The sequence below is a fragment of the Sorex araneus genome, chromosome 1, assembly GCF_027595985.1.
Source record: "Sorex araneus isolate mSorAra2 chromosome 1, mSorAra2.pri, whole genome shotgun sequence".
NCBI classification, from domain to species: domain Eukaryota; kingdom Metazoa; phylum Chordata; class Mammalia; order Eulipotyphla; family Soricidae; genus Sorex; species Sorex araneus.
Genome location: NC_073302.1, coordinates 418,274,176 through 419,288,097, shown reverse-complemented (window position 1 = coordinate 419,288,097; position 1,013,922 = coordinate 418,274,176). Strand labels below are relative to the sequence as shown.

The window sequence follows — 1,013,922 nt, the reverse complement described above, 5'->3', positions numbered from 1 at the left end:
CTGCCTGGCCAGAGCTGCAGAGTTTTCCAAAACACTCTTGATGTTTTGGCCCGATGTGATTTGTTTTTCCTAACACAGCTTTGGAAAACCAAACAGCCCTTTCGTCAATGGGTGGCAAAGGTCAAAGGGGTGAGACTGGGTTGACTGCGAGAACCAGGAGGTTCTTCCTTCGCAGAGAATCAGGGGGATGGGATCGCGGGTACTCTCAGGAGCATACGCGGGTCCGAGCAAGGACGCCTGGGTGCCCACCAGGCTGGCGTTCTCCTGGGCAGAGATCCGTGTGTCGTCGCTGCTATTAGGACTTTCTGGCTGGACTCTAGGGGCTGCGTCCTGGAAAGGTTGATAGCCTGACGCTTTGCCATGAGCTCCCGTAGCAGGCAGCAGGGCAACTTTCCTCTGGGCAGAAAGGGGTTCGCGGCAGGCATTTTGCACAGAATTCAGCTCAGTCCAATGCTGCCAGGTTAGGGCAATTCTGCACATACCAGACTCTTTTGCTGTCGGTTGAGGGAAAGAACACCAAGGAGAAGGGCAATCTGTCTGGTGCACGTCACTCTTTGCAGAGTCCTGACTGTAAAGTCTGGGCACCCAAGACTGGATGAAGGTCCCAGCGGACAAGTTCAAGTGTCTCTGAAACCACGCACTCCAAGAGCCACCCATTTCCCTTGGCAATTCTCCCGCAGTCACTGCTATTCTGTGAGGAGGAGCGCCCCCTAGGGGTTTCCATCCGTCTTAGTTCAGCTGGATGGGCGTCTTGCCTTAAAATCAATTTTAAGGCCTTGGTGAAACAGATTAATTAAGGCTTGTCAGAGTCAGGATTCCCACTAAAGCTTGACTTATCTAGGCTCCCTGCGTTCTTTAATGTTGATTTATAGGAACGTAAAGCAGAAGAGAGCAATAAAGTGGCACTTGACTTTTAGAAGTCAAGAGGAAATGAAAGATAAAATGTTGGTGATTTGAGAAATAAAAAGAACTATGAGACCTCCGAGTTGTAATTGCCCCTGGTGTGGATGTGATACAGGGCGTAACAAAGTTGTTTATTAGATGAAGAGGAATGCACACATCACTCTGCAAGCAGAATGTCAGGAAAAAAAAAAACAACCAGACTTGAGGTGTCTACAGTCACTTTCATGCATCATTAAACTGCTGAGCATATGATGCAAAAGAAAAGATAAATAAGATGCTAAAATCATGTTGCCTTGGGCTGAGAGCAATGAAAATATGACAGAATAGACTATTTGTAGCCTGATTTCAAATAACAGGGATGAGAATAAAAGATGGAAAATGAAGAGTTTTTAAAATGACACTGAGGGCTGGAAAGACAGTACAGTGGATAGGGTTCTTGCCTTGTATGTGGCCAAACCAGATTCCATCCCCAGAATCCCACATGGTCCCCTAGCACCACAAGGAGTGATTCTCAAATGCAGAGCCAGGAGTAAGCCGTAAGCATCTCTGGGTATGGCCCCCAAACCAAAACAAATTAATTAATTAAAATGATAGTCAAAGATTCATTTTCTCATTGGATTCTGGGGGTAGGAATTTATTAGATTTAACTAAATATGACAACAAATGGATAAGAAGTGCAAGAAGGAGGAAAGGAGAGGTGTGAACCAAGACACTATAAGACTATCCTAAAAATCAGCAGGTCTGGAGAAAACATCTATAATTAGAATTAACCTAACTGGGTAAAATCATGGACTGCTTTTTATCAACTGCCTTCAAGCAAGTGATTTTTTGTGAACTCAGCAGACAGAGCACTGCCTCCTTTGAAGTGTCATTGGCATTTCTAGATGAGTTATTGTATGAAAAGTACCAAAGAACTCTGCATACTTGTAGGGTCAAAGCATTCTGAATGCTCCTTGTGTTTGCAATTCTGAGATTGAGTTCATTTCACATTGAGATCCTAGTCTAGTGTGTGTCCAGGCCCTGGGGAGATCAGAAAGCAAGGGCCTTTGGAACATTGAAGCCAGGAAAGCAATCACTAGCATTTTATGTGACTTCTCTTTGTACTGAGAAATGGTGATGGGTGGTAGATGCTCTTTCGGGGAGAAGAGGGGATCACGGTGGGACAGAAGTGATAGTAGCAGGAGGATTCTGGGAGGACTCCGTGGTTATACCTGAATGATGATAGAAGGCAAAGTAGGAGGCAGGTCGGAATAGAGATCTATAAAGGTGGAATCAATGGCTCAGTGAGGATTATAGGAAGGTAAATATATAGGGCAACTATGCATCTGTTGATTTTGGCCATGATTCAGATCACCAGGTTTTTGTGCCTATACTTTATAGAGTATACTCTCAATCCTTTGTTTCAATATGTTTAATCCACAGCAAACTGAGATCATAGAGTGACAGAGCAAGCCAAATATATGTATGAATCACATATTTGTGGCATCTTGGTTTGGGGTCTGGAGTTGTCATGGAGAGACTAAATTTACTAATTATTTGAAGTCATATTTTGGGAGTGCTCCCAAGCAGTGCTCAGGACCAGACAGATGGTTAAATGCCAGGGTCCAGTGATCCCGGGGTTCAGGGTCCCTGCAATGCTGAGAACCATTAGAGCCACCCTTAGCATTATTGGGGGACCTTATGGTGCCAGAGATTGAACTGAAATCCTGTGTTTGCAGAGCTTGTGCCCCAGCCCCTGGATTATCTGGATTATCTTCCCAGAACCTGAAGAATTTTTTAACTTTATTTGCTTATTTAGGGAGATGAATAAATAGATCGATAATAAAAAAGTATTAGGAAGTTAGACAAAGTAATTTTTTGGGGGTTTCACTGGCCCTATAAAATAGTCTTCAGTGATTAATAGGAAATCTAAAAAACTACTAGATTCCAAAAAGTTGTGCTTTTAAGGGTGAATTTGCCATAACTTTCTGCTCTCTGCATGCTTTTGGTTCCTACAGCAGGAAAAACTTTTCTCATTCAAAACATACCTGGGCCCAATGCTATAAAATTCTGCTGTAGTTGTGATGGCTGATGGCTTCATGGAGGTGTCCTAAATCAAGTCTTCAGGGCAATATCAGTGTTCATGCGTACCCACTTCCAGTTCATATTCCCTACAGTGTCTTTCCTCTCTTTGTAGCTTCTGCTCTGAATAAATACTGACTTTAGAACATTCCCCACACACTCCAAATACAACACGATGCTTTAAACCCATGCATGAATCATGTGTTGACACTCTACTATGTAAAAACCATTACAGGCATCAGGAAAAACAGAAGGCAAGAGAAGTACTGTGAAGAGCAAATAAATACATATGAATATATTATAAAACCAAAATATATGTATATATTAAACATGTTTATGAACTGATCAAAGTAGGATAAGTATTGGAGGAAGCAATATTTACCATCTCAGTTGCTTGATGCAATAAAAGCTCATTCCATACTCATTTCACACTCAAGTCGTTTTCCCGTTTGTCACTTTCCATTCAGATATTTGGTACCAGGGACAGACCCAGAGCCACAGTGTGGCAATAATATCCTCCAGGCTTTTTATATAAGCTCCCCAATCTGGCTAAGGGGTTCTTTCTTTAAAAGATATCTTATTATGTCCCCTAAATTATTATTATCTTCATTTGGGATTTTGATTCTGCACATGTAGCAAACACTAATCAACACAAATAAATAAATAAATAAATAATCAATTGGAAGTCTTATATCTCTCACCAAGAATGTCAAAATTGCCACTTTTGCCAGAACTCCAGTCTAGGTAGGATGGAGACAAACTATCGAGAACAACTCACAGTGTATATGGATGTACAGGCACTAAAGGCATTTTAGCTCTTGACCCTTCTCTTCCTTTTTGCTATTTTTCCATTTGATAATCAACTTTTGATTTCCTTTTTTAATTCCAAATAAAGTCCAGAGAAGGTTCAAGTGTTAACTTGATAAAGACACCATTGTGCAAACCACAGCTTTGTTTTTGCCGGAATGAGGTTGATATAGAAATGCACCGTATTTCCCATATTCTCGAATCTTGGGAACAACTGGCATGCCACTAGCAGATGAAGAATGAGAAAGAGGCACGGAGGACAGAGTGGGAGGTTTGGGGAAACCAACCTTCAAATTGATGTAGAGCCTTTGGTTCCCATTCTATTTGCCAGAGCAGGCACCTGAGCCACTTAACTAAAAGTGCCTGGAAGGAAAAGGAAGGGAGAGTAACTGGTAAACAGCAGGAACTTCCACAACCAAGAAATAAAATAGATGATTTCCATATTCTAAATAATCAGGAAAGCTGCCAGAAAGTGGCTGTTTCTCAACTGCCCTCAAGAGTCGTGAAGATTCAACAGCCACAGAAAGGGAAATGTGAGCTATCGTATCTATTAGTTTACCTAGTCTCTACCTGCAGGCAACAGGAATCAAAAAATGTTTCTTTTAATGAAGATTATCAGGCTGGCTCTCAGGGATAGATGTCTATTATCTAATATTATTACAGAATAGTTCTGCAAAATTCAGTCTAATGGTAAACTGATAATGCAAAATCTCTTGTTTTTTCAGTAGAATAAGGACAATATGGACAAAATTCACATGAATATGCTCAACTGGTGCAAAATAGCTACAAAATTTAATAGGAAAAATCAAGGTGTTGTCTGCTTATCTTAGAATCCTTGCTGCCTTAGGAAAAAAAGTATTGTACTCATTAAGTTATAAGCAAATATACCAGGGTGGTATTATAGCAGCAAGTTGAGTACACACTGGGCATGAATTTAGTCAGGTTTGGGATTGTACATCCTCTCACTGTATTTTTAAGTTTGTACTAAGCCACTCATTGTAATGACACCAAAAAAATGAGCCAAGATCAGATCTAGCGGAGCCAGAGAAATAGTCCAGTGAGAGGTGACTTACCTTGCAGGCAGCTGAGCTGGGTTCAATTGCCAGCACCAAATAGGGTCACCCCAGCTCCTCGACCCCCCAATATTCCAAGGAGTGAACTCTGAGCACAAAGCAGGAGTAAGTAAGCCGGAGCACTTCTGGGTGTGGCCCAGGAACAAAAACTAAAAGCTTAGACACATGAATGATTCTTGATATGCTAGAGGATTTTACTAGAAATCAGAAGGCTGGGGAGATTGTACGTGTGTAAGGTGCTTACACTGCTTGTACCAGACCGAGGAAAGATCCCCAAAGCAGCATATGGTCCTCTGAGCACCCCCAGGAATGATCCTTGAGGGTCCAGCCAGGAGTAAGTCATAAGTACCCCCAGATGTAGCCCAAAGTCAATAGAATAAGAAAGAACTCTTAGAATACTTCTGCATTTTTCTGCAACCTCTAATGTAATCAGCATTGAAATGCATATCTTGTCAACTCAAATATGTTGCTTTTCTCTGAATCACCTCACTTAAGAGGAGTCACTTTGTACAAATCTGCAGATTTCTTTTTAAGACCACTAAACCTTTTAGGGAATCCTAAACCCTGTAATATTTCTCCAACTCCATAAGAGGTAAAGCTTTTAGTCTTTTATCATTGAGTATGTTAGCATATATGACCTCTAAAAGGTTGAGATGTGTTCCTTTTCATTCTGTTATAGAGTTTTTTAAATAAAAAAAATGGATGTTGAATTTTTAAAAAAGAATCTATTGATAGTTTTTTCTGAATGGTATATTAATTTATTTGCATACATTGTCATATATTTTACCCCTTGGATGAATTCCACTTGATCATAAAGAATAATTTTCATAATGTATTGTTGTACATGATTTGCCAAGATTTCGTGAAGGAGTACTTCACAAAAGTACTCCTGGGTTCTGTATTCATAAAAAAAAATGCCCTGAATTATTTTTTCTGTGCTGCTCTATACTGGTTTGAGAATTAAAGTGTTATGGACTTCAGAGTATATATTAGTTTTATCTTTTCATGAGGGTAATTTCTTTTCAATATTTCTTGTAGAGACAGTTTGGTGGTGATAAACTCTACCAGCCTCTTTTACTTTAAGAAGTCTTTTAGGGGGACATAGCAATAATACAGTGGGGAAGGCACTTGCCTTGTTGTGGCTGATCTGGGTTTCATCGCCAATACCCCATGCGGTCCCCTGAGTACCACCAGGAGTAATGCATGAGTGCTGAGTCAGAATAAGCCTGAATAAACACAGCACTCTGCGGCCCCCAAACAGAAACAAAAAGTCTTTTAAACCATGTTTGAGATAATCATGTGGGGAAAAGAACACTTGATTTTAAAAAATTCTTATTCATGTGAAATATGTAATTCTACTCTCTTATAACCTGTGGACTTCTGTCAAGAAGCCTAGTGAAAGAATAATGGTGCTCTTTTTATATATTCGTTGTTTATTTTCCTTTGAAGCATTTATTTTTATCATTGATTTCTGGTAATTTAACTATGTCTTGTGCAGAGAATTTTGGATTAAAAATGTGGAGTGTTGGGGCTGAAGCAATAGCACAGCAGGTAGGGCATTTGCCTTGCACGAGGCCAACCAAGGTTCAATTCCTAGCATCCCACATGGTCCCCTGAGCAGTGCCAGGAGTAATTCCTGAGTGCAGAGCCAGGAGTAACCCCTGTGCATCTCCAGGTATGACCGAAAAAGAAAAAAAAATGTGGAGTGTTACCTCAGCTTCTGGATATCTATGGTTCATTTTCACTTTAGGTTTCACATGTTCTCATCTATTGTTATTATTTTTGTTTGGTTTTTGGTAACGTCTGGCAATGTTCAGGAATTAATCCTGGCTCTGCACTCAGAAAATCACTCCTTGGCGGTGCTCAGGGGACCATGTGGGATGCCAGGATTGAAGCCGGGTCTGACACCTGCAAAGCAAAAGCCCTGCCTACTATGCTCTAGTTCCAGCCTTCATCTATTTATTTTAATATGGTAGCTGCTCGTTTACCTCTGCCTTTTGGAGCTCATATGATTATGGTATTTACCATTCAATGAGGTGCTATTTCCTGTAATTTAGTTTTTTCCCAAAATCTTATGTCTTCTTCCAGTTAAGTCATTGCTGTAACTTTATTTCCAACTTGTAATACTATTCTGTTATATTATGCAGGTTTTAGGTTGAATTTAAGATGTTCTTCACACCCAGCATTCGTTTGGGAATTTTTATCTTCAGTTTCTTTCGTGTAGAATACCTTGCGCTTATGTAACTTTTGGTATCTTAAACTTGTTTTGATGTGTTGAGATTCTCTACTTTTATTATGATTCATCTTATTCTCCATTCATTAAGTGTTTCCTAGTCTAAATTTGTGTCATTACTTTTGCCCAGGCCGCGTGCAAGGCAAACGCTTTACCCTCTGTGCTATCCCGGCCGACCTGGGTTCGATTCCTCATCCCTCCCGGAGAGCCCGGAAAGCTACCAAGAGTATCCTGCCCGCATCACGGCAGAGCCTGGCAAGCTACCTGTGGCGTATTCTATATGACAGAAACAGTTACAAGTCTCACAATGAGACGTTACTGGTGACTGCTTGAGCAAATCGATGAACAACGGGAGGACAGTGACAGACAGACTTTTACCCTCTTGAAATTTGTCTTTTTCTTTGGTAAACTTAATTTAACGCTGCCTGCAGTTTCTGTTCATCTTGTTGCATTCTTTGGTTACCTGCAGGTGGCGCTGTAGTGTTGGAATTTTCTCACCAGGCTGGGGCCTTGAACAATAAGTGGGGTGGGGGTACTGGTAACAAAAAAAAAAATTTTTTTTTTTTTAGCTTTTTGGGTCACATCTGGCGATGCACAGCGGTTATTCCTGGCTCTGCACTCAGAAATTACTCCTGGTGGTGCTCAGGGGACCATATGGGATGCTGGGAGTCAAACTCGGTTGGCCATGTGCAAGGCAAACACCCTACCCGCTGTGCTATCACTCCAGCCCCCAAAATGAGAAATTTTGAATCGATCTATCATGGTGTTGCCAGTGGAAGGTGAGGGGAGCAGCCCAGAGGAGAAGTACCACGATACCTGTCTCTTACTTCCTGCCAAAAGTCAGTATTAGGATAAGCCACTGTCCTTGGCCAAGGCCGGGTGACTTCTCTATTCCCTAATGGAGGGGGCAGAAATTCACTGGTTCAGTGGAAGTTAACCTAAAACACCAGAACTGAGGGCTCTATTTTTCTCCTCCAAGTGTCTGGTTTTTGCAAATTGTGCGCTATTTGAGGGTCGAATGGTGGACTGTTGTATTTCTGTAGTCTTGAATCCCATAGTCTGATGAACTCCCAACAGCATGGCTTTAGAGATATGGGGGCACCTGTCTGCCCAACTAGGCTGTGAGGTTTTTTTTTATGTGATACGCAGTTCAATCCTGGTTGGTTGCACTTTAACTGGGAACTTTGTGCCTGCATCTATTCTACCATTTCACTGAAACTTTCTTGGCTGGAGTTAGACATCTGAAGCCAGGATTTCAAGAAAGAATTTGTTGGACAGAGGCATAGAGAGAAGCCAGCAAACCTCAGTTGTTCTTATTTTAACATCAGCTTGGTCTAATACAATAAACAAAAGAGTAAAATATGGTCAGTGTTTGTCCCTACAACTAATGTGAAGCTTGCAAATATTTTTCAGTTCATCATTAAAGATAAGCAATTATCATTTTCCTTTTTCAAAAAGAAAAAAACAACCCACACACTTATTTTTCACTAACACAGATAAGTAGAAGCGGGGAATGAGAAAAAGCAAAATGATACATGTTCCCATTTTCCATCCTGATTTACCACACCAGCTTCTGAATTTTTTATAAGCAACAGAAAAATGTTCATAATGTTCTCAGTCCTCTTTGCTAGCAGTAAAGAAAGAGGCAGCTTTGGATTAAGAACAAAAAAAAATACGGCTCTAAAGAATTTATTAAATTATTATTTTCTAATAAACATTTAATTTGCTGAGGTTTTCATTTTTTATTAAAGTGTTGACTTATAAGGTATACATGAGTTAACTTTAAAATAGGACTGGCCAGAGGGAACATATTTCTTACTTAAACTTTAATTAACACAAAATTTCTGAAGGCAGTTCATCTTTAAATCACTTTAAGCTTGAACTTATTTCACTCTAATAGAATCATGAATATTAAAATCCTGGGACAGAAATTACAATGTTTCAGTAATTTAGATTTTATCATTTGAATAAGAAAATCTAAACATCTTAACTAGCAATTCTAATCCTAGCCTAAAAAGTTGAGGGAAAAGACTGACTTTACATTTAGAATTATTTTTAGCAATACCCAAGTTAGAGATTGTCAGCCATCCCTACCTTATCTAACTTATAACATGACAGTTTCATTAAACTGTTAAAATATCATCTTTAACTGACAATGTATGTCACATCTCCTCTTATTAGCAAATAATTTTGATGGCATAATGTGGAACACTCCACATGAAGCCTCTTGCTCAGCTTTTAAGCTTTTGTTCCTTGGCACACTTACCTGCCTGATTCTACGCATTCAAGACTATTTTAAGTTGCCAGAAAGTATGTGGCCCTTTAACAGTGAATTCTGCCTTAAAAATATTCCCTGTATCATTTGTCTTGAGGAATTAGCTCAAATAACACTTATTTCAAGTCTCCCAGTGTCCCCAGAGTACTTTCCCCCCCATCACATTGTTCAAAACAACAATTATGTTAACATGTCTTTCCCCCTTTTCCCACCAACTCACCACACACACACACACACACACACACACACACACACACACATACACTTTCCTATGTGTGTATTCAACATTTAGGTGTTTAACACTTCCCTTTAATAAAACCCAAGTTTTAAAGGCATTCATTTTCTCTGAAAAATCTGTTGATTTTCTTTTTGACAGTTGAGAAAAACATTGCAGTATCTTACCACTTAGAATCCAAGTATATTAGAAATTAATTTTCCTGAAATGATTAGATCAAAAAGACTATTTCTGTGGTCTAAGAACATTGCACAGAGCTAAGATGGTTAAAATTCTAAAATATGTGGAATTTGCAATTAAAAAGGAAAAAAATGTCCTTAAAAAAGAATGTTTATCAAACACTCACTTTCATCTAGGCATTTAATTAAGCCATTTATTGCTTCAAATGTATCACCATGAACATTTAATATACACTCCACAGCAGTAAGGCCTCAATTTTTACCACCTATAGTTAACCCACATTTGGATATTTTGTGCCACCAACTAATTACACAAGTTTTGTACAATAAAAATTCTGAATGTGTATTTCATATTACCAAAAATGCCTGTTACACACTTGGTGTAAATGACACAAAGATGAATAGTTGGCCAGATTCCCTTTTTTTGATGAGGTAGTTGCATGTTTGGCCCAATGCAGAAATATCTCAGATATTACACGTTGCACCCATTACTAAATAACGGCACAAAACTGTTTATTAACTTTTCCGCCTGCACAGAAGAGCCTGGCTGTTAAAATCTCAGGGCTGGGACAAATGGAGACGTTACTGGCGCCCGCTTGAGTAAATGGATGAACAATGTGATTACAGTGATACAGTGATACACACACCTCACAAAATATTCAGTGTTTATGTTTAAAATGTCACAATATTTTCTGAGAGATTTGGTAACCAGTGGAATTCATACATGGAAAGTGGCTTAGCAGTTGAAAACAGGGATATTTCTGATTCTGATAAGGAACTTCCTCTTTTTTTTTTTTTTTTTTTTTTTGCTTTTTGGGTCACACCCAGCGTTGCTCAGGGGTTACTCCTGGCTTTGCACTCAGGAATTACTCCTGGCAGTGCTTGGGGGACCATATGGGATGCCGGGGATTGAACCCGGGTCGGCCGTGTGCAAGGCAAACGCCCTACCCGCTGTGCTATCGCTCCGGCCCCAGAACTTCCTCTTAAAGTAAGGCTGTACACATAAGGCTTTTTCTTTTACTGATTACAAGAAAACGAATGAGCTTGGAAGTCATTATATATAACTAGATGAAATGATCCGAGCATCTCCAGGCAACATGCTAACAAGCTACCTAATACTAATTTCTCTATTATTTTGTTGTTCGGGGGGGGGGGAACACACTTGGAGGGGCTCAGGGCTTACCTGGCACAGTGCTTGGGGAACGATATGGAGTGCCAGGAACTGAAGCAAGGTCGGCTACATGCAATGCAAGTGCCTTACCTGTTGTATTATTTTGCTGGCCTCTATTTTATAAAAGTTAGTAAAATCTCCATGAAAATATTGAGCTTCATGACGTCATGATACTTGTGACAATATGAAATTATGAATATACACAAACCTATATTTTGTGGGCTTTCCACAGTGCTAAAATCAGAGCACAGCAATTTGAATTGTGGAAACAAGCTGGAAGAGATCTTAGAAGACCCCTTACTTCATCTAGACTCTTCTGAATAAGTACTATATGTATTTCAGTTTTCTAAGATGTAAGAAGCTTCTAAGTCATTTTGATTAAAGCAGAAATCTGATGGACCCAGTAAGTCTCACTATAAAAGAAATATGACCTAAGTGTTTTCAAAGTTGTAAAGGTTTGTCTACGACTAGAATCAGTGTTATATCTTAAATCAAACCTCCGCTACACAAAATTTATCATTTAAATAGCACCTAGAGAACAAAACCTTCACAGACATCCTGCCGCCACCATACCTGGTTTGAACAGTTCAGAATTTGAATTAGCTATCATACCAGTATGTGGTGAATAAAAACTGGAGCTGAATTTTAAGCTCCAATCAGGGGGTCTCTACTTAGTTGGCCACTGCTTCAAGTCAAAGCAACTATAACCATTATTCTCTTTTTATCTGATGTAGATTCCTTTTCATATCCCTTCGACTGAAAGAAAAGTCAGAGAGATGTTCTAGAAAAATACATTTGCATTTCAAATATACATTTAAAATGTCTTTCCCTTATTTTCACATTATAAATTCAAAGCATAAGTATAGAAATTACAGAGTACACAGCCGTCTGTGTTCTGGACCCTTGCAGATTATGACACTGGAAATTAACTGGAATTAAGACATTTTCCTCATTAAGCATGTAAAGTATAAATACAAGTAATTTTTTAAAAACTTTATTTTAACACCTAATACAATTCCAATTTTAAGGATTACTCGCACAAAAAAATAAACACATTTGGTATAAAAATGTATCACTTTAACACCCTCTCCCCCTCGGCCCTCCCTCCGCCCTCATGAACTGCACTCTCTCTGGATGCAGAAACATATAAAGACTAATGGCACAAATTCGTTTTTACCTACAGGAGTTTCTGTTTATGTACCCAGGTACTCTAGAGGATACCAGCCCACTTGATCACATAAACCATTTCCTTCAGCCTGCTGAATTTAGTTTCGCAAAGAAACAAGTCTTATAATAAAGGCATTTTAAAAACCATTATCTTAAATTCTTTTTTAGAAGCACTGACTTTTTTTGCAACCGTGTATATACAGTGTTACATAACAGCTCTGGAGTACAGTACATGCAGCAGAATATACCTGTTGAATATAAAATACTTTTCTTAAAATCTTCATCGTTGGAATTTATCGAAGTCTAAATTATAGAATGCCCATTACTTTGAGAAAATGGTTGAGGAGTACAAATATCTGCATATGTCGGCCACTGAAATAATCCAAGGCTAACTGGAATAATATTCATCGCACACCAGGAGTGCATAAATAATTTACTTACATTATTAAAATACAACCCATAAAATTCAAGTTCAAGATCTTATAGGATTGTCTATGTAAATCCTTCAAATAGTTGCCTGAAAATGCACTGTCTCTTCTTTCCCTTTTTGTCTTTTTTTTTTTAAAGTCCTTATATAAAATTTGAGCTGAAGCCGTCTTCTCCTCAGGTGAAATGACGCCCTTATTTGTGCCGACTGCCCCTCCTCTTCATGGCAGCGGTGCACTGTGGACAGTACCATTTGCCTTTGGGAGCTTCTGTCAACCCGACACACCCGTAGTGGAACCACTCTATCGGGCACTGGAAAGCAAAACGGGAGACCAGTGTTAGTTTTCAGTTGAATGTTTACATTTTTGGCAACTACCGAGGTGAGAAACCATGTTAAGTCAAGTGTTCATGAGCAACATCCACCACTTAGTAACTCTAAAGATTGGAAAATATATTAAAATATGCCCGGTGGGGACGGGAAAGAGTACAGCGGAAAGACTCTTGCTACGCATGTGGCAAGAATCTTGTTTGATTCTCAGCACTTCATATAGTTTCCTTTACTTTTTTTTTGTGGGGGGAGGGTAGCACTGAGGGAAATCACACTTAGCCGTGCTCAGGACTTACTCCCCCCAGCTCTGCACTCAGAGATCACTCCTGTGAGGCTCGGGAGACCAGACGGGACGCTGCGTGCATTAGCTCCTCATCTAGCTCCTCATATAGTCCCCTTGAGTACAGCCAGGGCTGATTTCTGAATGCAGGGCCAGAAGTAAGTCTTTTTTTTTTTTGCTTTTTTGGGTCACACCCAGCGATGCTCAGGGGTTACTCCTGGCTTTGCACTCAGGAAATACTCCTGGCAGTGCTTTGGGGACCATATGGGATGCCGGGGATTGAACGCAGGTCGGCCGCATCCAAGGCAAACGCCCTACCCGCTGTGCTATCGCTCCGGCCCCGCCAGAAGTAAGTCTTGAGCACAAACAAGTGTGGCCCCAAAACCAAGAAAAAAAAATTCTTGAAAAAGAAATTAATATTTAATATTAATAATTAGATTGAAGTAAATGGAATGTTTAGGTCTAATAGTTGATTTACAGATTATTCAATTCAACTGAGACACGCAGTCATAGCAGAAAAAAATACAAGCAGAGAAAAATGATGAATCCTGGTTAACACTGAGGTTTGAGTAATCTATTCTCATAATTCTCATAAATCAAGAACCAAGGTTCACCAATTCTCATGAAGTTGCAGAATAAGTTGACACCAACTTTGAAGAGAAAGACAGAAAGTCTCTTACATAGAAGGCAAATGTAGTCTGCATATGTTACTAATATTCAACCCTATTTAGTCCCTCATAAAGTAGAATAAGCAAGTTGGAATTAAGACATAAAGGAATGCGCTGGATTTTCTTTCTGAGGATATCTATTTCTAGATGATCAGAGAAAAAGTATTCTACTCCGCAGTAAGCAAGTTGGAATTAAAGACATAATGGGATGGCCGGGGTTTTCTGAGTACATCTATTCCAAGACGATTAGAGAGGAAGTATTCTACTCGGCAGTGTACTAAGCAGCGCTCACGCTTCCCCAGAAAGCTTAGCACTCCAACCACATAGCACAACTGGGAAGGAGGCACCGGAGAGAGTGACAGTGCTCATAGAAATCTCATTCATCAGCTTCACAACCCCAGAGACAGTTTACAAGGTGTTCTTGAAATGGTCAGATGCTGTTTTGTGTAATAATCACAAACAGTCCACTGGGGGTCTAAAGAGGGGAACCGAAGGACAGTCTCTAAGTGAACATGTTGCTGGGACCTGGTCAGGTCACCAAGGTGCAAACCTACATGTGACCCAGCCAACCCTCTTCAATCTTCAGACAGTTGAAAACCCTCATTCTGGGCCTAACGACTCAAGCATCACTGAGCACTATTCCCATAAAATTCAGCGTTCTCTACATGCCTGTAGACAGAACTGTATGAAAGGTAAAGAGGGAATGAAAAATGGTAAGACAAAAACACCCTCAATTGCAGCCAAGGAAAAAAAGATCTTTAATCAAAATTATGCCTCCTAATAAAGAACCAGGCAGTCCTTTCTTCCAAATCTCCCAGTTTTATTTTGCTTTGTTTTTTTGTGCCACACCCAGCTGAGCTCGGGGCAGACTTGTGGCTCTGTAGAGATCCCTCCTGTGAGCTCAGAGGCATACGTGATGCCAGGGATCAAACCTGAGTCAGACTGGGCAAGGCAACTGTCCTATATCTCTTGCCCCCAAACTTCCAATTTTATTTCAGATTAGGCAGCAGATACCTACAGAGGTCAGTAAGAAATACTATTCTTCAGAAGGAGAATCATCTCAAATTAGAGTCTAAAATTTGACCCTTTACCTTAGCAGCATGCCTTCTGTAAGACAGCTGGCCTGAAAATTCGAATTCCTCACTATAATAGGTGAACTGGATTCCAGTCAACACAATTATAATCAGGTAAAGGGAAAGGAGACTGCTTCTCATTTTCATACAATTATTTTTTAAGAAATATAATCTGCATATGAAACCAAAAATTTTGCCTTAAAAATTAAAGGAACATACTTCTAAGAGATACAATTCTATTTTAGTGAAGACTATTCTCGCAGACTATTCTTGCATTAACATAGGATAATTAATGTAAGTACAAATCCATTTTCTTAGACTGATTCAATAAATAAGACAAAAAATAATAATTTGCATTTTTTTCATTTGTAAACAGAGTAACGTAATACTTACATCTTGATTATCACAGCCTACCATTTCACCATAGGATACCTAAATAAAGAAAAAAATTAAATAATTATATTTTCATTAAAGACCCCCAACAAGCACTGTAGCACTGTCATCCTATTGTTCATCGATTTGCTCGAGTGGGCACCAGTAATGTCTCATTGTGAGACTTGTTACTGTTTTTGGCATGATATTACCAGAAAATAAAGGGGAAAAAAAACAATATTCAATTTCATCAAGACAAAAATGATGTAATTTTACGGAGTGTTGGTTTATTTTCAAGATTATTTTAGAGCAGGACACAAGGGGAGACACACATAAATGTCCTGCTCTTTCAGAGTCTGAACTTCTATAAATCACCTAGGCATATCACCTTTGTGACTGGTTCCTTCTTCTGCAAAGATTTTAAGTTTCCTTCTAGTTATTTGCCTACTTAAGGCTTTTATTTTTTCTCAGTTCGTATTAAGACATTTATATTTGCAGTCACTCTGAAACTTGAATTTATCTGTGTCCTTTCTAATTTTTCTGTTTCCTAACCATCACCAGAACTTTCTAACACTAACTTGCAGTTTTCTTGCATTCATTTAAGTTTACAACAGACTTTTCAGATAGGGATAATTAGATCATACTTCCCAATTCTCCGTATGATAGAGTATCTGTATATATTCTCTGGGCATCAACAATAATCTCAGTGCACATCAATTTTGGGGAATACCACTGGATGTCATATTCCTTCCAGTCTCACAGGTATTTTGCACTTTCAATTTTTGTATTGAAGGTATTCTTTTTATTTATTTATTTATTTATTTATTTTGGTTTTGGAGCCACAGCCAGGTGTGCTCAGAGCTTACTCCTGGCTCTCTGCTCCAGAGATCATACAGGGTACTGGAGACAGAATGTGGGAGGCAAGGCAAGTGCCCGCCTGCGGCACTATCATTCTGGCCCAGTAGACAATCTACTTTTGTCAATTTTCTTTTTTTAATGATTAATATAAAACTTGATTACTGGATAGTAACAAAATAATGAACGCAAATGGCAAGTTCTTAAAACTATATTGGCCACTCACTCCAAGAAATAGGACAAACTGCAGACAAATGTATAAAAGATTTATTGTGGAGAAATTATAGGATTTTAAAAAAGGAAACAAAAACATATAGAATGTGACAAAAAAAGTTCAAAAAACTAGCCAGCACCAATAGTCAATTCTAAGTAGAATAAATTGAAAAAAAAAAAAAAAACCTTCCTAAATGTCTAATCTTACTACTAATGTAAATTAAAATTACTTCATGGTGCAAAATTATCTTCTTTCTAGTTTATTCAAATTATGCTTTTATAAAAATATACCAAAATTTTACCTGATTACAGATGCAATATCGTGGTTCATTTGGGTCATAAGTCCAATCAACTTGGCTATTTGAATCTGATTCTGGTACTACTGTGGCTTGTTGGGCAATTTCTTGTACAACAGTTGACGATGAAGAACATGAAGATAATGAAGAGGACGAGGAAGAAGATGATGACTGCTGGCTTGAAGATTTGTTGTTATTTCTGGAAAATAAAATTTTAGTCTTATTCACTCATCATTTAATAAAAGGACCTAGTAACTCATAAGTGGTACAAAATGAGGCATCATAAAATATAATCATATCTAAAAAGATAAAGTAATTGGATAAACAGACTTTAGAAACATATTTGTTGGGTAAAACAAAGAACATGATTTTTAATATTGCTGGGAATTCATTTTGTGTGTGTGAAGAGAATAAAACAATTCTTAAATATTCAAAGTACACAAAACAATACTCTGTGTGAGCACACGCGCACACGCGAGCACATAGTTTTATTTTCTGTCTTGGGCCATACCCAGCAGGACTTGCACAGGGACTACCCCGGCTCTGTGCTCAGAGATCACTCTAGTGCTTGGAGGACTATACGTTGGACCGGGAATTGAACCAAGGTGAGCACCCTGCAAGCCGCACTCCCTGTACTACATCTCTGGTTCCTAAAACATTTTTTAATAGGGGTTACAGCCAGCGGTGCTAGGTCTGTTTCGAGTGTGGGGGTTTTTGTGCCAGGGATTGAACTCAGGCTTTGCATATACCGACCATGCTCTCCAACTTGACCTATCCTCTGAGGTCTAAAATAAAGTTTTAATCAGTTGACTTAAACTGTAGCATTTATAAGTATACTAGTATTAATCAGTAATATCTTACGTTCTTTAGACATTCAAGTAAGCAATACTCATAATCAAAATGTAATATAATATGCAAACGCTTTAATGTAAAAGAGCATGTGATTAATCAGCATATGAATACTTACCTATGTAGGGCAGAAAGCAGAGAGCTTAAAAATCACAGGTAATTTACCATAATCTTTAAATCAAAAATTTTAAATACAGAATTTATTAAAAACAACACTGAATTATAGTGGATCATTAAGGAAAATTTTCAAATACCTGGCTTTTGGGGGATAATTACATCTTGAGCATACATTTAGGAATTTAAAGAAAATCTGTTTGGCATGGGAAGACATAAAATAGTAGGTAAGGGGTTTGCAGCTGACCCCAGTTCAATCCCTGGTGCCATGATAGTCCACTGATCAACACTACGAGTGACCCCTGAGCCCAGAGTCAGGAGTAAGCCATGGGCACAGGCAGGTGTGTAGCACAAAAGCATAGAGAAAAAACAAAATATAAGATACTTTAATTTATAATAATTCTTATTAGAAATACCCAGCATGTGAAGATATTTGGATTATGGTGCCAAATGCTATTAAATGGTCATATTTTAAAGTTCAGAGACTCACTCAGTCTCATATCCAAGATGTAAAAATACTTACCTAATTTCAGGTTTTGAGGCATAAAACACTCTCACCATAAAATCCAGTTTTGAAAAATTCCCAAGATATCATTTGCATTTTATAAATTTACCTTGAAACACACTACAAAATAACTCATAAAAGTTATAAGTAAAAAAAGTACCAGAAAAGGTTGGTCTTATGAACAAAACAAAATAATTAGAACTTATGCCTCTTAAAAGTCTTAACCACTTTTTAAGCGCATTACTCATTCAAAGTCTGACAGTGATTACATAAATGTCATTTTTCCTTAGTCCTTCAGAGTTCACCCTGTTCCAATATATGCTACCGTTGCTTAGTACACGAAAGCCCAGCCGGACACAGAGTAGACTGCATGCTTAGCAGAGGTGCAGCGCTACTGTGACAACGTCACTTACTTGCTCTTTCTCCCACTCCGTGAGTCGGCTGCTGATGAACTGGCATTCTGCGTTAATGTAGTCATGAGCGCTGAAGATGATGAATAGCCAGTTGCTTCCCTGGGCATTGAAAATTCTTTTCCCAACTGAAAGTCATTATTCTTAAATGCTTCATAACTGGCTTTTAAACTTGATGTTCTTCGTCCTTCTTTCATCTTAAATAGACATTTATTGATAGAATTAATATCCATAAGTATGTGGACTCTCATTTACAAGTCTTACTAGTTCAAGCATGATTTTGTTTAATCAAGTATTTACTTATTTATTTGGGGAAAGTCGGAGCACATGCCTGGCAGTTCGGGGGTTATATATGGTGCCAGGGATCAAACCAGGATCAGCACACACAAGGCAAGCTATGCTAACTCTCTGGCACCCTTAAATATTTATTCTGTTTAAAGCATTATTTTCATCAGTAGAACTTAAGTGATGTTCTTAAACTTTCCATTTTATGTAAGGATCTAAAAATGACTTTTTACAGTTAACAGGCAAATATAGGATGGATGAGGAAACTAATTTAGAATATGGATCAACTGACAGAGAACAGGTTTTAAGCAACAGAGGCTACCGAGAAAACTGGAACTGAGAGCGGAAAGGAACTCCGTCCCTTCGAATGCAATTACAATCAAGAGCAAGAGCAATTACTGTATAGGGATTTGTACGAGATAACAAGCACCTTTTTTCAACGTTTTCATTAGCAGGCAATCGCCGAATATTCAATTCATTAAACAAAATGTCAGACATCATAAAACTATGATTTAAACACGGAACCACTCCACTAGTCCAACTTCTTTTGTTCCCACCTAGCTGTTTGTGTCCGAGTTTCCTTTTACCTGCGCTGTAGCTTGGACCGCCTGCGCTGCTGCCATGGTGATTGCCCCTGCACCAGTTCCTGAAGATATCGAGCTAATATTATAGGATGCCAGAGGTTGCGAGGAATTCACATTGTACGCACTGTTGGAGGAGGTCGTAGAATTATTATTTCGACAACCTGCAGAGAAATGAAGAAAAAACGAAAATAGTTAAAGAGAACATGATGATGTGGGGATAAAATACATTATTTCCCAGCATAGATATAATAATTAAATTTAAATTTTTCAGGTGACTATAAAACTTAGTCACATTTGTCATTTTTTTTCCTTCTCCAACTGTGCATTGGCATCGGCTAAAGAATCTGTAAGATTTATCAATCCCAAATGCTTCCACTTCCCCTAATTTGAATACAAAAACAGAAGCAAACAATCATATTTAAAATCATAACTTACCTAGTGTATTTTCCTTAGAGGCATCTGATGTAAGGGTAGATAGAAGAGCTTCAGCTTTAATCTTCTTTTCAGGAATATGATCTGTTGTTGTATGATGAGATGATGGATTATATTTCCTTTCTGAATATAAAGAAAGAATTTATGTGTTTTTAAGTTACAGAGAACTATAGACAAGGCATAATACTCCCAGCCAGTAACACCAAAGTACAGTTATGATCTAAGTTCCTCATGAAGTATAAAAACACTGTTCTCTTAGAAAACAGTATAAACAGATCTCACTGTTGTACATGTTTTATTAACAATAGTTTTCCCAAACCAAAAAAACTCAGGAGTGCTGGAGAGGTAGATGGATTAAGGTGTTTGCCTTGTACTTGCCAACCTCAACTCAATCCCCAGTCCCCATTCTGGTCCACCCAAGCAAGGAATATGTGACCCCAGAGCAAAAGGCCAGGTGCAAGCCTTGAGAAAGGCAGGGTGAGACTCAGAAGCAAGCCCCCTCAAAAAACAATAGGGTTCATGAGCTAAGGACAAAGGTTAAAAGGCCTTAACAGATGCTTTGTATGATAAGGCCTGAGTTCAATTCAAGGCACTGATGGATGTAGCCCTGGAGGCTCCCTGAGCAACCCGGGAGGTCATAGGGACCCACCACCACTGGGCCCTCACAGCCTCTCATCACCTGGCGTAACTGCTAAACCCCGTGCCTAGTTTGCTAAAGTAAATCACTGGAAGTGGCACCAGGCCTTCTAGCTCTGTTTGGGAGAATCTCCTCCCTTCAAAAAAAATTTCAGGAGCCAAGTACTGAAGGTAAATTCATGAGGCAGTATATATTCACATATACAGGAAACTGATTTTCAAAAGATCATCTGCAATTTAGAAGAGTCTCCAATCACCCATATCATTTAAAACTGATTTGTCAAAAAAGAAAAAAATTAAACAGGGGCTGGAGCAATAGTACAGCGGGTAGGGCGTTTGCCTTGCACACGGCCACCCGGGTTCGATTCCCAGCATCCCATATGGTCCCCTGAGCACCGCCAGGGGTAATTCCTGAGTGCAGAGCCAGGAGTAACCCCTGTGCAACACCGGGTGTGATCCAAAAAGAAACAAAACAAAACAAAACAAAAAAAACAGAAACAAAAAAGAAAAAATTAAACATAGTTACTTAGCCAGTTTAGACTTTGCATTTACTAACTCATCAACTCTTTGAGACTTTATTGTTTGTAAAACATTACAGTTAGCCACAAGCAGAGAACAAGGATAAAAAAAGAAAGTCCATTAGGAAGAGATTACTACTTTGTTTCTTTGTAATGCTCCCTAAGAGAATCAGGAAACTGTTTGTAAGGGAGTATATTCTGCTATTTATTCCTTCCCTTTATAAATTCCAGGAAAAAAATCAATACCTGTTCCCAAATCAAGCATGCTTTTTAAGCAAAGGAAGAAAATAAATCCATCAAAAATTGCAATAAAAAATATATTTCAGAAAACAAAAGGAAGATAACTGTTTCTCCATCAGCTGAGTAGTGTAAGAGAATATAGACTCAACAGAATGATTTTTTAAAAACTTGTATATAAAAATTTAGTTGCACCAAGTGAAACTTACTTTCCACGGGAGTGTGTGAATGAGCATGGTGATTGTTCACTGGCTGTGAAGGAGTATCTAATTCCAAAGATCCTAAATCAAGAAAGAGGCAGAAATATATACCAACAATGCATGTCACCACGGAACCTTCCCCATAAATCAACTTATACACTGTATTCCTTTCCCCTGCAGAGAACTAGTAAGCTCTGATGCATATGCCCAGACCATTTCTGCCAAACACATTTGAGGGTTACCACTGCCATTTCATTTTCTCTCTCAACAGTACACAATCCATTTCTCAATGTTGTCTTAAGTAAAAAACTGCTCAAGGCATACTAATGTCTAATTAGGGAATTTACCACAGTGGGGTTTAAATGGATATTTTTTTTAAGTCCATGACCAGTCACATCTGAACAAACACAACCAAGTTTTACCAAGTTAAAGACTTTTTAACGGAAGATCTTAGCATACTGAGTGAGGGGACAGTGCTCTATGAACAAAAACGGTGCATTAAAATGACACATTTTAATAAAGACTTTCAAAAAGAAGTTAGGGATTTTTGCTTATGGAAAATGAAATAGGGTCTTTATTACATTAAAATGACTTATAAAAAATTTTCAGGGTTTATCTTGATCCCTTGAGATGAAATTATGGCAGGGTACAATGTGGAGCAGTTTTGCAACTTGATCCAATTTAGTTTCATGTGTCTGTGTCTTACCAAGGATGCTTCATTAACCTTCCTGTAGCACTGAATAGGCATGAATTACCATTATTCACAGCTATTGTCAGCATTCCAAAAACAGATGCAGCTATACAATTCGCTATTTTGTTTCAAAATACTTATTCTCAGATAGGATTTCCCTGAAAGTATCACAAATAAATCAGATCAGTGATTTCTGACTGCTGGCCCATACAGTTCACAGATATAAAAAGGTCAAAAACCACGGAATCAGATGATCATATAAAGATACAGAACTATGTCTGAATATAAATGGATTACAAAATGGGTTCCAGACTGGTTCTGTCTCTGATTGCTAGTAACTTTATAACCAGACACATACTCTTAGACTTATAAACTTTTCATAGACGTGTAGAAATTTGTGCATGGTCTCACTTTTGAAAAGAACCAAGAGGGGAAAAAATGTTTAAACTTTTTTAAGTCCAGAAGAAATCAGTTATAACATTGAATTGTTTCTTGAGTAACTGCCTTCTTTGAAATTACCACTTCACTATCTGTTTTGAGGTCTATCTCCTATTTAGATGGGAAGAGATGCGAAATTAGTTCAAGTAGCAGAGCCCATAACTCCAGGTGGGGGAAGTATCTTGAATTAAATCCAAGAAGTGATAATTATAGCAAGAGATTAAGTTGAGCCTTGAGAAGAAATATTAAAATGGCTTCTTGCTGGTAAGAATATATTTGGGGAAAATGTATTTGAGAAAAGAAGTGAAGTGAAACCAATTAAAATCCTCCTTAGTGATATGGTTGAGGGCAAGTCCTAAAGTAGTTCTTACAAAGAAAAACTAACAACTTCATCAAACCTTAAGTGTATATATAAGCAAACAGGATAAAATAAATACATTTGACAGCAGAATTACATTTTTCTTGACAATCATTTAAAAACTCTTTGTTACCACTTATCTTACCAACTTATTAAAACAGGGAATGTTCCAATAATTTATTTTCAAAAAAAGATGAGTTGATGATACCCTACATTTTGTCTCTCAGTATAACCTAAACAATTTCAACTGCTAGGTAAGTGTTTGGGACAAGTAAGATTACTCTGTGACTCACAAAAGTACTGTCCAACATTGATATAAAACTGTAAATTTTACTTACGCCTCTCTAATATTTCTGTAATTCCAGCATTATCAGCTTCCAGCTCCATTTTAAACTTAGCCAGTTCCTGATCCAGCTTTCTCAAGTGCCGATCTACCTGTTACAAAGAAGATCAAAGATAACCACCAAAATTTGGGACACTATGCTTATTTAGACTAGCATTCCCCCCTGCCTTTTTTAAACAACAGGATATAAATGTTAATACAGATTATTTAACTGTCTCTAGGATATAAAGCAAATTCACAAAAAAAATCCCAATATTTTCCTCGACTAGCAAAATATTATCATTTTTGTTAAGCTTAATGTTAGATATTTTTAAATACTTTCAAATGTACTATTTGGAATAAGAGCAGAAGACATAAAATGTTTTTAAAAATTTAATTTGTATTTGTGAAAATATCTTATATTTTTTCAAACTTCAGTTTCCCACTGGATTACTATTATAATTTTAGAGAAACTTTTGCACAGATAATAAAAATATTCATGATTTGTCATTGGGGAAACAGTCAAATAGGACTTTCAAGTAAACAATATGTATATAAAATGAAGGCAAAAAAGAGAACATAGCAAGAAATAAGTTGAATATGTAAGGTATCAGGTAATTTCCTGGTAGATTAGATTGTCTAATTTTTTACCTCTTACTCTACTCTTTAAAAATAGTTAATTACTGTCTCATTTTAAAAGTGAGGAAACAAGGTTTTACAAGGGCTATGTAGCATGCCTAAAGTCAATAGCTAATGCATTACAGAAACAAAATTAAAATCTGATCTGTCATGGAAGTAATTTTTCATCATTTATATCTAACACTGTCCTCTAAACCATCTGTCAAGTTGTAGAACTCAACTGTCCAACTCACAGCAACATAATTTAAATGGAAAAAAAAAAGGGAATACTGTCATATTATTTGTATTTGTATATTAACAACAGCTGTGGTGCTGGTTTGTGATTGTTTTGGATAATTTTAAAGCTTAATTTTCCTTCCCTCTCCACGTACAAGTTTTCAGAATTCGGTAGAAGTTCTAACTACAGTATATTAAAATCCTGTAGCTAAATTATGATTATTTTATCCTATTCAAAATTCCTGCAGGTAATTGAGCATCCGTTAACGAAATCTCCCTTCCGATAATGGAATTTAACATAGACCTCAGTTATTCAAGGATATCTTATACATTGTCAAAATTTAATCTCAAGGGAAATTGTTTAAATTCCAAGACCACTTAATACAGCGGAAATACACCAACATTTATCTTACAGGCAGTAGTACTAGTAATAAATAATGAAATTCTGGGGCCGGAGAGATAGTACAGGGGAAAAACGCTTGCCTTACATACCACCATCCCGGACTGGATATCTGGCACCCCATATGGTCCCCAGAGCACCTTCAGGAGGGACTCCTGAGTGCAGAGCCAGAAGTAACTAACCGCTAAATGCTGCCAGGTATGGGCAAAAAAATAAATAAATAAAAATAAAAATAAACACTGAGTTCTTATTACATGTTTGGTGCTGGGATAAATGGGATCTACGTGAAGAATGAGAGAAAATACAGTCTTTTGGAATTAGAATTTAACTGAGAAATCAAGATAACAAATATTGTTTAAAATACCTTAGATACAACAAATAACCAGCAGCAGAAAAAAATAAGACACTGGGTGGTCTCAGTAGACAAAGAGGAGGTAAGAATGAGTAAAGACTGGATTGTCTAAATGAGTAGAAAGGGAGAATAAATTTATTAAATGTCTTTAATATTTATGTCTTTATGTCTTTAAAATATAAAGACATAAAGAGAAAAGAAAACAGATGGTAGTCTCAGAAAAAAAAAAAGAAAGTATGGTGTAATCTGTAACGGGAATATAAGAATATAGTAAAGAGTGTTAGAATCTTGGTTGAGGGGGTGGCGACAGGAGGAGCTGAAGACGCTACATCCATAATCCTAACTTCACTGGAATATTTAAGAATTCTTTACATTAATGACCGTGCTGTCACTGTCACTGTCATCCCGTTGCTCATCAATTTGCTCGAGCGGGTACCAGTAACGTCTCTCATTGTGAGACTTACTGTTACTGTTTTTGGCATATCCAATACGCACGGGTAGCTTGCCAGGCTCTGCCGTGCGGGCTCGATACTCTCAGTAGCTTGCCGGGCTCTCCGAGAGGGGCACAGGAATAGAACATGGGTCGGCCGCGTGAAAGGCGAATGCCCTACCACTGTGCTATCACTTCAGCCAATGACCATGCTAAAAAGATTTATTACATATGAAAGCATGGAACATAATGATAAAAAATTTTAATATTAGCTAGTTCAAGAAAAAAAGGCAATGAGCAAGCAAAAAATTAAAACTCTTAAGAATCAAAATACATGAAATCAAGTCAGAAATGTCTTGATTGCATTTGCAGTGAACAATTCAGTATGAGAGCTTATACTCATTCCCACCACCTCACAGAGGGGAAAAAAAAGGAATATGGAATTATTCATACTGAAGGCAATAATTAAACAATTATTATTTTTCTTAGATTCACTACTGCAACACTAAATCAAATAAGAAGTTTCAAAGTAAACTGACCGAGGGCTGTTTGCCTTGTACGAGGCTGACCCAGGTTATATTCCCAGCATTCCATATGGTTTCCCAAGCACTGCCAGGAGTAATTCCTGAGTGCAAAGCCAGGAGTAACCCCAGTGCATCACCGGGTGTGACCCAAAAAGCAAAACAAAACAATAACAACAAAAAAGTAAACTGATCAGAAGATTTAACTTAAGCTACAAGGCAGAAAACTTAAAACCGTATTAAATTATCATAACAAGCAAGAGCTGAACTGAACTTGACAAATCTAAGTTGACTCCCTCTACAGGATTCTAAATGCACTCAATCTATCTAGCTGATTACAAGAATAATTCCACAGAAAGTAGACAAAGCAAAAACCTAAGTTATTTTACCCCTCCACACACCCCTGATACTGACTGATAGTAATAAAAAAGGTATTGACCTAGCTGAGATTTTCTATTAGGATAGATTTTTTTTAACTCAAGTTTAACACTAAGTCTAATTATTAATTGGTCCTCACCTAATGTCAATAAATGCTAATAACAAAAGTTTCCATAGCATACAACTGTAAATCATATCCTACAATCCCCAGTAACAAGTGCTTTAAGTTTTAATCTACCAACTTTTCTAATCTTTCCTGAGAAAACCATCAATACTATTTAACATGTACATGATCCTAAATATGTTTAAATTGCACTTGCTCTTTCTAATGAAACAAACAAATCTCCATCCTTTCGACATTTCTATACGGCAGTCATCTTCTGCTTTTTCTCTTTCCTCTCTCCCATCTTTCGATATTCAAATTTTGGATCAACCCAAACTGAAATATAGTTTTTAAAAATTTCTGCAAGATTGATGGCTTCTAATACTTTGAAACTCTAAAACTTAGATGTCATGCTTGCTTTATCAGAATAAAAACTCAGTCTTTAGGGTTGTAAGTTGAAATCTGCAGCAATGAAAGACACATTTCTATCTGTGAAAAGATGTAGCAATAGTGAATAGTGAGGGTAAATTAGGGAAGAAAAAGAAACCATGATTGCAAATTATTTCTTTGACGCTAAGTCATGAAAAGGATTCTTTACATCTCTGAATTATATTTAAACTAGATGAAAATTTGATCCATCTTTAAGCTGAATCAAATACTCGAGACCTTAGCACATAATCTACATCTAATCATCTTCCTAATAGACAATAAGAATTGGAGACAAATCAAAAGGTCAAAATCACGTAATACAGTTCCTTAATTAGACTATCAGATGAATTCTCAAATGTAAAGGTAAAATGAAGGCCTGAAATATAATCATTTCAGGAATATGCCAGCATATAAAAAGAAAGCTAGTTCAAGGTCATTCTTTGAGCACTGTAAGAGATTTCTAAAACCATCCAAGCGTTAACCAAAAGCTCAAATTTTACCATAGTACTGTAAATCAACTTTATTAGATATTAAAATCAAGTACAGTCTTGTGACAGTGAAATCTGACTGAAGAACACAAATAAGGAAACTCTTTTAATAGTAATTTTTTTCTTTCAGTCAAGTATCACTCTAAGAGTCACTGAAATACATTTTCCGTTCTACTGAATTTGTCCTACACTTAGGACACTTATGCAACCTATTTTTTCTTTTTTCCTTAATAAGTAAGATAATATAGTTCTGGCCATATTCTCGCAGCAAAATGATACAATAAAAATAATACCATAAAAAATAACACAACACAATGCCATATAATCTACATTGAGGGATGAGTTCTAATACAATTATGTAACAAACTGACATGATCTTGAAATCTATAACGCATGCTTTAGAGTAACATGCTTAAAGGCCATTAAAATCTCCTCTAAGGTATATTTAACATCTAACTCAAGGTTAACGCAAGGTTAAAAATCCTCCACTTAAGTTGGGCTGGAGCAATAGTTCAGCAGGTAAGGCATTTGCCTTGCAAAATTGATCCCTAGCACTCCAAACTGCCCCCTGAGCACCACCAGGAGTGTTCTCTGAGCACAGCCAGTAGTAAACCCTGAGCACTGCTAAGTATACTCACCCACCCTCTGCCATCAAAATAAAGAAAAGTAAAAGAAAAATGCAAAATTAACGTTTTGTTTTCAAGATAGGGATAAGAAACCCATTTGAGGTTCCAGGATTTAATTTTTAACACAAGTGAAGAGCAAAAAGCTCGGGCTACAGAGCACTCGGCAGCACCAATGGGTTCTTTGATGTCTTTTCCCTGTATGTTTCTCATCCAAACCACAACCCTATGATGTATGTATGTATAAAACAGACCCATGAACTCTCTCAAGAGGAGGGATACTGAAGTCAACTGGGATCTCAGCCCAGGACTGTGTTTCTAAGGTCTATAAAGTTGTTGTTGTTGTTGATGTTGTTTTGGGCTATACCTGGCAGTGCTTAGGGCTGTCTCCTGGCTCTATGCTCAGGGGTCACAAAAAAGAAAAAAATTCTTCCACTTGCCTCCTGCTGCTTTTAGAATAAAACTCACACAGATCCATTGGCCTCAAGGTCCTCTCCATGCCGCATTTCATTCTTCTCTTTCCGCGCTGAACAACAGCCACACTGATTTCTTTTCTGGTCTAATGTGCCAAGCCCTTTCCAGCCAGTGTGTACTGGACACACCCTTCCATGTGTGATCTCACATATTACCGTCTTACATTATACTCAACCTGAAGAACACTCTTAATAGCATTGTCCAGTCATTTTTCCTCCCGCCAAATGCAGCTTCTACACCTCACTCCTCCATATACCCAGGAAAAACTCCATTACACTAAAGGCAGAGTGGATGAGCAGTATGGTGCATAAGGAACAGATGGAAGAATATACGTAAGAATACCTAAAAAGCTTATGCCATTTATGTATTTCCTAAATCAAGAATTAACAATAATATATATAAAAAAGTAAGAAACTAACAAAATATGAACAAAATGGTGAATAGAATCAAAGACCTACTATGATTTAAAAAGCAGATGCGTGCTGAAAGTAGACTAGAGACTGAACACGATGGCCACTCAATGCCCCTGTTTCAAACCACAACACCCAAAAGGAGAGAGAGAGAACAAATTGGAATGTCCTGCCACAGAGGCGGGGTGGGCTGGGGGGGATGGGATGGGGGTGTGGGAGGGATACTGGGTTCATTGGTGTGGAGAATGGACACTGGTGGAGGGATGGGCTCTCGAACATTGCATGAGGGAAAAACAAGCACGAAAAGGTGTGAATCTGTAACTGTACCCTCACTGTGACTCACTAAAATAAATAAATAAATAAATAAAATAAAAATAAAAATAAAAAGCAGGCAGTTGCTAAATAGACAGATATATATTACTAATAATTCTCAAACTCAAGCAAATGTTTTATCTATATAGACATAATAAAAGAACAAAATATTTAAGAATATTGTTTTATTTCATAGTGAATCAAGTTGTAGAATATTCTTTCACTTCAGTAGCATCCCTTATGCAAATATTTTCAAAATGCCTATGTGAACAAAGAGCTTAGGTTATGATAGCCTTAAACTCTTTCCACTATTACAAACACTAAACATCTATGACTTTACAGGACATTTGCCAGTTAAGTATAGCATTTACCATGTATACCCTATGCAGCACCAACCTCCCATCTGTCCTACTCACCAATGTCACTTATATTTACATTGACTTGGTCAGTAATAAAACCGTATCAAGACCATAAAAAATAGGATATGAAAATCTACATGTGGGCACTGGAGAGATGGTACAGTGGGTAAAGTGCCTGACTGGCAGGTAGCGACCTGGTTTTGATCACCAGAACCACCATGGTCCACTGAGCCCAGCCAGGAGTGAACCCTGAGCGCAGAGACAGGGGTAAACCCTGAGGACCTCTGAATCTGGCCCCAAAACAAACAAACAAAAAATTAAATCTACATTCAAAAGTTAGTCTAAAGTGAATATTTTTTGCCAACTTTAGCCTGCTGGGAGGCAAACCAGAAATGAGTCATTCCCTAGAGCAATGCATTTTTGAAGATGATTTATATTTTTAAAATAGAGCCACAATTGTAACTAATTTGAGAAACTGCATATATTTTTCTTCTTGGTGATTGCAGCACTTAAGAAGTGTGGCATAATATCAACATTTATTTCACTTACCAAGTCATAGATTTGATTTGCCAACTGCACCTTCTCATCTGCATCTTCCAAAGCTTTATAATAATCCTGAATAAAAGACAACAACACTTTCAAGAATAATTTTAAAATATGTATATCTAGGACATTCAACTTCATTTTAATTATACTTTGTTATCAACTCTCAGTCTTCCTGCATTAGCAATAAAACACAGGGGGTAGGGTAGGATTAAAAATTATGGAAAACAGGGGCCGGAGCGATAGCACAGCGGGTAGGGCGTTTGCCTTGCACATGGCCGACCCAGGTTCGATCCCCAGCATCCCATATGGTCCCCCAAGCACAGGAGTAATTCCTGAGTGCAAAGCCAGGAGTAACCCCTGAGCATCGCTGGATGTGACCCAAAAAGAAAAAAAAAAATTATGGAAAACAGCCAAGAATTAAAGGCAGATGTTCAGCAAAAATGTGGTGGGAGGAACCGCTTGGGATGGGACAGGCGTACTCAGAGCAGACTATAGACCGAACACATTGGCCACCCAAGACCTCCACTGCTATCCACAATGCCCAAAGGGAGAGAGGGAACAGAGGGGAATGCCCTGCCAAAGAGACGGGGTGCGGAGGGGTTAGGTGTAGGAGTGGGTGGGAGGGATGATGGGGTCATCATCGGAGGATGGGCACTGGTGGAGGGATACTCAAGCTATATATAACTGAAACACAAGCACGAGAATATGTAAACCTGTATCTGTACCCCCACAGTGATTCATTAATAAAAGAAAAAAACCTGAAAAAAGAAAAAATCCAAAAAAAAGTTTGGTTGTTGTGGTTTGGAAAACAAAAACAAAAACAAAAAGATGTAAATAAAAAACTGGGGTGACGGAGGCCCACATCCAGCAATGCTCAGGAGTAGGAGTTTCTCCTGGCTTGGTCCTCAGGAATCTCTCCTGGTGGTACTCGAAGGACCATACAGGATGCCAGGGATTGAACCCAGGTCAGCCACGTGCAAGGCAAGCACCCTACCCGCTGTATTATCTCTCCAGCACCGCCCCCCCCCAACATCCCCCTGGGAAAAAAAAAAACACCTAGTAAGTACCATTCTAACCCTAGCCTCTTATAATAGCACAAATTATGTGAACTAATAATTCTTTGGGGGAAAAAAAACTTAATTTTTACCTAATTTTTATATCATTTAACAAACATTTTAATAAAAGTGCAACTATAAAAAGTATTCCGATCTGCATGTCTCTACTTCGTAAACATTCTATGTTTTTGTTTTTTGGGTCACACCCGGCAATGCACAGGTTTTACTCCTGGCTCTGCACTCAGGGATTACTCATGACGATGCTCAGGGAACCATATGGGATGCTGGGAATAGAATCTGGGTCGGCCGCATGCAAGGCAAACACCCTACCCACTGTACTATCACTCCAGCCCCAACATTCTATATTTTAACTTTTATAACAATTCATACAACTGAATGCATACTTTAAATTTCTCCCCAGCACAAAGCTAGTTATTTGAAAACAAACAAAAGGAGTCTACGGATTTCCACGGCACACCAGACTTAACAGGGTATATCCAAATTGTACCACACCAAAAACTGAAAAGGTTTAAAGGGATGATGAATGACCTTGAGGTAAGTATGTGACAACCATACTCAGATATCTCAAAACCTCCAAGTACTCTCCCAGCAAGGATTCTTTTAAAGGTTTTGAATTATCTTTCTTCTTGCAGAAACAATCCCCACTATTACCCATGGCAAAATAAATACCTAAGTAATACAATTACACTAAATCTGAAGATTTAAAATTTCTTTCTCAGTTAATCCCTGAATAATCCTCTGAGGATTGATGGTGGAATACTTATTATTTAGCGATATTATATTAAAGGGCTTATCTATTATCACACAGTGAAGAGGTAGAATCATGACAAAAACCTATGTCTTATATATTTCTTCCAATGTATCCCCCCAAAAAAGCACTAGATCAAACTTTTAAAAAGATCTAAAGAGAGATGATATCCATCCTAGTCTAGAAAAGTTGCCATGATACATAAAAATTCAAAGAATTCTGGGGCCAGCCAGAGCAGTGGAAGACAGTAAGGTATTTGTTTTGTACATGGCCAACCCAGGTTTAATTTCAGGCACCTCACTGAGTTCCCTGAGCACTGCCAGAAGTGAGCCCTGAGTACTGAGCCAAGAGTAAGCCCTATGCATTGCCAGGCGTGGTCCAAATAAAGAAAGCAATTCAAAGAATTCTATATTTCTAGGCCTAATTCATATGCAAATTTAGTATGTTAAACTAAGACTATCAACCCTTTCCTAAGAGTCTGTAATGATTCCACCAACTCTAGTGGCTAGCAATATATATAATATGCTTCAAAGTCTACTATGTTTTACCTATTTGTGGCCTAATTGTTAAGTGTTTTATATCTAAAGAGAAGAAATTATTAATTACCTATCAACTGAAATGAAACAAATTAAGAGGAAAGGAATACTTGGTGATTTTTACTTTCTGATAAGTTCCTAATCATTGAAACAATTTTAAATTTACCATAATGCTCCAAAGAGTAAAGATTCCTTTACCTGAAGCCCTAGAACATAGTAATTTAAACTTTGAGGGATTATAGATAGCCTTTCCCCATTTTGATGTCAAAAAAAATCTAAAAAATTATAATATCATTCTCAGACCCACTATTTACTAAAGAAATAAATAAATAGCCCAGTGCTGAACATACTTTTTTGATGGAAGCCATTTGTTCTTCTCTCCACTCCGGTTTGTTTTTCTTTGCATTCATGAAGAATTCACTGACTCTTTGCTCTAGCTGATCCATTGCATCTATAGCAAATGATAAAGACATGACAAAAACAGTTCACATTTAGATGAGGAAATTCATACTGTCACTGTCACTGTCATCCTGTTGCTCATCGATCTGTTTGAGCGGGCACCAGAAACGTCTCTCATTGAGAGACTTATTGTCACTGTTTTTGGCATATCCAAAATGCACGGGTAGCTTGCCAGGCTCTCCCGTGCGGGCACAATACTCTTGGTAGCTTGCCGGCCTCTCCAAGAGGGACGGAGGAATCGAACATGGGTATCCTGAATATAAATGCTTTGGTATGGGGAAAGAAAAATATATTCATGTACTCTACTTCACATGGCCAGTAATTTAAATATGCTGTGATTATCGAAGTACTACTGCTTTAGCTACCATAGTGAAAAATGTTAATGATTTTTCCAATGGATTATTTCTTATTAATATCTCAAAAATTTTTCTAAGAGTCAAAACAGTCATAAAGTAGACGATTTTTATACCAGTTTTCAAATAGCATTATGTGTTAAAATAGCTAATTGAAAAGTACCACTAATCCATATGCTTTTCCTAATAGGAAAGAGGAGGAGCGAAATATATGTCTCAAAGGGTGGCATATAAGCATATGATGGCGTATGCAAGACCTGGGCCCGATGCCAGGGAACACACGGAACCCCACTGCACAGCAGGACAAGGCCAAAGCTACTACTAAACCCCAACAGAGCAGTCCACAAGGCTAGGTGGCACCCCAAGTATTCCATGGGATACCACTGATCAGAGCCCTAAGAAAAGATAAAATAAATGAAAGAGAAAGAAATAAATATTTTAATGAGGTTATAGGACATTAATAGATGTCACCTCATATCATAAATTGGAAATCAGTAGGTAAATCATTTATTCATTTAAGACATTATATTCTATGTTTTTCTCAAAGGGCTGGAGCGATAGCACAGCAGTTGGGCGTTCGCCCCGAGTTCGATTCCTTCGCCCTTCTCAGAGAGCCCGGCAAGCTACCAAGAGTATCGAGCCTGCAAGGCAGAGCCTGGCAAGCTACACCTGTGTCTTGGATATGCCAAAAACAGTAACGATGAGTCTCTCAATGAGAGACATTACTGGTGCCCGCTCGAACAAATCGATGAGCAATGGGATGACAGTGACAGTGACAGTTTTTCTCAAAATCTACATTAAGAAAAATCATCCCTAGGGCTGGGGAGATAGTACAGTTAGGGAGGGTGCTTGTTTTGCAAGTGGCCCACCTGGGTTCAATCCCCAGGACACTAGATAGTTCCGTGAGCCTTGCCAGGAGTGATCCCTGAGCACAGAGCTAGGAGTAAGCCCTGAACACCACAAAGTGAGGAAAAAACAATAAAAGAGAAAAGAACAGAATAATCATCATATCCTATATGTGCTGAAAAAGAAATAAAGGAAACCCTATCTTCTGTAGCTGAGGAAAACCTTTCTATAACATACTCTTCTATAAGAACTTTCCAGTACAGAATGTTTTTTTAAGGATCCTGAGAAGTGTTATGGTAAATTCTTTTTAGAGGTTTCTTTTTTCTTTGTTAAAAGTTCCTGTGTGCCAGACCAGTAGTACACCGAACGGTTCAATCCCTGACACTGCCGGGAGTGATTCCTGAGCACAGAACCCTGTGCAAATAAGAAAGTATAAAGGAAATTCCTAATTTACTTGACAAAGTTGCCTACTGATCTGTTATATTCACTCACCTTAGAAATTCTCATTATTATAAAAAACAAAGCTTAGCAAAACTCTAACATAAATCTATCCAAATCACAAGAGTCTCCTAAATTTTTAGTGGTAACAACAAAGTAACAGCTCCCTATTACTAAATACCAAGCTTATAGCAGATACTATCTATTCCAATTCAACTGCATTACTTTTATGCATCAGATAATTATTACTGTACGAATAATTATGTCCCCCTGAAGTGGTAATGTGGACAAGATCAATGTATAGTTAGCAAAGCTCTAAAATAAATCTGACATCACAGTATATCAAAACCTATGCTCAGGGGCTAGAGAGATAACACAGCAGGTGGGCATTTGCCTTGCATGTCCGGCTTGGGCTCAATCCCCAGCACCCCAAATGGTCCCCTGAACCTACAAAGAGTGATCCCTGAGCACCCAGGAGTTAGCTCTGAGCACTTCCCAAGTGTGGCCCAAAACCCCCAAATAAATCTATGTTCAATAATTCAGGAAACATTACTTGAAAAATTTTTGAATATTTCAACTCCATTAAACAGAATAATGTGAACTAGAATAATGTAAACTAGAATTTAGACTTTTGCATTCCATTTCACTGAACAAAACGTGGGTTCCATACCCAGCATCTTGATATTTAAGTGACACATAAAATTAGTAAGAGGCTCAGAAAAGTATTTTCACAAACAAAACTATGGAAATCTATGCCTCAGTGGGCAGCAAGGATCAAGTTACTGCAGGACTTTCACCCTAGGCAATGTCTGGCGCACTGAGCTCTTTCGTTTTATGTTTTATCTCTTTGCACCTTATCACATCTGAAAACACAGATCTACTTCCGCCCCTACTTTTGTAATCTCCAGAAGCAAACATTTAGGTACATGGACTTAAGAAACATATTCCACACATATCTCATGAATACCCATCATTGTATTATTTGAGAAATTTAATTAGAAGGGCCTACATTGCCTATTTGATATGCCAAAAACAGTAACAAGAAGTCTCACAATGGAGACATTACTGGTGCCCAATCGAGCAAACGGATGAACAACAGATGACAGTGCTACAGTGCTGCACTGTTTTCAAATGAAAGTAACAGAGTTATTAAGGTCACTTTATTATAATCTGAATTATGTACCCTGCAATTCATTTTAAATTGTGAACTCTTATTTGGGTTTTTATTTTGCTTTGGGGGTGTGTCTTTGGTTTGGGGGTTTGTTTTTTTTTTTGGCTTGGGACTCACACCCAGTGGTGCTCAGGGATCACTCCTGGTGGAACTCTGGGGACCTTAAACAGAGCCAGGAATCAGAGTATGCTAGCACCATGCAAGGCAGGCGCCCTAACCCCTGTATCATCTCTGCCCCCAGAAGCAAATTGTTAGTTTTTCAAAATGATATCACAAGATACTTTGATGACTATTATTTCTTCCACAGAAAGGGAAGTTTTTGAACTTCTTTTAGAATATGATGTACAGAAATGTGGTTCTTGGAACTTTTTGTTACTGGTTTAGTTTTGGGGCTCTGGTGATCCTGGAGGGCTGGGAGTGTTCAGGAGATGTGAGGTGCTCAGGGTACAACCAGACTCCGTGCAAAGCAGGCCTTAACCCTTGGCCCACTGAGCTGCCTTTCCGGCCCCAACTGTTGTGGCTTTTATGCTTAATTTTGCTCTAAGCATGATTTCCTGTCTCCAAGACACTGATTTCTCATTGGCTATGAATGTAAATCCTTTAAGGAAGTACAAGTGAAGGGGGAAAAAATACTATGAATTAAATACAACAAGAAAGCAAGGTTAATTCTGGGGAACATCAATGGATGACCAAGCTATCACTGATAGAAAAAAAAGGGGGGGGGGGAAATGTTATTACAGTTGTGCTGCAAAATATTTATCTCCCGTAGGCATTCTCACTGAGAAAATCCCATGAAATACCATAATTGAGAATGTAGCCAATAAAAATGCATAACTGCAGATCGGGACATTCTCAGTTATCGAAGTGTCTAAAAAAATCCTTAGATACCTGTTATTCTAGATGTTTTCTTCTCTTAAAAATATTTTAGGGGGCTGGAGCGATAGCGCAGCGAGTAGGGCGTTTGCCTTGCACGCAGTCAACCCAGGTTCGATTCCCAGCATCCCATATGGTCCCCTGGGCACCGCCAGGAGTAATTCCTGAGTGCATGAGCCAGAAGTAACCCCTGTGCATCGCCGGGTGTGACCCAAAAAGAAAAATTTGGGTTTTAAATTAAATTTGGGATTTAAACTGAATCCACTTTTACGAAAGCATAAATGCTGAAATAATCTATGTTCTACCCATTTTAGCTGAAGGGGGAAAAAAAAATCTCGACATCGACGTCGACGGGGACTGAAAAATGCATGCATCTACATTCCCAGTCATAATATAAAAAAACCCCAACAAAAAGCTTTTGCACACTAGGAACGTAGGGAAAAGCATATTCATCCTTCCTCTTACCAAAAAAAAAAAAAAAAAAGTCACTAGGAAAGTAGCGTTGCTCTAAAGGCAAAAAGAGGCAAGACTCCGCGTTGCCGGCTCTTTCAGACAACTCTGGAGAAGTACAACCAGCACGAGGGATGCAGAAGGAAGTCAAGGAGGAGGAGGCGCCCGCGACGCAGAAAAGAACCAGCCCGCCCGGCACGGACAGGCGGGCGACGGCGCCGACTTACTCTGCACCTGCAGGTCCATCTCGCGCATCTCCGTGAAGCGGTCCCGCAGGTCCATGGGCAGCTGCTCAATCACTGTCAAAAGGGGAGACTACGTCACGGGGGCGGGGCCAACGGCGACAGGGCGCGCTGACGTCGTGCGCGCGTGCGCGCGTGCGTGCGTGCGTGCGTCGGGGAGGGGGGAGGGAGCCGGCAGCCCACAGCGAGGCTGCCAGTTACCGTGAGAAAGAAACACCCCCCCCGCCTCCCCCTCCCTCCCGCCATCCCTCCCGCTCGGTCCACTCGCGCTCCTGCCCGCCCCCAGGCCCCCTCCCCCCCGACGGGCCCCCTCCAGCGCCGCCCACTCACTTTCTAGATAGTCCTCTAGGTACAACATCGCGGCCTTTAAAGCTGGGGGAGCGCAGGGGTCCGGGGGTTTATTTGTGTCACTCGCGGTCGCTGGAGTTTTGTCCCTTCCAATATGGCGCCTCCGCTAGCAGCACCCGCTCGGCTTCGGAGGGAAAAAAAAAAAGAAAAGAAAAAAAAAAACACTTTGGCGCCTGACGGCGCTTGCCTCACCGCCGCCCGGAGCTGTGATTGGCTGGCGGCGGCCCTGACGCGGGCCGGCCGGAGCCCGCCCCCGTGCCGTTGTGGGAAGTGTAGTTTCCCGGGCGGCCCCGGCGGCCGCGCGCGCGCCGCGGCCCCTCGGCGTGGAGACTACACGAACCGGGGGCCTTTGCGGGCGGGGCGCCACGGAATCCGAAATGCGGTGGCTCTGTTTATTTGTTGATTTGGGGGGCCGGGGAGCATGACGGGAGTTGTAGGCGCCCGGATTCCCCCACACACACTCCCCCCCCTAACTCGGAACCAACTTTTCAACCTGTTCTTGACTGCGGCGGTGATTCCACGGCCAGGCGTTGGGCGAACCGTGAAGGTTCTGACGCTAGAATAATCCGCCAAGTTCGGGCATTGGGATTGTTTCAGGCACCATTCTGCCCGGGATTTTTGCCTCGGTGTCTACTCCTTAAAAAAAAAGAAAAAAAGAAAAGTAAATAAGGATTTCTGGTTTGTAACGGAATGTAACTGAAGTGTTTAGGTTAAGAAGAATGGAGCTAATACGTATATACGTATACGTATACATATATTTGTATTTCCCATACTAAAAGCTGTACAGGATAGTTTTCAGTAACCTCTTTAGATTCTATTTTGCCGTCCGTCTCGATGTCCGTTCTAATGTCATGGACCTAGACTTAACTTCCCTCGCGGTTGCCCTCACTCACACCAACGCCCCCTCAAAAAAAAGGCAACCGGAAAGATCTCCTGGAGTTGAGTATCGAATAAGAAGTCCTAGCAACATCTTTAAGTGATATGAAGTAAATTGTCCAAATTAGACTTTTGCACGCCGGAGCGTTATCTTCTCTAACCTTTGACTTCTCGCCGCCAATGCACCCGTGTGCATTCCAGAGCTTCGCTGCTCGCAGGCTTTATCTCAACATCTCTTGAACTCAGTATGTGTTGAGCATCCTTACTTTCCACCTGTTTTCCTCTTCCTTTTCTTCGGGGAATTTTCTGTTCCGTCCACAATTTGGTGTTTTCTTATATATTTTTTTTTCAGTTTGAAGTTTAAACTCTATACCTTTGAGTTTTCTGTTTTCCCCCTCCTTTAGCGTACCTAAGACTTTCAGTGCTCTTAAGGTAATTAGCTGTAGTATAGAAGAATGTAAAAGGTCCCTTGCTTCAATATTAATACCTATCTTATTGTCTGTAATCATCTCTAACATCTAATGCCTCATTCATCTTCACTCCCTCCCTCCCCTCCTTCTTTCCTGTTGCTATTATCAGTGTCTATTTTAACAATTTAACTGTGATGACTCTAGGTATGATATTCCTCCCATCCTCCCATTCCTTAAATAATATGTATATATTATTTGGGTTCTAGAGAAGATATTTAAGTTTTAGAATTGAGGCCCTTCAACAGTGAGGGAATTCTCAACTGTCTTCAAATATCGCTTATTTCCCATTTTGTTCATGATCTCTTTTAAACATTTTCAGGACATCCCTAAGACTCTTACTTTGCCCTACGTTTAATTTAGTCTTTCTTTCACATGTTTGATCCGAAATTTTCAAACACTTTTGAGATTTAGGAATTTTGATTCTCCCTTTGAGCAATTTCCTAATTTCATACATAACTAAGCATAGTCTATATTCTCTCAATCTTTTTTATTTTTAATTTTAGGCTCACGATTTACAAAGTTAATAGAATTTTAGGCATACAGTGTTCCAACTTGAAGGCCATCGCCAGTCTCAGCTTTCCTCCGCTAATGACCCAGTGTTCCCTCCCTGCCCAATCAGCCTTCTTGGCAAACTTTAAAAAATTCTTATAGTTTGGGTCACATGCTTACTCAAGTGTTGACTCTTGGGGTATTGCTGAACATCTTTACTTCACCTCTGTGTCAAAGAAGTGACCAAGACCCTTGACCCATGTTCCCTCAATCCTCTTCATTCTGACCGCTCCCTTCCATGGCTTTAAGTTTCCAGTATCTCTGTGCTCCGTTATTTCTAGCTTTGCTCCTGCTGCAAGTTGAAGTTTTAGACTTGGCATTCATATTTCTTGGGTTGTTATTGTGAGAATCTTTGAGGCCAGAGTTAAAATTTAATATTTGTGAGAATTAAAACATACTCCTTTTTTTCTATCCATTTTTGAATTTTGTTTGGAGGTACCAGAGCTCTAGGACTAGGTTAAATGCTGCACTTGATTTTTTCTGGATTGCACAGTAGATGGATATAGGCCAAGTCCAAATGCTTGTTGCATATTCTCAGGGGAGACACTTTATCCCTTTCTGGAGTCCAGGGTCAAACTGGCTTATTTCTTTACTGACTTTTTGCATCAGGTTACTCATTCTCCCTATTTACACTGGAAATGGAGCCCTCTAGGGTCCCAGGTTTTGTTGGTTTTGTTTGGGTCTTTGGTTTTTGTTTTCTTTTGTCTAATATTAAACTTTTTTGGTCCTTATTTCCTGACCTTGGCATACTGCACATCTATCAAAGCAGACATTTCTAGATGCTCAGATCTGATAGATAACCCCTTAGCAAAAAGTGCATTTTGATCCATTTATTTTGCAGGATAATGCTAATTTCCCCTCTTCCTTTCCCCATCTGAATTGTCATTCCTCCCAACTCATTAATGTATGTGAGTATTTAGTTTAGCATTCTCTTCTCTTTTATACATGTAAAACATTTATTGTTTACTAAAAATACATTTTCACCACATAACTATCAAATTATAACTGTATCACTGTATCACTGTCATCCCATTGTTCGTTGATTTACTTGAGCAGGCACCAGTAATGTCTCTATTACACTCAGCCCTGAGATTTTAGCAGCCTCTCCTTATTCATCTTTCCCAACAATTGGAGGCTCTTTCAAGGTCAGGGGAATGAGACCTATTGTTATTGTTTTTGGCATATCAAATATGCCACGGGAAGCTTGCCAGGCTCTCCCAAGTGGGCAGTAGACTCTCGGTAGCTTGTCAGGTTCTCCAAGGGGGAGAACTAGGCTATTAGATGTTGCTTGGTTTTATAGTCTCTGGATGTTAGCCATTGATGGGATTACACAGCACCAGGGCAGTCTCTGGGTGTGCCTAGCTACTGGAAAATTGGGGATCTAGGTAGAAGAGACCCAGTCCTGATCCGAGCATGCTGCCTTGGAGATTTTGGCCCTGGGTCCCACACACCAAGGTTCCTCTGCCAACTCCCCCATGCATGAGGTTCGTCCAAATATGTGGAGAGTGGGCCTGAGCATGGCTGTGGCTGGGTTCCGGAGGTCCTCAACTGTCTAGGTTCTGCTTGGGGGTGGGGGGTGCGGGGGGGGGGGAGGGAAGCGCAACCCATCACCTCCGAGGGGTCCAGTTGAAGACAGCCAGGCATGGGGCGAGAGACTGCATCGCTTTCTTCCAGGAGTTTGGTTTTATAGTCTCTGGATGTTGGCAATTGACGGAATTACACGGTGCCAGGGGAAGTCTCTGGGTGTGACTGCCTAGCTACTGGAAAATGGGTGATCTGGGTGGAAGAGTCCCAGTCCCGATCTGAGCAACCTTGGAGATCTGAATTTAAATTAGATCTGAGATCTAAATTAGAACATAGCTAATAAATCCTCTTTTGCTTCCAACTTCTATCTAGTTTTTTCTTTTTTTCTTTTTCTGTAGTAACACTGTTTTATGAAACTGTAAATGTGCATATGTATTAGAGTTACAGTGTTATCACAGCATACCCAAACCAGTTAAATTGAGCCTTAAGTCTAAGGCCTTTTCCCAAATTTCATGATAGTACCCCACATTGACAGTGCCAGATCATAGTAACCTCTGAGCAATTAGAGGTCCGTTTTATTTGTCCTCTTTTAAAAAAGGTAGATTTTCAGTGGGGTGTTGAGTGATTTTTTTTTCCCTGAAAAGGATGGTATGGCAAATTAGTTTAGGCACCTCTGATCTAAGGGTTTTTTAAAAATTAGATACTGTCTAACAACCCAAATTGGACGCTTACGTTTGAATAGATGTGGCTCGTAGCTGGCAGTTTCTATCTTCATCATCTAAGCACCAACATTCAACTACAAGGAAAAAATTGAGAAGTCTACATGGAGTTGGAGAAGTTCTATAAAGAAGACCACACCTTCCACAAGGTCATTGTTGGTGATTTTAATGCCAAGAAAGGACCTAGAAGGTCACCCAAACCATCCACATCAGGACCCACGGCCTAGAATGGAATGAACAGGGTGAGAGACTGTCTGAATTCATCATGTTGACCAAGACCATCCATGGCAACTCGTAGTTCCAGAAGGCCCAATCTAACTGCTGGACATGGGAGTCTTCCGGTGGGCGGTTCCACAACGAAATTAACCACATCATATTCAATCGATGGTTTTGCTTGACCGATGTTGCAGAATATTGTTGTCCCAAAATTCCAAATGGGACCACCGTTTCCTTCCTGTGAAATTCTACTTCACAGAGTGGGGAGAAAGGGCTGCAAAGTTTAAGAAGAGAACTCCCTGAACAACCACTAACTGTGAGCTCTTTGGCACTCCTGAAGCAATATGGGAAGATGCCTTCATTAACAACATTGAAGAGGAATATGATCAATTGGTTCAGCACCTCCATGTTTGTGCGAGGAGTGCAGAAAGAGAGAAATACACAAAACTCTTGAGCTCATTCACCAACATGGTCTGGTGCGAGCCTCAGGCAATCGCAAGCTAACATCTGAGCTTGCAAAGCTGTGCAGAGAAGTGATAAAGGAAGATCTCAAAGAGAGAAGAGCAACAATGTTGGCCAATGTAGCTGAATCTGGGAAAAGTATTCATGACACATGCCTGTTCTTCGCCAACTATAAGACCAAGATGACTTATAGACCTCCGACATCCTGATGGATCAATCACATCTTCCAGAAGGGCAATGAAAAAGGTTATCCTCGACTTCTACTCAGATCTCTTTGATAGCCACGTCCACATTCCCACATACCAAATTCTGCAGGATGGACTTGTTGTTCCTAGCATTCTCCCTTCTGAAATCCGACATGCCATTTTGTTGGTAAAGACTTGTGCAGCACCCGGCCCAGATAAGGTCAGACCCAAACACCTGAAGAATCTCCGGCCAGTACTCGTCAATACACTGGCTCGGCTCTTCACGCTCTACCTGTCTGAATGCAAGGTTCCATCTTAACGGAAAACCAACAGATCTGTTCTGTTGTACAAAAAGAGAGACATCCATGAAATCGGCAACTATCACCTGATCTGCCTGTTGTTCGTTGTCTACAGGTTATTCACTCAGTCATCCTGACAAGGATTGGCATAATACTAGATGAAGGACAACCATGTGAGCAAGCCAGTAACATAAAAAAATTCAGCATGATCGACTATATCTACACAGTGACCAAACTCATTGGAGTTTTGCGAGAGTTCAAGATGCTGCTCTGTCTAACGTTCATTGATTTAAAGAAGGCCTTTGATTCTGTTGAGACTGAAGCGGTCATCAAAGCCCTAACCAAACAGGGTGTTCAAACTCAATACATCAGGATCCCCTGTGAGTTGTATTACGGATTCACCATCAGGATCTCACCATTCTACAAAGAAGTGATCATCGATGTAAAGAGAAGGGTTCGGCAGGGCGACACCATTTCAGCAAAACTCTTCAGTGCCACCCTCGAGAACATCATGCAATGACTGGAATGGGAAGGAATGGGAGTGAAGTTAGACGGTCGGCAACTATACCACCTCTGCTTCACTGATGACATCGTTCTCATAACACCAAATATCAGCCAAGCAGCACAAATGCTGGCCGACTTGGACCTTGAGTGTGGAAAGGTCGGACTGCAGCTGAATCTCATGAAGACAATTTTCATGAGAAACCTACTAGTTCCTGATGTTCCATTTGCCCTCAATAGAATGAACATCTCCCCGAATGCAGCAGTTATATGTACCTAGGTTGAGAAATCAACATGACAAACGACCTGGCACCTGAACTGCGCAGGAGGAAAAGAGCAGCGTGGAACACCTTTAAGAGAGTCGAAGAGGTGGTTAAGAGAACGAAGAACCTCCGGCTCCAGAACACCTTTTCGACTCCCCCGTTCTTCCTGCACTAACATACACCTCAGAGACCTGGGCACTATGAAAACAAGAGGAGAAAGCTATTCAGCTATCCCAAAGAGGAATCAAAAGAGCTATGCTTGGAGTATCATGTTTCACTCAAGTGAGAGAAGGAATCCAGAGTTCTGACCACCATTGAGGATCAAGAATCAGGGGCGGGGCTGGAGCAATAGCACAGCGAGTAGGTCGTTTGCCTTGCACGCGGCTGACCCAGATTCGATTCCCAGCATCCCATATGGTTCCCTGAGCACTGCCAGGAGTAATTCCTGAGTGCATGAGCCAGAAGTAACCCCTGTGCATTGCCAGGTGTGACCCGAAAAGCCAAAAAAAAAAAAAAGACTCTGTCTCATTTGCCAAGGTGTCGAAAATCAGATGGGTCAGACACGTAATGCGATTTAGAGATGACTGCTGGACTAGAGCTGCTACCAACTGGATTCCACGGAACATCAAAAGACCGCGTGGCTGCCCACCTATGAGATGGTCAGACTTCTTCATCAAGACCCTGAATGAACGGTTTGAGGCTCTTTGTGTTCCTAGAGTGAGCAGATGCCATTGGACTACACGAGCACGAGACAGGAACGAATGTGAGCAGATGCCATTGGGCTACACTAGCACGAGACAGGAACGAATGGAGACATTACTGCACCCGTTTGAACAAATTGACAAACAATGGAATGACAAATGATACAAGTGAAGATATTGTCTATTCCCATATTTTATTTATTCATGTAACATATGTGTTAGATTATCTGGTGCTTGTCCTTCTCCCAGTTATTTTCAGTATTTAGCTCCCTGTAGTTCCAACACTGTTGTAAGAAAGACAAGGCTTCATCTATTCTTACAGCTGAGTAGTTTTCATCTTGTATTGAGCACTTGCTTAGTTTCTAGACTTTGGCTGCTATAAATTGCACTGTAATGAACATATGGGGTGAGATATATTTTAAAGTTACTGTTTTTGTCTTCTCTGGATGATAATCAGGAGCAGAATTATATCACAAAGGAGTTCTATTTCTTTTAATAATATTTTTAAGACATTATACTACTCTCCATAGAGGCTAGTTCAATTTATATTACCATCAAAAGTGAATGGGATTTCCTTTCTCTCCATATCCCCATCAGCCCTAGTTTGTGACCTTTTTTTGGTAGGTTCTCAAGATCTGGTTCTTTTGCTTTGCATTTCCCTCATAATAAGTGATACTGGGCTTTTTTTTCTTTGTGTGTGTGTGTGTGTGTGTGTGTGTGTGTGTGTGTGTGTGTGTTGGTCATCCATATAGCTTCTTTGGTGAGGTATCCTCTATTCTGCAAATCTCTCCATTTTCAGTGAGGTTTTTTTTTAGTTTGGAATTCTTCATATAGTTTGAATATTAACAGTTTGTCAAATGTACAATACATGGATATTTTCTCCCACTCAGCAGAATATCTTTCTATGTTTATGAGTTTCCATGAAGCAAAAGCTCTTTCATTTTGTGTAATTCTATTTACTTTACGTATGTGATAGTTGTTAGGTTTTGTCATTTTATTTTTGTTTTATTTTACTTTGAGGCTGCACCCAGCAGTGCTCAGGACTTCCTCCTGGTTCTGTACCCAGGGCTCACCCCTGGAAGGGCTCCGGGTACCCTATGGGGCACCAGGGATTGAACCTGGGTTGACCATGTGCAAGGCAGTTACCCTACCACTATACTATTGCTCTGGCCCCTATGATAGTGTCTTATATCATTAGGCCACTTTGAATGGCTTCCCACTTCCCATTATTTCATTTCTTGGCAATATCCTTCATCTATCAGAGTGAATGAAATATCTGTATTTCATTATTTTCCTTCCCAATCATAGCTCATTAATTTATCAAGGATATCATATGTGGCCCTTATATGCATGCTCCTGGGATCTGAAATTGAAAATGGGGAGACATGAAGACTACTAACCACTGTGGCAAAATTGTACTGTTGTAACAGTAAATGTATGGCCTACAAATTCCTGTTACTGAGGTTCCACAAGCAGTTTGCTTTCTCCATCCTCCTAATCCCTCCCATTTTTTTTCTAATTCTAGTTTTATGACTGGGAATGTTATTTTGACTCTTTGTGGCTCCATTTTCCAACCTGTAACTGGAAGTAGGAGTATTTGACTCATGGGAGTGGTACATTGACACTATATCATATATGTAAAACGTTTAAGTAAATGCCTGGTTAATGTTACAATTCCATAAATGTCAGATTCTCTTCCCATCATCATTAATACCACTAAGTCCCAAGTTGCCATATACATATATTCCTTTGTGATACTCTTAGCTTTGACTTATGTCCCTACTTCTCAAGAATTATCTCACCTATACCTGTGTACTTTCATTATAATACTGAATTGAATTTATAAGTGACTCAGGGAAGACAGAAAGCTACACTGAAGGCCACCAGCTAAATAGAGGGGATTAGAATGAGAGCTCCAAAACATGAATTTAGGACCCCATAAATGCTCAATGGTAGAGCAACTGCCTTGTAAGTATGAAGTCATGAGTTCTCATCCAGTTTTTGTTCCTGGATCACACATATGCTGAGTGTGATCTCTACAATATTGCTTTGGGTTTCTGATTGCTTCACATCTAATGATACTAAGTTTCACATCCCTGTAAATGGTGCTCTCCTATTGATTATAATACTATATCTAATCATCCAGTTCTCAATCACCAAGCCAGGTTGGTCTTTATATAGATTTCCACATCCCCTTTCACCCAGGGCAAGGTTGACTACATATGTGCCAAGGACTAGTCATATTTTTTTTCTTTTTCTCTCTCCTGTCATTTTTTTAACCTATAAAATTTTCCTTGCATCTGTCTTATTTTGCAGTTGTCTGAATAGAGTCCAGCTATCTCATTATGTGTTAGCATGTGTTCATATAACCTCAATGGTCCTGAACCATTTTAAAACACAAGCCTCACTTTTTATAGGGAGCTTTAAAAAGGTTAACCACCTTGAAAACTAGCAGTAACAAGGGGTGCTCCTATGATATTGCCTAGAAAGTAACAAAGACTTATTTTCTATCAACATAAAATTGAAAAAACAACCAAGAGCAAAAAATATTCCAAACCTAATATGCCAGGGGCTATGTTCAAATTTAGCTTGCTCCAAAATTCAGAACCCTTAACTAAATAGTCGACTTACAACTGGATGGTAGAAACTGAGGGTGGAGGACATATAGACACAAACAGTAAAACACATTAAGAATTCCCTTCAGATTTGGACACAAAGAAAAGAAACTTTTCTTGGAAATGAATGCACATTTCTAATATGACAAATCACTTAAGGAAATGAACACTCTTGAAAGACTGCTAGCAGAGAGAATAAATGGAAATTTGAAAAAATGTAGGTGTTAGAAGCCATGATTAATAAAATTAACCAAGACAGGAGAGTAAGAAGAGAATAAATAGAAAACAGAAAAGATGTAAAAAATTAGAAGCTTAATGTTGAAGTTTTAATATCTCACTAATAAAGAATTTTAGAGAGACAGGAAACAAATGGGGACTCAACAGAGAACATATTCCACAGTTTCCTTGAGATGAAACATCTGAATAGGTAAAATTAATCTGGTCTGGAGAGTTAGGGATGGAGGCATTTGCCTTGCACACAAGCTGACCCCAGTTTGATCCTTAGCACTCCTTCCTTATTGTCTTCCGAGCACTGTAAGCAATGATCCAGCAGAGAGCCAGGAGGAAGCCCCAAGCACCATGGAGCATGTCACCCTCCCCCAATAAACTGGCCTATAGTGATAGAAATAGGAAATTATGCTCTTGTAGGCATTGGGGTACTTGACTAATATAGGAATTTTGCTTCTAAGGATTGTCTCTTATGCACTAAAAAAAGACAATATATTCCTAATGGTTGCCTGAAAAAGGAAAAAAAAAAGTAGAAGTAGGCTCAGTGGTTGAGGACTTTGGAATCAGACAGACCTGTCCTTGAACAGTTGCTATTACTTGCTCCTGATATCTGAACTCAGTTGCTCAGTGCCACTAAGATGGTTTGTTCATCCATGAAGAATAAAGAAGGGTACTTTCAGTGTCAGGTTATAGCAAGACTCAGAGGAAATGATGTGTAGAGGACATAGCCAGTGCACAACCTAGTAATGTAAACATGAAGTAATGTTATTATAAATTTGGGAAATACTATTAGGTATAAATTCATTGTGGTTAGAAGTATTATTCCATAGCAAGCAGATGAGATGGAATATTGTCTTTTGAATATTGTAAAAATAATATGACTGACTCACAATCTTTTAAAAATTATCCCATGTGCCAACAATCCTACACATTATCAGTGATGAACTATTTTTCCTGGAAAAGTTGCTTTTAGTCTAATTTTTAAATTGTCTCTGAAGTTACGGTTGATTTTTAATAACTATCACTATGTATTTCTGTTGATAATGGATTGGAACTAAGTATTAAAAGCACAGTGGCTGTGAAAACAAAAATTCAGAATTTGAGTTATTTCAGTCATATTACTGTGTATAATCACTTGGAGTTTTTGTATTTCGAACTATTTAGTTTAGGGATAATTCCTAGCAGTGCTCAGAGATTGCTCTAAGCTTCGTGCTTAGGGATCATTCCTGGCAGTGCTCAGGGGACCATGCATTGCCTGACAATGAATCTGAGCCCTCTGTGTGCAAGCATGTGCTCCAGCCTACTGAGCTATCTCTCTGACCCTGTATTTAGAACTTTTAAATAATGAAACTTATGGATGCCTTCTATGTTCAGTGTTTGTATTAAATAAAAAATTGAGTTCTTTCATGAAACTTTATTAAATTGGAATCAAATCTTAAATATTTAAGTATATTTTTAAGTTGATATTTTTGTTTAATTTGTGTTTGTGTATAATTTAATATAGTAATCTACTATTGCAACAAATCTTTTACAAAATAATAATTAAATGTAAGCGATAGCGCAGCGGGTAGGGCGTTTGCCTTGCAGGCAGCCGACCCAAGTTAGATTCTTCTGTCTCTCTCGGAGAGCCCGGCAAGCTACCGAGAGTATCCCACCCGAATGGCAGAGCCAGGCAAGCTACCCATGGCATATTCGATATGTCAAAATCAGTAACAACAGGTCTCACAATGGAGACATTACTGGTACCTGCTCGAGCAAATCGATTAGCACCGGGATGACAGTGTGTGACAGCGTGTGAATTTTAAAAGATTTATTCATTATTTTCCTTTACTATAAATTTAAGTATTATAAGAATAATTATATAATGGTGTTTAAAATATCCTGCCTTTTATAATCATCATCACAATTTTATTTAAAGGTTATATTTGAAAATAAGGTTCTTATATAGAAACAGTATATTAAGAATAAAATTTTGGATTGTCATGTGTATATAGGTGTAGATATATATAGAGAGAAAAATAGATACATAAAGCTTTGCACAGAAAGTAAGTGTAAATTTGTTTGCATTCATAGCTTTATTATATATTACTATACCTAGTTCTCTGTGTTTGATTTTTAAAGCCTTAGGCTCTTTAACATTCATATTTTAGGGTCTGGAAGTGCAAAGATAAATTACTAAACATGTTTGTAATGCAATATAAAAATATTTCAGAACTACTAGGATTTTTAACATTGCTGGAAAACCTTTAAAAATTCAACTTTTTCTCTCTTATCGCTCAGAATCTCTGTGATATTGACAAGTGATGTTTAGAAAATTCAAGCTTTTTTGTGTTTTCAATAAAACCTTGTTTTTAAATAATCCAAATAATTAAAGGCTCATGGAGGCTTATTTTGCTAGTGAAAATAAAGGATCTTTCTGAACTTGGTTAAGGTATGCCTACCAGAGAGGAAATGGGGTATGGAAATTGGACAATACAGTGCTTTTAAAACATTTTACACATAAATATTTTATGAGACTTACTACATTGTAGTATAGAACTTACCTCCCTAACTAATTTGGAATTCCTCAAGGACAGAAGACATGTTTTATTCATCTGTTGATCCACAGATCTGGCAGGTAATATGAGTTCAATAAAGATGTAATGAATTATTGAATGAATGACTGCATAAGTATCAAGTACAAGTTTCTAAGTTTACAAATTTAGACCTAAAAAGGCAAGATGAAGTTTCCATAGTTGCTAACTACTAAGTACTATAAGAAAAATATGTATTCTAGTGCTTATTTAACTGGACTGGAATGTTGAGAAGAATGTTCTATATGGTCAGCTTAAGAGAAGTTTCAAATACAAGAGTATATCAACATCTAAGGTGATTTTAATTAGGCTTCTCTTGAAGAGCAGACAGAGTGAAAGTGAAAATAACTAATAATTTATGATACTCTAAAAAAATGTTCGTTCTCAATGATGATAACCTGTAAGAGCAAATAAGACTCTTAGAAAACAGACAAAAGCATATGACTACATTTTGTTTGAGTAATCATCTATCAACTAGCAAATAGTATCAATACAATACATAACCATGATTTAGTTTATGTTCATGTAGTATGTATAGCTTGGTAAAATCACATGGTTTAGGATGTTATTCAAATCAATATGGTAGGTGCTATGGTATGGTCAAAATTTTGTGGATTGAAAGTCTGGTACAACAGATACTGATATGCTCTGGGTTCTTGTGGATGGCATATAACATTTGCACATCCACTACCACAGATCTTCTGATTTACTATTCTATTTAATAACTTAAGTTGGTACAGGCAAGATAGGAAGGCAGGAAGCAAGGTCAGAAGTAGATGGAGAAGAGGGGGCACTTTTGCAAAGTGTCTCAGTTTGTATATGCTAAATATCCCTGTCCTGTAGTTGCTTCTGCTGATTCGTTACATACACCCTATGAGATCATGAAATTGGAACAACCAAGCTAATTGTTTATGAAAATGAGGATGTGTGTAATAACCAGACCACACATGTCTTTATATGGGCAAATAAGATAATGTCATTTGCAAATTTGCAAATAAGATCTAGTTGAAAACCAGTTGAATCCCATGGGCCCCTAAAGGGGCATTTAAGATGAGTTCATCTGCCCTTATGCAAAAGTAAATATATAGGGTAACTAATCTTACACCATATGCAAATTAAGTTGTGTAATGTACTTTAATGCCTGACCCCCCACCTCCATTTCTTGCTCTCATCCTGCTTATTTCCTATGATATCCTACCCTCTGGCTGTGAGTGCCCTCACTGCTTTTTGGGAAACATGATCAAGATCTGTTCTCTGAAGCTACTTCCTGCTGAAAAAAGATATTGATTTCTACTATGGCACTTAAGGCATCTTCCTTGTTCTCTTGCTTGAGAATAACAGTGGAGGGGAAGTTCAATTCATGGAGGGTTGGTGAAGCAGGCCATGGAAGAATAGCAGCGGAGGAAATTATGTCTTCTAAGACTTCTTATATTTTGAGGAGCCAAATAAAATATTAAGTTATCCCGGGAATGGCAGTAAAACAGCAGGATGTTATATCTCCACCATGAAGGATTACCCAGATATGTGATTACAAATAGATTGAAAGTGGTGTTACAGTGACTATTATATGCAGTCAGATTTATACACTTAACCAGGAATTTGAAGAGGTAACTTTTGGCTTTCCAATGTTAAGATTGGCAACTTCTGTTCCTGTGGTCAGGGTTGGATTCAAATCCCAAATCTATACCTAACCTTTCAGAAAGACATAGCTGAAAGGCAATTAGTTGTGCCAAAACTAGAACTGGATTTTGTGTTAAATCTTGTTTTAAGGTCTGAAAAGCCACCCCTTGTTCTTGTGCCCAGAAGAGTAGGGTGTAATTCATGTCCTTAGCTTTCATGCAAAGGGTAGGATATTTCCCCGTATTTCATAATCTGTAATCAACAATATCCGTTAGACCCAAACTGTCTGTTGTCTGTTAGTTGTTGGTGTGTGAATGCCAAATATAGTCTAAATACTTTCTGGTCCCACGATCTTGGTATCTGGGGTTAAAATTACACATAGGAGCTAGATAAATAGTAACCTATACTGGGGTTAAAATTCCTCCTGGGGTTAAGATGCTTTCCTTGCATGTGGCCAACTTTCAACCCTTGTGAAGGTGCCATCGTTGACACTGCATGTTTTCCTAGCACCACCCGGATTGATTCCTGAACAGAGTCAGAAGTAAGCCCTGAATACAGACAGATGTGACCCAAAAACCCCAAATAAAATTTGTTCTAGGTTCTAAACATGTATACTGAACTGTACCTTACTCATACTAATGTTACATATCTTAGCGGCCAGAAAATTCAGGGTGTCAACAGTATTTTCTTATGTTTTCTATTCCACAGGGGAGCAGATCAACAGATTCTATGCAATTGGAATGATCTTTTCCCCTTGTTTAATGAAAGATTTTCCAAATCTCTAAGGCCTTTTCTTAATAAATGGGGCAACCCCCAAATAGTGGGGACGCATGGTCTGGGTGAGATGTGTGGAATTTTGTATCATATCCCACTCAAAGACGAGCAAGTATTGGAGTCTTTTGCTACAGGAATGCAGAAGAAAATATACTTTAAGTCTAACACTATAAACTGCTGGGATGAAGGAGGTGTACATACCATGAGGCTAGATAAGTAGGAGACTATGGAATGGACCACTTGTTTATTGTCAAATATTGTGCCATATTCTATTCCACATTTGCTTTTCTTGCCACATGATGGCAAGAAAATTTACATGGGATTCACAGGGTCTGAATGTCATGGTTAAGGAGTTATCCCATGGTTAAGGAGTTATTAGCTGTAGGTCTCCCTTTGCTTCTAGTTTAGGAAGGTTTTATCAAGAGAACTGTTCCTGTACTGTAAGGTGTAAGAATATGGATAGAGGAATTGATATATAAAATCTTCATGAAAAAGTGGAGGTCCTAGATCTCATACACTCTATCTGACTGTATTCTGAACTTTAGGAGGGATTCTGTTAGCCTCACGTCCAGGTACAGCATGGGACTGGATATGTGGCCCCAGAAATACAATGATGATGGAATCATTCATTATTATACTTTTGTGTAAAGACTATATTTACTATTTATAGTCTAACCCACTGATGTATCTAAATCAGCACACATGGGGCTGAAGTGATAGCACAGCGGATAGGGTGTTTGCCTTGCATGTGGCCGACCCGGGTTCAATTCCCAGCATCTCATATGGTCCCCTGAGCACCGCCAGGAGTGATTACTGAGTGAAGTGCCTGGAGTAACCCCTGAGCATCGCCGGGTGTGACCCAAAAAGAAAATAAAGCAGCACACATGTGTTTGGTTTTAACATACTTGCTTTTATTCTCTGATATTCATTCTCCGTCCCTCTCAGAGACCCCAGCAAGCTGCAGAGAGTATCCCACCTGCAAAGAAGAGCCTGGCAAGCTCCTCGTGACATATTTGATATGCCAAATACAGTAATAATAACAGGTCTCATTCTCCTGACCCTAAAAGAGTCTCCAATTGTTGAGAAAGATGAATAAGGAGAGGCTGCTAAAATCTCAGGGCTGGGACGAATGGAGACGTTACTCGTGCCCGCTTGAGCAAATCGATGATCAATGGGATGACAGTGATACAGTGATACTTTTGTGTAAACCATAGAGTGTACAATACCAAGAGTGTACCATGCTTTAATTTTGGGCTTAGTGTTATGATGTAAGTTTATTCATTGTGAGAAACTTATCACTTAGGTGAAGGGTATCAAAAATGGATTAGGCCTAGACTATATTGAAGAAAGTTCCTTCAATGAGACTGACACCCAAGGAAAATAGACACAAGGGCCAGAAATATTGCTCCACAGATGGAAGCCTGTCTCATGAGCTGGGGAAAAAGGCAGTTGGAATAGACCGGGGATCACTAAGTCAGTGATAGTTGGAGGAATCATTCAGGATGGGAGATGTGTGCTGAGAGTAAATGAAGGACCAAAAGTGATAGCTTTTCAGCATCTATATTTCAAACTATAATGCCCCAAACTAGAGAGTATGGGGGAAGTTGTCTGCCATAGAAGCAAGGGGAGGGTTGGAAAGGTGTGTGTGGGGGGACATTGATGGTGGAGAATGTGCACTGGTAGAGGGATGGGTGTTCGATCATTGTATAACTGAAACTCAAACATGAAAGATTTTTAGCTGTATATCATGGTGATTCAATTTTATAAAAGAATAGGTTAGATATTGCAAATGTAGAGGCAAGAAATATGGGGAATCTTTATATTTCCATTTAATGTTGCTATTAACCTAAATCTGCTCTAAGAAAAAGCTTTAATTAAAAATAAATATATAAAGGTTGAGATACTTTTACTGGTTGATATAAAGTACCTTCTCTGACCCACCAGAGTATTCCTTACTATCCTAACTGTCCTCTTCCTTATGAAATTTATTAATTTTCCCTTCCCTTGTTGTTTCTATACAGTTAGTGCATGGCACCCCAGTATTGAATGAGGTCGGTTTCTGCTACTATTAGTTGTTTGGAATCACTACTTGGATGCATTACAAATCAAAAACATGTATACCAAATACTGATTAAAATGACAGCATTTTGTTTTTTAAAAAGTACATATAAATTTTGTTTTTTGTAAAGGTGCATGCTAATACATATATAGATATATCTTTAGAGTTTTGCTAGAACCTATATTTTATTTATGAACAACAATGTAATGATGGGTTATTTTATTATTTTTACATATTTTTATATTTTCCACCTTTACAGTTATTTTATAATCATATTAAAATGTTATCTCCTTGAGAAAGTGAAAATAAGGTTAAAGGAAAGAGAATAAAGAGAGAGGAAAGGGAGGGAGATCAAAAAGGAGAAATGAAAACAATGAGAATGGTAACCTATGTTTTCTGTTGTGTTGGTGCCCCCATATTTTTCCAAGATCTTTAAAACTGGGAAAATGCCTCTCAAGTATTCTTAGCATAATAAATTTTACACTGAAAACTTTTTATAATGTGTTAATATTGCTATAAAAGCGATGTCCAAGTGTTAAAATACCATGTTATTGAACAAAGGAAGTGTGCAGGATTCTATTCTATGTCCATGACCTAGTCCCATGACTGGCCTTGGGTCACACACATAAAGGTCAGGATCTGGCGGAAGCAGATACATGCATAGGAAATGAGGTCAAGAGTACCAGAGAAAAGTTATTGCCCAGTTAAATCCCCAAACACAGAACTGCATACAAAATGCTATGTTAAGGTGAGCTGAGGTAAGAGGAACAATATGATTCATATTTTGGAACTAATAATAGTGGTGAGAGAATATTACTTCGAATGGCAGGTTAAGTACTTCTTCTGCATCTACTGTCACTGTGATAAGAGCTGGGGATAGGAGCTATTTCTGAGAGGAATAACACATCATGTCACCTCTTAAATTGCCTTCTAATCTCAACATGAGTGTTTTTAGACTTGAAGGATGGAATAAACAAGTAATTTATAAGTCATATAAAGATTAACAGTAGTCCTATGGAAACAAGATCCATAGGAAACAGCATTGATTCATAGGAAGACACATGACACATGTTTGGTTGTTAAATTGTAAACTGGTGGTTCTCAGCTCGGACTGAATTTGCCTAGTCCCCTCGATAGTGGGAACATCCCACAATATCTGGAATAATTTTTAGTTTAGCTTGGGTTACATGGGCCAGGACTGCTATTAAGCCCTGAAGAACACAGGACAAGTAGCCATCTGCAACAAATAGTTACCGTGTCCAAAAATGTAAATAATTTTTGCCTGGGGATATGGTGCTGCCAGCAGGTAAACCTGTACCTGTGGGGTGAGTGCATTAGCAGCCTGATGGTGCCTTTAGACTTCCAGATACCCCAAAATTGCTGCTATGCCTTGGCCAGACCCCAACACCTTGGGGCCAAGTTTACCAAGAGATTAAATGGCCAAAAGTTAGGTATGTGGGAGACATACCCACAAACCACGTCCGGCTCAGCTATATAAATTCATTTATTTGCCTTATTTCAGAGACCCATAAATCTCAAAAGAAATCAAAAGACGCACTTAGGGCCTGTAGCACAGAGCAAGGTGGCAACTCATGACTGAGAGCTCCAAGCCCACTTGGATCGGGACTGGGCCTCCCCCAATCCCAGGGCCCCAGTTTTCCAGTATCTTGACAGTCACACCCACAAACTGCCCCCAGCACCATGTAATCTCATCAATGGCCAAGACCCAGGGACTATAAACTAAAACTCCCAAAAGAGAGTGCCGCAGAATGTCCTGACCCAGCACCAGGGCTTCACCAGGGCTCCCTAGAGGGGAGTGGGCTCCCTGTCTTCACCAGGGCTCCCTAGAGGGGAGTGGGTGAGAGCCTTCTCTACCTCAAGGCACCCAGGTCTGGCACCCAAAAGCCTCCAGAACCCAACTACTGCCACTCTCAAGGCCACTCACCACATGCTCAGGCCGAGCCTCACAAATGAGTGAAGTCCTACGGAACCCAGGGAATGTGGAACCTTGTGACCTTGGACTCTGGGCTCAAAGAGACCAGGGATGGAGATCTCTGCCCACTTTCTCCAGTTTCCAGTGACTCAGGAGTCAAGCCCAAAAGCTACCTCCTGCCAGCGCCAGATAATCTCATCATCGGCCACCATCCAGATCACACTGTTGCTTCTCCCGAAAGGGAGCATAACATGAGGCCTCCATAACCATGCCACTGAAATCCACACCTGGCTGTTTCACATGGGGTGCCCCAGAGTGTGTGTGTGGGGGCAGATGAGAGCCCTCCCCGCCCCAAGGGACCCAGCTCTGGCAGCCAAAATCCTCTACAACCCAACTGCCACCATGCACAAGGCTGTTCCCCACATGCTCAGGCCAAGGCTCACATATGAATAAACATATTCCTGGACCATGTGGCAGCTTTTGTGGTTGCATGACACATCATAAAACACTCCCTACCCATTTTCCATGATTACCACACCACAATTGATGGGACTCAGATAGTAGGCAATGTGCATATTTTCAGATATATGTACAATAGCTCACATCACCCTAATTTTAACATGTTAGTGGTATCCTATAGAATGTCTTAATGGCTCCTACCAAAATAGAACAATCTTCACACTGTTTCCCATATGAACACTTTTATGTAAACATGTTCAGCAGTTCTTCATAACAGACAGTACGAAATATATTATTTTGGTTGTGTTTTGGGATGGGGTCTGGGGTTTGAGATGGAAACATCCCGAATTTGGTGGTGGGAAGGTATAATGGCGGTGAGATTGGTGTTTGAATTTTGTAATCAAAAATTGTGGACTAACATAAAATTAAAAAAATAAAAAAAAATTAAAAAAAAATAATGTGGAGTTCATGCCCAATTCAATCAGCTTAATCAATGGCTGAATAAATAGCAGTGTTCCTACATTATATAAAAAGTAATAATAAAATAATTTTTGCCAAAGCTGAGAAAATCAGCTGCATACAGATGCTGTTGAAAAGCATCCAACACTCTTAGGTCCATGTTCCATGCCTCTCAGTGTCATCATTTCCTTACCCAAATAGTAAACCATACAGTAGAGGACAGTGATAAATTAATTTTTGTTACATTAGTTACATTAGTACTGTTGCCCCAAAATTTACATTCTTTTTCAAGTAGTTTAATCCCTATAGCAAAAATAATATAAGTGGAACAACAAAATAATTTAAATGATTTTATATTTTCTTTTTTAAAAGAATATTTATTTATTTATTTACTTTGCTTTTTGTGTCACATCTGGCAATGCTAAAGGGTTACTCCTGGCTCTGCACTCAGGAATTACTCCCTGTGATGCTCAGAGAACCATATGAGATGCTTGGGATTGATCCCAGGTTGGTCTGTTGCAAGGCAAATACCCTCCCCGCTGTCCTATCATTCCAGCGCTGATTTTAAACTTTCTAAGGGAAGAAACAAATATCACATTTAATGTAAATTCTGAGCATTGTCATGCTTAATATTTTGTTCATAAGTACAAACAGATCATTTCCACACAATGTGTTTTTTCCCTTTTGTCTGTACCATTCAATTCTTTCCTTCAGTTCATCCTGCTGTCATCATAGGGCAAATCAATGATGAGTGGAATACAGAAAATCTCAACCCATCGAGAGATTTCTCAAAAGAAAATTATATTGTATACACATTCTAAGAACAATCAGTAGCAGTAAATAGTGTCCAGGTGAAAAACTCTTTCTCTTATGTACTTTAGCTCCTTTGGAGCGAACCACTAATTTTTCCCTTAGTTATACTCCTTTGGATTTTATGCTCTAATTGTGTAATTCCATCTACGTTATAGGTTCTGCTTTCTGGATAACTCAGGGTAAAACGATTGTTAGCAAGAGCAGCATTAAACAGCACATCCTTAAAAGGTATTGAAGTTACTAAATGATAGGAGGTCTACAAAAGAGGCAGAAATAACACCTGACATGGAGTGTCATCTTGATTAGTGACATTTTTCTCCTGTATTAAAATCAGATGAAAGGTGATACATTAAAATGGCTTAAGGCTGTGAAGACTAAACAGAAAGGAAAATGTTCATTTGTAATAACTGTGGTGTAAGAAGACTTGAGGGTAAGGAACCAGAGATACAAGTTTTATATATGATTAATATAACAACCATAATGTTTGGCCAATGTTTGGAAAATCATATTAGATGATTATAACAAAGGGTTATAGGAACTAGTCCTGTGTGTGAGAATATTTGTGTCACAAATTAATGTCCCCATGAGGCTGGAGTGATAGGACAGCGGGTAGGGCATTTGCCTTGCACACGTCTGAACTGGGTTCAATTCCCAGCACCCCATATAGTTCCCTGAGCACTGCCAGGAGTAATTCCTGAGTGCAGAGCCAGGAGTAACCCCTGTGCATTGCTGGGTGTAACCCCAAAATAATAATGATAATGATAATAATAATAATAATAATAATGTCCCCAAGGTCACTTCCCTGGCAAACTATGATCTCCATAACCACGTGAACAAGATGCTTATGTCTGTGGATATCAAGGAGTCATTTTTCCTTTGCAGTCTCAATGCTTGCTTAATAGGCATTGTATCGAGGGCAGAGATTTTCCTTGGGTTTAGCCAGTTGTTCTCATCAAGATGAACTTTGTCCGCTATACTGTCTTGACAATGTACCACATTGGAGAGCAGCCCACAACCAGATCTTAGCCTGAGTTCTGATCAGCTTGAGATAGAGTGAAAATGCTGGAAGATGCAAATTAGAAAGCCAATGAGCTTTTGTCGTTGTGAATAAAACCCATTTTTGTTTACTTTTCCTGCCAAAAATATTCCTGCAGCATCTATCATATAGACATTGTATCTTATTTAATTATTCATTTCACAATGAAATAAGTCAAGCCATGAGACAGTGATCATAGAATTTGCAATAGAATAATCCTGAAAGAATCTGTTTCTATAGATTGATAGAATGCTTAGTAAAGATTCAGATGTGCTGTGCTATTGTACAGGATATACTGTATGCTCTAACCCAGGGGATAGTACTACTTCTAATACCAACAATATATGAGTCCTAGCCTGTATGAAGTAAGATAGCAGTGATCCAGTTCCCAGAATTTTATTTTCAACTCTTTGCTGGTGTCATTATTTGTTTATTTAATTTATCCAGTGCCTTAGAGATACAAGGCAGTGCTCTTTTGCTAGGCTACATCTATGGTCACCCTCCAAATTTCTGCTAGTTTGGATATATTTTGTAAGATTTTTTGTTTGGGGGAATCCATCTGTCTGAGAGCTTATTCCAGTAGGCTCTCAGGGATCACTTTTGGTGGTGGAACCCTATGTGCTGCCAGGGACTGAATCCAGGCCAGCTACATGCAAAGTTGGTGCCTTACCTACTGTACTATCTCTCTGACTGTATTTTATAAGATTTCGGATGTCTCTACAAATAGAGAGTAGTGGCCTTTTAAAAACAATAGGAGGGATAGTGTAACATTATTGCAGTTTATTAGGGCTTTGGTCACAGTAATCCAAGTTTTGATTTACCATTAAGTACACTGCCTATGTTTGGTAACTTCTTTATCTTATGGGGAATTAAAAAGTTTATAAACAATTGCTTGCCTAGTTTTTCTGACCATTATGGGTTCTTGGCTCTGCCAACCAAATGGACTCATTGTAGATTGAGTTGAATCAGAGTCTAATGATGAAGTTGTCACAACAAGGACAGCATTCTCATAGTACTATTCCTATCCAGCGCCTGTCATTTGTAGAAATGATAGTATGGCCCTTCGGCTCCACACTAAGGAATTATCACTGTGTAGTCAATTCAGGGCTGTGATATTGAAATTGTTTTTAACTGTGAAGTTTCTTAGCCTCATTCATCAAAAGTTTTAGTAAGCTACCTAATGTTTCCTCCTATACATTAGTCAAGGGCATAAATTCTTGAGTAACTGTTACGGGTTTCAATAAAAACCTTACTGAAACAGTTCTTTTCATTCATTTGAAATTTCACTTTCAAACATTTTTAAATTGTCCTTTTTAGTTTATTCTTGTGTAGTAAACAATACACATGAGGTTAACATTGCCTGAAAACATTTCCAGTTTTCTTTGCTTCATTGTTTTTATTATACATGGTAAATATTCTAAGATGTTGGTATTGATTTTCATAAACCAAATAAAACCCAATTTGACCAGTTTTGAATTTTCAGGTGTTTGTGAGAATTTGATATTGTTATTTTTTTCTATTATTCTTGACTTTTAGTTTTATTATCTTGTGACTATATAATGTGCTGCATATTCTAAAGCATTATTTTTTTTAGATTTTGTTTTTTTCAGTTTTGGGGCCATACCTGATGGTGCTAAGCTTTTAATACCAACTCTGTACAGAGGGATCGCTTTTAGCAGGGCTTGGGGTGCCACATGTGGTGCCAGGGTCTGAACTGGCCTGGCCAACTGCAAGGCAAATACCCTACCCACTAAACTGTCATTCCAGTCCCAGAATTTGTTGGATTTTATGTTGAACATATAGCAACATTTTTGAAATGCTTAAAAGGTCTTTTAAAATTAATCTTTGCTTAAGAAATTGGATTCAGTAGTTAACTATAAATTCTGCCATATTGTAATTAAGGGCCTTTGTAACCTTATTTTTATCATCTATTTACATTATCATATGTCCAGTTCAGTATTGTTGGTTTTCTGTGTCTATTTGTTTTTATTGTGCTCTGCAGTTTTTATTTTAGAAGCTATAATTTGGTACATAAAAATCCTTGAAAGATATCTATTGTGAAGTTCTTTCTTTTTGCTTTGAAGTACTATTTTCCCTTTTATTCCTCTTGACTTAGTAATTGCTTGATACTGATATTGCAAGCATTATTTTCCCCATGTGATTATCATTTATTTTCTCTTTAACTCTTATCATTCTTGGAATCATTTTATTTTAAATAGGTCTCCTACATCTATTTGGCTATTATTCTTAAAGCCAATCTAACATATTAATGTATTCTATGTGACTTATTATATGACAAATATGCTGGACTTAGTTCTGATTTCATATTGTTTTTTCCTATGATTTGCCAAGAAAGAATGATTTAGAGCATAATTTAAAGAAGTATAAAATATTGAAAAAAATTGTTTCTCCCCAGTCATCAGTTACAATGATTACTACATAACTCTGGCTTTCTCTTCTAACTTAAAGAGACCACTGACCATGAACGTTTCTTAGCTCAAGTCCCAGAGCAAGTATAATTTTCCTGGCTTCCTTCTTCCAACTTTTGGCTTTAGTATTTTGGATATTTTTCAGCTGTTATATCAAGTACAAGACTTTCTTTTTCTTTATGAATTTAACCAACTGAATTTTCTGCATGGAATAAAAGACTTTCTCTCATTCACATTATTCAATAATTTAAAACCAGTATAATCAACTAGAAAGAATTGTTCAAAATGACCTATATGAGTCTACAATTTTCCTATCATTACTGTTTTTTGGCATATCGAATATGCCATGGGTAGTTTGTCAGGCTCTGCCCGTGCGTGAAATTCCCCTGACCGTGAAAGAGCCTCCAATCATTGGGAAACACGAGTAAGGAGAGGCTGCTAAAATCTCAGGGCTGGGAGGAATAGAGACATTACTGGTGCCCACTTGAGTAAATCGACGTACAACAGGACGACAGTGATCTTTTCCTATCTTTTTGTTATTAAGATTTATTTGTTCAGATGAATCTATTTATATAAACTTTTTTTCTTAATTTAAAATGTTATTACTTATTATTATTATTATTATTTTAATTAATAGTTTATTTTTAATTAGTGACTCAACGTGAGGGTACAGTTACAGATTTATACATTTTTGTGCTCATGTTTCTCCCTTACAAAGTTTGATAACCCATCCCTTCACCAGTGCCCATTCTCCACCACCAGTAAACCCAGCATCCCTCCCCCCCCTCCCCAGTCCCGTCTCCCCCCACCCCACACTGCCACTATGGCAGGGTATTCCCTTTTGTTCTCTCTCTCTGATTAGGTGTTGTGGTTTGCAATAAAGGTGTTGAGTGGCCATTGTGTTCAGTCTCTAGTCTATATTTGGCCCGCATCATCTTTCCCCCACATGACCTCCAACCACATTTTACTTGGTGTTCCCTTCTCTGAGTTGCTCAGAATGAGAGAACAGCCTCCAAGCCATGGTGACAACCTCCTGGTACTTATTTCTTTTTTTTTTTTTCTTTTTGGGTCACACCCAGCGATGCACAGGGGTTACTCCTGGCTCTGCACTCAGGAATCACCCCTGGCGGTGCTCAGGGGACCATATGGGATGCTGGGATTCGAACCTGGGTCGCTCGCGTGGAAGGCAAACGCCTACCCGCTGTGCTATCACTCCAGCCCCCTGGTACTTATTTCTACTATTCTTGGGTGTTAGTCTTATAGTCTATTATTCTATATTCCACAGATGAGTGCAATCTTTCTATGTCTGTCTCTCTCTTTCTAACTCATTTCACTTAGCATGGTACTTTCCATGCTGATCCACTTATATGCAAATGTCATGACCTCATTCTTTCTAAAAGCTGCATAGTATTCCATTGTATAGATGTACCAGAGTTTCTTCAACCAGTTATCTGTTCTAGGGCACTCGGGTTTTTTCCAGATTCTGGCTATTGTAAACAGTGCTGCGATGAACATATAAGTGCAGATGTCATTTCGACTATACTTTTTGGCTTTTCTGGGATATATTCCCAGCAGTGGTATTGCTGGGTCAAATGGGAGCTCAACCTCTAGTTTTTTGAGAATCGTCCATATTGTTTTCCAAAAGGGCTGGACTAGCTGACATTCCCACCAGCAGTGTAGAAGGGTCCCTTTCTCCCCACATCCTCTCCAACAGCGGTTGCTTTTGTTCTTTTGGATGTGTGCTAGCCTCTGTGGTGTGAGGTGGTATCTCATGGTTGTTTTGATCTGCATCTCTCTGATGATTAGTGATGTAGAGCACTTTTTCATGTGTCTTTTGGCCATTCATATCTCTTCCTTGGTAAAGTTTCTGTTCATTTCTTCGCCCCATTTTTTGATGGGGTTGGATGTTTTCTTCTTGTAGAGTTCAACCAGTGCTTTATATACCCTTGATATCAACCCCTTATCTGATGGGTATTGTGTAAATATCCTTTCCCATTCTGTAGATAGTCTTTGTATTCTGGTCACTGTATCTTTTGAGGTGCAGAAGCTTTTTGCTTTAATGTAGTCCCATTTGTTGATCTCTGTTTTCACTAGATTGCTTAGTTCCGTGTCATCTTTGAAGATATCTTTATCTTCAATATCCTGGAGGGTTTTGCCTACCTTGTCTTCAATGTACCTTATGGTTTGTGGTCTGATGTTGAGGTCTTTAATCCATTTTGATCTGACTTTTGTGCATGGTGTCAGATCGAGTTCTAAGCCCATTTTTTGCATGTGGTTGTCCAGTTGTGCCAGCACCATTTGTTAAAGAGACTTTCCTTGCTCCACTTCACATCTCTTGCACCTTTATCAAAGATTAGATGATCATATTTATATAAACTTTAAGATAAATAATACCTCTCTTTCCTCCTGTCCCCTTCCCTATCTATGTTATATGTATGCACTTATCACAACTTGGTTTTTAGAAATACACAATCATGGATTTTTTTCTCAGTGAAACTAACAAATATTATCTATTGTTACTGTAATGTAATAGAGATGCCCATGTCAATATATGCAACTTTATGATAAATATTGGATAAATAATACTTTACAGTAACATTAAAATTTTATTTTAAGTTATGTGCATATTAGTTAAATAAAGAATGAGTCATAATCTAAATATCAAGAGCACTAATATTGTTTATCAATAGGAAATGTAATTTCCATATATCTTAACCTTAACTTTAACCCATATTTGAATAAATATGCATCTTCTTTTTAATCTCATTTCACTTATAGCTCAATTATTTATAACTTATTCATTTTATTTACATTTGAAGAAACATACAGTATTAACCATTTGGTGTTTCATTTTCTCAAAAAATGTTAGTTTTACTTTATTCTCATTATTAACTCTTAGTAACATGAAATCAGATAAAAAGAGACAAATGTGGTAAAGAATAAAATTGGACTTGCAGCAATGAATTTAGTAAAGTATACTTACAGGTTGATTTTTTGATTATGTATATTGGAAAATGTATATTTTATTTTAATTTCTAAATGAAGACATTACTGGTGCCCGCTCGAGCAAATCAATGAGCAACAGGATGACAGTGACAATGGCAGTGAATTTCTAAATGATAAAATAATAATGTATCACTTCACTTGCATCACTTATCATCCCGTTGCTCATTAATTTGCTTGAGCAGGTGCCAGTAACATCTCCATTCATCCCTGTCACATGCTAGTGTAGCCCAATGATGTCTGCTCACTCCGACACAAAGAGTATCAACCTGTTCATTCAGGGTCTTGATGATAAAATCCGACCATCTCATAGGTGGGCGGCTAGGCATTCTTTTGACATCCCATGGAATCTAGTCTGTAAAGGCTCTAATTCATGATCAATCCTTTGACTAGTGGAAGTTAAAAACTCAAATTTAACATACCATTCTGTGTGTGAAGTAAAAATTGAGTTTTAAAAATCTATCTTTGTAAATGTTATATATAAATTAAAATACAGTATAAATTTGAGTATTTGTTTTTTGGCTCATTCACTTATTTAAATGTCTACAGAGACTATTATAAAGAAATGTCAACAAAAGGTTATTAATCATATATAATTTCTTTCTTTTGATATTGTGACTACATCAAATATATGAAATATGATTTACTCATGTTTGAAATTTTTCACATTGCAGTGTCTTCACATGAACTAACCGTTCTTCAAGGGAAAGAAAACCTTTTGTTGGTGTATGGACTAGTACCATTTATTTAAAAGTTAGACAACACGGGAATCAAATGCTTCACTAAACTCACTGTCTGCTAATAAACTTCATCTTCCATTTGTTTGCTTATCTGTAAAGTGGGGATGAAAACAGTTTCAGTTTCATTGAATTAGGAAGACTAAAATATAGAATGTATAAACTTCCTAGAAGTCTAATATTTGTAAGTGCTACAATAATGCTAGATATATTTCTGCCAAATTTATAGTAGTAAAATTATGGACATTGAAATCAGTCAACCCGGAGACAAATCCCAATTTTACTTTATACTGTCAATTTGGTACTGAGAGGTCATTTATTTGTTGCCTTCATCCAGTTACCATCTCCAGATAGTTATAGCAATAATACTTGGCTGCATTAGGCAATAGGATTAACATAATTCTTAAAGGTTGTATGCACTCAAACAGTAGCACCCCTAAAATTGTAAATATGTTCTTGAATCTTTCAGTTTCTTTGACAGCAAATTTTCATGTTAAGGAAAAAAGATGGAAGAAAGGAAGGGAAAGGAAACTCAGAATTAGTTAGGGAAGTGTTTGGAAAATGGCGGTGGCAGCAACACCCACATGGCAAGAGCCACCTCCTAAGATTCCCAACCCAGAGATGAGTTTGCAGTGGCGTGGCTCGTAGGTGATTATGGGAGGGAGGGCGTTATCAGCACACCCTCTGCCCAGATAAGATCTGGAGCTACACGCGAGAAACGGACCCTCTGCTCCTAAAGACTATGATCTGAGAGGTCTTCTAACCCAGTTTGGCACCCAGAGCGGCTTCTTACAGAAATGCATCTAGACTGTGAACTGAGCTAAAATATCAGAAGTCCAAAACCGAGCTCATAGAGTCTTCATTCTCAGCAATGAAAAGAAATTGTTGAATGATGCCTTTTCAGCAGGCTTGATTGTTGGGGGAAAATTCCAAACAATAATAGTGAGTTCTCTACTGAAATATTGAATGTATTTAAAGTATAGAGAGAATAAAGTGAAGATCATTAGCTACTTAGGTAGGTGGGGGATGGGCAGGAGGGGATATATTGGGGTTTTTGGTGGCAGAACATGTGCACTGGTGAAGGGATGGGGGTTTAATCAGTATATGACTGAGACTTAAACCTGAAAGCTTTGTATTTTTTTCATGGTGATTCAATAAAATAAAAATTTTTTAAAAAGAATTAGTTAGGGAAGGATGGAGGGCAAATGAAGGAGAGAAAGGGGTAATGAGTAAAGGAGGAAGAAAGGAAGAAATTTGATAGTCCATGGTATTTTTAAATGTATAAATATCAGTTTCTAAAGTGCTAATCTATTTAAAAAATAAAAATCCCTTTGGCTTGTTAAATGCAATGTTGTGTCACTCCTTTCTTGTTCCAAAACTCATTTATTCCAAATGTCCTCTTTTACCCACATACTAATTCTGTGCTTATCATTATAACTGGGCTTGAGTTATTACAGGGTTGGCAATGTCTATGTGGGAAGACTCTTTCCAAAACTAATTTCTTCACAAATAAGCCACTATTAAAAGTATTACTTTTTATTAAAATGCCTATCCTTTGGGAGTTGTCAGAAATAAATGTATTTTATGAACCGGCTTATGTATTTTCTCTTAGCCAATTAAGGAATAGGGAAAAATTAAGTAAGTCTGAAAGAGGAAGAGAATGCAGGGTTATTTTAAAGATTTGGTTGATTTTCCAGAGGATGTAATTGGAAAGGTCAGGAAGCAACAACCTTCTAAGAATGTCAAATGTCATTTTCTTGAAATTTAAACTCTAAAATGAAACTATTGCTCTTTGTAAATATTTCATGCTTCAAACGACAATAATAAAGATATTCAATATGCATAGAATTTTTATAGATGTTTCTAATTTATACATGAAGAAATCATAACTTTAAAGTAGGTCCTGTTTTACAATGGCTAAGAATAACCTTGGGGTGGAGGGGTGGAAAAATCTCAAATTCAGGACTAAAGGTCAGTACAGATAGGAACATGACTCACAGAAATCATATTAAAGTTCCATCTGTAAAAGCAAAAGGATTAATTTGTATTCATATTTCTAGAATACATATGTTAGAAAGGTTCTTACAGTTATGACTAATGTAGGGCCTTCCGTTTTTCCTTTCTCCATAAATTATACCATTAGTTTCCATCCTATGCAAAGATCAGAGAGGTTTTCGTAGGACATATTTATATGTTGCTTTCACAAAGTTCTTGCTGCTAAAGTAGCTCTGACCCTAGGCCACAAATCTGAGTCACTGTCACAGTAACTCTTGTGATTTGAATATTGAATGTTCCTGATTTACTGTTATTGTTCTGCCTGCCTCGTCTCCGTCTTAATAATGATTGCAGTATGCATTATTTATTTATTGTTTCACAACAAATTAAAACTTAGTGACTTCAAACACCAATAAATATTTATTATCGCTCACAGTTTCCATGTCAGACATTTGGGAGCTGCTGAGTTGGACAGCTGTTCCGGCTCAGGATACCTCAGGAGTTTGTCGTCAAGATGTCAGCCTGGGTCACAGTCATTCACAGGTTTGAATGAGGACCAACTTACTTTCAAGATGACTTTCACATGAATGGTAAATTGGTGCCTCCTTTTGGCAGCCAATTTCAGTTTCCCTTGACTCATAGTCCCCCTAACCTCCAGACTGTTCCTATGTCATCCATATTGGACATACTGACTTCTCACAGTAGAGGACCCAAAGGGTAAGGCAAAAGCCATAGCGCTGTGATAAATTCTCCTGTAGGACCCAGAAGATGCAAGAATCATATAGAAAGACACATCTTTTTATTCCCTTTAATTAACATTTTCGTGAAATTTTATAGTAGGCATTTTCCCAGTTCAGTTAAAAATTGGTCCTCCAAGCCATTTCATAGTTGGAGTTTCATACAATCTCTTCTTTTAGATTAGGCACATACAAAAATTGAAGAAATAACATTAACCAGGAAAATGTACATTGTTTAGTTAACCATAATGGTGTAACGTTTTGTTTTGGTCAACCTATAGTTCTGTACCAGTGTTCCTAAAGACTGCAAGCTAGTGTAAACAGATCTCACACATCTACAGTGTACAGAGAAACAAGCCAGGGGATAGATAATAACAATTGATGACAAACTCTGCATACTGGAACACAAACTGAAAACACAAGGAGGGTGAGGTGACACTGGGGCATGTTGGGGGAGGGTGTCTTGGACATTTTGGTCATGGTGAGGTGAGGTAACTCTGTACCCAATATCATAAATATCAACACCACTGGAAACAGATTACTTTAACTACAATAAGATTAAAATAAAGCAAAATAAAAACTATTATGTACTTGGTTATAGATTATGATTCTCTATGCCAGGTGCTTACATAAGAGAAAAGGTTTTATGTGATTATTTGCTTTTATTATGTTTTTCTTACACTCTCATTTTGCTACTCAAGTATGAGTTTTCTATGTAAAGAAGTAAACAGCTTAACAACAAAGTTACTAATGTGCATAAACATATTAGCCAGGGACTTTATATGATTAAATGATAATCACAAAAAAGTGGTTAAATGATAATTCACAACTATTAACTAAAGAGCATTATGACTAATGGCATGTCATTAAGTAGTTTTATTTATACAAAGAAGTACGATTCACATATACCTTCAGAACAAAATTACAATGAAAGATTATGTAAATAAGTTATTTTGAATTTAGATTTGTAGAATTGTTGAAAAGATACTGTTTTTCAAATCCTGACTAAATAATGATCTAAAATTGCTAAAAGTATAAATTCTAAAGTAAATACACTAATATAAATTTATTCTTAATTTTATTTACTGTACTTCAATTAAGATCTATAAATACATATTAAATTGTACCCCAAAAAAATTTCTCTTAGAAGTAGCTTCCTGTTTTAAAGCTGGAAACCATAGAAGATATTAAACTATATATCTTTGACTGGGGGAAATTCACAGGAAATAGCTTTTCTCATTAAAAATTCCTGAAACAGCTCATTGGGCAAGCTATATGAGTTCACTTCTGGTAATTTCTAGCAAAGCATTTTTGATGCCTATAGAATTAAAAATTGAGAAAATGCTAGTTTAGAGCTTTCAGTCTTCATCATGCTGTTTTCTATTCAGATGCCCTGTAACATTAAGAAGGGGTAAGCAAGTAATTGAAGGAAAAAGTGGACAATAATGGGAAATAAAGAAGAAAAAGAGTGAGAGCGAATAGAGCTTGCTCATAATCTGTACTATGCATTTGATGATTGTAGCCCCCCTCTCCGAAACTTCCTCCTCAATTTGGATGTGGATCAATGGGAAGATCACAAGATTTAGATGACCTCAGAAGAGTGGCGACCCATGATGGGATTGGGCCTTTGTAAGAAGATGAGATGGGGGCTTCCCCTCTCTCTCCCCCTCACGTGAATGAGCAGGAAGACGGCAGCTGTCTGATACCAAGAAGAGAGATGTCTTCAGACATGGACTTGGCTAGGACTTGCCCTTGGACCTCCCAAGTCTTCACGGCTATGAGAAGTAACTGCCTGTTTTAGCCACTCAGTGTGTGGTATTTCATTATGGCATTCCAAACACATGAATAAAGGCAGATGCCTCTGGAAATAACAATTCATGGTGGAGTTAAAAACCCTAAGGGAGAGGACTGGAGAGATAATACAAGGGTGGAAGTGTTTGCCTTGCAGGTGGCTGACTCTGGTTCTGTCCCTGGGGCACCACACATGGTCCCTGAACCCTAGCAGGCATTATCACTGACTACAGAGCCAAGAGTAAGCCCTGAATAGTGCAACAGAAGGAAAAATTAAAACCTTAGGGGTTTTACATGTTCAGGATGTTTGGAAGCATCATGGAACCTGGTATAAAGGGTGGGACAAAGTGGTAAAAAGGAAAGTGTGACTCCAACAAAGCATGCTTAAACTCTATCAACCAATGTGGTATCTTTCAGGCATCTTAATGACCAATAGGTATTTATTCGGAGTCTCTAACCAAACAAGATTGTGCCTATCACTCTGGGGACAGATGAAAAGATTAGCAGGAAGGTTGTGACACTTCCCAGGACACTTTCTCAAGAAGCTGAGTTTTAATAACAATCATAGCTATTGTACACTTAGAAGTATTTTATTTTATTTAGTGTTTTGGTTATTTAAGATTCAAACATCCTTCTTCTTTCTTTGAAAGAAATCAGTCATAATTATCCACACTAAATGTAGTTCTGAGCTAAAAAAAATGACAACATCTTTGCATTTTACTTTCCTTGCACAAACACACTGTTGCTCCTTTTAATTTATTATTTATCCTGAGGGGTTGGTCTACCCCACACATTGTTCATGAGACCCAGGGACCTCTCCTGATAATCTTGACAAAAGAGACTGGTAGTTCAGAGCAAGGGCAGTAGGATGAAGAGCTTCTTATGTCCTGCAATTCAGGTGATTATACAGGTCCCCACAATAAAGCTCAGTGGACTATATTGAACCAGGGATTGAACCAGAGTCAACCACATGCAAGGCTTGCATGTTAACTCCTGTGCTATCTCTTTACCCCTGTGGCTAGTTTATAGGAACTCCTAAAGAACTATTAAAGTTTGCTGACCTGTTATAATTTAGCACCGCCTGGCCCTTCATGATCAGTTTGCTTTTGATTTAATGTAGCACTGTATCACTGTCATCCCATTGTTCATCAATTTGCTCAAGCAGGCCCCAGTAACGTCTCCATTGTGAGTCTTGCTACTATTTTTGGCATACCCAATATGCCACAGGTAGCTTGCCAGGCTCTGCCTTCTGGGCAGGATACTCTCAGTAGCTTGCTGGGCTTTCCGAGAGGGACGAAGGAATCAAACCTGGGTCGGCCTTGTGCAAGGCAAACACCCTACTCGCTGTGCTATCGCTCTAGTCCAATACATTGGTTTAATGTATCTAAAAAAATACTTTGATTCTTTAGTAGAAAGAAGTACCTGGAAGTTTGCTCCATGGCTTGGAAGCTGGCCTCACATGCTGGGGGGAAAAGGCAGCTCAGAGAGAGAAGAGAACACCAAGTGAAGTGTGGTTGGAGGACCCGCTCAGGATGGGAGATGCGTGCTGAAAGTAGACTATAGATTGAACATGATGGCCACTCAGTACCTCTGTTGCAAACCACAACACCCAAAAGGAGAGAGAGAACAAAAGGGTATGCCCAGCCACAGAGGCAGGGTGGGGTAGAGGGGAATGGAGGAGAATGGGCACTGGTGGAGGGATGGGTACTCGAGCATTGTATGACTGAAACACAAGCACGAAAATATGTAAATCTGTAACTGTACCCTCACGGTGATTCATTAATTTAAAAAAATAATAAATTAAAGAAAAAAGAAATACTTTGACTCAAATTTTACAGCTGGCAAACCTAATTGAGAAACTAATGTTTCATTGGCAGTCATATTGAGCTTGTATGACTCATTTTTTTTACTTTTGTAAGACTTTAATATGTAGACAAATACAGAAAAACATGACAATAAAATGGTCTGCCTATTACATAACTTTAATTTTTACCAGTTTTTTAAATGCTATTTCTGCATTAAAGTTCACCTTCCTATGGAATACCTTTACAATCTGATATTTAAGCTAGAAAAACAAGATTTATTACTAGCAACCAGCCAAAACTTCTTTTTCTCATTATTAAATTTATAAAGAGATTATCCAAGAGGGAGGATTGTATTTAAAGGAGATGATTGGGCTTCCCAAGAGCAAATCCTTGCCCAAAGAGACTGACCAATCATCTGCAGGACTAACCTATGGAGAATGACTGAAAGCCAGAAAAAGAAACACCTGTGCCTTTAACAGGTTTGCTTAATGTCAGCAAACATTTGAAGATTTACAAGAAAACATGCAAATAGAACTATAGAGAGTTCTATAAATGTAATTAAATTACTAAGGAGGTGTGAGAATAATTGATCCTATTTGCTTATTACCACATTTTCTGAAGGTTTTTTCCCTACTCTTTGTGTGTGTGTGTGTGTACAAATTGTGTATGACTCTCATTTTTGCATCTTGCAATTGATCAAGTCCCTCTAAAATTCCAGTCTGTCATCTTTTTTTTCTATGATAATTTTGTGAAAAGTTGGAAAGATCATCTATCCTAAAAAAAGAAGAGAAAACATCCGACTGAGGACCAGGAGTGAAAGATAAACTCCCTTTAGTCTTCCTTTCTTCCTCTAGCTTCTCGTTTCTGTTTGGGGTTGTTGACTTTAGTTTATCTTAGATATCTTTTCATTCAAAGACTTTATTGTTTTAGGTAATGATTGTGGGCTAATGTTGTATTTAGAGCCCCTAGGAAATTTCTCACTCTAAAGCTGGGGACTGCCTGGCACTAAGAGTGTGCCCTATAATCTACTTCTGTTCTGATTTTAATTGTGTGCACCAGACCTGTGGATTTAAAGAATTAACTCTTCTCAGAATGCCTGACCTGAGGTACGAGTCCCAAACACCCAATTTCTAAGCTATGTGCATTTTGGTCTGACTTGGTTATAAACTGTAGAATTCTGAAATTTTCCACCCTATATATTCCAGGATCAGTCATTTACAAGAATGACTCACAGGACTCAGGATAACATCTTATTTACACTTGCAAGTATATTGTAATCCCTCATAACTCCAGAGCAGCCAAATGGAAGACAGACCTTAATAGAATAAATATTGTAATTGGGGGTTGACCTAAGTTTTCATGCTCTCACATGGCCCCCTCCCCTCCCATAACTTCTGTATGTTCACCAACTTGGAAGTTCTACAAACCTCACTATTTAGAAGTGGTGACGGTAGTGGTGGTATGTGTGGCTTTATTTAAACTGAAGTTTTGTTACATAGGCATGACTTATTAAATGATTGGACATTGGCAATTGAACTTAAACTTCAGTCATTTTCTCTTGTCCTGAAGTTCAGGGTAATAATAAAAGTTCTAACCTCTGCTTACCTGGTTTATTTTTTGTTTATCAGTCTGCAACCAGAAGCCATTGGGGCTTGCCAAGATATTTTGTTAGCATAAAGTCAGGTATAGTTGAAGAGGTTTGTTATGATTAGAGAAATGTATTCTTCCTATTAAGGAAATCTGAGAGTTTAGGATCTGTGAGTTCTAAACTAGGTACAAAATGAATCATGTTTTTATTCTTCTGCATCTACCTACATCATCTTTTCCTGCTAGGCACTAGAAAAAAATTTTAAGGTGTTTTTAGGCATCGATTTAAAAGAGCTACCACTGGTCAAATTTGGGAGAGAAAACTCTTTATAGAATGACAACTGCTAAATATTAAAGTATTGATGGAACTGGAAAGTAATGATTTGGCAATAATCATTGTAGTAATCATCTCAGGACAGAATCTAGTTGATGTTAGAACTTAGTATAAGTGTGAAGAGAAATGATATATTTAAGTACTGTAGAATTATCTTCCAAAATTTTGATTAAAAGAAAAATAATTATTTTACAATTGATAAAAAGCAAATATCAGTGCTTAACATTAATTTCAATTAAAATGGGACAGATTAGGGGCTGGAGAGATAGCACAGCGGGTAGGGCGTTTGCCTTGCATGCGGCCGACCCGGGTTCAAATCCCAGCATCCCATATGGTCCCCTGAGCACGGCCAGGGTAATTCCTGAGTGCAGAGCCAGGAGTAACCCCTGTGCATCACCAGGTGTGACCCAAAATGCAAAATAATAATAATAATAATAATAAAATAAAATTGGACAGATTAATATATATCCTCCTGACATGAAAACCACCACTGTTACTCTCACTGTCATCCCATTGCTCAGCGATTTGTTCGAGCGCGCACCAGTAATGTCTCTCATTGTGAGACTTATTGTTACTGTTTTTGGCATATCCAATATGCCACGGGTAGCTTGCCAAGCTCTGCTGTGTGGGTGTGATACTCTCCGGTACCTTGCTGGGCTCTCCAAGAGGGGCAGAGGAATCGAACAAGGCTCAGCCGAGTGAAAGGAGAACGCCCTACTGCTGTGCTATCACTCCAGACCATGAAAACCATATGGAGATTTTTCAGAAAAATAAGAACAGTGCTGCTTTAGGACCCAGCCATTTCAGTATTTGGTACCTAACCCAAATACACTAAAAACCTTCATCCAAAAGGCTATACGCACCATTATTTATCACAACACTTTTGCTCAATAGCTAGGATATGGTAGTATTCCAGATGTCCAATGTCAGATAGTGACTAATGAAGGTACAGATTACACGTACAATGGAACACTATGCAGCTGCAAGAAACAATAAAATCATGCAGTTCTCTGCAACTTGAATGGAACTTGGTATCAGAGCATCACAAATAAAGTTTGATTTTTTAAATGACTGTATATAGCTTAAATATCTTAATTAAAGAATTAAATTATTTTCATCAAAACTATATTTCCAGTATGCTGGAAATCTTAGACTTAATATTAATTTCTTGGTTTAATCATGGCAGGCCAGGCCAAGTATTAAAAAGAGGTTTAATTTCAAGTATATGTTTAAAGGTGGCAATTTAAAATCTTGCCTTAAAGCAAAAGCTCTTGCTATAAAACAGTAAAAAAATAATTTGGGGCAGAAGGTTATTCAAAATAATAAATCTCTTTTGGGCAAAAGAGATAGTGCAGAGGTTAAGGCAGTTACTTTGCCTGTGGCTGTGGCTACAATAGGGGTTCAGATTCTGGCACCACATGTGATCTGTCCAGCACATGTGACCTCTGAGCATAGAGCCAGGAGTTGCCCATGGGTACTAACAGGGTGTGTCCCTTATCCCCGCAAATGGCTCTAAAATTATATTGAACCCAACCTACTTCGATACTCTTTAATTTATATATTTTGATTATACGTCACTGTATCACTGTACCACTCTCATCCCATTGCTCATCGATTTGCTCGAGCAGGCACCAATAATGTCTCCACTGTGAGGCTTGTTGTTCTGTTTTTGGCATATCGAATATGCCACAGGTAGCTTGCCAGGCTCTGCCATGCAAGTGGGATACTATCGGTAGCTTGCTGGGCTCTCCGAGAGAGACAGAGGAACCCAGGTCAGCCTTGTGCAAAGCAAACACCCTACCCGCTGTGCTATTGCTCCAGCTCTACTTACTGTTATTAAATTGCATGCTTAAATAATGGCTAAGGGACTGGGGCAAAAACTTAATTGGTAAAACATGCATCTACTATGTTTAAAGACCTGAATTCCATTAAACCCCAGAAATGCCATTATCCTAGGCACTGCGAAGGCCGAGGAGCACTGTTTGGCTAGTCACAATCATTGAACTGTCAAGCATATACTTCCAGGTCAGGCATTGCTAAAAGTGACCTCTATAGATAAGTACCAGGAGGTTGGCTCCAAGGCTTGGAAACTGGCCCCACATGCTGGAGGAAGGGGCAGCTTGCATAGAGAAGGGAACACCAGGTAAAGTGTGGTTTGAGGACCTGCACGGGATGGGAGATGCACTCTGAAAACAGAATATAGACCAAACACGATGGCCACATAGTGCCTCTGTTGCAAACCACAACACCCAAAAGGAGAGAGAGAGAGAGAGAGAGAACAAGGGGGAATGCCCTGCCACAGAGGTGGGATGTGGTGGGGGGGATGGGGTGGGAGGGTGGGAGGGATACTGGGAACATTAGTGGAGGGGACTGGGCACTGGTGGAGGGATATAAGCAAAATACAAACATGAAAATTCACAGGTTTTTAACTGTAAACTCATGGTGATTCACTAATAAAAAAAAGAGTGACCTCTAGAAAAATGGTTTAAGTGGTCAATTTTATGTGATATTTCCACCTCATTGCCAATAAGCACGAAACTATTTTGCTTTTCAAAACTTCAGAGATTTCCCAATTTATTAGACAAAACTTTTTACAAATCAGTATCACAGGCATTACAATTAGCAAAGTGTTTTCTGACATTAATGCATATGTGTAATGAACATAAACCATAATCAAGTCAAATAACCTCAGTGTAATGGATAACTCCTGTTGTTCCTGTGAACTTTGACTCTGGGTTCCCCTCACAGCTTTGTCTCTATTTCTTCTATTGAACTGAGTTTGTTTCAGTTGATTTTTCTCCTAAATGCAGCCTCTTTGTTACAATCACATCCTTAAAATGGAGTAATACGATCTCGGGTAGTCCTCATTCAAACATTAGCTTCTCTCACTAGCAAAGTCTTTAGAAGATGGTAGATCAGGTCTTCTTTGGATCAGCCATTGCTCTGTGCACTATCCTATTATGTTTTAGTCACATTTTCAGCAATGTCAGACAAAAGGCACAGCCACAATCCTATACAAACTGATTCAGGCTATTTCACTGAATATTAAATTACTACTTTCAAGCCTTAATGTAGCATTCATTGAATACTTGGATATGTCATATGTACTCAATATTTATATTAAATTATGAAGAAGGCAATCAGTATATACATGTTTAGGCAGAAAGCATTATGAAATAATGCTCTAACTGAAATAGTCGATCAAAATTGAATGGGCTAGAAGGAAAGCAGTCTATAATATTCTCTTCAATTCCTACACAAAATAAAGGTTTAAGGAACTGTGGCAGATTGTGGCCTGTTGCATATTTGTGAGATCTCATCTGTCATAATTACCATAGCTTATTCCTAATATATTTCATCGCCATCAATTGAAGTCATACTTTATCTAAAGTGACCAGATAATATCACCACATCCAAGATCCTGGACTACAGCCAGTCTTCTGGTATTTCAGTGATCCTTATTGCAACCTAACACCACTGTGAACAGGATGTTGAAGCAGCTGTTGCTATAAGCTGGACAGGGGCATTTACAGGCACTGAGGAGGAGAAATACGCAGCAAGTTGTACACGCCAAGTTCAAAGACTGGCTTCGGTGACACATTCTCTTCGTGACTCAGACTTTACAGGTATAAGCTAAGGCAGACTGATTTAGGAATAGATCGATCATTTCTTAATAAAACATTCTCCTTTGGTAAAAGTTGAAATAAATGTATTCATTTATGAATACATTTTTGTCAGTTAATCAATCTGGGGGGTTTCATGTGTGTGATTTTTCACTTTTTGTTTTACTGAAAATTAATGTTTTTATTGAGGTCCATATGATTGAAGTCATTGCAATTGTAGAGCTGCTACACCATCACTCCATCAAGTGTTTCTGGATCCTTCCACCATTCCCTAAAGGCCTCATTGGCCGCCTTCTCCCTTCCCTCTGCTTCCTCAGTTCCTAGCTATATTGATCATGTCTTAGGGTTTGTTTGCATTAGGGATTGTCTAAGACATTTCCTTGTTTGTTTATATTCCTCAAATGAATGGGATCATATTATATTTAGTTTAAACGTTCTGACTCACTTCATTTAGCATGACATCTCCCAATTCCTTTCAAGCTGTAGCAACTTGTGAAATTACATCTTTTCTCCCAACTGAATAGTATTTCATTGCACAAATATATATATATATATATATATGCCACAATTTCTTTATCCACTCATCTTTTGATCACTAGGAGTGTGTCAAGATCTTGGCTACTTAAATTGTGTCAGATGAACAAAGGTATACATGTGTCTTTTCAAATTAGTGTTTTATTATGTTCTGTAGGTACATATCCAGGAGCAAAATCACTGGTTCATCAGGATATTATGTTCCTAATACTTTGAGAAGACGCCAAACTAGTTTCTAAAAAGACTGAACATTAACTTATTATTTAAAAGGTATACCTAAGGTTAGAAATAGAAAAGAGAGTAGTTGAGAAAGAACACATTTTTAGCAGTTTTATTTATTTATTATTTGTCACCGTGAAATTACAAATGACTTGGTTTTAAGCATATCATGTTTCTACATCACTCCCTTAACCACTTTCCATTTCCTTCCCCCAATGCCTGTCCCCATCCCCTATCATTTACTTCTAACCCACCAGCCTCCTTCTATGAGAATCACTTTATTTATTTATTTATTTATTTATTTAGTTTGCTTTTTTGGGTCATACCTGGCGATGCACAGGGGTTACTCTTGGCTCTGCATTAAGGAATTACCCTTGGCCGTGCTCAGGGGACCATATGGGATGCTGGGACTTGAACCCGGGTCGGCCGCGTGGAAGGCAAACGCCCTACCCACTGTGCTATCTCTCCAACCCCAAGAGAATCACTTTTTTTAAATTATGTTTTTGTGATGTGCTACCGAGAATATCCCACCCGCACGACAGAGCCTGGCAAGCTACCTGTGGCATATTCAATATGCCAAAAACAGTAACAAGTCTCACAACGGAGACATTACTGGTGCTCGCTCGAGCAAATCGATGAACAATGGGATGAGAGTGCTACAGTGCTACAGATGTGATTTAATGTACCATTATTGATAAGGTTCATACAAAACACTTCACCACCTTTCAGTCCCCTCTCCTCCACCTTCTGGTTGAATGCTCCCCTCTGCCATAGACATTGCCCATCCACCCTCCCAAATCAGCCTCCTCAAATGGCATGATTTTTACTGAAGACCAGTTTTCATGCTCTTGGTTTCCATTGTTTTGGGTATTCACTATTATGTTTTTTTTAATGTCTTGCATATGAGGAAGATGTGTTGGTCTCTCTCCTGACTAATTTTACTCAGCCCTGATACTCTCCAGGTCTCTCCATGTAGCAGTAAATTTCATGACCTTATCTTTTTCTATGGCCAAATAACATTCATTTTATATATGTACTATAGTTTATTTATCCAGTCATATATTCTTGGAAACTTGGGAGATGAAAAAAAAACTTCCTTTTACCATTAAAATTTTGAAAATATAACGTGAAGGGAAAATATCCTTAGGAAAGGGATTGAGCGAACTGAACAAAAGTACAAGTACAAAAAAGTACAAGCCCTTTTCCCCCACCAGATTTATATACTCAAAAGCTTATGAAGGTGAACTAAGCTAATGAGAACAATGAAAGATGGAACAAAAGGGTTGGGATGTAGAAGCTAGTCTCTCTAGGCATCAAATCAGAAAATCAATCATCTGAATGAAGAAACAAACAAAAATAAATGTCTTTTTAACATGAGATGCCTATTATGTTAAACATGAATGATACTGGCTTTTATCCTCCCTCTTATCAACTAAAATAACTTCTGGATTCATCTATTCAATCCCTACTCACCACCTCTTTGGTACTAAAATATGGTCATGTCTTATTTCAATTGTCTTTGGGACTTTCATGGTGTCGGAGGTAGATTGGGAGCAGAAGTAGAACAATTTAGTTATAATTCTAGAGTTTGAAGACAAAACTTTCATGAAAGCTTTTCAAAGTATTTTGTAGAGAGAGAAACAAAGTTAATATATGAGAGAGAAAAAATGAAAGAGATAAAAAATGAGTAAGACTTGTAAGTGAAATATACTTCCTTCATAAACTTTAAGAAATATAAGAATACTTTAAATTATTTCAAAAATTATCTCTTGGTTGCATTCTGACTCTATTGCTGATCTGAATTGGACCTCATGAACTATGATTCTATAAACAATATAAAGTTTGCACATAATCCTCTGTTTAATTGAACAGCTGTATGATATCATGGTGGTGATATTATCTTGTCACTATAGATAAATGTAAAGAATCCAACAGCTTCTTGTTGAAACTGGAGTGAAGAAAGAGAGTCTTAATGGTGATTTTTATCATAGATATAAAATAATAGTAAGAGAAAACTCATTTATTACTTTCATTAATTGTCATTGATCTTATCCTTAGTGATAGCAGCTTCTTTTCAACTCTGTGTGGTGAACATAAAAGTGTCACAGCTTTAATTGGTTAATTTGTGACTTCAATTATTCTATTCTGTTTTTGCCAACCATAACTTCTCCTACACAAGAAAATTTGAAGACATGACTTCCCAATTAGGTAGCTGCTATTAGAGTTTTAAATTTCTAATTTTTTGTAAATTTTATCACTCATCTCCATGCAGTTTCTTCTCTCCTTGCACACATGTATTTCAGACCAAAAAGCATCAATATAAACAAACATGAAGTCAGTTTCTCCTTCTAATTCCCTCCATTTTTGCTTTAAATTAAAATCTTTTTCTTTCACACTTGGCAGTGCTCAAGGTTTACTCAGAGACTGACACACATTCAAAAGAACAAGATCAACCAGTGCTCTTGATGCAGAGAGAAAGGGACTTACTGTCATTGTTGGTGGGAATTCCAATTGGTCCAGTCTTTTTGGAAAACAATATGGGACTTTCTCAAAAAAACTAGAAATTGAGCTCCCATTTGAACTGACAATATCCCCTCTGGGAATACAACAACAACAACAACACAGCAGAAATACCAGTGTGTAGGGGCTGGAGCGATAGCACAGCGGGTAGGGCGTTTGCCTTGCACGCGGCCAACCCGGGTTCGAATCTCGAATCCCAGCATCCCATATGGTCCCCTGAGCACCGCCAGGGGTAATTCTTGAGTGCAGAGCCAGGAGTAACCCCTGTGCATCGCCAGGTGTGACCCAAAAAGAAAAAAAAAAAAGAAATACCAGTGTCTAGAAACAACCCCAGTGCTGGAGAACAGACATTGGATAAAGAAACTATGGTATATCTATGCAGTGGAATACTATGCAGGCCTTAGGAAAAATGAAGTCATGAATTTGATTTTTATTGACATGGGGAGTACCATGCTGAGTGAAAGAGAAACAGATATAGAACGACTGCATTCATTTGTGGGATATAAAAAAAAAATAGGTAGTATGAAATTAGTATCCAAGGCCAGGTAAACAGGGGTGAGGAGAACTGGTCAATGGTTGGAAGCTTGCCACAAGTGTGTGTGTGTGTGCGTGTGTGTGTGTGTGTGTGTGTGTGTGAGAAGTGGGGGTCGCAAAGAGCATATAGGGATGGAGAAGGAACAAATATGACAATAATAGTTAGACATGATCATTTTGGACAGGAACTAAGTGTGAAAAGTAGGTCAAGGGATATACCTGATAACTTTTAAATATCTGTATTGCAAACCATAAAGGAGAAAGAGAAAGAGAATGGGTGGGGAGAGCAAGGGATGTGCTTGCCATAGAGACAGGCAGGGGGATTAGGGGAGGGAAACTGGGGACATTGGTGGTTGGAAATGTACACTGGTGAAGGAACGGGTATTGGAACATTGCCGGGAACCAATGCCTAGGAACGGCCAGAAACCCATGCCTGGGAACTAATATGTCAGTACAAACTGACCTGTAACTAAGAACACCCACTTCTTGGGAAAGGTTGCAGAACAATGCCCAGGGAAACTGCCATCAGGGCCCACATCCAATTTCGTTAAATGTTTGCATTCTTTGCTATTCTCCCATTCTGCCCTCTTCCTCATATAATCAATTATGAAAGACTAGCTTAGGAGAAATAAAGTTGGAGCTTGCTCCCATTCTTGTGTCTGTCTGTGTCTGTCTCTTTCTTCTTGTGTCTGTCTCCTTTTCACTCTCGCACCCTATCCCGGCTACCCACGTTGACCAAGTGCCGCGGGATGGGACAGAACATTAAGACTGAAACCCAATCATGAGGAACTTTGTAACTATATCTCACTATGATTCAATTAAAAAATGAAATGAATTAAAAATATACTCAGGACTCCACACACAAAAATAAGTCCTCATTGTGTTTGGGGGACCATCTGGGGTGCCAAGGATTACACCTGGGTCAGCCATGTGCAAAGCTACAGACTTACCTGCTGTACTATTACTCTGGCCCCATCTCCCTTTTTATATCTGTCTGTTTTTCTCTTATTCATTCATATGATGTAATTACTTATTGGTACACTAAAAAGTGGTGATAGGAAGTATTAATAACATATATCCTTGTTCAAAATTAAAAAGTTATGGCATTTCTTTTTTAAAAAACTTTTTTAGGTACCATAGTTTACAAAACTGCAAGAGAATATTAGTATTTGTTGGATGAGTAGCTGATAAAGGGTTGATATTCAAGATATATATATGTCATGGGTCGAACTTTATCAAAATGAACAACCAACTCCACAAAAATGGCTTTTTTCTTTACACTCTCAATTTTAGTCATTATTTTTAAAATCCTGCTTTTAAAGTTCAGTTTGTGTAGGTCTAGATATCTTGGCAAAACACGACTTGAATACTGTCACAGTTTGCCCCGAGTATGTTTGGTAACAGCTCTAACTAGAGTTAGAGTCTAACTCCTAATGAACATATATCTAATTGGATCTCAAATAAACTAAAAGAATTTCAGGTGCTATAAAATGCTCCAAGGGAACCACAGCACTGAACTGGCATGGACTGAATCCCCCAGAGAAGCAGTGATTAGTAGGATGCCTGATCAGATCCAGCCCGCAGTGTCACATTCTCTAACAGCAATGTCTATTGTTGACCAGCCTTCTCACTAACTAGCATTCTAATAGATAGTATTATCACTGTCACTGTCACTGTCATCCGTTGATCATCGATTTTCTCGAGCGGGTCCAATAACGTCTCCATTCATGCTAGCCCTGAGATTTTAGAAGCCTCTCTTTACTCCTCCTTCCCAATGGTGCTGCATTAGAGGCTCTTCAGGGTCAGGGGAATGAGACCCATCATTGTTACTGTATTTGGCATATGAATACACCATGGGAAGCTAGCCAGGCTCTCCCCCCCCCAAAAAAAGGACAGAGATGGATGATAGTTAAATCAGTCTAAGCATTTTATTCAGAAAAACTAATATAATAGAGGAAAGGAGACCTTAGTTTAAAATTGGACTCAACTCCCAATAAAAGAAGGAAAAAATTGGAAAATCATATCTAAAGAGTAGAATGAGAGTAGATGGGTAGGAACTTGTTAAAATGTAACATCAGGGGCTGGAGCGATAGTACAGTGGGTAGGGTGTTTGCCTTGCACACGGCCAACTTGGGTTCGAATCCCAGCATCCCATATGGTCCCCTGAGCATCACCAGGAGTAACCCCTGAACATCGCTGGGTGTGACCCAAAAAGCAAAAAAAAAAAAAGTAATGTCAAAGAATATAAGGGGGATTCTGCACAACTTGACATAATAGTCAGGCGTCTCAGTGAAGGCAGGACCGAATGAACAGGTATCATTTTGAGGATGGTGGAGGGTGAAGAAACTGATTAGATACTGATGGTTATTGTATATCAAGGATGAAGATTCTGACTAAACTAACTTAGCAGAAATCTTGTGAACATCAACATGGAAAACTAAAAGTTAAATTTTAGTTGGAAAAAAAGGACACTGAACCTGATTAAAATTCAGTCATGGAGAAAATCTTTGTCAATATAAACTGGACTATTTATTTATATCTGCACCCCTGTTCAGTGATCTAAATGTGTGGGTTAGACTGGGTCAGTGATCAAGGACATCTCCAGACTGTTATTTCTATTAGTCCCAAACTCAACCTCTGCTAAAGTTTTTTGAGGACTTGGAAAGTGGATTAAAAGTTTTCCTTAATTTTGACTTTAGTCAAAACATTACCATACATTATGGATATGGTAATATGCTCTGGGTTTTTTTTGTCCTTTCACTTATTTTATACTACATAACCTGGATAGCACAATGTGTAGGGCGTTAGCCTTGCATGTGGCAGACCCAGGTTTGATTCCCCCGCCCCTCTTGGAGAGCCCGGCAAGCTACCAAGATTATCCTGCCCGAAGAGCCTGGAAAGCTATCCGTGGTGTATTCGATATGCCAAAAACAGTAGCAACAAGTTTCACAATGGAGATGTTACTGGTGCCCACTCAAGCAAATCGATGAACAACGGGACAACAGTGATACATAAACAGGAATAGATCTGTGCTGTGAGAAATACTATCATCAAGTTTTTCTTTTTCTTTTCTTTTTTTTGCCTTTGTATATATATATATTTTTTTAATTTTTATTTTATTAAATCACCATGTGGAAGATTACAATGCTTTCAGGCTTAGGTCTCAGTTATACAATGCTGAAACAACCATCCCTTCACCAGTGCCCATATACCACCACCAAAAAAAAAAAACCACACAGTACACCTCCCATCCCGCACCTCCACCCCCCGCCTTGTAACTGATAAGTTTCATTTTACTTTCTGTTTACTTTGGTTACATTCAATATTTCAACACAAACCTCACTGTTTTTGTTAGGAGTACCTCACTAGAGTCAGACCTACTGTGAAGACAAATGAGGTCTCGAGGCTGCAGTAGCGGCCACGCGGTTTTGAATTTCTGTACTTTAACAACTAAGTCCAGGGAGATTTCTTCCAGATATTGGATGACTGCAGGCTTGAAAACCCAATCTGTGGTCGTCATAATATGGCGGACACCGCGCCCTTCATCCCCGGAGAGAAAGAGGTGAGAGAGAGAGAGAGAGAGAGAGAGAGAGAGAGAGAGAGAGAGAGAGAGAGAGAGAGAGAGAGAGAGAGAGAGAGAAATACCTTTCCTCTCCTGGGCAGGCACGGGGCCGAGGCTTAGTTCTCAGGCTGGAGACATTCTGCGAGGAGTTGCCCATGCCGAAAGAGGTTTTGCTGGGTCTGGATTCACGCTCGTGCAGCTGCGGAGAGGCCGCACACGTGTGCGGCCCCCGGGATCACATCTCGGCGGTGGGAGGGGCCGGTGCCTCCCACCTTCCCAAGAGCACCCTCATGTCCTTTTGCTGCAGTTTTTGTCGTAAATCCCATCTGTGGTTGTCTTAATATGGCGCATACCGCGCCCTTCATCCCCGGAGAGAAAGAGGCCAGAGAGAGAAAGAAATACCTTTCCTCTCCTGGGCGGGCAAGGGGCCGAGGCTTAGTTCTCAGGCTGGAGACATTCTGCGAGGAGTTATCCATGCCAAAAGAGGTTTTGCTGGGTCTGGATTCATGCTCGTGCAGCTTCGCACGAGAGTGCGGCCCCCGGGATCACATCTCAGCCTTATTTTTCTATTAGTGAGGACTAGCCAAGATTTATTCTCATCAACTATTTATTCTTCTTGACAAGACTGTTGGTGCCATGTAACGCTGAGCTTTGAGACTTGGCTCCACAAACAAAGCATCTTCCCTCGTCATCTCCCTGACTCCCAACAAGAGTCTTTCACGGCAACCATTTTTCATTCTTCCTTGAAAGTCCCATTGTAGGGCCTCCCAAAAAGTTTTTCTGAGGCCACTGCACCAATTCAAGTTCAATTTTGTTGATCACACACTCTCAAGCATACAGACTTTAATCCCAGAATTTATTTTAATTAAGTATAGCATTCAGGAAGATAATTTCCACCTTAAGAATAGGCAAACACCCTACCTACAGTACTACCTCTCTGGTTTCAAAACTGATCTTTCTTATACTAAATTTTACCTACCCATATCCCCATATTTTCTGTCATTTGTTAGAAAGTTGGTTGACTTTTGAGTACAAGGACTGTTGGATAACATTGGGTTGTTCTTGCTCCTCCCATAGTGAGCTTAGATTTATTGAGCTACTCCCACAACATTCCCCCTGAGGCATACCCAATTTCATCAAGCACTAATAATTCTACATTGCTTTTCTCTTACTTTTATGTCACTTGCATTGTTTAGCCATTTCCTTTTGTTTAGACACAGGAAGACAGTTCATGCTATGCTTTGCATCATGGAAGTTAAATGACTCCAAAGTAATATTTACTTTTGGCCATCCATATTTACTTGACTTAAGCCTCAGTTGCCCTTAGTTCCTAGCACTCCAAAAGCAGGGTCCCTACAAAGGGAATGGATGGACCCAGGGCAAGCTGTAAGCTACCCTGGCATCAAAAGGGAACAAGCTAAGTGCCATAAGAAGTATAATAAATTAAGAGCACGGTCATGGAACAAACTCTATCATGACTCAAAAAGAAGTAACTGAATAAGGACTCTGCTGGGGTTAGGAAAGACTAACCTGGCCTGAAGACTGTAGTGTGGGATATGTAGTGAGATTCAAACTTTAAGCTTAATGTATCTCTTACTGTGTTCATACAAAATGACTAGAAATATTCACTGTCACTGTTATCCTGTTGCTCATCGATTTGCTCGAGTGGGCACCAGTAACGTCTCCATTGTGAGACTTGTTGTTACTGTTTTTGGCATATCAAATACGCCACAGCTTGCCAGGCTCTGTTGTGCAGGCGAGATACTCTCGGTGCTTGCTGGGCTCTCCAGCAAGGGCAGAGTAATCAAACCCGGGTCGGCCCCATGCAAGGCAAACGCCCTACCCACTGTGCTATCACTCCAGCCCATAGAAATATTATAAGAAGTAAATTTACTATGATTGTTTAAATGGGCTACTAGCTGAAGAAAGGATAAAGCAATGCACCCTGGATAGAATCCTACCCTTGAGCATGTCTCTTAGTAATCTGGAATGCTGAACCCTCAGATGAGATTCTGTCCTTGAGTTAATCCCCTAGAACTTTCCCTGAAAAAGTGGCTTTACCTCTGTTGTTATGACAATGCTCAACCCCACCTATGTGTATCCCCACCTTTCACGATTTCTATATAACTATGCTGTAAGGGGAAAGAGGAGACTAAGGTGAAGATAAGGACTAGGAGAGGACTTTGAGGTCTACAAGGACACTCGGATGATGGAACTATGATGACTGGATGTCTGGGACTAAGGTCAAAACTATGACTATGCTTGTGCAGTAAGGAGAGATCGGACTACTCTGGGGAGGAGAGAGAAGTAAACTGACTACGAACCAGCCTGAGGCCCAGTCCCTGTTTCTCCATTATCCACGGTCCTTTGTCTGTCCATCGCCATAGTCCGGCCTGGAGAGGCGGCTCTCGGCCACCTAACAAGTCCCATATTATGCCCACGTGATTTTCTTTTGAAACTTACAAAGCACTAAGTCTGATACATGGTATTTGCAAGACAGACATCTTCCTTTCGCTTCCTGTGGTGAGGATAAAGCATTGGTGCCTGCACACCTGTGTATTTGCAAATATTGAGAAGCTTAGACATTTCATAGATTGCACCTGTGAGGTGAGTCGCACTTCTAAACTCAGGTCTAGTTTTCAGACCACTAAATAAGAAATTAACGCTCATCTACATTATTAACGGGACACTGATGAGGTACTTAAGTCTATTCTAATTTTACTATGTGTTTAACTTAAAACACCTAAACAGAACACAATATCCATATTTCCTCCACTAACTTCTGGAGAGTAATTCTAAAAACATACTTTTTTTTTCCAGTGAAAAGTTTAGTAAACAAGATAACGAAGCATAAGCTTTAAAACTTGTAAAGTTAGATTAGCATTCCTTTAAATTTAGTTTTAGAAACGTTGAAGATCTCATGAGTCAGTTCAACATATAAATAAAGCTATATTTTAACATATCCTAAGTTTGGCCCAGTTCCCTTGGAATCAGTTTGCTGATGGAAAAAAAATATATTCATGATCATTTAACTTGACTATGATAACTTGTATGAGATTTTAGAAGTTTGGCTGTTTCATTAGAACTGAATGATAAATCTACATGTCTGCAATTTTACCTTATTTGACCAAGTTAGTTCATTGGTATATTTCTTAAGAATATTGTCACTGTCCCTGTCATTCCGTTGCTCATCGATTTGCTCGAGAGGGCACCAGTAATGTCTCCATCGTGAGACTTGTTGTTACTGTTTTTGGCATATCGAATATGCCACGGGTAGCTTGCCATGCGGGTGAGATATTTTCGGTGCTTGCTGGGCTCTCTGGGAGTGGTGGAGGAATCGAACCCGGGTCAGCTGCATGCAAGGCAAACACCCTACCACTGTTCTATCACTCCAGCCCTTCTTAAGAATATACTCAAGACACTTTGTATGGGAGAAACATGAGCACAAAAATGTATAAATCTGTAACTGTACCCTCACCTTGATTCACTAATTAAAAATAAATAATTTATTTTTAAAAAAGAATAATAAAAAAAAAGAATATACTCAAGACTTCATATCTCCTAATGGTAGATACAAGGGCCAGAGGGATTGCCCCATAGCTGGAAGCCTGCTTCATGAGCGGAGGGGAGAAGGCAGATGGAATAGAGAAGGGATCACAAAGAAAATGATGGCTGGAGGAACCGGTTGGGAATGGGAGATGCATGCTGAAAGTAGATCATGGACCAAACATGATGACCTCTCAGTGTCTGTGTTGCAAGCTATAATGCCCCAAAAGAGAGAGAGAGTATGGGGAATATTGTCTGCCATGGAGGCAGGGGGAGGGTGGGAAAGGGGAGGTATACCCGGGATATTGGTGGTGGGAAATGTGCACTTGGTGGAGGGATGGGTGTTTGATCATTGTGCGATTGTAACCCAAACATGAAAGTTTGTAACTATCTCACAGTGATTCAGTGATTCAATAAAATTTGTTTAAAAAGAATATACTCAAAAATTAATACATTCCTAGTTATTATTTTTAATAACATAATTATGAAAAGTCATAAAAGTTTTTCTTTCTTTGGTTCTTGGTTCCCACCTGACTCTGTTCTAGACTTATCCCTGGCTCTGCGCTCAGGGATCACTCTCAGTAGTGCTCAGGAGAGCAGGTATGATGGAAGGGAACCCCGGGGACATTGGTAGAGGGAAGATGACATTGGTGATAGGCTTGGTTCTGGGACATTGTATGCCTGAACTCAACCATGCATAACTTTGTAAATCACAGAGGTCTTAATAAAAGTCTAATTAAAAAATAATAAATATTTGCATGGTATTAATAAGCATTGTAAGGCTGCAAAATACTTATCTATATTACTAATATTAAAAATAAATTTGATCAACTGTTTAGAAAATAATGAATCATTTTTTGATTCTCCTTATAGGAACAATATCACAAAATTAGAATCATATGAAAAGCCAAGAAAAAATGTATATAATCATAAAAGGACTTAATTTATATCAGAAATGAGTCAAACTAATCAATAAAATATATTTGCTCACTTTTGTGCATTTTGTAATAATTTTCATATTTGTCACTTTAAATGTATTTTGCAATTATTAATAAATTTTGAATTTTAAATTTGTTTTATATATGTATTTTCAAATGGGTTCAAAACTACATTTGTTAATAGTCTAATAGGTACTGAAATTAAAATATATATAAACATTAGTGTACTGAATGAATGCAGGACTTCTGATTCATAAAAAAATGACTATTGTACTTTAGATTGTACAGTTACAATACTTTTACCTTTCATAGTTTGGATGTACAGAAAATTATCCTGGCAGAAACATGGTCCTCTGTGCAAAGGGAAGTCCCTTAACCCTTTATTATCTCTCCATCCCCTATAAAAGTACTTTTACACTATTTTTACACTAAAAAAGTATTTTTTGGGCGGGGATGGAGTTATAGTGGAGTGGGAAGAGCTCTTGCCTCAAAAGCAGCAGGCTCGGGTTCTATCCCAGCACTACTATATGTGGTCCCGTTAGCTCACTGCAGAGCCAAGGAGTAATCCCTGAGCATCACCAAGTGAGGCCCCCAAATCAAAACAGAACAAAATCCTCCTTATTAAAGCTCCTTACATAGTTATCCATAGTTGAGTTTCATTTCTACAACGTTCCAATATCAATGCCACCACCAGCGTCAACTTCCCTCCACCAATAGGTAAAAAGTTGTTATTTTCTGATTGGTTTGTTTGGGGGCCAGTCCTGGAGGTGCTCAGAGCTTACTCCTGGCTCTGTGTTCAAGGTTTGCTCCTGGTGGGGCCCGGGACTACCTGGGATGCCCAGGATCAAATTCGGATTGGCCTGGCCGAGTGCAAGGCAAGGGCTCTACCCACTGAACTATCTCTCTGGGTCCTGTATAAAAATACTTAAGAATGGTTTACTGAGAAAAAAATTGGAAGATCCATTTTGATGTTTACTGCTTTTCTTCCATGTGATTAAGGCCCCCACCGGCAATTAATCATATCAATTTTAGGAAGGGAAATGTATGACAATCCAGAAATCAAATAAATTTATATCCCTTTAAAATTTAAAAAATGTCTTTGGGTTTTGGACCAGCTGGAGTGCTCTGGGGTTACTTCTGAGGTTAACTCCTAGCAGTGCTGGGGATCGAAACCAGGCCTGCTGAATGCAAATAATGTTCTAGGCCTTTTCACTTTCCTTGGCTCCTGAGTGAAATATATCTCTGATGATCTCATTCCCTGTTCTATTCTTCCTAAAGTGATACTTCATTTTTCCTAAGATATTAATAAAACTAGTGACAATTTTTGTACATGCCTTTTTTATTTCATAGCAATTATTTATGACCTATATTGGTTTCCCTGAAAGTTTCCATTTTTAACTCATTAAAATTGTCATGTATGCTTATTTTAAGTATGATTTTTAATTAATTCCCTTATTTCAAAAACCATGACACAACACAGCTTGGTCTTTGCAGTTTGAAAATTATTATTTAAACCATTTAATAAACAGGAAGCTTTTTGCTTTTTCTGACAAAAAAATAGATTTATTTCCCATGTACATCAAAAAATGAAAACTGAACAAATGCTAACAGCTGCCAAGTCAACAACTTTCTGCTTATGCCCTACAAAACATGCAGTTTTAAGAGGCAAGCATATGGGCCTTATATCATGTTTATGTAGACATTTGTGAATTAAATGCCAAAAAATGTCTGTCCCAAACTAGAGTTACAGTTTTTCTACCTTAGGGAAATTCATAAAAATTAATACCTAGGGTTTTGATCAAGTTTATATATTCCACAAACTACAGTATGCGGTTTAGTTGCTAGAAAATATTTTTTTTTGTTTATTGGTGGTGAAATTTATTTTTTCACCGAGACATAATTTACATACCATGCAAAGCATTCTTTTTGCTTTTGTAAAAATGGGCCACAATCAATGTCCAGCACCCAATTTCCCTTATTCATCTTTTATTATTATTCTCCTTCCCCATATTCAGTTGTTAGCATACAAAACACCTGAATCTTCCAATTGTTTGGGAATTTCCAGAATTTCCTATTAATGGAATCAGAGACTATGTAAGTGTTTTGAGTCAGATTCTATTTACAGAGAAGAATGCATTTGAGATTTCTCAATGGTTTCGTTTTTATAAGTATCTTTCTTTGGATAACAGTACTGTCCTGTTGATAGAGCACTGTATTTTGTTAATTCACTAATGAGCTGGACTTCATAGAAGAGGTTCACAATTTGGTGAAATTATATAGAACTAATATAAAAACATGGAAGATATTTCTGTGCAAAGTTTTCATTCCCAGGGGGATTCCTAGAAGTGGCACTGTTGGTTGGAACTGAAAACTATGTGTGTAACTTAGAAAGTCTACATGCTTTTTTTCTCAGGTGACTTACTGTTTTTGTGCTCTGTCTAGCAATACAAGCAATACACGAATATTCCAATTAGTCCGTATTTTGACTAATGCCTGGTGTAGTCATTTAAATTTTGTTAACCTTTCTAATAAGCAATATCGTATCTCACTGTGAATATTATTTGTATTTCCATAATGACAAAAAATGATGAGCAGAGCTCATGATCTTATTTGTCATTCATGTGTCTTTGTTAGTCAAGTGTACATCAAATAATACCTATTTAAAAAAATTACTTTTTATTATCAAATCCTATGATTTCTTAATATTTTTAAATTATTTCATTGTGTATGTGTTTTGCACATATTTTCCCCCATTCTGTGACTTTATTTTGTTAAGAGAATCTTTCAAAGAACATACGTCTTTAAATTTAATTTTAAATTTGTTTTTCTATGTATAGAGCTTTGGTGTCATGTCTAAGAAATATTTGTGTTATTCAGATTCCTAAAGTCTTATCCTATATTTCCTTCCTTTTCTTACATTTTGAGTGGTTTTTATTTTAGTTTTTATCTTTGTAAAACATAAGATATGAGCCAAGGTATATTTTTTCTTTTTTCCATATTAATGTCAAATATTAAATTTCTTCTACATCCTTATTGAGAATAATCGGCAATATGTACATAAATTTATTTCTGAATTGTCAATCATATCCCATTAATCTATCATTTTATAATATCATAATGTCTTGACAATTATTCTTAAAATTAGGTAGTGTATACTCTCCAATTTTTAATTTTTCAAAAATTCTTTTGGCAAATGTGATTTCTTTGTTTTCCTACATAGAGAATCAAATAATCAATTTGTATAAGAACAGCTGCTGTGATTTTTATTTGGAGTGCATTGAATCTTTAAAGTAATGAAGACAATCTAGATTTTATAAATATTGAGTTTTCCAATCAGTAAACATAGTATAGCATTCCATACATTAAAGTATTCTCTTATCATAGTTCTATAATATGACTGTGTGCATATGTCAGGTTTGTAAAAAACTGCAGTTATAGTTAAATGTTTTATGATGCTATTATAGAATGTTTCAATATTTTTTCAATTTTGAACTGCTTTTATGTAGTAATAAAAATCAGTTTTTCTTGTTTATGATGTCTAATGAAAATTTGAAAAACTGACTTATTAGTTCTAGAAGTATCATTTTTTTCTTGTGGTTTTATTTGAAGAGGTTTTCTACACAATCATGTAAATCATGCAAATAGTTTTGTTTCTTAAGATCTGTTTGACTTTATTTTTGCCTAATCAAGTTGGCTATAACTTCTAATACAACATGTAATAGGAATAGTATGATTATTCAAACCTGATGCTGACACTAACAAAAATATTTAATCTCTCACCATTCAGGATGATATATGCACACAATGGAATACTATGCAGCTAACAGTAGAGAACCAAATCATGCAATTCACAGAAATATGAAAGGAATTAGAGGATATCATGATAAGTGAAGTTAGTCAAAATGAAAGGGACAAGAACAGCACAATTTCTCAAAAGAGGGACATAAAGATAGACATAGAGGTTGCAACAAAGGTCCAAAGGCAACGTAATGGGAGAAGTAATCCACACAATTGAGCTGGGGAAGGGATAAGAGGAAGGAGGCTGGAGTCCCTGGGAGAGGGAGATGGTTACACTAGTGATGGGTGTGGCATTGGAAATTATGAGTATGGGAAACCATTATTAACAGTGTTATAAACCAAATAAAAAATTAAATGATATATGCTATGATGTATTTGTAGGTATTATTTATATAATGAACTAGGTTTCTTTATTTCTGACTAGCAGAAGATCTTTTATCACAAGTAGATGTATTTTTGTGAAATATTCTGCATTAAATCAGTTATTTTCATTTTTTTCTTCTTGAGTCTATTTATTGACAGCCTGAATTCGATAGTATGATTTTCAAATATCAAACCAGTCTTGGATTCTCAGAACAAATCAAACTTGGGTTATTAATAAAATACCAACTAAATATGTCATTGGATAAAACTTGTGCATTTTGTATATGTTGGTAGGAAATATTGGTCTGTAGTTTTCTTTTCTTCCCCTCCTGTTGTTGGTGCGATGACCGGGGCTGGGACACAAACTTGCTCTAGTCAGCATTGGAAATTACACTCCTTTGGCAGTGGTGCTCACCCATGTCCAATTAAGATGGAATACTCACAGTTGGGCAGGTTGTGATCCCCAAAAAGTGCTCATACATGTTTTAAGTTGCATTGCTTACTGAAAGTCACACAGTCTAACTGGGGTGCTCACAAACACATGAATGCAATGGACTGGAAGCCATCTGTGGTGTGATAAGTCGTAGACAGCAGAATTGCAGGGTTGTGTTCAGTGCTTGCAGCAACGCCATAGATCAAACTCTGAGCCTCATACTTACAAAGCAGGTGTTCTAGCCACTTAGTCATCCCCTGGATTCCAGTTTGTTGTTTTCTTTCCTGCATGGATTTTGTGTCATACTAACGCTCTTCTAATTTTGAAAGGGCTTGTCTAGAATAGGCATTCTTATTTTCCTGGAAAGGTTTTATAATCATACTAGTGACGCCCCTAGGCTTTGAGTTTTCTCTAAACTCAAGTTTTCAACAACAAATCCCATTGCCTTAGATGTGTAGAACTGTTAAAGTTGCCTGTTTCTTCATGAGCAAGCTTTGAACATTTTTCTAAAAGTGTGTCTGTTTTATTTAAATCTTTATTTATTCACTTAAATTTGGGGGGCCACACCCCACTGTGCTCCAGAGTTATTCCTGGTTCTTCACTCAAAGATCACTTTTGCAAGGGCCTAGGCAACCATATGGGGTGCCGAGGACAGAACCTGGGTTATCCACATGCAAGGCAAGTAACCTCCTTGCTCTACTGTCTCTTTAGCACTTTAAATTTCATGTATGAGCATTAAGGTACTTATAATATTTCTTCATAATGCCTCTAGTGTCTATAAAAAGTTAAAGTGATATTGGTAGTGTTTGTCCTTTACTTTGGCAGTCCTACTAGATAGAGGTTATTAATGGTATTGATCTTTTAAACTATCGTTTGTTTTATTGATTTTTCTAAGTTGATTTTTGGTTTTATTTTAATTGATTTCTGCTTATGAGGTTTCACCCCCTTTAGGTTTGATTTGTTCTTTTTAGTCATTTTAAAGGATTTTTGTATATATCTTGGATTTAAAGCTTTGTCTTTTAAAATACATGTTCAGTGCTGAAAATTTTTCCTTGTTGTTGTTTTTGTTTTTTGTTTTTGTTTTGTTTTTGGACCATACCTGGTGATGCTCAGGGGTTACTCCTGGCATTGCTTAGGCAACCATATGGGAAGCAGAGGATCAAATTCTGGTGGGCTGCATGCAAGGCATGTGCCTTACGTACTACACTCTCTCTGGCCCTGAAAATTTGTCTTTTTAATAGGGGGTCCTGCTAGATGTTAGATGTTGAGTGTTTCTTAGGCTCAGGAATGCTAGAAACCACTAGCACCACTCTGGTAGTAATCAGGGATCACCAGGTCTATACTGGATGCTCACATACAAACATGTGCTCCATCCCTTTGGGGTATCTTCATGAATCTGTAAATGTATCTATAAGGATATCTACTGTATCCCACAAATTTGCTATGCTGTGTTTTTGTATTCACTCAGTTCACACCATTTTCTTATTTGCTTTATGACTTTTGGCTTCATCAGTTATTTCATAAGCATGTTGTTTGTTTATTGAGTATTTATTGTCCAGACATCTTTTTGTTTCAGGTTATAATTCTATTATAGCATGAATTACATAAGCTCATATTTGCTATGCTGTGTTTTTGTATTCACTCAGTTCACACCATTTTCTTATTTGCTTTATGACTTTTGGCTTCATCAGTTATTTTATAAGCATGTTGTTTAAGTGCTTATTGAGTATTTATTGTCCAGACATCCTCTTGTTACAGGTTTCTAATTCTGTTATAAGCATGAATTACATAAGCTCACATGACTTTCTTTCTTTTTATCCCTTTGGCATCTCAACTATTTTAATGAATATCTTATGTGTATCATTGTTGGGGAGAATGCACGATAAAAATTAATTAGGCCAGTTTGATAATGTTCAGGCTTTCATGTGTTACTAGTATATATGTAGATAGATAGATAGATAGATAGATAGATAGATAGATAGATAGATTATCAATTAAGGTGGGCTAGAGTGATGGTACAGCAGGGAGGGCAATTACCCTGCACATGGCTGGTCCAGGTTTAATCCCCAGCACCCAATTAGGTCCCTCTAAGAGTACCAGAAGTGATCTCTGAGTACAGACCCAGGAATAAGCCTTGGCCCTAAAACAAAATAAAAAATTTGTAATAATTTAGAATATTATGAGAACACTGGTTTTGGCATATTGAATATGCCATGGGTAGCTTGCCAGGCTATGCCAAAAATAGTTACAAGTCTCACAATGGAGACCGTCACTGGTGACCACTTGAGCAAATCAATGAGCAATGGGATGACAGTGACAGTGACAGTGATTAAGAGAATACATCATTAACTGAAAGTGTTCTAAACAAATAGTTGAAAACTAGATATCCACCTAGCACTTTTATTCCCAAGTAGTTTTTTACACTTGAAAATTATTTATTTATTTTACAACTATACATTATGTTTCATGGCTGCTTCTCCCGGAAGGGAGCATAAAATGAGGCCCCCATAACAATGTCACTGTACTCTGTGCCAGGCTGTTTTCATTCAGGGCACCCCAGAGGGGGACCCAGCCCCAACAGCCAACTTCCACAACCCAACCACTACCATGCTCCAGGCTGCTTTCCACATGCTCGGGCCAGGCCTTACACATGAATGAACATATTCCTAAAATTTGACACATCATAAGACAGTCCCTACCCATTTTCCATAAAATCATAGGGGGAGATATATATGTATACACACACTATAAATATATATATATATATATATATATACCATCATCATCATTATCATCATCATCCCATTGATCATCGATTTTCTCGAGCAGTCTCAGTAACATTTCCATTCGTCATAGCCCTGAGATTTTAGAAACCTCTCTTTACTTGTCCTTCCCAAGGGCGCCGCATTGGAGGCTCTTTCAGGGTCAGGGGAATGAGACCCAGCATTGTTACTGGTTTTGGCATATGAGTACACCACAAGGAGCTTGCCAGGCACTCTCATGCAGGCAGGAAACTCTTGGTAGCTTGCCAGGTTCTCCGAGAGGGAGAACTAGGCTATATGATGTCTTCCAGGAGCTTGGTTTTATAGTTTCTGGATGTTGGCCATTGATGGGATTACATGGGCCTGGAGTTTCTGGGTGTGACCACCTAGCTACTGGAAAATGGGGGATCTGGGTGGAAGAGGCTCAGTCCCTCTCTGGGCAGCCTTGAAGATCTCAGCCCCGTGTCCCGCACACCTGGGTTCCTCTGCAGGTTCCTTCATGTGCGAGGCTCACCCGAACGTGTGGAGAGGGGCCTTGAGCATGGCTGTGGCTGGGTTCTGGAGGTCTTCGGCAGCCGGGGCTCTTCTCAGGGCATACACACACACACACACACACACACACACACACACACACACACACACATGCCTATGGCTATATGCCTCTTGGAGAGCCCAGCAAGCTACTGAGAGTAAACCGCTTGCACAGCAGAGCCTGGAAAGATCCCCGTGGCGTATTTGATATGCCAAAAACAGTAACAATAACAGGTCTCATTCCCCAGGCCCTGAAAGAGCTTCCAATTGCTGGGAAAGACAAGGTAGGAGAGGCTGTTAAAATCTCAGGGCTGGGGCGAATAGAGACGTTACTGGTGCCTGCTTGAGAAAGTTGATGAACAATGGAATGACAGTGATACAGTGATATGTATGTATATACACACAGACACACACACACATATATATTACCTCTCAGATGACTACTGATACTTTCACATTCAGGATATTTATATTTATTAGAAAACTGAGCATTTTATTAGCATATAATGTTCTCTAGTAATGTTCCTTATTAGACATTTACTTTGTGTGATAGACACAACAGCACCAAAAACATGAGACCTAAGCTACAACCACTGGACTTTGTAATGTGCCTGTCAAGTTGACAGGTGGGGGTGTGGTGGGGATTGGATGTTGGGAGGAAATATTGGAACACTGGTGAAGGGCAGCTGATACTGGTGGTGGGATTGGGGTCGAAATATTATATGCCTAAGACAACTATTAATAATTTCAAAAATTACAGTTCTTTAATAATAAAAAAAAGTTTACCATGTGTGAAGTATTGTAATCACATTAGTTTTTGTTTTTAAAGTTCAATTTTTGCGTGATGTATCTTCCCTCATCCTTTCATGTTGATCCTGTAGGGAAAGAAAAAACAATTTTACTTTGACTTTTTTTAGTTTTTGTCTGAGAACTCTATAATGAAAGGCAGATTAATGATATAATTTAAACCTTGTTTCCATGTAAGCCTCAGGTCCACATAGGGAATACCCAGTGATAAATTAATAGCTCAAAGTAGGCCTTAGAACTCAAGTTTTTTTTTTTTTTATCAACTTCAAGAACAATCATTTCTGAATAAATGACAAGACAAAGGAGGCAGTGGCTTCCAAGAGCACCAAAATGTGGGAAGATAAATAAGTGGGAAGCAACTAATGGTAGATAAAAGCTAGTCAGTAAAGTTTACTTATCTAGATTCCCTTTGGGCTATCTTTATGCTAATAGGTTCTAAAAGTGCTTTAAGATTAGTTTTGCCTTTCCTGGTGGTGAGAAAAGGAAGAACACCTTTGAAAATTTATCTCCTATTTTCAGGGCTATGGGGTGAGGGCTGGGAGATTTTTTTCTGCTGTCTTTTGTTTTATTTATCTGCTTTTCTTCAATTATCTTTATCTCAGAATAATCTTTACACTAGAGTGGTATATTTTAGATTGGCATATTCTGCTAGCCTTCAATCCTATTTATACTTTTAAGTGTAATTTAATAAATAGCATATAAATGTATCTTGTTTTTTTATTCAAGGTCAATCTTGCTTATAATATTTGTGAACCATTCAACTTCATGTAATAAATTGTATACATGATAACTAACATTCTGTTATTTCTCTATGTGTCTCCATATATTAGAGTTTCTTTTTAACTGTTCAATGCCTTATGTTGTATTGTTTTAATATTTCTTAAAGCTTGATTTTCATGTAATCACTGTATTTGGCATTATTGCTATTTTCATTTCTTCATTGATCTAGAGATTACAGTATATGCTCACCTCCTTTTTTCAATCCATCCAGAGTCAATCTTTTACTATCTCAAGTATTATAGAAACTCTTTCCAATAATATAGTTCTTTTGACTTCCGTCAAAGACCTTTATGTTTTAGTTGCCATATGTAATATAATTACATACATAAAAATTCCTTAATGTTGCAATTTTTCTTTCAAATTGCATATTTATTGCAAAGAACTTATAGAGCTGGAGTGATAGCACGGTGGGGAGGGCATTTATCTTGCTCATGGCCGCCCCGGGTTCAATTCCTCTGTCCTCTTGGAGAGCCTGGAAAGCTTTTGAAAGTTTCTCACCCATAGGCAGAGCCTGGCAAGCTACCCATGGCTCATTGGATATGCCAAAAACAATAACAACAAGTCTCATAGTGAAGACATTACTGATGCTTGCTTGAGCAAATTAATGAGCAACAGGATAACAGTGATACAGTGATACATAAATGTATAAGTTAAATACAAAAGAATAATTTTATTTTTCCTATTTACTCATCTGTTTGACATTTCAGTCACTCTATTCATCTAGGCTATGTAAGTTCTACCATTTAACTTCAGTTCAAAAAGTCTTATTTAGCCTTCTTTAAGAAGAGGTCTGCTGAGGAGAATTCTACTTCATTTCATATAAAACTTCCTGTATTTTGAGCTGAAGCAATAGTACAGTAGGTAGGGCACTTGCTTTCCTTGGGTCTAATCCAGGTCCCATTTTGGGTATCCCGTATGGTTTCCTGAGCCCTGCCAGAAGTGATCCCTGAGTGTAATCACAGGAGAAAGCCCTGGGCACCACCGGATATAGCCCCCAAATCCACCTGTTCCCAAGCCCCCTCAAAAAAAATAAGTAAAAATAAAACTGCATTGTCTCTTGCCATTTTTGTTGCAAGCTCTCACAATTTAGATCTGCTGCTGCCTGTTAGCACTGCTTGGGTGTGTGTGTGTGTGTGTGTGTGTGTGTGTGTGTGTGTGTGTGTGTGTGTGTGTGTGTGTGTGTGTGTGTGTGTGTGTGTGTGAAGGGTGGGGGCACCTTTTCCCAATTTAGCAATCATCTCACTAATCCTAATGCCCTGAATTAAGAAATCAAAATAAACTTTTTCAAAATGACCATCCGGATCAATAAATTCCCAGTGATAGTCCAAAGGACAGAGTTGATCCCTTATACGTGTGAAGCAGCAAGGTCATGTTTAGCCAGAGTGTGAAACTATCAATTCCATACCTCCCTGTCTAAACATTAACTGGAATGGCACCCGTGCCCCCAGCATTGCTAGGGAGGCCTCTCATTTTTATAAAGCCCAATGGAAAAAAGAGCGAGTTCTTAAAAAGAAAAAAGAGAATTGACCATCTCTTAAGTAGGCTGACTAAGAAAAAAAAAGAGAGAAAATACAAAGAGAAGGGGGGGTCAGAAATGAGAGGGCAGAAGTTACAGCAGATACTATGGAAATTTTTTAAAAAGTCATAGACTATTATGAATTATTTTCCCCCCACAAAATTAGATAATCTTGAAGAAACAAAGTTTTAGAATCTTATAATATCCTACATCTGAATCATGAAAAAATAGAAAATAGAGCAATCACAACAAGGAAATTGCAACAGCAATCAAAAGTCTCCCTTTAAAAACCAGGACCAGATGGTATCACTAGTGAGTTCTACCAAATCTTCCAAAATGATCTATTACCTGCCTTCTCAAGCTCTTACAAAAATTAAGATGGGAACTTTTCCAAACATGTATTTTGAGGCCAGTATTATCATGACATGAAAAGCATACCAGGGCATCACGCAAAAAGAAAACTATAGACCAAGGTCCCTGAATTCAATAATTAAGGATCATTCATCATGACCAAGCGAGATTTATTCCAGAGACAACAGGCACAATCAATTAATGCAATAAACCTGATAATCAAAGTGAAAGATATGTTTATATTAATAAATAGAAAACATTCTACCAGATTTAACATTTATATATGATTCTGAAAGACTTTCATTAAAATGTAATAGAAAGAATATAATGTAACATGGAAAAATCCATGTATGAGAAGACCATAATACTGATATTATACTGAATGATGAAAAACTGAGCTTTTTCTCTAAATTCAGGCATAGGAAAAGGCTATCTATTCTTTCCACAATTATTCAGTGTGGCTTTTTTTTGTAATTTTTTGCAGTTTTGCAATTCAGAAAAAAATTAAGTGACTACAAATTTTAAAAGACATAAAAGTTTATTACTTGCATATGACAAAATAATATGCATAGGAAACCCTAAAGGTTTCCAGAAATGGTCCCCTAAAATGCTGTTGGAAACAATAAATTAAAGTGATAGGCTACAAAATCAAACAGGAAAAAATATGTTGCATTTTGATATGTAAGCAAGGACGTAGCAGAGAATGTCGTCTAGAAAATAATCTTTACAAACTTGTAAAAATGAATTAAGTTTCTTGGAGAAACATAGTGAAGGAATATTAAACTTAGTATTAATTAAAATCTATAGGTCAGTGTTAAAAGAAATAAAAGACACACAGTTGACATCATTCCCAAAACATTATATAGAATTAATGAAAGGACTTTTCCTTTTCAAATCAATATGGCATTGTTCAAGGAACTAGAACAAATGTTGCTATAATTTTAATTTACTTATTTATTTAATGAGTTAGTTAGTTTTGATTTTGGGGTCACACGTGGCAGTGCTCAGGGCTTCCTCTTGCCATATCATTCAGAGATCACTCCTGGTAGTGCTCGGGGAATATATGGTGTGCTAGGGATCAAACCTAGTCAGTCACATAGATCAAAGAGAAAGAATTGAACACAGATCAAAGGAAAAGAAATGATGGTTAAGAATTATTTATCTTCACACTTATGAAGGATTAATTTATGATATGGAACTAAGAACATAAGATAGAGAAAACTTCTTAATAAAGAATGTTGGTATAAGTGACAGCCAGAAGCAAAAGAATGAAACTGGATCACTATCTCACAAATATTCTAAAGTTAATCAAGAATTAAATCCCAAACCATAAAATACACAAAAGAAAATGTAGCAAAACACTCCATGGTACTTGCTTCCTTAATGAGTCAACTCTTAATGCAAAGGAAATAATAGGAAAATATGCTAATGGGATCACATTAAATTGTAAAGCTTTTATGTTGGAGATGGCTCAAAGGTCTTGAGCACAGTGTGCTTTGCACTGGGGGGGGGGGAGGGGTTCCTGGTTCAATCGCCAGCACCAGATAGTCCCGAAAGCACAGTCAGGTGTGACTCCTGAGCTCTCAGCTTGGTACTGTTCCTGAGAATCACCAAGTGTGGCCACAAAAACCTAAACAATTTTCTTCTAAATCAGATAAAATATTTGCTCATCATGCATCTGATAAAAGGCTAATAGTATGAAAGCTATCTAAAGACTTCACAAAATTCAAAAATAAGGAAGCAATACCAACAGAAAATGGAAAGAACTGATCCATCACTTCCCCAAAGAGATCATGAAGAAAGCCAACAGGCCCATCATTATTTATCATACAAATAGAAATCAAAACAATGATAAAATCAATAACACCTGGTAGAATAACTTCACCGAAAAGGCCAGAAACAGAACCAAAGAAGTAGCTAAACAACTTGATAACATGCACTCTAAAATCCTGATGACTCAATCCCTGACAAGTCAATATATTACTCAAGATCAATGTATAAGTAGGTATATTTTGTCTGATATCTTTGTCATCATTACCACTGTGGTTTAGGCCTAGAACACAATTCTATATTGATTTTTGAGTCAGTTGTCTATTAGTTACAGAATATACACATACAAAAATATATACATGTAGTATGCTTAAGCAATTAAAATAATTTTAATTTTATTTTTTCTCTGAAATAAACAAAATGATGGAAATCAGAAAATCCTTAGTTGGGGCTGGAGTGATAGCACACCGGGTAGGGCGTTTGCCTTGCACGTGGCCAACCCAGGTTCGATTCCCAGCATCTCATATGGTCCCCTGAGCACCGCCAGGGGTGATTCCTGAGTGCAGAGCCAGGAGTAACCCTTGTGCATTGCCAGGTGTGACGCAAAAAGCAAAAAAAAAAAAAAAAAAATCTTTAGTAGGGAAAAAAAAATGTTAAAAGCTATGTGAACAGATTTATTAAATTAAATAAATATCATGTTTATTTTTTATAAACCAACTGATCAAGACTAAAATTAGTGTTGAGAGAAAGAGAAAGGAGAACTAATGTTCAGTATGTATATTTTCATTGGTTTGTATAACAATGAGGAAATATAAATTATCCTTGGGTAGAAGGGCATTTACAATATGTATCACTTGTATCACTTGTCATCCCGTTGATCCTCGATTTGCTTGAGTGGGCGCCAGTAACATCTCCATTTGTCCCTATTGCGTGCTAGTGTAGCCCAATGATATCTGCTTGATCCAGGAACAGGAACAGCCTTAAATCATTGATTCAGGGTTTTGACAAAGAAGTCTGACCATCTCATTGGTGGGCAGCCACTCGGACTTTTGACATTCCGTGGAATCCAGTCGGTAACAACTCAAGTCCAGTGGTCATCTCTGAATCGCATTATGTGTCTGGCCCATCTGCTTTTTGACGCCTTGGCAAATGAGACAGCGTCCTGATTCTTGACCGTCGACCGAGGTCAGAACTCCAGATTCCTTCTCTCACTTAAGTGAAACGTGATACTCCTAGATAACTCTTTCAATTCTTCTTTGAGATACCCGAATAGCATTCTCACCCTGTTTTCGTAGGGCCCAGGTTTCTGAGGCATATGTTAGTGCAGGAAGAATGGTGGAGTCGAAAAGGTGTGCCTGGAGCCGGAGCTTCGTCATCCTCTTAACCACTTCTTTGGCCTTGAAGGCATTCCACGCTGCTCTCTTCCAGTTCTAATGCCAAGTCATTCCTCATGTAAAGTTATTGGTCCAGGTACACATAGCTGCTGCATTCAGAGATGTTCGTTCCATTGAGAGCAAATAGGAAATCAGGGACTAGTTCATTTTTCACAAACATCGTTTTGCTGAGATTCAGCTGCAGTCCGACTTTTCCACACTCGAGGTCAAAGTCGGCCAGCATTTGTGCTGCTGGGCTAATGTTTGGTGTTATGAGAATAATGTCATCAGTGAAGTGGAGGTGGTGTAGTTGCCGACCATCTATCTTCACTCCCATTCCTTCCCATTCTAGTTGTTGCATGATGTTCTCGAGGGTGGCACTGAAGAGTTTTGGTGAAATGGTATCACCCTGCGAATCCCTCTCTTTACGTCAATGATCACTTCCTTGTAGAATGGTGAGAGCCTGGTGGTGAATCTGTAATACATCTCAAGGAGGATCTTGGTGTACTGAGTTTGAACACCCTGTTTAGCTAGGGCTTTGATGACCACTTCAATCTCAACAGAATCAAAGACCTTCTTTAAATCGATGAATATTAGACAGAGCACCACTGTCAATATTGCTTATAAACCTAGAAAAGTGCATAAATAATTATCCAGTACTTATGGATCTTCTTCTAGTCTCAACTGATCATATGTACTTGAGAATGTTCCCTTTTACCACAGAATTTAAATTTTCTAAGTAGCCTACTTATACTCAAAAATTAAGATTCAAGGAAATTAATAGATGAAGTAATGATTTTCTATTCTTTTCCTTTCAGAAGGGACGGGCACAGAAGGTATTAAAGATAATTTTTGCAGCGGTTTTAATGAATTTTTATTACGAAATTAAATTATTCTGCAAATAAAACCAGAGCCTTTTTATCCACTTCCTGAGCATATCAGGTGACCACACTACCACCCCAAGAAAAATCTAGTATACATCCAACTATTTATCAACTGAGTTTGGTAAATAAGACCAGATCACTGTGTTGCGCTTGATAAATATTACCGGTATAGTGCTTCTAAACATATTTTGTAAACATTTTCTATAAATAATTAAGATATAATTAACAACAATAGTAACATGGGTAACAAAGAGTAAATAAAAGCACACTTCACGAACCATCAGAGGAACCGAGGTATGCGGGGCCCATGGCTGAGATCTCTAAGCCTGCTCGGATCAGGACTGGGCCTGCTCTACCCAGATCCCCAGTTTTCCAGTAGTTTGGCAACCACATTCACAAACTGCCCCTCCCGCCACCCCTCCGCCAAGTAATCTCATCAATGACCAAGACCCAGAGACATAAAACAAAGCTCTTGGAAGAGAGTGACACAGTTTTTCCTGGAGCAGGTGGTTGCATTTGAGGCCACGTGACCTTTTATACTCTAGCCCACTGATGTACCTAAAGCAGCCTCATGTATTTGGTTTTAACATACTTGCTTGTATTCTTTTATATACAAGGTTAAATGGCCCCAGAATGAAATCAACAAACTTTACACACTTCCTTCTTATTGTGGTGAAAAGATAATTGCTGGTTGAATGGGTGTTTGAATTATTATATGTAATGAACTATTGTGAACTACTTTATGAAAATAAAATGTATAAAAATCGCAAAAAAAGGGGCTGGAGAGATAGCACAGCGGGTAGGGCGTTTGCCTTGCACGCGGCCGACCCGGGTTCAAATCCCAGCATCCCATATGGTCCCCTGAGCACGGCCAGGGGTAATTCCTGAGTGCAGAGCCAGGAGTAACCACTGTGCATCGCCAGGTGTGACCCAAAAACCAAAAAAAAAAAAAAAAAAAATCGCAAAAAAAGCACACTTCACATCTTATTTTGGACATTTACAAGTGTCAACATTCTCAGTATGTCATACTCCTATATATGTAGCATGCAAGAGTTCACTTATTATAAAGACATTTCATTTTTTTCATAAATAAACCCATTTATTATAGGCTAGCAATGCTTCAGATGGCAGATGGACTGGTCTTTCAATTCCTTCAGTCTTCTGATGGCAGATTTGACTGTGACAGCAGAAGTGGTATTGTAGGTCCAGGCGCCCCTGGTGACGGTTTTCATGCAGGAACCACAGTGCCGAATGCCCACGCCCCTTTCTTCATCTTGGTCTTGCCGCAGAAGGAGCACGTGTACTGGGCGTGCTGGCTGATCTCGATCTTCTTCACCATCTCCCGGAGGGAGGTGCCGTAATGGGTCCCGTACTTACCCACGGTCCCCACCTTCTTGGTGCGTTTAGCCATCGCGCCGCACCCAGCCCAGGACTCAGAGAACTATGAAGGCATTTCAATGTGATAAAACTATTCAGAAGAGGTTGGAAGAGTAGTAATTAGTGTGCAAGAAAACAGTTTGAAATGAGTTGTTTATAGATCTTTGTAACTATATGACATAGTAACTTACAGTTGCAAGATACTTTACTTGGTAAAGATACTCAGGGTTGTTTGGTAAAGAGAATGGATGTTGCAAACTGCTTGGATATCCTCTCTGCTTTATGTGTAAGTAGCTAATTATGTTAGTGGAATAGTTGCTCTAAACTTAGCCTCATCAATCTTGATTGCAATGTCTGTTTTGGAGAGCAGTAAAGATTAAATGTGGATTGTTTGTAAAGTACTCAGCAAAGTGCCTGGCACATAGTCAGGGGTCTGTATATGTTAGCCGTTAAGGATTCTATGTATGTTCAACTTCATTTTCTGCATTCACTTAACTTCAAAAAATATTTTATTCTATTTTTGTGTGCTTCAATTTTCTAGACCCTGCAGTACATTTAAGAAAACCAATTTAGTACTGAGATAAGTTAAAGAGGAGTATAACTAATTCCCAGACGAATTAGACCAAAGAAAGCTGTGACTCTGAAGTAATCACAATGGAAAGTATTCTTTGGAGCTGCCAAGATTCTTGTGGAGTATTCAGAGGTGATAGCATGAGAGGTTAATAATTGAGAGAGGACTAAACTTGCAGCTTTAGAGGACAAAAACAGCAATTCCATGTGATTTTAACCAGTCTCTAGATTATCTTTTAAGATACTGCCATTATGTGGAGTGAGGAAACAGTTACAAAGTTGTTTCCTTCCCCCCCACCCCAAACATTCTATAATAGTTGGTTGTTATCATCCAGGGAAAGATGTACAAAGGTAATATAAAAGAATGAAAGGGGTGAGGTGCAAACTTAATTATCTGCATATTATTGTGAATCACTTGAAAGAAAAAAACAGGACAGGAGAGCAAAAAAAAAAAAAGAGTAGGGAGTATTTATAACTCCATAGATCTGAAGTACTCAGATGCTTAATTTGCATTATTTCAGTTAATCCTTTCATTAATCTATGAAGTTGTTCGGTTGGTATCAACTTTCAGTGACGTAATAGAGTAAGACTTTTTGATGCTGATAATTCTCAAGGCAGCTCTCTTCCTTGTGGTGGCTCACACTTAAGCTTCCTATCACATCATCACATACCTTCAAGACAGTCTAGGGATTTTCTCAGAAAGATACTTCTGCAATGTTTCAAAATGCCAATTAATGCTTTTCCTCTGTAACATTTTTTCGACTCATGTTTCATTGGCCAAAGCAAGTTTCAGCACCTCATTTAGACCAAGGAAGAAGAGACTGCAATTCCTTTTTGTTTCCCAAAGCATGAGAGGCAAAAGAAGTGGTGAAACTAGTTGATGGCTATCAAAAGAGGGGATTTACATTTTGAAGCTGAGGAAGCTGAGATGCACAGACATTAATAACTGAGGTAAAATTGCTCCATTCAATTATGGTGTATTAGATGAACAAAGTCATAAAGTCTTTCCTTGCAATACATGGTCTCACTTATATTGACTTTTACATTTGTTATAACACACCAAAAAAGCAAAACATACTTTCCATTTATATCATTACAGAAGTGAGCATTGTAAGTTGTTCCAAACGCTGCCAATCGTTATAAAAAGCAAAACCAAACCGACTAATATCATCAACAACTTCAGAATGAGTTTTTATTATCCATCATTGATCAATTAGATTTTGACTTTGCCATGTTGTTTGTATTTTTAAGTTTGTTTTCTAATTTTAGAAAACAAATCTCGGTCATGTGTCCCGAAGAAACCTCTGCTGTCCACTTACAGCATCGTGAAACCCATGGCATGTAGTTCAAAGAAAGTTTACCAATTAGGCTAAGAACATTTTCCAGGTTCAAGGAAGCCTTCTCCACATTTGCACATGGTAGAGGGATCAGGAAAGATAGTAGTTCAAAGAGAGTCGTCAGTCTAGTAAAATAAGTATGTTGGTTACCCATTAAATTTGCCTTTGTAAATAAAGTACGGTGAGTCTCCCTTTGATCTTATGAAGATAGTCTGGCGTACTATACATAGCACAAAGATGAAAGTAGACGAGGCTGCTTAAAACGAAATATGCCACCGTGTGATATTAAGCTTTCGAATGCTTTTGAGCAGAAGCAGAAGTGATCTTGTCCATGCTTTGCAGTATTTTCAGGTTACTTTTGATTAATATGAATAATCAGTCATCCCTGTGGAGAAAAATAATTATACAACACTAGACGTGACTTATCAATGACTTCTGAGAGGCTGCATATATGTGTTGCCATTGCTTGAAAATTACATCTAATTTTCATATTATTTTGTCACTCTCTTCTCTGACTAGGATATTATAATCTTTAAATTTAATAATAATGATGCTATTCCATAATATGTTATTTTCTTCTAACTAATTATATGACTAGTATTCTTGGTAGAGAATGGTGTATTAAAATTTTTTTAAAATAGACTTTTGTATTTTCCATTTGAAGAACCCACTCAAAGCTTCTGGTAAATTTCTTTTTCACGTGCACATTTTTCCTCAGCTGTCAAGTTTTATCCTAGTTTTAATCAAATCCAGGCCAATTTTATGAGTAATTAATTGATATATGGAATAGTTGCATTATAATTGAAGATTTGAATGCATAGGAATGAATCCCTAGTAGATGAGTTTCCAGATACTGGTTCCCCTTGGCATTCTTTTTTTTTTCAGCCTTTAATTGCCAAGTGATTATTTTTTTAATTAATTTTTTTGAGTCGCCATGACATACAGTTACAAAGCTGATTGTGGTTTTAGTCATACAATATTTCAACACTCATTCCTCCACCAGTATACATTTCCCACCACGAATGTCACCAGTTTCCCTCCCCCAACGTCCCCTTTGCCTTTATCTATGACAGGTACTTTCCTTCTTTCTGTCTCTGTCTCTGTCTGTTTCTCTCTGTCTCTGTCTCTCTGCCTCTGTCTCTGTATGTCTCTGTGTCTATCTGTCTGTCTGTCTGTCTGTCTTTCTCTCTCTCTCTATGACAACGATGATTGGAAATGGTGACTCTGGATAAGAACTGAGTGCCAAAAACAGGTAAAGGAATAAGCATGATAGCCTGACAGTACCTGTATTGCAAACCATAATGCCCCAATATTGGATATTAACCTAAAGTGTTTTAAGATTCATCAGTGAACGCCCCCTTTTCTGCCCCAAGAGAAACTTACAGTGCTCTTTTGAGCACCCCAAGTCCCCTGAGTTTATCTTTAACATTTCCTTTGTGTTTTGTTTCTCATTGTTACAATTCCCAAGTCATTCTTGGTTACTTATAATCCCAAATTGCTGATAACTCTGGACTTTGTATTTATAGTGAATTACTTGCTTTTCTATTTCCCCTATAGCCTTTTCATATTTTACTATATAGCAATGTTCTTTGCTTAAACACAGAACGACTGCTAATGCTGTTTTCCTACCATTTGGGAGGTGATTCACTGTGGTATATTTCTACTCCAGGACTTCAGTCATAATTACTTGACTCAGGCTTCAGTTGCTGTAGTTTCTAACACCCCACAAAGGTAGGTCCTGCCGTTGGACTGGGATGGACCCTGAGCAAGTGACAAGACTACAACATTATTGAAATGGGACAGTCTAGAAAGCATAAATGCATGGTCTTGATGCAAGCTGTTATCAATTAAGAGACAGGATCCCCATGGGGAAGAACAAGCTGAATTCTCCTGAGGACTTAGTCTAGGATTTACTGACTAAGGCTTGTCCTCAGAGCCCAGAGAACTAAGCTTTGGAACCTCTGTTTTGTTACTGTGTTTACCCAAATAACTGCAAGTATTAAGCAGTTACTTAATTGTTTAATATTTATAACTAAAGGAAAAGAGCAATGGCAATATAGATGTCTCTGGGAGATAGAGCGTCTCTTTGAGTTAATCTCCCCAAGAGAATTGTCTTAGCCAAGATGCTCTACCCCTGTCAATGATCAATCACACCCATGTGCAGGTCTATACTTTGAACCCCTTCAGATGTTCTATAAGTTTGCTAGCAGCTCTACATTAAATGGGACATTTTGACCATTGATCCATGGTCCGCCGTCTATTTGTCTCTGTGCTGCAGAGACCTGGAAAGGATCCCTTTGGCATTTTTATTATCTGTTTGGAGAGCTAAACTGAGAAGCACAAGTCTTATTCCTGCTTTATGACAGTCTATTGTTAGGGTTTTTTTGTTGTTTGTTTTTTGGATTTGTTTTGCTTTGTGACCTCATCTGGCAGTGCTCAGGGACTGAGTCTTCTCTCAGCTCTGTGATACTTGGGGGACTGAACCCTATGGAGACTTGACTCTGGTTTCCCCCGCTGCAAAATATGTGCTCCAGCTCATTGGGCTGTCTCCAATTCCTGACCCATAGTCTTTTTAAAAGTTTGTTGAGGGGCTGGAGCGATAGCACAGCGGGTAGGGCGTTTGCCTTGCACCCGGCCTACCCGGGTTCGATTCCCAGCATCCCATATGGTCCCCTGAGCACCGCCAGGAGTAATTCCTGAGTGCAGAGCCAGGAGTAACCCCTGTGCATCGCCAGGTGTGACCCAAAAAGCAAAAAAAAAAAAAAAAAGTTTGTTGAAAAAAACCCTTACTTCTAAAAGGCTTAATTTATGTATACAATGCGCACTTGCACTTTCAGTACTTACATGACTTTTGGGATCATATACGTACATAACAAGTACTCATTTTTCAAATGAATAATTATGATTTTCCAGTTTTGTTTGGAAGTCATTTTGAATAAATTCAAATTGTGTCCATATTTAATTATGTGTTTACTGAAGATTTAGTTCATATCCATATATGATGTTAAGTTAGAGGAAATTTTTATATGAATAAATATAGAATTACATTACTATCTCTATAAAGCATAATTATGGTAGGCAGAATGGTCACCATCCAAAGTTGCAATTCCTGAAGCCTCGAATCCTTCCTAATGTGGATGAAGAGACTTTGAAGATATGATTAATTTTCAAGATCTTGAGATAAAGAGATTATCCTGGATTATCCAGATAAATCCAAACTAATCACACGAGAAGCAAATCGGGATGGGGGAAGATTAGAGAGATAGCATGAAGAGCTATAAAGCAAAAACTATGGATGCCCTATAGAAGCTGAAAACAAAAATGAATCACTTCCAGGTCCTGCAAGGAAAGAATGCAGTCTTGCAAACATCTTGATTTCAATTTGGTTATATCAGTGCCGGATTCCTAAATTCCAGCATTGTTGTATTAAAAAAATGTGCTGTTTTATATCACTTATTTTGTGCTAATTTTAATTTTTACATCAGCAATTGAAAAGCACAAAAGATTTTGGAACCAGGAGTGAGGTTTGAACCACATAGCATACAATGTATCAGATATTAGCTTCTCTCTAACTAGAGAGAAAAAAGGAACAGCAAGTAATATGTGGTTGTTGGTCATGAGGGGGAAAGATGATGCGGGCCAAATATAGACTAGAGACTGAACGCAATGGCCACTCAACACCTTTATTGCAAACCACAACACCTAACCAGAGAGAGAGAACAAAAGGGAATTCCCTGCCATAGTGGCAGGGTGGGGTGGGGGGAGACGGGACTGGGAAGGGGGGGTGGGATGTTGGGTTTACTGGTGGTGGAGAATGGGCACTGGTGAAGGGATGGGTTATCAAACTCTGTAAGGGAGAAACATGAGCACAAAAATGTATAAATCTGTAACTGTACCCTCACGTTGACTCACTAATTAAAAATAAACTATAAAAAAAAAAAAAAAAAAAAGTCTAAAGAGAAAATTTACAACGTTTGGGGAACAAAACTGAATAGATAATGTAATTTAATAAGTTTTTGTGTGCAGGAATTTTTGGAGCGGTCATGGTGAAAATTGTATTTATTTTTGCTGTTATATTGATAATATGAGAATAATACAGAAAAAATACAAACTTCAAATCATCTCAATCTCACTATCTTGAAAGATCTTCCACTAACCTTTTAAAGATTACTGATTTCCATTTACTTATGTACATGTGTTAAATTTCACATGAATGAGATTATTATACTTGCTGTTTTTTATGATGGATAAATTATTTTTATACAGACATAGAGCTAACACATAAATTAACAAATCTAAACACCTGTTTACTAACTAATCAAATTCGGGAATATAACTTTAAAAACTGATTGTGACATCCCAAATGCCTGTTTCCAGTTGCACTTTACCTCCCATCTCCCACAAGTATTCTTTTTATTGACTGAGATTACCCCTAGTGAAGTTGGCATGAATATAGTAATGTATGTCTGAAGAACCAAACATCCATCTAAACAGACACATTGCTGAAAGAAGTATGTATTTATATACACACACATATATACTATAAATATAAATATTTATGTGTATAGGTATTATATATGTGTATCATGTTTACAATATAGAACTATATATATACATATGAATATGAATATGGATATATGCACATATGTCATATGTGTTATATATTTTGTATCTTCTTAGGAGGATTTTTATATTGAGTAAAATATTTTTCTTAGGTTATCTATACCAAGGGCACAGGGAAAGAAGATTACCCACCAATATAACCAGAAAAAAATAAATATGAATTTAGGCCAGGATTTTATGATAGATCAAATGTCCTAGACAAATTGTAAATGGGAACTGGAATACAGAACTCTGTTATAACCAATTTATCTAATTTTTATGTATTTTTTAAAAATCCCAGAATGACGGGTAGAGCAGGAAACAGGACTAGCTGAGAAGTTAATTCCAAGAATTATGTGGGGTTATAACCTCTAAAGTTTTGTGAAGTGGTGCATTTCCCTTATGGATAAAACTATTTTGTATATGAGAAGACTTAGAATTAATTATTATAGAAATGTTTAAAAGCATAAAATATAATGTTTATATTGGTACACTTATAAGAATTTATATCCTTGCTATATTAACTGATTGTAATCTAAATGAGATTTTAACTTCTTGGAATAATAGGTCAATCTTTTAGAAGGTAAAAAATGTATATAATTTAAAGACAAACTTGAGGATGAGAAATCAAAACTTTAACACCATTCAAACAGTTTTAATTGAGGACTGACTTAGTATGGTCCATCTTAACAGAATGCAATAAATTTCTCATATTGTGTTTGAACATTCAGAAAAATTTTAAGAAAATCTCTTTAAAAGTTTCATTTGTTAAGTTAAGTAGTGCTTAAGCGCTGAAGAGAGTGTGTTAGAAAATTTATGTGTGCATAGAAAGAAATAAAGTATATTCAACATATTAATACAGTTTAATATATTAAAAAGAGCTTAATTAATAAAGTTTATTGCCAGTTCTAGATAATTTCAGATCTCCTTTAAAGTGACTATGAAAATTCCCTAGCTTTATACATAAGATAATAATACTTATAAAATGAACTGAAAGCTATAAAGAACTAATCTTTTCTTACATAACTATAATAAATTAAATATTTTAAAACTCATTTACATAAAACTCAGTCTGGAGGAACCCAAACTCTCATTTAATATGAATTGCTTTTAGTATACACACAAAATTCAAGCTCCTAGTAGCAAAACAATGAGGACTGGAGATTAGACTGTAGTACATTAATAGAGGTCAATCCAAGCTGGCCCTTTGGGAGACAAACAACTGACCTTTAACATACTGAATTCTGACCACATTATTGGCAATGCCTTTCTGTTGTTTTTTTGTTTTTAACTTCTAAAGCTTTCTTAGTGCTTTGTTAAAGTAAGCTATGTCCTTAAAGTATGAATATTAAAAATGCAGCAAGTCATTGACATTAAAGCTCACAATTTAAGTAACCAAAGTTTCTTAGCTTTCTCAAGCAAAGCCTCTCTGACAACAATGAAGACAAACTAAAAATTTCAATAGTAGACCTTGCTGAACTTCTCGAAGATTTTTCTTGAGTTTAAGCCTTAAAAGGTTTTTTGATACCTTCCTGATTTTTATTGTGACCATTAGTTATTAACAGCAATGAATAATGAGGAAAGTTTGGGTACCTGATGTTGATTTGAACTTATAGCTGAACTTTCCATTAATATTAAGATTTTGGGCAGCATGACTAGTTGTAAGCTTTTGGGCAATGTATTTAAATATTTTGTTTTGTTTTCTCACCTGTAAATTAGAGATGATATTATCCCTAATTTACAGAGATAGTAAACTTCACAGGATTATTAGAAGCTTCAAAATATTATTATGAAAATATTGTTGCACACTGAATAAATGTGATTTCTGTGAGACTTTCGAAAGTAAGAGTACATTATGTATTGTTTGGTGATGAAGGGTTAATTTCTATAGTTGTTGAGCATGAGAGAGAAGGGTGGAGAGAGAGCGAGAGAAAGGAAGAGAGAGAGGAAGAGAGAGAGAGTGCATACAAAAGAGCAGCTGCTTTGACAATACGCTGTTGCAGTGAATCATGGCTGGCTGCCAAATGTAGACTCCAAACACCCTTGTGCAATGTTAGGCAATGATCTGCATAGTGTAAATGATACCCAGTAAGAACTCTAACTTCAGACTTCATGGTGTGGAAGCTCTGGCCTCATACAGTCTCCCAGAGATCACATATCCTCTAGTCTACTGGAGTGAGAAAAATCTCTAAACGCAACCAATTGTCCATATAGATTGAGGGCTACCAACCAACTTAATTCCTTACGGTCTCCTTCATTCACCAGCCATATGTTCTGATGTTAATTTTGTTCATATAGCCAGTGGCTACTTGTTCCCCCTACCCTAACCCCACCTCCGCCACACACAATTATTTAAGGCAAAATATCAGTCTTGGAATCGTTCATGGAAACTAAAAAAAGTTTGTCTTCTACATATATCGTGGTCAAGGAAATTCTAAAAGTGGAATTTTATATCAAGCCCAAATCTAATCAATATTGAAAGAACAAAATAGGATACTTTAAATTCAGGAGAAGAAAATGAATGTGGTGTGAGAGAGGGGATCGAGAGAGCATGAGTAAAGAATTCTGAGAGCATTTATAGCATCCGGGAGCAAAAAGAAAGCGGACTTTTTTCTTTTTATTTATTTTTAGAATGTTATATAAAAGGGAACATAGTTATTGAAAACCTTACCAAAATTCAATTTTTTTTTTTCAAAAAATTTTTGTACTTCTAGAAATGTGTTCTCGATGAAATTAATAGAGAAGGAATTTGATAAATTTCAGGTGAAAAGAGACAATATTGAGTTTTTGGTCATAAATAAATTTATTCAATTTTATACATCAATCGATGATAATGTTCCTACACTATGTAAAAGGATAAATCAAGCAAAATACGTTACCATAACCCCAAATATATACCATAACCCCAAATATCCAGGAAAACCATTTTAGGGGCTGGACCAATAGCACAGGGGGTAGGGCGTTTGCCTTGCACATGGACAACCTGGTTTCAATTCCCAACATCCAATATGGTAGCCCGAGCACCGCCAGGAGTAGTTCCTGAGTGCAGAGCCAGGAGTGAACCCTGTGCATCACCGGGTATGACCCAAAAAAGCAAAAAAAAAAAAAAACACCCAAAACTTAGGGATTAAACAATTTATTACATTCCTTATAGCTAGAAAATGGACTAGCAAATGGGCAGCTTAAAATTTTAATTATTTTTACTAAATCATGTTCCTACACTATGTAAAAAGACAAATTAAGCAAAATACGTTACCATAGCTCCAAATATACTTTATTAATATCTTCCACTTGATCTGCTAAAATAAAAAATTTCCAGTTGGCTAGCTAATTCCCCCAATTTATACTCTCTCCTCAATAACCTCTTAACTTTTTAATATAGTTTACAACATATATGTTTAATATATTTTGCTACATTATATTTTGCTTTACTACATTATAATTTGGAAGACATACATAGTATAGAAACATGATTTAGTAAAAATAACTCAAAATTTGAACCTGCCTAGTCCATGTTCTAGCTATATGGAAAGTAGTAAATTGTTTAATCTCTCAGATTGTTTACCTGGATTGACATTTCATCATTATCATCTATTGATGTATAAAATTAAATTTATTTATTTATTACCAAGAAACTCAGTATTGTCCTCTATAAAATGGTGATAATAGTTCCCATTTCTAAATGCTATCAGAATTAAATAAAACATATGTACAATGAGTTAAAAATTGACTGGGAAGGGATAAAAAAGGAATGAAATAAAGAATAATTGGGAGTTGATTGAGATCAAGTTCAATTTTAGTAAATGTCAATATTCATGAAACCTCAGTGGAAGATTTGGCAATCAGAATGATCAAGCCATGGGAAGGCCAGGATTAGGGTGTTTATGGCAAAAAGCACAGCAAGTGCAAAAGTCTAGGACAGGGAAAAGTTCGATGTGTTTGAGAAAGCAAGCATAGGACATAGAGATCTAGCACAGTGATTGAGGGGACGAGCTTGGAAATATATGTTGGAACACTTTATACAGGATTTAGTAGTCAGAGTAAAGAGTTTGCATTTTATTCCAAATTCAATGAGATAGTATTTCAGTATGTATGAAATATTTATATATTTTTACAAATATTGTTATATTTAATTTTTTATTATTATCTTTCTTTATTGAATCACTGTGAGATACAGTTACAAGGTGGTTCACGATTGGGTTTCAGTCGGACAATGCTCCAACACCCATCCCTCCACCAGTGTAAACATTTCCTACCACCAGTGTTCTCAGTTTCCTTCCCGCCACCACTTTTCTTTCCATACAGAACATATGGAGAGGAGCAAATATTGATTATGCAAGGTTGAGGAAGCAATCTTATTGACAATCAGAAATTTTCTTTAGTTGGTTGATAGCTATGAAGACAAGGATGAGATGAATTTTAAGGTATATTTTGCAGAAGTAATAGTACTTCCATTAGTGACTCTACAGTGCAGAGACAAGAGAAAAGGAGAAATCATAAGTAGTATCTAGGTTTCCGGATGGAAAAAATTGTTTGAATGTAGGTGAGTTCACTCACTGCCTGTTGGGGCGTGGTGTGGTGTCCCGTCCCCGAGAGCTCCAATTTGCGTTCCTGAAGCTTGAGATAGCTTGTAGCTATTTGACGGTGAAAATCAGGAGTTCCCAACTGAGAGAGTCGGAGCAAGAGATATACTTCGAGGAATCATGAAAATTTCAATGTAATTAAAAAACTTGAGAGCTAATTAAGATTGTAGAAGGGAAGAGAGAGACTGTTGAGGGAAAGAAAGGGAAGGAAAATAGCTAGAAGGGACGGAATAGCTCAGGAAATGCAGCTGCTTCCTGTTCCATCATCTTCCAGTGCCCTGCAGGGAGAAAGAACTCTTGAAATTAATCCTTCTGTCTCTTTCCTGGGTTAATTTGGTGGAGTAGGGAGGGGACAGTAGAGATATATATGAAAGTCTTAAATAGAAGCAGCTGCCGATTCTTCTGGGTAGTAATTTGATGACTATTTATTTAGCTTCACTGGAATAATTTTGTTGAATAGATGGAGTAACTTAAAGCATTTTTATGCTGACTGCATATACCTTTATGTGCATGGGTGTATTTTAAGAGGATGATTTTCAGGTAAATGAAGATGTTTTTCATGGTATAAAATCTCTAATATGTGATATGTTCACTTTCAGTTAGTTCGATGAGTTAAAATGACTTTGAAAATTCTGTAACACTATATAACTATTAATGTTGAGTGGTCACTTCTGTTTTTCTTACCACATTGCTAAAAGAAAACTTATATTGCCAATTTATATAGCATATATGTACAGTGGTTTTTTGGTTATGATTTTGTGGAAAACAGTAATTTAATAAGTAAATATCAGTTTCAAAATGTCTTATGAACCAAGACACTTCTCTCTCATTATTTATATGGGGATTTTTTTTTCTTTCTTAAGGAATGAAAGAGATGAAAATCTAAAGCATCCCTCTTATGGTCTGCACTGAAGTTACTAAGTTAAAAAACAAGTTCAGCCAGTTTTAAAGAAAAGACCTGTTCGTCGTTAAGTAGGAGGCAAATATTTTCATTACTGCTGAATGGAAAAGAGAAAGTTTCATATGACACATCAATGCTTGATCACTTCTCACCCAAAGTCTTTTCAACTTAGAGAAGAGAGAGAAAAAATATTTTGAAATGAGATGAGTTTGCATTAGTATAACATCTTTTCCTCACAAAATAGAGAAAGGAGAGCTAATGCTATTTTACTAAATATTTTTCTCCTTTTTGTACATAAAACAGAAACCAATATCATCATTTTCCATATATTTTTGACCAAGGCAAGACTTTTAAGGAAATGACTTTTAAAAATAGGGTGCAAAATGTAATAATATTGAGAAACAAAGTTTATTCTTTCTACCCACTTATTGTATACATGTAATAGAGACAGAAAATCTTTTCCTCTCTCAATGTCATCGCATAGCTAGATATTGTCCCAAAGGCTTTACTTGCCTTCTAGAAGAGATGAGATGTCTGGACACGTTGGGACTAGAACAAGCTTCAGTTGGGGAATGAGCCTTTATAACCAAAAGGATTTCTCCAACCTCAGAGAACTCAGCTTGAAAAGAGGAGAGAGTAAAGGTGTCCCATTTTAGATCTGTGAACATCATTATTAGAGAGGAAAGTGGATTTTTTCAGGTGTGGTGTCTTTATTCCGGCACCAGAGGATACTTGCCCCAGCAAGCTAAAATCAAAAACTGAAATAAAACTTTGTTCGAGGAAAATGCTAGGATCCCCAAATTATACTGACCATGAGCCTATGAAAGTAACTTCTACCCTGGTAAAGGGGGACCAACTCAACACTCCACATAACAAGATTCTTTTTTAACCAAGGAAGGTATGGGGTAGACCATGGGAAGAAAGAAAGAAGCTACTGTGTTGTCAAGCCTTGCCATCATTGTATCAAGAGCATTGAGTTGAATGTCAGCAGTGGCAACATATGTTGTTACATATTGACATCTGTGTCTACAGAATAAGGTTGTAATGATTGATATTTAAGGAAATGGGCTGGATTTTGTGAAAGAAGAGGATTTTAAAACTAGCTTATAACTTAAAAAAAAAGTTATGGTTTTTCAGCCCTTCTCCCTATTGATGTACTTTTCTCAGGTCTGCATAGAGTCTATTCAGAGATTATATATGAATTATTCTAATGGTGAAACAATGGTCCACACAACAATATAATTTTTTTTTATTCTTAAAACAGACCCTGGAGGGGTATGCACTATTCCAACTTTAGTGCTTAATTTTTTGGACCATGCAAAATTTTTGGGAGAGTAGATAGAGTGACTGGGGTGTCAAATTATCAGAGTAGAAGCTATTTATCAAGTAATAAAGAAGAATTTAGTATTTTAAGTTATAAATAAACCAGTATGGATATATCTATGCATGCAGATAGATATAAACTGATGAAATTGGGTAACAGTTCCCAATTTTATTCCCCTTTAAAAACATGAACCAATGGTTTGAAGAATCTTTTCTCATGTTCTAATGCATTCAGTGAATATGAACATGTTTCCTTGATCATTCATCAGGTATTGATTTTACTAAACATTAATCTTGACGCTAGAAGGAAATTAAGAACTACTTCGTTCGATACATTCTTCATACCTCATATCAGTGATCAAATCTGAATGATTGTGAAATTGCTCTATACATCTAAATCTAGATTTGAGATAGGTATTGAAACAAAATTTTAAAATCCTTGTGCATTTGACATGTTCCAGAAACATTATCCATGGAAGCCTGGGAAGAATTTATTTAGCAGTCTTTCCATGCATGGCTGTTAAACAAGTAATCAAAATATTAGATAGACTATAAACTCTACAGATCATGAATTTAGAAAGAGTTTGTTGCAATTTTTGGTTGTTTGTTGTTGTTGCTGTTGATGATGCAAACCAGGAAAGAATCTGACCTAGACACAAGTCAGTTGTGCGGGCCTGTTGAGATTGGATTCACTGTACCCTCATCATGCAAAATAGAGAGTTGCTATCCAACCCTGAGTTTCTTTTCTTCTCAGTCTCCTACCACTCTCCACTGCTGATAAAGGTCATGTTTTCCAGAGGAAATAAAAAAAACCCTTATGATCCTGAGGAATAAGCCTGACTGTCCATTTGGTTAGGTCAGAATTCCCTTAGCAATGGAAGGAAGGGGGAGATTATTAAGAAACATGGAGAATTTTCCATTTTGGAAAATTAAAAACATAAGTTTGCCCTTTCTGTGTTTTTTTTTTCCCAGAAAAGAAGGATGATTAAAAAAAAATCACTGCTGGGGCTGGAGCAATAGCACAGTGGGTAGGGAGTTTACCTTGCATGTAACTGACCCGGGTTCAATTCCCAGCATCCCATATGGTCCCCTGAGCACCTCCAGGGGTAATTCCTGAGTGCAGACCCAAAAAACAAAAAAAAGAAAAACAAAAAAAAATACTGCTATGTAGATGACAGTATTTAAAACTCCTTACTTAGATCACCATTGCTTGAGACAGTTACAAAACATCTATGTGTGTTCCTGTTCTTAGGTTCATCCATCTCCTTAATTCTTTTTCTGATTCCTTCTTTGTTTTAATCTCCTTTCCTCCCTTCTTTCACCTTTCTTCTCCTCTTGCTTCTTTTCCAAATCAAATGTCTTGTCTTCCCCCCTTCTCTTTTCCCCATTCCCTTCTCCTTCTCCTCTTCCTTCTTCCTTGATATCTTTTCTTTCCTCCTATGTAAACCTTTCTCCTCTGGATCTTGCCTGCATTTTTACTTCCCTCTTCTCTTTCCCCCACTTGTTTTTCTGTCTCTAGCTGCACAATGCTTCCTTAATCCTTTTTTTCTTTTTCAATCTTTTGATACTTCAGCACATTTAACTAAGCACAATCTTGAAAATCTGTCTGCAGGAGTTTGGTGGACATATAGGGCTCCAGGGAGGATACAAAAGATTTTGTGATATGGTTATGGCAAAAGGCTCAGTGTGCTGTTATATTCTATAGTTTTTCTATAGTTAAGGTTGTTAGAACAAAGTAAAATATTAAGCGAAATGTGCCTTAGTGCCACTAATTAAGTGAATACTCATGGTTTGTTTTCTCATTTTTACATTAAGAAAATTTCTCAAATGGAAGATAATTACAGCAAAAGCCTAATTAGCCGCTAACAGACCGTACTCTTCTGTTCTGATGCATTAATGATTTCTTTTGTGTTATAATTGTTGTATTCATCAGGGCATGTTAAGTGTTTCTTTTTCAGTATTCATGTAGAGGACTCAAAATGCCAAGTGGTGAGTGTGACTTAAGAATGAGCCAATTATTGAAATGAGTTTGATATTTCTAGTTCAATTCTCTGCAGTTTTATTATACGCTTTGCAAAGTTTTCTAAAACATTTGGAACTACTGTTGGTTTTAGCAGAAAACACGTCTTTTGAAAATCATACCTTTCTCTCATTCTATTTAATTAAGACTCTCAAGTGTATGTGTACTGAGCTATTATTGATTACTGATGCACTAATTATTTTGTGATGCCTGTCAAGTCCTAAAGATGATAAATTTCATCATTTTTATGCTACAAATAAAAGAATAGAAGTTTAATCCTTTAATGATTTATGGCGTTAAATCTGAATTAACAGAGAAAAATAGTAGCTATCAGTCGGCACATATTTATAAAGTATGATTATGATTTCTGTGAATGGTCAAAGTACAAAAAATTGCAAGATCAAGTGTGTGGATACAGAACCCAGCTCCATGCTTCATTTATAGATATTTTCATCTTCGCACTTGAGACATAGAATAAAGAGGAAAATATTATGACATCTATATTGCTTAGAGACACCTAAAAGAGACATGATAATTTGTTTTATGCAATATAAGGACCATTTCAAATGTTCTCTTAGAAAATGAAGTAGTGAATCATCAGCCACCATCCAGATCACAGGGCTCTTTCTCCCGGTAGGGAGTATAACATGAAGCCTGCCATAGCCATGCCATCGGACTCTGAGCCAGGCTGTTTCACTTGGGGCATCCCACAGGGGAGCAGCTGAGAGCCCTCCCACCCCAAGGGACCCAGCCCTGGCAGACGAAAATCTCCAGGACCCAACCATTGCCACACTCAAGGCCGTTCTGCACACGCTCAGGCCAAGCATCATGCATGAGTGAACATATTTTTGGACTGGGCTCGGCGGAAAATGCGACACATCATAAGATACTCCCTACCCATTCTCCATAAGTACCACACCACATTTTGTGGAGTTCAGATAGTAGGCAGCAAAAAATAGAAGGAAATGTATGTATGCACATATACATATTTTCATATATATATGAAAGCTCACATCACTCAACATTTCACAACGTTAGTGATATCCTAAAGAATGGCTTAATGGACTCTGCCAAAATAGAACAATCTTCACACTGTTTTCTATATGAATACTTTTTTGTATGCATTTTCAGCTGTTCTTCATAACAGACAACACAAAACATATTATTTTGGTTCTGCTTTGGGACAAGGATCGGGGCTTGAGATGGAAACATCCCAAATTTGGTGGTGGGAAGGTGTAATGGTGGTGGGATTGGTGTTTTAATATTAAATGTAATCAAATATTGTGAACTACCTTATGCATTAAAATTTTTTTTTAAAAACACACAAAAAAAGAAAATTAAGTAGTGCTTTTTTTTTAATAGGGAGGGGTGTTACTTGGGAGTCTCTGGGGATTCTTAACCAATCAGGCATGCTGTGTAATGATAGGAACAGAGGGTGAGTGTTTGTTTGACCCTGTGGTGCTTGGACTACATGGGCAGCCAAGGTTGTACCATGCAATGCTGGCTGGGGCTGGGGTGGGTGGTGGTGAGATGGGCCCATGCAGTGCTAGGGATTGAACCAGGTGAGTGGCAGGCAAAGTGTGGGTCTTATCCTTATACTAACTATCCCTGAGCCTTGTCTTTAACTAAAGATGTTGTAAAACTAACTTTGCACCTTAACAATTAACATATAATTTGTCATAAGCTTGAACCAATGGACAGTACTCTAAGACTGTCTGTTGAATTAAAGAACTTTCCCGACACCAGGGTTTAGTGTTTAAATTTAAGGAAAAGATGTCAGATCATGAATATTTTGCCCCTAAGACATTGTTATAGGTAGTAAGTTTTGTAAGAATTGAAAAGGAACGGAAATTTAACCATGTCATTAAATTGATGGACGTTGACGCTATAATATTAGTGACATATAATATGTTATATTACAGGAATGCTAGGATAAAAAGCTTATTCTTATTCCTTCAAGTGGGCAGTCATTAAGCAATTCTTTGTTTCTTAGTTTAGGAAAAAACCTGAGTTAGAACCTCAGTAGCATGTTTCCCAGACCACTGGTCATTTCTTTTACCATATAGGCTAAAAGTGGCTTAAATGCAAAATTAAACTCTTTCAGAAGATTACTGATATTTTCATGACCAGAGGTTACTGATCCTAAAATCTTAAATATACAGAATACACACAAGCAAACACACACCCACCCTCCACTTTAGATCTAATGTTTAATTAGGAGCTGCTGCCTCTGCACTTGCTCTTATTTGCTTTTTTTTCTTTCTAACTTATTTTGCTTCTCTGGAATTTCTTCTATTTTGTCGGGAATAGTAAAAACATTCCCTCCTTTCCTTCTCTCCCTCCCTCCCTCCCTCCTTCCCTCCCTTCCTTCCTTTCTCTGTTCCTCCCTTCCTTCCTTCCCTCCTTCCTTCCCTCCCTCTTTTTTTCCTTTCTTTCACCGTACCTCTCCCCTTCCTTTTCTCTTCTTTTCTCCCTTTCTCTCATATTTCTTAAATGTATTACTTTATCTTTTTTTCAATATATCAGCATTTATTAAGTGCTTCTTTTATTGTAAATGTATATTCAACTGTTACAAATTTATTTATGCTGTTTCAAGGTAGAAAAATTACAGGCTTATTTTTTTTATTTGAATTTCTTCTCTCTTTTTTTTAAATGTTCTAAATTTTATTGAATTACCGTGATATAGTTACAAGCTTTCATGTTTGGGTTACAATCTCACAAAGATCAAACATCCATCCCTCCACTAGTGCACATTACCCACTATCAATATCCTGGGTATACCCCCCTTTTCCCACCCTCCCCTGCCTCTCAGGCAGACAATATTCCCCATACGCTCTCTCTACTTTTGGGCATTATAGCTTGCAACATAGACACTGAGAGGTCATCATGTTTGGTCCATGATCTATTTTCGGCATGCATCTTCCATTCCAACTGGTTCCTCTAGCCATCATTTTCTAGTGATCCCTTCTCTATTCCATCTGCCTTCTCCTCCTCCACTCATGAAGCAGTCTTCCAACTATGGGGCAATCCCCCTGGCCCTTGTATCTACGGTCCTTAAGTGTGAGCCTCATGTGATGCTACCCTACACTCCACAAATGAGTGCAGTCCCTCTATGTCTGTCCCTCTCTTTCTGACTCATTTCACTTAGCATGATACTCTTCATGTTTATCCATTTATAAGCGAATTTCATTACTTCATCTCTCCTATCAGCTGCATAGTATTTCATTGTGTAGATGTACCAAAGTTTCTTTGACCAGTCATCTGTTTTAGGGCACTCAGGTTGTTTCCATATTTTGGCTATTGTAAACAGTGCTGCAGTGAATATATAGGTACAGATGTCGTTTCTACTGTGCTCTTTTGCATCCTGATAAAGATAAAGTTTGTATTACTTTATCTTTTACAGTAATTCCTTTACTTGTTGCAGCTTTACTCCTGTTCATCTTTTCACATTATTATTGTTACTATAAAAATGTACTTATACAAAATATAAAAATGTAGAGTCTAGAATATATAGAATCATTTGGGTTTTTTTAATTATTTCTATTTAATTGCTACTGTCTATTTAATATGGAATTATCATCACAGCTTCCTTTATTTCTTTGGTCTTGCTTTTGTGCTAAAAATATGTATATATACTTTCATATATACATACATATATGTATATGTACATATACACATATGCACATATATAATGGATATTTTTAAATCCTTTTCCATTAGCAGCTATATTAGATCACCGTCACCAGCAGTTTTCATTGTCTGCATTTTGTCTTATGGTATTAATCATGCTTTCTTGTTCTTTTCAGGACTCAGTGTTTTTTTTTTTTTTCTAGAAACTAGATGTTTTACTTTGGTACATCTACACAATGGAATACTATGCAGCTGTTAGAAAAGATGAAGTAATGAATTTTGCACATAAGTGGATCAACATGTAAAGTATCATGATAAGCGAAATGAGTCAGAAAGAGAGAGACAGACAGAAAGATTGCGCTCATCTGTGGAATATAAAATAACAGAGTAGGAGACTAACACCCAAGAATAGTAGAAATAAGTATTAGGAGGTTGGCTCCATGGCTTGGAAGCTGGCCTCACATGCTGGGGGAAAAGGCAGTTCATATAGAGAAGGGAACATAAAGTAAGCTCTGGTTGGAGGACCTGCTCGGGAGGGGAGATACATGCTGAAAGTAGACTATAGATTGAACATAATGGCCACTCAATACCCCTATTGTGGACCGCAACACCCAAAAGGAGAGAGAGAGAGAACAAAAGGGAATGCCCTGCCACAGTGGCAGGGGGCGAGGGGGGGATGGGATTGGGAGGTGGGAGCGATACTGGGTTCACTGTGGTGGAGAATGGACACTGGTGGAGGAAGAGGTGCACTGTGTGAGGGAAACTCAAGTATGAAAATGTGTAAATCTGTTACTGTATCTGAAGGAAATGCCAAGTCCTCTATCCAGCAATTAGAATCATCCTTAATCTGGAAGACTTCAAGTTTTCTAATTTTAACATTGTGCCACTTGGTGACTCACTAATTAATAAAAAAATAAAATAAAATAATAAAAAAAGAAACTAGATGTTTTGGAACATGTATTGTAATCATTGTAGGTCCTGGTCACTAACAAACCTATTAAGCCCTTGGTGCTGATTTCTGTTGCTTGTTTGTTTAATGATTGGTTGGATTATCTTGGCAAAGTCTATTTCTGCCCCCCATGGGAGGCCTCGGAGATGCAGTTTCCTCTGGAAGATGCAGTTGAGGTGCCACAGATGCTCTGTGAAGGACAGCAGTATGGAGGGCTTTGCTGCTCTACCCCTCCACAACTCCAGCTGTCAACTCTACTTATTGCCTGCTTCCTTCTCTACCATTTTCAACAATGCACCTGGGCATAAATTCCTCTGCAAAGTAAACTACAGAGAGCCCCAAACAGGCACCTTGGAAGGAAGAATTTCAAAGCCGAGTTTGATATCCTGATGCCTGAATGACTCCAGCCAGCAGACTTGACTCTTAGCTCAGTCTTCTGTAAACTAGCTGTCTCCATTCTAGGCTGCGTCTTATTTGACCCAGGAGCTTCTTGCAATTTGTCTTTGCATTTTTCTCTTATAACCGACGTGGGTGTAAGATGAGACCTTTAGGACATTTGAAAGGAGACTATCAAACTAAAAGGATAGCTTGTTATCTGCATGAGAAATTTCTGGGGATGGGATGTCTGTAGGTAAGCAGTGAGAGAACAGCAGAAGGGGTGAGGGTCAGTGAACACAGAGGTTTCAGGGACAGGCTTCCAGGATGTAGGTAGTACAAAAGTCATCTGAGGAGCCCTAAAATTTATTTTTAAACTAGAGGTGGTCCTGGTACCGAAATCCCGACAAATTCTCTGAGACTTCAGTCAAAGCAGCTATGATTGTGTGCTTGGTTGTTTTAGCAGGAAACAAGTCTTGTCAGCCTCAGAGAAAAGAATAGCCTGCCTGTGGTGACAAGATGATGCATAAACTGATTCTGGACTCCAGAAGCCGGTCTCTTTTTTTTTTTTCTTCCCAGTTCCAAGACTTCCCCAGAGGAATTGCCAGGGGAAAACAAGATTCCCCAATACTTGTGGGAAAGAGACTCAGCCTCTTCTATTTAAACCTCCAAGGGCAGTGTAACCTTTGCTAAATTTAGGTCACTTGCATATTACATAATCCTCATGACCACTTTAAAAGGTAGGCGTACAGATAAGGAAACTGAGGCTTAGGGAGGTGAGATCATTTGCTCATTATCACCTTACCAGCCAGTGCAAAGCCAGCAGTCAAACCCAAGGTCTGACTTCAAAAGCCATGCTATGGTTACTTCATTCTTCTGCACATGTATAAATCCTACTGTGCCCGACTGGTGCCTCTGAAGGAAGTGCCAAGTCCTCTCTCCAGCAATTAGAATCATCCTTAATCTGGAAGACTTCAACTTTTCTAATTTTAACATTGTGCCTCTTCAAATGGAACCCAAAGGAATTTTTCTTTTTTTCCTGGACTTAATGGTTCTTGTTCTCCAATTCTGGGAAGCTATGTTCACTTCCTTGGATCAGCCAAAATAACTGGGTCATGTCAGAGAGTGACTAAATCATTTAGACATGGGGTGGGGGTGGAGGGTATCTTCTTGCTTTTGTGAACCTTTTTATGTTTTTTGTGCTGTGCAACTTCTGTGCCACTGAGCTCTGTCTGTCTGCCAGGGCACCTGCCCCTACCATTTGCAGGGCCTCTCTGATGCTGCCATCTGTCTTCCTGCTGAGATTTCCACCTCTCATTGCCAACACATTCCCTTCGTGCTTGGTTCCGCTTGACTGCCTGGATTTACTCTGCCTTTTGATGGGTCTTCACTCAAGTTCCAGTCACACCCTAATTGATTGGTCTACTTTTTTTTTTTTTTGGTTCTGGCCATTCCTACCAGCTCCTATAACCGATTGGGGCTGTTGGATGCTGGTTGAGTAGCAAACATGATACCTTCATAGGAGAGTTGGCTTTGATGGTCTGAATGGAATGAAGGTAATGATGGGTGATGGAAGATACGGGGAAAGGATTTACAATGTTCTTAGTATATTGGAAGGAGAGCACCCTAGGAGAGAAAATATGGGTGAAGACAACAAATTTAAGTAGCCTATGTTTGGGGCTGCTATGTTTTCAGCATTTGTGTCTGATCTTTGGTATTCTTCACTCTGTAAGCCATCCTCGGCCATATTATTGGCCTCCTACCCTGAAGAAACAGCCTGCCTTCTTCACTTCAATCAATGTGGAACAGTTCTTCCTTGTGACTCTATGATAAAGGGACAGTGGCATTCTAGTTACCAAAATGTAAAACTCAAATCTGAAAATACAACACTGTTTTCCTACCAGTCATTTTGGAGATCAAAGTTTTCTGGATCAATTGTATTACAATTTCAACACTTTTTCAATGTGAATAATATTATTGATAGAGCTAATCAATCAATGTATTAAAATAATAGAAACACTAATATATATGTAAATGTGTGTTTAATATATGGATTTTTATAATGCTGACATATATATTTGTGCATATTGCTACAAAAATTATCATTTGATACTGAATTCTAAGAAAGAATATTGACAATAGAAACAGAGCAAAACACAATGCCAATTATTAGTGTTTTGCAATGGAAAGAAGTACAGCACCAACACTGAAGGAAAGCAGGATCATGAGCTTTTATTCTTACTCATCACTCCTTTATGCTTCAAGATTATGGGATATGGAATAACGATTCACTAAATCTCTGCAATCTAAGTTTGTGATGCATGGTTATGGTGGATATACATACATATGCCTATGTTATTCCTATCATAACATAGGAATAGGAAGTTTTGAAGTTTAATTTTTTTTTTTGGCTTTTTGGGTCATACCCGGTCATGCACATGGGTTACTTCTAGCTCATGCGCTTAGGAATTAACTCCTGGTGGTGCTCAGAAGACCAAATGGGATTCAGAGAATCGAACTTGGGTCGACTGCATGCAAGGCAAACACCTTACGTGCTGTGCTACAAGTCTACCTGACAATGTGGGAGGGGTAGGCGGGGACAACCTTGTCCTGAGGTGCTCCCCTTAGGGGCACAGACTTAGAAAACCTATGTTTTTATGATGAAACCTTTGCAAAGTCTGAATTATAATCACAAAAAATCAATTGTTTTTGTTACATAAGATGTATGTAACAAGAAATCAACATGAGGAATGACTTGGTGCCACAACTGCACAGGAGGAAGAGGGCAGCGTGGAATGCCTTCAAGAGCATCGAAGAGGTGGTTAAGAGAACGAAGAACATCCGACTCTGGGCACATCTTTTCAATTCCACTGTTCTTCCTGCACGAAAGAGCTATGCTGGGAATACCATGTCTCACTCAGGTGAGAGAAGGAATCCGGAGTTCTGACCTCCATCGACGGTTAAAAATCAGGGATGCTTTCTCGTTTGCCAAGGCATCAAAACTCAGATGGGCTGGACACGTAATGCGATTCAGATACGACCGCTGGACTAGAGCTGTTACAGACTGGATTCCACGGGATGTCAGAAGACCTCGTGGCTGCCCACCAACTAGATGGTCAGATTTCTTCATCAAATCTCTGAGTCAATGATTTGAGGCTCTTTCTGTTCCTGGAGCGAGCAGGTATCATTGGGCTACTCTAGCTCGTGACAGGGACAAATGGAGATGTTACTGGCGCCCACTCAAGCAAATCGAAGATCAACGGGACTACAAGTGATACAAGTGATACATAAGATGGTTTAGAAATGGTATGGGAAGAGAAATGAAACTCTTATAAGACTGAATTGGCTAACAAAAAAGAATTTTAAAAGTGAACTATTTCACGTAGTTTAAACTTTAAAAAGTTTTGTTAATGTAATATTACAGACTTCTGAAAGCAAACCAAAAAATTACCCTTTCTTTTTCTTTTTATTTGTTTGGCAGTGAGGATGATTTCTGAGGAGACTTGGAGTTACACACTCTTGGTACTGGTGCTCTCTGTGGAAGCGGCTCACTTCAGTTGAAGTGTGTGCACACACTTCTTTGGAGTACGCTGGAGACCACATCGCTTTTTGTGCTACTGGAGATCCTAAACAGCATAACTACTGAGATGGCACTCTAGGATGCTAGAATCAAAAATCACAGCTTCCTAGGCCTCAGGCTTGCAAAGGTAGCTCTGCACTGCTGAGCAATCCCCGGCCCTGAAATCTGAAGGTGTCCAAACACAGCAAGTGAATCACAGTGACAGCAGATGAAGACAGATGTCTAATATTCATGGTAACTATTTGTTTATCTTTCTCCTACTTGTACTGCGTGCATGACAACAAGCTGATGTAGTGGTGTAATAGAGTAATTCCAGAGGGATCTTTGTAAGAAATGTAGAGTTTGGCAGCTGCTTGTAAATAGAGCCTGTATTTCTTCCTTTTCTTTACAGTTGGTTTCAAAGAACTGTAAATGAAGACTCTGACAACAGGAACACTTCTTCAGCTTTGTATGTTTGGGTTTCTAAATCAGGAAAGTTGGGTATTAGAGTTACACATTCTTTGAGGGTAAGAATGATAACTTAGGAGGACCTGAGTTCATAACAACAATTCACTATTTATTGAAAAGACTGGATTACTTGTACCAATGTGAACTGGTGAAATGAGTCCAAATCTTTGAATTTTGTACAGAGACTGGGTTTTGGATAAACTTTGGGGGGGAGTCTTCTTGGGCTTTGTATGAGAGTGCCAATTTCAGCAACCCTTTAATCAATTGCATGGTGTATAAAAGCAAATGTGGGTGTGACATGTAAGTTTATGGTATGGGATGGAATTGCTCTGAGCTGAGTTTTCCTAGGGTGCTTGCTGCTATCAGTAGCTTTTGGTTTCGGTGGCTTTCAGAAACTAAGGACATTTACTAAGCCGTGCCTCCAGAGAAGTTGGCTCACAGTTGGGTTGTTATAACAAGGACCAGGAGAGGAGAACGGTTGTAGAAGTTCACTCCTTTACTCAAACAAATATCACAAATATTTATATATCTATGTTCAGTTATCTAGTCTCTTTCTCTTTCTCTATCTCTTACTCTCTCTCTCTTTCCCCATCCCCCTACTCTTTCTGTTTTTGTTCGGGGTTCCTCCCTGGCTCAGAACTTACCCTTAGCTGGTGCTTAGGGGTCACTCTAAGCTGGATTGACTGGATAGGATGTGCAGAGGATCATATATGATGCTGGGGATAGAATCCATGTCTGCTGTGTGCAAGTGCCTTATCTGCCATGCTATCGCTCTGGCCTTTTCTAGTCTCCTCTTGCCATAGATTTCAGGGGTTACTGACTGAACGCACAGGAAATGCCTCCTAAACTGACTCTGGGAAAGCCCCAGGCTCTTTGGCAATAATTTGTTTACACATGTATGTGTGATGGGTGCTGAGGGTCATTAGAGGATAACCTTCTGCAAAATTCTGGGAGACTTTTCCTTAATCCTAAGGGAAATGCACAGGAAAAAATAATTCTTTTCTCCTTGAAAAGGAGTTACTACCTGGATACACATAACCATTTTATGACCATGAGAAGAGCTACCCAAGACATTAGTGGAAACATTGTGTAACTTCTGAGTAACATGAAAAAAACTGAATTCTTTGATATCATTAAGTGGATGAATTGATATTTTTGGACTCACTCTGGTGGAATAAGTGCAGATTATTCCACTGGATAGCACAGCAGGTAGGGCATTTGCTTGCATGCAGCCGACCAGGATTTGATTCCTCGGTCCCTCTCAGACAGCCCGGCAAGCTACCGAGAGTACCTCCTCACACATTTGGCAAGCTATCCGTGACATATTCAATATGCCCAAAACGGTAACAAGTCTCACAATGGAGACGTTACTGATGCCCGCTTGAGCAAATGGATGAGCAATGAACAACAGTGCTTATAGTGCTTACTTATTTTTCTATTGTGAATTTTGAGTTGGATTTCTGGTTTGTATAAATTGCCACAATCAAAAAATAAAAATGTTGAGGCCAAGGAGACGGCCACCTTACAGGTGGCTGTGTTAGCTACTACCCTGGTTAGAATTCCTTTCATAGTGGATGGTCCCCTGAGTATCCAGCAGGGTTTACTCCTGAACATATAGCCAGAAAAAGCCCCTACACACTGCTTGGTTTGGCACACGCTCAATCCCCAACCTAAAGGAGAGAGACATTAAGATGTTCAGTCAAACTTGAGTTTCAGATAAAAAATAACATATTTAAAAATATTTTTAAATTTCCAATGAAATATATTGTTATGCAGTATTTGAGACATCCTTAAATTATTTACTTATCTAAAATTCAAATTATTTTTTCAACCTTAAATCTGAAGTGGAGAGCAATCTACAGAATTTGTTGACAAAAGAGGGTTGCTTTTTTTTTCAGTTTTGAGTATGTACCGACCTGGATTCGATTCCTCTGTCCCTCTCAGAGAGCCCAGCAAGCTACCGAGAGTATCCCGCCCACACAGCAGAGCCTAGCATGCTACCTTTGGCGTATTCGATATGCAAAAAATAGTAACAACTATGGAGACATTACTGGTGCTTGCACGAGAAAATCCATGAACAATGGGACTACAGTGCTACAGTGCAGTGTTACCCTCTTTTACACTTATAAGCTGAAAGTAGATTCACCGGTTATTGAGTATACATATTAGAAATATTTTTTCTTGAAGTCTATCAATGAAACCCCACCTAGATTTGAAAAGTATTTGTAATACGTAAAAACAATGGGGACAGCTTTTAGAATGTTAATTCTTCATGTACTATCTGTATTGATCTATCATCTAGCTGAGCTACAGTATCTCAGTGTGAAATTATGAGACATGAATAAGATACATTATAAGAAGCACCTAATATGTCATGGAACTATTACTGAATAAATCATATTAGGTCTCTTTTGTATTGGTGTAAAGCATTTCCACAGTTGTGCTATAAAGGTATCATACTAAGAAATATAGGAAGTCACTAAGTCAACCACATACATGTCCTGAATCTTCTATACAATGTGAGCAGAGCAACTGGAATAAAATATGGGGAAGTAAACTGCCTTCACTGTATCACTGTATCACTGTCATTCCGTTATTTGTCAGTTTACTTGAGCAGGCACCAGTAATGTCTCTATTCCTCCCAGCTCTGAGATTTTAGCAGCCTCTCCTTACTCATCTTTCCCAATGATTGGAGGCTTTTTCAGGGCCAGGGGTATGAGACCTATTGTTACTGTTTTTGGCATATCAAATATGCCACGGGTAGCTTGCCAGGCTCTGCCTGTGTGGGTGGGATACTCTTGGTAGCTTGTTGGGATCTCTGAGAGATATACATACATACATATATAAATATATGTATGTATATATACACACATACATATGCATGCACACAAAAATGTATGTATATATATGTACATATATATATTACTCTCTATGATTTGTTGCCTACTGTCTGAACTCCATCAAATATAGTGTGATAACTAAGTTCTGTGGGACTTCATTCATGCTTCATGCTTGAGGCTTGGCCAGAGCATCTGGAAAGCAACCTGGAGCGTGGCAGCAGTTGGGTAGTGGAGGTTGGCTGCCGGGGCTGGGTCCCTTGGGCCGGGGGAGGTTCTCACCCTCCCCTGCTCTGGGGTTCCCCAAGTGAAAACATTCTGATTCGGAAAACTGCCTAATGGAAGGAAAAATCTGTATTTTCTTGGTACATAACTGGGCTTTTGTCCTGATATTCGGAACGACATATAAGATAGTAACTGTAATTATTACCTCAACTGAAAATAATGGCTTTTTCAAAGAGAGAAGAGAGGTGTCTGCCATAGAGGCAGGCTGGGGTAGGGGGTAGATTGAAGGGGTGGGAGAGAAACTGGGAACACTGGTGCTGGGAAATTATACCAACGGATGCATGGGTGTTTGAACAATGTATGGCTGAAACTCAGTTATGAACTATTTTGTAATGCTCTATCTCAAGGTGATTCAGAGAAAAAATTAATAATAATAATAATAAATAGCTTTCTCTTTCCCTAAAGCATTAGGTCCCATCTTATTAGTATTTTCACAATGGGGCACAATAGGTGCTAAACACTCAAAAGCTAGTTATGGTAGCATGCCTGCCATAGAATTTGGTTTCTGCTTTGTGGGCACTGAATAATTCAGACAATGCTCTCTTTCTAATGTGTCATTCCACATTTAAATTGCCATTCCCATTTGGGATCTTTTGTTTTAATCCTACCTTTATGCACATGCACAGTTATTCCTACAGAGGATAATGTTGAATTCACAGAATGATAGTTGTAATCTCAAGTTCTTCCCATGCTTCTGCAGTCCTGAAAAAAGAGAAGTTGAGAGCATAGCAGCTGCTCTCAAAGAGATGAAGAACTGTCTGATGGGAAGGAAGGAGTCTCATATCCTGGATTCCAAAAGAAAGTCTCAAATAAAGCTGATGAGTAGAATTTGAAGGGAGCTTTTGTCAAGTTTAAGCAAAGAAAACTTGACAGTATCACAATTCCTTGATTGCGGCAAGAGGTCTATTACTAAAACCCAATTCAAAATCATCTAATGGTGATTTCCCCAGAAACATTACAGCAACAATTATAGCCATTTTGTCCTTAACTTATAACATGTTACATTAGTTTGATCCCAAATTATCAAGTCCCATATGAGAGGTTTGAAACATCTGAGATTACGACTTTGCTAGTTGTCAGACAAATACACAATACTAGCTGCAATGGTTTTTAAACTTTACCTTGAAAATTTAAAATAATTTAGATGCCCAGGTCACATTTGCAGAAGTTTAACTTAATGGGTCTAGGAGAACATCTGGACATTAGAAATAAAAAAAAAAAGTTCTAGGTGATACTGTTATACAGCAATTTTAGAATTACTGATCTAGAAAGTGAGTAACCTGAGTTGTCATTTCAGATTTTAGATTTGAAATAGGCTTTAAAACATGACATGTCAGGCACTGGAGAGATAGTATACAGCAGGTAGGGCACTTGTCTCGCACCTTTGTGACCAGATTTTGATCCAGGGCACCTCGTATGGTCCCTTGAGATCAGCGAAGAGTAATCTTTGAGAGCAGAGCCAGGAGTAAGCCTTCAGCACTGCCGAGTATGACCCACCAACCAGAACTAAAAAGACATGATATGTCAAAAGTGTTTTTTTTTTTTTGCTTTTTTGGTCACACCCAGCGATGCTCAGGGGTTACTCCTGGCTTTGCACTCAGGAATTACTCCTGGCGGTGCTTGGGGGACCATATGGGATGCCGGGGATCGAACCCGGGTCAGCCGCGTGCAAGGCAAACGCCCTACCCACTGTGCTATCGCTCTGGCCCGCTATGTCAAAAGTTTTGCACACCACTTTTAAGTTCTTTTAGCCCCATATTCTGTATCTTATTTGTTCTATTAAGAACAAAAACAAAGGGGGCGGAGCAATAGCACAGGGTGTTTGCCTTGCATGTGGCCGACCCAGGTTCGATTCCCAGCATCCCATATGGTCCCCTGAGCACCACCAGGAGTAATTCCTGAGTGCATGAGCCAGGTGTAACCCCTGTGCATCGCCGGGTGTGACCCAAAAAGCAAAAAAAAAAAAAAAAAAAAGAACAACAACAACAACAGGGGATACTTAAGTCCAAAGCTCCATCCTGTAAAAATGTTTTTTCCAAGAATCTTTAAAGTAGGGGCTGGAGCAATAGTATAGCAGATAAGGCATTTGCTTTGCACGAGGCCATCCCAAATTCAATCCTGGCATCCCATATGGTCCCTCAAACACTGCCAGGAATAATTCCTGAGTGCAGAGCCAGGAGTAACCACTGAGTATCACAGGGAGTGACCCAAAAAAGCCAAAAAAAAAAGTATCCTTAAATGTCTAGGAATTTAAAGGCACATAACTTTTTTGCTAGAGGTGATCTCTGTTCATTTTCTAATATTTGCATTATGCTTAGCTATTTTAATGGCAGCGCTGGGCTCCCACAATATGGGGATACTTTTATCTCAGCAGAATGTGCGGCACCAATAGCATTCAGTCAGTCGGTCGTTTCAGCTGAGTCTTCTTTTTAGAACTGATGCGCTCTAATTTGAGTAGAGCATATAGTGATTGAGAATACACTGGGTAACTTCTTCTCTGTGATTCCAGAAGCCAAGCCACCTTGACAGTTATGGTTATCTGAAAAATGATCTCTCTCTCTTTTTCTGACCCTCTCTTTCTCTTCCCCACCCCAACCCTTTGGGGCTACATTTTCTGCCCTGCATATGGCTTAGTAACTTTTTTGCCAAGAATTTTTCTACCCTAACCCAGAACTCTCAGGTTCTCTGTGGGTTTTTGACTTTACTTCAAGCCAAGTAAGTGTGTGTCCAATTGCGACTCTGGTCAAGTGAAAACCAATCCCAGACAGACAATGGTGCGCACCAAATTCCACTTTTCTTTACTCCCCCAAGGAAATTTAAGGAGGTCTTCCATGATTATACGGCCACAAAGCCATTGCTTGTATTACAAGAGATTTAGTCAGAAAAGTTCTATTTGCCACACAATGTGCACAAAAGTCATCAGAGAAATTTCATCATTGAACTGTTGAATGTCATGGAGTACATAATCTTTAAAATTGTCTACGAGGGTCTGATCCAGTGACTTTTAAGTGGGAAACATTTCCAAAGGGAGGGATGCTTAGAAAGAGTCTTCCAGTACTTCACAGTTCTTGAATTTCTATAAAATACCCAGAGATCCATTATTTGTGAACACAGTTTAAGATAAGTCGCTCAGTTAAGACACAATCTTTTCAGGAGAAACTACAAAAACCCTGGAGTGTGAAAAAGCTTTTGTTTTTGTTTTTAAGTTCTTTATTTCTCTCCTGGACGTCAGACCCGCATGCACTTGCATTGATGTTCACACTCTGAGCTCGCTTTGGAAGCGGGAAAAGAACTGTTTTTCTTTTCTTTTTCTTTCTTTTAAACCAGGGAGTGCACCAAAGTTATAAAGAAGGCTCCCAAGGCACCATATTAATGACAAATCACAGGAGGTGGTTCCAGTGCAAGGTTGTGAAAACTAGTTTCTCACTGCAGGAATTGGGTTGGGCCACTCCTTCGGCCCCCCTTCTCAAACACAAATATTTTTCATATAATAAAAGTCTGCTCGCCTGTTTCCTTATGGTTGATCATTCAGACACCCCCTTCCCTAACAGCTCCTTAAAAAAAAAAAAATCAAAAGTTTGCAGCGCAGACTTTCCCCCGAGTTCCTCGCTGCCTGGCCCTTGGAGAGGTGAAGGGGGTCCCTGGGGGGAACCCGAAACAACCCCCGGGTTCCAGCGGTTGCAGCCCGCGGCCCGAGCATGCGCCCAGAGTTTGCGCCGCTGGCCCGGGCCGCAGCCGCGACTCACTGCCTCGTCCGGACTTGGCGAGGACTTGGGAGGGACAGCGGCGCGGGGAGGTGGCTTAGCGGAGACTTTCCAGCAACTGCTGCCCAGGACTCTTTTTTTTTTTTTTTCTTTCCCCTTTCTCTTTTCCCAGGAGGCGACGGCGGCGGCCGGGGGGGAGAGGAAGAGAAGAGGCAGCGCGTCTCCCGCTCGAGCCTCTGCAGCCTGGCGGCGCCCCGGGAGCAGCGTCCCGACCCCCGATGAGCCCCCGCCGCGCACTTCCAACGACCCCCGGGCGCCTGGGGTGAGTGGCCGCACGTCTGACGCCTTTCCTGCCCCGCGTCCCGCCCGCCCGCCGGTGACTCCCCCTCGGAGCCGCGGGGGCTGCCCCCGCCGAGACGCGGCCGGCTTCCGCGCGCCCCGCCGCCTGCGCTTCCCCCCGTGTCCTGCGGGGGGCGCGCGGCCGCGCTCGGCTTTTGTGCTCCCCGGGGCGGCTGGGCCGGGGTGGGGGAGCGCGGGGTCGCGGCCCCGGGCCGGGGAGGGGAGGGGAGGGCTGGGGGTGGGGGGGAGCCGAGTGACTAACCCGGCGTCGGCACAGCTGCCGCGGCGCTCACGTCCCCGCGCCCCTCCCCGCCCCGGCTAATCTATCATCCCGGGGACCAAACATCATTTCTCACGTTCTCCCCAGGAAACCCGAGTCGCCGGGCGGGTCCCGAGCTGCGGGCGGGGGGTGGGGATGGGGGTGGGGGTGCGCAGGAGGTTGTGGGGGGGGGGTCCGGGAACTGAACTCCTGAGCGGACAAGTCTCGGGGCCGCCGGCGACGGGCCCTGCGCCCGCGGGTTAGGTGGGTTCCCAGCTCTGCCGCCTGCCCCACAGGGGCGGGCTTTCGGGGGAGGGGGTGGGTGGGGTGGGTGGGTGGGGAGTTGGCATCACGGGTCGCATCCGCACGTTTGGGGGGGGGGTCTCCGCGTTTGGGTCCCGGGGGCCGCCTTCATTCAAACCGGGACCCGGCCCGTGTGTCTCTGCAGCAGGTGTCCTCTGCAACCGAGTAGGAAGGAACTGTGCGGGGAGTTGCAGTTCTTGTCTGTTCTAACTGCAAGAGCGATGTGTCGTCGGAGCCCAGACTCTGGTCCCCCTCTGCGGGGCCGGCGGGGGTGCGGCGCGCGGGGGAGGCGGGGAGCACAGTGGTGAGAGTTGCCCGGTTCTTCCCCGTCTCCCCTCCCGACCCCCCCCCCCCCCCCCGCCGCAGATCGCTGCTGCTGCTTCGCACCGCCGGGTAGGATGTGGTGAAAGAATGGGGCTTCTCCCTCCCGGGGCTCACCATGGCCAGAGAAGATTCCGTGAAGTGCCTTCGCTGCCTGCTCTACGCACTCAATCTGCTCTTCTGGGTAAGTGAGAGGGTTCCAGGGCACCAACAAACAGGTGGGGACGGTGTGCCCCCCCACCCCCACCCCCGCCAGCCTCACCCCCGGCACGGTGGCACAGTGCAGCCCCAAGACAAGGAAGGGCAAAGCATGAATTCATTACCAGGAAGCACACCTATTTATTATTTTATTTAGAGGACTCAAATTTTGCCTTTAAAATGCCTTTGATCTCAATCCAGTAAGTTCCCTTTTGTGATTCGGAAAAAAGAAATCCAGCGCTGGATACTAGTGGCAGTAAAATTAGACTCGAAGTTAATCTAGGGATATAAATAAATGCACGTGCTCTTGCTTGCTGATAAGAAAATGATGACACGCTACTAATAAGGGAACTTAGTTTTCAGGAATTTCAGATAACTGGCAAGCCGTAAATTGTTTCCTTGTTCTCTTAGTCTATAAAATCTGATTGGGGCAAGCAATTTGACTGTTTTTGTAAGAATTCATACCCGGATATCCTCTCCAAAGACTGTATAGATTTTTTTTTTTCCTTCAAGGAGATTCCATACCATCTGAGAAGATGTTTTCCGTGCAACTTTTTCTAAGTTAGCAAAGTTAAGAATTTTATGTACGCTTTTAAAAGAAAATCCCATAACCACTTAAGGAAATAAAAAACATAAAATGTGACATATTTGTGGAAATCATTATGCCCTATGATCTAGAGATTTTTTTTTTTAATCTTTGCACCCAGGCACACATTGTTATTGTCGCTAATAACCATGTTATTTAAAAAATTTATAAGGGAAATATGTATCTAAAATTGAACCTTACTTTGGAACGCCATCATGCTTAATTAAATAATTATTTTCCTTTTTGCCAATACTGGGGTTTTGTTTTTGTTTTTTAAGTCAAAATTTTCTGCTTGGAATCTTCATATATAACTTACATGTTTGACTGGTATTGACTAACCCTTTGTCTTACATGTGATCTCTAGAGGATGGCATTTTAGTTGACCTCTATGGATAGCTCCATTTGAAGGTGACAGATTAATCCTTATTTTGGACTAATCTGAAAGATATTAAAACGGACTATTTTTTTCTCAATATGAAAATTAAAGCATTGTGTAGTTAAATTCACCACTTGGAAAAGGAAAGTCACTAGTTGAGCTTATTGTAGTTTTAAATTCTAAAAACTTATTCTTAACATGACTTATAAAATTACATGCTTAGCCATGAAATGTGTGTTTTTACTCTTACTATCTTACTATCTTATCATTTTATACTTCTTAAAAATAAAGAATGTTACATTTTATAATTCCATAAAAATTATGAATTTTACTATTTGATTATTTTTGTAGTTAAAAAAATTGACCTGGTTGAATTTGCTTACTTTGTGGATGGGCAAACTAAGTAGGTGAGTGACTTACCAAAGATCGGGAAGTAACTAAGATTTTTGTTGTCATTCAACAAAGAATCCTGCTTTGGAAGGTCCAACTCTTTTAATAAAAGCATTGCTTTTTTCTGAGTAATGATATTTTTAAAACACCTGTTCCTTCAATGTCTTCAAGGATTTTTTTGAAAAAGGAAAGTGTTACTTATTTTGGTAAAATGTTACTTATTTTGGTTTGGGGGCCACACCTGGCAATACTCAGGAATTACTCTTGGCTCTGAGATCAGGGATCACTCCTGGTGGTGCTGGGACACCATGTGCAGTACCAGGCATCAAATCCTGGTCAGCCACATGTAAGCTCTTCTTACCTTCTTCTTTACCTTTTTCCTGTTTAATGTGCTTGTTTCCGTTATTCAGGTTGCTTCTACCTGCCCCCAGCCCCCCCACCCCTTCTCCAGTATTTCCTCACGAACAACATTCCCCATACTAACACCACAAAATGCATCATTCTACATTTTCCTTTATTTCAAACAAAAATATATTTACTCATACCTGTCCAATAAACCCATTCATACGTATGTTCCCTTTCTTTTTGTTACATTTTCTCCTTTGGGTTTGAGTCACAGGAGTGAAATTGCTAGGTTCAAGGACATCTACCAGTAACAGAGGACATAACATTTTAATTATGTAGTTCTTCTCAGGCACATTTAGTGCCCCAGATTCCTGGTTTATAAAGTAGGATGCAGTTTTCTAATTTTTAAGAGTTTTGATGAGGATTAGAGGTACTATAAGTAAATGCAAGGCAAATCACTACCTGCTGTAGTATTGCTTCCACCACCAAAGTTTATATATATGTATAAACTTTGTGCATATATATATGCACAATGGGTAGGGCGTTTGCCTTGCATGCATCTGACCCAGGTTTGATTCCTCCTTCCATCTCCAAGAGCCTGGCAAGCCAAGGAAAATATCTCACCCACATGATAGAGCCTGGCAGCTACCTGTGGGTATTCGATATGCCAAAAACAGTAACAGTAAGTCTCACAGTGGAGATGTTACTGGTGCCCGCTCGAGCAAATCTATAAACACAGGAATGACAGTGATACAGTGATAAGTAAATACTTAGGTACTATTAGCTGTAAATATAATATGAACTATTAGGAGTATGAGCAACTCATACTCGATGAGCAACGGGATGACAGTGATACTATTAGGAGTAATGTAATAGTAGCACTGTCCTATTGCTCATCGATTTGCTTGAGCGGGCACCAGTAACGTCTCCATCGTGAGACTTGTTGTTACTGTTTTTGGCATATTGAATACGCCACGGGTAGCTTGCCAGGCTCTGCCATGTGGGCAGGATACTCTTTGCAGCTTGCCAGGCTGTCCAAGAGAGACGGAGGAATCGAATCCGGGTTGGCTGCATGCAAGGCAAACACCCTACCCACTGTGCTCCAGTCCTAATGTAATTGTAATACTTGTTAATTGTTACTACTGCTACTGTTGCTGCTAAACCTACAGTAGTGTTACTCAGTAGATTATAAAAAGTGCATTGCTATGTCAAAAGGAATCCTTTGTAATAGTAATAATAGTAATTAAAAAAATGTTAATACAGCTTTTGCTGCTGCCACTGCTACATTTCTTTAATACATTCTGTCCTGGAAATCTGTTCCCAGAAATAACAGTATCAATACATCCCATTGTATGTATATAAATATTAGCTGCAATTTTGGTGATGGTTCTTATGGTTCCTTTTAATTTTTGGCAATCTAAAAGGTTTGAAGTGCTCTCTTACTGTTACTTTATTTTTACCTCCTCCACTGTCAGTGACCATCACCACCATTTTGTTTTTTACACAGATATTTCATTTCATAGTTCATACTCATTAAATATTTTATTAGTATTGTTTGTTTACCTTACTGATTTTATTTATCTATTTTTTGCTACCTAGTAGTGAGCACATTTAAACATATTTTTTATAATAGAATTTTATGTCATTTCACATTTTTCTGATACTGAAAACACTTGAGATTTTAGGAAAATTACAAAGCTTTTGTATTATGTCAGAATCACATTTACATATGATTCTGACTTTGGCTCTTAACATAGTTCTGAAGTTATAGGTTAGAACTTGGTATCATACATATTGCCGTGAATTTACAGAGTCTTGAAAACTAAGGACAAAAATTGACTTGAATTTATTGAAACTGAAATTTTATTGAAATTTATTGAGTTTACTGAAATTTTTATTGAAATTTACTTGAAACTGACTTGAATTTATTTACTGGTTTCTTATTATAACATGTTAATTAATCACTCATTCTGGGATAGTATAATCCCACTGTTTGGGTATATGGACCGGATGATCTGAGAGAAATATTTTCTGTTTTTATAATGCTACGAGATGTTAACAACTTTCCAAGAAGGAGAAATAATAGTAAATAATGAATAGTCATCAGTAGAATGTATGGTAATATGGAGAGGTTGCTCTAAATTTATTGTTTGCAAGCGATATTTGAGTGGTAGTTGGTAACTATAGGAGCAAAGAGGAGAGGTAAGTTAGTGATTTTGTGCAGATAGTGGATAGAAGTGAGAATCCACAACCAACTCTGAGAATGGAAAGGTGTTATGATCGTGTTCCTGTAGTGATAATTGTGATCAGATACGCCAACATGAGAATAGCAAGGGAAGATAGATTTGTTGATAATAGGCCTTTTCTCTCCTTGTAAAAGAAAAAAAAAAGATTTCTCTATGAATCAAAATCATTATTTTCAAATTAAACTATGTAATGAGATTCTTGTTAGAATTACATGACCTTGGTATGCTAACTTTGGGAGGGCGACAGTATTCTTTCAGAGCCCAAGCAGCCTTTGCAAGTCCCGGATTCCTTAGCGAGTCAGCAGCACTTTTCAGCCTCGAACGAGATACTCTCGTGGGCCTCCTTCGGTGCTCTCATCTAATCTTCTTAACAGTCCCAGATAATAGTTTTCTTATCTAGGGTAAAAGAAATTCCTCGGATATATCCAGTAACTTGCTAGGAAGTGCAGAGCAGGGATTCAAAAAAGCCTCTTTTTCTTTCCTGCTTGTGTGCTAGAAGTTGTCCTCCTGGAAACTTTATTTGCAGCGAAGTAAACATCCTCGGTAGGAAGAGATTAGCTGTCCACGGGCCGAGGCCAAGTCCTCCAGCCCCCTGTGCATGCGAGCCACCACCTGCACACCTTTTCAAATGCAGCTTTGGGTTCAGTGTGTCTGGCCTGAGCATCTGCGTTTGAAGACCCCCGGTCTTGTGAGGCAGCTACTGCTGCTCAGAGCTCTCCACGGGGAACAATAGGGCTGTAGTCTTTGCTTTCGTTCTCACTGGAAATAAAACTTTGTCATCCGTGGCATGTAAACCTCACCTCTGAGATCTCACTCCATACCCTTGCGGTGGAGAAGGGCATTTTTTTTTTTTTATTTTTGCCTCTGGTGCTGCAGAGCTGAGAAACCTTCCGCCTCATTGTGAGAGCCAGAACTATAGCATGTTCCTCATTCAGCATTTTTTTTTTTTTTTTTTTTTGCTTTTTGGGTCACACTCAGTGATGCTCAGGGGTTACTCCTGGCTCTACACTCAGGAATTACCCCGGCGGTGTTCGGGGGACCATATGGGATGCTGGGAATCGGAATTGAACCTGGGTCGGCCGAGTGCAAGACAAACACCCTGCCCGCTGTGCTATGGCTCCAGCCCCTTAATCAGTATTTTCAATGGACTTTGCTTGTCTGGGTTCTATAATCCTGGTACCTCCCGCCCCTGCTCCCTACTCCAGGATTTTAGCATAAAGAAAAAGAAATCTTCATTGAGAAAACTACCAAAGGCCCCCACAAGTTTGTTTTGCTGTTCTGGGAGTTGAAAATAGAACAGTGCATTTTAGTTTTATTTTTTCTTTTAGTAAAAATGTGCTCTGAAAAAAAAAAGTGCTCTGAGTGTTTACATTTTTTTTTTTTAAGTTTAAGGCATAGATTTATCTGAGCGGAAGTAATTGACGGCACCTGCAAGATCATTGCATCATTGCTGTGGTACCACCTTGACATGCCATCTGTGGAGTGGCAGGCTTAAGCCCCTAAAGATGCCCAGTCTGAAGACAGCTGTGGCAGGTTGGCAGCAAGATATGGGGCCGTACTGGTGTGTCAAGAGTGTGGTCGCTTTGTGATGTGACAAGGTTCATGTGATGCAGTACCCATGACTAGACTGCCTTGAGAACACTGGAGGGGCCAGAGAGGCAGTCCTGGGTGGGCTTCGGGTGCTTGCCTTGTCTGCAACTGACCCGCGTTCAGTTCCCAGCACAACTTATGGATCTCCAAGCCCCACGCATAGAGCCAGGAGTTAATTCCTGAGCATAGCTGAGTGTGACCCCCAAACGGAACAGGAGTGGAAAAAAGAACACTTGAGACCACGATTCACCTTCTAGCCCTGATTAGGCAAGGAAATGGGGTTTTACTTGAGATATCTTACTTTTGCTATCTTAATGGCAAATTTATTAAAAAATATTTCTTATTCCTCGGCCGTGCGACCTCTTATAGTCTAGCCCACTGCCTAAAGCAGCACGCATGTGTTTGGTTTTAACATACTTGCTTGTATTCTCCAATGTATATTCTCCATCCCTCTCAGAGAGCCCAGCAAGCTGCTGAGAGTATCCCACCCGCACGGGAAGAGTCTGGCAAACTCCGTGTGGCGAATTCGATATACTAAATACAGTAACAACAACAGGTCTCATTCCCCTGACCCTGAAAGAGCCTCCAATCATTTGGAGAGATGATTAAGGAGAGGCTGCTAAAATCTCAGGCTGAGACAAATGGAGACGTTACTGGTGGCCGCTCCAGCAAATCGATGAACAACGGGATGACAGTGGCAGTGACAGAGATTCCACTGTAAAAACAATATATGTTTTATTATTTTTTTTTCTGTTTTGGGGGGCGTATTCTGTGGTACTCAGGGTTTACTCCTATCTCTGTGCTCAGGGATCACTCCTGGCAGCACTCAGGGGAAAATATATGGTACTGGGGATCAAAACCTGGGGTGACTATGTGCAAGGCAAGTACCCTACCTGCTGTGCTCTAAACATGTCTGAAGTTTGTGAAGCTTAGGTAGTAATATTTTGCTCCTGAAACTAGCATTATGTATGATTTTCTTTGAGAAATTCTTTTCTTTTTTCTTTTCTTTTTTTTTTTTTTTTTGCTTTTTGGGTCACACCCGGCAATCCACAGGGGTTATTCCTGGCTCATACATGCACTCAGGGATTAATCCTGATGGTGTTTGGTGCTTGGGGGAACCATATGGGATGTTGGGAATCGAACCCTGCTCGTCCGTGTGCAAGGCAAATGCCCTCCCCCCCCTATGCTATTGCTCCAGCCCTGAGAAAATCTTGAAATTGGTGGGCAGATACATTCAGCAGCTATGTTTATTATGTTCTGAAAGGGTAATGCTTCAATCGATTCAATTTTTAATTACCCTTTCTGACCATCAGATAAGCACCGCGGGCTTTCACTTCTTACTGAGGGAAGTAGCCACGGAGAGAAAATGCACTGATTCACTTTGAAAAGAAACTTACAGAAGAAAGCTTCAAAAGTGGACAGGAAACCTAGTTCTGCTTGTGGGCTGTGCATGAGGTAGATGAAATGAGCCAGGCTCAGGGCTCTGTTTCTTTGCCTCTGGCTCTCCAGGGTGAGCCAAGGGCGTTTGCCGAGATTTTTGACAAGTGGATGTTGACAGTTACACGGTATCTATCTACTCTTAAAAAGAAAATTTTTTATTTGATGCCTCTCAGGTTTATGCTATGAAAGGAATTCACGGGGTTTATTTATTTATTTATTTTTGCAGTTTTTGGTAAAGAATAGGGGAGATTCTTCTAACAAAAGGTTTTTCGTAATAAATTTTATTTTATTTTATTTTATTTTGCTTTTTGGGTCACACCCAGCAATGCTCAGGGGTTACTCTTGGCTTTGCACTCAGGAATTACTCCTGGCAGTGCTTGGGAGACCATATGGGATGCCGGGGATCGAACCCGGGTCAGCCACGTGCAAGGCAAACGCCCTACCCGCTGTGCTATCGCTCCAGCCCCGTAATAAATTTTAAATAAACTTTAGATGCAGAGTACATGCACTCTTTATATAGTGTGGATCAGTAAAGCGAAGATGGGTGTGATTCTTTTTTTTTTTTTTTGGCTTTTTGGGTCACACCTGGCGATGCACAGGGGTTACTCCTGGCTCTGCACTCAGGAATTGCCCCTGGCCGTGCTCAGGGGACCATATGGGATGCTGGGATTTGAACCCGGGTCGGCCGCGTGCAAGGCAAACGCCCTACCCGCTGTGCTATCTCTCCAGCCCCAATGGGTGTGATTCTTAAGGGATGCCTTTGAAGAGAGGGAAATGGGGCAAAGAGACCAAATCTTTGCTGCAAGAGGGAGTGGTCCACTCCCATCCCATCAGTTATCTTTCCCGAGTCAGAACAGTCACTGGCAGGGGCCTGGACGGAAGCTGAATTGGAGTTTACTGCTGCTAAACTGCACAGCAACGATCACTGTCACTGTCATCCCGTTGCTCATCGATTTGTTCGAGTGGGCACCAGTAACATCTCTCATTGAGAGACTTATTGTCACTGTTTTTGGCATATCCAATACCAATGGGTAGCTTGCCAGGCTCTGCCGTGCGGGCTCGATACTCTCGGTAGCTTGCCGGGCTCTCCAAGAGGGGTGGAGGAATCAAACTTGGGTCCGTCTCGTGAAAGGCAAACACCCAACCGCTGTGCTGTCGCTCCAGCCCACACAGCACCGATATCACGAGGTATTTCACTCGTCTTTTCCTTGCACTCATGATAAGGGTTCCAGGTAATTGATTGTGGAAATCGGCATTTTTTTAGAGTGGAGGAAAGGGGTGTTGCTGCTAAAAATTATGTCTGGGCAGTGTAGGCGTAAAGCAAGACCTCTGGGTCAGAGTGGGATTTATGGCATCCATGTCTTTAAGACGACGTGACCTATAAAAAGTATTGGGACAACACCAGGATGCTATTGATTCATGCAGCTCTAATAAATAGATGCTTGTGTTTAATGATACCTGCAAGCAGGCACTGCATTCATTCCAGCATTATCTCTGTTGTCGATTTTTCTATCACGTTAGCAAATGTCGTTATTTCTTTGCTTTTTTTGTAGCTTCTCATGTCATGGTTGAAGGAAAACTGGTAAGGTATCAGCTGACCAAAAAGCAAAGTGGACAGGCCGGGGCACATGAAACAGACATGTACTGAGAAGTACATTGGGCTGCTAGCCTCTAAATAATAAAGAGTTAGTTACCTTTATATGTTAGTAGATCACATAACTTTATATGTCAGTAGATAATTTTTTTTTTTTAAGAAGTAGAATTTTTAAAAGCACGTAGTTAAGTTTCTGCACTTTCAAGATGAGCCAAATGAGACTTGGGATATTTACTCTTCCAGCTTTAGAAATAGAACTGTAACTAAATTCTCCATTTCTCTTCTGCATTTGACTCTTTACTGATGGATTGGACATAAGGAAGGAAAGCCGAGAGTGGTGGCTTTAGACATCTGGCAGCTTTGATCACAGAAAGATTTGTGTTAATTCACCTTCCGTGAGAATATATATTATGTATTTCAGACAGTTGAAGAAGTTGAAAATCTGATTTATGAGACTGACCTTATTATTAGGTGGAAACTATAGGTGTACATTTCATAATCAGTTTAGGAAGTTACACATACAAAATTCTTATTTAGAAAGTAACTCTGTACTTTTACAAAAGTATAATCAGAAAAAAACAGAATGTATCTATAACACAGAAAACTTCATATTTATAAACATGCATTGAGAGCAAGCCTTTTTAAAAGTATTTTGTAAACTTCATATTTATAAGCATGCATTGAGAGCAAGCCTTCTTAAAAGTATTTTGTAAGATAAATTGTAATGTTCTGTTAAATGTATTAACTGTATTTCTATAATGTAATATTTGTGTCATTTTCTAATTATTTCCTTGTACAATAAGTTTTATGTTTGCAATATTGAAGAAAATGAAAGAAGATAGAATAGTTAAATATAACTGCAGTGTTCATAATTACTTAATCATCATCAGTGACAGTTAAATTATTTTATTTCATTTTGGAAAATTAGAAAAAATATTATTAGTAAGGAGTTCTAAATTGCTTTCATAATGCGTATTTTTAGATTAATAATTAGGATTGCTATCGAAGGTGACCTATCTCATTGTAGCTCAGTTGTTTGCTATTACATGCACTGTATTTGTTGGTACCATTATTATTTTCTCAGCCCCTGTGCGTAAAGTCACTTTTCTGAATGAAACTGTTCTTCATTCTTTAATGTGGCTTGACTTAGCATTATAATAAAAAGTTTATTCTTGGAGTTGCTTGTAGGATAAGACTTTGTGTTGATATGCTTTACATTGATTATCTGTGTACAGTTATAACACGTGGGTAATTCCTATGGGGGAAGATGGCAGGGCCAGGTAGAATTGCAAAGTTTGTAGTTAAAAGGACTTTTGAGAACACTGAAGTCAGCTTCTGACCTGATACATAAATTTTGATCTTGTAATTCAGCAAGCATCTCTCCTGGAAAAATTCCAGTGATAGAAAGCTTCATTCATGTTAAAACATCTCCTTATTTTCTTCAAGATTTCCATTTGGTTAACTTATCTAGAAACCTAAAACCATCTCTCTTTAATTTAATGTGCAGTTATTCATCTCATATATATTAGTCTTCATTACTTGAACTGCCTGATATTCTGCCACTTGATGGGGCTCTTAGCAATGATATGTACCCTCTGATGGAGTGGGATGATTGCATAAATATTAGCAATCAGTAGATAACTATTCTGTGAGGTCTGTACAAAAGTAGGGACAGGAGAGAGAATACTTCCAGAAGGGTGCTTAGCCTTGCACACAGCCAACCTGGTTCAGTTCCTGGCATCACATACAGTCCTCCAAGCCATGCCAAGAATGATCTTTGAATGCAGAGCCAAGAGTAAACTCTGAACATAGCTGGGTGAGGCCCCCAATCAAACAGCCCCCAAATTAGTGTGTGAACTGTGTTTAACTTGGAAGTAAGACGGCCTATCTCATTAAAACAGCAAGAATGAGGCTTGAAGGGGCTGCTGAAACAGATTTGAGAGATCAGCACTGTGCATTTTGCAGAAGCACAACAAGACCTTTGTTACCTACTTAGAGAATATGTGTGGGAAGGACAAGGCAGGAAACAGGTTGAGGAGAGAGGCTAAAGGATGACTGAGGGGGGCCTCTACTGTGCCCTGCTAAATAGTTTAAATTTATTCTCTAGGGAAGAGTTGGGGGAAGAGGAAATAGGAGTTGGGGTGGGGGAGCGATAAGGGGCAGCTATTAGAATTATATAAGCAGGAGACCTTGACGTATGCTTCATAAAGCTAACAGAAGGGTGAGTTTGAAGTGGTCTCTATGAACCAGAAATTTCTGTGCTTTAAGGTGATTGCCGTTGCCTGGGAAAGAGATTGAGGGCTTGAACTAGCCAGCCAGGGCGGGACAGGGGGGAGGTACTCACTAAACAGGTTGCAGGAACAAGCTGGAGGATTTGAAGGTAATTCACTGTAGGAGAGAGGAAGAGGGAGAGGATCAGATGCCTGCCAAGTTCTCAGAGTCTGTCATTGAAGCGTTGAATAGATCATTAGCTGAGATAGAAAAACAGTGGGAGGGACACGCAGAATTCAAGAGGATTCGAGGTGACCAGTTTTAGAGAGATGTGTTCAAGTCTTAGGGAAGATTAATAGAATGCATATGGGAATGGATGCATTTTGACACACCCAAAATCTTACTGAAAGGTGCAGAGCTGGAGCTAGAATTCAAATCAAGTCTTTTTGATTCAATGATGTCTCATTCTCATTGTGGTCGAGACCATATGCCTTCGAATGACTCTCAAAAAGTTCATCTGCTCCCTCTTGCACCCGCCTTCCCATCCTCAACCTGGGCTAAATCCCCTTTGTGGAGTAGATTATACTGCCTTCCCCTTGGGGACCTTCACTCCCCCTTCTGACTTGAATGTCCTTTTCAACTCTCTCTCCTCATTAACTTGATAATTATCCTTCTGATCTCAGTTCTCTTCGAGAAGTCCTTTCGACCCCATTGAGTAGGTCAGTGAGCCCAAAAGGAGTTCTTATTCCAATTTGTATTATTCCTTTCCTTTCCTTAATAAAGTTTGCAGTTACACATTGAATCTCGGAGGAGCTGATTAATGTGTGTCCTCTGCACTTGGTTAATTTCACCAGACTAGAACTGGTGTCTGTTTATTGCCCAGGGTGTTACTCCAGCGTATCAGACATTGCTTAGCAAAGGGCAGCTCATCAGTACATATTTTTTGAAAAGAATGACTTCAGAACCTGTTCCATGAATCATTCAACCATATTAGAAATGTTTTAGAGTCTGTTTTTTAAAATAACTGCATATTTTTGTTGTAAGTATAATGGGACCCATTCATAATATATTGCACACAGCAGTGAATCTGATCATTTATTGACACCTGTCTCAGAGCTGTGATTTTGAAAATTGGCTAAACGGTCTGTGAGACATTAGGAGATAGAGAAACCAAGATAAGTTATTACTTTGAAGAGCAATAAAGAGAAGACAATTATTTATAACTGTAAAGAAGTTGCGGTAATTAAATAAAATGGCACGTTAATAGACTTTTCAGTTCCCATGAAACTTAGGTTTTAAAGACCTACCTAGAGTCAAGTAGAGCATGTGGCCTCATCTTTAATCAACTCATCCCTGGTCCTCTGCTAGTCCTCCGTTTTAATGGGTTTTGTTATTTCAAGTTATCATAGAGTCGGTGGAATAAGAGATAACTGGCTTGGAAGAAATAGTTTATTATACTCAGAATCTCAAGAGAAGGATTCAGCGCCTCACCATGGGGGTTTGAGGGATAAGAGGGGAAGAACTAGGGTTCGTGGAGAGGCAGAAGGAAAGGGAGGGATTTGCAAATGCTTTATTTTGGTTTCTGTGAGAACGAACGGACAAGGCAATGCCAATTTAGGATTGGCTACTTTGAGTAGTTCAGCAGACTGGTGTGTGGGCTGTGGTGACTAGGTCAGTGGTTTGTAGTGGGAGAGCTCACTAGAGAATAGCTTGCTTTGTATTTGAAATCAAGAGGCACGTCTGGGGAGAAAGATCCCCACCCTACAGAAGCTTGACGTTCAGGTGGCAGAAGGCCAAGGCAAGGTGACCAAACATCTTAGAGGTTTGTCTAGCCAAGCTTTCCCTCCAACCTTTTTCTCACTTGTTTCTTTCTTGTAGACACTTGTCCTGCTGCTTACCCCTCCTGCTTTTATGCTGTGGCTCCCGATTTGTGAATTTTTACCTGTTTTGCCGTGGAATATCCTGGGAGACCCACAGGGAGCCCATAGGGTTCCTGGTGAGAAATGCTGGCGGAGACAGCCCCGTGCCCAGAATCTGCATATTGAACAAACATTACAGCCTCGAGCTCAAAGGAGCATTGTTGCATTCTGTGACTGACCTTCTGCTTACCTTTTATTACGTATTTTCATTCCCAACAGAAATAAGTATAATAATAACTAGCCTAACTCTCTCAATTGACTCTATCCTGGGTCACTGATGCCAGAATTCCCATTTGCTAAGATTTAGAGTTCAGTTGTACTGGCTGGAGCCTGACCATGAAGGACCCCTTGCACCCTCCACCCTGCCCCTGCCCCAACCTACACTCCGCAATCAATTTTTTTTTTAAGCAGCCCCAGATGGGTGCAAGGCGGTCACTGCTCTGTCTGTGGAAATTATCCTCCCCATGGCTTAGGAAGGCAGTGACAGAGCAAATCTGGAGCTCCAAAGCCCAAAGGCTTTTATTTTGAATCAGAGCTCTGCTACTGGAATCTGGGAGACCTTGAATAGATTATTGAACAAACTCCTTCACTTATCTGTGCATGAATGTGTTCTTAACAGGCTGTCATTGTTTGGTTTATCTATTCTCAGTGTCCTTCAGGAAGCCCTACAAAGGTATGGACCTGCTTCCTTTTAGTTTTGGATTTCCAGTCTTAGAACAGACGGTACAAGGCAGAGGATGTTGAATACATCTTTTCAGCTGGGAGTTGGAAGAATGAATTCATCAGTTGATTTTCTAAGCAGGTGGACGTACTTCATTGTACAAGAGGTCACAGTGCTCCATATGTTCTGCATATTGTGAGCATTTATCCTGAAAGTATGTTTCAGGGCCACAAATTGGAGTTTATAGACTCATTGTGTCTAGTGTATTCATTCTTTTAGCAGTTACAGCTAAAAAATGTACATAATGGTAGTTCGGCACTGATTAGCACTGTAGCACTGTCACTGTATCACTCATTCTGTTGTTCCTTGATTTGCTCGAGCAGGCACCAGTAACGTCTCCACTGTGAGACTTGTTGTCACTGTTTTTGGCATATCAAATACGCCACAGGTAGCTTGCCAGGCTTTGCCATGTGGGCAGGATAGTCTCCGAGAGGGATGGAAGAATTAAACCCAGGTTGGCCGTGTGTAAGGCAAACACCCTACCTGCTGTGCTATCACTCCAGTCCAAAATAGCACTGTAGCACTGTCATCCTGATGCTCATCGATTTGCTCAAGCGGGCACCAGTAATGTCTCCATTGTGAGACTTGTTACTGTTTTTGGCATATCAAATGTGCCACGGGTAGCTTGTCAGGCTCTGCTGTGCGGGTGGGATATTCTTGGTAGCTTGTCAGGCTCTTCGAGAGGGACTGAGGAATTCAACCCAGGTTGGCCGCGTGCAAGGCAAATGCCCTACCCACTGTGTTATTGCTCTAGTCCTCTGCACACATTAAGATGGCATAATTATTAAAAACTAAGTCAGTTGAATCTTACTGTATGTAAGAAGATAAGTACTAAGGCACTTTTTAGAAAACTATCAAAATAGGAGATATCTTCAGAATTTAGGGGCTAAGCTAATTTTTAGAGAGTTTCCTGGGAAAACATATTCTAGAAAGTTTATTTAAGAAAGTTTTAAATAATGGAAAATTTGAAACTAAAGCAAAAGTGAAAAGCACAATATAATTACTCCTGTTATTCTTGACCCGGTTTCAGCAGTTATCATTGTGAACTCCACTATTCACCTAACCACTCAGAATCATGATGGTTTATTAAATAATACCCAGGAACCACTTTATTTCAGTTATAATTGCTTCACCATACCTCTTTTTAAAAAAGGATCCTTTAAAAATAACCTCAATACTATTGCATTTCTGAAATAAATAACATTTTTTAATATTATTACATGTCCAGTTATATTTAATTATCTTCAGTTTTCCCATTGTTTTAATCACAAATGTCTCTTTGGGGCTGGTTGTTTGAATCAGGAGTCAAGTGAATATGGTACTGGGCAACTCTTAAATCTCTTTTAATCTGTACTATGTTGTTCTCCTCCTTTCTTAGTTTTTTTGACTTACCAATTTTTTCAGAGTGAAGAAACCAGATTATTTGTCCAGTAAAATTTCTCATATTCTCAATTTAGCTGATTGCATCCCCAGGGTGGCACTTAATAAGCTTAAATCGATTCCCTATATTTTTTATAAAGTAATTGTGAGAGTTGGAGACTTGATTACATTCGATCCCAGTTTGACTTTTTGGCACACATACTTCAAATGCATTTTGTGTACATCTAATTGCTTCACCTGGAATGGCACCTTGTGTCTGGTTACCTCTTTTTGTTTTAGTTAATACTGATGGTGGGATCTTGTGTTTTCCCTCTGACTGATCCTTTCTTTAATTGTGTGTGGGGGCGGGTAAAGGTAATGGTCTTCCTTATTCTTTCACATATGCAGTATTCAGCCATGACTATACATTAGACCATTGGTGAAGCCTCTACAAATGTCTAGTGGCAGGCTGTACTCCCAAGAATAAGATCAGGGAATATGTGGGCTCAGTGATCTTTCTGAGACCTACATGAGCGAGGTGATTTTTTAATGTGTGAACAGAGAGTTACTGATTGGGTCATTTCTAGAGCTATTGAGGATCTTAGCTGAGAGATCCATGATTTCAGAACTGTAGATTAAGTAGTGATACTATATCATTGTTGCAGGGTTGATAGACAGTCTTGGTTTCTGCATACATTGGCCGAAATTCTTCTGTAGAAACCCTCATAATGTTCCTGTTTCTTGCTCTTGTTATTCAGGAAAGGTAGAATACATACTAGATCCTTATATGTTTCCTGAAGAGTGAATTATATCTGCTTCATTTAAAGGTGTCCAGTGAATTCTAAACATTCAGGTTTGGGCATATTTGGTATCCAATTGCTGCTTCTTGTTAGTACTGTCCCTATCTTTTGAGGCTCAACTTGTTTGAACCTTAGCTAATGGAAACCCTTTCAAGTTAGTTTATTTATTTATTTATTTATTTATTTATTTATTTATTTATTTATTTATTTATTCACTAGTATTTGCTTACATTAGTATTTATTGCTTACACATATGGCATTATATATTTGACTTTTATTGTACATTTACTCATTTAGTTCACTCTTTTCTGAAGCGGCAGGGAGAGGGGGTGTTAGAATGATCCAGGAGGTGCAGTTATAGCTGCAGGTGCACTTGGGGGCTGCTTTCTATTTCTTCACTTGAAGAAAGTAGATTTTTTTTTTTGGTGGTGGCACGGAAGTGGCAGGTACTGCATAATTAATTTTCTTGAGAAGAGAAGGACAAATAAGTTTGGGAGTCTCTGGAATAGGTTTTTTTTCCCCCCCTTCTTGTGGCTTCTTAAGTTTGTGCAGTTCCTGTCCTGCTCCTGGAAACAACCATTTAACAGTTTAGTTTTCTGATTGCTATTTGTTGACATTCTATATGTGACTCTGGAATGAGGACAAAAGAGAATAGCAAACACTTACAATAATAGCACATTTCAGCAGGTGGTAAACAGTAATTAGGGAAAATCACAATGGCAATTTAATAAAAATCTTCAATTTTTAAAAGTTCTGAATCTTATAAAGGGTGCTGCATGAATCCCAAGTAACTAGTTTGTACTTTCCCTCCCCAGTTAATGTCCATCAGTGTGTTGGCCGTCTCTGCATGGATGAGGGACTACTTAAATAATGTTCTGACCTTAACTGCAAAAACAAGGTAAGCTTTATAATTCATGACCGATAATCTTTCTTCAGGATTCGCAGATGCTTCTTTCTAACTTTGCCTTCAGCTATCTGTGTTGGTACTGCTGTGCTACAATTGTTTGGAAAGATTTTGGTGCCCGTGGCAACCTTCACAGCAGACATTTGCATTTTCTAACATTCTCATTAAGGTGCCATAACTCCGTCCCTCTCGGAGAGCCCGGGAAACTACCGAGAGTATCCCACCCGCACGGCAGAGCCTGGCAAGCTACCTGTGGCATATTCGATATGCCAAAGTCTCACAATGGAGACGTTATTGGTGCCCTCTTGAGCAAATTGATTAACAATGGGATTAGAGTGCTGCTATGCCTGAGAGATCATTTTTGGTCTGATGATACCAGTCCCCTGGCCTAAGTGTGTATTAGTTGTGTTGTATTGGGGAAAAAGGGCAGCAAAGTGACTTTGCTCTGAGAAACTCACTGCCAATTTGCTTTCATGATTCTGAGCTAATGAAAACCTGTCACAGTCACACTGTCTCTGTCATCGCTTTGCTCATCTATTTGCTCGAGCGGGCACCAGTAATGTCTTCATCGTGAGGTTGTTGTTATTGTTTTTGGCATATTGGATACTCCATGGGTAGCTTGCCAGGCTCTGCCATGGGGGCAGGATAGTCTCAGTAGCTTGCTGGGCTCTTCAAGAGGGATGGAGGAATCGAACCCGGGTCGGCCACATGCAGGGCAAACGCTCTGCCTGCTGTGCCATCACTTCAGCCCCTCAAAACCAATTTTCTTCTCAGATTTCAAGGGAAAAATTAATAAACTTCTTCCTGCCTCATGTTTTTCATCTTTGAATGGGGATTGTCCACAGATCATAGATGTAAGAAGGTTAAAGCCACTCATCTACCACCCTGATTACACCAACAGTCCATGGACAGGTGTGAAGGACAGGTGCTGTGTAAAAAGGTTGCAGAACTGTGGTTTATTCCATTCTGAATTGTCATAAGGATTAACAGAGGTCTTGAACAAGTGTCTAGTGTCTTGAACACAGTGGGGCTTAGTAAGAATTTGAGATTGGTAACTTAAGTTTCTGAGATACAGTACAAGGATTAAGGGGCATGCATAGGATGCAGTCAACCTCAGTTAGATTGCCAGGTGCAGCCTGGAGGCCCTTGGACATTGCTACGTGGTTTGATCCCTGGCACCAAAATCAAACAAAAATGTAATTTTAAAAATCTTTAGAATTATTCTTACTGTTTTGATGCTGATTGAAAATGAAAATTATTTTCTAGAAAAATTAGTCTTCTTTTTTTCCTTTTTCTTTTAATTTGAACATCCATAGATAGTAGTCTTTGTATGGTAATCTTCACAATTTTGGAGAAGGATCAGAGGGTCTATTGTCAAGAAGAAAGAAAATGCAGCATATGGGGTCCTGAATTAGTAAGGAGGAACAATCTTCTTGGAAATTGACCAAAAGCCCAAGTGGTTTCCTCAAGCCCTCAAGGGCTCTGAGAAAACCAGCTTCTTATAGAGCGCCTCTGTCTTATATTTTGAATGAGTTGTGCTCAGAATGCAAACACATTTCCAGGATAAGATGTTAAACAAAATCAAGCAAACTGATGCTCGTATGGCAACTTTGAAAACAGCAGACAGTCATCAGCTTTGAGACATGATGAGTTCAGTGGAATACTACTTGGCTATGTGAAAGAAAGAAATCATGCAAGTTGCCATGACATGGGCAGCACTGGAGAATATCATGCTGAGAAGTTAGAATGAAAGGAGCAGATGGAGAATGATGACTCTCATATGTGGGATATAAAAAAAATGCAATAAGGTAATAATCACCCACTGGTTAAAGACAACGGAGCCTGAGAACTGTTTTACAGAACTGAATTTAACAAGGGTTGGGGGCTCTGGGCTGGGCAGACTGTGAGACAATGTGGAGGGAAATGGACATCCTTGGAGGAACTGGTGTGGGAACGTTGTATGCATGAAATTATCATAAACAGTTTTATAAATCAGGATACTTCAACGGAAGAAAGGAGATACTTTTCTAAATGATGAAGTAAAAAAAGCGCACAACAGGCAACTGCGTTTAAATTTGTATTTTGTTTACATGCAACTTTACTTTTCTTCTTTTAGGGTGGAGGAGGCAGTCATCTTGACTTACTTTCCTGTGGTCCATCCGGTCATGATTGCCGTTTGCTGTTTTCTTATCATTGTGGGGATGTTAGGATACTGTGGAACCGTGAAAAGAAATCTGTTGCTCCTTGCATGGGTATGATATTCATATCTTCTCTTTACTCTGCTTGAAATGACCAATCCGTATTGTACGATTTTGTGCTATTGTTTTCATCTGTGCTCGAGATTATGTGCCTAGAGAACTGTGATAGTGGTACTCTAATCTGTGTAATTGTTCAGCTTCCTGTGAGAAGGGAAGCATTCTTTCCACAAGAAATGATTGCAATGCAAGCATTTGCCAGGCCCAAATGACGGGGCATGGAAATTTGTACATTATTTAAGTCATTCACTCATACTGTGTGTTGACATTTTCATTTGAAAGTATGAACTCTTTCTAGTGTCAGGACCTTATTACCACTCAGAAAGTCCCCTTGGATCTATAACTAAGAAAACATAGTAGAACTGTATTTCTTTTTCTCCTTTTAAAAAGCAAGCCCTGTGAAAGTTGAGGTAGCAGAAAACAGGCATAATAATCCTGCCTACTGCTTTTAGATTGTCAAGTATTGCCTTATTTTATATAACCATAGCATTTTTTAATTAATTCTCAGAATTGGATTAGATTAGTTTTTAAATTCATTTCAACATTCTAATTTTTAATTCCAAGAGAGATGTTTTAACTTTTTTTTTTAAAAATGAGTAAACCCTTGTTAAACACAAAGAAGTGGACACATATAAGATACAGCTTAAATGGAAAAATAAATTATCTAGCATCCGCCCCTGGCAGTTAGGCTTGAATGGTGGTAGGAAAATTTGAGCAAAACATAATGCCCCAAAGTGGAGAGAGAGTATAGGGGAAATTGTCTGCCATAGAGGCAGGAATAGGATTGGAATGGGGGGGACATTGAGAACATTGGTGGTGGAAATCGTGCACTGATGGAGGGATGGGTGTTTGATCACTATATGGCTGAATCTCAAACATGGAAGCTTTGTAGCTCTATCTCACAGTGATTCAATAAAATTTGAAAAAAAAATACATCTTAATTAGTGCACTGAGTGTATAAAATGTTGCATATTAATGGCACCAGGAAGTAAAGTTGCTAATAAGTTAGACATATCAGAACCCTAAAAATGAATTCATTTCATATTCCTTTCTTTGCAACAGTGCTCGGTGTTAGATCTGCCTTAATTTCTTGGGGGAAAGTTGCAAAATATTCTACTGGTGTGCCACAGTGCTGGATCTCCGAGTGGATAAAAACCGCTGCTCTGTAGCAGTTGAGAGTTTCTGTGAGGTAGTTTCTCTCTTCGGGTCACCACATGGTATCACTGAATGATGAGTATGGGAGAGATGAACACAAATTGGCTCTCACGAGCCAGCTCCTGCACACCGAGGGCTTGACTAGCTTCCATCCCAAGCCAATTAAGACAGAATCATAGTGCGAGGCTGAACTAAACCTTTGACTTTCACAGGAACAACCTGTGTTCACGCATGTCTCAGCTTCTTATTGGACAACTGTTCAGTATTTGGAATCAGGAAACAGAAAATGCCATTGAAAATAAGGCATGCTTAGAGAAAGGGAACATACTCACACCTTTTTATTTTTCTCTACCTTGACATGCGGTGATAGGATGGTGGACAAGGTTTAAAGATATTGAAGATATTTTGATAATAATTTCAACCAACTACAGGGCTTAACTTTATAAGAAATGATTTTAAGAATACCTATGATATATTTTAAAAAATCTCAGAATCTTATCTAAAACCATAATCTTTCAGCAATGTTTAGTTTATACAGACTGCTTTTTGGCCCCTCTCTCCTGCGTGTATGACTTTGATGGTCCCCCGAAAGTGGAATGGGGTGGGGTAGGTTAGCATAGTTGGAGTGCATATGGAGTCTCAACAATTTTTTAGAAACATAATTTGAAAATCATGTATGCATTGTTAGTCTGCTTGTCTGCAAGATGACAAAGAGCCAAGTAGTTTGATCTCCACGTAAGCCAAGACGAATCATGGAGACTTTGGTATGAGAGGCTAATTTTTGATGCCTGGAAGGAACCCTGTGATGCAAAGATTTGCATGGGGACTCATGAATTATTGGGGTTCTAAAGGCTACTTACTTGTTCATTCATTTTTCAAACACTAATTGAGAATTTAGGCACACACCGCTTTTGATCATCAGATCAATGTGTATGATAGAAAAACATCCTATTACTTTTTATTTCTTATGATCCTTAATATAATTTTTTTTGTGAGTTCCCTGAATCCAGAGAGGAAGAACTCCATGCTTAACCCCAATGGGTTAGCTTCTCGAGGAGGATTTGAATATAAATGTCCTGCTTTTTTCTACATGTTCTTCATTTTCCTGTTAGACATACTCATTTTTGCAAAGCCAAATTTTATGCATTACTCTCCTCTCTGTCCATCACTATATATTGGTTTCTCCTTCCTGTTGACGCTTGGTGAGAGTTTTATTTCTCATTTACATTGGACTCTCTGTCTTCTGTTGGCAAGTTTCTAGACCTCACTCTGTCTTGACCCAGCTCAGCTTCTCCCTGGCAAAGGGATCATCTGTGTTCTCAGTTCCTAGTGATATGGGAACTGTCAGTTTGCCTCTGATCCACTGTTCATTTTCCTTTCTGGATTCTTTTTCTCTTCCTCTAAAAAATTCTTGAGTTCTATAGGTGCGGTATGATCATCTTTGGAATCTCTTCCCGCTTTCCTATCTCCATTTGAAATGCCCAAGATTTAGACTCTCTTAACTTCTTGCTGAAACAGTGCAGAACCTCCTAACTAAACTTCCTGCCTCTGATATCTTAATCCTTATAGTCACAGTCACATGACTCCTCCCTTCCAAAGCCCTCAGAGATGCTTGGTTGGCTAATGATGTGTTTAGAGATATCTTCACATTGCATCAAACTATTCTGCAATTAAGACTTCATCTACCATTTTCAGATTTTTTAACCTACTGCTTTATTCGTTAATCAAGCAACACATTCTGACACCGGGACAAACTTTTCTTATTCAGTTCTCCAGTTTTATTTGTTGTCCATTAGCTAGTAATTTTGTATTAATACTTTTGCTTAAACTTTTACCACCCACTTAGATTAATGTAAAATACTGCCTCCTGAAATATTAATGATGATGATGAAGATCATAATTAAACTAAATATTCAAGGTGCTTAAAGAAACTGTAGAAGAGATGAATTTTGTATGTGAAGAGTTTTACGTGAACTAATCAAGTTTCTCCCTCTTCTAAATTCAAATTCCAATAGAACAATGCTGTTGTTATTCCCATGATATAGATAAGAAAAGTTGGGCACAGATTAGCTATTTGCCTGGTGTGCATAGCTATTATTTGCCTGGTGTGCATAGCTAGTACATCGAGAATCTGATCTTTAGAGCATGCCAGTCCTATCCTAACAGTGTATTTGTAGCATCTTTACTGTCATCACTGCCTTTCCTAGGTGTTTATGAATATTATTCATTTAATAATATTTTACCTATATTCTTACAGTTTAAGCCTGGCAACAATCATTTAAGATCGGTTACTGTGAAGCAGTTTCTGAGTTCAGTCACACGCCCATGGTCAGTTGTGAGTGAGGGGCAGAGAGCTGCTGAGTCAGCGTTTCTGACAGCCACGCTCGCTCTCCCTGGGTCTTTCACCTCTTGCTCGAACAGACTATCTTCAGTTTTTGAAGTGCAGATATTTCCCTTATGATAATCTTTATTTTATTTTATTATATCCAAGCTAAACTGCCAGTCTGTGAACAACTTCATAGCATAAGCCATCTACCTTGGCTGTTGCTTTAATAAATTTTATTAAGTTGAATAATGGCTAGGAAATGAGGAAGGAGAGTGTCCGGGCTGTCTAATGAAGCATAGTTCCTGGAATGCAGTTACTGAGCTCTTAGAGGAGGATCCTCGCTGTTAAACGGAATTAGACTACAAGATAAATATCTCATTAGAGGCGGGGAGACTATCAGAATGAGATGACATGTTTTTAGGTATTCAGTAAGTATTTAAAAGGCAATCTCATGGTCATTTTTCCCTTTTAGCTTTTTATCTTAACAAAAAAAAATAGGAAGTTCCTTACCTTATTTTTTAAATGTAAATATTTAAAGAAGCAGAGTGCATTTAATTCAATCTGTGTATACTCATGTATTCAGTTTTGTTTCACTTTTAAGACAGGTGAGTCAGATGAGTTAGAGGAAGCTTTTTTTTTTCAAAGAAAGATACTGTTATCTCTGAGAACTACATTATCTCTTGAGTAAGTGTTAAAAAAAATGGGGGGCTGGCAGCTGGACTATGATACTTCTCAAACCAAAATGCTGATATTCACAGAAAGATCAAGAAAAACATGAGAGCTTCCAAACAGATCCTTCTAATCAATCTACTCTCCTCTTCTCCCTCGAACAATCTCCCCTCAAACAACAGTACCAGCAAACGGCAGCCCTCTCTATGCTTAGAGGCCATCCATAGGAAAACAGTCCTGGTGACTCTTGGTCACAAGTGCGACATTTCTATTAAATTATAGAGGCTTGTCAAAACACTCCAATTTCACATTCTCCAATAAATGACAGTCCATTCAAGTCTTTGTTTCAGATACGTAATGAAAAATATTTTAGTATTAGTATATTCCACGCAGTATTTATGATGTAGATGTACCAAAATATTATTCATTGTTTATCTGAACCTTGAATTGAAATGGGCATCTTATATTTTTACTGGCTAAATCTCTCAAACCTACTCTAACTAGCTCTCTTCTTAAAAGATGTGAAACTGTCACAGAACAGAAACTTTTATATATTTCTGAGGAAATTAGGAGTAATTAAATTCTAATTATATTGAGAAAACAAGCCAAAAATGACTAGGAAAATAAACTTAAATATGCTATGACTTTCAAAGTAATTTCGGTAGCAGAAATTCCTTCTCTCTTTAAAAGAGAAATTAAAGCTAAATGGAAATTGGTTTTAAGCCTTTAAAGGGTACTTCCCAAGGCTTTTAGCTGGAGACTAAATGAAATTCATTTGTTATTGCAATTCTACCTTGCTATTAACATAGGCATTAAGAGAGCTGTGCCAGCTCAGGGGGAATGTAAACAGATTGAACAGACATGTTTACAATATCGACAGCAGCTGAATGTCACAGTCCTGCGATGTCATTTGTCAGAGTGTGAAGCTAATGTATTCTCAAATGCCAACAACCAAAACTGGTCAAGCAGTGGTCAGAAATGAAGTTGGACACACCTCACATGTTTAATACCAGGACCCTGTGTTTGAAGGGAGAAGGTTTTCTTTTTTTATTGCCTATGTTTTACATATGGCTGTTGGTTGTTTGAAGGGATTTTAAAAGCCTTCTTAATTTATACAGTGATTGAACCAGAGTAGGAATAGTTACTTTAATAGAAATCAAATACATTTTTAATGCACTCAAAGTCTTTAACCCCCTTCGTTTTTTTGTTATTTAAAGTCATCCTGCCGATCCAAAAAACCTTTATTTTCTTCAGTCTCCCTGTTTAAGACTTGCTCTTAAGTAGTTTTACATTTTATAATTAGGTAGCTAGTCATAAATCACTAAGCAAAAATTAATCAAGTTTAATATCTTTGTTATGCTTATTTATAAATGTTGTTAATAGCTTTTATTTCTGAACCAGGATCCATCCTGTATCTGACTGCATATTTAGCAGTATGCTCAGTGATTTACCCTAGTTTTCTAAGAAAATTACAGCAATGACTGGGATAGATTTACTTGACAGATGTTGGACAGTAGGGTGCCCAGAGATACTGCTGGTAGTTGCTGTCGTTAGCATTCAGATGGTGTCTATGCTTAATGCCCACGCAAATTCCCCGATACCACACTACTATCCTAATACCTTTAATTAATTACCAGCAAAATTTTAGGTAGGACTTAAGATGCTTCTTTTACAATGACATAGCATTTCATAGTCATTTCGCTTTAAAGATATATTTTTCAGGTGTTCTTATTATCAAAGGAATTTTTTTCAATTCTTTTTAAAAAATTTATTATTTTTTTAATTAGTGAATCACCATGAGGGTACAGTTATAGATTTACATATTTTCGTGCTTGTGTTTCAGTCATACAATGCTCGAGTACCCATCCCTCCACCAGTGCCCATTCTCCTCCACTGATGATCCCAGTATCCCTCCCACCTCCCCACTCCATTCCCCCCACCCCACCTCTGTGGCAGGGCATTCCCTTTTGTTCTCTCTCCCCTTTTGGGTATTGTGGTTTGCACTAGAGGTATTGAGTGGCCATCCTGTTCAATCTAGAGTCTACTTTCAGCACGCATCTCCCATCCTGAGCGGGTCCTCCAACCACACTTTACTTGGTGGTCCCTTCTCTATAATAAGCTGCCTTTTCAAAGGACTTCTTAAAATCCTGCCATAGTTATCCTGCCTGAGAATCAAACCAGTTCCACTCTCTTCTCCCTTCTTTCCCACTAGTTCTGCTCTTACTTCCCTTTCCCCTCCTTAAAAAGGTATCAATTAAGTGCACAGTCTGAGATAGAGTCCTGAAATGGAAAGATGAAAAGGGGAGATACAAAAAACATAATAATGCAAAATAGAATGTTCAGGTTATAAATAAAAGACTGTGAAAACACAAACCAAGGAAGGGCAGGAGATCTGGGGCAGATTTCTCAGGCTAGTCTTTGTTTGAGCTGAATATTGAAAATGATAAGAGTTTTCTGGTGGTGAGGTGAGTAGGAAAGACCTTAGAGCAACTTGAAGAGTGTTTGCACTCTTGTTTAAAAACAAACTTCGAAAACATATTAGAAGCATTTCCCTGCAGGTAATGGATATGTTCCTTTCAAATCATCATTGCTCTGTTTATACAAGCAGGTCTTCAGAGACCTCTACTTTCCTATCTTGTGATAGTTCAAGTATTTGTAGCAACAAAAGTGCATTTTTAAAAAACCATTCTGTGATTCATGATCCTTCATTCAAAGTATTCCTCTATCAATTAGCCTGCATTACTGATGTGGAGCAACTTGCGTGAGAATTTAATGACCATCATTATTTACATGATTTTCCTGTGTCTGGTGGGTCTTTTGGCTGCATCTCGTAAGGTTATATCTAAGACTTCTTTCTCTTTGCGCTTTCCCGTCCACATTCTGGTGGTAGACCCTGTCTTGCATGCTGAAGAATAGCCCAATAATATGTAGAGACAGACTCTTCAGGGACCAGTAACACCCTGTAAATCTTCTGAGACAGGGCTGAGCATGCAGACTTTAAGTGAACTAGCTTACAAAGCAGCAGAAACTATTACATGGTGCCTTGTCCAGCATGTCCAGTTACTTTATTGCCTCATCCTTAATGTGTTACATCTCCCGAGACAGATCACTGACTCCAAGAACTCATAGCCCTTGGCTAAATCCCTTAGATCCTGGCCTTACACGTTTCTCTGTCTGAGTTGGAAGAACACATGCAGCATACCCATATTCATATCTTTTTTCCTCCTTCTCTTCCCTTTGTTGTTGCTCTCATTGTGGTGGGTGGGGTCTTGGGCCCACCCAGAGCTCACACACTATAGTGCTGCCAGGGATCACATCAGTGTGGTGGTCCCACTCGTGTGTATCATTTGTATGTGTGTGCTACAGGCATGGAACTGGTACACTCCCGCGTGCAAGGCAGGTGATGGACCACTAAGTTACATTTCCAGGTTTACCTCAAGTCTTTGGTCAAGAATTAGCTCAGCAGTTATTAGTGTAGGCAAAATTGGAAAAGTAAGTAAATTAATAGAGATGATTCGATGTAGTCAATGGTTATTAGGGTAGGCAAAATTGAAAAGGTAAGTAAATTAATACACATGATTAGACATAGACTATGTTTGTTCAAGAATAAGCACAAACAAAGGACTGTAGCATAACCAATACTTTCATACTTATAGTCAAATTCCTCATATAGACTCAGGAGGTACATGGCCCAGTTTCATAAAAATTTGGCTTATTTTGATTCCTTCCTAAATCTGACTGATCTCGTACCACTTATGACCTTAAAAGGAAGCATATTTCATTTTATCTTTAAAGTAAAATTGTAGGGAGACTTAAACATGGTGAACAGTAGGGGTTTAGGCTGGCTCAACCCTATTTCTTTCGTGAGATTATTTGAAAGTGGGCTGCAACAGATTTTGTATGTTTGTGTTTTTAAGCAGTAAGTACTGTTGGACTTTTGGTAGTTAGTCTCGGTGGATTCTTAACAGAATGCTGGCTGTTCCATTATCTTGTACAAATATTTGGCACTGGAATTCTCTTATTTACTAACTATAAGTAATATAATATTTCTAAACCCCCAATCACCATGAAAGGAAAAATAAACAACTGCCATAGAGATACTTAGCCCTGAAAGCTTGCAGAGTTTAGTATTTGACAGGGTAGAGGCTGGAGTTTATCATTTATCATTTAGAAACTTTTTGTTTATTAAAAGTATTGTTTATGTAGTATGTAGATTGGAGTCAAAGGCAGTGTGTTTTAAAATATTAAAATGGCCAGAAAAGAATGTTTTATTTCTGAAGCCTTTTTTGTTGAGGGGAGGTGAATCTCAGATTATATTAATTTTTCAAGATAAGCGAAGCTGACATTTTGGGTTTCAGGATATGTTAAATTCAAGTAAGTTAGTTAAAATGATCTGAGTTTTCGTTGTAAATTAAGTGAGTAGCAGGTTACAATAACTTTTACAATGTTTATCATTTTAGATTTTCTCTCTGTGAAATATATTCTTATTGAAAAGATTCTGTGATTCTTGGTTGGCCATCCTGGTTAGCATGAAGAAACAGTAAAATATGTTCAGAACAAGATTAGAATTTTTTTTTGGCATTTCTGTAGAAGGGGTTTGGAAAATAATTTACCTGTTTGTGGTTAGTTAGATAGTTGGATCTCAGGATTATTTGGCTCCTTCAGATTGTATATATTTCAGAGTCCCCTTTCTATAAATCTGGATACAGTGAGGATACCTTTCATATTAACAGGATACGTTTTCTAATAAAGATGTTCTCAATCAGTTGGATCTCTTCTTATATTTTTCATCACTTATAAAGTTTAATACTATCCAAAGTGTAAGTACTCAGAGAACTAATTGGTTTTATTAGGGCAGGTTGTTTTGCTTTTTATATTTTCATTATGTTGGCAAACGTTTAGAAATGAACATTTAAAAATAAATTAATTTTATCAAAAGTAAAAAATATATTAAAATATTTTAAACAAAAGAAAGTTTTACTCAGCAGTTATAGCAATTGTTAATTTTAAAGAAACGGAGATATGAAAAAAGAAAATCAATCACTTCATTTGTGAATGCTTTTATGAGAGTTCAACTTAATGATCTGTTAAGCATTAATTATTTCTATGACTCCAGGATTCGTTATAAGAATAATAAAGTACTATAGCACTGTTGTCCCATTGTTCATCGATTTGCTTGAGCAGGCACCAGTAACGTCTCCATTGTGAGACTTGTTACTGTTTTTGGCATATTGAATACGCCAGGGGTAGCTTGCCAGGCTCTGCCCTGTGGGTGGGATACTCTGGGTAGCTTGCCGGGCTCTCCGGCAGGGGCAGAGGAATCAAACCTGGGTCAGCACGTGCAAGGCAAACGCCCTCCTGCTGTGCAACCTCTCCAGCCCAAGAATAATAAAATATAAATACAAATTAATTTTCACATTAAAGTTTGCTATGTTTAGTTTTCTTATCACTCTTAGATGTTCTTGGGGAACCATATGTGGTGCCAGAGATCAAACTAGGATCAGTGGCTTGCAAGGCAAGTACTGACCCACTCTACTTATCTGGCTCCAAGAAACTTGCCAAACTCACTCAATAGAATAAGTTTTCAAAAAGAGGATGGAGTGAGCCAAGAGACTATACAGGTGTTAAGGTACTTTCCTTCCATGTAGCTGTCTAGGGTTCAAACCTGGGTATCACATACGGTTCCTCAAACACAGCCAGAAGTGATCTCTGAGCACTGAGCCATGGACCTGAGTATCAAAAAAAAAAAATGAAAAATAGAGAAGTTGGATCTGCTGATATAAGTTGTCAAGGATTTTGACAGCAATTAAAACAGCATTTGAGTCTTTCATTAGTTGTAGTAGGTGGAAAACAAAAGGATGTTTCGGGCCATTATTGAATTTTTGATACTATTGATAGTTTTTACCTTAGCTGGAGAAACACCAAGGATGGGAACATGGGGTTTTTAGGTCATTTTTTATTTTATTTTTTAAAAACGTGTGAATATGTAGTTCAACTCATGTATGCAGTTGAACTCAGTTGATGGATCGCTAGCTTGCTAACACTACCACCCACAACCTTAACATAATGCATAGCGTATACCAGCCTCTGGTATATGCTTTATTTGTTCTGTTCTCCCTGCTGTATCATGGATTGGCATTATTGTTAGCCCAATTTACACACAAGGACAGAGAGACCTAGAGAGACTAAGTTACTGCCTGCTTATTATAGAGCAAGCAGGGACCTAAGTCCTGGAGATTTCACTTCAGAAACTATGCTTTCAGAAACTTAGTGTTCTACTGTGTGAGTTGTGATACATATACCTATATCCATTTTCCTCTTTTTAAAAAGCAGAGCATATTTCTGAGGAGTAAAATATGATATATGTAAATCTTCTGCATAATAAATGATCTGTGCACTTACAGATGTATGCAATTTGCATACTATTTCCATATGCACACTTATAAACACATCATTCTTTTTAAATTTAATTTCATATACTCAAAATTTCTGATACTGTGTATATGTGTGTACATATCTGTGTATTGGACTGGAGCGATAGCAAGCTGGTAGGGAGTTTGCCTTGCATGCGGCTGACCCAGGTTCAATTCCTCCATCCCTCTTGGAGAGCCCGGCAAGCTACCAAGAGTATCCCGCCCACACAGTAGAGCCTGGCAAGCTTCCCAGGATTCGATATTCCAAAAACAGTAAGAGCAAGTCTCACAATGAAGATGTTACTGGTGCCTACTCCAGCAAATAGATGAACAATAGGAAGACAGTGCTATAGTGATACAGTGTCTGTCTCAATGTATCTATTTATATCTTCAACAATGAAAAAGCCAGATCTCCCTTTGAAATTCAGATAAAATTCCCCATTGCAGAATGCTAAGCTTCATAATTCTGTGATGGAATGAACTATTGTGGACAATAATGAAGCTTGTGCTGATAAGAGCAAACTGTATGTGTGGTTTTATTGAGTAAAATTTTGGATCCAGGTGATGGCCAAAGGGCTTGGGTGCATACTTGGCATGTGTGTACTCCAGGTTTAATTTCTGGCATCACAATGTACCCTGAGTTCTACAGGGTGTGGCCGAAAATAGAACAAATAAAAACAAATCCCTAAAACAGAGCAATATTTCATGGGAAACCCAAACTTGCAAACAAATACTAGTGAAAGAGACCTCTTAATGAGGTTTATAAATCACTTTTAAGTAGACACTTTGGTTTTTTGTTATAGCTTTTATTTTGACCTACTACAGGTACATTTAACAGAAGAATGGTGGTATGTAAGCATAAAGCTTCCATTGCCTCAGTAGCCTGATATATAACTCATCTACTGTTGTCAACTTTTCTGAGTCACTTTTTCTATATAATGCAAACTTAAAATCCTTCAGTTAGCAACTATTTTGTCTTTAGTATTCGAGCTTCCAGGGGCCGTTGTTTGTCTTAATTTGATTTCACTTTATTCAGAGTGCTTTCTACACCTAATTTACAGAGTTCAATCCAAAAGGCTTATTATGAAAAACAGTAGTCTTTCAATCTTAACAGGCAGCCACTTTTAAATTTGGAACTTATTTCCATATCTCTGTGTCACATGTGACATAACTCGTCTCATAATGGTAATTTTGAGTTTTTAGCACTATCTATTGGGTTCTTATGGATAGTGAGACACTAATACCTCCCCTTTTAAAAAAATTTATTGAATCACCGTGAGATAGTTACAAGCTTTCATGTTTGGGTTGCAATCACAAAATGATCAAACACCCATCCCTCCACCAAGGCACATTCCCCACCACCAATATCCCAGGTATACCCCCCTTTCCCACCCTCCCCCTGCCTCCATGGCAGACAATATTCCCCATACTCTCTCTCTACTTTCGGGCATTATGGCTTGCAACACAGACCCTGAGAGGTCATCATGTTTGGTCCATTATCTACTTTCGGCATGCATCTCCCATCCCAACTGGTTCCTCCAGCCATCATTTTCTTAGTGATCCCTTCTCCATTCCATCTGCCTTCTCTCTGCTCATGAAGCAGGCTTCCAGCTATGGGGCAATCCCCCTGGCCCTTGTATCTGCTGTCCTTGGGGAGACACTAGTACCCTTTCCCATCCTTCTTCCTGTACATATTTCCTATTGCACCTCAGTATAAACGTATAATCCTGATTCAATCCATATTTACATGATGATTGTATTCTTCACAGCTGGGTCATGTAAAGTACTGTGTTTACTTTTTCTTCCTGTAACAATATTTTGGGGATATTTTGGGGGGGAGGGTTAATAAACAGCTTTTGCTTGGGCAAATCCAGCAGTGCTCAGGGGAAACTTTAAGCTCTGAACTTTCTGAACTTGAGGTTTCTCCCAGGCGTGCTTGGGGGGGGTCATGTGATGCCAGGGATTAAATCCACCTCTCACTACTAAGCATTCACTCCAGCCTTTGAGCCATCTCCTAGCCCATATAATTAATAACTTTTAAAAAACTGTGTACAGATACTAATTAAATTGTCAGCTCCCCTGACATAAATTTTCTTTTTATATATATATTAAAATGTTTGGGTCTTTCTATTGATGATTATTTTCCAAAGCAATTGCTCTCAGAAGGTTCTAGACCTGCTTCCGCCTCGGGGCTGTTAATGGTGTGGCTTTCATGAGCTATCCTACGATGACTGTTCTGGGATTTCCTTAGCCTCCCTCTTGTCTTAGATCTTTGTTTCCTGGAATCCAAGTTTATTGTTCTTCTCTGTTTAGTCTCTCACTTTAGGGAGCACATCTTTCAGGAGTTTCCTGAGGAAGCACACCTAAGAGATAAAATTTAAAAGCCTGTATACTTTCTGGCGACTTTACATACACGTTTCCATGTTCCCTTTTATGGCTGTAGAATGATAGTCTGAAAATAATTTATTTTCCTGAGCATTTTTAAAATGGTCTCCTGCTATCCTCTAGCTGGCGTCCGGTGTTCTATTGAGAAAATCAATGCTGTTTTGATTTGATTGAGGTTTTTGGTATTTGTGGAAAAGTCTGTTGTTTTGAACCTTTGTTTTCTGTTTTCAGTACTAAACTTCATCCCCCATTGTATTTAGTGGCCCCACTCCTATTTAATTTTTTGGTTTTTGCTTTTTTGTGTGTCACATCTGGCGATGCACAGGGGTTACTCCTGGCTTATGCACTCAGGAATTACTCCTGGCGGTGCTCGGGGGACCATATGGGATGCTGGGAATCAAACCCGGGTCAGCCGTGTGCAAGGCAAACGCCCTATCCACTGTGCTATCACTCCAACTCCCCCACTCCTATTTTAAGGTCTCCACAGATGAGTCATGTGACCCTAGCAACAGTTTCTCTGATCCTGGAAACAAGCTGGTATCCAGGCATAGTGAGAGAAAGGAGAATGAAGGTATCTAGAGTATTCATAAATAAAATTTCAGTAAGGTCTTCTTTTTTAGCCCTGCCTCTACGCCTTGTGAAGGGCTCTGTAATGTAGATAGGCTGGTTCCAGCTTTCCCCGCTAATGGCTAAGCATTTCCCTTTGGGGGCACTGCAAGGATTTTTATGCCCTTCTCTCTTTTCTCCATCTCCTAAAATGTTGTCTGCCATTTTCTCTGGGGTTCAGCCTTTTAAGCTATCAGGGAGTTTCTCTGATAAGATCTCCTTTCAGGCAGCAACACTGATAGGAGGAGATGAACACACCCTCACTGCCACCCTACAATCAGACTTAGTTCGAGTCAGGAACTATACGTTTGGGGCAGAGAGGTAGCTCGATTGAATGAATACATGCTTTGCATGCAGGAGGCCCAGGTTTGATCCTTGGTATCACATGATCCACTGAGTACGGCCAGAAGTGACCCAGAGCACAGAGCCAGAAGAACCCTCTTGTGTCACCAGGCCTGGCTTAAACACCAGAAAAAGAAGAAATATGCATGGGTATTTACTTAATGCTGTGTTGTATTTTAGTGTTTAAAATGGGACACTTCTAAGGACTGAAATGGTAATACAGCAGGTAAGATTTTGCACGTGCCCACCCGGAGTTCTATCTCCAGTACCCCGTCTGGTCCCCTGAGCCTTGACCAGGATGACACCTCAGCTTAGACTTAGGAGTAAACCTGGAATACTGTAATATGCGGCCCCAAACCCAAAATAAATAAATAATTCAATTTAAAGTGACACCTCTAAAATTGCCTATAGATTTCATTTTCTAGTAAATATTTTAATATTATGGAATGGTTACGGTGTTTTTTGGGGGAGCATTAGAATAGTGAAGCACCTCCACTGGGCTCACCACCAGCAATGCTCCTTCCATCTTTTGGGCCTCTGGTGGTGATCAGTGACCGCAAGGGCCATCCCTGGTGGTACTTAGGATGGAGATACGTGGTGAACCCGTGACCTTGTACTCACTAGGCATTTGAGCTGTCTCCCCAGCCCTGCAAGTTAGTTTTAGCACCCTCCTTTGTGTAAACCAAGGCTTAATGGTTTGCCCAAATTCATCCAGCTGGTACGCAAAGGAGCTATGAGGCCAGGTTCAGTTTATTTCCAAGCCAGTGCTCTTCCATTTGCATAGTTTTAAAAACCATTGACCATGCACTTTTGCATACAGTGTTTTATCAAGTGGTTTGTTATCTAGCTCACTGAGAGCTCTGTGATTTTTGAGCTGATAGTTGATTATTCTTACCTTGAATGATTTATTGAAGAAAATTTATCGCATCCCTTGGGGGGGGGTGTCCTTTTATCCCTTTGCCTTGGTGCATGTTTTTCATGAACGTATGTATGGAGACAGAACCTACCCGGAGAGCACAATTCTTGGTTTAATTACAACAAGGAAACAGCTATTCAGGAGCTCTGTATTGAAGAATTTTTAGAGCAAATGAAATAGTTTGTAATGCAAGTAATTGCATTCTAATTTCCTGGAGTAAACACATCCTTTCCTGGTCTTCATTTGTTTAGTGTTTAGTTAATGGTAGCCCAGGAAAGAGGGGAGAGTCTGCCTAGTACCTCTTTTATCTCTCTATGTAAATTGTCTTAAGTATACAAAGACACACTGAGTTGTCATAATATAATCTGCAAAAAAAAGACACATGGTGAAACAGAGAGGCAATATTTAGCATGGAAATTTATAAGCCATGGCTAAGGGAGTCAAATGTTAACAAGAAACTTGGAATTGAACTTTGAAAAACTCAGGAAATACGATATTGGTTTTGTTTTCATTTTAGTTGGTAAACTGATCATTATTTCCACTGACATTTATTGAATACTTACTGTGTAAAGGCATTGTTTGGGCCTTGGGGGTAAAATAATGTTTAAGAACAAGATGCTTGCCAGCCAAAACAGTGTCTTGTTCCTCAGGCAACCAACTGGTTTAAAAGCAGAAGTCTCTGAGCTCTGAATTAGAGCCTACAGGGAAACCCTGATTTGTAGAAGGGAGGAGGACATTTAAAAGGCAATGAACACACTGGTGGGGGTGTTGGAACATAGTTTGCATGAAATACTGTCTTTGATGGTTTGTAAATGATAATGCCTCAAATTAAAAAATATTTAAAAGGAACAATAGATGTGATACAGGAAGACAACCATGAGAAAGAAGTAGTTGGGCATTGCCAGAATGAAAGCTGTGTCCAGGAGACAAGAATAAGCCAATATAGAATTGAATTGAATTTCACAATTAGTAGAGAAAAGCTCTCTATAAAGATTTTACCTTTTTGAAACCACTTTCCCTAATATCAGATCAACCTTGGTGCTGACTGTGAAGACTTTATTTTTTGTCTTCTTTATAAAGTTGAGCAAACCAAAGTCAGGGCAATTTAATGATTTGCAGAAGATCAAACGGTGTGTTTCAGAACTGCGTTTGAACTTCAATATGCTGAATTCAAAATTCGAGGCTCTTTCCACTGATCTAGAAGGATAGTACTCAAGGGCTCAGGAATAGAGGGGAAATTTGCTCTTCCAATTATGTTAGTACAGACTGTCTCATCAGACATGTAAAGGGAACATAAGAAGCATGAGATCCACACGTAATATAAGTAGGAGAGAAATAGACTGTGGTTTTGCAATGAAACTTGATTTGTATGTATTCTTTACATCATAATGAAGTTCATCAGGAGCAATCCTTCTTTGTTAGTTTTGTTATATTGAATTTATAGATCAATATAATACTTTATAGATACCTTGCTCATCCTCACTCCTTAAAGTAAAGTGCTAAAGTGATTTTTCTGTGCAGTAGTTAGTAAGTGGATGACTTTGTCTCGGACTCATAACTTGCTGAAAATTTAGAAGAAAAGAAAAATTAGAAGCCAATGCCATTGATGTATGATAGAGTTAGGATAGATTTGATATTTTAGTTTCTTCTTGACTTGAAAAGATTGGATGTGTGTGAAACTAAAGCAATGACAAAAAAAGCAAAGAAAGTGGCGAATTGTTTCGGGGGAGGGGGGACTTTAGGAATGGAATTTTAGATTTAATTTTCCCAACGATATAATGTGATTGAAATTTGTATTTTCAATCTCAAGGTTAAATAAGCGTGTGTTCCTGAGGGTAAGTGGAGTGAGTTCCTAGGCATTATTTGGTACTGAGAATTTGCATCAAATAAAATCTGAGAGATAACCATTTCCAAGCTTGTCAGAGTTGAGTGCCCTATTCATACGGGCTATACCACTTCCCTCCCGTAGTTGGTATCTCAGTTTGGGGTTTGCAGTGAAATACCATTTTAGATATAAATGCTTCATGACTGCTTAAATCTAGACTAGACTAGGCTCATTATAAAGCTTAGTTTGAAAGGCAAATGTGATGGTGTCATGACTATAGTTATTATACTGTTGCTTAGATCCATAGAACGGGATGATTGATTTATGTATTGCTACTGCTTATATTTGGGCACTTGCCCTTGGCCCTAAGCTGAGGGACTTTTTGCTAGTGCAGCTCAGACATCATAAACTGATCCTTGACTTAGGAAGGCATGAAATAAGGGATAGTTGCTCAAATTGGACCTTAAAAGATATAAAAACAATTCAGAAATCTGCATGGTTCTTCCCTGATGTAAAGTTGTGGTAATCCTTAGTGTTTTTCTACCAAAAGCACACATAGTTCTCATTTGTGTCCATATTGGCTTGTCAGTATGGTGTCTTTCTAACTTAAGGTACAAATTCAGTATAGTTGCTATCCTTAAGTCTGTAGCACTGTAGCACTGTCATCCGATTGTTGTTCGATTGTGCTCCAGCAGGCACCAGTAACGTCTCCATTGTGAGATTTGTTGTTACTGTTTTTAGCATTACTGTTTTTGGCGTAACGAATACACATGGGTAGCTTGCCAGGCTCTGCCGTGTGGGCGGGATACTCTCAGTAGCTTGCAGGGCTCTCTGGGAAGGACGGAGGAATCAAACCCCGGTCGGCCTCGTGCAAGGCAAACACCCTACCTGCAGTGCTATTGCTCCAGCCCATCTATAAGTCTATTAAGTAAAAACATTTTAAAAAGTTTGGAAGAAACCGATTCTGAGTCCCATGTTCACAAAAACGCTTCTAATCACCAAGACTAAAATCACTGAGGTAAGGCAACGCTCAGAAATGAAAACTATGTAGACGGAAACTGACCATGAGTGCCTCATATTCTGAAAATAAAAGTGCTTAGAAAATAAAATGGGATTCCCTTAAGAACATTTTACATTGTTTTGAACCAATTATTACTTTTTAAGTCTTGTTATTACCTAAGATATATATAGTTATATATTAGTTTTATATAAAACAAGCAAATTAAAACAGAGCCACGGTTTACATTTTTAAATTATAAGTGCTCTATCATTTAAGTAGTAGAAAATCAAGGTTTAATATTTTCTATTTCCTTTCTTCCCTTTTGGGGAGAAAATCTGCACAAAGAAACTCAGTATTATGAGGCTGCAGAGTTAGTCCAGGAGTTCAAGCACCGGCCTTGCTTGTGGCTGAGTCCTCTTCAGTTCCCAGCATCACATGGTTCCGGAAACACTACAAGTCCCTCCCACCTTCCTAACCCTAGTTACCACCCTGGTGTCTGAGTGATCCCTGACAGAGCCACTCGTCAGCCCTGGGTATGACCTAACTTCCTCCATTACCATCACTCCCCCCTCCAAGAAAACAAAAAAATAAGAAACTCAAAGTTCACCTCATGATTTTTCCCAATCTTAAACAGCCCATCCCCCAAGCATCTTTTCCTCATCTTCCTAGTTCAGCATTCTTTAATTTAACTGCCTTGATTACACTCATTTTCTACAAGTCATTTTTTTTCCCCCCATGAAACAGCAGAATTGAGTTATAAGACTTATCCGATCTTGCTACATGCTAATGAATTTAAATCACACAGAAAATCCAAAATCTTTTCAGTGGCCCTAATCTTTTCAAATAGTTCTCGGTTTCTCTCAGTGTTAATCATTTATCCACTCCCTTTACATATCTCACTTTTTTCTGTACTCTGGGAACCACATCACCCTAAAAGATGGTCTTGCACTTGATATTTATTCTTCTTGGAGTATTTTTCTATAGTCATTGATGCTTTGCCCTGTCCTGCTCATTATTGACTCATCTTAAAAGTTACCTTTAAAAAAAAAAATCTTTCCTGATTGCCCATTCTGTTATAACTCCAAGTTACTTACAATCATTTTTCTATACTTTTACTGACTCTTATAAAACCAACATTAACCAAGCTGATTAATACTAATTAATATTGACTATTAAATTGCTGGTATTAATAAAAATGAACTGATTTATGTCCTTACCATTGCAAAGATCCATTTTAATTTATGCTTTTATTGCTTTGAAGTTATCACTATTCACCGCTACAGTCCCCTCACGCTTACCCTGCACCACGAATGGAGCGAAAGATTCTTGAGAGACTTGATGTTGTTTTATTTGACTCAAAATTAGTGAAGGAAACTTTTGAGAGTTTTCTTTGAACTGTCAGGATTCAACATAATTCTTTTTCATGGGCATATTTAGAATTTTTTTCTTCATTTCTGTTTTGACACTGTATTCAATTTTATTGCATATTGTCTTATTGTCTATGTATGCCTTATCAGAACTGATGGTATTATGTTTATTTTAAAGCGTACAAGTGCCTTTCACATAATAAAAACTATGTTTTTTTGGGAGGGGGTGTTGGGCCACACTTAGCAGTGCTTGGGGCTTACTCCTGGCTCAGCGATCACTTCTGGCTGTTTTGAGGGACTATATATGAAGCCAGGGAATCAAACTCGGGTTAGCTACATGCAAGGCAAGTGCCCTTCTCACTGTGCTATTGCTCTGGCCCCCTAACTATGTATTTTATTTTGTTATTATTATTATTTGCTTTTTTGGTCACACCCAGCGATGCTCAGGGGTTACTCCTGACTCTGCACTCAGGAATTACTCCTGGTGGTGCTTGGGGGACCGTATGGGATGCTGGGGATTGAACCCAGGTTGGCCGCATGCAAGACAAACACCATACCTGCTGCTGCCTACTCCAGCCCCCTACTATGTATTTTAAAGTAAAAATAAGTAATGAGACTTTTGCTCTAAATAAAGCTTTTTGGTGGGGTAGGTGGTGACAGTGCAGGATTTCCAGGTGCCATTCACAGCGATATTTTATACTCAGCCAAATGACCTAAGAATTCAACACTAGGGCCCAATATGAAGCCCTACGCAAGCCTAGCAATGTTGGGGTCCTCCTGGGTTACACTTGGAGGTGCCAAATGGGAACATACATTGACAGGGTTTGAACTCAGGACCTTATGCATGCAAAATATGAGCTCTTCTACCCTTTTTCCTTGGCCTCTGTGTCATGCTTTTCTAAGAATGAGTTCTTCTTCCTTTTAAGGAGACCCTTTTCCTAAAGGAATGATTTAAAATGTGCTCATAGGCAAAGCAGTGAATATGTTGAGTCTTCTTCCACTTTGCAGGAAATTAGGTCCATTTTCTCAAATAACTTGATTGTGATTTATCTAAGTCCATTTGTTAACATGCAAATTCTTACTCAACTTAATGAAAGTACTGGCATTTATAAAACACTTGCCCCTCTGAGATGACTAATAAACAGTGGCCCACTCAGGTAAGTGTTATAGGTTGGGCACAGATATCTCCAAATTTGATGAATTCTTCTGCATTGTCCCCAAGGGAGCTTCATGAGTTTGTGTCTTTGTTTTGCTGCCCATTGGATTGAATATTATTTCGCTCATTGCTTATGGTCATATTTTACTTTGCTTCTGTCCTCACAGCATTAATTTTCTGTTCTTCTGCAGTACTTTGGCAGTCTGCTTGTCATTTTCTGTGTAGAACTGGCTTGTGGTGTTTGGACATATGAGCAGGAAATTATGGTGAGTTCAAAATGGAACATAATCACAGTAGTAAGTAATATACAATCCAGCCTTTTAAATATGATGCTTTGGGGTAATTCAGGCACATGATTATTAATTTGAATGTTTAAACTATATGGTAACAATGAGTAGTCTTAAAACTTCTGAAAAATAACATTTTCTTTTCTGTTCCAAAGTGCAGTTCCAAACCCTAATGTGTAATATTTCATTTAGTATAATATGATGTCTGCCATTAGCTTCACGGATTGCTTTAACATGGAGATTTATTATTTTATGTATTCTAAAATAATTTTACCATCTTCTTGGTGTATAATAGGAAAGATTTGCAGTTCAAATAGGATATGAGAAAGCTTGAAAATCCTCGTGAAAGCCTTATAATGTGCTGACTAAAGCTGTATCCTCAATGAGTAGGAAATATGCATTTCTCTCTTTTTTTTTCTTCAGGAAACTATCTCCTACATTAAAAAAATATATTTGAAGAGTTGCTGTATTTACCCTGGTCTAGATTCTCTCTCACAGAGTTAGACGGGACTCTATAAAAACATTTTTTCTTTCATTTTATTAACTGAAACCACTGGAGCTCTGTTAGAATTCAGCAATGCTAAAATAATTAGAATAGGGGGCTGGAGCAATAGCACAGCAGGTAGGGCGTTGGCCTTGTACGCAGCTGACCCGGGTTCGATTCCCAGCATCCCATATGGTCCCCTGACCATTGCCAGGAGTAATTCCTGAGTGCAAAGCCAGGAGTAACTCCTGTGCATCATCGGGTGTGACCCAAAAAGAAAAACAACAACAACAACAAATAAAATAATTAGAATAAGTGTTTCTCAGTCTTATGATTTGACAAGTTGTGTTTCTATTATCACTCCCATTTCGCCTTTGCTAGTGTTTGTATTTTATCACATGCTTAACCTTTGCTGTCTTCATTGGTGGCGCTTGGTGCCCTGATCATTGTGAGGCCTTCTGTGAATCTTGTTTTTTTCATGGTGGGCGCACACTTTTCCGTGGAAGGTGGTGTAGAGTAACTTGGTTTCAGTTGGATATTCTTCAACATGTAGTCCGTGGACTGTCTAAGGCAGGGAGTTCAAAGACTCATTCAGGCTGTCTTTGAGATGTGCGTTTTAGGGCTCTAGACTAACTCTGCTGAATCAGACCCGGAGGACAGGCTGAAAGGGGGCCAGGCACTGGATCTTGGCATTTGTCACCAGTTCCCCACGTGAGTCTTCAATATAAGAGCCCGAAGGAGAGATGGAAAGTGTTATTTTATTTGTTTCACAGAGGACTGTCGTCACCTGTCTGACAAAAGTGAAGTCATTTTTGCTACCGATTCAGTTATTAAAGGTTCTGTGGTGAAGCGGCTCCTATACTGTGACAGAGTTGAATACTAAGTGGTAATTACGGACGAGTGGGTACTCTGCATGCTCCAATTTACATGGAAACGATGCTTCCACAATGCCACACATCTGCACCCCTCTGCAGACACTCCTTCTTTTAATGGATGTCAACTCTAAAAAAGAGGCAATTTATGAATGTATTTTTGTCTCTTCAACATTGAAAAGTTAGGACAGGTTCTAACCAATTTAAAGTCCAGAACTTCCTTCCAAATGAAATCCTTCATTAAGAAAAAAAAAAAGGAATTCTATTGTTATCTTTGAGAATCCTATTTTTATTCTGTAACTAAAAAGTTTGTATATTTAGGGCAGTAAATAGCAAATAAATAACTCTAGTTCAAGGGACTCGAGTCTGTGTTTTATTGGTAGAGAGATGATCTCAACTTCTGTTTAAAAAAAAAAAAATCACCTGTGAATTGTACGAGCCATTCTTGGTTTCCCTCATTCCCTCGGCTTCTGATTCCATCCTTTGCAGTCATTGAAAAGTTTTTAAGACATGAGTTTACTTTGCGTGGTAAGAAGCTTTGCATGCTGTTTACCTTCACTGTGATTTGACACGTCTCCTAAGTTATTAGTCAACTTCAGGAATTTCAAAGGAAATGCTTTAGGGCCAAGTTCCATCCTCAGCATCACACATGATCCTTTGGGTCCCCCCAGGAGTGATTCCTGAATGCAGAGCCAGGATCACCACTGATCACCACTGGGTGTGACCTCCAAAACAATAAACAAACAAATAAATAGAAAAAAAAAGTTTTGATTCTAGTTTAATTCTAAAAAACTTGAGGAAACAAAGGGAAATGTCTGCTTGTTTCGATAATCCCCTCTCTGTGAAGGGTCAGTCTGCAGTTACTCAGTATTCCAGTGTTACTGCAAGGTAGCATGCTGCCGTCTCAGCTGGGGGCAGACATCACTGTTTTCCTTGTGTAAATCTTCTCCATTAAGTCACCAAGAGAGAACAAGGATTTTATTTTTTTTTTTTAAGTGAAATGTGGAAAATAATCTTTGGAAAAAGTGTTTCAGACATTTTTTATTGCTCTTCTGCTAATAGCAGTGTGAATGAAAACTACCATTAAGGTTTTATTAACTGCCAAATTTGCCGAACTTGGTCTTTGCATAGAATGGGCTTTATACTCTTAGCTGTTCCATGCAAGAAGCCAATAAACGTGTGTTTTCCTTTATGGCCAGATTGCAGTATTTTATGCCAGAACCTCAATGATTTCCTCTGTTTCTTGCCATGCTTAAACTCAGATAAATTGTGGTCACAGGGGGAAACAATGTATATTTATCTTGGGAAATAAAAATAAGACTGTTTTAGTAACCAAATGAAGAGATGTGACATGAATTTATACAATATATCTATGCCTTTTAACATCTGAATCTCCTATTCATTGTTAATTTTCTCTAAGATAAATCTCTCAATAATATATTCTTTCAGATTATGAATTTTTGGAGAATTTATTTTAGTTCCACTCATTTTAAGTGCAAAAAGAATATGAAATGCTAATAATTTATAGTAAATAGCTTGAATTTTGTTTAGTTCTCTGAACCTAGTTGAAAACATATGAACACAAAGTAAACCAAAATTGTCCATTATTTGGAGAAAAAAGCTGGGTTTGCAGTATTATTATTTTTTGCTTTTCTAGTATAAAAAGAGAAAAGAACTTTTTACTTAAAAACATAATTTTTTTTTGGTATGGGGTCCACTTCTGGCTGTGCTCATAGCGTATTACTGGCTGTGCACTCAGGGATGACTCCTGAAGGGCTTGAAGGACTAAATGGGTTGCTGGGGATCAAACCCAGGTCAGCCATGTTCAAGGGCAATGTGGTGCCCTCCCTGCTAGTATCACGTCACTCCAGGCTCCGACATTGCTATTTTAAAAATAAGATTTCAAAATAATTGTACCCTTGAGTTTTATTGGACTTCTGTTTATGTGCCTTTCCCCTTCTCTTTTCTATATTTATATTTGTTATATGCTGATATCAAGATTGTTTTAGGACTAATCCTGGTGTGTGTGTATTACTCCATATGTTAGATGTGGATTTGTATAGTTTCCCGAGTTATTTAAGTACTATACATGTAGTGAGACTAGGACTTGAATGCCTCCATTTCTCACGTGGCATCATAGTTAAGACTTAGATACATACACTGATAAGACGTTTGTCTAGCTGTTATGTGGTATGGCTAAAGCTCTGACATAATCGAACAATATTAAGGGACACCATACCAGGCAACTTAAGAGTCAAGACACAAAGAATGTTTTAAGTTAAGACCTACTCTTCGTAGAATTCTAACCTGTCTTAAAAATTCAACTTTTGAAGTTACTTATTAAACTATTTCAGAATGAGGGTGATTTGAACTGAACCATTTATTTAGTATGTAAGCTGAAGTTACCTCAAAAAATTATGAAATAAAAATCAAAAGGCATTTGTCTTCGGTGATAGTTTTGTATAAGGAGGTCTTGGGTCTGCCTATAGAATGGAGAGCTTACTTTTTGTAAACTGTTTTTCTTGTCTTGATTATCTTGTATTTAATATTAGTATTAAATGATTTCACATTGTTTTTTTGATATGAAGTATTGCCTCTTCTGTCCAAAAATCTACACATACAGATTGTTTAGCATTTTGTTTCTCTGGACTTACTTTAGAATGTTTGTAAATATAAATTTAAAATAATATTTTCTTACTGCCTGTACTCCAGATATATATGAGTCTAGGAATGGTTGTGTATGTGACTGTGTTAGTGTACATATGTCTAAATATGTTTATTTTTGTGTTATTACTTATTGGGCTTTTTTATTGTTAGGTTCCTGTACAGTGGTCAGACATGATCACTTTGAAAGCCAGAATGACAAATTATGGTGTACCTAGATATCGGTGGCTGACTCACGCTTGGAATTATTTTCAGAGAGAGGTAAGTGCTATAACTTCTGAGGTAGAGGGTATGGAATAAATGGTATGCCTTCAAATCAAGTGTTCACTTCATTTTTGCTGATAAGTGAAGCTCTGATTCAGATGCCTTTGTTTTTAATCCTATATTTTTATATTAGTGAATCACCATGAGTTACAGTTACAAACTTATGAACTTTCATGTTTGCATTTTGTTTATATCCATCTACCAGTTCCCAGTCCCCTCCACCAAAGTTCCAAGTATCCCTCCCACCCTCCTACCCCACGCCCCCCACCCCACCCCACCTCTGTGGCAGGGTATTCCCCCTTGTTCCAGATGCCTTTGATTTAATTATTTATTGAAAGTTAAGTAACCTCTTGCTCTCTTTTTGTTTCCATCTCCTCTTGCTGTCTTATGCTTTATATATATTTTAGAACTTGAAACATTTTTGAGAAACTACCATGAAATTTCTTCTTTAGTGAGTTACTTGATAAATATTTAAGTTCTATCTCGAGATTTTTGTGCTTTCAGAACTAGAGGTGTTATTTTTATTTACTATTTATTTATGTATTTATTTATTCATTTTAAGGGGAAGTCTCCCAAGTAGTTCTCGGAGGTACAGGGTCCCCATTAGTGTTCTCCAGTCTGGGGCTACCCTGCCTCCCAGGAGACCTGGGGGCTCCTCGATCCATATCTGGAGGTGCTCAGGAGGTGACCAGTTGATGATTTATGAATCTTATGGTGCACTGTACTAGCTTCCTGTATTACCTCCAGGCCCTACTACCTATATTTTAAACATTTAAACATTTTAATTGACAATTCCTTTTTGAGAGTTAGGATTCTGTACAGCATTAAAGCATGTGCTCTCTAGTCAGAAAGACCTTGCTTCAATTTCTGCTTTTGATAAGTATTCTGTTACCTTTTATAATTTAACTTCCTTAGGCCTCAGTATTCTCACCATAAGAGAGAGATCATAAAAGTTCCTACTTCCCTGGGTTGTTAAAAGATTAAATGGCATCATACTTCCTCCCCCCATACACACACACTTAGTTGAGATTATTAATAGTTAAGTAAAAAAAGAGAGTGCTTTTAGCTTTTCTCCTGAAACTTGCACAAAACACCACACCTTATCTTCTCAAAAGGAGATTGTATTTACATACTTACAAATCTGGTGACTTGAGGTTAATCATCAATTCTTCAAATCAAGCTGTTCTTCCAAGCAGTTTTCTTGTGATTAGTGTGACATTCCCAGATAATTAGGCTTCTGGGTTTCCTGAATTTCGTTCATAGTTTAACCTTGAGAATCGGTCTTACTAGAATGATAGATCTCCAGTCTCTCTTTGTTTACTCTGTCTACCATGGCTACGCACAGAGACTCAAGTCCAGAAAAACCTCCACATCGGCTTCCTTGTTTTCTAATTGTTGAGAAAGTGAAAAATTATCACTGTCACTCAGATTTCCTGTTTGTTTAAATGCTTCCTGACTTTTTTTTGTTGTTTGTTTGTGTACTGTTCATTTGCACTAGAAACAGCACAAAGGGAAATTAAGGGAAGAATTAAGGAATTTATTGTAAACTGTGTCCAGCTACTGGCCCAGGTAAAAGCTGGGAGAGCTCCTTATGTTCTGGGATTTGTGATATAGACTGTAATAATGTGGTTTAAAAGAAAAATGAGATGAGAGAAGCCATTCAAATTACCAGGGGAGGCTCCACTTGGAGTGTGCACGAACTGAAAGTGACAGCGCCCAATTTTTTTTTTTTTTAGATTGTTGCGTGCTGAGTTTCCTCCTCCATGTCACAGACTCACTTCATCTAAATGAGTGAAAAAGGCCCTACAGGGGTTTATTTTTTTGAAACCCGAGCTTGCTAGGATTGCAGCCACCACAAAGTAGTAGTCGGACTAGGCGACCTAAATAAACGCAATGTGCTGTCTCAAGGTTCTGCAGGCGGGAGGGTCTGAAAGGAAGGCTTGCAGGGTTCATTTTTCCTGAGCTTGCAGAAGATCTTTTTCTCCTTGGGTCTTCTCTGATTTCCCTCTATGTGTGTCTGTGTTAAAATTTCCTTTTATGTGCCCTTGTGTCTTTCTTTTAATTTAACTGCAATTGTAAAGACCCAAAGGCCTCGAATATGCTCCATCTTAGAGGAACTTAAACATGAACTAGAGGTAAGGACAGAGTCATCCATTAGTACCTCACACGGTGCTTGGAGAATAAATATTGGAGCTGAAAGCAGCCTCATGAGAGTCCCCCACACCCCCCCACCCCCATCTCCTTTTTCCTGGCTCTTCATTCAGCACTGATCTGCACATTGCTGAATTTGGTGGACTCTCACTTTGGCTTCACTTAATCTTATTTAGTGACATCTACATAAAACCTTAAAAATAATTTGTGGACCTTGAAGGTATTATTCTAAGTGAACTAAGTTAGACAAATGCTTCACTAATCTATGGAATCATAAGAAAAACTGCCGTCAGTGGGATGGGCTGGGTGACTGATGTATGGACAACTTGGGTGGAGGGCACCCGAAGGTGCAAACAAACCTGTAGTTGTGAAACAGATAAATCAAAGAGAGATGATTTAAAGGCTTGTGATGATACTTGATAATGTCCAATTACATATTTGAAAGCTGCAAAGCAAGTAGATTGTAAAAATTCTCATCAAAAGAAAAGCAATTTATAAGTGTGATAATGGTAGCGGTGATTATCTTTATGTATTAGGTTTATTGTAGACAATGTGAGTATCAAATCATTTTACATGATATACCTGAAGCTAATCCAATGTTTTATACTCATTATAGCTCAATAAAGAATAAATTATAAAATTTTCCTAGTGGGAAAATTGCCTGGCTTTTACAAGACTGTTTGTACATAGAGGTTAGAGCCAGGCTTTGGTTCTGCCACACACTGGTCTTATACTTGGCAGATTTACTGGGTCCAAGAGATTCCAGTTTCCTTATATGTAGAGAAGTGGTGTTATTTTTTGGATATGACACAGTGTTAACAAAAGTGGTGCTGATTCGATGTGATGCTAAAGAAGGCAGGAAAATTTTAAAGAGATACAGACTACATTTATGGGACATAAGAATAGGTTTGTTTATGTGAGTGTTCAGCAAGTACCTCAATGCCCCTTCAGTGATGTCTGTTTAAGAAGAAAAACAACTGTATAAAAAGAAAAATTATCTCTCACTTGCCAATTTTTTGTAAAGGTTAGCAATTAAATATGCTTCAACTCTTATGAAAAATTATTATGACAATATCAGATATAGGACTGTTCTATCATAAATGAGGTTTGAGTGTCCCCCAAAACTGTTTCACTCTCACCTGCACAGAAAAAAATACGTTGTCTTAAAAAGTGAGTAGGTTTGCTCTGAGTGCAGTAAGCACACTGACTTGGAAATGAGATCATTTATGATTTTTCAAAAGTGAGGTCTTTAGGCTGTCTTTTTAATGAACATTCAATGACTTATGAAATCATCATCATCATCATCATCATCATCATCATCATCATCATCAACATCACCATCCCTTTGATCGTTGAATCTTGAATCTTGTACAGTCTCAGTAGCATCTCCATTCGTCTAGCCCTGAGATTTTAGCAGCCTCTCTTTACTTGTCCTTCCCACTGGCACCACATTGGAGGCTCTTTCAGGGTCAGGGGAATGAGACCCAGCATATGAATACCCCATGGGGAGTTTGCAAGGCTCTCCCATGTGGGCAGGAAACTCTCAGTAGCTTGCCAGTTTCTCCCAGAGGGAGAACTAGGCTATAAGATGCTTCCAGGAGCTTGGTTTTATAGTCTCCGGATGTTGGCCGTTGGTGGGATTAAGTAGCGCTGAGGGCAGTCCCTGGGTGTGACCGCCTAGCTACTGGAAAATAGGGAATCTGGGGGGAAGAGACCCAGTCTGATCCGAGCAGGCTTGGAGGTCTCAGCCCCGAGTCCCACACACCTGGGTTCCTCTGCCGGTTCCTTCATGCGTGAGGCTTGTCCGAACGTGTGGAGAGGGACTTTGAGCATGGCTGTGGCTAGGCTCCGGAGGTCTTCGGCCTTGGGAGCACTGCTCGGGGTGGGGAGGGAAACTGAAACCCACCGCCTCTGAGGGGCCCTGGGGAAGACAGTCAGGCCTGGAGGCAAGAGACTGTCTGCCGACTTATGAAAAATATGTCGAATTAAGTGTGACTTAATTTTTAATGCTATTGATATGTTCCTGGATTTTAGAACAGGTTTATAAGAGGAAAAGGAACAAAAATATTTTTTAACATTTTTGAGAAAATTTTAGTATTATACTGGTCAGCCAGGGCTGGAGCGATAGCACAGTGGTTGGGCGTTCAACTTTCACACGGCCGACCCGAGTTAGATTCCTCCGCCCCTCTCAGAGAGCCGGGCAAGCTACCGAGAGTACAGAGCCTGCGTGGCAGAGCCTGGCAAGCTACCCATGTGTATTAGATATGCCAAAAACAGTAACAATAAGTCTCTCAATGAGAGACGTTACTGGTGCTCGCTCGAACAAATCGATGAGCAACAGGATGACAGTGACAGTGACTGGTCAGCCACCCTTTATAAGACTCTTCATATCCTTTTTTATTTAAAAGAATTAGATGTTAACAAATTGAAAAAAATAAAAATTAGGTATTGAAGTGATTGGAAAGATGTAAAGTCAGTTTTAGAGTTTCTCATTTTTTATTTTTGCATGAGTTCAGAATTCAGTAGAGTTGATCTGAGTTGAATTCTGAAATGGTGTAGAAACACTTCTCTGCTGCAGTGTTCATCCTGGACACAAATTCTTCTGCGGTACAATGTAATTTGCAGACAGTCACTCTTGCAAAGTTTCCCTCAGTGACTGCTGAGGGACATACTCCTTGTCTTTCATTATATGGTAGAATAACTCCCTCTACCCAAGGGCAGAAAATTATTCACCGTAGTTAATTATTATAAATCTAATCTACATATGCCCTTAAGCACTATTGCTAAACCTTGACCAGAGAATGTTTTTGCTAATTTTTGGTCATCTGGGATCATGGGGGGAAAAAGAAAAGACAGGATAGTTATTTTTTTTTTTTAATAAAAGTTTAACTTTATACAAGCTAATGGCTTATCCTTTATTTTGAGATTTTGGTGATACAATATGTTCATTTATTTCTATAATCTCACTTGGTTGTGCAAGCACATGTTTATATTTGCAAATGTTATTGGTTAATTCATCCAAGTATGGTAATTTTTGTGAGGTGAAAATATGCAAAGAAATCTTTCTTTTTAAAGAAGTATTTCTGCAGAGAATATAAAACTTTTAATATCATATCTAAATTTGTTAAATGATTAACCTGTAAAGTAAGTGATATATATATAGATTGATCGATTCCTCTTACAGGTCAAATAGTTAAATATTCTGTTCTCTGTTTTAATGGTGTATGTATGAGCTCGATTGCTGTATGATCCTACAGACTGCTTACCTGTTTTCATGTGTTGTTGACATGCTTATTCAGATTTCCATCATGAAGTCCTTTGCTACCTTTTTGTCATCAAGTTAGAATGTACACATATTGTTAGGAGATGACACAGTGAGTTTAGCTCTGGGCACAAAAATTTAAGAAATCTAGCATTTTATCTCCATCAAGTTAAGAAAATGTGTGTGGGGTTCTGACTCTGCCCAGTGCTTGTGTTGCAGTTTAAGTGCTGCGGAGTGGTGTACTTCACGGACTGGCTGGAGATGACGGAGATGGACTGGCCCCCAGATTCCTGCTGTGTAAGGGAATTCCCAGGATGCTCCAAACAGGCCCACCAGGAAGATCTCAGCGATCTTTACCAAGAGGTAAGGTCCTATCTTGTGATGTCACTATGAGTCCAAGTTTCTCTCTTTTCTTTTCCTCCTCCCTTCCCTTCCCTTTTTCCTATCCCTTTCTCTCTTTCTTCCTTTCTAGCTGTGACGGATATTGAACCCTACACATCCTAGCACGTTTCTCCTGAGCCACACGCCTGTCCTGGTTCTCTCCATACAAGTTTTCTCATAGTAGTTTCTCAGTAAAGAACTGACAAGTCAATGACATTTATTCCCCTTCTAAAATCTAAAGGCTCTGATTTTCTTTTTTGATATGTAGAGAAACAGGATAAAGCTGAAAATGTAATAGAGCTATCTGAACACTAATGACATTCTAACAGAGGAAATTAGGAGAGGCAATTAGTCCAAAAGGTTTTTTAGAACTAATTGTATTTAAACTTCATTTTCTAAGAGACAAGTTCTGTTTCCACCTCCTGGGTGTCCTTTGAAAACAGATGCTTGCAGAGCGTGTAGCTAGTTCGATATTAAGAAACACTGACTTTGGAATTCCTCAAGAGAATATGTATTTTAGAACGTTCAGGTCACTAAACCATAGGTAGGGGAAAATAATCCACTCTCCGGAGTAAAGGTTATTATCTACTCTTCAGTTCCCCCTGCTGGTTAATGATCAATGATTTTTAGATCTAGCTGATTTATAGAGGTCAGTGTTTTCTGAGACAGTTCGTGTTTTCTGAGAGAATTTATCAGAATCATCAGTTATTCCTTGGAAGGAAGTTTTCAAGTCCCTTCCTTTATTGTGTTAGGCTTTTAAACTTTTAATAAAAAGAATCTTATTTTCAAATTTTATACTAGCTCCATGTGGCTACTTAAATTTAAATTAGTTTAAATTAAGTAAAGAAATTAAGATGTTCAGATATATTTTTGGCTACTATCATTTAAAACATATTGTGTCTGCAGCCTTTGACTGTGAGGAAGAGGAATACTTAAGCTGTTATAACTTGAACAGAGAATTATTGGGTCAGTGGGCTGATTGCCACAGTGATTATGCTACAGTTTGTTTTCTGGGTAAAAGTTAAATATTGATGGCTGTCTGTGGTAGGGATAGTCAACCAACAACAGGCAAAGTCTTGGTCTTTTCATCACTGTTTCCCTGTATCACTGTCATCCCATTGCTCATAAAGCATAAAATAGTGCTTAATAGTTATCAGATAATAAATATAGACATTACTGTGGATTCAGGTATATTAGAACATATTTAAATATTTAAATATGTTCTAATATACCACCATTGTGGATTCAAATATATTAAAACATACAACCAGGGTGAGTTTGAGGTCATTTATTTATTTCTTTGCTTGATTTTTGGTACCTGGGATCAAAGAATCAAACCCAGAGCCTCATGGTATATGCATTTTTCTGCTGAGTCAACTCTGACCAAAGCACATACTAATATATATGTGTGCGTGCATGTGTGTTTGTGTGCATGTGAGCACACATGCGCTCACACACATATATGGCAGTACTGAGATATAAAAATTGTTGGCCTACTATGTTGTAATAAAATAATTTCCAACTTCATTGATCACTGTATCACTGTCATCCTGTTGTTCATTGATTTACTTGAGCGGGCGCCACTAACGTCTCCATTTATCCCAGCCCTGAGATTTTAGCAGCCTCTCCTTACTCATCTTTCCCAATGATTGGAGGTCCTTTCAGGGTCATAATTAGTTCCAACACTGATAAAGAGAAAGGTAGAAAAGGAATAATTTACCAGATCTTTCCACAAGGTTTAAATATGACAGTCACTTCAATTTTACTTTACTTAATTGAAAAGTGTACAATTAAATTACAAGATATTCTTGTATAATGCTATTCAGTTTTACCAGTTTATCTGAGATTATTTCCACTATCGATGTTTAAAATGAGATGCTGTAATTTCACAGTGTCTACAATTTTGTGTGCCATGAATTTTGATTGAAAGAAACCATATACCATGCTTGTGTAAATTGATACCCTGATGAGTTTTAAAGTACCTTTTCTATTTTTATCCAAAGAATTTCATGAAAAGTTGAAAATAGCATTTTCAGTTATGAGAGTTTTTCCTAGAGACAACAGAGATGAGAGTCTTTCAGAGCAATCTGCTTTTGCATTTTACACATAATAGTAAATGATAATGATATGACATTATATGCATAGATGTCTTATAGCAGTGGATCATTTAGTGGCTATCTTGCACAAGTACAATTAAGTTCATTGTTAAAAATATGAATAATACTGTTTTCACTTTGCCTAGAGAATTTGTTTCCAAATTACAGTGTAGCCAGGGATCAGCCACACAGAAGATAAGTGTCTAGAAAAAGGTCCGAAGTGAGGGATATTGGAGTTATTTGAGATGTTTATGCTGAAACAGCATATACTAGGGGGAGATATTTTAGATGTCTTCAGATATTTCAGAGTTCATCATTCAAACAGGAACTAGACTTACTCATTGTTACTCTGAGGGCCAGAAGTTACAGGAAGGAAATTTTGAATCAATTGAAGGAAGACCTTGCTCATCAAAATCCGTCCAATTGTGAGACAGGTTCTCTTGTTCAATAGTGAGTGTCTCATCACTAAAAATATTAAATTCAAGGTCAGAAGACCATATCTTTGGTGGGTAGAATGGGATTTTAAATTAAGAGTGAATCTGGACTAGATGTACTTCAAGGTCCCTTTTATCTTTCATATTCTGTAAGCTCACAGATAAGAACTGGCTTTCTTCCTGCAATCTTTCTTCAGTACTCTGAAATCAAGTAAATAAATCATTTTCAACCATCTGTTGACCTGTATGGTCCCTGACCCAGTAATATTTTGCGACGCATTTTAAAATCTCTGGAAAATGACAGCAGAAATGTAGCAACAGTTGCACATTTGAAAAATGTTCTCCTCAGAGATGGTGTTGAATTTGACACACAGCTCCTAAATTATCTGTAATAAGCTTAACAGTTACATTGTTTAAGGATTATAATTACAGACAAAAACATCTCTGACCATTAGTTTGATATTATTAAATACATTAAATGCTTTGTGAGTACCTACTGTGATCCATACTGTAAAATGTTGAGGGTGCAACAAAAGTATTGAAGGCAAAAAAATCTTTCCCCTTATATAACTTACATTCTAGTTTTGGATGTTGGCATTTTACCAGGATGAAAACCAACAAAACATTTCAGGTGGTGGTGAGCCCTTTGAAGATTATGAATAGAATGATGTGCTGGGGAATGACTTTGTTGGTAAGGAAGCTACTTAAAATAGGATTGTTAGGAATAGACTCTCTTCAGAGGTGTCATTTGAACTGAGACCCATAGGTGAGAATGATCCAGTCCTGCAGAGTTCTGCTGAATAATATTTTGGGCCCAGAGAACAGGTGATGCAAAGCCCTCTCCTGCACCCACCCCAGGAGGCCTCTGCCAGTGATTTCTAACTGCCTACGACCTCATCTTTGAGACTGTTCCTAAAACTCCACTGTCTAAGTACTAATGGGCAGACTTTAGTTGTGACCTCAGAAAAAAACCCTGGATTCTGAGTCTAAGTTGCCCAAAGACAGGACCCGATGCATCTTTTTCTCACCTCTGAGTTTTTCATTTTATCTATTACTAATCAATTGATGTTTTAGAGAAGAGAAGCAGAGTGAAAGATGAGGCAAAAAAATAAAATAGTCCAGGGCAAAAATAGTCATTGTAGGACCTGTACTTTTTATTTGTTTGGTTTTCAGCTTTCCTGATGTTAGAGATCAGCCGATGCAGGGTATCACACAAGCAAGGCAAGTGTTGTACCACTAAGCTACATCCCCAGCCATAGTCTTTATAGAGTGAGGATTCTGTAACGCTTGTCCAGGCAACTGTGCTCTTAAGGAAAGACTTCAAAGGAAACTGCTGCTGCTGTTTTTGATATTTTCTGTGCTTTATGACCCATCATTTTTTATCGACAATTCTTGGGGTTCCATACCTAACGGCCCATAGAGTCATAATCATAGAGAAAAGTGGCGTTGCTTACTCTGTCAGATAGAAGATGAAGCATAAACAACACCTCAAAAGGACTGAAAATACATTTTTCAACCCTGTTTGTCACTTCAAAAAAGTAGGTGGACTTTTCTAAGTCACAGAAAAGAGTTACAAAGAGATAGAGAAGTGCATGCATGTGGGGATGAAGCAATATAACTTTTCTTTGTGAGTCAGACTTGGGGGACAAGTATGGAGATGATGGTAAGTGAGTCTGGAAAGGTCTCTGTTGCTCACAATGTAAATGCACTTGTAGGGGTGTGTCCCCAAGTTAAAGTTGGGAGGAGCTTTTGGTGTGCTATGTACATTGGGTTATTTGAGGTTTTATTCTCTGAGTTTTGTGTTGCATTCTCTGTGAGTGAGAGTCGTGAATTTACTGTTAGATTGGGGTTTCTTCCCTTACCCATTTTCTTTGCCCCCTGCTGTTACAGAAAATGATATTTTAGAAATATATATAATATATATATGAGAAATACACACATACTTTTTGTTTTTTTCTTATAAGTATCTCAGCCTTCAGCTCTTTGATTAGTTGAAAAGTTGCAGAGTTGAGGAATAGCTTTAAAGGCTGAAACACATGCTTTGCATGCAGAAAACCCATATTAAATCCTTGGTTTTGCATGTTCCCTTAGCAGCATGCCAAGAATATCAAGTGAACATGACCATGTATGGCCTCAAAGCCAAAATAATAATAATAATAATAGTGAATTAGTGATATCTATTAGAAACTATTCTATTTCATAATAGAAACTATTTTATAATTTTTGCACATGATAATATATCCATAAATAACTTCCTCAGCACTTGTGAGCCAAGGCTCACACATGATGGAGTGTTTAGGTACAAAAGGACACAGTAGAGAACAGAGGTGTGAAACTTTAGAAAGTTACGGGGTTTTAGTTATGGTGTTGGCGGTTGTTATTCCTAGTGATCTTGCTCTGAAGGCACTGATACGACTGAACACTGGTATTCAAGAGATAAGAGTTGATGCAAGACAATCAGGTTGCTATAAGGGAATAAGAAGATGGAGAAGTCATGCCACCTCCACAGCCTCTTCCCGAAATTTGTCTGCATAGTCACAGGAAAGTTTTCATAGGAAAAGAGAGCATGGAAATGCGTTTTTGGAAGGCAGGGTTAAAAACTGCTTTGTGAACTCCGGGGTAACTGATAGATTCACTCCTGAACAGGTCTCTGAAGCACACTTCAGAACTGACCTCAAATAAAGATTTTATTTATTTATTTATTTATGTCACACCCGGCTATGTACAGGGGTTATTCCTGCTCATGCACTTAGGAGTTATTCCTGGCGGTGCCCGGGGGACCATATGGGATGCTGGAATCAAACGCGGGTCAGCCACACGCAAGGCAAAGGCCTTACCCCCTGTGCTATCGCTCCAGCTCCTGCCTCAAATACAGATTTTAAATGAAAGTTTCCACCCTCTTATTCTTTAGGAGAAAAGTAAGGGGCACTCAGACCATTTTCAACCATCCTTAACCAACTAGGTTTTCTGACTTCTACTACTGAATTCAACTCTTTGTTCTTAGGGCCGTCTTAATCCATGGAACCCTTTGAGGCTGAATAAACTGCCACCTGAAACAAGCAAAATTAAGAGTTAGTGTTGAAAGAGATGACAAGGCAAGAAATGACAGCTCAGGCCTTGGTCAGATACTAGCCGGTTTCTCTAATGTGAAATCCTTTAAATCTGAACAGAAATGATTGATTCTTTTATCAGGGGTTAGACTGAAAGGTAGGGATGAGATGATCTTGAGTTGTGTCCTGACATAGAGCAGACAGTCCTTTATTTCAGTTGTTTTGGCGATTGAAACTTTGCGATAGGGGCACAAGAGGGATTGGAAGGTTCCAGACTAATAAAATAAGCACACAGAATCCTGGTGCAGGTAGCAGTTGGTGGCATGAGGCCTAAAACGGTGGTGGGAAACGTACACTGGTTAAGGAATGGGTGTTGGAACATTATATAACTGAAACCCAATCATAAACACCCTTGTAACTTCATATCTCATTGTAGTCCAATTTTTTTAAAAAATCATAAAAAATAAATAAATAAAAGGGCATTCCAAGCAAAAAGTCCTTGGTAAATTCAGATCTGGAAATAATATAGTACAACGGGGACCCAAGCTTGACCAGGGTCATGTTGACAGGACTGGACAAGGCAGGAACAAATTTATGACTTTCCTCTGATGTCTCACACAAATATTTGATGCAGAAGTCTGTGATACAGTGCCAGGAAAGAGGCAAACATGTTCACATTCTTGAGGCTCTATTATAAAATGAAGGCTAGAAGAGAAGACTAGCAGGATTCTCTTTTATTAATAATGAAACTCCACGCTCAGATAAACACACATAGATAGTAAACAGTAGGCAACTTTCAGGCTCAGTAGTTATTTGGATGGAATATCCCCAAGAAGTTCTATTCTCGGGGTTTGTTATGTCAAGTCAGAGACACTTCCTCCTGCCTCTCTGCTGACTTCATTATCTCTTCAGTGACTTGCTGGCAGGTTCTGGTTGCCTTTGACTTGGGGTGATAGCTGTTTTATCATTCAGAACGCTGCAGGACTAGTTTTGATTTGGTGGGGGGGGGGAAAAAAGCCCTTTTTATCTTAGACTTTACTTGATCTAATCAGGCCTTGAACTATTCTTCCAGTTTTGCTTCAGGGATCCAAATGCTTTCACCCTCTTTCTTGACAAAGTTCAATTGTGAGTTTCCTATTACCTATTCACTATTCAAAACCTTTTGCTTTTGTGTTTTAAGTGAAGACTTGCAAATTTGGCCTTTTACCGTGATTCTTGACCTGAAAAAGTATTCACAAAGTAGCAATTGTAGATCTGTGCTTAAAAATCTTCCTATCTGCATGATAGAGCATGAGTAAGGTGAAGATTGGGTCTTGTGGCAACTGAAATCAGGTAACACTGGTAACAAACAATTGCTGTTCACTCATGTGAGTTACTAAGAGGGCTGGAATTCCAGTCGTCTCATTGTGGAGTGAATATGGAAGATACTTAAGGAGGAGAATGAACAGGACTAGCCAGGGGAGCTGAATGACAGGGAAGTTGTAAGGACACTTAACTCTACCCTGGAGAGCAGCCATTTATTGAGGCTTCTTTTATTAAGGAAAGAGGTTGGATTTAATTAGTTTCCTTTCAGAAATGCTGGATTTGGGGTTCTGTGTGGAAGTGCCTGTGCAGAAGTCCCATAGAAAATATGAAGCTCAGGAGATCAAATTAAATTGGAGACAAAGATTTTCCGTATACTTGTTATCCAATGTGTTAACAAAATACAATGACTCGCGTGAGGTAGGAGTTTATTTCTCTCATAAATTCTTCAGCTGGGCCAACAGTCAGGCATCTTTGCTACACGTTCACCCAGAGAACCTTACCTTTCTTTTTTGCTTTCCTTCTAAAATTGCTCCTTTGTTTTTTCTGTCCCAATCAGTGAAGAGAAGATAGAAGTAGGAAGGAGAGAGCCTGCCATTATCACTTTGACTCATGCTCCACTGATGAGCCCCTCACATGATTCTGTTTAGCTGCAAGGGAGGCAGGGAAATGTGGCCTTTGGTTAGGAACAGACATTCCTAGAGGCAGCATTCATTACTGTGAGGTCTGTGGTGGTTGGGGGTACGAGCAGTAGCATTAGCTCTGTCATCCCCGTCGTTCATCGATTTGCTCGAGTGGGCACCAGTAACATCTCCATTGTGAGACTTGTTGTTACTGTTTTTGGCATATCGAATACGCCACAGGTAGCTTGCCAGGCTCTGCCTTGCGGGCGGGATACTCTTGGTAGCTTGCTGGGCTCTCTGAGACGGATGGAGGATTTGAACCCTGGTAGGCCACGTGCAAGGCAAACGCCCTACCTGCTGTGCTTTCGCTCTAGTCCAGTTGGGGGTACTAAGGGTTTATACATGTTGGCATATGTTAGGCAGTGAAGTCATGGAATGGGATAAGATCACACAGAGAGATGGTATCATATATGCAGCTGAGGACCAAATTTGGGGGTGGCAGCACTCGAGGGTAGGGGAGAAGTCATCCACTATATGCACAAAAAATAGCTTTTGTCCTGGAAGTGAAGGAAGGAAAGGTTTTGGGCAATGATTTCCCCTTTGTGAGAAAGTGAGATTTGGGGATTAATATTGGGATCTAATATCCAAACTCTTTGATCTACTATTTACTAGCTGGGTGACCTTGGGTAAGTCTTGTAACTTATAACACATTTTATAACATATCATCTTATAACATATCTTATAACATAACATATCAAGTCTTATAACATATCATTTCTTCCCCTCATCTGTAAAATGAAAATAGCCAAAATACTCATCTCAAGGTTATTTGAAGAGCAAATTTACTTCTTAAAACCCATAACAGAATGCTTGTTTGCAGTATACTGCAAGTAATGGCTGAGGTAAAATAAATTTGGAAAGCGGAGAACACATTGGATTTTTTCAAAGAGAATTTTCATACATGCTAAGTGAAGTCAGTCCAAAGGAAGGGATAAATGCAAAATGATAGATAAGTAATTGGGATGCAGCGAGATACACAGCAAGGTAGCAACAAAGAGCTTGCAGGGTGGGGGGGGGGAGCAGGGGAGCCAGTTTGAGAGGAAGGATTGGAGTCCTTCGGGGGAGAAAAGTGGGTACACTGGTGACCAGTGTGAGATTGCAGTTATGTTCATGAGAAGCCATCATTAACAATATTGTAAAGCACAGAATCTCAATGAATAAGTAAAAATTTGCATGTATATAGTTACATGAACGAGTGTTTTTCATGTATTATTTAATTTAAGCCCTAAAAGAATTTGACGAGGTATAGTATGAGAATATCCAGTTTCTAGATGACAAAGGTGAGCCACCAAAAGGATAAGTGAGCTAGCGTAATATCACAGAGCTAAACAGTGTCTGACCTCAGGTCTATTTGATTCCAAGATCCATTCTTCTAGGCACTAAAATTTGGAGATGTTAAATACATCATAAGGAAAAACCTGAGTATTGTAGATTTTTTTTTTTCACTTTCAAGTCTCAATTTCCTTCCCTAATGTTACCTCATTATAACATAACAAATACAAACCAAGTTACTTCTTGAGAAACATCATTTTTTTTTTTGGCCACATAGTTTACTACCAAAGTGACACACAATCCTGAGTGCATGGTAATGGATAATCTGTAGCACTGTTGTCCTGTTGTTCATCGATTTGCTCAAGTGGGCACCAGTAACATCTTCATTGTGAAACCTGTTGTTACTGTTTTTGGCATATTGAATACGCCATGGGGAGCTTGCCAGGCTCTGCCATGCACGCGGATAGCTTGCCGGCCTCTCCAAGAGGGATGGGGGAATCAAACTCGGGTCAGCCGCATGCAAGGCAAACACCCTACCTGCTGTGCTATTGCTCCAGTCCAATGATAATTAAGGTATTTGTTAAAAGAATTAGGCAAATAGTGATTTAAGATTATATTTATCTCCTAGTTTTTCTAATAATGACAGGAAAAGTATTTTCTCTGTGTGTTTGTGTGTGTGTGTGTATGTATATGTGTGTGTGTGTGTGTGTGTGTGTGTGGTGTGTCTATTTGCAGGCATACATGCACTAAAAGCTGATGGTAGATCTTCAGAGTAAGGTTTTAGGAGCCATATGAGGACTGGAGTGATAGCACAGCTGGTAGGGTGTTTGCCTTGCATGCAGCCAACCCGGGTTCGATTCTTCCGTCCCTCTTAGAGAGCCCAGCAAGCTACTGAGATTACTGTGTCCACATGGCAGAGCCTTGCAAGCTACCTGTGGCGTATTCGATATGCCAAAAACAGTAACAAGTCTCACAATGAGACGTTACTGGTGCCCGCTCGAACAAATCCATGAACAACGGGATGACAGTGCTGCGGTGCTATGAGGTTCAGCATTTGACTGTTTTAAAACTTTCCCATTTCTTAGATAAATTTTTCGCACTTCTTCACATTGTAGACAAATATGTAGGTGGTAGAAGAACCCAAGTAAAAAGAGTGTTTGAATGAGCATTTTTTAAATGTTCAGCTTAATCAAGCAGGAAATGCCTATTGCTCAAATGGCTTTTACTAAGGAGAGTAAAACCTTCTGAGCTTTCTGATTTAATTGTCTTCATTTCTGATTTAATTGTCTTCATAGACAGAATGTTGGGGTGAAAAAAAAACTAACAATGTTAACTAAGTACAGTCTTTTGGATGAGATGATTCTTCCTGTCTACTAGTGACATACGGGAGCTCCAGTGAACTTGAAAGGCTTGCTGTTATTTTGAAATTAGTCTATTTCTGGATTGTTTCCTATGTGTGGGTTTAGTTGACCTTACTCTTAAAATAACAGACAGTCCTGCAGTGAATTTTATTACTTGATGTTTAATTTTTCTAAAGGAAGTACTTATTTCCCCGCAGAGCTTATGATTATCAGTGGAGAACTTTGGCTTTAACCTGTGAAAAGCTCATGAACTCATAAACTGTGATGATTCAATTTTTCAATTTTAGAAGAAATAGAAGTGAAGATTATATATTTGTACCTGATAATTAACACAGTCATTTTCAAACTTAAGAGTCATGTATATTGCCAAAAATCAATTAGAAAAATATCAATAGTGGCATGTATTGGTTTCTAGACTTTATTTATACTTCATCTTCATAAGCCCATTAGAAGTCAGCCTAATTTTTTTTTATATTGCCTGTGAATATTGAGTACTGAAAAGCCATGGGTGTTCTTCCAATTTTAGAAACTCATTTTGGAGATAGATCAGAGAATTATTTCAAGTGTATAATTTCCTCAAGTGAAATGAGGCATCCTGACATGCCTTCAAATAGATACTAGGAAATGAAGGGATTAGTGATTTTTTGCTGATAAAAGGGTAGTGTTATTATTTACAGTTAATAGCTGGCCAGAATTTTAATATCGCAGCAAATAAAGTAGGCTAGCTAATATGTCTTGTTTACACCTTTGAACTATTTGAGGTTATAAGGTAGGGCAAAATTGAATGAAAATATATTTAAAGTAAATCAACTCAATATTTTATTTTGACAGAAGCAACTAAGTACAATTAAGTTCTTTCCTATTCTGAGCGAAATACCCTTTGTGAAATGAAGTGCAATTTTGAACTGGACATTTCTGTTTTTTCTTTGACTCACAACACAAATGTTTGTTTATGCAAGTAGGTATCTATGAATAGTACACTAGATAATATAGAAATACATCAATATATTTTTCTTTTCTAGTCAGAATGCCCTACTTCTCAAAAGTGTCCAAATTTGCATGGCAAAGTGTAAACCTTATTCTGAATGTTTATTTGGCTCAAAATAAGCCTCTTGATGTATGTTCAGACTGAATTCTGTCAGTGAGGAGGATACAGAATGGGACATAAATCCCAGAGCTGATACTATGAATTTAGAAAGTGACTGTGGAAGAGAATTATTTTATACAAAGAATCTGGGAAACATTGTTTCTTAAGAAGGGGAATCTTCTTTGGGAAAGCTAATCCTTTAAGTAATTATGTAAATGCTTCACTAATATTCAGCATCATACCGGATATGCTGCAAGTTTTTACAATTGCATCTGCATCACCCAGGAAATATTAAGTGTTGCACTGTATTAGAGGCATTTGTATATTTATTGATATGTTGTGTCCACTCTCATTTTTATAAAATAAATAAATTCAATAATAAAGTAGAAATAGTATTTAAAAGTATGATTAAGAAAAGAGCAAGTGCACAAGCTATAACAGGAAGACAGGGTTCCTGTTAAGTTTTCTATTTGCCTTTGAACTTTCTGTCAGCCCTCGTGAAAAGAGGGCATAATCATCTGCATGACTTTTAATGTTGGGAGTTCAGGTAGTCTATCAAAAAGAGCAAATTCTGAAGCTTTTTTTTTTAAAAAAAATGGTAGTTTACATAGACTGTTTTTTTTTTTTTCCTTTTTGGGTCACACCTGGCAATGCACAGGGGTTACTTCTGGCTCTGTACTCAGGAATTACTCCTGGCAGTGCTCAGGGAACCACATGGGATGCTGGGAATCAAACCCGGATCGGCCACGTGCCAGGCAAATGCCCTACCCGCTGTGCTATTGCTCCAGCCCCTACATCGACTGTTCTTAATTATCTAGGAGAACATACTCAGTATTCCTTTTACAGCTTTTTTTCTTTTTGTTTGGAGAGGGGGGTCTCCCAGGTGGCGCTCAGGAGGTCCAGGGCTGAGGTCCAGATAGGCCGAGGTGCAATTCAAACACCAGAGAATGTGATTCTGCTTGGTCCTGTGGTGCCGGGAGGGCTAGCTGGGTCACCCAGCAGTTGCCACAGTTCTCCAGGGCTACACCTGTGATGAAGGCTTGCAACTCTTGATGATGCTCGAGCAGTAAGGTAGTGCTGGGAATTGCTGGGGATTGAACCAGGGCTGGCTGCAAGGCTTACAATCTGTCCCGATTATATATGGCGCATTCTTCAATCGATGTCTGTTGGGGTCTCAGCAGCCGGCCTGAGACCCTGGCCAAATCCCCTGCCCTTAGAAGCAGGAGCAGGCTCTCTTCACAGGGGCCTCAGGCCCTGTGCCAGCACTCCACCCAGAAAGACACCCTGGTTGAGGAGATAATGGGATGAAACCTGAAAGTCACCACTTGTCTGAGCTAACATACCCGGCCTCGAGAAGCGGGAAACATGAATCATTAGCTAACACTGTAGAGGGCCCAGCGAAGTGTACATGAGGAGCGTTGATAACCAGGTGTTCACAATATCCAAGCCGCCCAGAAATTGTGTATACATATCCTGTGGGAGCTAATAAAATGAGAGTTGCTTGACCTCCAACTCTTCCCCCCTCTGCGTGGTTCTTTCTCGGTGGCGGTGGTGGGGTGGCCGCGGTGCACAGAGGGGCTGGGCAGAGCCTTCTTTCTTTCCCACACCCTCTCCCTTAGGGAGTAAGTCTGGTGGCTTGGGGGATCATACTCCAGTTTGTCGGGGTCGACTGGCCAGGACCCTGACAGATGTCATTAAAATACATCTGACAAGAGAGCAATATGTGCCCACATATTGTAGTAGTCCATTCCAGTGTAGCACATCCTTGGTGTTCTGGGTTGATACTAGGATATAATTTTATTTACTTATTTATTTATTTATTTATTTATTGTTTTTTGGGTCACACCCGACAATGCTCAGGGGTTACTCCTGGCTCATGCACTCAGGAATTACTCCTGGCGGTGCTCGGGGGACCATATGGGATTCTGGGAATAGAACCGGGGTCGGTCGCATGCAAGGCAAATGCCCTACCTGCTGTGCTATCACTCCAGCCCCCATACTAGGACATAATTTAAAGTGCCTCACAGTTGATCTTATTTTTCAATGATCAGTAGATGACACTTCTTTTGGAGGCCTTCTTGGAAGAGAAGTATAAACAGGTTTTTGTTTTGTTTTGTTTTGTTTTGTTTTGTTTTTTTTAATTTGGAGACATACCTGTTGATGCTCAGGGTTACTCTGGCTCTCAAGAATTACTCCTGGTAGTGCTTGGAGGAACTTATGGGATGCCGGATTTGGAACACAGTTGGCCTTGTGCAAGGCAAGCACCCTCCCCACTTACTATTGCTCCAGCCTGAAGTATGAACAAAATCTAATCAATTCTGATGGCAGACTTAATCATTAAAACTTGGTTTTGTTGATGTCTGTGTTTTTTAACCTAAATGGTGATGCACTAGAGCTGACACCTTGTTAAATTCAGTGCTCTACCCTAAGACCTTTCTTTGAGTGAAACACCTGTGCCATCCTCAGTGAGGAAATGAGCCCAGGGACTTGCCTGGTGACCTTGTGCCATCTCAGCAAGATCCAGTGTTCTTTTCTGTAAGGGTGGAAACAGGGAAATTTATTATGGGCTCCAGACCCACTCACCAGAATCTCGGCCTTAATATTTTATCACATTTTCTCATTTGTTGTTATGGGGGCCACAGTGCAAGATACTCCGGACCACAACCAAACACAAAACAGTCCTGGGGGCCCCTATGCTGCCAGAGATGGAACCCAGAACCTCAGCACTTGAAAAGTGTACTCTACCACTTGAGCCACATTCCCAGCCCCGCGTTTTCTTTCTTTTTTTTTTAATAAGTGAAAAAATAGTTATTTTCAAAGAAACATTGACAGCATATACAATCCAGAAGGAAACCATGAGGAGGAGGATGAAAATATATTCAGAAAACTTAAAGAAACTTGGACCATTGCATCTGAAAAAAAAATGGTTAAAGGACAAGCAATTACTTCAACGGTGACTCTCTATTATGAAAAAGAGATTGGTTTAGTATGGAATGAACCAGCGTCCCTATTAAGTAGACAGGTTCCAACTAGGGAGCACTCATTAAGACTTAGTTCAGTGTGGATAGAGCTCTCAAGTGAGACAGGGAGCGATTCTCATTAGAGGGCATCTCCTCTGAAGGCTACGTCCCTGTATGTTCCACACTTCTTGTTTCTTTACCTGTCTTGTCATTTTCATTTGCTGTTGTCCGAACTGGGCATTTTAATATAATGTGCCTCCTCTGGAAATTAGCGTCTCTACTCTTTTCACATGTCATTTAGTTGTTGTTTATTGTGGCAGTTGTTTGTGTATGAATAACATTTGGAACAACTTCTATAAGATATGTGTTCATGGGGGAGTTGGAGCGATAGCACAGCGGTAGGATGTTCACCTTTCACGCGGCCATCCTATGTTCGATTCCTCCGCCCCTCTTGGAGAGCCCGGCAAGCTACTGAGAGCATCGCGCCCGCACGGCAGAGCCTGGCAAGCTACCCGTGGCATATTGGATATGCCAAAAACAGTTAACAATAACTCACAATGAAAGATGTTACTGGTGCCCGCTCGAACAAATCAATGAGCAACGGGATGACAGTGACAGTGATGTGTTCATGGGCTATCAGATGAAACCACTGAGGTTCCTGCTCAGTGGATTTGGTGGTTGACTCCCGAATGAAGAGTTTTTCCTTTGAGGCCTACAGCAGATGTCTCCTAGCCTTTGCCAAGGGAGTACAGAGCCTGAAGCTTAGCCAGAGGTGAGATGTTAGTGCTGCTGTGGTCTTTTCTGAGCATGCGCACAGCCTGGGGCACCGCTCAGCCTGACTTAGCTGGAATCTCTCTTGATTCCCACAAATATATCAGTTTTGCCAACCTCTCCACGGACGTTGCACTCTCATGCTTTTCACTGAAAGCTTTCTGATGAGTCCATTGTGCACAGCTGAAATCCACAGCCTCAGGCACCCTCCGTGTCAGTTATCTAGCACCGCTTTTGACAGGAACCCCCAGAAAAAAAATAAGGGTGGGCCCTTATTTTTGAACTGCAAGGCAGGTCAACTAAAGACAGCTTTATACATGATATCTTCCAGGGAGTCAGAGTTAAGACAAATAAGGACAGTTCTGGAGACTAGGGCTGTGAATGCTCTCCAAACCGAATCCTTTCTCTCTGGTGTCTTCCAGAGCTCTGGTTTTTACCGTGAATTTCAAGACTAGTTTGTATCTGAAAGGGAAGAAGATGCACTTTATAGTTTAAGGATGATGATAACAAAAATTAAAACGCCACAAAATTAGCTGTTCTTACTGAAATTCAACTGATTTTCTTCAGATTGATGTAATCTTTGGTTAATTTCTAGAATTACAAAAGGTCTAGTCTGGCCACTTTGGTGAGTTTTTTCTAAGTTTTATGGAGAAGGTTTTGCATGCGGCTGAACCGGGTCTGGTTCCTTCGTCCTTCTTGGAGGGCCTGGCAAGCTACCGAGAGTATCCCGCCTGCATGGCAGAGCCCAGCAAGCTACCCGTGGTGTATTCGATATGCCAAAAACAGTAACAAGTCTCACAATGAGACATTACTGGTGCCCGCTCGAGCAAATTGATGGACAACGGGAGGACAGTGGGTGCTACAGTGCTTTAAGGAGAAGAGACTCTTCAGAGATTCTTTCTCTGCCAGTTGAGACATCATTGATTTCCAAGAACCCTTGCTCTAGAAAGTGCCATGCTAATTAATATAACACAGTTATTAATGAACCTACATGGTTTAATTTACTATATCTCTTTTTAAAATAGGTGGTTGTTTAATGTAAAATAAGAAATTTTTCACTAAGGCCACAATCTGAAATCAAGTAGGATGTAGTTTAGGTATCAATTTCTGCTTTGCTTTATTTGTAGATTTATAAAATAAACATTACCTTTCTTGCACAGTTATTTCCAGCTTAGAATAAGGTAGCAGAGTAAACAGCATTGAGAAAAACCCTAGAGATAAAATTTAAACCCCAGGGACTTAAAAAAAGTATCCGTTTCAGATGAGTGAGTTGAATTCAGAATTTTGACTCTTGCGTTTCAATTTTCTTTTTCTTTTCTTTTTTCTTATGGTGCTCTACCCAGCAACGGTGGAGGCCACCAGGGCCTCACCAGCTAGCACTTGGCAGCCAGAAGTGCTGGGGACTAACCTCAGGATCCTGCACATGCGAGTTCTAGCATTGAACTAGCTCCCGGCCTGTCTGTTTCATTCTGTGTGGTATCATCTGAGAATACTTGTGAAAATTGGACATTCACACACATTTGGGTGAATGGGTGCTGAGTGGGACTCTTGTGAAGTGTAGGAACTTGGCTGAGTTATCTTTGTCATATCTATTTTTGTCCCTATAATTATTTTTGCTGTATTTATTCTTGTTACCCACAGAGTGTGTGTTTGCCATTGCATGTGTGCCCACAGTTGTGTATTTGTTGACTAGAAAGATGACCACCAAAGTGATTTTATCAAGGCAGGGTTAAGAATGATTAAATTATAATAATTTTAATTTGAACTGGTGAAATTTAGGAACCTTCATTACTTTTTTTTTTATTGTTGTTGTTAATTACCATCTGTGCTCTACCAGGAGGAAAAGTTGAGGGCTAGAGAGTTAGAACCAAGGTTAAGGAGCACTTTTTTTCTTTGTTTGTTCTTGGATCACATCCGGTGATGCACAGGGCTTATTCCTGGCTCATGCAATCAGGAATTAATCCTGGCGGTGCTAGGGATATGGGATGCTGGAATTCGAACCCGGGTCGGCTACATGCAAGGCAAACCCTACCCGCTGTTAAGGAGCACATCTTGCATGCTGCCCACCTAAGTTGGTCCAGCCTGGTCTCCCAAGCATTGCTGGGTGCAGTACTGGAAGCCCCCTCAACACCAGTCCAGGGTCTTGCTCTCCCCAGCGTCTCAGGGCTAAGGCAGAATCAAATTCTCAGGCATAGAACCTCTTACCTGCTTAGCCAAGAAGGGGACTCGGGACTCCTGAGCACTGCTTGAGAGGCTCACCTGAACCTCAGGATTTATTAAAATGTGTTGATTTGTTTGATATGACTTTAAAATTTTTATTGAGAAAATACTATATAAATACTGTTCAATATTTTTGTAAATTTAATAATTATGGGTTATTCATTAGCTCCCCGCCTGACCCTCCCCCCAAAAAATACCCACATTAACAACTGACTTAGTATCCCTGCTTTCCTTGATTTTGTTCCTTATGGAATCTGGATAACACAATAAGGAGGCAGTAATGTAAGTAATTATCTTTTTATTTCTAATTAAATAGCTGCCTCAGTGGGGTAAGCAGTGAGTCACATTGCCCCTAAACTCTGAGTAAATTATTTTGAAGATTGAGTTTCTTGTAGGGAGATAGTTTTGCACGGATCTCTTGCATTTTTGCATATCTTACGAGCAGAGGCTCTGGCTGCCTTTATTCTGGACCATCTTTTCAAAGTTGTTTGTGCAGAATAGAGCCTTGAAAATAGAGATAGTGTCTCCCTCCAGAGAAGCGGGCAGGTTTGTTTATGTCTGGGAGGTAACGATAATGTCTCTCTTCAGTGCACAGGATGGGTATACTGTCTGCCCATTATAAGATTACATTTCCTTACGCTTATTTAATGTTCCTCTCTCATAATGCGAACCACTGTGTGACCAGGTGTCATCTGGCCTTCTTCATGTTGCCCTCGAGGCCTGAGGAACTGACACATTCTGGTTGCTATTCTTGCTATTAGTAACCAAGTCCTTTGTCTCTGTCTTCTGCTAGCATCTATGAAACTGTGGCAAGTGATTTTTTTTTTTTTTAGTTTCCCAGTAGAGAAAAATCTCAGAATCTTTTAAACTCTTGAAATGTGTCATACTCACATACTCAGAAAATTATTTCCTCGATTCTCACCTCAATTTAAAATCGATTTCCTTTTGGAGGAATGAATTAGTGTGCATTGCCGTGAATTCACTAGAGGCAGGGCATGTAGCTGGAACTTTTTGGTCACTGACAGATGACTTGTGAGGATTGGTATTTGCATTCTACTTTGTTTTCTTTGTCCTCCCTCTCCAGTTTTACTTGGCTGTGTTGTTTTTTTAAATTCCCCCTCCCCGCCCCCTCTGTTCTTCCAGAGTTCTCTTTTATATCTACCATAGCCACTCTTTTTTTTTTTTTTTTTTGGCTTTTTGGGTCACACCTGGTGATGCTCAGGGGTTACTCCTAGCTCATGCACTCAGGAATTAACTCTTGGCGGTACTCAGGGGACCATATGGGATGCTGGGAATCGAACCGGGTTGGGTTGGTCATGTGCAAGGCAAACGCCCTACCCACTGTGCTATCGCTCCAGCCCCATACCGTAGCCACTCTTAACCATTTGTACTCACAATTAACGAAAACATATCAGAGAGAGTGCAGTGGGTATGGCATTGCCAAATCGGGTTTAATCAGCAACACCACATAAAGGCCCTGAGGGGCCAGAGTGATAGTATAGCGGGTAGGGCATTTGCCTTGCACATGACTAACCTGGGTTCGATCCCTGGCATCCCTTATAGTTCCCCCAAAACCTGACCAGGAGTGATTGCTGAGTGCAGATGTAAACCCTGAGCACAGCTGGGTGTGACCCCAAAATAATCAAGCAGATTATTGTTTGTTTCTGTGGGGAGTGATCCCTAAGCACAGAGCCAGGAGTAAGCCCTGATCATCCTGAATGTGGCCCCTAAACAGACAAAAACAAAAACTCAAACAAAACAGAAGTGTGTGTGTGTGTGTGTGTGTGTTAATTTAGGGGGGAAGGGTTTGGCTTGATTCTCAGATGCTCACGTTTCAAGAGTAGATTCAGAAAATATTCTTGATATTCACGACCACTCCTCACAACCTCCTGGGTGGGTTTTTCAAAAAGTGCTTGCCACTGGCGCCTCCCATTCTCATTACCATTCCCTGCTGGGGGTACCTAATTTTGAGGTACTGAACCACACTGTGTCTAGGTGGTTCCAGGGCTTCTCCCTGTCATTTCTGGCCAGTAAGGCTGATGGTTCAGTGCTCAGGCCCTGTGGCACAGGAGATCACCAGAGCCACACCTGGCAGTACACCTGACAGTACTTGGTGCTCTCCAGGGCCTCACTCATCTCTAGCACCACGTGCTTAGGCCACATGGTGCCAGAGATGGAACTGGGGCCAGGCGCGCACCCTAACCCCCACACATTGAAAAATGAAGACTACAAATCATGGCCTAAAAATGAATAGGGAGGAGCCAGAGAGAAGTACAAAGAGTGAGGAGTTTGCCTTGTGTGTGTCCAATCTTGGTTCAATTCTTGGCACCCCATAGGGAACCCCAAGCCCACCAGGAGTGATCCCTGAGCACAGAGCCAGGAGTGAATCCTGAGCACTCCCAGCTGTGGCCCCTACACAGAAAAATAAAATAAGATAAAATAAAATAAAAGAAAATGAAGAGAGCCAGCAGTTCTTTATTGTTAACGTTTCTATTGAAGTGGTTTCATTTAATGAACTAATGCAGATAGTTTTCACTATTTTTCTTTTTTTTTAATTTTTTTATTGAATCACCATGTGGAAAGTTACAAAGTTTTCATGCTTAAGTCTCAGTTTTACAATGCTCAAACACCCATCCCTTCACCAGTGCACATATTCCACCACCAGGAACCCCAGTATACCTTCCCTCCTGCCCCCCCCCCACCTGTGTAGCTGATAAATTTCACTTTACTTTTCTCTTTACTTTGATTACATTCAATATTTCAACAAAAACCTCACTATTATTGTTTGGAGTCCCCACCCCCCAAGTCAGACATGTTGAAAAGAAAGCATTTGATAATTTGCTTCCCATTGCTGACAATAAAGAGATATGAGGTTGCGCAGTTTTGGATTTCTGAATTTTAGTCACTAATTCTAGGGAAATTTCTGCCAGAAATTGCATCACTGCAAGCTCGTACCTCCCTTTTGTAGTCGTCATAAGATGGCGGCCATGGCTCAGTAGTTTTCACTATTTTTCACCCTTTGCGAAACACCCAAACTGATAACTGTGATACTTGTTTTTGCAGGGTTGTGGGAAGAAAATGTATTCCTTTTTGAGAGGAACCAAGCAACTGCAGGTGCTCAGGTTCCTGGGCATCTCCATCGGCGTGACCCAGATCCTGGCCATGATTCTCACCATTACTCTGCTCTGGGCTCTCTATTACGATAGAAGGGAGCCGGGGACAGAGCAGATGATGTCCCTGAAGAATGACTCCACTCAGCCCCTGCCGTGCCACTCCGTAGAGCTGTTGAAGCCAAGCCTGTCGAGGATCTTTGAGCACACCTCCATGGCGAACAGCTTTAACACACACTTCGAAATGGAGGAATTGTAGAACAGAGAATCCAGAGAAGGGAAATTGCAGTTTTCCTCTGTTAGACTCGTGGACTTGTGAGCACCGACTTCTCTGTTTCAGATATGTGTAGAAACAAAACTGTTACCAGGAAAGCACAATTTTCTGCCCTTGTGAATGAAGAGGGAGGGCCAGAGAGAAGTTTTCGAAGAGTGAGGCACTTGCCTTGTATGTGGCCAATCTGGGTTCAGCTTCCTGCACCCCAAATGGAACCCTGATCCCTGGGCATAGAGCCAGGAGTAAATCCTGAGCACTCCCGGGCATTGTCCCTACACTGAAAAAGGAAAAAAAAAGAAGAATAAAACAAAATGAAGAGAGAGGGCTTGAAGGGCTGAAGTTCATTCTTACTTTGTGGGACTTTGGGGTTCCAATTCCAGTACCACTCGAGCCTCTGAGAACTACTGGGATTAGCCCTCAAACATGCAGGGTGGGGCGTTTGCCTTGCACACGGCCAACCCAGGTTCGATTCCCAGCATCCCATATGGTCCCCCGAGCACCGAGCACTGCCAGTAGTAATTCCTGAGTGCAGAGCCAGGAGTAACCCCTGAGCATCGCTGGGTGTGACCTAAAAATGCAAAAAACAAACAAACAAAACAACATGCAGGGTGCTCCCAATCAAAAAATTTTTGAATACATTATATGAAGAGGGAAAAGTTCCATATGATACCACCCAGATGATAATAATGCCTTTTGTAATGCTAAGGACATATTTATGATCTGTGTAAATTTAAAAACTGATTATCGCAGTGGACAGAGGCTTATGTTTTGTCTTAGTTTGACTGGCCTTTCTGCATCCAAATAATGGAGCTGTGCTATGGTGGGGTTAGAGTTACAATGAAGTTTGATTTCCTTCCACATGCTTGTTAGTATATAAAGTATTAATTAATTGCTAACATAGGAAGTTAAAGACTATACTAATGAATTTTATTAATTGTTGATATATTCTTTTTGAGGGTGGATAGATTCTATATGATAAAACTGAATATTGGTGACTACCTAAATGTGACTTCTGTTGGTTACTAAAATATTCTTACTACTTACAAGAGTGAACTAATACATGTCTTAAACTGATCAGGGATCTGTGTGTATATAAGAGTTTGTGTTAAGTCTGTATAATTCAATATATTTCAGTTCTTATAATGTTGAGAGTAACAATTGTGAAAAGGATAAATTTGTCCTGTATAGTATCATTATTTCAGACTTTTCTGTTGATAGAGCTTTAAAAATTCTGTCTTGAGTTTATATTTCATACAGAACTGTTAATTTAAATAGTAACCACTAATTTTGAAAATTTGCCAGTCTGATACAAAAGAATCATTATAATTCAGAATTTAGTATGGTCTCTAGGAAGTATTACCAAGAAAGTTTACATATAACTTAGTTTATTCAGCAAAGACTTGAATGCCCTCTTTCTCCTTAAGTCTTTTTGACACAAACACTTTTTTAAAAAAGAACTTATCTTTGCCCTTTCCAAACAAGAAGCAACAATTTTCAAGTCTGAATAGAATTCTTCAAAGAATAGTGTTCTCTTTCTCCAGCAATACGCTATGGGAATCATTAAAAATAAGTGACAACTTACTGAGATTTTTTTCTTTATTTCAGTAATTAAGATACTGTGGTGAATTAAGCCAATTGTGGAATTTTTTTACAAGAGTAAAATATATTTATTTGAAATGGGAAAAGTGCATTTTACTGTATTTTGTGTAATATGTTTATTTCTCAAAAAATGGAAAGAAAATGTGTCAATAAATATTTTCTAGAGCATAATATATGTTGTCTAACTTTATGCATCGTAAATACTTTTACCACTTGAAGCAATTAACAAAAGGGAAAAATTGAGTGAAATAATAACAATTTTCAGATTCTGAAAATAACTGTTAAGAGTATGTGCCCTCACAAACAAAAGAAAAAATGATGCCAATTTTTAAAATTTAGAGAAAAATAATAATGCAGTTTAATATAATCTGAAAATATGCATGATTATTTTCATTTATCTTCAATAATTTTTTCTTAGTCTAATTTTTTCAAAAAACAAGTAAAATAAATATAATACTTGAAATTGACAACTGAGTAAAATAGTTGAAATGAAAACTGAATAAATCACTTGTATTACCTCAAACTTCCCTTTTTACAATTTCTTTATCACCCAAACTCCCCACAATTTCACCTAAAATACCCAAGCAATTGAGCTATTATTTGATTATCATTTTGGTCTTTGACTATGATTCGAATTGATTGAATGATGAGTAGAGTTGGGTTTTGTTTTCTGTTGGGTCTTATGCAGAGAAACAAACAAGCATGTTTTGTGTTGAACTTCATTTTTTAAAAAAGCTGTGTTTTAAAATTTTTAGACTTCATATAGGTTGATATAATACCTGATTTAATACTCTAGGATAGTCAACATAAATTTAGACAATCATTTCATATATAATGTAATTGCTCGGTGAGAATAAATGACATTTATGGCAGTGGTTTACAAAGGCCTCTTATAGTAGCTGTGCACCTGGAATAATAAAGCTGCAAGGAACTTTAAGTAGTGTATTTAATATGGTGGAGCTGAGGGAGTTCACTGTTTGGGTATATTGTTCACTGTCTCACTGGGAATTTTTAGAAGCTTTTGGATGTAAAATCACCATTTTCAAAAGTTTAAAGTTAAAAAGTTTATTTTTAGAATGGTTACTAACCCATTCAGAGTACCCTGTCAATTTAGATATGACAAAGAAGAGATGGTTTCTGGACGCAGGTACTGTGAAAGCTGGCTAAGAGACACTTATGCTAACCACAGATATAGAAAAAAGGAGTGGGGCCATGCTTAGTTGGGAACTGAGAAATTTAGGCAGCTACACAGAGCAGTTGACATAACGCTAAGCCAAATAGGTAGAGTGGAGCCTAGTTAGCTCACAAAGAACATTCCATAAGCATGTTAAAGTTAAAAAGTATATACGAAAAGTTCTGCCTATATCTTCCTTAACATACTGTATGGGTTCAAGTCAGATATAACTGTATCACTGTCATTCTGTTGCTCATCGATTTGCTCGAGCGGGCACCAGTAATGTTTCCATTGTGAGACTTGTTAGTACTGTTTTTCGCATGTTGAATATGCCACGGGTAGCATGCCAGGCTCTGCCGTGCGGGCGAGATACTCTCGGTAGCTTGCCAGACTCTCCGAGAGGGATGGAAGAATCGAACCCAGGTTGGCCACATGCAAGGCAAATGCCCTAACTGCTATGCTATCGCTCCAGCCCAAGTCAGATATCAAGGTTTTTAATTCATTGTAATTGACTTTGTCATTTGACTTTGTGGGAGATAAGGATTTGAGTTCGTATTTTGACATGCAACAGATCAGTTTTCCCAACACTGTTTGCTGAAGAGATTTTCCTTCAGACTCTTAGCTCCTTTATCAAAGATCAGATGACTTGAAAGCCTATCAACCCCAAAGGAATCTTTAATGATTCAATGTCACTGGCAAAACAAAAGTAGAAAAAATAAACCAATGGGACTATATCAAATTAAGATGCTTTTCACTGCAAGAGAAATGGCCAGGATAAAAAGACATAACTCTGACAAAGGGTTAATATCCAAGATGTAAAGCATTTGTAAATATTAACAAAGAAAAAAAAGACAGCTTTGAAGTGGGTGCATCCCACGGGTGGCTTATGTGAGGTAGCAGGGAGAGAGATGGTCAGTTTCTACCTATCTGCCTCTGCCAACTCGGGACCCAGGGTTACCAGGTTCTTTTCTTGCCATCACTGTATCACTGTCATCCCATTGTTTGTCGATTTACTCGAGCAGGCACCAGAAACGTCTCTATTATACTCAGCCCTGAGATTTTAGCACACTCTCCTTACTTGTCTTTTCCAAAAATTGGAGGCTCTTTCAGGGTCTGGGGAATGAGAACTATTGTTACTGTTTTTGGCATATCGAATACACCACAGGTAGCTTGCCAGGCTCTGCCGTGCGGGCAGGATACTCTCAGTAGCTTGTCGGGCTCTCCGAAAGGTATGTATATATCTTTTACAGTGTTTGGGATGTGAATACGCGAAGGGGAGCTTGCAAGGCTCTCCTATGCGGGCAATAGACTCTTGGTAATTATCAGGTTCTCCAAGAGGGAGAACAAGGCTATTATATGTCCTGTGGCTGCTTTGCGGCCTCATGCTTCCAGGGGTTTGGTCTTACAGTCTCTAGATGTTGGCCGTTGGTGGGATTACATGGTGCTGGGGGCAGTTTGTAGGTGTAGCTGCCAAGCTACTGGAAAATGGGAGGTCTGGGTGGAGAAGGCCCAGTCTCAATCCAAGCAGGCTTGGAGATCTCAGCCCCAGGTCCCACACACCTAGATCCCTCTGCCAGTCCCTTCATGTGTGAGGCTCATCCAAACATGTGTAGATGGCCTTGAGCATGGCTGTGGCTGGGTTCCAGAGGTCTTCAACTGTCAAAGCTCTGCTTGGGGCAGGGAGGGAAAGGCAACTCGTCCCCTCCGAGGGCCCCCGGTGAAGACAGCCAGGATGGGGGGGGGGGGCAAGAGACTCTGTGTTGCTCTTTTCCGGGAGCTTGGTCTTATGTCTCACCATACAGAAAAGAATTTCAGGCATAGAGGAGCAGTGAAGTAAAGCCAATTTTATGTGGAGGTTTTTAGAAAGGGGACAGAGGGAGAGAAAGTGAGTGAGAGTAAGAAAGAATGTGGGCTTCTCCAAAGGCCGAAAGAGCGCCTACATAGACCGGGGCATTAGATAGTAAAGTGCATGTCTCAAGAGGGAAGATGAGAGCTCCACATGTGCTCAGCCACATGGAAAGAAGCAACACATGGGCTCTGGCAGCATGTGTGCGCTCTTCCTTTGTTCAAGGTGGCTTTTAGAGGACTTTCCCAAACTGCCCTGACATGGGGCTTCTACCTAGAGAAAAGTCTGTTGCTAGGAAAGGTGCCCAGGGGGTCAGGTCGGGAGTGTTGGTGGTCCACTTTGAAATTCCTTTTCTGGCCTTTTGTTCCTACTGGAGCGTCTCTCTCACCTTCCCTGTCTACTTGCCTATATCAGCTTCACCAAAAAATGTACAGAAATAGACAGGAACTTCTCAAGAAGCAGATAAGTATATGGAAATAGAGAGGAAATAAGTGTATGGAAAAATTCTCTAATCACACCATCAGGAAAATGCAAATATGCAAATCAAAACAATAATATCACCTCACGCTAGAGAGATTACTATACCTCAAAATGAACAAAAACAGCCAGTATGGGCATGGATGGGGGATAAAGGGACCCTCATCCATTGCTGGTGAGTGTATTAACTGGTCCAATCATTTTGGAAAGCAATATGGACACATAAAAAAACTAAGAATTGAGCGTTCCTATGTTCCTATTGGCCCAGTAATTTCACTTATGGGCATCTACACCAAGGACCCCCAAATTCTACTCAGAAAAGATATCTGATCCCATATGTTCATTGCACCCTATTCACAGCCGTCCAAATCTGGAAATAATCCAAGTGTCCAAGAACAGATGATTAGAACAAGGAAAAACTATAGTCTATATACTCAACCAAAAACTAATTGGATATAACAAAAGATGAAGTCATGTGATTAACCACAATGTGAATGGAACTGGAGGGTATCATGCAGGGTGAATTTTTTTCAGGAGAGGGAGACACAGAATGACCTCTCTCATAGGTAGGATATAAAACCACGTAGTAAAGGGATTTTTTTAAAGTCCGTAACACAGGGTCGGAGCAATAGTACAGTGGGTAGGGCATTTGCCTTGCACACAGCCAACCTGGGTTCGATCCCCAGCATTCCATATGGTCCCCCAGGCACCACTAGGAGTAATTCCTGAGTACAGAGCCAGGAGTAACCCCTGAGCATCACCAGGTGTGACCCAAAAAGAAAAAAAAAATCCAGAATACGAGAATCAAAGAACTGATCTACAGAATTGAGTTTACTATGGCACTGAGAGGTGAGAGAGGTGAGGGGTACAGTGCTGAGATGGGATCAGGGGAGTGAAGGGGGACATAGTGACAACGGTAAAAAGGTGTGGTCAGGGTGTGGTGTTGGAACGTTATATTCATGCAAGTCTATCATTGGCTGTATTATAAAATTGTAAATCATGCTGACTAAAATGATTTTTAAAGGTAGACAAATTATTGGGGATAGGATGGGGGCCACAAAAGCTGTTGGAGGTACTCAGAGCATGTATAAAAAAATAAGAAATGTGTGAAACGTTTGGTATTGTCCACTCTGCAAGTACAATGATAACTCAATAAAGTATTTTCAGAAGGAGACCAGAGTTTCGGATATTAACTGGGTAAGGAAAGCGAGAATTTGAAGCACAGAAAAGGCTGCCCCCATTAACCACGCTCAGGTAAACTCTCTCCTTTAGTTCCTTCAAGACGAGAATTCTCTGCAAGGGCAGAACTCTAGAATCTCTGGAGAGGAGCTACATCGATCATTTGGGAAAGTGAGAAGGATCCTCACCAAATGAAAGAAATGCCCACATCCACAAAACAGATTGCATCATGGTACACCCCACCTTTGGCAGCAGATTGATCTTGAGGCGCGTGGAATCAGCCAAAGTCCTTAAATTTCTAGACTTTGTACCTGATAAATTGGCACTGGTACTAACCTAGATAGGAGCCTGGAGGGGGACCGGGTGTGTGGGAGGGTAATTAATTTGGTCTGGGACATACTGCCTTGTGCCTGCAGGACATGCAGATGGAGATGTCTACAGGCAGCTGTAAATTCCAGCCTGGAGCTCAGGAGAGTTGACTGTGGAGCCTGAGAATTTTTATGCATTGCTTTCTCTTCTCAGGAAGCCTGACAGAAAATGGGCTGCGAACCAAATCTTATATGAAGAGAATCTTAAGCAGGATGCTACAAGAGCTTCCTTTTGTTTGAACTCCCACTCCTGTGGATGAGTCAACAGAGGAAAAGAAAGGAATGAATAGACCTGTGAATCTTTCCACGACAATGGGGCCACCCTCTTAAAAAAAAAAAATACCGCCAGCTGTTTTATAACTTCATCCAACGCGCCCCCCCCCACACACCTTCCCATTATCATTATGTGATTTATAAGGGACTTTGGCTTCCTTATTAACTGGATTCCTATTTCTTGCATTCACACAACTACTAGAAACTTGCTCAGGAGGCCTTTTTGATACTGTCTTGAAAGTTCCTATTGTAATACACTATGCAATCATTTCTTCATCTCGCAGTCCTGGATGGGCCCTTCCAAGGTGCCAGGCCTGAGAGAGAGGAGTGTTCATTACATTATTTGCCTCTTCACAATGTTTTCGAAATCTGAGGAGGGGAATCCCATTTTGCAAATAAAAAAGAACAATGTAGACTGGGGTTATATATTTAGTGAGTAGTATCGGATCTCTCCCATTTTTGACTTTCTGTTTTGTGACGTTGAAACTTTATCAGGCTGCAGTGAAGCTCAGCCAGATATCTGACCAATATCTCCTGATCCAGTTAGTCTCTGAATTCTGTTACTTCAAAAAACACAATGATTTTTATCTAGCAATTTCATCTTCTTATTATTTCTCTAAAGCAAGTGTACATAAAGCTTCCATTGAAGTATTGAAGGCACATACTGCTTTCTTCTCCCTTCCTTTATCTCCTCCCATTGATCTTTCTTGCACAAAGATACACTGCCAAAAATTTTAAATCAGATATATAAATATATATATATATATACATACATATGCACACACATATAAAATCACCAATTTAAAAGCATTGCTAAAGGTTCAGTTATGATGTGTATACATGTATATATTCATCCCAAACACAACTAAGGTATAGAACATACCACCCTCTCAAAAGTTCCATCATATTTCTTTGTGTAAATCTCTGCAGTACTAGCTCATAATCCTTAGTAGGATTAATCTTCAAAATGTTGCTCAAGTCAATTGTCATAATGTATATCTTAGCATGTCACTAATTTACTCAAATACTTTGTGGAGTTTTCTCTCTCAAGTAAAAGTTGCCCTCATGTTTCTGTTTATATTGTTCTTGTTGCACATCAGGGGAACTGGAAGTCAGAGGTGGCTGGCTTGCCAATGTCTTGCTTGTCCAAATGCAGGGGAGAGGGAAGCAATGATCAGCAGAGCAATAATTAGCAGTAGCTTTGACTTAACTGCTTAAGTCAACAATGGGATTTTATGCTGTATGATGCATACATGTGAGGATAACTGCTTAGGTACCAAAGATGTAGGAGCACTTTCTCCAGGTACTCCATTTCGCTTGGGTGTTTCCCTCATTCATATAGTCCCCAGAGTCACACTCTTCTTCCACAATTCAGACAGCAGGCTAGAGAAAGAGGAAAGGCAAAAGGAAGAAGTATGGCTAGTTCCTTTAAGGAGATACACAAGCATACTTTGTTTTTTCCAGTCACATCTTACAAGGGGAATCTGGATATTGGTGTCAACTAGATTTTCCAAATTTATCTCTTTTGCCCTAGTATATTCCTCACATGTTACTATATGCATATGGACCAATTACAGTCCACTCCTAGTCTCTAGCATCCCATAGATCCTTTCCTTCCTGGAATTTACTCATGCCATGGCACTTCTCCCACATGCTTTTCTCTTCACAGGTTGATTTTGCAGTGTCTTAAAGTTTCAGCTTGGCAGCCATTGTTTAGAGGAGTTAGACCTAGTGGGGGTGGGTACTGAGCCACAGCCAATTGTGTTCCAGGCCTATCCCTAGCTCTGTGCTCAGGTATCTCTCCTGGCAGACTCGGGAGACTACATGGGGTACTGTGGATCAAAACTTGGTTAGCTGCATAGGAGACAAGCACCTTAACCACTGCATTATCTCCTCAACAATACTGACTTTGGTGTGGCGCTTCCCCTGAGCATTTCAGCCCAGAGCAATCCTTCCCCCTCTGAGCTCAGCATTTATTTGCTCTCATGATATCTAGTTTGACCATGTATTTTCTATACTATGATATGTTTCATTTATTTCCTCCTTGCATATTTGTTTTCTTTTATGCTCTATTTAGAAAAAAATATTATTCTGTAGCCCAGAAAAATGCTATTCTGTATCTCAGATATCTGTTATATATCTATTCACTCTGTGTATGAATTAAAGCCTATATCAACTGGTCACTTAAATGAATAAAAAATCCATTGTCTAAAATTATCTCAGCAATGAGAAATTGCCCTGAAGGAGACCACCTGTTCTTGACTGGGATAGAGGATGCTGGGTTATCGTGAACTAAGTGATATCTCATTTAGCTATAAATGAACATAGATTGGGTCTGTAGAATGCCTTTACAGCTCAGTCAAGTCTCATAAGTGTCTGCAGGAACCATCAAGTTGTAGTTTAATAATATAATAGTGCTATATTTATATAATGCTTTTATGCCTAACTTCAAATGCTTTCATTTTTAAAACCCATGCTTGTTTAATTGGGATTGTACGTAGTAAAAGGTAAATTCACACGATTGAAGGAAAATTGAAAGGGTTAGAGGATGGAACACATCACCACTAACTGCAATTTTCATGCAGTTCTAGAAAATAACTTCAAAACTACATGTGGCATCCAAAACTTTTGTGCTGAGTACATCAAATACAGTGATTTATTTATTCTTTTCATAAGCCTAGAGATAACAGTTTTACGTATTAAAATAAGGTAGCTAGAGATTAATGATATTAAGCAATATACCCAAAATTTCATAGCAAGTGGTTTTCCTGAGGTGTTAACCAGTCCAAATTCAGAGTCTGTGCTTTCAGAGATACATAGAATATTTGGCAGGAAGTGTTCTTCCTGTCAATACTCAGGAGGTCCAGGACCAATTTTTGCAATGCTTAGCCAAGGAGGGCTGAGGTTCAATACTAAAGCCCATGAAATGGAGATGCCTGAAACGTGCAGTACTAGGGACCACCTGTGCCCCCCAGGTAATACACTGTGGCCTCCACGGCCACGCACCACCTCCTGGAAGTGGTGCCTGGAAGCCTCAATGGTTAAACTGGAGCTCATATGTCCTGATAATCAAACACAGCCTGATGTAGCAGGTAGATAGGGAAAGGCCCTTGGCAATGAAAATTGAGATTTAACAGAGTCTCTGGGAAGGAGACTCTGAAGACTTGCAGATTCAAGAAAACAAAAGACCCAGAGGAAACCATCAGCAGACCCTGAGGATAATGGACCCCTCCCCAGGAGGTTCCCCAAAGAAGGCCATCACCACTCCCAACCTCCCTGGTAACCTTAGCAACAAACTTTTACCTGGAAAGAAACCCCATGTGGGTGGGGGCAGGTTGAAGAAACCCTATAAAAGATACCTTGAACAAAGGAAGGGCGCGCATATGCTGCCTGAGCCCATGTGCTGCTTGTGCCCATGTGGCCGAGCACATGTGGTGCCCGAGCACATGTGTCGCCGGTATCTCCCCCCTTGAGATGTGTACTTTCATGCTTTCATGTCCAGTGCTAGGATGTGTGTAGAGCTTCCTCCACCCTTGGAGAAGCCTGCGTTCTCTTGAGCACGCTACTCCTACTGTGTTTTTCTTTTCCGCTTATCCTTTCCTGTTTCCCTCAGAAACCTCTAAATAAAATCTATTTACTTCACTGCTTGTCTACTCTTGAAATTCTTTTCCGTGAGCGAGACAAGAACCCAGTAACTCTGGGTCCTGGGTGGTAGAGGCGGTTGGGGAGAAAGTGACCGTCTTTCGCCTCCCTGCTTCATGTAAGTCACCCGTGGGGCCCACCGACATCAAGCCCAACCCCTTCACCATTTCCCTTTAATTTTTTTTAAGCAGTCAGAAAGGGACAAAATTAGAATAATTGTCAATGCCTTGCCATATAAAATATACATAAGATGGCAGTGGATGAAAATATTCTGTCACTGTCATCCCGTTGCTCATTGATTTGTTTGAGTGGGCACCAGTAATGTCTCTCATTGAGAGACTTATTGTTACTGTTTTTGGCATATCCAACATGCCATGGGCAGCTTGCCAGGTTCTGCCATGTGGGCTCAATACTCTCAGTAGCTTGTCGGGCTCTCCGAGAGGGACAGAGGAATCAAACTAATGTTGGTGGGCCCCACGGGTCCCGGGTGTTTGAGGTGGTTGGAGAGAAAGTGACCGTCTTTCTCCTCCCCGCTTCACGTAAGTCACCCGTGGGGCCCACCGACATCATTTTGGCGAGCCAGGCAGGAGTAGCAGTGAAGGAGCACATGTGTCGCCCGCATCTCCCCCCTTGAGATGTGTACTTTCATGCTTTCATGTCCAGTGCTAGGATGTGTGTAGAGCTCTCTCCACCCTTGGAGAAGCCCGAGTTCTCTCTTGAGCGCGTTATTCTTACTATTCTCTCTCCCACTTATCCCTCCTCCTTCCCTCAGAAACCTCTGAATAAAATCTGTTACTTCACTGCTTGTCTACTCCTGAAATTCTTTTCCATGAGCGAGACAAGAACCCAGTAACCCTGGGTCCCGGGTGTTTGAGGCGGTTGGAGAGAAAGTGACCGTCTTTCTCCTCCCCGCTTCACGTAAGTCACCCGTGGGGCCCACCGACATCAAAACCAGGGTTGACCGCGTGAGAAGCGAATGCCCTACCTCGGTGCTATCATCCAGAAAATGATTACTAAAGTACAGTTCTCTACTTAGCAAAATTATATTTTCAACAGAAGCAAAAAACTATAGTTTTTCAGATATTTGAATAATAAAATAAGATTGAGGGCTGTAGAGGTAGTACAGGGGTTAAGTGCTTGCCTTGCATGGAGCCACCCTTGGCTCAATCCCAAGCAAGCATCTGTTGCCCTGAACATAGCTAGTTGTGATCCCTGAGCACAGATCCAGGAGTAATTCTGACCACATGTGGTGCAACCAAACTGTCTGTGATGTGTGACCCAAACTCCCTCACCCCCAAATTTTAGCATAAGTTGATACTACAGAATTATCACTGGAAAACAGAGAACCTAATATATAGATAATCATATAAATGCTTTAGACCGCTCAAGAAAATTAATGATCAACAGGATGATGAAGATGATGATGATGATTTATAAAAAACAATAGAAAGAAAAGACACCAGGGCTGGAGTGATAGCACAGCGGGTAGGGTGTTTGCCTTGCACGCGGCCAACCCAGGTTCGAATCCCAGCATCCCATATGGTCCCCTGAGCACCACCAGGGGTAATCCCTGAGTGCATGAGCCAGGAATGACCCCTGTACATTGCCGGGTGTGACCCAAAAAGAAAAAAAAAAAAAGACACCATATTGTCTAACTTTATTTACCTGGTTGCCTAAGCCTAAAGCCAAATAAAAATTTAAAATGTGCTACTAGAATGTGCAAGTTATTTCATTAAAAGTGCAAAATATAAAAAAAAACTAGAAATATTTTTTCTACACACTAGCAGCTAACATGATAAATTAATATTAAAGAATACAATGTATAATAATACAAGAAACATAAAATACAAACAAAACAAACTTAACAAAATAAAATGTCAGATGCATATGTATATTTTCAGTAAAAACCATAAAACATTCCAAAGATAAATTAGCAATAACTAAATAAATAATGAGAAGATGCATCATGCTTATGAATCAGTTTTATTATTATTATTAAGATCACAATTCCCCCAAATAAGTTTTGTTAAATTTAATGTAATTTCAATAAAAATATTAGTAGTTTTGTTTTTAGATCTTTATAAGTAAATTCTAAAATTCACGTGATTTTTATTATTTATTTATTTATTTATTTGCTTTTTGGGTCACACCCAGCAATGCACAGGGGTCACTTCTGGCTCTGCACTCAGGAATTACCCCTGGCGGTGCTCAGCGGACCATATAGGATGCTGGGAATTGAACCCGGATTGGCCATGTGTAAGGCAAATGCCCTACCCTCTGTGCTATCACTCAAGCCCTAAAATTCACATGAAAATAAAAACAAAATATAGTAAAGTGAAAATTAATAACTAAGTAAAAAGGAAATGATTCTTGATTTAAAAACTTACTATAGTACTTCAATGTTATCAAGACTATGTGATACTGACATCAAGATTGAAAAATGAAGTGATGAAGCAGAGTAGAGCCTTTAAAATGCTCCTATATATGGACAAAATGATTTCTGACCAACATGGAAAGTTTACTCAGTGGAAAAGGATACTCCTTATAGCAAATAATACAGGTAAAGTTTGGAATCAATAAAAAAAAGTCAAATAACTTCCCTCAACTTTTCCCCATGCTTTGCACCATGAATGAAAGTAATTTAAAGTGGGCCTAGAATTGATCTTAACCAAAAACAATTATTCTATGTGAAATCATAGAAAGTATCTATTGATTCAGATGAGACCGAAAAATTGTAGATGTGGTACCAAAGCACAATTCATAAGCTGATAAGTTGAAGCCCATAAATTTTTTTAAACACTGCTCATTATAACACACTACTCAGGAAATAAAAAAAAAGCTACTGTCCTAGAGAAAATATTTATGAAACATTCATCTAATAAATAACTGTGTCCATAAAATGTAAGTAAAAACCTTGGAACCTCAGCAATAGGAAGCAAACTAAAGTTAAAAATGGCCAAAATATCTGACTAGATACTGCACAAAATAAAGCAATAGATAGGAAATAAGCACATAGCTGAAAGTAGACTATAGACCAAATGTGATGGCCACTCAATACCTCTATTTCAGACCACAACACCCAAAAGGAGAGAGAGAACAAAAGGGAATGTGGGGGGTGGGGGGAATAGGGCAGGGATGGTGGGAGGGATACTGGGATTATTGGTGGTGGAGAATGGGCACTGGTGGAGGGATGGGTACTCCTTCATTGTGAGACTGGAACTCAAACATGAAAGTTTTTAACTCTGTAATTGTACCTACGGTGATCAACTAATAAAAAAAAAGAAAGAAAATAAGCACATAAAAAAGAATTAAAGTATAAATGTAATGTGCTTAACATTTATGTAAAATGTAATTATAAATGTAAATTAGTTGTTACAAATAAACGTATATGTAATTTATACTATAAATGTAGTTTATAAATGTTATTCATTAGGAAAAGTTAGTTAAATTCACAATGTATTACTATTACACCATAAAGACTAAACTCGGAGCAGAGCTAATACAAAAGTAGTGTGGCCCAACATATTTTTACATATATACCTAATATTTGATTCAGTTATTCCACTTTTCAGCATTTATTTACTGAAATAAGGCAAAACCTTCAAGTATTTGTATATGAATGACATGGCAACTTTATTAGCGCTAGTATCAAAATGGAAATAAATTACCCATAGTTCATAAACAGGTGAAAGGCTATGTAAATTACATCTTACCTATATAATAGAATATAAGTTATGAAAAGAAATGGCCTAATGATACATACATCAATATGGATAGATATACCTCAAGGTAATCACTCAGTGAAAGAAGCTTAGTATGCATGTAAATGCATACAACAACCTGGGTAAAAAAATGAAAAGAATTATGCTGAGTGAAAGAATGCAAACACTGAATCACGCATAACATATGATGTCATTTATATAAAACTCTAACAATTGAAGTAAATCCGTAGCACTGTTGTCCTGTTGTTCATCAATTTGCTTGAGCAGTCACCAGTAACGTCTCCATTGTGAGACTTGTTACTGTTTTTTGGCATATTGAATACGCCATGGGCAGCTTGCAGGCTCTGCCGTGTGGGCAGGATACTCCCAGTAGCTTGCCGGAATCTCTGAGAGGGTCGAAGGAATCTAACCCGGGTTGCCTGCATGCAAGGCAAACGCCCTACCCGCCGTGCTATCGCTCCAGCCACAGTGGCAAAAGCAAAACAGTAGTTTCCCCAGGGAGGAAAAGCATGAGGAAATAAAAATGAACATTAAAAAAGTATCAGGGGGATGCTAGGTAATTTCTAGACTATCTTAAGCTTTGAAAGCGAGTCAACTCTCTCATGAGCCAGGTCTTCACTTCACTGTTCGACTTGTTATTATTTCCAACATTTCTCTTACTTGAGATGGATGGGGCTAATTTTTGTGACATCCTTCTTCATTAATTACTGGCACAATATACTAGTCTCAAAGTCCATCATTAGTATTTTATTAGAATGTGACTTTCTCCAGTTTTAGGTTAGGGCAATTTTGCCTGGATGGAACTTCACAAATTAAAGACTAAATCTACTCTTAAACCTGATCCATGAAGATATTGTAATGTTTCAACAAAGCTTCTCTTCCCTTTTTCAGGAATTTTACTCTGCTCCAATTCAGTCTAGAGTGTCTCTTCTGTAATCTGAGAATTAAAATTTTTTTCCCGTTCTCAAAAGAAGTCTTCATTAAGCAGATTTATAAATAGTGATCTTTGGTTGATCTAATGAGACACGTATGCTAAGAATGTATATGTTACTTACTGAAGCAGGAGAAAGTTCCTTTAGTATCATGATTCATTTTTCAAATACTTTCTATGGGCATGGGGCCCCAGTATCTAGAACTGTTAAAGTTGGTAAAAAGAATGCTTTTTTATATGATAAACAATTAAGTCTTGGGTTATTAGCCTTTGCATATTAAGGGGGCTAAGTATATGAGTATTTTACTGCTCTTGAGTTAAGTGTCTAGACATGCATGTCTTAGCACATCTTAACTTTTTTTTCTATCTGGAAATATGTACTCTGAAAAAATTCGGGGAAATTTTGCAATGATAAAGGTATAATGTGCTATTATTTGGCCTTAGGTTCTGTATGAATCAGTCTGACAATCAGATATCTAATGATGGCTCCTAATTTCCTCCTATTCTCTTCTAGTTTTCTTTGGAATTCATCTTATTACCTCTTGCCAAGTTTGAGACCAATTCAAATCAATTTAGTGAGACTCACTGAACATCTGCTATTCAGAATAAGTTTGACTGGATACTGTGAAGATAAGGGGGAGCAAAAAAAAAAGCAAAACAACAACAGTTCTAACCCTTGCCTCAGGAACTCACAGTTTAGTTGGGAGATGAGACAAATAGGCAAGGAAGACTATTTCACTGCATAATTATCACACCCTGTTTTGAATAACACTGGCACAATTTTTAAAAAGTTTCACATAATGGTCACAATCTCACTTTTTCGCAAAAGACTTGGCACAAAATCTGAGATGATTATGCAGTGAAATGTGGTAGTTAACCAGATCCTGGTATAGTTTCTGGCAACTGAAGGTACTCATTACAGTGTAGATTGAATTTGCAACACTTAATAATGGTGGAACACTAAATATTAAAGTATGTGGTACAGATGTAGGATTTTAGGAAAAACCAAACATCAAAGTAGGCTGCAGTTTTGGCATACTGTGGAAAAATTGTATTTGAGATGGGTAGATATAGAAAAATGATAGAGAAAAAATGAGGTTAGGTTGTTATAAATAAATCAAAAAAATAGATGTTAGCTTAGTGTGTATCTAGCTCAGGCCCATTATACTGAGAGAAAATAAAAACAAAGAGAGACTGGAGTCTTATCACGGAAGGTTTTAGAGGAATTTTGGACATTATTCTGATTACAAGGGGATCTACACATGGGCTTTGTGAACAAGGTCATATATCTAAAGTCTACACTTGTAGAGTGAACATTATGATCGTTTTTTCTTACATATTTAATTCCAGGGGCAAGTAGTATAATGTGAACAAAATAGTGGACCAACAGAATGTTTGGTAAAATGACAAGATGTTTAAGACATCTGGAATTTTATGTCTACAGGACAGAGCCAGAAATCAAAGAGATAATATAGTGAATCTAAATTTCTGTCCTTGAAACATGAAAGAAAATTTCTTCTTTAGTTTTCAAATGCATTTGCAAACTTTAACAGTGATATGCTAGTTTTCCATGAAGAAATTACTCCATGGATACTAAAGAGATAGTTCAGAGTTAAGGCATTTGCCCTGAACACAGCAGACCCCAGTTTGATCATGAGATCAAACCTACTATGACCGACTGAGTGTTAGTAGGAGTGATCGCTAAACACAGAGCTATGTTGAGTGTATCCTCTCAACACAGGATACTCCCACTAAAAATTAAAACAGTTTACACAGTGTATACTACTAGCTAAACATATTTGTGGGTAATGCACATAATTCTACAAGATTCATCTATCTTTTCTTTAGAAGCTATAGGTGAATTGAATGGGGTAGGCAATGGAAATTTCCATCCCTTACTTTTCAAATTTGATAGTGACACTAGTGTCTGGAATAATTATTGCTTAGTTTTTTTCTTTTTGAAGGGATGAGTTATTGCAGTTTTGTTTTATCCTTGCTGCCTGATAGTGTCTGCTCTGTAAATCAAGCAGCTAATGTGCCTATAAGCTCCACCCCCCTTGTTGATTGCACAATATATACTCAGAATCTACATAGTTACACACAGGAGAGTTTACATACCCGATCAGTCCATGATGACAAGGACTCCGACTTTCACATTCCTTTCTTTGCATTAAAATTAAGAATTTCTGGCTTCTCAGCTCCATTTAGTGTAGGTCATTGACTCCCGTAAATCCGCCCTCTGACTACTGGGCCACATTAACATACACAGAATCTCTCCCAGATTATTGTTGGCTCAGAGCCATTTCAATAATCTCTGAAGAGCCTGAGTATTTCTGTTTACTCAGTGTACTGCCAAAGGCTGTAGAGACCTTTGGGAAACTCAAGGAGAAAGATTGGTATGAGCCTCCTGCAGCATGCACCAGTTATCCTCAGCAGAATCTGGTCCTTCTTTCATTTAAGGGCCTCATGTGCACAAAGGTGCTCAAGACTGTAAATTGACTGACAACGTATAATTTCTCATTATGACAATTAAAGTTAAATTTGTGTCTTATTGGCTGTCCTAGTAACTATACTTGATCTAGTTGATAGTGACAGTATTCACAATGTTTGGCTAATACTGTGACATCTATAATAGTCTTTTCTATTTTTACTATAATCCTACTGCCTGTTTTGGTAATCATCTGAAACTATCCCTTAAGACTGGGGATCAGGGAGCCCATTTCGAAGGGATCTGTTCTCTACATCATCACACGCTTGAAGCCCCCTGAGCTTTCCAGGGTGCCTCTTAGCACCATATTTTTCAATGCATTGCAAAACATAGTTATTTGTGGGTATTTTCTTGGGACAGAGTTATTGGATGGGTAGTAGTTCACACATGCTAAATGGTAAATTTACTCCAAACTCCCATATCTCTAAACCTAGGAATTCTAAAATACGCCAAAGATTTCCTGGATTTCAATGTCCTTGATTTTGCATACAAACACATACAGAGCAATTACTTAAACATCATTATTGGTGAACATACAAATCCCAAGGTAAGGTTAATTATATGACCAGAGATATGAGTACACTTGCCTTATCCACTGTTCACGGCACACTGTACACAACACATGGCTGGCCCAGGTTTGACCCTTCACACCAGAGTCATGCCAGGAGTGATCCCTGAGCACAGCCAAGTGTGACAACCCCCACACTGCCAAGAAAAATTAAATATAAAGTAATTAACAGTGGTGTTTTTTTTCTTGAGAGAGAGAGAGAGAGAGAGAGAGGGAAAAAGAGAGAGAGGGTGATGTTCGATTTCATTTGGTGCTCCTGGCAATTCTCTGCCAACCAGGGTGTGGTTGAATGTGTGGGTCTCAGGATGCAGTGTTACTAAGGCCTTGTAAGCACCAGGGCCACCCCAACAGTTCCCAGGGAACAATAAGACCACGCCTGAAAGTACTCAGGATGGTACCATAATCATACTTGAGTCCTCTGTACAATCTCCTTTACTCCCCAAATAGTTAAATTCTAAGTAGATAAGGCAGTATGCAATTTATGTTTCTTAAAAAATTTTATTGATTCTCAATTTCTAATTTTTTGAAGCATCTATATTGTTTTCCAAAAGGGCTGAACCATTCAGCATTCCCACCAGCAGTGAAGGAGGGTCCCTTTCTCCCCACATCCTCTTCAACAGTGGTTGCTTTTGTTCTTTTGGATGTGTGCCATTCTCTGTGGTGTGAGGTGGTATCTCATACTTGTTTTGGTCTGCATCTCCCTGATGATTAGTGATGTAGAGCATTTTTTCACATGCCTTTTGGCCATTCATATCTCTTCCTTAGAAAAGTTTCTGTTCATTTCTTCGGCCCATTTTCTGATGGGGTTGGATGTTTTTTTCTTGTAGAGTTCAACCAGTTCTTTATATACCTTTGATATCAACCCCTTATCAGATGGGTATTGGGTGAATATCCTTTCCCATTATGTAGATTGTCTTTGTATTTTGGTCACTGTATCTTTTGTGGTGCAGAAGCTTCTTAGTTTAATATAGTCCCATTTTTTTAATCTCTGTTTCCACTTGGTTGGTCAGTTGTGTGTCATCTTTGAAGATACCTGTGATCCAGCAATACCACTTCTGGGAACATATCCCGGAGAAACAAAAAAGTATAGTCGAAATGACATCTGCACTTATATGTTCATTGCGGCACTGTTTACAATAGCCAGAATCTGGAAAAAAAACCGAGTGCCCAAGAACAGATGACTGGTTAAAGAAACTTTGGTACATCTACACAATGAAATACAATGCAGCTGTTAGAAAAGATGAAGTCATGAACTTTGCATGTAAGTGGATCAACATGGAAAGTATCATGCTAAGTGAAATGAGTCAGAAAGAGAGAGACAGACATAGAAAGATTGCACTCATCTGTGGAATATAAAATAACAGAGTAGGAGACTAACACCCAAGAATAGTAATATATAATTCAAGGAGGTTGGCTCCATGGCTTGGAGGCTGGCCTCACATGCTGGGGGAAAGGCAGCCTGGATAGAGAAGGGGACACCTAGTAAAATGCGGTTGGAGATCCCTCGCAGGAAGGAAGATGCATGCTGAAAGTAGACTAGAGACTGAACACGATGGCCACTCAATACCCCTATCGCAAACCACAACACCCAAAAGGAGAGAGAGAACAAAATGGAATACCCTGCCACAGAGGTGGGATGGGGTCGGGGGGTGGGAGGGACACTGGGTTCATTGGTGGTAGAGAATGGACACTGGTGAAGGGATGGGTTCTTCACTTTGTATGAGGAAAACATGAGCATGAAGATGGGTAAATTTGTAACTATACCCTCACGGTGACTCACTAATTAAAATAATAAACAAAATTTAAAAAAATTTTATTGATTTGTCATAAGATATAGTTACAAGCTTTCATCTTTGAGTTACAATCACACAATGATCAAACACCCATCCCTCCACCAGTGCACATTCCCCACCACCAATATCCCCAGTTTACCCCCACTTTTCCCACCCTCCCATTGCCTCCATGCCAGACAATATTCCCCATACTCTCTCTCTATATGGGGGCATGGTTTGCAATGCAAATACTAGAAGTTATCAGGTTTGGTCCTTTATCTACTTTCGGCACACATCTCCCATCCCGGAAATTTATGTTTTTATTTCTAGTTTTTATGAAGAGTTGCTAATTATGCATTTTCTTGGACTACTTAGATGGGTCAATCCTGGCATTATGATGATTTGATTCATTCATTCCTAGAAGCAGCTTCTCCTAGGAATGCCTTTCTCCTTCCTTTACAATGAAGGTTAGGGGGGAAAAAAGCCAAAAACATCTGAAGTCTAATGTCATATTGTTTTAATAACAAACTACAGATTTTGACTCAGTTTTTCTTCATTCATAAGGCATTTCAAGGTGTTATATGAAACTTGTATTTAACACGATTACCTGCTTAGAATCAATGATTATGATGAATATTTTTGTCAATTACTTTAACACCGAATTCTCTCAATGATGTTTAACACTGAATTTCTCACGGAGAGAAATGAGTATAGAAACTAATCCTGAAAATACTAGGTAGCCTAACTTAGATTTGCCAGATATCCCCTTTGTCTTAAATTCAGATTAAATAGCTCATACTAAGTATTATCAAAGAGAAAAAGAACAAGTACCTAATAATCACTTATAATAGAAAATAGCTGAATCAGGTGTGTGGGGACATATGAAGAAACTTAGGTAAAATGTGTGCCTTGGAAGAAAAAGTGCTGAGCTTATACTTACATGAACGCTTTGAAGCAGGAACATTCAGGGTCACCTGAGTAAATGCATTTCATTTTCAAAGGAACCATCACGCTCCATTCTGCCATTTCCACCAATATACCAACACCACAGCATCACTACAGATATAGCCTGTGTGACATTCTAAAACCTTCTTATTTAGCGTCCAAGGAGATAGCAAAAGAAAGAAAAAAAAGATAGAACTGTAAAGCCTGTCTTGCATGTGTGAGGCTCTGGGTTTCATCCTTGGCATGCAAATCACCCCACCCATATTCTATTTGAAAGCAGAGGTCTCTCTCCCCAAGCACCCCACCACAAAAAGTTATAAAAACACCTAGTGACTTCAAGGGTATTTTCAAATGTTTTGTTTCTTTTCCCCTCCCATCGATCTGTGAGATGGGCATGACTTTACTTTAGAGATGCAGATATCAAAGCTCAAAAGATTGGATATGTTTTTAAGGCGCCATCGCTCCAGAGCGGTAGAACCTGGGTCACTGCTCCTTTTCTTTGCCTCTCCTGGACCCTTCATTTTCATTACTCTCTCTGTGTTCTCTCAGTCTTGACCTTGCAATTTCAGGGAGATTGGGGAGGGCTTAAAGTAATTCCCTTTGGGAATACTTTACAAAACTCATAGTATATTGACTTTGACGTCAAGGAGTCATGTTTCATTATCTGAAACACTACACGGGTGAGACAGGGCTTTGACCAAACCATCTAAAGGTGAGAGATGTTAGCCACACATGGATAAAACCCCAAATACTCATTTCCGTGAGAGGAATGATGATGTGGAGACTAGTTCCCCCAAAACACGCTTACAAGATTTGATATATTATTTTCTCCTCTTCAGAATAAAACAGTAAAAACACGAGAAAGGGAGCGTATTATACATAGTTACACAGCAATTTCTGTCTCTATTATGTTGATGAATTAGTTATCTATTGTTTCCTAATCAAGACATATTGCCTTAATACAAATAGCATGTTTTTTTTTTTTGTAGCATGGTTTCTTGTTAATACTTCTTTATTTTGAGTGCCAAGGATCAAGCCCAGGTCTCTTGTATGCACTTCCCCCTTGAATCACATCCCCAGCCCAATCTCGTGGGTTCTGAGAATTATTTGGCTGATTAGCTCTAACCCAGGGCTCTATAGAAGGTGTTCGATCAAGCTGCATGTCTCTGGAGACACAACTAGAGATGAAGTCTCTGTTTCGGACCCGATTTATTCACATGCCTGGCACTTTGATGCCAACTGCTGGATGGGGCTCTTAGTTCCTTTCCTCATGAGTCACCTCACTGCACAGCAGCTGGTTTGCATCAGAGAAAGTGAGCCAAGAGAGAGAAAGAACAGAGAGAACACCTGTGACAAAAGCTGCAGTCATTTTATAATCTAATCTTGAACTGGTATCTCATTACTATCATTCTATTCAATTCATTTGAAATGATTCATTCAAGGCAGTTCCCATGTATGGGGAGGAGATGCTAGGTCCATTTCTTAGGAGGAATATTAAGGAATTCATGAACATAGCTTGAAAATGACTACAGTGTCCAGCCCAAATTCTTAGCTTGTGCTGGAAAAAGGACATGAAATAGATTTATTCCTTATCAGCTAGTTCATGTACTAGTTGATATCGGATGGGAAAAATTCTCTTGGTCTATCTTATCTGTCACTGATAGATTTTTCTCCCCTGCTTTGCTCTCTCTCTCTGCACTGCCCCCGTTCCCCACTTGCTTGAAAATGTTGGGGAATCTTCTGCTGTGCAGTGTCTCCTCTTTATACACCTTTCAGCTCACTAACATCCTCTGGTTCAGTGCTTTAAATACTGTCTCTAGTATCACATTTCTTATGTATTTATCTTCAGCCTTACCTCTCTCTGCAATCCCAGTTCTATATATCCAGCTGCTCCTTGACATTGCTACATGGGTCACATGAATTTGAAATGTGCCCTGGCTATCATAATTCTTCATTCTCCCTGCCTCTCTCTTAACGCCCCTGCCTTGCTCTTTCTCTCAGTAAATTCACCTAGATGTTTATATCTTCCTTTTTCTCATTTGAATCCTTCAGCAAGTGCTGTGAACACTTCCTTTCATCTTTCCCAAATTCACCGAACTTTCTGCATCTGCCCTGTTGCTACTCTATTCCTGGCTCACTCCTCCCCTGAACCACAGAAATTGCCTCTGCCTCGCCAAAAAGTTTTCTTACTTCTTTGGTCCTTGTGAATAATGGTATTTATGAAAACAAGATGAGTTCTGGTTACTATTCCATTTGAAACTCCATAAGACTTTCTATTTCACTTAGAATAATAAATCCAAACTGTTGGGTTTGACTTAGATTGGTACTTATTGTACCAGACTAGTTTTCACAATAAACTTGTGTTTGTGTGCATCCTCTGTGGCTGTGTGTCACATGTGTATGTGTGCCTCGTGTGTTTATGCATATCTGAGAATCTGTGCAGAGGTACATTTGCTCTTGTATCTTAGTAGATACAGAGCCATCTTTTTTTTGGGGGGGGGGTTCTTTTTGGCTTTTTGGTCACACGCAGCGATGCACAGGGTTTCCTCCTGGATCGTGCACTCAGCAATTACTCCTGGCGGTGCTCGGGGGACCATATGGGATGCTGGGAATCTAACCCGGGTCAGCCATGTGCAAGGCGAACACCTTAGCCACTGTGCTTTTGCTCCAGCCCCATCGAAACATCTTGATTGATAGACAGATTGGGCAGAATAAGCAGAATTGACTGTGTCTTTGAGAAAGCTCAGGGACCACAAATTACTCCTCTCTCAATATTAAAATTTCTCTCGGATTCATTATGTGAAAGTGGTCTCTTTTCAATTGCCAATATACTGGGAGCTGCATCCATCATCGACATCTTCCTGTGAATTATTATAATGAAATTTGTTCTTCCTAGCTCTTGCTGACAATAGCCAGAGGTAAGAATGAGTACATGAACTCAGGAAAGGAAACTCAGGGGTGCTCGGCTGGCTGGAGTGACATCTACTGTATAATCAACATGGGTCACAGGGATGGTCCCTCATCCTTAGACAAACTCAACAGTGGGGAAGGACAAGAGGACAGAGAAGGGATAACAGAGATTTTTTTGAAAAATGTGTTCTCACATTTTACTGAGCACTGTTCATACTGGAATGGGTTTTTCATCAGAATTTGCAGCAACCTTTGAAATTAGGTACCTTATTGCACTCACTGAGAATAAACCGGGCACTCTTATTCCCAGTAGCCACAGCCACCCTTTGGTGCACATAAGCAGGGCATGGGAACAAGCACCTTGAGTGAGAATTGGTCCTGTGCTCTGTTATACAGAGCCACATGGCAAACTTTTCCCAAGATGCCATCTGGTGTCCCATAGAAAGTGACCTCTTGCTGCCCACCGTAGGTCCTGTATGCTGATGCCTGCTAATACCCCAGTTCTTCACTCTATGTTTCTTCCTTCCCTGCAGCCTCAACCTTTTCCATCCACTACATCTTTCTTACCAAAATGGAACATGATGATAGATCACAGAAGTTGAAGACATTAAATGCTCTACCTCCTTATATTCCTTATTTCACTTACTTAGCTCCAGAGCCCCAGAGCTCAAGAACATGTGCTACATGTGGATTTTTTTAAAAATGCTTTTTGGGTCATACTCAAAAAGCTCAGGGGTTACTCCTGGCTCTGCACTCAGTAATCACTCCTGGCAGTGCTCAAGGGGACCATATGGAATGCTGGAGATCAAACCCGATACAGCTGCATGCAAAGCAAATACCCTCCTTGCTGTACTATCGCTCCGCTCCGACAGACCCCCCTCTCCTTACCCCCCCCCCCACATGTGGATTTTCTAATAGCTTGGGCAGTGCTTTGGCCTCAGTTGAATGAGGATTACTCTGGTGTAGACAGGACAAAAGTTCTTATTTTATCTGTTGTAGATAGCACAAATTTTTCTATTTTCCATCTCCAAATTCCATTTAGTCACTTAGTTCTTCTCTTCTTGAAATTTGTCCCTTTTCTCCTGGTTTCCTCCTGTCTCTCAACCACTCTCTCATCCTTCTTATAGCTCCTTGTTGGTCACTGCATGCATCCCTCTCTTATGCAACATGTTATTCTATTCTCTTGGGTTAAATATATCCTTGAAATTATTGATTCCCAAATGAATAATTGTAGAAGAGATCTGGGTGGATAAACTTTCAGACTTTGGAGCCAGAGTGACAAATTTAGGTTTCAGTACCAATCTTGCAGCTTATTTATGGGTTACCTTGGTGAAGTAAGGGGATATATCTGTTCCTCTGCTTCTTATTTTTATAAGAGAAGCATATAGCATATAGTTTGTGTAACTTTTCTTATAATCAATGGGAATATTTAAAATACTTAAAAACTGTAGCATATAACTTTAGAACCCAGCATGAGTATTTATACGATTTTCTCATTCTTTTTACTATTATTTGCCTCCTCCTTTTGGATGATTTATGGATATGTTCAAAGCAGAACTTCTGATCATCTTAAAAATCATTCTTTCTGCTATTATATTTCGCAACTCAGAAACTGACAGCTTTCTTAGAATTTTTTTTCATGCCTTAAACCTTACCAAGTCCCTTGATGTTAACTCCGGAGTGTCGCTCAAGTCCTTTGGTTCTCTCAGGTACCACTTGCAATCAGCCAGCCCTCCTATCTCACTGGAGTCACTGAAACAGAGGTCGCCTAATTGGTCTCCCTGCTTCTTGCTCTTTCCTCTCCCTCCCCTCTACACCTTATTCTTCAGCACGTAGCAACTAGAGTGATTTTTAAAGCACAAATTGGGTCATGTCCCTTTTCTGCTCAAAATTCCTCATGGTTTCCCATTAGACCGAGGCTAATGCTCAAAACCTTGAAGTGGGAGGGCTCAAAGGTTCATATAGTTCATCGCCACTTTTCAGTCCGGAGTCTCTTTTCTCAATCTGCAGCTCAATCACATTGACCTGCCAACAGGTCTCCAAATGTTACAAGAGCTTTCCCAGGGGTGGTCCACAATTTTGCTTCAAATTCTCTGGGATGTTTTTAATTCTGTTGTGGATAATGCCCACTTCTTTTTGGGGGGCCCCAATAAATGTCTTCCTCAAAAATAACTATGCTTGATTCATTGCCAAGGATGCCTCTGTTAGCTCTTTTGTGGATCCATTATTATCCATTATGCCATTTACCACTATTTGTAATAATATATAATCTGTGTGTTCTCTTGCTTAATGATAGTCTTTTTCAACCTGAAGCAAACTACTGAAATGACAGAAATCATATTTGACTTGTCCATTATTTTACTCCAAGTGTCAAGCAGAGCAGTGTTTAATCAATATTTGAATGAATAAAGTGAATAACTGAACTATAACAGATAAAAATGAATCATTTCACTGATAAAATCAGAATACTTCAGTTAGAAGCAAGTTGCATGATGTTGCTAAAGGTTTTGTCTATCAGTGATAAAATCAAGAATTGTGTGCTGTACACACATGTGGCAGTATTTAATTTTATTGTCAGCAAAATGAGAACTCTGTTGGGTTGGAGAGTGTAGTTTTTTCAGTCAAGCATGGGTTTGATATTTTTGTTGTTTATGTGTTTGAATTGGAACTCAAGGTATCCTTTGGTGTTAGGGTCAAATCCTAGGCAAAACTCACGGTCTTCCCAGCATTTCCATTACTGTTTAATTTACCAGTGTTGCAGGTTTCCTCTCAGCTTCTTTGCTTTGGAAACAGTTAACACTGTGCCCTCCAAGTTTCTTCGGGGAATTGAAAGGAAGTGAATAACTTATGTTGGTTCTTAATGAGTGCATGTTAGCTATCATATTCACTGAAAGAACTTTATTTTGGTACTTAAAGAAATAGGAATCAATAATGGGCAGACGTTGGATTCTTTAAAATAGTTTTTAAAAATTGGCCCCAAATCATATGAATTTCTAAGGTAAGAATTAATAAATGAATTCTAGATATGTGAATTTGGCTGAAACAAAATAGACTGGCTCCTTGCAGTCCTAGGGAAAACCTATGTGTGTTTCCTAACGCTGGAACGTTCTTCACATACATTTTTCCTTCTGCAGGTTTCACGTGTCTTTTCCTAAAGATCTTTCCTTTGCCATCATATTAGGCACCAGATTCATTGCTGAGCAGAACCTCCTTCATTTCCCACTACAACGCAATTCCTTCTGCATTTTGGTTGCTTAATTAAATTTCTTTCTATTTTGGTCAATGGTGACAAGAGGGGCAGAAGATTCCACCCCCAAAGCAGGAGTTTAGAGCTTCCCTCCCTAAATGTGCCTCTTTGCTATTTGGTCCGGTGATTATTTTGAGCTGCAGGCATGTTAAAAAAAAAAAAAAGTCATGCTTTAAAAAAAAATAATAACTATTGCAGGAGAAGAATTTTGCCTGAACTCTCCTTATCTGAGTATAGGCAGATCCTCCAAAAGGGAATATTGTCTTAGGTAGCCTCTGGCCTTTCGTCAACTGAGGGGATTGGCTCAGGTCCAGGAGAGATTAGAAACTGACACCACACCCAAACTTTGTCACAGACATTTAAATCCCTTTTTAAAAATGTGTTTATGTAAATTAATGCTAATTGCATCTTCAGAACATCTCCCTAGCTTCCCCCACCCCCCAATTTATCATTTTATAACAAATAAAGATAACATTTTGCAGAGCAAGGAAACCTATATTCAGTTTCCAGGAAACTCTCCCATATGTAGGTGAGGTATAGATACTAACAGGTTTATTATATACATTTCCCCTAGATCTGTGCTTTGTGACCAGGGATCTTTTACTAAGAACTTACAAGCCTCCAGAGGAAATGATTTTTTCTTACCTATAGTATCATCAAGAGCAGGTTCTTATCTTGAAATCCTAGTAACTCATATTGGATCTGGGATATCATCATCACTGTCATCCTGTTCATCGATTTACTTGAGCGGGCACCAGTAACATCTCCACTCATCCCAGCCCTGAGATGTGAGCAGCCTCTCCTTACTCCTCTTTCCCAATGATTGGAGGCTCTTTCAGGGTCAGGGCAATGAGACTGTTATTGTTACTGTGTTTGGCATAGCGAATACACCATGGGGAGCTTGCCAGGCTCTTCCATGCCGGTGGGATACTCTCGGTAGCTTGCCGGGCTCTCTGAGAGGTGTATATATATATATATATATATATATATATATATATATATTTTTTTTTTCTCTTTATGGTAATGTGCCCAGAAATATGTTCACACATGCGTGAGGCTTGGCCCGAGTGTGTGGAAAGTGGCCTGGAGCGTGGCGGCAGTTGGGTAGTTGAATCTGGGATATACACTGAGAAAAAGATAAATAGACTTACACTGTCCAAGTTTAATTTTGTCTTCCTGCAGTCCTGTTCTAGTCACAGCTGAAGTCTAATGCGGGAGTCATAATTTAAAAACACACAACTAGGGCTGGAGAGATAGTACAGTGGGTAGGGCCCTTGCCTTGCCTGCTGGTGACGTAGATTTAATCTCCGGCACTCCAACATGATCCTCTGAGCCCACCAGGGGTGATCCCAGAGCCAGGAGTAAGCCCAGAGCACCTCAGGGTGAGGTCCCCTTCACCAAAAAAAAAAAAAAAAAAAGGAAAGAAACCAAACAAAAAAAACCCCACAACTACATTATGAAAAGTCTCTTGAAATTTATGTAATTTTTGAGCTGGCCATGAAGGAAATTTAAAATCCTTTCTGGAGTCTTTAATCTTCAGGATGCAGTTAACATCCCTTTTGAGTGAGGAAACTTGGCTTCCTTCCTCTTGGTGTGTCTCAGTGCTCCATCTTACAGTGTTACCTGTAATACTTAATGTGAACTGAAGAATTGTGAGCACAGCCGTACATCTGTGATCCTTATAGATGACAACGCCCAAAAAAAGTGGCTAGCTGCTTGCAAAATTGAGAGAATAGGGCAGAAACTCATAGGTAAACTTCAAAAACCAGAATTCAAAGTTCTTGACATCCTTCTTAGTTTCATGGTAACAAAATCAAGGGATCTTCACCACTATCGCCTACTGAAAATTTAAAACAAGTTTAGCTAAGAAGCTGATTAAGTTTTAGGAAAACCTATTTGTTCCTCTACTTAAAAGTAGCCTAGAATGGCAGGAATTCTCAGTACATCGGCTCGTTAATGAACAATGCATTTCCTTTGCAAGCGTGTCCTCAAAATCACTGCTTTATAACTTCCCTGTAATATCTAATGCAGGTTCAGGCATTCTTCACATTTAAGCTTTAGAAAAGAGATAATGTTGTTTGGTAATCCTAAGAATGCTCCTTTTGATAGTTCTATTCAGGAAGATACATTTTTAAAAGCCGAGACATGGCTACATTATAATTTTCTGCAATCAACAAAGAAAAAAAATATCAGAAGATATGATTGCTGGCAAGAAAAAGTTTCCTTCCACATTTCATTAAAATTCTATTTTCATCAGGAAGTGGAATAAATGAAATACCACATTAGGCCTCTTTTGTGCATGTGCGTGTTTTGTGTGTGTGTGTGTGTGTGTGCGTGTGTGTGCTCATTCCCTCCCTCCAACAATTTTTCTCCTGAGTTTTATCTGAGACACAAAAGGCATTTCATAAGAAAACCTGCACATAAATTATATAATAAACTATAACTAAAAATATAATTCTACATCCCAGGAATTTCTTAACAAATTAAGTTCTTTCTTTTTTTTTTTTTTTTTGCTTTTTTGGGTCACACCCAGCGATGCTCAGGGGTTACTCCTGGCTTTGCACTCAGGAATTACTCCTGGCGGTGCTTGGGGGACCATATGGGATGCCGGGGATCGAACCCGGGTCAGCCGCATGCAAGGCAAACGCCCTACCCGCTGTGCTATCGCTCCGGCCCCAACAACTTAAGTTCTTATAATAATATTTGCATTGCTTTTTATACTTCTTTTGGGAGGGGAGTAGAGGTCACATAGGTGGTGCTCAGGGCTACTCCCAGTTTCTTTGCTCATGGGTTGTTCCTGGTGGTGGTGCAGGAACCATGCAGTGCCAGGGATCAAATTGGGTCGTCTGCATGCAAAGCTTGCCCTTAATTGTGCTATCTTTCTGGCCATGCTTTGCATAACTCTATTAAGAGAAATATACGGGGTACTGAAGATCACTTACCTGTTTGATTTTTTTTTTCCTGTACTGTGAAAAACCAGCTGTTGAGGTTGTACTCTTATAGTGGAATCTGGGCACTGAATATATTGTAGTTGTTTAATTACAACTAACTGAAAATATTAAAAATGTGCATTCTCAAATTGACTAGTGTTCAAGTTTTGACTATGGTGAGGATTTATTATAAAAACCTTAAATATGACCCAGGTACTGAAATATTTATACTCTATTACTGACTTAAAGCCTTAGGTTCATTCACCTAACTTGAATTAATTGTAATCATTTTCCCATTTTCTCTAAATTTATATTTAGATACTCATAATTTGAGGCTTGAGATGATGGTTTTGAATGTCTTGAATTCAGAAAAGTCTACAAAATTTGTCATCTCAATCTAAGCATACATAATTATAGTATCATCAAACAATTCTCAGAATTTTTGCCCTTGAACTGAAATCTATGTAACATAGCCAAAAGAAACGACTTGATGCTGAATACTGGCATCTCAAACGAAATTTTCCAAACAAGTGTGGTTTAAGTTTTCTACAGTTTCTTTGAGTCAAATTTTCATTTCTCTCTCTCTCTCTCTCTCTCTCTCTCTCTCTCTCTCTTTCCTTTGCTTATTTTGTTTTGGGGTCACACTTCGCAGTGCTCAGGGCTTACTCCTGGCTCTATGCTCAGGGGTCACTCCTGGTGGTGTTTGAGGGACCCCACGTGATGTCTGAGATTGAACCCAGCCGAGCTCTGTGAAAGAGACTGAACCTAGTTCAGCTGTGTATAAGACAAGCATCTTAACCCCTTTACTACCTCTCTGTCCCCTTCATTTCTCTCTTAGTTTTTCACTAGTGGGCGTATTCACACCTGGATAAATAAATGCACCTTGTCAGAGATCTTTGTGATGATGCCTGATTACACTTCTATTCAAAATATAAGGCGGTTTTTATATTAAATTTACCAGCTATATATTTGACTTTTTTTTTAAAAAAAAGAGAATTACCAATTCTTTCTATAAGACAACTTAGGATATATTGTTTCATGACGAGATTTTTTATAATGTAGCATCAGTTTCAACAGGATCTAAGAATGATAGACTATAGATTATGTTAATTTAGAGGGATTTTGACATACCCAGAAGTACTCAGGGATAATCTTTGGCTCTGTCTCAGGAGTGACCCCTGGAGCTTCTGGGGAGACAATTTGTGGTGCCAGGGATTAAGTTGGGGTCAGTAGAACTAGGCAAATGCCATAATCCCTGTACTATCTCTCCAGACATTATAATGTTAACTTTTTCTACACATAACATTTTAATAATAATGACACCTTATTTTTTCATGCAATAGAAGTTTGACAACAGTATTATCACTAATGATGAATCACATATCCACCTATTGAGAACCAGAAAAGGAGAATGTGAGGTGGAAAGTAAAGCGATATTATTAATGGGTCAGTGTTATTTTGGAGCATAAAATAAGCAAACAATGAAACCCAAAGAAGTTTTATGACAAGCAGTTATATCCCAAGTGCCATTTGAAAAGGTACATTAAATCTTCTATAGTTCTGTATAAATCAAATGTCTGTGTTTACACCGTTATTGAGGTTTTCTATTTTATTAGGAAAAAAATTCAGTGACCTACAGAAAAATACTGAAATTCTTTCTGTGTATGGAAAAATTCCAGAATATTTTACTTTATAATATTTGCGGCTACTGAATTGTGCAGTCATTTGTCATCTGAATTTCTGCACATTTTTTGCAAATGATATTATATGCCAAGAGGTACCTCACTCCTGCTAGCCTCCCAAATTTGTGCCTGCAAGAATTTGAGGAAGATACAAAAGATAATGAAGGATGGGAATTGGAGTGATTGACCTTAATTCCAAAATATTTCTGTTCCATTATAATAAGCCTCCAGGACTTGGACTACAGGCCAATTAGTTCCTGCAAGCTAACTGCAGCTCTCATCAGCAACCTTGAAACGTTTTGGCAGGCCTTATTCAAGAAGGGGAGAAACTAAGAGATGGAGGCTCTTTTACATAATTCTTTCTTTTACTGAAAAATTAACTCAATGTGTATGCTGAGATGGAGTGGTTGGGAAAACCTTTGTCAATTAGGAAAGCAATAGATTTCCCAGCTAGATTTCCATTTTTATTTTAACTTGTTTATAATCAACCAGGAAGAGTTGCTGGCAACTCTTTTTAAGTTTTTTAAGTTAAGAAAATAATTTAGACCAAAAAAAATGGGAAGAAAAGTGGATAATGCTGTTGGGAGCATAGAGTGTGGATAAAATCAGGCTTTCTTTTTGCCACACTCCCTCCAATTCCTTGAATCTAAAAGAAGCAATGCCATTAATTATTCCTCAAAATAGAACCTCATCCCAGGAATGTGATTTAACTTAAACATTTATGTTATCTAAATTAGGAAGATACGGGCCTATTACATTTTTTTGTGTTAGTTTACTAAACACAGAATGTGGCTAATAAATGATCTAATGGATTGATATGTATAAAGTGCTTAGCTTAATGCCTGGAAAATATTAGGATCCCGAAGAAGATACTTACAGCCATTATTATATTTTCATAACGGTATATTCTTTAATATTTAGTGTTCACTATAAATCTGTTGGAAAATAAAAGTGTTAAAGGGCATCGGATTTTTGTGTGCTCTGAATATCATTTCTTAACAGGCTGACTGGGATTAAAAATAATGCTCATTAAGTCCTGATTAAGAGCTATGTAAAATTGTGATGTGTCTGGAAGATCAACATCTGAGCATCTATATCCAGAGCATCCAGTTAGATTAAGAAATCTAAGAGATTCTTCTACCTACATCAGGTTCTGGCTGTGACTTCTCAGAGCCTTTGCTACCAACCAGTTTCAGTTCCTTTCTCTGGTCTCTTAGGGGTTTGTTCTCAGTTGTAAGGGCACCCAGGGATCTCTCAGCAATTCACTGGGGCGTGCGTAGTAAAATCTGGTGATTGGCCAGGACAAATGCCTTTTAGTTTTGTAATTTATATGGCAAAGCAATTAAATTGATAAAACTTTTAAAAAATCAGCAGATTTTCAATTTGTTTGTTTTTTTTTTTTTTTGGTCACACCCGGTGATGCACAGGGGTTACTCTTGGCTCTGCACTCAGAAATTACCCCTGGCAGTGCTCAGGGAACCATATGGGATGCTGGGAATCGAACCTGGGTCGGCAGCATGCAAGGCAAATACCCGACCTGCTGTGCTATAGCTCCAACCCCCAGATTTTCAATTTGAGTTAAAGCTCAAGGAAGTCTTTTTACAACCCTGTACCCATCTTCAATGGTTCTTCCAATTTCTCTCCACACTGTTGGTGCCCATTGTTTAATATTCTTCTTTACCCAGCCCCTTGCTTTTGATCAGAGAAAGAGCCCCTAGTTCCAATATTTTTGTAGGTGTTGCTTATTATAGACTTTAACTTACCTTCTTTCTAGACTTACTGTTCTAAATATATTTATCTCAGATATTTCTTCTCTCAGATATTTCAATTGAGTTAAACAGACAAAGTATTTTGAGGTGTGGTGGTAGGAGTCATAGCAGCATCGTGCGGTAGGCCTGCTTTGAAATAGTGAAAAAGCATTTAAATAACTTTCTACACATCCTCAGAAGAATCTAGTGAAAGGAGAAGGGAGAACAGAGAATGCTATTTTTTCTTTTTCTTTCTTTTTTTTGTAAACTGTGAATGAAGATCTCCTTTTCTGTTTTATTTTGCCTAATTTCTTTCTTCAAGCAGTTAGGGCTTCCTAAGCCCTGGCCCACGGCACCTGAATCTATGAATAAAGGATTGGGACAGAAAGATCTTTTTTGTTGTTATTTCTTTTCTGGGCCACACATGCTGATGCTCAGAAATTACTCCTGGCGGTGCTGGGGATCCTGCAAGGCAAGTGTCCTACTCGCTGCATTATCACTAAAGTCCAGAAAGAAGGTCTTAATAGTAAGTATGAGAAACTTAGAAGTGCTTTGAAGACTAATTTAATTGTATTTTTAGGTAATTTTATTTCCTTCCTTCCATTTCTCTCTTCATCCTCCTCTCCTCCTTCCTTCCTTCTTTCCTTCCTTCTTTTTTACTTGAAGGAGATCCCCAAACTAGATAGTCAGGATCCTCTCAGCATATACAGTGGCACTGGAGATTTAGCTCAGGGCCTCTCACTTATCCTAGCCCTTTCTAAGCCCCTGAATCAGTTGATGGGTTCTTTCTACTGTGGATCTCTAACTGCAGAGCTATTGGGATTGCCTTGGCCTTACAAGTCTCTTGTGTTGAAGAGACAGCTTTAGGAGATCTATGTAGAAAAATGACATCAGTTTTCAGGGAAAAACAAAAGGTATTTGTAACTGCAGTGTGAATCACAGAGAACTTCAAGTTATTAATCACTTTGTAAATCTGTGAAAGTGTTTAGTCTGGCTTCTTATCCTATCCAACTTACTGTAATGTAAAACCATCCTAAGCACTCAATAATTTGGAACACTAGTTTCCTAGTGGATTTCCATCAGAATGCCAGAGGGAAGAATCATTAGGGAAAGAAAAGTGAATAACTTTCTTAAGAAAGGAATACTCCTGAGGCTGGCGCAATAGCACAGCTGGTAGGGTGTTTGCCTTGCATGCGGCCTACCCGGGTTCGATGCCCAGCATCCCATATGGTCGCCTGAGCATAGCCAGGAGTAATTCCTGAGTGCAGAGGCAGGAGTAACCCCTGTGCATCGCCAGGTGTGACCCAAAAAAGAAAAAAATATATATACTGTGTTAACAAAGGAATACTCCTCATAGGGGGGGTGGGTTTCCCTTCCCACCCCAAGCAGAACCCTGGCAGCTGAAAACCTCCAGAACCGAGCCACAGCCATGCTCAAGGCTACTCTCCACACGCCCAAATGAGCCTCACCCATGAAGTAACTGGCAGAGAAACCCAGTTATGTGGGACCCGGGGCTGAGATCTCCAAGCCTGCTCGAGTCGGGACTGGGCCTCCTCCGCCCAGATCCCCAGTTTTCCAGTAGTCTGGCAGTTACACCCACAAACTGCCACTGGCACGCCATGTAATCTCATCAAGACCCAGAGACTATAAAATATAGCTCCTGGGAGAGAGTGACGCAGTATTTCCTGGAGCATGCGGCCTCATTCTCAGTCACAAGACCTCTTGTACTCTCGCCCACTGATGTACCTAAAGTAGCACACATTTGTTTGATTTTAACATACTTGCTTGTATTCTCTTATATTGGGCATAAATGGCTCCAGAATAAAATCCATCAAGCTTCACACACTTTTCTCTTATTGTGGTGGGAAGAAGCTCACTGGTGGGGTGGGTGTTTGAATATTATCTGTAATAAACTATTGTGAACTACTTTGTGAAAATAAAAGGTATAAAAATCACACACAAAAATAGAATACCGATTTAGGTCTTGGGGAGGTCACTCAATGGTCACTGGTGCTGGGGCTGAATTTGAACTCTGGAACCTTGGGGTCCCCTCAGCACTGCTGGGTGTAGTCCTGGAGGCCTTGGTGTACCATAGGATATGTCCTGCAGTCCATTCCCAGCACTGTACTCTCTTACTTAGCATCAAATCACCCGGTCCAATTGGCCAAATATCCCTAAGAGTAACTGGAACCCTGGGCACAGTAGGGGAAATCCCCGACCCCCAAGAGGAAGAGTGCTCGAGGGAAGGGCGGAAAAGGTAAGACAAGTGCCATACCTGCTGGTCTATGCCTCCCACCAGGTCAAGTAGACAATAAAGAGCAAAGGACTAGAAAGTACAAAGTGGGTCTGATACTAATTCCCTGTATCAGTTTCTTTTTTCTTTTTTCTTTTTGGGTCACACCCGGAGATGCACAGGGGTTACTCCTGGCTCTGCGCTCAGGAATTACTCCTGGCAGTGCTCAGGGAACCATATGGGATTCTGGGAATCAAACCCGGGTCAGCCGCGTGCAAGGCAAATGCCCTCCCCGCTGTGCTATTGCTCCAGCCCCCTTGAAAATATTTTATTCTTCTAAATACAATCAGTTGAACTAGTTACAACTTAGTCTTGTCTTTTTATAAAATAGTGTGCCTACTCAACTGTGTTGAAAATTCAGATGGACAGTCATACAGTGTAGAGCAATAAACATTCTTATATCTGTGACTTCATAAAATCGCCTTAACAGCACTCTAGGGAAGAGGTGAGGGCTTCCCTGTGAAACTCCGAGGAGCTCTCTACTTGAGAAGAGCCTCCTTTCACTCTTTAGAGCAATGATGCTGGCAGACGTGTATATAGCTCCTTGGAGGCTGTTTCCAAACCAACTTTACAACTAAAATGAAAAAAGTATAGGCAGGTATATTGAAGCTTTTTGGTATAATATTGGCGATTAAATATTTATGGATTAAGAATGAAGATCATCAAGAAAAGGAGGAGCTCTTTCAAAGGCTTCACAAAGTATCATGAATTAAAAATCACTAATCACTTATTTTCTCCTTCTTCTTCTAATAATAGCTCATTATTACCTTGCTTTGAGGTTCTACTTCTTGAATATTAAAGAGAAGCTACCAGAACATGTATATTAAAATTTGAAATTATATTGTACAAGTAAACATTGGCATATATAAATAGAAAAGAATACACACATGCTCACATTTCCTAGATTAAAGATTTTTTACTAAGCATTTAATTCAGTTCTGACCAAAATTATTGACTCTAAGCTTCTTTTTGCCTAAGCAGTTAGTGGTGGTTAAGGAAGAAATCTGTTTCAAGTGTCAGCTTTATTTTATTTTGGTTCACATCGTGCAAGAGGCCAGCTCAAATAAAACTTTGGGATTCACTGTAGAGAGGTCTCTTTCAATGTTTTTTTTTTCATGGAAAAAACCTAATTTTAACATCCTGTCTTTTTCTTAATGACCGATAAAATCTTGCGATATCACTATGTAGTTATTAATGTTACCAATATATTTCCATAAGTGACCATCTAAAGGAGTAACTCTTTTACCTTTAAGCAATAGCACAGTGGGTAGGGCATTTGCCTTGCACGCAGCTGACCCGGGTTTGATTACCAGCATCCCATATGGTCCCCTGAGCACTGCCAGGAGTAATTCCTGAGCGCAGAGCCAGGAGTAAACCCTGTGCATCGCCGGGTGTGACCCAAAAAGCAAAAAAAAAAAAAATAAAGAAACTGATACAGGGAATTAGTATCAGACCCACTTTAAATGTTAGTAACTTTTGTTATTATTATTGTACATTTTTAACTAACATTTTAATTTTACTTCCCTCATGGTACTTCATGGTGTTTCTTTACTTTAAAAATATTTCTCAATTGAGATTTCGTGGATTTACAATAAATGTTAGTAACTTCTAAACTAAAGATTCTTCCTGGGCTCTCCCCCACTATGAAGATACCCAAGTTCCCTCTTGAATATACTATTCTCTCTCTCTCTCATTCTCTCTCTCCCTCTCCCTCTCTCTCTCACCTCTCTCTCTCTCCTCACTCTTTCTCCCCTCTCTCTCCTTTTCTCTCTCCCTCTGTCTCATTTCCTAAATAAAATTAACTCCGCAAAAAATAAGTCACTGCCTAAATTCTTATCACTGGCAGAAAGCTACTATCTTTACTAACTGAAACATACTTACTGTTACTCAAGTTTCCCACATTCTTTACATTTGTATATGTTTCAGGGATTCTCCCAAAATGTGTAATATGACTCTGGTGCATTAGTATTTTGGAACGGCAGGGAGTTCAAGTAAAAAAAGGCACCAGTCACACATGTTGTCCTGTTTGAGCATGCACATGTTTTATTTAAGTATTCTCCAAAGGTCTATTTTTTTTTTCAGCATAATGCAGATATTATGCTATTCTTCGAAATAAGATATATGAATTTTAAACAAAATTGTCAAAAACAATGACCTTGGTTACTCCATATGGTACACAGAAATAATTACATTTCACTTACAATACAGATGCACTTAACACAGTCATCAAGAGTCATTCACCACCAACACAGTATATTTTTAAACTACCTAAACACCAAAAAGTTTTTTATTTATTTTCCAAAAGTTTAAAGAAATTAATAGTTTTGGATAAGTGATAAGTCAAAAAGGAGGCAGAATTGCCAAAAGAAATACTCAAATGCATTTTTAAAAATGTAATATTAAGAACATGAAAATAGAACTTCTCACTGGGAATCAAAAGACCTAGGCGATCCGGACTGCGGTTCCCTAGTTCTGCTCTTTAAAAAGTTTTTCAATAAATGCCATCAAAGAAGTTTCACTACATATTTGCTCTAGAAGCATAAAGTGACATGAGGCAGGTGTTAATATAATTGTTAATATTCACGCTTCAGGAAGATTAGTAACTTTTAAAAAGACGCTAGGAATAAAACCAGCTCTTCCCGAGAGATAGTAGTTTATCATTAAGATCTACTGGGTGCTCAGCACTGATCTAGAAGCTATCCTAGAAACGGGAAGCAAAAATTTCTGGCTTTAGTGGAAAATGGTTGGATTAAGTCTTTTTTGTGTGATAAATTATGGTAAGTACTTTAAGGTTTCTATTGTATAGGGAAAATTATTAATAACTCTTTCCACATCTGGAAGCTTAACTTTATTCCATACAGTGGTGGTCTGGAATGAACAAAACCTTTCATTTGACATAAAACTTTATGACATTGTCACGTGCAGACATGTCTGCTGATATATTTTAAAGGTGAAAAGGTATAGAGACTTTTCACTTAAATGTACATAGAGATCAACTTCGCATTATCAAACTCCTGACTTTCTGGTCTAGTAGAGAAAATTGCTCTTGCAATATACAGGAACCTTTCTCAGATAAATTTGTGCTGCCTTCCCCGACAGTGTAGAAAGCGTGCTTTCATCAAATATTGCTGCATAAAGCACTCCAGTTTATCTCTGCATTTCAATTCACATGAGTTATTCTCAAAATGTATTCAAGATCTAAAGCAAAATAAATAATACATCAAGTGAGATTCTGGGATCATTGATCTTTTGATATTAATCCCAGCCAACTCTTTTCATAAAACATATAGTGATATATCCAGTTTCTGGGCTTTTCCATAATAGCAAAGAGGTTAAAGATGATACACAGATGTCAATTCCTTTTTTTCCTAATTTTTGACAAGGGGATTGGTACTGATAATCTACTTACAAGATAATCTGTCGAGGAATACAAAAGTAGGAAAGTCGGAACTACAAAACAGTAGTCTGGTTGATGACGATAAACCCAATAAAAAGGTGCTATAGAAATACAGGAACAAATAATGCACTGTCACAGGAATACAGAGGACTGAAGAATATTACTGAAAAACATTCATGGCACAAGAGTTTTGGATTAAAAAGTTATCTAAAACTGGGCCACACGAGAAGTTTTTCTAGAGATGTGGCTCTTACTGTTTCTATGAAGATCTGGAAAATACAACAACAAAAAAAATCCTGATTCCTGATACAACAGGTGTACAATGAATTATTGCAGTTGTAACAGTATCTAGGTGCAAGGTAAAACGAGAATTAATACTGAACTATCTGAACACTTAGATTTACTAATGAGCATCCCCATGAGAAATACTGCGGTTCTAAAAGGAGTTTATTTGCACAGCTCACCATGGAACATGAACAATCAGCTTGTAAGTGCACAGAAATTTCCCCTTTCTACAAGTATAGTTTATCATGCCTATTCTGAAGACAACATAAGGAAAGTGAGATCACTGCTCCAAAGAATTCTAGCATGCATTATGATGGTTTCCTTCAGTCAATACAAATGTGTTGTATGAGTTGTTTTTTTTTTTAAATGTACTAATCTTCATTATAGCCAATGTTCATGATTTTAACAGGAAAAATTTTTATCAAAATGTTTTCCATATTTTTTTTATTTTGCATTCAACTGGAACATTATGTTCAAATATTTATTTTATTTATTTTATTAAAAAAAGAGTTCTGGTCATAAGAAGCATTAGTAGGCGGCATTTCATTGTGCTCATACGCAAAGTCAAAGGGCCACAGGCTATTCCTCTGCTACACGGGTCAAACTGTCTAGAAATGCCATTTGGGTGGTTTTATTTTCCTCCTCCAGTTTGGAAGCTTTGTTATTTATTAATTCACTACCAACCTTCTTGCTTTGCCAGCTTTATCTGCAAAGGGTTTACTGTTTCTTCTTTCTTCCCCATCGGGATTCTTTCCACAGCTACAGCTGAAATTTTCTGAGACAGGACTCCAATTGTTTTACAAAGCAGACACTCTGACAATATTTCCTCCTGAGTACTCAGGAGATTCTGGCCTGTCATCTCCTTCGGGGGTGGTTACTGGAGGTGTTGGGATGCTTATTATTGCTGTAGTCACATAAGGTTGTTCACAGTTTAGTTTAACACACTCTTCCATTTTGGCATTTAAACTGGATCGGCTGAGGAAAAAATAAATTTAAGAAAGAAAGTTGTTTAGTTACAAAAAAAAAAAACCACATTTCCCCCGGCAACTGAGTAATGCACATTTTTTTATGATTGCAGATACCATTTTTAAGTGATTAAGAACAAGTACCATGATTTGTTAAAAATAAAACCCCAAACCTTAATACATATTTAAGTCAACATTTGTCAAGTTATTTGCTCAAATAAATGTCTGAAGGTGTCAATTCAGTCTGATTCAACTGGTGTTTCTTCAACAAAGATTTCTCTCTCTCTTCTTTTCTTGCTTTCTTGTTTGGGGATGTGGTCACACCTGGCAGTACTCAGGGCTTACTCCTAGCTCTGCACTCCAGGATCTCTCCTGGCAGTGCTCACGGGACCATATGGGGTTCTGGGGGGGAACATATAGGGTACTGGGGATTGAATCAGGGTTGACCACATGCAAGGCAAGTGTCTTATCAGCTGTCATATTATTCTAGTACTCAGCAAAGATTTTTCTGTAGGTAAGTTTTGAAAAGTTTGGGTTGAACAAAGTATAATTTTTTCTCTAAGGCAGGGTTTCCAAGAGATTTGAAGCATCCTTATGAAAGGGTTCAACTTTGTGGATCTCTCAGTGCCTTTGATCATAGGGTGATTTTAGTGTCTTGCCTTATTATGTTTATTATTGCCTTATTCTCCTTAAAGTTTTCAACTTAATAGTAGCCAAATGTTAAGAACCCACCGAAGTTAACTATTACTACCTAACAATTCAACGTCTTTCCAAGTGGTATTCCTAAGATTTTACATATGAGGCCAGAAATAAAGGGAAGAGTATAAGGAGGGGTATGCAGAAGATCTGAAAAACGAGTTTATTTTCGTGAACACTTATTTTAAATGTTCATGTCATAAGTATTCTTTTTCAACACTTCTCTATTTTCTACTTCATTTTCGAATAGGTGTAAAAGCGTGTAGATGTCTTAGAATTCTTAAAGGCAAAAAATTTTCAGTTCTTCAAGTTGTAATCGGGGGCCTTGCATGCAGCTGAATTGACATGCAAGGTCAGCACTCCACATCGTCCCTGAACCTGCCCTAAGGGATCACGGAGCACAGAGTCAGGAATAAGGGAGGTGTGGTCCCTAAGCACCTCCCCTCTCCAATAATATAATAGTCTGGTCCCAAGAGTTTTCTCATTGGAATAAATCAACATAACCTGAACTTGGGTTTTCATTCAGATTTTCTATTTCCTTTTTCTTTTTGCAGTGCCAGGGATGGAAGGCCAAGGCACACATGCAAGGCCAGAACTTTACTGCTGAGCTGTGCCCCCCATACATACTTTCCTCTTGATTTTCAAAGAAGCAATCCTGGGTAATGAATCACTAAAATGAAATATTATTTATTTTGAAAACCACAGCAAAATTAGTTGGCTAGAAATTGAGCTCTTAAATGACTTGTAGTAAGAGTACTATATTTTATTAGACAAAGATGTTTGTGGCAAAAATAAATAGCACATAAAGAGAAGCAAAGGGAAACTACCAATAGAAATAACTCACTTAAATTATCCACAGACTAAGTAAGCAGAGGCAAATGATTTTAGCATATTTCTCATCAGTTTTGTGTGCTGAACTGGCTTCTGTGTTTGCGTGACCAAAAAAGTAACTTTATGATTAAAATTTCTAGATTGACTCAAAAGATTTGTGTGGGTATCATTTTATTTTTTCACTGGTATTGAAAGTGCTGATATAATTTTGGTCATGGAAGACTTTAAAATCATATCAATGCTAAGTAAGTGAGTAGAGTAGTCTATCACTTCAGGCTCTGTGTGTTTGCAAAGACGGTTACGGAGTTCAGAGATTAAAGCATGTGACATGGAAGAGGCAGAAATTCATCGAGACAAGTCTAACCATCTTCCTTTGGTTCTTTTATTTTTTTATAAGACCATTAAATGGTTATTTTTTCCAATTAAATTTTTATTATGATTTGTGGCACATTGAAGTTTTTTTAAGCCTTCTTTCTGTTAAATTTTTTAAAAAAAATTTTTTGTTAGTGAATCACTGTGAGGTACAGTTACAAACTTATGAACTTTCATGTTTGCATTTCAGTCATACAGTGATCGTTTAATACTTTTAATATTGACACAATGACTAAGAGTCACTCTGACTCTTAAACGTATGCCAGCAGATTTATTTTTCCTCTTAGTGACAACTTGAGCTTTTGCCTCTTTTTTTTTTTTCTTTTCGGGTCACACCAACGACTCAGGAATTACTCCTGATGGTGCTCGTGGGACCATATGGGATGCTGGGAATCGAACCCCAGTAGGCCCTGTGCAAGGCAATCTCCCTACCGCCCTCCCCCCACCCCCACTGTATTATAGCTCCAGCCCCTTGTCTCATTCTTAACGGTCGGTACTAGACTTTCCTTGTCACAGAGGTTGCAACATGATTAGATGGAAAAAAACACTCGGAAGTAAATTCACACACAGCACGTGGAGGGTACCTGTTAGAGAGCGGGGTTCTCTCCACACATCTGATCTGAATGGTACTAAGCTCCTGCACACTGCCTCGGTGGCTTCCTGATACATTAGCGTTGGGGATGCGGAAAGTTTTTTTGTGTCGTCGTGAACAACAAGTGCTGGTGACTCCTTGTTGTGAAGAGAGAGAAGGACTGTGGCTGGAAGGGCGATTGACCGTTGCAACTTCCATGCAGCTTTCTTCAAAGACTTGTTCGTCCACAAACTCATGATTCTGTTTCAGAGTTATAAGAAAAAGCCAAGAAAGCAGAGCAGTGTTTTAATTTTCAACCAGAAATGAATAGCTTTATTTTTTCAAACTCAAATATTACCACTTACATTGGGACCTTCCAAGGAGTTACTGAAATTCAGTTCTGCATGATCAGGATGCCAAAGCCCCCTCATGTGGGCATTTATATGAAAATAAAATCTCTTGAGCTAGACCTCAAGATGGAAATCTGCAGGCTGATTGAGCATCTATTTACAGACTAACTTTATTTGGAAATATCATTTATTATTTTAAATACAAAATCTGGCAGAGTTATAAGCTAGAGAGAAAATAACCTTGAAAATGAATATAGATAATACCCCCAGGAAATATGCAAATTCACATTGACTTTTATTTTTAAACAGATTGGAGTTATGAATAAGAGACTATTTTACTCAACTATCCCAAATTAGATTGTTATATGTGAGCTAATATTTTCACATGGGATTGAAAACATCTTCTTAATTAGAAATGGAGCTAACTGAGCCACTTTCTATTTCTTTTAGACACTCCAGTAAAATCCCTCATACACATAAAAATATAGGACTTACTTATACATAAAACAGGTGAAATATGTTTATCTGCAAAATGTGCCATTATTTTGTCCCAGAGCAGAACTTTTGAGATCTCTTTGTTCATCTTTATGGTATATCACTGACCATACTCATGATTCCTGCCTGTGTTCAGAATCTAGCCCGGAAGCAAACAGTGACAGGAATCACCTTCTTTACCATTTCTTAAAGAAATGTGGCATAAATTTGTATTTAAAAATTTTTAATTAAGAATTCCCTCACAAAATGCCTATGCAAGAATTTTACCTCAGAAAAAATGTTTGAAATATTTATTTTCCCCATCAGAAGTATTAGAGAATGATTTTAATTACTAGTAATGAAAGGCTTTGCCTATGCCCAATTCCACAAAACTGGTTCTAATTTTTAAAAAAAATTAGCAAACAATTTAAGCAATTTACAGGCTAATAAGAAATAGATTGTTCTCGCTACTGATTTTGTAATTTCTTTGCTGAGGCAAGCATTTTTTAAGTAGAGAAAATTTAACATTCTATTCTTTAAAGTCCAGAGAATAATATCAGATATGAATTTCCTGTCAAATTTAATAGAAAATCACACAATTCACGAAGAATTTGCAACCCTATGTTCTCTTTTACAATGCACATTTCACACACATGAAACAAGTTATAAAATATGAGATTTATCCAATTTATCTCATAGATGGAAGTGAAGAAATAATTTTGTTATTGATTACTCCCTACCTTTGTTGGTAGTTCAATGTAAGCTATGTTAATTGGTGTTTTTTTAAAAAGTGCTTAATTTTACAAAATATGAAAATAAGATGCAAGGGAAAAGGTAGGGACAAATACTTTCTATAATTTTAATATCATCAGTTAACTTTCAAAGAGATAACCTATTAAATTAAAGACTTGTCCATATCTTTAAAAGCATAAATAAAATCAACTTCCCTCTTTAAGATCTAATCATGTTCCATTTATTGTGAGATAAAGATGAAAGTTCTCGATGCTTCCAAAGTCAAATGGAGACAGAGCCTTCCCTTCAGCCTTCTCTCTGTCCATGTGAGACTCTTGGTTTCCTTCACATCCTCTTAAGCCACGTTCTAGTCTTCCTAGGTGCTGACCTCACTCACCTCTTAGCCCCTTCATTTCTTTTATTTAAAACCTCATTGTCCTGGGAGTTTCTACTCAACTTCTCAGCTTCAACCTGTCTCGCCTAACTCTGGCTTCTTTGCCCCAGTAGAGGAACACTCAGCCCTTGCTTGACCCCAGACTTGCATCTGCCTCTCATCACCCTATCTTGTCACACCCGTGTTTTGTTCCCACAGGTGGGAGCATGATGAGGGCAGAGGCTGCACTTGACTTCATTGTGCATCACTGTGTATCACTGTCATATAGTAGGCATCTAATAGAGACTTGCTGAATGACTCTGTAGATAGACAAATAAAAGGGTGTTGTATGCAATATGTTGGAAGTGGCTAGACAAATATCTATCTCTGCCGAGTGAGTGAACAGAGCTGATTTAATAGGGCGAAAGTTTAGTTCTGCTCTGTTGCCACAAACTGTGACCTCTTTTTGACAAGCTACCTAGGGAACAGCACTTTTGCTAAAGAGGTGGTCCAATCCAGAGTTTTAAGTGGAGAAATGCAGAGTAAACCCCAGCCCAAGGGATATGCCAGTGACTAAATGTGTTATTATTTTCTTAGAATGGACAGTTTTTATTATTTACCTTTTTTTGTTGTACATGTGAATAAAAGAAATGCTTCTATTAAGTTATTCTCTATTTTCTTTGGCTAGTGCTATTACTATCCCTTTATCCAGATGGCAGGAACACTGAAACTACATTATTATCATCTTTTGTTTACTCAGCATTTTAAGAATCAGGCGGAAAATGATATTTTACTGCGCTTGCAATTGACCGTGAGAAGACCACTGTTCCATCTGCATTATTTTGATACTTTAGACTAGAGTTCAGAGAGCCCCTAAGGATAAAAACATTTAGAAATGTTTTTCGAAGTCTCTACTTTTTCAAGTTGAAAAGTCACTGAGTCTTTTAAAGTAATTTCAGACATGGTGGGCTTTTTTTTGGCTTTATGGTTTTTGTCATATTTTCCAGTAACACAGACAGTGAAATCATGCTTGGAAGCATTAAGTATTCACCAAGCTAATGGGATTACTGTCTGAGTACAGTGGCAGGCAGTCATGCTTGCTTCCTTACCGTGGTTTTTTCCAGGCAGTGAAGTAGGTGGTGGTGCTGAGTTTCAAAGCTGGAGCCGGATTTGCTAACAAAGGCCTGCTCATCCTCAGAGGACTGTTAACACAGAGAAGAGAAGTGCTTCCTATTTTATTTGCAAACAATGAGAACCTCAGCCACACATTTCCACAGAGAGATCTGGCCTATTTCCTGAGATTAAATGGCAGCATTTTTTTTTTTAAACTAAAAAGAGACAAGTGTGCGATTGCTTTTAAGTTTCATAATCAGCATTTACATTTTCATCAAATTAGCTTCCTGGTCTTATAGACTTTCCTTCCTGAATTGAAAATGGAAATCTCTTATTCATTCAACGACCCGCTACCTTGAAAGCCCCAGAGTCTTTCTTTTTGGATAATAACATTTGAACCTAGTGCTGAGATAATCCAGAGACCTCTATTGTGTTCACCTTCATAGAAGCTATTCTAAAAGTAAGGATGATGGATTCTTAAATATTAAAGGAGAGTTTTTCAGGGAAGAGTGAAGTTTCTCAAATTATATGCCATACCTTGTGACCTTTTATTACCGAACAATGCCATCTTTTTATTAAGAAGTAAAACAAGACATCATGTCCTTATCTAGCCTCACCCAGATGAATTTAAAGAAGATAAGGAATTTTGAAATAAAAAAAAATATGAAGAATGTTTGAAGTTTTTCATTTTAAACTGGCCTGGATTCATTTCCAAAGTGGAAGAAATCCCCCTTCCTACTTCATCAGGCAATGCTATGGGCATCAGTTGGATGGCCCCCATGAAACTCAGTTTAAGTTGGACACCATCTACCTGGAGATGGGATCCAGTTCTCCAGGTTAAGGGCTCCGTCATGCAAGGATATTCCCCTAAATCACTGCATTCCACATTTCAGATGTCTGTGGCCAGCCTAGGTTATTGTAGGGAGCCAAAATGTCAGTATAGCCTGACCTGCAATTAAGGACCCAACCCTTTTTTTTGGAAAAATGTCCTTACATTAAGAAATTAACCTCTTCTCGGGAAAATGTTAGAACACATTGTGTAAAGTTTCTGAGCAACGCCCGAGATAACTGTCATGCGCCCCCTGTTAGGGCTTGCACCCTGTGTCGCTGAAAATGTGCATGTATTGTTACTTCCCCGTTTTGCCTACTTCCTCATGTAATCAATTATAAAAAAAACTAGCTGGAGAGAAATAAAGAGCTTTTGCCTTTGCTTGCTTGCTTGATCAAAGCCTTGTCTGTCTTGCTCCCATTCTTCTCTCTCTCTTTTTCCACTCGCTCACCCTCTCCCGGTTACCCACGTTGACTAGTCCTGAGGGATGGGACAGGTTATCACCTGTAACTCTGACCAATCAGCTACAGTTCAGAGGGTCTAAGAACTCCTTCTTGGACTTCAGATGCCAATCCCAGGCCAGGGTATGTTTTAACAGTCTGACTTAGAGTTTCCAAGACCCTTTCCTCAGATTCATTTAATTTTCAGAACAATAAAAATAAGGGTCTGGAGTGATAGCACAGTGGGTAGAGCATTTGCTTTGCATGCAGGCAACCCTGGGTTTAATTCCCAGGATCCCATATGGTCCCCTGAGCACCACCAAGAGTAATTCTTGAGTGCATGAGCCAGGAGTAACCCCTGTGCATCGCCAGGCGTCACCCAAAAAGCAAAATATTGAATAAATAAATAAAATCAAACTCAGGGAAACATTTTCTTATCATCAATTTATAAGAATAATACAAGAATAGCCAGATATATAAGATGTGCAAGGGAAGGTATGGAGTTGGTTAAAGAGCTTCTGGTTAATTTATTTTCCAGAGAACTCAGAGAAACATTCTTACATTTTTTACCAGTTTATAATAACCTAGGTACAGTCAGATATAGGAAACACATGTGGAAAGGTCTAGGGTCAGACAAGGAGCTTCTCTGTTCTCTGAGAATGATACTCTCCCCAAATCTCCACCTACCCACTAACCTGGAAGCTCTCTAAAGCAGAATGCGCTTTGAGATTGCTGATGGAACTCCTAGACTTTCTCCCCTCGAAGGAGGCTGGCAGTGGATTAAAAGTTTCCACTGTTTAATTGCGTGACTGGGTGTGGACCTCATGGATCCTGATCCTAGGGTATTGTCCTTTAACATATCAAAAGACTTTTTTATAGATCTCCTGGCTTAGGCCAGAAAAGGAACCAAGTATGTAGCACTGTAGCACTGTGTCATCCACTTGTTCATCGATTTGCTCCAGTGGGCACCAGTAATGTCTCCATTGTGAGACTTCTTGTTACTGTTTTTGGCATATCAAATATGCCACGGGTAGCTTGTCAGGCTCTGCCGTGAGGCAGAATACTCTCAGTAGCTTGCCAGGCTTTCCAAGAGGGACCGTGGAATCGAAGCCGGGGCGGTGGTGTGCAAGGCAAATGCCCTACCCGCTGTGCTATTGCTCTAGTCCACCAGTGTATTTATCATAAATCACTATCTTACACCATGTTTACATGAGGTAGCACGTAAGTACTGTCCAATCTTGAGTGAAAAATCATGATTCTCAGATAATATCCCATAGCCAGTTTCTAGCCCATTATAGCCAATAAAACTGGAGAGAGTGGAATTATTTTAGAAAGACACTTTTGTTTTTCTAGGAGTCATTTTAAATAATTACATACAGTAAAACTATACAGCTAAGTAGACTAAATCAACACAACACCAAACATCGAGCATTAATAGAAATGAAGCGCTTGGCTGTACCTGCAGCTGGTTACTGAGTAGGCCGTTCCTCTTGCTCTGCATGTAGGCGTTTGCACTTCCACTTTTGGCTGCCCTGATCCTGGCAAGTCGTGCTTTCTAGAACAAAAATATGCACATCTTTTTAATACTTATGAACTGTTTTCTTAAACTAGTAAATATATTCACGTCTAATCTTAATATAAACATATATATTTAACTGAAAAATTACTTCAGCTTTTCACATGCAGTTATTAATTTTTTTTTCCACTTAAGGGTTTTAGTGAATGTCAGTCTGATCAATTAACTACTTTGGAACTGGAATATGCATTGAAGAACTGCAGTTAAGTATTCACGGAAAAAATTAATTTCACTGTTTATTTCAGAGAAAAATAGCAGGATTATTTTCCTTATATTTCCAGTTATTGAAATTTGAGTAACTCAGTGAAATGAAGACACATAGATTCAGCCATTGACACCATTTTATTTTAAAATTATATGATTGCCTTCCATTCTTTTACTTCCTCTCCTTTTTATTTTTTTTTAATTTATTAATTAATTTTTTTTTTGCTTTTTTTTGGGGGGGTCACACCTGGCGAGGCACAGGGGTTACTCCTGGCTCTGCACCCAGGAATTACCCCTGGCGGTGCTCAGGGGACCATATGGGTTGCTGGGATTCGAACTTGGGTCGGCCTCATGCAAGGCAGACGCGCTACCCACTGTGCTATTGCTCCAGCCCCACTTCCTCTTCTTTTTAATCCCTCTCTTTTCCTTCCTTCCATGTTTCTTTCTTTCTTTTTTATTAAAAGTCATTATTCAATTGTATCTGTATCCTCAGATATCAATTTTGCTTTATCAATTAATATTTTGTTAGGTTGCCCAATGTAGAGTGCATACTGACTAATATGGAATTTTAAAACTAAATATATACAGTTTTCAGGTAAATGTTTTCTTAATAAGTCCATACTATAGCATGCTCATCTGATTTCTATTTAACTTGTGAAGTTACATATTCTGAAATAAAGAGATTTATAATATTTAAGAATTTTAAAGGACATATGAATGGAGAATGTTCTTTACTTATGAGGGTTTACAGTGCACCACTACTGTAGAGTAACAAAGTGATATTTCTGAGCAAACTGGTTGTTTACCTGTGCTTCTGCTTCTTGATTCTGCTTTAAATTATGAACGAAATGAAATATAATTAACTTAAGTTAGCCCATAAGTCAAATTACAATTATAAAATTTAATTAAAATTAATTTTGAATATAATTAATTAAATTTGTTCTGGAAGAAGTAAACAGAAAGAGACCAGGAAGGAAAAAAAAAGAGAGAGACCAGAAAGAAGAGGGAGCAGTCAGACCTCTGAGAGATACACACCCTAATCTGCATGCGTGATCCAATGGTCACCCTACACATCTCATTTGCATAAGGGCAGAGAAGATCATCTAACATTCCTACATGTAGCTGTGTACATTCTGATTGCGTATTACGCATTCGCCCCACACAATCATTTGCGTACCCAATTATCCTGGTTATTAAAATTGGATAATCTCATAGTGTGCAACGAATCACGTAGCAGAAGCAAGTAAGGAGAGGAGATACATAATATGCACAAACCCTGGCCACTGGGTTTGGAAAAGGCCTCCCTTTTTCTGCTTCCTTCTGCCTCGTATCTGCTATGCTTTTCTGTCTTCCTTTTTGTCTGCCTGTAGTGGGCTGGAGCGATAGCACAGTGGTTAGGCATTCGCCTTTCAGGCAGCCACCCGTGTTAGATTCCTCCACCCCTCTCGGAGAGCCCGGCAAGCTACTGAGAGTATGGAGCCCGCACGGCAGAGTTTGGCAAGCTACCCGTGCATATTGGATATGCCAAAAACAGTAACAATAAGTCTCTCAATGAGAGACGTTACTGGTGCCCGCTCAAACAAATCAATGAGCAATGGGATGACAGTGACAGTAGGTAGTGATATACCAACTTGAGCTGTTGAATAAGTTGTAACACAAAAGACTTGTAGTGGCTAGCATGCTTATAATCTTACATGTCACTCACAAGAATCCAGGAAAGAGTGGTATCTGCTGTAAAGTACCACTGTTGTATATTTGCCCTACACTCTTATGGAATGAATCTCGTTTTCATTCACTGGATAGCATTATTTTGAGAACCGTTTTGATTATGACTTGAGACTAGCAAGTTTGTGTAAGAAAACAATTGGAATGATGTGCGTAAGATTTTTTTTCTGTAAAAATTCCTAACAAAGTCTTCAATTCTATCCAAATCAGCTCAGTAAATATAATCTTATTTATTCCTGAAGTGTTCTCTTTAAGACAAAATGTAAATTTATATAATTTCTATAATGGGAAATAAATTTGTGTATGACAAAAGTGAATGAAAGGAACTGGGGAAATAGCTCAAAGGGCTCGGCACACATTTTCATGTTGGAGGCCTGGGTTCCATCTTCAGCACTGCATAGAATCCTGAGCACTGCTGGGAGCCCAGATTATAGTCAAGAGAAAGCCATGAGCACCACCAGGTATAGTCTCCAAACCAAAAGAACAAAAGAAAATGTGAAAAACAAGAACTCTCTCTCTCTCTTTCTCTCTCTCTCTCTCTCTTTCTCTCTCTCTCTCGGTCTCTCTCTCTTTTGGTCTCTCTCTCTTTCAGCACTATCTTATTCTGTGTCAAAATTAGTTACATACACTGACATTTCTAGAGAAAAAATCATTAGATATATAATATTCTATATATATAATATTCTACAAATGCATATAAAACATGTTTGTTTGCTTTTTCACTCAATTTGGAGGAGACACCACCTCAGATTCTGTACTCTGTTGTTTTCCTTTAGTGCAGATGGAATTCCTCCCATATAGACATATACAGTTTACCTTATTTGTTTATGGATGCAAAAAAACGCTAATATAGAAATTATCCAGAAAAGTACAATTAATTTTAAAGTATCTTTTGCTAGGGGGTGGGGGGGAGATGGGATTGGGGAGGGTGGGAGGGACACTGGGTTTACGGGTGGTGGAGAATGGGCACTGGTGAAGGGATGGGTTCCAAACTTTGTATGAGGGAAGTATAAGCACAAAAGTGTATAAATCTGTAACTGTACCCTCACGGTGATTCTCTAATTAAAAATAAATAAATTTAAAAAAAAATTAAAAAAAAAATAAATAAATAAAGTATCTTTTGCTAATACAAACAATGTTGCCAGACTTTAAGTATCTATCTAAAGAGGGAGAAAATGAAGCTCTCAAAAGAGCAGTGATATCAGAGGGCTACTTCTACTTCTTTACTCTTCCTCCATGAATGCATTCTTCGTGCTAATTTCAAGTTAAAGTAATTCTTTGCTCAAATATCATTATATTTTTGATTTATCACTGCATCACTGTATCACTGTCATTCTGTTGCTCATCGATTTGCTTGGGCACCAGTAATGTCTCCATTGTGACACTTGTTGTTACTGTTTTTGGCATATCCAATACGCCATGGGTAGCTTGCCAGGCTCTGCCGTGCGGGCAAGACACTCTCAGTAGCTTGCAGGGCTCTCCGAGAGGAACAGAAGAATCGAACCGGGTCGTTTGTGTGCAAGGCAAATGCCCTACCCGATGTGCTATCCAATTCACATTTTACTCTTTATTGGCAGCATTATGTTGAGCTCACTCAAAATACTGAAATGATACTAGAGAATGAAATTGAAATTTTAATTTTTTAATTTTAATTTCAAAGGGTGTGCTCAACAACCAAGGTTTAAGGTGAGACTCAGTAAAGCAATGAAAAGTGACAAGCACATTTGGAAATGACAGATTTGATGTATTAATTTATACATAATTTAAATAAACATGTTGTCTTAAGAAAGGAATAGTTGAAATTTACCTCTATAGTCTCTTTGATCTTTTGTAACATTCAATTCCTCTCTATCTGCCCTACCTCCCCCACCTCCCCAATTTTCTCCCCTCCTTTTTCCTTTCCTCTTCTTTTTTCCCTTCCATACTGTAGCACTGTAGCACTGTCATCCCATTGTTCATCGATTTGCTCAAGTGGGCACCAATAATGTCTACGTTGTGAGACTTGTTGCTACTATTTTTGGTATATTTAATTTGCCATGGTAGCTTGCCAGGCTCTGCCATGCAGGCGGGATACTCTCTGTAGCTTGCTGAGCTCTCCTAGAAGACGGAAGAATTGAACCCGGTTTAGGTTGGCTGCATGCAAGGCAAACATCCTACCTGCTATGCTATCGCACCAGTCATACTACTACATTTAATTATACTGTTCATATCATAGGGATTAGTCTCACCTGTGTGCTTTCCAAATCACTTAGCAACAATATTAGGGCACTATGCAAGAACAGAAAATTACTTTTTTTTTTTTCTCACAATGAAAAGCCTACATGTGGAGGCAACTGTAATCATAGTTGTTCAAAGCTTAGGGGATAAAAAATAAAAAACCTTCTAAATAATTTAGAGCAAAAAAGCCATTTTGCTGTGGTTGTTGGTCATGTGGGGGAAAGATGATGCGGGCCGAATATAGACTAGAGACAACACAATGGCCACTCAACACCTTTATTGCAAACCACAACACCTAATCAGAGAAAGAGAACAAAAGGGAATACCCTGCTATAGTGGCAGTGTGGGGTGGGGGGAGACAGGACTGGGGAGGGGGGGAGGGATGTTGGGTTTACTGGTGGTGGAGAATGGGCACTGGTGAAGGGATGGGTTATCAAACTTTGTAAGGGAGAAACATGAGCACAAAAATGTATAAATCTGTAACTGTACCCTCACATTGACTCACTAATTAAAAATAAACTATTAATTAAAAAAAAGCCATTTTGCTAAATCATGTCATGTGTTAGAACAAAAAAAATTCCTCCTATATCAATCACAATTTTTCTTTCATTTTATTATAAATGAGTTAATTGGTTTGATTGGTCTTTTGGGGGCACCGCACCAAATGCCTATTGAATTCTAGCTTTATGACACATGATTAGAGATTTGGTTCCAGTAGATAATCAAGGGAGATTATTTACAAAGATACTTTGGAGAAATAACTTTTTTTCTGAAGCTCTCAGTATAACTCTCTTGGCAACTCTGGTGTGCACTTGAGAGGCTAAAAGCACACCATTCACTGCTGGTAGGAAATATATTTCTTCCAGTTCCTACCCCCAGACCTGTGGGAAACACAAGTTCTTGGCATGGCAAATGTTATGGAAATTAGAATAATGTTTTAGTAAATACCTTTTCCTCCACCTATATGTAAAATATGAAGTTTCCAAAATTCTACTTAAAAATGAGTTTATAATTATCAGAGTATACATTGCTTCTCAGCCTTTTGGCTAAAGATCAAGTGTATAATTATCAGAGTATAGCTTTGAGGTTATTTTCAAGTTCTTTAATTACTTGAGAATACTGATGGCGTTTGTGGAAAAAAAAAAACAAAACTGTCTCATAAGCACTTTTTTACTATGTGTCCCAATACTTCACAATTTCTAAAAAATTCTCTAAACTTGGCAGGGTTTCTCAAACTTGTTTCCAAAATGTTATGGGTCAAATCCAAACCAACCAAATGAAATGAACTGGTTCTGAGTTGAGAATATCTTCATGAAACACTGAATGGTTAAGCAGGTTTTTCTTTGTTGTGGGATTTTTTTTTTAATAGCACATGATTTTGTGGTGGTGCATGTCGCCATGAAGTCAAAAGGGGATTTATCATGTCGTTTTTCTTAAACTAATTTGATATGGAAGTCTTTTATTGTGGATCATTCAGAGGCTAGTATGTAATGATTTTTAGCAAGTAGATTATTTTTTAATTGCACCAAATGACATTATGTAAACTTTGTAATGTATTTTCTGGAACAGAGGCAGGGAGCCAATCAAGAAATATACATTATCCCCAAACCACTAAGAACAATTTTTATAAATGGGATCTATCTTCTAAATGAATGAGGAAGGTTGAGAAAAGTTACTGAACTATCTTCTTATCAAATTCTAATTTTTCTCTATATTTTTAAATATATGTATCATCAGAAATCTTAAACATATACATAGACAGTCTCTCCTTGATATTCCAAGGCAATTTCTTACTATTCAATGATCTGTCCACATACTTATTGTATTCTAGAAGTTTTACTTATTGCTGACTTCACTTCATTTATGTAAAGTTTAATATAATGGTTCATGTGACAAAAGCATATTAAACTTGGTTCATTTTCAAAGTTGAAGGAATTCATTGGAATGTTTCCATTACTAAGGAAAGTGGATCCCCTAGTCATGTATCATGTTAGTGTCCCACAATATTACCAGGAAAGGAAGGAAGCCAGTGGATGATGGATAGAGTAATATACTGAGTTCGAGAGCTTGGTTGATTCTGTGAACGGTAGGACTTGGAAGAAACACTACTTAATGTGTCAGTGGAAGGGAACCAGAACGAGTGAGTGGGAGGGTAACAAGAGCAGTCAATATGGTAATAAGCATAGAACAAAAAAGAGTGTACCAGAGATAAAATCAAGTCAATGTTCTTTGCCATGAATCCTTGGAAAGCCCCCCATATTATAGATATTGAGAACACAATCATGGTACGTGACCTCCATCGTTCATTGACTCTTTTCACTGTTTATGCAAATACATTTTATTCCCAGGACTGCACACAGTACAGTGGATGAGAGGGATAATATAGTGCAATACATGAAAATAGAGCAAGCATTATCGTGTGCAAGAAGCAACTGTGTCCAACACCATTCACAAACATCATCATAGAACGGCAATATATGAGTTAATTTTGGAGCAGAAACTTGCCAGGTGACTGCATTAGATAGTGGGGGATGGAATAAAGACTTTAGAGCAGAGGTAGAAAGTTCAGTAAGGCTAGAACTTCAGTGATTATAGAGAAGTATGCAATTAATAGATGGCTATATGTGTTGACAAGGGAGTTGTTGTTAAACTATAGATAAGTAACAACAATACTAGTTTATTCAAAGGAATTTGAGGAAGGCACTGGTTAATATTTTTTCAAATGTAGATTTAAAAATCTACATTTATGAGAGATCAATCCTCAGGCTTTAGCAAAGTATTTGTTTTCTGCTTCCTAATTATTCTAGAGTTCCCTAATGTTTTTTTTTTAAATTGGACATTGCTGAACATACTAAACAATGGTTCTTAATATGTGCTCTCTAAATTAGCATTTTAGCATTTTGATTCTTCTTCTTTTTTTTTTTTTTTGCTTTTTGGATCACACCTGGTGATGCACAGGGGTTACTCCTGGATCATGCACTCAGGAATTACTCTTGGCGGTGCTCCAGGGATCATATGGGATGCTGGGAATCGAACCTAGGTCGGCTACATGCAAGGCAAACACCCTACCCGCTGTGCTATCACTCCAGCCCACATTTTGATTCTTTTGTGGCCACACTTGGTGTTGTTCCTAGGCTACGCCCTTCATGATGCTTTAGGGTTGCTCCCCCATGGGAATCGAACCCGTGCTTCCTGCAAGCAAAACACAAGCTCAAGCCATTGACCTATCTGTTCTGCCTCCCAAATCAGCAGAATCATCATCAAGCACTGCTGAATAGTTTGTTGGAAATGAACTTTTCCAGGCTTTAAGCCTAATATTCTAAACTGGATATTTTAGGGATGGATGGAGTCCCAAATATTTTTATTTTGTTCTATAGGTTTACTGGAGGGGAAGGGTTGTATCATACTATTACTGACTCTGTGCTCAGGAGTGACCTCGGGAGGTGCTGGAGGTGGTGGGTGGTGGAGGGGATGGGTTGTGTGGGGTATTGAATTAGGATCTTGGCTAATGCAGCTTCATGTAACACCAGCACCTTACCTCATGTCCTGCCTCTTTGGCCTTGGAAATCTTCTTTTTATCAAACCTTTCGAGCGAGTCCAATAAGTGTAAATGTTGAGGACCCCCCCATAATATAAAATGATACATGGTGAATTAAATTTGGTAAACTCTTCCTTTGTTAAACATTTTTATGTGTTAGGTTAAAAACTGACTCACACTGTATGCTGGTATACAATGGTTAATTGTTTCAGAAACTTACTTTTTAGAATTATCTATAGGAAAATGATCAGATTTATGACTGTAATAATTAATATTTTAATTTTAGACTTGAATCAACAGGTGTGTAACCATGAGCAATTCATCTATAAAATGGAAATAATAACGTTTTCTTTTGCAAGTTGATGAGGAAAGTATCAGACACAACAGACAAAAATAACAGACATAAATCATCTGGGACATAGCAGAAACTCTAGAGAGGGTTGTTGTTGTTGTTGCTACCAGTATTATTAAATTATAATTATAATTACTATTATACATGATAATTACTTGTGAGTTAGCCTGATAAATATGCAGATGATTAAATGGTCTGATTTGTATTTTAAAATAGGGGAGGCTCCCAGATTCAAAATATCATCTTTACCACCTGCCAGTGCATCACTTTAGTTTTATTTTGGAAAATATATTTGACTCAATAAATATTTATCGAATGGATGAATGAATAAATTAATCCACTAAGATACAATTAGCAGTGGTGGGATGAGGGCAAGGTAGCACAGTTTAAGTCTGCTAAGCAGGATGTCAGTGTTTAGGTAAGGATTCATAAGAGATTACGAAAAACGGGGCAAATTTCCCTTTAATGAGAAAGAACACGGAGTCCAACAGGTAGAGTACTGAGGTTAAGGCGCATGCCATGCATGTAGCTGAGCTCACTTTAGTTCCCCACACCAAACTACCATATGATCCTCAAGTTCCACTGTGTGCAGGCCCTGAGCACAGGTCTAGAGAAACAGCCCCTCATCCCTCCACACTTGTGCTGAACTACTGACCCACTCCGCAGAGAAATGACAGGAAGGTGCACCTCTCTGCGACCTCTCAGTCTCCTGAGCTGGCTTGGGAGGTTCCTCAACCAAGGCGGAAAGCAAAATGAGTTAATGAGATAATAAGAGCAGAGAGAATTTGCTAAGAGGAAGGGCCTAAAAAGAGTAAATACTCGAGTGATGGTGAGCTATTTCCTCAGGGAAGGGGGGGCACACCCAGCGGTGCTCAAGGCTTCCTCCGGGTTCTGCACTCAGGAATCCCTCCTGGTGGTGTTAAGAAGGATCATATGGGAGAGCAGGGGATTGATTCTGGGTCTTTGGCATGCAAGGCCAGTGCTCTACTCACCTACTACTCACTAGCCCAGATGATGAGAATGTTTTGAAGTATATAGTGTTTCTGTTTCCTTGAATTTAGTGTTGGCCATGGGATTAAATGCCTTCCAATCAGATCAAACAAGAATTTTTTAATATTATATAATTTTCAGCTTGACGTTTTACTGAATAGACTCCCTACTTGACTGAATTAATGGCTATTTCTGCATGACTTTGATAATTTTTCATATCACCCAGTCCAATTCCAGATAAAATTAAATTACCTTGGCATAATGAAAGCTTATTTTTGAAAATTAAAAAAAAAATTTTCTTGGGATGAAACATAAGAAAAAAGATTCCTTGGTAACTTTATAGTTCCATCTTGAATGTTTTTTTCTAAAATGTCTATGTTTAATTTATCAACTACAGATTATTTACTGGAAACATCACGTTGTGTTATTTTACTCATCTTAAGTTAGTTTTTCTAATATTCATTATATATAAAATCCACTGGATAGTGCAGAAAAAAATACAGAGGAAATATTTTTGAGATACCCAAACCAGACCCTGGGAAGACAGCTCAAAAGGCTGGAGCGCATGTTTTGCATGTGGAAGGATCAGATTAACCCACAGAGCTGTGAAGTCCCCAAACATCAGTGGAAATGAGCACTGAGCAACTCGTTGGGAATAGCCAGCGAGCACTGCCGGGTATGATGCAAACCCCACACTCAGACCCCAGAAATAACTAACAAGATTCATAAAACATATTTAATTTCAGTGTACTTTGATTTATTTTTTGATTGATGGAAGTACAGTGATTTACAATATTGTTAAAGATAGTTTTCTGAGTACATATTTCAATACCACACCCATCACCAGTGTACTTCTTTCCCTCCCCTTTTCAGTGTACCGTTAAACCATAATATTGTATTTACTTTTGCATTTTACATTTACTTAGCTTTAAAAGCTTCTGAAATAATCTAACGTTTTCTTTATGGACTTGCATGTTGAAAGTCTAGTATAAAGTATAGTATGTTGAAAGTAAAGTATGTTGTAGTATTCATTGTCTTCATCAATGAATACTACAAAGCTGTCATGAAGTTTACCAATAAGTGGATAGACTTGGAGATTATCATGTTGAGTGAAATGAATTAGAACGAGAGGGACAGATATAGAATGACTGTGTTCATTTGTGGGATATAAAAACAGAACAAAACAAATATGAAACTAATATTCAAGGTCAGAGAAAATGGGCCAGGAGGAATGTCAATGGCTGGTCAATGGTGTGGGAGATAGAGGGTAGTTAAGATAGAGGAAGGTTCGTTATGACAATACTAGTTGGAAATAATCATTCTGGACAAGAACTGATTTTTGAAAGCAGGTAAAGGGATACAGATGATAAATTTTCAGTATCTGTATCACAAACCATAATGCCTAAAATGGGAGAGAAAAAGAGAAAGAGAGAGTGAGAGAAGAAAGGTACCTGCCGTAGAGGCAGGCTGGGATGTGAGGTGATTTGAAGGGGAGAAAGGAAAACTGGGGGCAATGGTGTTGGGAAATTACACTGGTGGAGGGATGGGTGTTGAAACATTGTATGACTGAAACACAATCATGAACAATTTTGTAATGCTCTATCTCACAGTGATTCAGTTAAAAATAAAATAAAAAAGAAAATGAAAATTTTAAAACACCCAAATATTTGGGAAATTGGTTTGATTAAAAACGAGATTTGTATTTCCTACAGATTTTATACCAGTACCTTCTATACTTTTTTGCGGGACCAAAGAAATATATCATGTGTAACTCTCACATTAAAGAAGACCTTACATTAAAGAAGAAATTGAGGCCAGAGCAACAGTTTGGCGGTAGGGCACTTGCCTTGCATGTGTCCAACCTGGGTTCAATCAATACCTAACACCCCATACGGTGTCCTGAGCCCCATCATGAGTGATTCCTGAGTACAGAACCAGGAGTAAGCCCTGAGGAAGTCCAGGTGTGACCCCAAAATAAAAGAAAAGGAAGGGATTTCTAGAAAAGAGATGAGTAGGTGCAGGAGAGCTGAGCCTTTTTTAATTATTTCTATCCCATGAAATTATGTACATAGGTAGCCAGGAAAAGATATGTAATGAATGGTGAATCTGGCAGCCGCCAACTTTCAGAACCCAGTGAGAAGTGCAGGCTACTGGGTTCAATGATGGCAAACTCCAGGCTTCAATGGGTAGGGGATGGATTGGTCCTTCTCATCTCCTCATCCCTATGGGATCCTGGAGGTCATGCCCACGATGAACTGCCTCTGGCTGCTATTTAAACTCCTTAATCGTTATGATCCAGAGACACACAAAAGAAGCTGAGAACCAAGCAGCTCGCTGCAGAGATTTTTTCAGACTTTAATTGTCTAAAACCTTAGAATTCCAGGAGCGACATCTTATGCTATTCATAACAAGCAATACCAAAGAGAGAGATGTTCTTCTGTTCCTCTCGGAGAGCCCTGCAAACTACTGAGAGTGTCTTGCCCGCACGGCAGAGCCTGGCAAGCTACCCATGGCATATTGGATATGCCAAAAACAGTAACAACAAGTGTCACGATGGAGATGTTACTGGTGCCCAAGCAAATCGATGAGCAACGGAATGACAGTGATACAGTGATACAGTGATAAATCAAAGATATAATGATATTTGAGCAAAGAATTACTTTAACTTGAAATCAGCACGAAGAATGCATTCATGAAGGAAGAGTAAGGAAGTAGAGGAGAAGCCATCTGATATCACTGCTCTTTTGAGAGCTTCATTTTCTCCCTCTATAGATACTTAAAGTTTGGCAACATTGTTTGTATTAGCAAAAGATACTTTAAAATTAATTGTACTTTTCTGGATAATTTCTATATTAGCGTTTTTTTGCATCCATAAACAAATAAGGTAAACTGTATATGTCTATATGGGAGGAATTCCATCAAATATGAAAGCTTTCCAACTGTATCTCATGGTGATTCAATTAAAAAAAAAACATTTTGGTGAGTGAAAGTGTCTGATGGTGGGGCTACTTCTTGGCTAAAAACACGCTATCTCTGCTCCAGTGAGTTACTGTAGTAGATTTTATGCCTGTTGGAGCATGAAATTGTTCAAACAGATATTTAAAATCCTGTTCTTGATTTACTTACAAAAAATTGGTATGAACTGTATTAAAATCTCTCTCCATATTCAGACTGTGCATCCACTTCATTCGTGAGTATAAATAGCTTTAGGATATTAACAAACACCAAAACTATGTAATATCCAAGAGAATATGGAAAATCGAGCACCAGAGTTTTGAGGAAATTATTAAGTAGGTTTTTTTTGTTTGGCTTTTGAGCCTTGCCCTGCAGTGCTCAAGGCTTTCTTGTGGCTCTGTGTTCAGGCATCACTCCTGGATCATATGAAGTTCCAGGACTCAAATCCAGGTCAGCTCCATGCAAGACAAGCAACCTACCTGGAGTACTATCTCTCCAGTCCTAAAGTAGATTTTCAAAATTATCTCTAAGCAACAAAGTCCCGACTCAAGGTGACTGAAGGATGAAAAAGGGAAGAATGATAACCTTTCAGTTGTTTTTTTCTGAGAGTCAGTCTATCATAGTGTTTGAGTATATTAACTTGCAAGCCAGGATTGTCTTAGATTAAATGATGTTTCTCTAATTTATTAGTTGTGTGAAATTGAAATCCTCAAATTTTTGTTCCTTTAGAGTTCTCATCGCTATTAAAGGAATAATTGCAATATATTCTCACATTACAACTCTTAGACTTGTGAAGTGTTGATTATGTTGGCTATATGAATTATTTTTAAGAAATATTAAATCCAAACCAGACACATACTAAATTGTGTTAGACATTGTTAATAGGATACCTTTATACAGATTAATATACATTAGATATGATCTTAATGTTAATGTGAGATATGCACTGTTTGCCATCTCTTGCATTTGAGTATATAAACTGGTCATAGAAGGGTTAATTAATTAGCATGAAGTTCAGAGAAAATGTAAACTGCTGGACCAGAAATAAAACCCTCCTTCATATGATCAGGTCCTCCCACATCCTGTCATCTGTGTAAGGTATCTGGGACACGTTTTGGTGTCCTTTAATAATCCTGTCTATTGAAACTATCTTGAAATCCTGATGAATAATACTAAACCAATGAGTCATACAATTTTATTTTTCAACAAACTGGGAATACTTCCCCCCAACGAATCCTTGTTTTTGTTTTTGTTTTTCTACTCTCATAGTACTCTTATGCAGATATTTCTTTATTTTTGCCTCTGGGTGCATAGTAAGATTGTATTTCCCTGCTCACTTTGAAGTTCATGTAGTCATATTAAAACACAAGGCTGTATGATTTGTTTCAGTTAATGCAATAGAGAGGGAAGTGACTTGGCTCATTTCCAGGAGGAAGCCTTAAGAGTCAGTGTCTGATTCATCGATCCTTTGACCCCTGCCTGAATAATTGTAGGCGTTGGTTGTCAAGATGGAGTTTCTATCTCTGGACCAGCAATGCACCTCACCATGATTGTACAGCAACTGATAAATATTCCTTGTTGTTTCAAGTCACTGAGACATTAAAACTCTTTTCCCTTTCTTCCCTGTAGTATTATCTTGCTAGTGCTGACTTATGTGACTATTCACCAAATCTGAAACACAGGACGTCCACTAAGGGATTGAAAAACTCATTATATAAAACAAAAACAAAACCAAAAATAAAACAGAGGAAGCTAAATTGCAGTAGCACAGAGCTGCATACACACCTTTTGTGCTCTCCGCTTGTCTGCTCGCTGGTTTTGGTGGTAGATCCGACTGAAGTTAGATACGATCACTGGAACAGGCAGAGCAATCACCAAGACGCCACTCAATGAACAGATGGAACCAAAAATCTTCCCTGCTATGGTTTTTGGTACCATGTCACCATACCTGGGTTAGAGAACAAAAAAAAAAAAATTAAGCCTCAGAAAGTCATTTCCATTTTTTTTTCTTTTTGGGTCACACCCAGTGATGCTCAGGGGTTATTCCTGGCTGTGCACTCAGGAATTACTCCTAGTGGTGCTTGGGGGACCATATGGAATGCCAGGGATCGAACCCAGGTCCACCATGTGCAAGGCAAATGCCTTACCTGCTGTGCTATCACTCCAGCCCCTATTTCCACTTTTTATAAATAATTTTTTCCTTTAGCTAAAATTGTTTTCTGGGAACAACGTATTTCTACTTCATGAATACAATATACAAGGCTTAAGATTTTAAGAAGCCAGACACCATAAATGTCTGAATGCAAAATGTTACCTTTCAACCTTGTGAAAATTGATTCCAACATCTAGAAATCTTCTTTGGAAAATATTTTATGTCAGATGATGTAATAATAGCTCTTCAATTTGTCCTTTACATAATATGGCATAGTTCTTTACATTTATTTAATAGTCAATATTTCCAAGCTACATTTTATAATCTAGATAACACATTTTTTCACTTAATTTTTTCAACATTAAATTGGTTATGAAAGTTAAATGCAAAAAGTGTTACATCACTTTTCTTTCATCAGACACAATAAATTTTAAAAAATATAAACTTTCCAAGGTACCAACAACCTTTAGTGGAGAAATCCAATGACATTTCTTCATATTAGTCTTACTCAATTATTCGTTTATATTTCATTGGTAGACATCTCTCCTTGAAACATTTTTTGTTGACTTCAGTATTAGGAAATTCCCTTACTGGTATCCCCAGCTCACTGGTATTTCTTCTCTATCTTCTTTTCTGACTCACTTTCCATTTGATTCTCAATATAGGAGTAATTTAGATCTCAGACCTGAGTCCTCTTATCGTCTCTGTATAAGCACTCTTGCTAAGTGTCTTCATCCAATTTTGAGAACTAAGTATCACAGATACCATAATTTGCAGTGACAGTTCTGATGTCTATCTTGAAAATCAAATTCATATCTTCAGTACTCTAGACTGATTATTTCTGCCTCTGAAAGTTTAAGAGTCAATTAAGACTTCAATTAGCCAAAGAGGAATGCTTATTTTTCTGGTTTCCTCCACTTCCACCCGAAATCTGTTCCTTTCACAGTCCAATATGCCCAAGTAAATGAAACCATAAACCATCCCGCCGCTCAGAACAAAATTGAGTCAACCCCGACCTCAAAGTCTGTTTCTCAGTGAGTTTTACTCTCCTTGAACCAAACTATTTCCCACTTAGGTCTCTTTCCTTAATCTCTATTACACAAAACAATCCTAGTCATCATCTCTTGCCAGTGCCAGGAAGATAGCTTTGAAACTGAACTCATTTCCACTTTTGTCAGTTTACAATTCAGAACAAATAACAGTTAGGGTTTTATAAACAGAAATGGGACTGGTGCTACTTTGTTTGAACCTTTGAAGAGATTGGAAATGGAAACAGATGCAAATGCATTTGTTTGCATTAACTTTTAATGCAAAACTTTACTTTTGTTTCCAAGGACCTCTGTGACTTAGTTGTTACCTACAGTCTGGACCGCCTAACAGAAAGCTCCCTCTCTATCTGTCCTCCTGTCACAAAGGCAGCCCCGGTGTTCAGGAAATGGCTCCACCCTCCAGAATTTAATTTCTGGCTGTCTTTTCCACAAGGGTTTCATTCTCCTGCCCCCACCGCACGCCCAGTGATTCTCTATAACATCTCCCAGTGAAATTGTCTTTATAGTAATTGTCAGATGACTGTTTTTCATTGATGTGTGTGTATGTGTGTGCGTCTGTGTGTGTGTGTGTGTGTGTGTGTGTGTTTAAACGTCTCTCCCGTTATATCCTGCTAACATTAGAATATAAACTTAGAAGAGCAGGAGCAGCTTTATTTGTTAGCACAAAGCAGATTCTTAAATATTACTGGAATGAATACATTTTCTCTGCCTGATTGATGCATAGTTCCTGAATTCAACTGTTTGGATCTAGAAGGAGGCCAAGGGAGAAGGTCTTCTGATAATGTTAGTGCAGACGTTGTGTAGTAGTACTTGTAGAACTCTAAGTCTTCTCTGCTGACTTTGGAACTCTGGGAGTTTAGTTCCTAGAAACAGGGCGCTGAGGAAGTCAGATGTCAGAATCCAGATGTACGCATGCATCTTTAGGAATACTCAAGTGCAGTTTGTATTTTTAAAAGGTGACCTACAAGATGGTTACTCTATGTAATGTTGCATCTGTAGGGAAGCATTTTTGTGTTGATCTATTTAGAGTTGAAGTGACAGCGACATTGGTCCCGGAAAGGATAGGGAGGGCTATAGGCATTTATACTGATATACAGTAATGGGATCCCTATCCCAGGCTCCAGTACCTCTTCTGAAGGCCCAATTACTCACTCTTATCATTGATTGTCAAGATCAACAGTTGAGGGGCTGGAGTAATAGCACAGCGGGTAGGGCTTTTGCCTTGTATGCGGCCAACCTGGGTTCAAATCCCAGGATCCCATATGGTCCCCTGAGCACCACCAGGAGTAATTTCTGAGTTCCTGAGACAGGAGTAACCCCTGAGCATCTCTGGGTGTGATCCAAAGAGAAAAAAAATCAACAGTTGAGCTAAATTCCCCCCAACACAAATTTCCACAATGATTGAAATCTGAATGACGGTATTCCCATTTATAGAAATCATACTAATCTAAGAAGAGGAATTCAGCAGCCATAATGAAATAGCATCTCTTTCTGTGATATGTCTTAGAAAACAAATCATAATACAAAAATGATGTTAGTGAGGAGACAGTCAAAAATTAAGATATTTATAAGAGAAGAAAACAATGCTTGAGGATTTTCTTTCCAAAGGCATCTATCAGGAGAATTGTAAAATCAACTTTTTGATACATAATACTGTGCATACACAGGCAACTTCTACATTTACTATAATTCACACTGACTGTTGGTTCTGTTTTATAAGCATCTTCTTTCTCTTTGCACAGATTATGCACTGGGCCCTGGAGAAGTCTAAAGCACACAGATCTCTCCATACAGTATACAAGAAGCACTTCAAGAAAAGATTTGATCTTAAAACTTACCAGTTAGGACTTAGAAAAGTAAATAAAATTCTACTAGTGGTGATGGCCAGAGAAAGTAAGTATTGAGTACATATAATCACACTAAACCTTTAAATTCATAAAATATAAAGAAGACTATGAAGGGAATAATAAAAGGCAACAGACCCTGAGAACTGCGCTTCACATGGTGGCGTTTGGAGGGAGGGAGGCAGGGGGTGACAGGAAGTCTGAGAAAATGGAGTAGGGCAGAGGCCACAGGTGAAAGGTGTGGGATGGGATCACTGTATGTGTGAAACATTAGCAGCATTGTAAATTACAGTAATTACAAGGAAAATATATGAAATGAAATCGTTAAATGAATAAGCTGTGTGGATTTTCCAGCTTGAAGAGATATTTAAAAATTAGTACTTATTGGGGGCTGGAGTGATAGCACAGTGGGTATGGCATTTTCCTTGCACGTGGCAGACCCGGGTTCAGTTCCCAGCATTCCATATGGTCCCCCAAGCACCTCCAGGAGAAATTCCTGAGTCAGGAGTAACTCCTGAGCATTGCTGGATGTGACCCAAAAAGAAAAAAAAATAGTACTTATTGACGACTTTTGTATTCTTTGCTTGCTATGTTATAGATAGGTTGAGCCCATGAATTATTAGGGAAAAGAGGGCTGCACTGTGTGATGTGCAACCAATGCTCAGTGACTTTAAACCAAGCGCAGACCAGTGAGATCAGGTAGCAGCTCATGGCAGAGGATGGAAGCAGAGGAAATCCTGCACACAGAAGGGCTGCACATAGGCCAAAAGGAAACAAGGAGAAAATAGATTCTGAGGGACTCAATAAAAGGGATTTAGGACCAAAAGGATAAAGCAAGCTTCCCTGGGAAGGCAGTTTTTGATGAGGTATCTGGCTAGAGAAAGAGTCCCTGCAAATCCTTTTTGAATGTAAATAGAGATTACAATATAAATACAGCAGAAAATGAACTTGTTCCTCAAGAGGGAAAATGGATAAAATGAAATATCTTTTTTTTGTCTTGTGTGACAAAGGGATGGCACATAAGGATAGGAACCTGCTTGCTGAAAGGCAAGGAACTCGGCTTCCAAGGGTCCAGAGGGGGAAAAGAGATAACAGATCCTTGGGGGTGGCTTGGTATCTGAAATCTATGCTAATTTGTATCGGCTACAAGGACAGTTCGGATTGTCGGATTGATCCCCCCCCCCCATCTCCTTCCTGGGGCACAGAAGGCTCAAAGCACTTGCCGGGGCTGCACGGGGCCCTGAGTTCAAGCCCAGTAGCCACCCCCAGGTGCCAAAGCCATCGTGATAGTTTCATCCCTTGGGGTCCCCAGCAAAGAAGATGAAAACAAGATTCAGTTTCCTTCACAAAAATGAAGAAAGTATGGGTGTGTGCTGGAGATGGGTGGCCAGCCCAGAATGAGGGGTTCCCCGACCGGAGGCAGCTCTCATCTTTCTACTTTAGGAGAGAAAACCAGAGTTTGACAGACAGTTTAGACAATTCGGACCGTTCCGACTGTTCCCAGCGTCCACGGCAGAGAATGAGCAGATTAGGGTAGCAGAGACTGTCTGTGTCTGTCAGTCCAGCCGCCAGGGTTCCGTGTGTCTACACCCGTCTGAAATCCCGCCTGCCCTTATTCCCAGCCCTCCGCCTTCTACAGACTGCCTGGCTGTTAGTATTGATAAAACTTTCAGCATATTTCACAGGTTTGACACCGTGGAAGAAACATGAAAAATACCGTGAGATTTCTACCCGCTCTTGCATTGTTCACTTCTGTCTCTTCTCACTCACGAGTGATATTGAATGTGGAAATAGATCGTTTTCCTCTTCAGGCTTGGGGATCGAGGGCTGGAATCTTACGGGATGGAAAAGGGCGCTCTGGCAAACCCAGCAACTTTCTTTTATTTAACAAAGAATTCTTTTTGGGGTTGTTTGCTTTGAGGCTACTTCTCATTACTCCTGGCTCACTATTCTATATCACAGAAAGAGATGCTATTTCATTATGGCTGCTGAATTCCTCTTCTTAGATTAGTATGATTTCTATAAATGGGAACACCGTCATTCAGGTTTCAAACATTGTGGAAATTTGTGTTGGGGGGAATTTAGCTCAACTGTTGATTTTTTTTTCTCTTTGGATCACACAGTGTCAGGGATCAAACCTGAGCCTCTTGCATGCAAAGCACGTGCTCTAGCCTATTTTGGGATCTCTCCAGCCCACCAAAGGATTTTTTTTTTCTTTTTGGTCACACCTGGCGATGCTCAGGGCTGACTCCTGGCTCTGCACTCAGGAATCACTTCTGGCAGTGCTCCGGGGACCATATGGGATGCTCGGAATCGAACCCGGGTCGGCTGCGTGCAATGCAAACACCCTACCCGCTGTGCTATCTGTTCCAGCTTCACCACCAAAGGAAGGATCTTTTAACTAGTATTCTTCTTCTTCATAGTAAGAAACAAAATAATATTATATATCAAAGGAATCGTATCTCTCTTAAACACAGTGAACAAAAGGTTTAAAAAATCAAGCTTTTTAATGAAAACTGACACTTATCATTTTTAAATGATCATTTACATTTTAAATTCTGCATAGAATTCTGCTCTTTTTCAATGATTATTTCTATCCTAAGAAGCTTGATTACCACTTGTCATTTTATTTGTTATTTTCCATATAATGAAAACACATTCTCATTTTCTACCTGACTCTTTATTTTTTCATTTATGCTAAGCCCAGAAGCATTATGTATCCTATGTTTTCTGTTTTACTTCTGAATACTATGTCTCCACTTCTCAAAAATCCATTTTCTCAAAAGAGTTTCATTAAGATACTTTGTAGATGTGGTTTTGTTTCAGCTATTTCCCCCTATATTTAAATAAATTCGCTGAAAGAATATAAGGGGGCAAATAAAATCAACTCTGAATTATTATTTAAAAAATAGAAATAATAGAGAGGCTAGCAAGAGGACAGAAGGATAACTAACAAAGAGTCTTCCAGAGCAGACTTGAAGTTTGTCAGTTGCACGGACATCTTCCCCATTCTCCTTAGACTTCCAGCTGGTCTGCTTCTGCTAAGTTTCCCCCCTTTTCTCTTATATTTGCTCTGTGACTCCAGTCAAGTTTTTGCTTGCTCCTATGACACCTTGGAAAACTGCCAGATCTTACATTTCTTGCCTCTTTTCCTTTAAGCATCAGTTAAAAAGACACAAGATAAAGGTATCATTAGCTCAACAGAATCTTCATGATCATCATCCCATTGATTGTCGAATTTCTCAAGTGGTCTCAGTAACGTCTCCATTCGTCCTAGCCCTGAGATTTTAGAAGCCTCTCTTTACACATCCTTCCCAATGATGCCACATTGGAGGCTCTTTCATGGTCAGGGGAATGAGACCCATCATTGTTACTGGTTTTGGCATATCAATACGCCATGGGGAGTTTGCGAGGCTCTCCCATGTGGGCAGGAAACTCTCAGTAACTTGCTAGGTTCTCCAGAGGGAGAACTAGGCTATAAGATGTCATTTCCAGAATCTTGGTGTTATAGTCTCTGGATGTTGACCATTGGTGGGATTACACAGTCCGGGGGGGGGGGGGGGAGAACAGTTCCTGGGTGTGACCACCTAACTACTGGAAAATGGGAAATCTGGGCGGAAGAGGCCCAGTCCTGATCCAAGCAGCTTGGAGGTCTCAGCCCTGGGTCCCACACACCTGGGTTCCTCTGCCAGTTGCTTCATGCGTGAAGCTCATCCGAACATGTGGAGAGGGGCCTTGAGCATGGCTGTGGCTAGGCTCTGTATATCTTCTGCAGTGGGAGCTCTGCTCCAGGTGGGGAGGGAAGCTGAGGCCCACTGCTTCCTAGAAGCCCCGGGGAAGACAGCCAGGCACAGGGGCAAGAGACTCAAAAGAATACTACTTATAAATTTCACACACTGCCCCTAAATACTTGTTAAAAGTTACTTCTTGAACTGGATATTAAAGATCACATTGAATGGGGAACCATATCCTCAGGAGAGATGCAATGACTCTTTCCTAAAGATTTTAATCTTAGATACCACCCAAAACATTTATGCAAAAGATATTTATGCTGATATGCAATTTACAGTCAAAAATACAGATATAATTGATTAAATCTGACAACTTGAATGGATAAATCTATTATCTCTCTTCATACAACTTCCCAAAGTATCAAGTAATATTAACATAATAGCACTGTCATCCCGTTGCTCATGGATTTGCTCAAGCAGGCACCAGTAACGTCTCCATTGTGAGACTTGTTGTTACTGTTTTTGGCATATTGAATAGGCCACGGGTAGCTTGCCAGGATTTGCCTTGAAGGTGAGATACTCTGTAGCTTGCCGGGCTCTCTGAGAGGGATGGTGGAATTGAATCCAGGTTGGCCATGTGCAAGGCAAATGCCCTACCTGTTGTGCTCCATATATCATAAATAAGATGGAATTAGTCTATTAATCTATGAATCTAGTTACCTTTCCCTCTCTCAGTTTTCTCCCCCAAATCCGCGCTGAATGCACAGTGTGTTTGTCTTAGATATGAACTGGAGAAAGAGCGCCTTAAATTTCTTTCACCATATTCAGGCACTACATAGTTAACTTTCCAGTTCTATTCAGACAGCTTCTATTTTTCTTCTTATTTGAATAATATGAATGTGGGCTCACTTAATAAAGGAGAAATGTTATACAAAGCAAACCTCCCTAGCTAAAGCACGGCTTCCCATCTATGAAAATATTTCCCATGGAGAGTAAGAGGGAACAAAACCATGTATTTTATAAACACAAAGTAGAAGAGCTCTTCATGTAAGGGGGAGGAAGGAAATGCTGATTTGAAAATAAACCTCGATGCTTACCGTAACTCAATCTCTCACGCCACCTTTTCTTTTCTACACTGAAAAAGTCTTAAATTGCTGCGCCTAAAGAACAGAATGAATGGATCCTTTGCAGGAGCACAAAAGTCTGTACATTGTACAGGATGGGAGCTAGTTCAAATGTTTTTCAATTACTATAGAGTTTTAAAAATAAAAAAAAAAGCAAATCTTCATAGGGAACTTGAATTCTTTCGGGGAGTAAAAGTATTTGACACAAAAACCATTTGTTTATCTGATAAGTTTGTATATACATTCACCCATCCCACCTCCCGACACACACACACACACACACACACACACACACACACACACACACTTGATATACTGAAATCCTAGTGCCCATTATGTGGTATTTGGAAATGGAGCCCCTGGGAGGTGATTAGTTCATGAGAAAGGGCCCCAGAGCCCTCCCTAGCCCCTTCCATTACACAAGCGAGAAGGGTAATCTTTGGATTAGATGGTGGGCCCTTATCTGCTGTTACACTGCATGTGCTGACTCCACGACCTTGGACTTCTCAGCCTCCATAACAGAGCAAAATACATTTCTGTTGTTTGGAAACTATCAATATGATATTTTAGTACAGTGTCCCAAAAGGACTAAAACAACATACTTAAAAATTAGGTCAATTTAAATGACAGGTATATAAGCATGTTGGTAAAATCTGGGAGATTTTGTGTGCGTGCCTGAGTGTGTGAGTGTGTGAGTGTGTGTGTGTGTGTGTGTGTGTGTGTGTGTGTGTGTGTGTATGTGTGATTACTAATTTTGTATTTGGATTTTTCTTCCAAGACCTGATTATTAGTCAGAGAGGTCTGAGAAATAATTGCTCTGACCTGGAAGCTGAATCACTTCTCAACTAATAATTCTAGCCCCGAGGGTCTCAGTGACTATGTTATTCATGGATTTTCTGCCATCACCTTGGTATTCTGGAAGGTTTGTAGTTTGATAGATAATTTTTATAGTTGCTGCAATACTTGAAAATAGAAAATGACTCAAAAAAAAGCATTGCTATAGAACACCTGCTTGTGGTATAAAACTTGTTTGCCACAGGCAGGCCCTTGTTTTCTTTCAATAATAGGTAAATTTCTCTGACATTTAAAAATCAATGTTTGCCTAAAAAGTTGTCCGTTTTATATCTCCATAGTTTTTTCCAGTTGGTTTAATTATTATACTATTCTGGTGATGTTGATTTTGAAAAATTATTCTCTGTATATAAACATTAAAATATTCTCGGTATTTGCTTCTGATTCTTTAAGTCCAAGCCCATTTTGAACTATGAGTCCTTAAAAAATACTGTGTTTTCATTTTCCTACTATTCACAGTAAAACATTATCATCCACTAAATTAAAGGGTAAACTAGAGTGTTTTATCTAGGAGTCCATGAAATGCTTAAAAATTTCATGCATAAAATTCAGGTGTGCAATATACTTCATTTAGTGTATGTCTTCATAGACATTTTCCCTGAGTTTTCAAAGATTTTAATAAATAACAGGGAGTAAAATAATCCAGATAATGTTAAAATTATGATTTGTATATTTAATGACGTTCCAATGTCATATTATTGTGACTACAAAGAGTTTAAACAAAAATTGCAGAAGCAAAATGATGTCCAAGCATGCTATTTTACAATTGCAGATATGACAATTGCCCACTAGAGGGCATAAAAACCTAAATGAAAGTTTGGAAATAAACCAGGAACATTTTTGGTTTTCTAAAGCAGAAAGAAAAGTATTTCCAGTAAATTGCCTATATGATTCCTTATCTTTGCCTACATACATTCAATATTTAGGATATATTTTGGGCATTTTATTCCTCTAGAACTAGTTGAATGGGATAAAACTTCACCAATTTCATAGATTATCTATTTTAAAGATTTTTTTTCTGAAAAGAAAGAATACTGACAAAATTTTTCATTTCTTTTGGAAAGATAAGCAAATTTCTGTAACGGGAGATATCACTAAAGCAATTTTTTTAAAAAAAGAAGCCCTCACCAAGACTTTCAGTGTGAAAATTGGAGTAAATTATAGGATTGCTTCTGTTACATAAAAAGAGGAAAATTGAGGCAAGATTTAAGATGCTTTTAGCACATCTACTCATATTTATACACTAAACTCTCAACATTAGATTTCAGGTTTACTAAATGTGCTTCCCAGCTTATGCCCCGTTCAAAACCAAATTATTTTCTGTCTCCTAGTTTTTCTTGCTTTTACCATTATATGATGAAATGAGACGCTAAAAGTTGCAAGAGAAATGTATGATTATGACCCAAAATGTTTAATAAAATGCTTTTTTTCTAAACCTAAGTGAATCACTAAAACTCTTGATAGTTGTCTCTGAAGGATGTCTTCTCATTTTCGAAGTATGCCGTTCTTGCAGTTATTTTGTCTTCATTTTCTACAAAGTCATGAAAATACGTGCACAATTGATTACTGTGCAGCACACATTTAAAAGCACCAGGAACTGGTTTTCCCAGCTGTGGGATCAACAGAAATATTTCCTTTGCCTGGGGATCCTCGGCTGTTTCTTAGCATTATCCTTTCACCCTCTGGGATCTTTGAGTGTGATCACACCAGTCTTCCCCACAAAAGCCTTCCTTGTCTCTCCATCACCTGCAGGAAAAAGCTCAGGCCCATTCTCATTTGCAACCTCACTGGCCACTCGTCACCCCCCAGGCCCCATTTGTATTGGAACAAGTAATTCTGGAGGTACCATGTCTTTCTATTCCTCTAGATCTTTGTACAGCCTGTTCTTTCTAGAGTATTCCTCTTTTGCATACAGTTTCCAGTGAACTCCTAATTTGCAGTGATAAATCTCAGCATCAATTCTTTCATTTTATTTCTTTGGTTTTGGGGCCGCACCCAGAAGTGCTCAGGAACCACTCCTGGCAGTGCTCAGGGGACCAAAAAGGGTACTGGAGATTGAATCCGGGTCTGCCTTGGGCAAGGCAAACACCCCTGTACTATCTCTATGGTCCACTCAAGCATCAATTCTTCTTATTATTTGAAGAATGAGTTGACTATATTATATCTGTGCACCCGGCACCACGAGTCCTCATGCCTCTGACAACGCTTGCAACTAACAGAGTTCAATTAGTGTTTTACAGGTTTGTTTTCTCCCATTAAACTCGAAGGTCCACGAGGTCAAGGTTCATGTCATCTTTATATACCCAAGTTTAGCACAGACCTTGTCCGGTGCTGAGCAAATAGTTGGAACTCAATAAATGTTTATTGCTTAAATAAATCCTCCAGGGAGAAGTGAGATGGTAAACAATAAATATGGGAGTGAGTGAAGGGGAACACACAGCTTAGCCTCCTTTTTTTTCTTGACCAGATTTCCATTTTGTCTCTGTCTCAGCAGCACTGCAATGCCTCAATTTGTCTAAATTTCTCTTGGGCTACTTAGAAGATAAGCCCAGAATAACCCAGTTCCCTACTATCAATTAATCTTTCTTCTACTGGAGAAATCATTCTTAATCTGGATGATTTTTAAATAAAGACCGAAGCGAAGAGACCTTCTACTCTAGTCCCCGTTTCGCACCATCACATACTTGACATCCTGGCAGAATTTCAAAATACAAATGCACCCCTATTTGACAATGCTTGCAATTTCTCAAATGCCCTGCAATTTCCACAATGTAAGTGAATACCGACTCCCAGTTCTCTGAACTCACATAACATTCTAGGAAGGGGCCGAGTCTTTTCATACCTAATTTTCTCGCAGATGCTGCTAATCTTAGATCCCAGGTTTTAGCTGTTCTTTGAAAATTTGATTGTTTAGTATCCACTTCTCTTAGCAAGGTTCTTTTGGGTTATGTCCTGGCAGTATAGATTGGAGGACTTAAGCCTGTCCTTCCATGAAAATAAATCTCCTCAAGCAAATAGAAAATCTAGGTCCCAGAAATGCCTGGTCCTACCTCTGGGTTGCTGACCCCTGTTCCACAGGACTCATGTTTTGATTTTGCATCCCAAGGGGCTGCATCTTCAACACTGTCAGAACTGCTCTCCCACTGGGCGAATTTCTTTAGTTACCTGCTGCTGTTGCTTCCTCCTCTCTTCCTGTCCTTTGAAAGGTAACTGGGCAGCAGGAAGCTCCCCTCTGTGCCCTGTTCCAAATCACTGCTGCTAGCGGCAGGCTATCACCCAAGGAGCCAAATCCCCGTGGCCTTTCCACAGCTCTGTTCATAAATCTGTTTTCTTATAATCAGTCACTTCTCTCACTCGCTGACATCACCAAAGTTAGTCACTGTTTACAATCCATCCAAAGACACCGGGATGCTTTTGCCACAGGAAGCAGGATCTGGTCCCCAGAGTTATGCCAGCGGCACCAGTCTTAGAGGAGAATTCATTTCGTCAGCTTAACTAAAAGTGAAGGGTGAACATTTTCATTTTCTCCATCCGAGTTTACACAGTGTACGACATATTAGCCATTAGTCCTCACGGATACCCTGAAACTGTCTTTAAAGGGTTATGTCTTTTATTTTTGTCTGTACTTTTAAAATAAACTGCAAATTACTGCAAATTACCCAGTAACAACTCTTGCCTCTAATTCTGCCCAGAAGGGCCTCATTATTTTACCCCTAATGTCGCCTTTTAAAGTTTGTTGGAAAAAAATATGCAAAAGTCTAACTGGACTAGGGAGACAGTCAGACTTTATTTGAGCCGGAAGTAAGCAGCAGTGTCTAAAATGATGGTCCTGAAATATCAGTTTTGCTCCTGCTGGCAGATCTGGCCATACCCATAATGTTTTTGTTACAGAACATCTGACACCTTCTTTATTGGTCCCTTGGAATGTTATGACACTAGCACTTCAAACAGGGTGGCTTATAGACAACAATAATTTCTATCTCATAATTCTGGGAGGCTTGAAAGTCCCAGGTCAAGGTGCCCAGGCCTGTCTGGTGAGAAGGCAGAGCTCTTCCTAGCTGAATGGGATTCTGAAAGGAGACTGTGATTGACAGTTGTCACCTGGCAGCAGGAGCAAAGGGCCCTCTGGAGTGACTTTCATATGATTATGAACCTGTTCATGAGGGCTACATGCTCCTGTCTAATCACTTCCCAAGTGTGCCTTCTGCATATATGATCACAGTGAGTGTTAGGACTTAACATCTGGATTCTATGGGGGACACATACAGTACACTGGAAGCATCAGGTGATAGGAATCCCATGAAATGTCTGGCACCCCTCACCCAGGTCCCCCCCACCCATCCTGAGAGGGTTGATGTTCTCACAAGTTAGACAGTTGGGCCAGATGTCACCCTGGTTTCTTCCTCCTCTACGCAGTGCAAAAAATTTCAAAGTTCATTAGGCATCAATAATTTAATGTGATTTACTCCATGTAAATAGTCACAGCTGTTTAAATACAAAAAAAGCAGGAGAGTAGAGCTGCTGTGATTTAACCTACCAAAGATAGCCAGGAATTTTTCCTAAAATTTCAGCCTTCAATTTAACCCAGAAAGTTTCTCTAACCTTAAACAAACTTTATTTTTTGATGAGAATTCAAGAGCCCTATATTTACATTACAGATGGTTTCAGAGAACAGTTTTATTCTGCTGAATGGGAGACAAGGTTATCAAAGTTATTAAAAGAAAATAATTCAAGAAGCTATATGTTTTTCTGGGTTTGTTTGTTTTGTTTTGGGCTATAGCAGGCAGTGCTCAGAGGTTACTCTTGGCTTTTCACTCAGGAATTACTTCTGGCGGTACTTGGGGGACCATATGGGATACTGGGAGTCAGATCCAGGTCAACTGCATGCAAGGTAAATGCCCTACCCCTGTACTACCACTCTGGCCCTACAATATGCAGTTTCATGTTCAGATTCTTTGGGCTTTTACTAGGTGATTAGAGCACTGATTAAAATGCTTATTTCTATTAACCATATAAATTTGGACATAGCCAGTGCAAGCATGAATGTAGAGGGTCTTAGATAAATTTATGTTTCCACTCTAGTGCTATTTAGTCAGATTTACATATGAAAATACTCCTATTTTGATTTTATTATATCTAGCACTTTGATTATATCTAGCATTAAAATATCCACAGCAGCAAAAATTTAAAATAACAACAAAAGAAATAAACAAAAAATGGTGCATCTGCTTAAACATAAACTACCGCCACCACAAATAACAACAAAACAAAACCTATATTTAAAAAAAAATGAATTACCTGACAATACAAAAATGAATTATGTAGAAATTGGTTGGAATTAGAAATCAAGAACTTTAAATATCTAGAATATATTCCACATTTCAAATATATTAAAAGCATAAATTCTCACATCTCTTTGAGTATTATTACCAACAAGCTGGTTTTCTGGAAGTGAGATTAGATTGTAGTATTTTAGTGCTGCCTGGGATCTAAGCAATAATATAAAAGCCACTAGAAAGATTTGCAATGAATGGATTTAATGAAGGAAATTCTTCACAGGGTGATGAAGCTGGGAGGATTCTGTTGCAGGAGTCAAGTCAACCAGGACGGAGTAGCAGGAAGTCACCACCTTGATACTGTGTTCAAGGATGCTAGGGGCATCTTGGTGAAGAGAGACTTACTTCACCTTTATCAAGGTTTTGTTTTGTTCTGGGATCACACTTGGCTTGGGGTCCTAACATGGCACTCCTTGACCAGTAGTATGAGGCTCAATCACAGGGTCCCTCCTCGGGAAACATATGTACCAACCCTCTGAAGTAGCTCGCTGATCTTCACTAAGCTTTAAGGGCAGGAACAAAACTCACCCTGGAGACCAAAACTCAGGCATGCTTCCCCTTCCCCATCTTCTTTCCCCCTTCTATCCTTCTTCCCATCACTTGCCAATGATTTCAATGACAAATTGGCAGAAAAGCAAATGTCAAACCAACTTGGGGACCACATCCCACTGATGCCTGCATGGCTAGGAAGAGGTATCAGAAAACTAAAAAGAAAAACATAAAACAGGTCTTTCCCCTACCAAGCTGTGTTCTGCCCACAGTTCACTACTAAAGTTCATTCTAGAAGATGTTATGACCCAGACACAGAGCTGCTATTTTGTTGATTGACTCCAGCCCTCCCCCTTAAAAGCAGAGAATTACATTTTACCAGAATTAGGATCCCTGTGGTGAGGCAGAGAGGGGTTCTTTGGGCAACAGAGCCCTCTCTCATGCCATCCTAGTATCTTTAAATCATCACAAGCAGATCCAATGTCTTCCCTTAAGGGAATACTGGGGGCAGACTTCAGGCTTTACTTTTTGCCACCAAAGATGAGCATTTCAATCCATTGTTCAGTTGAGGAGAAGCTAGAGAATCAAATTATAGGTTTTCTTCAGTGAGGGGGAAAATGCCAAACATGAAGCAACATTATAAAGATGTCCAATTATACCCGATGACTGTGAAATGTTCTCCTTGTATAAAATGGGCACAAATGTGTAATAAAAGCTGGTCTCTGGGGGCTTCTAAGCCTTGTGGTGACTAAGTGCTGGAAAGAGGCTCTTAATTAGAATAAATCATTTTAGAGTTGTATCCTTCAACAGATCATTGAGAATGCCATTAGTAATAAATTTAGACATATTTTAAGGGCAGGTAAAATTTGTATAGAAACAAGATTGCTTTTCAAAATGAATATGCTTTCAAAATTAGTTCAGTTTGTGTGAATCTTTTGAGGGCAAGTGGTTTTTGTTTTTGTGGTAATTTTTGTTGCTCCTTTTTATTATAACAATGAAATTCTATCATTAAACATGTCAGAACCTGGTTGTTAGCTCTCTGTTTAATAAAGAAAAAATGATTCATATGTTAAAAGGAGGATATAAGATGGATGGTGAGGGTTTGGGCAATAAAATGGAAATATATGACACGTGCTTAAGTTAAAACTAAGAATCTCTATAGTGATTCTAGCCTAGGTGTCATTATGGATAGCTAGAAGACTTTTAAAATTTGTTTGACAATTTGGTACTTTCACCATTAGTGAGGGTTTATGATAAAGGCTTATTTACAGTTGAAGGGTAAAACTTTCGAATCATTGAACCTTCACCTTTGAGAACAGCCTATGAGATCAATGTGGTTGATTTCCTTATGAGAAACAAAGCTTAAACTTAAGAGAAACAGAAATAACATCCCTTGAAATATTTACTAGTGGTTTTACAAATTGTATGCTTTGATAAAAATTCCTACTGTAGAAATTTCCAAACAAAACAAACAAACAAAACAAAACAAAACATTGAAGTAAATATCTCTTAAATATATTTTCTCCCTTCTATTGTTCCATCTTTCTTTCTCATAAACTTCTTCCTGATAAGGAAGCTAAAACTATTTAAAAAACAAGTAAGCTTGCACTATATCATGTTTCTAAATATATATATACATATATATATACATATATATATACACACACACACACATATTTTCTCTCCTACTTTCAAGATGCCAGAGTTACTGTTTGCATGAGTGCTCAACCTCTTCTAACTTCTACTAGAAATAATTGGTAATTATCTAGTTTACATCACTGCTATTTACACTAAAAAAGCCCCAATGGCTCATTCTCTTCAAATCTAAGTGAATGTCATTCCTTTATTCTCAATAGCTCTGAACTATATTTTTTAAAAGATGAAAATATGTCATTAGTTTACCTATATTGGTCTGAATAAACTCACTTGGAGTTCTCCCTTCTTCTTTTTTTTTTTTTTGGAGTTCTTCCTTCTTAAAGATGGGAAATATTTTAGTGTATGCAAGACATTTGACTTCTGTTACACCTACTCAATTCTGTTGTCCTAATGCAGTCACAGCTTAGAAAATTCATAAATAATGAGGGTGACTATAATCCCATAAAATTTTCAGTGTCTATAAATAAATAAAATGTTATGGACACTAAAATTTGAATTTCATATCATTTTATGTCAAGGAATACTCTTCTAGATTTAAAATTGTATTCCTAAAAATGTATCCAGTCCTGTTAACCAGTTATCTCAATCTGAAATAAAGGGAAAAATTGCAATATCTTCTCAGAAAAATGGCTAAAGATGCTTATGTATATACACATGCAATAGGATATTAATCAGTTATAAGTAAAGTTTAAATCTTTGGGGCTGGAGTGATAGTTCAGTGAGTGGGGCATTTGCCTTGCATACAATCTGGGTTCAATTTACAGCATCCCATATGGTCTTCTGCAAGGAGTGATCCCTGAGCACTGCTGGGTGTCATTAAAAAATAAAAGGAAAACCATTAAAAAATAAAATGAAATTGTGCTTTAACTTACAACATGAATGAGGGCATCACATTGAAGAAATGTCAGAAGGAAAAAAGACAAAAACTGCATGATCTCATTCATAGTATATGAAGAAATAAAACAAGTAAACAGACAACTTCCAATAGGAACCTCCCCCCCAGCTCTAAACACAAAACCTTAAACTCTGACAATAGAACTGAGGTCACCTAAAAGGGTGAGGAGTAGAAGAAAAAGGCATAAGGGAATTATGGACTGTGGTGGATAGTTATTGGCATTTTGGTGTTATTGAGCATGATATACTAACATTTATTCCTAGAATGTGTAACATTGACATTCTTAAAAACTACTGTTACCTCAATAAATTACTAAGAAAAAACTGTGTGAAAATACTTCTTCTAAAAAATAAGAAATAATCATCTTTCAAAATTTTTATACTCTTTAAACATAGAAAAACTCTTCAAAGATGGTAAATGATACAAAAATGGAAGAAGACTGATCTTGTTCCATGGTTTATAGTTAGCCAGTCTCTATTTTAGAGAAACATTCTTGGTGAATCAACTCTCCTTGGAAAGGTGAAATGCTATTTTTAGTTGAAGAGTTTGAAACCATTCAACAAAATCTTGTCTCAATACAACTAAATGTATTTCTTTAAGCATCTTATACTTGTCTTTAAGAAATGTATCTTCCAGGGGCTGGAGCTGTAGTACAGCGGGTAGGACATTTGCTTTGCATGCAGTTGAACAGGGTTCGATTCCCAGCATCCCATATGGTCCCCTGAGCACTGCCAGAAGTAATTCCTGAGTGCAAAGCCAGGAGTAAGCCCTGTGCATCACCAGGTGTGACTAAAAAAGCAAAAAAAAAATGTACTTTCTGAAGATCAAAATATTCAAAACTCCATAAGAAATGGGGAGAAGAAATGAAAAGTCACTTCTCTGAGGAAGAGCAATGTATGGCTAACAAGCACATGAAAAAATGGTTATCATTACTTATTATTAAGATAATTCAAATCAAGACAAAAATAAGATACCATCTCACACCAGTGAGAATGGCACACATGAAAAATACTGTGAACAATCTATATTGGTGGCATGTGGTGCAAAAGGAACTCTTATCCACTGCTTGTGAGAATGTTGTCTGGTTCAACCCCTATGGAATACAGTGTGGAGGATTCTCAGCTAACTTAAAATTGAGCTGCTATATGATCCAACAATTGCACTTTGGGGTATTTATGCCCAGGATGAAAAAACACTTGCTCAAAAGGATGTATGCACACCATTATTCTTTGCAGTATTCAGTATACAGTAACTAAGATTTGGAGTGAACATAGATGTCCAACAGCAGATAAGTGGATTATGAAAATATGGTATGATATGATATATGTATATGTATTTATATGTGTAAAAAATGTTGAAATGCTATGCAGCTACAAGAAATGATGAAATCATGCAATTCACTGCAACATGGATGGAATGGAACTGGTACATAATATGTTAAATGACATAAGCCAGAAGAAAGATAAACACAGGATGATATCATTTACATATGTTATGTAGGATAACTGGATGAGGTTTAAAGGTGAATGCCTGCCCCCCCAAAAAATTAGAGGCGGATACCTAGAGCACCCATAATCCCAGAGTATATAGAGGAGAAAGAAAGAAAGAAATTGAGTGGTGGGGGGAGAAGAGATAGTTAAGAAGGATCATGGGGGTTCAGGTACACTGGTGGTGTTAGGACTCACGGAGCTAAATATCTAAACTGCAGAGTCAACAACACTGAAATCATGAGACCCAAACAATAAAAAAATGTCTTTGTCAAGACAGGCTGGGTGTGGGAGAGTCAGGAAGGGAACCTGAAAGCACTGTTGGAGAGAAGACACTGGTTGCGGGATTGGTGCTGGAACATTGTATGTCTAAAACCCAACCACGAATAACTTTGTAAATCACTGTGCTTTAATTAAAGGAAAATGAAAAGAAAGAGAGAAATGCGCCTTCTGAATGAAGAGACTTGAAGAGCCTCCCCTCTGTATCCCTCTCATTTGCCATCCTGACATCACTGGATGCCTAGCATCAATGATGTACAGAAATAAAAGGAACATATGCTGACTATGCTACTTGCTGACTATTACTAATGCAATACTGGTACATACATGAAGTAGGAAGTAAGATATATTATGTTTTAAACACTGTGCTAAGTGTGGGTAGGTAGAGATTAGAAGCCATAGTCCTTGCTCTTCTTTTTTTTTTTAAATTTTTTTAATTGAATCACTGTGAGAACAGTTACAAAGCTTTCAGGTTTAAGTCTCAGTCATACAATGACCAAACACCCATCCCTTCACCAGTGCACATGTTCCACCACCAAGAACCTCAGTATGTCCCCCACCCTGCCTGTGTGGCAGATAATTTTCAGCTTACTTTGATTACATTCAATGTTTGGACAAAAAAACCACTGTTATTATTTAGAATTTTCCCTCAACAATCAGACCTGCCGAAAAGGCATCATTTGATAATTTATTTTCTATTGCTGGTAATGAAGAATATATGATTTTGGATTTCTGGTATTTTAGTAATTAAGTCCAGAATGATTTCTGCCAGAAGCCACTGTGTTCTAAAATTGGTTTGTGTTCCTCTGGGATCATGGCCATTCAGGAGTGGAGGAGCCGTTTGTGAGCGGCTGTTCAAGGTCTCGTCTGGGCAAGGAGCAGCGCTGGTACCGCTCCCCCATCCTGAGATTTCCCGCGCGCCCCATCATTGCAAACTCGTACCTCTGTCCAGTGGGCTCTGAAAGATGGCAGTTGCCATGCCGCTGCCACCAAAAGGAAAGGCCGAGGAACAGAAACTGTTTCCCTCCCGGGGTGGCACGGACCCGTAACTTAGCTCACAGTCTACAGGCATTTCTGCCAGAAGCCGCTGGCTTCCTAATTTGGTTTGTATGCCTCTGGGACTTGCTGTATAGTTTTGGGCATTATATTCTGCTTGGATATTCAACACCACCATTCAAGCCTGCCTTCTAGGGGCAGATGCTAGATCATTTATTTTCCATTGCTCACTTGCGGCCATGGGGTTCAGAGAAAAAGTCCTGGTCCCTACATACCAGAGCCATGTTTGGAGAAGGCAAGGAGACTGCACCTCCTTCATCTGGGGCACCCTGGTGTTTTTGGCTCGGTTTGAGGCCTGGAGCATTCTCCCGCTCTTCTTATTTTTAGTAAGAAGAGAGGCAACATCAGAAATAATTGAGTGTATAAAGCACTATAACAGAGATGATTGTAGGATTCCTTAGTAGTTGAGTGCACCCGAAAAATGGTTCAAGAGGAAGAAATATTTGTGCTGTATGTAGAAGAAAGGAAAACAGTCAAACAATCAAGAGCCGGGCGCATTGGGAGAGGCATCTAGATAACTCCTGGTTGAAGGGCTAACCACAAGGAGGTGGAAGTAATCCCCTATCTATGACAATGAAGTCATGATTTTCTGAGGGTGGTGTCATAAGTTTCTCATGTTCTACAAGTTACTCAACCCTCAATTATCTGCAAAAGTTGCTTAAGAATTCTTCATTCTGTTGAAATACTACTGTTTTTGAAAGTGGCAACACTGTAAGACACGTTATTTCCATTGGGTTGAATTTATATATCAAATTGTTTCTTGATGGCAGGTTTTAAGGTGAACAGGTTGGAGAGAAATTACACTCAAAGAAGGAAACGCAAGCAGAAATGAAGCATGCAGCATTACAAATCATACTTGTAGGTTGTTTGAAAGGTCTACCCAGGCTGTGCTTAGGAAAAGCTTTTTTTTTCCGTGAACTGACTATTAAAAGGGTATTTGTTTGTCTAGCAAGAGTGAATGGAGCCAGCCATTATGCCTTAGAGACCCTGTATTGATCTTCACAGACAAACCACTAAATGGGACTTGACTGCTACACAATAGAGGATTAATTCTCCCTTCCGCATAAGCCTACAGTGAGCATGTCAATATGCATTTATGAAACCTTCCTCTGTGTGGAAAAGTGAGCAGAGAATCTAATAAACAAATTAATATGGGGAAGTCAAAGAGGGCATGTGGCTAACATGTTTTGTTTTTCTTAAATTAAATTCAATTAAGTGAAATCAGAAAAAAACAAGTTCTTACTTAACTTCCCAACTGTATTGATTTTTAAAAAAATATTACTCAGCATATAGTAAAATACTACTTATTTTAGAAGGAATTATGTTATAAATAAAAGCTGTTTTCCTTTGTTTTAGTGATTTTCTTGTTGAAGCATCCCAAGGAATGTAGATTTAAAATAATACTGATTCTATGTATTCATGAGCTTTTTCTAGTCTAGAATGATAATTTCACTACCGTAAATAGAAAAGTATAAAAGTTTTCTGAGTCAGCTAAATTAATAAACTCTAACAAATTTCACATTTAAAAGATGCAGGTGAAATGAAAGGTCTTTCATATCATGATATGACGATGTGTCATTTGAATGTCTTTATTTTCCTGCTCAATAACAAAGGGAATATAATCTCAAAGTACTTGAAATTTTCAGGTCCTATAAGATATTCTGAAGGCAAATTAATGTTTTTTTTAAAGTGGTTTTCATGTTTTGGCATATAGAATACCCATTTTTCACATGGTAATGTCTTTTACCAGGGCTGGAGTGATAGCACAGTGGGTAGGGCATCTGCCTTGCATGTGGCTGACCTGGGTTCAATTCCTCTGCCCCTCTCAGAGAGCCTGGCAAGCTACCGAGACTATCTCACCCACACGGCAGAGCCTGGCAAGCCTGAAACAATGCCAAAACCAGTAACAACAAGTCTCATAATGGAGACGTTACTGGTGCCTGCTTGAGCAAATTGATGAGCAATGGGGATGACAGTGATGACAGTGAATGTCTTTTATGGAAAAAAAATCTCACTTTTATGGGGTAATGTGTATGCATAAAAAGACAGTAGTTATGGATTACTACTGGAGACAAGAAGTACATGTTTAAACAGTTTATACTCTTTCATTAATGGAATTCCAAAAGTACAAGTAGGGTGGCAGAATCATGTTTGAATAATTTCTCAGTTTTCTTGATCCTACAACGCTCATTTTTCTCTTTTCCTCCAAATTAATCTTAACATCTCCAAAACAAAATTAAGCACAAATGCCCAGGGGACAACAGAAACCATCTCAAATACGCTGCCAAATTTCGGTTATGTGCCAGCAGAGGGAGGTGAGTGTTTCATATTAACAGTTTTTACCAGTAAGAGCCACTTTAATTAGTCAAGTTTGATTAGTAATGTTAGTGTTCTAGCTCTACGGCCCCAAGGAAGTCACAGAGATGAGTTAGTATATTTGATCAATACTATCTTTGGGTTCTAACTTCCACAATCTTTCAGGTTTGGTAATCTAATATGTCTTTAGTTATCTAAAGAGTTACTTAGCACTACCAAAAACTCTCTTTGGGGACAATTTACATTTAATTCATACAAATATCCAAAGTATTCAGCTCTGAAATTTAAAATAGGTGCATGTTAAAAAAACGAGACAAAAGAAGACCATTCCCAACGATTAGGAATGGTTACCATTATGAGATTTTTGCCATTTTTATGTTTTATGTTATTATGACATAATACCCCTCTCATTGGAAAGATTAAATGTCATAAACACTAAATGTGAGTAAACATCATAGCACAAAAAGAACACACACAAAAAATGCATCTGGATTATAATTAAATTCTTATGGTTTCAAATGAATATACAATTTTGAGAAAAAGATTTCAAAGATCAGAAATAATAACTGGGAGACAACATCAGTGCTATTAGTTGTTTCTATGGGTAGTTATTTGCAAGCATAATATTGGCTCATCCTGTGTTGTAGCACAAACAAATCTATGAATTACAGCTCCACACTTTTTATATGCTAATTACATTGTGTTCTATAACCAACACATGTTTGCACTTACATAATCAGATAAAAGCAGTAATTTATTTTGTCAGAATTTCCTTATCATCTAAAGGCAGCTTTATCTGATCAAGTTTAAATGATAAAATTCTCAGTGATGAAACATGTCATTCTCAATGGAAGCACATAGGAAGGAGATGTCTCAAAGGAAAAATAACGAGTTATGAGTTTTGGTAAACCAAAAGAAAGACTATAGAATCGCATAAAAAACATATGCATTCATTGTATGAATTCTAGATCTATTACTTTAAAAGAGTAAATAATATTTGTTGTGCTCAACAGCGGTACTGCCTCCTAAATTTGAACAAATTTTAAAATATTTTATAGCTCTCTTGCAAAGCTATTGTCAGAGGAAACTATTTGCCAATCAACCAATATTTTGTTCGTTTTGGATTCAGAGCCATACTTAAGATGATTCTCAGGGGCATTGGTTCTGTGCTCAGGTATCATTCCTGGTGGTCTTCTGGGTACCAAATGGGGAGCCAATGATGGAATCAGAGCCTGGGATTCAAGACATACCTCAACTCCTGTACATTCTCTCTGGTCCTGCTGGCCAATAATTATACCGATATTGTTTATTTATGATATCTAAACTTTGTTTCTAATATTTCATAAAATACAAAACAAGAATAGAGTATCACTACAATCCAGTCTTTCTGAAGTCTTAATCCTAAAATTTAAGATTGTGCCATTCACATAACTAAAAGAGAGACCTGCCAATGATAGAAATCCACAAGCTCCTGTTGGCATTTTAGTTTGTTTCATGAAAAATATGACAAAGCTAAATTTCAGATTAGCAAAATATGAAAGGATTATTTGCTCAAGGATCCTGTGTCAGGGTGTCTGTCACAATCCATATCCATTTTTGATGGCACACTTGCCTAGATTTGAAACTTGCATGGATTTTTCTTAAAATAAGGCATTTCTGCCACTAATTATTAAACATAAGCATCTTATACCTGATTTCCCAGTTGATGAATATTTATTTGAGGCAATATGACTGTGACTTATTTTGTGCTAAAATTAGAAACATAAACCAGAATACTCATGGTCAATCTACAGCTCCAACCAGCTTTAGGGCACTCAGTTGATTATCTAGCCTGTCTGGGATGATTGGTTTAGCTGTAAAATATGGAAGTGATCACAGCAACTCTATATTCTGCTCTGTGCTGGAAACAACTACTCCAAACTGTCTTATTCAGGTGGATAGGAAGGACTGGTGCATGAAATCTCCTGAACTCCTGAAGAGCTGCCCCTACAGAGGACTGATTTTATTTTGGAGAGAGAATGTTTGGAGGCTCCAACCTGGAGGTGTTTGAGAGAGACCCTAAGTTCTGTTTTCAGGAGTTGTTTCCAGACATACTTGTGTGACCCTGGGTTTCTGGGGACTGAACCGGGGTGAGTCACATGCCAGGCAAGTATCCAAGTCTTATCTCTCTGGGCCTAGAGAGAGAGGAGCCTGAGAGAGTTTCTGAGGAGACTTAGAGAGTTTTCGTCAACAGTGGCTGAATTATGAATAACATGTATTTGACGCATGGTTAAAACCCTTGTATGGAAAATCATTTTTACAATATGTTGATAATCACCCAATGCAGTAGGGATATTATCACCCTAGAAGGAAAGAGAAATTTTTTACAGAAGGCAAAGGAAAAGAAGGAAAAGGAAATCTAGAGACTTACAACACTAACAAGGATGATGACACGAGGGGTGAGAAGAGGTATGTCTGACCTCACATCCTCAAAGGTTGTCTTTGGATCCTATTTTCAGATGATTCTCTGTATACAGATGTGTCTGATGTATAGTGGCACAGAAAAACCTGAATGCAGGCATTCTGGAAATTGCACTTGTAATAAACATCCTTCAAGAAGCCCACTGGGATACATAGTGACCCTATTCTAGAAGTTTAGGTTTGGCTGTCATGGAGGCTCTGTGACAAGGTTTCAAACATCCCATTTAAGACCAAATTCTTTCCATATCTTTCTAACTTAATATGAAGTTACATTTATTCGTTGGAAACACCTTTTACTTCTCATATGGACTTGCTTGCTCTCCTTATTTAATTTTGTTTTATTCATTTATATTCTTACCAGACTATATACTCAAAATTTATTTTGATCATACAAAATAAATTTCCCAAATCTATAATTCAGCAGAAAACCACAAAACTTTAAAAAAAAAAGAGTGAACTTTGTCCTTATCCAAGTTTTCAAAATGTAAAAGGAAAAGGTGAAAAGTGAATGGGGGGACAAGGTTAATGGCTACTGACCTTGAAAAGCCAAAATTACACAAAATCTCTCACACTTGAGACATATTCAAGGGATGATTGCTATGCTAATGTTTTGATAGGGCTCCTTGCAGATTTCATGATGTTTATTATAACTTAGTTAAAAATAATAGAGGTAAAATCATATTTAAAAATAAAACAAAAAAGGGAAGAAAACATCTGTTTAAATATCCAACATTAGAGGCTAGAGATATAATACCAGGCTTAAGGCAAATGACTTATGGGTGGGCCACCTAGTCTGAACCCAGGCGTCACCTCACCTTGGTCTGATTTGCTGCGAATCCCCAGTAGTGGCCCCACGTCCCCGAGCACTGCTCGGGAGACACTTCCCACAGAATAGGATAAATACCTTATTGAGATGATCAAAAAGCACCAGCAGATTTTTCTTGAAAGTTGAGACTATATAAATAATCTTTCTTTCAAGAACCACTAGAATCCAAATTAAATGCCACATACACCACAGGGATTTTTGCTACAAAATGCAAAGTTAAGGGAGTTTAGGAGAGATTTCTGGCAGAAATTCAGATGATTAGGTTGAAGTTTTAGTCTCAGATGCCAACTATAAACAACACCAGACACAAAGTGATCAGCAACATTAAGTACAGCAATACATTCTGGCACATACTCAGGCACAGGGGAGAAAATTATTAAAAAAATTAGGAGCAAAGAAATTAGACAAAAATCATTCAAGTGTATGATAGAGAGTACATGTTAAAGAATGCCAAGTTAGTGGGCAGAGAGAGCATAGGGGTTAAGGCAGCAATCACATCCTCCTCCGCCCTCCCCTTTCTTTCGATCCCCCTCCTCACCCACATACACATACATGTTGCTGTGTGGAGCCCTGAGGTTTCCTGAGGGCTGCAGGGGACAGCCTTACAGGCAGGCCTTCAGCACACTGGGGGGCCCTAGGGAGTCCCTGGCACCTCAGGGTCTGTGCAGAACCACTTCCTCAGTTCCACTGCCTGAAAATCTCTGGGGGGGCACTTGAGCTACTGAATAGGTTGAAGTTACCACTCAGGAGACTCTTCTTTGCAATAATGCAATTTACCTGTTTCATTTAGGTAAGAAGTTGAGGGGCTGGAAAAATAGCACAGCAGGTGATGTGTTTGCCTTGTGTAGATGATCCCAGGTTAGTTTCCCAGGATGCCAAATAGTCCCACCAGGAATGATCCCTGAGCTCAGAGCAAGGAGTAAACCCTTGCATTGGGTGTGACCCCAAAACAAACAAACAAAAAATAGAGCTAGCATAATTAGGGCATATGAGAGATGTAAACTTTGGTTTATATTATTCATACATTTGACAAAGAATCAAAGCTTAGCAATGGTATGAGTGCTGTGAGTGCTGTCTGAATAAAAAATAGCTTCAAGATACAAATAGAGTTAGATCTATCATATCAAAAGGAGACGAGTCAGGGGTTGGAGTGATAGCATAGTGGGTAGGGCGTTTGCATTGCACATGGCCGACCAGGGTTCAATTCCCAGCATCCTACACAGTCCTCTGAGCACCACCGGGGGTAATTCCTGAGTGCAGAGCCAGGAGTGACCCCTGTGCATCGCCAAGTGTGACCCAAAAAGAAAAAAAAAACAAAAATTAAAAGGAGACGAGACTCTGTCCTTATTGACTTCCCATTTATAGAGACTGGAGCAAAAGCCACTAGCTGAGCCCGATCATATTCACTTTCAATCCTTGAAACTGGAAAGAAACACCTAACACATAGTATAAATATGCAAATCTCTTAATTTTAATTATTATTTAGAGTCTTTGTCGTACAACCAGCTTTCTTACTTTCCACTTTAGCCTGTACAGTGTATTTGTTCGCTTATTAAATTACCTGATTATAACTTCGTGTGCCTAAAAAGGAATGAACTCTAAATATACACTCCGGTGATCCCTTAGATAAAAGCACATAAAAGTAGGTCCAGAGTGTTAGACACACACCAGGCAGAGGAGACACATCCCTGGCACCTGCACCACACTGTCTTTCTGAGCACAGACAGGAGTAGATCAAAGCATTGCTGCGTGTGGCCTCAAAATCAAAACAAATAAACCAAATGAAAGGAATCCAAGTAAAATTAAATTCATGCCTCCAAAAATCTGTCTCAAGCTGTTTTTGCTCAGATACCGATGCCTCAAGAAACAGAGCCACAGTATTCTCTGAGCTAATATATGAACAGAACTCGCGTAAGACACTAAAGCTGCTTATACTCTCTCTCACTTATTTCGAAGGAAATACAAAGAATTTGCATCAAATACTCAGTGGCAGAGAAGACTATTTCCTTAGGTGATCTAATTTAGGCAACACCATTGGGTCACTTTCCTGCCATGCCCCTCTCTCCAGACTATCTGGCTGTAGTTGTTTGCACAGGAGAACATGATTTATTTCAATTTGAAATTTTTATACTGCTTAAATTTAGTTTGGAAAATATAATTTTCATAGTTATCAGATATTGAGCTGTTTTAGGCATCTGGTAAAGTGAAGGCATGTTCTTAAATACAGTGATAAATTCACTGCTTTGCATATACTGACCTTCAGTTATGCTGAATTAATAATAAATGCTACACATCATGTGGAACATAAACTTAAGAGATTTAAATGCACATAGGAACTATAATAATAAAACCAGTGTTGCTGAATTTCTGATTGAATGCTAAAAGCAGGTTTTTTGTTGTTGTTTATTTGTTTTTGTTTTGGGGGTACATCCAGCAATGCTCAGGGGTTACTCCTGGCTCTGTACTCAGGAATTACTTATCCTGGTGGTGCTTGGGGGGCCACATGGGATGCCAGATTCAAACCCAGGACAGCCATATGCAAAGCAAACGCCCTACCTGCTGGACTCTCACTCTAAAATAAGAATTTTTGATAAGAGAATATGTCACTTTTCTCAGCTAATTGCTGACTCTACCTTATCATTTTAATCAGTTGTATGTTATATAAAATATATAACTTCACTAAATTATAATACAATCAAAACATATTTTTTGTCATATACATTAAAAGAAAGGGCTCAGTGCAAGATTTTCTACTTGCGATATAGTTTAAGGAAATATATTGTTTGCATCTTCAGTAAGTAGTGGCATAAACATAGAAAATATGTACAAAAAAATAAAAGTGTCCTGGTATATGGTAGTATGACAAAGCTATGTATATAAAATATCACAGAAAGGAAAAGGGCACAGTAGTTCTAGCTTGAAGATGGCGTACAGATACCAGCATATGGTGTTTCTGGTTTTAGTGAGCTCAGAGGGAATGAATTGGGTAGGAGTGAATATAGTCTCGGCCCGTTCTGGATGCAAATTCTAACGCAGCCATTTACTTGCTGTGGGAAGTACTTAACCTTTATGAGATTTTCTCATTTTTGAATTTCTAAATCTCCTAATTTTCGAAATAGGCCCGTAAACATCTGTTTCTTCATTTTCTTGATATAAGCTGAAAATCAATTTTAGGATGGCTTTGTATAAGAAAATCCCAAGTTGTTATGGAAAGTAAGAAAAAGTTATCTTCATTTGAGCAAATGTACTCAGACCTGGGATTCCTATCAGCAGAAACAGAGGGGGTAACGCACAATCAATCCAGGCTCCAGGTAGAATGAGAATACTCGATCTTGTTTATGGTTGCATCTCCCTTTCCAAAAGAGGCTGGATTGTCCAATGTCTTCCTGACTAAATGTAACTGCATTTCATAATTTAACTTTTATTCCATTTTAATAATGAAACAGAGGAGAAAATATCGCTGCACTAAATTACCTGCTCCCAGCTCCGATTTGAATATTTAATAGCTCAGTCAACAGCAAAGCAATTATAAATGTCTGCAAATAAAAATAATGCGTCATTCCTGGTGTGCAAACATATGTATCTCCTTCCTTTAGCAGTTACAACAGAAGTTTGAAAAGAGACTTGGGAACTATTTGTCATCCTTCATTGTCCTCACTGTACTGAAACCATGTTTCTTTATATCATTTTAATAGGATTCCTTAACCTTAAATTGGGAGTTTGACTATGGAGTGGGGCCATCAGGTACAAAGCAGCGAAATACAAGCGTAAGAGAGAATGTACAGCCAGAGCCATGTGCTCACAAAGCCCCCGCCCACACCTCCCTCCCCCTTCTCCTCCTCCCTCCCTCCCACCTGCTGCTGCCATCTTGACATTCTGAATGATTTTGTCTTTGCTTTTGTGTGATGCGTGTGAAATCGTGTGGCACCATGGAGCAGGCACCTGAGCAGAGATGTATAAAATACACACGTCAGCTGTTTGGTGCTGCTCATTTGCATATTGCACACATCATGTCCCATGAACACAGAATTCTGGTGGGCGCACCACATGTGGGAGTTCACCAAGTTTCAAAGCAAGTACAAGATGAGTGTGTTACATCTATGCTGTGTCATTGAGGGTGCTGACATCTGGAAAAAGCCACGATTTCTACTTGCACTAGAATTTGCTTTGCAAACACAAAGGAGTGGTATATCTTTGTAAAACAGGAGCAACAGGAAACCCCCCAACGCATGCTTTCTTACTCTGGGTTCTTTCTCCCTTTGCAGCTGATCACTTATGCACAAAATGAGGCCCTATAAAGGAAAGGAGAATTTAAGGGCAACCCATAGTTCCTTCTCAGTGAGTTCAGGGAAGACAATGTTGGTATATTGTGCATATGTCATGTAGGAATATAAAAACAATCAGATTAGTTCTGTGCATTGTTTACACAGTTCTTTTAAGACCAAAATACATATTTATGCTCAGTTTACGAGACACAAATAGTGTACTTTTGGTGATTCTGCATACATGGTGAATATCCACATTTGTATTTAAAAATGGCATTCTCAAATAAAAAGTGAATGGTTTCTTTCACGGTAATATTTTAAATATTTAAATTTTCTTTAGTTAGAAGCATATTAAGTATCAAGTCAAAATGTGACAAGTGGAGAGAAACTGTGGTACTTTTTTTCCCCCTTGCACTTCCCACCCTCTCTTTGACTTGAACAAGAGCTTAATTTTTTTAATTGTTTTTGCAATGGAATCTGCCGGTTTATATAGCCTAGCTGGCATGACTTCATTAAGTCTCATTTTTCACCTCATTTGGTTATTTAATTAACATAATTATTGAGCAAAAATTATTCTTTTCATTGTGAAGAATACAATAGACTACTTGATAGAGGGGAAAACAGAAGTTGATAAACTGATGAACAAAAACAAGAGCATAATCATGATATTTTAAGTGCTATGTAAAGCAACCAGGATGTTTTGAGAAAGTGAAGAAGGGTATTGAAACCTAATTTATTTTGGGTGGTGAAATACTAAACTGAGGTATAATAGATAAGTTGGAGATAACTGAGAAGGGCTTAAAAAAGGAAGAAATGAAAACACCTACCTTACAAAGTTCCTATGAAGATTATGATAATAAATTTGCCAATTGTAAATACTATATGCACATATAGCTTGATTCTTATCAGAAGGCTGATATTAATCTATAAAAGGTTTTTAGCCATATTCTCACCATTTATTCATATTAAGCAATATATAAAAATAGTTTTCTAGAAAGTTCATTATCGGTGAAATCATTCATATAATTTTTAGCTGACCTTTCAGTTTGTACGATAGCTCCACTGTGTAGCTTCTCTCTCCTGAGAATAGTCTTTATCTTATACATACACAAGAGCTCCTAATGAATTTACCTGGGAGCTCTGTGATTCATGATCTGAATCTACATGTTGTCTGACAAAATTCAGTTCCATCGCTATGTGACAACATGCTCTCCCTTGGACACAGTCCCGTTCTATTAGAGAGAGTAAGTGGAAGCATTCCCGTCTTTAGCTTGCTTTTACTTGTCGTTTATTTCTTTTACAATTGCTATGAAAATGAGGAAAGAGGTTTTCTTCTCTTAGAATTGTCATTTTTTGATTGTTTGCTTTTTTATTAGGACCACACTTGGCGATGCTTAGGGATCACTCCCACTGAGGCTCGGGGGGACATATGTAGTGCTGGGGACCGGGGTCAGCTGAGTGCAAGACAAGTAAGTGCCCTACAGTCTGTGTTCTGGTTTCAGCCCCCAAAATTGTCATTGTTCTCTCTCTTTTTTCTGCTAGACATCGAATCAGTGTTTCCTATATGTCTCTTTGATCTGAATCCTCTGGTTCATCTTGCTTAATGGAATCAGAGGGCTGAGATCAAGTTAGCTAGATTGTTGATAGAACAAAGACATCTGGGACAGGCTCACAAATGTGAAACTATTCTGGTCCAAAATATGTCACCAGGCAGAGTTGGTATTTCCGGTCACCTCATCAGTAGCTCTCTTACTGCCTTCACTCCCTGATCACCCGGAAACTACCAGCTGAGGGCCTAAACAGTGATCTCTCCACTTAAGCCTGGTTGTCAGCCCTCAGCAGTATCCTGAGTGCTGACCTAGCACAACCCCCAGTCTAACCAGAGGCCGATTTACAGTGAAGTTAAACAAAGCATAAAGTTGCGGTGTTCAGAGTGTCATGTTTATCTCTGTTTTATTCTCCCGAGTAACATGCAGGTTGGCGATGCTGTTGTCTCTTTCCACTTCAACTTCTCCTTCATTTTCCCCCTATGGACTGAAAGTATTAGAGCATTTAGGGACCTGAATGAAATGTTAAGTTGAGCACACACCGAACATGAGTTTAGCATGTAACATATATATGCTTTTCAGCCCCTGTAGAAGTAAGTATAATTATAGCTGCTCAAATGCAGGACATTTCTAGGAATATACCTGTAAACCTCTGTTTTATTCTCCCATTCTTGAACAAATATGCAGGTCTGCAATCTGTATCAATATATATGTGTGTTCAGAATCAATAACCTGGCACTGGGAAGAGGTAGGTTTCTTTCAGCCTAGCTAGAAATAACAGTCTTCCAATTGGATATGTGAATCTTTCAACCAGATATGTGAATTGGAAGGTGAAAGTTTAGGCGCTAGTCCACATCCAGTCAAAAGACAAGATATTATATCTCTCTCAGTGATAGAATTTTTCATGCTTGGTATATATTGTGGACTGGAGCAATAGCATACCTGGTAGGGCATTTGCCTTGCACATGGCCGACCCAGGTTCAATTCCTCTGTCCCTCTCGGAGAGCCCAGCAAACTACGGAGAGTATCCTGCCCACACGATAGAGCCAGGCAAGCTCCCTGTGGTGTATTGGATATGCCAAAACCAGTAACAACAACTCTCACAATGGAGACATTATTGGTGCCCGCTCGAGCAAATCGATGAACAAAGGGACTACAGTGCTACCGAGCTCTATAGAAAATATTGTAAGAATTGTTATATAAGATGTGAGCAAATAAAAAAAAGTGATGGAAAAAATTAGAACCCCTGGAGGAATTAATTAAAAGAAATAGTGCCTGGATATTTTGGCATTTTAGATACTATTCAACTTTATGAAATGTAAAATTAGTTGTAACTTTTTAGTCTCAAACAAAATAAGTTTTTCAGGGACAGGGATGTACTTCAGCAGCAGCATAAATGCCTCCATGTGTAAATTCCGGGGTTCAATCCTTTAAGGTTTGCTGGGGACCAAATGGCAGCCAGTTTATGAAACAGCTACATTCCTGGAATCAAAGATTACCCAGCCCCCTCTGGCACTGAAGACAGGGTCCTTGGCCCATCTCAAACCTGGTAGCCTCCGGGATATATCCCATGCTTACCAAGCATATCATGCCCACTGGTTTTTGTTACTTTTTCTGCCCAAGACAACTTAAAATCCACTTAGTCTCTCCTAAAATGCACCCCAATAAATTCCTATTTCTTCACTTTACTCCTCTCAGTCCCTTTGTCTGTGCCCCGTGAAATTTCAGACCTATCAAATCCCTGGTACTGCCAAAAAGAAAAAAAGAGAAAGAAGAAGTAAACCACCACAAAAATCAGTTTACCTGTGAAAGTTTGCATGCACATCTAATTTTCTTGAAGTTTAGATTTTAGATGTTAGATCACCTAATATAACTACTATTTTTACATTCAAGCCATCCAGGTCTTAAAATCTTAAAAGTGATGCTTCTGTTTTTTTTGGGGGGGAAAGGAAGATTTTTTGGGAAATGAAAAAATTTAAGAAATTGCCTAGCCCTGAAGTAGCCCAAAGCATGTAGACTATACCCTTTTGAGATGCAAATCCTGAGCTCATTGGAGATGGAGAAAAGGAGGCACCACATCAAAGTAGAAATCAAGGTCCCACCCAGAGAATGGTGCATCCCTTGGAAAGAGAGAAGCTGTGGAAGAATCTAAAGGTCTTTACAAGAATATGGATGGAATGTTAACAGTGCAAAGCTTTCCCACCAGGATTAACTTCCCTGTCTGTGGAGAACTCCTGGCCCGGGCAATTTGGAGGGGCTGTTTTGTAATCTCCTCCCCAAAGCCATTTGAGGCTATTTCATTTCCTTCCAAGCCCCTTACTCTCTGTTTTATTTTTTTCTCTGCTGCATTTTCCCCTCTGGAGAAGCCCTGGTGTGGAGGGGGAGGGGTGGTAGAGGGGGGTTGTCCCTTGAACACCACCTTTCTCTGCCTCTGTCCCCCACCTCTCCCTCTCTCAATAATGTTCTAACACCCTATCCTTAAAGCTTATTCCTTCTCCTGCTGCTGGAGAATCCCAGATGCAGCCTGATACAGCTTCTGCTTGAATTAAAACTAATTTTTGCACACTAGTAACCAATATTAAAGGAACGGAAACATTAACCCTTAGAAGGGGCTTCAGATTCTATTCCACAAGTTCATTAATTTTTTTTTTTCGTTGTTGTTTTTTTTTGTTTTTTTTTGCTTTTTGGGTCACACCTGGCGATGCACAGGGGTTACTCCTGGCTCTGCACTCAGGAATCACTTCTGGCGGTACTCAGGGGACCATATGGGATGCTGGAAATCGAACCTGGGTCGGCCGCATGCAAGGCAAACGCCCTACCTGTTGCGCTATTGCTCCAGCCCCCCAAGTTCATTAATTTTAAAGAATCACTCTTTATGCCATTTAAAGGAAAATACAGTAGTTTAGTCCTAGGATTAAAGATAATTTAATTAAAGGGAATTTAATGCAACAAAACTGAAGTCATGATGACTATAAATAGCAAATATTTTACCAATTTTGTTGCTTAATATATATAAGATAAAAGGATATCCTCCCTCCCTTCCTCCTTCCCTTCCTCCCTCCCTCCCTCTCTCCTTTCTTTCCTTCCTCCCTTCCTTCCTTCCTTCCTTCCTTCCTTCCTTCCTTCCTTCCTTCCTTCCTTCCTTCCTCCCTTCCTTCCTCCCTCCCTCCCTCCCTCCTCCTTTCCTTCCTTCCTTCCTTCCTTCCTTCCTTCCTTCCTTCCTTCCTTCCTTCCTTCCTTCCTTCCTTCCTTCCTTCCTTCCTTCCTTCCTTCCTCTGATTATACCTTCCCATTGAAATCAGTATTTCAATCCAGAGTCTATAGCATTTAAATATACCTTGACATAAATCTTGTCACATAAATACTCAGGACTGCGACTTTTCTCACTAGGCAGGAAAATACTTTGCAAAAAAAAAAAGTCTCTAATATACATATATACTGAGCAGAACTCTCGTGGCTGAAGACCTCCAGAGCCTAGCCACAACCTGCTCAAGGCCTCTCTCCATGTTCAGACGAGCCTCACAGATAAAGGAACTGGCAGAGGAAACTAGGTGTGTGGGACCCGGGGCTGAGACCTCCAAGCCTGCTCCAATCAGGACTGGGCCTCTTCCACCCAGATTCCCCATTTTCCAGTACCTAGGTGGTCATACCCAGGGACTGCCCCCAGTGCTATGTAATCTCACCAACGGCCAACATTCAGAGACTTAAAACCAAGCTCCCGGAAGACATCTTATAGTTTAGTTCTCCCTCTGGGAGAGCCTGGCAAGCTACTGAGAGTTTCCTGCCCACATGGGAGAGCCTCGCAAACTCCCCATGGTGTACTCATATGTCAAAACCAGTAACAATGCTGGGTCTCATTCCCCTGACCCTGAAAGAGCCTCCAATGCCTTGTTAGGAAGGATGAGTAGAGAGGCTTCTAAAATCTCAGGGCTAGGACAAATGGAGACATTTCTGAGACTGCTTAAGAAATTCAATGATCAACAGGACGACGACGATGATGATGATGACATATATACTGTATACATATTCCCATATATATGTATATATATATATACTTATACACGCATGTGTGCACAAACACACATACACAATTCAACTCACCATAACTTTAAGATTTAAGAGTCATAGTATTTTAAACTGAAGTTTAAGGATTTAGAAGATTGACTTAAGTCCCTGGGTAAAAATGTCTTGGGAATGCTATCAACCTGAATAATTTATCACCCAAAATTAAAACAGAATATATTATAAAATTTTGGTACTTTAGAAATTTGTCTTTCTAAAGATTGCTCTTTTTTATGTTACAGTTGATTGCACTGGTATTTTTGTTTTTCTTGACTAAACAGAAATTATAAATGGTAAACTTTTTTATCTTGACTTTTTTTCACTTGGGACTCTATTAGAAAGAAAGTAGACAGAACTGGATACCATTTGGCTAACAGCCAGTATTATGTAAGATAAAATAAATATAATTTTAGCATAGTGTCTGGCATGCAGTAAAAGGTCAATAAGTATTGGCTAGTGTTATTTTTATTATTTATTATAGAAAGATGCCAGGGTAACCCTCAGTGAGGAGGATGACTTCCTAAGATGAACGGAGCATCTTATCCAATGTTTCATGAGACATCAGCATGTCCGAGGCTAGCAGAAATCAAGTGGATTTATGTAGCTATAAGGACTTTGGTCCATAGCTGGCTTTGTGCCAGTCATGTCAGAGCTCTTGTCGATTATCAGGCAAGTTTGATCTGACCTGCTAATGTGATATCGCTGACACCACAATGTGGCCGGTGCCACCTGCAATGTATCAGCACTTTTTCTCTTGTGTGTGCTGCATACTTTTAATAAATATCTGATTTCTCACTCTGTAGATGCACTTTCTTTTCTGCTCAAATGTAGAACATCATTTTAGGTCCCGGTCCTGAATGTCTCAGCAGACAAGGGGGCTCACATCATTTCCCACTGGTAGTTATTTAAAAGGTGAAATTGGCAGGCACACATTTTGTCAACATCACCACAGTTCTCCCAATTATTTTAATTATAGAGTTTGAAAAAAAACACCTTAGTTTAATATCCATATAATTATTCTCTGGTAGGGTTCATGACCTTTGAAAGGCAGTTTGCCAAGGTCCTTTACATTGCCAGCTGGAGGGGGATGGCTAAATGCTGAGTCCTGTCATGAAGCCATACTAATGGAAGAGCACTGACCTTGGAGAGGTCCTTAAGGAAGTTGCTGATGAAAAGTAGGGGTAGCTCTGGAGTCTGGTGTTAATTTAATAGGCCACTGACTGCAGTGATGGCTGTATCCAGCCCAAGAGTGGTGAAAGCTGAAGTCACTTTCAGAAGCTCTCTCTTCTTTGACAACAGTCATTCAAGAGTTTCTTAATAGCCTTCCTTGATCCCATCACTTACTCGGGTAGGAATTTAGATCACATATGCTACATTTGCAGCTAAATTCTCTACTCTTTTCGAGGACATATTAAAATGTGATAACAGAGCTAAGACAATGGACAATCACAAAATGAATTAATATTACTTCCCTGATAATGGGATTAGGAAGATGAGCACACTTTTAGAATGTCATCAATTTGTTGTCCAAATACCTATCCAAACCTCACCTAATGCCTACCTTGCCTTTTACCCTATTACACACCTGAGAGGGAAGAAGTTTGGGAACTTAAAATATTCATTGTGAATAGAATGGACTGGCAGAAATTACTACATCTTCATCACTGCAGTTAAAAAATGTTTTCCTTAATAAAGAACTGTATCACTGTGTCACTGTCATCCTGTTGTTCATAGATTTGCTAAAGCGATTTGCTCGAGCGGGCACCAGTAACGTCCTCATTTGTCCCTGTTGCATGATAGTGTAGCCCAATGGCATCTGCTCGCTCCAGGAACACGAAGAGCATGTTGTTGTTACTGTTTTTGGCATATTAAATATGTCACTGGTAGCTTGCCAGACTCTGCCATGAGTAAAGAACTGGGACCTTAATTTTAACTTATGCATTGAAGCCTCAAGCTATATATCCATTTGACTAAGGTCTTGCCAGTTTTAAACAGACAAAAGTAGTGGATATGAAATTTCCAAGAATTTTTCTTAGGAAAGAAAAGGAACATCTTTATATCTATTACCCATATTGAACCATCGTACTGAATATATATGTAAGAGCTGGGACTATAGCAACTGTCTTTGGCTAGGAGGACAAGGATTACATCTTAAGTATAAGGAAGCACTGATTATGCATAAAGCTTGTATCCCTCAACACTTTTAAAAAGCCCAAATCAGTCTTCTACATTCCATCTTTATTCTTACTTGATAAAAGGTAGAGAAAAATTTGTATCTTTAAGCTGTAGCACTGCACTGTAGCACTGTCATCCCATTGTTCATCAATTTGCTCGGGCGGGCATCAGTAATGTCTCCATTGTGAGACTTGTTGTTACTGTTTTTTGGCATATCGAATACGCAATGGGTAGATTGCCAGGCTCTGCCGTGAGGGCGGGATACTCTCGATAGCTTGCCTGGCTTGAGAAATTGAACTTGGATCAGCTGCATGCAAGACAAATGCCCTACTGGCTGTGCTATCATTCCAATCCATCTTTAAGCTCCTTAGAGAAATTAACCTTATAACAAACTATATGGACTTTTTTTTAAGCATTACATTTATTACCTATTGTCCTCCCTTTCAGGACTCTATTGAAGAAACCTATGTACTTTTTGCATTCAGTAAAAATTGTTGGGCTGGGGCAATAGCACAGAGGGTAGGGTATTTGCCTTGCATGCGGCCAAACCGGCCAAACGGGGTTTGATTCCTCCATCCCTCTCAGAGAGCCCTGCAAGCTACCGAGAGTATCCTGCCCGCACGGCAGAGCCTGCCAAGCTACCTGTGGTGTATTCAATATGCCAAAAAACAGTAAAAACAAGTGGCTTGGAAGCTGGCCTCACATTCTGGGGAGAGGGCAGCTCAGATAGAGAAGGGAACACAAAGTAAAATGGGTTGGAGGCCACGCGGGGGAAGGGTGATGCGTGCTGAATATAGACTAGAGACTGAACACAATTGCCACTCAACACCTCTATTGCAAACCACAACACCTAATTAGAGAGAGAGAACAAAAGGGAATACCCTGCCACAGTGGCAGGGTGGGGTGGGGGGAGTTGAGATTGGGGGGGGGGGGGTTGGGGGGTGGGAGGGATGCTGGGTTTATTTGTGGTGGAGAATGGGCACTGGTGAAGGGATGGGTTCTCGAACTTTGTATGAGGGAAACATGAGCACGAAAATGTATAAATCTGTAACTGTACCATCACGGTGATTCACTAATTAATAAATAAATAAATTTAAAAAAAAGTTTGCGTGTTAAGAGGACCCATACTACGTTGATCATGAATTATATCCTGATTGTAAGTCCACTTATAAATGGAATATTGACTTCCAGTGAAGAAAAAACTGATAGTTTATTATCAATATCACAATCTCATGTGAGGTCCACAAATAAAATTGTGACTGCAAAATTAACAGGCCATTACTAAGTTTGAGGTAATATCTTACACACCTTCAAAAAGGCTCTGTAACCTAGGAAAAAGGCACTAGTATACACAGATAATTTAACAAGTCCTTTTTAAAAACAATTTTAAAAGAAAAAGTGTTTTTTTTAACATGCAATTTGCATTATATGAATAAGTCACGTGAGCAGCATCTCTTTCATGGTTCATAATTTGTAGTAAATTCATGTGATTAAAATATTTCCATGGTTAAAACATCTCAGCATTCAGTGTCCATCTACTTTATTATCTTATTTCCTTTTCTTTATTTTTATTTATTTTTTTGCTTTTTGGGTCACACCCAGCGATGCTCAGGAGCCACTCCTGGCTCTGCACTCAGGAATTACCCCTGGCTGTGCTCAGGGGACCATATGGGATGCTGGGAATCAAACTGGGTTGGCCGTGTGCAAAGCAAACGCCCTACCCACTGTTATCACTCCAGCCCCTTACTTCCTTTTCTTTAATGAGTAGAGATTGTTTTAAAATGTGTTCTAAATTATTTATAAATGAGAGAAACTTTGTGAAAGGTCTGTCTAAACTCACTCTATCTCCTTGGTTTTACGAGACTTGTCTGATTTCACCTGCTTGATCAACCTTTGTCATGGACCAAAGGTTTCTACATGTCTGTTTTCAAAGTGATTTCTGGATTCTCAGGTGTAACTCTCAAGTTTATAAGGGTTCTTTTTCTGGTTTTCCAGTCTGAGTAGCCATCTGATATTCTTATTCACTTCTTTGACCATCTCTGAAATACTTCTCTTGGGATTCGTGAGTTTCTTCTCTCTCACTTTATATACCACTGTTTTTTGATGATTTATTTCTAAACATTCTCTGTCCTGAAATTCAGAGTTGTAGTTCTGTGATCATCAAAAAACAATAACAAAACCCTGCAATTCTAAGACTGCCCTCACCCACTTCAAATGTCAAGCTATTAACTTCTTATTTTATCTTTGACTGGTAGCATCCTTATTTTTCTTTATCTCTTTTAATCTTAGAAAACTCTTTTTTATTAGCTAAAAAGAAATATCTGTGTATAGAATGAACTGTAAAAGAAGTATAGCTTTTCTTATTTTTTTCTTTTTCCTTTTTAATGTATCTTTGTAACCCATAGAACACAACTGTTTCCTGGGGGGAGGGATAAGTATGTGTCAGATTTTGATACCAATTTCCTCTTACAGAGTGATGTGATTGAGATCCTAGCTTACCTACTGGATCTAATATTCAGATTTACTCTAACGTCTTGTCAGTTAATCTGTAGTCTGATATCAGTAGCTACTCATTAAGTATTTTAAAAATGATTTTACACATGAATGACTTCATTATTTCAAGTTGAGATTGTTGTGTACAAACTCATAAATCAAGGTAATCATGAATAGCTGACAGTTACTGGAGATATAATAAGTGCCTGGCACGGTTTCTTACTGTTTTTTTTTATCTTTTATCTCATTTAATTTCTATGATAATATAACAATCTACAAAAGAAATTCATTATAAATTTTATTATATTATAATCATACTTGTTGATAAGACTGGAAATTTGGTCACCAAGTGATAAAATAAATTGTCTAGAATATAAGGAGTAGGACCAAATGTAGGCCCAGCCGTCTGGTTACTGCCAGCACACTTTTAAGTAAAATGCACTAGTTGCAGACTATATAGACAAAGGGGTGCCGTGTGTGTGCATGTGTGTATGTGTGTGTGTGTGTGTGTCTCTGTGTGTGTGTTATTTGTTTGATCATTCGTTTCTTTGCTCATCTGTTTTCTTGGCCACACCATCTGTACTCATGGCTAACTCCAGGAGGCAATTGGGCGACCATATGTAGTTCTGGTGTTGGCTGCATACAAGGTACCCCCTTACTCTGTGTATTATCTCTCCAGCCCAAACTGTGTTTCTTTTATTTTTCATCATCATTAACTAAAATAATTTCCCTCAGCTCTGTGCTCAGGAATCACTCCTGGCAGTGCTCAGAGGTTCGTATGTGGTGGAGCTGGGAATCAAACGAGAGTTTGCTGTGTGCCAGGCAAGTGCCTAATTCACTGTCCTATCTTTCTGATCCAGTGCCAAATATATTTAAAGTATATTTTTACATCAATACTATAAACTTGGGCTGGAGTGATAGAGCAGCGAGTAGGGGGTTCAACTTGCACACGGCTGACCCGGGTTCAATTCCTCTGCCCCTCTTGGAGAGCCTGGCAAGCTACCGAGAGTATCTCGCCTGGACGGCAGAGCCTGGCAAGCTACCTGTGGCGCATTCGTTATGCCAAAAACAGTAACAGGAAGTTTCACAACGGAGACATTACTGGTGCCTGTTCAAGCAAATCGATGAGCAACGGGATGATAGTGACAGTGACTATAAACTTAAACACTATTCTAACCATATTTCCTAAACTATTACTTTTTTTCAAATTAAATCAATTTTTATAGTCAAATGTACCTCACTAAAATATGAGAGTTGATCTGGAGAGACAGAACAGGCTTCAGGTACTTGCCTTGCATGTGGCCGACCCAGATTGGATCCCTGTTGCTGTATACGGTTTTCCGAGTACTGTCAGGAATAATCCCTGAGTACAGAGCCAGAAGGAAGTCCTGAGCACCACCAAGTGTTCTCACCCCCAAATATGCAAAACATATGGGTAATGAAAAGAATTATTCCTTGAATTTCTTTGTGTATAATAAAGTGCTATTTAAATATCCACAACTACAATTGGGTAAACAACAAATAAGTTTTCTTTGCTATTTTATAAAATGTCTAGTAATTTTGAGAGCAGTAGATGCATGGTGTTAAAAGTATTTCTTCAATCTCAATCCCTGCTGACTGTGTTTTATTGTTTAGTGGCAGGCTACATCCACTGTTGCTATATTTCACAGCTTTGTTGATTGTTGTTCTTACCATTATCCTGTCATTAGCCTCTCAGCTTCTACTTTTCATTCTCTTGCAGTTGGTCCACTGGGGTAATCTACTGATTTCTTATGCTTTTGCATTTTACATGCTCTCACATTTTTATGAAACCTCTCTAAAGGATAATCTGTATATCATTGCATGCATGACTTACATATTAGGGTATAGAGCAAAAATTTATACTCTGCATGAGCTACTAAAACCTGTTTAGCATATCAGACTAGGGACTCTTTATTATAAGGTATCTTTGGTCTTTTTAAATATCCTCAAGGTTTATTTCAGCTTCCTCTAAAACAAATAATTATAATAAAAAATTCCTCTTCACCCAGATAAATCTAAAAGGGAATTATTTTACCCATCCTGGCAGAAAAAATATTAACATTTTTTTGAGGTTCGCATTCTAAAAATCAACACCAGAAAGATGCTTAGTTAAGTAATGCAAAAATTATTGGCTGCAGTATAAGAAGTTATCTTATGATTACTTTACCTCATAGTAATCTCATTTGAAAGGAGAAAATACATAAGCCATATCTGTAATTAGAATGCAAACTCACTCATTCATCAGTGCTTAGGGAAGATTGATCCCTTTAACACACTATATTCTTAGGTGAAAAATGATAACACTTTCACTGATTCAGCAGTTCAAAAGCTGTATAAAAGAGAATGTTCTTAAAATTAAAAAAAAGATGTCATAATTCACATATGGCTATAACTCTAGGATTTGCATCACTGTATTACTCTATCACTGTCATCCTGTTGCTCATCGATTTGCCTGAGCGAGCACCAGTAACGTCTCCATTCTGAGACTTGTTATTGTTTTTGGCATATCCAATACGCCATGGGTAGCTTGCCAGGCTCTGCCATGTGGACGAGATATTCTTGGTAGCTTACCGGGCTGTCTGAGAGGGGCAGAGGAATAAAACCCGGGTTGGCCACAGGCAAGGCAAACGCTCTACCCGCTTTGGACAATTACATTGGCCTGATAATCTATAATCTTTTTCTCTATTGACCAGTCAAGACTATTTGGGTTTTAGGTTCAATCTCTATCATTCTGTAACTTTTCAGTCTCTATTATTCTGTAACTTGCCTTCTGAAATATTGAGGGGGTCTACTCAGCAGTGCTGGGGGTCACCAGGCTATCCCTGGAGATGGTGGAGGTCCTGCAGTTCTGTGCCTGTCAAACTGTGCTCCAGCTCCTTGAATTATCTCCCCAACTCACACAGTTAACTTTAACAGTAATCATCAAAAAATTTTTTTAACATGCTTCATTGAAGGAATATGTATTAGAAGAGGGTCTCTGCTGACTACTTTTATCTAGCAATGGCAATGGATGAATTCAACTTGACTCGGAGGCTGGACTGATAGTACAATGGGTATGGTGCCTTACACATGGTCGACCAAGGTTTGACACCCAGCACCATCCTGGTCCCCTGAGCAGTTCCACGAGTGATCCCTAATCACAGAGCCAGGAGTAAGCCCTAAGCACAGGCAGCTGTGACCCCCAAAGCCAAAAACAAAACAAAAATTAAGCTTGATTCTGGCACACTTGACAAAATGTTAGTCTAACTTTCAGTTTGGTGATTTTTTTGTTGTGGAAAATGTCTACAATGAAGAGACTTTATTTAACCCATTCAGCACCAACCAAAAAATACCTATAATCTGGAGGAGAATAATACCATCATGCTCAGTTATCCAGGATAAATAAAAACTGTTTTTTTTTTAAGTAAATTACAGTTTGTGTCAGGTAGCTTTATGCAACAGAAATGTTGTTTGGGATAATGACATTTCTGGCTGGTTGCCTTATTTGATGCTACCAAGAAGTGGTTTTCAGTGAGACTGTTAAATTAAATGATTGATGTGATCTGGAGCTCAAGTCAGTTGTGACCCCTGTATGAGGATTAGGCAACTCTGATTTATTTTGTCATTTTACTTACACCTCTTTTTGAAATAAACTCATGGCAATGTGGTCAATCAACTTCGACCCATAAACTACTCTGAGTACTTCTAATTTGAGATACTTTATGTATATTCTGATTAGTCATATATCATCTTAAACTTAACTGAAAATCAATGAATCAAAGGCTGGCTATGTAGAGGAGGAAATGTGGCAGATTTTTCAGATAAACAGGAGAAACTGAAACTTCCTTTTCTACTGTGGCTTTCACCACAACTATCATCATTAATGAATATATGGAACTTGCATATACACTTCCTATTTGAAGCCTATTGGGACTCCGAGCCAGGCTGTTTTCACTCAGGGCACCCCAGAGGGGGTGCGGGTGAGAACCCTCCCCGCCCCAAGGGACCCAGCCCTGGAAGCTGATCACCGCCATGCTCCAGTCTGCTTTTTGGACACATTATAAGACACTTCCTACCCATTTTCCACAATTACCACACCATATTTGATGGAGTTCAGACAGTAGGCATTAAATCATAGAGATATATATACATACCTCTCAGAGAGCCCAGCATGTTACCGAGAGTATCCCACCCACACGGCAGAGCCTTGTAAGCTACCTGTGGCGTATTATATATGCCCAAAACAGTAACAATAGGTCTCATTTCTCTCACCCTGAAAGAGCCTTCAATTGTTGGGAAAGACGAGTAAGGAGAGCCCTGCTAAAATCTCAGGGCTGGGAGGAATAGAGACATTACTGGTGCCCGCTTGAGTAAATCGATGAACAACGGGATGACAGTGATACAGTGATTTGTAGCCTATTACTCACTGTAGTCTCACTTAAAAATATTCTTTTGAGAATTACTATAAACATTCTAATTCAAATATTGTTAAATTCCTCTTCATAATAAAAAGCAGCAGATAGAATGGTAGATGCCTGCCCTGTCTATATCACAGTTCACTGACCCTCTCATAAAGTGTGTCTGGTATACGTTGGAAAATCTCATTGTCTCAACACATAGGAAATGAAAATATTAAACTTTGCATGCTACTGCCAACTATTCCTTTTATGTACAAATTACCAATACTATAGTAAGGGTGAAACACTTCTTCTGCATGTGGTTTTTAGTACTTCTTATAATAAAAGTGAACCAATATGGACGAAAACCTCTGGGATACAGGTGGTTTGAACTAGTGATTTATTTCCTGTTTGTTAGATTGTCATAAAACAAAATTTTGCTTACATGTGTCTAGTAACCTGCTCTAAGTGACAGAATATAATCTAAATTGCTAAAAAATGTGCTTGTTCACTGGGAAACAAGGATGCAGTCACCAACCCAGTTTATAATTAGTGCTAAAATATGAAGAGATAAAAAGTGTTAGAAACTGAGTGAAAGAGATGAGTTTTCAACTAGACTAGGAAAGTAACATCGGTTTTGAGAGCTGTAACATGGAAAGTACATGGTACTGCAGCCTCAAGGGAAATCTTAAGCGTAAGTAGAGAAACATAATAGAACACAGGCAGCTTTACTGATGGGTGGCTGGAAGCGCTCTGGTAAGTCAGGTGATAGGTTAAGAACATATTTTACAGAAGCTTTCTTATTGAAATAGTGAATCTCATGCCTTCTTTTATATTTATTTTTTGTTGCATTTCTGTGGTTTACAATGCTCTTAAGAATAGTTTCTCATGCACATAATTCCAACACCAGATTCATTACTGGTGTTACATGCCTTCTGAGTAAACCAACACTGAAGATTAACTTCAGAGATTGATTAACCAGGCACAGGAGAACCATCACAGAACACTCGGGCACTGAGGTGGGCAATGCAATTGTGTTGATCTTTAAAAATTTTAGATTTTATCTTTTTCTCATTAGTAAAGGCAGTATGGCATTATTGTAGGAAAAGTTTAATTCCATTGAAAGGCGAGGAGCTAAATTAGGATTTCTCACTTATGATATGTCTCACATAGGAAGAAAAAGTTGCTTTCCAACTTGGGTCTGTGTCTGACCTTTTCAAATGGGGAGAAAGATATTGGAGTCATAGTTATTTACTTATAGAATATATCTAAGTTAATTATAAACAGACACCAAACTGAACAGTCCATGTGCTCTTGACAATGTTTTGCAGACTCTCTTTGAGAACCATTTCTAGGAATAGGGTTTCACATAAAAGGCTGTTCCCTAAAATATCAAGTTATTATGTGCTAGAAACACCAAAGTATAGAGACCATTTTTAAAGTGTTTATTTTGAAAATGAGAAAATAACTGCATCAAGCTGGAACTATTGGTGTTCACGGACCTGAGAGAGGAGATACTAGCTGCCATGACATGCCATGAGTTGATTCTAAGTCTTAATTCCTAGACAATAAAGATACAATTTCATTTCTTGTCTGTTTACCAGTGTTAATACTTTTCATTTACTTTGTGCCCTTTCTCTCTCTTACTCCTAAGTCTGTTGTTCCAGTGTAATAGAAAGGAAAGAGGTGATTATAGAGGAGATGAATGCAGGAAGGCGTTTGAGTTACCCCTTGCCCAACGGGTTTCCTTAACCCCCATGAGTCTGAGTTGTTTCTTCTTTCAAAATAAAAATAAAATTTATTTTCTGAGGAGAATCTGTTGAGGTGTTATATATCAAATTGTTAATGCAGATTTGGACATGCAATAAGCATGCATTCCACTGTCTTTTCTGCTCCTTTATCTCTACTTCATTTCCCTCTTTTTTGGCCTCCTTCCTCTTATCTTTATTCATTTTCCGTTGAAAAACATTTCTAAATTACTTCCAATACATTATTTAGCACCAAGGATAGATTGGTTCCCAGCAAGAACAAAACAATCACTGTCCTCATCAGCTAACCATCAAGCAAAAGAGACAAATATTAATCAAAGTGAAAATAAACAAAATTATAACAGCTAAGTATAAAGCAGAAGTACATGATGCTATATGAGTGAATAATAAGATTACTATTAGTAGTACTGTTTTTTTTTTGCTTTCTGTTTTAATAATCATAAAGGTATGCTACAGCAAACTGCCCTCCAAGTTATAGAAGATATACATATTTCTCTGGTGGAGAACTGATCTTATAAATATATGAATGGTGGTATGACTGCATTATGAAATTATAGAATCAGGAAGCTGAATAAAATATTACAACCTAACATATTTCTATTTTGTGTTTGCATTTGTTTTCTTGCCTTTCTTTTTGTTTGTTTTTTTAAATAAGTGGCCCTTTCCGTGGATTTTCATAGGTTTAGTCTTCCTTTGACTAATGAATGGTAATATCTTTGTTCCTTTGGGGGAAAATGTACTTTGGAGTTTAAAACAGTGGGTAGCCCCGAAACAGGATTCAGTCACATTATCTCTACTCCAGAGAGAGCCGAGTTACTTTCCTCATAGGAGTTGCATCATAATGAATTGAGCTGAGGCAGCTTCACAGTATGTAATACCCTGTAGGGGATAAAATCTCTCCCAGGCCCTGTGGCTTGGACAAAACAGAGAACTCAAAGTCCCTATCTACATTAGTACTCTTGCCACGAAGTGACAGAAGTCAGCAGTCTCAAACAGCAAGACACTCGCTTATTGGGTAATAATTATCTTGTTAATCCTAGAAGGGGAAGGTTCTTTGTAGGGGGTGTATATATGGGGGGGAGGTGTTGGTATATAGAATAAAATTAAAGCACTGTGCTAGAAATCTTTTTTCTTACTCATCCTTTCTTCCAAGACTGGGGAATTTGAGTCCTGTCAGTGTGTTTATGTCACAACAACATAATTTAGTGTAACAGTGTTTCCATTATGGTTAGCTATTATTTTATGGACAAAACTGAAACAAACAAACGAAAGGCAGTTACCAAAAATCTGTCAAAGAGAAGCTGAGAGTTACTTGACTATGATTTACAAAGTACCATCTTCAATAATCTTTACTTCAGATTATTCAACAGTGGAAGTCTTTGTTGTACTAGAAGTTTACAGCATGCAATACAATATATACATACATGCACACACATTATTTCTCCTCTTGTTATTGATCGCCAAACCCACCAATGAATCCTTTCTTGACTCTCATTGCTCAGATTACCTCCCGATTCTCTGTCTGCCCCCCTTCCTTCCCAGAAACATTCCTTGAAAGTATTCTCCTGTTTAGTTCACTACTACATCTTGATTTGCTCTCTCTGCTCTCTTGATTGCGGTGCTATTAGACAACTCCCCCATTTCTGCCTCATCCTTCAGAGTTCACTAAGTTGCAAAATCCAAAGGTTGAGTTACAGTGTTTATCTGGCCATATCTGTTTATAATTGGTCTTTGATCAATTATAAATTCTTTCTTGAGGCTTTTTCTTTGTTTGCTTTCTTTGTTTGCTCTTAGGACCCCACACTCTTCTGGCTCTCTTCCTATTTACTTGCTTTTTGCTTCTTTGTGCCCAGATTGTCACACCAAACTCTTTCCCTTGGAGTCCTGCTCTTGCTCACACAGCACCGTTTATATTCATAGAACAGCCTCCTCACAACACCCTCTTTCTCTCTTAGCTACTTGCTTTCTAACATTTAACCTGAAATGATGCCCAAATATGTATTTTCAGGCTAGATCTTTTCTCTGGATTCCAGACTCACATGTTCAACTGCTAATGAGTCATCTTTAGTTAGTGTCTTGTAAGCATCTCAGTATTAACATGTTCAAACTTCACCTCTAATCCCCCTCCAGTTCTGCTGATGCCTCCCAGGTTTAAAGATACCATTTGCCAAGTTGAAAAAAAGCCCTCAGGGTCATCCTAGACTACTTTTACTCTTACATTCTAATCTGCCAAAAATCCATGTGAGCCCAATAGCTTGAATTTACCTATTGTCCAAACTCTTCTCTATATTTCCTCTTCTGATACCCTGGTGTCAGACAGCATCTTCTCTGCTTCTCCTGCTCCTCACAGTGCAGTTTAGTCAGGTAGCCAGAGAGATCTTGTTAAAGGAGGTATTAGAAATGTCCTAGAGCTGTTTCTTCTTTGCTTAAATTTTTTGCAAAGGTTCTCAATCTCATAAATGATAGAGCCAAAGTCACTGAATTGGTCTAAAGACATATTCTCTCTCACCCTCAGTTAATTTCCCCATTCTAGCTAGCACCACTCACTGGTCTTGACATTTCACAGGGATACCAACACATCCCTGTTTAAGTATTTTAGATGTTTAGGTGTGTTGCGAGAGCTGGAGTGATAGAATAGTGGGTAGGGTTTTTGCCTTGCATGCGGCCGACCTGGGTTCAATTCCTCCATCCCTCTCGGAGAGCCCGGCAAGGTACTGAAAGTATCCCGCCCATACAGCATATCCTGGATAGCTACCCGTGGCATATCTGACATGCCAAAAACAGTAACAACAAGTCTCACAATGAAGTTGTTACTGGTGCCCACTTGAGCAAATAGATGAGCGACGGGATGACAGTGACAGTGACAGGTGTTTTGCACTTGTTTGGAATTCTCTTTCCTTGAATATCCAAGGTCCATATATTTACTCTTTTTAGATCTTTATTAAAATGCCATTGTTTCAGTGTGATTTTTCCTGATCCAGCTCCTTATAATTTCAACATCAGTGTCTCTTCTCAATAGTTTTATAGTCACTTTTGTTTTCTTCTTATTATTTGGGACCATCTAGTAACATACTGTGAATTTCAACTATGCATTTTGCTTCTGTCCTCTCCTCTACCACTAGAAGTGCAAAATCCATAAAGATCAAGTCTTTGGTCTCTATTGATTGCAGTATTACACTTACATTGTGCTTGTAGTACATGCAGATAGTCAATAAATATTAGTCAAATGTTTAGATGTGATCATCTGAAATGGACTTTATTATTTGTAACATTAAAACACATCCTAATTCTGGATGATGTGTTGTTATTGAACTCCCTTTTCCCATTTTATTCTTCTTGTATACTATTTTAGTGTCTTGATGTACATCTGTGAGTGGGTGAACAAAGATAAAAGTCTTCTGATGAAACAGGATAGTTGTAGATCACAAAGTTCTGGTGCCTTTGTTTCTGTAAGCACACATTCCTTCCTCTTTCCCAGTGTCTGCTATTCAGAGACGCTGGCATACAACTAAATGCTGAGAGCCAGGACTATTCTGAGAGTAATTTGTGAGTAGCTTTCTTGCATAAGAATATTGCATGAAAATGTAACAGAATGATCTTTGTTTGTATACATATTTTTAATTTCAAAAATAACCCAAATTTGCAAGTCATTTTTTTTAAGAAACAGGTACATTTCTGCACACTTATGTTTGCATAGCATGTTTGCTCTTCACAGACAAGGACCATGGCACACAATGGTTTACCGAATGCTTGTCAACTAAAAGAAATAACCTTTTAATTTTCTTGAACAAAAAAATATCTTTGAAAAGAAACATTTCAGGGGCCAGAACAATAAGTAGTTCAGCAGATAGCGCATTTGCCGTGCAAGTTGGCTAACCTGGGTTGGATCTCCAGCACCCCACATGGTCCTATGAGCCCTGCCAGGAGTAAGTCCGGGGCAATGTCAAGTGTGGAATCACCAAAACCAAATCAACTGAACAAAAAGAAACATTTTCTAATATCAGAATCATATGGAAAGGTTTGTGTTGGGATTTACAAGATGCCAAGGACAAGATCAAGAAGTACCCAACCAACGTCACTGCTGATTTGATAAAAATAATCGTGCAGAGAGTAATGGGCTTAAGAGAGACATGAGAGCAAATAGGTTCCCAGATCTACCTCCCCCCATGCTCTGCCAGAGAGGACCAAGTACTGCTGCTCACCCAAATTATGCTTTGGAGAATTACTTAGCGTAATTTTAGAGTCAGAAGACATAAAAGGTGTTTCGTCTCCCATTTTTATTTGATGTATTTGCCTCTTAGGTAGATAGCATCTGACTGCAAAAATACTAAATTTACACAGACCCCAGGCGACAAAGCAGCATACTATTGAAACTTCAAGTACATTCATCCAAATAGTTTTAGAAAGGATAGTGATGATTAATGACTAACTTTTCATATAAATCAAAATTACTAAATGAGAATATTGATCTAAAAATAAAAGGAAGGGGAACAGGTCTCATAAATTTTATGATGTGGGTTTTATAATAAATATTTCAAGTAAATCTTTGGCCCAAATTTTATTGATTGCAACTTTAGACTCTCACTCTTCAAAACTAAACAAGGAAAAAAATGGATAAAAATATAAAAAGGCAAACCACAGAACCAGATTATCGAGCTGGAGAGATCTCATTTAAAAGTAAAGTCAAAAGAATATTTTAATGTATATATATACAAATATGTATATAAAGCATAAGTTTAAAAAATAAATATTATGGTATTATTCATTGTGATATAATACTGATGGTTGCCAAACAAAATTTGTGACTAAAAAGAACATAACATTAGAGTAGAGCTTTTGTCTTGCACACGGCCGACCCGGGTTCAATTCCTCTGTCCCTATCGGAGAGTCTGGCAAGCTCCTGAGAGTATCCCGTCCACACTGCAGAGCCTGGCAAGCTCCCTGTGGTGTATTTGATATGCCAAAAACAATAACAACTCTCACAATGGAGATGTTACTGGTGCCCACTCGAGCAAATCGATGAACAACGGGACAACAGTGCTACATTACTTGATATTCTGATTGAGATTATTAAGTATTTTATTTTGTGTTCTGTTCTGAAAGAGAAAATACAAAGTGATATTGCAAGGAAATATCTGAGTAATATCAACTGTTGTGCATTTTTCAGATACTATTCCATTTCTTCAGAGGTAAAACTATATACTATAGTGACATATGTGCATTATAACCATGATAACTGTTCTCGAAGCATCTGGAAAGACAGCAGAGCAGAGGAAGCACCAGTTGGGAGAGAGGATTGACTACGCAGATTCTGTTTTTAAATCCATCACTGAGTTATCCCATCTACAAAGAACTTTTGTTTTTTTTCCTATTCAGGATCTAGTATTTGGCATAGAAGAGGTACAATTTTTCTTCCCCATGTTCAGTCTTATAAAAGGCATTCTCTTTTTAATTTTTGAGAAAATTAAAACAACCAAGAAATACAAAGACATGTTCAGAATGGTGTATATATAGGTATCTCTATTTTTAAAATCATAAACAGGCTTGAATCTTATTCTTTAACTTTTTATCTTTTAAGATTATGTTAAGGAATCAAGATGAAACAAAAATGAGAATGACATGCATTGTTTTTTCAAAAGCTCAGAGAGAAGGGCTGATTGTTGTTGTCCAGGGTCTAGGGATAACCCTCATTTACAGAGCAAGTTTTGACACATGATACGGCATAGTGAATTCACTCATCTTAAATGCCAGACAAGCTAAAAATGGTTATTAAATTTTGTAACGGCTGAATAGAATAAAAGTATATTGTGATATATGAAAGTGGTAAGAAATTCAAATTTTGATGCCTGATAAAGCTTTATTAGAACTCAGTTATATATTCCTTTGTATATTTTATGATTGCCTTTAACTGCAACAACAGATTGTATTCTATCAACAGGGACTGTATGCTCTGCCAATAAAAATTTGGACACAATATTTTAGATCTGGGGTTTTATAAAAGAAGTTTGTGGGCTCCTAATATAAGTTTCCCATAAATGGAAAGAAAAGTCATTTGCATTATTTTACATTAGAAATAAACTCAGGAATAAGTATTTTTGTTACAATGTAGAGTTTTCAATTTTTCTGGCCTGAGGGGGGAGGGTGGTGAGAAGGGGGCACTTCCAGCTGTGCTCAGGGCTTACTCTTGGCTCTTCACTCAGGGATCACTCCTGGAGTGCTCAGAGGGATCATATACAGTGCTGGGGATCAAACCCGGGTTCAGCGTGACCTGCAAGACAAGCACTTTACTCACAGTGCCATCTCTCTCCCTGCCTTACCTAGCTTTTAAAGAAAGCCACATCACCAGGTACTTGACTGAATCTGAGATACAGTGACATATTCTCCAGGGACCAGGAGGACTTTATTCTCAGTGTCCAGACTAGATGCTGAATGTTCTTCATACTTTATGTACGTGCAACACTGATCTATATTCTCTTTATTTTAATGATGACAAAGAACGGCTCAATTAAATAGCTGAACCTCACTAACAGGAGATATTTTTGAAAGAAGTAAGTTGTTTCAAAGAGGCCACGTGTTTTAAAAGTTAAAGGTCAACTCCCATTTTCTCTGATTCTACAATTATATATTAATGGCTATCAATCTTATAAGGGTTGGAGCGATAGTATAGCGGGTAGGGCATTTCCCTTGCATGCGGCCAACCTGGGTTCAATTCCTCCGTCCCTCTCGGAGAGCCCAGCAAACTACCAAGAGTATCCCTCCTGTATGGCAAAGCCTGGCTAGTTACCTGTGGTGTATTCGGTATGCCAAAAACAGCAATAACAAGTCTCATAATGGAGACATTACTGGTGCCTGCTTGAACAAACTGATGAGCAATGGGGTGACAGTGATACAGTGACAGTGATTAATCTTATGAAAACACCTTCATCAGAATAGTTTTCAGTATGATCTACCATTTAATCTTGCTTTAAAATCCAGGTATTCTTATGTGGGACTCCAGTGGAGCAAAGATGTTCGATGTAATTTGATGTAAAGATTTTCTAGACTCAGTCTCTCAAGGACTAATGTCTTAACCATTGTAAAATTTTTCAGACTGCTTAATTTCAGACCTGCTTGGAGAAGAGGAAAATGGTTCACTCAGTTTCTTCAATCTGCTCTCTGGAACCTAGAAATTTTATAATTTTCTCTAGAAAGGACTAAGAAAAAGTCACGAATAGATTCTAATTGGTCAACTCTGGATGACCCAAAGGAACGGGAACAAAGAGGTTGTTTTCTGATTACAATAGTTTCACTTCTTATGTTTCCTCTGTGGGAGAGAATTCTTTTAATTTTGTCATGGCCAGGCTTGAGCGCTAGTACCGCAGCTAGCGTGCTTGCCTTGCACTCAGCCTAGCAGGATTGGGCACCATATATGGTACCTGAGCACCCCTGAGTGATCCCTGAAAACAGAGCTAGAAGTGAGCCTTGAGCACTGCTAAATGTGGCCCCCAACACAACAGAAACAAAAATTGACATGGCCCGAATGTTCCTCAGAAATGATGCTCTCAAAGAAAATTACATTTTCTCCCTCAGTAGAAAATTAAACAAATTTCATAAAATTCAATTGAGGCTGTGAGTGGAAACGGGCTGCTTTTGTGACAGTGGATATGTAGTCCACACACACTAGATTGCCTGAATAAAACCAGTTCTACAATGACAAATTGCTCCAAGAACAGGAGCTGGCTACCCCTGAATGGGGATATTTCTGTCTTTCATTGCGTGATCGGGCATTTGTTTCAGAGTTGCATGCTGTGTCAACTGACACTGTAGAATCTGATATCATCGCATCAGCCTCCCAGCAACACAATGCCCCACGCACATTTCAGATTGTCTGTCTACATGTGGTCTGACAAGAAGGACGGATATGAGAGAATTTGCAGACTACAGTATCAGTGTCTGCATTGGCTCATGACAGGCATAACGACTCAGAAGAGTCCTCAGCGCTTACATGATGTTAGTAGTTAGGGTACTGCCTAATTTTTAAAGGTCAATTTTGTAAGGGTGATATTACAGTCTCAATAAGAGATTGGTGATGTACAGAAGTTAGCAGAAAGCTTATTATAGATACTGTTCAGTAGAGAGCAGACGGAGGGAGTCTCATTTTTCTTCTAGTTTTGGAGATACAAGTCTTAGAAATACAGACTTTATCTTTATCTGCTCTCACTTATGTTGCTACCTCTGGAACTGCGGTGAATTGCTTAGCCTTAAGGCTTACCAGAGTTTATCCAGTTTTATCCAAAATAATAAACAGAGACACATAAGAGATACCTAAAGTATTAACTTTGTGTGTGGCTATGAGTTCGTCTGTTTTGCAAGAGTTCTGATATCTTAAACTGAACACTAATGGAAGTAGGATGAAACACATCAAGAAACCAATCTGCTACGGTTATAGTATCTGAAAGGGAAATTTGTGTACCCTGTGGTCATACTGCAGGAGTGCTTCATGGACTTGTTTTAGATTAATCTTTGTCTCCTTGAAAATAACTTCTACTTACAAATAGTGGCTTAAGCCATAAGGCTTAAGGCACTGAAATGCAGCATGGTGACTTGAACTCCATCAAACATATTTTAGCAAAGATGAACTTTCTGTATTTTAAGGCCTTAGGTGTAAGGCTACTTGAGGCTAGCAAACACACAAAGAGTTCAGTGTTCTGTTCAAAATTAGGCCTTGTTTCGACAGAGGCTTTCTAGTAAATCAGCTGTATCCCTTTTGCTTTTAGGTGATGATGAAGCACTCCATTTTCTTGTTACAGCTATTTTACAAATAAAGGTTCTATTTGGAGATGGTCTCTATTATCACAATGGCTCAAACAAGACGACTGGGAAACATTAAAAAGAGAAAGAAAAGGAACGAGGTTGTTTTATACAGGCTAGAGTGAAATCATCTGTATTTATTCCACCAACGGCACCATTACCCCATCTACATCCACGTTCTAACAACAGCAGTCTGCTGACTCTCTGAAACACTATTTCTACTTCTGTTTTCCTTTTGACTAAGGAAAAAATCAAAAGGATTCAATGTACTGCTTACTCAGAATTTATAGGGGAATCTCATCTTGGATTTTACTTAGTTTATGTACCACCCACTTGTTTTTGTCTTGGCTATGCTAGTCTTATCTGGTCATTGTTTATACTGCTATCCTCACATCTGCATGCTCCCATGTGACCTTCTCTCTGAGCATAGAATGTTCCTAACTAAGCTATATAATTACCAAATTGTGTATATATATATATATATATATATATATATATATATATATATATAAGTTCTGTAGTAATATAGCACTGTTGTCCTGTTGTTCATCGATTTGCTCAAGCCGGCACCAATAATGTCTCCATTGTGAGACTTGCTATTGTTTTTGGTATACACCAAAATATGCCACGGGTAGCTTGCCATGCTCTGCCATGAGGGCGGAATACTCTCAGTAGCTGTCCTAGAGGGATGGAGGAATCGAACCCACGTCAGCTGCATGCAAGGCAAATGTCCTACCAGCTGTGCTATCTATCGCTCCAGTCATAAGTACGAGTGAAATATTATTTAAATGCTTTAAAGATTATCCATTTTGTTAGTATCCTAGAAAACTTTTATATTAGCTTTGGGTATTTGTCTTGAACTGAATGAGGAAACAATACTAGTTATCTTCAATTAGTTCTCCTGATGTTCTTTTCAAGAGTCAGATAAAAATCTTCTGGGTTCTACACTCCACTGTACTCTACAATCTCTGGGATATTCATTATTAGTGTGTCTTTGAGCTGATTTAAGACATGTGAAACAGTATGTCAACAGTAGACTAAAGTTCCTCTTCCATCTCTACTTGCAATGTCCTCATCAAAGAAAGCAAATAAACAACTGTGAGGCTTCTTTATTTATTCATCAAATACACACTGAGTGACAGGCATTCACTTGAAGTTTGATATAAAACTTGGCTCAGAAGGCAAGGAGAAGAGAGTAATTTATTCACTTAGTTACTCTGCTCTCAGAATTGCTAAGAAGTTATAATTTAATCATATTTTTCAGGTGAAAGCTAACACTCAGTTCTGTGGCAAATATTGGTGTTTTGCTGCTTTTTTTTTCTTCTCAGTGATATACCTTTCTTTTTTCCTGATGTCTGATCAGGTTTGGCCTTGCTCCCCTCAGCCTCCTCCCCCAACTCCCTGACAAAAGTGGTATCCAACTAGTCTTCATGAGATAAGCCAATATATTGCTAGAATCAGTCTTAGAAATTCCATTTGTCTTTGCTATAATTGATTTAAACTTACACACAGAGTAAGTTTTGGCCCAGAGGATAGTTTTGCAGTCTGATGGAAGTTTTTTTTCTTTTTCTTTTTCCTTTTGAGTCGCACCTAGCGATGCACAGGGGTTACTCCTGGCTCATGCATTCAGGAATTACTCCTGGCAGTGCTCGGGTTACTATATGGGATGCTGGGAATCGAACCTGGGTCAACCGCTTGCAAGGGAAACAAACTCCCTACCCATTGTGCTATGGTTCAGCCCCGATGTAAGTTTCTGACACATGGAAAAGTCTATGCTTCTTTACTGATTTTAGAAGCTGTTCTATGAAGAGATAATACAGATTCTATGGTCACCATAAAACCATAAGTAAAAATATCGCCAACTCACCATGTAAAGGCAGAGAAGAAAAGTGGAATAAATATCATTAAGCTTTTGTATCAGCCATGGGAGTGCCATGGTTAACAAGAACTTAATAAGGTTCTTGTTAAGGAATAATAAATGAATATTTCTTAAAGTATTTTTAAACTAGGCAATGACTGACTTACACACAGCTAGAAACCCTCTCTTGCCTCCCTCTACAGTGCTCATGACGCCAGTCCAGGTGATGCTCGGCCTGGTGGTTCAGGCCTAAAGGCTTGGTTCCCAGACCCCGTGATGAAGTGCGCTGAGCAGTGAGATCAGGGAGCGACCAGAGCTGAAATCACTATTGTCCAGGTGATTCTGGGACAGAACTCAGGCTCGTATGCTCTCACTTTGAACTATCACCCTGATCATCACTGTATCACTGTATCATTGTCATCCTGTCGCTCATTGATTTGCTCCAGCGGGCACCAGTAACGTCTCCATTGTGAGACTTGTTGTTACTGTCTTTGGCATATCGAATACACCACGGGTAGCTTGCCGGGCTCCACCATGTGGGTGAGATACTCTCGGTAGCTTGCTGGGCTCTCCGAGAGGGACGGAGGGATCGAAAATATCAACTGATATATGCTACTCTCCTGTTTTCCATTCGGACAACTCTAAATCATTGCTTCATTTCTGAACTCTCCACTTTTGCTGTGTAATATCGCTTAAGAAAGAAAAAAAGCATTAGGGCCAGGAAGAGAGCTTAAAAAACTAGAGAGCATGCACTTGATCTCATAACATGAAAATTCATAGTCAGTTGGACCAGAGCTTATACATTATTACTGGAAAATTGGGCTAGCTTTTGACTGGTTCCTTAGAGTTTTTGATTCACTGGCCTCTCATTGAGAAGACAGAACACAATAGGAATCGTCATTTATTTTACAATCTATACTAATTCACAGCCCCAGATTTTCATGTACTCTGAATTCTGTCAATTTGGAAAAGTGACCATTACTGAAAATATATCTGAAATACTGCTGATTTTTTAATGTCTTGAGAGCATAATTTATTATGTGCAGTAACAGATGTACTACCCTCATATTTGTTAATATTATCCTTTATTTCTCCACACATTTTGAAGGAAATAATTGATGTAATGAAAACAAACTTCACTTAGAGAAAATGAACAGATATCTTGTTAATTTATGTTTATGTCACTGAACTTGAAAAAAGAAAATGACGGAGTGCTACTATAGTACTGATGAAGCAAACTGCTTTTAGTTATGATAGCTTATGTTCTAACTGAGTTTGAGATTATATTTTTGACAATAAGACAATAAAATATAATTAAAGCTAATTTATATTCATTACATTACGTAGAATTTATCATGTACTTTCAAAGAGTATCTTTTCTATTGCACTATTTAACTGTGTCTTTTTGGGAGTTTCATTTGATAATCTCTAAATTAGTAGTAGCTCCTTAGCCTAATTATGTTATTATGCGATAAATAAAACCCATTTATATGGACATTCAGCAAAGGCCATTTTGTATATAGTATTAAAATAATCCTAAATTGCATATAAAAACCGTACTCAATTCTCTAAACTATTTCTTTCTTTTAATACCTCTGGCAAAGACTTCTCATGTTCAGAAATAAAAACCTTATTAGCTATGATAAAAAGGTACAGAAAAATGCGAAATCCCAATATTTATCTATGTGTAGGAAATAGTTTGGTAATAATTAAATACAAAGTTTAGCAACACCCCACTAAATTTATGTTTGCTTCTTCATTTTACAGAGATATGGTAATTATTAATGACTAGTTTTTTAATATTTAGAACAAAAATGTCACTAGCTTATGGTACTGGTGATATTGCCTACAAATTATCATATTTAATTAGGGCCTGGTCATCCTGCATCTTTCCTCAACTTCTTCATTTCTCTGCGTATCACATGACCCCAAACTGACAACAGTGGAATCTGGAAACATTACAGATAGGAGAGATTTTATCATTCATCTTCTCATCTCCTGTATCTCAACCCATTGTGGAAATGCTGAGACACAGAAATCCAGATCTTCTTGACAAGTTAGCAGCACCAAAGGAACTGGGTTTCCTGTTTTCAGCCCAGTGTTCCAGAATAACACTTTATATAGGTAGGTAATCACCATATGCATGTAACACAAATGTAGGTAATCACCATGTGCATAGCGACCATGCATATCATATCATTCAGTTGGACGACAATGAGATATCACTTCATACAAGCAAGGACTGTGTCACAAAGCCCAGAAGTCACTGTGCAAGTGGGGATACAGTTTTAAAAGGAACCCTCATTCATTGACTCAACTTCTATGGAAAGCAGTAAGATTTCTTTAAAAAAAAAATTTAAAATAAAGCTACCATATATCTTAGTAATTGCTTTCTTGATATCTAGCCCAAGCATATAAAAGTACTAATTCAACATTTAGGAGACCTGCCTATGATCATTGTAGCACTATTTAAATTGTCAATATCAATAAGCCAAATGCCCAAACAAATGCGTGAATAAGGAGACTGATATACATGCATATATTATATATACATATGTGTATGTATATATGAACACTATTAAGCTATAAAAAATGAAATCCTATCTAAAAAATGAAATAGGAACTGAGAACAAACCTGTGGACTCTGATAATAGAACTGATATTCACAAGATGGAGAAGGGAAGAATGGAGATAGAAGCCTGGGGTGGAAGAACATTAATAACACAGTAAAAAAGAAAGTCTTATATTTGTAAGCAGCTAAAAAAGAAAAAAAATGCAGAACAAAAAGTAAATGTCAGTTTGAAATATTGTTTCTTTTGTGAAGCTGTTCTTTATATTGCTTGCGATGTATTTACATGAGTAAATACATGAATAAAGTGTTCAAACATGAAATTAATCTCAGTCCTTGGATGTGAACCATGAGAACTCACCCTAAAGCATGCTCAGCATGGCATTACTGATAACCCTCAGACACACCAGCCAGCACACAACCCCATGTTAGCTTATTAGTCAGAGGTTCTGAAGGCCCTGGGTTACCTGCAACTTTGGATCTAATATTTGGATACTTATGAACTATATCTGAATTATCTGAAGTGTCTTAGGTTCATTTTATTAAGAATTAAATTTACTACTTCCTTATAACCTTATTCCTTCATTTATTTTGTTTAAACATTTAACAAGTGTGCCACTGTGCTTAGTCATCTGAACTACCTTGCAGAATGCATAAGATAGACCATTCTCTTCTACCAAGCAGTTTATGTGGTGTTGGATTAGATGGAAAATTAACATTTTCTCTTCTAAGTGACAATAATCCGGACTTGGTAAACGAGGCAGACTGAGTTATAAAAGAGGTGATGTGTTGGGAACAATGGCTGGTTGGCCAGAGAGGCTCTGTACTATGACACCTGTTGAAAAACCACATGCCATTGGCATTTGTGCTATTTGTACCTTGCAATTTATTTTATCCTTTTATTAAGTATTTGTGATGCGACCCTTGTTTAAGGTATGCAGCCTGGTATTCTACCTGGCTGAAAGGACATGCAAAAAGGCTCAGGGCTAGCATTAGAAAGGAAACATGTGCATGACAATAACTTAAACATAGCAGCTACTGGTCAATGAGGTAGAGAGATGGGACAGGAAGTACCTGATCTCTTTTGAAGATGGACAGACACGGATGAGATCTTTTATTTCTATCATTTCTGACTTCCAAGTCACATACGCAGGATAGAATAAGGCATTTTTCAGCTCCGTATGCCAGTTTAGCACAGTGCTTGAGCTGTGTTTGGTCCATGGAAATTTTCTGCATATTGCTGACTACTGTTCTCTAAATGTTATTTCCTCTAAGAGCTACTGATGGGTCTCCTTTAAATTGTCCTCTAGGAGACAAGCTATTCACATGTAAATGACCAGACCAATTTTCTTATCTGTGTCTACCCAACCTTAAATCACCTCTGAGTTCTTTCTCTATTTCCACCTGGTGAAGAGCTGACTCTCTCAGGTATTAAGGAAAAGGAGAAAGTTTAAAAGATCAAATTAGTGAGTGGAAATTTCTTTTTTGCTGTATAGAACTTACCATTATTTAAATCAGTTATAAAATGTACTTTTCATGACTAAAGAGAACAAAGAAATGGGAGACCTTTTTAAGTTTCAAAAGGAAGTCTTTAAAAGAGATATCCAACTTGGACTCCATGCATATTCTCCTTCCTTCCTTCCTTCCTTCCTTCCTTCCTTCCTTCCTTCCTTCCTTCCTTCCTTCCTTCCTTCCTTCCTTCCTTCCTTCCTTCCTTCCTCCCTCCCTCCCTCCCTCCCTCCCTCCCTCCCTCCCTCCCTTCCTTCCTTCCTTCCTTCCTTCCTTCCTTCCTTCCTTCCTTCCTTCCTTCCTTCCTTCCTTCCTTCCTTCTTTCCTTCCTTCCTTCCTTCCTTCCTCCCTCCCTCCTTCCCTCCTTCCTTCATTCCTCCCTCCTTCCCTCCCTCCCTCCCTCCCTCCCTCCCTCCTTCCTCCTTCCTTTCTTCCTTCCTTCCTTCCTCCCTCCCTCCCTCCCTCCCTCCCTCCCTCCCTCCCTCCCTCCCTCCCTCCCTCCCTTCCTTCCTTCCTTCCTTCCTTCCTTCCTTCCTTCCTTCCTTCCTTCCTTCCTTCCTTCCTTCCTTCCTTCCTTCCTTCCTTCCTTTCTTCCTTCCTTCCATACCCTCCCTCCCCTTCTCTCTTTTTCTTTATTTCCATAGTGGTGGGGCACACCCAGCTGTGCTAAGGACTTATTTTTCTGGCTCTGTACTTAGGTATCACTCTTGGTAGTTGTCAGGGGCCATATGCAGTACTGGGGACTGAACCAGTGTCGCTGCAAAGGACACGCACCCTACCTGGGGTACTATTGCTGAGCACCCCCTCCATGGCTATGGGAACAACAGAACTTTCAATTCTAGTGTTTGGTTTGGCAATTTTTTAAAGCAGGTAAAAATAATTAAAAGAACTCAAAAATTATGTGCGTAAATATGCTGTCTAAGCATTTAAATACATGCAGGAGAGTCTTCTTTTGTGATCCCTTTCAAATCCCAAGGGGATCATTTAAAAATGAGTCATTTGATTCCTCTTTTAGGGAAAAGATTAAACCATTTTAATTTTCTGAGGGAAGAAGCCTCCAAAGCTACATCGAAGTTTTAGTCCTGCCGTAATATAAGCTAAATTCTCCAAAATGCCTGCCTCTGAGGTAAACGGAACCCATTAAAAAGTAGTTATTAAGCCCTGTGAACAGAAAACAATATTAGAAGCTTAAAAATGATAGCTCTGGGGCAATGAAACTCATTGGAAGTAGGGTATAAAAGCAGGAAGAGAAAAGGGAGCAGGATCTTTTAGTATTAAAAAAGAAGATTTTGATGAAAAATATGACTAATTAACATTTTCATTGTTTCTTTCAATAAAATTCTCAAGAAACTTTATAGGACACAAATGAAGCCTCAGGGTAGACTACCAGATGGAATAATACATACGGGATGAAAATGTACTCACGTGGAAACATCACTGTTTACAGAAGTGTAACTACCCGTTATGTTGCTGATATATATTCCTTATCACATTTAATACTTTTAAAAGCTCAAATTTCATTATTTGTTAGAAAATACTAATATAAGAGTAACTCTCAAATCAGGTACAAGTGATTCAAGTTTCAGAAATTTCACAGTTCATAGATTTAGGAAAAAAAGTCAATGATGGTCCATTTTCAAGACAAAACATTTAACCCTAAGTAGAAAATTACTGGCAGCTTGCCTAAAGAATGACTCACTATCTAACAGAGTATTAGAACAGAAAGGATATTAGAAGGTGGTCAAAGCAGAAACTGTCTGTGGGCTACAAAGCACATAGTTTAGGAGAACCTTTCTACCACAAGAGAACAATGGGGTTAGAGACAATCAAAACTAACCCAATCCCAATGGGTTTATGCATCCATATTACTCTTGAAAACATAGACTACATCTGAGAAGATACTACAGAGTACTCAGCCAGTGAGAGAGCAGAGAAGAGACTTGTACATTAGGTAAGATAATGCCTGTTCTGACCTCTATGGGTGCGCCTGCTTCCAAGACACCCCATCTTACAGACTGACAATAAAGGCGTCAATTTCACTGAGCATCTTCTCTCTGTGTTCGCTCTCTGAATTTTGTAAGTGATGAGTGTGTTTCCCAGAATGTACGAAGTCCTGAACAGCTGAATGCAAAAGGGAACTGGGGCTGAAAATGCACTATTTATCTGTTGGTATGAATTTTTCATATGATCTTGCTAAGGTCAGATTCTCTTGGCCCTCTTAGATTTTATGTTCGAGAATCGTAATTAAATTTATATGTAAGCCATGCTAACATACTATGTACGTTCTTCTCAGATAAAGCTTATTTTGGATTAGTGGACTAAAGTATCCGCCTAAGCCTCAATTCTTTAAGGCCATTCATTACACTGACAATTAAAAAATAATGATTGTATTTCCAGTAATATATAGAGATGAAACACTAAATAAACTATGTAGACTACTAACTTCACGAACCATAAATTAACCCTTGTTATACATAATCTTACTGACCTGGAAATAAACTTCAATCTCCTTTTAAAACCTAAACCTATTTTTGTCAACTTCAGAATTAAATAACTCATTCATATTTCAACAGTTTCTCAGCTAGTCTTTGGAGTAATTTAGCAGTTTGAAAGCAAAAATGAGAGTTGTGATACTACCTCTAACCACAAGAGATAATATTTCAAAGACCTTACCTAATTTATGCTTTTGATGTCTCAGAAAGGTAATTCTACTTATCTTCTAGATATTCATATTTCTACAATTTAAAGTCCCATTACCATCAACATTGGATCTTATATATATTTATATTTTCATATTTATATTCACATGTACACTCATGAATATATATGTATATTTACATATATGTGTGCATGTTCATGTAAATTTTCACCAATTATTACCAAAGAAACTCAAAAGCATACCCTCCTTTTCCTTAAGCAGTTCACAAACACTAACTGGCAAGGGAGTTTTTGGGATTCACAAATTGCGCATTTCATCCAATTTTCATCATTCCTTTCTGAATCTTACCCAGTTTTTCTTTCTCTTCTGTAGAACTATTTCATTCCAAGGTAATTGGCCACTCACAGAAGTTCCACTGCCAATAACATAAATTTGCATCTCCATTTATTTACCAGCATATTCTTTATACTTTCTATATTTTCACTAATACAATTAAAAACAGTTCTAAGAAGTTAGAGATTTTTGCCTTCATTCAGTTGCAGACTTTGTTCTAGTTCTTCCTTAAATCTTAAATCTTGGCAGAATGATCACTGTCAGGATTTCTAAGATAAAAATAGCAGATTTAAAGTCACTCTGATTGAGGGGCTGGAGTGATAGCATAGCGGATAAGGCATTTGCCTTGTATGCGGCTGACCCGGGTTCAAATCCCAGCGTCCCATATGGTCCCCTGAGCACCGCCAGGAGTGATTCCTGAGTGCAGAGCCAGGAATAACCCCTGTGCATAGCCAGGTGTGACCCCAAAAACAAACAAACAAAAAAGTCACTCTGATTAAATACATTTTTTTTTCCTTCTGTTTTTGGTGCCACACCCACTGATGCTCAGGAGTTACTCCTGGCTATGCACTGAAGAATTATTCATGGTGGTGCTCAAGGAATCATATGGGGCGCCAGGGATCTAGTTAAGTGCCCAATCAGCTGTACTCCTATTGCTCCTATTTCTTGTATTTTATTGATCGTGTCATAGTGATTATCCTTTGTACTGATAGAATGTTTATTTAATCAAGACTCAACTTCACTAGCTATAATTTTATAATCTCCTGTGTCTGTGCCTCAGCAAAATAGTTAATCTGATTACTTCAGTTAAATTATTAAAAGAAGGTAATTATCTTAGTTATTATATAGGTAGTGGTCAACCAGATATCTCTTTTCTATTTTCAATCATCGAAGGTTATATAAATAAGAATTTTATACATTTAATTTTAATATAATCAGAGATACTAGGGAAGGAAATAATTTAGGGAAGCTAGAAAATAATCCTAGTTACAAGGGCAAATATATATAGAGCATTTCCTAAGAAAAAACATAAGTCGTTGACAATGAGTTTTGCTTACTTCCCAACTTACCTTTAATATGTTTAAGTATACATTTTTAAGCAACTAAAGATATTAAATAATGTAAGTTTGTGGTCAATGTAGAGGACCTATGTTATAAATTTAGTAAATACAGTATTAAAGTTCATTTTAAAAATTACAGTTAACTCTATAACCTAGAAAGACCAAAAAGCCATACAATTTAAAGACACTAGAGACTAAAGTCAATTAAATTAAATTCGGTTAAATGATGCAGAGATGAATAGTACAGTGGGACTAAATAATGCCTAAACTGAAATTAAACAAGGTGAGATATAGCCAAAATGTTTTTTGAGTTAATGTTAAAATTCTATTTAGTTGTAAAAAGGAATAAACATTTAAAAATAATACAACAAAAAAATCAAAGAAAATCCTTTCAATATTGACAACAGAAAAGCAACACTCCCAAACAATTCAATACAATCATTTACTAAGCTCCTTAAATAATTGCCTGTTTGATTTTAGCACAGAATAGAAAATTTGATTATTTTCTAATCTTTGATGATTGAAGATAGAAAAGAGATGTCTGGTTGACCTGTACCTATATAAGAATTGAGATAATTATATTCTTTTGATGATTTAATTGAAGTAATTCAGATTAACCATATTAATGAAGGACAGAAATAGGAGACCATAAAATCATAGCCAGTGAAGTTGAGTCTTGATTAAATAAGTGAAAGTGGTAAATGGGAGATAATTTCACATAACATGAACCAGCTAGTCAAGGTGTAACTTTCTACATAGTTCATTACAGTGATTTGGAAAATCAGGTTACTGAGGAATAAGCAAAGTATTATGAAAGCATAAAAACCATTGAGGTCATTTCCATTTTTGACATCTATAGTTCTAACAGTTTGCAGATAGGTGCAAGATAGAAATAGGTATGTGGCAGATGGGAAGTCTCTCTACGATTTGTTCTTATATGTGTTTCAGAGATTCAGACATATGCTGTATATAAGCATAAATTAACTGTAGAAAAATAGTAGAAACTCAAAAAAGTATCCTAAAGTTGAAATCCCAAGGAGTTAGCAAGCTTCAGTAGTATGAACAGGATTGAACAATTTATACTGAATCTAAATAATGAGATAGATGAAAACTTGTGGTTCGATAAAAGGTATGAGATGAAATTAAAGGAAAATAACTTCCCCCCAAAATCTGTACATGAGTAAATTGTGGCTTGTTTGTTTGCTTTTGAGCCACACGCTGTTGTGCTCAGGGCTTGCTCCTGGCTCTATGCTCAGGAATGATTACTGGCGGTGTTCAGCTGCATGCAAGACAAGTGCCCCCATACTGTACTATTTCTGTGGTCTGGAAAGTTGAGTTTTTATGTTCTAATCAAGCCTGAGTTAAATAAATTTTTAATAAATAATCATACAATTCTGTAAAAACCAAGTAGCTGCTTTTAAGAAAGTGTACACTGGTAGAGGGATGGGTGTTTGATCATTGTGTGATTGTAACCCAAACATAAAAGCTTGCAACTATCTCACAGTGATTCAGTAAAATTAAAAAATAAATAAATAAAAAATAAACCATATTGCTTAGAAAAAAAGTGATATACATTGAAAGCACAAAAGCACACTGCTTTTGAATTATAAGTTAGTCTTTCACTTTTTTGTTCATGACTCGGTTTCAGTCATACAATGTTCCCGTACCTATCTCTTCACCAGTGTCCATTTCCCATGTATTTTACTACTTTTATCTTATGTAATGTCTTAGATTGAGCCCAGACTTACATATGCAAGCCATGCAGTCTCTTGTGGAGCGGCATCCCTAGTCCTAGGTATACTGTGTTTAGAAAAACAATCCCACTAGAATTTAAGTGAAATGCAATTACATTAAATCTGAAGGTCTTGAGTCTTATATGGCATAAGTGGCTGACCATGAAGCTAGAAGAAATTTATTAAACTATAGAACTGGAAAGATATACCAATAAATCACCTTTAGGATGTGACTACAGTTTTTCAATAGAAGGAGAAAATTAATAGCAGGAAAGATTAGGGTATTTCTCTAAGATATTTATCTAAGAAAATTCTCAGACACAGAGACTAACGGGGTCGACTTATGACACCCAGGATAGTCTAGATAAACTTTAACTGTCTACACAATTACTCATAAACTCACTACACTATTTTTCCATCAATTTACATGTATCAAATTCAGATGAGACCACCGACCCACCAGTATTCAAAGGCAAAGTATTTAAGAAATTCTAAATATATTATCTTAGATTTACAAATAAATTTATTCACTGGACATAAAATGCCTGTGGTCCATGTTAGAAGCGTACTTAGATTAGGTGGGTTTGTGGGAAGTTATTTAAGTAAAACTTTTACAAGCACTCTATTGACTTTTGAAAGAAAAAAAATACAGTCAGGCAGAAGAAGGAAAGTCTATTAAAGAGGAAAACATATTTTTTTTAAAAAAGAAAAATCTCCAGAGTCCAGGATGCTTGGCATACAGATTGACTGGGAAGGCAGATGTTGATTATTGCAGTCAGAGAGGGCAATTCATGCCATGATGAGGACTTGGATTTTATTTTGTAGGCTATTGTGGAACCACTGAAATATTTATAGCAAGGGAACAACACAATAAGATTTGCATCTTGGTAAGCTCATTCAGGCTGCAGTGAGGATTGATTAGAGCAGAGCCAGAAGCAGGAGACCAGAAAGGAGGTTTATGAAGCTTTTAAGTGAGAGATAGTCATTTGGAGAAGGGGGATGGATTTGAGAGCTGTAGAATTAACACTGTTTAGTAATCAAAATGGAAGGGCACCTGAAGAAAGTGAATGTAAAAATTCCATATTTCTGCTTGCCTATTTGGTCACAATCAGATGCCTACCATCAATATGGGAACCAATAAGAAAAGAAGACTTTGAGGACAATAAAGGTAATTTGATTTTGAGCCTGTTAGGTTTGGGGAAGTTATAAAACCTCCAGCTTGAGATCATTGGAATGTTGTTTATTTATGAATCTGAAGCTAAGGAGAAGGACTGTGTGTCTGTTGGCTAGAGTTTGCCAGAACAAAAACACTCCAGACTTGATGGACTGAAAGAGCAGAAACTTATTTCCCTTATATCTGGATGCTGAAAGTCCAAACTACAGATGTCAGTGATTTGATTTCTTCTGAGGCCTTTGTAGGTGTAGAGAGCAAATGTCCCTATGAGGCATCTCCGAGTGTGTGCCCTTGGAGTCTCTTCTTGCGTCCTAATTTACCTTACAAGGGCACCAGTCATACTGGAGTAGATTGGGCCAAATGTATTAATTTAATCACTCTGTTAAGGCCCCATCTCTAAATACAGTCATTCCACTTAGGAATCATGGGGATTATGACTTCGACATATGAACTTGAGTGAGGGGATGATGAATTTGACATAATTTAGCCCATAACATATCTGATGTGCAGCTAGATCTGGGACTTACTGACTCCAGGCAGTAATTTCAGAATATAGCAATAGATGGGATCACCCAGTGAGGATATCAAAATTACATCTGGATCTCAGAATTGACCAGAAAATGAAGGCCAGGCAAGTCTTTATGAGTATATAAAATGATACACCTGTCAGGATGGGAAAGCAAATTTGGAAAATTTTTCTGTCAAAATGAAATATGATCACTGACTTTCTAAGCTCAAGAGGAGTTTATGATCCTACTGGAATCTTTATATATTATTAACATTTATTTCATAAGGTAGTCTATGTACCTTCGCCTTTTATTGGTCTTTCTGTTATTACCTGTATAAGTACACACCAGGCTGAAACTGTGGTAAAGGATGATTCACAGCATCCTTAGTCAGGGAGAAGATCTGAAAAGTTTCTTCCAGCTTCTTAGCAGTACTGGAGACTTCACAATTCCTGAAAGCCCACAGTGAAACGACATTGCCTGTGGCAATTGCTATTTTTATATTCTACAACCTGAGAGGCTTCTCTGAGCTTGGGAAATGATTACTTTTTTTTTTTTTCTGGATCTTTTCAAGACTGAAACAGCAATTCCAGTCAGTCTTGAAATGGGATACTGTTTTGCCTCTCTCTGCCTGCGGAGAAGGCTAGTAACTGTGAGATATTGTCAAATAGTTTCTGTTCTCTATAAACGAAACACCGCCTGGTCAGATGGCAGAAACCGAGCTAACTATAGCTATTGTTTCCTCTGCTAATTTTGTAACCTCGGCTAATTTTGTAAACTTTTCTACATTTCTCTTCTTATTATTCTGATTAGGAAAATAGATATAGGGTTATTTCAGAAGACAAATGAATGTAAACTCTATATTCCTGCTTATATGATAATTTGTGACCTTGGAGAAAGACCTGAATGAAACTAAGAGATTTGTTTACACTCAATATAAAATTCTACTCCTGAAAAATTCACTATGATTTGGAGCTCACTTTTATATACATGTGAAATGAGACTAGATGATCATTACTTTTTACCTCTAGGAAATAGAGCTGAGGAAGTCTATATTAAATCCTATTTACTGGGTTCTGCTAAGATCCATGTTGAATACCTGAATATTTTATAATTATTAAGACTTCTCTTAAAAAAACTTTACCAATCCATCTGTACAATAAACTAGAATAATAGACTGTGAAAGTTCTTTCCTGAGAAGAGCTATTTAGAAACAGGATCATCTATAAAAACACTTTTTAAAAGAACTGATCAAATTTTGCAACTGGTCTTGGATAACAAAGAAAAATGCCAGTGTAGTGAAGATAAAAATGAAATGATTTGGTTGCTCTATCATCATAAATATCAACGAGCACTGTAATTTTAATGTTGCTGAAATTGGCACAAGGCATTATTGATTTTCTGTAACATGCAATGGTTTCCTGCATATATCTTTTATAAAAATGCATTATATGTCTTCTTAATAATCTTTTTTTCGAGTCATATACTATCAAATCCTGCAGAGTACTATCAATTCAGTAGTAACTTAAAGTCATCAAATATATTTCTATTAAATTTTTTATTAGACTTGAACTAATATCCTGAAACTGTTACCATGTAATTTTACTTATTCAACCAGGGATTCTGATTGTTTTATGTTAAGAAACATTCTGAAAAACCAGAAGCACTTTCTAAGAGGACTGTTAAAATTTATTTGAGTTTTTCAGCACTTTAAGCGCAGGAATAATTATTTTAAACGTCTATTGTTAGAATGACTTTCTTTTCTTTCTCTGGCAAATCTCCTCCCTACCCCCTCTGCACCCCAAGTGCCTTTCACCTGGGCAAAAAAAGATATTCTCAGATCATAACCTATGTGAAATGGGATTTAATTTTGCTCAATTCCCAGCTGCTTCACGTTTGACACAGAAGAATTACTGCTTCACATAGCGATAGAAAGATAGAAGAGAGAAGATAATTACTGAACTTTATGTTACCATTGAAGTGTGAAATTTTTCAAGGAAGAAAAATCCATTCATTTTGATAACATAGGCACACTGGTTAAATGTACAACTGTGCCCCATGAAAACACGTTTTCCCCCTCCAGTATGCCATTGTTTGAAGGAGCTTGAGTGAATTTTGACTTTATTTGGGTGTGGGTTGTGACAAATACATATCTTACTGTGTATATTTTTCCTCTGGATCCCTCAGGCATAGTAATAAGTTGCTTAATTACCAAGACACGTAAAGGCACTCTTTCTTCCTGCTTCTAATTGGAACTGCCAGGGAACCCTAAGCTTATTTTAGTATTACATGTCATCTTTTGCTTTTCACACCTGAAAAGAGGAGGGGTATTTCCTGAGAGGGAAAGAATCTGAGGTCAAAGTGGGGTGACATGTTTGACTCAGTTGTCACTTTAGTGTCTTTTTTTTTTCATTTTTTCCTCTTTTTCTTTGAAGTTCAATAAAGATAAATTTGGGTATACCCTTGTCTGATGAACAGAGACAATTTAGATTACAATGAGGAGGTGGACTATACTTAGATAAAGAGCTCCATCTTTTTTTAAAAGATAAGATGGAGGTATGTAGGATTACATAGCTTCAGGTAGTTTAGGTTTATTGGGTTGCTCCCGTCACAGTGCTCCCATTGCTCTGTGTTTATTTGTACCTTTTTTCTTAGTGTTCTGTTAACTTATAAATAATGTTTTTCTTTTATCCTTGAATCCTTTGCATAGTTTATTCAGAGCAAGTCCTTTTTGTATGGACAAAGAAAGACATTTAATTGGCCTTGAATATTATTAATTCCGGGGCATCTGCTTTCTTGACTGTAGCCTCAGCTGCCCTTACTCCCTAGTATCCCCAAAGCAGGGTCCCGACGTGGGACAAGACGGACCCAGGGCAAGTGGTAAGTTATGTGCTACCCTGGCATCGAGATGGGCCTGGCCAAAGTGCCTCATTCTTAACTGTAAGTTAAGAGTCTGATCATGGACAAGTGCTGTCATGATCTTAAAGTAATGACGAGACTAGGACCCTGCTGGGGATAGGAAAGACTAATCTGGCCTGGGCACTGTAGTCTGAGATTGAGATGACCCCAGGAGAGCAATTCTAAAAGTTTAATGCGTCTCTTGCTATGCCCATACAAAACTCATATGTTTGTTGAACAAGGAGAAGAGAAACACAACCATGGGATTTCATCATTGATGGGTCCTGCTGAAAGCTTGAATTGTTACATTGTAGATTCCAGGGTCTGGCCTAGCCTAGTCTTTGGGATGTAGATTTCAGGTGCTGCCTAGTTTGTAATTGACAATGTAGGTTTCATGTGGCAGCCCAGCCCAGTCTTTGGTATGTAAATCGGAGTGCTTTTCAGCCCAAGGAAGGCTTCGGTTTTGGTTCTATATCTTCTTTCCGGAGGCCTAGATTACTGGCCTGCAGATACAAGAGAATAATGTTGCCTCAATGTTCTTCCTGTAAGATCTTTTGGTGCCTTTGGTGACTGTCAATGTATTGCACCATGAGCAAAAAGGGGTTCCGAGAGAGACATGGGGAAGGAGAGAGACTAGACTGTAGTAGATTCGGAGGGAGGCTGGAGCTGGGAGTGCGGGAGAAGTTTAAAGATTGAATAAACAGTAAGAAATCAGCAACCAGCTGGGTCCCTCGTTCTTTCTTCGCCTTTCCTTGACCACTGGCTGTCCTGTTCTAGTCCTCAGCGAGCCAAAGTTTTCTACGGAAGTATTTGTCTGAATTTTCCTAAAATCACTCTTAGGAATTGAATATAGAACTAGAGTGCGTTTATATGGTATGTCGTAGAATATCAATATATACATGCATTAATAGGACCGTAAGCTTATCTTATATTTTTATATACATACAGAGTGCACTGGTCTTCTTTTGTGTGTGTTCCTGTAGTTAACTGTAAATGCAAAATGTGGATGACATTTTTACCCAACCTGGAACCAAGGTTAGTTTCAGGCTACATGGATTCTAAAATCACCTTTGACTTGTTTATTTGCAGCATCTGGGATTGAACTGAAGGACTTACATATGGAAGGGTTTTATACTCCCACCAAAGCTAAACCACATTTGTGACCTTCTGAGATCAATTTGAAGTCAGATGCTCAGGGGTTACTCCTGTCTCTGCACTCACGAATTACTCCTGGTGGTGCTTGGGGGACCATATGGGATGCCAGGAATCAAACCTGGGTTGGCTTCATACAAGGCAACCTTCCTACACGCTGTACTATTGCTCTGGCCCCAGGAATTCACTTTTTTGCCTTGTTCTTTTTTTAAATAATATTTCTGTTCGTTTCTGATTTTTAATGTTATGCCTCACATTATTTTCCTCAAATATCAACAGTTTCTCTTCACCCAACTACCTCGCCGCCCCCCAAAAAGGCATAGTTTTAACAACTGTGGTGAACAGTTTGCCAGATGAGTACAAGGTAAAACCATTTTGTGATACAATGAAGAACTGACATTAAGATTCATAAGTGAATAATTGCCAAGTCAGTTTGGCTAAAAAATTAAAAATCCTTTCAAATTTTTTCTACCTTTGAGAATTATTCTTTGGTAGATTTGAAATTTAATATGTCTAATCAAGAATTTAATATTTAGTATTTCCAGTTGTTTTTAAAAATATGTGCTATTTTTGAAAAATTGCCTGTGAATATTTATGAATCAATTTCAATCTTATATTTGATTGGGTATTTATGCTTGTGGACAATTTCCCCATTGGTTATTTGATAATTGTGCTTGAATAATAATAAGAAAAAAAAAAACCACAAAAGATCCAATCTAGTTTGATCATTGCAGAACTATTTGAAGAAAAAGAGATGGGTTGTGTGAGTCAATTATCGTAAAGAAAATGGAAAGTAAATGGCTCCCGTGATCTCTTTTAGATTAGTAAAAGCAGCATAGAAAACCTCCCAATTCCCTTTCTTCCTCCTTAACTAATTTTATGTTGGCTTTATCGCTACCAAGTCCACAGGCATACACAGCACCTTTCTTCCATATCCGGAAGGAATTAAAGCTGTTGCCAATATCTGGTAGAAAATAAAGAAGTAGAATCTGTTTTTGTACTATAGAGGAATGCAACTCAGTAAAATAAAACTAGTTAATGAAGAATTAACTCAATTTAAGATAATGAAAATTGCATTGATATATCAAGTAAAGTTATATGTGTAGAGCAAATTGAGCTTGGATATTGCCTAAGACAGAGGTAGATGTGTCAATTTAAGTTAAATATCTGGTGTGCTTTTTAAATGTGGGACTGTGAAAAAGCAGAAAAAATTATCAACTCATCAACCAAACAAGTCATAAACAAAAACAGATATTTTCAGCAAAGCCTCAATAGTCTGTTTTCCTATGACGATAACAAAGGTAATTTCTCTGTAGTCCATCATTTCCTTAAACATTCATTGTATATATTCTATAACCCAAGTGACAGAAAAGGTTTAGGTTCACAAGCTGGAGTGTTTCTGCCATCCCTACAAAATCCAACTTTTCTGGAAATACTATCTGCATATAGATCACTTAGTTAAAATCTGGCTAATTGGCTGATAGATCTTATAAAAATTATCCAGAATGAATTGTTATAAAGTAAGACATGCAAAATATCTGAAGATCACTGTATCACTGTATCAGTAACATCTCCATTTCGAGACTTGTTTTTACTGTTTTTGGCATACCAAATATCCCACGGGTAGCTTACCAGGCTTTGCAGTGTGATCGATACTCTCGGTATCTTGCCAGGCTCTCCAGGAGGGGTGGAGGAATCGAACCCGGGTCGGCTGCATGCAAGGCAAAATGCCCTACCTGCTATGCTATTGCTTCTGTCATTCGATCTTTAAGAGCAACATTTAAAACGTTCTGAAAAATTTGTCTCTTAAGACGATCACGATCACGAAATCCCGTTAATCATTGATTTCTCTAGCGAGCTCAGTAACCTCTCCATTCGTCCTTTCCCTGAGATCTTAGAAGACTCTCTGGACTGGGCCCTCCCAATGATGTCACACTGGAGGCTCTTTCAGGGTCAGGGGAATGGGATCCAGCTTGTTGCTGGATTTAGCATATGAATACACCATGGGAAGCTTGCAAGGCTGTCCCCTGTGGGCAGGAAACTCTCAGAAGCTTGCCAGTTTCTCCCAGGGGAAGAAGTAGGCTACAAGATATCTCACTTCTGGGAGCTCACTTTTAAGTCTCTGGATGTTGGCTGGTGATGGAATTACACACACCTGGGTTACTCTGCCGGTATCTTCATGCATGAGGCCTGTCCAAACGTGTGGAGAGGGGCCTCGAGCATGGCTGTACCTAGGTTCCAGTGGTCTTCGGCTGCCGGGAGCTCTGCTCGGGGTGGGGAGGGCAGCTGGAGCCCATCCCCTCCAAGGGGCCCTGGGGAAGACAGCCAGGCGTGCGGGCAAGAGACTCTTATTTTTATTATATGTCTCTTGAGACATATAATAAAAAGTTTTCAAAGAAATTTAGAAAGTAAGAAATCAATTATTTCAAGATGCCTGCACCATCAAATATTCTTATTTATCCTTTCAAGGTATTTTATATATTACTTTTGGTCAAAAGGAACCTGGTCTTTCAAAGGCTAAGAAGTCAGAACCAAATGGCTGGAAGAACTTCAAAAAATTCTTGGTAATCAGTACAATAGTTCTAATTATCTTTCTGTTCAGATATTCTTGTGAAGAAAGTTAGGCTATCTGTTAAACTTATTCCTAGCTTGAAAATAATAAATTGAATTGGTAACAAAAATATAGAAGTAAAAACCAAAAACATTATAACTAAGTAAAATTAAAAGTAGACTCAAAAATATTTTAAATTCCTTGAACAAGATAAGCGGATATCAGAAATCAGAATTAGGTTCAGCTCTGAATTCTACCTATACATTTTTAATTTATTAAATCTTGTTAGTGACTCTTGTCTTAGAAAATTATTTGGTAAACAGATCAAAATTTTTTTTATTGAATTCCCGTGAGATAGTTACAAAGCTTTCATGTTTGAGTTTCAATTACACAATGAACAGATCAAATTTTAAGTGCATATGTTTCTTGAAATAAAAAGGGTGAGAAAATTAGGACAATTTCAGTTTCATTAACAATATTCATTCTTCCCAAAGTAAATATTTCTATGTGATATGGAAGCCCTGTTTGCTTACCCTCAAATATTACAAATGACTCCTAATTTAAGTTACTCTTTTTAATTCAAGGATATAACAAAGAAATTGTGAGGTAAAGAACTGTGATGTAAACTAAGTAGTTTAATCAGATCAGTAAAGCATTGTTTATTTGAGAAAAATGCTGGAATGTGGATATAGCCTACTTACATATCACATTCTGATAGTAGCTGTAACTGTGTCAACGATGCCTCTTTTTGCCTAAATGTCTAAGTATTTCAAGTTCTTGGAAGAATGTAGAAGTAGATTATAATGATCATTCAATTAACCTTTAGAAAGCATACCTGTGGTATCGCTAATTCACAGCTTTGGAGGTGTAGATACTCAAAGATGATCAGAGTGTAGCTATTCACTGAACCAATAGCGTTACAGATCAGTCACGGAATAGGTCTTGATAAGAGATCCTTCATCATATGACTTTGTCTTCTCAGGTATCAGTCAGAGAAATGATTTGAGAAGCAATCCACCCAAGCTTAGGTGCATCTCATAGACTTGTTGCCCTTCTTTTCCCTTTCATTGCTTAGAATTTCTCATTCTAAGCCTCAGGACCCTGGGGCTTTACGCATCTCTAGCAGTATGGCCGAGGAACATTTTATATTCAAAAGAGAACCAAATTGCTTCTTGATGGAACGTTTTAGATAATTACTGGCTTTTGCCTCAGTTTCTAGAGTTGATGCAGGGGCACCTATTTTAAGAATGAAGATAGTTCCCTCAGCTTCCCTTCTAGCCACATCATTGTTTCAGGTCAGATATTTTTAGCCCATTCATTGCCTTTATACCAAAGTTATAAAGCTTCTGGGGCTGGAGCAATAGCACAGTAAGTAGGGAGTTTGCCTTGCACGCAGCCGACCCAGGTTTGATTCCCAGCATCCCATATGGTCCCCTGAGTACCGCCAGGAGTAATTCCTGAGTGCAGAACCAGCAGTAACCCCTGTGCATCGCTGGGTGTGACCCAAAAAGCAAAAAAAAAAATTAAAAAAAGTTATAAAGCATTACTTAAGTATGATTTGTGAAACTATCTTCTAGAACATGTAAAGAAAGTAACCTTTAACCTACTCTTATCCCCTCAGATTTTAGGACATAAGACTTATGGAATTGTTTTTCTTTGTGGTTTTTTTTTTTGTTTGTTTTCTTTTAAGAGAAACAAGATGTTATTGAACCTTATTTAGAAAGATGTGAGGGGAGAGAAAGAGAAGTATGTGTTTAAGAGGGAACCGAGTCTTTTCCAGAGTCTAAATATGCAAGTAAGGAAACATAGAGACAAATAAGTGAGATGCATGTTTGAGAGAACACAGGCTTGAAGGGTAGGTTTGGATGGTTCATTTTTAAAGGCTTGGAGGAAAAAAAGATACATGAAGCAGTTTTCACAAATTCAACATTAAATAAAATCCTGTATTCTTTGGAACTCGTACACTGTAGCATAATCTTCCTCCCAATCCTTAATGACTATACTAAGATTATTGACATTTTTTACACAAATCTCAGTTCATAGTACAATAATATGGGTTAGCATGTACACCCATAATAGGTTTTCAAGGTCATTATAAGTATGCCTGTCCTAATCAATACTAATGGTACTGTTTATGTTTTTATAGAAAATTAAACTAAGCAAACAACACAAAGTTATTTCTATTAAAATCCAACCAAATGGAGAAAAGAAGGAGGTCATGAAATATGGTAAAGGAAATAATCTGTTTTAAGCTCAAATGTCTTTTTTAAGGGGCTGGGACAATAGCACAGCGGGTAGGGTGTTTGCCTTGCACATGACCGACCCGGGTTCGATTCCCAGCTTCCCATATGGTCCCCTGAGCACCTCCAGGAGTAATTCCTGAGTGCAGAGCCAGGAGTAACCTCTGTGCGTAGTCGGGTGTGACCCAAAAAGCAAAAGAAAAAAAATTTTCTATTTTAAGTTTGCTTTTGTTTTATTTAGAGAAAAGGTATTCTTTATTAGAAAGCTTTCATCAAATAACTGGTCACTGTTTCTCTTGAAAATTAAAGAAGAAGAAAAGCATTTATGCATCTTAGAAGACTGCATGAAGGTTGCAGCTTTTAATTGGAAGGAAAACTTCAAAAGTGTTAAGCATCAAAAACTTTCTTTACTCTTTAACATTGGCCATCAAGTTAAAAGAAGATAGAATCTCTATAGTAAAATGAAAGGTACAAGTAAGCCATTCCCAGAAGGGAGAAGTGCCTGAAATCACTAGTTATGTTACTTGAAACACATGAACCAGAACGAACCATTGTATGTCACAAACATGAAACCTACAGAGACTCTGATTTCTGTGGTGGGAATTTTTCTTGCTGATCTTTGAAGCAACTAAAGATCCATAAGTAATCATTCTTGGTACATTTGCCTTTTGGAAATAAGTTTTCTGTTTAAATATAAATGACGCATTGCCTTGACGTATAGGGTCAGTTATACATTTACTTACTATTTTCTCCTCATGACATGCAATCAACATAAAAACATCTTAATCAAAGTTTAACAATTGTGATGTAAATGTCTGAGGCAACCATACATTTACCATCATTTTCTACCATTGTATATGTGTAATTTAAATATGCCACATAATTTCCACACAGATTCATCTCTGCAGGTGGTGCCTTTGATATTGTAGCCATGGATTAAGGTCTCTGTACAGGGACATCATGTGGTTTTGCCAATTATAGGAGCAGTTATGACTCAGAGTCAAGGCTAGCAAGGAGTTTGAAAGAAGGTGCTGGCCCCTATCAGCTCTATTGTAGGATGCAGTAGTTCACATTTGCTCATCCTAGAGGACAGACATATAACACTTCAGGACCAGAGAGAAACTGAAATTTCTAGAACTTTAGCACTCTTTCTCTCTCTCTCTCTCACAAACACACACACACACACACACACACACACACACACACACACACACACACACCTATTTCCCCCTCTCCTCTGCTGATGGCTTCTTTCTTTTTTTCTTCCATCTTCCACCCAGGGCTCTATAAATTCCCAATTCTACCAAAAGTTATTTTCTATAGACTGCATGTTTATGTTCCTCTCTCTCAAATAACCAGTGTGGGTGGGTGATTAGGTCAGAGAGCAGAACCTTTCTGCACGCAATCGGCACCATCATAAAAGCAACACCACAGTGCTTCGCTCTGCCACATCAGGACGCATGAACAAAGGATCTCTCCCCAGACACCGTACCTGCTGGGACCTTGATCTTGAGCTTTCCAGTCTCTCAAATTATTAGAAATATATTTTTTTGTTGTCTATCAGGCATCCAGTTTATGGTAGTCTTATTATAGCTGCCTGGATGAACTAAAAACATTACTTCTGTTTGGTCAGATGCTGAGGAAGGTTGGGACCTCTCTATGCAAGTATTCTCTCTGGTGTCCGGCTCAGTTCCTCTTTGTACTTTCTCAATATTCAGGAGAGTTTCACATTCTTAAATGCCTAGCAAGTTCTCCACACTGAATGTGTGTTGTGAGAAATAAATTTTCGGTTTGAATAGTAACTTCTAATAAAGTATTTTAATAAGAGAGCAAGAAAGCAAACTCGTGGGGCCGAAGCGATAGCACAGCGGGTAAGGCGTTTGCCTTGCATGCGGCCAACCCAAGTTCGATCCCCGGCATCCCATATGGTCCCCCAAGCACCACCAGGAGTAATTCCTGAGTGCAAAGCCATGAGTACCCCTGAGCATCGATGGGTGTGACCCCCCAAAAGAGCAAAACAAATACATAAAATAAATAAAATAAAAAGAAAGCGAACTCTGGATGATAGGAGACTCTAGCTCCAGAATCTAGCTCCTATCAATTAATCACTGGTTTTTTGGAGGTAAGAATCAGGATTCCTTCCTCCCTCCCTCCCTCCCTCCCTCCCTCCCTCCCTCCCTCCCTCCCTCCCTCCCTCCCTCCCTCCCTCCCTCCCTTCCTTCCTTCCTTCCTTCCTTCCTTCCTTCCTTCCTTCCTTCCTTCCTTCCTTCCTTCCTTCCTTCCTTCCTTCGATTTTTAAAGTACCTTTTCTTTTAAAGCTTGACTGTAAGGGTTTAAAATGGTGCTGGAGATGTGAATGATGACCTAATTTTCCCATACTATTACAAAAAACAGTTAAGATTGAAAATCAATTGCAGAAAATTGGTTGAATGTGAGAGTAACATAAAAATAACTTGATGATTTAAAATAATACAAATAATTACCTCGTTATAAGCTGCTTATCATGCTTTCAACTCCATGTTATGTGTATCATATTTTTGACAGGTTAAAGAGCTATTTGATTCAAATAATAAAATCACTGGTTTATTTTCACACTTTGGAGCTCATTCTCTATAATGGCCTGGATCTAACCCATGAAAATGCAAGCACAGGTAGTGTTCCGGATGATGGGGATATGGTAGAAACAAAGCTGAATCAATTTCACACTTGTTTGGCGCTTACAATTATCTCAATGGATAGTTTTTCCTCTTAGGGAAAAAAAAAGGCTGCTTCTTATTTGAATTGTCAAGAAACCAAATGTAATTTTGTTCATGTGAATCTGATTAGTTATATTGACCAGGTTTTGATGGAAATGTGAAGTAGGGTAAACTGTGTCCACGTTGGACTTAAGGAAAAATCCATACCAGACTAAAGTAAAGTATTGGCCGATTCCTTCAGAGTGTGTTTTTATTCATCAGCAGTACAAACAAGTAATGTCAACTTACATAAATCTATTTGAGGTAGGGGAAGCAATGTGATAAACTGTTAGGAGAAGCACGAGAAGCAAAAAGGGCTCTCTCGGGTGGCTAAAGAAAGGCCTTGAGAGAAGCAAAACATGCCTCAACTTGAATCGTCTTGCAGTTACCAACCTGCTGACAATAAAAGAACTCTGAAACCAACTCAAATTAGTTTCTAGAATATGTGCAAAGAACTGGACCTAATTTTTCACCCTTTACTTCATTAATGACAAAATACGTATTAACTCACCGTACAGCTTCCAATCACATTCTAAAACTACATGTGATGTACAGACTAGCATGCAATTCCCATTCACAAGTGAGAGGTTAGCACCGTCCAGTTATTGCTGATCACACTCATCTCTTATGCATATCCCTCCCTTTAATAAGTTTACTCCTTAGAAATTAATTTGCCCCCAAACCAGTCTCAACTTCCTCTTGAGAATGCCTGCTCCCCACTTTGCGTGGACTTTCTTTAGTAAGTCCTTATACTTTTATCGACACTCGTTCCTGTCCTGTCCTAGTTTGATTTCTGTGATAAAGACAAGATTTTGGCCTCTGAGTGGAGTTTATTTACATTCTCTCTCTCAATCTAACAACCGAACCTCCTCTCAGACTAGAACTGGAGACTCAGAGAGACAGAAGCGAGGAGACTATACCCACTTGATCTCCTCGCCATGTAGATCAACTGGGCATAGAATTTGACCTACTGGCCCCTTCATATGACTGGCACAACTGACAGAGCTGAGCTGAAACTCACCCCGGGTCCTTCTCAAGCCTGGATCTCCAGCAATGAATTGATAACTGAAAAGCAGAGACAGGGCAAAATATATGCCTAAAGCACAAAAATTAAAGGCAAAGTCTTCCTTTTTACCACAAACTAGCAATTGACTCAAGTAAGGGCCAATACTATTACTGGAAAAATAATGTGAATATATACTTATCAATGCATATTTCATATCTGGTCTAGTCAAAATTCATCTGTTGCAATGACACATGTTCAAAATATTCTCATTTTTAATGCATATAGTAATCCACCCAATTTAAAAAATAACCCCTGGATAATAGAGCCAATTTTCCCAGGATTAGCAATAAGAGTGCATGGAAGTAAACTCCATTTCTATGCATATCTGGTCCAGTTAAAATATCTGTTCTCATGGCATGGCTTTGGATGTTTATTTCCCCGACATGACAAGCACTCAGAAAACAGGATGATTTCTTTTTTCTTTTCTGTGCAAGTTCTGTTAAAGAGTCATTTGCTTCTGCCTTTTTGGCAAAAGGTTTTCTTGGGATGTGAGTCTGCTGTATTTTCATGTGTGGCCCAGAGGCCTCCTACAGTCTCAGCTGGATAGGTCCCTTGGAAAGGAAATAGCTAACATATCACATTTTATGATGAGGCTGCCAGATTGTGGTTCCCCTATATACACCTCCTAGTTGTTCTGCATGAGGAACTCCCTAGGGTGAACGTGAAAGATAAATGAAGTGTTGAGGGGAATAATAATTTTAGACAAGGTGAAAGGATAAAGGAATAGTGAAAAACATTCCTCCTTAGCCACAGGATAAGTCATATTAATTAGTCTGCATATGACAACTCCACAAGTGGAAATGAAATTTATGAAAAGGGAACCATAAAATAGATACACCTCATAGATAAATATCACTTGAATGCTACACTTCACAGCTTTTCCACATTGTATAAAATTACTTCATTATTCATGACCTTATTAAAACACATTATAGATACACTTGGATATGAATTCTAAATACTTAATCTCAGCATGCTCTGTGTATTTGAAAATATAATGAAAGATCCATTTTTACCATTTCAGATTTAGACATTTGCTTTACAGTGACAAATTATGAAAGGAAATAGTCTTCTATGGTTCATTTGGTTAAATACCTATGAGTCAAGTCTAGCCTACAGTAATGTAAAGAGGCAGTGATGTGCATAATTTAAAAAGCATGAATACACATTTACTCCTGGAATATATTCTTAAGTATTTTCTGCCTGTTCACCTTCTGAATTTTGTTTGGCTTAGGATATTAATAAATTTTTTATTTATATGTATACCCAGTCAGTGGCCACGAAGGTCAGATCAGCCATGAAGTACTAACTTGTTAGTGTAGGACTCTATTCAGAACTAAATACATGATGTAGACAATTGACACAGGGATAAAGAAGAATTGATAGAATATTAAAAGCCTTATTCTTTCTAAGAGTTAAATATGTTAAGCAGATGGTTATAGCTTTGAGTATTTCGGACAAGACAATTTTTTTCTGAGTCTTGTAATTATATTATTGATTAAATTATTTGTATATACTTCTCAATTAATGATTGTAGGAAAATATAGTACTCATATTTTCTACTTTTTGAAATACTCATACAAAAAGAACCCAAATTTCTTTTCCCTTTTTATTTATCTCAATGTTCAAGTAGTTTTCCTTATATTGTGGCATAAAGTAAAAAAACTATAATGTACAAGTTACCATATTAATATTTTATAAACAGTTACTTTACTGGTGCTCTTTCTATTAATTTTCAAAATTAATGAAACCAAAGTGTTTGAGAAACCTTTCCCAAATAATCTAGATTCTAGTATAAATTATAGGGACTGGGAGATGGTCTAGCACTTGCACACAGTTGGCTTCAGTTTTAAGACCAGTTGGTACCTTGAGTATGAGCCCAACCAGCCTCAAGTCCTCAGGTCTTTGCACTGAATTGCCAACCCAGTTGGCCAAGATTCATTAGTGGGGCAACTGTGACTACCTCTTAGGAGGCCTCTTCCCCTCAAAAAGGGAGAGGGGAGAAAATAAACATGGGATTACTTTGCTTATGTGCTTTTAATGGGGGCTGGGCCACTCTGGCAGTGCTTGGGGGATTCTCGGGGCTTATCCTTGGCTCTATGCTCAGGGATTTCTCCTGGTGTTGCTCTGGGGACCATATGCAGTGCTTGTAATGGAATCAGGGTCAGCAACAGCAAGGAACGTGACTTAACTGCCATGTGTCTGGCTGACCTGTTTTTTTTTTTTTTTTTTTATTTCCAGAAATAACACTTTGCTGGACAGCTCAAGCTCCTTTTAAAAACACACTTTTCTACTTACATATTCCTTAAAATATTTCAGATAGGTGATTTTTCTCAGTAGATTAGAATTGCATTTATTGATGGTATGTTTGTATCACACATGAGCCAAGTCCCACAGAACCCAGATAATGCAGAACTTTGTGATCTTGGACTCTGGGCTCAACAGGACCCTGGAGAAGAGATCCTCTGCCTGCTTCCCCAATCTCTGGTGACCCAGAGGGTCACACCCATAAGCCACCTCCTGTCAGCGCCAGATAATCTCATCAGCCCCCACTCCAGAACTCATGGCTGCTACTCCCAAAAAGGAGCATAAAACAAGGCCCCCATAACCATGCCACTAGACTCTGCACAAGGGGTACCCCAGAGGGGGGTGGGTGAGAGCCCTCCCCACCCCAAGGGACCCAGCCGACCTCCACTACCCCACCACCTCTGTGCTCCAGGCCACTTTCCACACATGGGCGGAGCCTCATGCATGACTGAACATATTCCTGGACCTTACTGCTGCTTTGCGTCTGCGCTATACATCATCATATATTTATGCCTCTTGGAGAGCCTGGAAAGTTACCGAGAGTATCCCACCTGCACAGAAGAGCCTGGCAAGCTCCCTGTGGCGTGTTTGACATGCCAAATGCAGTAACAATAACAGGGTTAGGTCCCCTAACCCTGAAAAGAGCCTCCAATCATTGGGAAAGACAAGTAAGGAGAGTCTGCTAAAATCTCAGGGCTGGGATAAATAGAGACATTACTGGGGCTGCTCGAGTAAATCGATGAACAACGGATGACACAGATACAACGATGTTTGTATCAGCAATATTTCTCTTGTATGAGGAAAGGAGTAGGCAACACAATATAGAAATTATCTTTTCTTCCCCCATGGGATAATTTGTATTGCAAACCTGTCATAAGCAATGATGTGTATATTACTGCTAGCACCTCAAGGATCTAGTAGCTCACTCTTTCTTTTCAAATGTCTTTTCTTTGATTTGTATGCCTCATTTATGCTATTAAACATAGGATTAATTTCTCTCTACCTTTTATTTAGCCGACACTGGTTGTTTTGGAGAAAAGAAACAGGAAGTTGATTTGACTTTTATGGGGGAAGGGTAGTGGATAACTTAAGAAGATGTGAGTTGAAAGTAGACTATAGACCCAACACGATGGCCACTCAATACCTCTGTTGCAAGCTACAACACCCAAAAGGAGAGAGAATGAAAGGGAATGCCCTGCCACAGGCAGGGTGGAGTGGTGGGGGATGGGGTGGGGGTGGTGAGAGGGATACTGGGATCATTGGTGGAGGAGAATGGGCACTGGTGGCGGGATGGGTAAACAGTCACTGTATGAGTAAAATGCAAATACAAACGTTCATAAGTTTGTAACTATACATCTCAGTGATTCTCTAATAAAAAATTAAAATAAAATTTATAAAATGACGATTCTCTTGAAAAAAAGTTAATTTTCTTCTATAAAATAAATGTTTAGAGTGACATGTACAGTTCCTTTGAACTTACAGAAAAACTTTTCACCAGGACATTTATTACAGTTATAGCCAGAGAGACAGTTTGTGTTTTCTGTAGTTCTTTGGGGGGTGAAGTAAGGGTGGGGAAGAGGCTTTTTTCCCGCAATTCTAGGTTAACAGAGCCTAAGAGGATATTGTGCTAGCAGCCCCTACAGTGTTGGTAACTATGCAGACCACCCCTCAGTGCTTGGAGACCTCCAAGGCTGCACCCGGTGACGGTGTGGGTGCCCGTGATCAAACTGGGGTTGATGACATGCAAGGAACCCGCCTATCCTGTACTGTCTCTCTGGCCACTAGGTAGCTCTTTTCCACTCTCTCTTCTTTTGTTAATCCATTTAAAAATAGGCACTGCACATAGGTAATGCCAGTTTCAAAATGAAAGCAAAGGTGCATGTGACTTTAAGTGGGTCTTTCTAATTTCTCAGTGACCACTGCTATTCCTAGAGGTGTGCCCTCCTAGTGAGTTTTTCACATGCACAATTATCATAGTCAAGGCATTACCTACATTTGTATGCATTTATCTATATCTTTCTACACGAATGACTGCATAATTTGCTGCTCTTTTCATACTACATTGAGCTGTTTTACCTTTGTCGGTCATTGCATAATAGTATGTTGTATATAACTTGCTAAGTCTAAAAGTACATTACATAAAGACTGAAATTTACCTGATGGTTGAACAATCTCTCCCATTCCCAGGACCACGACAGATCCCCCAAGCATTCCCAGGAGTAATTCTGAGCATGGCTGGTGTGACCACAAAATCATAACCAAAAACCCCAAACTCAATCCAAACAGAAAATTCCTTTCCCCTACTGTATTGAACATTTATGTGATTTATAAAATTGTTATTATTAAAATGACCACAATACATACATTAAATATGTCTTTTTATAATTTATAATGCATTATATGTAATATATTCCTAAAACTACTACCCCACAATAGTTCTATGCATTATAAATAATGATTAACAATTATAATTAATTCCCTTTATAAAATATAACATCTAACATGAAGATAAGCAATGGGTATTTTTTTTTTCTCTTTGGGTCACACCTGGCAATGCACAGGTGTTACTCTTGGCTCTGCACTCAGGAATTACTCCTGGATGTGCTCAGAGGATCATATGGGCTGCTGAGAATCGAACCTGGATCGGCTGCATGCAAGACAAACGCCCTACACGCTGCTGTGCTATAGCTCCAGCCCCAGCAATGGATATTTCTCCTCCCTCTCTCATGTATGTTGGAATTGTTTTAGTAAAATGAACATATGTTTCAATAGTTTGTGTTATTTGGACTAAGCCACATTATTTATTTATTTGTTTATGAATATTGTGAGATACAGTTACAAAACTTTTATGTTAGTTTCAGTCATACAATGATCAAAAACCCATTCCTCCACCAGTGCACATTTTCCACCACCAATGCCAATCACCCCCATCCTAGCCCTCCCCTGCCTCTATGGCAGATAATTTCCCCCATACTCTCTCTCCAATTTTGAGCATTATGGCTTGCAATAAAGATACTGAGAGGCTATCACGTTTGATCCTTTATCTACTTTCACCACACATCTCCCATCCCAAACGATCCCTCCAACCATCATTGACTTAGTGATCCCTTCTCTATTCCAGCTGCCTTCTTCCCCAGCTCATGACGTAGGCTTCCAACTATGGAGCAATATTCCTGGCCCTTGTGTCTATTTCCTTGGATGTCAGTTTCATATTATATTATTTTACATTCCTTTTACATTCCACAAATGAGTGTAGTCATTTTATGTCTGTCCCTCTCTTTATGACTCATTTCACTTAGCATGATACGCTTCATGACCCTCCACTTATAAGCAAATTTCATGACTTCATCTTTCCTAACAGCTTCATAGTATTCCATTGTGTAGAGGTTACCAAAATTTCTTTAAGAGTTGTCTGTTCTCGAGCACTCGAGTTGTTTCCAGATCCTGACTATTGTGAACAGTGCTGCAATAAACAGTGCTGCAATAAACATACAAATGTCATTATTACTGTGCTTTTTTGCACCCTTAGTACATATTCCCAGAAGTGGTATTGTGGGGTCATATGGAAGCTCAGTTTCTAGCCTTTTAAGGAATGCCTATATTTTCCAAAAAGGTTGGACCAGTCAGCATTCCCACCAACAATTAAGAGAGTACCTTTTTTCCCCCATCCATGCCAGTGCTGGTTGTTCTTGTCCTTTTTGATGTATGACATCCTCTGAAAGGCATATTATTTAATAAAAATAAAGTCATTACCATGATGATAAAGTAAAAAATGTGTAAAGAGCTCATGAGGACCATAACTTTTACTTTGGGGAATATTTAAAGATATTTAAGGTGGGAGAAAATGTGCCTTGAAGTGATTTATAAACTCAAATTAAAAATTTTATAAAGGGAATGGAATAGCAAGGAGAGAATGATGTCAGCCTCTCATTCAATACAGTGTGAACTTTTTGAATACCTTATTGCCTTGCAGATTTGTGAAAATACTACGTGAAACACAGACAAAATTTCCTGCACTCTTGGCATTTATTTTCTATGATCATTACTAGAATTTTGGACAACTTGATTCTGAGAAAACTTCCAAAATAGACTCAATATATTAACTTAAGCAAATCACTTCACCAATGTCTAACCTCACTTTCAAACCTGGAATTCATCCTAACTACCTCACACAATGTTGCAATAAAAACAGATAATAATTATAAAAGTAGTTCTATACCAAACCTATAAAACTATATCGAAGTAATTCATTTTGCATTATCTATTTTAATTCTGTAGGTCATAGCTTAACGAAATATTATGAATTCTTGCCCATGTTAATAAGTTAAGCTAATATAATTAAGTCAAAATGTCTAGTAGAATGACCTCAAAACAACCTAGTCGCAAGGTTCAGTATAAAATGCACTATCAGTTACCATTTGTCCCCCACCGAAGTTTGACTTGGTTATGGCAGATCAGATCAGAATATCACAATTAACTGAGTAACATCTATATACCTAAACAATGCTACTATCTAAAAAATACCTATCTTAAAAAATACCTATGCCCTCCAAATTATGTAGTTTTTTCTTTTAAATCCATATCAAAGTGAAATCTCAAAGGGAATTGTACTAATCAATATTCTTAACCTGTATATGGGAATCATTCAGCCCGATGTTGCCTATTTTGAGATATGAGAAATTCCCTTTATTTCTCATGAAGTAATTTTGCACTTTAAAGAAGATACTTTTGACTTCTTCCTCCTGTCCTCCTCCACATACTATGCCTATCATTATTTGAACAACTATTAAAGTAGGCATTCTTGAAATAAATCAGCTTATTGCACATTACTGTCTTTTTATTATAGAGTTTCTTTTTACAGTAATGCATTCTAATATTTTACTATATCTACATTATTAAAAATGTCCTAAGATTAAAACATTCCATCAGTACTAATGTAAGAGTAATGATGCATTTCTTAGATAATAACATACATACATGAAAAAATCCACAAGACTACACATCTTGATTACAACTGAGAAAGGAAAGATTAACATTCGAGTCTCTAATCCTACCACTAATTAGTTATGTGTCCTTGGAAAAGTTTCTTAACAATTGTAAGCTCCTTTTCCTAAACAGTTAAATGAAGGGTTAGTATTAGTCTGTCTTTAAGATCTTTTTACCCTTGGGTCAATGAGTCTACGAAATGACTTGTTTTTACAGTAGGTGAATTTCCTTTTACTAAGGAAAACTTCATTAATGTAATTAGATGGCTTATTAATTCTTAATATCATCAGTATAAAATCTTCTAATAAAATTCACTTTTGAGACATTGTAGTTTACAGTAACTTTGTAGTATCACTAAATAATTCTAGCTATAAGAACCATAGCAGAGCAGCCATTTATAGGAAATGTTCTCTGTTGTGATACATGAATGAACTGCATTTGTGTGTTGCTTCATTAGACTAGATAGTGTGCAAAGAAATCTAACACTTTGGGGCGTTCCTGTCTTCTACTTCACATTGAGGTTTGCTGTTCAAAATTTGAAATTTAAAATCAACCATCAGCTATTCATTCTGCTGAAAGCAAGGAGATAACACAGTGACCCAATTCCTTTGCCTTTGCATCAAGGTATTGTATTCATTTTCATGCTCCCTAAATTCCTCTCTGCGTAAGCTTGCTCTCTTATGTTGCTGGCTGGGTCTTATCAGTTCCTTTCAGGACCTTCTTGTTTCTTACCATGACTGCACTCTTGTATTCTGCCTTATTGTCTATGTCCTCACACTCTTCTCTACTTTGATGTCTTCCTATGAATAATTTGCTTTCTTTGTTTTCAGCTGGTATTCTGCATTTAGTTTAGATTTCAATTTCACCTGTTTGTGACCTGCACTGTACAAACTTATTCCTGACAATTTATGATGGTTGCTATCTTTATTATTCATTGTTTTAACCAATAATATTTATCCTTTTTTCTGCTATGTGCCATGAGGCTTTTCTTTCTCTATTAGGATGAAATATTAGAAAAAATATAATTTAAGAAAAAATTAAGAGTTTTTTATCACACTTGTTCAAAGAGTAAGATAATTTATAGTTATTTATGTAATAAAAAGCAAAACATACTAAATGGTGTTATAATACAAATATGTATAAAAATACTAGATAGTATATGTTATAATAGATATAACATTTTATCACTTGTATCACTTGTCATCCCATTGCTCATCGATTTGCTCATGCAGGCGCCAGTAACATCTCCATTTGTCCCTGTTGCATGTTAGTGTAGCCCAATGGCATCTGCTCGCTCCAGGAACACGAAGAGCCTCAAACCATTCGTTCAGGATCTTGACTGGATTTCATGGGGCATCAAAAGAAAGCCTGGCCACCCACCTATGAGATGGTCAGACTTCTTCATCAAGACCCTGAATGAATGGCTCATTACATTATATATTATATGTAATACAAATATCACTATATCTGGCCATTTCTACATGAATGATGCAGGACTTTTGTATAGAGTTACATATACTCAAAAAATTACCAATATCCATATCTATGTACATAGCTAAATTTTTGCGTTTACCAGATATATTGAGCCAAATCTATCTGTACTGGTAAAGATTACAATTTGTTAGTACAAATTGTGAGTATATTTCCAGAATTAGCCTAAAAAACACTACTATACATACAGCTAACCCATGTTTGATCTCTGGCACTGCATGGGTTCACTTGAGCTCAGCCAGGAGTGACCCCTGAGCACAGATCCAGGAGTCAATCCTGAGCACAGTCTGTTGTGGTTCCCCAACAAAAGAAAACAACAAACAAACAAGACATATAGTCAATCAGTAGCTAGATCACTGTGCATAGGGGTAGGACTAAACATTAATAAAAGGCGTAAAAACCTGGAAGAGAAGTTCAAGACCTGGAGTACTGAGAACATTGCATGACACTATCAATTTCTTCAGCCAAATTTCATTTTAAAGGAGACTTCAAAACTTTGTCACTGGTTAAGATGCTTAAAACTCCTTATAGCTAAAATTTTAATACAAAAATGGCTCTTGGAATTTTCATTTAAGATCACAAGTGAGGCTTATGTTGAGCCTCATATTTTGGTTAGAAGAAGATGTATTTTATTTATTGTTGTCTCACTAAATTAGTACGCTATTTTTTTTGTTGTTGTTGTTAAGTAGCTTACCCACTTAAAAACAAATCTAGGTTTCTTTTTTCTTCCTCTTTTTTGTCTGTGAAATGGAGACTATTTGGCTATTCATATAATCTTGAGCAAGAAATTTCTTTCCCTGAATGATACAGATAAATTCAATGAGAGATTTGGATATACATCATACATATGTAAATATGAAATGGGAGAGAAAATAAATCAAAACTACACATTTAAAGACAAATTCATCCAATTTAAATAGACCACAATCAACAAAATCACTAGTAGAGAAATTATTTTAAAAAAGTAAACAGCAGACAAAGAGAAAAGCAGAAACTGAAAGTAGAGAACAAAGGGAGGGCAGGAACCTCACATTGCAGAGATCCTGGATTCCAAGGACAAAGAATAATTTTTGTTGCTTTAATGTTTTTAAATTTTCATTTCATTGCTCATTGAAGAAAAGTCACTTATTGGGTAGTGTTACATGGGTCATTTAGGGTTTGGGAAAGAAAATCTTGGGTCAGTTGTCATAAAGAAATTTCTGGGCTGCAAAATAATTTCAGTACATCTCAGTTTAATTTCCTATAGCCACATTTTCATTCTTCCAAAGCGATTTCATGGTCCAGATCTGCACAAAAGCTACATTCTGGTGGCAGATGTTATATGATGCTATATAGTTTCTCACTTCACTAAATGTGAGGGCCTTCAAGTCTTCCTAAAAGAGAGAGAAATGGAACTAGTTAAGTGTCCAATGAGTTCATGGCTTTATACCATTGTTAAGAAATCTTGACACTGAGCACACATTCAGTATTAGCATGCTATTTGTCATGTGGACCCTATTGGATATATAACCCTTTGTCATCATGCACTTTGACACATGGCCAGCAGATAGGGAGACGATAGAGCAATGTGGCTCCAGGCTAGAGTTCTGTTCAATCTCCTCATTTAGTGTGAGGACTGAAACTACTTCTAACTTTGATGTTTTACTAAACCAATTTCCTGAGTCATTTAACAACACATAACAAATGCCCTCCAAATGCTGATCATTTCAGTAGGCACACAGAGAGATTAAGACAGATACAGGACTTAAAAAAAAAGTTTACAGAGAAGCAGAACAGCATTGTTGATATAGATAAGGAAGCAACACCTAAAATAGTGTAACTATGGATCTAATCAACAAATATTCAATTTCTTTCACTGTCCAGTTCACTACCTATCTCTATCATCCCGTAGATCCTTGATTTGCTGGAGCGGGCCCAGTAACATCTCCATTTGTCTTAGCCCTGAGATTTTAGGAGCCTTTCTTTACTCATTCTTCCCAAAGGTGCCACATTAGAGGCTGAAAGTGTCAGGAGAATGAGACCCATCATTGTTACTATATTTTGCATATGAATATGCCACGGGGAGCTTGCCAGTTTCTCTGAGAGAAAGAACTAGGCTATGAGACATATAACCTTCCTTTCAGGAGCTTCGTTGTATAGTCTCTGGATGTTGGCCATTGATGGGATTACATGGCGCCGGGGGCAGTTTCTGGGCGTGACCACCTAGCTACTGAAAAATGGGGGATCTGGGCAGAAGAGGCCTAGTCCTGATCCGAGCAGGGTTGGAGATCTCAGCCCTGGATCCCGCACACTTGGGTTCCTCTGCTGGTTTCTTCATGTGTGAGGCTTGTCTGGGCATGGCTGTGGCTGGATTCCAGAGGTCTTCAGCTGCCGGGGCTCTGCTCAGGGCGGGGAGGGAAACTCAACCCACCCTCTCCGAGGGGCCTGGGTGAAGACAGCCAGGCTCCGGGGCAAGATACTCCTGGCTCTGCACTCAGGAATTACCCCTGACGGTGCTCAGGGGACACTGTCCAGTTAAAAGGGCTAAACTAAATTTAGTCCTAGCTTTATACATTTAGACAGGAAAATCCAGCAAACACAGAAACGATTTTTTTACAATACCAACAAAAGTTATTTTTAGCTAAAAATTTATTAAGAAAAGGGATGAACATTAAACACAAAAATAACTTCTAGAAAAAGTTTAGCTCTTAAGTAGAAGTGTTTTTAATTTCAAAAGATAGGACATAGTTTCTGACATTAATGAGTAGTTACTAGTAAATGGAACCTAAAGCCATCATGAAATTACCAAGTGAATTTTTGTGACGTGCATATCCCTCTAATTTTAGGAAATTCAAACTTTTTCTCCAAATAAACACCTAGTCTAGTAAAGATGCTGGCACCCTGACCAGAAACAAAATCTTCTCTAATGAACTATTTGATTTAAAATATTTTAAGCTAACATATCTACCTTTTTAGAATTGTCAGATTTTACTTGGTAAAATAGTCTGTTAGAATGTCTGGAATCCTGAAACAGAGCTAGCAAGATGCTATTATTTTTTTTTCAGTAGAATTTAAAACAGAAATGTTTCTAAGATGGATAGGTTTTCTATCTCTGCTTCCTGGCCTTTATTTAGAGTGCAGTTTGGGTTCGCACCCAGCCACTCAGTGATGATCAGGGCTTACTCCTGGCTCTGTGTTCAATGGTCACGCATATGCTTCCAGTTGTCATAGAAACATGAGGTGGTGAGGGTCGAACTCTTGTGAGATCAAACCCTAGACAGCTATGTGCAAGGCAAGTGCTCTACTCACTGTATTTTCATATGTATATTACTCTTTCTTATATATAACATTCTAAAGTTGCCTTAAAAAATTGGTTTGAGTCACACCAGCTGTGCTCAGAGCTTATATTTCTGTGTTCAGACATCACCCCTAATGGAGCTCATAGAGCCATATGCGGTGCTGGGGATTGAACTCAGGTTGGCTGCATGCAAAGCAAGTGGTCTATTATCTGTCTAACTATTTCCCTGCCTCCAGTATTCTGAAATTTCTATGTTAGTCTTTATTTTAAAGATTTCTTTATTTTATAAAGTAGTTCACAATATTTGATTACATTTAATATTCAAACACCAATTCACCACCATTATACCTTCCCACCACTGTATTTCAGATGTTTTCATCCCGAACCCCAACCCCTGCCCCAAAGCAGAACTGAAATTATATATTTTGTATTGTTATGAAAAACCACTGAAAATGCTCCAAAAAACTTTCATTAGAGGAAAGAGTGTGAAGATTGTTGTATTTCACTGATGGGCCATTAAGCCCTTCTATATGAGATCACTAACATGTTGTTAAAAAGTTAGCCTTGTGTGCATATATATATATATATATATATGCATATATATATATCTGTAAAAAAATTCCCTGGAAGATTGGTTGCCTCCAACTTTGAACCCCATCAAATGTGATGCAGTTCTCTTAGAATATAGGTAGGGCGTGTTGTATGAAGTCTCCAGAAACAGGTTCACTTATGGGTGAGGCTCAGCCTGAGTGTGTGGAGAGTGGCTGTGAGCCTGGTGGCAGTTGAGTTCTAGAGGTTTTTGGCTGCCAGGGCTGGGTCCCTTGGGATGGGGAGGTTGTTCTAGTATTTAAATAGCCCCGAACTTTCTCCAATGTGCAAATGTATCTTAAGAAAGATTTTCTTTGGTTTCTTAAGGACTAGGGTAAGTTGGCTAATCTTTCAATAGATCTGACTTTAAAAACTGGAGCAATAGCACAGCGGGTAGGGCGTTTATCTTGCACCTAGGTGACTTGGATCCTCCGCCCCTCTCAGAGAGCCCAGCAAGCTAAGGAGAGTATCTTGCCCGTCCAGCAGAGCCTGGCAAGTTCCCAGTGGCGTATTTGATATGCCAAAAACAGTAACAAGAAGTCTCACAATGGAGACATTACTAGTGCCTGCTCGAGCAAATCGATGAGCAATGGGACAGAGTGACTTTAAGAATATATACATTTTCACTATAGTTCATTTTGTAAAGGGTTTTGGTAGCTTAAGGTAATAAATTACTATATTTTTCCTTAATAATATATCCTGAAACAGTTAATTAATATAAACATAACTTCTTCAATGTTTAGATAATTATTATAAATATTAAGGTAAAGTTTTTGAAAAATATTATTAGATTTTAAAGGAACTCTGACTTTTTCAGATCAAAATAGATTAAAGACCTCAACATCAGACCAGAATCCATAAGGTATATTGAAGACAACAAAACATTGAAGCTAATGGTATCTTCAAAGATGACACGCCACTGACCAAACAAGTGAAAACAGAGATAAACAAATAGGACTATCTTAAACTAAGAAACTTCTGCACCTCAAAAGATACCATGACCAGAATACAAAAACAATCTACATAATGGGAAAGGATATTCACCCAATACCCATCTGATAAGGGTCTGATCTTAAGGATATACAAGGCACAAGTTGAATTCTACAAGAAGAAAACATCCAACCCCACCATAAAATGGGGGATGAAATGAACAGAAACTTTCTCAAAGAAGAAATCCAAATGGTCAAAAGGCACATGAAAAAATGCTCCTCATCATTAGTAATCAGGGAGATGCAGATCAAAACAACAATGAGATATCATCTCACACCACAGGCTGGCCCATATCCAAAGGAACAAAAGCAACCAGTGTTGGAATGGATGTGGGGAGAAAGTGACCTTCCTTCACTTCTGGTGGGAATGCCGACTGTTTCAACCCTTTTTTAAGAAAACAGTATGAATGCTTCTCAAAGAATTAGAAATTGAGCCCCCATTTGACCCAGCAATACCACTTCTGGGAATATATCCCAGAGATGCAAAAAGGCATAGTAGAAATGACATCTGCACTTGTATGTTCATTGCAGCACTGTTTACAATAGCCAGAGTCTTGAAAAAACCTGAGTGCCTGAGAATAGATGACTGGTTAGAGAAACTTTGGTACATCTATACAATGGAATACTATGCAGCTGTTAGAAAGGATGAAGTCATGAAATTTGCATATAAGTGGATCCAAATGGAGAGTATCATGTTAAGTGAGATGAGTCAGAAAGAGAGGGACAGACATAGAAAGATTGCAATCATTTGTGGAATATTAGGTAACAGAATATAAGACTTAAACCCAAGAATAGTAGAGATGTGTACCAGGAGGATTGCTCCACAGCTTGGAATCTGGCCTCACATGCTGGCAGAAAAGGCAGCTCAGATAGAGAAAGGACCACCAAGTAAAGGGTGTTTGGAGGGGCTCGCTCAGGATGGAAGATGTGTGCTGAAAGTAGACTATAAACCGAATGATAGCCACACAATAGTAGCCCAGTACAAACTGCAACACCCAAGAGGGGAGAAAGAGAGCAAAAAGAAATGCCCTGCCACAGAGGCGGGGTGGGACGAGGGGCTGGGATGGGGGTGGTGGGAGGGATACTGGGATCATTGGTGGTGGAGAATGGGCACTGGTAGAGGGATGGGAACTCGAACATTGTATGACTGAAATGTAAGCACGAAAGTTTGCAAATTTGTAACTGTACCTCACAGTGATTCATTAAAAAATAAAATAAGATTCATAAAAAAGATAAAAAAATAAAGGAACTTTTCAGTACATTGAAATGATTTACTCAAATCCTGAAATCTTTTACTGAGATCTACTATTTAGATAAAGTCAGACACAGCTGTGTCAAAAGTTAGCTTTCACAATTACTGTATATTTCTAGGTTAATAGTTTTGAGAAATACATGGTAGTTTACAATGTTGAATGATAAAGTTAACTTTATAAGATATGTCACATTCTATGCTGACACTCAGAAACTGTGGCCTGTCATATAAAACCCACTTTTACATTTAATTCTAATTATGCTAATGTCACTCAAGAGTCTGAAATTGTACTTCCCATTGCTAATATGTGTATACTTTAATTGGGAACAAAAATATCTTTACATGGAAACCAAATAGCTTTGTAAGATAAATTCTTATTCTGTAAAATATGACAATATATGTATATAGATCTGTCACTCAGTTGACTAGTAAACTTTTTTTCCCACACTTACTATGTGCAAAGATGTACTCTTACATCTGTAACAGGAAGGAAATGACAAATATTATGAAAAATCATGCCCTTTTAACTGCAGAGTGCCATGCAATGAAATCACATTTATTGTTACTGTAGAGTAAAAATTTTATTACCAAAGTTCTGGTGCATAATATCAAAAAAATTATGAGATTTGGGTTTTGCAAAACATGATTTTGTTTTCTAACTGTGAAATCTCAGCAAATCATTTAACCTGCTTGAGATCCAGCATTTTAATATAAAAGTGTGCTTTAGAAAGGGAAAATTATATTTATAGATTATGAATGTGAATAAAGTTTGGAAACTAAGTTAGTTTGTCAATGTACATTGGTATAAAAAATACAGGCTGAGATATTTAATAGAACAGAAAAAAACTGTTAAGCCATATTGAATCATTTTTTGTTTTTTAAAAAAAATTACATAAAAATACTAACAAATTAAAAGCATATACAATACAAAACATTAAAAATATTAAAATGTATGTTAATCATACATTTTAATAATATAATTCATTTTTATTATATAAAATAGTAAGTTTGAAGAAGATTTCTTTTTGAGAATGAGATCAACATCTATATCCAGGGGTATATTTGTGATATAAATAGGGAAAGAATAAAAACCATATAGGGACACATCGTGTAAGAATAGAGAGAAAATGAGGAAGTACAAAAATCAAACAGAGGTATTTTAATTAGATTCTATTTCAAAAATATTTTTGTTATATGAACTTAAACTAGACATCAAAATCCCAGCAGCAGTAGGACAAGAAAGTTCTGAGAGTTATAATCTTGTGAAGAAATGACAATGGGTGGTTTTTAAGGCTACATATTAATAGGTAGATATGAAAGTGCTGTGCTTTTATTTCTTCCTTTTTTATTATCTTTTATCTTTATGCTTCATAACACAGAACACTAGATATTCTTTCTAGGAAATTTTTATAATTGGTTTTTTAAGTATCAAAAAATAAAAAAAGAAAAATGCTCAGAAATGTTTTAATAAGATTCTTACTTTAAAAGAAATATTCAACTCAGTGTTGCAATAATGACATTAACAGTGTCTTATTTCATTTCATGTCATTGCATGGATATTAAACAGTGAGACTTTGAAGTTTTATCAGCCCATTGCATCTGGAAGGCACTTTTCCTGGGGTGCCCACACAGAAGTTCAATTAAAGTCAGTGGGCGTCACGTATACCTAGAGGAAAAGAGATTCAAACACTTGAAAAAAATTGCCCATTATTGATGTGATTTATAGAAGACCCTAGGTTAGGATGTTCTCTACTATCACGTCGATGGGGGAAAATCTTAGAACTATCATTGGTGTGTCTTCGGGGTATCTGGAGGGCACGTGACCTTCTGGAGTAACCATTTGAGGACTACCTCATTTTCTTTTTCTTAAGTGTGTGTTCTTAGATCCAACAATAGAGGATGAACTAGTGGAGGAAGGGGATGGGGAGCTGGGAGGGGACAGAGGAGACCACTAGAATGACATCTCTGAATGAGCTGACGCCATTCACAGAATCGAGGTAATTGAATCGGCTGGGTCAACCGAACAGCTGGACTAATGAAACCCTGAGGACTTCAATCAGATTTTATTTTAATTCTCTGAATAAGCAGATGATCTACATTGATTATAGAAATAGCCTTTTTCAGCTCTCTTCCCCTGGTCTTCACTTTGCAGTCCTCCTATGAGAACTGTAACCATGGAGTAAAAAATGCAAACCTAGTTCTCAGCAAGATCTGCCGGTGGTTGGAGAATATCAGACTAAGAAGGAACACGGACGCTTTACGTGATGAGCTAATTTTAGTAGCAACCAAATCCTCAGAACTAATATAAAACTTTTCCTCTTATGCCACACTTTTAAAGAATTTTCATTACCACTTTAGCCTGTTCTCTACAGAAATATACATTTACAAATATATAAATCATTTAAATAAATGGAACTATATAACATTGATAACCACGATTTATTTTTATGCAATACAACTATTTAATGAAAGGGTTTAAGAAGGCTATTGACATTTACTTTTTTTCTTGTCATATATTTATTAAGCTTGAATATAACATTCATATTAACATCAAATACACGTAAAATATGAAATTGCTGGAGAGGAATGATGACATATTTTAGTACTTTGACGATGGCGCCAACATTTCATTTAGGATATTTATATATGTCACCTAAAAAGGACAATAAATTTCAGTGAAGGCTCAATATATTACATGACTTTTCATCAACACACTCCACAGGGTAGGCTAAAGCCACGAAGGGAAGGAAGAAATATTGCTGAATAATCAATCTTTGAGAGCATTCAATGTTATTAAAAAGGATACATTTAAAATATCCATAAGTCTTAAAAATGAATTGTGTCAGAAGTCGGGTGAGACATAAGTGTAGAGATGAAAGTTATATACTTGACTTTCCTTCTATTTATCTATATTAGATTATTCAGGCAAACAAAAGTAGAAGAAAATACAATGAGAAGAAAACACATTAATGATGCAAAGGTGTTGCCACAAACTCCAACTGGGGAGGCAGAGAAATCTCTGAATGTGAACCATTTATTAGTTTCCAGTGACTACCCTTGCTAGCTGGCACAGAATAATCTTCAACAGAGCCCAAATAAAATAAGGCAGTCAAACTTTGGTTTTAAGGATGAGTGAGTTGGACTAGATACATTCATTACTTGTATTTGCTACTGAGCAATCTGAATTGTTTGTTTACATACAATTTCCTTGTCCTGAGTTTGCATGGGCTTTGTGAGTTTAATATTTCTGTGTCATACACAAGATTGACAAGAATCTGTAGGACAGTTCCATGCTGAGGTTGTTGTAAATGGCCAGCAGTTAATGGGAACAATGTGACAAATAAAACTTTGTCCCTGCTGGAGTGTATAGGGGTGGAGTGTCACACTGCTTCCTGCGGGAGTTTGAAGTCTATTGTAAAATGGGTAGATACAGGCCCATAGCTGTGCCCAACTAACTTTTATTTGCTATAAAAGAGATCAGCTTTACGGTTTCCTAATCTTTGCTCTCTGGTTTTTCAAAATAAATCATATTGGAAGAAGAATCTTAGATCTATTTTCTAAGATCCTATATTAAGAGAAGATCAGCTGATTTGGTGCCCTTTCAGCAGTTTTATTCCCCATTAGCATTTGCTTCAATAACAAATTCAGAAAAACGAATGGATTTTCTTATCTTCTCCTACCAAAAAAGGAGACCTCTTCTCCAAATCAATTCCATCAAAGCTGTTGTAGTATCTCTTTCTCCATGCTTTATTAAGTGGTATCAATGTGTATCTACGTGCATTTGAAGTTCTTTCATGTATCTATGAAGCACTATAGGAAAACCATTCAAAAACATTCATTGTGAGAAAAAAATCTCAATTGAGTAATATGGCAGAGTTGCAAATCTGCATATCTTTGCTTTGCAAGTTAGCAAGTTTATCTTCTTTCTTTCCTTCTCTCCCTCATCTACACACTCATTCTCTATCCAAGTACACGCCCCCCCCCAAAAAAAAAAAAAAACACAAACATGACCCTGTCAGAGGGGAAAAAAATGTGAGTTTCTTCAGTTTGGAAGCACATTTGTAAATGGGAACTATACTTAAACCCTAGGAAGGAAATTATTTATTATCAGACTGAAAACCCCAAGAACCATATACATATCATTTTGATAGTTCCCCCAAAGAGTAATATCATCTTCTGTCCTGAGGATTGTTCCAAAAACAATCTGCACATGGAACTTAAACCTTAAAAAAATTAAACCAAAGTTGTTTTATTAAATATCTAGTTACCTAGTTAAATATTGAGCATCCAAATCCCTAGCCCAAACATGAGGGATTTTTTTTTTTTGCTAGGTTTCAGGTACACCTATTTTGAAATTGCCCGTGTCCCCAGAAGTACACTTAAGGATTGTCTTACACATGTCTGTTTCTCTCTTGAACTGTTTGTCTCACAGGCTCAAAATTTATCAAAGTGAAGACTGTCATTGAAGATATTTGAGGTATCTTTATTATTTTTCTTTTACACAGTAAAATGGGAAATATTGAATAAAAGAGGTGATGCATTTGTAGGAAAAACCCTCTTTATTGGGACAAGTCTAAGACTTTCTGAGTAAGTATAATCCTAAGTAAACTTGTCACTTATTCTGACCTTGATTATATTCCTTCATAACCACTTTACCATTATAGTATATTTACCTTAATATCCCCAATTTCAAACATTCTTTTTCCTCCTGGTTTATTTTGAGTATTTCCTGCTACTTGTGTTTATGAGGATAGGTTATCTTTTGGTGTCTGCTTCTATATTTTTTCTTTTAGTCTTGACATAGGTATCTCATTGAGTCTTAATTTCATAATTCCCAATAAAGGCCTTCTAAGCTAATCTCTTTTAACTGGGTCCTAGAACTGTGTGATGGCCATTATACTCTTCAGAAAACTGATAAGAGATCAAAATACTTCAGATACTTCATGCATCTTAAGACATTTAAGGACAGATTTCCCACTTGTCATTTAGTAATAGTATTATCAATAAATGGATTTATTTTTCACGTGTTATAAAATCAAGTTGATCTACTAACCATATACAAAACTGGCACTGTGGCAGCTAGAAAAGTGGTGGCCACAGCTGGAGGTTTATATCAAAAAGAAAGAAATTAAATATTTTTTCTATATTGTTTAGAGGACAATATCAATGACCAGTAAAAAAATTATCAGATGTTTCTTATACCTTAAGGTGCATTATCTTTAAGTTGATAAATGCAACATTTTAATAAAAAATATTGAGTAAGAACAGTCTATTTCAAAGCCTTTCTCTGTTTTGGTTCTGGTTATAAACCTAAACCCCGGCAGGGCACTATTTATCATAACACATATTTCAGACTCAAAGTGTTTTGATTTCTCTAGTAATTCAGAAGCAGAGGGGGAATGTAATCTTCATGCATAATGTTTGAATTCTTTCTATGGTCTTCACAAATTTCTCATTTCACTCTTATTTAGAAAACCAAAAATTCTAACTAGAGTTCAGGTTATAGGAACATAATTTGAGAACTCTTTTGATTCGTCAAAATTTTGCATATATTTTTTGGTGCTTACTATGTGTTTAAAATGTATTATAATTATGAATAAGATCAAATTAACTACTAGCCTAAAATGTATGTTCCTTAAGAGTAGACACTGCTTCTTACCCTGTTTTTGGCTCAGCAAATAAAGTAGAGGACCATGAAATGTCTACTGAGTAAAATTACACATATCCCCCAAGTGTAGATGAATCGCGTTTTTTTCTCCAGTTAGCTTGCAGAGTGAAGTTTCAAGGTTGAAATTTGCTTTTAGAACTCGTGGGGAGAAGTTTGGGACACACCCGGCAATGCTCAGAGTTTACTCCTGGCTCTCTGCTCTGGGATCAATTTGGTGATAGTCAGGGGCCCATATGTGGTGCTGAAGATCAAAATGAGTCTGCAGCGGGAAGGGCAAGCATTTTACCCACTCTGCTTTCTAGCCCCAAAGAGTGGAATTACTAAGTGCCAGTTTTCTTGCTGATATTTCTGTAAGTCTCTATCTGCAGGACCTGGTTGTCACTCTATCAGAGAAAGTAGAAGTATAGTGTGAAAGAGTTGAAAAGTTACGCTGTTACTTGGTGAAATGTACAATAGTAAGTGGCCCTCTGGGTATTCTGAAAAATGCTTATTCCCTAATATCTTTTCTTACCATACTAATGCTTTTTAGTAGTTCATATCACAGAGTTTCACACACAGCTCTTCAACACACTTTCATGCTAAGACTCATCTTGTGAAATTATTATGTAGTAGAAGCCTTAAATATGTGAGAACTCAGTCTTCATAGCAAAAAAGAAGTGCTGCTTCATTTGGTAAGAAGGAGAATATTGGCAAACAAAGCAAAAAAAATCTAGTTAATCACAATTTTTAACCACTATCTAGTTGACATGTGCCTGCTGTGCTAATTGCTTCATTACTTAATTATGCAAAAATAATAGCATCCACAGCAAACATAGCCCATGAAGCATTATTAAAATACAAAGAAACATGCTCTAGCCTCTTTAGTGCAAACATAAATATTTCATAATGAGGAACAGCACTGATTATATATTAGTAATGAGGATTTTTTTCAGCTAGCTGAGTTTTCCCTTTCAGTAAACCTGTTTAATGCTCTTATACACCAGGTCCTAAGACTGACTGTGCTTATGAATTTGTATTATGAATTTGCCACCCCACAAAATGAGGTTTTAATGTTGCTCTCATCTATTCATTCTCTTGCAAATAACTAGCCACTATGTGTTTGTTAAATATAAGTAAATAAGCAAGAGAATCAATCTAAAAATAAATAAACCAATCAACCAAAAGAACAGCCGTGAATCAGAGGTGGGGCCCAGGAATCATTTTACTCAGAAACAAAATAGTTGCTGCTGGAGGAGGAAGACTACAGCCATTTTCTAAAATCGAGGAATTGTCTCTCCAGGGATGTATTTTTAAATAAACATTTATCCTTGATTCAGTAAATTAATACTGCCATTTAAAGTCTTCCTAGTCCATAAATTTAAATGCCTTTTTAATTTAAATGACCTTTAAATGTCAAAATTTACTTTTTTTAATTTGACTTGTCCAAGAATTAGATTTTCCCCATTTACCACCCTCAAAATCAGAAACAGCCTTTTGTTTATGCTATTATCTTCATAATATTTAGCTTTCAAATTTGAATGGTTTAAAGATTCAAAGGTAATTTGAAGGGCAAAATATTTATAATTATTAGAGACATGCTAAATAAAGGTTCTATGACCAATAAATATATTTTTAAAATAGATTCTAAAATATGATCAAAAATGTAATTATGCCTTGAAAAAGTATTTGCGTTCCAAGAGTGTCTATTTGAAAGCAGGCAACAAACATCATCTGATGATCTCCACTGCATTTTCAATTTTTCATGTTTTAATGTACAGTCTTGCTTCTTTCCTATATCTACCAATATTTGCATAGTCATGCCCTGGCCGGTTAGCTCAGTTGGTTAGAGCGTGGTGCTAATATTTGCATAGTACTTACAATGTTCTAAGCACTTTGTTAAGACCCAGAGTAAAAAAATAAAGGTACGTCATTGTTCTGAAGCCTTATATGAAATATTAATATTGCAGGCAAATTAGAGTAGGAATCATAACCAATGCTCCGTCCTTCAAGGGATTTCAAGATGAAATACACAGATTCCTATCCCAGTCAACTAAAGGTTTATACTTTACTGTTGTTTTATACTTCCTTCCATTTGTTATCAGATAGTATTTGAAAGGTAACATATTTATGCTTGCCCTGCTCTAGATTCTATGACTGCAGCGATGAACAAGAAACACAAGGTTATAAAATAAGAAACTTGGCTGTCTCATGACTATTTTCAGGAGCAGTGTAAATGGTGTTAGATTCTCACTACTCATACAATTTAGAGGGACTGGAAAAGGCCTCTGTAAATGAAGTCCACAAGCATATTTCAAAGATGAAAATGAAATGCTGTTAACAAGACGCTCTCAATTGGAATCATCCAGGGACTAATATCTACCACTTGGGAGAGAATGGTCCAAGGTTCAGATAGAGGAGGGGGCAGGAAGTCATAGGGTCCTACCACAATTTTGGACATAACACTAAGGCCTGTGGGAAGATACTTTAGGGTTTTAAATAAGGAGGTGGCATGTTTTATTATGTTATTTGTATTTTCCATAACAGTAGCAAAATCACGATCATGATCACGATCACGAAATCCCATTGATCGTCGAGTGGCTTGAGCGGTCTCAGTAACCTCTACATTCGTCCTATCCTTGAGATTTCAGAAGCCTCTAAAGGCCTCAGGGTCAGGGTAATGAGATTCAGCTGGTTACTGGCTTTGGCATATAGATACACCATGGGAAGCTTGTGAGGCTGTTCCATGTGGGCAGGAAGCTCTCAGTAGCTTTCGAGTTTCTCCCAGAGGGAAAAGTAGATTATAAGATATTGCGCAAGCACAAAGTGGCCGCACGCTTCTGGGAGCTTGCTTTTAAATCTCTGGATGTTGGCCATTGATGGGATCACACACACCTGGGTTCCTCTGCCGGTACCTTCATGTGTGAGGCCTGTTCAAACATGTGGAGAGGGGCCTTGAGCATGGCTGAGCAAAATTAATACAAGAAAAAAGACTGGCAAGCAAAAACATGAGAGGTTTCTTAGAATCTGCTGCAGGTGACAGGTGCTAAATGGTGGTGGCAGCATTTACGCAGAGAAACGGATGACTTTGACAGTTCCTGGGGTACAGTGAAGAGTCACTGGTGATGGACAGGATGTGGCAAACGAGGGAGGTTTCAGTATGATGCCAGATTCCAGACTGAGCATTGAATGTATCACATTACTAATTTTTGTTCTTGGCAGTGTGTATGGAATTATCAAATAATGCCATCCAATTCAATTTTAATGTGTTAATAGCATGTTTTCTCACTTAAATATATACAGAAAAAAATCTCAAAAAAAAGGCAATACAATAAGTACTGAATATACCGGGTTCTGAAATAAAGCAACTGAGGTTGTTTGAAAGTTGTTCTTGGGCAACATTAGGACATCAACCCAGAATTTAATTTCCAAATTTTATCGTCTGCATAATAGCAATAGTATACTGTCTGAAATGAAAAGATTCTAGCAATGTTAATATTCATGTTGATAGGAAGCATTTCGAAAGTTTATATTCATAACCAAATCTTCTAGGTATTTAATTAAATGTTTTCCTTATACTCGAATATCTTCAAAATACTTGCAGATGGTCACATTAGAAATCCTTGCTATGTTGCCCAATTTAAAACTTGACATATTCACTAAATTAACAAGTGGACATAAGGTCAATCTTATAAGTTTATTAACTGTAATGCAAAAGAAGCCATGCTATAAGAGACTAAATTCTCTCTGCATTTACCATATGTACTACATGGCTGAAAACATGCATTATGGGACTGATCCTCTGGGTTTAAATACTGGGCTCAGAGTTCAAAACGAATTTTGATAAAGAGCCCAAACTTTCTTAAATCAAGTTTACTTAACTCCAAAATCAGTAACAGTAAGACTCATGAGATTATACATTTCTTAAATTATTTCCCAGAGGGGTGCTCACTGCTTGCTCCCAAGCAGTGCTCAGGTGATCTGGAGACCCCAGCAATTATTGCTGGCTATAAGGAGCAGTGATTCAATGTTCAGGCCTAGGGAGCTGAATCCTGCAGTACAGAGGATTATCTGGGCTAACTGCTGGTGCTGGAAGCCTTTAGGGATCTACCCTGTGAAACTTGGAGACCAGATGCTGCTGGGTTAGAAGCAGGGTTGGCCACATGCAAGGCCTTAACTTCTGTACTATCTCTCTGACTCCAAGTTGTTGTTGTTTAATTAAAAAATAAATTTTCGGGGCTGGAGAGAGAGTATTGTGCGCAGGGCACTTACCTTGAATGCAGTCAGACTGGGTTTGATCCCTAACATTTTATAGGCTTCCCTCAGAACTGCCAGAAATAATTCCTGGTGCCTTGCCAAGAGTAACCCTTGAGGATCACTGGGTGTACTCCATCACCCCAAATAATTAAATGCCATTATCTTCAGCACAAAATTTCAAAATTTAAGTCTTTCATATTTTTAGGCCACACTGGGTACTGCTCAGGGCCTATTCCTGAGTTTGTGTCCAGGGATCTCTCCTGGCAGTGCTCAGGGACTATGTGTGTTGCTGAGATTAGCATATGCAAGGCAAACATCTTAACTGCATACTATCTCTCTTATGCTACTTTAAAAATAGAATTAAACATGATACTGAAGTTTGAATCTCATTACTATGTGGATGGGCCAGCACTATCATAGAAAAGTGTCTGTCTTTTCCTTCCAAATGGTTTTTGCTATTCTTGACCATCTATTGTGAGCCTTACACTTAGTTTCTTTCTATATAAGTATGTTTTAGATTCAGGTCAAGTCTCTGTATGTGGTCCATGCTTGAAAAGTGATTTTCTCTGCATTAATAAATAGCTTCCCCAAATGGACTAATCTCTTTAGTGCTGCCTGCAAAGCTTTCCTAAATAGAAACTTTATAACTAGTAGCATTGCTCCACTTTAAGCAAACCCGGTCAAAGAGTGAGTATTATAAGAGCAACAGTGGACAAACTAGCAATTAACCTAAAATGTAAGACAGACATTCTTGTCTTATTTTGTTTTAGGGTCATACCAAGTGGTGCTCAGTCTTACTCCTGGATATTATTATTATTATTATTATTATTTTGCTTTTTTTGTCACACCTGGCAATGCACAGGGGTTACTCCTGGCTCTGCACTCAGGAATTACCCCTCCGGTGCTCAGGGGACCATATGGGATGCAGGGAATTGAACCTGGTTCGGCCTTGTGCAAGGAGAACGCCCTACCCACTCCAGCCCCCTAAGACAGACATTCTTAAACACCATCCTCTCAGTTCCTCTCTCCTCTGAGAAGAAAAAGACATTTTTTTTTAATACTTGAAGTGACAATACATAAACATTTTATTTATCTACAGTACAATAGATAATCAATCTATACCAGTGCTGTTACCAATGGGATTAATTTTCTTATTGTTTAACAGTGTAGGTTTTGCAGTCCCTTTAGTTAAAACTGATGACTCACCCTAGTTTAGTAGAGGAAGTGAGTTCTCCACAGTTATGGAAAATTCTCTGGTGAAAATTTTTGATATCAAATCAGGTAGATGAAGGACATAGAGTCCCTCTAGGTTCCTCACGCCTAAACATGGCAAAGCAGGACATTGACACCAACTCTTCGCTACACGATTTGGAGCAAGATAACCTAAGCTCTTCTTGCTCATTTACTCACCTATCAAAAGATAATTGAATATTCCATGATGTTGGAATGGCTCATGTATGCAATATTTGTATTAAAGGGCACTGAATCATTATCATTTGGTCAAATAAAATGAAAGAGACATGGTATGAGAAAGTGTGATCAAAATTTTAAAATTTTTCATCTTTTAATGAAAAGTAAGGACCTCCACATATTAGTAGTAAGCAGTAGTGTCTGCGTGTTTCTCTCTTAAAGTACTTCCAAAGTACATAACAGAACCATTTTTTTGTTATGCGCATTGTGTGCTTCCCCTCTCTAAAGACAATAGTAATTGTAATTTACAGGTTGTCTCTGGTTTTAAAATTTTATTTCTTTTAACTACTTTCAAGCTTTTAGATGCAAAGTGTACAGGAATGCAAGATGGATTTATTTTTTGGACGTATGTCTTTGCTCTCTACTGTTCAGCATGTATGCATGTACACTGCTGAAATTACATCCTAATGATAGCAAATTGCTGTGTATGAGATATTCTGTAGCATCCCCCCTTTTTTTAAGAAATAGAAAATTGGGTGACTTTAATAGCGAGGTTGCATTATGAATACAATTTACTGTAATTGCTCTTCTCTAATCTTATAGAAACCACATTATATCCAGAAGAGGTTATAAAAATATATAGAAATCCATTTGTCCTCCAAGAAATTTGTGGTCTTATTTAGAGTAATGACAAGAACCTGAAATCAGTTTGGAGTCCTGACATCAGGAATAGAGACAGTGTTCTAATGACTTCATTTTGAGAAGTCACAACATGCTGAATACATGAATAAAATGAGGACAATGCTTACTACATAAGGTAGCTATCATTTTAATCTTTAACTTCATCTCTTAGTAGGGATATTTCAATGTAGAGTCTGTACATTTGTATAACAAAGTTATACAATAACCCTGTTCCTAGGTTAAATTGAGAATAATGAGCTCTTTTTACTTGATAATCTTATTATGAGCTGATAAAATAATTTATATGTAAGCAAAATTGCTTTCTATACTTTGTCTATGTATAAAACACACACATGCAATGTCCAAACAATAATCATTCCTTTTTTATGTCATCCAGATATATAATTCCACAAAGTACTGTTTTAGAAAGCATTGCATCGAGTAGCATATACAATTTTATTTCCCATCGGAAGAAAATTCTAATGTTGATTTCTCTGTATATCCTAAGAAAGTGGAAATGCTCACATAAAAGCTTGCATTTTTAATGCAGTCTTTCACATTTGCTTTATTTTAAGCCTTTGCAAAGTAATGAGTTTTGATAACTTTAGACACCAGTTTTGATTTTAAAAATCACTAAACTTCAAATGGAAATGCATGGACTATGTGAACATTGGGCTACTTCATGTGGTGTATGCATGATTTCAATTACAGACAAATAGATCAGCTTTTCAGTAGAAAGAGCTGGTTAGGTAATGACAGCATATAAAGTTTGTAAGGAATTACTTAAACTTGAAAAAGCAGAATTTTATTGCACCTTATGTTTGATAAAATGCCTTCTAAATGAGGAAAGGATCAAAATAATACCTCAATAAAAATTTCAGGCATTTCTCAAGATGATTGGTATTCATTTTCTTTTCTATCAACAGTTTTTGGAACAGTTGTTAGAGAAGTACATCTAATCTCTTTTAAACTGCAGCTCCTTAAGGCTGATGTGATCACTAAACCAGAGATTTTCTAATTTACAGATTTAGTTAGCAGATGTAGTTAGCACTGTTCTCATAACATTAGCAAGCATATATACCTAATTTTAATTTCTTCCTTAAAATATTGTTGTAATCTGCTTCTGGCAAGAATAATTTTCATATTAACACAACATAAAATAAAATGCACAACTTTAACTTAGATATTTTAAAACACATGTGATTTATCTTAGAAAACCATAATGTGAAAAGTATATGATTTAAATGTCTTTAGATGAGACAACACAATTCTCATTACTGCATTAGTTTGGAATTTCTTAATGATACAAGCAATAAGAAGAAATTTTATTGGCATAATATGGACATTTTTATTTACTTTGTTTTCCTAATGACATTTTAATAAAAATGTTTGTAGCAAATTGTTAGGAAACAAACATATATGAACGTGTGCTGGAAGGGTTTCCATAGGATTCATGTCTAAAACAATGAATTTGACTGAATCACAGATTAATCTTTTCTGTGTCTGGAGTGATGGAAATTGAGTTTGATAGTTTTGGGGAAAGGAAACTGTGTACTTTAACAAAATGCAGCAGCAACTTTGATTCTTCAAATTACTTTCTATTTAGCTAAGTTTATATGCCGGGCTGGACCAATAGCACAGCGGGTAGGGCCTTTGTCTTGCACATGGCTGACCAGGGCTCGATTCCTCCATCCCTCTCGGAGAGCCCGGCAAGCTACTGAGAGTATCGCACCCACACGGCAGAGCCTTGCAAGCTAGCCATGGCGTATTCAATCTGCCAAAAACAGTAACAACAAGTCTCACAATGGAGACGGTACTGGTGCCCGCTCGAGCAAATCAATGAGCAACGGGATGACAGTGATGACAGTGATGAGAGTTTATATGCCACATTTCCTCTTTTAAGGATAGCACAGTTCCTTGATCATTTCCAAAATGTTAATTTGTGTTGGTCAAAGAGTAACTGTCTTAGAATATTAGGGTCAATAATGTAGAGATCTACAATATCATTATGAAAGTGACCTGCTAATTGCCTTTCTATACAGGATTCGGTGTTGAGTACTGTACGACAACTAATTGCCTTTCAGGAACTTCCCCTTAGTATCAGTCAGAACACTGAAATCATGTTCTCGTCTTTTTTTCCTTAAATGTCAATAATTGTGTGATTTTCTGTTAGTGCAGTTGTTCATAGGTCTTTAATTATGTTGTCTGTACCAATGACTCTCAAATTATAAATTTGCAGTTATAAACTGCAACCTTTACTTCTCCCTTGAACTCCAGGCTCATATGTCTGATTGCCTATTAACGTTTCCACTAAGACGCTCAATTGACACCTCAAACTTCTAACATTCAAAACTAAACATTTTCCACGCATCTGTTCCATCACAGTTCTCTTATTCATGTTGCTCAGACTAGAAACTTAATCAGCCCTCACTCCCTTTTCAAACAAACAACATTCCATCTAATAGCTCCCAAATGTATGCAGAACCTCCTGAATATGTACATATCTCACCAAGTTAAGGCAGCTACCCATCCAAGGTAAGTTAATATAGTTCTTACTTGTAGTATTGCCATAGCATTCTAACTAAAGTATTTTTTACCTTAACCTCGTCTAGTGTTTTATTCATTCATTAGTCAAAGCTTTTTATTTAAAGGACAATTCTGATTAATTTTCACTTCACTCAAAGTAGAATTAAATAGGTGTTTACTTAGTTTGCAAAATACGTATCACTTATCTGTGTCCTCTCCTTTAACCTCACTTCATCCTTGCTTATTCTGGGCCCATTGTCCAAGGATTCTTTGTAATGATTCTTAAGTTTATGGTCTCAACAACTTGAATAAGAGAACTGTGAAGGAACAGAGGGGTGGAAGTTGTTTAGTTTTCAAAACTGAACGTTTTCTTGTCTCAGAGTCCTTGAAGTTTTTTCTTCTGCTCTGAAATTCTTACAGATGTGTGCATTGTTCTTTCTTTGATTTAAGACATTACTTACTTGATCCTGTATCAGAGAATTCCTCCATGAGTTCCTTATCCTGACCATTTTTCTTAATAGCTTCATTGTATTGCTAATAAGATATTTATTATCTTCAATTTATAACTAAAATACAGTTCCTAATTCTGGGATTTTCCTTTATAGCTGTGGTTTCATCACCGTATAAGAACCATCATGGCATAAAGTAGAAACACACCTCTGTCGCCAACATTTCCACTTTGTAGCCTCCTATTCTACCAGAGTTCCCATTGTGGCCTAAATTTCCTCCACCACCACAAAATTGCCTCCATGACCCATACAGTAACTCCAGAACCTCTTTGTACTCCAGCACACTGCATTTCTTGTTTAGAAAGGGACCCTTTCATTTCACAATTATGCCTACTAGTAGGGTTATTTTCTGAGTGACAAATTTTAATCAACTGTATCAATTGTATCATGATCTGGACTGGAGTGATAGCATAGTGGGTAGGACATTTGCTTTCCACGCGGCCAACCCGGGTTCGATCCCTCCATCCTTCTCAGAGAGCCCGGCAAGCTACTGAGAGTATCGTGCCTGCTCAGCAGAGCCTGGCAAGCTACCCGAGGCATATTCAATATGCCAAAAACAATAACAAGTCTCACAATGGAGACATTACTGGAGGCTGCTGGAGCAAATAGATGAACAACCAGAGGACAGTGTGACAGTGCTACAGTGTATCATGATCATTAAAAGTTACAGAAGCAAATTCTCTCTTTTTCTCCCACTCTGCCTGTCTTCCATAACTCCTATGGTTTCGATTTTGTCCTACTTCTCAAGGCAATCACTCAAATAATATTTTTTATATCAATAACCATGACAAAATTTTTCTTTACTGTTAGATGGGCACGAGGCTTCACAGAATCCTCTCTAGAAATAGCTCTCTTTGGTTTCACTACACGCCCATCAATCTTATGTGACCAAGCATACATTACTGCAGCTACCTCTTCAACACATGAATAAATCACAAAACCAAAGCCTCGGGAACATTTTATTTGGGAGGGGTCTCTTAGAAGCACACGATCTGTAAGTGTGCCCAGCTCTTCAAAATGTCCTTTCTCAATTATCACCTCTAGTAAGAAAACAAAGGTAGAACACTTCATAACATTGAAACAAGACATCTTCAATAATTCAATGCCATTGGCCAAGCAAATGATAGCACAAATAAATAGGATTTACATCAAACTAATAAGCTTTTGCACCACAAAAGAAAGTAGAACTAGACTAAAAGAATTGAGAGAATATTTTCCCACCATCAGATAAAGGGTCAATATCCAAAATATATAACTCAATGGTAAAAAATTACAAGAAAAAATCAACCAGCCTCATAGAAAATAGAGACAAAGAAGACACACACACACATATATATATATATATTATATATGTATATATATGGTCAATAAGTATATAAGAGATGCTCTGCATCATTTATCATCAGGATATGATAAACAAATTAAGAACAACAATGAGAGGGGGCTGGAGCGATAGCACAGAGGGTAGGGCGTTTGCCTTGCACGTGGCCAAGCTGGGTTTGATTCCCAGCATTCCATATGGTCCCCCAAGCACTGCCAGTAGTAATTCCTGAGCTCAGAGCCAGGAGTAACCCCTGTGCTTCGCCGGGTGTGACCCAAAAAGCAAAAAAAAAAAAGAAAAGAGATACCACTTCACACAACTGGCATATTATTCAGCTATAAAGAAAGATTAAGTCATGCAATTTGCTACTACATGAATGAATCTGGAGAGCATCATGCTGTGTGAAGTTAGTTAGAAGGAGAGGCACAGACTCAGAAGGATCTCCCTCATGTGTTCGATATGAAGTACCATAGTTAGAGTATAACAAAGTCCCAAAGTCAGCAAAACTCAGGAACTGGTCTTCAATAGGACATGTACCACAGTGGAAGGATGTGGGAGTGAGGGGGGTAAGATCGGGCAAGGTGTGACTGGGATAATGTGAAAGGAAGTGAGTACTCTGGTGGAGGGTACAGTGCTGGACTGTGTTAGGCATTAAATTCTATCATTAATAGTATTATATAACACTGTGCCTATATTCACTAACATGTGTCTTTAATTTCTCAGATTGCTATTTATTGTAGATTAATTTAGTACTTTGGGTTCTTTCATACCTATAGAGCAAAGGCATGAAAATAACAATTGTTACTTGTCTGCAAACAAAATAATGATTTCTTCACCTATTTACAGTAGAGGATTTTAATGTAGTTTATTATAAGTTCATCTGGACTGTAGATAAACATAATTTTGATAAATAGAAAAAATGTTTAACATATTTGGGCACCGTCATCATCTTCTCACCAAAAACTGTAGATCAGGATGAAACATGTTATTAATACAATAGAAGCAGACAGCTCACTGACCATTTTACTCATTTACAATGACTATTAGAACATTGAAAAATTAACTAATGAATAAATCCCTTAGAACTGAATCAGCTATGGTAGGTAATGCTTAATAGGGATATACTTTTCAAAATATAACTTCTGAAAGTTGACAATCACCATTAAAAATAAAATCTTTACATTATAATTAAAACCATTCAATCAAATGTCTCATTGCTAAAACAAGCATTAAAGTCATTATATTAAATTATATTAAAATGGGATTACTACATATTAAATTGTCTTTCTCTTAAACCATATGAAAAGCTGTTGAAGAGTGAGAACTATCGTTCTACTCTGCACTCACGATAAACACAGTCTGGACACATTGCAGTTAATAGATAAAACAAAGTTCCTTTTAGGTTGCTGCTATACTAAGTACTATTTGAAGTTATCTGAGAATATAAAGGCCTTCTAGTATATGATGAAATTATACTGTGCACAAATGGAAGTGGATATGGACTGACTCTAGATAAACTGTTGGATGGACTCAAAGACACTGTGGCGTTTTATTATACATACCACAGTCCTGGAAGGAATCTTGGGGACCCTGAGAAAACAATCATGAGTTTTAAATTTAGGGGTTTCTTTGGAGCAATTTGTTTCTTCAGTTTCTTCAGTATATTACACTTTTCAAATAATATATTATATAATACATATAATATATAATATATAATAATATATTCCATGAGCAATGGGATGACAGTGACAGTGACAATACAGCTGCACCCAAATGTGCAGCACAGTCTACTATTGCATTATTTTCAAATAAAGTCCACCATTTCATAGAGTGGTGACATCAATTATGAACTGATTTGGAGATTTACCATTTTTGTGTGTATACACAAAACTCATTAACTTCAGGAACTGCCTTGGTTTCTACCACTAATCTTGTTTACTCTAAAAATATTTCATTAGAATTATGTGTGCCAATACAAGCAATGGTTAGTAAAATATACCTTTATGAAACCCGGTTACCTCCCAAAGGATATGTATAACATCTTTTAAAAGTTGCCATGCCTTCTCTTTAATGCATTCTTCCCTAATGATGCGCAATGGAGAAGTGGGTTTTAGAAATTTTTATTGCTTACCTCTGTCATTTATGAACTCTTTGTAGATTCCAAGTTTTCTATGCTGACACAAAATTGAGCCTGGCACATTTGTAAGCTATTTCTTTATGAACACTAAAAATGAAATGCATAAAAGTAAATAATTAAATATTAACACAGACTACACATTATTTTTTATTTGTTTTGGGGGCCACATCTGCTGATTTTGAGGATTTATATCATAGCTTTGTGCTCAGGGATCACTCAGAAGAGATTGTGAGAACGTATATGGTGCCGGGGATTGAACCTTGGCAAATACCTTACTATATCTCCGTACTATATCTCTGACTCCAAGAACATGCATTTTAAAGAATCATCTTAAATTTAAAATAAATGAGAGCCAAGTAGATAGTACAAGAGTTAAGGAACTTGGTTTGCATGTGGCTGACCCCCATTACAAAGTTTTCTAAGATTTTATATTGGCTCTTGCATTTTATTCCTTATACAGTCTTGATTCCTTCAAGTTTGCCATATGAAACTTATTCTCATGCAAATGCTTCCTGGATAGCACTTAATCCAAAAATCTTTGCATTTTTTTCATGATTTCTACTGAGTTTCCCATAAGTAATTTTTTTTCCTCATATATAATGGAAATTAATGAACCATTAACTTACGACTTTTCCATCTGAATTAAATGAATTACTGCAATCTCAGAATTAGAAAAGGGAGAAGGAAAGAAATCAATTGAAATATTAATATTGTATATGGAATAATGCAATATAAGAATGAAATTTCTAATAAAGTCCCAAAATAAGTTTGAATTATATATTATGTGAAATACTATTTTACATTTGAATTAATGGTAAAATTATGTGAAAGAAATAATATTTTTGCAAAGCTTACAGAAAAATACAGATATGAAATTGGAATGGAAGAGTGTATGCAATGTCTTTAATGAGATCATTACATCTTTTTGTTAATGGCAGTTGCCTTGCTTTGCTATTTTACAATGTTTTAATTTTTTCCTGCCAATTACTTATTCTGCTTCATTGATTCTAAGTGATGCAATACAGTAAATCATTTGATCTTAGATATCACTTATGAAGGCTACTCTTCAGTTAATTTTATGACAGCTATATACTATAGTTAGCTGTTAATTCTATACAATATGGACTAAGTTTCATTCTATTTCCCCTTGAAAACAAATCACATTATAGGCAAAATTTCAACTAGATGCTGTGAAATACACATTAGTGGGTTAATTTCTCAGTTGCGAACTTCATAAATTTTATTAAAAATTATGCTGTTCCTTTTTATAATGCAATCAAAACCACTTTCAAAAACATGCCATTCTCCCTCTATTATTAGATAAAGTTGAATTCTATTTTGACATATCAAATTTGTAATGACTATATATGCTTAATATCCCCCAGGGGTTGTTAATACTTTTATGCATATAGAATTTAACATCAATATTGTTAGGTATTTGAAAACAATAACAATATGGGTAAAATATGAGACTCCACTCACTGTATCACTGTCATTCCATTGCTCATTGATTTGCTCAAGTGGGCACCAATAATGTCTCCATTGTGAGACTTGTTACTGTTTTTGGCATATCGAATAGGCCATGGGTAGTTTGCCAGGCTCTGCCATGAAGGTGAGATACTCTAGGTAGCTTGCCTGGCTCTCTGAGAGGGACAGATGAATCAAACACAGTTCGGCCATGTGCAAGGCAAACGTCTTACCCGCTGTGCTATCGCTCCATAAGATGCATTATTTATTTTTTTCTTTTCGGTGGAAAAATTTGGGGAAATATTAGTAGTCAAAAAAGGTACAAATTTAGGAAAGCTGCATAATAACTAATATATTTTACTGGTAGGAGGATATAGTAAACAACCCTAACTTGAGATAAAACTACAAAAATATTCCTATTAAACTATTTTCAACATTAGTTAAAATGTAATTTATAATAGCGAAGAGAATGATATGTAGTCATGTCTTATTTTTGTTGTAAAATCTGTATCCTGAAATATTATACATGCAGTTAAAGTTAAGATCTTTTTATATTCACAATCTTCCATTATCTATTTACTATCAACTCTTCTAACTATGACTGCTTAAGATAACTTTCCTAAAAACATAATGATCACTTCACAGACTGTCAAGGTCCTAACATTTAAACTTAATTTTTAGTTAGACAATCATGTGCATAAACAAATATATTTTAACTTAATTTTGGCCTCACTTAAATTTTAAACTTTGGGCACATCAACTAGTATTCCTAAACTTGTTTTGTCCTTCTCCTCCTCCACAATTAACTCAAATTATTCTACAAGTCTACAAATTGCTTGCCTTCTATCTGTTCATGAATTATTTAAATTTTTTAGAACTTGGGTAAAATTTTCCTTATTCTGGAAATGTGTTTTTGTTTTTGTAGTTGTTTTTTTGGCCACACCGTTGGTGCTCAGTACTTACATCTGGTTTTGTGTTCAAAGACCCTGGATGCGCTCGGGGGTATTCTATGGGGTGTTAGTGATCAAACCTGGGTTGGCTGTATGCAAAGCAAGTGCTTTACCCACTACACTATATCTGTGGCTCCTGGAAAGATCTTTTGTAGTTCTTTTCTCTAAATATCTTTAAAAACTTATATTAATTTGACAAATTAATTTGTAATGATTCTGTTATTAATTTAACACATTTAAATTATGTGTTTCATGCTATCCTTTACCTACATGAAATACTGAATTTGTGTAAGTGTTACTGGCTCTTGGTAATCCAAGTATAATCACTGTGAGCAGAAGAATCTCAGAATCGCCTAAACATACTCAGACGAAATTAAATCTTCAGGTTGGTAAGATTTGTAGGTGATTAGCTGTGGAGAATCACTGCTCTGGAGAATGAAAATAAGCAACTCATAATATTGGTTCTATTCCATAGCAAGTAAAAGCAAAGAAATCAAGGCAGAAAGATAGAAGCATACACAAAGTTTCCACGGTGGATGATGTTAAAGTTAGGAAAGTGCATTACTAATAGCATCAGTGCTATTTAACATGACTCTAATCTCTACAATGATCAGAGTATATAGTACTCAGTATTTTCCTTTCACATAAAAAACACTATTTACATTGTTACATATTAGTTTTCTATAGGAAAGGGAATAAAATGCTATTTTCAAGTATGAGGGAATCACTAAATAAAGACATTAGTGTTTATAATTCTGCGATAGTTCTTCATAATTGCTCACATAATTGAACATATAATATTATATTGTTCATAATTCTGCTATAGATCCTTGAATATGTGGAAACTGTGATGTTTATAGTTACTTATGTAATTACTTTTTAAAAGAAATCATGACATCATGCATACTATATCCATGTAGATTATTTTATCATGAAATTAATTATATAATAATTGTTGAATAAATATTTTTTAAAAATTCCAATTTACCATCTGAAATAGCATCAAGCTGTCTCTCTTATAAAGGAATACTATCAATGTCAATATATTAGTTGTCATGCATCTCTGAACACTGAAGTTGATTTAATAACTTATTAATTAAGGCTTTCTTTTTAGACAGGTTTAACATATGTTGAGTTCTTCTACAATAAACTCAGACACATCAGTTGTAGGTTATTTAAAATCCAATACAACATGGCAATGAGCCATTCGCTTAAGTAAAGGATTATTTATTTTGGAATAAGTGACTTTTTTTTTTTCTAGTACAACACATAGAATGTATTGTAAAACTATCCATCATGGTTTGGCCAGCTCATAATAAACTAATGAAAAAATTATCCTTTGAGAAATAAGGCTAGTCACGTTTTACAAAAAAAGGCTTCTCTTCATTTTTCATATCATTGAATGCCATTCTTCAGATTGTCAAAGGTAGCTGAACTCTTTTTGAAATGATGAACAAAAGAGGAAGGAACTTTCTACATAGCTCACCTAGATTTTCTACTTTGGTCAGGTGATAGAGGTTGTAAATGAAGAATTCTAAATTTAATCCTTCAATCATTTTTTTTCTTGCATTAAGCTATGCCAAATTTTTTTTTTTGTCCTTTCAGTTTCAGATTGTTTTACCTGCTCTATGTTTTGAGCTGTTTGTATTTGGTAACAAACAAATTTGACAAGTTGAGTTTTGTTTGTTTGAAAAAAAGTCCTAATAACTAATATTATAACTATTTTATAAAAGGAATAATATTTTGTAATAGAATAAATTGGAAATTGAAATTGTAAATAAACTTGAATGAAAGCTCAATTCATTTTCATACTGTATAATTGTGAAAATAAAGTACCATAAACTTCAGACCATACTAATTTGTATTTGGGAGTCTCTAGGTTAAACAACATAAACAACTGAATCACTCCCAGAGTTATTATGAAGGTTAACTTCTCATCCTCCAATGTTTATATTATTTATAAGTGAAACTGTTGAAGGACCTGTGAAGAAATTACATACAGCTCTTTTATTCATATGAATTCAAGTTTTCTGAGGATCTTTACGTTTGCCTATCAAGATTTTAAGTTGCCAACTAGCCAGCTGATTTGGTTTAATACCTTATTACTTATTCCATCAATTTTTCTTCTTTATGCTTTTGGAGAAAAATTGACATTCTCCAAGATAGACTGCACACTGAGTCACAAAACATACCTCCATAAAATCAAAAGCATAGAAATTGTATGAACTATTTTTGTAGACCACTATTCATTGAAAATCAAAGTTAATCACAAACAGAACTGGAGAAAAAACCTCAAACACCTTGATATTAACAGTTTGCTACTGAACAACCAGTGGGTCAAGAGGAAATCAAAAGATTCCTGGAAAGAAATGAGAATGAGGATATTACCTGTCAGAAATTGTGGGACATAGCAAAAGTGGTGTTAAGAACAAAGTTCATAGCAATGAAAATGTCCATTAGGAAGGAAGAAAAGACCCACATAAATAACCTAACTGCATAGCTTAAAAAGTTGAACAAGGACCAATAAAGGGAACCCAAAGCTGGTAGAAGGAAGGGAACAATAAATCTCAGAAGGAGAAATTAATAAATTTGTATCTACAAAAATTAAAAGTAATAAAACCAAGAATGATTCTTTGAGAAAATAAATGAGATCAACACATAACTAGCAAGGCATACAAAGAAAAAGAGAGAGAACCCAAGTGAACCAAATTAGAAATGAACAAGGAGATGTCACGGCAGATAAGCTAGAAAAAAAGGATATATTTTCGGACTACTATCAACTCCAAAGGTTAAACCAAGAAGAAATGAAACATCTGAAGAGACCAATTACTACCAATGAAATAGAAATGGTAATTCAAACTCTCCCCAATAACAAATGCCTGCAAAAGATAGGTTCACTAGTGAGTTATTCCAAACTTTTAAAGAAGACTTATTGGCGACCCTTTTCAGGCTCTTTCAAGAAGTGGAAGAAATAGAAATCCTCTAAAACAGTTTTAAGGAGACAAACATTATCCTGATACTAAAAACAAATTATCTAATGCTTCCTTTTCAGCAGGTCTGATTTTAGGGGAGAGACTCTCCAAACAATAAAAGTGAGTTTTGTTGAAATGTTGAATGCAATCAAAGTGAAAGTAAAGTGAAATTTATTAGTTACACAGGCTGGGGGGCTAAGGGTGGGGGGGGCTAGGGATGTGGGGGGGTAGGGGTGTGGGGGTGTGGGGTGGAGTTATACTGGGATTCTTGGTTGTGGAATATGTGCACTGGTGAAGGGATGGGTGTTTGAGCATTGTATAACTGAGACTTAAACCTGAAAACTTTGTAACTTTCCACATGGTGACTCAATGAAAAAAAAAAAAAAAGAAAAACAGAGACACCACACACAGAACAAGGACAAACCTATATCCCTGATGAACATAGATCCTTTTTTATAAAAAAAATTCTATTGCATCACCATGAGATACAGTTACAAAGCTTTCATTTTGAGATTCATCTATACAATGATCAAATACCCATCCCTCCACCGGTGCAAACTTTCCACTACCAATGTCCTCACTATCCCTCCCCCCCACCACTGTACTTCCATCCCAGTCCTTCCACCCTTACCCTGCCTCTATGCTAGACAATTGCTCAGATACTCTCTCTCTACTTTGGGGCATTATATTTTGCTCAAATTTTAACAAAATATAGCAAATCAAATGGATTATACATCATGCCAAGTAGGATTAACTGAAGGGATGCAAGGAATGATTTGAACATACAAATCAATCAACATAATACACTATATTGATATAAGGAAAAATGAAGCTCATATCATATCAGTATATGTGAATAAAGAGTTTGACAAGATCCAACACCTATTCATGATGAAAACTCTAACTAAATTTGGAGTTGGAGGAATTTTCCTCAACTCTAAATAAATAGAGCCATTTATTTCAAATCTGCAGCAAACATACTCAACAGTTCAAAATTGAAATCCTTCCCTCTAACATCAGTCACAACACATGATTTTCCACCCTCATCACTACTATTATATATATTATTGGAAGTTCTTGCATATCAATGAAGCAAGAAAGAGATATTAAGGGCCTCCAGATTGGAAAAGAAGACATCAAACCCACAATACACAGATTACATAATGCTATATTTATAAACCTCCCAAAACTCCATGAAAAAGCTCCTAGAAACAACAGACTTGTATAATAAAGGGGCAGGCTACAAAATCAACATGAAAAAATCCATGGCTGGACCCTCTGCGCCTAAAGACTTTGATTCCAGAGATCTAACACATTCGGGCATCCAGCGCAGCATCCGATAGCAATGCACTGGGACTGCGAACTGGGCTACAACTCTGTGCTGCCGGGGGTGGATTTTTTTCCTCCCCACCCTGTCTTCCTGCACGGAAAGCGGTGGCCTGGCGGCACCCACGTGGCAGGCGCCATCTTCTGTGACTCCAAACCCAGAGGTATTCGGTTTTTACTTTTGGGGCTCCCAGGAACTCATGGGAAGGGGGCATAACCGGCACGCCCTCGGCCCAGATAAATCCGGACCCTCTGTGCCTAAACACTTTGAATTCAGAGACTTCTTACAGCAATGCACTGGACTGTGAGCTGGGCTATGTAATTTCTGGCAGAATTTTCCCTGGACTTTATACAGAAATCCAAAACCGCGCGGACGCGGACTTAACATTTATAATTGTCAGCAATGTGAAACGGTTCCATTTGAACAGGTCTGACTTGGGGGGGGGAATCTCCAAATAATAACAGTAAGTTTTTGTTGAAATATTGAAGGTTTTTAATGTAGCAGCCACCTCTCTGGACTGTGAACTAAGCAAAAGCCCCATGCTGGCCGACGTGGCGTGGCGTACACCATACTATGAGGCGCAGGAAGGGGGATGAGGGGGAAAAAGAAAAAATAAAAAGGGAAAAGGAAAAAGGAAAAAAAGAGAGAGAGAGAGAGAGAGAGAGAGAGTTATGTACTTGTAGCAGTGGGGCTACATATCTCTTCATTTCCAGCAATGAAAAACTAATTATCAAATGTAGTAGGTCTGTCTCTCTTGGTTAGAAACTCCAACAACTATAGTGAGTTTTGTGTTGAATTATGGAATGTAATCAAGGTAAAGAAAAAATGAATTGAAATTCATTAGTTATACAGTAGGGGGTAGGGGGTGGGGGCGGGGGGTATACTGGGGTTTCTGGTGGTGGAATATGGGCACTGGTGAAGGGATGGGTGTTTGAATATTGTATAACTGACATATAAACCTGAGAACTTTGTAACTTTCCACATGGTGATTTAATAAAAAGTTTTAAAAAAAAAATCCATGGCTTTTCTATAAGCAAATAAGAAAATCCCACTCACAATTGTGCCTCAGAAAATCAAGTACCTATGAATCAGCTTAACAAAGACGGATTGGGAGAATTAACATTGTCAAAAACTCATAAGGAATAACTTCCCCCTCCCCATAGTATAGCAATCCTAGGGAAGAAGAAGATAGAAGGCATTTATTGATTTTCTAAACTTCAACTGTACTATAAAAGCTGTAGTAATTAAAACAGTGTGGTACTGGAATAAGGACAGATTCTCAGACTAGTAGCTAGAACTGAGAATCTTCAATATATGAACAGTTAATCTTTGATAAAGGAGCGAAAGTATAAAGTATAGAAGGAAGGACTCTTTAACAAATATATTGGGAAAACTGGTTGGCCTCGGAGAAAACATTGAACTCACACTACTCTATAACAACATGCACAGAAGTGAAAAAAAAAAGTATTAAAAACCTCAATATCAGACCGGAATTCATAAGTTACAATGAGGAAAAGCAGAAGTCTCTGTGACACTGAAGGTAAAGACATCTTTAAGAATTCAACACTATTGGCCAAGCAAGAGGAAACAAAGATAAACAAAAGAAACTACATTAAATTTAAGATGCTTTTGCACCTCAAAGGAAATGATGATGAGAATACAAAGACTCCCATAGCAATTCACTTCTTGGACTCAAAATGACTCAAAAACACAATGAAGCAAAGGCATTTGCAGAAAGAACATTCTTCTGTTCTATACAGCACAATTTACAATAGCAAAAATCTGGAAAGTTCCCAATAGTTGTCCTATGAGACTTATATACAATGGAATATTGTGTAGCAATAAGAAAAGATGAAACCACACACCTTATTGCTACATGGATGGATCTGGAGAGTATGGTGAGTGAAGTTAGAGGGAAAGGAACAGACATCTGTCTCATTTGCATGATATAAGGAAACATAGTAAGGGGCTAATAAATGGCTGAAGATAAACGCATTGAAGAATAAGAGAACTGATCTTTAGCAGGATGCATGAAGGGTGAAGGGTGAGGACAGGACAGATCAGGGAACTATATGGCAATCGTGAAGTGGTCACTTTGGAGGAAGAAGGGGTGCTGGAAGGTTAGTGTTAAGTATGAAGCTGTATCAGTAACAGTACTGTGAACTACAGTGCTTAAAAGAAAAAAAAGTTGCCTGATATAAAGTCAGGTAGCAGAGGGTAGAAGGAAAACAGGGGACATTGGTGGAGGGAGTGGACACTGGACAACGGATTGGTGTTTGAAGATCGAAGATCGTATGTCTAAAATTCAATCATGAATAACTTTGTAAATCACAATACCTCAATGGAAAAAAAAAGAGTTTTTATCTTGCTCAATGGCATTTATATGAAAATCTGAGTATACCAATGTTTGATACTCTTGATTGAGATTACTTAGTTTACATATTAAGGCACATTTCCTTACTTGCAAAATTATTCTAAAAAATTTCATCATTTGAGGTACAATAAATGATTCTTTTCAAGAATGTAAATTTTAAATTCATTATAGAAAAGAAACTCCTGTTGTGGAAACATTAACTTCATGAAGAAAACTATTTTTATTTGTAAAATAATCATTTTTCAACCCCCTTTTTACCCACGTACTTCTCTTGAATAGGGCATCTAAGAATTTTGCTTTTGTATTTCTTTTTCACAAATTCATAATTTGATGTTCTTTTTCAGAAGATCACAAGCCAAGAATAGTACAACAATAAGAAAAATAGAATTAAGACTTCCTGACTGCTGAGATAATGTTAAGGAACAATATTATGTTGACTATACTTCAGTTGTTTAGTTTCTGTTGCCATTGTTACAAATTCTATTTCATGCCTGTAAATTGTGTTTTCTAAGTTTGCATGCACAACATACTATTTATTATACCGGCAGTTGGTATTCTGATTTCTTAAATTCATGCATGAACAGATAGATGTTTCATTTCAAATATTCACGTACTATATATGAAGTTACACATCTTTCACATTTATGTTTTGAGGCACAGTATATATGTTTGCTCTCTTGAAATATTCATATATTACTAGTAAATGGGAAAGGTGATGTTAAAGAAAGAAGTTTCATCATGATTTTTATTTTCTAGTAAGGTAACTATTTCATTATTCATTGAAGAGAAAGTAAATACATAAGGGCTTAGAACTCCTAAGGATTTATTTGGCAAATCTTCCAAAAATCTCTAATGTGATTATAAAGAACATTAGAAAGATACTTTGTTATATGTTTTTATATTGATACCTCAAGCCTCAAGTAGAGTAAAATATTGTTGACTGAAGTTCAGTTATACTATATTAAGGATTTTCTGTGTAAATCAATCACAAATTTGATAAACAAGTAAAATATAAACTTAGAAAAAGACCATAAAGTTCGCATATCTTCTTAAATATATGCATGTTTTGTGAAATAACAGTGATCTTAAAATGTTCTATGTTAATTTTATTAATAATTTATACTTCTATAGTAAGACCTAACTGGGAAACAAAGTTATTGCAATTAGAACTCAGTTTAGAAAGTCAAAGAGAAATTTTACTTGTTTGAAAGACAGTCTACTAAGAAAACAATCAAATGGTCACTGAGACAAGAGTTAGGTTACATCACATCAACAAATCTTTTTTTTCTATGCTGGGGAACAAATCCTCCAGTATCCTCATATATATATGCAAGGCATGCCGTCTGCCACTGAGCCACTAGCCCAGCTTCTCATATCAACATTTTTTAGACTTTTCTAAACATAGTTTTCCTGTGTGTCTACAATTCAAATAGAAAGTTATAATTTTGTTTGTTTGTGGGCCACACTCAGCAGTGCTCATGGATTACTCCTGTCTGTTCTCAGGGGTTACTCCTGGCAGTTATAGGAATGTTCTGTGGTTGGCTGCATGCAAGACAAGTGCCTGAACTTCTGTACTATCTCTTTTTATGCACAGAAAATATTTTAAAAATACACATAGAATTCAGTTTTATAGAAGAGTTTCTTGCCTTACATTGATTCATTTTGATTCTGGTTTCAAGTAAAAAAAATGGATATGCAGGTTTAAAGTAGTTTTATTACAAAATTCTGAAACACACATTAAAATACTTTCATTACAGAAAGAAGTATAACATAAAATTGTTATTTTCAATGTGATCTAGAGGAATATAATTACTGGAATCATCGCGCTGTATCTGTCATGTATAATCTATTCCCAGGTCATAGCCTAGGGGCAGTATGACAATAAAACTCTAGACAAACACGTGGCAAGCCTGGAATTTAGATGCGTACATCTTGCTTTCTGAACATGACATTTATGTTGCTGATGGGGTTAATATTCAATGATGAATGTGAACACTGGGGTTAACTGATTCCTTTTTAAATAATTAACCTCATGGTCAATTGCATGTGCAAACACGGCTATAGTGCAAAGCTGTTTGGGAAATCAAGCAGACGAGGTGGAAAGGGCTGAGAATCAAGAACAGTGGGGTGTGGGCTGGGGGTTACCAAGAACGGGAGGGTTACGAAGTCAATTTAGAATGAAGGTTTGAAGGATGCTCAAGTGTGACTCATAATTATAAATGTGACAAAATGCTGAGAGAGGCATTAGTAGGTCATCTAAGCTACCCTGCTTTCAGAGATAACTATCTCTCCCTTTAGCCTGTTACTTGCCCTTTAACTCATAGGGAATATGCCCTTGGATGCCCATGGACCCAGTGTCACTATGTAGGACACACATTCTTGATAGATTCAATGTCAGTTTTCTCTTAATAAGCATAAAACTTACATTTTATATCCTGTAATGTGTAATAAAATGACTACATAAAAATGGAAAAACACTAGATATAACCTACGACACACAAACGTACCACACACTAAATGCAACTTTAATCTTTACTCCAATTGAATGATATACAAGACATATTATATTCTGTTTTATTCTCTTTCATTAAAAAATATATCCTCAGTACCTACAGAGCAGGAGCAAAGGGCATTTGCTTTGCATGTGGCTGACCTGGGTTCAATTCCTCCATCCCTTTCAGAAAGCTTGTCAAGCTACCAAGAGTATCCTGCTTGAAAGGCAGAGCCTGGCAAGGTACCCAGGGCGTATTCGATAAGCCAAACACAGTAACAACAAGTTTCACAATGGAGACGTTACTGGTGCCCGCTCAGGGGCGACAGTGCTACAGTGCTACCTACAGAGCAAACATTTCTCTTCAGTAACACATTATGTTAAGTAGTTGTGGGAAAATGTGACGAGTTTCAATGAGTGGTCCTTAATAAAAAGTAATGGATAACTTTGAAGAGCTTATTAAAGTCATGGAATTATATGAGAAAATAGTCCATTTCCATCAGATTCTAAAAGCATTCATGACATCCTCTTAATATGATAAAAGCTAAAATGTATAGATCTATTTTCAGTTAGAGTAATACACTGTGTATGTAATTATTGTACCAACACCATTATATGTGTTTAGTCCTCATGACAATCCTTTTAAATTGGTACAAATTTTATTCAAACTTGATGGCTATAGAAATTTACGCTCAGTAGGAACGTGTTTTTTTCTTACATTACTCAGTTAGCCAGAAAATAGAATATAGTATTTTAATACAGGTAGTTTAACTTTAGAATAGCTATTAAGTCTATTTAATACAGTAAACTTTAATCCTCCCCTCCTCTCCTTTCTACCTCCTCTCTCGCACTCTTTTTTGTCCTTAATTTTTTGTGGCTTGGTGGTGGATGGACGGGCTTTCGGCCATACCTGGCTATGCTCAAGGATCACTCCTGTAATGCTCAATGAGTGGATCCAGGATGGAGCTAAGGCCACATGCAAGGCTGGTACCTTGACCCCAGTCATAAGTCTTAGGCCCTTTCCTTCCTTTGTTATTCAAAATGATTTATTCATGATCAACTCTGTCATACAATGAGAAAAAACAGCAACTTCAACTGTGCTGGGATCCTGCGTAGTCAAATGAAGAATGAAAAGAAGTCAAGGCAAAGGATATTTTAGAAACACAAAGGGAAGGAAGAAAAAAAAACGCACAGTTAGAAACAGACACTTGTTGACCATGAAATTAAAGCAAGTTCTTTTTTTTGGTCATGAAGATTTTTATAAGGTTTATGTTAGAAAAGGAAACAAGGCTAGTTCTGGCACCTTCAAAATAAACCTTGACACACTTTGCATACTGAAATTCTTGGTATTAGGATGGTATCCTGCACAGAATGTCACCCTGGATGGTCTTTTATTTGCAATATTTCTTTCAAAGTTCTCAAATTAACTCTAGGGCTACTGATTGCAATAACAAGTCCACACAAAAATTGCAAACCTACTTGGGGCTGGAGTGATAGTATAGAGGATAGAGAATTTGCTTTGCACACAGTTGAGTATTATAATATGTGTATTATAATACGTGATTCTTTCCATCCATCACCATCCCCCAGAAAATAAGGAGAAAGGAGGGTGGAAAAGTAGAGGTCAAGAGGAGAGGGGCAAAGTTTAAAGTTTACTGTATTCAATAGACTTAATAGCTATTCTACAGTTAAACTATCTGCGTTAAAACCCTATAATCCAAAATAAAACCAAAGATAACTGTATAGTGACTGGTAGTTATCTTTTTCCGTATGGAAAAAGAGCTTACATTCAAAGATGAGATTCTTTTCTCTTTTTTAGATGCAAGGAGCTCCCAAATCATGCTCAGAGGAGGTAACCTCCAGGAGATTGTTGACCAACTGTCCAGTGATTCCAAATGAGGACCAGAAGGTGAGGTGTTGCTTAGGTACTGTGGTGCTGGAGATTCCAAGACTATGTTCCATGATGCTTGGGGAACCATATGGAGCCAGAATCCTAAACAAAGATGGCTGCATGCAAGGCATTCACCTTAATCTCTGCTATCTCTCACAAGGTTGAAATTCTTTAGCATGAAACCAACTTAATAATACATTTAAAAATCCTAATTTAATAAGTTCATGTTTTCCAAATCAGGAAGTAATTCATAAAGTCAAAATGTGATCATCTGTTTTCCTCAACAATATATATATATATATATATATATATATATATATATATAAAATCTCAAAGGTTCAGAATGATAGCAAAACGGATTAGTCTTTCCACAGAGTCTTTCAACGTTAAATTATGTATTACGATGGATGACAGAAATGAGCACATTAGACAAAGGAGTTCATTTTCTTTTTGCATTTTGCACAAATTAAAACAGACATATCTTTGCAATAGAAGATAGTTGATACTGGTTATTAGTACTTGAAATATGCGTAATATACCTAAAAAATCTCAAATGTACTGATTCAAGTGGTAATCTGCTTAAAAGTTTGATATGATTTTAATGAAGCAAGATTTCAAGAAAATCTTAACTCTTATGTAGAAATAAAGTCAATATGGGAAGCCACCACTGGTTTCAACTACTTTGTAATTCTCAAAGTCATCTCTACAGAAAGTTGTGACTCCTATGGGAAAAGTGTCTAGCTATAAGAACTATATTTTCTTTATAACCCTTGTCTAATTTTGATTCTAATTTATACATTATTCTTTGCTTATTAAAAATTTATTATGAATTTATTTGAAAAGTAATCTTTGGAAGATAAAATCCACCACTACTTAAAAATATCATGAAGGCAATGAACTGTAAGGGAAGCTTCTAAAAATATCAACAGAGCCAGCATTTCTGTTTTTTTTTTAATGTGTGTGTGTGGGGGGCACACTCAGGTGTGCTCAGGCCTTCTTTCTCTCTCTGTGATCAGTGATCACTGCTGGTGGACTTGGGGGATCATACTGAGTACTGGGGGTTGAACTCAGTTGGCTGCATGAAAGGCAAATGCCCTCCCTGTTATGTTATTGCTCTGTACCTCAAAACTAGCATTTCTAGAAGTTGCATCATTGCAAGCTCATACCTTTCTGCAATTTCTCTGGGCTTAGTTACTAAAATACTAAGATACTAAAATACAGAAATCCAAAATCTCGCGGCCGCTATTGTGGCCACACAACCTCATATCTCTTCATTCTCTCAGCAATGGAAAACAAATTACCAAATGCTTCTTTTCCAGCAGGTCCAACTTTGGCGGGGGCGGGGGGAACTCCAAACAATAATAGTGACTTTCTTGTTGAAATTTGAATGTAATCAAAGTAAAGAGAAAATAAAGTGAAATTTATCAGCTACACAGGTGGGGTGGGGGGCTAGGGGGGTGGGGGAGTGGGGAGGAGGTTTACTGTGGTTCTTGGTCATGGAATATGTGCACTGGTGAAGGGATGGGTGTTTGAGCATTGTATAACTGAGACTTAAGCCTGAAAGTTTTGTAACTTTACACATGGTGATTCAATAAAATAAAAAAAGAAACACAACTAGCATTTCTAGAAAAAAAAATTAACCCTCCTTAAGAGATTCCTCTGAAAAGGAGACACTTTTTTGGATGTGTAAACTATGCTAATGCTTATAAAATTGTGTTATGGCAAACTCATACTGCTAAACACTTAATGTCACTTCTACTGGATATATCCTAATGCTGTTGTTCTATTCATTGTAGTATAGTTGATATAACTTTAAAAATAGTGCTTAAAATGTGTCAAAGATCCCCAGGATCACTAGGCAAATGTTTCTGTTCTGTGTAAGCAAACAGAAGAACTGAGAGAACTGCTGGGTTGTGGATGTGAATGAGATTCTACCAACTCTGCGCTTAGGAGCTATGTCCTGGCTCAATGCCCACCACATGATTAATGATCTTCCCCCATTCTGTAGATACGTCTAAACATTTCAAGGTTAATAGGACCAAAGCATAATCTTAAATCTGTCTTTCATCCTTTCCATTTCAAAAAATATACCCTGTTGCTAAAACAATAAATCTGGGATTTTTGCTAAGCATATAATGCTAATTTTTCAGCATTTTACCTATAAAGTCTAAACCCAAACCCAATGATTTCTTTTCATACCTAATTTTATAAGCCTACATCTTATTGCATAAATTGCCTCATAATTTGTTTCTCATTTTCTGCAACCATTTTTATACATAGCAGCAAAAGATCTCTTAAACAGGTTAATCTGAACATGGGGTTCTCTTAAAATGGGCCTTTTAATTGCAGTTGATTTCATTTGGAATGAAATCTAAAGTTTCTACCATGCCCTCTCTAGTATTGAATGATTCACACCTTGTTTATATCTGAAATCATTTGAGTTCTAATTGCATTGTTCCTGTCTGAGTTCTTTGCAAAAAGCTTTTTCTTATCTTTCTGCATGTGATTTCTCATTTGTTTTCTTGAGACTTCCACTCCTTCATTAACTGAAATATCAATTTTTTAGTCTACTGATCATCAGCCTACTTAAAGCATATTATCCTAGCTTATGATCTATTCTGGTTATTTTACTTTCAGATATTCTCCTCAACACTAAATATCACAGGACAAAAACATATATTATTATATAATACACAACATCACGCACAATAGAGTCTAGAGTACTTGTTGAATGTATATCACCATTTATTAATCACATTAATGTCAAAACTCACTGCCCTTCTTTATCTCTTATGTTGCTATTTGTCCACTGTTTTCCTGTCACCAGGCTCATCCTCAGATAATCAACTAGAAAGTTTGATCATTTGGTTTCTCCAAATTATGTTTTCATTTTTTTATTACTTTTCTATTGTAAGGAGCTTCCATGCAGTGTTTAGAGGATCTAGAATGAAACTTGGCTCAGCTGTACATGACTTCCTGTTCAGCATTGGTCTGGCAATATGGTGCACTTAGGCCCCACTGTACTGGGGGCTCCAGGGCTCTCCCAAACAGTTGTCATGGAAACACAGTGCTGGGGATCAAATTTGTGGCCTACTGAATGCAAAGCCTGTGCTTCAGTTGTATGCCATATTTCCTTGCCCCTTTATATTTCTCCTTTTTCCTTCACATTAAAGGACACTAGATAACAGAAGGACTAAAAGCACTCTAAAATTTGTTGAAATTACTTCAATTATATAGAACTTCCTCAACAATGATTCACCTCATGTTCCATGAAAACTGATTTACTGAGCTCACAATATAAAGAGAGGCTTCTAAAATCTCAGGGCTAGGATAAATGGAGACTTTACTGAGAACGCTAGAGAAATTCCACGATCAACGGGATGATGATGATGATGATGATGATGATGATGATGATATATATATATACACACATATATATATATATCACTGTCACCATCATCATTGCCATCCCATTGTTCGTTGATTTGCTCGAGCGGGCACCAGTAACGTCTAAATTCATCCCTGTCATATGCTAGTGTAGCCTGATGGCATACAAGGGATTCTTTCAGGGTCAGGAGAATGAGGACCATCATTGTTACTGTTTTTGGCATATCGAGTACTCCACGAGTAGCTTGCCAGGCTCTGCCATGCAGGTGAGACTCTCAGTAGCTTGCCGGGCTCTCTGAGAGGGATGGAAGCTTTCGGGGTGGCCTTTAATCACCTTTAAAGGTGTTTCCAGTCTACCGAATGTAAGCTTTTGGTCGACTGGCGTGTTGTAATGATCTGCACACTGACAAACACGCACCTGCCTGTGTCTCTGGGTAGCACCTGGGACATCTGCAGCCTCAGGTTGAACTTGAGGTTGATGGAGTGCACCTGGAGGTTGTTGAGCAGCTGGCAGAGCAGAACCCAGTCATGGAGAGTCTGTGCCAGGTTGAATACCTGTGCTGAGTCCCAGGTCACCCAGTGGTTGGCTCACAGCACCCCACATTGGATGAGCCACTGCATGCACTGCTACCATGGCTCTGTCCGACGGTGCTATGACTCGGCCTGGCCAGGCCAGGTGGCGATGCTGCTGCTGCTGCCACCACCATGGCTTCTCCATGCCCCGCCGATGACATTCTGTCCGAATCTTGCAAAACAGCCAGCGATTTCCAGCAGAAATGACATGTAGAGTTCCAGCAGGGATCACTTATAGAGTTCCATGCCGGGCCTGAGTTGTCTAAGTCTTCACCGGGATCTCTCGGAGGGGGCAGGTTGAGTTCCCCTCCACGCCCTGAGCAGAGCCCCATTAGCTGAAGATCTCTGGACCCATCCACAGCCATGCTCAAGGCCACTCTCCACACTTTCGGACAGACCTCATGCATGAAGCAACTGGAAGAGGAACCCAGGTGTGTGAGACCGGGGCCGAGATCTCCAAGGCTGCTCAAATCGGGACTGGGCCTCTTCCACCCAGATCCCCATTTTCCAGTAGCTAGGTAGTCGCACCCAGAAACTGCCACCACTGGCACTGTATAATCCCATCAACTGCCAACATCCAGAGACTATAAAACCAAGCTCCCAGAAGCATGCAGTCACTTATATTTTATAGCCTAGTTCTCCTTCTTGGAGAACCTGGCGAGTTACTGAGAGTTTACTGCCCACATGAGAGAGAGCCTGGCAAGCTCCCTGTGGTGTATTCATATGCCAAATGCAGTCACAATGAAGGGTCTCATTCCCCTGACCCTGAAGAACCTCTAATGCAGCACCAATGGGAAGGACGAGTAAACAAAGGCTGCTAAAATCTCAGGGCTAGGATGAATGGAGACATTACTGGGTCCGCTTGAGCAAATCGTTGATCAACAGGATGACAGTGATGACAGTGACAGTGATATATATATATATATATATATATATATATATATATATGTGTGTGTGTGTGTGTGTGTGTGTGTGTGTGTGTGTGTATCACCATTAGCTCAAAAGTTGCCTTTATGTCATCTCAGTGAAAAATTAAAGGAAGCTCATTGATGAAGACCCAAACTTCAAAAAGTAAGAATGCCCTGAACTTTATAATTCACACATAGCTCCATAGCTCTCATCATTTTAACATGTCATCTTTGAACATCAAACAGCTTCAAGGCAAACTCAGGAGAATGGAATATGTTTCTTTTAGGACTGAGCTCTTTAGGACTGAGCTCATGGAGCTTGAGGTGGTTTCATATCATGCAATGAGGCTATAGTACTAGGAACACCAAATCCTGGAGAGGAAACTATTTGCTATGATTTTAATCATACCCATATTCTAGTACAGAAGAGGGAAATTAAGAAGGTGATCTCTATGTAATTAAATTCTGGTAGCTACAGGCAGCATTCACAGTGGTAATGCAAGAGGAAACAGCAATAAGCAAGATGAGAACTATCTTGTGGACTAAGTAGCTACACCTTAGATCATCTGGTATTTGTCACTGTCCCTTATCCAACAAGGATGTGCCAAGGAAAAGAGCAGAAGGGATAACTTCTAAGAAGACAAGGGCAATATTGACCCTTGGGAGGGAAAATGATTACTATTTTGTTTCTCTCATTTAGAAAGGTAACACATTGGACCTTTTCACTGAGATTATTTCCATTGTTTGGCTACCAAACACTTTCTAAGAACAGCTCACAATCAGTCCATTTGACCTTCAGAAACAAAATATTTCTAGTTGAGTATACAAATTCTGTCACCCCAAATTCTGTTCCTAGTGATCTTAGAGCCAGAAAGACTCTCAATGACAGTGCCACTTTCAAGTTTTCAAGAAGGCCATTTCTTTATCTGCACATGAAGGATAGTTTAAAATGATCTTACCTGTCCATTCTTTCTTAAAATTTTGTTTTAAATCAAATCACAGTGAGATACACAGTGAAATACACAGTTACAAGTTACCCAATCAGTTCATGTTTGGGTTTCAGCCATATAATGTTCAAATACCCATACCTTCACCAGTGTATATTTTTCATTACCAATGTCCCCAGTTTTTCTACCCTCCTCCACCTCACCATCCATAGTCTGCCTCTGTGACAGGCACTATTCTTCCCTTTCTCTCCTCTCTCTCTCTCCCTCTCTCTCTCTGTACCTCTCTCTCTTTCCTCTCTCTTTTTCTCTTCCCTCCCCCCTCTCTCTGTCTCTCTGTCTCTCTCTCCCAATATGTCCATTCTTCTTCTTTTTTTTTTTTTTTTGCTTTTTGGGTCACACCCAGTGATGCTCAAGGGTTACTCCTGGCTCTGCATTCAGGAATTACTCCTGGCAGTGCTTGGAGGACCATATGGGATGCCGGGGATTAAAGCCAGGCCGACTTCGTGCAAGGCAAATGCTCTCACCGCTGTGCTATCACTCCAGCCTCTATTCTGAAATTTTGGGCCGATAACAAATGCAGTTAAATTGCAAGCATACATTATGTGAAATGAAAGGTTAGTGTATAACACAGTAAGCCTAGTAGTTTTTAAACTTTTCCAACGTTTTCTCCTAGGCAGAGAGTGGTAAATGAGTCTCCCTAGAAATATCTTTGAAGTCTCTTGTTTTATCTTCAAAATTATGCAAATGCTATATTTTACTCGATGAGACTACTTTCTCATTCATTTTAATACAATGTGGTGAATATAATCACTTAACATTAGAAAAAAGACCAGTACCAAAAACATTTGTACTGTACTTTCTATGATACTGAATATCTCCTGGCACACATCAGGTTAGTAAATGAAGTTTCAATCCAGTGTTCATCACATTTTAATTGAGTTTAGCTAGGAACATATACATATAAGTGAGAAAAGAGTATGTGTGTATTGGGAGAGGGTGTTGAGGAATGAAATTCAGAAGATTGTCCGCAAAGGAACTGAATGAAGCAGAAGAGTTCTATAACTGCAAATAAAACTAGATGAGGTGGATTTCTAGTTTTATAGACTTATTATGAATAAAAGAGCATTGATGTTCAAATGAAGTACAAATCAAAATAATTCTCCATTGGCATATTTGATGTCAATTATTTAAGGCAGAGTTCTGATTATAATTTTGAAAAATTTATTCTAATAAATGATATAAAATTTTTAGATTTATTTATCAGAAAATCATATACAGGTTAATTTTAGCCTCTAACAACAAGAAAAACATAATTTTCATGATTTAAATGCATGGAGAAATGAAGAAAAGAATATAATTCTAGTTGTTATCTCTATACAGAGATGCCTTTTAAGAATCATAACATGAAAGAAACTACAGAGGACTATAATTCTACTCCTGAAAATGACAAAGGATCTCAAAGATAGGACCTTTCCACTCAGCCAGAATTTCAACTTCTATTGTGTAAGCACTAGACTTGTGATGTAAAAAACGCTTCACAGAATTGAAATTTTTTCATTCTGGAGGAAAAAAATAAATACTGAGTCATAAGGGTCTTTAAGTTACAAATAGCTATAATTTTTTTGAGGTTTTAGTAATCCATCCATTGGCAGGCAGAAAGTTAGATCAACTGATCTTTTGATTTTCTGTAGTATTATGTTTTTCTGAATTCCCGTGTAATGGCTGATAGAAATTCCTGTTTCCTCCATTTCCTAATCATCCTTAAAAATAGAAAGAAAGTAGAAAATCAAGCTAAATATAAATCTTTGGGTTTTGGTTTATATTGGTTTTGTTTGGTCTTCCAAGCAGTGATCAGGGGATCTGGGGACCACTATTGAGCCAAGTGATGAGGTGCTTCTCAACCCTGGTGATGCTGTGTGCCACAAGGGCATCCTCTCCTATGATCAGGGACCTCCAGGGCTACATTCAGAGGCCATGAAGGGACATGTAGAGCCAAGGTTAGAATCTGGGTTGCCAACAATGGAAGGCCTGTGTCCCTGACTCTGAGCTCTGTCCTTGGTCCCTAACTATTCAAGTTTCTTCTATACAAAGTGCTGACTACCTCTCCCAACTTGTGTAGCTTCTTGCTTTTCCTAGATTGAAATTTGACTATTCTTGAATGAGCAACTTATTTGGTATTATAATTCTAATTTGAATTTATGAAAATATGAAAGTCTGAGAGAAAGGTGTAAGCTGTTTCCAATTTATAAGTTAAAATTAAAACATATTTGGGGGGGTCACACCCAGCAATGCACAGGAGTTACTCTTGGCTCTGCACTCAGGAGTTACTCCTGGCGGTGCTCAGGGGACTATAGAGGATGCTGGGAATCAAACCCGGGTCGGCTGCTTGCAAGGCAAACGGCCTACCCGCTGTGCTATTGCTCCAGCCCACCCAAAATTCAAACATTTTAACAAGTTTGAGAAATTCCTAAATAGGTAATGAAATGGCACCCATGTAAGTATAATACTCACAAGTTTAAAAAGTTTCTTATTGATTAACTGTGCATACCAAGGCCAATACTATTTGTGAACACATTACACTAATTCTAATACACTTAAAAAAGTAGATTAAGGGGTAGTGAGCTGAGATCATTAAGTATACAATAAGAAGTTTTTATTATGTTAATAACAAAATTCTATCATTCAAACACAAGTTTCTAAAGACTTATGACTTGATAATGAATTGTGAATACTCACTTGAGAATTTAGGGTGTGTGCAGAAAAAACAGTTTGATTATTCACGCAACATTTTGAAAGGGACAAAACAGTTTTTTGAGAGAGAATGAAAAATTGAAACAAATATGCATGTCTCACATGAAATGGAGTAAAACAGACATGACTGTTTTTATCTTTCAACATATTCCTTCATAATTTATTTAGTACCTTAACAGCTCATTTTATGTGTTATTTCCTTCACTGCTGAATGATTCTTAATTACTTTATTTAATGGGAAACACTACTTTACACGAAATGAGTGCTGTGATGAGACAGAGCTATGGAACCAAAGTACAACATTAGCTTTTTATTTCATGAACTATAAGTTTAAGTGTTTGGGCATAGGGGATTTGAAAGATGAGCTATGGTGATTTTTTTTTCCACATAGTGTTGCATGTTAAAATTCAGTGGAGTTGTTTATCAACTCTTTATACACACATTCAGGGCCAAATTAACAACAACACAATGGCTCTCTATCTGCTCATTAGTAGTGAGTAAGTGGAAGTGAATATCTAGGATACAGAGAGCTACAGGCTTAGAGTTCTATAGAGTGGATTGGGAGAGCAGTTAACAACCAAGTCTGCTTTCATTTTGAAAAGGTGCATTTCAGAATTTTGAGAACCTGGATTGGCCATGCTTAAACACACTCTTTTTAATAAAAGAAACTTCAACAGGGTTATTATTGCAGTTCTCTATGCACAGGGACTCAATATCCTGGGTCAAAGATACTCTGCAACGAAACACACTTTGCTCCTTTAATCTCTGCTAGTGGTCTTTTCAAGGAAGCATGAAGAACCTGTGGTGATTCCAGGGTCTTTTAACCTTTCCTGTTATTTTAAATACTATTCAAAGGAAGTCTTTTTTTTTCTTTTTGGGTCACAACCGGCGATGCACAGGGGTTATTCCTGGTTCATGCAGTCTGAAATTACTCCTGGCGGTGCTCAGGGGACCATATGGGATGCTGGGAATCGAACCTGGGTTGCTCTTCTGCAAGGCAATCGCCCCACCTGCTGCGCTATTGCTCTAGCCCCTCAAAGGAAGTCTTAAGAGGTCATTTTATTAGGAAACCCACCTTGGGACAAAGTCCATTTTTGACTTTATTGTGGAGAACAGAAAATAAAATCTTTTCGTGCTGTATGATCATCCATGCTGTAGTCTCTGCTCTCTGCTAACCTGTCCCTTTCTAATATCACCAATGTGATCAGGGTTTTCTGATCAAAACTAGAGGTTTAACAATTCTCTCCACTGTCACTTCTGTCCCTTCATGCAAATTCTAATTAATAAATACCACATAACTCATTTGCCTTCTTTCACTAAGAGTTAATTTCTGTGCCAACATACACTTTCTGAAAAAATTAAGTGGGGGGTGTGTACTAAGTCACAAATCTTTCTTGTTTGTACTGGAAGAAGTCTGGAATGTGGCAAATTACTCTAAAAAGGTCATGCCTGATTAACTCAGCTTTCTTTAAGACCATGTTTCTCAATAAGAGGTTTTCAATTGATAACGAAACTATTTATAGCTTTACAGTTTAGAAAAGCACACAAAGATAAATTGAAAAATAAAATAATCAGGTGTCTAAGAGTGAAGCATTTTTTACAGAGCGCTTAGAGTGCATAAAATAAGGGGATATGGAGGAACCCAGATATTAGTCATCAAGGTCGTCTTATCTATTACCAGCTTTCATTTAATGGCATGGTTCAGTACTTCTGGAAGGCTGCTGTAGGCTGTAGGACACTGTGTTTAGTAAGCAATTATCCTCCCTTAATTATAGATGTAAAACTTAGATCATTTGTGACTTCCATGGGATAGCAAGATGGGCGTTTTCAGAACTGATGTGAGAAATGCCTTTTTGATAGATGTGAGGTTGGAGTCATTCTATGAACAGCAGCTGAGTGGGTGAAGAGAATGAAAGGTTAAACTGGTTCATAATCCTGAAAATATCTACATAACCAAGCAATAAAGACAAGGTGAGCAGATGAGCAGCAGGCGGCTAATGTTCCCCTTCAGTATGAAGACATGACTTTCTTTTTTTCTTTAAGAGAGAATTCGACTTCTTTAAAAATAATGTAACTGGGGAATGGCTGTGTAAAACTCTGAAAGTAATTAGTTTCCTCATGAATAGTGATTGCATAGTATATCTATTCTGTGTTTATTTCAAGACAGGTGATTGATTTGTTTCCTCTAGAGCCCTGCCTTGCAAACAGTCTTCAGACCAAAAGCACACAGGCATCTCCTGAAATCTTGTTGGAAAATCAGGATCTCAGGTCCACTCCATAATGGAATCACAAGCCACCTTTCTGTGACCTTCAGTGATGTATGTGCCTACTACAATGGGACAACCACATGTCCAGGGCCTTATTTGCCCCTTATTTGGGGATAAGCATGGTTAAACCCTTCTACCCCTCACAAAACACTCAGCACTATGGAATTGGCAGTGATTGAGGAAGGATTTGATTCTCTATTTCCATATTTAAATGTTAATTTTGGGGGTGGTGATGGCACAGCTTGCAGTGCTCCGTGCCTGCTCCTGGAACAGTGTTTGGGTGATTGAACACACGGCAACAGTGTGTTCTCCAGACCTTTGATCTGGAGAACCTTTGAGCTGGTTGTATTTAAAGTGCAAATATGTTTCCCTTAATCTTCAGGGAGAAATGCAGTGAGTTCACCTGAGAGGTGGCAGAGATGCTTCTTCTGATTATCGTCATCGTTACTTTCCTTTTCTTTCAGGTTAAAGACCATAGTGACAGTCATCTTCTACAGGTAAGTCATACCTGCCAATCGATGGTTGTTGTTCTGTTAGAAGTAAATATGAAGACATAGCCGAAGGCACTCAGCACATAGTTGGTACCTAAATAGATACATATTATTTGTGGAATAATTACTATACTCCACCCAGATGCTTGGAAAATAGTGCTATTACTTTAAACCCGTATGATTTATGTATATTAAACCAGAGACCAATCTCATCAAGTCCAAGGTGGTGTGTTTTTTTAATATACTTTCCTCATTAACATGCAAAGTGCACCAGAAAGAAGTGTGAGCCCTAGGCATAGAATAGCACCACAGTTGACTTAAAACTAAGCTATGACTGACTTGAACATTTTCAATATGTAGCCTAACTTGTTCAGGAGAGATCTGGTATAAGCAGAGGCAACCTATTACTAATTTATTTATTTTGTGACTACACCCAGCAGTGCTCTGTGCTTACTCCAAGTTCATCTGCACTCAGGATTCACTTCTGGTGGGCTAAAGTCTCAGGAATGAACTTGAGCCTCCAGTGAGGAAAGAGCTCAATCGGTTCTACTCCAGGTGCAAATTCAGCTAGTTTCTGTCCTTAAGTTCTTTCACCACAAACACACTACATGGAAACATTCTTTAAAAATGGCTTTTGTTTAATAAAATCACATGCTTCCAAGTTTTAAAAGTTGATGAAATGTAAACACAAAGTTTTTGCTACACACAATGAAAGGACAATTGTGAGGTTTCAAGATATCTACACTACATGGATTAGCTATCCCCAATGTTAATTTGACTCATCAAGGGACTGGCTTCTGGCAAAATATCAGTAAATCTGACTGCCAAGCAAATTTTAGAAAGTTCCTTATGCTACTCCAAAATTGTGTGAACAATTACATCAAGATTGACAGTGTGGTGAAGCCCTCTCTCCTCATCAATGAAGTAAAAAATGCTGGCTAACAATTTCAATTAAAGACTAGGGATAGGGGAGCTTTTATAACATAGAATTTTGGCCTCCTTTCAAATTAACAAGCCTCGGATGCTATCAATCACCTCAGAAAGTGACTCAGCAGCTGCTGTATTGTTACATTCTTAACTGTGTAAGAAAAAAAAAATAGCACAATACTATGAACTGGTAATTATGTTGGTAATATTCAATGCCAACATTGTGTTGTGACAGATGATTAAACTGCTCAAAATCAAAGTCCTATCCCAATATAAAGAGGAACACTCCCACAAAAAAAAACAACTAGATTTTTATTGTGTTTTAGACTACTGAACTATCTAAATTTCTTAGAGAGAACTAATCCTAAAGGCAAACCTATACTTGCAAATCTGACAGTTTGGGCTACATCAGTCACAATGCAAACCGTGAAGGAATTTTTCAGCGATAGCACAGTGGGTAAGGTATTTGCCTTGCATGGGGCTGACCCGGGTTCAATTCCTCCTTCCCTCTTGGAGAGCCCCAGCAAGCTACCCGTGGCATAGTTGATATGCCAAAAACAGTACCAACAGGTCTCACAATGGAGATGTTACTGGTGACCACTTGAGCAAATTGATAAACAACGGACGACAGTGCTACAGTGCTGTATGGTTTAAGGACATGGGGACCATCTGTAACTTAACTGTTAAAGACTTGTGGCTTTCCCAAGGCTATGGTTGTAATGAAAATTATGTAACTATATAGAGTTTGGAAAAAAAAAGATGATTGTGGGAAACCCAAACTACTGAAGTTAGATGATAATGCAAAACAAAGATGAAGGGCTTTCAACAATCTGTTCAGGACTGCACTTTTGGAAACAAAGGAAATTTTACCTATAGTGTTAGAATCAGAGGTACTATAAATCAAGCTGGAAAAGCCAAAAGAATATTTCCTAATGAAAAAGAAATAGAGTAGAAACTATGGCAACACCGTTAAAAGGCTTTTTAATATATTTGCAAATAGAAGAAACTATCTGGGTGATTTCATCTTTGCTTGAATTCCTGCTGCCTGTTACTTTCAGTTGTGATTGCACAGGTAATATAAGATTATTGGTCTTAAGAAGCTCTGGGAAGCAATTAGATTGACAGCAAGTAAGTTGTAAAATAGTGAGAAAGCTCGTGTTTCCATTTCTTCATTCTGTCTGATATGCTAGTTTCAATTTTAATTTATAATTTCCATCTTTTATCTTGAGGCTAGATTACATTTTATCACAGTACATTGTTCAGTTAAATTTCTCAAATATTTTAATAATATGAAGACAACTTTTTCTAGTGTATAGATCTGATCACGTCATTTTCAGTGCTCTATGCATCTTGCCAGACAAAAACTGCACATTCGTTACACTGATTTTAAATGTACTTTTAATCTGTATTTAATTTTTATTTAACTTTATTTACCACTATTTTCTTTCATATTTCTAAGCTACAGCTAAATACATTTGCTTCCTTTTTCCTTATAAAGGTTCGTGTATTTTTTTTTTCAATATCCATGCCATTGAAGGGTGTTGAGAATTGCTCTCAATACTTCCCTTGATATATATTCCTTAGTCTTGGTTTTCTCTGGCCTACTCCTACTTGGTTCAAATGAAATTATATCGTCGCTGGAGCAGCCCAAAGAGAGAACAAACTTATTAAACTCTTCCACTTTTGCTTTTGAAATTAAGTTATTTGTATCTCTTTTAAGAATCATCATAGCTAAAGTGCTTTATTTATAAAAATATCCTATTTACCACAAATTATAGTCATAAATTTTATGTCCTCTGAAAAGTTTATCACAATACCTTAGACTCAGAAATAACTGAATAGCTTTATGATGGGATAAATATAATGACTTTAGCTGGGATATAAAAAAAGCAGAGATAAATGGTAAAATGTTTTATAAGGAATGAATAGAATCAGATAATAAAATTGAGAATATGTAGGTTTCCTACCCTACATTTGTTTAAACTGAACACTCAGGAATATTTAATGACATTCCTTTTATCTCTTTTAAGTTTTTGGATCATACTCGGTGATACTCAGGGATTCTTCCTGACTCTGTACTCAGGTATCACTCCTGTCAATGCTCAGGTGATGAAATGGGATGCTGGGGATTGACCCTGGGTTGGACATGTTCAAGGCAAGTGGTTTACCCCCTGTACTATCTCTCTGGCCCCTATTTAATGGCATTTTTAACACCGTGTTTATGTGGTGATACCAGTGGAGATAACAAAGTTGGACTTCTGAAACCTCACTTTTGTAAGCAATGAGAACACCGACAATTTTCTTCTGTAAACACAATGAGAACACTGACAAAAACATTGTCGAAAGAAACACTTTCATTAAACTAAAAATTTGCCCAGAGCTTGCAGTACACTGGGAATCAAATCATTTATTAAAAAACTGGAGAAACCATAAAAAGGTGAGGTTTGTTTTGTTATTTTGTTTTAATTCCCATATTCCCATTTATTTTTATTTATAGGAGCCTTTAAAAGCAATAATCCTATCAGGATGTTGAAAGCTAGAATCTGGACAGAGATGCAGGGTTAGTTTAAAATATGGAAATCAATTACAGTAATGTGTGATATCAGGAAATTAGGTAGACAAGCACATAGTAATCTCAATGTATGTAGAAACACAGTTGACAAAATCCAACACTGTTTCATGCTTAAAACATTAGCACAATGGGTAAGGCATTTGCCTTACATGCAGCCGACCTGGGTTCGATTCCCAGCATCCCATATAGTCCCCCCAAGCACTGCCAGGAGTAATTCCTGAGTGTATGAACCAGGAGTAACCCCTGTGCATCACCAGATATGACCCAAAAAGAAAAAAATAAAAACATTATCAAACTAGGAGCAAAAAGAAGAGGATATTTTCACCCCATGTTTAGACTGTTAAAATAGAAATGCTCCACACATTAATCTACAGATTCAACACAATTTCTTTTAAAATTTCAACTACATCTTTGCAGAAATTCACAGGCTGACCGGAAACTCAGATGAATATTTAACAAACTTGAAAATTAAATAAAAAATGGCAGGAATCATATTTTTATTTGCAAGCTTATGTATGTTCACTAAACACAACAGTAATGGCATTGGAATAAGGACATACACATACACATAGACACACACATATCAACAGAATAAAAATTAAAATTACAGAAATAAAGCACTACATTTATAGGTGACTGATTTTCCACAACAATTCAATGACAGCGCTATGGGGAATCAACACGTTTTCTATATGAATAGTAGGACAACTGGCGAGCTACATTCAAAAGAAGAATCTGATGCACCCTCTCTGCAGACTATGTAAAATAATTAACTCAGTCTTCATCAAATAGCCAAATTTAAAGTATTATAAAATTCACATTAGGAAACATAGATATAGCTCTTAATCAGTTCTCAGAGCAATTACATTTTTGGTAACAAAGAAATAATATACATAAATTGGATTTTATCAAAATTAAAAATATTATGCTTCAAAGGATACTATGAAGAAAGTGGGGGCCGGAGCGATAGCACAGTGGGTAGGGCGTTTGCCTTGCACGCGGCTGACCTGGGTTCAATCCCCCGCATCCCATATGGTCCCCCAATCACCGCCAGGAGTAATTCCTGAGTGCAAAGCCAGGAGTAACCCCTGAGCATCGCTGGGTGTGACCCCCCAAAAAAAAAGCAAAAAAAAGAAAAAAAGAAGAAAGTGAATAGTCTACTGAATGGAAAAATATTTGCAAATTATCTATCTAAAAATATAAAGAATTATTTCAATGCAACTCCAATTAAGAATGTGCAATGTATGCTAAAAATATCACTAACCATAAGGAAAATGAAAATCAAAAGCACAATACAATAACACATCCATTAGGAAGACTAAAATAGGGTACTTGTAGAATCAGAATCCATAAGACACATTGTTAGTAGATATCTAAAAGAGTTTATTCAGCCAGTTTGGCAAAGAATTTGGCATTCCTCAAAATAGTTTTAGTTATCATGTGACACATCAATTATATTCCTAGTTATATATTCAATTAAAAGTCATGCTCACTAAAAGCTTTGTGTGTGAACATTAAGGACAGACTTGACTATTAGGCTGAAAAGTATAAAAATGTTTACAGAGTACTATGCAGTCATAAATTTAAATGACTACTAACATATAACACAAAAACATTAGATATATTATGCTAGGAATCTCAAAAATATTATGCTAGGTAAGGAATTCTAGATTTAAAGTGATGCAATGTATGATTCCATTTCCAATATATAGAATAAGGAAATTTATAAGCAAAAGTACAACAGTGGCTTCCAAAAGTTCTGGGAGGGATATATGGAGACTGAAAATGGGTTGATGATGTTCTAGAATTGTAAAGTGGTCATTGTGCAAGTGTTCTAGAACTTAGCCAAATTTTTCATGGGATTGTCAGTATTTCCCTTCTGAGGATCACTGATGAATACCTATCTTTACTGATAGGTAAAAATCTGAACAATACATTAATTAATAATTATAACAAAGAAGAAGAGATAGTGCAGAGGTAAGGTGTTTGCCTTGCAAATAGGTTGATTCTGGATCAATCTGATACCATATAAGGTCATCTGAACACTTGTAAGAGTAATTCCTCACCCAGAGCCAGGATTAAGCCCTAGCACCTTCAGGTACAGCCCCTGAACAAACAAAATATGTTAATAAAAATGTGTAAGGAAGACCTACATCAATTTTTATTTTTAACATTGTTTACACTTCAGAAGAGGAGGAAATTTCAAATGAGTAAGGTAGGAGCAACAATAAATAATGTCTTTTGTTGTTGTTGTTGTTTGTTTGTTTTTTTTTTCTTTTTGGGTCACACTCAGCAATGTTCAGGGGTCACTCCTGGCTCTGTACTCAGGAATTACCCGTGGCCGTGCTCAGGGTACCATATGGGATGCTGGGAATGGAACCCGGGTCGGCCGCATGCAAGGCAAAAGCCCTACCGGCTGTGCTATCACTCCAGCCACAGCAAATAATGTCTTAAAGGAAGAATAGCATTAGTTTACCACCGTCAATTGGAATTATTAGCTGACATTTATGAATCTTTTTCTGTTTATAAGTGTGACATGAAAGATGGTGCCCCATAAAAAGGGATATTTTCCTGTTAGATTCGGTGTTTAACATAGTACTAAAATATATTCAATCTCTTCTACACAACAATGAAAACATAATTATATAAATAAATAAATCAAACCTTTACATCTTTAAGAGAAAAGAATGCAATGAGCACCTGTTTCTAGTTTAACTGCCAGAGAGAAAACTGAATCTAAATTAGATTCTCCAAAAGATATTCCCTTAGTTAAAAATACTGAAGTAAAACAAACAAAAAACCCCAAAGTGCTTCCTTATTCATGCTCATTTAATAAGAATGATAGCAGAGAATGACAATAATCATTAATATAGAATAAGCATGTAATCCTTAAATACAGAAAAAAATAATAATTTACATTTAGAATTCATTAAATGTGTTAGGTCTTGCTCTGCCTGTTTCAAATTACATTCAACTATATAATCATATTAGGAATGACTCAAGGGATTGTTCCCATTTCATTGCTAAGCAAACAGAAATTTAATGAGATTCAGGAAAAGCATAAGTGGTGAGTTTGGGTCCTGAATCCAGACCTGTTTAATTACAAAGGTCACGAGTATAACTACCTCCCATGGAAATTCTTAAAAAAAATTCTCAAATCTTATTATCCAGTATGGAAAAAATAGTATGATGTGTTTTGTGTCCCATTATAAAGATGCATTTTCATGTTGCATCATAAACAGACATAGAAACCGCTATCTAGAGCATCTTGCAAATGTGTTTACACATGATAGGAATCGGAGAAATTTATAACATGGGATTTGTGAAGAAGTTTAGATGTGTTGCTTGAACCTGTCAGGAGTCAGAGAAGGAGGTCCAAGTCAGCTATTCTTACTAGGTATGAAGCCAAGATTTGAACCTACACCTATCTCATTGCTGACATCTTGTTCTTTCTAGAGCTTGAAGTTACTCCCCATGATTCTACAGCGTGGATAATACATTTCCAGTTCAGGGATTGACACCAAACTCCAAGTCAAATATGGATTTAGAACTTAGGACTATATTCACCCTTTCAGAAATGCTGAAAAGCTTAACTCCTGGAAAGACTCTGGTCTGGACCCTGGTACATGATTACTCCAGAAATGACTAGAATATTTGAGAAGTTGATTTTGTTAAGTGACATCAAATATCAGTTTCTTTCAGGCAGAGGAGTTTCCATATCAGTATTATTTGAACTCCACAGCAACCCATTAAATAGTAATCAATATTCTATCATTATTAAATTTTATATACAAAAAATAGACATTTCAATAATGTATGAAACTTCTATAGGCCACAAGTCATTGAATCAGTAGAAAAATATGGGTATTTTTCATTCCATATGTATGTTCTCTCTGTTTTACCCATGTCCATATTTAGGCTACATAATTTTTTCCAGGATTTTTTGTTCTGTTGTACTCTTTCTATATCTGTATAGGATAATAATAATTGAATCTCTCATATAAAAATGTGTTAAATCCCTTCTCATCTTTGTCTTAGAAAAAGGAGCAGTTCAATAGATTTCTAAGAGTAATATTTACTCTCATGAACTGCTTCTGATTCCGAGTCTTTATTTCTATGTGCTCTACTTTATTTCAAGAATTCCTTTAAGATGTTTCCATAGAAACACTCGAGAAGAAAATGATGTGCTATGGAACATTTTCAGTAGATGTCCTGGTTTTGCACATTCATTACTCAAAAGAATAGATTACTGGTTGTCAGAGCTTACTCCTGGCTCGGCACTCAGGGATCACTCCTGGCTGGGCTCAGGGGACCATATGGAGTGCCCAAGATCCAATCCGGTTGGCTGTGTGCAAGGCAAGCACTCTACCTGCTGTACTATCTCTCCAGCCCTGAGATTACTATTTTTGAGGGAGGCTACATGCTTTGATTTGCTTTTTCTCTCTTTTTCCTTTTTTTTTTTTTTTTTTTTTGGTTTTGGGTCACACCAGGAAGTTGTAAGGTCAGGGCTTGCTCCTGCCTCTGTGTTCAGAGCTCACTCCTGGTGGGGTCAGGGGACCATCTCCAGTGCTGGGGCTAGAATATGGGTTGGCTGAGTACATGGAAAGCTCTTTGCACACTGCACCACATTTCTTGAGGGAATTTTCCACTTGTTTAAAACAACATTTAGGGTGATAAATTTATATACAATCATTTCACTGAAATATTAAAATACTAGAACATTCAAACTTGATAATTATAGCTTCAAAGGAGGCATTTCATTGATCTTATCTGCATTTATCCTTCGCTCTGCTCAGCATCTCCACACATTTTAAATGCGAGTATGTATTACAGGATACTGCAAATCACACAACACTATTTAGGTCTATGGACTGAATGACTGCATGGACCACAGGCTGTGGAACAGGATGATGAAGAAAAAGAAGGAAACAAAAAGCAAAATGTATACCAAACTATAGCAGTATACTTGTCAAAAAAAAAAACCACACAAAACAAAGCAGCACATTAATCTCAACACAGGGAGATTTTGCCACATTTAGATGATCACTGAGGCCCAACATTTATTCATAATTGCATATTCAGCATCATGAATTCTCTAAATGAGGATCTTATAAATGTAGAGGAGTTGAAACGTCCACATAATGCTATTTACATGACTTTATTATTAACAACAGAACTACAAAAGGCTTGAAGTGGAGGCAGTAATTCTGCCAGTGGGTATGGAGCTCTGCAGATTTTGCTCAGTGCATGGGGAAGTGCAATAACTAATGCTGTCTGCTGCTGCATGTCCTAAATTATGTGCTCTTATCTTCACTGGACAGTTTTATATTTGAAGATTTCCCTTATCTACCTCTTCAAGCTGATCACATTGTAAAAATCACTGAATGGAATCCCATATTGGGTTCACTTGTGAGCAGGTGGATCTATAAATTTACTAAGGGAGAAAGGGTTATGCATTCCAAAGGAAACTGTACTCCCCTTCAGTGAAAACTTTTAGTGTTTTTGGTACTGGACTATTACAGAGACTTCTTATATGGAAAAATAAAAAGGACTGGACAGGGTGGTTTTGTAGCATGACTACAAACACTTGAATCCTATGTGATTAGCTGAATATAGTGAATGCTATTTAATATTATAAAGATTTCTTTAACTGCACAGAGGCAATATCTCTTCACTTACTGAAGAGAAATGAAGCAGGTCTCACTAATCTCCATCTCCTGTTCACCAATTAGCTCTCCCTAGCAATGACAATGGAGAAGGATCAACTGTGTACCAGAACGTGCTTTGGCACTAATGCATCTCTGCTAACTGCAGCCAGTTCACTCTTAATGTCCTGGCTTCCTCAGGGCATCTATGGAATTAAATATGAGAGCCATCTCCTCTAAACGATTTTTTTCTAAGATAGATTAGAAAAGATCATTGGATCTTCTGTGATTTCTTCATATTTCTTTAAGAGTTCTGCTGCTGCAGCATCAGACATATAAATTCATGCCATGTAGCAAGTATTGTTTTTTACATAAAGGTGACAATTATGGCTAAGCACATTGGAATCCCTACCACAAAGGAACTGACAATATTGTATCTACTATGTATGCATCTGATTCATTCAGCAGTACAGAATTGTACATAAATTCCCAGAAAATGACACACTCTTTTCATTTATCTTTGCTTTCTTGGTATCTAGTAGCTCAAGGATTTTTCAAGAAAAAGAAAAATTATAGTACTAACAATACATATTGGATTTATCAGATGAATTGGATTTATCAGGTGAATTGTAATAAATAGCTCCGATACTGACAAATATAAAAGCTTACGATGATATCAGAGTTTGAGTATTCTCAATTTTAGTACATTATTTTTACTGACAGGATGTTTGCTTAGAGAGTTGTTCAATTATCATCCCATTGAGATAATATGCAAATCATATTTATATATCACAATTCTCAGATATTAAAATTTGGAAACTACTCATGATTTTATTTAGAATGAGTAACAAAGAAAATTTATAATCAACTTTTCCAAGTCTCTAATAAAAGGCAAATTTTATCTTAATAAAAGCAATGATGATCATTTGGTAATTAGACACATCATTGTTATTTCCCTCTGTTTTGAAAAATCAATTTATAATTTACTGCCATAGTCTGCTGGTTTTCTTTTGAATGAGCACTTTAAATAATCTGAAATTAAAAACTAATGAAGTTTGAATTTCATTTAGAAATGTTAGCATTTTTATGTATCCAATCTCTATCCTCAGAAGTTGTATTTTCGTAGAACTCATGCTAAAGAAATAGATTTAAATATTTCACATATCCAATAAAACAAATTTTATGGAATTATATTTAATTTAAGTAGTCTAAATTTTAAAGAACTATTACTGTTATTAAAAATAATAACTGATCCATTTCAGTTAGAATAACTGTAGAATTTCATGGGTATCCTTATAGGGATCTCATTGAATCTGTATAATGCTTTAGGGAATATTGCCATTTTGACAATGTTGGTTTTCCCTACCCATGAGCAGGGGTTATGTTTCCATTTCCTCGTGTCCTCTTTTATTTTGTGGAGTAGAGTTTTATAGTTTTCTTTGTAGAGGTCCTTTACCTCCTTAGTTAAGCTGATTCCGAGGTACTTGATTTTCTGGGACACGATTGTGAACGGGATTGGTTTTTTCATGTCACTTTCCTCTGTCTCATTATTTGCATATAAGAAGACCATAGACTTTGGTTATGATTTTATAGCCTGTGACTTTACTGTACAAGTCTACTGTTTCTAAGAGATTCTTCGTAGAGGCTTTAGGATTCTCTAGATATAGTATCATATCATTTGTGAATAGTGAGAGCTTGATTTCTTCCTTTCCTATCTGGATGCCCTTAATATCTTTCTCTTGCTAACCACTATCGCAAGTACTAAGGAAATGGATCAAGCACTCCTGAAATTTGCATGTAACAACAAACGCCCACGAATAGCTAAGGCAATTCTTGGAAAAAGACAATGGGAGGCATCACCCTGCCAAACCTCAAACTCTACTACAAAGTGGTAACAATTAAAACAGCATGGTACTGCAACAAAGACAGAGCCACAGACCAATGGAACTGGGTGGAATATCTCTACACACAGCCCCAAATGTATGATCATCTAATCTTGGATAAGGGAGGAAGAAATATGAAGTAGAGCAAGGAAAGCCACTTTAACAAATGGTGGCACAACCGGACAACCACATGCAAAAGAATGGGCTTATACCTCAACATAACACCATGCACAAAAGTAAGATCAAAATGGATTAAATCAGACTAGAATCCATAAGATACATTGGAAACAAGGTCGGCAAAACCCTGCACGATACTGAAGCTAAAGCTACAAAGATGATATATCACTGACCAACCAAGTGGAAACAGAAATAAACAAATGGAACTATATTAAACTAAGAAGCTTCTGCACCACAAAAGATACAGGGACAAGAATACAAAGACAATCTACAGAATGGAAAAGGATATTCACCTAATATCCATCTGATAAGGGGTTGATATTGAGGATATATAAGGCATTGGTTGAACTCTATGAGAAGAAAACATCCAACCCCATCAGAAAATGGGGCTATGAAATAAACAGAAGCTTTCTCAAGAGAGAAATACAAATGGCCAAAAGGCACATGAAAAAATGCTCTTCATCACTAATCAGAGAGATGCAGATCAAAATAACTATGAGATAGCACTTCACACCACAGAGACTGGCACACATCCAAAAGAACAAAAGCAACTAGTGTTGGCGTGACTGTGGGGAGAAAGGGACACTCCTACACTGCTGATGGGAATACCAACTGGTTCAATCCTTTTGGAAAACAATATGGACACTTCTCAAAAAATAGATATTGATCTCCCATTTGACCCAGAAGTACCACCTATGGGAATATATCCCGAAGAGGCAAAAAAGTATAGTTGAAATGACATCTGCACTTGTCTGTTCATTGCAGCGTTGTTTACAATAGCTAGAATCTGGAAAAAACCTGAGTGCCCAAGAACAGGTGACTGGTTAAAGAAACTTTGGTACATCTACACAATGGAATACTATGCAGCTGTTAGAAAGGATGAAGTCATGAACTTTGAATATAAGTGGATCAACATGGAAAGCATCATGCTAAGAGAAATGAGTCAGAAAGAGAGGGACAAACATAGACAGATTGCACTCATCTGTGGAATATAAAATAACAGAATGAGAGACTCACACCCAAGAATAGTAGAGATAAGTACCAGGAGGTCTGCTCCATAGCTTGGAAGCTGGCCTCACATGGTGGGGAGAGGGCAGCTCAGATAGAGAAGGGAACATCAAGCAAAGTGTGGTTAAAGGACCTGCTTGAGATGGGAGATGCGTGCTGAAAGTAGACTAGAGACTGAACATGATGGCCTCTCAATATCTCTATTGAAAACCACAACAACGAAAAGGAGAGAGAGAACAAAAGGGACTGCCCTGACACAGAGGTGGAGCAGGGGGTGATAGGGTGGGGGAGTAGGAGGGCTAATGGGATCATCAGTGGTGGAGAAAGGGCACTGGTGGAGGGATGGGTACTCGAGCATTGTATGACTGAAACACAAGCACAAGGATATGTAAATCTGTAATTGTACCTCACAGTGATTCACTAATAAAAAATTTTTAAAATAATTAAAAAATAAAAATAAAAAAAATAATACCTGGATCCATTTTTAAGGAGTTCAGAGCCTATTCGATATCGATCTGCTCAGTTAGTCAAAAGGTTGGAGGGTGTTTGATGGTCAACGACTGATTTGATCCCAGAAATATAGTCTATTAATCTCTGTAAAAAATCTCATGCTGTTATTATCCAACATAGACTATAACAAAGTTCTTTATGTGAGGAAGCACACTCTTAATAGACTGAAAATACATATAAACTATATGATAACTTTAACAGAGTGCTCAGGGAAGTAAAGTCCACATTCTTCATGGATATCTCCAAATCTTTCCTCAAATTCTCAGAATAAGTAATAGAGTAAATATAAACGGAGTAAGGGCAGGATGTACTAAAACCCTAGAGATAACATACTAATTGTGAAAGATAAATGCTTTTATAATCAGAAAGAATAAAAAATCTGCTTGTACTACTTCATTTTCTTATTGGATAAGGCAAGTATAGATTAGAAACAGAAATAAAATATCTTTGGTATTCTCTAGATAAACAGAAGTATGACTGTCTACAAAGGTAATGCCTACGAATCCACACAAAAGCTACTAGGGCTCCTAAGTTAATTTAGAAAGGTTACAAGGTTCAAAGTCAACATATAAAAAAATTAAATTCTACATACAAGTAACTGGAAATGGAAAAAAATACCATTTAAAACTGTATGATAGACATAAAATATACAACTGTGAATCTAATGTATATACAAAATTTATATTCTGATAACCACAAAAATTTGATGAAAGGAATAAAAGACCTACCTAAAAGACTATTTTTTTAAAAAAATATTTTTTAAATTTTATTGAATCACCATGAGATAGTTCCAAGCTTTCATGTTTGGGTTGCAATCTCACAATGATGAAACACCCATCCCTCCACCAGTGCACATTCCCCACCACCAATATCCCGGGTATACCCCCCCTTTCCCACCCTCTCCCTGCCTCCATGGCAGACAATATTCCCCATACTCTCTCTCTACTTTTGGGCATTATGGCTTGCAACACAGATACTGAGAGGTCATCATGTTTGGTCCATTATCTACTTTCGGCATACATCTCCCATACCAACTGGTTTCTCCAGCCATCATTTTCTTAATGATCCCTTCTCTATTCTATCTGCCTTCTCCCCTCCGCCCATGAAACAGTTAAAAGACTACTTTTAAGAAATAATAAGATAGGGACTGGAGGTATTATACAGTGGGGTAAGGCACTTGCCTTGTATGCAGATAACTCTGGTTTGATCCTAGCTCATGAAGTCTGCCAGGAGTAACTTCTGAGCACGGCCAGATGTGTTCCACCTCCCCAACCTCTAAGTATCACAGCATCACTGTCATCCTGTTGCTCATTGATTTGTTCAAGCAGCACCAGTAACGTCTCCATTGTGAGACTAGTTACTGTTTTTGGCATATCAAATATGCCATGGGTAGCTTGCCAGGCTCTGCCGTGCGGGCAGGATACTCTCGGTAGCTTGACAGGCTCTCCGAGAGGCGCAGAACCATGTGCAAAGCAAACACCCTACCCACTGTGCTATCACTCCAGCCCTAACCTCTAAGTAATTTAAAAAAATTGAAATATCACAAATGCAATATGAAAAACAGATGGAGAAGAGTATTTACAGGAAGGTCTCTGATAAAGGAATTTTATCCAGAAAATACAAAGAATGATCTCAATAATAAAATGTACACACAACCAAACAAAAACCAATAAACATTAAGGTCGGAATGATTACTGAGCCAGAGAAATGAAATGAAGAAATTGGTAAATTAGTAAAGAAATTAAGCCACTCTCCCTGCCCTTACGAGGCAAAACGCTTTGATGTACTGTGACAGTGGGAGTGAGGGGGATCATACTTACACGAGGTTCATCTGGTTAGATAATGGCGATGCTCAGGGTTGGGGTGGGGGCATAAGGGCTATATGAGTTAGGAAACTGTGACTATACTCCTTTCTGCAGTCTCTCTTTGACCCCTCTCCTGTGTCTGGGCAGGTGGCAGAGAAGCAGCAGTTCTTACTTCTACACAGTACCAGAAAATCGAGGAGAGCCAAAGGAACAAAAAGCCACAAGCAGCATCCATGGGAGGCAAACCCCAGTGTGTCAGCGGAAGAGCTCTGGGAATAGAAAGGCACTAGACCCTGGGGATGTCATGGAACACCGAGGGACAGAACTTGCAAGAAATTGGCGTGAACCTGAAATTTCTAAGCAGGACATTGGGGGACCAAAATCGACCTATTACAAACTATTAAACAAGTAATTGTGGCTGCATGAATGTCTGAGTTTTGTATGCTATTTTACATATGAGACTCAAGGACTCCAATATAGGAGTTAGTCCAGTTCTGTGGTCACAGGACTAAGTCCTGACAAAGTAGTAAAACAACCCAAATCACAGACTTGTAAGCATGCAAAGTATAGAATCCTCTGGGAAACAATTTGACAGCTTTTTTGTTTTGTTTTGGCTTTCTGAGCCAAAACTGACAGTGCTCAGGGCTCACTCCAGGCTCTGTGCTCAGAAATCACTCCTGGTGGTGCTCAGGGGACCATATGTGATGCCACTGATCCAACACAGACTGGTTGTGTGCAAAACAACTGCTCTGCCAATTGTACTATCTCTCCAACCTCATTTTAAAAGTTTCTAACTTGAAAAAGAACAAATGAACTAGCATTTCCATATAAGGAAAAGCACAAACTAAGTTTCTTGCCTATATGAAATTATTTAACAATACACAAATGGGGTTGTGACTTGAATGTATTAAACTTACTGACTGGTAAGCTACTTCCATTAGTCAACAGTAAAAGAAACTACCTTTCACTAAAATTTTCAGAGCTAATATCAACACTTATACTTCTGATTTCCTTAACCGAAATAAACAACATTAAGCTTCAAGTTATAATGGGAAGATTAAGTTTCACTTAGCCAAGCAGTTTAACATGTAATGGTAATATAAATTTTTATAATTGTGGTTTGGGGTTGGTACTTCCTCTATATGAGTATTCACATTGTTTTGGAAAAACAAACACTTTTATGAAGGCAATTTTTCACATCTGCAAACAGATCCCCACAGCAAGCCCAGGAGAGTCCCACTAGGCCAGAATCTGAGGTTTACAAATACCAAAACTCTGCTCTGGCAATTTAACACTGGCTGTCTTCTTAGAAAATAAGGTAGCTCAAGAAATAGGAATGAAAGGTGTCTGAATCTTAAAGTTTAAGAGCCTCAATTGTTCCCAAATAGCTTTCTTATTGCTAAACTAAAACTAATAGTTGGGTTTGGAGATACTCTACCAGGATCTTGAGGATGTGCAAGATAAAGCTTGTCTTACCTCCCTTAAGAACTATGGCAATGATGAGACTTTTAAAGCTTTTTAAATTGGGAAAACTACTGCATATCCCAAGCACAGAGGGTAGGGTGTTTGCCTTGCACGTGGCCAACCCGGGTTCGATTCCTCTGTCCCTCTTGGAGAGCCTGGTAAGCAATGGAGAGTATCCCGCTCACAGGGCAGAGCCTGACAAGCTCCCTGTGGTGTATTCTATATGCCAAAACAGTAACAAGTCTCACAGTGGAGATGTTACTGGTGCCCGTGGGATGACAGTGATATAGTGATCCCAAGAGTGTTAAGACCCTAATAATGCAGGAACCCTAACTGGGGAAATTATTTAAGGAAAACTAAACAACAAATATATCATTTCACAAATGAAAAATAATATTTTTTATTCAAAGTCAATTTTCCTGCCTAATATGTCTTCTGGGTCATTTTATGCCTGAGTCTTAAGTGATCTTACACTATCTGAAATCTTATTTAAACTAGACATACTGAAAGTTAAACCCAATTGTCTTCCCCACAAATCTCTCTTGATTTTATTCTTTCCATTTTTGTAAAAGACACATGTCTCTTTCCCTCACGTGAGCTAGAGTCCTTGATCTTTCACTCCTCCCTGACTGTTGTCAGTACCCATCATCACCTCCTCTACATCCAATTGGCATCAAGTGCTCTCACTTCTTTTCCTCAAGTACCACTTGTCTAATTCCTCTCCAATTCCATTGCTGCCATTCCAGCTCAGGTGCTTATCAACTTTCACGTGCATTCGTTTCCACTTCTACTCTAGAAGGAAATACGGCATGGCAATTAAGTGTAAGAGTTCCAGAAATAGATTGCCTGACTTTGAACTTTAGCCTTAAGTCAGTGAGTGTCTTAGTGTCTCTAAGCCTATTTTTAAAATTTTGTCAGTTTTCTGTGAGTTTGATATCGCTCTTCACTCAATGTTTAGAACAGACTTGGTATGTGACCTCTGATCACTTATCTCCTTGTTAGCTCTTAATGCAATATAGTGCAACCAACTTTGCAATGATTTAACCTTTCATGTAGACTATATACTTTAGGGTAGACAGTGGGCTTTATTGCCTTGTTTCTGAGTAATTTTGGCCACTCAGTGTGGTGATCAGGACTTGCCCAGGGCTCTGCGCTTGCAAGCAAGCATACTACCCCTGTAATATCCCTCTGGGCCCTCTTAATACTTTTGGATTTTGCAACAACTATATAGAAATGAACACACTGTGAACATTGTAAACTACAATATATACTTGATAGCATTACATGAATTTAATTAATAATCCACATACAAGTGTTTTTCTCAGTTCTGATCCAGAGTTCTAATGACATTTGTTTGGAAAGAACATAGGTTTGAAGTCAAATTCATGTGTTCAAAATCTGACTTTGTCACATGAGCTTTATGAGACTTTAGGGAGATTTGGAACATTTCTCTGCTGTTTTTCTTTATCAGATAAATTGACATAACTATTTTAGAAATACACACATATATATTTGTAATTTTCAGCAACATAAAATGTTATTTTATCCCCTAGTATATAAATATCACTACAAATATGGATATTTATTCTTCAGATTTTGAAGTCAATGGCATTTATATTTTATTATATTCTTGGCATATGTTGAGTGGTAAGAGGTATTGTATTTTTCATACATGAACAACAATTTGGCAACAGTTTTCCAAACATTTATTTTATTAAAAGTGTTAACATAATTATAGAAGAGTTCTTCTGGGAAAATGGAAAACATTCTACCCTATATTGAGAAATATAGTGAATTTAATTAAATAAAAGTTGCACTTATTTCTTCCTTATTTAATTACTTCCCCCTAGTTTATCTTGAGTGCTTGTTATCTTTTGAGCAAATCCTATTTAAGGTTTTTATGTTTCTATGTTTCGGTTTCTCTAAACTCAGTGTCAAGAGTGTTATTCCCCATGGTGCTCTAAGGGCCACGTGGTACCAGGGATTGAATTTGGAGCTCCTACTTGGAATATAGGTACTTAGTGCTTTTAACCATCATCCTCGTTGTCACAGTGCAATTTTAAGTAAAACCAATGTGATCATTTTACAGTTCAGGGTTTTATGTTCTTAAGACACTAGCCTCTCAAAAAAAAAGAGATTATAACATTACTGACATCATTTATATTTAGCTATTTCTAAGACTCACTGCATTTTGAGATATTAGCAATGGGAGAATACTTTCTTAAAAAGACAAACTTTTTAAATACCAATTTCTATTGCAGATTTTAGGGAACAGACAAAATTTTTATACGTAGACTGTAAGCGACTTAGACACCATCTTACCCTATCATTTTGACACATTGACCTCCAGTCTTATTGAGTGTTCAAGGGTTTCTTTACATGGGAGAACAAAGTAGGTGTTAATATCAGAATCAAAAAAAGGTTGTTGTCTAAATGGCAATTTGCATTCATCAATGTGTGTAGTCTAATTGTACTATTTGTTGTACCCTTACACCTCTCTACGCTACTGTTGTGGGAGGATTTATTAGATATTCAGATTTAATAGGATCTAGTCCTAGAGCTTATAAGCTAGTCAGTCTTATTTCTGACCTATTAGCTTGGTCAGAAATAAGATGACCAAATCTATTTTCAATAGTTGTCCAGATATTCAATGAGATTTGAATTTTTCTAGGATCATACCTTTATGGACAAAATCCCCTAAATTTTGTTCTGTGAATTATCTGGCTACGAGAAGCAGAAGTTTCCTGTGAGTCATGATGTGTGCCAAGACTGGCAATTTGGTGGAAGCTGGTGCTATTGTGAGCAACCCTCCAGAGGCAGCAGACTCTGGTGGTCAACGAAACATCTATGTAGAGAGATTGCACTATGTTGATAAGCAGAGAGGAAAACATTCCTTTTCACCTTTTTGAGGATTAAGAGGGTTTTGGGGCAACAGAGCAAGCAAAAATTTTGTTTCCTTCTAATAATGTGGACAAAGGATGAGAGGACAAATATTTAGTATCTGTGGTTTCAAAGTTACATTTCTGGTATGAATAATGGTAATGGTCTGTCTCTTATTTATTTATTTATTTATATCTGGAAATTCATGTATTTGCAGCATTCTCCCCTTTTGGAACTCAACAAAACTTATTGCTTATAGAACACTATAGACCTGCAGTGAGAAGGTCACTTGATCTCTTATTGGCAAAATTGTTGGGATGAAGTGGCTTTCCTGTCACATTCAGCTGTCTGGCTTGACCTTAATAATAGTGGGAAGTGACACAGACTTTATATTTGAAAAAATTCTGTGACCTTCTCTTCCAAAATATTAAAGGGAAATGATTATAGTTGTTATCTAGTACAGAATTTTATTTAGTTCCTTGCTTGTGCCTTTGGAAGTTAATTCTGTTTAGGGGCTCAATCAAGAGGTTACTCTATTTTAAATCAAGTATTCTTTGGGAACAAGAAAAAGATAAATTAGCATGTGATTGGATCAGCTATCACCTAGTGAATCCTATTTGGGTTTCAATGCCTGCTCTGAGAAGCAATATTTCATGATAGAAGGTTTTCATGCACTTTGCATTACTGTTCAGTTAAAAAAAGATTTATATAAAACCTTGTTGAAAGAATCTTAAATTTTTATATAATTTGACTATTTTGTTGATAGTTTAGATGGCCAGTTCCTACAAATACTTTGATATACACTATTTGCTTATATTTTGGATATTTCTTAGTATGTACTGATGATCAATCAGTTTCTCTACTCTCAAAAAATATGAATATCAAGAGAATTTACTTGGATCATGTTCTAATCCCATTATACAAAAATAATAAAAATCTCTATAAGCCACATTTATAAGAAATGAACACAAGTGAAGAATTATAATATTACAAGCATTTAATATTGTGCATTTTAATTTTATTCAGATACAATTTATTTTGGGCTGGAGCAATAGCACAATGGGTAGGGCATTTGACTTGCATGCAGCCAATCTGGGTTCAATTCCTCTGTCCCTCTTGGAAAGCCTAGCAAGCTACCGAGAGTATTCCGCTCACATGGCAGAGCCTGGCAAGCTACCTGTGGTGTATTCGATATGCCAAAAAGAGTAATAACATGTTTCACAAATGGATATGTTATTGATGCCCGCTAGAGCAAATCAAATGAACAACAGGACGACAGTGCTACAGTGCAGTGCTACAACTTCTTTTCATCAGACATAATAATCAAACACACATCTTTTAACCTTTAAATTTGTGTAACTATTTCTCACTAGATTAAACATGTCATAAAGACATGTTTAAGAACCAGCAAGCCGAAGATGCTGAATGCCATGCCAATATGTCTCTGGGTTTTACAGGAAACTTTTGTCTATTTTGTTATCTAAACCCATATTATAGTATAATAATAGATGTACTAGAACATTCTACTCCATTTGATTCTCCCTGTGAGAAGGTGACCATGCTCTGCTGGTATGGGACAGGGTTTGGTCGGAGCTATTGCATAGAGCTGGGGTGCGTGTTTGGTGACTGAACACTCCTGACAGCATAATTGTGCAGGGAAGCTGCCTCATTAAAGCCCCTCAACTGCATCCATTGCTGTTAAACTAAAATTGGGTGACTAGGATTCTTTGAGCAACAATTTTTAAATTGAAACTTTGTTCATTAAATTTTAATCAGTGCCTGGAATCTCATTAATTACTATTTATAAAATATGGTCAGCCACCAGTTGCTATTTTATGAAGCCATTTACTCTTAGTGTATATATTTGAGCTTAATGAATTTTTTTCCAGTGATACCTATTAGCTTTAAGGATAAGGCAAAGGATAACATGTTAATAACTGAAAGTTACACAGTGGCAAAGCTGCCGTGGGTTTTTACTAGCACCATCTCATTTATTTTTTTTTTACAACTTATGAGGAGATAAAAGGAAAAGAAGCATAAAAAACAACCTACTCAGGATGATATTGCTAGTAGGTGGTGATATCAGATGGATTAACTAGTGAAGTAAATCTTATTGTTTGAGATCTCTTTCACCAAAGGTAAAAACTATAAGGTTGAACATGACTGTAAATCGGTATTTAGCAAGGAAAATTTATTTCAAATTATAGATTATATCAATACTTGGTATTTCTCTAGTTATTTTCATAGCTTTTCCCACTGTATTTTTATTCCCATATGGGCATTTATTTATCCTAATACAATGTTGGTATGTGTAATAGAAGTTGAGTTGTTTTGTCTTCTACTTCTTTTTTTTGTTTGGTTTTTGGGTCACACCTGGCGATGCACAGGGGTTACTCCTGGCTCTGCACTCAGGAATTACTCCTGGCGGTGCTCAGGGGACCATATGGGATGCTGGGATTCGAACCCGGGTCGGCCGCGTGCAAGGCAAATGCCCTACCCGCTATGCTATCACTCCAGCCCCTTGTCTTCTACTTCTAAAAGGGATAAACTTCTACATGAAACTGCAGTACCTGGTTTAGAATTGGTTTTCTGACTCTGTGACTGGGACACTTTCTATTGGAAGCATACTGTTCAAGGGATAGGCCATTCTTTTGCTTACTGAGAAAATCACTGGGCTGTAATTCAGAATAAAGCAAGTGAAAAAAAGTGTGAACTTTAATATCACTATGTGTTTTTAACCTAAAAATCCTGAAATACCTCATAAACATTCATGAATTTTTAATGTTTTTTTTATAACAGTAACTATGAGTAGAAAGTTTTTAAAGAACTCTGAAACAAAGTTAAATTTCTCCTATCATGACATCAAAAAAACATTGCTAAGAACATGTAGCGTTTATTGGAAAACTTATCCTAAACAATGATCTGTAATAAATACTACTGAAAGTAGATGACAATGACATATGAGAAATTTAATTCAATATAAAAATGCTTCAAAAAGACTAAACCATTTGTATATTTGTAGTCACTGTACAAATTCTTGGAGGGATTGAACTTATTTGGGAGTAAAGAAATATTTCAGAGAATTTAATAAAATTTTGGCTTTGAAATTAAAATCCCTCCCTTTGAGAATGAAGGGAGATCACTGTGATCAAACTTCTTCCAAAGATTGCAGACAAAAGTCATAATTTCACTATAGTTCTTGACAAACAATATCATGAAAATTTTGTTGTATTCTTTATTCCTGGATGGCTATTTCACATAACTAGAGTACCTGCAATAAATTACTAGATATGTTTAATGTCATATTGATCATAGCTGGGCTTTGGGTACGGACTAACAGGAATGATAAGAAAGTTGGAATCTCTGATGAGAATCTCTATATGTGTATGCATCTCATTAAAACAAGATATAGTCTACCTACACAGAGAGGTGAGATGTAAGAAGTTTAAGAAAATTATGAAATATGGCAAGCACATACCTATTAGAGTCTTTCCATGAATAAAGGAATAATGATAATTACAATATGAATAGTGAACTGCTTATTGTGCATTAAAATGTACCACACAGGTTCCCAAGATCTGATAACTATATCGTTATCCACTAAGGAACAATGAAGTCAAGTAACATGTACAAGTGTGATTCTGGACATAATAAGTGAATTAACAGAATTTGCATGGAAATAATTTCTTTTTCAACTTAAAAATTGTCATTTTTTAATTTTCTTAATAAGTTACTCCCAAATAAACCTAACACTAAAGAAGCAAATATGATGCACGAATGGATCTTAAAATAAAATTTTGAAAAGTGAAAATCATAGGATTTATTTCATTCCTTGCTGCCTGTCCTAGCATTTAAGGATTTTAGGCTCAGTGGGTTGGAAAGCACTTTGATAGTGACTTTGTATGTCTCTTTGCAAATGTTCTCACTTGTATTAAGTGGCTGTCAAATGTCTTATTCTTATGGTTTAAAAAAATCAACAACTCTACTCCATAAAATAATCTACCAGTTTAGAAAAATACCTCAAAATACCTTTTATCCTATATCAAATGCACATTTAGTGAGAATGGTGATTAGATTTTTAGTATAAATTTAAATTAATTTTTATGTTTTAATGTTCATTATTATATCCAGATACTTAAGTTACACCTTTAATTTATAACCTATAGGATGCATTTTTATCTAGCATGCATTTATACTGTATTATCATTGTTTATGTTAAGTTCTGATCTTTGGAAGAAAGGATTATGCTTAGGAATCACTCCTGGTGGTACTCTAGTGGTACTGTCTATGCAGTGATAAGTATTGAACGCGATTGGCCTTGTTCAAGGCAAGCACTTTAGTTGTACTATTTTTGGGGGCAAGAGAGAAGATTCTCAATTCTTTGAATTAACCTTTATGAAAATAAAGATGAATTTCGAGGAAGCTTCTGAATTTAGGACAAAATACTATGTCAGCATTGGCCTGTATCCTCAGAAGATTGTTTCAGGGTTAGGCTATTCTGAGACTAATATTTTATTGCTTTGTTTTATTAGAACACACTTTTCATTTGGCTTTATTACAAAAAAATTTTAATTTTTGTTTTCCAAACAGCACAAGAGACAATGCTCTAAAAGCCCAAGAATTCTTTGCTTTAGAAAGCATTATTGAATGAAAAACCACCAGACAGACAGGTAAATAATCATGTCTCAAGCCTAAAGAAAATTAGATAAAGAACATTTGAAAAGAAACAATAAGCTAGGCGATGGTATAAAATTAATTCAGTCTTCTTCCTGTATTCATTTATTTTACCATTGGCCCTCCACATTCTTTTGATGTTCCCATCGCAATTGGCGAGTAAATGCAGTTTTCTTCACGAGCTTGTGTTCCTGTAGCCCACAGATGTCAGGAGGAGGTGGGAGGGGATGCAGCTGGGAAGCAGAATAAAGTTCCATCCTCCCCAATAAGTAGAGGGGTGAAAAGTGCTCTGCTATAAGCAGCTTCTACTAGATTCAATTTTAAGATGATGGGTCCAAACTAAGTGTAGATCTTCTAGACTGAGAGGCACATCAGGAAAAAAAAAATCATCACTGCATCAATTACAGCTCTGGGTAGAAATCCTTCAGATATCCTTGCACTTATGGGTCTTCATCTGGACCCCTTCAATGTTAACTTATTTGACAGAGTAAAAGAATGATGTATGTCTGAGTGTATATATGTGTGTGTGTCATTCTATCAATAGTATTCTCTAATAAAATCAATGGTAAGTCACATATCCTTCACAGGGACACAATGTTATATTAATGTTAGTATTTAGGATTATAAAATGTGAGTTCCAGTGATACCAGGGGTCTCAAATTATATTACCTGTTAGAATATAATGAATATATGTAAAGACCTGAAGAGTCAGAAATCCCACTAATACTTCACTTTGTGTCAAATCTCATTAAATTTATTAATGTGCATTTTCATTACATTAGGACCACAGACCCTACAAATTATTGTTTTATAAACATTCCATTGAGGAAAGGAGAACTGGTGCTAAAATAAAACCAGATCGCTTTGTTATTAACTAGATGAAGAAAGTATTATTTCGCTAACTTCTTAGCACTTAAGAAGGACTATGAGTGGGCTAGAGAGCAAGTGCAATCCCCAGCATCCTGTTTTGTTCCCTGAGCTCTACCAGGTGTGATTCCTAAGCACAGAGCAAGGAGTAAGCCCAGATCACCCCCTAGGTATGGCCCCAAACAAAAACAACAAAAATCAGGAATGAGGTGCTGGAGAAATAATTTAAAGGGTAATGTGTCTGCATTACATGTGAGAGGTTTGGGTCCATTGCTAGTACCTCGGTTCCTAGAGCATCAGTGGGAGCAAAGTCCGAGCATGCAGGGTGCTGCCCCAAATCCAAAAATTAAAATAAAAAACAACAACTCCCCAAAGCTAACATGAAGTGTATCTTAAAAGCACATGCAAAATATTCTTGGCTTCTTTTGTCCACCCCCCCAACCTCCAAACCATCTCTATCTCTCCACCGCCCCCCCTACCCTGCCTCCCAGCCACCACCTTTCAAATGGCCCAGTTTCATAGCTTCTGCTACTAATTCAGATAAGATGCCAAGCCAAGCCAATGCAACTCAAAGTCACACTGGTCTTTGAGCCCCAAACTCTGGGGCACCCTAGGGAAGGAGGCAGGCTGAGAATTATCCCAGTTTTACAGATCCTAGAGCTTCTGTTGCATTTGCTGCTGTGTGACACCTCCACATTCCACAACACTGACAGCCAAGTAAGAGCACAGCAGATTCGATGGCAGAGTAGCATAGATGTCAACTAACCCCATTAAATACACAAACAAACATGATGACACAGAAGCAACAAACACACAACTCAGTAAACCCTCAGATAATGACTATAATAATCCTATTGTGAGATATAACAATTTTCACAAATTTTCTTTTATGAACTATTTCTTGATAATACCATTTGCCATTCTGTTGTAACAAGCAATATAAAATAAATTATTTTGTGCCTGCCAAGGGAACAGACTTGGAGGGGGTGGTGGGAAACTGGGGAGAATGCTAGAGGGAATGTCACAGTGGTATTGGTATTGGAATTGGAATATCTAATGCCTGAAACAATAGTATTATGAAAAACTTTCTAGACCACAGTGTTTAAATAATCACTGTATCACTGTCATCCCGTTGCTCATCGATTTTCTCGAGTGGGCACCAGTAACGTCTCCATCGTGAGACTTGTGGTTACTGTTTTTGGCATATCAAATATGCCACGGGGAGCTTGCCAGGCTCTGCCGTGTGGGCAAGACACTCTCGGTAGCTTGCTGGACTCTCCGAGAGGGGCAGAGGAATCAAACTCAGGTCAGCCTCGTGCAAGACAAACGCCCTACCTGCTGTGCGAAGGTAAAATTATAAAAAGAAAGAAAATAAATAGGTAAGCGGGTGTAGGGTTGATTAGTAAGCTTACTTTCCTAAATATTATGGCACTGCCTTGAATTGAGGGGGGATGGAATTCTGCCATTTCTGTCCTTTTTATGCACTGTGGCTTAGTAACAGTTCTGAGTCTGAGTGAGAGGAGGGTTCGCACTCAGTCCTACTCTCCCATCAGCCACAGTGTCAATGCTCAGAGAGAGAGATCCGAGTCAATCATGGCACAAGGTCCTTCAGAACTTGACATAGTGTTTAAATAAAGTTTTAATCACATAGATAAATTTGGATTTATATAAAAATATTATTGGCTTCTTAACACTTCATCTTAAACATTTGTGACACTTAGAATCTATCATAAAATATGTCTGTGTAAGATTACCATTTATGACTACTACTAAACAATTTCCCTTCTATTCAAAAAACAAAAACTAAAGTGACAAGAATAAATTCAATAGAACACAATGAAATATATAATTATATAGCTATATATAATTATATAACCCCACGCATTACAAAGGAAACAAAATGCTGCATGAATGTAGGACACTGAAAATAGAGCATTTATAAGACTAAAAGAGGTTTTCTTCATCATTCTATGGTGGTAACAAAGTGACTTAACAAACAAAAAGTTGAAAGAGAAAGATTATCTCATTACTGATTCACTTGATTTCTTTTTATTACCCCAAAATACTCTTTGGGCAAATATTCATATCAGCTTTTAACCTAAATCCTAAATGCCTGACAGAAAATATATTCAATCCCTCCAAAATGTCTTATAAATATTAGGTTATATAATATTTACATTGTTACTTAGAACATTGTGAATCAAGCATTCTCACTGATCATGAAACGGATCAAGAAGAATAGCACAGTTGCCTTGAAGCTAAAATCTTGAAAACTCATGATACCTTTAGAAGTTAGTATTCTTGGTATCTACTTAGTTAGACTAGAAATGGAATTTGTGAGAAATTTTTATTTCCAGGTTTTTTTTTCTGAACCTCTGACTCTCTCTCTCTGTCTCTCTTTCTCCATATACATGTTTATATATGAATATATTAATTTTTGGCCTGAACTGAAAGTCTTGAAGGTCCGAAGAAAAAGAAAAGAAAACATACTTATATTAAACTTTTAGAAATTTGACTAAAATTGCAAAATGAAATACTTACATTGTATTTGCATTAAGACAACACAAGAAAAGGCGAGCAGCATCCTGGCACCAAGCTTGTTTGATTTATGAAGCTAAATAGTGTATATATTAAAAAATACTAATTAAATACATATTTAGAGAGTGTTTCTTTCTCTTCTTAACAAAAGAACTAAAAATCCACATTGGCTATCATGTAGAAATTTAAAGTTAATTTAATAATGTGGCTTAATACTGGTTCTACTCCAAAATCAAAGACATCATCTATATTTAGTTACTTTAGGGGATTTTTAGGAAGCTGTGCTTGATTCTTTAAGAAAAACAAAGTGTTATTTCACCATGATAAAGATCTTGAAGAGACTTGAAAAGTAAGAGTAGTCCTAGTCTAAATGAAACCATTCAAGCAAGGCTATGAATGTGCCTTTGGCAGAGATTTATAACATCTACTTAAAATGCTACCCTGGTAGGAAATGAGAAGAAGAAAAAGAAAAAAATCCCCTGAAAGTCGGGAAACCATTGAAAAAGCAGTGAAAATCTTAACAATAAAAAACTCTAAATCACTAATAATAGATCTTCAGCTATCTGACAGTTTCAAAATGTACAAAACCTTACAGACTTACACAATGTAAGAAAGGAAAAATTAATTGCTTAAAAATCACAGAACATTATTTGTGCCTGATAATTTCTGATATAGATTCAATTATTGTAATTTTGATAGCAACACCATATCTTACAAGCTTAATTATGAATAAAGATTTTGTTAAGCATAAAATGTAACCAAAGCTTTCTTTGGTCCTTTGAAAATAACAAAGACAAAAAAGAGATCAGAATTTAAGTACTTAAATAGATAAAAGGAGAATTTAAAAGCTTCAGTTAAGAAACAAAGGGAGCTGTATCATTAGTTTAACTTCTGAATATACAAATGTGATTTTGGTAGGAAGAAGGTGCAATGAAATTATTTTGTAATTAACTGAATTTTATCTATGCACACACACACTCACACACACAAGCACACATGCATGCACACTTATTGGTGAGTTTGTAAGCTACTGTATGTTCCATACATGTGCTATCTAGGATAGTTAAGAATCTAATCAAATAATCCTTATAATGATAAAAATTTCATATAGAAATGAGGAAGAGCAACATTTGAAAATTTTCCTGAAAAAATATTATTCAGAATGAGCTTTGAATTTATAATCTGAACTGAATCATATGATCATTAAAGATTCAAGTTTACAAAGCTGCCAATTCAATCCAGTGAAACTTAGGAATTTTCTCATTAATGTGGAGTAAATAAATAGTCAATGCTGGCCTGTAGACACCAGGAAAGATAAACTAATTTTCTAGAGATTAGCACTTAAAGGATTAAGTTTCTGAACCATTGCTATCAAATAGTACTTTGCATATAGGTCCTTCCCTGAAACAGTTGAGCACTGAAATGTATAATTTGCTAACTTCTGTCTGATTTTCTGCCTCCACCTTTTTAGTTCATGCTTCCTAGAATACATCTTTACCTACTTTATTGGTGGTACCAGCCTTCTATTTGCTCCTACCATCTTTTCCCCTTTTGTCTAGTTTGTAACCACCTCTTCCTAATATGTGTGCATCTTCCTTCCTCGCCAGTTTGCCGGAATTTCCAGCAATGACTTCTTTTAGGAAACCCTGTCACAATATGATTTTCATAATTTTTTTCCTACGTGTAGTCTGTGGGCACAATTCATGTTCCCAAGGAAGCATTATCACAAACATTTCCTATGCCATGTATTGGAAGTACTTCAAATTGTACCACATGAACCCCCCTTTCATGAGTATTATGCCTTTTTAACTTTCATCTGGTATCTTCTTTCTCTGTATATGTTCCTGTATTCCTATTTTCTGTGAGCCATACAAGGATTTTGTCTTCACTAAGTAATTTTGCTTGGACTGGAGCAATAGCACAACAGGTAGGGCATTTGCCTTGCATGAAGCCGACCCGGGTTCAATTGCTCCATCCCTCTCAGAGAGCCCAGAAAGCTACTGACATATCTTGCTCGAATAGCAGAGCCTGACAAGTTACATGTGTCGTATTAGATATCCCTAAAACAGTAGCAACAAGTCTCACAATTGAGACGTTACTGGTGCCCACTTGAGCAAATTGATGAACAAAGGGACGACAGTGCTATAGTGCTACAGGTAATTTTTTACTAATGCAACATTTCCTAACACACTTTCTATTTATATGCCCCACAATATTTCCCCAAAGCCCATATGTTAGTATCACTGATATGCTTGGTCACTGCTTAGGAGGAAAGACGTATTATGTGTATATCAGGAATGTCAAGGTACAGCGAAAGCTCAGATAAGTTCTGCTTATCCCAAATCTTCTCATTGCTGCCATGCTAAAGAGTGTATGTTTATCAGGAGGAAACTGCTTATCACATAAACATCTGAAGAAAACTCAAATCATATAGTTCCCCCTTCCTGTACTACCTTTGATATGTTTTCAGTTCTATACTCTTCATAAGAATCAATCACATATTGTTTCTTAACAAGTGCAATTCAATTAAATCTTTTAGCTTTCTTTTTTGCGGGAGTAGCATATGTTTACCTTTCACTAGAGAGTGTGTATACCTGTGTGTATATATATATATATATATATGTGTGTGTGTGTGTGTGTGTGTGTGTGTGCACACTTGTATGATTCTAAGTAGATGATTCTGCATTTTTTTAATATTTTGATACAAAATTCTTCTCTCTGTATGCATGCACACATATATCAATACCAACATCCATATATATAGATAGATGTTTATATATACATATATATGTAGAGAGAGAGAGACAGAGAGAGAGAGAGAGCACTGCCCTGTCTTCCTCCCATTGTTCATTGATTTGCTCGAGCAGGCAACAGTAAAGTCTCCACTGTGAGACTTGTTGTTACTGTTTTTGGTATATTGAATACACCATAGGGAGTTTGCCAGGCTCTGCCTTGCCGGCAGGATACTCTTGGTAGCTTGTTTGTCGGATTCTCCGAGAGGGTGGAGGAATCAAACCCTGGTCAGCCGCGTGCAAGGCAAAAGCCCTAGTGGTGTGCTATTGCTCCAGCCATATATATATATATATATATATATATATATATATATACACAAACATATATAATACATATATATTATCCAGAAATACGGAATTTTGTATCCAGAAATGTTGAAGATTTACCAGTAAGGGTCATGATTGCTGAGGGTTACATTCCTGTTACATTTCAGGGCAACAGGCTTCAGTCTATTTGATACCAAGATGTTCTGTAAGCAGCTAATTCCTAAACGAGTTCCTTTATTTTGCTACCAATGTACTTTTTTCAAATACTAACATGTTCAATTTTTTTTCACTGAGAGTTTAGAATGGCATCAAACATAAAATCCATCTTAGCTCAGTAAATGCTTTTTCTCTTACAAGAGTCGGTTTGGAAAATTACAACATGAGTCACCTGAAAAATAACAGCAGGAATAGCAGCAAGGAAACTTTAAAATTTGCTGAAAGAGTCACCTGAACGTGAGTCTACAAATGATCAGTAAAATCCATGAGTGAACACAATCAATACATGACGCAGGTCGAGGACAGTTTTGGGAAATGGATCTGCATGGAATGATAAACTGTTAATACACAGGGCAGCATATGCACTATGAAGTAATTCAAAATGTAATGTATGCTCCCGAAGAGGACAAAAAGCTTATTTATATTATTAAAGCATGCACTCCATATGTCTCTGTCGATCGTACATTCCAGATATTTACCTCAGTTTCATGAGGATTTCTCAAGGGAATAAAAATTGATATGATTAACACCCTCTGACATTCCATGGGTTGTATTACCAACTTTCTTTTTCCTTACTCAGATGACAGCATTGCATCCTCTGACCTTCCTGGGGCTCTGTGTTCATGCCTTCCCAACTGAATTCTTCATTTGGCTGGATGTCTGATTAAACTTGCATGTGGTTCCTTTGTCACTCGAAGTTTAATGCCTTTCTACTATTTCTTTTTTTTCCCTTGATTTCAGAGAATTACTTATGCAATTGAAATTCTTTGTTTATATATACCCAGGCTGAATTTTGTCTTCAACTTTCTAGGTTGAAGTCCCTATTCCTAGGAGTTTAGATTGTGAAGATTTTGAGACTGTCCTTCAAAGAAGTAAGTGAATTCAAAGAAGGTCAATAGGGTTGATCTTAATGTGACTGAGCTCTTGAAAGAAGAAAAAAAAACTGGGACTCTTGGAAAAAAAATAGGAAAACATCCATATACAAAGCCAAGGAGAGACATTTCAGAAGAGACCAATGCTGCTAACACCTTGATCCTGGAACTCTTTCCCCCCAGAACTGTGAGAAAACAATATTTCTGCTGTTTAAGTGATCAAGTTTGTGGCCCTCTTTCATGGGAACTGTAGAAAAATGATACACTGTACACATGCATATACATATGTATGTACCGTAGATATCATAAGATATGCATGTATATTTATTCATGCCACAAATCAGCAACTGATCATTTTGTTAAAAAATTTTAAAGTACAAACATAATATAAAAATAAAGCCACAGTTTAAGTACAAACTTTGGAAAAATAAGAACTCACCATTCAGAAGAATTTGAGGAAATATTGATGACCACGAAATGTGCACTGCGCTGTAGAATCTTTTGGTAGGATTTACAGCCAGCAAAGAAAGGACACATTCTATTTCTGTGAATCAGAAGTTCTAACTGTGATGGAGTTCTTTTTATTTAAGCTACTAATTCATTATTAACTATGGATCAGATACAATACTAGGTGTATAAGTTATGTTGAAAAATATATAAATATATATGTATATATACACACAAAACCTTTAGAAGCTTACAGTAAAATTGTCACATGTGTGAGAGAGGAGGTGGGTGGGGTGAAGGATGATGATGAGGAGGAGGATGTGGAAGAGGAGGAGGAGGAGGAGGAGAAGGAGGAGAGAGAGAAAGAGAGAGAGAGAGAATCAAACAGGATGCAACATAAAAGAACAGTAGGAAGCCATTACATACAGACCAAAAAAAGGTATAATTTGGAAAAGAAGAAAAGAAAATGAATTCTATGCTTGTAAATTAAACAACTTCTCCCAAACTAACCAAAAGATAACAAGATGTTTTCAGAGTAAAAAAAAATGATTAATTTCATATTATACATTTATATTGCTCTTTAAATACTTTCTGGCACATTGATTCTTTCTTTGAGATTTATGGAGTAGAGATAATTTTGGAGGATAAAGTTTATAGGGGATAAAAAGACAATGATCAGTATTTTGAGGAAAGGCCCATCTTATGGAATGAGAGGATTGAGAAACACTAGCAAAGGAAGATTAGAAGTAGTTGGGAGAGTTTAAAAGAGACTCAAAACCTTAGGATATAATATGATCTCAAGCATGAAAGAAGGATCAGGAATGACCAGAAAATTCAGCAGGATGGGAAAATGAAATGCAGACTAATTCAATGAGATTATCACTTGCATTCCTGAAAACATTGGTATAGAATGAGGACAAAAGTTAGGTGTTATTTATTAAAATGAAAAGGGAAATATGATGGAAGAGAATAAAGTTTGATTTGCATGAAATAATAAAAATTGAAGAACTAGTAAGAGTCTTCAACTAAGGAGATTTTTTAAAAAATCATGGATAGAGAGTTATTTAGATCTTTAAGGAACAGCAAGGAAGGAAAGACTGAATAGTACTGAGAACTGAGGCTAAAAGAATTCGGTTGGACACATCCTGAAAAACACAAGGAGAAAATGTAGGTATCAATAAAATTGCATACTCAAGATGAAGAATGAGACACATAATCACTAAATATTAAGAAAGATAAGGGCTTTGTTTACTTTCTTTTTCATGTTTTGGTTAAATTTTTAGATATGCCAGTTTTGGATTCCAGGCAAATAGCTTAATTTTTGAGCAAAATACTAAAGCTGCATTTACTTCTGTAAAGGAAATTTTTCTTCTGTGAAGAAAAATGCAGGTGGATGATTACTTCTCTCAGAGAGGAAGTGAATTGTTGCTATTTATATTCTTTACTGTTATACTTTATTTCTTTTTTATAATCTACTTAAGACCCCATCAGGATACATATTTTACTCATTAGCAAAAGTTAAAACATTTTGAAGTAGAACTGGATGAGAATGTCTGTCAATTTAATCCATTAGAACTTCTTGTTGATGATGTTAAGGACTGACTATGATATAAGAGTTGACTAACTAGAGATTTTCAACAGGATTTCTATGGGCAAGTAAAAAAGAAGCTATAAACCTGTTTTTGAAAAGAAACATTAAACCAGCTAAAAAGTATAAACTGTAGACTATGCCATACTTAGCAAATTTGTTCAAACAGCATGAACAAGCATAGAACATAAAAAAAAAGTCTAAGAAAAAAACCCTTAGCTAAAAATATCTCATAATTACTAAGATACTACTTTGGGAATCATTTTATCTTGAGTTCTCAAAATTTTAGATTCTAAGTCCAGCTTGGGTTCCTCTGCTGGTAGAGGAACCCAGGTGTGTGGGACCCGGGGCTGAGATCTCCAAGCCTGCTCAAATCAGGACTGGGCCTCTTCTGCCCAGATTTCCCATTCTCCATTAGCTAGGTGGTCAAACCCAGGGACTGCCCCCCCCCCCCCCCCGGCACCATGTAATCCCATCAACGGCCCACACCCAGAGACAAACCAAGCTCTTGGAAGAGAGCAATGCAGAGAGTCTCTTGCTTGTGTGCCTGGCTGTCTTCCCCCGGGCCCATCGGAGGGAGTGGGCTCCAGCTTCCCTCCCTACCCTGAGCAGTGTTCCCCTGGCCAAAGACCTCCAGAGCCTAGCCATAGCCATGCTCAAGGCCCTTCTCCACACGTTTCGACGAGCCTCATGCATGACGGTACCAGCAGAGGAACCCAGGTGTGTGGGACCCAGGGCTGAGACCTCCAAGCCTGCTCGGATTGGGACTGGGCCTCTTCCACCCAGATTTCCCATTTTCCAATAGCCAGACAGTCACACCCAGGGACTGCCCCCAGTGCCATGTAATCCCACAAATGGCTCACACCCAGAGACTTAAAACCAAGCTCCGGGAAGAAGTGGCCACGTGGCATTTTATAGCCTACTTCTCCCTCTGGGAGAACCTGGCTTGCTACCGAGTTTCCTGCCCACATGGGAGAGCCTCGCAAACTCCCCATGGTGTATTCATACACCAAAACCAGTAACAATGCAGGGTCTCATTCCCCTGACCCTGAAAGAGCTTCCAATATGGTAAGGACGAGTGAAGAGAGGCTTCTAAAATCTCAGGGCTAGGACAAATGGAGAGTTACTAAGACCGCTCGAGAAATTTGATGATCAACGGGATGATGATGATGAAGTCCAGCTTATCAGTTTATAGCACACTTTCACTTTCAGCTAAGAATTTTGGAAGTGGGTAGCTTGTTAGTTACCGGAGTTTAAAGAAAATGTATAAATACTTAGTTATAGCCTTCTATTAAATTTATGACTTATTCTCAACTGTCATTTATGTTATTGTTTTTGCTTGGGGGGAGCATACGTGATAGTGCTCGGGTCTTCCTCCTGGTTTTGAGCTCAGGGATCACTCCTGGAGGACTCAGGAGATATACAGAGATCTAATCAGAATCAGCTGTGTGCAAAGCAACCACCCTACCTGTACTATCGTGGCGGCCCTGTGTATCTTTGCACAAACTAATGTTTAGCCTCTCTTGGGGTGTTTTTAGGGTTGGACGCTCATTACTCCTTCGAGACTGATCACTGTGTTGTAATAAAGAAGTTTTGGAAGTCCGTCTTTCAGATTCTGGCTGTTCTATTATAAAGTTGAGACCAGAAGATGCCAAAACAACCTGTCAAACATAAAAAACTCCTTCTTGTAGAAGACATTCTTACTTTTTTTGTTAATAGACTATAAGGCATGTCTGAATAACTATCACTTAGTGGATGCAATGCTCTAATTCTTATTAGTGGCTTCTGTCCTAGGTTTTAGGACTACTCTGCTGATAGTTTGGGAGCAGGAGGATGAGGGACGGAGAATGAGAGAAGAGAATATAGAAGAGGGCAGAAGGATAGATCATCTGCTCTCTGAATCACTGCCTCTTTCCTCTTTTGAGGCTCACTTTGCCCTATCGCTATGCAAAGCCCTGATGGCAAGAGCACAGCTGATAACTGTGATAGATATGATAAAAATAATGGGATTTTTATGAGAAATGCTGACTCTGGGCATCAGCATAATCAAGAAACACTGCTGGATATTCAAATCTCAGTTCTCAATCACACTTCTCACTTGCTGTGATAGACCAGGGTGTTTAGCAGTAGGGTTGCTGAGGGCATTCTGGGAGCCCAGTGGTGATATCACATGTCTACTTCACCACCCTCTTCTCAGTTGCATTTTCCTTCAGCTTAGCATAGAAGAAAATTGTCCAATCATATACTATATACTCCCTAGGTTCCCTCCCCGCCCCCAGGTTTATTGTGGTTATAGTATTATAGTAAATAATCTTTATTTGGCTTGCAGCAAAATTAGAAATATATAGACTCTGTATCTTTGGAAAAATCATCTTTATTAAAGTGCTCATTTTGGAGTAGATCTCTAGGGATAATTTTCATTTTATGGAAGGAGCGAATAGAGATTTATAAAGTTTATTTCTTGGGCTGTACGTATTCTTACTCACCTTGTTGAGGATAGAACATGATTACAAAGCAATTATTGGCTAATGGTAGGCTTATGGGGCAACTGTAAGTGATAAGATTTAATGTGCTAGATTAGCATTTTTTAATGGTAATATAAAATGAGTTGAATTTTAAGTTGGTGTTTTACTACTTTGCAAGAGGATTTTTTTGGGGGGGGGAATGAATAAAAGCTTGAGATTTTTTAAAAGTAGTTTTTTTTACCTCCAAAGAGGCCAGGAAGTATGTATAGTTAACTTACTGTTGCTTAACGCTTTCTACAAACTGTAATGGCAAGCAAGTAGGTCTTCTCTCTGGAGCCATGAGAAAGTCTCTTAACAAAACAGGAGAAATGATATATGTTGCAGGACAAACATATTTCAGAAGCACATCCATAACGAGGTTAGAAACAGTAAAGCTTGTATAAATCAAAATGAAAAAATAAACCTGAAATGACCTTCCACTATGCTATTATTTTCCAAGAGTCATTATTGTTTTGCTTAATATAAAATCAATTATTTAAATATCCTAATGTATAAAAGGTATTATAGCACTTTAATGCATCCCCTGTAAGAATATTAAAGTGAAGCTCCTTTTGAAAAAAGAAAAAAGTGAAATATAAAATAATGGGGACTGAGCAATAGTACAGCAGGTATGCTTGCCTTGCATGCTGCCCACTGCAGGCTCAAGTCCAAGCATCTCACACAGTCCCTCCAGTCCCACAGGGAGTTATCTGTGAGCACAGAACTAGGAGTAATCCTGAGCACCACTGGATGTGGCCTCAATCACACAAAAAAAGCATTAGACAACAAGTGCAAGCTGTAGCCATATGTGGATTCTTCTCATCTTCAACTACTGCCCTAAGAGTGGACCGAGCCCCTTTTGGAACATGCAGGAAATGAAGATTTATAAATAAAAGTTTCCTATAAAACTGGGAGAAAAAGATATTTGCAATTGATGAGACTGTGGTATTTAAGTTTTTTATATGCTACTGAAGGTATAAAAAAATCTTAAAATTAGTTTTGCACCATGAATAAAAACTTCAAAAATGTCAGTATTCCTTGAACTTGCATTTCCACAGAATCAAGCACACAAAAATTTGTTTACAAGTAGTCAGAAATACATATAAATTTGTTCCATATAATATTATATGTAATCACAAAACATCAAAAGAACATAAATTTTAACTGTAAGAGTGATTAAAATGCAGTTGGGTTTGACATGGAAATTCAAAAGCAATGGGATGTAAACTTCTTCCCTTGTTAAAAATTAAAATAAAATGACATGGTACTGGAAATATTTTTAATTAAAATATAAAAAAGAAATCCTCTAACATATTTTAGTTATTTGAATATTTAATATATAATTTAGATATTTAATAGCTATTTAATAACCAGTAAGTCATTTGCGGCAATATATTGATATCCACACAGACACACACACACATATATACATCTAAGTATACATATATATTTTTTTAGATGTCAGGGATTGAATCCTGGGTCTTGTACATGAGAAACATACACTACCACTGAGTTATGCCCTAAGCTGCCTGTATATATAACTTTACTGTCATAGATGTTATTACTTGTTTTTAAATATATGCTATACATGCACATACACAATCTAGATAATTTTTCAGGAAATGGCTATAAAAAGTAGATGACAAAATGTGTGGCAAGATAAGCATGATTACTGACTTTTTAAAATAACATTTTCTATTTTCCAAACTGGGCATGATGCTTTCACAATCAGTCATGATACAAAGTTGTGAGAGAACTAGGATATAATTATTTTTATAGATCATGGGCCTAGTTCCACTGCAGGGCAACGTGCATATATAAAGGAAAAGAAATTCAGGAAGATGTGAAAAAATAAGATGTACAATCTGAGAAATGTTAAGACATGACTTTGCAGGCTCATTTATTTTAGAAATGAGAAATCTGAGGTAAGAGATGGAAAAAGATTCTTGCAAGGGCATGTGTTAGGAGTGTGCCTGTCGATACAGTGATGAGTCACCAGCCCGCTTCTGGTCCAACCAAACAGCTTGAGATTCAGAGCTCTGAATACAAGCATATTCTCCTGATTTGAATTTTAAACATCTTTCAAATGCTGAGCTCCACACAGGCAGGTGTAGAGATTCTGGTTAGCCAGGATCCTTTTGTAAGAAGGTGAACTCTGTGAGTGGTTATTTACTTATTTCACAAGTCTCTTTGTGAGAGTGAAGAGTGGGCTTTATTTCATTCTAAGGGTTAATCTTACTTATAAATAAGAATATTTTGGACTTCTGCGACTGTTTCTGCAGAAACCACCATACATAGTTCAACCTATCAAATGATAAAACTCTTGTTTTGTTGACGTTGTAAAGCTGATTGGAAGAGACAAAGTGTGAATGTGAGAACCCACCTACAGCCCTGTTACACATTAGAACCTGGCTACACAGAAGAATCACATGAAAATCTATAGCATTCACAATGCTCAGGTGACACCCAGACCAATAAAGATAATTTTGCGAGCAGAACCCGTGGACTGAATATTTGATATTGGGCATTTTTAATGCAATCTATGTGAAAGTATTGCTAAAGTTGAGAATGACAAGTTTAGCGGTCTATTTGTCTGATAACTATTTGTGAATGTGTTTTATTAAACCCTTTTCACTACACTTGTAGGTTCTCTTGTCTTTTAAATTTGGTGCCCTTTATTATGTATTATGAGCAAAGGGATAATTGAGCACATTCACCATTTTGTTTTTTTTTACTACTGCAAGTTCTTTTGAAGATATTGTCATTGCTAGTTTTAATATTTTTTTGTTTTCATATATTATACATGAAACTTGTTTCTAACCAGAATTCTGTATGGTGGAGGGAAATGAACACACTGTTGGGGTTTGGCTAGTGTTGAATGCTGAATACATGATACCTTACTGTAAAATTGTAAAGCATGGTTACTAAAATTTAATTTAAAGAAACATATTTCTGAACACTTGCATTATCACAAGACACTTGAAAGTGACAACATGATTTTAAGTTACTTTGGACATTTCACAATTAAAATGAACTCTGGGGACAGTTGAAAGGTATTCGTTAAGCTTTTAAAGTGGAACACATCTACCTGCATTAAAGGCAACTATCAATGATGTCTTTCAGGTGGGAACGCGGAGGTGATTGGTACTTAACTTCTCACTTTGTTCAGGAATCATTCTGGGCTGTGTTTGGGGGATCACAGTGGGGTTTTCTGGGTGCAAGCCAAGTGCCTTAGTCTTGTTTTCTCTCTCCAGCATCAGTGATGACAGTTTTGTTCACATTTTAGATTAAGCTTTTATTTTCTCTGATTAAAAAATAGTAACACTATCTCCTGTCTATGGAAACAATTCAGGGATATTAAACCTAATTTGTTCCTAAGAACCACATGATTAGTTCCATTTGCTCTCAATATTAAAGAAACTTTAACTTAGTCTCCGAGTAGGTCTCCAATACAAAGGTAGGGACAAAAGAGCAGAAATGTATGTTTATTTTATTTCTTTAATTGAATTACCATGAAATATAGTTATAAAGTTATTGATGATTGAGTCCTAGTCATACAATATTCTAACATCCATCTCTTCACCAGTGAGAAATGTATGTTTTAGAGCAACGTATGGGTTACCTTTGTTCCCCAAAGTTAGGTCAATATGAAAATGGTATGAAGAACTGGGGTTCAGTGGGAGCCATGAGGCACAATCACCTAATGTTTGATAAGGGAGCAAGAAATGTGGAGTGAAGTTAAAGCCTCTTTAAGAAATGGTGCTGGCAAAACTAGACAGCTACATGCAAAAAAATAGGCTCAGATCTCTACCTAACACCATGCACAAAAGTCAGATAAAAATGGATTAAAGATCTCAACATCAGACCAGAGTCAGGTACATTGAAAACATGGTAGGCAAAACCCTCCATGATATTGAGGCTAAAGGTATCTTTAAAGAGGACAGTCAACTGGCCAACTAAGTGGAAACAGAGGTAAACAGATGGGACTACCTCAAACTGAGAAGCTTCTGCTCCTCAAAAGACACAGTGAACAGAATTCAAAGACAATCAACTGAATTTGAAAGGATATTCACTCAATACCCATCTGACAGGGGGTTGATATCAAGGATTTACAAGGCACTGGTTGAACTCTACAAAAAGAACACATCGAACCCCATCAGAAAATGGGGCTATGAAATGAACAGAAACTTTCTCAAGGAAGAAACACGAGATGGCCAAAAGGCACATGAAAAAATGCTCTTCATCAGTAATCATCAGGGAGATGCAGATCAAAACAACAATGAGATATCACCTCACACCACAGAGACTGGCACACATCCAAAAGAACAAAAGCAACTGGTTTTGGCGTGGATGTGGGGAGAAAGGTACTCTTCTTCACTGCTGGTGGGAATGCTGATTGGTTCAGCCCTTTTGGAAAACAATATGGATGATTCTCAAAAAATTAAAAATTGAGCTCCCATTTGACCCAGCAATACACCTCCTGGAAATATATCCCAGAGATGCAAAAGGGTATAGTAGAAATGACATCTGCACTTGTATGTTCATTGCAGCACTGTTTACAATAGCCAGAATATGGAAAACACCCGAGAACAGATGACTGGCTAAAGAAACTTCGGTACATCTACACAATGGAATACTATGCAGCTGTTAGAAAAGATGAAGTCATGAAATTTGTATATAGATGGATGAACATGGAAAGTATTATGTTAAATGAAATGAGTCAGAAAGAGAGGGACCTATATGGAAAGATTGAACTCATTTGTGGAATATAAAGTAACAGAATAGGAGACTAACATCCAAGATTATTAAAGATAAGTACTGTGAGGATTACTCCACAGTTTAGAAGCTGGCCTCACATACAGGGGGAAAAGGCAGTTCAGTTAGAGAAGGGATTACCAAGTAAATGGTTCTAGGAGGATCTGCTAGGGATGGGAGATGCACCCTGAAAGCAGACTATAGACCGGACATGATGGCCACTCAATACCTCTATTGCAAACCACAACACCCAAAAAGAGAGAGAGCGAGCACAAAGGAATGCCCTGCCACAAAGGCGGGGTGGGGGTAAGGGGGACATGATGGGGATGGTGGGAGGGATGCTGGGACCATTGGTGGTGGAAAATCGGCACTGGTAGAGAGATGAATACTCGACCATTGTATGACTGAAATGCAAGCACAGAAGTTTGTAATTCTGTAACTGTATCTCATGGTGCAGTTAATAAAAAAAAATCCACTAAAAATGGTATGAAGAAAAGAGAAATATGACTGGTGTCAGGTTCTAAATGGCTTTCTTGATTTAACTGCTTTAATCTCAGAATACTCAACTGTGCTTAATCAAGATGCACTGGATGTTCAGAATTGGGGGTTGTGCTCTATATTTGCTAACTCACTTGCATATTAAGGTCAGGGTCTATTGACTGCATCTGATAGATAAAGCTCTCCTTCTTTTTCTAAGGTATTTACACGTGTAAGCATCTTGTTTTTACAAAACTCTCAAGTTGGGAACAAAAAATGGATTTTTTTAAAGGTGAAACTTCCCTTCTAATGTCAACTGAAGATGTATCTTCCAAGACCCTTTGTACATTTTCTAATGAAAAAAAAATGCCAAGAGATAACTACAAAAACAGGCAATATTAGATAAGAGGAGATCGGTAATTATCCACAAAACTTAAGGGAGAAAACTATAAGTGATATAACAATTATTTTAGCTAAAGACTCATTTCAGTCTTCAGTGCCTTAGCATGTTACAAATCTGTTTCTTCCTGCATTTCTGGCAGAAAATTTCAATTTTTGATAAAACCTTGATAACAATACTAGTTGCTGATTTCCAATATGCGTTTTATAGCTGAAACATTATAATGTTCATGACGTATTTTTTAACGTGAGTACATTTAAGCATTATGGGAAATTAAAGTACTTGAGTTTTGTTGCACTAGCTGTCTATAGAGAATTTAAGTAACCGCAATGAAGAAGAAAATATATTACACTACTATGTTTTTTAAAAATTTATATTCTCTACATCTTATGAATCAAAAGTGATATAGCATTTGAACAGAAAAATGATTTACTCTGCACTATGCTCATGTGTGTGGATATGTGTAAACTTTTGTGCATAAGAATTAATCTAGGTCTCCTTACTTATCATTTCAAATTATGTTATTAGATTCTCTAGATTATTTTTAAAATTTCCAAGGTACCAAATTGTAACAAATCATCACATCATTACACTGATTAGTACATGTATTGTCAAGGTAAACCTAAGGCAGATAAATGTTATAGCACCGTATCACTGTCACCCCTTTGTTCATCAATTTGCTCGAGCAGGCACCAGTAACATCTCCAGTGTGAGACTTGTTGTTACTGCTTTTGGCATATTGAATACAACACGGGTAGCTTGCCAGGCTCTGCTGTGAGGGCAGCATACTCTTCGTAGCTTGCCAGGCAATCCGAGAGGGACCAAGGAATCGAACCTGGGTTGGCTGCATGCAAGGCAAAGGCCCTACCTGCTGTGCTATCAGTCCAGATAAATGTTATAAACAACATAATTATCTATGTAGGGACAATACTTCTCTACATTGTTTTTGGAAAAAGTGATAGTGTAATGAATAGTCTTTCAAATCCACTGGCCAATCTAATACTACAACTTCTGCATTTATATTGATTACTCTCATTTTTCTCAGGAAAAATTTTGGAACAGATGGTCTCTGTACACTATTTAAGAAATCAATGAATTGGATTTTAGTTTACATGAGAAAATAAGTCTAATGGGAAAGTTCAGCCTCTAGTTCCATTTTAGACTTCTTAAGTCTAAGAGGTAAGAATTTGGGTGCTAATTAGCAACATATTTTCAGACCATCTTTTCATTTAATAGTCTGACACAAGGACGAAGGCAAATCAAATAAGCACCACCCCTGAGAAATTGGTCATAAAGAAAAAGCTGCTGAAGTTCCCATTAGGAAGCAACCATTTCTGTCCGTTTGCATCTCTTTCTGTTATTCTTCCTTAGTTATACCACTCTAATCAGATTTTTGGAAGCAGATTAAATGAATAAAATGACATAGATAAGAAAGATGAGAAGTATTTCCAAAGCATTTAAGCCATCAACACTATACTATTGTATGTGTAGTACAAATATCTGATTAAAAATAAAGTAGTGAGTAATATGGGCAAAATCTAGACTATTTTAAGTAGAATAATTGGTTTTATTTAGCCAGATGTTTAGGTGATGTATATTGCAAAGGGATGGTTCATTGAGCAAGAGTTATTTAGCTTTTAAAGAGAAGACAGATGTTGAACATGCAAAGGGACTCTAAGGAGTAATTTCTTACCATGATGTTTTATGTAAACTTAAAAAAAATCCTAAACCTTAATTGTTTCCTGTCCATTTTTGTAGGATAGAGTGACAGAGACATGAAAAATTAGGTTGTACTCAGTCTGGGAAACTAATCTAAAGAAGATCTAGGCCATTTTACCTTTCAATTTATACTTTCCTTCATTCTTTCCCACCCTTTCACAAATTCACAGTGACTGATGCTCTATATAAGATTTGGAGTTTCAATAACTGTCCAGTTTGAGTTAAGATTCCTTCCATATTGTTTTATCTGATTTCAGTCTCAATTCATTTATTAAAACTGGTAATTTTTCAAAAATTTCTGTCCTTTAAAAATTTACATTTCAGCTTGTCTTTTCAGTTCAAATCTATAAAGCAGATAGATTAGTCATAAATAAAGGCAGAATACAGTAAATGCTGGACATCAAAAGATGGTTTGGGATGATCTAGAGATTGACTAGATCATAAACATGAGTTTGAATGGCATTGGCAAAGAAGTTACAAACTGTTTTGGTGAAGTTCTTATACAGGGAAAAGTCAAAGGAATGATGAAGTGGTAGAGATATGATTAGAGATATGTATGACTAAAGTCCTTGAATGGACTAAGATACAGCAGTATTTGGGTCATATTTTTATATTACTAAACATTCTAAATATTACTAACATAAGACATATTGAATAAATAACAACTGTTACCACTTTGGATGTTATCCAGGAAAAGAAAAGTTGAATTTAATTTTAAGAATTAGATTGGAGTTGTTACATTTGTAAAAGAAATACTGGTGATTGAAATTTTAAGAATTATGGAAACAAAGGTTCTATGTAGGAAACTACAGATAAACTATAGATAAATAGTGAAATCCTTTAACTGAGGAGCATATTTACTGAAAATGATGATGTGTCATTAACACCTACTATAAAATATCATGAGATCTAGTAAAAATTAAGTGTTTTGCAAAGGAAAAAAGGAAATAATCACATAAGATGTGAAAAAAATCAGAGGAGGGAAACCAATGTTAATAAGGTTCATCTGTCAGTTTTCAAACATATGATTTCCTCATACCAAGCAGTTATTCCAAAATTATGTTCTAACAAACATACATTGTTTACAGAAGCTAAAAGGTAGGAGGGACATCAGTTAAGTATTTACACAAAGAACAGGACTGATATCCTTAAATATCTTTAATGTATTACCTAGCAAAGACAGGGCTCAGAGTACTCAGTTATCTTTTTTCAACCATCATTAGCATTTGTCAAATAAAAATCAATCTCCTTCTGAAAGGTCCTCTGTCTCCATTACAGCTCAATCAACCTGTCACTCTGTGGCCCTGCGCAAGCTGCTATCCAATTACAAATCAACCTCAACTGTCCTCTAGCTCAGAATCCAATTTACAAAAAAGTTTGCAAATTCATCTCAGAGAGATATTATACTACGCTTTAATGGAAAGATATAAGTTAAAAGTAGTGTCTATTTCTTCATTCTACAAATCCCTTTTTCTTTAAGGATAACCTGGTAGTTGGCAGGCATAAGAAAAGTTTCCCTTGCATATTATTCATAATTATTAATGTGAGTCAGTTCTGTTTTTAAACTACTAATTATAATTAGTTTTGGATTTTACAGGAATTTGTGTGTGTGCACATGCTGTGTGTGTATACGGATGGCAAACACAGACTGTTTTTTATTTTATGGTTTTGGAGTCATAATGATGGCATTTGAGACTTACTCCAGGTTCTGTGCTCAGGGATCACTCCTGGCAGCGCTCAGGGAATATATACGATGCTGGGTATAGAACCAGAGTCAGTTGCTTGCAGGGTAAGTAAGTCCCTTATCTGTTATACGATTATTCCTGCCCAGAAAACAGACTTTGGGAAAAGGCAAAAGACAGGAAAGCATCTTTTTTTCCACACTGAGTTAATAGTTTTTGTTTGAATCAATTATATAATCTTTCAAATAAGGATAAATAATCTTGGATATAACATGTTATTAATAAATGAGACTATGCATTCAGGAAATAAACAGGTAATATATGTCAGATGTGAAAATTACCAATTAGAAATGGTATGACTAAGAGTAGACCTCTGGAAGGTATATTGCTTTATTTTACCATTAACCAAGCAACTAGATTAATGAAGTAATCACCTATGAAATTGCTGATTTTCATCTGCTTATTTCCAAGATTCCTCAATAGTATTGTGGTCATAGAAAATATTCACTATAATATATAATGCGGTCACCTCAGAAATAACTCTATATAAAAGGAATAACTATAATATGGATAAATTGAAAAATAAATGTAGTAATAATGCAAAGTTCCTTTTGATAAACTTGAAGGCAGAATTCTGCTCAAAGTGAATACTTCACTTTCCACTTTATTCCTATTGCTTACCTTTCCCATGTCTTACTTTGCTAATGAGAAATAAGGCCAATGAAACCAGAAGATTCATTCACTAAGTCAAAGTTCTTGATTATCTACAAAATTCCATGGGAAACAAAAAAATAAAACAACCCTTCATGCTTTTATGGAAAGATGAACAATCTGTTCCAAAATACTAAGTAGTTCCTTTTGCAGGAGAGCCATATGTGATGGGGCGTGTGGGCTATTCCATGTACAATGTTCAAGGGTTGGTTCTCAGGGGACCATGTGGTTCTAGGGTCAAACTAGGGGCTCCTGCATGAAAATCATGTGCTGCAGCTTGTTTAGTCATCTTCCTAGCCACCCCCCAAATAAAATAATTCACAATAATCCACATTATCTTTATCAGAGCAAACACACAGATCACATGCTCTAAATTAAGTCATCGTATTCTCATAAGCCTCTTCTACTACCCTCATTGTATTGACAAGAGTCTTGAAAACCTAGAGAGGTTTAGTGACCTGCTAAAGGTAACAAATTAAAGAATAATAGACAGCAGGCAGCCTGCCCCAGAATCCATGTACTAATCTAATTTCAACATCTAATTCTAGACGTTCTAGCGCTGATTGTTAATTGCACTTTAAAGCAATATTTCTATGATTGGAACATTTGCCACGTATCTTAAGTAACTCTTTTAGAAGCCCTGGGGTTTGATTTTAATAAAACTTTTGCACTCAAGTAAGATACAAATGTATTTTGAAAGGAACTTTAATCTCTTAATTTCTCATTCATTTATAGACATTTCAATTATTTAAAGTTCTGTATGACTTTTTCTTGATTAGTCTTTTATTCTAATAATAGGAATGCACATTTTGCTGAGGATAAATAGGAATCTGGTCAATCTCATTAGGAACCAAGTAGTTCTAGAGTCAAATTCTTTTTAATTCATCATAAAACACTCAGAACTTTAGGCCAGAGACTTTCAGTTTAATATAGAGCAGTTTCATGCAACCCTATGGAATTTTCTACAATATTAATCTTCAGGGCTACAAAGGGGTTTATTTGCTGCTTGCCTCAAAATTCATTAAACTTAGTTCTTCCACTTATGTTGAGAAAAGGCTTATGTAAATGTTCCTGGGTATTTTTGCAATGCTTTAAATTGGAAGCTGATTTCAGTCTACTATCTTTCTTGTAGGTCTATTACTAAAAACATACATAGGGATGTGCTAAATTAATCCCTTTACGCATATTTTGGTTAAATTCAAGAACACTACATGCATCAAAGATGTAGCATATATATACATATATATATGTATCTAATCTGAGAGATGAGGAGAAAATTGAATTACCTTGTGTATTGCTACAGACTGACTTTTTTGTTTTATTTTGTTTGGGGTCCATACCCTGTGATGCTCAGGGGTCACTCCCGGTGGGTGACCAAACATGGATCAAAACCAGATCAGCAGCATGCAAGGCAAACTCCTTACCCACTCTACTGTCTCTCAAGCAGCTGCAGACTGTAATATTATGCAATAACATGTATCTAATTTTCTTCCCTAAGCATTGGTTTTATTTACTGATGTGATGTACCTATGGTTAGCAGTGTGCAAGATTTACAATCTACAGACTTCTGTATTTTTGCAGGTAGAAATATAAATCTTAATGAAAATGTTATGGTGCATAATTATCTGTCAAGAAGTAACTGTGAACAATGCATTACTATGCAAGGACAAAAGCACTTGTTCATTTTAGATATCTGCGTTTCTCTCAAAAGATTTTCATGCAAAAGAGTGAATGCAAAAGTTTATTTCAGCTGCCTCACCTAGGTGGCTGACATTTGCAAAGTGCTTTACCATACCTTTTATAAACAGAAAGATATAGGTCAAACTTTACAACTGTATCTGAAAAATAAAAAAATTCTGAGTTTTAAACTGTGGAAAGGAATTTTCTTCTTAGATTCTAACTTCATATGTCTTAGTACAGATACATGAATTTCAAAGTAATGAATATGTCTGAGATAAACATTTGTATTCAACAGAGATTAACTATCAAGTATAAAATGGATACCAGGTTAAGTTTTCTATTGAAATTTTTGATTACCTGGTGATCTTATGAAGTACATGTAATTATATATGGCTGTTTATAGAATAGGTAGCTAGAGTGAAGTATGGTAATATTTACTAGAGTTTCTATGAAGGAAAATTTCATATTCCATGGTAAAGCATGGCAATCATTATGATTGTTGGAAGAGTAGGGGCTGGAGTGATAGTACAGTGGGTAGGGTGTTTGCCTTGCCTGGGGTTTACCCAGGTTCGATCTCTGGCATCCCATATGGTCCCTCAAGCACTGACTGTGTAATTTCTGAGTGTAGAGCCAGGAGTAACCCCTAAGCATCGCTGAAGGTGACCCGAAATGTAAAAAATAAAAAGAAAGATTTGTGAAGAGTAAGGCTAGAGAGTTAACTCAACTAGTGGGAGCACACACCTTGCATGCAGAAAGCCTGGATCTGATTCCTTAAGCAGTGGGTGTGGAGGAGCCCTTCAGCCCAGCTGGGTACGGCACAAAGAAACAAACAAAGATTGGTGAATATATAATACTATGCTTGATTCCAAGGGTCTTTAAAAATAAATGAGTACAACAGGATAAAAAGAATGAAGATTATTTCTAATTTTTTTCTTTCATAGAAGTCTGATGCCCCAGTGAAAAAGTTCATATTTCTCAAAAATTTTAAAGTCTCACACTTATATATGATATGTATAGATATTACTAGTGTTTTTCAATGTGTTTATTAGTAGTATAAATTTTATAATTGAGGCAACAACTTAAGTCAAATGCTAGAGGTTTAGGTATAGATACAAATATATTTAAATTTATTTGTATTAAGTTTTCTGAAAGCCATGTGAAAGAAAGATGAATTAATTAAAAATTAAGACACAATAACTTACAAAAACATAACAAAAATAAGTTGAAATAAAGTTTGAAAACTGCAGTGACTATGCATTGTTAGGTATATAATACATAGATATTGGTTTCATAGGGCTAATTTGTTGGACTTCTATAAACATCAATGAGTCATATAATAGCAATGAAAATTTTTGCTAAGAGGCAAATACAAATAGTTTAAAATATATTTTAAAGGTCCAGACTATTTTAACTCAAGTAACGGAATGATGAGGAAAGAAAAGTAATCTTTCACAATAATTCTCTCCTTTCCTACTCAGGCATGAACTGCTTTACTATTTTTTTTTCTTTTTTGGGGGTCACACCAGCATTACACAAGGGTTACTCCTGGCTCATGCACTCAGGAATTACTCCTGGCAGTGCTTAGAGCACCATATACGATGCTGGGAATCAAATCCTGGTCGGCTGCGTGCAAGGCAAACACCCTACCCACTGTGCTATGGCTCCAACCCATCTGCTCTACTATTTGAAATGGGAAGAATTCAAATGCCAAAAGACATTGTGAGATAAAAAAAATCATAATTTATATAAATAATCACATTTTTTTAAATACTAGAAGTTCCCAGGGGCTCTTTCTCTGCATGACCCCTATGAACAGATTTTATGATCTTAAAGTTTTCCATTTGAAGTCTTTTAAATTTAGCCTGAAGATAGGATGGCTTGTAAACTCTGGAATTCATAGCACAACTGAAATCCTTGTATTAGATCACTGGAAATGTAACTTATCATTCTCATGTTTACAGGAATTCAGGAAGTAAAAATATTCTCAATAATTCAAAATATTTTTTCCTAAGTCTAGAACAGAAGCATTTCCCCCTTATTCTTTCTCAGTTATTTGGTTGCATATAGTTGTATTGCTTTTCCATCTGAAGAATACCATAAGCAGATGATTCCAAGGCTCATTTTATTGAATTACCAGACAAGCACTACATTTTAAAAGTTGTGGAATCTCAGGAACTCTCATTCCTTTTTAGAAAATAGTTTGTGACTTTACAACTCTGTAGAATTGATTCTTGCAACCCGAAGTTCTTACTCTTTTAGCACTTACTGGATCAAGGATGACTTTTCACAAAAAACTTGTTAGCAAAACCATATTATGGACTGGTATTTTATCTATTGGACTGAGACATTACATAGTGCTGAAGTCCTAGAAGAACTATTTTTATTAAGTCTTACTCCTTTTCTGTGACAGACTAAGCAGTAAGTACATAAAATATAAATGCCACAATGCTTTTGAAAACATTCCCCATTTTCCTGCTTAAATTAAGAGTAAAAACCATTATCAAGTATGATATCATTTTTACAAATAAAAATTAAAAAGTCCATGAAAATGTCATCTCCTTCAAGGTGATGGTAGTATTGTTAATATTTAAAAAATAATAACTTGTAAATATTTTTGTCAGGATATGGAAATTGATGCCCATAGCTATCAGATGCCTTGTTTAAGTTACAGAATTAGCAGCAGGGCAGATTTCTGGTCTTGAGCCAGTTTTATACTTGCACGTCACTTCCTAATTTTATGTCAGTAAAATTCACAAAACATTACTCACGAAAACATTACTATCAGTGAGCACTATGGGTACATATTCCAATGCAGAAAATTCACTAAAAATCAAAGAGAAATACTTCATACTACTGGAACTAAAGTATGGATAAATACAAGTTGTACAAATAAGAAACTCATCTCAATTACAAGCATCTAAAATGTTCCTTTACATTAACAGGAATGTTTAGCAATATATTAAGTCTAATATAAAAAATACAGTGTCTTTTGTACAAAATTAAGAATGAGATGGGTACTTTTTGTATAGAGGATTCTAAAGAGTGAACCTATTAAAATATGTATTGGAATCATTTTAGTTCTAATTAAAATGCAAATTCCTCAGCCCTGTAGTAGATTACAGAATCAGAATTTTTGATTCAGTAGCAACTTTAATTATATATTTTAATATAAATTCTAGACAATAATTAGGCAAAGAAAAATTGAGAATACCACATTTAAGTCTTTATCCTGTAGAATTATTGCAGATTATTGTTAATATTTCCCATGTTTAAAATAAAACACACTTGTTTGCATGTTTTTTTTTCTGAGAATGCATGTAAACAAAATATCCTAAGTTAAAGCTTTCAACCCACAAGTAATTCTGTACAGAAAACTTCCAAAGATTTAAATTGATTCTTCTGTTTTTGAGGTTAAGTCTAGTTCCATTATGCTCTTTTATCGTAAGAATTGTATTATGGGAGTATGTGTATTTATAGCCTGGTTGAGTAACATCTTTATTAATCAAACAGCTCTAATTTATTGAAGCAGACTCTTAGAAACCATTCACTAACTCATGGACTACCCTTGTGGTTTTCTCTAGGGAGCTCTTTGACTGATGGGTTGTCAAAATGTGGATGGGAGAGCCCAGATCGGCAATATGGAGTTCTGCATCAGAAGAATATATTGTGCTCTCTCAAGCTACTCGTAACAGCAGCTGTATCCATGACATTAATTTCCCAAGAAACCATTAGCAACAATGAAAACAGTGACAATATAACATATTTGCCTTATTATAAATAAGGGTTATCAGCTTAATTATGTCTTTTGATCTTTTTAGTGATCTTGTTCTTTTACGAATCAGAAAACAGAGACAGATAGAAAGTTATTGTCCAAATTCTTTTTATATCACATCTTCTCTATTTAATATACATTCAGTTTTTCTATGAGGATAAACAAAAATGTAAAGAAAACATTCTCTTTATCTTCTAATAGCTTCAAGTGGAATCGTGGATATATCAATTGTTGGTCATATTGAGGTAGTTTTATTGATAGTCAGATGAGGTATGTATAACACTGAACATTAAAAAGAGACATTTAGGGACATAGAAGGAATACATAACAGCTTTGGATTGCTGTAAAGATTACTAAAGGGCAAGACTTCAATACAGACAAATTAGCCAGTAATAGGAGTTAGCTAGGGGAAGAAATGGAAAACATGGAGTTATGGTTTTCTGGGAGGAAGGATCAATGTCTACGAAGGCTGAATGATAGAGATGACGTTATAGTACATTCCCAGGACTGCAGTTCTTATAAACCTGAAAGCGGTGGAGGATTGTTCAATATTTTGTACACCAGCCTGAGGAATTTAGACTACAATATGTTGCTAATAGGAGAGTATTAAGGACATTGCATTTAAATTTTAGAATGGTTCCTAGGTTTTAGGAAAATGGAGTGGGACGGGCCAGAACTAAAGGCAGTGTGACCAGTTGAAAAGCTTGAAAAATCTGGAAACCAGTAGCTAGATAGGCATGTGTGAATCACAAGACAATTGATTTAACCTACAGAAGAAGAATGGGAGGGCTGGAGAGAGAGAGACAGTTCAATGGGTAGGGCACTTGCCTTGCACATGGCTGATCTGGCTGATCTATATTATTCCCCGAGCCCTCCATAAGGAGTGATCCCTGAATGTAGAGCCAGGAGTAAGGCCCTGAACTTAGTGGAGTGTAGCCCTCAAAACAAAACAAAGAAAAAAAATTAGAAAAAAAGATTGAATTTTAAGGTCTTAGTTCCAGTATTCTATTCTATAAGAAATATTTGTAAAATTAAAAACACTAAGGTAAACAATCCCCGGACATCTTATGGCCTAGTTCTCCCTCTGGGAGAGCCTGTCAAGCTTCTGAGAGTTTCCCGCCCACATGGGAGAGCCTCACAAACTCCCCATGGCGTATTCATATGCCCAAACCAGTAACAACGATGGGTCTCATTCTACTGACCCTGAAATTGCCTCCAATGCCGCACCATTGGAAAAGACGAGTAAAGAGAGGCTTCTAAAATCTCAGGGCAAGGACGAATGTAGATGTTACTGAGACCACTTGAGAAATTCGATGATCAATGGATAATGAAGGTAAACAATAAAGAACTTGATCTGGTTGTAAGACAAACCATGAATATAAACACTTCATACTGTTTGACACTTCAGATTCAAACATTTTTTGTATTGCAAATAGACTGAAGGGTTTTCCTGAATTTCATTAGCATTCAACTACCATTTACAAAGAGTTTTTATCTCATAGAATCTATTAATGGCATGTGCCTTCTAGAAAATCTGACAGTCTTTTGTTAACCAAAGATTTATTTTCTTCATTGTGCAATATTTGAACATTACTAGGTTGTAGTGTCAACTCCAGTGCCTGGTATTAGGTACATATTACTAAAATATTTTAGTTCATGTAATTAATATTAGAGCTTATAATATAATTTAGTCTTTCAAATGATGACTTTTATTTTTGAGTGCAGTTAAAAGTTTATCATTTAAAAGTGGGAGGAAAAATTGATTGTATATTATTAAAAAAAGATGGTTGCCTTAGGGCTCAGGATATGGCTTGTCATTAGTGAAATTAATGTAGGAGATTTAGATTTGATCCCTAATAGTGCCTTCTCCACCACACACACACACACACACACACAAAAAAAAACAGAAACAAAATGTAGGGTAACATAGCCTCAGGTAGTTTAGGTTTATTGGTTTGTTCCCATCACAGTGCTCCCTTTCCTCTGTGTTTATTTGTAACTTCTTTCTTTGTGTTCTGTTGACTTGTAAATATTGTTTTTCTCTTTTTGTTGAATCCTCTGCATAGTTTATTTGAGCTATGTCCTTTTGTATGGGCACAGGAAGACAGTAGCAAATGCTATGCTTTGTAACCTGGGAGTCATTTGACTCTACATGATATTTTCCTCCTGAGCATCTGTTCTCTCAACCTAAGCCTCAGCTTCCCTTACTTCCTAGCACCCCAAAAGTAGGGTCCCAATGAGGGACGGGACGGACCCAGGGCAAGTGGTGAGTTATGTGCTACCCTGGCATCGAGATGGGCCTGGCCAAAGTGCCTAATGCTTAACTATAAGTTAAGAGCTTGGTCATAGACAAATGTTGTCATGATCAAAAAAGTAATAACTAGATTCAGAATCTGTTAGGGTTAGGAATGATTAATCTGGACTGAGCACTGTAGTCTGAGTCTGTGGCAAAATGTTCCCAGGAGAGCTGGCCTACAAGCCTCAATGTATCTCTTACTATGACCATATAAAAATAACTAGTATCAAGATGTTGACTAAGTTATTGGACTGAGGAGAGGAGAAAAACACCTTAAGGGGTATTTTGCCTGCTGGTAGCCAAGAAGGGCTTTGAAATACCTCTAGGTGGTGTTTCCTTTGAACCAGGTGGGCCCTCAGAAAGGGCTTTGTTATGTTGATTTTGCTACCAGACTGTGTGTGGCCCAGAGGGCAAGGTGGAGAGAGTCAAGTAGGGATAGAGAGACTAGCGGGAGAGGAACAGAATCAAGAGAGCTGGGATGGAGGAATGAGGAGCTAGGGAGGAAGAGTGCTGGGGGAGAGAGAGTAGAGAGGAGAAATGGGGAGCTCAGAGAGACTGGAACAGGCACGTGGAGAGAATGGAATAAATGGCAACTGATCAATCAACTGGCTTGTGTCTCGTTTCCTCTTCCCTTTTCTCCATGGCCCAGGACCGCCCCCCCACCCCCCCAAATCCAGGCACAGCTGATGGGGAGAGCCACCGGGACTATTTCTTCTTTCATTTCCTTTAGTGTTGGGGTCTGAACTTCATAGAAACTTGCTCAGTACACTCTCTCTGAGATAAGTTGACAATGCTTAACTTTTCAGCCACCACCTATTTGCTGAAACCCTCCCAAAAAGAGATCTTTGCAGTTCTGACCCATATATTAGTATGCTTGGCTTGAAAACAGACACATAATCGTTCCAGATAAAAATCATTGTCAACCTCTCTCTCTTTTCATCATTAACCCATATGTTCTTTTTGTTGTTGTTTGTTTGTTTGGGGGTCCAAACTAAACTGTGCCCAGGGCTTAACTGTGACTCTCTGATAAGAGATCACTCCTAGCATTCCTCACTGAGAGGACAGTATGTGGTACCTGGGATCAAATCTGGTTTGGATGTGTACAAAGCAAGCAACATAGCTTCTGTACTGTCTCTCCAGCCCCTATTTTCAAGTCCTCATTCCCAACTTACTTTAGGAATACTTTCATCTGCTTAGGTATGGAAGCTTCTCAGAAGTATTATACAGTACTCAGGTACTCAGTGTTTAAAAATAAAAAGTATCACAGAAATGGCTAGGTTCACATTCACACACGGTGAGTTATGTGAAACAGTTCAACTTCACTGGATTTCCATTTTCTCCTCTGTAAAGGAAAGACAGAGAAGAGATATACCTTTCAGGTTTGGTTTGAAGATTAGTTTTCAGAACTGTTTAGCACAGCACCTGACACAGTATATTTAAGTTATTTGTCTTTACCTTCTCTGTCTTCTCCGTATGATTGAATTCAACCAAACTACTATAGCTCTTGAGGTACAAGGATCTTTATTCTCAGAAGGCTTCAGTTGCATAGTTAGTTCATTAAGTTAATGTCTAACTGTAAAATGGGGGATTCTGAAAAAGAGCTAAAATTCTGAAAAAGAGCTTATCAATCATTAGAGCTATCACTGTGCTAAGGTTATTATTTAGATACAGTGGGTGACCATTTAAATATAAGTGGACTATGTTTTTTGCTAATCAGTCTTACCGCTTTTTTTTTTTTTGCTACAACATGACAATACTAGTAACTGTAGTTTACAAACTTATCTTACACTTAAGCCTAACCACTGAACCTTCTGCACTCTACTTTTTATTTCTTTTTGATAGCACTGAGTGACTCATGAGTGCTTTTTCTAAGTGCCATTTTCTTTCTCAAAATTAATAAACTAGTTGATACTTGTTATTTACCATTTTAGTGCTTTGAATGATTCTCCACATCTGAAAGTGGAGACACAGAGAAAAACATCGAGTAAAAATTTCAGTCAGGGAATATTAAACTAATGAACTTGATTTCTCTGCTTATTGTTTAGTCTACAGAGACAGGCTAGTAGACAGGATTTCCGAAGGTCAGCTTTTTTAAAATCCAGTTCTTCAGGATTTTCCCTGTTTAGCATTCATTTGCATCCGTTTTAAAAACCAAACCTTTCTATCCAAAAACTGAAAAGGTTTTGCTTTAAGCTGGTTACCATTAAGGTTTAACCTTGAGCTCACAAAGGGGTCTACAGAAATGGAATCCCTATCATTTAAGATGATTTTGGCATTTAAAAATGACTAGTTCTAATGTTTTATTGTCACTTTCCTCCTGATTATTTGATTGAAGGGATTTAAAAAGGCAAATATTTAAATCAAATTGGATTCATCATTCCACTTCAAGTAGCAAGTCTTTTAAATGTAGCTTTTAAAGCGATTGAATACCTAAATTTTCTTCTGCTGATTAATCTATGGCAAGTTTTTGTAATAAAAATGGACTGCAAAAATGATTTCTGGAACTTGAAAAAAAGGATTCTCCAGTGACAATCAGTAGCGTGTTTATATCAATGTTGAATTATTTATGAGTCAGTCATGTAAATGCTAAATTTTAACCAAGAGAAGCCCACAGTTCTGGCCCACATGAATGGTTTACTAAAATTAACTTTATTTTTTTGTAAAAAGACAGTCAAATTAGTATTTCAATAGAAAAAACATGAAGCTTTCCTAGCTTTATGATAGTCCATAGGAAGCTATTTTGGAATCAACTTTAAAGCATTTATTTCAGATGAGGTGTGCCCATTGGAGAACTTTCTGTTCCCAAGTGCTGTGGCTATTTCACAGTACATATGTAGGAGATCCCTGTTACTACATAGTAAGGCCTTGACTATTATTTTGATGAATAACATTACAAAATTAACTTATGGGGCTGAAATACCTTATAGCAGGAAAGGTGCTTGCTGTACATTTGGCCAGCCCAAGTTTTATTCTCCAGCATCACCTGTATAGTGCCAGGAGCCAAGCTCTGAGCACAGCATGTTGTGGATGAAGATTCCCCCAAACCAAAACAAAAACGCCTCATGAGTTTGTATTTGGATGTGAAAGGTTATCATCCGACAATAAAGATCACAAGTAAATAAAATAAAAGCACATGCTAGTATATGTCAGCTTATTGTATCAGAAAAATACATCTCCTATGCTATCTCTCAGTAATAACTGTTCAACAGTCTCAAGTTTATGCATGTTCTCCCACTTATAGCAAGTAAACCTGTCTGTTTCAATCTGATCACATGCCTTTTAAAAATATTGATGATATTATTAAACAAGAATTCAGATGTAAGTATCATAAATGCAAAAGATAATTATGTATTTACTCTGTGAACTCAGTCATTGTCACTCATTTATTCAGATCATTTATAAACAAAGGGTCTTGGCATGTTGCTTTGGAATATCTGATTCTTTCAATATGATTATGCCCTGTGGGATGCATTTATTTTCACTAGACTAGCCTCAGTCTACATAGAAAAAGAGAATCAATATTTTGAAGAAACAGTTACAAAAAAAACGATACATAAAGCCCAAATTATGAGGAGAAGAAAAAAGAAAAGAAGAAAAAGAAAGAAGGAAAGTTGGAAGGAAGGAAGGAAGGAAGGAAGGAAGGAAGGAAGGAAGGAAGGAAGGAAGGAAGGAAGGAAGGAAGGTTGGAATAAAGGGAGAGAGGGAGAAAAGAAGGAAGGAAGGTCAAATCATTAGCTTATCACTTGAAAACTCCATGAACAGATGACTCAATCTGGTTCACCATAGGACATAAACCGCTATTTTCAATGAAAGAATCATTGGAGTGAAGATATTATAAGAAACAGAGTGGCTAATTAGTTGTTCACTTATATCCTACAGATCCCATTTAGTTCTTCCTAGAGTCCCAATATATGCACAAAAAGATAAAATTAATTCTGAACTTAAAATAAGGTGTTAATGCCCTCCTCCATTATTGGGGATGAACAATTGGGGTGAAGATGTGTCTTTGTGTAGGAGGAATAGGTTTTAAGAGCTGTTAATGTCACCAAGCATGCTGTAATTTAAGGGTGTGATGGTTGTCCCTCTCCAACTGTCTTGTCCCAATACCTATGATTGCAACGCCTCTCCTTCTGTGATTCATCAGGGCCATTTTTATTCTCTCCTTTACAGAGTTTTCTAGTTACTTTTATTACTTAAACCAGAACAAAGTCTTATCTTTAAAAGAATCAGATCATAATTTTGGGAGATGTACACTTTTCTTAAGTTTCAAATTATATCAAAAATGTAATTGAAGGGGCTGGAGCAATAGCACAGCGGGTAGGGTGTTTGCCTTGCACTCGGCCTACCCAGGTTCGATTCCCAGCATCCCATATGGTCCCCTGAGCACCGCCAGGAGTAATTCCTGAATGCACGAGCCAGGAGTAACCCCTGTGCATTGCCGGGTGTGACCCACCCCCCAAAAAAAGAAAAAATGCAATTGAAAATGCTATGAAAATGTTCTCTTGGAGAACGTGGCAAGGTACCGAGAGTTTACTGCCCGCACCAGGGAGAGCCTGGCAAGCTCTCCGTGGCGCATTCATATGCCAAATACAGTAACAATGATGGGTCTCATTTCCCTGACCCTGAAGAGCCTTTAATGCGGCACCGTTTGGAAGGACGAGTAAAGAGAGCCTGCTAAAATCTCAGGGATAGGATGAATGGAGACATTACTGGGCCCACCAGAGCAAATCAATGATGAATAAGATGACAGTGATACAGTGATGAAAATGTGTACGTTTATTTTCTAAAGGTCTCTGAAAAAAGTTGTAGAGCTATGAAGAAATAATAAAGGCACAGGGAAAAACATTAGTGAAAGTATGAAAGACCTTGATACTTCATTTTTTCTCAGCCTGGTTATATGAAATTAGCCAACTGGGCAACTGTGAATATGCAAACATTGTATTTCATCGGAGATTCATGCTTGAAAAAAACCACAAAATAAGATTTATTCTTAGTTAATTGCTCATTATTTCTTAGGTGTTTCTACAACTGCCACATAAACCAGGATTAGGTCAAAATTGACACAAATTTTAAAAAGGAATTTTACTGAGCACTTATTAAAATGTTAGTATCCCTGCCTATTGAAATTCAGAAACATTAGAAAACAAAATTCTGAACATCTTAAAAGTTTAGGCAAGACCTCACACCACAGAGACTAGCACACATCCAAAAGAACAAAAGCAACCGCTGTTGGAGAGGATGTGGGGAGAAAGGGACCCTTCTTCACTGCTGGTGGGAATGCCGACTGGTTCAGCCCTTCTGGAAAACAATTTGGACGATTCTCAAAAAATTAGATATTGATTCCCATTTGACCCAGCAATACCACTGCTGGGAATATATCCCAGAGAGGCAAAAAAGTACAATCGAAACAACATCTGCACATGTATGTTCATCGCAGCACTGTTTACAATAGCCAGAATCTGGAAAAAACCCGAATGCCCCAGAACGGATGACTGGTTGAGGAAACTTTGGTACATCTATACAATGGAATACTATGCAGCTGTTAGAAAAAAGGAGGTCAAGAATTTTGTAGTTAAGTGGATGGGCATGAAAAGTTTCATGCTGAGTGAAATGAGTCAGAAAGAGAGAGACAGACATAGAAAGATTGCACTCATCTATGGTATATAGAATAACAGAGTGGGAGACTATCACCTAAGAACTGTAGAAATAAGTACCAGGAGGTTTACTCCATGGCTTCGAGGCTGGCCTCACGTTCCGGGGAAAGGTCAACTCAGAGAAGCGATCACCAACTACATTGTAGTCGAAGGCCATGTGGGGGAAGGGAGTTGCGGGCTGAATGAGGGCTAGAGACTGAGCACAGCGGCCACTCAACACCTTTATTGCAAACCACAACAGCTAACTAGAGAGAGAGAACAGAAGGGAATGCCTTGCCACAGTGGCAGGGTGGGGTGGGGGGGAGATGGGATTGGGGAGGGTGGGAGGGACGCTGGGTTTACGGGTGGTGGAGAATGGGCACTGGTGAAGGGATGGGTTCCCGAACTTTGTATGAGGGAAGTATAAGCACAAAAGTGTATAAATCTGTAACTGTACCCTCACGGTGATTCTCTAATTAAAAATAAATAAAATTAAAAAAAAAAAAACTAAAAAAAAAAAAAGTTTAGGCAAGATGTACTAAAACATGAATCAAAACGATGGCTATCTTTTTTTTCTGTATTGAGGAGGTTGTTAAGTATGCTATTTGTATAGTATGTAGTCATAAAAATAAGAAAATTTAAGTGATAATAATAGTTGGGGAATTATTTAAAGTTAAAAATACTCTTTGGAGGAGATTATTTTTCACAAAGAGGGAAAAGAAAGGCTATTTTAAGAGAAGCCTGTAGTGTGATTTGCATTCAATTAGCATGGAAGGGAGTTTGAGGTATGAAATTTGAGGTATATGACTTACATACAAATTGTTTTATATTATAATTTCATATATGATCTTAAAGAGATCTACATACAAGTTTTTTGTGACACCAATTATGCTAATGTGTTTCACAGGAAGAGTAATAAGTTGTAATACACATGAAAAAATAAACACTAACATTCCACTTGCAAGATTCAGAAATAAATTCCTAGATTACACATTTCTAGACTGGTGAACTTTGCCAGGAGAATACACTTGTTGCTTTACCACATGCACAAGGGCAACCAGAAAATACTTGTGAATAATGCTACAAAATCTCGAGGTGGGATGACAGTGAGAGAAGCAACTCTGCTTTAAAAAATATTAATATGTCAAAATTCCTTAGATTTATATTTCATGTCTATTATGCAGGTAAATCTGTTTTATTAATATTGTAAGTCTAGGTCATTTGCCAGCACATATTTTTTAAGGTAATACGGTTTCTGTGTGCCATAAATCCTCTCTCTTCAAAATGTATGCTTTAGTAGCAAGTCCTCATTCTGCATCCCAATAACATAAAATGTCATGGTGGATAAAGCATTATTATCACATATCTAATGACATCCTCAAAGAACCTGCCATTAAAGAACTGTGACATAGTGATAAAGGAGAAGCAAATTCCTGCCTAATGACTTATCTTTTCTATGGGAAAAGTCTTGTGTGCTGAGACCAGAGTCCAACCTGCCAGACCCCTTCAATCCCAGAGTAGATTTCTGTGTGCTCCTTGGGGAAGGATTCCTTGGTTGGGTTTTTAAAATGTGTGTGTGTGTATTTGTATGTATTTGTGTGTGTGTGTGTGTGTGTGTGTGTGTGTGTGTGTGTGCGCTACACCCAGTGGTACTTAGGGCTTATTTCTGGTTCTGTACTCTAAGATCACTACTGGCTCTGTTCACAGGGATCACTCCTGTGGGACTCATGTGTGTTAGGAATTGAAACCTGGTCATTCGGCTATATATAAAGACATAAAGCAAGCGGGGGGGGGGGGCACCCCCCTCACCCCGTACTATCACTCTGACCTAAAAGTTCATTGTTTTTCCTCTTTTATTTTTTGATAGATACAGAATAGTCCTCTTTAATGACTGAAATTTGAGTTATATGTGAGTTCTGGGCAATCCGCTGAGCACTTGATTTTAAGCTACTTCACTGTAGAGTCCTCTCTGGTCCTCTAGGAGAATGTATTCCCTTTTCATGATCTTTCCTACTGTCTCTTTGAAGGTATTAGAAATAGGAGGGCAGCAAATAGTGTGAGAGGCTTCTTTGAGGTCAATGGTTTCTTTTATTATTAATTTCTTTACAGTAACTTACAAGATGCTGGTATCAAACAGTGCATATAAATATTCAGTACTCAACTATTCCTCACATGTGTCAAATGTAGTTTGCTTTGGGGTTAAGAATTGCTGAAGTGCCAGAAATATCTAACAGGTCTCTTAACTCTTAAATTCTCCCTTGTTTGAACATTGAAAATTCTGATTTCATAATGCAAATCATAAAGCATCTTCAATATATTTTAAGCCATTTTCTTCTCATCATTTTTGTTCATAAGGGGAAATATCTCTGAATTTTGTTTATAGGTATACTGATTTAACAACTATATTCTTCATTAGAGCTGGCAAATTTTCTGGAGGATCTGTTCATATTCAGGGATATTGAACAAGTCAATTGGAAACTTAATCTGACTTAAATGTTCCCTGAAATAACTGCCATTATCTTCACATTTGATTTACACTGTAGGTCTAATTTAAATATTCCTTTAAATTGTGTTTCTTTGGAACCACACAATGTCCTCTTTACACTCAGATTTCAATCTCTACAGTTATATAAAACTAATTTTGATCAGTTGGATTTTGCAGAGCACTCTCTTTCTTGGACTTTGAAGAAGTTTTGATAGTTTTGATTTACATGCACTAGAAAAATTTGCACTTCAGGGTTACATTCTATGCAGAAGATAAAAAAAATCAAAAGAATGGTTAACACTGCTAATGATTCTCCATGAACAAATCTCTGTCCCCTCTCTCCCCGACCCCCCACCGTTCATTTTGCAAAATTCAGTATATAAATAGGTATATAAATTGAATGCCACTAGGGGTCAGTAGACACTGGGAATCTGTGGCATCATTGTCCCCATAAGGGAATAAGATGAAGATATTGTAACTCTCTGGGTGGGTGTATAGCAATGATGTTCCCTAGCACACATTTAAATTTAAATTCAATCTCAAGATTGCCAGAATTAAATGGGGGAGGGGGGTGTAAATGAGGTAACTAAATTGGTGAATTCTCTAGTGAAGGACAGAATCAGACTTGTACTGGTGCGCTCAATGTATAGTATATATTTTATATATATATATATATCATTTTTTAATGATGTATATCTGAAACACATACTGTTACAATGCAATGTCACTCAACAAAAATTATTTAAAAAATTCCAGATTATAGTTTAAGAAGAGTCCATATCACTAATTAGAGGATCCATCAGAATTTCATAGATTCTCAACATTTTTTTTATGACATCCACTGCCCTGTCAATGACTTGTTGAAAGAGAGTAAGAGGAATTGATAAAACTAGGCAATACAAAGAAGGAAATGTGGAACCTATTTTCTAAGCAGCAGCAGGTAGCTAGATTACCTTCTGTGGCTAATGCTAAAGATTCCTGGAATCTTTCTGTTACCTGGGTAATTTTAATGTGTAGTTCCAAGGCCACAGAGTACGAGTGCTTGAAATGCAAATTAATGGTATAATCCTGGCATAATCCCCAAACTACTAGAATAGAAACACTGGAATGAGATTCTTACTGTTTAGTAAGTCTTCAAGATAACTGATAATGTTTGAGAGTCTCTGTTATAAATTAGTCAACTTGAAAAACTGAGAGAAGGCCAGAATGCTGTTTTTGCTCTAAAATACTCAGTTGACTTCTGTGAACTAGCAGGTGACTAGCTAACTAGTAGGTTCTAATTCAGAGTATATTTGTGGCAAGACTGATCTCTGAGTCCGTTTCCCGCTCAGCAGGAAAGTGGGTTAACCACACTGGGAGTAATAATAAAACACCAGTTAATTCCCAAGTGAAGTACTTTAAATGGCTGTGAACCACTTATCAAGCTGTAAGTTGCAGGATGAAGGATCCCAGAAGATTTCCTGCTCTAAGCAATCTACATGATATAAATGGAAAATTTGTTATGCCACAATCGAAGAACCAACTTGGAGCCATTTGGCAGGAGTGTAAGGAGCCACCAGACCCTCCTATTCTCCTGTACTTACTTTTAGCCCATCTCTTTAAATCTTTCATCAATAAGTACCATGAGAATCACTTTCCTGAGTAACCCAATCATCCTACCTTTTGCAGGATGACCTAAAATTATCCCCAAGGGGGCACAGGCAGATGAATTGGCATCAAACTTTATCAATCTCATCAGCAGCTACAGTGGCAGACATATCAGGGTACCCAATGTACAAAGTGCATTGTCATAATAGGTATGACACATTTTATGGGGTCCATAAAATCAAGTTAGAAGCCATGTTGTACCAAGTTGTAAAATTTAAAAAATATATCATTAGAAATATAGACAAAATAGTAAGGTAGCCAAATAAACAGTAAATGGTAAGAAGAATATTACAAAATTGGAAAATATTTTATGAACTTTGGAAACTGTCCAAGATTATTAAATTAGCGACTTTTTGACATTCAGTAAATAAGCACACCATTCTCCTAAATACACTAAATTCTCAGTGAATTTGGGGGGGGTGCAGTTGTAATTCAAATCTTGTTTTGATCTCATTGTAATTCATACATATGGGGTAATAAGGAAATATTTCCTCTTAAGATTTGCATATGATTATAGAAAATATTTTTCTTGAAGGCAGATATTTATTTTTCATAGGGTCTACTTCCCATTTGGCTTCTGTTCATCTGTACTGAACTAGGCTGCCACTAACCATAAAGAAGGTAGAAGAGAAATGCCTTCTACACAGCACTCATATTCTGTCTCCTGGTTGTCTGATATCCTCAGCTTGTCCTCTCATTCCTACTTGAGGGCATGGCTTTTGTCTCATTCACCTTCATTTTTTCAGCTTCTGAGCAGTGAAGGCCTAGCACATAATAAATAATGAATGACTATGAAATTAATAAATGATTGGAGACACAGTGAAGAGATGATGTCTATTACACATTCCTATAGTTTTTTAGACTATGCAGCTTGATAGGGAGGCTGAACAAAATGCTCTTTAAACCCAGAGATTTCATGCTTAGCTAATAAATGAATTATGTGAACTATGTGTCTTAATAAATTATTCTGTAGCACTATTATTATTATTATTATTATTATTATTATTATTATTCGGTAGAGACTGGCAAGCTACCCATGCGTATTGGATATGCAAAAAACAGTAACAATCAGTCTTTCAATGAGAGATGTTACTGGTGCCCACTAGAACAAATCAATGAGCAATGGGATGACAGTGACAGTGACAGTGATTATTATTTTTGCTTTTTGGGTCACACCCGGTGATGCACAGGGATTATTCCTGGCTCTGCACTCAGGAATACCCCTGGCAGTGCTCAGGGGACCATATGGGATGCTGGGAATCGAACCCCAGTCAGCGGCATGCGAGGCAAATGCCCTACCTGTTGTGCTATCACTGCAGCCCCAGCACTATTATATTTTTTATGTGAAAGCTAATATCAACAACAACAAAAAAGGTGAGATGAGAGCAGATATCCTATGTACTGACAGAAACTGATGAGTTTCATCACGTCCTCACGGGAACAATGTTATCACCAGATAAAAACACAAGTTCAGATTTCTTCTCAATATATCATGCTTGATTCATCTTTCTATCTCCAATACCTAGTACAATGCTTGGCACAGGAAACAGCAGTAACAAGTGATCAATGAATGAACAAATACATAGGAACAAATAAAGGAAACTTGCAAGAGAGCAGCTGTGTGCCGGACTCTTCACTAAGGCAGTTTTCTTAGGGACCTCGTTGAAAACAGCACAATCATTTATTTTCGTAGACAGTTTTCTATGCTTTACAGATACTAGAAATCATTTTTCTTAAATTGCTCAGATGTCTGTTTTCTTTTGTTCCTAAAGCCTCTCTTTTGAAAATAGTATAAAGGAACTTTATTAAAGAGTCCTATAAGTTTATTAAAAATTCTGAATGAATAGAAATGACACTAAGGGGATTTATTGTACTTGAACAGTGACTGGCATTTTTATCTTTATTTTTCTACAGTAAATAATTGCAAATTCTCCTTATTCTTCCTATCATCTCTCTTCGGGATTTTAACATAACACAATCCTCTCCTCAGAGCCAGTCCACTGCTGATCATCATACCCTAATTTAGCTTTTTAAAATGAACTATTTCTATTTAAGATGCGCTATTTCAAGCTTGTTTTTCTAACTCTACTCATCTGTTTATTTGACTGGGATAAAGTCCATAGGAAAGTGAGTTACCGCTTTACTTGCCTTCCTCCTTCAGTATTTGTTCTCTCAAACTGATAGGAAGATTCCACAAACATAAAGGCAAATTGTTCTCACTTTAGAGGCTGGTAGTTATGAAGGCATGTTTTATCCTGAAATGGCTCCCCGGAGACCCCGAAGAGCATGTGTGAATACAAACAGCTTGAGCTTCCTGTGGTTGACTACAAAGTGTTTGGTTGCAAATGATTTCCTCTTTCTTACATAAAATGGTATCAGTAGTCCAGTTACCAGTTGGAAAATCTGCAGATAAATCAGTCCACAATGAGAACTGACCAGCAACTGAACATTGCATCTTTATTTGAACACATCATGTGGATATCCACAATTTTAGCAAAATGTCAAACAGTGAAGAGTCAATTCTACTCATTTTATCTTGATACTGGGTTAAGTAATCTCTGGTCAATTTCTTATATGTCATTGAAACTGATGCTGAGTTGACAAGTCGCAGTCATTGCATAACCACAGTAAAACTTAGTGGCATATTTTGATTTTTAGGCATAATAAAATTCAAAACTAGAAGACTAATTCCAGTTGCTAAAAGTAAGTGGAGAATGAGAGAGAAAGTGAGAGAGAGAGAAAGAGAGTTTCTGTTGTTGAGCTTTATTCTGCTTTAAAGTCCTTTATCTATATTGCCTTTATTATAATTATTTTGAGCTGTTTTTGCCCATACAAACAGAAAAAATGAAACCTGACTGTATAGTTAGTGATATGGCACTTATGACAGGCACAGTGAAGAAAAGAATTCCTTTGGAAAGAAAAATTTTCAATGGGAAAAAAAAAGCATCTGGAGAAGATAATATTTTCACTATTTCCTGGAGAAATTGTTCAGGCAACTCCCATTAATGATAATGGGAGTTAATCGGTGTGAGAATAAACACCTTATAACACATTACATTTAAAACTCAGCATGAACCTGAAAAACAGCTATTTTACTCAGTTAGCAGGATGGATGCTTTTACAGTACATGGAAAACCTGCTGCTGAGTTCACAATTCTCTAGGTATCAGGGAAAGAAATTATTTTAAATGTTATTTGTATCTATATCCCACCATGGTGTTCTAGCTATAATTTGTAGCACCATGTCAGTTAAGTAATAGCGGTTACACTATAGTAGTGTTAATCAACACACAAACAGCTAGTATACAAAGCTTTACCATGGATTGTTATACTTAGAGAAAAACCACTCTCCTCTCCATCTCTGCATTTCTCCTCCATTAATTTCTTCCACATTTTTTATTTGTACCTCTATAGAAGGTCGCTAATTTCTAGAAATAACCTATTTGGTCTAATCCATAGAGTAACGGATATTTTAGTAACCAGATAGAAGTTCCTTTAACATAGCATGCCTTCTCAGCTCCAATGTTGCTCAATTATGACACAGTTTGAATGTGCTCTCCCTCCAGAATCTCCATGTCTAAGGCTGATGGGCTGGTTCTGCTTTCATTTCAAAAGGGTCAGCTGTTGTTTCTTTGGCTTTTAACATCGTAATGGATGTGGGGTCAGTCTTCACTGAGATATCAACCTTGTTAAGATTCAATTCCTACAACAAAAGTGCTGTCTTGGAATCCCAAGTCCACTAACAAGATGCTATCCAATTGCCACAACCAAACAAAAATGGTCATTGAAACTAAATGATGTCATCGAAGCCTATCAACTAGAGGCTTCTCTTGAATCACTTCTCCAGGGAATGTGCCTGGATTCACCTCCTGTCTACCAGGAAGGCTGCTACAGTCCCTTTTTCTTCTTCCATGCACTGATGTACATCTTCCTTATCAATTCCCCTTTACCAGCTTCTGGTAAAATGATTGAATATGAAAGCATATTTCCTGGCAGAAAGCTACAAGAGACCCCATTCTGTTGAGGTATTCTTGTACCTTCCTTTATCACTCAGCTTTTTGAAGGTAATATGTCTTTTGACTAATAGAGAAGAAATAAAACTCTTGGCGCTTGCCAGGAGGAGAATGGCAGGCAGGTAGTAAAGTGATTTGTGGAGTCAGGGCTTTCTGATTCTCCTAATTCACTCCACATAGAAATTGCTAAGCTTTTTAAAGTAAGGGAGAATCATGCTCACTTCCATAGTAGTAGAAGTAAAAGAAGGAGATGGGTTGGGACTGGAGCAATAGCACAGCGGGTAGGGCATTTTCCTTGCATGAGGCTGACCCAGGTTCAATTCCCAGCATCCCATATGGTCCCCTGACCACCGCCAGGAGTAATTCCTGAGTGCAGAGCCAGGAGTAACCCCTGTGCATTGCCAGGTGTGACCCAAAAAGCAAAAAAAAAAAAAAAAAAAAAGAAGGAGATGGGTTGTGTGGTACTACTACTTAATTCATCAAGTTAGAAATAAGATTACTTATCTCTTCCTTCCACTTACCCTTTTCTATTCAACACTGGTTTGGGTCAGTTTCATTCTGACACAAAATCGAGTGGACTATGAAAAATTTCCCAAAGAAAGATAACTTCTGCAAAAGTAAGGGCTTGGCTCCTTTGAATGCATTGCTCTACCCCTACAGGTCCTGAAGTAGGTTTTAATTGCCCAGATAGATGCATACCCTTTGGAAATCTTCCTTTAGGTGAGTCCCTGGAGCATCTAGCTTCTGGTTAGAGAAACATCTTTGTTTTATTTATACAACTGAGGAAACTGGATGGACTTGAAACTCACACAGCTGGGAAAGCAGATTCAATAAAAAATTGTGAAGGCTGAGTCCCTTAGAATCCTCTTGGTCACTGTCACACTTTGTGACAGAGTCAGAGGCCAGAGTTTCATTTAAAATACTCTTGTTTCTCTCCATTGTGGAAAAGGTGATATCTAGAAATCTCTAGGACATATGAAGGTGAACAAAGCTGACTGACTCATATTATTAATATATTACTCACGTCAGTATTAGCGTATCATCAATCATGTGATGACATTCTATACCACTGACAATACCGAGAACATTCAGGAAGCACCTGTTCATTTATTTTATTTTATTTTATTTTATTTGCACTGGAAATTAAACATAGACGAACAGAATAATTCTTAGTTGCCTAGAGTTATTTTAAGTACTTTTTTTTTGGTTAAAGATGAGTGAATAATTTATCGACATCCTCAGGCTGACTGTGAAATCCATATCACCTCTAGACTCGCTGAACCCTTTAATAGCAACACAGAGAGAAACAGAGTGGGAAAAAGGGAACTGAGAGTTTAATAGCTTCTATGTGACTGCAACAAGCAAATCCCTTTCTCTGCTTGTCATTTTGCCAGAGCAATAGGAGAAATAAAGACTATTTTGCAGTAAGAAGAGAAAAGAAAATAGAGGCACAGGGCAACATGCCCCACAAAATTTCACTTTCCTAGAAACTGGAATGAGAGGGAGAGCTTCTTTGGGTAATAGAGCTAGATGAGGAGTGATTTCTGTCATTGGGCTCTTAGAGTAGTTCATGATGGATGCTCAAGGGATTTGCCCAAGTAACTCTGCAACTGGATAAATTGGATTTGTTCACAATTTCCCTTTCTTTGACCTTTTAAGACCCTCTTTAACTTAACAGAATAAAAAATTTATTATAATTAACTATTGAGTACTCGTCTGGAATTCACATAGCTCCATTTAAGCCATGTTTATTGTGTTCTTTAGCTTCAATGACTGTTTTCTTTCTAGTGCCATCTTATAATTATTGTCAGAGTATTGATTGCAAAATAACTGCCATTACATTGGCTTTTGATAGCCAAATTTACTTTCAAAGGAACAATGTGATAGAGTGTAAAAGTGAAAAACTATCACTATTGTTTTACAATGACTGAGAATCCACAAAGGAGATAAATTTTTAAGACAAGATATTTGAATATAAGAGCAAATTATAGACATAATTAAATATATATCATACTGGATACTAATGTATAGAATGATAAACTTATTTTATCAGCTAAAAATAACAAGTATGTATCATGCATTATATTTCTAGCAAAATTGACAATGATCTTTTGAGTACTCCATTGGTTATTTATCATTTAAGAGTTTATAAATATAACTATCCAACTCACAATTGAGGGACTAGAAGGGTGAACTTGTGGGAATTTTCCAGGAGATTAAAAAATATAAAGGGAAGGGTCGGAACTTACAAGGATCTAGCTGGCTTCTAACTTTGCATGTACAACACAGAAGTCTAAAGGTTTTGGTAAATAACAAATACTTCAAGATTTGAATTTCTAATTTCAAGAGTAGAAGTATGTAAGCATTTCTTCTTTTATTTCACTAAGTTGTTAAAGAGGACCTTATAAAGCAACATGAATCACTTTGAACGTTGCACCTGCCATGATCAGTCTCATGCTAAGTAGATACGTTCTCCAGCATCCAGGGAAAGATTGTCGCTGTTGTTATGCCTGTTCGACCCAGTTCACACTGGTGCAAACACAGGGTTATACATGTGTGCAGTAAAGGTTTTGGGATTCAGTAATATATTCTATTATATCATTTTTTAATTAAAAAAACATCGAACCACATAAAAAGGTGCTCAGGGCTTATTCCTGGCTCTGTGTTCAGGGATCACTCCTGACGAGATGCTGTAGACCATCTCATGTGGTGGTAGGATTGAACCTGGGTTGGCTCCTGTGTTCAAGACAAACTCTCTATCCACTGTACTACCTCTGTGAACTCTCCATATTCTACAACATAAAGAGATACTTTTTTTGGAATTGGTATATTCCACTGAAAGACGGAAAGGATGAATGACCATATTTGATATTAACCATATACCATACTGGGAAGAACAGTAGATAAACTTAAAATAAATTCTATATTTGTTGTTTATTTTTAATTCAAATTTCTTGAGCAATCTCCCTTTGTGTGATAGAATTTTATTTTTCCTTATTTAAGCACATTTTTGGTACAGGGCCAGCTCAAGGTTAAAGATGCTAACCCTGGATTCCGATATGTATGACTTCTGAACTCCAATATTTTGCTAGTCTAAGGTTTATATCAAAGACACCATTCTTTCTTGTAACAACAGTTGCTGAGATCAGAACATGTTCTTCACTTATTTTCAGAATGACATTTTTCCCCCTGTACTCTAAGCCTTAAAAAAAAAATGCTTCCACACCAATAACTTCTATCTTGTTTGTAAAGTCATGCTTGCTCAACTCTATTTCATTTCCTAGTGCATGCATTCTGTGCTGGCTGACCCGTTATCTTGAAAGTAGAGGAGCAAAGATTATCTATATAGATTATGCCTGAAATTTAAATTAGATCAATGAGAAAAATTAAAAAGAGAAGAGCTAATCTATCATAGGAATTGTTCCAATTCTTCCCCTTTAACAACTTTCTCTGCTGACTTTATAGAGAGTCTATCTTAAAAAGTGAAGGTCAAGGGATTAAGGTACAAAGGCAGTGTTAAGAAATGACAGGACACAATATCCAAACCAGAGTCAACAGCACTGAAATCAAGAGAACCAAACTTTAACGATTGAATTTAGAAAGGTTCCTTGCAAGAAGGCTGGCCAGGGGCGGGGTGGGGTGTGTGTGGTGGAGAGGATGGAGGGTGAGGAAGTCTGGGAACACTGGTGGAGGCAAGTTGACACTGGTGGTGGGATCGGTGTCAACCGATATTGTATTTCTAAAACTTAACTATGAGTAACTTTGTAAATAACAGTGCTTAATGCAAAATACAAATTAAAAATGCAAAGGAAAGTTAAAGAACTGGAAAAGAACAGTGTATGAAACTTTCACATTATAATCTTCTTTGAGATTTTTAATCCCCATTTTGTTATTTATCCAACAGCAGTACGACATACTTTACTGCTACAATGTTCAAATAATCCGGTATTAGTTAAGACTCACCAATCTTTACTATGAGACATAGTTGCCTTCATTGGGTTGGGAGGGGTGTAGCTCACAGAACTTACAGATAGCTTATAGATATCCTCCTCGTTGTTCAGTTTGTAGCATCTCAGTTTCAGTGTCTTATTCCTCCAGTGCACCAAAAAATGGCACACAGAAATTCAGAGATCTGTGAGTGGGAGTCAGAAGCAATTTATGCATATGATGACAACATGTATCAGGGTACAAGCAAGGCGTGTTTCATTTCAGAGACATGTGCAGGATTAGAAATGTTTTAGTATATGTCTATGACCATGTTCTACACCGGATATATATGGAGAGGGGAAGAACTGGAGTTTATAGAAATATGAAAGAATAAAAAGGTGCCTGGAGTATAGCTCAGTGGTTCATAGCACCATCCTTGCAAGCAGGAGGCCATGAGTTGATCTCGGTGCCTCCCGCATAGACCGAGTGCATTAGTCTGATCTAACAGAGTCTTTTATCGCTTGCAAGACAAGCAATAAAAGTAGTGTGTGGGAGCACTACAGCTAGAGATGTGTGAGCTCTTCATCTAGGTGTATGGGAACCACATCACACATCAACTCCTGGCAAGCATTACAGCCAAAGTGTGCTCAAGGACCACAACTAAAATGTGTGTAACTCCTCGAGAGCATTTTTGCAAGCACTGCAGGTAAAGGGTGTGATGCCTGGCAGGTGTGGGCACAACAAATGGCAAGCAAATCCAGATCACTGCAACAAAAAGGAGTGGAGCAAGGTCGGGGTGGGAGAGTGGGAGTTAGTGGAAAATATGAAAATATCTCTAGAGCAGTTTTAAGAACCATGAAGGAATCACTAATATTGAATATGCTCAATGACCTTCTCCAAGCAGGATCTATCTCCAGGTTTGATTCAGACCTGCTCCTATTTCCAACTGAGGACACTATCAGCAAATTTGTTCTTTTTTTAAAAAAAATTGTTCTTTTTTTAAAAAGAAATTGTTCTTTTTAAAAAAAAAATTAAGAGTTTTAGCTATCATTGTTTATGATAGTTAATAATGGGGTTTTATGCAGACAATGATCCAACCCCTCACCCTCCATCAGAGGGTCTACTTCCCTCTACCACTGAATCAAAGACCCCATGGCCCTCCCCCACCCACTCAGTGCTTTCTATTTTCTCTCCCTGAGAAGCTCCGTTCTGTACACCGGATTTTGAATTCTACTGCCTTTGGTTCTCTATAATTATCTTGCTATGTTTCTCCATATATGGATCGTTCTATAACTGCCCTGCCTCTTGCCGACAACATTCAGCATGATACACTCTAGTTTTATCCACATAGCAGCAAGTGCCATGACTTTACTTTGTCTTACGGCTGAGTAATATTCCACTGAGTGTACATACTATGGTTTATTTACTTATTTATTTGTTTTTGGGCAACTGGTTGGATCCCAGTTTTGACTATTGTGAATAGCGCTGCAATTCACACTGGAGTACAAGTGTGTTTTATGCACAGTTTTTGGAATTATATGCACAAAAAAATGGGACAGTTATAGACCCATAAGTTTGTACTAGTTGCCTTCTGCAGAAAATCTAGTAAGTTTGGACACTCACTTTATTTCTTGTTTTCCCCCACCTTGCCCTCCAGTCACTGGGGAATTAGGGAATAAACACAAGTCACTGAGAATGAATTTCTGGGGAAATATATACTAATTACTAAGGACAGAAATGCAGGAGAGCAATATTTGTTTTGAGAATTTGATCCTGGCATTATTGAAATGATATTGTCCATGGAATCACCATTTATAGATTATTCATTTTTCATTTTTAAGGATAGGCTAATTGCAAAGCCAGAGTAAAATAATCATTGCTAACTTCAAGCTGATTCTAATCCTTTTAAAAATTATTCCCAGAATCTGTGGTTGCATAATGCTCCTTCCTGTATAATAGATCCTTGAATAACTATAAATTTAAATCGCTCTCCTTACTTAATTTTGACTTTAGGTTCATCAGACAGACACGGTATTGTGTTTATATTTTTTTTTTTTTTTTTTTTTTTTTTTTTATTGAATCACCAAGTGGAGGGTTACAAAGTTCTCAGGATTATGTCAGTTATACAATATTCAAATACCCCTTCCTTCACCAGTGCCCATCTTACATTCCCAACCCCCCCAGTCTATCTGCCGCCCCCTCCCACCTCCCTAGTCCCCACCCTTATACATGATAGGTTTCACTTCATTTGCGCTTATCTCGATTACATTCCATGTTTCAACACACAACTCACTACCGTTACTGGGGTTTCCCCCCAAAAAGAAAAAGACAGTCCTATTGCCAATGAGGCATTTGATAATTCTCCATTACTAAGCATATAGAGATATTAAGTCCTGCTGTTTGTTACATAACTTTTCTTTTTCCCCCTTGCCCCGCGCCACCGAGTTCACGCCTGTTTAGTAATCGCCACGCTGTCTGACAAAGGGAAAAAAAACTGAAGAGGATGGTTATTTCCCGTCATCAGCCGGCGTGGGGCTCTGGCTTAGTTGATAGTCTAGTAGAGTGTCTGGAAGCAGTTTCTGGAACCAAAGCTCTTGCGCTGATATCGGCTCCGGCTCGAGATACCACCAGCGTCCCGCTGGTCCATGTACCTAATTTTTCCCCTTATTTCCTATTCCCATGCCACCAGGTCTGTTTGCTTAATGGACATCACACTATGTTTGACACCACGCCACGTTTCTTCCCGAGAAAGAAGGATATTTCTTCTCAGCCAGCGTGGGGATATAGCTTAGTTCAGTCTAGAGAGATGGCTACCATTTTGATTGCCTTCAATATTTCAACAAAATACTTACTATTCTTGTTAGGATCACCCACAAAAGTCCGACCCATTAAGAAGGAACCATTACATACTGCTGATACTAAGATGACATTAAGTCGCGCGGCCGCGGCAGCGGCCGCGCGGTTTTGGGTTTCTGTCTAAAGTCCAGGGAGAAAGTTGAAGGAGAGAGAGAGAGAGATTTCCGCACGGGGGACCTGGCGGAAACTCTCACGTCACATACTGCAGGTTGCTGGTGGGCTGCCGGTGTCCCAAGCAGCTCCGTCCTCTTCGTCAGTCATTCTGGGGGTGCGGGCGCGGAGAAATGGGGAAGCCCACGTGGCTGCACTCTCTTTAAGTGTCCGATGTGGGCGGAGACCGGTACTTCCCCGCCCTCGATCCCCCGCCAGCCGCGCCGGCACTTGGGTGCGTCTCTCCATTTTTGTGCTCAGAAGTGGGATAGATGCTGTGCTGTGCCCAGAGGTTGAGGGGAAGAGAGATAGATTAAAGAAAAAAAAAAAAGAGAAACGCCAGGCCCCCGCTCGGGGGACCTGGCGGAAACTCTCAAGTCACATACTGCAGGTTGCTGGTGGGCTGCCGGTGTCCCAAGCAGCTCCGTCCTCTTCGTCAGTCATTCTGGGGGTGCGGGCTCGGAGAAATGGGAAAGCCCACGTGGCTGCACTCTCTTTAAGTGTCCGATGTGGGCGGAGACCGGTACTTCCCCGCCCTCGATCCCCCCGCCAGCCGCGCCGCGCACTTGGGTGCGTCTCTCCATTTTTGTGCTCAGAAGTGGGATAGATGCTGTGCTGTGCCCAGAGGTTGAGGGAAAGAGAGATAGATTAAAGAAAAAAAAAAAAAAGAGAAACGCCAGGCCCCCGCTCGGGGGACCTGGCGGAAACTCTCAAGTCACATACTGCAGGTTGCTGGTGGGCTGCCGGTGTCCCAAGCAGCTCCGTCCTCTTCGTCAGTCATTCTGGGGGTGCGGGCGCGGAGAAATGGGCTGTGTTTATATTTTTGTGAGGGAGGTCCAGTGGGATTTGGGGTCACACTCTGAACTTATAGAGTTCTCAGAGAGCATTTCTGGCTTAGTGCTCAAAGCTCACTCATGTTGATATCTGGGAGACAATGCAGTGGTGCAATTAGAACCTGGACTTCCTGCATGAAAATCATTCACTCCAGATTGTTAAGTTATATTTCTGGCCCCTAAAATTATATTTTAATGATGTGATTGCTTTTTATAATTATATTGTTGGAGCAGATATTAAATTTCAGACTAAAATTAAGGAGGCCAGAAGAATAGTACAGCAGGGAGGACTTTGGCCTTGCTCCCAGTAGGCCTGAGTTCAATCCCTGCCACCTCAGCTGGTCCCCAGTGCCTGTCAGGAGTGATCCCTGAGTGCAGAGACAAGAGTAAGTACTGAGCACCGCTGGCATGGCCCGTCATACAAAATAAGTGTCTTTTCACATAACATGTATAAGGTAAGGTTACAGTTATTACACACATGGATCTAAGAATGAATCATTATTCAGTATTTATTCTTATCTTCCCTGTTGAATTTTCCTGCCTTCTTGTTTCATTATGTTCATACATAACCTATGATATTTATCTTAACATTAGCACTGTACTTTTAAGAAATGTTATTTTCCACAATATGCCTCCGCCTGAAACAAAACTTACATTTAGGGGGTGACCAACTTATAGAAGAAAAAAAATCCATCGATATCACAACATTTTCCCTTTTTTTTCCCCAAAACTCACAATTCATATTGGTCATGGAAGTAGACAGTGATTTCACACACACACATATATATACATGTATGTGTATATATATATATTTATACACACATATATATATCCCCCCTCAGGAGTCACAGTCATCACCACCTCCTTGCTCATATGTTCTTTTAGGTTAGTTGATTGGGTAGTGTTCTATTCCAAATACACAATAATAAAAATTTCACACAAAGTAACTCCTTTTTAAGGAGATAATTTCTAAAGTGAAGGTTCTTTACAGAAACAGATGATAGTCAATGATGTCCAATAGGACAAGTAATTCAAATGGAAGGCTGGCTGAGAAACACTCCCTAAACTTCATTTTGAACTGGGCTCCCAAATCATGCTTAGGAGGGCTGGAATTCCTCCCAGAAGTTCAATGCTAGGTTTTACGGTGCTTCTTGGGATCTGTGGTGTCAAAGATTTTCTGGGTCAGCCTAGTAGTGCTCAGAGATTGCCAGGACCACACCCAGAGATGTTTTATTTGTACATCTGGTGCTGAAAGTCTAGGTCAACCACAAGTAAAGCATGCACCTTACTTTCTGTACTCTCTCTTCGATCCTACAAATTATGCATTTAGATAATGCAAACATGGATTTAAAAAAATAAAACAAGAAGTGGCATTTTTGAGAATTACTAGGTGCTTGAAATTAAAGAGACATCTTAATATGACCTTTAATTTTTTTTTAAATTTCATTTCTAAAATTTGTAGTTGTTTAGTTTGTTTTGGGACCACCCCTGGCGTTTCTGGAAACTACTCCTAGTTCTGTGCTACAGTTCATTCCTGACAGTGTTCAGGCAACCAGATGGAGCTATAGACTGAGCCTGGGTCTTCTTCATGAAAGCACTTCTCTGAGTTCAATTCCCAGCATCCTATATTGTCCCCTGAGAACTGCCAGGAGTAATTCCTGAATGCAGAGCCAGGAGTAACCCTGTGCATTGCCGGGTGTGATCCAAAAAGCAATAAATAAATAAATAAGATTGTAAAACTCTTAGTTTTGACATAATTTCTAACACAATGACAGAGTGTTACATAGTAAAGCAATATATATATTGCAGTCTAGTAATTTTATTCAAATTCTTGCTAAAAGAAGATTTTTTAACAGCCAAATAAACAAAATTACCTACGAGTACCTCATGTTTAAACTACCTTTTCTAATATTTCAATAGAATAGGACAAGGAAAGGAGTTACCAGGTTTGAAAGTAGAATATTGCTAGTTCTTAGCTGAATTGGGTATATAGCAAGAGTTCTGTAAAGTAGAAAAGATAAAGAAAGACTTGCTCTATTTGAGAAGATTGAGGAAATCCTAAGGGCACAAAACTGGACTGAGGAGGGCCAAGAAAAGCTGTCTAAAAGGAGAATTACATAGGACAGAGGAGAGTCACAGGCAATGACTTTGGAAAAACGAAGAAAAAGGATAAATATTTTGGAAAGAACATTGCCTGGATGTTTCAGTAGAATTTGATGCAATAGAAACCTATGCTCTTTAAAGAATTAGTGAATTTCAGTACCAGCTTTTCTTACTTATAGAAAGCAGGAATATGTGGGACTTATACCTGTGTGTGTGTGTTTATATGTATGTTAATTTTGTCTGGATACAAATGATAAGAATTGACTTTTGTCAAGAGCAAGTAGGGTCAAATGGTCCAGTTAACACAGATAATCTTGTCTTGCTGAACTACTGTACTGCTGTAACAGCTAGAATTATTTATTGCATTGCCTGACACATAGCAAGTAAGCAATAAATAGTGACTATTATCTGCTGCATCCTAATGCAAAGAGATATCAGATGTCCAATACAACAAACATCATTTCACCAGAAGTTATGCTAACCAAGCCTTGTGCTCAAGCTATCGACTGGTTTTAGATACTGTTATAGACCACACACAAAAAAGTAAAGATCTACCTCTATTAATACTTAGAAATAAAACTATTTCATAGGCTCTCAGGGAGGATAAATACTAAAAGAGAACAGGTAAACAAAAGGGGTTCCATAAACTTGTGGAAGCAAATAAAATAGAGTAGGGAGGAATACTGAGAACATTTCAGTTAGAACCATATTAGCACTGTTTCATTCACTTTGTGTGTTCTATGCTGGAAGGTTGGGCATTTCTTAGGGTTGTTATATTGTATTTTTTCATAGTTATACAGATCAACTCATTACAAATCCTATAGTTTTCAGGGAGGACTGAAAAGAGAAAATTTCACTGATAACATCTTCATCCTAATAAACAAAGTAATATTCAGTGAAAGAATATTTTTGAAGGTTCTAACTTCTTCTCCTAAAGTTATTTGTAAAAACAGATTTTCAAAGCCTCTTTCAAAATATTTTATCCCATTTTTACGGAGTTTCATGACACTTGAGTAGTGAATACCACAACAAATTTGAATCTAAACCATTACAGTAATATTATTGACAGTCAACAACAACATTGTCTTTGTTTATTGCCTTTCAAATTGGTCCACTGAGCACCAGGATCTGAAACTTTGTTTCTATTTCCAACTCCACAAGTTTACCAGTCTTTACTAAGAAAATAATGGATCCATGTTTTTTACCTCAATGAATTTAGTATCACTTTGTCAAGTCACAGGAACAACTCAGTAGAGAAAAAAAAATGACTCTAAAATAGCATATGTGTTTAAGATAAACAGCTAAAGTGTTCCATTCCTTCATCATAAAGATCCTGAATAAAAGACTCCATATGACTTTGATTATAAATATTCAAATAAATTGCCCTGTGAATCTATTATCAAAAGTACACATGGACACACATTTTGATGATTAATGACAGTGACATAACCTGGTTCATTTCTCTTTCCTCCAAACCAGATGAATTATCACTCCATGTTTATGCAAACCACTGAGGCTAAGATGCTCCTCCTGCTCTCAGATCATCTGGTCCTTTCAGAATTGTGGCCAAAGGCAGCTGGGAAGTGAGCGAACTATGCTCTGTCTCAGTGGCTGCCAACTGGAAGGCTTTATGTGTTCAGAGCACGCAAGTCTTATGCGTGAGTTCATAAAATCCTTCTGTAGACAGCGGATTTTTGAATTCAGACTTATAAGCACTCAAACCTTTCTATGTTTCATGAAGTCCTGTAGCAGCTATGTTTTTTTGTGTGTGGGAGGTGGAATATTTAATATGCTGATCTATATGGGAAATCAGTCCAACTTTCTCCATCGATCAGAATGAATGCATTTAACTGGAATATATCTCTTCTGTAAAGCTTTCCCAGTGATGATCCTCGTGGCCAGGCGACTTTGGGACAATGGATCTATTCTACAGCAGTGAAACTCAAAGGAGCTAGGGTTCTGCCCTCCCTGCTACCACATTCCACCGTCAGTATTGATATACGGACAGAAATTGAAACTCACTCCAGGTTTAATATTTTAGCAGTAATTTACATTATAATTAAAAATAAGGTTGCATATAATGAACTGAGTAAATGCTAGAAAGGAAGGGGTAGGTCATTTTTAAATAATCAAATCACAATATTTAAATTATGAAGTGTTTTTGAGCTCTATGCATAGGCACTGGACAATTCAGTCATTGATCAATAAAAGAAATCATTTCCTTTTTTCAGTCAAACAAAAATTTGGTTCAAGGAAATCAGCCAATAAAGTCAACTTTTCTTTTTGCTTTTTGGGTCACACCTGGCAATGCACAGGGGTTACTTAATCCTGGCTCTGCACTCAGGAATTACTCCTAGAGGTGCTCAGGGGACCATATGGGATGCTGGGAATCAAACCCAGGTCGGCCGTGTGTAAGGTAAATGCCCTACCCTCTGTGCTATCACTCCAGCCCTGATAAAGTCAACATATTATTTTGATGAAGCATATTATGATGCTGATGGTTATATCTGCCTCCGTGATTGAAAAATTCCTCTTTGGATAAAGCTACCACTAGGTATGCAGCTGGATGAGATAAAACTTCTCTTGAAGGTGCAAACTTTGAGCATTATTCCATGCATGAATATTTATATAAGACTTTGGAAGCTTCCAAACTTATGTGGCTTTAATAAAAATTACAATGTCATTCCTGAATTTTGATGTTTTTAAAACAGTCAAAGAATGTATATCAACAAGGTCTACCAAAAAATATAGACCACCTAGAGAATATCTGAATCACTTGGAGAATGTTTAAGTAACACTATTACATTATGACAAGAAAGTTAAAGCCTACATGAAAAGTACATAATAAATATGTTTATCAATCAAGAATAATACATAATATATAAAAATAATTCTTAAAATTGGACTTAGAGAAATGTCAATAATGTTGCATTATAAGGCAAGAGTAATAACATTTGACGTTTTATTTGTTTTGGAGCCAAAATGAGCTATACTCAGTACATATTCCTGGTTCTTTGCTCAGAGATCCCTCCTGATAAGCTTGGGGAACCCGATCAGCTGCGAGCAAGGTAATTTCCTTACCTGCTGTAACTATTTCTCCAGCCCTCACATAAATATTTGTTGTTTTGCCTATTTAGTGAAGCATTTAAGAAGAACTTCTTAGTTCACTTGATGTCCTACCTATTGCATTTTCTAATTTCTCGTCTCTCCATGTTGGGTGCTTGCTTTTCTCGTATAAGAAAGTTTTCTTCAGGAGAGAAACAAGTCCCCACCTTTACTTATGTCCTCTGTGTGTCTGTCACCACTTTGAGTGATGATAGCCATATTTTCAGGACTTGCATGGGGCATGCCAGACAGTGCCTCTGAAAGCTTCGTTTTCCAGTCTTCTATCCAGTTTCTGTAGTACTGTACTAAATATTCCATGTCAAACTCAGATTTAGCACCTCATTTCTGTATCAAATGTATCGTCAGCAACAGCATCCATGCCAGAAATCAGCAGACTGATCAGAAACCTTAAATTATCTTCAGAAATTTATACTGGTACTAAAAGTTTGTAGATTTGGGGTGATTAAATCCAGATTGCTGCCACAGATGTACCTGAAATCCCGAGTAAATACTAAAGATGAACCAAAGTAAAACAATTATGAAAAAATATATGTATGGACACATAGCTGTACTATCTACCAACTGAGAATCTATTTGATATATTTCTAGTAGTCCTTCCTTCTTGTCCTAGCCTATAATGCACAGTATATATGGCTTCTTTTATCAATAACATATAAGTTTATGACATTTGATCAATTATAATTAATATATATCATTCAAAATTATTTAGCTAAGTGGCAAGCTTAATCAGTAGCTACATTATCTTAGCGTTCCTAGAACATAATGAATAAAAGAGAACAGCTGTATTTTTTATATTATCTTTTGGCTGGCCTACCTAGCCTCATCCCCACACAATATAATAATTGAGCCATGCTGAAGGGTCCTCTAAGGATCATGGACTTCAGCTCATCCCACTGAAGCCAGTACAGTTATTTATTTCCGATTATTATCCACAAATGTCACAGTACCATTTTAGAATGACTGTCTACTTTGGGGAAAAAATTGTATGAAAGTGTTTTGTTGAGAGTGATAAGAACTAGAGAAAAACATTAGCGAAATTATAGCTAGCTGGAAAGACAACATAGTGAGAAATTTATTTAGCAAGGGACATAGATATTCTTTCTAACATCTGCTTTACAATTAGGTACATACTCCAATGTAAATTATTTATCCCTGTCTGCCTCAGTTTATTCCTTTGAAGAGTGAACTTTTCACAACATGTGAACTCAATGTTACCTTCAAGGTGGAAAATAAATTAGTAATAAATAACATGTTCTCATCTAAAAGTTACACAAAATATTAAATAAAGATTTGTAAGATAGATATACTACCACAGTTTTATTTTCTCCAGAGAAACCAGGAATTATAATTTAATATTAGATAGGAAAACAATATTAAATAATTTTTAATTAAAATTGTATACATCAGATCTAGGGATGTGGCTCAGGGATTTATTTGGCCCCGAGTTTGAACCATAGCATGGAAAAAATAGAAACAGAAAGTAAAAGCATACACATCAGCAGAAGTAAACTTGCAGCTTGCATAGTTAAACTATATATGTCAGGTGAGAAAAGCACACAGAATGAGTTTATATTACTATTTGTGGAAGGGAATAAAGACAGAAGTAAGTCAGGCTTTAGTTACAGCAGAATGAAGACATCCACAGGCTATAGAACAGCCTATAATTCTTCAGAAGATTACTATAATAGTAAGGTTTTATTGGGATTCATCCACTTTCCTTCTTATTTATTGAGACATGTATTTCAACTGTATTTGTAGCAGTTACAACTCTTTAAAACCAAAGACTATACATAAAACACAATCTTGCTGGGATGATAGAATGACTTTCTAGAATATATTCTTCTTTTACCAGCACACTTTCTACTTAAAGAATATTGCATATCAAGGATCAAAATTATTTATTTTATCATTCTACTAGATATACCATGTGGATTATTTCCTATAAACATAAAATCATATTTTATAGTTGACAGCACTAGTCAATTTTAAAACATTTCTATTTTAGAATAGATTTTGACTTTCTGAAAAGTTGCAAATGCATTAGAGTTCCTATATACCTCTTTCTCAGATTCAACTATATTCAATATTTTATAGGATTTTGTTATGATTAATAAACAAACATCAGCATATTGATATTAACAAAAACCCTCACTTTGTTCAGATTTAATTAGCTTTACCTAAGGTCAGTTTTTTTTTTGTCATTTTATTTTTTTTTAATTTTTTTTATAGTTTATTTTTAATTAGTGAGTCAACGTGAGGGTACAGTTACAGATTTATACATTTTTGTGCTCATGTTTCTCCCTTACAAAGTTTGATAACCCATCCCTTCACCAGTGCCCATTCTCCACCACCAGTAAACCCAACATCCCACTCCCCCTCCCCAGTCCCGTCTCCCCCCACCCCACACTGCCACTATGGCAGGGTATTCCCTTTTGTTCTCTCTCTCTGATTAGGTGTTGTGGTTTGCAATAAAGGTGTTGAGTGGCCATTGTGTTCAGTCTCTAGTCTATATTTGGCCCGCATCATCTTTCCCCCACATGACCAACAATCACATTTTACTTGCTGTTCCCTTCTCTGAGTTGCCCAGAATGAGAGAACAGCCTCCAAGCCATGGTGACAATCTCCTGGTACTTATTTCTACTATTCTTGGGTGTTCATCTTATAGTCTATTATTCTATAACCTAAGGTCAGTTTTTGGTATTAGAATCCCATTAAGATTTTATATTAACTTTAGCCATTATGTACCTCAGGATCCTCTGGATTTGGGCATTGTCTCAGATTTGTTTGCCAGGCAGATTTTGAGATACATTAATCAGTAGTGTAGTCAAATGGGGTCAGTTGTTTTTCTTACAGTTAAACTATGATTAGGGTTTGGGGGAGGACAACTACAGAGGAAAAGTGTCATTCTTCCCACACCACATATTGTCAAATCACAAGAGCTTATACTGATGATGGTATCCTTGCTCACACGACTGGGGTAGTGTTTCACTATATATTTAATCAGCACTGTATCACTGTATCACTTTCATCCCGTTGTTCGTTGATTTACTCGAGCGGGCATCAGTAACTTCTTTATTACACTCATCCCTGAGATTTTTTTTTAATCCCTGAGATTTTAGCAGCCTCTCCTTACTCATCTTTCCCAACAATTGGAGGCTCTTACAGGGCCAGGGGAATGAGACCTATTGTTACTGTTTTTGGTACATCGAATACGCCACTGGTAGTTTGCCAGACTGCCATGCGGGCAGGATACTCTCAGTAGCTTGCCGGGCTCTCTGAGAGGTACATTTAATCAGCACATTTCATCATTATATTCTACTCTTCTGAAGCATGTTAGCAGAATCTACTTACAAGAAGTGGGAGGTAGGCTTTATGTGCACGAGTAGAGAATATCTATATAAGTTCATATGTGTTCTCTAGGAGGTTCATAAAAGAGATACTTATAATACTGTAGCACTATAGTCCCTGTTGTTCATTGATTTGCCTGAGTGAACACCAGTAACGTCTCCATTGTGAGACTTCTTGTTACTGTTTTGGCATATTGAATATGCCATGGGTAACTTGCCAGGCTCTGCCCTGTGGACAGGATACTCTCGCAATAGCTTGCAGGGCTATTGGGGATGGAGGAATCAAACCCGGGTCGGCTATGTGCAAGGAAAATGCCCTACCCACTGTGCTATTGCTCCAATACACTTATAATACTAATTTTCTAATATACTATGTAATGTTGTCAAGGTTAATATATTAGTTTTAAAAATCTTTAAACTATGGATGACCTAGTACAATGGAAATTGCGGAATTTTTATTGGCCTTTCCACTTCTATAGCTCTGGGGTGGGGTGGGGCATGCTTGCAACTATGCTTTACAAATACATAGTCCAGTGAGTTATCTTTCTGACCACAATATACTATGTTTAGTGTTAGATGAATACATACATATGCATGTGTGTATGTGTATGTAATATACTCATACACATACTTATATATAAATGCTACATATTTATGTATGGTTAAACTAAATATATATGTGTATATAAACATATATATTGTTTAAATAGATTCAAATAAACTTTAGTTATAAATTTAGGTACGTTTTCAGATCTACCACTAAAGCAATACCAAAATTCACTGAGGACCATAGAAATTAGAGCTCTGAGCTAATTATTCACTGTTTCTTTTCTTCATGTCATAAGGACTTTGCGAACATAGTAAAAAGAAAAAAAGAAGTGACTGGAAAACCAAGCCAATGAGATGGATTTTGGATATTCTATAGAATTCAAGGTGAAATGTTTGAGTTTACTTTGTAAAAAGGTTGAGACAAAAGGTTTATCAGAGGAATATTAAAATAATATACTGATATTAACAATTGCTGTCTTTGGAATAACTCAAAAGTATTATTCAGAGAAGTATACAGCAGACAAATCATTTGTCAATTTGCCATCATGAAGCCATACGAATCAATTTCTTTCTGTCCTTCTATTCAAGTGTGCTCATGTGCGATTGTATGTAATTTACTCTAAATCTTCATTTTTTATTGCCCTGTGAACTCTTTTTCATTGTTATGACCGCTAAAAATTACTTTAGCGTTTTTGGTCTCAGATGACTCATGTAAAGGCTGTGCATTTAAAAAATTGGTGTTTTTAAGCTGCAGTGGAGTATCTGACTTTTGCCTTCCAAATTCCTCTAATTGACAGGGACTATTGATATCAGTCAGGACCCTATCTTTCTGGGCTTATGTTTTAGAAAATAAATATCACAATAACTTTCTTCTTAGGTTATTATCATAAAATTAGTAAATTTACATATGATTTGCAAACCTAAATAATGAAATTTAGTAGTTATTAACTAAAAATAGATAAATTGAAAAATTAAAAGGGAGCTTATTCCCTTATTCCACTCTAGTATTTGACATTAAATAAAGATACATATCATTTTATTATATTTTTCCTTTTATTTATGCTCTTTTCCACTTTGTTTTCCTACTAGATTTGAATAGTCCTGATTATGTTTGGTTCTGCAGTTATTTCAGAAGAATGCATTTTATTTAGCTAGTATGCACTTTTCCCGTCTGTTTTTAGCACTAACCATGAGTTTCCCGAATTATGCCACACTAACTTTGTGACATAATATTAAACAATTCAGAATTTTAGAACTATAGTGACAACTTAATGCTGCGTTTTATAAGGATGTTAAAAATAACCATTTAGCTCAAATTTATGATTTTATGGCTTATTGTTATTGTCCATACTTTTAACAAAAACTTGCTTAAATGTGAGTTTATCTGTAACATGCTCACAGATTTTGTTAAGTGCTATTTTGAAGGAGAGCACATGGATTTTAATTTAAAAGAAACAGGACTACATTTAAATCATGGGTCAATTCAGCATTAATAGACATTAGTCTAATTACTGTATAGGTGTGGGGTAAGAACTGTCATTTACTTTGATTGATTTATGGTATAAAAAATAAAAACAAAAGAATTTTATGTACCTCCTACCTTGATTATTCTTTTCTACATGTCCTCTGGACACCTACATATGACTCAGAGATTAATTAAAATTTGAGATATGAGAGTCTAATATTTAAAGTCATGAGACGGAGCAAGATCCCCTAGAGAGTAAACAACAGACGAATGAGAGATGGGGGTCTAAGATCAGGTAACTGTAGGTCTCTAGTACTTCCTGGAAAGAGAAGGAGCACCCAAGAAATGAGACCAGGGTCATGTTGATATAACTCAAAGGCAAGAGCACATGCTTTGCATATGAGAGGCCTAGAAATATCCCCAGTACTGCACATGGTCCCCTAAGTATCCCAAGAAGTGACCTTTGAGCATTTGAACCAAGAGCTCCACCAAGTGAGGTGCTGAACAAGCAAAAACTGAGACAAATAAAATATGTAATAAAATACATTGAAAATCAGGGAAGTGTTGCCAACTGAGCAGAAAATAATTTTAGTAAAAGAAAGGAGACAGTAGCGAACTTTGTCAAAAGAAACTATAAAACAAATGAAACCTGAGAAAGAACTACTGAGTAAGCAGAGCTGATGCTGCTGGTGAAACAGGAAAGAAGGTCTGAAGGAGAGTGGATATAAAATCTTGATTACATATTTTAAAAAACAGCAAAAATCTCATAAGGAATTTTATCTATATAGGGTGGCAGCTGGGGAAGTGTGCTTAACAAGGCCATTTTCCCACCCCGAAGGTGCAAGAACCACAGAAAGTTCTTTATGCTATGTCAAGAGAATAATCAATAAATACAAGAGAAAGACAGACTAAATTATACGAGCAAGGACTCTAAGTGCATGAGGAAGGGTAACCACAGTGTTAAATTTAAATAAAATCAGTTTATTCACTGAATAGGTGCAATGAAAAATGTGCAGATAAAAGTGAAGGCAGGTTGGTCGATTTGGTAGTAAAATAATTAGAAAGCTATCATTTGCTTGCTTATATCACCTGTATCACCTTTCGTCCTGTTGCTCATCACTTTGCTCGAGCGAGTGTCAGTAACGTCTCCATTCTTCCCTGTCGCGTGCTAGTGTAGCCCAATGGCATCTGCCTGCTCGTTCCAGGCACACAAAGAGCATTATTGTTACTGTTTCTGGCATATGAAATACACCACGGGTAGCTTGCCAGGCTCTGCTGTGTGGGAGGGATACCCTCGGTAGCTTGCCCGGCAAGCTTGCTTATAAGGGATAGAAAAATTAAGGTAAAATCAACTGAGAGTAAGAAAGGGGTAGAAGACACGTGAGCTTAGAGGAGAGCAGTGTCAAATAGTTATTTCGGAGTGTGGGAAAATGAATTGACTAGAGATGTAGTAGGATATCTAGGTTGTGTTGAGTCAGAAATCTGTGATTAAAAAAAAATTAACATCAATCACTACAACAGTTCATTTTCTCCAACCATGTTCAGCTTCTCAGATGTAGGTTGATAGTAGGAGGAGAGCTAGATTTAACCAAAGCGAGGTTTGACAGGTATGTTTGATAAGAAAAAGTATAGGAAAAGAACATTGAAGGAGTATGCAAAGGAGGAACAATTATGACAGTGAATCATGCAATCTGAGGTGTGTAAAGGGCAGTGGACAAGGTTAAGTGGAGGTCAGGGGTAGTGAAATCTCCCTAGTGTCAGTGTACTGTAGGTACCTGCAGGATTGAAGAATGTTTGAAATGGGGCTAGTGAGGTGGAGAAATAATAGGCTTTGGACAGTCCTTGGAAACAGGAAAGGGGGTTTTTAAAGATGTTGCCACTTATGCCTGATATTGAACGACCTCAGCAGACTCTGGGAATGACTAAAAAAAGATGGCCTGTTAAGTAAGTTCATAGAAGAGATAACTGATAAGATTTTAGATGGAAAAACCTCATGGATTTATTATTGAGAAGGAGTAGAAAACACAGTCTTTAATGGATGATATTTTCAAAATTGAAGGCAGTCTTGCTTCAGAAAAACAAAACCAGGTGGACGATAGAATAATCAGAATCCATATGCTTTGCAAAATCCATTTCAGAAGAGGAAGAAATATACCTCTAGTACCGATCACTGCTCAAAGGAATTTAAGTAGCCTCCTTTTCAAGGTTAGGCTCTGATATTTTAGATTGGTTAACACAGAAGTTCAGATTTTGCCACAAACTGTGCTCAGCTCAATGAAATATGAACTAGTTTGAACAGTACCAATCTGAGTTAAACAAAAGTCTATGCACAAGAAAATGGCTCCATGTATTCAAACTGGCTATAAGATCATCTCAACTGTGGGGTACTTCTCCTCTTATTTGAGGATTAGCAGTATATTTATTTAGGAAAGGCACTTTTGCTGCTAGCTTAATTTGCTCTTTGGGATTTTACTGACACAGTTGAAATTTAGCCAAGGTAATAGAGCACTTCAAATTCTTCTGGGAAAAAAAAAAGCAGCTGGAGAACTGCCATGAAAAGCTTTCTAGAAGGGAAGAATAGGGTGAAGGTGAGGTGGCCCAAGTATAGCTCAAAATCCTGGCATCTCTTACATTCCAATAATTCAAATACTCAGCATCAGTGCTGAATAAGCTATGAGAAGAACGCCTTTACTTAAGCTCAAACTCAGATACTGTCTAATCTCAAATTTTAATATACCTGGCATTGTGGAAACCTCAGAGATTGGCCATTAAAGGAAACAAAACGTTTCTTTGTTTGAACTCAAGTTTCAAAATGGCAGGACAGGCTTGCAAGGAAAGTATTCACTGCGCAGTGGCATACTACCTCAGGATAGTTTGTTGCTGTGAAAGCAACAAGTATCCAAGGCAGAAAAAACAAAACAGAACAAAACAAAAATAAGACCCCAAATAGAAAACGTGTACAAATACTGGTTTTAAGAGGCAATGTAAAATATCTTTTCTTTATAATCAAATCCATATATAAATCAATAAATAAGAAAAAACAAATGAAGTAAACATTTTCAGAGGTTTATAAACATATTCATTAATTTGGAGATTTGCCCAAATCTTATAAATTTATATTGTTCTCTTGCCCCCTAGGGAAGCTGAGAACAGCCTTCGGGGTACAAAGGCCCCAGGAGTGCTGGGGTGAATCCAGGGCTCCCTCATCCTAAGCCTTCACTCCTGCCCCGTGAGATCTGCCCAGAAACCCCAAACCACAGCTTCTTTATCCTCTGTTGTTGGGCACTTGTGCTGTTTCTATATTATGGCTACCATCAATACTGCTGCAATGAACAGAGGTGTACATGTATCTTTCAACGTAACTGGTAGGTTCTTCAGATTTTCAGTATAATTTTTGGTACATGGCTAAAATAGTGTAAAGGTTAATGGTGTTGATTTATAAAGTTACTCCACTTAACCACCCCTAAAGTTCTCTCAACCTCCCACTACTGTTCCCAGGTCACCTACATAGAGGTATCTTACATGACCAGGCGTCAATGTTTGTCCAAATAGCGCACTTAATTATGCTGAACCAACAATCCCAAACTAAAAAAGGTTATTACTAATTTAACTTCTAAGATATCAAGATGTCAACTTTTATTTTATATAATGATCCCTTTAAAAACTGATTTAGAAAAGAATTTTTTTTTTACATATGTACCATGATCCTTCTATTCTAACCTATAAATCACTCTCCCCAGCAAGGAGCAACCGAAAACTTAATCTTATACTGAAACTGGGAGTTTAAATTCTATGACTTCTGTCACTTTTAAGAAAGCATTCCTGATCCAATTTAAAGAGTAGTGTTTGTATAAACTACGGCGAAAATCATTCTTCCTTCCCTGCGGGTCTGAGAGTATTGGAACAATGTTTGTCTTTGCAGCAGAAAAGTAATAAAATCATAAAGAAAGAGTAAGTCTATCTGAATTATTGTGATACTGCTTTGTGCAGTACAATAACCAAAACTGTTCCAGTTAAGAATGTGCTTATCTTATCCCTTTCCACAATAGGTCACAGCAACTCTTTGTGTACAAATCATCTGGATATATGTATAGTCACCTAAACTGTCTATAAATTAGCATTCATCCATTTAATAGATACATAGCCATATTTTTTCTATAAGTGTGGCTGTTAACGCAATGTTGGATGGTTACTTTTGGATTTAATTAACTAAAGAATAAGTGTGAAAGAAATACATGCATATAATTATAAAACAATGCAGAGTACAATAAATATGAAGTAAACATTTGGCAGAGATCAGTGGGATTCACACAGAAGAGTGAATTTTGCCAGAGAGAATACAAAATGCTTTAGGGACAGGTGGTGCCCTGAATTGGGCCATGAATGTTGCCTAAAACCTTTCAAAACCATTTTCAGCATTCAAAAATTGCATGATCATGAAAAGGGTGCAGGAGACTCAAGATGGTTGAAAGCCTATTTTCTAAAATTTCCTTAGAGAGAGAAAAAGAGTAAAAATAAGTCTACAGAGAATTTTATGATTTCTCTCTAATGGGTTAGTCAATTTCTTCTAAACTTTTGTCAGGGTTGGTGAGATGGGAACCGTACATTTCTGAACACTACACAGATAAGAACTAATTGATGACAAAATTCATAAGGTTAAGGAGCAGCAAATTTAGCTCACATAGGGATATGGCATAATTCCTAATATTATTTAATATCCTTGAAGAGCCTTCAATAATTGTAGTTCATAGCCAGGATAATTGGGTGGGAGGAGCCTGCTGAAATAGAAAAATAAAATAGTGTCAGGTATGTCACTCAGGTGTAGAGTACTAATTTTGCATGTATGAGGTTCTAATTTCAATCCTTAGCACCAGAAAAAGAGAATTTTTAAAAAGGCTTTTGAAAAGAAAAGTGAAAATGAAATTTTACCTGGATTATAGATTAATGATCCAACATAATACCAGCACAATTTTTCTGCACTGCAAATGTCCAGGTTATAAAATTATGTAAAGCTAAAAGAATGACCTATAAATATACTAGGGAGTTATAGGCAATTAGTGTAAAACTTGGAAGAAAAGATCACTCACCAAAAAGATGGTTAAGCTGAGGATGTGAGTCAATGGTAGAGTTCATTCCTAGTACGTGTGAGGTCCTGGCTTGAATATCTGACACTAAAAATCACAGCTGTCAAATAAATGATAGTGTTTTTCCTAGGAAACAATATGGATCTTTCATGAAGATTGTTATATATCATTAAGGTGGAAAAATATCAGAATAATACAAGTAAAATATGGTCACATATATGTAGATGACATATGTGGTGGCAGAGAATATTGTACTATTGCTTTCTAAGTTAACTAACATGTTCTATAACTTCACACAAAAAAACCATAAGCAGGGATTACATGACACAGTCATAATTATTTGAAAAAAAGATTTTTTCAATAAATATTTTTTATTTATTGAAAGTGGAAGTGGAGAAGCTATCAAGGAAAATATTGTTTTTGTATGTTTTTGCTTTATGTAGAATGTTCATGTATTTACTTATTATTATCAATTAATATACATGATTATTTTAAAGAAGCTGAGAAAAAAACTAATATAAGTGTGGAGCCATATAATACCATGTACTTTTCCACAATATTAAATGAAGAGCAGGATCTGAATTGAGTATAAATAGGCAAAAGCTCATGGAGCTACTTAGGGGAAACACGTTTCCCAAATTATCCCTCAATGCATGCATTTTCTACCAAACCTATGTTAAATGCCAAATGCTGTGAAGTTTCCTGGCTCAGATCCATGCATAGCACTAAGGCAAACCCAGAAACTTCATTAATTTTAGGTGTCCCTAAAGCCAGAAATCCTCAGGTGTTTGGCAGTTTTAGGGATGCCCTTGAACAGAATCCAACTAGCATGCAAGAAGTTATAAAAATATAACCCTTGAAATGTTTTATTGATTTCCAGGAACAAGGCCCCTAATGACCACAATACTTCACTTGCAATATGTTTTATAGATGTTTTTATTAAAGTTGATTTAATTTCCCTCCATTCACGTGTTCTTGCTAATTGAATCATTTCCCTGAGTTCCCAGAAGACCATAAAACAGAAAATTTATTATATACTGTGTAACAATATACATTAGGGTAAATATATTGATACGATTCCTCAGCCAGCACATTGTGCAGATCTGATAAACTGCTATCATAATTACTCAATGAGTTTGATATACTTTATTATAATATCACGAGCTCTATTGGTTAGGAAAGTTAAAATGATACATTGTTGTTATTAATGAATTAAAGTCAAATATTTTAAGAGCTCTCAGCTATAGCAGAGTCATTACTTTCATCTTTAAATAAGTTCTTTATTATTTTGGGTTTTGTTGGTTGTATTTTTAACAATTTATTAAATGTCAGAAAATACTGGAAGACTGAAAGAAATAATAACTTCCATATTGTAAAAAAGAAGTGTCCAACTTATATATCATGGCACTTTAAAAATAAGCAGAAAAATTATGTTTGGGTTCACTTTTCCACCATAGATTAATGTCTGATGTTATATTTAAATAGAAATAAACATTTCCCCCTGAATGTTTTAATTTCTGATTATTTTATTATCTTACTAGACATGTGATATGAAAAAAATGAGTGAACAAAATATGAAGGCTTTCAGCCAAATTTCTCAAACAAATAGGATAGTTTTTAGGGATGCATGTAATAATAAACTCTGTACTTGGAATTATTTTTAGGTACAACTAGAATAGAAAAGAAATTTTTTGGAAGTTAATTCTAAGGTAAACTTTACACTCTTACATTTTATCCAATTTTCAAGTAGAACATTCTTTTGCATATGAGGAAAAAAATATCAGGTGAGTTTAATGGAATTACTTCACCTAAAGATCACATAAGTTTCACAGTTTGGAGTCATCTCAAATCTTCTGATTTGAGTTCCATTTCTTCTTCTTATACATTGTGTTTCCTTTGTCAAATGTGCAATTAGAATTGTTTAGTTAAATTCCAAACTGAATCAGAATCAGAGAGCAATGTCTCGTTAATTGTTCATGAATTTTTTTTTCTTTTTGGGTCACACCTGGCGATGCACAGGGGTTACTCCTGGCTCTGCACTCAGGAATTAACTCCTGGCAGTGCTCAGGGGACCATATGAGATACTGGGAATCGAACCCGGGTTGGCCATGTGCAAGGCAAACATCCTACCCGCTGTGCTATCCCTCCAGCCCCAGGAATTTATAAAAGGTATGTACAGTACACTAGCGTGTAAGCACAGTAAGAACTGTGATCAATACATTGGGTCAAAATTGAAGACAATGAATTCCATTTTCCTATGACGAGCACTTTAGAAATCTTACAAAATCTCAGGCTTATAGAAAGAAACACTATTTTTCTTTGCTTTTTGAGTCACACCTGGCAGAGCTCAGGGGTTACTCCTGGCTCTGCACTCAGGAATTACTCTTGGAGGTGCTCAGGGGACCTTATGGGATGCTAGGAATCGAAGCTGGGTCGGCTGTGTGCAAGGGAAGCAACGTACCCACTGTGCTATTGCTCCAGCCCCAGAAGAAACACTTTTGTTAAGATGTTCAGTAAAAGCATGGATATTATAACACAATTATGCTTCAGAAATATTTTTAACATTTGAATGCTAAAATATTTCTAATAGATAATTTAATAATATTTTGTGAATAGATACAAATTTTTAAATTGTATTAGTCTCCCTGAGATAGTATGGGTCAACAGAGCATTTATTATTGGATTTCTTTTTGAGCTCATTAATTTAGTAAATTACTAATGAATAAATGGCTTACATACAGCACATGTTATTTGCTTGCTTTAGTGAGTAAACAATTGAATAAAGTTAATGTTGGAGAACTATAAGAGGTGTATACAGAGATTTGTGAGTCAATTTAAACCCTACAAAGGTGTGAATTCACCAAACGTGTGGTCAAGGTGTAATGATAAGGAGTCTGAGCTTTCCTGCCATATACTTACATTGTGCCTTCAGAATTATAAACAGGGAGTTTGAATTTATTTCCCTTATACCAGGCTACATTATGCTGATTTAAATCATCACTTTCTTTTTTAAAATATTTTTTAGATTTTATTGAATCACCGTGAGATAGTTACAAGCTTTCATGTTTGGGTTACAATCTCACAATGATCAAACAGCCATTCCTCCACCAGTGCACATTCTCCACCACCGATATCCCGGGTATACCCCCCCTTTCTCACCCTCCCCCTGCATGGCAGACAATATTTCCCATACTCTCTCTCTACTTTTGGGCATTATAGTCATCACTTTCTTAATACAATCTAATACCCTAAAATAAAATAAGAACATTCTCAGAAAGTAATGTAAGAATTATAGAAATAAGTTAAAATTTCAGAAATTTAAAGGGGTTAAGTCTAATCCTCAATACATTTTATAACTCAATTCTAGATTTATTTATGAATCTCTAAATTTGTAAAAAGTTTTCCAAATTATAGTTTATAAAAATTATTTTGAAATTTTCAAATGTTTGATAACTTGAATTTATACAGGATACATGTATAATAGGAAACATGTTTAATAGGAATTACTAGGTAGCTGAGACTCTGAGAATTAATTTATCCTACCCAAATCTATAAGTAGTATCAACAGAAACTAACAAAAATAGAAATCAATTAGCCTAAAATGTAGCTAAAGTTATAAAATAAAACAATACTAATCAGGATGATGAAAGAAGGGATTCAGGGATAAGTGAAGATAGTTAAACATGTAAAAAAGAAATGCAAGTTACAAATCACATAGGAGTGTGCAGTCTTCAAAGACAGCTGCTACATACAATAGCTTTGTTATACTAATGTTGAATACACTTCCAAGAAAGTGAGCCATATTAATTATCCCTTAGGATAGTTTGATATCTAAGCCAGCTAAACCATACAATAATATGTTGGAAAGAAAATATGCCTTGTGCATACCTAAATTTTATAGAAAACGCATTAGGATATTGACTAGTCCTAGAATTATAAGAATAATTAAGAGCTAACCTAAAATTGTCAAAATAAATGAATGAAGTATTTTCTGAGGTGAAATATCCATGACTTTTATTATATTTGCTCATATACTTAGTAATTTGCAAAATTCAGCAATTGTCTCCCTGTCATTAGAGTGAATTAACAAAGCTCTACTGTAATAGCAGTTACGAAGGTAATTATGGAAAATGAAATTACATTTCTAAACAAATGAATGTTATGTTCATATTTAGCACTGCCTGAAAACTAAAGTGTCAAAGAAAAACATTTAATGATGTATTTTAAAAGCTAGCATAGAACTGAAGCAAAAGATTCAAGAGAAATCTAAGAGCAACACATTTTATTTTACTATAAGTCTCTGCTCCTATTTTCCAGGTCCTGCCAGGTTTATTTTTCTTAAATACATTTTTCTTATAACACATTTCATTAGCTTTTAAACTGCAGTCTTTTTTAGGAGATTAGCCTAAATTTAAATTCTTGAAATTTAAAAATACTCATTTTTCTAAAATTTTCTCATAAGGATTCTCTACTTTTCACGGTCCTAGAATATGTATTGCTTACCAAGTAAAGCGTTTTCCCCCCAATTCTCATTAAGATGTCCCAAAATATTTTAATTGATAATCTGAATTATGGCCACTTTTATGCACAAATCATGTCAGTTTAAAAATCAATTATAATAAAAGTGACAGGGCTAGGAGAATAGCTCAAAAGACAGGAGTACATATTTAACATGTGGGAGGCCTGGGTTGCATTCTTTGCATCCTCTAGAAGGACTCCTGAGCACTGCTGGGACTGGCCCTGAGTACTGCAAGTTGTGAATTCCAAACACACAAAACTCCCTATATTCCATTAGTTATTCATCTAAATATATACAATGATACACAGACTATTACATACACATATAAGATCATTTTTGAATGTATTTATTTAATAAAAAGACTATTTTTTCTAATGCCAAAAATGTGTTACATATAATTATACACATCACTGTATCACTGTATCATTGCCATTCCCTTGCTCATTGATTTGCTCAAGCAGGCACCAGTAACGTCTGTATTGTGAGACTTGTTACTGTTTTTGGCATGTCGAATACATCTTGCCAGGCTCTGCTGTGCGGGCAAGATACTCTTGGTAGCTTGCCGGGCTCTCCTAGAGGGGCAGAGGAATTGCACCCAGGTCAGCTGCATGCAAGGCAAACGCCCTACCCTCTGTACTATAGCTCCAGCCCAGTAGCACATTAAAGGGTTTAATTTATGCGATGGAAGATGTCTGAGTCACAGCCACAGCCATGCTCAAGGTCACTCTCCACATGCTTGGACGAGCCTCACTCATGAAAAACTGGCAGAACCCAGGTCTTTGGGACCCGGGACTGAGACCTCCAAGCCTGCTCCGATCGGGACTGTGCCTCTTCCACCCAGATTTCCCCATTTTCCAGTAGCTAGGTGGTCCCACCCAGAAACTGCCCTTGGTGCCATGTAATCCCATCAAAGGCCAACATCCAGAGACTATAAAACCAAGCTCCCGAAAGACATCTTATAGCCTAGTTCTCCCTCTCAGAGAATCTGGCAAGCTACTGAGAGCTTCCTGCCCCCACGGGAGAGCCTCGCAAGCTCCCTGTGGCATATTTATATGCCAAATACAGTAACAATGATGGGTCTCATTCCCCTGATCCTGAAAGAGCCTCTAATGCGGTTGGGAAGGACAAGTAAAGAGAGGCTGCTAAAATCTCAGGGCTAGGACGAATGGAAACCTTACTGGTCCTGCTCGAGCAAATCGATAATCAACAGGATGATAGTGATAGTGATAGTGATAGTGATAGTGATCGCTCCCATTTACAGTCTTCTCAAATGCCAGATCTTTCACAAAACCTCCCAGGATTTTACCTGGGGAAAGAGAAAAGCTAATGCATAGGTGTCCCATGAAAGAGACTCTGCCCATTTCCTGTTTTTATTTCATATGTAAGCCTCACCTAACAGCCTACAAACTTGTAAGAACATAATGGTATCCTTTATTCATTTCTGACAGCAAAATTTTGATTACTACTATACATAGCGTACAGTAAGATAAAACATTTCATTAAACTCACTTTTAGAGCAGACATATACCTTTTCAACTCTGAGTGATCCATGAACTCTACTGACCATAAATTTTAACATTGTTATAATCATTTCTATTGATATCTATCTCCCCTACTTTACATCAGCCATAGAGATACTGTTCAGGATGTCATCTTTGTTCCCTTTAAATAATAATTATAATCCAAATTAGCTCAACTGTTATGTTCAGACCTTTATTAGGACACAATATCATGGGGCATCAAGTCTTACAATTTTGTATCTCAAAAGTAATCAGTTAGTGGCCTATTTGATTCACCTTTAGCATTTCACTGTTTTTTGAAAAATAAGCAACAATATGTTACTTGTAGAAGGTTACCATCTGTCCTTTAAATTGAGCTTGTCACACTTAAGTTGTGTAAGTCCCAGTGTGATTTTGCTGTTAACCACTCTTTAAGTATCAACTTAAGTTACCAGAAGCTCTATTCTTCAACATTACCACACTGGTCTGAAACATAGCTTCTTGCAATGAAACTGAATTTTCTAGAAATCTTTGGAAAAAATTTTTTGCTATAATTAAAATTGAGGTCAGTGCAATATTACATCAGGTAGGGCATTTGCCTTGCACATGGCCAACATGAGTTTGATCCCTGGTACCGCATAAAATTCTGCAAGCACAACCAGACATGATCCTTGAGCACAGAGCTCAGAGTAATACCAGAGCACTGCTGATGTTGGTCCCCCCCAAATTATATATGTATGTATATGCATGGGCTGGAGCAACAGCACAGCGGGTAGGGTGTTTGCTTTGCAGGCGGCCAACCCAGGTTCGATTCCTCCACCTCTCTTGGAGAGCCCGGCAAATTACCGAGAGTATCTCGTACACATGGCAGAGCCTGGTAAGCTACCCATGGCGTATTTGATATGCCAAAACCGTAACAACAAGTCTCACAATGGAGATGTTACTGGTGTCTGCTCGAGCAAACTGATGAGCAACAGGGTGACAGTGATACAGTGATACACAGACTACTTTTATAAGGTATTTTCAGGTCCTATGGAACCTAGAGGATTTTAAATATTTTAGTCCTCCTCATCTGTATAGATTACTGATACATGCTTTCTATCTTTGGCTGTTTCAATATAGATACAAACTAGTCAAAGCTGCTATGAATTCAGGACATGAATAAAAATGACAGTTATATCTAAGTGATGAAAGTAAGAAGTCGTCATGAAAATTGGTAGAATACAAGAAATCTTTTATTATTTAGTATTTCCATAAAATGTGTGCTTTATAGCAATTTTCTTATTATTCATGAAACCAGCACTAAATTGACCAGATATTGGAGACACAGAGCCCTGAACATGCCTGAAGTGTGATTTGCCTAACAATATAAAGCCCTTCTATCAAACTGAGAATTTAAAATATAAAGAACCTGAATATTCATGATGATCATCACTTTTATTTACGCTTTTAAGTCAGTGAATTATTTTTTAAATATTGTTATTGTACCATACTGAAAAATCAGTTTTCCTAGGTTTTATAATAGTGTGTGAAAGTAAAATAATCACATGGCCATATAATAAAGCTTATTAGAATGACTTATTTCTAAAGGCAAGGAGGGAATGCAAAGAACTTTTATTTATCTGTTTGGTTTCTCTTCAAGAACCACTTTACATATATTATATAATTTATTTTAATATCTATCTTGGAGTGAGTGCTGAGGTAATTTCCTTAGCCAAAGTATGAGAAATTAAAAGATTTATTCATAGTCACATTTTAAGCCCTTGGTTGAGAAGTCATTCTTGCTACATTCTGTTTTACTATTGTATCCTGTTTCTAGCTGGGTAAATAAACTTGGATTTTTGTATAGTTCTTTCACAATACCCTTTCTTAAAAGCCCAGAGAAAGCTAATATCGAGGATCACAGCAAAAATAATTTCAGTACAGCGGTTGGGCGTTCGCCTTTCACATGGCAGACCCGTGTTCAATTCCTCCACCCCTCTTGGAGAGCCTGACAAGCTACAAGGAGTATCGAGCCCGCACGGCAGAGTCTGGCAAGCTACCCTTGCATATTGGATATGCCAAAACCAGTAACAATAAGTCTCTCAATGAGAGACATTACTGGTGCCCGCTCGAACAAATCAATGAGCAACAACAGGTAGGGACTCGAGCGATAGCAAGGCGGGTATGGCGTTTTCCTTGCTTGCAGCTGACCCGTGTTCCATTCCTCCTTCCCTCTACAAGAGCCTGGCAAGCTACCGAGAGTATCCCTCCTGCACGGCAGAGCCTGGTAAGCTACCCGTGGCGAATTCAATATGTCAAAAACAGTAACAACAAGTCTCACAAGGGAGATGTTACTGGTGCCCGCTCGAGCAAAATCGATGAACAAAGGGACGACAGTGCTAACAACAGGTAGAGGGCAAGTCAGCAAGTGGAGCTATAGATTAGAGTGATTAGAATTGCAGGGATAACTATAAATAGAGGCTCAGGATCAAAGTTGAAAATAATTGGAAGTCTAGTGGAGAAATGGAATTTCAGTCTAGAAAGGTGAGTTCAACATTGTGTGTAACAATGCAATTACCTATAGTTAAGACTTAACTTTTCTCAGAGAATAATAGATGTATGCAGTACATGAGAGATCACTGGATGCAGTACATCTAAATAGTTGATGATACCAACGGAGCAAATATCTCTCAGGTTAAAAAAAAAGATATTCTAATCAACTTCAGAGTATGGTATATTCCACTACAAAATCACAAGTACACTTTAGGTCTGTCTACCTGTGTTTATGTGTGTAAATATACACCTGTATATATGAATATATGTATATATATTTCAAACTATATGTATATAAAAACACAGATAAATGACAAGTTTTATGTTCTAGCAACTTTCACATTTATTTCTAAGTTTAAATTTTGCTACATTTAACTGAAGTGAGAAATATATCATGATCAATTTAAGATTCAGAAATAGATATGCCAAAATGTTAACTGAATGTATCTTAAAATTCAATTTTGATATTGGAGCGATAGCACAGCAGGTAGGGTGTTTGCCTTGCACGTGGCCGACCCGAGTTCGATTCCCAGCATCCCATATGGTCCCCTAAGTACTGCCAGGAGTAATTCCTAAGTGCATGTGCCAGGAGTAACCCCTGTGAATGATCAAATCAAATCGATGAACAACAGGATGACAGTGCCACAGTGCTACTCTGTTTGCTATATTTATAATAGTCTTCTGATAAGATATGAAGATTACATGATTTGTTGAGCATCATATCATTTTCATAGAACTTAGTTGGTAGAAAACTAGCATATAATACCTTAAGAGTATCATGCATAGACTACCTTTCCCAGTGTATGTTGAATCCAAGCTTGGCCTTGTGAGTAGTCTCTTTTTGTGAAATAAAAATGGTATATTCGGGTCTGGAGTGATAGCACAGCGGGTAGGGCTTTTGCCTTGCATGAGGCCAACCCGAGTTCGAGTTCCAGCATCCCATGGAGTCCCCCGAGCACAGCCAGGAGTAATTCCTGAGTGCAGAGCCAGGAGTAACCCTGGCACATTGCCGAGTGTGACACAAAGAGAAAAAAAGGTATATTCACTGAGTACGTCTTTTCTACTTTCTCTTTTCTTAGCCACCTAAATTCAGATGATGATAATGCAGCCAAAAAATGAATGTTTTTTTGGTTCCTAAGTCAATACATAGCATCATATTAAATTAAAAACTACACAATAAGCTTACACTATAAAATAAAAGCTATATTCCATGGTATATTATAAGGCCTTGTATTGTTAAATGGATTATAGATGTCCAGAAAATACCCTAATTTAATTTTTCCATCATGTCAAAGAGTTCCTCCTCTCACACTTTCACTTATATATGATAAAAATTTAAATAATGAGTTAAGTACACAAACTTTTATATAAATCAAAACATTTACTAATAAGTAAAAACTATATTGATTTAGAATATTCATGGTTTTATAATCATCAAATTTTCTTTCTATAACATGCCTACTACTTCAAAAGTAAATTTAAAATAGAAGGTTTGTTTGAAACAGAATGTGACTACGCAACAACTTTTGGGTTCAAATATTTGGTGGATTAGACTATGGATTAGACTAAGGAATTTAATTAGTTATGTTAACCATGCCATTGAAACTACAGTAGTACTTGAAATCCTTTGGAAGCTTTAGATAACCCTTCACTAAAAAATGAAGTTTTAAGTGTGCTTTTGCTTTTATGTGAGTTAATTGTAGTATAATTTTCCTTATTCCCTCAATATTTTTATTGAGCACATATTACATGTAACTCTTATAGTCACAAGACAACAAACTGGATCTTGTCTCTAAGGGTTTGCAAAATAATTTCGGAAAAATTGGACCAATTACGTAAATGAAGTATAATTACACACCAATTTAAATAAATGCTCCCAAGAAATGAGCATTATATTAGTGCAGATTATACATATAAAGATCCTGAGCTATAATTAAGACATTGGAATTCATATATGAAGATAATTAGGCATAAACCTTAAATACAGATAGATCTCAAGGTGGAGTAAATGGGTAAAGCTATGATCTGTTAAAGACATTGAAGAATAACACAGTTGAAAATAAGATACTGAAATGGGAGAACCAGGAATTGAAGCTGCAAAGTATGGTGGGAGGTTGATCGATTTTAAGCCTGCCCTCTCTTTCTCCTTCCTCCCTTCCTCCCTCCTTCCTTTCCTTCTTTCCCTCTCTATTTTGGGGAAAATGCCCGGAAACACACCCGGAAATTCCAGGGGTTACCACTGGCTCTGAACTCAGGAATGACACCTGGCAGTGTTCAAAGCATCATATATCTGATGCTGGAGATCTAAGCAGGGTTGGGCATGTGTAAGGAATGTGCCTTACTAATGTACTATCTCTCCAATTGTTGGAACATTACGTGTTAATCCCAGAGTTAAGTAAAGCTATTAGAAGTCTCAAGCAAAGTATTATGGGGTGGATTTTTATTGAAATCCAAAAGGTGAAGGTAGAAGAATATAGATTTAAGGAGTACAGGTTAACTATTGCTATTCAGAGGACTAATGACGCCTAATCCAAAAAGAGTAAAACATGAAGTGAAATAATTGCTCTTTTAGTGATTTCTATGAACCAAATCTCAAGGTTCAGTTCTACCCCGTGCTCCCCAGTTTGTATGTACTTAAATAAAAATATCCCCTAGTAAGTATTATGCAGCACCCATTCTGATATATGTTTATGGATTATAAGGGTGTAGAAGACTATACAGTTTATAAAATCACAATAATGACCTGGTTATCTATTTTAGTGCATGCATTTCATTAACAAACACAGACAGTTTTAACCACATGTCAGGGAATGGGCATAAACAGTATCCATCGACAATTTAGGGTTTTTTTGCTGTTCAAAGGAGATCTCCAGAGTGGGGTGGAGGAAGAGCATAAAGGTAGCACAAGGCCATGGCTAGGGAGATGGTCAGGGAGGTAACTATGTACATACACGAAGATCATGTCAACATTATTATAAACACAAAACCAAGTCCATAATTAAAAATCAATAAACACCTTAATATATAAAATAACAAAGATTAAAATAGAAAATACAAAAATCACCACATGATTTAATTTAAAATCTATTAATATTCATAAACACTCTCTCACTTCCAATATTGTTACTAATTGTACAATTTTTACAACTTTAACTGATTACAGGATATCCGTACATGCCCTTAAGATCACAATTTTATGCATTTCTACACATTTCTGCCTTCGATATAGGTGCAATGCATTTAACTTACCTTGCATCTCAATACTTGGGAAACCACTTCTTTATTGCCTGCCTCACACCAATAATTTGTTATTCTAAATAAAAATGCTTATGTTTATTCTAAAGTGTAGAATTATTTCATTAAAAATCAAGTCTGAAGGGCCAGGAGATAACTCAAAGGGCTAATGCGCCAGCTTTGCATATAGTAGCCTGGTTTGACTCCCTGCTACTAACAACGTGGTCTCTTGAACACCACTAAACAAAATGCTATGATCCTCAGTCTGTCAGGACTGGCCCAAAATCCAAAGAATCATTAATCGGGATTACTAAATACAATATTTGTTGAATAACATACCCTTCTTTTTACCCGATATTTAAGAGCTAGACAAAACCATTTAAGCAAGAACTTTCCTATCCATGTTAGAATTATTTTATTCATATATTGCATCACTACTCATTACATATTCATTAAAGAACTACCATTAATATATTCATTGTGAAAGTATACTCACAAAATTAATGAGAACAACCATTACCTTTGAAAAAATATTTTCACCATGCAAATATTATGATCTTCAATAATTATGATAATTTGCAATTTATATTCATGACTTACCTGATAAAATCATTATATGTCTTAACATTAACTTTGATTGCATAAATATTACATTAACTTCAATCACATAAGAATTTCAGAAACCATTTTAAATAAATATGAAGGGAATGAATCAGGTTGAGTATAAAAGCACTAACTCTATAAGAATAGATTTTATTATTTTTTAATTTGATTTTGTGTGATGGCTCTGTTAATGAGATAATACTTTCATATGAAAGAGAATTTGGAGAAAAGATATACTAGTTTTCTATTGCCAGCATAACACATTACGAAAAAATTAAGGGTTTAAAACAATATAAAAGTTTTATCACACTGCTCTCTGGATCAGAAGTCTCTATTCAATAAATAAATTTATCTTCTTGTCTTTCAAAGCAGACACTGAAGTTTCACCTACGCTCTTCTGTGGAATTATGAGGTACAGTTTTGGAGAATAATCCAGTTCCAAGATCATCTGTTGGACAATTGATTGTTGGAGTAAATATTATTGGAGTCAATCAGCTCCCAAGTTACAAAGCATAATATTAACTGTGTTCCTGTGTCCATACAGAAAGGTCATTGCTCTAAGGTAAACTAAGTTCCCTGCGGCAAGGCTAAAAGGACAAACACCATTTTATCCTACAATCATCCAGTTTATTTGTAGAATTCATTCCTTGTTAAAGGGCTAAGGTCCTTTCCTTACTGGGTTTCTGGTCAAGAGCCACGACCAGCTCCTTAAGGCTACCTGCATTCTTTGTCACCATGCCCCTCTAATTTGAAATGAGCATGCCTACCCTTTCTCATGCTTCCAACCTCTTGAACTTTCTCTTTCTTCACCTCTATTTCTCTTCCTCTGAGAAATATGCCTGCTTTTAAAAGTTCATATGATCTAAACCAGAGAGAAAGTAAAGAGGTTTAGGTGCTGACCTTGCAGGCAGCCAACTTTTTGATCTCTTGAACTAGTTTGATCCCTGCACCCAATATGGTCCTGAGTGTTGCCAGTAGTGATCCCTGAGCACAGTCAGGAGTAAGCTCTGAGCACAACTGGGTGTAGCCCAAATCCTCACTCCATCCCCCCTAAAATTCGTATGATAAGACTGATCCTGCCTGAACACTATATTGTAATATACCTAATTTAAGGTTCCTAATTTTAAAAACATGTGCAAAAGTCCTATTGTCATGCATGGGTATTTTTGAGTGTAGATATCTTTGGCAACCGTTATCCAGTCTACTATAAACTGAGCTCTCTGCCTAATTTTTCTTTTAAGTTTATTTTATTTTTATGTACTGAAAATTTTCAATTCAGTGTCTCAGCTGAATTTTTAAACATGTTTTTATAATAAAAATCATTGTAATTCAACACTAAGCAGTCAGTCATGTTTCTTTCACAAGAAATAATCCTCAGATAGAGGATAGCATTGTAGATTTCCCTTAGAAAACTATTACAGTAGAATAATAAATTCTGATTATGAATAAAGAGTCTAGTGAGATACTACATAAGTGCAATTTCCTGTCCCATTTCTTTATTCACAGACCTGAGGGTTCATCTTTTGTACAGGCAAGGCCACAGACCCCTATTTAACAAGCTCTTTCATTAAATATTAAAGATTGTATACTCTCAAGCCATGCAGAACCCATTGAACACACTACTATAAAGGGCAAACTGCAGTACGCTCATTGAGATCTGTGTAGCAGATGTAAGAATAAAATGGACACTTCTGTTTTTTTGTTTTTTTTTTTTTGCTTTTTGGGTCACACCTGGCGATGCACAGGGGTTACTCCTGGCTCTGCACTCAGAAATTACTCCTGGTGGTGCTCAGGGGACCATATGGGATGCTGGGATTTGAACCCCGGTCGGCCGCGTGCAAGGCAAATGCTCTACCCGCTGTGCTATCGCTCCAGCCCCGACACTTCTGCTTTTTAAGAAAACCTCTTGCTCATAGCCAGTGTAAAAAGTTTTTATATGTGTTGTTTGAGTAACACACTTAGGTTTAAGAAAAGGAGAGCAGTATGATAGTGGAAATTGGTTTTGAAATAAAAAAAGATTCATATTTAAGTGATATCCTGAAATGAGCATTTTATGAGTCTTTATATATAAATATATAATCAAGAAAGATTCAAGATAGTTAGCTTTTACAAAACAGTACATCCATAGTGCTACATTAGGTATTTTATATGACCTTTGAATTTTGTATGACAAATTTAGGATGGTATTAGTCTCCTTTCTTTGTACACTGAGGGGTTAAAATAGGTAATTTAAGGTTCCCAAAGCTAGGAAGTATTTGGAGATTGTTTTACAGCACAAATCAGGCTGTTCCTATTTCAACTGTTAAGATGCATTGCTTCTTTTAGAAATCATACATTAAATAATGACTTTACTGGTACTTCACAGCTTACTGATATTAATTATAACTTGAACTTCTGCTATGGATAGTATTTGTGAACAACAGTTACAGAAATATTTATAGAAGATGCGATTATGACTCAACCACTATACTGAGAACAACATTTTCTTTATTTTCTCCAAAAAGGATATCGAGTGTATCATTAAAAAAGTCTAATTCTCATCAGTTTTAACCATGATTGTGCCTCTTGCAATTCACATCAATTCACAAGAAAATCATTACCTATAAAATTGTGTGCAAATTCAACTTTGATAAATGTAATTGCTTCTTTAATATGCAAAGGGGATACTTTAATGAAAGTAATTGTGCAGTCAATAATTTGTAAAATGAAAAATCAATTCTTAGTTAACCACTGTTTTGGAGATTACAATTTGAGATGCCACACATAAGATTATTTGATTTGAAAAAATGTTTTCTTTGGAAGCAAATGAAATTTTTGACAAGTGAAATGGCTGATTTCATGCTTCTCAGAATAATCTTGGGACTTTTAAGAAAAGATACAACCAATTTTACTTGCATCTCATTTACATTAAAAATTTTAATAATTTGAAGATTTCATAGGATTACCTCAACTATAATTAAGAATTAAAACATTTGTATGTGTACAATAATGATAGTATGAACCAACAATGTTCCTGTGGCATCTTATCTTTAGGCAGATTTAATTGTCTATTCATATTAAAGCAGTTCTTTGTTCAAATAATAATCATATATATATGTGTATATATTATGTTTGGATATAGATAGTCTTGGATAAATGGATATATCCATTTATAGATAAATGGATCTTTATTTGGTTTGCAGGCCATGTCTGGTGTTGCTGAGGGTTTACTCCTTGTTCTGTGCTTAGTGATCACTCCTGGTGGACTCAGGGGATCAAATGAGATATCAAGGATTGAACCCGGTTGGCGTCAAGTAAGGCAAACACCCTACCTGCTATACTATCTCTACTGACCTAGATCTTTATTTAATTTAACTAATTAATTAATTTATTTTTGCTTTTTGGGTTCTCACCCAGCAACACACAAGGGTTACTCCTGGCTTTGCATCCAGGAATTATTCCTGGTGGTGCTCAGGAACTATACGGGATGCTAGGAATAGAAACCAGGTTGGCCATGTGAAAGGCAAACACATTTCCTGCTGTACTATCACTCCAGCTCCCCAGATCATTATTTTAAATACATTCCCCCCACCCTTTAGTCTGCCAAGCTTTGAAAACATCAATAGAGTTTCTTTCTGAAATTCTGTTCTCACTTTTGCTTCACAGATAAAGAAGAAAAAGTCCAAACTGGGTAAAAAAACAATACCTATTTAGATGAATTGAAACAGTACTGCATAATAACATAGACTTCTGAAAAATTAAGTTAAAAGACTGATGTATGTGTTTAGATATATCTACAATCATAAGCATATGCAAAAAAGTCCTAGAAAAGCTATCTGAAATGTCAAATAAGAGAAAGCTTCATTTTTTTCTATAATAAAACATCCAGTACATATAACTGAAAAGAAATAAAAGTGTCTCTGATTTGGAAGGAATTTATGTAATCATTACTTCAATTACTGAAATTTAAGATCTCAAAATATGAATCATAATCTGGCATTCTTAAGGTATTTGAAAAGGAGATAAAAAATATGAAAGACTTCATTAGAAGAAGATGCTGGTTATTTAAAGAAGTATAAATAAAAGCTAGGGTGTTGGTTATTATTGATCAATGTGGAGTTCACCTTTCTATAAAATGTTTTGTGAAGCAGTTTTCCCTTTGCCAACTGGATCACTATTTTCACCAATCATAGGAGCTGCTATTTGAAGGCAGTAGAAGGTAAATGCCACTTTTACTATTTTTGCTTAATATCCTTATGCACCCCAGTAACTGACTCTTCACCACTTTCTTAATTTGATTTCCCTCTAAAATCCTGAAGCAGAATAAGGCCTGGACATCCGGGATGCCTTGTTCCCAGAAATCCAAGTATTTCTTTGGGAATTAAGGAAGACCTCTTCTGATTTCCCAGGGTAAGAGAAATAGCAAAACACTCTTTCCAAAAGTATGGCTCCCAGACCTTTTTTCCATGTTTCTAAGTTTTCCAAACTTCCAACCTCTTTCCTTTGTTCTCCCAACAGTTGATTGCTGGGAGAACAATTTACAATCTTAGCATTGTACGCTCCTTTTATTGCGCTGTGATTCCTAGTTAGACGTTCTTAATTAAGTTATCTCTAGTAAACAAGTGCCCCGGACTGTTTTTGTAGTGGTGATGGAATTCTGATGAATACAGGGAGGGGAGGGGAGAGAGAGAGAGAGAGAGAGAGAGAGAGAGAGAGAGAGAGAGAGAGAGAGAGAGAGAGAGAGAGAGAGAGAGAGAGAGAGAGAGAGAGAGAGAGAGAGAGAGAGAGAGAGAGAGAGAGAGAGAGAGAGAATTATACACTTCCAGATACAGAGGTCAGGGAAGGCTACACAAAATACATGTATTTTCATTGGACCATGAATGATAACTTTGAAGTGAGGTGAGATTTCAGGTCAGGAAAATAGAAGAGGAAGTGGCAGAGGTGCAAAAGCCAGAGCATATATAAGGAAGATGAGTAGGTCAATTTGGCTGGAGGGAGGGCAGTGAACAGGAAGAGTGAGAACCGCTCCAGATTATTTGTCTTCCTTGGTGTGGAAAAAACACCAAGTATAGGTTGGAGGATTTTATATCTTATGAAATAAATAAGAAAACTACAGACTAAAAAATTGGAATGAAATAGAAATGAATTTTAAGTAGGTGTGAACAACCTTCTGACTTCAGTAACTCACAGGGTTGTACATACTATGTCACGTGTTGCAATAAATAGAAAAATAATTTTAATGTAAGTTCAAAAGAGGTTTTTGTGACAAACAGGGGGTGGCTCAAAGGGCTGAAGTGCATGTGGGTGCACGGGGTGAATTCTGGGCACGGCAAGATCTTGTAGCACCTTCCAGGATGGACCCTCCCCAGCATTTTGTGGGCACCATGCCAGGAGTAGTCTCTGCATACCAAGAGATGTGGCCACCAAATCAAAACAAAACTCAAAGAAATTCAAAAGAACTTTATATAATTGGATCCTCTGAGGTTTTTTTGGAGTATATTATCATGGGCCAGAGAGATAGTACAGCAAGGAAGGTGATCTTTGGCCTTCCTTGGTCCCTGAGCAGTGCCAGGAATGGTTCCTAAACAGAACTGAACTAAGCCCTAAACACATCCGGGTGTGGTGCACGCCCGCAGAGTACTGTTACATTAAATGGATATTTAAGTCATAATTGATTACATATAAAGTTTGACTTTATTCCCAATAACGGAGTATCAGGCCCATGTGTATGTATTTGTGGACTACTTATAACTGTGACAGTTGCAATTTATATACTGTCTTTGAGGAAAATGAGCCATGATTATTGCTTTCACAATTGATTTCATGTTGTTTTGACAATTTAATTTTCCATATTTTCGACAGCTGCAAAGGCCCTTAGGATTTTTGGTAAGTCTAGGTCAATTCTGAACAAAACTGTCAATACTACCAGCTCTTGAATGTGGCAAATTAGTTCTAACTTACAAGGATTTGTAAGGTGATTTGCAGGAACCTATAATTCTGCATGAGCATACTATAAATCAAAAATAAATCATTATGTCGGTCGTCTTCTCAGCATAAGTCCCATTGACCCCAATGAAAGCAATATGCAGGCATCCAAGGTAGAATTTTGACCATTAATGTTAATGAATTCAAATCCAAATGCTCATTATTGAGTTAAACTGTTAGTGATAACACATTAAATGTTCATTTGTGTGTTTTCCTAGAGAAGTGGCATGCTTAAATCAAATCGTTTTCAAACAATGCCTGATTTATACAGTACTTTTAATTTGCAAGACCTCTGCATAGATATTTTAAACAGTTTACTGGATTCTTAAAATAAAATTCTTCACATTAAATGTGAATTTTTCCTTAATGGTGCATTTTTCTGTATTTATGTGTAGATATATAAATAAAGACCTAGATGCTGGGGGGAAAACCATTCTCTGAAAAGTTAAAAAAGATCAAGGGGCTTCTCTGCATTTTGTAGTCATCTGCTTACCTACTATTTATCTAAACTAAGTTATTAAAGTAACTGATTAATTCCATTAACTTAATGAATCTGCAAGGTCAGTTCAAAGCAGTTTAATAATTTGTTTTGTAAAATGGAATACCTGAGTCTATAAAAATGTTAAGTTCTTTAACCTTACATTGTACAACCTAAAACTGTATCATAAGTGATAAAGAAAGTTGAATGCTATAAATGAATTAGGATAATTAAGAGAATATACATATATATGTATAATGTCTATGTGAAAAAGAGAGCTAGGAAAAGTGAGAAAATGATGATATAATGTTATTATTGATTGCATATATTCAATGGTTTCAAAGTGTTATATGGGTAAAGTGTCCCAAATGCACATTTCTCAAAACATGTTTCAGAATATGTGTTCAGTAAGAATTTTGTGAGCAACTCTCCTCAACAGACGATACAAAATTTGGGTTTCAATAGAAAATTGCTTCATTCATCGTTCAAAGAAATCTCCAAAGACTGTCCACATGTTACTCTTTGCAATGCATCCTCACAAGACTGATTAGTTCCATGAGAAATTAATGATTAATGAGTTGATTTAAAAGAGAATTGTTAATAGTACAATTTCTACCTCTTTCTTCAATTCCGAAGAATAAAAGAAAGTAATGTGATGTTAAGGCAGCGTAGAGATTAAACTTTTTTGTTGATAAAACTTTTGAATGAAAAATTGATAAAACATATACTAAGAATTTTAATATTTGAATTTGATTTTAAGTTACTCATACTTAAAGTTACATAGTCCTTTAAATTGCATACAATTTTATTGAGTCTTTATTTTCAATCTTTAGTTTTTATCAAATCATTATCAATATGCAATAAAGAAAAAAAATTGCACTATGCTTTTTAAAATGCATTAATTCTCTTTTTCTTTTGAAGGTAGTTGAGTTCTACTCTTTGAAAAGTGAACTGAACCATGGGATTGTTGTTCTTTCTAAACACAATCAACTCTCAATTATTCAATGTCAATGAATGGAAGGATTGGTATGAATAAATAATACTACTCAGTAATTCACACATCTGGGTTAGGGCAAAAGCAATTTATCTCAGGTTGCTCCAATCATCTGAAAGAAAACGAAGGATAACTAAAGAAAATTCCATTTGTGCCTGGTTTTGGGAAATGGAAGAAAGGTGGAGCTGTTATCAAATAATACAGATTTACTAGTCTGGGATCCTATTCCTTTTGGGGCACAGATACTTTCCATGATCAACAGTTCTGAATTAGTCTAACATTTCCATAAAATTCTAATTTATTATCATCCAGGTTATTATCTATGCACTGAAATCTACAAGACAAACATCATTATCCACATATAAAAATTGAAAACAGACATATTTGCACCTGTGTGTGTACACAGGCTGGAGCGATAGCTCAGCGGGTAGGGTGTTCCCCTTGCACGCGGCCTACCCGGGTTTGATTCCTCTACTCCTCTTGGAGAACCAGGCAAGCTACCCAGAGTATCTCGCCTGCATGGCAGAGCCTAGCAAGCTACCTGTGGTGAATTCGATATGCCAAAAACAGTAGCAAGTGTCAAAATGGAGAAGTAACTGGTGCCGCTTGAGCAAATTGATGAGCAATGGGATAACAGTGACAATGACAGTGTGTGTACATAATCCTATTGATAAAAAAAAATGATGCTACAAGAATTTAAAGCCATACGTGACTTCTTGTGCAGTAAATTAGTTGGCGGGGCTGGAATGATAGCACAGCTGGTAGGGCATTTGCCTTGCACACGGCCGACCCGGGTTTGATTCCCAGCATCCCATATGGTCCCTGGACCACCTCCAGGAGTAATTCCTGAATGCATGGCCAGGAGTAGCCCCTGTGCATTGCTGATGTGACCCAAAAGCCAAACAAAAACAAAAACAAAACAAACCAAAGAAACATGATTAAGTCTTTGGAGGGAAAACAATGCATGAAAATAAGAATTTGTGTGTGTGGTGAGTCGGGGAAGAGTGGGATAGATTCTTTGACAATTTGATACCACATGCTCTTTAGTAGCCATTTTTTCCCCATTTTTTCCCCTCAAAATCTTCACAGCTGTACAGCTACCATATATTACTATATTAAAAGCAATCAATTTTTCATGAGAATTAATAAAAAAGGAAGAATGAGTTGCATAGATTTAAGTGTTAAAAACACTGGTCCAGATGGGAAAACATTATGTTGTTAAGGCATCATAAAGAAATTGTATGAAGATTTTGGTGATAGGTAAAATATGTGTTAAAAAGAGAATCTCTGAGAAGTTAGTGAGTGTGTGTGTGTGTGTGTGTGTGTTGCTGCATCTAGTTAGGATTTTAGATTCACTTTTAGAATTGGGATTTTTCTCTAATTTAGAAAACCATTAGAGAGTGTGGGTAAGGGAATGTTTTTGTCTTTTAAGGTTTCTACTCTAAAGAACTGATAGCAGAGGCTGAACTATGGAAAATTGGTTAGAATGGCTTAATCTGTAATTTGTGAACATTTTAAATCATACTAGAAATCAAAATATTCAAAACTAAAGATGTCAGTTAAGATAGAATGTGGGAAAGACTTTAGTGCTCATAAGCTTATTTGGAAATTCATCAAAAAATTGTCAAAAGGTCAGAGATCAGACAGTTCTCCCTCCCTAACCAGTCTTTAGAAAACTGATATCTAGTAAAACTATATGTATTCATTAATAAATAAATTTAGATCTAAGTGTCTTAAGCAATTTTTTTACTGCATTAGACTTGAACTTAGGTATTAAAACTACTCCAAACAACACTTTCCCTGATGATTTCATGAAATGACAAGATGCTAGGAGGCAGTAACATAAATTTGGGTCCAGACACCATAAGTTCAAAACCTGTTCCAAAATGTTGTACTAGGTTATCTTGGCTAAGTGAATGAAAAATTATGGTTTGTTTCTTGTTCTCTAAAATGAAGGTTGTAATAGTGCCAACCTCAAAGTGCTTGCTGACCTAAACTTTCACACATGCAACGTGAGTAGAACATTTCATGTCTGTCTCAGGCAGCAAGAACATGGTGCAGGATACGGGCTACATTTCTCATGGAGAAAAGGATCTTTCACATTAGGAAATATTCAAGATATTTTTTGCCTGAACACTAGGACTGTGGATGCATATAGTGGGAGAATTTTTGCTAAAGATATAAAACACTGCACATCAAATAGTAAAGCAGAAAAAAATGACAAAGGGGCGTGGGACTGCCTTCCTGTCGGATTTAATGAGTGGGTAGGAAAGAAAATATTTTCACCACAACAGTTATCCCACACCTCCTATTATTTGGCAAGCATCCACTCAGTTAACAAAGCAGAAGTTTCTTCTAGATGGTGCCAAATACTGAGTCCCAGATATTCTACACTTTACTAAGGTATTCCTAGAATTATCAAAGTTACTGATCAGAATTAACAGAATGATCTTATTAATAAAAAAGAAAATTTATTGTAAGTACAGAGTATGATTTTATGGTTATTTTGCTAGTGGATTGTTTGCGTGACACTAAGATAAAATTATAAATAATCCCATGATAGCAACTTGTTGAGAAAAACCTTCCATACAAATAAAAAAACAACAGATGCCAACAAAAACATGAAAAATTAAGATGCCAATTTACTCAAACAAGTCTTACTATCCTCTTCACTATGTTGACAAAAAAATGAGCAATGTTTGATTTTAGTGATGATCATAAATGGAAACCATAATAAGTTCATAAAAAGTGACCATTTGAACCAAGATATGTTTTTTTCATTTTATATCAATGAAATATAATGTCTTAATTTACTTTTTAAAGTGAACTCTAATTCTAGAACTGTTTTAAGCTTCATAAAATTTGCAGAGTATAGTTTCCATATATGCCATCCTTTGCTCAATTTCCCCTATTATTATTAACATACTTCATAGTGTGGCACATTTGGTAAAATTAATAAAAAAAATATTTATGCATTATTATTAACTTAAACTGACACTTTATTTACTTGTCCTAGGATTTACCTAGTTTCACCTTTCCTGTTTCCAGGATTCCATTTAAGATGCCACATTACATATAGCAGCATTTTTCTCTCGGATTTCGTATTACTGTGATGGTCACCATCATATTTTTATGCTATCATTACAAAGTAAGATATAATTTTATTGACAGATTCCTAATTATGTTTTAAAAGCTGCCAGTTTCTGTTACATGGATGTTCTAAAATGTATTTTGCTTGGTTTAGGGTCTTACACCTAATGTGCTCAGTGTTTACTCCTGACTTTGAGCTCAGAGGTCACTCCTGATAGGGCCCATGGGACCACAAATGGTGCTGGAGATCAAACCCATGTAGGTCTCATGCACAGTAAACACACTGCCTAACGTAATGTCGATCCAATCCCATAATATTAAATATTTTGTTTTTAACATGCGACTAGCATTTCTTATTTTAAAAGCATCCACTATTTCATCTACGAAATTAATGGTACTTGCTAGAAACTGTGGATTTGGGGCCTATTCACTCCTTTCTTCGAAAGAGAATACTGAAGAAAAAAATAACCGACAGAAGGTAACTTCAGACTTGAGAGTGTATTTGTAAGAGGGCAAAAGTGAATTCAGCTATCTTTCCTTGGTGGTAAAAGCTGGAAGGAAAGACATAATTCCTATGGCAGAACACGTCTTCTAGAGTTCAGAAAAATAACTCTCGAGCTTTAATTTAAAGAATCTAGGGAACTTTTTGAAAATAAAAGGAATAGAACTTTTTGAAACTTGAGGCATTTATTTTTTGCTTGGAGTCTCACTTTAGCTTTCTCTCAGACTAGCAGTGGAATACTAGGTAAAAAGCCTTGTTAGAGTGATCATTTTGAAAAATATAATTTAATATTTAAAACACCACTTTTTTGCTTTCCACCTCATTGTGAAGTATTGTGTTGCAGTCAGAGGGCAAAACAAATAGGAAAAATATATCTACGCCTTTGTTCCTTAAAATCATCTTGTTGACAACCTCCTATAAGTAAGTACAAAACTCAAAATAAATCAGTTCATTTCAAAGTCATAGAAATAACAGAATTATTGTTTAGGAGATCCAGAAAAAATGTTAAAATCAGATTTCCAACTGGAAATTTTAGGTCCTCAGATTATCAAAATATTGAGTTTTAGCCCAAATTTTCTAAGAGAATAATTCTGTAGCTATTGGTAAAGAGTATATTGATACAAAGGCGTTTCTTTAATTTTAACTATATTTTTGACTTGTCTTAAAATATTAAGAGATGCATTTTAAAATGCAAACATTTTCTGTTCAAAATGGTGCTGGTACAACTGGACAACCACATGCAAAAGAATGGGCTTAGACCTTGATCTGACACCATGCACAAAAGTCAGATCAAAATGGATTAAAGGCCTCAACATCAGACCACAAACCATAAGGTACATTGAAGACAAGGTCGGCAAAACATTCTGGGGAGAGGGCAACTCAGAGAAGGGATCACCAAGTATAATGCAGTCTGCAGTCAGAGGCCATGCGGGGGAAGGGTGATGCGTGCTGAATGTAGACTAGAGACTGAACACAATGGCCACTCAACACCTTAATTGCGAACCACAACACCTAATTAGAGAGAGAGAACAAAAGGGAATACCCTGCCACAGTGGCGGGGTTGGGTGGGGGAAGATGGGATTGGGGAGGGTAGGAGGGATGCTGGGTTTACTGGTGGTGGAGAATGGGCACTGGTGAAGGGATGGGTTCTCAAACTTTGTATGAGGGAAACAAGAGCACAAAGATGAGTAAATTTGTAACTGTACCCTCACGGTGATTCACTAATTAAAAATAAATAAAGGAAAAAAATTTCTGTTCATTATGTGTCTCAATTAAAAATTGAGTTGTGGTTGGGAGGGGTGGTAGGGGAGGACAATTGGTGGAGGGAAGAGGAAACTCAAGTTGATAGTTAAGGGATGGGGTGAGTGTTGGGGGTGGGAAGGGAATAGGGAACACTAATGGAGGATAAATTGACTCTGATGGTGGAATTGGTGTTGAAATCTATGCCCCCAACCCAACAATCAATAATTTTGTAAGTCACAGTTCTTTACAGTTTTTAAAAAAATCGCTAAATACTAAAATCTGTTTTTATAGAATTTACATTTATTTTAGTGAAATATGAGAAAATACTACTTATGATACAAAATGATTACTTTCAAAATAAAGTGGCACAAAATAAAACAAAATTGAAAGTTAACCAAAAATATGAAAGAAAGTAAAGGTCAAGCCTACCCACAGGAAAGAATGGAGACCTACTGATGTCCATTCTTGCTCAATGGCTCCGGAGCACCTGCTGCCAGAGCAGCAGCTTGGTGTGTCTGTCCCTCAATCGGGACACAGAGCTGGGAGCAGCAGGCAGGGGCAGAGGGTCCACAGCTACCCAGCAAGGCAACAACCAGAATTTTCTGCTTGTGCCTTCAGGCTCTGGAGCAGTAGCACAGCGGATAGGGCGTTTGTTTGCCTTGCACACAGCCAACCTGGGTTCGATTCCTCTGTCCCTCTCAGAGAGCCCGGCAAGCTACCGAGACTATCCCGCCCGCATGGCAGAGCCTGGCAAGCTACTCTCTGCGTATTCGACATGCCAAAAACAGTAACAACAAGTCTCACAATGGAGATGTTACTGGTGCCGTTACAGCAAATTGATGAACAACGGGACGACAGTGATACTGTGCCTTCAGGATCTGCTTATTTTCTAGGAACAGTCATACTCACTGCCTCTGAGAATAGTCATGGGGTGATTTCTAAAACCAGAATTAACATTTCTAACTGCCTGAGCCTGGGGGTTCGAACAGGGCCATTCTGGAAAGTGTGTATGTTTGATAAGAAGAAAGGAAATGAGCAGGAAGCTGGAGGGAGGACTCACTGCCAAAAACACATTATTTGGTATGCCATTCAATTATCATTAGCATGACATGCAAAGTAAAAAATAAATCTACAATAATCTACTTTACGTAAAATAAGAAATTATTTCTTTTAACCTAATTAAAGACCTTAATTAGGGTAAGGCCAATTGAAGTTCAGTGATGCACATTCCATTTTAGTATTTTTAAACAACATACACCCTTTCCTCAAGCTCAACTCACATCAATAATGTAATTGGTAGTCATTGGGTAAGCATTCCAATTAATGTTTACACATTCAAACAGGGAGGAGGAAGAAAATCCCAGAAGGAAAATTTATTATAAACTGTAACTCAATATGTGTACAGTATTATTAACTTTTAAAAACTATGAATTATTAACAATTAATTATTACGAACTTAGTCCTAAATCAAGGACTTGATATCTTGTCCCACCTAACAATAAACAGACTATTGTAGACAATATTAATGATCACTGAGATAATATATTCAATTAAAAATCTAGTTTGTATTAATAATCAAGAGAAGACATTGAAAACCCGAAGTCTTGTACTAAAAATAAATGTAGAAAAATAGCATCTCTCCTCATTCTCTATAATTTTTAATATAGCTAAATCAGTAACCAAAATGAATCACTGTCACTGTCACTGTCATCCCGATGCTCATCGATTTGCTTGAGCTGGCATCAGTAACGTCTCCATTGTGAGACTTATTGTTACTGTTTTTGGTATATCAAATACCCCATGGGTAACATGCCAGGTTCTGCTCTGTGGGCAGGATACTCTTGGTAGCTCGCCCGGCTCTCCAAGAGGGAGGGAGGAATCAACCCCAGTTGGCTGCGTGCAAGGCAAATGTCCTACCCACTGTGCTATTGCTCCAGTCCTCCAGTCCTAAATGCAGGTATAAATTAAAAAAATAAATAAATAAAATGTACTTCATTGATTTTCTCCTTTGAAAATAATTTGTCTATGGTAATTTACTTCCCAGTATGATACTACCCTACAAATTTTTATCTTTCTTAATTTATTCCTCTTATGCCAAATCTAGATTTTTTACTTCAGGCTTGCATTCTGAGAAATGAATCAAGGAAGTGTTATGTTTCCTTATTATTTTAAAATAATTTTATAATTTAAAATATATTGAAGATAACGGAACTAATCAGTACCTTTTGATTTTGCTTTCTATATGTTTCATAAATAAAGTAGATTTCTTTTTTTTTACTTTTTATATTTCAACTGTCATGAAATAGTCCCCAAATCTTTATTTTCACTGAGTTTCTGTACTCCATCTATTTGTTTGTGGGCCACACGCAGCAATGCTCAGGGGTTACTCCTGACTGTGCACTCAGGAATCACTCCTAGCATTGGTTTACTCCGGGGAACCTTATGGATGGGATGTCAGGGATTCAACCTGGGTCAGCCATATTCAAACAGATGCCCTGCTGGCTGCACTATTGCTTCGGGCCCTGTACTCTATTATTTTTGATTACTCAACCTCCTTCTTTTTTGACAAGAGAGAGTATGAATACACAGTACATAAAAATATCTCATCTGCATGCAATCTCTGGCCATAGAACAAAAGACAAGGTAATTGGTCTATAAATGGAATCTATGATCTTTGTATCATTTAGTATGCTATTCGAATCCAATTAGCCAGCCACTACCCTTGTCCATAAACTGCCCAAAAGCAGGAATCTTATCTTTCTGTGTGTACCCAGCATCAAGCACATTTTTTGGGCACAATATTGATTTATGTGTTTAAGTATTTATTTATTTATTTATTTATTTATTTATTTATTTATTTATTTTTATTTTGTAGCAACACCCAGCTCTGCCCAGGGCTTCCTTCTTACTCAGCACTCAGGTATTACTCCTGGTAGGCTCCAGGGACCACCTGGGGTAACAAGATTAGAATCCAGGGTAGCGACATGCAAGGCAAATGCCCCGTCTGCTCCATCCTCAACAGCTGAATATTTATTAAAATAGTATTTGCTGAAAATTATCTGCTTTCTTTATATATTTTTCTTCTGGATTTTAGGGAGAAAATCTAAAAACAGAATTTTAAATATTACTATTTTACCTTGTGAGTGCTTCCATAAGCAGTTAATATGCAATGTTGAAAACAAAGGATCGGAGAGATAGTGTACTGAAGACGGCACTTGCCTTGCTTGCGGCCGACCTGGGTTAGATTCCTGGCACCCCAATCAAAAGTGATCCCTGAGTGCCCAACCCAGAGTAAACCCTGTCCAAATATTGGAAATAAATATTATGTACAGACAACTTTAAAATTCTTTCACTATTATTGTAGTATAAAATAATTAAAAGAAAACTATTGGCTCTTTTTTTAAAGAAATGCATTTTTTTAATGACAAATGTGCATTTTAAATACAAGGCCAAACAAGGAATTAGATATAATAAGGGAAGTTACACCCACACACTGAACAGAGGGAAAAGTTAGATAGGAGAAAGCAGATCTTTCCTTGGGACCTTAGTGTTTGCCAGTAATTTTATCCATACTGTTATTGCTGCTTTTGTTTTGTACCAACTCATATCCAGAATTTGGAGCACTGTGCCAGCTATTCATAGATATCTCTGTGGCAGACCCAGGGGTAATTGTCAAAGGTAGAGGGTGTATGGTAATGTAGGTTCATGATCATGATACTTTATTAAAATGAAAATTATTTGGTTGATATCATAAAATTTGCTTTTGGGGGAAAATGTGTATTTTTGCTTTTTTTTTACAAACATGCCAGGTATTGATGCATTCCTAATTTTTACTCTGTAAGAATATAGCTTTGGCAGGACACTAAAATAACAGCTAATTGACTTTTTCAGCATTGTATTTTCAACTGAATGCTTCACTTCAGCAAACATGTTTTGTTTCTAAGTCATATTTCTTTTGCTCTCTGTCCTGAGATTTGCTTTAGAACATTCCTAAGATAGATGTCAAAGAGAAAAAGGAGGAGAAAGACATGTCTTTTATTTCAAAAGGGCATGGTGTATTTTATTTTTGGTCTACTCTGTACCCAACATATTTTGACTGTTTGTGAAATAAAACAATATTTAATGATGTTACTAAACAACAGCTAGCTCAGCAGCTGTTTTATATTTTGTGAGGATAAATTGATGATTTTAAACAATGCTTGAATATTTTTTACTATTTTAAAAAATTGGGTGAAATGCTATCTTATCCTGAGAAAATATTGACCTGAATTTGGGTCCTTAAAAAAAAAAGCTACAGTGTTCTGTATTGTGAAATAAAACAATATTTCAGAACATCTTATCCAATCTCCAGCTGCTAACAATATTTACCCACCTACTCACCTGCTAAAAAAGAGTCTATCAATATTCATGAGTGATCCAGGATCCTACTAGCAGAAGCAGCATTCATCAAAGTCTTACCACCAGTAAAGACGTGGATCACTGTACTGTAACAATGTCAGAAAATTAGGCCTTTGGCTGAACTCAAACCTTAGTAATACTTTTCAGAGCTTTATATAATTTATAGGACCACCCCCAAATCCTTAATTCAAACAAGTATACCAATATTTTTCTAATTTTAATGACAATTGTACCACATGGTCTTGAGTGTGGCAGGCTGCCTAGAAACTGTTTCAGTAAATTACACACCAAGATGATCTACTCTTTTGGATTGTCTCCAGAACAAAGACTATGATGTATAATTAAAAGCAACTAACAATTAACTGCCATCAAATATAACACGAGGGACAAGCGTTGTAAATTTAGTTATTTACAATAAGGAGCAACATAAAGGATTTTTTTCAATGAATGATAAAAATAGATTTGTATTTGTGAGGTTATAATGTTACAGTTTATGTAAAATAATGGTGTAACAATAGAAAGTTAGAATGTCCTACATTTAATTGTGCTGGATCTTGTTAGAATAATAAGAAACTGTCTAAGAACTCAAAAATCATTCTATTTATTGCATGTTTTAAACTAAAGTATTATTTTAAGAGACATAGTAATAGTGTTTTGGCATCATTATTAGTTATATAAGGGTGAGGATGTTGAATGAGCCAAAATTATGTTTTTGTACACTATAATATATTTGTGCATACCAAAAAAGAGTTACTTAATTACTGTGATGTAGCTTTTATATTTAACACCCACTTAAGAATCAGATCTTGAAGATCTGAACTAACAAGTTTCTTTCATTATTTATTCTTATATAACCTAGGGGAAAGCATAGGAAAGCAGCTATCTAATTATGACTGTTTTAGAACGATAGAAGAAAAGAGCAAAAGATTTTCCAAGGCTTTTTATATAGGGATGCAGAGGCGGATTTTCTGTAAAGTTAATGAAGCTTCAGGGCCGCTCGCTTTCAAGGGTCTCTTCCAAGGTCCTGAACTTGGTTTTAGTATTCCATTACTAAAATTGGCTTCTCTCCCTCCCGCCATCCCATCACCTCTGCCAATTATGTATTTGGGTTACAGAGGTAACACAAAGTGGACCCACCAGTGAATAAATGAACATCAGTCTTTTCCGTTTTAAACCACGGGGCACGCTGAACTGAAAAGAAATTTATGTACTAATGAATTATGAGTAGACTTATGAGTAGAATTATGGAGGTTAGTTTTTAAGAAATTCATAAGAAGGGGAAAATAAAGAAGAAAGTTACAGAATAAAGAAGAATGTTACAGAAATAAAGGAACCAAGGTGGAAGAATGAAAAAGAGTATGTGGGAGAAGGAGAAAGAGAGAAAAATATCAAAGTTTGGGGAGATAAGAGGAAAGGATAGAAAATGACTGAAACGTATATAGTCGTGTTACTATTTTCTTCCAAGTCTACTTGGTTAAAGATTTTTACTCTACATTTAGGAACAACTGCGATCTCAAAATTTACTTATTCATTTATTTATTTATTTTTATTAAATCACTGTGATTTACAAAGTTGTTCATGATTGGGTTTTAGTCAAACTATGTTCCAACACCTTGTACCTGCATCAGTGAACATTTCCCACCACTAATGTCCCCAGTGTCCTTCCTGCCACCCATACACCCCCCGCCCCCCAGTCTGCCTCTATGGCAGGTACTTGTCTCTTCTCTCTGTATGGGTTCTGTTTCTGTCTCTCTTTCCTTTATTTATTATGCAATATCTCTTAATTTATTATGCAATACAGGTACTGGAAGGTTATCATGTATATCCCTTCACCTTTCAGAACTCAGTTCTTATCCAGAGTGTGATCTCAAAATTTGAAAGAAAAAATAAGGGTATTAAAATGGATTAGTGTTACTCTTATCTTGGTTATAACATTTAGTGCCAAGCTGTGGCTCATCTGGCTTTTAATTGCAAAAAAGTATAAATTGGATATGCTTTTGATATATGAATCTCATCTTCCTTCCACTCTGTCCTTTATTTTAGAATGCATAAAAAACCTGCTAACATGCTAAAATACAGTGGATTGCAAAGAAATTACAAAAGATTTCAGCCTAGACCTCGAGTCAAATGGTGGCAAACAAGTAAAGAGGGCATGCAGTGCAAAAATTTAAAAATAGTCTCTTAAATGAAAGCCAGTTTGGCCCCATTGACTTCAATCACATGACAAGGTTGAGCATACAGACATGAAGAGACAAAAGAGAGCATACATCATGAAGAGCATGATTTACAGAGATTTTCCAGTGAAGCTCTGCTGTGACTCTCCCAGTTCCTGCCATGGAAGAAAAGGCGGTTTTTCCATTTCCCCCACGTCAGGACATACCTGATTTAATGTACCATTTAGAAAGCTTTTTTGCCTCTCTCTTTCTATATTTCTCTCTCTGTCTCTCTGTCTCTCTGTCTCTCTCTGTCTCTCTGTCTCTCTATCTATCTGTTTATCTCTATCTATCTATCTATCTATCTATCTATCTATCTATCTATCTATCTATCTATCTATCTATCATGTAGATTGAAAAAATTCATAAATACGAAGAAACCTAAAAAATAAGGGAAACTGTTGCTAAAAGTTAATTTCAGGTGTTATCTTCGGAAAAGCACTAAACTGTTAGTGGTCCTTTCAAAATTTCATCAGGACCTCTAGCTTCTTCTGTAGCTTCTTCTTGAACTCCAGGTCAAGACCATTGGAGGAACTGTATAGAACCTCTTTCCAAAAGTCATTCAGACCTTGCTCTTTTACGGCCCCATTCTCTCTTGAACACATACCTCTCTTTTTGTCTCTTTCTGAGGCTTTTTTCCACCCTGGAGAAGCCTATAATCTCTCTGCCATATCTCTGTTTCCCATCACATTTTTCTATGGAAATTTCATTTCATGAAAATTGTTTTGTGTTACCATACTGAAGAAAGAAAGAAAGAAAGAAAGAAAGAAAGAAAGAAAGAAAGAAAGAAAGAAAGAAAGAAAGAAAGAAAGAAAGAAAGAAAGAAAGAAAGAAAGAAGGAAAGAGAAAGGAAGGAAGGAAGGAAGGAAGGAAGGAAAAGAAAGGTAATAAAAAGGTAAAGGAAACAAAAGAAAAGGAAAAAAGGAAAGAAAGTAAAAAGGAAAGGAAAGAAGGTAGCTTTCTAGACAGATTCTAGTGACAATTTCACTGGTATTAGCTTGCATTGAGAATTTTTTTGAAGTATAACAATTTTATTTGGAAGTTTTGAGGAAGGTGGGGGAAAGAGACAGAGACAGAGGCAGAGAGAAAGAATATATATATATATATATAAATTGATGGTGGATGAGTTTACAGCATTCTTAAGTTTCTGTATGTAAAGGACATGATAAGGAAACGTAAGGGCAGAGGGCAGTAAGTTGACTAAAGCTGGAGGGGCACCGGCAAATTCCTAGCTGCAGCTGAAGTCATAAGAGCCAGCTAAAATAAAGACATTTTCATCCAGACTGAGGAATTTTAGGTGGCAGACTCCAGTTAAGTGGCTTTTAAGAAATCTCCTTATAGATCTACCAGGCTCAGAAAAGGTGATGCCATCTTACTATGAAGAGCTCTCCTATCTCTCCTCTCCGCCTGCTTTTCTCCATTCTTTTTGCCTCTCTGGGGATGTTTGAAATCCAAGTTCACAAGAGGGCAGTGAGTGAAAGTTTAGGGATGAAAGATTGGTTTAGTCGAGGGAGATTAAAAAGGCACATACTGAATTTTCTAAGCCAGCAGCCAGCCTTCAGGTGGTCTCAACTTCGGGAAGAAAGAAAAAAAAAACAACAACACTTAAGTGAGTGCTTTGATTGCTATAAGGAACTGAATGATATATGGAACTGAGTTTGCTATTAAAACAAGGTAGTGATTACGGACTTCCTACATTTTCAATCCCTGATTAGGGAACTCCCCCACTGAGCACATTTTAAAGGGGCAGTGGGGACAAAAATAAATACGCTTTCTGATTACACCTCACTTGTGGCAGACTTATTCAAAGCATTCTTGTCTAACAGAATGTTTTTCTGTCTCTATACAAAGCAGAGTTGCTAGTATAGTCTGAATCCTCATGTCCACGTGTCTATGTATGTCTGCAGCCCCCAGAATAAAGATATCAGAGAATATTTTGAATTCAGAAGTTAAGCAATTCAGGCAGATTTGTATTTTAAACACCTTTAAAAATGTTTTCAAACTATTGTCATGATTTTTTTTTAAGAACTGCAAATAAATTTTTGCAAAGGCGATTCTCTGAAAGGACAGAATGCATTTATTCAAGTGCTACTTGTTTCTACTGCATTAGCAAATGTTCAGCTTTTTAGACTAAGCAAGGAAGAAATATGATAATTAAGCACATTGCTCAGGAACCTGAATCACAACTCATTTCTTTTCTGTATGCAGTTATTCTCTCCTACAATGTACAAAACCTTAAGGGACCTGTCATATAAATATTTCTAAAGATCAGTCAATACCTGCAGCATTGCCATCCATCATTGCTGAACAAGTTCTGTTTTACACAGTAATCACATAAATCGAGTTACAAGAGATTATAATTCTTTAAGACACACCTCTTGGACCTTGGCAAGGTCATTACTGTGCTGTGAGTTTGTTCCCCAGGATGACATATGTCAAATTACAAAGGCTGGTGCAACTAAGAAACAAAGAATATCAACTTACAAATTTTGGAGTAGCTAAACTTCCTTGAAAATACACTCAAAACCTGGATTTAGGATTTAGTCAAATATTTGATGAGTTCATAATAAACCTAGTGATTAAGCATTGCATTTATTCACAAAAATAACATATTCTAGACAGAAGTCAAATTTCAAATTCACTCACTATTTGTCATACAGTAGAATGAAAAGTGAATCATAGTATTAGAATTATAGATAGAATATTCTCAGTAATCCTAATGAAACCCAGATTCACTATCACTCATTAATGGCTGTTTAATTTTTTTAATTGTGTTTAAGGTCACACGTGGCAGTGCTAAGGGCTTATTCCTGGTACCGCACTTAGGGGTCAATCCTAGTGGTGTTTGGGGATATCAACAATATGGGATGTCAAAACTGAACCCAGGTTGGCTGCATGCAAGAAAAGCACCTTATCCACTGTACTATCTCTCTGGCTCCTAATGTTTATGTTTTAGAAAGTAGAGCCCATATTGAAAATGAGGAAATATTGCATATTATTCATGCTCTATATAAATTATAATTCATTTAAAATTTTGTATAACATAATTTGGGTTTTATTTTGCACTGCTACTGTTGTTTGTTAAATTTATTGCTTTCTTTGGTTCATTTTGGGATTGAATTATCTTAAGATATTTAAGGTTTTAATTTTTATTTATTTATTTATTTATTTTTTTGCTTTTTGGGTCATATACAGCAATGCTCAGGGATCACTCCTGTCTCTGTACTCAGGAATCACTCCCGGCGGTGCTTGGGGGACCATATGGGATGCCAGAGATTGAACCTAGGTCAACTGTGTGTAAGGAAAATGCCCTACTGTCTGTGCTGTCGCTCCAGCCTCTATTTAAGGTTTTTAAATCACTAGTCCATAGACTGTTTATTTGGGATAATTTTAAAGCAATGCAAGTGTATGGGAACTTCTAATACTGAAAATGGTGATGTTCTTCATAAAATTTGCAAAAGTGTCCTAGTAATATGAGTTTAGAAATAAGTTAGATGGTCCTAGACGCAAACTATGTAACTTTTTTATTATCTGATAGGAAGGATAAGCAATTATTAGTAAGATAGCATAAAAATGCAGTGTTTATGCGATAGTACTGACTCATGCTTGATGACTGGTGAAGAAAATATTTTGCATAGATGTTTAATTACACTGTTTTATTGTTGGGGTTTGGTATACCATACAATAATCAGCCTTTATATCTGGACCACATTGTTAGTCCAAATAAAACCCTTTACCTCACATCAAAATTGTAAATTAGAGACCTGTGATCCATAATCTTTCTAAGAGGAGTAGATAACTCAGAGAAAAAATCATGAAGGAAGAGTCAGAGCAAATCAACCCTTTGGAATGAAAAAAAGATAATATCTAAAACATGAATTATGAAAATGATAATGCAGACCTGTATTTAAGTAATTTTTTTTATCTATGACTATTGAATTTTTTAGCACAAGTGTACATAAGAAATACATGATACCATGTGCAACATGGGAACATGATGAGACCAAAACTGATCTGTTGCTCAAAATGTTACCAAGTAGGGGGAGATAAGACTCAGAAAAGTACTATAGCCAAAAGCAGGAAATCAGGATGGGTCCTATATTTCATGCAGAGTGTAAAGGAGCCAATCAAGGGGGTGTTGAGTGATGGTACAGTGGGATAGGAGCTTGTCTTGCTACAGAAAGTGTGGGTTCCATCTCTGGTGCCATAAATGGATCTCTTAATCCCATCAGAAGTTATTTCTGAGAATAGAGCCAGGACTAAGCCCAATCTACTCCAAAACAAAAACAAAAGAGACAGGCATGACCTCCAAATGGGGAAAATATAAAGCATTTCTCAAATACGATGAACACAAAATAGAGCTATTTTATAAGTGAAATAGGATTTGCTCTAAGGGAAGGGTATGTAATTGGGACAGAGGCATGGACAGATGCGATTGGAGTAAACTGAAGAACATTGTAGATTAAGGAGACAAGATGATTAAGAGCTCCACATTTTATAAGAATTTCTGTAAAAGCAACTGTTACTTAAAATTATAATAAATTCATGAAAAAGTAGGTTAAGGCCCTTTTAATGTATTTTGTATAGATCCCAAATAAAACATACAAAATCAGACATAAAAAGAGTCTTTTTGCCACTGACATAGAAAACCAGGAAAGCGTACATGGTTCTGTCCTTAAATTTAGAACATTAAATAAAACGTGAAATTGATGGGTTAGGATTTTGTTATTTGTTTTTAACTGAGTCATAATTTATAATAAAATAAATATATTTGCACAATCATTAATTTCTATAAGTCTGTTGGAGCTAGCTTTGCAAATTTTCCTTATCAGAGAATTCATTTAAATACAGCTGAGTATATAATGAGGTTTCCTTCCCTTTGGTTCAGTTGAATATTTAGCAGTATAGAAACTTGACAGGTTAGGCAATTAGAAAATAATTTATGATACAGGACTCATGTGGGTGAACTTCTTCTGCCTATAATTTTGAATGCACGTCAAGTCACAAATTTCTTATACTAGTCCTAAATATTCTTTCTCTATGAACTGAGTATAGTACTATATAATGCTACAATACTCTTACTAGTGTCTTCAAGTGGACATACTGGAAAATAATATCTAGTGCAATTCATTTGGCCTCCTTGAAAGTGATTAAAAAACACAAAAACTCTACATTGGTCAGCTTAACCTCATGGACAGCACTTATTTCCTGTGGGTAGTCACTAATATGCTTGGGTTTCCACAGCCCACTTTAATATATTACTCATTTGGTTCATTAAGTGTTTAATAAAAAGCCCTGGGAACAACTGTACCTTCTAATGTGCCTTTTTCAAATAAAGTGGTAACTTGTACCTACAAAATATTGGTAAATGGCTATCTCGTTAAAGTTATATTATATAAGGACAAGTATGGCAAATTGCACAAAATAACTAAGCCAGTGTTTCTTACTCTATGAACATTTCGTCCATTTATTTTCACCTAAATACCTTCTTGTAAATTTATAAAGATTGGAAGCAGAGCTGTTAGATGTCCTCTAATACTGCTATTCCTCTTTGTCTACCACAGTACAATATCTGAGTTTTAGCTGAGGATATATAATAATTTGACATAAAACAAATTTCTCAGGGTCTTGTGTTGTTAGATTAGACAGTTAATTTGGGTCAAAGAAATGGTTAAAAATGTACTGTGCTTTTGTGATTCTTAAATACATAGTAGTGCTTTGCTGGAAACACTTAAATGTTAGCCATTTTTTTCTTTTATACATGGAGTGGAATGGCAGAAACAACATTCTCCGTTTTGGAATATGAGAATAATAGTTACACTTTTGAATTGCTGAAAAGTATTTGAGTTTCTCAAGACTTTTTGGATTAGAGTTATGTTTACATGCTGACCTGAGGATATATAAGTATCTCTATCTTTAAAGAACACAGTAATATCATAATTAAAATCATCATGTAACTCTAATCTTAAAAACTCCACTTTAATTTTGGTATTGGGGATTTTGAGCACCCATTTCTTTCAAATGATTTTCCAGAACTGAGCAGAATCATGAGCTAGTCTTTCTGAATATTTTACTATTGCCCTCCTGCTCTCCCAAGAGTAATTAAAGGCAAGTTGATCCCTTAAAGTAACATATGAAAAAGACCTTGGGACTTTGCTGGCAGTTAATAATAATTCAGTTTAAAAAACTCTTGATTGAATTAGATTCTCTTATATACTTAGTATATTTACCTCTAAATGTTAGCAGTATCCTTAAATTTTACTTCGCATATTAGTCTAATCAACAAAATGAATGATTAATCAGTATTTTACATGCTACACATAACAGTAGAGAAAGGGTAATTATTATAGTCTCAGATATAAGACAGTTATAGTAAATTATTTTTTTTCTTTAAAATAATTTTGAAGGATTCAAATAACATCATCATCAGCAGCAAGCTAGAGGAATATATTCTCACTGGATTGGAAAACCAGTTTGATACAGCTCAACAAGTGATTGTACTGGTAAGTGCAGAGTGTATATACAAATCTATAAGTCCACCACTTGAGTGAATGTTAGCTTTCTCTAGAAAGGGTTAGACAAAGATAACTGAAAACCAATAAGACTATTATAGCACCAGCAAGATTTGGAAGATAAAATATCATAGCCAATAAATAAAGACTGGGAAAGACTTTAAGAAGAGGGGACAAGACTGTACAACTGAGTCATATTAAATGATATGGTACTTCTAATAAGCATACAGATGGTCAAAAATTATATTGGCACTCGGCCAATCCGGGTTCGATTCCTCCGTCCCTCTCTGAGAGCCCAGCAAGCTACCAAGAGTATACCGCCCAGATGGCAGAGCCTGGCAAGCTACCAGTGGCACATTTGATATGCCAAAAACAGTAACAAGTCTCACAATGGAGATGTTACTGGTGCTCCCGCTCGAGCAAATTGATGAACAACAGGAAGACAGTACTAGAGTGTCACTTCTAGATTGACTTCTGTTCTTTATTTTCCTTGTTTCTTGCTTGCTTAAATTCAACCTCCTTCTAGAGTTTGAACATCGTACATGCCTGCTACCTATCCCTGATATCAATAAACAATACTGTAGATATAGGATATTCTGCCTCTTCAAAGTCAAGAAAAAATATATAACTTTCTTGTTGCTTTAAAGAGAGATCTGTTTTGAGACCTTGATTTTATCTAAACTCAGGCAGATACCAACTCTGAGGTGGGTGGGGCAGAGCACGGGTAGAATATTTCAAACTGCCTTCACATTTCTTTCCAGTAACCCATCTCTCAAACTTGACCTCAGCCAGAATAAATGAATGTAGCTTCTATGTGTGACTTCAGTCTATGAAATTCAGAAAAGAGAATCAGCAGTAAAAATCTATCTACCCATGACAAATCTAAAATTGTAACTTTCTACATTTTCATTTCCTTCCTAGGAATAGGGAAAAGTTAATGGCATTAAAATGCATTAGGTTGATCAGCCATTATGCTAATGAACAATCTGCATAGTTCTGGGTCAGTAACATTAGAGCCCCAACTTTCCTGATTGAAAGGGACACAGTGACCTGGGCAAATTGGTTTGACAGGCTGTTTCTTATCTCATAATGATAAAGCATACCTAAGAGCCAGCTCATGTTGAATGGGTTAACAACAATAAGCTGTCATCTGTCCTGTTTTAGAATAACCAGGAGTTGGTAGCAAATATTTTTGTTTTCTATCTTAATGGAATGTTTGATCTCATTAATTTTCAAAACAAGTGTGCTTTTAAAAACAATCCACATTTTCTACCGCTTGCAGAACAAGCTTAAATGTTTGCTTTTATAAAATGTAAGCACAGAAGTTTTGCAGGTTAGTATGCTAGGGCGAAAAAAAATAAATAAAACCAACATGTTTCAAATATTTGATTATATTTCCAAAGCATCTACTTATTTCAGGAACATTATTATTACTAATGCACATGATTTCAGGGGAGTAGAGAGAAGCTGAATTTAAATAACCACTCGTGGCAACACAGCACCAATTATACACTCCATGGCTATTTATGTCCTCTGGTGATCAACTAGCAGTGGGAAGTAAAATTGACAACACACGGGTACAATCACAATTATGGGTCAAACTTCAACAAGCCTGTTTAAATGGCTCCATTAGGTCCTATTTGAAATACTGATTTACATATATTTTGACTATTTCCAGACATGTTATCCAATCTAACATGCAGTGATCTAAGCATTTCCTATAAGGATACATTAGTCTAGAGCACTGAAAAAATTAAATAGTGTGCCATGCACAAAGATTTGTGTAGAACTTCAATTGCATTAGACTACAGTCTCAGACATATCTTAAAAGATAATACTATTATTTAAGTTTCATAGTAGAATTATTTAACAAGCAATTAAATTTTTTTTTTAAGAACTGTTTTGTGCTTTTCTTGAGGCATTAATGTATTTGGCATTCCTCAAAGAAAAACTCTCTGTGAGCTATATCCATGTTGCTTACATGGACCCTTATCTTTTCTAAATTTTATTATATTTTATGATAATCTAACTTAAATATAGATTTTTCCAGAAGTTGTTTCTCTGCAACTCCTCTGTGAAGCTTGCTAAATATTGCTTTTTTAGAGACATATTTTCATGTGAAAAAATCTTACATTGTTCCTTTTAAATATGTCACAATATGTAGCAAAAAATTGTAAAATGTGTATAACCTAATGGGTATAATGAGAAAATGTGTACCTAAAAGCTCATCTGTTAATGTAATACCAAGAATTCATTGCTACTTTATGCCACCTTCTGGTTTGCCATCTTGCCTCTTGTTCAGAAAAAAATATATAGTTAAGTTCTGTATTTCTTATGATTTCGCTTAAAATTTGCACGTAATTGATGCAAATATTCCAATATTAGAATAATTTTACAACTCTTCATTTGTGATGGAATGTGCTGTTCTCGTGGTGACCCAGGGCGTGGGAATTGCCCCAGGAGCAAAGGGGGCCTGGGCATGTCCTACCGGTTCGTGAAATGAGACTCAGACTGTCTGCTTGGCCCAAGGTGGCCCATCACATACAGTCTTACTCTCTTCTTTAGGACAATTCTGGACAGTTAATTTCGTCAGCAAAAAGCAGAAGTTTACTTTTCTGATATATATATACACACACATATATACAGGTGTATATATACATATATACACGTGTATATACATATATACACATGCATATACACATGTACATATACATATATACACATGTATGTATATACACAAATGTATATGTATATATATTTTACTTTCAAAAAGCAATAGTTCTATAAATAGTGAAATGAGACATTTATTATTTTAAGATTTATTACACTGAATGTAACTTCCTATAGTTCAGTAATTTTTATAACTGATTTTCATTGTAAAAACATACAATAACTGGTTTACCAGTTGGTTATTAAAGATATTACTGGACCTCAACTTCTTCCACTATATGTCTGTGATCAGATCATAACTCATATAAATATTCTTTCATTTGTAGCAGTATGTTCTTATTGATAATTATTTTTAATAATTTAGAAAGGGGAAATAATGATCATTGTTCTGCAGGATGCTTATGCGGTGACGGCATAGGAAAGAACTGTATCACAATTACAGAATTTTCAGACTCCCTGCATATGAACATGTGTATAGAATATATATAAATATAACATTAGTTCATTAGAAAAATAATATAAAACATACCAGTGTGTTTATAAACAAACTTCAAGAAATCTACCTAACTGAGGACTTCTTTCTAAATCACACATTATATGGTTTTTTCAAACTACAGAGACTATTCTTTTCTTATGCATATGTGTTTAACTTTTAATAAGATTCTCATTCCACAAGAATGAGTTGTGATGGGAACTGAAGTGTTCCAAGATATGGAAAAAATAAATTACTTCTTATTTGATTGATGGCCATGAAATACTTTGGTCAGAAAAATACTGATGTCTGGAATCAACTTATTCAAGGCATGGAGTAGACAGTTTTTCATCTGAAAACATGAAAATGTAACTTATTTTTCATAGACTTATTAATGAAAAGTTTGACCTGACATGATTCAAATGACAGAAGATTTAAATTGAAATTCCTACTGTCACATAAAATGTTTAACATATCTTATTAAAGCATAATAAGATGCTTTTAACAAATTATTAAGATGTAATTATTTACATTAATTATGTAACTTTGTACTAGCACATAGTAGCACTTTCAAACTTTATTTCTTACATGATTACATGTAATGAGAAGTACATTACAGTAAAACTAAGAAGAAAGAAAACATTTGGAAAAATTCTGAGTATTCAGTTTTTAAGTGGGCTAATGTGTTTACAAGGCTTATAATAATCTTACACATATTTTCATGAAATTATTATTCTTAATATAATTAGTCTTTAATAATATATGTAATATAAATAATTTAAATAGTCTACGCTTTTAATACAGACTTGGCTATTTCCTATAAATTTTAGTGCAAAACTATTTAAGGGCCAATAATGTAGTCTATTATTTTCAGATACAGAGTAAGTTTTCTTAACATAACTCCATGAAACATAAAAGAACAATCCTTTAATTATGAATGAGAGGCAACTTAATATGTAATATCTTCAAAAGGAAGAAAACATTTTTATGATACTAAAAAGCTGTTCTGTAATCATACAATCTGTACTGTTACTGTAAGAGTCTCACATTAATAGCTGTCTAAAATGGCACTCAATACCTACTTGCCACATAATTGATATATGTAAATTTCAAGAAACATTGTCATAAATAGTAAGAAACTTTTCCTGCTGCTCTTGGTTTCTTGAACCAAAAGACAGAATGCATGATATATTATCAATATTAATGTTTCTTAAACAAAACTAAGAATTTATACTGAGAAACATGTGATATGACTTCTATTTATTTTCTGTAATTAAAGGTACTTGAGTAATCCTGTGATAAAATGCTCCTTTTCTTTTTCTGTCTCAATAATGTTAAAACTCAATAAAAGTTTAACAAACACTTGGTCTTATCATTTTCATATCTTCAATTTTGATTTGTAGATGCAGTCTACTAGTAGGTACTTTGCTAAATTTTTCTCTAAACTGCAGTAGAATTTTGACAATGACATGACAGATTGACTTATATTTGCAGGAATTTTGTACCAGATGGTGATGACTAATGCTGGATATGGAGACAAATATTATTTCCTGAGCCATTTATATTTGTTTTTTGTAAATAACTGTTTAATCCAATCACTCTAATTTCCTTTGTAGTTATTTAGCACTTTTGTAATCTCCTAGGGAGTGCTTCAGGTTCAGACTACAGTCACAAGGGGACGATGTAACAACCACATTTCACCTATGACCTGATGTGACGAGGGTATAAATTAGTAATCTGCAATCTGATTATCCTCCCTATTTATGTGCATACACTCCTCGGGTGTTTTCGTAGAATGCATGAATTCCTTTTCTAAACATATTCCTATAATTCACAGCATTCTGAAAACAAAATACTGGTTAGCAGAGAAGAAAATATGGGGTAGAATGAATAGAAGAGTCTATGAGATAGTGGTGAATATGGTTCAGTTTTTAGAGGTGAGTATAGGTTGTCACTATATTTATTGAGGACTACAGCTATACCCCTGAAACTTGTCTCATTATAAACCAATAAACATATGTAAAATAGAACAAATGCTGGTAATATTCAAGTTTAATTGCAAACTTAGTATAAAAACTAAAATTGTGTCTGTTTTATTATCAACAAATCCATAATATCTGAGAATAAGTTTGGTAAATACCTAGATAACAAAGCAGCGATGAGTTTAATTCTTGAGTGCAACTAATATAACATAAAAACAACACAGTGACATAGTGATAGAATTGCACCTTTTAGTTTTGTAATTGGAAGAAATACCCAACAAATAGCAATTAAACATATGTGAAATTAAAGTTTTACTTTTATCTTCACTAAAGCTCATTGATATTATTTTTTGTAGTATACATTATTCTTTTCAGTGAAACCTCTAATTCATATGAGTAATATGCTCCAATTTTCTTCTGCTCATGAGCTTTGGGAATAAAGCATCCTGGTACACATCTGAGTTTTTGGCTTCCGTGTCACAATAACAAGCCTTTGATTTGAGCAAATTTTAACAAAAATACTTTTTTGTGTTACCTAGTTCTCTATGTTCTTTTTGCACATCTGGCTTACCCAACCTTGAGATGTGCTTCAGATTAAAATTCTCATTGTAAAATGAAAATTATAAAATTCCTTGTAATTTTGCTATAATTGTCATACAGATAATCAAAATACAAGCTGTTAAGTAAGTTCTTAAATTTACTGAATATGTACTGTCTACAATTTCAAACCTCAACTAACTGTATCACTCTATCAATGGTAGTCCTATTGTTTATCGATTTACTGGAGCGGGCATCAGTAATGTCTCCACTGTGAGACTTGTTGTTATTTGTTTTGGCATATCAAATATGCCACAGGTAGTTTGCCAGGCTCTGCAGTGTTGGCGAGATACTCTTGGTAGCTTGCTGGGCTCTCTGATAGGGATGTAGGAATTAAGCCCAGGTAGGCTGAGTATAAGGCAAATGCCCTACCCGCTGTGCTATTTCTTTGGAAAAGGTCGTAAAGTTTAATATTCTTGAAGTACATTTAAAACACCAACTCAGATTAGTACTATTTCAGATAAATGTGACAAAACACAATAAAGTATATTCAATCCTTCTATAAAAATTAAATCCTTTCTGTTCCTTTTATTTAAAATTTCTTATCTTGTTTTTGGGTGTTTCCAAAATAAATAATAATTTAAAAAACATTTTCATTTGTCATTCTTCCATGTTATTTTCCCCAGTATTTTATTTTTGTCAATAGTTGCTCATTTTTTCACCCTATTGTGGACTTTGGTGCTTAATTGTATACTTCTAGTAAAACATAGGCCTATTAACCATGAAAATTGAATTTGAACTCAGTGAAATTTAATTTGCGCATTATAAATATGAGGCTTTGGTGGAAGCCAGGCCAGACTGGTGGAGTGCTCTTGTCCTGGGGTTTTTACATTGGCTTCCAGTGGCCCAGCACATTGATTTTACAATTCATGGCTTTCAAAATCTTGATACTTCTAATAGTTCCCCCTTGCTTATAACAATTGAGAACACTGACATTGTTCCATGGAGGCATTTTTTTTTTGTAGTTCTGACTTTTTTGATAGTGGAATTCATTAAAATTGGAATTGAAAGTTAACATTGATTTTCTTTTTTAATGTCTAGCATTTCTCAAGTTCTAATCCCCTATACTTGGGGATTAGTATATGTATAATGAAAAAAGTAGAGAGAGATGTGCTTTTTAAAGGGAAACTGCAAGGTGGTAGTATTTTACAAATTCCCACACGCAGTGTCTTTGCCAGGGATCAAACCTGGGACATCACGGGTGCAAGGTAGATGCTCAACTATTGAACTAGATCTCTAGCCCTTGTATTCTCAATTACTAAACTCACTCAGATATTTTGCTGGCTAACTATCCAAACCAGCTGAAAATCATTTTAAAAAGTAAGCCAAACACAGAAAGAAACCTGGAATTTATCATTGTTTAGTAGAGAAATACTCACTCATTCACCTTATTTTCATATTGATTCTGTAACTACCTCTTGGGGGTCTTATGAATCTAAATAATTTTGGGTCAACTTTTGTGGAAAGCAAACCTCCAGTCTTTTTTTTCTACCCTGGCTGGCTGGTTAGTTGCTCCCTAACTTAAATTCCAATTAGTCCCCTTCTTAACATTTTCACCCTCAGAGGGATTTAGTACCTGCAATTCAAAGTGTTTCTCGGAGAAGTGTAACATTAACCACTTTACACAATTTGGCTTTCACATCTTGAAGACTGCAGTTTCACTACATTTTGGTCTGCTTAATCGACTTTTCTATAAATTCATGGATTTACAAATTTCCCTTAGTCATCATTTCTCCTATTACTATCTTCAGAGATGCCCATGACTTTATGTCTTGTTAATTGAGCTAACAATAATTTAGTGAATATTCAAGATATAGTAGAGCTAAAAGTGTATGTACATATATATGTTTACATGTATATATGTATATATAAATATACGTGTATATTTATATGCATACACATATATCTTTACTTACCACAAACATCTCTAGTGTTCCTTTGCAAAAGATCTGAACCCCCAAAATGTACCATAAGAGTTATATTTATAACGTTCAAATATATTTGGTATTGGGGTGTCTAGATATTTTCCTTACATATAATCAAGTCAATATTAGACTTTCATTTTGCTCACCAACAAAAAGTTCTTTAAGAGTATAAGTGCATTCCTAATTTCAACTTCTGAAACCCTGCCCTATGAACTTTATCTAGAATATATTCTAATCTGGTTTATTTCTTTCATTGTTTCTCTTTTGGTTACTTTGATACAAGTATACAACACGTACTTTTTATTCTCTGTGTTACTAAATGAATCCTTTCAATTATCATAGCTATATTCTGTTTTTTTCCTATTTCTCTAAATGTAGATGTTGTTAAGATGCCATCAGTCATCCTATGTTTTAGCTTCTTATTTATAATTTCAGGTAACATCACATATTTCTAATATTTTGCCTATAAGTTTCATGTAGAAGCAATTCACATACCTCTATGTATAGCTCTGACCTTTCATAAAGCTGAAGGATCTATAATCAAATCCCACTTGTCTGCTAAGCATTTCCTCCTGGTTGTATTTCTGGCAATTCAAAGACAATACATCACACTTCTTTTTCTTGTGTTTCTTTCTTAACAATGCCCTCATCGAAAGGTACAATTCTTTCAAGGCCTGGAGCAAATAAAAGTTTCTTTTTAAAGTCTTTAATAGTGTCAGTAAAAACATATACAAATGTTTTATGAATCAGTTATATCACATTTTCTGTATTAAAATCATCCACAGATCTTGGAATTTAAAAAAAATTCCTTCTGTATTCTGGAAGAATTTTTTTTTTTAAATCCAATATTTTTTCTATTTTTTTTCTTTTTGGGTCACACCCAGCGATGCTCAGGGGTTATTCCTGGTTTTGCACTCAGGAATTACTCCTGGCGGTGGTTGGGGGACCATATGGGATGCCGGGGATCGAACCCAGGTCGGCCGCATGCAAGGCAAACACCCTACCCACTGTGCTATCGCTCCGGCCCCCCAATATTTTTTCTTATTGAATCACTGTGAGTTACACAATTATAAAATTTTCCAATTGGTTTCAGTAATACAATGTTTTAACACCCATACGGAAAGAAACTTTAACACATTATAGACATAATTATAGTTGATATTCACTTTATTAATGTATTTACTACATGGAACTTGATCTACAAGGCCAAAAAATAATTTTAAGACATATCATCATCTTCCTTTAAGCCTTAAAATATTTCTTGTGAGGAAAATTGTTGATAAGTTACCAGAGAAGTTTATATTTTGGTAACTACCAACTTTTGTTCCTATCCCATAGCTACCATCTAAAACAAAATAGAAAATTTATTCTGAAAATTACAAGAATATTTTAGGAAGGCATAGAAAAAATCTTATATATTTTTTGGGGGGTGGGAGTGATGGAGGAGGGCCTCTGGAGTACACACAGATGTACGCAGGATCATTTCTATTAATTAGTACTCTTGGACCATATGCAGTGCCAGAAATCAAACCAAAGTTGGCTATGGTCAAGGCAAATGCCAACCCCTTATACTCTCTCTGCAACCCCAATTTCAGAATCACTGTCATTGTCACTGTCATCCCATTGCTCATCGATTTGTTCGAGCGGGCACCAGTAATGTCTCTCATTGAGAGACTTATTGTTACTGTTTTTGGCATATCCAATATATTGGAAAAATATTTTCTAAAATTTCTTTCATATAAAAAGTCACGATCATGGTCACGAAATCCCGTTAATCATCGATTTCTCAAGCGGGCTCAGTGACCTCTCATTTTGTCCTTTCCCTGAGATCTTAGAAGTCTATATCGACTTGGCCCTCCCAATGATGTCGCACTGGGGGCTCTTTCAGGGTCAGGGGAATGAGATCTAGCTTGTTACTGGATATAAAAAGTAACTAATATTTAAATAATGTTATGTATTTTGAGATAAGCTGTAGGCTACTATTAAGTACTAAGTATTAAGCATTGAGTTCAAGTTTTATTAACTATTAAGTTCTTTTGTACTATGAGATAGGTAAGTGATATTAAAAAATCTAGGTTCAGAGATATGACTGCAAAAATATTTCCTGATTTTCTTGAATGAACTAGGCAAAAGACCTTTGATTGGGCTATACGAAATCTTTTTCTCAGACACCATAGCCTATGGACTGGTGATGTGGTGCTGGCCTTGCACATGATTGACCCTGGTTTGATCCTCAGAACTATGTCTAATTCCCCGAACACTTCCAGAAGTGACCTCTGAACCCAAAGCCTGGAGTAAGTCCTAAGAAAAGTCAGGTGTGGCCCAAAAACAAAAGCGGAAAAGAGAAAAAGAAACCATGAGTGAAGAATGGAATAGAGCTATTTGGTGAACATCTAGATGTTGATAGAAATAATGTTTACTTATCACTTAAAAGATATTATAAACAAATGCAATTCAACTTTTATTTTTGCTGTTGCTTTTTTTGGGGGGTGAGGGGCACATCCTATAGTACTCAGTGCTTCTGGCTGTGCTCAGGGATCATTCCTAGTGAGCTTGGAGGACCATAAGGAGTGAGAAGAATCAAACCAAGGTTGGGCACAAGTCAAGCACCCTATCTGATGTACTATTGATCTGGCTCCACTATAATATATATTATAGATATATATGTATATAATTAAATAAGAAGAAAATACTATACTGAAAGTGAAAAGAGAGAAAAAAATAAAATAATTTAACACTCATCTTGGTCACAAGGACTGATAATTATAGACTTTTTGCTAAGTGTAAAATCAATATCAGTAACTGATTATGTATGGTCAGGTTAGTTCAAGTTTGTTAAGACAAATTAACTATTAACTATTCTATCACTATTAAGCTTTTTAGTTCTCTCTTTCTCTCATGAAATCACAAACTTTTTATCCCTCAGTGGTGATACTTTATTAGTTTCCTAGCCCAATCTATTTTCCCCAAAGTGGAATTATTTTATTTCAAATAAACATGGTTTGCATTTACAATGGCCTCCTCGATTTTTAGGTTAAAGGTCATTAAGTGAATTTATTCATATGATTTTATAAACCTATAGGTTTATAATTCTTTGTTGTTTAAGTTCACAAACTCATCAAAGTAAAAATGCTTCATAATCAATCTAAACTAAGTAACATTTTATTTATTTATTTATTTATTTATTTATTTATTTATTTTTTGCTTTTTTGGGTCACACCCGGCGATGCACAGGGGTTACTCCTGGCTCTGCACTCAGGAATCACTCCTGGCGGTGCTCAGGGGACCATATATGGGATGCTGGGAATCGAACCCAGGTCGGCCGCGTGCAAGGCAAACGCCCTCCCTGCTGTGTTATTGCTCCAGCCCCTAAGTAACATTTTAATTCCTGAAGTTAATAAAACATTTTTGGGGTGGGGTTAGAATCTACCAAGTGGTGCCCAAGAGACTTGGAGCCCTTCCCTTGCAATTCCTAGCTCACTGAGCAGTGGTTCAACTCAAGGTCATGTGGACATGGTGCATGATTAGGCTCTGTGGAGCCTAGGATTGCCTGGACCACCTAGTCTTCCAGAGTTACACTCAGTGATGCTCAGGGACCACATGGTGATACCTGGAAAATATGTGCCAGAAACTAGAGCCAAGGTTGAAATGCACTTTAAGCACGACATTTTCCCTATCCCCTCATAGGGGCTTTTTGGGGTGGGGTGTCCCAGTGGTGCTCAGGGTCCTTATCTTTCCTTGCAATTCTTAGCCAACCAGATCCAGGGTCCAATATGTCCAAGGATGTGGGCTACCATAGTCCTGCTTGGAAACTTCAAGGATAACAACTGAAGGTGTGGAGGGTCCAGGGAGTGCAAGGGATAGAACCAAAGTTGGCCACATGGAAGTCATGTGCCTTAACCTTATACTATCTCTCCAGTCTCCTCAGCCCTAAAATAGAGATTTGAATGTCTGATAATATAGCATTGTAGCACTGTCTGTCTTCCCGTTGTTCATTGATTTGCTCGAGTGGGCAACAGTAACGTCTCCATCCTGAACCTTGTTACTGTTTTTGGCGTATTGAATACACCATGGGTAGCTTCCCAGTCTTTGCCATGTGGGTGAGATTCTCTTGGTAGCTTGCTGGGCTCTCCTAGAGGGACAGAAAATCAAACCCGGGTTGGCTGCATGCAAGACAAATGCGCTACCCACTGTGCTATCACTCCAGTCCTTTCTGATAATATAGCCACTTAAAAAATACTATAAACTTTATTATATAAGAAAACCAAAATTTTTAAACATCCAGTAAATTGTATATCTTAACTTCATTTTTATACAGATGTATCCCTCCAAGTGATGACTACACACATATATTGATGACTTTAAGAGATAATGATTTATTAAATCTTTAGCTTTAATGAAATATTGCTTTTACTCTTAGCGTTTTCTCTAAAAAATAAACATATATATAATTCATTTATATTTTTAAAAAATAAACACTCCGTTAATGTCATTTGTTAAAAATATGTGTTGCACAATTCTATGTGGTTTGCTTTTGCTTTCTTTTCTGCTGATGAAACTGTATGCATGAAGCTTCACAACACATCTGCAACCCAACAATCCTGAATTCCAAGTTGATATTGCCTGTAGTCAAGGGTGAGCCATGAATTTCAATACATTTCAATTGTTCCCTATAGCAAGAATGAAGAAATACTTATTTCCCTGGTTAATATAAAATTCAAATGAATTTTATCATTTGAACAACAATAACAAAATGACTGTAAGGTACTATACTTCCTGCAAAAATGTGTAACAAGGGAAAGAAATATTCATGGCTTAACTCATTATTAAATTAGGATCAAGTTTCCTTCTAGTTTAGTTGGCTATAATTATAAAATATCCAGTATGGTTATTTTCCTAGCTTGTCTGAGAAAGATTTAAAAGACTCTGTCTCTTGAGTCTGATAGAAAACAATATAGCCGGAGGCCAGTACAAGAAATTGTTATAGAGACAGAGATGAATTGTTATCAGGACTTTTTTCCCAATTGAAATTTTTTCTTAGAGCTACAATTATATTATTCACAAATATTTATGCAAATGTTCACTCAGCTTATCAGATATTTAAAAAAACTTAAAGATCTTAATTTTTCATACTGCATCAGGATATCTATTTCATGATTCATTATCTTAGCTGAGGCCAAATTAACTTTGACTCCTTCTATGGGCCTCTGGCATGAAGAAAAAAATGAGAATTGTGGCAGAATTGGTTCCAGTAACATAATTTCTATGATAAAGAAAATACGTTACTTTGTTTTACAAGATTTTTTAAGCCTGAAAATTGGCAGAATTTGTTATTGATATCAATGGAATAGCTACTATGACTAAGTGATAATTTATGGATGATGTAGGGTCAATTTCAAAGTATGACATAAGTGAAAATTTATGCGTGATAGAAGCACAATTTAAAGTGTCACATCAAGATGGCCAACTGTATCATTTATGTTTGTAGTCTGCTTAAATTAATGCATATAACTTAGAGTATATTTATCAATTGAGCTACAATTTTAAGAGGTACCCCAGAGCTTGCAAAATGTAATTTGAAAATTTATTTTATTTTTGCTCAGGTGCTGTTAAATTGACATATAACGGATGTTGCATAATGAGTTAGTACATAAACTATTATGGTTAGCACTCATTCATAAAAATGCAATTGGAAACATTTGAAAGAAAAATTACTGGTGAGAAAGGTCTGTGAGCAGAATTTTCAGCCAAACTATTATTATTTTAAATGCAATTTGTGTAGCTTGCTATGGTTTTATATATATATATATACATATATATGCTGCTATCACATTATAAAAATGAACTGTGAATAGCTTGGGGACAGAGAGATACTTGCCATGCACATGGACAACCTGGGTTCAATTTCTAGTATCCCATTTAGCTCTCTACGCCTGCAAGGAATGATCTCTTAGCAGAGAACCAGGAGTAAGCTCTGAGCACCATTGGTATGGGGTCTATAAACCAAACCAAACCAAACCAAACCAAACCAAACCAAACCAAACCAAAACAAACCAAAACATCAATCAGTAAACTTTTATGGGGAGGGCTGTTGAGAATGAACAGATCATTTGTTCTATCATGTCTTTCACTCTAAAACCTAATATAAGAAGATAATGCATATGCTCGATCTTTCTTTAGACTTTTTTGTTTATATGTGCAGATACTTCACAGAGCCAGTCCTCAATGGAACTTAATGACCACCCTGGTGTCCACCAGCCTATAGACTGTTCTTTCTAAAAGTATAGTTTCTAGTTTCTATTCTCCTATATGAACTGTTCCTTTGACTGTGCATGCAAAATGATTCTTTAGGGCATGAGTCCACCATCTTTTTAACGGATGACTTGTTGCTATAAAAGCCTCATGTGAGCTGGAGCAATAGTATAGTGGATAGGGTTCTTGCTTTATGTGCAGCTGACCTGAGTGCAATCTCCTGCACCCCATATGGTCCCCTGAGCGCTGCAAGGTGTGATCTCCGAGGGCAGAGCTAGGATTTTATCCTAAGGACCACTGTGTGGATATGAAAAGCAGAAGATAATAAATAAATAAATAAATAAATAAATAAATAAATAAACAGACCAAAAATCTCCTATTCAACCCATCATCTTGCCTCTCCACTGAATGACCCCTCCAGCGACAGCAGAACCAGACTCTCAAGGTCAAGACTAGTACAGAGTGAGAACATTACTAAGCAAATTCAAGCTGTCAATGTTGATCTCTTTCATGTCTGCATATTAATAATCATGCGTTGATGTCAGACATAAGGAGAAGTATTCCAGTGTAGGGAGAAATATTCCAGTGTAATAGAAAAACTATTTTCTTCCTCAAAATTGTCCTTTGGTAATGACTACTTAAATTACTAATTCAGTAATAAGATGAAGCCAGTCCTGCTAATGCATATTTAAAAGATTAAAGAATGCATCAGAGTTTAAAGTCTATTGTAACACTGAAACACTGCTAAGACTAAAGTCTTTGAAATTCTTTTTTGTGTTGTTGTTGTTGATTGCAATTTCCTTTTTCTATTCTATTGGCCTTCTATTGGTCCTTGTCTATAAAATTCCTTTTGTGAAAAGAAAGATTAAGTTCTGCACTTGAGGTTATCTAAAAAGTATATTTCCTACCATTCTCCTTTTTCCCTTTCCATTGCACACAGAGGTACATTCACACACACACACCCTTGAGTAGAAAAAAAGCATCAATTTTAAGTTCAGGGCAACTCTAAAAATTAGTTGACTTAGAGGGTTCAATATATGAAAAATTTGGGGTGATTAGCTCTATAGTATCTAGTTTATTTAGCTATAATAACAATTTTATTAACCGACATCTATCTGAAAATACATTTCTTTTTTTTTATTTTGAAAATACATTTCTAGGAAAATACTCTTAAAGTCGCTAGAATTACAATCATGAAAAAAAAAAAACACAGGCAAATCTGTGTTTCAGAGATTTAAGCTCTAGTGATAGCCAAAAATTGTTTAGTTTGTTCCAGGCCTGGCTTAAATTGGTTTTTCTGTTGGCAAGCCTCCACAACAACCACACCAGAAAAGAATTATTGACACAAATATGCAAATTAAGGAGCTTGAAGAAGATTAAGTGATTTTCATGTGGTCAAACAAGTAGGAAACGGTGGTATTGAGACTGGAAAAGAGCATTGATTAATTTCTCCCCAGTTCTCTGTGTTCAACTACTTAAATAGGTAGAACTCAAGAAATTACAAAAGCTAGCATTCATAAAGAAGCTGATAATAGTTAGTCTTTATTTTTTACCTTTTTGGGTCATACCTGGCGGTGGACAGGGGTTACTTCTGGCTTTGCACACAGGAATTAATCCTGGCATTGCTCAGGGGACCATATGGGAAACTGGGAATTGAACCTGGGTTGGCTTCTTGCAAAGCAAACGCCCTACCTGCTATACTATTGCTCCAGCCCATGATAATAGATATTCTTTCATAATAAAATTGAGATGCAATTTTTAGAATTGTGACAATGATGACTATCCACCTTTGGAAGTTGTTGCATTTTCCATAATAATTTTTTGGCAATAAGTATATAATGTGAAGCAATAGATTTGTCTTGTGAGATAGATTTGTTTTGGTGAGAACTCTATCAATTTTTCCCCCTGTCTTTATAAGAAAATATAATTGAATTGGTCAGAGCTGTGTTAAGATTAGCATTCAGCAATATTGCCATAACATCACACAATTTACATATAAGCACATCAAATCTTAAGATGTTCATTCTAATGCAATTGATTATCATACCTTCCACATGAGGAAGGCTAGAATAAAAGAGTAGGAAGAAAACAGACTCTCAAGGTACTCTAGGCATTACTCATTACTTGGCATTGGAGTCAGTCACTTCAACTCTCAGTTTCCACCTCTAGGACAGAACTGGTCTAAAAATCTGGCATGAAAATGTAAATCAAATCCTTTAACATTTCAAAATGAAAGCAAATTTTAATTTACAAACTTTTAAGGGAGGGAATCAAAATTTCAGTTGCCGGCATTATATGAGATCTTTATGAGATCTTCATACAAGACCTCTATTTGTGGCAGGAGAATACATGTAACAAAGACAAGCATCTTACAAATAGAAGACAGTCAATAAATGTTAGAGAACTTTATTTAACTCTCTGATACTGGTGCTGCAATTTGTGTTGATTAAGACATACTCAAGCATGAGTCACCAGTGGTATGCACCTGCATCAACCTGCTAATGCTTCCACTCATATGAGTCTATCCCTACTTGATAGACTATATTTCTATGTATGTGTTTTGATTTTAGCAAAAGAAATTAAGAAAAATCAGAATCCAGGTAAAAACCCTCTGATGCTTTGCCAAACATAAGATGACCAGTATATATAGATCAAAATATTCATTATCTCTTATTATTGGTAAAGTATTACTTTAATTCAAACCATTAAAGAGATATCACAAATATCTGTTATTCTGGAAAACAGAATGGATAAGAGTTTGGACAATAGAATACCTATTATCCAAAAGTCATGATACAATTGCTAGATAGAACGTGGAAATAAAACAATCCTCCTCCATTCTTGGTGGGGATGTAAGTTGTCACAGCCATTAGGGAAAGCAGTATAGAAATTCACCCCCAAATTAAGGTCAATATTATGCAGTTACCCATTGGGTTATTTACCTCTAAAATACAAAAAATTGATCTAAAAACTATGTGAACTTTCATCTTCACTACAACAGTCAAGAGGTAGAAACAATTTAGTTACTCACTGAATAATAAATGAGGAAGATATGGTATATATGCACACACATAAAATGCATGAAACACTATTTTTTAAAAAATCCTTTTATTTCCAACAAGATGTATGGACTCAGAGGGTAGCATGGTTAGGGAAAAAAGCCAGATGGATACTGACAAAGACCATATATTTCAGTCATACATGACATATATAAAACAAAAGAACACATAAGCCGAATAAAACAAGAGAAACTCATCTATAAGACCAATGTGAGGTCATAAAAAAGAAAGGGAGAATACAGTGGGTCAATGAGGACAAAGGGAAGGATAGTATGGTGCGGAATTAGGATTCAACTTTTAGTGCTGAGCTTAAAATGCAGTATAGACACATTTGGTTTCCAATGATACACATCTGAAACTACATAATGTAATAATGCAATGAGAGTTCATTAAAAATGCATCAAATAAAATAAAACAGAGAGAGAATGGCTCACAAAGGAAAACAATAGGAAGGAATTTCATTACACTTGCCTTTTATCTGTTTGGTTTTTGGTTCTGGCCACACCAAACAGTGCTCAGTGCTTGGGCACCATGTGGTGTCAGTGCTTCAGGCCTTCGAATTATATTCTGGGCCCGTTATCTCTTGTTTTTTAAGAGCACAAAGCCTATGAGCTGTTGATCCTTCTTTTTTTCCTCCTCCCTTTGGCTTTATAAGCTAATGATGTTTCTAAATAACATACTCAAAAGCAATGATCATTTCTTATTCGGTCATTATAATAGGCTGGAAAGTATAATGTTTATTTGGGGCATCTTAAAGCAAGTCTGCAATGGTAACATCAAGGCCATGACTGGAGTATATGACTGAAACACTGCTTCTCAAAACTAGAAATAGAACATGCCCAGAAGCAAATGACTTTGACATCCTATCCTCCCTTTCTGGAGAAAACAGCTAAAGATCAAATGTACTGATGGAGGTGGCTGGAGAGGGTGGTTAGTGGAAGTTAAATAGCTGAGGGGAGAAACCAGGGAAAGTACACTCATGCCTCTAGTAGTCTTTAAACCTGAAATAAGCAAGACTCAGATGACTGGTGAGATGAGCAGACTAGTGAGAACCTGGGAGACCTTTGGTCCCAATGTGTCGTCCAAAGCACCACGCTGACCTTGATCTGGGTATCTGTGAGGAAGTCATCACACTGAAGACTTTTTAGAAAAGACTGTGCATTACCCATGTAGGGGTCGACAAAAAAAATTTAGCAAAACTACACACTGCCTTAGGGAAGTGTCAACTGAGACAAATGAGACGCAAGCAAGAGGCATAATTAATGATTACAGATGTGATTCATGCAGCATCTGGTTGGGAAAAGAACAATCCTCTGCCATCTCAAATATCCCTTCTTACAATAGGGTCCTAAAGTTTTCTCCCTTTCCCAGTAAATCCTGATTAGAGAGGGGGCCAGGATGGCAAGAAAAGAGCAAAGAGACTCAGTATTTTGAACTGAGTATTTTGAAACTCAAACATCCTTTTACACTGTTAGAACTATTCAGTGAAACCAAAACACAGCAAAAAACACTTTTGATTTGACTGAACTTTTTAATCCTTGTTAAGCAAGGCATAAACTATACATGAAGGAGGTAATAAAAACTGCATTACCTTAGAGCATGAACTGTTAATGGGACACACAATAACTGGAATAGAGGAAGAAGAAATATTAGGAGGGAGAGAAAAGCGCCGTTGTGGGGAGAAGGCACCTCTGCAATGTTTGGACTGGTTAATAAAGTAAGTCTCAATCAAGTGATTCTGGGGTTAGTCTTTTAGACAGAAAATTCAGAATCCCGAGGCAAAACTAGGGACCTGTGCTTTTCACTGCTCTAATCAGACACCAGATGCACGTGTACTGCTACCTTAGATCACATTCTATGCCATCAACCGTGAGCCTAAACACAAGCTCCAGAACCGTCTCTTGGTCTCTTACATGTACTTCTGGATTCCAGTTTCCCTTAACCTCAAGATGGAGCAGCTGAGCCAGGGGCCTTGCTTCACACCCAAGGCAGGGATTCAATGTTGACCCCTTGCATACTCTCAAGGCTGCTGGCACCAGAGGGATTCATATGCTGGTGTCGGTCTAAACCAGTCTGGTCAGTGCATTCCTAAGCGGCACAGTCTTTAGCTTCCCAGATGAATTCCATTCTGGTTTTATTCCTGGCTTCCTATTTATCAACTATTCACAATTCTTTATCTTTTACCATCCCTTTCTTAAAGATTTTGGCCTGAAGTTTATATGCATGTCCATGGCTGGAAATGTTCTTGGATATCTTCTCAAGTCTCATCTTTTGTCCTCACAAATTGAAGGTTATTGTCTATTTGGGGTTCCCTCATCACGCCGAATATCCCAAACCATGGTAATTCATAAAACTAGTTCACTGATTGTAACTACCACTGTTCCAACATTTGTACATTTCAAAAGATGCTAGTCTTCTAGCAAGAAAAACAAACAAAACAAACTTTGTGTGTATTTGAAGCCTCACAATGGTATTCTGAGAAAAATAATGATTATTCCCACTATTTACAAAGAAATTAAAGGTAAATGAAATATATTGCCCAAATTGCAACTTGCTATTAGCACAAAATTATCCTAAAGCACCTACATATTCCAATGTGGCACATGAACTATTACTACAACAAATATATTATTTTTTGAAACTTCTTTTTCCTGACCTGTTCTTCATTCAGTCCTGAGTTCACATTTACCGTTAGCATATTCCCTTAGAACATTACCATCCCCTTTGGTAGCAATATTACTTCTAATAAAAGAGATCAATTTCTTAAACCTTTTTTTCTTCATTTCTAAATAACAGGGGCAATGATAATGAAGGTCATACTTGCAACAGCGATTAGGCAAGAAAAAAATATTAAGGGCATTCAGGTAGGAAAGGAAGAAATCCAGCTCTCATTATTTTCAGATGATATGATATTATACTTAGAGAACCCTAAAACGTCCACCAAGATACTCCTAAAAACAATAGATTTGTATAGTGAAGTTGCAGACTATAAAATAAATATCCAAAAGTCCATGGCTTTCCTATATGCAAATAACGAGAGAGAAGAAAGTGACATGTAAAAAGCAATCCCGTTCAGAATCGTGCCTCAGAAAATCAAGTACCTTGTAATAAGCTTAACAAAGAAGGTAAAGGACTTATACAAAGAAAACTACAGAACGCTACTTCAAGAAATAAAAGAGGACATGAGAAAATGAAAAGATATCTCCTGCTCATGGATTGGGAGAATTAACATTGTCAAAATGCCAATACTCTCCAAAGTATTGTACACATTCAATGTGATCTCTATAAGGATATCCATGACATTCTTCAAAAAAATGGAGCAAACATTTCTGAAATTCATATGGAACAATAGGCCCCCATGGATAGCTAAAGGAACTCTGGGAAAAAGAATATGGCAGTAATCACCCTCCCCAATCTCAATCTCTACTACAAAGGGGTAATAATTAAAACAGCATGGTAATGGAACAAAAGCAGAGCTGTAGACCAATGGAACAGGGTTGAATATTCTGACACACACCCTCAAATATATTATCATCTAATCTTTGATGAAGGAGCAAGAAATGTGAATTGGAGCAAGGAAACCCTCTTCAACAAATGGTGCTGGCAAAACTGGACAGCTACATGCAGAAAAATGGACTCAGATCTCTACCTAACACCATGTATAAAAGTCAGGTCAAAGTGGATTAAAGAGCTCAACATCAGACCAGAATCTATAAGGTGCATGGAAGACAAGGTTAGCAAAACCCTCCACAACACTGATGATAAAGGTATTTTCAAAGATGACATGCCACTGGCCAAGCAAGTGAAAATAGAGATAAACAAATGGGACTATCTTAAACTAAGGAACTTCTGCACCTCAAAAGAAACAGTGACCAAAATACCAAGACAGTCTACAGAATTGAAAAGGATATTCACCCAGTACCCATCTGATAAGGGGTTGATATCAAGGCTATACAAGGCACTGGTTGAACTCTACAAGAAGAAAACATCCAACCTAATCGGAAGATGGGGGGTGGAAATGAACAGAAATTTTCTCAAAGAAGAAATCCGAATGTCTAAAAGACACATGAGAAAATGCTATACATCACTAATCATCTGGGAGATGCAGACTAAACAATGATATATCATTTCAAACCACAGAGACTGGCCCACATCCAAAAGAACAAAAGCAACTGGTGTTGGAGTGGATGTGGGGAGAAAGGGACTCTCCTTCACTGCTGGTGGGAATGCCAACTGATTCAACCCTTTTGGAAAATAATACGGATGATTATTGAAGGTCATCAGATAATAGTCAATATACTATGTTAATTCTTATGGTTTAATTGCTTTTTTTTTACTGAACACGCATTCTTTGATAGTATTATTATTCACATACCACTTATACCTCTAAAAATAGGTAATTCCTTTCCCTATATTTGCTTTACTGAGCATTACAATATTATCATAGTTCATTACCACACTTTCCATCATTCTTCATTAAAATCTACTCCACAGTTGAAGGAACTTGGTTCAAGAGATAGAATATATTTCCTGTATGTGTGAAGTCCTGGGCTTGATTCCTTGCACCACAAACCACTCCTCCCCTGCCCTGCGCTGCCAGGTAAAGCACTCAAAACAATTTAAAGTATTAAAAAGACACTACAAAGAATAGCTGACATTCACTTTGATATTTTGTGATTCAGAGTAAGTTTCATTTTCCTGTCCAGTAGGGTTAATTTTCAGTGCAATATTATTATCTTGTCATCATCAGTCTTCTTATGACACAGACCCTGAGGACAGTGATTGTGAGGTGATAGTAAATTAAAGTCTTAGAGAGATTAAATAGCTTGTCTATGAGTGAAACAGACAGAGAGTGACAGAAAAGAGCTCAAATTTCTGGACATTCATTATTAGATTGCTACTCAAGACAAAAAATATAGACCATCAGTATTAAATGTAAGTGATTTCAAATCCATGGTGTCAATAGCTCACATTATGTATTTTCTATTTAAGGGTAATCTGGAGATATTATTAAAACATTCTTTTACTTCTATCATTCTACATAATTCTGGTCAAGACAACTATAATTCGTTACTATTTGTACATCTGCCACAGGATTTTATTTCTGTTTTTATTATAACATAAAAATTATTATTTTCTCCAATTTGAGAGCATGTGAGAAAACAAAATAATTTCAACTAATTATCATGAGATACCACTAATAAAGCAGAAGACCTAGCCTTTTGTTTATTTTAAAATATAGCAGCATATTACATTTTTCCTATTTATATTTTACAATAGTTAAGTAAGATTTGCCACCTAAAAGGTCTAGTGCAAGATAAGCATTTTATTTATATCTTAGAAATTTTATTTCTCTGGTTCCCACAGAGAAATTTCTCTGGTTCCCACAAACAAAATTCTTAATGTATATAATGAATCCTCATTACAACTGAAATAGTTTTATGCTGTTGAATCTCTGTTGAAAACAGTATAAAGAGTCCATAGTAAACTTAGAATTGAGCTGCCATTTGACCTACAATTCCACTTTTGGGCATCTACCCCCAAGACATGAAAACATTGATTCAAAAAGACATATGCATAGCATTATTCACTGCTGCACTTAGTACAGTAGGCTAAGATGCAGAACCAACCTAGATCTCTAAAGACAGATAAATGAATTGTGAAGATGTGATATATATACAATTGGAATACTATGCAGCTCCATTGAATGAAGAAACCATGCACTTTGCTATAACCTGGTTGGATCTGGAAGGTATTATGCTGAGTGAAGTGAGCCAGAAGTATTGTAGCACTGCACTGTCATCCCATTGTTCATCGATTTGCTCGAGCAGGCACCAGTAATGTCTCCATTGTGAGACTTAATGTTACTGTTTATGGAATATCAAATACACCACGGGTAGCTTGCCAGGCTCTGACATGTGGGTGAGATACTCTCAGTAGCTTGCTGGGCTAGAGAGTATCTCTGAGAGTGACGGACGAATTGAATCCGGCTCAGGCGTGTGCAAGGCAAACACCCTAACTGCTGTGCTATCGCTCCAGTCCAGGCCAGAGGAAGAAAGACAAATATTGCATGATCCCACTTATCCCTGGGATATAAAGTAGCTGGATAACGAAATATAATAAAGTAAAGGGAGGTTGCCTAGATCACTGTTGACCAGTGAGTTTAAGGGTGAGAAGAAAAATGAAGGAAAGACAACAAGGAAGGTAATGGGAGAACAAGTGTTCGGAAGAATACGGCTATACTGTGATGTGGGAGAATGGGATAGGCACAAATACAAAGCACAGGCTCAACACAACTGAAAACATGAGACCTAAGCTGCAACCAATAGACTTTTTAATGTGCTGGTCAATGTGGCAGGTGAGTGGGGTGGGAGGATTGGGCAGATGGAATATGGGAACATTAGTGGAGGAAAGTTGACATTAGTGGTAGGATTGCTGTTGAGATAATATAGCCTAAAGCTCAACTATCAACTTCGTAAATAATGGTTTACTCAATACTATAGCATGGATATTATAAGGTTTACTAAATATTATAGCATGAATATTATATGTTTACTAAATATTATTAGCCTAAATATAATTTTGCAAATCACAGTTTACCAAATATCATAACCTAAAACTCATTTATCAACTTCGTAGATCATGGTTCCTTAAAATTTACAAAATGAAATAAAGACTAAAGAGTTTTTATGTTTCCACTTATTTTATTTTTAGGATTTTTAACCTATGATCTGAGCAATGTCAATATTAGAATCACACAGTTGCGTTTGGTAGTTTTTAGTATAGTGGATGCATGTCATATTTACAATTATTTCAATTACAAAAACACTGCTAGTTTAACAGAGAATATGAGAGAAATTTGTGCTCATATTTTATCCCAGTCCATAGCCACAATTCAGGGCTTCTGAATTTTAACTTTTTGTCTATTCACTAAATTTTTCTAAGAAAAATATTCTTGAATCTAACAGGCAAAAGCAGAGAAAACAATTTAACTCCTAAGAGTGTGTTACTGAAAAACAGCACTGACTAATTATGTTTTCTTTTCTCAACAATATCAATGTTGTTAAGTTCTCCCATAGCCATTTGTTAAAATTTTTCTGACACTCAGGAGCTAAGATTGAAGACACAGGACATTTTGTAAGCTAAAAAGCTAACTATCCACTAAAGACATTTAAATTTCAAAAATGAATTTACATACAGCACTTCACTCTGAATAGAATTTAAATATGCCACTCATGACATAATCTTAAGTTCCATTTTACTTTCAAATACACATCTTTGTAAAATTACAGTCCACTAATAAAGAAGCCTTTTTCATTATAGAGGTACGACAAAGATGAAGTGTTGAGCTTCACAAATGAGAGGATCCAATTCATCTATGTTTTGTGAATTACTCATGCTTGACATTTCAGGAATTATACCAACAAAATGCATAATAGATCAAAAGTTGTTTAGTTTTCCCTTTAATTTTTAAACATTGGAACTCTAAAGTGAGGGGTAGGATGTGTGTGTGTCTGTGTGTGTGTAAGAGTTAAAAGAAGAGAGAAAGGGAGAGAGAAAGGGAGAGAGAGAGAAAGAGAGAGTGAGAGAGAGAAAGAGAGAGAGAGAATGAGAATGTATCATATCAAAGAAGACTTCCAGAATCTGCTACTATGATTTAACGTTATGGCTTGGGGTGGAGTTTCCAAATTAAGTTCTAACATGGGTCCAAGTGGGATATCATGGCAGTAGTATTCCTCCTTTCTGCAAGGGATTAGTGAAGAATAACCCTGAAGCTGGGCCGATATCCTTTGCAATCTTATCATGACAGGCTTCTTGGAAATCAATCTGTCTGCTGTTTATTGCACATTTCTCAAATAGATCACATTGAAATTCAACCCTAAAGTTCTTCAATTCTCATTTCATAAAAAACAGCAACAGGGGAGTCAGTTCAATACCGAAAAAAGACATAAATATGTAAATATCAGTGTTAACATATTGATAGGCTGATTTTTGCCATGCTTTTAAAAAATATATCCGCATAAAACTACAATGCTCAAAAATATCCTATAGAAAATCAACTTCTTAACTAGTATTCACTTGAACTTCCTCAAAACAAACAAACAAACAAACAAACAAACAAAAGTTGCTGGTATAAGCATGGAAGACTTTGTGCAAATTATTGATAGAAAGAACCAACATTACAATACTATCTGGGGGATCGTATCTATTTGCATCATTGAAAAATAATAACATTAAGAAAAATGCACCTTATGGAAGGACTTCATCTGTTAGTTACATGAAAGCTAAAAATAAAAGACTAATTATCTTTCTCCTATTCACCTATCTGTGAAATGAGAGTGTAAGAGAGAATCAAGTAAATTACTTAGTTGATGTTTGTGAGAAATTTTAGTTGGAAAGTAAAGGAAAATGTCTTAGTAGACGTATGCTTTTTTATATTTATATGGAATTAAAGTTTCACATCACTGTTACTAAACCAGCTGCATACATTCTCCCAGAGACCAATTAGTTTATAATACACCTTTCATACACCTTTCTTCACCAGAAACCTGAAGCTTCCACAGTATATCTTGATGGATGTAAGTTTGTATATATGCGCATAATTGTCATTTATCAAACACTAATGTTAACAGTGAACTTCATAAGTGGCCATTAAAAATTCTCGGTAAGCCCTGATTTTTCATTCCAAAAATACTACAAAAGTACCTTTATAGATTTATGCTCCAGATGGCAGAACCATCTGGGAGCTAACTTTCATTGTCTAATGGTTTCTTGCTAGATTTACATCTATTAGACATCAACACCCACTTCTGGTTACAATCATTTTCTTTACTAAGTCAGTGCTTAGTAAAATGTGTGTGTATAGCTTATTATAAAAATGATCTCAGGTGAGAAGAAGTAAACAGACTAGAAATTTCATATGGCTAATAACAGAATGCACAGCAATAAAGTATCCCCCATTGACCATTTCCAGATGAAAGATCAGTAGTATTTGTACCTAATATATTAGCATGAAGTGTTGGGTCTCCCGCTCTGTTCCTTGTGATAGTAGACTTACCAGATGGATCTGATGAAACTATTTTCTTGAGAGGCTGCAGTTAAAGAACAGCTGATGGCCTCCAAATGCACCAAAAATGAAGCTTTTATTTCTTGTAGATTGACAAGAGTGTACAGCAACTACCATCGTGTCTTACTTTTTCTTAGGGACAAAGATTCTGTTCTAATTAAGCCTTGGGGCAAAAAAAAGGGATAAATGGATCAATCTCCTTTATTCCACATATAATGACCAAGCTTTAAGCTATTTTCAGTACAAAAGTATTTCAGATGTAAGCTTCCTCCTTAACCCCATGTATGTAATTTAAGCGATTCTTAAAATGTCATGGTGTTTGTTTTACCCTGTATTGGTACCACCCATCAAAATTGTTCAATAAAATTGTGAGGTACCTTTATTTTACTCCTCAGAAGACTCATTCTGAGCTTATTCTGAAATTTTCTGTGATTGAATTTGTGTTGTTTCAAGCAGCGAATCTGAGATCATTTGATATGACAGCAATAGGAAAAAAACTAACACACACAACTTTAGAACCTCAAGAACTACTTTCACAGCAGCACCATGAATTACATGTCACCATAAGAATATACGTAGGGAGAACAACTTGCAACTGTGGAAGAATAAAGGGAATATTACCAGAACAACAATACTTGGTTTTAGATGTACCAAATAAATGAATATTTTATTCTGGCACTATGCAATAAACAAATATACGAAATAAAAGTGCTTTTCCAAAGCAACAGTTCTCAACTAGAGATGTGTTTGATGACCAGGAGACATGTGCTAATGTTAAGAAGCATTCTGCTGTTAAAATTTTCAGAATGAGGAAGACTATGATGTTAATGCCCAGTGGATAGAGCTATGAGAGCCTTTTAAATATCTAATAATACATGGAAAGTCTCTTCAGAGGAAAGAACTATTCATTGCTAAATGTCAATGATGCCAGTGTTGACTATCATAAAATCTTGTTCATATGACACATTATTCTATGGTTAATGTTATAGTACTCATTTTTGTCTAAGTAAAGCTTGTTGAAATATTTTCTATTTATCCCATATTCTATTCTCATTGTTTCTCAACACTCCTTCAGAATACTATACTGATTTCTTAACTCTTATGTCCAATGTTCTCCATTGGAGTGACTCTTTGAAACTCATGACCTAAAATGTTGTCAGGCCGCACAAATGAATCTCGGATCCAACAACTTTCGTAAGAGATGGCTTAGGATTATGCAATAGACCCTCTCTGCTTGGCTGCTCGAGATGGGGGCAGGTATAGTCCCTCCGCCTGCCCTCTAAGAGGTCTGGTGGCTGACATTTTCTAGAAGCCAGTGAGAAGTTCCAGGTAAGAGTTGCGGTGATGGTAAATCCCAAGTTTTGGGGGACAAGGGAGGAGTGCGCCCTTCTTCTTCCCCCCACCCCGATGAGATTTCAAGATGATGCCACATCCATCCACCATCTACTTAAGCTCCCACACGATCACGATCCAGAGACACATAAACGGATCTCTGACCTGAGCAACTTGAGGCAGCAATTTCTTCAGACCCTAGTTATTAAAATCTTAGAATTTCTAGAGCACGCGGCCATGGAACATTATATTATATCCATAACAAGCAAAACAAAACACTTTGCCTAGCATTGCATTTTCGACAGGTATGAGGTGTGGTAGGACTGGTCTCAAAGAATAGAAAGTAATTAAAGTAGAGAAAGAGTATTTTGCAAATTCTCTGCCACACAGGTAGGGGGAGGTGTGGATTGGGGGGTAGGGATACTGGGGATTTTGGTGGTGGGAAATGTGCACTGGTAAAGGGATGGGTGCTTGATGACCGTATGATCAAAGTTCAAGCATGAAATTTTTGTTACTGTACCTCACGGCAAATTAATTAAAAAATAGATTTATTAAAAAAGTTAAAATATAAAGTGAAATAAAATATTGTCAGACTAGAAGGGCTTACAACATATTTGCGATTAGTTCTATCTTCAAAATTTGGAAAAACTCACTGCTAGGTTCTAATATTATTTTTAAAGTCATTTCTAATTAAGCAAGAAAAACATTTCATTCATTTTTCACGAAAATATCTTCTCTTTCATTTACCTCTAAATTTTTCAAGTCTTTGATATTTCCTTTTCTTAGTTATGGCTCAATCTGCTAACCTGAAAAAAATGCCTATTTCTAAAAATTAATTTAAAATCTCCCTGTTGAACACCTCTACTTAGACCTCTAAAACCAAGGACAAAATCAGATACCCTCCCTCTGTATTTCATTCTTTAGGTACAACAATTACACAATTTAACATATGTTGCTAGCATTTAGATAAATGAGTATAAGCCTATAAATGGTATAATATTTCCCCATAAAAACCTAAAGTCATTATACTGGCCTGTTTTGGAAAAGCAGACTGTAGTTTTCTATAATGGGATCCGTGACCTTTGCTTTTGAGCTTATTCCCATGCTCATGCTACCTTACACAGCAAAGAGGATGCTGCCTTTGTAATTAAGAGTCCTAATCAGTTAATTTTAAAATCAGGAGACTAGCTAGGCAGGCTTAACCTAATCACATGAGGCCTTAAAAAGCAGTGAGGTTTCTCTGGTTGGTAGCAGAAATGAACATCAGCGACAATGGAAGAATAAGGTTTTCCAGTGCCATTGCTACTTTTAAAAACTAAAAATGACCAAGAAAACGAAGGTAGTAGCCTCTATATGTGGAAAGTGGCCATCTGGACTACAACCAGTAAGGAACCAGAAAACTCAGAGCTACCAAGAACTGGATTCTTCCAACAGCTTCAATGAGCTAATTCTCATTCAGAATGTCTAAGAAATGAACTTGGCACCCATTTTGGTTTCAAACTCAGACTCAGGGGAAAGAAAACAAAAACAAAATCAGGTCAAACTCATTCAGATGGAGAAAACTATGATAACTGTTGTTTTCAGTTTCTAAATTTATGCTAATTTTATAAGCATAACAAAGGTGGGGGGGGGATGAGATGGGGTTAGGCCAGCAGATTAGGGCTGGGAGGGGAGGGAAGGGAAGAGAAGAAAATTGACACAATAAACAAAACAACACTGCCCTATGACCTAAGAGAATTAATCATTGCTTTTTTTAATGCAGACATTTCTTGGTCAATGATGAAATTATTTCCTAATAAATAAATAACTTGAAAAAATTTTAATATACAGCTATTAGAATTTCTACATTTCTTTTACACACCTTAATGGTAGGCACTGTATAACATTCACATGATATTTAAGGAAAAACAAACAAGTGACTTAAAAAATTCTTGGGGAAATTTTTTGTCCTATTGTTTGGCTCTCCCGAAATGGATATCTTATAACCTTGGCCAGTCAAATCAACTCTCCAACTAGCTTACAAGAATGGGCCCAGCCAGAGGCAGGACCCTTGACAACCCAATTTGATATCACAGTAATTGACAGCTAAGGGAAAAACCAGAAAGTTCTGTGACATACTATGGAGTCTGGGTACATGCCCTTTTTTGAAAGAAAAAAGCTCTACTGCAAGAGAAATGAATGACATATTTGTCTTAGCCAATGCATTCAGAGAGGGTATTCTTCTACAATACATATTCCTCTAATAAGTATCCTTCAAAAATTGGTTTACATTTTTTTCCTGTATACAAAGACTTCACTTCTGTGATAAAAAGTTCAGACTATGGAAAAGTCTTTTTCTTAGAGAAATGTAATCAGCAATGTCACCTTCAGTTTTGATAAACCAAGATATAAGTGGGAAGAGACGTGGCGATAAGAGATGCCACTTTCTTTCTGCAAAGCAAATACTGTGACTGCCGGTAAATTTAACCTATAATTTACACCCAAGGAGTAAAGAGAGAAGACTGACAGCTAAATGATTTTGTTTTAATGATACAGATTAGGGGCATTAAAGACTATGTCTATCATTTTATACCAGGTCATATGAAAATTTAAAAGAACTAGAGATTCAAATATAGAGAAGAATTCTGCTAAACGTTTTGATCTAGTTATAATAGTTTACAATGCAAAGTAATTTGCAAGATTAAAAATGAAAGCTTACTGTTCACATATACACACCAATGTACCTGACTTTAGAGGTTTAAACATGAAAATTAAAACTTCCTAAAATAACTTTAAAGGAAAGCACTTTAAGCTAAGAATAGCATTTACCTTGATTTAATCATTATATTTTTTCAGATAGATTATTCAGAATAAAGAAATAAATTCTCTTTTGAAGACTACATTGCACTGTCTATTCCAAAGTTTAAAATTAAGTTATTAATTAATTGTCAAAGTTTTTGTGGAAAAATAATAGAAAAGTATATGCCTTAACAAACTTATAAGTTATATGAACTGTCTTTGATTTCTGTACAACTTCACATGAGAAGCTTATGTTGTCCAAACTTCAAGCTTTTTTGAGTAAGGTAGAGAAATGGAAGGTGGTAAAACAGCAAAACAATATGCAACTAGGACTTTAGTCATTTGGTTTTGTATTCAATAGGACTGGAGCAATAGCACAGCGGGTAGGGTGTTTGCCTTGAATAAGGCCGACCTGGGTTTGACTCCTCCATTCCTCTCAGAGAGCCTGGCAAGCTACCTTGGCATATTAGATATGCCAAAAACAGTAACAAGTCTCACAATGGAAATGTTACTGGTGCCTGCTTGAGAAAATTGATGAACAACAGGATGACAGTGCTACAGTCCTACACATCCTTACTGAAAATATAATTTTTTTTTATTAAAAAGCACAGATTTTGTCTTGTTGTTCTTTTTTAAAAGTTCACTTGCATTTTTTCTGCACTGAGAGATAGTACAAGCAGATGTCTTGCATGTGCCAATCCAGGTTTGATTCCTGGTACTCCATATTGTCCCCAAACACCACAAGGAGTGATCCTGAGCACAGAATCAGAGGAAAGCCCCTGGCACTACCCTGGTATGGTTAATTTTTTTAAAAGTTACTTTATTTATCTCATTCATTTTAGTGGTCATATTTGTACTTTTTTTCATAGAAAGTACACAGCATAAAAAGTTAGGAATTGGTATTAATACCATATAAAGTAAAGTGTACTGGAGTGATAGCACAGCGAGTGGGGCCTTTACCTTGCACATGGCCGACCAGGGTTTGATTCCTCTGTTCCTCTCAGAGAGCCCGGCAAGCTACTGAGAGTATCTGCCCTCACAGCAGAGCCTGGCAAGCTGCCCATGGCATATTTGATATGCCAAAAACAGTAACAAGTCTCACAATGGAGACGTTATTGGTGCCCTCTCAAGCAGATTGATGAACAATGGGACAACAATGCTACAGTGCTACCATATAAAGTAAAAAAAGGTATATTATTATTTTTGCAACAAGAGAAAAAGCAGGGAGTATTTAAGATATTTTTCCTGCAATAGGTTACTTTCAAAAGTTATTTTGGGGTTTATAATCTCTTATATGTTATTCTATTAAATGAACATAGTGAAACTCATCTAAAGAAATCAAGAGTTTTATTTCAAATTTTAAAAATCAGCCACTCTTCTAGGCAAGGCTTCTGAAAACATTTCCTGTGTCTTGCCCTTTTCACAAAAGCTTCTATAAGGATGAGAGTTTGGAAGCTTAAATCTGAGGCCACAAGAGGATCAGGATACTGAGGATTTATTGACCAATATGGCACAGTCTAAAATTCGCCCTTTCTAAGAATATACACTTTTATTCTTCTCCAACCTCCTTGTGACCATAAAGGCAAGACAGTCCAACCTATGGACTTGTTGCCAGGAAGGACTGGTTAGTGTAGCAACAAGGTGATGGGCCAAGAGAGAACTTTATTAGCAACAAGTCCATAGGTTGAACGATGAAAGTCTCACATCCTAGGCCACTGTCTTGCCTGGCAGACCTGGAACTGGAGTTTTGTGGTTACAACAGTAGTATTTCTTCCTGGATAGACAACTCGACAGTCTTTGCTGTCTGTGCTCTTTAAAATGCGCAGTTATATTCAAATTTATTCTTAGCCAGGCAAAGCTGAATGAATCTAGGAATATGGAATTTATAAAAAAGATTAGTGCAGTGAGTAGTCAGGCTCCACTATCTTTGCTCAAGAGAATGATGCAATATTTACATTTGTTTTCTCCTATTGAATTACCTGACTTACAAAACTCTACTTCAAATATCAAAATTTAGGTATCTGTTGAAGGCCTTAATTCTAGACAAGTGCATACTGAAAAAAAAACAGATTAAAAAAAGCATTTTTATTTAAAATTTTAAAGTTTATACAACTATGTCTGTTTTGTTTTTGTTTGGAGTTTTTGGTTGGGGGAGCACATCCATCAGTGCTCAGGGCTTACTCTTGAGACTGTTCTCAAGAATGACTCCTACAGGGGGGTCAGAGTCCTAGCTTCCGTACCATCACTCTAACACACAAGTATTTCTTTGATTGGCATAATTTCATGATTTTTAAAATCAGATGACCAGACCACAACCACCAGAATACCACTATCCCTCCTCCGTTCAATCCTGCTCTTCCCTTTTTGTAAACAAAGGCCTGAGGTGGTTGTTTTCATTTAGTTTTGCTTGCTTGATTGCTTTGATTCCACAATTCTTCCTTATTTGTCTGGGATCTTTTCAGACAATACATTTTGAAATGTATTGTGTATTAAGAAAGCAAGGTTAATGAAATTATGTACAGAAACTATAAACAATGCTTGTCAGCACCTTCTTTCAATGGCACTGTGAGAAGAGTTTTCATCAAAATTTCTATTTTTCATATTGTATGTATCCTAAGTGTCTTAATTTCCACTTAGATTGATAAAATAACTGTTTTTTTAATTCCTTTTTAAAGAATGATACATCAAAGGATCTGACTTTCTCTACTATATTTAAATTTTTCTTGAATTTACTAAGGAGACCAAATGATTTGTTAGATCTGCAGTGGAAAACTACAAGTACAGGAGTGGGAAGATTATGATTTTAGAAAGGTGACAAAAGCAGAACTAAATGAGGGCAGAAATATGTTTTTTTTTTTAAAAAACAAGAATACCATTCTATAAGGCAAAAATAACATGATTTCCATTAATCTACATATATATTTATAGTCTTCTTTGAAACAGCATCCTGAACCTCTTAGAAAATTCTGACAGTTAGTAGAAGTTGCTGTCAATTATATAATTTCAAATAGCACCTCAAATATTTAGCAACCTCCCTAAATATCTAAAACCATACGCATCATGAAAAGACTAACATGAATGAAATGGAAAATTAAAAAATGACAGAGCCAAGCAGATCTGAACAGAGCACTGAAAGGAATTTTGAAATGAGAAGGGGTACAGAATACATGAAATACCAGTTCTACCTAGCTGCTGGAACCAGTTCCACCTAACTGCTGATGGGCTTGGAGGGGGTGGAGATCAATCACAAAGAAGCATTTTCACTTTCTCTTTCTTTCTTTACAAATAAGGGAATTATAATTTGTTCCAGAAGCTCCAGTGAACAAATGCCTGATCTAGTGAATATTCTCTACAAAGAGGACAGAAGCAACATAACCTCAGGGGTAGGTGAAAAGCCACTAAGGCTAATTAGCTGCTCTCCTTTCAATAGGTACACATCACTGAAGAGCTGCTGGAAGGGAAAGTTTTTTCCATTTGATGCCTGGGAAGAAGGTGCTAATGATACCATAATCCCCATCACATAGGCCTTTAGACTGCAGAGTCTTCTATGAATTTTGGCATCCAGGAACACATGTACCGAATGACAGAAGAACAAAAGTTAGACTTGTTTAAACAATGAAGCACAAAGTATAAATAAGGGACACACTTTTTCTTTTCTAAATAATATCCTAAGGCAACAGTAAAAAATAGCTACCTTAACTGTTTGGGAAGGTATTAATTTTTTCTAATAGCCTGCAAGAAAGAGGATCATTATCTTGATTGAATTGATAAAGAATAGGGATGTCAAGGCTCTTAAATTTTCTTGTGTTTTTTAGTGCTTCTTTTTGTTTAGATTGAAAGAAAGTAGTCAGAGGCAGTTGAACCCTTAAATTAAAGAAATCACCTCTAGTTTCTTTTAAATCTGAAAAACCCATAATCAGCACTAGTATGCAAATGTATGATGCACAGGTTATTTTCAGTATTTTTTCTGTAACTTATCTCCATATATGTGCTCAACATGGATAATTGTTTCTGTGGCTTATTCTAATTTCAAATATAATTTTATTTTAAAAGAAGTTCTTAGTGATGAATAATATCCTATTCCGTTTTTTTTACAATTTTATTTTAGTAATTTAGGTTTATTTTGCAGGGCTGAGAATAAAACTGGAATGATGAAAGAGACAAGATACATGAGGAGATATTTGCAATCAGGATGTTGGGAAGCAGAAAAAGAAACATTTTTATGGAGCAATGCCAACATGTTTGGATGCAAGCTCCACCACAAAACAGCTGACTTTGGGCATATTGCCTATTTTTATTCAACTTCAGTTCCCTAAACTGTAATGTGGGGATAATAATTTAGAACTCTAATATTGTTGTTTGAATTAAATTACATTACAGTTTTGAAAGCTCCTGAAGGGTGCTTGGTCTATAGTATTCATTTAATAAAATTCTCTAAGGGGAGCTCCACTGAATCCACACAGTGATAATAATGTTATGCTTAGTTATGGAGGAAGCGGTGCACTAGGACAAACTTAGGGACAGCATTTTCCTCTTTCCAGTTTGAACAGGGGAAATATTCCTTTTAATTGGGAGGATTTTTTTGTTTCTGCCTAGATTAAATTGTAAGATGAGAATCATAAATCGAAAGAGGCAAAAGAAGGGAGACATTGAAACCATGCAACACAGAAGATGCAGTCTCAGTGTATGAATTTCACCTTCTTTTCTCATTGTATTCGGAGTATATGAAAAGTGTCCTTATGTTGGCATTTATTTTAGGAAGGAGGAGGATTCTAGGAATATGAGTTCACACGGGTGAGGCAGGAATTATGATGTTCAAATAACAGATTCTGAAATGTAATTACTAGAAATAAATTGTGAGGCACACAAGGAGTAAAAGGCAGGAAGGGAAATTTCTCTGTGATTTCAGCTATCAATTGAGGTTTTTATACAATAATTTATTTGATAAATAAGCAATGAGTGTTTACTATTTTTGAAGGTCTTAACTGTTTTGGCACTGAAGACAAGAGCATTCACCAAATAGATAAAAACCTTTCTCAGGTAGAACTTACATTCTAGCAAAGAAAAGGACACAGAAAGTGCACAATACAAAACGATCCTATAAAACATCATCTGTGGCCATTTTTAGATGAGAGATATGGAAACTCTCAGCCTTGGCTGTTACAAAACTGCCTGATGTGAGGAAGATCAAAATGTTATGTACTTAGTTCTTAGCCTCCTTTGTGTCTTGGGTGCAGATTTGTGGCTCTTTACAGAGACAGGTACAAGAAACATGCCTCAGGTAGCTACTAGCACTCTTGCTAGAGGGGCGGCTAGCATGTCCTTCTCTTAAGCATTCTTTCATGACATTTTGGGGATATTCCTTGGTCACACAGATCTATGCCTATATAACTCAATTTCTCAACTGAGCTCTTAATCAAAATCCTCTCATAAACTCCCTTTCTGCGTGATACGTCAAGCTTGTCTTTGCTCACAAAAGCCTTACCAACTTATGACTCAATAATCATTTTCTAAATAAATAAAACTTACATTCTAATTAAATAATAAGAATAACAATATGTACCATTTCCCTGAGATGGAAAAGTAGAAAGATGAAATCTTCACTTTGTCTTTATTTTTGCCACGTGCGAAATATGGAAGAATACGCTGAATGAACATCAAATGGAATATGATAGGAAGCAGGTGAGAAGTAATGAGAGCAGTTTCTTATTTAGGAGTGACAATTTGAGAACCTGATAAGCAGCACTGAGTTTTCCCATATGAAATTACACAGAAACTGAAGTACCAACATTTAAAAATAACCTGGAAGGATGGAGGTTTGGTCTAATATGAGCTCAAGGCATATTTCCAGCTCTGTGTTCAGAGATCACTACCAGTGGTGCTAGGGAATCTTACATGGTGCCTGGGATAGAACCGGATTTATTCATGTGCAGTACAAGTGCTTTATCCCTGGACCATCTCTACAGCCCCTTTCATAACATTTAAATTAGATCAAATGCCTTAGCATCTTTTTATTTTGGTAAAACTTATGTAGCTTACAGTAATATTTTAAAGGGTGCTATTATAGGTGTTATTCTTGCTGCTTTGCTTTACATATGTTCTTAATATGAATAAAATCCAAAAAAGTTACTAAAAAGATAATCAATACTCAATTTGATAGTAACTAAACAGCCTATTCTTATTCTGATATTTGCTAAAGATAAACCAGGAAAATAGAAATAATTAGCTTAGTTTATCTAGGTACTAGATTGATATATATATATGTATATATATGAAGGCAACTGCAAATAAAGTTCAAAGTGCTAAATGGAGACTAAATAATACCAACTAAAGAAATGATTGAAAACTCTTTGATTCTAAAATATCATGCAGTTCAAGTAACCTAGAAATGGCTCCTTTACAAAGTACACAGACAGCATCTGAGGAGACTGAATTACCCCGGCATCACATGTCCCCTGGAAATCACGAGGTTAGTAACCCTGGTGGGTCTGAGCACTGCAGGGCTTGAACTCACTGTCCCCGTAACTACTGGAAGTAGCCCCATTTTCCCAGTAAAAATTTTTTAACCTAAATTTTTTTTAATAACCATAGCATCCACACAGTTCACAGAAACAGGAAGATGAATAAAAAAGAGCCATTTTCATTTATCAGTACATACAGATTAAACTTGAGATACACCATTTAATATTTTCTTTTAAAGCTATTACAAATACAGTAGTTTTAATTTTTATTTATTTTGGTTTGGGGGTTCACATTTGGTGGTGTTTAGGCATACTCCCAGCATAGTAGTGGGTAGTCATTCATGATGGGCGACTGATTATGTAGTGCTGGGACTTGAGCTCAGTGCTCCACATGCAAAGCATATGCAAAGCCTTGGGAGCTATCTCCCTAGCCTGAGATAACTCGAATTTTACTTGACATCCAAGTGTATAGCCAATCAAGAATTAAGGATCGCTTGATGTTTTCACTGCACTAAGATGTTGAATAGATTTTATCTCTAGATCAATGCAGAATGATTGGTAGTGACTGTGCTTTAATGAATTTTAGCAAAAAGACATGGACAGAGAAATGACATCACCAGAACCATATGTTTAGCTGTTATGAATATAGTCTGTGTCAGTCATTTGGCTTTATAGTCTTGCTTTTTATTTGGCAATAGTTTGATGATCTATAATTTGAAGGTATCTGGCATAATTCTAAAATTGTCCAGCACATAGTATAATACCTAGTCTATAATGTAGTGAATGGTATATATGGCATTTTTATTTTAAAAAATCTAAGCTAAAAATATAATTGATTTATCACTTCTGCACAGAACTGTATACAAAAATAGCTATAATTTAAATTAACTTTTTGTAAAGGATTTTATATTTATGTTTATATAGAGCTATATATACATGTGCATACATATACATATATATATATATACTTATATATTTGTACTTTTTTTCTTGAGAGCTGAAATGTTCAATTTTTTTTAATCAATTGGGCATTAAGGTAAGCCACACAGTCAATCCTTACCCTCCTGTAGGTTCTGACCAACTGTTGACTGAAGTGAGATCCAGGTTGAAGTACAGATATACGTTACTGATTTCACAATTGTTGTATAGTTATATTCAACAGTGGAAAACTCAGGACTCCTGTAATGAATGAACCCCAGTAAGGACTACTGCAATGGAAAAGTTCTGCTGAGACACAGACAGGATGTTTGCCAAAGGGGGTGGGAAATACTTGACCAAAAGAGCAAGACAAAGAAAGGAAAATGACATGAGAGAAGAGGGGAAGAGAGAGAATGGAAATGAGAATAATAAAGGATTGTTTTCTATTTTTTTAGCAAAAGGAAAATCACTGATTTTGGGAAAATGGCCCAATGATGGTCAGGTTTGGTAATTTCACTAACAGATAAGTCACTCTGCTTCCTAATCAGGGAAGGCTGAGTGAGAGAGGTTTCAGACACTTTCATTCAATCATGCAGTGACTCACATTTCCTCCATAGAAGAAAGAGATGAAGTTAATGTGCTTTATTTCTAACAAGACTCTCAGTTTACTAATTTAGATGTTCTATAGATATCCTGAGACAAATCATATTTCCCTATCTCCATTCAGAAAACCTCTGATATTTTGTGACCTGGATTTCAGAATTCATACAAAAGTAAATATAGTTTGTGGTCACCTATACTCATTATACTACCTTCCTTCAAATAATCCAGTCAGAGATTTCTCCATTGTCCATGACTTTATTTTCTGCTACTGTGTTTTCCTTTTATTTCATCATCCAGTCCTGATATACTGCCACCCACAAACCAACAAGCCGCTCCAGTCCACTTCTTTCTCCTATGTAATTCAAATCAGCATTTTGTTTTAGAATTTCCTATTGTGTATTTAAGTGGAGAATGGGCATAGTTTTTCACCTGAATCAAACACATGTATTAAAATATTACACTTAATTAAAATGTCAGAAGAAAATATATGGTATTTCACAGTACGAATTTCTACCAATCTGTTCACCTCCAAGTTTCATAATATGGTGAGCAATTGTGGAGATGTATTTAAACCTCTGAGTTTTGCCCAGTATTTGTAACCACAGACAGCTGAAAATGATATTCCATCATTATAGTTTCAAGTCTGCAACACGCTCAGGAGGCTATGTACTTTGAGGACACAGACAGGCGTTGTAGTAAATTATAGGGAAAACGGCAGGCTTCACCAGGAGGGTTTTTTTCAATCCTTTTTTTGTTTGTTTGTTTTTGCTTCCTACAATTGAAATTTTCTCTAAATGATAAATTCTCATCTTAATGGTTTACAAATCATGCATTTGTTTCTACTAATACTAATAAATCTGTCTTAAAATTCTAGCTTATAATTAGGTTCTAAGTTTCATATATGTTTACTAGTGAAGCTTTAATTTTTTAAATTTTTATTTATTTGTGGCTATTGGGCAGGACACATCTGGCTGTACTCAGGGTTTACTCCTGGCTGGCTTGGGGGACCATCAGGGTGCTAGGGGTTGAACCCAGGTTGGCTGCAGGCAAAACAAACACCGTACCTGCTATACTATCTCTCCAGCCCCAAGGAAGCAATGTTTTATGAAAACAAGGAAGTAAACAAATGTGAACATATTACGCTTTTTACAGAAGCTCTGGGGCTGGAGCCATAGCACAGCGGTAGGGCATTCACCTTTCATGTGGCCGACCTGTGTTCGATTCCTCCGCCACTCTTAGAGAGCCCGGCAAGCTACCGAGAGTATAGCGCCCACATGGCGTATTGGCTATGCCAAAAACAGTAACAATAAGTCTCACAATGAGAGACGTTACTGGTGCCCGCTCGAACCAATAGATGAGCAATGGGATGACAGTGACAGTGACAGAAGCTCTAAAAGACGTGTAAGTGCCAGCTAATTGTTATTTTCAGCCTGAACACGAAGGATGGCCAGTGTGCTGAGGTATTGATATCTAATGACAACATTTTTCATTTTTATTTATTTTCGTTTTCCCTCTTCTCTATTCTGTTGTTGTTCAGATTACTGGAGTCACACCCATCTGGCTGTGGTGCTTTCTGTGGGAGCACACATCAGGTTGCAGAGTTCACCCATGCATCTGCAGTGCTTGTGGAGGAGTATCTAATGTGCCCATCTGGGCTGCAGTCTTCAGCCATGCAGCTCATGAACACTGGTTGCAGTTCCCGAGGAGGCTCTCACAGAGATGCTGTCTTAAGATACAGCTTCCAAGTCAATGAGCTTCCCAGGTTTACTGGTTCTCACCAAAAGTCCTAATCCTTTTGTTTTGACACTCAGTCACAGCTGGGTGTATCACTGTTGGAACTTCACTTGTAGTGAGAGGAATCACAAAGAACAGAGCCACCAGAATCATTCTAGTTTCAATCATTCTAGTTTCCTGTAGTCACATTGGGGACTGAACTTGCAAAGCAGGTGTTCCAAGCCACTGGAAGTATTCCTTTAGGTGTTAAGACAACCATTCTTAATGGACATAAGATTTATATTTCCTTCTATACAAAGGATTATTTGTTTAGGTGGGAGAACCAGTGAAGTCTAATGAAAGATTATACTTTAATTCAAGTTTAATTTAATCTTGATTTCTATTATAAAGAAAGCAACAAAATTAAGATCTACTTTCAATTACATAACCATGGTTATTATAAGATACAAAAAGATCAAATAATTCAAAAGATTCATATTTTACAAATTAAGGTCTTATTCATCAATATGTCATGCGATTTAGAATGATAGCTAAAGCTAACCATTCATGGCATAAACAATAAAGTATAAGCTTGAAAAAGTAGAGTTGTTATATTTAATGTATATCTGAACAAAAAAAAATAAAATAAAACAGTAACAACAAGTCTCACAATGGAGACATTATTGGTGTCCACTTGAGCAAATTGATGAGCAATGGGATGGCAGTGATACAGTGATAGTGATACATAGAACTAGTGAAACAATTCAAAGTCGTAGAATATATACCAGGCACATGAAAAATCCAGATTCAAACTCTTGAACCAGTGGCCTGGTAACATCATGAAACAAAGCTCTATCCCTTCAGATGGATTCAGAAAAACACCACTAGAATTGCCCCAGAAGTATATAGCACTACTGTATAAAGTTCTTATATAAAAAATAGGTATGGAGGACCTGTGAATAGCTGAGTACTAGAGAAGTTGGGTTGAGTGTGTAAGGCCCTGGGTGCAATACCTTGTACCACAAAACAGACAAAAAATATATTAATTTTATTAATTTATAAAACATGTATTATAATTATTATTTGTATATAATGAATAGATTTAATAGATACTTTATAAATGCAATTATATCCATATGAAAACCTTCAAGCATTTTAGAAGCTGATACATATTCAGATGGGAATATTAATTTTGCTGCCTCTAAGTATATGTGTTTTATGACAAGACTGAATGTTGACATATTAGAAATTTACGTTTTCATATTAGGCGATTTTTAATTGCAGGCAGCAACAGCCAATGAAAAGTAATTTGGTAAAAATTACTATTATTTCAACAAAAAGCACTGTAGCACTTTCGTCCCATTGTTCATTGATTTGCTGGAGCGGGCACCAGTAATGTCTCCATTGTGAGATTTCTTGGCGTTTTTGGCATATCAAATACGCCATGGGTAGCTTGCCAGGCTCTGCCATGTGGGCAAGATACTCTCGGTAGCCTGCCAGGCTCTCCAAGAGGGACAGAGGAATTGAACCCGGGCTGACCATGTGCAAGGCAAACACCCTTCCCACTGTGCTATCTCTCCAGTCCTTCAATAAAAAGACATTCATAAAAAGGAGGTAAGTCCTTGTCCTCCAGTTATTTCATCTGCAATTCTTTTGACCTTCTTTTCAGTTGCAAAATGACTACAGAAGCTATAAGTATTGTATCCTCACACATCAACATCTAAAATTAGGGAGCAAAACTAGGCCTCTTTTAACACATTCTTCCTTTTACTTTCTTTCCTTTTCTTTTTTTTTTTTAATTCCTGGTCAGGGTAGAAAATTAAAGGCCCAGGGGATTTCTACCAATCCTGTGGAAGAGAACTAGGTTAAGTCCATCTCCTCTTCAGAGAGATTAGGGAAGTGACAGTAACACAGATGGACTGTCAGAAAAGAAGTGGGTGGCAGAGCCTCTACTCAGACAATCTATGGTATCTGCCAGAAATATGGTAAATTAGTGTGGGCCTGAGTCTGAACTTCCCAGCTTTGAATCCTGGCTCATCCATTTCTAACCTGTGTGCTCTTAAGCAAAAGAGGTTAAAACCATTCACTGTCCTTGTTTATGGGTATAAAGTAGTTTCTCCTTTAATTAATGTGTCATCACTTACTATAGGTTATAACCAAATATTTTTCTACAATTTCTAAAATAAAACATTGTGCAGTTTGATGAATCCTTCATTAAAACTTTAAGTTCTCTTGTGTGATTCTTTACAGATTTAGAATCAGATATATGTACACATATATATACATATATACACACATATATATTCACATATGAATATAAAGTATATATGTTAAATATATGTTTATATATATTTATAAATGTAAAGTATATTAGAATAAGGAGTCATTATATTAATTTTACATGAATGATCTCTTTGACCAAATAGTTTTGTTAGACTCATAGTATATACTAAGGTATGTGCTCTGCCATACTCCCAAACCATAACAACAGAAATAACTAGAGGACCAAATGACTTGGCAATCAGTTTGACTGATTTACTATGTAGCACTGTACACTGTTGTCCCATTGTTCACCAATTTGTTCAAGCGGGCACCAGTAATGTCTCCATTGTGAGACTTGTTGTTACTGTATTTGGCATATTGAATACACCACGGGTAGCTTGCCAGACTCTGCCATGCAGGTGGGATAATCTCGGTAGCTTGCCAGGCACTCAGAGAGGGACAAAGGAATCTAACCCGGGTCTGCCGCATTCAAGGCAAAAGTGCTACCTGCTGTGCTATCGCTCCAGTATGTCTGATTTATGATATATGTTAAAAATAATAGCATTCATTTAGTACCTCTAAATTAGAAAGTAAATTGTTTCTGCTGTGTACTCATATAATAGGTATCTTTATGCAAACCATACAAAAATATACAGGTATAAGTTTGTATGAACTGCATAATTTATAAATTCACATAATGCAAGTACATAAATTTAGATATGCATATATTATTCATGTACATGTGAATATATAAATATTTATGTGTGTAAATACACAAGTATATGCATAAATATGATGTGGCATGTAATATTGCAGATCATCTCTCAAACATTGGAGCAATTAGTACCTCAACACTGAAACAGGAGTAATAATTGGAGAAATTAATTTAGTATATAAAAAGAAATCCTCATGTTGTTGTTCTAGAAATAAATAATTATTTGTTGAGTAACAACTGTGAGATACTACAGAGAAAGTACTGAATTCATCACTTCCCCTAAGGCACTTATAATCCAGTTGAAGAGTCAGATTCAATAAGCAACTAAATCAATGTTGTTGTAAATTCCATTGTACTAAACCTGGTTATAAAAAGTTTGAAGAAACAAATTATGCTGAACTATAGATATCATGAAGCAAAAGAGTTCAAAATTTTCCTCAAAATATCAGAGATCACAAGACATAGCTAAGAATACATTTCTACATGAAGAAATGTAGACATCGTAAAATCTTGTCTTGAGAAAAATTAGTAGATTATGCAAGAACTTACTGGATGCCCATTTTGTGCTAAGCTAATGTTAGTTGACAAGGATGAAAAATTCAGAAAGAAATTGTCTCTGCATTCAATCCACTAGTTTGAATATGTTGGATTCAGGGGAAGGAAAAGAGGTAAAATAACATATGGACTAGTAAATAGATTATTAATCATTTATAAAAATTAATCAAGTACTCTAAAAATAGATGATACATAATTATTTTTATTTTCAATAAAGTCTTCTAAAATATTTTAAAATAATATTGAAATTCGCTTCCTCAATATACAATAAAATAAAATAATTATGTAAAATGTGTTCTATTTTTTGTTTTTTATGTTTTTGTTTTGGGGGTCACAACTGGTGGTATCAGACCCTACTTTCTTCTCTCTGTTCAGCGATCCCTCCTGGAGATGTTCAGGGGGCCAATCTGGTATCAGATATTCGAACTGAGATCAGCATGAACAAGGCAAGTGTCTTAACCCTGACACTATCTTCCCAGATACTCAAATACATTTTAAAAGAACATAATAGCAAATCAACATGAGGGCTATTTGCCTTGTCTACCGAATAGAATACCACACTAATAATAAGATAAATTAATAAAATATTAATATTGAACTTATACCTTCATAAAAGTGCTCTTTAAAATATATAATTTTCATGTTAAAATTACTTATAAGGGATTTCAGTATTTTCAGTTGGTCAATAATGAAACTAATGCCTAGTAATTTTATATAACTCAACCAAAATGATTGTGCCGGTACCTGGTAAAGAGAAATAGTGAACAGTTTTGTTCCTTTTCTATTTCTATTCTGTATTTATTTAAGAAATTTAGTATGAAAACATATATTTTTATTATATCTCTTCTTGAACTTTTATAAGAATGCAAATAATGTATTTTTCTTCACTAGTAATGACTTTCTTATCTGCTTACTAAAATCTACTTCTACATTTTCACATTTCACATAATCTGTCATATCACTGCAATTTGTTTTCAAGTTATGCTCTAAAGGTAATTGTATGTTAAAGAATCCTGCAGCTCTTTCCTTTGTTTGGTGACATCAAGGATAACAGAATCAATTCTACTGTAAATACGACATGTGAAGAAAGATGTTCGACATCAATGCTCAAGTCATTCAGCTTGACATTTCTTTGTGAAGTGGGCAGAAAATTAAATTGCCTCAAATTAGAGAAGAAAATCACAAACCATGAAAAGTAACATGTCCAATGACAGTTGAGGTTATGTTTACACTGAAGTATGTGTGAATTTTACCTTATAAGTTTCATCAACGGTAATGGGGATTGTGAAATTACCCTTCTTAATGTACCCTGAATCATTACCCCTTAACATTCTCAACTTTCTTGGTATCACTTCTCTTGTCATTTTTTGTTATTTCGGTGGCATGATATTATTGTTATGCATTTGCTTAAAATTATTTCATCAAGTTTCTTCGGTTTTAATTGTTCAAATTGCTTGAGCCAGCCACCTCCTGCACCAAAATACAATCTATTATTTCAGATCTTGATTCTTTTAAACTTTTGTGTAGTAAAATATTACTCAAACATAGAATGTATTGGTAATTTTTCCAATATCAAGATTTTTACAGCAATATTACATAAGCTTTTTGAGAGCACACATTTAAAAACTTGTGTTGGAGACCACAGTAAACTCTGCATAGGTCTTTGGGAAATAAAATAAAATCAGGTGCCTTGCCTTGACTTTAAGGAGCTCCTGTTTGGTACAGAAAGTATGAAAGCAAAATGGCAAATCTTGCCAATAAATAAATCAATATATTGCCTTTCTGAAAATTAGTAAAAGGTACTTTACACTTTTACAGCTGAATGCACAATGTCTAATCAGATTAGAAAGTTTACATTTCACCTCTAACTTGCCCTCTGGTGGGAGGAAGATAGTAGAAACGGGAAGTATGGCCTTTGCAAAGTAAGTAAATTTCAATATCACTTGCTAGGAGCAAGGAAGTACAATGTTAAGTGGAAATAATGTACATAAAGCAAGTAGCAAGACAGCCTGGCACAGAGTAGATACTGCATGAATATGAATTAACTTGGGAATTCAGCAGATAGAAGCAATATCATTGAAGGAGAGATCAAGGTAACCTCATTAAGGCATCTTGAGTTAGATCATGAGAAGTGGAAGTAAGGAGCATTTCACATCTAGGAAGCTGTGTGAGCAAAGATCAAAGATACGCAGGCAAGAAAGGTTAAAAAAATAAGTTAGGGGAACAACTGTGCTTTCATCGATTATTCAGAAATGTGTATGGGCATGCTTGATTGTCACAATGGCACAAATGATACTGAATATCTAGTTCCTGAATGTCCAGGAAACTGATAACACTATTATTAGCGTCAAATAACAAAAGACTATCCTAAAAATGCTCCCCCAAATGCTCAGAGCAACTCAGCTGAGAAAACACAAGGATATCCCACACGGAAGGAAGCAATGAGAAATGCAATTCGAAAAGGGTAGTTCAATATCCCACTGAACATCAAATGCCATGCAAATTAGTAAGATATATACGTATATGATGGGGAGTCTTTGAAAGTTTGGAAAGGAGAAATGATAAGATCAGTCTTTGGAAGTGCTGAAAACAAAACAAAACAAAAAATTTGTATTCAACAAAATGAATTTGGCATTCATTTGAACAGTGAGATAGTGGTGAAGAAGCCAACAACTGGACTGAGATGTAGTACATGGGTTAAAGTGTTTGCCTTCAAGTGTTGGCTCTAGTTGGAAACCTGACTTGGCATCTGAGCCCTTACACCCCAGGACCCCCAGGTGTAAGCTCTGAGAAAACAGCAAGGATTGAGCCCTGAGAACTACCTTCTGTGGCCCCACACCGATACAGAACAATCCATCAAGACTAGCCAAGAGAAACGTAAAGGCAGTGAGATAGGAGGAAAATGATTGCAATGTTCATTTTTTTAGGAAAAGTATTTGAAACCCTGATATCTTCCCTATATTATTTCCTCTTTAAGCAACTCTTACTTTCCTCCCTTGGGATCATTAAGCAGTGAAAGTTCCAAGTTTTTCTGAGGGCATAAGACCTAAGATGGGAGAAAACTCTTATCTTTCAAAGCCAGAATTTCTTCTATCCCACCTTTCCTCTGTCAGAGTAACAGTGTCTTGAGGGAGATAGTGGGGAAGCCAGCATCAGAAATGCAATTTCAGCAGTTCACCTCGCCCTGATTAGTTGTAAAAAACAAGCACCAGAAGCTGCTGCTCTGGGGCTACACAACTGAGGTTGCCTGTCAAAATTTACTTCATTCCAGTTCTTTGTGTCTAAGAGTCACTAGCCTAGAAACACTTGAAAGTTTCAGAGTGAGGGAGACACATACACACACAGGCACGCACCCAGACATCTGACTGTATGCACACACTTTTTTTGCACACTTTCTGCTACAACAAAATAAAACCAGGTGGCCAATTAATGTTCCTAGGGACATATACAGACCTTATATTTCTTCTTTTAACTCATCAAGTGAAAACTCAAATAGCTTAAAATCAATTCCTCCTTAATCTGTATAAAACAAAAGCTAGACATGAAGAATACACACAAGCAATCACATGGGTTACCTCTGACCAGAGAACACTGATCATGCATACAGAGTGCTGTCACAAGGCTGAGGTGGAATTTTTTGGCTTGTTTGTTTTAGTTTTTGAACCACATCCAGAGATGCTCAGGAGATATGCCTGGCTCTGCACAGGAATTATCTTGGTGGTGCTTGGGGGACTATATGGGATGCCGGGGATGGAACCCAGATTAACTGTGTACAAGGCAAACTTCCTACCTGCTATACTAGTGCGTGATGAGATCTTGAAAACATTCTTGTGTTATTTCTTTAATGGGTGTCTGCAAAAAATAATTCTACGAAGTTTATGCTAAATAGACCCAGCACTTAATTGCTCTCCAAGTGTGTAAATCATGATGTTCGATACATTAATTACACATTGTCCTAGAAATATCTGCCATTTTCTTTTTTCATCTTGCTGTCTTTTAGCTTCCCCCTTATTTTTGCAAGTCATTTTGTATTTTACAGAATTCTGCAGGTCTCAACTTATTTTACTTCTCATTTAAAGGAAGGTTGTCCTACATCAAGCTGTAAACTCAAATCTGCCAATTTCAGATAATGGGTTGTAGAGTGATCTGTGGTAAACTAAACAGAGCATGCCCGACTAAGGCAGTCACATTCACTGCTGTTAAGCCTCGCCATGCAGGACAAATGCAATGTATACACTGGCTGCATTTAACCCATAGGCTGCAAGACTGAGAGTCCCAGCTCATAACATTTCCCTTCTATTCCTTAACTGTTAATGTGGGGACTTCACATGGCACAGTCCATTGACAGTCTCTTAGAAAGCTATTGGTAGTGTCTTCCAAGGATGGCAATGCTGAACTTCCTCTGTAGGCATAGGCTCAGTGTTGTGTTGTGACACAATCTGATTCAACGGGAAGGAAGGGAGACAGTTGATTCTTAAATACACAGGTCTGAACTGCAGAGATTCATTATATCTATGAATATAGTATAATTAATATAATAGTCTATCAGTCATTCATTCCTATTCTCACATAAATGTTAGACTCAATTCTTAGATGTGTGAAATGGTACGCAGTATTTTAAGAAATTGTGAAACCTCTGTGGTTCCTGAAAGAAATTCTACATCGGTACCAGTGGATAACTATAGAAGTTTTGGAGGTGGCAAAAATTATGTACGCGTCAGCAGAGATAGTTCATAGGGCTTGAGCGCCGGTCTTTCCAATACCAGGATTACATGAACCTTAATGCATTGTGAGATATAAACTTAGAGAATCTCAAACATTTCCAAGAGTCCCTGGCATATGATGGCACTTTATACCAGAGCTACATTAATGGCCACATAACTATCACATTACTGAATACGCACCAAACCTTCATGCCCATACAGCGAGACCAAGCATTGCTGGGCATTATTCCCTGCCCTGCTAACACTGCTTGAGAATTTCTCTTACCCCAAAAACGTTATATGCCAATTTTTTACTGCAAAATTGTTGATGTTCCCTACAATCCAAGCCTTCCAACATGCACACAGTTCAAAAGAAAACTATAACTGCCAATTTTCATAGTACTTTGAACCAAGTGGGCTTGCTCTTTAATCTGTAAAGGTCTCCATTGTGTCAATTAACCAGAGACAAGAAAAAAGGTATAGATGATGTAGATTTTACTTAAATATCTATTAGTTGCCAACTTGCTGGTAGCTTACACAAAATTATAAAAACCAGGGTGCCTGAAATAAACTAACATTCATGAGCAGAGTATGGAAAACCACAATTCTTAAGCACATATACTGTTTTGTGCAAGTTCATTTTCTGAATCATCAAAATATTTCCCTAATTAATTTTACTTTGTATCTTGCCATTTGCTGATTTCACTCAGCAATTAGTTTATGTTTATAAAAAAAGTATAAGAAATCTTCTATAGGTTAATTACATATTGCAAAATAGAAAATTTTCTGTGCACCATTTCCCTGGGTTGCCTGTTAGAAATCCATTCAGTGTTAGAAATCATTTGTTATTTTAAAGACTATTATGAAACTCATTTCATTCTTTACATAAAGAAAAAAGTAAACAAAGCCCACTTTGCCTTTTGTTCTTAGTAATAAACATAATTGCTGACTTTGATGAATGGCTTTAAAAATCAAATAGCTCTGGGAAAAAATGAATAGGGTTGTCCCATGTGTTGCTAAAACAAAAGAAATATATTAATGTCCTATTATTGAATACATATAGATGTAACAATTTTATACTAGTTTAATAACTTTTTGGGATACATTAACAGATAAAAATTGTAAAACATAAAGGCTATAATAGCGTGAATAATTTTATACAGCTAAAAAGAAAAATTCAGAATACAGATGCGGTTCCTCTTTACAGAACATTGGTCAATTTCAAAATACCTATAGAATCATCTATGCCCTCATTAACTAGTCTAAAATACCTATAAAATTATCTCTTCCTTCATTAACTAGCTTTATCTTTCCAAATCAAGACAATTAACTTGATTTACTTTGCTATCTAAAGAAATTGCTAAATACAGTACCATGTAAGTGTCTCTCATGTAGCTATCAGTGTGAAAATTGGAAGCTGAAACAACAGCAAGGAGATTCTGACTCACTACTGCTCACTCAAGGATTACTGAAACATAACTGCAGCAAAAAAGAATACTCTCAAAATGTGTGCATTTTGGGCATTACTAGCTTACTAAAATTAAAAAAAACAGAACTTTCTTGATATTATATAGATTATTTTGCATAGACCAAGTATATATAGGAGAGAGTATAATACACACATTCATATATATATGAAGGTTCAGGAGAGGAAAATGTTAAGCACAATTCAATGTGTCAGAGTTTCACATAAAAACCTACTTAAGAAATTTTAAGTTACCAATTTTAAAATAGATATGGCTGAGAATAAATGAGATGCAGGGTACACATTTTGAGTGCTACTATCCTTTTTCAATAATTTGTTCATTATCTACTTTATTTCTCTCAGAAAAATTTGTTAAAGAAAACAAATAAAAACTTACAAATGATAGAGAGCAAATCTTCCTTTCTCTAGACAAGGAAAATGAATTACAATTTTTTGCATTTCTGGAAACTGTTTATAATCCATCATCTGAAAACACTAACCATCTGTTTTAGTTTTGTAAACTGTCTCATCTAAAATTTAAAGATTAAATTATTTTTTATTCCTGCCATTCTTTCTTTCCCTAGAACATGACTTAACATTGTAATATTTGTCTTCACTATTCTTTAAGGAGAAATTACTACGATCATAGAGCTAGCCTAAGAATTTCTTTTCCTACAATCCAGAGTTATATAATTCCATACTAAAGGTAAATATAATTCAAGTAATCCTAGAATCCAATTAGATTTTGGAATGGTTTATTTGAATACATATCAAATGGAATGCCTTAGTATCTAGAGCACAGGAAGTCTCTAAGAGATTTTAAAATGTTTCCTAATGATGAAGTCATCACTATAAAATATTTTGTTTTCTGAGAAAAAAAATCAAATGATATTTAAATGTTCTGAATTATAAACATCAATTATGACATTCTCTCATTCTAGTTTGAAATGAATTAAAAAATCTCCAACATATAAACACACACACACATACACACATACAAAACCCTTTTATAACATAACACTCAAGAGACTGAGTGTTGAATTTAGAACATAAATACAGTCAAATTTCATTATAAAATTTGTATTTTTTCTAAAAACCTATAGCATATGAAATATATTATTAACCAATAAAAAAGGTAAACATTTAATAATCTGCAAAATTAAATGGCAAGAATCAGAAGAAAAGAGGTAGAAAACACAAGTATCAATGAAATCTGAGTCTGTATATTCGAAAGACAAAGTGTTGTCAATTGAATTTACTTCTAGACAAATGCCCCTCCACCCAACCTGACTGAGAATAGAAATTCAATTGATATTCAGAAATTTAAGGATAATTTAAAATTAGAACTGCTTCTAGGGAATTGAAAACCAAGAGCATTCTAGAGTTTGGAATTGATATATCTACTTTTTGGGTGGAGAGTAGTGGGTTTCTTTTGAAACCCAGCGTTGCTCAAGGACTGCACACAGCTGTGTGCTCAAAATTTTGCTCCTCATTGAAATTCAAAAAACAAGAGGTACAGGGAACTGAACTCAGACCTGCTGAATGCAAAGTGTATATACTAGCCCTTGGAGTTATCCCACTGGCCCTATATATCTACTTGCATAGAGCCGAGACAGATACCTCCATATTTAGAACTCAATTATAGCTACTTCACTGAACACTACTCTATTGACTAAATATTTCAAGGCAAATAAAACACAAGGTGAAGTTCCTTTGACTCAAAAACCCATTTAAATCCTATTCTAATTGTTAGTCTCTGAATCCTGAGGGAGGAAAATCTATTTCAATTAAACACAGAATACATTACATGTTTTTGAAGCACTGTTTTTGTATGCCCTTGTTCCCTCAAAAATGCAACTGATAGTTAAATCCTTTCCAAAATATGCATTCTTAACTAAAGATTTTTTCTTAGTTCAATATTTCATATAGGAAGCAAATTAATATCAGACTTGGTTATTTGTACAACTAACCTTCTTGAACTAAAACTAAGATTAAGTCAAGATGAACATAATCTAAATTCTCCTAATACAGTAAATATCTGAAAATTTTACTAGGTAATGCATATTATGAAAATCATATAAAATATCATATGGCTTATAATATAATATGTAAAAAGTATTGAAAATAAGTGAAGACAAACTACAGAATCTGAGCATAGGTAGCAAAATCTGACTCACCACTGACATAACAATCAAAGCCAAGTGATAATCTGGAAGATCTTTCCCTATTCCCACTATATACAATTTAACATAGGACTTAATGATTCAAATAACTTTATATAATACTGCAGAAAATCTTTTAATGCGTATCATATATGATTTTATGACTATTATAACCAGGAAGTCCACAATAAAAAAATCCTAATGTCTACAAAATGTTTTCTTGAAGGTCTTCATCCCTCTACCCACCCATCCACCTAATAAAAGCATTCTATACACTATTGTCCTTATATTTGGGAAATATTAATTGACCTCTGTAAAACAATTTCATTTAAGACTAAAGAACATTATCAAATGATTATCAAATAAACATATAAATCTTACCATTGATTCTAAGATGTTTCAGCAAGCATGAGGAAATTGTTCCATCACTATGTCTATTTCCTGATAGCATCTGGATCGAGTTTTTCTCAATTACTGCTATTATCTGTTGTGAGATCCTGGGTACTGAATTAAGCATCTGATCACATGCTACTATATATCCAAAACTGTTTCCTAAAGAAAATGAGGCTGCTTGTGGACACCTTTGATTAGTGGTGGGTTTGTCCTTTCTTAAATCTTTTGAGTTTCAAAATAACTTGGCAGGCATGACAGTTGTTAATCTGGCTTCAAGCATTTATCATATCATATATGAACAAAATGAAAGCTAAATTTTTTGAATTTTCATTATGCAGCGCAATGTAGAATCTCTGCTCTTCAACTTCTAATTCTCTAGGTCATAGATGTGGGTTTTAGGGAACATTATCTAAGCAGCACACATTCCCAGAGGTACTTCAAAATTTGCTATTGGATGAAGTTGGATTACATTTGTTTGGCAAGTCAGAATTTCACTACAGAGAGCTGCATTCTAATGGGATAGTTTCCATTTTTCAGTTTGTTTCCAATATGCATCATATTATTCTGTATTCAGTATAAAAACAGGCAAAATAAAATATTAAAATGATTCAGTATAAAAACAGGCAAAATAAAATGATCTAAATACATCTTTTAGAATTACATGTGTCAATATATATTTAAGTCTATTTAATAAAAATAATTTTTTTGGCTATACCCGGTGGAGCTCAGGGCTTCTTCCTGATTCTGTGTTCAAGCATCATTCCTGGAGATGTTCATGGTTCTGGGGACCGAACCAGGGTCAGACACATGTAAAGCCAGCACCTTACCTTTGCTGCTATCTCTCCACTAGAGTTTAATTCTATGCAATTACTTTAAATGAGAGACAAAAAAGAAGATCCTGATATTTGTGACATCACTGAGAAATGCCATTTACATTCCCCACAAAGAATGAGCACCAGTGTTGAGAGACAAGGACAAAAACGTGAGATGAAATGGGGCTCTCTTAAGCAATGCTGTGGGCTGAGACGCTCAGAAAGTTTTTCTTAGCCTAGAGCGGTGTAGGCAAAGCAAAATCTCTCTAGTGAAAAATGCAGAGATCCAGGAGGCTTACTGTGTCCTTGGAATGAGGACGAAGAGGCTGCAGTGTCAACCTCCAAGGACCAGTGACCACAGACAAGACTGAAAGAAGGAATCTCAGTGGGTGCCAGTAAGGATAGCTGATGACACTAAGGTCCAGATGGCCCCCCACCTGGCATTCTGTTTACACAGGTCTGGCGAAGAATCCCTTAGGACTGATTGAGATTGAGTTTCTGCCACTTGATGAAACTGGGGCCTGGAATACAAATTAAGCTCAGCTAGAGAAAAAGATGAAAAACTGCTCCTTGCATACTAACATCTGAGCTTATGCACTATTTGTCTATAACAAATCTATAAATGACATTTAAGGTAACTCCAATGAAGCAAATGTTGCACTGTAATTATTGCATTTAACTGATTATCTACCTTACTGTGTTCTATATAAAGGACAGTGTCACGATTATTTTCTTTATAGACTACTCTTCATTCTGAAATAGTGGAACATATTAAAAATCAACTCTAAGAATGCTTACTGGTTCAGTTTCCTTTCTACTTCTTTTTTCATACAGTCTTCTTAAGCCTGTTAACAATGAAGATCGTGGTCTCAGAGGGATAGTACAGGTATCGGAAAGCTCCCCGGGAGCCAGGGGTAGCCCTGGTGGTACTCAGCTCTGCAGGGTCAAAGCAGGTAGCATGTCCTGAGGTCCTACACTGAACTGCCTGCCAGGCTGACCATGGACAGCTCAAAGTAGCCCCTGCCTTTCAGAACGTCACTTGAGAGGAGTATCCAAAAAATTTTTTTAAAATGATGGTAGGCTCTTTTACTAAAAATAATATGCTATATGTATATACAACATATATAATAGAAATAATAGTTAATCAGTATAGAAAGCAAAAAAAATTTGACCATTTCTTTTATGATGATTTATGTGTCTCTCTGGTTCAAAGCACTGTATTTTTAAGTCTGTAGTCAGATTGAACTGATTATGTCCAGCATTTTAACCTTCATGCTCTACTCTTAGACTGATTTCCACTTTCATCTAATTAGAACAAGTATCACATGGCCACAGATTTTAAATTCTGAGTGTCAGTTTTTCTTTATATAGTACACAGTGTCTTAAAAGTGTTGTAAGGTCAATTAGAGGAGCTAAAAAAGCACATCCATTGCCCAAAAACTCAAAGAGACTCATTTCACTGGAAAGAGAAAATGTTAAAGGAAAGCAAGGAAAGGCTCCACTGAGATCAGCTATATGTTGTGTACAAAGTGCTTTTAAATACTAAACAGAGTTACAGCTGAGTTACATATATATGTGCATGTGCGTATTCTCTTTGAATTCAGTCATTTATATTACTGTTATTGTGATTGTTGCTATTATTATTAATGCCCAGTCTAATTTTGACTGGTTATGAATTATTTGAAGGGACAACTAATTTTAGTAAGATCATTGTGTATAATAACTAATATCACAATATGCCTTTTACTGTTTTATTTTAAAAAGAGATGATTTGGGGGCCATAGAGATATTACAGTGGGTAAGACATTTGCCAAGTACACAGGCTGAGCCTGATTGAATTTGGCACCCTATATGGTTTCCTGAACATTACTAGTAGTAATTCCTGAGCACAGAGCCAGGAGTAAGTCCTGAGCAATGTCCGGTGCTCAACCAAAAACTAAACCACAATAATAAAAGAAAAATAAAGAGATAGAGAGACAGCGAGAGAGAATTTATGTTGTATCTGATTACCTTTAAATTTAAAGAAATACTGACTTTCTCAAATACATTGTACAACTAGAAGGGATGGCTAGATTAAAGTTTATTTTTTAATATTCTACATGTAAAGTTTAATATTTGTAAGATAAATTATTCATGTTTTCCCTGTAGATTAGATGAGAATAATTTCCTACTATGCAAATATATCACATTTCCTTTTAAAAAAAAGGGCTGCCAGTCCTGTGAGTCCTGGATAGAAGACAATGTGTCCTCTGACATCTACTAATGGACAATGATCGCAGACTAGTGCAGGTGGGAAATGCTATTTCAGGGTAATAGCTCACACCTGGAAAGGTCTATTTTTTTCTCTAAGATCTTTTTTACACAGCAGTGAAAATAAACTAATTAGGTCAAAGCATCACATTGGGACCCATGAGCTTTGATGATCTCTCTGAGCTGTGTCCCCACAAGAGGCCACTGTCCAAAGGCAAACAAGCAATAAACTCCAACCAGAATAGGAGCTCCTGACTTCACCACTTTGACTTTCAAAATATATTCCACTGTGTTTCATTTTGTTTGAATCTAGACATTGTATATAGCAAGGAAAATGCTTGTGTAGTGGGATCAGGAGATATGAGTGAATAGAGAAACAAGAAAGTAATGGCATTTATTAAAATCAGTTTCTTATTTGACCCGAATAAGACAAGGACTGCTTAGGAATGATGATGTTCAAAACCAGGAGGAACACACTTGATTCTACTGCTGTGCTAGTCTTCTACGGAAACGACGTTGGCAGCACTCAGAGAGGTGGAAAAACTCAGCTTTGATGTATCTGCTTTTGTTCCTTTAACAATTTCATCCTCATCACAGAAGAGAAAACAAAAAATACATTGCCATAGTCCCACCAAAAGACTCCCAAAAGGCTTGGCTTCAGAACTTTCCTTGGAATGATATGGGAGGTCTAATTCCATAGACCTCAAGCTATATTAGACCTATATTTACTTATTTCATAGAGTTCCTTAGTAAAATGAAACAGCTGATTTGATTCATTGAGGTTGCCTGTCAAAATATTCTTCTATTACTTAAGCAGTTGGGCATGTTAGATTTTCTTTCATTTAAGAAAGGCTACTGATTAAAATACACATGCATTATCAAAGACGCAAATACTCGAGACATTCTATACTTCCAACAGGGAAAGAATTAGATGATATCTTTTAATATGTATTTAACCTAAGCTTAAAAATGTATTTCTATCAAAATACTTGATAAATACCCATAATTTTTAAATTATAAAACTTAAAAAACTTAAAAGATTCTTACTTCATCAGTTTCCTTATTACACATTATATTAGTTTCTTTACATTTTCTATCTGAATTACTTTTACCTTGTGTGACTCTGTAAGAAATTAAATGCAGAAAGATATATGCTCACATGTCTCTGAGTAAACTGAGCCATGGTACAATGAGTTTTCTGAGAAATAATCCAACAATAGTGTGTTGATATATTCTTATTGTATACAACAGCCCTGTTGATTGGATACTAGAGAGTGTTTAGGGAAAGAAGCAATATTTGAACAGAATCTTGAAGGAATATTAGAATTTCGGGTAGCACAAAATAAAAAGAACCGTTCTCCATTCTAATTTTATTTTAGTTTAGGTCACGAAACTCACACTTTTTCGTCACTGACTTGTGACTATACACACACTCGACAAGGTGTCCCCACCTCCTGGTGAGGGCATGTGAACATCTTTGGGAGGGAAAAGAAACACGTGGACAACTTTAAAAAGCTCCAAATATACTAATTACCATCTGCTTTTCACCCACCCCAGGTCTTCCTTCTGCTATCTGAAAATTCACAGCTAAAATTATGAGGACCTCCTCATCCTAGTGCAAGAAATTTAGAAGGACATTTGCAGAGTACCAAGGGATGCAGGTGAAAAAGCAAAAAGGATCAAGATTATAAAAAACCCGGACAGTCATTAGGATACTGGCTTCACAACTGATAGGAAGTCATGAAGATTTTGAAGCAGTGAAGTGAAATGATTAATGTGGACTAAACAACTGGTCTGAGAGTAATGCAGTAGACAGATTGACAAGGAAGGAAGTGCTCATGAAATGAAAGGATTCTCCACTGGAGAGACAGGGTTTTCAAACCAAGAAAACTACAGAGGGTTTTTCCATTTGTTAAAGTGTTTCTCTGTAAAATTATTTGAAATAGTTTGACTAGGTAAAGGTCAGAATTATATTTTTCCTTAAAGATCTCTTCAGACTGCCTTCTAAAAATATTTTTCAAAAATATATATGCATGTACATACAGATACATATGAATATTACTAACTTTGGCCACATGGTACTTTAAAACTGTCCATTATGCTATTATAGTCAAATAAATGTACATCAATAAGATATTTTCTAAGGAAACTATGAGAAATGTATAATTCAAAGAGATATGATAGTTTCAATATGCATATATGACTTCAAGACATCTGAAGACACAATATACAATTCAGAACAATCTTTATTCAGGCATTACTGCACTGGAAGATATCTTAAGGGAGCAAGCTGGATGGATGAGGCAATGAAAATCTTATCTTAGAGATGTGTGAGAGTTGTGATATTTACATTTGTGGGCAAATAATGAGTATCTTCAAATATTTGAAAGTCTGACAGTGAAAATATTCAAGTTTTGTTAGAGACATCTAGAGGATGAAGGAACACAGACTTAGCCAAGCTAATGTAGATTTACCCTAAGACCATGCATGTTAGGAATTAGGGCTGATCAGTTAGGGTTTATACTACTGTCCTGAGTAAAAGCTATTCTGCAATGGCACTTATCCAAACCATTGGAAAAAATGAGAATGGAAGAGCTGTCTGTATAGACAGAGAGACAGAGAATGGACCAGAAAAAAAGATACACAACTACCAACCCTGCATCCTTATTGGGACCCTAAGTTCAGTGAAGGAAGAGGTGAGGGCGCTTTCTGTTTCTGTGCACCTAAAGCTTAGCAGAGACACAACCAAATGAAAGAAGAAGAAGGAGAAAGAAGAAAGAAGGAGGAAGAAGAAGAAAGGAAGAAGAAGAAGAAGAAGAAGAAGAAGAAGAAGAAGAAGAAGAAGAAGACGAAGAAGAAGAAGAAGAAGAAGAAGAAGAAGAAGAAGAAGAAGAAGAAGAAGAAGAAGAAGAAGAAGAAGAAGAAGAAGAAGAAGAAGAAGAAAAAGAAGAAGAAGAAGAAGAGGAGGAGGAGGAGGAGGAGGAGGAGGAGGAAGAGGAAGAGGAAGAAGAAGAAGAAACAAAACAAATCTTATCCACTCTGATTTGCCCTCTCATTCTGTTCTGTTTGGACTTTTTGTGTTGTACTTATGAGGCTTTTTTATTTTTGTTTTTGTTTTTTGCTTTTTGGGTCACACCCAGCGATGCACAGGGGTTACTCCTGGCTCTGCACTCAGGAATCACCCCTGGCAGTGCTCAGGGGAACATATGGGATGGTGGAAATCGAATACAAACACCCTACCCGCTGTGCTATTGCTCCAGCCCCTCTGAGGCTTTTATAAAATTTAATGTAGAAATTCCTGGTTTTTCCTTGCTTTTCCTTTAGCTTTAATGAAACATCATTTAAATGACCATAAGTTGATATTCGAAATTTACTGATGTTTCATTTTTCTCAGGAACTCTTTAGAGAATTAGAAAGGAATAAAGACTAAGGAATTTTTGTTTACATGAGTAACATTTATTGATACCATGTTATATGTGAGGTCATGTTATATATAAAACCATGAAATTATTATTATTTTTTTCTTTTTTGGGTCAGAGAGTCTCTTGCCCAAATGCCTGCCTGTCCTCCCCGAGTCTCCTCGGAGGGGATGGGCTCCAGCTTCCCTCCCCACCAGGAGCAGAGCTTCCGGCGGCTGAAGACCACCGGAACCTAGCTACAGCCATGCTCGAGCCCCCTCTCCACACGTTCGGACAGGCCTCACGCATGAAGGTACTGGCAGAGGAACCCAGGTGTGTGTAATCCCATCAACGGCCAACATCCAGAGACTTCAACATCCAGAGACTTAAAAGAGACTCCCAGTAGCCTGCGGCCACTTTGCAGCCGCATGATATCTTGTAGCCCACTTCCCCCTCTGGGAGAAACTGACAAGCTTCTGAGAGTTTCTTGCCCACATGGGACAGCCTTGCAAGCTTCCCATGGTATATTCATATGCTAAATCCAGCAACAAGCTGGATCTCATTCCCCTGAGCCTGAAAGAGCCTCCAGTGAGACAACATTGGGAGGGCCGAGTCGAGAGAGACTTCTAAGATCTCAGGGAAAGGATGAATGGAGAGGTTACTGAGACTGCTCGAGAAATTGATGATTAATGGGATTTTGTGATCGTGATCGTTCTTTTTGGGTCACACCCGGCGATGCACAGAGGTTACTCCTGGCTCTGCACTCAGGAATTACTACTGGTGGTGCTCAGGGGACCATATTGGATGCTGGGAATCGAACCCGGGTTGACCACATGCAAGACAAACGCCCTACCCGCTGTGCTATTGCTCCAGCCCCAAAGTCATAAAATTATTGACTCACTAAAATTGACTGTACAATTAACTAATCAAATAGCATTAAAATGAATTCTTCAAAAAGAAAATCAGTAAAAATTCCACTATGGCTTAACCAGCATTTTTTATAATAAATATTTTAATAAAAATGTATTGGAAGAGTGGCAAGCTGTACATTTTTAAAAAAATATGTAGTTTAATAGGATCCAGCTGAATACTCCTATTTGCATTCAATATATGATGATAAACTGTTATGGTTGAAGTAGGTGAAGAAAATCTGATTATATAAAAATATGGATTTGGGAAATGAACTTGTATTTCCATAGCCTTATCAGGTAATTTTGGATATTCTTCTCTGTTACAAACCAACTGTTGGCAAGTAATAGATGCTTAAAATTTATTTCAATATGCATTCTTAAGAGGCTGTTATCAACAGATTTCTGCTCCCTGAAATCATATTGAAAGCCTAACCCCAATGTGACTATATTTGTAGGTGAAGCTTTTGAAGAACTAATTAAGATTAAATAAAGTCATATAGGTGTGGCCCTGATCCAAAATGACTATTTTTCTTTGATGGAAATGGAGAAATCCAAGGGATGTATGAGCATACAGAAAAGGTCATGGAAGGACTTGGACAGGACTTAGTCAGAGAAGACTCTGAAAACAAAAGAGATTCTAGGAGAAAGCAAACTTGTGGCATCTTGTTATTAAACCTTTATCTGTCAGAACTGTGAAATACTGATTTTATACTGTTGAAGATGTTCAGATATGGTTGTTGTTGTTCTTTTTCCTTTTTGGGTCACACTAGGCGATGCTCAGGAGTTACTTCTGGCTCTGTACTCAGGAATTACCCCTGGCAGTGCTCACGGGACCATATGAGATGCTGGAAATTGAACCCGGGTCAGCTGCATGCAAAGCAAACACCCTACCCACTGTGCTATTACTCCAGCCCTGCTATGGGTGTTTTGTAACAGTGATCCTGGCAAACTAATACATGCAAAAATAAAAATTTGAAAGTCTGCATCATTAAAACCCAGTAGCTAGTTTTCTTTTGCCTGGATCTTGTATTGATGTCCATTTAAAAAGTCAAATGTGGGTCACTTGTAAAATACTTTTTGTGATATATAGATTTCCAAATGCCATATCCATTATGTTAAATAATAAAATAATATTTCAGAATTATATATTGGTATCATCAAGAATGTCTGTATTAAATGTCAAATTTATAAAAGTGGCAGTCACGTGCTTTACATGTTGATACCCAAATCAGAATAATCATTATTTATCAGTTATTCTTTTAGATCTGTTCAAAACCACTAATAATCACACAGGGTATTTTCCTTCCTATGTATTTCCTGTACATATATGTGTATATACTTTGTGTGAATCTACAAAATTATTTATAATATTAATACTCAAGAATTTATATTTAATAAAATATAGCAATTTACTTATTTATCAATAACATTATTATTAAAAATAATGAATCACCATGAGATACAGTTACAGACTTACAATGTTTTGTGATTATGTTCAGTCATAAAATGATCGAGTACCCAACCCTCCACCACTGCCCTTTTCTTTCTCTACCACCAATGTTCCCTGCTACCCCCACCACCTACCCCAGCCCACCCCCAACCTCTTTGGCACTCACATTCCCTATTACTCTCTCTACTTCTGAGTGTAATGGTTTGCAATACAGGTACTAAGTGGCCTATCATGTTTGGTCCATAGTGTACTTTCAGCACACCTCTCCCATCCGGAGCGAGGCCTCCAAGCACCATTTACTTAGTGGTCCCTTCTCTATCCCAGCTACCTTTCAATAACATTATTAAGTGAGCTGTGTCAAAAGTTTATTTTGCAGGGCTGGAGCGATAGCATAGCGGGTAGGGTGTTGGCCAACCCGGGTTTGAATCCCAGCATCCCATATGGTCCCCTGAGCACCGCCAGGAGTAAGTCCTGAGTGCAAAGCCAGGAGTAACCCCCGTGCATCGCTGGGTATGACCCAAAAAGCAAAAAAAAAAAAAAAAAGTTTATTTGCTAGGAAGAGTATGACAAATGATTGCTGCCTAACTCCAAATGCTTTTTAAAAAACGTACCAATACTTTATACCATTTGCAAAAAAAAAAAAAAGACCACCACAGTGCAAACAAAAAAATCCTATATTACATATTTTAGATATTTATTACATCTAAAAATTAAACTGATCATCTGGATTATCAGAAATGGCTTAGAGAACCCTAGGGATTGTGGATTACAGCATGAGTTTGGTTCTTCTAGGGGAACCCAACAAGTTGGGTTTTCCTTGAAAACTTGACACCAAGCCAAGTTTCTTGAAACTCAAACTAAGTCTCTCATTTCTTCCCATCTCACTGGTAATTACAACAATGCACCTATTAATAATGCATCCTTAATTCCTTATTCTTAAGTATTATAATGGAGAATCGGAATGTAAGGTAATTATAATAGATCCAAAACAGGCATCTTTGGAAAATATCATAATTGTTTGTTTTCCTCACGGTTCAGAGTTAAAAATAAAGGGATCATGTCTAATTTTGATTTTCTCTTTTGATTGAAAATCTATTACTATCACTTCAAGTTTAGAAATTACAATCAGGTTATTTCATAACTATAAAATGCTATGCACTCTACTAGTCTTATCATCCTTAAATTTATTCCTCTCTCCAGAGGTAGAGTTTAGTAATTAATTTATAACTCTTTTGTGTCTCTCTATTTCCCTCTAATGTTAAAAAGACTCACAAATTTTAATTATATTTGGCTATGTGTTACAGATAGCTCACCATTTATTACATATAAACAAAACTTTATGATAAAGTTAGATATGATAACCTTTCTCTCCAAATCTTAGCCATCACGTCTGAGTGAATTTTGTTTTTTTTCTCCTAATACTCATTTCCCACTCAGATATGCTATGGTTTCACCTTAGGTAACACTTCATCATTGTCCAATTCATCTTCCATAGCATCTGTACCTCCTTTATCATAGAATTTATTATAGTATATTGGAATTGATTTTTCCATCACATGTGGTACCTGCTGGAGCTTAAACAATGTGAAAGCAAATACTGTTAGTGGTTGTCCACACAATCAGCTGGGGCACTTCCCTACTTACTTGGTTTTATAGATATTTAGTTATAAGGATTTTTATGGATTTAAGTATACAAAATAAAAAACAAGACAATGGATAGGAGTTATAGTCAGTGGGTAAAGTGCTTGCCTTACATACAGTTGAACTAGGTATGATACTGGTACTGCCCTTGATCCCATGAGCATCATCAGTGTGAACCCTGAACTCAGAGCCAGGAGTAAGCCTTGAGTATGGTTGGCTATAGCCCCAATAGCAAAAAAATTAAATTAAAGTTAAAACAAGGAAAATTTGATATATTTTCTTGTTTCTAATGCCTTATGTTCAAATGTTTACAATGTTTACACTGAGAAACATGAACTCTAAGAATTGAATAGGAATAGTTTCCACTTCTGAACATTTTAAATAAGATGCTAAGCAGCTGAATTACACTGAATTTGTCACATTTTCTTTGTAATACAAAATATTCTTACACAAAATGGAAAAAAGGTACCGCTATTATCATATTAGGTATTATTGCTATAAAATATGTAGTCTTGAAAGATTTGCAGACATGCCAAATTTAAATATGGGGAGGAAAGGAATATATATTGGAAAAACTTATTTTCTTTATCATTTATTGGCATACAATTATATAGAATTATATAGAATTACAGGCTTTATTCATCTATATGTGTGTAGGTGTCATCACCTCAAACAAATTTTTAAAAAGATAGCTTTCATATGTGGGATATAAAGATACATAGTAAGGGAATTTTAAACAAAATGCTGAAGTTATTAAAACTGGAGTTTTTTCTACATAAATAAGCTCACATGATAGAGAGAGCCGAGACCAGTACCTTGGAATATGATTTGCATGACAGTAGGATCAGAATTAATGTGTTTCCAGTACGTCATGTAAACAATATCACGTTAGTTAGTTGTATTTGTAGACTGGAACTTTCCAGCACATTTACAGCACAATAACGCCATGCTAAATAACAGTGTTGAGAATTTGAGCAGAATTGAGTTATGGTGAAAATCCTGCAAGAGAGGAGCAGAGTTGAAACTAAATGGAAACAGTACAAAGGCCAGTAGAATGTAGAAAATTGGCAGCATCAAATGAAATATGTGGTGCTGAAACCTGGGTCACCCTGAGGGCAGAATTTATGTGTTAGTCAAAAAGATTTCAGCACTATGTGTCCCGTGTTGTATATTCTTTTTTAAAAAAAATCATTGCTTAATCTTTAAAAAAATAGTCTTTTAAAAAATGTCACAAAACTGTTTCAGAAATGTATCACCTGCACGCACATTTGGTTCTGTGCGTATGCCAGTTTACATGTGTGCAAACATGTGCATGCATTAGAGAGAAGGAGTGACGAGGAGAGAGCAAACAGAATGTATGTGTGTGAGAGAAAGATAAAGAAAGTCAGTATATTTTCATTCTAATAATCTTTTAAGTACCAAATGTTATGCATAATGGAAAAGGTGCAGGGCAAGATGCATTTCTAGTAAGAGAGAGGGTGAGCTAAAAGATTACTGTTTATTATTGCATTTTCAATATATTATATGCTCTGTTTGCAACTGTTAAGTATAAACATCACAGAGAAGACATAAGGAAGAGCAAAAAGAATACACACATATGCAATATAAAGACAATTATGTACACCTCTGAAAAAGACTGAAAAAAAAGAAAAGTGATTCAGAAATTTCACTATAAATATGGAATCAATTTGTTTCACCTTTCAGTAAACTCTGCCTTCAAATATATTTTTCATAAGAAGATGGCAGATATTAACTATGGAATGAAAAAAAATAATGTTACACTAAAGCATAAATATAGTAAGCTTTGCCTTAAAGCTTAGGGGTAGGTTAAACTTGACTTCACATCTTTTGTCAAGCAAGCTGGCATTTATTTGCAATTTAATTTACTCTGATGACTCTTAATATTTTCTCTAGTAGCTAAAGGTTCAGAATTCTGTCATGAGTCTGATTTGTAAACTTTGCTTTTGAAGTTGAAGATGAGGTCAAATATATCTATAAGAAGGCATTGTTTATTTTATATCAAATCTATTTCAGAAGACATTGCAAGAAACTGTAGACACTACATTATATGAAGAAAATCTTTCCTTCTGTGGAGTTTGTTCCTGGCTACAAGATATAGTCTTGTATCTTGTATAGTCTTCTATAGTCTTATGATCAATAATAAGAGAAGTGACTATGATCAAAATATGTCATCCCACCAATTTAATTTGTTGCAGTTTAAATGGTAATTCTGACTTCACCATCATAATTAGTCCTTAAATATTGTATCTGACAAATCATTAGATAATATCCTCTTTACAGAGTTCTTAACGAGATTCTTTATATACTTTACCTCATGTAGTCTTCATTCAGGTCTGTCAAGCATTAAATAATAAGTGCAATTTAGAGACATCATTATTAATATGTACAGAATAACCAGCACAACTGTGGCAGTGCTGTTCATAGATTAGCCCATGATTAGGCTGATGAATCTACGAAGTCTGCATTAAGACATAAACTTTGTTATCAATATTAACCCAAGCTTTAACAGTTTGTAATGCCACTGTTACAGCCAGGAAACGCAAGACAACCAATTTGCTTAACACCTTATGAGATAGCCTGCGTTTCAAATGTTTTTATCATGTGATAAGAATTAGGAGCATGTTAAACTTAATGCAAAAACAAGCAAATTGGTCTTACAGAGGTTATCAGATTTTGAATAACCAAAATTATTGTACCTTGTTTCCTTGAAGTTGGAAATAAATGCTCTGACAGAAAATCAAGAGTAGAAACACTGAAAGAAGCTGTTTGTTTTTGATAGAGAGCCAAATTTTAGCACTCCAGCCAGGTGTACCAGAATAAGAAGGGTTAGTAAACAAGGTAATAACATGTATCATTTTGTTATAAGAGCGAGTAATGCTGCATGAGTGTAATGGGCTCTTCCAGAGAGAGAGAAATGCTTCCTGCCTGTCATGTAGGGTAAAGCAAGACAAGTTAGTCCAGTTCCAACTCTGCCCCATCTTAAACAGGTGGATACTTGTGCTGTGATCATAGGGAGCCTCTGTAAGCAGCTTTATGGAAGAAACAAATAAGGATCAATTTCAATGATCTATGAGGCTGTTCTTTAAGGGAGCAGTAGGCTCTTACTTTTTTTGCAATAAACTAAAGGTACGTTCTGACCATTTACTTCTGACATATCCGTAGAACAGCCATCTCTAGATTCTTATATTGAATCTAAAAAATAAAGCCTTTTAGATAGTCTTTGAGCAGACAAATATATCATAGTCACTTGCAATTCTTCCAATGGTATGGCCCTCCTTTAGAAAGGACTTCAGACATACTAGTGTTGGGGAAGGCAATGAGACCCAGATGGAGAATTTTGTCATACTGGGGGATGCGTAAATGAAGGTACACTTAGTCTTCCTGAAGTAGCTGAGGGACAGAGAAGTCAAAACAGACTTCACATATCAAGATGAGGGATTAAAACAACAACAACAACAAAGTGCTGATAACAAAGCAGAGAAGTTTAAGTCTCTCTTAAGGGAATTTGGTGCTTCTTTTGTATCTTTCTCCAGGGGTAATCCACAGTGACCTCAGATAATGGATAGAACAGCCATATTCTTCAGGGGACTGACCCAATGGGCAAAGATCCAGAAGGTGCAAGGGTAAGAATAAATGCATAGAGAAGGCTGGGGCAGTCTTCCATGAATGTGCACGCTTGCAAATATGGAGCATCATGACCACATGTAAAATGGCAGGACAGTGAATTTACGGTGACTTAGGTACCGTTTCTACAACAGAGAGCTGGAGTGATAGCACAGCAGGTAGCGCGATTGCCTTGCACGCGGCCTACCCGGGTTCGATTCCTCTGTCCCTCTTGGAGAGCCTGGCAAGCTACCGAGAGTGTCCCACCGCATGGCATAGTCTGGCAAGCTACTCGTGGCGTATTTGATATGCCCAAAACAGTAACAATAGGTCTCACAATGGAGATGTTACTGGTGCCCGCTTGAGCAAATTGATGAACAACAGGACGACAATGCTATAACAGTGCTACAGTGCTCCTACAACAGTAGAAACTTCCCCCAAATGGCCAAGTCCCATTGAAGACTGGGGGTGGGAGGAGGGTGAGGAGGCTGCACTTATGGTCAAAGGGCTACCATGGGACCACCTTTATAGCCAGAGGAATTATCAAGTAATTAATACTAGGGACTAGGGAGCCCAAAGTAGAAGACTGGATAGAGGAAAGGTCTTTATCTTAATTTTTGCAGCCTCTGGGCAAAATGAAATGGAGCCCAGAGAAGCAAATGTATAGGACAAAGATATATATATATATATATATATATATATATGGACCTGCCCAGAAAATGGCTTCAATAACAGGAGCGACTAACTGCTAGTACACAATATAAGTGCAGCCAAAACTGCTTCATGAAAAGCCCGCTACCCTGCCCTTATGGACGGGTCCTGCTTTCATCCATCCAAGCACTAGAGCACTGGTTTAATTGTTGGTTTGGGGAAAAACCTGCTTTTCATTTTTATAAAGAAGAAATTAAGTCTAGACAGTCTCTAATGACAGATGTATCCCAGAGCACCTGGCACATCATGGCACACCAGGTGAGTCAGTGTAAACCCAGAAGACAGAGAGCCTTAGGAAAGGGACCCTGAGCAGTGTCAGGAGAACTGCACAGAAGCAGTTGGGAGAAAAGGAAACCCAGTTCTGTCTGGGATTTGGGATTTCAACTGATTGCATATGTTCTTGAAGCTGTCTTAAAATGTTTTGAAAAAGAAAAGATTTTCAATGAGAAATAATTGGGGACTTCATCATTGTTTCCTACCAGCCAAGATGGTGAAACTCTTGAGGATATTTAGATCTCTTAAAGAACAAGAAGAGCATACAGATTTTGGCATATCTGAGTAAGATTGTGCAAATCTGAACCATGCTACATATGTCAAGACCAGATGAAACAATCCACTCTGCTTCATTCTTTTTCCACATTTAGTATTTCATGAACTTAGTAATTTTCCTTTATAAAGAGTTTCTGAGAAAGATGCACTGCATAACGGCTTTCTTCCATCATGTCATCCCAGTGGCTGTCTGCTGATAATTGCCCAAAAGTCAGGCTCCTCATTCATAATCCAGAGCCCCTAAGCTCACCCCCAGTCTCACGACATACAACTAAGAAGTGGTCCAGGTCCAGCAGCGAAATCATTTACCTGGTAGGGAACAGATGTATGTCGTCTTAGGGAGGGTGTGGTTCTCTCTTGTTTACTGGACTCTAGTTAAAATACCCTAGCAACCCAAAGCTTGCTACTTCCATAAAAAGAAATGATGACAGGTATATGAAGGATCATAATTAAAATGGGCCCATTGTATAAATTGAAGTCCATGAGTATCAATGATTGAATACTGCATTCTAGAATCTCATGGAATAGTATTTGCAAGTGGTTATGATCTATAAATAAATGGTTACAAACTGACACTTAAAAATGGTTGTTTGGAAAAAAAATACCTACATGGTTGCAGAACCTGACTGAATCACAAGGCAAAAAGTTTAAAAGACTGGGCCTGGAGCAATAGTACAGTGGGTAGGGCATTTGCCTTGCACGCGGCCGACCCGGGTTCGATTCCCAGCCTCCCATATGGTCCCTCCGAGCACCACCAGGTGTAATTCCTGAGTGCATGAGCCAGGAGTAACCCCTGTGTATTGCCGGGTGTGATCCCAAAAGCAAAAAAATAAATAAATAAAAGAAAAATTAAAAAATAAAGTTTAAAAGACTTTCACAATGCTTTTCCAACAAAACAGTGCTGTGATAAACACATCTGGGTCTTCATAATTTAAAATAAAAAAAACACTTTCAGCTACCAAGTCAGTTCACAGGAAATACTGATCGGAAGGACTGTATGGCGTACTTTTATCTGAAGGCAAATTACCTAACCATTCTATAGTTTCCTTGTCTCTAGAACCAAAACCATTATCCACATTTAGAATTACCATAACAATCGTGATAGCAGTACTTAATTCACACATAAAGCACACTGACATTATTGTTGTTCTTGATGACTGAGCATCACCTCTCAGCTATACCTGACATTAACTCAAAGGCCAGGTACTTGAATTGCATATGATAATGAGGGAATCTAACAATGTCCAGATGATTTCATAATTTAAAATGTGTTTTGATGGCAGGTATAAACATATGCATTTTATGTTTGATAGTGTTTAATACCTGTCGCATTAATAGCACAATTATAAATTATTACTACAACAATTATAACAGTATGTTGTCTTTGTTATAGTACTATCACTCAGCATTCCAATTGGCTCTCTTACAAATTTCTGTTGTCTCACAAGGCTCATGATTTTATGTATGACAAATAATACAGTAAGTGCTTGATTCCTAGGTTAATAGTTTTCAGAGACACAGATTTGCCAGCAATCACACTGAAGATGTTATTCTCTTTGGTTTTTATCATTTTTTATTTTAATTTAAAATCAGGCTTTTTTCTTCTTACCTACACTCAGGATAATGAAAATTATTCCAGCCTCCTTAGTCATCAAGAGACAAGATGACAAGATTATGGATTTTCTTTCACTATATACTTGCAGGTTGATCGGATGCCGTTTTTAGACACCTCTCTCTCCCCACTCCAGATGGATAAGCACCTCATTATTGCAGTTGTCCTTGACTGTTAAGCAAGCATTGTGTCCCTGATGGTCTAAGGTATGATTGTCTTCCAACTAGTTATCCAAAGCTGAGCTCATTAAGTACCTGGGAAACTGCTCTTTCAAGAGGCACCACTGTCAAGTTTCTCTTTTCCCCTTCTCTTCCGATCATAATCAGCTTTTATTAGTTCAGCAAATAGTTGTTGAGCCCCACCCTCCCCCCCGCCCTTACCAGCTAATGTTGCATTGAACCTACTGACTGTAAGAAGCAGTAGGATCATGTTTATAAATTCTTTGTGTCTCTGTTTTCTGTAACTTTTAATCTTGGAAACAATATAAAAATAAAATGGGTATATCATCTCCTTATAAAAATATCCTTCTCGTGCTGCAGTATTAATCATTACTAATTATAGTGTAATTATTCTATGCTAGGCACTAACTAAAAGCTCTGCATAGAATAATAGTATATAGCTCTCTTAACAATACTAATGTAGATCTCTTTTGTCATGTTTTTAAAAAAGAAACAAATTTAGAGGGATTCTGAAATTCTTTAAGGTCAAATAACAAGCACCTGCCAGAATCAGAATTTCAATTCAGGAAACATCTTTTAAACATAATGCAAAATTGATGGGTCTTGGATCACAGAGAGAGCACGGGTCAGGAGCACAGGTCTTGATCCTCTGCAATGCATGGCTCCATGTGCACCTTTGGGGGTAGTTCTGGAGGTCTCCCCCAAATACCACAGGGGGCTGGCAGCAACCTGGCTTTAAACCACCAGGTATCCCTGGGAAGCCCTTTCTTAAAAAAACTATGATTCTGAGAACCAGGGCAATAGTACGCAATAGAACATCTGCTTTGCATGAAGCCCATTCGGATTTGATATCCTGCATCTTATCTTGTCCCCTGAGCCCCGGCAGGAGTGATCCCTGAGCTCAGAGCTGCAGGATGTGCACCCCAAAATCAAAACGAAATAAAACAATGATGCTTAAATACTTGCTTCCCATCTAGTAGAACTCACAGAAAAAGAACTTTAAGGTATACCTGTCTCAATTTTTTATTTCAGGCAATAAATACCGAGAGTGAAATTTATTTAAGTCAGCCATGTTTTTGTATCTTTTTTTTTTTTAACATCCATCTCCAAAGCCTGATGAATAGTGGATTTGATTCTTAGATACTGATCATAAATTGGTGGGAATCACCTTTGATTTTTAACTTTTCTACTTCCCACAAAGGACTAAGCTGCCAGCATGCTAGAGTAGATAGATATATGTATAGAGGGGTAGAGAGGAGAGAGATAGAGATCAGAATATAGGAATAGGTACAGGTCCAGCTATAGATGTAGAAAACAGGCATTATCATAGGTACAGACATAGAAGCCACCTGTGCCTATGGGTGAAATCTCCCACTCCCTATAATTCTTCACTCTATGAACTGAGGTGCTCTAGCAATTAGGGTCCCTTTTTTTTGAATCTGAGAGAACTCTGATTGGATTCTATTGCTTTGTCAGTTGAATTAAGAAAGGACTCCTTTGGCTAGGCAAAAACCTCTAACTTTTTGCCAGGACAAGGGAGATTCATCTACATTCTAAATATCATTATATTTCGCAGAAATCACTTGTTTCCTAAAAGATGCAGACACCATGGGAAATACATGGGCAATGCAGAACAGATGGAAACTTGAAGCCTGAAGCTATTCAGGAGGAGAATGTTGCCCCTCCCTAGTAGTAGATCTTTTATTTCAGGATAGACAGTGATCCAGCTTTAAAAATGACTGTGGGTGATATATATAGGAAGTACAATATGTTCCAATTTGACAACAGGAACAGTACTTTTTTAGAAGAAAATATAATGCAAGGATTCACTCATATCCAATTATATATTTTTTAAAAGGCAGAGAGATTCAGTGGAACAGTGATAAATTATTGCACCAACAGAGGATTTGGGGAAGGACTATTAGACTGAATATTCAGCAGAGCACAAGTGTCGATTTAGCCAAGGAAGTGATTTAATTTGTGGTGTTTTTCCTCACTGAATTTCCTGCTTGCTTAAATAAAGTAATGCCTTATTTTAACAATGTTTAGAAGATGGAAGCAATTAGTCTGTTTCTTAGGACAATTAAAAGAAAGAAACAAGTACAATCACTTGAGGAAGGTATAGGGGCAGTTAAACAACTTCGGATTTGAGTTTCTGATACACTAAATTACATCTTATATCTGAATAAACGTCTTGGCTTAACAGATCAGTGGTAAGATAGGATTAACAATTCAGTGAAGTATGGATGAATATATACATCACTTGGAAAATTAATTTAAAAAAATAAAAAGAGCCACTATAACAATGACAGAAGGAAGTGGTCACTTTAGACCAGAAGTAGGTGTTGTAAGGCGGTAAAGTAACATGCATGATATCTATCAGTAACAGCATCATGAACCACAGTGCCTAAAAAGGAGGGAAAAGATGAAAAAAAGAAAAAAGTGCCTGTCCTAGAGGCAGACTTTGGAGGGGGTGAAGGTAATTTCAACAGGATGGTGGAGGGAAGTGGACACTGGTGAAGGAATTGGTGTTGGTACATTGTACACCCGAATCTCAAGCAAGAATAACCTTTTAAGTTTGTAATTTAGGGTGACTGAATTAAAAAATGTTTTGAAACATATTCATGTTCAGATCCCCTCTCACAGCAACATGAGTGGATTCATTGTGGCATATATGTGTAGCTGGGGATTGAGGAGAATTATTTGAAGAACGAGCCATGCCTCTTTTTGCCCAGAGTGGTTCTAATAAAAGGCTTGAGTTGAGACCCATTAGTGTATTTAATGGATTCAAGGTGGACCTTGGTCACTTAAGGTAGGTGTTTTCCAGCTACATTATTTTATTCCATAAGAAAAAAATTATTTTTGAATTTTCTTGCCTAGGAGGCTGGCGAAGCAAGAAAAGGTGCTTATAAATCTTACCAAATGCTCCATTTTGTAAAATCATGGAAATTAATGTATAAATTCTTTTGTTCATGATCACACTGATGATATAACCTTCTAAAAGGTATCCTTGTTTATATCTAGATAAATGTTTGCTGAGATCTTTGCATTAAGATGATAAAGTTAACCTTCTACTCTCTCTTAATAGGATTTAGAAAGAAACAGAGATTAATATCACAATTTAGATAGAAAGTAAAACTGACCTTTCATATTAAATGAAGGGCAATCTTTAAATAAAAAGCTCTGTCTTAACATAGGTAGAATACTTAATAATCCAACTCAAATCTTTTCTTGAAGCAGTATTTACCAAGTGGCTATTTAATGGTTTCTTTTAAGTGAATATTTTTAATATTTTAGAAATTCAAAAAAGACTAAAGAATTCTAAAACACCCAGCGTTAAATCTACACAGCGGGCCTACATACCTGTTCTAAGAAATTAAGTTTATATCCACCATAAGCTAGGTATTTTTCCTGTCTTTGAACTTTGAATTCTGTGTTGTGCTTTTCCCACTGACACTGTAAATTAAAGGATGAAATGGTGACTTTCCACTCTGCTTCCCATAACGATGTATTCTTAGCTGAGCTTAGGTGAGAAATTTGAATGTTTCAGAAAACCAGATTGCTTTCTTTCCTGCCTCGGGGACTAAACTGGCACAACACAGGATCGTATATCATTTCCAAAAAATTTATACTTGCTTACAGTATTAGATTTTGTTTTAGCTTTTTATTTCTTCTCAACAGATTTTTCACAGCCACAATACTGGAGGCTGTTTCTGAAAACTGCTAATTTTTAAAAATAGACCAGTCAACCAAATTAGCAGGATGACTGAGGGAGAACTTTATTAGGGAGTGAACAGCCGTAAGGTCTCAATAAATCTTTTCAGTCATATGAAAAAAGGGGGAAAAAAGTGAAGAAGAAAAGAAAAGCTCATAGAGATGAGGGGGGTGGGGCATGATTAAATCAGATTTATTCTAACAACCAGAAAAACCAAATATATGATTTTGTGTTCCTCCCTTTGAAATTTCATTTCCGCAGACTAAACTTTTTTCTGCCTGAGGGACATAATCGTGTATGTGTGTGTGTGTATGTGTGCGTGTGTGTGTAATAACATGGATTTTGCTCTATCTTTTAAGCAGGTATTTATTTTTAAATAGTTTTCAGGTTCCTCTAAACCTTCTCCCCTGCCTCCCATTAACAAGCTTCTTAAATACCCATTTACATACAGCAGGATCTAGGCACCTGCTGTCCCTGACAGTCTATGTGTCTGACCAGCACAGGATTTGTTTTTCCTTTGTGCCTAGCATATGCAAGGTGTTGAAACAGTACTCACTGTTCACTGTCATCCCGTTGCTCATCGATTTGTTCGAGCAGGCACCAGTAACGTCTCTCATTGTGAGACTTATTGTTACTGTCTTGGCATATCCAATACGCCAGAGGTAGCTTGCCAGGCTCTGCCGTGCGGGCTAGATACTCTTGGTAGCTTGCCGGGCTCTCCGAGAGGGGCGGAGGAATCGAACACAGGTTGGCCACATGAAAGGTGAATGCCCTACTGCTGTGCTATCACTCCAGCTCGAAACAGTAATCATACACATTAAATAAAAGCTGAATTATTCTTTTAAAGTATAATGTTTCCTTTTTTAAAAGTGTGGATGACTTCTATGAGTGATGGTAAGATTTTCACACAATCTATTTTAGAGAGGGTTTGGCATATAATAGGTGCTCAGTAAATGTTTATTGATTTGAACATGTTTTCCAAACATCTGTATTATTTGTTAATGTCATTTTTTTTTGGTGGTGATCCCCCCCACAACACACACTCACATACAGAATGGTGCTTAGGCTTTATTGCTGGCTATGCTCAATCACTCCCAGCCCATACCTCAAAATTCTGCTGAGAGGACCGTATGGGATGCTAGGGATCAAACACAGGTAAGTTGCATGCAAGGAAGACATCCTTCCTATTATGTTATCTCTCCCCCCGCCCTGTGTATACTTAGTTATTAAATCATATTAGATTAAAAACATTTTATAGGATCTGTGAAATCAATGCAGGAGATTATCCTTTCTTGGAGTGTCAAAGTTATACAAGGAATATATTAGCCAACATCATAAAAATGAATAGACATTCATTTATATATAGCAGACGTGTGTGTGTGTGTGTGTGTGTGTGTGTGTGTGTTTGTGTGTGTAGGAAGGGTGGGAGGCAGCTGAGGGGAACATTGAAACTGAGTTAGTAATGTAAAGGCCATGTGGTAGATAGAGGAGGGTGGTTACATATCGAAGAAATATACAAATTATTGCTGTCCAGGAACAAAGAGGGGCAAAACAGGTTTTCATTGTTGTTCTGCTTTTGTTTGGGAGTCAGGATCAGGGGAGCTCAGAGCATAGTATCAAGGATGGTTAGGGGACTATATGGCATGTTGAAAACTGAATCGGAATCAGCTGTATGCAAGGCAAGTACTTTACCTGATATTCTATCAGCGAGCCCCAGGGGCAGAACAGATTTAATGCCAAAAACAGATTAATGATTATTTTATTATAAATTTGCATTTCAAACTCTCTATGGCTTTAGAAAGAGAAGCAGTTACCAGGATAGGTAGCTTCAATGAAGCTGCCTAAAAAAGAAAAGATGACAACTCTACTTTGGTGTGATAACAGTGGTGGTGCTGATAAAGAAAGTGACTCATATTTGTAGACAAGATCAATAAGGCTTAGGAAAGGCCTGGATAAAGTATTAATAAAGTTTGTTGAGAAAGTTTCTTTCTAGCTTTCTAGAAAATTGGTAGATGGCTCTCTTTCACATTAAGGAATGGAGAAAGTACAATAATGTGTAACATTAGATCTACTAAATTTTATGTGTTTCTGAACATCTACATGGTGATAAATGAAAGACAGCTAAATATATTCACCTGGAGGTTAAGAGAGAACTGGGCTGGAAATAAAACTAAAAACATTGGCATGAAAAGCTGATCTTAAACTGAAGCAATTGACTTGGTCAATTAGCATGGGATGGAATATAGAATTAAAAGGGAAAGGTGGCCATAAACTACAACCCAGAATGTAATAGTAATTTTAAAAAAGGCAAAGGAAAATGAGCAAGCAAAATGCACAGAGAAGGTGGATACAGAGAGATAGTGGGAGGAAACAAAACAATAAAAATATTTTAATTTATGAACAAAATCAGTTTAGAAAGAATGGTATGGTCAGCTAAGCAGAATACCATAGAACTTTGATTTAATTCAATTAACATGCTAGAACAAAGATGAAATGGAACAAAATTAGATGGAATATGACTACGACGCTTTTACCATTAGTTAATATAAGCTATATATTACATTTTATTTATCTGCCTTCCATATAAAATTAAAAACTTTCATAGTTAAGTTTTCATTTTGTTTCTAGGCTTGGTCATCTATAAGCAATGGAGTGAGGATTGGAATGTTGAAGTTAGGCAAAGGACAGAGAAAATTTGAAACTGACTTTTCGAAGGGTAAAAGAGGCAAATGTGGTTGGAATGGGTGGCAATGATAGTCCAGCAGAGACTAATGAATAAACACTAATTATGGTGGCACTGGTTTGATATGCACTGTTATTAACTCTAGTTTAGCCCAGCTGCATAGATGAAAGCCAGATAAAGCAAATAGTTGGACTCATCAGGGATTGACAATTTTCCTGATCAGAAGGTCAAAGCCAGTAGGACAAGGAATTATGGATATTGACTGTAACTTACCAACATGATGATCTGTGCAATTTAAGTTAGTAAAGGAGGGAAATAAAGATAAAAGAGAGAATAACAAATGAATAAAACAAACCCCATGACAGTGGAATAAATATGCCAGATGTCAGGATGGGGAGGAAGAATGGTCACATGGGGATTTTCAACAATGAAGAGAATAAATAAAAGCAGGACTGTGAGAGAAGCATAAAGATAAGGGAGGGACCAAAAAAGTGAAAAAAGTCATATGGGACTGACACTTCATAATTAAAAGCAATACTCCCAGAGTAAGATGCTTAAATTTGTGGTCTGGGGAAGATAGTAAGAGTTTCAGAATTATTATTCAGATAATAAGTACAGGATGTGGCTATGAGATTATCTAAAAGGTGACACAGTAGTTTAGGGTTAAACATTTCATAGCAGCAATACTAGTTCAACAACGATAATAACAAATTGTGAAATTGATAAGTATTCATTGCCAGCTGAATAGAAACTTCGAAATAATCCTAAGTGGTTTTGATCAAGGTGGCAGTAGAAAAATCCATTTAAAGTACACATACAATATCTTAAATTAGCTATTAGAGAAATTATGTTAATATTACTTTTAAAGTATAGCACAATTAAAACATTTTCAATGTGAAAAAGAAAATATCAAAATGACAAAGGGTGAAGATGTTTTCCATAAATATAGGCTTTTATTCTGTATTATCTATTTCTTTTCTTGCAGAAGAGAATTATAACCTCATCATCAGATTTAACACAGAAGAAAAATTGAACTTCAGTCTAATAGATTAACTTACTGCACATGTTCTAGAAAAAAAAGGAAATTGCCTTAGGAAATATCTGAAACATAATAAATCAGTTTAAGAAATAAAATAGTGCTATATATTCTAAAGCCAAAAAACACCGTAGATTCATTGATTTATCTATATCTTCCATAGAAAAACATCCCGAGATAGTAGCTAGTCAATGTTAATCACCTAACATGAGGCATGTATTAAAATGCTCAGAGAGAAGTGTCAACAATAAGGCAGTAACATGAATTTTTTAAATTAAAAATAACATTGCATTATAACATTATGTATGGTTCAGGTCAATATCATTCATTACAAATCAACATGCATATATATTATTTGAAAAATGATATTTTTCTTTGAAGTTTTATATAAAGTTTTATTGTAAACTTTAACACAATTCTGTTTCAGAATTTCATGATAATTCACATTTAAATAAAAAGAGGTCCAATAAAGCACTATGGACATTTCTCAACAATAAAAAAATAGAAATTATGCTCCCATTTGACCCACATGACTATGGTTCATCTACACAGTGAAATGTTAAGCGGCTGTTAGAAGAATGAAGTCATGAAATTTGCTTATGAATGGATTGACAGGGAGAATATCATGTTGAATGAAATGAGTCAAGAGAGGGACAGGTATAGAATGACTATATTTTTCTGGTATATAATATATATGTATCTATGTCTATATCTATATCTATATCTATATCTATACTGTCCAAGATGAGGATAAAGAGGAGCCAGGAGGTTTATGGTTGGAAGCTTGCCATAAGAATTTGGGGCTGGAGCGATAGTACAGCGGGGAGGGCATTTGCATTGCACTCGGGCAACCCAGGTTCCATTCCCAGCATCCCATATGGTCCCTTGAGCTCCACCAGGGGTAATTGCTGAATGCAGAGAATAACCCCTGTGCATTGCCTGGTGTGACCCAAAAAAAGCAAAAAAAAAAAAAAAAACCCACACAAACAAAAGTTTGTGGGGGTGAAGAGCACAGGTAAAGGATATACCTGATAACCTTTCATCATCTGTATTCTAAACCATGACCCAGAAGGAGAGTGAGAGAACAAGAGAGGGAAAGAGAGGGAAGAGAGGGAGCGGAGAGAGAGAAGGTTGAGAGAGGGTGGGGAGAAAGAGAGAGACAGAGAGACATAGAAACATAGAGACACAGAGAGACAGAGAGAGACAGAGAGACAGAGAGACAGAGAGAGATAGGAAATGTACCTGCCATAGTGGCAGGTGGTGGGACAATTTGGGGGAGCGACACAGAAGGGAAAAGGGGACCTTTTGTGGTGGGAAATGTACACGGGTGTAGGGACAGGTATTGGAACATTATATGGCTGAAATTCAATTATGAACAACTTTGTAAATGTGTATATCACTGTTATTCAATGAAACATAAATGGAAAAAAAGGTCCAACAAAAAATATAACTTAGATTTGTTTCCCTGAATAGTTTTGTACTTAATTTTTTCTCCAAACGTGTATGTGTGATTGTGTACATGTTTTGGATCACTGAAGAGTTACTGATATATCAAAGTATGTGGATATTAAATATTCATTTCTCTAATAATATGCTATCTATACACAGCAGACAAATTAAATCAGAATGAAGTTATTTCTTGGTAAGTCAATTAATTGCTATGTGAAATAAATTTTGTAAATAAAATTAATGTTTTATACTACTGCATACAGCATAAGTATAGTCTTCAATAATATCTGGACTTTTTATCATTGTTAGTACTTTACAATTTTGTTGCACTGATAATAGATTGTTCAAAGGATTTTTTGCTCACTATCAGTTACATCAATACTATGAACCTGTAGCACTGTAGCACTGTTGTCCTGTTGTTCATCAATTTGCTGGAGCAGGCACCAGTAACGTCTCCATTGTGAGACTTATTGTTACTGATTTTGGCATATCGAATACGCCACGGGTAGCTTGCCAGGCTCTTCTGTGCGGGTGGGATACTCTTGACAGCTTGCCAGGCTCTCCAAGAGGGACGGAGGAATCAAACCTGGGTCAGCTGTGTGCAAGACAAAAGCCCTACTCGCAGTGCTATCGCTCCAGCCTGTGAACCTAATGATCATATATATGTATATATCACTGTATCACTGTCATCACTGTATCACTTTCATCCCTTTGCTCATCGATTTGCTCAAGAGGGCACCAACCAGTGACATCTCTATTGTGAGACTTGTTACTGTTTTTCGCATATCGAATACACCATGGGTAGCTTGCCAGACTCTACCGTGCGAGCAAGATACTCTCTGTAGCTTGCCAGGCTCTCTTAGAAGGATGGAGGAATCGAACTCAGGTCGGCCACGTACAAGGCACACACCCTACCTGCTGTGCTATCAGACCAGCCCATATGTGTGTGTGTATATATATATATATGTATACATATATGTATGTATATATATACACAAACATATATCTATATATTTGATGTTCTAGCTCTTGTGCAGAAGGTGAAGGGTGCATTGGGTCACACTCAAGGACACTCAGAGACTTTTCCTGGCTTTGTGCTCAGGGGATACTCCAGAGGCTATATGCTGTCACATACAAGGCAAATGTTTTACTTCCTGCCCCTATATAAGTTTGTTCTTAAATAAGGATTCTTCATTATCACAATGTTTGGAATATACTGTAGCACTGTATCACTGTCCTTTCATTGTTCATCAATTTGCTCAGGTGGGCACCAGTAATGTCTCCATTGTGAGACTTGTTACTGTTTTTGGCATATCGAATATGCCACGGGTAGCTTGCCAGGCTCTGCCCTGTGGGCAAGATACTCTCAGCAATTTGCCGGGCTCACTGAGAGGTATAGAGGAATGGAACCCAGGTTGGCCACGTGCAAGGTAACGCCCTACCCACTATGCTATCCCTCCAGTTGAAATATACAGTAATCAAAAATTCTACTTTAGCAATTTCTCTAAGCCTATCCTACAGGCCATTTTATTTCATTTTATGAGTCATGATTTCAATAAATTAATAAAAAGGAGTTTTATGTTTAAAACAGATCAGAACAAATGATGATGCAGCAAAAGTACTAATAAAACTTTGTTGAAAGTTATAGATTTCCAAGGTAACATTTAGTGTTACCTGAGAACCCATAAAATGGAAGCTTGAGGAGATTGAATTGATGATATTCCTGAATATGTGCCATAAAGCAAAAGTCATAGTGTTTTGTAAGAAAAATAAAAGCCCCCAACACTGTATGTAGAAAGTATTGTGGAAAATATTTCAAACATAGCTTCACAAAATTCTGGTATAATAAAATTATATTTTCTAAAGACGCAGTGACCACACAGGGTCAATATCTCAAGACTACAGGAGCATTGTTCACTGAGTTATATTTTGACTTACTAGAGAAGAAAAAGAAATGCAAAGGGGAACTTAACAGAAGACCAGAAAGAAACAACACTGGTACAACACATGTAGTACATACAAATATTTTTAAGAGAAAGAAACTGGGTGAATTCAAATTAAAAACTAAAGCCTTGATAAATAGATTCTCTGAAAGAAAATTTAGCAAGATGTTGGTTTTATTAGGTTTACACTTTCTATCTATAAAACTTATAAAAAGGAAAATGGTATTGTAAAGAGAGGTATAGAACAGGGACAACTGACTCCTAGACAATCATTACTGTTTTCCAAAATATATTGGGGTATAAAAATTAACCAATTTAGTAACTGCAAATCAAGTATTTATTAATTTGATTTAAATGTATACCTTCTCAATCATTCAGTTACATTGATTCTTTTGGAGTATTTTCTATGATAGAGCAATCTAGTGAAGAATTATGTTTAAGATCCCTTTAATACTAAAATTAAATGTAAGTTTTAAAAATTATTTACATAAATAAAAATCCTAAAATTTGATTTGATATTGTTAAAAGTAAAATAATAAAATTAGCATTTACCAGGTAACCGTTTGCCTTCTACATGGTACTCAAGCAAAGCATGTGACTAATATCTCTTGAAAGATGTAATTCATTATACAATTTGCATAAATTCTACTTAAGCAATCTGAGTATAATTAGTACTGTTCTAAGATATAGGATTCACAATATGCTTGCTAACTATTCCCACAAGATTAAGAAATACACTGCCTTTTGTATATTCAGTTACTTCACCTCTAAAGTAGTAATATAATCTGTATATTATTTGATAATTTATGACCTACCGTCAATTTTTTTATTTAAAAGATGAATTTCATTTTCTTGCTCATGTATTTTTATATAGTTTCTATGAGTCTAGCTTTTATTTTATCATCCTATGGGAGAGTTATGTAACTTCCACTTTTGTCATACATACACAAAGTTACACCCAAAGAGTACATCTAAGGTTCACTAAGATTAGTCACAGATTACCTATCTCCCAATTCATTTTCTTAATTTCTTTTGTAACAGAAAGGTTTTTAAGACTGACATATTGTTAAATTTCAGCTGAAAAGGAGGCTCTGGCATCATTAATGCCTTGGTCCAAAATGAAAACTTTGAAAAGAGTAATGGTAAAAATGTAGGATAAGCTAGTCAACACCTAAGGAGGTACCAAATGAAGAGGAATCAGGCACGGCCTTTTCCCTGTGGGTACTGTCTTGGCAACCTTCAAAGATAATGGACAATGAAAATTTTTAATGAAAAATGCCATTTGTGGTAGCATCCAAAAGTATGGAATGCATAGAAGTAATCATAATATTTATCTTGAAAAATACAGAACTTTACTGAGGAAGTAAAGAGACAATAAGTGTCCAGATATAAAATACTCAAGATAAAAATATTACAATGCCAATATTTACCACAATGATCTACAGATTTTTGATCTGCCTTTTGAAATGTAATATCAAGTTTCAAATCTTAAATGTGGATTTTACAGAAACCAACATTCTAAAATTTACATGGAATTAAAACTGACCTGTAAAAGCTAAAAGAATTTTAACTAACAAAATTGAAATAATTATACTATTTCATTTAAAAGATTACTATGATATTAGAAAAAGAAACAGTAAAACTTTGAAAGGTAGGCTTCTTAACAGAAAGAAATATTTATACAATTGATTTCAACAAAGAAAATAGATGGTTATATAAAAAATGGATAGTATTTTTTATAAATAACAGTGCAACAACTAGACAGCAGTAGTTAAATTAATAGGCTATGTGCCTCAAACCCTAGAAAAATATCAATAGGATTATAAAATTAGATAATTTCCTAAAGAATGAAATTCATAGATAAATGTATGAAACTTACTGGATTTCATATTAGACAAATACTATCAAAACAACCAACATGTTGTCTAAATTCCCTTAACGCCCACCCACTCAAAAAAGTCATGCTCTCAATCCAAATGAGACCTATAGAGTTCCAATACAACATCCCACCATATCACATTGTCTCTCAGCAGCTTGCTGAAGCCTGATTTTTATTATAATGTGTCACAGTGATTGTTTTAGCATGATTTCCTAGTCTTCCTCTTAGAAACATAGTTATCAGGTAGTTCTAACATTGTTTTTATCTGTTATACATTTTTTTCACTTTTATTGCATGATAAAATCATATGATTGAAAAGTCCTATATATGTCACATCAAGAGCAGTATGTTTGCTTATTTGGTTTTCAAATATATATGAAAGAATTACTTGGTGATACAAATCCATGTAGGAATGACAAGAGGAGGAATGAACAATCTGTATCTAATACTACAGCTTGCTGAATCAGCCTTCTGTTTGTGCTTTATACATATATATTGCATATATATATACTTATATATGCATATATACACATGCCTTTATATCTATATGTAGATATATACCTACATGTATGTTATACATATTTATATATACATATATACACATATACATCAGAGAGATTAGCTACAATCATGAACCATTCCACGCATTAATGCAGTGAAAGCAAATTTAGAATGGTGGAAGAGTTTACAGATTTTGTGTTATATAAACTATGTGAATTTTGAGATTCCTAGAAGAAATAATGCATATTTAAAAGCTTTCATTTGAAATTTTATTTGAAAAGTTAATCCTTGACAGGGAAATAAAAAAGTGCTGTAATCAATATAAGAGCAAATGTAAGAGCAAATCCCAGTCATTACAATTAACTGTCGCTGCACCACCCCATCACCAAATACTGTATACCTCTCTGATTCCACTGGAACAAAAATAAATCACATTTTAGTCTGCTTGTGATTAAAATTGAATTCTAAAGTAGATTCCTTTCTGTTTCCTCCCCATGACAAATATATCTACCAGAAAGCACATAAGTGAAAAATGAAAGCTACAAACAAAATGAATTTTCCTTTGTTTTTACCACTAACCAATACCTACCATACCATGACAGAAACCAATAAACGCTCAATGCAATTTATAGCTTCACTAGCATATGGTATTTCCCCAGGAGCTTTCCTGATGTCTAAACCACTACCTTGAAAAGTACTGAATACTCATACTTTCATTCTATGTTTAATATCTGTCATGACTATGCTGTTAGAAAGAGAAATTAGTCATATGATGACAAGTAGTTCAGTAACTACTTGACAAATCAGATCTTTTTAATCTGTTCTCTTAATTTTGATTTTGAGGTGACATTTATTGTTACGCATTTGACAGATATAACCTTATAATGAAGTGCATACAAATGATATAGCTGAGTGCTTATTTACTCATTTTTCACTTGAAATATTTACATAGAAACATACAGAAATGTGTCATTTCATTAATCTCGCACAAAATTCATGTTATATCTTTGGCAAGCCAGAAGAATAAAGAGCGATATTTAGTAAGATGTATTTCGATCACTTTTAGTTTAATTTTTTTTTCCCATTTTTTTAGACTAAACCCAGCAGTGCTCATGGATTACTGCTGATTTTGTACTCAGGAGATCACTCCTGGTGGTGCTTAGAGAACCAAATTTGGTGCCAGGGATTTAACTTGGGTCAGCTGCATTCAAGGAAAGTGCCTTTCCACGGTACTATCTCTCCAGCCCCTGTAGTTTACAAGCCTTAGCTGTATCACTATCAATCCACACAGCTCAGTATACCTGGACCTGCCCAACTATCAGTCACTGGAGGAAATGTCAGAAGAAGACATTAGGTTCTCACTTGGGATTCACTATGCTGGATATCAGCAGTGACAGGCTTTGTAAATTTGGCTCGAAGTAGAAAATGGTAAACGTTAACTTAAAAACCAAAAATAACAAATGCTGTACTAGACTTTAACATACTTTATTTCTTACATGGTCATTTAAAATAGTATAGCTTTCCTGTATAGTTTTATTTCTGGATCCTTCAAAAAAAATGTGAGTCCTTTGTTTTCCCAAGATAATTTATAAAATTTTGATAGTATTCCAATCATAAATCTGCTTTTCTCTGCTATCTTGTTTACCTTCACCAAATCAGTAGCATGGAAAATTTCACTCATTCATTGCCAGTGGGTTTTACTATAGAGTCAAATATGAAATTTTAATAAAAATAAATGATTATAGCATGTCGAACTTTCTGCATGAAAATTCAGGTATGAAAAGGCTTGCATATAGCTAAAGTATTATCACATCTTTAAATATAAGGAGTGAAGTCTCTGATTTTATTTATAGTCCCTAATCATTACACTTTTCTGTTATTTGTTCTGTCAACAATTATGAAACAGATAACGGAAAGACAGTGGGGCATACACCTGCAGAAACATTCACAAAGGACCTTTAAATAAAACTATGCTAAAACAAAATTCTAGAACAGCATCACACATCAAAAATAAATGAGATATGATTAGAGTATCGCTGTATCACTGCATCACTGTCATCATGTTGCTCATTGATTTGATCAAGTGGGTACCAGTAATGTCTGCACTGTGAGACTTGTTACCATTTTTGGCAATCGAATATGCCATGGGTAGCTTGCCAGGCTCTGCCAGGTGTGATACTCTCAGTAGCTTGCCAGGCACTCTGAGAAGGATGGAAGAATTAAACCCGGGTCGGCTGCATGCAAGGCAAACGCCCTACCCGCTGTGTTATTACTAAAAACAGAGCAGAGTCTAGAAGTCTAGCTCAAATCACAGCCCTTGCTCCTAGAGGATATTGCCTCAGAGACTAAACATTTCTTCCCTCTCAATGCAGTAACACTTTTTTTTGTTTGTTTTTTCCATAAGGTCGATAAATATTTCCCAATATCCTTGCTTTACACTATTTCCTCATCTTTAAACATGCTTATAATATTCAACATGCTATGATCATTCATTACTATTAAAAGCTATGACATTAAAAGATGTCACCGATAGAGAGGTGGTTAGCATTTCCTGTGCTTTACCAGCCATGCCATAAAGGTTAGAGGGAAGAGGTGTACCAATGAGACCTATGGCACTAATGAGAGGGTCTGTGGCCACACAGTATCTGACATCCTCCCCAGAGTTCATTGGCATTCTATGTTGATCATGCCATTTTTAGGTAATTCAGAAATGATTCATTCTTGGCTGACAGGTAAATGTGGATACCGTTAGAATACCTCTGGAGCTCTGTCAGTGAACTTGTCAGGAAATAAAAATGTCCATATCAGGAAAATAAAAAGGTCTCATCTTTTGGGTTTTGCTTTAGCATACTGAAACTTCCTCCCTACTAACTAAGCACAACGTGAACAAACAATCCTTACCAGTAATAATAATAATTGTAGCTTTACAAAAACGTTTAATTTTTTCTTGGAAGTAGATTTTGAAAAATTTAATTTTAATGATGTGTAGAAAGTATCTAAAATACCTTTTTACTCTTTTTTTACATGCAGAAGAACGATTTAATTTGTTTTTCTGAACAGACAAGTTACTGCTTTTATCTTAGCACAACTGCTTCTATCTGATAAAATTTTCAATATAAATTCTGAGATAAACTGTTCCTCTCAAAGATAGTGCTAATTTTGCTGATGCCATAAAATTAAATTTTTTCACATGTGAAATTTGGGGGAGCCACACCTAGTGGTGCTCAGGGCTGACTCCTGGCTCTGAGCTCACAGATCACTTCTAGCAATTCAAGGGTCCATATGGGTGCAGGAATTCAATCTGAATCATCTGATTGCAAGGAAAATTCCTTATTATCCCTCTATAATCATCTATTTTTCAATTGCAAATCTTACATTTCAAAAAATGGAGAACTGTATTCCATGTTTCTAGTCCAGGATATGGGTAAATTTTCTAAACCAATCCATGGATCTCAGCCCTTGGGAAAATTTCAACCTGTCCACATATTCATAATTGCTCTCTCCAAGGAACTTAGGAGTTGAGATTAAGATGACAGTTTAGTTTTGCTTAAATACCTGGACAGGAAAGACAATGGAGGTTTATTACTTGCTATGTGGATAATGAAGGACAGAAAGCTATTGAGTGGAAAGATCCACAGAAATGTGGAATAAGCAAAGAAAAAAAGAAGATACAAAATACTCTGATGTCCTCAACATGTCTCAGTTCCTACATGCTATACCAAGGCAATTCTGCATGCCTATATTTTTCTGAGGCAATTTATATTTAATCACAGTTAACAGTGTTTGCTTTATTTTTTTAGCTCTACTAAATTGGGTTATGATATGGATTCTTAGTGCAAAAATTGATGAAAAGTCTGTAACTCCCATCATGTACCAGTGAGTGATTCTCAACCAGAGGTTATTATGCCCTCCTGGGGAAAACACATAAAACTACTCCACATCTAGAATCTTGTATCTTGTTAACTCTGAATAAGACTTGCTAATGACACTGAGTAGATAGAAGCTATGGATACTTTTAAATATGCTCAACTGCACAGACAGACTTCCTAGCCCCTGACTTCCACCTCAAACCCCTCCACTCCCAACTTATCTTACCCTTATTTTAACAGTGTAAAAATTAGGAACCACAGCAAAACCAAGAAAGTAACTTAGAGAAATCTTTAATTAATGCACAGATACTTTAGTATTCATAGATACTCTCCAAATTTAAAGTTCTTATGGTTTTCATCTATAGAGTTAAAATGCTTTCAAATAATAAGTACAGGTTGGGGAGAGATCATATTTCTTAAAATCAAGGCCCACTTCTAACTGCCATATCATTCACTTCTGTTATTTATTTTAATTTGGACAGAGGGTGATGCCATTTGGTTGCCCTCAGGGCTTACTCCTGACTCTGTGGCAATGAATCCTTCCTTGGACCTTATGTTGTGCCAGAGATCAAACTCAGATCATCTGCATGCAACGTAGGCACCTCACCTGCTATACGATCTCTTCAGACCACTGTGTTATTTTTATGCATTACTTTTCTTAGCATCTGTCTAGACTGCATATGTACTACTCAACATAAATATCTCAATATTATCACAGGCTTGTCAGGACTAGAGTTCACAAAGCAATCCATCATGATACAATATTACAAAACACAGAATAAGCACCATTACTTGTTTAATTGTATGCTATAGCAGAAATCCTATGCTAGGAAGTGCACCACATTAGACTATAGCAATGACATTACAGTAAGAGTAAAAATTTATAGTATTCCAATTTGATGTCTAATAATACGTGAAGAGTCAATAATATGGAAATAAGAAGAGATATAGATATATAATTTCATTTTAAAAGAAAATCCAGAAAAATGTTGATGCATCAGTACAGAGGATGCATTCAGCTACTCTGCCTATGCATTAATCTTCAGGAAGGGCAGCCATTTATTTTGTCCTAAGACTCTGAGTGATATACAAATTTAGAGAAACAATATTGCATACATTCACGAAAATATGGAGATTCTATTTGACTTGCTCTATGAAACCTCCTAAGAATGTCTCCCAAGCCAATGTTCACTGTCCTAAGATCTGACACAACTAATGCAACAAATTTTGTGACTTAAAACATATTTATCACCTTATACTTTCAGTTATCAGAAATCCAAAATGATTTTCACCAAACTACACTGCTTCCTGAATGTCTAGGACAGAAGACATCATCTTTCACTTTTAGGCTTCCTGAAGCTTCCCTTATTCATTAGATTATACAAACACCTCTGTCACCAAAATAGAAATGTCAGTTGAATCTTTCTCAGGATATCATCTCTCTACTTCTGACCTGCCTCTCTCTTCCCTCTGTAAAGTCATTTGATTCTTTGCCATGTGACATAACATATTCAAAGGTGCTAAAGATCAGGACGTAGACTTTTTTTGGGGGGTGTGTGGGGTAGATTTAGTATTTCTATGCTTATCACACACACTAACTGGGAATTTTATAAGTAAGTATAGTTTATAAAACTATTCTAATCACAGAATTGATCTTTAGTATTTGAAAGGGAATAAGTACATTAGAAATTTAAAGAGAACTAGTAAGTAAAACCTTAGGCTTTAGAAGTTATATGAATATTGTAGAAGTCATTTAATAGTTTACCTACTGAAATGTTTGTAAAACAAATGAAATTGTAATTTAGTTATGAAGGACTCTTTAAAAACAGGCATTTATTAAGAAGCTACTCATTTTCATTGTTACAAGATTGGGTATGTTATTTCAATTGTGGTAAACTTTCAATATTACAAAAATAATCCCCACACACTCTTCATACCCCAAATTCATTTCAATGTCACAATTACAAAAACTTAAAAAAAATCCTTTTAGGTTTATACAAAATCCAAAGCAAGCACTAGACAGGAATGAATTAATATGCAATGTTACGGGTGAACCTGTTAGTAATGAAATTTCTGAGATCTTTTAGGTAGCTGACAATCTTGGGATTACTAATAACATAACAAAGATTTAATATATATCTTTATACAGATAGTCTACAACAGAGAGTCTCTTGCCCGCACGCCTGGCTGTCTTCCCCAGGGCCCCTCGGAGGGGATAGGCTCCAGCTTCCCTTCCCACCCCAAGCAGAGCTCCCAGTGGCCAAAGACCACCGAAACCTAGGGAAACCTAGGTACAGCCATGCTCGAGGCCCCTCTCCAAATGTTCGGACAGGCCTCACGCATGAAGGTACCGGAAGAGGAACCCAGGTGTGTGTAATCCCATCAACAGCCAACATCCAGAGACTTAAAAGTGAACTCCCAGAAGCGCGAGGCCCCGATATCTTGTAGCCTACTTCTCCCTTTGGGAGAAACTGGAAAGCTTCTGAGAGTTTCCTGCCCACATGAGACAACCTTGCAAGCTTCCCATGGTGTATCTATATGCCAAAGCCAGTAACAAGCTTAATCTCATTCCCTTAACCCTGAAAGAGCCTCCAGTGCCACATCATTGGGAGGGCTGAGTCAAGAGAGACTTCTAAGATCTCAGGGAAAGGACGAATGGAGAGGTTACTGAGCTTGCTCGAGAAATTGATGATTAACGGGATTTTGTGATCATGATATATATATATATATACATATATATTTATGTATGTTTATATGTGTCACATATATGTATATTGTTTTGGGAGCCATACCTGAGCAGTGCTCAGGATTTACTCTTGTCTCTGTGCTCAGGAATCACTCTTAGCAACTCAGGGTGCTGAAGATCAAACCCAGGTTGACGCATGCAAGGCAAGTACCCATCACTCTCGCCCCAAAGATGATATATTTTGCTATAAATTAAAATTAGTCCTGAAAGAAGTATGTTTTAGCTTTCAATCCACTTCTATTTTCAAGGATTCAGAAAACTCAAGTAATTGCTTCACACATCTTTACATAAAGTAGATCTTTAAATTACAGAAATTATACTGTAATTCATGTAACTTTACATTACACAAAATAGATAAATAACAAATTTTTCTCAGGAAACCAAGGAATTTCTACCATATTCATTCTGTAGTGATGGTTTCATTTTGAGAATATTACAAATTGATGAACACATAATGCTTATGATGAATAAATATATACTCAACTTATTATTTTAATCAAGGAAAGAAATATTGAATTTTCAAATTTTTACATGCTATTACATTGTATCAAAGATTCAGAATAAAATAAACCCTTTTATTCTTTAAAAATTTTGTTTGATCCATAGTACCTAGCTTATACTTGAAATATGCCTCCCACCCCCAACAAAATCTTCTCTGAGTTACAAAAAGTTTGTGAATTTAAGTGATAATTAAAAGCTACAAAATAAAAACAATGCATGGGATAAGTAATAGAATAAATTAGTATAAGATGTGTGGTTCTAAAAAAATGTCATATGCCTTATATACCTTTTATACTTTTATACATTTAAAAAAATGTCATATACCTTTTATACTCATATCCTCCTGTCTGACCACATGTCACTGAGGTCTTAGAGGACAAAACTATGCCCCTTCTTTTTTTCTTTCTATTTTTGTCTGTTTGTTTTTCATTTGTTTTTGAGTCACACCTGGCAGTGTTCAGGGCTTACTCCTAACTCTGCTCTCAGAAATTACTTCTGACATGCTTAGGAGATCATATAGGATGCTTGGGATCACCCGAGTTGGCTGCATGCAAGCCAAGTGCCCTACCTGCTGTATTATTTCCCCAGCCCCTCTTGAGCTACATCTAGAAATGCTCAGGAGGTATTCCAGATTCTGTGCTGAAGAAGGCCTGATGGTGCTGAGAGGGCTGAATGTGCTACGGGGAACTGAACTGGGGCCAGTGGGATGCAATGGAAACACCTTAAACCCTGTACTGTTTCTCCAACATTCATATCCAAACATCTCATTCTCCATCAATGCTTCTCAGTTACTTGTTTTGGTCAACCTTTTATCTTAACTGCATTCTATAGTAATGAATATTGACATTATTATATATACTGTTTAAATGCCAGGGAGCTATAATATTTTTTTAATTGCAGCTCTATTGTTATGGAACAGATGTATTTTGAATTTCAAGTTACACTATGTGCAAACTTAATTTTTCACACTGATCCAATTAAATACCATTGAGCTAAAGCAGTAAGTACCGGTTCCATAAATTAACAATATCACCACAATGCAATATAGAATAATTTATTTACTATGAGTTCATTTGGTCAAGTAATTTTTAGGTATAACAAGATAAACTGTATAAAACGTTTATATGTCTGTATGTCTTTATCTATATATGTGGTTCCTATAACTGTAAATTTTTAGTGATTGTGCATGAAAAAAATTTCTGGAATTTATTTATCTAACTTTTCCCTGTCAAGAACCATAATGAATCATCTTTGGATAGTAATGAAAAATTTCACTCTCAGGTACAGTAGCTTGTGACTAATAGTGTTAAAATAGCAACCAGCTTTGCAATAACCAAAGAAAGTAACTAGTGCTGCATTAATCCACAAAATATAACTGATTCAGTGTTTGCATCTTCATTATTTATCTCTCACATCTTAGACTAGAATCCACTGTACCTTACTTCAGTGGAAAACAATACATATTAAAAAAATGAACTTCCCATTCGTAGGAAATAAACACTTCTGCTTTGCAAATCTGGACTGCATCGGGTTGCTTGCTCCTCCTTGCTTCCTGAGCGTTTTGTGGGGAAGAGATGCACATGGGAAGTTTCCTTAATTTAGTTCCTTTCATCTGGAGATTTCAAAAGCTTTGCTGATGGCTATTATTTACAGTCACTGAATAAATGGGAGCAGTGGGCCAATGGGAGGCTATAACCATTCTATAAATGAATTACAAAGCAGTACAATCTTGTTAAAACATGTCAGAATGTAAAATGTCTTAGGTGGCCTGCTCCATTTTGAGCCTATCTTCCATTTGTAAGCTTCTTTCTCCAAGCTGTAACTTTTTTCCCTTAAAGTCTCAAATTAATAATGACCTTTGTTCATTTTTTTCAGATGCCTATAGTTACTGAACATGAACAATATTTTTGTTTGTTTGTTTCTACAGAAATGTAGCCTAGCAGGTGTACAACATACACCACTATGCTTGAAATAATGGGTGGGGTATGTGTAACATTATGGAATGCAATTTAAATATGCTGTAGGGTATATACATTGCATAGAGAAAGAGAGAGAAAAGTAAGCCTTTAGACTGAAATTGGTGGAAAATTAGATAAAGGAAATTGCTACAATGATTAGTTAATTAGAAGACTTATATTGTCAGTCTATGATGAAACAATTTGAGGCAGGAACCCATTCAAAGGCAGATAAAGGAAAGTTGTGTCCAAGAGGCAGAAAAATGAGGCAAAAAATTGGGACAAACATATGACACCTCATAAGTACAATCTTTTATTTTGTCATGAATTAAATAATAAATGAAGCATTTTCCAAGCCTTGTCTCCTACACCATGCAACTTGAATCACCTAAAGTGGTTTAGTAAGTTGATTTCCACATACGAATCCTGAACATACCAACATAGCTTATGATCCAAGAACGGGAACACTACCTAGCAAGGATTCTGTGGGATATATGCAAGTATAAGTGCTTTAGATCTGAAGTTCAAATATAGCCAGTGCCTAAAATGCATATCCCACCCTGGGAGCAGCAAATAACATTGCTCGTGCCTATGTACAAATGACGAGAAAGTCAATTTAAAATAGGAGCTGGGGAAGGAGGTGTGTGGTGAGTTACCGGAACTTGTACTGAGCTTTTTGGAGTCAATATGCCTGACTGCTTAATCTGTGCCATGAGATGCTACTCTGTTATCAGATATACCTGAAACATTGGTCTTTCCATGGATCCTTAGGTCATTCCATGGTCTGGACACACACAAAGATTGTCCTTGCTTTACTTTCTTTTCAAACAGAACTCAAATATACAACAGGCAATACCAGAGAAAGTTGAAGTCAAGACTTTCACCAATATGCCCTCAGGGTTTCATTGGGCCTTCTCTTACAGTATATTCTGCCCTTACTCACTTTAATACTATTTACAGTGAAAAATAACCCAATTGGCTTTGATGATGTTTACCTAAATCAAGACTTCATCACGTTATGATATTTCATTTATGTTATATAGTCTTTTAAAAAATCTTATGGAGAGGCTGGATTGATAGCACAGCGGGTAGGGCATTTGCCTTGCACACAGCCAACCCGCATTCGATTCCCAGCATCCCATATGGTCTTCCAAACACTGCAAGGAGTAATTCCTGAGTGCAGAGCCAGGAGTAACCCCTATGTATCGCCGAGTGTAACTCAAAAAGAAAAAAAAAATTCTTATTGAGGTATTGTAGCACTGTAGCACTGTCATCCCGTTGTTCATGGATTTGCTCGAGTGGGCACCAGTAACGTTTCCATTGTGAAACTTGTTACTGCTTTTGGCATATAAATATGCCACGGTGTAGCTTGCCAGGATCTGCCGTACGAACAGGAAACTCTCGGTAGCTTGCCGGGCTCTCCGAGAGGGACAGAGGAATTGAACCCGGGTCAGCCGTGTGCAAGTTCAAACGCCCTTTCCGCTGTGCTTGAGGTATTATGATTTACAACATCAATAAGCTTCTTGCATACATCATTCCAACACTAGACTCCTCACCAGAGTGCCTTCTTCCCTTCACCAAAGTGGAGTTCCACCCCTTTCAACGCTTCCCTCCACTCCATAAGCTTAGATTTGTGAATGAATTCTCCAGTTACGCTTCCTCTGGTCATTTAATGTTCCCTTACTATGTATCTTTAAATACCACAGATGAGAGATAATTTTGTATCTATCCCTTTTTTTCTGACTCACTTAACTGAGCATGATACCACATGCTAGTTCCACCACACAGTGGCAAACTGCATGATTTCATCTTTGCATAGCATTGCATTGTGCATATATACTACAACTATTTGATCCATTTATTTGCAGTTGGACATTTGATTTGTGTCTGTATGATAGCTATTGTACTAAATGCAACAATGAACATGAGTGCACATGTATACTGTCAAATTAAGTTTCTGTGTTTTGGACATAGATGCTAATAAATGTTATCACTGACAATATTATCACTGAGTGCTTCTCTTTTATTTTTTGAGAAATTTTATCTGTATTTTTTAATTCAATTCGTCTTGGTTTTGGAATCACACCCAGAGTTATTCAGGGCTAATTCCTGGCTTTGATACTCAGGAATCACTCCTGACGTTCTCCAGGTGAGTGGCAGAGTTTGAATCATTGTCAACAAGTGCAAGGAAAGTGTCCTATAGGCAGTACTATCTGTCTTTTCAGACCTCTATTATTGTTGTAAAGAGTGACCTTTGTTCCTGAATAAGAAAATTGGTGTATTAAGATGTATGTTCCCAATATGTAAAACCTAACTATAATCTTTGTGGATAGGAGATAGGAACTAAAAATAAATTCTGCAGTTATTTTTTATTCACCTTAAAGTCAGAATTATAGGAAAACACAGTGGTTGTTTAGTTAAGTATTTACTGATTGATTGATTCACTAAACACGTTTTGGTATTTTTTGCTTTCTATGTACCAGGAACATGGCATGCTCTGAGCACATAAAGATGGTTTGAAAAAGCATATTGCAATATTGCATTCTAGAAGACTTGCACTTCAATATAAATTGAAATAGATTAAGTCGAGGCTCCTTGAAGCACATAAAAGGCTCACCCCTCTATGGAAGTCAACTTGCAATATGTGCAAGTCAACTATCATGCTTTATACCTTCAATTTATAAGGTGATCCATCTCAACCATTTCTCTATAAAACTGGAGAAAATGTTTATCAATGACTTTGAGATGAGAATATGATGAAAATTTTGACTTTCCCCATATCTAAATTATTGTTCATAAACTCAGCATATTCACTGTTTCGCAGGTTTACAGGATCCCTTTACCTCAGGATCAGGATCAGGTATTTAGCTGAGGAAAACACAATAGAATACGGGTATAAACAGAAAAAAAAGAGAATGCATTCAATAAATAAGGGTTCCTGTAACTGTGGGTTCTTACTGTTCTTCCTCCTCTGCAACCCATCATCATTCTGGCCACCTAGGATGCAACTTCAACATTTGAACTGTTCTTTTTTCTTTTTTGCCCTAGTTTCTGTCCATTGTATGAAAAATTCAAAAACAAATGTTATTATTAAATAAGTTACTTCCCCTCCCATTTTTAAAATCTTTTGTTCATATTCAGGGACCAGAGAAACAGTACATGAGATAAGATGCTTGCCTTGCTTGCAACTGACCTCTATTTGATCCCAAGCAGAAACAGGAATGATCACTGAGCACTGAGTCAGAAGTGAGCTGTGAGCATCACTAAATGCGGCCCCTCCAAACAATTAAAAAACAAAACACTCCATATATCAATTTTATCTCATTGGGATCAAGAAAACATTATAAATGCCTGATATATTTCTCTTATTGTTTTTTTCTGTTCTTTGATTTTTGTTTGTTTGTTTGATTTTTCTGTTTGGGCCATATCTGGCAGGGCTCAGGAGCTATACTTGCCACTATGCTCTGGAGTGACCCCTAGCAATGCTCAAGGAATCATATATATTCCAGGGATCCAACTCCAGACAGGTCATGTTCAAGTCCTGTATTACTTCTTCAGGCTCTACTCCAGTGTTTTTATACACAATTTTAATCGTACGTCTATAGTCACTGCTATTTTTTTATGACACCTTCACCAATCTCCTCTAGCCTCTTCAATTAACATTTTATTTAGGCATCTATTTTGGGGGGTGAGGGAGGCACACCCAGCAGTGTTCAGGGATTACTCCTCGCTCTGCACTCAGGAATTACTCCTGGTGGTACTTGGGGATCAAAGGGAATGCTAAGGAACAAACTGGGTTAGCTGTGTGCAAGGCAGGCACCCAACCCTGCGCCATCACTCCAGTCCCTGTTCAGATCACTTTCAGACCTGTTTTAATGAAAAAGATTTGTTTTATCTAAGTTAATTATCTAATGGTGAAGTGTTGAACTAATGGTTCACTGACCTTTGCATCCCAATAATCTAGCATAGTGAGTAGATTTTAGTAGGGATTCAGGAAATAGTTTTCTAAAAGTGAATGAATTAATGAAGGGATACTCACAGATATTTCATATTATTGCCAGGACAGAGTTTAATGCTCATATTTTTTTAGTTTTTAATTTCATAATTTGTTAGTGTTTACTTTAAATAACACTTCTATTATTCCATTGTGATTACTTTAATGTCAAAGGAAAAACCTACGTGCACATTTATCACAGAACTGCTAGCCACACATTCAGCATTCACAAATTGATCAACTTTTTAACTAGCTGCTTCTGCTAAAATTACTTCTAAAACATATTCAGCAGGCAAAAGCACTATATATAGCTGTATATACATATGTGTTTATGTGTGTATGGGTTATGTGCATATATAAATATATGTCAAAACTTTATGCCTTCAAAGAGGCAATTCAGGTTTTAGAAATATGTTCACTCTAAATAATACCATTTACTTATTTAACTCTAGTCATACCTACATAAAGATTAATGCAAAAGATGTCTATCCTGAATGATAATATAAAATTAACCATCTTGAGAAATGTTAGACATTATTAACTGTATGAGTTTCAAAACAGTATAAACACTAGTAATGGCACTTGACTAACATAAATTCATTATAAATTCAGAAAAGACATTTCACAGAAGACACACTGGAAAAATTAGAAAAAGAAAAAATATATAAAATCAGTACTAAAAACATAAAATAATTTAAACTTTTAAATGTCATATATTCATGTTTAGATTCTAAAAATCAATGAGGTCACTAGAGCAGACACATAAGTAGCAAGATTTCCATTCCATAAAAAGCTGGAAGAAATAGGTCATGCTTCACATTTTCTCTTATCTCAGATGAATAATTTAATAAAAGGGAAAAATGAAATGGAGAGCAAAAATCCATTTTATTCTCTTCAATATATTCTACACTTATCACTATAAAAATGGAAACAGTAAGGATAAACATTTAGGAATCATTATAATATCCAATAAACACTGGAAAGTTGTAAAACTGACTCTCACAGACTTGCCAAAATTCATGTCTTCATATGATCAATTAAGTTAAATTATAAACAGGCTATTTTAATTATTATTCTCTCAATCCTGTGTGTAAAAAAGTATATTTCTCACATTATAAAATGTTGATAGATACAAACTTGATTTTATGAGTCTCTAGATAATTAATAAAATATAAATATACCATTTCATTCATTCATTTATTCTTTCATTCGCTATAGATAAGAGCCTAATATTGTACTATCCTTCCTTGTGGCTCAGATGTCTTTCTGGCCTATTGGATTTTGAATTCTTTTAGGGAAGTGGTGCAAAAGTAACCTAATGTATCTATAAAGCATTATGGAAATTTCTGGAGGCATTGGGAAAATGGTTAGAGAATGGAGATGTTTTTTGGATTTAAAACTTTGCAGTATACTGCTCTAATGGAAAATATTTTCAGTACCGTAAAAGGAGCAGCAAGACCAACAAGATACTGGAAAGTATCTAGTGAGTTCTAAGTGGAAAAAGTAAAGGCCCCTTTCTATCTGATGATGTGCTGACCTCAAGAACTACAAGAAATAACACCGGAAAAGTGAATGAAAATCACAGGAATACATTTTTACTTCATCTGGGGTAATAAAAAGTCATAGAATGCTTTCATATATTATTCTCTTTGTCACAAAAGTTTGTTAGCTGATGCTAATTTAGGTAGGAAGGTGGGGTGGGGAGGTAGGTGTGCTGATGGTGGATAAGCAGTGAAGGTGACTGTCAACAGCCTGTGATTTTAGCAAGGAAATAAAAACAATCAGGAACATTGGAAGAATAATCAACAGGACTGAAAATAACTGACCCAAACTATCCGATAAATGATAAAAAAATATAAATAAGATAAAAATGTTCTTCCTCAGAATCTAGTGAGGACTTTGGAAGTCACATCAATTGGCTACAATAAGTTAAAGAAGAGATTCTCGATATGATGTCTTTTTCGGTCAATAAATTTCCTTATTTGCAAATTGTCAAATAATAATCTGTCTCAAATATTGAGATTTGAGAAAAATCTGTTAATTTGCTAACTTTTCTATAGCAAGGTTTTCCAAATTAAACAAATTTTTGAAAATATAACTACTACCTGTCTTCTATTTGTATGTTTTAATTTTCTATAAATAACTTTCATTGGCCCAAAGTTTGTTCATGCCAAGGCAAGCAACAACCAGAAAAATAGTAAAAATTATGTAGCATTTTATATTTATTTGGAGTCTTTAAAAATACAAATTATTAGAACACCATGATTAATTATTTAAAAGAAATACTAAAACTAAAATATACTGATTATATGTGTTTATATATAATAACCCTATGAATTTTCATTGAACTTTATGTTATCACTCATTATGTAAATAAATCAACTAATTATTATTTAATTAGGTTATCGATAGCACAGGGGGTAGGGCATTTGCCTTGCATGTGGCCGACCTGGGTTCGATTCCTCTGCCCCTCTCAGAGAGACTGGCAAGCTACCGAGAGTATCCCGCCCTCATAGCAGAGCCTGGCAAGCCTGGCAATACTACCTGTGGCATATTCGATATGCCAAAAAAAGTAACAACAAGTCTCACAATGGAGATGTTATTGGTGCTGGATGATTTGTCCATCATCCAGGAAATCGATGAACAATGGGACAATAGTGCTATTAATTAGTTTAGTTTAGGCCATTATTAGTCTTTGAAAAATTGAGGAGCATTATTTCACTCAGAAAAATAAGTATTTATGAAACTAAAATCGTGCATCTTTAAAACCATATATTTTTGAGCTGTAGCAATGAACAGTGGATAGGAGGCACGTGATTGACCCGATTTGATTCCTGCCAACCCATATGGTCCCCTTAGCACAGTCAGGAAAAATTTCTAGGGGCGAAGCCAGGAGAAACCACTCAGCAACACTGGGTATGGTTCCACAAACAAACAAACTAACTAACAAAAATAAAGCATGTAACTTTGACAGATCCATTACACAGAAAAAAGGAAGTATCCGTTAGAGATTTTTACTCTGTATTTTGTTTTTGGACAAAGGACCTGATCAGTAGAATAAGAGAAGGAAGTGCCAACTGCCAAAATATGCAGTCATACTCTTCATTTATTATAGTAATATTCTTGAATATTTTTTGAAAGCTATCAAAATGGTATTCTGTAGTTGGTGAATAGAATTTGTACTTGGAGAAGTCTAAAAGGAATTTGAATTTTCCAGAGTCTCTTACCCCTGCGCCTGGCTGTCTTCACTGGGGCCCCTCAGAAGCAGGCGGGTTGATTTTCCCTCCCCACCCCGAGCAGAGCCCCGGCAGGCAGCTGAAGACCTCCAGAACCCAGCCACAGCCATGCTCAAGTATACTCTCCACAAGCTCGGACGACCCTTAAACATGAAGGAACCAGCAGAGCAACCCAGGTGTGCGGGACCATGGCTGAGATCTCCAAACCTGCTCTGATGGGGACTGGGCCTCCTCCACCCAGATCTCCCATTTTTGCAGTAGCTAGGCAGTCACACCCACAAACTGTCCCTGGCGCCTTGTAATCTCATCAATAGCCAAGATCCAGAGACTATAAAACAAAGCTCTCGGAAGCGTGCTGCTGCATTAGTAGTCTAGTTCTTTCTCTCGGAGAACTTGGCAAGCTACCGAGAGTATCCTGCCCCCATGGCAGAGCCTGGCAAGTTCCTGTGGCATATTCAATATGCCAAAAACAGTAACAATGATGGGTTTCATTCCCCTGGCCCAGAAAGAGCCTCCAATGCGGCATCGTTGGGAAGGACAAGTAAAGAGAGGCTGCTAAAATCTCAGGGCTAGGATGAATGGAGACGTTACTATGCCCACTCAAACAAATCAATGAACAATGGGATGACAGTGATACAGTGACACAGTGATCTGTTAAACTAGGCACCCTTATATTGACTGACATTCACTTTATCTTTTCAGAGTGCCAAGTTAAGCTCATACTCATTATTCATCCTATGAAAAATATTCTGATAGAGATGTAATGTCTTAATTTATAGGAATTTATAGATAAACCAAGAGAAGTATCAGATAAGCAATGCAAAAACAACTCAAGTTTAAGTTTTAAAAAATGTGGATAAGAAAAGTAAAAAAAAATGTGGATAAGAGTAGCATTCCAAAGACTAGAGAATATGCTAAATTAGTGATAAGAAAAGAAAAGAAAATTATTTAGCAAGACCATTCATTCATTCATTCAGTAAAACAACAACAGCAAAAACCCAGCAGTGTTTAATATACACAGTCAAGAGATTCAGTAATATAAGAAGAGTGCTTGCTTTTGCCAGTGAGACACCCTATGACCAATGACACCCATATGTTAACATCCAAAAATCTTTTAAAAAGTATTATATTTACCACACACACACACACACACGCACACATTCTCACAACATGTTAAACCAATTAGAAGTACTAAACGCTTGCAATAATTGTAAATTAATGAGCACGTGGCCGTAACTTACATTGTTTGGGATGGTGATAGGAATTTACAAGGAACAATCTATATAATCCCACATAACAAATGTATAAACCCAGTGAAATTATAAATTCAAGTCAATTGATTGAGTCTCTATTATTAATATTAAAATAAATCCATTATCTTCAGTCCTTAAGTAAATCATTTGGAACTTTTCCAAGTTAAGTTAGCAGGGTGCCATGGTTAGCTAACATAAAATTAGTTTCTTCACCCTGAGGATATAAATCATGAAACTATTAGCTGAGGTGCTACACTTGATTCTGTAAAGCTCTACAGGAAAGTTCTCTCATAATGTCCTCAACAACTGGGAATGAAACAAGTTGATTTTATGACTGATTAAACAAACACAGAATGAACATTTACATCAAATAATGAATATTGGGCTTGGCATTGACCAACTTAGTTATCGCTACAGTTCAAATCAAGTAAGTAATTGCCAGCATGTGGACAGATCAGACTGTGACTATACCTATTAATCTCACTTTATTTAGAAGTGTGGCTATTGAATTTGTGTAATCTATTTACCACAATATGTGGCTAAACTTTGGAGATTTGCTCTGCTAACGTTCAAAGTGAACATAAAAGGTAGCCTCAAGGAAACAGGCAGTCTGCTTAAAGGGAGCATACAAAATTTAAGTGACTATGGTGAGGTAGGAAAAAATGTAATTTTGTGTCATTTAAAAAAATTAGTCAAGTTTCAAAGTAAATGTTTATGTTCTTGTATCCTTGTTTTGTTTTTTGTTTGTCTGTTTTGTGTTTTTGGACCTCACCTGCTGGGGCTCTGAGATTACTCAGCTCTGTGCTCAGGGATCAGTCCTGACATGGCTTGGGGTGCTGAACCCCAAGGGACTGAACCCAGGTCAGTTGCATGTAAGACAAGCACCCTATCTACCTTGAAAATAAAAATAGGTCAGAGTAATGGAAACATATTAGTAACTAACCCTTTACTAACCCTTTAGCTTTTCTGAATTTGAAATTAAATATTAGAATACTCACTGAAACGTCCAGAAATTTTTATTTATTTAATATGTTTATATATGTATATATACATATATACACATACATATACATATACACATATATACACATATATGTGCATATATACATATACATATACATATATATGTATATGTATATATACATACACATATATATATATATATATATATATATTGGGCCGGAGCGATAGCGCAGCGGGTAGGGTGTTCGCCTTTTATTCAGCCGAACTGGGTTGATTCCTCCGACCCTCTTGGAGATACTGAGAGTATCTCACCTGGCAAGCTCCCAGTGGCATATTCAATATGCCAAAGACAGTCAAAAGTCTCACAATGGAGACATTACTGGTTCCCGCTCGAGCAAATCGATGACAGTGACAGTGACAGTGATATATATATTGTGAAGGCAGTCTTTAATTTTACTCAACACTGTTACTGCTCCTAAAAAGAAGCAAAGAAAGTTACACTTGTTGCATTTGTGCAAAAGAATGTCACAACTAGTATACAAGACTGGGATATTTAGGAATAAATTCCTGGGTAGCTAACGATCCATCATATAAAGTTTTGAGGAGTCATCCTAGGCAAGTGAGTTTTAATAATAAGAACTCTAAACTCAACATCATTAATTTGAATGGCATACAGTAGCATGTTCTGACAACCAAATAGCCACTGAATAATCTATCTGCTTCCAGCAAAGTTAGAAAAAAATTTTTCCTTTCACTTAGCCAAAGGCAGGTAAAAGCAACCATTAATCTTAAAACATAAATGAATACTCATTTGATTTAAATGCATTAAGTGGTGACTTGACAGTAGAGAAATCAAATAAATAATCACTATAAGTTTTTTCATTTCTGGTTATTCTTCCTTTACAAATTCTTTATAATTTAACCATAATATTATTTATATCCTAAAATGCAATATATTATCTACTTATGTTAATGTATCACATTTTTCTATAAAGCCATGTCATTTAAAAATATTGTTATAATTGATTTCCTTCCAAAATTTTACCATTTTTAAAATCTACAATTATAAGAAAATTTTATAGCTTTGGATTGCTTAACACAATATAACTGCAAGAAAATTACCAAAGTAAATTTTGTTAGAACCAGAGAGTAATGGGTTGGATTCACTCTGCCATTTATTGACTTTACCAGATGTTTCAATAAGGCACCAAAATAAGCATCACTTAAGACAATCTGTAAGTAATTTCAAGTACCAATATAAAAGTCTGACATTTCCTAAACCTTAAATCATTATATACTAACATAATCAAGTATCATTGAATGATTTTACATACAATAGAGAATGAGCAAAATGAGAACTAACTGCACTTTTAGATTATGCTAAGAAATTCTTTTTCTAAATGTTTCTAAGTAAGACAAAGAATTAAAGATGACTTGGGAATGATATTTTCAGCACTAGCTAGAAGGAACTAATATTCATAGTGTTTTCTATGAGCACCATGGTATCAGATTCTTAGATATATTTATACCTTATTTCTTCCAACAAGGTAGATAGTTATATATGATAATTTCTTTAAGTCTATCATCTATCTACCTATCTATACACACACATACACTTATATATGTCTGTAAAAACTTTCATATAAACTAAACAGTTTGAGATACTTATTAAGTGCCTATATTATATCACTTGTCATCCCTTTGATCTTCAATTTGGTCAAGCGGGTGCCAGTAACATCTCCATTCATCCCAGTTGCATGCTAGTGTAGCCCAATGGTATCTGCTCACTCCAGGAACACGAAGGGCCTCAAACCGTTTGTTCAGGGTTTTGATGAAGAAGTCTGACCATTTCGTAGGTGGGTAGCCATGTGGCCATTTGACGTCCCGTGGAATACAGTCGGTAACAGCTCTAGTCCAGCGGGCCCAACTGATTTTCGAGGCCTTGGCAAATGAGACAGCATCTCTGATTCTTTATCATTGATGGAGGTCAGAACACCGGATTCCTTCTCTCACTTGAGTGAAACATGATACTCCAACCATAGCTCTTTTGATTCCTCTTTGGGATACCCAAATAGCGTTCTCACCCTGTTTTCTTAGGGCCCAGGTCTCTGAAGCGTATATTAGTACAGGAAGAACGATGGAGTCGAAAAGATGTGCCCGGAGCCAGAGGTTCTTTGTCCTCTTAACCACTTCTTCAATGCTCTTGAAGGCGTTCCATGCTGCTCTCTTCCTCCTGCACAGTTCTGTTGCCAAGTCATTCCTCATGTTGAGTTCTCGACCCACATACACATAGTTGCTGCATTTGAATATGTCCGTTCCATTGAGAGCAAATGGAACATCAGGGAGTAGTTCATTTTTCATGAACATTGTTTTGGTGAGATTCAGCTACAGTCCGAACTTTCCACACTAGAGGTTGAAGTCAGCCAGCATTTGTGCAGCTTGGCTAATGTTTGGTGTTATTAGAATAATGTCATCAGCGAAGTGGAGGTGGTGTAATTGCTGACCATCTATCTTCACTCCCATTCCTTCCCATTCTAGTTGTCGCATGACATTCTCAGGAGTGGCACTGAAGAGTTTCGGTGAAATGCTATCACCCTGCTGAACCCCTCTCTTTACATCAATGTTCACTTCCTTGTAGAATGGTGAGATCCTGGTGGTGAATCTGTAATACAGCTGGCAGACATTCTTGATGTACTGAGTTTTAACGCCCTGTTTGGCTAGGGCTTCGATGACTGCTTCAGTCTCAACAGAACCAAAGGTCTTCTTTAAATTGATGAACATTAAACAGAGCAGCATCTTGAACTCTCACGAAACCTCAATGAGCTTGGTACATAAGTGGATATAGTCAATCAGGCTGAATCCTTTGCAGAACCTGGTTTGCTCGCATGGTTGTCCTTCATCTAGTGTTCTGCCTATTATTCTATACAGGGTGACTTGAGTGAACAACTTGTAGATGGCGGACAAGAGGCAGATTGGGCGATAATTGCCGATGTCATGGAAGTCTCCTTCCTTGTACAACAGAACGGTCCTGCTGGTTTTCCATTGGGATGGAACCTTGCATACAGACAGGTAGCATGTGAAAATCTGAGTCATTGTATTGACGAGTACTGGTGGTAGATTTTTCAGGTTTTCGGGTCTGACCTTGACTGGACCGGGTGCTGTATCTGTATTACCAACAAAATGGCATGTCAGATTCAGAAGGTAGGATGTTGGGAATGACATATCCATCCTGCAGAATTTGGTATGTGGGCAGGTGGATGTGACTGTCAAAGGGATCCGAGTAGAAGTTGTGAATAATCCTCTCCATTGCCCTTCTGGAAGATGTAATAGATCTACCAGGACTTTGGAGGGCAGTCATCTTGGTCATATAATTGGCAAAGGACAGGCGAGCATTCCAAACACTTGGAATTCCCGGTTTCTGCCACATTGGCCAACACTGCTGCTCTTCTCTCTTTGAGGTCTTCCTTTATTGCTTCTCTGCACAGCTTTGTGAGCTCAGACATTAGCTTGTGATTGCCCGAGGCTTGTGCCAAACTACGTTGGTGAATGAACTCGACAGTTTTTGAAAACAGGTCTGTTTGTGGGTTTCCCACTCTTGGCATTCCTCGCACAGTCATGGAGGTGCTGAACCGGTCAATTGTATTCCTCATCGAAGTTGTCAATGGCAGCATCTTCCCATGTTGCCACAATAGTGTCAAAGAGCTCCCAGTTGGTTGTCATTCTGGGAGTTCTCTTCTTAAACTTAAACTCTGCAGTCCTTTTTCCCTGCTCTGTGAAGTAGAATTTGCATGAAGGAGATGGTGGTTCAATCCAAATTGGAATTTGGGACAACAGCAACATTGATCAGGCAAAACCTTCAATTGAATATGGCCTGGTTAATTTTGCTGTGGAACTGTCCACCGGGAAACACCCATGTCCAGCGGTTTGATTCAGCCTTCTGGAACTGTGAGTTACCATGAATGGTCTTGATCGACATGACGAACTCAGACAGTCTCTCTGTTCTTTCCATTCTAGGCCATGGGTCCTGATGTGGAGTTCTTTGGGCGACCTTCTCAGCCCTATTCTGGCATTAAAATCACTGATAATGATCTTGTAGGAGGTGTGGTCTTCTTTATAGAACTTCTCCAGCTCCATGTAGAATATTTCAATTTCTTCTCCAAGTACAATGAAGATAATCATTGTTGGATGTTGGTGCATCGACGATGAAGATAGAAACTGCCAGCAGTGAGCCACATCTATTCAGCGTAATCATTCAAATCGGGTTGTTAGGCATTGGAATGTATCAATGTTCATGGCTAAGTTCATGTTGACAAGGACACCGAAGCCACCAACACCTCTGTTGTCGCATATTCTGAGGAACAGCTCTTCTCCAGTTTCAAAAATGGTGTGATGTAATCAATGCATTCTCATTTAAGTTAGACCAATGATGTCGTACTTGATCTTCTGTGCTTGCAACATCAGTTCCTCGATGGATGTTTCCAATGCCAGCTTACGTGCGTTGAAAGGACAGTCATTTTAGTCCTTCTTCATTCTGACAGTCTAGTTCGTCCCTGAGATTTTATCAGCCTCGCCTTGCTCATCCTTCTTAACATTGCCGTATTGGGGGATCTTTTGGTGTCAGGTGAATGAGACCAATTGTTGTTATTGTTTTTGTCATATTGAATATGCCACGGGTAGCTTGTCAGGCCCTGCCATTCAGGTGGGGTACTCTCTGTAGCTTGCCAGGCTTCTGAGAGGGTGGTTTCCAATCACCCTTACAGGTGTTCCCATGGCTCACACCATATTTGAACCCCATTAAATATTGTGTGGAAATTACAGAAAATGAGTATTAAGTTTCTTAATGTGTGTCAGGAAAGCGCCCTGGAGCGTGGAGGTGGCTGGGTAGTGGAGGTAGTGGAGGTCGGCTGATGAGATATTTATCTGGTGAGTTGTCTAGGTTTGATCCTTGGGGAGCCGGAGATTGAAGTAGGCAGACAGAGGATCTTGTTCCTGGGTCTCGTTGAGCCTGGAGTCGAAGGTCACACAAAGTTCTGCTTTACCTGGTTCTGTGGGGCTTCACTCATGCATGACATTTGCCTGAGTGTCCGGAAAGCATCCTGGAGCGTGGAGGTGGCTGGGTAGTGCCTATATTACAGCATAAAAAAGACTAATAGGTAGATTATCTGGAACTTAACAAGGTATTCTTAAGTTCACTGATAAGACATGAATTCAAAAGAGGTTTATTTTGCACCATAAAGTTAAAACAAATGTAATTTTTTGTTGTTTACTACTAGCAGCATATCTTTAATAGTTATAGAAAAAAAATAACAGAATATTCATTTAATAAAAACTTTTGCTAACCAAACTTTCCTCACTCATCCACAAAAGAATATTTTGAAAAGTTATTTTCCTAATCAATTTATAAAATATGATTTGGATTTCATGCTGCTTTCTTAAGAGTTTTCATAATGAGACAACATAGGGGTATAGCTTTAAGGAATATCATGTACTTAAAAGTCTAGTATATAAGTCTTTATTTGACTTATGTAATAACATAGAGGCAAAATAAAGCCACTCAAATGTAGAAATTACTTTAAAATACTCTTTGCTTAATCATTAGTAAATAATTACAGATGTTTCCATATGGGGCTACTTTTTCCTAATCATCATTTCTATTTCCTGTAGTAGGAAAAATCAAGTCATGTAAACCTTGATCTCTACCTAAATATTTTGACAATAATTTGGGAAGTCTTATAAATAGCCTGGCATTTTAAACAGCTGTCATGTGTACATTCTTTCAGTGTGCCATTCAATTGTTTATATAACAAATATTTACGGAAAGCCTGCTATCTAGAAAATACTGTTTTAGCTGCTGGGAATTCTGTTAGTAAGCAAAACATATTAAATGTGTCTATCTTAAGAAGTTTATATTTTACTGGGCCAAGAAAGATAATAACAAATAAAGCATATAGTATGTTAGAAAATGATGAGTGTACAGAAGAATAAAATTGGCATTGATGGGCCTGTTATTGTAGTTTACAATGGAAACAGAAAAAATTACACTGAACAAAGAACTGAAGTTGGTGATAATAGAAAAATTTTACAATTATTGTCATATTTTTGTGTAAATATTAAAATAATATCAACCAAATTACAATATGCCAATGTTGTCTCTTCCATTCCCTTCTAAAATCTTCTGGAAAGCAGCATAAGCAAAAGGAATATTAGTGTAACAAAGATGGGAAAAGAATGATCAAATGTTTCATATAACAGTGAGATTTGTGGGAACTTACATCTGTCAGTAGAATCTAAATGTTGATGTTTTATATTTCTTAAATTAAAAATTTAAAAAAAACTAAGAAAGGGAAACAAGGACCTATAAGAATTTCTGCACTGCTGCACTGCTAAGTATACAAAAAGAGTGTTTCAATTATAAATCCTGATTTTAAAGAGATATTGCTAACTAATTACCAAAGAACATCTGGAACTATACTATCTGCATTAAGGCTGTTTACCTTAATCTATTCAGGGCCACCTCCAGTACAGGTATAGATAGCGATAAAGAATATCATGTACTTAGAAGTCTAGTACAAAAGAATGACTCTTGAAATTCTTGATCACTTTCAAGGTAACACTGGGCTCTAGAGTCACTGAATATGACAGAGATGTAGCAGACAGATTAGAAAGGTTTTGGTAAGAGAAATTAATAATCTTATCATTTAGCAAGTACATGTAGTCACATAAAACAGATGTCACAAACAGATGTGGAATAAATTTTAAAATAAATATGGTTTTTGTTTACTGATTTTTTGCATGTCCTGAAATATTCTAGTGTCTTCTTTCAAGTTAAAATCGGAGCAGAGTGACTCCTGAGGTAAACAATGTACAAATGCTTACGATTTTGTCTGTCCTTCTGTCAAACCTCCATTTTAATTGCTGTGTCATTCTGACAGACTCCTGAGGCTAAGCAGAAAAAGTGAGCCTCAAACTGAATTCTTAGGATCAATACAAAGGAGTGTCAAACCAAAAATAATGTGTTCTCAGTCTTAGAATACAAAGAAGGCTAGATGAAATCAGTATCAGATGGTCACTGCATTCATTTCCAGTTGAGACTGAAAATAACTACGTGTTGGAATGAAAATAGCTCAATGCAAAGCGACTGGAAACCAGCTCATAAGCCAACTGAGCTATAATTGTAAAGAGGAGAAACATGAAAATACTGGTATATTTTAGCTAAAAACATATACCAAGAATATTTCTCTTTCCTCAAAACCTGTAATGTTGCCTTTGGCAAGGCATGGTTTACAGTATTCTAGTTCTTTCTAGAATATTAATGAGTCTATAGATGAAAGTATATTCTATGAAACTATAGGTGAAGGTGTCTTTGCTAATTAGTCCTCATAAGGTATTGGCTTTGTTGACTAAGTTTGGAAGAACTAAGCACTTCCTATGGTCAAATTTGAATATGCCTCTTTCTGCACTCATTTATTTGCTACTTTTATTTTTTGTTTTTCTCTTTCTGGGCCAAACCCAGTGATGATGACTTACTACTGGCTCTGTATTCAGGGCTAACTCCTGGCAGTTATGCTCAAGGGAACATATACAACGCCAGAATCAAATCCAGGTCAGCTACATGCAAGAAAAACATCTCAGCCCATGTACCAACACTACAGCCTCACTTCTTTTTCCTTGGAGATAAATAAAATTGTTGACAAACTTAGATATTTAAAAAGTAAAAACAAATCCATTCAATGAACATTTATTAAGCGCCTATTTGGGGGGATACACAGACTTAGGGTACTCAGAGAGATTTATACGATTCAATAAAGTTATCATTAAAAAGTGACAGTATACACATTTTAAGTGATAGAGCACTATTTTTTTTAAGAAAGACCGAATCATCTCAAAAGGAATAAAAATCTGTTAGGTTCCCCTAAGTTCTCATTATTTTTATTTCTATTCCAAGTATGTGTCTATATGTATGTGTATTTATGTATACATATATGAGATACTTGGGCTAAACACAGGTGCATTAAATTATCCTGCAGTCTACATTTACTATCATTGTTTTCTTACTGATTTTCTATCTTGCTTATTCTCAATGAGATGCATTAAAGACTGCTGCAAATATTTGTAGAGCTTTTCAGGGTCATTAGTAATTATTTTATGTATTTTGATGCCCCTTCATTTGGGGCAAATATTTGAGTCCAACTGATAAGCTGATCTCTTAATATTTATATAATATCTACCCTGTCCATACTACTGTTTTTAGTTTAAAATATATTTATTTGGTCTAGTATAAATATTTTAGTCCCTTCCCTTTTTTCAGACTATCTTTGCCTGCAGCATTGTTTTCTCAACTTCTTTAAGCCTGTGTGTATCACTGAATTCAAGTGTATATCAAGTGTTCATCACTGAATTCAGGTTGGCTAATGTTTTCTTATTTATCTAGCTTTCCTCTGTGCCTTTTGATTGGCGAATTCAACCACTGAGGTTTCCTAAAATTATTGCTATAAATAAATTATTGTTTCTTTTTCTATATGGGTTCATCAATTGTTTATTTTTCTATATGGATTCTGTGTTTTTTCCTTTATTTCTTTGGCATTTTTATTTACTCCCTATGTACTCTGTTATTTGTGTAGTGATCAGACTTCATTGGTTGTGTCTTATTAAAGTACTAAAAGAAGTACTTTTCTGTTGAGATGTTCATGGTGTTTAGAACTAGAGCTCTAAACTTATGTCCAATTTTAAATTAAAAACAAGTAACCACAAGTTCACTCAAAGCAACCTCATTATTATTTTATTTCTCACATTTTAAGTATCTTAGAACTTCCAAGTAGGACTTCTTTGCTATTTATAGAAAACACTTTCATATTACTCAGATAAAACTAGTTTAACTGTTTATTTTGAAAGTTTTTTTTTAATCTACTAACATTAATTACAGTATACTGAATAAAAAATTCCTGTCTGGAATGTTCTTTACTTCAACTCATTAGAAATATCATACTATTGTCTTTTGGCCCAACAAGTTTTATTTGATAAATCTTCTTTGTGTCTTATGAAAGCTCTCTTACAAATAATCTTTGATTTTTTCTCTTACTGCTACATTTAGGATTTTATCTATATCTTTGACTTTTGTTATTTTAAGTACAAGGTGTATTAATATTTGTCTACTCAGTTTTACTTTGTTTGAAATTCTGTGTTTTGTTTGGAATATCTGTATCACAATATTTTTCACCTTCCTTAGATTGGCAAAGTTCAAGCTGTTTAATTAATAATTTCTCCTATTTCTTACTTTATTCCTGATATTTATACTTGTAGAAATAGTCATTTTCTCTGTCTATTTATTTTTCACATATCACTAAAATGAACTTTTTTTCTATCTGTTCCATTATATCAAATAAAAAAATGTAATAATTTTGCCATAAATACATGTCATGTTTTATCTTCATTTTGTATCATATCATTTAAAATAAAACTTGAAACACTTCCTTTTAAGTTAAAAACTTATTGCAATACATATCTAACTTTCAGGAAATAAGACTTGTATAATTTACATTATTTTGTACCTGATTTCTTTAACAATATAGTCTGAAAATCTTATGACTGTAAATTTTCATTGTGCTTTTAAATCTTTGGAATTTTGACAACTGCTTAAGAAATTATTTTCTGAGGCTCTCTGCCGAGATGTGACCCAAACAGCTGCACGTGTGCGGCTTCTCTGTTGCTGAAGGACCATGATTTCGGAGGCCACCTATCTACTTTTGGCACTAGCAGCTTCTTGCATAAATGTCTCTAGACTGTGAACTAAGCCACGGCCCTATGCTGCTCCAGGAAGGGAAAGGTTTGTCTGTCTTGGCCTTACCTTTCAATGGGGGGGAGGGGGGTTGATGCGTGGCGACTGCCATATTAGAAGGACCACTAAAGAGAGGTACAAGCTTGCAATGATGCAATTTTTGTCAGAAATTTCTCTGGACTTAGTTACTAAAATACAGAAATCCAAAACCGACCTCATATCTCTACATTCTCAGCAATGGAAAACAAATTATCAAATGCTTCCTTTTCAGCAGGTCTGATTTTGGGGGGGAAACTCCAAACAATAATAGTGATTTTTTTGTGGAAATATTGAATGTAATCAAAGTAAAGAGAAAATAAAGTGAAAACTATCAGCTACAGAGGCGGGGGTGGGGTGGGTGTGGGATGGGAGACATACTGGGATTCTTGGTGGTGGAACACGTGCACTGGTGAGGGGATGTGTGTTCGATCATTGTATAGCTGAGACTTAAGCCTGAAAGCGTTGTAACTTTCCACATGGTGATTCAAAAAAATAAAGAAATTATTTTCTGAAATTAACTCAATACTGTTTAATAAGTTTTAGTGCTGTTACAGTTAATAGACATCAAGCAATTTTAATAACATATAAACATGCATACAAATTTATAAATTCTATAAATATCACTATACAGAACACAGTCTCAGTTTTGTTTTGGGGAAAGGACTTAAAACTATACTTCTTTGTGTGAAACAACTTTATATATTGTTGAGATTTACCTTTAGAGTAATCAATGCCTACATAACAACTAGTTTTCTGATGCAAACATTTAAAAATGTTATCTTAATGTGGTGTATGGACCACACCTAGTGATGCTCAGAAGTTAGTCCTGACTTTGTACCCAGAAATTACTCCTGGCGGTATGCTATGGACCATATAGGATGTTAGGTATTGAACCTGATCTGCCTACATGCAAAGCAAGGCATCCTACCCATTGAATTATCCCTAGACACCACCATGCAAAGATACCATAAAGAAATTTATAGCTCTAAAATGTGCTCACAGAATTCAAAGTTCAAAAATTTAAATCCATTACACATTATGAGTTGCTTTTAATTTCTGACCATTCTATCTGATTTTATATTTGTCAATTCCAAAAGTCATACTACTTGGGAATTTGTGCTACATCAAGAAATCACTACAGGGTCTGGAGCAATAGCACAGCGGGTAGGGCGTTTGCCTTGCACGTGACCGACCTGGGTTCAATTCCCAGCATCCCATATGGTCCCCTGAGCACCGCCAGGGGTAATTCCTGAGTGCAGAACCAGGGGGGTAACCCCTGTGCATCGCCAGGTGTGATCCAAAAGGCAAAAAAAAAATCACTACAGATTTTGAATTATCAAGTTTAAATTTGCATAATCTTTCTTCCTGACTAGAGATCTGCCTTACTTCAGTAAAATATACAATGCTTTAGAAATGGGAAGACACAGATGAATGAACAAAGAAAATGCCATTTTCCAATACAGGTAACCATGGAAATACCTTTGTTTGCTCTTATTGGCTTTGTGTAGTACTATTATTGATGAGGCGGTAATTCTGAAAAGGTTTGTACAATATTTTCTTATAAAATATTTAAGATTACCAATCCAGAGAGAGTACATCAAGTAAGGCACTTGCCATGTACATACTCAATTGTGTTCAACTGAGTTTCATCCCCGGCACCAAATACAGTGGTTCCTTGAGCACCACTACCATTGAACCAGAGCACCAAGAGTAATCCCTAAACACAGAGCCAGGAGTTAACCCCTGAACACAGCTTGGTGTGGCCTCCAAAACAAAGCAAAACAAAACTAAACAGAAAAATATTTAAGATGACTGGAGTTTTGTTTTTTTTTTTGTAGTTGTTGTTCAGCAGGCATTTCAGGAAGTTATTGACAAATTTAACTAGCAATATGATAAATACCATTAAGTTTGTTTTATTATAAATTTATATTTTAATTTAGTAGATACAATTTTCTAACTATCTCTGTGCTTTCAACACTAGTACAAAGAACTCAGCTTGCAGCAGTGGATGCAGAGAGAGATAAGATAATAAGAAAAGGTAACCCTTTCAATGTCCTGAGGTCACACACTCTTTCTGCAATCACATTTTTTGTGGAGAAATTTTTGCAGTCTGACTAAGATATTTAGAAAGTCTACTTTATGTATAGCTGAGAAGAGTTAGAAGCTAACTATTTCAATCTTCAGACCACAGATAGAAATGGGATATGTATATGGGGACTGCAAAAATAATTTTAAGAAAAGAAAAAAATGTAAATTCCCCTGACAGACTCCCACAGATATTTGTGTATATTTCATTTTGTTGGAAGAAATATATTTCATATTCACATTTTTCAAAGTACTATGATCAGCTGGTAATGAATTTAAACTGAAATTGGCCTATTGCGACCAGAAAGCATTCCACATTACATAATTTTTCCATGTCATCATTCCTTCAGCCTAAAAAACAGTAATGACAATTATTCAGTAATCATTACTATTTCCCTGACACGTGTTATTACATATGGATGAGGGCATTCTTTTATAGCATATTGTCAATAACCAAACACTTAATTTGAAGTATTGTCAAATTCATCTTAAGTATATTAGTAAGATTAGAAATTTCATGCTTAATAAAAAATAAATAAATAAATAAACCTGTTCCTTGCCTATGTTATATGAATCAAGATCATTCTTATTTCATCCTTAAGAAAGATTTAAACTTGAAGAAAAAGCTCATTAAACATTTCTTATATTAAAACTTTGCTTGGGTAGAGATCTGTCTGCTTTTAAATAACTATTAAATTTTTCTGGCTGCTTATTTCAGTTTTATTGTATTTTCAGTTACAAATCAGTTCTCCTCTTAAATGCGCATATAAATTTTCAGCATAGATTAAAGAAAGACATGAGCCATTTGCTACTGAGAAAGGTAATATTACAACTAGGATTTTATCACCCTCTCAGTCCCTACAATAGTTTCAGTATGTAAGATTCCATGTGTTTCTAAGACACTTAAAAGGCAAATTATTCAAGATAACTTTCTAAATTTTTTGCCATTCTTTTATGTGTGGCAACTATTGAACATTAGTTAATGGCTACTTAAAGGTGTACTAAAAACATAAATTATTACAAAAAGATTTAACTAGATAAAGACTGACTCTATACCTTAATGGTAGCCCAGGGTATCACTTTATCACCGTCATCTGTTGTTGCTCACCCATTTGCTTGAGCGGGCACCAGTAACATCTTCATTGTGAGACTTGTTACTGTTTTTGGCATAGCGAATATGCCCCAGGGAGCTGCCAGGCTCTGCCATCCAGGCAAGATACTCTCAGTAGAGTTGCCAGGCTCTCCGAGAGGGGGGAGGAATTGAGCCGGGGTCAGCTGCATGCAAGGCAAAGTCCCTACCTGATGTGCTATGGCTCCATCCCTAGCCCTTGGTATAATAAATAATAAGCATCCAGTAAAAAAAAATTCCATATATAACTGAGCAGTCAAAAAATAGATATGGCATTTTAATGAATCAACAATGTGCATTGTTTTCTCTAATAATAAAATCCTAATATTTAAAATATTTCAGTTATCCAGTTAGACAAAATTATGGCACTGTATCATTAGCATTCAGTTAAACTATTACACTCACTTCAAATCACTTATATTATATATCACTATAGAAAATATTGTGGCAATGAAAGGAATATTTTATTTTCTTCCTAGTTATTATTAAAACTGTCCAAAGGAAAAAAAAAACTTTCACTTTTGTTGATGAGATTACAATTGAAGAATATCTGTAAACCTTTAATTTCTGGTATGAAATTTATATTCCGGATGCCTTTGTCAAAATCTCTGCTTCTTAAAAAACGTGATGCAACCACAGAGACTAGCACACATCCAAAAGAACAAAAGCAACCACTGTTGGAGAGGATGTGGGGAGAAAGGGACCCTTCTACACTGCTGGTGGGAATGCCGACTGGTTCAGCCCTTCTGGAAAACAATATGGACGATTCTCAAAAAATTAGATATTGAGCTCCCATTTGACCCAGCAATACCACTGCTGGGAATATATCCCAGAGAGGCAAAAAAGTATAATCGAAATGACATCTGCACATGTATGTTCATCGCAGCACTGTTTACAATAGCCAGAATCTGGAAAAAACCCGAATGCCCTAGAACGGATGACTGGTTGAGGAAACTTTGGTACATCTATACAATGGAATACTATGCAGCTGTCAGAAAAAAGGAGGTCATGAATTTTGTATTTAAGTGGATCGGCATGAAAAGTTTCATGCTAAGTGAAATGAGTCAGAAAGAGAGAGACAGACATAGAAAGATTGCAATCATCTATGATATATAGAATAACAGAGTGGGAGACTAACACCCAAGAATTGTAGAAATAAGTACCAGGAGGTTGACTCCATGGCTTGGAGGCTGACCTCACATTCTGGGGAAAGGGCAACTCAGAGAAGGAATCACCAACTATAATGTAGTCGAAGGCCATGCGGGGGAAGGGAGTTGTGGGCTGAATGAGGGCTAGGGACTGAGCACAGTGGCCACTCAACACCTTTATTGCAAACCTCAACAGCTAATTAGAGAGAGAGAACAGAAGGGAATGCCCTGCCACAGTGGCAGGGTGGGTTGGAGGAAGATGGGATTAGGGAGGGTGGGAGGGATGCTGGGTTTACTGGTGGTGGAGAATGGGCACTGGTGAAGGGATGGGTTCCCGAACTTTGTATGAGGGAAGCATAAGCACAAAAGTGTATAAATCTGTAACTGTACCCTCTCGGTGATTCACTAATTAAAAATAAATAAATTAAAAAAAAATAATCCCACTGAAAAAAAACGTGATGCAATGTCATATACTTATGTCATTTGTATTTTGATATATTTTGATGTATCTCTGTCCTTTCAAATAAGTTGTCTTTGTATCCCTCGATACTTTAACCATGACATGTGGTAACAATAAGATAAAGTTTAATAGTACATATATAAATATCTTTATAATCTACTATTTTAGACTTACAAATTTAAATATATATATTTAATTCATTCGTTGCTTCATTCATTTGTAATCTAGTAATTTCTAACTTTCTATTCATCATTCTTTCCTGTAAAAGTTTATGGATTTCAGTGGCAAGCCTGAATAATATACTTTTGTTTGGCTCCTGAAATGACTCTCTTGGGACTTAATTCATTTTTATTAGGATATTGGAGAGTGAGAAAAAATTACACATAGAAAGACAGTGTCTAAGAATTCCTTCATATAAGGAAAACTATTCATTGGTTTTGGCAAATTCAATAGAGAGTAGTTTAGAAAGCAGTCAAAGGGGAGAGAATAACATTTTAATAATCCTAGTACAAGAGGTTCTGACTTTGAAATCTTGACTTTATCAGACTTTTAGTGGTGTGTTTTCTCTGGATCCATTCTTAAACATCAAGTTAAATAATGATATGGTATTCTGAGATAAATACTTAAAATACAAATCAACATTTGATTTAAAATTAAACTTATCCCTATAATTTCTGATATTTCTAAATTTCTCAGAGGAGTTTTCGTATATACAATTACTTCTTCTGTGAGAGGAAAAACTGAACCATAGATCCTTCAAATATAATACCAGAACAGCTGAGCCAAAAATAAAAAATTTAGTAAGTCACTTAAATTCTTTAAGAGATAATAAACATTTAGAAATTTGAAACAAAAAAAATGCAGCACATATAAAAGTTTAATGGTATCATACTGTGCAGCATACATTTGAGATAAAACTGATAGACTCTATGGTGTTCCACAATTTTTGAAAGGTAGAACAGCTCAAAAATTGAAATGAAAGGTGAATATGTCATATTATAAAAGGTATATGTATTATGTTATAAGATGTGCTTAAGTTCATTAAGCAAATATTTTTAAAGAAGATGGTTTAGGTATAGGGGTTCTAACAAATGGAAATACATATTTAACTTATTTGGTGGAAAGAGGACCTCCCACCCTGGTGGTCCGGAGGTAGCCCCAAGACCACAAAGACCTATTTTCAGCCAACAGGGCCAACAGTTCAATGCAGGGGGTCCAAGGATGCTGTTCTGAGCTGTCCAGGCTGGCTACATTCAGTGATGCCTGAAAGTCCATGTGTGTTCAGGAACCAACCAGTGTCAGCCACATGTTAGCATGAACTTTAATCCCTATATTATCTCTCTGACCCCATATTTACAATATATGCATATGCAGTACCATTTGTTTCATAGCTAAGCAATACATATTTTATAATTACATATAAAGTATATATAATTAGGAGTATACAAAGTAGAAATCATTTCAAAGATAGAAGCAGGGGCATATCATACCAATTAAGTGAATAGATAACCATATTTATCCCTCAATTTAAAGTAATGTACCATTTATGAAACTTCTTCAATAACTTACTCTTTAAATAAGCCCAAATAACTGAAATTAGTTCCTCAATAATTGTAAGAATTTCCTTGTTTCTACTGGATTCTTGGCTTAAGAGCTAAGTATGAACATGTGTAAGATTGCCGTCTCGCTAAAGAAAAAAATAAAAGAAAGAAAAAAAAATCCACTCTTATCAAAATTGGAATTCTTCTAAATTCAATGGAATTTAAAGAAGAGAAGGAATACTGATTTTATTTTCTTCTGTATGTTTTTGGGCCACACTCAGTAGTACTCAGGGCTTACTCCTGGCTCTGCTGCACTCAAGGATTACTCCTGGTATGCCAAGGATCAATCCCAGGAAGACCAATGTTAACTCTTTCTCTCACCTAACAATACAGAGGGGTTTTTCTTTTTTTGCTTTTTAGGTCACACTCAACGATGCACAGGGGTTACTCCTGACTCTGCATTCAGGAATTACTCCTGAAAGTGCTCGGGGGACCCTATGAGATGCTGGGAATTGAACCTAGGGTGGCCGAGTGTAAAGCAAATGCCCTACCCACTGTGCTATCGCTCCAGCCCCTCATAATACAAATTTTAGAAGTTTCTGGAAGCTCTGTTGTATAGCTGATTTTATTCAAAAATTAGTTCCCAAGAAAGACCTTTGGAGCGTTGAAAGACTAGAATGAACGTCTTTCAACAATACTAGAAATATATCAAGATATGTCTAAACATGGTTGGATGGAATGATGAAAGGCATATTTTATTTTAAACTAAATATGTAATTCATATTTAAGTAAGAAATGTCTGCTATGGCAACTAATTTTTCTTATAGGATTTTTTTTCTCGAAGCCCTCAATATCTTATTTTGATTAAATGAGTATGACTTGTTTCCTTTTGTAGGACATGCTAACTCTAATTGGGAGCTGAAAGGGGTTATTTTAAATGTTGAGAAATAATTTCATGATCATTACAACTCCCACACAAACAGACTTAATTCATTTATAAACTTTGAGCTTCGTCAGGAAAATGCTACGTTAACTGGCTTTTCAAATGCCAGAGGATGGTTCATTAGCTTTAACTATAATATTATGATGACAATTCATGTAATAGAATGGAGAACCGTATCTTTTTATCTACATAAAAATAATGCAGTCTCTGATGAATTTAGGAGTTCTGACAGCTTGGTTATCAAGCCTTGATACAAATTCATGTAGCATATTGAAAAGGCATATTTCCATTGTTATGGTACATTTAAACTGACAAGAAAAAGAACTGAACAATGATTCTTCTGCCTAAAAAGACTTTGCATGGTATGTAGTAAGCATTATGCCATTTACATAAAGAAGATGAAAAGAAATCTAAATTTCCGAGTATATTCTTGAGAGAGAAGGCATGGACAAGAGTCGTCAATAACTTCTTAATAAACTGTTATCTTAATAGTATTTTGTAAAAAATAAATAAAATGTAGCCAATTTACTTATTCAAAAATTAGTCTCCACTAAAATAATATCAACACAAATTGTAAGTACCACCCGTACGATACTTTAGAAATTTTACTATAGAGACTTAACATTAAACAACCATTGTAATTTTTTTAAAAGACAAAACAAAACCATATGCTGAAACCTAAGAGGGTTCCATCACTATGCCTAATGCTAGACTTGAAGCAAGTGACTTCTAAATAGACTCGGGTTCCAAAATTAGTAAAAGACAAAGTAAGTTTGGGAATAGTTCTTCAGTAATTTAGAAAATGCCATCCAATTAATTATTTTATTTAAAAATGGAGCTATTGAAAAAAATTGATTATTTTGTGAAATAATCTAAATTTATATTCAATCTTTAATGAATGTCTTTGAATTAATATTCAAGTAAATATTAAGAAGCTTAATATTTTAGAAATTTGGAAATAAAAATTGATGCAGGTCAGGCAGAGAGAGACCTATATAGGGGAATTACATTAATTCAACAAAGAAATATCTGAAAATAGTTATAGAAAATATAATTAATAAAAACAACTTTAACACCCCAATAAGCCGGGGAGTTATATACCTCCACAATAAACTGTATTGCAGAAGGAAGTAATCAACAAATTCTAAAATGCTTATTTTGATTACAGAATAATAAGGTAAAAAATTTATATATATCACATCCCTTTAAAATTGTGTTAAATTTTTTTTTAAAAATTGTGTTTAAACATCTGTTATTCGAATATTTACAAAGAAGTAAACATTATTGTACAGATAAATACATAAAGGTTAGGTGATGATAATTATGTGCAAAATAACAAAACTTTTATATATATATGTACTTTAATATATATATATGTACTTTAATAAAGTGTATGTACTTTAATTCCAGGCCCAAACAGACAAGCTTATACTTTTAAAAATATTTTTATTGCTTTTATAAAGTTGTTCACAATTTGATTACATTTAATATTCAAACACCAATCCCACCACCATTATACCTTCCCACTACCATATTTCAAATGTTCCATCCTGAACCCCAAACTCTGCCCTCAAAGCAGAAACAAAATAATTTATTTTGTATTGCTTGTTATAAATAATCTGCTAAAAATGATCCAAAAAATGTTTCTTAGAGGACAGTGTGTGAAGATTGTTGTATTTCACCCAGGAGCCATTAAACTCTTCTATGACAGGCTTACTCTTAATTAAAACTTTCAGAAAAGGCAGTCTTATGTGGCTTTTTACATACTTTCAATCTGTATTTTCAACAGTTATGCTGACTATAAAACATGTATTTTATTATTAGTGTGTGATGCCAGAGATCAAACCAGGGATTCACACATACAAGGTAATTGTTCAATTGCTGACTTACATTATTATACCTTCAAACCTGCTTTTTAAAATATAAATAAGATATAAATAAGATACAGTAGTAGGATCAAAGATTTCAATCTTTTTTTTTCTAATTACGAGTAAGAAAAATATTCTTTCACTGAATATTAAGTAGCTTTTATATAATTGTTATGGAAAGTCAATTTTTTTAGAAAAAACTCATAATGGGGGGCTGGAGTGATAGCACAGCAGGTAGAGTGTTTGCCTTGCACATGGCCAACCCGGGTTCAATTCCCAGCATCCCATATGGTCCCTTGAGCACCGCCAGGAGTGATTCCTTAGTGCAGATCTAGGAGTAACCTCTGAGCATCACCGGGTGTGACCCAAAAAGCCAAAAGAAAAAAAAAACTCATACTGAAGATGGAAAATCTTCAAGGGTGTGTAAGTTGAATTTTACTGTCTTTATATTTCAAAATGAATCAGAAAAGTTATAAGAAAATGTAATGTTATTTTCTGGGTACAAAGAAAATACTGAATGGGATCAGAATGTGTTACCTTAAAATATCTTTCTTTGGCATAAGGATTAACTATGCTGCCTATTTTTAAGCACCAGGGGACACAGGAGAATATCTGAAAATGAAGTAAAGGTTACACATTTTAGACCTTTACATTTATAATGAACATTTCCACTTGTAAGGATATTTTCTTTCCTTTACCATGTTGTGGAAGGTGATCAGCTCTAGACATCTTATTATGAGAGAAGCATGTACTTAAATCTTTGAAACAATTAGACCCTTGTTTTTAGGACTCTGCCTGAAAATGGATCCAAATAAGTGGGTCCCTTATGCATACCAATCTAGGCTAACAGCATCATTTGTTTTTAGTGGATAGTGCATTTAAGTTGACAGCTTGAGTATGTTCTGGAAGTTGCTCATATTTTCTTGGATATACCCAAACATTTAGAAAATATACATGCTATTAAATTTGTTCATCTTTCTTTTTTAACGTATGGTTTATTACATAGGTAGAAGTCATGCCTCAGTCAAGAACCTCAGAAGGGGAGAGAAAAATATATTTTCCCTCCTCTAGAATACTATTCATTGGAAAAAATTAAATAAGGAAAATCCCAAACAAGTTTTGTAAATGCAGTCTTTTAAAGTACTACCTAATCTCAGGGCCTGATTAGCAGGGGGTTTGCCTTTCACAAGGCGGACCTGGTTCAATCCCTGGCATCCCATACAGTTGCCCTGTACCACCAGGAATAATTCTGAATGCAGAACCAAGAGTAGCCCTGAGCATTGCCAGCTGTGCCAAAATAAATGAATGGGTAGATAAATGAATAAAAAAGCACTACCTAATCTATCTATAAACCAGAATGCTCAAAAACAAAAATCAGAATGCTCAAACTGCAGAAGTATTTGGATCATAAGGACTTAATATTAAAACTTTAAGGGTTTAGAGTCATAATATCTTTCTCTCCTGTAAAATACCCCTTCACCAAATCCTAAAACCATATGGCACTACAAATAATGCCAGAAGAACAGTAACAATCTTTTGTTTTGTTTTGTTTTGTTTTGAGGCAGACCTGATAGTGCTTGAAGCTTACCCCTGACCGTGCTCAGAGATCACTCCGGATGATGCTCATAGACGTTATATGGTCCCAGGGGTCGAAGAATCTTTTGCCTTACCCTGTGTACTATCTCTCTGGTCCAAGAGGAGTGAATCCATTAAGAGTTTTGCACATTTATTACTATCAGACATAAATAAACAAAGCCAAATCAATTCTTAGTAACAAATAAAGGGATATTTATATTTGCATATGGATAATATTTTATGCATTTTCTGTTTTTTTAATATGTAATAAAAACATACATAGGTTCCTCTAGACTAAAATATTACCAGTGAGAAATGGGAATGGGAACTAGGAACAGGTTTCTATTTTCCAAATAGCAAAAATGCACATTGATAGATTTTCTATTTTTCTATGTAGGAAGAAAAGAAATAAATGAGCTTATTTTATAAATAATCTGTATATGTTTTCTAAAATTGAGTAACCATTCACCCTATTTTATTCTAAAATAAATCGAATATTAAAGGAAAGCAAAACTAAGAAAATGATGGGATTAAAATGGTATCTATAACGATGAAGAAATGACATTCTGAAGTTTATAATTAGACATAAAAGAAAAAGGACTAAAACTCTGGCAGCTAATATGAAAATTCCTAAGGATTCTTGCACAATTCATTGAAGGGTATCATTTCCCAGATAATATTCCAGTGAAGTTAAAAGATCCCTGAGGGGAAGAGAAGCTGAGGGCATCAATGTGAAGTAAAACTTTATAAAGAAAATTCAATTGACAGACTTCTAACTTAGGTCCAAAAAGTCTAGGTTCATAAAGACTTGAAGTTGAAAGCCTGGTGGCAGCTATTCCATTTCGGAGGCTGAGCAGAGAGCTTTGATCCCAGAGTATTTGACACTACTAAATTTAGCAGTCCTGTCATCCCTGGGGAAAAAATTCACCTGTCACGAAAGTAGTTTATCAGTAAAACAAAAAGAAAAACTTCTAATTATACCTCTATTTGAGCAAACGTCGTAGAATTAATTTCAAAAGAGAAAGAATTGAAAGCGGTTATATAAGATGGGTCTGCATTTTAGTAAAATGTTAAACCCAAACTGTAAATGCTCTTAGACATACAAATGTTTTAACCTCAGAAAACAAAAACAAAAAATAGGTTACTTCTATATACCCATATATGTACACATACATACACACCCATGTCACACACATGCATATACAACAATTCTTTTGCAAAAATAAATTAAATTCACATTTAAAAAACCTCTAATTACATAATGAAATAAAAGCAGTAGTACTAAGTTTAGAAAACGATTATTAATTCATGAAAGAATTCTACATTTTCTGCTTTTCAGATGATTTATAGCAATTCCTAATGTATAAGTGAAATGAGGAGTATATGGGGCACCTATGATCTATAAAAAATGAGAGCAAATATCTTGGACACTGGAGTCTTTAGGAAAACAAGCACTTCAGGAAATAATCAGGGTAAAATTTTTGAAGAATCAGAAGATTCTATCCTCATTTTCATAAAATATCTGCCACATAACTTGTACCACATAGTAGAAATACCCGAGCCTCACTGATGAGAGAATAAAATAAAACAAGTAACAATACTATATATCCTCTGAATACAAGACTTCTTTTAGATCATACAAGAGTGGCTGCTTTCACAGAAAAAAAAAGAAAACTATTCCTATGGAAGGTCTCTCAGAATGCATTTCTCCTCAGCAGAGAAAATAAATTCTATTGATCCATTCATGAAGATTTTCTGGAGCAAAGTGTAAAAAGCAAAATAAATAACCTCATCACAATCACTGGCATATCACTTGCTTACAGGGCAACTTTGATGAAATGAATTCACCTAATATGGGGTTAGTGATTCATTCTACTCACTCAGTGTGACTTTTGACTAATTTCTGTTTGTCAAGTACCATTAGTAAAAAGAGAAAGCTGATAATACAATCTTTACTGAACAGACTTTAAGAAATGGTATATAATTTGGCACACTTTCTTTACCATCACTTATGATATAGACATGTCCCAGTAAAAGGCATCTCCATAGAATTGTGTCCCAGAATGAAGACAGAGAAAAGAAAAGCTGTGCAGAACCCCTGAGACTTGTAACACGAGAGAGAAATTAACCTTTATAGAGAGACTGTGGTTCTTACAACATAAACATAAGATATTACTGTCTAAAGTAATCACTCCCCTTCAGACTGTCGACACATGCCAGATTTGTTATCTTTTCCCTGTAAAGAAGCAAAAGAAGAGTCATTCTAGAATAAGAGCTATTTTTAACCATTTCCTATTTTGTTTTTTCCTATTTAAGAAATAGGAAAAATTCCTTTGCTTCAATATCTGAACCTTCAAGTTATGAGAACATTCTCTGCAACACTCAGATTAAAATCTGACGCTATTTCTTTCTGGCTAAGTGATCTTGGGTCAAAGAACTTAATTTTCTGCCACTGAATCTTTTTAAAATTCTATTTTAATTTTATATTTTGCAGTTCTGAGGATGAAACCCAGATCCTCTATAGGCAAGGCATACACTGAGCTACTCCTGAACTCAAGGAACTTAATTTTCTGTACCCTTTATTTCTGTTCTGTAATATGGCAATGATAATAGTATAGCATCCACCAAAGGTTGTGATTATTAATTAGTTATAATACATAAACCAGAATAATGATTTTAATGTGGAGTATGGATATTATGAATATTATTTCTATAAACACTATCTACCAATATGTCCATTGTTTCCATAGGTAAGTGTGTCAGATTTTGGCATCTTTTGGACTCAATTAAAACACTAAAGAAAATCAGCAAACCAGACAATCTGAATAAAAACAAATCAGATACTTTCACTTCACTGCTCAAAATTTCCTATTTTTCTCAAAGCAGACAGAATCTTCACAATATTGATCAAGGATTTTAAGATCTGCACAGGTCAACATCCTTCAGGCCCCTCTTTAATCTTGTCTCCTACAAATACTTTCTTGCTCTCTCTACTCCAGGCAAACAGTATTCTGCTCCTCCTTAAGTGCATCAGGAAAAGTTTTTACTCACTAGTCTGTGTGGCTCTCCTTCTCGTGAGGCACTGCTCTTTCTCCAGCAGAGGAAGTATTCATGTTCTTAAATTACCTTCCTCATTGACTTGGTTCAAATGCTATATCCTTCATAAGGCAAACAAGCTATACTTTAAAAACCACAATTCACCTGAGTACCTGCCCTCCTCTGTCCATCTCTTGTACACATGCGCGCACACACTCACACAAACTCTCTCTCTCTCTCTCTCTCTCTCTCTCTCTCTCTCACACACACACACACACACACACGTACACACACACACACACACACACACACACACACACACACCCCTTGGCATTGAGAACTTTATTTATTCTTGCCTAACTTTGATTTTTTTTACTGAAACATTTATCACCTTCTAACATTCTATGTAATTTGCTATGACACAAACTCACTAGTCCCTGTCACAGACAGAGGAACTTCCAGAAAGTAGGTTCTTTTGTTTAATTCACTGGTTACAAATAAGTAAAGAGGTGCCTGGCACAGGATAGGTAATAAGAAAATACTGTTGGTCCAGTGAAGCAACAACTGAGCATAATGTGTAAGTTTCCATTTCATAAACAAACCTTTATTTAGCAGTTAACTATGTCATCATGGAAAGTTAACTTCTAAGAAACTGTGCCTAATTAAAAAGATAAAGTGCTAACTGGTAAACAAAGCCCAAATGAGGTATGGAGACAGAATGAGGGATTTCGTGTTCATGCAGATTCTATTTTGGATTGAAGAAGGTCAGTTATTTCAGGATAATAAGGAAACTATGCTCTCAGAAGCCCTAAGACTGTAGCACTGTTTAGATCTGTACTTTAATATTTAATCTCATATATCTCCTGAAGGAAACTTATTAATAATTGCAACCAGTGAAGCATATACTTTAAAAGATTGACCCCCGCAAGCTGTTGTTTTTTGAAGATTAAAATAGTGCCACTTTTCCCTTATAAAGCAAGTCACTGGCGTGACATCTTTCTAACTTCACAGAGCTGAAAATAAACTTAGGAACTCGGGAAAATGTAAGAGAACTAATTAGCCACATGCTCTGCAGGTTTGTGTTTTTTGTTTTTATCTTTGAGAAAGCAACAAAGTGGAGTGGTGTACATTTGTATACTTTGAGTTGACCCAGAGAAATAGTCATTTGAAATCCTTTATGCTTCTCAAAATGCCTTTCTGTTTGAACCAATTTTGTCAACTCCCCTAGCCCCCAGAAGGTAGTCAGCTCTAAAATGAAAGGCGGATAATCAACCATAATAAAACCAATACGAAATACCATCTTCTCTGGAATAGCCAGCGACATACTCAGGTATATCCAATCAATAGCCTCGGTTTAGTCTGGAAAATTAACAGCTGCAAGTGTTTCAAAGCATGTACTATCTTTTAATGATACTGTATAGCTAAAATCTGATGAAGTAAAAATGTCTGAGGTGAAACAGTGGTTTCAATTTCTCAATGCCCTCTTTAATTAAGTACTGTCCTTCATCTTCCCTGAAAGCCTTCTGTTTCTTTATTATAGCCTTTTCCCCTTTTCAATTTTTAAATTCTTAATGGAAACCAATAATTATTTCCAAGAGATTTGGCTTACATTCAAATTTCCTATAAATACCTTCATATTATTAGGCAAGCCGAAAATGATAAAAGAGAATTTATAGAACTGAATGCTCCTGGGAATTTAAATAAAACGAACAAAGAACACATGCATTTTGGGACAGAATCATTTTATAAATTTTACTAGAGATAAGAACATGAAAATATTCTTAAACTTATAATCAGACTTCCACTGGTCCAGAAAATAAGCTTTTAGAATTTAAAAAAAAAGGTGGTGGTCAGTTTTGTGTTTACAAAGAAGCACTGTAGTTAGGGAGAGGGTCGGACCACACACTGCTGCTTCAGGGTTTACTCTTTCCTTCGTGCTCAAGAATCAATCCTGGAAGTGGGGAGGGGTGGCGGGGGAGGGGGGAGGCAGGTTAAGGGACACCATATAACGGACGGTTCCTGCCACTTGCAAAGCAAGTGGCTTTGCTGTGCCTGTCCCTATTCAGAGGTACTTCAAATAGATTTTAATACTTTAAACCAAGGCTACAAGGGTTGGCTTCTTTCAATGTAGTTGTTTGACTTCAACACACTCTTCTCAAAAAAAAAAAAAACACACCTTGACACTTTAGACTTACTATAAACGCTTAAAGTTATACCAACTTTATCTACAACTCTTTACCCTGCTCTCAAGTAGCACCGAACAATTTTAACACAGGTGAAAAAACTTTTCTCTGGATCTACAAGAGAAATCTAGAGAATCCTAATGAAACCATAAAGCATTAAGGAATCCTCAAGCTTTACATTCTGCAAAGTTCTCTCACTAGAGTTAGAGGTAAAAGTTAAAGCTGAAATATTCGAACCAAATGAACTCTGATGCCGTCCTACAATCTGAGATCCATCACAGCAGAAGATGAACGGTGTGTTCAGGCATTTAGATGTGACACTCCTGGTTATGGCTTGCCTAACTAAATTAGTATCAAATAAAACAACCATCTCAGGCCTTTTTACACTCTGGCAACAAAGATCCCAAAGGAACTTAAACCTTTAAAGCAGACATTTGTCAGGATAGATGCAGTTCTTCCTTAGTCACCTTGATAGGGCAATGAAAGAGAAAGAAACAAACTGTACCCTCACTGCCATTTGTTCCTTTACAAACAATTAGAAAATTAATTGGTCGCTATTTTCCAACAGTGACAAGTTGAATCTCTGAGTTTCCTGCTAAAAGGTAAACCCACACTTAGAGAGTAATGATATTAGTACAAAAGATATTATGTATGTATATATATATGCTATTGTCATATATATGTATATGTGTGTATGTATACATATATATATAAATGATACTTCAATGAGTCTGTAAGGGACCTGCTCTCCCCTTTTTAAGTGCTATTAGCCAGAAAATTAAAGTTCTCATTGGGCGAAAGTCTGTTTAAATCATCTGTTAGGTTTTGTTTAATTATTCATGTCCTGAAATTCCATATGGGCACTCACTTCTCAACACCTACTTAGGAAAAATTATTAGAACTTCAGAATTCTAGTAACGAGATACAGCAATAATGAAAATATCATACAAGGGAAAAAACTCCATTTCAAAACTGTCTCCCGGCTGTACCTCCACAGATGTAGCTATTCAAAGTCCTTTCCTTTAAAAAAAAAAGAGAGACAGAGACACATAAGTGTGGCCATTATATGCCGTCAGAACAGAAATAACATCCCACAGAAAACCCTCTGCCCCTTGATATTTTGGTTCACAGGACAGACGGCTTCTCTTAAAGCCACAAAAATAAGCATGGCAGAGTAGCATCAGAAGCACCTGGATTTGAATTCAAATGTGCTATTTATATGTTGACCTTAGATATATCCCTTAATCTCCTGCAATCACTGATGTCTCATCAGTACCAAGGATGTGATAACCATCTTGCAGATTTACTATTCATATGTGATAGTGGAATATAAACACACAGCACTGTGCTTGGTACATAACTTTGATTGTATTGCAGTTCATCTTTCCTTAGAAACTGAAATAATGCGTTGCCATTATGTACCGTATTTTCCATCTTTAAAGTGTTTTCTCATGCATTATCTCACTCTTCTGAGCAGAAGAAGGAAAAGAAGTTGGGAAATTAGTAAGTAAGGAAGAGAAGATGGATGAATTAACTATGACCCCACTTAATTAAACAGCTGGTAATAACCAGGGCAATGGAGTAGTAACAAATCTCATATTTTTTAAAGTAATTTGGTTAATTTTTTCTCATAACAAATGAAAATGAAATTTCAGGGTAATTTCAAGCTATAAAGGTAACACTAAACTAGACTGTTAACCTCTGACTACCTCCCTGCATTCCTCCCCCTCCCCCTGCCCTGTTCCCATAATTTTCTCACTGCTGGAGGGCAAGAAAAGGCAATGTTAGAGTGGCTCTATTCTAATCAGAGCTTGGGAAGACACACTATTTACATTTTTCTTCCCAAGGTATTTAGATTTGGGAGGTAGAGGGATTTGTACCTCAAAAAGCTGTATTGGAATCTAAATAAAAGCCTTCTTGACTCTTAGTAGAAATTCCTTGTACAGTTTACCCTGCATGTGGTACATGGATTTGAGAAGTATATGAATTTAATGTAAATGGGCAATGTATAAATGGATTTGCCGCTTATAAGCATGCTTAACAGAAATCGATTTGGAGGTATATAAAGATCTATCACACAAATCTCAGCATGCTAACTTTCCACATTCTTATCCATTGCTGGAGTATAGATCTCAGGAATTTAAAAAGAGTTTATATGGAAGACCCTATGCACCTGCAAAAAGTTATAAAATACAGTGTAGTAAAACAGCAATAAATTCTAAAATAATGCTAAGGAGACTGTGATAAAATACTTTAAAAGCTTATTTTTTAAGTGAAGTAGAAAATCGATGATGACAATGGTGTTGATGATGGTGAGTGATACACCCTCTCTGCTTTGCTAGTGCCTGATCACAATCTAGGGGAGCAACTGGATAACCCTGTATGGCTCATATATTTGCCATCATTTTTCTGAACGTCCAGGCTTCACAGGGAGAACAGAGTAGATTTCCTTCTTTAATTCCTTTCAAGCCATAATTCCAGTACTTGTTCCATTTATACTTTCTGACTCTGATTCCATAGTTAAGAACTCCCTGGTTTTCCCATCCCAGAACTAGATCAAGATTGATGAATCTGCTGCCTCACTGAAAGGGGATCATAAAAGATAATATATCCAAGGCATAAAGTTAGCTGCGATGCATTGAAATACTGTCTGTCTGCACTCTAAAACCTTAGGAGCAAAATTTAAGTTCAGGACAGCAAGTGACCTCTTAATTTTGGAGGTTTGGATTTGATACAGAAAAATGACATGAGAAAGGATCATAAATTCAGATACATAGAGATACACTTAAGAGATTATCCTATTGCTTCTCAACCTCAAAAACTATAGTGGAACATAAATAAAAGTTTCCTTGACTCTAAGTAGAAGCTCCTTCAAGTGGTTACCCTGCATGTGGTTGGTCATTACAACTCAAGGATTCTTCATCCATCAAGATAAGTCTAACTTTTCCAGAGGATGCTATAATTTCCTGCAGTAGTTGCTAACTGGAATCATCTATATTTTAATTTACAACTATCTAATAAAAATCTCTTATTAATAAGAATATACTGGTCAACCTGCTAGTAACCAGTCTTAAGATATCACCTTTCTTCTTCATTTAAAGATTACAAATTAATATCAGAATAGTAATTTTGAATTGCATTAAATATTTTAAAGTTTATTGAAAAAACAAAGTATAGAACTACATACACATTAAATAAAATCTTTAAAATTTTTTTGAAATGTATATGAAATTCTACAGATTCCAATTATATATACATATATACATTGGTTCTAATTTAAAACTATAATAAACACATACATGGTTCCTGAAACATGTTTTTTGTAACTGCAGAAATTTATATTGGTACTATCCATACAGACTCTGTTTAGAACATGCATTGCCTGTTTGGAAAAAAAAAATCTCATTTATCTTTTCTTGTAGGTGCATTTTCCATTTCCTTCTTTTCTATAACCTTAACCACACACGTCAAAAAGTATTAAGTAATTGTACAACTGACCTGCCAGTATTTTTCTCATCTCTGCATTCATTCCCCACAGGCTCAACACCTCTGACCTCACCTTAATCAGGAAAAGGCAGGATTGTTTAGGGCATTGGCTAAACCCTTGGCTGCAATAAAGGCAAACACATCTCTGCATCTTCTGTCCTTGCTGATTAGAGGCTGAAAGAGGAACAGGCACCCTGTCCTTAGGTGAGTGCTTTGCCTGGCCTTCCAGTTATCTAAGTCCCTCAGGGTCTAACCCAGTATGAAACCTGCAGGATCACAACTGTCTGACAGGATCCTGACTCCTTTTCTGGCCTAGAATTCCTTCTGCCTACCTCTAAAAGTGAGTCCTTAACAAGGACACTTCTCAAAAACTGACACTGGCAATTAGTACTCTCGAATTAATTAGCACCTTCCTTCTTATCGCAAAACAAGATACAAAGAGAGAATAGCTGTGAATTTTATATTGGTTTTGTCATAACATCACCATCTTGTTATAGCCATAAGTGGTTCCTTTCATACCTCTATCTACAATGTCAACTGTGAACTGTAATATGGGCTTGCAGTGGTTTATAACTTTCCTGTTTTGCTTCTAACAATTGCTTTTCTCCTGACATCGTCTCAATTTGCCCTAGCATAAGGTATGATGTCTCTTCCGATCTGAGCATGACTTTGCCTTGAAAGTTCATCTCTTCCCCTTCTCACTGCTTTTCTCCAGGTAAATTTGGTTTCAAAGATGCCTCAATTTACTGTCTGTCAGGTTTCCTTCTGGAAAACAGTATGGAACAGCAAAAAGAAATCAGAGAAGAGTGACAGGGAACGAGCACCTGCAGCCGTGACTGTTACTTATGATAAAGACCTCAGATTATACTCTATGTAAAACAGGACGTGATTGCACCGTGTTGAAGAGAAGCAAGATGATCAAGCTCAGGTTTTGACAGGGTAAGTCAAATGGGACAGGGTTGAGCAGGAATTCTGATTCAGAGGCCAGTTACGAGTGCCGTGAAGGATGACAACGGCTTTGATCAGCATGAGAGCAATGGAGAGTGACTGCCCAGGGGACACATACTGAAAATAAAATCATATGAGGTAGATGAGGGTGATCTTGGCATCAAGCAAGGCTCTGGGATGTTTCACCAGCAAATCTGAAGGAAGGGATTCTCATCGCCTGAGAGTAAAAATGTAGTTAGAAGAGAATCTGTGGAAAAGCTTCTCTGCTTCATTTTTAAAATGTGCTATTTGAAAGATTTATTAGATGCCCAAGGACATACACCAATCACCCTTAAAGACAACCTTCTCGCTTCATCCCTTTTACTCCTATCTTTTCTAAGTATTCCTCCTAACTCCCAATTAATAATTCCTTCGGGAAACATATCTGCTTGGACCTTCCTGGTTCTGTACACCCTTGTTTCAATTGACAGTAGTGTTCCATCGAACTATAGCAGAAATACGTGTGTCACTGCCAAAGTTAAAACAGATTTCACTGCTGATCTGATTCCGATAAGAAGCCATAGGACACCTGTATGTCATAGAATTATAGACTTTTAGGAACCTTGAGCAGAATCGACAGCAGCTTCTCATTTTATACTCAAAGAAACTGTATCCCAGGCGGGATAAATGACTTTCAAAAGGTCACTTTCATTCTACTTATTACAGAGCTGTAGCGAGAAGCCAGGGATCCCGCAAGCTTTGAGAGTATGTGGTCTCTAGTCAGCTCCCGCTTTGCTATTTTTTTTTAATGCTATAGTACTCATGCCCCATCTTTATATTTTTGTTTTGAAATATAGTTAAATTCTAGATAACACAGTCCCCACCCTTCCAGCCTTAAATATATTTTTCCCCTTTTTCTTGCTTTCTAAATTATAAGCCTTTGAGAACTCCTGTTAAATTCACAATGAACAGGACTATGAATTCGAAAATGCCAAGGAGATAAATGATTTTCACAAATAAGATACTATGAGATTTATTTACACCAGAGAAAGTATAACTTTTAACTTTTAAGGACATTTAAAAGAGTGGAGTTGGGCTATATATAAACCATGACATTATAATAGTTCCAAAAATTATTTATGGAGAAAGTAACAAATTATCACAAGTTAGCAGAGGGGAAACCTCTGAGATTTTCAGGAAGTAGATTCTTTTACTATAGGTTCAGTCATAATTTCACAGATTCAATGAGAACCCACGAGAGATTAAGTCTCTCTCAGATAGGTAATTCTAAATAATTTTAATTATAAACTATAGTTATATGAAATAGACTACTGGTTTATAACATTTAGCTGTATTTTCTATGCCTTCTTCAAAAATCCTCTTTAGGCCGTGAAATTTATTGGATTCACAAAGAATACACTAGACTTATTAGAACTGTAAATCCTTCTATTTAATTCTGACAGTATAAAAATAGCCTAGATTTCTTTAAGGTAATTAAATAGTCTGTTGCACAATACTCTTTAAATAGAATTAGAACTTATTTTGGAACTTCCTTTTCAACCATGTTCTCTAATTACATTAATGAGCTAAATAGGGATTAATGGAGATTATAGCAAATCAGTGTGTGAAATTGTTGAAGCTGTGTTTTTAAGCACTTCTGTCTTGCCTCTCAACTTTCCAGTCTTCGATCATGGCTTTCTTCTTTTCATGCAACACACTTAACATGCAACTCACTCACCATGTAGAGTTGTTGCTCATTCTTTTTACCTGCTCTGAACACCCTAAATCCCAAGACTCTATCCTAAAATCAATGGATTTTACAAATTGTCCTTTTAAACACAGGGAGGTGATTTATTAAAAATTTAATGTAGGCAGATAATCTACTGAGGAATTAATCTATGTTTTATTTCAAGATGTTCATTAGGAAAATATAGATGAAATTGTCTCATCTCCAAAAATGCAATGAAAATTTATTCCCAAATTTTAAATCTGTGTGTGTCATACTTTGGGGAGTTTTAAGAGATAGAAAGACTTTTTAGCTAGCATGGGCTGAAAGCAACATATTAAGCAACACTGGATTTCACTTTTTAAGTTAGGTATTATGATTTGGGGCACATAGTAAGTTTCCATCTGTAGGGATAAAAGCTGCTGAGGCAGAGGAATCACTTTGAGGAATATGTAAGTGCCACCAAGCTGTATATGGTCACACAGACAGTATAGCATATGTCACTTGCCACAATAAATGATAAATACTGAAAGTTCTACTATATTCATATCTTTAGGGAAAGTTTGGATACTTCAGTTGAATTTAATTACATTTAAACAGAAGTTAACGGTAAAAAATATTGCTTATACGAATAACTTCAAAAATTACCTATTTTTATGCATAATGTAGAAAATAGAAGACAAAATCAAAGTGATAATGACCATTTTAAATCTCTGAAGTAAAATGGATAGAAAGCCAATTCTATTCTGTTGAAAGCTATAGATTTAGATATTCCACTGTCTACCTCTATCTAAAAATTTTAATTTGTTTAAACTTAATGAATATAATGATGGCACAATTGTTTTGAGGTGAGAGCTAAAACTATATTTATTTTAATAGAGAATAAAGAAAAACGATGACAGGAGAATAAAGGAAAATGTTTTTTTTTCTAAGTTACAGTCATATATAATAAGATAGTAGTCCACTTTCAAAGTGAATGTTAAAAGACTGGATAACATAGGCACAACAACATCATCTTTGAACAAATTTTATTTGTATTCTGTTACATTTCTTGAGACTCTTAAATTGTTTTTTTCCCCCAGGTCAAATAATGAAGTAAATTATGATGAGATAAGCACATGGCGTAGGGGCAGTAAGATGAAGGTTAGAAGAATGCTCTGTCTAACCTTAACACCAAGACATGCTGGGGAACCTTTGGTCAGTAGTTATTATACCAGTAGATTATACAGCTCCTTGAGATCAAGACATGCACCTGTGCCCTTTCCCTGCAAACACGGACAGTCTTCAAACATAATAAAGGTCAGCAAAAACATATTATACTGAATTGACTTACAGTGAAAATGAGCTGAGGTGAGTTATCGTGAAAATGAGCTGATGGTAGGATTCATCAGCATTTTTCTCTGTAACCTAACTAGTGTTCTGCACGGAGAGTAATACTGCCCCCAGAGGAAAAGACTATATTTACATAATTTCTACACTTAGATCCTCGAATTAAAACTTTTCTGATGTACAAACGTGTTCCTGAATTAAGCACTTTTCATTATCAAAGGAGATGTTTTAAAAGTCTATCTCTTTATGTACGGTTGGGGGGGAAATGCCCTTTCTGAAGCCCATTAGGGAACAGTAAGGATTAAAATGTACCTCATCACTTAGACAAAATAGATGTAATTTGGGTAGTTTTTACCTCTTTCTTTCAATAGAAGAAAAAATAAAGGAAATTATGTTGTCATGAATTAAATTAAAACATAGTTGATGAGAATAAAAAACTCACTCGAATCACAGTGTATAACCAAGTGTGGGATTTTGAGAGCCATAGTGTTAGTAAAGTCAAGGACTGTGAATTTGGAGCATGTTAAAAAAGAAATCTTAGCTAACCTTGTTGTTTTTGGAGATGGGGTGGTGTGAGGGTGGAGGTAGAGGGGATTGAATTGTTCTTTTTAAAAATAAAAAATTAGGCAGGGGCTGGAGCGATAGCACAGCGGGTAGAGCGTTTGCCTTGCACGCGGCCGACCTGGGTTCTAATACCAGCATCCCATATGGTCCCCTGAGCACCGCCAGGGGTAATTCCTGAGTGAAGAGCCAGGAGTAACCCCTGTGCATTGCTGGGTGTGACCCAAAAACCAAAAAAAAAAAAATAGGCACCATGTTTAAAATATTGGACTTATCCTTTCTATAACTTTCCTCATCTAAGTTAATTATTTTATATCCTAGCAGCACTTATTTTTTTAAATATATTTTAAAAAGTTTACTGTACAGCAGCACATATTTGCCTCTAAAGTGTAAGTTCTCGTATAGAAATATAATAAAAATAAAATGAATTTGATTATTCTCTAGATACAATGTAACTATATACATTTGTGTAAAAGAAAAAATAAACTATGTAAGAAGATTTTATGGAGCACTTAGAGATAGCATCAAGTAGAAGTTCCACAGGAATAAAAAAACAATAAAAACTGGTTTTAATGTGGTTCCTATAGTATAGATATCCTAGGAGAAGATTCATATTCATGCATACTGAGTTTCAACAAAAAACGCACATGGGAGAGATAACTCAAAGAGCTGAATCAAGTACTCTCAAGTAGGTTCAATTCCCAGTTCCACAAGGCCTAGAAGTCCACCAGCAGTCTGCCCCCATGAAGCATGAAGCAAGGAGTATCCCTTGAGCTCTGCCAAGTGTGGTCCCAAACAAACAAACAAGCAAACAAACAAACATTCCCATCTAGTCAATGGTCAAATCAAGTCCTTCTTCGTCACCTAATTTTTTACATGAATGTATGCACAGATATTTAATAATGGATAGCTTATTCGAAGAATAAAAAAAATCTATTTGATATTAAGTCTCAGAAAATAGTAATGGCTAAGTTTATCTTTCACTTAGAATTTGAGAGTGAAGTCACCTTCAAATTCAAAAAAGAAATCAAATCTTTGTCAATTTTTCAAAAAATTGAAAATTAGACTGATCTCAAAATCTATCCATTGTTCACATAAATGACATCTTAATTTTGAAAACTATATTAAAAAATAAATTAGAAGAGTCTCCAGTCGAATTCTTCTAACTTATTTATTTATTTTTTAAATTTTTCATGAGTGAAGCACTGTGAGGTACAGTTACAAACTTATGAACTTTCATGTTTGCATTTCAGTCCTACAGTGATTGTTTACATGCCTCCACCATGCCCATTCTCCTCCACCAATGTTCCCAGTATCCCTCCCACCACCCCCACCCCATCTCCCACCACCCCACCCAGCCTCTGCAGCAGGGCATTCCCTTTTGTTCTCTCTCCTTTTGGGTGTTGCAGTTTGTAATAGAGGTATATTGAGTGGCCATAATGTTTATTCTATAGTCTACTTTCGGCACACACCTTTCAACCCATATGTGACCTCCCAATGTCTTCTAATTTATTTTTTTAAATATAGTTTTCAAAAGACTAGAGCAATAGCACAGCAAGTAGGGCATTTGTCTTGCACGCGGCTGACACAAGTTCAATTCCTCTGTCCCTCTCGAAGAGCCCAGCAACCTACCGAGAGTATCCGGCCCACACGGCAGAGCCTGGCAAGCTACCTGTGGCATATTTGATATGCCAAAAACAGTAACAAGTCTCACAATGGAGATGCTACTGGTGCCCGCTAGAGCAAATCAATGAACAAGGGGATGACAGAGTTACAATGCTAAATTAGAAGAGTAGCAATCTCTTTATTTTGCAAATATGATAAATGAGAACAGTTTTCGTTTATCTGCTCTTAAACTTTTTGGGTCATGTACTTCTTGCTGAAGTACATGAGGATCATTCTGGTACGTATACAAGTATATAATTATATCTAATGCAAACACACAGCTGGTTAAAAAAATGTGCTTTAATAGCATTCTAGATATTCTATTCTTCCATACAACAAATCTTGAAATCTTCTACACGAATAACTGCAAAGTGGAATCTATAGCAATCTGAATGAGTTTTTAATATTATCTTACATTGAAATACACTATTTTATACTTTCAATAGATTTTTTAGTCAGATATAATTTTGTGCCATTTTGCATTAGACATAAAGTATTATTTCCCTGACTTATACTCATTTTTCAAGTGTTGACACATTTCACTGCATAGTATATATATATGTATATATATATATATATATTAACAAACACATTTTCAACGTCACCTCCAATCTTATCAAAAAAGGCATTTAGTAGTACTAAGCTATAAAACCCATAGCATTTATCATAAAATGATTAATTCATTCATATTTGAGAAAAAGTCTGCAAAAACCCACATTTAAATGACCACAGTTTGCATGTCAATTTTTTTTAAATGGCATTGAATGAGTTTCCAGATCAGCATGCCATTTGAGCAAGTGCACAAGTGTTTCTTCTTGAAAAATCCAGAGTACTTCTGTTCAAAGCAAAAGTGTTTCATTCGTGTTTATTTATAATTCACTCACTGCTTATGAATGAATAAGTAAGTTCCTTTCTTACTTATAAATGAATTCATTTATAAACTTATAAATGAATAAGTTTAAGTAAGTTTCTTTCTTAAAATTCTTTAATTGTATAGATTTTAAGCTTTGTATCTCATTCTTTTATGACTAATTATCAGCTAAAAAATACTATTACATATAAACACCCCAGAAGATTATTTACATTGCTGAATATATGCTGTTCTTCAATAACAAAAGCCTAGGCTGTTCAAAATTCAGCTCTTAGACTCCTAAGAAAGGCTGGAGAGTTAGCTTGCCTTGCATGTGTCTGTCACCTGTTCAAGCCCTAGCACCACATATGGTCCTTAAGCTTCTCTAGGAGTAATAACTGAGTTCAGAGACAGAAGTAAGGCACTGAAAACCTTCAGAGATGGCCCAAAAACATAGAGGAGGAAGAGGGGGGAGGGGAACGAGGAGGAAAGGGTGGGAAAAGGAGAAGGGTGGGGAAAGGGAAAGAGGGAGAAGAAAGGGGGAAGAAGGGAGAGGGAGAACGAGAAGGAAGCAGTGGAAGAGTAAGAGGAAGAAGAGGAAGACTCTTAAGAGTCAAAAAGTCTAAGAGCTGAAGGAAAAATTGGGGAAGGTCTATAAAATTTATTTAATTCTAATTTTTTTTTTCCTTTTTGGGTCACACCCGGCAATGCACAGAGGTTACTCCTAGTTCTGCACTCAGGAATCACTCCTGGCGGTGCTCAGGGGACCATATGGGATGCTGGGAATCGAACCCGGGTTGGCCATGTGCAAGGCAAATGCCCTACCCGCTGTGCTATCACTCCAGCCACTAAATTCTATTTTTAGTTAAAAACCATGCATGTAATGTTGCTGGAGAATATTTACTGTTTTCTTCTAATTTTTATAAGTGGTCTGGGCCAAAGCAATAGCACAGTGTTCAGGGAGTTTACCTTGCATGCGGCAGACACAGGTTCAATCCTGAATATGCGATATGATCTCCTAAGCAATGCCAGGAGTGATCGCTGAGTATGGAGCCAAGAATAAGCCTTATGCTTCACCAGGGTGTCCTCTCTCCCCACAAAAATGTGTTTCTATGATCTCATAAGGTTAATATCCACTATTAGGAGATGACAGATACAAAAAAACCAAGTCTTGGCAAGGTACATGACAAAGTGTTAGCCATATTCTTTCAATAGCCAAACAGCAGTTTTCCATACATTCGAAACCACACAGGGAAGACAACTACCAGTGCTACACTTGGTTGAACTTTGAAAATTAATAATAAGAAATCCACAACCCTGAACCAAGAATCTAACTTTGAATGAGGGCCAAAAATATTATTAAAGAACAGTGTCAATTTTACTACATGCCTCTTTACAGTGATCTTTGCTGCCATCACTGCTGGGGGCTTAGCTTAAATTTATAATCTTGGCTTTTAGGCATGAGTGTGTGCATTTTCCTTAATTTTCTGGTGATCTATTTAAACTAATGAAGAAATTCATTTTAAACAACTGAAAATAAGAAAGCATATATATTTGATATACAGCAATATATGTACTATATATTATAAGATTTAACACAGGTAATGAACTAAATTATAAAACACAAAGTTTATATAAGGTATTATGCAGTTCATATAAATTTTTTCTAATGACGCTAAACTTTTTATAGCAACAGTATTATTCGCTTGTTAATACAGATAATTCTATAAGAACTCTTAAAGAAACATAATTTTGATGGTAATTATTTTATTCATGATTAAAATGCATTTATATTTCAATAACTTCACTTTACTTATACAGCATGTAATGGCGATGTGCCAGTTTAAGGCAGACTCTTCACTGGCCTCATTTTTATGTTGTTGTAATGACATTAACAGGCACAACTAATGAACTTCTATACATATTATTTCACTCAGTATTTGTCAAAAGTGAAATCTGATTAGGACAGTTATTTAGCACTTGGAAATTGAATTTAACTGAATATGTGTAGTGGGTGCTCATTCATAGCTATCATGTGAATAGATTATGTCCTTAAATGTCCTTAAATTTAAAAAGGTCTATTGAACTGAGGCATTAATAATATCAGTATTTTATAAGCATAAAATTTTTGAAATCAAGCACAATGATTAAAAGTTGGGTGGTTGTTTTTAAGTTCATAAATAAAGGAGTCACAACACTGAAATAATCATTATCAACCTACCACCTTTATTTTCTGCTCTGTCTGTATCATAAATAATTGAAAATTAAATGCAAAATCTTTCCATTAGTGTACTGTTAAAGCTGTAAATTTAAAAACAAATCAGAGAATGTGAATGTTGAGATCCTCTTAGTAACATTAACTTGTCCGCCATTGATTATATATAATTTCAGAATTGATGGTTAGTGTTCTAAATGTATACTTTATTATAAAAAATGTAAGGAAATGAATGTAGTTATAAAAATGCTATCATTTCACTTTCTTGAGTTATTAAGGCTAAAATTGCAGTACTAACCCTGTATTAGCATGGGATCCTATAATTTAATAAAATAGAATAGTTGAGAAAATGAAGTATGTTCATTCAATAAAACTGGGAATATTTCCCTAAATAAATTTGCCATAACTGCATAGAAAGACAGAAAATGATAAGTTCAGCATTTTAGAAGCTCTTTGTTTTAATAAAATAACCCAGTGGTTTTTGAAGGCTGCTCCAGAATGAATGAAAAGAGAACCATACAGTGGCAGAGGCTGAAGCCCTGGTTCTCACATACAAAGCTTGTGCTCCTTCCCTTTGAGAAATCTCCCTGTCTCAATTTAGCAGGTTCAGTAAGCACTGTTAAAGGTATCCCATAAACCGATATTATATATTCCTCAAAACGCTTAGTTATGTAATATAATACTAAATTATTAGAATTCTCATGCTTTAAATAAGGTAATCTTTATGGCATGTAAATGCACATTACATATCTACTTAATTCAATTATTTATTTTATTTATGTCATTGTCACTGTCATCCCATTGCTCATCGATTTGTTCGAGCGGGCAACAGTAACATCTCTCATTGTGAGACTTATTGTTACTGTAAATATTAAACAATATTAAAATTTGTTCCTGTAAAGACCGAGGACATAGTACTATAGTACGGCACTTGTCTTGTACACTTTTGATCTAATTCAATCACCAGCATCACTTATGGTTCCCAAATAAGTACCAGGAGTAATACAGAAGCACAGAGCTCGAGTAAGTGCTGAACATAGCCAGAAATGGTCTCAGAAGAAACCAAAGAAATTTTTTTTCTGTATCTGTAATAGTGCATAAAAAGTTAAAAAAAAGAAGAGTAAAATACTGGAAAACAACAAATGATAATTGTAAAATTAAACCTCCAAGAGAAAAAAAATCTTTATATTTTGTATAGTAATATATACAATTGATCAAAAATAGTATTTAAGTTATACTAAATGTTTAGAAATATTTTAAGCAATTAATTTGCATGGTATCTTCAAAAATGTATACTTCAAAAGAATTCCCCCTATAAGAGAAATCTAGCAACAAAACAAATCTGAGTAATAGTATCTAAGTACTCCAAGGGTAAACAAAGAAACAAAAAAGTGCCTGAAATGGAACTCTACCCAAGGATGTTGTCCAAGACTAGAGCTATGCTTCAAACTATTCATCATATTATCTCAGTGGGTTAAACCACAAAGAGAGAGAATGGTGGAGACAGCAATAGCAGTGATGGTGATGGTACTAGTGGTGGTGATGGAGGTGACCTCATGCACTGCTTCAGATACTCAGCACATGAGCAGTATAAGGACAGCATGGTATGTCTTCCTTAGGAAGATGCAAAAGGAAATTAATTTATATGAAAGGCTGATAAATAAGCTATATTAAGTAGTGTTAACAATAACAGGTCTCATTTCCCTGACCCTGAAAGAAGTCTACAATCATTGGGAAAAAACGAGTAAGGAGGGGCTGCTAAAATCTCAGGGCTGGGACGAATGGAGATGTTACTGGCACCTGCTCGAGTAAATCGATGAACAATGGGATGACAGTGATACAGTGATACAGTGACTAAGTAGTGCAAGTTTTCCTTAAATGGGAGACATGATATCACTAGAGTCAAATTATGGTTTTCTGAAGCGGCTCAATTAAAATAATTCTTTAGTTTATGAAACCTAACTGAGAATATACAAGACAATATATATGTCTTGCATATACCAGACAGATAGTATGTGGGTTTAGATGCTTTCCTTTCAACAAATATTTATTTGACAGATTATTAGAGTTCTCTTGGCAGGGTATTTCTGACCAAATTCTGCTATTCTGCCAATGATAAGCTGTAAGATGTGAGACTACATTCTAAGGATGCTATAATAACTTAGAGGGATGAAGTAGTAACATTTAAAAAATACATAGATACATTAAACCACAGTAGGAGTAGAAATATGAAATAGTAATAATCCATAGGCATAGTAGTGGACACCCGGAAATCTAAGATCAAGACACAGGGATCTGCAGTGTCTGGGGAGAAACTCATTGTCTGGTTTCCCACCTGCACTTGACAGTTGTTAACTTCACAGGCCCGAAGCACTTAGCTACCTGAGGCACTAAACCCATCCACGAGGCAACATAGTCATGAAAAAATTTCCTCTCTAATCACCCTCATAATTACCCCAACCCTTCGAATACCATTACCCTGGGCATTGGGATTTCGAGTATAGGAATTTGGGAAGAGCAGTCAGTTCACAAAAGAAGGGAAGCTATGGCTAGACTCATCTTGAAAAATCACTTTCTTTTAGAATGGTCGTTCGTGAGATACCTGAAAGAAGTTATTTTATCAAAAAACAAAAAGGCAGCATTAAGGCTGGGTGACAGTGGGAAAAGAAAGAGGGGAGGACAATGGTTTAAACAGTATAGAAAGTCAATTTCACAGGTGAAATGTTCTGTAAATGTCATTTGAGTAGAATGCAATGACATAAATATCACTGTATCACTGTCATCCTGTTATTCCTTGATTTACTTGAGCAGGCAGCAGTAACATCTCCATTCCTCCCAGCCCTGAGATTTTAGCAGCCTCTCCTCACTCGTCCTTCCCAATGATTGGAGGCTCTTTCAGGGTCAGGGGAATGAGACCTATCGTTATTGTTTTTGGCATATCAATTATGCCACAGGTAGCTTGCCATGCGGACGGGATACTCTTGGGATACATAAATATATCTGATAATATTAAACTGTACATTTAAAACAATGGGATAATATTAAATTGTACCTATTTTATGACAATTAAAGGCCATACAACTTCTCTAAAAATGTGTTGAGGGACTAGAGAAATAGCACAGAGAATAAGACGCTTGTCTTGCACACAGCTGATCCAGACTGCATCCCTAACATTTCAAGTGTCCTTCAAGTCCTTTCAGGAGTGTAGAGCCAAGAGTAAGTCCTGAGCACCACCAGTTGTTGCAAAATAATAATAATAACAATAATAATAATAATAATAATAATAATAATTTTGAGATAACTCAATCCTACCACCTAAGTGGAAAAACATGCCACCAGAAAGAAAAGTATATAAAGTCAATTATGTTTTTTAAACTCCAAGAAAAACAAAAACAAATCAACTACTCAGTCCTCTAATTCCTTTTTTTTTACCGTTAATTATCTTATAGTTCGCACAAATGATATTGAGTCTCGAAAAAAATATCACCACATGACATAAATATCACGGTATCACTGTCATCCCATTGTTCCTCAGATATCTAGACAAAACTATGCATTTTTGTTATTTTGAAATTTTACAGAAGTTCTACCTTTTCATTTAAGTCCTTGATCTGCTCATAATTTAAGATCAATTTAACATTTCTCTCAATTTTCTCTCTTTGTTTTGATCACTTATTCCTTTGGGCTATCATTATGTATTACAAGTAAGTCTTTTATTACATTTACTGCCCAATTAGATTTATACTAGCTGTGATATCCTTAAGGATAAGGATGTTTCATCTATGTGTCTCAAGAACACAGCCAGATGCCAGAGAAGAGTTAGAACTTTAGTATTTATTTATGGATGAAGGTGTTGAATTCCTCTCTAGTAAAGCAGCCTTCTTACTTAAACAACTGCAAAATAAGCTTCTCTTTGACAAACAAATATATGAGGAAAGTTCCACTTTGGGGCTCCTTCTTTAAATTAAATAATAGCTTTACCAAATAACATATTTTTCCAGTCTCTTTGGATTGTTTTTCCTTTCTAAGTGGAGTGTAAGAAGTTACACACCAAAAATTATTCCTAAATAAAAGTTTATTCTCAGAATTAGTAATCCAGTATGAGTAATCTGGTATTATTCCACCACTACCCCTTTCTTCTCTCTTCTGTGCTATTGTAACATTATCTTGTTATAAATGGCCTCAAGTCTATTTTGGAAGAAAGTGTGATATGATTAAAATATGTAAAATATGCACCATGAGGTGCTGTTTTAAAGCTGTTCTCTTTAGTTTTCTTTCTTTGTTCCATGAATAATGTCTCATACATTTTAGTAGAATTCTAAACAGCTGTGTTCTCATTGCTGCATTATCTGTTCCTTTATACTTTGTCTAGTCTAGTTCAGTTCTGAGTAGGTGGTATAGTCTGTTCTCCATAATTTGTTTTCTAATATATATCCAATTTTGTGTCATATTAGTTATTTTAATTTTCCTAAAACTGTGGTTAAATTAACCTATTTTTCAAAGTAATAAGATAATCTAAGCAAGACCCTTTCTATAAAAGAAATATTCACATAAGGTGGCATAATTAGAGACAAGAGGAAATATGATTTCCTTTATATCGATTTTCTGCATCACTCCCTTTCAGGAGCTATGTTTTATAGAGCGATGCAGAATCTCACACAGCAGAGCCTGGCAAGCTACCTGTGGCATATTCGATATGCCAAAAACAATAACAGTAATGGGCCTCATTCCCCTGACCCTGAACAAGACAGGGACGAATGGAGATGTTGCTGGTGCCCGCTCGAGCAAATGGATGAGCAATGGGATGACAGTGATACAGTGGTACAGTGATACATATCGATTTTACAGCATAGAATTTAGGAAATCTCTATACAAAGTTGAATGTAATAATTAGCAATTATTCCTTAGAGAAGTACTCTAACTTGGGACTCTACTACATCAAAAGTTATTTTCCATCTCTAGAGATTTACAAGTAATGATCAGAATGATAACTGAGAAACTATTCATTGGCAATAAACATAAATGCTCATTTATGTATGTATATATGTTTATTTATGTATGTATATATGTGTATACATTACTTCTTCTAAAGATAAGCTAATCTAAATTACACATAAAATATTTAACCATCCATATTAATATAACATTTAAAACTCTGAACTGCAGAACTCAGGACTATATTTACATATTTGTTATAAAAGTTTTAATTAAATGTACTGTTAACATTATATTACTGAAGGTTTATAAAAACTGAAGCATGTACTTTCTTGTGTAGTTTCTTTGAATCACATCAAAATCTGATTCAACTTACATATCCCATTTATATCTTAACATCATTTATGCCTCAACAAATAAAAGTCAGTTTCTACCTCAGAGGAGTGCACTACTGAAATACATTGAGAGTTGGTCCTTATGCTCAGTGATATTTGCTCACTGAAAAAATTTTGCAAGGCAAACTCTATATAGTCCATCTCTTGTCTGAATCATCACCTAGCTGTTAGCAGGTACTTATAAATTGATCTATCATTATTTTCTACAGTTTTCTATTATTACAGATTACATACCTAACTTCCATAATTTTTCTTCTTAGAACTACCTTTGTTGAACCCTGTATGTCCTGGTGAACTGTATCTTTATTCTTGTTTATTGCCAGAGTCTTCCGACTTCCTCTCTGATTTCCTCTATGATCCACTGGTTGTCTGGTAGAGAGTCATTTAATTTCCAAGTATTTTCGTTTTCCTTCCATTTGTCTTAGGTTATTTTGAATTTACACAGCCTTGTGTTTTGAAAGTATAATTGATATTATTTCTATCTTCTTTATTTTATAGAGATATGGTTTGTGACCCTGTATGAGGTCTATCTTGGAGAACATCACATGTGCACTGGAGAAGAAAAAATACTCAACATTTTTTGTGGTGGGAGTTGGTCAAGAGCCCACTGAGTCCTTGCCTAAAGTATCTATCAGGTGGTGCAAGAGGGGTATTAAAAGTGTCCTACAATTATTGTGTAATGATCAATGTCTTCTTTCATGTCTAACAGGAGCAGTTTTAAATACTTTGATGGTCATAATTAGGATCATATATGTTTAGGAGTCTGAGTTCTTTGCAATGTATTTATCCCTTGATTATTATTAATAAATAGCTAATTCTTATAATTCACTAATTCATCCCTATTAAATACCTAACCTGGTATATTTCTTTGGAAAGATGTCTTTCATATATTTGCTTGGCTGTTCTGTTGAACTACTCTTTGCTTTTCAAGTATCACCTTTTAATTGAAACCAACTCTGATTAACAAATTCAAAGAAGAAGGTTTGAAATCTTTTTTTCATTACTCTATTTTAATAGGACATTTTCTGCAATTCAGTTTTCAATAACACACCACTTTCTCCTATATGAATTTATAAAATAAAAAAATCATAAAAATAATAATTTTGAAACAAGTTATTCTGTAGGTTTTCTCATTAGAAAATAAAATCAAGAATACTTTAGATAGAAAATATTAACTCAAAGCATATATTAATTATTTAGTGATCACTGTCACTGTAATCCCATTGCTCATTGATTTTCACTAGTGGGCACCACTAATGTCTCCATTGTGAGACTTGTTGTTACTGTTTTTGCCATATTAAATACACCACGAGTATTTTGCCAGGCTCTGCCATGCGGGCGAGATACTCTCGGTAGCTTGCTGAGTGATTATCTAGTGTTACACACCACTAATTCATGTAGTACAATATTACAATGTTAATTCAATAGGGGGGGAGTCCTAAAAAAGTTTTGCAATAAAAATAGTTTGAAGGCTGGGTTTATAATTTAGAAAAGTCTCTTTTTCTAAACCACTTTCTAATAGGTGAAAAAATGAGGTACTGTAAACCAAACACTACATCTGATTTGCGAGTATTTTTTGTATTTTAATATGCTTGGGACTCCTGCTCAGTGTAGCTGTAGCAAAATATGACAAAAATAAAACAAGCTGTAATAAGATTACATGAAATAATGTTCCATAATTAAGATTCCAGAAGACAATACAGCAATCATGAATAACAAACTCAGTGGTATTAAACACTTCAAATTTCTAAAGATCTTCATATCAGATTTCTTTTTTGTTAAGATGTTATACTGAATAGATAAAAGAATAATTTTTATTACTCTAAAACTGAAATGTAAAACAGCTTGACATTTTTGATGTGCCATTTGGGCATGTCATGTTCAAATAGACTTTATTCCATGCTGCTCAATAAAAAATTTTAAAACTTCAAAAGAACACAGTGTCTTACAATTATTTCTCACAAAAAGACAATTTCTTGATACCACAGGAAAACTTTGTTTTCAAAATAGTAAACTCATTATCACTAAAAATTTTGAAAACTGACTTTTTACATTTTTTTATCCAAATATTTTCTTATACTTGTACTCACATTGTTATTCTCTATTATGAATATTTATATAAGTTTTATCTTTACATATTTGTTTCTATATTCACATATACACACATTCATGTAAATTTAATGTATCCAGAAAGTTAAAGTTAAAGAAATACAACTTAAAAATATGAAGAGAATTTGCTGGTAATCTATTCTAACCTAAAGACTTTTCAAATGAAAAAAAGTAAGTGACAGAATTTTTAAAAGAAATTCATCAACAGAATTCACATCTCCTCACTCTTACTGATCATTAATTGAACAGATTAAAAATTATCTCACCTTCAATTGCAAAATCAACTACATACATGGAAATTCAGTTACAGTATCTTCATTGTTAAAAGCCTGTGTATAAATTAAATAAATTAATTAACTGTGGTTGGGATTGCCAGTGAAGAAAAATATAATATGCTCTTCTTGTAATGATTATTATGATGCTAAACAAAATTAAAATACACTATTTTAAAGATATAGGTCACACCATTCAGTATGATATAAAATATATGTTATAGATATATATTATACATTATATATGGAGAGTGACAAATATTAATTTCTCTTATCCTTATCCAATAAACAAGAAAATCATATCATATAGACAAAAAAGGCATTAAAAAAGGCAAACCAAACTCTCAGTTTCATGTAATTCATATCCAATCCTTTCCATTTATGTGGGAATATAGTTGGAATTAGTATGTAAGTATTTTTTGGAGGGAAAAAAATGTGTGGGTCAGTGTTTGGTTCAATTTTAGCATTCATGAGAATTACCTAGTGAGCATTTTTAAAATACACATTTGGCAGTGGTATAACAAGGTAGTAAGGTAGTTAAAACACTTCCTTTGCATGTGGATAATTGGGTTTGATCTGATATATGATCAACAACTTCATCCTTCGCATCCCTGAGATGACCCCTGAGCAGAGTCAGACTAATTTTCCACTCAGGAAAATAAAATACAGACCTGGATTTGTCGATCGTACTTCAGTCACTACCACAACCTAGAAAGTTTTTACATGCTAAAGCTCATGCACCAGAGCTATCTTCATTTCCCACCTTCGGTCTGTATACTATCTATCACTAGTAGAACTGAGTGCTTTTGAAAAAGTACTCAATTCCATGAGAACTCAAATAACTGGCTCTTCTTAGAGGATTTTATTAGTTTAGTTATTGTTAAAATTTGAATAGGTTGTGTAATTACCTATTCTTTTCTATCACTGTAATTGGCAATAATTATATCCCTATGCTAATAAACTACAGAAATTATGAATTTCTAGTACACATGAAACCTGTCTTCAAAGAATAATGTCTTGGGAAGAAATTACAATTTTAAGTATTGGAGAGAATGTCAGTATTTTTTTTTGTTTATATTTATGAACGGGATTTCTTAAATTGTTGAGAAAAAATTTAAAATATTTTTAAAGTTAGAGACTGTAGTGATAGTACAGCAGGTAAGGTGTTTGCCTCGTACAAGGCCAACCTGAGTTTGATCCCTGGCATTCCAATATGGTCCCCTGAACACTGCCAGGAATAATTCCTGAATTCAGAGGCTGGAGTAACCACTGAGCATTGCTGGGTATGACCAAAAAGGCAAAAAAAAAAATAACAAAGTTATACAGAACCCCAGTTGTGAGGCTGGAATGATAGTACAGCAGGTAGGGTGCTTGCCTTGTATAAACTTGATCCACGTTTAAAGCCCAGCACCACATATGGTTCCTTCTCAGGAGTGATCACTTGAACACAGAGACAGAAGTAACCCTTGAGCAGCACCAGGTGTGGTCCAAAAAAAGCAAAACCAAAACCAAAAACAAAAACAAAATTCTGGTCATATGGCCTCAGCTTTATGATTCCACCACAGTTTTACACCACCGGTCCTTTATCCACTTCTATTCTTTCCAGTTTACAGTATCTGACTAGTTTTAGTCGTTATGTGGTGTTGTAATAAATATTTTTGTCCATTTGACTAATTATTTCCTTCATATTAATTTCTAGTTATTGCTAGTTGTATATATTTTTTGGGGGGTGGGTCAGGGATTACTTCTAGCTCTGCACTCAGAAATTACTCTTGGCAGTACTCTTGGGGGACCATATGGGATGCCAGGGATCAAACCTGTGTCAGCTGTGTGCAAGGCAAAGGCTCTACCCAAACTATCACTCTGGGCCCGGTTGTATGTACTCTTAACTTTCCTGCTAGACTGTGAGCTTCCACAAATGGCAGATCTTCTATAAGAAAAATAGTTATTTGGGGGACAGGGCTACACCCATTGTTGCTCAGAGTCTATTCAGAGTGCACTGCTGAGTAGTGGAGATGCTCTTGACCTTGCTCAGGTGGGAGCTTTGTGTTGCTGGACATTGAATCTGGGCCTCCAGCATGCAAAGCATATTCACCAGCCATTTAAACTAGCTCTCTGTATCTCTTCTCCCCATTTTTTAAAATATAGAAGCCTGTGTGCAAAGGGTCTTTAAGAAAAGTTTTTGCCAATCTGGATTAATTCCAGAGTGATATCATTTGGGTTATAAATTTTGTGACCCACTCTGGGGATTTTTCTCTCAGAACTTTTTTCCTACATTTATCTAGAACTGTAAATATCTCTTGGGATTTTTCTTTCAGAATTTTTTTGCATTTATTTTTTACATTTATATCATCTAGTTCTCCCTCTCAGAGAACCCGGCAAGCTACTGAAAGAATTCTGCCTGCACAGAGAGCCTGGGAAGCTCCCCATGGTGTATTCAATATGCCAAATAGAGTAACAATGATGCGTCTCATTCCACTGACCCTGAAAGAGCCTCCAATGAGACACCATTGGGAAGGACAAGTAAAGAGAGGCTGCTAAAATCTCAGGGCTAGGATGAATGGAGACGTTACTGGCACCCATTCAAGCAAATCGATGAACAACGGGATGACAGTGATACAGTGACAGTGATAGAATGTCAAAGAAACTGGAAAGAACTGGATCTAACATGGATAATTAAAAAAATAAGATTAGGAGATTGTAGTGGGAAAGTTGGCAGTTATTAATAGAATAATAGACATTGTCAAAATCTATTATCCAACTTTGTTACACATTCTGTTCTTAAATTACATAATATTTTTGATAAGGGCCATTTGATGGCTACTGGTTGAATAGTCTTCTACAATCTAATGATAGAAAAATTTTAATGTAAGCATATCGCACACTTAAAATTAGAATTACAGTTCTAATTTTTCACATCAGGATGCTACTCTTTTACTTCTTTTCAATATTACTGGCAATGCCATACCTCTGATCATCCCTATGTTTGATTGAGTATTTGAGTCAAATAAGAAGAGTCCATGATTAAATCAAATGTAGTAATGAAATGTGTTTCTAATGTAACTTCAGTAAGTAGCATTTTACTATAAGAAGGCAATTGTTGGGCCAGATGGCACAGTGAGCTAAGGCACTTGCCTTACACGTAGCCAGCCTGGATTTCATCCCTGTTCCTGGAACCATATATGGTCCCCGAACTCCACCAGCATTGATATCTGAGTACAGAGTCAAGAGTAACCCTGAGCACACTGGATGTGGACCTCAAACAAAACAAAACAATTCTCATGCCACTGCTGGAAGAAATACAAAATCCACGTGCCATAAACAAGATATGCCTTGCTGTAAGGGTCATTTACATGTTTCATCTGTATAATTTCTTGGAGCCCAATTCTTTTCTCTGAATTTACACCCTTGGGAGAGGATGTGACTTGACAGGGACTTAGCAAAATCTCTTCAAAAAGTCACCTCTACTTCTGTTTGTCACATTTATCTTGATGAGTATTTTTCCTTCACTATGACTATATCCTACTCTGGAGAAAAGAATAGGGAGAAGAAAAGGTCCACTTAATCATATTCGGGCACACACATACACACACACACACACACACACACACACATACACACAATAGCACAGATTTAAATAAACGTTTAAAGAACAAACAAACCAAGAAGACTCAATACATTCTACCACTGTAGGTCTTAAGAGTGAGGCAAGTAATACTGTTTGCATTGCTGATCCTAGATTCCTCGTCTCAATGTAAGTTGATGTCAGATGCATATTGCCTATCCCTATCTGAGCACAAGTAATCACAGTGGAAGTTCTGTACAACAATATACACTCACTATGGTGCTAATGCTCTAGGATAAGGAACAATATGGAAGCCATACTTTATTGAGCCTCACTGATTGATCTGTTTTTAGGTTCTCAGAAGAATTTTACTGTTGGGGCTGGACTGAGCTACCAGGGCGAGCCCATGTATACTGTACCGTACTACGGACAGGAACATAGGGACCCATGAAAATGGGCAAGATTTCTCGTGTGTCCTGACTGGTTTGGATGAAGCTGAACATTTTCCCCCTTCAAGCTGCCTTCAGAAAAATAATTTCAGTATACTGAAAAGAGCAGTTTTCCTTCTCTCCCAGAAGACTGGCTGGTCTTTGACATGCAGATGGTGTTAGCCAGGCCTGACCTTTGATATTGTAAATTGTAGGCTCTGGCCCAGCCTAGTCTTTGGGATGCAGATTTCAGATGCTGGGCCCAGTTTTGTCTTTGGGATGTAAATCCAAGTGCTTTTAGCCCAAGGAAGGTTTCAGTTTTGGTTTTGCATCTTCTTTCCAGAGGCCTAGATTACTGGCCTGCAGATACAAGGAAATAATGTTGCCTCAATGTTCTTCCTGTAACATCTTTCCATGCCTTTGGTGACATCACTATGTTTCACCCTTTAGAGCTACCATGATCAATAAAAGGAGGTCCACGAGGCCCTCTGCCTTTGCTAAGAGCCAGAGAGACCCTTAGTCCTCCAATCAAGACATTTCTTCTGCGTGCCTTATCTCAGTGCCTTCGACCACAGGAACATTCATGCAACATTTTACTACTTGATTGAAATGTATGTTTGCCAAATGAGGAACAATTACTATCTCTCTCATAAAGACATGTAAGTTACTAAAAAAAACAATGATTTTTTGCCAAATAAATAAGAATGGTTAGAATATGATAAACGTATGACTACATGATTAAAATTATTAGAAAATTCAACATTTTGTTAAAGATAACATGAAATTAATTATCCCGAAAACAACTATAATAGACATTTGTTCTCATGAACAGAATAAGTACAATAATTTTTTGAGCCAATATTTATTCAAATATTTTCGAATTTCTACCCTGGTGTGAGAATATTTTATTCTTTAAGCTAAAGTGCAATGATGAGGTATCCTGTTAATGATCAAAATTAAAGGTTCATTACCCCCATATCTTCTAAACTTAGTCACATTTCCCTGTCGCCCTTTAAAGAGATGCATATTTTAAGTCATACATTGTAAATCTTCATTTGTATAGCATAAGAGTTGAACACTTTACATTTTAAGCCAAAATTAGAGTGGCTCAAAATGTTAGGATAAATATATTACCTCAAGAGTCTACTTTCCATCATCAAACTGTAGCATCAAATTGTGATTGTGATACATTGCATTGAACAAAAAATAAAATGTCTTCTTAACACTTTAAAACAAAAGTGCTCAAGGACCAAGGAGACACCTCATGAGTGAGGACATCTATACACAAGGACATCAGCTCAATATACACTGAAAGTTGCCCCTATCCTCATAGTGCCATCAGGTGTAGGCCTGAATATCCCAAAGCACCACTGGGGAGATCCTGGTGTACCCCAACATTGCCAGGTGCTAGCACCAACTGCCTGCCCTGGTTTGCAAAGTATCTCTAAAGGCCCGGAACCCTCTAAGTACTGCTTAAGGCTCTGAACAGTAATAATAATAGTCAACTAAAAAATTTTAACCAAATTTTGAGACCTAAAATGCTAAAAGATGTTTTCAAATGTATTTTGAAACAAGACCCTCAGACACTTCCCACAAACACATGAAATAAGTATAATTTTGGCAACAATAATTTACTTCTATCAATTAATCTAATTCTATAAGATCTAGTACTGTACATAGTTTGGCCTAGCTAAAATATTTGTGTTGATCACCAAAGATTTATTATAAGTAAATAGTCCAATTTTTTGGAGAGCCAAAATTAATACAGTGGATTGCAGTCTGAAAAATGTCTACTCAAATTATTTTCTTTACTTTTTTTCTTAGCCTTTAAACCGTGTCATGATGTCAAAGGTACTCAAATGCTGTAATAAAAATTTGTTTTCAGCCAAGGCTTTGGGTAGGTCTTCACTGAGTGAATTGGATTTCTAAGAATCTACTCATGTATTCTCATCTATTTTTTCTGGTGATTGGCAGAGACCATCTGCAAGGTAGTTTATGACTATTAAAAGGAACTAACCCCTTCATGGCACCCAGCCAAATACTGAAGATTCATCTAAACATGATTACATCAATTAATCTGTAGTTACAATAATCTCTGATGAATATAAACTCACCAGAATTTAAAAGCAAACACTGTGTCATTCAAGGATTGCAATAAACCTATGAAACAGAAGAGGAATGAATTTTAACCCCATTTACAGATAACAATCCTGCTTAGCCACAATATTCTCAACATCAGAATAATGTAAGTGGCTGAATTAGACCCACAGCCCATTTCTTCCCATTGTTAGACAATTCTGCATAAAAGATAAAGCATATGGTATTAAAGTCTAGAAGACAGCAGAAACAAAGACTGTTCACAACAGCTACAGGTTGGTTAATTGATTTATGTAATCAAAAAGTTTGTGAAGTAAAATGATTTAGAGTGTGTTAAATATGTTTTTATTACCCTGCCTAAATATCTCTTTGTTTAATTGCAAAAGACTAATCCAGTTTTCCTTTTACTTATTATAGGATGTTTAATGTGAATATAACATTGTCAAATCTTTAGGCTCCATAAAATAGGCCAGTGATAAATCCTTCAAAAAAAAATAAAAGGGAGAGAGAGAAATTTTAAGCAAGTAATTTAACACTAAGCATTTGTAATTTGTTTCTCTTTTGTACAAGTCTCCATGTGGTAGTCTAGAGCAGATTTCTGTCCCAAGTTTTATGAAAGACCCCTTTAAAAGGAGCTCCTAACTCAGATGCCAAAGTATTAAACATTCAGTGAAGCATTTAAGAAAAAGTACTGAATATAAAGGCTTCAATAGCCATTCAGTTATACTGGAAACACTACTTGATTAAATGAAAAGCTAACTGCATTTCGGTTTCTTACATTTAATCAAGAACTTTCCAAGAAATGTCACCCACATCTACCTACTTTTTCTTACTTGACATAATTAGTCCCCTCAAACCTGTTTCATAAATGTATCATCGATTTTTCAGGCATGAATAAAATACATGTGGCTTTCTGCCTTACATCTCACATTTGGCAATATTGAAAATTCAGCTTAAATATGACAGACAAGGTGTTGGTAATTGGCTTAAAGTCCAAAATATTTAAAGATGACTTCTCAAGTGAATATTAGCCTTTCTTAATATTCTAAGGGACAATTTCTTCATTGTTTTAATTTTGTGAGAAAGAAAAAGCTACATCTGATGCTAACTTATTTGCTATTATATACTATTAATATTACTGCAGTAGGTATAAAGAAATGTTGAAATCAACTTGAATTAAAAGGAGTTGCAGGTGGAGAAGTCTCTGATTCTAGAATGTTCAAGTATAAAATGCTTAAGATTAGCTAAGAGGAGGATTCAGAAGTCATAACCACACCCTAAAAGAGAAGATGAACTGAAGAATAAATTGAAAATAAAAGAACAGAATATGATGCAAGTGAAATTTTAAAAGAAGAAACAAAAGCAAGAGGGTTCCATGTTAAAGAAGATGAATAAGATCAAGGGTTTTTTCAAGCTTGGGAAATAATATTTAAATATGCAGTCAAAATATTAGGGTGATTTGAGAATTCTTAAGACACTTTCACTTGCTTTGGGAGTTATAAGATGTTGTATTCTGGTAGTAATTTTCTTTAAAAATGAAAAATTCTTACTTGCTACAGAGAAAAAGTAAAAGCATATTTACTACTTTAAAATCAGTGGTAGCTTCTTCAGTCCCTTTGGTGTTATAAAACATAAAGAAAAACACCTGATTATTGATTATTTCTGCTAACATCATTAAAGATTAAAAACTCTACCTTTTTAATCTCTCCCACAACTACATATTTTTCAGTTTCTCTTTCCCTCTCTCTATATATGTATATAAGTATGTGTGTATATACATACACACAAACACACACACACATATATATATATGATATATATATATGTAACTCTATCTTCACCCTTCCTCTCATTTTCTTTCTTTTTATTTTTTGTTTTTATAATAAAAAAGCAGCATTGGATTCCCAGATTAAGGAATAAGTAATTTTGAAGAAAAAACCCACAATGTTATAGTACAATGTTAATCAGTAACAAAAAGAATGAAATTTATCGTACAAGTATTGAAAATAGAATATTTTCTTAAGGGCCAAAAAAAAAAGACTTTTTCTTTATTATTCACTACAAATCATAAAATGACTAAACTGTTTAAATATAACTAAATTATGATTAAAATCTTTGCTTAACAGTACTATTTCTTAAAACTGCAAATAATTCAAAGAAACACACAATAAAATTTTAAATCTTGGAAAGATGCTATTTCCTTCAATGATTAATGCTATTATGAATTCTGTCTGCTTTACTCTAAAAGCTAAAATACAGGTAAATAACATTGCTTCCACATCTTCTTTTAAAAAAGTGATTAAAAACAAAAAGATACACATGCAATTTTTCCTTAAAAGGTTACTTTTAACAACTTAACTATTCTTATTTTTATCTTTACATAAGTTTGAAATCTGTTTTATTCTCATTTAAATTTTCCCTTTAGATGTTTGTGTGCATTTTTACATAGATTTTAATAATGTTGAAGTTTTATAATCTATTTGTAATATTCTTGAGATGTTGAGGGCATTAAGCTTTATTTAGAAATAAGAAAAACTGGAACGACAGCACAGTGGGTAGGGCATTTGCCTTGCATGTGGTCACCCTGGGTTCGATTCCTCCATCCCTATCAGAGAGCCCAACAAGCTACCAGAGTATCCCACCCACACTGCAGAGCCTGGCAAGCTACCCATGGCGTATTCAATATGCCACAAACAGTAACAAGTCTCACAATGGAGACGTTACTGGTGCCCGCTCCAGCAAATCAATGAACAATGGGAAGACAGTGTTACAGTGCTACGATTAATATATGATCTAATATTCTACAATCTAATATTCTATAGCAGTAAATTAAATTGCAACATATTCTACTTCTTTTAGTTCTGAATAAATTAAAAATGAATGATATACAAATTTGTACCACAAGAAGAAAACATCTCCACATTTTTCAAATACAAAAAAATGATTATTTAAAATCCTTAGTCATGTTTATAGAAGAACTTCCTTCATTGCTACATAAAATCCAACTAACACCTAAAGTGTCCAGTTAATGATAGTTTGAAAGTTTTTATCACTGTAATATTTTACCTCCGAGTAGCTCATTCACAATAAAGAGGATTTTAAAAAGTTTTTGTTCAGAATAAAAACAAAATAAACTAAAGGTCATAAATTCTTATAACACCGGGCTCTCCACCGAAATGTGATCCCGGGGGGCTGCACATGTGTGGCCTCACCGCAGCTGCACGAGCATGATTCCAGAGACCAGCTCAACTACTTTTGGTACCGGCAGCTCCTTGCAGAATGTCTCCAGACTGAGAACTAAGCCTCAGCCCCATGCCTGCCCAGGAGGGGAAAGGTTTTTCTCTCTCGCCTTTTCCTTGCCGGGGGGGGGGGGTCGTGTGGCGAACGCCATATTATGAGAACCACTAATGAGAAATACAAGCTTGCAATGATCCAATTTCTGGAAGAAATTTCCCTGGACTTAGTTGCTAAAATACAGAAATCCAAAACCGTGCAGCTGGCTATTGCGGCCGTGCGACCTCATATCTCTTCACAGCAGGTCTGACTCTAGTGGGGAACTCCTAACAATAATAGTGAGGTTTTTTGTTGAAATATTGAATGTAGCCAAAGTAAAGAGAAAGTAAAGTGAAATTTATCAGTTACACAGGCGGGGGGGAGGTCTGAGGCGGTTGGGGGGGTGAGAGGTATACTGGGGTTTTTTTGGTGGTGGAATATGTGCACTGGTGAAGGGATGGTTGTTTCAGCATTGTATAACTGAGACTTAAGCCTGAAAGCATTGTAATTTTCCACATGGTGATTCAATTAAAAAAAAACAAACAAAAACTGGAAAGTATGAATTTTACATGGGAAGAATAAGATTTTCTATTTAAATATTTTATTTCTGTGAAAACTGCATTAAAAAAACCTCTTGTAGAATTTAACTTAATTTTTAAATTGCAAGGAAAACAGTCATTAAGGTTCTGAATCAGAAAATATGCATGGTAGAAATACATGCTAAGTTAGTTATACTTTCATTGTCTTGTAGTTTCACTTTACCACATGATATTATTTTATTTCCATGACAGTAGATTGCAGTAGCTTCCTCTTAGCTATATTAAGATTTATAACTGAATTACAAGGCAAATAAGTAACCAACTGAACAATTTATAGTGAAAAATTCTATGGCATTTCCAAGATGTTTTGTGAAATAAAAACAAGCTTGATAGAAAATTACTGAAATCTGAATTTCACATAATAATTCCACTTATTGATGTATACATTAGCTCACATTATTTGTTTGCATGTACTGGTATGCTGGAGAGCATGCAGAGCCAAGAATGAAACCCAGAACCTCATACATGCAAGGTATGTGCTCCAATACTGACAGCACACGCCCATCCCAACTTACATAATTCATCTGATGAAGAAAATAGAATTACATATAAAACAGAAAATAGAATTAAATCTGAAACAATGTATGTGCATCAGACTTCTAATACTTGACGGAAAATAAATATAGTATGACTGTGCTTTTTACATATGAATGCACACAATTATTTACCTATCTTAAAGCTAAAAACTAAAATGTGAAATGATAAAAGATTAGCACTGTCGTCCCATTGTTCATCGAGTTGCTCGAGTGGGCACCAGTAATGTCTCCATTGTGAGACTTGTTACTGGTTTTGGCATATGCAATACACCACGGGGAGCTTGCCAGGCTCTCCGAGAGGGACGAAGGAATTTAACCCTGTCGGCTGCATGCAAGGCAAATGCCTTACCTGGTGTACTTTCTCTCCAACCTGATAAAAGATTAGCAACCCATAAATTAGGAATTTAGTACATTCCTCAGTAATTTTTCCTGACATTTTTTCATGCTGAGTATACTTTATTAAAACTTTTTTGGACTTAATGCACTTTAATTAACCTCTTCACTGATTGACCAGTTAATTCATTAATTATGTAAGAAAAATTCTCCTCTGGGGGATCTACTGATTCATGCCATAGTCTTAAAGCTTTCTTATACTGGGATCAGATAACTCTGGTTTGATTCCCAGTTTTGCTATATACTAGTTAACTTTATGGCTGTTGACAAATTGCTATATCTCTATAACCACCATACTCACTACCAATAAATTAAGAAGAAAAATCATAGCTATTTAATTGTATATTTATAATTTTTAAATTATGTATAGATTCCAGCACAAAGTTAATATTCAATAAATATTGTGAAATATTAAAGCTAAAATAATAAAGCTAAAGCACTTAGGAAATCTTTTGTAACACCTCATAGGAATTATGCAGTTCTCTATGGACTTAAGCAATGGAAACTCCATGAATAAAGACTGGAATATTAAAAGATAAATTCCACAAATTGCATAATATTTTCTCATAAAATACAAGTGTTAGGGGCTGGAGCGATAGCACAGCGGGTAGGGCATTTGCCTTGCATGCGGCTGACCCGGGTTCGATTCCCAGCATCCCATATGGTCCCCTGACCACCGCCAGGGATAATTCCTGAGTGCAGAGCCAGGAGTAACACCTGTGCAGAGCCAGGTGTGACCCAAAAAGAAAAAAAAATACAAGTGTTAGAAGAAAAATATAGGAGGTATGTTTCTAGTCCTGCATGCAGCCAACCCTGGTTTAAGCATGACATAATGTGTCCAAAGCACAGCTAGTGGGCACACACTGAGCTCAGGGACACAGAGCCCTTGAGCACTGCTCAAAACAATATAAAAATAAATGAAGAAAAACACAAAGGCTACAGCAGAAACAATAATTCTAGGGCAGTACCTGATTAAAAATTAAGATTTTTTTTGTACGTAGCATGTATCTGAATTGACACTCAATGAGATCTGGACAACAAATTGGTAGGTTTAAGTACACCATTGCTGCACCATATTCTAAAAGTCAACCAAGGAAGGAAAGCCTCAGTATGATTATATTTTATGTAATATATGTTTTCACAAAGGTTTTATATAATCAAAATATGAAGTCCAAAATATTTTCAATGATCTGGAACAGTTTGAAAGGTTACACTTAAAACTTTCTTTCAGAGGGAGCAGCTTCTCTAACGGGAATGATTGTAATGTACTTCTTTCTAAAGTCTTAGTTTGCAAATTTTTAGATATTCATGATGAAACATAGTTGAGTAAATACAAGGAAGGTTGTAAAAGTGTCAAACAGCATAGTATATGCCTGTTATTAGAACTGAATGTTTCCTATAATGTTATTAATTCATAAGTTTCTTTAGTTGCTGCAAGTTGTAAGTGATTTTAGTAAAGCAAATTTTCTGTATAATCATAAAAAGCAAGTTTTTCTTTATAGTTTAAGGTACGTAGCACTTGTTACAAGAGTAGAGGGAGATCGGGGCTAGAGCAATAGCACAGCGGGTAGGGCATTTGCCTTGCACACGGCCAACTCGGGTTCAATTCCCAGCATTCCATATGGTCCTCTGAGCACTGGCAGGAGTGATTCCTGAGTGCAGAGCCAGGAGTAACCACTGAGCATCGCCGGGTGTGATGCAAAAAGAAAAAAGAAAAAAATGAGTAGAGGGAGATGGAAAACTAAGCTTTAGTCTAAGTATAAAACATCTTAGATAAATGTGGAGATGAATACATTTACAAACACATTTTGAATATAGGAATCATTAAAGGTTTCCTTCTAGAGTTGTGTGTGAAAACTCATGCTGGGACATCTACATCTTAACTGCTATAATACCTCCTAACTAAAACCACCCGCAATTTCTAAAGCCCTTTTGTGTTAATAGGTCATCATGGATAATGACATTCAAATTAACACCCTTAATTCTAGAATGAAAACTGCCAGAAATATCAGACTCCATTTTCATTATCTTTCTCCTTTATCTTTTCTTCTTTAAAATTGAGTATTATACACTGCTTATTTTATGATAGTTGAAGCTTTATTATCACTAAAGAACAATACTTTTAAAATATGAAAAATACCCTTTTAACAATTGCACTTAGCACAATTGTCTCTAAATATTCACTGATGTAACTATTTTTATTTTATTTATCCTACCTTCACTCCTTCAGCTAGACATTAATTCAATATGCCACTCTTCTTTTATCATCAGCATTTACCCAACATATATTTCAGTACTTGGTATTCATTTATTCACTGATAGTTACCAGATGCCTATTATTATCTAAGCATTAATAGTGCAAAGTATAGTGTGATAATCAAAGGCAGACCATGTCAGTGTTCTCCTGAAGTTTATATTCTTGTGAGCAAGACAGAACAAAGATAAGCGAACTTTGAATACATATTTATAGATCCTGTAAAATAATAAATGAATAAATATTTATTGTTTTCTATCATATTCTAGTGGAATATGATTATAATTATCTGACAACTTTTTCCAAGGGTTCTTCTAATTATCCACATCGAAGGCAAAATAAAATAGAATAAAAAAATATAAAATAAAATAGCTCGTAGTGCCAGGCTACCAATTATTCTTGACTTTATTACCCCACCATTCAATATGCATTGGTGCAGGCTATCAAAAGAAGGGAACCAAGCACTTCTAGACTCCAAAGCCGTGTCCAGGCGATCAGAGCCTTCGCCTCAGTTCCCCTTAGAAAGTGTATTAAAGCTTTGCCTCTGGCATATGCATTCCAAGAGCTGCTTCAAGGAGAAAGTTTTGCGAAGATGCATTGTAATGTGTAATGTACAATGTGTTTTTGAGTTTCTTTGGCAAGCATGTGTGAGTGAACACAGTTAAATCCCCTATATAAAATTTGGGGACTGGCAGGCAATGAGAAGATGTAGGAAAATCACTTGTCTTGCAGAAGCCAAAACAAAGCCTTGAATTTAAGTTGACTTGGCTATTAAAATTTCCATCTATCAATATGGAGTGAATCTCAGAGGCTGTGACCCAACAATATTCATGGATGTTCACACACACACACGCACACATATATAACTGAACAAGACATTAAAGGAATAGATTAAAGCAAATTTTAAATGTAATACATTTCCTTTCAAATATTTTTACATTGTCAGAAATGTTCTCTTTTTAGACATGATTATGGTGTCAATGGACTGAAGCAATAGCACAGAAGGTAGGGCATTTGCCTTGCATGCTGCTGACCAGGGTTCCATTCCTCTGCCCTCTAGGAGAGCCCTGAAAGCTACCGAGAGTATCCCGCCCAAACGACAAAGCCTGGCAAACTCTCCATCTTGTATTTGATATGCCAAAAACAGTAACAACAACTCTCACAATGGAGAGTTACTGGTGCTTGCTCTAGCAAACTGATAAACAAAGGGATGACAGTGATACAGTGCTATGGGGTTAACAGGGCCTCTTTTGCTATTCCACTCTGCTATACAATAATGAAACATTTATTAATAAACTATACTAAGAAGACTATATTCAGGGGCTGGAGTGATAGCACAGCAGGTAGGGCATTTGCCTTGCACGTGGCCAACCCAGGTCCAATTCCCAGTATCCCATATGGTTCTCCGAACCCCACCAGGAGTAATTCCTGAGTGCATGAGTCACAAATAATCCCTGTGCATCGCTGGGGATGACCCAAAGAAAAAATAAAAAAAAAGACTATATTAAATTTATCAGAGAGCTTTTCTCAGACAGTTTAAAAGAAGAGTAGGCAACATCTGTGCACAAGTATTATCTTTCCCAAGGAATACATATCCAGTAAATAAATTACCATATATTCACCAAATATAAATATTTAAAACTTGTATGCAAATAATATTTTAAGAATATATTTGAGAAATAGTTTCCAAAGATATTTTCATACAGAAGTTTTTATGTGAACCTGGTCAGGTAATTTATCAAACTCATGCATTTAAAAAAATCAATTTGTACAATTGAAAACAAACTTTTAAACCAAGGCTGCAAATTTCACTTGTAATTGAACTATTCTTATACTGACTGCTCTTCAGTGTCAACATTCTTTTAATTCAAGACTCCTTTATAATCACAGTTGGGCCCACAACCCAACACACACTAAAGTCGCTACATTGATATAATGATTCAAAAAGCACACACTAATCTGACCCTGTTATATATTCAAATGAATGATTATATTTCTAAATATGAACATTTTTTCTTTAGAGCATTACTTTAATATACTAATTTAAGCCTTTGTAATGACTGATGGCCTGTTTCAAAATTCTCTTTACTACAAGTCAGAAAATTGCATCTGTAGTAAACAGGAATACTTTTTTTTTTTTTTGCTTTTTGGGTCACACCTGGCGATGCAGGGGTTACTCCTGGCTCTGCACTCAGGAATCACCCCTGGCGGTGCTCAGGGGACCATATGGGATGCTGGGAATCGAACCCCAGTCGGTCACATGCAAGGCAAATGCCCTACCCGCTGTGCTATTGCTCCAGCCCCAACAGGATTACTTTTAAGATATCTGAAATTTAGTTTAAACTTTCAGTTCAATGGAACTAAATTAAAAACCCAAGTATTAATTCATTCAAATTCTAAGTCATTTGTTGAATCAAATTGTATGTTATTAAAATACTACATATATATGTATAGATGCCTATGTGTATATTTATATCTATCTATATCTTTGCTATCTATATTTATATATCTATATACATCTACATATATCTATATCTATCTATATCTTTTAGTCACATCTTTAAAGTATTTTTTGTTTGCTTCTTTGTTTGGAACCACATCTGGCGTTGCTCAGGGCTTTTCCTGGCTCTCTACTTAGGGTCACTCACGGCAGGTTCAGGGACCGTAAGAGGTGCCGTGAATAGAAACTGGGTTAGCTGCATGGAAGCCAGAGCCTTCCCCTACACACTATTTCTCTGACTCTATTATCAAAAAGTACTAACTATTGCCTAACAAAGAGGAGCATAGCATCTTTCATCCTGAGAATGATTTATTTAGTAAAGAGGGCTGGAGCGATAGCACAGTGGGTAGGGTGTTTGCTTTCCACGTGGTCGACCTGGGTTAGATTCCTCCGCCCCTCTAGGAGATCCTGGCAAGCTACCGAGAGGATCTCGCCCACACGGCAGAGCCTGGCAAATTACTCGTGGTGTATTAGATATGCCAAAAATCAGTAACAAGTCTCACAATGGAGACGTTACTGGTGCCCACTTGAGCAAGTCAATGATCAACGGAATGACAGTGACACAGTGATAGTGATATTTAATAAAAATAAAATAGTAAAATCATTTCTAATGGTTGTATTCAATGTTGTATTTTCACACAGCATTGTGATTTCTGATTTACTTAGCATTCCCTGCTAAATTAAAATAGTGGAAGACTAAAATTATAGTCTTTATAGTCTTTATTAGCGATTCCATAGCACTTCGTAGACAAATCTCCAAATGTGTCTTGAATTAATTAATGGTCACATGAATATATGAAGAGAAATTACAGCATTTCAGATTAGAAGTTTTCTGAATTTGGTACCTCAAACATGACCCATTGGACTTGGATTCTAACTACAGTAACATAGATCTAACAAACAATACTTTCAGACATTCGTCAAGTGTTTTGTTGTAGGTTCCAAACATCTCCACTCATCTTTCACATTAGTTTACCAAAACAATCTGCTCTTCCTGCATTCTTTTTCTTAATCACTGTATCACTGTCATCCCATTGCTCATAGATTTGCTCGAGCGGGCAACAGTAACATCTCCATTGTGAGACTTGTTTCTGTTTTTGGAATATTGAATACGCCAGGGGTAGCATGCCAGGCTCTGCTGGGCAGGCAAGATACTCTCCGCAGCTTGCAGGGCTCTCTGAGAGGGGCGGAGGAATCGAACCCGGGTCTGCTGTGTGCAAGGCAAACACCCTACTTGATGTGCTATGGCTCCAGCCTACCTCTTGAGAATCACTGTATCACTGACATACCATTGTTCGTTGATTTACTCAAGCAGACACCAGTAATGTCTCTATTACACTCAGCCCTGAGATTTTAGCAGCCTCTCCTTACTTGTCTCTCTCAACGACTGGAGGCTCTTTCAGGGTCAGGGGAATGAGACCTATCCTTACTGTTTTTGGCAGATTGAATGCACCACGGGTAGCTTGCCAGGCTCTGCCGTGTGGGTGGGATACTCTCAGTAGCTTGCCTGGCTCTCCGAGAGGTATGTATGTATCTTTTACTGTATTTGGGATATGAATATGCCATGGGGAGCTTGCAAGGCTCTCCCATGCGGGCAATAAACTCTTGGTAGCTTGTCAGGTTCTCCAAGAGGGAGAACAAGGCTATCAGATGTGGCGTGGCTGCTTTGCAGCCACATGCTTCCGGAAACTTGGTATTATAGACCAATCTTGGTCTTCTCTCTTGAGAGTAAGAGAGAAAAATAATTTTCACCTTGGAATTTATGTCAGATAATCATGAAAACTAGGAATCAATAACCAATAAATTAACACTTGGACCAGCCAGAATGAACAACTGTTAAAATACATGTTGTCAGTAAACAACTGCCAGTTAAAGGAAGTTTGACCAGAGTAGTGGCTAAAATTCACATCAAATCTGTCCAGAATTGTCCAATCAACCAAGCTAATGACAGTCATTATTGCCTTCTTCTAAATTCCATTTTCTGTCACTCAAGTTTTACTTTCTATTTTCTTAATGCATCCCTCTGTACATCTTCACGCTCATTTTTTTTTCTTAAAAGACATTACATTAAACTCTTAATATACTTTTCTGCTTACAATTTCGGCCCTTCACTTCCATCCATTTTCTAAAGTGTAGTCACATTGTTACTTCTTTACTTAATAGTGCTTAGTAAGCCCCAACTCTAAATAGAGAAACAGGCCTTTTGTAGAGTGGGAAAACCTTTTCCTTAATTTTCTAAGTATTTTTTTTTAACTCTACTTGCAACATAAGCATCACATATACACCAACTCACACACATTCAAGTCTCACACTAATGGGTTTTGTATCCATTAGTCCTTGGGTACTTTTTTGAATCTTGATCATCTGGCAATCTAACATTCATTCTAGTAGGCCAGAATAAACTTTGTAAATCCTCTTTTAACCCACCCTGCAAATAGAACCATTCTTAACCTTGTGACATTCTTGCACTGCTGTCAAATTATTTATTACTCTTCAATTCTATGATATATATCTATTTCCCTATTTAACTTCTGTGATTTGTTAGTATCTGAAAAATATTAAAAATTCTAAAATTACTCAGTGGGGATGGGGATAGAAAGATGGAGAGAGAGAGAAAGAGAGAGAGAAAGAGAGAGAGAGGAGCAGGGTGAGTGAAGGGGGTTGTTGGGGGGTGTTGGGAGAGAAACTGGGGGAGTGTAAACTGGTGGAGGGATGGGTACTGCAACACTATATGACTGAAACCCAATCATGAACAGCCTTATAATGGTCCTGAAAAAAATTACTCAATGTTTGTTATTATACAAATTGTACCAACTTATATTGAGCTCAAGGAAAGTCAGAATCAGTCAGGTAGATGACTCATTGAATTTTAATTTCATTGTATTTATCTTTAAAATAAAAATCTTTCTTTTTTTTAGTTGTATAGAGCCTAATATATGATTTAATATTTAATGCCGAGCAAATTTTATCTGTGCTAAAAATATACTTCATGAGGGATGGAGAGAGGACAGTAGGTAGGGAGCTGTACTGTGCACACAGCCAACTAGGTACCATCCCCTCCCTCACGTATGATCCCTCAAAGTCCACCAAGAACAATCCCTAAGCACAGAGCCAGGAGTTAGCACTGAGAAAATCAGGTGTGCCCCCCAAACAAACAAACACAATAACAAAAACAGAGAGACAGTGGTTTATAACAAATTATGACACAAATCAAAGATGTAATATTATCTGACTTCCACTGAGAGACAAAATATTTAAATGGCAGAAAAATAAAGAAAAATCTTATCTCTAGTTGCCTCAAATACTTCAAGTATTGATAGCAACAGACTAAGGAACATTGTTTTAATTATTTCACAAACTTTGATATGGTTTTGTTCCTATAGCACTTTTTTTTGTTGTTGTTTTTGTTTTGAGGCCACAACCACTGGCAGTGGTCAGGGCTTACTCCTGACTATGTGCTCAGGGATCACTTTGGCTGGTTCAGTGGACCACATGTGGTTCTGGAAATAAAAATCATAATGATCTCATACGAGGCAAGCACCCTGCCCACTGAACTATAACTCTGGCCCCTACAGTGATGTTAAACAGAAAAAAAAACAAAACATCAGATCATAGCACATTTTTGGAAAACTGATTTTCTTTTCTTTTTTTGGGGGGGGGGTCACACCCAGAGATGCACAGGGGTTACTCCTGGCTCATACACTCAGGAATTACTCCTTGCAGTGCTTGGGTGACCATATGGGATGCTGGGAATTGAACCCGGGTCAGCCGCATGCAAGGCAAACGCCCTACCCGCTGTGCTATTGAAAACTGATTTTCTAATTCGTGTATTCATTGTGTCCTAACATTAGAAGCAACTAAAGAATTCACTTTTTTTTTTTTTTGCTTTTTTGGGTCACACCCGGCGATGCACAGGGGTTACTCCTGCCTCTGCACTCAGGAATCACTCCTGGCGGTGCTCAGGGGACCATATGGGTAGCTGGGAATTGAACCCGAGTTGGCCTTGGCCGTGTGCAAGGCAAATGCCCTACCCACTGAGCTATCACCCCAGCCCCAATAATTTACTTTTATATTCCATCTCTTTATCTTTCATTGTCAATTTTCAGAAAACCTTATCTGCCTTATGAACAAATTTGAGTATCCAGAACCTCCGCCTGGTGTTAAAGAAAATCTATTGCAATGCTTAAAATATACTTAACAATAATAAATGGAAGGTCTGTGTCTTATTTTTGGGCTCAGATCTTTGTTTTTAAAAAGTGGAATGTATTTCAGCCATATTACAATTCCACAATTTATCCTTAAAATAGAAAAATAGCTCTACAGCTATTCCCTTGTTACTCCGTGGTGATTTTGGAGGAATGCCTGAGATTATATTTAGAGTTCTCCAAGAACTATGAATAAGAACAAACAGCAAACATAGGGTTCATTCAGGAAAAAAAAAAAGGTATTAGAATTGTCTCTATTAACTAGGTTAATGGAAAGGAACCATGGCTCTGAAAACATAAAATCAAATGCTCTGATGCTTCCAGTAATGCTATGGAGAAGAGAAAAGAAAAGAACAGTACGTGAAAGAAAATCAGCTTAGTCAGTTTGTTAGTGACGGTATCAGAATTGTTTTATCTCTAAATTTGAGGTGAATTAATAATTCAAAATAAAACAATCTTTATGAAATTTGAAGTATGTCGTGTTGACATAAGGTGAATTTGCTTCATTTTCAGATTTCTCTGAGAGAGATTAATGATGTTTTCTACATAATTTCAAAGAATAATACACATAAGTTAAAAGATATCTTGAATGAGTATACCAGCACTGATTCTGAATTACATTTATTTATATTGGTAAAAAGTAATATCTTGCTCTTTATGATGAAAAAGGAAAATAGTCTTACAACACAAAAATATCATAAATATCCTTGAAGAAAGTTTTTTCATCAGTTTAAGTATGTTCTTAACCTTCACAAGTATTATGAAAGCACTAGGTCACCATATTTCTTGGTCATTAGGAATGAATGACCTTAAACAGCGGAAAATTCTGTTTTTCATATGGAATCAGTACAAGTGACTGGTATTTTTTATTAGAAAAATGAAAATCATGATCTAAAAATGACAATATTTTGTACTTAGTTAGCTTTGACTTTTCTTCCTATGGTATCACTCTGTAATTTGTACAGTTGCCTTTTACTATCTTTAGTCGACTGAACGCCTACTCAAAGTTATTAGGTTCACTTGTTCTAATTGTGTTTTCTCTTGTGCATTTGAATTCTAGTACTGTGGGTAATTTTAGATGTGATAACTTAAGTCATTTACATCTCTAGATCTCAACAATAAAATAAAAAACTTAGACCAAAAAATTCCTAAAGCTCATTCCAAATCTAATATTACAGAACTCTATTTAACCTCATAGAACACACACACCTTGAGTTCATGGTGACAGAGAATTAGCAAGTGCTTAATGAATGACTGTTTAATTAATGTGGCATAGTTTTTACTCGTTTATCCATCTACACTGATTGCAGTATGACTGTGTTTCTTCGAGTTTTTTACAAAACTAACGGTTGGAACATCTCAGAACCGTCTCCCCAACTGACTGACTTTGAAATCATTGACTTTATATACTTCCAATAAAACTGCAGGGTTTTACAGCTTTACAGACAATAACAAGTACACTTAATTACACATGCAGAGGAGCAATAATCACCAAAGACAATTTAATTTCTGAAGCTATGTACTGTAATCTCAGCCAAATCATTGATTCAAACAAATCAAACTGGATGAATTTTAAGAATTAAAAAATTGTCTCTAAATTGGTGTTTGAATTTTTGGTAACTGGCAACTTTTAAGTCATATAAGCAATAAATAGTATAAATTGTTATTTTTAATTAGAGTGAGATGATCTCATCAAAAGTTATATAATAAATCATATTACAAATAGCTAATTGCAGAAGGAAAGAATAATACACTAAATAAGAGGAATATTACAATTAAGGAAATAAAACTTTTTGTGTGATGGATATGATAACCATGCACTCTTAATGACATTCCTTAAACACTAAAGAAGTGGTAAAGTAATCTAATTTATATGTAATATTCGTTACAAGATTTGATGCCATAATTTAATGGTCTTATTTTTCTCAGAATATTCATCATTCATCATAAAAGAGACTGGTGTTAAGTATCACTAATATGTTCCTGTAAAAGTCTGAAATCTATATTTCTATTCAATAAAGCATTTAGAATATGAATGATTTACAAAAATGATCTATACTTAGTATGTCATGATAATAATCTTTTACTCTTGAATATCAAGCACAATAATTGAATACAATAAAAAGCTGTACTGTTTCTCTGCTTCATCCACAGTAACTTTTGGCAGGTGGGTAATAACAAAAGATAAAAGTGCTACTCTTTTAGTAAATTTTCACTATACAATAGAATACCTCACCCATAAGCATGTTATGGATAGCATATTTCTACAACTTTACTATAAACACAAGTAAAACTTTACCAATTTGAGGTCCGGTTAGCTTTTTTCCTTAGTACCCAGATTAAGTAGCTAGATCAACAGGATTTGAAAATACTCCGTTTATGAAAACATAAAATTTACATTAATAATTCTGGCCGAATTAATTGCAAGAAAAAGAAAATCTGAGCTGGAAAATAGTCCAAAGGGCTGGAGAATAGGCTTTGCCTGAGGGAGGCCTGAATTCCATCCATTGAACTGATTGGGTCTTTCCCAAGACCACAATGGACCCCCCCCCAAGCACACTTACAGGAAAATCACCCCCCGCAGAGCTGGATGTGGACCAATATCCGGCTGCTCCCCCCAAACAAAAATTATAATCTTTACACCAGATTTACATGACAAAACAGGGACTTTATAATGCCAGAGCCATAGTACAGCAAGTAGGGAGATGCCTTGCAAGCTGCAGACCCAGATTTGACCTCTGCACCCCATTTGCTTCCCCAAACCAGCCAGGAGTGATCCCTGAACACAGAGTCAGGAGGGAGTTCTGAGTATTCTCAGGTGTGCCAAGCCTCCAACCCCAATTTAAAAAAATAAATAAAAGGAAAGAGGAACTCCATATAGGCACAATACTGAAAGCTAGAAAAGTCTAAGAAGGTTATTTCAAAATTGTTTTTATTTAAATGTAAGCATGAGCTAGTTATGAAAAACATTAGAGGAAAATGGAAAGAACTTGTTAAAATAATTGGACTTTTACAGGCAGAGATAAGATCGTAAATCTGAAAATTGACTCTATCATACAGTTAGCTAAATAATTCTGGAACTGGAATCATATTTCTTTCAAAGCAAAATTGGAATTTTGGTGAAAAGTGGTATGAAAATCAGAAGTACCTGGGTTTCTATCTCATGCAATACACATTAAGATAAAAAAGAATAAGTTTGTATCTTTTTACATTTACAAAACTGGAGATCAATGATAAATCATAATTCATTTAACATTTATGATAGGTAAACCATGAAATTTTTTAAATAAAAAAAATTCCAAATTTCCACCAACCAAGCTACATAAATAAACTCCATGTAGCTATGTTGAAATTTCTCTATGCTTCTTCCTTTGTGTTTTGAGGTGAGCCTCTTCTTTCTAGGTGTCTGAAATTTTTGTGCATATGCAAAAGCTCTGATTTGTCAATGTTACCTAATCATTTCATTTTCAGTTTTTATCAGTTTGCAAAGGATTTACTTCTCAGGCTACAGATGAAAACCTGACAGGGTGATCAGATCCACCAACTATAATAATTTTGAGATGTGACACAAAGTTATCAATAAGGCGGCATGATATTTTCCAGGCTTCTTTTGATTTTAGAAAGTAAAGTGAATATGGTCACAGGAGGTGTGTAAAAGTGTTTAAGAAAAATAAACATGAAGAGTACTTGAAAATTTAGATAAGCTCATGTCACCAAGTACATGTGTATGTTGTATGAAGAAGTGAAAATACAATGCACTTTACAGTGCAGAGGTCAAAATTCTAGTCCTTAAAAAAACTGTATTGTCATTGTTCCTCCCAAAATATTTCAAAAGAGGACTTTAGCAAATTCAGTCTGTCTCACATCTGTAATTGACACTACACCAAACTGGATAACTTCAACACATTCTCTTCCGATATATACTTTGCTAGGATTCTTATAGGTTTTGAGACCAAGTTATCTATCTATCTATCTATCTATCTATCTATCTATCTATCTATCTATCTATCTATCTGTTTATTTATTTATTTATTTATTTAATGTATCACAGTGAGATAGCATATTACAAAGTTATTCTTGATTGTGTTTCAGTCATACAGTGTCCCAAATCACCTATCCCTCCACCAGTGTATATTTCCTATCATCACTGTCCCCAGTTTCCCTCTCACCACCCCAAACCACCCCTACTCACCTGCCTCTATGGGAGTTACTTTTCCTCTCTCTCACATTCTCTCTCTTCCTCTCTCTCTCTCCATTCTCTCCCTCTCCCTCTCTCTCTCCCTTATACCCTTTTCCCCCTTCCCCCCCCCCTCCCTCATACTGGCACCTTCTCTGTCTTACCTACCCTCCACACCACACACACTTGTGGTAGATTCCAACGATTGACCTCCTGACCCCTGTTCTCCTTGACCTTGGATATTGGTTTCATACTATTTTTTCTTTAATAAACTATAAATGAGTGCAATCCTTCTGATTCATTTCACTTAGCATGATACGCTCCATATTCATCACATAACTTATTTGTTAGTATATCAAGTGATATGATGACTTTTCTATATGGCTTTTTTCATATCATAGTACAAACTGAGCAGACCTAAATCTATTAATTTTCCATCTCTTGTTAAACCCCATCTAATATCCAATATGCTGAGGAAAACTCAGAAACCTATGCAAAATATGAAGAAAGCCCAACATTTGTTAATTTCAATCCCCCAGAACTCCTCATTAATCTGTATAGCAAAATACCACTACTGATGTTTCTCTAGGGAGATAAAACCCCAAAGATATATAAAATTTTGGAGCAAGAAATTAATTCACATTGTTCATGTTTCCAACTATGAAAAATCAGTGGTACATCTATGCCATGGTCACTTTTCCTTAAAGATTTGTTGTTAATGTAGCTAATGCTATCCAAGGCAATAAGGCCTTGAGTTCTCTCTCATCTTTTGTAAAGTCATTGAAACTACTTCTTCTAACTGCAAAAGGGAAAAATAGATCAAAAGCTACTATTTAAGATATGCAATGACGTAATATACCGACAAAGTAACTTCATTTTTATTTTTAAACATAGGTATCCTGGTAACTTCTTATTTTCTTAGTCTTTTAACTTTCACTTTTAGGGAAAGAGATCTTATTTGGTATATGTATCAACATGAACTATCTCGATACTCATCCATCTTAGAACAGAAAGCTGAAATAATAATACCTGAGTTGTAATTTTTGAATTCTAAAATATTTTTCACCCAATTATTTGGAAAGAGCATCATGAAATTCACATTACAAAGCCATTTAAATGGTCACTGGAATCTAAAATAAAAAATAAGCTCTACAGCTCTTCACCTATGTTCTCTATTTCTCAGTAATCTACAAATTATATTGTACAATAGGAAGTTATGAATGTCTCAAATGGTGAAAACTATAAAAAAAGTAAAGTACAAGAGTTCCGATTACAAATAAGTTTTGTTGATGAATCCATTTGTTTTCCAGTTGATTTCCAAACAACACATAAGATTTATTCTAAAGTTTGCCCTACCTCTCAAATTATGAATTTTGTATGATCCATGTTACTGTGACAATGAAACATAGGATTCTTATTTTGAATGATTTTGAGGTTTTATTCATTTATTGTTTGAATAATTATTGAAATACAATTTTAAGCAATCATTGGTTAAGATCATTTCTTCTTGAGATTTTGGGTCTAACTTTACTTATCTAAAATATGGGGCTGGAGTGATAGCACAGTGGGTAGGGTGTTTGTCTTGCATGCGGCTGACCCGGGTTCTATTCCCAGCATTCCATATAGTTCCTTGTGCACCACCAGGGGTAATTCCTGAGTGGAGAGCTAGGAGTAACCCCTGTGCATCGCTGGGTGTGACCAAGAAAGCTAAAATAAATAAATAAAATGCATAATGTAATGATTTAATCTAATTTTGAGAGAAATGATTATATAATATTAAATTTTACACCCCAAAATTCTTTTCAAGGCAATTTACATGAAAATATAAGAAAAATAAAACTTTAAAAAAAAAAAAAAGAAAAAGAAAACTTTAAAACATCATGCTAGATATATTCATTGGCAATTATAATAGCAAAATTATGTCTTCTTGCTGAATCTTCTTATTAAGAAATAATTTTTCAAAAGCCATGCACTGCACATTGTACATAAAATTCATCTGCTCAGTATAAACTTAACAGCTATTAAATGCCAAATCCTCATGTTTACAATATTCATTTTCCTTTCATTTAAAGCTGCGTGCACTCTGAAATGCACACCATCACCTGATCTTAGTAAATTCCAAGTTGATACTGTCCACTAAGTCTGTCAATGTATCACTGTCACTGTCATCCCATTGCTCATTGATTTGCTCGAGCGGGCACCAGTAACATCTCCATTTTTTTTTGAGACTTGTTGTTAATGTTTTTGCATATTGAATACACCACGGGTAGCTTGCCAGGCTCTAAGCCTAAAAATTATAAACAAAAATTGCTAATGAAAAAACTGTTAATGAAAATGCACCCAATACCTCACTTCTTGGCTTTCCCTTTATTTGTAGTTATGGTTTAGGATGACTAGAGTTGTAACTATTTGATCTTGGAGACATTATCAGAATCAGAGTAACACTCAAATGTCAGAAACTTCAGGATCTATTCCATAATATTAAAAACATTTCATAGGTAATGAATGTGTTACTTTCTATGTCTAGCCAAGAAACTGATTCAGTGAAAAAGACAATTTTAAATATCGTGCTGCTTCTTTTATTTTGTTGTGGAAAATTCAAGGAACAGTTTTCCATTGTTCCTGGTTTTATCATGCAGCACTAAATAAATCTATGAAGGTTTAAATTCCCACAGACACGCAGAAGCATCCCATGCTTTTCAAGGCAAGGATTTTTCAGATTAAAATATGGTAGCCCAAACTCATGCCTCAAACACTATTTCCTGTGCAAGCACTATTTCCCACAGATAATTTTGGGTTCCACTGAAAGTACACTTTTGTGAGCAGAAGTCAAGCTTGTGCATTTGTGGCATGTGAGGAAAATAGAAGGCAGCAAAAGCCCTAATGAAATGCTGAGAAAAATCAATTTTTTCAAGCTTGCATAGATCTGAAATAAATCATATTAATAGATGTTTTTTCCCTCTTCACAAAGCAATTTACATTGGACTGAGTTTTAATCAATTGCTAAATTGATAATTTACTTCAATATACTTTCAATAATTTTGCTTTTCATATTCTACTCAGATCCTCTGTGTGTGTCTTCCCCAAAGAAGATTCTTAGTGTCAGCATTTTAGAAAAGGAAGGGCTGATGACTTAAGCTTCCGAAGTAGCTAAATGGTAGATGTATTTTTAACATGTTCAACTTTTTATAACATTTCATTATTTTCTTTATGCTTAGTGTGAACTTCTGTGCTTATGTTCTATATAGAAATTATTATGGATTTCAAGCCACATAACATAGATTCTGGTGATTGGCAACAATTTAAGTTCTCCTATGTACTGGAATGTATACAGGCAACAAATTTGCTATTGCTTTCAGGCATTCTTTATGTTCTTTATAGATACATTTCTTATCCCAAACCTGACACATATTAGCTGGATGAATGACCAAGCAAGCCTCTACAGTCTGTTTCCCTATGAATAAAATAGGGTGTATAATTTCTCCTTTACGGCACTGTAGGATAATCAGAATAAAATATATGAAATGCCACAGACTTACCAAATGCTAATTTGATTATGTATTTATTCTTTGATGCTATCTATAAATTATCTACCTAACTAGTTGGCCTTTTAAACCAAGAATCAGAATTGAAAAGGAAGTCCATATAACCTTTGAGCTTATTTGTTTGACCTTAAAGAATAAAAAACAAACAAAAGCACTCTTACAAAATTAATATATATATATTATCTGTATCATCCATAATCTTTTACAGAAGCAATTTAAAAAATTAAGATCACTTACTCACCAGACCAGTTTTTTTCATGGGGGTGTGTCTCCCTTCTCCACCAAGGCTCTCAGTGGAGCTGACCAAGTTCAGTGGGCACAGAGACCACTCCTGTCAAAATACTCGTCCCCTTTGTGGAGACCTGACCATTGAGTCACCAGGCCAACAGTGTTGGAACCTCTAAGTTACACCCAGTCGTGCTCAGGGGCCGAGCTGTGCTGGGAACTGATCCTCGTGCACGGATCCTAGAGCATGCAAGTCATGCACTTAGTTCCTTTGAACTATTCCTCCCGTTTTACATTTGGAGACCCTTTCTACTGCGAATAAGGAGAACCAATTCCAGCAATAATTGGCCCTGATGTTGCTGGGACCTGCTGACTCTGGGGACCATCAAGAATCACGGAACAAGGCAGTGCTAAGGAACCAGCAGGGCTACACCCATTAGCGCTCAGAGTCACAATGTACCTGGAATCAAACTTAGGGCCCAGTGCATGTAAAACAAGCACTCTCATTTTTTTTTTTTGGCAAATTCCCTGCTTCTCACTCCATCCTTAACCCAAATATTTTACCTTTTCTGAAATAACAAGACCCTCATACTATTTTTTTTAACTCTGTAGACATAAGAAATAAAAATATCCTCTTGGAGATTTTAAGATAGAAGCTCAAATCTGATGTTGCTTTTAATTTCCTAAACGGGGATAAATTGCTGGCTTATATCTTATGGCATAATATCACAGAATTCTGAAAGTGTTGCCCATTTGCAAAGGTGGACATTGTCCTTTAAATTTACAAACAATTCCCTAATGACATCTTGAGTAGAGTTTTCTAAAGAACCACTTCCCTTTCAGCATTGGTAAACTGAGAAGCAATTTGGAAACCAACAATAAGGCTGCCATGGCGTTCAACAAAGACTCAACTGTCAACAAAGACTCAACTGCTACTATTTCAAGAAGTCTTCCTGCCCTTACCAGCTAAGTCTTGAATTACTTTCAAAACAAAACAAAACAAAAGCTGAAAAATGTGGTTTAAATTGAATTGCATCATTTGAACACAATTATATTTACTAGCAGTTCTATCGAATCATATATGGTAATTCTATTTCCCAGGAAAGACACAGACTCACAGTTCTGATTGTATTATTTTCATGTTTTAAGCCTGGTACCAATGTGAGCTTTTAGCAAATAATAGCTGACAGGTGTCAATTATGTATGTCTAAAAAAAGTCTTTGCAAAGAAAAGGATAATGGAGGGTTAGGCAAGTTAAACTGCTCTTTATGTCCTTAAAAACTAAGTAATGTATGGTGTGCTGCTAATGAAAGAAAATTATAAGCTCCATGAATTTATTTATTTGTTAATATTAAAAGATCTATGTCAGTCAATGATTTTCACTGAATAGAAGTAACTTAGTTTCTGATCAATCATTTATTCTTTATACAAAGTTATTCTTGATCCTAAAATGAACATGGTGAGTTTTGAATGTTATTATTTTATTCTCCTTTTAGCCCTCTTCTGTGCTTACCAGAATTCCATATGTTCTACAAACACTGAAGGAAAAATCAGTGGTTCCTTTGGGGAAAGTCCTGAACAAACCACAGAAAAAGTAGCACCTGAAATAGTATTTGAACAGTAGAAATCCTTCAAGTACATAAGAATTTAAAGAGTGAAAGGCAGAAGAACAAAATGTGTCAAAGCAAAAATATGTGAGAGAACTGTACTTAAGGCAAAGAATTCCCCATGACTGATTTGTCAACAATAAGGAATCTTTTTTTCCTTTTTGGTCTTATTTCATAAATATCTGACCTTTTGCCACAGTCATCGGAGACGAGTGGTTGTTTGGACACCCCACATGCTACACTGGTATCCTGAGGTCTATTTGTTCCCTATAAAGACCTTTAACTCTTTCCCTAACCATGTGTTCCAAAATACTGAGATGTTTCACTTCTAGAACCTTTCTAGTTTCCTTGGGATGTGCTTATATTCATTGTAGAAGACATACAAGTGTTAGCTTATCTAAATTGTGAATTCACTTACCATTGTCCACAAATTCCTGTAATTAGAACATAAAACGAAGTACCAAATATGGGAGGGGTTGAAAGATGGGAAGATCAAATCAGAAGAGACCTAAGGACAAAGGTGGAAGGTTGTGTGTGTGGGGGGGGTGTGTCTCTGTGTGTATGCGTGTGCGTGCGGCGTGCGGGAGCATGTGCTGTATCTAGTACTTTTGCATAACAATATTGTAAACTTTACACTATTGTAGCACTGTAGCACTATTGTCCCACTGTTCACCCATTTCCTCCAGTGGGCATCAGTAACGTCTCCATTGTGAGACTTGTTACTGTTTTTGGCATGTCAATACGCCACAGGTCGCTTACCAGGCTCTGCCATGCAGGCGGGATACTTCTGTCGGTAGCCTGCCAGGCTCTCTGAGAGGGACGGAAGAATTGAATCCAGGTCAGCTGTGTACAAGGCAAACACCCAACCCACTGTGCTATGGCTCCAGTCCTTACACTATTGTAACTACCTAAGTTACAGCTAATTTTTAAATATTTTAAAATAAATACACACACCTCTCGGAGAGCCTGACAAGCTACCAAGAGTATTCTGCCCGCACGGGCAAAGCCTGGCAAGCTCTCCATGGAGTACTAGAGATGCCAAAAACAGTAACGATAGGTCTCATTCCCCTGACCCTGAAAGCGCCTCCAATCATTGGGAAAGACGAGTAAGGAGAGGCTGCTAAAATCTCAGGGCTGAGAGGAATAGAGACATAACTGGTGCCCGCTCAAGTAAATTGACGAACAATGGGATTACAGTGATACAGTGACAATGACATTTCTTTATGATTAAAAAAGAATATTATGATTAGAGCTAGAGAGTACAGAGGTTAAGGAGCACACTTTGCCAACATCCAATTGATGCCCAACACCATAATTCCTTGAGCACAGTTGGGTATAGCCCTGGAAGCACCTGAGCATCACCAGGGAGCTCTGTAATTCTGCATGCAGGGTCCCCAGGGCTCCTGAGCACCCTGAGGTACCCATCACAAAATAAACCTTATGGTAAATATTGCTAGCTCCTCTTTTACTCTTCTTATACTTCCAATGCCTTTGCTTTCTTTTGTTAAGTCTAAGAAAGGGGTACAGAACAGTGTGGTCAAGTCAATTTGTAAAGTAGAAACCATCACTCATTTTACTCAGGTAAAGAAACTGAGTTTCAGAGAAATTGAGTAACTTTCAATTTCAAACTCAATGATTGTCCAACAGAATTAATTCTATATATACCTACTTCCAAGATGATTTTCTGTTACCTCACTTTTCTTTCTTTTTGGTGGGTGAGGATGGGTGGGCCACACTCAGTGGTGCCTGGGGCTTACTCCCAGTTCTATGCTAAGAGATCACACCAGACAGGGCTCAGGGAACTGTATGGGAAAGAAGAGATCAAACTGAGGTAGGCCACAAGCAAGGCAAGTGCCCTATCTACTGTATTATTTGCCCCTCACTTTGTGTATACAAGACAAACAAGACTTCTTGAGAAGATTACCAAAATAATCCTGATCAGTTTTAAGCTATAAACCAGCAACAATAGAAAACAACATATGATCAGCATATTTAGATGAACTAATAAAATTTGAGTTGATGAAAAAAAAACCTATGCTTCCATGAAACTTAATTCTGTAATGATATCTATATTTGAGTTTTTGTTCACTTACTGCTGAAAAAAAATTATTGTAAAATCCTACTAAGCCCTCAAAAGACAAACCAAAGGGGCTTTCGTGCTGATAGCAGTAAGAAAGGTAATGTATCATCTCGGCATGCTACTGCTTGGAACTATTTCAGTAAACAGGATAAAGCTATGTTAGACTAGAGGAGTTGGTGCCCTCCTATCACCTTTATCGAAGTCATACAGTGATTAGGAGAAGCACGGGCATAAAACTACCCTTATAATCATAAAATGTTTTATATCATTTGAAGCTGGAGTACGGATAAGGCTGAGATAATTTTTTTTTCCTTCTTAGCAAAGCCCTTTAGCAAGTGGGCATTGCAGGAAAAAGTTTAAGTTCTGGGTTTAAGATAGTCACATTTCAGCAGATGCAATGTTAAATTGGTAATTGTTCACATAAACAACTCAAATATATCTGTTTACTTTACATGTTCTCATGGAAAAGAAAGGCTTGCTTCATAAAATTCTAAAACCCACAAGTTTTTAGCTCTTCTGTCACATCTCAGTGCATTTAATATCCCTCTGCCATATTATTTATGACTTCACAAAGAAAGAAGTTATTTCCTATTATCTGTTCAATAAATAAGCAGAGAAATGCAGGTTGCAGAGATACAATTTGTTAATGAAATAGCCCAGCGAATCTTCACGGTGTCTAGTCCCAGAAGCTTGCGCAGCATCTATTAAAGCTTGCTTCAGTTCTAAAGTATAACTCCAATTTTTACACAGAGAAATGTTCCACTCAGATGGCTGAAGCGTGCTCTCTGAGAAGATTATGCAACATGAGTAATGCATGCTGTGAAGCGACATATAACTGACTACACAGTCATGTTTAAATACTTTTCTCTTCTTGTTCAACATTTTTCTCTATCTGGGATGGCTGCCTCATTTCAGAAACAAGAGATGGAAAATGTCCAGTTCTTGCAACTAGTTTCAAGAAGAAAAGAAAGAGATTTTGCTTGTTGTAGTTCCTACCCAATTATAATAGCAAAGAGCGTACACCATGATCGAGAGATAAAACTACATTGGTGCAAACCAGCTGAAACCTATGCAGAGATTTTGTCCTATTCCTACACTCTTTACTATTTCGTAAAACAACTTACTTAGCGGTTATCTCCTAAGACCACTGACATTATGCTGATAATTCCCCTTAACTACACAAATAAGAAGCATTAAGAAAAATAGTTATAAAAATGTGCACAGCTTTTAATTGAGAAGAAGGTTGCTTTGATTTGTTTTGCTTTCTTTGGGGGCCACACCCAGAGGTGTTTCGGGCTTAATCCTGGTTGTTTTCTCAAAGGATTGTTCATGGCAATACTCAGGGCACCGCACGCAGTGCCAGGGACTGAACAGGAGTCAGTAAGGGTAAAGTGTGCACCTTAATCATTATACCATCACTCCAAACCTTGTGAATACTTTACTTCGCTATAATAATGAAGGTATCCAAAAGGAGATAGACCTATCTGATGATCTAAAAGGACAAAAACACAAATCATGTAAAACATAAATAATTACTTTTATTCTTAAACACAGCAAAGATTTTTAAAGCAATCCCATAAGATAGTCTTAAAGTTTAAGCAAAATCATTCAGTGACCAAATACTGCTCATGTCTTAGTATTCTTTCTTAGATACTATTTAAAGCAATCTAATTCTTACGGAAAAATTAATTCCTTATCATTAAATAGTGCAGGGATAGGGCAGATGCACAGATTCACAATCTTATAAACAGCCTATAGTTCAAAACCATAAGGATATTTGGTACTAATACTATTTTTCACTATTTTGATACTATTACTTTCGAACTCACAGTATTCTTTTAGATTTAAAAATTCAGATATTCTCATAAGTTGGATATAAAAAGGAAACAAAGTAGGAATATAACAAATACCTAAAGGCAACAGAAACTGAGAACTGGTCTTTATCAGAAAGCTTACCACAGGAGAGGAAAGGCAGGAAGAGGTGACACAGAGGGAGAGGAACCCTGGGACAATAATGGACAATACTTGAGAGCACTTAGTCTTGATCTTGAAACCCTAATCCTGAAACTACTCCAGAATGCACAAATTTTGGAAGATCAGTGTACTTTCATTATAAATGATTAATTGTCATTATTTCCAAGAACTACTAAAAATTTACCAGAAAATCCAAGTTTATAAAGTGACTGGTTTGAATATGTGATATGTATATACATATATTCAATTGTTCCTACATATATTAAATTGTTCCTGATTTAATAGTCGCTATCATGTAGAACTTCTAATTAAATGTTTTAGTCTCTTTGTGTGCAACTTGTACTTTCTTTTCACTTTTATTTATCTGATTACTCTATAAAAATACTATACCCTGACAGTGTTCAAAGTAGTGTAAATTTCCCAGTTCCTATTTCATCTTATTCATAAATTTATCCATTCTTTTTTCTTTGTCCTAGAGAACAGTCTCCAATTATCATAATGTTTTATCATACATGGATTTATCAGAATTTTATAAATCTGGGTTGAAATTAAGTGGATGGATAGAAGGGACAGAAAACAATACTTTATAAAGTTAATACACTACACATACACACACATAAATATACCTACACAAACAGAAACTTTTACAGAGTAGCTTTTTAAGGAATGTTGGCAGTTTAAAATTAAACTGTGGTACACAAAGCCTCATAAAATCAGGGATACTTTTGGAAAATGAATCTGTTTTCTTACACAATGAGTAAAAGCACAACTAGTGAACTTTTGCTAAAAGTCATTCATATATCTATGTAAGAAATCAGTTTACAATTTCTCATGCAATATTGTCTGTCATTTAAACCTTGCCATTTTGTTTTGCTTCATAAATTAAAGCTTAAGTATTACTGAATATTTTCCATAAAGAGGACACCAACAAGAGTTGAAAATACTCATTTTTAACAAAAATTCATGGTTGGGTTTGAGAAAAGAACAGAGTTGACCAGCAATAAATAGAGTGAAGTATAGTCAGAAAGTGTCTGTAAATTTTGTGAAGCAAGGTCTAAGTGGTGTTTTATGGAGGAGATGGCATTGAAGATAGACCATAAAGCAACAAGGGGCTTCCAACATTGAGGGAAGTCATTAAAATTCTGGTGGAGGAAGGGAATGAATCTTGACGTAACATATGCTACCTACATTACCTAGGTTCTTTCTTTTTTTTTATTTTATTTTTTATTTTTTTTTACCTAGGTTCTTTCAACAAAGGTGCAAACTACCCTACACAAATTTATTTCTTCCCAGTGTTACTGCAGAAGCTAGGAACTTTATCTAAAGTGATAAAGGAAGGAAAGTTTGAATGCTCTTGCAAATAGTTCAGACACTCAGTGGTAAGATCATTAAAAAGAATTCAACTCAGACTGTTTAAGAATCTGCACAAAAAAAATCAATGTTAGTGGTAGCATAATTTATCATCAGTTTATAAATTCTTTCATTCTAGAGGATTTTGACTAAAAAATTAAAACAGAACTATGTTTTGAGATAATGAGTTCACAGTTGAATGGAGATATAAAGAAGACCCAACTAAAAGAAAAAAATATTAAGTACAGTTTTACCAATGCTCCATTAATATTTAAGAAAAAAAGGGCCAGGGAGATAGTTCCAAGGTTAAGGAATTTGAATGAACTTGAATCACTGGAACCAATTTCAATCTCCCAAACACTTCAAGAAGAGAACTCTGAGCACAGATCCATGAGTAAAACAGGTATGGCCCAAACCTAAAACCTCCCCCTCCCCCCAAAAAAAATTGGAAAAAAATAAAACACTGCCTCTGGAGAGAAGTAGTTAGTGATTTAATTTCCTTTAAGTTGAACTTTTTAAAAATCCAATGGTATATTTAGGGAATTTAGGCAGCGGACCCAGGTTCGATTCCTCCGTCCCTCTCAGAGCCCAGCCAGCTACCGAGAGTATCCCGCCTGCACAGCAGAGCCTGGAAAGCTACCCATGGCATATTTGATATGCCAAAAACAGTGGCAACAAGTTTCACAATGAAGACATTACTGGTGCCTACTCGAGCAAATTGATGAACAACTGGATAGAAGTGACAGTTATAGTGACAGGAGATTCTAACCTTTACGTAGAAGCAGGACAGGCAAGGTAAAATGGAAGAGTCCAATGGACAATATTAGAATAATATTGGCAGTGGAACTGTGGGTGAGATGTGTGATAACAATGTACCTATAAAACATAATCATTAACTGTCTTATAAACCATCATTAACTCAATAAAAAGTGTACAGTTCAGTACAAGTATTTATTTATAAAATCAAATTGATTTGTCAAAGGTAACAAGAAGAAAACATATCGGCTATTAAAAAATTTTGATAGCATATATTACAATAGCCAAATGCATAAATTACAGTAATCATAAACTAGAAACCAGCTATGTGCCTACAGACTTAATGAAGGGAAAAGGAAGAATCAGTACGTATACACAATAAAATACTAATTTTATTTTAAGTTAAATGTGAAATCCCAATACATTAAGCTCTCTATTCATGCTATTCAAAATTCATAACTTTATTTTATTTAATAAAAATATACACATATGGCCTTCAGGATGAGATAAAATAACTACATAGTGAGGGCCACAAGAATAAAACTGGTAGAAAGAATATGAATTTATATCTGTCCTACCTTGGGCACAATTTCAACTGAATAGTTTGAACCTTCTGCCTCCTAATTTTCATGCTCTTAAAAAAAGACACTTGTAAAATTATTTTCTTGATACTTTTCAAAGCTTTGGTTCACAAAATTACTACCCTTTTGATATGAAGGCTGATGTAAGTAATTATAGATAGGAAGACACAATTCCTCCTTTAATAATAAAGAAACAGCAATCTTCCACCTAAAATATAACACAGTGTCTGGATTTGAAGCATGAAAGATTAAATCAGTAAGCTTTGAAATCCTATTATATTCAATGAGACAATGTCTCCAAGGACAATAATATTGACAATAGAAGACGGTTTCTTGAAGAGCATTTCAACCCATTAGGAGACTATGGGGCAGTGAAAAGAATGTCTGGCTAAAGGATCTGAGCCGCGCACGCCTATCTGAGATCTTTTAATAATCGGCTGAGATCTTAGGTCAATTAGTCAAAATCTCTACTTTAACAATAAGGTGATGATTAGATCAGGCAGAGATGCACAGAACCAGAAAAGAGAAACAAGAAGGGAAAGATGGAAGAAGGGAGGGAGAAAGAAGTCTGAAAGAGTTGTGGAAGAAAGAGAAAATGATAGCAAGGGCCAATTTATAGATTTGCAGTTCATAAGTTTTATTTTGCATCTTAATAAGATGAGAAGTGGCTTTAAACACAGATTAATGAAACCTACCACGAGAGTTTTTGATGCAGACTTGGTGGCATATGTGGAATAGAGAGCATTTCAAATCAGTCTCCAGGTGCTGGTCCAGAGAACACACTTGGATAATATTGTTTAGGTCTCCCTTTACATGGACTCTTACCAAGAAGGAAAAGGTATATAATTGAGTTTTCTCTTCAAATTATTTTTTTTTAAAAAGGTATCTTAACAATCATTTTTTAAGTCATTGTCCTTTCTAAGCACTACATTCTTCTATTTCAAAGCAATTACCTTCCCCCACATACACATGTTAGAATCATTACTATGCTATAATAATCTGATTACTTTCATATTTCATTCCATAGAAGAGGTGGAAAAAGGCCGAGGAAGCATTGCACATTTGTACTTATGGGGTAGTGACAAATAAAAGGGGCAATCTCGTGCAGTACTGGTGCAAGTATAGTTTATCTTAGTTGTGTCCGAGTTATACTTTGCTGCAATGTGGAAAAAAATAGAAGTTCCATTACTCCAACACCTTAAAGTACTACTATAATCACAATTAATAGTGATTGAGCATTTACTCTGTGTATGACAGGCATTTGGCTAAGTACTTCATGCGCTATGGTACTTAATCCTCCCACATTTCATAAAGAAAAGAACCGTGGGGGGTATTCCCACTGTGTTTTTTCTTAGATCAGTGTTTTTTTTTTATTTTAGATATTTATTTATGCAGGCATTGTTTGAAATTATGCTAAAGGAAGATGTACGTGTATGCAAATTCAGTAGAAAGGCATGTTCTCTAATTTGTCAGTCTGAAACTGCTTACAAGGGAAGGGACTAAACTTACTTTCTCTGGGTTGGATATCCATGAAAGGAGCTCTAAATCACGGAATGGCCACAGAGAGGTTGTATTTGTAAACCTAGTTTCCCAAATTTTGTCAAAAACAAAAATGTGTCCTTGGCAGAATACTGAGAAGACACTAGCAAAGATATTTTAAATTTAACTTCAGATGATGCTTTTAGAAGAAAACACATATGCTAGGTAATGCTTTTTCTGAGTTTGCAAGGACAAGTACTTAATGATCTTATCTTTAACATCTTAAATCTGTTATTCCAAAAAAGGAAATAATAGCTCTGCTTCAAAATGCAATTCTCTTTTCTCTGTGGGGAAAGATCACCCGTTTTGTTTCATAATACACAGAGGTAAGACTAACTGCGTTTCTCACAATTATAGGTGAGTTTGATCATAGATCTCAGAATAAACCTCATTATCCATTCCTTCTCAAGAACTACAGAATCTGTGTTCATGAAGTAATTGTCTCATCTCTCCTTGCTGCAATCTATTGAAATGTTATTGCCAACAGACAGTTTAAGTCATTTTGACTTGGAATATCTATCTTCCATCTTTTCCTCATAACAAGTATCTGCCAAACAAAGTAAAATATATTAGCAATAGAACTTTGAGTTGTACAGTAACAGCTAACAGTGTATAGGAAGAGATGGGAATGAGTAAGACAGAGATTTTAATATCTTGTTTTACTTCCACTTCTTTCTTTAGACGTATAGCCTTGTAAAGATCACTTTACCTTTTTGCATGTCAATTTTTTTAATATATAAAATGAGAATGTTAGATTGGGTAACCTCTAAAATCTACATAAGCTCTGGAGAATGATTCATTCTGACAATCTGGTTATGTTCCTGGGATGTTATTGATTTAAGCGTTTTTCAGACAAGATCACAAATCTCAAATAATATTATCTGAAGAATAATGTGGATTCAGTAATACATTTATTTTATTATAGTTATAATAAGCTATAATATAGGAGAATTGGTTAGTTCTTGAAGGGAGTCTTTACTAGTCTTTGCTAGTAATACTGAGTATAGCAAATAAATTATATAATCCAAAATCCTTATTTCACACATATAACATACATAAATGTGACAATCTTATAGCCACATATGAAAATGTTAACTGTATACAACTTATTCCTCAGACTTCTAAAGCTATAAAGATGAGACAACATGATAAATATGATTCTAGAAAACTTTACAGTTTTTTCTCACCTCCTCCTACTTATATATTTTTTAAGAAGTTACAAGATTACCTGTTTTAATTCTCCCTTTTCCCTTACTCAGTGCGCATTAAGAACAGTATGCAAAATGTGCTGGCATCACAGATTTTAATCATTTTTATCAGTTATTTAAGGAAACACTCAATTTAGAGTCTACTTATATCTCGGTTTATAAAAATGATATATTTAAGGGCACAGCTCAAGCAAAAATTTGAAGTTGGAAAAATTCAAAACCTATATCCAGCAAAGATAACCTTGGTATATTCCTCCGAAGACACTGAACTGCCATGAAATGAGACCCAACAGGGTGAAGACTTTCAATGGATAGATTTATAAATAAAGCAGCAATTTCAGGATTTAATACTCTGACTAAAATCATTCTAGCATTTGTTAATGACCAAATATAGCAACAAAATTTTAAAACCTATTAAGGGTTTGGTATGAAAGCACATAAAAAATGATTTTTTTATAAATATGGCAGGAGAAATTCAACAGTCACCTGATGACTAATTCTGCTTCATTGCTTTACAGAAGAGATAATAATGCAGTGGTTGCTGAATTTTTATGTTTATTGCTCAGTGCAGACAGTCCATGATTTTATCTAAAAGTAAAAGAGTGGTAGAGACTACATAAAATGTTAATGATTGCAATGATACTTGGTCTTAGAGCTTTTCCTAAGAAACAAATTAGTTCATTTATGCAAAATTCAACACTGACTCCATAGTTAACATTATAGAAGCTTTAATTATGTTTCTGTTTAGTTACATGCCAAGTGAAAGTATTTCTCATACTCTTATTCAAGTCTTAGGGATATTTTATAAGTTTGGTAAGCCCCTACTGACTCTGTGGATCCTTTCCTCTCTAAATAAAACCTAAACAGTATATTTAGTATATTTTACAACTATAGGCATGTTACTTTAAGTATACATACACATATGTTAAATTTTTACTTAAATTTTCTTTCCTTCCAAATTTTAAAAGAAGCAAACCATTTTCCATAGGCCCTATAAGAAATATGGGCCATAGGTACTAAGTCTACTAAACTTAAAAAATTAGGTTTACATGTGATGATCAAAATTTTAGTAGATATTTGGTGAATTGTAGAGAATAGTTGTTAGTTAAGTTTCTAGATGATGGTGAAAATGTTGATTTAACTAATATCATTCATGTTTTGTTAAATCTATATTGCTATTTTATAATGCACCCATTATCATAAAAATAACTATCAAATAATAAAATATAATATTAGCATACTGCCCACTACTCAGTATTTCTTCCAGATTTATATCAACATGCATTATAGATTTTAAAACTGAACAATACACATCAGATAATTCTGAAATATGAATAATGCCTATTGGTGACTCTGTCCCCTCTTTCCTTTTCTTCTTACTCTGTGATTTCAGTTAGCCATCCTGGCCACAAAGTAGAAACAGGGTGCTGAATTTGGGGTGACTTTGATTTAAAAAAGCTCTGGAATATTAATTAATTTGTGTGAAACAAATTTCTCTCAAGTCTTTTTCAAATTCTTAACTCATAGCTAAATTCAAGTCTATACTGTATAGATTTGAAACACCAGTCTATACATATATATATGTATATATAAAACATATCTTATAATATATGATGGGATGGAGCGATAGCACAGCAGCAGGGTGTCTGCCTTGCACGCAGCCGACCCGGGTTCGATTCCTCCACCCCTCTCAAAGAGCCTGGCTAGCTACCTGTGGCATATTCGATATGCCAAAAACAAGTCTCACAATGGAGGCATTACTGGTGCCCGCTCGAACAAATCAATGAACAACAGGACGACAGTGCTACTGTGCATTATATATATATATATAGTAATATATATATAGTAATATATATATAGTAGTGAAATAATAGTTGTGAAATTGATGTTAAGACAGTAAAAACCTCAGATACCCAGGAGAACTCTGACAACCAGAAGTTAGCTTTTCTTTTTCTTCCTGCTTCCAAGCTTCTTTATTCCTGTCCCTCTCCCCATCCCTTTTCTCCTCTTTTCTTCCTTTCTCCTCTCTTTTCTCTCTTCCCTCTCCCCTCTCTCCCACCCCACCTTCTCTTTCTCCCCCCCACTTCCTCTCTCTCTCTCTCTCTCTCTCTCTCTCTCTCTCTCTCTCTCACACACACACACACACACACACACACACACATACAAACTCACGGTGAACACTGAAAAGTGTAATAGTTATGACAGTCTTGTTCCTCATCAAGCTCTTAACTCATTCACTGTGATTACTTTATATTGGTGAATGACACTTGCCTAAAGGCGCTTTCTTTTACCAGACAATACAGTGAATTACTAAGAGAAAAAGACCAAACAAAAGCAGCAATAAAAACAAATAAGACTAAATGATATCTTTTGCATTAACCACAAAACCATCCTCAAGTTTTTCCTTACATTAATGATTTACCAAAAGCCAAAATCCATAGCAAGTTCAGCTTAAATGCAGGACTTCCTAAGAGTCATGGTCAATTATTATAAACTTGAATGAACAGAATACAAATGTATCTTAACTCTAAGTGTTTTTTTTTCCTAAATTATACTTAAAAACATTTCTAGCTTTGCTCTAACATATATACTTCTTAATTAGGGAAAACTAAACTGCTTAAATCAATTTCTTCATCTCAGAATAACTTGAGACAGGTTCTGAGTGCTTATTTTTAGAGATTATTAGCAGGAACACCAGAAATGTATGGTTGGATAAAGAAGCACTCTCAATCATCCATCAACCAAATCACACTGAATATTCCATTTAAAATCATGAACTCATCAATCACTAAATAGCTAAATTGAAAAGTATAAGTGGTGAGAAAATTTGTCAGTGGATCGTTCATTTCATATTCCTTGTTGTTCTCAATGTGAGTACACTAATTTTGTTTTCAATACCATCACAGTAGAGTGACATGGTTGGAAAGTTCTAGTTAAATGGGTTTCTTTCTCAGTGATTTTTCTACTAACAAACTGGAGCATTTGGTGTGCAATTACAATGAAATTTCATAGACATAAGATAACCTGTATAGAAGTCCATCTTATGGTATGTATGTCTAAGCTAATATCCCAAATATGAATCTTCGGAAATTCAGAACTTCTGACCAGCGCGATACAGTGGGTAGGTAGAGCATTTGCCTTGCACTCAGCCACTCAGGTCCTATCTAGCTCTGATACTACAATCAGTCCCCTGAGCACAGCTAGGAATGATCCTGAAGCAAAGAGCCAAAAAGAGGCCATGGCACCACTGGGTGTGGCCCAAAAAACAAAGTGAGATTAAAAAAGAAGAGGGGAAAAAAAAATACAGAATTTCACTAGCACACAGGCAAAATACAGTAAAAAGAGTCTGTCTGATAAGGAAGCTATTAGTACATATAATGATTTAAATTTTAAATGACTAATCATAAATGATACTGACAATTGAATTCCTTGGTCAATGCACTCCATCTCTGTGCTCAGGAGTTACATGTGGCTAGTGTCATGAACCAACGTTAGAGACCGTCAGAGAAAGCTTTACTGGACAATGCTGGACTGGATTTTGACATATTAACACATTTTGAAAGAGCATTGATTTTAAAATGAAAAGTTACGGGTGGTGGAGAATGGGCACTAGTGAAGGGATGGGTTCCCGAACTTTGTATGAGGGAAGTATAAGCACAAAAGTGTATAAATCTGTAACTGTACCCTCACGGTGATTCTCTAATTAAAAATAAATAAAATTAAAATAAAATAAAATAAAATAAAATGAAAAGTTAATGTTTACAACAACTTTTACTTAATAGAACTTAAAAAAAAAACATTTTAAGAACTTCACCAAAGTAATTCTGTTATAAGCCAGGAGGCTTGAAATTATATGAGAAATGATAGCTGTTCATGAAACAGCCATGAGCAAAAATTCTTAACAAGTAAAGTTTCTGAAAAAAAAAGAAAAAACATAGATACAAATAAGCTATTTAAAAATAATCTGATTTAAAGGAGGCATCATGAAAATATAAATGTCAAGTCTGAGCTCTCTGCTTATAAAAAAAGTGATGGAATCCTGTCTGCTTATCACATCAAAATTGCATCTGTAAAACCAATAGCTTTAACAGTTCTTAGAAAATTCTTGCTAGCCAAATGAAAGGCTTAGTGTGTGAATGTTCTAATAGCTCACTCTTGGCTCTTTTTATTGATGTCTCTATTTCATGTCTGACTCTGGTTTCTTTCACCCTAGCCAACAGATCCAAAGATTACTTCAAATGTTTGATTCTTTATTAGAAATAAGCATCTCAGTAATTAGTCACAGTATTAATACTGCATTTAAACAGAATTATAAATAATTTAAGTGCAAAAAAAGTATTCTTCCAAATATATGAGATGAGTAGCACCCGTAAAGTTAGGAAAGCTATGATGAATTGTTTTTACTATACTATTTTACTATGGACAAAAATAGCCTTTCAAGTAAATAATATTCACATATTATCACATTACAGACATATGTAAGCTCTTTTTCATAAAATAAAGGATGATATGAAGTTACTTTTTTTTTTGCTTCTGTATTTTGCTTTTGGGGCCACAATTGTTGAGCTCAGAGCTCACTCCTGGCACTGGGTTCAGAGACCCTTCTTGACCCTGTGTCAGAGATAACTCTTGTTAAGGACCAGGGGATCATATTCAGGACATTATCAAACATGGGTAGTACGTGATCAAGGTAAGTGTCTTACCTACTGTACTATTTCCCCAGCCCCTATAAGTTACTAATTAACACTAGCTCTCAATCAATAATATATGATATCAGAAATTAACTTTGAAGAGATTAATAAAAATCTGTATTAAACGGAAATACTGATTTCCTCTTCATGTCCCTTGGAATTACTTGAGGTCCAGAGCTCTAAAAAAAAACTAAAAAGTTGCAACACAAAAATCACAATTGGAAGGACTGTGTAGAGAGCTCAACCAGCTAAAGTGCAGCATTCCATGCGGAAGGGCCTGGGTTCAATCGCCAATACTACCCTGTCCGGAGCACCACTGGAAGTGACCCCTGGGAGTAATCAAAGAACACTGCTGGGTGTGGCACAAAAATCAAAATATGCAAGCCAAAAATAAAATCATAATTATAACTATAATCTCAAACATATCAGAGTAACAAGATATATAAACATACAGCTTTCCACAATTGGGAGAAATGACAATCTCAAACACAACATTTAAATTTATCATACACTGTAATGAGAGCAAACCTGACCTTGCTAAAAGGAGACTGAATATATAAATACAAATATTCTAGCACTTAGAAAGAGAAATGTCAACATCTGTAACGTGTGAAATATAATTAAATCTTTAATTCTACAAATTATGAACAAAAAGTGTCTTGCATTAACTTTGGGTGTTTACTGTTTACACCTAAGTGTCTATGAATTAGTCCATGGGAAATAGTTCATGGGTGTTCAAAGTAAGAGAAAATGTCTATCACTCAATATATAGTACTATATAAGAATGCTCCAGGCTAATTGATTCAAGAATCAAGTTTGTAGCTAAATTCCAACTTCCTTATCTCATTTCATTTTTTCAAATTTTATTTTAGGCACAGTGGTTTACAATATCTTTAATGATAGGATTTCATGCATAAAACACTTCAACATCACATCATCCACAAGAATGTCTGCTTCCGTCCACCACTGCCCTAGTGTCTTCTCTGTCTCTCTGTCTCTGTCTGTCTGTCTGTCTGTCTGTCTGTCTGTCTCTTTCTCTCTCACTCTCTCTCATTCCATTTTTTCCCAAGACCCTACCAAGGAAACTTCCAATAGAAGGCCAGTTATTCAGTTTCTATTGCCTTTAGACATTTGGGTTTTTGTTTTCTTAATTTTTTTATAGCCCATATCTGTATCTGCCCCTCTCCTGTTTTTTTCAGCATGATACTCTCCAGACCCATCCATGTAGCAGCAAATTGCATGATTTTCTCTTTTCTTAGAGATGAGTAGTATTCCATTGCGTTATGTTCCATAGAATTTCTTATTCAGTCATCTGTTCTTGGACAACTGATTGTTTCCAGATTTGGGCTATTGTGAACAGTGCTACAGTGAATTTGGAAGAGCAAATGTCTTTTCTGTATTAAAATTTTGGGCCTTTGGAGTAAATGCCAAGAAGTGGAATTGCTAGGTTTTAAAGAAGCTCAATTCCTAGTTTTTACTGAGATGTTTCCATATTGTTTTCCCAAAAGACTGAACAGTAGACATTCTGAGCAGCAATGACTCTTAAGTCTGTATAATCTCACTTGAGAAATACTGATTAAAATGGCAATATTATGTGTGCTATTGTAAGATACGAACTAGTAAATTCATGTTAAGCACGTTAATTGATACTATGTAGAAATATTAAACACATATAATATTTGTATTATTTCTAAAATACTCAATCTAGATTTTGCTATTCTAATCATCTGGAACTATATTAAAGATATTATAATTTCTTTACTTATTTTGGTTTGGGGAATACACCTATCAGTGCTCAGGGCTTAGTACTCATTTGTTAACTGAGAGTTATTCCAGACAACTCAGGGAACCAAGGGTGTGTGGAGCTAGGAATCAAACCCAAGCTTCCTGCATTCAAAGCATGTTCTCCAGCCCAGCCCACAGAACTCTTTCTTCAGACCCAAACCCATTATTTTTCATTGCACATACTCATTCTTTAATAATATATTCAAGATTCACAATCAGCAAATCTTTCCTAAGACTTCTAGCTAGGTAATTATCTATTCCTTGCCTGGACACCTGACATACCTCCATTATACACTTTGTGAAGTAATACAGAATTATCTTCTGTATCACATGTATGCATGCTAACGTGTGTTGAGTGTGAGTGTGCATATGAAAAAGAGACATAGACACAAAGAGAGATACAAAGAGAGTGAGAGAAAGAGAGAGAGGCTGAAGCTGAAGAATGGTATATTCCTTTAAGGCAGAAATTATGCTTCATTAATCTTTATCCTTAACACTTAGAAAGAACATGCAGAGTAGTGGCTCAAATATTTGCTGAATAAAGAGTACTATTTTGATGTTTTCTAATAGTTATTGAAACAGAACATTAGAATATTCTTGCAGCCAAAGCTGGACTAAACTGATGCTTTATTAAGTTTGCTTCCTTGGCATCAATATGAATTCTTAGTACTACATATTGAAAATCATTATCTCCAAGCCAATATAATTTCCCTTTATAAATAGAATACTGCATCTTTTTATCAAAAGCAACATGAAAATCAGCAAAGAACATATTCAATGCACAGAGCATTATATTAAATTAAGTTAGATACAGGTCCTGACTTCCAAGATTTTATAATAGAGGAAAGGAAGAATAAGAAAAATAAACCTAGATACTTTGAAGATTAATTTTGATGTATATGTGACTACATTTTTCTGTAGTCACATAATATTTGAAATTCTTATCAAATATAAGTTTAAATGTATAATAGGCCAAAATGTTTACCTTAGAAGCATATATTCCTCCAAATTTTCATTACATTAATGATTTTTTTAAAAATGATTCGATTATAGAAACTGCTTTTGAACAAGACCTTACTATTGTTCAGTATATTCTGAAATCATCTAAGATGCCTGCAACATATATATATGTATGTATGCATATATGCACGTACATTTCAGGAAGGAGTGATAGTACAGCAGGTATGGCATTTGCCTTGCATGCGGCCGACCCGGGTTGATTCTTCCGCTCCTCTCGGAGAGCCGGGCAAGCAACTGAGAATATTCCGCCCGTATGGCAGAGCCTTGGCAAGCTACCTGTGGTGTATTCGATATGCCCAAAACAGTATCAACAAGTCTCACAATGCAGACGTTACTGGTGCCCACTCGAGCAAATTGATGAACAACGGGACAACAGTGCTACTACTACTACTACTACTACAGTGCTACATCTACATATGTATAGGTTAAAAATAAATATCCATCAATAGGTGTTTTGTAATGATAACTTTTTACCTTATATGGCACTAATTATGACTATTTCCCTTGACTTTTTTAAAAATGATAAAACAGCCCATTCACTTATTGACCCATGAAGATCAAACATGGGTTAGGTACTTGTCTCACATGCAGCTGACCCTGGTTCAATGTCCAGCACCCCATATGATTCCCAAACAACACAGGAATCATTCCTGAGCAGAGCCAGAGATAGTCCCTGAGAACTTCAGGTTGTGATGCAAAAAGTGTATATATACATATATATTTTATAATATTCTGTCAAGGTAAATATGACATTTCAAATTTATATATCCATTATTTCTGTGATGATATATCAATAAGTTAGATTTGAGTATATAACCAACTTCCTATATTGAAATACAAACTATTTCAAAAAGTGGAACAATGAACATTGTTATGATAAATTCACATTTTATCTATATATGTATTATTTCAAAGATGTTTGGAAAATAACTTCAAACAGAAGCATTATAAAATATTTTATAACATTCTCTTTATAAGAAAGAGGGTGTCTCCATTCTACAATAAGAAATTTTTTTAAAAGGTTTCATGGTCTACCCATCTTCTCATTAAATTATTTTAGAATGGCTCTGTTAAGGGCTGTGTTTCATCTTGAGTTACTTCAATCAGGAAACGTGCAAATCACAAACCAACACATGCTCAGAATACTCAAGATCAAGAAATTCAGTTGTGTCTTTCCTAGTCCCAATACACTTTGAACCAAGTGTACAGTATTTTTCTACAGTATTTCTATCTGCAAAGAGACAGTTTACATCATATTGCCAATTATTTGACAAACATAAATAAATTCTGAGCCTACACACTTCTGTGGAAAATAAAGATGTTTTGGAGTGAGACAAAAATTTGATTTTTTTAAAAGTCACACTTTCTTTAATTGTTCTAATGGTGTAGAATCTACATGTAGTAAGAAATAAACTATATGCAGAGTTGATTGAGTACCTTAATTGAGTCATTAATTGAGAAGTTTCTGTTCTAATGATAAGCAGAATAATGGATGATTCCTATTTTATCCCTTGGAACGAATTAGATCGTATAAGGATAAACAGGAAATCTACATGTATCTTACCCCTTTCCTTTATCTATCTGAGCTTTCTTATGAGGCTCATTATTGATGCTTTTCTTGAGGTGTAAAAGGGAAAAATACTTAGAAATCTGAATGAGCCTCAAGCACCAAATCAAATGGAATCAAACTATGGCCCTGTTGGCAGAAAAATTCCATTAAGATTTATAACAGGCTCTTTTCTACTTCTTTCCTCGCTCTATAACTCCAGTGGATTTGAATTGTCCAGCACTGGATAGATGCTTTCGGAAACTTCCACCAAAGAGAGAAATTTATTTACAGTTTTTCCAGAGGGGAATACTTTATTACACTTCTTTCATTTTTATAATACAATAACAATAAACATAGAGAATTTAGTCATGTAATATATGAATAGTTCATTTATTAATTTACAGAATGAAATTTAATACGGACTTGGAAGGAGGTTGGGCCCACACCAAGCTGAGCGCACAACTTACTACTGATTCTGCTCCGGAATCATTTCTGGTGGCACTCAGGAGACCACATTTTATGCTGAGTATCAATCCCAGATAGTCCACATGCAAGTCACACAGAATTTAATTATTGATAGTCTATATCAATTTGAATATTGATATTAAATTTATTATATTGACTTTTAAAAGTCATATAGAATTTAACATCAAGTAGCAAGTATAAGTAAATGAAAAAAAGGTCTTATAGTTTATAAGTAAAACTAAAATGTTATTTTAGCACAAAATGAAGTATATATTCATTGCATAATGAGGCCAATTTAAGGATACACGATATTGGTATCATGGTAGATCATGATCTCAATTTATTTTTTCTAACGAAAATCAACTCTGAAAATCTGAAATCAATGTAATAAAGCTTCTGTACCTCAAAAGATACAGCGACCAGAATACAAAGACAGTCTACAGAATGGGAAAGGATATTCACCCAATACCCATCGAATAAGGGGTTGATATCAAGGATTTATAAGGCACTGGTTAAACTTCACAAGAAGAAAACATCCAACCCCATCAGAAAATGGGGCGATGAAATGAACAGAAACTTTCTCAAGGAAGAAATCCGAATGGCTAAAATACACATGAAAAAATGCTCCTCATCACTAATCATCAGAGAGATGCAGATCAAAACAACAATGAGATACCATCTCATACCACTGAGACGCGAATGTGGGGAGGACTCTCCTTCACTGCTGGTGCGAAGGCCGACTGGTTCAGCCCTTTTGGAAAACAGTATGGATGCTTCTCAAAAAATTAGAAATCGAGCTCCCATTTGACCCAGCAATACCACTTCTGAGAATATATCCCAGAGATGCAAAAAAGTATAGTAAAAGTGACATCTGCACCTATATGTTCATTGCAGCACTGTTCACAATAGCCAGAATGTGGAAAAAACCCGAGTGCCCAAGAACAGATGACTGGCTAAAAAACTTTGGTACATCTACACAATGGAATCCTATGAGCTGTTAGAAAAGATGAAGTCATGAAATTTGCATGTAGGTGGATCGACATGGAAAGTATTATGTTAAGTGAAATGAGTCAGAAAGAGAGGGACAGACATAGAAAGATTGAAATCATGTGTGGAATATAAAATAACAGAATGGGAGACTAACACCCAAGAATAGTAGAGATAAGTATCAAGAGGAGTACTCCACAGCTTGGAAGCTGACCTCACATGTTAGGTGAAGAAGCAGCTCTGATAGAGAAGGGATCACCAAGCAAAGGGCGCTAGGCGGGCCCACTAGGGATGGGAGATACAGGCTGAAATTAGACTATAGACCAAACAAGATGCCTACTTAATACCTATGTAGCAAACCACAACACCCAAAAAGAGAGTGAGCAAATTGGAATGCTCTGCCACAGAGGCAGGGTGGGGTGAAGGAGACAGGGTGGGGGTGGTGGGACGGATGCTGGGACCATTGGTGGTGGAAAATGGGGACTGGTTTAGGGATGGGCACTCAATCATTGTATGACTGAAACGTAAGCATGAAAACCTGTAAGTCTGTAACTTTGTCTCACGGTGATTCACTAATAAAATAAAAGAACAACAAAAAAGAATATATATATGTATGTCCCTGTTAATATATACATTTATATGTATCTGTATATATGTTTATTACTAACACTGGACTTTCATAACAAAAATTAAATGAAAGAATGCATATCTACTCAGTTTGTCATAAAATTTTGAGTGACGGTGAAAGAAATGGACAGCCATAAACTTCCAATTACACAGAATATTCAGAAGTTCATAGGGAGTCATATAAATATAGAAAATTTATTTGAGAGACTTCCAGCTAGTGAAAAATTTAAAATAGATGACCTCCAATACTATTTTTAGTCTCAAAATTCTAAAATTCAAAGAACATAAAGAGTACCATTTGAAAAACCTCACTTACATGTCTATATCTATGAGCATCCTCGAACTTATATAAGCACCCTGCACTATGATGATTTTAATAGTAAAGATGAAACAGAAGTGAAAATTAGGACAAGTGAGGCATAAATACAAAACGTTCAGAATATTTAATTCATTTCATTTTCTAGTGTCTTTCAAAATACAGCTAGAAAATTTATAGTAAACTTGCTCCTCAGCCTGTGTTGCCCCTTGAACACGGATCTTGCATACTTGTCTCGATGCTTCTTTTCTGGCTCACTTCTACTCTAGAGAAACATGTGTTTTCTCTCAAACATGCATTTTTCCCCTTCTCCCCTCACACCTTCCTAAGCAAATTTCAATTAAAAGTTCTTGCTTGAAAAATTGAAAGTTTATGGTAAAGAATCATTTAATATACTCCAACATAATTGTCTCTGAAAGAACAGATCTATGTTAAAGAGCAAATATAATATTCTCAATGCTGCATTATTTAACAAGCTCTGCTGGGCATCCTTTAAAACTACAAAAGAAATAGAGGAATCAAACCACTTTGGGAAAAGTAAATATTAATTATATTTACAAAAAATTAAAAATGACAAGTGTATAAACATTATTTGGCAAACACCTTAGCCATCCTTCCCTATTTGTAAAGACAGGCCTACAAATATGTAAGGAGGCACTGATAAGAGAAAAAAAATATTCAAATACCAGTGCAATTTTATACACTCCGTGAATTCTAATGCCTACAACTGATGACTTTTCCTTCTTTTAAACTCAAGCAAACAATTCCTCTTTTCAGAAAATCCTCACACATTTTATATCGTACAAACAAATATATTTTTAAGCTACATCTAGGCTCTATATAAGTCACAGAGTAAGAAAGGCCAGAATTAAAGTTAGTGCTTTGGAAATTCCAAATCTGCAGAAAACAGTGTCTCGTACTTGTTTTTCATCTTCACGTTGCCAATTATATTGTCTGGCACATAAAAAATGTCAACAAATTTACTTAAACGAAATATGAAGGAACTGGAGAAATAGTACAGCAGAAAGGGCGCCTGCCTTGCGTGCAGACAACCCAGGTTGTATACATGGCACCTGAGCCCTACCAGGAGTGACTCCTGAGCCCAGCACCAAAAATCAGCCTTGAGCATTGGCCATGGCAAACCCCAAGAGTCCAAAAAAGAAAGAAAAAAACAGGATACTTTGTTTACTTGCTAGATATTTAACTAAATATTCATTTACTTTTCTGTATTTCTGAGCATTATATCTGAGTCAATCAATAATGCTCAAGTACATTTGACCTGATGTACAGCAATTTAATATCATTCATAATGTGATATTGATGGTTACAGAGAACAATATTACAGAGAAGTGAAGTAATGTGCTATCTAACACAGATTATTAATGGCGGATCTCAACTGTTAACACTATAAAACAAGATCTTATGGAGAAAGCTCAAAGGGGTAGTGTGTATGTTTTGCATGCAGGATCCAATGCCCAGTACCACCACGTGATGCCTGAGCACAGTGCTCCCACGGTGATGTCACTAGATACTCATGGCCCTGGGATCTTTGGAGCAGCCTAAGAATTTTTCTTGTCAGTCACATCAGGCAACATCCAAATTCTAATGAAGATAGTAGAGATGAAATAATATATGTATTATTTCAGATACTGTCACTGTCACTGTCATCCCGTTGCTCATCGATTTGTTCAAGCGGGAACCAGTAAAGTATCTCATTGAGAGACTTATTGCTACTGTTTTTGGCATATCCGGTACACATATTTCAGATAAAAATACAAATAATATATGTATATATACACACATATATATCTCCATTTACCTTTATTTACTAACATATGGGATACTGAGAACTGTGATAGCTTGATAATACGTTTTATTATGCTCAATAGTTTTTGCGTTCAATTTGGAAAGACCCATTATAGAGCTATAATATGCTCTGTGTAAAATCCAGGAACAAAATATATCCAGATTATATATACCTGAAAATTATTATGTGACACTCAGAAGAATGTTGTAGAATAAATATTTATACCTATGAGACAATAGTACAAAGATGAGACAAATAGCAAAGAAATGTGAATAATCTCTTTTGCTAAATAAAATGGATAAGGTTCTGAAATAGTTTTACAGAAGAATAAATCCATCTATCATGAAATAAAACAGCTTATTTCATGATCATTTTTAACAGATGTTGAGCTAGAAACTATGTCTGTGGGAATTTTATTTCTGTATGTCTAGTTTTGCGTGTTGAGGATATATAGCTACAAGATGATCAGCAAGAGGGTATATGAATAACAAAAGTTGCCCAAATGAGATAAACTTTTGATTCTACAGCAAAAAAGAAAAAAGGAAGATATTTATTTGGCATATATGATCCAGAAAACAATGTTCTACATTTTGTTTTAAAAACCGGGCAGTAGATTACTATTAAAGTTTATGAAATTAGATTACTATAAAGTTTAGAAAAGGGAACTTTAATCACCTGGTACACCGAGACAAAAGGTCATAGACAAAAGGCCACAGGGAGAGTTCTGTAAAATAATTGTTTTCTCTTTGGTTCTTAGGGATACTACAAAAAATACAATGCGGACTTAGAAACAAATTATTAATTATTTTATATAATTAGGATAATTAGATTATTTGGAACTTCTATTCTAAAAAGTTTAGAACTATTTCCATATTGACTACACCAGTTTATATTTTTAGCACCTGTATATGGTTGTCAGCTTCTTGTCATTTTACCAGTATTCTAACAGATATGAGTAATATCTCAGATTGATTATTATTTGTAAAATCCTCGTAAATGTTGAACATCATTTTCTGTGCCTGTTTTCCAGAGTCTTCTTTGGGGAAGTATCTACTCAGGTCCTCTAAGCCATTTTTTAAAAAAATTGTTTATCTTATGATGTTGAGTTTTATGGATATTAACATGTCTGATATATGAGTTAAAATTATATTTTTCCCATTCAGTCAGCTGACATTTTATTTTAACCGAAATTTATTTCATGGTACAAAGCTTTGTAATTTGAGATTATCTCATTTGTTTGCTTTTGGTTTTGTTTACCTAGCTACTATATAATAGTTTTAAGAAGGTAAGGGAATGAATAAATTAGGTAAAAGCGCCTTATGGACTGCTATACAGTGGTGTATGTGACATGTGACTATTAGTGAGGAGAATAATATGGTATATACCCATATTGATGGACTGAAGCGATAGCACAGCGGGTAGGGTGTTTGTCTTGTACACGGCTGACCCAGGTTCGATTCCTCCATCCCTCTAGGAGAGCCCGGCAAGCTACCAAGAGTATTCCACCCTCATGGCAGAGCCTGGCAAGCTACCCGTGGAGTATTGCTATGCCAAAAACAGTAACAACAAGTCTCACAATGGAGATGTTACTGGTGCCGGCTGGAGCAAATGCATGAACAAAGAAAGGGATGACAGTGCTACCATGTTACCCTATTGATACTTAAACCCGTATGCCTAACACCTACATAATGTTTAAATCAATCAACTTCAATTGAAAACTTAATTAAACATGTAGCTCTACCATAAATTAGATATCCCTTAATCAACTAAATAAAGGTGAATCAGAATTACAGACCCGATTAAGATATGCCTTAGATTAAAAGTCTAAAATACATTATTTTAAAATATTTGCTAATGAGATGGTCAGATTCTTCGTCAAAACCCTGAATGAATGGTTTGAGGCTCTTCCTGTTCCTGGAGCTAGTAGATATCATTGGGCTACACTAGCATGCGACAGAGTCAAATGGAGACGTTACTGACACCCGCTCCAGCAAATTGAAGATCAACAGGAAGACAAATGATACAAGTGATACAAGTGATAGTTGCAGATTCCGAAACTAATGAGAACTTTGATCCCTAGCGATACCAACCGTACTTGACAAATATTTAATCCTCACCTAACTTGAGGAGGTAGGAGAGCTGTGGCTCTCGGCTAACCTGCTAATTCTTCTGAAGAAAGTTAAGTTTTGTTTATTTAGTGTTTTAAACTTTGATGGAATCACATAGTCTAACCGGTGGCATGAAATTTTACAGAATGTCTCTCATATTTTCTGATATATGAAGAATGTCATATGTCACATTCATACTTGCTCTTCAGAATATATTATATTGTTATGACTTGCAGCTTCTTACTTTACATTAGAACATTTACCTGATTTTTTTTTGTAATTTTTAACTTTTAGTTTTAAATGCTTTCCCTGAAAATTAAAAGCAATGTAACTATTCAATTTTCCTAAACTGAAACAAAATCATTTTCATAGTGGAATGTTCTTAGTTTTATTGTATCTCTTCTATTAAATGAGCAATTAGTATTAGTTTATTTTCATTTCTCTTGCCAATGTCAATGAAATCAAATAGAGAGTTGATACAGGGTATGAGAAAATAGCATTGCTATATCAATAGGGATGAAACCTATCACACGGAAAGCCCAATAAATGTTGATAATTCCTTGATCCCTCTGTGTCCTGAGACTTCTCTTCCACTCAATATACTCTTTTCACATATATTTTCTGTTGAGTAAGAGACATTAAATAGGGTGCAAGGGGCTGGAGTGATAGCACACCGGGTAGGGCGTTTGCCTTGCATGCGGCCAACCCAGGTTCGATTCCCAGTATCCCATATGGTCCCCTGAGCAACACCAGGGGTAATTCCTGAGTGCAAAGCCAGGAGTAACAACCCCTGTGCATTGCCAGGTGTGACCCAAAAAGCAAAAAAAAATAAATAAATAAAAATAAAAATAAATAGGGTGAAAAAGTTTCTTTAATATTTATCTCATTTGGGGTCAAACTGCATCATCTAACTCATAAGATTGTATCATCTTATTTAAAAACTCTTTTTGCTGCTGTGGTTTTGGGACCACGGCTGGCTTTGTGTTGCAAAGGGACCATACACAGTTCCAGGGATTGAAACAAGGGCTGTAATATATAAGGCAAGCACCTAAGTCTCTGGAATCTCTGCAGCCCCAGATTTCCTATCTTAATTACACTAAGAAACACCAAAGTTTGCATTAAAATTATTTTTACCAGGTCTTTTATGATACCATCATAACTTCTTACTTCTGACTTAGCTTTTTTCTTTTTGAGTCAAGTTAATGACCAGAAATCCTGAACGAGCTAATCAGACATCATCTTCTACGGCAGGAAGCAAATTTAATTCCTAGTCATACAATCTTCAAACAACTTTTTAAAGACAGTATTCTTTGACCACAGACCTTATGGACAAGGTTTATTTCATAATTTCTTATAAAAGGAAAGAAACGTGTCATTGGGCCAGGCTAATGACCATGAAAATCTAATTAAAAAGCTCACCAGCAACCAGTGACCAGTTATTCAAGTCCTATAAGATACTGTAGGATTTTTGAAAATATAAAAGGTTGTAAAATAAAATATAAAATAGTTATTTCCACATCTCACACACCAAGGTTTCTTAAAATTGAAACCATAATAGGCTGGAGAGAAGGGCAACAGGTCACATGTTTGCCTTGCACACAGCCTACCCTGGTTTGATCTCCAACTCTATATATGGTTCCCCAATGCATGCCGGGAATGATCCCTGAGCACAGAGTCAGGGATAAGTTCTGAGTAGGAAAAGGTTAGCCACCCTAAGCAAACAAATAAAACCATTAATAGTTCACTTAGTGTGGTCCCCAGAAAAAATAGACTATATTTGTATATCAATATATGTATGTTTACAGACCTTATAGAGTATGTGTATAAAAATATATGTACATATATACAGACCTTATACAGTATGTGCATATCAATGTAATAACATATATGTGCATATACACATACCTTTTTAACATAGTCATGCAGTTTTAAACTAATGTATATGTGCTTGGGTTTCCTATAGGTATACCTGAGCATCGATTTGCTGGAGCCGGCACCATTAATGTCTCCATTGTGAGACTTGTTGTTACTGTTTTTGGCATATTGAATACGCCACAGGTAGCTTTCCAGGCTCTGCCTTGTGGGCGGGATACTCTCAGTAGCTTACTCAAGCAAATTGATGAACAACGAGATGACAGTGCTACAGTGTAGTGCTACCTGAGTATAGATTATGCATTCACACTTATTTGAAACAATCTGTATAGATCCAGACAGGGGGAAATTTAATAATATAGGAAAAATTCAAATTGAATGATAAAACAAACGTGACTAGTCTATGAAATAAACTCTTAATTAATTCATGGTTTGATGTAAAACAATACACTTCAGAACAGATTTCCAAAATTTGGTATTTGACTGGATAATATCTCCACCTGTTTTAAGAAAAAAATCTTATCTTTGTTTTGGTGATTACTAAAATATTGTCTTTTTATATCTTTTTATGAAGATATTAAATATCTTCACAAATCAATAGGTACTTTACTTATCACCAATCTATGATCATGCCAATTCTGAATAACAAAAGTAACATATTTCCATAAAGAAAGTTTGTAAATCTTCAAAATTATATTTACTTATCTTCTGACATTTTGAATCATATTCATATACTTTCAAAGTCAAAAGCACAAATATACATTTTACAAAACAAATACCATGCATATACTGTGATATTAAAAATGTTCTTTATAACAGCAATATTATTTCAAAAATAATAATACTAGGTTATCATTGAATTATTAAAGATGATATCTATTTAATTTCAACAGTTAAGAATTTCCTAAAATAAAGGTAATTTTCCCTTGACATTTATTCATATCCTGCATGCACTATCTGAACGCTTATGAGATGCCCTGAAATTATTATCTTTTTTTAACTACAGTGATGTTCTGCTAAATTAGACAATAACTATGGAAAGAACATGAATTTAATTATAGTAAATCTTTGCAAAAAATTTATATATAACAATCTAGGTGCCAGAGATATAGTAGAGAGGTTAAGGTAGTTGTCTCTACATAGCCAAGCTTAGTTCAAACGATGGCATCACATGGGGTTCAACAAGCACTGCCAAAAGCCAGAAATTTGCCTCCAGGAGCCAGAAATAATCCCTGGTAGGGTACACTCCTGCCTCTGCCTCCCCAAAACGAGCTCCAGAAAAATACCACAATTATCAGAACACCAATTCAGTGCCAACTTTAATCTGTATTCTAAATTTCACAAGAATAAATAAACCAAACCTTGTGATATAAATTCGGATTTAATTTTTTATATAATTAGCATTAATATGATTGGCTTGAACTCAAACAAAATTGGAATCAAAAGATATGTCTTATTATAGAAGTATAAAATATTTATCAAAGCAATCTTTTCTGGTTGAATAAAAAATAATCCATGTACAGATCATTAAATTGAGAAAAATTTGAGATATAATTTCCATATTAATTTCTATTCTAAAAAATCAATATAAAAACAGTACCAGTGACAACTTTTATTGCAGGGTGGGGGTTTAGGCCACACCAGGCCGTGTCAGGGATTATTCCTGGCTCTGTACTCAGAGGTCACACCTGTTGGGACTTGCGGAACAACATGAAGTGTAGGAGATCAAATCTGGGACAGCAGCATTCAAGGCAAGTGCCCGATCTGCCGTGCTCACTTTCCAGCCCCCAAAGAAACATTCTGTCTTCATAATCGCCTACTGCAAAGTATCTGCACTTTTTCTTTCATTGTGCTCAACTGTCGCATAGGAATAATATTTTAATTATTTATTTTTGTATTTATCTGTATTCTCCAGGGGGGGTGAATACCAACTGACAGAACACTTTGGGAAATTTTGGTTTTATTTCCCAAATTGAACATTAATAGTATAATCCACCAATTTCACTCTGAATTACACAAGAGAAACATGTACACATCAACAATTTAACATATCATCACTCCAGTAAGACGTAGACTGAAAGTGAACATCATCATGAAAATGCAGCGGTAAATTCACATAATAGAATATATCTTATGGCAGCCCCAAAAGGAATATAATGCATAGCAACAATATGGATAAACTTGGTGATACTATATGCAAAGCTCAAAACTGCACAAAGCAGGGTATCTTTTTAGAAAGTTAAAAAATAATCTCCAAAGTAGAAAGAGTTTTATAGAACGACACATACAGAATACAGCATGATGACCTATCCAACAGAGAAAGAGAGTGGATTCAACAGAAAGAGAAGGTCCTTATAAAACAATATAAAAAGCTGGAGAGGGGCTGGAGATTTCACACAGCAGATAGAGTAACTTGCCTTGATCCCCAGCACCCCATATGGTCCCTGAGCTTGCCAGGATTAATTAATTTCTGAGAACAGAGCCAAGAGTAACCCCTGAGCATCACCAGGTGTGGCCCCAAAACCTAATTTAAAAAAATTAAATAAAAAAAGAAAACAGATCAGCTTGAGTTTAGGGGTAGGGTCACCATTGCATATTAAATCATTAAATTTGATAAGCATAAGAGGAAATAAAATTATAAAGATGGTCATACACAGATATTGATAGAACCATACCACTAAAAAAGGTAATTACTTAAATATTGTATACCAGGAATATAATGGACTGCATCTTACCTTAACTTTTTAAGCTCTTACTATCAAAAAACTAAAAAATCTTAATATATTCTACTGAAACATAAACCTGTCACTTTTAATTGACCAACTCAGGTTCATTCTGGAGACATGTACCAGAAGTATCTACTTACTACTAAATATTTATTACAAGTATATTAAGTTTCAAAATCTTTGAGGTAATTAAAAGAGGGTTGTTTACCATTGTTAATTCTAGGAACTAAAATGACATTTTATGATTTTCAAAGGAAACAAATATTTGAACATGATTAGTGACACCACCTTAAAATATGCTCCATACCATAAAGCTTAATTGAAGAATATTTTCAAATATTCATTTGTTTTTAATGCGCATTCTAATTTAATGATGAAACAAAGCATGATTATTTGGGTACAAATAATGAATGTCTCTGATGTTACATAAGTCAAATTAAATTGGAGATCTAACCCTGATTTCTCAGCATGTTTTCAGTACTGTTAGCAGTAAAATCAACAAAACCATAATTTTAGATAATTGTATAAAATGCATAATAGAAACTTTCAGAAACCAAGAAACTAAAGAGAAGGGCAGGCAGGCAGAACAGGCAGAGAACATATGTGCCCTGAAACATATGTGCTTTATCACTGAATAACACCCCCAGGCCCACAGTGGAAACTTTAATAATTCTCTTTAGTTTTGACACAATTTAACAGACTACAGATAATGACAAAAAGAAATAGGAAATGAAACATTTTCATGAATTATTTGTCTGTTAGGAGTGCACAGTCTCCTATCAAACTCTTATTAGTATTACATGTTATATATTACATATATTATCATGCATTGTATGTATTATACATAATTAAACATTAATATGTACAAAAACTTCAAAAAGTCCACATATATTATACATTATTGCATACAAACAAAATATTTATAAAACAAAAAGCTCAAATATATAATACATGTAGACTTTTCAAGTTTTTATTTACATACTTTGTAAACATATTTTGCTTGTGAATACATAATAGATAATGTATATATTATACATTCATATGTAAACTCTTGAGCTTTTTGTTTACTTGTTTTAGTTTGGTTTCGAAATCCAGATGTGCTCAGGGCTTACTCCCAGTTCTGCACTCAGGGACCAATCTTAGGTGGGCTCAGAGATTGAATACCCATGTCAACTGCATGCAAGGCAAGTGACAACTGGTAGACTATCTCTCCAGCCCCAACCCTTCAAAGGTTTGTTGTGTTTCTTGTTAGTTTTAATTGTTGTTGTTTTGGTTTTGGTGTCACACCCAGAGATTCTATGGGAGTATTCCTGAATCTGCACCGAAGAATTAAACCTGGTGGTGCTGGGGGGACCATACTGATGCAGGAGATTAAACCCGAGTAAGGCGTAGGAGCAGGATGCCCCCTGCCTGGCTGTCTTCACCGGGGCCCCTCAGAGGGGTGGGTTGAGTTTCCCTCCCAACCCCAAGCAGAACCCTGGCAGCCAAAGACCTCTGGAACCCAGCCACAGTCATGCTCAAGGCCACTCTCCACACACTCGGAAGAGCCTCACACTTTTAAGAAACTGGCAGAAGAACCCAGGTGTGTAGGACCCGGGGCTGAGATCTTCAAGCCTGCTCAGATCAGGACTGGGCCTCTTCTGCCAAATCCCCTATTTTCCAGAAGCTAGGTGGTCCCACCCAGAAACTGCCCCTGGCGCCTTGTTATCCCATCAATGACCAACATCCAGAGACTATAAAACCAAATTCCTGGAAGGAGACATCTTACAGCCTAGTTCTCCCTCTCGGAGAACCTGGTAAGCTAATGAGAGTTTTCTGCCTGCATGGGAGAGCCTGGCAAGCTCCCTGTGGCGTATTCATATGCAAAAACCAGTAACAATAATGGGTCTCATTCCCCTGACCCTGAAAGAAATCTCAGGGCTAGGAAGAATGGAGACATTACTGAAACCAGTTGAGAAAATCAACGATCAACGATCAAGGGGATGATGATGATGATGAGGCATAAGAAAGGCATGAGGCTCACTCTCTGTACTATCTGAAAAACCTTTATCAGCTACTTTTGCTTTAGGTATGCATGTATATTATAAATATATGTTTGGTTTTATGCTTTTGAATAGAATATTTCATTTAGTGATACTAATGAGTATAGAGCAAAGAAAAAATATGAAGAAAAAGGACTTCTAAGCATATGGTGTTCTAAAGAGCATTGAAGTTCAAAAGATTCCCAGAAGTCTAACTTATTTTAGTCCATTTTTAGCACTGTGATTAGTTTCTTAAACTATAAAGAAGATTCTACAAGTTGATTTCTAAAGAACCCTGCAAAATCAAAATTCTGTAGCCTTAGTAACTGTAGACTGGAGCTGAAAAATCACACATAAGAGTGAATTGATAATATAAGATTTTTTTTAATGAAGTTTTTTTTTCCTTTAAGGATCACACCAGGTGATGAACAGATTTCTGGCTCTGCACTCAGAAATTACTCCTTGTGGTGCTCTGGGGACTATATGAGGTGCTGGGATAGAATGTGGGTCGGCCGCATGCAAGGCAAATGCCCTACCTGCTGTACCATAGCTCCAGACCCTCCAATAAAGTATTTAAATGTATTGCTGAATAGATCTAATTTCAGAAGACTACTTCATTCTAAAAAATAAACATATTTGGTAAACACTGGAAATATTTTAATAAGATCCAACACGTTATCTGAAACATTACTCAGGGGCTGGAGTGATAGCACAGCAGGTAGTGCGTTTGCCTTGCATGCGGCCGACCCGGGTTCGATTCCCAGCATCCCATATGGTCCCCTGAGCACTGCCAGGAGTAATTCCTGAATGTAGAGCCATGAGTAACCCCTGTGCATCGCCAAGTGTGACCCAAAAAGCCAAAAAATAAAATAAAATAAAACAATATTCATAGGAATTTTCTTTTTCCAAAACACATTTAACAATTTAGGCTTAGAAAGATTAATTTTTTGTAGCAAGATTAAAGGAAATCTATTCCCCATTAAAAATAAACAGAAGATAGTAATTAGGAGAGTACAAGTGTCATCAACTTTCTTGCATGGAAAGGACAGGAAACATCAGACTTTTAACCTTCTAAATGGCATTCATAAATCCTTTTCAGCGGGAACCAAGTCTCTTCAATATAGGTTGCAGCATTAGGTGGAAGTCAAATATTTTCGAGCCAAAAGCATGTTGCAGTGAGATATCACAAAGTTCCCTTAGATTCGGTACTTTTGAAATATTAGTTTGGGAAGCATACTTTTCTATTTTTGTTGTATTTTTATGCTGCTAATAGAATTTTTCTTCTTCCAAGACCAAAATCTCTCCAAGTATCCATTCATGACTCTGTTTTACTCTCTAGCATGCTGGTTTTTACTAAAGATTACCTCTCTAAGTTTTCATTATACATCTGCTAAATGTGTGGTCCCAGTTTAATTTAGGTTTAAAAATACATATCCTCTGGCAATTTTCACAGATTTTAAAACATGCAAACCATTTTTTTTTCTTTTAGACTCACAAAAATAACAAAACACCTGAAGAGGATATATATGGGTCTCCTACTGCAAAGTGGGGGGGGGGGGGAAAGAATGAAAATTCTTTAAATAGAATCCAAAGCATATGTGATATTCTTGAACACTAACTTTAGAACTGACAACTGTAAATCTGCAAATCTGCAAATGTATGTTTAAAACAAATAATTATCTTCAGTCAATTCCAAGATCGCCCTATATGCACTGAGAACCAGTTTTGTCTTTTCAGTTAAATTGTGGATACATTTTTTTTTCATTCAAACTAGTTTTAGTTCTTTCAGCTGGTAATAATTTAATCATACATTTTATAAAATACTATAATTTATGGGAAATCTTGTTCATGATTTAATATCAATTTTAAAGTAAAGGTAAGCATAACGAATCTGAGAACAAAAAAGAGTGTAGAAAATTACTGAAAAGTAGAAACACCCAAGAGAGCACAAAAACACCCAGAACCAACATTCTTGAACTCTTGTTACCAGTTTCTAGTAAGATTCAGGAAAACTAGCTCCAATCAGTTATCAGAGCATGTGAAAAGGGAACTCTGACCCAGATGTCACCTGGCTCCTTCATTAAAAGAGAACTGCATTTTAACTCGTATGCCCCCTTTCTAATCTCGACAAGCCCATGTCTACCCAAGTCTAGAAATACTGCACTAGACCGTATTTCAAGCCCTAACTTACCCATAAAAACAATATACATTGGGACTGAGACACAGTACAAGGGTGCCTTCCTTTTAGGTGGCAGACTCCAGTTTCGTCCCACCCTGTCCAGCACATGGTCCCCTAAGCAAGCTCCACTTGGGTCCTGGAGCACAGAACAAAGGACAGATCAATAATTAAAAAAAAAATAAAACAAAAGCCAACAAAAGCCCTGCATATTCAGAGGCAGTCTAACAATTCCATAGGAAATCTGTACTTACCCCTCAGGTATATACTTCACTAAAAGATGGTATTTTTCTTGCAATGGACTTGAGTTGGTCTTTGAATTCTTTGTTATGAGGGAGTCAAGAACCTGACTCTCCTCTGACTCTAAAATAAAATCTAATCCTGACTTCTCTGGAGTCTTTCCTGAGTCCTAGATTCTAAGATAACAGTGACAATAAGATCCCAGCCAGGCCACACAGATCAGGACAGCTGCCTTTGCAAGAGCATCAGGGCAAAAATGCCTCCTCTACAGAGCAGGAACCCATCTGATCTAGCTGCCTCCCAGAAACCAACCGTCTCACAAAAAAACAGAGGATAGAAACATACCTTTGTGAAGTAATTGACATTAAACTGAACATTCCATTACTTTTCACTGTTTCAGAGTTTGTGCTCAATTTACATGGAAGTCAAATCTTTTTTCTTTTTTGGGGGGGGTGGTCACACAGGATGATGCTCAGGGATCACTCCTGGCTCTGCACTCAGGAATTACTCCTGGAGGTGCTGGGAGGGACCATATGGGATGCTGGGAATTAAACCTGGGTCGATTCCCTGCAAGGCAAATGCCATACCCGCTGTGCTATTGCTCCAGATCCGAAAGTCAAATCTTATTTCTGTGTTATCACAACTCTCTCATATCTCCCCACTGTACCTCAAATGACACCACAACACTAGAATTTTGCTTTGTTCTGTTTTTGACTTTGACTTTGTTTGGGGGCCACACCTGGTGGTGCTCAGGGCTTACTCCTGTCTCTGTGCACTGTGATCACTCCTGGCAGGGCTCCAGAGAACATATGTGGTGCAGTGCAGGCACTCGACCTTCTGTACAAGCTCCAGCCCACCAGAAGTCTTTTCTATCAGCTAGGAAGCCCTACCTATTTTAGTTTCTGTCATGCGACAGTTACTAGAAAGCTTACTCCTGCCTTTTTCAGTTACAGTGATCTTAGGAGAAATACATTAAGCTTCTTCCCACTTTGAGAATCTTAATACTTTTTTTTTCCCCCTCTGGCATGAAAGTTATTCATTAAAACTTACAGGATTCACTTTTTAGTCAGCTCAAGTATTCCTCTTGGGAAAACTTTGTATCCCACTACACAAAACAGTGTACTTCTTATCATAAATTATTTTCCTTACAGCACTCTCTTCTAGTTGAACTGGAGCGACAGCACAGCGGGTAGGGAGTTTGCCTTGCTCACAGCCGACCCGGATACGATTCCTCCATCCCTCTAGGAGAGCCTAGCAAGCTACTGAGAGTATTCCGCCTGCACGGCAGAGCCTGGCAAGCTATCCATGGTGTATTCTATATGCCAAAAACGGCAACAACAAGTCTCACAATGCAGACATTACTGGTGCCCGCTCGAGCAAATCGATAAACAGTGGGATGACAGTGCTACAGTGCTACTCTCCACTAGTTAGCACTGTGCAAGCTATATTTGTGTTTATTTTTGCCTCTCCTACTGGACACTCAATTCTTAAGGTCAGAAAGTTGGCAGTTCTGTTTACAATGTGTAGAAAGTTGATTAACAATAGTCTGTTAAACTAAATTGAGTTCTCTGAGTCACATCTCTATTTCCTGAAAGTATACGCTACTGTTAGAACTTTAGGTTTCCGAAATCATTCCAGTATTACCGATATTCTAAGAGGTGAAAAAATTAAGGAAGATGGAAGAATCAGGCCCACATAAAGAGCAGAAGAGACAAGAACTTTTACTTTTAGAACAAAGCCTTCCCATTCAATTTGACATTATTTCAACTGTCATCCTACTCTTCCAATGTTATTTTTCTCATTATTAACTTCTGATAACTCCCTATTCTCCCCACGCTTTTTGCGTTTCAAATTTTCTTTACATAACAGACTTGTCAAAATCCACAATGCAAAATGAACTGCATCATGCCAGGATATGTACCAACATGAATATTTATATTTTGTAAACTTGCCTTTTAATTGTTCAGAATGGGAGCTTCTTCCCGTCAGAGCCTACATATAACTTGTATTTCATCTACAGAGATAGTTCAGTATTTTTTAAAAATTCTCTTTCAGGGACCAGAGAGGTAGTGCTATGGGTTAGGTACTCGCCCTCTACACAGCCAAGCTAGGTTCCATCCCCAGCCCCCAGAACACCACCAGGAGAGCAGAGCCTGGAGTAAAAGAATGCAGCAGGGTGTGGCCCCCAAACAAAAACAAAACCAATTCCATTTTCTGAATAAATCAGTGGATCTGAGTATAACCAAAGAAAAAAAAAAAGTAGCACCTTTTATTTACAGGGCAGTAGGAAAAACAATTCTCTACTGACTCTATGTTATCAATCTTTCTGAACTATGAGCTTCTTAGGCTTCTTATGTTTTGAGAGAGAATGGAGCTAGCATCAGAAGGCAATAGATTTCCATGCTGACTCACATTATAAGATCTCTCCATATGCTTCCCAGAGGCATCTGTAATTTATCCAGCCTTCACCAGAAAGCAAACTGATTAAGGAAATAGCCATTGACAGTCATTAATTCTAACCTTTGCGGAAGAATTAGTTATAGATCAAGGAGTAATGAAGTCTCAGCCCTATGTTGTCAAAAACAAAAGTAAAACAATGGGTCATAGGAGCTTTAGATGAAAACATGTTCATAAAATAATGCCAGTGTTTTTAATATCACACAAAATAAAATATTTGGAAAATACAAGGAAAGTATCATTAATAATGAGGTGGTATCTATAGTTTCATTGATAAGGAGCTCTTAATAGTATGTAGGGATCATCTCACCCCAGGATCAGTCGTATCTTAACAGAAATTGCTCCATATTTGGGCACTGAACTAAGAGATTCCCCCACATTTAGAGGTTCAAATCTCAAAATCATTCAACCTAATTAATATGAGACGTAAGACTATATATTATATGAAACGGCACTATTGTCAACTGAATTCCAACTCTAACCAACATAGGCATGAGAGGTTGAGGAATTTTCATAGTGCTCAGTGTAAAGACGGGTTCTCAAAGGAGAAAATGAAACAGCTAAAAGGTTCCAATAAAATATGCTAAAGCAAGAAGTAGCACAAATTCGCCCCCAAATGTAGAGAGGTTGTTTTACTTCTGAGTTTCGTTTCAGCACGAGACCATAGACCACACCATCAAATCTTACTGTTGTGCTAAGAATATAGTAAAAGATAGACAGAGATTTGGGAATAGAGTGAAATGATTATTATAACTCTAAAAGAATAATCATTCTTAATTTCCAATGATTTTTTTTACTATTTCTGTTCTTTCAGTAAAAGAGAAGTTAATGTGAACAATTTTAATGAAATATATGGCAATGTGATTTTTTTTTGACAATATGATAAGTACATCAGACAAAATGACAAATATTCTTTCTTTTCCACCAAGGCCAGGTGAAGTACCATCCAGTTGTTTGCCCACAAATAATACTGAGGATTGTGGAAAGAGTGAGTCCCAAAGAGTAAAACTATGAAAGAAATGCACTACATTAACAGAATAAGAGCAAATGCTTTCTATCTCTGTAGCATCAGCAGAACATCCAGATAATTCTCACATATTCCTAGATAACGTTTTAAGGTCTTCCAAAAGCAGATTAAAAATAAATTAATTTCAAAAAGTAATACTGTTATCTAGGTGTATGACTATGTGTAACCCACAAAGAAAATAATTGCAAAAATCCTTGCCAACAGAAATTCAGAATTCACTGAAACTCATTAACTCAGTTTCAAAGATAAGTATAATATGCAGGCAATTTTTCAAAACTGCAAAATATATGGTATCAGATTAAAAGCAGTAACTTAAAGAAAATAAAACCAAGTCAATTTTTACTCTTAAGGAAAGTCCTAAAAAAAGAAAATAATCTCAGGCCCACTAAAAAACGAAAACGACCTCTTCTCTAGAGAATTATGTTACAAGAACACATTTTATCTCATCCAATCAAGTTTTTGCTTGGCAGTCATGTAAATACTTGTATGGGGGTGGGGAGAGTAAGTAACTTTCTGGATAAAAGTATGTATTAAGAAATCTCTATGCGAAGTCAAATATCTCTAATTCTAATGAAGAATAAAATGAGTTGAAAATATTTATGATTCAGTTTGATGAAATGCAGAATAAAAATTACACTTGTCTATGTTTCATTGAAATTTCATTATCAACTTCCATCAATATATATGTTCTAAGAACTTCATGGGAAAAAGTTGTTGCAGGGATAATAGAAGAGATAGTTCATTGGGCAGGGCACTTGTTTTGCACATGGGCAAGCCAGGTTCAATTCCCAACATCCTATATGTCCCACCCCTCCCCCAATCCTCAGCAGGAGTGATCCCTTAGCACAGAACCAAAAGTAAGTACTGAGCACCACCAAGTAAGAACCAACTTGCTTTTTTAATGCTGTTAATTTGGCCCCCAAAATGTGTTATTTCTAGTCCAACTCTACATCAGAAAGATAAAAGTTTGCATTTCTCACCCTTATAAAGATGCACTTGATGAGTCCCTTAGCAATATTTACGTACATTTCTGGCACAAGGGGAAATATTTACATGCATTCGGTGATAGGTAAATCAAAGGATCAAAGGTCTCTACATAAGTTATTTTGTCAAGTATACTTCCAACAATTTCTAAAACTACATAATCAGAATAGTAACAAGAGGATATTTACAGGTTTAATATTCTTAATCATATGCTTTACATACTTTATATATATTTTATTATAAAATATAACATACTTATATGTTAATGTGTAATTTGTTTTTGGTATTTGGTCATACCCATGAGTGCTCAGGGCTGACTCCTGGCTCTGGGCTCAGGAATCACTCCTGGCAGGCTCGGGGGACCATATGCAGTACCAGGGACCAAATCCAAGTCTGCTGTGTGCAAGACAAGTGTCCTATGTGATGTACTATCACCCTGGCCACATAATGTATAACATAGTCTAATGTGTATAAAATATAACGCATGATAAACATAGGGTATATTGTATTAATATATTAATTAATATTAATAATAATATAATGAAATTCCTTTATAGCATTCTGAAGATGGGAAGTTTCAGTATATTGTTAGATAATTGAAGGGAAAATCTTTTTTGTTTTTGGCATCCTGAAATAAAAATTTACCAAATGTACTAAAACTACAAAATGATAAACTACTTTGAGTCTTATAGAGACTATCTTCCGAGATAGATACCATGGTTGATTCTAATTAATGCATATTGAGAATAAATTTTAACTTTTATTCCTTAAATTTGTTCAGAAATCAGAATGGATGAATGAAGTTCAAATAATGTTCCATTCCAAGCATGAACTTTACAAAAATGCCATGTAGAAACTTTCTTTCATATAACAAACTTTAATGAAAACAACTTTCTGTTAAAGTTAAGGTTGACAGGAAAGATACTTAAGTTCGTAAGTCTCTGTCATGAATAATATGTCTTCATTTATTCATTTTGGGAAGGGGAAGTATGGGAACACATCCAGCAGTGTCAGAGTTATTTTTGGCTGCATGCTTAGAAGTGACCTCTGAAACTGTCCTAGAGACTATGTGTCGTGCTGGTGCTTGAACCTGGATCAAGTCACACAGAAGGCAAGAGTCTGACCCCTGTACTATCACTATGGTCCTAAGATTTGTCTTTAACGACTATAAATGCTCTGTTTTGATGCTTTACACATAATATATATGCTATGTCTTCAGAACCAAGGCTACAGGGATTGCCAAATACATTTGTTCTTCATATTATTTAATGCACCACCTGGAACCACTTCGAACTCACATCATGAACCTTGATGTATAACGGAAAACAGAAGTTAAAATTTCCCCAATTCTTAAAAAAAAATCACCTTAGATTACTGATAAACACTTCATTTTTTTTTCAAAATTTGGCAACATTTAAGTATACCAACTAAATGAAAAAATAACAACTAGATGTCAACTTTCAAATATCACTATATAATAGATAAAGAATTCCAGGTTCTTTTTCTCCCAAAAAAGTTTAAGGCAGTTATTAGAGTTTACATTAGGAAAGGGGGGTGGGGTAGGGAAAACCAGTATGCCGCACAGGTCAAGGAATAATCTCAGAAAGAGCCTATGGAAGAAATACATACACGCTCAACCTAACCACTGTTCTAAACTGTTCCTGACCCTTTCTTCATTAATTTTATGTGTGATTCTGATGTTTCATATTTTGATAAGACATTGGTAGCCTTAAAGATTCATGTGAAATCTTTCCTTTAATTGAAAAATTATATATTGGCAAACTCTGACTGCTAAGTTAGGGTTTAATGATGTATTTGCTACTTCAGAAAACATAAAATTGATTAAATGAATAAACAATATTTCTAAGACAAACCACTCACTTTCCAGACCAAAAGTCAAGTGAACATCATTTAAAATCACCTAGGAAGTAGAAGATAAACCTGTCAGTTCTGAGTTATAGGGCACTTATTTACTTCTCATGTAGATATTTATGACAGAATGTTTGATAATCATAATTTTAATTCCATTTTCACTTATATTATTAACTGATGATTATTACTAGTTTCTTTAGGAAAAAAGGTAGTCACATAAAATGATCTCAAAAAAGTGTAATGAGGAATTCTTGGTTATCTATTATGACAATTTGTCATAACCATCTATTATACTAAGTTTGGTATTAGCTCCAACTACTGTAAATTTTCTAGAAAGCTTTTATATTAAACTTTATTCTGTAAGTTTAAAACTACAGTGTAAATATAAAACCAATGCAACAAATTTCTGAAAATTTTGTTCTGACAAAAAAGCTGTTGAGTCAAAATAAAAACAACAGTGAAAGACAAAATGCAGATTTTTAAAAAAAAATCAGAAAAAAAGTTAAAAATTGATTTTGATGAGAAATAGAAAGTACCTAAAATACTTAGTTCTATTATAAAGCATAAGCATTATTAAATGTCCAAATATATTCTCCAATAAAAGGGCAAAATTTTGATAGCATCAACAGTTTTGCATCTAAAAAGCATTACTGCAATATTCTATTAGGATCATTAATTAGCTTAATTTCTTGAAAATTAAAATTTTCAACTTCACTGATACTTAGGTCTCTTGCTTCCAAGTTCTGAGAAAGTGTTGCATACATAATTCTCCTAACTAACATATTTAGAGACCATATAGAAGTAAATCTACTTCATAGATACTACTCAGTCATTATGATTTATTTTCTTAAATTATTACAAAAATGCTTATATGCATTTCATTCATAACATTGAAAATGTCATTACTGGCTAACATTTCTTCATTTTTCCTTTAAAAATAAATATAATTTTTAAGTAAAAATAATGACTTGAATGTCATTCAGAAATTTTTGTAAAAAAATACTGACATCTAATGTGCAAACTAAAACTTCTATCCAGCAGAAGTAAAATCTTTCCAGTATTTACTATAACAATAACTGTTCAGTCTAACATTATAGTATTAAAATCACTACTCATACTTCATGAAAAACATTGTAATAGACACCAATTTAAAAAAATTATCCTTTTAATGTATCTTCTGATTTCTCAACACAGAGTATTATTTTAATTCAGGTACACTTCTAATTTGAAATCCTGATAATTATTAATCTCCAATTGTGCTGAATAAAGATTTCAAATGACAAAAAATAAAATAACCTCTCTATATACATGTATATATGTATACATATACATGAATATATGTATACATATATACATGTATATACGTATACATATATACATCTCTGATTAGAATAAACACCTATATTCTAAGGCATTCTGCATGAGCTTCAAAATTTGTCACAAAATTACAAATAGGAAAGGAATGAAATTTAAGATAAGGATTTTTACTAGCAGATAAGGAATTTACTAATTCATTTTTGAAAATGCACGAGTACATTTTTGAAAAGTGTGAGACTAACTAAAAATTTTATCAGTATATTGCACTTTACCATAATTTCATAATTAGCTTGGCCAAAAAATCATTTACACATAAAATATTCCATTAGTTGGGCGTATAACAACATAAGAAGTTCTGTTCAACACAATATGTCTAATAAAATTTACTTGATTTTAACCACACTGTCATTTAAAGAAGGCAATTAAATTAGCCAGGAACACAAAACTTAAAAAGCAGTCTTGGGAATAACTTTTTCCCTTTACTATTACCAATCCTTATTGCACTTAGCAGCATAAGGCTGAAAAACGATTGCTAACGTCAGTAGTTGGCTTATCAAAGAACTCATAAAATTAAAAGATTCTAAGTCTTTTACTAGATTCTCTAATGTGTAAATGTTGCTACTTTTCTACAATTTGATCAACAGTATTTCAGTTTTCCGTTTTGTACTATCTGGAAAACCTTGATTCTAGTTTAAAATTTTTGTTTTTTAAAACATTGACTCAGATTGTCACTTGATTACAGAACGCCATTACCCACAAATAAGAGAGTTCACGGAAGAATTCCAAAAGGATATTAGGGCACCAAATTTTATAAGACAAATACATCCTGGTGGCCATGAAACTCAAAGGCCCATCTGCCTGATATCTTCATTAAAAATATGCATGAATGACAGCTATTTGTTTCTTTAGTCTAAATTGTGAACCTAACTAAGTCTTAAGTATGTTGCAAATACCAGTACATTGCATTCTGTAGAGTTGAACAATTTCAGCCCTGATAAATAAACACACGGTCTAACCTGTTAGCCAAAATGAAGATGCATATATATGAATATGCACACATGTTACAAAATCCTTTAATGGTGCTATCTATAATCTGTCTTATAATGTTGTAAATGAAGAATGATGGCTCCTACATGGGAATAAAAAATGAACGTCTCAATATTTTATAAAAGAATAGAACTTCAAAGAAACATGCAAACTTTTTGTTTGACTACCCTGATGCACTTTCTAGGCATTTCAACATATAGTATACATATCCTTGGATCCACATTCTTTTCCTTTAAAAAAAAAAAAACAAAACATGTATGCCTCCAATCCGGCAAACTAAAATCTGTGACTTCATCACAACCAGACATCCCCGTTTCACTCTTGGCCAACAACTCCAAAAGGGACATACATGTCTAGAACCCACCGAGTTACAGAGCTCAAAAGAATTCTGCCAACTCATTTCGCTCATGCTTTCCTAAACCTATCTAGAAAGAAAGAGAGAGAGAGAGAGAGAGAGAGAGAGAGAGAGAGAGAGAGAGAGAGAGAGAGAGAGAGAGAGAGAGAGAGAGAGAGAGAAATATGATTTTCTCTGAATTCTTAAAGAACCTTCCTGGCCCCACCACCAACCAACCCAACCTCCCCCGCCCCCGATCCCTCTCCCACCCCAACCCCCTGATCCCCACCCTCCCCCCAGCCCTTGGCGGGCACCTACCCTAGGGTGGTCATGGTGACGATGGTATACCAGAAGGCGGCCGGGATGCTGGTGAACTTGCTGGCCGACGAGCCCTTCTCCGCGTAGAACATGACGGTGGCGAAGATGATGATGGCCATGGTGAGCGAGAAGAGCAAGAAGCCCAGCTCCGAGGCGCAGCTCTTGAGCGTGTAGCCCAGGATGCGCAGGCCCTGCGAGTGGCGGGAAAACTTAAAGATCCGGAAGACGCGGAACACGCGCAGCGTGACGAAGGCCCCGCTGACGTCCTCGTTGTCCGTCATCACCAGCCCGATGTAGTAAGGCAGGATGGCCACCACGTCGATGATGCTCATGACGCTGCGCACGAAGCGGTAGCGGCTGGGCGCGGCGGCCAGGCGGAGCAGGTACTCGACGGTGAAGATCATGACGCACGCCGTGTCCAGGCAGAAGAAGGCCACGGCGTAGCGCTCCCCGCACGGCAGCTCCTTGATGTGGCCCGGGCTCGAGCCGCACGGCACCGTCTCCACCACGTTGGCGATGACCGACACGGCGATGAAGAAGCCCGTCACGTAGTAGAACACCAGGGCCATGGTGCTGGTGTGCGGGTTCTCGAAGGCCCGCCACACCCGCTGGCGCGCCGTCATGGTGGGCAGCGCGCTCTCGCCCGTGTTGTCAGTGTCCGCGTCGTCCTGCAGCCGCTCGGCGTTCTCCCGCCGCCGGTCCTTGTACTCCTCGTAGCAGCAGTCGCCGATGATCTCGGGGATGAGGCCGAAGAAGGCCAGCTCCTCGTCGTAGGCCGAGATGCACTCGTGGCGCGGGTAGTGCAGCTTCCCGGTGCGGTAGAAGTTGAGGATGTGGCGGAAGATGTCGGGGTCGCGGTCGAAGAAGTACTGCTGGGTCTCCGGGTGGTAGAAGAAGTCCCTCTCGGAGCTGCCCAGCAGCGTGTCCGGGTACCGCTCCAGGGTGTCCTGCCACGTCTGGAAGCGGGTGCCGCTCACGTTCAGCACGATCAGGGCGTCCTGGGTCCGTTTCCTCTCCTGCCTCGGAGGCGCGGGCATGGGCCCCGAGGCCACGGGCATCCAGCCGATGGCCGCGGCCCTGGCGAAGGGCAGCCATGCTGCGACGCCGGCTGCCATGCTGCCTCGACGGGAGGGCGGGCCGGGGTCAGACCGGAAAGCCCCGCACGCGCGTTATCCGCCTGCCGGGCACGAGGTGGGTGGTGGTGGTGGTGGTGGTGGTGCAGGCGGCGGCGTCCTGGGCACAGCGGGAATCCGGCGACGGCTCTTCCTCCCAGGCTGAGCTCCGGGTGCAGGCACGGGAGGCAGCCGGGCAAGTTGCCCTCAAACAAGCTCTTGTAACAACCAGGAAGGGAGAAAGACAAGGTCCTCCCAGTTACGTCCAACAGAACCTCAATAAATGTCAGGTAGCTGGGGACCCAGGTCACCCAGGCCTCACTCACACACACTCACTCACACACACACACAAACACGCACACACACACCACTACACAGGGGTCTGTGGATGCAGCAGTTCTCCAAACAGGTGTCCAGGATTTGTCCCCTGAGACCGTTGACAGATAGTGGAGTCACAAGTAGGTGTCCTGTTGGGGAGCCACGACGAAAGGCAGTCACTCAGCGGTCGGCTTTGGACCGAGTGGAGAACCCCCTTCCTCCACCGCCCCCCGCGCCGCCCTCTCCTCGCAGCGTCTTCCAACCTGGCCAGTCCAAATGGGACCTTCCCGCCAAAGGAGTCTCCTATAGGCGACCTGTTGTTGCAGCGTTCCGAGAGGTGGCCGCTGCCCCCACCACACGTCTTTTCGGGAGTCGGGTCGCCGCCTGGACTCCCGGGGGCCGGATTTGCAGAGGTGGAGGTGGTGGGCGGCGGGCACGGTGGTCGGTGTGACAACCGGGCCCTCCCCCCCCCACACACACTCTTCCCCCACCGATCGCGGCGACAAGCACCCCTGGCGTCCGCCGACGGCGTCCGCAACAGCCGGTCCCTTCACTCTCTTCGCAAGTTCAGCTCAGGTGCAGCGGTGCCAGTTACAGCGCCCGGGAGCCGGCAGCCGCCGCCGCCGCCGCGGCAGCAGCAGCATCTGCCTCGGCGCAGCCCGCGCCTCGCCCGCGGTACATACCTGGCCGAGTGCGCGCCGGGGCTGAGTTGCATAGAGACTTTCTCCCGGCGATGCCCCCGGGGAGGGGGAGAAAGCCGAGCCGGCAGCAGCTCGCGAGCAGCCGAAGCCGAGGCGCCGAGGGAGCATAAATAAAGCCCCGGCGAGCTCTTCTTCCCCTTCCCCCTCCCTGCGTGGCTTGCCTCCTCCTTTTCACCTTCCAAAAAGCCAAGCGCAGGCGAGCCGAGCAGCAGCAACAAGTTCAAAAGGTGCGGGGGAGGCGACAACCGAGGGCACTCGCTCCTGCCAACTTACTGAGCCGACGCCGCCGGGGCCGGGGCCGAAGCGGAGCGGGGGTGCGGGGCGGCCGCCGGGCCACGGGGCTGCGGAGCGGGCGGGCGCGAGGCGGCGGCGGCGGTGGCGGTGGCGGCGCGCTGGAGCCGGGGCCCGGGCCCGCGCGGGCTATCGCCCGAGCGCAGAGGCAGGAGGCGCTGTGCTGCGCGGGGGCGCGGGCGGGCTGCTCGCTGCTTCCCCGCCCGTGGGTGGTCCTGCATCTCCCCTCCGGGCTCCCCGCGCCGCTCTGCCCCGTGCGATCGATGGAGCGGGAGGAAAATAAATAAATAAGAAGCGCGAGCACGCCCCGCCGCGCAGGTTTAGCCGAGGCGTCTCTCGCCTTTCCCTCGCCTTGACCTTTCTCCGCCCCCGCCCCCCTCGGGCTCGTCTCGCTCCACCCCAGCCACCCACCAGCCCCGGCGCAAAATGTCACCGAGGGAGAGCATCCAGGTGGCTCTGCCGGGGAGGAGAGCAAGAGTCTCGATGAACAAAGGGAAGCCGAATGCGCCGGGGCTGCGGTGGTTTTGGGGGAAGAAGAGGAAGGGGACCGGTGGCTCGCTCCTCTGCCTCCCCGGATCCCGGTGCCAGGCGAGCGTGGGAAAAAAAAATGGGGGTGAAAGAGAGAGACGGGGGGGGAACAGAGAGAGAGAGAGAGAGAGAGAGAGAGAGAGAGAGAGAGAGAGAGAAGCAGAGAAGCAGGGTGAGCGGAACGCGCAGGAACTGGTAGTCTTCTCTAGGGTACTCGGTCGCCAGCCCTGCAAAGCCCCGCGACGCAACGTTTAATAAGTGCTTTTTCCTCTTTCTCTTTATGTGTGCAAAACCAGAGGTTAACGTGGCAGGAGCCAATGCGTCCAGCGATCCAACTTGCCGAAAAGTCAGACAGCCTCTTCGCCCTCGGGCTTGCCACTACTCCTGTCCCCGTCCTTTGCGGATGACAGTCGGGCTATCGAGCTCGTCTTGAAAATGTCAGCGTCTAGAGGCGTGCGTCTCTGCCAGGATGCATCCCCTCCGTTCTCCCGGCAGGTCCTTGAACAGAGCTCGGGGGATTCAGGAGCTGAAGGGGTCTGGGGGCGGGGCGGGGTGGGGGGCGGTCAAGTCCAGGGTTGAGGGACCACGATAATTGTCGCGGCCAACCGTTTTGTTTTTTTGTGTCCCCCCCCCCCCCCACCCAGCCCCCCAATTGTTAGGAATTTTTCTTAAACCAAGCCTATGTCACTCGTAACCACTAGATGGCGAGAATGGAGAGAAATTAAAACTGCGAGCCCACTTTGGATGCTTTTGCAAAGGTGAAGGGATCACCAGGAGCTGACCCTACCAGGGAAGATCACGTAGATAACAGATCACACACACCACCACACACTCCCCATTCACCTTTTTAATAAGAAAGACGACATGAACTTGTGTCAGCATGTTGTGGATGTGAGTTGGGATGAGAAAGTGTCCTGTTGAATATCTTTGAGGATTAAATCTAGGCAACATCATCATCATCATCATCATCATCATCATCATCATCATCATCACCATCATTATCATCATCATCATCATCCTTAGTGGATCCAAATGTTAACCAAGGAAAGAAGCCTAAGTTCAACCTCAAAATTTTTCTTCTGAAAGCTGAGTTTCATCATTTGCGGGTGAGGGGTGGGAGGTAACTAAGTGGATTTTGATGTATAGTCAAATTGAAATGACTTGAGTACTGGAGATTCCAGACCATATGTAAATAATATATGAAATGGAGTATCTCAGAGAACGGTATGAACTTCTTTATTTAAAAATATAAAATATACCAAAAATCAGCAGGAAAGGTAAAAAGAAAATCTTCTAGTATCCAGAAATTTCTGCAGAAATAACAATGTTGGGTTTGGGGGGTTATTTTGTTTTTTTTTTCGGGGTTATTTTGGGTTTTATTTTAACTTCTTTAACGCTGTGGCAGCTTAAAGAAATTTTGTTTTGGTATAAAATGAAGTCAGATAATAGGGTAAGTAAGAATTGAAAGCACCTTCTGCTTATTTGTTGAGGAGAAAATATTTTTGGTAAATTTATACAGCTTACATACCTGGGTGAGGGGAGGAGGGGAAATCTATAAACGGGAAAACAATACAATAATATAATTAAACCATTTCTAATCTAGACAAAACTGGAATATCCAGAGAAAGGCTGCCAAGATGATTCAATTAATGCCAAGATTGGCATGCTATCCTCTAATGACAGGCAAGCAACCTAAATAGAGTCTTTAAAATTTCCCCTGTAGGAAACTCAATGCTTAAATTATAAACATAGAGATTAATGTTACAATGTCCCTAAATACTTGAGAATACAAAATCTGAAAATTGTAAGGTCTTAAGCTATGCTTTCACCACTCTTCTACAAGATTTTTGAGACAGTAGAAAGAATGTGGTCTTAAAAATTAAACACATCTATGGGCCTGAGTGCCAATACAGAAATTTCAAGTAGGGCAATTGCCTGCCATACAACCCACCTAAGTTTGATTCCCCAGCACACATATATTCCCCCAAGTGCTGAAGCAATAGTGAGCTCTCAGAACCAGTGTGAATGGCTCAAAATCAAACAAACACAATCAAACATATCTAGTTGGTGGGATGGTAGTATAGTGGGTAGGGCATCTGCCTTGCAGAAGGGCAGCTTGAATTAGATCCCTGGTACCACACATGGTCTACCCTCTCACTTCGAGGACTGATCTCCGACCACAGCCAGGCGCGGCGAAAAAAAAAAAAAGAAACATATCTAGGACTCACATTCATTCATTTATTTGTCTCATTTGGTAAATGTTCTTTACTTTCCTGTTTAGAAATTGTAGAGAATAAAAGGAGACATATCATCTAAATATAGTGTTGTTTTATGTCTTCCTTAAAATCTGTATGCCTCTTAATTTAGACTGTTGTGTTAATGTACTATGTCAAGTTTCACCACTCTCAATGGTATTACATATTTTCCAGAAATCAGTCCTTAATATAAAATGAGTAACTTATTTAGGATTTCAGTTTCCTCTATCTTATAAGCTTCCTCTTAGGCTATCTTAATATCAGCTTGCTTCCCAGACTTATGTTTTGCATATCAGAATTTGGCGTTTTTATCTTGAGGTAAAAATTTGGCATTTTTACCTTATCTAGGTCTTCATTCATGAGTCTCTTCCCCATAATTCTAAGCTACTCAGCTAAAGTCACATCTTTCAGTAAACTAGCATATACTTTCCAAGATGATATCTAACTCAAGAGCTCCACCAGCAACTCACATAACTTTGATAAAGTCTTTCCTTCTGAACCACAGAATTGTAAGCGCTTTGAGGGAACCATCTTTAATTACAATTTTAAATCTTTTATTGGACGGGAGCGATAGTACAGTGGGTAGGGCATTTGCCTTGCATGCAGCTGACCCAGGTTTGGTTCCTCTGTCCCTCTCAGAGAGCCTGGCAAGCTACCAAGAGTATCTCGCTCACACAGCAGAGCCTGGCAAGATACTCGTGGTGTAATGGCTATGCCAAAAACAGTAACAACAAGTCTCACAATGGAGATGTTACTGGTGCCCGCTCGAACAAATCGATGAACAATGGGACAACAGTGCTACCTCTGCAGCTGACAGTAAAACATGGCTCATAGTAGAAATACAGTAAACACAAGTTGCAGGAATGAACTTGCTAGTTAATAAACACATATCTTTCTATTATAGATATTACTTTAATTTTCCAAAAGAGGCATAGAGAACCAAGCTTATTTACCTCCAAGTTATGCAATGAAAGGCAAATTACTTTAACAAGAGACAAATTATCCGTACTTGTATACTGTGTTAGAGGTGTTTTCTCAATGTACTAATTATAGTTGATTGTCAAAAACCTCCGATGAGGTGAGGGTTATTCTTATGTTTATTTTATCACAAAGGAGGTAAAGATTAGGGAGGTTAAATTAGTTTCCAAGATTATATACTGCACCTAAGTGGCAGAAGCTCATTCATTCTCAGGTTTCTGACCCTAAATCATATACTGTTCGGGTCTATAAACACACAAATTGTAAAGGTTTTGCCAATTCTTGTTGTTAACGCTGGTGATGCATTTGCTCTAACAAATATAATATTATTCATGAGGTCGCTAACCAGGACAAAAATAAGTCTTTGATCATGGAGAAGGATACATCTTTTCATCCCATAGCCTCTGAGCATTGCTGGATATGGACCCCAAAATAAAATGAAATAAAATATAAAAAAATTGCTGACAATAAATAATAACTATAATTCTAAACAAAAAATAGTTTTTGGTTGTTGGTTTGGTTTGATTTGGGGACCATTGATTGGGCTTGCTTCTAGCTCTGTTCTCAGAGATCACTTCTGGCAGGGTTCAGGGAACCAGACGAGCTAACAGAATTGAAGCAGATTTGGCTGCATTTGAGGCATGCACCTTTACCTCTGTATTATGTCTCCAATTCTTAAACAAGTTTTTCAAAAGGCATGCAACCCTTTATGAGGTTGCAACCCACAATTTAAGAATCTAGGGCCTAAATCACAGTTTCCCAAACTCATTTGACCCACCAAGCATGATATTTTCTCATTACCCACCTCAAAATCTACCTTCTTTAAAAGAAGTAACAGTATAAGTGGTCCTCCAATGTGCCTGAAACTACTAAGACAGTATCGATCACTTTGGGAATTCCAGATTAAGATCTTACATAAGACAAATTTACTGTATCTGCTTACAGTCTTAGACCATTTCCTCAGACAACTCTAAGCATTGCCTTAGACTTTACAAAGTCTGTATTGGTTTATTTAATGAATGAATTTCTTTATTGAGAAATAATTGGCATATAATATTTTATTAGTTTATCTATTAATTTTAGGTAAAACAGATTTGCTGTTTGTATTTTAAAATTATCACCACAGCAAGTTTTTGTTTATGTTTCTTTGGTCTTATGTTTGTTTTTTTTTGGGGGGGGGCACATCCAGTGATGCTCAGAGCTTACTCCTGGCTGTGCACTCAGGAATTAATTTTGGCAGTTACCCAAGGACCATATGTGTTGCCAGCAATTGAACCTGGATCGGTCATGTGCAAAGCAAGCACCTTATTGGCTGTATGATCATCTCTAGCTCCTACCACAACAAACTTTGATAACAGTCATCATCATATGTAGTTAAATTGTAATACGTAGGATGAGAAGTTTTAAGTATTAACTATTATAACCATACTGTGATGACATTCGCCAGATTTACTTCTCTTAGAACTAACAGGTTTATTCCTTCTGCCATTGTAACTCTTTCCTAATAACACTATTTAGATTAAACATTATATTAGATTATTTTGCCCTTTTTAAAAAACAAAAGCCCAGAATTTAAAATGAAGTAAAATCAACATCTAGCAAAACCTTTAGCCAGTAATTAAAGTTATGTATATGAAATCTTAGTTGAGGTCTAGCAACTTGGACATTTTAGCAATTTTTTTCTTAAAACATATAAGCAAAGGTTAATATTTTAAATATCAAGGGGAAAAGTTAACATTTTAATCCTACAATGATTAGTTTAAAATTAAAACATTTCACAAGAACTATGATACTATAGGAAAACTATGTAGATTAGTATATTTCTTCATTGAGTTCTATTTACATTATTTTTTTAATAAATTTTATTAAATCATCACATGGAGGGTTACATAGTTCTCAGGATTATGTCAGTTATACAATACTCAAACACCCTTCCCTTCACCAGTGCCCATATTCCATCACCAACCACCCCATTATACCTCCCGCCCCCTCCCGCCTCCCCAGTCCCCGCCCTTGAAAGTGATAAATTTCACTTTGTTTACGCTTTATCTTGGTTACATTCCATGTTTCAACACATAACTCACTATTGTTGATAGGGTTTCCCCCAAAAAAAGAAAAGACAGTCCTACTGTCAAGGAAGCATTTGATAGCCCTTCATTGCTGAGAATGTAGAGATATTAAGTCCCGCTATTTGTTACATAACTTTTCTATCCCCCCCCTTGTCCCGCGCCACCGAGTTCACGCCTGTTTAGTAATCACCACGCTGCCTGACAAAGGGAAAAAAACAATGAAAAAGATGGTTATTTCCCGTCATCAGCCGGTGTGGGGCTCTGGCTTAGTTGATAGTCTGGTAGAATGTCTGCAAGCAGTTTCTGGAACCAAAAGTAATACGCTGGTATCGGCCCCGGCTCGAGATTCCACCAGCGTCCCGCTGTTCCAAGTACATAATAATTTATTCCCTTGTATCCCATTCCCACAACACCAGGTCCGTGTCAACTTAATGGACATCATACTATGGTTAACGCCACGCCGCGTTTCTTCCCGAGAAAGAAGGATATTTCTTCTTAGTCGGCGTGGGGATATGGCTTAGTTCAGTCTATAGAGATGGCTACCACTTTGATTGCCTTCAATATTTCAACAAAAGACTTACTATTCTTGTTAGGATTTCCCACCAAAGTCCGACCAGTTAAAAAGGAACCATTTCATATTGGTTATGATTAAATGACATTAGGTCACGCGGCCATGGCAGCAGCCTCACGGCTTTGAATTTCTGTATAAAGTCCAGGGAAAGTACAGCCAGAAATTACACGTCACTACAAACTTTAACCCTATTATGGTCCCCCCAAAGTCCAACCTATTACAAAGGAACCATTTTGTATTGCTGATGATTAGATGACATTAGGCTGCCGCGGCCGTGCGGTGTTGGGTTTCTTTATAAAGTCCAGGGAAAATTCTGCCTAAAATTCTATCGCTACAATCTTTTACCCTTCAACAAAAAACTCAGTACTATTGTTTGAAGTTTCCCCCCACGGTAAGCCCTGCTAAAAAGGAACATTTACACGTTGCTGACAATCAAGAGATATTAGGTCTTATAGAGATATTAGATAGAGATAATATAGAGATATTAGATTTCTATATGAAGTCCAGGAAAATTCTTTTGGTAATTGCATCACTCGCTGGCGGCGCCTGGGCCAGTAGCTCCGAGCACACAGTTTGGAGGCATTTTGGGGGCGCTGCTCGTGTCCAAAGTGGTTCAGTCGCCTCTGGGGTCGATCTTGCGCGGCGGCAGAAAAGAGCGTCCCCACATGGCTCTGTGCTTAAATACCCGCACAGGGCGGATCCAGAAGTCCCGCCCCATCGGCTTTCCCGGGCTTCCTGCATAGTCTAAAAACCGGCTGTTGCCTCGCTGCGTTCAAAAAGAAAGAGTTGAGAGAGGAAAGAGCATACCCCGCTGGCAGCGCCTGGGCCAGTAGCTCCGAGCACACAGTTTGGAGGCATTTTGGGGGTGCCGCTCGTGTCCAAAGTGGTTCAGTTGTCTCTGGGGTCGATCTCGAGTGGCGGCACAAAGGAGTGTGCCCACATGGCTCTCTGTCTACATTATTTTAAATTTGGAAATTTACTCTGTCCAGAGGCAATTTTTATTTATATTCTTACGACATTCTTAGTAAGGGGAAGATATATACAAATTGGATTTTAATTGTTGTTTCTCCCCAGCCCACTTGTGTTCTTCAGGGAAATATAATATGACATGCTAGTAAAATGACAGAAGGGAATATGACAAATTTATAGTTTCAGTAAGCCTAATTAAGTGCCTATAACATTACTGATATTTTTAATCTAGTACCCCTAGAATGTCATCCTCAAGTGAAGGTTAGTGACCCCTGTGTCTTTTTTGAGCCACTATATAAAATATAAGTGGGCGACTTGAACCTACTCTTTTTCACTCACTTTATTAATACTGGCAGAATCCTTTTAAAAGTCCTCTTCAATAGATCTCCCTTTTTTTTTTTTGGTTGAAGGCTTTGAACTTGTATTAAATAACCCATTTTCAGGGGCTTTATTCCTCATATAAGAAAATCTTAAATATATTTTATATAATGAAGCAGACTTTCTACTTTTGGAATTCCCACAGTGCTGCCTTGATGTCTTGTCATATTCTGTGATAAAAACTCATACTAATTTTGTAAATATGGATACAAATATCATCTTACCAATTCAATTCTGCCTCATAAGATGACTCTCATCTGAGCTCAGTGTTTCAAATAGAAATAATATATTTTGTTATTAAAATGCTAATGAATTCACGAATGGCATTGAACCATAAATTCTGGGAAGGGCTAAAGTAGAGGAAAAGAAGCAGTTTTTGCATAGCATTGTTATTACTAATCAGTTAGAATGTGAAAGACTCAAATTGGACATTAGTATTTCTCATGTTTCTGTTTAGATGGTTTAGCTTTTGGTTTTGGGACCACAGCCAGTGATGTTGAGGGGTTACTCATGACTCTGCACTCAAAAATTACACCTGGTGATGCTTGCTGGACCATATGGGATGCTGGGGACTGAGCTGCATGCATGGCAAATGCCCTACCTGCTGTTCTATTTCTCCAGTCCCTAGTATTACCCATGTTATTCAAGATCAACTTAGAATGCTTCAAACACTGGGATGACAGAGACTGCCTAGAAATATATTGCAATCCAAAATTTATCTTGTTTTTGAGTTTCATTTCAGCATTTTTCCTCAAAGTGTTTTATTTGATAAATTGTTTATTTGTTATGTATATAAATATATATATATATGTTGGAGATAAGAGAGAATGTATAAATTTATTTCTTGGACTCATTATCATATTTATAACTTTGGAATTAATTGCTATGGAATAATTTTAGTGTCATAAATAAGAGTTGTGACTACAAATGAGGCAGAAACAGCAAGAGTTCCAAAGAAACAAAAGCCTTGTTTTTCTAAAATGGGATTAAAGCAAATTCTTGCAGATGTTACTAACATTGCCAAAGAAGATAAATTAGTTCCTAATAGTTTATAGTCACTGAAAATCTTGAAGAAGTCTTATACAGGCCTCATCATTTAAGAAGCCACATTCTGTGAGAAAATTGGCAATTAATTCACTTATTTTCTTCCCTTAAAACTACATGCTAGTTTCTAGATACCATCTTCATACCAAGTATATATACTTTATCATATTTATGCAAAATGATGTAGGTGGTTTTAATACATCACTCAACGTGTATCAAGGAAAGCAGAAAAATGCAATGCTTCAAAATATTGGGCTAAATAAATTGGATAACATATTTTATCCAAGTATATATTATGCACATAATAGATAATATAGATAATGTAAGTTATACATTTGGGAAAATATGACCAAACTATTTATGTGCAATGATGGTTAATTTTAATAAATCACCATAAATATGTCAAGGAAAACTGAACAATGCAATATTTAAGATATTTGTCTAATAGCACATCCCTGTAGTATCCTACTTTTAGAAATGGATGTTATGTAAATTCTGCTCATTTACTATATACTCTGCATATGATTTTAATTTAAAGAAATAAAAATATTTAACAGAAGGTTATTAAACAGTTTTTACAGTGCAGCTGTTCTAGTCCCGTAGGTAAATATTTATTGTGAGAGCTTATTAAAGTTTGTTCTACTTACTTATGTTCAAGTGCTTTTTCTTTTCCCCTTGCGTGAAACTTTTGTGGGGCAGAACTCACAGTGACTTTAAAAAGAAGCCTGCACACATAAATTTCAGGAGTGCAACAACCTTAGAATGCTTATTAAGTGACTTCCTTTGATATTTTGTAGGTGTTAAACTTTAAATACCTTTGTTTTTTAAAGCAGACTCTACTTTGAATAAAGAAACATGTAATGCTCAGCTTTTCCACCCTAGCAAAGTATTTCATAGTCAGGGAAGGGGCAAAATGAAATAAATACAATTTTAAATATACTAAGACATTTTATATTAACACCTAAAATGCAAAAGAGATTTGGAGAACATATGACATGAGATGAATTAACATAAGAGAGGTAGAAATTGTTTGCAAAAATAAGTTGTGATGTTAGAGGAGAAAGGAGCTCTAAAATTATTACAATATCGATCCTACTCCGTCTTAGATTTTGTTTCTATAATTGACTTTAAAAGGGAAATAATATTTATGCATTATTTCATTTTTGTCGTGCCAGGAGGAAGCAAAAAGATAGCCTATTTTAAATAAAGGATGCAATAAAAGAAGTTGATGATGGGTAGACAAGATAAATGAGGGGAAAATTCTAGCACTTGTGATTATTTGGATGTTGGACATGAACAGCTAAAAGAATTGAAAATTGTGAGCCCAGTGACTGCGAGAGTAAATATAAGATAAAATATAGAAGAAATTTTATTTGAGGAAAGAAGTTTCACTTTCCACCTGTTAGGTTAAGAGAGTTTGAAGCAAGCTTATAGAGTAGGTAGTACAATTACCTGCTATTTTCCAAATTTTATGTATAAGGATTTAAAGAATAACATAGAAATGAAGGCTACTTATATTAGGAAGAGTATTTCAAAGTAGAATCCGCTATGAGATAATATAGATATAGGCAGATAGACTAGACACTAACACTAGGATCAGTTTAGAGATGGAACATTGAATGCCCAAAACTCTTTCATTAAAAAAATTTGTAAATCATGGTACCTATATCTGAGAAACAAATAAAATTGGTAAAGAATATTTCAGCAATTCTTTCTTGTGTGACAAAGGATTAAATAACAAAACTGAGAATCTGTTCAAAAAATTGGATCTTGGTTGGTGTCTGGAAAATGGGCTCACTCAGTAATTAACTGATGAAGGTGACTCACTCTGTCTCGACTGCTCAGACAGTGTGGTTTGTGGGGATCATGTTTTTTTCGTTCTGGAAGACTGGAATGTCAGTACAGGGTAGGCAGAAATCAGCACCTTGCTAGGTCTCTGATAGTTTCCCCAGACAGACAACTGCACACATATTGGTGCATTCCAGTGTTAGAGAAGAGAACACCACTCTGAGTGTTACACACTCAAGAGCTAGAATAGAAGACAGTCACTTCTTAGCTTCATCAAGCCATTCTGTGCCTTATTCCTGTATGGTGCAGCTACACATTGGTACTCGAACTTTAATGACTGTATGAGTGAGTATGCCAAATACTCTTCTTCATCTTTGAACATGGGAACGTCTTGGGAATTCTCAAAAATACCTTTGAACTTCAGTTGTAGATGCTGAGTCAAACTGTTGTCAAGTGAAAACCCCGTTCAGAATATTTCAGAGCAGAAGACAACAGTAAAGAAAATTGTGGAAGTGGGAATTACTGAGGTGGAATACTCGGAGGAAAAGTAAGGGTGAATTTCCCAGAAAAGCCAAAAAGTATAGTCGAAGTGACATATGCACTTATATGTTCACTGCAGCACTGTTTACAATAGCCAGAATCTGGAAAAAACCCGAGTGCCCTAGAACAGATGACTGGTTGAAGAAACTCTGGTACATCTATACAATGGAATACTATGCAGCTGTTAGAAAAAATGAGGTCATGACGTTTGCATATAAGTGGATCAACATGGAAAGTATCATGCTAAGTGAAATGGGTCAGAAAGAGAGAGACAGACATAGAAAGATTGCACTCATCTGTGGAATATAGAATAATAGACTATAATACTAATGCCCAAGAATAGTAGAAATAAGTACCAGGAGAATATTTCCATGGCTTGGAGGCTGGTCTCTCATTCTGGGTAACTCAGGGAAGGGACCACCAAGTAAAATGTGGTTGGAGGACATGTGGGGGAAGGGTGAGGCGGGTGGAATACAGACTAGAGACTGAACACAATGGCCACTCAACACCTCTATTGCAAACCACAACACCTAATCAGAGAGAGAGAACAAGAGGGAATTCCCTGCCACAGTGGCAGGGTGGGGTGGGGGGAGACGGGTCTGGGGAGGGGGGGAGGGATGTTGGGTTTACGGGTGGTGGAGAATGGGCACTGGTGAAGGGATGGGTTATTGAACTTTGTATGGGGGAAGCATGAGCACAAAGATGTATGGATCTGTAACTGTACCCTCACGATGACTCTCTAATTAAAAATAAACTAATAATAATAATAAAAAAAGAAAAGTAAGGGTGAATTCATAATGAATTCATTATTTCCTAAACTGGTAAATACTTAAGGAAATATAAACACAAGTCTCTTCTCAGAAGTTCTTCCTCAGTATATTTTTCCTCATACTCTGTCAAGTATTTGGGATTTTGGAATGAATAAAATTTATTCAATGTATATTTTGAAAGGTAAAATTATAACAGAATTTCTTTGATTTGCTTGTTTGAAGGGAAGTTCACACTTGGCAGTTCTTAGGGCTTACTCCTTGCTCTGTGCTCAGAAGTCACTCCTAAAATAGCTCAGCGAATCACATGGGGTGCTGGACATTGAACCCATGTCAGCTGCATCTAAGCCAAGTTCTTTACCCACTGCATTATCATGCCAGCTCCAAGAATACCTGGTTTTTATGCTTAATAGTTACACTTCTGTGTTATTGATATTAAATTCTACTCTGGAAATATATATTGTACAGTTAGCTATTTGGCATCCACTTTTATTTTTTGAGGAGGAAAGCCACACCCAGCTCTGCTCAGAGCTTACTCTAGGTAGAGTTCAGGGAAGCATATGGGGTTCTAGGGATTGAACCCTGGCCAACCACATATTAGGCAAGCACCCTACCCACTATCATTCTCTTCAGCCCCTTAAAAATTATTCTTATATTTTGTTTTTGGACCATATCTTGCAATGGTTAGGAGTTATTTTGCTTTATGCTCAGGAAACACCCCTGGAGGTCTTCAGGGGACCATATGCAGTGGCAGTAATCAAACTGGGGTTGGCTGCTTGTAAAGCAAGTGTCTTATCTCTGTACTATTTCTCCTGCCCTGCATCTATACTTTTCCAACACATAGTCATATTGAAGTTACTTTCAATATACTGTTGTGCCTTTTCACTTTGTTCACGAAGTCTGGTAAATATGAGACGAGACAATAAATTTGGTGATATTAAATTTGGTGATATCTTTATTTGATGATATCAGCATTTTGCTTTAATATTTTAGCATGTCATCTTAAGAAACATCTTATTAGTTTCAAACAGAATAGATAAAATAAAAATTATCACATGTGTTTTTAAATATGAAAGGCTGGCTATGACTGTCATCCTGTTGCTCGTGGATTGGTTCGAGCGGGCACCAGTAACGTCTCTCATTGTGAGACTTATTGTTACTGTTTTTGGCATATCCAATACGCCACGGGTAGCTTGACAGGCTCTGCCATGCAGGCGCGATACTCTCGGTAGCTTGCTGGGCTCTCTGAGAGGGGCAGAGGAATCGAACTCGGGTCAGCCAAGTAAAAGGCAAACGCCCTACCACAGTGCTATCGCTCCAGCCCAAAGGCTATGACAGTAATTTAAAATATAGTGTTGGTAAAATGTAGTGTTTGAGTGAATGAAGCTATTAAGCATTTTCCTTTGAAAAATAAGGTTGTTCATCTTAGTTCGTTACTATACCACCTTAGAAAAAGAATTGAGCATTCAGCTAGACGTAAGTCAATTTGAAGTGCTGTTTTGTTGCTACAATTTTGGATTTTGTTTCACTTTGTTTCATAACTTCAAAAATTCCCCATATAAAATTACTTCAATGAGAAACATTACTAACTCTACAATTTAATATTAACCATAGAGTATTTGTGTCTTTTAAAGGATAAGTCTTGTGCTTTGTCAAATGTATTGTCAAATGTATTGAATTTGCCATATTTAATTATTTAAATAAATGATAAAAAATTAGACCTTGTAATTTCCTAAATTATTTTGTCCAAATATAAGTCCATAAATAGGACAATAATGCTAATATTTTAACAAATTTCAATTAAATATATAATCATTTTATTTTTCCCTGAATTTGTTGAACTTAATATTCATTAAATGGATATAATTAGTATAGTTTTGCCAAGTTTAGAATAAACTAGACTATTTTGGGGAAAGTTTAAAAGAATTATTATAGATCATTTATATTGCAGAAATATAAAATGATAACTAATGTCATACTCAGTTACTTTTTATTCAGTAATTTTTCTCACACTGTTTTTTATGTGTCTTTGCCTAGTTAGTTAATGTTCCTTCTTGCCAATCATACTTGGAATTAGCTCTGTATTCACAAAACATGGTTCATAGGAGAAAATTTTTCCCTAAGCTTTTCATGTTACTTAAAGAACATATGATTTTCTTTAAGTCAATAAAATAGAAAAGATATGAATAAATCTCAACTATTGATAATGTATGTCTTCAGCCTTCTTGAGTAAAAGAAAACACGGAGAAAAAGGCATCCTACCTTTCAACCTATGTTATGAATGATGAAATAAGAAAAATAGACACTTTAGGGAAATAATATAACATTCTGAATATGAATTAAAAGAATTTCATATTTATTTATTGAAATAATAAATAAAAATGCATCTTAAAGATATTTGAACTGATTGCTACTTTTGAGGTATCAGTTAACTATTAAACAAATGTTGATAATTAAGTACACAAATAGGTACGCAAATTTAGCTATCGCTATTGAGGATCAATGTCATGTTTCTTTGAAATGAGAAATAAATGTGAAAATATGCATGCTATCTAGATTTTTAATGGTTTTTAATATGCACAAATTCTGATTCTAACTTTAATCATTTCAAGATATACATATTGAAAATACTTATGCAAACTTTTTCCTAATTTTGATTGACATTCTAACACATTTCACTGCAAATACTTTTTAATATATATATAAATTATTTTTATTCTTGATTAAGCTATATATATAATTATTCATATATACATATGTATAAAATTATGCATCCATAGCTATTTCATAGACTGAATATTACAACCCAGCTCCTGGTTTAGCATAAAGAACACAAAATCTAACCAAATATCAATCACTGCAGTTCTGGGCCATCACATTCTCATTTCTAAAAATATTCTCTATTACAAATGTACATCTTAAGAAAGTTTCCTTTCTTCTCCTCAAGCTTTTCTTGAGTTTTAACCAATTGTTTTAACCAGTACCTCATGGGTTCAAACAACAAACATTTGATTTTACTCATACATCTCTATTATAAATATGGACTGACAAGGAAGGTTCATCTCTAAAACTTGTGACATAAGTTCATGTCACAGTTGGTGCTTGTTGGATTGGGACTGAGATCGTACTGAAGGGCTATGGTCTCGGTTTCCTTCTGAACAGACCTCTTCATGTGTTCACAGTTCCTCATAGAATGATGGCTGAGTTTCATGTGCAGGAATCCACATTGAGAGCAAGATGTGATATGGACTAAGTCAATCTGGTTAACCTGGACCATCTCGTAGCAATGTTTGTACTTTATTATTGTTTCCACAAACACTTCTCAGTCTAAGTGGTTGTGAAATAGACTCAAACCTCTGATGGTAGAGTGGCAAGAATATAGATGATGTGGGACTAGAAATGCTGGAATGGACATTTTTGAAACATATTATTATAAATGTGACAACATAGCAGGTAGGGCATTTGCCTTGCCCGCGGATGACCCAGGTTTGATTCCTCAATCTCTCTCAGAGAGCCTGGCAAGTTACCGAGAGTATCCCGCCCACATGGCAGAGCCTGGCATGCTACCCGTGGTGTATTCGATATGCTAAAAACAGTAACAACAAATCTCACATTGGAGACATTACTGGTGCCCGCTCAAGCAAATCGATGAACAACAGGATGACAGTGCAGCATTACTGTTATAAATGTAATCTCTGGGGAAATGGTGCCACACTCTTGACTGTTTTGTTCATGAAAAAATAAGTGAATATGTGTTAATAATTTGACTAAAAATAAAATTCTTTCATAAAAATAATTTTAATAATGGATGTACATATGCAGTAACATTTTAGGATCCACTACTCAAAGAATTATTCATAATATATGATACACCTAGGTATAAACTTTGCTTTTAGTTTTAGGATTTGAAGCAGTGTTCCTTATTTTTATTTATTTATATGTTTTGTTTGCGGGGTCATACCCAGTGATACTCAGGGGTTACTCCTGGATCTATACTCAGGAATCACTGCTATTGGTGCTCGGAGGACCATATAGGGTGGGGAGATTGAAACTTGGTTGGCAGTGTGCAAGGCAAGTCCCCTACCCACCATACTATCTCTCTGACCTCCTGAAGCAGTGTTCTTTAAATATAGTAAAACTATGTATGACTAAAAATCTATTAGTAGTATCAGTGTATCACTGTCATCCCATTGCTCATCGATTTGCTTGAGTGGGTGCCAGGAACATCTCTATTCGTCCCTGTTGTGTTCAGGGTCAGGGAAATGAGGCCCATTATTGTTACTGTTTTTGGCATATCGAATAGGCCACAGGTAGCTTGCCAGGCTCTGCCATGGGAGGTTCTGCATTGCTCTCTTCTGGGAGCTTTGCTTTATAGTCTCTGGATATTGGCCGTTGCTGAGATTACGTGGTGCCCTGGGCAGTTTGTGGGTATGGCTGCCTAGCTACTGGGAAAAGGGGAATCTGGGTGGAGGAGGCCCAGTCCCCGAGCAGGCTTGGAGATCTCAGCCACAGGTCCTGCATACCTGGGTTCCTCTGTCAGTTCCTTCATGCATGAGGCTTATCTGAGCATGTGGAGAGGGACCTTGAGCATGGCTGTGGCTGGGTTCTGGATGTTTTAAACTTCCAGGGCTCTGCTTGGGGTGGGGAGGGAAAATCAACCTACCCCTCTCTGAGGGGGCACAGTGAAGACAGCCTGGCGCAGGGGCAGGATGTTCTGTGTAGCTCTCTTCCAGGAGCTTTGTTTTATAGTCTCTGGATCTTGGTCATTAATGAGATTAGTGCTCCCTATTAGTAGTAATATTAAATTTAATAAATCAGTATTAAATATATTATGATTAAAAACTCAATCAAAATTTATGACAAAATATTGTACATGACTGTATTTGAGAAAAAAGATTAAACTCTCATACTTATGGCTTGGATTTAAATTTATTTATCCTTTCTATAGATACATGATAAGTATAATCTATCCATAAAAATCATAGACTAGGCATTCTGTGTTATATTACACCATAGCTGCCTGTTAGTTTCTTATCATTTGAATATAACGTTGAGAAATTAAGGTTAAGATTGAATCAGTTAATTTTTCTTTCCAGCACACATTTAGGGACTGTTCATGATTTTATTTTGCAATCCTTATCACAGATTGTTGAACATGGTACAGTTGCAATCTTTAAGAATACTACAAACTAGTAAATGTATCAAAGAAAACAAAAGGTAGAACAGAAGGTGTAAGCAATGGAGCAAAGAAAATTTAATTCTGACTTGGGTGAAAAAGAGAAGTGTAATGATATATGATATACAGATGGTCCTGATTTAGAATGGTCCAACTTTACATTTTTCAGCTTTATGATGGTGAAAACTTGATTTATTTTTTTTTAATTCCATAAAAGTGATACTACAGAGTTTGGATTCCAGCATTTTCCTGTTATGTGGTATGATGCTATCTCGTGGTACTAGGCAGAGATATGCAACCAGGAGGGTAAAATTGATACTTTAAAAATTGCTTTAATTTTTGTATTAGCATTCAGTAAATTACAAAACTTATAAACAAGTGGGTAGAATTACTTTTTCTTTGTATTTTTTAGGTTTTGGTCTACATCCAGCAGTGTTCAAAGCTTACTCTGGCTCCGTGCTCAGGGATCACTCATGGTGGTGATTGGGGTATCATATGCGGTACTGGGGATTAAACCAGTCCCACTGCATACAAGTACTTACCTGCTCTACTGTCTCTCCAACCCTAAAACACGGCTTTTGCTACTTGTAACCTGATGTTAAGTGCTCTGATCATTTAGATAGAATGGCTAAAGTTGTGATATTTGGTAAGTTAGGTTTACTAAATTTTGACTTAATAGTATTTTTAATTTATGATAGATATGTTTGGATATAACCCCCTTGTAAGTGGATAAAGATTTGTATTATAAGGTGTGCTATACTAGCAAGATAAAACGTTTCCAGATAATAACATAGGATGAGATCAGATAATTGTTAAAAACACTGCTTGGGACCCATGGGTGGTTCAGTGGTAAACCACGTGTTTTGCAAGTATGAAGCAACAAATTCCACCCAGGCACCAATCCACATGCCAAAGCATAAGCCTAGTCGCTCTAATGTATGAAGTCTGGCACCACAAGACAAGTATGCAACCCCCTGCAGAGCACCAAAACCAAGTATGTGGGACACATTCTCCCACCAATTACTGCAATAATCACAACAAGAACAAAAAAGAAAAGAGATCTTTAATAATTAAAAATTAAAATATGCTTATTGACCAAAAAGATATTTATTCCAAGAGCAAGGATACATGTAGGATAATATTGGTATATCCTTTCTCCGTTGCTGCAGAGAGCTTAGATTTATTGTTACACCCATCACAGTGCTCCTGAGGCACTCCTATCCCTCTATGTTTATCTCTAACCTCTCCTTTATGTTCTTTTCCCCCTATCTGTTAATCACTTATATCCACAAATCAGACCCTGTGACTTATAAGATCAGATCCTTCTAAGGACTCTGGATTTTGTATTTTTAAGTGAAATATTGTTTTTCTCTTTCTCTTATGTCCTCTGCATAGTTTACTTTAGAGCAATGTCCATTTGTACAGGCACAGTTACTGCTATGCATTTGTAACTTGGGAGTTAATTGACCCCGAATAATATTTACTTATGTGCATCTTTCTTTTTACTTGACTTAAGCCTCAGTTGCCCTTGATTCCTAGCACCCCAAGAGGAGGGTATTGACAAAAAGAGTTGGATTGACTCAGGGCAAGTTGTAAGCTACTCTGGCTTCTAAACAAGAGAGGCCAAGGGCCATAAAACTTAACAATAAGTTAAAAGCATGGTCATGGACAAATTCTGTCATGATTCAAAGAGAAACAACTGGATAAGGACCCTATTTGGGTTAGGAACAACTAATCTGGCCTTCGGAGGGTATTCTGAAATCTATAGCGAGATGTCCCCAAGAGAGCATCTCTATAAACTTAATATATCTTTTACTGTGCCCATACAAAATCACTAATATTATTAAGAAGTAGAAGTAAGGTGAATGTTTAAATGGTTGTTGGACTAAAAGAGAAATACATCCCTAGACGCTATTTTGCACTCAGGCGGGTTGCCTTTCTGGATTAGAATTTGTCCTGGAAGAAGTTCGCCTGAGGGAAGAATTTTGCATCTGTTGATTGTACAACCACACCTAGATTTATTTGCTACCCCAAACTCTGAGGGGTTGGGTTAATGACTAAGGCTGTGAGACTGGAGAATAGGAGCAGAGACTAGTATGAGGAACAGTAGAAAGTGACCATGGAGAGAAAGAATATGGGAGTGGGTGAGACTGGAAGGAGGGAGAAGGAGCCTAGATTGGAATAAACTGCAACTGGTCACCAATTAGCCTGACCCTCATTTCCTCCTTCGTTCTCCCATTGCTGTTGGCCACGTGGGGTTAGGGAACAACTCTAGACCACCAAATGCATGCAGTGAGAACTCATGCAATTTTGTGAACACATACAGATTCAATCATTGACTATATGAGAAAATTTAAATGAATAGGAAGAGAATTTTAACTGAATAACTCATAATGGTTAAAGATGTGACTCAGTGGTAAAGCACTTAGACTGCATTTGTGAGTCCCTGGGTTTCATCTTCAGCAATGCAAAGATATATGGATAGATGATAGATAGATAGATGGATGGATAGATAGATAGAAAGATTATAACTAAATGCTATCAAGAGACTATAAAGTGTCTTTTATTCTAGAAAAATACAAAATTTACTAGTACCTTTGTAAGTAAAACTGAAATGCTTGTAATAAGGTGGAAAGTCACTCTCAAATCTACTTATTTCCATTCCTTTTATCAGCCTCTTTCATATGACTTTTGGCCATAGTTTCTCTTAATTGGCCTCTTGACAGCTGCTTCTCTTTCCACCAAGTGCACCATGATATATTGAAAAAAAAAAAGACAGAAAAAATATTTACTTCATTTCACAACTGAATTTATTGAACAGCTTATCATTCCTTGGAACATAACGTTACAACAATTTCTGCAATGGCTCCATTTTATCTTCTGCAAGATGAATTCTTTCCTCCCAGACCCATAACCCTCAAACAAACACCAACACACACATGCTGTCATATGGTCATATCAGACTATAGCAAGTTTCAGTACTTTCTTTGTACATATTGTGTCTGTATCCTCTGATTTAAATGTCATCTGGCAACTTCTCCCCCACATAAATTCTACTTTTAAAGTTTTTTTTTCTCAAAATAGTAAGTTTTAAGCCTCCTTTCATTTTCCCCATGGGAACTGTATAATAGTATTTATCATGTTTTGAATTTTTCAGGGATGATATGTTATGCAATTTTTCTTTGCATTTTACTAGAGAGGCCTATAATATATGTTGTCTTCTGACCCTAAATACAGTGCTTTTTTACTGCTTCATTCCTCATTACTTCTTGAGAAAAAGGAAAAGATGAGACGCATTTATCAAGTGACTAAACATAATTTAAAACAGGCTAAGTTGCAAAAAAGGTAATAAAATATCATCTTAAAAGAACTTTGACTCTATCCATCATTTTAAAGACATGTTTATAGGCATAGATATTAATGAGAGATTGCAGAATTGATTGAAGGACCTAAATGCCTTTATAAAAATAGTTTACCAATATAAATTAAAGCTAATATTGCTTGTACAAGGATTTCTGCTATGTAATTAGCTGTATTTCTTGAAATAGGAATTAAAGATAGTAAATGATGATGCTATACTTTTCCAAATTCAGTACACTGTTATAAACATCTCCTCAACATTTTGGTGTCATTATGCTTATCCTTAAATAGAATGTTATATTGGAATGCAACTTCTAGCCCCAAATAAGTATTTTATAAAAAGAAAATACAATTTGATTTCAGGTCACAAGCTATGAAATGTCTAGACTCTACATAGATCTATTCTCATCAATTTCAGTTTATAAAACATGGTCTCTGTTGACTTTTTATATCAGGAAAACACAATCTTTGAAAAATTATTAAGCTGCTTAGCATATTAATATGTATAGTCAATAGGACTGTCTGAGCTGCTTTCATTTTTTTATTTATTTGATCCCACCAAAAGAAATTGAAGACAGTTTATAACAGGAATTACAATATTGACATTTGAAAATTTTTAAAAATGAATAATAGAATCATATCTTTAGACTTTAAAATATGTTAAAAGGTCAAAATCAATGATCAATTTATTAAAGGTTTTTGAAATGGATAAATTAGCAAATATAGCATATTGTAAGCTACTCTGTCCAACGAGGTCACAATTATGCATTTGCATCATTCAACTGGGCAGCACAAATAAATTATCTTGATAGTATATTAAAAAGTAAAACCATTTTTATAGAATAAAGTCCTATATATATTCTCTGTTAATCCTGAAATATTTTTCTGCTGGAATATCAGTAAGACTTGCTTGAAGTTTTACTTTTACAATAATGTGCCAGAATTCCTAATAAAATAAAACATGGTCATTAAAAATATTATAACATCTTTAACTTGATGGAAATAAAGTAAAACAATGTTTATACAAGAAATTGATTAATAATTTTGTGACTTGTCTAGACTGTACTGCTCCTTGCTTTCTTTTATTCTTACATATCATTTCTGGGAATAGAAAAGAGGGGCAAATACTTGGAAGTAATTTAAATGTAAACACATTCTTTAGTTAATTTATCTAACCAATCTTTAATTACCTTGGAGTCGGAGAGAGTGTAGAGCAGGGAGGGCACTTGCCTTACACCAATTAGCACCCAGGTTCCACCCCTGAAACTTCATGTTGTCCCTTGAGTCTGCTAGGAGTGGAGTGATCCCTGAATGAAGTGAGCACTGACCACAGGCAAGTATGGAAAAACACAAAACAGTCTTTAATAAACTTTAGAAAATATATTTCACAGAATAAGATCATGGGTCATTTATGGAGTTCTAAGCATTTCTATTTTGTATCTAGCACTGTCTGGCACTGTCTTCCCATTTTTCATTGATTTGCTTGAGCGGGCACCAGTTGTTACTGTTTTTGGCATATTGAATATACCACAGGTAGCTCGCCAGGCTCTACCATGTGGGTGGGATGCTCTCGGTAGCTTGCCAGGCTCTCTGACAGGAACAAAGGAATCGAACCGGGGTCGGCTGAGTGCAAGGCAAACACTACCCACTGTGCTATCGCTCTGCCCTATTTTGTATACTTAAATATAATTTGAAATATAAAAATACAAAAAGCACACAAAAACTTAGAAGAGTATATGGATATTTTCTAAACATAATTAATAAAATTAAATATATTCATAAATATAAATAATGATTAAATTTGATTAATAAAAAAGAAAATCAGTACCAACTTGACTTATGGCAAATTTGTTTCCAGAAGAATTATGATAGAAGAAATACTGATTCTTTTAGGTGTATACGTTTCCACCACAAATGTTAGGCTCTAATTAGAAGATAACCAGGAATCTTTGTAAAGAGAAGGATTTCCTGAGAAGCTTTAAGACTGTGGCAGGAAGAGTTCACATTTCAAACTGGTACAAATAAAATTTAGAAATGATTAGTTCATTTACTGCATTCAAGAGAACATGTTTTAAAATGTCTTCAATTTTTGAAATAAAATTGTTGCCAGGGATGTGCAGGGAGCCATAGGACTAGACAGGAAGATGTCAAAAAGAATTCTACCATCACCTGCTTTAGCTCATGATGATCTTGCCTGCCCAGTGAAGAAGAGTCCAGAGAGATGAGGACTATTGAGCCTGCATAAGCTCCTGCCTGTCCTGGGCATTCAAGTCCTGCCAACCTCACTAACCGAGTCATCACACTGCACCTGACATCCACTTGATATGCATGATGTAGCAGCTGGACCCACCAGAGGAGTCTTAAAGAAACCACAATACTCGGGGTCAGACAAGGTTATGTGCTTTACAGGATAGATAGAAGAATGAATCAATTCCAGGAGTCTTCACCCAGGTAATTTCTAAGTTTGTAGTCTGTTTTCACAGAGAAGAATTTCGGAAGGAGACCATGAGTCAAGAATAGTTTCATTAAAGAATTATGGGAAAGGGTCTGGAGAAAGAGTTCAGTGAGTAGTAGAGCCTTATATGCCACTGACCTGAATTACACCAGGGTATCTTATATGGTTCTCTGAGCCCCGCCTTACATAATTCCTGAGTGCAATGCCAGAAATAACCTGTTTTATGGGGAATAGCCCCCAAACAAAACAAAACAAGCTAAATGTATAATGAGAGGGGGTAAAAGCAAAAGAAATTCATTCAAGAAAGAATGGGAACTTCTCCAGAGAAAAGAAAGAGTCTTTGTGAAGTTAAGAAATTCTATATCCAGTGTTGAGTTGTGCTGGTGGCTATGCATCAAGGTTGGTTTTGCAATATAGAGCAACTCCAACCACCACTGCTTAAGGGTTCCTTTGGTAGGGCGTTGTAAAGGGAAAGGTTACTTTGCATTCTGGTCATTTCCATTCTGAGTCTGAACAGAATCACTTGATTCAGCAGCATCTTTCAACCAATACTTGATTTTTTTGTTGCTATTTCTTGAAATTAATTGCCAGAGTCCCCAGTCTAACTCCCTACTTCCAAACTAATTCAATTTGATGGCTTATAGTAAAAGGTTCCCATTTTAATGGTTAAAAAGTAATTGTAATCAAGCCGTAGAATACTTGTAGAACTCAAAAATTTTTCTATGGTCATTTCAGGTCAATTCAAGACCTTACAATCAAACTGAGGAAATCGCTGACCCTGACCCTGAAATATATTAGATGTTTCTTTTCTAGTGTTTTATCCTGGATGTCTAAAAAAAGAGTCCAAACAATATTTGTTTAGAAAATCTTTGGGGAACTTGTCTTCATTTATCTAGAGTAAATAACTAAGATAAGAATTCATATGATGTATTATATATGCATCTATATATATTTAATCTTTTAAATAAAGGTTTTGCAAAGTGATGGTAGAATTTGTTTCTTGAATTATTATATAATTGAAATCAGGGACTGAGCATTCTAGTTGCTCTTAATTCACCAAGTTTGATCTTTAAAATTTCAATAACTTTAATATCACTAGATAGTATAATAATATCTAATAGTGGACTTACTTTATATTCTCATAACAATGTTGAGTATTTTCATGTATGTTTCATTAATTTATATAACTTTTTTGTAAACCATCTAAATAATCCTTTAATTGTGTACGGAGATATTTACTTATTTTTGAGTTGTAAGCTTTACAAATTCAAAGTTTGATGCATGTGTTGTATATTATCTTTTCATGATCTATAACTTATCATTTCATGTTTCCTATACAGTTTTTTGAAGAACTGAAATTTATTTTTGTTTGTTTGCTTGACTTGCTGGCTACACTAGGCAGTGGTCAGGGCTTACTGTCGGGTCACAGATCGTTCTTACCGGAGCTAGGAGGAACATATGTGCTACTGGGGATAGAATCCAGGAGACTATGAGCAAGGAAAGTACCTTACCCACTGTGCTCTTTCTATACTACCCAAGTCTGTAAATTTTATTTATATACTTTGTTCTAAAATTGTGTGGTATTTTAGTTTTAGCTTTCATATATTTAGCTGTTACTTATTTTGAGTAGGTTTATATGTGTGATATGAATGTCAAATTCTATTAAGTTTTCGAGATGGATGTATAGTTTCTTCTAGGATTATTTCCTAAAAAGACTCCTGTTTCCCCTACTAAAACACCTTATTAAGTTTTGAAAATTAACTGACCGTTTATAAGTGCTCTATTTCTGAATTATATTCTGCCTCTTCTCATCTATTAATGTATCTCCTTGTCCCGATAATATGCTTTTATGCCTACAGTAAATGTTTTTAAGAGGCTACCTTAGAACTTTCAAAAGTAAGATATTTAACACCTCTGTCAAATTTTAAAATTGTTTTTCCTATGCCAGATCTGCATGTGTCAGTGTAAATTTTAGAATCATATTTTTTTCTTTTGCTTTTTGGGTCACACCCAGCAATGCACAGGGGTCACTCCTGGCTCATGCACTCAGGAATCACCCCTGGCGGTGCTCAGGGGACCATATGGGATGCTGGGATTTGAACCCAGATCGGCCGTGTGCAAGGCAAAAGCCCTACCCACTGTGCTATCACTCCAACCCTAGAATCATATTTTTTATTTTCACATAAAAGTTTTGTTGAAATTAAAATAAAGTTTTAGATCAAATAAGAATGATTGTTAATTTAAGATGAATGAATACAATTCTCTATTTAGTTATCTAATTTTTTCTTAACAGTTTTGCAAGTATATATTGAAAAACAAATATATGTTCTCCTGTATTGTGAACCATGCTAAACTGAGTCTTCTAGAAATTTTCTTTTAAGTTGCTTACTTGTTCATTTAGATTTTAATTACATGTTGTTTTGACTTTTTTATGAAAATGTCTTCAGAGGCTGGAGTAATAATATAGCGGTTAGCGTGTTTGCCTTGCATGCAGCCAATCCAGGTTTGATTTTTGTCACCCCATATGGTCCTATGAGAACTACAAGGAGTAATCCCTGAATGCAGAGGTGAGAGGAAACCTTGGGCGCTGCCTGGTGTGGCCCCAACATCCCTAAATAAAGAAATAAGTGATGACTTAAATTATTTTCCCATTTGCTTAACTTTCATTTTTCTTTTTATTTATTTATTTATTTATTTTTTGCTTTTTGGGTCACACCCAGAGATGCACAGGGGTCACTCCTGACTCTGGACTCAGGAACTACCCATGGCGGTGCTCAGGGGACCATATGGGATGCTGAGAATTGAACCCGGGTCTGCCACGTGCAAGGCAAATGAAATGCCCTACCCGCTGGGCTATCACTCCAGCCCCAACTTTTATTTTTCTTTCTTCACTATAATCATTTGGGTCTCAAATACAATGCTTACTTGACGTGATAAAAGAGAGTTTATTTATTTGCTGCTGATCTTTGAGGAAATAAGCATGGTCTTTAATTCATTTATATAGTGTTATCATTGTATTTTTAAGCTGGATAAAGTATTTTTGGTGAAGCGTTCAGTTCGTTGAGTTTTATCACTATATCCCACCATTGTCTTCAGGCTTGGAGGGTTTCCTCTAATAAGTCTGCTGTAAATCTAAGAGGTGCTCTTTTGTATGTGATTTCCTTCGTTGACCTTGCTGCTTGCAGTATTTTGCCTCTATCAGTGGCATCCATCATTGTGACCATGATGTGTCTTGGAGTCTTTTTATTAGGGTCCCTTTTAGCTAGCACCCTTCAGGCTCCTTGGATCTGGATGCCTGCATTCTCCAGCTCTGAGAACTTCTCAGCAATTATATCTTTAACTGTGGCTCTTTCACTGAGGTTGTCTCCCTGTTCTTCTGGTACTCCGATGATTCTTATGTTGTTCCTTTTGAGTTCATCCCCTAGGACTCTGATCAGTCCTAAAGCTATTTTGAGGTCTTTTCCCATTGTCTGTTGTTGTCTGTCATCTTTCTGTAGCTTATCTTCAAGCTCACTGATTCTGTCTTTGGCTGTAGTCATTCTACTGTTGAGGGCACCCACTGAGTTTTTTAATTTCATTTACTGACTCCTTTATTTGGGACATTTCTGTTTGCAGCTTTTTATATTTTTATTCTCCTTACTTCCTGTATATTCTTGGCTATCTATTCCACTGTTTATTTCATGTCCTCGTTTAATTTACTGAATACTTGTCTCATTGTTTCTTTGAGTTCATTAACCGTCTTCAACATTTCATCTGAGTTCTTTTTCGGAGATATCGTATTTGTGGGTAACCCCTGTTGAGGCTTCTGGACTCTTTTCTTCATCCTCTCTTAGTGGTGGGTATTTGCACTGTTTCTTCAGTTGTTGTGATGGTATGGAGATAGGCCCTTCCAATTAGCTATCAGTATTCCCCTCTTGCTTCGAGAAAGGATTCTGGATGAGCTCGGTCAATGGTAGTCACTTTTTTTGGTATACTTTGATTGGACTATGCTAGTGGTCTATGCCCAATGTGTTTAGCATTGTATTTCTTAAAGATGATTACTAGATTGAGGAAAATCACTTTCATTATGCAGTTTGTTTTTAATTATGAATGGATATTGAATTTGTGAAGTAATTTTTCTTCACCTTCTGAAGTAATATGATTTTTTTCTCCTATGCTGATTACATTGCCCAATACACCACTTTATTTTAAATATTAAAACAACATATCACACCTTAAATTCTTGCTTGAAGTTTGCAAGAATTTGTTTAAACCGTTGTTTAAACTCTTGTTTAAATGTTGTCTAAACAATGCTGGCTTATATATTTTTTTTCATTTTATTTATTTATTTTTTTTTAAATTTATTTATTTTTAATTAGAGAATCACCGTGAGGGTACAGTTACAGATTTATACACTTTTGTGCTTATACTTCCCTCATACAAAGTTTGGAACCCATCCCTTCACCAGTGCCCATTCTCCACCACCCGTAAACCCAGTGTCCCTCCCACCCTCCCCAATCCCATCTCCCCCCCACCCCACCCTGCCACTGTGGCAAGGCATTCCCTTCTGTTTTCTCTCTCTAATTAGCTGTTGTGGTTTGCAATAAAGGTGTTGAGTGGCCGCTGTGCTCAGTCTCTAGCCCTCATTCAGCCCGCAACTCCCTTCCCCCACATGGCCTTCGACTACAATGTAGTTGGTGATCGCTTCTCTGAGTTGACCTTTCCCCGGAACGTGAGGCCAGCCTCCAAGCCATGGAGTCAACCTCCTGGTACTTATTTCTACAGTTCTTGAGTGTTAGTCTCCCACTCTGTTATTCTATATACCATAGATGAGTGCAATCTTTCTATGTCTGTCTCTCTCTTTCTGACTCATTTCACTCAGCATGAAACTTTTCATGCCCATCCACTTGACTACAAAATTCTTGACCTCCTTTTTTCTAACAGCTGCATAGTATTCCATTGTATAGATGTACCAAAGTTTCCTCAACCAGTCATCCGTTCTGGGGCATTCGGGTTTTTTCCAGATTCTGGCTATTGTAAACAGTGCTGCGATGAACATACATGTGCAGATGTTGTTTCGATTGTACTTTTTTGCCTCTCTGGGATATATTCCCAGCAGTGGTATTGCTGGGTCAAATGGGAATTCAATATCTAATTTTTTGAGAGTCGTCCAAATTGTTTTCCAGAAGGGCTGAACCAGTCGGCATTCCCACCAGCAGTGAAGAAGGGTCCCTTTCTCCCCACATCCTCTCCAACAGCGGTTGCTTTTGTTCTTTTGGATGTGTGCTAGTCTCTGTGGTGTGAGGTGGTATCTCAAAGTTGTTTTGATCTGCATCTCTCTGATGATTAGTGATGCAGAGCACTTTTTCATGTGCCTTTTGGCCATTCGTATTTCTTCCTTGGTAAAGTTTCTGTTCATTTCTTCGCCCCATTTTTTGATGGGGTTGGATGTTTTCTTCTTGTAGAGTTCAACCAGTGCTTTATATACCATTGATATCAACCCCTTATCTGATGGGTATTGTGTAAATATCCTTTCCCATTCTGTGGATAGTCTTTGGATTCTGGTCACTGTATCTCTTGCGGTGCAGAAGCTTTTTAGTTTAATGTAGTCCCATTTGTTGATCTCTGTTTTTACTAGATTGCTTAGTTCCGTGTCACCTTTGAAGATACCTTTATCTTCAATATCGTGGAGGGTTTCGCCGACCTTGTCTTCAATGTACCTTATGGTTTGTGGTCTAATGTTGAGGTCTTTAATCCATTTTGATCTGACTTTTGTGCATGGTGTCAGGTCAAGGTCTAAACCCATTTTTTTGCATGTGGTTGTCCAGTTGTGCCAGCACCATTTGTTAAAGAGGCTTTCCTTGCTCCACTTCACATCTCTTGCTCCCTTATCAAAGATTAGATGGTCATACATTTGGGGTTGTGTGTAGGGATATTCCACCCTGTTCCATTGGTCTACAGCTCTGCCTTTGTTCCAGTACCATGCTGTTTTAATTGTTACTGCTTTGTAGTAAAGTTTGAGGTTGGGGATGGTGATGCCTCCCATCATCTTTTTCCCAAGAATTGTTTTAGCTATCCTTGGACGTTTGTTATTCCATATGAATTTTAGGATTGCTTGATCCATTTCTTTGAAGAATGTCATGGGTATACTTATAGGGATCGCATTGAATCTGTATAATGCTTTAGGGAGTATTGCCATTTTGACAACATTCATTCTCCCTATCCACGAGCAGGGTATATATTTCCATTTCCTCATGTCCTCTTTGATTTCATGGAGTAGCGTTATGTAGTTTTCTTTGTAAAGGTCTTTTACTTCCTTGGTTAAGCTGATTCCGAGGTACCTGATTTTCTGGGGCACGATTGTGAATGGGATTGCTTTTTTCATGTCCCTTTCCTCTGCCTCATTGTTTGCATATATGAAGGCCATGGATTTTTGGGTATTGATTTTGTAGCCTGCAACTTTACTGTATAAGTCTATTGTTTCTAAGAGTTTCTTAGTAGAGGTTTTAGGCTTCTCTAGATATAGTATCATGTCGTCTGCAAATAGTGAGAGTTTGATTTCTTCCCTTCCTATCTGGATGCCCTTAATCTCTTTTTCTTGTCTAATAGCTATCGCAAGTACTTCCAGTACTATATTGAAGAGGAGTGGTGAGAGTGGGCATCCTTGTCTTGTGCCTGATCTCAGAGGAAAGGCCCTTAGTTTTTCCCCGTTGAGGATAATGCTTGCCGTAGGCTTGTGATAGATGGCTTCGACTATCTTGAGGAAAGTTCCTCCAAACCCCATTTTGGCGAGGGTTTTCATCATGAAAGGATGTTGGATCTTGTCAAATGCTTTCTCTGCATCTATTGATATGATCATATGGTTTTTATCTTTACTTTTGTTGATATGCTGGATTATGTTGATTGATTTCCGAATGTTAAACCATCCTTGCATCCCTGGGATGAATCCCACTTGGTCGTGATGTATGATCTTTTTGATGAGTTGTTGGATCCTATTTGCTAGTATTTTGTTGAGGATCTTCGCATCGGTGTTCATCAGGGAAATTGGTCTGTAATTTTCTTTCTTAGTGGTGTCTTTGTTTGCTTTTGGTATTAGGGAGATATGTGCTTCATAGAAACTGTTTGGGAGAGTTCCTGTTTTTTCAATTTCCTGGAAAAGTTTGAGGAAAACAGGCAATAGGTCTTCTTTAAATGTTTGGAAGAATTCGCCAGTGAAACCATCTGGGCCTGGGCTTTTGTTTTTGGGGAGGTTTTTGATTACCGTTTCAATTTCCTTAACATTGATGGGTCTATTCAGGTATTCCAGGTCTTCTTTCTTCAGTGTTGGGAGATTATAGGAATCAAGGAATCCATCCATTTCTTTTAGGTTCTCCTTTTTTGTGGCGTAAAGACTTTCAAAGTAGTCTCTAATGATCTTTTGAATCTCACTGGTTTCTGTTATGATGTCCCCCTTTTCATTTCTGATTCGATTTATTAGAGTTTTCTCTCTTTCTTTCTTTGTGAGACTTGCTAGCGGTTTATCAATCTTATTTATTTTCTCAAAGAACCAACTCTTTGTTTCATTGATCTTTCGGATTGTTTTTTTGGTTTCGATGTCATTAATTTCTGCTCTAATTTTTATTATTTCTTTCCTTCGTTCTGGTTTGGGGTCCTTTCTCTGGTCCTTTTCTAGGGTCTTGAGTCGTGAAGTCAAGCTATCTATGTGGATCCTTTCTTCCTTCCTGAGGAATGCTTGGAGAGCTATAAATTTTCCCCTTAACACGGCTTTAGCTGCGTCCCATAGGTTTTGGTAGCTCGTGTCTTCATTCTCATTTGTTTCTAAGTATCTTTTGATTTCTTCCTTGATTTCCTTCTTGACCCACTCATTGTTCAACATGGAATTGTTTAATTTCCAGGTGTTTGATTTGATTTTCCGTATTTGTGGGTGGTTAGCTTCTATCTTCAGCGCATCGTGGTCTGAAAAGATGGTTGATACAATTTCTATTTTTCCGATTCTATTGAGGTATGTTCTGGGGCCCAGTACATGGTCTATTTTTGAAAATGTTCCATGTGCACTGGAAAAGAATGTGTATTCTTTCTTTTTGGGGTGTAAGGCCCTGTATAGGTCTATTAGGCCTCTCTCTTCAATTTCTTCATTCAGAGTCAGTGTTTCCTTGTTGAGTTTTGTTCTTGTGGATCTATCTAGAGGTGATAAGGCCATATTGAAGTCTCCGACTACAATTGTGCTGTTAGTGATGTCCTCTTTGAAGTCTGTTAGGAGTCGTTTTAAATATTTAGCCGGTCGTTTGTTAGGAGCATATACGTTTAAGAGTGTGATTTCTTCCTGTTGTACATATCCCTTGATAAACAGAAAATGACCTTCGCTGTCCCTTTTGATCTTTTTCATCCTGAAATCTATGTTGTCGGATACCAGGATGGCCACTCCAGCTTTTTTAAGGGGGTTGTTTGCTTGGAGGATTGTTTTCCATCCTTTGACTTTGAGTCTATGTTTACTCTGTTTGTTCAGGTGTGTTTCTTGCAGGCAACAGAATGTTGGGTTTAATTTCCGGATCCATTTAGCCACTCTGTGTCTTTTGATAGGTGCATTTAGGCCATTGACATTGAGAGAGATTATTGTGATGTGGTTTTGTGTCATCTTTCTGTGGGATTTGTTGTTCTTATGGGGCTCCTCCTTGTCTTACAGTAGCCCCTTTAGACCTTCTTTCAAGATTGGTTTTGAGTCTATGAAGTTCCTGAGCTGTTGTTTATCCGAGAAATAGTGTATGGTTCCTTCGAGTTTGAGTGAGAGTTTAGCTGGATAAAGTATTCTTGGTGAGGCATTCATTTCGTTGAGTTTTTTCACTATGTCCCACCATTGTCTTCGGGCTCGGAGGGTTTCTTCTGACAGGTCGGCCGTAAATCTGAGGGGTGCTCCTTTGTATGTGATTTCCCTCTTTGACCTTGCTACTTGTAGAATTGTGTCTCTATCTACAGCATCCGCCATTCTGACTATGATATGCCTTGGAGTCTTTTTATTTGGGTCTCTTTTTGCTGGCACTCTTCGGACTTCTTGTATCTGGACGCCTGCCTTCTCCAGCTCTGGGAATTTCTTAGTGATGATGTCTTTGACTATGTTTTTTTCATTGGGGTTGCTTCCCTGTGGTTCTGGTACTCCAATGATTCTTATGTTGTTCCTCTTGAAGTCATCCCCCAGGGCTCTGATTCGCTCTATAGCCATTTTGAGGTCTTTGGCCATTATTTGTTGCTGTCTGTAAGCTTTCTGCAGCTCATCCTCAAGCTCGCTGATTCTGTCTTCGGCTGTAGTCATTCTGCTGTTGAGGGCATCTAGTGAGATTTTTATTTCATCTACCGATTGCTTTATTTGTGAGACTTCGGTTCGAAGGTTTGAAATTTCTGCTCTCATTTCTGCTCTCATTTCTTCCTGTATTTTCTTGGTAGACCGTTGCAGCGCTTGATTCATCTCCTCCCTTAATTTATTGGATGTCTGTTCCATAGTTGCTTGGAGTAGGTCGACTCTCCTCCATATTTCCTCTCTGAATTGTTTATCTGAGAGGTCGTAGATGTTGGGAGACTCTTCTGAGGTTTCTAGTATCTTTTCTTCTCCCTCTCTTGGTGGAGGGGATTTTCGCTGTTTCTTCATATTGTCACGGAAGTGCAGAGTTGGAACCTTGTAGTTATTTATTCCTCTTCCTTTTTGTGGGAAGAAGGGGCTCCGATTGTGCTAAACTTCCCTTATTCACTGATAGCTTTTATAGTGTCAGCCTAAGCTAATGGCTATTTTGCGTAAATGTTTGAGCTCGCAAAAGTGAGTTTTCAAAGGAATACACAGTACGGATTGAGCTGAGGTAGCAAAGAATAACTGCGGCCGCGTTAGCGTTGGCCGCTCTGAGAGGAGGCCACGCCCACTTTAGACCACGCCCACTAAGACACAGATAGAATGAATTCTATCAATTGTGGCCAAAGGAGAAGGCATGGAATGGTAAAAAAAAAAAAAATAACTGCGGCCGCGTTAGCGTTGGCCGCTCCGGAAAGAGGCCACGCCCACTTTTTAGGCCACGCCCCCTGAGATGAGGATACGCCCCTAAGCAGCAGAGTGGGGATTGGTCAGGATCGGACGGCGGCGGCGGAAAGGTGCCAGGCAGGGGCTTCAGGAGAAGCCCGAGCCGCGGCGGGCAGGGGGCGGGGAGGGGGGCTTCTCCGCGCTGAGGCAGGCTCTCCAAGGGATTGCCTGTTTACCTGCAGGATGGAGATTGGTCAGGATCCGACGGCGGCGGCGGAAAGTGGCTTATATTTTTTGATATTTTAATGAAGATTTATGTATCTCTGACCATAAAATATATTGGTATTTAGTTTTTGCTTTTGTTTTTGCTTAGAATGACCATGTCTGGTTTTGCTGCAAGGGTAATGCTGGTCTCATAAACTGAGAACCTTCTTTCTCTGACTTCTGTAAGATTTTGTTATAGTTATTCCCTTTCCGTATTCTTATTTTAGTATTTGAGTCACACCCAGATGTGCTCAGGGCTTACTCCTGGCTCTTCTTTGAGACTGACTGTGACAGTGGTATTGTGCCTGGGACCAGAGTCCCAACATGAGTGATCCCTGAGCTTGCAATTCAGAGTCAGGAGTAAGCCCTGAGCAACGTTGGGTGTGGCTCAAAAATAAATAAAATATGTAGTGCTGATGGTCAAAATTGGGTCAAATGCATTCAAGGCAAGTGCGTTTTTTAGTCGTACTGTCTGGGGATTTATTTTTCCTTAAAAGTCATTACAAGAATTCAGGAATGTGTCTATTTCTTCTAGGTTCTGTGGTTTTGTGGCATATAGACTTTTAAAGTAGTCTCTAATGATGTTTTGAATTTCTTTGGTTTCTGTTGTGATGTCCCCCTTCTCACTTTTGACTTAGTTTATCAGGGTTCTCTCTCTCTCTCTTTATGAGTCCTGCTAGTGGCTTATTACTGTCACTGTATCACTTTCATCCCATTGATCATTGATTTGCTCATGAGGCTACCAGTAACATCTCCATTGTGAGACTTGTTACGTTTTTGGCATATCGAATACGCCACCGGGAGCTTGCCAGGCTCTGCCATGTGGGAGAGATACTATCGGTAGCTTGACAGGCTCTCCGAGAGGGGCAAAGGAATCGAACCCGGGTTGGTCACATACTAGGCAAGTGCCCTACCACTGTGCTATCTTGTTTATTTTCTTGAAGAACCAATTTTTAGTCTCATTGATCTTTAGGATTGTTTTTTGGGTTTCCATGTCATTGATTTCTACTGTAAGTTTCATTATCTCTTTACTTCACCTGGTTTGGGTTTCTTTTGTTGGTTCTTTTCTAAGATCTTGCACTGTGAAGTCAAGTTATTTATGTGGGCCCTTCCTTCTTTCCTGAGAAATGCTTGCAGGGCTACAAATTTTCACCTTAACATGGCTTTAGCTGCATCCCACAGGTTCTGGTAGCTGTGTCTTCATTCTCATTTGTTTCCAAGTATCTTTTGATTTCTTCCTTGATTTCCTTATGAGATATCATCTCATACCACAGAAACTGGCCCATATCCACAATAACAAAAGCAACGAGTATTGGCACGTATGTGGGGAGAAAAGGACTCTTCTTCACTGCTGGTGGGAAGGCTGACTGGTTCAGCCCTTTTGGAAAACAGTATGAACTATTCTCAAAAAATTAGAAATTGAGCTCCCATATTTGACCCAGCAATACCACTCCTGAGAATATATCCCAGAGAGGCAAAAAGCATAGTAGAAATGACATCTGCACTTGACATGTTCATTGCAGCACTGTTTATAATAGCCAAAATCTGGGAAATAAACCTGAGTGCCCAAGAACAGATAACTGGTTAAAGAAATTTTGGTACATTTACATAATGGAATACTATGCATCTCTTAGAAAAGATGAAATCATGAAATTTGCATATAAGTGGATAAACATGGAAAGTATGTTAAGTGAAATGAGTCAGAAAGAGAGGGATAGACATAGAAAGATTGCACTCATCTGTGGTATACAAATTAATAGAATGGAAGACTAACACCCAAGAGTAGTAAAAATAAGCACCAGGAGGTCTGTTCCATCCACAGCTTGGAAACTGGCCTCACATGCTGGGGAAAAATGCAGCTCAGATAGAGAAGGGAACACCAAGTAAAGGATGTTGGGAGGACCCGTTCAGGTTGAAGGGTGCATGCCGAAAGTAGACTATAGACCGAACATGATGGCCGCTCAATACCTCTATTGCAAACCACAACACCCCAAAGGAGAGAGAAAAAAATGGAATGAGGGAATGCCCTGCTACAGAGGTGGGGTGAGGTGTTGGGGATGGGGTGGGGGTGGTGGAGGGATACTGGGAACTTGGTGGAGGAGAATGAGTACTGGTGGAGGGATGGGTCAATGATCATTGTATGACTGAAATACAAACATGAAAGTTTATAAATTTTTAACTGTACCTCATGCAGATTCATTAATAAAAAACAGTCATTACAGTTCATCAATGAAATTATCTTAGTATAAAATTCTCTCTATATGGCATTTAAATAAAATTAAATACATTCAATTTTAAATAAACTGAAAATTACTTTAAATAATTTGTCTCATTTGGAGTCAAATCTGGTTGTAGAGTAGTATATGTCTTTCAAGGATTTTATATTGTGGAAGGTATCAAATATCTGGTAGATATCTGGTAGATAAATATACATAAAATAAATTTTATGTCAATGATTTTCAGTAATCTCTGGGGTGATTTTTCCTATTTCACTCAAGATACTGAAACTTATGGAACCAGTGAGATACTACAACAGGTAAAACTCTCGTCTTGCTCTCAGCAGATGGGTTCAATCCAGGAAACTCATAAAGTCCCTAACCTGCCAGAAGTGATCCTCGAGGGCAGAGCAAGTAGTAAGTCCTGTGCACCACTAGATATGGGCTCAAAACAAAAGCAAACTGAAAAACAAAATCAGTGAAATTTGTCTTATTTATTTTTATCTTCTTAATTCTACCTACAGATTCAGAAATATAGTGGGGTTTTCAAGAAAACAAGTTTTCATTGTCTTTATAATCTGTTTATTTGCATTTTTATTTCTGCTCTTCATTATTCTCCTTTATTTATTTTTGAATTAAATGGAATTTAAATTTCATTTTGAAAAACAAATCTTATTAAAGATAGCTTCTATGAAATGTTGCTATAGGGACTGATAATTAAATTTTGCTTAATTTCTCTTTTGCCTAGTTATATGTTCTATAGTCCTACTGACTATATTGCTTCATATTTTTTGTTGGTTTCCCTAAAGACTCTTTTATGGTCTATTTTATAATAGATCCCCATATAGTAGTGAACACGGAATATTTTCTGGGTTTGTAAATGCAAATATGACAACAGGATTTACACTCAAGTCTTTTTTGCCACACTAAACCTTAAGAGATCTTGAATTACAATTCCATAAGAATTCAGAAGGGACAAGTTGATCTCTGTGCTTACCTTAGAAACAAAAGTTAAGTCTTGACCCATACAATTATAAAGTAATAGCAGAAGGGGGTGTCCATTTGTCATTTCACAGGTGCATAATTTAGGAGATTTTAAAAAGAGTCAGTTGTTATCGAGTGAAGTCACTTTTTAAAATAAAAGATATGAGATAAAGAAACTTTAATCGATTCTAAACAGGTCTCATAACTAGAGAAATCCTGAGTATAGAATCTCTGTTTTCTGATTCTCTTTCAGAAATCTTTCTACAAATCTCCCACTTAACATACGTGTTGTATCAATAATTCTACCATGTGCTACTTTTACAAGTCTATGTCTTTTGCAACACAGCAGGGAACTATAGCAATTAGAGCATAGTGCCAAGAACAAAGATTAACACCTATCAAAAACAAAAGGTTGCTTTCTATATTTTTAAAATTAGCATGGATGATTCATTCATTTGTATCACTAAAGTATAAGGAAGTGTCACTGTACCACTGTCATCCTGTTGTTCATCAATTTGCTCTCGTGGATGCCAGTAACATTTTCATTCGTCGTTGTCACATGTTAGTGTATCCCAATGGTATATTGGGGGCTCTTTCAGGGCCAGGGGAATGAGGACTATCGTTGTTACTCTTTTTGGCATATTGAGTTTGCCACGGTAGCTTGCCAGTTGTCCTTAAACCAAGAACCTTGTTGAATGGAGTCTAAAATTATGCTCTGTGTATTGCCCATCTGCCTGTCCATACTTCTGTTAGAACACTAACGCACCATATCACATCCTGTTATGTAAAAGACTGCTGTGACTATTTGTTTGCTATATTGAGACTTCACATTCACAGTGTATCTTCTAAGTATAATTCAAAACCAGAGTAATTTTGGACACATGTTAGTTACTGAATAAATGAACTAATTTTGGAGAAATAATATTGTGTATTTTCTAAGTACATGAGAAAATAATTCATGAAAAAAATTCCAAATAATATATTAAATAAATTATAACATATTAATAGTGAAGCATTATTTACTTATCTTTTCTTTCTTCTCTTTCCACTTTCAGATATCAGTGCATTATACATTAGTAAATTAAATTAGTAGAAGAAAATGTTACCTTAATTCAAGCTCGAAACATTTCCAACATCATTTACAAATAGGTTACTGGATGTGAAGAATCTTCTATTTGTATAATATGAATTTATCGAATAATCATGATCTCCGAGCTGGTATTTCAGTAACATGAAGATAAACCCAAATAGAGATATCAAAAAAGCAGAGAAAATGGAAGTTCCAAAAGATTTCAAGGAATAAATAGCAGGATTGATTGGCAGTTCAGATGAAGCAAAACTGTATGCCTTTGGAGAGAAGAGTTTGTGTATGGACATGCTTGTTTTGAAATAGTAATTTGTCATTCATATGGAATGTATCTATGATGCTGCTATTAGTGCTTAAGTGAAAATGAAGCACAAAGAAGTTGCAGAGGGCTGGAGAGATTAAACAGGCAGTAAATGAGTTAAGACCCTTGCCTTGCATGTGACAGAATAGAGTTCAAATATACCATACAGTTAATGGTCACCGGAGCATAATTAGGAGTGACCACTGATCACAAAGCCAAAAGTAGATCCTGAGCACAGCCAGAAGTGACTTGATCCTTCCCTCCACAAACACACAAAAAAGGGGATGGAGTGGGGTGTGGGGGAGGCTGGAGAGACACTGGGGACATTGGTGGTAGAAAATTTACACTGGTGGAGGGATGGGTGTTTGATCATTGTAAGACTGAAACTCAATCATGATTGCTTTGCAACTATAACTCACAGTGATTCAATTAAAAATAATAACAAAATAATAAAAAAAAGAAAATAATGTTTTCAAAGTAACAATTCTGATGAAAGAATAACCAAAGACTTGAAATTTTATAATGAAAAAGTAGGAGAAAAGAAGTGAATTTTGAGGATGGAAAAATGAAAGGGAATTAGCAAAATAACTGAGTCATGGTTTTCCTTTTCTGAGTTTATGGAAATAATTCTGAATGGTTTTATCACATTACCTGAGAGTCTCTTGCCCACACACCTGACTGTCTTCCCCAAGGCCCCTCAAAGGGGATGGGCTACAGCTTCTCTCCCCACCCCGAGCAGAGTTCCTGGCAGCTGGAGACTACCGGAACCTAGCTACATGCTCAAGACCCCTCTCCACATGTTCGGACAGGCCTCATGCATGAAGGTACCGGCAGAGGAATCCAGGTGTGTGTAATCCCATCAACGGCCAACATCCAGAGAGAAACATAAAAGCAATCTCCCAGAAGCACTGGGCCAGGCCTCAATATCTTATAGCCTACTTCTCCCTCTGGGAGAAACTGGCAATCTTCTGAGAGTTTCCTGCCCACATGGGACAGCCTTGGAAGCTTCCCATGGTGTATTCATATGCTAAATCCAGTAATAAGCTGGATCTCATTCTCCTGACTCTGAAAGAGCCCCCAGTGCGACATCGTTGGGAGGGCTGAGTCGAGATAGACTTCTAAGATCTCAGGGAAAGGACGAAATGAGAAGTTACTGAGCCCGCCCGAGAAATCGGTGATTAACGGGATTTCGTGATCGTGAGAATTCTGGAGTAAAAAAGCAAGAAACAAGAGGAAATTAACCCTTTAAATATTTTTAAAAAGAATTTTCTCTGTTACATTGGTAACAAAATGGAACACATAGCAATATCTGTTACTGAGTACTGAGTTAACTGCAATATAATTTTTAAAAATTTTGCTAAATATATATTCATTTGGTTCTTGAGTGAAAAGAGAAATAAATATTGGACATTCAGGTAAAGGTGACAGACAGATTTTCACATGTGCTTTGGCTTTCTCTGGAATATCTACTAAAACAATAAAGGATATATTTGTTAAGTAGCAGATTCACAAGGTCAGAAGGAAAGAAAAGAAACTCAAATAACACAATTTTCAAAGCTGAAATCAAAAGGCAGGTGACAAATTACTTAGTGTTCCTGCTAAAAGTGAAATTTAATCCAGCAATGGGAAATAAAAGTAAATAAATAAATACACAATCAACCAAAATCTCAGAACAGTCATTAATAGATATTCCTGAAAGTGGGAAGAGTTTGAACAAGGAGTTTTCCCTTAAGCATATTTCTCAAGTAATTAGATCCAAGAGATATCTCAGCTTTTCATTTCTGGGAGACTTCCTCTTTCAGACTAAAATGAACAGAAGAGCTGATGAAACCAAAGGACCTTAACAATGGAACCCAAAAGACAGGAAGTGTTAGTGATCTACAATAAAAACAAATTTAAAGAAATATACCTATGACAAATTGTAGGAGTCCCTCTATTTTTAAAAAGGCAATAACAAATATCCTGACAGTCAAATTTTTATTTTTTATTCACTTCACTTAAAGACTTTCTTTACGATGCTGACCTACCCAAATACTTAAGGCCTCTGAAAATGGTGATTTCCTGAAGGAAAGTCTGAACCACAGAGAAGGTCACAATCAGCCTTGCTCACAGGTTCATGGTATCAAAGGATGTTCATGACATCAAAGTACCAAAAGTACAAGATAAAAATTGAGAATAACTTATAATGCAATTAGTAATACATTAAGTCTTCTGAAAGAGAGAAATCAAGAGGTTCAGGGAGTATAATGAACAGAGTAAGATATGCTAAAGGAAGCAAGGAAACATTAATATCAAAAACCCTAAAACTAAAGAGTATAATTTTTTTTTTTTGCTTTTTGGGTCACACCCGGCAATGCACAGGTGCTATTCCTGGCTCTGCACTCAGGAATTACTCCTGGCGGTGCTCAGGGGACCACATGGGATTCTGGGAATCCAACCTGGGTCAGCCACGTGCAAGGGAAATGCTCTACTCGGTGTGCTATTGCTCCAGCCCTGAGTATAAGCTTTTTTTTTTTTTTTATCGAATCACCGTGACAAAAGTTACAAAGCTTTCAGGTTTAAGTCTCAGTCATATAATGATCAAACCCCCATCCTGTCACCAGTGCACCTGTTCCCCCACCAAAACCCCAATATATCCCCCTCCCACACCCACCCTCCACCTGAATGGCTAATGATGTTCACATTATTCTCTCTATACTTTGAATACATTCAATATTTCAACAGAAAACTGACTATTATTATTTGGAATTTTCTCCCAAGAATCAAACCTGGTGAAAAGGCATCATTTGATAATTTGTTTTCCATTGCTGATAATGAAGATTATATGAGCCCGCGTGGCTGCTGTTGCGGCCTCGCGGTTTTGGATTTCTGTTGTTTTAGCTCAGTTTACAGTCTAGATGCATTTCTATAAGAAGTCTCTGGATGCCAAAATGGTTTAGTAGACCTCCAGGATCATAGTCTTTAAGGAGGAGAGGGGCCATTTTCGCACGAGGCTGCTCCAGATCTCATCTGGATGGAGAGCGTGCCAGTAACACCCTCATCCCATGATCTCTTGCCACGTCACTACAAGCTCGTACCTCTGGATTGTGAGTTCTAGAAGATGGTGGATGCCGCATGGGTACTGCTGCTGCTGCTGCTGCTGTCTCTCCCATAGGAAGAAAGTGCTGGGAGAGAAAATCCTTCCCCCTCCCGGGCGGCATGGGCTTGTAGCTCAGCTCACAGTCTAGATGCATTTCTATAAGAAGTCTCTGGGTGCCAAAATGGGCTAGTAGACCTCCTGGATCATAGTCTTTAAGGAGCAGAGTGTCCGCGTCGTGCGCGGCTGCTCCGGATCTCATCTGGGCGGCAAGAGTATAAGTTTTTGAAGAGAAAGTTTGTGCACCTGCTCAGTGCCTAACCAAAATGATTGAACAAACTCAGGACACATCATTAAAAAAATGAGAATGCAGGGAATCAACAGAAAATTATACAAGAGAAGATTCCACAGAGAAGAAGGTAAACACATCACAGAGCAAAGAACACACACACACACACACACACACACACACGCAGTTTTAATCAAGTCTAGTTTCAAATTTCACAAAATGAACACTGGAAGTTAGATAGTGAGGCAAGAAAAGTGCTTAAAATTTGAAGGAGAATTCTACTTCAACCTTATTTTACATTAGCTTTGCTAGGAATTGTAAGGGTATGAGAAAGTAGGAGAAAGGGGTTCCTATAAATTCGTAAGTTTAAACATTTAACCTGTTATTTTACTATCCTACAGTAGCTATTTGAAAAAAAAAAGTGCTTCACTAAAACTACAAATCTCAGAACAAGGAAATCATAGGGGACGAGATGAAAGAAACCCAAATCAAAGAGGGTCAAGGAGAATACTCACTTTGTTGGCAAATAGTGATCCAGGATATCACTACAACCCATAAGTAGATGACTCAGAACCCTACAGCAGGTAAGAAGGCCCCGGGAAGCTTGTGCCAGGAAAAAAACATTCAGCAGATTCATGTGCTTATGAGCATCTTGATAGAATATTTTTAAATTGGCAAAAAAGGTTGGAATTAATTGAATAAAAAACTCAGGAAAAGTGATAGTTGTTAAAACCGACTGCTTGAGTAACTAATTGTTTAATTCTACAGAAAATGAATAAATTTTCTTGGAACATAAAGTTAAACATTATCTTACAGTTCAACTATCAATAGGTTTCTATCACCTGTATCACCTATATCATCCCATTGCTCATCAATATGCTAAGCGGGTGCCAGTAACATCTCCATTCATCCTTGTCACGTGATAGTCTCGCTCAATGGCATCTGTTCACTCCAGAAACATGAAGAGCATCAAACTGTTCATTCAGGGACTTGACGAAGAATTTCCACCATCTCGTAGGTGGGCAGCCAGGCCTCATTATGGCGGGGGCAGGGGGGTGGCAACAGTGCCAACCAGTGAAGAGTGAACCAACAGATGCTGCCCAGAGACTCAGGCAGGTGCATGTTTGTCAGCGTGCAGATCATTACAACATGCCAAGTTGACTAAAAGCTTGCATTTGGTAGACTGGGAGCACCTGTTAGGGTGATTAGAGGCTGCCCCAGAAGCCTCCGTCCCTCTCGGAGAGCCCGGAAAGCTACAAAGGGTATCACACCTGTACGGCAGAGACTGGCAAGCTACCCGTGGCATATTTGCTATGCCAAAAACAGTAAAAATAATGGGCCTCATTCCCCTGACTGGAATAAGTTTCTATAATATTAGTAATTTAAAATTTTGTGTTAACCCTACTGTGATGTGAGAAAATAGACATACTCAAGAATCAGTCAATAAAACTTGGAAGTGAGGGGTGTCCGGAAAGGTGGATTCAGGTGGAAAGATCTTAAAGCACTGTTGGAGGGATTGGTGCAGCTCTGTAACAATAAGATGATTAATAGCAGGTATGCAGCAGAAAGATGACATCTGTGGGGTTGTAATAAAATATTCATCATCACCATCATCATTCTGTTGATCGTTGAACTTCTCGAGCGGTCTCAGTAACGTCTCCATTCGTCCTAGCTCTGAGATTTTAGAAGCCTCTCTCTACTAGTCCTTCTAATGGTGCTGCTTTGGAGGCACTTTCAGGGTCAGGGGAATGAGACCCATCATTGTTACTGTTTTTTGGAATATAAATACTCCACGGGGAGCTTGCTGGGCTCTCCCATGTGGGCAGGAAACTCTCAGTAGCTTGCCAGGTTCTCCGAAAAGGAAAACAAGGCTACAAGATGTCTCCTTCCAGGAACTTGGTTTTACAACCTCTGAAAGTTGGCCACTGATGGGATTACAGAGTGCCAGGGGCAGTTTCTGGGTGTGACCACCTAGCTTCTGGAAAATAGGGGTTCTGGGCAGAAGAGGCCCAGTCCCGATCCAAGCAGGCTTGGAGATCTCAGCCCTGGGCCCCACACACCTGGATTCCTCTGCCAATTCCTTCAGGCGTGAGGCTCGTCCGAGTGTGTGGAGAGTGGCTTTGAGCATGGCTGTGGCTGGGTTCTGGAGGTCTTTGGCCGTGGAAGCTCTGCTTGGGGCGGTGAGGGACACTTAAGTCCACCCCCTCCGAGGAGCCCAAAGAGATATTACAGCAGAAGGCTCTTGACTTGCACCTAGCTGAGCCGAGTTTGATTGCTAGCGCTTCATATGGCCCCATGGGTCCAAAAGAAATGATTCCTGAGTTCAGAGATAGGAGTACACCCCGAGAAAAAACAGATGTGGCCCTAAAACAAACCAAAACAAAAACAATGCTAATATTCCATAATATGGCAATATATAGGATCTATTATATGCTGAATTACATTTCCCTAAAACAAACCAAAGCAAAAACAATGCTAATATTCCATAAGATGGCAATATATAGGATCTATTATATGCTGAATTACATTTCAATATTCTATTGAAATCCTAATCCCAAGTATGTCAGAATGTGACTAAAATTGCCTTAAAGAGCTAATTGGGGTGGAACTGGAGAGATAGTATAATGTATATAATGCTTGCATTGAACATCCACCATTCCAAGTTCAATCCCTGACACTTCATACAGTTCCCCCATACCCACTAGGAGTGATCCCTGAGCACAGAGCCAAGACTAGAGCATCGCTGGGTGTGGTACAAAACAAAACAATATAAAAGAGTTTATTGGGATTGGAGAAATAATTTAGTGGTTAAGGCACTTGCCTTAAACATGATCTACTCTGGTTTAACCCCTGGCACTGAGTTTGGTCCCCAGAGAACTTCCAGGAATGATCTCTGAGCATAGATTAACAGGTAATCCCCAGACAAACATAGTTGGGTGTGGTTCCAAGCAACAAAGCCAAAACAAATGGAAGAAGCAATTGAAATAAAATAAGGTTATATGGGAATGCCCTAATCTATTATATGTTTTCAACTAATAGCAGCCATGCTAAGATACAGATTGAGAATTCAGGACAGAATCTCCAGAAGAAATCAAACCTGCCAACAATTTGAGCTTAAATTTCTAGGCTATAGATATGAGAAAAAATTATACATACATATATATATGTGTATATATATATGTTGTTGAAGTTATTCAGTCTACAAACTAATACAACACATGGAATTAAACAATCAAGAAATAATAGTACAAGAATGTTATATAGAGGGCCTGAGATATAGTGCAGAGTTTAAGACTCAGACCTTGGATGTGGCCAACCTCAATTGGATCTTAGTACCACATGATTCCCGGAACATCAGAGAGTAGGTCTGGAAGCAGAGCACTGCAGGGGTGTGTGGGTAATTAGAGCAGTCACCAAACTTCCTGGATATTTTTGGGAGTCCCCTACCCCCAAATATTATGAAGAGCAAATAATATAAATATATAAATTCCAAAAAGATAAAGTAATTGCCATGAAAAGATGTAAGTGAGGAGAGTGGAGGTAAGATTTTTTTTTTTTTAAATCGCAGACTTTACATAACTTTTGTGTTGAATAGGAACATGTAATATCTTGACAGCAATCAAAGCCACACCTTGAAAATATAAACTGTACTTGCTAAACATAGTATAATACATTTTCATAGAATTTAAAATATTAAATATTTATGTATTTATCCCTTTCCCTTCTCTTTGTTGTTGCTAATTAGTTATTTATTTTGGACCACACCTGATTGTGCTTAAGGTTTACTCCTGACTCTGCTCTTGGGGGAGCTAATTGTGAGCCAGTGACAACACTGGTTAGAACTGGGGTTGGCCACATGCAAGACAAGTGCTTTAATCTCTGTTCCTATCTTTTTGCTCCTTGAAGGAGATAGATTTTACACATTTTTAAACCAGAATAAACAGAGTTAAAGGATGTACTGGACAGCTCATAAGGGAATATAAAAGTAAATAAAACACCAGCAAAATACTGCAGTCCCTGATTGTTGAGCTAGCACACAGCTGACCCAGCTAAACAATAAAGATTGTCCTGTTTTCTCTGTCCTGTCCTTCCTGGGCATCTACAGAAGAAAACAGCAAATAGAAGATATAAAGAGCAATTTTATGGACTAAAGGGGAGGAATTATAATTATATATATTATGTTACTCAATAACCAGACACCTCATTTTTTTTGTTGTTTATTGAATCACTGTGAGAACATTTACAAAGCTTTCAAGTTTAAGTCTCAGTCATACAATGATCAAACACCCATCTCTTCACCAGTGCACATGTCCTACCACCAAGAACCCCAGTATACCTCCCATCTTACCCCCCACCCTGCCTGTGTGGCAGATGATTTTCACTTTACTCTGATTACATTCAATTTTCAACAGAAAACCCACTATTATTATTTGGAATTTCCCCCCAACAATCAAACCTTCCAAAAAGCCATCATTAGATCATTTGTTTTCTATTGCTGATAATGAAGTGCATATGATGTCAGACGGCCAAGATTGCAGCCACACGGTTTTGGAATTCTGGTGTTTTAGTAATTAAGTCCAGAGTTATTTCTGCCAGCAGCTGCTGTGTTCCGAGATTGGTTTGTGTGCCTCTGGGATCATGGCTGTCTAGGAGAGGAAGAGCTATTCATGGGTGGCCTCTCGGGGTCCGGTTTGGGCAGAAAGTAGGGCGGGTTCTGCCCCCCCCCCCCAAAATCACGAGATTTCCCGAGCCATGCTGCTGCAAAGGGGAAAAGGCCTAGGGACAAAAACCCTTCCCCTCCTGGGGCGGCACTGGGCCATAACTTAGCTCACAGTGCAGGAGCATTTCTGTCAGCAGCTGCTGGGTCCCGAGATTGCTTTGTGTGCCTCTGGGATCATGTCCGTTCCGGGGTGAAGGAGCCATTTCTGAACTTTTTTTTTTTGTATATCAGGAAAGGTCGCTGCATATTGGAGTCATGTTAGTAGAAGCTCAGTGTCACCGGGATTCCATTTGGAGAAGGCAAAGAGACTGCACCTTCCACATCTGGGGCCCCTCCGATGTTATCAGCCCAGTCTCAAGTCCAGAGCATTCTTTGGGATACCTCATTTTCTTTTTCATTTACAGTGAAGACTGAAGTCTATGACCACAAGACAATGAACCAGAAGACCATTTCCCCCAAGAAGCCTTATTGCTACCCCAATTACCATGCTATTGCAACATACCCTGTCTTAATAATTATATTTCCCTGAATATTTCACTATATAAGCAGCTTTCTATAGCAATGAAAGAAAGTTCTCTTGGATGGGAGTTCTAACCTTCTGTCCTGTTGCTTAATAAATGTCTTTCTCTATGCACCATTGCTCTCAATTGATTGGACTCCTATAATTTCCATGGAACTAGACCTATGGGCTTATGATTTCACTGATCTCCCTGAATCTTTGTCCTGAACTTTATGTGTATATGAGTTCCCATGTATTCCATATTAGACTGAATTTTGAAAATGACTAATCATTGCAAGAAGCTTAGGGGAGTGAAGAGAGGTGATATCTAGATATTTGATATGGCTTCCTCTTGCCAGGTTGCCTTACATTGACAGTGCCCTTTAATTGGACTACTATTTTCCCCAGGAATATTGATTATGTAGAACTTTTTTTTTTTTGGACTTTAATTACTAGTCTTCTATTTCCTCCTTTGAATAGCCTGTTTACCACTAACTTCAGATTATTACACAAACCTTCTTTGTTCCTGGGCACTCACTGTATGTAAATAACCCATCTATAAACAGGCAGTAGTGAAGAATTTTATTTTTTGAGTGTGCTAATGGGTTTGTGTTGGAAACATCACTGCTGTGGTAGAATATAATTAAATATATTAGAAACTAAACAACAACTTCCTTGCCTTTAAATTTTATGTCTTATTTTAATATGGGTAGTAATTTCAAATCTATTTTGAACTTTAATGTGGCTATTCAGGTAACAGACCGTATTTATTAATGTATCAAGATTTGTAGATTATGCAAATGAGCAAAGAAAATGCAATCACTAAATGAGGCAAAACAGGAAATGATTGTACTCTTTTCTATAGCTACTACAAAGTATCATTGCATAAAATAAAAGTATATAATCATCATGCATATATGCAATTTATTTGTTCATGACAACTGTACTAAATTTGAAGAAAGAATTTTTACTTTGAATATTATTATATAATTTGGATAGAACACAAATAAAGTTACAAACTACAGTGTTTTTTTCAGTAATGAATTGTCTGACACAAGTTCTTATTTATTTCTTCTCATGATCTTGGTTAAGCTTTAACTTTTTATTAATTGTGAACAAATTGTGACAAATATTAATTTCCACTCCATTGGTAAGTTAATATAAAATAATTGCATAGGGTGAGAGTGGTGGATGGAATATCAGACCTTGGCAGTATTTTCTGCTTACATTTGACCTAATGTACTAAGTTGTATATCTTTGTAAATCCTAGTGGAACCTGCTCTTTTTTTCCAAGCCAATCATGTTCCCCAGAGAGCAACTCAGCTAGCTTTTATTTTGAAGAAATGTTATTTACTTAAATTCACTTAGAGATTATAGAAATATGCTCAACAAAGAAATTCATTTTAAAAATGCTGTTAAAGCATTTTGAATCAAGTATACAAGAAGCTTTGGGGTTATAATTTAACCTTTATTTTGCTTTATTTTCCATATTTTAGTGTTTCTAGAGCTCTTATTTTCAGATTAGAAAATTTAAAGTATTCGTAAAATTTGGAGAACTATAAAGAGATGAAATGCACAATAGATTTTGACATGTTATTAAAAATTTCTGATATATTATTTTTACTATTATTAAAAATTGTTGTAGCTGTGAAATCATTATCAACCTCCCCGCCTTCCCAAATCCATAAGCTTAGTGATCAAATTGACTTTAGTAACTCTTAACTTTTATGAATTCTAGAGCATCAGTATATTAACTGGAAATACCAATAAACAGTGGAAAGTTTTCTAGGCAAAAAAGAAGCCGAGACAAAGTAATCAACAAACGAAAGGATTACTCCATCCTTCTGGAAACAAGATGGGTCATATCATGTGATTATCCCCCTGGTACTGGTCAAGGAACTCTAAATTTTAGACTTAGAAGAAATTTGATGGTTAGCACACATAGTGATATAAACTAATGTTAAATAAGAAGTTGATAAAGGGAGAGAGAAAGAAAGAGAAAGAGAGAAAGAAAAAGAGAATAAAACAGATTTTATTTCTGGGAGGGACTGAAACTGCCACAAGGGTAGCTATCACATCTGGGTGGAGCCTAACAAGAAAAACTCCATTCAGGGCTTGTATTTAAAAAATATATAATACCATACTATATAGTTTATGTCTATTCAATTTTTTTTCATGAGGATCTATTCCTGGATTTTTACTCAGAAAGCCATATGCTGTCTGGGGGATTTGAATCCAGGTCATCCACATGCAAGACAAGTGACATAATCCCTTTATTATTATTTCTCTGTCCCCTGTTCTGATTTTTAAACATAGTATTATATAGTGGTAGTTGTCCCATGGTAAAATATACTTAGAAACTAAGATGAAAAATCATTAGCTTTTTACAATGGCAGAAATGAAATTTATATCTGAATTATATGCTCATATAGTAAGTAATAATAAGACTGATAGCATAATTCAACACAGAATGCATAATTTGGAAGTATAGGTAATTGACTTGGATAGAAGAATAATAGTGTTGGCATGTAATGACCAGGGTGCGAGAGATTAATCCAGTGCTATCTGGTAAAATAGCTCATACAATATTTTAGACTAAGTTTCTGTATTTTCTAGTAACTATTATGTAAATCAACAACAAAAATAATTTAAATTATTTTCTATTTAAACATCATATAAATTTATCACATGTTACATAATTAAGTACATATGGATATATTTTTAGGATGGTTATATTCTGTTAATATTAAAACAAATGTGAACCTCTCTTCTATATAAATGAGGGTTTTTATTAAAATTGTGGTGACTTATTCTGAGATATTTACTTATGTTATTTTTAAAAATTATTTTACCTCTGTTCAACCTTTTGATTTAGGTATAAACATAGAAAGCCAGTCTCTTCTAGTAGAGTCAGAATTCAAGTCTTAAATTCTTGCTCTTTCTAGATGTTTCAACATGTGGAAATTTACTTGAGAACTCTTAAAATAATCAATTAAGATTTGGGTAAGATAATATTGAGGTTTTCCACTTAACTGTCCACCCACTGTTTCTTGTGTAATCAGCATCTTGAGGATGCAAGTCAAGAGCAACCTGGTTGTAGAGCCTTTCAATATGGCCAGGAGACTGCGTGGCCTTCTGTGCTACTGTATCCCCTTGCTTAAGTGTCTTTCTTGCTTAAAGCATTGTCATGCAGAATCTATGTCCATGGATTAAATGCTTTAAAGTTTTAAGGTAGGGGGACCCTCTGCGCCTAAAGACTTTGATTCCAGAGACCTAACACATTCGGGCATCCAGCTCAGCTTCTAACAGCAATGCACTGGGACTGTGAACTGGGCTACAACTCCGTGCTGCCTGGGGGTGGATCTTTCCTCCCCACCCTGTCTCCCTGCATGGAAAATGGTGGCGGCAGCATCATCCACATGGCAGGAGCCATCTTCTAAGACTCCTAACCCAGAGGTATATGATTTTTACACTTGGGGCTCCTAGGGACTCATGGGAAGTGGGTGTAACCGGTACATCCTCGGCCCAGACAGTGAGTTTTTGTTGAAATATTGAAGGTTATTAAAGTAGCAGCCATTTCTCTGGACTGTGAACTAAGCAACAGCCCCACGCCGGCCGAGAAGAGAAAATATCCCTCTTTCCCGGTTGTTTCCCATTTTCAGGGAGAAACGCGGCGTGGCATCCACCATACTATGAGGCGTGGGAAGGGGGATGAGGGGGGGAAAAAAGGAAAAGGAAAAAGGGGGTGGGGGGCGGGAGTATACTGGGGTTTTTGGTGGTGGAATATGGGCACTGGTTAAGGGATGGATGTTTGAATATTGTATAACGGAGACATAAACCTGAGAACTTTGTAACTTTCCACATGGTGATTCAATAAAAATTAAAAAAAAAAGTTTTAAGGTAGGGATGTTTAAAAGGCACACTTAACATTTAGAGAGGTATTCTTTCTGGTTAAAATTAATTGATGGATTTTTAGCTTGAAAAGTGTCAAACACAATGAAGATGTCACTAATTGTCTGCTTTGTTTCCTTTATGGAGCGTACCATATCAGGATTTAGTATTGGCTTTTGCAGCTGGCACCTTGGATTTTAGCAATATTGGTAACTAAATTAGTCCTGTTGAATGGGAGTTTCTGCATTGGTACCATATATACACATACCTTTCATTCTTCACCACCTGAAGTCTTTTTATCAGTCTATTGTGCTACTAGTGGTAGACAACGATAACAAGCTACCATATCAAATCAGATCATTAATGATTAATTCTGCTTTTTTTTTGGGGGGGGGTTGCTTAATACTTATTCTGTAGTGCATAAAAAGAAACTAACCTTTCCTTTCTACTACCGTCAAGCGATCAACATGACCTTTTTGACTCTCCTTATCCCTTCCTACTTCAGTTTCTTTTCCAACCTTTTACTCTCATTAGGGGACTGGAGTGATAGCACAGTGTGTAGTGCGTTTGCCTTGCCCGTGGCCGACCCGGGTTTGATTCCTCTGCCCCCCTCTCGGAGAGCTCAGCAAAGCTACCGAGAGTATCCTGCCCGCACAGCAGAGCCTGGGAAGCTACCCGTGGTGTATTCAATATGCCCAAACCAGTAGCAACAAGTCTCACAATGGAGATGTTACTGATGCCCGCTCGAGCAAATTGATGAACAACGGGACACAGGACAGTGCAGTGCTACTCTCATTTAGTTAAGTGCCATTCTCCTTGCTTAGCATAGTTGAAATAATTACACTTGGTCTCTCATGAGGGAGGATATATATATATATATATATATATATATATGCAATCTCTATTGCTACTAGTATACTTAATTTTTTTAAGAGCATCCACTACCTTCAACCCTGTTACACAAAAAGCAAGTATTGAGATGCACAGTAATGAGAATGTCTGTCTTACTAGTGCTTCTGTAACATTTTGCTACATAGGATGCCCTTCAAGTCCTTCCTCAGAACATAAGTTGGTAGTTTTCAGTCTTATTGTATCCTGCCTTACTATTATGAATATTTTGATATTTTTGTTCAGTGACTGAAATAATTTAATTTAGTATGGATCATTACTTTCTTCCAAATATAGCAAGTCAATATTGTTTCTAAAAATCCCTGCCAGAGTGTCCCACACTGATCATCTGAGAATGTCCAAAAACATCCTAAGCATGTTGTAACTTGTTATAAATAGTGGGATCTAATGAAGAGGTATAGATTGATCCTACAGAGTTCTCAGGTGGTCGTGAAAGGCAGGGACTTTTATTAGTTTTAAATAAGAAAGTTTCTCTGTGGTCCTATCTGTGAACAGTAAAGAATGGTTTACTTCTGTAGGGCCCAGAGATAGTTCACTGCAGTCAACTTTTAAGGTTTTGAGCACATCTGCTTTGCTGTGTCAGGTTTCAGTATCGCATGCTTCCAAAACCAGATTTTGGGACAACAAAGGATATAGCTAAAGGGCACTAAGAATTAAACCTCTGAATCTTGTTACTCGTATAATTATGTCCAGGGTCCAATTAATTGGATCTTTCTTCCTTCTTTTTCCTGGAACTCTACTATTATCATAATTAGGTTGTAAACTTCCTTAGGTTTCTCTGTCCCATGTCTATAAAAAATAAGTGTCTGTTTAGATGTTCCGGAACTTCTGCTCTGTACTCATACTTTCATTCAGTGATGAACCACCTTCTGGTTCTGAATATCTTCCTCCAGAACGTAAATGTTACCTAGCAATAGTTATTGAGACATGGTTCCTTGGACTTTCTCTTACAGGGAACTTTTAAAAAGTCCCACATATTCTATATTATCTGTTGTAAAATTTAGCAGGTGCACTGGTGATACAGTTCTCAAATCTAGTTTGAGTCTCAAGTCAGCTTTCTGGACCACTCAGTGTTACCGAAAGTTCTGTGTTGGTTTGCCTTGAAACAGATTATGAGGCAGAACTCTAGAGTGCAAATTTATTATTGATTGGCTTTAGGATCTGTATCTATGGAAAAATACAGGCAGTGGAGTTAGAGACGTGGGTGAATTGCATTGTGGTGTACGTGCAGGAAAAGTGTTGGCTGATCCATTGGGAGATCCAGTGATGGAACAATGCTTCAGAATTGCTCTGACTTGAGCCAAGGGCACCTGATGTTTTAGTTCCAATCTCTATCTATCATTGGGTGTATTTTGATCAACAAGAGAGGAATGTGACTTCAGACAAATATATTCCTTTCAGTTGAGGACAATTTTCTGAAAAATCATCAATAGCTAATAGTTTTCAGCAGCTCAGAAAAAGAGTAATTTAATCTAGAAATGAAATTCTGGTATCAAATACCAGCTCTCCAATAAGTATGCTTATTGGAGATAACTGATTTGACATAATATAAACTAAATAGACAGGGAATACTGTTTTAAATATTTGCATTACTAGTATTTCCATGTATTGTCACTAATAACATAAATATGCCATTATATATGTGCATATATATCTCATATGTTGAATAGGACTTACATGTTTACAGTTTTCAAGTCACCAGGAAATATTACATATAAAATTTGTTTAGATTATATACATTATATTTATAAAATATGATGATTATTATATGTATACAATGAAACTGATGTTTAAAATTGAACAAAAATGGGAAGAAGAAAGTTAAAAAAAGCATGTTACATTGTTTGCAGTTTTAGTACAAGGAACAAAAGGGAAGAAATAATTAATGGTAGCCAAAAGGTTTGAAGAGAATAGAATTTTACAAATACTTTGAAGAAAAAGGAGCTCAAAATGTAAAAAAGGAACATTAATATATAAAGACTGGTAAGTTAATGATGACTCTGGATGGTCTGAGCTATAGAGCTCATTTTAAAAAATTCATACTGGAAAGAAATAAGGGAATGGAAGGTTTTGGATTATTTAGCAATAATCAGGCAGATATTGGGAAACTGCCTGATTAAATAAAAAGAGGATATAGTGAATATCTCTTTTATAATAGAAATGAGAATTAGCTTAGATAAAATGCTAATAGCTGCTTCTAGGTTTCTCTCTCTTTTAGTTTCAAATAATTTATAAATTGGTAGTTTCAATCTCTCATTTCATTATTGGACTCTTGATTTTGATCCTTAAATTGCTTCATTTCAGCAGAGATTTCCACTTCTCTGATTAGAGGATATACTGTCCATTGGATCCAGGTAAGGAACTTCTTTTCCCAGGTGGGCAACCTGGGAAAAGAAATATTCAGAGTTTCTCACTTTCTGTCTCCCATGACCTCTGTTTGTCCAGTTCTGGCACAACCTAAAAGCAAAAGTTTCAGTAAATATGACACTAGAGCTATGATACTAAATAATTGTGAACAACTTTATCTAGGTGTTATTTTCTTTCCAGTAATCTTACCTGTTTGCAGACATTACATTTTATCAGGTGAACCACAATCTCTAAATCAGTCTACTTTCCACTCTGGATTTATAATTAAGGTAAACAAAGCCTTCTCAGAAAGCCTTGCCTCATATTCTTCTATTCTTTTGCTCTTGCTTTTTGAGTCACAACTAGCTATGCTCAGGGGTTACTCCTGACTCTGTGCTCAGCAATTACTCCTGGTGGTGCTCAGGGGACCATATGGGATGTTGGGAATAGAATCCAGGTGAGTCATGTGCAAGGCAAACACCCTATCCACTGTGCTGTCTCTCTGGCCCTAGCTCATAATCTTTCTTTTTTTTTAATTGAATCACTGTGAGATACAGTTACAAAACTTTCATGTTTTGGTTTCAGTCATACAATAATCGAACACCCATCCCTCCGCCTGTGTACATTTTCCACCACCATTGTCACCAGTATCCTCGCCCCCATCCCACTCCTCCCCTTGCCTCAATGGCAGACAATTTCCCTCATACTCCCTCTCTACTTTTGGTCATTGTGATTTTCAATACAGATAATGAGATGCTATCATCCAATCTCATGTTCTTAACTCATATCCTCACCTCATATTCTTAGTTCCATGGAATAAATTCATTCCTGTTTCCCTATAAAGTTGCTCCCTTCTTACTTTAATCTATATTTGTTTCATTGCTGCCACTGAGTTCCAAAAGAGTTGACTGAAAAACCTAGTTTTTACTATAAAATGTGACAGAAAAAATTTAATTCATGACCATTTAAATCTCCTTACTCTCATCTGTTCAGTAAACACCCAGTAGAGTTTTCTACAGAGTGATTCCAGGGCTATTTTTACATGCATCACAACAAAGTGTGATAGCCATAAATAGTAAGCCAGAAAAGTCACAGGATTTATACTGAGAAGAACAGGAAAGCTCTGATAAAAAAAAAAAACAGAATATCTGTTAAATATTAGCAATCAGACACTAAGACATAAAATTGTTACAAGATGAGTGTATCCCCCTAGAATTCAGGAGTTGAAATCCTGGACCCTAGGACCCCAACATATGACATTAGTTAGAGATCTGGAATTTACAGAAGTAATCATCTGAGAATAAGTTCATTTCATGATCCCTAATCTAGGGTAACTGGTTTCCTTATGATCAGAGCTGAGGAAGATACATCATATGAAGATACGTAGAAGAAAGCCATTAGCAAGCCAAGACTAGAGGTCTCAGGAGGAGCCAATCCTTAATGATCAATGTTTGTATTTTAAAGTCCAGACTTGTGATGAAACCGATATGTTTTTAAAGATGCAGGCAGTTTGTGGCATTTTCTCAAACTAAGAAAACTCCAAGACCACTTAGTAATGTTTGTGCTCTAGGGAACAGGTTATGATATTGTAGAAGCTCAAAGGGTGGAAGCTTTAGGGAATAGTTGCTTGTGGTTAGAATTTAGTGGGGTTTTTTTCTTGCTTTTTTGTTTGTTGGGGGACTCATAGGCATAAAGTGCTCTACCACTAAACAACATTCCCACTCTTGTGAGGTTAGTCATTTAGAAAAGTTTAAGAATAAATTGTGGGGCTTGAGCTTTAGTACAGCGGGTAGGGCGTTCAATCCTCAGCATCCCATATGGTCCCCTGAGCACCGCCAGGAGTAATTCCTGAATGCAGAGCCAGGAGTAATCCCTGTGCATTGCCGGATATGATGCCAAAAAACAAAATCAATCAATTAATCAATAAATAATGATTGTAAAGCATTTTGACATGGGTTAGGTGGGTACTAACTGTAGGCTTTTCATTTGTTTTTTTATGGGAAAGACTGGAGGAGACTTTTTAAAAAATTATTTGTATATAAACATACTGATCCCTACCCCACCACTCCCAAACTCAAAATATGTGAGGGTTTGTATGTACTTTTTGTTTGTGTTAGATATTATATAGCAATTTGACTGAGATATGAACCTGAAGTGGCTATGAATCTACGACACCTTGCAAGTATTCAAAAACCAACAGAAGACGTTCAAATGAACAAGTATTTAATGAAAACAGAACATTAATTAGTAATTTAACAGTGAATATATTATTCAGTAAAGTTGTTCTTCAAAAAACACATATGTGTACATGAAGTACAAAGCAGGCTACAGAGAACAATGAATGATCATACCTGAGAAATTGACTTCATTCACATGTGAAATACTGAAATACCACAAATTTAAACCAAAAGAAATTTTAGGAGTCTGTTTAAATTAATTTAATTATATCTCAATTTTTTCCTGCATGGCAGAGCCTGGCAAACTACCCGTGACGTATTTAATATGCCAAAAACAGTAACAACAACGTGCGCTTCGTGTTCCTGGAGCGAGCAGATGCCATTGGGCTACACTGGCACATGCCAGGGACAAATGGAGATGTTATTGGTGCCCACTCGAGCAAATCAATGAACAACGGGATGACAGTGATACAGTAATACAGTGATTTGTATATATTAAGGAACTGTTCTGTGAATTGGTACAGTTCACAAAAGCCATAAAGCATCTATGTGTATATATATATGTATATATGTGAATGTATCTATTACACTTATTAGCTGCTACTGATTATGTGACAGAACTACGTATTTATTACCATACATATAAGGAATCTTCCTATGTGAGGTTAAAAAATATTGTCTCAGAATAAATGGAGAGATTTAATTGACTTTATTACATGATTTATGAATTGGGCAACATCTCATCTAGCAAGCAAAAAAGGCTTTTGCAAAGGATTTTAACAAAATGGAAGGTTTTTCTAGCGGGAAAGACAGTGTGATGAGGTTATTAAGCTACAAGGCAAGATTCATCGTGCGGATTACCTCAACTTTGCTGACCAGGAAACTCCATTTGGGGAAGAGCTGAAAGTACAATTAGAGCACACAGGCTGCTTGTGCCTATGTGCTGCTGTCGGGCACATTTTTTCACATTTCTCTTAAAATGTGCACTCTCATGCCTTCCTGAATGCTGAGATATGTACTGGGGCTTCCTCTCCACTCTGAAGAAGCCAGCATTCTCTAGAGAGCATTATTCCATTATTCTCTCTCTCTCTCTCTCTTTCATCTCTTACTCTTCCCTCTCTCTCTCACCTTCTCTCTCCTCTTCCTCAAACCTTCTAAACAAAAGCTGTTTTGACTTCAGAAAATATGTTTTTTTTAATTAAAAAGAAAAAATAACCCTACAATTTGAGCTATTAGAATTTAGACCTTGCATAAATCACTCCAATTTGGACCTTTTAATCCTCGACCCTCCCCATCCCATAGATATCTGGCTTTATTATTTTCTTTGAAATTTAAGAATTCCCCTTTTTTCCTATGTTTTATTTTTTGTTGTTATTGTGAAGTCCCACGACACTTGACTTTGGTGCTCAAATGATATGGCACATATATCGAACATGACAGATAAATGATAGTTAAAAAGACGTAACAGGGAAACTTTTCTTATTGGGATCTACAAAAATTTAGACACAATTAAAAGCATTTTTTCCTTCTTTTTAAAACACAGACTTGTGCAGCTTTTGTGCAGCTTTTGAATGGTACACAAATTTCACAGGTCTTTATGTGTCAGTACTATTTTTGATTGCAAGCGATAGAATCTCAATTCAAATGAGCTCAGTCCCAAAGAAAGTTTGTTGTCCCTTCTGTCCAAGGATTGCAAGGACAACATTCATTTTAGTTAGTTCACCCTAAGGGTCTCAGTTATTTATTGAGCTTTTTCTTATATGTTTTAAATTTTATCTCTGTAAAGGTAACTTCTTTGTCATGCCCAGAAAAGATTCTAATTGTGGTTTCTTATGTAATTTGATTGCTTTTTGAAATAATTACAGTGCCCATGGATATGTACTGAATAGCCTGGGTATTTAGTTCCAAAGTTATTTGGCCCCAGACCTATTCTCTACTGCATTTTATAAAATACAACATAGATGGGTTCAAATGCAGGTGCTTCTCCATAGTGTCTATATAACTTAAGTAAACTAGTTGCATTCTCTGGACCATACTTTCTTTAGCTTTATAACTAGAGTAATTAAATGTACTTAATAAATTAAGATGATTAGCCCAAATGAATTAAAGATACTTGGCTCTCTGAAAGAAGTTTGTATTGGGCCAATTAGTATTGATTTGAAGACTCTTGAATGCTTCCCAAAAGTGTTCAGCTATTTTCTAAAAATGAAATGAAATTTTTTTTTGTTAACAAACTGACAAGTGGTGTTTGTGAGGATTAATTTAGGGTCAAGTGTAAATTTGATTGAATTTGGGGTGACCAGAAGAAAAGAAGTCAGAGATAAGAGGATAGTTGAGAGGTTACTATAATTAATTGTGAATTGATGGGTACCTGAACCAAGGGAACATAAGGCATTAATGTACAACTATTAAGAAGAAACCATAAAAATGATTAGAACACTTTTAGAATGACCCAATTCAGCAATTTACCATGAGAATTTTATTTTTCAAATAGTCTATTTAATTGAATAATGATGGGTGCTAAAAGATCTGCAAGGTGTCCTCTTTTCTTCTAGGTTAATAAAATAATATACTATAAAATACTATAAAATTTCAGAAGTTTAATCATCATCTGTAAAATCTTCCTTTATGTGCAATTATTCATTTTGTACAGCTCACATTTCTGCTACTAGTTTATGGTGTAAAGGGATTTTACTTTATATGGTTTTTTACTTTATATGGTTACTATTTGAGAACAGTTCTACTTTAGAATAATGCTTAGGTAAATGCCATATGCTAGCATGATCATATTTGAGACAATATTGTAAAACTAAGTAGTCTTTTAAAATATTTTAGCGAGCAATAATGATACAAAATTAAAGATTACTCAAATACACAGATGCACTTCTTTCTGTTTGTCACATGATTCCTTATGGAAAGATCTTCTTTTGTAGTTTTTACCTAGCTCAGTATTCCATAACACCACTGTTGATTTTCGTCTAGAATTTTATGATGGTGGCCACTATCAACATAGCAATTCAAAGACTGAGCAGTCTCCAGGATTATTTCAATGGTTTCTCATAGCTTTCTAAACACAGATGGGTGTCTTACCTGCCTGGCTATGTTGACAATTTCCTAAAAAAAAATCTCCCTTCCCCTCTTGCCTCTCTCCCCCTCCAACCCCACAGTACTTAATGTTTTTCTGCTTATTTTAATGTCGTGGTGGTACCTTTAAGGGCTTTGATACTAAGGGTAGAGTCATAATGTGTAATGTTAATCTATGCTTGTGTTCTGAAAGGCGAGTTTCATAGCAATCATTATGCTCTTCCAATCACTTTGTCATTACCATTGTCAGCATTCCTTTTATAGAGACAAAGTAAAGGAGCCAATCATGGGAGCTATGGCAGACCTGGTACAGTCCACCCCAACATATACAACTATACTATCCAGGGGGTTGAATTAGGTGGCATGGTGGAGGTAGCTGGTTTTGGAAGAAAATGGATCTGGTAAAACCAAAGAAAGTTGAACTTTGTTTTTTCTCTGAACTGAAAACCAACCATTAGAAATGCACTTCGAGGATTAGAGGTAGCACTGCACTGCACTGTTGTCGTGTTGTTCATCAATTTGCTCGAGCGGGCACCAGTAACATCTCCATTGTGAGACTTGTTGTTACTCTTTTTGGCATATCAAATACACCAGGGTAGCTTGCCGGGCTCTGCAGTGTGGGAGGGATACTCTCAGTAGCTCTCAAGGCTCTCCAAGAGGGATGGAGGAATCGAACCCAGGTCGACCACATGCAAGGCAAATGCCCTACTGCTGTGCTACTGCTCCAGTCCCATTAGAGGTAGAAAGGAAGAAAAAATAAATTTCATTTAATAAGTGAAAAAACATTATCATTGATTGAACAGGCTTTAGAGACACATGGTTTTACTTTAATATATCTCATTTGCATTTTATATAAAAGTACACTAGGAACAAACTAAGAAAATTCTTATTTTTATTGTTGGATTTATGTCTTATTGAAAATATAATAGTATTAATGTTTCTAAGCTTATTAATAAATATAGATAAAAAGAAAAAGATAAACCTGTTCATTACTGAACACAACTATTCACACAAATAGTTTTGTTTTGCTTTTAAATTGCAGCTCTTTTAGGTAAGGTATTGGTTACAAAAGAAGGGATAACTAAGCTTACGTTAAGTTAAGCAATTAAAGGGAAAATCAAGGAATCAAAGGAAACCCAGAAACAAAGATCTGAGTAGGGTGGAAATCTGGAGAGTTCTATAGTTTGGTGAGAATGCCTTATTAATTCGTTCGGCTCACAGCTTTAATAATATTTAACCAGTTTTGAATCTGAAAAGTAATAAAATTTGTCTAACTAAAGTTAGATGGGAACCTGAATTCAATTGCTGTGTTCAGTCAGAATCCTGTCATGGAGCAATACTTCAATCCCTTCTCAAAAAACAAAAACAAAAACAAAAAACAAAAAAACTGTACAGAGCCCTAAAGGTCACAAACTTTTAAGTTCTAATAACTGAATCAACATAAGGTAATCTATAAACAAGGATGACAGGAAAATATATACAAATCTTCTATACTTAAAGTTGCTGTGATGTTAAAATCCCCATGGATTTCTTAGTTAAATTGATACCTTTTTTTTTTCAATCATTTTTTCAACCTAGGAGTCACTTTGAGCAATCTCTATTTGGAAATGAAACTAGATATAATATGTTTATTCTCAAAACCTGTTGTTATTTAAGTGATCAGAACTATTTTTAAAGGGTAAAAAATGTTTATATCTTACATGATATCCTGATTTAGGTAAATAATAAAAAAGTTTACTTTGATTAAAACAAGGATTTTGATTCTCTCTTCTATTTTTGTAAAATCCCCATGGTTTCTTTTTAGAAGACTATGTCACTCCAAACACAATCTGAGAATTGCTAGTTCAGCTAAAGGAAGGGAAGGAGGAAGGAAGGAAGGAAGGAAGGAAGGAAGGAAGGAAGGAAGGAAGGAAGGAAGGAAGGAAGGAAGGAAGGAAGGAAGGAAGGAAAGAAGGAAGGAAGGAAGGAGGAAGGAAGGAAGATGGAAGGGTGGGAGGGAGGAAGGAAGGAAGGGTGGAAGGAAGGAAGGAAGGAAGGAAGGAAGGAAGGAAGGAAGGAAGGAAGGAAGGAAGGAAGGAAGGAAAGAAGGAAGGAAGGAAGGAAGGGAGGGAGGGTGGGAGGGAGGAAGGAAGGAAGGGAGGGAGGAAGGAAGGGAGGGAGGAGGGAAGGAAATAGGGATGGAGGGAGCAAGGAAGGAACATAACATTTTGAATCAAAGCCTGAGTTATAAAAGGCTTACTCTGGTCTATACCAGCTCAAATATAGATTAAATCAAAATTTCTGTGCTCTCATTTATTAATCTAAAACTTGTAGATAACATCTACTTGAAAGGTGGATAAACATGAAGTGAAATGTTATCCACAGGAAACTTTACAATGGTGTAAATTGCTAGCAGATACTGTAACTAGCGTTTATTTCTTCACCTTATGCGAAAAATATCCAGACAGCTCCACCAAGTCTCCTCAGTTCCACACTGACCACATGATCAAAACATTTAAAAGTCCCTTGTTTTAAATATTTACGTTGACCTCCCAGGATATATTACTCTGTAACAATCTATAGCGTAATGAAACAGCAACCATTCAATTATACTGACATCATAAAGCTTACTACAAACATGATAGCAGTTATTTATCATTTGAGGTCACGGAAGCGTCAGAGAATGAGCATGAGCTAAGACAAAGGATGACAAATCATTGCTTTGACTCCCCCACAGGCGTTTATGCAGTCCGAGTATGAATGGCAAACTCAGTTTTCCTCTAAATCTCCTTTGAGAATTGTACATAGAGATAGCAAAGGGACATCAGAGAGAAGTGGAGACTGAGAAGACAAAAGTTCCTCCTTGATAATATTCACTTGAGAATGATTCTACACCATGACATGAGTGATAGACAAAATCTCCTTAAGTTAAAGCATACATTTACACTCTATTTTGGATGCTGGTACTCTGACAATGTATTTTAAGCTCAGCATTTGATTTTTTTTTTTTAATTCTCATTCAGTTGTGTGGAAGCCACTTTCTTAAGAATTAAGCTTTTCTATAGTAATACTGTCTGTTTGGATTTGAAGCCTCCAGGGCTCTGGCACATATGGCTAAACACTATTTTTAAAGATTATATTGTGTCTGTTAATACAAAGGTCATGAAGTAGATTTTTACACTTAGAATCAGTGTTAGAATGTGGGACTGTTCACACAGATCTTGGCTCCATCAGCAAATAAATTAAAATAAACTGAAGGCCTGAAATAGAAATAATCCTGATTCCAAGTGTTTCATTTAGAGAATGACATCCTGTTTTCTTCCGAATATCATGGGTAATTCTGCATATGAATGAATATGAGAATAGAAAAGGCCCTGCAAATGAAATATGTAAAATAACTTTTAGAATTTCAGGTTTTGGTAATAAAAATAAGTGATGATGCATTTCCTTTCATAGTGTGAAAAGAAAACAGAAATCTGAAACTTCATTAAATATAGTTTTAGAATTTTTTAACAAGAGATAGTAGCATGGTAAATTCAGTTCTCCCTGTAAGAGAATATAGTGTTTACCATTTATCTGATAAATTATATTTTGATATAGCTTGACTATTCGTTGTCTGTCTGATTACAGTGTTAATGAGTGGTATGTCTCAAAGATGACTCCAAATATCTGAAAACACTAAGCTTGAGTTAGCTTCTGATGCTCAGTCTTATTATCAACAAAACTCTAATGCTAGTAGAAGTACAGTAACATAGTAAATTATAGTTCTGAAGATAACCTTTCAGTAGTTATATTGCAAAGCTCAATGCCCAAAAGGAAAGGGAGACAGACAGACAGACAGAGACACAGAGACAGAGAGAGAGAGAGAGAGAGGCAGAGACAGAGAGAGAGAGAGAGAGGGAGAGAGAGAGAGAGAGAGAGAGAGAGAGAGAGAGAGAGAGAGAGAGAGAGAGAGAGAGAGAGGGAGAGGGAGAGGTTGGGAGGAGGATGGGGAAGGGAATGGAAACTGGGGACATTGATGGTGGGAAATGTACACTGGTGAAGGCGTGAGTGTTGGAACATTATATAACTAAAACCCAATCATGAACGATTTTGTAATTATTCATTACAAATATTTATTTATATCTCACATTTATTTATATTGGATATAAATGTTATATTGGATATAATTGTTTATCTATATCTGATATAAATAAATACTGTCACTGTCACGGTCATCACTGTCACTGTCATCCCATTGCTCATTGATTTGCTTGAGCGGGCACCAGTAGTGTCTCCATTGTGAGACTGGTTGTTACTGTTTTTGGCAGTTGAATATACCACGGATAGCTTGCCAGGCTCTGCCTTGTGGGTGAGATACTCTCAGTAGCTTGCTGGGCTCTACGAGAGGGGTGAAGGAATCAAACCCGGGTCAGCCGCGTGCATGGCGAATGCCCTACTGCTGTGCTATGGCTCCAGCCCATAAATAAATACATTAATTAAAAAATTAGAAATCAATAAATGTTTAATTCAGAGTCCTGGGTATACCTGTCTTCCATTACTTGACTGCTATAATCAATCCTGCAGCAGTAGCAGACTTGGCCTATATTGGATTTTACATTTAAAATAAAATGAGACCTTAGCTGAACTCTTGTCTTGAGTATAGAAAAGATCAGAGAGGTTTTTATATCTGTTCACTACCTAAAAGAAAAGTATTTTTTCACATGTTACAATCTTTTAGGATCATTATATAAGCTTACACTGGAAATGTCACAGCAATTTTTTATCAGATGATAGAGATCAAAAATAATTATTTGGAATAAATTGAGTCTGTAAAACCTGTGAGTTTCTGTGAAATTTATGTTGAAGATTGGCCAGAGGCTTGTTAAGCTTCTTTGCTTGAGAACAGTTAAAAAATTTCTAGTCCTTTGGGTTATAGGTGTAGTCATGTGACTGGTAGTCAACAATAAAATGTGAGAAGTGATGTGTAATTTCTAGTGGAAGGCAATTAAGAGCCGCTCCCCAGTCTCCTTCTTTCCTATCCTGTTAACAGAATGTGAATTTGAGGCCATACATTAGAGATGGGCAAGATGCAGTTATTTTTAGCCTCTGAATTTCTCCACACATTGTAACTTTTCTCTCTTCTCATTCTTGGAGATCACATTATATCTTGCCGTGAGTGAATAATGAACATTTATACTGCTAAGTCTCCAAAATTTGAGAGTTGCTAATATTACTCATTCTAATTAGTACAATCTCAAATAGAAACAAATTAATTTATTTGTGTCTGTATTTTGGGGGCCACACCTGGCAATCCTCAGGGGTTACTCCTGGCTTTGCACTCAGGGATTACATCTGGTGGTACTCAGGGTATCATCTGGGGTGCCGGGAATTGAACCCAGGTCAATCATATGCAAGGCAAGCACCCTACCTGCTTTATTATCTTTCCAGCTCCTGGAAAGACATTTAAGAAATCAAAATTACTTCAGGATTATTCATACAATTATGATATGGAAAGTAATTGTAGTACAACAATAGAGTATAAGAGATGGTAAAATAGAGATAGGAAGCAGTAACTACTGGGAAAAACAGTATTAAATATTACAAAGTTTTAATAACTGTTTCAACAAAAGCATGAATTAGACCAGTAAGGGTAATATCCATTAACTGGAACAAATTATATTGCAGGTGGAGGTGCCGGAGAAATTATACAGTGGGTGTCATTCTTGCTTTGCACTTTCTATATGGTCCCCTAAGCAGAGTCAGGAGTAAACCCTGAGAATCACCAGGTATGACCCCCAAACAAAAAAAAAACCAAAAATTATGTTTGGGTTCAGTGTTAATTAGTAACGATTGATACAGTGAACAAATCACTTGTATCACTTGTCATCCCGTTGATTTTCAATTTGCTCAAGCAGGCGCCAGTAATGTCTCCATCTGTCCCTGTTTCATGCTAGTGTAGCCCAATGATATCTGCTTGCTCCAGAAACAGGAAGAGCCTCAAATCGTTCATTCAAATCATTCATGGTTAATGAATGAACAGTGAACAAATTGAGGGAAAAAAACAAAACCTTAGATATTTCCCTAGTTTTCATTGACCAAATACTTAGTTTTGTTCTTTTTAAAGGAGATTCAAGGACACTATTTAGCTATAGAGACTTCCTTGGAAACATGAGGTCACAAGTCCCATGAATCACCATCAAAAGTGCTGAGTGCAATCCTGTCTGCATTTCCATTTAAGGTCTCTAGTGGCACAAGAAAGTGTACCATTGCTGGCATGCTAGTACTCATTGTGTGTGAACACTACAACTACACCACATAATTGAGTATGCATGTGTGTATGTGTGTGTGTGTGACTTCCTGCAATAAAAGCAATAAAAGAAAAGGGGTTACAAAAAGGAAGGAAACCTTACCTTTCAATAGTGAAAATCAAGTCTTCATCTTCAGTGAGATGAATTTTCTAAGTGAATATATTAATTATAAAATTTAATTAAACATGTATACATTTTTAATAATGCTGAATGAATAGTCAATGTCTCATGGTTTTGGAGTGACAAATTTTTTTTAAGATAGAAAAAAATTTTAAATTGATGATACACATATTGAAACTTAAAACATTCCAAAACAAAGCTAGTAAGAACAATTAAACAACAAATAATACATTTTATTAAGTGTTATACATTTTATTATACATATTACACATGCACAGTATGCATACATTTATTTATACTATTATATATTTTATTTATCAGATGAATTTTTAGACTGAGCTTTATACTTGGGATATTATTGTCTTTTCTAAGATTTAATTAACTTAACCATTAAGTGGAATCTAAATGACTCAGTCTAAATCTGAAAGGAAGATATTCCTAATTACATAATTTAACTAAGTTAATAGATAGTTGTATAACTCAGATCTTGCTTCGCTGATTTTTTACTCTTTTACTTCTGCTAAGTATATTGCAAATACCTTGCAAAGTACCGTTTGTATTAATCGAACAGATTAACATAAAACTACAAATAAAATTCGGAACAAAATATGAGACACAATGAGGACATGTTGTTCTTATGCTTAAATGATACAATACTTTACATCTTTTTAGATTAATTTTTTTTGCAATATGTTATCTCCTTAAGATGCTTGAAATGTTCAAAGGCACCATAATTAAAAATTTTCAGTCTAATTTAAGTTTTCTAGAGATTTTAAAGCAGAAACTTGGTAGTGTTTAAATACTTTTTTTGTCACTGTCACTGTCATCCTGTTGCTCATCGATTTGTTTGAGTGGGCACTAGTAACGTCTCTCATTGAGAGACTTGTTGTTACTGTTTTTGGCATATCCAGTATGCAAGGGTAGCTTGCCAGACTCTGCTGCTCGGGCTCAATACTCTCGGTAGCTTGCCGGGCTCTCCGAGAGGGATGGAGGAATCAAAGTCGGGTTGACCTCATGAATGGTGAATGCCCAACTGCTGTGCTATCGCTCCAGCCCCCCTAAATACTTTTTAAAAATAAAATATTTTTTAGTATCTTACTTTTTTGATCTAAATTCTGAGGAATTTGAATACATGACTCTAAAACCCAGGTGTATGGGACCCAGGGCTGAGATCTCCAAGCCTGCCCAGATCCCCCATTTTCCAGTAGCTAGGTGGTCACACCTAGAAACTGCCCCTGGCGCCATGTAATCCCATCAACTACCAACATCCAGAGACTATGAAACGAAGGTCCTGGAAGCAACATCTTATAGCTTAGTTCTCCTTCTTGGAGAACCTAGCAAGCTACCAAAAATTTCCTTCCAGCATGGGAGCAAGCTCCCCATATCGTATATTCATATGCCAAAACCAGTAACAATGATGGGTCTCATTTCCCTGACCCTGAAAGAGCCTCCAATGCAGCACCATTGGGAAGAACGAGTAAAGAGAGGCTTCTAAACTCTCAGGGCTAGGACAAATGAAGACGTTACTGAGATCACTCGAGAAAATTGATGATCAACTGAATAATGATGATGATAATGATGATGATGGTGATGATGATGATGATGATTTAGAAGAGTTTTAGCAGCTCTGTCTTCTAAAAATGCTGAGGTAAGACAACAATTATAGGATTGATTTTATACTTAACTTTTATACATAATTTTTTATACTTAACTTTTTGGTGTATTTTTTAACTACTTCTAACAATTGCTTGGGATGAACTTATGGGATCAAAAAATATCAATCTTTGAAAATTTCAGTATATATATTATGAAATTGCCTTCTAGAATTATTGTGTCCTTAACATTGTTATTAACATGTGTAAGAGTTTTTATCATAGAAAATGCTAGAATTTGTATGTCTTTTTTCTTCGTTAAGATCATTATATGATTTTTCTCTTCATTTTGTTAGTGATATCACTGTATCACTGTATCTCATTGTTCATTGATTTACTCAAGTGGGCGCCAGTAATGTCTCCATTTGTCCCAGCCCTGAGATTTTAACAGCCTCTCCTTTCTCATTTTTCTCAATGATTGGAGGTTTCTTTCAGGGTTAGGGGAATGAGACCTTTATTATTACTGTTTGGGGCATATCAAATATGCCACAGGGAGCTTGCCAAACATCTTCCAAGTTTTGGAGGTGTTGGAAAAGGATTGTCATTATTTATGTAAAAAATTGTAATAAATCACTAGTGAAGCACTCTATCCTGAGCTTCTCTTATTTAGGTTTTTGATTATCAATAAAATATCCTACTTACAACTCATTACCTTTAGTTCTTATGCTTCCTTCAGGAGTGTATTTCTTGTAATTTAATATGACTTTATTCCTTAGAAAATATCCGTAAGCTTTGGGAGTTTTTTTGTCATATTCATTTTCCCTGGCATCCTAATATTTCACTCTACTTTTCAGGTTTTTTTTTTCGTGCTGGAGAAATTCACAAATTAGTCTTTTATAATGTTGACTAAAGTGTATGATGTTTTAAATAAAACATTTATTATTTATTACTTTTAATATGGGTTTCTGATATGTTAAATATATGAACAGAATTGTGTCTAACATAAACACATACTGTGTTTTTGTGCTTTTTTATAAATAAGTGGCCATATTCTGGGGAGAGGAGGGACAGAGGGAGAGAACCTGAGAACCCTGGTGGGGAGGAAAAATGGTTATGAGACAGATGGAAGAATATAATATGTCTAAAACCCAACTATGGGTAACTTTGTAAATCTTGGAGACTTAATAAAATAATATATAAACGAAGATAAAAAGTGTCAGTAATATCCTTTAACCTAACATTTCTCCACTAGAGGCCACATAGCTCCCTGAAAATTGCCCCTAAATATAAAAAGGGACTACAAGTGAGAACTGTATAAATTGGAGGGGGTCATGGCATGGAAACAGGGGGAAGAAAACAGAGAAATTACATAGAAAATAAAACAATTAGAGAAAGATTAGGAAGGACTGCTCTAAACACATAGCCCCCTCAGATTAGACTAAATATCATCACCTAATTTCTTTTGTTGATCTATAACTTCAATCGATGTCAGTAACTTTCATAAGGAGGAGTAATCATCCATCTCTTCCTTTAAAATTTTTTTATTAGTGAATCACTGTGAGGTACAGTTACAAACTTAGGAACTTTCATGCTTGCATTTCAGTCATACAGTAATCATTTACCCATCCCTCCACCAGTGCCCATTCTCCTCCAAAATGTTCCCAGTATCCCTCCCACCACCCCCACCTCATCCCCCACCATCCCACCCTGCTGCTTTGGCATGTCATTCCCTTTTGTTCTCTCTCCTTTTGGGTGTTGTAGTTCTCAATAGAGGAATTGAGTGGACTTCATGTTCGGTCTATAGTCTATTTTCGGCATACATCTTTCAACCCGAATGGGTCCTCCCAACATCCTCTACTTGATGTTCCCTTCTCTATCTCTATCACTCAACTGCCTTTTCCCCCAGCATGTGAGGCCAGTTTCCAAGCCATGGAACAGACCTCCTGGTCCTTATCTCTACTACTCTTGGATGTTAGTCTCCCACTCTGTTACTTTATATTCCACATATGAGTGCACTCTTTCTAAGTCTGTCTCTCTCTTTCTGACTCATTTCACTTAACATGATACTTTCCATGTTGATCCACTTATATGCAAATTTCATGACTTCATCATTTCTAACAGCTGCGTAGTATTCCATTGTGTAAATGTACCAAAGTTTCTTTAAATAGTCATTCATCTGTTTGGGGGCGCTCGGGTTTTTTCCTGATTGTGGCTATTGTAAACAGTGCTGAAATGAACATACAAAACAGATGTCATTTCTACTATACCTTTTTGCCTCTCCAGGATGTATTCCCAGGAGTGGTATTGCTGGGTCAAATAGGAGCTCAATTTCTAATTTTTTGAGAAACATCCATATTGTTTTGCAAAAGGGCTGAACCAGTCGGCATTCCCACCAGCAGTGAAGAAGAGTCCCTTTCTCCCTGCATCCGCACCAACACCTGTTGCTTTTGTTCTTTTGGATGTGGGCCAGTCTCTGTGGTATGAGATGATATCTCATTGTTGTTTTAATCTGCATCTCCCTGATGATTAGTGATGTAGAGAATTTTCTCATGTATCTTTTAGTCCTTCAGATTTCTTCTTTGAGAAAATTTCTGTTCATTTCCAGCCCTCATTTTCTAATGGGCTTGGATGTTTTCTTCTTGTAGAGTTCAATCAGTGCCTTGTATATCCTTGATATCCATCCCTTATCAGATGGATATTGGGTGAATATCCTTTCCTATTCTGTAGACTCATATATTTTAGTCACTGTTTCTTTTGTGGTGCAGAAGCTTCTTACTTTAAGATAGCCCTATTTGTTTATCTCTGTTTTCAATTGCTTGGCCAGTGGCGTGTCATCTTTGAAAATATCTATAGTCAAAGCTATCTATTGCAAGCCTATGGCAAGCATCATCCTCAATGGGGAAAAACTAAGAGCCTTCCCTATAAAATCAGTGATGAGACAAGGATGCCCACTCTCTCCGCTTCTGTTCAATATATTACTGGAATTACTATTATATTGCAATATGGCATTATATTGCAATTGCTATTAGGCAAGAAAAAGATTCTAAGGGCATTCAGATAGGAAAGAAAGAAATCAAGCTCTATTTGCAGATGATATGATACTATATTAGAGAACCCTAAAACCTCTACCAAGAAACTCCTAGAAATAATAGACTTGTATAGTAAAGTTGCAGGGTATAAAATCAATACCCAAAAGTCCATGGCTTTCCTATATGCAAATAACAAAAGATAATAAAGTGTCATGAAAATGTAATCCTGTTCACAATCGTGCCTCAGAAAATCAAGTACCTCGGAATCAGCGTAACTAAGGAGGTAAAGGACTTGTACAAAGAAAACTAAAAAAAAACTGCTTCAAGAGGACACAAGGAAATGCAAAGATATCTTCTGCTCATGGATGGGAAGAATTAACATTGTCAAAATGGCAATACTCTGTCGCGCGCCGCTTCGTCCAGCGAAGAAACACGCAACTCGGAGATCCTTTTGGCTGCGATTTATTCAGGAACTTTCTCATGCGTTAGAGAAGAAATCAGGAATGGGGACGAGGAGGAAGGAGGAAAAGGGGACGCATGAGGGAGAACGGACTAGCTAGGTGACCTCCCCCCTTATATACCTCTCGCTGCCTGCTTACGCCCACGTGTCTGCATCTGATAGGTTAGTTACAGCTTATGGGCGTGGCAAGACATCCTGTTTCCTTATTAGGAGTTGTTTTCGAAGCACGGTGCAATTAACAAGAAACAGGTGTTGTTTACGAAGCATGGTCCGGTGGAGGCTCTCCACAATACTCCCCAAAGATTGTAAACATTCAATGTGATCCTTATAAGGACACCCATGATATTCTTCATAGAAATGGAGCAAACACTCCTGCAATTCATATGAAACAATAAGTCCCCACGAATAGTTAAATCAACTCTTGGGTAAAAGAATATGGGAGGAATCACGCTCCCCAAAACTCAATCTCTACTACATAGTGGTAATAATTAAAACAGCATGGTACTGGAACAAAGGGAGAGCCACAGACCAATGGAACAGAGTTGAATATCCTGACAAACACCCTCAAATATATGATCATCTAATCTTTGATAAGGGAGCCAGAAATGTGAAGTGTAGTAAGGAAAGCCTCTTCAACAAATGGTCCTGGCTACATGCAAAAAAACAAAAAAAAATGGGCTCAGATCTCTACCTAGCACCATGTACAAAAGTTAGGTCAAAGTGGATTAATGATCTCAAGTCAGACCAGAATCCATAAGGTACATGGAAGATAAAGTTGGAAAAACCCTCCATGACATTGATACTAAAGGTATCATCTCTTTTTTCATAGATGCTTAACTTTTATAAAGTTTTGTTTCTAAGGTATTTTATTTCCCCTGTAAAGTATCTATGAAGACTTTGCAATAGTTTAAATATTCAAAATTAAAGACTAAATTCCAAATTATTGCAAAAAATTTCAGCAAAATTGGCCATCTTATTCAGTTAACATGAGAGTTGCAATCTGGAATTAACTTAGACGCATGTCAATTCCCAAAATCTTGATTGCTATCCAGATATCACATATCTACTTGCCTTCTGTTGCCCTCATGGTTTACAGCAGCAGTACACACATCCTGTACAATTTATTCTTGCTTGTACTTTTTAAGATATGACATACAGGATATTAGAACCTAAATAGCAGACCAAACTACTAATATGGAGGTTCTTAGATGAGAAAATCATTGTATTGCCCCCTCCACCAGAAATGACCAAATGCGGTAGAAGTGTACATAGGGCAAGTCGGAAGTACTATTGAACAGTGATAAATGGTTTGGCTCTTTCCTGAGGCTATTAAAAACATCTTAAAACTATGCAGGCAACATTAATAACATAAAGCATCTATCTTAAATTTAATTGCGTAGTAAAATAAGACAGAGTAATCCTCTAGTTCAGTCACACATTTTGAAATTGGAATTTTATTTACCAGAAACAATTTCTCTCTACTTTTTTCTTGAGACACTATCAAAATGCTGTATATAGGTAAATCAATAACCTGATGTATGAAGTCTCTTATTTAACTGATAGATGTTCCTGAGCATTTAATCAAAGTCTATTACTCATGGATCAATAAATTTTGCCAATACTTACACTGTTCATACTTATTTTCTCATTGAATTGATGAAAAATGTATATTGGCACACATGCATCATAGTGTAATAATTGTATTTAAATATTTTAAGCCTCATTCAATCTAAAAAATGATATTTTCAAATATCCATAAAGAGAGAAAGTGTAGCATCTGAACAAATATCAAAAAAATCTAGGTACATGTTTTGGGCAAATATGATTGCTTCTATATGGTTTATCCAACAATAGTACATTAATATATATTATTCAAACAATTTTGTATGATACTTAGATAAATGTTAGTAAAGTATGAATAAATTTGATTTTATTCATATTTCATTGCTAAAGATTATAAAATTACAACTAGATACTTAAAGGGAAACAAATTAAACAAATAAATAAGAAATTCTTATTTGTTCAATTTTATGTGCTTAATCCAGAAATATTGCTAATACAATGATTTGTTCTTCATACTTTTTTCTAAGCGCTGGAGTGATAGTGCAGTAGATAGGGCGTTCGCCTTGCACTTGGCTGACACAGGTTTGATTCCTCCATCCCTCTGGGAGAGCCCGGCAAGCTACCAAGAGTATCTCACCCACATTGCAGACCCTGGCAAGCTACCCGTGGCGTATTTGATATGCCAAAAAAAGTAACAACAAGTCTCACAATGAAGACATTACTGGTGCTTGCTAGAGCAAATCTATGAGCAATGGGATGACAGTGACAGTGACAGTGACTCCTTTTTAAAATTATAGTACATTAAATTGATACATTTTCAAATTAATTGATTTTTAATTTCTACATTTAACTGGACTACAAAGTATTTAACTGTACCATTATATTTTATTTTCATTATTTTTTTAAATAGTCTAAGGAATCATGTCTCTGACCAGGGTAAACAGGACTTAAGAGGACTGGTCAAGCGTTGGAACTAATCACAAGTGTGTGTGGGGCTGGGGTCAGGTACGATAGAGAAGAGACTACTATGACAATAACAGCTGGGAATGATCACTCTGGAAAAGACCTGAAGGTTAAAAATAGGTAAGGGATATTCTTGGTAACCTTTCAGTATCAATATTGTGAAATAAATAACCAAAAGGAGAGAAAGACAGAGAGACAGAGAGACAGAGACAGAGAAAGAGAGAGATGGAAAGAGACAGAGACAGACAGAGAGACAGAGACAGAGAGACAGAGAAGACAAACAGAGAAGTGCTCCTGCAAAGAGGCAGGCAAAGGGTGGGGAGGGGGGGTGATGGGAGAGAACCTGAGAACACTGGGATTGGGAAATGTACACTGGTGGAGGGATGGGTATTGGAATACTGTATGACTGAAATCCAATCATGAACGGCTTTGTAATGTTCTAAAAATAAATTTAAAAATATTCTAATGATTATACATTGATATTGACTTGGAAATTAATGTTAAAGTCAGTATCTTCATTATGAAATTAATTTTGGTTTTGCTAACTTTCAGAGAATTTTATTTTATTATTTTGTGGGATCAGGATCTTATGTGAGCTGTATTACAGATTCACCATCAGGATCTCACCATTCTATAAGGAAGTAATCATCAATGTAAAGAGAGAGGTTCAGCAGGGTGATACCATTTCACCAAAACTCTTCGAGAACATCATGTGACAACTGGAATGGGAAGGATTGGGAGTGAAGTTAGACGGTTGGCAACTACACCACCTCTGCTTCGCTGATGACATCGTTCTAATAACAACAAACATTAGTCAAGTGGCACAAATACTGGCTGACTTCAACCTTGAGTGTGGAAAGGTCAGACTGCAGCTGAATCTCAGGAAGACAATGTTCATGAAAAACAAACTAGTCCCTGACATTCCATTTGCTCTCAATGGAACGAACATCTCCAAATGCAGCAGATATGTATACCTGGGTTGAGAACAAACATCTCCAAATGGAGCAGATATGTGTACCTGGGTCGAGAACACAACATGAGCAATGACTTGGCACCATAACTGAGCAGGAGGAAGAGAGCAGCGTGGAACGCCTTCAAGAGCCTCAAAGAAATGGTTAAGAGGATGAAGAACCTCGGGCTCCAGGTACATCTTTTTGACTCTACCATTCTTTCTGCACTAATATATGCCTAAGAGAGCTATGCCCTAAAAAAATAAAAAAAACAGGATGAGAACGCTTTTCGGGTATTCCAAAGAGGAATCAAAAGGACTATGCTTGGAATATCACATTTCACTCAAGTGAGAGAAGGAATCTGGAGTTCCGACCTCTGTTGATGATCAAGAATCAGGGACGCTGTCTCATTTGCCAAGGCATTAAATATCAAATGAGCCAGACACGCAATGCCATTTTGAGATGACCTCTGGATTAGAGCTATTACGGACTGGATTCCACAGGACATCAAAAGATCGCATGGCCACCCACCTATGAGATAGTCAGATTTCTTCATCAAAACCCTGAATGAACCGTTTGAGGCTCTTCATGTTCCTGGAGCAAGCAGATACCATTGGGCTACACTAGCATGCAACAGGGACGAATGGAGATGTTACTGTTCCCCACTCGAGCCAATCAGAGATCAATGAGATGACAAGTGATACAAGTGATTTTTTGTGGATGCCTGCAAAGCAGAGCTTAGGGTGCTCAGAGACTGTTCTGGTGAATAGTTGGCCAATTGTCCATTGGTTCAAAGCAAGCACCCAAGAATCTGATGCTGCTTGGGTCTATGATACCAAGGAATGTTATGTCATCCCATGATGCTTATGAGCTCCAGAGCTGTAGCTGGTGGTGCCCAGGGGCCTTCAGGCTATATCCAGTAAGATTCGGAGGCCATTTGGAATTTGGTATTGAGTATCAGTGGACTGAATGCCAGGCATATACCATAGCCCACTGTACTATCTCCCAGTCATTCAGGGGAATTTAATATTCTTATTCATGGGATTTTAATATTAAATATATATTACCGAATATATATTTAATATATATTTTGACTTTGAAAATGCTTTTTCTCATTTTATTTCTATTTATTTATTTATTTATTGCTTTTTGGGTCACACCTTCATTGCACAAGGGTTACTCCTGGCTCAGGCACTCAGGAAACACTCCTGGCAGCGATCAGGGGACCATATGGGATGCAGGTAATCGAACCCGAGTTGGCCGTGTGCAAGGCAAATGCCCTACCTGCTGTGCTATCCCTCAAGCCCCCGAACTTTTTCTCATTTTAAATAATCTCAAATAAATATTTTAAGAAAAATATGAGGTTACTACTAGTTGAATTATGGTGTGAGGGACAAGGATTCTAGATGTCTAGCATGGGATCACTGTCACTGTATCACTGTCATCCCGATGATCATTGATTTGTTCGAGTGGGCCCAGTAACTTCTACATTCATCCTAGCCATGAGAGTTTAGCAGTCTCTCTTTGCTCGTCCTTCCCAATTGTGCCACATTCAAGGCTCTTCGGGGTCAGGGGAATGAGACTCATCATTGTTACTGTATTTGGCATATAAATATGCCACAGGGAGCTTTCTACGCTCTTCCCCACGCGGGCAGTAAACTCTCAGTATCTTGCCAACTTTTCCAAGAGGGAGAACTAAACTGTAAGATGCTAAAAGTAATTTGATGTCAAAAGATTTTGATGAGGCTGTGCACTTCTGGGAGCTTGGTTTTATTGTCTCCGGATGTTGGCCGTTGATAAGATTACACGGCACTGTGGGCAATTTCTGGGTGTGACTGCCTAGTTACTGGAAAATGGGGAATCTGGATGGAAGAGGCCCAGTCCCGATCTGAGCAGTCTTGGAGATCTGGGGTCCAGGTCCCACACACCTGGGTTCCTCTGCCGATTCCTTCATGTGCATGAAATAAAAGACCCTCAAAAAAGTATAAAAGTTCAGTTATACTTTTTCATTCTTCTCATTTCTAAACTATTAAGAATGATATCTAAATCTATTCCTCCAGAACTGAGAGACTCTGGATAACTTGACTCTCTTTCATATTCTGCTTTTTTCCTGATGGATACTGCCATGGTAGACAAAAGGAGCTCAGGCTCAACTTGCCCGCTCCTGGTACTCTGCATCCCAGTGGTTTTTCAGTCTCCTTGGACAGATCCCCATCTCCAAGGATAACTGTGTATCACTCTGTGCAGGGAGGGTTCAGTTCACTGAATCCCCCATAAAGACATTTATTTAGCATGTGGATAGATATAGAAAACTGAATTCAGTCTCAAAAGAACCCACACAGTAAGGTGGTTGTTATACTGTGATGTTATAAAGTAAGTTATACTTACTTTCATCTCCTCTTTAATTTATCAGTTCCATCCAATTATATATATTACATAAAAATATGAAAGTATTGCTTAACATAAAGATATAGGTAAAGATAGTACTTTAAATAAAAATAGCTTTTAATTATTATGATTTTAAATGAGTGACAAACAACCAATTGCACTAATCTAAAGTTCCTCCAATATATTGCTTTATTGATGTTCCAGTATTTAAGCATTAAGAATAACCAAGAAAATGGTTTGGAGAAGATTCTTGGGCTCTGCATTATAATGTTTAGAGTGGTCATAAATGTATAAAGACTTAAAGAAGTTGAGATAATGGGACATGATTACAGTTGGAAATAGACTTGTATCAAATTAGTAAAAGTTATATTCTGTGTATCTTGAAGGAAAAGTGAAAATTTCATATCAATAATATTTTTATTAGCTCTTCTTGAAAATGCAAGTATTTGCACTAAAAATGTTCACATCTACAAATAGGAGAATAAAACATCAACTTTATCAAAGGAACTTATGGCGGTTATAGATTGTGGTGAGAATTCCTTTTATTATCTCTTTAGTCTGATGCGAAGAGATTCTAAGAAAGAAAATGAAACCATTTATTGAGAACTGCACTTTTCTTGCTGTATTACAACTAATGATATTTTCTGTGATTTTCCAAGGGTGCCTTCAATTATTAGAATTTAGATTGGAGGTATTCATTTTTATTAAACTATTGTCAATATAATATTAAAAACATGAATAAAATAATTAAAAATAAATCCCATGTAAGGAATTCAAATATAAAGTGACATTTCAATATATATATATATAATATAGAAGGCATGCATAAGTTTGAATTCATTTAAACAGATGGGATGGCGATATCTTTGTCTCTTTTTACCTCCTAATGTATCTGTGTTTTAAGTAATTGTTTCAAGAGTAAATCAAAAAGGAATGGTTTTATAGATTATAAAATTTAGGTGCAATGATGTCAAGACAGGAGGTCATGCAACAGATCAATGAATCAGAAAGGACAAGAACTTAGAAATTTTTCTTATTTTCACTAGTCCTCAAAGAAAAAATATATTGAAAAGTGAGGTTAAAAGTTTATAATTATCTGGTAAGTTAAGACTGTTAAGATGGTCAATATGTAAACTCTTGGATGTTTTCCTTTTTCATGCTTTTTTTAAATGTAGCAATTTATCTTGATTATTGTTTATATTTTGGTTTCATTTAACTCATTTTTTGTTATCATTAACTCTTTGAAATATCCTTAGGCTTGCAGTATTTTTGAATTGGAGTGATGAATATGGAAAACAAATTAAAAGCAGAAGCAGAAGCAATTACCTTGAAGAAATGAGAAAGCCCAATAACAGATCTCAACACCTTATTTATTGCTATAAAATTGGACTGATAAACATTTCAAAGATAAACTGTAGCATACTAAGCACTCAAATATTTCTATTTAAATTATAATAAAATGGATATTCTCTTAGGAAAAAAATTTTGGTAAGCATCTCCATAATTGTGCAATTGGTTTTTAAATGTATTAGTAGCTGACTTACAAAATGTTAACTTTTAGACTGAAAACATAAAGAAATAATAAAATCTCATGTATTTTTTTCTAGTAGAATACGTTTATTGAAAGAAAAGCACCATATATCAAACTATCAATTGTTTACATTTCCAGTTTTGGCAACACAGATCTAATTATTACAAAACTATTTAAAAAGGTTCACTCTTAGGGGCCGGAGCGACTGCATAGCGGGTAGGGCATTTGCCTTGCACATTGCTGACCCGGGTTCAATTCCCAGCATCCCATATAGTTCCCTGAGCACCACCAGGAGTAATTCCTGAGTGCATGAGCCAGGAGTAACCCCTGCATCACTGGGTGTGACCCAAAAAAGCAAATAGAATGAAAAGGGTTCATTTTTTTAGAACTCAAACTCTTTCAGTGGTTCAATGCTGATAACTTTTAGAAAACTTTTGGTAGCTATCGTTCTCTAGTCATTTACAGTGTAGTTTTGTTTTATTTATTTATTTTTTAAATTTTATTGATTCACCATGAGACATAGTTACAAGCTTTCATGTCTGAGTTATAATCACAAACATATACAGACAGCAAAAATATACAAACAATGAAAGAAAAGAAAGAGACATTAAAAAAACAATCATGTTCACAATAATACCTCAGAAAATCAAGTACCTCAGAATCAGCTTAACCAAAGAGGTGAAGGACCTACACAAGGAAAATTACAAAACACTACTTCAAGAAATAAAAGAGGATACTAAGAAATGGAGATACATCCCCTGTTTATGGATAGGGAGGATTAATATTATCAAAATGGCAATACTGCCCAAAGCACTATACAAATGTAATCCAGACTCTATCAGGATACTCATGACATTTTTCAAAGAAATAAACAAAACACTCATGAAATTCATATGGAACAATAAATCCTCACGAGTAGCTAAAGCAATCTTTGGGAAAAAGAAGATGGGTGGCATCACCTTCCCCAACTTCAAACTGCACTACAAAGTAGCAGTAATTAAAACAGCATGGTATTGGGCTAGAAACAGAACCACAGACCAATGGTACAGAGTTGAATATCCTGTCACGGACTCCCAAATATATGACCACTTAATCTTTGACAAAGGAGCAAGAAAAATGAAGTGGAACAAGGAAAGCCACTTCAACAAGTGGTGATGGGAAAACTGGATAGCTACCTGCAAAAAAAAAAAAATGAACTCTGACCTCTGTCTAGTTCCAGGCACAAAAGTCACATCAAATCTGTTTTAAAGACCTCAATATCAGACATGAATCCATAAGGTACATAGAGGAAAATGTAGGTAGAACCCTCCATGAGATTGAAGCTAAAAGCATCTTTAAGGATGAAACATTACTGACCAAGCAAGTGGAAACAAACATAAACAAATGGGACTACATCAAACTAAGAAGCTTCTGCACTTCAAAAGAAACAGTGACCAAAATACAGAGAGAACCCACAGAATGGAAAAGAATATTTACCCAATGTGCATCTGATAAGGGGGATTAATATCCAGGATATACAGAACACTAGTAGAACCCTAGGTATTTTTTCAAAGATATTTCTATTTATGAATGGTTCATTTTGCCATTTTATGGTAAAATTTCTAGACACCATTAGAAAAATATCAGCTTACAACTTCCCATACTTTAGTAAAGTCCTCAGTGATATAACAGGCAAAGATCCCAAGAGGAAATCAGAATGGAACAGCAGTAATGATCTTAGAAGACAGAGGAGCAAGACTGAATTACTAAACATAGTTAAACATCAGCCTTGGAAAGTAAATTGGTGAGGTGTAAAACTGGCAGTGAAATACACTAAACAAATTCAATGTAGCTTTAGGGATGTATTAAACAATATGAAAAATGAAATGAAAGCCAAAGTATATAGAGAAAGAAAAAAAATCCAGATAGGCTCCACTTAATATCAACTGTTGTCTATAATAGTGTTAAGAAAGATTGTTCTGTTCCTCTGCAAAATTCTTAAATAGAATTTTTGTGTAAGAGAATTACAGAATAAAACCTCAGTTTACTCTGTTAAAGTGACCTTATATGTAAGGAAGCTGCTTTGGGAAGAGTCATAACCAGATTTGTGACTCTACCCTCTGTAAGACATTGGAAGGTAGATGAGGTCCAAAAGTGAGGCAGAAAGAATGATTTTATAAGTATATCCCAAGCTGTACATTTTGGAGACTTCTGAGTACTGTAAACCATTGTTTCCTTCCCTGGCATAAAATGCTCCCAATGATCTCACATTGACATGGCTTTGTCTCTCACCTATCTGTCTGTGCAAAGACAGAATTGATGCTGGAAGGCATAAGTGTTCTTACCTTTGGGTGTGCTTGTGCATTGAATCAAGACTGTATCATTCAATAACCGATGATTCCCTAAGGCCTCAGAGGACATGGACCATTAGGTGAAGATAGAAAGAGATGAGAGCTGTTCAAAATCACTCAAGGGAGAGGATGCCAAAGAACATTTTTAAATATGTGAGAAAATAATACACACTGTATATCTTGTATTGCAAATGATAAATCATGTGTGGAATTCCCAATATTTGTAACTATATAGTTGAAACAGAGTAGGAAGAAGGCCGGAGCGATAGGACAGTGGGTAAAAGACTTGCCTTGTATGCAGCTGACAGCAATTTGATCCCCACCACCTTACATGGTCCCTTGAGCACCTCCAGTATCCTTGAGTACAGAGCCAGACATAAGCCCAAAACACTATGTGTTGTGACCTGGAAATTAAAAAGGAGAAAAGAAAGAAGGAGTGAAATGTTTTCAAAGACTGATTGTTTTGTTTTTTGGCTTTTTGTGTCACACCCTGCAATGCTCCGTGGTCACTTCTGGCTCTGCCATCAGGAATTACTACTGGCGGTGTTTGTGGGGACCATATGGGATGTCATGAGGATTGAACCCAGTTCTGCCGCATGCAAGACTCATGTCCTAGCCATTGTGCTATGGCTCCAACAGGAAGATTGAAATGTATTTAATTCTATAATAACAGTTATTAGCATATAATGTTTAAGAGGTCATTTTGTTTTTTTAATGGGAGCCTGGAGCTATTTTTGCTGATGCTTTTCAGGTCACTGCAACCTGAAAGATAAATTTAGTACTTGGACCAGGTGGTACTGAAGTTCCACCAGGTCCACATCAGGGGTTGTGGGATGGATGCACAGAATACCAGCTATGCATTCCATGCTTTGAGCCCTCTCCCTCCAAATCATATTTCTTATTCATAATTTTAAAATGGATATTGGAGCATTAAATAGGTTAGGTAATTTGCCTAGGATTATGTTTATAAAAGTGATGCAATGTTTCATCTTCTGGGTAGTGTTTTTATTCACATATATTATTATTAATTAACTTTTGATGGCTAGTTTATTTTCAACACAAAGACTTGGTTTACTGAAATGTCTACATGTAATGTTTTCTCTCTACTGTGGAAGTTTTTGTATAATATGATACATCAAAACAGATTAAAAATTCACCCACTTAGTAATTTCTATTTAACTTGTCAAAAACACTGGGAAACTTGAGTGGATCTAATCAAGTTTAATAAATGTATAATAAGAATTTATAATCAATTTTATCTGCAGACAACTTAATCTTTTTCTTAACACTGAGTTGTAGGGACAGCTGTGTTCTGTGGCAAATTAGAAAACAAAAGAAAATAAGCGCGCCATTGAGATCTGGACAGCAGGAAAGAGATATCTCTTGTTCTGCAGAGACAACATCAAGTCCGCTAGGATGTTGGTGAGACCTGATGTCTGCCTTACTCAGCCATCCCGAGACTACTCTGAGAGTCAGGGGAGCTTCAGAAGCAAGTGGGCTTACCCAAAGACACTTAGGTTCTTTACTTATATATCTAATCTTGTCACAGCCCTTTGGCTCAAGCTTGATTGGAGGTAATAAATCTTAGAGTACAGAGCTGATGGCTACTATATATGTTCAATATATGAGTGGAGTGAAGGTGTTTCCTTTCCAGAGAAGAGTAGAATTCAGGAAAGAACAAAGCATAAGGAAGATTCAATAATTGGCCACTTCTTTCTGTTTTGGAAATTGAGTTTTATTTCTTCTCAGCTGCATTGGTTCTGCCCAGAATTCTTTTTTCTGTTTTTTGAATGTGTGAATTAACTCCTTGTAAGCTACCTGTAAATTAGTTCATGATTTCCTAGGTAATTTTTTGTGAGAATAATCTAATAACTGCAGATGACATTCTCTTTTTGTGACCACTTAAAGATCAAATACCAATATAATGAAATACTATTAAAATTTTTGAATAGTGGTAGTTGACAAGATTTTGTTTTCAAGATTTTTTTGATGTGATAGTAATACATCTACTTTTCTGTATGTAAATGTCGTTAGTAATATCTTTTTACTAAGCTGGGACAATATAACTTACATATTCTAATTTTTTTCAGAAGGCTCAACACCCAGGTGTGCTCAGGGCTTACTCCCGACTCTGCACTCAGGGATGACTCCTGTTGGCAGTTGTGGAATCCTATGAGGTGACAGGGATCAAACACTCTGCTTTTGTACCATCACTCTATCCCAAATGCTTGCCAGTTTTACAGATTTTTATATTTATGGAAAAAAAAAGAAATTATTTTTCAGACTATCTTACTTGCCAAAATATATAGTCAAATAACTAAATAAAAAGTTAATTTTTAGGAAATTCAGGAGTTATGGCTTCAACTGTTCATGATCTTAATATTTTTATTAATATTTAAAGCAAAGATGCTCACTTTTATATTTGTGATTTTTAAACTTAATTTATGATTTTGATATTTATAAGCAGATTATATAAACCCTTTACAAAATGTCATGCCTCAATAAAGTTATAAGTACAACAATTCCATCTGGTGCTTTGAGTAATAAAGCCATTGAAAACTATAAAAGATAACTGCCTTTGTACATTATGCCAAAGCTCATTTGGCTGCAGTGAATGTATGTACAATGGACATAAATTATCTTTTCCTCTAGAAATACTGAAAAGAATTTTAGCAAGAAGCACTTAAATGTGAACTGATAAAAGAAAGTTACATATAGAATAATCAGAACTTACATTAGTAGAATCATATTTGTGTGGTACATATATTATTTTACTGTTTTCAATCCTGCAGATTATCTGCTATAAATTGGTGTCAGTGAATTATTGGGATACTATTATTTTGTCAGAATATTCTAATAAAAATAGTGAAGTAATGAAACCATCTTTATGAAAACACTTTCAATAAATAAATAATGCTATGCTGTACCAATTTAATGAACGTAGAATCTTTATCCTTTACCCAGAATATATTGCTTGAATGGAAGGTATTTGAATTTTATTAATTGTTGCACTGAACCTCCTGTAGCAAAGTCTTTCATTTTTAACTACTGAGCATACAAAAGGCATTATGAAAAATTCTCTTTTTTTTAAGAAAAGACTAATCCCCGGTTGGCCACGTGCAAGGCAAATGCCCTACCCACTGACCTAGCACTCCACCTGCTCACTCACCAGATGTTTTTTTTTAATCTTCCAAAATGATAAAAACATAAATGAGAATTTTGTCCTTTTTTCTTATGTATTTGTTTCTGTGTCACATGCAGCATGGCTCCTGGGTTTCTTCCAGCACAGGGCTCAGAGATAGCTCCTGGCTTTGGTCAGTGATCAAACTCAGGCCTCCTGCATGCAAAGTCCATGCTGGATCCACTGCGCTATCTCTCCAGCCCCACTATTTGTTATTGATATGACAGCTACTCAAAATTTTTTTACAGCACATAGTTTGTAGTATCAAGAAGATGTTATTAGAAATTGAACATTTATTTCAACTGACGTATTTCCTTTCATGAGAAAAATTAATATCATAAAATCTTTTTTGTTGTTCATTTACCTGTAGTGGCCAGGAACCTGAGTCACATGGATAGAATGATTAATAGCAGGAATTACCTTATCTTGGCTCTAGTACAATTTCTGTATTTGTTTTTCTAAAATTTAAATTATCTTTTAATTATCTATCAGCATATGCATGTATAAAATATCCCTTTAATTAAAAGAATATGGATAAAAGTAATTCAGCTTTAACTTCACGCAAATGCCAGATGGTTACTAAGATCACTTTATTTATCTTTATTAGGAATTATCTCCTGGTGCATTTTACTACTAATTCTTTAGCTTAGACTCATCAAATGTGTCAAAGAGCAATTATTGCTTCCAAATTGCTTCCAGAGTGGCAGCAACAATTTATACAACAACATCCATCCAGTCACTAATTCATTATATGGTCCTATACCATTTGCAATATTTTTGTTTTCTCTTTCTCAGATATGTGCCTGATTCTCACTCCCAGGAGAATCATCTTTTTAACTGTATAAATAGACTTCTCTACTCTTCGGTTTTTAATTGGGTATAGCTTCAGAGATACAACAAAAAAATCAGAAGATGGGAAGAGGAAAAGCTGAAGATCTCTCCAGATTCCATTTATTTCTCTTTATTCTCCACATATCAGTGTAGTAATGACCTCAATGTTGCTAGAGCTAGGATAGTAAAATATCTCTACATCATCCCAATCTAAATGCCTTAGCAGATTAAGTTAGCTCTTAATTAAACATACCTTGAGTTATCCAAACATGAATGTGCCATCCCTTATCTGCCGGGATGTAATTTATATCAGAGTATTTCAGTTGCAAAACCATGCTTTAACTGCTGGCAAGAAAATAAACTCCATTGGGAAAGTTTCTGTTCATTTAATCAGCCCACTTTTTGATCGGGTTGGCAGTTTCTTCTTGTGGAGTTCAACCAGTGCATTGTATATCCTTGATATCAACCCTTTATCAGATGGGTACTGCGTAAATATCCTTTCTATTCTGTAGATTGTCTTTCCGAATGGCTGAGAGGCACATTAGAAAATAGTCAACATCACTAATCATCAGGGAGATGCAGATCAAAACAACAATGAAATATCATTTCACACCACAGAGACTGGCCCACATCCCAAAAAATAAAAAGCAACCGGTGTTGGCATGGATGTGGGGAGAAAGGGACTCTCCTTCACTGCTGGTGGGAATGCTGACTGGTTCAGCCCTTTTGGAAAACAATATGGACGATTCTCAAAAAATTACAAATTGAGCTTCCATTTGACCCAGCAATACCACTCCTGGGAATATATCCCGAAGAGGAAAAAAGGTATAGTAGAAATGACATCTGCATTTCTATGTTCATTGCAGCACTGTTTACAATAGCCACAATCTGGAAAAAAACAGAGTGCCCAAAAACAAATGACTGGTTAAAGAAACTTTAGTACAGGGGGCTGGAGGGATAGCACAGTGGGTAGGGCATTTGCCTTGCATGCTGCTGACCTGGGTTTGATTCCCAGCATCCCATATGGTTCCCTGAGCACCACAAGGAGTAATTCCTGAGTGCAGAGCCAGGAATAACCCCTGTGCATCGCCGGTTATGACCCCCCCCAAAAAAAAGCCAAAAAATAAAAAAGAAACTTTGGTACATCTACACAATGGAATAGTATGCAGCTGTCAGAAAAGATGAAGTCATGAAATTTGCATTTAAGTGGATCAACATGGAAAGTATCATATTGAGTGAAATGAGCCAGAAAGAAAGAAAGAAAGAAAGAAAGAAAGAAAGAAAGAAAGAAAGAAAGAAAGAAAGAAAGAAAGAAAGAAAGAAAGAAAGAAAGAAAGAAAGAAAGAAAGAGAAAGAAAGATTGCACTCATATGTGGAATATAAAGTAGCAGAGAGGTACAAGCTTGCAATGATGCAATCTCTGGCAGATATTTTTCTGGACTTAGTTACTAAAACACTACAATACAGAAATCCAAAACTATGTGGCCGGTATTGTGGCCGCTCTACCTCATATATCTTCATTCTCAGCAATGGAAAACAAATTATCAAATGCTTCCTTTTCAGCAGGTCCGACTTTAGGGGGAAAAACTCCAAACAATAATAGTGAGTTTTTTGTTGAAATATGGAATGTAATCAAAATAAAGTGAAAGTAAAGTGAAATTTATCAGTTACACAGGTGGGGTGGGGGCTGGGGAGTTTGGGCTATGGGGGGGGAGGTATACTGTGATTCTTGGTGGTGGAATATGTGCACTGGTGAAGGGATGGGTGTTTGAGCATTGTATAACTGAGACTTAAACCTGAAAGCTTTGTAACTTTCCACATGGTGGTTCAATAAAAATATAAATTAAAAATAAATAAATAAATAAATAAAAGTTGTGCCTGATTAAAAAAAGGAAAAAGAAAATAAACTCCAAAATAAAAACTTCACCTTTCTTAAAAATATTCAAGCATATACGATTTTACTGGTAAATTTTAGCACCCATTTAAGGAAGAAAAACATAGAAGATATGGCTAGATTTTCACAAGCAGATATTTTATTTTCAACAATATAGTAGCTAGGCAGCCATACCCACAAACTGCCCTGTGCCACGTAATCCCATCAATGGCCAAGATTTAGAGACTATAATACAACACAGCCTCGTATAGCCTAGTTCTCCCTCTCAGGGAACCTGGCAAGGCACCAGAGCATCCTGCCCACATGGCAGAGCCTGGCAAGCTCTCGTTGGCATATTTGATATGCCAAATACAGTAACAATGATGGGTCTCATTCCCCTTACCCTGAAAGAGCCTCCAATGAGGCACTGCTGGGAAGAACGAGTAAAGAGAGGTTGCTAAAATCTCAGGGCTTGGACGAATGGAGATATTACTGGAACTTGCTCAAGCAAATTGATGATCAATGGGATGACAGTGATACAGTGATACAGTTATAGTTATACAAAACAATAATTTTTTTAATTTACAGCTCTAAGTAGATTTTATTTGGGTATTTTATGGTTGTTTTTCTATTTTAAGACTTTTTAAAATTATTATATCACTGTAAGATAGACCCTTACTAAGTTTTTCATGATTAGGTTTTAGTCGTAAGGTGTTCCAACATTCCTTCCTTCCCTCCATCAGTGATGATGTGGTGATGGTGGTTGTTTTGTCTGAGCTAACACATGCATTTTCTGTCAGCTGTTGCATACCTGCAGTAGAGAGACCTAAGACAGGGTCAATTCGAAAGAACACTTTTTTCTCCATTCCTTAACAAAAAAGAAAATCATTTTTCATTCTTAAACAGAATAGCCTGAGATTCACACATCATTGCGACAGGATTCTGTGATAGTGAAGAAATAGTCAAGGTTCCCTGATGAATGAGCTGGGAAGCTACACGTTGTTAATTTGGCTGCATCTTACTGGATACCTGAAGTTACAGAATCAGTGGGATACACTCCTCTCAATGGGAGAGTTGCAAAGTCATATTGGGAAGGTGAAAGTGAATACTATTTATGGAATCTTACAGTTAATCAAATTTAGTTAAATCAACACAGAAACAGCTGCAAAAATGGACCTCGATTTTTTTTTATTAAGTTTTAGGAGCTTTAGAATATATTTTCTTAAAGCTGGAAATTTAGTAAAGAGGTTAAGTCACTTGCCTTACAAATGGACTACCTAGATTCTGTCCCAATCATTTTCTATGGTCCTTAAGCACTTCTTACAGGTTATTGGGGGACCAAATAAAGAGGTTGGGAGGCAATATGAAGTATCCCTGTTTGTTATATGAAGTGGTGCTTGGAGGGCTATATGAAGTATTACTTGGCACACAAACAATTTGTCATAAGCAAAACTGGGTGTGATCCTCAAATCAAACATATAAAATATGTTCTATCTGCCAGACACGTGAGTTGGAATTATTTATTCTCTGCTACTTTGTACTTTACTATAAATTAATTTCCCTACGGTGTATTGAGATGAAGGAAAATTTTAATTTTGATGAAGTCATCCATTATTTCTCAAGGTTAATAATTTTTTGTGTCCTAAGGCTTCTTTATATATAAATTATTTGTGAAAATAAAAATGCTTTTTCTAAACAGCATTGTTTTTTTCTTTTTATTTAGGTCTATGATACTCCTTCAATATTATTTCATTTGTTATGAGATACCATGAAATCCCTTATTATACTTATATATTTCAGCACTTCTATTGAAAGGTATTATCTTTCTCTTTTGAATTTCTTTGAGTCTTGTCAAAAAGCAGTCTTGTCAAAAACCCACATATGTGTGGGTATATTTCTAGTCATTAAGCACTCAACATTAATTGATTTGTTTGTAGTTGCACTATTTCTACATTGTTTTGATTTTATGGGAAGTCTTGAGATCCTGTAAATCCTCCAAATTTATTCTTTGTCAAGATTATTTGGCAATTCTATATCCTTTGAGTTTTCATATAGATTTTTAAAATGCACTACAAATTATATGAAGCATTTTTGAGTGACCAGTATGATGTTGGTATAGTAATGACTAGTTCTGTTTTACTCCTAGAAATAGCAGCAATTTTAAGGAAGAAGCTCCCGATATTGATCTTGGCAATGATTTTTGGATATGTGACCAAAAGCACAAGTGTATTATATAAATATTTGGAGCCTTCTCAAATAATACATTTCTTTACAGTAAAAATAGAACAATCAACAAAAATGAGAAGATGGGTTACAGAATAGAAGAAAATCTTTGCCAACCATATTTATGACTAAGACCAAGATCTTACAAACTATATAACAAACTTACACAACCCAACAGCAAAAAAAAAATCAAGCAATCCAATATTTTAAATGGACAGAAGAAATGAATAGATAATTTTTCCAAAGAAAATATTGAACTAGTCAACAGGTACATGAAGAATATTTAGTACCACTGTCATCAGGGAAATGATAATCAAAAGCATAATGAGAAGTTGCCTTATCTGTTAAAATGGCTTATCAAAAAAACCCATAAACTAGTGGTAGTAAATCATGACAAATATAAACACTATACACTATTAGTGAAAATGTAAATTAGAACAGCAAACATGTAAAACAGGAATATTTGTCTGAGAGGCTGGAGTGATAGTACAGCAGGTAAGGCGTTTGTCTTCCAAATAGTGGACCTTGGTTCAATCTCCAGCATTCTATATGGTCTCTTGAGCAACTCCAGGAGTAATTTCTGAGTACAGAGATAGGAGTAATCCCTGGGCATCGGCTGGGTATGACCTCAAAAGCCAAAAAGTAAATAAATAAAATTTCTTCTTTATCACTGTCATCCCATTGCTCATCAATTTGCTCGACCAGGAACCAGTAATGTCTCCTCTGTGAGACTTGTTGTTACTGTTTTTGGCATATCAAATACGGCATGGGTAGCTTGCCAGGCTCTGCCATGCGGGCAAGATACTCTTGGTAGCTAGCCAGGCTCTCCGAGAGGGACGGAGGAATTGAACCTGGGCCAGCTACGTGCAAGACAAATGCCCTACCCACTGTGCTATCGCTCCAGCCCTTCCTTTTTATAAGACTTCTAAAAACTTCTTTTAAAAAAATAGCTGTTTGGGGAACTGGAGTAATAGCACAGTGGGTAGGGTGTTTGCCTTGCATGCTGCCAACCCGGATTAGATTCCCAACATTACATATGGTCCCCTGAGCACCGCCAGGAGTACTTCCTGAGTGCAGAGCCAGGAGTAACCCCTGTGCATCATCAGGTGTGACCCAAAAAGCAAAAAAAAATATCTATTTGATCCAGCAATACTAATTCTGGTTAAGTAGCCAAAGAAAATGTAACCGTTATTTTGAATATATCCAAGTCCATATCACCCCTGTTACTAGTTCCCATAATAGTACATGATTCAGCTACACAAAAGACGATATAGTGTTTTTTGTACCATTTGTTGTAAAATGAATGGACACTAAGAGGTATATGTTATGTTAAATAAATTGGATAGGAGAAGAGATCTTGTGGTTTCCATGAATTGGAGGATGGAAACAATGAAAACATGTTGGTCAAAGATACAAACTTCCAGTGATAAATTGAAGACTTAGGGACCCAATTACATATAGTATAATATGTAATATTATACTATATTATAAACTCAATCATGAAGATATGAAGATATTATAGTATAGCTAACAATGCTAACTTATGTATTTGAAAGTCGCTCACCATGATAATTTAAAAGTTAGCAATTATTTAACGTGATAGAAAGCATTAAATAACTTTGTTTTGGTATCAATTTCATGATATATGCACCAAATCTTTCTTTTTCATACAATTTTATAGTTCTTACAGTACTTATATCTAAATAAATCTGGGTGATAAAAGCCCATGATTGGGTTTTGAGTAGAATTGTTTAAGAGCAAATATCCTCTGATAAACACTTGATTTACATGAAATATATAGAACACTTGAACAAACACTTCACAAAGCAGTTTCATGAATGGACATTATGCTCATAACACACCACTTAATGTCATTAATTTTAGGAGAATCAAAATTAAATCTACAATAAAATAAGTACTTCCAAAATATGCTAAAATTAAAATAATTGACAGCACTAAATCTTGGTGAGGTTGAGGAACAACTGAATTCTTTCTTTGGCAGTTGCAATAAACTTAAACTTCCATTCTTCCTATGGCTCAGAATTGCCACTCCTTGGTAATTCTCAAGATAAATGAGAGCATATGCCTCCAGAAAGACACACATAAAATTGTTCCTGGCAGCTTATTCACATTTGCTTAATCTGGAACCAACCCAAATGACATCAACAAGAGAATAGATGTATAGTTCTTAATTTACACATATAATTGAATACTACTTAGCAAAAAAAAAAGTATGAATGATAAACTCTTGACCCATGCAAAAACAAGACTGGATCACATGAAAAAGTGAAAAAGTTGAATAAAAGACACGAGAACATATACTCAATAAGCATTCATATAAAATTCAGCAACAGTCAAATTCCACTGGAATGGAGAACATTAACTGGAAAATTTGTGAAGTAATTCTCTGGTAGGATGGAAATATTGATTATCTTGATTTGAGTGCTAGCTGAGCATGCCTTCTTTTGTTCCTTCGCAACATGAATATTCTAATACTCATGAGTCTATGATGTGTTGTGAAAGAGATGTACCTATGCACTAGAAATAGAAATGTAAACATTTGGGGGAAGGGTTAGTGGACGGTTTAGGACTAGTGTAAGTCCATTCATATAGATACCTCTTCTATTACAAAAAGTGATGTTGTTTCTGGTTAGTTAGTTCAAGGTGGGAGCTCAGTTCACAAAGGTATCTCCACTCCTTCCTCTATTTACTAAGTCTAATGGAAATAGATAGATATGGATGGATCTAGAGGACATCATGCTGAGTGAAGTTTGTTAGATGGAGAGGGACAAACTGATCTTTTTTATATGAAGATATAAAGAAACAATAGGTGGATCACAAAATATTCAAAGTCAATAGAAACAAAGAACGGGAGAACCGGCCTTCAGTAGGAAGCATGCCTTTGGTTATGGGGCTGGGAAGGGAAACATTGCAACAATGATGGAGGGAAGTTATTATTCTGGGGATGAGGAGGTACTGGAGGTGGCAAAGAGGTATGCATGAAATCCTAAAGGTGACAGTATTGTAAGCCACAGTGTCTAAAAGGAAAACAAAGGTGTGCCTGCCATAGAGACAGGATGAGATTGGAAAAGGAAACTGGGAAGACCAATGTAAACATTGATGTTGTAACATTGCATGTCTGAAACTCAATCATCAATAACTTTGAAAATCATGAAGCTTCAATTTTAGAAAAGTAAGGGAAAAAAGGACATGTAATTATGTCTTAGGGGATTTCCCACTGGAATAAAGTGTTCTTTTATATTTACTTCCTTCAGAAGTAGTGGAAGAGTCAAACTTCTACTTGTTTCTTCATATAGGCCTAGATTCAGATACTCAGGAAATTATGGGTAATAATTTGAGGAGGATATACAAATATTTCTTGCAATGAAGACACAAAGATACCAAAGATACTAGCCATCTAAGTGCTACTGTGCTCAAAACACATAATTAAAAGTTAAATAATAATAGTAATAATAATACAAACAATTTACTGAGTCTATGTGAATAGCAATCTAAACAAATCTCAGTTTATCAATAACCCCTGGGCTAAAGAGATAAGCTCAGCATGTAGGCAGGTAGGTCACTTCCCTGACCTGTGTCTGGTTCAGGTTCATATGATTTCTTTGAGATCTGCCAGGAGTGACATCTGAGTGGAGAGCCAGGAATAAACCCTGAGCATTGCTGGGGTGGGGTGTTGTGTCCCCAAAACAAAAACAGAAATCCCAATAAAACAATAGTTCTCACTTCATTGGCCATTCATAGGGCATGTAAAGTTCATGTCTGATATATCAAGTTCAAATCTCTTAACTGTGTACTTATTTTGATTCTCTATATTTCTTCCAAACAGGGCATGACTTGTGAGGAAGAGGAGCATACGCTCATCAGTAAAAATAAGGAACTTTAAAACATGAAATTTAACAGGCAATGGTATATCTGAAAATTGAAATAATTGATGAGAAAAAGGCTTGCAATTGCAGCTACCATCCATCACTTTGAGTTGTTAATTAGAGGGAGGCATTTTAATACATTCCAAGAGCACAAAGTCTTTCAGTGTGAGCTCAAACCACAGTGGACCTATGATAAAAGTTAGAATAATGCAAAAGATAGTCATTATTGAAGACAAAAATGCGTGATTAATCCAATATAAGTTAAATATGCTGACTTTTCTGCCCCCCCACCTTCCAATATACTTTTGCTTATTGAACTAAACAAGCATCAGGCTAACCTGCAAATTTGTCAGTTAAGAAACTTATAGGACCCAGATTTTCTGCAGTATATAAGAGCAGAGGAAAGGTGAGGAAAATATCTTTGTTTAAGCAGGACAAAAATTGTCACATTATACCAAGTGCTTTGGTTATCTGTTACTGAATAGAATGCCACCCCAAAGCCTAGTGACTTAAAATAGTTTGCAGTTTTATGGATTTATTTTGTTGATGAATGGGGATTTGTGCTGTGTTTTACTATGCTCAGTGTTAGCCTCAGTGATGTGAAATCTGACATCTTCCTTACTCTCTTTTCTAATGCTGATACTGATTATGAACAAGGCTGGGAAATCTATCTGGTCTTTACATAGGGCTTTTGACTTCCTCACAGTTTAGTGGCCTGGTTACAAAGGTATGTTTCCCATGACTATTACTTGCAAATTATACTTCTGAGGATGTCACAGGCCTGTCTGAATTTCCGGGGGACAGATCATGTAGTCAAACATTTCAATTGAGAAGTGCAAAAATTATAATGCGAATTATAAAGTAAAATATATTGACTTTAGCATATTTGGAAAGTACACCTGGCACACCAAGAAATTCTCAGAATTTACTTCTTTCAGTTTAGTCACTAACAGAATTCACATGTTCACCCACTAACAAAGCCACTAACAAAGCCAAATTTATTATTACTTAGTTTTAAAAACTGGGTATTTCTGCTTTCTATGTCCAAGTTAATAAATTTAGCCTTCTGATTTATTGTCTTAGATTTCATATCTAAAGATGCCTATGTTTCACTTTGTATAAATGATAGAAACTTGGGATTTGATTTTCTATGTTGGAAAATTAAAGTCATGTAAGTATATTTGAGGGAATACTGGAATCTGACTCAAAAAACCTGAAGAGTACTTAGAGATTAAAAAAAAAGAAAAGTACTTTCTTTTGTCAGTAGTGTGTTATAGAGAGATCAGCACAAGATATTTAAGAAAGCTATGAGGACTAGTAGCAAGCCACTGCCATGCTCCAGGCTGCTTTCTGGACACAGCATAGGAAATGTAGTATCAATTTTCCATAGTTTTTGCACCATATTTGATGGGCTTCAAATATGGTATGAACCATGGGAACATGTGTAAGGTGGCTGACCTAAAAGCATCCATCCCTCTCCAGAGCCTAACAGGCTACCAAGAGAGCCCCTCCCGCATGGCAGAGCCTGGCAAGCTACCCGTGGTGTGTTCGATATGGCAAAACAATAACAACAATGGGACTCATTTGCCTGACACCGAAAGAGCCCCCAATACAGAAGCGTTAAGAAGGATGAGCAAGGAGGGGCTGGAGCAATAGCACTGTGGGGAGGGCATTTGCCTTGCACTTGGCAGACCCGTGATCGATTCCCAGCATCCCATATAGTCCCCAGAGCACCACCAGGAATAATTCCTGAGATGTAGAAAACCCTGAGCATTGCTGGGTGTGACCCAAAAAGAAAAAAAAAAAGAAGAATGAACAAGCAGAAGCTGATAAAATCTCAGGAACAAACTAGACTGCTAAAACAAAGATACACTAAATTGACTGTCTGTACTTTCAACACATGTACACTGGCATTAGAAGCATCCATCGAGCACAGAAGATCAAGTACGACATCATTGGTCTGACCGATATGAGAAGGCATCAATTACATCACACCATTTTCGATAGAGGCATCGGTGGCATCAGTATCCTTGTCACCACAAACTTGACCATAAGAATTGATTCATTCGAATGCCTAACAACCCGAATCATACGCTTGAATAGATGTGGCTCACTGCCAGCAGTTTGTCTTCGTCGTCTACGCACCAACATTCAACTACAATGAAGAAGAAATTGAGAAGTTCTACAAGGAGCTGGAGAAGTTCTATAAAGAAGACCACACCTTCTACAAGATCATTGAAGAATAGAATGAACAGGGTGAGAGACTGTTTGAGTTCATCATGTCGACCAAGACCATCCATGGTAACTCACAGTTCCAGAAGGTGTAATCTAAAAGTTGGACATGGGAGTCTCCCAGTGGACAGTTCCACAATGAAATTGACCACATCATATTCAATTGATGGTTTTGCCTGACTGATGTTGCTATTGTCCCAAAATTCCAAACAGGATCGGACTACTATCTCTTCATGCAAAATTCTCCTTCACAAAGTGGGGAGAAAGGAGTGCAAAGTTTAAGTTTAAGAAGAGAACTCCCAGATTGACCATCAACTGGAGCTCTTTGGCACTATTGCAGCAATGTGGGAAGATCCTGTCATTGACATTGACGAGGAATATGATCGACTGGTTCAGCACCTTCATGATTGCATGAAAAATGCCAAGAGTGGTAAAGTCACAAACAAATGCCTGTCTTCGGAAACTCTCGAGCTCATTTGCCAACTTGGTTTGACACGAGCCTCAGGCAACCACAAGCTAACATTCGAGCTCGCAAAACTGGGTAGAGAAGCGATAAAGGAAGAACTCAAAGAGAGAAGAGCAGCAGTGTTGGCGGATGTATCAGAAGCCAGGAAAAGTATTCACAATGCTCATCTGTCCTTCGGCAACTAAAAGACCAAGATGACTGCCCTCTGACATCCTGATGAATCTATCACATCTTCCAGAAGGTCAATGGAGAGGATTATTCATGACTTCTACTCAGATCTCCTTGACAGCCACGTCCACCTGCCCACATACCCAATTCCGCAGGATGGATATGTCATTCCCAATATCCTCTCGTCTGAAATCTGACATGCCATTTCATCAGTAAAGATGTGTACAGCACCCAGTCCAGACAAGGTCAGATCCAAACACTGAAGAATCTGCCGCCAGTACTCATCAATACACTGGCTTGGCCCTTCACATGCTACCTGTCTGCAAGGTTCCATCCCAATGGAAAAAAGCAGGACTGTTCTGTTGTACAAGAAGGAAAACATCCACGACTTTGGCAACCATTGCCCAATCTGCCTGTTATCCATTGTCTACAAGTTGTTCACTTGAGTCATCCTGAACTCGAATAGGCAGAACACTAGATGAAGGACAACCATGTGAGCAAGCTGGGTTCCGAAAAGGATTCAGCACAATTGGCCATATCCACACAGTGACCAAACTCATTGAAGTTTCATGAGAGTTCAAGATGCTGCTCTAATATTCATCAATTTAAAGAAGGCCTTCAGTTCTGTTGAGAATGAAGCAGTCATCAAAGCCCTAGCAAAACAGGGCGTTCAAACTCAGTACATCAAGATCTTCTTCTAGCTGTATCACGGATTCATCACCAGGAACTCACCATTCTTACAAGGTAGTGATCATTGACGTAAAAAGAGCGGTTCAGCAGGGTGATACTATTTCACCGAAACTCTTCAGTGCCACCCTCGGGAACATCATGCAATGACTGGAATGGGAAGGAATGGGAGTGAAGATAGATGGTCGGCAATTACACCATCTCCGCTTCATTGATGACATTGTTCTCTTAATGCCAAACATTAGCCAAGTGGCACAAATGCTGGCCAACTTCGACTGCGAGTGTGGAAAGGTCGGACTGCAGCTTAATCCCAGCAAAATGATGCTCATGAATAATGAACTAGTCCCTGACATTCCATTTGCTCTTAATGGAATAAACATCTCCGTCCAAATGCAGCAGTTATGTGTACCTGGGTCGAGAACTCAATATGAGAAATGATGTGGTGCCAGGACTACGCAGGAGGAAGAGAATAGCGTGGAATGCCTTAAAGAGTGTCAAAGAAGTGTTAAAGGGGACGAAGAACCTCTGAGTCCGGGCACATCTTTTCGACTCCACCGTTCTTCCTGCACTAACAGACAGCTTAGAGACCTGGACTGTATGCAAACAGGATGAGAATGCTATTCAGATATCCCATAGAGAAATCGAAAGAGCTATGCTAGGAGTATCATATTTCACTCAAGTGAGAGAAGGAATCCGGAGTTCCAACCTCCATCGAAGATCAAAAATCAGGAATACTCTTGTTTGCCAAGGCATCAAAAAATCAGATGTGCCAGACACGTAATGCAATTCAGAGATGATCACTGGACTTGAGTTGTAACCGACTGGGTTCCACGGGACATCAAAAGACTACGTGGCTGCCCACCTACAAGATAGTTAGACTTCTTCATCAAAACCCTGAATGAACAATTTGAGGCTCTTCCTGTTCCTGGAGTGAGCAGATACCTTGGGCTACACTAGCACATGACAGGGGCAAATGGAGACATTACTGGTGCCCACTCGAGCAAATCAAAGATCAACAGGATGGCAAGTGATACAAGTGATGAGCACCAATAAAACAGAAGTGTTTTCTTCATCCAAGGGAGACTCTGATTCTTGTGTTATGTCCTCCATTAATCTCACATGCCCTTTTTGCATGAGTCCAGTCAAGACTGTGAATTCAGTTTTTATCGTTTGGGAAACAATAGACAGTTTACTTTTATGACAAGAGAGAATTCTTTTATAAAATCAAATAATTCATAAACTCCTGATTAGCACTTAAACTGAAATTTGAATTTCAAGTTTTTAGTTCATTTTCTTAAAAAATGTGAACATGACTGGAGAATCAAATTATCAGTTCTTTCTTGAATTATTAATTACCACATGTTTTTAAATAATGGCTTTCTGGTCTTTTGGAAACTTACCTTTCAAATGATTTTTGAGATGATAGAAAGATATTACTATGATGCAAAAATATAATTGAGTTTAGACTTGCTAAAAATCAATGGTAGCATGATGACGGCAACGATGATGATGATGATGACGACGACGACGATGATGATGAAGGTAAAGTTATAAACTGGCAAATTTGGGCCACTATAGATAATTATCTGAATCAGTTGTTCACAGATTATACACTAAATTAGGAGTATTCTTTGAGGGCAAAGTTAAAAGCAGGGAAGCCAGTAATGACTCTATTGAAATGATACATCTGTGACAGATAGCATTTGTTTAAACTACAATGGAGATTGCTCTAGAATGAAAGTAAAGCAAGGGGATATGGTGCCGACAGCAGGTAAACCTGTATCTGTGGGGCGCGTGCATCAGCAGCTTGATGATGCCTTCAGACTTCCAAATAACCCAAAATTGCTTTTGTGCCTTTGGCCAGACCCCAACAACGTGGGGTCAAGTTTACCAAGAATTAAATGACCAAAAGTTAGATATGTGGGAGACACACCCACAAATCACCTCCTGCTCAGCTATCTAAGCTCATTTATTGGCTTTATTTCAGAGACCCATAAATCTATAAAGAAATCAAAAGATGTAGTTAGGGCCTGTGGCGCAGAGGTAGGTGAGAACCCATGACTGAGTGCCCCAGGCTCGCTTGGATCAGGACTTGGCTTCCTTCCGCTAGGTTCCCAGTTTTCCAGAAGCTTGGCAGTCACACCCACAAACTGCCCCTGGCACTATGTAATCTCATCAATGGCCAAGACCCAGAGACTATAAACTAAAGCTCCTGGAAGAGAATGACACAGAATTTCCTGGACATTATATTCTGTCCATAGCAAGCAATACAAAACAAATAATCTAGCATTGCCTTTTCAGCAGGTTTTCGTGGTGGTGAGACTGGTGTCAAAATATCGAAGGTAACCAAAGTAGAGAGAGAGTGTGGGGGAAATTATCTGCCACACTAGCAGGGGAAGGGTTGGAAGGTAATAGAAGGCGGGGAGGGAGAAGTATACTGGGGATTTTGGTGGTGGAAAGTGTGCACTGGTGAAGGTGAAGGGATGGGTGTTTGATGGTTTTATGACTGAAGCTCAAACATGAAATCTATGTAGCTGTATCTCACGGTGAATCAAAAAAACAATGGGAAAATAATAATAAAATAAACATTCAGAATAGAATAAAAAAAAGGACTGTGGAGTTCATGCCCAATTCAAGCAGCTTAATCAGTGGCTGAATAAATAGCAGTACTCCTGCATTATTGAAAAAAAAAAGAAAAAGCAAACAAGATTTGATCAGTAATTACAGATGAGATATGAGAGAGAGAAAACAATGGAAAGGATACTATTGTCAGTTATTAATGGAGAAAAATGAATGAAGAATGAAGGGGAGGAAGTCAAGGAAGAAAGTTATGTTGATAGATTCCATGTTTGGCATGTGAAATTTGAGACATCTGTCAGACATTCAAATTAGATGCCAAGGAAATGGTTGAATGTTTGAGTCTAGAATTCAAAGAGTGGGTTTAGACGGTATATGAAATTTTAAAACGTGACAGCAAATGGAGATTTTTAATTCATTTACTGTATTGATGAAATTACTTGGGATTCACAAAGAAGTCAGTATAAACAGTAAAAAGGGTCAAGGCATAAATCTAGGAGCACAGAAACCTACATAGCTGCTGGTAGGAGAGTGTTTAGTTAAAATATTGTGAAGTTTTAGGTTGTGAGGTCAAGGAAAGTTCTAGAAAATTCCATGTTATGCTACAGAAGAAAAATAAGTTTTGCAAGGAAAAATGATGAATTCAAGTGTGTGGGCTGATAAATGACCATTGGGTAGAACTATATGGAATTCATTGTTGATATTACAAGTTGATTCAATGGCACCATAGAAGCAAAGAACTATATGACTATATGTATTAGTTTTACCAAACAAATTCCCCTGATGAGAAGATATATTCTTAAAGTTTTATTCTAATGGATACTATATGGAAATGAGTCAACTCATTCTTTTGCCTTTGAAAACTCAGTTTTTATTTAAAAATATGTAATATGCTATTTATTTTCTGTCACCTTCTATATTTTCATTTTATGATAATAAACTTATTATCACTAATGAACTCTGCTTGTGAAAGATCATATTACTAATTCTGTTGCTTTTACTCCAATTTTTCATTCTGTATAGCCTCTGATTTTTTTCTTTTTCGGTTTTGGTTCAACATCTGGCGGTGTTCATAGTTTACTCCTGACTATGTAATCCCAGATTACTCCTGATGGCACTTGGGAGACCATCTGGATGCTGGTGATCACAATCAGGTCAGATCCTTACCCACTGTTCTTTCTTTCTGGCCAACAATCTCTGAATTTTTACAATGTATTTTTAACCTGGTCAGAATTTGTGTAATTTACATATCACCGGGTTTTTTTTGTTTGTTTGTTTCAAAATCCTAGCTTGACATTTATCTGGTTTTAATGTATACCACATTTTTTTTAGATGACTCATGTTTTTAAATGGTCAGAAAGATTTCAGTAAGCTATTTTCAAAATGGGGGGCTATGTATACTCCCTCTTTGAATTTACTCATACTTGAGAATATTTCTTATACTTGAGAATATTTTCCTTTTTATTTTTATTTATTTAATTTTTTTTTTCTTTTTGGGTCACAGCCAGCGATGCTCAGGGGTTACTCCTGGATTTGCACTCAGGAATTACTCCTGGCGATGCTTGGGGGACCATAATATGGGATGACAGGGATTGAACCCGGATCGGCCGAGTGCAAGGCGAATGCCCTAACCACTGTGCTATCGCAGCCCCCTTTATTTTTATTCTTGAGTGGAAATTGGTCAGAAAAAAATTTTCTTAGGAACGATTTTCCTCAGTATTTAAAAACTAATTTTGCAAACTGTTCTTGGTTATGTGAGTCTGATTTGATTTGTCCTTTGCCAGTGATAGTCTTTTCCTACCTAGCTGAATGAAGTATATTTTTAAAATACTTAAATTTACAACATCCAGTTTATAACTCATGTTGATTTTTATCTACTAATTGATTTTGGTATAGGTAGAATATTTAATCTAGTTATACAATTTTCATTTCAGGGAAATTTTGATGTGTCATTTCCCTGAATATATCTTTCAAGTTTCAATTTTATGTATTCTCCATTTTAAGAAACTTTTGTCACAGCATCAGTTTCTTTGTACAGGTGATCACTTTAGTCTTTGTCCTTTTATTTAGTTTTTAAAGTTACAATATAGATTTAAACAGTAGCTATTTTCCTTTGATGTTTCTAATTTATTTTATTAGATATGCTAGTGTTTAGTATTATTGTAATCTCTTTCCATCACTATTAAACAAATAGCACATATGTGTTTGTGTAACTGTACAAACTTGTCAAATTTATAAATGACAAAGGGATTTTCTGAGAGGGTTTGTATTATGGAAGTTTTCTCCCTTATTTTCAAAATATCTTTTGTTTCCTAACAGTTTCTTCACTCAATTTTGCATAGTTTTTCTTTCTTAAAAAAAAAATCTCTGAAAAAGCAGGTCAAGGTACTTGTACTAAACAATGTCTACATTAACCTTAGAACTTTAAGCTTCCATATTTCCTCATATAGATATTTTTTTAAATGTTATGTTCTTATTGGGCCATGGATCATTCCAAGTGGGTAATCTTCCAAGAATAATATTGTTCCTCGAGCTTGGTCATTGTGATTTGTGAAAAATAACTGAGTGGTTAGGTTCAGGTTATTAATGTCTACTTGAGATATATCAGTTCAAATGTTTTCTTTCTTCTTGCTGGCCTGCTCTTGCTATTCTGTTTCAGAAGTCAAAGCAATTACAAGCCATGAACAGTAAATTTAAAATAAGCATTCTCTGAAGCAAGGATATTACATATTCTGACACACTAATAATTCACATGACTAGTTGCCTTCAGTGCAACAGCCATGCTGGTCTCAAAGGGAGACTCCAATGATGAGACTTATACATAGATAAAACTTCTATGTGGGGAGAAGGAATTAGGGAAATGGGAAGAGAAACAGGACTCATAAAGCCAGAGAAATCTCCCACTTAAGGACCTGGATTAATGTGACCTCTGCAGGAGGGGAAAAATTTGTTTTATTTATTTAATTATTTATTTTTCTTACAAAGGAGATCTAGCAATGTTTTCATCATCAGTTCTTTCTGCCAAAATTTCAAATAGAAGGGGCAAGAACCATAGTAGAGCAGGTAGGGTGTGGCATACCCCAGTTTCCAGCCCTCTATATGATTCTGCTCAGCCTGCCAGGAGTGATTCCTGAGTGCAGTGAGTAGAGAGTCCTGGGCACTGTGGATATGACCCAAACATAATAGTCCCACCCCTCAACAAAACGAAACAAAACATTTCAAGTATCAAGTAGTTAAACTTAAATTACTCTCTACTTCTAATTTTGTTTCCACTGGCCCAGACTTTCCCTCAGATTAAATGGCCCTATAGTGGCTGCTGAGATTTTAGGAGATCTGATGAGGGAAGAGTTGAGTTGGGGTTATGTTTAGCTTGGGATTTAATGACAGTGTCATCAGTCGCATTTACTTCTGCCAGGAGACGAAGATATACTAATCTGGAACAACTTGCTTTCCTTTGAAACTTCTACCCTTACATGCTCATGCTAATACTTTTTCCAAACCCTTACTCCTCTTGGCTCACAATAAAACAAAATTGTTTGCATTTATGAGACCTATAGGCCTTTAGTTTCTCTTTTGTCCATTTGTTAATTTTTGGTTTTTGTAGGAGATGTCTCTCTTTTTATTCCATGAGACCAGGAATGCTTAAAAAACTATGTTAGTCTCAGTTCAAGACTTTTGTATTATAGTGGAAGAGTTATTTTCTATATACAATTTTCAGGATATATATTTTTTAATTTATTTTATTGAATCACAAAGTGGAAAGTTACAAAGTTCTCAGGCTTATATCTCAGTTATACAATGCTCAAACACCCATCCCTTCATCAGTGCCCATATTCCACCACCAATAAAAACAAAAACAAAAACAAACAAAAACAAAAACAAAACCAGTATACATCCCAACCCTTCCCCCCCAAGCCCCCCACCGTGCGTGATTGATAATTTCACTTCCTTTTCTCTTTACCTTGATTACATTCCAGATTTCAACACACAACTCACTATTGTTGGAGTTTCAAAACAGACTCACTATTTTTGTTGGAATTTATCCCCCAAGAATACAGCTCTATTGACAAGGAAATATTTGATAATAAGTTTTCCACTGATAAGAATGAAGAGATAAAAAGTCGTGCGGTTTACAATTTCTGTATTATAGTAATTAAGTCCACGGAGATTTAAGTTGGAAAATGAATCATTTCCCTTCCTGGAACAGCATGTAGCAAAAGCTTAGTTCACAGTCTCCGTACATGGTTGCAAGCACTTGCTGGAACCCCAAATCCTAAAGCTGTCTCTGGTTCCTGCTCGTTCCACATCCACCGGCTGTGCAAAGGCATGGGCACCTGGGTCAAAACTCGGCCGGAGCCCGAGCTCCGGCCCGGGCTGACAATTTTCAGGATATTTTTACTACTTAGTTTAGCACACATTTAAACTTATGTTTTCTAAATATGTTTATAACTAACTTGCATTTGTAGTTTGAGAAAAATTAATACTCATCTAATTTTTTATTCTGTCAACTATTTTCTGTCCAATTTCAAAGGGGGTCTGTCACTTTCTTAACAAGTTTTCAATTCCTAAATTAGTTTCTTGACTATTCAGAGATTTGTTCAAAATTTCCATTATATGTTTTTATCCATAACATTTAGCCTTATTGATCATGATTTTTCTTTGATCGTGATTTTTCTCTTAACGTAATTAATTCTATCCACAAAATTGGTGCAAACATCAGCAATTTCTCCATTAAGAATTTGTCAAAGTTGCCAGAGACTTAAGGCATTTAATTTTAATGTGGTTGACTCAAGTTCAATCCCGGCAGCCCAATATAATTCCCCAAATTCCACTAGGAGTGATTCCTGAGTGCAGAGACATGAATAACCCTGAACATTGCCACTTGGTGTGACTGCAAAACAAATAACAAAAATATTTAAGTGTTATACTCTAAATTTTTTGTTTGAAATTTTTTCAACATTGTTAAACTTGCTTAACTATAGAACTTGCTTTTGTCACTTAAAAATAACTTACACTTTTTCAGGATTCAAAAGAGATGAGACATCACATAACAGTTTGGATGTTATTTATTAGAAATATAATACTTTCTCTACCCCAGTACCAAATATTCTTTTGTTGAAAACAGTTTGTTGATGTCCAGGAATTAAATACACCTATTTAGTTTATATTCATTTTACTTTTCTTATCTAGTTTTTCAGAGCCCTTTCTGTTTTGATTCTGTTTTTTTGTAGTGTCAGAATTCAAATCTGTGGCTCACATATGCAAGGCAAGTGTTCTACCACTGAGCTTCATCATCATTTATGACTATTTAAATCTTTAAATACACATTTTTCCTCAGGTTTAGAATATTGTTCTATTTTATTTCCTTAAAGAGGACCATTCTTTCAGTCTTTTTTTTCTTCTTTATTTTATGTGAAGAATTTTGGAACATTTCCATTCTCTATTTTTTTCATTTTTATTTTCCATACCTCTCACTGTTGATTCCCCTGGGAACATTCTAGAAAGATTTCATGACTTCAAAGACTTCTAGAAAAATAATGTGCTATGAATCTTTTATGATGAATCTCATTCCCCTGACCCTGAAAGAGCCTCCATTGCATCACCATTGGGAAGGACGAGTAAAGAGAGGCTTCTAAAATCTCAGGGCTAGGACGAATGGAGACATTACTGAGACCGCTCCAGAAATTCTATGATCAATGGGATGATGATGATGATGAAGATGATGATGATGATGATGATGATGATGATGAATCTCTTAAAAAATACAGCATACTATGGCTAGACAGATATTACAATGAGTAGTGTCCTTGCCTTGCATGTGGCAGCCTAGTTTTGATCCCTGGGACCCTTATGGTTCCCTAAGCCCTTCAGAAGTGATTCCTGAGCACAAAGCCAGGAGTAAGCTATAGCACATCTGGTATGGCCCCCGAAACAAAAAAAGCCTAAAATCCAGAATATATACTAATTTAGTATTTTTAAAATAATTTCAGACACCTATAAAAATGTTCAAAAGATTTTTAATTCCTTTGATGCACTAATTGTCCATCTTGACCATACTTTGTTTTTTCTTTTTGGGTCACATCTGTCGATGCACAGGGCTTACTCTTGGCTCTGCACTCAAGAATTACTCATGGGGGTGCTCAGGGGACCATATGGGATGCTGGGAATCAAACCCGGGTTGGCGGGTTGGCCATGTGCAAGGCAAACGCCCTACCCGCCATGCTCCAGCCCCTTTTCTCTACATTTTATACTTTATTTAAACTTGTGCTAATTGCAAAATACCATGGGCCACTTTTAGATTAGATTTAGTCTTTAGGACAGTTATTTATTTAAAATAAAATAAATCTGAATTCCTGAAGAGATAAAATAAATACATGAGTGTTTTATCATCTACCTTACTCATAGAGATAAAAGTAATATTTTAAAAATACATTAAAAACTTGTGCAGGAAAGTTCTGAAACAGAGTCAGTATAGAGTTCATTATTTATTTATTTATTTGTTTGTTTTATTGAATCACTGTAACAAAAGTTACAAAGCTTTCAGGTTTAAGTCTCAGTCATATAATGATCAACCCCCCATCCCTTCACCAGTGTACCTGTTCCCCCACCAAGAACCCCAATATACCCCCCTCCCACACCAACCCCCGCCCCGCACCTGAGTGGCCAGTGATCTTCACTTTAATCTCGCTATACTTTGGATACATTCAGTATTTAAACAGAGAACTGACTATTATTATTTGAAGTTTTCCTCCCCCAACAATCAAACCTGCTGAAAAAGGCATCATTTGATAGTTTGTTTTCCATTGCTGAGAATGAAGAATATAGGAGCTTGTGCGGCCACTGGATTTCTGTTTTGGATTTCTGTTGTTTTAGCTCAGTTTACAGTCTAGATGCATTTCTCTAAGTCTTTGGGTGCCAAAATGGGTTAGTAGACCTCCCAATTCATAGTCTTTCAGGAGAAGAGGGGCCGTGTTGTGCGCAGCTGCTCTGGATCTCATCTGGGCGGAGGGCATGCCTGTAACACCTTCATCCCACGATCTCTTGCACGCCACGTCACTACAAGCTAGTACCTCTGGGATGTGAGTCCTAGAAAACGGCGGACGCCACGTGGGTGCTGCTGCTGCTGCTACCACTGCTATCTTCCCCGTAGAAAGAAAGTGCTGGGAGAGAAAATCCTTCCTCCTCCCCGGGCGGCATGGGGTCGTAGCTCAGCTCACAGTCTAGATGCATTTCTATAAGTCTCTGGGTGCCAAGATGGGTTAGTAGATCTCCTGGATCATAGTCTTTAAGGAGCAGAGGGGCCCTGTTGTGTGTAGCTGCTCCGGATCTCCAGCACAGAGTTTAAATGCAAAAATTGGGATTATAAAGTGGAAGGGTTAAGTTTTCTTAAGTTTGACTTTTATACTACTTTATACTATCGTAGTTATTTTGGCTTGTGGTTTCAAGCCTATAATATTGACTTTTCTCAACAGTTTTCTAGTCTTAGTTCTTCCATCTTCTATGTACTTGGGATTCTCTATTATTTTTTTGTCTGTTCAGTACCTTTGTAGAGTGTGTCGAATTATTAATGCTTATACTATCTCCCCATGAGAATTGACAGAGATATGGAGGAGAAAGATCTGTGGGTACCTTCTAATTGACCTTTTCCTATTCTTTTTTGAAATGACCAGTTATTTGACACAGCATTTTTGCTAATTGTTTGTAAGTGAAACTTAGACAGAAGGGAAATGATTCCAGATGGAAGCTTAATGATGAAGAAAGGAATGAAATGCAGTGTAAGTAAAAAATATAGACAAAGTTAAAAGTATTTTTATATTTAAGATTAAAAAGCAATCAACTACTGTGTGAGTTTAAAAGAAACAGAAAAAATTGATAGTTCAAAGTTTGGGATGGGATAAATGGAGTTGAACAGTTATGGTACATTGTTTAACATTCTAGAAGTGTCTAATATTATGAAAAAAAAAGATGATTGTTGCCCACAGAAAAGTTAAAGATGAGTAAATAAATATATATAAAACAATGAGAAAATAACAAGATGGTTATTAAAATTTATGTGTGTCAATAATTAAATTACTTATAAAACAATACTTAAAATTAAATGGTAAAAGTAGCTATAACAGTTAAAAGATGAAAGAGAATTTTTTTCAGTAAAATCACTTTCTATGTGAATGTAAATTTAAAAAGTGATTGAAAATTGGTAATATTGTACAAATATACAATTAATAACCGAAGTATTTTATGTAGCTAAAATGTAATATATATTAATAGAGCAAGGAAAGACATTTATGTAAATAAAATAATATACAGAGGTAATTTGTATTTACCTGCAAGTAATTTCTTCAAGGTACAAAAACCAAAATTTAGATACAGGAATTAAACTTGCTAATTTACAATAACATTTGGATTTGTGAATGTTTATTTTTATAGTTATTAGGTAAGGTTATCATAGAAATTAACACAATAATCAGTATATCATATTTGACATTTGTAAAGTCCTATGGTCAAGAGGAGCAAAATGCAAAGCACCTGTGAGTAAGTAAAGTAGGAACACTTCCTCCAATGCCAGCCATTTAAGAAGGCATAAAACATTCCAAAGTATTAAAATAAGTAGATAATGCTTCTTGATCAAAGTGAAATTAACTTGGAAAGTGACAACAGAATAATTAAAATGTGCTCAGGTGCTTGAAAATTAAGCATAGGCTTCAAAACACCCCACAGGTCAGAAAATAAATTGAAATTGAAATGATAAAATACTTTAATCTAAATAAAAATAGCTAACATTAAACCTTGTGGGATACAGTTAAAATGGAGCAGTCAGGGATATCTATAGTATTAAATGCATAAACTGGAAAAGGAAAAAAGGAGGAAACCCTTCAAGTGAATTGCTGTGAAACACAGTCTTAGAGTCATTCCACATGCAAGATGATACTTGCTTCTTGTTTTTTCCTTGTTTTGTTTTGATGCCACACCCAGTGGTGCTTAGGGGTTACTCCTGGCTCTGCAGGCATCAGCATCACTCCTGGTGGTACTCAGGGGATCTTACAGAATGCAAGAGATCAAGACCCAGGTCAGCTGCACACGAACGTACCTACCAGCGCTGTACATTGCTCCTTATTCAAGATGATCATTCTTGGGCAAGGGTCATAATTTTGTTTATACTTTATATATTTTCCAGTGCCAGAATGTTTTAAACTGTCTTGAAATGAAATTGCGCACACACAAAGAAAAGTAAATCTGTCTAATGATAGGCACACAACACGTATATAAATATATGATTATTTTTTGAGGATTATTATATTTTTTCCTCCTTCCTGTCCCTCTGTTGACGTGTTGCTGAGGACCCCAGGTTACACAAATGCAGGGCTGTGGTGCTTGCGCACTAGGCCATGGAACGAGCAGAGGGCCGGTGGGTACGACTGACGTATATTTTAATTACAGTGCCCAACAGGGAGATAGCACTCCTGATATACATATCACGTAGATTTTTAGTTACAGTGTTTGCCAGGGGTTCCACACCCTCTAGGTGCAGGGCTCACAAACACAGCTGACTGTGGTGCTGCTGGAAATCAGCTGGGACATAGGATCACAGAGGAAAAGCTGCTGAGAATGCTCTTTGTGCATGCAAGGTGCACCAGGGGTGGAACTTGAGCTTTTACACTCACAGGACAGGAACATTAGTCACTATGCATCTTCTGGCCCCTTTCAGTGAGAATTATTTGCCTTTATTTTTCTTGGTATTAAGCCTTTTATATCGTGCTGTTCATCCTTCTTCTTCTCTCTTTCTTTCTCTCTTTTTCTTTCTTTCTCTCTTCCTTCCTTCCTTTCTTCTCTCTTTCTTTCTTCCTTTCTCTCTTTTCCTTCTTCCTTCCTTCCTTCCTTCCTTCCTTCCTTCCTTCCTTCCTTCCTTCCTTCCTTCCTTCCTTCCTTCCTTCCTTCCTTCCTTCCTTCTCTCTCTCTTTCTTTCTTCCTTTCTCTCTTTTCCTTCTTCCTTCCTTCCTTCCTTCCTTCCTTCCTTCCTTCCTTCCTTCCTTCCTTCCTTCCTTCCTTCCTTCCTTCCTTCCTTTCTTTCTTTCTTTCTTTCTTTCTTTCTTTCTTTCTTTCTTTCTTTCTTTCTTTCTCTCTTTCTCTCTTTCGTTCTCTCTCTTCCTTCCTTCCTTCCTTCCTTCCTTTCTTTCTTTCTTTCTTTCTTTCTTTCTTTCTTTCTTTCTTTCTTTCTTTCTTTCTTTCTTTCTTTCTTTCTTCTTTCTCTCTTTCTCTCTTTCTCTCTTTCGTTCTCTCTCTCTTTCTTTCTCTCTCTTTCTTCCTTCCTTCCTTTCTTCCTTCCTTTCTTTCTTTCTTTCTTTCTTTCTTTCTTTCTTTCTTTCTTTCTTTCTTTCTTTCTTTCTTTCTTTCTTTCTTTCTTTCTTTCCTCTCTTTCTTTCTTTCTTTCTTTCTTTCTTTCTTTCTTTCTTTCTTTCTTTCTTTCTTTCTTTCTTTCTTTCTTTCTTTCTTTCTTTCTTTCTTTCTTTCTTTCTTCTTTCTTTCTTCCTTCCTACCTTCTTTCCTTCTTCTTCCTCTCTTCCTCTTTTCCCTTCTCTCTTTTGGCATGCATTATATTGTAACGAAGCTTCAATTTGGGTCTATCAGCACAAAAGAATGTTTGGGAAGTGGAAGTGATGGACAGGACATGTTCTATTTTCTGTTTCCCCAATTCCTCTGATGTTGCTCTATAAATAGCTCTGGGTTTCCATAATTCTGAGGTTTTATTTTAGTTATTTTCAGAGCCCATCTGACAGTGTCCCTATAGAGTTTGAAATATTGAGAAGTACCTTCTCCACAGAGAAGTGAGCACTAACTCTTAGCGCCTTCTGAATTAGGTTCTTCAGGCTCCACCTCTTTTCCCCTCCTTGACTCACAAGTGTAGCTGCTTCCTATAACAATAAATCCTTCATTTTCTCTGTATGTCCTCCAAACATCAAGTGACAATTCTATTACCAGTCATGTGATTTCTAGCTTTTGAGTGTATTTGACATATACAATTCCTCTTAAAGGAGGAAAGTCAAGAATAACCTAAACATTCAAGGAACTTTCTAGTATTAATGAGAATATGTTTTTTCTTTTCTTTTTCTTTTTGTGTCACACCTGATGATGCTCAGGAGTTACTCCTGGCAGTGCTTGAAAGACTTAATGGAATGCCTTGGATCAAACTCAGGCCAGCTGCATGGAAGACAAATGCCCTACCAACTGTACTTCACTCCAACCCCAAGAATAATTTTTAAAAGACTTAACTGTACCACATAAAAATTTCTTTAAAATATATGAAACTAACAATTTCTGCAGAGAGGATGAGTCAAAAAGACAATAGTTCCAAATTCAAGTAGGTGAAAACTGCAGTAAAATATGAACAACTTCAGAGGCATACACACAAAGACAAATAATTGGGTGCGGTTCTTCAGCAAACAGAACGGAGGAAGACTCCAATTATTTCGAGTAACTAATAAAAGTTGAGTAAAGGTAGCATGCAATCATGCATTTTAGTAGTAAATAGTAAAATAAATTATATTAGTGAAATGTAAAAATATTTCTTGTTGATATCATATAATCCACTGCAAGTGAGTTAAAATGAATAAAATTAATTTCATAGATTTTGAATTTGGAACCATAAAAATTATGTCCAATAGGGCATTTACTTTTTTAATTAAAATAAAAAGAGCAGAAAATATAATGTATAATGTATCCAATGTAATGGTAAATCTATGATAGTGATTTCTAGTCATCAGACGACAATCATATAATAGTCAAATAGCAAACACATAGGAGGTGCAGGAGCTGGAAGCTAGAGTCTGCATTAGCTTTGGCATCACTGATGAATTCATAGTTCCATCATTCCTCAAAAGTTTTTCTTTTTTTCTTTTTAAACTGGGAGTTGGCTGGGGTTGGAACACAGGTATTAGCTCAGCGTCATCCCTGGTTTTGCGCTCAAGAGAGACCCCTAATGGTTTTTGCACTGATGACACTTTAGCGCCAGAGGTCTAATCAGGATCTTATGCATGCAAAGCCTGAGTTCAGTCCTTTGAACTCTCTCTCTCACTACTCTCTCTCTCTCTCTCTCTCTCTCTCTCTCTCTCTCTCTCTCTTCACCCCCCCATCTTCTCTTGCCTACTAGCCAAAAGCAATCTCTCTGTACTATTCCTAATGGGTTTTTACTCTGTGCTATAATCTTTATTCAGTTTCAAAATACTGTTTTTTTTTTTTAATTTAAAAAATGCTGCAAACTCAGGGATGTAGAGATAATACAGAAGATAGGGCTCTGCCATGCACATGGTCAACCCAGGTTTAATTCCGAGTCCCAATATGGTCCCCTGAGCCTTTCACAATTAATTCCTGAGTCCATAATCATGAGTAACCCTTGAGCGTTGCACTGTGCAGCCCCAAAGCAAAAACTCAAACAAACTGCTTTGTACTCTTATTTAAAATATACTTAATGTGTCATTATTCATCCCAAAGCTTTCTTTATAATAGACCAGTTTTTAAATCCTTCTGATACATGTGTGCTCTGTTTTCTATTTCCAATCATTAGGAGGATGCTCATTTTTATATGTCTTAGCTATTTATCTTAGTACACAGTGTAGCATCCATTAGTTTTGTATCAGGTGTATAACATTTTAATTAATAAGCACTGGAATAGGAATCATTTCTCAAGTAGTACTTGAATTTAAAATTTTAGACTCAAAATATTTAAGAAGTCAAATTTAGTTGCTCCTAAGCCAGTAATAGTATATTTTAAGAAATGTTTGTGGATATTCAAATCAAGATATTTTATAATAGGGTATTTTAAAGTTCTATTTTTCCTGAATTATCCGTATGTAGTTGGGTAATACTTATTTTCATGATATCCCCGTAACTTCTAAACGTTATAATAGTTGCAGAACATCCAAATGCCAAACATTTTTATTATAATGTTACCACCTACTCTTTTGAATATTCTAAAATCATCCAGTAATATCCTGTATTGATGTGTGTGTATAAAACTTCACCACTACTATAAATTTTTAAATTTCAATTTAGAAATAAATTATATTATTATTAAATTATAAATTCTCTTTTTGGTAAAACTAGATTAAGTAAAGAGCTGCACACATAAGGATGTTAGCTCTCCAGCATAAATCTAGATTTGAGACTTATTCACAGATAGATACATTCTGCAGTTGAACATTTACTCAGGTAGGCTAAGACAGATCCCCGCTGCACACTCATTTTGTTTAGTGATCAGTTTATGTAATCTGACTCTGGTCTGCCTTTCAAATGAAAAAATGAGGGATGAATAGGACCCATTGCTTAAAGGCTATTAATGATACAATTTTGGAAGATTTTGAACACAATTCAATTTTCAAAGCCTGAAAGTCAGATTCCCATGAGCAGGACCGTGGCTCCACAGAATAGCGTTCACTAGATTCAGGAGTGACAAATAACCAATCAATTCATAAAGAATATATGAAATCTCTACATGGTGATAACCTCTGTGCTAGATGCTGCCAAGAGAATCATGTTACATTTTCAACAGCTAACAGTACTTTGTTGCTATTTATTGCTACCTAATTCTCCAAATACCTTGGTTGTAAGTTAACATATAAAGAACTTGGCCAAAGAACTCATCAAATTTCCCCCAGAGGACTAGATCTCTAATTAATGAACTACTATGATCTACTCTGTTTTAGTATGAGTCTGTCTTTGTGTTTCTTCTCTCATGCACATGCTCATTTCTTTGTGTATTTGGGCTACACTTGAAGGTGCTGTAGTTGGTGAAGAGAGGGCCTTGGATACATAAAAGACAAATGACTTAACCCCTAGGCTATGTGTCTAGAGAAGACACACAATTATTTAAAATATTTATTGAGATTTGTAGGAATAACAATATAACTACACTGTTAATGAGTGAATTTTATTTATTTATTTTATTTGAGGATTAACCATACTTCACTATGCTCAAAGTCTTCTCTGGGCTTTTTGTTCAGGGGCTACTCCTGGTGGTGCCTGGGGGAACTGCATGTGGTACTGGACATTGAACAGGGTTGACAGCATGCAAGAATTCCTAAACCTTCTGTACAGTTTCTTCAGCAATAGAGTGAATTTTTAGTTAAGTAGGTTGCAGCTCAAAACTAATTCTAATAGGCAGAGCATTGATTAGACACCAATATGAGTATTTTAAAAATATCTATAGCTGTTAGCCTAAATCGGCAAGCCACTGAAAAACTATCACATTTAATGCCTCAACCTTTAAGAATAAATGAAGTAGTACTAGTTGTTGTAAGATGTTTGTCATTCCACATCCTATAATTTCCTGTACCTTGGAAGAAGTAGTTACAAGAGTAAATGAAACAGTAGAAGTAGCTCAGAATACTAACCAGTGGGAAGAAATTTCGATCACAACCTAAAGAAATTGTGAAGAAAATTATTGAAAATCCCACTCCCCAAAATGTCTACCTGGATGACACATTTTAAGGAATTTATCTTGATTTCCCTTTATTCAAACAAAATATTTGGACTATAGATAGGAATATATAAGAAGTTGCCTGTGCTATTTGTTATAAAGATGTGTGGAGGCTGTAATATATTGTGTTACCTGAGTGAAGATCCAGGGAGCAAGTTCACTCTGCCCTTAATTCCAAATATAGTTACACTTATGATAGACTTAAACCCTGTTTGTCCAAAGATAACTCACCTCTCCTTCCTCAAATACATATTCTTCCTCTTGCTTTCTAATGTTGGAGAGTGGTTTAATAATTAAAGATGTGGTGCTATCTTTTCTTGTTTCCCCCTCCACTTGCTACATATTCTAGGTAAAATCAATCATTAAATCATAAAAATGTTGCCTCTCTTACATCTCTTTAATCCTGTAACTTCTATTGTAGCTGCCTGAATCACAGCAACAACATGCCAGTGTGTGTTATGGATTTTCCTATGTTGTATAACTCTGTATCAGGGTTCAACCAATTTGCTATAATATTTAGGCAGTGCATGAAAATTGGCATTTATATATTTGCTTCATAGATTAGACTGAAAGTACCAAGATGATGAATCATAGACTCTATACTAAACACAATTAATTTTTCCTACTAGGAATTTGCAAACTCATCCTAATTTTAAAAATCAATTCTAACAATGACAGATTATTTTCTGTAATAAAATCTCCTGGGATGTATCGTAGTAATCATGCTTGCTTCTGGACCTTAGCTAGTTCAGTCACTCAATTACTCCTCCTTGTATGTATTTTTAAAACCAAATCAGTTTTGGAAAAAAGGCAAGCTATAAATAAGTTAATAATATAAGCAGAGAGACCAGGGCTTACAGACATTTTGCAATGTCCTTTGGACAAGAAGTTTCCCGTAAATCACATTTGGAGAACTATTAATCTTACAATGCATGTCTGTGAGGTTCTATGTCTTTTTATACCTGTAGGCTCAGTAATAACATGCTCAATACAACTTGTTCTTAACTTGAAGGTATTAGTACATCTGCTCATAGAGCATTATTTTATTTCATGCTTCAGTACTCTACGATTTTGGCCTTTTAAACATTTTTAATAAATGTCACAAGTCTCTTTGACCTCATCTCAAAAGGCACTTCTAAAAACTCTGCCTAGAGGAGAAATATTTAAATATTTAAAATATTTAAAAAGAATAATTAAAGGAAAACTGTTACTGCTAAGGGTTGAACAGTGTAAAAAATATGATTGAGTCATAGCTTTTCATTTGTTACCCAGAATTTCTGAGTTATTTGGAGATACTTTTGAAGCCATTGTGAATGAGTGGAAAAGGAAAGGAAAGGGCTGGAAGGATATTTACTCTTTCCTAAATTCTGTTTCAACTACAGTATTTTTCAGTATTTTCCAGAGATTCATGTAGAGCATTTTAAATAATATGTTAAAAAATAGATAATTTAAGATTTGTGTAAATAAGAAATCAGTAAGTTAAATAAGATAAATGAGTAATAAATAAGTAATAAGTAATAAATTGTATTAAATTAAATTATTAAATTAAATTATTCAATTTATTTGACTGTTTAAATAAATAAGTAATAAATAAGCAATGAATAAGAAATAAATAAGAAATATGTAAGATAAATAAGATAAATAAGTAAGTAAAGTTAAAAAATACTTATCTTCTTTTGCTTTTCTTTGGATGTTCTACCTGTATATACTAAACTCAGTCTTTATATTTATTTGTATCTGGTTTCCAAAGAATGCTGATGCTTTAGTTAATCATAGTGGGCCTCTGTTTTTATCTAGAATTTAGTGGGATTAATTGCTCTATTCAAAAATGTATTATTTTTACCCACAGAAGAGCCAGCATCTTAACACATACTATGTTTTTAAAATGATGTGGATTATGCTATGAGTATTGTACATGATGAATAGGATTATGTCAGATTAAACCGAATTTATGGAGGGAAAATTAAGTACACAAGAAAAAAATTAGCAGTTAATTCTAATTCAGTTTGTGTCACAGATCAGCCTGGAACTGGGAGGAGCAGAAACTGCATTCTAAGTACTTCTGATTCACTTAGTCAGGAAAACTTCAAGAAGCCAATACTGCAGGATAAATTGCACTAGAGAATAGTTGTCACCAAGCATCTGGCAGAAAAACCTAAAGAGGATTATTCTCATTAACAAGATTTTTTAAATCTACATTTTAAAAGCATTAAATGAACTTAATCTGCATGATCTCTACTACTCCATTATCTATTTAAGAAGATGAAATACAGGAACCAGTATTTCCTAGATGAACCAGAACATTTCCAGAATGATGAAAACTATTCCGGCCCACTAAGTATAAAATTAGATTGCTGAATGACTGTGGCTGGCTCAGATTCTGAGGTCATGATGACTCTTCCTTATGCTAAGCAGATGAAATGTCAGAATAAAATCACAGCCTGGCTTTAGTTATGAATCTTAAATTAGGTGAGATAAAAAACCTTTTGAAGTGTCATATAGTATGATTTAAGTTTCATCTCCTTATTCTTAGCCAGAGTACCGGAAATCTTATTATGTACCATGAAGACAATGTACTAGCTAAGCTGACTTTAAATGAGCTGATACTCACTCTGGGCGACCAATGAATCCTCTTTTCAACCTTGTAATAGGTTTCATTTACAATGCATGACACTGAACTCACATCTTGTTTTGCTTTTATAAGTAGTAGTACAATTGGATGAGAGCAAATCATACAATGCACACTCCCTTGTTTTGTGTATAATCACTCATAATCTAATTTTCTTATCTCTCCCTATGGCAAAGTACATTTAATTAGTGATGCTGATCATAGACTGCTGAGGAGCACTCATAAATCTGTCAAATATTTAGGAAATATCAAATACGAATTTGAAATAAATATCGGAGGAAAACTACTGCTTTATCTTTTTATCTATTTTAAAATATGTTATGTTGTATGCTAGTCCCCCAGTTGAGGACTGATGACTTGAAAGTGGTCCAATGTTTGACCTCACTATATTTTGCTTAGATTTAAAGAACCCTTTATGGGGTGAGAGAACCTAAATGTTTTATTCAAAGTCACCGTCATTACATCCTTACCAGATTTGAATAAAAGAAATAATCACTTCTGTGGATTCTTCAGAGTTTTTTTTATAAAATTTATCACAGATTGCAATACAATGACATCATCTGTTTCAAAGGCTAAGGAAGTATTTAAATGGTAGAGAAATTAGGTTTCAAAATTTCCCTTTATGTCAGCTTGGGGGAGGGCTAAAATCCTCAGACCTCTCTGATTTGTTATTCTCTTTTGTTTTTCCTTATCTCCTAGGGAAGCTAGTATACCTTTAATGTGATAGAAATACATACATGCCAACATATGGATCTACACATATGCACATCTATATATACATATATATAATTGCTCTATTTTTTAATTCATTTTTATTTTGTATTTTGCCCACACCCAGAAATGCTCAGGGCTTATTCCTGACTCTGCCCTGTGCTCAGAGATCACTCCTAGTATTCTCAGGGAACCATAAGGGGTGCCAGAGATTAAATCTGGGCTGGCTACATGTAAGGCAAACACCATACCTGCTGTTCTCATTCTTATGCCCCCATAATTGCTTTTATTGATAAATATAATTTTATTAAAATTATGAGATCCCATTAGCAGGTAAATAATTTACTTTATCAAACTTTCTAGTTTTCTATTTGTTTAACATCGAGTTATGTTGAGACAGCTTCTGGAATTTGAGTTAACTTTTTTTTTTAATCTGCAATTTTTTTTAAATTTTATATTTTTTTAATTTTTAAATTTTTTTTATTGAATCACCATGTGGAAAGTGACAAAGCATTCAGTCTTAAGTCTCAGATATACACCCATCCCTTCACCAGTGCACATATTTCACCACCAAGAACCCCAGTATACCTCCCGTCCCACCCCCACCCCCCCTCCTGTGTAGCTGATAATTTTCACTTTATTTTCTCTTTACTTTGATTACATTCAATATTTCCACAAAAAATTCACTATTATTGTTTGGAGTTTCCCTCCCGAAAATCAGACCTGCTGAAAAGGAAGCATTTGATAATTTGTTTTTCATTGTTGAGAATGAAGAGATATGAGATTGCAGCCGCGTGATTTTGGATTTCTGTATTTTAGTATTCTAGTAACTAAGTCCAGGGAAATTTATGCCAGAAATTGCATCATTGCAAGCTTATACCTCTCTTTAGTGGTCCTTACAAGATGGCGGTCCCCACGCCTTTCCCCACTGGAAAGGAAAAGCAGGGAGAGAAAAGCCTTTGCCCTCCTGGTGCGGCATGGGACAGTAGCTTAGTTCACAGTCTAGAGACATGTCTGCAAGAAGCTGCTGGTACCAAAAGTAGTTTAGCTGGCCTCCGGGATCATGGTCATCCAGCAACGGAAAGGCCTCACACATGCGTCCACTCCGATCACATCTCAGAGGAGAGCAGTGCCAGTCCCGACCCCGTTGAGTTAACTTTTATATTCAACATGATTTATAGCTTTACATATGATGTTTTCCAATTCCCCAATTGTAACTATAACTAATTTAAACCATCTTCTGTTATAGAATTTTAAAAATGTCTTTGGGTGTTCTTTTCCTGCCAATGATTTAAATGAATTGTTTTATTGTTTTAAGTAAACTAATCAATGCTTGCATATATTATACTTTGAAGTTTATTTTTAGAATTTCAATATATACCTTAATCCCGGTGAAATATGGTATACTTTTTTATCTTATATGTAAAATGAACTGATGATAACCAAATATTTAATTATATTATTCTCTGGGATCAGATTCTTGAAGATATATGAAAAAGACTATTCAAGTTCACAGTGACTGCTTTACATTGCAATGTGCTACATTGTCAACCTTGGTAGCTAATTGACCACACATCAGTGTACTTTTTTTATATAGCTTAGTTGTACAGTAGACTATGCCATCTAAGTTTGAAAACATGTACTCTTTGATCTTTTCCACCATAGAAAAATCATCCAACGATGCATTTCTAAGTGCTTTTGCAAGAGTAATAAAGGATGGTTTTAATAATACTTTGTCTGATTTACAATTTTTCTGATAGTCCTTAGGAATTTGTTTTCCTAAGAAACCTTCTAGATAGCATTTAAAATAGCCACTCAAATAGACCGTTGCATTTGAGAACCATGACTAAAGAATTTTATGATTATAAACATTTTATTTTCCTTTGGGTTTTATTTATAATAAGCAAAAATCTGGTGAATCACATCATTCTAAAAACTATAAAGTGTTGGAAAGGCTAGAAGTCAATTATTGCTAGAAACAATCAGAGAAATGAATTTAAAGACCTCAAGATTGTCTAGTAACTGGTGCATGAAACTCTAGCAATCCAGATATGCTTTTCTAGAGAAAATTGCATTGGGATAAAAAATTGGTAGGAAAGCTTCAAGGGTAATCTTGATGAATTGATAGAATATTTGATGGATTGATTAATGTGGACTAGCAAGAAAGGAAAAAATGCTTATTACAGCTGTCTTGGGAAATGCCAGTATCTTTGTGGAACTGATCCCTTGGAATTCCATAAATTTCTCACAGTGAAGATCAAATAAAGATGCTCTTACATCTCATTAGGGAGAAGAAAAGAAAAATCGTTCAGCACTATGTCCAGAGCTCTGCAGAAACCAATTCAAAATCTTATCCTAATGATTACAGGTTTTTTTTTTTGAGAAGGGAGAAAAAAATAGTAAATAAGACTCTGAAGCTCTGCAGATAAAGAAGGCAACAGGGTGATACAGAGAAAAAAATGTTACACCACCTGAACAATGTGTGTGAAGGTCAAAGCTCAAAAAAAACAGGCCATTTAAATAGTTAAACTGAAATATTACAGGATGTTCTTCCCTCCTCAATTTACTAAAACAAAGAAGGAAGAACCAATATGAGGAAAAGTAGAAAGAATACATAAGAACTTGAAGAAAATTTCAAATATGTGAAATATTTTCAGAAGAAAATCTGAAGAGAAAAATGAGAATCAGAAGAAATGTCTTAATTATTAATAAATTAAAATTTTCCAAAATCAGTGAAACACTGAACAAGGCACACTTGTGAAACTGAATACTATAAACAGCCCTAAACATACAATAACAAAACAAAAAAATTAACAACAAAATACAAGTAAACATATGTTCAAACCAAAGATACAAGTCTGAAATATGTCAAAAATTTATGATCATAAATAATGGTAGACAAAATATAACGTAATGAAACATTTGTGCTTGTTGTAAATATATTCAATGCTTTAAAAATATTCTGTATTTGTTAAAATCAACCTTCAAAACTGAAGGGGAAATAAATACTTTTCTCACATTAACAAAAACTGGGGGAATTCATCATCCAGCCATATTTACCCTGTAAATTTTATTTTTATGAATTAATTATTTATTTTCTGTTGTGTCACATCTAGTCATGCTCAGGGGTTACTCCTCGCTCTGTACTAGGAATTACTCCTAGCAGTGCTCGAAGAATTGTATGAGATGCCTTGGATAAAACTAGATCCGCTGAGTGCAAGGCAAACAACCTCTCTGCTGTACTGTGGTTCCAAGTCCTGAACCCCTGTCCTGTAAATCTTAGATGTTTTATAAACAGAAGGTAAGGACATAGGTTAGAAACTTGGATAGACGTAAGAATAAAATTAACAAGCATGAATAACCTAATGATTATTAATTATATTGTAGGTAACTTCATACTTTATAAGTATTGATGTTTTACAGGTTGTATCATGCACACAAGTAAAATTAATACAGTGGGGCTGGAGCTATAATACAGCGTGCAGGGCATTTGCCTTGCTTATGGCTGACCCAGTTCAATTCTCGACATCCCATATGGTCCCCTGAAAGCATCGCCAGGAATAATTCCTGAGTGCAAAGCCAGGAGTAATCCCTGTGCATTGCCAGATCAAAAAGCAAAATATGAATAAGTAAATAATAAAATAAAATAAATACAGTGATTTTATAAGAAATACAAAGAAAGATTTGGTAACCTTGTTTTAAGTATCTGTGGTATTGTGAATAAGTATGACATTATTTGAAGAGAGAATAATTTAGATGTGTAGTGGAAAGTCTAGACCAGAGGTCCCCAAACTTATTGGACTTTGATCTACCCCCATTTTACTAGGAAAAAAAGTCACTCAGTATGCACGGAAAATCTATTTTAAGTGAACAAGCTACAAGCACCTCCCAATTATACCTAATGCTACTGCTTCCTCGGACAGCTCCAGAGAGCCTCATGGGAAATATTGTTCATTCTAGGAAACACTGTGTCTAAAGCAACTACTGAAAGTAATTAAAAATTGATTTGATGAATGTAGTTAGAAAGACTATATTTTAAAATACTTAACCTAAAACAGCAAAATTGGGCTTGCTTCTCAAGACTGTTTTCCCTACATATGTATCTTGCTTGCTTTTTTCTTTTTTGTTGCTTGCTTTTTCCACTCTTGTCCTTTCTTCAACATGTATTTTTCTCTCTCACTCCCGCACATCCTTCTAAAGGTTTCAACTAAAAAAATACCTTGCTTCACCAAAAACAAACCCAAAAAACAAAAAACACCCCAGCAAAATCAAAGAGGGTAAATTGAAAACAAATAAAAGAATAAAGTTGCACGCCATAGAGACAGCACAGTGTGTAGGAGTTGGTTTTGAGTTAGGTTGGTGATGGTTCAGTCCCCAGCACTCCTTTTGGTCCTCTGACCTAAACCTGGAGTGATTCCTGAGAGCTACACTAGGACTAGCCCCTGACCATAGCTGGCTGTGGCCCCCAAACAACAAAAAATAAATTTTTAAATATGCTATATATCTATCAAGCTATGCAATTATTATTTTATATATGAAACTATGAGTAAAGCAATTAAAAGATAACTGTAATTAATTTAAAATATAAGCTCCAATACATTTTGTCTAAAAGAATTAATTTTGTTTGCTTATTTATTAACATTGACTTGCAGCACAGTATAAATACGGCGAATATGGCTGTATACCTCTTCAAATATATTTGCCATCACCAAAGTACAGCCAACCTCCAGCAACATCCAGTCAGCACCCTCCACTCATTTTTCCCACTGTTACCTGCTTCCTCTTTGATGACCACCATTCTTTGGTTGGTGAGAATCAAAGGGTTGTTACCGTTTCACTTGGTTTAGTTCATTGTTGTCTCTAGAAAGAATCATTTCATCCACACACATATGAATGTAGTTGAATGGTATGTTCATTGCTCTTTATTATTGATTTAACTAAAGTTAATCAAGGTATAACCATGTTGTCCAAAATTTTGTTTTTTTTTGATAGGTATCATTCCACTGTGTATGTCCATCAAATCTTTTTAAACGTTCATTTTCCTATACCATTTAGGTTGCTTCCATTTTGGCTATTGTAAAAAAGACTGTAGTGAGCAATGGGGTGTGTAAATAGTTTCAAATTAGTATCTTTGTACTCTAAAGGAAAAAGACCTAGATGTGGAATTGCTAGATATATATGGTAATGCTATTTTTAATATTTTGACAAACCTCTGCTTATTTCCATAATGACTGCATCTATTTAGATCCCCATCAATAATATATGAGTTTCTTTTTCTATACACCCTTGTCAAGATACTCATGGCATAAGATGATAGATATCAACTGTAGTTTTGATTCCTTAATAATACATAAGGACTAGAACTTTTCCATATGCCATTTGGACATCTGTGTGTTTTTGTTTTCTCCTGAGAAATGTCTTTTCAAATCTCATACCCAATCCTGTGTAGTATCATTTGACTTCTGCTGTTGTTGTTTTGTTGTAAGTTATTTTTATGTTATAGATATTCACCCCTTTTAGGATATGTGGGTTGCAAATATCTTTCTGAAGTCAGTGTTTTTATCTTTGAAGGGCATATTTGCTGTACAGAAAATTTTCAGTTTGATGTAATTTCACTTGTTTATTTTTGCTTTTAAGCAATCAATTTTAAAGACATTAAAGCAGAATTAAGGCTAGCAGAAATATAAAAAATGTATAATAACAGACTAATTAAACAAATATAAATCATATTAATTTTAGATGATTTTTGCAATTGGACATATGAACTAGAATATGTTATTGGAGATAACGATATATGTAAAATGATGAAAAAGTCTCAGTCCTTAAATAATTTTTTTGAAAATATGTGTCCAAACACAAAATGATAAAATACATGGAGAAAAACTGCTAGAAATAAGCAGAAAAAACATAAAAATCCACTACTTTAGTTCGATGTTTCAGTGTCTTTCATTCAGTATTGATAGGTCAAGCTGAAAGAAAATCAGTTTGATGTGGTTGACCTGCACAGCACTATAAATATACTTGTTCTAAATGACATTTATAGAATGCTCTATCCAACACTAGCAGAATATATAATAGTTACTTTTTTCTCAAGTTCACATGAGACTTCACCGAGATTTACCACCTTTGGGGTCATAAAACAAGCTATCAAATTTTAAAATAGAAATTACATGAAGCATATTTTCGGAACAAAATAGAATTAGAAACCAAAAATAGAAAGATAATTAGGAAATTATTCAAATCGTTTAGAGTGAAATGCTACTAATTATGTCAAAGAAGCAATCATAATGAAAATGAAAATATTTTATAACTATAAAAATACTATAAAAATTTCTATACATGTGACTATACACATGTATAGAAATCTGTGGGATATAGTAAGAGCTATATTTTAAAAGGAACTTGTAACTTTAAATAGAGACATCACAAACAGTATTTCTCTAAAACCAGTAATCTAAGCTTTTCGCTAATGTCTTAGCAACTAGAGAAATAAGAGCAATATAAGCTTAAGTGAAGAAAGGAGAAAATATAATAAAAATCAGGGTAGAAATGAATCAAAACCAAAAAAAAGAGAATAGAAAACTCAAGAAACTCAAGTGCTGAGGGCTGTAGTGATAGTGCAGTACAGAATAGGGCACTTACCTGGCATGTAGCTGACAAGCATAAGGTTCCATCAACAGCATCCCATATGCCCTCCAAGACACACCAGGATAGATCCCTGAGTGCAGAGCTGGAAGTAAACCCTGAGAACGGTGGATGTATCCTCTGCCCAGAAAGAAGCTCAAGTGTTATGTCTGAACGTTTCAACGCCATTAACGAATTAGGCCAACAAGAAATATACTGATGTAGAAAAAAATATTATTTAACAGTTTATATTGTGGACTGGAGAAATAATACAGAGGGTAAGGTATTTGCTTTGTGTGCTACTGACTCCTTCTCTATATGGCATATAGTCCCCTGTGCATGACCCGGAAGTGAAGCCTCAGCACAGATTCAGCAGTAAGACCCGAGCGTTACTAGGTGTGTCCCAACTTCCCCCACCTCCAAAGAATATATTAATTTTCAGAATAATACCTATTTGCCAGTTGCTCGACTTCCTCTGTTACTAACCATTTATTTTAGTAATTCGGGTTAATAAAACTTAATGGAATAATAAAGATTCATTATTATTAAAGTTTATGCTTACACAACTATTTCGTTAGTTTTTGCCTATGTTGCTTTTTTTGTTTCAGATTCTAATTTATAATACATGTATTTAAAATAAAAAAGCAAAGAGAAATTATACAACTTAAGTTACTCCAATTTAATGTCAAGTTCAAATTTTTATTACCATCATTTAAAAAGATAGTGGACACATCCTCTGGTGCTCAGGGATTACTCCTAGCTTTGTGCTCAGGGATCACTGCTGGTGAGGTTGGGAGACCATATGTGGTGGCAGGGATAAAGTATTTGTAAAGCAAACACCCAATTTGCTGTACTATCTCTTTGACAAGAGGGGAACTTTCTCTCTTTTTTAATTGAATCACCATGAGATACGGTTATAAACTTTTCATGTTTGAGTTTCAGTCATACAATGATCAAACACCCAACCCTCCATTAGTGAATATTTTCCACCACCAAGGTCCCCAATAACACCCTCATCCCACCCCTCTACCCATCTCCCCCTACCTCAATGACAGACAATTCCCCCCCACACACTAAATTCTCTCTCTACTCAGTATCTCTCAATACAGATACTGAGAGGCTATCACATTTGGTCCTTTATCTACTTTCAGTACACATCTCCCATCCGGAACTATAAGAGGGGAACTTTCTAATTCGGGACCTTATTACAGATTTAGAGTTTTTATGTAGTCACAGATTTGCTTTTATTAAAGGAAATGCATTCATTTGCATCTGAAAATAAATTTCTTTAAAAATAACTTACTTAGTACTAAATCTGAGTTAGCTCAAAGATTGGCCTTAAATTGTGTACTGTGTTCTTTATTATAGAGATAATAAAAACAAAGACGGAATAAGTAAAATGCCTTGCCAAAGTAACACTGCCAATTAACTAGAGCAGATTTCACATCACAGTATAGATCTCTACAGTCTTGGTTCTGTGATTTTTTTCATCCTGTTTTTGGTCTTGTTCTTCTAGACTTAGATTTCATATTAGACTAATTCCTTCAATCTTGTTTCCACATAACTGATACTAAGATAATGTGTGGATAGTCTGCAAATATATGTGTCTAAGAAATTTAGAGTTGCAGAGTACATTTGAAGTAAAACTTTTAAAGATATCCAAAACATAGAAAATGTCAGGTATCTCTAGTACTTTCGAAATGTAAGCATAAGATGGCATATTTTATAGTATATCATTGAAATACAGGTTTAAAATCTTAATTTTAAATACTATAAACCATTTTAAGCAAGAGTAGGCCCACATAGAGAGCCTGTAGTGACCAAATAGACAGTAATAGCTCATTTGTAAATTTTATAACATCAAGGTTTCATAATTCACTGGAAAAACTAGGAAATTTTCACAGGAGAAATACTATGAAGAAGTCAGATTGATAAGTAAATAACAGTCATTTAGACAATATACTTTTTAGAATAGAAGATTAGGTAAATGCCAAAGACATTTCATTGTTTTCAACAAAATTCTTGGATTTCTATCACATTTAACGTTTTCTATCACAGGTCTGGTTCAGAAAACGTGGATATTATAAATATTGGTTGAGAACATTTGCTTGAGAGAAAGAATACTGAGGTCATTCTATCTCCATTTTCTCATCAGTATATGCATTCCTTCTAAATTTCACACATTATGACAAACGTTTCATGCAAAATATGTAGTGCCGGATTTCAAATGCTGGTTTTAAAATCAACATATTATAATATTTATTTACTTTTGAGTTCATTATTTGTTTTCTAATTTCTTATTTATTTCCCTGCAGTTTGTCAACACATTTTACAAAATTTTAAGCTTACATATTTAGCACGTGGTTATATAATTATTAAAAATAGAAATTTCAAGTAGTATCACTGTCTGATACTTTTTAGAAAATTACTCCTATGAGAATAAATTTAGTAATTTCCTGTAAGTGACCTGACCTTACAAAAATCTTATAATTCCTCTGACTAATCACAATATATTGATCTACTTATTTTTCACTGAGAGTCAGATCATTTTGTGAAATCTGAAGAATTATTTTTTTACTCTAAAGTGAGGCATATGATTTTTTTTACTCTAACGTGAAGCATATTAAAAGGCATCATATTTTATATGAGACAAAAGACATACTTTTGCTTGTCTGGAATGATTTCCATCTGATTTAAGAACAAAGCATAAAGATGATGTTTACTGAAGCAGTACATGGATAAATAATTGCACAAGAGTCATTTTACCATCAAGACAGGGAGGAAGTTTCACTGAAACAGTCTATAGAGTTAGCAGCCATCCATTTGCTGATTTTGATTGATTAGAGTGACCCGGCAATAAATGATATCATTTCCACACAAAAGTCCTGGTACTTGGAACATGCCCCTTATAGAAAAAGCCATTCAACGACAGAATAGTGCACTTTTTATTTCCAGTTTACTATGATGTACCACTGGAATGAACATAGATGTGTATATGTCTTTGTATTTTGGGAGTCTCGGGGATGACTCTTGGTGAGGCTCAGAGGATTCTATGGGGTTCAGTGCAGTAGCCCGAGGATGACTGTTGGTCCAACCTTGCAGTGCTGGGGATACCCACCCTACCACCTTCAGGAATTGAACCTGGATCACCCCCTGTACTATTTATCTTGCCTGTCTTATTTTCAATTTCACTTACAACTCCTATAATTTTTTTTATATCTTCCTTTCTGCAAGCTTAACTATAAAATGTCTTAATATTCTAATCTCCTGAGGAGAGACAAGAGAAATACTAAAACGCCAGGATATGGAAATAACCCAAATATTCAATAACAGATGAATGGATAAAGAATTTATGTATGTATAGAATGGAATATATAATGGTACAGATACACAATGAATATAGCTCTAAGAAACAATGAAAGCATGTAGTTTACTGAAACAAAAAAAACTGGAGTGTATAATGTTCAACAAAATAAGTCATAGCACAAATGCTATATGATCTCACTCATGTGTGGACTATAGAGAGGCGAAACAACAGTATCAAACAATAAAAACCTTTAGCTTTGGATTATAAAACTGATTAACAGTGTGCAAAGGAGTGCAGGATAAGAAGATGGGACAAGATATTTCGTAAAGACAGTGGAGGAGTGTCATGGGCACTTTTATTGGGTGCAGTGACTTTAGACATACATACCTCAAATTTTTACAACTACTGTAATCATATTATATAGATTATAATAAAAGTACATATATACATGAGGAAAAGATACCTAATATGATAAGTGGAAAATGGTGCTTTATTTGTCATTGAAAACACATAGATCAAAATAAAATTATTGTCAAATACATCTTTATAACTATGATATATTTAACATGATATAAAAAGAGGCATCTGAAAAGATAACTCAAGTACCAATATAAATGGTTTTCAAAGGAAATACTCAAACTTATCTCTCTTTTTGCACACTTGAATAATGCCTTGGGTGCCTTTAATTAATGTTATTATCCTTACAACTTCTATGAGAATTTTTTTATTCTTTTTTGATTCAAAGTATTTTGATTCAAAGTATGAGTCAGTAACTATTTCTAAACAACTTCTTTGTTACTTCATCTAAAACATCAGGATTATGTGGCTCATTAGTAAAAAAATGTTTTTTTTTTCTATTTGAAAATTTTCTTTCATTTTTGTTTTACCCTAATTATATTAGGAGGCAAATTTAATTACATAAATCACAGTTTTTAAAAGATCCATGAAAGTATTTTCAAGGATATTATTGATCTTTTTTCTTTCTCTTTTTAATGAGATGTCACTGTTATATTTTATTCTCATTAGTTCTCAAGCTGTCTTTCTACTTTTGCAATTTTTACATATTTACTATAAAGTAATTGCTTTGTTGAACATTACATTTTTTACTTTATTGAAATAATAGACCGGAGGCTATTTGATGAAAAGTTTTTCTTTCTCATTATTAAAAATAATTCCTAACTAAATAAAAAATAGTTTTGGTACTCAATCTAATATAGAAAGTGGCTTTTGAAGTTGGTGCTGCTTTATTAAAAATAAAATATGAGGCCATGACTTAGTAATGCGATTATGGGGAGTGAGAAAACTAATATTGGAATTAAAAAAAATGATTCTTGTTTATAATAACTTTAAAAACTTTACTAATGGTTTACTAAATCATCTCTTTCCATAATGATTCAACAGACAAGTAAGTGAACATGGGGTGAGTTACTCTATGGAAGAAGAAGGAAACAAGACCTAGAATAATCAAATTATGTCAGTGGGGCCCAAGATCATACAGCGGTTATGCCCAAACTCAGGCTGATTTCCAGCACCACAAGCTCCCCTGAGCACCTCTGTGTGCAGCCCTGGTGGCTCCCAAGAAACCAAGGGGTGGCCTTGTGGGCCCCCTTCACGGAGGTAATAGGGTCGGGATCCCAGCAGTAATTAGCTGGAGCACGACCCATCCTCAAGGTCTTGCACTGAAATAGCTCACCGCCAATATAGCTCACCGCAAAATAGCTCAACCTCTCCCAACTGGTTGGTCCAGAATCATCAACTGGAGCCTTCAGATCTCTTGAGCACTTATTGGGAGTCAGCCCTTTTAATGTTAGGGTGTGCTTAAATCTAGGGGCTGGTTTTAAGAAACTAGTTTAAGGATAGATGAACACTTAATACAAGACTGCTTATAACTTAAAGATAAGGAATAAACTGCACTAAACTGCACTAGTTCTAACTCTGAACACAAGATCTGAATTGTTTTGTAAAATACTTTGAAGACAGAGAGAGACAGAGACAGAGACAGAGACAGAGACAGAGAGACAGAGAGAGAAAGAGAAAGAGGGAGGAAGGAAGGAAGGAGGGATAGGAGAGAAAAAACTTGCCCTGTGATGAAGCATTATTAGCAAAGAAATGTTAAAGCTGCTCTCCAAACACCTTATACTTCGGAACCATTCAGACTCTGCATTACTCCAAGCATCGTCACTTCAGTATGGTTCAGGTGAAGAACAGAGGAAAGGAAAGGAGTTTGCCACAATGTAGAACCAGGAAAGAGGCAAACAGGGCGATGGGATTCCTTTCAGAGAAAAATTTATTATCTAATAAATATTGATGCTTGTTTTTATTGTTCCAATAAGTGGGTTTTTGTTTAGAAGATGAATCTTCATTATAATAAATAAGATTTAATTCACTTACATTTGAAAGAAAAATAATGGAATCAAATATACAGATTAAATATCTTTGTCAGTTGTATTCCATGGGAACAGTATTATCTAATTTAAAATAAACATAATGTCAATTATTTGAACATATTCATATAAACACTGATGTGCATACACATACACATTTCCTAAGATTGCATTGATATGTACATGATTTCAATGTTGTTAAATATTTAGCTATACCATTTTTTCTTAAATTGAATCAGCATGAGATACAATTACAAAGTTTTCATGTTTGAGTTTCAGTCATACAATGATCAAAGACCCATCTCTCCCCACTGCACATTTTCCACCACCGATGTCCCCAGAATACCCCCCCATCTAATCCCTCCCCGTGCCTCAATGGCAAACACCTCCCCCCATACTCTCTATCTCTACTTTTGGGCGTTATGGTTTGCAATATAGCATGCTTAGCCCTTGATCTACTTTCAGCACACATCTCCCATTCTACATGATCCCTCCAACCATCATTGATTTGGTGATCCCTTCTCTATTCCATCTGCCTTCTCCCCCAGCTCATGAGGCAGGCTTCTAATTATGGAGTGATATTTTTGGCCATTGTGTCAACTGTCTTTGGGTATCCGGGGCCTGGAGCAATAGCACAGTGGTAGGGTGTTTGCCTTGCACGTGGACAACTCAGGTTCGATTCCTCCGTCTCCCTTTGGAGATCCTGGCAAGCTACCAAGATTATCCCGCCCACATGGCAGAGCCTGACAAGTTACCCATGGCTATTTAATATGCCAAAAACAGTAAAAACAAATCTCATAATAACAAACCTCATAAATGGATATGTTACTGGTGCCTGCTCAAGCAAATCAATGAACAATGGAATGACAGTGTGACAGTGCTACAGTGCTACAGTGTTTGGGTGTCAGTCTCATATTATGATATTTTATATTCCACAAATGAGTGCAGTCACTTTATGTCTGTCTCTCTCTTTCTGACTAATTTCACTTAGCATGATACTCTCCATGACTATTCACTTATCATCAAATTTTATGACTTCATCTTTTCTGACCGCTGCATAGTATTCCATCGTGTAGATGTACCAAAGATTCTTTAACCAGTCGTTTGTTCTCTGGCACTCGGGTTGTTTCCAGATTCTGGTTATTGTGAACAGTGCTACAATGAATGTACACGTGAAAATGTCATTTATACTGTGCTTTTTTGGATTCTCAGGATATATTCCCAGAAGTGGTATTGTGGGATCAAATGGAAGCTCAATTTCTAGTTTTTCAAGGAATGTCCATATTGTTTTCCAAAAAGGTTGGACCAGTTGGCATTCTTACTAACAATGAAACAGAGTCCATTTCTCCCCACATCCATGTCAGCATTGGTTGTTCTTGTTCTTTTTTATGTGTGCCAGTCTCTGTGGTGTGAGATGATATCTTATTGTTGTTTTGGTTTGCATCTCCCTGATGAATAGTGACAGAGAGCATTTTTTTCATGTATCTTTTAAGCATTTGTATTTCTTTTATTGAGGAAGCTTCTGTTCATTTCTTCTCCTTTTTTGATGGGGTTGGAGGATTTTTTCTTCTGCAATTATACTAGTGTCTTATATATCCTGGATATTAACCCCTTACCAGATAGATATTAGGTAAGTATTCTTTCTGATTCCATAGGCTCTGTCTGTACTTTTGTCACTGTTTCTTTTTTTTTCTTTTTTTTTCTTTGGATCACACCTGGCGATGCACAGGGTTTACTCCTGACTCTGCACTCAGCGGTTCTCAGGGGACCATATGGCATGCTGGGAATTGAACCCAGGTTGGCCGCATGCAAGGCAAACTCCCTACCCGCTGTGCTATTGCTCCAGCCCTGGTCACTGTTTGTATTGAGGTGCAGAAACTTCTTAGTTTAATGTAGTCCCATTTGTTCATGTTTGTTTTCACTTAATTAGTCAGTGCTACTTCATCCTTAGAGAGGAATTTAGCTTTTATGTCAAGGAGGGTTCTGCCTACATTTTCCTCTATGTACCTTATGAATTCAGGTCTGATATTGAGATTTTTAATTCACTTTGATCTGACTTTTGCCTGGCATTAGACAGAGGTCAGAGTTCATTGTTTTGCAGGTAACTGTCCTGTTTTCCCAGCATCACTTGTTGAAGAGGCTTTTCTTGTTCCATTTGTCATTTCTTGCTCCTTTGTCAAATAGCAAGTGATCATATATTTGAGAGTCTGTGACAGAATATTGAACTCTATTCCATTTGTCTGCAGATCTGTTTCCAGTCCAATACCATGCTTTTTTAATTACTACTGCTTTGTAGTACAGTTTGAAGTTGGGAAAGTTGACGCCACCCATCTTCTTCTCCCCAAGGATTGCTTTAGCTATTCGTGAAGGTTTATTTATCCATATGAATATGTAGAGTCTCCTGTCCCAGAGTCTGGCTGTCTTCACCAGGGTCCCTTGGAGTGAGGCAGTTTGAGTACCCCTCGCCGCCCTGAGCAGAGCCCTGGCAGCCAACGACCTCTGGAATCCAGCCATAGCCATGCTCAAGACCACTCTCCACACACTCAGATGAGCCTCATGCTTGAAGGAACCGGCAGAGGAACCCAGGTGTTTGGGACCCGGTTCTGAGATTTCCAAGTCTGCTCAGCTTGGGACCAGTCTTCCTCCACCCAGATCCCCCCTTTTTCAGTAGCTAGGCAGTCACACCCACAGACCTCCCCCAGCACTGCTTGGTCCCTCAACGGCCAAGATCCAGAGACTATGAAGTAAAGCTTCTGGAAGACCTCTTATTGTCTTGTTCTCCCTCTCGGGGAACCCAGCAAGCTACTAAGAGGTATCCTGCCCACACAGCAGAGCCTGACAAGCTCCCTGTGGCATATTTGATATGCCAAAAACAGTAACAATAATGGGTCTCATTCCCCTGACCATGAAAGACCCTCCAATGTGACACTGTTGGGAAGGACAGGTAAAGACAGTCTGCTAAAATCTCAGGGCTAGGACGAATGTAGATGTTAATGGCACCCTCTCGAGTCAATCAAGGAACAATGGGATGACAGTGCCATAGTGATAAGGTGATGAATATCAGGAGTGTTTTGTCTATTTATTTAAGGAATGTCATGGGTATCCTGATAGGGACCACATTAAATATATATAATGCTTTAATCAATATGGTGTATTGTCATATTGATTATGTTAATCCTCCTTATCCATGAGCAGGGGATGTGTCTCTATTTCCTAGTGTCCTCTTTTACTTCTTGAAGTAGTGTTTGTAATTTTCTTTGAGCTATGCCCATTTTTACACCACTAATATATCTGAATTCCCTCAACCCCTGCTCCCACTGCTTCCAATTTGTCTCTCCACATCCCAGGATTCTGTCCTTCTCCTCCCTATAGTCTGGAGCCAAGAGTGACCTAGGGATCTCCCCTTTTGGACAGAGCTTTCTCTTTTCCAGTTTATTCTAAACACCACATATAAGTGAGATCATTCTGAGCCTTTCCTTCTTATCTTTCAAAGATAATAGAACTTAAGCTTTAATATACAGTCTTTTGTTTGGAAAGATACTGAGCAAGTAAGTGGATAATAGTAGACTTTAAAAATCTTGTGATGACTGATCTAAAACCCCAACATTAGTTAAATTGAGAGAAGCTTTTATAGATGACTGATTTTGTGAATGATTTTGCAACTGATTAGTCCAAGTTTCTTAAAACACTACTTGCTAAAGCACTATCTCTAATTATTGGTGTGTGTCTCTATCGAGACTATTACAGTATATGCACTTCAAATACTAGACAATTTAGCAGAAGTTATTATTTAAAATTGGTTCAATCACTGTTTGAAATCAACAATTTTTCTTTCAAGAATTTAAAGTGATATCTAAGATATGGTCATTTATTAGATGAAATTGTACTTTAAAAATTACATATCTGGTTCAGTAGCCTTTAAAGTACAGATTAATTTTACGTCAATATAGAATTGTAAAAGGGTGAATATTTAGAATAACTGTTTAAAGTTTCAAAGATATAGAAAAGAAAAAATATTAAGTCTGTATCTCAAAATATTTAAGTATAGAACTGTACTGTACTGTACTGTACTCCCGTTGTTCATCAATTTGCTCGAGCGGGCACCAGTAAGGTCTCCATTGCGAGACTTGTTACTGTGTTTCGCATATTGAATACACCACAGGGAGCTTGCCAGACTCTGCCCTGCAAGCAGGATATTCTCCATAGCTTCCTGGGCTCTCTGAGAGGGACAGAGAAATCTAGCCTGGGTGGGTCGTGTGCAAAGCAAATGCCATACCTGCTGTGCTATCACTCCAGCCCCAGGATAAAACTATTATATTTATAAATTGTGAAAGTAAAAAATTTAATTATTGGATTACCTAGTGCAGGATAACATTGGGTCTGTCCTTGCCGCAGGCAGCTTAGTTTACCTTAAAGTAATGTCCTTTCTGTATGGACACAGGAAGACAGTTAATATTATGCTTTGTAATTTGGGAGCTGATTGACTCCAATAATATTTACTCCTGGACATCTGTTTTCTCAACTCAGTTGCCCTTAGTTCCTAGCCCCCCAAAAGCAGGGTCCCAATGAGGGACAGAATGGACCCAGGGCAAGCTGTGAGCTACCCTGGCATTGAAATGGGCCAGACCAAAGCGCCAAAATACTCTATTATTAATTGAGAACATGATCATAGACAAATGCCATAATGATCCAAAAGTAATGATGAGACTAGGACCCTCATGGGGTAGGAAGACTAACCTGGTCTGAAGATTGTGGTCTGGAATATATAGTGAGAAGTCTTCAGAAAAAAACAAACTTTAAGTCTGATATATCTCTTACTGTGCTCATACAGAATGACATTGCTAGAAATATTAGAAGTAAAATTACTATAAGTATTTAAGTGGATTACTAGCTGAGGGAGGAAGAAAGCGACACACCCTTGTTTCGATCCCACCCTTGAGAGGATCTCCTAGTAATCTGGAGTAATCTCCTTAGATGAGATTTTGTTAATGTTCTGGAGAAATGGTCTTATCCTTCTTTGTTGATTTGTTAATGTTCAACCCACCTTTGTGTCACTACCCTCTGTAATTGCTATATGAACTAAGACTATAAGGGGAGAAGAGGCAGAGCTAAGACAGAAGCAAGGAAAAGAGACCGGATTGGAGAGAAGATATGGAGGCAAGACAGAAGACACAGGAGAAGACACAGAAGCCAGAGAGAAGCACAGAAGCAGAGACAGAGAGAGAGGTCTGAAGAGACCAGAGGAGAGACTACAGAGACAGAGATGGAGATAGAGAGACAGACAGAAGAGAGCACAGCAGCACACACAGAAGCAGAGCACAAAGAGGAGCCATCTCGATCCGGTTCATACACAGCAGCTCGAGAGCACCGAATGTGATTGGCAAGAAAGAGAGAGAGAGAGTGCCACCCGGAGAGCCCTCAAACAACACAACGCACATCACCCACGGCCTCTGCGTGTGCGCGCCTTTGTAATTTTTTTACAATCTACCAAGTCATATTTGAGTTATCAAGTTTCTACAGTGGTGGCAGGTTTTTAATTGCAGGGAAGGCAAGTGTCTTCTTTTATGTTTTGAATATCAGGGGGCTGGTTTGGCCCCTGTGTGTGTCCACTGAGCACTACCAAGTGTGGCCCACCAACAAGAAAAAAAATGTATTAGTAATTTTTTTACACAAGAATATGTGTTAAGAAATAATGTAATGATCTCTCTATTGTTCAAAATAAACTTTAAGTGACCACGGTGCTAATTATGCCTAGAAGTGTACTGGAGAGCGTGTTTGCATAATAATTTGTCAGGTTTTGTTGTGATTGACGTGAATCATAAATCAGCTTGGGATGGGTTACAGTTCTTGTGTCTGTGCATTTTTATTGCTTCTCTAGTGAGTTGTACAATGTCTTACTAACACTATCTCTGCTACAGTCAGCAGAAATTGACCCTAGGACTGAGGGTTAGGACCACATCATGTATGCCCTCCTGACAAGGAACACAGTGGAAGGAATTTTTCTTCGCTAGAGCTTGGAATGTTCATGAAAGAGGGAAGAACAAAAGAGGGGCAAACAGAACAACGCAAAGCTTTTGTTAAGAACAAATACTTACTCCTAGTTCTGCACTCAACGATCACTTCTGGTGATTCTGGGGACCATATTCTGTGCAGGGATCGAACCTGGGTCAACTACATGCAATGCAAATTACCTGCCTGTTGAACTGTTGTTCAGACTCAATTCTGAACAGATTGAAAAACATTTTAACCTTCTGTACCTCCATGCCCTCACTGAGAAGTCCCTTGGGAATCTGTCTACCTGGAATTATTTAAGGTTACACTTGAAATTTTGTTACACAATTACAAGTGGTTGAAAATAATTTTTGTTGTTGTTCACAATAGCTGACTGACTACCATGTATCTTCAATGCCAGTACCATACACCTTAGATTTTTTTGTCAGTATCCAGTATCTATTACCCATTTCTGTATTAGTCTGATTTCATTTCAATTATGCATACCATTCAGCTGAAAACTTTGAGGCTTATACCTTGAATATATTGCTTTAGTGTCAAGTGGTTTGTTACGATTGTTCTGAACTCTACTAACCTGTTTCTGCTGAACTCTGCTTGATTTGAATATAGAATGCAAACTGGGTGAATCCTTGTTTCACCTTTCTTCTTGCTTTGAGAACCAGAATTAAGACAAACATAAACTGTGAGATGGGTTCTAGGGTAAAACTGAGAAAAACAAAATAGTGAATGCAATCCAAATGTATTTAAAAATTTGTCTAGCTCTGTCAAACTCTGTTCTGTCCACATTTCATAGGTCCCAAAAATTACCTAGCCAAAATAAAAGTCAATAGGAAAAGAAAAATTTTCCCCACAGTAAAGTATAGGAAGAATGAGGAATGGTTAATAATAAAAAGCAAAAGCTACACACGATTAAATTTAGATAAGTAGGGGCCAGAGAGATAGTACAATGGGTTCTGCACTTGCCTTATAAGAAGCTGACACAGTTTTATTCCCTGTCATCCCAGGTGGTTTCCTAAACCAACTAGGAGAGATCCCTGAGCAGAGAGACAGGTGAAGACCCTGAGCAGAGCTGGAATGTGACCCCAAAACAAAGCAAAACAAGCACAATCAACACTAAACTTAGACAATTAACTTTCTTTTTCTTTTTCTTTCTTGAGCCACATGCTCTTGTGCTCACGACTCAGGACTGGATCACAGCTGGTGGGGATCAGAGGTACAGTGAAAAGGATTCAACCTAAGAAGGCCTCATGACAGGCAAACCCCCACTCTGCCTACTGCACTATCCCTCCTTCACATTTTTATGTCTTTCCATTACTGTTCTTTATTTAAAAATAAGACGACTGAAATTTATTTCACTAAACGCAAGGAGGTTATTAGCTAAATGTCTCATTGTAGCTTTTCGTTTGTAAAATGAATGCTATGGCGTAGTATCTAAAAATCAATTTTAAATATATAGTTTTCAATATCTGCATAATAAATAATGCAGAGAATTTGATGTTTCCAAGGCTGAGATAATTATTAAATAAGCATAGAAGTGATAAATATTTAAAGATTATGACAATTCTGCATGAGGTAAATGATTCTAATAATATTGTTCATTTGGCTAATAAGTAACTTCAATTATTAGTTTTGGAACTAACTGTTGTTTTGGAAGATAAAATAAGTGATATTTTAGCTCTCTAGGAGGGTAAAATAAAAGAGGATTTGATGATTTTTGTTATGTTACTAAATGTACATGTAAATGTACTAAAAAAATGATGCGCTTTGCTTACATGCTCATTACCATTACTCTGAACACTAAGAACATACACAATAATTAAAATTTTTATGAATCTTTTTGCGGGCTGGAGTGATAGCACAGAGGGTAGGGCATTTGCCTTGCATGCGGCCCACCTGGGTTTGATTCCTCTGCCCCTCTCGGAGAGACCAGCAAGCTACTGAGAGTATCCCACCTGCACGGCAGAGCCTGGCAAGCTCCCTGTGGCATATTCAATATGCCAAAAATAGTAACAACAAGTCTCACAATGGAGATTTGTTACTGGTACCCACTTGACTAAATTGTTGAGCAATGGGATGACAGTGACAGTGACAGTGATGAATTTTTTTGCAAATTTTAGCAATACTATGAGTCAGAATAGTTAATGATTCCAAAGTGGATCTCTGCATGATAAGATATACCTATCTGAGACATTTTGTTTCAAAATTCAGAATGTGTCAGATTGTTAATTGCTTGATATACATATTTTATCCAAGTTAAGTTCTATTTATAAGCACTGTAGCACTGTTATCCCATTGTTCATGGATTTGCTAGAGTGGACACCAGTAACGTCTCCATTGTGAGACTTGTTGCTATTTTTGGCAGAGAGAATATGCCACCGATAGCTTGCAAGGCTCTGCCCTGTGGGCGAGATACTCTTGCCTTGCACACTTCCGACCCAGGTTTGATTCCTCCATTTCTCTCAGAGAGCCCAGCAAGTTACCAAGAGTATCCTGCCCACATGGCAGAACCTGGCAAGCTATCCGTGGCGTATTCTCTATGCCATAAAACAGTAACAGTAATGGTTCTATTTATATATGTATATAAAATAAGATACTTTGTCAGAAGAATTTCTCAAGAAAACACATTAGCAAATACAGTGAGGATGAATTGTATATGCATATTTTTGTATTGTTTAGTTTCATTTAGGGGCCAAACTTGGTGGTTCTACAGGCTTATACCTGGCTCTGGGCTCAGTGATCACTCCTGGTGGGGCCCAAAGGAGCATAATGGGGTGCAAGGGATTAGAATTGGGTTGGTTTTGTGCAAGGCAAGCACTATACCTTCTGTCAGCTCCCATATATTAATTTTTAAACTTAAATCACTGTCACTGTCATCCCGTTGTCTGAGCGGGCACCAGTAACATCTCTCATTGTGAGACTTATTATTACTGTTTTTGGCATAGACAATACGCCACGGGTAGCTTGCTAGGCTCTGCCACGTGGGTGGGATACTCTCGGTAGCTTGCAGGGCTCTCTGAGAGGGGCGGAGGAATTGAACACGGGTCAGACGCGTGAAAGGCAAACACCCTACTGCTGTGCTATTGCTCCAGCCCAAACTTATATCAAGGTAATACATATTCTAAACTGTATGCTTTTATATTTATTGCTGACTAAGCTCTAATTTCTGAGGAATTAGGTAAGCGTTCATCTCAAACATGTCTTCTTCTTTATGGTAATATTGCTATGGCACGTAATTTTTACTTCCCTTACAGTGAGACACTCGTGACTTTAATGCAATTTGAACAGAAGTGAGGTTTTTCACTCTTTGTTAATTTATAATGACATAAACGTTAAAACCAAAGTTATTTGGCTTGACCTTTAACACACAGCTTTGACCTTTAACACACTAAAGTTACGGTAGGGAAAAGTGACTAGTAAATGACATAAGATACTCAAGTCTTTAAATGTCCATGTGGAATAGAATCTGTTTGATTTAACTGGCTAAATCTTTTTATAGAAATTAAATAAACTTTCTTTTTCTTTCAAATACTATTATAGGGCCTGAATCAACACTAATAGACCTATTATAATCATTCGATTTAGCAAGACGATATATTGATTTTAATATTGCTTTTCCATATGCTTAAACATTTCGATAGAATTATCTCACTGTATATAGAATCTTTCATTTTTGTCACATGAGAGAGCTAATTATATGTCTTTAATAATGGAAATGTAGGCTTTTAGAAGAATATTTATAAATTTGTACAAAATAAATATACCAAACATACCTAAAAGTACCACTTTTAAGGTCATAGTCATATAAAAACTTGTATGCCAGTTTTTATATTCTTCATTTAAAGTTAAAAAGTGCTAATCCAAACTTCTTCTCATCTTTATTTAGCCATTTTAGTTTTTTAAGAAGAAATGTTACCCGAAAAATAGAGTAAGACTAAAAACTCACTGGAAAACAAACTCTATGCAAAATGATACTTGGAATGTTTATGCACACATGGATGCAAAGTTTTATTGCTAAGAAACATATGAGATTACAGATTTTTTTCTTCAGTGTGTTAAACTTTTGTCTTGAAATAAAATTACTTGAGCACTAGAGAAGATAATGTTAGATATGAAATGATATGATCTATGTGATGAATAGGATTGGTTCTTTGCTCTGCTTTAAAACCAGAACACATTTAGGAAAGAAGCAGCTATTACAATCCCAGGCATAAAACACAAGGGTAATTGCATATTTCTGCACAAAATATAAATGGAATCTATCGATACTGTGTATACAAGTACTGATCAAGTAGAAATATTTTAGTATAAAACAGTGATGATTTCAAAACTTGTTTTCCTAACCTACAATATCAAAACAAGCACATTTAATTCTCATGCAATTGCCCATGAAGTTCTACTTGATTTGCTTAGAGAAAGTATCATTGAAGACTCAAGTAGTTTGGTTTCTCCCAAGAATGACCCTGACAAGCAACTGTAAAAGGTGGGATGGAAAAAAGTTAATGAAGAATGCGATGATGAATCCATTATTTTTGAGGATGACTACATAAAACTGAATTCTATGGGGTATTAAGGCTTTCAGAAACTTTAAGAAACAAATTCTTGAACTGTCTTTTCAGAGGGCAGGTTGTGTCCAGCATTTTTTCAGTATTCTTAATATGTGTTGATGGACAGCTGCTCCAAAAGATGATAACACTACCATGTCATAGCATTGCATTTGATGGTGGGAAGTAAGTTCTTGGTGCTGCAAGAGCCCCTAGGCAGGGAGAAGAAAGATCCAAAGACTTCCGGTAAGAAGCAGCAGTCTGTTGGAAACTGTAACCCAGATGGACACAGACAGTTAGCAAATGTGCTGGATCTTTGTTAGCCACTGTAGAACTCTACTTTATATTTTATACTGTGTTTATCTCTGAAGGAATTTTCGGAAGAACAACTGTTTCATTGAGAAAGATGTTTTAACTGCTTGGAAAACAAAAGTAAACAAAACAAAATCCACAATCTTCTGGAATTATTATTTAATTGAGATAGAAAAACACTGAAAATGGGAGAATGGGGGAAGGGATAAAGTAATTGGTTGCCCTGCTTGTCTTGAATGTGTCCTAGTGGGATTCAAACCCTAGCATCCTATAAAGTCACTGAACACCAGGAGTTATTCTTTGATGCAGACCCAGGAGTATAGCTTGAGCAAAGCTGTGTGTGACACAAACAAACATAAATAAATGAAGGAAAATAGGGCTGAAGAGAGATTACAGTGTTAAAGCATTTGGACTGGGCACAGTCAGAAATAACCTCTGAGGCCCCCTGCCCGCCGCGGCTCGGGGCTTCTCCTGAAGCCCCTGCCTGGCACCTGTCCGCCGCCGCCGTCGGATCCTGACCAATCTCCATCCTGCAGGTAAACAGGCAATCCCTTGGAGAGCCTGCCTCAGCGCGGAGAAGTCCCCTCCCCGCCCCCTGCCCGCCGCGGCTCGGGGCTTCTCCTGAAGCCCCTGCCTGGCACCTGTCCGCCGCCGCCGTCGGATCCTGACCAATCTCCATCCTGCAGGTAAACAGGCAATCCCTTGGAGAGCCTGCCTCAGCGCGGAGAAGTCCCCTCCCCGCCCCCTGCCCGCCGCGGCTCGGGGCTTCTCCTGAAGCCCCTGCCTGGCACCTGTCCGCCGCCGCCGTCGGATCCTGACCAATCTCCATCCTGCAGGTAAACAGGCAATCCCTTGGAGAGCCTGCCTCAGCGCGGAGAAGTCCCCTCCCCGCCCCCTGCCCGCCGCGGCTCGGGGCTTCTCCTGAAGCCCCTGCCTGGCACCTGTCCGCCGCCGCCGTCGGATCCTGACCAATCTCCATCCTGCAGGTAAACAGGCAATCCCTTGGAGAGCCTGCCCCAGCGCGGAGAAGTCCCCTCCCCGCCCCCTGCCCGCCGCGGCTCGGGGCTTCTCCTGAAGCCCCTGCCTGGCACCTGTCCGCCGCCGCCGTCGGATCCTGACCAATCTCCATCCTGCAGGTAAACAGGCAATCCCTTGGAGAGCCTGCCTCAGCGCGGAGAAGTCCCCTCCCCGCCCCCTGCCCGCCGCGGCTCGGGGCTTCTCCTGAAGCCCCTGCCTGGCACCTGTCCGCCGCCGCCGTCGGATCCTGACCAATCTCCATCCTGCAGGTAAACAGGCAATCCCTTGGAGAGCCTGCCTCAGCGCGGAGAAGTCCCCTCCCCGCCCCCTGCCCGCCGCGGCTCGGGGCTTCTCCTGAAGCCCCTGCCTGGCACCTGTCCGCCGCCGCCGTCGGATCCTGACCAATCTCCATCCTGCAGGTAAACAGGCAATCCCTTGGAGAGCCTGCCCCAGCGCGGAGAAGTCCCCTCCCCGCCCCCTGCCCGCCGCGGCTCGGGGCTTCTCCTGAAGCCCCTGCCTGGCACCTGTCCGCCGCCGCCGTCGGATCCTGACCAATCTCCATCCTGCAGGTAAACAGGCAATCCCTTGGAGAGCCTGCCTCAGCGCGGAGAAGTCCCCTCCCCGCCCCCTGCCCGCCGCGGCTCGGGGCTTCTCCTGAAGCCCCTGCCTGGCACCTGTCCGCCGCCGCCGTCGGATCCTGACCAATCTCCATCCTGCAGGTAAACAGGCAATCCCTTGGAGAGCCTGCCTCAGCGCGGAGAAGTCCCCTCCCCGCCCCCTGCCCGCCGCGGCTCGGGGCTTCTCCTGAAGCCCCTGCCTGGCACCTGTCCGCCGCCACCGTCGGATCCTGACCAATCTCCATCCTGCAGGTAAACAGGCAATCCCTTGGAGAGCCTGCCCCAGCGCGGAGGAGTCCCCTCCCCGCCCCCTGCCCGCCGCGGCTCGGGGCTTCTCCTGAAGCCCCTGCCTGGCACCTGTCCGCCGCCGCCGTCGGATCCTGACCAATCCCCACTCTGCTGCTTAGGGGCGTGTCCTCATCTCAGGGGGCGTGGCCTAAAAAGTGGGCGTGGCTTCTTTCCGGAGCGGCCAACGCTAACGCGGCCGCAGTTATTCTTTGCTACCTCAGCTCAATCCGTACTGTGTATTCCTTTGAAAACTCACTTTTGCGATCTCAAACATTTACGCAAAATACCCATTAGCTTAGGTTGACACTATAAAAGCTATCAGTGAATAAGGGAAGTTTAGCACAATCGAAGCCCCTTCTTCCCACAAAAAGGAAGAGGAATAAAGAACTACAAGGTTCCAACTCTGCACTTCCGTGACAATATGAAGAAACAGCGAAAATCCCCTCCACCAAGAGAGGGAGAAGAAAAGATACTAGAAACCTCAAAACAGTCTCCCAACATCTACGACCTCTCAGATAAACAATTCAGAGAGGAAATATGGAGGAGAGTCGACCTACTCCAAGCAAATATGGAACAGACATCCAATAAATTAAGGGAGGAGATGAATCAAGCGCTGCAACGGTCTACCAAGAAAATACAGGAAGAAATGAGAGCAGAAATGAGAGCAGAAATTTCAAACCTTCGAACCGAAGTCTCACAAATAAAGCAATCGGTAGATGAAATAAAAATCTCACTAGATGCCCTCAACAGCAGAATGACTACAGCCGAAGACAGAATCAGCGAGCTTGAGGATGAGCTGCAGAAAGCTTACAGACAGCAACAAATCATGGCCAAAGACCTCAAAATGGCTATAGAGCGAATCAGAGCCCTCGGGGATGACTTCAAGAGGAACAACATAAGAATCATTGGAGTACCAGAACCACAGGGAAGTAACCCCAATGAAAAAAACATAGTCAAAGACATCATCGCTAAGAAATTCCCAGAGCTGGAGAAGGCAGGCGTCCAGATACAAGAAGTCCGAAGAGTGCCAGCAAAAAGAGACCCAAATAAAAAGACTCCAAGGCATATCATAGTCAGAATGGCGGATGCTGTAGATAGAGACACAATTCTACAAGTAGCAAGGTCAAAGAGGGAAATCACATACAAAGGAGCACCCCTCAGATTTACGGCCGATCTGTCAGAAGAAACCCTCCGAGCCCGAAGACAATGGTGGGACATAGTGAAAAAACTCAACGAAATGAATGCCTCACCAAGAATACTTTATCCGGCTAAACGCTCACTCAAACTCGAAGGAACCATACACTACTTCTCGGATAAACAACAGCTCAGGTCCTTCATAGACTCAAAACCTATCTTGAAAGAAGGTCTAAAGGGGCTACTGTAAGACAAGGAGGAGCCCCATAAGAACAACAAATCCCACAGAAAGATGACACAAAACCACATCACAATAATCTCTCTCAATGTCAATGGCCTAAATGCACCTATCAAGAGACACAGAGTGGCTAAATGGATCCGGAAATTAAACCCAACATTCTGTTGCCTGCAAGAAACACACCTGAACAAACAGAGTAAACATAGACTCAAAGTCAAAGGATGGAAAACAATCCTCCAAGCAAACAACCCCCTTAAAAAAGCTGGAGTGGCCATCCTGGTATCCGACAACATAGATTTCAGGATGAAAAAGATCAAAAGGGACAGCGAAGGTCATTTTCTGTTTATCAAGGGATATGTACAACAGGAAGAAATCACACTCTTAAACGTATATGCTCCTAACGAACGACCGGCTAAATATTTAAAACAACTCCTAACAGACTTCAAAGAGGACATCACTAACAGCACAATTGTAGTCGGAGACTTCAATACGGCCTTATCACCTCTAGATAGATCCACAAGAACAAAACTCAACAAGGAAACACTGACCCTGAATGAAGAAATTGAAGAGAGAGGCCTAATAGACCTATACAGGGCCTTACACCCCAAAAAGAAAGAATACACATTCTTTTCCAGTGCACATGGAACATTTTCAAAAATAGACCATGTACTGGGCCCCAGAACATACCTTAATCGAATCGGAAAAATAGAAATTGTATCAACCATCTTTTCAGACCACGATGCACTGAAGATAGAAGCTAACCACCCACAAATACGGAAAATCAAATCAAACACCTGGAAATTAAACAATTCCATGTTGAACAATGAGTGGGTCAAGAAGGAAATCAAGGAAGAAATCAAAAGATACTTAGAAACAAATGAGAATGAAGACACGAGCTACCAAAACCTATGGGACGCAGCTAAAGCCGTGTTAAGGGGAAAATTTATAGCTCTCCAAGCATTCATCAGGAAGGAAGAAAGGACCCACATAGATAGCTTGACTTTACAACTCAAGACCCTAGAAAAGGACCAGAAAAAGGACCCCAAACCAGACCGAAGGAAAGAAATAATAAAAATTAGAGCAGAAATTAATGACATCGAAACCAAAAAAACAATCCGAAAGATCAATGAAACAAAGAGTTGGTTCTTTGAGAAAATAAATAAGATTGATAAACCGCTAGCAAGTCTCACAAAGAAAGAAAGAGAGAAAACTCTAATAAATCGAATCAGAAATGAAAAGGGGGACATCATAACAGAAACCAGTGAGATTCAAAAGATCATTAGAGACTACTTTGAAAGTCTTTACGCCACAAAAAAGGAGAACCTAAAAGAAATGGATGGATTCCTTGATTCCTACAATCTCCCAAGACTGAAGAAAGAAGACCTGGAATACCTGAATAGACCCTTCAATGTTAAGGAAATTGAAACGGTAATCAAAAACCTCCCCAAAAACAAAAGCCCAGGCCCAGATGGTTTCACTGGCGAATTCTTCCAAACATTTAAAGAAGACCTATTGCCTGTTTTCCTCAAACTTTTCCAGGAAATTGAAAAAACAGGAACTCTCCCAAACAGTTTCTATGAAGCACATATCTCCCTAATACCAAAAGCAAACAAAGACACCACTAAGAAAGAAAATTACAGACCAATTTCCCTGATGAACACCGATGCGAAGATCCTCAACAAAATACTAGCAAATAGGATCCAACAACTCATCAAAAAGATCATACACCACGACCAAGTGGGATTCATCCCAGGGATGCAAGGATGGTTTAACATTCGGAAATCAATCAACATAATCCAGCATATCAACAAAAGGAAAGATAAAAACCATATGATCATATCAATAGATGCAGAGAAAGCATTTGACAAGATCCAACATCCTTTCATGATGAAAACCCTTGCCAAAATGGGGTTTGGAGGAACTTTCCTCAAGATAGTCGAAGCCATCTATCACAAGCCTACGGCAAGCATTATCCTCAACGGGGAAAAACTAAGGGCCTTTCCTCTGAGATCAGGCACAAGACAAGGATGCCCACTCTCACCACTCCTCTTCAATATAGTACTGGAAGTACTTGCGATAGCTATTAGACAAGAAAAAGAGATTAAGGGCATCCAGATAGGAAGGGAAGAAATCAAACTCTCACTATTTGCAGACGACATGATACTATATCTAGAGAAGCCTAAAACCTCTACTAAGAAACTCTTAGAAACAATAGACTTATACAGTAAAGTTGCAGGCTACAAAATCAATACCCAAAAATCCATGGCCTTCATATATGCAAACAATGAGGCAGAGGAAAGGGACATGAAAAAAGCAATCCCATTCACAATCGTGCCCCAGAAAATCAGGTACCTCGGAATCAGCTTAACCAAGGAAGTAAAAGACCTTTACAAAGAAAACTACATAACGCTACTCCATGAAATCAAAGAGGACATAAGGAAATGGAAACATATACCCTGCTCGTGGATAGGGAGAATCAATGTTGTCAAAATGGCAATACTCCCTAAAGCATTATACAGATTCAATGCGATCCCTATAAATATACCCATGACATTCTTCAAAGAAATAGATCAAGCAATCCTAAAATTCATATGGAATAACAAACGTCCAAGGATAGCTAAAACAATTCTTGGGAAAAAGATGATGGGAGGCATCACCATCCCCAACCTCAAACTTTACTACAAAGCAGTAACAATTAAAACAGCATGGTACTGGAACAAAGGCAGAGCCATAGACCAATGGAACAGGGTGGAATATCCCTACACACAACCCCAAATGTATGACCATCTAATCTTTGATAAGGGAGCAAGAGAAGTGAAGTGGAGCAAGGAAAGCCTCTTTAACAAATGGTGCTGGCACAACTGGACAACCACATGCAAAAAAATGGGTTTAGACCTTGACCTGACACCATGCACAAAAGTCAGATCAAAATGGATTAAAGACCTCAACATTAGACCACAAACCATAAGGTACATTGAAGACAAGGTCGGCGAAACCCTCCACGATATTGAAGAAAAGGGTATCTTCAAAGGTGACACGGAACTAAGCAATCTAGTAAAAACAGAGATCAACAAATGGGACTACATTAAACTAAAAAGCTTCTGCACCGCAAGAGATACAGTGACCAGAATCCAAAGACTATCCACAGAATGGGAAAGGATATTTACACAATACCCATCAGATAAGGGGTTGATATCAATGGTATATAAAGCACTGGTTGAGCTCTACAAGAAGAAAACATCCAACCCCATCAAAAAATGGGGCAAAGAAATGAACAGAAACTTTACCAAGGAAGAAATACGAATGGCCAAAAGGCACATGAAAAAGTGCTCTACATCACTAATCATCAGAGAGATGCAGATCAAAACAACCATGAGATACCACCTCACACCACAGAGACTAGCACACATCCAAAAGAACAAAAGCAACCGCTGTTGGAGAGGATGTGGGGAGAAAGGGACCCTTCTTCACTGCTGGTGGGAATGCCGACTGGTTCAGCCCTTCTGGAAAACAATTTGGACGACTCTCAAAAAATTAGATATTGAATTCCCATTTGACCCAGCAATACCACTGCTGGGAATATATCCCAGAGAATCAAAAAAGTTCAATCGAAACAACATCTGCACATGTATGTTCATCGCAGCACTGTTTACAATAGCCAGAATCTGGAAAAAACCCGAATGCCCCAGAATGGATGACTGGTTGAGGAAACTTTGGTACATCTATACAATGGAATACTATGCAGCTGTTAGAAAAAAGGAGGTCAAGAATTTTGTAGTTAAGTGGATGGGCATGAAAAGTTTCATGCTGAGTGAAATGAGTCAGAAAGAGAGAGACAGACATAGAAAGATTGCACTCATCTATGGTATATAGAATAACAGAGTGGGAGACTAACACCCAAGAACTGTAGAAATAAGTACCAGGAGGTTGACTCCATGGCTTCGAGGCTGGCCTCACGTTCCGGGGAAAGGTCAACTCAGAGAAGCGATCACCAACTACATTGCAGTCGAAGGCCATGTGGGGGAAGGGAGTTGCGGGCTGAATGAGGGCTAGAGACTGAGCACAGCGGCCACTCAACACCTTTGTTGCAAACCACAACAGCTAATTAGAGAGAGAAAGCAGAAGGGAATGCCTTGCCACAGTGGCAGGGTGGGGTGGGGGGGAGATGGGATTGGGGAGGGTGGGAGGGACACTGGGTTTACGGGTGGTGGAGAATGGGCACTGGTGAAGGGATGGGTTCCCAAACTTTGTATGAGGGAAGTGTGAGCACAGAAGTGTATAAATCTGTAACTGTACCCTCACGGTGATTCTCTAATTAAAAATAAATAAATCAAATGTTTTGTAAAAAAAAAAAAATAAAATAAAAAAAAAAAAAAAAAAAAAAAGAAATAACCTCTGAGTATTGCTGCTGCTGCCATAAGACAAAACAAAAAAAATGACAGGAAGCAATTGAGAAAGAATTATTAGGATTTTAGTAATATCTCAATAGCTGTTGCTCCCAGATGGGACTATAAAATGAGGCCCCCATAGCCATGCCACCAGACTCCGCACCAGGCTGTTTTCACTCGGGGCATCCCAGAGAGGGGTGGGTGAGAATCCTCCCCGACCCAAGGGACCCAGTTCCAGCAGCTGACCTCCACTATCCAACTGCTGCCACACTTCAGACCACTTTCTGGGCCACACGGTCACAAAGCGGCCACGCAACACATTACAAGGCACTTCCTACCCATTTTCCATAATTATCACACCATATTTGATGGAGATCAGATAGTAGGCAACAAATCATATATATAGATAGAGATAGAGATAGAGATAGAGATAGGTATCTCAGAGAGCCCGGCAAGCTACCAAGAGTATCCCACTGCATGGGCAGAGTCTGGCAAGCTATCCATGGCGTATTTGATATGCCAAAAACAGTAATGATAGGTTTTATTCCCCTGACCCTGAAAGAGCCTTCAATTGTTGGGAAAGACAAGGAGAGGCTGCTAAAATCTTAGGGCTGGGAGGAATAGAAACGTTACTGGTGCCTGCTTGAATAAATCAACAAACATTGAAATTACAGTGATACAGTGATACAGTGATAGTCCTCTTGCACTCTCTACCAAGTACTTCGAGGTAAACAAAGCAGGTTTTGATTTATTATAAGAATTTTGCCTTGGGGCTGGAGCAATAGCACAGCTTGCAGTATATTTGCCTTGCGCATGGTGGACCCGGGTTCAATTCCCAGCATCCCATATGATCCCTTGAGCACCACCAGGGGTAATTCCTGAGTGCAGAGCCAGGAGTAACTACTGTGCATCGCCAACTGTGACCCAAAAAGCAAAAAAAAATATAGAATTTTGCTTTATATATACCTGAAAAAAGTGAATACACTGTTTCTATTTCTGACTTGGAGAGTGGTGATTTAATTTAAAAATAGGTTACATCCCTAACTTCACCTTAAGATATTTAGTATGCTTTAGAAGAAAAATTGAATTATTTTATGTCAGCAAATATCATACTATGATTCAAAAAATTATATCTTTAGTCTCAGTAAGTCTCAAACTGTATGTTGAGCAGAACTATTATTAAGTCTCCAACCTCTATATTAGTACCTGGCATGATAATATATGCACATTATCTATCCAAAGACATGTGCACTGATTTTTAAAGCAATATTGCTAATATCTTGAGTTATTATACAAGCATTTAAATTTTTGTTATTTGTTATCAAGTCATCATTATATACATCTTTATATATACATTATATACAAGATCATTATATACATCTTTCTCTTGCATATACATAACAATTTTATTTTAGTTAAACATTTTTTGGTTCACACCCTATGATTCCTTGGGCTTACTTCTGGCTTTGGGTTCAGGGATTACTCCTATTGGGGCTAGGGCTAGAAACACCATATGTGGTGCCAGGGATCAAAGCTGGTCAGTCACATTCAAGGCAAGTGATATTTCCACTGTACCATCTCTCTAACCCTTATGTATATATACTATCTGAAAATAAGTGCAGGGGCTAAAGAGATGAACATAGCACTGTAGCACTGTCATCCCATTGCTCATCGATTTGCTCGAGCAGGCACCAGTAACATTTCAATTGTGAGACTTGTTGTTACTGTTTTTGGCATGTTGGATATGCAATGGGTAGCTTGCCAAGCTCTGCCATGTGAGCAGGATACTCTTGGTAGCTTACCCTCTCTCCCAAAGCTATGGAGGAATCGAACCTGGGTTGGCCTCATGCAAGGCAAACACCCTACCCACTGTGCTATTGCTCCAGTCCAGATGAACATAAAAGGAACTTAAATTTAATCAAGAATGTTCTAAAATAGAAACTGTTGACATAAAGGTTTGAATGGTGATATTTAATATTTCTTGAAATTGGTAGTTGGTTGCATATTTTAAATTCATTGAATCACTGAATTTCAATATTACAAAGTTTGCATGATTGAGATTTATGTGTACAATATTGCAACGCCAATTTATTTCTTCACCAGTGTCTACTTGCTCTGCCATTGATTGTACCCAGTTTCCCTCCCCTTCCCCAGCCTGTCTCTATGACAAGTACTTGTTTCTTACCCTCCCTTTCCTTTCTCCCCAATTTTTAGGCACTGTGGTTTATAATACTGTTACTGATAGGGCAGCATACTGTCACGTTATCTTCTTTTATCACCTAATTTTGGGTCCAAAGTGAAGGATTCCCTCTCTTATTGTTGTAGTGATGTCTTCCCTGGCCTATCCCTCACCAACCCACCCAACCAGTGACCAACTTCCTACTAAGGACCAGTTCTCTGGCTCTTGGTTTCTATTGCCTTTTGGCTTTACTTATTTCCTCTCCAATATTTATTTATATTCTTCATCTGAAATCATTCTGTGTTAGTGCTTCTCCTTCTGACTCATTTCACTCAGTATGATAACTCTCTAGATGCACCCATATATCAGAAAACTTCATAACTTCATCATTTCTTATTGCCAAGTATTATTCCATCGTGTATATGTACTATTGCTTCTCTGTCCAGTCATCTGTTCTTGGGAACTTGGGTTGTTTTCAGATTTTTGGCTCTTGTGAATTACATTGAACTACATTGAACATAGCACTGGTTGGTTATATTAAGTTATATCTAAAGCATACTATTTCTACAGTTTTTATATGAAGCATATTACCTATATGAATATACCAGAGAATTTAATACATACACCTCAACTTAGGAGGTGTATGTGGATAAGTTAAAAAAAAATTGCTATACAGAAAGATAGTGCAGATGTCAGGGTGCTTTTTTGCTCTGCATATGGCTGACAGGAGTTTAACCCTTGGCAATTTGTATGATCCTCAGAGCCTTTCCAGGAGAGATCTCTGAGAGCAGAGCCCTGAGCACTGCCAGATGGGGAAAAAAAGAAAAATAAAATTGCTGTTTTCTTTTAGTTGTTTCCCTTAGACTCAGAAAAAGATTCTGAATCTTAAGAATCTTAAAATGAACATTGGAGACTCTTTATTTTGCTGGAATAATTGAAAGTTTATTTTAAATATAACTTCAGATATTTCAAGGAAATAATGTGTTTTACATGTGTGTGTGCACAGACAGACAGATACACACACGCACACACACACACACACACTTCTATGACATAGAGGTTCTAATTAAATGTTACAGTAGTTGTAAAAGGATGAATAATGAATGTTATTCAAATTTTAACATACGGTTTTTCTAGAAACAAATGTAACAAGTGAAAAATCCTTTCCAAGTAAATATATTACTTTCCAGGAATGCTCCTGTGAGATATATAATTTTATAATTATCAAGCTGTGTTCCATATTTTGCATAATGTTTTGATGTGCATATTTCTAAGCTGCCTCTATATGTTTGTAGTACATGATACGTTACAAAAGATAAATAGTATATAATTAGTGATGATGTATTTCTTAATGTATAATTACAAGGTGTTTGTGTTAGGCTGAGGATGCCTTTGAACTCCTATTGGCTTTACTTAGATTTGGTTCTTATGACTTGAAATTCTGAGAATAGCCTTCCTGGTGGTGGCACTCACTCCAGATTTGTATCATAGAGACCTAGAAGAAAGCCAAAATTTTGTCACACAAGAGGATAAATTTATGCTATGAGACAATAGTGAATTTGATCATTTCATGAACATTATCAATATGAGAAAATATTATAGAAATTATCACTATGCTCAACTACTTATTAACATGATTTTATTTGTTATATTAAGAAAGGTGACATAAGGTGGCATATTTAGTAAAACAAATAGCCAATATATACTATCCTCTCATGATATCCCAACCTGGTCAAATGTTTAGACTGCATTATTTTTTAAGTTCATGTTACTTGGGTTAATTTAATACCCACAGAGTTTTAAGTATTTGCTCAAGGATACCAAAAAGAATGTTACAAATATAAACAAATTCAATTCTTTCCCTCAAACACTTAAAATAATTCGAAAAATAATTGGAGGGCCCTCCCAAATAGTGTTCAGGAGCCCTGGGGACCCCATTGGAGCTTCTTGACTAGTTGGGCCAGTATTTCAATGCAAGGGTCAGATAATGCCATGCTATCCTCAGGGCCTCGTGGTGTTGGGGATACCTGGACCAAACCCAATGATGCTCAGGGAATTTCAGGGCTATACTGTGCAATGCTGAGAGGCTAAAATTGATGTAATCAAACTTGGGTTCAATGCATGCTAAATATATGACCCCCTAACCTGTCCCAAATTTAAATTGTTTTCCTTGGAGTAATGCCTCCTGGGAATAAAACCTATTTTTTGTTCATGGGTGCTCAGTAGGAAGCAAAGTATTTGTGTTTGACTTGAGGAAAATGTCTAGAGTGTTTCCTTCTTATGATTCTCCTTTAAATTTTAAAAATAATTTTTCACATCCTTTCCTCTACTTCACTTTAATCTTTCTACCTCTGTCTCCTTTCTTGCTTGCTTCCCTCTCATCTTCTTTCTTTTGTAGTACCTTATTCTAGAAGAATCAGAATACCCTACTATTTTCCAGTGTTTATTATAATCTACTGCTTTCAACTTGACTAGCTCTTGTTTTACTCTTCTTACCAGTAACAATTTCTGGTAAGGCAAAAACAAATAATTGGATAAGTTTTTACTTCAGTTCATCATCTACCAAAACTCTGTTTTCATTCATAGTACTAAAATAATATTTGGTAAGCCCACTGCTAAATATATGTTTTTTTATGCCTTACTGTTTCCTGGATAAAAATTATCTGCTTCATTTTTCATCACATACCAATTTAAAATGATTTGAAATCAGGTTAAGAGCCTTAAAATTAATCTGCAACATAGATTATATGAAGGGAAAGGGAATGAGATAAAATAAAGAGATTTTTGCTGGCATGAGTGTATACATAGAATAAATAATACATGCTTATCTGGATTAAAATGTAAATTCATGTATGCCAAATGCAACACTGCATTACTATGTGTTATTGAGCTGAACACACACATGTGAAAAGGGCAAAAAATCCTATAATTTGTTATTTATCACTGAAAATAAATGCCATCCCAAATATTTTTATTTTCCTCTTGTTAATAGTTGAAATGTTTCTTAGTTTCCTTGATTCTGAACTGACATAAGACTGCTCTGACCACTAAAGGTGTCAGCCTGCTTAGATCAAAACCACGGAGCCACTTCTACCTTAGAGACTTATGCCAAGTGGTTGTCATTTGGATGGGGTATAAGTTGAAGAAGAGGAGATAGCACTAAATAGTTTCTCCCAGCAAATGCCCCCAAATAATTTACTTTCCTAGTTCTTTTGTTTGTGACTTTAGAAATAGTGACAGGGCAAAAAGAAATTCAGGTAAATACCTAAGAGGTTTGGAAAGTAGCCAAGCTGATGTCAAGTAAAAGTAGTGCTACTCTGGAGGAAAGAGTCTTCCTTGACCAAGGTTCAAAGCTGTGAGTTAGTGTATATGTATGGCAGTTTATAGCTCTTCAAAGCAGTTACTGGATAAGGCATGCTCCATTCAGGAAGCTTTCCTTAAGTCTGAGCTGTATCACAGTTTCAAGTGATGCTTCCCTTTTCCTTTAAAACCCTTTTTTTTTTTGTAAAGTTTGCTTCTTTTAAAAGGCCTCCTTGAATTTTTAAAAAGATTAAAAGTGAATGAAAGAAAATTATTTTCCAAAAATAATAGGATGAAAAGCAGTAATAGGTACTAAGTAGTTGGATAAAGAATATCTTTGTTACTTAGAAAACACATGAAAATGGTTTGGTATGCAACTAACCTGGGCTTTACTCCTGGCATCATATGTGGTCTAACTAACAGAAGTGATCAGTAAGTATAGCTGGACGTGGCCCAAAAATCAAAAAGCAAATAAACAAGATCCAGTTAAAAAACCCTTGAGATTTCCTGATGCCAATTGTTCAAAATGAGTTTAATAATGTGTGATCTTCTAGGATACATACATATAGAATTCTATTATGTGGTTGCATTGCATTGGTGAAAGAACTAAAATAAGAAATAGTCTGTGAATATTTACTTCATTATGTGGCTTATACTGATTTATTATTAATTTATAACTGTGAAGGATTTTTTCTCCCAAATGTATGACAAATTATTCCAGTATTTCAAAGGTATCTTTTCTATGGTAACAAATGATTTGAAAGTATATGGAGAACTTAACTGTTTTATTTTATGATCCTGAAAAGTAAAAATGTGAAATCTATGAAAAGTAAAACCGTGATAAAACCAGAACTTCAAATGTCACCCTTCTATTATTCAATTTTCACAAAATGTGTCAAATATCTATAAAATTATAAAATACCAAAGTCTAAAGCTTAAAAGGAAAGGCCACTCCTTTATCGCCAAAATATTACCTCACTTTCAGCTACTTACTGTGTGAAATAAATATACAGAACAATAAAAATATTTTGTTATAATTAAAAATGATGACTGAAATGTAATCATCAGGGAAGACATTATTTCTCCACTAATGTCTGTGATAGCCTTCAAATTGTACATTATTTCCTGTTATGAAGTTAAGTAAAAGTTTATTTTCTTCTGGCTAATGTAAATGAGTAAACACAGGAAGCATAAGATTTCCCCACTGCAGATCTTCAAACCTCTTCATCCAAAATTTCAGTTGAATCCTGGCCTCTTGTCACTATTACAATAGTCCTGAGTGAATTTTCTTGTATGTTTAACTTTATGGGGTTCAGTCTTCACTTAAATAGCACTCTACATTGAAGAAGGGAAGGAAACCCAGAGCTGTAAAGGTTGGGAAAATAAAGAGCCAAAAAAGGAAGAGTGAAATAATTTTCTCTTACTCTGTATTTCCAAGACACAAGTCAGCTATTAGCTAAAGAAAGAGAAACTTTATGAACTGGAAATGATATTTAAATTCTAAATTAGACTCTACAGGAAGCATCATTCTATTATCCAAGATGAATTATCACTTGTGAGATTTTTTTTCTATAACTGAAACTGTTATGAAAACGACGGTTTCAGTCTTAGAAGTCAAGGAGGAAAAAAGAGTTATCAGTTTATTTAAGTACAATTGTTGACTAAAAATAGAACCCTTATTCCATGCTTCTAAATTCAGAATATTTAGTCAGAGATTTTAATTACCTTTATGAAGTATGCAATTTGGAGCCAAATCAATAGTACAGGGGGTGGGGCATTTGCCCTGCATGCAATCAACCCAAGTTCTATCCCATGTACCCTATATGGTTCCCAAGCCCTGCCAGGAATGATCCTTGAGCACAGAACCATAAGTAAATCTCGAGTACCACTAAGTTTAGTTCCCCCCCCCAAAAAAAACAACAAAACAAACAAAAAAGTATGCAATTTACAGTTTTAACAGAGATAATAAGAAAGTAAAGTGAAATTTACCAGTTACACATGCGGGGTGGGGGGCTGGGGAGGTGGGGGGAAGGGGGGAGGTATATTATGATTCTTGGTGGTGGAATATGTGCACTGGTGAAGGGACGGGTGTTTGAGCATTGTATAACTGAGACTTAAACCTGAAAGCTTTGTAACTTTCCACATGGTGAACTAATAAAAGAAAAAAAAGAGATAATAATAAAGATGATTAACAAAAAGATGTATAGGGCTTTCATGTAAACTGAAACCAAACCACCTTTTAAATCAAAATTTAAAAGGTGCAGTCTAAGTAATTATTAGGAGAAAAAGGTCTTTTTGTCAGTTATCATCAAATATACTTCTAGTTTTTTAAAATTTAAATTAGACTGATGCTGTTTCCCTTAACTTTTATAAATTTTACTCTAAAAATACAATATAGGCACATTAAATGTAGCACTGTAGCACTGTTGTCCCTTTGTTCATCGATTTTGCTCGAGTGGGCACCAGTAACGTCTCCATTGTGAGACTTGTTGCTACTGCTTTTGGCACATCAAAAACACCACGAGTAGCTTGCCAGGCTCCGCCATGAGGGTGGGATACTCTCAGTAGCTTGCAGGGCTCTCCGAGAGGGATGGAGGAATTGGACCCATCCCTGACATGACAAATGCCCTACCCACTGTGCTATCGCTCCAGTTCAGGCACATTAAATGTAAAATGTTAAATTTATGGAATTAACTATGAGAAGATATTTTTATCATCTCAAGAGAAAACTTTTTCTTTGGCAGGTGGGAATACCCAGAAATGCTCTGGGTTAATTTTTAGTGGTATTCAGGGTCTTCATCAGGGTTGTCTGCATGCAAGGCATCCACTTTAACCCCCGTACTCTCTTTCTGACCAAAGAGAAGGCTTTTGAGGGAAGAAGGAAGAGGACTTTCGGCAACACCTCACAGTAATTATGGGCTTCTCCTGTCTTTGTGCTCAGGGGATGCTTCCAGCAGAGCTAGGGGGACCTTATGAGGAACTGGGAATTGAACTAGGGTTGGTCACATACAAGGCAAGCACCTCAACACTTGTAATATTTCTCCCACCTCTAGAAAAGGTATAAAATTAATTAATACTACATACAATGAGTAAATAAAAGTCATAGAATAGAAAACTAGGTAAACTTGACACATCAAGTTGAAATTGACTCATCAAAAATGTGGAGTTTTATTAAGATACAATGTGAGTGAAGTGAAATGAGTGTGAGACTTTCTGAGAACACAGGTTTTATAAACTCCCACTAGCACCTCTATAAACCTGGAGCCTTTGATTTCATGCCTCAAAGATGAATTGTTCTTGCTCATATGTGAAGCCTAACCTTACCATACACTAAATTTCATCTTTTGTTTTCCACTCAAGAACTTTTTTCTAATAGTTCTTCCCTGTTTCAGCTATACATATAAATGTTTTCTCTCTACTAGATACTTCCCCTTATTTTACAAGAACATTGTGTTTTACCTATTGCAAGAATGAAATAAAACAAGTTTTCCTTGAACCTCCTTTCCCTGCTTGTGATTTATAAACTGTTTTGCTGCGATTTTTGTAGCAACAATCCTTGACTGATTTCTCTTCTTAGCATTGCTCTTCCATTACTCTCTTAAACCTAATCTCGTAAGACTTCTACTCTATAGACACTGTGTCCATGATTTCTGCTATTATCAGCACACTGGACCTAGCAATAGTGTTCGTCACAACTATTTGTAAATCTTTACTTTTGTTCTATTTTCTACCTTTCCTGATATCTCCCTTTGCCACTTTTCATGCCCCTCTAGCTCCTTTGGAGGTTTCCTCTTTCTCTCTCTCTCTCTCTTTCTCCCTCCCTCCTTCTCTCCCTCCCTCCCTCCCTCCCTCCCTCCCTCCCTCTCTCTCTCCCTCCCTCCCTCCTTCCCTCCCTCCCCCCCCCTCTCTCATCTGTCACTGTTAAAGTGGCCCAGAGCTTAATGTTCCTGTTCTATTTTCCCTCTGAGATTTTAGTTATCCTCAAAACTTAAAGCACTATTTCTGTGCAAGCAATTTTAATATTAGTCTCTTTGGCTCAAATTTTTCTCAGGCTTAACTGTATTGCAATTCAGGATTCTATATATAATTGTTAGCATCAAATCACAACAAATGAATGTTTCTTCAACTACCCTTTTAGCAACAGCTTTCAAATAAATCTATGTAAACTCTGACTGTGCCTCAGCCTCTTTACCGCCTTTCTCTTAGTCCCGTCCATGGCATCTGCATGCCATCTCCTCCCATTTCTGTACGAGTTCCTAATGTGTCTTTTTGCTTTACTTTGCTCTATTTATAGTCTAGTCATAAGTCAGTGGTCAGAGGACAGTCATCCTTTAAAAATCTAAGTCATTCCTCTCCTCAATCTTGCCACGTTAAAATGCAGTATTTTCTGATTTGACTTCAAATCAATGCTAATGCAAGCCGATTATCTATAAAACCCACATGTTCTAGCTCCCCAATTTACATAGCTTCTCTTAATATGGTTTTATTCCTATCCACTCAGCAAGCCACTTTCCTTTCACTCCCAACAACCTAAACTGTTTCCACTTCAAGGCCATTATTCCAAATGGGATGAACAAAACAAAAAGTAATTAATAATGTTATATATAAAATACTTCTCCCTTAGTTTCTATATATGCATAAATATAATTTACAAAATCCCCAATAAAAACCAAGCAAACACAAAAATATGCTAAAATATGACAATTTATCACACAATATAAATATAAGTAAATTATTGACAAATTTCCAGGAGACTTTCTAGTGGTGATATAATTTTTACACTATTGAGGACTATTATATCTTTGTATATTAATTTTCTTTTGGAAAATAATTCCTCATAAATTCATACATATCAAAAAATAAAAATCTATGACTGCAAAATTTTACATTAATGCATATTATTATTTTCATTAAACATAAAGAAAATAAACTTAATTACTACTTTTAAATAATTAGTAAAACAAGAATATATAAATGTTTTGAGAAATATTTAATAATTCAGAATTCAAAATGTGAATGTATGTATGATAAAATTTTATATATGTATCATAATAAAGAAATACATTAAAACATCAATGATTATTTTGTCCAAATGTAATAATAATTTTTAGTTTATTATATTTTATTTGTGAATCACCATGAGGATACAGTTACAGATTTACACGTTTTTGTGCTTGTGTTTCCGTCACACAATGTTCGAGAACCCATCCCTCCAACAGTGCCCATTCTCCACTACCACCGATAAACCCAGTATTCCTCCCACTCCCCAATCTCATCCCCCCCACCCCACTCACCTCTGTGGCAGGGCTTCCCTTTTTGTTCTCTCTCTCCTTTGGGGTGTTGTGGTTTGCAAGAAGGGTATTGAGTGACCATCGTGTTGAATCTATAGTCTACTTTCAGCATGCATCTCCAATCCTGAGCAGGTCCTCCAACCACATTTTACTTGGTGTTCCCTTCTCTATCTTAGCTACCTTTTCCTCCAGGATGTGAGGCTGGCTTTCAAGCCATAGAGAAAACCTCCTGGTACTTATATCTACTATTCTTGGGTGTTAGTCTCCTATTCTGTTATTTTATATTCCAAAGATAAATGCAATCTTTCTATGTCTGTCTCTCTCTTTCTGATTCATTTCACTTAGCATGATACTTTCCATGTTGGTCCATTTATATGCAAAGTTCATGTCTTCATCTTTTCTAACAGCTGCATAGTATTTCATTGTATAAATGTACCAAAGTTTCTTTTCTGTTCTCAGACACTCAGTTTTTTTCCAGATTCTGGCTATTGTAAACAGTGCTGCGATGAACTTACAAGTGCAGATGTCACTTTGACTATACTTTATTGCTCCTCCGAGATATAGTCCCAGAAGCTGTATTGCTGGGTCAAATGAGAGCTCAATTTCTAAGTTTTTGAGAAGCGTCCATAATTTTTTCCCGAAAGGCTGAATCACTCGTCATTCCCTCCAGCAGTGTATAAAGGTCCCTTTCTCCCCATATTCACGCAAACAGCAGTTGCTTTTGTTATTTTGGATGTGTGCCAGTTTCTGTGGTATGAGATGGTATCTCATAGTTGTTTTGATCTGCATCTCCTGATGATTAGTGATGAAGAGCATTTTTTTTCATGTGCTTTTTGGTCATTCATATCTCTTCCTTGAGAAAGTTTCTGTTCATTTCTTCGCCTCATTTTCTGATGGGGTTGGATGTTTTCTTCTTGTAGAGTTCAACCAGTGCCTTATATACCTTTGATACCAACCTCTTATCAAATGGGTATTAGGAGAATATCCTTTCCCATTCTGTAGATTGTCTTTGTATTCTGGTAACTTTTTTTTTGTGGTGCAGAAGCTTCTTAGTTTAATATAGTCCCAGTTGTTTATTTCTGTTTCCACTTGTTTGATCACTTGTGTGTCATACCTTGAGCTTCAATATCATGGAGGGTTTTACCAATCTTGTCTTCAATGTACTTTGTGGATTCTGGTCTGATGTTGAGGTCTTTAATCCATTTTGATCTGACTTTTGTGCATGGTGTCAGGTCAAGGTCTAAGCCCATTCTTTTCCATGTGGTTGTCCAGTTATGCCAGAACCATTTGTTAAAAACGTTTTCCTTACTCCACTTCATATTTCTTGCTCCCTTATCAAAGATTAGATGATCATATAATCATCACTTTATTTGTATCACTTGTATCACTTGTCATCCCGTTGATCTTTGATTTGTTCTAGTGGATGCCAGTAATGTCTCCATTCGTCTGTCGCATGCTAGTGTAGCCCAAATGTATCTGCTCACTCCAGGAACAGGAAGAGCCTCAAACCATTTGTTCAGAGTTTTGACAAAGAAGTCTGACCATCTCGTAGGTGGGCGGCCAGGCGGGTTTTTGACATCCCTTGGAATCCAGTCAGTAACAGCTCTAGTCCAGCAGTTGTCGCTGAATTGCATTATGTGTCCGGCCCATCTGATTTTTGACACCTTGGGAAATGAGACAGCGTCCTTGATTCTTGATCATTGACAGAGGTCAGAAATCCAGATCCCTTCTCTCACTTGAGTGAAACATGATACTCTGATCATAGCTTTCAATTCCTCTTTGGGATACCGGAATAGCATTCTTATCCTGTTTTCTTAGGACCCAGGTCTCTGAGGCCTATGTTAGTGCAGGAAGAATGGTAGAGTCGAGAAGATGTGCCTGGAGCCGGAGGTTCTTAACCACTTCTGCAATGCTCTTGAAGGCGTTCCATGCTGCTCTCTTGCTCCTCCGCAGTTCTGGTGCCAAGTCGTTCCTCATGTTGATTTCTCAACCCAGGTACACATAGCTGCTGCATTCAGAGATATTCGTTCTGCTGAGAGTAAATGGAACGTCAGGGACAAATTTGTTTTTCATGAAAATTGTCTTGGTGAGATTCAGTTGCAGTCCAACATTTCCACACTTGCGGTTGAAGTCTGCCAGCATTTGTGCCGCTTGGCTAATATTTGGTGTTATGAGAATGATGTCATCAGCGAAGCGGAGATGGTATAGTTGCTGACCGTCTATATTCACTCCCATTCCTTCCCATTCCAGTCATCACATTATGTTCTCAAGGGTAGCACTGAAGTTTCGGTGAAATGATATCACCCTGCCGAACCCCTCTCTTTACATCAATGATCACTTCCTTGTAGAATGGTGACATCCTGGTGGTGAAACTATAATACAGCTTGCAGAGGATCCTGATGTACTGAGTTTGAATGCCCTGTTTGGCTGATGACTGCGTCAGTCTCAACAGAATCAAAGGTCTTCTTTAAATTGATCTTTAAATCAAATGTTAGACAGAGTGGCATATTGAACTCTCGTGAAACTTCAACTACCCAGCCACTGACAGGCTTCACACCACTTTCCCGACACTTGGGCTGAACCTCACCCATGAGTGAAGCCCCACAGAACCAGGTAAAGCAGAACTTTGCGACTTTGGAGTCCAGGCTCACTAAAACCCGGAAATAAGATCCTCTGTTGGCCTCCTAAATCTCTGGTGGTCCAGGGATCAAACCCAGATGCCTCACCCTACCAGAGCCAGATAAGTACCTCACTCTCCTACCCTCACTACCCTCACTACCCAATCACTGCCATGCTTCAGGCCTCTTTCCGGACACACCATAAGACACCTATTACCCATTGTCCATAATTTCCATATCATATTTAATGGGGTTCAAATATGGTGTAAACCATGGGAACACCTGTAAGGACAACTGGAGGCTGCCCTAAAAAGCTCCATTTCCCTCAGAAAGCCTGGAAAGCTACCCATAGTGTATTTGATATGCCAAAAACAGTAAGAACAATAGGCCTCATTCGCCTGACACCAAAAGAGCCCCCAATATGGCAGCGTTACGAAGGATGAGCAAGGAGAGGCTGATAAAATCTCAGGGACGAACTAGAGTGCCCAAACGAAAGAGAGACTAAAATGACTTTTTGTACTTTCAACACACATACACTGGAATTGGAAGCACCCATCAAGGACCTGATAGTGCAGAAGATCAAGTACAACATCACTGTTCTGACCAAAAGGAGAGGCATTGATCACATCACGCCTTTTTTGACACTGGAGAAGAACTGTTCCTTGGAACATGCGACAGCAGAAGCATCGGTGGGGTCAGTGTCCTTGTCAACATGAATTTGACCATGAACATTGATTCATTTGAATGCCTAACAACCCAAATCGCACGATTACACTTGAATAGATGTGCCTCACTGCCAGCAGTTTATCTTCATCGTCTACTCACCAACATCCAACTATAATGAAGAAGAAATTGAGAAGTTCCACATGAAGCTGGAAAGTTCTATAAAGAAGACCCCACCTTCTACAAGATCATTGTTGGTGATTTTAATGCCAAGATAGGACTGAGAATTTTGCTTGAAGAACTTCACATTGGGACTCATGGCCTAGAATGGAACGAACAGGTTTGTGTAAACACACAAAAAAGGAGGACACCCAAGGCACAGGGCAGCAGTGATCTATCTCTTCCGCTGCCTGCGTTGGTAGTCTCATGCTGCTTCCCCCACCCTGGGAAGGTTGATGGTGATGATTAGGCAGATGAAGGAAGGAACGGGAGCCAGGCTAGTTGGTCTCAGTTGCAGTTCATTCCATTCCCATCTCCATTCTCCTCTGATTCTCCTCCTGCTTCTTCCTCCCCCATGCTACTTCATTCTCCTTCTCCTCTGGATCTGGATCTCGACCTGGCTTCTCTAGATCTTCACTGGAACTGGGCCCCCAGCCCACTCTTTCACACTTCTTTAACCTTAGTTAAATCCCCCAGCATGAGGGGTCGGGGCTTACACATAGGTGTGGTCACAACCAATAGGGGTAAAATTCTTTCCCTCAGGGGATGCTTCTCCTAGAGCAGATTCTCTTTCAGCAGGACGACCCACCCAAAAGCAGAGTCCCATGAGTGTGTTTCTCCTCTCCTTGTCCAACTAACATATAGACATTCATAATATCAATCATTTTGTATGGACACAGGAAGAGATGCATTAAGCTTATAGAATTGTTCTCCTGGGGTCATCTCAATCTCAGACTACAGTGCTCAGGCGAGATTAGTCTTTCCTATCCCTAACAGGGTCCTAGTCTTGTTGTTGCGTTTGGATCATGACAGCATTTCTCCATGATCAACCTCTTAACTTAGAGTTACGTATTAGGCACTTTGGTCAGGCCCATCTCGATGCCAGGGTAGCACATAACTCACCACTTGCCCTGGGTCCAGCCCGTCTCTCATCGGGACCCTGCCTTTGGGGTGCTAGGAACTAAGGGCAACTAAGGCTTAAGTCAAGAAAGCAGATGCCCAGGAGTGAATAATATTCAAAGCCAAAAAATGCCATGTTACAAAAGCATATTAGCAACTTTCTTACTTTGTCCATACAAAAAAAGACATTGTTTTAAAGTAAATTATTCAAAAGACACAAGGAGAGGAGAAAGGCAATATTAACTTACAATACAAGTTCAGTGTCCTAGAAAGGTTTGATCTTACAAATTAACAGAGTCTGATTAGGGGAAAAAGCTGATTAACTGGTTGGGGAAGAGAGCATAGATAAGTGGTTACAGATATACAAAGGAATGGCACTAACTCTGGAGCACTTTGATGGGTGTGACCAGATAAACCTAAGCTCTTTGTGGCGAGGGGAACAGGACATACCAGTGTTGTCTTAAAATGTTTAGAGATTATTACCAGATAAGCCCAAACTCTTTGTGGCAAGGGAGAAAGGACAAACTAATGATATCCTACACAGGGTGAGAGACTATCTGAGTTCATCATGTCAACCAAGACCATCCATGGTAACTCACAGTTCGAGAAGGACGAATCTAAACGTTGGACATGGGAGTCTCCCAGTGGACAATTCCATAACAAAATTGACCACATCATATTTAATCTAAGGTTTTGCCTGACTTATGTCGCTGTTGTCCTCAAATTCCAAATTCCAAAAGGAGACCACTTTCTCCTTCGTGCAAATTTCTACTTCACGGAGCAGGAAGAAATGTCTGCACAGTTTAAGAAGAAAACTCCCAGAATGACCTCCAACTGGGAGCTCTTTTGGCACTATATGGAGAAGATTATTCATGACTTCTACTCAGATCTCTTTGACAGCCACGTTCATCTGCCCACATACCAAATTCCACAGGATGGGTTTGTCGTTCCCAAGGTCCTCCCTTCTGAAATCTGACACGCCATTTTGTCAGTAAAGACACGTACAGCATCCCAGCATCCGGTCCAGACAAGGTCAGACCCAAGAACCTGAAGAATCTGCCACCAGTACTCATCAATGCACTGGCTCTGCTCTTCACATGCTACCTGTCTGAATGCAAGGTTCTGTCCCCGTGGAAAACCAGAAGGACTGCTTTGTTGTACAAGAAGGGAGACATCCATGGCATCGACAACTATCACCCAATCTGCCTGTTGTTTGTCGTCTACAAGTTATTCACTTGAGTCATCCTGAATAGAATAGGGAGAATACTAGACGAAGGACAACCATACAACCAAGCCGGGTTCCGAAAATGATTCAGCACGATCTACCATATTCACACAGTGACCAAGCACTTTATCTGTAGATCAAATAAAATGACGGCTAAAATCAAGTTAAGAAACAGCACAGAAATGGAAGGAGACCTTAGGATTTATTTTAAAGTTCATTTTATCCCTTGATATATTTTAGATAGCTTCAATTATGAATATTAGATAATATGTACTCCAAGAATATATAAATTAATTTGTGTTATTCTGTATTTTATTTATGTATTTTAAAATAAGTAAATGTTAACATTATTACTTTTCTTGTCCAAATTCATGTACTCAGATATTTAGTAACAAATATTTATTGAGCTCCAAGTATGTCCTCTATACATTTTATGGATAAGGAATACGACAATGTACCTTCCAGATGTAGTCCATCTCACAGAATTTGAAAACTGGATTCAATTCAAGACTAATTTTTTTCAACCCAAAGCTCAGATCTCTTACTGCACTAAGCAGAACATTTTTTTTTTGTGGCCAGAGATAGTACAACTAATAAGGCTCTTGCCCTGCATGAGGCAGATGGAAGTTCTACTTCCTGAGCCCATTCAGGAGTGATCCTTGGGTGCAGAGTCAGGAGTAAGTCCTGAACATCACTGGGTGTGGCCCAAACAGATGAATAAATGACAGATGGCACTACTTAATTCATTTAAATTAAATATTATTTGAGATATTTTAATAATTTTTGTTCTTCTACAAAACAATTAATCTCAATCTACACTTTGCAAAAGAAACCCAACTTTGGATACTATACAAATAATTCAATTAAAATCTCAATTATCTGAATGAATCTTTTCTCTTCTATGTATTCATTTGCTGGTGACCACCTGCTTATGATGTACTTAGAAAGCTGCCAAACAAATATATCCCTTTCACTTAGTGATAAGAAACAATTTCCAGGCCATCACCTTCTGCATTATATTTCATCTTGGCATTAATTTTAATTAAATAATAATGTACTTGGCACCAGAATACTGTCTACCATCCAAGGATCTCCAAATAAGTAGCAAACATTAATTAAGTAGTACAATAGCTCTGTAAAAGAAAACATCATTATCTGTATCCTGGAATTAAATAGATTGTTGAACAGGGAAAATAATGATGGGGAACTCATTTTGAACTAATCATACGGGAATAGGTTGCCAAGTTGAATACTTAAATGCATAACCTTACTCAAAAAAGTAGATGGGAGTTGGGAATGAATGTTTATGGCTCAGAATAGAAAAAATTCAAAGTCTTAGATGGGGTGAAATGTCTCACCCTTTCATATATACTGTCATTTGAATATGAGGCAAACAGCCAGTATGTGTGTGAAGTGTTAATTACCTGAGTTATAAGGTATGGAAAAAAATTAGTCACCTCTTTGATAAAATAAATACAATTTTATGCAAAGTTCACTGCTTTGAAATTTTGCTTATACTGTATATAAACCATTTGATGTTTCATCTAAAAATTTAAATTATACTTATTTTATATACTTATTTTAAATACTTTATGGAGTTAAGATCAAATCCATGGTGGTACACTGATTGGGGCCAAGAGCATCCCTATAAGGACTGGGTCACTTATTGATGCCTGTAATAATTTGTATAGCAAAAATTACACCCAGTGGCAGATTACAATTTTCATGACAACCTTTGGAGGTGTCATGAAAGTATGGTCAGCAGCTGAACTGTACCTTGTCTCAAGGAAATGTCCTCCACAGAATCCTTCTTCCCTGAAATAGCAAATATTCTACGCTTAGCTAATTTGTCATATTTTGATACCTATATAAACTTAAAATTTGTGTAGGGAAAGTGTTTCTTTCTAAGATCTGCCCACAATGTGACCCTAAAGGTGTGTACTAGTACATTTAGTAAACAGTCTTACTTTAGAAACACAATTTCCACTGTTTGAGTATGCTTACATTCTTATGACTATCTATGATTTTATTTATTTATTTATTTTGGTTTTGGGTCCACACCCAGAGGTGCTCAGGGCCTACTCCTAGCTTTACACTCAGGAATTACTCCTTGCCATGCTTGTGGATTAAATGGGATGCTGAGGATCAAATCCAGGTAGGCTGCATGCAACGCAAGTGTCCTACACATTGAACTATCGCCCCAGCCCCAGGTGTTTATGACTTCCTAATAATATTTTTTCTACTCCTTATTTCCCGAGTTGTGCTTTAATTCTTTCCTGTGTGATTCAAGTGAACTTGGTAAGCAGATTAGTACCAAGATTCTGTGATACTGACCAGGCTCTTCCTACATCAAAAACACTATGATAATTAGTCTTAATATATATTTGGTTGTCAATGCAAGAAACCAAATGTACTATGCTTAAAGACACAAGTGCAGAGAGACTTGGAGCTGTGGTGATAGTCGAAAGGCAGGTATGTACAAACCAACAGTAAAATTTCATTATACCTGTAACAAAAATGACTTAATAATTGTAATTTTTGCATTAATTATAAAATTTTTGCTGATAAACAATATTTTAATATATATTATTATAAAGAATACAATATTGTCAACAAAGGAGGTTTCTCTATAATGAACAAAATGTGATCAATGGAATATTCAAAAAACTTTCCTATATTAGATGAGGATTTTGATTTCTGGATAATGAATTAACTGATCATTTTTCATTTGGTATGGTAATATTTGACTCATATATCCTAAGATCAATGATATTCTTTATCCCATGTGGAAGTGGTTATGGAAAGAATTTCCATATCTTATCTGCAGCAATAATTGTATTTGTAAGAAATACACTATTTTGTCTATCACACAGTTTTGTTGCATTTAACTTTAATTATTGCTGGATTTTATGCATTTCTACTATAAAAAGATTTCACACATTTTGCTGTATTGGAATTGGAAACACCTTCAAAAAGTGAAGCTGTGAAGAAACATCAGAGCTAACATGCTCATGCCTTGCCTAGATAAAATTTTTGATTTGCATTTCTTATTTGTAAAGGTTTATTATATTTGTAGGAAAGGTAATTTTAGAATTACTTCTATCCTTTGAAGCACAAGTAGTTAAATATAGTGAATGAAGATGAGATTGGCTGTGAAACATGCAGAGGATGTTCTAATATATTTATGCATTTGGATTATGTCATCCATAAAAAAATAGTTTCTCAGTTATTTTGATTGCCTTTTCAAAAATACTTGACAGCTGCACACTCTGTCAGTATGAGCTCTTGGGAAGGCACACGTTTGCTTAGATATATGTCATAAAACTAGATGGTCTTATTAATACTAATTACTGAGAATTCCAAATTCTTGATACTTTTTAGTCTAATGTTAAAAAGAGAATTGTTAACTTTTAGGTATTGCTCTTAAAACAGAAAAGTGAGTTGAGTTTTGCTTGATAGATAAATTATTTAAAATATATTACAAGAAGGAGGTTGGGATGTGGTTCAGTGATAGAATACATGCTTTGCATATGTGAAGAGATAGGGTTTGATCTCCCCACCACCACTGACAAAAAAAAAGTGAAAAGAGATATTTTTTTGAAATCCTTTGCCTGAAATTTTGTCTTGCCTACACTGTATAAACTTATTTTATTATGGCTTCCCTCCCTCCCTCCCTCCTTCCCTCCCTCCTTCCGCCTTTCTCTCTCCTCTCTTTCTCTTTCTCTCTCTCTCCTTTCTTAAAACTTCCAATATTATACTTCAAAAATATTTATAGCAATACTTTTAAAAATAATAAATTTGTATTAAATGTTCCAAATGTTTTTTTGTAGTGATTGATCATTAAGTTTATAATTTAATTTAGGTTGAATGCATATTAATACATTTCTCATATATTCTGTGAGATATTGACTATACTTTAGTTACCATTATCAAAGATATATACTGGGAAATAAGGAATAAAATAAAAATGAAAATTTTCCCAAAGCTTTATTTTATTTCCCTTACGATAAGTAAGTGACAGGCCTGTTCTTTGAAGACAATACTGATTTCTGTCCTTGCTAACTAAATGGGACCCAAAAGGCATTTCAGTCATGTGGAGAATAGATTAGGGACCATGGCTAATTCTGTTTTCCGGCAACCAACAGATTTGAAACAGTAAAAATATAACTTTGGTTTTTAATATTTGATACAGACATTCAAGGTTTCAACCTTAAGACAGAGTCTATGTCTGAAAAGGGCTAATAAACTTACATACATACTTATTTATATTCTATCTTAAGAACTGTTCTTAACAATATAATTTATAACACTACTAAATTAAGTATCTTTCTTCTTAATTTCATAGGAAGGGATACTTTTCAGATTTAATGTGAACAAATTTTTATTTCTTTCTCCTTCCTCCTTTTCCACCCTCTCTCTCACTGAATACATTGATAAACTGATCACTATGATTGATTTGGGATAATTATAACCTTTCATCTTGAGTATGAATTCTAACTGTAGCATTCTGTAATGAGCTAAAGAATTTAGCCTCCTGAAACTGTTTAAAGTATACTGCAATTAATATTTCAGGTTTCCCAGATTCTACATAATACTCATAAATCTTTTTAAAAAAGCCTAAATCATCAAAAGAGTATTAAATGTTTCCACAGAATACTACAGTGTAAAACTATAAAGTAAGGGCAGTATTTGGGTATTGGTGATTGATGTAACAGGCCAGTGTCAAAGGTCATACCTTGTGAAAGGACATAAAGAAGTATTACACTATTATAATCAGGGCCAAACCTAGTTCTTTTTTTATAAGCATTTGTACAACTCAATTCTTACTTTCTAACATAAAGCATAAAATATTCTATCTCTTAATTTTTAGATTGTTTAGTTCAAAGGTAAGACAATAAGAATGCTGCAATATTTACCTTAATTTAAATTTTTTTGCTTTTTAGGTCACACCAGGTAATGTTTAGGGATCACTCCTGGCTCTGCATCAGGAATTACTCCTGGTGGTGTTTGGAAGGACCATATGGGATGCAGAGGATCAAATCCGGTCCGACCAAATGCAAGGCTAAAGTCTGACCCACTGTACTATTGTTCCAGCCTCAAGAAAACTGCATTTTGAAGAAACAGTAAAATTTAATAGTTAAAGCAAATTCTGGAGTCAGATCTCAGATCCCTTCTTCAACTCCCCTTCTCATCCATTTTCCCTTTTTTTGGTCTTCTTTTATTTGTCAATGTCTTTTTCGTTTTTTGAGGGAAGAAGCAGCGCCCTGCTATGTAGTCCTTAGGCTGTGGGTGCTACTAAAGCCTGAGGTGTGTTGCTACTCAGACCTGGAAGTGCTGGGAATAACAGGTCACCCCAAAGGTGTCCAGAGCCTTCAGAGCCATACCTATCCCAGGGTTGTCCCCTTAGGGTACCCATGGGGCCATGTGGTGCAGGGAATCAGCCAAGTCTATTGTGTAATTGAACATAATAAACTTTGGGGAACTGTGTAGTGAAAACAACAATAGCAATAAAAACAAGAAAAGTAGCAAAACTTAGTACTCATTCTTGATTTTAAAATGAAGCAGAATATCTTCAATTCTGAACTAAATGGCTTTTGTAAATGACCACAGGGATTTCAAGGTAATAATATATGTGACTGGTAAACAGCAACAAATTGAAAATATTTGCTAGACATTGGAGGTTGTAAAGAAAAAAAAAAAACCTAAGTTTTCTCATTCAAGTACTCTTTAGGACTGCTTAGTATTGCTAAAGGCTGCAACTTGTGCTAGAAATAATGTCAATAGTTCAGTCCTTGTCCTCAGGGAGTTTAAAGTTTAATGAAGGAAATTGAGCATTCAACAGATGAATGTTAAGTGCAAGCGCCTGTTGCCTGTCTAAAAGGCAACATACAGATTGTAAGGGATCAATTCCTATTTGGGAGATGAATCTTTGGGAGAGCAATTAAGTTTAGGATGTTCAGGGAATCAAGAGTATTGAGAGATGAAGAATGAGATTATCAGCTAAAAAGAAATCAGTGTTGGAGGGCTGAAAAAGGGAGAAAACAGTTCCAACATTTAGATTAAATTTTTAAAAAATTGCAAGAAAGATGAAGGGGAAGGTAAATTCTTCATAGTGTATGAGGGTGCTTGACAGAAAATCCACAACTAGATGCTATTGTGCTTGAGGGGATTTAACTGTGGTTATTCAGATATCTGTGCTTGATTCATAATCTTGCAGACAATTAAGAAGTTTTGGAAACAAGTGTCAAGAAGAAGAGGAATAATCAATGTTGGTGGGGATGCAGTGAAAAAGGAGCACTCATTCATTGTCAATAGAAGTGTGATCTGGTTCAAACTCTAATGGAGAGCCTCAAAGATGTATTAATAAGACACTTCTGTAATCCAGCTCCATTTCTTGGCATCTACTCCCAAAACACATGCAAAAGTATTAATTCAAAATGGAATATAGACACCTTTGTTCATTGCAGAGCTTAGTTCAATAGCCAGGATAGTAAAACAGAGTAAATGGATAAAAACGTGGTTTGATCCACATGAGGACACTGGAACTGGGCAGTTCCATCCCAGCCTCCAGCCTGCCCCTGACCCCAGTAGTCACACCCTCAACCTGTCCGACAGGCACCACATATTGGAGAATGCTCCAGACCCCAAACTGCACCAATAACACCGAGGTGCTCCAGATGGAGTGGGTGCAATCTTCCCGTCTTCTCCAGATGGAACCCCGGTGACATTGAGCTTCTACAAACACTGCTACAGTATGTGGGGACCAGGACTATTTCTGCAAACCACGAGGCCTCTTATGAGGCCATGTGACCTTTCCTAATAGACAAAAAAACTGTCAGGAATGGCTCCTCTGCCCCTGCACGACCATGATCCCAGAGGCACACAAACCAATCTTGGAACGCAGTGACGGAAGGCAGAAAGGCTTCTGGACTGTGAACTAAGCTACGGCCCCATGCCGCCCTGGGTGGGAAAGGGTTTTTGTCCCTCGGCCTTTTCCCCTTTGCGGCAGCATGGCGACTGTCACCTTTCAGAGCCAAGTGAACAGAGAAGGAGGAGCTTGCAGTGATGGGGCACACGGGAATTCTCTTGATGGGGGGGGGGGCAGAACTGGCCCTGCTCCCCACCCAAACTAGATCTCGAGCGGCTGCCCACGAACGGCTCCTCTGCTCCTGAACAGACATGATCCCAGAGGCACACAAACCAATCTCAGAACGCAGCGGCTGCTGGCAGAAATACCTCTGGACTTAATTACTAAAATACCAGAATTCCAAAACCACACGGCCACTGTCGCAGCTGTGCGACATCATATGCTCTTCATTATCAACAATAGAAAACAAATGATCTAATGATGCCTTTTCAGCAGGTCTGATTGTTGTGGAAAATTCCAAATAATAATAGTGGGTTTTCTGTCAAAAATTGAATGTAATCAAAGTAAATAGAGAGTAAAGTGAAAATCATCTGCCACACAGGCAGGGTAGGGGTGGGATGAGGGGTATTCTGAGGTTCTTGGTGATGGAACATGTGCACTGGTGAAGAGATGGGTGTTTGATCATTGTATGACTGAGACTTAAACCTGAAAGTTTTGTAACTGCTCTCACAGTGATTCAATTTAAAAAAAAGTGGTTTGTTTACAAAATGGAGTATTTTGTAGCTATAGCACTGCCTGCCTTCCTGTTGTTCATTGATTTGCTCGAGCAGGCACCAGTAACGTCTCCATTGTGCGATTTGTTGTTACTGTGTTTGGCATATTGAATACGCCATAGGTAGCTTGCCAGGCTCTGCCATCCGGGCGGGATACTCTCAGTAGCTTGCCAGGCTCTTCGAGAGAGACGGAAGAATCAAACCTGGGTCAGCCTCATGCAAGGCAAACGCCCTACCCGCTTCAGTCCTTTGTAGCTGTAAGAAAAGATAAAATCATGCAGTTCATGGCAATGTGAATGGAACTGGAGCACGTCAGATTTAGTAAAATATATCAGGGAGAGGAAATAAATACTGGATGATCTTACTCATCCGTGAAATACAAAGTAGCACTGTAGCACTGTAGCACTGTCGTCTCGTTGTTCATCAATTGGCTTGAGCAGGCACTAGTAAAGTCTCCATATTAGCAAGATAAAATGACAGACCCTTGACTGTGGAGTACAAAATTTATTAAATAGTTGGGGTTAAGGGGAGGGAAAATGAAGATCAAATCAGAAGTGACATAAGGACAGGTCGGGGTTCATTGAAACTTTGGTGGTAATGGTGTGCAGTAACTTTTACAATGAATTTATAAATATTGACACTATTTCAATGGTATTCTCTAAACTATAATAAAAAAGTAAAACAAAAAGCTGAGGATAGTCATAAATGGTACAAATCTTATATTTTATTCTTTGTTTTGTCCTTCAATTTCTCAGCAGACTTTTCACTATTCCTACAATTTATGATCTTATTCTGGCAGTGCATGCATATTTATTTTTTAAAGCACAAATTATACAAAAAAATTTATCAGAAGGTAAAGCTATCTGAATTTTGGCTTTTCTTACATGATTGAGTAAAAAAGGATTATTCCCTATCAGTAAACTCTATGCTAGAATGATGCAGTAGCAATGACTGGTTAAGTGGAAATCAAATCTGTATCCCAGGACCAGAAAATTTAGCTTCAAAATTCTTCCTGCTTGTGTCACGTACAGAATCTTTTTTTCTCTCTATCCTCATCCTGCACATTTTCTTGTGGCTAAAATAATACTGCAGGGGCTGGAGTGATAGCACAGCGGGTAGGGCGTTTGCCTTGCACGCGGCAGACCTAGGTTCAAATCCCAGCATCCCATATGGTCCCCTGAGCACCGCCAGGGGTGATTCCTGAGTGCATGAGCAAGGAGTGACCCCTGTGCATTGCTGGGTGTGACCCAAAAAAAAAATAATACTGCATAACACTTAAAGAAAACAACCAGTAATTTTATTAAAATAAAGTCATTTAATACACTTAAATATTAAGAATTAAAATATTACAGCAATCATTAAAGGATCATATATTTGAAGTTCTGTGTCAGGATATTCACCTCTATTCCAGTGACCTGTGCATCTGTTTTTATTCCAATACTCTGCAATTTTCATTACTACCATTTTGTAGGACAGTTAGAAGTTGGGAAGGTGATGCATCCTATCTTTTTTTACCAAGAATTGTTTTAGCTATTCGTGGGGCTTTTATTATTCTGTATGAATTTCAGGAGTGTTTGGTTTATTTCTTTGAAAAATGTCATGGGTATTCTTACAGGGGCTGCATTGAATCTGCATAGTACTTTCGGAAAGATTGACATTTTGACAATGTTAATTTTCCTGATCCATAAGAAGGGGATGTGTCTCCATTTTCCTTGCATCCTATTTTATTTCTTTAAGTAGGTTTTTGTAGTTTTCTTTTTATAGGTCCTTGACCGCTTTATAAAGCGGTCAAGGACCTATAAAATTTTTTGTATAATTTGTGCTTTAAAAAAAATAAACGCTTTAGTTAAGTTGATTCTGAAGTACCGGGTTTAATTCCTCCGTCTGTCTTGGAGAGCCCGGCAAGCTACCAAAAATATCTCGCCCAAACTGCGGAGCCTGGCAAGCTACCAGTGGCATATTCGATATGCCAAAAACAGTAACAATAAATCTCTATAATGGAGATGTTACTGATGCCCACTTGAGTAAATAGATGAGCAATGGGATGACAGCGACATAGTGATACAGTGATAATTGTGAATCATATTGTTATTTTAATGTCTCTTTTCTTACATTATTTGTATATAATGAAAGTCGTGGACTTTTGGGTATTGATTTTGTAACCTGTCACTTTACCTGTAAATCTATTGTTTCTAAGGAGCTTTTTTTTTCTTTGCAGTCTTCAGATTTTCTTAGTATCATATCATCTGCAAATAGTGAAAGCTTGACTTCTTCCTTTCCTATCTGGATGCCTTTGATACCCTTTTCTTGTCTAACTGCAATGGAAAGTACTTTCAGCACTATATTGAGCAAGAGTAGGGGGTGGGGGAGTGTCTTGTGCCTGGTCTTGGAAGGCTTTTAGCTTTTCCTCATTAAGAATAATGCTTACTATTGGCTGTGACACATGGCTTTGACTACATTGAGGAATGTTCCTTAAACTCCCATCTTGTTTTCTTTTTAAATCATAAATGAGTTCTAGATCTTGTTGAATGCTTTCTCTGAATCTATTGATAGCATCATATGTTTATTGTCTTTTGTTTTTTGATAAGGTGTATTATGTTGATTAACTTGTTGACTGTTAAAACATACTTGCATCCCTTGGATGAATCCTGGCATATGACCTTTTTGATGAGCTGTGAAATTTTATATGCTAGAATTTTTATTAAGAATCTTTGCATCTGTGTTCATCAGAATTATCATCTTATAAATCTCTTCTTTAAAATAAGATGGAGGAAGGAAAACCTCTTTCATAAGTGGTGCTGAGAAAACTGGGAAGCTACTTTAAAAAAGTGAACTCAGAACTCTATCTAATGTCATGGACCAAAGTCAGAACAAAATGGATTAAAGACCTCAATATTAGATCTGAATCCGTTTGGTACATGGAGAAAAATTTAGGAAAAACCCTCCATGGCATGGGAGCTAGAGGTATCTTCAAGGTCGAAACACCACCAACCAATCAAGTTAAACAAGTAAGCAAATATAACCAAATGGGACTGCATTAAACTAAGAAGCTTCTGCACCTCAAAAAAAAAAAAAAAAAAACGGTGAGCAAGATACAAAGACAGTCCAGGTAATGTGGAATACCCATCTTATAAGGGGTTAATATCTAAGATATATAAGGCACCTGTAGAAATACATAAGAAAAAACATCCAACCCCATCAATTATTGGGAGAAGAAATGAACATAAACTTCCTTAAAGAAGAAATTCATATAGTCAAAAGGCATATAAAAAGTGCTCTATATCACTAAACAAAATGGGCATTCCTTAAAATACTAGAAGTTGTGTTCCCATTTGACCAGCAATACACTTCTAGGAATACTCTGAATTGTATAATACCCTGGGGACCCAAAACCACACGGCAGAAACACCATATTGAAAACTATAATGCCCAAAAAGAAAGAGAGACAGAAACAGAAACAGACTCAGAGAGACACATGGAGAGAGAGATAGAGGGAAACTGAGAGAGAGAGAGTGAGAGAGAGAGAAGGGAAAAAGTGCCTGTCCAGAGGCAGCTGGGAGTGAGCGGAAGTTGAGAAACTGGGGACATTGGTGGTGGGAAATGTATACTGGTGAAGAGATGGGTGTTGAAACACTATATAACTGAAACCTAAGCATGAACAGCCTTGTTTCTCACTGTAACAATAAGAAAATCAATATTTTAGCAAAAATGTTCTATGGGCCACTTAATGAGATATGAGAAAATGATACATACTCATCACTAAGAGATGAATTCTGTCTAAACCATTTGTACTGAATAATCCCATGCCTACTCTACCTAACTCACAAAAAATGTGAAAAATAGCATACATGTTATAAAATTATGACAGTTCGTTTTATATGCCAATTTCACTGGGTTATAGGTGTGCCCAGATATTTATTTAGTTATGATTTTGGTGCCGCTGGATGAAGAAATATTTGGGTAAGTTTAATATTTGGTTCACTGGACTGAGTTAAGCAGATTGCACTCATAAATGTAGTGGGGTTCAGGAAACTATTGAAAGTCCAAGGAGGGGGAAAAAAGGCAAAATTTCATTATTTCTTATAACTGAGATTTTTTAATTGTGTAAATATAGATTTTTTTAGCTGTTTATCTGTCCCCAAATACTTGGATTGTTTCCACGTTATAGCCATTGTGTATAGTGCTGCAACAAACATTGGAAAGCAAATATCTATTAAAATTGAAGTTTTTGTGATCTTGAGGTAGATGACAAGTAGTAGACTAGCTGGATCATAGGAAGTTCAAATTTTTTAAACTGTGTCTGTACTGTTTTTCAGAGAGGGTGAATATTATAGCGTTTGCACCAAGAGTACACCAGAGTTCCTATTTCTCCCATGTTCCTGCTGCCACTGGTTGTTTCTGTCCTTTTTGGCATATGACAGTCTTACTGCTTTGAGGTGGTATCTCATTACTGTTTGATTTGCATCTCCCTTTTGACAAGGACACATGTTCATCTACCTATTGGCCATCTTTATGTCTTCTTTGAGGAAGTGTCCGCTCAGCTTTTCTCCCCACTTTTTGATATGGCCTTTGTTCTTACCGTTAATATTTTTTTATAAATATTTTAGTGAATGTCTTAATTTTCTTGGATATTAACCTTTGGTCATAAATGTGGTGGTGAATATTTCTTCCATTAAATAGGAAGAAATCAGTCTTTTAATTTCAGATATTGCCTCTATTGAAGTATAGAAACTTCTTTGATGGAAATAGTATTATTGTTATTTTTTTATTTCCTTTGTTAATTTTTTATTTCCTTTGTTTGCAAATGGAAGCAAATCATTGAAAGCACTCTAAAAGTCAATGTAGTATAAATTTCTGCCTATCTTTCTCAATACTATTTTATAGATTTGGGAATATTATAGTATATTATAAAGTGTTTAAAAGATACACTTGGAGATAACATTTGTGTATGGTGTGAGATAGCAGTTTAAGTTCATCTTCTAAGACATGTGGTTAGCAAGTTTTCTCATAATTGTTTAAGGGCTTTGCTTGCTACACTTTATGTACCTAGATCCTTTGTCCTAAATTAACTATTTATGCATATTAGGATTACTTCAGAGCTTTCAATTAGATTCCACTGGTTTGAGAGTCTGGTTGTATTCCAGTGTCACATTATTTGAACTCATTACGTTGATGAGGACACTCAACAGAGTCCTTGAATATATCTAGGATCATTGAGCATAAGAAAATAATAATAAAACTTAAACCTAAAATTGTGCAATGTACATGGACTTGCATGACCATTCTCATGGTTTTCATCAGAGCATAATACACCTTTTCTTTATGACAGCTAGGTATAACCACAGTATTAAGAAATCAAATTATAGAAACATACTCATCTGTACTACTTCTGGTTCAAAACCTTAAAATTTTCTCTATGCATTTTTTATGTTCTTTCAGTTTTCTTGTTTCTTATACTGGAGAAAATTAGCATGATCTTGAAGAAATGAATTGAGGATGTGAGACTGACTACAACTTGGTACTAATAATCCCCCACTTTACTTCTACCCTCTTTCTGATACACATATTTTTATAAATGACCTGTTATACTAGACCTAGTCCACTAAAAATATAACAAATATTTTTTCAGGTTTCTCACATTTTTAACTGCATATTAGCATACCTTGGTATTTTATAAAATATACCACAGATAATGTAAAATGCAAAAAGCTTTGAAGTCTGTTATTATGATTCATTTATGTCTTACTCAATTACAAAAGATAAAACATTACATATTTGTATATTGATTTTTGCTTTATAGATCACATTTTGATTGGACAAGCTGGGATTAGAAGTCTTAGTAATATCCTAAGAGAAACATCTTACTTAAGTGAAGATTTCTTTTAAAGCACCACTATTTTCTTGAAGTACTCTATCACTCTTGTTCCTATATTCCAAACATAAAATCAAAATCATATAACATCCCCATAACTCTTAAATAATTCTTCAAAACCCTTATTAGAACATATTTTCTCATTTATATTTCACTGCATTTAATAACTAATGGACCATATTTGTTGCAGAGGAATTGAACCCGGGTCAGTCACATGCAAGGCAAGCACCCTTGACTTAGGCCCCTCCACTCCATTATTATTGAGCTTTATCCTTTTTTTCTTCCTAAACTGCTTATTAGAATTTGTTTATATATAATAAATTTATTATATATAAGTCAAAGCCCTAGCCAAACAGGATGTTCAAACTCAGGACATTAGGATCCTCTGTGAGCTGTATTACAGATTCACCACCAGGATCTCACTATTCTACAAAAAAGTGATTGGTGACGTATAGAGAGGGGTTCGGGAGGGCAAAACCATTTCACTAAAACTCTTCAGTGCCACCATCGAGAACGTCATGTGACAACGTCATGGAATGGGAAAGAATGGGAGTGAAGATAGACGGTCAGCAACTACACTACCTCTGCTTCACTGATGATATCATTCTCCTAACACCAAATATCAGCCAAGTGGCACGAATGCCGGCCAACTTAGACCATGAGTGTGGAAAGGTTAAACTGCAGCTGAATCTCAACAAGACAATGTTTATGAGAAATGAACTAGGACCTGATGTTCCATTTGCCCTCAATGGAACAAACACCTCTGAATGCAGCAGCACTTATGTGTACCTAGGACGAGAATTCAACATGACAAATGACCTGGCACCTGAGCTGAGCAGGAGGAAGAGAGCGGCGTAGAACACCTTCAAGAGAGTTGAAGAAGTGGTTAAGAGAACAAAGAACCTCTGGCTCCAGGCACATTTTTTCAACTCCACTGTTCTTCCTGCACTAACATACACCTCAGAGACCTGGGCCCTACGCAAACAGGATGAGAATGCTATTGGGTATCCCAAAGAGGAATCAAAAGAACTATGCTTGGAATATCACGTTTCACTCAAGTGAGAGAAGGAATCTTGGGTTCCTACCTCTGTTGATGATCAAGAATCATGGACACTGTCTCATTTGCCAAGGCATTGAAAATCAGATGGGCCGTATGTGTAATGCGATTTAGAGACAACCGCTGGACTAGAGCTATTACTAAATGGGTTCCACAGGACGTCAAAAGACTGCATGGCCGTCCACCTATGAGATGTTCAGACTTCTTCATCAAGACCCAGAATGAATGGTTCGGGGCTCTTTGTGTTCCTGGAGAGAGCAGATGCCATTGGGTTACGCTAGCACGTAACAGTGATGAATAGAGACGTTACTGGCACCTGCTCGAGGAAATCAATGAATAATGGCATGACAAGCGATACAAGTGAAGTTATAATAAATTTACAATACATAATGCTTATATAATGTTTATATATAATAATTTTCATGGCAGAGCCTGGCAAGCTACCCATTGCATATTTGATATGCCAAAAACAGTAAAAACAAGTCTCACGATAGAGACATTACTGGTGCCAGCTCAAGCAAATCGACGAGCAATGGGATGACAGTACTACAGTACTAGTAAGTGCTGGACACAGAAAAAGTGTGTATTCCTGTGAAGCACAGTTGCTACCTAAAATTTTTTATGTAAAGTTTTAGAAATTAAAATAAGTAAAACCTTGCAAAAAGCCCTAGTGCTGCACGTGTTTAGTGTATTTTTGCATCTAATTGGAAATTATTGTCACCAGTCTAAAGTTTCAAGTTATCCTGTAGCTCTGATTTATCTAATTGTATCTTATGCCATGAACATACAAGATCAAGGTTCTAGCAGTCTATGGTGCAAAATGTATATATAAAGGAGTTCTGTTTTTTCATTATATCAACGAAGACAGAAGTTTCCAATTCCTTCTTTACTACATAGACAAGCAAAAATTATTTAATTTTCACAAAAAATATTGCTTCAATAAGTCATTATCAAAATAATAAGATACTCAGAGAGGATTCTATTAAATAGGAGCATCATTAAGACTATTTTATGCAAAAAGAGTTAAACATCATTTATCTGAAAACAAACTTTCATAATGAAAAATACTGAAATACATTTCAGTAAATTTTAATAATTAAAAATCTCTGAAATTCCCCTGGCACCCTTTGCTAAATAAAAAAAATAGATAAATAAGTTCCAGATTTTCAGAAAGTGTTTATAAAGAGATAGTACAAGGATTAATGCCAATTCCAGCTGACCCAGGTTCAGTCATCAGTACCGCAGTACTGCATGTGGTCCCCTGAGTAGTGGAGCAGGCATGAATATACACACACACAGACACAGACACACACACACACACAGAGTCAAAAATAAAGGCAGTGATTGAAAATGAACCTTTATATAAAGAAAATTCATCATATTTTCTTAAATCATTTGTTTCTTTCTTGTTTGGTGTAATTTATTACATACAACTCATATGTGTTAACTTTAATGGAACTCAAATAAAGTCACCAATTTCTACTTCTCTGATATTGAACTGAGGTTACAAACAGCCGTATAGATATACACCCTCTGAAAATCTGAAAGTTATTTATCTATTTTTTATTTACCAAAGAGAGGTAAGGGGTATTTCAGAAAATGAGAGAAAGCTTGTGGCTTCTTTCTCTGTTTTTGGTATCGGCTACTCTTTATCAATAACTTAGTCAAGGACTGTTTCGATATGGAAATCTCCCCCAAACTGATAGTAGCAAAATGTTTAAATCAAGTAATTTCTTGAGAAATTTTCTCAAAATGTTTAATGTTTGTTTCTTTTATTTTAATGATAAAGAACAATATACAGCATTACATCTATTATTAACTTTTACAATAGAACATGAATATAGGGAAAGATAACTTTTATACTATGAGTTGACTCAGTCATTGAAAACAAATTGTGATTCTTAGAAGCAGAATAGTTATTCCAAATACAGATGACAGATTGAGTAGTACATCTGTCACTTTCTTCAGTTAATTTCAATTTCATTTCATTGAATTAGAAGAAAAGATATTCATTTAACATATATAATAGCAATAAGACAAGAAATAACAAAAGTAATACATGGTAGAATATTGAATACAGATGAGATCATATTTGGAAAAGAAAAATAAACTACAAACCAAAATAGTCACAAAACTTGAAGAGTTCTATAGTTACAAAAAGGCTTTGAGAAACTACTGAAGAACTCCAAGGCTACTATCAATTAAAAGTAAGCTGTGACAAGATAATATGAATATCGAACAGAAATCATTGTATCACTATCATTGTCATCCCGTTGCTCATCAATTTGCTTAAGCGGGCACAAGTAACGTCTCCATTGTGAGACTTGTTGTTACTGTTTTTGGCATATCAAATAAGCCACGGGTAGCTTGCCAGGCTCTGCCATGTGGGCAGGATACTCTCGGTAGCTTGCTGGGCTCTCCAAGAGGGACAGAGGAATCGAACCTGGGTTGGCTGCATGCAAGGCAAATGCCCTACCCACTGTGATATCTGGCTGCGACATCTGTCACCCCATTGATTGCCAGGATTGATTTGGCTGATCTGGCTGGCTAGTCGGGTGTCCCCTTATTTTTTCACCGCTCCACATGTGTCCCTCCCTGAGCTGCACACTCAGTAGAAGAGTTCAGCCTTTTCGGAATACAGACTGACTAGTCTTTGGTCGAGGGTATGAGTAGCTGCGCACCCCTGCTAGAACCTCCAAACAAGTCATAACAATTAAAAACAAAAAATTGGAGAGAAGAACTGAAAAAACACTTCTTCACAGAAGATGAGAATAGCTATATGCAGAACTGATCACTTATTGTAAGGAAAATAAAAAATCAAGACAACAATGAACTCATTATACTAGTGAGACTGTCAATGAACACATTATACAATTGAGACTGGCAAAATTCCAAAAAGATAGAAACAATTAGTGTTGGGGGAAAAGAAACCCTTATCTGCTATTTCTGGGAATGTCACCAGATTTAGTAGCACTGTACCAACTGTCATCCCGTTGTTCATCAAATTTCTTGAGCAGGCACCAGTAATGTCTCCCATTGTGAGGCTTATTGTAACTGTTTTTGGCATAACGAATACACCACTGGTAGCTTTCCAGGCTTTGCCGTGTGCGTGGTATCCTATCCGTAGCTTGCAGGGCTCTCCGACAGGGACAAAGGAATCAAACCCGGGTTGGCCACTATCAAATTTAGTATTCATGGGAAATAGTCTTGAGACACCTCAAGATTTAAAAATTGAGCTTCAAGATGAGCCAGCTATTCCACTTCTTGATATTTACACCAACGGCTCAAAAACACTATTTCAAAAATAAAATTATATTCCTATGTTCATTCCAATACTGTTCATATAATAGTCCAGGGCTAGAGCAATAGCACAGCGATTGGACTTTTGCCTTGCACTTGGCCAACCCGTGTTCGATTCCTCCGGCCCTCTCGGAGAACCCAACAAGCTACTGAGAGTATGGAGCCCGCATGGCAGAGCCCGGCAAGCTACCCGTGTGTATTGGATATGCCAAAAAGAATAGCAATAAGTCTCTCAATGAGAGACGTTACTGGTGCCTGCTCCAACAAATCGATGAGCAACGGGATGACAGTGACAGTGATAATAGTCCATAGCTGGAAACAACAAGTAGTTTGCTGGATGACAGATGAGTGGGTAAAGAAACTATAAGTAATTGATCATACTCTGCTATAAGAAAAAATGAAATCCTATAATTCTCCTGTGTGGATTATAAACTAGAGTGTATCGTATGTGAGTAAAGTCAATAAGAAGATGAGGAACATAACAGAATAATCACTGTCATATAAGGAAATAATGTAACATAGTAAGGGAATAACAAATGACCAATGGATGAAGAAGTTTACCACAGGTGAAGACTATGGAGTACATGATTGGAGAGTTTTTGAAACACTTGTGGAGAGATGCTAGCGCTTCAGAAGTAGTGCTGGTTGGAACATTGTGTACCTAAAATTTCATTATTAATAATATTGCAACTCATGTTGCATTAATAAAAATTAGCAGGGGGGAGAACACGAAGAAAAAGAAAATTTAAAACAAATTGCAACTCGGTTTGTAATAATAATATGTTAGGGCAGAGTTATCAAAAGATTTATGATTAGAATCTTTGAACATTTTACTTCTGCTCACTACTAGAGAGAAATGCTTGACATGTATTACAGATATGAATACTTATGAATATTGCTTGAATTTATTTGCTTTACCATCTGGAGACAATAATTATAATGCAAATTTTTGTCAAGAGGGTTCCAGTAAGTAAATACTGTACATCCATACAAGCAAATAGGACGCTGTCATTAAAATTCTTGTTGCATTCAGATGAAAATAAGAACAACAGAAATACATGAATTTACATTTGCCAGGAGACACCAAATGGTTTTTGTATATTTCATAGCATATATTTGACCTCAAATGTAAAGTTAACAGAGAAGCTATTGTGAGTTTTGTTAAGATGTTTTTGAATAAAAAAATTATAAATGAAACATTTATAGATACTTAAAGTATATTAGGAAAGGAATTATTATGATTGATAAGGCTGAACAAAGCATAACAATAAAATTATATATGTGACAGATGACAAATCATGATTAAATTATGTTTGAGCAAAAGAAGAAATGTTGTTTTGAATGTCTCTGAAACATTTCTCTGTTAATCTGAAACTACATACACTTATAATAGTGGGAATTTCTAAGTATCTATTAGCAGAATTCTGGCTGATAGTCGTGTTTTCTCCCCAAAAGCATTATCAAAACAGTTCTTCATCTCTATGGCCCAGTTGAAAGTAAGGAAATGAACAAAGAAGCATTATCTTTTTTGTTAACTAACCTCAAAACTTTTCTATAAGGGAGGGAAGCAAATTCCAGTTATTGGGCGAGAATGATGCATGTTCTCCCCTGTTCTCCAGCAAAAAAAAAATCTCTGTTTTCCCAATCACAATAATTTATGTCCATGATGGAAGAACTAAACTCACAGGGATAAAGATAATCTTATCATCCCTTCAAAGCCAAATGCAGATAAGCTGATTATCATGGATGGTTTGAAGCAAGAGAAACTGGATCCGAAACTCTAAACATCTCTTATTATCAGCAAATGTGCACAGCAGCTGCTGGCAATCACCAATCACAACAAGCACATAAACAGAAAGGGGGAAATATTGTGGATGCACCCAAATTCCAAATTCTGGCACCTAACTGAATTTAGCACAGAGGATCAGCATGATTTCCAATATGGGTGAATCACAGTAATCATGTGAAGTGCTAAATCATAGACTTCATGTTTATCCAGACTACCAAAAACACTATATTCTGTGTACCACAAATTCCACCGAGATTTTTAGACAAACTTCTAGAGTCATATATCACACACATTTGCAGTTATTATATTAAAATATTTGGGAGTCAGAATCAAAGTAACATAAGAACTTTAATCAAAATCAATTCAACAAAATTCCAGTTTAAAAAATTATATATATGCATCTGTAGGTACATAAATGTACATTTATTTTATGCCTCTATATATTTATATATTTTCATATATATGAGAAAATTTAGTATTCAGTAGTTAACTTATCCAGACTAATTTCTTGAGTTTAAATAGCAAGTAGGATAGGTAAAGATAAAGGAAAATTAGCACAATAAAGTTATCATATAATGTTTCAGACAGCAAATATTAAGTATCAGAGTTGGAAATACTTGAATGGAAGACTTTGTAGTAGAATTAGGCATATGGTCAATAAAGAATTTATAAAAAGTGAACTGGAGAGATTTTACAGCATCCAAGGGACTTACTTTTCATGTTGTTGACCCAGATTTGATTCATCAACACTGTATATAGTCACCTGACTCCCTACGATCATTTCATGAATGCAGAACCAGGAGTAAGTTCTGAGCAACAACAGGTGTGTGACTGCAACAAAAAGAGAGAAAAACAAATTTATGAAATTTGAGTTATATTTAGATATATGTCAAAGACATGATAAATCCTTGAAACTTAGAATTTCTAGAGACCTAAAAGAGCATATGCTAATGCCTAAATAAAAAATTAAATATATATGGCATATAGAGATAAGTTAGAAGAGCAAGAAATAGAGTAATTCATCACACAGCTTTATAACATTCATTATAGTGTGGCCTACCCTCTGTTAAAAGACTCCCCTTTCACCTTATATTTAATAGTGAGAAACTCAAAGTTTCTTACATATATATCTAAGTTTACACCTATGTACATAAAGTTTATACCCAAGTTTATTTTTATCTAAGTTTTCTCACTAAGATAGGATAAAAAAGGTGTCCCGTTTCACAACTCCTTTCCAATAGCATACTGGAGTTCTTTGCTAACATATATGGCAAGAAAAAGAAATGAAAAACATAAATATTAATAAGAAAGATGTGCAATTGCATTTTCACAGATGACATAATTATCTATGTAAAAAGCCTACAAGAATTGACAAAAATAACCTTTTGGAACTAACAAATAAGAAAGCTACAAATATAAAGTTGATGAAGTAAAGAAAATTAGTTTTCTGAACATAATAAACAAGTGTAACTTGAAATTTAAATAACACACAAAATCATAAATTCAAACACTTATACTAAATATTTATTGATAAATAGACATATACTTTTATGATAAAATGCTAAAACCAATTAGTAAAATTAAAGAACCTAATAAACATAAGAAGAAGAAGACACATCAGAACAGTAGTTCCAGACAGTGATGATGAAGAAAAGAAACATGAAAGAAGAAGGCACTGAATGCCAAGAAGGCCCGCCTTCTTCATGTCAAGGAGATCACGTAGATAGATGGGAGGAAGCTGCCATACAATAGTATCTATGAAACCCGGGACTCCACAGAGGAAGAAATGGAGGCCTACAGAATGAAACACCCGGGGCCAGATGAACCCTCTGGCCTCCTTCTTAGGACAGTAGAGACTAGTCACAGACATCACCGCAGATACACAGTGAACTCACTCTTCTCGGCTTCTTGCCCAAGGTGAGAAATGGAAAAAATCATGTCTGCTCTTCATGCTGCCTGACTTAAATAATAAAACTTCTAGAGGTTGCATAGTAAATTTATTCCTCTCCACAGTGACGATGGACTGAAGTGATAGCACAGTGGGTAGCGTGTTTGCCTTGAACGCGGCCAACCTGGGATTGATTCCACTGTCCCTCTTGGGTGGGACAGCTACTGAGAGTATCCTGCCAGTATGGCAGAGCCTGACAAGCCTGACAAGCTACCCACGGTGTATTCAATATGCTAAAAACAGTAACAACAAATATCACAACGGAGATGTTACTGGTGCCCACTAGAGCAAATCGATGAACAATGGGATGACAGTCCTACAGTGCTACAGTGCAAAAAACGTAACTCACAATCATGATATGAAGACTCAGTTTTATCAAGGTATCTATTCCTCTGAGTCTGACCAATTTATGCAATGTAAATATCAAGAGAACTAGCAAAATATTTAATTACAATCAGCAACACTGATATAATGTTATTATGTAAAACTTTATTGTAGTTTGTAATAATACTTTTTATGACATATGGGGATTTGAGAAATACTCAATGATCTTCAAGGCTTATTCCTGGATTTCTGCTGAGTGATTACGCACAGAAGTTCTTGGGGGACATATGCTGCTGGGGTTTGACCCAGGGTCAGCGGAGTCCAAGGCTAGCACCTCAGTACCTGTACTTTCACTGCAGTTCAAAGCCTAGAATAATACCCCCAAATCCAATATTATTAAAAAGGAACAAAATTGGAGGACTGAGATTGCAAACTTCAAAATATATATAGAAACCAAGATAATGCGGTACTTTGGAAGCATAGACAACAGATATTGATGGGACAACACAGACAGCTGGAAATATATACTTGTAATATAATTACATATTTCACAATGGAAAAAAGTAAATAAATTCTATGGAGAAAAGATAGACTAATGAACAAATAGCAATAAAACAAATTTAGACAAAGGTCTTACACATTTCAGAAAATGTAACTCAAAATGAGTTGCAGACATAAATGTAACATGAAAAACTACAAGAATTCTAGAATATACCAAAGGGGGAAATCTTGAGGGATTAGGATCTAGCCTTAAACTTTTAGACACTATATTAAAGGCATAATCATTAAAGGTATCATTAATAAGCTGAATTCTTTTTAATTTATTTTTTTCATTGAAACACCATGTGGAAAGTTACAAAGCTTTCAGGTTTAAATCTCAGTTATACAATGCTCGCACACCAATCCCTTCACCAGTGCACATATTCCACCACCAAGTATCACAGTATACCTCCCCCCAACCCCCACCTCCTCAGCCTCCAACCCCGCCTGTTAAACTGATAAATTTTACTTTACTTTCACTTTACTTTGATTACATTCAATATTTCAAAAAAAAACTCACTATTATTGTTTGGAGTTTCTCCCCCCAAAGCCGGACCTGCTGATTTCTTGCACAAAGTACAATCTAGGAGAAAATATTTGCAAACAATGTTCTGTATCATAGGACATCTAAAATTGCACAGTAAAATAATGAAATATTATTACACATTTATCAAATTGGCATATATCTAGAACATCTAAAACACAAAATTCAGGTGAGAATATGAATAACACTCATATGTTGCTGTTGGGAGTGTAAAGTAGTACAAATGTTTCTGGACGACTGATAATTTGAACCCCTAAGTTTACTTTTATTATGGATCCAGTTACATGCTCTTGTAAAACCAAAATTGTTAAAAAAAATGTAAAACACGAACTCTTATGAAATCTAAAAGTCAATGCTATGGTAGCCTTAGTCATGCTTGCTCAAACTTGGAAGAAATTAAAATGTCCTCAAGTGGGTGAATGGATAAACATGCTATGATAAATTTGAACAATGAAATACAGTTCTATGTTGAACAGGAAAATATCAGAAATAAATTATAAAGCTGTGATTATAATGTCAACACCAATAACTGATCTTAAGATACAATAAACTAATATGTTGCATTTAAAATAATGCTGAAATTTGAGACCAAAGTCAGCCAAGAATATTAGCTTTTAGCAAACACTATTATAGGAATCTATTTTATAAAAATCAGTGAGACGCGCAGATTTCTACCATTGCTTTTTTGTCAGGAGTTCACAGTCCAGTAAAAGAGAAACTAAAAATACTTTGCTCTCACTGTTGTCACATAACGCTTTTATTTATTCCTAGATTCTGACAATGTTCTGCTATTTTTGTCAAGGTTTTATGTTTTACATTCAAATCATATCCACCTTGACTTAAATTTTATAGATTTAGCTCAGGTTTACTATTTTGCCTATTGATGCACAATTATTCTAGCATTATTTATGAAATGGCTTTCTTTAATTCATGATTTTTGATCTTTGTCAGAAATTTATTTGGACTTTTGTGGATCAATTTCTAGTTTTCTATAGTGTTTCAATGGCCTATGCTTTTATCACACTGTCTTGGTCACTGTAGCTGTGTAGAAGCATTTCTATCAGTGAGAGTGGTTTGATTTCACTCTTTAAAAAGGAGATAACTTAGCTAGGACTTGAAAATGAGGCTAAAGGCACATATTTATAACACACAAAGCTACACATTTGATCCATAGCACCACGCACATTGCCATATATAATTCTGGGGACCCTAGTGACTAGCTTACCAGGGGAGTTCAAGCTGCACCATAATGCCAGACCAAAGCACTGAACTGTCCAGCTTTGCTCTGTAAACACTGCAAAATCTCTGGAACTACTGTGGTCTCCAGAAACACTTCTGGATAGGTCTTCCAAAATTTAGCTATTCAAAGATTATTGATTTTATGTTAGGGGGTCCCCTCAATAGTTCTGGGACCACAAGGGTAAGGGCTGTGACTTTTATTATTAAAAATTTGGGGCAGGTGCCAGTCATCAAACTGATGAACCCACCCATTTTAAAATAGGTTAGTCTACCACTGATATGCATATATATATGTATATATACATATATCAGCAGCGTTTATAATTTCCAGTAAAGATATAGAAAATAATGTGTTTATCTATATCAAAAATCTTGCTGAGAGGTTGATAGAAATTACAAACATTCTTTATTATAATGGACAGGATTGTGTCTTTTTCCATATTGTGCCTTTAAGTGAGTTAATTTCTACATTTATTTTGTTTTTTTTTGATGTTACATCACTAACAGCAACAATAAAATGACTCAAAATGCATATTTTATATGTCATTGATATAACAAACTTTTTAAATAAAAATAGGGGACATATTATTATCTGCTAAATATTCTATTTAGAGGAGCCAACGCAACCGGGGAAACTGGAGTTAATTGTGATTCCAAAAGGTAAAACTTTAAACATCTTGGGACAATGGAATTGTTCCATACTTGTTTTTGTGATACACAGATATGAACCTTTGATAAAAATGAACAGACCTGAAGATCATGCAAAGAATACAAATAAATCTAAATATATCTGGGTGAGATCAGTGGAGTATAGAAATATCGATATTCTGTTTGTAAGACTGTGCTTTGCAAGACAATACAAGAGGATAAAAACGAAATAAAGAACACACAGAATCTTTCTGTAATTTTTTTTTCTCACTGCATATGAATCTATTTCAGAAACTTTTTGAGAGGGCCAAAGAAAGCACAAGAAGCAAAGCACTTTTCTTGCAACCAGGATTTGATACTTTGCACCATTTATGGTTCCCTGAGTCCACCTGGAGTGGTCACTGAGCAAAGAACAAGAGGAGGCCCTGAGCACTGGGTGTGGTCAAAAATCTAAAGGAAAAAAGAGCTTTCTTAAATTAAAATGAAATTCAACGTGGTGAATTTAATATAAATAGAAGTACACGTGTTACGACAGCACAAGTTAAGGCTATAAAATCTAGAATGGTATATTAAAGAGCTAATATAGAAAGAAACTAACTAGCAAGTAAAATTTAAAGAGTTCAGCAATAAGAGCCAGCTTACGTAAAAATGTAATTATTCCAGATTACATTATTCAAAGTATTAACTAATTTTGAATATTCTAGAGACAAGAAATTAACTATTGGAAAAGGAGTTGATGGTCAACTCTTTTAGGAATATGAGATGACATTAAGTTTTATGAATGTCTTAAAATTTACATGAAAGAAATTAAAACTTACGTAGAGTCATAAAATAATTAATGACACTGTAATGAATGTCATGGATGGCGTTAATATGGAGGGAAGAAAAACATAAATAGTAGCCAAAAATTATGGAAGTCTCAATATGTAATGACTGGAATAACTTGGAAACAATACAAATATTTGTTGCATATAAAAGGAGAAGTGATAATAAAAATGATAAGGACAGAATAAATTGCTTTGAAGATTCAGTGAATATAGATCATGAATACAGATCATGAAATTGACAGAATAATTAAGTAGATTCCTAAATTTCTTCTTGAGGTAATTCGAGAAGTGGTGATGCAGGGAAACAGATAAGGACCTTTAATGTTTATTTTACTATACATTTTCACAGACACAAATAAGCATTAGCTTGTAACTCCATTTATTTCTCTCTGTAATAAAGTACATAATCTATATTGTGCTAGAAAAGTTTGAGTAGTCATCAAAGATTACCAGGAGACAAGATAAACAATTACAGTTCTTGTTCATAGCATGTCATTCTAAGTTATCAAACAGTTAGATTTTATTACATTTTTCTTTCAATTTGAAAATAACCATACACTATATACACTACACATTTTTGTTCTGAATGTTCAAATGATATGTTTCTACTGGAAATCAGAAGCATAATATTCACCTGAGCCATGTAAGCAATGATCCTTCATAATTCACAGTACTTTAAAGGCTGCCAAATAGGTGGCTAAAACACTAATTTTAACTTCAAGATAACATATTGTATTTCTTTTATGATATCCCTGCAGTGGTGAAAATGGAAATTATTGACTCTGGGAACCTAGCCTACAGTGCTGTTAATCACTATATTGCTATTAATTGATTTCCTTAGGGGTGAGTCAGACCCAGGACACTACTTATTAGACCTCTTTCATGCTTATAATGTGTGATGTTTATATTGCTTATAGAGTAAAGCTTTTAGGTATATATATTTTAATAATAGAAATACCTCTTCATGAAACAAAAAAAAGACAACTTTTTCAAAATATGTGGTCATAACATTACTACAAATGAAAAATAATGGAACTATTCTTTCTTCTTTGTCTACATTATCATAAATAAATAACTATAAAATCTTCAAATCTACAGTTCAGTCACCTTGCATGAATGCGAAGAAACTCAAGACCTTTTATTATCTTTAAGTAATCTGAAATCCTTATTACTTTGTTTAATATGCCTATGGAGATAATTTTATTTTGCCAAAATGCACCCTGAATTTCTTAAACTAAAAGCTACTATATATAATTTTATTTTTATAAAAATTTTAAGTGGAAAGATATAAAACATAACAACCTATAACAGAATTTTTATAATTTATTCAAAATTATGTATATAAAGAAAGAAAAACTGCATGTTGATATGAGTTGTGGATATACTTAAACAATTGGCATATGTCTATTTAAATTAGGCAAAATTTGAGGATTGGTATCTAACACAGTAGGTTGTTTGATTGATATTTTTGACCTTCTTCTTAATAGACCATTACAGAAGTAGACAAAGGAAGAAATAAAGTACCCGACTAATCGATGTGGCTCACATTGGAAAGGTCAGAACAGAACTGCATATTACTACTGACAGAAATATATAAAACATTATCATTTCTTTACAATATTCCCATCAAAGATATTGTAATGGTGACTGAAAAGGATACAATATTCATCTATTCCAATGAATAAAGTAGTCATAAAATTTGAAATGGAATTCCATCGTCTAATAGAAAAAGAAATGCAGAGAGGAAGAAAATAATAACAGATTTATTTCTTTGGCAGTGTCTTTTGTTCTCACTCAAATTACATTAAACAACTCAGATATTTTACCTATAAGAAACACTCAAATTTATTTTGTATAATCCAGAGTTTTAAAATAGCATACTTTTAAGAACAATTCCAGGGCATAAAAGAATATCAAGCAATAATAATGAATACATAATGCATGATAAATAAATGTTACAATGAATAATTACATTTAAGATAATAATCAAAGACAAAAAGAAAATACAGCTAAAAAATAGCATGGAGTCATGTATAAGGGAAGTTTTTTAGACTATAAGTGGATTTCCCACCAGAAAAGTTAAAGGCCATGAGTGAATAGCATGTTACAATAAAAAAACTGAAAGAAAAAGATCTCCATTCTATAACACTCTACCCAGCTAAGTTATCACTCATAGTTAAGTAACAAAAAGAGCTTCAAAGACAAGCAGCAATTAAATTAATTAATCTCTGCTAAGTCTTGTAAGAAAATGAAAGGGAATTTGGGAAATAAAAAGAAATTCCACTTAGAACTCTAAGTGGAAAACAGACTTGGAAGTCTATAATGATACGGCAGATTTGAGTGAATTCCTTCTTACCTGTGAAATTCAAGGAAGATTAGAAAAGATGAAGATGAATTTCTGTTTCATGGGGGCAATTACCCTGCCTGTCCCAAGATGTGGCTGTCAGGCTACAGGGAGGACTGTAGAATGACATTACTTTGTCCTTTCCCACCCCCTTGCCACAAAGAGCTCATCCAGGTTTTTCCCGGAGTTTAGGCTTACCCCAGTCACACCCATCAAGGTGTTCCCAAGTCTCTCCTATCCCTTTGTTTAGCTGTAATCACATCTCTATGCTCTCTTCCCCAAAACAGTTAATCAGCTTTCCCCCTAATCTGACTCTGTTAATTTGTAAGGTCAGACCTTCCTAGGACACTGAACTTTATAAATTAATATTGAATATTATAACACTGAATTTATATTATAAGTTAATATTGCCTTTCTCCTCTCCTTATGCCTTTTGAATAATTAACTTTAAAGCAATGTCCGCTCTGTATAGACACAAGAAGACAATATTATGCTTTTGTAACTTGGGACTTAATTGGCTTCGATTATTATTCATTCCTGGGCATCTGCTTTCTCCACTTAAGCCTCAGTTGCCCTCAGTTCCTAGCACCCCAAAATCAGGGTTCCGATGAGGGATGGGATGGATCCAGGGCAAGTGGTGAGTTATATGCTACCCTGGCATCGAGATGGGCCTAGCCAAAGTGCCTAATTCTTAGGGATAGGAAAGACTGATATGGCCTGAGCACTGTAGTCTGAGATCAAGATGGCCCCAGGTGAGCAATTCTATGATGCATTTCTTATTGTGTCCATACAAAATGATTAATATTATGAATGCTTATATGTTTGCTGGATGAGGAGAGGAGAAACACACTCATGGGACTCCACCCTTGGGTGGATCCTCCTGCTGAAAGAGAATCAGTCCTAGGAGAAGCATCTCCTGAGGGAAAGGAACCTTACCCCTATTGATTGTGACCATACCTATGTGTACGCCCCAAACCCCTTATGCTGGGAAGATTTAATTAGGCTGTAAGAGTGGGTTGGGGGGCCAGATCCAGAGATCCAGAGAGAGAGATTGAGAACCTGGAGAGAAGCAGAGGGAGAGAATGAAATAAACTGATCGAGCAACCAGTTTGGCTTTCTCCCTTCCATCACCTGCCCTTGACCAACAGCCACACACAGCTGTTCCAGAGCACCGAACGCGGGTGGTGAGACAGAGCTGTCCGGAGAGCCCGTGAGTGCACATGCCCATCGGTGTGCTTTAGTTTTTTACGGAGGACCACTTTGATTTTCTCATTCTTAGGATTAACACCTACCACCCAAAATCTCAGGAAATTATAGAACCTAGTGAGAATGAAATTTTACTCTTTAGGGTCCAGAAAGAAAGAGGAGAATGGTCGTCCCCAGAAAAACAATGTACTCTACTCAAGAAAGAATTAAAGGACAAAATGAAGTGTAGATAAAAGCATAAAAAATGGGAGACTTTAGGCAGGGTACGGACACCTGAGATATTCAGAGCTTACTCCTGGTTCTGTGCTCAAGGATCATACAAGCAGTGTTTGAGATGTATATGAAATGCTGGGGATCAAACCTAGGATAGCTGTATGCAAGGAAAGAACCTTAACCTCTAAACAATCTCTCTAATTCCAAGATTTACTAAAGTATTATTGTATACCTGTGACATGGGTAAAGATGCTCTCAAGAGCATCTTTAGAGCTCAGTACACCAGGTTTGGGGAAAGAAATTTTAGGCAATAATCTAGTAGGGAAGGGCATGAGCAAAGGTTTGGAATAACACCATCTGCACTTCTCTGTTAATTGCAGCACTATTCACAATAACCAGGATCTGGAAACAACATGAATGTATGAGAACAGATGACTGAATAAAGAAACTGTGTTATATCTACACAATGGAATACTATGCAGCTGTCAGGAAAAATGAAGCCATGAAATTTGGCTATAAATGGATCAACATAGAGAGTATCATGCTGAGTGAAATGAGTCAGAGGGAGGACAGATAAAGAATGACTGCATTTATTTGTTGGATATTAAAAAAATAGTATGAGAGAAATATCCAAGGACAGGGACAACAAGGGCCAGGAAAACTGGCAAATTGTTAGAATCTACCATATGTGTATAGGGCAGAGGGTAGTTAAGATAGAGAAGGGACCGGTATGACAATAATAGCTGAGAATGATCAATCTGCATCAGAACTGAGTATGGACAATAGGTAATGGGATATACATGATAATATTTCAGTATCTGTTTTGAAAACCATAAAACTCAAAAGGAGAGAGAGAAAGAGAAAAGAAGAGAAAGAGAGAGAGAAGAGAGAGAGAGAGAGAGAGAGAGAGAGAGAGGAGAAAAGTGCATGCCATAGAAGCAGGCAGGCAAGTCTACTTGGGGCTGGGTGGGAGGGAAACTAGGGATATTAGGGATATTGGTGCTAGAAAATGCCCACTGATAGAGGGATGGATATTGAAACATTGTATGACTGAAAATCAATAATGAACAGCTTTGTTATGGTCTATCTCATGGTATCACTTGTCGATTTCTTCAAGAGGGTGCCATTAACATCTCCATTCATCCCTATTGCGTGCTAGTGTAGCCCAGTGGCATCTTCTTGCTCCAGGAACACAAAGAGTCTCATACAGTTCATTCAGGCTCTTGACGAAGAAGTCTGACCATCTCGTAGGTGGGCGGCCACATGGTCTTTTGACGTCCCATGGAATCCAGTTGGTAACAACTCTAGTCCAGCAGTCACCTCTAAATAGCATTATGTGTCCAGCACATCTGATTTTTAATGCCTTGGCAAATGAAATAGTGTCCCTGATTCTTTATCATCAATGGAGGTTGGAACTCCAGATTTCTTCTCTCACTTGAGTGAAACGTGATACTCTAAGCATAGCTCTTTCGATTCCTCTTTGGGATACCTGAACAACATTATCATCCTGTTTTCGAAGGGTCCAGGTCTCTGAGGCATATGTTAGTGAAGAAGGAATGGTAGAGTTGAAAAGATGTGCCCAAAGCCGGAGGTTCTTCATCCTCTTAACCACTTATTTGATGCTCTTGTAGGCCTTCCATGCTTCTCTCTTCCTCCAGCGCAGTTCAGCTGCGAGGTCGTTTGTCATGTTGAGTTCTTGACCTAAGTACACATAAGTGCTGCACTCAAAGATGTTCATTCTGTTGAGAGCAAATGGAACTTCAGGAACTAGCCCATTTCTCATGAACATTGTCTCCATGAGATTCAGCAGCATTCTGACCTTTCCACACTCACAGTCGAGTCAGCCAGCATTTGTGCCACTTGGTTGATATTTGTTGTATAAGAACGATGTCATCAGCGAAGCGGAGGTGGGGTTGTTTCTAACCGTCTACCTTCACTCCCATTCCAGTCATTGCAATGACGTTCTCGAGGGTGGCACTGAAGAGTTTTGGTGAAATGGTGTCACTCTGCCAAACACCTCTCTTTATGTCGACGATCACTTCTTTGTAGAATGGCGAGATCCTGGTAGTGAATCAGCCACACAGCTCACAGAGTATCCTGATGTATTGAGTTTGAACACCCTTTTTGGCTAGGGCTTCGATGACTGCTTCTGTCTCAACAGAATCAAAAGCCTTTAAGTTAATGAACATTAGGCAGAGCAGCATCTTGAACTCTCGAGAAACCTCAATGAGTTTGGTCACTCTATGGATATGGTGCTTAATTCTTTTCCTTTGGTTGTCCTTTGTCTAGTGATCTGCGAATCCTATTCAGGACGACTCAAGTGAACAACTTGTAAACAATGGACAACTGGCAGATTGGATGATAGTTGCCAATGTCATCCTTCTTGTACATCAGAATGATCCTGCTGGTTTTCCATTGCAATGGAACCTTTCATTTAGACAGGTAGCGTGTGAAGAGCCGAGACAGTATATTGATAAGTACTGGTGGCAGATTTTTCAGGTGTTCGGGTCTGACCTTGTCTGGGCTGGGTGCTGTATGCTTCTTTTGTTTTTAATTTTTTATTAGAGAATCACTGTGATGTACAGTTACAAACTTATGAACTTTTGTGCTTGCATTTTACTCATACAGTGATCTTTTACCCATCTCTCCACCAGTGCCCATTCACCTCCACCAATGATCCGGTACATCTACACAATGGAATACTATGCAGCTGTTAGAAAAGATGAAGTCATGAAATCTGTATATAAGTGGATTTACATGGAAAGTATCATGTTAAGTGAAATGAGTCAGAAAGAGAGAGACAGACATAGAAATATTGCACTCAGCTGTATACTTCTTTACCGATGAAATGGCATGTCAGATTTCAGAAGGGAGAACACTGGAAATGACATATACATCCCACAGAATTTGGTATGTGGGCAGGTATAGGTGGCTATCAAAGAGATCTGAGTAGAAGTCGTGTTTAACCATTTCCAATGCCTTTCTGGAAGATGTGACAGAACCATCAGGACATCGGAGGGCAGTAATCTTGGACTTATAGTTGGTGAAGGACAGGCAGGCATTGCGAATACCTTTCCTGGATTCTGCCGCATCGCCAACACTGCTACTCTTCTCTCTTTGAGGTCTTCCTGTATTGCTTTTCTGGACAGCTTTTCGAGCTTGGGTGTTAGCTTATAATTGCCCAAGGCCCTTCCCAGACTACGTTGGCAAATGAGCTGGAGAGTTTCCAAAGACAGGCAACTTTTTCTGGCTTTATCTCTCTCTGCATTCCTCGCACAATCATGGAGGTGCTGAACCAGTCAGTCGTGTTCCTCGTCGATGTCAATGACGGCATCTTCCCATATTGCTGCAGTAGTGCCATAGAACTCCCAGTTGGTGGTCTTTCTGGGAGTTCTCTTCTTAAACTTTGCAACTCTTTCTCCCCTCTCCTTGAAGTAAAATTTCACATAAAGGAGACAGTGGTCTGATCTTGTTTGGAATTTTGGGACAACAGCGACATTGGTCAGGCAAAACCATCGATTGTGGTCAATTTTGTTGTGGAACTGTCCACCCGTAGAGACTCTCATGTCCAGTGTTTAGATTCAGCCTTCTGGAACTGTGAGTTACTATGGATTGTCTTGGTCAACACAATAAACTCTGTTTCTCACCCTGTTCTTTCCATTCTAGGCTGTGGGTCCTGATGTGGAGTTTTTCAGGCGACCTTCCAGGTCCTATTGTTGCATTAAAACTACTGACAATGACCTTGTAGAAGGTGTGGTCTTCTTTATAGAACTTCTCCAGCTCCATGTAGAACTTCTCAATTTCTTCTTCGTCGTAGTTGGATGTTGGTGCGTAGACGACAAAGATTGAAACTGCCTGCAGTGAGCCACACCTATTCAAACATAAGCATCCCATTCAGGTTGTTTGGCATTTGAATGAATCAATGCTCATGGCTGAGTTCATATTGACAAGGGCACCGACACCACCAATGCCTCTACTGTTGCATGTTTGGAGGAACAGTTCTTCTTCAGTGTCGAAAATGTCGTGATGTGTCTGATGCCTTCTTGTCTCGGTCAATCCAATGACATCGTACTTGATCTTCTACGATTGTACCATAAGGTATTTGGTGGATGCTTCTGATGCCAGCGTACGTACACTAAAAGTGCAAACATTCATTTTAGTCCTTCTTCGTCTTGGCAGCCTAGATTGACCCTGAGATTTTATCAGCCTCTCCTTGCTTGTCCTTCTTAATGTTGCCATATTGGGAACTCTTCCAGGGTCAGGGGAATGAGGTCCATTGTTATTACTGGTTTTGGCATGTAATTCTACACCACTGGTTGTTTGCCAGGCTTTGCCCTGTGGGCAGGATACTCTCGGTAGTTTGCCAGGCTCTCTTAGAGGGATGGAGGCTTTTAGGCGGCCTCTAATCACCAATACATATTCCAATAGGTATTCTGATGGTTCACACCATATTTGATCCCCACTGAGTCTAGAGTCCAAGGTCACAAAGTTCCGTATTTTATGGTTCTGTGGGACTTCACTCATGTGTGAGACTCAGCCCGAGTGTCCAGAATAGCATCTTAGAGCATGCCAGCAGTTGGGTAGTGAAGGTCGGCAAATGAGGAATATCTCATGGTGATTGTTTCAATATAAAAACATTTTAAAAAAAGCATTAAGTTTGTGATGTGAGGTTTTATACAAATGTAAGGACTGCAGGTTTGTTTATATGCTGCATAAATTATTAGCATTTGATTATGGAACTAGGGTCCATGCGAGCTTATATATTTATATATATACATATATATATACATATGTACATATATACATATGTAAGTATATGGTTAATGGAGAAAAGAGTGAAATAAGATCAGGGTTCTGTTTTCAGATGATGCTCTCATAACTAAAAATGGAACCCGTTTTCCAGTCTTCCCTTCTGTCCTCCTGTCTTTGACCACCACAAGCAATGTTCAGTGTGCACAATAGCTACTCCTGACTGTAGTTGGAAGCAGATCTCTGTGGTCCTAAAAGGATCATGCAGTATTATGGATCCAACATGGGTTGGACACATGCAGATATTCAAAGTCCTCTATCAGAAAATAAACTCAATGCTGTCTGACTTGAAATCTTAAACCTCCTTACTTTTCATTTAGACACATGAGACAGGGCTTTTGTTGCTTATAGCATGTATCCACAGAGCCTCTCCAGAAGGGCAGTGGTGGTGATGAAAGCAAAGAGAAAATAGATACAATTAGAATGAGATTATCAGCCTTTTAACTTTGATTTAAATATAGTGTTATATCAAATTTTTGGACTACCTCCCAACAAAATACTTCAGAAAGAACACATAAAATGAATACAAATGGTTCATATCAAAATGTAGAAAAAAGAAGAACAAAAGTTGAGGATAAAGCTCCCCAAATAGCCTAAAACAAGTGCAAGATGGATATGGATATTTATACATCAATATTTTTTAAACATCAATGCTCTCAACTCACTAATAAAACATCATAGACCAGGTGAATTGATTAAAAATGAATACCTTACTTCCTCCTGTCTCTGAGAGACCAATTTGAACTCCAAAGATAAGCACAAGTAAAAAGAAAAAGGTTGTACAAGATACTACAGGTAAGTAGTAATTTAAATAAGAAAGGGATTTCAATACATATATAAAATTCTAGTTAAAAAATTTACCGAGAGACATGGTTACACATTTGATCAGAACTAAGGATCAATCAAAGACATGCTGCAATATGTATGCAGTAATAAAAGAACATCAAAATATATAGAACATGTGGTAACAAAACTAAAGAGATATTGAAAACATGTAGACAGCATGTAATAGTAAAAAGGGACTTCAGCATCTCTCTTACACAAATAGAGGGAATAAAGTGAAAAATCAATAAGGAGACAGAGGGATAGTATGGCGGGGAAGGCACTTGCCTTGCATGTGGCCTACCAGGGTTTGATCCCTGCCATCCCATGTTGCTCCCTGAGCACTGAATGATGCTTGAATTCAGAGCCAGGAATAACCTCTGAGTGTCAGAGTATGGCTCAAAACAACAAAAAAAAAACCTCAATAAGGAAATAACTGTGAAGGATAAATTAAACATATGAAACATATATACTTGAAAGGTATTCCAATTTCCTCTCCACAAAAGGATAAGTACACATTATTAAGTGGAAATGGGACTTTCTTTAAGACAGAATGCATGTAGGGTCAAACAAACAAAGTGTTAATGAATTCATAAAGATTTGAATCCCATCAAGTACTTTCTGATCAAAATAGTAAAAGCTAGAAATAATCCACAAAATCAGAATTCTTCTAAGATTTTAGGCCTCCAATATTGTCATAAAAAATTTCTGTTAAAGGTCCAAGTCAGAAATTGAATAACTAAAATAATATGGTATTTTAATTAACTTTGATAGACAGATTTAAATAATAAAATTGTTATTTTGAAAAGTATACATGTATATACATTCTTCATATATGTACTCCTTCGAACAAGATAATAAAACATTCTAGGTGTCTATGAATGGATGATTATAAATACAATAAAATAAAGATGAAATGTTGCCATTTATGCCAGTTTGAATGATATTGAAGAGTTATGTAACAAAATGTTATAAGGAAAAAGGTATATACCAGCCTATTTTACCCCCTAGGTATATAGACCATAAAGAGATAAACAAAGTAAGTAAATAAAACCAGAATTTACATTATAATTTCATAGCATAAATGAAGTTATCACCATAGGTGGATGCATGGAAAACTGGAATTAAAGAGTGGAGAGGATTCAATAGACTGTGGTGGTCAGTGGACAAAGAAGGGTTATTGATACTTTGGTGGTAGCCATAATTTGATGACAAACATTTGAAGATATGTAAAATTTTATTCCAAAAAACTGTATGTGGGAGCCAGAAAGATACTACAGAGGCTAAAGTGCTTGTCTTGCACATAGCTGACCCTACTTTAATATTCAACACCACATGCGGTCTGCTGAGAACATCCAAGAGTAACTCCTAAGCACAGAACCAGCATTTAGCCCTAAAAACATCAGGTATGTCTCAAATTCTGCCAAACAAAACATATATACAGTATAAAACACTGTTATCTAAATAAAATGTTAAAGAGGCAGAATTTAATTAAAAAAATTAATAATTAATTTGTTATAGTAAATTATTTTGTTCATTGGGAGACCATCTAGGTCCTATTTTGGCATTAAAATCACCAACAATGACCTTGTAGAAGGCATGGTCTTTTTTATAGGACTTCTTCAGCTCCATATAGAACTTTTCAATTTCTTCTTCATTATAGTTGGATGTTGGTGCATAGGCAACAAAGATAGAAACTTCTGACAATGAACCACATCTATTCTAATGTAAGTGTCTGATTTGGGTTGTTAGGCATTCAAGCGAATAGATGTTGATGTTTACGGTCAAGTTTGTGTTGAAGAGGACACCAACTCCCCGACACCTCTACTGTAGCATGGTACTTGGTGGATGCTTGGTGGATGCTTCTCATGCCAGCGTATGTGCATTAAGAGTGCAAACAGCCATTTTAATCCTTCTTCATTTTGGCAGCCTAGATCAGCCCTGAGATTTTATCAGCCTCTCCTTGTTCGTCCTTTCCAATGCTGCTGTACTGGGGGCTCTTTCAGGGCCAGGGAACTGAGGTCCATTATTGTTACTGTTTTGGGCACATCGAATAAACCATGGGTAGCTTGCTAGGCTTTGCCATGCAGGCAAGATACCCTTGGTAGCTTGCCAGGCTCACTGAGAGGGATGGAGGCTTTTAGGGTGGCCTCTAATTGCCTTTACAGGTGCTCCCAGTCTATTGAATGCAAGCTTTTGGTCAACTGGCATATTGTAACAATCTGCATGCTGACAAAGACACACCTGTCTGTGTCTATGGACAGTAACTGTCTGATTCATCATGTTAACCATGATAACTCAGTTCCAGAAGGCCAAATCTAAATATTGGACATGGGAGTCTTCCAGGGACAATTCCACAATGAAATTGACCACATCATATTCAATTGACAGCTTTTCTGACTGATGTTGCTGTTGTACAAAAACTCCAAATGGGATCAGACCATCATTACCTTCCTGTGAAATTCTACTTAACAAAGCCAGTAGAAAGGGCTGCAAAGTTTAAGAAAAGAACTCCTAGAAAGACCACCACAACTGGGAGTTCTTTGACACTACTGCGGCAATATGAGAAGATGCCGTAATTGACAACATTGATGAGGAATATGGTCACTGGTTCAGCACCTCCATGACTGCGAGGAATGCAGAGAGAGAGAAAGTCACAAAAATACGTCTATCTTCGGAAACTCGAGCTCATTCACCAACGTGGTTGGGCGCGAGCTTCAGGCAATCACATGCTAATGTACAAACTTGTAAAGCTGTGCAAAGCAGCAATAAAGGAAGACCTCAAAGAGAGAAGAGCAGCGATTTTGGCTGATGCAGCAGAAGCTGGGAAAACGATTCGTAACACCCGCCTGTCCTTTGCCAACTATAAGACCAAGATGAGTGCCCTCCGACATCCTGATGAATCTGCCACATCTTCTTGGAGGACAATGGAAAATAGTTATCCACTACCTCTACACAGATTTCTTCAATAACCACGTTCAGCTGCCCACATACCAAATTCCGCATGATGGATATCATTCCCAGTGTTCTCCCTTCCAAAATCCAAGATGCCATTTTGTCAGTAAAGAAGTGTAGAATACCCGACCCAGCAAGGTTAGACTCGAACACCTGAAGAATCTGCTGCCAATACTAATCACTACACTGGCCCAGCTCTTCATACGCTGTCTGAATGCAAGGTTCCGTCCCAATGGAAAACCAGCAAGACTGTTCTATTGTACAAGAAGGGAGACATCCAGACATCGGCAACTATTGCCCAATCAGCCTGTTGTCTGTTGTCTACAAGTTGTTCACTCGAGTCGTCCTGAATAAGATTGGCAGAACACTAGACAAAGGACAAACATGCAAGCAAACTGGGTTCCAAAAAGGATTCAGCATGATCGACAATATCCACATGATGACCAAGCTCCTTGAGGTTTTGCAAGAGTTCAAGATGCTGCTCTGTCTAGCATTCATCAATTTAAAAAAGGTCTTTGATTCTGTTGAGACTGAAGCGGTCATTGGAAGCCCTAGCCAAACATGGCATTCAAATCAGTACATCACTATCCTCTGTGAGCTGTATTAGGGGTTCACCATCAGATCTTACCATTCTACAAAGATGTGATCATCAACGTAAAGAGAGGGGTTTGACAGGGTAACTCCATTTCACCGAAACTCTTCAGTGCCACCCTCGAGAATGCCATGCGATGACTGGAATGGGAAGGAATGGGAGTGAAGGTGGATGGTCGGCAATTATAGTACCTCCGCTTTGCCAATGACATCATTCTAATGACAACAAACATTAGCCCTGGCACGAATGCTGGCCGACTTTGACCGTGAGTGTGGAAAGGTCAGACTGCAGCTGAATCTCACAAAGACAATGTTCATGAGATATGAACTATTCCCTGACTTCATTTGCTCTCAACAGAACGTACATCTCTGAATGCAGCAGTTTCGTGTACCTAGGTCAAGAACTCAACATGAGGAATGACTTGGCGTAAGGACTGCACAGGAGGAAGAGAGCAGCGTGGAATGCCTTCAGGAGTGTTGAAGAAGTTGTTAAAAGGACGAAGAACCTCTGGCTCTGGGCACATCTTTTCAACTCCACTGTTCTTCCTGCACTAACATACACCTCAGAGACCTGGGCCCTACAAAAACAGGATGAGAATGCTATTTGTTTCTCCCAAAGAGGAATTGAAAAAGCTATGCTTGAAGTATCATGTTTCACCCAAGTGAGAGAAGGAATCCAGAGTTTTGACCTCCGTCAATTGTCAAGGATCAGTCATGCTGCCTCGTTTGCCAAGGTGTCGAAAATCAGATGGGCCGGACATGTAATTTGATTTGGAGATGACCACTGGACTAGAGCTGTTACCAACTGGATTCTACAAGATGTCAAAAGACTGCTTTGCCGCCCACCTATGAGATGGTTAGATTTCTTCCCCAAGACCCTGAACGAACTCTATGATGCTCTTCGTGTTTCTGGAGGGAGCAGATGCCACAGGGCTACACTAGCACGCAGCAGCAGCAAATGGAGTTGTTACTGGCACCCACTCAAGCAAATTGATGAGCAACAGGATGACAAGTGATACGAGTGAATTGAAATTATTTTGTAATTAGTTTAAAAGTTTTTAAAGGTATTTTAGAACATAAATAGTCTTGATATTAATTATAATTTATTTTTGCATAAAAATTTTTGTTATATTGGCACAGTTCAGGAACTTAAAAAATTATTCATCAATGTTAAGTTCTGCCAATAGTATCACTTTCATTGTTATTATCATCCCTTTGCTCATAAATTTGCTCTAGCAGGCACCAGTAACATCTCCGTTGTGAGATTTTTTGTTATTGTTTTTGGCATATCGAATACTCTTGCTAGCTTGCCGGGCTCTCCGAGAGGGATGAAAAAATCGAACCTGGGTCGGCCACGTGTAAGGCAAATGCCCTACCTGCTGTGCTATTGCTCCAGGCCTGGGTTATGTATATATGGTTATAATTTGAGGCCTCAATTTCTTTGGGATATATAGGATTAATGCATTCTTAAAAACAGAATATGTAAATCAAGAACATACAATGAATGTAAATATTAAGTCTGTATATTTAATTATTCAATTATATTTCTCTCAATGTCTTGCATCAAAAAGTATTTGATGATGTTTAATGTTTAAATTTATGAAACACCAAGCAAAATCAACACATTCAATCATTATGAACATCTCCATGTTCTAGAACTTACACTGGACTCTCATTCTCGTGAAAAATATTAGGATAAAAACGTCACTGAAGGGGCTGGAGCAATAGCACAGCGGGGAGTGTGTTTGCCTTGCACGCAACCAACCCGGGTTCAATCCCCAGCATCCCATATGGTCCCCCGAGCACTGCCAAAAGTAATTCCTGAGTTCAGAACCAGGAGTAACCCCTGAGCATCACCGGGTGTGACCCAAAAAGCAAAAAAAAAAAAACCAACAAAAAAGTCGCTGAAAATTAATCACATTTTAATAGTTTATTGTTCATTTTTATAAAATTTCTTTTTATATATTTATTGCATATCATTCCTAAAGTGTCTGCTTAAGATTTTCAGTTATAGTGAATGAGTTTAAATTCAACATGATGAAGATCAGTGTATGGTGAGCATATGTATTTCAGCTTCAGATTTTTTTTTTTCCGAAGATCCAAGAAATCTAAGGGAGATAATTTAAATGTTGGAGTGAGACATTACCAGATCAGACAGAAAAATGCTTAGGCCTGGGCTATACAGCCAGGACTTTTCTAGGAATAGTCCTAACCAGTGACCCGAGAGATAAGACAGAGGTTTAAACATCTTTTTTGCCTGTAGCGACCTGGATGCAATTTGGCCCAGAGCAAGTATAAGCATGGAACATAGCTGGGTCTTGTACCACTGTCATCCTGTTCCTCGAGAAGGCACCAGTAACATTGTGCCACTTGTTGCTACTGTTTTTGGCATATCAAATACAACACGGGGAGCTTGCCAGGCAGGTGAGATACTCGGTAGCTTGATGGGCTCTCCAATAGGGGCGGAGGAATTGAACAGGGGTCAGCCACATGCAAGGGAAATGCCCTACTGCTGTACTATTGTTGCCTAAGAGTCTTATACTAAGAAACAAAATTTATAAGTAGTATGAATTTTTATAGAGTTTCAAAATGAAGTGATTGTAATATTCTTAAATATTCATCTTAATTATTATCTATACCATTGTGTTATTCACAAAGAATTCTCACTCTGAAAAATGCATAGTTTCTTACTAAACTTTCCATTAGTACAGTTCAAACTCAGCACTGTATTAGGTCAGATTTTTAAAGAGGTATGTTTGGACATGAGTTGCACATATGTTTATACATATCAAACTCTGGATTATATTCATTATTCAGTGTAACTCACAGGTAAAAATTTTGGTGTAAGAGTATATGTTTCAAAGATATGAATTTTGAGAACTATTGAAAATTTGAGACCCTTTTTAGCTTTGATGACAACTTATATTCTTTTTCTGCCTCCTGGCAGTTTACCTTAAGTTGAAATTTATGTAGCAAATATTTTACCATAATATCTTTCTTTGAAGGAGCTCTCAAAATATACCTACACTGGCATTTTCATTGTTATTTTAAAATATCCTTACTTTGGAGAAAAGTTAAATATGAAATTCAGTTAAATTGCTGAAAACTCAATATTTATGAGTGTAAGAACTTCCAGAAAGTTTCAGTTTGTCCAAAAGGATGTTATTAACATGCCATTAAAATTTAAATGTAAATCAATAAATATTTGAATGATTCTTAAGTACTTTTTTATAGTTTATTCATGAAATATAAGTAATAAGTCATAGTAAAACTTCTTAAGAGTTTATAATTCTTTATAGATATAGTAGAAAGCAGAAGAGTATAAATACTTCAAGTGACACTTGTAAAGTCATAGGAGAAATGAATGTGAAAAGAGATAATAGGGAGAAAGTAGTAGAAAAAGCTTCAGAGAGAAAAATCTATAACCCTTAGCAAATAGAAAGACAACCCAAGAAGAAAATAATGAAAAAAAGAAGCTTTAAAAAAAGAGGGACATATACAAAGAAACCTTAAACAATGCAGTAACATTAGTGCATAGCTTAAACTCCTTAAAAAGTGCTGAAATGCAAACTATATAATCAGCTCATCTTGCCAATAGCCTGAATGTCATGGCATATAGTGTGTTAATGTTAGACTTTATTGATAGGAAAGAGAGATACTTAACTTCTTTGACTAAAAGTACAATAAGAAAATTTAGTTATTTTATAAGTAAAATAAATTGTGAGAAACACTTTTTCTACTCATTAAATTTTCAAAGACCTTTACATGAAAAAAAAAATCCCACTGTGCAAGAAGACCAACTCTTAAATTTATCTCTGACATCTTACACAACAAACGTTTGACAGTGGAAAGAAATGCAATGCATATACACACACATGCATATATACATATATGTATATATACTGTCACTGTCACTGTCATCCCATTGCTCATCGATTTGTTTGAGCAGGCACCAGTAACATCTCTCATTGTGAGACTTACTGTTACTGTTTTTGGCATATCCAATACGCCACGGGTAGCTTGCCAGGCTCTGCCGGGCGGGCGAGATACTCTTGGTAGCTTGCCAGGCTCTCCTAGAGGGGCAGAGGAATCGAACACAGGTCGGCTGCGTGAAGGGTGAATGCCCTACTGCTGTGCTATCGCTCCAGCCCATGTATATATATACATTAATATTAAACAGTTAAGTACAGTAGTGCCATTTGTGTTTCAGATTATAGTAAATTTTAGCTACAAATTGTATTGAAGTTATGTTAGGCAGAAAGACAACAGGGTTACTAGTAAAAGATGATTTCAGAGGTTAAGTCTTGTCAGCAATTTATAATATAGCACTGGAGCACTGTCCCCCTGTTGTTCATCGATTTGCTCGAGCAGGCACCATTAACATCTCTGCTGTGTGACTTGTTGTTACTGTTTTTGGCATATTGAATACGCCATGGGGAGCTTGCCAGGCTGTGCCAGAAAGCAGGGGGCCAGAAATGGGCCCTCAGCAACTGTGTCACTTTGGGAGTCTATTTTGTACCATAACAGTGAACCTGGGTCTGCAGTGTGAAAGGCAAACGCCATACTCACTGTACTGTAGCTCTGGTCACAGATATTATAATTCTTTACACTGAGTTGGGCTGGAGCAATAGCACAGTGGGTAGGGCGCTTGCCTTGCACGCAGCCGACCTGGGTTTGATTCCTCTGCCCCTCTCAGAGAGCCCGGCAAGCTACTGAGAGTATCCCGCCCGCACAGCAGAGCCTGGCAAGCTACCTGTGGTGTATCCGATATACCAAAAACAGTAATAACAAGTCTCACATAGAGACGTTACTGGTGCTCGCTCTAGCAAATCGGTGAGCAATGGGATCACAGTGACAGCGACACGGAGTTGTTATAAATGTTAAGATATCACTAATATTTGGTGTTTCAGTAACAAAAACCACTTGCAAAAATATATAATATATTCCGAATTTCTAAATCTGTTTAAAGGTAGTAATTTTGAGATGTCAAGTCATAATATCATTCAAATAGACTCTAAGATAGCCTACCATCTTTCTTAAAAATGTAAGTTTTGCAATTTATTTATAAACATCTTCCTTCCTTTATTTTGAAGTGATTTTTCTATTTCTGCCATACACTAGATAACAAGTGATATTAACCACCAAAAAGAGAAACAATGTTTTAAAAAAGCATTAAATTTAAATAAAGTAGCCCTGTAGCACTGTAGTCCAGTTGTTCATGATTTGCTCCAGCAGGCACCAGTAAGGTCTCCATTGTGAGTCTTCCTGTTACTTTTTTTGGCATATCAAATATGCCACGGTAGCTTGCCAGGCTCTGCCGTGTGGGCGGGATAGTCTCGAAAGCTTGCTGGGCTCTAAAAGTAATACACATCTAATATTGTGACCTCAATACAAGAGACAAAAGATATTTTTCTCTCTTTCTTTAAAAAGTTCTGTAAAATTTAGGCTTTTATTGAAGAGATAGGGCAGGGGGTAAAGTACTTGCCTTGCATTAAGTTGACCAAGGTTCAACATCCAGAACCACATGTGGTTCCAAGCAGGACCAGGATAGATCACTGTGAACATAACCTGAGCACTGCTAAGTGTGGCCCCGAAACAAAACCAAAATCAAAACCTACCAAATTAACAAGAATGTCAACAATTCAGTCATAAAATCCATCTTCTATGAAAGTAAAATCGATCTGCAAGTGTAGCCCTCAATATTAGAATAAATGAAACAAAGGAATAAATAAAAAAATGACAACAAGGAGAAATAAAACGTACCTAATTGCCTTTAAATTGGGGTAAAGATGGATAAGTAGGACTGCTAGTGAAAAACCTATCATAACATCAGAAAGCTTCAGAAACTGACAGATAGATACTATGAATATATGGAGAATGATACAAAAGAAAACAACAGATGTTGGTAGAAATTTAGTGTTAAAAAATAGTCAATATTTGGCCCTTTGGTTTTATGTTCAATGTAGTTGCACACAAGAAAGTATCTTTTTAAGAAAAAAAAAATTAGATTGCTCCCTGACTGCCCTTTTGACTAAAACAGATATACAAGAACAATAGGCAGAGTTTCACCACCTAGAAAAGAACTTGACTGCAATACAGTAAATTCAATGCACATAGAGTTTCCAATAAATTTTTAGTGCCCCATTTTAAAATATATATGACTGCCAGCATTTAAGGATAAATGGCAAAGTAGTCAAACAGAAAGTAGTAAATGGTGACAATGATGTAAGAAATATATCATATTTTCAGAAATATTGAAGAAGCTATTTCTAATAAATGATTCTTCAAATATTCAGAGAAAATAGGCTTCTCAAACATTTAAATTTAGTACGTAATAAAGCTAGTAACATAATTGGAGGAAAAGTCAAGTTTTATCTTTCAGAAATAGTAAAAGATAAAGATGGTGTTCGATACAAGAAAATAGAAGAGAAAACTAGTAGAGAAAATGAAGTAATCAAAAATAGAGCTTAGAGAACTCAGCAAAACAAAAAAAGTGAAACTGAAGGAAAGAATTTCTGAAAGAAATCATTTAAAAATTTCCTAAAATAATGGCAGTTTCCTGAGTAACTGTCTCTAAAAATTGCTTGACACAGGAAATAAAAAATAAAGTTTAATGTTAAAATGTATTACCCTGAAGTTTTATATCATAGAAGGTGAAGGAAGTTTCTACCTAGGGTGTAAGTTTCAACATTAATATTATTTGCTGCCTGTCATTTGATACTTTGAGACTGTCTCAGATCTTAAATGGAAATCTCTTTCTATGTCTGCAGATGAGTTCCCTAGCAAACTAACTTTTCAATTTAAAAACAAAATTTTAAAACTTTATAAATATTTCCACTTTTCCAAACTAGTGAGCTTCAATTACCCTTTGACCCCTGGAACGATTTAAGCAAGCGAATCACATTTTCCCATAGGCCCTGTTCACTCTGGTCCCTAGTATTACCCAGGTTGCTCTGCAGTGTCCCCCTTGCCAGGATTTCTAAGGCCCCATAGCTAAACGAATGCAGCTATACACCTTTGATCAAGGACAGGACTTCAAACACCCTTGTAAATTCACACTAGGACGGACCTGAAAGATGATATTTCAGGTAAGGTCATGTGCCTTGCATGTGCCTGACCCAGGTTCAATAACTGGTACCCCAAGAACCACCAGGAATGACCCCTCTGCACAGAGTCAGAAATGTTGAGCATTGTTGGGTGTGAACCTCCCCAAAACAAACACAAACAAAAAACAAGTGAGTTCCTACCATTCACTAATAAGACCAGTAAAACGCTGAAATATTTCAAAGGACACATAACCAAGTAGAAAGTAGTGAGTACCATGATCTTTAATTCCTTTTCTTTTCTAATTCTTCTTTTCTCCTTCCCTCCCTCCATTTCTCTCCCTCTCTCTCTGTCTCCCTCCCTTGCTCACTAATTCTCACTTTTTCTTTCTTTTTCTCTCTTTTCCTTCCTTCCTTCCTTCCTTCCTTCCTTCCTTCCTTCCTTCCTTCCTTCCTTCCTTCCTTCCTTCCTTCCTTCCTTCCTTCCTTCTTCCCTCCCTCCCTCCTTTCTTCCCTCCTTCCCTCCCTCCCTCCCTCCTCCCTCTCTCCCTCCCTCCCTCCCTCCCTCCTTCCTCCCTCCCTCCTTCCTTCCTTCCTTCCTTCCTTCCTTCCTTCCTTCCTTCCTTCCTTCCTTCCTTCCTTCCTTCCTTCCCTTCCTTCCTTCCTTCCTCCCTCCCTCCCTCCCTCCCTCCCTCCCACCCTCCTTCCTTCCTTCCTTCCTTCCTTCCTTCCTTCCTTCCTTCCTTCCTTCCTTCCTTCCTTCCTTCCTTCCTTCTTTCCTTCCCTTCCTTCCTTCCTTCCTTCCTTCCCTTCCTTCCTTCCTTCCTTCCTCCCTCCCTCCCTCCCTCCTTCCTTCCTTCCTTCCTCCCTCCCTCCCTCCCTCCCTCCTTCCTTCCTTCCTTCCTTCCTTCCTTCCTTCCTTCCTTCCTTCCTTCCTTCCTTCCTTCCTTCCTTCCCTTCCTTCCTTCCCTTCCTTCCCTTCCTTCCTTCCTTCCTTCCTTCCTTCCTTCCTTCCTTCCTTCCTTCCTTCCTTCCTTCCTTCCTTCCTTCCTTCCTCCCTCCCTCCCTCCCTCCCTCCCTCCCTTCCTTCTTTCCTCCCTCCCTTTCTCCTTTCCTTCCTTAATTTGGGTCCGCACTGTACTTGCTGTACTATCTCTCTCCAGTTTTGGTGAATCAGCAAGGTGTTAAATTCTCAGATGTAGTTGTGGAAGCAAGAAAGAACTTGAACAAAAACATTATATTTACACCTTTAATTTCTTAATCCATCCACATTATCTAAACTTTATCAATGAAGAATAAAAGTAATTTTAGACCTTCAAGGTAATGAACATTTTACTCTCCTATATTCTTTTTTCAGGAAGCCATTTGAGTGTGATTCAAACAAGGAAATAAACTAAAATAGAAGAGATCAATCAAGGTAATAGAATAACACACATAGTAAAGAAAAGCAAAATGAAAATAAACAAACAAAATCCCAAGATAATGGAAAAGGGGAGGTATCTAAAATTGTATAGTAGGCTTAGGATACACAAAGGTCCTATCTCGATTCAAGGCTGAAATCTCTCCTTAGCCATGTGGTCAGAAAAATAAAATATGCTTGAAAATAAGGTGAAAGCTGTGATCATATGGAATTTTTTGCAATGAGGTTTTTATGGAGGGCCTATGTAGTGATATTCATAAGTTTAAAAGAAACCAAGGGAGATTATTTTTAACAGTAGTTAAAAAAATTAATGAAGAGCAAGTAAATGTAATCAAAATACTTTTCTCAACTCAGCAAGTGAATAATAATTAAAAAATCATCATTGAAATACTAAATGCATTTAGGTACAAATTGAAGCCTAATTATTATTGGAAAATAAGGTTTTTTTTTATAATTTAAAAATGGAGTAGATCTTGGGGGCTGGAGCGATAGCACAGCGGGGAGGGTGTTTACCTTGCATGCGGCTGACCGGGTTCAATTCCCAGCATCCCATATGGTCCCCTGAGCACCGCCAGTAGTAATTCCTGAGTGCAGAGCCAGGAGTAACCCCCGTGCATCGCCAGGTGTGACCCAAAAAGCAAAAAAAAAAAAATGGAGTAGATCAGATAGTAGTATACTCATATTCTTTGGGTCTATGGAAATAATTATAAAAATATAGATATTAAATATGCTTGCCTTGCACTTCCTGGCACCATATTTGATCTCCTGAGTAGTGCTAAGAGTGAATCCTGAATACTGAGGTAGAAATAAGCCCTGAGTATTATCAGGGGTAAAACCCACTTCCAAGAATAAATTTCATTTTCTAAGCATAGGTCTACTTTTCTTAAAACTTAGACATTTGTCACAGAAGTTATAGTACCTGTATACAGGTACTATTGCCTTGCATGTGGTATACTCTGGTTTGATCCCCAGCACCACATATGGTCTCTGGAACCTCATCAGGAGTGATCACAGAGCAAGGACTAAGTCCTGAGGCTTGGAGGTGTGTCCCCCAAACAAAACAAAACAAAGAAAATAATAATAATAAAGAAAAAAAATACAATTTTGAAAAGCATGTTATGCTTTATTAACCTAAAAAAAGAGAATAACAATATGATCATTTGACTTACTGATACTTTTTATTTTTAGAGACTGATAAAAATTAAAAAATAAAGATCACTTGTACTGGTTTTATAATTCCTCTACTTTATACTTGGGATGTGTTAAGACTTTAGAAAGAAAATGTTAACATACACATTTATGTGACAATGACCAAAAGATAATCTGTTCTTCCTTAAAATAACTCAAGATGAATCCTTATTCAAAAATTGTAGAACAAACTCAGTTTTCTTCTGGGACTTATGCCCATATTTTCTTACCTCTCACCACAGGAAGATGACAGTTTACTTGCTTTAAGGGATTGCTTGAGTATATTGGTTTATCCTGATGTGTTAATCACTATCACTAAGAAAAGAGACAACATAAAAGTGACAGAAAATGGCCCAATGGTGTAAAAAACTAAGGCACGCCAAAGGGCGTGTGCACTCCCGTGCTCTCAGGGCGGCTGTCTCACCACCTGTGTGCGGTGCTCTGGAACTGCTGTGTATGGGCTGGATCAGAACGGCTGTTGGCCAAGGACAGGCGAAGGTAGAAGGAGGACCAAGAAGGTTGCTGATTAGTTTATTCTATCTTTATTCTATCTTGCTTCTTCTTCCTTATTCCCTTTATTCTATCTTCCTTCTTTCTCATCTCGCACACTCCTAGCTCCTCCCTCTCTCTGGATCTATCACAGCCACTCTCTCTCTCTCTCTCTCTCTCTCTCTCTCTCTCTCTCTCTCTCTCTCTCTCTCTCTCACCCCTAGGCTACACACAGCCAGGTAGCAAAATCAACATAAGAAAGCCCTTCCTGAGGGTCTGGCATTCCAGAGCCCTTCCTGACTGCCAGCAGGTCAAATACCTCTTAAGGTTTTTCTCCTTTCCTTAGTCCAAACACTTATTCACATCTTAATACTAGTTATTTTTATATGTATGGACATAGCAAGAGTTACATTGAGGCTTGCAAGGCAACTGTCCTGGCAACATCTTGTCACAGACTCAGACTACAGCACTCAGGCCAGATTAATCATTCCTAAACCTAGCAGGGTCCGAATCTAGTTATCACTGTTTGGATCATGACAGCATTTGTCCATGACCAAGCTCTTATCTTATAGTTAATTAAGCATTAGGCACTTTGGCCAGGCCCATCTCGATGCCACAGTAGCACACAACTCACAGCTTGCCCTGATCCGTCCCTCATCGGGACCCTGCTTTTGGGGGTGCTAGGAAGTAAGGGCAGCTGAGGCTTAGCTGAGAACAGATGCCCAGGAGGAAAATATCATATAGAGTCAAATGACTCCCAGGTTACAAAAGTATAGCATTTGCTAAGTCTTCCTGTGTCCATACAAAAAGGACATGGCTCTGAATAAACTATGCAAAGGAATCAAGGAGAAGAGAAAAATAATATTTACAAGTCAACAGAACACAAAGAAAGCAGCTACAAATAAACAGAGGAATGGGAGCACTGTAATGGGAGTAACCCAATAAACCTAAACTACCTGAGACTATGTTATCCTACACAATGGAAATTGACTTATGCCATCACTGTTATAGTGTATATTACTTGTTTCTTGTGAAATCTAATTTTATTTATGTAATTGAATATTAAATATTTGCTTGTGAAATCTAATATTCATTTTCTGTAGGGGGAAATTTGCAAAATAAAAATGTGTTGAATAGATATGGAGTTAGTTCATAGTTTCAATTTATTTTATCAAGTTCCTGATTTCAGACAGTTTGTGGAAGTGACTATTTGCAGATAGAAATGGTAGAGTTCTGATCAAAATTCTGTCCATGTATATGCAAGATTTTGATATTTTCCTATTTTCCTATGATAGGTTGGTGAGATTAGTTTGTTTTACAATTTATCCACCAAAGAAATGTTGGCATTCCTAGAGAATACTGGGAGAAACTGAAAAGAGGAAAAGAGAAAAACTTGCATTATTAATTCAGGTTGGAGGAAAACAACATACCCAAACCTGACAGTTACCCTAAATAAAATCTTACTAGATCTATATGTGGATGAACAAATTGTTTTTCTTTTGTATCACACAAAGTATTGCGAAACTACTAAAAATTACTATGAGCTAAATCACTTTGTATCCTGGGCTACTAATTTAATAAGCACTTCAAAAGTGAAAAATCTATCTGATAATGGATTACCTTGACTTAGCAACACTTAAGATTAAATCTATTCTTTTTCATAGTGATTCATGCTACCATTTTGTTGAGAAACTAAACTAGGGAGAGTTATATTAATGATTAAAACTGTATAAACACTCAGACCCCAAAGGAAACTCAAATATATTTAATTGAAATTTTTAATTTTTCAAACTAGGTAATTATATATCTGTGGATGATGCATATGCCCTGTAACAGAGCAAACCATTAATATCAGTCTTTCTACTTTTACCTACTACCTTCTCTATTTTGTGATCTCACATATTACCATGTGACCTAGTAATCTTAAAAATTGATATTTTAAAATATTGTGTGGGGGGAAACTTCATATATACTTTTATCTGATTAGCTGATGCCAGATAATTTTACTTTTTTCAAAGCACACACAAGTCAGGTTCTTAAAAATTAAATATTTTAATTCCTCTTCTCATCCTGGTGATTTTATTTACATTAAATGTTTGGGTGAAAAAGATAAAATGGCCACCATTTCAAAACAGTACTGCAGGGAATTGTGATGATAAATAGCTTTTCAAAGCTATAATGACAGATGCCATTAAAAGCCACAAGCTGTTAAATCTGGAGTCTTATATGAGCCTTGTTCTGATTTCTAAATTTATCCCAGGTTGTTTTCAGAACTTAAAACACAGTCATAGGAGGTTGTTGATTAGAGAAACTATTTGAAGTTTCACAATCATAGCAGCTGGTCTAAAGATGACAGAAGATGATGCTGAGTTTTATGAAAGCAAATACAAAATAGTAATTGGAGAATATTTTGGCTAGTAATAAGAGAAACAACCCATCAGAGACTTATTGCAAGGGTCAAACAGCATTGAGGTTATAGATATTTTAAATATCCTCTTGCTTATAAGGTCAAAACAAATATCATCATTTAAGAAATATTTTAAATAAATAGAGTTATCATTTAAAAACAATCCTAAAACTCATGTATGCAATGGATACAAGACCATTAAGGATACAAGACCATCATTCACTCTAACCTAAAGTATTACAATCACACTTTAGCTGGTCTCTCAATAAACCTTCAAACCCAACCCCACCTCTGACTTTTATAGTTTATGTTTATAGATACAAAATAACCTTTTCCAAATCCAGGTCATCTCACAGATGATACCAAATCTCATCACATTAAGAATAAAATTCAAGCCCTATATCTTTTATATCTTTGACCAAATAGTCCTGGTATGTGATTTGATCCTGCTGGCAGCCCCTGTTTCTACCCCATGCTTTGAATACAGAGACCTCCCATTTATCAAATATGTAGCACCGCAGCACTGTCGTCCCATTGTTCATTGATTTGCTCGAGCAGGAACCAGTAAGTTTCCATTGTGAAACTTGTTACGTTTTTGGCATATTGAATATACATGGGGAGATTGCCAGGCTCTGCTGTGCAGGTGGGATACTCTCAGTAGCTTGCCAGGCTCTCTGAGAGGGACGGAAGAATCAAACCCGAGTCAGCAAGGCAAATGCCATACCCACTGTGCTATCCCTCATATGATAGATCTATTTTAAGAAACTTTATACTGTTTCAATAGTGGATAGACCAGTTTAACTTTTCACTAGCAGTGTAAATAAAATGACCCTTTTATGTTTGTTCTTCCAGCATATGTGAGAATCACTGTATCAAACTATCACTGTCATCCCATTGTTCGATTTACTCCAGAGGTTACCAGTCTCTATTCCTCCCAGCCCTAAGATTTTAGCAGACTCTCCTTACTCGTCTTTCCCAACAATTGAAGGCTCTTTCAGGGTCAGGGGAATGAGACCTATTGTTACTGTTTTTGGCATATCGAATACTACACAGATAGCTTGCCAGGTTCTGCCCATGTGGAGGGATACTTTTGTTAGTGTGCCAGCTCTTTGAGAGGTGCATCACTGTCACTGTCACTGTCATCCCATTGCTCATCAATTTGCTCGAGTGAGCACCAGTAATGTCTCCATAGTGAGACTAGTTACTGTTTTTGGCATCTCGAATATGCCACGGGTAGCTTGCCAGGCTCTGCTCTGCGGGCGAGATATTCTCAGTAGCTTGCTGGGCTCTTCGAGAGGGGCAGAGGAATCGAACCTGGGTCAGCCATGTGCAAGGCAAACGCCCTACCACTGTGCTATCACTCCAGCCGAGAGGTGTGTGTGTATATATATTCCAGTCCCGTTGAGTCAGCCCAAGGTCACAAAGTTCCTCATTATCTAGGTTCCATGGAACTTCATTCATGCGTGAGGCTCGGCCAGAGCATCCGGAAAGCAGCCTGGAGCGTGGTGGCAGTGGAGGTCGGCTGCTAGGGCTGGGTCCCTTGGGGAGGGGAGAATTCTCACCCACCCCCCTCTGGGGTGCCCTGAGTGAAGACAGCCTGGCACAGAGTCCATTAGCATGTGAGAATAAAACAATAAAAAATAATAAAACAACAAAGAAATATGAACTTTCTGGTAGATCTGATGCAATCACTCTAAATACTTTTTACTGTTGGAATTTGTTATCCTTAGTCCAGGTGTTAATTGCAATGATATCTCCTTTTATTATTTAATTTACTTTTTCTTCAAGTTTATTCTTTTCTTCTCCTTTCTCTAATATTAACATTGAATTCCCTTACATTTATATATTATATATATACATTTATATATACATGTATATATATAAATATATATATACATGTATATATAAGTATATATACATTTATATATATTTCTATTATATTGTCATAGTTAGATTTAACAATCTTTCCCAGTTTAGTGCTTGAAATCTCGGCAAAATTTTGCTTAAGGAGGAATGATTACTACCCTAGTCTTTCTACTATTAAATTATATTTCAATGTATGAGATTTTTATGGTAAATTTAGTGTGCGTCAATTTTATATTGATTCCAGTTTTTATTATTAAAATGATTCAACAATAGCATTTACATGTAAATCTTATGTCCACAGGTAACTACGAAGACAATGGTAATCCACTCTTTGTACTTTTTAGGACTTTTACTTAAGAAATATTTTTATTTCTTACCTTTCTTTTAATATCTACTCTTCCCCATCACCTTTTGAAAGCTGTCTTTGCTTGATCACTTTCAACTTTTGAAAGAGAGCACATTAAATTTCTCATGAATCTCATACTTATTCCTATGTGGGCATCACTCTGTCTCTCTACTTACTGCACTAAAACAAGTAATTTTCAGCTGCAGCACCATGTCTTATATGTTACTTTTGCCTCAAAAGTAAAAATTTTCATAAGAATCCATAATAATTGGTTTCCACATATGAATTTTCTCATTTTTAGAATTAATTATTTATTTAAATGCAGTCTCCTTGTAAAAAATAATTTAAAATATTTTTAAAAAATAGTTTTTACAGTTTTCGGGAATTGTCAAGAATCATCATTCAAACTGTCCTGAGCAATTCCAAAAAAGAATAAAATTAAAATATGAAGATTTCTTTAAACTTTAGCATCTTTCACTAAATTCTTGTTACTGTATGTGTGGGATGAATGTGGCGCTTGGTTTCTCTCCCACTCAGACTTGAATTTAATTTTGCATTCCCTTAGGCATATTTCCTCTGCCTTGTCCTCAGTTTATGTTCTCATTCTTCCCTGAATCTGCACTATTTGCACTTTCCCTTCATCTCATAAAAGATCACTTTCTAATTGATGCGGTCAATAAATTATTGCTTATGATAATTGCTATTTGGTGAAAATATGTGATTTTAGTTAAAGCATCCAACTGACCAGAGGTTTATTACAAATAGAGTGTTTAGTTCCCATTTCTAGTTTACTTAAGGTGAAATTTAAAGTTCAGTGAGATTGAGTCTCTTGGTTCAGCATTTATACAACCATTTTTTTAATTATCGATTCCCAACCTGCAAATGTCCTATTGCCATGATTTAACAGTGATTGATAAGACATAAGACAACTGAGTTCAATTCCAGAGATTATTAGAGGCAAAATTTTCAGTAGACTTCATCAAAGCGGTACATGCACAATCATGATGTTTCAAAAAGATTTATGGTCTATGTTTCAGGAATAAGGTACCTCTCTTAGTTTTCAATCCCAGAGACTATAATGAATTTTCTTTGCTTCCCAGTAAGGAAATGAATTCCATACATAAAGGCTATGTTCAGAACAAGATGAGCAACACATGTCAGTCTCTACTTAATTTTATGAGCTATCATTTGAGAATGCAATAAGTTAAATACGTACTTTCTCCTGAAACACAATAACTGTATGTATTTATGTATGTATGTATGCTAAATGAGTTAAGCAGGTATCTCCACATATATTGTGCAAACATTGGTATATAGGTAGATACAAACACAAAGTGGTTGCAGATAGTGACAATTGAAACAATTGTCACAGCATGGCTTCTGAGTCAGAGCTGACTATCTTTGAATCTCAGCTCTGTGATGATGTTTTTATTTCAAAAAAAATTTGACTTAAAATTCATCTGAAATACAGTCGAAGGAAAAATAAAAAACAAGAAATAACAAAGGAAGGAAGGAAGGACGGAAGGAAGGAAGGGAGGAAGGAAGGAAGGAAGGAAGGAAGGAAGGAAGGAAGGAAGGAAGGAAGGAAGGAAGGAAGGAAGGAAGGAAGGAAGGAAGGAAGGAAGGAAGGAAGGGAAGAAAGAAGGAAAGCAAGAAGGAAGGAGGGAGGGAACCTGAAATATAGTATAGAAGGTTGGTTGCTTGCCTTTACGAATTATCTACTCAGATTAGACCCCCAGCATTATACAAAGTTCCCTGAGCCCTGTGAGAAGTGAGCCCTGAGTGCAGAGCCAGAGTTAGCCATAAGTATAGGTGGATGTGACCCCAAAAACAAAAACAAAAAAATAAAACAAAACTAAAGAGGGTAAAAGGAAATAATAAGAAATAGTTGGAAAGAAATAACTTGGATTTAAACCAGAATCTGCCTATTTGTTAGAAATATTATCTAGTATAATTTAGTTGACATCTTTGTTTATTCCTATTCTAACGTGTAAATGAAAACAAAATTCTAGTCACATCATATAAATTGTTAGGAACAAATCGAAGTGTAAATTAGAATTTTACCTGGGTACATTTTCAGAACTGAGAAGTGCTAGCTATTATTGCCATCTATTCTATTCTGAAAACAGGAGTCAAAAAAGAACTACTATTAATGAGGATTTCTCAGAGTAAACATATTATTTCCAAAAAATATGGGTTTCTATCTCCATTGGGAGTTATTTCACTCTATTTGAATGAATGATGAATGAACATACAAAACCTTAATTCGTTGATAACAATATTTATAAAATTCCATAAGTAAATCATAGATTGTTTATGAAACAAAAAAGATATAATTTAATCATAATATCAATGGAAAATATAAGAATAGGTATCAGCAGAATTAGATTACATAATAACAAACTTAAGTTACAGTTTCTGCTGAATAGTGAATGCAAGCTCTAAACACAAAGTAGGAAATCCCTGCATGAGTAAGAATGGCTTTGAAAATTATATTTAGCTGATGTTCATTATTTATTTACTTATTTAGAAGTACATTAATTATTAATTCTGAATTCTTTCAACTTAGTTTCTTATGAAAGAAGTAATATGTATTTCATTTAGGAGGGTAACATGAAAACAAATTTCATCCAGCAAAATGTGATAATCAAAAATGACCTGTGTCAGGTTGGACTGATAATATAGTTGGTATGGCATTTGACTTTCATGTGGCCAACTGGGGATCAATCCCCTGCCCCACAAATAGTCCCTCTATCTCCAACAGGAATGATCATGAGCACAAAGTCAACAGTAAGCTGTGAGCACCTCCCGATGTAGCACAAAAAGCAAAGCAAACAAACAAAAATGGTTTGCCTTATCCGCTTTTTGCCTAAGTGATAGGGTCAGAGTCAACTGTCATTAATAATATTATTTTAGCCAACTATAAAAATACATTTGATCATTTATTCCATACTGATGAATTAAAGATTAACTTAAATAGAAACCCCATTAAAAGCAACATATTTTAGAGTCACAGATAAAAATTGTAAGGACATGTTACAACCTTATATACATGGCACATTTGAAAGCAGAAATTAAATAATTTCATTTCTTCAGCATTGGAACCGTAAAAATTATGACTTCATAACACTTTAATTATTGGTCATATCTTTGTTCTAAAATAAATACATCTCTGACAATTTTTATGTTAACACAAACAGTTCTTAGACATTTCAGAGGGGCCACACTCAGTGTTGGTGTATATGAGGGGGGACAAGGTCACTTGCAGTGATGGTCAACCTGAGGCCCAGTAGTAGGGCCTGGTGGTGATTGCAGCCACTGGAGCCACAATCCTGGTGCTGGCACAGCCACCTTGGGATTCTAGAAATTGAAGTCAGGGCCCTGTACATGATAGCTGTGTGCTCTACCATTTCAGCATTTATATATATATATATATATATATATATATATATATATATATATATATATATATATTTGCTTTTTGGGTCACACCTGGCGATGCACAGGGGTTACTCCTGGCTATGCACTCAGGAATGACTCCTGGCGGTGCTCAGGGGACCATATGGGATGCTGGGAATCAAACCTAGGTCGAACGCATGCAAGGCAAACGTCCTACCCGCTGTGCTATTACTCCAGCCCCAGCATTTCTATATTTTTTATCAGAACTGAAACAACAAATGCAAACCAGCAGCATATCTATGTGCCCTAATCTCGTATATGATATTTCATTAAAGACAGGCATACAAGATGAAAAGTGAAGATTCTACTTTGAGTTAAAAATTTTCAACATAGCATAAGCAATAATGCTGAAAAATCTGATCTGACTTATGACTTAATTTCAAAAATATTGAAATGTTATTCTTATGCCAAATTAACTCCTGTCAGTTGTTCATATAGTCTATTAGTCACTAAGTCCATCCATTAGGAAAAATAAACCATAAGCAAAACTGATACTAGCAAATAACTATAAGGTAGTAACTTGAGTCTTTTGTTTGTATAACAACAACAAAAAAGTCCCCTAGAATGGATCATTTAGAAACACTTTTTTTTTTCATCTCAGAGTTCTGGAGAGAACATCCAGAGTAAGGTCCTAAGAGAGTCGGGCCATGATGAGATCCTACTTCCTAGATTCCTAGATGAACGGGATCTTGCTCATCACTTGTTCTGCCAAACAGAACAAGTTTCTCTCTAGGGCTTCTTTGACAAAAGCACAGGTCCCATTTTTGAGAAATTAACTCTCTTGACCTGATCACTTTCCAAATATCTCACCTTGAATCCCATCAAGTTAGGAATTAAGTCAGAATACATTAAAAAGTAGAAATAGACACAAGTATTTAGTCTATCGCAAGTGCTAGAAAAAGACATGCGTGCCTCCTTTACACTGTTTCTAATGTTTATCTGGTGATCATGAAAAGATATAAACTGTATATTTTAATAATTTTGAAAGTGAACTGAAATCCATGTTGTCTTATTCAAGATGAGGCCTTTAAGAATTTTATTTTTCTTTGTTTCCCATTATACAATTAAAAAAACAAAAACTTTGTTCAAAGCCTCTTCCTAAGCTTAAATGTATTAAAGAGAAAATTACACTAGATGAAACATGAAAGCATGACTATTCAAAGCTATTTGAATAGGTGGGTGAGACTATAAATAAGTAAAACTCAGCTCCAGTGAAGTAGAAAATGGTAGGATATTTTAGAACTGAATTTAACTGGTGAAATTTGACTATAGAAAATTGTAGATAATTAATATATATGCTAACTGGTTTAACTACATATAAAACAGAAAGTGGCCATATCTTTGCCACAGAAAATGCCTAACAAAGGTTGGTTCTTACCCTTCCACAAGTATGAAGAGCCAAGGGTAAATGTGAAGCTTCCATTTAAAATAAATTATTTTCCCTTCCTTGAGAAAGATGTTCCTGGGTTGTAAAACTTGTAAGAAGCTTTTAAAAATTTGCATCTCAAAAGGGCAAAGAAAGAATTTACAATTCAAGTATTTTAAAGCAAATACTCCAAGGAGATAGGAGTAGAAAGTCATGCAGAAACTTGTTTAAAGTTAGGAAAATAGAGGGGGGTATTGATCAATACCAACAAATCTCAAACTAACAGTATATCTTCCAGATGATGCTTCTTGCAACCTCAGCATGAGACTTAAACCCCATGAGGAATGTTTTAAGTACTACTTACATTTAAAGATATGCATATTGAATTTTAGTATTTGCAAAAGAGTACATTCTGGGGGATTGTGAGAGTATATTTTGTTAAAATTCTTACCTCACAGGGTGTGGAACTAAGCAGTCAATCATGAACAATTCAGGTGTGTTATATATACACTCAGGTATGACAATCTGATTTAGGAGGAAATGGGTGTGGCTGAAATGCATTAACTTATCTCCTCAGTATCATCAAAACACTTGTTGCAATGAAATTCTTAACAGACAAACATTTGAGGCAAATACAAAAGACAGGTGAGTCAAGTAGTAGAATCCAACATAAGAAAAGTAACAGGTAGTCTGGATAATATATCTTTACCTATGAAAGAAATATCAATAGTAAATAAGCCATCCAGATATATTCTGAACTTCTAAATTGTCTCCAGATTTTGCCAATTGTCTACCAAGTTTGCACCCAAGAAACTAGAGTGTTTCTAATGTTTAAGGCAACTGATATCCTAGAGGTAGGGGTTTAGGGTTTAAGTTAAATTTTCACTGCTGCAGCAAGAGGTTACAGGACTGTAAACTAGTAGTTTGACACCTTTTCAACTATGTTATCGGACTGTTACAGCAGATGCAAGCTAGTTTTGATTCTTGTGGAGAGGGGTAAGACCACATGATGTCTGTGTTGGTACTTTAAACAATTTTTTTATTTAAGATCCTTTATTATCAGCCTAAGTAAGTATACTTTTGCGGCCTGCAGCAGCTTTAGAAAAGGAAATCATGTTAGGGATGGCAACCCTGATTGCTGTTGCTTCCAGACTTTCCACAATGCCCAGGTTCGAGATGTCCAGCTTCAGTATTATATCCACTGTGTCCAGGTTCTCAGTATGAATCTGAGGTTCTCTGCTCCAGACAGTGGGGCTCACTGGACTGCCTTTTGGTGCCTGTTTTCTTCTCTGCCTCTGTGAATGGGGGTGTGTGTGTATGTGTGTGGGTACACGCGTGCATGCATGAGAGTAAAAATGTGGAGCACCTATCCAAAAATGAGATTTAAAATGACCTGTGTCTCATCAGACAGATGAGGTGGTCGTCCTACCACATGAGACTCCCATGTGTTCTATCTGGTGTCAAAAATGATCCCTGACACCTTATTTCTCAGGGAGCTGCGGAATCCAGGCTGCAGCAACAAGTTGCTCTTTGCAGGCAGGAATAAGTCAGTCCAAAATTTCAGCAATGTTTTTCCTGGTCCTTCACCTTCTCTTGAGAAAAAAAAAATTCAGAAGAGGAATTGTGAAGTAAATACTCTGAAAGCATGTGAAAACAAATCATTGTCTCTCTTGTCATCCCATTGATCTTTGATTTGCTCGAGTGGGTGTCAGTAATGTCTCCATTTATTCCAGTCGTGTGCTAGTGTAGTCCAATGATATCTGCTTGCTCAGGAAGAGGAAGAGCCTCAAATCGTTCATTCAAGGTTTTCCCAAAGAAGTCTGATCATCTTGTTGAAGGGCAGCCATGCAGTCTTTTGACATCCAGTGGAATCCAGTCGGTAACAGTTTTAGTCCAGCAGTCGTCTCTGAATCGTATTATGTGTCCGGCCCATCTGATTTTTGATGCCTTGGCAAACAAGACAGTGTCCCTGATTCTTGACTGTCCACAGAAGTCAGAACTTCGGATCTCTTCTCTTACTTGAGTGAAAGTGATTCTCCTAGCATAGCTCTTTTGATTCATCTTTGGGAAACCCAAATAGGGTTCTCATCCTGTTTGCATGGGCCCAGATCTCTGAGGCGTATGTTAGTGCTGGAAGAACCGTGGAGTCAAAAAGATGTGCCCGGAGCTGGAGATTCTTCATCCTCTTAGCCACTTCTTTGACGCTTTTGAAAGCGTTCCACACTGCTCTCATCCTCCTGCACAGTTTTGGCACCAAGTTGTTCCTCATGTTGAGTTCTTGACCCAGGTATACATAGCTGCTGCATTTGAAGATGTTCATTTCGTTGAGAGCAAATGGAACATCAGGGACTAGTTTGTTTTTCATGAACATCATTTTGTTGAGATTCAGCTGCAGTCTGACCATTTGCCACTCGCAGTAGAAGTTAGCCAGCATTTGTGCCGCTTATGAGAAGGGTATCATCAGCGAAGTGGAGGTGGTGTAGTTGCTGAACGTCTATCTTCACTCCCATTCCTTCCCATTTCAGTCATTGCATGATGTTTTTGAAGGCTGCACTCAGGAGTTTCGATGAAATGGTATCACCCTTCCAAACCCCTCTCTTTACATCAATCAATGATCACTTCCTTGTAGAATGGTGAGATTATGGTGGTGAATCCATAATACAGTTCTTGGAGGATCTTGATGTACTGAGTTTGAATGCCCTGCTTGGCTAGGGCTTTGATGACCGCTTCAGTCTCAACAGAATTGAAGGCCTTCTTTAAATCAATGAACATTAAACAGAGCATCATCTTGAACTCTCGTGAAACTTCAATGAGTTTTGTCACTGTGTGGTTATGGTCGAACATGCTGAATCCTTTTCGGGAACCTGGCTTCCTTGCATGGTTGTCCTTCGTCTAGTGTTCTGCCTATTTTATTCAGGGTGATTCAAGTGAAAAACTTGTAGATGATGGATAACAGGCAGATTAGGCTATAGTTGTCGATATCCTGGATGTCTCCCATCATGTACAACAGAACGGTTCTGCTGGTTTTCCACTGGGACAGAACCTTGAATTCAGACATGTAGCGTGTGAAGAGCCGAGCCAGTATATTGACGAGTACTGGCAGCAGATTCTTCAGGTGTTTGGGTTGACTTTGTCTGGACCGGGTGATGTATGAGTTTTTACCAAGGAAATGGTGTATCGGATTTCAGAAGGGAGGACTTTGGGAATGACATATCCATCCTGCGGAATCTGGTATGTGGGAAGGTGAACAAGGTGAACGTGGCTGTCAAAGAGATCTGAGTAGAAGTCATGAATAATCCTCTCTATTGCCCTTCTGGAAGATGTGGTAGATTCATCAGGATGTCAGAGGGCAGTCCTCTTGGTCTTGTAGTTAGCAAAGGACAGGTGAGTGTTGAGAATACTTTTCCCAGCTTCTACTGCATCGGCCAACATTGCTGCTCTTCTCTCTTTGAGGTCTTCCTTTATCTCTTCTCTACACAGCTTTGTGAGCTCAGACATCGGCTTGTGATTGCCTGAGGCTTGTGCCAAATCACGTTGGTGAATGAGCTCTAGAATTTCTGAAAACAGGCATCTGTTTGTGGCTTTCCCACTCTCGGCATTTTTCTCACAATCATGGAGGTGCTGAACCAGTCAATTGTATTCCTTGATGTTGTCAATAACAACATCATCTTCCCACGTTGCCGCAATACTGTCAAAGAGCTCTCAATTGGTGGTCATTCTGGGAGTTCTCTTCTTAAACTTAAACTTTGTGAAAAACGTAAGTAAGAAGATAATATATTATGTGAAAGAAAGGGGAGCATTCATGTCAAAATAGGTTTGGTCCTTCAGTTTTCACATCATAAAATGTTGATTCTTTGACTTAGTGGATAGTGGGAAAAAATGATTTGAAATGCTCTTTATCATTTCCCAGGGAGCTCTGAATAAGAGAGAGGGTGAGTGGTGGGTAGGAGGAACACTGAAAGTAGGGAGAGAAAAGAAAAGGAGGAGCAGGGAGAGGAGGAAAAAGAGAGAGAGAGGAGAGAGAGAAAGAGGAGAGAGAGGGAGAAAGAGAGAGAGGTAGAGACAGAAAGAGAAAAAGGTGAAACAAAAATATACTGTGGAAACAGTATATATGAAACTAAGATTTGGTGGTGGGTGGTCATTGAAGCTCTATCTCTGAAATGAAATGAAATAAAATAAAGACTTTTTAAACGCATAATATGTTTTTAAAAAGGGAAGAAACGGTCACGTTCATGAACCATCTCCAGTGCCAGGTAAGCTTACTCACCAGCCATGATCCAGAGACCTATAAGTAAATATCAAAAGAGACAAGCAAGTTGCAGAGATGCTTCCTGACCCCACGCAACAGAGAATCACTTGGGGCACCAAAAAGGGTTATAGGTGAGCCCAGTGCTGCCCAAAAAGTGCCCTGGTGCCAAAAATCTCCACACTACACAATCACCACCATACTGCCAATCATATTTCAGGGCTTGGGATCAGCTCATTCCAAAATTAAGTTGTTGAAAAACTCATGTATGCGGGTTTGGGGACTGAAATCTCCAGGCTTTCACAGAGTCAGGGAGGGGCTACCTATCCCCTTCTCCCTGTACTTCAGAAAGCCCTGGCAGTCACACACATGCTCCTAAGACCCCACCAAGTTAAAAATGTAATCCCAGCTGTATCCCCTCATTTAAATTTTTGATTTCCTGTGTGTTCAGGGGCATCTCAACCTCTACAACACTGATAAATCAGTAGTAGCACAGATTGGAAAAGATCTAATATACAATGCAACGAATCTCGATTAACAAAATATAAACACAGAAAAGGTCTACCCTGTGTGAGCCTCTTAATAATCTCTTATATAAGGGCTTAATGTCTCTATGGTGAGATAACAATCTTCACTAACTTTCCTCTATGGAAACATTTTTTGATCATTCTTTTAGCAAGTTAGTTGTACAAGCAGTACAAAATAAATTATTGAGGGCCTGCTATGGAGCAGGCTTCAGGGACTGTAGGGACAACAGGAGATAATGAAGCTGGGAAGGTGCAATGTGGTGGGATTCTTGTTGGCGTATTGAATGTCTGTAGTAAATCATCACGGGCAACCTGATAAACTATAGTGTTTATATATGGTAAAGGGAAAATAACATTTGAATAAATAAATAAATAAGGGAATAAAAGCTATAAATATATTTACAATAAATAAAATATGGTGAAGGAGGATGAAAAATTTCTGAAATCAAAAAAATTCTGTTATTTCCTATTTTTAGAACTGTGGGTATTCATCATTTTGGATGTATTTATAGTATATTAGTGGACAAGTGGAATTTGTTATAGTGAAAGTTACGATCCTTTGATTTGGGGACCGTACCTGGTTATGACTAAGGCTTTCTGCAAGCTCTGTTCTCAGGGATCACTCTTGGAAATACTCAGAGAACAAGGTGGTATCAGAGATGGAACTAAATTCAGCAGTGTGCACGAGCAGAGCCTTAATAGGTGTGTTCCTTAAACTCTGTGCAATCTCTCTGGTTCATTGAAAGTTATTATTGTTTTAAATAATGTTATGCCTTTATGGGCTATATGGACTTGAAACAAATGTTTGTGTGTGGGGGAGTGAGACATAGCTCAAAAAGCAATAAGTTGAATGTTCTGTGTTTATGTTTAAGAAAGACAAAAAAATGGGAAAGAGAAAAAGAAATTTTTGAACCATATTGATCTCTATAGGAGGTCTTTCCCTGCTGATGCATTCATATATTTTCTATATATTTTTATAAATCATACCTTAGCGTATTATGACATTTGGGTCATTTTTTTCTACAAATAAATATGACTTGTAACTTAGTATGAGTAGGTTGTTTGATTTTGTAAGCTGAAAAATTCCTACTGCAGGTAGATTTCTATACTACAACTTGCTACTAAGTTTCTTATGCAATATAGTTTGCTTTAACTTTTTAAAGTGTCATTATCAGTACTGTGAAACATTCAAATTTGCAAGGGGCACAGCACATTTAATAGTACAGCCTAATAGATTAAAATAAAATATTTTATTTTGATAAATACTAAAATATATTTTAACATTTTAAGTATACCTGTGAGAGTCGTTGCAGTGATTCTCAGTAACTAAGAGCTAGGACTCATTCTCTTCTTCCAGAATCTTTGAGTTCTGTTTCTAAAGATCGGGTTCTGGGGTTTTTATTTCCATACCCAGAAATTTGAAAACATTAATATATTTTGCCTGAGATTATTTGTTGACAAAGAGAGGATGAGTAGTGGATTATAAGTGCATATTCCTCTGCCCCTCTTGAAGGGCCCGGCAAGCTACCGAGAGTATCTTGCCCACACGCCAGAGCCTGGCAAGCTACTTGTGGTATATTCAATATACCAAAAATAGTAACAACAAGTCTCATAATGGAGACATTACTGTAGCAAATAAATGAGCAAAGGGATGACAGTGACAGTGATACAGTGAATTTCCCCTAAACTTTCCCATAAAAGACTATCTCTAAGGTGGCTGGCTACCAAGGGAGTGAGCTTACAACAGTTGAGGAGTTTTTAATATTCTTATCAAGGCAGAGAGGGAGCATCACCTCACAGGGGTCCAGCCGTGTCCCCTACCTGGAAACCTGAAATTCTGTGTTTCAATGGGTTATCCAGGCAACTGAGTTGTTTTTCCTTTTCACACCCACCCCTAATGGCCTTTGTGCCCTTGTCTGGTTTAGGCTTCAGACAAAGATTTCTTTCCCTGCATTTATTTCTAGCCCCTACTCTCCTTATCTTTGTGGCAACACAAATACTAGTAATCTCTCCCACTAGGTACTGCAGACTATTAACCTGCTAATGTCTCTTCTCCTTCTAACAAGCTTAGTTCTGTGGTCAGATTCTAAGGATTTATTTACATTTGTCTATGTCTGTGCTCTTCTTTGATCATTTATATCCCTAATCTGAGTGAAATTATCCACCATTTTCTCTGACTAGTTTTGTTTAGCACAACCCCTTTCGGCTCCATGTTGTGAAATATGGCAGGATTTCATTTTTTTCCTAATAGTTTTGTATTAATACCACAGCTTTAGTCTTTGACTGTCATAAGATTCTTGGAGAGTTTCTGTACCTTGCTTAATGTAAACAGAGCTGCAATGAACACAGGTTTGATATTAACGTTCAGTTGCTCTTTGGCCAGATTTCTAGGTGTGATACCACCAAATCAAAAAGTCAATCTATTTTCAGTATTTTGAAGAAATTCAATAATTCTTTCAAAGAGATTGTAGTTTTGGCTTTGCAAATATACACCAGTATACCAAGGCTTCTTTCTTTCTATTTTCTCAACACAATTTTTTCTGTTTTTTTTTTTTAAACAAGGGTCATTTTCAAGGATTCAAGGTTATATCTCATTTAATTTTTATTTGTATATATTTAGTTAGAAATGATCACGAATAATTTTTCCTGTGTTTACTGGCCTTTCACATTTCTTTATTAGTAAAACGTTGCTTCAGGTTTTTCAGCTCCTCATGATTTTTTTTTGCTGTTGAGTTCTATGAGTTCTTTATATAAGTTTAATATTGTCCCTTTGATGTATGATGTGTAAACATGTTCTTCTATTAGTAAAGATGACTTTTCAATTCAATCATAGTTACATTCTCTGTGAAAATGTTTTTATTTGATGTAAATATTTGCTTATTTTTACTTTTGTTTTTAGTACTGTGTTAGTCACATTCCCAAAATTATTAGTATACATCTATGTTTACTTTTATTTATTTTATAGTTTTAGAAATAACATTCAGGTATTTCTTTAATTTTGAGCTGACTTTTGTACATGGATGAGAAAGTGAATTGTTTAATTCTTTTGTGTTGTGACTATACAATTTTCCCATTGTATATTCAAGAAAAAAATTCTTCATTTTGTGTTCTTAGATCCCATTGAGAAATTAATTATCTATATATGAGACAATTTATTCATGGCCCCCAAATCTATTACATTGATCTAGCACTATCACTGTAGCACTGTCATCCCATTGTTCATCAATTTGCTCGAGCAGGCACCGTAACATCTCCACTGTGAGACTTGTTGTTACTGTTTTTGTCATATCGAATATGCCACAGGTAGCTTGCCAGGCTCTGCTGTGCGGGCAGGATACTCTTAGTGGCTTTCCAGGCTCTCTGAGAGGGGCGGAGGAATTGAACCCGGGTGGGCCACATGCAAGTCAAATGCCCTACCAGCTGTGCTCGCTCCAGCCCATTACATTGATCTATTAATATTATTTCCATTTTATTAATGATTCACACACTTTTGATTTTTATAACTTTGTTATATCATCTAAAGTAATTGAATATGGAGCTTTCATTTTTTCTTTTTTTTTCTTAGGATTTTTTTTGCTATATACTTTTAATATGATTCCATACACAATTTCAGCAGTATTTGCTTTGTTCATTTGATGCCATTGGGATTTTGATAGAGACTAAATTTATATCAAATGGTAATGTTAACAGTGTTGACTTTTTCAGTACATAAGTATGGAATTTTTTTTATTTCTTTGTGAAATATTGTTACATGGTAAGTTTTAGGCTGAACTCAGCAGCTTTTTACATGGAACTTCAACTTATGGTTCATTCTCTTTCCCCATTTAGTACCAATGGAATTATATGCCTACTATCTTGTGTTGTGGATTTTCCAAATAAAGCAAATAGTAATTATTTGTAATTTACTTGAATTATAAGTGAAACGTCCCACATAGTAGAAGTAAACACATCGAGATCTGAACCACATCTTATACTATGCAAACTCTGTCTCCAGTATTTACTTTGAAAAAACAGATATTAGCAGTATTTGAGTTTTAATAATCTTAAGCCTAGACATTATACAAAAAATGCTTTTAAAATAGCTAAAATTCTTTAATTTTACTTTAATTTTACTTTCAACTGTTTTATTACACAGATGTTAACATTTAACTATTCATATTTCTTACGTTGTCTATTAGATCCATATTTTGAACTGTTTTTTCTTGACTATGATATTTAATAAGCAATAATGGCTGCAGAAATATATGCTTAACAATATATTTTCCGTTAACTGGCAGAAATATAATACACAGCTTGTTAAAATAATGTGTTAGCAATGAGATCTCTCTAGGTTATTACTTCACAATGTACTGAAATTCATCAATGTACTGTAGCAATTATCAATATATGACTTTAAATATGTCTTTACTTGTAAAGCTGTGGGCAATTAGTTTTAATCATTAAACATAAATATATATGTCCTATCAAATAACTCCATATTATACAGCTATTATAAAAACCAAGTGGTTTACAACAAAAAGTTATATAGTTAGATATAAAAATTTTAAAACGTGTATGCTCAAATCCTGAATTATAACAGAGATTGTGATATATAAAGGGACATAAAACACTTTTGTTAATTTTAATTAAATTGAATTTTTGTTTGTTTATGGGACACATCTGCTGTGCCTAGAACTTACTTCTGCTTCTTGTGCTCAGGGATCACTCCTGGCAGGACCTAGAGACCACATGTGGTGATAAATATTGAATCAGGGTTAACTGTGTATAAAGCACGCTGAACACCTACCTATGGTACCATTACTCTGGTCCAACATTGAAAAAAAGTTGGGGAGGTATTTGCTATATTATGCTGTATTTTCTTAATATGATGTAATAATAAAAAACTTATTGCAGGTGTGATTAACAAATACTGGTAACAAAATAAAATTGTCTTTTTATTTTAATGACATGTTTAACACATTTTGGTAACAAGTAAATTTACCCAATTTTCTATATTTTCATACTGCTATATAACTTGTAATTTTTTCTTACTTAAAATTTTGTATTAGGCTATTTATGATTCAAATAACTAACTAAAGTTAGTTGGAGACTGTGCTGTGGAAGAGAACATGGTCCAGAATTCAATTGAAGCCCTAATTTTAGCTCTTTTATGTTATCTCGCTCACTGAGCTGACTAAAAAGAAAATCTACATTCTAATTTTTCAATAATAAAATTAAAATAGTGCTCAAAGATGTACAGCATGTTTTGAAGAATAAGCCTGGAGCATAGTCAGATGTGGTCCCAAAATAAAATTCTGTAAAATAAAAATAATTTAGTTGAAAGCTAAACATACAACAGACATTAAGACTGTTCCTAAATAAAATTAGGCATATATAGAAAATAAGAAGATTATTGTTCTTTTGTTTCATTTGGAAAAGGCTACTCTAATCTTTTTAAAATTTTCTAATTCTTGTAAGATTTTGATCTTTTTTTTTAATCAGAAAATGATCTTTTTTATCTGAAAATGGTTGATACTAAATTTCATATAATAAATGAGAAGGGTGCATATGTGGATAGTTGTGTATAAAAATACTTTATACACAATAGCACTACAAGATGCAACATTCTGGATAAGAAGTAAATAGATTATTTTTGTAGGGTTAAAAATGAAACTAAACAACTCAAGATTCAAAGTATCCTTATGACATCTTTATTTTTTAATTTTTAAATTATAATTTGGGTAACATGATTACAATATTATTACAGTATATTACATTCATAAAGTTACTGCATCCCACTCCTACCTTCAGAAGTTGCCATGACCCTCTGCCACTGTCCCCTTGTTACCTCTCATCTGATATTTATTTACTTTTCGTCCCTCCTGCCACTGCTTGTTAATTAATTTTTCAGTCCAAGGTCAAGAGTTTCTCATTGATCAATACTGTCTATGCCCTTCCCCCCTTCTTTTTTTTTTTTTCTTTTTTGGGTCACACCTGGCGATGCACAGGGTTTACTCCTGGCTCTGCACTCAGGAATAACCCCTGGCGGTGCTCAGGGGACCATATGGGATGCTGGGAATTGAACCCGGGTCGACCGCGTGCAAGGCAAACGCCCTACCCATTGTGCTATCGCTCCAGCCCCCCCCCTTCTTTTTGAAGGGGGTTGTGCTCAGGGTTTACCCCTATCTCTGTGCTCAGGTATCACTCCTGGATTGCTCAAGAGATCCTTTATAGATGGACTCAGGTCGACCACGTCCCTGCCCACTGTACTATTGCTCCGGCCCCTATGCTGTTTTGTCTCTCTGTATTCAACAGAGGAGTGCGATCATACAACATTTGTCATTTTCCTCTGTCTTCTTCTCCCTAACATGGTACATTCCAGTCCCATCCACCATTGTACTGAACTGCATAATTTCATCTCTTCTTATAGTTACAGTATTCCATATCAGAACCTCTCTCTATATTATCTGCCAGACATATGGGTAGTTTCTACAGCCTGGATATTGTCTTAAGTACTACAGTGAACACATGGCATCATTTTGAGAGGTTTGTGGAAGAGAAGAGAGTGTAAAAGCAAGGGAAAATTCAATTTTTTGTTTCTGTATATTGTTTAAGCTATATGTGAGCAGCTTGGAAGAGTCAGATTCAATTGATTTTCATAGCTGACATCAATACACATAATGAGAACATACATTGTGCTCCTCTAACTATATGCTGTAAAGTGATGAATAACTTGTTCATTATTTTCATTAGCAATGAAGCATCTAGCCAATAATTTTTGATGTAGTTTATCAAAACTTTTCATAGTTTAATATATTAGGTAACAAATGAGAATAATGAAAATATTCATCAAAATTGACTGAGAAATAGATATTACAGAAGATTCATATTTTAAAAATTATTAACTTTCCTTGTGACTTGTTTTGATTTTTGAGCCACACCTGTTGCTCTGCAGGGCTTACTCCTGGATTTGTGCTCAGAAATCACTCTTGATGGAGCTCTAGGGACCAAATGCAGTGCGAAGGATGAAACTGGGATCACTTGCAAGATAAGAATCTTGATCCCCGCCATATCTCTCTAACCTTTCACTGTGCCCTTTTTTTTCTTTTATTCTTTTTAAGTCACACCTGGCGATACACAGGGGTTACTCCTGGCTCTACACTCAGAAATTATTCCTGGTGATGCTCAGGGGACCATATGGGATGCTGGCAATCAAATCTGGATTGGCCACATGCAAGGCAAATTCCCTACTTGCTGTGCTATCACTCCAGCCCCTCTTGTGCCCTTTTAACACAATCCTTTATTGACCTCTTCTATGATCTTTAAAGTGACATCCTTATTACTCAAAATTTACTGTTGCAGATATTTGTCTAAACTTACTCATAAATAGTACCGTTTTCTCTGTTTTTAAAAAAATTTTAGTTGCATGTTATTTTTGTTGAGTGTATGTTATTGTATACTTCAACTTTGTACTGACATATTGTAGGACATTTGAATTAATATTACTTATTAGCTTTTATAGCTTAAATTACTGTATGTCTATTTACAAAGATATTTGTATTATTTTATTTACCTGATATTTGCCTAAAATTAATATTTCATATAGTTTAATATAAAATAGTAGAATTGTTTATTAGGTTTCTTAAACTATTATATATTTCCACTACAATAGCATGAGTTTTCTAGCTGCTCTATGTTTTAGTTAATAATTTACTATTTTTTTCTTTTTTTTGCTTTTTGGATCACACCTGGAGATGCACAGGGTCACTCTTGGCTCTGCACTCAGGAACCACCCCTGGCGGTGCTCAGGGGACCATATGGGATGCTGGAAATCAAACCCGGGTCAACCGTGTGCAAGGCAAACATCCTACATGCTGTGCTATCACTCCAGCCCCAATAATTTACATTTTAATTCTTTTAATTTTATCCATTTTGCTCCATATAAATAGTATCTATTTTTTTAATGTCTGTGTTAATTTTCCTTTCCATTATCAATTGTACCAAAATATTACCCCAAGATTGCTCACTGCTATTTTGAATTTGAGCCTGGACAGATGTTGCAAAAATGTCATTGAAATAAATGGGCATTATAAATAAAATTATTTATAAAATGCACAGTTAAACAATTAAATGTGATTCTAGAAACTGTAAAAGCTGCCAAAAAAGGTTGGTATTCAAAATTATTGAAACCAATAATGCTGCATACGGGGAATAGAATAGGCAAACAAAGGTGAACATTTTGAGTTGACCCTATTTTTAGATGGCCTCTCAGTATCTGCACTGCAAACCATAAATATGACCTCAAATATAAAGGACAATACAAAAACCAGTGTTTTTATTCCATACCGATTAAGACTGGAGGATTCTACAAAGGACTTTCTATAGAATGGGGGCCACATTTTATAGAAACGTTGCATTTTGTTTTGGAATACTTCTTATCTTTATGCTAATTAACCAAGTCTTTCCAATGATATTTCTAAAGCCACCAAATGAATGAAGACATACTGCTTTCCAGTATAAGGCTCAGCCTTATTTGCTGTACTTGATCTTATAAACATTAGTGATTGGAGTACTAAATCAAATACCACTGATTTGAAATTTTTTCCTTTCTTCATTGACGACTTATTGAGCATCTACAGTGTATCAATTCTCTGACAAAAAATAAAAAAATAGAATGGGAGCATTTATTACTAATGCGAAAGCAAAAGCAAAGCTTAGGTTTTTTAACAAAGAGGCATTCTACTTTAATCAGATTTTCTCTTTTACCTTATCATGCTTTTAGACTACAGAAAAAATAGTTAATGTATAAAATGAAGTGATTAAGCAATAGCAGAGAAATGTAAGCAAACTATAGAATTCTGAGAATATAATCAAGACATGCAAAATAAAATTGGAACAAAGTTATCAAAACGAGAAAAAAAGAGGAAAAAGTGGTAGAAAGCTGAACACTGATACTAGTGTAATGATATTTAAAATTTAAGAAACTGTCACCTGTAAGATCAAATGTAAAAAAGTATGGGATAATTTTTTTCTTGTTTTTTTTTTAATTTGGGGGCATCACAGGCTATTCACAGAAGTGCTCAGAGATTATCCCTGGCTTCAAGCTCAGGGTTAACTTCTGGCAGTGCTTGTTGGACCATATGCCTTACCTATGCAAGGCGAACATCATATCCACTCTGCTATCATTCCAGTCCCTGGGATAAAAATTCGGCTTGCAAGTAAGATCAAAGACAAAAATAACTTGAGAAGATTACAAAATTAATTCAAAGTAGAATTCAACATAATAAGCAAAGTAGAAAAAAATCATATTTCCTTTCCGATTCTTTACATTATTTTAAATTATTTTATATAAGCAGTAGAGAAAATGTACTTTGAGGAAAGAATTATTTCAGTCACCATATAAAGGGGAATTCAGTCAGTACAGTTTCAGATTTTTAACTCTCAAAATTGGTTGGAAGCATTATTATTATGTTTGAAAACCTTAAATAGTGAAAAATATAAAGTATTGTACTCAACCTAGATCTTTTCTAATATGAAATATAAACGTACTTGGCAATATGAAGGAACTCAGTAATGATAAGGTAACTAGAAACCCCCTTAATAAATCTACTTGAAGACAACTAATAAACTACTTACCTAAGAAGAGAGTAGAGACAAGGGCCAGGAAGATTGCTCCACAATTGAAAGCTTGCATCATGAGCTGGAGGAGAAGGCAGCTGGGATAGAGAAGGGATCACTAAATCAGTGATGGTTGGAGAGATCGCTTGGGATGGGAGATGTGTACTTGAAAGTAGATAAAGGATCAAACATGTATCTCTATTGCAGATCTGTATTGTATCTCTCAGTATCTGTATTGCAAACCATAATGCCCAAAAGTAGAGAGAGAGTAAGAAGGAAATTCTCTGCCATAGAGGCAGGGAGTGGGATGGGGTGGGGTTGGCAGGATGGACAATGCAGGTATTGGTGGAGGAAAATCTGCACTGGTGGAGGGATGGGTGTTTGATCATTGCATGACTGAAACTCAAACAGGAAAGCTTTGTAACTGTATATCACTTGTATCACTTTTCATCCCTTTGATCTTTGATTTGCTTGAGCAGGCGCCAGTAATGTCTCCATTCGTCCCTATCTCATGCTAGTGTAGCTCAATGATATCTGCTTGCTCCAGGAATAGGAAGGGCCTCAAACTGTTCATTCAGGGTTTTGACAAAAAAGTCTGACCATCTCATTGGTGGGCAGCCACGTGGTCTTTTGACGTCCTGTGGAATCCAGTTGGTAACAGCTCTAGTCCAGCGGTCAGCTCTGAATCGAATTACAAGTCCAGCCCATCTGATTTTTGACACCTTGGCAAATGAGACAGCGTCCTTGATTCTTGACTATCCACAGAGGTCGGAACTCCAGATTCCTTCTCTCATTTGAGTGAAATGTGATACTCCAAGCTTAGTTCTTTCGATTCCTCTTTAGGATAGTCGAAGAGCGTTCTCATCATGTTTGCGTAGGACCCAGGTCTCTGAGGCATATGTTAGTGCAGGAAGAAAGGTGGAGTCGAAAAGATGTGTCAGGAGCTGAAGTTTCTTTGTCCTCTTAACCACTTCTTCAATGCTCTTGAAGGTGTTCCTCGCTGCTCTCTTCCTCTGCGCAGTGCTGGCGCCAAGTCCTTCCTCATGTTGAGTTCTCAACCCAGGTACACATAGCTGCTGCATTCGGAAATGTTCATTCCATTGAGAGTAAATGGAATGTCAGGGACTAGTTTGTTTTTCATGAACATCATTTTGGTGAGATTCAGCTGCAGTCCGACTTTTCCACACTTGCGGTTGAAGTCGGCCAGCATTTGTGCCACTTGGCTAAAGTTTGGTGTTATGAGAATGATGTCATGTTGCTGGCAGTCAGTGACACGTGAGAGGGGGATGGGAGTGCCTTGTGTTCGGCAAGAACCACCACGGGCACTAAGCCTAGACGAGTAGGAGGGCCACTGCTGTGAGCCTTGAGCCTAGGGCATGGGCCTGAGTGGAGTCGCTGTAGGTGCTGATCTTGGTGGTAGTAGCAAATATTCTAAGATGGTGAAAGATGGCATATCACGATGATTAAATAAATAAAAAAGGAAGAATAAAAGGGAAGAGATGAGGTAAGCTGGGTGCAGCAGGACATTTAAGGTAAAAATTGTATAGAGCCAGAGAGAGAGAGAGAGAGAGAGTAGACAAACTAAGGAATTTGCTTTACATGTGGTCATGTCCTAGTTCTTTAGCCTGTATTACATAGAATTCCCCAAACACTATCAGTAGGGATTTGCTGAATATAGAGCTAGGAGTAAACCCTTGAGCACATATGGATATGACCAAATACAAACAAAAATACTAAAATCAATATAAAGGTTCACTTAACAGATTGAAAATAGCATGTTACCCTAGTATAATAATAAATTTATTCTATCACTATCATTATCATCCTGTTGATTGTCAATTTGCTCGAGCGGGCCCAGTAACATCTCCATTCATCCTATCCCTGAGATTTTAGCAGCCTCTCTTTACTCGTCCTTCCCAACAGTGCTGCAATACAGTAACAATAAATTTATTATAGCACTTACTTGAAAGAAGACAATTTAGAAGTTTTTAAATTGCATTTTGACAGTCTAATCCTGATGTGTTACATAATTGCTTTTCTTTTTCTTTTCTTTTTTGCAAGGCAGGGGATTTAACCCAAGGCCTCACAATGTGAATTAATGCCCCACCACTGAGCTTCATCTCTGGTCCCCATCAAAGTAAGTGAACACCTACACAGTTTATAACGTGTCATGCAGACATAAACTTAGATCCACAAAGCTCAAAAATCCCACACAAAATAAAGCCAAAGAGATGAACTCCAAGATATACTGTAATCAAAATCAAAACAACCAAAAATAGGTATAGAATCATAAAAGGAAGAGAAATGCAACTCATCTATAAATAAATCCCCAAAAACTCAGACTTAATCTATTAACTGAAACTTTGTATATCAGAAGGAAGTATTATAATGCATCCAGGTGCTGAATGAAAAATTCAAGAACTCCCCCAAGAAAGCTCTATGTTATCTTTCATTTTGAAGGAACATAACAAAGTTTTTCAGAAAAACAGCTGTTTAAGGAATTAATGGACAAGAAAAGCATGTCTTAAAAAGAACAACACTAAAGGTTCTTCCACCGAAGGAGAAGATACACCACTTGGAACAGTTATATACTTAAAAACACTATAGCAGAGTGGTAGGGTGTTTGCCTTTCATGAGGTCGACCTGAGTTCAATTCCTCTGTTCTTCTCAGAGAGCCCGACAAGCTACCCAGAGTATTTCACCCACATGGCAGAGCCTGGCAAGCTACCCGTGGTGTATACAATATGCCAAAAACAGTAACAAAAATTATCACAATGGAGACGTTACTGGTGCCCATTCAAGTAAATCGATGAGCAATGGGGTGACAGTGATGGTAACAGTGATGGGAAAGAAAAGCAATAATTAGGTCTTCTATAAAGAATTTGATGCTTATTTGCCTTAAATTTAAAATGGAAAATAAGTTTTGAGACTTAAATTTAAAATTTCATGTAACTCAAGAGAAAAATCTCTTAGAAGAAACTATTAAGCAAAAGCAAACAGAAGCTAATCGCCACACAACAGGCAGCTGTCAAAGTACAAGAAACATGAATTTTCAAAATCAGACAAACTTCCAAGACTATAGGAAATAAAAAACCTGAACAGACTAATTATTTTTTAAGTAAAATAAAATAGTAATTGAATATTTGCAAAAACACAGTCCAAATGGATTTCTAGCAAAATCTACAAAATTTATTAGCAAGTTTTCAAACCTTCAAACTATTCCATAGTCTTACATCACAGAAACTGGCACACATCAAAATGAACAAGAACAATATGTGCTGGCACAAATGTGGGGAGAAAGGGACTCTAATTCATTGTTGGTGGGAATGATGACTGGCCCAGCTATTTTGCAAAACAATTTGGGCATTCCTCAAAAAAAAATAGATATTGAACTTCCATATGACCCAGCAATACTAGTTCTGGAACTATATCCTAGGGTGCAAAAAAGCTCAGTAGAAATGATATCTGTACTTGTATGTTATTGCAGCTCTATTCACAATAGCCAGAATCTGGAAACAAGTTGAGTGCCCAAGAACAAACCACTGTTTATAAAAACTATGGTACATCTACACAAGGGCTGGAGAGATAGCATAGTGGGTAGGGTGTTTGCCTTGCAGGTGGCCAATCTGGGTTTGATTCCTCCACCCCTCTTGGAGAGCCAGGCAAGCTACCAAGAGTATCTCGCCCACAAGGCAGAGCCTGGCAAGCTACCCATAGCATATTCAATATGCCAAAAACAGTAACAGCAAGTCTCACAATGAAGACATTACTGGTGCCCGCTTGAGCAAATTGATGAGCAATGGGCTTACAGTGATACATCTACACAATGAAATACTATGCAGCTGTTAGAAAAGATGAAATTGTGAAAATTGCTTATAAGGGGATGGACATGGAGAGTATCTTGCTAAATGAAATGAGTCAGAAAGAGAGGGACGTACATAGGATGACTGCACTCATTTGTGGAATATAAAATAACAAAGTATGAGACTAACACCCAAGGACAGCGGAGACAAGAGCTGGGAGAATTGCTCCTTGGTTGCAAGCCTGCCTCATGTGCTGGGGGAGACTGCAGTTGGGAAAGAGAAGGGATCACAAAGTCAAGGATGGTTGCAGGGTTCACTCGAGAGGGAGATGTGTGCTGAAAGTAGATAAAGGACCAAACATGGTGGTCTCTCAATATCTGTATTGCAAACCATAATGCCCCAAAGTAGAGATAGAGTAAAAAAAGGAAAGTGCCTGCCCTAAAGGCAGGGGGTGGGGTGGGATGGGGTTGCCAGAGGGAAACTGAGGACATTGTTTGTAAGAAATGTACACTGGTGGAGGATTGAGTGTTTGATCATTGTATGACAGAAACTCAAAAATGAAAGCTTTATAACTGTATTTCATGGTGATTCAATAAGAAAGAAAGAAGGAAAGCAAAGAAAGAAAGAAGGAAAGAAAGAAAGAAAGAAAGAAAGGAAGGAAGGAAGAAAGAAAGAAAGAAAGGAAGGAAGGAAGGAAGGAAGAAAGAAAGAAAGAAAGAAAGAAAGAAAGAAAGAAAGAAAGAAAGAAAGAAAGAAAGAAAGAAAGAAAGAAAGAAAGAAAGAAAGAAAGAAAGAAAGACCTCTTTTATAAAACTGAATAAATAAGGAGTCTTCCTTAAAGAGTCTCTGAGACCAACATTATACCGATACCAAAAACTAGTAAAGATATTCCTAAAAGGATAAGTATAGACAATATTCCTTTTTGGTGCAAAGCCAGAACATTAGGCCGAGCCTCTGAACTCTGCCCTGCAAGCAGGAAGCAGAACTGAAGCCCCACTTTGAGTTAAGTGGGTAAGCTAAGCTTGTGAGTCCGAATGATCTGGCGTAAAACAGCATGTTCTCATATACCCTCCTGGTCATACATTATCTTGGCAGTACAAATCAGCAGTTTCCCCCTCTGTTACACATCCTTAATCTGGTTTGAACTTCAAGTATCAGTATGAGTCTTCTCTTTGTATTTTGTGTAACCGACCATAAGCATGTGGGGGACATGATTGTAGAGTCTACGTGTCCAGCTCTATATCCTCCTCTGACCTTTTAATCGTGACAACATAGTTTTGACAAAGCAAAGTATACCTTGATGTTCTTTTGATAAATGCTTACCCTATGACTATTTGTACTATCATTAGTGATTCTCTCTGTGATGAAGTTATTAGAATGTAACTGATTAAAAAATAGAATAAAAGGAGGCCTCTGGCAGTTGCTCTTGGTCATCAGCCAGATCGTATGCTTTGGCCCTCCGTGCTTTCTACATTCCTCTTGTGTGTCTCATCTCTGCGCCTCTGACCAACTGATATCACTTCATGCAACAATTCCTGAGGAACCTAGATGCAAATAAATTTTAAAAATCAGTGAATCAAATTCAACATTGCAATTAAAGGATTGTATATATAGGCCAATATATATACATATATATTATATAATTGTATATATATTATATAATATAGGCCAAGTGACCTATATTACATTGATGTGGGATTGCTCACTGTACACTAGTTAATTGATGTGATGCACTATATGAACAAAAGGAAATAAAAATCTTTCAGTGATTTATAGATTTAGAGAAAGCTTCTGAAAATACTCTATATCCATTTATGATGAAAATTTAAATTATGGTGAAGGAAGAAATTTGAATATGATAAAGCCCATAAATAGCAAACACAAGCTAAAATAATAATCAGTATCAAATTTGTAAGAACTATTTTCTAAAATCAAGTACATAACAAGGTACATAATAACTCTGACTATTCTTATTCAACCCAGTATTGGAAGTTATAGCCACTGCAACTGGCATTGTAAAAGCAAGAAAGAGATTTAAATAGGACAGGTAGTTGAACTATCATGATTTGTAGATTACACAATATAAATAGAAAATCCTAAGATACCTCCAAATAATGACAAGAAACAACAAATCTATATAAGAAAATGGCAACCTGCAAAATCAATATATAAAAACTATATTTCTAGGTGTAAACAAGAGTGAGGAAGAGAAATCATAGGAAAAATATTTTATTTGCCATTGTGGGCAAAAGCATTCGGGTATCTAGAAATCAGCTTAACAAAAGAGGTGAAAGCTTTATCTATTGGTAACTGAAATTATTGAAAGAATTATAAGGGGGTCCAGAAAACAACTTACATTTTGGGTGCTAGTGTGATGTGTACTGGGACCTAAGTTTAAATTCCGCCACCATACAACCTCCAGATATGGACCTGGTGGTCCTTTAGCACTGCTGAAGTTACCTTGATCGTCCACAATATCACTGGGCTGGAGGAGAACTAAATTGCTAGGCCTGAGTATTGAACCATTTGAACTGGCTGGCCAAGTATCATAGGGCCCCTTGAGCACTGCTTCACGGACCTCCCACCAAAAAAAAAATAAACAATGAAAAAAACAGATGACATAAGAAATTAGAGGGCTGGAGTGATAGTGCAGTGGGTAGGGCACGCGCCTGGCATGCGGCCAACCTGGGTTTGATCCCTTCACCCCTCTCGGAGAGCCTGGCAAGCTACCGAGGGTATCTTGCCCTCACGGCAGAGCCTGGCAAGCTCCCCATGGCGTATTTGATATGCCAAAAACACTAACAACAAGTGTCACAATGGAGACTTTACTAGTGCCCGCTTGAGCAAATCAATGAGCAATGTGATGACAATGACAGTGATAAGAAATTAGAAATATTTCATCCCCATAGATTGGAAGAAGTATCATTGGTTAAAAAACATTCTTTCCAAATCATTATATATTCAGTGCTATATCTACAAAAACCCCAATGGTATTCTTAAAGAACTTAGAACAAACATTACTAATATTTGTGTGAAGCCACAATGCACCCAACTGTCCAAAGCAGTGTTGAGGGGAAAAAAAGAAGTTTAGGGGAATTGTGTTCTCAAACTTTATACTATGAGGCTGTCGTAATCATAATTGTGCAGTGCTGGAATTAAAGCAGACCAGTGAAATGGATTTGGAAACCCAATATAAGCCATCAGACAAATGGACAGTTCAGTTGCCGCCAAAGATAAAAACAGACCAGATAAAGGAAAACTTCCTCAACAAATGGTACTGGGTAAACAGGGTAGGAACATGCAAATGAAAAATTCTGGACCATCATCTCACATTATGCACAAAAGCTTACCCCCCAAAATAAATGAAAACATAAACAAAAGTTAACTTAAATAACATTTGAGATTTAAAGGAAACATAGGGAAACTCCTGATAATAACTTCAGAGGTATCTTAAACATTCTACTCCACTGGCACGAGGTCTTTTGACGTCCCATGGAATCCAGTCAGTAACAGCTCTAGTCCAGCGGTCGTCTCTAAATTGCATTCTGTGTTTGGCCTATCTAATTACTCCACTGGCAAAGAAAACAAAATTGAACAACTAAAAAAAAAAGTTTTTTTTGAAAATTTGTTGTGTAGGCCACACTTGGCAGTATTCAGGACTTACTCCTGGCTCTGAAACTGAAAGATAACTCCTGGATATTGATCAAGGGGCCTATATGTGATAACAAAGATCAAGTTGGAGTCAGAGTTGGCCCCATTCAAGAAAAGTACCTTCAACCTGGTACCATCTCTCCAGCCAGAAAAGGTGGTTTTGTTTGTTTGTTTGTTTGTCTGTTTTTGTGCCAGACTCTGCAGTGTACAGGGGTATTCTTGGCTCTGTGCTCAAGTGTATGACAAAATGTTTTTTAATAAAGAACTGATATAGAAATGCAATAAATTTTATTTCCTATTCATTATACACATGCTGATTCTTTTCTTTTTTACCTTTGAATTAGAATCTTGGGAATGAAAGCAGAAAAATGAAAAAAAATTGACAAGATTATTACCTTTTTTAAGAAGAATCTACGAGATTTTTACACCATCACATATTCCATCTAACCTCTTAAATTTTAAGTTGCCTTTAATTTGTAATAATCATTTCTTATTTAAGGATTACTATATAATTTATCGAGTTATTTGTAGTATGACATAATAAACCCAGAATTCTCACACACATGTTTCTTTGGATTCTGAAAATCCCAATTTTGTACAGTAATACTTTTATAAAAATCCTCAAATGCCTATTTTCTCATAATTCCACCAAATAACAATAATTCAACTCTAAAGTTATTATAAGTAGCATTATTTTATTGTGTTTTCGGGTATTTTTAATCACTGTATCACTATCATCCCATTGCTCATCAATTTACTCGAGCGGGCACTTAATAACGTCTCCATTGTGAGACTTGTTGCTACTGTTTTTGGCATATCTAATATGCCATGGGTAGCTGCCAAGGCTCTGATTTGCGGGCGAAATACTTTCTGTAGCTTGACGGGCCCTCCAACAGGGACAGAGGAATATTCACTTATAATTCACTTCTCCTCTTTCTGTCAACAAATAATCTCAGACAAAATACATTAATGTTTTCAAATATCTGGGTGTGCAAATAATAACCCCAGATTCAGATCTTTAGAAACAGAACTCAAAGATTCTGGAAGAAGGGAACGAGTCCTGGGTCTTAATTACTGAGAATCACTGCAATGAGTCTCACAGGTATTTTTAAAATGTAAAAATATGTTTTAGTATTTATCAAAATAAAATATTTATTTTAATCTATTAGGCTGTACTATTAAATGTGCTGTACCCTTTAAAAATTTGAATATATCACAGTACTGATAATGATACTTTAAAAAGTTAAGCAAGATATATTACATAAGAAACTTATTAGCAAGTTGTAGTATAGAAATCTACCTGCAGTAGGAATTTTTCAGCTTTGAAAATCAAACAACCTACTCACACTAAGTTACAAGTCATATTTATTTGTAGAAAAAAAAATGACCCAAATGTCATAATATGCTAAGGTATGGTTTATAAAAATGTATAGAAAATAGATGAATGCATCAGCAGGGAAAGACCTCCTATAAAGATCAATATGGTTCAAAAATTTCTTTTTCTCTTTCCCATTTTTTGTCTTTCTTACACATAAACACAGAACTTTCAACTTATTGCTTTTTGAGCTATATCTCACTCCCTCACACACAAACATATATTTTCAAGTCCATATAGTCCATAAAGGCATAACATTATTTAAAACAATAATAACTTTCAATGAACCAGAGAGATCGCACAGAGTTTAAGGAACACACCTATTAAGGTCACGCACACTGCTGAATTTTGTTCCATCTCTGATACCACCTATGTTTTCTGAGTATTTCCAAGAGTGATCCCTAAGCACAGAGCCTGCAGAAAATCTTAGTCATAACCAGGTATAGTCCCCAAATCAAAAGATTATAACATTCACCATAACAAATTCCACTTCTCCATTAATATACTATAAATACATCCAAAATTATGAATACCCACATTTCTGAAAATAGGAACTAACAGAATTTTATGATTTCAGAATTTTTTCTTCCTCTTTCACCTTATTTTATTCATTGTAAATATATTTCTAATGATTTGTCCCTTATTTATTTATTTAAATGTTGTTTGCCCTTTAGCATACATAAACACTATGGTTTGTAAGGTTGCCCATGATGATTTGTTACGGACATTCAATATGCCAACAAGAATCCCACCACATTGCACCTTCCCAGCCCCATTATCTCCAATTGTCCCTACAGTCCCTGAAGCCTGCTCCATAGCAGGACCTCAATAATTTTTTTTGTACTGCTTGTATAAGCAATTTGCTAAAAGAATGATCAAAAAATGTTTCCATAGAGGAAAGTTAGTGAAGATTGTTATATCTCACCATGGAGACATTAAACCCTTACATAAGAGATTATTAAGAGGCTGACACAGGATAGACCTTTTCTGTGTTTATATTTTGTTAATCGAGATTGGTTGCATTGTATATTAGATCCTATCCAATCTGTGCTACTACTGGTTTATCAGTGTTGTAGATTTGGAGATGCCCCTGACCACACAGGAAATTGAAAATTCAGATGAGGGGATATAGCTGGGATTACATTTTTAACTTGGTGGGATCTTAGGAGCATGTGTGTGACTGCCAGGGCTTTCTGAAGTACAGGGAGAAGGGGATAGGTAGCCCCTCCCTGACTCTGTGAAAGCCTGGAGATTTCAGTCCCCAAACCCGCATACATGAGTTTTTCACAGATTAATTTCGAGATGAGCTGATCCCAAGCACTGAAATACGACTGGCAGCATGGTGGTGATTGTGTAGTGTGGAAGTTTTTGGCACCAGGGCACTGTTTGGGTGGCAGTGGGCTCACCTGTAACCCTTTTCAGTGTCCTGGGTGATTCACTCTTGCTTGGGGTCAGGAAGCATCTCTGTAACTTGCTGGCCTTTTTTGAGATTTACTTATAGGTCTCTGGATCATGGCTGGTGACTGAGCTTTTACCTGGTGCTGGAGTTGGTTCGTGAATGTGACTGTTTCTTCCCTTTTAAGAAACATATTATGCATTTAAAAAGTCTATATTTAATTTTATTGCATTTCAGAGGTACAGCTTCATTGATAACCCACCATCAAAACTTAGTTTCATATTGTTTCCACAGTACATTTTCTTTTCCTCTCTCTCTCTCTCTTACTCTCTCTCCTTCTCCTTCTCCTCCTTCCCCTCCTCCTCCCTTATTTTCTCTCTCTTCTCTTTTGTCAATGTTCCTCCTACCCACCACTCACTCTGTTACTCAGAACTCCCTGGGAAATGATAAATGGTATTTCAAATCATTTTTTCCCACTATCCACTAAGTCAAAGAATCAGCATTTTATGATGTGACAACTGAAGAACCAAACCTATTTTGACATGAATGCTCCCTTTTTCTTTCACATAATGTATTATCTTCTTATTTATGTTTTTTGTATGCTTTTAGAGTGTTTGATTATCAAGAGAGAAAAAAATCATGTAAGGCCAGAGAAGTTCAAAAGTGTATTTTTTTGTTGTGATAATTATTTCATTTTAAACAAAATGAAAACAAAGCACCAGAAGAAACCGGAGGAGAAAAATAAGGCTTATGTTTATTTTGAAAAACTTGATGTCAGATGTACACAAGTAATCCAACAGGAGAATCATAAGGGATTGATGACTAATTAGAAGAATTATGTATAAAATAAGAAATTGAGAAAAAATATTTGTTGTGCTTGTAGTTTTAGTTGACAAGATATACTTTACTTGTAAACCAAAGAGAAATGTACAATATACATAGAAGGCATAGCTATAGTTAACCAGCATAATAATAAGATAGTAATTATAATAATAAGAATGAAAGCAACAACAGAAACTAATGAACTTTAGTAGATGTCCTCAATTCCAAGCTCTATTCTTGTGCTGTTTATTCTCAAAAATAACAACAAAAAAGTAATTACTAGTATGGTGCTTATTTTATAGATCAGGAAACAAAAAAATAGTGCTAAATTAATTCACCAAGGTCTTATCTCCATTAATCAATAGTTAAGAGATTAATTTAATATATAGGAGTTCACTTTGTTGCAGAAATGAATTACGGGACAACCCTCATTTATTAATATGTGTATTTTTGGCAACATCAAAAACACACTTAACAATTTAAATAACACAAGAAATTATACTGTACATAGCTCTCTTATTTGAAGATAGATTATATTCTAAACTTAATACTATAGAATTAAGTTCATATGCTTATGTTTGAGAGATAAAATATGAAAATCTTTTTCTTAATATTTTATTTAAAATGTTATAAGAATTTTCTAAATCTTTACCATTTTCACTCTTAATTTATTGCACCGTTAAATAGAGAACCATTAATGAGCTTTCTATCCTCTGAGAATTATCTAACCTGAAACCCAAGAATGCCATAACCTTTCTGAAAGTGTTCATAATTGATTAGCAATTACAAGTAATTCAATTAAATGAGCTCATTTTTATTTTTAATGAAGTTGTTACTGTAATAGTTATTTTCTGAATAGTATACATCAAATATTTAAATCTAGCTTCTATTTTGCTTAAGTGATTCCCTGTGAAATTAAAATACATTTTTATGCAGCCTTTCCCTTACCACATAAATGTCAATAAAATACCACTTTTGGTAACGTTATTTTACCACATCCAATCTCTGTCGCAATACTTTCAGATAAAGTGACCATTATGTGACTTTCTTATTTTAAGTAATGCTTCATCATTTAACTCTTTTGTAGAATACAATTATTGGAAGCAATATTTCTAATATTAAAATATTGATTGTAATGAAAACTTCAGCCTGGGAGAAAATGTCAGAAAAATAGTTGAAATACTAATTTGAATAATTTTTTCCATATGAATGCTAGGAAGAACTGAAAAATGAGACAAATCATAATGAACAAAAATAATAGGATCAAGATGAGAAAAAAATGTACATGTAAGGAAGAAAAATTTAAAATTTAAAGCTATTTGAAAGTGATTTCAAATCATACAGAGAGATTCATTATAATAAAATCCAGACTACTGTATGAAATAAAATAACTTAATTCAATAGCATGCTTATCCATTACACTCAAAATGTTCAGACTCCTGCATTTCCCAAAATATGGAAAATGACTGCATAATTTTTGGCCGTAGGAGACTTCATTTGCACTCTCCCTTGGTTATTGATGCCTCCAATAAAAGACTTTATTAAAAAAAAAAATTGTTGGGGTTGGAGTGGTAGCACAGCAAGTGGGGCTCTTTACTTGAACAAGGCCTACCAGGGTTTGACACCTGGTTTGATGCCCAGAATCCAATATGATTCCCTGGACACCTCCAGGAATAATTTCTGAGTGCAAAGTCAGGAGTAATCCCTGAGCATCTCCAGGTGTGACCCAAAGCCTAAATATATAAATAGTTAATAAACTAAAAAATGATGTCATGTCATAAAAATAATTGATATAAGAGGTAATAAAATATTCACATATAATATGTGAGCTGGGGAAGAAATAATGATCAAGACACAAATGTTCTAATTTACGTTGTTACTCCAATAAATATCTTAAGTTCATACATTAGCAAATGAAGTCAAGATAATTTAAGTATTTTATACATCTAATCATATGCACATATAATAAATATGATAGTTGTAAACATTAGAAAAGCCAAAATAAAAAATGAGTAGCACATTTTCCCTTTGAGTGTAAGAAAGAAGGATTTTATTTTGAAATCTGTAATTTTCTTGAACATTTGAAAATCATTACCTCAAAATTGTGTCACCTCTGTATTAAGAAAAATTACATCAAAATTAAAATGAATTATGAGATATTTTATCAATGAGATATAAAGATACAATTGCATAAATTAGATTTACATTTGTTGACAAAGATCTTATAATATATTAGAATGTAAAAGAATGCCAGCTGCATAAAATATATATTATATCTCTATATAAATGCATTTGATATAGAATTGAATTATGATATGGAAAAAATAAACTTCAATACTTTTAAAATAAAATTGTGAACATGAATTACTCAATTACATTCCTAATTTATAGGATTTAATAATTAATTACATTACAGAAATAAGAGGTTTCTGAGAAATATATATGAGTCATAATGAATGAGTAAATGTCATTTTGGACATTTTTCATGCAAAAAAAGTTAAGAAGTCTACCAATTTCATCAGTTTGATCAGTTTTTTTTTAGATTTTTTTTTAAATTTTATTGAGTAAGCGTCAAAGCAGCCCTAGAGCAGTTTTCTGATCAGAAATGCCTCCGACAGTATGAAAAAATGATATGATAGTGCAGTGTATAGCGCATTCACCTTGCACGCGGCCAACCTGGGTTCGATTCTTCCGCCCCTCTCGGAGAGCCAGGCAAATTATGGAGAGTATCTCCACTGGCAAGCTACCTTTGGCATATTCAATATGCCAAAAACAGTAACAACTAGTCTCACAATGGAAACATTACTGGTACCTGCTAGAGCAAATTGATGAGCAATGGAATGATAGTGATATAGTGACAGTGAACCACGAGATAGTTATATACTTGGGTTACAATCACACAAAGATCAAACACCCATCCCTACACCAGTCCACATTACCCACCAACAATATACCTGGTATACAACCCCTTTCCCATCTTCCCCCTGCCTCCATGGCGGACAATGTTCCCCATACTTTTTCTCTACTTTGGGGCATTATGGCTTGCAACACAGACACTGAGAGGTCATCCTGTTTGGTCCATTATCTACTTTTGGCACATATCTCCCATCACGACTGATTTCTTCAGCCATCATTTTCTTAGTGATCCCTTCTCTATTCCATCTGCCCTCTCCCCTCCACTCATGAAGCAGACTTCCAGCTATGGGGCAATCCTCCCGGCCCTTGTGTCTACTGTCCTTGGGTGTCAGCCTCATGTGATGTTATTCTAAACTCCATAAATGAGTTCAGTTCTTCTATGTCTGTCCCTCTCTTTCTGACTCATTTCTCTTAGCATGATACTCTCCATGTCTACCCATTTATAAGCAAATTTCATGACTCCATCTCCCCTAACAGCTGCATAGTATTCCATTGTGTAGATGTACCAAGTTTCTTTAACCAGTCATCTGTTCTAGGGCACTTGGGTTGTTTCCAGATTTTGGCTATTGTGAATAGTGCTGCAATGAACATATAGGTAAGATATCATTTCTACTGTGCTTTTTTGCATCCTCGGGATATATTCCCAGTAGTGGTATTGCTGGGTCATATGGAAGCTCAATTTCCAGTATTTGAAGAACTGTCCATATTGTTTTCTAGAAAGATTTCTAGAAAGATTAAGCTATCACTATTTGCAGACAATATGATACTATACTTAGAAAACCCTAAATACTCTACAAAAAATCTCCTAGAAACAATAGGACAATATAGTAAAGTGGCAGGCTACAAAATCAACACCCAAAAGTCCATAGTTTGATCACTTTTTATGAAATCAGTTACTGAACATTAAGGAATGAGAATCAATGGTTAAAAGTTACTATATGGGACCATATGGGATTCCAGGGATCAAACCAACCCAGGTTGGCTGCATGCAAGGCAATCGCCCTCTCCACTGTACTATCACTCTGGCCCCTCTTATGGATTTAAATCCCATTGTTTTATAGTTAATTACAAAGTTACAGTTTTTATTTTAAAAGAGAAATATTTTGCCTACTCCCAATTTAATTGCATTAATCGTTTCAATTTTGTAAAGTTGCCCATGTTGTTTTGAAGCCAGACATAGCTGTTTGAAAGTTTAAAGAAACAGTTTCAATAGTTAGAAATGTCCTAAGTTAAATCTCTCTGTCTTGTTATATGTCAGTTGCATGAGTCCCATAAAAAGAACCCCCAAAATACAACTATCAACTTTAACATTTTAATTTCCTTATATGTTCAAGAATAAATGTAGCTATTTAAAAATAAATGTGTATAACGTTAGTTTGAAAACTGTATTAGTCATACTTGACTAATATTTTAAAAGTGCTAGGAAAACAGCTTGGCCGAAAATAGTGTTTGTTAAAACAATCAAATAAAGCATGAATTCCCAAGAATATAAGAGTTAGTCTAGAAATATGTTATATTGATATGAGACATATTTTTCTCTTGTTTTTAGTCATAAATTTCAAGGTTTTTATAGAGCATATTCTGAAAGTAGATGCTGTTAGGGTAAAAACAGGCAACTTTATTTTCATGTGTACTTTCAAAATTAAAGAATCATATTCCATTCTCAAATTGAAGGGATACCAGTAAGCCCCTAGTGCTGGACAATTTTCTCAAGTTTAAACAAATCTAGCATGTACTAAGTAGAAAATACATATATTTGATGAACTAAAACACTAGGTTAAAGTGTTTCAAATATCAGATAAAGAGTCAACTTTTAAATATGGTTCCAAACCTAGATAGTTCCATGGACCATATGCAGAGCTTTAAAAACAGTTATTTTGATCCTGGCACAGATTTATGATCCAGAATCTTTAGGTTTTTAATCATAGAATATCAGTATTTTTTAAATATGAAATTAAATAAGACAAAACAAATCCTTTTCTGATGTCATTATAAGCACATGTAGAAATCTCTGGCTCAGTTATCCGAATGAACTCTTCCAATATTTTCTTTTATCATTTTTTATTGTGAAACATGAATTTTTATGTAAATAAACAGGATCAGTTCAAAAGCAGAATGTCTCAAATTATGCTTTCTTAGCACTATCATCTTTAAATCACTATCATCTTTGTATACAGTTGTCTTTGGTTTCTCAGGTGGTCAGTTTGCATGGTATGAGCAATATAGATACATTCCCCTTGTCTTCATAAGCCCACTGTTGAAGATAAAGATAAAGGAAACCCATCTCCATTGTGTTCACAAACTGCAAGTATAGCTGCTACCAAAATTGTACCTTGCATCCTGTTCTTTCAAACACCAACTTCAGGTGATTAGGCAGTTACCCAGTTATTCACTACACTTGAATGTAGCAACTAAGCAGTATATAGATGCTACTTTTTAGAAAATGAAATGAACAAGATGATTGACATTCTAGTTCAGAAGGGCAAAACAGAAAAATTGTCAATGTCTCTGGGGATCACATAGAAAAAGAAGACTACACTTTTACACTTTTAAAAAGGTGTAACTGGTAAATGATGACTTTATAATGCAGATTATTTATTTTCTAAAGAAGAAACAGCTACATATTTAGTTAAAAAAAAAGGTTACGTGATTCTAAGAGAGGTTATTTGTTAAGAAGTATTAGGTGTAATATCTAAGTAGACAGATTACATAAATCCTCTTGCTTGTTGTGCCAATTTGGTTATAAGTGCGTGGTAATGTGATTCAAGTAAATTATAAGCAGATGGTTTATTGGGAGGAGTTCACACTAAAGTGTTGACAAACATTACAGAAAGACTGCGAGGGGTTCCATTTCATAGTCAATTCAGCTGCAATTGTCTGTCTTTCCTTAACCAGTAATAAGGAGATGCATTTTTATAGGGTCTAATTGATTTTAGATGATCATGACTCTCATTGCTTTTTCATAAAAAATTCTGGAAGAATCGTTGAAAGGTACAGATGGCTTTTTCCTTCCCTGTGGTCTTCATTCACAGTGATATTTAACAGTAACTCCATTACTATTGGTTTCTGTGGGAATAATATGTTTTTACTAAAGTGAGTAAATACACAGAAGGCCTTAGAGACTTAGGCATTTTCATCTGCTGTTATATTTGTCAACCAAAATAAACTGTTATTTGAACTTAAGTGATATTGTATCAGCACCTTTTGTTAATGGTTCACTATTCTTCTCCATTGTGATTGACAATTACTTTTATCATTTTCATTTTTATTTTATTATTTCCTTACCTCCCATTGCACTTGAAAAAAATTTTAAATCAATGTGTTATTACTTCTAAATTGTCTCTTCAATAATCACCAATTCAATTAAATAAGAAAATCAGAGAGATTTAAGCTAGCTTCCTAAAATTTAACTCAAATACTGATATGATTAGATTGTTTCATTTTACATTGGCAACATGTATAATGTGACAAAGACAAAATTTATGTAGATATATTATCTTATTACAGTCGAGTTTATTTTTTCTGATGCCTTTATACTATCCTTCTCATAAGGAAGTATGAAAAAACAATCTAGTCCTTAATTAACTTCCCTGGGGAGCTGATTCAGACTGAATCAAGACAAATAAAAATTTGGTGATCTCAATTGGGAAGAGGATGATTTATTGTCATCTGATTTTCACAAATTCCTCACATTTATTTTTTATATTAACAAACTTCAAAGCCCTAAAGCTTTCATTAGCTAAATTTTATAGGATAATTATGAGCACTTACTATTGTTACATATTTTGCATCAGAAAAAAAATCTCTACCATAGATTAATGTGGCTGAGTGATTATTTATTTATCAAAGAGCAAAATTGGCATGATTCTAACTATTATAGTGAGTAATTAAGCCTTGCTTAGAAATCTATGGTAATACTTTGCTGTGTAATCTTCCATAATTTTTCTTCCAGAAGAAATCAGTTTCTTAAGTATCAAATTATTTTCTTCA

General features: G+C 37.0%; 3 protein-coding genes and 1 pseudogene across 5 annotated transcripts; 1 reads left to right on the top strand and 3 right to left on the bottom strand.

Annotated features, from left to right (window-relative positions):
• Positions 1–10,537: 10,537 nt before the first annotated feature.
• On the bottom strand, positions 10,538–37,534 carry ING3 (inhibitor of growth family member 3). Its single transcript, XM_055122321.1, has 12 exons — positions 37,397–37,534; positions 37,052–37,123; positions 32,585–32,685; positions 29,878–29,943; positions 23,211–23,307; positions 21,395–21,466; positions 19,798–19,917; positions 19,366–19,523; positions 18,497–18,690; positions 16,622–16,814; positions 15,273–15,311; positions 10,538–12,842 (listed from the first exon to the last, which is right to left on the bottom strand). Exons 1-12 carry the CDS (start codon positions 37,422–37,424, stop codon positions 12,726–12,728), a joined length of 1,257 nt encoding a protein of 418 aa, XP_054978296.1. The 5' UTR covers positions 37,425–37,534; the 3' UTR covers positions 10,538–12,725.
• Positions 37,535–105,119: 67,585 nt separating this feature from the next.
• Positions 105,120–105,421, bottom strand: LOC101554899 (60S ribosomal protein L37a-like; annotated as a pseudogene).
• Positions 105,422–136,584: 31,163 nt separating this feature from the next.
• On the top strand, positions 136,585–208,433 carry TSPAN12 (tetraspanin 12). Of its 3 annotated transcripts, none has more exons than XM_055135353.1 (8): positions 136,586–136,852; positions 137,798–137,936; positions 154,343–154,425; positions 156,548–156,683; positions 177,038–177,112; positions 181,307–181,414; positions 187,050–187,193; positions 207,511–208,433. In XM_055135353.1, the coding sequence occupies exons 2-8, from the start codon at positions 137,871–137,873 to the stop codon at positions 207,814–207,816; spliced, it is 918 nt and encodes a 305-aa protein (XP_054991328.1). In that variant the 5' UTR covers positions 136,586–136,852; positions 137,798–137,870; the 3' UTR covers positions 207,817–208,433. The 3 variants fall into 3 exon arrangements, with proteins under 3 accessions (XP_054991336.1, XP_054991328.1, XP_054991332.1); XM_055135357.1 differs by lacking the exon at positions 136,586–136,852 and adding an exon at positions 137,312–137,392; XM_055135361.1 differs by lacking the exon at positions 177,038–177,112 and having other exon boundaries at positions 136,585–136,852.
• A 37,207-nt stretch (positions 208,434–245,640) lies between these two features.
• KCND2 (potassium voltage-gated channel subfamily D member 2) lies at positions 245,641–759,093 on the bottom strand. Its single transcript, XM_004602066.2, has 6 exons — positions 757,838–759,093; positions 270,396–270,558; positions 256,513–256,608; positions 253,781–253,873; positions 250,756–251,003; positions 245,641–248,282 (listed from the first exon to the last, which is right to left on the bottom strand). Exons 1-6 carry the CDS (start codon positions 758,950–758,952, stop codon positions 248,105–248,107), a joined length of 1,893 nt encoding a protein of 630 aa, XP_004602123.1. The 5' UTR covers positions 758,953–759,093; the 3' UTR covers positions 245,641–248,104.
• Between the last annotated feature and the right edge of the window lie 254,829 nt (positions 759,094–1,013,922).

Coding starts and splice junctions, on each gene's coding strand:
- ING3 (XM_055122321.1), bottom strand. CDS start 37,424: ATGTTGTACCTAGAGGACTATCTAGAAA. Junction 19,918..21,394: donor TTCACACACTCCCGTGGAAA/GTAAGTTTCACT, acceptor CTTTATATTCAG/AAAGGAAATATAATCCATCA. Junction 12,843..15,272: donor TAGGCTGTGATAATCAAGAT/GTAAGTATTACG, acceptor TTTGCTTTCCAG/TGCCCGATAGAGTGGTTCCA.
- TSPAN12 (XM_055135353.1), top strand. CDS start 137,871: ATGGCCAGAGAAGATTCCGTGAAGTGCCTTCGCTGCCTGCTCTACGCA. Junction 154,426..156,547: donor ACCTTAACTGCAAAAACAAG/GTAAGCTTTATA, acceptor TTCTTCTTTTAG/GGTGGAGGAGGCAGTCATCT. Junction 177,113..181,306: donor CATATGAGCAGGAAATTATG/GTGAGTTCAAAA, acceptor TTTTATTGTTAG/GTTCCTGTACAGTGGTCAGA.
- KCND2 (XM_004602066.2), bottom strand. CDS start 758,952: ATGGCAGCCGGCGTCGCAGCATGGCTGCCCTTCGCCAGGGCCGCGGCC. Junction 256,609..270,395: donor ACAAGCGGAGAGCACAAAAG/GTGTGTATGCAG, acceptor TTTTTGTTCTAG/AAAGCACGACTTGCCAGGAT. Junction 253,874..256,512: donor TACTCAGTAACCAGCTGCAG/GTACAGCCAAGC, acceptor CTGTGTTAACAG/TCCTCTGAGGATGAGCAGGC.